This window comes from Macaca mulatta, chromosome 3 (genome assembly GCF_049350105.2).
Source record: "Macaca mulatta isolate MMU2019108-1 chromosome 3, T2T-MMU8v2.0, whole genome shotgun sequence".
Classification (NCBI taxonomy): domain Eukaryota; kingdom Metazoa; phylum Chordata; class Mammalia; order Primates; family Cercopithecidae; genus Macaca; species Macaca mulatta.
In genome coordinates this window covers 159924343-161077775 of record NC_133408.1, presented here as the reverse complement: position 1 = coordinate 161077775, position 1153433 = coordinate 159924343, and the positions used below count along the sequence as shown (strand labels likewise).

Below are 1153433 nucleotides of genomic sequence, written 5' to 3'. Positions count from 1 at the left end.
TTGTGCCATTTGATGACTAAACTCATTTCGGGCTACAAAGGCATTGTTTCAGTTTTCCTTCATAGTATTTTTAATTCAGACCAAATTGTATCTTATAAGTAGAAGAAGTAGTTGCAAATAATTCCATGCCCTGCCAATGACATAGGCACTGATTTTTAACAAAAGGCTCATAAACTCTTTTTATGATACTGCAAAACTGGAGAGCCCATGCCCATTAAAACATAAGCTTCGTGTTACATGTAATTAAGGCAAGAAGGAGAACATAAAAATGTAAGCTTTAAAATGTATCTTGTATTACATATTAAATGCACACAAAAATACTGCGTAAGTTCCATTTAAAAGGCAAAGGTAAGGACAAGCAGGAATGATCACAGTAGATGAGTGAGCCCTTCGGTGAAAAAATCAATTTGGAAAAAATGGGTTTCTATTTTAAGTTCTCGAGGATATACTATATTGATGATTAGAGCACATTTTCTATTTTTCCTGATTTTAAATCAGAAAATATCATTAGAGTCATATCCACTTGCTATTTGATTAGTCTAGGTTGTAAATTTTGGTCCACTAAAGACTTAAAATTATTATTTGCTTTTTCTTTCGAAATTGGACCCTCCAATGTGATTTACACTAAGAAGAGGTTGAAGAGATGTCCAAGAGCTGTCAGAGGTAGCTAGAAGGTGCTCATATGTATCCATCCCCAAACCCAGTGGAGGAGAGTTTCTCCTGGTGTGAAGGCCTATGCTGTAGCTTCCTTTCAATCCTGCACAGACTGTGATGTACCTCATGGACTATCGTAGGCTGCACTGCATTCAGTGTTGGCATTTTGCACTCTTATTTCCATGTATTTATTGAAAAGCAACACAAGAATTCTGAATCCCAGATATCCGGCTATTAAGGTAAAAAGATCTACTGTAAACCAAACAACTTCTTATACCTAAATGGAGATTAGTGGATACATGGTTATATTACAAGTTACAACATATATTTGTTTAATTTTAGTGTCCTTAAATTTTTTTCTAATATTCAAATTTATGATTTAATTTTAAAACCATACCAATTATAGACCAAACAAAAATTTGAGACTGGAAAGAAAATTAAAATGTTTATCTTGATGACATACACTGAGCTTTCAATCTGCATATTTTGAACAGGCTTTATTATAAAAAAGAAAGTGGAAACACAATTGAACAAAATATATAAATCAATCACATACCATCATTCAGCTGTGTAGCTTAGCGCTAAGAGCCGCATCAAATAGCTGCATTTCACCAGCTCAACAATAAAATAAGTCACTATATAGTTGAGAATCAATTGAACACATTTTGTATTTATGAAACCATGTTACTTCTGAATTCTTATGTACCAATAATCAGTTGTAAATATTTTGCTTTTAAAACATATCTAAACATGGTAATGGATTTCATAGAAATTACTCTTTTATATTATAAAAAGTATAATTTTTTATTTCATATGATAAAATGAATCATGTGATGCTACACATAAATCACCTTAACAAGACATCTTGGTTAGAGATATTAAATGTCTACTCATAACCTAATCTACAATAGAATATTTTTCCCAGATATATTACCAAAAGGGCTAGAAAAAAAGTCTTTGAAAAACTAAATTTTAAAAAGTCTTCTGCGGAGAGTGCTACAGACTTGGGAGAAAATACCACTCAACAGAAATCAAATCCAAAACCTAAGCTACCTAAATATTACTACACTGTAGGAATCCTTTTATGGTGTTTTCTCTAAAAGTGACAGTTTTCTAAATTCTCTAAAAGTAATTTTTTTTATTTGCCTTTCAAATAGACTTACACAATTTAAATAGTCTTGATAAATTTTCACAGTAATATTTGATTATGTATCTAGTGTGTTAAAGCATAGTGATCTGACATTTAATAGGGCCATAAAACAAATTCTTTACATTTCAGCAAGCATAAAGAAAACAAATGGAATACCATTTTAGGAGGACTGCATGGTCTATATGAATTAGAAAAAAATGAGTTCTATATCCCCCTACATCAAGTGAATGAATCATGAAAGAAATATGGAAGTTGATAATAGCAGTTACTGCAGCAATAAAAACATGATAAAAGGCTTTTTGACAGTATGAAACCTTGGAAGTTGTGCCAAATACAAAATCTTGTTTGTAGGTGCTGGCAGTATCCTGTTGTTTTTAGTAGGTCTTTGGGGGTTTCCGACAACTTCTGGTTCATCCCCTTAGGCTGAAGTGATCTATTAAAATGCCTTAGTTTCCAAGAGCAATAAAAATCATGGCAACTTTAAGTACACGTTTAAAAAAAAAAACAAAAAACAAAACTACAGTAGCATTTGGAGAGTAATTATTCCTTGATCCACTCAAAATGGTGGAATCTGCTATGCTATCATTTTGTGCTTGAACACGTATTTTTGAAGTTATCAGTTTATACTAGCTCACTCAGTCATTTTTGTTCATTTTAAATACATTAATAGCCACTGGTTTTGGTGAATTGGGGGGATTTTTTTATAAGATAAAAATTCAGATAAATTTTAGATAAAGACAATTGTTTCAGCATTTACTCACATGGAGGAGCCCTTAGGAAAATACTTAATAAGATCCTAACCATGATTAACTATCTAGACTCTTAATCTCACCACTATATTAGACACCCCTCCCTACTCTGCCAAAGCATTATAACTTTGAAATAACTCTTACTGGGTTACATAATTTTGAGCCATTTCTATATTTCTTCTTGGAATTCTTCTGTGAAAGGAAACTAAAAGAAGACATTTCAAATGGAGAATAGTATTAGTTTTTTCTCCATAAGCATCATGGGAAATATTTCTCAAAAATCAGTAATTTCTTCCAACACATTCTTAAGTAGGAATCACTGCTCTGTAGAGAAGACTTCTAGGCACATGGGCAAATAACACAAGGAAGATTGAATGACCCAAATGTAAACCCACCCAACCAGCAGGCAAATGTGAGCCCTTCTTTTTCATGCCTGTGCAGGATCTTATCTGCCTACTTGGGTGGCTGGCAAATAGTACACTGTGCTTTTAAACACACACATACACACACACACACACATACCCGTGCCCACCCACACACAAGATCAACAGTGACGCTTGGAAATGTTTATGCAGTTATTCTTGACTTTTAATGTTATAAATGTTTTCTTTAGTTTAGTTTGGATTGGATTCTAATAAATTCTTACCAAAATAATACATTTCCTGTAACTTTTACACCTAAAAATACGTTAAAATGCCTACTCCCATTTTTTTCCCCTTGAAATTAGGAACTTGCTAAATACGTACAAACACATGTGCACACACATACACATACACCTAGGTAAAATAAAATGCAGTTTCAGTTAAGGAGCAATTAAAATGATTCTTGGCATTTAAGTGTCTTATTATTGCTATTATTATTATTATTTTTAAAAAGCTTGTCACTACAATACATTATCTTCATACATTTTGGTCATTGCACAGTGGGAAGTTCATCTGATCATAAACTTAGAGAATATTAGGCTTAGAAGGGACTATCTAGTTAATCCTGTTTAACCACGCTATAATACTTGAATCCACATGAAAATATCCCTGCCAAGTGGTCACTGTTTGCATAGTTGTACATCTTCGGTAAAAAAGAAAATAAAAGATACTCTACAAACACAGACTATTACTCGTAAGACATTTATTAGCAATATTATTACAATTGTTTCTAAAATCCATTATTATTTCAGCAGTGAAGAGGCAAATACCAGAGTAACCTCAGTCAGATGATTACGGATAGGTCAAAATAAAATTATAAGAAATACTGACTGTAAAACTGCTACAGAGTACACAATATGTTAAAACATGATGGAGAGTCTACACACACAGGCAACGTTTTATGTCATTAAAAAAAATCACTGAAAATCTAAAAATGATGTTTGCATTTAAGCGTATATTAGAAAAGTCTTATTTTTAAAGTTAATACCGTATCATTCTTCTAAAAAAATTATCATCTGCCAGATGCAGATTTGTATTGTTTATATCAAACGATATTTGCATTTATGTAAATATAATTTAAGACAGTTAAATATAAATTCGTGTTTATCTTCATATAAAAATATATATAAAAATAGAGTATTTAAAGGAAGTGGATATTCATACAAAAGAACTGATCAATCAGAATAGGTGTTTTTTTCTTGTATGGTAGTGAAATTGAGGTATTTATATATTTGGTAATTTCAGCCATGTATTGAATTAACCCTCTCAGCTTCCCACCCCACCCAAAAAAGACAAACCTTTAAAATCCATTGTAACTGTGTGATGTTATCTCACAACAAAGCATTTGTATAATAAAGAAATTCACCATTTTGAACCTAAAGAGATAGAAGAGATAGTTCTCACTACTAGAATTAGGTATGTATTATATGTATGCCACAGTTTTAATAAAAATAATAATTTTATGTCTACTCTAAATTTGGATTTGACATAGTTGCCCAGGAAAATCAAAATATAGATACTAGTAACATAATACTATTTGTGGACATATGCAAATGCTCAATGGGAAAAAATACCTATGCATTTGAGAATGCATAATCCTTTGCAAAATATTTACATAAAATGTAATTGTAATTTTCAGTTACATAGGGCTGTAATGGCAAACACAAGATTTAAATAATATCATCAATGAAACATAGTGAAGTAATACAGGAGGCACTAAATTTTGTTACTTACTTTAAAATTATGTATTTCATTAATTCAGACTGCAGTTACCCATCCAAGTGCACAGATAGGACAAGAGGGAATGTTTATGAGAAACACAAGAAGTGCAAAGTTAAATATATTGGTGTTTTAACGATAAAATATTTCACTTTATATCTCTCTCATAGAATCTCTTCAAATTCCCTTGTGGAACATTCCTGTTTTTTCCTTTCAGTAATACAATTTAAAAAGTATAGGAAGAACTGTTTTTCATAAGCATTAGATTCACAAAGTCTAAGCCATCATAAACACCACATTTTCTCCTGGTGAAGAATGCAAGCACAACCTCTACTTGCCAGTGGAATGTAATTGGCTTTTCTCCTTTTCAATATTGATGTACCTATAGAGATGGTAAGACAAGACGAAAGACCATTATCTTTTTTCACATAATTCAAGTGTCTGTATTTCTCTTTATTATCACAATGCCATACCTGGCCCACAGTGGTTCTGGTTAATAACTCTGCTTCAAGTAACGTTTTTCTAGGTGTATCTTTCACTGTGAAATGGACTCGTGTTCAAGGTCACATCTTGAATTCATAAAGCTGTAAGAAGAAGTGTTATCATGATTTAACTGTGTGTGTACTGGTGTGCATGCATGTGCTGGTGTGCACAAGTGTGTGTGGTCAATCTCAAATGTGTGTGATGCGCAGCTCTTGGCTCCTAGAACATTGTCCGGGTGAGTAGCTTGTCTCCAGCTCCAGATTCAGATCTCCTGCAGGGCGCCTACATAGTCCTTTTATTTACACACATCCTGCTGAGAAGGATTTCAGAACAAACCTGATTTATTGGACCTCTGACATGATATGGAGATCGAAAATTTGTTACAGTGCTCTGTTGTAGTTTGCTTTGATTGCTGAAATATCTTCCCAGGATATGATTTCTTGATCTTTTCATTTTAATAAAGTTATATTCTTTGGATAACTTTGATTTCACTACCTGCAAATGAAGAGCAAGAAAACTGTGAGGCAAAATCAAGAATATCTGATCCTTGCATAACTAACTCTCAAACTTGGACATGCATCTCTGCCACACGGATGTTGCCAAAAGGGCATGAATATGACTTACATAACCAGGAATGGCTCTAACTTACGTTTCAAAAAAGACCAAGGTTAAAATTCAACTTTGTCACTTTTCTTACCTCATTGCAGCTGCCTCCAATGCAATTAAGGAACAGTCTCAGATGATTTATCTGCCACTCGTGTGTGTGTGTGTGTGTGTGTATGTGTGTGTGTGTGTTTTCAGGCCAGGCACACTAACATACAGTTTGACATAGCACCACAATAGGAAAGGCACTGGTGTGCCTTTGCCGGGCCACTGATTCAAACATGGTACCCTAAACATGTCATGGCACTCTTCTATAAAATGGCAATTAAAGCTATTTTCAGAGAAAAGAAAAAATTTTTTTCCATTGCAGAAGCTGTTACTTTTAGTGGTTTTGTTGCTCTGGGCACTTGCACTATTAAACTAATAAATTTGTATATTTAGATATATATATGTAGATTTAGTTTTGGACCTTTCTTTCTTTCTTTCTTTCTTTCTTTCTTTCTTTCTTTCTTTCTTTCTTTCTTTCTTTCTTTTTCTTTCTTTCTCTCTCTCTTTCTCTCTCTCTCTTTCTCTTTTTCTTTCTTTCTTTCTTTCTTTCTTTTTTTTTTTTGTATAGGAGGCTAAAGTAACTCCACTGGATGCTAATCTGCCATGTTGACTTCTGATTAACCCCAGTCCCAGGAAGGTCTGTAAGATTTCCAGTTTATCTATTGTTCCTTGTGTAAGAGCACACTTACGGTAAATCCTGCCCTTAGGTCAAAACAACTTTGATGTTATCATACTTCAATCTTCCTACACATCCCTCTGAATCACCTTTTTCCAATGGCGTATAAACTCTGAGTCTGGGGTGATAATGGTGCAGGGAACCACCATCGTGTCTTGCTGTCACCTGAGACACAGACAAGGCTTCTGTTTGTAAGTCCCTTTTAAAAGTTCCTTTCTAAGAAAATGGATTTGTTGGCCTCTTTCTTCAGCCTCTCAGCTTCCTGAACTTTTGGGGGTAGGTTTGCATAGATCTGCTTACCACAGAGAACAGTGGTTTTAAGAAGCATCATAAGTTATAAAAGGGTATATAACAAAACAGTTTATTTCCTATTTCTGTTCCTCACCCCAAGCTACTAAATTCCCTCCCCAAATAGATTGTTCATTTCTTGTGATTTCATTCATGGTTACTTTATGAATAGATATACGGACACATCCAAACAAAGAGGCTACATTTGTAATCTACTTGTATATTTTACAAACGTTGTCCTGGTGAAATCATATAATTATCAGCTTTAATTACTGAGTTAATCAAACTCAGGTTGTTAGCACTAGAGAGCAAAAGGGGGACAGAGAGAGAGAGATTGGGGGAAAGTTGGGAAGTAGAAAAAGAGAGGAAGGGAAGGAGAAAAAGTACTGGTAAGGATGTTTTGGGTGTCTTTATACTAAATGAATGACACATGGGGGGCTGGCAAGATGGCCAAATAGGAATAGCTCCAGTCTGCAGCTCCCAGTGAGACCAAGGCAGAAGGCGGCTGATTTCTGCATTTCCAACTGAGGTACCAAGTTCATCTCACTGGGACTGGGTAGACAGTGGGTGCAGCCCATGGAGGGAGAGCTGACACAGGGTGAGGTGTCGCCTCACCAGGGAAGTGCAAGGGTTGGGGAACTCCCTCCCCTAGCCAAGGGAAGCCATGAGAGACTGTGCCATGAGGGATGGTGCTATCTGACCCAGATACTACGCTTTTCCCACAATCTTCGCAACCCACTGACCAGGAGATTCTCTCGGGTGCCTACGCCACCAGGGCCCTGAGTTTCAAGCACAAAATGGGGCAGCCATTTGGGCAGACTCTGAGCTAGCTGCAGGAGGTTTTGTTTCATACCCCAGTGGTGCCTGGAACACCAGTAAGACAGAACCATTCACTCCCCTGGAAATGGGGCTAAAGTCAGGGAGCCAAGTGGTCTTGCTTAGTGGATCCCACCCCATGGAGCCCAACAAGCTAAGATCCACTGGCTTGAAATTCTTGCTGCCAACACTGTAGCCTGAAGTTGACCTGGGTCACTCGAGCTTGGTGGGGGTAGGGGCGTCTACCATTACTGGGGCTTGAGTAGGCAGTTTTCCCCTCACAGTGTAAACAAAGCTGCTGGGAATTTTGAATTGGGTGCAGAACCCACCACAGTGCCAGGCTGCTTCTCTAGATTCCTCCTCTGTGGGCAGGGCATCTCTGAAAGAAAGGCAACAGTCCCCATCAGGGGCTTATAGATAAAACTCTCCTCTCCCTGGGACAGAGCACCTGGGGAAAGGAGCGGCTGTGGGCACAGCTTCAGCAGACTTAAACTTTCCTGCTTGCTAGCTCTGAAGAGAGCAGAGGATCTCCCAGCACAGCACTAGAACTCTGCTAAGGGACAGACTGCCTCCTCAAGTTGGTTCCTGACTCCCGTGCCTCCTGACTGGGAGAGAGATCCCAGCAGGTGTTGACAGACACCTCATACAGGAGAGCTTCAGCTGGCATCTGGCAGGTGCCCAGGTGCCCCTATGGAATGAAGGTTCTAGAGGAAGGAGCAGGCAGCAATCTTTGCTGTTCTGCAACCTCCGGTGGTGATACCCAGGCAAACAGGGTCTGGAGTGGACCTCCAGCAAACTCCAGCAGACCTGCAGAAGAGGGGCCTGACTGTTAGAAGGAAAACTAACAAACAGAAAGGAATAGCATCAACATCAACAAAAAGGACGCCCACATAAAAACCCCATCCGAAGGTCACCAACATCAAAGACCAAAGGTAGATAAATCCATCAAGATGAGGAAAAACCAGCACAAAAAGGCTGAAAATTCCAAAAACCAGAATGCCTCTCCTCCTCCAAAGGATCACAGCTCCGTGCCAGCAAGGGAACAAAACTGGATGGAGAATCAGTTTGAGGATTGACAGAAATAGGCTTCAGAAGGTGGGTAATGACGAACTCTTCCAAGCTAAAGGAGCTTGTTCTAACCCAATGCAAGGAAGTTAGTAACCTTGATAAAAGGTTACAGGAACTGCTAACTAAAATAACAAGTTTAGAGAAGAACATAAATGACCTGATGGAGCTTGAAAACACAGCATGAGAACTTTGGGAAGCATACACAGGTATCAATAATTGAATCGATCAAGCAGAAGAAAGGATATCAGAGATTGAAGAACAACTTAATGAAATAAAGCATGAAGACAAGATTAGAGAAAAAAGAATGAAAGGAAAAGAAAAGGAATGAACAAAGCCTCCAAGAAATATGGGACTATGTGAAAAGACCAAGCCTACGTTTGATTGATGTACCTGAAAGTGATGGGGAGAATGGAACCAAGTTGGAAAATACTCTTCAGGATATTTTTCAGGAGAACTTCCCCAGCTGGACGTGGTGGCTCATGCCTGTAATCCCAGCACTTTGGGAGGCTGAGGCAGGCGGATCATGAAGTCAGGGGATGGCGACCATTCTGGCTAACACGATGAAACCTCGTCTCACTAAAAATACAAAAAATTATCTGGGCATGGTGGTGGGTGCCTGCGGTCCTAGCTACTAGGGAGGCTGAGGCAGGAGAATCGTGTGAACCTGGCCTGGGAGGTGGAGCTTGCAGTGAGCCGAGGTTGTACCACTGCACTCCAGCCTGGGTGACAGAGCAAGACTCCGTTTCAAAAAAAAAAAAAAAGGAAAAGGAATGAATGAAGCCTCCAAGAAATATGGGACTATGTGAAAAGATCAAGCCTACGTTTGATTGCTGTACCTGAAAGTGATAGGGAGAATGGAATAAAGTTGGAAAACACTCTTCAGGATATTATGCAGGAGAACTTCCCCAACCTAGCAAGGCAGTCCAACATTCAAATTCAGGAAATACAGAGAACACCACAAAGATACTCTTCGAGAAGAGCAACCCCAAGACACATAATCGTTAGATTTACCAAGTTTGAAATGAAGGAAAAAATGCAGCCAGAGAGAAAGGTCAGGTTTCCCACAAAGGGAAGCATCAGACTAACAGTGGACCTCTGCAGAAGCCCTACAAGTCAGAAGAGAGTAGGGGCCAATATTCAATATTCTTAAAGAAAATCAGAATTTCATAGCCAAACTAAGCTTTATAAGTGAAGGAGAAATAAAATCCTTTATAGACAAGCAAATGCTGAGGGATTTTGCCACCACCAGGCCTGCCTTACAAGAGCTCCTGAAGGAAGCACTAAATATTAAAAGGAAAAACCGGTACCAGGCACTGCAAAAACATACCAAATTGTAAAGACCATTGACACTACGAAGAAACTGCATCAACTAATGGGCAAAATAACCAGCTAGCCTCAAATGACAGGATCAACTTCACACACAACAATATTAACCTTAAGTGTAAATGGGCTAAATGCCCCAATTAAAAGGCATAGACTGGCAAATTGGATAGTCAAGACCCATTGGTGTGCTGTATTCAAAAGGCCCATCTCACATGCAAAGACACACATAGACTCAAAATAAAGGGATGGAGGAATATTTACCAAGCAAATGGAAACAAACAAACAAACAAACACCAGGAGTTGCAATCCTAGTCTCTGATAAAACAGACTTTAAGCTAACAAAGATCAAAGGAGATAAAGAAAGAAGGGTATAGGTATACCCTTATACATAATGGTATAGGGATCAATGCAACAAGAAGAGCTAACGATCGTAAATATATGCACCCAATACAGGAGCGCCTAGATTCATAAAGAAAGTTCTTAGAGACCTGCAAAGAGACTCCATTCCCACACAATAATAGTGGGAGACTTTAACACCCCACTGTCAATATTAGACAGATCAACGAGACAGAAAATTAACAAGGATATTCAGGACTTGAACTCAGCTCTGGACCACGCGGACCTAACAGACATCTACAGAACTCTCCATCCCAAATCAACAGAATATACATTCTTCTCATCACCACATGGCACTTATTCTAAAATTGACCACATAATTGGAAATAAAATGCTCCTCAGCAAATGCAAAAGAACAAAAATCATAACAAACAGTCTCTCAGACCACAGTGCAATCAAATTAGAACTCAGGATTAAGAAACTAACTCAAAATCGTACAACTATATGGAAACTGAACAACCTGCTCCTGAATGACTCCTGGGTAAATAATGAAATTAAGGCAGAAATAAATAACTTCTTTGAAACCAGTGGGAACCAAGACACAACATACCAGAATTTCTAGGACACAACTAAAGCAGTGTTTAAAGGGAAATTTATAGTACCAAATGTCCACGTGAGAAAGTGGGAAAGATCTAAAATTGACAACCTAATGTCACAATTAAAAGAACTAGAGAAGCAAGAGCAAACCAATTCAAAAGCTAGCTGAAGACAAGAAATAACTAAGATCAGAGCAGAACCGAAGGAGATAGAGACATGAAAAACCCTTCAAAAAATCAGTGAATCCAGGAGGTGGTTTTTTGAAAAGATTAGCAAAATAGATAGACCTCTAGCCAGACTAATAAAGAATAAAAGAGAGAAGAATCAAATAGACACAATGAAAAATGATAAAGGGGATATCACCACTGATCCCACAGGAATACAAACTACCATCAGAGAATACTATAAACACCTCTACGCAAATAAACTATAAAATCTAGAAGAAATAGATAAATTCCTGGACACATACACCCTCCCAAGACTAAGCCAGGAAGAAGTCAAATAGATCAATAACAAGTTCGGGAATTGAGGCAGTAATTAATAGCCTACCAACCAAAAAAAAAAAACCCCCAGGACCAGAAGGATTCACAGTCGAATTCTGCCAAAGGTACAAAGAGGAGCTGGTACCATTCCTTCTGAAACTATTGCAAACAATGGAAAAAGAGGAACCCCTCCCTAACTCATTTTATGAAGCCAGCATCATCCTGATATCAAAACCTGGCAGAGACACAACAACAACAAAAAAGAAAATTTCAAGCCAATATCCCTGATGAACGTCGATGTGAAAATAGTCAATAAAATACTGGCAAACCAAATACAGCAGCACATTAAAAAGCTTATCCACCACAATCGAGTCGGCTCCATCCCTGCGATGCAAGACGGGTTCAACATATGCAAATCAATAAATGTAATCTATCACATAAACAGAACCAATGACAAAAACCACATGATTATCTCAATAGATGCAGAAAAGGCCTTTGATAAAATTCAACACCTGTCATGCTAAAAACACTGTATAAACTAGGCATTGATGGAATGTATCTCAAAATAATAAGAACTCTTTATGACAAACCCACAGCCAATATCATACTGAATGGGCAAAAGCTAGAAGCATTCCCTTTGAAAACCGGCACAAGACAAAGATGCCCTCTCTCACCACTCTTATTCAACATAGTACTGGATGTTCTGGCCAGGGCAATCAAGCGAGAGAAAGAAATAAAGTGTATTCATAAATAGGAAGAGAGGAAGTCAAATTGTCACTGTTTGCAGATGACATGATTGTATATCTAGAAAACCCCATCATCTCAGCCCAAAACTCCTTGAACTCATAAGCAACTTCAGCAGTCTCTGGATACAAAATCAATGTGCAAAAATCACAAGCATTCCTATACACCAATTATAGACAAACAGAGCACTAAATCATGAGTGAACTCCCATTCACAATTGCTACAAAGAGAACAAAATACCTAGGAATACAACTTACAAGGGATGTGAAGACCTCTTCAAGGAGAACTACAAACCATTGCCCAAGGAAATAAGACAGGACACAAACAAATGGAAAAACATTCCATGCTTATGGATAGGAAGAACCAATATTGTGAAAATGGCCATATTGCCCAAAGTAATTCATAGATTCACTACTATTCCTATCAAGCTACCATTGACTTTCTTCACAGAATTAGAAAAAACTACTTTAAATTTCATATGAAACCAAAAAAGAGCCTATATAGCTAAGACAATCCTAAGCAAATGAACAAAGCTGGAGGCATCACACTACCTGACTCCAAACTATACTACAAGGCTACAGTAACCAAAACAGCATGGTACTGGTACCAAAACAAATATATAGACCAATGGAACAGAACAGAGGCCTCAGAAATAACACCACACATCTACAACCATCTGATCTTTAACAAACCTGAGAAAAACAAGCAATGGTAAAAGGATTCTTTATTTCATAAATGGTGTTGGGAAAACTGGCTAGCCATATGCAGAAAACTGAAACTGGACCCCTTCCTTACACCTTATACAAGAATTAACACAAGATGGATTAAAAATTTAAACATAAGACCTAAAACCATAAAAACTCTAGAAGAAAATCTAGGTAATACCATTCAGGACATAGGCATGGGCAAAGACTTCATGACTAAAACACCAAAAGCAATGGCACCAAAAGCCAAAATAGACAAATGGGATCTAATTAAATAAAAGAGCTTCTGCACAGCCAAAGAAACTATCATCAGAGTGAAGAGGCGACCTACAGAATAGGAGTAAATTTTTGCAATCGACCCATCTGACAAAGGGCTAAATCCAGAGTCTATGAGGAACTTAAACAAATTTACAAGAACAAAACAATCCCATCAAAAAGTGGGTGAAGGATATGAACAAACACTTCTCAAAAGAAGACATTTATGTGGCCAACAAACATATGAAAAAAAGCTCATTATCACTGGTCATTAGAGAAATGCAGATGGAAACTACAATGAGATACCATCTCATGCCAGTTGGAATGGCAATCATTAAAACATCAGGAAGCAACAGATGCTGGAGAGGATGTGGAGAAATAGGAACACTTTTACTCTGTTGGTGGGAGTGTAAATTATTTCAACCATTGTGGAAGACAGTGAGGTGATTCCTCAAGGATCTAGAACTAGAAATACCATTTGACCTAGTAATCTCATTACTGAGTATATACCCAAAGGATTATAAATCATTCTACTATAAAGACACATGCACACATATGTTTATTGCACCACTATTCACAATAGCAAAGACTTGGAACCAACCAAAATGCCCATCAATGTTAGACTGGATAAGGAAAACGTGGCACATATACACCATGGAATACTATGCAGCCATAAAAAAGAATGAGTTTCATGTGCTTTGCAGCAACATGGATGAAGCTGGCAACCATCATTCTCAGCAAACTAACACAGGAACAGAAAACCAAACACCTCATGCTCTCACTCATAAGTGGGAGCTGAACAATGAGAACATATGGGCACGGGGAGGGGAGCATCACACACTGGGGCCTGTCAGGAGTTTGGGGGGAAGTGGAGGGATAGCATTAGGAGAAATACCTAATGTAGATGATGGGTTAATGGGTGCAGCAAACCACCATGGCACATGTATACCTATGTAACAAACTTGCAAGTTCTGCATATGTATACCAGAACTTAAAAGTATAATAAAAATAAAATAAAATAATAACAAATTATGAATTTCATCACTTTAATGTAATTATAACATACTTTTTCTGTCACTATTTGGACATATAAACTAGTATCAATGACTAATGAAAGTAATTCTAGCTTACGCAGTTTTTAAAAAATTGTTTTGAGTTATACATAATAATTTAGGTACATATTTTTTCATCTCATATAAGGTATTGCAATGAAAATGGTTCCATGTAAACAAAATTGAATATTTTTTCAGAAATCCCATGATATCTATTTGGAAGAGAAATAGTTTTAGTTACATTGCAAATGAACTTGAACCATTTCTTAAAAGTTATTTGAATAGAAAATATGTAAAGATCTATACCAAAATATTAACAGTAGTGGCCTTTTGGTAGAGGAATTATAGGACATTTTTAACGTATTCTTGTAACTGTTGGCTTGAGTTTTTTCTTTTAGTGTAATACAATGAATGTGCATTATTTTGTAATGATAAAATTGTGAAACTATTCACAGTTGAAGAAAAAAATGAAACAATAATATGTTTTAAGACCAGTTACACTCTGCTGACCACAAAGAGGTGTTTTCCTGTAGCTATGGAAGGTTTGGCTTTGTCTTGATCAGGCCCTCACATCAGGTAACTCTTAAGAAATCCAGTGAAATCAGGAGGTTGTAGTGAGGAATCCCTGTGGATTGTAATTTAGAGCTCAGTTTGCAGTCAACCACTGATTAATAATCTAGGTCCTGGGGTCAAAAGTTTCTACTGTGTACAGCTCTTTCCACCCTTATTTGGTTATATGGTAACTCTAAATATGATAGGCAGGAGAGGTACATCAATGTTTTCCTGAAAGTTTTGTCAATTTTAGAGGAGGTTTGTACTCACAGCAAGATTAGTGAACAGTCTTCAGGAAGTTTATTTAAGAAAACATTTAAGCATAAATATCACATTCGACCTTGACATAATATTTTTCCAATGTTCTGAAGCCAAAATAAGGTTAATTTTGTTTATACGATTTTATCTAGAGTTCCGGCTTTTGCAAGTGCCTGATGGTCTGCATACTAATTACATGCAAAGTAGAAAAGGGTCCATCCCAGTGAAAAAGGTTATAGTTCTTTAAACATTATTTTAATATTTGTGTGATTTTAGGTTGAATTTAAAGCTGCATTACAAACATTGGATAATGCTGGTGTAGATGCTTACAACAATCTTAAATGTGATCCATAAACGGGATATACAAAAATATAGATCTCCAGTGTATCTGCTGAAGCATATGGCTTCCATTTGGGAGTAGTGTCAGTATTCTGACAAATCTCAATGGGAAGGTTGATATTTCTATTTTTAGAGATCACTAAATTGATGTCTGAGAAAGGAAATCAGGATGATAGGGCCTCTTGTAGCTTCTGAGGACCAGGCTAATGCCTTCTACAGGGCCAGTGCTCCCATATGTTCTTCAAGATAGAACTTTTCATGCCCAGGCCAGTGACTGGCCCAACACTTAATTCACTTGGTTTCCCTTGGAAACTATTTTGTAGAAAATAATCAAAGATGATGTTTCCTAATCCCTTTGTTAAGTCATTAGCATCCTGATACTATAAAGAATTAGTTCAATTTTGATTTGTAAAAATTCCTTTGCCATTGTGAATTGAATCCAGGAGCATTAAAAACATCTTACAGTATTTTATGCTGCATCACTAGCCCATACAATTTATTTCAGGGATGCAAAATGTTTCAATATTATGAAATATTTCATTACAGAAAATTACCAAACAATTATATGTAACTGTATGATTGTTTACCCTGAAAATCCAAGGAATATACTGAAAAATAATTAGATATTATAAAGTTAACATTTGAAAATTGTATAACTTTTCTGTAGTCTATAAATAATTAGTAAGAAATATATTAGAAGAAAGATCCCATTACAATACTGAAACAACTTCACTAAATTCAACAATGATATATAGGATGCAGGTGAAAAATATATCAAAAGTTTAATGAGTCATTAAAAAGCACATGAACAAATGCAGACATGTCATGTCAAATCTTCCCAAGTTAATTAAAATGCTATTCCAATTGTAATCACAGAAGAATTTGGGGAAAACATGAAAAAAAAATTCTAAAATACATCTTAAAGAATAAATGTAGGAAAATAGTTAAGACCATCTAAAAGGAAAAAAAAAAAGTGATTAAGAGGAGACTTTCAATGCCAGGTATTCATTAATCACTATGAATAGAGTCTACAAGCATGACTCATTATGATTTGAATCTACCATCAGCTGACTGAAGGAGTGCTAGTGGTCACAAACTTGGTGCTTCTTCTCTGGTTTCTGATGCCTTCCCTGGCTGTTACACCTCTCAGTTTTCCTTTGGAAACCTCTTTTCCATGGTAAACAAAGTCTCTTAGAGAGTCACCATTGTCACTGAAGGTTTCCTTGGTTTCATTGCCAAAATTTAAATGTTGCTTCTCCAGGAAGACACCACAACCCTCTTGTGTATGTGTGTGTGAATGTGTGTGTGTGTCTGTGTGTGTGTGGCAGCAGAAGGTAGGGGGTATAAAAGGGTGGCACTGATGGTGGTGCTACTTGTCCTACCATGGTTAATGATCTTTAAATCCCAGATGATATGGTTAGGCTTTGTGTCCCCACTCAAATCTCATCTTGAATTGCAATCTCCATAATCCCCATGTGTCAAGGGAGAGATGAGGTAGAGGTAATTGAATCGGGGAGGTGGTTTCCTCCATGCTGTTTTCATAATAGTGAGTGAGTTCACATGGGATTTAATAATTTCATAAGGGGCTCTTCCTCCTTCACTTGGCACTTCTCTTTCCTGCCAACTTGTGAAGAAGGTGCCTGCTTGCCCTTTGCCTTCTGCCACGATCATAAGTTTCCTGAGGTTTCCAAGTTTCTGAGTCCTCCAAGTCTCTAGGAAGTTCCAAACATTTTCCCATCTTCTTCTGAGCCCTCCCAACAGTTCAGCTATGCTGAACTGTGAGTCAATTAAACCTCTTTCCTTTATAAATTATGCAGTCTCAGGAAGCCCTTTATAGCAGTATGAAAATGGACTAATACACCAGGTGTAGTTAATTTTCTCTGAACATCTACTGCTACTTCAAGGACACCACTTTTCCATCTGCAGCCTTTATTCCTGTTATTTGGGGACTCATGTTATCCAGTGATAACTTGTTCTAACATCTCTCCAATGCTGCCATCCACCAACTTCTTGAGCACATGTGTAATCCTGTTATCATCCTAGATATTAACTGGATTTTTAAAAATCAAATTTGATCAGCCATTAACCTTATAATCCTTCAGAATCTCCCAGGGGTAGGAGAAAGCATGCCAGTGGAAAAGTAGTGTGTCTTCTAGGAGGATCCCAGGTTTGGACTGAGGGATTCAGTAATACATGGGCCTGTGTAATGCACTGACAGGCAAGGCATTCCTGCCAGGCTTATTTATGAGACTGAGGAAACCCTGGGGAAAGAACCTTGAGGCTGTGTCTTCTACTTTCAGATGCAACTTGGCATGTCTCACCTCTACAAAGATGAGTGATATGATTTGGCCATGCCCCACCCAAATCTCATAATGAATTGTAGTTCCTGTAATCCCCACATGTCATGAGAGGGACCTGGTGGGAGGAAACTGAATCATGGGGACAGTTACCTCCACGCTGTTATCACAATAGTGAGTGAGTTCTCAGGAGATATGATGGTTTTATGAGGAGCTTTCCCCCACTTCACCATGCACTTCTCCTTGCTGCCACCATGTGAAGAAAGACATGTTTGCTTCCTTTCCACTATGATTATAAGTTTCCTGAGGCTTCCCCAGCCATGCTGAACTGTGAGTCAATTAAATCTCTTTCCTTTATAAATTACCCAGTCTCACATATGTCCTCATAGCAGTGTGAGAACAGACTATTATAGTAAATTGGTACCTAGTAGTGGGGGACTGCTGTAAAGATACCCAAAATGTGAAAGTAATCTTGGAACTGGCTAACAGGCAGAGGTTGGAACAGTTTGGAGGGCTCAGAAGAAGATAGGAAAATGTTTGGAACTTCCTAGAGACTTGGAGGGCTCAGAAGACAAAGATGTGGGAAAGTTTGGAACTTCCTAGAGACTTGTTGAATGGCTTTGACCAAAACGCTGACAGTGATATGGACGATAAAGTCTGAGCTGAGGTGGTCTGAGGGAGATGAGGAACTTGTTGGGAACTGGAGCAAAGGTGGCTCTTGTTATACTTTAGCAAAGAGACTGGTGGCATTTTGCCCCTGCCCTAGAGATCTGTGGAACTTTGAATTTGAGAAAGATGATTTAGGGTATCTGGCAGAAGAAATTTCTAGCCAGCAAGTGTTCAAGAGGAAGCAGAGCTTAAAAGTTGAGACAATTTGCAGCTGATGATGATGTGACAGAAAAGAAAAACACATTTTAGGGGATAAATTTAAGCCAGCTGCAGAAATTTGAGTAAGTAACGAGGAGCCAGGTGTTAATCACCAAGACAATGGGGAAAATGTCTCCAGGGCATGTCAGAGACCTTCATGTCAATCCCTCCCATAACAGGTCTGGAGGACTAGGAGGGAAAAATGATTTAGTGGGTCAGGCCTAAGGCCCCATGCTCTGTGCAGCCTCAGGACATAGTGCCCTGTGTTCCAGCTGCTTCAGCTCCAGCTGTGGCCAAAAGAGGCAAATATACTGCTCAGGCCATTACTTTAGAGAGTGCAAGCCCCAAGCCTTGGCAGCTTCCAAATGGTGTTAGGCCTGCAGGTGTGCCGAAGACTAGAATTTAGGTTTGGGAACCTCCACCTAGATTTCAGAGGATGTATGCAAATGCCTGGATGTTCAGGCAGAAGTTTGCTGCAGGGGCAGAAGCTTCATGGAGAACCTCTGCTAGGACAGTGCAGAAGGGAAATGTGGGGTCAGAGCCCCCACACAGAGTTCCCACTGGGGCACTGCTGAATGGAGCTGTGAGAAGAGGGGCACTGTCCTCCAAACCCCAGAATGGTAGATCCACCAACAGCTTGCACTGTATGCCTAGAAAAGCCAAAGGTACCCAATGCCATTCTGTGAAAGCAGCTGGGAGGGAGGCTGTACCCTGCGAAGCCACAGGGGAGCTGCCCAAGGCTGTGGGAGACCACCTCTTGCATCAGCATGACTTGAATGTGAGACCTGGAGTGAAAGGAGATCATTTTGTAACTTTAAGGTTTAATGATTGCCCCACTGGATTTTGGATTTGAATGGGCCTCTAGCCCCTTTATTTTGGCCAATTTCTTTCCCTTTGGAATGGGTGTATTTACCCAATGTCTGTACCCCCATTTTATCTAGGTAGTAACTAACTTGCTTTTGGTTTTGCAGGCTCATCGGTGGAAGAGACTTACCTTGTCTCAGATGAGACTTTAGACTTCGACTTTTGGGTTAATGCTAGAATTAGCTAAGACTTTGGGGGACTGTTGGAAAGGCATGGTTGTGTTTTGAAATGTGAGGACATGAGATTTGGAGAGGGGCCAGGGGCAGAATGATATGGTTTGGCTGTGTCCCCACCCAAATCTCAGCTTGAGTTTTAGTTCCCATAATCCCCATGTGTTACGAGAGGGACCTGGTGGGAGATATTAATAATGGTTATCTCTATGATGTTCTGATGATAGTGAACGAGTTCTCATAAGATCTGATGCTTTTATAAGGGACTTTTCCCTCACTTCACTCTGTACTTCTCTTTGCAGCCACCATGTAAAGAAGGATGTGTTTGCTTCCCCTTTTGCCAGAGTTGTAAGTTCCTTGAGTCTTCCCCAGCCATGCTGAACTGTGCGTCAATTAAACCTTTTTCCTTTATAAATTACCCAGTCTCGGGTATGTGCTTATAGCAGCATGAGAACAGACTAATACAGTGAGATTAACTGAGTTCTATGATACTGTGAGCAACTATAAGTAAATGCTGAAAAATGTGTTTCACTAAACAGTATAACTCACTGGAGCCCAGGCTTTGGAAACCCACCAACTGAGAATACACAAAGGGACAAAGTAAGGCTCTGCACAGACAATTGTGCAGATTTGGGACTATGAGGGCATGCATCAGGCAGAGCCATGGGAGACAGTCACCATGGTTAGTGCCTGGGATGGCTGCAGCATGTGTGCTCTTAGACAGGCAACAAGAAATCAGACGTGGCAGTGTGTGCTGGAACAGCTCTGAGCCCATGGGAGTGGGCTTGTCCCAGAGCTCCTGTTTGGGAGGACCTATAATATTTACACAGAGTTAAAGTTAAAGTTCCAACATGAGCAGATGAGGAACAGAGTCTGGGTAAAGAGGGTCATGTATGTTGTATTTAAGGTGTCTGTATGTCTCTCTTCCCCACTCTTAGTGACTAGAAATCTAAACACATAGAGCTTAGCACAGGAGCTGGAATGCATTGCATGCTCAATACATTTTAGTTAAACTTGCAAGTATATTTTGTCTTACATTATTGTGTTCTTGTCTAGATGAAGGGTGCAAATTCCTTTGTAGATAGCTTTCTAGAACTTGACGGCAAGATATAAATTAAAAGCTGAGTACAAGGAGAATTCAATACTGAGATAGAAGAATGAAAAATTCACATTGCAGATTAAAATGAGGTTTAAACTACTATTCCCTAAAGTGTTTATGGTGAAATAAAGTAGTTCTATATGAAGCCCAATCTCATATAAATCCAGTGGCCATAAATGTGGTCCTAATACTTTTAATTGCATGCGATTAAAATCAAGAATGTAGATTTAAAACAGAACTATGTACCAAAGGGCTAATTGAGTCTCTAATGTAGAAGAGAGGAGTTTTTGTTTTTATTGTATATACTTAATTGTTATAGTGAAAACGAATTCATGGAAGGAATCCTTTTGTAATGAAAAAGTAGAAGAGAAACAAAATGATTCTGTATCTTGTAGAATTACAATTTAATGCTTTGTTTTTTCCATATAATATCCATCCTTCAATCTTCAGAGTTGTCTGCGTCAGGAAACACATGGAGTAATTCAGATATGCTCCCTACCCTCAAGGGGACTATATAAAGACACATGTCTAAGATACTTGAAGTAAGAACAAGAATGAAGTGACTTCAAAGACATTGTCTGAGACTAGCTCCCCAAGGTCAGGCACCATGTTGTTTCCATGTTATGAATAGTTCCTTAGTACATTCAAAAGACTTAGTGCTAATTTATGGTGGGCATGATCATCTGTTCACACAGCTATTATTCCTGTGAACGTGTGTGTAAAATTCAGTGTCCAGCATTGCTGTCAAACTGCTGTTGCTGAGTCCCTGAGTTTCAAAATATTACCTTATTTTACTTACTCTTATAGGCTCTAAAGTAAAGAAAAAGGAGTTAGCTGCATTTTTAAGGCTTGGAAATGTTATGCCAGTGAAAGATGTTTGATACCTGTATAGTAAGGAGCAAATTGCTCCTTTCCTTTGATCTCATGTGTGGAAATGTGCCCATTTGGGTCCTTTCCAAAATCAGAGAGCCATTTGGGGTTATTAAAATCCAACTAAAGTGTCAACTGGAATGTGACTTTGAAAGAAAGCTGCTTGTAATGCACATGTTAGGTTACCTTTGAGGCATAATAATAATAGTAAACAACAAAATGAGCCATTAGAAAACATCAGGGAAAGATTTAGACCTTGACACAGAGACAAAAGGCCTCAGATGTTTGTATACAGTGGTTACCTTAATCAGAAACAAATTCTAATGGTTTGATACATCCAAATGCTTCTCTACATTTCGGTGCAGATGACTTGAGCACTGAAAAACAGACATGTATATCTAAGGGGAAAGGAACTACTACATATGGTTAATAATACATACATGTGTGATTTGGCAAATGTTTGCATTATGTTAAACATGAGTGTTAAAGGATAATTTTTATTTTGCCAGTTTAATCTGAAGTAACTCCTCTTTTGTGTTTATTTTCTTTTTGTGAATTTGCTACATTGAAGTACATTTAAAAGTAGGTAGAGATGGTGAAGGACAATTTATCTCCATGCCGTGTGATAATCTGTTGGATCAGCATTGTTCCATAAGTCTTATAATAAAAATTGTTTTTCTCACAGCAATGTTCACATTTGATTAAGTTACATGTAAGATTTTCAAGTAAAGATTACAGTGTTTCAAAGACAAATATTTTTAATATACTGACTATAGAAATTTAGGAAAACAATTTTGGAGATAAAATAGAGTTTTTAAAGTATAAGATCTTATAGACTATGTAAATGATCACTTTTCTGTGACTCAGTGTAGCAAGAATTGAAATTCTGTGCTGTGGAGTGTAGACGTAACTTTTACTTTTTTATAGATTCCTTACACGGTAAGTGATCTGCCAGTTTATAATTATAGATACTTCCACAGCTCCACGCCATTAAAAACGTGGGTACAGAGAGATTTCAGAAGGCATAAAAATGGCCACAATTCAACTTGACTGGATTTGGCCTACGGGAATTATAAGACTTCCCAAACAAACAAAAAATTGTCCTAATTATGAAACAAAACTTAACGTTGCAATGTTTACTATTAAATGTCGGTAATTTCAACACTCAAAATTGATTTCACATAAACCGTCATCAGAACGCGTGTACTGCCATGTCAATTAACTGCTGCATCTAAAAATAACTTTGAATTTCCAAAAAGCCAGTACAAAAGGGAAGGCTTGGTGAACTGGAAAGGTGTCAGGCAGATTACAAACAAATACCTTTCTTAAAATTGATCTTGACCTGAATAACCCACAAAGAACTTCTGATGTGGTTCCAGATCCACAGAATAAAATAGAAAACAATTTTCATGGTGCAAGTGTTCCAAAATTGTCCTATACTGGATTAGAGGATGTTCTGATTACAAATATGTTTCATGATCATGGATGGGGTCTGAAAAGGAGGCAGGGTAATGGCTGGCTGAGGCTGGAAAACATGAGATTGGTCAGGCAAATGTGCTAGTCTTAAGATAAATGTATACTGTTGAAGTACTTTTTGTTGGATGTAGGCATTCTGCAGATGGCATTCAATCCAAGATCCAGTCACCAAATCATGACCAGCTGAAAAAGTAGTCTAAGAATTCACAAAAGTGGAATAAAAATGACATGACAAACAATAGCTAGAAGTGAGTCCTTATAACTCATAATCTTACTTCAAGACATCATGCAATTTTTACAGATAATAGGGAATTCTTTCATTTCATTCCTTAGCCCCCAAATATTTAATTATGGCCACATGAAATAAACTGTGTTTTGATTGAAGGGAATCCAACTTCTGAATCTGTCAAAGATGCTGGAGATTAGGGGGCAAGACTAAAATTTTCTTTAGGCATGAGTTTTGTTTTGTTTTGTTTTGGTGTTTCCAGATTTGCAGTCAGCATATTGTCTGCCTTCCACCCTTGCTCTAATCCCCAGCCCTTCTTACTCTGACAGCTGAGCCTTTGTAACTCCTGCCTTTGGATAAAGCTGAGCATTGGCTCTGGGAACAAATTCTGCTCTGTGGTGCGGAGACCGATGGTAAGGAGCTCCAGACCAGAAGTTTACTAATTTAATATTAAACTGTTGGTTCTATCTTACACTCTCATGCAGTTCCCCAGACACTAAATTCCCCTGTCTTAAAACTCAATTTCCCAAGTGGCTGAATATCTATGTTGCTGAATTTTTGCACTATTGGAATGACCTGTATTAGTCTTGTTATAAGCTAATTCCTCTTTTGCTTTATTTAGACGTGCATCTTGGCTCTTGGAATCTATTGGACTTTAACACATGGTATTTGTTTCTATCTAACGCTCTTGAACTTAAATACTTTATTTAAGATTAAGGCACTAAATGTTACGCAATTTGTGTGGGGACTAACATTTCCAACTGCTGACTTCACTGTAGGAATTTGCTCAGCACTACTCTGGCCTTTTCAAAGAAGATCTTCCGGTGGGTCATTCCGTTTCTTGTCAGAAGAGCTCTCCAACCTCCTGCCTGAGGGACCCTATGCCTGACTGTGGAATGCTAGGAGGTCTAGGGAAAAGTTCAGGGCTCCTCCCTTCACACACCAACTTTACCTTCATCTTTCTGTTTTCAGCCTATAGATTAATTTATTCTTTGCTATACCTGTGTTTCTGAGTCCTGACTTTCTGCAGTTCCATTTAAAAATATATTGTATGTGATGATATAGATTTCAAACTGTATGGGCTGGGGTGAGGAACCCAGGGGTCTACCAATTTTGTACATAGACTTTTAGCCAATTGTTTTCTGATCCGTGTCTCAGCCTTAAATATTTCAGCATAGGATCTGAGCAAAAAGTATGCCTCACTCACACCTGCTATTTCTCTTCTCTAGGCACTTTCAGTTGTACCTTATTTTGCCTGCTAAGTCAAACTTCATAGAATGAATTCAAATGAATTCAGATTTCTTGTCTGTTATGAGTTATTTCTTATTCTGTTTTTTCTTTGTGGTGGGGGATGAGGAGTAAGTGAGTAGCTTTATGTCTTTAAAGTATTTTTCTTGGGGTTTCAAGTGGAAGAGAAGATAAATGCTTGTGGTCAATCTGCCTCATTTAGTCTGTACTTCATGCATGATTTTTTAGACCTTATCCTCATGCCAATTTTCTCAAAGTGTGTTTAGTGGGGTGTTAATGGTTGTAATAAAAAAAAAGAAAAAGTCATTCTGTGGTCAAAAATGCTGGAGAAAAACTGGGTCACACTAAGCTAACCAGCTTCTTTAGTGTAAGGGCTTTTGGGATTATTTAATATACTAATATTATTATCTGAGAACCCATAAGGTGGAGGCATATTCAGTATTTCTCAAACCACAAAACCTGTTTTCACCAAATTAGAACATTAAACCTTAATATAGGAAATGCTAATCAAAATAGTTCAAACTCTAACTTAGCTTGGTTCTTAAAGGCTAGTAATAAACTCCCTGACATGGGGGTTTATTGCAAAAAACACGAAAGAGTTTATGGGACAACATCTTTTTTTCAGCCACACTGACATTCTAGGTTTCAGTATCGCAAAGGCTGGGTAGTATAGCTGCCTTATGGAGTCATAATAGCAGTTCAACGTAAGTTACTTTCACTGTTTGTTGACCCTCCATTTAATTATCCTTCTTAAGAGAGAGACCCTGATTTAATCGGTGTTATCACCATTCAATATAGGGTACTGCCTCTGAAACAGGATTTTGTACCAAGTCATCTCAGAAAAGGCTGGGCTCCCTCATGACCAATGAATTCATTATCACTGAGCACTGATCTCTAATCTAATCAGCTAGTAGCAGAGAGTAGAATTCACTTACAGATGATTGAATGAGCACTAATCATTTTACACAAAAAGAACTGTTTGAAACCACGTTTCTAAAAAGGAGTGTAGGAATCTGTGACTCATCTTCAGTACAGGGCCATTGAAAGATTTTTAAATGACAACACCAAATTTGAAATATAGGAACATTCTCCTGGTAGGGGGTAAGAAGGATGGATTCAAGTAGTTGACACTGGAGGCTCTGAGATAAAAGTATTGCAATAGCTGAGGGCAAAGAAATGATAGGGAAGGAGAGACCCTCCTCCCCATCTTGTTCATTTGCCACCCCACACACTGTATACCTGAATCCTCGACCTGCTCCTCAGGGGCCTTTCTCTAACTGTCCTTCTCTGTCCTGTATTTTTATTCTATCTCTTGGTATTGATTCTTTCCCCTCTGTTTAAAAATGTGCCAGTCTTTCCTCCTTGAAATCCAGTATCTTTATCCCTTTCTTATTTTAATTTATTGAAAGCTGTTATCATCCCCCTTTCTATACCTTCCTATACCTCTTCGATGTAGTCTAGTCTAATTCTTTCCCCAACATTTTACCGAAACCACTCTTAAGATGATCCGAAAAGACTCCCCTGTTTCATGCCAAAAATAATATTTTGAAATCCTCACCTTCATAGATCTATTACATTTAACAACACTGACCCTGTCTCTATCTCTCCTCTTCACAAATGGTTACTCTGTGGCTTTCCATGGCATCACCTTCTACTAGAGTTTTCCTGCTATTAGTTTATGTTCTAAGTTCAAATGCTCCTATTTCTCCAGACTTTGCTTAAATATTGATGTTTCCAGGAGTTTCTTTCTCAGCCACTCTACTCACTTTCTCTGGATGATCTATTTTCTTTTCTTTTTTCTTTCTTTGGAAGTTAAAAACGTAACCTGCATGACTTCACACATACAGTGGGCACAGGGCAAAGACTTATTTAATTCACTCAGTGGGAACAGCAGGAGGCAAAGCCAGCTCAGAGGAGGATTCAGGGCTAAGTGCCTACAGCCCTTGAGAGATCGCGCAATGGATTAGGGTGGGAAAGAAGAGGTGGGTTGTTGATGACGTGCAGGCAATGCAGCCGTCACCACTTGCCATCTTCTTTGCCACACGGAATACACTTGCACCTCTACCAAAACTCTGCAGTTCACACAGGATGTCAATGAGTCTGGGCTCTGTGGATGATCTATATTCATGGTTTCAACTACGACCTATTTTCTGATGATTCCCTGTGCTCTCTCTCATCCCTACCGGTCCCTCCAGTGTCATATTTGTATATCCAACTGCCCACTGGAGATCTCCACCTGGATGTCCTACAGGCAACTCAAACACAACATGTTCAAAATTGAACTCATCATCTTTTCCTAAGATGGTGCCTTTTCAGTCATTCTCTCTCTCAATTGCCAGTTTTGCTCCCTAATCCATCACTCAAGTTAGGAGTCATCTTTGATTCTTCCCACTCCCGCATGCCACAAATAAGATCTACAGATACCATTTTTTAAAACCAGGCTTGCTTTTGTCCACATCTGTCTTATACTTGCTGTCTCTGTCCTGGTTTGGATGGAACTTTACCATCTGTCACCTGACTTCTGGAAAAAAATCCCCTAACTTCTCTAACTTGGTCTTCTTCAAATTTTCCTTGCTCACTGTTATTAGTCTTAACTGTTTGAAACAAAACCATGACCATCTCACTGCTCTCCTGAAAACCTTTCAGTGGGTCTTCACCACCTACAGGATCATCCAGCTCTTACCATAATCTTGCCCTCACCGACTTTTTCCAAATTCTTTTGTGATTTATGTTCCACTATATACAGGATTGCCTGTGATTATGAGAACATCAGGTGTTTCAGGGCTACTTTGGTTCACATTATCCTCTGGGGTTGCAATGGCCTTCCTTCCACCATTAGCCTGTTACCTTGATTAAGTCCTGTTCATCCTTCAACAATTAACTTGGATGGTAATTCAAGGAGAAATACTTAATCCTCAGATTGAGTGGCTCTTCTCGGTATTTCACAGTATCTTATTCATATATCTGATGTGCTATGGAAAGTATTGTTTCATAATATGGGTTTTTAGGCCTGACCCTGATTGCAATGTCCTGAGGGCATAGAGTACACTGTATTTATTTTGATATTACTACTGTTTAGCTCAATAACTGGACTCACAAAATAAATGTTGAATGATTTAGTAAAAGAATAAACAAGGTCAAGGCAGTTGGGATGTAGTGTAGGAGAAAGACGTGGAAAACATATAGCATGTAAACAGGATTTGGTAACTGGCTGGTTAGGGGTTGTGAAGGGACTGGAGAAAGATAAGCAAAAGTCGAAGATGGCTCTAGTTTATAAATGGCAGTGTGATAGAGTAAATTAGGGAATACTAGAGGGGAGGAAAGTTTAAAGGAAATATTAATTCTTCCTTTAAGGATGTGTTGATTTTGAGATACTTATGGGAGTCCTGTAAAATGCTCTTCTAACTCACTTTACAGCAGTAGTACAATGCTAGATAGATAGATAGATAGATAGATAGATAGATAGATAGATGATAGATAGAGTAGATACTTAAAAATATCTATATCTATTGAATTAAATTTCCATACTAATTCATTAAAAGTAGCCATGCTGAAAGTTAAATTCTGGGTTCTTCTATATCAGCTAACTATGTTAAATTTGGATCTTTTGTTTTTTTTTTTTTCCTAAGAGTCATTATTTGTTTTGTTTTTTTTTTAACCAGATGAATTTAAAGTTTCTTTTTTTAAATGTTTAAATCGTGGTTAGATAGTAAACTTGTAAAGTTTAAAGGAGAAAGTAAAACACTTTATTTCTAGGCCGAATAATCTTTTGTTTATTTAATTAAGATTAAATAATAAAGATTATAGGGTTAAGATAAATTAATAGTGGGAAACCATCTCTGACAAAGAACCAAAACTCCCTTCTTTTCTTCTTTCTATAATACCAGAATCAAAGGAAACCTGCTGGTATTAGTGGCAGTTTGATGCCAGATGTTTCTTGTTGACTGAGTCAAAAGCTGTAGCTACATTTGCCAAAAATGGAAGATCTTATATAAGGTCTGCATAATCTATTAGACTAATGAATAATAACATATCAATTGGTCGTGGATATTTCCCTTCTGCAGTCAGGTTTGTGTTGATAACATTATTGTATTTTTTCCAGGTTTTAGCTTGTTCACAGTAGGTGTTTGCCACATAACCGAAGGCACCATCCAAAATTTCTCTTGGGCAAGAGCTACCTGGATCCTGTTTGTTGTCCTGTGTAAACATTGGGAAAACGTAATCCATTTCCACTCATAAAAAGAAACACCTGCTTTTCCAATCAGCAGGAACATGTTAGTCAAAATTGATGCACACCAGTTGGGAAATTGTTTATGGATTCTTGGTGGCAACATATTCTCTTTTGGTGCCTTGACAGATGAAGGAAACACCTCAAGACCTTTAATCTCACCTATGGCGGTAAGAGCTCACTGAAGCAAGTTTGTTATGTCTATGACAGAATTCTAACCACAAACCAAAGAAAAAACATCAGTATCTTACTGTAATGATTATACCAACCCTTCTCAGGTATCCTTGAATCTATTGTGGGAATAGTTTAGCTGAACATCAGAAGATAAAAGTCCCCCAAGCCAGAATTGTTATGGTTCTAACACAATTTTTTTCAACTCTTGCTAGTATTTTATGGTAAGCTTTATTTGCCAGGCTCATAAGATGAGCACAAAGGGGAAAAATGATTATCAACAGAATTTTTGCCCTTTTACTTTTTAGACATGAGACCAGTCATCAACTTTTTTTTCCAGCTTGCTGCATTCATTAGCAAACCATCCTCTATAAAGAGTTTTAGATTTTTTAGATTGCTTGTAATAAGCTAACATTGCTGTTACATCACTCTTAAGATGTTAGGTGATGATTTAGAAAGATTATAAGATGTCAGTGTCAGCTCTAGAGACTTCCTGAGGTACAAGGGGTACAAACTGTTCAAGAGTTAAGCAATAATTTTGCCTAAGTGATGAATGAATTTAGAGACTTTATGATGAAGGGAGTCTGAGAAAGATGATCATATCAGATTATGTTGTGACTGGAAAGGCAAATGCTCCCAGAAGCTTATTTTAGCTTAAACATTAAAACTTCAAAATAGAGAACACTACTCTGAAATCAATTAAGATAATTTGGGGGAGACTTACATGGCTTGCTATCAAGACTGCCTACATCAGAAATAGACTTAAGAAAAAGCGAGTTGCATGTGATAATTACACCCCAAAAACTATAAAGTCAAATAAGCAAAATGACTTTACCTGACATGCTTGAAGCATTGTTACTATGCAACTTAACGATAATTTTAATCAGTAATAATTATAAGCCAATATTCTAGTGCTGATGGTTCAAAGAGCCTTTTTTGTGGTTTCTGAATACAATGGCTATTAATGTGAACTGGTTGATGCTGTGGTGGGAGAGACATATAACCATGTGGGAAGGACATCTTCTGTTTTTAACTGGAGACATGTTGAAATTATTAGAGGACATTTTCCTCTTTAGGCTTTCAGAGGACTAAAGCTAAAAAAAGAAAAGTGGACACCTTTCCACAAAAATATGAATTGAAGACATATTATGTAATAATAAATAAATAAACAAATAAAAATTCTTTCTAAAAGATGAACAAAATCAATCTATATGCTGTCTTTCAAAAGCCCTGTTTTCTGTGGGTTTGGCAACCACTGGCTTGCTTTTTTAGCCAGCTGTGATCCTGAGCTGGCTCAGCTGCAAGATCTTTGCTTCTTTCTCTTCCAGGCTACTGCCTTTGCATTTCTAAGTCTTGACTTTTGCAAATAGGATAAATACTCTAAAGGTTGTATATTTTCTCGTGGAAGACATTAGTAGACACACAGTATCCTATAGCTTAAAATATGTTCACAACAGCATGATCCAGCTTCAAGCTGCTAGGTCAAAATTTAAAATGTCATGTTCTGTACTGTGGTTGCAGGCTTTCACTTCTCTGAAATGCAGTTCCATTTGGTCATATTAAAGGATAATGTAAATCCACCTGTAAATCATACAGAGCAACTACTGCAGTGTCAGTAATGTTTTTAGTATTTGTAAGACTCTTGGGACCAAGATGGTTTTTTTGTTTTTGTTTTTTGTTTTTGTTTTCTCTTTGAGATGGAGTCTTGCTCTGTCACCTAGGCTGGAGTGCAGTGGTGGCTATCTCAGCTCATTGCAACCTCTACTTCCCAGGTTCAAGTGATTCTCCTGCCTCTGTTTCCCCAGTAGCTGGGACTGCAGGCACACACCACCACACCCGGCTAATTTTTGTATATTTAGTAGTAGAGTATTTTCACCATGCTGGCAGGCTGGTCTCAAACTCCTGACTTCAAGAGATCCACCTGCCTCGGCCTCCCAAAGTCCTGGGATTGCAGGTGTGAGTTACCGCACCCAGCCCACCAAGATGGATTCTGACAGTCAGCTAAGGGCTGAAAAACAGAATCAGAAGGAAACTTTAGTTGTCACCTCACTAGTCAACCCACTAATAAATGCATCCTGGTTTACAAAAGAAGGCAAGCAAGAAAGAGTGAATCAATATCTGATAGAAAGATAAAACGAGGCGCTTTTCATCTCAGTTTCAGCTGAATCTCCTGAAACCTACAACAAATAACAGAAGCCAAGAAAACTCATATTCCAAGAAATTTCTGGACAACCTATGCAAGACTTGCAAAAGTATGGACAAAATCCAGTTTTCCATATCCTTGTCTCACCAAAAGAGTTGTGAGGCAAAGAGGAAGGGATGGAATTTCTGTGTGGGCTTTCCAATGTTTTGGGGCCCTCTTCCCCATTGGGGTGTGGTTTTATTTTTGCTCTAAGCCAAGTGAGAGGAGCCTTCAGGAGAGCCGAACACATGTCTCTTCGGGTTTGGGAAACATTAGAACTGGTATGATATACTGTGGCTACAGATCAGCTTTAGAGTGGCTGAGAGAGTGAGAGAGAAAGCTTCACTGGGAACTAACTGTATTTCCAGCAACAACAGAGCAACAACGCATTAATATTTCTGTAGATCAAGTGTATTTATTTCTATAGTTCAAAGTATAGCAAGCCTAGTGCTATTTTGAATATTTTCCAAAAAGATGCCTGGAGGAGCAACATGATCCTCAACAGAGCGATGGACAGTTGGATACCAAAGAGCCAAAAAAGGGATCTAGTTGGAGGAGAGGTATTACTGCCATCAAGGAAGTTGGAGCCAGAAAGTTTCACTGGTGGGGAGGGGGCTCTCCAAGGCAATTCACAAAAGCACCCATAAAAGAAAGAAGTAGCATGCTAGACTCAGAGAGCACATCACGGGGTTATGCTTGTACTAGTCAAGTAAGACTCTTCTTGTCCTTAGCATCCCGTCTCTACTCTGATCAATGCAAAAAAAAAGGTAGAAGAATAAAAGTAGAGAATGAAGATGGGGAAATGGCAAGTAAGTCTCCTACCTTCTCTCCCCTGATTTGGGCTTTTGAGACTGAGGGAAACCTAAGCTGGGGGAGGGAAATGACTTATGTAGTTATGACCCAGAATGGGACACTTTTAGTATTGATGTGATACTCCTATGCCTGAAGGTGACTGGAGACCTTTTTGTTATCTGAAAGTGGTGTTAAACTTACGGGTCCTGACCAAGATTTTTACTCAAGGGTTAGGGAGGAAGTAATCCACAGAGGGTTCAAAAGGACAGGAGGAAAAAGAATAAAATTGTTTTAGGCTATCACCTTATCAGCTTAAACCTATTTATAGGTTAAAGATAAAATCATTTTCACTCTGGTGGGGGGGACCCTACTCAAAACACAGGTCCTCCTGTTATGCATTGGACTAGGCAATGAAAGAATGTTATTCCTTAGTTTAGCACATTAAGTAGTCATGCTTTGCAAGCTGCTGCTACTGAAAAACTTTGCCACCTTTTTTTGGATGCAATTTCTGATGGGAAGGCTTGAAGTCTGTTAGAGAAAATAAGTGCCCTCCAGGTTCCCATATTCCTGCCTGCATTGACCAATTGTCCTAGTTTTGAAGTGTCTAAACAAACATAAATTTTTTAACATCTCATTTGGTAGAGCTAAAGTTGTGGTTACTATATGCCTTGGCTGAGTGATGATGAACATATCATTTAATCTTCATCTGACATTGTTTTTTGTTTCATGCAAAATAAGAGTGACAATACAATTAAAGATACAACAAACAATTTAAAAAATCAAAAGCTATAAAACTCAGAAAGCCAGCACAAATACCTCATGGAAATGACATCCACACTTTCCCTGCAGAAACTCTTTGTAACGCCCCATTGTTATAGTGAATGTGTCAACGACTTCATAGCCATATTTTTTTGCAGTATCCAGAATAATCAAATTTTCTTTCCATAAGTTCTGTACTTCACTCTGATTGGAAAGCAGAAGAATGAAAGTTTTTATTAACAGAGGATTGTTTTATGATTCAATAAATTAGGTGGAAATTATGTAAATGTCTTTTTTACTGGGATTAGTCATAGTGTAAGATAAGGAATTTCACATGCATTTCTTAAATAAAGATGTGTTCTATTTTTTTTTTAATTCAAAACATACATGTAATCATTTATGTATAAAACAGCAATATCTATTGTGGCACACAGTTTTGAAATTCTTCAGTAAAAAGTGGTTAAATTTATTGCCCACAAAGACTCATAAAATATCTAAAATTCTCAATTTAAAAATTAACATTACTGCCGAAAGCAATCTACAGATTTAATGCTATTCTTATCAAATTACAAATGCCATTTTTTACAGAATTAGAGAAAACTACTCTAAAATTCGTGTGGAACCAAAAAAGAGCCCTAATAACCAAAACAATCCTAAACAAAAAGAATAAAGCCAACACATCACATTATGTGACTTCAAACTATACTATAAGACTACAATGACCAAAACAGCATGGTTTTGGTACAAAAACAGACACATAGACCAATGAAGGAGAATATAGAACCCAGAAAAAAGCTGCACCTACAACCAACTTATTTCAACAAACTCAACAAAAATAAGCAATGGGAAAAGGACCCTTAATAAATACTGCTGGGATAACTGGCTCTCTATAGGCAAAATTATGAAACTGGATCCTTACCTATTACCATATGTAAAAATTAACTCAAGATGGATTAAAAACTTAAATGTAAGACCTCAAACTATAAAAATCCTAGGAGAAAACTAGTAAATACCATTTTGGACACTGGCCTTTGCAAAGAATTTATGACCAAGACCTTAAAAACAATTGTAATGAAACCAAAAACTGACAAGTGGCACCCAATTAAACTAAAGAGCTATGCACAGCAAAATAAACTATCAACAGAGCAAACAGACAATCTACAGAATGGGAGAAAATATTTGCAAACTATGGATCCAACGAAGTTCAAATATCTAGAATCCATAAGTAATTTAAATCAGCAAGTAGAAAACAAACCCATTAAAAAGTGGTAGACATTTCTCAAAAGAAGACATATGATTTGAATATTTGTCCCCTCCAAATCTCATGTTGAAATGTGAACCCCAGTGTTGAAGGTGAGGCTTAGTGGGAGGTGTTTGGGTCATGGGAGGGGACCTTTCATGAAGAGCTTGGTGCCTTCTCCACAGTAATGAGTTCACACAAGATCTGGTTGTTTAAAATAATCTGGCACCTTCCCTCTATCTCTCTCCTTCTCCCTCTCTCCTTATGTGACTCTTGTCATGTGGCACACTTGCTCTCCCTTAGCCTTCTGTCATGATTGTAAGCTTCCTGAAGCCTCACCAGAGCAGATGCTGGTGCCATGCTTCTTGTATAGTCTGCAGAACAGTGAGCCAAAATACCCCTTTTCTTTATAATTTGCCCCGTCACTGGTATTTCTTTATAGCAATGCAAAGTAGACTAATACAACATACAAGCACCCAACAGACATGAAAAAATGTTAAATGCCACAAATCATCACAGAAATGCAAATCAAAACCACCATGAGATACCATCTTGAGCCCGTCAGAATGGCTATTACTGAAACGTGAAAAATTAACAGATGTTTGTGAGGCTGTGCAAAACAGGAATGCTTATAAACTGTTGATGGAAACATAAATTAATTCAACCACTGTGGAAAGCAGTTTGAAGGCTTCTTAAAGAACTAAAAATAGAGCTACCATTTGACCCAGCAATCCCATTACTTGATATGTATCCAAAAGAAAATAAATCATCCTACCAAAAAGACATGGATTTGTATGTTCATCACAGCACTATTCACCACAGAAAAGACATAGAACCAACCTAGGTGCTCATCAAAAGTTGATCAGATAAAGACAACGTGGTACGTATTTACCACAGAACACTATGCAGCCTAAAGAACACAATCACGTCTTTTACAGAAACATGGATGCACCTGGAGCCTTCCATCAGCTAAATAATGCAGAAACAGAAAATCAAATACTGCATCTCCTCACTAATGAGTGGGAGCTGAATATTGAATATGCATAAAGATAGAAACAATGGACACTGGGGCCTACAAGAAGTGGGAGGAAGGGAGAGGACAAAGGGTTGGAAAATCACCTGTTAGATACTACGCTTGCTACACTTACTTGTACACCAGGCATTTTTTGATGGTCTACTATGTGCTGAGAATTGTATTTGGCATTTGGGCTGTCAGTGTAAGCCAAACAAATTCCCCTAACCCACATCTCCCTTGTTGCTCTCACAATTACCATCCAGCACAGGAGACAGACAGCCAAGGAGTATAGGTGCTGAGTGACATGAGTAAGGACATAAGACACTGTTACAGGAGCTCATGGCAGGAGCAGCCAACCCAGTCTAGTGTGTCAAGAGGTTTTCTCTGAAGAACTAGCATGTAAGCTAACATTTGAAGAGGAACTGGAAGTTACCCAGACGAGGGAGTGGTGGAGGAGTCAACTCCAAGTAGAAGGAGCAGGGATTTATTTCAAAGGTCTGGAGGTGACTGAGAGCACGGTGTGCTTGAGAAACTGAAATATGCTCAGCCTGACTGAGTTCAGTGGTGTTGTGAGTGTGAATGTGTGTGTGTGCACACACGCTTGTGTGCATATGCACTGGTCACAAGGGATAAAGTCTACAGAGAAGGAAGGAAGCCAGCACTGAAAGGCTCTATGAGCACATGATGAAAAGTTTGAATTTGTTTTCTGCCTTCACTTGCAATTATCCCCTTTTCGTTTTTTCTGTTCTTTGCCCTTCCTCTTCTTTTCTCCTTCTGTCTTCACTCAGTTTGAAAAGATTGATGAGCACCATCAAAGTTCAGGTGGCAGTCATAATGTTTAACACAGTATCTGGCACATAGTAAGTGCTGAGGAAATGTTTGCTGAGGTGAATTGATTCTGAATTGTAACCTAAGTATAAGCAAAGGCCACAAGTATGCCAATTACTGTGAGGAGCTACAACCAAAGAGGCACAGTAGAGCTACTGGAGTCCTCAAGAATGAATTGTGGACCTCGACCTGTAGTCTTCAAATAACATTAAAGGGATTCAACCCATGGAAGACATTATCAAAGGTCCCCTCTCTTGATCCCCAATGGTCTTAAACCCTTTGGCTATCCCAGATGTTAAATGCCTCAACTCATTTTGAATTACCTTAACCCCTGCTAACTCCAAGATGCTGAATTTAGAGGCTGTACCTTGGCCACTTTCTACCAGTTCTCCTGTTTTTACATCACAGAAGATCTGCTGTCCAGGCAGATACATTTTTGAGAAAAGAATTGGCGGGTCTTGTGTTCTGTGCTGCGGAAAGGTAGTAGCACTCAACAGAGACACAAAAATATAAATCTCAACCTCCTTACATATTAAATGGACAGCTTTCTGTCTCCCCAATTCCCAGTGCTCACCAGAGTCATTACTCTGAAATTGCCCAATAATTCTGGCTGCTCCAGAAGTCCCATAGCTTAAGCAAGAGCAGCTGGTTCTCTTCCCTACAGATCCTATGTTTCTTTTCTTTTCTGAAACTTCTATTTAGTGCTGAGGCTAATTTACCCTCTTCTATAACAACTGGCCAGAGACCCCTACTCTTTTCATTGATTAATATCCAATTACAGCAAAAACCAATGATACTACTTCAAAGACTATTTTTAAAATAAAGCAATCAGTTTGAAGTCATCTTCAAAAAGACCGCTCTTTCCCAAAGGACTCATGATAGTGATAATTTTGTTTGTGGTTTCAGCATGAACCTGACAAAAGGAAATACTTTTAATATAGCCTTTAAAAGTGTATGTAAAATTGGTGGGGTAAGACCCCTCAGCTCTTTATTTTTGCATAGTTCAACACTCTGTGTCCTCTTTTATTAAGTCAGTGGATTATTTACAACATATTTGTGGGCTATATGAAATTAATTATAATTTATTTGAAAAAACATAACCCTTAAGTATATTCTCTTTTTTTTACTTTCATGAAGATAACTCAATATTATATAGTGCCTTATGGGTCTTTTTCCAGCAGGGATCCTTATAATTCACCTAGCCTGGAGGAAATGTGCTTACCTGTGTTAAGAAATGTACTCCATCCACTGGCAGATGAAATCCAATTCCCAAAGTTTTGATGATCACTAGGATATTGAGTAAATTTTCCCTGAATGAGATAATTATAATTCTAAAGTCAGTAACTTTAATTACACTTCTAGATGTTTGTTGTTTATATAAACAAATACCATAGAATTCTTTCAGAATGTGATAATTGGCAATATAAGACTAAATGCTCGTTTTATATATGTGATGTATATTACGGTTTTTTTTTAAAGATGGAGTTTTAGGTGTCAGACACATTTTGATCTTTACTAAATGTAAATCTGGATAATGAACAACTATGTTGTGACTGGATACAAGACTATTTTATTTTAGTATTTTAAACTAGACTTTAAATACTTAATGCTAAATTATAAGTTGTTCTTTAAATAAAATCTGGATAAAACTCAGTCACATCCATAGTAACTTTTTTGACTTAGAATACTAATGACAATTATTGTTACAGACATTTACCTCTTCAAAACTTTGTGAATAATTTGCAGGTGATTGGAATTGAGCCACTGAACTCCACCAACAACCAATACAGTCTGGACAGTATTCTCTAGGGGGCGTGATCTGAAATCCAGAAAGAAAAACAACACATGTTGCCCTAAAACAGAAGGTAAACATTGTAAAGGCACTGCCTCACATTTCACTGTATCAGGCATCTTGATCATAAGACTCCTTGTAATTTCCAACTTGTTTTCCACCCCCTTACTTGGTATCTAACTTTTTGAGCACATTTGATGTACAGTGAGCAGTTGAGCAGTGATGACTGCTCGTAGAACATCAGTACTTTGTGGGCTTTGTGTCTTTCATTATAGTTTCATTGTACCTTTGCAACAGGTGTTCAAGTGCATTTTCGAATGTTGGTCTCAGTGAAGGGCTTATCCAGAACTGGGGATAGTAGGAATAACTGATCAAAGTCTTCCCACCATTGACGTTGTGATAGAATTTAGTGCCATGTACTTTCTGCCATTCCTGTAACGTTTCATTCAGCCTTTCGATAAGATAGTACATGATCCCTCTGTTGGTTGAATCTCCAATGAACAGAATCTATAAGTTAAAGAGAAAGCATTTGTTTAAAAGCTTATGTTTACATGGTAGAGGAGATAGTTTAAAATAATGAAATTTTGAATATTCACAACACTACCTAATTGTTTGAAGGACAGTCCTTCAAACTGTTAGAAATAACATTCATTATATTCTCTCCAAACCTGTTCCTTTTCGTCTCTTCCATATTCTTAGTAATGCCGTCATCTACTGACCCACTAACTCATAATTACCACTTGTTTCAGGTTATCTTCAATTTTTATATCTCCCTTATGCTCTTTCTCATTTAATCAGCTTAACAAGTTCTATTGATTCAAATAGGCATGAAGCATTTTAGTGCTCTAGGAATACTTAGGGATTTTCCAATCTTTTTATTTTATAGATGTGCAAACTGAGAATTCACAGAGGTAGCTCAATAGAGGTCGTGTCTACTTGGTTCTGCCACAGAACCAGAATCTAATTTTCTGAACAGCAGTGCATGTCCCAGGGTGCCTATCCCAGTGCCATTTTCTCTCCAATGAAGCCTCTTACCCACATCCCCTCCTGCTCATTCCCAGCAGCACTGTTCAGGCTTTCACTGCCTCCAACCTGCACTAGTGTAATACTCTCCTACTGGGTCTTCCTTCCTGTACAATGGCTGTCTTTTAATTCATTCTACACACAATATTGCTGCGATAAATTTCCAAATGTCTAGTTCTGGTCATCTCATTTGTGTGCTCAAAAACTTTATTGGTTCCTTGTTTCTTACATAATCCTATAGGTTCCTCTCACATATACTGAGTTTTTATTGCATATCAATCTTTGCTAGGTGGAGATTTCACACAGGTTACTCACTTTTAATCTTCACAATTGTGAGGTTTTGATTCAGTATCTCCTTCTCACAGATGAGAAATTTGAGGCTCAGGAAGATGGAGGACATAAATCTACTAAATGGAGAACCCAGGATTCAAACCCAGGTCCTTTAAGTGCAAGGTGAAGGGCCCCATCCTCTTCATGCTTCCCTTTATGTAAACATGTTAGACTTCTACTTTTCTGCTAAACATGATTTGCATTCAACATCTGCTTTTTCTTATGTTAGTCTGTCTGCCTTGAAAGTTCTTCCCTCTGCAACCCCACTTGTCGCCTTCCAGACCCTGCGTGAATGCTGTCTCATCCAGTGCCCCTAGCCACAATTACTTTTGCTGCTCTCTTTGATTTTATTACATTTTGACTGCCCTTACAGATTTTACAGAAGCCTCATGAAATTATGGCTTTTTGTGTCTGCATCTTTTTTCTCATAGCCTATCAAGAGATATTTGAGGTCAAAGTCAATTTCTAATTCTAATTTTCCCCTATAGTACTATGCATGCACTTTAAAAATAAGTAGTGACTTGAAAGTCAAAGGGACTTTTGTCATAGACAATCCCTTCTAATGTCTTCAGATAAGATTTAATTCATTCTTCAGCTTTTTTCTTTCTTTTGAGATTTCTCTTTCCATTAGTCATACACATGTTTTCTTCTGACTTTAACGGCAGGCATTGCCATCATTTCTCAGGTATTTCTGTATTTGTCCACCTGCAGAAAATTTAGTGAGAATCTGAAAAGGTTTAAAGTCTTTCCACGGTAAGTGTATCCAAGTAGCTGCGTGAAGAAATCTAGACAGCTTCTCTGATTTGCCTTGAGCTCAAGTAGTGCAATCCTAAGCATCATTAGGCTACCCCGAATAACAAGATTTCAAGGGCTCAGTCATAGATCCTCTCAGCCAGGTTGCATTTGGAGCAATAACATTCCAGTGTAATAAAATAGTTTGAGAAATAACTTGAATTTCTTCTTTCTACATTCAACCTTTCACTATTTATGTTTGATTTTCTTGCCTACATTTCTGATTTTTAAAGAGGAACATTGTATAATTAGGAATGCTCTTAATTTTAGATATCAGCAGTTATGCAACTCCATTAGTATTGGTTTGCTAGGGCTGCCATAAGAAAGTACCACAGGCTGTGTGGCTTCAACAACGGAAATTATTTTTCTCATATTTCTGGAGGCTAGAAGTCCCAAGATCAAGTAGCTAGTAGCGTTAGTTCCTTCCAAGGCCCTCTCTGGCTTGTAGGTGGCTGTCTTTTCTTTGTGTCTTTCCTCTGTCTATGTCCTAATCTCTTCTTAAAGATCCCAGTCATATTGGATTAAGTAGGCCCCACACATAGGACCTCATTTTACCTTAATCAGCTCTTCAAGGGCCCTGTCTCTAAATACAGACATATTATGAGGTACTGGGGGTTAGAATGTCAATGTATGAATTTAGTGGAGGGGATACAATTCAGCCCTTTGATGATACAATTCAAAGACCTTTGAGATGTTGTTTTAAACTAAATCGCCAGTATGAGTTTTTCTTGTAGTTTCTTTTCATTTCAGTATCAAGGTGCAGTCCCTCCTAGGGTATCCCCACGCAGCCAGCAAGCTCCCTACATATCTGTATTGTGGGCTATGCTGAGCAATACAAAGGTTGAGAAAAATCAAAGGGGGTATACATTACTTAGAAAAACAACAACAAAATTCCTAGATTTCCAGTATTTTCTGTGAGTTTATATGTGAAAAAGCAGCCCACCAAAGCATGTCAGCAGCACAACAGTCCTATTTCAGAGTTCTTAGGTACTATTATTTATTAAATAGATGATTTTAGACAAATTATGTGACCTCTCCAAGGGTTCATTTCATTATGCGTACAGTGGAGAGAAACAGAGCTCCATGTAGGAGGACTTAAATGTGATTTTAAATACTTCTTATATTCTTGGCACAAAATGTATGTATGCACAAAATGTAAGCACAAAATGAATGTATGCCACCTTGTTAGGCACTTAAAATTTGTTAGCTCCTCTAGAGAAAATGGCAGCAAAAATAGGAAATATCTAAGTCACAGCTATTTCTCTCCTGCCCTACCAAACCTCCTCCTGATCTCCAGCAGGACTTGAAGGGTGGCTGGAAAGTTCTGTATGGAGGACTAGAAGAGAGATCGCCATCCTAAGCAAACCAATGCTCTCAGAATGGGTCCCAGGTGACCCCATTGCTGATTAGTGACTAGCAAGAGCTACCTGCATGGGAGAAGGAAGTATCACCATTGTCATTTGCACGACAAGCTCTTCTAAGTCACAAATATCTCAATAACAAATTTGAACCTAGCAGACATAGCTCTGGGATTTCTAGAGGATTATGTTATTCTAGTGCCTTTCCATTCATGAAAGATGGAAATAATAAAGTATAACTACAATGAAAATTCAGTTGTAATTTTAATATTGATTGTTCTGTTGGAAAAGCAATTTTTGTAAGAGATTGATATTTCTAACTACAAGATGTCTAACTTCAAAATGTCAGCCTTTTAATGTGCATATCACACAATTTGAAAATGCTGTCAGGAACTGGCAGAGACACAACAACAAAAAAGATAATTTTAGACCAATATCACTGATGAACATCAATGCAAAAATCCTCAATAAAATACTGGGAAACCAAATCCAGCAGCACATCAAAAAGCTTATCCACCATGATCAAGTGGGCTTCATTCCTGGGATGCAAGGCTGGTTCAACATACGCAAATCAATAAAAGTAATCCATCATATAAACAGAACCAAACACAAAAACCACATGATTATCTCAATAGATGCAGAAAAGGCTTTTGACAAAATTCAACAGCACTTCATGCTAAAAACTCTCAATAAACTAGGTATTGATGGAATGTATCTCAAAATAATAAGAGCTATTTATGACAAACCCACAGCCAATATCATACTGAATGGGCAAAAACGGGAAGCATTCCCTTTGAAAACTGGCACAAGACAGGGATGCCCTCTCTCACCACTCCTATTCAACATAGTGTTGGAAGTTCTGGCCAGGGCAATCAGGCAAGAGAAAGAAATAAAGGATATTCAATTAGGAAAAGAGGAAGTCAAATTGTCCCTGTTTGCAGATGACATGATTGTATATTTAGAAAACCCCACTGCCCAAAATCTCCTTAAGCTGATAAGGAAGTTCAGCAAAGTCTTGGGATACAAAATCAATGTGCAAAACTCACAAGCATTCCTATACACCAATAACAGACAGAGAGCCAAATCATGAGTGAACTCACATTCACAATTGCTTCAAAGAGAATAAAATACCTAGGAATCCAACTTACAAGGGATGTGAAGGACCTCTTCAAAGAGAACTACAAACCACTGCTCAGTGAAATAAAAGAGGACACAGACAAATGGAAGAACATTCCATGCTCATGGATAGGAAGAATCAATATCGTGAAAATGGCCATACTACCCAAGGTAATTTATAGATTCAATGACATCCCCATCAAGCTACCAATAACTTTCTTCACAGAATTGGAAAAAACTACTTTAAAGTTCACATGGAATCAAAAAAGAGCCCACATTGCCAAGATAATCCTAAGCAAAAAGAACAAAGCTAGAGGCATCATGCTACCTGACTTCAAACTATACTACAAGACTACAGTAACCAAAACAGCATGGTACTGTACCAAAACAGAGATATAGACCAATGGAACAGAATAGTGCCCTCAGAAATAATCACACATCTACAACCATCTGATCTTTGACAAACCTGAGAAAAACAAGAAATGGGGAAAGGATTCCCTATTTAATAAATGGTGCTGGGAAAACTGGCTAGCCATCTGTAGAAATCTGAAACTGGATCCCTTCCTTATACCTTATACAAAAATCAGTTCAAGATGGATTAAAGACTTAAATGTTAGGCCCCAAACCATAAAAACCCCAGAAGAAAACCTAGGCAGTACCATTCAGGCCATAGGTATGGGCAAGGACTTCATGACTAAAACACCAAAAGCAATGGCAACAAGAGCCAAAATTGACAAATGGGATCTAATTAAACCAAAGAGGTTCTGCACAGCAAAAGAAACTACCATCAGAGTGAACAGGCAACTTACAGAATGGGAGAAAATTTTTACAATCTACCCATCTGACAAAGGGCTAATATCTAGAATCTACAAAGAACTTAAACAAATTTACAAGAAAAAATCAAACAACCCCATTAAAAAGTGGGCAAAGGATATGAACAGACACTTCTCAAAAGAAGACATTTATTCAGCCAACACAGGAAAAAATGCTCATCATCACTGGCCATCAGAGAAATGCAAATCAAAACCACAATGAGATACCATCTCATACCAGTTAGAATGGCGATTATTAAAAAGTCAGGAAACAACAGGTGCTGGTGAGGATGTGGAGAAATAGGAATGCTTTTATGCTGTTGGTGGGACTGTAAACTAGTTCAACCATTGTGGAAGACAGTGTGGCGATTCCTCAAGGATCTAGAACTAGAAATACCATTTGACCCAGCCATCCCATTACTGGGTATATACCCAAAGGATTATAAATCATGCTGCTATAAAGACACATGCACACGTGTGTTTATTGTGGCACTATTCACAATAGCAAAGACTTGGAACCAACCCAAATGTCTATCGATAATAGACTGGATTAAGAAAATGTGGCACATATACACCACGGAATACTATGCAGCCATAAAAAAGGATGACTTCATTGACTTCATGTCCTTTATAGGGACATGGATGAACCTGGAAACCATCATTCTGGGCAAACTATTGCAAGGAGAGAAAACCAAACACTGCATGTTCTCACTCATAGGTGGGAATTGAACAATGAGAACACATGGACACGGGGTGGGGAACATCACATACTGGGGCCTGCCAGGGGTGGGAAGAGGGGGGAGGGATAGCATTAGGAGATATACCTAATGTAAATAACGAGTTAACGGGTGCAGCACACTAACCTGGCACATGTATACATATGTAACAAACCTGCACGTTGTGCACATGTACCATAGAACTTAAAGTAAAACAACAAAAAAATAAATAAATAATAAAAAAAAGAAAATACTGTCAGGAATTAAAGAGTGAATCGTTTCAGTTATATGATTCCTATTCAATCTCTATATCTTTTAGGCCATTCAGTTTGGTAGATTTTTAAAAAGGAATTTTGCAGATTATTTGTTTTGAGGAACAACTTCTGTTTTAAAAGGCCTAGATTATCATAACAAATGTTTATGACTAGACATACCATTTATAAATAATTCTTTCTCTCCCCTGTGAAACTTATTGCCTTACATTAGCATGCATGGTATTGTTTCTTTTTTGGATAAGCAAAGAGAAAAAATGTGATGTGGTTTTAAACACAAAGGTATGTTTAGAAGAGTTTTGCATCTGTTCTACTCCCATGACTCTGCACGCAGTGTGAGCTACCACAAAGTATACAGGAGTCGATATTTTCCCATTCTTTTTCACAGCATCATGAACCATAGGAACTAAAAGGAGGTAATATTCTTAGGCTCTACAAAAACTTGAGCTTGTTTTTAAATTGTTATATTAGTCGGTCTTGCATCACTATAAAAGAATGCCTGAGACTGGGTAATTGATGAAGAAGAAAAAAGATTTATTTGGCTCACAGTTCTGCAGGCTATACAAGCATGGCACCAGCATCTGCTCGATTTCTGGTGAGGTCTCAGGAAGCTTTTACTCATGGCAGAAGGTGAAGAGGGAGGAGGCATATCACAGGGCAAGAGAAGGAGCAGGAGAGATGCTGGGCTCTTTTAAACAACTAGCTTTCATGTGAACTAACAAGCAAGACCTCTCTAATTGCTGTGAGTAATTACTGTGCGGAAGGCACCAAAGTATTCATGAAGGATCCATCCCCATGACCTAAATAACTTCCAACAGGTCCCACTTCCAACACTGAGGATCACATTTCAACATGAGACTTGGAGGAAACAAACGTCCAAACTATATGAATAGGCTTATTATAAAATCGTTTAATTATCTTTGTTTTTATTTCCAGTTTCTGAGTTGCATAATCCCTGTATTAGATGAGATAAGCTAAGTACTGTAACAGATAGCCCAAAAAAACTTATAATAGCTCAAACCAAATTAAAGTTTATTTCTCTCTCAGAAAAATAGTCCAGGTGATTCAAGGCAGGTTTATGTACAGGGGTGGGGCAGGGAGGTCATTTAGGGTCCCAGGATGACTGGACTGTGTCTTCAATTATGGCTTCTAGGAACTCTCTGGACGTTGACACCCAACCGAAGGAAGGAAAAAAGAAGCTGTCAGGTTTTCTATGGGCCAGCCCTGGAAGCTGGCCACATCATTGCTAATCACATTCCACTGGTTAGAACTCAGTCTCATGGCCAAATACCTAATGTCAGGAGACACTGAGAAATATAGTCAAGTTGTATGCCATGGAGAAGAGAAACTGACTTTGATGAATGCTTAGCTATTCTCTACCACGTTCTCTTACATGCTAATTCTTCCTGGGGAAAAACTAAACCCTCTGTTCAGATTTTTCCACCTACGAACTAGCAGAAGTGGGAAGTATGTGACAGGCGAAATTTTAATTTGTGTGATGCCTGAAAGGTCTTTTATTTTGAGAAGTTGGTTTCCTGAGACGAATACTATCAAGAAACATCACTTCTTACCAATACCATTTATTGGTAACAATACAAGCAAGACTCTGGGAACTTTTAATTTAAATGTACAATGAAAAGATTTTTATCTCATTTTGTTTCTTCTTGAAGGGAACTAACAATGGTAATACTTAGACTTTTAAATATTTTAATCCATAACCTCTTTTCTCCAGCATTACCAAAAGTAACCAGGACATAGTTAAAGAAACAAGTTAGAAATAAAAGGCAATTTGGTGGCTATCTAGGTTGAATCAATACAAAGGTAGTTAGCTTCTCAAAGTCTTCTGATCTGTTGTGGCAGGAAGAGAATTGGATACATGTAGTATCAATAGATAAGAAAAGAAAAAGAAAAAACTTAAAATCATTTTCCTTTTTCCTTTCTTTCCTCCTGCATCACATCAGTTTTATCATCAATATTTACAGAAGTGGTAGCATTTCTCTGGATCTAATAAAGTGCATGTAGATTTCAACACAAGACTGAGCCTAGTTAACAGGAACCCACTAGAATCTGCCCAAAGGGGAAGTTATGTAGGAGTGCAGTAAGAGCTAATTGTCCATGAATCCAGGTAATGCCTGTTTACCGGAGAGCTTTCACATTGCTATTGATACGGGAAATAAAAGTGAGGTGAGGAGGAGTCTTATTTGTTACATCTAGTCCAGAGCCAAGCATAACGCATATATTTAGAAAGCTCTACAGTGATTCCAATGAGCCCTAAGGTCGAAAACCACTGATTTCTCCTAAGAAACACGCATTTCTAAATGATGAAAGGGGTGGTTCAGTTGTAATACAAAGCTGAGGCTGGTCAGACGGCTAATGACATTTAGGTCATGATGAAAATCTAGCTCAACAAAGCATCCCTCTGTGAAATGTGATGTGGTTACAATAAATGTTTTCCAATTGTGCATTTTAATTAAGTTGGATGTAGATGAGCAGGCAAATTGATGTTTGCAGTCAAAAACAAATAAAAGACTGACACGCAAATCACTCTCAGACATAAAGTCTGGCGAAAAAAAAAAAAAAAGACCGAAGCGAGCAACTATATAACATCACCTAGGCATAGCTCTTCTAGCTGCTTGGAACAAAATTATTTGTCTACATTGCCATTATGTCTGGACTGTTGTAGTATTTATTGAATGCTGAAGGAGGGCATCATGTGTAAGTCATCATTTCCTGGTAAGAGTGAGTTGCACTCTTTCCTTGTATCTGACTGATTTACTGAAACTCACAGGCAACAATGAATTACATAACCATAATGGAATTCACATATTAGTCAGAGCATATTATTATAAATTAGCCACACTTTGAAAATTTAAACACCTTTAAGTCCAAGACACTACTTAACGTGAAAACATTACTTAAAAATTTAAGTTACATTTAAGTTACATTCCCTGTTTTAACAGCTGAGTTTAAGTACTTTTTGTAAATATTGCCTTTTTATATTTCCCTTTCTTAATTGCACTCCCCTCTCAGATATTTTATTACTGGTTGAAATTCTGAACTGTTTTCCACTGACAAACAAAATAAAGGCTTGTTTAATTCAGTTAGGTCAGGCTTCTAAGTTTTTACAGTTGTAAATTTGATTTTCATATTTCTAAACTATTTCCTACATATTTCACCCTGTGTTTACAAAATTATGTTCTCATAATTTCTGTGTTCCATTCAGCATTTATAAAGAGGTGGATATCTATTTAAAGAAATGTGTGAAAGTATCATTGAATATATAGCTTCCTTTTTTTCAATTGATTCTCCTTTAATTCAACACAATTGTATATCACAAAACCTATGTACATATACAAAAACCTACAAGTGAAATAAACCTGTAAATGAAATTGTTTGGATACATTTAAAGTTCAAAAGTGTCCCATATTCACCTAATGTTCAGAGGGGAAAACTTGTTCCAACTTTCCACCCAAGATCAGCCCCCTGTTCATGTTGCTGCAATGAAGACAAATGACTGAGGTATGTAAAGTATGATCCTGCTCACAGGCCATTAAGTGTGGTTAGATTCCTGGTCAAAATTACTAGAAGCTTGAACATCTTTTCAGATCTCCACTGATTTGTGTATTGTTCCTTCCGTATAGGCAGGTGGGCTTCTATTTGCAAGTACAGTCTTGGCATTCATCCATGTAAAACAGTAGGAAAAAGATATAAAAGGTCACAATAATGACATAAGGAAATTCAACTGAGAGAAATTACTACTTGGAGATTCTAAAGAAAGCAGAACACTATTCGAAGGCCTAACTTTCTAATAATTCTCAATGCCCTGGCCAAATTCCATTGCCTTTTAATTCAATTCTTCAGAGAGAGACAATTCACTTTAATATGTTCCCAAAGAGAAAATTACAGGACGGTTTTGTTTATTTTTATTATTCTCATGGAAAGTAAGAAATAGATGTACCGGGAAAACCCTTTGCTCACCTACTCCTATTCATAAGTGAAGCTTTCTTAAAATAAGTGCTAGTCATAGTTGTATTTGTGAATGTTTACACAATTATCTCTGTGCTGTGTGGAATATGAGTCTATGCAACTGACTGTTTATGGCTAACTCCTGTGATTCTGAATAAAAAAATATCTTTCTCAGGCTCTCTCCTCTGCATTTCCACTGCCTCTGCCTTGGTTCTAATTTATACAATCTTTTCAAATATAGACTTTTAGATTAAGAAAACAATGCTCACACATTGCAAAAATGAAAATCATACAGAAATATTTAAAAATATCTCTTCATGCCTAACCAACTATGCTTTACCACCCAAGCTGGCTTCATGAGCATGTGACCTGGATGGTCTTCCAGGGCCACATGCTTTGAAGGGTCCTATGCTTGGTTCATTGCTCTTCTATTGTCTTTTTTTCCCCAAACTTCAACTTTTATTGCAGATATGGGGGTATGTGTGCAGGTTTGCTGCATGAGTATATTGTATGATGCTGAGGTTTGGGATATGGATCCTTGTCATGCAGATAGTGAGCACAGTACCCAATAGGTAATTTTTCCACCTATGGCCCCTCCCCTTCGTCCCCAGCAGTCTGTAGCATCTATTGTTCCCATGTTTTATGTCCACGTGTGCTTAATGTTTAGCTCTCACTTACAAGTGAGAAAATGTAGTATTTTATTTTCTGTTCCTGTGTTAATTTGCTTAGAATTATGGCCTCCAGCTACATTCACGTTTCTGCAAAGGATGTGATTTTGTTCTTTTTATGGCTGTAGTATTCCATGGTATGTATATATGTACCACATTTCTTTATCCAGTTCACCACTGAAGGGCACCTAGGTTGATTCCATGTCTTTGCTAATGTGGTGATGAACATACGAGTGCATGCGTCTTTTTGGCAGAACAATTTATTTCCTTCGGGAAGGAAATAAATAAATAAATAAATATATCCAGTAATGGGATTGCTGGGTCAAATGATAGCTCAGTTTTAAGTTCTTTGAGAATTCTCCAAACTGCTTTCCACAGTGGCTGAACTAATTTACATTCCCACCAATAGTGTATAAGTGTTCTTTTTGCTCTGCAGCCTCTCCAGCATCTGTTGTTTTTTGACTTTTCAGTAATAGCCATTCTCATTGGTATGAAATGGTATCTTATTGCTGTTTTCTTAAAGGATTTTTATAGCTTGAGGTCTTACATTTAAATCTTTAATATATCTTGAAATAATTTTTGTATATGGTGAAAAATAAGGGTCCGGTTTCATTGTTCTGCATATGTCTAGCCAGTTATCCCAGCACCGTTTATTGAATAAAGAGCCTATCATCATTGCTTGCTTTTACTGGCCTTGTTGAAGATTAGATGGTTGTAGATGTGCAGCTTTATCTCTGAGTTTTCTATTCTTTTCCATTTGTCTATGTGTCTGGTTTTCAGTCAGTACCATGTTGTTTTGGTTACTGCAGCGTTATAGTATAGCTTGAAGTTGGGTAGTTATATCTTTGGCATAAGCTTTGTTTTTTTGCTTAGGATTGCTTTAACTATTAGAGCTCTTTTTTGGTCCCATATGAATGTTAGAATAGTTTTTCCCAATTCTATGAAAAGTGACATTGGCAGATTGATAGGAGGATCACTGAATCTGTAATTTCTTTGGGCAGTATGGTGATTTTAACAATATTAATTATTCCAATCCATGAACATGTAAGGTTTTTCCATTTATTTATGTCATCTCTGATTTTTTCAGCAGTATTTTGAAGTCATCCTCATAGAGATCTTTCACCACCTTGCTTATCTCTATTCCCAGGTATTTCATTTTCATTGTGGCTATTGTAAATGGGATTGCGTTCTTGATTTGACTCAGCCTGGACATTATTGGTGTATAAAAATGCTACTGAGTTCTGTACATTGATCTTGTATCCTAAAACTTCACTAAAATTGTTTATTAGTTCTAAGAGCCTTTTGGCAGTCTCTAGGGTTTTCTAGGTGTAGAATCATATCGTTAACAAAGAGAGATAGTTTGACATTTTTTCCTATTTTGATGCCATTTATTTCTTTCTCATTCCTGATTGCGCTGGCTAGAACTTCCAGTACTATGTTGAATAGGAGTGGTAAGAGTAGGTATACTTGTTTTGTTTCAGTCCTCAAGGGGAATAATGCCAGTTTTTGCCCATTCCATATGATGTTAGCTGTGGGTTTGTCATAGATGGCTCTTATTATTTTTAAGTATCTTCTTTCAATTGATGCCTAGTCTGTTGAGAGTTTTTTATCATGAAGGAATGCTGAATTTTATAAGAAGCTTTTTCTATATGTATTGAGATGATTATGTGACTTTTTGCTTTCATTCTGTTTATGTGGTGAATCACATTTACTGATTTGCATACATTGAACCAGCCTTGCATCCCAGGAATAATGTCTACTTGGTTGTAGTATATTAATTTTTTGATATGCTGCTGAATTCGGTTTGCTAGTATTTGGTTGAGAATCTTTGCATCTATGTTCATCAGGCAAACTGGCCTAAAGTTTTCTATTTTCATGTGTCTCTGCCAGATTTTGGTATCAGGCTGATGCTAACTTCATGTAATGAGTTAAGAAGGAATCCCTCCTCTTTGATTTTCTGGGATAGTTTCAGTAGCATTAGTACTAATTCTTTTTTGTACATCTGGTAGAATTTGACTGTGAATCCATCTGGTTCATGTCTTGTTTTGGTTGGTAGGTTTTTTTTTTTTTACTACTGATTCAATTTCAGAGCTCAATATTGGTCTATTCAAAATTTTGATCTCTTCCTTTTCAATTTTGGGAGTTTGTGTGTTTTCAGGAATTTATCCATTTCCTCTAGATTTTCTAATTTCTGCGCATAGAGTTATTCATAGTATTATTCTCTGAGGATCTTTTGTATTTCTGTGGAATCAGTTCTAATATCATCTTTGTCATTTATGATTGTACTTATTTGGATCTCTCTTTTCGTGTTGTTAATGTAGTTAGCAGTCTATCGATCTTACTTATCTCTTTGAAGAATCCACTTCTGTTTTCATTGATCTTTTGTAAGGATTTTTACATCTCTATTTTGTTCAGTTCTTCTCTAACATTAGTTATTTGTTTTTTCTGCTAGGTTTTGGGTTAGTTTGCTCTCTGTTTTCTAATTCCTTTAGGTGTAAAGTTATAGTTTTAATTTGAGATCTCTCTTACTTTTTGATGAAGGTGGTTACTGCTATAAACATTCCTCTTAACACAACTTTAGTTGTGTTCCAGACATTTTGGTAATTCAGTTCCTATTTTCATTAATTTCAAACAAATTTTAAATTTATGCCTTAATTTCATTCTTCTTCCAAAAGTTATTCAGGAGCAAGTTGTTTAATATCCATGTATTTGGGTAGGTTTAAGATATTTTCTTGATATTTCTGTTTTTATTGTACTGTGGTGTGAGAATGTGCTTTGCATGATTTAATTTTTTTTTGGAATCTATTGAGATTTGCTTTATGTTCAAGCATGTGGTCAATCTTAGGATATGTTCCATGTGTAGATGAGAAGAATATATATTCTGTGGTTGTTGGGTGGAGTGTTCTGTAGATGCTTATTAGGTCCAATTGGTCAAGTGTTGATTTTAAGTCCAGAGTTTCTTTGTTAGTTTCCTGCCTTGGAGGTCTGTCTAATGCTGTCAGTGGGGTGTTAAAGTCTCCCACTATTATTGTGTCTAAATCTGTTCATAGGCCAACAAGAACGTGTTTTATGAACCTGGGTGCTCCAATATTTGGTATGTAAATATTTAGGATAGTTAAATCTCCTTGTTGGATTTACTCTTTATTATTATATAATGCCTTTCTTTGTCCTTCTTAATTTTTATTGGTTTAAAGTCTATTGTATCTGATATAAAATAGCAACTCCTGCTCTTTTTTGTTTGTATGGTGTACCTTTCTTCATCCCTTTACTTTGAGCCTGTGTGTATTCTTACATCAAGATGGGTCTCTTGAAGACAGAAAATGGTTGGGTCTTCTCTTTGTACCCAAGTGCTACTTGGTGCTACTCTGTGCATTTTAAATATGTCATTTAGCCCATTTACATTTAGGGTTAGTATTGATATGTGAGATTTTGATCCTGTCATCATTTTATTAGCTGGTTGTTATATAGACTATATTGTGTAGTTGCTTTATAATGCCAGTGAGCTATGTTCTTAAGTGTGTTTTTGTGGTAGCAGGTGTCGATCTTTTAATTCCATGTTCAGTACTCCCTTAAGGACCTCTTATAATGCTCATGGTCTATTTGAAACAAATTCCCTCAGTGTATGCTTATCTGAGAATGATTTTATTTCTCCTTCCCTTATAAAGTTTATTTTAGTGGGATATAAAATTCTTGGTTGGAATTTCTTTTCTTTAAGGATGCTGAAAATAGGCCCCTAATCTCCCCTGGCTTGTAAGGTTTCTGCTGAAAGGTCTGCTGCCAACCTAATGGGGTTCCCTCTGTATGGGACTTGACTCTTCACTCTAGCTGCCTTTAAAATTTTTTCTTTTGTATTGACCTTAGTGAATCTGATGAGAATGTTCTTTGGGGATGGTCGTCTCATAGAGTATCTAGCTGGAGTTTTCCATATTTTTTGAATACACATGTTAACCTCTTTCATGAGATTAGGGAAATTTTCATGAACTATATCATCAAATGTATTTTCCAAGTTGTTTATTATCTCTCCCCTCTCAGGAAGGCCAATGAGTTGCAGATTTGTTCTCTTTATACAATCACATATTTCTTGGAGTTTTTGTTTAATTTTTTAAAATACTTTTTTCTTTATTTTTGTTTGAGTTGATTCAAAGAACCAGTCTTTGAGTTTGGAAAGTCTTTCCTCAGCCTGGTCTATTCTGCTATTAATACTTCTGATTGTATTATGAAATTCTTACGGTGAATTTTTTCAAGTCTAGAAGTTAAATTTGAATCTTTCTGAAAATGGCTATTTCATCTTTGAACTCTTGGATTATTTTACTGGATTTCTTGAATTGAGTTTCAACTTTCTATTGAATCTTGATGAGTTTCTTTGACATCCATATTCTGAATTCTATGTCTATCATTTCAGTCATTTTATACTGATTAAGAAACATTGCTGGGGAGCTAGTGCACTCATTTTGAGGTAAGAGGACACTCTGGTTTCTAAATTGCCAGAATTCTTGGGCTGATTCTTTCCTATTTGGTAGTGTTAGTGTTCCTTTAAATATGGTGTGAGTTGAGTATAGTCACTTGGCTTTATTTCTGGATGTTTTGAAAGGGTAAAGGCTCTGTACAACATCTTTATTTGTGGCTTAATGCTTTTTTTGTTTGTTTGTTTGTTTCACAGGGTGCTATATTAGCAAACTCTTTTTGGTGTGGCAGTTTGGGCTATGATCCAGTAGATGGCATGTAAGAGTAATGTGTGTTTGGCCCTTACTCAGCCACAGGGCTCCTCTGTATTTACTCAAGTTTCCAGCCATGCTTTGCAGTACAGTGCAGAGAGAGGTGACTTCCTCTCATTAGTTCTACTCCTACACCTTTGGGAGCCCCCTTTAATCACTGGTACTGTGTCTGCATTTCTTTTGTTAGGTGATCCAAGCTGTGGGGCTCCCTGAACAGAGGCTCCAGCAAGGAGATAGGCCACGTTCTTTCCAGGCTGGTCCTGTGGAGGGAGGCATGCCTTGCTCCTGTTCCAGCCCATGAAACCACACATCTCATCCCTCTTAGTGCTCTGAGAGTGTGGGTTTGTTTTCCACTTGAGTGCTGGCCACAGATCTTGGCTCAGCACTCTTGAGCTGCACACTGCAGCCTGGGACACCATGATCAGCTAGTGGCTTTATCCTTTGAACCCTTGGAATTAGGTTCCACGTGCGCTAGGGGATCTAAAGTGCTCCCAGGCCATCAGGAACATAATCAGGTGGAGCAAAGCATCCAGCTGTGCAGTGGAGGCTGCTGTGCACATGTTCCTGCGAGAAGCCAGGCAGGGTGTGGAGGAGGGCCTGCAGAACAGATGTGCCCCAGTCCCATGGGGAAGTTGACCCCATTTTCTTCTGGCCAAGCAGTAGGCTGGGGCTAAAATTTCTTGGATGGAGATAGGGAACCTTGCGGGGATGGGTGCCTATAGCCAGGTTCCGCCAGAGATGTGTCGTGCACTAAGGCTCCTGTTTCTGCACTGGTTCAGGTACCATTTATGTCTACTCTCTGGACAGATTCCCCTGTCAGCTCAAATGTCCATAGGGTATGTTGGGTCCCCTGTAGCCAGGAATCCAGAGGTCCACAGCAAGTGTGGGTAGTCCCACAGTTCCTTCACTCACCCATTCCCCAGGACCCATTCAGGCCTGGGAACTAGCCCCAGTGTTTGGGTACCCTGGACAGGGTTACCAGCCTCCTCTCTCCTCAGCCTTAGCATCTGTGTTGCCATCTGCTCTTTGCATTTTCTCTCCAAAGATATGTCCAAATGTTGGTTTACTTGAAACTTTGATCTCTCTCAGGCATTTCTTGGCTATGTCACTGGCCCTCGTGTTCACCTTTTGTTCTACTGTTGTCTTGAAACTCTTAATAAATTATGAACACAGGATCCTGTATTTTTATTTTGCATCCTACCCCTCTCCTATTCCTCTCCACCTATGAAATTACTCTTAACTGTTTGTGACTTCAAGAAATTCTCTATGTATGTAAACATGTTTATAGGTATGCATTGGTTTTTACATCAATGGGATTATTCTGGATATAGTCTATAATTGCTTTGCCTCCTCAATTATGCATGTTGGAATTTTCCCATTACACAGCCTCTGCCTTCCTAGCATCTATTTCTTATTACCCATAGAGAGCCTCCATACTGCTGTGGCATGGCCTTTCTAGTGCTGATTATGTCACTTCTCTGTTAAAAATGGATAATGCTTCCCTTTTGCATATACAATAAATTAGTGCCTTGATAAATACATCAGGCTATTTAGACCTATTGGCAGTGTGCTGGCAAATTTGAGTTTCTGAGCATGCAAGTTCTGAAGAACACCTACAAACTAGGAGAGTCACAAAGATAAGCCCCTTTGCTGTGCAGTGAGCTAACTGGTCTTCTGAAGTCTCATCTAAGCATGGACTTCTATTTTCAAACTTTGCAACACCCTCTCTCATTAACAGGTATGAAAAACGATCTTTTTTTTTTTTAACCACTCCTTGGTAGAGTTACTAATAATCAGCCTAGAAATTAGTAAAGGTAATGTTGTGGGCTGAAAGTTTATGTTTCCTCCAAATTCATATGTTGAAATACTAATCTCCAATGTGATGCTATTAGGAGGCAGGGGTCTCTAGGAGGTCATCATGTTTAGATAAGGTCATAATGATAGAGGCTTCATGAAGGGATTTGTTTCCTTATAAGAAGATTCAGAGACTAAAACTCTTTCTCTCTCTTTGTTGTGTGATGACAAAGCAAGAAGGCAGTCAACAGAAGCCAGGAAGAGGGCTATCCCTAGAACCTGACCATGATGGCACCCTGATCTAGGACTCCGTAGCCTCCAGAACTGTAAGAAATAAATGTCTGTTGTTTAAGTCACCCAGTCTATTGTATGTTATTATAGCAGCTCGAGCTAAGACAAACAGGGAAGAGGGCCTTTAGCTTTTTACAAAGTTGATTAATCTACCACAGAGGGTTATTTTACAGATGAAGAAAATGAGCCTGAGAAACAAGACGTGTCATGCCCAAAACCGCAGAATTTAGTGATGAACTTAAATGAACATCTATTGCTTTTCAGGTTAATAGACTGTGACAGTTTCTTGGAATTTTTCTGAACACTCTAAATTCTGAGGTCAGAATGGTATTCTGAGCTTAGAGAAGTCTGGCTGTATGGCAACAGCTATTGTCATTGCTCCCAGTGCAACATTTATAGGATATGGAGGCTGGATTATCCAAGTTGATGCTTTAAAATGCCTGTGGAGGGCTGGGCGCGGTGGCTCACACCTGTAATCCCAGCACTTTGGGAGGCCGAGGTGGGTGGATCACTTGAGGTCAGGAGTTCGAAGCCAGCCTGGCCAACATAGTGAAACCCCATCTCTACTAAAAATACAAAAAATTAGCCAGGCATGGTGGCGGGCGCCTGTAATCCCAGCTACTCGGGAGGCTGAGGCAGGAGACTCACTTGAACCTGGGAGGTAGAGGTTGCATTGAGCTGAGATCGCGCCATTGCACTCCAGCTTGGGTGACAGTGCGAGACTCCATCTTAAAAAAATAAATAAATAATGCTCGTGGAGTAGCCACTCCCATACATGTATGATTATCAGTGAATTACTCAATCTCCCTGAGCTTTAATTATCTTAATCAGAAAAAAGATATGATAATGTCTACCTTAGCTGTGATTAGGAATAAATACATTTTTGATTTATTCATTTACTCAACAAATATTAAGTTACTATTCTGTGTCAAAAATGAAGCTCAACAATGAGATTATGGCAGTGGACCCTGCTCTCATGAAGCTTACAATCTGGAGGGATTTAAAGTGTAAGAAATCAGTTTCTTGCACAAAATCAATGCTCAATTAATAACACTGCAAAATATTTCTAAATGATTTTCTTGCCTTCTTTTTTTTAAAAAAGGAACTAACACTGCCGATTGATCTTTAGAGATATTCTCAATCATGAAAATTGGAACATCTATATTGAAATCACCATGAAGAAGATGTCCATCTTCCCATCCTGTCCTTCACCTCCTGTTGTTCTTCTTTAACTATTTGCTAGTAAATTGGCATACCTTCTGCCCAGTGCTTTTTTTCTATGTGTTTTAATAGAGCTTTGTGAAAAATCAGCTTTTGAACTCAGTCTCGCTCATGTGTGAGAGCTTACAAACTGTATAAGGAAATGTCCATCTAATAAAAAGCACTTTGAAAATCGGGTTAAGGATTACTTACTTGATGTTAACCAAGCATCTCGGTCTATGTGCCCATTTTGCATATCCGAGAGTTCTGCCAGACTCTACCTAGTCAGAGCATGCCTAGCAAGAAGACACTGCATGTCCCAGAAATCAGCTTAGAAGCCTCACTAAAGGAAAAATCAGCCTAGTGAGGTCCATGTGAGACCTGCCCAGGAATGTGAAAGAAGATCAGTAAGGTTAGTGCGTAAAAACAATGCCATGCACTTGGAAAGCTCTAGAAGTGAATCTTGCATGCAGGACCTTTTGATTTCCTGTGCTGAGCTGCAGATGTCTGTTTTCACAGCAGTGCCTGCCAGAGCTGCAGTTGACAAGGCCAGCTGCTCTCAACTGCCAACTGTCAGTTGACGTGGCAAGCTCCTACCAATTTGTGCTGAGAAAACAGCATGGAATCGGGTCAGCATAGGACAAGACTTTAATATCCTCCATCTGTCAAATAGAGTTACTTGGAGAAAACTGAACATTTGGAGCAGGAGTTGTTCAGGCTATTCTATGATAACATCTATACATGATTCAAAAAGCCAAATTGCATTCAGTTAGTTTTCCTCTGCTGTGAGACAGCAGGAATTGGTCTAGTAGATACAACTGTATGACTTTTAGTACTTCAGGTGGCATACATTAAAGGCTTCCCCCACTAGATCCAGAACCTACCTTCCTTCCTCCCAGGCACTGCTGGAGTTGAGGCTTAGTTAGGACACCATATTGGCAGTTGTGGGGCTGCCAGGTTATTTCTCTCCAGTCACATGTCCTGTTGTCTGAACAACTAAGGCAAGGCACGATCCACTGGCCTGGAATAGATGGCAAAACTTTCTTTGGTTCTGTTTCTGCTGATGAAATTATAATTTGTAAGTAACTTTAAAATTCAGCTATGGCACACCATTTCAGAAATTATAGTAAGACCATCCTTATCCTTTAAATCTAGTGGAATAATGAAGGCATGGCTTCCTGCCAACCAAATAGAATAGCAACATTAAGTAATGTTCTGAAATAACACATTTCATGCTGAAATCAAGTATGAGCTCTGTTCCATGAAACCTTATACTTATTAAAAATCTAAGTATTACTCAGTCATTGCCTATTTTTAAACAGTACATTGAGTACTTAAGTAGGACCAAAGCATTAATAGATTGGGAGCCCCCCAAATTAGCAATTAGCCTCAAATATTTATTAGCCTAACACATGCATAGGTTCTCCATCCAATAGTATAATAGATCTATTCCCTGCTCTCAAGAGATTTAAGATACAAGAGAACTACTTCAGTATGATAATTTATTATTTTGAAGATTAGTTATTTTTCTTTGATTTGATTGATGGCCTTTTTGGTGTGAATCTCTTCACCTCTTCCTAGCTGTTGCCTGAATTTCTTCATCTGTTAGATGAGGTGTGTACTATTCTCACATGATTGGTGTAAGGATGTAATGGAGTAATGTATTTAAGACACATTTGCAATATTGTATTTATCTTTTGTTACTAACAGAGTTCAGGTAGAAAGTAGGTCCCAAGCTTTAGCAAATGTTTATAAAATAAATGAATATTCTCTATGCATTTAAGATCTTTCCTGTTTTATTGATAGAATAACATTCATGCAAAACACTTCAGCTTTTAGTGTGAGTGGATACATTAATAATGTGGTAGAAAAATATAATTTTTTTCCTTGTTCATCTTTTCAGGAATTAAGTGTGAACATAGCACATCTTATAAACAAATATGGAGTGGTTATTTCTCTCCTTGTTGGAGAACGTATACAATGATGTCTCTGATGATCACTCTCCTTACCCTAAATATCTTGCTTATGTTACTAGTATATATTTACCCTTCAAAAATGAGGGGCTAAAAATCACTCAGTTCTTGAGTTAGAAAGAAAAAAATTTAAAAACTTTGTCCATTCTGGCTTTGATTAGTGGTACTGCTAATAATGGTATCTGGTGTTATATGAAGTTTAGTGGAAAGGATTTCTGTTTTTGGGAGATGAATATAGTGCATTTTATATTCATGACTTCAGGGATGTTAGAATTGTGAATGTGTTTGTGTGTGTGGAAATAGTTATAAATAATAAAATATGAAAGAGGATATAGTTTATGGCTCTTACTGATTGAGCACAGAAAGAGAAAGAAGTGTAGGTATATTAAGAGAGAGAAACTGGAAGAGATAAAAGAAAATCAGAGGGAAAGGAGATGAGAAAATTATGAATTCCAGGAACGGAAAGAAAATATACAATAACTTTGCGGGGTACAATGTCAACTGGAAGAGAAATACAAAACTTCAAAAGGAATGCAGACTCATTTGTTCTTCTTACCACAATTTTTTTCTTTTCTTTGATTTTTACATGTAATGAGAATTCCAGAAAACTGCTTTATTAAATGTCTATCTACTAGGTACTTTCTAAGCAATTTCAGGAATGATAAATTAACCTTTATGTCTCTGTATACATATGACTCTCTAGAAGGATTTAATACAGTAAGTATATACTCTGTTGAAGTGTGAGGCATTACTGGTGTTAAAATATCATAATAAGTTTTAAAAAACAGTTAACATTTTTCAGAACCTCCCAAATGCTAGGAATATTCTAAAAACTTTAATTTATCAACATATTTAAACATCAACAACCCTGTTATCATCTCCTTAACCAGGGCTCAGGAACTTGTCTGAGATCCTCTAGTTAGTAGGTGGTAGAACTAGGATTTGAGCAGGGCAGTCAGCTCCAGAGTCCATGCTCTTAACTATAATGCTACACCTCAAAAATTTATAATCAGGTTAGAAGGTTATAATTTATACATAATATAATAACTATAGCATCGTAACAAGCAACACATAATGGAGTAAAAATGTCTGTGTGGTTGTCAAAGAGTTGGGGCTTTGGAGACCACACACACCTGGGCTCTATCTCCAACTGGCCCTGCGAACCTCAACATTGACTACATATGAGAGTCACGTGGAAAGCTTTTAAAAATTCCCATGCCCACATTGTACCCCAGACTGACTGAATCACAATCAGTGGGGATGGAGCTCAGGCATCAGTATATTTTAATGCTTCTTTGGTGATTCCAATATGCTGCCAAGGCTAAAACCCACTATTCAAATTGGACAAATTACTTAATCTTTTCATGATTAAATTTACTTCTCTATAAGGAAAATATGTGTAACACCTGCCCTAGTGCCTGATTCCCTAATAGTCAACATATATATTTTATATATTTTCCCACCTCTACTCTCAGAGAGCCACAGTTGTTCAAAATAGAGAAAGAGTCATGGAAGTCAGAGTGTTCCAGAAGGGTCCATGAAGGAAATAAAATGTGAACAGGTGTTTAGGGACAGATAAGATTTGAAGACGTGGAAGGAGTGACACTTTAGGTACAGTGAAGAGATGGGCCTGACGGGAATGAGAATGAAGAACTGGCTGCATATATTGGAGAAAAAGAGGGTCTGCTATGTGAAAGATGTTTCTGAAGTTTCTGGTTATACAGAATGGCAGTACTGCTAAAAGAAACAACACAGAAAATTTTGGAGAGATGCTGGTTTTTGAACAGCAAAATAAAGATTATCCTCCTCAAAAGTGCTTATTTTTCCATCCAATTCTCTTTTATAATTTCTTTTTCATTCAGAATATATCTTGCTTTCTAATTCTGTTCTGGCAAGCATGGTTTGTCATTAATAAACAACATCCTCCACATCTTTGATGTAGACACAGCCTAAAGTTTAATCTTTGTTGATGAATTTCTCAAGCAAATCTCCTTAGATAAATGATAGTCTTTCCTTCACAGAGGTTCACATTGAGTGGCTTCGTAGCATCACGTTGGATGGAGTTAGAAGAGGCCTTACTTAGGGTGTGTCCTTTCTCTCTTGCTGCCCCCTCACTTTTTTTTTTTTTTTTTAACAGAAGAGGCACTCTGAGGCCTGAAGAGTTAAATAACAGAAGTGGGGTCATGCTGTTAATGACAGAGCCAGAACTGAGGTCTCTGAGTCTTCAATTTGCCTATCCTTTTATCATATTAGGCTAGGTCACCACAAAATAATCAGCAGAAAATGAAATACAGCCCCACTGCCTCTTTGGTAGCACTTATAGGAAAACTCACAAACTGATTGTTACAATGAATTTATTTTAAAAGGCTGAATTTATTTAGCGAGTTCCTGTGTTGACAGAGACTATGTTTAAGCAAAGATTGTTAATTTTCTTTCTAATAGGATAATGATATGTTGAGGGCATAAATGTGTCTCTGCTAATGAGATTCTATTTAATAATCTTTTGAAGGGCTAAGTTTTCATCAGATCTCAGAATCTCAGAGCATATGCATCCCACCCCTACTCCAGACACTCCACCCCTCAACCTTGCTGACAGCTAATTTTGCACAAACTGAGGCCCACTTTGGCCACTTGCTGCCAAGGATGAAGAAACAAGTGGCTAATTGCGTGCACAAAGATTCAAATATGGGTGCAATTAGTTTGTGGGCATGAAATCGCATGCACATAAAAAGGAAGCCTGATTGGATCTCTGAAAACTTGGCCCCAGTGGTTCATACTACTCTATATTTATACAGCCATCACTCTGCATTTTTGCATTGGTTAACAATTCCTTTTATTTATTGTGAGTTAAATACTGCTTGCAATAGGCATCTGTATAACATCTGCAAAACTGGTGCTCTTGACATTTTAAATAATACCAGCTCTTTGCTAAAATTGTCCAAAAAAGTACCATAAATTCTATGTTATATATTTGAACACTGAATGAATCAAAGCTGTGATTTCTGAAGTAAAGTGTGACATACGTTTTAGGAAACAACATTCTGAGGAATGAAATTGTCTTTTGGGAGAAGTCATTTGATTTATAATTATAGCTCTATATTTAATGCAAGTTAGATTTCAGCCATTTCAGTGGGTCAGATTGAATGATACAACGGAGGAAAAAAGGTCAACTCTGGTTTAGTGTTGAGGTGAGACAGGAAATCATATAAATGTTGGCACTAATTTCTGACTCTGTAATGTTCTAATACAAAGCATTTTTACTTAAGAAGAAAAAATCCATCTATATTTTCAATATTAGTATTAAAGTATAAGTTGTCCTAATTTCTTGCTAAAATAAGGTAGGATAATATTTTTAATTGTTTACATATCATAAAATGCAATCTGAAATATTTTCCTTAAAGTTGATTCTCATTCAATGACCACTGTAGAAATTTTTATTTTTCCTAATTAGAATAATTATTTTTTTTTGCTTAAGCAACAGATTTAATTATAGGTTGTATCTTACAGTTAAATTATTTCCTAAAAAATAGAAATCAATTTAAGAATTAAAAAAATACAGTCATTCAAAAGTTTAATGGCTGATGTTATTGAAAATGATATCTTGAGATCAATACATAGGCAAAGCGAAAAAAAGAGATCTCGTTTTGCCAAATAACTCTAATGTGCTTTTAAAATAAGATTTTCAAATTAGTCTATTTTTGGCCATTAAAACTAAATCCAGAGCTCCTAAATAAACTTTCTCCCAATTTGGTCCACTATAACAACTTCTTTCAGTAGGAGGGAATCCTGCTGCTAAGGAAGGAAATCATCTCTAGCAGCAAATAATACATTCTTGCAGACTGCTATCCCGGCCTCACTTGTTAAGTTTTTGAGTCTTTGGGCCTTTTGGAGCTTGAGGATGGAACAGTTGGTTGTCGTGATTGTGCCCTGGCTGCTCATAGTCTTCTGTGGATGGGAGGGAGGTTGGATCTTGGTTTTAGTTCAGCAATCATTTTAAAATCATATATTAGACATTGGAAGATGGATAAGGGACAATCTCTTCTCTAGAGAAGCCTGTGATCTAGGTAAGCCATCAGTAAAAGCATATTGCTCATGCACCCTTGATGCATTAATGAGTACACTGCAATATATATATTCTATATATATTCCTATATTTATATATTTTATCAATTATAAAACATAAAAAGAAAAATATCAGGTAAAATATAAATGCATATATATTTTAATCTTTATCGGCTTCACCCTATGAAGAGCCCCGTGCCACTTCCTTTTCTTCCTGGGGAACATCATTTCGTTTTGGAGACTAAGTGAGAACCATGTAAATACTTAACATAATGTGGTAAAGTGCTGTTGCAGACATGTGCCCCGGATATACTGGGAAGAAGCTAAGCTGGGAATCTGGTGGTGAAAAAAGGCTTCCTGGAGAGGACTTCCAGCATCAGAAGTTGGGCAAAGATGGGAAGAGGACTTGTGGGTAAAGGGAACAGTGTGGACAAAACCTGAAGTTCTAAAGGATCACTGTCAACATAGAGAGGCAGAGGCTGGGAGAAGGCTGGAAATATAGAAATGGGCCAGATTAGGGAGGCTTCAAATTGTCAGGCTAAGGAGCATGCCCTTGATTTGTGAGTCAATTTGGGGCCTTCTTTAAGGAGGTCTAGCTCCTTAAGTACCAGAAGCCCACTGTTCTATGGCAGCCTCACCCACAATGTCCAGGCACAAAGCCCAACATAAGTTAGCGTACATTTAGTGAGCGAACAGAACAAGCTGCCACTTCTTAAAGAATCCCAGTAATGTACCTTGAACTTTTTGTTGAAGAACTTTTGCCTTGGTGCAGTTGAAGTAGGAGGAATAGAATTGTTTTATGAATTCTCATAAATTGTCATCTGATAAAAAATATTTAACTGGACACATCAGTGTCTCCTTTGTATGGAAGAGTATATATCTCATTTAGCAGAGAATCACAAATCACACCACCTGACACACCATAATGGGTAAATCCCTCTCCATTCCCTGATTGTAATTTATTATTTGGAACACATGTTCAAGAATGAGGACATACCCACGTTTGTTAACTGTGCATGCCAAATTGCAATTTGTCCTGCCCATTTGGGAAACTCATTTCCCATTCAAGCTGTGGTGTGAAGTTCACGGCAAGGGTAGAAAAGCTCCTGAGTGTTTTCTCAGACTTTTTAGATGAAGGGAGAATTGGGGTCAGGAGGACAGAGCAGTAACCAGGAAATTTGGAGAAGATGCTCTCTGTTCCTCTAATAGCTTTGAAGGCAATTTTAATCCCAACTTTGGCTTGACCCCACCATCTCCACTAAAAGAAGATTGTTGGGGAAGTAGAGAAATAGGGAATGTTGAGAGTGGCACCAAAGAAGTATCTCATTCCAGGTCTGCTCAGTGCTTAGGCAGGATTTAACGCAGTAATTAAATTTGATGTCACAATTTTCTTGCCTCTATAAATGACTGATATATGAGGGAAACTAGTGATCGGGCCCCCTAACTTTTTTTTTTTTTTAGTGAAAAGGAATAATTTAAAACTGAACTTGCATACTTTGCAGTTCTTTGGTTCACACTAGATATTTATTTTCTAACTACTATGTACAAATTACGGTGCCAAATGAATTAGTATAATGCAAACAAGTCAGGCTCTCTGCCCTCATGAAACTGACATCCTGGGAAAACTGACATTAAACAATTAATTCAATACTTAGTCATTTAAATAATTGTGGTAACTGCTATGGAAGAAAATTACTGAGTGCTATAAACTATATAATAAATAAATCAGAGGCTCAAGAAAGGCTCTCTGGCAGAAGTAACATGGGTAACAGATCTGCAGATGAATATGGATTGACTGGGCAAAAAGGGGAGAAGAAAATAATTGATTAATCAAAGTATTTCAAATATTAAAATAATGTACTTACATTAATTATGTTTTATAGTTCATAGTCAATAAAAAGTAATGTCCTTGATTTTTTTTATAGAAGGATAGTTTAAATAAGCATATACTTATCTATACCAAATTATTCTTTTTTTAGAGAAGTGATGTCCAATGTGATAGTCACCTTTCATGTCCCCAGATGGACATCTTTTTAGTTCAGACTGTAAAATGGCTTCAATGTAGTCAGAAGAAATAGGCTGTAACCCACAGGTTTCCTCTGGATGAATCAGCAAACCACAATCCTGCATTAAAATAATAGATATTAGTTGTCATATTAATTAACCTGACCCATAATATTAAAATCTAAAAAATAAGATTTTCTGTGGCAAATAACCTTTATGGATAAAAAGGAGCAAGTATTCCTTATCTTTCCCCTGCTGGCTTATCAATAGTTGTTTGTGCTAAAAGTAGATAACAATTTAACCTTTATTTTGACATTGATATTCATGTCATTGTTCTGTCAATTTAAAAAATGAATGCAAGTTTTACTTTAAAAATATATCTGTGTCAACTCATTAAAAACAAAAGAAACTATAATAGAGGACAATATAGCAAGTGCAAAAGACAGTTAATGTGAGAAGGAAAATGGGAACTATTTGGAGAGAATTTAATTTAACAGATGAATTTCATTTTTTAACAAACTTTTCTTAAGAATTCATGATACACCAGAGTGGAATCAGATGCATGTATTTTATTCAAAACACATTCTTATATTTACAACAGTGAGTAACATTTCACTGCACTGAATATCATTATAGAGGCATGTGCTATACTAAGCAATGCTTTCAATAGTCTGACAGATGTAGAACAGAAGGATAGTGTATTGCCTCTCTGAAACTTCTCTCCTTCTCCTTCCTCTGCCCCACCCACTGAGCTGCTCCTGCAGCCTGGACCACTCTCATTTTCTCTTAGCTTATTCTGCAAAGCTATTGGCCCTGTACCTGTCCTATGTCCTTCTATCCTACTTCATGTGGTTCCACTGCCACTCTTCTCACTGGGTTCTCTCACTCTATCACAATTTAGGGCATGCTAAAATCCTATCATGTCGACTGGGATTGCTTTCCCCCTAATTTTGCATGGAGACATCTTGCATTTTAGGTCTCAGCAAGGTCTTCCTGAAACTCTAGCACAATTACGTCTCCCTACTTTTGTTCATGTCAGCACCCCATTTGTTTCCTTCATGCTCTTCACCATTTGATAACTGTTTGTCAGTTTGTTTATTATTTGTCTGGGTCTTTTCTACTATACTGAATGTGCCATGGGAACAAATAATTATTTCACTCACATATGGAACCAGTACTTATCATATAGCAAACAGTAAACATTTGTTGAATGCATAAAAAGTTAGACTTTATTGTGTCCCTCTTTATATCAGAAATTCTCAACAATGGAGAGAAACAGTGGATTTGACCTCTTCTTTGCTGTGTAACTCTGGTTCTAATCAGCAATTTATGGTTACATTCTCTCATATTCTCAACTATCCTAACCTCAGAATCCCAGATCTCATACAAAAAGGTCCAGGATATTAAGGAACAAGAGGAATGGAGTGAGTGAACTTAAAATCTTGATTCAGTATACATATTTTCATTTCTTAATTCATGACAAAACATGTAGTTTAAGATACTGATTAAAATTAGAAAAATGATTTATATTAAGATGCTTATTATAATAAAGCAATAAAAACCACAAAGTTTATTATAATGTGGGGCGATCCAGTCTGAATAAACATCTATGAGTGATATTTGTTAGTATACCCGTGTATGTGTGTGATATCTATCCAACCATTTATTTTTAGTGGAGACTGGATCTTTTATAAGGCTAGAAAAAAGTGTCATGACTCATCTTGCAAAAATATGTTTATATCAAATGTTAGAGCAATGAGAAGCAATTACCATTACACATTGCTGATGGGAATGCAAGTTAGTTCAGTTGCTTTGGAGGGCAGTTTATACCAAAATAAAAAGTGGAGAGGCTCTGCAGCCCTGGAGACTTCTGGGTCTACTCTAAAAAAACATAAGGGATATGTATAAGGATAAATCTAAATGGACTAACTAACATGGAGATATTTCCAAGACATATGGATAAGAAAACACCCAAAAGTTAGAGAACAATTCATGCTATCTGAAATACACATATGTATGTGTGTGTTCACTCAATCAAGAATGTACTAAATATTGATTTTTTGGGAACAGGTATGTCTCTGTTAAGAGAATAAAAGGAAATCTGGATGATGGTAGTTACCTGTAGAATATGTTCCTGGACTGGCAGTGGATATCAAGGAGGCTTTAGCTCTATCTAGGATGCTTTACTTTTTATTTAGGGAAAATGTTATTCTTCTAGTACTTGTGAAACTCAATCTTAGTTTGAAGTATTATAAACAACTTTCATCACCTCAGCTGGAGACTTGGCTGGTCCTTCAGTCTAGGAGGTATCATGTTGGACATTACTTTTAAATACAAAGTATTTACCTGTTTATAGTTCTATATGCTATAATGTCATCTAAACGTTAAGTACTTCAGACTGAGATGCTGTCTTCAATTTATTAATAAAAATATATTTTAGCTTATATATACCCATGCAAATAATGTTGAAACATTTTTTAAAGTTTGGATTTAAACTTTTCTTGAAAATTCTTGTTTTGAGATTTCTGTCGGGTGTGTGTGTGTGTGTGTGTGTGTGTGTGTGTGTGTGATCATGTGCCACTACTCATCCAAAGGGCATTAGAAACAAAGTCTAGATCACAGATACCAAAGTCCTAACTGGTTTCTTCTGTTGAAGCTCTACATGTAATTGGCAAGTATCTATGAATCAGAAAGATATATTGCTACTTGTGTGTTGAGGGCTTGTCCTGGGCAGGTGACCACTCCTGCTACCTAGAACCTCGTGTTGTTTTTGCATCTGCATTGTTCTGAAATATGGTGCTGTCTCTCCCTTCATATGGAGGTTCCCACTGGGTATCTGCTCTGTGACAGGTAGTCAGTCAGCAATGTTGTTTCTAACTAAACAGTGACACCAGTACGTTTTGAGGTAAGACAATAATCATAGCAGTATTTCCAAGGACAGACCAAAGCAGAGAGTAAGAGGAGGACAGGAGACTTTGAAGGAAATGACATTTCGAGTCATACCCTTTTCTCTGCAGTTTAGGCCAAACAATGTCCTATGGCATTTTGTGCTTCCTATCGAATTTCCCCTTAGTAGTTAATCTTTGTTTGCAGTTTACATATCTTAAGCCTTTCCATTAAAGTGTTCACTATTTTGGAGAGTCAAGGGCAGCTCACTAGAGTGAAGGTTAATCACCTTCTGAGCTGTGGCCAAACAATGTTACCCTGAAAGTTGAATGAGCCAAAGCATATGGCCAAATGCAGACCCAAGTCCAGAGGCTGGTTGGCAGAGCTGAGGGAGTTAAGAGAAGAAAAGGTAGTATCAGTACAGCAGGGCAGGCTTTGTGTACATTTTATGGAATAAGACAATGGTGAGATACATAGGAAAGAGCACCACTGTGCTGGGAGTTTCACTTGTGAATTTTAGCTCCAGCTGTGTCATAAGCTGGCTGTGTGACACTAAGTCACTTGATCTAGATTTCTCATTACAAAATGGTGAAGGCTGGAGAGAGGAGAAGGCAAAGAATTGTGTTAGGTGAGCTCAAGTCCTGATGCTGACTGCCTTAGGTACCTACACCTTATCCATTCTCCTTTCTTCTTTTTAGCAGAAAAACCCGTATTTTATTGGAGTAATGTGCCCAGCATTAAAAAAAATTGGTTTCCCAGTCTCTCTTGTAGCTAAAAGGAGTCAGGAGACATAGCTCTAGTCAAAGAAATGTAAGTGAACACCAGCTAGCGAGTTCTGGAAAAGTTTTACTTTCCTGGTGCCACTTTTTCTTGATCACTCTGTTTCATCTTTCTGGTTGGAATATGAACGTGAGCCTGAGAATGAGCAGCCATCTTGTGACTATGAAGCAACCATAGGGAGAAAAAATAGAATGAGCCTAGGATATAGGTGATGCTGTGGAGCTATGTCTACACTTTTTACTGTGAAAAACAAACTCCTACTTGGTCAAGCCCCTATAGAAACATAAGATGCAGCCAAATTTCTCTCTTCCTCACAGAGTCTATGAAACTTATAATTTAAACGCCACATAAGTCTTTTTGAGTATTTCTTTAGATCTTAAAAGTGATTAATCATAGTAATAACATTAAGAAACAGGAAAATTTTCATTAGTGTCTCTCATTTCTTTCTTCATTGGGATGATTAGCAATTTGGTCAGGTTTAGGCATATTGAATATATTAGATACTTTAAAAAAAAAAAACAGGTGTTTTTTTTTTGTTGTTGTTGTTGTTGTTGTTGTTTTGAGACAGAGTCTTCCTCTGTCACCCAGGCTGGAGTACACTGGTAGCATCATGGATCACTGCAGCCTTGAACTCCCAGGCTCAAGCAGTCCTCCCATCTCAGCTTCCTAAGTAGCTGGGACTACAGGCACATGCTACTGTGCCCAGCTAACAGCTCTTTTTTGGTCTTAAGTGTCATCTCTTGGAGCCACAGATCTATAGACACAGAAAATGTAGTATTTAGCAGAGTTGCATAAAACAGCATTAGCTCCAGAAATCTTCACACTTAGAGTGAATCATTTTGTTGGAGACTTCAAAAGGAAGCTCTAAACTCCTGAGTAGATTGTCATAGTTCTCAACTGAGTGCAACAATATACTTAACAGGAATTTTGTTGTTCATACCTGTGCAAAGTAAATATGTTTAGTACATAATTTAAAAAATTTACTTAACTTTTCATGAGGTGCTAGAGTGACTAACTGGACTCATTATGATGTTCTTGGTTTTTCTTCCTGCCTGATCACAGTTTCTCATTATCTATTCTTTTGGACACACATTTCATTCCTTACAGAATTATTTGTCCACAAAAGAATGGGTAATATTTCTCATTTTAAATGTGATATTGCTACATTTTTAAAGCAATACTGAATTGGACTATTTGAGCTGATCTGTGTCTTTAAATCTTAACTACTTTTATTGACCCCATGGAATTATTTCTCTAAGATGAAAGAATTTTTCCTTTCTCTGGCTAAACAATTTTAAATGCCCACCTAAATTTTAAAATATGCAATTACTCCCTCCAGCACGTAGCTCCTTCCAAAGAGAACCATTTCCTCTCCTTTCCCTGGGCTACTGCCATTTCCAGTAAGTTAGTAATGATCTCTCAAAACGTGATGATTCTGGCATGGCCAGCTCCCTCTGGAAAGGCAGAGTGTTCCCTTCCAGACTAGGGCTGTTCCTTTCCCCCTGAGAACTGACATTCCTGGGGAGATAAATTCACTCTTAGCCCACCTGAAGTAAGATTTGAGATCTTATGATGTATTTTCCCCAATGTTCTGCTGAACTGCTGATCAAAGGCATCTGCTGGTTCTCTTGAGCCCAAACACTTACTAAGCCCAAGGCCACATGAAACCTGGACACTATTAGATCCCACCACATCTCACATCTTTAGCACCCTTGTGCATGGACCAAAATGCAAGGCCTGCTATTCATCTCTCCTCTAATCCAATTTCACTGATCTTCTGCTACTCCATCCATGGTAAGCAAACCCTTCTACAATCTCAAAGGCTTCATGCAATGTTCCCTCCATCTCCTCACCTTCCCAGAAACCCATCCTGGCACAGGGGGAACAGGTGAGGGGAATGGAAAGAAAACTTGCCCTGTGACTTTGTGGGAAAAGACAACTTGCCCTCTTTCTCTGTAACCATCTCCAGGGAAGGCCACCTGCATAGTCAGGAAGTTTACTTCCTCTTGTCTTCCAACTGCCTCTTTCAAACCATTATTCCATTGTGTTACCCTCTGCTGTGGCTCATTTCACCTGGCTCCTCCCTTGTGGCAATCTTCTATCAACATCTTAATTATGCTTCCACCTACCAATGGACACCTTAGTCATTGTCATTCATTCCATTTCACAATTTGCTATCAAAGGTCTGTATGGATTCATTCTATTTCATTCAACAATATTTTTGTTCAAATGCTAGAATATTTTATTCAAGCCGGAGATGCTTTACCTGTAATTTTAAATTCTAATTCCTTTTCTCCAAATAAAATATACTTTTCTTCTACCTTATTCCTGCCTCTTCTGCAGTCATGCAGAACTTCCATTCCTATGATTCCTCTCTTTCAATTTGTGTCTATAATGTTCATTTCTATACCTCAACAATCCACATCTTCCTTTTTTTATTTTACTAATGGTGCACAGCAACTCTCCAATCCTGGAACAATCCAATCTATCTCCATCCAAGGTTCTACATACCAGTCAGTGACACTGGCAAAAATCACACACATGTAAAGATAAATGCCAGGCACATTTCCTGATGGTCTTTCAGTACTGCCTGGAAATCTTTGTTCTATTATCTTAGTTGGAACATTTCCCCATTCTTCACAAAGGCTACTTCAAACCTTCATCATTCTCCATAAGCTCCCTCATTTCTACATCTCTGTTGGTCTCATTAGATGATCTTGTCTTCTAATTCATAAAAAATTGGAACCCATTAGACAGTAATTTGCTCAAATTTGTTCTATCTGACAATAAGACAACCACACCTAGATATCTCTTCTTATGTTGTAGCAAAGTAAATCTTCCATCTGTGAAAGTTTGCTTGTTTCACTTGTATTTTTCATCTCATTCTTTTCTACTTCTGGAAATGCTCACCTTTTGCTTTTGTTAACACTACTTATTACCAAATACCAACTCCTTTGAAGATTCTTTCTTTTACCCAGTCCTTAAGGTCTGACCTTTTCTATAATCATGCCCTTAGTGCTCTTACTTTGCATTCTGGGAGATATCATCCATCTTCATGGCATGACCACAACTTGAATGATCATGACTCCCAAACTGGATCCCTGTCTGGGCCACTCTCAGGGCTTCCAGACACATAGTCATCTGCTTCCTGGACATCTCCCTTGGATGTCTCGGAAGTACCTCAATTTCAATTTACCTATGACAGATATCATAGGTTGAGTCAAAACCCATTCTGATCTTACTTTTCCTTGCTTTGCTCTCCTAAAGAGAACACTAATCACATGTCTCCCCTATTTTTCTTACAGCCAAGAGTGGCCACTGACACATTTCTGGTCAAGGAAATGTAAGTATAAACTTGCAGGGAATTGCAGAGAAAGCCTATGTTTTTCTGGTACAGAGGCTGTTCCTTTCTCCTTTCTTGTTTCTTCTCTGCTTGTGGAACAGGAAATTGATAGCTGGAAGAACAACAACTATCTTAAATTATGGAGGAAAGGCCAAAAACTTTGTGGAGACTTTAGTGCTGACATCCTTGATCTTCTGAAACCATTTTGATCTGTGCTGACATTCTTGATCTTCTGAAACCATTTTGATATGTGCTGATGTTCTTGATCTGCTGCAAACGTCTGCTTCTGGACTTTTTATTGGATAAGAAGAAAATATCTCTTATTTGTTTAAGCTACTATTAGTCAGGTTTGTTGTTACTCACCCAACAGCTGAAATTGAACTTAAAAAAATCATTCCAAAAACTGTTCCATCCCCAATAACCTCAATATTGTTGAGCTTGGAACATTCGGTGCCCAAGCCAGACATTTCAGTTACCCAAGTTTCCCTTCTCTTCACTGCCTCTAGCATTCAATCGGTCACCAGATATTCATATCAACTTTCTCTTCTTGATTTGTTTTTTTTCTTGATTTCAATGGATATTATTTTGATCTGTGTCTTTATGTTCTTTTATCATGGGAATTGCCTTGACCCTTAATGGGTCTCCTCTGCTACAGTTCTATGGACCACCTGTATGTCTATTTTCCACGTTGTTGCTAATGTCATCTTCCTGAAATGCAAAATTTTTAAACTGCCTTTGTTGCTTGAAATAATTCAAGAGATTGCATTATATTCAGGGTAAGGTTTGGCTGGTGTCCTCCTCTTTGGCTAATCTCCATCCAGTCTTCCCCCCATACTCTGCTTGACTTAAATAACTTCTACTTTGTCCAGTGCTACTTTTTATGATGTTTCCATAAGGTTAACTGAAAGCATTTCATATTCAAGGTCTGTTTTGAAGCACTCACGTTTCTTTTTTTAGGACGTGCACTAAAAAACAAATATTTTAGAATAAGAGAAAAATTAAACTGAATAGAAAGATGAACTTAGTATAAGATGCACAAACATCGTGTTAGGGAATTTCAGCTTCCATCATTAGAAAATGTTTCATCAGTTCCTGCCACAAACAAATAAAATTTCAATTTTTCAAATTTTCTTATAAATTAATTATGGTCAACTGAGAAGTTTCCTGGGTGACACATATGATATATATTATGATAAGTACTGTAAAGGGAAAATCATGAAATATTTGGTTTTGAGATTTCTAATGGCTTCCCATTACAAGGACCTTCATTTCATTTCATTTCATTTATACTATGAAAATCAATCTATGAGACTTATAATTTTGATTTGGAAACTTTTTTCTCCTTTTGGCAAGAAGACTGATTTCTTAGACATATGCTGAGAAGCAAGTTAACACATCCTGAGTTGTTTGTGATTGACATTGAAGATGTTTATCATGCAAAATATATCATATAGAGCATAACTTTAGGAGATATTTAAATATGGCCATTTATGCTATTTAGGATATAAGCATTTGTCTCTCTAATTTTTAAAATTCTTTTAAAAATATCATATTCACAAATTGGGAAGGAGACATTAACAAGTCTATTTAAAAATTTCGTACAAATTTATGAGGTACATGTGAAATTTTCTTACATGGGTATATAATGCTTAGTGGCAAAGTCAGGGTATTTAAATTGTCCATCATCTGAGTATAATACATTTTTGTTAGCTGTAGTCACCCTACTCTGATATCCAACACTGAGTTTATTCCTTCTGTCTTACTGTATGTTTGTACCCTTTAACCCATTTCTCTTCATCCTCCTCCCTTACCCCCATTCATTCTTTCCAGACTCTGTTATTTATCTTTTCACTTTCTACCACCATGTGATCAATGCTTTAGCCCCCACATATAAGTGAGAACACATAATATTTGTCTTTTTGTGCCTGGTTTATTTGTCTTAAAATAATAACCTCCAGTTCCATCTATGTTGCTACAAATGACATAATTTCATTTTTTATGGCCAAGTAATAGTCCATGTTCCACATTTTCTTTATTCATTCATCTACTGATAGGTACTTATGCTGATTTCATATCTTTGCTATTGTGAATAGTACTGCAACATATGAGTGCAGGTATCCCTTTGATAAATGGATGTTTTTTCTTCTGATTATATACCCAGTAGTGGAATTGCTGGATTGGATGGTAATTCTATTTTGGGGCGGTGGTGTTTTTTTTTTTTTTTTTTTTTAGAAATCTCTATATCATTGTCCATAGTAGCAGTACTAGTTTATATTCCCACCACTAGTGTATAAAAGTTCTCTTTTCTTCACATCCTTGCCAACATCTTTTTTTTTTTTTTTTGTCTTTTAAATAATAGTTATTCTGACTGGAGTTAGATAATATCTCACTGTGGTTTTCATTTGCATTTCTCTGATGATTAGTGATATCAAGCATTTTATTCATGTACCCACCAGCCATTTGTATGTCTTCCTTTGAGAAATGTCTGTTCCTATATGTTGCCCACTTGTTGATGGAATTGTTTGCTTTTTTACTTGTTGTTTGAGTTCCTTGTATATTCTAGATATTAGTCCCCTGTCAGGAGAATAGTTTGCAAATATTTTCTCTCATTCAACAAGTTACCTCTTGATTTTCTTTTGTTGTGCAGAAGCATTCTAGTTTAATTAAGTCCCATTAGTCTATTTTTGGTTTTGTTGCCTGTGATTTTTAAGTTTTAATCATAAATTATTTGCCTAAACCAATGTCCAGGAGACCTTTCCCTAGGTTTTCTTCAAGTATTTTTACAGTTTCTGGGATTACATTTAAGTCTTTAATCCATTTTGAGTTGATTTTTGTGACAGATCTTAAGTAGTTTGCCAAATATGAATTGTCTGTTCTGCTATAAGTTTATTCCAAAACTATTTTGCAAATCTCAGGATGAATATTAGTTGCTACTTGGAGTTCTAACCTGCCTTCCAACCTACCAGAAACATAGTATAGATTTGTCAAGCTTCTCAGGGATAAAACTGGAGCATAATGATAATTGAAATAGATATATTTTTTAAGCATTTATTACATGCCTGGCATGCAAGTTATTTACACATATTATCTTATTTTTTCTCACAACAACTCCTCCCTTCATTTTAGGAATAAGAAGATAGAAATGCTAAATTACTGAGAAGTAGATTTTAAATGGAGGTCCATCTTACTTTATACCTCTGCTATTTCATCTTAATATATAGCTGACTTTCCTAAAAGCAGAGCAAATCATTGGTTTTATGGTCTAATCTCAATCTTCCTGTGAATTAATCTATACTTTCTCTTTCATCTTTACTCCATCTCTACTCCAATCCTAGTTGAAAGTTGGTTGTTTAAAATCAACTTGCATTGCTTTATGTCTTTTCAGGTACAGTCACACTGAGGCTGTTTTTGGTATAAATCTGTCCACTATGTAAACCCAGATCAGAAAGTGTGTTACAATATTTCTGTTTCTAGCACTTGTCACAGTCCTTGGCATGTGATAAACATTCAAAACATGGCTCCTGATAGAAACTATTGTCAGTATATGGGATCAATGGAAGGAGAAGAAATGGATGGATGTAGGTGTGGGGCCCAGCTGCAGAGAAAGGGTCACTGGAATAGAGAAGAAAGGGGAGAACATAAGGGTAAATATGACCTATATAGCCAATGCTGGGTTTCTGCTAGCATGGATATTTGGGGCACTGGAATGACCTCCAATATAATTCTGGCTCTAATGTTTTTGAGTCTCTACAAAATAATTGTCTAAATAATTCCCATATGATCTATTTAGCTCTAGAATTTTGTGTTTGTGGTTCTCCCTTTTGAGAAATTTCCAAATGAATTCCTTGTACAGACTGGCATCTTGTTCTGAAGGAATGAATTATTTTGTATGTTTACATGGTCTTTAAATTTAACAACTCTCTTTGCATTGTAGTCAATCAGTCATAAAATACTGAGTAGCTATTGTCTGATTCACAGCATCAGACATTCAATAAACATTTACAGAATAATTAGCTTAAGTTTACATTATCAATAAATAATTAATGATAATCTATCTAAAATAGCCCTTGAGATACCACATATATCCCAAAATTGAATGTTTTTCAAGAAGAAAAGAGACCAATTTATGTAAATTAATATTAAGAGAGATTTTTCTCTTTTATGGAGGGCATTTGAAATATCTGTAAAAATAATTGCATTTATATAAATTTAAACCAGCAATTATACTGCTAAGACTTCATCCTACAAATATACTTTACAAAGTACACAAAGATAGATGTACAAGGAAATTGACTGGAGCGCTTCATAAAATATTAATAACACAAAACTAAACACATCTCAAGTGTCCATCAATACAAAACTGGTTAAATAACTTATGCTACATCCAGATAATCAAATATTTTGTAATTCTTAGAAAAGATGGATGTAGAGGAGATCCATTCCAAGATGGCTGAACAGGAACAGCTCCAGTCTGCAACTCCCAGCGTGATCGATGCAGAAGATGAGTGATTTCTGCATTTCCAACCAAGCCTCCACTGGTGACACCCAGGCAAACAGGATCTGGAGTGGACCTCCAGCAAACTCCAACAGACCTGCAGCTAAGGGACCTGACTGTTACAAGGAAAACTAACAAACAGAAAGGAATAGCACCAACATCAACAAAAAGGACATCTACACCCAAAACCCCATCTGTAGATCCCCAACATCAAAGACCAAAGGTAGATAAAACCACAAAGATGGGGAGAAACCAGAGCAGAAAAGCTGAAAATACTAAAAACCAGAGCACCTCTTCTCCAAAGGATTGTAGCTCCTCACCAGCAATGGAACAAAGCTGGATGGAGAATGACTTTGATGAGTTGACAGAAGTAGGCTTCAGAAGGCTGGTAATAAAAAACTTCTTCGAGCTAAAGAAGCATGTTGAAACCCATCACAAGGAAGCTAAAAACCTTGAAAAAAGGTTAAACGAATGGCTAACTGGAATTAACAGTGCAGAGAAGACCTTAAATGGCCTGATGGAGCTGAAAGGTATGGCATGAGAACTTCGTGACTCATGCACAAGCTTCAATACCCAATTCGATGAAGTGGAAGAAAGGGTATCAGTGATTGAAGATCAAATTAATGAAATGAAGAGAGAAAACAAGGTTAGAGAAAAAAGTAAAAAGAAATGAACAAAGCCTCCAAGAAATATGGGACTATGTGAAAAGACCAAATCTACATTTGATTGGTGTACCTGAAAGTGATGGGGAGAATGGAACCAAGTTGGAAAACAGGATATTATCTCCAGGATATTATCCAGGAGAATTTCCCCAACCTAGCAAGGCACGCCAACGTTCAAATTCAGGAAATACAGAGAACACCACAAAGATTGTCCTCAAGAAGAGCAACCCCAAGACACAAAATTGTCAGATTCACCAAGGTTGAAATGAAGGAAAAGATGTTAAAGGCAGCCAGAGAGAAAGGTCAGGTTACCCACAAAGGGAAGCCCATCACACTAACAGCGGACCTCTCAGCAGAAATCCTACAAGCCAGAAGAGAGTGGGGGCCAATATTCAAAATTCTTAAAGAAAAGAATTTTCAACCCAGAATTTCATATCCAGCCAAACTAAGCTTAATAGGTGAAGGAGAAGTAAAATCCTTTACAGACAAACAAATGCTGAGAGATTTTGTCACCAACAGGACTGCCTTACAAGAGCTCCTGAAGGAAGCACTAACCATGGAAAGAAACAACCGGTACCAGCCACTGCAAAAACATGCCAAACTGTAAAGACCATCGATGCTATGAAGAAACTGCATCAATTAACAGCCAAAATAACCAGCTAACGTCATAATGACAGGCTCAAGTTCATACATTACAATATTAACCTTAAATGTAAATGGGCTAAATGCCCCAATTAAGACACAAACTGGCAAATTGGATAAAGAGTCAAGACCCATCAGTATGCTGTATGCAGGAGACCCATCTCACGTGCAGAGACACACACAGGCTCAAAATAAAGGGATGGAGGAATATTTACCAAGGAAATAGAAAGAAAAAAAAAAAAAAAAAGCAGGGTTGCAATCCTAGTCTCTGATAAAATAGACTTTAAACTAACAAAGATCAAAAGGGACAAAGAAGGCCATTACTTAATGGTAAAGGGATCAATTCAACAAGAAGAGCTAACTACCCTAAATATATATGCACCCAATACAGGAGCACCCAGATTCATAAAGCAAGTCCTTAGAGACCTACAAAGAGATTTAGACTTCCACACAATTACAATGGGATATTTTAACACCCCACTGTCAATATTAGATAGATCAATGAGACAGAAGGTTAACAAGGATATACAGTACTTGAACTCAGCTCTGCACCAAGAAGACCTAATAGACATCTACAGAACTCTCCACCCTAAATCAACAGAATATACATACTTCTCATCACCACATAGCACTTATTCTAAAATTGACCACATAATTAGAAGCAAAGCACTCCTCAGCAAATGTAAAAGATCAGAAATCACAATAAACTGTCTCTCAGACCACAATGCAATCAAGTTAGAACTCAAGATTAAGAAACTCACTCAAAACGGCACAACTACATGGAAACTGAACAATCTGCTCCTGAGTGACTACTGGGTAAATAACAAAATGAAGGCAGAAATAAAGATGTTCTTTGAAACGAATGAGAACAAAGACACAGTGTACCAGAGTCACTGGGACACATTTAAAGCAGTGTGTAGAGGGAAATTTATAGTACTAAATGCCCACAAGATAAAGCAGGAAATATCTAAAATGACACCCTAACATCACAATTAAGATCTAGAGGAGCAAGAACAAACAAATTCAAAAGCTACCAGAAGGCAAGACATAACTAAGATCAGAGCAGAACTGAAAGAGATAGAGACACAAAAAAATCCTTCAAAAAATCAATGAACCCAGGAGTTGTTTTTTTTTTCCAAAAGATCAACAAAATTGATAGACTGCTAGCAAGACTAATAAAGAGGAAAAGAGAGAAGAATCAAATAGACACAATAAAAAAATGATAAAGGAGATATCGTCACCAATCCCTCAGAAAGACACACTACCGTAAGAGAATACTATAAACACCTCTACGAAAATAAACTAGAAAATTTAGAAGAAATGGATAAATTCCTGGACACATACACCTCCCAAGACTAAACCAGGAAAAAGCTGAATCTCTGAATAGACAAATAACAGGCTCCGAAATTGAGGCAATAATTAATAGCCTACCAACCAAAAAAAGTCCTGGGCCTGACGGATTCATAGCCAAATTCTACCAGAGGCAAAAAGAGGAGCTGGTACCATTCCTTCTGAAACTATTCCAATCAATAGAAAAAGAGGGAATCTTACCTAACTCATTTTATGAGGCCAGCATCATCCTGATACCAAAGCCTAGCAGAGACATAACAAAAAAGGAGAATTTTAGACCAATATCCCTGATGAACATTGGTGTGAAAATCCTCAATAAAATACTGGCAAATCGAATCCAGCAGCACATCAAAAAGCTTATCCATCACGATCAAGTTGACTTCATCCCTGGGATGCAAGGCTGGTTCAACACATGCAAATCAATAAATGTAATCCATCACATAAACAGAACCAATGACAAAAAACATACAATTATCTCAATAGATGCAGAAAAGGCCTTTGACAAAATTCAATAGCCCTTCATGCTAAAAACTCTCAATAAACCAGGTATTGATGGCATGTATCTCAAAATAATAAGAACAATTTATGACAAACCCATAGCCAATATCATACTGAATGGGCAAAAACTGGAAGCATTCCCTTTGAAAACTGGCACAAGACAAGGATGCCCTCTCTCACCACTCCTATTCAACATAGTGTTGGAAGTTCTGACCAGGGCAATCAGGCAAGAGAAAGAAATAAAGGGTATTCAGTTAGGAAAAGAGGAAGTCAGATTGTCCCTGCTTGCAGATGACGTGATTGTATATTTAGAAAACTCCATCAGCTCAGCCCCAAATGTCCTTAAACTGATAAGCAACTTCAACAAAGTCTCAGGATACAAAATCAATGTGCAAAAATCACAAACATTCCCTATACACCAATAACAGACAAACAGAGAGCCAAATCATTAGTGAACTCCCATTCATAATTGCTACAAAGAGAATTAAATACCTAGGAATCCAACTTATAAGGGATGTGAAGGACCTCTTCAAGGAGAACTACAAACCACTGCTCAGTGAAATAAAAGAGGACACAAACAAATGGAAGAATATTTCATGCTCATGGATAGGAAGAATCAATATCATGAAAATGGCCATATTGTCCAAGGTAATTTATAGATTCAATGCCATCCCCATCAAGCTACCAATGACTTTCTTCACAGAATTGGAAAAAGTACTCTAAAGTTCATATGGAACCAAGAAAGAGCCTGCATTGCCATGACAATCCTAAGCAAAAAGAACAAAGCTGGAGGCATCACGCCACCTGACTGCAAACTATACTACAAGGCTACAGTAACCAAAACAGCATGGTACTGGTACCTAAACAGATATACAGACCAATGGAAAAGAACAGAGGCCTCAGAAATAACACCACACATCTACAACCATCTGATCTTTAACAAGCCTGACAAAAACAAGAAATGGGGAAAGGATTCCTTAATAAATGGTGCTGGGAAAACTGGCTAGCCATATGTAGAAAGCTGAAACTGGATCCCTTCCTTACACCTTAAACAAAAATTAATTCAAGATGGATTAAAGACAACTATCAGACCTGAAACCATAAAAATCCTAGAAGAAAACCTAGGCAATACCATTCAGGACACAGGCATGGGTAAGGACTTCATGACTAAAACACCAAAAGCAATGACACCAAAAGCCAAAATTGACAAATGGGATCTAATTAAACCAAAGAGCTTCTGCATGGCAAAAGAAACTACCATCAGAGTGAACAGGCAACCTACAGAATGGGAGAAAACTTTTGCAGTCTACCCATCTGACAAAGGGCTAATATCCAGAATCTACAAAGATCTTAAACAAATTTACAAGAAATACACAAACCAACCAATCAAAAAGTGGGGCAAAAGGTATGAGCAGACACTTCTCAAAAGAAGACATCTATGCAGCCAACAGACACATGAAAAAATGCTCATCATCAGTGGTCATCAGAGAAATGCATCAAATCCACAATGAGATACCATCTCAGGCCAATTAGAATGGTGAACATTAAAAGTCAGGAAACAACAGATACTGGAGAGGATGCGGAGAAATAGGAATGCTTTTACACTGTTGGTGGGAGTGTAAATTAGTTCAACCATTGTGGAAGATTCCTCAAGGATCTAGAACTAGGAATACCATCTGACCTAGCAATCCCATTACTGGGTATATACCCAAAGGATTATAAATCATGCTACTATAAAGACACATGAACATGTATGTTTATTGTGGCACTATTCACAATAGCAAAGAATTGGAACCAACCCAAATGTCCATCGATGATAGACTGGATTAAGAAAATGTGGCACATATACACCATGGAATACTATGCAGCCATAAAAAGGATTAGTTCATGTCCTTTGCAGGGACATGGATGAAGCTGGAAACCATCATTCTGAGCAAACTATCACAAAGACAGAAAACCAAACACTGCATGTTCTCACTCATAGGTAGGAATTAAACAATGAGCTCACCTGGACACAGGGCGGGAAACATCACACACAGGGGACTGGCAGAGGGTGGGGGGCTGGGGGAGGTATAGCATTAGGAGAAATACCTAATGTAAATGATGAGTTGATGGGTGCAGCAAACCAACACGGTACATGTACCTATGTACCAAACCTGCACGTTGTGCGCTTATACCCTAGAACTTAAAAGTATAATTAAAAAAAGATGGCTATAGAGTGAAGATATGGAGATATATATATATATATATATATAAAAGAAAAGTTATTAAAAGCAGTAAAGCAAATTGCAGAACATGATGTATACTATGATCTTATTTAAGTAAAATAAAGTGTTAGTATATATACTTGATTGTGAACACATAAGTTCTGGAATGATACACAAGAAATTCTAAACAGTGGATTTCTTAGAAGATTAAGAATAGAAGGCCAGAGATGGAAAGGCAAAATGCACTTTTACTTTTTATTTTACATGCTTTAATATTTTACCATTAGTATGAATTATGGTTACATTTTTAAAACTACAATTTAAAAAATATTATTTAAGATGTTAAAGCAGAATAATAGAAGAAAACTGATAGCTCTTTGAAGTTGTATTTGTTTCCTAGGGCAACTGTGACAAAGTATCATAAATTATATGGCTTAGAACAAATCTAAATTTATTGTCTTTCAGTCCTGGAGGCCAGAAGTCCAAAATGGAGGCATTGGCAGGTTTGATTCCTACTAAGGGCTATGAAGGACTAGCAGCCTGTACAGCCATTTAATACTGTCTTATTTTCACAGACTTATAGTCTATCCAAGGAAACATAAGAGTTAGTTAAGTAAATGTTCCAGGTAGAGGGACGAGGACCTGAAACATGCTAAAGTTGGGCGAAAACATGGCCCTTCAAGTTCAGAGTGGACGATGCTCAGAGACTGGGATAGGAAGTGGGTAGAAATTAGTCACATTAATTTGGAATCGTGATTTCCATGCTTGACTCATTCTAATGACACAGAGTTCTTGAATGTGACAACAAATTAAGCTTCTTCCACTTTCTTATGTTTAAAAATTCTTACCAGGTAAGTCTCTAAGCTCTATTTCCTTTTATAAAACTTATAAAACCTTTCTACTAAGTAGCTGGCTTTTAAAATATAGGACAAAATTAAATATCTTTACTGAGGAGTAGGAAACATCTTGACTTTTACTTACAATTCATTCCAATAAAAATTGGCAGTAAACAAGGTTTACCTAAGTAATCACCTTACATTGAGTTTTAAGAAAAATGTACAACTACTTAAGTTATTCTATCTTTTTTGTGCAGAAAATTTTCCTAAAAACATGGCTTTAAAAATTGATAAGCTTCAATGCTAGATGTTATCCTGTTTTAGTGAGAGATTACAAATACGTTTTAGTTGTATCAAAAATAATGGAACTTGAGGTTGCGTAGAGGATACTATATATGGTTTCCCTTCCTGTTTATTTTTGGAAGGCATAGTCTTACTTATAACACATTAGAATCCACCTAGTAATGAGTCATCATAGAATGTGACACAGTTTTGTGTTTCTTCCCTAAACAAATATCAACTGAAAAGTGGCTATACATTATACTATGAAATAATTTTAAGTAGTCTGCAAGAAACTCAGGAAGGAGGGAAATTGAAACAAATTACAAGCAAATGAATTAGTTCTACTCAATTAACTGTATTAATATGACATTAATATTGAAAATATTTCTTTACATTTCTCATGCATTCCAAATCTCTGAGCTAATATAAAGTTTTTTTCTTTTTCAACCTTCAAATTAGCCAGGATGGGGCCAATGTGGTCCTGCTTGCTGCAGTCCATTCTGAAAGACATCCTGTATTCTCCATTTGGGAATAAATGAGTCTCTGGTTTTTGTAGAATTTGGACTGGAAAATCTAGTGAGATGAAGCCTGTGAAATGCCTAATGCTGCCCACTTCCAGTGAGGTAGAAAACCCAAGGAAAGCAGCCTTTGTTGTGGTTTCTCAGCACTTTTGGTTTTCGTTCCAGATGGAATCCAGAAGGGTAAATATGAATACAAACGAACAAAAGAATGAATTCATATGCTCAGATACAACATTCAGTTCTTTTTGACTTGTGAACAAAGAAATATAGTGTTGGAACTGTGTGTTACTACTTTGGGTTCTCTCATACTTTGAAGAATCTAGATCAGTTTTGGACGTGACAAAATAATAAGAACAAGAAAAATGTATTTCATATTCCAAAGGAACAAATCTGTTTTTGTAGGTTGAAGCAGAAATAGTACTGATTGGAAATAGGTAATAGGCTGCAGAGATTTTTTTTTTCTTTTTTTTTTAAATTTATTTATTTATTATTATTATTATACTTTAAGTTCTAGGGTAAAAGACAACTTTTTTTTCCTTTTTTTAGATTATACTTTAAGTTCTGGTATACATGTGCAGAACATGCAGGTTTTTTACATAGGTATACATGTGCCATGGTGGTTTGCTGCACCCATCAACCCGTCATCTACATTAGGTATTTCTCCTAATGCTATCCTTCCCCTAGCCCCCTACCCCACTACAGGCCCCAGTGTGTGGTGTTCCCCTCCCTATGTCCATGTCTTCCCCTCCCTATGTCCATGTCTTCTCATTATTCAACTCCCACTTATGAGTAAAATTTTTAATTGATGTATACTTGCCAACAATGGTGACACCAAACAACAACAGATGTTTGCCACCTGTTAAGCAGTAAGTAGGTTTGCCCAGGAGATATTGATCACTCATACTTAAAATAATTGCTGTTATAAATACTTCAGCATGGATGGACTGTCCCACATATAAATAGTTTGCTAATAAAGCATATGAGGTTGTAATCCTTAAAGATGTTAACTGGTAGGGAATGTTATGCCTGAGTGGCACTACTAATAGAGTTGAATATTTAATAGAAGATGCAATTGCATTAGTTTTGGGCACCATGTGGACATTTCTTGTCTATAATTATTAGGTGGGTGTAAAAGTAACCGCGATTTTTGCCATTGAAAGTAAGGGCTTTGGGAGTCCAAGACAGACAAATCACCTGAGGTCAGGAGTTTCAGACCAGACTGGCCAACATGGTGAAACCCTGTCTCTACTAAAAATACAAAAAAAAAAGGCCGGGCGCGGTGGCTCAAGCCTGTAATCCCAGCACTTTGGGAGGCCGAGACAGGCGGATCACGAGGTCAGGAGATCGAGACCATCCTGGCAAACACGGTGAAACCCCGTCTCTATTAAATACAAAAAAAAACTAGCCAGGCGAGGTGGCGGGCGCCTGTAGTCCCAGCTACTTGGGAGGCTGAGGCCGGAGAATGGCGTGAACCCAGAAGGCGGAGCTTGCAGTGAGCTGAGATCCGGCCACTGCACTCCAGCCTGGGTGACAGAGCGAGACTCCGTCTCAAAAAAAAAAAAAAAAAAAAAATTAGCCAGGCATGGTGGAGGGTGCTGTAATCCCAGCTACTCAGGAGTCTGAGGCAGGAGAATCACTTGAGTCTGGGAGGCAGAGGTTGCAGTGAGCCGAGATTGTGCTACTGCACTCTAGCCTGGGTGACAGAGTGAGACTCTGTCTCAAACAAAAAAAAAATTAACAAATTCCACAACTGATTTTGCACCAACCTAATATCTTGGTAACTGCTACATAAACACCCCTATATGCACACACCTACACATGCACACACATAGGTACACACCTCCAATGACCCTTAAACTGTGGAATTTTGAAATGTGAAGGAAACAAACATTTACAAACAAGTTTTACTTTTCTCCAGTCACAGTGGTATATGAATTTCTTCTACACAGGCTTTCAGGTGCTGTGAGGTGCTGGCACATGTAATACAGATGAGGCCAGCACACTAAGAAGAACATTTGGGAATGAATCATTGTGGTAACTGTTGAAGACACCAGCCAGACATCATTCCCTATCAAGTCTGTCACAGCTTTCCAAAGCATTTCATGAATACTCCCAAAACTTTAAGAATAAAAACAGACTAACCAGTGAACTGAAGCATATGCCAGAGTCCATTTAATGCTTTAATATGATTAAATGGCCAACAGATGCCTTTAGGAAATGGTTATAGAAAATACAAAACAATGACATCTTCCAATGGTATATCTTGGCTTAGAGAAAAGCAGAACTAGTTAACATAGAATAGCTTATTTACATGGAACTGTGTGGAGATATATATATATATATCTCCACTGTATTTTTTATGGACGTATATTTCCATTGAAATCACAAGCTTGGCTTATAAAAGCCTTTGACTGCTTGACCTTTAAAACAAATCTGGGTCTTACCCCTGCCCTTGTGGAAAGTAGGAGGCAAAAACTGTGGCCAGGCATACTGGCTCATGCCTGCAATCTCAGCTACTTGGGAGGCTAAGAAAGGAGGACTGCTTGATCCAAGGAGTTTGAGTCTAAGGTCATCTACGATCGTGACACTGCACTGCACTCCAGCTTGGGTGACAGGGAGATAAAAATAAAAATATAAACCACCAAAACTGTGCAACCTCTCAATTAGGGAATATTCTCAAACAACCACTTCCAGATAATAAGTAAGGAATAATTCTCCAAAAAAAAAGCAATGTTCAAAAGAGTTACTCCAAGAAACGTTGACAGTTGAGCAAACCAAAGAACATATTCCCTGTTGGAACAGGGAGCCTGTAAATCCTGCCACTGAATATGATAATTGCTGTGCACAACTGACCTCCATATATTTACCATTCCTTTCTTATCTGAATGCGAGTTTTCTTTGAGGTTATTCTCCTTATAGAGTATGAAGTGGATGTGGCATATAATTTGTCTTTTTAGCTATAGGTGACTGGATAACAAGGAAAAGCTTCCAGCACCCAGTACATCTCCCAGAAACCTTAGACTCTGAACTGGGTGGTCTCCTTTGGGGAGAATAGGGATTCTATGTAGAGTTCTATAGAGACTCCCACCTGTCTGGGTAGGTGGGAGTCTAAAGCCAGAGAGAAAGGTTCTAGCAGAGCCTGCTAATTTCACCCCAGTATTCTTTCTCCCCTTCTTTCTTTTAATAATAGAACTCAGGAGGTTTAGCTGGACACATGGCAACTCAATTAGAGGACATTTCCCTACCCCTCTTGCAGATATGTGTGGCCCTGCAACCAAGTACTAAACAACAGAATGTGAGCAAAAGTGAATTTCGAGTCACATCCTTCAAAAGAAGGTTGCTTGCCTTTCACTTCCCTCCTCCTTTTCCTTATGGCTGGGAGATGGCAACAAGGCATGCAGACACTTTGGACCAGAGATGGAAGTCATGCACACAAGACAGCAGAACTGTCTAGCCAGGCCTGGGCCACTCATTCCTATACTGTTACAAGAGAGAAATACTGTTCTATCTTATTTAAATCACTGTAATGCAGGACTCTTCATTATACCAGCTTATCCTATAACCTAACTATCTAGAAAGTTGTAGAGGATAAGACTTTAAGAGTGTAGACTGAGGTTAGATGGCCCAAATCTGAGCAAGGCTATGCCACTTACTAGCTGTGTGGTCTTGGGCAAGTTGCTTAGTCTCTTTTTGCCTTAATTTTCTTATCTGTGAAGTTGGGAAAATAAGAGTACTATTATTATTATTATTATTATTATTATTGCCATTACTGTCATTATTATTTTTGAAACGAACTTCCCACTTAATACTTACTCAACTAAAAGCTTATAATTAAAAAATATGTAAGACATATTTTTAAAAACTCACTGGTGCCTGAGTAAATTAAGATAATTTTAAATTTCACAATAATCCCAGAATATTAATTTTGTGTTAAATTTCATTAAAAGGATTGGTGTCAGTTGGCATTCTCCCATACTAACACTTTTTTGAAGAGATTTGGACTACTTCAAATTATATGTCATATCAAATAAATAATGATATGAAGACAAATCTCAATTAACACATTTATTAAAAACTGTGCTCTAGAACCTTGCTACATCAACAACCAAAGTTTATCTTTGTTAAAAATATGTAACTTTGGACCACGGCTACTGTGTAATCTACATATCTGGGATGATATTCCAAGATAAAGTATGCAGTTTCCCTGGCCTTGAAGTCTAATTTTCTTAATTTTCTTTACATTTAAATATGTTGTTTTTTAAAATTTATGAAAATAAAATTAGATTGCTCATAGACTTCAGTTTCCAGTTGCAATAATAAATGCTTGCTAAACTGTTTATAGTCTCTCATCTAATCCATCTATGTCTAATGACTGAGTATAGGGCCTGACTTACAGGTGTTTATTACATGTTTATTGCATTAACAGATAGAAATGTGAGTCCAATTGACACATGAAACAGAGCCAAAAGGATGGAGCTGGGACACTAGGCTTCTCTGGAATATGCTTTCACTAGCAGAGCTCACCTGTCATAACCATAAATGTATGGCATCAGAACATGGTTGAAAATTAGACACAGAGGGGTAGAAGAAAGGGCCTGGCAGTCTATGTGCACACACAATGGCAGAAGAGTAAAGACTTGCCTTCCACTATTAATGCAAGTTAAGTGTGTGCAACCAAGTGACATATGAAATACGGTCTGCTGCAAAAAATGTATCCCATTACATGTCTTAATGTTATAAATTGTATCTCTCATTGAAGCTTTACTAGTAATTATTTAGAGTTGAATAATTTTTCAAAGATTACTCACTGACCACATCCTATACATCCACAGTTAAGCTCAAAGCATGCTAAAAGGAGCTAAATTCTGCCCAGAAATGCCAATGCTTTCAAAATTGAACATTCAGACTACTATGGCATTGTGAGATTAAAAAGTTAATATTCATTTTTAGTTCAAACATATTCTAACAATGTAAAAATTATAAACCTATGAAGCATACTTTTATCTATGACTTGACAGTCCTTTCTATGTGTAGTCTCACATTTTTATACATGTTTATAATATTTTTAAAATACTCTAAAGAGAGGCCAGGTGCAGTGGTTCACACCTGTAATCCCAGCACTTTGGGAGGCCGAGGTGGGTGATCACTTGATGTCAGAAGTTCGAGACCAGCCTGGCCAATATGACAACACCCCATCTCTACTACAAATACAAAAAAATTAGCCACGCATGGTGGCATGCGCCTGTAATCCCAACTACTCAGGAGGCTAAGGCACGAGAATCGCTTGAACTTGTGAGGTGGAGGTTGCAGTAAGCCAAGATTGCACCACTGCACTCTAGCCTGGGTGACAGAGTGAGACTCTGTCTCAAAAAAATTAATAATAATGATAAAATACTCTAAGGAGTAGCCTTAAAGTTCACTATCCTGTGATATTTATTAATGACACAGAGAAACATGAGAATTTACAGTGAAGAAACCCAGCAAACACTACCCTCATCATGTCAGTAAGACAAATACATCGCTTCTGTAGCATTCTTGCCACAAATCTATAACTTCATTTAATCAGCAGAAAACATTATGTAATTCCAAACTGTGAGGCATTCCACAAAATAACTGACCTTCACTCTTCAAAATGTCTAGATCATGAAAGATAAGGAAAGACTGTGGAATCATCACACACTAGAGAAGAATAAGAGGCATGATAACCAAAAGTAATGTGGGTCCTAAACTGGATCCTGGAACAGAAAAATAACATTAATGAAAAAACTAGTAAAATGCAAATAAGGTGTTTGGCTAAGTAAATAAATTGTACCAAGTTTAATAGCTTAGGAATTCTAAACATACCATGGTCATGCAAGATGTTAACATTAGAAGAAACTGGGGAAGAGTATTTGAAAAGTTTCTGTAACTCTAAATTAATATTAAAAATTAAAAGAGGAGCACAATTTGATAATCATACTGTGGTGCTCTTTTGAAGGTAAAAATGCATTAACAATAGAATAATATTCTAACCTGTAAGAGCACAGTTTTGTGTGAAGTTTCCTACAGCAGAGTAATGGTTCTGTGTAGTCACATCTTACTGGCATCCATGGGTATCCCATTGCATAGATTATAATCTACAAGCATTTGCTCTTTAAAAATTGTGGGAATTACAGGAGGACAGTCAATAAGCTAAAGAAGAGATAAGGTACACCTAACTCTTAAAGAGTGCCTCCTAAAGAGTTGACAAGGAGAAAGGGAAATGCCATTTATAAAGAACTTGGTTATGCCAAGCCCCGGGGTAGGAACTTCAGATGCACTATGGCGTTGAATCTTTGCAGCTGTTTGAGGCAGATATTATCATTCTCATTCAGTAGATGAGGAAACAAAGGTTTGGAAAGTTTGGAGGAAGCTTTTCTTGGAGGCACACAGCTTAATAAGTGGAACAAATAGGGTTTGAACCATGGGTTTATCTGACTTCAAATCCATGCTTCATAGACTGAAAAATAAAACAAAATAGAACAAAACACACTGTACTAAGAAACAAAGGTTGTGTTTGTGAAACATTTATGGACCAATTAAATCTTCATCAGGGAAGACTCTTTTGTCATGGCTACAGATGGCATCTTTAAACATTACCAGCTGCGCTTTAAAATGCTTACAGTTGGTCAGAAGTGAGACTAAGCCAGAGTGTACATAAATCAGACCAAATGCATCCCCTCCCCTGGAAAAAAAGCCTCAACTCATCTTTCCACTTTATGCAGGGTCACTCATATAATTTCCACTTTTGGATAATAGTGCATTAGAAAATCACTTATTAACTAAAGATTTAAAATAAATTCCCATGGTAGGCAATGAAAAAAATATTTACATATTTGTGCCTGTCATCAAGGAAAATATTTGACTTAATATGATTTTCAAAATCATCAGGACTCATTTGTCATGTGTTTTTAGTTCTCCAAAGAAGTTTACAGTTTATGACATTTATTCATTTTTTTTTTTCCAATGGATTCCTTTAACAGACATTTGTTTAACATCCATGTGAGCCTGCCACAGCCCCTGCCCTCATGGAGTTCCAGAAGAGAAAACAGATATGTAAACACATGATTGCTGCAGAGAGTGATAAATGCTGTAATGAAGATTGCTCTGGACATAGTGTTGGTACAAAAGAACATGGTCAGCTCGAGATGCTTTAGTTCAAACTTGAAGTATATTGAAGTTTACCAGGAGGATAGGAGGTTGACAGGCTTTCTAAGCAGAGGAAACAACAGAGACAGGGGAAGTGGGGCCTAAAGCAATTCATCCTCTCCTATCCCTCTGCCTGCAAAGCAGTGGGCATCCTTTGTCTCTTAGACTTACTGGACCCTGATTTATAAATTGCAAATTTTTCTTCCCGGCTGTGAATGTTAGCTTGCAATTCAGTCCTTAGCCATAAAATACACAAGACAATCTGGAACAGATTGGCAACGGGCTTTGTCTAGTTGCATTTGGGGACTGTGTAAAGCATATGGTGCCAGTTACAAAACTCTGAAGCAGTTTGTTCAGAACCCAACACAGCCATATCAGTTCAGGCTCTGATATTGTCAGTTATCATCAAGCATGCCCAGTAAGGCGTTGACATATTCCTATAGAAAATATGCTATCATCTTTGCCATGTGATCCAAAATTAGGGGTTGTCCGTCTTAATGGAGGAACTTAAGACACCATGGCCCCAGTTATAAAATAAGGTGTACTGAAGAAATGTCAGGATACTAAAGTGTCGTTTTAGCTTGTCTTAAATTCCTCCTGGTTTTACTTTAGCTCATTATTTCCTGAACTTGAATGCTGTTGCTGTGATTTGATCATTACCATTAAGCAGTTGTCACAATTCCCTGTGTAGGATAAAATGACTCTTTTATTCAAGGCCAAGCCTGGCAAGTCTGTTCTTATAGATCACATATTTCTAAGTCTCCACAGTTTTCACTTTAAAAAGCTGATGCTGTGACTCTACCCCAGGTTGCCTCTCTCCACTCAGCTGAAGTCACCGGGTTTCCCTCCTCTGTCACATGCTCAGCAGATCTGCCTTCTGCCATTGATTCTCAACAATCCACAGCCCCGTGGTAGTTCAAGCTGATCTCCAGAATATGTCACGTATCTGCATTGGTCCACAGCTGCTCTGGGATCCTGCTGTCCCAATCAGATATGCTTGCCTGGCCTAGCAGAACTGAGCTAACACTGCTTTAAAGACAGAGGACTGGCTTTGTTTTAGAATTTTGTAGTTGTTACTCTGCCCAGATCGAATACTGTGTGGATCTTCTGCTTTATCGTTAAAAGGCCAACTGTGTTTTAAGGCTCCAGTGAACTGGCTAATTTCAACAGGTCAAAACCAAAATGGATGTAGCATTAGACACTACTGATTCCCAGTGAGTCCCCCTGCCTTGCCCCAGCTGTTCCTTTTAATTGGAAATGTGTATATCACAGAATACTTTAACAGTTAAGGCTACTAATTGGGGAAAAAATACTATCTAGTAAGATAAACTGTTCAATAGATTGGTCATTATTTTTTATCTTTCCCTATGGTTTTACATAAAGTTTCAAAAGCCTATTTTAATTGTACTCTAAAAGGTTTATGGAAATAAGAATGATATAATAATGCTTAGAAAGGTCATATGTTTCCCAAACTATGCTCCATGAAATACAGTTTTTTTGGAAGTTAGTAAAGTTAAGAATGGTGTAGATCAACTAAACTAACTTTTTCTTTATTGTGTGTTTTAATTTTTTTATTTTTGTGGGTACACAGTAGGACACTAATATACAATACTTGTAGGATACATGAGATTTTGATATAGCCAAACAATGTGTAATAATCACATCAGGGTAAATAGGGTATCCATCACTTTGAGTATTCATCATTTCTTTGTGTTAGAAACATTTCAATTATACTCCCTCAGTTATCTAGAAATGTATAATAGATTATTGTTGACTGTAGTCACTCTTGTGCTATCAAATACTAGATCTTATTCATCTATCTAAGTATATTTTTGTATATATTAACCATCCCCATTTCCCACTCTCCAACCCCCCACCCTTCCCAGCATCTGGTAACCATTATTCTACTCTCTATCTCCATGAGTTCCATTGTTTTAATTTTTAGCTCCTGCGAATGAATGACAACATGCGAAGTTTGTCTTTCTGTGCCTGGTTTATCTCATTTTGCATAATGTCCTCCATTTCCATCCATGCTGTTGTAAACGACAGGATTTCATTCTTCTTTATGGCTAAATAGTGTTCCATTGTGTATGAGTACTATACTTTCTTTATCCATTCATCTGTTGACGAACACTTAGGTTGATTCCAAATCCTGGCTAAAGTGAATAGTGCTGCAATAAACACGGGAGTGTAGCTATCTCTTCTATATACTAATTTCCTTTCTTTTGGCTATATACTCAGCAGTGAGATTGCTGGATCACATGATAGTTCTACTTTCAGTTTTTTGAAGAACCTCCATACTGTTCATACTGTTCTCTATAGTGGTTTCACTAATTTACATGTCCACCAACAGCATATAAGGGTTCTCCTTTCTTCACATCCTCGCCTCCCTTTGTTGTTACCTGTCTTTTGGATAAAAGCCATTTTAAGTAGGGTGAGATGCTACCTCACTGTAGCTTTGATTTGCATTTCTCTGATGATCAGTGATGTTGAGCACCTTTTCATATACCTGTTGGTCATCTGTATGTCTTCTTTTGAAAAATGTCTATTCAGATCTTTTGCCCATTTTGAAAAACTGGATTATTAGATTTTTTTTTCTGTTGTTGTTTGCCCATTTTTAAATTGGATGATGAGACTTTTCTCTATTGTTGTTTGTGTTGTTTATATGGTTTATATGTTCTGGTTATTAACTCTTTATCAAATGGATAGTTTGAAGATATTTTCTCCCATTCTGTGAGTTGTCTCTTCACTTTGATTATTGTTTCCTTTGTTGTGCAGAAGCTTTTAAACTTGATGTGACCCCTTTGTCCAGTTTTGCTTTAGTTGTCTGTGCTTTTGGGGAATTACCCAAGAAATCTTTGCCCAGACCTATGTTCTGGAGAGTTTCCTCAAATATTTTTTTAGTAGTTTCATAGTTTTGAGTCTTAGATTTAAGTCTTTGATTCATGTTGATTTGACTTTTGTGTATAGCAAGAGATAGGGGTCTAGTTTTATTTTTCCACATATAGATATCCAGAACTAAACTAACTTTTGGCAAAAATTTTTTAATAGTTGCCTAATTTCACTGTCAGTAGTAAGATGTTCCACAAACAAATTTTTATAGTTCCATAAAGCTGACTATAAAAATATGTGAAACAAGTTGACATTGCTTATATGGAAGCTAATTCAGCCATCTCAGAGAATTTTAATTTCCTGAGGAGACAATTATTTTTGATGACATATCTTTAACTGTCTGTCAAAGAACCTACGGCCAGGAGAATCTATATAACTGAGTCAGCTGTTCCAATGACTACTTATATAAAAACACCGACCCGAGAAATCACGTGAGACCATTTATTCGATGATGGATCGTTAGTGAAAATATCAAATGTGGCAACAGGAACCAAAAGCAAAAAGAAAATACCACAGAGCTATATGGAAACAATTGTCATCCATTTACTATTTTCTTAAAATTATAAACAAAATAAATATGTTGTGATGACAGACATCTATCTGGCACAACAACAACAACAAAAATCACTCCTGGGAATGAATAAGATCTTGAATTAGCTGCAAGTTTTCCTTTTACCATAGGTCACACATTATTCATGCGCTATACTCATGTATTCTGTGAATACACCCATTTCTTTGTTCATTTATAGCAATTTTCCTGCACATCATTATTCAGGCTGTGAACTATGTTAGTAGATCAACTTTGGAAACAGGATTCCTCTTTGGAAAAGTATTAATCATATTTTACATGCTGCATCGATGCTGCCCCTTGTTGTACCCCAACCTTGGTCATACACTATGGAGTTCTCCTGTGAAACTCACTGGAATGCAGAACGCTGGAAACCAGAGTCACTGTGACAAGGGTGGCACGGTGACAAGAGAATAGACGGATTTAGATCTAATATTATTAGAAGCACAGTGGTTAAGTGTGGGGCTAGTGAGTCAGACTAAATAATTCAAATGTTTACCATTCACCCTCTTTGTGACCCCATACAATTCCAATCCATTGTTGCCTCAGTTTCGTCCTCTGTGAACGGCTGCCTTATAAAATTGTTCAGAGGATTAAATGAAAGGATACACATAAAGAACCTAGAACCATGCATGACAAATAGTGAGGGCTCAATAAATGTGACCATGATTGGAATTAAAGTCCTACTCTGTGCCACTAATCACATTGTGTACCTTATACAACATATCTGTGAATTAGATAGCATACGTTTCATTTAATAGATATTGTGAACAAATGGCAGTTATAGAGCTTGAGGAATTTAGCTGGTATTAGTCAGTACTATGTTTCATATGCATACTATACATATGGTATCCATTACATATGCATATATGTCATATATAAAATAAAATTAAGCTGTACGTTACATACTGTAGCCATTTATTATTTTATCCTGATAATATGCCATGGACAAGGTGGGAGGATTTTAATGATGATGGGGGTGGGGTGGGCTATCTCAACATAATTAGATTTGCATACTTAAAAAAATACAAAAGCTGGACTGAAGACAAGTGAGTCTAGAGGTAGGAAAGTGAATTAGGAGGGTATTATGAATTGTTCAGGGGAAAGGTGATGAAAGTCTGCATTAGGTTGGTGGCGAAGGAGCCAGGATACGAGATGTGTAAAAGGAAGTTATGAGCACTGAAGGAGAGGGGGAATAATCTAGGATAAGGTGGAAATCTTTGGGTAACTGGCTGGACAAATGAGAAGAGTTTGGGGTTCCAAAAACACACTCATTCCCCTTCTCGACCAAAGAAATTTGTGTTTTCTTTGCTGTAGTGTCATAACGCTTTTATCAGACTTATTGTGCTTTATTGTAATATATTTGGATTTTCCCCAAGACCTCATAAACCTAGACAGTACATGAACAATAGTATCTGTTGAATTAATATAGGTTTTAAGTCACATTGGCCGTGTTCAATATATGATATGTGTTAAGACATATACTTTATCAATACTAAATTTCAATTCTCTCCCAGCTTCTTGGCATGTAATGATATCCTTCTTGGAAATAAGAAAACCTGAAATTAGTGCTATTGGAAAGAAGAATCAATAACTCTAAGCGACATATATAAATGAATGAAACACTTCTCTGTGCAATTTTTCTCACTGTGTCACAGGACTGGGATGACCTTTTGTTTTGTATTTTTTACTTTAACATATAATGATGTTAACTAGCATTAGTGTTGGTGAGACTGTGGGGAAACAGGCACACTTATACGTTGTTTAATTAGCAGAGCATATTAAAGTTTAAAATTCTCACTTAAATTTTTTTTTAAATTCCACTTCTAGAAATCTTTACTATAGAAATGAGTACAAGAATAAAAAGATTTCTATGTAAGATGATGGTCATTGTAACAATATTTATGGTAGAAAAGCATAAGAAAATCTGAATGTATGTCAATAAATGCCTAAATAGATAAATACAGTACATTCATATAATGAAAGATTAGTCATTTAAAAGAGGAAGCTAATTTCATATCTTCTGACCTGAAAAAATGTGCAAAATACATTAAATTGGAGAAAAAAGAAAGTTGCGGGCTACTGTGATAGCATTGTTTCATTTTTATTTTAAAATACCAATGTATGCGGTGTATATATAAACATATCAGTGTCAGTTTGGACAAAATCTTAAAGAATATACACTCAACTGTTATATGCTCTTTAACCTCAGAGCATAGAGTGACTGAGTATGATGGGATAGGTGGAGAACAGATGTTCATTAGGCATTTTACATGTTTTTTTTTAAAGCGGTGGGATTATGAGTAATTTGCTTTTCTTTCTTCAGTGATTCTCAGTATTTCTTCAGCCATTAAAAAAATGATAAAAACAAATTAGTATGTACTGATCTAGAAAGATATTCATGATATTGTAAGTAAAAAATGTAGGTTACAAACAAAAGTTTGCATTGAATTGTATCATTTCTTGGTAAATATTTATAATAATACAAAGGATAGATGGATATATACCAAACCGTGATGTCTGGGGCAAGATTAGAAAGAACATGCAGTGATTTCTTACATACATTTTGTATTATTTGTAATAAAAACAATAAAATATTAAAACAACCATTAATAAAAGGTCATCATACCTGTTTTATATCTTAGAAATATGCTTTAAAAGTTAATAGATTTTAGTAAAGAAAACTACATTCTAATTAGATTAGTAGCATTTTCCATTATGCAAAATATCCTTCTGTAAAGTGAATTAACTTTTTGTGATATTAATATTCACAATGTCTGGCTGCCCATTTTGGCCTAGTTAATGCTTGTCTTTTGGAGAAATAGAGGTCAAATTTCTTAATTAACTGTCTAAAACTTATTGAGAAATGTCATTATTTTGCCTTCATGAGGATCTCAAGGAAGGCTCTGTGCCCCACTTCTATGCATTTGGTCACTCTTTTCCTTTTTGAATGAGGGGTATTTATCTTTAGCAGTTGAAACTCTTTGAATGTTGACATAACTTAGATTTCAAGGTAGAAGAAGGGAGGTTACTGATGCCTGTACTTACATAGAGGAAGCAGATTACTACATTTGCCTGAATACAAAAATCCTGAAAAAGCAGCTGTCTACTAGGGGCTTCCCTGTCCATGGAATGAACCTCCTTTCTCATGGACATTAGGACCTATGTTTGGAAGAAAATCAGTTTTTATCATCCTGTTTAGGGTAATAAATGAATTGGCTGGGTACCCTTCAGCTTTCTACTTGCTTCCAATCCATGTTTTAAAGAGCCTTTTAATTTCTGAGCATTTAAATTACATTAATTACGTTTGAACTGAACAGGTTCTTACAGTGTCTTGTGCTTGCAAAATTTTTAAAGGGAGAAAAATGTTAGTTCAAACCTTGTAATCCTAGAGCTGAGTGCAGCTGAGAATTTTAAGAAAAGTCAGCAAAATGAATGGCATACATTGTATTTATTTATTCAAAATAATATGTGATTACATTCTTCATTTCAGAACTCCTAAAAGAACAAATTATCTGTCTTAATTGAAGCTCCGTTTTCAGGAATAGAAAATAAGTAAAAACAATACTAGAAACCTCGGAAAGTGCAAAGAAAAGATAATACCAAAAGTACCTAAAATAGAGTTTCCTAAATATCAACTGAGGAGTGACTGTGAAATCTTTCAACAGTGTGAAAAGTGAATAAAAGACTCAGAATTACCTATAGGGTGAAAAATATAAGAGGGATGAAATAATTAACTTACTAAAAATGGAAGGAAGTGTTGCTTCACTGACAGATGAGTGGGATGTATAAAGTCTCACACTGTAAAAAACGATACAATTTTTCCAGTTCTGATTAATAAAGGACAGCATTTCTAATGCACTCATAAAACATGGAAAGACTTTTCATGTTTGATGACATATATAAATTTAAGAAAAAAATCTTCAAAATCAATAAAAATTATAATTACTATACCTATCAACAGGCTTAATAATATAGTTTTCATAGTATCTAAAATTCATCTGAAATCCTCATCAGCAAAATAAACCTTGCTTTCCAGAGAGAGAAGTCTTTTCTTTACTTAATAATGAAAAGGGACTGCATCCCAGAAAAGAAAACCAATGTTTTATGGAGGTGGCCTGCAGCACCCACTTGAATCATCAGGATTAGGCAATGACCCTCTTTTGGTTATATTTATCTGACCGTTTTCTGCAGGAAAGGAGCATTAATAGCTATATAAAGCTTCAACACATGTTGCACAGAGAGGACTGTATAATCCTCTATTATTTCTGCCTGTAAATGACTACATGTCTAGCACTAGCCTGGGGCAGAAGTGGCTGCCAGGAAACTTGACCTGCATCATGGGCTTAATGAAGCTGTAATGTTCTGTTTATAATTCTTTCCACTTTTAACTAGTATTGTATCCAGGGGAAATGAGATAATGTGCCTCTCCTTTTTGGATCACTGGGGCTACTGACCAGTCCTCTGTGAAGGGACAACGAATACAATGTGGATACTGTTCAGGTTCTGTAACTTGCTCTGACCATTATTCTGGAGGATCAATTCAGATTTGGGCAGGTAGGGCACCTAATTTTCACCCACAGGAACAAAGTCTGACATATGGCTGCCTGTAGGTGTGTGTGGACTGGTAGACTTGAAATATACTTGTATACAATTTCCTCTGCCTTTTCTATGATGACAATAAGTGAGGCTGGGCCTTTCCAATATTTTTTATTTAGAGATGTTTTCCTTCAGTTTCCCTAGCCCTTTTCTGATCATTTTTCTCATTCAGGGGCTTCTACTTTGTAAAACTATTATGGACTTTTAGACTTCCATTGTGCTCCGTCTCTTCCGGCCACGCCAGCAAGAAAGGAAAGGATATAATTTTTTGTTTTTGTTTTTTTAAGCTAACCTGTAATCAAACCAGTGGCCCCCTCTCCAATTTTGGACCAAAGAGTTTAGAATGGAGGCATCATTAAATAGGTGAAAGAGGTTTTTAGAGTAGGTAGTTCTTCTCCTGCAAGGGTTCTGAAATGTGGGGTGTTTGAGGAAATCCAGACTCGAATGGATCTCTCCTTTCTGAGCTCCTCCTCCTCACCTCCCTGAAAGCAAGGGTTGGGAACCCTCACAGAGTGCAGGTGCAAATGTAGGTGCTCTAGTGGAGAAGCGGGTGTCTTGTCTCTTTTGGCCTTTTGCGTGGACAGCCCCAAGACCTAAAGCCAGCCCTACCATGTGACACACAACTGACGAGCAGCTTCCCATCCTTTCTCTTTCTTTATTCTTCTTCTATTCTTCTGCTCGTGAATACCAAAACAAAACATAGCCTCATAATCTACTCATTTAATACAGTTACCCTTTCCTCCACGACACCTAGTCAGAATTCCTCCTGTTATTATACACTTGTTAACAATTCCAGTGGCCCTGTTTCCCTCAGACAGAAAATTCAGAGTTTCCTCAGCACCATGAAGTCAGAAGCAGCACAGAAGGGAGACAGAGGGTGACAGCCTTGCTGCTCAACTACCCTGAGAGTAATTAGTGTCTTAGCTAAGGAAAAGGCCCACAGGGGCAGTTAGGGAGCCACTGTGGGCTTTGAGATGGTATAGAATGGTCTGTTGTCAGAGTGGAAGCCATGCTGAGGAGTCTATCTGTTGACAGAAAAGGAAAGGGAAAGATGGTAAGACATGACCAGGAGTCACAAAGATAAAGATTATTTTTTAACATGGGGGTGATCTGTATGTTTGCTGACAGAGAAGAAGGAGGCCGTAGAAAGGATAAGTTTGAAGAATAATTAATTGGTGGACCCAGGCTCCCAGGAGAAAAGAGGTAATAGGTCTGAGGAAAGTGGAGGGATTATCCTCTGAGAGAAGAGACAGCTCCCTCTTAGATAACGGATCTGTGAAGGTATAGAAGGATTTGGAGATGTAGGTTTATACCAGCTGACTTTGATCTTCTTAACAATCTGTTGAGACTTAGGGCATAGGGATGAAAGCTTGAGGAGAGTGGAAAAGATTTGGAAAGGATGTATCATGTCCTCTGGTGGTGAGACAGGTGTGTCATATTTATTTATCATGGGCTGCGAGTCAGTGGGTCTTAAAATAGGAACAATTGGCTTCAGAAATTAGCAAGAGCCTAAGCCAGAAGGAGGGAATAATTCTAGAAAAAAAGACACTCGGTGAACCACCACATGTTTTGAAAGCTCACTAGGTCTATAAGCCTTCCTAGAGGCTCTTTGGAAAATGAATCAGAGGACCTGGGTTATAGCATTGACTCAGTTACTTAACATCTTTCCTATTTTGGGCATGATTGTTAATTATTTCCCAATCAGGATCACCACTTGCAAAATGGGTATCTATTAATTTACTCAACAAATACTTACAGACAGCTCACTACTGCCAGGTGCTGTGTTAGGGATGGCAGGTACAAGAGAAACAGGATTCTCTCTGTTCTCAAGTTTCCTTCAGTCTAATGACTTCCAATCTTGCTTCATTTTATGGGAGGGTCAACTGAGATAATAAGTCAGAATGTGTTTTTAAAATTCTGGAGCCCGACTGTAGAAAAAACCTATAGGAAAGTAATTTTTTTCTTGCTTGTTGTGATCATGACCTAATGGTGATCACAATTTCTAGATAGAAGACTACCTCCAAATGATGCCCACAGCTCTCCCAGGCTTAAACCCTCTTACGGCAGCCATTGTCTCCCACTGGGAAGCAGGGAGCACAGCTTTTACACTGCACTGATGCTATCCTCGCCACTTCTTCCTGTCTCCAATGACTGGTTGCCCTATTCCTGTGGCTGACTCCTCTGATGAAGACAGCACTAATTCCAGCAGAGGCACAACACAGAGCTGTCCCAGCAGCCAAGTGTAAACCAGCAGAGTTCTTTGATCTTCAGCCTGGTGCATTCTTTGGGTGGCCAAAACTTTGGAAGGACAAGCTGAAAGAGTATGTCTGGTGTTTGGAAGCCAGGTCAGAGGTAATGTTCTGGAGATGCTTGCTGAGAGTAGAATTAAGAAAATTGCCTTTTCTTTTTGATGTCTAAGTCTAGAACAGGAAAAATTATTCTCTGAAATGTCTCCAGAAGTTCTGGGAATGGTCTCTCACTACAATTATGGCTGCAAGATTAATTTTGCTATACTATACCCAACTTTCATTAGCATACTCAATTTTGTTCCATATTTCTGTTTTATCTAACATTTAAAAATTCCCATCAGTGGTGGAATATGGAGGAAATGGAGGAAATCTTTCTCTTCTTTTGTGTTCAGGCTAAGGGGGAAGTCTACTTCTAAAAGCAGGATTTGTCAGATAGGAAAAAAATATAAACTGCAGATTAGGTGTAGAGGAGAGGAGGATGGAAGGTGAAACTGAGGATTGCTTTACTCCCTGCTTTCTGTCTTCCTCTGTGAATGGCTTTATTTATAACTGGATTCAGAAATTAGATTCCAAGAGGGCTTACCAGGTAGAAATATGAGCTAACTGCTCCCTATCTAGATGTGAGAAAAGCCACAAAAATCTGCAAAGAAGTCAATTTTCTGGGCATTTGTCTCTAAATTTTCTTCCTTCCTTCCTTCCTTCCTCCCTCCCTCCCTCCCTCCCTTCCTTCCTTCCTTCCTCTCTTCCTCCCTTCTTCCCTTCCCTCCTTTCTTTCTCTCTTTCTTTCCTTCTCTCTCTCTCTCTGTCTGTCTCTTACTCTCCCACTCTCTCCTTCTTTCTCTCTCTTTTTCTTTCTTGATGGCGTCTCACACACCCTGTTGCCCAGGCTGAAGTGCAGTGGCGCAATGTCGACTCACTGCTACCTCCACCTCCCAGGTCCCAGCAATTCTCCTGCCTCAGCCTTGCAAGTAGCTGCAATTACAGGTGTGTGCCACCACGCCAGGCTAGTTTTTGTATTTTTAGTAGAGACGGGGTTTTACCATGTTGACCAGACTGGTCTCGATAATAATTCATTTCTATAACTTTGTCTTTCTTGGGGTATCTGGATAGAAAAGTACATTTTCTAGAGTTTGTTCCCTACGCTCTTGTTCTTGACCTTCCCATCTGATGTGCACCTCCTCCTACCTTGTATCTCAGATCTGATTTTCTCAAAAATCTAGAGATTGATCTATTAAAGGCAGAAACACCCACACATGTTACAGTGAAGGTAGGTTTTTGTTAGCTTTTGACATATGATTCTCTGCCTTGCCCTATCTAACCTTCTCTTCACTGCTCTCTCCTCTTTTGATTTGCCTTTAATGTGGATATTCTCCTGTGAATGACTCTGAAGTCGAATGTCTGAGAGGAGCTGAGAGGCCCTTCACTGCTACGATGGCACTACTGCTCTCATTGTCATTTCCTCATTGACCTTAACTTCTTGGTGTGATTTGTTTCTCTTCTTGGGCTAGAGAAGTTCCTTTCTCTTTAAGTTCCCCACTTTGCACTGGTCTGTATTGAACTTTCTGTTTCATTCAATTCAACAAATATTTACTGATAGTTGTGCCTGGTCCAATGTGGGATAAAAATGTAAATAAGACTTTTTTATAAAAAGCTTAAAAATTTGTGGGGAGACAGCCAAGTGCAGAGCAAGCCAAATATTGTAATAAATTCTGCTGTACACACTTGAGAAGAATTAACTGAAGGTACACCCGCATTCCAAACAAGGCTCCCAGGACCTCTCCATTTTGCCTTTTTCCTATTTCCAAATTCCTACATCACTTATTTGAGGCTTAAATCAGCATTTTCCACAGTATATTCCTTGTAACACTAGGCCCAAGAGATGCTCTATGCAAAAACAATTTCACGACCAATTGAGAATAGGAAATGTACACATTCTCCTCTTGGAAGTCCGCATATGCATCAACACACCTGAGGTTTCCATCAGCAGACAGGCTGAAGAAAAATTCCTTTTAAAAAAAAAATTAAGGAGAACACTAAATAAAAATAAAAATGAAAATTACTATGATGATGATTATTTTCTTTTATTGTACTTTAAGTTCTAGGGCTAACCCAGAAGTCTCTGATCTTATTTCCTTGCACACCACTTTTTACATAATACTTTATAGGAAAAGTGATGTTTCTCTGGCCACACTCTTGGAAACATTGCCCTAATTAATTCATTAAATGAGGAATATGATAATATTATGAAAATCTTATGTGGATGCACCTTTATCATCATAGAAAACCTTTCATACCAGCTGGCTTTTTAAATGCCTAGAATTGTGCCACCCAATATAGTAGTAATGAACCACATGTGACTACTGAGCGCTTGAAACACAACCAGTCTCAGACGAGATGCACTGTAACTGTACAATACATACCAGGTTCAGAAGACAAAATAAAAAAAGAATATGCACTATCTCACTAGTAATTTTTATATTGATTATATCTTGAAACATAATATTTTGGATATATTTGGTCCAATAACATTATTTAAATTAACTTCACCTCTTTCTTTTTACTTTTTTAAAAAATGTGGCTACTGGAAAATTTAAAATTACATATGTGGTTCACATTATCTTTCCACTGGCTGACACTGCCTTAGAAAATAGAAACTTTTTTCTATATTTGTACTTTTATTTTTCTTCTTCCTTTTTTTTTTTTTTTTTTTTGAGATGAAAGTCTTGCTCTGTTGCCAGGCTGGAGTGCAGTGGCGTGATGCAACCTCCACCTCCCAGGTTCAAGCGATTCTCTCACCTCAGCCTCCCAAGTAGCTGGGACTACAGGCACGCACCACCACGCTCAGCTAATTTTGTATTCTTAGTAGAGACAGGTTTCACCATGCTGGCCAGGACGGTCTAGATCTCTTGACCTCATGATCCTCTCACCTCAGCCTCCCAAAGTGCTGGGATTACAGGTGTGAGCCACCATGCTCGGACCTACATTTGTATTTTTCTGTAGCACACAGAAAGATCATATACCCAGTGAAAATATTTTCAACATTGTTGACTGAATTATTACGGCTGGGAAAGCCAGCAAGTTGAATCTTATTCTCCAAGGTGTTCACACTCTTACTCATTATTATACCCCATGTGTGGACTGTCCCTACTGTCCATTCACTACTTCAGCCTATAAATCAAAGAGAACTACACCTGGCAATGCTGTGCTTCTACTGACGGTCTAACACCTCTTGTTATGTTCTTCTTAGCTCTGCAATTACAAATGCTAAAATGCACTTGTAATTCCTATTTCGAAGCAATCATTCCGATGCCATTTCTGTGAATTTCAATAGTTTTTGGCACTTATAGACTGTAGAGTTATTCCCTGGCATTGAATTTAATTTGCCAAAGGCATCATCATTGTTTCTCATGACCTAAAATACTACCCCTTTGTGGGCAGGGGAAAAAAGCAGAAGTTAAAATCCCTACTATTATCACATTTGCTTCAGAGGAATCTTCCCAGGTTTGAAGATCCATGTAACAGGCTCAGAAATAACTGATAGAGACCGTGTATTCAGTTACTGATAGGAATGAAACTTAAAATAAAATCACATGCTTTGATAAGTCATGCCATATCTGTGATATCATTATGCCAGCACGTGGTATCTTGTAACCACCTGGATCTACAGCTACATGAAGGGCTTTGAGTTAGCTGTATTTCATATGAGCTGCAGAGAAGGCTCTGGCACAGTGAATTTCAGAGAGTAATAAGAAGACAACCCCAATGGCAGCTGATATGAACGTTGCAGTGAGAAGAAAATAAGCAGGATTGGGCAGCACTCTGTTAAGCATGAGTCAGGGGAAAAAAAAAATAGGGAGCAACACCATAGCAAATAAACTGCAGATGCTTCCAATCAGGCAAAAGTGTGCTTGCTCCACTCACACTTGCCATCTGGGGAAAACTACAACGAAAATGGATCTGATTTACTCATCTTTCACACAGAAGCATAGCATGTGCCCAAGAAACCATACCGAATGTAACTATCAAAAATGAGCTTTTATCTAAGAAGCTATAAAAAAGCATCAAAAAAGGTGTGTACTCATGACACTCAGAAGCTTGTATTTGAATAATAAAGCCTTCTTATTTTGTCAGTTTGGTTCAATAACATGTTTTGAGATTGTCTAGTTTATAAATGCCAAGGTATAAGGTACTGAGTGATTTTTTCCTAAACAATAAACTGCTGACACCACCTTGTCTTTTGCATAATAACTGCTACCTCAACACTATTTTCTGACTTTTTATTGTAATCTTATTCTAAACACATGTCAGTCTTTCTCTATTGCAATCTAACCACACATTGTTATTAGACTTAAACTTTGAAACATATTTCTGAATATATATCCCCAATAGTAAAAAAAAAAAATCAATGAATTACCATTGGCATTAAACAAAAGTCACACTTCCTAGTCTGATTCTTAGGTTTACAATTTGGTTTCATCTACTAGCTTGACCTTACCATCCATAGTCAACTTTGTATACTCCACAGATTAGGGGATTTGGATGGCTTGCTTTGCTACTCTTGTGCTGCCAGGCTCAGCTTCCATCTCTGCACATCCAGATCCTACTCAAAGTTCATGGTTCAAGTCAGTTCCATGGCTCTCTCAATAGCTAGAATTCTACGGCCTCTGCCCCCAGCATTTTTCTAAACATTCTTCTACTGTTACCTCTATTAAGCACATACGCACGCGCGCGCACACACACACACACACAAAACACACCCATATACACACACTCCACTGTAGCAATTATCCTGCCTGAATCAAATCCTAGCTTTGCCCATTACTAGTTGTTTAACATGGGGAATTACTTAACCTCCCTGTGCCTTAGTTTCCTCAAGTATGTAAAGGATAATCATAGGACTTACTTCTAAAGGTTGTTGTGGGGAATAAATGAGTTTCTGTAAAGCGTTGAGAACAGTGCTTGATGCATAGTTTGCCCTTTGTAAGTAATTCGGTGTTATCCATAGCATCAGTCACAGTAAAGGTATTAGTGGTACTGTTGTTATTTTTGTATCCCTGGCAGTACTTTCATGTGATCTCATGTATTGCTCACGATCAACAAACATTTATAGAGTAAAGCAGTAAGTAAATGAGCATAAAGTAATACATTTCAAAATGAGAGTCAATGCACTAATTTGCTATTACTTTTAAAACCTGCTTTAGGAATGCTCTCCTAATAGTACCAGGACTTATTGGGTACTCTCTAGAAAAAAAAAAAAAAGATTATTTTTAAGGAATAAATAAAGTAAAAACAAAGCTCTACTAACTGGAAACTTGTGGATTAGCTACTTTATGAAAATGCATTATTTTAGTGTGCAATTCTGAAGAAGTAAACATTGATCAACATTTATATTTGATATCCTTAACTGTAACAAAAATGCCCAAAATGAAAATTGAGTTCAGTCCAGTAATGACAACCAAATGGTGTTTTTTCAACTTTCCAGATTGACTTTATGCCCATTATCTCATTAAAGTTCTTTTGCTCTAATGAGCTAGACTTGTGGGAAAAGGTTTAAAAATAAAGCTGAAAAAAAGAGAAACTTTAGTGTGATCTAAAATTCGGTCTCATCTATTCTCTATCAGCGTACAGTAGCATGGGGAACTGAAGAAACACTCTTCAGCCTTTGAAAATCAACGTGCATTTCATAGAGAGCTGCTGCCTCTCAGTCATAGCATTTTCCCTGCTGTCTTATAACTACGTCCTGCACTAAATTTTACATGTCCCCAGACTCCTATTTAATTCTCACAGCTGGGAGACGGGACTAAGTCCAGCCAAATCTGTTTTCCTAGAGTGCCTACAAATCTGCCCTTTAATAATTTATTTTCTCTACTATAATGGTCTCTAACTAAGCTCTAATAGATTTTGCCACACAGTTGTGGCTTTAATCAGAGAAGAGAGTTTTATGGGTTTATTAATCATGCTCTTTTTCAAAAGCTGCTGATTAAGCATTTGCCTGACAGTTGAGAGCAGTCAGAAGGTACAATGGAGGCTGTCTGCTTACAGAGTAGCAGCCTGCAGGTAGCTTTCTCACAGGGCCCACAACAGACTGCATACAGCTAGTGCCAACTGAGCAGACTGAAGTTTCAACTCCCCCCAGCTCCTAGCAACAGATCGTTCTCAGCAATCTTCTCCCCACCATTTTATTCACCAGGACTATTCCAGCAGCCAATAGCAAAATTCCTTCCTGCTCTCCACATCCCAAAGCAGCTAAATTATTTCTGAAACTGAATGACATGCTTGGCAAAGAATGTATTCCACCCTGAGGCGCTACTTACAACAAGGTTTTCTTTGGCCTACTCAAGCAGCAGACCCACTAAACACCATCTCCCCCTGCCTTCTAGGAAAGCGGCAACCTAAGCCACATAGTCCCTTCATGTGTTATAGTCAAGGCACCAAGTAACAGCCAAACAACACAACAAGGCTTCCTGGACTCGAGAAAACCCCTATTTCTCCAAGGCCAATTTACAGCACACTCATAGAAATACACATTCAGACCAAACACCAACCGACTTTGAGGTTTTGTTAGAAGTCAAGACACCAGGAAGAAGTAGCAAGTAGTGTTTTGGAAAGAAAAATTAACTTATGTTTATTGAATTTTTTACACTGAAGATAAATGTTTTCCTCAAAATGCATATCTATCTCGAAGTCCTTCACATTTCTTACATATGTGTGGAAATTTCCCTATTCCCTTAGTGGTTATTACCAAGTAGAGAAGAGTGAAAATATCCTTGAGATGAATTCAGTAATGATTGGTCCATGACTCGTCTAAACTTTTCTACATTTGGTTCCAGAGCAAACATTTAAAGCGGTACTTCATATTCTCAACCTAGCATAGTGTGTTAGATGTACTTCTCATTTGACTTAAAATGATCAGACTTCTAAAATTAAATTTTTGCTAGAATTATCAATATTATCTATGTTGATGTATCTGTAATCACTAGAAAATGAGCAGTTCTTTGTTTCAATATGTGTTTTTGTATAATGAAAGGTGATTTAAAATGATAGTAATTAAACCATGGAAAGAATAAAGCAAAATATTTTTAAATTATCTTATGTTTTTTCAAAATCAAGCTGTTAACTCTACACAAGGATTTCCTGGGTTAATGTTATAGATATCTGTGTAGATATTTTATCATGTCTCTTAAAGGTCTGAGATCTTACATGTTTCTATTTGTATCTCCTCTTTTGAAAGAATTAATAGACTAGTAAACAAAACAGGAGACTTTAGTATGGTACTTTATACATTGCGGTATACTAAGCAAGAAAATCATAATATCAAAAACTAGTGGTGCTCGCTTCACCAACACATATACTAAAATTGGAATGATACAGAGAAGATTAACACGGCCCCTGTGTAAGGATGACATGCAAATTCATGAAGCGTTCCAAATTTTTAAAACAGAAAATTTAGCGTGGCATGGTGGAACAAGCCTGTAGTCCCAGCTTCTCAGGAGGCTGAGGCAAGAGGATCACCTGAGCCCTGAAGGCTGAGGCCGCAGTGAATGGTGAAAGAACCACTGCACTTCATCCTGGGCAATGGAGCGAGACCCTGTCTCAAAACAGAAAAACAAAAACCAAACAACTAATGAGAGAAAGGGATGTTTTTAAAAACAGATCATATTAGTTCTCTCTAATGAATTTATAAAAATTAAAAACTTACTTTATGAGACATTAGAAAGTCCCAATACACACATTTGAATTCATTTCTGTCCTTCACATCATATTACATTTTTAAATAAGCAATGAGACGTACTGAGCTTAAAAGCTTGACAGATTTAACAGAAAACCAAAACCCCAAACCATACACCTGGTAAATGAAATAATCCTCAGTTACAGTCTTGATATGTTGAGATCATATATGCTCTGCTTCAATCACCTGAAAAAATGGTAAAATAAATCTATAGTTTGGTCCATGTTAATTAAATTATATTTAATCACCATTATCCAGATAGTACCATGAACACTTTTTACTGCTATCATTGCAAAATATATTATAGGCCGAGTACGGTGGCTTGTGCCAATAATCCCAGCACTTTGGGAGGCCAAGGCAGGTGGATCACTTGAGATCAGGAGTTTGAGACCAGCCTGGCCAACATGGTGAAACCCTGTCTCTACTAAAATAAATACAAAAATTAGCTGGGCATGGTGGCAGGCACCTGTAGTCCCAGCTACTTGGGAGGTTGAGGCAGGAGAATTGCTTGAACCCGGAGGCAGAGGTTGCAGTAAGCCAAGATAGACCACTGTACTATAGCCTGGGCAACAGAGCACATCTCTCGCTGTATATATAGATATATGGCGGGGGGGGGGGGATCAGTGCTTGCTCATCCATGTTAATAGAGGCCATGACTGTACAGATAAATGAAGTCCACAGATGTTAATTTCTAACTCTTACTTCATTATAAACATATAGGAAAATACTTCCAATTTATTTCTGAGATTTTCTGTCGGGCATGTCTTAATCTTGTACCTGAGTTTTACAGGAGATGTGAAGCAGTAGAAATTTGACATAAATCAGAAGTAGGATTAAATCTTAACTACCACTAACCCTGGGCAAGTTACTAGCCTTTTAAAACTTTAAGTTCCTCCTCTGTAGAGTTAACAACGCTTACATAGTGGGGTTATTGAAAGGCTATGCACCTACTAACACATAGTAGTTGCTCAGAAATGACAACTTCCCTCATTTCCCTACTTTTCCTCCACCCTTCATTTGCTTCTGGCCCACTCTTTAGAATCTTGGAGGATACCACGTCATTGCTGAAATTTTCAGATAATCCATGAGAAGAAGCAATTAAAGGAGAAATTGAATTAATGTGATTTTGGTTTTATTAGTTGCAGCAACCCAATAGGAATTTTGACACAAAAGAAAGAAAAGCTTTTATATCTACTAAACAAGCCTAAAAGGTATTAGGGTACTATAAATGGTTTATTTTTTCAACTAAAGTAACCCAGATTGTTCACATTTTCCGTCATTTAGTTTGGTATCTTTAATAAATGTTGGCCAGTCTAACAGTGCTCACATTTCACTTTTGGTTTCTTCTCTTTTAATTTTTTCATCAAACATTTGTTCATATGCATTGTAAAAACAAACAGAAATTAACCATAGCAATGGCTAAAATATAAACCACAAATTTGACTGAGTCAGCGGAGGTTTTTCTGGGTAACCCCAAAATTCCATGTCTCTGTGTATTTCAGTCCCTTTGTCAACTTATTACATGATAAATGAAACAGATCAGAAGAACAGAGTAAAAATTAATCCATCTTAAGAGTTCTATATGCTCTTGGTTGGATCCCTGATCCAAAAGGAAACCTGATCTAGGTTTTGAAAGCACTTTGGTGTCCCAGAATGATTTTACTTGATCAAGTTCCCAGAAAATACATGGTTCAGCCTGATGACAAATTGTCAGAAAATCAGTGGGAAAGTGCTCTGCTTCTCCTCAGCAGAAAACATAAAAATCATATCTATTTTGTTTGTCTTAAAATTTTGATATAAGAGTCTTCTCTTTGCCATCAGGCATGAATATTTTTATTTATTTTACAGTATGTGTTTTGTATTCAAGCGCATAAATGAATAAAAGATAGTTTTTTCCAAAAATTTTCTCTATCTTTTTGTTCTTTGCATATTCTCTTGACTTCTAAATAACTATTGGTCTGCTTTACCCCTCAAAACCTGACCTGTAGTTATTCAAGTTTGAACATAATGTGCCAAACATTTTGTTCATCATATTAAGCTATGCGTTGGGTACAAAGAACAACTTAAGGTTAGCTCTGGTACTCGAGGGATGTCCTGCTTGATTCTAGAGAGCACAGACACAAAGCAGCATGTACAGTCATGCATATCATCCATCTTATAGTTTGTATATTTATTCCAAAGTATTTGGAACCAGAGTGCTTTGGACTGCAGATGCTTTTAGATTTTGGAATATTTGCAGTAAATATTTACCGGTTGAACAGCCCTAATCCAAGAATCTGAACTCAATGTTCCAGTGAGTGTTCTTTTGAACCTCATGTCAGTACTCAAAAAGTTTTGAATTTTGGAGCAGTTCAGATATTGGATTTTCAGATTAGGTATACTCAAACTCTATATGCACACATGCCTTGTAGGAAAGAATGAGGGGAAATGGTGAAAGAATAAGATGACCCAAGAAAGAGCCAATTGTATTTAGGAAATAGCCAGTGGACATAGTAGTTAATAGTTGCAGATTCAAACATAATGTCAAAGTTTCACAGATTTCCCCTCTCCAATTTCATTCCTTTCCACTTCTGGGTCTCCAATTTACTCATAATGCCAGAAATGGGATCACTGCACAAGATATTTTCAATGTATTTGTAAGGTCTACTTATATCACTTATTGTCAAGGAAGTGTTCTGGTTTGCTGCCATCTAGACAAGAGATCAAACAACACTTTGATTAAAATGAAATATTTATTGTGGACTTAACTGTAGTGCCAGTTTGTTGGTAAGCCAGGGAAATAATGTTGAAGGAAAGTTCAAAAAATGAATTGTTCAAATAATAGCATTTCCTCTTTTTCTTTCTACCATCTTTCTCAATTTCTGTGATGAGCTCACCAATTAAAAATACATTTTGATCAAGGTCTGAAACTGATATATCTCTCAGAGTTTTGGACCCAAAATTACGAAAAAGAACCACAGAGGCATGCAACCAATAACCACCCAAATTTAAGTGAATTAGAACTTTTCTGTTTTGCCATGCTAGTCCGAAAGCCACAGGCATTCCACCACCCCAGAAGGATCTGGAGAAGTGATGGAGAGAATGAAAAATGAACGCAGATTGTACATAATTGTGCTGTCACATTCTTATTTCAATGGCCACAGAAAGAACCCCAAGTTTCAATTCAAAGGCCTCCCTAGCAAAAATAATATTCTTCTCCGCAGCCTGCCTTGTACTGGTCCTTCAAAATCATCTCAGATGTCACTTCCTCCAGGCAGTCTTCTCTAATACGCTTAATTGCAGACTGCAGGGTGTAGACTTATGGTATCCTTTGCTCACCAGGTCATGAATTTCCCTATAAATCAGCAAACTATTTGTTAAACTCTAAAAATGTTGTCTTTTTCTATGCTCAGTGTTTTTTGAAGAGTTTGGATTGCGGTTTATATTCTAAAAGGTGGCAAAAAGCATGAATCAAACAGTTCTTTTACTTTTTTCCCCTGAGCACCTATCCTTTAATATTTTGGAACATTTTCCTCATTCCATTAATTCTCGATTTTGCAATGACCACATGGCCTTTACCTCCAAGTAACCTTGGCATTTATAGGCTAAAGGAACAATACTATAACAGCCAAGACTGGCCAGACAGGCTTTAAAACTCAGCACTGACTGTGGGATGGGGAAAATCTGATTTGTGTGTGTGTGACTTTTGTAAAATAATTTGTAACTTAACTTAGATGACTTCACTAGGATTTAATAAAATCCTGTCATCACATTCAGGTTTCAGATTTTATATGTTTGCTAAATGTGGTAGAATAATCCAGAGCTGGTTCCATTTCTTCAGAATTTGAGAGGCTGCATTATTTGAAAGAGAAGTTTTTGATGGTCAAAAAAAGGATATATGTTTCTCTGATACTGGAAAATAAAAGTAGATAAAAGAAAAGTATTTTCTTAAAATTATTTATTTATTTATTTTCTAGTTTTCCTGAGTCTAGGAAAACATTGCCTCTCTAATTTTACTACAGTCAGAATTGAAATTAGTTCCTGAAAATAATATTTGGCATTAGGAGTAGTTTAGGGTCTGGAACACATAGGTCTGGAAGTGAGAAAAGCTTGGTCTTATCCAGCTTAAAATATTCAGACATACCTTTTTAAAAACTAAATCGGATAATGCCATGCCTTTCTCAAAATCACCCAATCCCCCCAACCCCTGTCCAATAAAATCTAGTCTTTTTTTTTTTTTTTTTTTTTTTTTTTTTGAGACAGAGTCTCACTCTGTTGCCCAGGCTGGAGTACAGTGGTACTATCTCGGCTCACTGCAACCTCCTCCCACCAGGTTCAAGCGATTCTTTTGTCTCAGCTTCCTGAGTAGCTGAGACTACAGACACACGCCACCATGCCCAGCTAATTTTTATTTTACTAGAGACAGGGTTTCACCATATTGATCAGGCTGGTCTTGAACTCCTGACCTTGTGATCTGCCCGCTTTGGCCTCCCAAAGTGCTGGGATTACAAGCATGAGCCACTGCGCCTGGCCTAAAATCTAGTCTTTAGCATAGTTTGCAAGGTGTTTCATGATCTGTCTCCATTGCCCAACCTTTCTGTACCCATCTCATTGTTTTTTTTTCTCTACTCTCTATCTCACTATTTGCCAGAGTCACAATGCCCGCTCTGCTCACTGTTTCTCAAATCATCAGTGTGTGCCCACCCCAGGGCTTTTGCACTCACTGTTGCTCTGCCTAGGATGTGCTTGTATCAGATAGCTGAAAGGCTTCCCTTCTCACTTCATTCAGGTCTCTGCACAAATGCCACCTCATCAAATGGGCTTCTCTCACCACTATTACAATAGTGCCCCTTCTCATTCTCTGTCTTTTTATCTTGTTTGATTTTTTTCAGAGCACTTATCATTATGTGGCATATTGTATATTTACTTGTTAAAATTATTTAACTGTTTCTTCAACCCTAATGTAAATTTCACAAAAGCAGAGATTTTTGTCTTTTTTTGTTTGCTGCTGAGTTCTTGTTCACTGTTGTTGCCTGGTGTCTATAATAATACCTGACACTCAGTAGGCACTCAGTAAATACTTGCAACAAGTATTTACATCTGTGGAATGAATAAATAAATCTTTGTATCCATTTGCTAAATTGATACAGAGTTAAGATGATAAAGTAGGCAATAAATACAAATTATATATTTAAAAAAACCTCTTAAGAAAGTAGAATAAGAGTATGGCTAAAATCACTGTCATTTATTTTCCAAAAATTGTGATGACTTTAAAAATCACCTATGGGCAAACTCTTTATTTTTCATAAATTGAGAGGCATCATGGTTAAATTAAGTTTTCTAACAAACCTGATATGGCTTGGCTCTGTGTCCCCACCCAAATCTCATGTTGAATTGTAATACTCAAGGTTGGGGGAGGGACCTGGTGGGAAAGGAGTGAATCATGGGGGTGGATTTCCCCCTTGCTGCTCTCATGATAGTGGGTTCTCATGAGAACTGATGTGTGGCACTTCCTCCTTCGCTCTTTCTCACCCTGTTGCCACGTGAAGATGTGCTTGCTTCCCCTTCTTCTTCCGCCATGATTGTAAGTACATTTACGCTTTCCAGCTGTGTTTCCTGTATAGCCTGCAGCACTGTCAGTCAATTAAACTTCTTTTCTTCATAGATTACCTAGTTTCAGGTAGTTCTTTGTAGCAGTGTGAGAATGGATTAATATGCCTTCATTGATTTTACAGGACTTTTTCATACTGGCTTCAAAGTATCCTTCATCTTCATAAATGAAGAGAGCTATCTTGGAGCAAGGAAGATGTTGGAAATAAAGGTAGAATGGAACACCATTATGTGAAAATATGTCTGAAGGACTCAGAAATGCCCAGATCCTATGATATAAGGCATAGTCACTACTCTGTTAGCAGCTCCTGAGATAATCAGACAAGGGATGATGACAAATGGGAAGCAAGGTTACTGTTGCCCAGGCTTGTGTCTTTGCCTCAGTTTTCTTTAGTAGTAAACCTGGCAGAGTCAAATACTCATGTGCAAGGAGCATTACCTCCCTCACCCAAGCTCAAATCCTAGTCTTCTCTTCTCTCCTCTTTACACCTTCTTGCCAATAACATAATGGCGTATCTGGGCCTCAGTCACTTGAGATGAGAAGGATTTTTCTGTCCTCATCTTAAGTCTATTTCTCAGAGAAATTCTCATATTTTACCACTACTCCCATTCCTTCTCAGCTTTGCCATGCCACACTTTCCTGATTTTCTTTCTTGTCCTTACTCCTCCATTTAAGTTTCCTTTTCTGATTTTCCCCTTTCCCCATCTCTAAATGTTATGATCCTCAAGGCTCAGTTTTGGAATCTTTTAGTTTTTCTCCTCACAATCTGTCTCTAGGATGTGTCATTCATTCCCACAAATGTATTTATTTTTAACGTTTTATTTGTAGAAAAGTTCAAACAAAACAAAAATAGATTAAATTTAGATTCAGTGACTATAGTAAACAATAACTGAATTGTACATTTTAAAATAGTGTAATTTTGTTGTGTGTGATTCAAAGGATAAATACTTGAAGGGCTAGATACCCCATTCTCCATTATGTGCTTATTTCACATTGCAGGCCTGTATCAAAACATCTCATGTACTATATATATATATATATATATATATATATATATATTCACACACACACTAAGTACTCATAGAATAAAACAATAATAAATTTGGATTCAACCTCCATATTCAACAATTATCAACATATGGTCAATCTTATTTTATCTAAACTTCTACTCCCTGATTTCTTCTCACTGGGTTATTGTAAAGTCATTTCCAGATATTGTATCATTTCATCTATAAATGCTTTGATACATATTTCTAAAAGACAAACACTATTTTATATAACCAAAATACCAATCCAATTTAGAAAAATTAATAGTGACTTAATAGAAGCAAATATCCAGTGTTTAAATTACTTATTGTTTATGTTTTTAAACAATTGATTTGTTTGAATTGTGAGCCTGACTAAACGTGAATATTACATTTATTTAGGAAGTCCTGTGAACTTCCTCATTGCGTCATATCAAGAGGCATATAATGTTTGGTTGCATAATCTGTAAAATAAAATAAAGTCTATGTTTCCCAACTTTATGGCCACATTGTAAAATGGGGTGAGAGGGCACCAAGGCCTGAAAAGCCAGCTCATCCCTTTGTCCCAGCAGGTTAGTAGAGATTTTATAATTATGGGTTGCAAAACTATACTTTGTTTTGCTTCTTAACTCTTCTATCACTTGCAAGTAATTTTCTCTATTAAATTTTTTTGAAAAAAGACCTAGAGTCTTTCAAACACACCTGCTCTTGTGTGTTTACTGCTCTTGGCTGAACTGCTTGATGCAGACAAGATCATACGTTTAATTTTGGAGATTATGAGGCTGAGGTGCCTTCAGATGCAAAGAACACAAAACCTAACACTCCTGCCATTACCTACAAAGCACATGTGATCTGCCCCCATCTACCTGTCCATCCTCTTCATATATCAACCTCTCCCTTATTCAACCACACTTACCACACTGGTCTTTCTGTTTTGTTTTTGTTTTCAAAAGTGCTAAGCTCTTTCTTGCCACAAACCTTTGAACCAGCAGTTTTCTATACCTGGGATTTTCTTACCTCAGCCTTTCTCAAAACTGGCTTCCTCTTGGTTAAAATATACCCTTCACAGTGAGATGTCCTCTGACAATCTTACCGACCTACTGGGCTCCTTACCATTGTTCATTATAGCAGCCTGCTCTTTTCATTTACAGCACTTAGCATAATCTGTAATTATTATATTATTTTTGGATCCTTATTTAATGTCTAGATCATAAAATACATTTTAAACTCCACAAGAGCAGGAGAGAAAAATCATGTCTATTTTGATGACCATTATACCCCTGTGGGTACCCACTGTACCCTCGAAAATTGCATCTAGAATGAATGAATGTGCTCCAGAGCCCAGGGGTGGGCCCAGGTTTGGCCAGTTTACAGCTTATGCTGCAGGGAAGCAGGAAGTATCAGAGCAGACCACACTAATGTGTAGACGCTTTTGAAGCACAATGACTCAGCACAATGGATATACGTTTAAACAAATATCCCGGATTTTTACCCTCTTGAGAAACTGGGTCACTAATTTTTTTCTCCTCTAGAAAAGACCAAATAAATTTAACCAACTTGAAATATGGGTAAGAAATCCAGCTATGGATTGCTTGATGAAACCAGAACCACTAGACATGCTAAAGGTAATCTTAAGATAAAAATATTTAAAGCAAATTTATAGGATGCATAGTTTTTTTATTTTTTAGGGTCTCACAAAAGACTTTCTTCAATAAACTGCAGGTATCTATAACATTTGATATTTGATTTTGATAATTTTGGTAGATGTGTGTATAATGTCCTATATGTGGAAATCTTGTAAGGAATATATATTATGCTGGTGTTCAGCTTTCTAGGCACCAGGAAATTAAAAAATTATATTGGCCCAGGGACAGCTTTTTCATAGATGCATAAAATATCAGGAATTACAAATAGAGCTATCAGGATTCATTTTATAATAACAGATAAGTGCTAGTGTCTCACACACATCACTCAAAAATTATTTAATAGATTTTTAAAGTTATGGAGAAAGCAGCTTACTATAAATTCCCATGCACACAATATTTAGGTAATTTGCAAGTATTGAAGTAAAATTTGAAATATATTTTACTAAAGACAGAGAAGGAATAAAGGGCTGTGGCAAAAGTATGGACAAGATTTGCAAATTTTTCTGCCTATCTGCTCAAAAGTATAAATAACAAAGTCTTGGATATAGAATAATTTTGGGAAGAGAAGCAAATGAAAGCAGATAAAACTAAATACTTTTTTTAGTCCATGTTTTAATGTCCTTGTGGAAGAATGGTCAGCAGAAAAAAAATTAATTATTATAATAGTGTTATATCCAGTTTATTGGATGTAATTCTCAATACTTTAATACATTATCATATATGACTAATTAGTTGTTTGCAAAACATTTAAAAGGCCCATGTCAGATTACAACCTGACCACCGAAATTTTCGCAGCACATTGCTTCCTTTCTTCTCACTGGAATGAGTCTTATGGATTGTTTAAGCATAGAATTGCAGTTAGCAGCAGCATGCTGTGGATCTAAAAATCCATTAGGAAACTATGATAATTGGATTCATATCTGCAGTAGTAATTCATTCCTAAGAACCCCCAGTAGATGCAAAGTTTGCCCACGTTCACCAAGTGTAGTTGCTTGCTGACTTTTGCACTCTCGAATTACAGTGCTTTGTAGAGATAGGGAATTAAGGTAGAAAGTTGGCATGTTGAACGTTATCTTTCTCCATCCACTTAATACTAAAACCTCCAGAATTACTTACTGATTTCACAGCTTAAAATTATGTCCTTAATTATTACTAATAAAACAATGATTTTTGATGCCTTATAGGCACAGACAAATATAAATGTTCACTAGACTGAAATTATAGCAAATGACATATCTCTATACAGAGATGGCAAAAGATGCAAGGAACAGTCCACTCACTTACTCTTTAGTAAATATGCCTATATATTACATAAATGACAATATGCCTTATAGGCATCAAGTTTTGTATATTGTACGTTAATATTTCCTATCTCTGTGATTTAATAGAGATTTTAGAATTAAAATTTAAACTTGTTTGGGGTAAAAATAGATACTTTAAAATAATTCTACAGTGAACGTCTTTCTATGCTATTTGTCACAGTCATTTATGAAATATATAGGTATATTTACTAAAGAGCGAGTGGAATGTTTCTTGCATCTTTTGCCATCGCTGTATAGAGATACATCATTTGCTATAATTTCAGTCTAGTGAACATTTATATTTGTTTGTGTCACTTAAAAATTTCCAGGAACCTTATACTGTTCTTCACACATAGAACTGATGCTATTAACCTAGAGAATTTGATTCTGCTTTGGGTCTCAGGGGTGGTGATAGGATAGTACTGAACCATACTTCCTCTTGCTCCCATTGTGAGATCATTTATGATAAACAGCGTCCATGTCTAAAAGGTTTTGCTGCAAGCTAGTGTGTGATTTAACCACAGAAAAGAGTGAGGTTAGTTTCTTCATAAAGAAATCTATGTGCCTGCTTCACTCTTCACTTAACCATAGGAATTACATGGTTCCAGACATAGCAACAATTATTTTTATGCTTTCAAGTATATACTCAATCCAATAGTGAATATTGTTCCCTTCTCTAGGTTTGATCAAGTTTACCTTGTTAAAGAAACTTAATTGTTTTAAAGAGCAAAAGTAATCTATTTATTCTACTATTCTCTCATCAATTTTCCATCAGTGAGAATTAAGCACACTTCTACTGCATCTATTTTACAATGATTTTTTTTTTTTTGGTTATTCACCTGCAGTTCTTACTCTATTTTTATTGCCAGAATTTGATTAAGGCAATTGTGAAGTGTACACAGAGTATAACTCAGAAAATAGTTAGAATTATCTTTAATATTGTTAAAGTTGGAAGAAACAGAAAATTCACTCACTAGTTTTCTGTAGGAAATATAATGCAAAATTTATTAAGAGGAAAAATGAGTTCCTTCTAAAGTTTAGCAAGAAAGATTAAACACTATATGGCTTTTGATAGGTGTGGTGAAACTCAGAAATTAAAAGCAGCTTTAGGGTTAAATTAAAATAGCAATATTTTTTATGTCTCATTTATATGAAATGAAACAAAAATTTCAACTACATTGCTATTGTAACTGTTCACAAAAACTGTTGGTTTGCCCTCAGATTTTTCAGCAGACTTAAGACGCTCTTTTCCCCTTTTTATTAGAGGAATCTATCACTTAAATAGTAGAAAAAATGGCTAAATCAAAACTCCCACATCCAATTAAAAAATACAACTGTGGTTCTGCTCCCTTCCTTTTGAAAGAAAAGAGTCACAGAAAAGACTTTTTTTTTTTTTTTTTTTGAGACAGAGTCTCGCTCTGTCACCCAGGCCAGAGTGCAGTGGCACGATCTTGGCTCATTGCAACCTCCCGTCCCCTGGGTTCAAGCAATTCTCCTGCTTCAGCCTCCTGAGTAGCTGGGATTACAGGCATGTGCCACCATGGCTGGCTAATTTTTGTATTTTCAGTAGAAACAGGGTTTCACCATGTCGGCCTGGCTGGTCTTGAATTCCTGGCCTGAAGTAATCTGCCCGCCTCAGCCTTGCAACGTGAAGAAATAATTTTTAAAGAAGTATGTAAAGCAGTCGTTCTCTACCCCCAAGTGAATTGTATGAATCTTTAATCATCAACACTCTAATACTATTTCAGTTACTAGAACTTAAACTAATTCTGTGCTTTATTCTCAGTTCATATTATAAATCAGCATTGAAAGCAAAATTGAAATCCTGAAAATTAAAATACATAGAAAACAAACATCATTATGTTCTTCTATTCATATCCAGTCCCCACTAACATCTGAGGTGTTTCACATAATCTAAACATTTATTTGAACAGTTTGCTATAACTATTCATCCACTTATCCACTGCTTATTGCCTAGTCTATTAGATCTGTGAGAGAACATGGAAACAAAATCTGTACCTTGAGGAATTTACAGAAGACTCTCAGGCTTCTGAAATACTCTGTGGACATCTGGAATTTCTGAGAGCATGTACTGTCCTCCTTCCTTTCCTTGGGAAATCTTTGAGGTCAAGGGTCCTTTATGTTCTCAAACCTATGTTCAAGTTAGTATTCAACAAGTATCTCTTGGCTGACAACTATCACCAACTCTAGATTTCAAATGTTTTGAAAACTTTGAGGCAAATATTACTTAAAATTTAAAATTTTTATGGCCATATGTCATTTTATTTCCTGGTGACAGTTGTGAAAAAAAGAATTTCTATGCTGAATGGAAGCTTTATGTCTTCAGGGATAAAGCCCACTGGGTTGTCATAAGCCCAGTGATTTCTAGGCTCAGAGTTTAGATAAGCACTCAGCACTTGGGGAAAGTTTGTAGGTTCTACAGCACATAATTACTATGAATTATCTGACTATTAATAACTGCAATTTCTTGGCTGATTCATACAGTTTTGCAAGGCTTTGTAAAAAGGCTGAGTTTTTTTTTTTCTTTGAAAAAGACAAAGATAGGAACTCAGGATAATAAATAGGAATAAGTTTTTTGAAGAAAAAAAAATGCTAGCATAAAGGGGAGTGAGGAAAAAAGGAGGAAACTAATATTTCAAACACCTTCCATGTACCAGGCACAGTGGTCCTCAAGCTACATAGAAGCTTGTCTTGTCTAATTAATGCTCACAATAACACAGTGAAGTAGGTAGTATGATCTCCATCATAGAGACAAGGTAAGTAACTTGCCCAAAGTAATCCCCATAGAAAAGGGAGGACTAGAATCTAAGCCCAGACTGGTTAGCTGACTATGGAACTTACAATCTGACCAGCACTATTCCTTTGTGGCATGCCATTTCAAGCTACACTGAACATCAGTTGAAATAGAAGTCTCATCCTTAGAAATATAATGACACTCAATAACCACAGAACAAATAATGACAAGGAGAAATGAAAAGGGGATAGGAGGAAGAGAAAAAGGGAGGGAGGAAGAGAGGGAGGCAAAGAAGGAGGAAAGAAAGGAAGAAATAAGGAAATAAAGGTAAGAAAGGAAGGAAGGAAGGAAGGAAGGAAGGAAGGAAGGAAGGAAGGAAGGAAGGAAGGAAGGAAGGAAGGTTGGTTGCTGAAATGCCACGTCACTCCTACTATTACCAATTACTGTCTCTATTAAGTGAATTTCTTTAATTTTGCTAAGAGCTGGTCTGTTTTTAATGCAGTACAAAATACCTTAACATAGTCTACTAACTCTTCTGGCACAATTTCTATGAATTTTATATGTATTTTTTTGGGGGGGTGGGGGGAAATGTAGCATCATTCAAACTAAAAAAAAAAAGCTCTCATTGAATCGAAGTGTTTAGCATGAGCTGACATATTCTAATGTTACTATAGCTTTTACAGTGGTTTTTATTGATTCTTATTGTCTAAAACAACAGAAATATGCAACATATTAGAAGGGTCTGGGGCATAAAAGTTTTATGAGGGAAGTAAGCTTGTGTGACAGCTGATATAGACATAAATGTCCCCCTAGTTTCCCAGGTTCATTTTGGAATAAATGTGACTTTTAAAGTTCCAGGTACTAGCTTCCTCTAAGAATATCTAATTCAAAACCATATTAAAAGTTGTGAGACTACAATATGCCCAATTAATATGCATCTAATATTCCTTGACTTAGAGTTATCTGACAAAAATATGCCAGCCTTGCCAGGAACTAGGTGTGTGATCTGTGGAAAGTCGCTCAACCACTCTGTGTTTTATTTTTCTTATTTGTAAAAGGAGCTTAATAATTGAACCTTTATCATACTTTATGGATGACATAGGTTTTAACAATTTTACTAAAGGTTGACTAAAATGTTAGAAATCTATTCATGCAAGCAACAGTATTTGCAAACTTTTAATATTAGTCAAGCTGACATTTTGGTTATGAGATGATGAACATCCCTTAGAAAGAAAATTGAAGAGGACTTTTTATGGTATCTTGCTGATATACAAATTTTTTGAACATCTTATGGTTATCTTTAAAAATCAATAATGTATGTACAGATCACAGAGAATATTTTTTGAGAAATGTATTTCAAACAAATATCTTTAATTCCATCCAAAACACAATTGAGATTCTAATATGATTTAATTTTCCTGGGGACAGTCATTCTTTACCAACTGATATGTAAATATTTCAAAATTTCAGCTACTGGAAACTTCAAGTTACACAGTATTTTTTGTATTGTTCCCTCTACATAGAATATTCTTTATTCTTAGATGGTGAGTGAAATACTCGTAAACCTTACAGACTATCTGAAGAATATACTTGCATGTCAAGCAAACTGGGGAAACCATTCACCTTTTACAAATATATAAAGCAAGCATCAGCTGAACACCATTGTTTCTCTTGCAGTATGATCATCTCTCACACAAAAACAATAATTCATTTCAGAATCATCACACATCATCTCATACAGCTTGCTTGAGTACAATAGAACCCTTACTGTTGACTATTTCTTGAAAATGATGGAAAAATTATAGTTTAAAATGTTATTTTGTGAAAAAAGCCTCAAGTCCATTTAGAGGTGAAATAAAACCCAAATCAAATGTCGCACAGTCAGTTTTAACCTTGGCTGACCAACCTGATCTGATCCTTTCAGAGCATGCTAAGACGTATCCCAGCTAATCATTACATTAGTCTTAAAAGTAACTAAGAACATTACTTTTAGTTAGTTTTAAAAGTAACCACCTTCCACGTCTCAGGCTACACTGGAAGTATTGGAGACGAGGTATTAATTTTAAAGCCTATAGGTAGATCATCTAAAAATCATATTCTGTTCCTATCATAAAGGGCACATTTAAGTCTCTTCCTGTTCTCTCTTCATTTCTCCATTGTGTAGGAAAGAAAAATTCATGGAGCATTGAAAATCTCGGGTGGATAACAGTATGTGAAAGAAGAACAGAAAGTGTGTGCCAAGGTGTGACCCACTGGGAGAACCTTAGAGACAAGAGTGTACAGATAATGTATCATGTAATTCTAGATTTTGTCATGAATTCCATGATGCATTAAAATAATTATTTCAGGATATTATTGTTCCATTGGCTTCAAAATATAATGGAGAAAACTAAGTAAAGAGCCTCAGAATTTTTTAAAGAAAATCAAATTAGCTACCACATTAAAAGTCTAGTTTTATTTCATTGTTGATATTTTCCCAGAAAAAAAATATATTTCTAAAATCTGGGGAATTCATTTATGCGTTACCCTTTAAAAAATAGGAGAAAGGAAGGGGAACATCACACACCGGGGCCTATCATGGGGAGGGGGGAGGGGGGAGGGATTGCATTGGGAGTTATACCTGATGTAAATGAGGAGTTGATGGGTGCAGCACAGCAACATGGCACAAGTATACATATGTAACAAACCTGCACGTTATGCACATGTACCCTACAACTTAAAGTATAATAATAATAAATAAATTAAAAAAAAATAGGAGAAAGGTAAAATAGACCATAAGCTGAAAACACTTGTTTCTCCTGCAGTGTGATGATAATCTACTCACATGAAAACATAATGAGTCAGTTTAAGAATCGTCACACACATCTCTTGCAATTTGCCCAAGTGCAAAACTGCTGGGAATTTGTCAGGCAGAAAGCTACATATCATCTGGTCTTTTGGACCACCATGTGATACTATTCCAAGATTCTGAAAATCCAAGCAATCTCATTCATTGAGAGAATAGCCAAATGACATGTAATTGGTGAAAGTCATACAATAAACAGAAAAACATAACAGTAAATCAGTTTTATACATTAAAAGTGAAATTTTAGATCCCAGTGTGTATCACAGAACACAGTGCAATCATTGTGAGTTTCATTTTTTTCCCTTAAAAAACTGCAAGGTATTATACATTGTAAATAATTTAAAACGTTAAATGTTTACTAACAAAACTTCAGACTATCAAAGCAATATAATTTATTTGTCTTTGTGTTATACTAATTAAAATGTATTACTTCCCTTACTACTTTGTGACAGGGCTAAAGAACAATGACCTTTAATACATGTTGACTAAGAAACTAACTATAAACTGTTATGTTGGGTTTATGAGTCATTACCATTGAGTTGTTATTCAGCCTAAATCTTAAACATTTGAACACATTTTAATTCATTTAAACAATAGAAAATCAAATAAGGATATGAACAAAATAACGCGATTTTCATAATTAAAGGCTTAAAGATATAGACACAAAAAAAAACCTCTGTTACTGTTTAGAGGAAAGTGCCAGAAACATTCCATTCTGCACACTATTGTGATAGTACTTCAGCAAGGTCTGGGGAATAAATTTATCTTCAGAATAATCCTCCCTACCCTTTAAATTTATTACACATATACACTGGGATATAAAGGTCTATGTTAAGTTGGATACTTCCTGACGTGCTTTGCTTGACTTACTCCAGTCATCACTCTCTATTTCATTCAGTGCCAAACTTCTTACACAGTATATCTATATCCACAGCTATTAATTCTACAGCTATTAATTTCTTAGGCTTGCAGCCTATCGTTTGCCCTCACCATTCCAGGGGAATAGTTCATCTTAAGGTCTCTAACCTTCTAACTGACTAGGCCAACAGGTTGGCTCATAGTCTTAAACACCCATACCCCATCATTTTCCTGCAGGGTCTGACTTCACTGATCACTCCTTTTTGAAACATCTTTCACTTTTGATTTCCAACACATGGTACAGCTTTGTTCTCCTCCCATATCTCTGACGTTTTTCTGCTGTATGTGCTGGCTCCAAACTTTCTCCTACCTTCTAAATAGATTGTCTCCTTGGACCTCTTTGCTCCATCCTGTTCTTTAGGTAGTCTCACCTGGATTCACAGACTTAGTTATCACATTTATACCATTGACACCTGCATCTCCAACCCCAGTCTCAACATTCCCCTTCAGGTTTCAATTTAGTTGCCTGACAGCTCTGCTACATGACCTACCTGTATCTTTAATATTCAACTTGTCCTGTGAACATCCACATATTCTCTACAAGGTCAGCTCTTCTTGCTTTCCCTGTGTATTTTTGGAGGCACCCTTCACCCTCAGTCATCTAAGTTGAAATATTTCTATCATGCCTGACTGCTTTGGTTCTGTCACTCCCGGCATTCCATTCCTCCACTTTTGATTGGGGACACATGTACTTTGCCATTGTGGTGTAGGCTGTAACATCTTGCACAGTCCTTACCACCTGTCTGCACAACTTTTTTCTCCATGTTTAAGATTCATACGATTTATCGTCAATGGTACTTGAAGTGGATCTTTCTCATCAAGCTGTCCCCCATTCCCTGTTTACCTCCACATTACGGCACAAAGTTAATGCCCTTCACCATAACAACAACAACAACAACAACAACAACAACAACAACAACAAATACACATGTGTATAATAGGTGTAAGTTTCAAAGACCACAAACTTGGTGTGTACAATATAACTTTCTTTCTCTGAAAAGAAATTTAATTTCTAGTTAAACACCCATTCCTCAAGGAAGTCAGGATGGGCAACTTTCAGATGCTTTTTCATTCAGCAGCATTGTCTCCGATGCTGTTTTCCCAATATTCTACACTGTCATTTCTCCTCTTTTCACCAGTTGCTCGTTCATTGCCTCCTCCTCAGAGGCTGCATGCTGAAAAATGAGGGTGAGGTCCTCTCTGCTACTAGGTCCTCAACCTCTCTGTGGTTCTTCTGACAAAAAGATCTGCATTCAAGAGCCCCTCCTCATCAACACTTCCTAACGCCTACCTCCTTTTCTTCCCCATTGCTTTTTCTTTCTGTTCTCCATCAGAGAACTGTAATATCTTAGGGATGACAGTAAGGGATTAATTCCTACAATCCTTTCCTGTAGGGAAGAATCCAGATTATCAAATGGACTTTATTTTCTTACTTGCATTCATGCTATAACAACCTTACCCCCAGTCATAAGTATAGAACACAATAGATGCTGGGGTAGAAGGAAAAAGGGGGAAAGAAGCATAGCTTATTAGAAAATGTCATGTCATGACATTATAAAGCAGAACTTAAAGACCACTTCAGAGAGGATTATTGCCAAGCTGCAGTACAGCACTTTCTCCTCACTGCTCTTTAGTAGGAACTAGCCGTTGCACTCTTATATGTGTGTGTAACTCTTTATAGAAAGAATCATTTTAGGTAAATATATGGGCAATATATGCATTTTGTTTGGCTTGTACACAATATATGCATTTTTTCTGGCTTGGCTTAAACCTTTAAAAAGTGTTTTTTAATTGAGAATTTTCACATAAAATCCACATTTTTTGCTTTTTAAGAAAGGTATAAAAAAATTGGCAATATCAGGAACTTGTACAAAATTGGCTTAAACAGAGCTTGTAAAGTTGGATAGAGAAACATGGTGAGTAGGCAAGGAGACAGAACTAATATCAACTAAACACTTTCTGTGAGCTCGACAACTGCACACACGAACACATACATATACCACTGAATCCTTGAAGTTAGGGAGGTAAGATGTTATCATTCTTATGTCAAAAAGCTAGTAAGTGACACAGACGGGAAAGGAACCTGCATCTCTCTCATAAGGAAAACACTACTAAACCAGAAATGGCTAGGAAATCATGTAGTCCCAATGCATCTAAATCTCAGTGGTACTTTCCAGGAATGAGAATGTGTAGAAACCAACAGAGCAAACAAAATACCAAAATGTAAGCTACTGCCATTCTTTGCTACTTTGAAGCAAGTCTCCTCTTCCGCCAGGTTTCTCTTACTTCCTAGGCAGTAAAATTAAGTAGCTATAAGTCAGAGCATGACAGATTTACTTTAAAGCTATCAACAATTCTATACTTTGGCATACTTCTAGCACTATTATCACAGATGCTTCCTTTCCAAGGATGGCAGAAATCTCTGTGATAGAAAGAATATAAATAACCTGTATTTTACTGCAGATTGCCCTGGTCCTTTTCAAAATAGGAGAAAGCATACAATAAGTTACATTGGAGCAGCTCTTTCCACTGTCTCTGTAAATGCATAAAGTAGCATTTTCTTTTAAACAAAATCTGTTTGGCAAGATATACTTGCTTTTATATAGATTTAAAAATTGTCCTCTTCAGGGGAGTTTACACCGTTCGGATATTTTTGAGCTATTGTCATGACGTTCACCTTTCCCTTTGGACATATTTGACTCCTTTAATCATGGCTAATAAATCAATCCTTTCATCTTCTTAATTTTTCTTGCTATTCTCTGAACTCCATCCAGTTGGCTTATATGTATTTAGTAATGTGCAAACCAAAACTAAACGTAATATTCCAACTGTGCCTTTTTTTTTCAGTATTACAAAGGTGATAGTTTAAAAGCTATTGATTCCCTGTAAAACATGTTTTTTTTTTAAAAAAAAAATGTAACCAGAGGAAATGAAAGGAAATAGTGAGAAATAAATAGTAAGGACTCCTATTAATGTTGCAACTTTGTGATTTATTTAGGGATATTCCCTGATTTCAATTATAGGAGGCTTATTACCATTAGTTATTTAACTAACTATGCAATTCAAGTTATTTCCAGAGTTTTTTTCCCCCCCAACAGGGAGGAGGGAGGGATATTATTTGTCTATTGTTTTTAGCACATAAAACTCTCGAGTTATTTCTTTAACCCTATCCCGATGCCCAGAGTCCCGCTAGTATTAGACTAATTCCTTAAGTAATTTACACCTGCCTGTCCTACTAAATCACCAAGGGGTATACATTCCAGACTGTCCGTTATAGAAGGGCACTCGCCTCAAGTTAATTTGCTGTTTCTTGAACCCCTGCTACCACTGTTTCTCTGAAAAAAAAAAAAAAAAAAAAGAACCATATCCCTTGATCCAGCTGCCTTGCCTGACAAATCTATTTGTCATTGAAAACTGCTGCAGAGCTTCTCTTGTCCTTCACTGGCTCACTCTGGTGCCAGCCTCAGCCTTCCTCTGTCGCTCTGTCTTACAGTGGGTCAGCAGCCTTGTTGTACTGAAAAGTTCCAAAATGTGGTGTTGTTAATTCACAGTTTATTTTAACTGAAAAATTCGACCTTTGTTTTAAAGATAATTCATCTTCAATCTTGGAACTTCCTTGAAATATTCCCATTTGAATTCAAGAAACAAAAGTGTTACTTCAGTAATAACACTGATGCTTTTTAGCTAAGGTAGAATAGAAGACTGGCTTTGAGTACAAGATTCTGGAACCAAACTACCTACATTTGAAAGCCATTCCATCAACTATCCTGTGTAATGAGACACTTAAGTGCTCTCTGCCTCAGTTTCTGTCACAATAAAATGGGGATTTTATAATTTTGAAGTATGTTCCTTTAATATCTAGTTTATTGAGAGTTTATAACATGAGGAGAAGTTGAATTTTATTGAAAGCCTTTTCTGCATCTCTTGAGATAGCCATCTATGACAAATCCACAGCCAACATCATATGGAATGGAGAAAAGCTGGCAGCATTCCCCTTGAAAACTGGCACAAGTCAAGGATGCCCTCTCACTACTTCTATTCAACATAGTATTGGAAGTCCTAGCTAGAGCAATCAGGCAAGAGAAAGAAAGATCATCCAAATAGGAAGAGAGGAAGTCAAATAATCCCTGTTTGCTGACAACACGATTCTATATCTAGAAAACCCCATAGTCTCAGCCCAAAAGCTCCTTTAGCTGATAAACAACTTCAACAAACTCTTGGGATACAAAATCAACATACAGGAATCACTAGCATTTCTCTACACCAAGTACAGACAAACTGAGGACCAAATCAGGAACACAATCCCATTCACAATTTTCACTGAATAAATTACCCAGGAATACAGCTAACCAGGAAGGTAAATGATCTCTACAATGAGAATCACAAAACACTGTTCAAATAGATCAGTAATGACACAAACAAATGGAAAAACATATCATGTTCATAGATCAGAAGAATGAATATTGTTAAAATGACCATACTGTCCAAAGAGGTTTCCAGACTCAACACCACTGCTATCACACTACCAATGATATTCTGCATAGAACTAGAAAAAACTATTTTAAAATTCATATGGAACAATAAAAAAAAGTCCAAATAGCCAAGGCAATTGTAAGCAAAATAAAAAAAGCTGGAGACATCATGTTACCTGACTTCAAACTCTATTACAGGATTACAGTAACCAAAACAGCATGGTACTGGTACAAAGACAGACACATAGACCAAAGGAACAGAATACAGAGCCCAGAAATAGGACTACACACCTGCAACTATCTGATATTACACAAAGCTGACAAAGAAAAGCAATGGGGAAAGGAATACTTATTCAATAAATGGTGCAAGGATAACTGCCACCCATATTCAGAAGATTGAAATTGGACCCTTTCCTTACACCATATACAAAAATCAACTCAAGATGGATTGAAGACTTGAATGTAAAGCCCACAACTGTTAAAACTCTGGAAGGCAAACTAAGCAATACCATTCTAGGGGTAGGAATGAGCTACAATTTTATGACGAAGATGCCAAAAGCAATTGCAACAAAAGCAAAAATTGACAAATGGGATCTAATTAAACTTAAGAGCTTCTGCACAGGAAACAAAACTATCAACAGAGTAAACAGACATCTCACAGAATGGGAGAAAATATTTGCAAACCGTGCATCTGACAAAGGTCTAATATCCAGCATCTATAATGAACTTAAATTTACAAGGACAAAACAAATCACCCCATTAAAAAGTAGTCAAAAGACTTGAATACATACTTTTCTAAAGAAGACAAGCCAACAATCATATGAACAAAAGCTCAATATCATTGATCATTAGAGAAACGCAAATCAAAACCACAATGAGATACCATCTCACACCAGTCAGAATGGTTATCATTAAACAGCTGAGGAATAACGCATGCTGGTGATGTTGTGGAGAAAAAAGGAACATTTATAAACTGTTGGTGGGGATGTATATCAGTTCAATCATTGTGGAAAGCAGTCAGGCAATTCCTCAAAGAGCTAAAAACAGAGGGGCAGTTTGACCCAGCAATATCATTACTGGGTATATACCTAGAAGAATATACATCATTCTACCATAAAGACACGTGCATGTGAATGTTCATTACAGCACTATTCACAATAGCAATGACATGGAGTCCACTTAAATGCCAATCAACGACAGACTGGATGAAGAAAATGTGGCATCTACACACCATGGAATGCTATTTAGCCATTAAAAGAACAAGATCATATCTTTTGTAGGAACATGGATGGAGCTGTTCCTAATGCAGGAACAAAAAACCAAATACCACATCTTCTCACTTACAAGTGGGAGCTAAATGATGAGAACTCATAGACACAAAGAGAGGAACAATGGACACTGGGACTTACTTGAAGGTAGAGGATGGTAGACAGGAAAAGAGCAGAAAAGATAACTATTGGGTACTAGGCTTAGTAGCTGGGTAAGGAAATAATCTGTATGACAAATCCCTGTGACACGAATTTACCTATGTAACAAACCTGCACATGTACCATGAACCTGAAAGCTAAAAAAAAAAAAAAGGGATTATTAATAATAGTATCTATTTCACAGGGTAGTGACAGTAAATGAGTATGGACATGTAGACACTATTATTTTCTTATAATTATTTTGTATTATTTTGTTACAGTTATAATTTAGTTACAAGCACTACTGAAGAACTGCCAATTCATTGAGCCAAATGATAAGATACCAACCCCCTTTCAGCTGCCCAACAAAAATGGTCTCTGCCTTTAAGGATGTTGACTTCTAGATAGAAATTCAAATAGGAACACACACAAAGATGACGATCATAGGGCAGTAGACATGTGTTCTTCAGAATCTTTCATTCTGAATAAACTTTGAAGCTATTAATCACTGGACATCTGTAAGCTGCCAATGCTAACTCTATCTTATTCTTCTAACCCTTCTTCATAACCAGCTGGATCTGTCCTTACATTGAGCAATTAATCATATGCATTTACTCTAGGTTTCCTTAATTTATACCCCAGTTGGGATCTGATTTTTTAGCAGAATTAGACATGTAATACCAAAGTCCTAAAATATACAAGTTTGAACTAATACATCTATCTATCTATCTATCTATCTATCTATCTATCTATCTATCTATCTATCTAATCTATCCATCCATCCATCCATCCCTTCATCCATCCATCCATCCACCCACCCATCCCTCCATTCATTCATCCATCCACTTATGTCAGGTCTTCCTTATGTTTTAAAAGGGCAGACACATAAATCAAAATTCTGAATGAAAACATACCATGTTTTTAAAAATATTTTATTTAAATTGGTTTACCTTTCTAGGAGAAAGCAGCAATCTATAATCTTTAAGTGTCATGTGAAGTTTATTAACTATATTAAAGGATGAAAAACATCTCTAGTTCCATGTCAAAATAAAAAAAATAAAAAACATTAAGAGCATTTCAGTCAGGACAGGGTTAATGAAACTGTGTGACAGAAAAATATTCTTGGATTTCAAATCTGCTTAGCATTGTAAACTAAGCACTAGTTTTATAGAAAAATCATCACTTATCTGTAATACTATAAATATATGTCTCTCCAAACATTCAAGCTATAAGATATTGATTACTACCTATCCAGCACAACCTATCCCGGGGTAGACCTAATGACCCTCAGCAGTGTACAAAGAGAACTGAGACTTACCAGGGGATGTGATCTGTGAGTGATCACAAGCTGTTTGACCTTCTGTGGGTGACCACAAGCTGTTTGACCTTGACAAGTTATTTTACCTTTCCTGCCTTCCAGCTCTATTTCACCAATCTATTTTATATAGCTGTTGTTAAAAGCCACCTCGGCACCTTCCTATTCAGAGTAGGGTACAAATAAATGGATTTTTAAAAGAGAAAGGAATTCGAAACAAGATTTTCTGATTCTAGATTCCAAAGTCATAGTTGAAAATATATTATTGCCCATTTGAAACCAATTTAATAGTTGCATATTCACTGATTTTACAATGAATTCATTTTAATTTAGGAAAGGTTAAATCAAGATATCCAATTCCTAGGCATTGTTAGATTTAAAAACAGTACGAAATACCCATTTATCTATTGTGGTAGGAATACACAGGATGTGTTTACAGGAAATTAGGAAAAGTCTGGGAAAGAAAATATTCGGGGTTTTTCAAATATTTTCATAACATTACTTTATGAATGAGACTTACAAAGATGATTCAACTAGGCTGTAATATATTATGTTTAATTACATGTTTAGGTTCCAGGGAAACCACTCGGGGGACAGGCTCAGGAGATGTTGGGGCTGGTATGTAGATAGAACAGCACTGTATATTTTTAAAATGCTTTCTTCTAGTGACATCTGCAATCATATGAATAAAAGCAGAATTGGGAAAATGGTATGTTGCCAATGAAGATACAGCTATTTTTAATCAGGGAAAATTTACTAGCTAATTGCACAATAGATGTTTATGGATTCTTCTAACTCTAGACATTACATTTTTCATTTGATAATGTAAAGCATTCCTTCTATTAAACAAACTCAGTCTTTGGAAAATATGTAAAGATGTATTAAAGGCAGGAATTGAATTTAGGTTTGGCACAGAGATACTCTAAATTTAAATGGTAGCAGGGGCATTTTTACAGAGCAAATTAGAAATTATTTAATAATCACTTTACAAATCATTTAATGATGACAGAAAACGTCCTTGGTAGGCAAAACCAGTAGCTTAAAAGACATGAAGATCTCCTTTTGAATTTTTTTATTATTTATTTAATTATTTTGAGACAGAGTCTTGCTATGTCACTCAGGCTAGAGTACAGTGGCTCGATCTTGGCTCACTGGGTTCTCTGCCTCCCGGGTTCAAGCGATTCTCTTGCCTAAGCCTCCCAAGCAGCTGGTATTACAGACATGCGCCACCACATCCGTTAATTTTTGTATTTTTAGTAGAGATGGGGTTTCACCATGTTGGCCAGGCTGGTCTCGAACACCCGACCTCAGGTGATCCACCCACCTCAGCCTCCCAAACTGCTGGGATTACAGGTGTGAGCCACTGTGCCTGGCCTCCTTTTGAATTTTAATGAAGGATAGAAACTCATTTCTTATTAAACTTTGATTTTCTCCATCATTGCATTTATACCAATTATAACTAATTTATTATTTGTATAATCTATTGAACATCTGTTTTACCCACTAGACTCTGAGCTCCATGAGAAGACAGATGATATCTATTTTAATCAGCCCGGTATCTGGTATGTGCTAATAACAGCAAGTGTCAACTTTTACTGAGTGCTTATTATCCATCAGGCCTTGTGTTAAGCATTTTCTGCCTATTACTATTAAGTTCATTTAATTATATTTATTAAGTTAACAAGTAAAATTTATAGTGAATCAAAAGACCCTACATTTATGCAGAGACGCACAAAAGACCTTTTGCCAAGTATAATGAGGCCCAGGGTGAGATGGGCCAGAAAAGTTCAGCTACTCCATAAAAATGATGAAACCAAGGCTCAGAGAGGTACAGGCAACCTGCCTAAAGCCACAGAAAAAATGTCACATATTCCAGTATGTCCTGATGATGTGTCTGATGCCACTGAGCATAGAGCATCTGATGGGAGATGCAGCGAGTTAGTCCTTCCAAAAACTAGACAGATTTCTTATATATGGACTCACTCTTCATCATTCACATACTCCACAAGCATTCACTTGCTATCGACCTTACACCACAGGCTTTGTGAGGTGGCAGGCATGGCAAGACAAGGAAGAAAAATGTAGGGGAGATACGCATGTAAGCAAGTGTCACTAAGGTGTAGTCCGTGTAAAACAGGGAAGTGTAAGGTGTAAGGAAGTGTAAGTGTAAGGTGGGGATCAAAGGAAGAAGTGATTTCCTCCCACAGACATTGATTAAACCATTTGCATTATTGAAGCCATCCATACTAAAGAAAAAAAAAATCCAAACACAGTTCCTTCAACGTAAAAAATATTTGAATGTACCTTAGAGATTAGCTCAAAATTATTCTATCAGTCCCTGGGGGAAATCACATTTCAGCACTATTATCCTGAATTTAGAGTGAAAAGGATCACTTTAGTTGCCACTTTTTCTCTCTGAACTCACTAGCCACAGATCAGTAAGATCATCCATTCATTCAACAAATATTTATTGCATGTTTATTATGTCAGGCACTGGGATACAAGAGTGGTACATTTAAAACGTTAGCCGTTAGTATTCTCAGTGGCCTACCAAAATTTGATGACATTCTTAAGTAAAAAATTTCAGCAAAATGATATTTTGATCATTATCAGATGATCAGATGACCAAAATGATATTTTGATCATTATCAAAGCTTAATGGAAATAAAAAAGCATGGATTATCTGTTGCTTCCCAATAAAACCATCCTATTCTTAATATAAAATGCCATCCTATTCTTAATATAAAACAGAAAATTCCATTAAAAACAAAAATACATTTTTAAAATGGGAAATAGGATCAAAAATTTCATATACAATAAAGTTGCTTTTTCCTAATTAAAGTTAATTTTCCCAATTACCTTCTTTATAGAACTTAGTTTTTCATTCAGTCATTTTAATACTGTGTTACGAATATAATTTTAGCTAATTTTACTTATCTCTAAAAGCTATATGCAGCTCGTTAATTTGTTTGATGGTTTTATAGAATACAGTGACTTGGAACCTATTTAATGTTGAAACTTGTATACATATTCATTTACACAGGCATTCTGAACTATCAATTTCATTTCATATTTTTAAATAGCTTGTAATATTACATTTGTTTCATTAGAATATTTTATAAGCATATACACATATTTATGTCGCATTCGAATATTAGATTCCTGTTATCAGCCATTATAAATGTATACAGTAAAGTCTTCATTGAGGTTCTAAACTTGTTTGATTTTTCCTTTTCCTATAACTCTGAAACATCTGCAGTTTGCCATACTAAAGTGTCTACCTTTATAAATAGTCTTGTTTCTAAAAAATTTTACAGAAAGATAAACATCCCATGTTTTTCACTTATTCATGGGATCTAAAAATCAAAACAATTGAACTCATAGACACAGAGAGTAGAAGGATGGTTACCAAAGGCTGAAAAGGATAGTCAGGGGCTGGAGGAGAGGTGGGGCATGGTTAATGGATACAAAAAAAAATAGAATGAATAAGACCTAGTATTTGATATCACAATAGGGTGACTACAGTCAATAATAATTTAACTGTACATTTTTAAATAACTTAAAGAGTGTAATTGGATTTTTTGTAACTCAAAGGTTAAATGCTTGAAGCGTTGGATATTCCATTCTCCATGAAGTGACTATTACACATTGCATGCCTGCATCAAAACATCTCATGTACCCCATATACACCTACCACATACCCACAACAATTTAAAAATTTTTTTAAATTAAAATTATGCAGAAACATGTTTTAGTAAATAAAATTATATGTTAAAAGTGATGTTTAAGAGAATACAAAGTTTTGATTCTTCAGATAGAGAAGACTACTTCAAAAATATTAACACCTTGTCACTCACTTTTTAAGAATTTTAAGTTTTGAAAATTATTTCAGGTTCTCTTAAAGTGAAAGAGAAAGTTTAAATATCCAGTGAGTAAAGAGGTCAGCTGATAGGAGCTTTTATTTGAGCAACATTCTCAGCATTTTAAAGCTCTGACCAGTAAGAGAGCCTCCTGCTATGATGGTGTTCAGAATGTAAGCCAGTAATGAAGTGCTCTGCATACATAGAGAAGCTGCACCCAACGAGGACCTCAGGAACTAAGCTCAGCTCTTGCAAGTTTAAAAGCAACAGACTTTTAAAGGTAAACTAAAACTAATGGGTTCTAGTAAGTTTTTTCAGAGCTTACAACTTATACAAAATGATTTAACTTTTATATCAGATCTCAAATACGTTATGGTGTCTGTTTCAAATTGTTATAGAATGCAGACAATGCATCTATTCTCTTCATTAAGTTTCTCAAGCAGACTTCATGCTGTGATCCCTTTCATCAATCCCATGATCTTAAACATGACTGCTCACCTTGTTAGAATGTGATGCTTATAAATTACAAAACTCGCCAAAACTAGTGGAGGGTGAAGGATTCAATCTTGGTTGCATTCCAAAGAACTCCTTTTTCCATAAAGAAATGAATTCTGTTGACAGCCCCTTGTTCTCGGGTTCTTCCTCTCTTCTACAGGGGCCAAGGAAGGTTTCCTATGCTCTTTTGCCATCATCTTGGCTGCACTCTGATTTCATGACCTCTGAGTTAATCCTTCTTTTTTTTCCTATTAACAAGTGTAAGCAGGCCAACTTCAAACGGACTGCCATAGGTCACAAGGTTTAATGGGCATAGAGATAATCATCTAAATTACATTTCTAGGCCTGATGGGCTAGACAGACTTAGAGGGTCACTTTACCAGCATTTGCTGTTAATCAGCAAGGTTGGTGGGTCTCAGAGTGTAGCTGTTTTTACCTTCCTCCCTGAGGGGCTGGGTCATACTGAATGATTAGCGAAGGCAGCTGCATTAACTTTCTTCTTACACAAAGTGTGTCGTGTCCCAAAAGGACATGAAAGTCAAATGTGGCCACAGCTCAAACACCAGACGCACTCTTTTCATCTCAGTGGAATTATCTGCCCTCTACTTGTAGATCATGATCCTCAGCACAACAGTTGTTGCTGATTTTCACGATCTGTTAACAGTTAGGAATTTTTACATTAAAGAACTTTCTCCTACATTTATTTCTTGTAGCATCTAGGAAAATGCCATAGCCTACTGTATATTTTTTAATGCTACATGATGCTTAACATTAAAAAGAATGAGAAACACAGCATTACTCTAAAGATAAGAAGAACCAAAATAATTTTACCCCTTAAAATTCAAAGATAAATATCCTTTAGGAACTGGCAGGCAGAAGAGCATCATAAGTTGTTTTTACAATACAGGCTCATACAATTTTGGTTACATTTTTCAGTTTATTATCAAAGGAAACAATAGCCTTTTTCCTGAGTGAGATGTTAGAATGTATATTTAACCGAAATTCAAAAAAAAGGATGAACTGTAATCATTTAAAATGTATCAATATGTCTAATATGTAAGTAAATATAATACAATATGTCTCATCTGTATAATACTTCATAACTTGCAAAAGTCTTTTGCATCCATTATCATTTTATTCTTAATAACCATCCAGGGAAATAGGTTGGGGCAAGTATAAATTATGTCCATTTTATACATCATAGCAATTTTCCAAGAACTTAAGTGGCTTGCTCAGTGTCATTGTGGTAATAAGCGATAAACCTAGCACATAGATTCCATTTTTCTGATGCCACACCCAATCCATGTACCTTATTGAATAACATACAAAATGTGGTCTTCTGGCGAAATGTTGTTGTTTTTTGTTTTTTTTTTTTTTTTTTTTTTTGCCATTCACTCAAACAGGCCCTTGTGGCAGAGCTGGTAGGTAAGTTGTGTTTACATAATTAGCATTCTAAAGTGAGGAAAATCAGATATATTAAACTGATTCAATAAGAAGGATGTTGATTTGTCAAAATAGCCACATTATAATGTTTCTAAAACTTGGATGACCCTCGATAGTACAGAGTTTATAAAAGCCACAAATACATCCAATCATATTTTAGTTTGATGCTGAAGAGACCATTTAGAAAGCTAACAATCGGAATACAAATGATTTAAATGAAAGCCAGAATCAAAAGAAATGCTTGATCTTTATCAGTTCCAATCTTAAAATATATTGTCTTTGAATTGTAAAAATTTTACCTCTCACCCTACACACGCCAAAAAGAAGAAAAATAACAATTTAAAAACTTCAGACTTAGTGGTGGTTAATCATCCAGGGCACTGAAGTAGGGTGGGGACGTATTGTGAACTCTGGTGAGGTCTCTAAAGACTAGAGACAGAATGAAAGGAAAGGAAATTAAAGTATAGGGAGTGTTAATTCTAAGAAAAGGACATATTTAATGATGTATGACTTGGTTGAATGATTACTAAACATATTATCACTCTTTCATGAGTGAATAGTAGGAAGACTGGGGTAAAGATTATTTGAAGCTACTCATACAAAATTGTGTCCTCAAACATGAATTTGGTCATTAATGAATAGACCCTTTATTTTCATTACTGGTCAGTTAACGAGTAATGAGTTAACTGGTCAGTTAACGAGTAAAATTAAAATTTTTAATTTTAAAGTTTGACAAAAAGAAATTTACTTTTACTTTTAGATGTTGCTTTCTTGAAAACAGTTACAAACAAGAACAACAAAAAGAAACAAGAAAAAACACTTACTGGACACTTAACTGAAGTTTATACACTGGATACTTAAGGGAAGTTTATATCCAACATATACTACTTTGGCAGGTCTTTTATCTGATGTTTGATATTACTTTTCCTTTTTTGTTCCTTTTTGTTTTTATAGATTTAAATTATGTTTAACAAGGGCAAATAAAACTTAAGAAACATAGTAATTTATGTTAGCAAAACAATCATTGAAATACTCAAACGTAAGAAAATAATGAATGGATTTTAAAATTTCAGAGAATTTAAGAAGAAACTTAGAAAAATACCTTTGATGTTCAGAATCACTTATAGGAAGAGTCAGAAAAGTTGAGAAAATGAAGACACATTTATGTCATAAAGAATACAGAGTGGACAATACAAGATTAGAAGTCAAGTTTTGGGAAGTACCACTAAAAGGTGTTTATTTTATTCCCTGATAAAACTATCTCCTTGGTGACATTACTTGAAACATAGTCTTTTCACACACAAAGACAGGGTATTTTGAGAGGTAAAGAAATAGCCTTTCCTATCAGACAAAGAAATGGAATATGGAAGAAATGTACTGAAAAGAGAATGCACCTGAGCTACATAATGGTAAAAGCAGGTGCTTTTTATATGAAAAAGAAAAGGCATCAGCTTAGGGGTACTAAAAGGCAATGGTTCTCAAAGTGCGGTTTGGGGACAAGAGGCATGGCATCAGCATCAGCTGGAAAGTTGTTAGATACGCAAATTCTTGAGCCCCATCTTAAACCTACTAAGTGGGAACCTGGGGTTGAAGCCAGCAGTCTGTGTTTTAATAAGCCCTCTGGGAAATTTCAATGCATGCTTAAGCTTGAGAATCACTAGGATGAGGAAAAGCAGTGAAAAGAGAGGAATGAAAGAAAGTGAAGCCAGTACACTGGTCAACATAAAGTCCTACTGTCTTTCGGGGAGGGGATTCCTCAGTTGCTACGTTGCTCATAATCAGTCTGAAACACTTAAGGCCTAGATGAAACTTAAGAAGTGAACTAAAGAAGTATACTAGACCAGAGAGGAATTGGTGGCAAATTGTGGATATAATCCTCCAAATCCACAGTGGCACACAGCCCCTTTAAATCCCGGGCCAAGTATCCAGCAGTGGGCCACGCCTTGTGGCGTCTGGAAAAGGAAGTGATCACAAGGTCTTAGTAGGGCCCTCTAATCAGATTTGTGATGTTCTGAGCTTTTGTTCCTTAATATTTACAAACACACAAATAGTGGAAGAAAGAGCAGAGCACCTAGCAGTAAATTGGGACTGAGGACATACTTCTAACTTGACATTGATTTAAAATGTTTAGATTATTGAGGTTTTAAAAAATCATTTGATCTCTCCAACCCTGTGATGCCCGAATTCTTTCTTTAATATTGCCACCAAGTGGTCAATGAGTCTACTCTTTGGATAAAGACAAACATATTGCCCATTGAGAGGGCATATTTATTTTATCTTTGGAGAGCTATGGGTATGAGAATGGACTTATTTATATAGAACTGGTAACTGTCTTGTTGTGAGGCTCCATAAAACATAAAAATTGAGGACATCTGTCATTTTTTCATTGCCCATTGTTCAACCCTCTCTTATTTAGAGGGAATCCTATACTATAAATGCCAAGTAATCCTGCTCTGTCTAGTGAGCAGAACAACGGCATGTGATTTAAATGTGGCTAACTGGATGCCTCACCCTAAGATTTCAAATTTGGAACAAATGACACAAATAAGATGGGACAGTTTAGAAAGTGTTCATGGCCTTGATGTTCAGCAGCAGAGGCAGAAGCAGCAGCCTGTGGGCTCTGGAGAAGAAAGTGTGTCCAGTGACAGTGGGAGTTGGGGTAGTACCTTGCCTGCAGCTCCTCCTATTTCCCTTGATTCCTGTCTATTTTCTGCTTCTATAGTCTTCCCACAATAGCTCAATTCTGTAAGCTACCAGATATGTTTTGAATAAAGTTCCTTTTCTGCTTAGGTTAGCCAGAATTGATTTCTATTTCCTGCACAAGAACATTGACTAAGAAATTAGATGTAATAGAATGTTGTGGGGAGTGGGGGAGAAATGATGAAATGACATTAGAGATGTTTGGTTATCTAAGTAACAGTGGTTCATATGCAGTTGGATAAATGGATTGGAGTCCATGAGGAGAGTTGAGACTGGAAGTAGATATTTTATAGACATCTTTTAAGTCCTAGAACTGGAGGAGATATTCAGAAGATAAACCTCAGATAGACTCTGTTCTTTGTTTCCCAGCATCTGTCCTTCTTAAAATAATATTTCTAATTTCCTTTGGGAATTGATTGTTGTTATGCTTGGCTATGAGGTTTGGAGGAATTGGCCTCTTACCAGTTCTAAGGTTATACTTCATTGGCTTAAATCAATCAGTAGTAAGTAGTTGGATACAAAATCCAATAAGTGATAATGATATTTATGCATATTTTGCAGGAACTCCCAGGAAAGTGATGTGAGGTTTTAAAGTTCAGCATGACCACAGCCATGTGTGGACATGTGAGAGAACCTGCAGTTGCCTGAAGGCTCCCATGTGGAGTCTGAGGGTGAAGTAACAACTAAAATATACTGCAATGAGATGGAGAGGAAACAGGTGACATTGTTTAAGCACTGAATCAAACGTCACCTGGAACCTGGAAATCTGGATTTTTTCGGTGAAATCTGCTAGTAAATCCTCTTTATTTTAAAAACAAATCAAAGTAGGCTTTTTTGAATTAACAATATAAATTGTTCTAGTCATTATATCCCTTCTGTTCACCGCCCATCCTTCCTCTCACACACACATTGATTAAGTTTATCATCTATGGTATGAGTGCATTGGATTATATCAGAAGACATGAACTGATGTTCTCTGTGTGGAATCTGATCACAGAATTTTATTTACTTTTTTGCCTTGCAGAGGCTTCCCTTTTAAAAATTAGTTACCAATATGTAAAACTTGAGAAGTCTTCCATTAAAATTCAAAAGTTAGGTTTCTTTGGAAGAATTAGGAGATTCCACAATACTGAATCATCCTTCCAAAGTAGCAGCAAATATCTTGAGCTGAGCAATTGCTGTTCACATTTAACAGGGCATATGCTTTCCACTTAGCCATAGTCCTCACCAGTTCGTATTGCCTCACTCTTGGCCTAATTTTGTCATTTATATTAGCCACGTCTGAAAAGATTTGAGTTTGCAACACTTTATAGATTTAAGTCCCAGGTCTGCCACTTGTTTTCTGTAATGATAGGTGCCCATCACATATGGTTGCCTTATACATTAAAGTGATAGAACATGGCAAGAACAGTGTAGGCATTTACTACAATAGACTGCTCTACTGTGTGAGGTTACTCCAATCATAGATAATAGTTTTAATTGAAGAGTCTCAACTTGTAAGGTAAATAAATAAATGAGAAATAATTTTGTTTTTTTTAAATAACTGCTACTATCCTGCTCTGTTGACAAACCTACCCCCTTTCTGAATGGATCTGGCTCCCTTAATGATATTAAAGTCCTATATCATTACACTTTAGAAATTGCCAGTTATTAAAAGTCTCATTTTCACTATCACTTTATTCTCATTTTGATCCAAAACTTTTCCCCGGGGAAGTGTAGATTTGCAGCTCCCACACTTTATGGTAGGCAGAGAATTATGACAGGTCTAATTCTGAGATAGCTCTTATAATTCCCAGCCCTTGATATATATCCATTTTCCTCCAGTTATTCAAGCAAACACTAATCTAGGTGTCGCTGGAAGGGATTCTGCACATTTAATTAAATTCCCAAATCAGTTGGCCTTAAATTAGGGAGCTAAAATCTGGGTCTAGAGGTCAGAGACAGGGAAGACAAAGAGAAAAAAATCCTGGGAGAGAGATTCAAGGTGTGAGAGTCCCACTGATGACTTAGGAAATGAAAGGGACCAGGTGGCAAGGAATGCGGGCAGCCTCTGGGAGCTGAGAGCAGTCCTTGACGGGCAGCTTGTAAGGAAACAGGGACGTCAGCCCTCCAGTTGCAGGTAAGGGAATTCTGCCAGCAACCCCAGTGAGCTTGTCAGTGGGCTCTTCCCCAGAGGCTCCAGACAAGAATTCAGCTGGTCAACACTTTAATTTTAGATTTTGAGCTCTGAGCAGAGAACACCGTCCCACTGCCCCTGGATTTCTAAGCTACCAAACGTGAAAGTGAATGGATGTTGTTTTAAGTTGCTACATTTGTGGTAATTTTTTGCACAGCAATAAAATGTAACACTGAAGGATTGGAGGTAGTGAATGGGGTCTGTTCCCTCCTAACTTTCCTAAATTTTTTGCTTTTGATTCAAGGTGGGAGAAGACGGCAAAATAAATCTCTTTTGGGGATCATCCCTGTTGACCTCACTCATTGTCTCATTGTTGGGGGGTAGCCTCAAAAAAGCTCTGATGTTGAGGCAGTGGTGTGGACCATTGAGAGGCTCAGCTACCTTTTCCAGCTGATCCTGATTAAAAGCCTCAGGTGTCTTTTCATCTCCTGCCGGGTACCTGAGAAGCCTACATACAGAACCGCATTTCTTCTACCTTCTACAGCTTTAACTCTGGGGACTGTGGCCTGGGACAGATATACTCTACCTCGAATTCCTGAGAACTCAAGGGACTGCTCCTTGCCCCTTCTTAGCCTGACGAGCCTCACCAGCAGCAACAGCTCAGCATGCTCTTTCTCCCTTTCTGGCAGTGCAAGGCCATTCCTCAGACCCTGTTAGTAAGCAGATATTCAGCCAGGTGAACAAGCAACTTTCTCTCCCTCTTGAAGTCATCTCTTAAGCTTCACAGGTGACTACCTTAAGAAGAGAAATCATGGACCCCTCTCCCTTCCCCCTCTGGGGGCAGCGATGGGGACACAGTCTCTCTTCGTGAACAATACATTCCCCAAAGGTCACCTCTTCTCGCTCTCTATCCCCTCATATCTCTCTTGCAGCCAAATATATGAAAGTCTGAGGCTAAGAAGGAGGGCTTCTTTTACTGAGATAAGGAGAAGAGGAACTGTACTCATACAAGCTTCATGCACAGGGATATCAACACTATTCTCATGCGATAGTGATGTAACGTCATAGTGATATAATGTAATAGTGATGTAACGTAATGATGCATTTAACATTTTTAAATCTTGTGTACCCCATAAATACATACACCTACTATGTATCCATAAACATTTAAAATTAAATAAATAAAAATTTTAAAAAACAATTTGGTGAATCTGGATATAAAGTGTATAGGAATTGTTTATACCATTTTTCAACTCATAACTTCAATATTATTTCAAAACACAAAGCTTAAACAATTTAAAAATTATATATGCAAAAAAACCCATAAACATAATCATGCATTTTAACATTTTTCAAGAATGCCATATTAATGTAACCTAGAGCATAACTATTAAAATAGGGCATGTATTTAATTTTGCATTTAGTTTGAACAGTATCATTTAATTTTACAAATATTAAGAACTTTCCAGGCATTGTGCTTAGTGAGGATGATAAAAGACCTAGGCTTTGGACTGGAGAAGTTTACCGTGAATGTGTTTGTGTGTGTTCATGTATGTGTGCAAGTGAGGGAGAGGGATGAGAGTAATATACAAGAACAGAGTGTTAACTAATTGTAAAGTTTTTATAAAGATACCACAATTATTTCACCATCTTAACCAATATTGTGCCAATGGGTGGGGGAATCCATGCCATTTAAAATAGAATTTGAGTAAGATTGGGATTGCTTCTTCTGGTAACAATAAGAGGTAGGTTCATTTAAAAATACTTTTCAATTAACCATTTTAATATTTAAATATATATCTAACTTCAAATTCTTTCTTATCATAATGAATCCATGTACCCGGCATAACAAATCCATGTTCTTCTATTCAATTTTTTGAAGAGGTACACAAAAACTTCTGATCAAGTCAGCGGCCCTCGTTGATTTCCCCCAAATTATAATCTCAACTCCAATTGATCATTCTCCACTCATGGATTCTGGTGCAGTTTTGAATAAACTTGAGTTTTACAAATCAGAAAAGTAAATTGTATAGATGTCTTTTTCTCTTTCTGAAACTTAAAATCTAAAATTTATACCAGTTTCTTACATACTCAATAGAAAGTGAAATCTTTATTCTCTGGGTCTGCAAAAGCAACTTTTGAAGTCGAATATATCTATCAACAGACTCATTAAGGGCATTTTTTCCCTACAGTTTTGGAGAGAGTTTGAAAACCAATACCAGTATGGTTTAGATATTCATAATTGTTTACACATGTTTCAGTAACAAAATATATTTGGGGGTGTTGGCACTTTATTTTAGGATTTGGGATAGCTGGAAATTATTATTATTATGGTTAAAAGTGTTCTAACTGGATAATGGCATTAAAAAGAATATAACATTCTGGAATTTTTCCTCTTAACATGGAAAACATTATTTTATTACATGGAGTTATTTAAATACGGATTAGCTGTTGTTTGGCTAGTTACACATGAAAGTGTCTAAAGAAATAGGTTCTTGGAAGAAGCAACAAATAGAAAATGACTATTGTTTCTTATTATTAATAGCATTATTGTTATGCAGAGAAACCTTAGTACTCTTCTTAAGGGCTAGATGGTTAAAATATTCCATATACTGCAGTGACAGATTCTAATTAAATATTTAAGAAGTGGGACATCTTTTCCAATCACGATACACAGTATCTATTACCTTGGAGAAATATAAAAAATCTTTTATTATTTGTTCCTCCAGAAAAAAAAAAAAAAAAAGATGATTAATAAGGGACTCTGTGGCTCCCAGAACCTGAAATGTTTCTTCTAAGGAGCTAGACTACATTAAGAGCCAAGAGGAAGCAAGGTTCAAAGGAAATTCATCTAATATTTGTGCTCTGGTTATGAAAGGGGGTGAGAAGCTATTCATCAGCGGCATGTGTCCAGTTGGCAGGGAGGGCTGAATGCCAGACTGAGGGGTTATCGGGATCACAGATGGACTTAGCATGGGAAAGAGGATGTCAAAGACGCCCAGTCAGTGGAGGCTATTTTGGGGGCTTTACACAAATCATTATTTTTTCATTCTGTACCAGTATTGCCTCAGTCAAATGTATTTGTTTAATTTCTAACAAACATGCAAACCCGTAAACAGCAGCAGAATTTAATATAATAATTACCTCTTATATGTTGATACCATGACCCAATAATTACTTTCTATTTGCTGATTGGCTATTGAAGATTTGCAAATTACCAATGTAGGTCTCATCCTTGGAGATATCACTGAAAGAGGGTTATTAAAGTGATGAATTATAATTATCTCTGAATATAATGCATTCCTTTCATCAAAAATTTTTTTACACTTTTTACATTTTGTGATATCAAGACAATGCCACTAAGACTTAACCAGTAAGGGTATAGAACAGCTAAGTCAATGTTCTAAAGAATATTCTAAAAAAGAAATAGGGACCCTTTTCAGATAGGAAGGGTAAATTGTCAGTGAACTGGCAATCCTGCATTCATTTTCCTCATTTTATTCATTCATTTTATTCATCTCCAGGAGCTCAGGAACCGTGTCTAGGTCTGGATGCCGATACCCCTTCTACATAAGGCACAACTACAAACTGCTAGTGGGTTTGATACCTGATTCATGGGTTCTCATCCTTACTCTGCCACTGACTGGCAATGAACCTTGGTCAATTATTGATGGTGGACTTTGGCAAATTACTGAGGTTTACTGATATGCAGAGTGAGGTGTTAGATGTCAAAGATCCTCCTAACTCTAAAGTTCAGTGTGACACTGGAACACAAGACTGACAAATGGCTATGAACTATGAACCTGTCTACTAGCCACAGAGCTATTGGTCAATCCTACAGCTAGAAACACGTCCCATTGCTCACACCCTCCTCTACTGGTATCTTCCGCATTAACAGCGTTGGCTCCTCAAACCTTTTCCCCACACATAATTGTTGCAGGGCTCCCTGGTGTACTCGACCCCTTTCTTATGACTGCCCCCGTCACTATATTAATGATAGCATATATTAAGTGGACTTTTAAAGGCTTACCTAAAACCTAACCTCATTTGTAAATTTACTTCTATACACCCACCAGAAATTAATGGCAAGTTCCAAACAATAACCTACAAATTAACTCTTGGAGCCAAAACTGTATGTAAAGCACATATAGTTGACCCTTGAATAACAGGAAGTAAGAAGAGGAGTGGTGGTTACTGGTGCCAATTCTCCAGGCAGTCAAAAATCCAAGTATAACTTTCGAATCTCCAGAAACATGATTACTAATAACCTGCTTTTGACTTGATCAATAGTATTCAAGTAAAATCAAGTATTGACTTGAAGCCTTACTAATCACATAAACAATTGATTAACACATATTCAACTGACAATACATATCAAGCAATTCAACTTTTTCTGTTATATCATGACTTTTCTCTGCTTCTTGGGAGCACTTCCAGCATCATTAGTGGTGGCACTTTGTATGGGTGCCCTGGTGTTATTCAAGTTTACAGTATTGCACTAAATACAATAAAAATATGCAAGAGCCATGAGAGATCACATTTTTTATTTTTTTATTTAGATAAAATATGCATATACAATTTACTGTCTTTATTATTCTTAGGCATACAGTTCAGTGGTAATAAGTATAGTTATATTCTTTTTTCTTTCCATCCTCCTCCTTCTCCCTATTGTTTCTGGCTTCTGGTAACCATCACTCTACTCTCAATCTTCATGTGATGTATTTTTTTTTAGCTCACACATATGAACGTGAACATGCAACATTTGCCTTTCTGTGCCTGGCTTATTTCACTTAATATAATGGCCTCCAGTTCCATTCATGCTGCTGCAAATTACACGATTTCATTCTTTTTTATGGCTGAATAATATTCCATTGTGTATAATACCATGTTTTCTTTATCTAATCATCTGTGACAGACACTTAGGTTGATTCCATATCTTGGCCATTGTGAATAGCACTGCAATAAACATGGGAGTGCAAATATCTCTTATATGTATTGACTTTCTTTCTTTTGGATATATACTCAACAATGGGGTTGATGGATCATCTGGTGGTTCTATTTTTACTTTTTTTTTGTTTTTTTTGAGACGGAGTCTTGCTCTGTCACCCAGGCTGGAGTGCAGTGGCCGGATCTCAGCTCACTGCAAGCTCCTCCTCTCGGGTTCACGCCATTCTCCTGCCTCAGCCTCCCGAGTAGCTGGGACTACAGGCACCCGCCACTTCGCCCGGCTAGTTTTTTGTATTTTTTAGTAGAGACGGGGTTTCACCATGTTAGCCAGGATGGTCTCGATCTCCTGACCTCGTGATCCACCCGTCTCGGCCTCCCAAAGTGCTGGGATTACAGGCTTGAGCCACCGCGCCCGGCTATTTTTACTTTTTTGAGGAATGTCCATACCATTCTCCATAGTGACTGTTCTAATTTACATTCCCACCAACAGTGTGCCAGAGTTCCCCTTTCTCCGCATTCTTGCCAGCATCTGTTTTTGTCTTTTTGATAAAAGCCATTTTAATTGGAGTAAGATAATATGCCATTGTGATTTTGATTTGCATTTCTCTGATGGTTAGTATGTTGCACATTTTTTCACATTCTTGTTGGCCATTTGTATGTCTTCTTTTGAGAAATGTCTTTTCTGATCTTTTACTCATTGTAAAATCAGATTTTTTTTTTTTTTGCTATTGAGTTGTTCGAGTTCCTTATATATTTTAGCTATTGAATCCTTGTCATATGGACACTTTGCAAGGAGTTTCTCCCATTTTGTAGGTTATTTCTTCGCTTCGTTGATTGTTTCCTTTGCTGTGCAGAAGCTTTTTAGCTTGATGCAATCCTGATTGTCTAATTTTGCTTTGGTTGTCTGGGGTTTTAAGGTCTTATACAAAAAATCATTGCTCAGATCAATTTTCTGGAGCACTTTTCCAATTTTTTCTTCTGCTAGTTTTGTAGTTTCAGATTTCAGATTTAAGCCTTTAATGCATTTTGATTTTTGTGTATGAGAAATAGGGGTCTAGTTTTATTCGTCTGCAGAGAGTTATCCAGTTTTCCCAGCACCATTTATTGAAAAGACTGTCCTTTCCCCATTATATGTTCGTGGCATCTTAAGTGAAAGTGAATTGGCTGTAAATGCATGGATTATAGTTGGGTTTTCTATTCTGATCCATTGGTCTACACGTATGTTTTTACACCAGTATTATGATCTGTTTGTTACTATAGCTTTGCAGTTAATTTTGAAGTCATGTAGTCTGATGTCTCCAGTTTTGTTCCTTTTACCAAGTATTGCTTTGGCTATTCAGAATCCTTTTTGGTTTCATATAAATTTTAGGATTGTTTTTCTATTTCTGTGAAGAATGTTGTTGGTATTTTAATTGGGATTACATTGAATCTGTAAATTGTTTTGGGAAATATTGTCATTTTAACAATATTAATTCTTCCAATCCATGAGCATGGAATATCTTTCCATTTTTTTGTGACCTCCTTTATCAGAGTTTTATAGTTTTCCTCGTACAGATCTTTCATTTCTTTGGATTGATTCCTAGTTATTTTACATTTTTTTGTAGCTATTATAAATGGGGTTGCCTTCTTGATTTCCTTTTCAGGTTGTTTGCTGCTGGCATATACAAATGCCATTGATTTTTTTATGTTGATTTTGTACCCTGCAACTTAACTGAACTTCTTTATCAACATAAGTTTTTGATAGAGTACTTAGGATTTTCCAGGTATAAGATCATGTCGTCTGTGAACACAAATTAATAAACATGATATATTATATTAACATAATCAAGAATGAAAGCCATATTATTTCAATGCTGAAAAAGCATTTGATAAAATTCAACATCTCTAGGCTGGGCGTGGTGGCTCATGCCTGTAATCCCAGCACTTTGGGAGGCCAAGGCGGGAGGATCACGAGGTCAGGAGATCGAGACCATCCTGGCCAACATGCTGAAAACCCGTCTCTACTAAAAATACAAAAATTAGCTGGGCATGGTGGTGCGTGCCTGTAATCCCAGCTACTGAGGAGGCTGACTCAGGAGAATCTCTTGAACCAGGGAGGTGGAGGTTGTAGTGAGCCAAGATTGCACCACTGTTCTCCAGCCTGGTGACAGAGCAAGACTCTGTCTCAAAAAATAAATAAATAAATAAATAAATAAATAAATAAATAAATAAATAAATAATTCAACATCTTTTTATGATAAAAATCCTTATCAACATGTATATAGAATGAATATACCTCAAAATAATCAAGGCCATATACGACAAGCCCACAGCTAACATTGTACTGAACAGAAAATTTAAAGGCCTTTTCTCTAAGGACTAGAACAAGACAAGGATGCCCACTTTTACCACTTTCATTTAATGTAATTCTGGAAGTCCTGGTCTCAGCAATTAGGCAAGAGAAAGAAATAAAGGGCATCCAAGTTAGAAAGAAAGAGAGATCACTTTTTACTGTGATGCACAATTTACTGGAGAGTTAAACTCCTCATATGGAGATGATTAGTGTCAGTTGACATCTTACATGGATACTTGCAACACTTGAGCTCACTGCAATAACCCGCTACAAAATTATTACAGTAGCACAGTACATACTACAGTTCGTTCTATGCAGTTTTGATTTAATACTTCATCTTCACATTTGTTTATATTTCTCTGGACTGGAAATGGCACCATGTATGGTCTATAAGGGTTTGGTACATTTTGATACATTTTAACTTTGTATAACAGATTTGTATATATATTATGGTAGTAAGTGATAAAATAGGCTAGGATCTACACGTTTTATGTATTAATGACATACCTAACTTTTTCTTACTTTTTGATGATTCTAGGCCAGACGGATTGTGAGTTTTTTGAGATTGTCTCAAAATCTTCAAAAATGTTTTCAATATATTTATTTTTAAAAATCCACTTGTAAGTACATCCGTGTAATGGAATCCTGTGTTATGCAATGGTCAACTGTACTTACTTTAACAATCTTGTTTTGGTATATCATAGAGTGGCTTATAGCTTGTAATTAGCAGTGCTCTGGAACCAGGATGTCTGGGTTCAAAAATGGTTTCTGCTACTTACAAGCTATGGGACCTTGGCAAGTTCTTTGTGCCTCCATTTCTCCATCTATGAAATGGGAATTATTAAAGTATCTACCTTTTAAGTGTTTGATTTAGTTTTGAGAGTTGAGTTAGTAAGTGGAAAACAATTAGAATAGAACCTAGCACACGGTAAGTGCTAAATAATTATCAGATGCAATGCATCTCAATCTTCTCAGGAGGGACAATTCTCTAATATGTGAAGATGTATTAGCATTTGAGAAATATCTAAAAGTCATTTGGAATAAAATCTGGTTTCAAAAAAGTGAGGAAGAGTTTAGCAGTTTTTGTTGAAATCATGTAAGCTAAGACTCATTTTCTCATTTAGTTTATTATAATATATGAACAAGTTTATAGTCTTTTAGAATAATAGTATTTTTTAGAGATTATAGATACAAAATAATTAAATTACATTATGGTTATGCCTCATTCCTGATAAAACATAGGTAATATCTGTATCCTTTGCTACTAATTTATTAAAACAGCACAGAGAACATTGATCCCTTCATCCTTATCCTTAATGGAATCTACCAAATGAAATCTGTGAAAGATGTTTCTGGTTTCAACAAAGAAATATTTTCTCTCTTATTGTTAAATAATTCTTTAATTCCCAGTCTCTCAGCTGAGACTGCTATTAAAATTAAATTCACCATTAATCATGCAACTGTCAAAATTAAAATACATGTTTAAGGCAAAATTTACACTCAATTCTGAAATGTTTGTAATCACATTCATTACAAAAATGTACTGTGTAATTTAGCACAGGTGATTCATGATGCAAAGTCCTTCATATTTTTGCATCTTATTAAATCTAAACTTAAATATAAGAAATTTGAAAATCTCTAATACATTTTACTAGACTTCAATGGAAAAATAAAATTTGATATTTTAAACTTTCCTCTTATGCCAATCTGAAGACATATTTATTTATCTCTTTTAAAATATATATTTTGCAAACATGGATACTGGACTCTTTATGTGCCCGGGCACTGTTCCAAGATCTTCACAATATTAACTCAATTTTTCCTTAAAAACTCCCTTAGAGCATCAGTATCATTACTATCCATGTATGACAGATGAGAAATTGTCCAAAGTCTCTGACAAGTAAGGGTTGAGCTGTGACACAAATCTAGACAATATAAACAGTATTTTGATCAAAGTATTTAAGAGGGATTATTTCACTCAAAGAAAATGTCTCCCTCCCTGTTATTTCTTAAACCTTTGAAACCTGGGTCTCTTAACTTTATCAAGAATTTAATTTTAACATAATTTGTCAGGTCAAGAAGCCCACATGCAACATTTATTTTCCAAACCATTAGGTCTGGAAAGATCATCTTCAAGCATGTGGAGGGGTGGGGAGCTGGGGGATGTGGAGGAGGTAAAAACCCAGCAAACACAGTGAACGTCTGTACCACATTGCTAAAGAATGAGGTCCTGAGAGCTGGAGGGCACTGGGTAGGGGCCTGCTCTGCTTTGAAGAATGAAGTCATGCTCAATGTTTTAAACTCATCAGTCCTGCCTATAAAAGGGTGTGGGTGAAAAAGAAAAAAAGACAAATTAGCATCATTTTCAAAAGAAGTTAAATATGTCAGGTGGTAAAGTGTCCTAATTCTGTCTTCAGGGAACATATATCAAACCAGCCTGTAGTTAGTTCTGCAATCAGTGAAACCATCTGCAAGGAATACTCCATCCCCCATTCTTGTTCCTACAACACGTGCCTATTGAAGGAAATGTCACAGTTAGTCAAATGCATGTGGAAATTTTCTCAGCATTACCTAATAGAAACATTGGGCTGACCTTTCTTTGAACAAAAAACAATTTGTTATAGCCTGCTGAAAGAAAGCACACCAATGGCTTTAACTAATGAGGACAATATAAATAGTCCAAATGATATACTGTTCAGTTTCTCTGGGTTTTCAGGAGCACCATTGCCTACATCTCATAACCACTTTGTGAGTCTGCAAGAAGAAAGCGAGGGCTAGTAGCCCTTTATGGATATTTATTTCTAAGGCAAATATTAGATTCGGTGGCAATTTGCTTTGAGAAATATAACAATTGCTGATTCAGATGGTGCTAATACAGATCATTGAAAAAGCACACGATTCCCAAATGTTATATTGTTAAATAGACACCAATTTCCTTATCATTAAAACTACAAACGAAACAATGTGTATAAATGGTGCAGTTGCTGGAACAAAGCAGGTCCTCAATAAACTGAATTATAATCATGTATATTTTATGCCAGAAATGAAACTATCCTTATTATGTGTGTCACTGCTAGTAATATTCTGCTTCAGATTGTGAGTTACTAGGATAGGAATTTTTACCTGAGACTTTTCATACCTTTGACATTGTATACAGCATTGAGCATATATATGTACATTATTTCTTGAGATGAAGAGTCAGAAGTTTCATCAGATATTCTAAGGGGCACATTGCCTCCTCCAAAATGTTAAGAACCACTGGCCCATTTGAAATGAATGAACCATTTGAAATGAAAGAACCACTGGCCCAAATGAAAAGATTTCATTTGCTTTAACTTATACTATATAGAACCAAACTTGGTTGTTTGATAAAGCCAAAAATATCTTTAAAAAAATAATAAATTGGTCAGGCACTGTGGCTCATGCCTGTAATCCCAGCACTTTGGGAGGCCGAAGTGGGAAGATCACAAGGTCAGGAGTTTGAGACCAGCCTGGCCAACATGGTGAACCCCCGTTTCTACTACAATTACAAACATTAGCCAGGTGTGGTGGCAGGGGCCTGTCATCCCAGCTACTTGAGAGGCTGAAGCAGGAGAATTGCTTGACCCCAGGAGGTGGAGGTTGCAGTGGGCCAAGACTGTGCCATTGCACTCCAGCCTGGGTGACAGAGTGAAACTCCATCTCAAATAATAATAATAATAATAATAATAATGTTTTAGACTTGGTTTGGCTGTGGGAAAAGGACTTATAAAAATGCCCAACCTGAGGCTGCAGAGAAAAGGAAATACTTATCCTGTTGGTGGGAGTGTAAATTAGCTCAGCCACTGTGGAAGACAGTTTGGAGATTTCTTAAAGACGTTAAAACGAAATTACCAATTGACCCAACAATACCATTTTTAGGCATATATCCAAAAGAAAAATCATTCTACCAAAGACACATGCAGTTGTATGTTCATCGCAGTGCTATTCACAATAGCAAAGACATGGAATCAACCTAGATTCCAATCTACAGTGAAATGGATAAAGAATATGTGGTACATATACACCATGTGGAATACTACACAGCCATAAAAAAGAATGAAATCATGTCCTTTGCAGCAACACGGGTGTAGCTGGAGGCTATCATCCTAAGGGAATTGATGCAGGAACAAAAAACCAAATACCACATATTCTCACTTATAAGTGGGAGCTAAACACTGGGCACACATGGACATGAAGATGGCAATGATAGACAATACTAGATGGAGGAGAAAGGGAGGGAGGTAAGGGTTGAAAAACTACCTCTTTGGTACTATGCTCACTACCTGGGTGGTGGGTTCAATTGTACCCCAAACCTCAGTATCACACAACATACTCATGTAAGAAACCTGCACAGGTACCCCCTGAATCTAATATAAAAGCTGAAATTATGAAAACAAAATGCCTAACCTTGTACCTAAGATTTCTTCTCTCACCACCATCCTCACTATGCTGGTATATACCTTTGCTTGAGTTAGTTTGGCTTGTAAAATGGGGAAGGAAGTGTAGAAAGAGAGATAAAAGATAAAATTTTGGAGCAATTAAAAGCCCATAAAGACATGGGCATCAGGGACTGGCATTATCAAAAAGAGGTTCCCTCTACTTGTCTTTTAGCCACAACCTCTTTCAAAGTTTCAAATGTCACATTGGAAATCCAGCTACTCAAGCAGAATATTTTAGGAAAAAAAAACTCTCAGGGTTCCTTTCTATTTCTATGTCCAGTTCAGAAATCAGAAGACAAATTCTTAGAATGTCAAAACATAAACTTGAAGCAACAATGATGGAATATTGAAGAAGGCGGTACTTAGAGAAACTTCTCTGGATGCTGTCAGAAGCTAGGAAGACCCAATTCTCCTGCACATTGTATTGGCCCTGCTGTGCTGCTAGGTAGCAAAAGTTTGCTTCTTTTAGCAGAGGGAGCAGATGTGAGTTGGAGAAACATGCAAAACAAATGTGCTGAGCAAAAGTTTTTATTTAAATGATAATCTATCAATCGTAAGTGGCATGACCTCATGAGGTGACTGTTTAACATGACTCTTTTTCATCAACACAAAAGGTAATTTATATAAGTGCTGAAACAGATCATGATTGAAAGAATATGCCACTCTGATCTTTGCTTGCTTTATAAGAAAACTGAATGTTAAACAAAACCTCCCAAGCCTTGGATGTACGCAAATGCTTCCTGGCCACTGGGGAGGTCTATGCACTCAGAACGTCTCTGTGCACCTGCTGCTCATGAAAATAACATTTTGCTTCCCTAGGTGCTTTGTGGGCTCTTGGTAAATGATAGTAAAGGATGGCTCACTGGTAAAGGATGGCTCAGTCCATGGACAAATAATCTGAAATACCTGCAAATGTTATGCATTTAAATCAAGGGCACTTAACAAGACTTGAAAGGATGCCAACAGCCCAGGTCATTTGATATTGAAGTAGGTGCCACTGCTAAAGATCTCTTAGAGTGAAATGGAAGAATAGAACCAACTTCTCTATTAGGCACAGCAGCCACAGTGCATACAGCAGGTGAAATTTTTAGGGGCCCCCAAATTTTTATTTTCTTTAAAAGCAGAAAAAAAAAGACTTTTCAGTCAGAGAAGATAGTCTACATCTGTAATATAAATATATTTGTCTTTATATCAACACTATTGTAAAATGTAATATTTATTTATTTATTTATCAGAACAAAGGGTCTACAAAGGCAAAAGTGACTAGGTCCCACAAATGTCAGGAATACAATCTATGGAGCAGCCCAGTTCACTCAATCTCATTTCTAACTCCCAACCAGTTCTTACCTCTGTTCCCCAATTCCCAACAAGTTCTTCCTGTCTGGCATCTTCCATACTATCTGCTCCTATTTCTTTAGTTGCTCTCTTTCTTTCTTCCTAGATCTGAAGTCAGCAAGACCCATATTCAAACTCCACCTTTACTAATGATCTATCTCATAGAAAGGGTTGACAAGATTTCTAACCTTTCTAAAGCCTTAGTTTCTCCGTATGTTAAAAAATAAGAGGAGGATTAAAAATCACCTATATTCAAGGTTGGGGTAAACATTAAATAAGGCAAGAAGGTAAAGTGCCTAACATAATACCTGGCACATAACAAAAGTTCTAGAAATGCTGCATTGCTGCTACACTTATTACCTTGGCTGCTGCGGTTGCTGCTATTGTATTCCCCTGTAGCACATAGCATATTTCTCAGAACAAAGTGTATGGCAGGTACTTAATAAGCCTTACTAGTTGAGAGCATTTCACTATAGCACATATTGTATTGTTAAAAAATTAAATCATATTCCTGTGGTAAGCTGAAGTAGGCAAGGTAACTAATAACCATTAAAATCGGTATTTAATTGTCAGTACAACTTTGGAAACTCATAGGTTTTTATTAAATGATTATTGATAAATGCACTCCCTATTCTCTTATTATGGATATTTGCTATTAGATACCTATCACTTCAGCTATTTTATAATAGCCTCTATGGTGTTGGAAGGGTACAAAAAATAAATGAGTTCTAAAACATTTCAAAATATCATAACTGAAGTCATTCACACATCATTTAATATCTCAGAAACTAGATGGCTAATTGATTTTTTAAAAATAAGTCATGAAACGCCAGTTTCAAATGTGTAGCTAAATGCTAGATAATTTTTTAAATATGATTTTCTCCTTTCTTGGTATGATCTGTTTTTAAATGAAAGCTGTTTCAAACAGATCTGTGAAAAGTAGTCTCCAGGCTTCTCCTGTATATAACCTTTCTGTAGCTTTTATTTATGACTCTATTCTGGTGCAACATTTTGAGGGCAAAATGAATATGACACCATAGATCATCTGTACAAATCAACTTGTGTGAATATTATATTGTTCTCCATGTCAAAAGTTTTTGATTTGGAAAGGGATATTAAAAGAAATGTTCCCCTATGTGTATAGAAATTTTCTTATAACATAAGTATAGTTTATTAATTCCTAAACATGACATATTCTAGCCGCAATAAGTTTATTAATTTCTAAATCTGTCTTCCTAACAGCAAAACATTATACTGTTTATGGGTAAATCAAAATGAAATAACAGACTTATTATATTATATGATGTTTTATGTTTTATTAACAATCTTTTCTGTAATTGAATGCACGTTTCTGATTGTAATAATTACATTGGACAGAAAAGAAGGCAGATTGACGAATAGAATAAAGAGCTGTCAGAATAGTACCACTGTGTGCAGAAATGATTTAAAATACAAAGATGAAAGATAAGAATGATTCTCCAACATACAACATTGAAGGATTACTCACAAATTATTCACACTCCTAGTAAACATATAGGACAGCAGAAAACCAGAAACCCACTTGTCTAAACCAGTGATTCTCAATCACGGTTGACTTTGTCCCTCAAGAGACATTTGGCAATGTCTGAAGACACTTTTGGCTGACACGTCTTGGGGAGAGGAGTTGCTACAGGAATCTAGCGGATAGAGGCCAAGAGTGCTGCCAAACATCCCACAATAAAGAGAATAACTTTTCTGGAACAAAGAAATATCCAGCTTCAAATGTCAATAGTGCTGCGATTGAGAAACTCTACTCCCAATCTGGTTATATGTTATGTAAATTAACTCTTTCTCCTTTACTGGTAATAACTAAACTAAGAGCTAATTAAACTAAGATCTGTCTCTGGGACACTCATATACAAATTCTAATTAGCATAAGAATAATTAAAATATAGACATTAAATAAACTCAAATAGTTCATTATGGCTAAGTAGGTACTTAACAATGTTTGATAAAATGTCTATTAATAAATTAATCAAATTATCTTACTAGTTATCAAAATGTTGTTGAAATTGATTTTTTAATTGACTGGTATGCTTTATCTTTGCTTACTCTGCCATGTTAGTCTTTTGGCAAAACGGTAACATGCAGAGTCGATGCTCTGAAGGTAAGAATAGGGAAAGGAGAAATTAGGAGGCTTGATTAATCTTAAATTGGTTTCTTCTTCTTTGGTTATTTGGAAGTGGATAGTCTTTTAAGTGTGTTGTAGCTTGAATGTCCCCAAAATTCATGTGTTGAAATTTAATCCCCATTGTGATGGCATTAAGATTTTTAGGATGTGATTAAATCATGAGAGTTCCACTCTCATAAATGGATTAGTGCCTTATAAAAATGCTGAAGGGAACTACTTTAGACCCTTTTGCTGCCCTTTGCATCTTTCCCCATTTGAGGACATAGAATTTTCCCTTTTTGCTCATTTCCCCCTTCCACCATGTGAGGATGCATCACGAAGAACCTCACTAGACACCAAAGGCCAGTGCTTTGATTTTGGACTTCCCAGACGCCACGACTAAAGGAAATAAATTTCTGTTCTTTATAAGCTACCTAGTCTCAAGTATTTTGTTAGAGCAACACAAATAGATTAACAGAATGTTTATTTAAAATTTAATAATGGGGTTCTCATTAGGCCAAAATCTAATTTGAAATGTAGGGAGAAATTATAATTTTCCCTTTGATCTATAAATAAAATTTAATAAAAGTTTAGTTCATTTTCCTTTAGATTTGCCTGAATAGGCTTTGGGGATTCAAATGGAACAGCTTATCATTTAAACTGCAATAGTTTGACTCTAGATTTCAACCCTACAAATATTGTGAGGACACTGTGGTTGTTGACAGAAAACAAAACAAAACAAAACAAAAAAAGGACAGCTTGGAGAACTAAAAATTTGTAAGTCTCATGATGTATATCTGCTTAGCTATTAATTTGAAACCTAACGACACTAATGAGATGACATATAAAAGAGAAATAATAGAAAAGTCTATGGGTTAGAATTTTAAGTGGAATCTATGGTGAGAACATTTTACCCCTGCTGTTGACTTCCCCCAGCTCATGAAGCCACTTGTGCCTAGTAAAGTATCTAAAGCAGTCCACATTATTTATGCCACATTTTTCTGTTCACTCATTTGACACTTTCTAAAAAGTACTAGTGCTTATCAGATAGTTTTCCATGTTATAAAATATAGTACTTACTGTGGGACCACACATAAACTTTAAATTAAGACCTTGTGGAAATGATTCTTATAAATTACCAACATACTTTTCTGCAATCATTTGTAGGATTCATCCCACAAGAATTTTCTAATATTTTTCTTGATAATATACTAACATTTTTCTGACATAATCTATTCTTTTTTTTGGTATTATTATACTTTAAGTTCTAGGGTACAGGTAATGGCATGATAATTAACTCATTTCTGATCAATACAACATTGGAGAAACATGTCATGGAAGAAAGGAATATATAACTTTCCCATCAATCTTTTTTCTTAATTTATTGAGGTATAATTTATATGCAGTATACAAAATTTTATATATATACACACAAATACACATGCATATTTTATATATTATATAATTTTAAACAGTAGATTGCAAAAATCTTAAGTGCACAATTAAATTTTTATCTACATAACACCTAGTTATATATGTAACCACCACCCAGATTAAAATATAGGACATTTGCCCAAAAAGTTCTCTCATGCTTAGTGGTACCCATACCTTCTAGGTAACTGCTATTCTGACTTCTATAAACATAGATTAGTTTTGCTTACTCTTGAACTTCATGTAAGTGAAATACAGTATTTCTTTATATATCTGGCTTCTTTTAAATTTTTTTAATTGTTGTGGATACCTAATAGTTGTACATATTTATGGAATACGTGTGATATTTTGATACAAGTATACAATGTGTAATGATCAAATCAGAGTAATTGGGATATCTATCACCTCAAGTATTTGTCATTTCTTTGTGTTAGGAACATTCCAATTCCACTCTTTTAGTTGTTGTGAAATATACCATGAATTACTGCTAACTACAGTTGCCCTGTTATACTATTGAACATTAGACCTTATTCCTTCTATTTGTGTTTTTTTGTGCCCATTAACATCTGCTCTTCATCCCGCCCTCTCCACTGCCCTACTCAGCCTATGGTTAAGCAGCATTCTATTCTTTATCTCCATGATATCCACTTGTCTTTAGCTCCCACATATGACTGAGAACATGCGATATTTGTCTTTTTGTTCCTGACTTATTTCACTTAATATAATATTCTCCAGTTTTATCCATGCAGTTACAAATGATAGGATTTCATTTTTTATGGCTGAGTAATACACCATTGTATATACGTACCACATTTTCTTTATCCATTCATCCATTGATGGACACTTAAGTTGACTCCATATCTTGGCTATTGTGAATAATGCTGCAACAAACACGGGAATGCAGTTTTCTCTTCAATATACTGATTTCCCTTATTTTGGAAATATACTCAGCAGTGGGATTGCTGGATTATACAGTAGTTGTATTTTTAGTTTTTTGAGAAACCTCGATACTGTTCTCCATAGTAGCTGTACTAATTTATTTTCCCCCCAACAGAGTACAAGGGTTCCCTTTTCTCCACATCCTTGCTAGCATTCATTATTGATGTCTGGCTTGTTTTTCTGAATGCAAGGTTTTGAAGATTCTTTCATATTTGTGTGTATCCATACTTCATTTATTTTTAATGTCCCAATAGTATAATATTGGATTTTTTTCCTTTCTTACTGAATTATTTTCAGCTTTTAGCTACCATGAATAAAACCAATATGAATATTTTGTGTATGTGTGTCTTTTCATGGGCACATGACTTCCTTTATCTTAGGTGTATAGCTAGAAGGACTGCTGAGTCATTTATATATATTTAGCTTTGGTGGATATTGCCAAAGTTCTCCAAAGTGGTCAAACATTTCACACTTCTCCCAGCAATGTATGAAAAAAAAAATGCTCCACCAAAAAGGGTAAGAATATTTAGTTTAGAAATAATTATACACACATAAACATACACAAATATACAAAAGCATACCTCCCTCTAAGTTTTTGTTTATTTTTTAAAACATTTTTGGTGTGGCTATATTATTTGTCCTTCAATTCAGAAGCAGGTTGAGACAGCAATCCAAATAAAGCAAATTGAAAGGTCAAAACCTGAGAGGAACATATTTTAAAGTCTTCTCCATAGTGTAGACCAGTGTGTCCTCAAATCTGTCCCACAAAAAAATATTAATAGCTATTCCATTAAAACCATATCAGATAAGTTTGGAAATGAAGCACACTATATATTTTCCATACTATAAATGAATCACTATTTAAATTAGTATATTAGAGGTTCAGAGAAGTCCTATAGTAAAGACATCTACTTAACTTTGTTTAGCTTATTGTTTCACCAACCAGTGGGTTTATTTGACCATGGAACTCTATTCTACTCTTTGTTAAGTATGCTTATTAATATCTTGGAGAATAACATCTTTGTGTTTCTTTGAATGAATCTTCAGACCAATGTGAAACTCCATTTGATTTAGTGGTAAGTCCTAAATTAGTGATCACTTTTCTTTAAAAAATAAAAGCTATACCAACCCCTGAGATTTTTAAAGCTCTTGGAAACAGGTAAGACAGTGGCGGGGTGATTACTGTGTCTGACTGTTACATTGATAAAAACAACATGGTAACCGTACTATCTGTCAAGGCCCAGTCAGCAATACCCTTCTTTTACTAACCATCTATTCTTCAAAGCTCCCAGTAACATTTAATTTGACATGATATATTTGCAAGTGTACTTTCTGAGTGAATTAGCAGATATGTGATAAAAATACCAATTACTACTTCCCTGGAATCACCTGTAGCAAGGCGTATATGACATGAGGAAACATACAAAGTTATACATAGGATCCTTAAAAGAGCAAAAATAGGGAGAAACCATAGAACAAAGGTGTTAGGGTAACATTCACCCTTCTCCAAAATGAACAAGGTTACAAAATGGTATGTGCTGGTTACAAAATGGTATGTGCTGCTCACAAGAGAAACTACAGCCGTGCGAAATGATTACTGTATGAGAAGTGAATGTGAAATACAACTATCCCAAGCAAATTTAGTTTCATTTATCCAGTACTCCATCTGTAAAATAGTTTCATAAATTTTCCTCTTAGTCTTTGAAGTAAATTCTACTAAATCTAGCTTAAAATTTCAAAAGTAGACCCAGGGACAAATCCAAGAAAAATAGCCCAATTCAAAAGGAAAATGTGAAACCGATTTCACAACTAAGTGTGAGTACTCAGACATGTATTTTGAACATTAACCACAATAAGTCCACGGAACACAATGAGCACAGGCAGTAGCCATCACACTAAAATTACTCACAACGAGGTGCCTTAGATACCTGGCTGGGATTCTCACTCTTTTGAAATGAGACCAGTTTCAATTTCAAAGCATACAATTTCTTGTAATAATTTTCATTTGGCATTTTTCACCCGGGTTAACAGATCGTTTCCAATTCAACCCAAGTGCAAATGTAAACTTCACTTACCTGCACAAAACCACATGCTGTGAAGGCCTCAAACAAGGGCAGACTTGGGCGGTCTTCTCTATAGATGGTGAGTTTGTACGTGATCAGGGTCTCACCATGTGCTGGAGATTCATCCACCACAAATATTGAGATTTTGTTCATTCCTAAGCCCAGAGGGTAGCTGGCAAACCTGGAGAGAAAGAAGGAGAGAGAAAGAGAGAGAATATGAATAGGGGAAATTTATTCAGCCCAAACTGATTCATATATCAATATTTACTAAATGCCTATTTGAATAAATAACAGGAAAGGTCTATACAATTTCATAAGAAACCTAAAATATGAAAATAAATAAATATCTCTTTCACGGTACTTTACTATGCCAAGAGTGTTCTTTCAGGACAACTTATATCTTCCATAAATTAAAGCAAAGGAAACTAATATTTATTAGCCACCTGCCAGGGTAACACATTATCTCATTTAATACAACTAGGATTGTTCCCATTTTAAATATAGAGACCATGACCTAGAACTAGTAAACACATCATTCAAAGTCACATAGAAGAGTCAGGGTTTGGAACCCGGGTTGTCCTGACTTCAATCCTTTCTACTAGACTTGGCTCTCAAGGGTTCCAAGTACATTTCTTTCCCTACAGCATGGAACCATGAGTATCTTCTTTGCTATGGACACAGCACAGAATAAGGTTCTATCTTCTGTTTAAAATTATGAACAAAAGAGTTGCTGACTTTTAAAAGAATCAACAGGAAAAAAAAGCCAGTGAGGTTGGGAAAGTTCGTGGTACTGTGTCCACAAATTGTGCACCAATTGGTTTAAGCAATCAATTTTTGAATATTCAAAAACTTGACATATTCAGCAATGTTAAAACATGAAGACAACAATAAGTGAGATTTTTTCCTTAATGGATCTTCTCTATATTTCATATAACAAGATCCTTTCTTGTTAAAATATTGTTACAAAGATGAGCTGCAAAGGTTGCCAATCTTTTTTAAAAAACATGAGAAGGCGAAAGTTCACACCCTGGCAATCTTTCCACTGATCTTACGAATCAGCTTTTCTGAACCACTTTCAAAGTTTACATCAAATGTCTGCTTCCCAGTAGGGTGTCTCAACACAGCCCCAGTCAACATCCTCATACCTTGGCCCTGCCTGCTCGTACAGGTGCACCTTGCACTGACACTTAGGAGTCTCCACTCCAATTGTCACTGTTACCACATCAAATGGGACTTCAGAGTAATAATCTTTGATCTTTGGATTAAAGTCGGGATTTAGTTCCAAACGCGGATGTGTGAAGATCTGCTTGATATGACATGGTGTGTTTTTATCTGCTAAAAAAACAAAAACAATGACAAAGACAACTGTGAAGTGGGTAAATATCTTTAAATAATAGATGAATAGGTTTTTCTTTTTCTGTTTCCTTTGAACAATTTCAATGATCCCTGCTGACTTTCCAATCAGTACCCTGATCATACATGATTTGTGGCTGCAGCTGGCTTTTCAATTCATCAGATTTTGTAGAATTTGCCTCATATAACAGCTGTTGACTTTAGTTGGTGTTATATAGATGGCATTTCTGCTCAGTCCTTGAAATTTTAAAGGCACAGAAGGTGGGAAAATGTCTCTCCTGTGGATTGATAACATTTTGTGATATTTACTGCATATATCAAGCCACTGTGTAAGTGGGAGTGATGGCTCTGTGGGATGGTGGCAGAAGGGGACCAGCAAGGAATGAGGAAAATTTCTTAATGTGGAGTGTCATTGAAATGCCATTTGATTGATATAGTATCTTATAGGCAGCATGAGGCAAAGACTGCAAGCTCCAGTATTATACAAAACAGACACAAAAACAAGGGCATCCTGAAACTGCTCCTTCTCAGGCCACCTTACTTGGGAAAGTACCATAAAGTATAAGAAGGAAATACTATACTCTGCTCCATCCTGTCACAGAACCTAGAATATTACTACATACCATTGATTCTGAGTCATTAAAAAAATCTTTCTCTTTGTTAGCCCAATTGTTTACAGCTTTATTTCAGTGACAAAAAGAAGAAAAATAGCTTTATAGGCACATACACCAGCTACTGTTACATTATATTCAATGTTAATGTTTAGAATAAACAAATTACCCAAAAGCTTAACAAAATGTTTTTCAAAGAAATATCAAGGAGTATTTCATTATTTCAATACTTTCCAATTGTCAACAAAATATCAACAAAGATAAACATAGAAAATTCTACAAAAATCAGTAAAATGAAAGTGTCTTGGTGTTTCCTTACATAAAATGTTCAGTGACATTTAACATGGCAACAAAAAAGATAACACAGAATTTGCTACAGGAAGCTATAAAACTGAACTTAGAGAAAGGAGATTATTTTATTAACTGTTGTGTTTATTAACTGTATCCTCTGTTTTTACATAGCTATAATATTGATTTTCCTAAAATCAAATCTGACAATTTGTCTTCCATTCTTTAGTGGTTTCTCATAATTTCCAGAGTCAACTCCAAGCTCCCAACAAGGCAAACAAGGCATTTCACAAGCCCTTCCCTGTCTTGCTCTCCAGCTGCATTGCCCATTATGCCCAGACTTTGTCTTCAACAAGACCAAAATTTTTATTTTTCTTTGATGGACATGGAGGTGCACCACCAAATCCATGATGATGGGTGCCACTAACCCACATGGATGCTTCATTCTAGTTCTGGGGACTAGGTCTCTGTTTAGCTCCCATTATGGACTAAAACAATTAAAGGAAAAATAAAAAAAAAACCCTACATATTTCTGACCTATAAGCTATAGTTTTCTCAGGCTATGGAAGAAAAACAAATTCACGTATAAATTACTAACAATAATAATACAATATACTGTAATTTTATTTCATAAAAAAGTCTTAGTAAAAAATAACCAGTAATGTTGGTTGAATAACTCATTGAATTGGGTAAACTGTCTGCTTCATTAATTTTACTTGTTATTTGACCTAATGATCAACCAAATATAGTATCTGGCTGATAGATGTAGGTGGTCTGCATCTATAATTTCAATGGTGCTAATAGCCTTTGACATTTTCTTATAATAAAAAAGAATGAAGGCAGAAATTGTTTTTATTAGAAGTCATTCTGTAAAGGACCACAGTTTTTAATTCAAATTCAACCACTTATCAATAATACATTCTTTTTTCATCAAAGTTTTCTCTCCAGTATTTTCTCTGTTAAAGACCCTGAGATAAGCACAATAAAAATGGGATATTATTAATCGTGAGATTTGATTCAAATGGCTGCAAACCTAACATAACATTAAACAAGCTGGAATTGAGTTATGGGCTGTGCTTTGGAAATGACCATTGCTCAGGCACAAAGGGAATATAAACAGTTGCACTTTTCTGCTCAGAACTAGCTAAGTGAATAATAAAAAGGAAGATTTTTTTTCAAAATCAAACATAGAAGATGTGCTTTAACTTAATAGGATATATTTTTATAAAGATTCCCTGAGAGTTAATTTCCCTGCAGTTTGTACTTTCACTTAATAGTCACAGTTTTCAAGAGGGTCTGCCTCCTTAGAAACTGAAACAGCCCTAGATGCCAGGAAATAAATGTGCAATCGTTCTCTTCAGCAAGTGCTTACTTTTGGTTTCATCAGAAAGTCTCCACCTCTGGTGTGAGCACTATCTCCTAAACCCCTGTCTGAAAGCTGATTTAGTTCTGACATCATCTTCCACTGAAGTATCAGTGTTGCCGCCTACAAACACCTGGTGTTTGCTTGGCATCTTTCCCATCCCAGTCTCAACTTGTCTCAGGCCAGCTTACCTGAGATCTACGGAGAACTCAGCACGAGGTTCAGTGGTAGCAGCCTGCTTAATCTATTTGGCAAGTATATATGGGAAAGCTGTTTGAAGTTTTGGTTGCTTTTAATGGATTTCTTTTAACCACAGAATTTGATTGCCCTCTTGAGGAATAATCATAACTCATATTGAACATGAGAAGAGCCTAGACTCTTAAAGATAATCCCACCTGTTCTGAGGCATCCTCACATTATTTTTTAAATCTTATTTTATACCATAAAAGTAGGAAGATTAATTACTAAAGATCCAGGCAGGACTAATTTTTATCAGCATAAAAACATGAACGAAGTTAAAGAGCCTATCTAACATGTTCACATCATCTACACCATATTACCTGGGAACTGGGCAGGGGCAGGGTGGGGCGGGAAGTGAGATCGTCCAGTGCAATCCTTTCATTTTACAAATGAGAAAATAGAAGCCCAAGGAGGCGGAGTGGCTTTCTGGATGTCTCATCTCGCCTTGGGCCTGGCACAGAGTAGACCCTCAACAAGTGTTCATTCTAATTTTGCTCCTAGTTTTCTCACTAGTCCTTTTCCCACCATATTCTAGACAACAGTTTTCCAGGAGAATGGAGTAGCATGTATTTTTCTGGGGGTAGGAGATTGGGTGGTGAGTGCAGGGAAGGAATGGCATAAGTAATATGTGCTATCTTTATTCTCTATTAGCAATACTTTATTTAAAACGCCATTTTCTTTAATTGGCTATATATGTTAATTCTATTAAATTATATTATTATCTCAGCCTACCATTAACTTAACAATACTGATAAAACATCGTGAATGAATTAAATTGCATTTTAGATGATAAAAACTAGATTTTATTAAATTCAAAGACTTCTATTAATAATAAATTAGGCCAGGCATGGCAGCTCATTTCTGTAATCCCAGTACTGTGAGAGGAGGACCACTTGAGGCCAGGAGCTCAAGACCAGCCTGGGCAACAGAACAACACCTCATTTCTATACAAAATTGCATAAATTGTCCAGCTGTAGTAGCTCATGCCTGTAGTCCTACCTATTTGGGAGGCTGAGGCAGAAGAATTGCTTGTGCCCAGGAAGTCAAGGTTGCAGTGAGCTATGATGGTGCCACCGCACTCCAGCAAGGACAGCAAAGTGAAATCCTATCTCTAAAACATAAATAAATAAAATAATATAATAAATTAAATCTAAATCTGTACTTTTTTTCAGCTTTAATGTTTTACTGAAATTGATTTTTATTTGTGGAAAACTAAATTTTCTAAGTTGATTTTTAGCACCAAATACATACATATATACATATGCACACACATGCATGTGTGTATATATATATTTAAGGTATGCATTAACAAGAAAAATCTTGCTATATAGAACTCAATTTTTCCACAATATATTATAGAATATTAAAAAAAAAAACCTCAGGGGTTTTTCTTTTTCTTTTCTTTTAGAGACAGGGTCTTGCTATGTCACTCAGGCTGGAGTACCCTGATGCAATTATAGCTCACTGTAACCTCGAACTCCTGGGCTGAAGTGATCCCCCTGCTTTGGCCTCCCAAAGCACTGGGCATATAGGTGCATGCCACTGTGCCCGGCCTAAATTCAGGAGCTTTGAACAGAGAATCTGAAGACCCAGCTTTGTGATACAGCTCAGGCATTTAATAACCCTGTGACTTTGGAAAAATCAGTTAGACTCTCTAAGATGATATATTTGTGAGACCATTGTCTAATTGACCAGAATGAAGAAAATTATTTTTAAATTTAAAGTTAATACAAACTTAAAAGTATCTATTTTTCTCCTATTACGTCTTGGTGAAGAAATGAATTAAAAAATTGAAAATTGGCTTAACTGTTATAAAGAAAATTCTACTGAAGTACTAACCATTACAACAACAATCTGGTGAGAAATAAATCACTGCCAGGTAGTGAGCCCCCTAAAGGTCAGTGTATAAAGCTGATAAGCCAAGCTCTTACATTTGAAAGGCTTCCAAGGCAATGCCCTAGAACCCCTAAAGCCTTTCAAAGTGGGTTTGGAAATCATTGTCCTTAAACAAAAAAAGTAATGCTTTATGTTCTTATGCAAAAGTGGTAGATACTGACTCCCTCAAAAATCTAATAACTCCTAAAATTTACTTTAACAATTAGCAGCCTAAGATACTCAAATATAATAAAATGATGGGGTTTTTTTTTTTTTTTCAAAATAAGGCTGTTCCCTAATTGTTGATTATGCTGCTACAACACTTCAATCTCAACTCACCATCACTGCAATGTATTTCTTTATTTTCATTCTTAATTTGTGGAACTGCAGCTAAAAAAAAAACAGAAATGTAAATTTAAAATAAAAACCATTAATCAAAATTTAAAATAACATTTAGCTATTAGATAACTTAATAAAACATGTTTTTTATTTAACTTTTATTATACTAGTGAACACTTCTAACTAAAACTGGAAGCTACAATAAAATAAGTTATTTTATCCAAAGCTCAGCAGAATTATTATTTCAAATAGAAAAATATTAAGAGAGAGAATGAATGGCCTAAATGCCATTTATTGCCTGAAGTTGATCAGTCAAGGTGCCGTATAGTTTCTATATCCTATGACTATAATTTTCCAAATCATTAGAATTATAGAAGTGCCATCCAGTTGGTTCCACTAATATTTACTCTATATTTTTTAATTCAACCAAATATTTATTTTAAAAATGCCTTAATAAATATTTATGAAACAAATGAGTGAATAAAACACTCCGGGTGCTTAAATCATTCATTTATAGAGGAAAAAACTGGTGGGTAAAAGAAAGGCAGTTTCTCTCAGTTCTCCACTGTACCTACTGATTCATTCTATTGAACCAGTTATTCTCAAACTCTAGCCTCAGAATCATCGGAAGGGCTTGTTAAAACACGAAGTGCTGGGTCTCATCACCGGAGATTCTGATTGAGTAGATCTGAATTGCTACGTTTTCCAGGTGATTCTGGGGAGAGGGGGACACACATTGAAAACCACTGTATTGGGCTAAATCCTGTTTCATAATAGAAAAACTTTGAACTAAAAAAAAATTATAGACATATGTGTGGGTACTTCTTTTCATTTTTTTCTTTTTAAAATTAGAAGTAATTTTTTCTTGTAACAAAAAGTTCAGATGTTCTTTGGAATGAAAAAATGAGAAAATAGAGATAAGCCGAAGAGGAAAAATATAAATCACCACGAATTTTTCCTGAGCTTCACGGTGAGGTAGCCAATTGTTAGGTTTAACAATAGATCATAAACAATTTTCATGTCATAAATATTCTTTCACAACATAAGAATGAATTTACAACATTTTATTTGATGACTCTAGCTTACTTTGTGTGTCCAGTCCACTCTTATTGCAATAGTAATGAACTCCAGTTTTTAAATTTGTTGATAATTTATGTAATTAAGTGTTGTATATATTATTTCCTTAAAATGAATATCTAGAAGTAAAATTTCTGATCTATAAAAATAACTTTTAAAACTTTTCTTACATTTTGTTAAATGGCCCCTTAATAGAGGTTGTTCTAATTTATACATCCAACAGCACTATGAGAATATTTATTTCCCTACTCTCTCCCCAACTCTATCTTTTTTAAAGTTTTATTTTAATTGACACATAATTCTGGGGTACGATGTGAAATATTTTGATACATGTATACATTGTGTAATGATTAAATGTGGCTAATTAGCATACCCATCACTTCAAACATTTATCATTTCTTTGTGGTGAGATTATTCAAAATCCTTTCTTCCAGCTATTTAAAAATATACATTGGTTAATGATAGTCATTCCACTGTTTAATAGAACAACAGAATTTTTTCTTCTATCTAACTATAACCAATCTCTGGCCGCCTCCTTCCCTCCCTACCTCCCCAGCCTCTAGTAACTACTATTCTACTCTCTATGACAGCATAAAACTGGTAACCCCTCTCTACTTCTGTGAGATCAACTTTTTTCAATCCCACATGAGTGAGATTACTGGGTTTTTATCTTTTTGTGTCTGGCTTATTTCACTTAACATTCTCCAGGACTATCTATGTCACAAATCACAAATAACAGGATTTCTTTCTCTTTCGTGGCTGAATAGTATTCCATTATGTATATATACCCCCATTTTGTTTATCCATTTGTTCACTGATGAACACTTACTTTGATTCTATATCTTGGCTATTGTGTGTAGTGCTGTAGTTAACACTGGAGTACAAATATCTCTTCAACATACTGAGTTCATTTCCTTTGGATAGATATCCAGTAGTGGGATTGCTGGATTCCCTCTCTATTATTTTAAGAAAATTCTTTCCAAATTTAAGGAAAAATAGTATTTCCTCATTTAATTTTCATTTTTGATTGCTAATGAAGCTAAATATTTTGCATTTTTTTTGACAGGAAATACTAAATAAGTATTTAGTTATGTTGAAATAAGTGTGAATATACATTTATATCTATAGATAGATAGATAGATAGATTTACCTTTTTTATTTTCTATTGCATCAAATCGTACTTGTGGTTTTTCAATGTTCTTATCCTCTGTGAAAGAATCCCTGCAAATGCAATGCCAAACAACTCTGGATTAATGAAATGAACAAAACTCATGGAAATTACATCTAACGCTATCTCTTCTTCCGTGTGGGCACAGTTACTTTGATGAACACAAAAAACGCTTTCTGCATTTCAATCCTCAAAACTGGCAATCTACCCTTAAAGGAAGTAGGTGGAAATCTCATCATCCCTAATCAGCAGAAGCACATTTGAATAAAACCAGGGTAAAAAGTCACTCTCAGTCCAAATCTGAGGAATCTCAGATAGCTTGGGTCCAACAGAAGTGATTCAAGAATACACATTCTTCTTAGAAATCTGTTTGGCTATAGTTATACTGTTTTGGAGCAAAACGTCTTGGAAGCACCGAGGCACAGCCTGAGAAGAACATACATTTAATTGAAGAAATATAAGTGTACCATGCAGAAAACGACCTATGTCTTGCCAAGTCTTCTACCCTTAAACTCTAATTAACAGTAGTGAATAGTAAGGGTTAGTTATATTCTGGTGTGTTCACCTAACTTTCTCTGTTATATAACTAAATACTTGGCCAGATTGCCCTTCAAATCCTCAGATTTGGGACGAAAATAATTTAAATTGCAGACAGAAAAATTGCTGGTCCTGATGATAAAGAACAGCAGGCAGGATCGTCTGCAGGCCCCTGACAAGACTTTCCTGTGCTGGTGCAAATCTCCATTTCCACCCCAGCGCAATGGAGATAACAGTGTTTACCTTACTTCACAGGGATGCTATGAGAGTTAAATACAATATTTTAGAAATATGTGTTGTCCCAGATATTGTGCTGGGTACTGTAATGGAGAAGAGATAAATAAGACATATTCAGCTCCAAATATAAACATCAGCTAAGAAATTTAAAAGCATCAAGGAATTAAAATTATTGCTAATGCTGGAAACCATGATAATTTTTTACATGATAATTTTATTTTAAAAACTGTTTATTCCAGGTGACTCTTACAAAAGACAGGACCCTGAAATGCACAGAAACTGAAGTTTGGAAAGGTTACTATCTTAATGGAATGAGACACTCTGTATGTAAAGGCATCCTGCAGTGATTTTCTGCATAATTTTGTGAATACATTGTTTCAAATCCATGTGGATTTTCATTGAAAGCATTTTCTTAGAGTGATGTACAATGCAACTGTATTTCTAGTAAGGTAAAATTAGCACATGGTGCATAACCTTGATTTTAAGATTTTCATTCTTTTCAGATTTACACTAATTCTGTTGAGATCTCTGGATTTTGAGCCTCAGGACAAATACATAACTATTACCTAGTATTGTCATGCTTTCCTGACTTTCTTACCTCATTGCTACAAGAGAATGATCTTTCCTGAAAATGAAAGATGAAGTCATTGAACACAGATAGTGTACATCCGTAAAGTTGATATTTTCTATAGAAAAAAACTGTGGTAACCATTGGGAAGATAAGGACAATGATGACCTCCCTGTCTGCATGATTTACTGGACCATGAATGAGTCCTGGACCAAAGCACTGGACCACGGATGAGAAGGCCAGGGTCCTAGTTCCAACTCTATTTCTATTAGCTTCGTAACCTGAGCAAACGACCCATCTTCTTAGCACTTCATTTTCTCATCTGGAACATGTATATAACATGCACCCTCATTGCAATATGGCATGAATGATAATTAAATATATACACACTTACCGGTAACCTTGAAGATAATTAGATTTGGGCATTTTTTTCTTGAATGCAAATGAAATTAGCAATATACTAATTGCTTGTTGACAAACATAATAAGGTTTACTTGTCTCACTATTAACTTAAATATTTCAAACTTGTCTTGCTTTTCCCATTAAAAAAGAAAAACATTACCCACACTATAGAAGCTAAAATAATCATTGAATAGAAGCATGGAAAGGAAAGTATACTGATATTTACTACCTACCTGTGCTACAGCGTATCAGATGCTATGAAGCAAACGAAAGTTATTTTATGTAATCATACTGAAACATACATAGTTCATAGTATAATGTATATTTTGCAGATAAGAAAACTGCAAAATATAGAGGGGTCCAAACCTTGTCTTCATAAACTCTAAAGTTGGGATTTTTGAATATAGTCTCTATGATTCAAAAAAGTCCTCACCCTTTCCAACTATACTCAACACTGACCATTAGCAAATTTTCTTATTGAAAGACTTCAATCTTCTAAATTTAAGATCAGAACACTGCTTTATCTTACAACCTATATGGAGTTTGAGAAAATTTTGCTTGGGAACAAACTTTCCAAAGTTTGAGTATCTTGAGGGAGCTTCCTCAAAGTTAAAAACAATAATTTTAAATAGCTTCCTTTGGAAATCGAGTCTGTTTTTCACCCATCTATAATAAATGAGACAGTCTTAGATTATTTGAGTGAGTGTAAAGCACGAAGTGTCTCTGAAGTATGTTATTTAAAACCTAATATGCAAACACATAAACAAAAGCTTCTTCTAGGTCTACTACTTCCAGGTATTGAGGAAATAATACCAGCTTCTTAAAGCTGTGGCAACTAAAGTGAATTCCGATCCTGAGACATGTCCTAAGAATTCTTCAAATATACGATCATTCAAATTTTTGAATTGTAAAAATAAAGTTTTTATAGAACTGTTTTCACTATATCCTGAGCAGAAAGAAGTGAAGTGTAAGTCAATAGAACCAAAGCCATGGCCCAGGGTGACTGCAAAAGACTTAAATGATTATGGCAGGGCCATTTAGTCTTTCATCTCTCTAGGAGGTTTAGGTTTACTTCTGTTTTGCTGCCAGTAGAAAAGTCAAATACTCCCGTAATACCATCCATATAAAAGAGAAGCAGAAAAAAACCTTAGGTGTTGCCCCTTTTCCCTAACTAGTGGAGGTAAAATTTTATCTGTCTCAGTTCTCTCTTACTCCCTAATTACTAATTCTCACTAGAATGGAAGTGAAGTTGGGAAATTTTATCTTACCCAAATATTTTCCTCTAAGATTCTATCTTCTAAAAAAGGAAAAACTCCAAAGTTCTACCTTCTAAAACCAAAATATGAATTGTGACAAAGACAGAACATATGTATATACATTCAATGGGTTTTGCTCAGAAAAAAGTCACACCTCAAAAACTCTCTAAATACATAATCTTACTGTCTCAAGCTGCCACTCTGACCGATGGTTCATAAAACAAATCTCACCTAATTATTTCTGTCTGATACCCTCACAATTCAAGAATATATATCACAGAAGGAAACTAGATTGAAACTTTCAATTCTAAACATTATAGTGGAGTCAAGTCTTGTTGGTTTAAAAAACTGTTGGATACATTTTTATTAAAGTGTTTGAAGACCACTAGAATCATTATGGTTTCAGTGTCTGAAGACATTTGTTTTCTACAGTATGGAAATTTGGACACACTTTTTTGTTGTTGCTGCCTGCTTTAACATAAGCAAAGCCTTTTGAAATCAATCTGTAGACTAGAGATTTTTTGGATTGTACAATTCAAATTTGTGGTTATCTTACCATTCCAGTGGATGTGGCTGTGTCTTTTTATTCATGAACTGAAATTGTTCAAATACATTTAAAAGAGACCAGTATTGGGTCGCGACTGAGCCAGGATTTCCCACAGGATTTGCCATATCATAAAATTCACGCATCAGTGACTGAATCCCAGGAGTAGTAGATGGGAAGAGCTGAGAACACAAAATATCAGCATAAGTTATGGAAAACAAATTATAATGTAGTATTACTATGAACAGCTTTATACTTAGTCATTTATCTAAAAAGTCAGATATTTGCTAAAAATCCATTGGTCAGTACTATAAATTAGATTTCTGTGAAGTTGTTGATGTAAATGCCACTTTTTATAAGAAATTAATTTTGTTGATGATCATATTTCCAAATGGGATTTTTTTTTCTTTTCATTGAATATAAATGGACTTCTCTTTCCCGTTACAGATACCTGAAGACACCTGAATAACAGAGTTAGGGAGCAGGAAGAATGAGACAGCTTCTTGGGTTACAAATGAATTATGTCAGAGTGAGAAATATTAATCTCCCCCTCTTTCCCCTGCAAAGAAAAATCTGTGGTTATCTCCTTTCTACTGTGAGAACCAGGAAATTGGAATTTTCTCTTTCTCTTGCAAAGTAATTATTTAGTTCTTCCTCAAGTTATGGTGAGAAATGTTCTCCATATTATCAGTATCCAAAGTTAACAAATTCTTGAAGAGTGAAGACAGGTCCCTTTTATTATCTTTTTATAGTATTAAGTCAAACTGTTGTGAAAGTAATACTTATAAGTTTCAAATAGTTAAAATGACATTGTGTCAACTCAATTACCTTTGGGGAAATTAGCTTACTTTGAATCCTCCAAAATTTGGGACTAAATTAGAAAAAGGAGTATCAAACACTCATTAATTAACTTAGTAAGCTGATTAAACTCATACAAGTAGTGTATGTATGTATATGCATATATATCTCATATAGTTTTTACAAGTAAGATAAATACTTGCGTGAAACAGGGTAATAATAAATTATTAATGATTAAGAATGCTATTTCAAAAAGATATTTCATATGAACAAATCTTAGGTGGAAAAATACAAATTGATTTTAGTCTATATAAGTATCAGAACTGGAAAGAAAACAAGTATTGAATACGCATTTCATATGCAATAAATTATCCTTTGATATTGACCAAGGAATTAACAAAATACATAGAAGATAAAATGAATGCCTTTTAAAAAAGATATAAACCAGTTAAAGTTATAATTATTTACATTTTCTTTCTTTGAAGTTTGATATAGAGTTATAAGAAATTAAGGTTTAAGCAGTTTTCTAAAATATTATTTTCAACTCTATATGATTTTACAAAAACAAACAGGGTATAATAAGCAGAAATAATAAACAGAAATAACAAGGATGTAATAAGTGGAAATAACTTTTAGTTGCATGTAAATGTTCTGAAGCTAAAAGTAAAACTTCTTCAGAAAAATGTTGACATTTTCCCCTTGAGAACTGCCAAATTCTAGCAGTTGCTAATCCCATATTATTTTACCTTTAATAAGTCACACATTGTTTGCAAACTCTTAAAGTAATGCATATAAATCTTGCTAATTTTGCTACTTAGATCTCTGAAAAGAGCAAAGTAGCTTATAAAGATTTCTATTTCTTAGAGAAATACTTCATCTAGTTTTATATCAAAATCAGGTAGCTTACAGTGATTTATTCTAATCTCAGTCACCAAGAAAGAATCAAATGTCACTTTTGCTTTACCAGTTGGAATTGTCCCAGACTTCCAAGTTCCTTTATGAAAGTCATAATTGAGTTAATTTCTTCTAAGGATAGACACTGATTTAGTTCCTTTTGATAGTTTTCACCCTGTATTGGTAGGGGGAAAAAACTTAAGCAATTGCTAAAAAGTCAAACCATGTTCAACCCAATTACCTCCCATTTCATAAACCAATCAAATTTTGAGTTATATGAACAACCGAGCTAATTAATGTTAAATAATACATAGCAACTTCAACTTGTCACAGTGGTGTCTGAATATAAGAAAGCTTCATATTTGACAGGGATAAAATAGCTCAATGATGACCTGGATAAAATAGCCCAATGATGCTTTGGTAGTGAGATTGGGGAGATGCTAACGTGTTATAAAAATCAATCAATGTTATTTTGAAGTTCTATGCCCTATTCGTTGGCATTTGCCCAAACATGACAATAGACGTGAATGCTTAAAAAAATTAGTATTATAACTCAAATCCTCTGACATCAATCTGGAGCACTCATTGCTATTCTAAACTACCTCCAAAGAGTTCTAACATTTCTTTTATTCTATAATACATGCAACGAACCTGCACATGTACTCTCTGAACTTAAAAGATGAAAGAAAAAATTAAAAACTAAAAAAGTATTATAGAGTATACAATATATATTATTCATAATACCCACAAACATTTCATAATCCCAGCACTTTGGGAGGCCGAGGCAGGTGGATCACGAGGTCAGGAGTTCAAGACCAGCCTGGCCAATATGGTGAAACCCTGTTTCTACTAAAAATACAAAAATTAATCAGGTGTGGTGGCACATGCCTGTAGTCCCAGCTACTTGGGAGGCTGAGACAAGAGAATCGCTTGAACCTGGGAGGCAGAGGTTGCAGTGAGCCAAGATCATGCCACTGCACTCCAGCCTGGGTGGCAGAGTGAGACTCTGTCAAAAAAAAAAAAAGAAAAAGAAAAAGAAAAAATAAGAAATTATGAACACTTTACTTAATTTTCAACCTATTATTTTATGATAATCAGTCACTTGACTAGTTAGCTGACATAAAAATAATCTTAGTCCAGAGGTCAGAAAAAATTAAAGTGCGATATAATAGATACCAATTAATTTCAAGTGAATGATCAAGTTGCTGAATTGCACAATAAAGAGAAAGACACCTTCTAAGGAATGACTTGAAAAAATATTTATCAGCACACAAATATGCACTTACCTTCAATATATCTGATCTATAAAGTCTCTGAAATATCTCAGAAAATATGGAAAGTGATGATTCATTAGGGAAGAGAAAATTGAAAGTATCATTTAAAAGGAATTCTTCTGTATTTTGGTCCTCAAAGTCCATATTATCATTATCTTGAAAATGTAAATGCTCGTGTACCTTTGAAAGAGCAAAAGTACAGCAAATATTTTTCATCGATTTACTTTTAAGGCAATGGAATGATTTCTAAGACAGGATTTACTTCCTGTTGGATTATAGATCAGAACTGACATCTAGTGGTCTTTTTGGAGGTCAACAGTTTTATAAATGTGAATAATGTTTGTTTTTTTAAAGATACAATTTAAAGACACAATTAATTAATGTACAGCATAAGAAAACTAATATATTATAAAGTCACATTAGTTTATCTTGATACCCTTTATAGCTGAAGAATATGCTTTCATGGAAGATAATACATAACATTTTTTTCCACACAATTTTAAAAAGCATAATACAAACTATTAGGTATGCATGCAAAATAAGGAAACAATGACTATTTAAAAGTGTCAATTAATAAAGTTTTAAATTTTTATGGAGAAATCTTGGAGCTAGTTAACCAAACGTCTGAGCCATCTATAATGTAATTGGTTTACCTGTATAATAGTTTGAAGACACATAAATGTTATACAAAGCTGATTTCTAGTTACACATAATTTTATTTTCCCCTTCTTCCTTTTTTCCCACCCCATATTCCAAGGTACAACTTTCTTAGACTAATTTAATAAATTATTTTTTATCTTTTTGCTTCTAAGGGCTATGTTAGAGGAAAAAAAATATGTTGGGGGAGATGATCTGAATGACTGTATTTAATTTGAGAGAAAGGAAAAGAATCAAAATAGATAAAAACACTTCACTCTACACATATCTATACCAGAAAAAGAATTTCAAAAATTCCCATGGTTTTTTTAATTAAATATAAACCAATTTTAAACTAAATATCTATATGCAATAAAGGTTATCTTTTCATAACCTCATGTAAATACACCAGATAATCTGTTACTTTCTATTATCTACACATCTTCTTTTTTCCATTAATGCATGCTTGACTTCATACCACATTTATTTCACAAATAGTACTTGAACTATAGAAAACTTCATGTTTATTTTACAGAGACACATAGACAAGATTAGACTCATAGATTCTCCACATACTAGTTAATTCTCTGAACCACAGTGAATATAAGCCTACAGTACTTTTGCAAATTGCTATTTTTTGATTGGTTACTATGAATGAAAACAACAACACCACACACACACTGATCTTTCACCACAAGGTAGAAGCTCACATCACTCATGAGGCCTTTGGCATACTGACCTGTAGCACTACAGGGTGCATGAAACTGCCATAACCAATATCAAAAGTTAGAAGTTGAAAGCAGAATCTGCATCTAAAATGAAAACACAAGGTACCATAAAAGTAAAGACACAGGCACACGTATGTTTATTACAGCACTATTTATAATAGCAAAAACTTGGAACCAACCCAAATGCCCATCAATGATAGACTGGATAAAGAAAACGTGGCACATACACACCATGGAATACTATGCAGCCCTAAAAGGGAATGAGTTCAAGTCCTTTGCAGGGACATGTATGAAGCTGGAAACCATCATTCTCAGCAAACTAACCCAGGAACAGAAAACCAAACACCGCATGTTCTCACTCATAAGTGGGAACTGAACAATGAGAACACATGGACATAGGGAGGGGAACATCACACACTGGGGCCTGTTGGGGGGAGGGGGTCAAGGGGAGGGAGAGCATTAGGACAAATACCTAATGTATGCAGGGCTTAAAACCTAGATGATGGATTGATGGGTGCAGCAAACCACCATGCCACAATACTATGTGACAAACCTGCACGTTCTGCACATGTATCCCAGAACTTAAAGTAAAATCATAAAAACAACCATATCCTCTTGCTACATTTACTCTCATTTGGTGTCACATTAATATTTACTATAGTTAAATTTCAATGTCTACTAATTAAAAAGAGCAGTGGCTTGGATAATGTAAAATTACATGTGATGAATTTTTGGATTTGGCTTCTATTTTATTTCTTACAGAAAATAAAAATACACCTAAATCTTCATGACACATTAAACTAAGCAATAAAGTTAATCCATGGAAACCTAAATATGAAGAAGAAAACCCTCCTACTCCTACATGCTAGGCACTTATTCATGTATAAATTATGATAAGGTTTAAATTGATGTGCTTCCCCTACTTTTTGACATACTAGATTTAACATTTCGTTAGAAGAAAGGCAATAAGTTATATTCAAGTAAACAGATATGGGAATAGGAGTTATTGAATTTTGTTAATGAAGTTCTTCATTTTCTGCTCTACATTATGAAATCAGTGGGATATTTGAGAATGAAATTTATTACGTATAAGTAAGATTATACCTAGTCAACGCCAGGTATCTATGATAGAGATAGTTGCGCTTGAAAAGGGGGCTGCAATTAAAAGCTTAACTTTTAAAATGTGTACTTTACTTCTTGTTACCACTATTTAGATACTACTGAGTCTGTTACATGTTCTAAAGTTTGAGGATCTATAAATATGGCCACATATGTTTAGAAGATCATATTTGTGTATTGACATAAAATTTTCCAAGTACCACCTACTTATGATAATTAAGATATATTTCCACCAACAATTTTTAAGAGATAGGTTTCTTTCTTTATTTTCTTTTTTAAAATTAAAATTTGTTTTTACCTATGGAAGGTCTTTGGTCCCAACGTAGATGTTTCACTGAATACTTCAGCCGCTAGCAGGAGTTTGCCAATTGCTTCCTTCATAATATCAAAAGCCTGATGAGGTGAACTGGCTCTCAGGAATGTCTCAAAAAATGTTTGCAGCTGTGAACAAAGTAAAGGATTCACGTGTTAAAACAACAGCCTCAGTTTGTCTATCATTTTCAAGGTGACCAATTTGAAGGATTGTTCTAGGTTATCTCTACTTGTCACGCCCCAAAAAAACCCCTTAATCAGTAAGTTTGGTAATCTAAGATACAAGTATATTGAAAGAGAAAGGTTTAAATATATTATAATTTAAATTTCTTTAGAAGTGCTTACTCCATTTTATTTTCCTCATTTCACAGCATCTAATCATGGAAAATGCAAGTCTTGTCATCAGAGCTCTGAAGTTTCATTTGTAACTCTACTCACTAGGTGAGCTGGGCTTGCCACTCACTCCTCCGAATCTTTGTGTCCTTCTCTTTAAATTGGGATTAATATCTACCAACCAGAGAGATGTGAAGCCAAATTAGAAGAAAATGTATTTGAAAGTCATGTTAAAGTATGAAATTCAAATGTTAGTTTTGTATTATTATCAATTTTGGGGGTATATTAGAACAAAAATAAATGTATCAAAGTTGCTTTTTCCTCATGCCATTATTCTGTGCAAGATCTAGCCAACCAGAGAAGATTCTGAGAGAACCCCAGTGTCCTGTTAATGTTTTAATTCTTAATTATTTCATGTGGATAGAGAGTATACGGAGGTATTACAAAAAAGGGGGAATGAAGCTCAATTTGTGTCATCTTAAAAACACAATTGTTAGTATCACAAACAGCTGTTTTTATTTGCTTAAATATTAAAATGATTAAAACAAAACTACCTCTTGATGATGCTTCATATCAAAGTTCAAGTGGATATTTTTTAAAAATATGAAACAAGTCTCATATTGATTCATAAACTTTCTCTGGATAAACATACTCTTTTAAAGATGAAGAACAAAAAATATTTTTTGAAAAAACATGCAGCAGGTATTCTATTAATGTTTTTTGGAAAAACAGACTAAATCTATCCAGACTACACAGGATTGCAAAGTGAAAAACTTTTGTTGCTATGATAAAGAAGGACAAATATTGGCCTGGATTGCCTGTGGAAAATGGCAAATGTGTCTTCTCAATGCACAAGCAAAATTCCCCCAAGATAAACAAATACTGGCTTCATAAACTTTTCCAGCTGAAAACAGAAACCTAATAAGATTACACATAGAGACCCTAAGAATGTGTCATTAGTATTTGGCAATTGGGATGTTTTTCCATTTTACTAAGGAAAATAAATGTAATAATTGTATGATTAAAAGAAAACAAATTATTGCTAACACTAAAAATGTTAACACCCTTGAATCAAAGCAGAGTAACATTATGTTTTTCCAAGTAAAAGTAACTCATCATATTTCACTCATTTCACCACATTATGTAGAAAGGTTTATTTGTGACATTGTTGCATTTTCCTAGTTTAATGTTACCTGAATATCATGGAGGTTAAGGTTAATAATATATGAAAGTTGGAAATGTCTATGTAGCATATGATTTTTATGATTAATAAAATTAATCATATAAATAAGATTAATTTTAAGATTATATCTCCATGAGGAAGAATAATTAGCAAATTAATGTCTTAGGGTTGCACTTATTTCTCTAAAATGAAAATGATTATTTCTTAATTTCTTAATGTAACAATGAGCATTTAAATATGGGATGCCATTCAATTCAACTTTTAGAGAGAACTGCAGCCTTTACAAAGCCCTGTGTTCTGTGCTTTGGGGGACAAGTTGCATAGTACATAGGTATTACTTCTATAGACATTAGAGGTAAAAAGGTCCAGGTTCAACTTTGGTTTTGTGCCAAAGTTGTGAGACTTTGTGGGATCAATAACAGTGCCTACTTTATAGAGGTATCGCTGAGATTAAATGAGAGAATGTACATAAGGAATTCCACCACCCAGCACATCTGTATTCAGTACATGTCAGTTCCTTTTATTTTTTATTAATTAAAACAAGACAACTGGGCATGGTGGCTCACGCCTATAATCCCAGCACTTTGGGAGGCCGAGGTGGGCAGATCACCTGAGGTCAGGAGTTCAAGACCAGCCTGGCCAACATGCTGAAACCCTATCTCTACCAAAAATACAAAAATTAACCAGGAATGGTGGCACACACCTGTAATCCCAGCTACTCAGGAGGCTGAGGCAGGAGAATCACTTGAACCCAGGAGGCAGAGGCTGTAGTGAGCCGAGACCACACCAATGCACTGCAGCCTGGGTGACAGAGCAAGACTCCGTCTCAAAAAAAAAAAAAAAAAAAAAAAAAATCCAGATGAGCGAGATTCCTTATTTCACATTCATTCAGTATAGTGGCAAGCAAACTACATATGCCAGAAATGAAAGTAGAATCATGTGAACGCTTAATATGAATTTTGAAAAAATCATAAACTTTCAAAGTCTCCCAAAGAAAGCACAACTTGTATCGGTTGTTGTAACTCACTCACTTAGACTAAGTGAACCACTTTTTTGAGTGTCCGGTTACATTGCAATTTGTTACTCTGATTGTATTTCCTTGGTCAAATTATATGAGTTCTGTGAGTCTCAGTGCAGAATGACAGAACTATGCTCAATGATCTCATGAGACAATGTCAAATCTGAAATTATTTGATGTTAATTCCATTCAAATGCCACCGGAACCTGAACAATTTCACTCAGGCACTTTCTTAACTCACAAACACCTGAAGGAGCACCTTCACCTTCGCTGCTAATTTAAAACAGTCAAGCCATGAACTTAAATATTAAGAAGACTTCTTCCTCTCCATATCAACACTTCCAATCAATGTTTTTGAATTAAATAAATGTGAGAATGTAAGTTCACAAGGAAATTGGTACATTGGCAATAAAATAAATATGAATAAAAGAACATCTTGTAACTTTTAACATGACATGAAACTATTTTATAAACTATAAATTTTCTTCCTTCAGTGTAACTTTCAGTGCAAAATAAATTATATAGAAAATGACGTTGTAAGATCACAGTCGTAAAACCAGTCAGCTAACACACCATCATTTGTTTGTACCTGTGTAAAATTCAGGCAATAACTAGTAAGGTATTTACATTTTTACAACATTGATCCATTCAAGAAACTTATTCAGATACAAGTGGGTGGACTAAAATTTTCAATTAATTAAAAATGGAAGGATAAGAGCAACAGAATGCACTTAAAAGCATATAGAAAAACTTCGATCATGTCTGATATCTTTTTCCAAGGTGTCCTTGGTATCCACTTCATTCCACCACATACTTTACAACTCCTCCCATGTTATGCTCTGGGTTCTGCCTCATTATTTCTCTCCATCCTCCCATAAGACCTTGCTTGGCTGAATTGATCTCAATGTCAACACATGTCATTTGTTCCGTGTTAAACTTGCCGACCTTCTTGTCTGCTCTTTCTGCTAGACTGTGAGGTTTTTTTTTTTGTTTTTGTTTTTGTTTTTGTTTTTGTTTGGAGGGGGGTGTTCAGGAACTGTCCCATTTTATCTTCTGGATTCCAGTGCTTAATGCTAAGTAGGTATTCAGTAAATACTGTTGAATAAACAAACCTATGATGTTACAGAAACCACAGATACCTTGATAAGAGAAACACCTTACTGTAGTTTCTGGGTAACATCACTTTCCTCAGGACAGCATGCTTATCTCTTGCTCACATCTCGTGAGAGAAGGAGAATATAAATTTTTCTGGTGTCTTGTAATAAAACCTTTGAAGAACAGAAGCTTATAGCTGTTTGAGAGAATTTTGGAGATGAGAAAATTTAATCTATGAGTTAGAATGGAGGATGAAAGATTTACCAGTATTAGGGTTTTTCAAAATAATGTTCTTGAATGAGAAACCATAGCAGAATGTCATGTTTAACAGCATTATACCTTACTAAAGTACACCAGGGCTTCTCTCAATGTTACTATGTATGAAAGAACTTTTCATCTTCTCAGATTAATTAATATTGGTACTAAAGTCAGATGAAGGAATATTGGTACTTAAGGTCATTTTGCACCAACATCATATTAAAAAGATGCTCAATATCACTGATCACTAGGGAAATGCAAATTAGAACCACAGTGAGATATTGCCTCACACCCATTAGGATGGTGACTAACAAAAACAAAACAGAAAATTATCATTGGTGAGGATATTAAGAGACTGGAATCCCTGTGCTTTGATGGTGGAAAAGTAACATGGTGCAGCCACTTGAATAGCAATTTGGTGGTTCCTCAAGAAATTACAAATAGAACTACCATACAATCCAGCAATTCCACTTCTGGGTATACAGTCAGCATAATTGAAAGCAGGGTCTCAAAGACATATTTACACACCCGTGTTCATAGCTCATTCTTACCAGTATTCAAGCTTGCTGTTGATATTTTGCATCCTAAAAAATTCAAGGATAATAAGGTGTTCAAGAATAAAACCAAGACTAAAAGTAGGTGGCATGAAAATAGAAAATATTTCCACTATTGTTGGAACTGAGAAATAGAGTAATGAAGGGGTTCTTTTTTGTTTCATTTTCTTTTGCAAAATTTCTACCTTGAAATAATTGCTTTTAGGGGCTTTGGTGTTATGCAATTAGCAAGTGGATAAACATGACAATTGGAGAAAATGCAGCTGTGAAGACTGCAAAGTTATTTTTAAAAGTTTGAATTGTAGTCATATACCTGTAACGTGCAATGTATGATAATCCTTTCTAAGTGTACACTTTAGTAGCTTTAAGTATTTTTACACTATCGTGCAACCAATCTCTAGAACTTTTTGCACACCTGAAATTATATACCCAGTAAACATGTCCCCATTTCCCCCTCCTCCCAGCCCCCAGCAACCACATTCTACTTTCTGTTTTTATGCATTTGACTACTCTAGATACCTCATATAAGTGGAATAATCCAGTGTCTTCATGACTGGGTTATTTCACTTAGCAAGTATTGTCAAGGGTCATTCATGTTGTAGCATGTATCACAATTTCCTTCCTTTTTAAGGCTGGATAATATTTGCTATAGGCATATACTACATTTTGTTTATCCCTTCATCTACTGATGCACCTTTGGGTTGCCTTCAAATGTCAATAATGCCTGGCCAGAACTCTTAAAATGAATCTGAAGTAACCCAAATACCTCAGAATTTCATACTAATATTTTTATATATGAAAGTCCTTGGGACCAGACATAGTGGCTCACTCCTGTAATCCCAGCACTTTGGGAGGCCAAGGTGGGCAGATCACGAGGTCAGGAGTTCAAGACTAGCCCAACCAACATGGTGAAACCCCATCTCTACTAAGGAAGGAGAATCACTTGAACCCAGGAGGCGGAGGTTGCAGTGAGTCAAGATTGTGCCACTGCACTCCAGCGTGGGTGACAGGGAGACTCCAACCCCCCCCCAAAAAAAAGAAAAAAAGAAAAAATGTATTTCTTGATTGTCCTATAATTCTCAATAGAAAAAAAAGTTTATAAATTTAAACTTTAGAATTTCAGCGACCATATGGCTCTAAGTTAAAAAAAAAAAAAGTTCTTCCAAATAGTTAAAATTATTGGTCATACATAATTAGTCAGAACAAGAGAAATACATTAAAAATCACATTAAATAATTTCTAGAATAAAAAGTAAAATTGTATTGGAAATGCAGCTCTGATTTCTCTGAATATAGGTTCCCACCAAATATCATGCTGAATTGTAATCCTCAGTGTTGCAGGTAGGGCCTGTTGAGAAGTGTTTGGGTCTCAGGGGCAGATCCCTCATGGCTTGATGCTGTTCTTGCCATTGTGAATGAGTTTTCAGGAGATCCAGTTGTTAAAGTGTGGTACCTCCCTGCCAACGCCTCTTGCTACTGTTCCCACCATGTGAGATGCCTGGTCCTCCTTTGCCTTCTCTTATCAGTAAAAGCTTCTCGTGGCCTCTCCAGAAGCTGAGCAGATGCCTGCACCATACTTCCTATACAACCTGCAGGACGGTGAGCCAATTAAATGTCTTTTCTTTATAAACCACACAGTCTAAGGTACTTATAGCAACACAGGAATGACCTAATGCAACTTCCAAGATAGATATGCGGTTTTTTTTCTTTCTTTTTTTTTTTTTTTTTTTTTTTGAGACAGAGTCTTGCTCTGTAGCCAGGCTGGAGTGCAGTGGCATGATCTCGGCTCACTGCAACCTCTGACTCCCTAGTTCAAGCGATTCTCCTGCCTCAGCCTCCTTAGTAGCTGGGATTACAGGCATGCACCACCATGCTCAGCTAATTTTTGTATTTTTAGTAGAGACAGGTTTCACAGTGTTGGCCAGGCTGTTCTCAAACTCCTGACCTCGTGATCCACCTGCCTTGGCCTCCCAAAGTGCTGGGATTACAGGAGTGAGCAACCGTGACCAGACCATTTCATTTTATTCGATTAATTCATATATCCATTAAAAGAATATCACTTAATGCTAGAACAAGAAGGGTTCAACATCATTATTAATATTATTTTAAATATAAGCATGAAGAAAATTTGTTCACATAAATACACAGTTGTGGACGGAAGGGTTTAGTTATAGCAACATGGCTCAGTTCTTTCAACTCCCTCCAAGGTATATGTTAAAAATTACATAGTGGTTTATCATGAAATATTCAATCTTGTTAAAAACAAAGAACTGAAAACAAGCTGAATTGTGAAGGATTTGTTACCTAGTGATTAGCATCCTTCACTTGCTCTAAAGAACAACATAGTTAAATTTGTCTGTTTCTTTCTCTTTTTTTTTTTGCAAATGTTTTTTTACCTTTGAGTAACCATCATTATAATATCAGAGCTAGCAAAAGCTGGGTCTTTCTTTTGAAGAGCAGAACGATGTATAAAAAGAATGGGAGATAGCAACCTGCTTAAGAGGTATCTTTTCAGCAAAATCAAACTTTAGAAAGTTTCAGTGTATGATCCATATGAAAGGTGAACGTCTGGGCACTGATTCTCTCAAAATTGTCCATGTGCCTCTGAGCCCCTTGGGGAGTCATCATGGATCCCCAAAGGCATATGACATCCAGCTCTGGATATGGCTGCCTGCCCCCACTCCAAAACGCATCTGAGAGAGCTGTGGCCGAAAATGAAGTGCTGGTGAGCATCGTGGACCCTTGGAAGAGGAAGGTGATTTGGAAGAAAAAAAATCAGATTTTTAACAATAGAAGAAAGAGAAAAAAAGATAGAAAAATGGAGAAAAATGACTAAATTACAAACCTAAGTAGTGATGTAATTTTTTAATTTAATGCACATGTTGTATTTGAATATAATTTGGCTGGGCATGGTGACTCATGCCTGTAATCCCAGCACTTTGGGCAGCCGAGGCAGGTGGATCACCTGAGGTCAGTAGTTTGAGACAAACCTGGCCAATATGGCAAAACCCCGTCTCCACTAAAAATACAAAAGGTAGCCTAGCATGGTGGTACTCATCTGTAATCCCAGCTACCTGGGAGGTTGAGGCGGGAGAATCACTTGAACCTGGGAGGCAGAGGTTGCAGTGAGCCGAGATCATGCCACTGCACTCCAGCCTGGGTGACAGAGCGAGACTCCATCTCAAATACATATATACATATGTGTGTGTGTGTGTGTATGTATATACATGTGTATATATATGTATACACGTGTGTATATATATATGGGGGGAGAGAGAGAGAGAATTTTCTATGTTGTATTTAATAATAATCACCTTAATATTACCCTTAGCCAAGCTGACACTATGTGGCAGACACCGTGCATTTTACATGTACTGCTTTGTTTGTATTCATAGCAATGCTATGAAGGTGGTACTCATTATCCTCATTTTACAGATGAAGAAAGTTGGGGTTGAGAATGCAAGGTACATGCCTAAGGTAATACAGCTGGGGGCAACCAACATGGGTGTTGAAGCCAATCTGCTTTGCTGCAAAGCCCCAGCATTACTTCTGCCTTTGTGGTTTTGATCATATTAGGTTTAGGACTATGGATGGACCCTGAAATCCAGAAGAATGAATCATCTGTATTTTTACTTTTATCTAAAATGTGTTTGAAACTGTCACAATTCTCAAGCACATGCCTTTACACCCATTAACAACTCAACAACTTGAGAATTTATGTAGCCTAATTACCTTTTGGAAAAACTAAGAATATTTCTTTGCAACTTAAATCAAATTGCCTAGATCAAGAAAAAAATTCATGTTACGTCAAATGATTTAAGAATATAAATCCTCTCATCATTTGTTTTAGTTCACTGAAAATTGGCTTGCTTTAGGGTAAACCACAGAAAACCAAATTGGCTGAACCTAAATTAGGATACATTTACTCCTTCTTTGGAATTATATTAAAAACTCCAATATTTAAATAAGTTTTCTGTTTCCAGTGACATGAATAATTTTACTCATTCCTACTTCTTAACAGCCCTAAACTTTATAGCATATATTAAACTTGGAAATTCAGAATGTAGATTCCATATAATTTAATCAGTTTCACAGCTGAAAACTTTAAACTCTCCCACAAGCATATAAGGGAATTGTTCAGAAGCAGAGTACAGAAATACAAAAGGCTGTGAATAGAATAAAAATTTAATTATTTGCTTTGAATGATAGACCCTTGATTGCATTATATTCAACCTTCTTAGAAAACTGGCAGGTTTTCTTTATTATCCCTTCTGGAATCTCTCAGTGGGATATAAAGGAGCAGAGAGATTTAATAGCAAAGAGCAAAAGCTAAAGTTGTAAAGATTTTATCATTGAACTCTCTACGTATACGCCTGCTCATTTTCTTTATATGAATGCCATTGTTCGAGCAGGTCACAACTATTCCCATTAAAGTCAAAACCAAGCCTTCTTTGAACTTCCAATAAAATAAGTTCTGACAGCTCGTTTGAAAACAATCCATCTTTTATTAATTATCTTGACTAGAAGATGACATTGAAATCCAGTAATATTTGTACCGAGTAGTATTTGTTACAGGCAGTACAAAAATTTGCAAATAAGGACTCATTTGGCAGAAAGATACCTATCTCACATCTCTAAATACTCTCAAACGATTAAGAAAGTAAAAAGGGAAAATGTTTTCAATTTATATACTGGATATTTTATGCAGGGTATCGCTTTTAGGTCTTATTAAGTCTCCTGGTCAATCACAAAAGAAAAGGAAACGTATTCATTATAAAAAAATAATGGGTTCTGGTTGTACAATAAAGAACATGATAGAGCAATTTGCCCTAACTTTTAAGTGGCCGTGGTGTTAAAGTCTGTTGAATCTATAGGATATTTATGACAACTCTGCTGTTTTCTCACACCTTTCTCCTGTCAGTTACCTTACACCTCTCTCACACCAAACAATATTCATTCCTTTACATGCTGTATTTTCAGTGGGTACTTAATTATGCATAATTTAAAAGTTCATGATTTAGCATCTAGTCAAATATAATGCTAGATAGCCCAAATCCATGTCCTCTCCGTGTGCCCTGAGTACTGACTACTGACTTCCCTGCCCTCAATATTTTTTTTCCACTGTTGCCAGTCATCATCCTTATGAAGGCCAGTTCCAATCATGTCAGTTCCCTGCTCATAAAGAACAGAAGTCCCCAACATTTACAGAAGGATATGAATCAGTTGTAGCTGAACATATCTTGAACATTCCAAGTCAGCATATAAAACCATAAGGTGCTAATTCATTTGTACTTGAAGGACATAGCAATTAATCAATAGATGATTATGCACGCACGCACGTTTGTGCACACAATAGTAAAACAAGCTGTAAACAGTAGAAGTACCTTTATCCTTTTTACTACAAAGTACATTATTTTTATATGAGAACTCAAAAAGTGATATACCCAATTCTTAAACTTTTTTTTAAAAAAAAATTAAACCTGTATTCCTTTGTCAATCTTTTGACATATGGTCAAGGCCTTTGACTATGGGTGAACTAATTGGAATTGCAAGTCATCTAACTCACAGAAACCTCACCCATAGGCATTGACTTAACTGCAGTTAGACCAAGAACACAAAGACACTTGCAAAGAAATCCCAGGGCAGAATCATTCTAGGTTTTACGGCTTCCCCCTAAATTTTGAAAGTTGTTATACCCACATTTAATTCATCTGAAATGTTTTAAGTTGATTGTCCTATATTAAGAATGTTATAAATATTCAGCTTTGCTTTTACAGAAGAAAACCTGTTTCTTTTTGCACTTACAGTTCATCAGCTCATGAAGGTAGGCATAGAACTCAAGGGTGTAAAGGACAAACTTGAAGGTAACATCCTTGCCTCAGGCATTGAGCTCTTGAGTTCAGCAGCCAACAAGCTTTATGGGGGGAATGCAGAGCAGTACTACAAGCTGTCCGTGGTAACTAAGCGAGATTTTAGTTACTGGAGATCTGAGTCCCAATCCTAACCACATTTATTAGTTCTGTCCTCTTCATTAAATCATGAATCTTTATTTCCTCATCCATAGAGTGTATATAAACATATCAACCTATCTCCTGGGTTTCTTAAAAGTTTCAAATAAGGCCAGGCGTGGTGGCTCACGCCTATAATCCCAGCACTTTGGGAAGCTGAGGCAGGTGGATCACAAGGTCTGGCGGTCAAGACCATCCTGGCTAACATGGTGAAAGCCCATCTCTACAAAAAATACAAAAAAAATTGCCAGGCATGGTGGTGCATGTCTATAGTCCCAGCTACTTGGGAGGCTGAGGCAGGAGAATCACTTGAACACAGAAGGTAGAAGTTGCAGTTAGCCAAGATTTGCAACTGCACTCCAGCCTGGGTGAAGAAAGAGGCTCTGTCTCAAAGAAAAAAAAAAAAGTTTCAAATAAGACCATATCTGAGAATACATTCAGAAGCGTAAAATGACAGTAGTGTCACTTTACATTTTACATTCCATGAAATTCAAGCTCTTCAGGTTTCATCTGTAGTATATCTTCATCTGGTCTAACCTACCACAAATCCTGTGTCTTTTTCTCTTCCTTCCTTCCCCATCCCTCTCACCTCAGGCCACCCTAGGATTCTCCCTTCTCTTACGGACATTCAAATTCTGGCCAAATAAGGCAGTTCATAGTTTCAAGACTATAACCTATGTTTTCACCTGCATGATTCATGCTGCCTTGGCAAAGCAAATGTAAACATCCCTCTTCATTTTTAAAGAAACCCTACTCATTCTTCCAAGCACAGCTAAAACACCATCCATTCTATGAAACCTATTCCCTTTCTCCAGCCTGAATAATTCTCTCCTACTCTTCACTATCTCTGCAACTCTGAATCATGCCTTGCATTTTGCCCTGTATTAGTTATTTATAAATACATATTTCTCCCCTACTGGAAGGTTTCTTGAAAGCAAGAACCAATATTTCTCTTTGAGTCTTTCTTCACATGGCCCAGCACAGAGTAGGAATTCCCAAACAGTTCTGGAATACAAATGAGTCAAATTAGCTGTGAATGATTACTGAAATATTCAATATTGCTTTTCCTTGAGTTGTTTTGGCTTCATGTCATATGAACAAACTTATATATGCAAGAAGATATAGATTAAATGCATGAATTTTCAACCCATTTATTGTGGGTGAAATTATACTGTTTCTATATCTTACTTGATGAAGGACATATAACCATTATAAACTTACTTCTCTTTTAGTCGATAAGTCATCAGTCAAGATACTCGTCCCCACTTCCCACTTCTCTAGTTTTCTCTTGCCCCCAGTTTAAATATTTCCCTGTTCTCACATTTAAATTACATCCTGCTAAACCTGCTGGTAATCTGCCCTAACATGAAAGTATTTATTTTCATTAGTGTGGCAGTTTGCAAAAAAGTGGTCACAAATTCTTCCCACCCCAGTATGCACACCCCTTTGCAGTGTGACTTTGCAACTTCTCACATCCAGTGGTGGAGTCTATTTTTTCACCCCTTGAATCTTGGCTTGTTCATGTGATGTTCTTTGGCCAATGAGATATTTAGCAAATGTAATGTAAACTCTTTTTGCTTTTTAGGACTGCTGTAACAAATTGCTGCAAAGTTGACAACTTAAAACAAGAGAAATTTATTCTCTTGCAGTTTTAGAGGCTAGAAGTCCAGAAATCAATATGTCCACATGGCCACGTTTCCCCTTAAAGATGTTAGGGACAATTCATTCGTTGTCTCTTTCAATTCCTGGTGGTTGTTGGCATTCCTTGGCTTGTGGGTGCAAAACTCTAATCTCTGTCTTCATCTTTACATGAGTGAAGATGTGAAGATGTATCTTCTCCTTTGTGTGTCTTCTCTTCTGTGTCAAATCTCTGACTTTCTCTTCCAAGGACATACACAGGGCCCATCTGGATAATTTAGGAAGATCTCATGTTGATAACTTTAATTTAATTACATCTGCCAAGGCCCTTTGTCCAAACAAGGTAATATTCACTGGTTCTGGAGGTTAGGATATGGACATATCCTTTTGGGGGTGGCCATTCAAACTACTATACAAGCAAAAACTTGAAAAGGACTTGGCCTTTTCAAGTGGCTTTGTTCTCTTGCAATTCTTAAGAATCCTGAAACTGCCACTGTGTGGTGGAACATTAGATGGACTGCAAGACGATGACAGGCACATGGCCAAGTCATCCCAATGGACCTAGCTGATACCCAGCCAATATGCAGGAGCATGAGTGAAGGCAGGCTAGACCACTCAGTCAAGCTTAGCCACCATCTGCCTACAGAGATGAGCAGAAGCCATCCAGACAATTTATAGAACCAAAAGAAATAAATGCTTATTTGAAGTCACTAAGTTTGGAGGTGATTTGCTCTGCAAAAGCTGACCGATTCAATTTGCCTTTTATCATTGTTTAAATTTTGTCTTCATTTCTCCTCTTTTTGAAATGGAACCTGCATCTCCTTCTCACACGAACCTCTCATATGGAGAAGGTGATCTAAGAACTTCGTGTGCTTTTTTCTTTTTTATTTTCAGTGTTTAGAATGTAACTTAAGGCTTTCTAATTCTGATTTGAGTTCTTTGTTTCAAACTTCTCTAACTTCACTCTGGCTTCCATCCCAAACATTGAATAGATTGAATCCTTGTTAGGGTGAGCATTTTCCTAAGCATCTTCTCACCTTCTTATCTGAATACATCACACCGGACCACTCTACTATCCTTCAAAAGATTAGACTTGTGATTTGAGGCACCATCTGTTTGAAAATAACCCCTGATTTTATGGTGGCTGAGAAACAGGCACCTCTGCCAGGACTGTTTTTATAGCAATGGGTACCTGAAGCTGTGGGAACCTCCCTGTCACACTAGGATGGGCAAATAGCTACTGTTATTCTTCTGTTCATTTAGACGTGGTAGGATACTTTTGTTGGAAATAGGGGTTGCAGTGACTGTGGAGAAGAAAGGTAGAGAGAGGAAGTGAATGGGAAAAGAATCACCAAATTGTCCAGGAGAGAAATTTTCTGGTAGGGCCTTCAGTCAGGTTACAGAGCAAACAAGACAAAGCCTGAGAAGGGGTAGGTGAGTAAGAACCAGCCTCAATAGGTAAACTGCTGTATGAACAGCAACCTGTGTGCCTCTCCACCTCCTCATTTCACGTTTCTTTCCCATTCCTCCTCCTGACTGGTGGCTCCCCCATCTGATCTCTCAGTCAATGGCACCACCATTCAAATAATGGCTGAAGAGTCATCCTTGAACCCTCTGTCTTTAGCCTCTCACACTCCAATACCAATTCTTGTTTCTACCTTCAAAACGTATCCACATTTCTCCATTTTTAGACTACCACCTTGCCAACCTAGGTCAAGCCACCCTGCTCCTCATCTGGACCCCTGAATGGCCTTGCAACTGGTTTCTCGGCCTCTGTTCACAGTTCTCTTCAATCTATTCTCCACACAGCAGCAGAATGGGCTTAAAAAGTAAATCAGATCATGATAACCTCCTGTTCACTATCTTAGAAGCATCCCTTTGCCTACAGGGAAAAAATTCAATTTCTTACTTTTCCTGACTCCTGTGTGATTAGGCTCTTGCCTTTCTCTCAATCTCTCTACCACTCACCCTGTGTTCAACATGTTACACAGTCAGTGGTTGTGGCATTCTGTGAATATGTGAAGACTCTCCTAACTTTGGAATTGTCCTTCTGCTGGGAATATTTCGCTGTCATCTCTTCAAATGGCATTTAGTCTCATTACAGAATTACAGCTCAGATCTCACCTATTCAGGGCAATCTTTCTACCTCTCATAAAGTGGGCAGTCCAGTTATTTCCTAGTCAACATCCATCCTGTTCACTTCATTCTTAGATATATTAAATACTCGTAACGATCCGAATTTCTTTATACGTGTATAATTAATTCATTATCTGTTTTTCATCTGTCATTCCATATAAGAATAAACTTTACAAAGGCAGGGACTTTGCCTTGTTTCCTGCTATGCTACTGGAGCCTAACATAACATCTATCATATAGGAGGTACCTGGTAAATACTTGTAGCAGGAATCAAAAGGCTAATTTAACTCATAGGAAAACCATTCCTATTTTACAGACATGGAAAGTGGTCCATCGATGTTAGCAGATTTGTCTAAGGTCACAGAGTTTGTACAAGGACTTTCCTACTGCACACCCATCCCCAGACCTGTAGAACTATGGCTTGGGATTTTTCTTTTCTTTGCTGCATATCCAGTGCTGTAGATCTAATGCTGATGATTTATTTCTCTCTCCTTTAAAGTAAAAATGCAATTGGATATTTGCTTATTACTCAGCCTGAAAGGATGTCATCATCGTCCTATTCATATTTTAAAATCACATTTCTTTAACAGTAACTCCTTGAAGGCATGAAAATGAAATATATTTCCTTAGCATAATGTTTTTCTTCTGTGACTTCTGAGTTTAAAGTAATGATTTCTCTCTGTGTGATTTGAACAAATATTCTTCATGTAGATAATCTGGGTAATCAAGCACATAGAAAAATTCATATACCTTTTCAATATATCTGAAAAATTTTCTAGTAGAAGTTACTCAGAAGTTATTCTGCTAGAAATTTCTACCAAAGCATCAGTTTGGAACAGTATGTTTTTTTAAACAGATTGATGAGGCTATGGTACCTGGAACTGTTAGATTCTGGAAAACTAGAGACCACATATGAAGAAGCTGATGTAGAGGGGAAACATAGTGCCTATGGATACGGATATATATGTAAATAAAGGGGTGCCTGGAATTTCCTCTCCTGTTTGAAGTCCCTTTCTCTAAATTTTAAAGACTTGCTTCATCGAGCTTCTAAGAACAGTTTTTACAGGCTAGAAATAGGGAGTGAAAGGACAAATTGTTTTGAGACAAAGAGGATACAGTGATGTGTATAGGAATGCTCTGTGTCAATCAATGAGGCAATGAGAGAATGACCACCTTATAGGCAGACACTCCATAGAGATCTAACAAAAGCAATGAAATATGTCCTTATGTTGCAGAAGGTAGAGAATACAAAATATATCTGAAGAATCCTGGGAGAGAATCCATTTCTGCTGCCTCAGAAGCACTCAGAGAAATAAAACACAGCTGTTCAGTTCTATATCATAATACCAGGTCATTTATACAATTGAAAGTAATTCCAGTTAACAGCAGATTTGAGGTTCAGGTTGTAATCAGACAGAAGTAACACAAAAGATTCATGGAAACAGTAGTGCAGTCTTACACGTTGAGTATAAAATGCCAGCTCTAACTGTAGAGTAATTTTAAAACTGGGATTATGTAGTAAGTTTAAAACTATGTGTTGCAAAATCTTTTTTCTTTTGTTGTTTTTCTTTTTTTTTTTTTTTTTTTTTTTTTTTTTTTTTTTGAGATGGAGTCTCGCTCTGTCGCCCAGGCTGGAGTGCAGTGGCACGATCGCAGCTCACTGCAAGCTCCACCTCCTGAGTTCACGCCATTCTCCTGCCTCAGCCTCCCGAGTAGCTGGGACTACAGGTGCCCGCCACCTCGCCCGGCTAGTTTTTTGTATTTTTTAGTAGAGACGGGGTTTCACCGTGTTAGCCAGGATGGTCTCGATCTCCTGACCTCGTGATCCGCCCGTCTCGGCCTCCCAAAGTGCTGGGATTACAGGCTTGAGCCACCGCGCCCAGCCCCTTTTGTTGTTTTTCTAAGGAAAAAAGTTTAGGCCTTAATTTTTGGGCAATGGGACAGGGTGATGTTTTTGAACTTGTGGTGACTGGCTTAGACTAGAGGTTTATGGAAATCAATCTAACGTCCCTGACATATTTTGTTTGATCTACAAATAAGACAGTATAGCATGTTTATAAGTCATTTCTTCTAAGTAAAGTCAATATGCCATAAAAAGTATCCTATTTTTGTGTACTCTGCATATTTATACCACTCTCAAGTAAATTCCTTGAGGAGAAAGAGCTCTAGAAAATATCACTGAATTTCCTTATATGAAAAAAACATTATAAAATGTACATTTCTTCACTTAAATGTACACTCACAAGTTTATGACTAATAGGCTTAACTTTTCCATAGAAAAAATTATTATATTTTATGATATGAATTTGAGCTGGAAGAATGAATTTTCTTAATGTATAGTCATCTAAGTGATACCATTCTTTAATAGCATTGCATATTAAATTTTACAAAATGTTCTTAAGTGAAAAAACAATGTCCAGTGGCTGACAAATGCTGAAATCATTCCAAATAGTTGTGCAGCCTAGGTAACTTAAATTATACTGAAGAATTATTATCATTCACAATCTACTTAAAAGCATGGCTTTCTTACCATAATTATGGGTTATAAAATAACTTTTTAAAATAAACATGTATAATTCAATGGGGGAAAAATGGTCCATGCTTTGCTAAGCATTTTTGCCTTTTTTCCTTTTGCCATTGGACAGCTCAGACTATTTGTACAATAGCAAAAAAGACCACTTGGGGGCAATACAGTAATTGTTTTGCTCCATCTCACAGTTATGTAGGCTTCCTTGGTGAAAAAAGATTGCTGTTTCTTCTAAATTTGAAACCACATTTTAATATGTGGAAGGAAAAAGGCTGTATTTCATTTTAAACTTACAATGAATAAATCACGTAAGACAAATGCAAGTCAGATTTTCTCCTGAAGGGAGCAAAAGCCTGTCTTCCTTCAGCAGACAAATCAGTTTTACCTAGTTGGCACATTTGAGAATATTTTATATTTAGAATTTGTCACAGCCTTTGAGACAGATCTCAAGGAATAAAGGATATTGTTTATAAAAATCTCAAAAATGATATACATTTAATAAGTTTCAAAATGTTCTGGTAAAAACTTACTTTTTTTCTATACCCAAAGTAAAAGTGTAAAAATCATTTAACTTCCCCACTGAGTACATATTCTGCAATAAACTTAAGCATTAAAGCAATTAATTTTTGGAGACAATTACTGCCATTATTTTCACTGTTATTACCTTGCACTCACATACCACTTTGTAAAGGAGTTATTTTTATTACTAATTATTCTTTTCAGCTATTTGATGAGTGGCGTCTCTATTCTAATCCATTTCTCTCTCCCTGAATCTGCTGAATACTAGGTACTATGCCAAGCACTAAAGATTTGTTTCCTACATAAATGAAGAATAAGCATAATCTCTTCTTTTAAGGATTTCAAAAAGATTTAGGCAAGTAGATTTTTCCTCTTGGTTTTTGTTCTCTTGTTTGCTGACTTTATGTGATTTTTTTTTCCTTCCAATATATTTTCCTGTCATCAGAAGATATTTAACATTACCACAGTGATGAAAAACTCAGCTAAGCCTTGTTGTTAAAGTCTTAGGGATAAAGATTTATAAAATTAAATTCAATAACTCTCTAGGTGCCTGTACAGAAATGAAAACATTTAGAAGATTGCAGGGAGTTTTGCCTTAATTCATGGTTCATTACCCAAAGATCCATCTTAACAATCCTTTCTGCATGGAGGGTAGTGAAGAAAGGGAATACAGCTGTTCTGTCTTTGAACATCTTTACGGCTTAGCTGACTCATCTATTAAAGAAATAATAGGAAACTAAAAAATTAAGAGGGTGCTGCTCTCTATAGATGCTTAAAGTGCTTTGAAAGATTGCTTACACTAGACCTCTTTTCCCAGGCTTGGTTTTTACTCTAAACATCTGTTTATTTTATAAACTTGTGATCAGCAAGGCGTAACAGAAATCCAAGTGGCATTACTGTGCTGGCCAATGGCAGAAAGAGGAAGAGCCTGCAGAGATTAATTTTTAAGAGCTTCTGTGAAGTTCACGGGGCATACACTTCCAGGATGCAGTTCAGAGAAACAACACTTGCTCTTTTCAAGTCCTCAACCGGGCCCCATCCTCATCCCAGCATATACCTTCCCTTGATGGCTCCAGGGAGAAGCAGGCTCCCAACAGGACAGGTGAAGGGGAGGAGCTGAGAAGGGAAACACACACTCTATCCTCCAAAGTACTATTGAGGAACTTTTCGATCTTTCAAGTATCCTGAAGGAGGGAAGAAGGAATGAACTTACCTCACCTGATTTCACACTGAAATCCCTGAGTATTAGCTCACCTCCATTTTTCTGGATATATAATTAACACTTGCCTACTGATTTTCTAGTATTAAATGCAATAACAATTAGCAAATTCATTCATTAGTGTTAGATTTTACCTTTACATTGTCATTATAATACATTATATATATATATAGTAGGTATATCTACACATATGTGTGTGTGTGTATATATCTACCTATATAAAGCATTATTTTAGTTAATTATATTTGCATATATCTATGCATTCACAACCCTAGTTCAGAAGAGAAAATATGCTTGAATTAACAACGATGGAATATGTAAATCCATACGACTATCTTCTGTTGTAGAACCTGCTCTTAAATCTTATTTTCCCCAAATGGCAGTTTTTAATAAGCTATTATTAATGAGGTACCTTTAATTACAATGAGGATGATAGACAACGATTCATTGATAAACATTTTTGAGCATCTGCCATGCGCCAGGCACTCTGTGAGGCTCTGGAGATGCAGACACATTGCTTGCCTTTTTGAGGCTTAGAGTCATCTGCTTAAGTTATCATTTTGGCCAAATGAAGATGATCATCATTAAAGAATAGTTTTCTTTACATTTAGGATAATAATCCAAGTTCAGCCTTCAGAATTAATGAATGTACAAAATGACGAATGTACAAAATGACTTGACAAATCTTTTAATAGAACTAAGTTGGGAATGAAGGAATGAAATGAATGAGTGAATGAATTGCTTTTAAAAAAAGACACAAAGTTGGCATAAAGAGTATTAGTGCAAAATAATTAAGTTATTCTACATTAATGTACTTTAAAATCATGTACAGTTACAAGGCAGTCACTCTTTTACTAGAGCAAACGTATATTCGAAATAATATCTAACATCAATGTGGCTGATTATTTTGCAGTTATTGTAAAAGTTTTTAAAGTAAGTCAGCTTTGGTCACAAGTTTATTCAATTACATGCTGGTTATTTATAATTTCTATTTATATAAAAATCATACTTTAAAATGAACACCCTGATGCAATTTTAAAATTTAATTCAAGCAAAAGTAGGTTAAGTAATACATCAACTCTTTTTACAAACTCTCAGGAGAAGACTTTTATTCACATTCTTTCTACAGCTGACATAAATCTCCTGGGCCTAGCGAAGGGCCAGATGCTCAGTCAAAAAGCCTTTTACAAGGTCTGCTTCATAGCCTGCAGTTTTAGACATAAAATGAAGATCAGGAGAACACTTCCTAAGGTTGAAAAACCATACTGTCACTTTATACCTTCTTCCAAAGACATTACTCATTTTTACCTTGGGAATATATGAGCGATCTCACCCAACATTATCAAAGGCACTGCATAAATATTGACGACAAATGAGGCTAACTTCATCCCTGCAACTGTGTCATGTTTCCAAAATGAATAAGGGATATATGCATCTTTTAAAAAGGAATCTTGTACATAACAACATTCCTTTCTTCGCCACAGTTCTCCTCTGCCCTCTGTGCACATTTGTTGATTGCATTGATGTGAGAGGGAACTGCAGGCACTGGAGATGGAAGAATGGTCCCCTGAAGGCCATGGCAGTGGTGGTAGAGAGTTGGTGATTTAGAACTCACAAATCTGACTTGAAAAAAGGCTATGGTATCCCAGACTTCCCTATTTCTATCAAAGCGGCCCTTATCTAGAAATTCAGATTATGACATCTGAACACTGCATTTACTGGAAAACAAATGATCATTTATATAATATTTATCTATATCATGTATATATCATTGCAAAGTAGAGTGGCTGGCTTACAGCAGTTAGGGATAAAGTAGACTCAGGCAATTTCTTCATGCATGCAGTTAAAATTTTTTAAATGACCTTTGATTCAATTCAATCGAAGAGACACTTATAGGGAGTTGATTATATGCAAGGAATCATCTTCATATAACTTTATATCTGATGTCAAATATGGAATAGCAACACATCTAACGTCTTCAAATATGGGATGGCTGATCAAACAATGAATTAATTTAATTTATGTCTTGACTGGACAAAATAAGGCTTTTGACAACCTTTTCTGCCAGAAGTCACAAATCTCTTCAGCAATACATTTTCATAAAAACAGTGAGTCAACTATGGTCAGAAGTAAAAAGAATCTTCAAACATCATAAAACGTTACAGATATTACAGTTGCCTCTCTGTTGGGTAACTTATTTTGTGATTTACAATGGATGAAGGGATGACTTGTGACTTTTCGCTCTAAGAACCAAATTTAAATTTATGACATTTCTTGCAGTTAATCTATATGACCTGCTTTTTAAGACAGACATAGATTCATTTAACCAAAAGTTATAGTTAGAATATTTGTGAAAGGGGTTTACTCTTGAATTTATAGATACAAACTGAAGTGTTTTATAATTCAGTTGAGAGCTTTTTAAGGGAAGACATTTTTAAATAAAATATTTCTTAAAATTGGATTTATTATACTCATCAAGTAAATGATATTGTCTTAACAGCAACAAATAGAGTTGTTTTAAAATCAGATCAAACGACATAGTAAGCAAATATCACATTTGCAATTTTTTTCTTTTTCACATCTTCCTCTGCTTTTAGGTTTGAACATCCTTGGGAAACATCTAACGCTTAAATTTTTAAATACTTTATTCTATAGAAGGGTATTAAAAATAGTTTACAAAGCGTCTATTTTCCATTATTCCTCAAATTCGCATTTCTTGATTTTTTTTTTACTCTCTACAAAGCTTTAACAGATAAAGTATCTCAGCAGAAGACCTAATTGGAAATAAATGAGCTCATAGTTATATCTGTTATTGCCTTCATACCTTCTTTAGCTGCCAGAATGTTCTATAAATGGCCACTGATAACTAGTTTAGTGGGCTTGCCTCATCACACAGTACATAAATCACTACTGATTTAACTAAGTCATTTGGGCTTTGAATTCAGGACTCAGTACACACACACACACACACACACACACAAAATTATGTTTTGTGGAATTTGAGAACAGTGTTTAATAACATGCTGGTATAGCGTGGGTAGTTTTTAAAGTGGGTTTTGGTTTTGTCCTTCACATTAGCAGTGTGAAATTTCTATGTATTTTTTCACATCTAAAAATACGAGGAGAAAGCAGTATTTCTGAGGATGGTTAAGTAATTTAACAGATGAGTTATAATCTATTTGTTTTAACTGAAATAACAAGTACATCAGTTGAAGGGTAAATGAATATCCTCTTGTTTTCTGAAACTTATCTGTATCATCAAGCGTAACTTTGGACTAGTAAGGAAACAATTGCTTTCTCTGCATTGACCCAGGAAGCTGTACTACCTCCCTCTGAGAGGAGATAACAGTATTGTCCAGAATAATCAGGCAAGATCTTGAAAAGATAAATCCCAAGGAGAGGATGAAAATGACAAGAACTGCATGCTTTCCTGTGCTACAACCACAGCTTCCATCTGTCTCACAGAAAAGACAAACACATGAATAAGAAAGGAAATAGCGAATAAAGCATGAAAATCTAAAGAAAACCAGATCACAAGGAGATTTCTTTTTTCATGATTTATTTTCAGGAAATACATAAATAAATACTATCATAAAAATTAGCCTGTTATTTGTACCAGGGTAGGGGGAGCGGCACTTAAACAAAAAGAGGAAAAATACTTTAAAAATTATTTAAAATATCTAAGAGCTTCAGTTTCCTGTTAAGATGATTCACTAGCCCAGGTGAAATGAGATCCAAGCAAGAATTTGATAATAAAGAACAAATAACAAATACTTCTTTGAAAGGGATTCTAGAGCTATCGTGAACTGGTCTGATCAGTGGTAGCCATGGTCAGGGATAAGTGGAGTTGGGGGAGGGGTGTTGTTGGAGGGTACTTGAGGCAACAGGCTGAAGGAAAATGTTTTCGTTTTCCTCCTAACGCTCCCCTGTCATCCCCTAGGACAATCATTGGTTGCTCCTTCCTTGTTAAGGATGCTAAGCCCAGGCCCAGGATTCAGACTGCTGAATTTCTTGGGAGAGAGGATGAAAAAAATGTGTGGAGTTACTGGTCACATGTGGCATTCACTCCTCCACCTACTGTCTGTCAACCCCCAGGCTTGATGATGTATAATGGAGGAAGGTGTGCTTCCTCCCAGGGCTTTTATGCCTGAGAGAGTCTAGGGGGTGAAATTCTGACCAGGAAAGTTACCTGGCTACAAAGGGAAGCAACCAAAAGTTATTTCTTCATGTTTGGAACACATTCTCTCCCTTCTCCTTGGATTCACCTGAAAGGACTGACCTTCCCCAAACACTATACTGGCTGGAATAAATAATGTCTGCAAGAGGACTTAAGCTCAAATGACAATATAGGGAATGCACAAAAAAATACACCTACTTCAAAAGAAAGGCAACAAACTGAACAACATATATTATACGGCCAAAACTGATAGATGAGGAATTTAAAATAAGCATGAGTAATATACTGAAAGAAATAATAGAAGATAGTAGCAAAATAAAATGTGAAAAAGAAATCATTAAAAACAACAAAGAGGAATACGGTAAAAATGTTAGAAGTAAATAAAAATATACTAGTTTTTAAGTGAAGGGAAATGAGCATTTAAGTTATACATGCAGCATTAAATAAATAAATGAAATACAAGAAACAACAGATGAGATAGCAGTAAAGCTACAGTGTAAGAAGGATTTTGATATAATTTGGGTATTTGCCCCCTCCAAATCTCAAGTTGAAATATGATCCCCAATGTTGGAGGTGGGGCCTGCTAAGAGCTGTTTGGGTTGTGGGGGCAGATCACTCATGAAGGGCTTGGTGCCTTCCTGGTGGTGACTTCTCCCTCTATTAGTTCTCAGGAGAACTTTGTTTAAGGGCCTGGCATCTCTATTGCTCCCTCTCTCACCATGTGACATGATTTCTCCCACTTTGCCTTCTACCATAAATGGAAGCTTCTTGAGGCCTCATCAGAAACCAAGCAGATGCTGGTTCCATGCTTGTACAGCCTTCAGAACCATGAACTAAATAAACATTTTTCTTTATAAATTTCCCAGCCTCAGATGTTCCTTTATAGCAATGCAAAACAGACTGACACAGACTGTATGATTCAAAAGATAAGATTAAAGAACTGTCTTAGAAAACAGAAATGCTTCCAGAAAGCAGATAAGAAAAGCCAAATATAAATAGAAATGGAAGGATCAAATCTGGTCAACAGAAGAAGGAAGAATAAAAACAGTGAGCAAAAATATTTCAAGAAATCATGAAAACAAATTTTTAGAATTAAAGATTAAAGACATCAGACCCAAATTGAAAACACTCAAATCGTAAAAGAAACAAGTCCAGGAGGACATTGTAAACAGTGTGGGGAAGTGAGGATGGTAAGTGTCTTGATATAGGTTTTTTTTTTGTATTTGAGGGAAAAAAGACCAAAAAAAGGAACAAGTGATTATTTCAACCAAAACTAAAAATCTACATTGTGATAATGGGATTTGGGGAAGTGGTACAGAGACCAAAAGAGTCTTGAGAAGGCAAGGTTAGGAAGCAGATAGAAATATTGAAAAGTCTAAGAAATGAATAGGAAAACATAAACACGAGTGCGTGTTTTAAATTAACAGTGACCACTGTATGTTATATATGTAAAGAATGCACAACTTTTAAACTTACAGAAGAATATTTAAGCTTTACAGTGAAAAAGGAAACAAAGTTTAAGAGGGAAAAACAAAAGCACACTAAATAAAAAAAAATAAGATGCCAGAAATAAATTCTAACAATTTGCTCATGCCTTCTTCTTGAGCTGGAAGATTTTCCAAAATTCAAAATTCAATTTATAAAGGTAAATTTTGAAAAAAATCAAGTTCAATCATTTTTGAATCTGTTGAAACTGTGAGAGACCCTGTGCATTCTTTCAGTTTCTTTCCATTTCCTCTTTTTGGTATGCAGAACAATAAAATACTGTAAAATCAAAATTTCTTTAAAATTTATCAAACGTATTGTCATCACTAGATCTCATTTTCCGCCAAGTTGACCTGAGCTACCTTTTATAACTTACTAAACTTTTTGGGATTATTATTAAGTTCTTCCCTGAAATCTTTCCTATTATCCTTTATGTCATAGCTTACTATATTAGGCACACTTGAAAGCTTTATTTTTCACTCAGCAAATATTCCATATTGACTGGTGTAATGCACTAGCATTATGCTTCCTAAGGGTGAAGCAAAAAGCACAAAGGCAAAATTGTATTTCCATTTGTTGCTTTGACTATATTTTTTCTCAAATAAGTGAAAAATTAAGAAAAACAGAGTATAGCTGTGAACTAGCTCTATAATAAGTAGATCAAAGAATTGAACTATCACGATGAATTGAGAAAAAAGAATGTAGCCTTTGTGATCCCTAGTGAATTAAGCTGCTTCCAATTCATTTTTAAACCTGCACCTATTAAATGAAAATCTTTTCTTGCAGCAATAAAAAAGATGTGATCTTTGTTCAATGGGATTTGATAACCATAAAGGTGGGAAGATGGCAGCCCAACTCACATTACTTCAGCATACTTGTGTGAAATAATAGCTTCAACTGAGAGCTTACCTTGCCAGTGAAGCGTTTTTTCTTTGGCGGATTCCAAACTGTGCCAGTTGAATGAATGAATGCACGCAAAGGGGTTAAGGATGTCACCAACACATACGCTTTAAGAATCACAGATAGATCTTCAGCTCGAAAGATTGTTTCATGTGGAGCAAGGACTGTCGTTTCATTCCTAAAAAAATAAAACAACGTAGTTAGCGCTCCATAATGTAGGGTTGAGTATGTAATTTGCAAATTACCTTCAAGCTTTGTCAACTGCTTCTAGCCTTTGTAGGACGCCCACCTTCAGTGTGTGGATTTCCTTGAACAATTTCAATTGCTTATTAGCATCACCACCAGGTGGTGGAGAGGTACAGCTAGAATGAGTCAAACTGATAAGAGTTCCCCAATCCGCCAGATTTAATCAAAGTATTTTTAAAAAGCAAAAAAGGTGGCTGGGCCCAGTGGTTTATGCCTATAATCCCAGCACTTTGGAAGGCCAAGACGGGCGGATCAGGAGTTCGAGACCAGCCTGGCCAACATAGTGAAACCCCATCGCTACTAAAAATACAAAAATTAGCCAGGCATGGTGGCAGGTGCCTGTAGTCTCAGCTACTTGAGAGGCTGAGGCAGGAGAATCACTTGAACCTGGGAGGCGGAGGTTGCAGTGAGCCGAGATCGCATCACTGTACTTCAGCTTGGGCAACAGAGTAAGACTTTGTCTCACAATAAGTAAATAAGTAAGTAAGTAAATAAATAAATAAATAAATGAATAAAATAAAAAGATGGAAAGATAGTATGTAGAATAAAGTTGAATTTAAAAAATAAATATATAAATTAGTCACAGTACCCATGACCTCAGATGCACGGTACCATTGCAACAAAAGTGATATAAATTACAGTTCGAGTGAGACTTTCTAAAACCTTCTACCTCTGCCTACCTTTGCTCCATTTTTTCTTCTCTAGAAAAATGTGTTGTTTTTACACAGTGAACAGGTCACCAAGAATATGTGAAAATACTTTGCCCACTAGTTCAATCTTACCTAATGTCCCTACTCCCAGATAATGAAGAGTTAACTTAAGGGATTGAATGTTAAAACAAACAAACAAACAAACAAAAAAAGAAAACACTTCAGGCTACAAAGGAAAAGTAACACCAGTTTAATATTTTGTAATGAAACAAATATGCTTTCATCATAAATAATACTAAAATACATAATTATTTGCTTTTCTACATAATATTTCTAAATGTTAAATATCTAAGTTTGATCAATGAAAGGACTGTGCTATTTATTTTTATATATATATATATATATTTTTTTTTTTTTTTTTTTTGGAGACAAGGTCTTGCTGTCACTCAGGCTGGAGTGAAGTGGTGTGATCACAGCTCACTGCAGCCTCCACTTCAAGGGCTCAATTGGTCCTCTTGCCTCAGTCTCCTGAGTAGCTGAGACTACAGGCATGCACCACCATGCCTGGCTAATTTTTTTTCTATTCTTTGTATAGATGGATTCTCGCTATGTTGCTCAGGCTGGTCTTAAACTCCTGGGCTTAAGTAATTCTCCTGCCTTGACCTCCCAAAGCACTGGGATTCCAGGCATGGACCACTGCACCTGACCTAGTTTTAACTTTAAAATTCTAGGTTGGCACAAGATGCATACGATTCTTCAATAAATACTATTAACTGTTTAAATAATACTTAATAATTATAAAATTAGATAAGGCAAACTTATTTGTGTCTTGGATAATTAAAACCTCTTAATTTTTCACTATAATTTATCTACATTATAAAATCTTTTCCCTGGAGGAAACTTGGATAACTTGATATACAGCAGATACTTTCTTAGATGCTAAGAGCCATTAAAAAAAATAATAGCAGAAAGAATGCATCCAGCCATATTCATAGTCTAAGGCAAAGTCATTTGAGTATAAAATGGAAGCTAAAATTTTATAGTTTTGCATTGTCAAGGTTTTCAATTCAATTTCCTTTAATGTAACTTACTAGATAAGAGTCCAATTTACCCAAATGTTTATTCTCTGGCAGGACAGGTTTGAATTAATCTAGGAGAAAGTCAATGATGGCATTCTTTATTTAAAAAGGAGAGCTGAAAATTTATGTAAGAGAAACTAATAATTCACACTTGTGAACTCCCCATATCTGTTCTGTGCTTTTCTCTTGTTAGCCGTCTCCTAAAATGCATGCTGGTTATAACAATTCACACTGATTAGCTTACAGCTGTTCATGTCTCCAGTCCTCTGGTTTCCACATACGTGGCTTCACTGTTTTTAAAAGGTGACTCGAAGTATTCGGCTTTAATTGTATTCCCTGATCCAGACACACAGAGGGACTCACTGGAAGTTGCAATTCTGAAAAGATTCAAGAGAGCAGAAGACAGTCATTTTATTGTTTCTTTTTGGAACTGCTTTGAAAATAGAGTATGCTGTGTTAAACTGCAGGGTACATGAGAAATATGCAACCATTTTTCTCCCCATTCTGAATCAAACTTGGCTCCACTAAGTATGAATGCATATGTAGAGAGGCCTTTGTTTGCCATATGTTCTCTTACTACAGAGGAGGAAAACAACTGGAATAATTAATTTCATTTTCTTGCTCAGAAGGGGAGGTAGATATAATGTCTCTAACTGTCCAACATCAAGCTGATCTATCCTACAAAGTTGAGGGATGCATTCTCAATGAGGGGGTAGTGGCTGTAAGAGCAGACTTTTGTTTGTGATGAGAATATTACATAGAAAACTTGAGCTGATTCCGACAATACGATGCTGATATACTAAAGTTTGTTATGCTTCGTGACCTTGGGAATCTCAACAACAGGGCTTTATTGTCTAATAAAATATTAATTATTGCGTTTTAAGGTATATAAAAATAAAGAACAATAATAATGCTTTAAGAACACACATATTGACATGCTTAAAACTAAAGGTATTGCATATACATGATTACAAAAATCAAATATTACAGAAAGCAACCAAATGAGCAGAAAAAGCATCCTCCAATCCACTTCTATCTAGAACTTCTTCCCACCAAAAACCAATGCTTACATATTAACTTTTAAAATCTGAATAAGTACATTGGGTCAGATGCATATATTTCTTCAATACAAAAGTTGATGTACAATACATCAACGAAATATCAAATACAAAATATCAATGTATCTACATGAACCTATATATGTACGTATTTCTGTTTGTTTTTTTAATTATCCCAAAGAGGTGTTATAATAATATATGTCTGGCTTATTTATACCTACTAACCCATCCTGGCATCCTTTCCATATCAGCATATTCAGAGTTATTTCATACATACCTCTTAATAGCTTAGGGTGCTTCATTAAATAAATATACATTTGATTTAGCCATTCTCTATTGTTGTGTATTTAGATTATTTTTGTAATGTTTTTCTTTTGCTATTTCAAAAGCACTGCAATGAATACTGTTATACATCTATTTTGGTGTACTTTTACAAATTTGTCTAGTGGCAGATTCGTATTGGTATGTGCAATCGCCAGGTCAATGGCAAATGCCCTGCAAATTTGTTAGACGTGGCCAGATTGCCTCCCAAAATGGTTGCTCCAATTTCCACACTCTCCAACAGTATCTGGAAGTTGTTTTCCTAATCCCAGGTCACAGTGCTTTATTTTTTAATTATATAATTTATCTAGCTCTCAAAATAGAACAAAGCCTTTAAATTATGTTTCCCCTTTGTGCACATTTCATCAATACATAGTCTAATTTAAAACACTTCACACTCTTAAGTAAAAGTCAGCAGAAGTCAAGCTGTTCAATGTATTCCCATATCTCATTATTTAGCACAGTGTGATCTTGCTCCAAAAAGGATAACTTATTTGTAAGTTTTCCCTTTTAATGAAGTTCTAATACATCATAATAAAGGAAATATTCAAATGGCTTTGGTTTTGGAGATGATAAATAAACAGCCATTAAGTTAATTTCTTTTCTTGAGAATCACAACTTTTAAAAAGTTGAAATGTTTACGTAAGCCTTTAAATTTGCAGTAAGAAAATACGTGTTCTTAATTAAAATTTTACTAAATAGAGTTATGTTTTCAGAGTATATTACTAGGACAAGTTTTGTGTCTCCAAAGAGCTGATTTGGAGGCTTCTTTTGTAAAGTATGAGAAAAAGTATAATTTACTCTGATTTCCCTTTTACTTTGCTGCCAAAAAGCACAGAATTGATTTCAAACTCAAGCACAGTTGACATTAAAGAAGCTAGACATATTAAGTTTTTCGCCAAGATAATATCTCAATGGTTTTGAGGAAGTTGTCAAAAAACATGTCAAAAGAATAAACAATTTTATGTCACTTTTTTCTGGTTTAGCTCAAGTGGAGCCATACATGACACTGAAGGGGTCCAATACAGGAATTGCCAAGACTATGTCAGATTTCCACATGAATCTCTGAAACTCTGATCGGATAATAGAAATGAATACTGAGCAAAATAACTTTACCTTTATTTCTATATTTATACATATATCAATACATTCTAGGCTTCCTATTATATTATTCCAGGCTTGTATGTTACTTTTTATTATTCTAATAGAAAAAAAAAAACTCTGTAATTAGCTGTCCCCTCTAAAATTATTCTCATTTAACTTGATTATAGCCACAACTCAGATATAAACTTCATTCATATCTTTAAAAGCTGCAAATGCAATTTATGGAATTTCATAAATAATCGTGTAAACATTTTGGTGTCCTAGGCTATCATTTAACAGATAAAGGTATGCCTGGAGCAATATGTCTTGTATCTTTCATCTGGCATAGCCTTCAAGGGCTCTCTCAACAGTCCAGTCTACTCCATTTATTATTCCATTCCCCTTTTCCATGGCCCAACCAACACACTCAAAGAGCCTAGAAATCTCCTACAAACAATGCTCAAAAGACCTTCTGCTTTTGGAAAGGATTTGGGTGATGAGGCTGTATGACACAGTCTTCCAAACAGCCTAGTTCATTAACATATACTTGTTAAAAATATTAAAGTAACTTAATATGGAATACCTAGCATGACTCTTTAGGGCTTTCCTGCCCCATAATATGCAGACTGAATGGAAAGTAGATTAAAATGTGAAATATCATATGGTGAATAGTGCTGTACTTTTATTTATTGGCTACTCTTAGCTTATTTTAGAGAGCCATGAAGCCTGTAACTGTATAATCAGCAAAGTTTACGCAGAACAAAAGTGAACAATTTGTTAGGGATGCATGAAACGTGCTTTTCAATACCTTTTAATATCTGGTTGGGGAAAAAGTATTATGAAAATGATGATTAAACCAGAAACAGGAGACCTGGGCTTTCATTTTGGTTCTTGCCAACCAACAATTAATAGACTTGTGACATTGTTAGGAAGCCTTCTAAAATCCAGCACGTAAATCCCATGAGTCTTCTGAACTTCCCACATCACTGAACACTATAGTGACTAAAATAAGCACTAAAGTAAGTGCTCAGGAAATATTTGAAATACTTGTTCTAACAATGAACTTGTTTTGGGGGGTTAAGTCAATCTATGGCTTAACAAAATCATATTCCAATGAATTAAAAACATTTTATTTGATTATTTCTTTCCCTTCTATGTGGCATATGAGTATATACACCACAGTCAAATATTAAACACTGAAAAAACACTTATACTGACAAAGATTAGCTACCAAATGTATATTGCATTTGATTTAATGTTTTGCCTTACAGCTAATAATTAATAGGGAAGTAATAATAAAAGTATAATTATATTTCACAGATATTTGAATGTTGTCTTGCATTTTCATATTAGAAAACTAGATTTAGCTAGCATTTTCTTATTTCAAAATTTTCAATAAAGATAAAGGCCTTACTTAATAGTTAGCAATTAGTTTTGAGATTAGAAGTGTAAATAAGTACCATTTATGAGTGTATTAATCATTCCTCCTGCCTGAGGGCATTGATAAGTCTTAGAACTTAGCCTACAGGTATAAAAGCTCTGCAAATATAACCTCAGAACTTTCACATATAGTAAATAGAAACTGATATATGCACAAACTGAAGTGATAGCCAGGAAATCACTCTGTCAGTCAGGGCCCCAGAAGACAGCAGAGTCAAAGGAGTAACTGAAGAGACTATTAACCACGAGACAATGAAAGAAGGACTGCTAACAAACACATGGGTATAGTTCAGGAAAATCAACAAGGGGTAGAGGAGCTCCCCAGGGCCGACAAAATGGGAAGCTTTTACCATGCTTAGCCCAGGAAGGAGAAGTTTCCAGAACCAGGCAAAAGCATTGTTATAGGAAAGGCCATGAAGAAAGACTGTGGCTACAGGTAGAAGAACACAGCCACTTTCAAGCCAGGGTCCAGAGGGGAAGGAGCCAGGCAACAAATACTCCCAAATTATTTCCTCCTGTCCTCAATCTCTCGCTAGATGCCAGGGGACAAGGATGCCCTGTGGATGCAGTCTGTGGAGGACGGCTCCCTGGAGAAGGATGTAGAGTAAATCTGAGGGGCAAATAGAGAATATTCAGCACAAACTCTACACAGTACTTGGTAAATACAAGTTTTGGCCTTAGTCTTCTCAGTAGCCACATGTCCTAAAGAAACAAACAACTGTGTGTGTGTGTGTGTGTGTGTGTGTGTGTGTGTGTGTGTGTGTGTGTGTGTAAAAAGAAAAAAGGAGCAATATTAGCTTTGATTTCAAATAAGAGCATTCAGATATGGCAGCAAGGGATAGCATTGGTTGAGCCACATAAAATTGCCTTTTGTTAGGTAAAAAAAAAAAATTGTTGAATGTTGATCAAATATCAGCAATTTCATAATACTCAACCTAATTTTTTTTTCCTTCATCATGATGCCTACAGTGGGGAAGAAAGAGTGACTAAACATACTACTGTGAAAAACAGTTACAGTGGCTAGAATGTCAGTGGGTAGAAATGGCAAAAGGGGGACCTTGAAATCATTCAGTGAGTGTTTGGCTCATGCTTTGAAAACAAGAGAAGCCTAGTCTAAGTTGTGCCAGTTGCTAGAAGAGAACAAAAATCTTCAGCTCTGAATCTGTTTTCTCTTTGTATGATGCTGAAAAAGTCTAGCAGCAAGTAGACTCAAAGAATAAGTAGATGGTGTCTAAGTTCCTTTGCAATCTTCAATCTCTGTGATCCTAGATACAAAGTTATGATTTAAATATGTGCTATAAATGGCCTAATGGAGAAGATAAGTGGCCAGGGTCTCAGCACCAGAGCTGAAATGCAGTCCCTCTGTGAATTTGTCATGTTCTGGTAATTGTGAGTGGTCCACAGGGTCAACCAGCTCCAGTTTCATTTGAGTGAGACACACTAAGTCTTGTGGGAAGAGGCTGTAGCTGAAGAAGCTCCTATCCCCTAACTAGTATTTGAGGAGCATTAACCACCCTTTCACCTCTTATGCAGTGTATAAAATGGTGAGAAAACATATCCCAAGGTAGAGTCGAGGTTACAAGCTTGATCACTCATTGGAAGTTAGAAGGTAAGGGTTATTTTGAGTGCATCTAAGGGTATTCTCAGTTCACTAGACTATAAGCTCCATGACGGCAGAGATTCTAATTTTTTTTCTCCACTGAATGACTAGTGCCAAGCACACCAAGAACATCCTGGCAGTTAATTTAGGATCTCAGATACATCTATATTTAATACTTGAACTCTAATTTCTTCTTACCCAAGTAACCAGATGTATTTGCAGAAATGAAAAGAGTAAACAAGCCAACTGCCGAGCCACTTCACTGGATTTGTACAATGCAAACTTATTGTTCAGACCTAGGAAATGTGCATAACATGGGATTGGTTTTCTCTCGCTACCACAATGTAGTGTTAGATTGGCACAATACCATATACACAAGAGTAGGTTGTAACAATCGTACCAATGATGCCCCAGGAAGGGACCCACAGCTCAGAGATTAACTATTTAAGACCAAGAGGCCTAATATCGGCAAAGACCCCTGGAACCCACAGTGAGCACGGGAAAGCATAGGAGAGAATGTCACCAGCATACAGCCAAAAGGAAGGCTGCTCCTTACAGGGATACTGAGAAAGTGAAGGATTTGGGGACCTAGGGTTCATTTGTTTTACCAAATTGCCTGAAATTGGGCCCAAGAAAACATGGGAGAAAACAATAAAGATGCATATTCTAATTTGTCCAGCACATTTTAAATAGTTGCTAAATAATATTTTTCCAAAAATATTTTACAAATAATATTATAAATAACATTTATTTTTAAAAATACTAATTCATGTCTATTAATAGATGCCTATATAGGTATAATTATGAGTTAATTTCTTTACTTTTCTAAATTCAGTCTCTTTATCTGGAAAATTAGAATAATAAGAATAGTAATAATAATAACTTACCTCATGTGGATGCTGGCATTAAATATGAAATCCCCTTAAAGTGCTTTGCACAGCATTTGACTTATATGCTGAAAAAGTGTTACACAGTTACTACTATTAAACAGTAGTTTAATATAGATTTTTTAAAAATCTAGAAATCTTGTTTCTAACTTCGGAAATTTCAAAGAGTAGCTACAATGTTATTCCCTTTGAGTTTAACACTAAGAGGTTCCCACCACTACTCACTATCAGATAAAAGCGAATCCATTAAATCCTCTTACAGCTTTCTTAAACATCTGGTATTTGACATTACTCTCTTAAAAACAAGACCAAAATAAAATACAGTATCTTTACTTATACATGGCCTGTAAAGACACACTGTGTTTTTAGTGATCCTCCTCAAATTTAGCATTGCAGTATCTCAGGAAAGCAATTAATTTCTTGTTCTGTTCACTTCTTTAAAGGAATTCTGTATTAGGTTATTATGGATGGAGTAAACCTAGGACTGAGTCAGTTACTTCAGTATGTTTTTTTCAGTTACTGCAGTATTTAAGTCTGTTCCTCTGTATTTTGTTCAGAGACATACTTCTTTTAAAGCAACCAACACAAATTAAAACAGAAATAGCTTGTAGTCAACAGATTTATGACACCTAGACAAAACTCCGCAAACTATTTCAGATCTACACTTCAGCTTAAATAGTAAAATTTGGGGATCTGTGTACTCTGAACAATTCTATGCTTTGCCTTTTTTTTTTTTTTTTTTTTTTTTTTTAGATAGAGTCTCGCTCTGTCACTCAGGCTGGAGTGCCAGCGGCAGGATCTCAGCTCACTACAACCTCTGTCTTCTGGGTTCAAGTGATTCTTGGGTCTCAGCCTCTCGAGTAGCTGGGATTACAGGCAACTGTCACCATGCCTGCTTAATTTTTGTATTTTTAATAGAGATGGGGTTTCACCATGTTGGCCAGGCTGGTCTTGAACTCCTGACTTCAGGAGATCTGCCCTCCCTGCCTCCCAAAGTGTTGGAATTATAGCCGTGAACCACTGCACCTGGCCTAAACACATCGATTCTTTAATAAATTTTTACTTTCATTTTACGCGAATAGCATTGGCCGGAGTATCTCTGAGAGAATGGATATACCAAACACATAAAGGTATTATTAATACAGAATTCTAGCCTTAACCTAGGCAACTCATAATTCATTTATCAACATCTGACATTATTGTATTACTACTTGTGTGACTTTGATAACAATATTTTATTCTCTATGGTTTCAGAATATCTTTCATATGATGTTATCATATCAGTGTACATCAAACCACAGATATGAATAGCATGGTATTTCTATACATTACTCTTGGCAGAAAACCAGTAACTTTCACTTTGTTATAGGAAATGAAGTGTAGTCCGTGTCCCAGTGGAAGTGGAAACACAAATTGACCCATAAAAATCACCAGATTAATGACACAGCAATGTGCTCTAAAGGGGTAGTCACTGTATAAAATTTCCACCAACTAACCAATCAATCAAATGCTTAGGGAGCACTCAGTAAATGCAAGCCATGAATGCTCTGCTTTCTAGTCTTTTTCAGTGGAAGTGTCAAAGTCATGCAATTCTACAGAAATAATTTTCCCCATGGACCACTCTATGTTTTGACCATGACCACATAAGAACCTTGAGTTCTGCTCATTCTTCTCGGTTATAAAAGCTGTGTCTAGACTACTACTTCAATTTTCTTGCCCTATGATTTTGCTGCAATGACCAAATAGCATGAAAGACTGTTTTATTACTTTATGGCAGCTTAATTTTCCTTTGATGGTTTTCTGCATGAATTTTCCAGGGGAACTGACATTTTTTTAAAAAAGAAAAATGCTTGACTACTGCAGCAAGACCAAAGGTGGATAATTTAGTATAAATTAATGAGCATCATTAATAACAATTTAAAACACAACCTCCAAAAAATATTAATACATAGAGTGAAACAAATTTGGTAATAGAATGGCAGCCTAAACCCACCCACTGTGAAAAGTAGTTTATCACTTTATTAATTGTAAACCTTTTTCTCAGGAATATTTTCTGGAGTAGCTATCAGATATTATTGAAATAATTTAAGTCAGAATAATAACTTACTAGAACGCTATAACAGTGATTTCAAATTTTATACAATATTTTATTTATATACATATATATATGAGAAAGTCAATTCTAATTTAAATGTAACACACAAACACTAAGGGTCATGGCTCCTATTTAAATGAAACCATGCGTTAATATATTTTTTATTTAATGGCAACTTCACAGGCAAATTTAACCTTCAATTTTTACCTGGGATTTTTAGTATAATGAAATGTATACAATATTCCTGTTAATTTACCTCTATTTCTATGTTATTTAAAAGTAAACATATTATATGTGAACCAAGAGCATATTTAAAATATCAAGATTTTTGTAATATCTAACTGCCAAAGGGAGGTAAGAATATAGACCATGGAGAGACAAGAGCCAATGGCCACAATGAAATCTAATGAGCGTTAGAGCTCCAAATGCCAGAAATAGGTTAAGAACATGGAAATATGTCAGAAGAGATGTTCTGTTAGGATTACTAAACCATTTTGCCTTGAGGTTCTTTCCCTCAAGTTTCTCAGTGATATGATTAGAATCTGAGGGGTTCAGGTTTGGCTGAGTGACATATAACACAAGAGTTCACTCCTAATAGATGAGGACCCAAGGGCCTGAGTCACAAGCCAGGCAGAACCTGAGAAGAGTTTCTGAAATGGTGTCTCAATTATCAGCCTTAGCTAGTTATCCCCATCATTAGCCATGTACATCGGACTATCTTATATCTTGTATATGACTAAAGAATTATCCAATTAATTCAGCCAGAGGGGAAGGGCCTTCCTATCTGAAGTGCTAAATAACTGCTGGTCTTTAAAGATGTTAATGAGATGATTAAACTTTTTTTTTTTTTTTTTTTTTTTTTTGCCTATTTTTGTCTAGATTTTAACCTTTGAATTTAACCTGTTTCTTTTCCAGGTAAAATTTAAGCCAGGACATTACATTCAAATGACAACCTTTTTTTTTTTTTTTTAGATGGAGTCTCGCATGGTCACCCAGGCTGGAGTGCAATGGTGCTATCTCGGCTCACTGCAATTTCCGCCTCCCAGGTTCATACAATTTTCCTGCCTCAGCCTCCCGAGTAGCTGGAATTACAGGCACACACCACCACACCCAGCTAATTTTTTGTATTTTTAGTAGACACCAGGTTTCACTATGTTGGTCAGACTGGTCTTGAACTCTTGACCTCGTGATCTGCCCGCCTCGGCCTCCCAAAGTACTGGGATTACAGGCGTGAGCCACCACACCCACCCTCCAATGACTATTTCTATAAGAATATTCTTCCAAGTTTTCTGTAATCATCTCTTATCATTTGTGCTGGCAAGATGCTTTTACCATATATATGAATATACATACATATGAATTATTTTTCACAAATTTAACATACGCTAACCCAGGCTTAGGGTTTTGACATCAGCACCTTGTCTCAATTAACACCACTTGTTTGCATGACCCTGTATAGCAATCCTAGACTTGAACTTCTGTTTTAAATTGCTAAATAAATGCCTAAGAATAGGTGGATGATGGATAAGAAGTCATTTATATCTTGCTATTTCTTACCAAATACATTAAGTATCTTAAAGAAAATAATTTTGTAGCACTCAATAATGTCACAGTCATTTTCAATAAATTAGGGAAGTGTAGTCCTAGCTTTAAAAATCCTGTGAGCTCGGGCCAGGCATGGTGGCTGATGCCTGTAATCCCAGCACTTTAGGAGGCTGAGGCAGGTGGATCACGAGGTCAGGAGTTCAAGATCAACCTGGCCAAGATGGTGAAACCCCATCTCTACTAAAAATAAAAAAAAATTAGCTGGGCGTGGTGGCAGGCGTCTGTAATCCCAGCTACTCAGGAGGCTGAGGCAGAGAATTGCTTGAACCCAGGAGGCGGAGGTTGCAGTGAGCCAAGATCATGCCACTGCATTCCAGCCTGGGCAACTGAGCAAGACTACATCAAAAAACAAACAAACAAACAAACAAACAAAAAACACACACACAAAGAAAGAAAGAAAGAAAAATCCTTGAGCTTGAACTCTTTGCGATATTTTGGAAGTGCAGACCCAGCCAGTAAAAGCTGAATAAAAGCCTGACTTGTAAGTAGTAGAGAGAATTCAAGACGGCTTTAAGTTAAAATGGGAAATTATCAGATAACAGTAAAAAAAAAAAAAAAAGTCAAAATACAGATACCCCTCTTCCTTCCCTCTCTAAGAAAGGAGGATACAGGCTAATTTGGGAACCAAGTTTTTATTATGTTGTTTGAAGTAATGGGAAATAATAAACTGATTTATTAATCTATATCAGTTTGTTGGAGAGAGAAGAATGGACAAAAAGACCAATGAAGAGAGATATTGGGCGGGAGAGTGTTTTAGTGAGCTAGAGGGAGTTGCTTAGAAAGAGAAGAGGGTTATAAAAACTGAATTTGGCAAAAAATTTATTGTGTATTGAGGATGCTAATTCCCCCTTTGCTGCCTTTTTGTTTGCACTCTCCCTTCCCCTACCAAAAAAAAAAAAAAAAAAAAAAACTATATTAAAATTCCAACTCCTATTCACGACTTGGGGAATCAGATCTGTTGTTTACTGGACGAAGAGGGGATTGAGTGTTTTGTTCGTTTATTTATTTACTTGCTTAATACAACATAATGCTCAGCTTTCTCTCTAAGGGTTCATTTCTACCTAGGTCCCCTGCTATGCCTGGCTCAAGCCCTCATGGCTGGGGTTAGGTTCCCTTGCCCGAGTTTGCTTCTGGGGCCAGCCAGTGAAGAGTGGTGGTCATTGGTAGCAAAGCAAAATCAGATTTAGAGTAAAAGTGCATGAAGTTTCTATTAGGAGAGAGGGCAAACTCAAGAGTGTTCATTCAATTTCATGGATCTGGAGTGAAAAGTGGTAAAAGTTCATGGCCACCATTATCCATCAAATGATTTTCAATTCAGGTTTTCAGCACTGGGCTTCAAAACCACTCACCTCGTTTCCAACTTGCAGTGACTGCCACTTTCTTGGAGAAAGTTGCCATTTCCTCAGCATTTTCTTCTATCCCCTGAATCTGTCTGTTCCAACCCAGATCACTTAAGAAATTTGTAGTATCTACTAGTCCCAGGAGTCTAAGTTGACATTTGGGCACATGTTTCTGACTAGATATTTTCAAAATCAACATAAGACTCAAATTTTTTTGTTTTCTTTCCAGTTTGTATACTTTCCCTCATGAGCCATATTCTACATAATTGAGGGCTTTTTATTGACAAATGGCTTAAAATGTTGTTTCAATGGCTTTGAAACAACAAAATACCCTATTAAAATCTGTCCATGAGGTAAGGTTTCCCTTAATTAAAAACTGAGTACACCTGGCACATTTCTTATTTTGCTCTTGACACAACAAATGTGTAGATTTACCAATAAATCACGTAATTGGAAAAATTTGGATACCATTTTGTGGATGGCATCTTTGCTTTTTATAGCCTGCTACAAATACAGTTGAAAGTTCTTTCCCTTAAATGACACAAAACTGTTCTAAAATTGGCTGTTGGGCTGACCTACACGGGACTGAGGGAAGGAATCTAGAAACAGAAACATTACAAAATACTGAACTGAAGAAGACAGATTAAGCATAACCTTTCTACTCAACCATGTCATCTTCCTCCCTTTCTTCTCAATTCTGTATTTAGATTCAAAGTAAACCTTCCTGCTTCTGCAATATTTGGATCACAAGAGCATAAATAGTTATGGCCTTATATGTGAAGGTTAAATACAGCTCTGTATCCAAACTCTGTTCAGGAGAAATAGTTCAGGTTCAATTGGGACATTGTTAAAACCCAGGGGTACTAAACACACCACGACAACCCCCGAAATAGGAAATGGTAGAAAATACATCTATTTTTTGTTGCTGTTCTTTTAAACCCTATCAATGAGAGATGACAAGATGCTATTTGGTTATTATTTATCAGTGTAGTGCAGTTTTAGTGTGAAACTAACCCATGTTCAATGAGGAGTCCACTGTGTCTGACCTGGACTGGCAAAACTGTGAGTGAAACTTAATAGTAAGGAATCTCTCCTAAAGAAAAAAGAGGTGGGTGGCAAGAGAAGTCCAAGGATACCAGGATGATGAAAGAGAAAGGCACCTTTTTGTATGCTGTTCTTATATTCCATAGGCTCCACTTCCACTCCGGGTTTTAGGTCAAAAGCTAAAACAATACTAAAACTTTTTTTTCTAGTTATATGTGAGAGGTTGAGACAATAATATTACACTAGAAAAAACAATAAAATAAAGAAGGATTTTGCCTACTGAAGTGAAAAAATCCAATTTATTTTTGACTTATTCAGGCTTTGGAAAACCAAAGAGATGACAGGCCCTGGGTAGGACAGTGACTGGTACAGCGGGATGTGCACCAGCAGTTTCAGTTTCAGCAGCAGCAGGAGGAGAAGCAGGTACAGCATGAATCTCAGTGTCCCTGACCCTGGACATGGCACCTCAGCACAGACACAAGCAGCTGCAGCAGCAGGACCGATGCCACATGGAGCCCAGGGGCAGAGTGCCTTTGGTGGGCATGAGCAGTAGTGTACATCAGCAGCAGATGGCCATGGGGGACTCCAGCAGAAGTAGAGTAAACGGTGAATAGTTGTAACAAGTATGAGAGGATTGTACTTATGAATACATAGGAAATGCTCTCTGAGACAAAGGGAGCATTTGGGGCCATCACAATGATGAGCAATGCTACTGAAATTTAATGGATAAAGGCCACAAATAGATTTGTACCTTGTGCAAGATAGATCTGGTATTTCTTTGGAATGCACTGGTAAGATATAAAGTCTAACATTTGTTCAAATGGTTAGGCATTCATTCTCATACCAAAACAGCTGCTAGTATGCTGTGTATCACCCTGTGCAACAACACATTGTCCCCTGTCCCACATCACTTTTGAATGTCTCAGTGGATACTGATGTGGATGAAAAGCCAGTTGGTAATTATTTGAACCTAGAGCTTGATGTGGTTTTGCATATAAACTCAGTTTTACTCATTTTAATCAGTTTTATTATACACTGAATTTTGCAGAAATGAAATTCCATGGCCAAGCAAGGGAATACTAAGCTTTGCTTTATTTGTGACTTTCTCCAGAGTTGTTTCCATTTTGGGAAGGCACATCACCAATGGCAATGTGACCTATGGAATCTTAGTTTCCCTCTATGATACAACCACAGCAATTTGAATTTGTAGCTGTCACATTCAGGGTGATTCTAAAGATGAGTGGAAGCATCTGACTATTTCATTACACCCTATGGTGTCATCATGCATAAATACTTACATATTGAAATACATGTTGTTATATTATAAATTACTTTCACCTTAATTTTCCTTTATAATAGAGTTGGGGTATTATACTAGTTTGTTAAAATTATGTGAATAGGAGAGTTATAGATATTTCATTCTGATCAACCAAGTGTCAATGAATACATATCTATTTTCAAAAGAGAATTTGGAGTCTGATAGGAATGAGAGAATTGCTTTATGATGACTCAGTAGTGGTCAGTGACAGGATGTTAAGGGGAAGGAGCCTGAAAATAGCAAATGTAGATAGAGGCAAAGAAATATTTTTGTAATGATTTTAGAATCCAAGTTCTATCTCCAGGTTAGTGAGTCTTAAAAACATAAGTCTCACCAAACTAGATTAAAGTTGTAGCTACTAATTATAACTAACAATATATCTAGTATTATAAATAACAATATATCTAATATAACAATATAACTAATAATGTATCTAATTATAATTAGATACTTATCAAAAAAACAATCATAATACTCAACACTTATGGGGTGCTCACTCTGTGCATTGTTCCAAGTACTTGAAACGTATTAACTCATTCTGTCCTCTTAGCAACCCTAGGAGACAGAGTCATGACCATCCCTACATTGTAGACAGAAAGCTGAAGCACAGAATACAGCCCCATACCATCCTGAAAGTGCTCAATCTCGTCTGATTTGAGAAATTAAGCAGGGTCGGGCCTGGTTAGTACTTAGATGGAAGAAAAGCAAAGCACAGAGAAGGTACAACTTGCCCAAGGACACTGGGATATCAAGTGGTCAGGACAGGATTTACACATATGCAGCCTGACTCCATCTGTACCTCCCGCTATCCTCCAGCACCTGTGCAATCAGGTCAAAGCAATTACTCATTCTGAAAACTATTTTCAACAACCATTAATTCCACAGAAATCATATATTTCCCATAAAATATAATTTGGCTGTACTTGCATTCATTAATTAACATTCCCAGATTGCTGCTATACAAACCAGTTTGGCAGCACAATCAGTGAATTCTAAAGACATCATAAACCCTCCCAAGAAGACCAGAAGAACAGCTTCAAAAAGCTAGGACAACTAATTCTTGGCCCTTCCAAGTGCCCCATGCAGGAGGGGGCCACTATTATTCTGGAGGCCCAGACCTAATGCTGGTGGCTACACCCACATCTGACTCATCACGGATCCCAGGCATAAGACTGCACTGTGAGGTCTGCATTGGTAAATTTTCTATGCTGCCTAAAAAGGCTGTAGATGGTTTGAGGAGCTGAGTCTGGAGGAGGAACATGAGAAAAGAGGTAACAGAAAAGGGTAAGGAGGACCCTCAAGGAGGAGAGTGCCAGTGAGAGCTGAGGACTGGAGCTTCTGACTCTCCCAGTGCTGGTCATTCCCATCTGCTGCTGAATGCCCTATACAGACACTAAGACAAAGCAAGACAAAGACAGACAATCTTCCGCCTTCAGCACATTCACTTAACTTCTGCTTATGCATAAGTATTATTATAAATAAGAAATTTAAGGGATCATTTTAGTTGATGAAATAATAATAAATAATAATAGAATAGGTAAATTCAGCTTCTCATTAGGCCTAGCTGTAACAATTTTCTTTAAATAGCTCCTTTCTTATTTTCTTATTTATAAGACAGACTTAAAATACAGTATAGTGGTTCAAGTTTCTCATAAAGTTATAGCATAATACTTTAGATACGGATATGCTGCTTTATAGCTGTGTAGCCCAGAAGTTCTTGGAGGCTTCATTTACTCATCTAAAAAAGGCATGAACATATCTGTCTTATAGATGGTTATCCTATAGATGGTTTAAAGAAGGAAGTATATAAAGTGCCTGACATAGTGTCTGACATATAAGTTAAAATTTTAATGTCATCTCCTACTATTTTTTTAGGCTAATCTATCTATAAAATAATCCTGCAGCATAACATCGTAAAGCCCACCATAATTAACTAGAAAACAAACCAAAAACAAGTACTAATTATGTTTTCTCATTATACTCAACCCCTAAGTTGTACTTACTTGCCTATTTCTTTCTAACTCAGAATACCTCAAAAAAGCACATTATATATTATTGTGACAGCTTTATGTTGAGGTAGAAAACAGAAAACCTAATTCAATTGCTTTCCACAAATCAATCCATGGATATCCAGAGTAATATAGACATAATCTCTTATATATTATTTTCATAAATTCATAATATTCTTTTATAAAGCATTTTCATAACTCTATAAGAAAAGAATGGTCAGTTTAATTATTTCCATTTTACAAGTCTAGAAAAGCAGCTCAAATGGGCTAAGGACTTTTCCCAAAGTTACATGACTATGTTTAGCAGCTAGGTGGAACTGGAATTCGGTGGCTGCAGGCCTGGGCCATAGGATTCCTGATTTCTGCCATCACTTTAAATTCCTTCCTTCAGGGTTAAAATTCATATCAGAATATACATACATACATTCTCATAGATGCTCAGAAATAGGTGAGGCAAAATGGGCCATGAAAAAGCCCTCTCAGCTAATATGAATGAATTAACTGCTATAGAGGGTTGAAAGAAGGAAGTGTATAAAGTGCCTGACACAGTGTTTGACATACAATAAGTTCAACAAATTAATGTTCTCTCTTGTTCTTATTTTAGGGTAACTTATCTATAAAATAATCCTGCAGCATAAATTATAAAGCCCACCATAACTATCTATAAAACAAGCCAAAAGCGAGTACTAATTATGATTGTTGACTGTACTCAATCTCTAAGTTGCACTTACTCGCCTATCTTTCTAAATCAGAGTACCTCCTTTTGGGCAAAAGTTGGCCTTCTCAAATGCAACACATTTGCTTGTGAAATGACTATCAACACTGGTACTGCACAGCTGCTCTAACCCTATGATGTTAATGAAAGTGACGCAGAAGAGAAGAGAAAGTTCCGTATTTCACCATTAGATGGTGCTAGGAGAAGTTGAAAGAAAATGGTCTTAAAAGTTATTGATGCAATGAATCACAGGATTTGAATGGGGTTTTCTATATAATAGAGTTCATGCTTCTCTCCCAGAAAGGAGCACACCCAACCCATCAAAGAGTAAAACATCTTCCAAAGCTACCCCATTTATTCAGTTAATTATACTTCTGCCAAGACATGCTCCTTTCTAACCACAATTTCAAATGCAAATGGAAGACTCTAAGATTCTATTAAGGAAAATGAAAGTATTGCACTTTGTTTATAGTTTGCTGCAACTCTCATTTTGAGTCTTTATCAACATATTTTTCAACAGGATGTGACAGATTGGAAGAGGCTAAATGCCTGTGACAATGCATTGATCCTAATAATATTAATTATTATGGTTAAAATGAAAAGTAAGTTCAAGAGACTAGTCATAACAAGTATTGCCTTTCCATGAATAACATGTTATATAGCATACAATTTATGGAGTTCTGTGCATTTCAGCTAATGCATCACTTTAGTGGGCTTTTATTTTCTAATATTGATGATATGTTGCAAATCAAAAATCAGTGCATGGCCCTGGACTTCTGTGAAAATAAATGAAAACAGCCTTGAGCACTGCAAACTTACTAATACTGTTCTTTTATAACACTTGTAAGTTTCTTGTTGTTCAATATCTGTCTCTACCACCAGAAGGAGACTGGAAGACTGATCGTCTTGAAGTTCAATACAGTATATCCCCCAACACCAAACTCTCTCTCTCCCTCTCAATCTCTTTCTCTCTGGGTATATGTATGTGTGTATGTGTGTGTAAAATGAACAGGTTTTTTTAAATGCATAAATAAATAATAAAAATTACAGTACAGTATAGTTTCTCTTTCACTTATTGGGTTTATTCACAAAGCAGGTATGTAAATTTTAGGGTGAATTTTCACCACCTCAGCAGCTAACTCCTGGAACTTGATTGTACTCTGTACCCTTAACCCGGTCCTTGTAGTCCCCAGGCAGAGCCCCTGATGGCTTCAAAATAAAAAGTTTGACCACTTCTGCAAAAATTTTCTCATCTATTTTAAAGCAAGCAATGTGTTTTAGAAATCTGATCCAGGTTTCAGATGAACTGCTTATATTTCTGTTGCAAACATAGTGGCTCAGGAAGAATTTATATGGGGCAAATATCATATCACAATCACTGGGCGATGTATTAGTTGAGGAAAATCCAAACAACTGTAGTATACTTTATTTTATAGTATACTTTATTTTTGCAGACTATATGGCGAGACATGGAATATGTCTACATACAAATAAGAATAAATTATTGATTAATAGACTCAGGTTAGGTGAACAGGATAACCAAATCTGCAAAGTAAAAATATGGTATACTCAGTGTTTATCATGTAATGCAGAGAAATCTAGTATCAATTGCTTAAAGTTATGTTTTAGCCAGTTGTTTTGGTATTTTACAGACACACTGCTACGTATCTATGTTTACCATCTACATGAGTAAATGGGCCTGCTGGACAGACTTAGATCACAAAAGTGAATATCTTTCTTTTACTTCTTCCTTTTTGGTCTATTGAAAATCAGAATTAGTTGTCAGAATCCTACAAATTATCAGTGTGCTACCCAATGTTGTCCCTAATTTCTAGTGGCATTTGGCACAAGATGCCAAACTCTGTAAGTGAAATAGATAAGTGTCTGTACAGGACAACATAGGTATAGAAGTCAAAAACCAGAAATGTAAAATTTACCAATCAGTTCAGCACTGAGGTGTTCGAAATTTACTCTACCAAACAGCAGAAGGGTTATTCGGCTCTCTCAGCCAGTCAGTCTTTTGTACAACTTCAGAGATGTCAGCAAACCGCCAAATGTTTTCTGGAAAAATGGACTTTTAAACTGGCTTGATGCCAAATAAGCAAAGTATAAAGCTATGAGCAACATAGGAGCAAGACACACCTTTGGCTTAGTGAGCTTGGTCTAGTTTTTGTGAGACAAAGAACCAAGCATGGCACAGAAAGGCAATTCTACATATAGACCAGCAGACGGGCACTTGGGTAGCCAATGGGCAGTATCAGAGTACTTGGTGCTGAAGAGAAGGAAAGATTAATATTTCCTTACCTTAAAATGATTTTGAAAGGACTACATCTGCCTAAGAATTCCATGGGCTTTACCATAAGCAGTCAACAAACATTTTTTAAATACCTCGACTAGGCCGGGCGCAGTGGTTCACGCCTGTAATCCCAGCACTTCGGAAGGCCGAGACAGGCGGATCATGAGGTCAGGAGATTGAGACCATCCTGCCTAACACGATGAAATCCCGTCTCTACTAAAAATACAAAAAATTAGCCGGGCGTAATGGCGGGCGCCTGTAGTTCCAACTACTGGGTAGGCGGAGGCAGGAGAATGGCGTGAATCCGGGAGGTGGAGCTTGCAGTGAGCCGAGATCGCGCCACTGAACTCCAGCCTGGGCGACAGAGCGACTCCGTCTCAAACAAACAAACAAACAAACAACAACAAAAAATCCACCTCTACTAATACACATCTGTCGTTTTTGTCCAGTATCTCTTCTTTGGGGATCTGTTCTCCCCTTTCCATGTGATATCATGAATCTGCCACTCACAGCCTTCTGTCTTCTCCACCCATCCCTGGCTGCTATGAGCTGAATTATGTTCCTCCCCCATATTTATATGTTGAAGTCCTAACCTCCAGTACCTGGGAATATGGCTGTATGTGAAGATAAGGCCTTTAAAGAGGTAGTTAAGGTGAAATGAAATCACTTGAGTGTGCCCTAATCCAATATGGCTGATGTCCTGAGGAGAATAGGACACAGACATAGGCTTGCCCATAAAAAAAAGAGCATGTGGGAATATCCCAAGGTGGCAGTCATCTGCAAGTCAAAGAGAGAGGCCCCAGAAGAAAGCAGCTCTGCTTATCTTAGACTCACCTTATCTTAGACTTCCAGCCTCCAGAACTGTGGAAATAAAATTTCTTTTGTTTAAGCCACCCAGTCTGTGGTACTTTGTTATGGCAGCCCTAGCAAACTAATCCAGTGCCCATGGGAGCAGCCTCAGCCCAACCATTTACAGGAGCTATTCTCCCGGTCACAGTGTTGAGCAGAGTGGGCTGATGACACATGTTGGTCTCTCAGTTTGGAGGGGAAAGGGAAGTGGCTGCATTTCTGAACAGGGAGTACCTGGCAGTCATCTTCTCCATCATGTGGAGAAAGCCCATCTGCATAAAGAGTGAATGAGGCCAACGTACAGAAATAGGATATATGCAATTCAAGCATAAAATGGTCAGGGTTTCAACTAGTATGTCAATAATAGAAGCCTTTTTTAATTTTTTTTTTTATTTTTTTATTTTTTTCCCGGAGACAGGATCTCATATTGCCCAGGCTGGTCTCGAACTCCTGGTCTCAAGCAGTCCTCCTGCCTCAGCCTCCCCAGTAGGTAGGATTACAAGTACATGCTACTGCTCCACCTGGCTAGAAGAGTCATTTACTTCAAAACTAAGAAATGACTTAAAAAAATGTAATGCTCCACTAAAAATTAAAAAACAAATCAGGCCAGGTTCGGTGGCTCACACCTGTAATCCCAGCACTTTGGGAGGCCAAGGAGGGTGGATCACAAGGTCAAGAGATTGAGACCACCCTGGCCAACATGGTGAAACCCCATCTCTACTAAAAATACAACAATTAGCTGGGTGTGGTGGCGCGCACCTGTAGTACCAGCTACTCAGAAGACTGAGGCAGGAGAATCACGGGAACCCAGAAGGCAGAGGTTGCAATGACAGGAGATTGTGCCACTGTATTCCAGTCTGGTGACAGAGTGAGACTTCGTCTCAAAAACAGAAACAAAACACACACACAAAAATCACAAAGTAGTATGAAGTAAAAAGTAAGAAGTGAAAAATAAATCAAAGTACTAAACAACAGAGTATAAAAAGAAAAAACTAACTGAGCAAGGTAAATTGTAATTACTTCTGAGGATACTCTAAGCCTCAAAGTGAGGTGTAAAAACCACTTTAAAAATAATAATTTGATTATATAAAAATTTTAAACCTGTGTGAGCCTAGAAATACCATAAACGAAGGTAAAAGACAAGCACATGTTTACATTTAACAAAATTAATATGTTTGTAAATATGTAAGTGTATCTATTTTAAGACAAAGCATATTGTTAATATACATTGTAAACACATTGTATAAATGGAAAAATATATAAAATATATTAATACATATATATAATATATACATTATTGAGCCTATTTTCTATTATTTTTAACTCATCAATATGGTTGGAACATTTTCATAACATTAAATGTAGATCTCCATTATTTATAATGTCTTCATAGTTACCCACCAATAAATGTGCAATGATTTATTCACACTTGAATTATGTAGCATTCTAGTATGTAAAAATTGCACATGAATCGGAAAGGTATGTAATTTCACTAAACACATGTTTTTGCTTTCTTTTTGTTTATCTGTATTTTCTATTCTTTTCATAATGAATGTGTCTTACTGTTTAATAAAGGCATAATAAAAACAAAAGCTAAAAGGAATGAAAAAAATGCATGTTCAATCATTTTTAAAATTTGACTTCCATTTTCATTAACTTCCTTCTCATGGATGGCCAGAAACCTAAAAAGGGTACAGGAAGGAAAAAGAAGAACATGTCTACTAAGTTCCATTTTTGATAAATAGAGAGAATCACAAAAAAGTGGGGGTAGAAAATATACCCACCCCCACCGATTGCTGTTAATCTATTCTAGAGTTCCTTATCTGGAGTCATTATTTTCAGACTGAACTCTCCCAAGTTTCATAGGGGATGGAGTGGTGTCAAGCAGGCGTCTCCAGGGGCCACCAGGAGAAATTTTAAAAAGGGCAAAGGGGAGGATAAAGGGGAGAGGATCCTACCCTTTATCACAGTCATTCTATTTCTTTCTTGGTTATATGGGACTTCTGAGTATTTTTTTAAAGTTGAGAGCTTTAAAAAAAATCCACCAATATCCACTGCAATGTAGATCAATGTTCTTTCTTTCTTATTTAGGTTTTTCTGGCTATATATCATACACCCTTACTTTTTTTCTTTACAAGATCCATGGAGAAGAAAAGCTAAGGCCCGATAGCAAGAAATAGCAGATTTATTCCCTTTTCCCTGAATACAGAACCATCAAGATGAAGACACTGCCCAGAGAGCTAATCTATAAGAAGTGCTAAATAAGTACTGGATAAGAAGAGAAAGAAAATTCTCACCATTGTGTTCCTATTCCACCCTCTGGCAGTCAGCACTTAGCTTCTCCTCAAATGAAAGGTGAACAAATACTTAAAGACTTGGGTTGAAATGTACAAAACTATGAGTCTGCCTGAAAAAATTACTTGTTCATCTCCAGACCACATGCATAAGGATCAACCAACCACGTGAGGAAGGGTCAAACCTGTCCTTTTAGATAGCAGTAACAGTCTCTCGGCTGCAATGGTAACCACCCAGAAATTGATCCTGTATTATGAAATGTGTTGCTATCTTTCTACCTAGTTTGTGGATAATATTAAAACTAGTTCTCTAGTTCTTTCACACATGTAGAAAGCTTATTATTTAAAATGTGTAATTATATCTCACAAGAGTGAGGAATTATATTTTTGATTTATCCTACCCTTGTTATTTGCCCCATAGCATCAGCTCAATATCAAGCTCATAATGCATACATAGAGAAATCAGTCCAGGCATTGCCAAAACTCTCTGATAATTGGCAGTGGTCCCCTTCCATAACTCTGGCCCCCATCATTAGGATGTTTCATTCAAAATCATTATTACTATTATATATTAGGGACTATGACCATGTACTAAATTTGAAAAGTGAAAAAATAATGTCCCACCCTCAGGGCATCTCAGTCCTTGTGGGGAGACAAACACATACAAATACAGCTGAATCTTGAACAACATGGGTTTGAACTGTATGGGTTTACAAATATGCAGATTGTTTTTTCAATAAATATGTTGGGAAAAATTTTGGAAATTTGCAATAATTTTAAAAAAATCTCAAAGTTGAATCACACAGCGAAGTAACGTTTTAAAAATTAAGAAAAAGTTAGATATGCCATGAAATTGTAAAATATATGTAGATTTCCGTCTATATTATCACTTACTATTATGCAATGTACACAAATCTTATAAAAAGTTAAAATTTATTGGTGAGTAGATCACCTGAGGTCAGGAGTTCGAGACCAGCCTGACCAATACGATGAAACCCTGTCTCTACTAAAAATAACAAAAATCAGCTGGGCATGGCAGCACATGCCTGTAATCCCAGCTACTTGGGAGGCTGAGACAGGAGAACTGCTTGAACTGGGAGGCGGAAGTTGCAGTGAGATCGCGCCACTGCACTCCAGCCTAAGTGACAGAGCAAGGCTCTGTCTCAAAAAAAAAAAAAATTATAAAAATGTTATACACACGAACATATTGAGACCATGTGTGGCAGAGTAGAGCGAAAGGTAAACAAATGTAAAAATGCAGTATTAAATCATAACTGCATAAAATTAGCAGTAGTACACACCATACTACTGTAATAAGTTTGTAGCCATCTCCTGTTGTTATTGCAGGGAGCACAAGTATTTCCAGTGTTTGCTTAAAATACCTTGTGATGCTAATCATCTTCTCCTGAGCAGTTTGTCAGACAAGCAAATTGTGCATTGCAGTAAAAACTAAAAAAAAAAAAAAAAAAAAAAAAAAAAAAAAAAAAAAAAAACCTCCTGTTGTTCCTGTGTATTTTTCATCATGTTTAATGCCGTGCTGTAACCTTGAATAACACTGTAGGACTCATACAAAGTACCTCTAGTAATGTTGAAAATGCTCCCAAGAAGTACACAAATCCACAATGTTACAAGAAAATGTTGAATTCCTTGATGTGTACCATAGATTGAGGTCTGTAGCTGCAGTTGCCCACCGTTTCTGAATAAATGAATCCAGCATACAGACCATGATAAACAAAAGAAAATAAAATTCATAAAGCCATCACTAAAGCCACACAAGCAGATGTGAAAACATTGCATTTTTTGTGAAACACCTTTTTATCTTGTATTGAAAACGCAGCTTTTATGTGAGTAGAGGATTGCTAAAAAAAAAAAAAAAAAAAGGCGTGCCTGCAGACTCTAATGTGATTCAAGAGAAAGCAAAGTCATTATATGACAACTTGAAGCAAGAGAAAGGTAAAGGATCTAAAGGTGAGATTTTAATGCTAGCAAAGGATGGCTTAATAATTTCAAAAAGAAGTTTGGCTTAAAAAATGTCAGGGTAACAGGAGAAGCATTTTCTGCCAACCAAGAGGCAGCAGACGAGTTCCCAGACACCAGTAAGAAAATCATTGAGGAGAAAGGATATCTGCCTGAGTAAGTTTTTAATGCAGATGAAGATGCCCTAAAAAAAAAAAAAAAAAAAAAAAAAAAAAAGCCAGAAAGGAAATTTATTAGTAAGGAAGTGAAGTGAGCACTAGGATTTAAGGCAGGGAAGAGTAGGCTAACTCAACTCTTTTGTGCAAGGGAAGTTGGGTTTAAGATCAGGTCTGTCCTTACAAAGCTTCTAACCCTTGAGCCTTGATGGGCAAAGATAAATGCCAGCTGCCAGTCTTTTGGCTATACAACAAGGCCTGGACAAGATCTCCTTTTCTGGATTGATTCCATCAATGCTTTGTTCCTGAAGTCAGGAATTACCTTGCCAGTAAGAAACTGCTTCTAAAGTTCTTTTCACATTGGACAATGACCCTGATCACACAGAACTGCATGAGCTCTACACTTTGAAGGCATCAAAGTGGTCTACTTGCCCTCAAACACAATGTCTCTAATTCAGCCTCCAAATCAGGGGGTCATAGGATCTGTAAGGCTCATTATACACAGTACTCTATGGAAAGGATTGTCAGTGCTATGGAAGAGAACTCCAACAGAGAGAACATCATGAAAATCTGGAAGGATTACACCATTGAAGATGCCACTGTTGCTATAGAAAAAGCCATGAAAACCATCAGCCCAAAAGAATAAATTCCTGCTGGAGAAAACTGTGTCCCAATGTTGTACATGGCTTTCCATGATTAATGAGAGAGCCAGTCAAGGAAATTGTGAAATAATTTGTGGATTTGGCAAAAAAAAAAAAAAAAGGGAAGAGGTAAAGAGTTTCAAGATATGGATCTTGGAGAAATTTAAGAGTGAATAGACACCACACCAGAGGAATTAACAAAAGATAACTTGAAGTATTCATGATTTCATGGAGATGAGTCCTTCCAAACAAGTACCAGATCATGAAGAAGATGTAGAAGAAGCAGCGCCAGAAAACAAGTTGACATTAGACAACCTGGAAGAAGGGTTCGCATTACACAAGAGGGCTTTTGACTTCTTTTACAACATGAGCCCTTCTATGATACGGGCACTGAAGCTAAGGTAAACTGTAGAAGGACTGGTGTTACGTAGAAACATTTTTAGAGAAATGAAAAAGCAAAAAAGTCAGACAGAAATTATGATACATTTTGTAAAGTTACACTGAGTGTGCCTGCCTCTGCTTCCTCTTCCCCCTCCTCCACCACCCCTGCCTATCCCTCCCCAAGGCAGCAGAACCAAACCCTCCTCTTTTTCCACTTCTTCAGTCTACTCAGCATGAAGATGATGAGGATGAAGACCTTCATGATGATCCACTTCCACTTAATAAACAGTGAATGTATTTTCTCTTCCTTATGGTTTTCTTAATAACATATTGTTTTCTCTAGTTTATTTTATTATAAAAATACAGTATATAATACATATGGCATACAAAGTATTTGTTAATTGACTATTTTATCAGTACGGCTTCAGTCATCAGTAGGCCATTAATAGTTAAGTTTTGGGGGAATCAAAAGTTATGGGCAAATCTTCAAGTTCATGGGGTGTCAGTGCTTCTAACGCTTTCACTGTTCAAGGGTCAACTGTGCAACAAAGCCACATTGTGACACTGCTACAATGGAGGCTTTTCAAGGTATAATAAGAACACAGAGGAAACATAGTGTAAATCTATCTTAGCAAATTAGGTAGACCTCACTCTGAAGATACTCGAGTCAATGTCTAAAAAAACAAGTTTAAATTTTTTGTATGAAATGTATACACAAAAACATTTCTAGTAATTATCTTTGGTTGGGATACTCATTTTCTCATATATACATACATATTTCATTTTAAAACCAATATGCTCAAATCGGAAGAAATGTGTCTGTGATCTGCCACGTGACTTCTCTTAAGCCTATGGTTGACTGACAAATTAATGCTCTATTTCCCACTGTCTGATTTGTCTATTTCAACGAACAACTGGAAAAAACTCTAGGGATACTTTCTTCTATAAACCACATCTCAACCATCAGCACATTCTGCTGGCTCTTCTTTTAAAATACATCCCGATCGTGGAGGTGCAGGGTTCCTCTACCCACACTGAATTGAACAGAGCATTAGGAACTACAATTTATTTCCATCAGCCTCAGAATACATGGAAATTTATCTTAGATTCTTCTATACTATGAATGCTAGGAGTAGTTCTTAAATTTTTTTGGTATGAATTTTCCTAAGTATTTTAGAGGGTAATTGAGTGCGGTTAATTCAGTGGCCACTAACCAATTTTCTTGGTGGTGGTGGTAGTTGAGCTGACAATTGCAGAATTAGTGTGATTTGTTTTTTCTATTTTAGTAAGTGAGGAAGGCATCCTAGGGGAAGAGAACAGCACACTGTGCAATTTACTACCATGTTTTTTGTGTGTAGGAAAAGAGAAATCAGAATTTAGAATTGGTTGGTGGCTTAAGCGCTAGTGTGAAAGAATGTTCCAGGTGTTTCTACCTCAGCTGACAGATTAAATGGTCCAGGCTTGGTAGCAAAGAAATTGTGATTTGAAAAATGACTGTTGGACTTGGGTAAAGTGACAGAATTAAGATTACCAAAAATGTCATCTGAGTTTCCAAGATTGGTGGTGTTGAAGGAATGAGGAAGCCCAAAAGAATGTGATTATAAAGTGGTGAGGAAGTTTGAGCTTCCAGAGACAAAGCTGTGGGTGATAAAATTATTGAGCAGGGCTACAGAGGTGGGTGGCTGAAGCTGAAAAGAAATGAGGTCATGGATAAATTCAAAGAGCTATGAGATTAGGCTGATGAAATTAAAGGACCATCTTTACAGATGTCGAAACTGACAAGAATGATTGCAGATTTGAAATGGAGTGGAAGAAATTAACCCACGTGATAAGTTTCTTATCAAATATGTTGGATGAACCAGGCATGGTGGCCTGCTCCTGTAGTCTCAGCCACTTGTGAGGTGGAGGCAGAAGGATCACTTGAACCCAGAAGTTTAAGGCCAGCCTAGGCAATATAGTGAGACCTCATCTCAAAAGAAATAATAGTAATAAAAAAGAGCTGAATGGTTCAAAAGTTGGTAGATGATAGTAAGAAAACATAGCAAAGACATGTTGAAAATCCCTGCTAATGCCAGAGAGTAAAGTTTTAATTAAAACACCCAGCTTCATTGTCATCCTTGGCTAGCAAAATTTCTGTTTTGTGAGGGAAAATGGAAGCTAGAGTTACCAAGGACTACGGGAATGTGTGAGGGAAAGGAGTATAGGAAAGCATGTGAATGAGGAAGTGGGAGAAGAAGGACTAGAGCACTGGATGAGATCTGAATCCTAATGGTTACTGAATTTTACAGGGATAAGAAACATGAGAAAATTTATCCAGAGGTTTCCAACCTTGCTGAGAGAGATGTGTCAGTGAGGCCACTTGCTCCTGTCTTGTACTTTCCTGTATCTTCAACTCTTCTTTTCTTGGAGACTAAATGGCTTTTGCTAAATAAAGTCTCTACATTTGATGGCAGACCAAATACTGAAAAGGTGCATGTTATCTGTCCTCTAAAGCTTCTGAATTTGTTAGGAAATTTCTTATGTCACATGCCAAGGCCCTGTGAGCATTTGGGCTTATCGTTCCTATCCTAGATAAAATCTGTCCCTGGATTATGTCAGAACATCAAAGAGTTGATGACCTGGGCTGTACTGTTTCAGTCCCTAAACAGACTTATGTGAGCAGACCTAATAAACTTCCTTCAGTTATTGATGAAATGGTGGGAGGAAGACCAATCTGGCTAGAGTCTGGATAATAGAATGGACTGGATTATTTAGGAGCAAGAAAGGAAGTGAGAAGAATATGAGAGACTGCTGATTTGGACTAGGTTGGTCATGGTAGAGATGGAGAAAAGTGGATGAATTTGGTAAGCTTTGGGGATGGATGGCTTACTGATGAATTAAATGGAAATTTGAATGCACTTCCAGAAATCCTACCAATTAGAAATTCATTGGGTTTGCAAGCTGCTTTTATAAAAATGCAAATACATCTAAGAGGCTTATAACTGGGGTGAGGGTATAATTTAGTCTGAATTAGTTCCATCAGCTTACTTTCTGCTATTACCTAGTTGAAGTCAGTCATACTAAAGAGATGAGAATTTTACTTGGGGATGGAATGTTTTACATAAGGTATATAATCATGTTTGGTATAGAGGTGAGATTCTTTGGAATGACAGAAGCATTAAGGAGCCCACACAATCCACAGAGAGGGGGTATCAGGATTTGAGAACACAGAGAACAAGCAAACTTTAACGTTCTCTGAAAGTTTGCTAGAATATTAGACCTGGGATATTAAGAGCAATCATCAGTGCCACCTAAAATAAATAACTATTATTGGTCAATGTTTAAAAATTATTTTAATTGTATTATTTTGAAGACATATTTTATATTTGGTAGTAAATACTACCTATAATTTTTAAAGCTCCACTGTTTTTGATACAACAATAGGTGTTATATTTTACCTATTATTTTCCTTTTTCTTTATGTACTCACATGCTACTTATTTTAATGAGGACACAAATCCTAAAATGTTCAAAATGCTATCTTTGAATACAAATCCCAGTATATTTCAAGCTTCACATGAAGGTCAGCACTCAGAGCTAAGATAAAACTTCTGGAAAGAATGAGTTATGGCCAAAATTGGGCACACTTTTAACCAGGATTTTTTGGATGGCGATGCTGTACTAAAAAGAACAAAAACAACAGCTCACAACCCAAGCAAAACAGTTCTCTTATGTTTTGTTTTATATTTGTCTTCCAAATATGGTGAAAAATTCCCTTTAATCAAAATGAGCAAACTTAATAAAAAGCAACAAAAAACATTAGCAACAAATTTGGGCCAACTAAAAACTATGAAACTTTTTTTTCAAAAGGCAAAGCATTAAATGGCAAGATAAAAAAAAATCTTTGTGCTAGCCAGTAAAAATTTCATGGGTGTGTGCCCTTCAATGTGAGTCACAAGTCTAATATCAGGTACACTCTGGCTATGGAATGGAACAGACTGTGTTAGCCTTACGTGCTATCTCCAACCACTCCTCCTCCTGCCTCACTTGCGTGGGTTCCAGCCACATTTACCAGCATGATCGTCTCTCCTTTCTTAGCATTCCTGTCTGTACCTACTACTGAAGATAAAGTCCATGGCAAGTCTATATGGGGAAAAGGCACAGCAGAATTATGAGATTTCAGCATTATTGATCATTGCCAAACTCTGTATTTTTAGAGATAAGAAAAGTGCAGTACCAGTAAGTTTTAAATCTTGCTCAGAATTATACAATGACAGACTCAGAGCTAGGACTTGTTAGGTATTCCTCTCTGAAATTGTTGGAGACACTGCTATATCTATCTTTCATATTCCTGCACATTTTGCAAACAGAGGCACTGACCACATTTGTTCTGAACTAGCTTTTCAAAGATATTTATATAGTGGAATGCCTTGAAAAATAGAGATGGTGCCTCACTCCAGAGCAAAGGAACATTTATTTTTTTGTCCAGTATAATAAATATAATGTCCCCCTCTGAGGCAAAGGGAAACTACTGGAAAGAATGGGCATACTCACTGCACATTATAAAGATTCAAACTTCCTAAGCTCTGGGTTCCTTTCTTGAAATGCAAACCACTCAGTATAGTCGATTGGTTCTAGGACCGCACCCCACCCTTCCGCCCCCCGGTCATGGATACTAAAATCCACGGGTGCTCAAGTCCCTGATATAAAATGATGTCATACTTGCATATAATCTACGCAATCCTCCTGTATATTTTAAGTCATCTTTTGATTACTTATAATACCTAACACAATGCCTGCACATTGCTTCATTCCCGTGGATTCAATGTAATACTCAGCATGCAGCAAATTCAAGTTTTGCTTTTTGGAACTTCGTGAGATTATTTTTCCTAATACTTCTATCCATGGTTGATTGAATCCAGAGATGTGGAACGCACAGATACAGAGGGCCTACATGCTTCAGTGAACTGGTACATGTGCTGATAGTTGGCTTACCTTTATTGCTGTAAATAAAAAAGTCATTGGTCTCTGACCTAGGCATCTCATGTCTTCTACCAATACCCATGAAACTGCGGCAGGTTGACCTGTGAGCTTGTGAGAGGGGTTAAGATCTCAAACCCTTCACAGTTTTTGACCGAAAGATAAAATCTTAGTGATAATTTATCATATAAAGGGAGAAAACACTAAGTATTCCAGGGCCTTTTGCCTCTAGATTTTTGCCTGCTTGACTTTTCAAATCTAGGGTAATCCAGTTACCATTATTTGGACATCATGTGTAAGGAATAATAAATAATATGTTTATTCTTCAAATTAAGTTATACATACACACATATACAATCTGACTTTTAAAATTAAACCTATGAAATGGGTCTTCTTAACTCCACTTTGTGGATTAAAAAAACAAAAAACAAAAAACCCCTGAAGTCACACAGCAAATAGGTGGCAGAGCTAAAAATCTTTGGTTCCAAAATTTGTGTTTTGTCAACCTCCAAATGATACACAGCTTAAAATTATATAAGACATTTTGGCTTTAAATATAATGTCTACATTATATAATATTATGTTTAGTTTTACCATCATACTTTTATAATCATACCATATATTTAGGTACTGACATGTTGCTACCTAATCTGTATTCAATATTAAATATTCAGCATTCACGACAAATAAAATTTCAATGTTGCGAATACTGAATTTATTATATATGATATATTTATACCAACAGTCCACAACAAAAGCTACTATTTATAAAACTTAGATCAGAAAACCATGCTGCAGACATTTCTTTAAAGCTACACATCTAAGAAAATTATCTTCATCTAGAGAAAGGTAACATGATGGTAGAAATAATTCCACTTAAAAAACTGCATTCTGTGAAACTATCTTGTTAGTCACAGAGATAAATACAAAATTAATGCACTAGACAGAGTGTAGAAAGAACTACAAATGCCTAGAACTTATAGATGTTTTTGAGAATAAAAAATGTTTGAAGCAAAAGAAGACAGAAAATACTTCTTAGTTTTATGGATGTAAAACGTAAAATGTAAATTTATATAGAATTGTTTGGTGGAACTTTTTAAAAAACTGGTAATCTATTTCTGACCATAAACAGCTTTTCATTTCTATGATATTATTGTGTTAAGTACAAAGCCAAAGAAACTTAATGTTCTGAATCAACCATTCTGAAATGTAAATAGCAACAAAGAAAAACACACTTTTAAATCTGTAGGTTCTGGTCAAAATGTAAAAATAACTTCTTCAGATTGCCTTTTCTAAAGAATTTCTGGATATTTTAATATTGCATTAATGAGAATAGTTATTTTATTTGCTTCTCCCCAAAACATTACTTTTTTTATATGATTAAAAATCTCTCCAGCTAGAACTTACAAAAACAAAAAAAACACTCAGCTTATGTAGTCCATTATAATTGTCATATAAAACAATAACTACAGAACCAAATTTACATGGCTCTTTAGATAGGTATCTTAAATTGAAAGTTGAATTGAGATTTATTATTTTATTTTAATTCTCAGTAAATATCAGTCGATGACTGTAATCTTCACAGTGGAACATGCCAGTGTGGTTTATGTTTGGAGTGGGAGCAGAAACCCCAATGTTGGATTAAAATCGATTATTTGTTTCCTGATGTAACTAGGAGACAAATTAACACAAAACAAAATTAAAGCTATGCAGAGCTAAGTTTTAATTATGTAATAAAGAACTTTCTGGGAGCATAAACTATTAAACATTAAATGTATTTAAAACAAGAAATTTGAGGAATCCTTTCACTGATGGCTTTTAAAGTAGGCTATCATTTTTTCCATGAGGGCCTATTTCATCTATGAGGGCTCATATACCTTCTGATGCTTTTTCCACTCTGGGAACCCATGAGGAAATTGAAGATGGTAATTTTTGTCCCAACTTCCTAACGTAGTTAAAATGAAGAATTTATTCATTCAGTGTCCTGTATTTAACACACAGACAAATTGAGAGGATTCCAGAAAGGAGAAAATTTTTTTGGGATCAGAATAATTTAATCATAAAGAAATATATACTTTGATAAAAACCCCAAGTGTTACATAACTAAGAACTACTGTAATTATTACTTTAAAAATGAAGCAGCAATTATTTTAAAAGCAAACAGAAAGGAGACTAAGAAATATATTCATCTGGCAAATCAGAAGGCAAACTAAACGAATACCAGCGTTATGGTTGTTATTCCTCACTGTAGGTCTTTTCATTGGCAAAGTGTTGTGAACTGTGGCAGATCTGTGATTGTAGAATTGATAGACAAAGGAGCAAAAGATGCTAACCTGAGACCGTGTTAGCTGCTGTCTGCTAAGGAAGCCTGCATGTCTCACATGTTTACGCCCAAGGAAGCAAACGAAAGATTACCTGGGAATCTTCTAACTATTTGACATAATCCTTCCTTTCTGCAAAGTGGCTGCTGTATTTCTGGTAATATGTTTGCCTAAAAGGAATGAAAAAGATTCTAGTGAGTGAGGCATTCATCAATGCTAAAGCAAAACCAAGCAAACACAAAAATCCCAGAAAGCATAGATGGGATGCATTGTCTAAACCACCCACACCCCACCTTCAAATCTCTGCAAGTCAACATGCAAAACCAGAATAATGAAGTAGCTTATTTGATAACATAAAACTAAAACTTGCCCCTGGGAAGCTTCAAAAGTGGTCCTTGGGACCACTTTTTGAAAACCCTTTCATATTTTGAACCCATGATGTTTGCTAAATATAAAAGGAAATACTTGAGGCAAATATGGTAACACAAATAACTTGATATTTAGTGGTAATTCAGTGTTAAACTGGTTCCAAACTTTCATAAACATTCTTCACTTTATAATGAAGGGCATTATTATTTCTAAATATAAAACCCAGTCACCCACAAAACTTCATTTCAACCAAAACTTTTTTTTAGACAGCTTTGTAAATATTATCATAAATTCAAACATATAGAATTTGAAAAGATTTTAAGAGAAAAGATACAGACAACTTTAATACTTCCCTTCTCTTGTGAATTTACAGATTGATTAACTAACATCATCCACTTAATCCCCAAACTAATACCCAATATGAGAAAACCTTGTTAAAACCAACAGAAAGAGACCTGTATAAATTAGCTTGAAAATCGGATTTATTTTTGAGACATTATTGATTACTTTCAAATTAACACACTCTAACCTAATAAAGTATTGTAGTTTCTCCACTATGTCCTGCTGGCGTGACTTGATAGAAAGAACCCAGTTGCAGTTGGAGAAGAGGCAACTGGAAACAGGGGTGGTAGCTCGCTTCGGGCACTTAGGAGAATCATAATTTGCTCTCTTTTTTTTTCAGTTTCTTCATTTGCAAAATAAAGCATTTAGAGCTTATAGTCTCCAAGTTCCACTTCTGCTCTAAGATTTTTACCAAATCAATAAGATACAGTTCTAAAAACTGATTCATTTAAAGTGCTTGGGAACAGTGCATCGATGAAATCTTCCCCAGTCGTTGCTACTTTATTAACCCTGTTCATGTATTCAGCAAATTTTCCTTTAATAGCCGTAAAAAGATAAACTTCAGCCCGATTCTGTATGAATGAAGCCAAGCTTCAGCAGAACCCATTGTTGTGATTCTGCACCAGTGGCATTCCTAAACACTACATTGTAAAAGTCCACAAGGACACCAAAGTGTGTATTAGTCCTTTTTCATGCTGCTGCTGAAGACATACCCGAGACTGGGTAATTTATAAAGAATAAGAGGTTTAATGGACTCACAGTTCCACGTGGCTGGGGAGGCCTCATAATTACGGCAGAAAGTGAAAGGCATACCTTACATGGTGGCAGGCAAGAGAGAATGAGAACCAAGTGAAAGGGGAAATCCCTTATAAAACCATCGGATCTCGTGAGACTTATTCACTAACAGGAGAATAGGATGGGGGAAACTGCCCCCATGATTCAATTATCTCCCACTGGGTCCCTCCCACAACACGTGGGAATTATGGGAGCTATAATTGAAGATGAGATTTGGGTAGGGACACAGCCAAACCATATCAAAGTGGACGTCATTTACATTCATTTGCACTAAGAATTGAGAAAAGGCTGTAAGTACAGTACACTTTCGATCTTAAGGTTGTCTCGATTTCTCAAATCCAAAAGTGAGAAATCTCAGGAACTAAATGTAGAAAAAGAAGGGCTTTCATAGAACGCTGAATTCTTCAATTCAGAATTTAACAAGGGCTGGAGGGAACAAACAGCACTGCAAAAGTGTAGAGAACCCATAAGAGACTAATAAAAAGGACTAATAAACACTTTGGTGTCCTTGTGAACTTTTACAATGTAGTGTTGTAATAGAGATGATTTTTTTGTTTTTTAAATTCAATAGTATCTTTCTAAATTAGTCTGTGAAAAGCTTCAAAAATCAATGAAATTGAGCCATTTTCCCTAAACAGGGCAAAATCACACAGTTGCTGGTGAATTAATAGAATCCTTAACAATATGATTCAGAAAGAGAATCAGCATTGGGTAAGTGGCATTAAAGGTTATGGACTGACTCAGATCCATTGCTAACCTTCTCTTAACCAACAAAGCACTTCAAAAAAATAGAGCCAAGCTAAGGGAAACAATTGTTCTATCCTTCTGCCTTCTCTTTTCCTATCCCCCACACAATGACTTCTCCCTGTGTTCCTTCCTCCAAAGCACATCTTTAGAATTGATAGTGTGGCTGATTACATAAACGTAGCGACATCTGACACCAGAAACATCACCTCTATTCTACTCTGGAACTGAGCACCAAACTAGCAGTTAAACTGAGTAAAATAACAGCACAAAGAAGTAAAAACATTCAAGGGTCATGTGTCATACAGTTGTGGTAACTCAACTATATTACACAGATGATAACTTTTTAATTGTTAAACCTAGTAATACTCTTCTATATCCTAGTGCTTTGTATTTTTACTTTTATATGTATCATAAAATGTATAAGATTTGCATCATTATTAAGTGGAACATCATCAAAGGAGTTTTAATTTGTATTAACTGACTTTTATATGATGAGCTTCTCCAGCCTAACATTGCAATTATTATTTTTTAATGGACTTTATTTCTTAGAGCTATTTTGGGTTCACAGCAAAATTAAGCAGAAGACACAGAGATTTCCCATATACTCCCTGCCCCGCATGCACAGCCTCCTCCATTATTAACATCCCTCTTCAGAGTGGGCCGTGTGTTACACATGATGAACCTACACTGATACATCATTATCATCTGAATTATCATTTTTAATATACACAGATCTTGTATTAGGTTTGAATGCCTTATATACGATATGCATCTATGTGTATGTGTGTATATTTATAAACGGACTTATTTTTCTTTATTTAGCACAAATCCTTTCATATCTTTAAAAGAATTACAATGCACAGATGAAATGATAATATTTAAACCCTAGGATATTTCTATGAGATCAAGTTTTGAAAAAGGGAATATGCATTATAAAAGATTTGTATCCCAACATACCTTTCACAGTCCTAATCTGTGATAATATGCATCTAAATTGTTTCTATTACATATTGTCGAAGCAAAAGTAAAAAATTCTTTTGAGACAGTCTATTAATAAGAGCAAAAATATAATATTAATTATAACAATTTATGGAGTGCTTATAAATTAAAAAACAAAAACTACAATAATATTATTAATTTATTAGGGACAGTGGACACCTGAATTTGAACTAGTTATAAAATGTAAGAAAACACTGGAGGGGGAAAGAATTGACTCTTTTATTGTTCCTGAACATTAAGAGTGACACACACATCATGTTGCATTTTAGAGAAATGCTCTTTTTCCTCGTATCTGTAGAAATGTTCATGCCTTTACTTGAAAAGAAATTAGAACTTCTCCCAAAGCTGTTCATTATCATCCACAATGAAAAGAATTAATGACAAGAAATTAGGAGAACCAGCTAATCAAAGGAAAAATGTGTTTTCTCCCCATGTCTCAAGTGCAATTATCATTTCATCAAATTCACCTGAAAATTCCCTGGGCTGCTTTAAAATAAGAGCCATTTGGTAGTTCTCAGTACTCCAAGTACTAAGAACAGCATCCTAGCTTTAGGGACTGCTAATCCTACAACAATTTAGAGCTAGAAATCAATCTCTCTGCTTTTGAAACACTAGCACCTGTCTACTTGAGGTGAGATACAGCCCCAGTTACTAAACTTAGTGTTACCCCAAATAATGGACCTCACTTCACTTTTATCATCATACAGACTAATAGTTTTAAATTCATGTTACTATTCTGCTGACTGGGGAGACTCCTGGCAGTTTATTTTCAATAACAGATCTTATGACCATTTTCATTAAGCTCTAAAATTACAAAGCTCTAATGTGATTAGTAATCTTAATTTGAGCCAGTGTCCTCTGTTTGTTCATTATAAGGTTATCGACAATTCTACAACATCTCCAACAAATATGAACCAACTTCTGTTTTGAATATCTGTGTTGTTTACATAATAAAGTCATGGTTCATAAAGCTTCAAATTATTCCTGCTATAGAGTGACAGTTATCTGCATGTATCATTTAGAATTTGTGTTTCCTTAAGAATACTCATTAGGTTAGGCTCTAAGTGCTTTGCCTAAATATCTACATCAAAAGGTGCTATTGATATGATTAAGAAAACATAAAATTGAAATGAGACTGCCTGAGTTTGCATCTTGGTTGTTTTATTAGCTGGGAGGTCTTAGACAAGTTTTATAACCTCTCTGTGCCTCAGTATCCTTATTTGTAAAGAATGGACATAAATAAACATGTAAGCACTTAGGATGGTGCCTGGCAAATAGTAAGGAGATGTAAGTGTGAGCTATTATTATTTGTCCTTTATACCTTTAAATGTCTTCAGGATCTAGCCACAGCTCACCACCCCATTGCTACTCTGCTAACCCACATCACTCTCGTCTCACACCTACATTATTACAATAATTAGTCTCCCTGTTTTGGTCTTTGCTTGCTGGATAGCTTATTTCAACAAAACAATCAAGGCAATCCTGTAAAAATGTCAATGGACTCATGTCATCTGTCATCTGCATGCTCAGAATCATCCAATTACTCTCCAATTACCAAGAGTAAAACCCCGCAGTCCTTACGACGGTTCCAGTGGCCCCATTGCTGAGCTTCCCCAGCTCCAGGTACCTCTCTGCCCTCACCTCCTACTACATTCACTCTAGTTCAGTCACTTGGAACTCCTTACATTCCTCAAACAGCCAAGACTTTCTCCCTTTACTGTAGGCCTATTGTTCCTCTCCTCTGAGTCTTGGTGGATTTACCCCAGATCCTGGCATGGGGAGCGCCCTGTCTTCCAGGCCTTACTCAAATGTCACTTTCATGGTGATCTTAAACTCAATCCCCCAATATTTTGTCTCCTTGCTTTATTTTTCTCCTTAGTGCTTTTTACCATCTATCATATTATTACTTAGCGATTATTTTCCCCGTCTATCCATAAATGTCTAAGCTTCCCAAGAATATATATTTTTGTCTGTATTGTTAATTGCTATCTTCCCAGCACCTAAAATAGAGCTAATAAATACGTTTAATAAATAATTGTAGAAACAGTGAAGGGATAGATGAATAAATGTATGAATAAATGAATGAATGAATGAGTCAATAAAACCAAGAGTAAACTTACTGAGACATTCTGCAAGTCAAGTTTCTCAGGCCTTTTGTGGCCTTCATCTTGATAAATGGTATTTGTCTAAATTTAGTGTAAAGCCATTATCCTAAGTGAATTAAGGCAGAAACAGAAAATCAAATACCACATGTTCTCACTTATAAGTAGGAGCTAAACACTGGGTACTCATGGACATAAAGATCACAGTGAGAGAAATTGGGGACTTGCAGAGGAGAAGTGGGGGGCAAGGGTTGAAAAGCTAATTATTGGGTACTATGCTCAGTACCTGGGTGACAGGATCAATCGTACCCCAAACCTCAGCATCACATCATATACCCATGTAACAAAACTACACATGTACTCCTGAATCTAAAATAAAAGTTGAAATTATTTTTAAAAATAGAGGCTGTCTGCGGTGGTTCACTCCTGTAATACCAGCACTTTGGGAGGCTGAGGTATGAGGATCACAAGGTCAGGAGTTCGAGAACAGCCTGACTAACATGGTGAACCCTCGTCTCTACTAAAAATACAAAAAAAAAAAAAATAGCCGGGTGTGGTGGTGTGCACCTGTAATTCCAGCTTCTCAGGAGGCTGAGGCAGGAGAATTGCTTGAACCCCGGAAGTGGAGGTTGCAGTGAGCCGAGATTGCACCATTGCACTCCAGCCTAGGCGACAGAGCGAAACTCCATTGCAAAAACAAACAAACAAACAAACAAACAAAATGGAGAGCATGTGTTGTATATTTCAACTAGCAAGAAGAGAAACTTGAAATATTTTCATCACATAGAAATAATAAATACTCAAGGTTTTGAGTAGCCTGCATACGCTGACTTGATTATTGCACATATTATGCATGAAACAAAATATCACATGTACCTCATAAATATGTACAAATATGATGTATGAATTTTTTAAAAGTGAAGCTGGTATAAAGAAATTAGAGAGCAAATCAAGAGGTTTAACCCATGATGAATAGAAGTTCCAGAAAGTAAAAAGAGGAGAGGGAATGGATAAATGATTAAAGAAATAATGTAAGAACATATCCCAGAGGAGACTTGAAAACTTCTAATGGTAAATGTTACTGACACTTTCATTGTCACTATTTTAGCTAAAGTTTTATAAGAATTAGGAGAACACAGTAAAGAGTAAAAAGGGGATGTGGAGAGAGAATGGAAAAGATACTGAGTGTGGGATAAAGGTTTTAGGACTGTCTGCTAAAGCAGTGATTCACAACTTGCATACTTACACGAATAGAAAATAATGGTATTGCCTCATCCAACTGCCAGATCAATTCAACTATGAATGTTTGTTGTTTTTTCTTTTTTTATAAGAATTAGCAGGGTAAACTTATTTTAAGTAGGGGATTGCCCTTACTTAAAACAGTATTTTTCCTGATGGTAGAATTAACATATACATATGATAGAATATTTAGTTACATGTAAAGAGGAAAACAATAATCACTCACAATTTTTCCAACCAGAAAGAAATACCATTCCTAACATTTTAGTTACTCAGTATTTTTCTACATATATTTAGAAACACAACATTTTAGTTACTCAGTATTTTTCTACATATATTTAGAAACACAATTTGGATTTGGAACATATAAACTGTTTTCTGATTTGCTTATTTTACTCATATTAGGAGCATTTCCATTTGATTAATCATGTATCATGTGCATTTGATTAATCATGTTTCATGTGCATTTTTTTCGAAAATACTTACTTTGGTTCCAATTTTCTACTATAATAAGTAACACTATTAGCATAATCATTGTTCAATCCTCTGACCAGAAAGAATAATATGTAAATTCCGAGAAATAGAATTATTAGATAAAACACATTTAAAATTTTGATTTTTTTTGTTTCTATTTTTCGTTTCTTCTTTTTTGAAATATCCAGGAAACAATTGTACTTCTATTTATTTCTGAGAGAAATTGTATTTTCTAAAACAGTTTCCAAAACATCTCTATAAAACAATTGTCTTTAAATAAATGTGCTTTATAGGCTTTGCTGCTCAAGTCATTCATTAAAACAAAGTGTTGACTATGGACCTTGTGATCAACAAATAATAGAGTGAATTTTTACTAGTGACAACAGAAAAAACTGAACTATATGAATGTATAATTATATACATAATTATTTATTATATGTATATTTTACACATATAATTATATTTTATGTCACACCTGTAATTTGTGTTAGTGTTTGTGTAATATACCCACATTTAGTATAATTAACTATTGTGATAGCTATGTAAATATTGCTTCACAATCAGATAAAAGCATGAAATAAACGATATGCTTACAGAAAGATTAAAAAATTAATTTACTGTAAAGGTAACCCTGAAGGCAGGAAATTTTTCATGTGTGACTTTCTCTATTTTTTATTTATTTTTTTATTTTTTTAATTTTTTTTTTATACTTAACAAGCTAGAATTTTTATTTTAGGCACTTTTTTTTTTTCCTAATACTTTAAGTTCTAGGGTACATGTGCATAACGTGCAGGTTTGTTACATATGTATACTTGTGCCATGTTGGTGTGCTGCTTTCAACCATTATGGAAAACAGTATGGCGATTCCTCAAGGATCTAGAACTAGATGTACCATTGTACTAGATGACCCAGCCATCCCATTACTGGGTATATACCCAAAGGATTATAAATCATGCTGCTATAAAGACACATGCACACGTATGTTTATTGCGGCACTATTCACAATAGCAAAGACTTGGAATCAACCCAAATGTCCATCAGTGACAGACTGGATTAAGAAAATGTGGCACATATACACCATGGAATACTATGCAGCCATCAAAAAGGATGAGTTTGTGTCCTTTGTAGGGACATGGATGCAGCTGGAAACCATCATTCTTAGCAAACTATCACAAGAACAGAAAACCAAACACCGCATGTTCTCACTCATAGGTGAGAACTGAACAATGAGATCACTTGGACTCGGGAAGGGGAGCATCACACACCGGGGCCTACCATGGGGAGGGGGGAGGGGGGAGGGATTGCATTGGGAGTTATACCTGATGTAAATGACGAGTTGATGGGTGCTGACGAGTTGACTTTCTCTATTTTTTAAATAAAAGGAACTGCAACTTGCCATATTTATAGAAACTTTGGGCAGCTTCTTAAAGTTAAAACATTTTTTAAATTTTTAAATTTAAAATTGTTTTTAAAGTTTCTTAAAGTTAAACATATATTTACCATATGAATCACCCTTAAGAGAGAAAAAGTTATATTCATACAGAAACCTGTATGCAAATGTTTATGGCAAGTGTTATTCATCATGGCCATAAACTGGAACAAATCCAGATGTCTTTTAACTTGTGAATGAATAAACAGACTGTGGTACGACCATAAAATGGAATCTTATTCAGCAATAAGAAGGAATAAACTAATTGACACAACAGGGATGAATCTGAAATGAGTTTGCTAAGGTGAAATAAGCCAGACCCCAAATGCTCCAAATTATATGACTCTACTCATATGACCTTCTATTTAAAACAAACAAACAAACCAAAAACAAACAAACAAACAAAAAATAGGGACAGAAAATAAGTTGGTGGTGACTGTTAAGGGTACGGATCACAGGAGGGGATGACTTCAAAGGTGCAGAACAAGTGAATTTTGGAGATAATGGGACCATTCTGCCATGACTGAGGGGTGAGGATGCATACATAACTATGCATTTGTCAAAACCCATGGAGCTATAAACCACAAATAATGAATTTTACTACATGTAAATTTAAAAAGAAAACTCAACCCTGATTTGCAGTGGGGGTGGAGGTTGGGGACTCGAATAATATATAAATTGCAGCAAATGACCCTAACTATATTACTGAGTGACATAGCCACAGCGAAGGGAGCAAGGAAAAAAGATATGCCCTACCTCCAGAAAATAATATTTTGACTGAATATTATTAGGCAAAAAGACCACACACAAAACATTCACTTTTATTAGTAAATTTGTTTCTCACAGGGGTATAGGTTAATAATTCTGAAACTAATGTATGTGTATGCTAGGGTTAAACAAATAGGGAAATATGATGTAAATGAGATCAAATTTTCTCACTATCTGAGAAAGAAGTTACAAATGAGGACAGCATAAAGCTATAATAAACCTTGTGGTGTTGGATAGCAAACAGGGGTATGGTAAGAATCAGCTTTTTAATATGTACATATAGAGACAGACACAGAAATAAATACAAGTGTATGTTTGCATGGATTAATATACATACAGACATGTCCAAGCTCTCTCTGCTGAGAGAGCCCAAACTCAATGACACCCCAGTAGCAATGGGCACACCTAGTACCCAGATCTTTGTTTTTAAATATCATTCTGCAATAACAGGAATGGGGTTTCTGGATAAATGGTTAATTCCAGCCTGGCACAGGAAAAATGCAAGATGAATTTGGAGTGTCTCAAGGTGCTAAACAATAAGGAAGTGTCCAAGAAAAGAACACGTGACATGTCAAAAGAGCCAGGAGCCAACATGAATAAGCTCTCAATGACCAAAGCTGGAACAATTTGAGCAACAACAAAAAATTAATAACAATAGTACTGATTTGTAACCCATAGAATACAACAAATATCCATTAGTCCATACTGACATAAACAAATTATTGAATAAATAAATGCAGGAGAAAGACTAGCTCTTCCTTACAGAGGAATTTCAATTAATAATTATGAAAGTAATAAGAGAAATCGAAAATCGCCATTAGAACACCAGAATAAAAATTGTTGTGAGCAAGATCCACCTCTGGATCCTAAAATTCGTAGGCAAAATTTAAGGAAAAGCAGGATCTTTGTACAGTCTCAAAATATTATCTCCCAAGATGTTTATTAATTATATAGGGAAAAAGTCCAACAAACACCACCTTAGCCAAGTGATCAAGGTGAACATCACCAGTAACAAGAGACAAGGACATCATATGCCCCTTGATATTTTACACTGAGAAGGGTAGACTGCTTCCATGAAATTCTTGCTAATGATTCATAACCTTATGAAGAAATCATCAGACCAATCCAAATTGAGGATCATTCTACAGAATACCTGACCAGTACTCTTCAAATATGTCAAGGTCATGAAAGAAAAAAACATTGCATCAGATTGAAGGAGAGTAAGGAGATATGAAAACTCAATGCAATGAGGGGTACTAGATAGGTTCTTGGAGCAGAAAAGGGGCAAACTTTTTTTTCTTTTTAAAGATGCAATCTGAATAACATTTATGATTGAGTTAACAGTTTGTATCCATATTAATTTCTTAGTTTTGATGAAAGTATCATGTGTATGTGAGATTTAACATTAAAGTACGCTCAGTGAAAGGTATTTGGAAAAATCTTTGTACTATCATTGCAATTTTTCTGTAAGTCTAAAATTATGTCAAAATTAAAAATTAAGGCCAGGCACAGTGGCTCATGTCTGTAATCCGAGCATTTTGGGAGGTCAAGGGGGCGGATCACTTGAGGCCAGGAGTTCAAGACCAGCCTGGCCAACATGGCAAAACTCAGTCTCTACTAAAAATAAAAAAAAAAATTAGGTGTGGCGGTGCATGCCTGTAATCCCAGCTACTTGGGAAGCTGAGCATGAGAATCACTTGAACCCAGGAGGCCGCAGTTGCAGTGAGCCAAGATTGCGCCACTGCACTCCAGCCTGAGAGACAGAGTGAGACTCTGTCTCCAAAAACAATAAAAAATTAAATTTAAAAGGAGAATCCCAGCACAACTGACATTATACTTTATAATTTCCTTCTCTACCTATTTCACCCATAACCCCCTTCTCGCCTTCTACATTGCCATCACTGGCTGATCCGTTCTGCTCTCTTCTCTTCACATATTCCACTCATCTCCAGTGACTCATGCAAACCTAAAACCCGCAAGTGTCTTGGAGACTGTCCAGTGTCTAATGCCTTCTTATTGCAGGAAAAGACGCTGAAGGCTACAGAGATTAAATAATGTGACCAAAATCCTTTAGCTAGTGAGTGATGGTGCAAGAGTTGACCACAAAAGCCCGAGGAGAAGGGACAGAAGAGTCACGGGAAGAGTTTTTATGTGTGACTTTGTGTTGTCCAGGTACCAACCATACGTTTTGGGGCTCAGGAAACAAAGTGAAGAACTGAGTTAAATAGAATAATGTTCTCTTTAATGTATACTGAACAAAGTCTAGTTTCAATTCATATAGGACTGATGAATGCACGGACTTTGGGTGTCTCAAAATTTTACAGCTGTGGGGAGAGATTTTGCACCCCAGGCTGGGAACATAACTGTCACAGGAGCCATGATTGACAGCGAAAGTAGCATGGAGTGTTCTTCAATATATTTGGTGTAATGGTCTGAAACAGCATACCAAAAACACTGTTTCTAAGTACATGGAAGACACCTGCGAGGGAAATAGATGGGAAAGCTTTTTTTTTTTTTCTTTCATAATTGAGATTTTACTGGTTGAGGATCAGTACAGACATTTAAATTTGTACACAATTCTTAACACACATACCAAAAATCTAAAAAGCCATGTATTGTAATTCTTTTTTAAAGTTATTCCAGCGACTTTCCCCCTTAAAATTTGGAAGCAAATTTTCCTTAAGAGGCTATCGGTATCTTCACATGCTAATAAGCTGTTATATACGTCTCACCAATTCACAACTGAATAGCATGTACGCTACATATTCAAATTTGTAATCTTTCACAGCACAGTAACAAAGTTATTAGGAAAACAGGACTGCCACAATCAAAGATCTTACAGCGTGCACACAATTCCGACAGGGAGAGCCGTGATCAAGGAGCGATTTTCTTTAGGAAACAATTCTACTAAAAAACAACAAGGAAATAGAAGTAATTAAAAATGTTCAAGACATTAAATGCAGGACTGACTCCAGATTGCCATTTAATATGCTTTGTATTATAGGATATAAAATCTAACCCCCCATCTATGGAATGTTAAGCTGACACCTGAGACAGTCAAAGTCTCCCATAATTCAATGTCCCACACTATTTTCTGGTTGTACCAAAATAATAATAATAATAAACAACCAGCGAATGATTTCACCTCTAAAAAAAAGCATTTACACTTAAAAAATGGGATGAGGTGGGATTCCCGCCTTCTTAAAAATGTTTCTAGAGCTACTAAAACACTTGCATTTACAAAATAATTGATAAGAAATAGTCCTCTGGATTGCACAAGAAGAGAGAAAGGGACCGCTGATAAGACATGGTATACGGTATTAATCAGACTTGGTTTCTTTCTCTCCTGCTTCATCAGAGGCTGGACTCTCCTCAGTTTTCATTTCCCTGTTTTCTGCAGGTAAATCTTCTTGAGTTTCTTAGTTTGCCACTTTGGCCTGTTTTCCCTTTGCTCCCCTTTTCCCTTTTGTTTGCACTTTTTTGTCTGAAGATGTATCCTTCGCTGCTGCATTTTTCAGCTTCGCTTCCCCTTTTGCGAGAGCAGGTTTAGCTGGCAACTGCGCCAATCTCCTCTTGGGCTCTTTCTTGGTGGTCCCTTCATGTCCTTCCTCTTGGGCATCCTGGTGACGAGGAGGGCGCATGCCAGGTGCCTGCAGGCCTCGTCGCACTGAGAGCCTTTGCGAAGCGGGGCTGCCTGGCCGCTGCCGCTCCTCTCGCCGCCCAAGCTGCTGAGACCCACCAGAAAGCTTCTTAAGAAAACCTGTGACCAGGCATGGTGGTTCATGCCCGTAATCCCAGCACTTTGGGAGGCAGAGGCGGATGGATCACAAGGTCAGGAGTTTGAGACCAGCCTGGCCAAGATGGTGAAACCTCATCTCTACTAAAAATACAAAAATTAGCTGGCTGTGGTGGCATGTGCCTGTAATCCCAGCTACTGGGGAGGCCAAGGCAGGAGAATCGCTTGAACCCGGAGCTGGAGGTTGCAGTGAGTGGAGATCGGCCACTGCACTCTAGCCTGTGTGACAGAGCAAGACTCTAATCTCAAACAAACAAACAAAACCTGTATTGCAGGCGAGCCAGGCATGGTGGCTCATGCCTGTAATCATAGCACTTTGGGAGGCCAAGGCGGGTGGATCACCTGAGGTCAGGAGTTCAAGACCAACCTGGCCAACATGATGAAACCCCGTCTTTACTAAAAATACAAAAAATTAGCTGGGCGTGGTGGCAGACGCCTGTAATCCAACTGCTCCAGAGGCTGAGGCAGGAGAATCACTTGAACCTGGGAGGCGGAGGTTGCAGTGAGCCAAGATCGTGCCATTGCACTCCAGCCTGGGCAACAAGAGTGAAACTCTGTCTCAAAAAAAAACAAAAAAAAAAAAAACAAAAAAAACCCTGTATTGCCCCAAAATATCAATACTAATGCCAATGTGACCTCATTTGTCCTCATTAGCTGGTGGAGCCTGACGTGTATTTGCGGATGACAAAAAAAAAAAAAAATGAACCATGTGATAAGTATAGAATTCGAGATATGCTTGAGGATTTGTATGAATATCTAGGAAGAGAAAGGCCAGGAAGCCCTGCCTGCAATCCAGGTAAGCAGAATAAAGGTTGTAAGTACAGAGAATAGATAACAGATCTGAGAAATATTTACAGGTTAAATTCCATAGTATTGGCAATTGTAGATGACAAGGAAGAGGAAGGGCTCGAGGGTGAAGACCAGATTTCTATCTTAGGAGATGACAAAGTGGGTGATTCCACTTATAACCAACAAAACAAAAGCTTTGGAGCTTCTGGGGTGATAGTGGTGCTGAGTGTAACAGACTTAAGCGCTGACTTTAAGGCAAGGGACCACATCAAGGTTTCTCAACCTTGCCACTATGAACATATTTGACCACACAATTATTTGTTGTGGGCATTATACAATATTTAGCAGCATCCTTGACTTTAACCTACAATGCCAGTACCAACCATCCCCCCTACATGTGACAAAACCAAAAATATCTCTAGACATCGCCAAATATTACTAGAGGAGACAGAATCTCTCCCTGGTTGAAAATCACTGAGGTAAAGAGGACTGAGAAAGAGCCTTTCAGGCAGAGAAAACACTAAGAATAAAGGTATGTGACAGAAAACAGCACCAGGGTTTAGAGAATAATAAGCAGTTTCATATCATTTGCAGCATGACACCCAGTTAGAAAGATATAAGAGAAGGGTACTGTTAGGCAAAAGCCATTCGCAAAAAACCTTGACTAGCTTATTGTGCTAAATAGTCACCACTTGGTCCTCCAGGACTGGGCCGCCTGCTCTGTTCCCCAAGAGGCTGACTTTTGTGGGTGGCATCACAGAGAATCTCTTGCCCTTTGACTAGCAGTTAGGTTGGACCAATGGGAGGCATTGGCAAGAGATTGGAGGGTGGGAGTAGAGAGAGGTGGGGTGTTTATCCGCAAGGCTTCCTCTCTGCAGGTCTGTGATATGGCAAAGGCTACACTCCCCTAAGTTTACGGCACCTTTCCAAGGACACCTCCTTCTTGGTTCCAGCTCTTATGAGATTCTGGCTACACCATTCCTTTTACACATCCCTCCTACAACCCAGTGTGGTAAAACTTTTATAATGTTGCTGGTTCCTGAGCGCCTCACTAGGCCTTTTACTTTATTTTACCCTGCCAAAACTTCTGTAAATAGTTTCTTCATTAGTTTGTCTTCAGATACACCTTTATGAGTATGGCATTTAATTCTTCCCAGAAGCCTAATACAAAGCAAATACTAAGACTTTATTCTAGGATTGATGAGAAGCCATTCAAGATTTCAAGCATAGATGTAAAAAGGCAAGTTCACCATTTTATATTTTTCATCTCATAATTGTGAGTAGCATAGATTTCAGGGGTAAAATATTCGCTTCAGGAAAACCATTGAGGAAGATTTAGCAATAACCCAGGTAAGAGATGATGATTATCTGACCAGAATAAAGGTAGTAAGTACAGAGAATAGATGACAGATGTGAGAAATGTTTAGAGGTAGGCTTGGCATGGTGGCTCAGGCCTGTAATCCCAGGACTTTGGGAGGCCAAGGCGGGTAGATCACATGAGGCCAGTGTAATGTAATGGGGAGCCAAGCAAGAAGACATGAGGCAGATGAGAACAGAGGTAGCCTTTACTGGGCTTGTGGGCAAGGTTCACCGGTCTCCTAGGAGGAAGGCCGAGGAAGTCGCCCTCGGGGTGGGTATCGGGGGCCTTTTATAGGGCGAAGTAGGTGGGGTTTGTAGGTTTCGGTTTCTGAGGAATGATGTGTCCAGGAGCTTGCACAGAGTGGGGGTTTTTTGGCGGAGGTGGGCTTTTTTGGCACGCTGAAAGTCTTAGCAGGAAGTGAAGGGCGGGAAGTCCTAACAAAGGGCCTGCCATGCTGGGTGATACCACCATGTTGGGTCTAGATTCCTGCCTAACAGCCAGGAGTTCGAGACCAGCCTGGTCAACACAGCAAAACCCCATCTCTACTAAAAATACAAAAATTAGCCAGACATGGTGGTGCACATCTGTAATCCCAGCTACTTGGGTGGCTGAGGCCCAAGAATTGCTTGAACCTGGGAGGCGGAAGTTGCAGTGAGGTGAGATCATGCCATTGCACTCCAGCCTGGGTGACAGAGGGAGACTTTGTCTCAAAAAACAAAACAAAAACAGAAGACAAAAAACATGTTAAGGGGTTAAATTCAGCAGTATTGGCAATCGATAGAAGGTCAATGCCAAGAAAGAAGAAGGAAGGGCTCGACAGTGGTGGCCCTTCTATCTTAGCAGATGACAAAGTGGGTAATTTCTATCTTGGGAGATGATAGACTGGGTGATTCTGCTTATAACAAACAAAACAGAAGCTCTGAAGCTTCTGAACACTAGAGCAGAAGAGAATTTACTGAGGAAAGGAATGAGTCAGTTTTCGCCAGGTTGAGTTTGATATGTCTGTGGGACATCCAAATGCGGATGTTCAGCAGCCTGTTGCATATTCAAGCCCGAAGCCTGGGAAAGTGCTCTGTACCTTAGGTAGATTTTGGAATCTCAACTACAAATGGTTGTTGAAATTTCAGGATTGGTGTTAGGCAACACAGGCATTCCAAGAATGGGCAGAGAAAAGTTGATTATAAGGACAACAGAGGAGGAATGGCCAGAGATGTACATAGAGTCACAAAAGCGTGTGCTCAGCCCAAATGCCAAAAAAGTGAAGAGTTAGAAAAAAGGAGTTATCTAGATGGTGAATTGTAGGAATATCAAGTGATCTGGGTACAATACTCCATCTCCAGTTAGGGGCAGTATAGGAGCTATTGGATTTGGCACTTTTCTTACAGATTTGTTGCAGGTATCAACAATATGTAAATTTTCCAGCACAGTGACTAGCACATGGTAAACATTGGATAATTTTTAGTTAAGTTTTCTAAAACCATTTATAAAAGTTCACACAATATAAACAGTAAGTACTAAATGTCAATTTTAAAAGGTAATTAGAAATTTTTTTAATTTTATTGTAACTTAAGATACCAACTTAAGTTAGAAAAAATTAGAACAGGCATCTAAAAAATAAAGACTTTACCACTTCGGTGAACAAGTGGTCAGATTAAGCAACACTTCATAGGCTACAGACTTCTAGTTAAAGTTGGGTCTTGCTGAGTAAAACAACAGTATCTGCAGCAGCCGAAGCTGAGGGAGATCTTATCAAACAGAAAGTGGTGACTATTTTATGGTAAAGTATATAAGGCATGGCCAGTTGGCAGATTCTCCATAGATATAATAATGCTAATTCTGTAAGACTCTTAAACATTATAGACCAGGAAATACCAGTGTTAATATCTGTAGGCTTGATAAAATCTGTGCACATTTTGAGAGTATTTACCTTTTGATGTAAACCTAACTGGCACATGACCTCCTTGGATATGCAGGGTTTTCCTTTTGCTTTCTTAGAAGACAGGCAAATGAGCAGATCCCAAGAGCCCAGATCACCTAAAAGCAAAAGAATATTCAAAACAAATAAGTTTTCATCAGATATTTTAAAGGCAATATTTAAATCTTCAGATAAAAAATGTAATTAGTTAAATTCTAAAACACAAGTAAATGATCTCAAATATACTTAAGACAAAAAGTCAATAAAATAACTAAAATTCAAATTTTAAATTTTGGAAGTTCTAATATTTCTATATTTAGTATTCTATTCTATAGAAAATTTAATTGTCTAAAGACATAAAATTCATTTAAAAGATTGAAATTAGAATACCTTAAATCACTTATTTTAAAAATTAATAAAGTCTTTTTTATAGATTTGGGAGGAAAAATAATAAAATCTTTTAAGATAGAAGAAAGTTGTGAAATCAAATAATGATAAGAAGTGAAAACATCAAATATTTTGTTCCAGGCTTGGATACTCCCACTATTTTTCACAGATCTAAACGTCAAATATCAAATTTACGTTTGTAATGTTTCATAAAAGAAAATGTAATAGGCAGAAAATAAAATTCAATGAAAATAAAAACAACAGGTTTTGCATAAAAGAAATTTGTAATCTAGTTATACACAGCAGAGTTCAGTTCAAACTGTGGAGTATAACACGGGTGAAAGCAAATGATATTTCAGCTATTTCACCAAGAACAAAACTCTTTGCCAATAAATCATACGAACTTGCCAAAATAATCTCAGAAGGGTACATTCTTGCCTAATCTCTAAACATTTTAAAGTTAACATTTGTGTAACTTTATTCGCTTTGATTTTATATATATTGTTATATATATTGCTATATATCTATATATCTAAATCTACATATAGATACAGATATAGATCACATGCCCTACGTATAATTGGTGCTTTAAAAATATTTCTTGAATAATGCATGAATAACTACTCCTTGAGAGCATGGTAAACACATTACCTCATGGAGAAAAAGCAAAAATAAAAGCAACAGAAGAAATGTATTTCAATTTTTAATGTTATTCAGAGACAATATAAAAATAGGCATCTCAAAAATAACCAGAAAAAAACCCCACTGGGTAATGTCTAAATGAACTGGTATTACTTAGGAAATAGTCCTTATTTTGGATGAAAATCCAATTCAAAAAACAATTAAGCAATTCCTATATATATCACCTCTTTTGTTGATCAATCATGGGATAAATATTCGAGTGATTATTCATGCCAGACCTCACCAGTCATCTCCTGCATTAGGTCTAGTAGCTTCTAAAAAGCCTAGAAGCAACCAACTTCTTTAATACCTCTCTTTTCAAATTTTTTCAGAATTTCTCACTTGAGAAGCATAATATTTCCAAAAAACAGCTTTACAAGAAAAGTATTAATAAGGAAGAGGTATCTATGACAATTAGAAATGAAATTTCACTCCCCACCAATCACAAGTCCTGTGCTTTTCAACTTCACAAGTCCTGTGCTGTCTGGGCTACTGGTTCCCCTGTTTTTAATTGTCCTGTTGCTGGAAGGGAAACCTTCTACCAACAAAGGAGTCCAGGCAATTGAATCAAGCTCTTGTCCTAGAACGTCTCTGTTTGTCTGATGTATCTCAAGATGCTGGAAGACAGCACAATAAGGCAAAGGTGCAAGGAGAGGAGCAGCAGCTGATTTGGGGATGAGAGAAATCTCATCATGTAGCAACACGGCCTTAGGCTTGCAAGATCTACCCTGTTCCATACACTCTCACTTTCAAGAAAATTTCCCATCGATTCCTATAGACAAAACCAAATACTATATGATGATTCCAATACTTTATTTTAAAAGTGCATCTGACTTTTTCATCCCAAACTTTTTGATTTGGATTCAAAGCAAAACACAAAGACTGTTTTATTCTATATCATTTCTAGCCCAGGAAATGCTAGAACCCTAGAAGAAACTTCCTGTCATGATTCCCAACTAAATATTTTAAGAAGATAAAGATATGCAAAGAGCGATTTCAAATCATGACCTGCGGCGTTTTGGTCTCGGTGTAAGTTTTATATTCCTCCACGTCTAAAGCATACCCTTCTTCACTATTGAAGGCACATACATCATTTCTAGAGTTGATAGAAATATATATTTAAGCCATAAATGTTTAAAATGGAAAGACACATTTAAATAATTCAAAGCATTGAATTTATTAAGAATCTTCTATGAACAGAACATTGTACTCAAAGTATGAAAGTAAATAGAAAAGAAAAAAGAGCAGAAAGTCACTGCCCTCAACAATCTCTTTGAGGGATCAAATTAAAAACAAAGTGGGAGAAAGTAAAATAACTTACACAGCATTACACAGCTTTTTGGCATTCATAAGGGTGACCCCCTCATCGCTCAAAGATGTTTAATTAATATTTTAAATTAATAATTTAAAAATAGTGTATAGTCCACAAATCTCCTCTTAAAATGAAGTAAAGTGTAACTGAAATTTCAAGTAATATCTTCATACACCTTCTTCCCGAATGCTTGCTAGCACAGTTTAAAAACGCTGATTGTTTCCACTCAAAACCCTCACTGTTACCCACATTGAATCCCACCTCAATGTCCCCAAAGCTATTTCCTAGTTACACATTTAGTAGACCTTCTCACTTTGTCTTCATTTGTATTTCCAACATTGGAAGTCAACTCCCTCCCCTGCTTTCCAAAGCCCTTTTTCTTTTTTTAATGAAGTTTTACTTGTTTCATGAGAGGTACCATGTATTAAAATTTAGTTAAAGAAACCCTAAAACCACATTGAAATGTAGAAACTGGGCCGAGATCAAAGCACTTTCACTAGCTAAGTAAATCACATTGAGAAGTTAGCCTTGGAGCATTTGGGATACAAATTTGTACCTCAGCACAATGACAAATTACTATATATTGTGGGACTTTGGAGCCACATTTCACAGCTGAAAGCATGAGCATTTAGGAGGCCAATGCCCTAGGTCTCCAGCAGCGACTGTAAACTAAAAGCACACAGGCAAGTCAAGCCCTCAGACGGGATACACCTGGCCTGCACAGCGTTTGTTTTGTTTTTGTTTTAAGTATTTGCCAAAATGCAAATGTCAGCACAATTCACATAGAAAATTCCAATTTCAGCCTTTATTTGAAAACTTGGAAGCTCTGGTAACACTGGGTCCATATCCTACAAGGCAGTGACTGGCTGGAGCCACTCCCCACATGTTCTCCAGTTTGCCGTGGTCTGTTACCCCCACACCTGGCCCTAACTCTGCTTGGGCTCTATCTCTGATAGCAGCACACCATTCTAGACCTGGCATAAAACAATAGTGTTCCACGTTTCCATGAGCTGGCCATTTGACAAATTGATGTTCCGTGTATTAGCTTTTAATGAATTAGAGTTGTTCATTAGATAAATTGGTTTTATTAAGATAACATCAGGCAAACTGCTATTTGGTTAATTAGTCCTAGAGGGATGTTTGAATCTACCCTTTGATCTCTAGATTTATCATGCTATTCCATAAGATTGGGGAAGGTCATTCAACTCCAAGGACATTTTGTTGGTTACATTAAAGGTGGTAAGGGCTGCAACTCTTAGGGTTCTTTCCTTTCAGAGCCTGGAAAAATCAAGAGTGGTCTCTGATCATCTTTTTTTCTTACATCTCTTCTTCCCAGTTTGGGTGCAAAAGTGGCTCAGAATCTGCTCCTGCTTGGGCCTTGCCTCACCTCTTTTTCATTCACTCTCTCATTAGACTGTTTTCCATGTTGCGCCTGTCTCAAGGCTGTTGCCATACTTGTAAATGGCCTAGGACAGGCTCTTTCTAAGCACTGGAGTAAATGCTCGTTGTTTGTGTCTACTCAATGTGCTTTTTCTGCACCGAGAAGGTTGACATTAGAGTAAGAAGTGCTAAGACATCAGATTTGTGTTAGCTGAAAATAGGCAAAGCCCCTGGTCAATTTGGATAGTGACTTCTTAGGTTCTCCTGGCATGGGGAAAAGGACATGCCTATATGATTTAGCCTTGCTCTTTAGAATACTGCATTAGGATTTGGGGGCCAAAGCCACTACGAATAAATGAGTAGTAGAAATAGTAGTAACAATGATGTCAACAGCTAACAGTACTTCAGAACTTACAATGTGCCAAATATTGTTCCACGTATTTGTATTATCTCATTTATCCCATACAATAATCTATTTTATATGATTATTCTATTTTTTACAGGCACAGAAAGGTTAAATAACTTCCCCAAGGTCACCCTTCCAGTTAGTGGTGGGAAGAGAATTTGGATACAAACAACTAGTTCTAGTGGCCATGTCCTTGAACATTACACCATTATCTCCTTTGAAAACAGGGAAGCAACAAATAAATTTAGCTATTGATGCCTTACATGTATTAATTTATGTAATATTTCCAACAACCCTGTGGAGTAGAAACAATTTTTACGTGTTATTACATGTACTTTACATGTGAGGAAACAGACACAGAAATTATCCAACTCTAGCCTTTCTCTCCACTGTCCAGTGCATCTGTTTTTCTTTGGAAGCTCGGAGGAAGAAATAACTACAGCAGGTATAACTCAGGTATCCCTAGACCCTCACCTAGGTATTGTGCCCCATCATACTATTGGCAATACCACTGGTAATCAAAGTTAAATCTTCCTATACAAAAGGAGCTAGTATTTACCTCACAGGTACTCGGGAACTAGAAATATGTACCTGAACTCTATCTATTTTTGAAAATATATCCCTAAAACTTTCTTAGTTTTTTTTTTTTTTTTTTAACTGTTAAAATTATTTCTTTCCCTGTAGCAGAGAAACCAGAACTTCCTGATCAGGCTTACCAAGGTCTTAAATAGAAAGGTCATAGGGCATAATTCTAGGAAAACAGGATGTGGATGCTCCAGTCCCCATCTCAGAATTACAGAAATGTGAAAAACCTACAGGCACCTCCCAAACTCTCAGAAGCAAAACTGCTGATAACACGAATCACTCTTATGCCTTCATAGTGTTATCTCTGGAAAAGACACAAACTTCTCAGACAATTTTGGAAGGAAATGTCAGGATCCAGATCAATTAATTCAGATATAAAATGGCACTGACTACAGTTTTTATCCTTCTCTAAGTGTTCTCAGAAACCAGCTAACATCTGTTCGTGTTAAAAGAGCAATTTTTAGAAGTTTTTGTTTGGTTTTGTTTTAAAATCAAGTATCTGCAATAAGGAGTGAGGCTGCCTTTAGAATATTTCCAGTTTCTCATAGACAGGCTGCCATAAAGCAAACACTCATTTCCTGACTCACAAATGACCTCCTTCACTGATAACATCTGCAAGTTCCATAATTTAATCCAGAGAACAACAGAGAACTCTGAGATAGCATCATTCATACTAGCATCAAATGCTGTTTATTCTCAAGGAATGACAACTTTAATTTTCTGGCACACTTAATAAAAATTTAACAATATTAAGTCTATTCCTGCTTTCTTCTTTTCCATAGTATTTACCACTGTCTCACAGATTTTATATAGATATATATATATAATCTGTGTATATATATATATATATATATTTCTGTATTTGTTTATTATGGTTTCCCCAATTTGAATGTCTGCTCCATGAGGGCAGAGGCTATATCTATTTTGTTCACTGCTAGATTCTCAGTACCTAAAATAGTGGCTGAAATATAAAGCATTTGCCACGTATTTGTAAAATATATAAATGAGTAAATCAGTGAATAACTGCACGTGAACGGCAAACAATTATAATTAAATCAAAAGCAAGTATATTGAAATTATATTCTATAATTTAAAATAGAATAATAGAAAAACATTAGTTTTTAAAAAATGAAATAAATCTGATTTTGGTTCTTAGCTGGTAAGGATAAAAGAGGAGAAATAAACATGAGAAGAACAAAGTTAATAACTCATTGTGCTTAAATTATAAAAACAAATGGGAGATTCCAGTGCTTTACATATTGGAAATTTTCTGTAAACACTTACACATTAATTTGAAGCAGAACAGATTTGTAAAGTATAGTTTGGGAAATAAACTTGTCCAAGAGCTTCTAGAATATAAAGCTACAAAAGCCAAGCCTCATTTACTTATTCACAATATTAAACTATCATATTCCATAAGGATACAACAAGGATGATTTCCTGAGTTTCTTTTCTTTAAGGTGAAGTACTAAAGGTGTCTCATTTTTTAGTAATTTATAATATTCCTTTATAATATAATATGTGAGGATATTTTATCTGTTCACTGTTCATTTGTATTACCCTTCTTTTCACAACTAAATTATAAAATCCTGATTAAATAACAAAGTATTTACCCGTATCCATCCTTTATCAGGATTAGTGCAGAGTATTATGTTCATGAGTACATATTTAGCTTATTGATGATAAATTAGGGTCTATACATGATTCCACCACAAGATTAGTTGGATATAAGTTAACCATTGCGAATACCTCTATCTCTTCCCAAATTTCTCAAGTTGCATTAACCAATTCCTTACTCTGCACTCTTCATGTAGTACATCTATGGAACAGTACCACAGCACCCATAATTAATTTTATTTACCATTCTCTGATAAAAGGAACCATGTTGTTGGAGGAATCACTGATTAAAGGGTTGGGGCAGGAAACACACAAGATAAGCCTAGACTGTTGCAGTGTCAGAAAGTAAGAAAGTGCTCAAAAACAAACAAGCAAACAAAGAAAAGCAACAATAAAGGTACGTCAAAGACACACTTAAGTCAACGATTAGAGCTGGAGCAATCTGGGCAACTAAATAAATAGAATAATATTTAATTATAAGCTAAAGTAGAAAATAAATATCCTTGAACCCATAATGGTGCAAATAACTGACTGAATAAATAAATACATAGTGATGAAGAGACAAATCTCTCATGCAGAATAATTCTAAAACAGTTATGTAGTGTGAATGGCATATGGTGACACCTTTCCAAATAGTTCAATATGGAAAGAGGGAATAAAAGAATATAGTGGAAAAACCTCACAAACATTACCTCAGTCAGATAATCAGGTTAACATGAACAGAGCTAAGTCATGTGGTTAGTGCAAACTCTTGACATGATGTGATAAGGATGATGCTTTATCTCTGTGTTCACACTCCTTCAAACCATAACTCTAGTCTAATCATGAGAAAAATGTCAGGCAAATTCCCACTGAGGGACATCAAAATAGCTGACCAGTTCCTCTCAAAACTGTCAAGGTCATAAAAAATAGAAAGTCTGAGAAACTGTCACAGCCAAGAGGAGTGAGCTGAATGAAACACGATAAGTTGAAAGCCCCTTCTTAATCCATGCAACTCCTCACATGCCTTAAGGTAATAAAAGCCATCTACAGCAAACCCACAGCCAACATTATACTGAATGGGGAAAAGTTGAAAGCATTCCCCCTGAGAACTGGAACAAGAAAAGGATGCTCACTTTCACCACTTCTATTCAACATAGTACTGGAAGTCCTAGCTAGAGCAACAGACAAAAGAAAGAAATAAAGGGCACCCAAATTGGCAAAGAGTAAGTCAAATTGTTGCTGCTTGCTGATAATATAACTGTATACCTAGAAAACCCTAAAGACTGGGTCATATGGTACATCTAGTTCTAGATCCTTGAGGAATCGCCATACTGTTTTCCATAATGGTTGAATTAGTTTACAATCCCACCAACAGTGTAAAAGTGTTCCTATTTCTCCACATCCTCTCCAGCACCTGTTGTTTCCTGACTTTTTAATGATTGCCATTCTAACCGGTGTGAGATGGTATCTCATTGTGGTTTTGATTTGCATTTCTCCGATGGCCAGTGATGATGAGCATTTTTTCATGTGTCTGTTGGCTGTATGAATGTCTTCTTTTGAGAAATGTCTGTTCATATCCTTTGCCCACTTTTTGATGGGGTTGTTTGTTTTTTTCTTGTAAATTTGTTTGAGTTCTTTGTAGGTTCTGGATATTAGCCCTTTGTCAGATGAGTAGATTGCAAAAATTTTCTCCCATTCTGTAGGTTGCCTGTTCACTCTGATGGTAGTTTCTTTTGCTGTGCAGAAGCTCTTCAGTTTAATGAGATCCCATTTGTCAATTTTGGCTTTTGCTGCCATTGCTTTTGGTGTTGTAGACATGAAGTCTTTCCCCATGCCTATGTCCTGAATGGTACTACCTAGGTTTTCCTCTAGGATTTTTATGGTATTAGCTCTAACATTTAAGTCTCTAATCCATCTTGAATTAATTTTCGTATAAGGAGTAAGGAAAGGATCCAGTTTCAGCTTTCTACTTATGGCTAGCCAATTTTCCCAGCACCATTTATTAAATAGGGAATCCTTTCCCCATTTCTTGTTTCTCTCACGTTTGTCAAAGATCAGATGGCTGTAGATGTGTGGTATTATTTCTGAGGACTCTGTTCTGTTCCATTGGTCTATATCTCTGTTTTGGTACCAGTACCATGCTGTTTTGGTTACTGTAGCCTTGTAGTATAGTTTGAAGTCAGGTAGCGTGATGCCTCCAGCTTTGTTCTTTTGACTTAGGATTGTCTCATATGACCCAGCCATCCCATTACTGGGTATATACCCAAAGGATTATAAATTATGCTGCTATAAAGACACATGCACACGTATGTTTATTGCGGCACTATTCACAATAGCAAAGACTTGGAATCAACCCAAATGTCCATCAGTGACAGATTGGATTAAGAAAATGTGGCACATATACACCATGGAATACTATGCAGCCATCAAAAAGGATGAGTTTGTGTCCTTTGTAGGGACATGGATGCAGCTGGAAGCCATCATTCTTAGCAAACTATCACAAGAACAGAAAACCAAACACCGCATGTTCTCACTCATAGGTAGAAACTGAACAATGAGATCACTTGGACTCAGGAAGGGGAACATCACACACAGGGGCCTATCATGGGGAGGGGGGAGGGGGGAGGGATTGCATTGGGAGTTATACCTGATGTAAATGACGAGTTGATGGGTGCAGCACACCAACATGGCACAAGTATACATATGTAACAAACCTGCATGTTATGCACATGTACCCTACAACTTAAAGTATAATAATAATAAATAAATTTAAAAAAAAAAAAAAAGAAAAAAGAAAACCCTAAAGACTCATCCAGAAAGCTTCTAGAACTGGTAAATGAATTCAGCAAAGTTTCAGGATACAAAATTAATGTACACAAATCAGTAACTCTGCAATATACCAACAGTGACCAAACTGAGAATCAAATTAAGAACTCAACCCCTTTCAAAATAGCTGCCAAAAAATTATAATACTTAGGAATATACCTAATCAAGGACCTGAAAGACCTCTATAAGGAAAACTACAAAACCCTGCTGAAAGAAATCAAAGATGACACAAACAAATGGAAACACATCCCATGGTCATGGATGGGTAGAATCAATATTGTCAAAATGACCAAACTGCCAAAAGCAATCTACAAATTCAATACAATTCCCATCAAAATATCACCATCATTCTTCACAGAAGTAGAAAAAATAATCCTAAAATTCATATGGAACCAAAAAGGAGCCACATAGCCAAAGCAAGACTATGTAAAAAGAACAAATCTGGAGGCATCACGTTACCTGACTTCAAACTATACTATAAGGCCATAGTCACCAGAACAGCATGGTACTGATATAAAAATAGGCACATACACCAATACAACAGAATAGAGAACCCAGAAATAACCCCAAATACTTACAGCAAACTGACCTTCAAAAAAGCAAACAAAAATATAAAGTGTGGAAAGGACACCCTATTCAACAAATGGTGCTGGGATAATTGGAAAACCATATGTAAAAGAATGAAACTGGATCCTCATCTCTCACGTTATACAAAAATCAACTCAAGATGAATCAAAGACTTAAAGTTAAGACCCAAAACTATAAATATTCTAGAAGACAACATCAGAAAGAACCCTTCTAGACATTAGCTTAGGCAAAGACTTCATGACCAAAAGCCCAAAAGCAAATGCAACCAAAACAAAGATAAATAGAAGGGACTTAATTAAACTAAAAAGCTTCTGCACAGCAAAAGAAATAATCAGCAGAATTAACAGACAACCCACAGAGTGGGAGAAAATCTTCATGTTGTATACATCCAACAGAGGACTAATATCCAGAATCTACAAGGAACTCAAACAAATCAGCAAGACCAAAACAAACAGTCCCATCAAAAGTGTGCCAAAGACATGAGTAGACAATTTTCAAAAGAAGATATATAAATTTCTGACAAGCACATGGAAAAGTGCTCAACAACACTAATTATCAGGAAAATGCAAATCAAAACCACAATGTGATAACACCTCACTCCTGCAAGAATGGCCATAACCAAAAAAGAAAAAGAAAAATAGATGTTGGCATGGATGCAGTGAAAGGGAACACTTTTGCACAGTTGGTGGAATTGTAAACTAGTACAACCACTATGGAAAACAGTGTGGAGATTCCTTAAAACCCTAAAAGTAGATCTACTATTTGATTCAGCAATGCCACTACTAGGTATCTACCCATGGAAAAGAAATCATTATTTGAAAAAGATACTTACACAAGCATGTTTACAGCAGCACAATTTGCAATTTCAAAAATATAAAACCAGTCCAAATGCTCATCAATCAATGAGTAGATAAAGAAAATTATATATATGTGTGCGTGTGTGTGTGTGTGTATACATATATACACGCCATGGAACACTACTCAACCATAAAAAGGAATGAAATAATGGCATTCACAGCAACCTGGATGGAACTGGGAGACTTTTATTCCAAATGAAGTAACTCAGGAATGGAAAACCAAACATCATATGTTCTCAGTATTATATGGGAGCTGCTATGATGCAAAGGCATAAGAATGATACACTGGAATTTGGGGATTTGGGGAAAAAGGTGGGGGGTGGTGAAGGATAAAAGACTACACATTGGGTACAGTGTACACTGCTTGGGTGATGCGTGCACCAAAATCTCAGGAATCACCACTAAGTTACTTATTCATGTAGCCAAACACCACCTTCTCCCCAGAAACTTATTGAAATAAAATTTTTTTAAATGCATGCAGCCCTTCAAATCCCTATCTTTCCTTTACCTTTATTACTATTTCCCTCTAAATTTAACATCTCCTTTGGCATTTTATTGACATATATGGTTTTAACTATTGCTTCTGTCATTGGCTCCGAAATTCACATTTCTTAATCTTTCTTATGTTTCAAGAGGCATTTCCAGTATACTCTAGAAGAGATTCCCTGCTGAAAATGTACAAATTTGAACCCATTATCTCCCAGCAAAAGACCTGCTCTTTCTCCTTTTTTTTTTTTTTTTTTTTTTTTTTTTTTTTTTTTTAAAGACAGGGCCTCACTCTGTCTCCCAGGCTGGAGTGCAGTAGTGTGATCACAGCTCACTGCAACTTTGACCTCCTGGACTCAAGTGTTCCTCCTGCCTCAGCCTCCTGAGTAGCTTGGACTACAGCTGCCCACCACTATACCTGGCAATTTTTAAATTTTTTGTAGAGACAGGGGTCTCACTGTCTTGCCCAGGATGGTCTCAAACTCCTGGGCTCACACAATCCTCCCACCTCTGCTCCCAAAGTGCTAGGGTTACAGGCCTGAGCCACTGTGCCTAGCCCTACATTTTTTTTTAATCATCAAGGCTATAGCCACTCTTCCTCAAATTAGAAGGCATAAGGACATCTTCAACTGGTACTCACATCTCATTCCCAAATCTTATTAATTTCAAACACCATCGATTCTAAATTTAAATTTTTGAAACATTTCCTGTCCTTTCTAAATCCTATCCCGTTCTCTAAATCTAAGATATCATCTCTGCAAAGTCTTCTAGCTAGTCTCCCTCCTTCTAATTATTTTTCCTTCTAGAATCTATTTTTCCTCCTATAGTCAGAGTTATTCTCTTAAAATACAGATCTCATCCCTGTCAGAACAATACAGGTCAAATTCCTTAGCAAACCAACCAAGTCCCTGCACATCTACTCAAACCAAATCTTCTAGTCTCCTTTCCCCAGAAGTAACCCCTCCCTTTCCCAAACACTCCTGTTCTCCAGCTGCACCTGCCTTTTTTGGCCCCTGAAACTCCAAGCTCTTACAAACCCGTATGCCAGCAGTATGGAGCTCACACTGCTGAATGCTCTTCTCTCCAGTATTTGCTTAAGAAATCAACCTTACACACCAAGTGTTCTACTTGTGACACCTTCCACTTGTGACACCTTCCTAGGTCCCCACATTCAGAATTGCCCATTTCCTTTTCTGCTCTCCCAAAATATTTTATTTCTGCCCTTCAGACTGCTTCTATTTTACCTGATATTACATTTCAACATTTATAACCTTGCTACTCAGAAATGCTCCATGGATCCACATTGTCGTGACTTAAAAGCTTGGCGGAGATGCAAATTTTCAGGCCCCAACTTGGACCATACAAAATCAGAATTTGCCAATAAGATCCCTAGATGATTGGTATACACAAGTAAGTCTGAGAAACACTGATATACACCTCTGCCCAATTGTTCTTTGAAAGGTCTCACCTGTGTAATGCTCCCTCTCCTACCCACACCAATTATAGGGTCCTACATATCACTCTTATTTAATAACAGTGTGTTGAATAAAACTTGAGTGCTTAGTGTCACTTATAAGATTCTTGATGTCAGCTGGGTGCGGTGGCTCATGCCTGTGATTTCAGCACTTTGGGAGTCAGAGGTGGGCAGATCACGAGGTCAGGAGTTTGAGACCAGCCTGGCCAACCCGGTGAAACTCCATCTCTATTAAAAATACAAAAAATAGCTGGGCATGGCAGTGGGTGCCTGTAATCCCAGCTACTCTGGAGGCTGAGGCAGGAGAATCGTTTGAACCAGGGAGGCGTAGGTTGCAGTGAGCTGAGATCATGCCATTGCACTCCAGCCTGGGCGACAGGGCGAGACTCCTTCTCAAAAACAAAAAACAAAAAACAAAAACAAAAACAAACAAACAAACAAAACTTGATATCCGGCTATACTAATGTCCTCCTCATAATCCTTGTCATGAGTTTGATGCTGTATCTTGGCTTCTTTTATTACTTGAGTGTATAATATGGCATTTTGACAGACATTCCTTATGCCAAATTCCGCAGAACAGCAAAAGAGGTTTTAGTGCATAATTAGCATCATGACACTTCATTTAACAAAATATTATTCCTTCTTCCTGTTCTACTAAATGTTATTTTGCATGACTTTTGTGAAATGTAATGAATAAAACCTCATCATATCTGGGTTAACATTGTATAATAAGGCATTGGGGATTGTGAGAAGTCTAAGAGGGAGGAAAGAACCACTGATTTCTAATTTATTTCAAGAATAAATCCACACTAATTCAGCACAGATGAGAATTAAGGCTTGAGAAAATATATTCGCTAACATGAGAAGAATAATCAACTGTCTCTCAATGGCTTATTACTTAATGCCACAAGTATTTTAGGATTACACATCTCCTATTCATAAGCATTATTTTCAATAATCTTTGGAGATTTATGGAACCCAACCATAACATTACTGTGAGATATTTATGAAGGAAGTCTTATCTTCCATTTTAAAATCAAACAATAGATAATCTAATGAGCTTGTTCAGGGTCATTTCAAATAGAGGATATGAGGCATAAAACTCAGACCTCCCAGGAATGGTAATACTGACATTTTGGGGATGTTACAGGGATAATGAGTTAATATTTGTAAAGTGTGTAGGACACTGTCCAGTATTTGATAAGCTTTACATAAGCATTTATTTAATGAATAGCTAGGTATGTGGTAGGTAAATACAGGCTGATAAATCCGACATCTAGGTGATAAACTTTCAAGTAACAAAATGTGACTTCTATGTGTCTTGCCAGCCTATTATTTAAGGCTTCTGAACACAGTGACACAACAAAGTGTCATGAAGAAAACACAGGAAATAATAATCTTCTCTTCTAACCCTGACCCACACCCTCATGTTTCTTCAGCAGGCATTCCTCCCATGGAAGGAAGATATATTAACTTGGCAGATCCTCAGCAATGGTTTCAATCTAAGAAAAAGAGAGAACCTCACAGTGGTTGGCCTCAGTTAAAATGTATGCATATTACCTAGAACCAGGCTCAGCAGTTTTCTCTTATTTGCTAGGTGACATCGTAAGCCCTGAGATATGATGGAGGAAGGTAGATTTTCATGAGTAAATAACAACAAGCTCCAGGTGGTAGAGGCTACCTGGTGAGCCAGGCCAAGTCTCCTTGGATCCTAATGTGTATGCTTCAGATACGGAGGAAGCTGGGTAATGAGTAAACAGGGCTGTCGCCTAACACAAGTTTCATCCACTTCACAGTTTTCTTAAAATTGGCCCTGTTCCCAGCAGCCAAGGGTGTATCAGAAGTGTCTCCTAAGGCTAATAATTCTGTCATCTATGAGACGAAGCATATTTAGGCCAATGTGAAACTATGCCAAGTACTATTAAACTGCATCATTCCTATGCTGCTAAGTGTTTTGTTTTTTTTTTTTTTTTCCTTTTTTTTCTTTTACTTCAAGTTCTGGGATACATGTGCAGAATGTGCAGGTTTGTAACATAAGTATACATGTGCCGTGGTGGTTTGCTGCACCTATCAACCTGTCATCTAGGTTTTAAGCCCCGCATACATTAGGTATTTGTCCTAATGCTACCCCTCGCCTTGCCCCTCCGCCCCACACCCTGACAGGCCCCAGGGTGTGATGTTCCCCTCCCTGTGTCCATGTGTTTTCACTGTTCAACTCCCACTTATGAGACACGCAGTGTTTGGTTTTCTGTTCCCATGTTAGTTTGCTGAGAATAATGGAGAAGCACACTTAATCTCACATATTTTAACAGAATTACACGAAATCATAGTTTCATTTAGTCTCATAACATTAACTTTCTACTTTTCCAGAAATGTTGAGAACATAATTTGCTGTTTTTATCTCTATTTACTACTAAAAATTTGTACAGCAATCTTGCTTCTTTTGTTTGTCCTTATTTAGAATCATTTTTCCTACTTCATTAACATTATTAATTTTAAGATTTATGTGTATACTTTATCATGTTTTGATGCTTTAAATTCTATCTTATGGGTTCCCAAGAATAAGATTGCTGGCTTAAAGGTATATATAAAGTTTTATAGATTTTTCCAGATTGCTTTCCCAAAAAAAAGGCCATAATATTTCACATTTCCACAAGCAATGAATGACAGTTTCCTTTCTCAGAATCCCTACCAGCAATAAGTGATATCACTAATTTTAGGTTTGGCCAATCTCATGAATGTTAAGTAATACACTATATTTTAAATTATCTTTCCTTAAGTTTTTGCGCATTTCAACATATTTTCTTCATTTTGTTATTTGAATTTGCTTTTCTATGAACTGTATATTCGTATATACATAGTATTAAAAGTTTTACAAATAAAATTATTTTAAATGGTATTTAGTCAATAATATATTTTCAATTGATGTGCAAATCAAAAATTTTTATTAAAAATAGAAATTTTGTGTCATTTTTTAATCTGATGAGATAAATATCCAATACTGAAGACAGATGATAATGTCTGATGCTGAAGACACATAGGGAATCAGCACTATTGGTGGAAGCAAAAACAGAAACCATCTTTTTGTAGAGAAATTGGCAGAGATTGGCTGGGTGTGGTGGCTCACGCCCATAATTTCAGCACTTTGGGAGGCCACAGCGAGTGGATTATTTGAGTTTAAGAGTTCAAGACCAGCCTGGCCAACATGGTGAAATCCTATCTCCACTAAAAATACAAAAATTAGCTGGGTGTGGTGGCAGGCACCTGTAATCCCAGCTACTCAGGAGACTGAAGCAAGAGAATCGCTTCAACCCAGGATTGCGCCACTGCACTCCAACCTGGGCAACAGAGCAAGAAAAAAGTTGGTAGAGAGGCCCACAGTTTTAATATTTTTACCCATTGATGCAATAATTTTGTATTATAACTCAAATCTCTAAAATATAATATAAATGAATTTCACAGCAAAGTTGTATTTTATAGCAACAAGTTGAAAAAATCTAATTATTAAGAAGGAATTCATTTAAAAATATGGTGTATGCACATGATAATATGCTAAAAAGAATGAAGCATGCATTTTCTATACACTTTTGGGAAATTTGTATAATATTCTGGTTAAATGCTCAGGTCTGATGACAAACTGACCCTTGGGTCAAGCGTCAGCTCCACCATTTATGACATGAACTGCTTTGGATATATGGCTGTCTAAACCTCGGTTCATCTTTGAAATAGAAATATCTACCTTATGGACTAAAAGTGAGAAATAGATTATATAATATATATAAAGTGCATAGAACAATGCATTTAATTAGTATAGTAGTCCCCCTTATCTGCAGGAGATATGTTTCAAGACCTCCCCACTCAAGTGAATGCCTGAAACTGTGGATAGTACCAAACCCTATAAATACTATGTTTTTTCCTATATATACATATCTTTGATAAAGCTGAATTTATAAATTAGGCACATTAAGAGATTAATGACAATAAATAATAATAAAATAGAATAATTATAACAATATGCCAGCTTCACTACTCTTGCCCTTTGGGGCTATTAAGTAAAATAAGGATGACTTGAGTAGAAGCACTGAGACGAAAGTCGATCTGATAAATAAGAAGGCTACTAAGTTATTCAAGGGTAGGGGGCATCTACAACATGGAGACGTTAGACAGAGGGATGATTCATGTCCTAGGGCAGAACACAGTGAGACAGTTTGAGATTTCTTCATGCTACTCAGAATAATGCACAATTAAAGCTTACAAATTGCTTATTTCAGAGTTTTCAACTTAATATTTTTGGACTGCAGTTGACTACGGGTAACTGGAAACAGGAAAGTGAAACCATGGTTGAGGGAGGAATACTGTACTCAATAAAGGCTAGCTTAAAACTATTGATTTTAAAATGTATTTTTTTTAATTATTAATATCACAAGACTTTTAACATGTACTGTTTGTAAAGAGGCAGGAGATAAAAAAGTAGAACATAAGTGTGTATGTATATTGTGTGTGTGTCTGTGTGTGCATGTGTGATGCTTAAAAAGACTCCTGGAAATATGCACAACATTGTTAACCATGTTATCTCTGGAATTTGGAGTAATTTTCACTTTTATTTTTGCATTTGCCAGTATTTGATTGAATATTCCACCATAAACATGTAACATCTTTATAAACAGGAAGACTATACATTAAGGTAAGGAACATCATTCTCCAAAACACAAATTGTTCTTTCACACACTGTGTATCTCTCAAAGCACTATAAAATGCCAATAAAATGTTATACACATATGAAAATGTATATAAAATTAACATGGACATTGATCATTTTAAAGTTCAAAATGTCTCTGATATAAGACGAGTGTCTTTAAAATACTCAGCATGACAAGACAAGATAATAGGATTTCTTTCCATAAGACAAGAAATGAAAATCAGTTTTATCATGTGGTAATCACATTGTATACAATTATAAAGTAGAGATTTCAGGTGCCAAAATAAATTGTTGCTGATTAATCTTAATATGCTATCTTTCCTGAAGGTGGACAAATCATGAACATAAATATTTGAGCAAACAAACCAATGAAAATGTAAACCCTCATTATTCCCTATACATTTGCTATCTGGATGAGTTTTCAGATAACTGTGGAACGTGCCTGCCATTCCGGCATTCCCAGCATTTCTACTATGACACAAATAACAATTTTCCAGAAGAAAGTTCATCAGTTTTATACTACAACAATGAATTTGGAATTTCACTCTATACTTCCATAGAACAACAGGTAAAGTTCTCAATCTTAAAACAGCCTCACTTATGAAGATAAGAGATTTGATGTTGATGAACTTTGGTGACATGGGAAATTTCTTGTGCAGCTGATGAGAAATGACTTAACCTTTTCAGATAGAAGAGATAGAATTTTGATAACATAAATGAAGAGCTTTAGAAATGATTTTCAGTCTTTATTCCAATAACTTTAATTTCAGAAATCTATGCTAAAAATAATTAGGAATATGGATGAAGATTTATGTATAATAATGTTATCAGTGCATTATTTACAATAGCAAAACAGTGGGTAATATAATTATCTAATGATGTTGGAAAAATTAGGTAAACTAAGTTAAGGAAGTATTAAATAAATTTATGTAATATAACTTTATGCAGCCATTGAAATAATGTTTACAAAGTTTTTATGGCATGTGTGTCTTATAATAATAATAAAATTAAAAAGCTTTATTATTATAGCTATTAAACTAATAGCTAAAAAAGCAAGCTAGAAAACTGCACAAAATGTATACAAGCTTATAAAGAATCATCCAAAATTAATTATCATTGTTAGTGAGTTACAGGTAATACCTCTCATTCATTAGTGTACTTCTTTTTGCCCTTTCCAAATGGAATGGACCTTAATGATCATTTAATCCAAAAGTATCCATTTTATGCAAATGAAAGGCATCTGGAGAAATTAAGTGATTTAGACATGGTTTCACATAGACAATGCAACCTAGGCCAATGTTCTTTTCCATACTATCATCTTGCTGCTCTTTGGGGGCCTATGATTATCATGTGCAATAAATCATGTGTTCATATTTTTGCCTTGATCCTACTCTTCCAGAAAGTTCAGTGTGTCCAAAGATAGTCTAAATTCAGTTGTGCTATCATTTTTAAATGAGATCATTGGCTTTGACTGTAAAGAAGCTAACATGTACAAATGCTTTGCAAGTCAACTCATAATTAATGGGTTCAGCGTCTATGCAAATTCAGTAGTGTGGCTTCTCACCAACGTGAAAGGTTGATTCAAGGTCCTGGCAAGGCAAATGAGGAATTGTTTGGCTACTAACTACTTAAATAGGAGATATGCAGAAATTCTTTATGCTTCTGTAAGAAAAGCTGAAAAACGATAATAAAAAAGTAACTACCACAGTCATTCTCAACATGTGGTCCCAGGACCAGCACATTACCATTACCTGGAAACTTGTTAGAAATCCAAATTTTTAACCTGCCTCCCCATTCTTACTGAATCAGATCTACCGTGAGTAGGGCCCAGCAATCTGCAGTCTGCAACTTAACAAGCCTTCCAGAGAACACTGATGCATGCCAAATTTGAAAATCACCATCCCAGCAAATCAGTAGGTACCATGGTAGAGCTTTGCCAAAACTATGTTTTCAAGCTAAAGGGATTCCCTTCAGCTTCTGATAATTATAAAATATAGAGTTAGTCAGGTCCCCTAGAGTCGCCTCTGCTCTCCTCATCCCTTAATCACTTGTTTAGTGACTCTGATAAGAAGGTGGAATGTTAAACAAGATTTTTTAAATTCCAAGAGTTCCCCACTCTAAATGGAACATTTTGTTATATAAATGGTGAGATTCGCTGTGACTTCCCTACTTTTCCTTCGAGAAAGAGCTAAAACTCATTATTATTATTATTATTATTATTATTATTATTATTAAAGGTTACAATTAACTTGTTGGTAGAATTCTTTCTTTGGAAACAGAGATGTCACTGGCTTGATGAAATCTGAAAGAAGGTTACAAAGAGCCTTCACTAGGGGTAGGGGGATGTGAGTTCTGTTCCTCACTTGGTTGAGCTCAGACACAGCCCTGAGCACGTTTCATTTTGCTCTCCCATAGAGCTGTTTCTTATCATGATCACTAATTTTTTTTCCAAAAGTCCAAAGAAGAAAATGGCACTTGAATATTTGAAGGAGAGATTCAGCCATTTTATTAGTTATTTGTAGGTTTATTTTTTCAATTGCGTATACATTTAGTTGTGTATCTACTAGGTATATGCACGGCATTGTTTTTATGCAGAATAGCATACAAATAGATGAATAAAATACTCCCTGCTTCACAGGAAGTTTATAATACAAAAGGGGAGGTAAGAGAAACACAAAAAAATTATCAAAAAGTATGACACAAAGCATACCCAAAGCATCAAAGATATATGAATAATGTATGATGAGGTCTAAGGAAATTTGTTCACCATTTCTGTCTTGAGAAGAATTGAGGGAGGGGATTACATATTCGTTTGAACATTAAGAAATGACAGAGCCAGGAGAGATGGCTCATGTCTGTAATCCCAGCACTTTGAGAGGCTGAGGTGGGACAATTCCTTGAGCCCAGTAGTTCAAGACCAGTCTGGGCAACATAGTGAGATTCCCCTCTCTACAAAAAAATAAGAAAAATTAGCTGGGCTTGGTGGCAGGCTCCTGTAGTGCTGGCTACTCAGGGATTGAGATGGGAGGATCCATTGAGGCCAGGATGTCAAGGCTACAGTGAGCCATGGTTGCACCACTGCACTCCAGACTGCGCATCAAAGCCAGATTGTCTCAAAAACAAAAACAAAAACAAACAAACAAACAAAAAACTGACAGAAAGGAGGGAGCTCTAGGAAACAAAAACCTCAACAACAACACAAGGCAGAAAGCTTTGAAATGCGATCAGGCAAAGTTGAGCAGGCCAATTACTATAGTTATCCTCCCTAGCCACGTATTAGTATCACCTGGGAAACTTTTTTTTTTTTTTTTAATAATGATGTCCTGGTCTGTCTCCCTCCCCCAAAATTCTGATTTAATTTTCTGGAGTGTCACCTGGGCATTGGCTTTGTAAAATTTTAAGTTCCTTAAGTAATTGGAATGTGTGGACAGGCTGAGAACCAAGGCTATAGCAGGGATGTAGAAGTGTCTGACCCCATAGCATGGGAAGTATTGAATGCCTGATTAAGAAATATGTGTTCTGTTTAGTAGAAAATAATAGGGGAGTGTTTAATAGCTACTATGATAGCACAAGGATGAGGCAAAGTAGCTGTAGGGAAGGGGGACCCAGGGTAGAGCAGATGCACATTTTACAGGGCTTGGTGACAGATGTGTGTTGTGATTTCAGGAAAGAGAAACTGAAACTGTAAGGAAGCAGGTAGATTCCTGAACAGGCCAGTTTTTCTTGAAAACTTGAGATTCCAGTTCACCTAAGTAAGCAAGTCCTCTGTTTTTGTTTGTTTGTTTGCTTTTTGAAGGGTATACTACTGTCGTTTGCTCAAGGAAATATAAAATTGGCATCATGAAATTAACATGTTTTTAAGAAAGAAATGATCGCTCAGAGCTTAAAGAAGACTGCCCAAATAATAGTGATCTCCTGATGGGGATGGGGGATGTGACGACGAGCTTTAGAGCTGAGAGAGTGAGGGAATATGGAACTAGCAACAGAAACATGTCAGGAAGGAATGACAGATACTGCTGGGGTAGCACCATCAGTTGTGTTTTATACATGTTGAGGCCGTAGAATACACAAATCAAAACATCTATCAGGTACCTGGACAATCTTGACTCTCCAAATTCTGCCCATAGGAGACAAATTAGGTAGGATTCAACCGTATTTAGAGGTTATATCTCCTGAGGGAGATATTGCATCTGCAGAGTAGAAAAAATTACTAATGGGAGTATCAAGAAAAGGAAAAAAATGACTGGGGATAAATGTCTTGGAGAATGTCCATATTTCAAGAAGGAACACAAAGAAGGAGTTGAAAGATGGGAGATGCAGGTTAAGGCATCATTCAGGAGGTTAAGAGAGAAAAGGGTTTGGAAGATCACTCCCAATGCATATCACATGCAAGGACATGGTGGCGTGGTGTTTATTCCACTATGGCTCATGCGTTTGATCAAGGTTGGGAAACACTGCTAGAGTAAGAAAAAAGAAACTCAGAAATTGCCTCAGCGAATTCACATCAATGCTATCAGGATCCATTGACATCCTGGCCTCAATGGATCCTCCCATCTCAATCCCTGAGTAGCCAGCACTACAGGAGCCTGCCACCAAGCCCAACTATTTTTTTCTTACTTTTATGTAGAGAGGGGAATCTCACTATTCTATTCCATTCATTACAGAATAGAATGTATATAACTTTTGAGAAATACTGATATTCTACTCACGCCCAAATCTATTCTCATACCAAAAACATTGCAATTCAATAGTGACTGAATTTCCTAACAAAAAGGAATTTCTTGGTAAATTTTGAAGGCACAATTTTAGGAGGTAGGTGGGGGCAAAAGTTGTTATAGACAGTTAATTGGTGAGAGATTGCTAAGAAAAAAATTCTACTTTTTCTTAAGGCTGTATTACCCAAATGGAAGTTTGTATGTCCACCAAGAGACAGTGTTAGAGGGAAGCAAGTTCAGCTAAAAAAGATGAAAGACCATCAGAGGAAAATGTTAATTATTTTGGGAAACGTCAAATCTAAAAAGGAAGTGAGTTGGGAGGTTTCAACAATACTTATAATATTGAGAGTAGAAAGTAAAAGTTGTACAATCGTTAAAAGACAGTCTGGGAACTATAGTTAGAAGCTCCCAAACTCCTCCCAAATTGAGAAAAATATCAAAAATAGTTTAAGCAGCTAAACTTGATAATGCATTGGCGTAGCAAATACACTGTACCTGGAGTCTCCAAACTCCCGTTTTAGTTAATCCACAAACTGTCGTTTGAAAGATCCCATATGAAGGAGTTTGTTTATCTTTCCTGGAGTCTTTCCTCAATCGAATTGTAATTCAGATATTATGTGTTTTTACAAATTAAATCTGCCATTCAAAGCACAGTTTAGGCAAAACCAAACAAAAATGTCTGATTTCTTTTCAAAAAATAGTCTTTTCCATTTTAAAGATACACAAAAAGAACAACGACCTGAAATAAATTACTTATCAAATTTTCAGTGCTGCATTTTTCCTTAAAAATAAAAGAAAGTACATCTAACAAGACAGTTCAGAGAAAGTATCTTCAAAGCTATATTTAAACATTTCCCAGCTTTAGACAATTTAAATACCCAGTCTGGTTTCCATGAAACTTAAAAAGATCAAACAATTAGAAAGAAGCTAGGCTTGAAGGGGCAATGCTAGGGACTTTGGTAAACATCTGGTTGCCATTTTCAGTTGTAAGACCTAACTCATTTAAGGAGGCAGTTTAGATTCTTTAGAGTAAAAATGAGACACTAGCTTTTTGTTCTCTGTGCACAGCGAAGGGTAAAGAAAACATCAGAATGGGGAGGTCACTCTAAGCTCAACTTTTATAAATAAGACAATTTTTTTTCAAAAATTAAAGTAAATTGAACTCAAGTCTCTGTAGTCTAAACAACTCAATTGAGTTAAGGTTAAATAAACATTCCTTGAGCTCCAGTGAGCCAATTAAAGAACGAATTCTGTTTGGTCGTAAATACATCAGTAATTCTATAAGCACTGAGGAAAATAACAATAAACCTGAGCATACAATTACTGTGTGTCATAACACAATAAAATAGAATAGTGCAGTCTTATATGTTTCTTTGATTCAATTTCTTTTTTCCCCCCAGTTTGATTAACTAAAATACAGAAGCACTTCTGATACCATCCAAAGCCTATTACTTGCATAATGAAAAACGTATGTCAAACGTGTTCTCAGCGAAACACCGGCGAGGCAAAACACACAGTGCCTTTTAAATGTGACCTTTACTCTTTTGTCTTCCTGCTAAATAGTCATAGAGCATATTAAACTCAGGAAAGCAGCAGGGTGCTTGTGTGGGGCTAGTGGGGGAAAAGGAATGGGAAGAAAAGTTCATTAGGCTCTGAAGCCTTAAATTATCAGCAGAAGCATCTGCTATAAACGTGCACTACTAGTCCAAGAGGGCCACATCCAGATTTGCTCCAGACTGGTGTTTCTCACCTCTTCCTTGCCTGCTATTTCTCTCTTTCGCCCGTGCAACACCAGACAAAGCAAAGAGTAAACAAAAGGAATCCCTGCAATGATAGAGATTCATATTTTTGTCTTGTTTTCTCTCATTCTGTGTGTTTGAGTCTTATATTTTACCACAGAACCGTAGAGTTCAAAAAAAGCTTTGGTGGTCATTTCACTCATTCTGCTACATAATACAGCAACCCAGAGTTGCTTCTGTTGCAACAAAACTTCCTACTTTTTGGTTTGGGCTGTTCTATTGCTGGACAACTCTGATCGATAAAATGTCCTTCCATAAACTGGTCCTAGTGATGCCTTCTAGAGTTACTAAAAATAAATCTTGCATTCAAGCACCTCGTTAAACAATGGGAATACAAAAATATTGGTTCAACTACGTATAGGGCCTCCCAGAAACATTCTTTTCAGTTGAACAATCTGTTTTCTCATTCCTGCTACAGTTCCGGCTTCTGCTGCAACTGTAGAAATAAACCCTCTTGAAGTATACGTAAATAATTCTGACAAAATGATAAAATACACTCTGTGTCAGAGTCTTTTGAACTACATATTACTGAGTCTTGACCCCAGGAGCAGGTTAAACACTTAGAAAAATATGTATCTTTTTGTGGCCACTTACTATCCTATGAAGTAAAACAATGATTTACTGAATAGCACCTGGATGATAGGAAAGAGAATAATTTGATGGTGTCTTTTTTTTCTAGAGAAGTGTGTTATTAAAATTCTGGATCGTAATACATGTTTTTTCAAAGCAAAGAACTGGAAGACCAATAAAACTTATATCACACTAAGAAATAAACTACAGAGCATAATATAGAAGATGCAGATAGGACCTAAGTGATATGACGTGGTTTTTGACTATTCTCCTTCTTGCTTTATAGGTTCACAAGTAGCAAAAGCTGTAGACTTACTTTTACCAGAGAGCATCCTTAGGTAACACTTGTGTTACACTGTTTTACAGGCTATTGAACCTTCAGTAAATCAATTATCACCTCTCAGAAGATGACCCACATCTCCTGACCTGGCCTTTCTGCTTTCTTGAGTTTCTGCTGAATACATCCCTATGAAAAGTTCACAACACCTACAACTGAATATGTATAGAATGAAACTCATCCAACCTGTCCCAAAATCAATAGGTCAAGTAACCTGCAAATGTAACAGGAGAGCCTCGAAAGCAAGGAAAGAGTAAAATTCTTAAAAATGGACACGAGTACTTAAAAGCCCCAGCAGTATAGAATCGTTGGATGTATAAACTATCAGCCCTATGTAATACTATATTTATGGTTTCATTATCTTTGGTGTAAGAGTGGATTTAAGTCTAAGTAGAATATCAGTGTTCCTCTAAAGTCAAATAAAATAAAAGTTTTATAAATTAAGTTTTAATATGAGTTTCCTGAGTGAATCTGCTGTTTTGGGAGTCCAAATATTGATGCACTGTGTTACCCTCCTTTGTTCATGTATTTAATACATACTTATGGGATGCCCCTATGTGGAAGGTGTGGTTATAAATGATAAGCAGAAAAGACATGGTCCCTGACCTTAGGAAGCTTACAATTTTTTTTTTAATGTGAGATTTTTCCACGAGAATAATCCAGGAGAGTTGTCAGAATTTCATGAGGATTTACAACCCAGACCTTTTAATGAGAACATAGAAGTTGAGAAGGCTAAATTGAAAAACACCCATCAAGTTCATTTTACCCACAATAACATCCAACAGCAGCACTCTTATACTATGGCGTATTTTAAATACATCTCCCTACAGGGAAAATGTCATGTTCTCCTTTCTGTAACTAGTTCTTGACAGTAGTAACAATATTATCTCCCGTTTATGGAGTGATTACTATGTACCATTCTTAAAACAACCTCAAAAGGATCAAGTTGTAGATGAGAAAACCAAGACTTTGAGAGGATAAGATACTTGCCCAAGGTTATGTAACCATTAAACAGTAACACTAAGGACTCCAACCTAGGTTCTGTCTTACTTCAATGCTTATACTTTTTAATTCCCAAAGTCTACTACTACCCCAAGAAAGTTATTATTGTGGTTAAACTCATCTTACTTATGGGTAATTTAAAGTTCAACTTCCTTATAGCTTCTTTATTATTACAAATAAAAAGAAAAATGTGAAATATGTTTTCCATTACAAAGGTTAAGATTGATCTGTAGTGGATGTTTCTTTTCTATACAAACTTCAGAAACAGCTTTTGGCAAGTAGCCACTATAAATAAACCTTCAAAATGAGACTAAATTCCAAGTGATATACTGATGTTGGACATTTTTTAAAGTGCAAGTGAATGTAAATAAAATATAGGAAGATAGAAAACTATTAAATTATAAACAAGGAAATAGATCTTTCTTTTTATATTTTCCACAGCATTAAGTAGTGATCTGTATCTCTTGCTCTATTAACTATATCTTTTAATAGTATTTCCCAAGAACATATTTGGGTAAATAACAGTGTCCTTATTAGGAGGTGAAAAGCTGTCAAGTAGCATCATTTAAATACTGTTCTCCAGAACACACTGTATCAAGTTTAATATCAATACAAATTCCAATAAATACTATTTATCATGGTATTAACTCTAGCCCTTTATAGAAATGTCTTCGCTATATCATGCTGTAATGTTATACTCTGAACTCATATTAAAATGTTGCTATATGAACCAAGATATGACATCTACTTCATTTGCAATACAAATGTTGCTCTGACTTTTGACCCATTGCATAACTTACCGTTGTTTACTTAATACTCCCTTTGAAAAAAATTGTTTTAAATATCTTATTTGAGCACGTGGGAAGTTAGGGGGATGAATCATGATGGTTCCTTCTTCCTGAGAGTAAAACTTCTATTCTTTCTCTTGTTGTTCTAGGTGTTTAGAGGCTCATGGACAAAACTAAGCCTAAATTATGGTAGCTAAGTGGAATAACCAGTTTGGCCCCTAATTTTATATGTATATTTTATTAATTTTGTTATTATATATTTTATTGTAAACCATCATATCCTTTTTGAATAAGATGTGGTGTAAGCTTAAAAAATGAAACATCCCAGTCCTAGAGTTGAATCCTCAACTTGGTATGACATCAAGTTACATAGGCTTATTCTGGATACAGGAGCTAGGAAAGGTTTTTCTGTAAAGGGCCTAATAATAAAAATTTTAGGTTTTAAAAGCCATACAGCCTCTGTTGCAATTAATCAACTCTGCCTTTGTAAAACAAATGCTGCCAAAGGCAATACAAAAACAGAGGAGAGTGGCTGTTTTCTAATAAAACTTTATTTACAAAATCAGGCAGTGGGCCAGATTTAGCCAGTGTACCATAGTTTGCCAGCCCTTGGCAAGAACATCTATATGGTCTTTTACTTTCTGTATTTCTTCAAAAAACATTCTATGTGAAACCCCCAAGTTATAAAAACAAGAGCAATTTTAAACAGCAAGACTGACTTTAATTCTGTAGCTTGATTGCAGGTTTGCATTTTGTTTTCCATGTGGATTATAATATACATAATTTGAAAGTATAATATGTATTCAGAAATTAACAGAAAATTGCCAAATATCCAGTACTCTTCAAGTATACGTAAATGATTCTGATTCAATGATAAAATCTACTCTAAGTCAGAGTCCCTTGACCACATACTACTTGGATTTTACCATTGGAGTAGGATAAAAACTTTCCTTTTTAGGCCACTATATGCTGAAGCATTGATTTACTAAACAGCACTTACATGATAGGAAACAGAATAATTGAATGGTGCTTCTATCTTTTCCTTTAGAGAATTATATGTTCTCACAAATGCAGGGGCATAAGATATATTTTTCCAAAGCAAGGGATGGGAGAACCGTAATAGTGCATGCTTTTACTCTGTTATGTTTTGTAGGCCTAAATCTGTAAAGACAATTGTCTTATACTGTTCTCAAAATCAGTTTAAAGATGAAATGCTGTTTGTAAATACCTATGCAGTTAGATCATAGGCAATGTAATAGCATAATAGCAAGCAGACTGTTGCATTGTTTTATTCCCAAAATTAACTCTAAAAATTGTTACTCTTTGAACCAATAATATGTCCCTCAGAACAGTGATCCCCGAATTGGGCTACACATAAGAATTACTTGTGGCTGTTTTTAACGTGTAAACTCCTGGGCCCCTTTCTCTGGCTTCTGCATGAGATAAAACACTCACTGGACTTTACTTTGTCTCCTTCTAGAACTCTGATAAGGTTGGACCAAGTGATTCAGTCCCCACCACATACTATTCTGAAGTTAAGAACATTAATGCCTTTAACAGATAAGAGAACTAGGGCTCAGAGAACTTAACTTGCTTAAGTCATATGTTCATAGGCTTAAAATCTTTCCCAATAGAGACATCAATTTCTCTTATGTCATTAAAAAGGAATTAACCAGTCAGTGGGGTAACATAACACCCATATTCTAATGTCGGACTCAAAATTGCCTACTTTTTCCTTTTCAATAAGTGTCTAGTATACAAGTCATAGGAAAACTAAATCGAATACAAAACTCAAAGGTTACTCTACTAGTAAATATTATATTTAATAGTGGAGTATTACCTATCTGGCCTATGACCATTTTAGTTTTGCTGATTTTTATCCTTTTATGTTCCTCAAAAGTTTAAAAAAGAATGGCTCCAAGCTGGAAAGGGGTCACTTGTGCTTCAAAGGATGGTACAAAGCGAGTGACTTTAATTCTGTAGCTTGATTACTGGTTTGCATTTTGGTTTTTTTTGTGTAGATTATAATATACATAATTTGAAAGTGCAGTATATATTCAGAAATTGACAGAAAATTGCTAAATATGTACTACTCCTCAAGTATACATAAATAATTCGGATCCAATGATAAAATCTACTCCAAGTAGATTTTAGAGGTGAATGGGGTGGATCAGGAAAGGACAGGAAAGCAGGTGAAATAGGCAAAATAGAGAAAATACCTTCTATAGGTATTGCCCTAGGATGAAAAATACATTTTATCAAAGTGTCAAATCTGCACCTGGGTACTCAGTACCATTTGTGAGAGTATCTGTTTTGTTTTTAATGTAATATTTTCAAATTGCAGGTTAAAAAGCAGAAAATGCAGTGGTAAAAGGAAGTGGAGTAGGGCTCTGGATTATTCTGAATTGTTTCCTCTTTCCACAGGCTGCTCAACTTGGAGAGGTTTCATTTAAACATTCCCACTATAGTTTCATATTCTCTGTTGATATACACATGGTAAAAATAACCATGAGGTGAATATGTGAAACTAAAGCAAAACAAATTCTGCAAGAATCACATCTCTAGGAAATACTGTTTTGTAGCAAGTACCTCAGTTCAAACATAATTTATAGATTAAATTTGTGGCACGGAAAATAGGCTGCAATAAAAATGTTTTCTTTCTATACAATAAATCATCAAGAAAATGTTAGATTGTAGTCACGACTCTTTAAAAAAAAATTCAGGTATTTGATGCATATTGTTCTCACAGTAAAAACTACAAAATCAAGTAAAAAAAATAAAAATCAATGTTCCATACTCATGAAATTGGGAAATTGCTACCCTTTCTTGAGACTTATCCAGTAAAAATATCTTATTATACACAGTAAAAGAATGCCAAGACAGAGGTAGGATCTAGATGTTTTAAAAGCTGTGGGAATGTGGGAAAAGTAAACCAAATCAGCATTTACACTGACAAATTCTAGGGACACTATATAGTTATCTTGTGCCACTGGGCCCAGCAGTTCCTTTGGCTGCCAGATTCTGTTGCCTTCAGGCTGTTTTTGCACTTCCTTGATATTTGGAAGCTGCAGAGTAAGTCTCCTTTCTCTGGTAAAACTGGCCCAAGAACATCAAGGGAAAGAGGAGCTATAACCCATCTGCTTTGCAGCTGGAGAAAATTGAAAACTAAAATTGAATTGAAGTTGAAATGTACAGATAATCCATGTTGTACCCATAGAAAGTCAGTAGCAGCACCAAGAAGGCAGGGAATTTTAGGAATTTTCGAAAATAGTAGCATGTTATCAGGGCCACTCTGCACGACTCCAGGAGCATGGGTCCCATGGCAGTGTGCAGTAGTTATACAATCACCCCTTTTAGGGATGGGATGAAATATTTTGTGGAATGAAAGAAAGATTAAACATTTTATATTTTTTTCTTTATACCAATAGCTATTCTGATAAATAGGTTTTTAAATATCACTTATGGGTATTCCAGAACTTTAGATTGGTCTTACAGAATGGAGCCAACATCAGTGAAAATATAAGGTTTGCAAAGTTTCTTTTCAGCTTTCCTTAATATTCCAGAGCTTTCTTATTTTGTTTTCTTTTCCTCATTTGCTTCCAGAAGCTCAGTGCTTTAGATTTCCACACTACTCCTAGAAGGCAGTGATGACTAAATGGAGTAAACAAAAGCCTGTGTCCCCATGACCCAGGCTCTGCATATTTTAAGACCTTCTTTCTTCTCATCAAAGCAGATCTTCTGGATTCTACTTCCTCAGAGTTTCTTCTAAGTAGCTCACAATTTCACTGCCAATGTGTTAAAGGATGGTCACGGCTAAACAGTCCCCAACCTTCTCAGCAATATCTTCCCAACTTGCTTTCAGCACAAACCAGCAAGGGGGCATCTAACTGGAGGAGTGCTGTGCTGATGGCAAGATTGTTGTGAAAACTACTGTGATACCAGGATCTGACTATTCTCCCCCAAAGGAAACAATGGCTGAGATAAACAGTTAATTCAAAGTGCTTAACCTCCTCCCCTTTTAATAAATAGGAAAATAGATATATTGTACAATCATAAAGAGAAAAATCTGATTTGCTTATTCTGAATGAGGGTTCTGCATCATTGAGCTCTCATAACGATAGATAAGTGCAGGGTTATGGACCAAAGGAGAGATTGAAGTATCAAAGAGGTAAAAAGCCAGAGCAGAGAAAGTGAGAGTTGAAACACAGGTATCATCATCTGTCCATCCCTCACACCAGATGTAAGATGCAAGGTGTACCACTTCAGCTGGTAAAGCCTCAGTTTCCTTTTCTGCAATCTGGGTTTGAAGTTGGAATTTATATTTCTTCATCTCAGGATGCTTGGCAGCTATAGTGTAGGTTAAATGTGATCATGAGTACAGAGGATGGCATGGAATCTGCCACAGTTACTTGCTCAAGAAATGGTAGGTCTTATTGTTATTGCCCTTTTGAGTCTCATTATTTACTCAACTTTCTTTGCAAAAAAACTTGTTTAAAAACTTATCTCTTATTATTCTCTCCAAATGACAGAAATAAATGTACTTGACAAGTAATGGTGCATATGATCAATATCCATACTTCTTTCCTATTTAGAGCCAATCTGTGAATCACATTTAAGCCAGCTTCTGGAAACAATTTCCAGCACATTCTACTTGCAGTCAGATGAAGCTGCAATTTTCTTAAAATATGAAGCAGTTTGGGTGCTGGGCAGAACATGTATTCAGTCTCATAAACATAAACATTTTTTATGTGGCATTTAAACATGAACTATGCGACTCCAAAATGCTACAAAAATATAAACAAAATAATTTCAGGAATAAAGAGATACAGTTAAAGAAAAATAGAGAGGAAGTAAAAAAAAGAGATAAGTTTTCTATGATGTGAGAAAGTTGGTCAAGGATAAACATTTGGTTTTAGAATTTTTTTTAGAGGGAGATAGTAGCACATTCTAGAAATTGTTTAACATTATATGTCAAGTGACTTTGGCAGTTACTTCTTACTATTCTGACCTTGTTCTAGTAGCGCCAGTCCAAGGCCAGCATTGTGCCTTTCTTCAGAGATCACAACGGTATAGCCATGTTGAGTCAGAATGCGCTGGTGTAGCCGAAGCTCTGTTTTGCTGTAGAAAGGAGGCCTGTAGAGTATGGCCCTTCGGCCATGGCTGCCAAAGTGTGTCTCCATTGATTCTTCGACCTAAGAAAAGAAGGCATAAAATTTCAATATAAAAAAGTAGTACATTTCCCTTGAAGGACATCACGAATGCAAATCAAGGACTATTTGGGAAGTTTTTCTTAAGTTTTTCTCTAGAAGTGAAAGACAATTTCTCTGAAAGACTGACAAGGACAAAGATGACCTCATATGCAAGAACTGAAGGCCAGCTGAATTGTCCTCACTGTAACAGAAAGACGAAAATTTTAGGCTATAAAATATAGAGGTTCTTGGAGGAATACTGATGCATAGAAATATAGAGCTCAACTCTAGCTGAAAATACAAATTAATAGCAGTGCCTTTCATCTGCGCTGTGCTTTTATAAAGTAGTTCTAGCTGCATTATCTTTTAATAGCTCTTTTAGGTAAACACGGTCGAGGAAACACTCAGAGAGGATGGGTTTTGTACGGAAAGGACATGGTCAGGAAGGGGTCGAGGTGAGAAGCAGTCCAGAGCTCTTTGTAGATAAACAATGCTGCAGTTTCTCTCAATTAGGTTGTAGCAAAACCGGAACGCATCTCAGTGAGACAGAATGGGTCTTCACATGTGAGGAGAGGAGAACTACTGAAGTATCATAATTCCAGGTTATTATCTCAATAGTTTATTGCTCTTTCATATAAATATTCCTCTTTCTCAAAATAGAAATTGCAATTCTACTAACAAAGGAGATTTTTGAATTGACAAGGAAAAAGAAGGCTGAAATTTAAATTCATTATAAGGCTTAATGGCAGATACTGGGGTTTTTCTGAAAACTTGAGATTAAACCTCGATAAAGTACAGATGATTTTTATTACTAGAAGGAGTGATGAGATTGCATGAAGATCAGCAAAAACCAGGAGAGAAGTTGAACAAGAGGAGCCAAAGGAGGTAGTGGAGAAGATGAGGGGGACTTGGTAAAAACACAGCTGGGAATCTAAATTACTTGCAATGACAGCTCTGAGTCAACCTGTCCATTTTATTAACCTAAGACATGATCTTTTTCATATTGTGAATGCCATGTTATTCAGCACTTAAATGTCTTCATTATTTCCCATACTGATAGAATCAATCAATTCTACATCTTTTATTTTTTCTTTTATTGTTTTTATTTTTCATTTTTTATTTTTTTTGAGACAGAGTCTCGCTCTGTTGCCCAGGTTGGAGTTCCGTGGCATAATCTCGGCTCACTGCAAGCTCCTCCTCCAGGGTTCATGCCATTCTCCTGCCTCAGCCTCCAGAGTAGTTGGGACTACAGGAGCCTGCCACCACGCCCAGCTAATTTTTGTATTTTTAGTAGAGATGGGGTTTCACCTTGTTAGCCAGGATGGTCTCGATCTCCTGACCTCGTGATCCGCCCACCTTGGCCTCCCAAAGTGCTGGGATTACAGGCGTGAGCCACCGCACTCGGCCCAATTCTACATCTTTATCAAGAAACACAAGATCATTTAAACTTATACCCTGCCTTCCTACTCTGGTCAGATCACATCACACTCTTAATCATCTTTATTCCTGACCCACAACCTGCTCTTTTGCACATCACTGTTCCTTCCACCTACAATTCCTTCCTCTTTTCGTTATTTCGCTTATCAAATTCCAAATCAATTCTCAATAGTCAAACATTATCTCTTATGGAAATGTTTAATTGAAATGCATACTTTCATGAGCACTTATGAAAGGAAATTACATTTTTCTCATATCAGCCCCTTAACAGCCCGGCCTGCATTGTTCATGTCTCTCAAATGTCTATCCCAAGACATGATATATGGTACATGCTTAATAAATGAAGATATTTAGTAAATTAATGAATCATAGCAGTTATCAAAATATTTGAAGATGCATATTGAAAGAAAGAAGAAACAGAGTTAGATTGTAAATCCTTTGAGGTCAGGAACCATATGCTATTTTTTTATTGCTTACAAACTATTGCTAGCTGAAAATTTATAGATAAAGCATAGAGTAGTTCAGGAGGACACAAACTCTGGATCTAAACTGCTGGATTCGAATCACCTGGCTGCACCAGCATTATCTATGTGACTTCAGACAATACCTTCTTCCTAAGGTGCTATGAGGATTAGACAGTTAACACTTGTAAAGTGCTCAGAACCATGCTTGCTATGTAGGAGGTACTATGAGGTATTTTTTTAAATAATAACATATCAAAAAGAACAATGAGTCTGGAAAAACTGCTTCTGAGTTTGCGCTCTGCCTGGCACACGTTAACATAGTTGCTTACTATGTGTGTGATAAGTATAATGAATATAATGAAAAGGAATAGAACTCTGGCTAATCGTACCTTCTGTACGTGCTACTTTGGGAGAACGAGATTGATTAGATATTTTCCTTTGTTAAAAGACACTGCGTTTTATTGATGAGAAAACCATTTAAATGCAACAATTTAAGTGAAAATTGGGACCCAATTCTCCCCAAATGTTATAATTGTTGGCAATAATAAATGTATAAGGAGTGTTTGAAATCAAATACACATTTAGCCTTTGGACACAGGGGTTAGAGGGAACTGAGTAGCCTGTAGAAAGCCAAAGTAAACAAACAAGTGTCTAGGTGCAAGGGGAAGACAGATGCTTCCCAGTATATCAGTGTCACTCAAGCAGACCCGCTGTATCCAGAATTCCCATGTCGCATTTTCTTTTGTAATCACAGGATGCTCCTCTCTATTACAGCTGGCTCAAATACAAAAGGGATCTCACACAAGGAAGATATATTTTAAAACTTTGAGTAGTTTTCATTTTGAAAGATACCATCCTCTTTTTCCCCCAATAAAGATCAATTTAAGCAAGAACAATGTAACTTTTACTAATATACCCTGTAGAGGGTATATTACATCTAAATAAAGTACAATTATTGGCCATATTTGGTAATAACCTTCATAGCATAGACTGAAATTTTAACCCACATCTCAGACTATAGGGAATAAATAGGAAATGAGCTTGTCAGTAGCATTATGTTGTATTATCCTGTAATACAAACTGCTGCTGTCCTTGTCATATTTATAACACACTGTATCAGCAGAATGGCTCAATACCAAAGGGCAAGAACAGTTTCAGCCGGTCTGACAACAGGTGCACACATTGCGTATGTGAAATTAAAACGATGTGAACAATTATGTCAACCACACTAGCAAGTGCGAGGTCATCAAACGCTAATAGCAGCACTTTCAGAAATAAGAGGTCCTGATTATTCTCACAATTCCAAAGGTATATTTTTAATGGAAGAATACGTTTAACCTGGCCACTGCTACAACAACTTCACTTGAAACAACCCTGCTGGCCCAGAATTTAGAAAAGAATGAGTGTTACTGAATGTTGATTCTGAGTGTTCACTTGCGTCTCTCTCATCTTGAGAGAGCTGCAAAATATTTCCTTAGAAATCCCTTTGTTAGACGACATAAAAGTTATTTTATAACTGGACACTTTTTATTTTTACTGAAAGGATGTCCAAAATCTGAAAACTTTGTGCCATCTGAGATAAAGCAAAGGACAGAATGTTGTCATAAAGTACTGGGAGCATTGGATGCAGCAATGTAGAGTAAAAAGAGAAGATTGGGAATCAAAAATCTGGATTTGAATTCTGGCTCCATCACTTGCTTGCTTCATCTACTGAGCTAAATTATTTAATCTACCCACATCAGAGTTTTCTCACATGTGTAAATGAAGTAACAAATCCTACTGTATGAGGGAATTAAATGAATTTTCAATATGAAAGTGTCCAACATGGTGTCTCATCAATAAATTATGTTAAAGATATGTAAATAAAACTGAATAATAATCTATATTATAGTATAATTTGATATTCAAAATTCCATAAGCTTTTCAATTAATATGGTTTGATCTCTGTCATAACAGGCATTTTTGCAATAATATGTATGATTTCATATACCTGATATACATTTTCCTCTATAGGAGTCATTATGTTTTAATGCATAAATATAATTTGTTTACTTATTACATTTATTTGATTTTTTCTTCCTGGGCCTCCCGTATCTTAGAAACTTATTATGTTTATTTTCTCTCTCTTCATACCAGGATGGAAGCTAAATGAAAGCATATGTTTTTGTCTGTTTTGTTCAATTTTGCTTTCCCAGCCTAAAAACAGTACTTGGCATATAAGAGACACATAACAAATATTCTTTGAATGAGTGAATACAAACATCTTTTCCTTCAATATGTAGAAGTCTTTGTTGTAAATAAAGCCATGGAAGACTGGGAATAGAAAGTGGTTAAGACTTGTATTCACAAATTTATTTCAATAGAACTGTAAATACTAGCAAGAATGACAAATATAGAGTTAAATATTTAAGCAAAATAATGAATTTACAGTAAAAAATTTAATAAAGAGCTACCTTATAAAAGTACCGCATTTCTCAGTTACTTACACTGTTAAAAAAATCTTTACCAAGACTCACCATGAAACCAAGAAATATAGCTCTTCAAAATATAGTAAGGCTGAAAAATAAAACTTGTTTTTTTTTCACATAGCAGAAAGATTTTTTTCTGGATTTATTAAAGTAGCCATGTATTTATGACATCTTTTGATGCTCAAATACAAATCATCTAGTAGACTTTGAATGTGTGTCATATATGACTAAAAGTTAAATCGCCTTCCTGGTCCAGACTTTGGCATTTTAGAAATATTATAGAGTCTATCATAGTGAATTATGTTTTCATTTTTCCACTGTAAGAATAAAATACAGATTCTCTTCCCCACTGGTGAAATGTACACTTATTTTAGGGAATGTAAGAAGTAAATGGAAGGAATTTTCTGGGATCTATATCATATACATTTTCTATTTTAAAAATATCTTATAATTGCAGGACACAGGTTTCTGGATATGCAAGCTGAGGCTTGAAAGGATGTCCCTCTCTAAACGAAGCTTTAGTGTACTTCTGTCTGCATCTTACAGCTGATTTAACTGAATCTCAAGCTGATTATGGGAGGGCTACACATTTCTCACATTTCTCAGAGCTACTCCATGTCACAGAGCACCTTCTGACTGTACTCCCAAACTGTACTTTGGGGCTATCCCAACCTTCAATATCTAGTGGTAGGCAAGTTCACTCACGTGTGGATTTATATACAAATAAGAGAGATAAAAAAAGTAATAAAGTTTCCTTATCAAAAATGTATTCCTGCAGGGCATGGTGGCTCATGCCTGTAATCCCAGCACTTTGAGAAGATAAGATAGGAGTATCACTTGAGGTCAGGAGTTCGAAATCAGCCTGGCCAACATGGTGAAACCTTGTCTCTACTAAAAGTAGAAAAAAAGTAGCTGGGCATAGTGGTGTACCTGTAATCCCAGCTACTCTGGAGGCTGAGTCAGGAGAATGCTTGAACCCTGGATGTGGAGGGTGCAGTGAGCTGAGATCATGCCACTGCACTCCAGCCACAGTGACAGAGTGAGACTCTGTCTCAAAAAACTTTTCAAAAAGTAAAAAAAAAAAAAAAAAAAAAAAAAAAAATGTATTTCCAATAGAGCTTTGATGAAATAGCACCCACTTAAACAGGCATCGCCAAAACCCATTATCACCTATATCCCTCAATGTAATTTTCCCACTGGCACACTTTGCGATGTATAACTATATATTATTTGTTTAATGTCCGCTTCTCCTACTATGTTCCATGAGGGCCTAGATTTGTCTGCTTTGGCCATTGTTGTATATGCAACTTACTGCCAGGTTCTAAATAAGAGAGAATGGATGAATAAATGAGCAAATGAATGGATACATAAATGCAAAGTATGAGCTTACTTTTTTGTAAATACACACGCCCTTTATTTAACTATTAGGTGGAAAAAATATCTACTAGAATATCTCAGTCAAGGGTTCAATATCTGCATCTCAAGCCATAAAATATTCATGACCTCTTCATCTCCAGTGACTCTCCTCCACTTCGTTTCAAACACTTGCTCCAATGGCCATATCTTAGACATTGTAGTCCCAGAACAGCCCCTCCTCTGAAATTATAAAATTTCAGATATTCCATTCTTTGATTGCACTGAAGCATCTGGCTCTTCTCATTTATTTCCAATGTATTGGTTCTTCAATCATTAGTCTTTTCACCTAACAATTTTTTTTTTTTTTTTTTTTTTTTTTTTTGAGACAGGAACTGGCTCTGTCACTCAGGCTGGAGTGCAGTGGCATGATCTAGGCTTACTACAACCTTCGCCTCTCAGGCTCAAGCCATTCTCCCACCTCAGCCTCCCAAGTAGCTAGGACTACAGGTACATGCTACCACATCCAGCTATTTATTATTATTATTATTATTTTGTAAAGATGGGGCTTTTACCACCTTGCTGAGACTGGTCTTGAACTACTGGGCTCAAGCAATCCATCTGCCTCGGCCTCTCAAAGTGCTGGGATTACAGGTGTGAGCCACTGGGCACAGCCTGAACTTTCTGCTGGCCTCCTTTTTCCTCAGCTTCTCTCTCTGCAGTTCAGATTCCATGGTCCAACACTCCAACCACCCTCTATCTAATATATTAAATTTCCTTGCTCTGCTGCACTTCCTTCACATCCACATGGCAAAACATCAAACATGAAAGAGCTTGGAATCCACAGTAAATCCTCTGCCTTTAAGGATCTAACATCCCACCAAGAAAATCAGACATAAGCAACTAGTTATAATAAACTAGGATAAGTCCAGTAAGTCAGGAGGCATAGGATGCTGTGGAAACACTGAGCTGAGGGACCTGAGGGAGATCTCAGCAACCTGCCTGTCCCGCACCTGGGCTGGGATTGCTGAGAGCTCCTGAAGAAAAGCACCCGGTGGGACAGATTCTGGATGGCAAAACCGATTCTGCCTCTGTCCTCTGGCTTGTTCTCATCATTCTTTCGTTTGCCCATTTAATATTTTCGAGCATTTTCTATGTAACAGGCATGGTCTTAGGGTCTGGGAATGCAACCGTGAAGTAGTCTATCCAGGTTCTAGCCTTCATTAGGAGCGCTAGTGTTTAGCAAGAAGAGCAATAAACCATTAATGAAATCATATAATTTCCGATGGAAATAAGAGTTCTGGTTTGTTAAAGAATGACCCAGGAGCTCTTTTAGATGATTTGGTGTTATTGCTTACCTATACTGTGAATGTTGTGAATGAAAGAAAATAAGTAATTAAATTAAATTGGTAATTTCTCTTCTTATCTTTTCCTTGCCTTGAAGAATTGTCTTTTTTTCTCTTGAAGTTCCTTGCTGTTGACCTTGAAGGTCAGTACCATGAATCCTTTTTATTGTGAGTGGCAAATAGGGTCAGATAGGCAACAAGAAATGACTGACAATGATGATAAAAATGGAGCAATGCAACGCTACTTATTATCTTGTTAAGTAGCTAGTAGGAAACCTAAATGCAGTGAGTAGTGGAAAATTTAAAGGTTGATAACTCTATGCTGGTCTTTATACATAGGTTCGACTTTGAAGAACTTTGATTCGGTTTTCTAAAGTTGTGTCAGGGAGGAGGCAGATGAGGAAAACTGGACTTAGGATAGACAGAAAAAGAGTGCTTTTCTTGTTTTGTTTTCTGGATGGATGAGTACCCTGATAGAATTTCAGAAGGCCAGACTTTTACTACCTAAATCACAGTATTTTCTAAAAACCTCAAGCCACCCCTTCCATATTGCAGAAAAGAGGTTAAAAAAAAGAGGGAGGGAAGGAAGGAAGGAAGGAAGGAAGGAAGGAAGGAAGGAAGGAAGGAAGGAAGGAAAGAAAGAAAGAAAGAAAGAAAGAAAGAAAGAAAGAAAGAAAGAAAGAAAGAAAGAAAGAAAGAAAGAAAGAAAAAGAAAGAAAGGAAAAGAAAAGAAAAGAAAACAGTGAAAGTAACCTGAGTCACTAAGCCATAAGAGGGATGCCTGAGACCTGCCCTAAGAAGGCATTAAACCATACAGGGGAAGTCTGGGAAGAGTGATAACTGTGAGGGCCTGAGCAGTGAGTTCTGTACTATGAGCCTGATTTGGTGTACAAAGAGCAAAAAGAAGCAGCAACAGGATGGTCAAATAATGCTACGTGTAACTGAGAAAGAGAGAGCTAAGGTACAGAGAATGAACACATTCCAGTACTGGAGAGAAAATTTTAGGAAAATTAATTTGTCGTGAAGACACTCAGTAAACAGAAAGGGAGCCTGTAAGCCTAATTTCTATTAGAAGGGAAGAAGGCACAAAAGAAGAAAACAGAAGGAACAGCAGGGCAGACCCTGACTTGGACATCCCAGTCTAGAAAATTATTAATGATAAATGCTGTAATGCCTTAGTTGCCTTAGTCCACATCTGAAACACTGTCACCTTAGAGATTGGTCATGTTTTCCTTATCAGAAGACTTTCCATCAAATCTGTAAAACAGTAAACATATAATCTGAAGGTAAACTCTGAGAACTCCTGGGTATCCTCAATGTTTAATGCCCATTCTTCTCATTCAAAACTTTGGGATCATACGATGCCTTTCTGAAAAAGGTGTACAACACAGAGCTGTGTAACTGAAGCAAGAAGAGAGGAGGAGAGAATGGAGAATGGAAGAGTGCAAGTTGCAAAACAAAAAAACCCTGCAATCTAAACAGTTTCGCAACGCTTCAAACTCCAGCAAATGCAGAATCATGCTGGGTGTAGCTTCGGCTCCAGTGAGGCGCCTTCCTTCCCCAGGCTAACCCCTACACATAGGGTGAATCTTGGAGGCACAAAGAAATTAGAGGCAAAACTAAGAACACAAGGACAGCTTTTTCTCCTCAAGTGCATATCTAGGATCACCAGCTGTGACTTCTTGCCTTCCGGTGCCTGGCGTTCGTTGTTGCCTGCCAACCTCCACCTCCACTGGAATGCTCATTCGTTTCAACCAATGTGAAGGAACCTATACTATTTCCTTCTTCTGCTTCTCCTAAAATTTCCCTTTTCTCTTTTCTAGCTGTTTTTAAAAGTAGTATAAAGCATCTTTTTCAGCCTCCTCTTCAAGGCTCCTTTGAGATGCCACCCACGTTGCACAGCTGTGGGTCAGCAGTTTACTATTTACTGTAACCTCACAGACATAACACAGATCCAACTGAGATTACAAAAACACAGGGATAACTGAGAGATGGTGGTCTTGACAGTTTCCTTCATTATGTCTGTAAGAATAAGACAGAACTTGAAAATAAGATAGAACTTGAAATGAAAAGACAAAGAGAATGTAGCTTGCTTTTTATTTTTATTTTTATTTTTATTTTTGGACACAATTTGATGTGATTCCCTATTTTGGAGCCAACGAAAATCACTCCTGAGTGTGTCCCTCTTTAATCTCTTCTCTTCCCCTCTGCTTTCCTGTTCCTTAGATTCTTCCCCTGTCCCTGTCCTCTCTTTCTCAGACATTCATGTAGCGCTTAACAGGAGGAAGAAGTTATTTTCTTTCTATCTCCAAGCCCTGATTGCTTTTGCTGGTGTTAAGCTGACTATATGAGGTTCCTTATTGCCCTCTGAGTCTTACCACAGTGTCAACAGTAGTTAAAGGATGTCCGTAATGAAGAAAAAAGAGAATTGACAATCCACAATTATGAAATAACAAGCGGAGGACAAGGAAAGACCTTGTTCTTTTGAAAAATGTTAATATAATAGCAAGTCTCTGTCCCTTGATGCCAAAACAACAAGTTAATTCAGCAATTCAGCCTTAAAATAGTAAGTCCATACAGAGGCAATATAGCAGAAAGGAAAGAGCACTGGGGCAATTACAACAACAATATCAGTACCTAAGCATCATGCGGTCAACCAGACACTTTCATAGATGCCAGAGACTCTGAATCTGAGTTTGAGGCTTTTCCAGCCACCACACAAAGCCTCCTGAATCTCAAGTCTCTATTTCCCACCCCCCCACCCCATTCATGATCAGCTGACACTAATGAAGTTCCACTTGATGAACTTCATTTTCCTTGTCTGCAAATGAGTACTGACACCTTCCATCTTTTTGTGCTACTGTAAGAATCCAGAGTGACTCCGTTTAGACAAAAGCATTCAAAAATATGTAGTCCCACACAAACGTAAGATATTATTAGAGAAATAGATCTTTAAAGAATTGTCAGACGAAATAATATGTTGAAAAATTAACATAGTTTAAGTAAAAGCCTTTAAGTTTTTTTTATGGTGAATAACAGCTTTTCTGTTTGTTTCTAAATTTTTTAAATTATACTTTAAGATCTGGGATACATGTGCAGAACGTGCAGGTTTGTTACATAGGTATACACGTGCCATCGTAGTTTGCTGCACCCATCAGCTGGTCATCTACATTAGGTATTTCTCCTAATGCTATCCCTCCCCAGCCCCCAACCTGCCGACAGGCCCCAGTGTGTGATGTTCCCAGAAATACCATTTGACCCAACAATCCCATTACTGGGTATATACCCAAAGGATTATAAATCATCCTACTAAAAAAACATATGCACACATGTGTTTATTGCAGCACTGTTCACAATAGCAAAGAATTAGAATCAACCCAAACGCCCACCAATGACAGACTGCATAAAGAAAATGTGGCACATATAGTCCATGGAATACTATGCAGCCATAAAAAAGGATGAGTTCATATCCTTTGCAGGGACATGGATGAAGCTGGAAACCATCATTCTCAGCAAACTAACACAGGAACAGAAAACCAAACACCACATGTTCTCACTCATAAGTGGGAGTTGAACAATGAGAACACAAGCCTTTAAAGTTTTAATCATATTGTTTCATAAGGGTTCTGTCAAATTACATATAGGATATGAAAAGGTAGTGTTTATATATGAGACATTAAATAATTTTAAAATACTAAATGAGCCTCCATCTCTATGATTATTCTCTGATAAAAACTCAGTGTTAGAGCAAACATATCATTATAAAAATGCATAGGGGCATGATGCCATACATACAATGAACATACTTCTTAGATTTGGGGACTGGACCAGAAAAAAGGCCATTTGTTAATTGTACAACTAAATATGACTTAATTTTTACTTTGTTATAATGTTCTATAAATAAATTCACACATTAGGATATTAGTCCTTTATGAAACATTACATTCTCTATTTATGGCTCAGAAAATATAGTCACCAGTGTCTAGTCTTAGGGTCTCCCAAGTGTTCCCCTACAAATTCCTGAATTCCTTGCTTTCATTCTCCATTCAATTTTCATTCTTCTCTATCTACTTTCCCAACCACAAAGTGTTCCTCATCCTCCCACCTCCATCCTGTCCAGCTTGTGACCTCAGTTGTCCTCCTAGCTCTGCTGTCCCCTTTGCATTTCACTTCTGCACATGCACACAGCCCAGAGTTCTGCAGTGGGTCATCATGAACGAACTTGTGGCAGCCGGCCTAGAATCTCTTTCTGGCACGGAGCAAACATGTCCTCCTCTGGGCAGAGTCCAGCCTAATGGAACACCTGCCGGATGTAAGGGTAGAATTCAGGCACTGATTTGGGGATTAAGAGATTCTCCATCCACTGCCTGTCCAGTCACCACATTTATACCCCCTGGAGGAGGAGGATAGGTTCTAAGCCCATTTGAAATGTTTAACATTGTCAACCCCATGCACAGCATCTCTGGCTCCTGCCTTCTCCCCTCGGCATTCAGATGCATGTAGCAACCAGTTCATCTGGATTTTCCCCAGAAATCCAGGGCTCCCTTGAGCTGAACAGATGGCTAAGGATGGATAGGCAATATCCTTCATGCAGGTGGCTCTACATCTCCAGGACAGTAAAGATCTGTTCCACTTCTTGTTGAATGAAGGGCTGCAAGATAGAGGCACGCACTTGGCAAACCCAGAGAAATGTTGCCTTATCGTATTCATGGAGTGACCACGGTGTTAAGAAGAATGTGGGGAAGAGGCACCACACTCCACATAAAAGAAGTAGACCAAGTTTCCTTCAGCACACATTTATAGCTGGGCATTCATTCTTTTTCTTGCTTACTCTTATTACCCTCATGCCTATTCACTCTCCGTGGCCTTCTTATCTGGTCCTTTCAGTTTACTGGCCATTACTGACATGCAACCTTGGCTCTCCCTTGAGACAACCCTGGGTAACCCTTTCTCCAAACTGACTGAGCTCCAAGAACCCTCCCACCTATGCTTTCCCTTGGGAGGTCCCCCGACTCTACCCTGGAGATCTCCAAATTACATATTCATTCTAGAGTGTTTAAACATCAGATGGCCAACTTCTTGCTCCCACAATCAAAAATTGTCAGGAAATGTCAATATCTAAAATTCCCAAATATAAGCACTGTTTCCTAAAGGAAGGAATAATACATCATCTAATACTGATATCAAGTTTTCAAGTCCCTAAACTCTCTAATCCTTTCTTTATGGGACCAATTGTGTTGCAGAATAGCTTTTAGCTTTCTTCTGTGTCTGGCTGGAAAAGGAATTTCCTTTCCTAGAGTTCCAGTTTATTCTTAAAGGGTCTAGCAGTAGGTATCAGTCAGGTCTAAAGTGGGAACCATGCCTTAGATGGTCAAACAAATTGCTTTGGTCTTCTCAGGAAAGCAGGAGGTGAAGACATCTTTTGAATGAAGGAAGACCTGGGTGGGGACGTTGTTTGGGAATAATCAGAGTTTAAGAGCTGAAAGGAAAGTACAAAAGAAGAATTCAAGGACTGCTGACCACCACAGAGAGTTCTATACTGAATACACAACATGAACTTACACTAGATCTCATTCATGCATTCATTCAACATATTATGTGCCAGGAATTGTGTACACTTGGTCTCTGCCCTGATCCAGCTGACAGTAATTTATTGGAAAGTTTTGTTTAATGCTAGATTTCACAGGGTATGGTTACATTACTATAAATGCTTGGTTACTTTGGAAATGTGCTTAGGATTACGTACATATTATTGGATAACGAGACATACTCCTATTTATATCCCAGAAAAGGGGCTTCCTTTTAAGATATTATTTTACAAGAAAAATAGGAGACAATTCTAGCTTTTCAAGTTTATATGTCTGACAGAATATGTTTCCACAACATATGCTGAAGAGTTTATCTGCTCTCCAGCAAAATAAGTTTGTTAAAAGCAAACATGGTCATGCTTTAATCAGTGTTTTTTTTTTTTTTAAGAAACATAGTACACTCACCTCCTTTCTTCCCTATCCTCATATACTCCCCCACAAGAAAACTAACTCTGCCTCAAACCTATCTGCTTTTAAGATAGCTTATATAGTTCTAAAATACTTAGATAAGTAGGTTTAGCTTGTACAATTGGGAGTTTCAGATATGTTATTAATGTTTTCACTGTTTATTCAGAAAAAAGGATAGTTCTTAAAGATAATAACAGAGAGGGGAGTAAAGGGAAACATTCAAAATCACTTCCGCCCTCTGGGCGTGTCCAGTAGGGAAGGTTTACTGCTCAGTATGAAAGTCAACTTTCTGACTGATGCTTTGCTAGGGTCGGGTAGTTCCTTCACTGCTATAGAAAAGTTAATATCCTGTTCCATTTTTCCTGAAGCATTTGTGCACTTTGGCTAAATTAATACTAGATTTTCCACCAGGGAAGAAGTAGGCTTTGGGCCGTAGCTATTGGAATGCTATTATACTTCCTATTGCTTGTTAAAGAAATAGTGAAACACCAAGAGGAAACTCAATTGTAGCAGCACGATTTTGGACTCCTAGTGGCATTTTGAAACATAACTTTATAACTTGGCATTTGTATAGCACACTATACTATAAATTTTTAATGAAGAGTGTTTCCAGTAATCACATTTGTGAGAGATATACATATAATCTCTCTTCTTTTCCCAAGAGGCACCAAATGCAATGAGAATAGTTTAATGATATCATTCTTTTGGATATGAAAAGATGTATTCCCCAGTCTTTTATAATCTCAATGCTTTTCAAAGTACTCTCAGCTAAAGTGTCTAATTAGGTCCCATAGCACCTCTGTGACAGGCATTTTGATCCTGGACCACAGACTAGGAAAACAAAACCCAAGGAAGTCACTTGTCCACAGTCATTCAACTCTTCATAATGGAAACTGGGATTCCCCATTTCAGTCCCGGGTAATTTCCCTTTCTCTTGGAAAGGGTGAATGGGTCACAGCAGGATCTGTTTCAGACACATGAACTTTTAACAGGTTGTTCTGGTGGTTTCTAGAAGTCTGCACCACCACCCTAACACCACCTTCTTTGTCCTATGCCAAAAGAAATAAGAAATATCATGACCCTGGAGTAATATTATTTTTTAAGCAAATTCCATTTTCTTCCCATTGTCATACACCTCTATCAGGCTTCTTCCTCCACCTGACTCTGTCTTCCTAGATTGGATACCTGAAATCCCTCTCTCAAGCATACTCAAAATATGCTTAGGTCAGCAATTACCAGCTTGAATTTGTCAAGATCAGCTGTGACATATGTTACAAGAAATTGGCTATGAAAAGAACTAAAATATCAACATTTGTGAATAATTTATGTTTCATAAACGAGGGAAGATATGTTGCATTCTGACTCCTGGCAGTCAAAGTGACTTTCTTGAGCAGATAAAGAAGCATTATGCATATCCCTGGAAAGCCCGTGGAATATGCTTGCATTTGACTGTATCTATAGGTGCCAAAGGGGAAAATGGACAAGCAGCTTTAAACATTTACCTGAGCAAAATAAATGTACTGAAGAAAACACAGGGTGATAATCAAAAATGCCTACTATATATGCATTATTGAAGCAAATATAATGTAATCTATACCAAGTGCTTGTTTTTGAGATCAGAGCTTAAACCCAGCTTCCCAGGGGAAGAAAGGACACACATAATACTTATTGAACATTAACTCTGGCCAACCACCATGCTCGATGCTTTCAAACATATGATTTTATTCAGTTTCCACAAATAGGGGTTAGCTCCATTTTCCAATAAGAGAACTGAGGATTTTAAAATGTGGATAAAATTTGCCAGTTGTCCCATAGCTAAGATAAAGCTGGAATTTGGACCAATGTATTCCACAACATATCCAAGATCTGCGAGGCTTCTTATTCAAGGTACTTAACAGGCTTGAGATTGAAAGCTGTGCTGGAGATTGTAAGATCTATTCTCAACAGTAATATGCAGAGTTGCAGAGCTTCCCTTTTACCAAGTTACTCTGATAGGGCTGCACCATAAATGAACTGGTAGGGGTTCCTATTGAGAACCCCCAGATAAAGATTAGGGACACCAAAGGTAGTTATATGTCAAGGAACATGATAAGGCCCATTCTGCGCTGCCAAATCCATGTGCTCTTTTTAATAATTATTTCGATCCATCTATTATTTTGGGTCATAAATATGCCTAGCCTCTATTAGTGAATTTAATTGAAAGCTGAATAAACTCTTTTAAGATCATTATACATGGCCGACTCAGTCTTTTATTGTCATATTTCTTTCCGAACTCTATACATGATAAGTCAAAATGCTTAATTTTACATTTTGAATAAGTCTCCAAAAAGTGCAAAAGTTGACAAAGTTCTGTTTACCTTGCAAATTTCCAAATTTGGTGTAGTTTCTGCCACAGAACATAAATCCTATGTTAGAACATGAGTTCATTCTTTTAGTGAGAACAGATCCCTTGGAAAAAATATCTAAAGGAAGCCAAGGGGAAAAACGAAACCAAAACATTCCTTTCACCCCAAAAGGCCACAGACTCAGAGTTGATAACAGGAAGCACTTTTTATAATGTCAGTGTATCTAGTGGTTTCCATTTCAGAGAGTTTATCTTATATGAATTTCAATTCCATTAAAACAAGAAACATAATTGCATAGAGGGAAAAGAAGCAGAAGCTCCTGCCACTATCTGGAAAACAAGAGAGAATGACACTTACAAAATGATTAATTCTTTGATACATATGACATTAAAAATAACTTCTTGTTTAAATTTGAGCTTCATCAAGACTTCATTAAAATGTATCTAATGTAAACAAATTTGAATTTGTTTAAATTCTCTCAGTATGAGCAATTTTTTACCCATATGCATATTTCATTACAAAAATTTAACATTGCTCTAATCAACTGTCTCAGATAAACTCACAAGCATTAAATGCTCATCAGGCAGCCTAACTAATTCTCCGAAAGTTGCATACCTGTTAGTACGTCGACAACATCTCTTGAGAGCCTCCTATACATAAATTCCTGTGCTTAAATTCCATCAGCAAGATTTTAAAATCTACATTTTCCAATCCAGTTACAATATAAAAATGTAGAAAAGGAATGGCTCAATTTTAGGTAGGATCAATCTGTTAAAAATGGAGATTCCTTAACAGAAATAGAGGTTAGATGATGGTGACAATGAGGGTAAGAAAGAAGAGATGTAATTAGAAAGGCACAATGATTAGGAAAGGATGTTATTTTTATTATTATTATGGTAGATACCTGAGAATGTCTATAGGCTAAGGATTTCAATGAGACAAAGGAGCTGATGATAACAAGAGAAATCAATGATAGTTAATCAAAGATAATTAATCAACTTTAATGTAGAAATGGCATGATGATTACCATTAGCCAGAAGTCTAAGAGAGAGTACAGTAAAGAGATCAAGGGATATTTGTGTAGGAAGAAGGAGAAGTGGAGGACTTTTGAGTCCGGCAAGAGACAGAAAAGAAGAAGGAGTTCCTCTCATATGTTGCCCTGCTCTAGAGTCGGCAAGTTGAAATTCATCATTCATTTATTTATTCATTTATCGACTGAATATTTATTCAATCCTCACTACGTATCAGAGGCTATTCTGACACTGGGGATGTAGCAGTAAACCAATAAATAAAGTATTTGATCTGAAGGAGCTTATATTCCATGCAGAAAGACACGATAAACAAATGAATAGATATGTTACTCAGGGTCCAAAATCTTAATCTCTTCCCTCCTATCTGCACTCAGCTCACTCCTCCCCATCCCCAGCTATAACATGCTGTTCATCTGGGCAGCTCAGATTTAAAAAAAAAAAAAAAAAAATCCACAAAACTAAGGACTTGCCTATAGATAAGCAAGTCTGACATTGACTGATACATCAGCCTCCCTAAGTTTGGTCTTGATTCAAAAGATTCATTTTACTTTGAAAAGGCAACAGCTTAGAGGCTGGGGGATAGAGAGAGAAACTCAACAAAGCTTTCATCTCAGTCTTATCTAAAGACTTATGTTCATTGCAGCAATTACTTGTTGCTCACTGACTTTGTGAAGGCCAAATGTTAGGGTCTATAGGGTCCACAGAGATGAGTGAGTCTTCAAGGAAATGAAATAATAATTATTTTCATAGTTAATATTTATTGAGTGCTTTCTATCTGCCAGACACTTTAAGCGCTTCTTGTGATTTATCTCATTTAAGGCTCATGTTAGCCTTGGGGAGTTGGTAATAATACATCCATGTTCAGGTAAGGAAACTAAATCCAAGAGAGGTCAAGAAATGTGCCCAAGGGAGCAAGTTAACAAATGGTATTAATTTGAATGCAGTGTTCATGTACTTAACTATTTTACCTTCCCAAATTTATTAGTTTCCTAGAGCTGCTGTAACAAAGCTGGATGGTTTAAAACAAGAAAAGCATACTTACTAAATCTCATAATTCTGGAGGCTAGAAGCCTGAAATAACAGTGTCAGCTGTTCCTCTGAAACTTGTGGTGGAATCCTTCCTCGACTCTCGAGTTTCTGGGGGTTTGCCACAATCTTTGGTGTCCTTCAATGTGCAGCTGCATGACTCCAATCTCTGCCTTCAACATTACATGACATTCTCCCTGTGTGTCTCTGTCTTCCTATGTTGTCCTCTTCTTTTTATTTTTTATTTTATTATTATTATTATTATTTTCGAGATCTAATTTCACTCTTGTTACCCAGGCTGATGTGCAGTGGCATGATCTCAGCTCACTGCAATCTCTGCCTCCTGGGTTCAAGTGATTCTCCTGTCTCAGCCTACCGAGTAGCTGGAATTACAGGTGCCCGCCATCATATCCAGCTAATTTTTTGTATTTTTAGTAGAGATGGGGTTTCACCATGTTGGCCAGGCTGATCTTGAACTCCTGACCTCAAGTGATCCACCCTTCCAAATCTCAGCCTTCCAAAGCTGGGATTGCAGGTGTGAGCCACCACGCCCTGTCTACCATCTTTTTATATCACCAGTCATATTGGATTAGGGGCCACTTTACTCCAGTGTGGCCTCACCTTAACTAATTGTATCTGCGATAACCCTATTTCCAAGTAAGGTCACATTCCGAGGTACTGGAGTTTAGGGCTTCAACATATCCTTTCAGGGATGGGGTACACAATTCGACCATAATACCAATGAATGGAGGTAGCATATGGGGCTATAATAAAATAGAAAGGACATAGGTCTCAGTCCATTCCCGTCCTCACTATCAACTTATTATGTTACTTTGAGAGAGCCACTTTCTTTCTGTGGCCTTCGTTCTCTTCACTTAAAAAAGATGTTGAACTTAATTATCTCTAACTTATTTGCAGTTCTAACATTCTAATGTTCCTTCATTTATAAATACTTACAATGAAACATAAGTGTTATTAGGGATGTTTAAGCACACATCCATTTATGGAGATAAGGGCTGCTATGATGAAGGAGGTGAAACTTCATAGGTTCTTGAAAGTTTTAAGAATGATCATGAAGATTTCTAGAGGCATTGATTAGGGTAGGCTCCCTGGAGGAGACTCCTGACAGAAGGAGAGATGTGGGAGTTTAGAGAATAGGCTGTTGGCTGGATTATGGATTACACGTAGAGACAGGGTGGAGATAAGGCTAGAAAAGTATGTTGGAACATGCCTGGGTCAGGGTGGTTTCTACTCAATTGAGTGCGCCCAACGTTACAACTCCTGAAGGCTTTCAGCAGAGGTATTAATGGGACCTGTGCACAGACTGCATAGAATATGCAGGCAGATGGAGGGGTAACTGGTTAAATCACTGAACGAGTCTAGGTTAGTGACAACGAGGACACAGCATTGAGATTGTGAAGGTAGACGCTAAGATTTTGGAATCTGATGAACTCTTATTTGAACTAATTTGGAGGACCAGAGAAAATTCCACTTTACATAGCCATAAAGGCTGTGCTAATGTGATATTTACTAAAATTATAATAGTATAATAAAGGGCTAAATGCACAGCATGGTCCCAGAGAGAAATTACAAGTTAGAGCTAAAAAAGGAGCACCATGTCTACAGGCAATATATAAACCACGAGGAGAAAATCTAGATCTGGGCCAGATGCCAAGGAGAAGAGGAAGCAACATGCAAGCTGGTTGAGACTAATGTTTCTGAATAAGGGCTGTGAACAAGGCAAGAATGTTTTGGACTTTATACAACAATGTAAATATGATTAATACTACTTAACTATATACTTACAAATGGTTAAGAGAGTAAATTTTATAATATATGGGGTTTTTTACCTCTATTAAAAAATTTTAAGGATAATTTGTTTTTTTGTTCTTTTTTTTTTTTTTTTTGACAGGAGCTTGCTCTGTCACCTAGGCTGGAGTACAGTGGCACGATCACAGGTCACTGCAGCCTCGACATCCCAGGCTCAAGCAATCCTCCCACCTCAGCTTCTCGAGTAGCTGGGGCTCCAGGCACATGCCATCAATCTCAGCTAATTTTTTTAAAAAATTTTGTGGAGATAAGCTCTCCCTATTTTGCCTAGGCTGGTCTTGAACTCCTGGACTTACGTGATCCTCACGGCTCAGCCTCCCAAAGTGCTAGGATGACAGATGTGAGCCACCACTCCCAGACTTACTAAAGAAGAAGAAGGAGGAGGAGGAGGAGGAGGAGGAGGAGGAGGAGAAAAACCTGAAGAATGTTGTAGCCTTTCTAATTTGGAGCTGGCCATGTGGCTCAGTGGCAGGTCTCAGATTTGGTAAGGAGCCAGGCCAGATGGATTTGGTGAGGAGCAAGGTATGGGGAAGGAGCAAGAAATACCAAAGGTGTAAAACCTATGCATCTAGGAAAATGGTGGTTGGGTGTCAGGTCCTATTCATGGAAATAGGGAGGTTAAGAGGAATCATTGATTTGGGCATGAAGTTTGTGAAACAAATTACTTACATTTGTGTAGTATTTTATAATATTCTAGAAAAAGGTAACAGGAATTTGAAGAGGTAGATGATACGTCATCTGCCCAAGGGCGAAAATTAACAATAGGCAAAATTGATACATTCATCAAGGAAAAGTATAAAACAAGGCAAAGTTCCAAGAGCCTAAGGTTGGAAATGTCTACCTGTGTCATCGGAGAGAGGAAATGAACTTGAAAGGAGACCACAAGTTTTTCAGAATAACTTTGTTGTGTTGTGGAATTCAAAAAGGACATTTCAAGAAAGAATCACTTCCAAATAGCAGAAGATGCCTCAGAGAAGAAGGACGTATATTGAAAATAGATCATTAGATTTGGTAGTAAGGGGTTCACCAAGAGAGCTTTCAATAGAAATGACCAAATGCAAAGGATAAGGAATGGGGAGGGGTGACCAGGAAGTACATGCAAAGAGAACCAGTTACAGTTTCTCCGAAGGGAAGTAGAGAGACAAGGAGCATATTGTATTAGGTTGATTGCCAGGTACGAAGAAAGCTTACTGGTTTATTAGTTCTACACATGTTTGCTGGCAGGATTAAGATTTGGAATTGGCAATATTATAAGTAATAGAGGGTAACTGTGGAGCCAATTTTAGAAAAGGTTGAAAAGGGGGTGTTCAAGAACACACGTGGAAAGTAAGATTTGGCAAAGAAGAGGCATTTTGAAACAGCTTACCAACTGGTCTTCCTGCCTTCAATTCTACTCCAGTCCATTCTGCAATGTGTGCTCATACTGTTCTCTCTAATACACTTATCTATTTATGCCAGTCTTTGCTTAACATTCTTCAGGGATTCTCTGTTGCCTTTGGAATAGAATCCAGACTCCTTATCATGTGCACGTTTCCAACATCCAGACCCTGCTGAATTTTCTACTTTGTGTATTTGCCTTCCTGCTTCCATCAGTAACAATAACAACAACAACAACACACCACGCACATACACACACACACACACACACACACACACACACACAGAGCATAACAAATACTTTGAATTCCCCAAATGTATCAGGCTATCCGGCTATTTCATTTCTTATTTGCATATGTGGGCTATTCTGCATGTAATACTTTTTTCTTTCTCTACCCTCTCTAGTTCCTTCCCAACATTCAAAAAGTCATCTTGTAATTATCAGTTTCCTACCACCGTGTTAATTTACTTGTCTGTCTCACAGAAGCTTGTATTCCTGTATCACTAGCATCTCATAAAGAGGCTAATACACACAAATTGTTTAATAAATATGTACTAAATGAATGAAAAGAATGAATAAATGAAAGGTATCAGGAGGAGAAAGGGTAGAGATGAAGCAAGGTTCTGTGGGGGATATTTTTTAGTTGAAGAGAAGGATTCTCAGTGAGATAACTACAAAATTTTTATATAAAATAAGAAAGGCCTCTTCCCAAGACTGCAAGCAGTTTTGCTGGATTTTTGGTGGATTTCTAGAAAGCAAAATTATCAAACTACTGTCTCAGTAGTGAGTAGATCACATTGCCTCATCTACCCCTCTAGTGGGCATTACTTGCCATTGTTGTGGTCATCAAACTAAGGACAGTGTTTTCACAGACCTGGAAGCTCCTACTCACAGTACTGATTGAAAAGGAGGGTCCACCTCACCTTTGCACCTGCAGGATGACACCCATCCAGGGGCTAGCTTCTCTAGTGGCTGCCCTGAGAAGCCAAATAACTCAACCTGTAAGTACGATGAGAGGGACTCCAATCAATAAAAGGCAGGAGAAGATATCAGGAGATAAACTGCTTGCCCTTTCTGCTCCTTTTGTCCAGCACCTGCACTGTGACGTGGTAGCTGAAGAAAGCCTCTCTGGAAATGATTTGCAATAATGTACTCCCTTGTGTTTGCTCTCCCTTCTCTGTTCTTTCCTCACTCTTGTGTTCCTGAGATTGCATTCTCTAATAAAGTGTTAGCATGCAAGTATTTGCCTCCAGTTCTATTTCTAGAAAACCTGGGCCAAGTAAGGAATTTTTAAGAAATTTTCAAATGGTAAATATATTATTTACTATTAGAATTGCAAACAAGATTAATTAGATCATTTTCAATGAGAACATCCACTTATTTGCATTGAGCTGTGTTTGGATCCTTGAGAAAGCAAATGTCATATGGAACAGTCACAGAAAGAGAAGGGAGAGTCAAGAAGATATGGAAATTGAATAGTCAAGCAACAGTCAACAAAATAGTAGTTCTCATTTTGGAGCCATCAACAGGAGGTAATCAGAAACACATGGCTATGGTGAGTATAAATGTATTCCCCAAATAGCAAAGTTTCCATTAAAGGAGCATATACTAAGGAGATTTTCTTTCATTGTTTCTGTTTATAATTTAATATGCTTCCTGTGTTATGAAATATTAAAGTGTTAGATGCTATAAAAATAGATAAATCTATTGAGTGACCTACTTTGATGAAGACAACACATCTATGTTTCTATATTAAATTGAAATAATTTTAAGACTTGGCAGATTGTCAGGCAATATTCAGACTACTGATGTTGGGAGAAAACTCTGAAGAAGTGACAAAAATGCATCTGCTTAGCCAAGCCCTTTGGATTATTCAAATGGAAAAATGAATTAAAGTTTGGCAAGAAAGAGGGAGAGTACTTCCTCACTATGGAAAGTTGGCATATACTATACCATGATTTCAATCCATACTGAAAACAGCTTTACACATTGAATCAGATCCCATGTGTAAAAGTGTGCAGGGTAAAGTCGCCCATGATCAAATATTTGGTAGTACAGAACCTTCCATTAGGAGGCTGATAAAGTACCAAAGGTCTTCTCATAGACATAACTGCAACAAAAAAGACTGGGCAATATGTATTACTTAGTCAATGAATAAAAACTCTGATCCAAGAAGTTTTGATTTCTGTATATTTACTTTGGTTTCTGAATGTTTATCCCTGCAAACACTAAAACATTCACTGAAACACTTGTTCTAATATGCTCAGTCGAAGTCTTTAATTATGATTTTTTCCATTTTAGGTTTTTAAATCTAGATCCAATTTACACATCTTGGAGGGGCAGTTAGTTTAACATGTAAACATACTGGTTGTTAAGCATTTGTGGTGGTTCTTAGGATGTTTTTAGTTCTGAGTATCTGACAGAAATCTATGATTTCCCCCCCAAAGATCTGCACATACACCTACATATATAGTATTTTGCATAAAATGCCATGGATGTATACATTTTATACATCTAAATACATTCTGGAATCCATTAACCCTAGGTCAAAATCAGCTGCTTTAAGTAACTTTTAAAAACACTTAAAGCAAAGATTTGACTAAATAAAAGTAATAACAAAATCAAAAATTTACAGATAGAAATAATGCTACTTCTATAAAATGCCTCAAAGCTAATTCTAGGTTTTCAGGAAACCTATATAGCATCTAATCAGCTTTTTAAAATGAACTTCACAAATAGTTACTTTAGAAAATGATCAATATATTGATCCCAAAGGTTTTCTCTCTTCATTTTAGCCATCTGAAAGAATATCTAATAATTTAAATTGGAGTATGATTTGACTCTTTTTTCAAAACATATACTATAAGTAGAATTAATTTGTGTCTGGTTTTAATTAACATGTGTATGATACTTTCTTTCTCGCTTCCTTTCTGCCTCAAATAAAAAGTGGCTTTAAACCAGGGGCTGGCATAGGTTAAAAATGGAGTGACATGGCTAATGTTTGGAAATCTACTTTTCATATCCACTGGGCTCCTGAACTTAATTGTAAATTTAGAATCTTGCTTATAGTTAAAATACTTAAGACTGTGAATCATTTGTAAACCAAATTCAACATGTGTTTGGCATTTTTGGTGAAGAAAATTCTCAAGTGAATGTTTTACACCAGCAGCCAGTAAGTTTCAGACGGTTTATAAGTAGTAGGAGATTCAAAGTTGAAATAGAATTTTCTATGACAGCCCACAAATAACAGCTAACATATGCCTAAATTACAAACAAAGCAGGAATCACACAGAGCGAAGGAGGGGAATAAGAAAGCTGTAAGTTCATGAATAAAATATTTTCATCCAAACTTCTTAGCAAAAATTTTAGGCATTTAATAAGAGCAAGACTATCTCAACTATTTTTGAAGAAATTGCATTTCTCAATATTAGAAACTAACAAGAAATGACTTTAACAGTCACAGTTTACATCCATTTTGACTGTGATGTATTCAGGAAACAAAAAAAAAAGTTAATGCTAGTGTAAAGGAACAACAACAAAAATACACATTCTTCAATCACTTTACTGTGCCTCAAAGTAGCTGTAGAATTTCAGTTGCAGTTTTCATTTTAAAGTGTTCCAACTTATATTATCCACTATTCTTTGTCATAAGATAGTTCTTGGTCAAGATGTTTCTTGGCATTACGGATAACAAATGAAGTCACTTAAAAGTTTCAAATTTTCTTTGTTTTAACTTAACGTTATTTTGTATTTCAATACGTTTTTGTAGTTGTGGTTTCAAAAATTATTACAAGGGCTTTGCATTTACTTTTCTTTAGAGCATCAGCCCTGCAGTAGGAACTAAGCAGCTTGATAGCTATTGCTCTGGGGATGCCTCTTGTCGTAATGCTAACCATGTGGCCTACCTAAATGGCACTGAGTGTCAGGCTCCTTGTTCATAAAATGATAACAATCATATCTACTGTACCTGTCTCACAGGGCAGTAGTCTGAAACAAAATAAATAAAAGGGTTTTTAAAACAAGTGGTGCTGGTCAATTGTGGAGGTTTTGGCAATAACGGTAGCAACAGAGCTGGTGTTCAAGTGGAAATTCTACTTCAAATGGTAACCGGCATCATAAGATCGACCAGAATCTACTGTAGATATAAGATGCTACTTACAGAGCCCTCAATTATGTTGCTACAATGCTACTTGTTGTAACATAAAATTTAGTAGCTTTGCCATCATGATTTTTTTTGTGTGCATTTTTTTTTCTTTGTTCATGTTCTGTTTTACACTTGACTATTTTATAGGTCATTATTTCACTGATAGGCATGAGGAGAGTGGTATATTAAAATAGAAATCCTGTGTTGCTTTGTGGGCTGTTTGTGTTTTTTTTTCAACATTTGACGAGTAAGATTAGTAAGTTTATCTGAATAGAATAAATATAGAATAATCTGTATTTCCCTGATCTTATAAACAATAAAACACAGTGTATCAATTCTTTTGATGAAATATATTATACTATTATTTTAAATACTTTTGAAGTAAATATATTGCTTTAGAAATGTGGTCACCAATTAAGAATCGATCTAGCTAGTTACAAAATGAAACTTTGGAGAATCTTTGAGTCTGGAATGGACTGGGCACTGACCGCCTTGAGAAAAGAGACACTCAAGGTTTATCAAAGTTTTTGAATCTTTGATTTATGTTTTCGAATTGTAAATCCTCAGATCTCTTAGAATCCTGATATTGTAGAAAGAATCCACGTCATTTTACGCCTCCTCCAAACTGTCTACTTCATTCCACTGAAATGAAGTGAAATCCTAAGAGACAAAGTAAGGCCAGAACTTTCTGGAAGTAACTATAAGAAGTTGAAGCTTACGTAACGTGTTTCCCTGTCATCAGGTCACTCTCTAGGCTGTTTACACTCTGGATCCCTTTCAGACCTAATGGAAGTTAATTTTAGTTTTATAGAAAGGACAGAGGCAGATTGCTGTCTTTGCAGAAACTGTCTCCATTAAGCTTATGAGAGTCTTACCTTTCTGGTTTCCTGGGCATTACCAGAGAGAAGGAAGCACTGTGTGTCCTGAGAGGATCCTTTCTTGCATCTGCTTGCCTGAGATTCAGTGGATGTGTGTGGGACAGCCCCAGGGGCAGCGGCTGTGAGCTTCCGAGTCCCTCGGAGGGTCAGAGTCTGGTAGAAGAGACAGATTGCCACCACCAAGCCCACCAAGAAGGGTCGGGGGCAAAATCGCCGACGACAAGGGAACACTGGACGACAGACCATGACCAGTTCAGCTTCACTTGGCCCCTGTCCACGTTGCGGGAAAAGTCATAGCAGCTATTTTTTTGTCAGCATAAAAAATACTAATCTGTCTTCTTTTTCCACAACTCCAATCAAGTTTGCTTCATCCCTGCTCAAGAATTTTCCAAAGGGTTGTGCCAAAGAATCATAGGTCCCGAAAGTCTGAGGCATTTAATAAGAGCTCTTCCATGGATGACAGTCAAAAGTGGATGACCTGAGTTTAAAAAAAGACATCAAATAATAATAGTTGTAACGAATAACCTGAGTGTATCCCAGGCTGCCAAACTGTTGCTTCCAGTAATGCCTTATTTTCACATCTTTAAACTCACAGTAAAGGAGTCCGACTCTGCCTCAGCTTTGCAGGAAGAGAGAAAACAACACCAAAGTAAATCTGGAGTCTGAAAACAGCATTGAAGAACGCAAAAGATTAAAACCCAAAGTGTCTGTCGCACAGCTGAACTCAGGCCAGGTTGCCTTAGCAGTTCCTCAATTTTCCTCCGGTTTTAAAGCAGTCTTGCTTTCAGCCTTTTGTATGCTTCCCTTCATTTAGTTTTAAATTCCCACTGTCCTGTAAGTATTCACGGCTTTTAACATAAAAAGGGCATACGCAGTTTGAATGGACATGGTTACTGTCAGGGTTTTTGCTTGAATTTGTTTCATTCCGTCTCAAGTTCAAAGTTCTATGTACTTACTCAGTTTTCATCCTTTTAGCCAGAAAAAAAAGTTTCCATGATTTCCTAATGGATTGCTGATCAAAACCACTCGGAAGGAAACACCCAGTCGTATGACTCCAATTCATCTCACACACACACAGACACACACACACACACACATACACACACAAACACACGCGCGCGCGCCCGCTGCACGCCCGGCGGGAGCAGAGGACCGCGGCATCGCAGGCACCCGGGCCGGGCTGGCGGGGCGGAGCTAAGGCCGGGTTCCTCTGGCCGTGGGGGCTGCTGGAACAGCGCTGTCAGCTCTGGGTCCGAAACTGTGGGCTTCCCCACGTTGGAAACAGCAGCTAGCATTTCCCCAAATGAGGCTGCCCACCCAGAGCTGCAGAATTTAGAAACATGTCTGATGTCTGATCCTCTATGCAACTTCTTTTTCCTAACACAGAATTGGAAAAACAAATACCCTAGCCAACTGGTGACAAAGGTCGAGAATGAGACTAAAGTGAACTCCATGAGTGAATTGGGATATCCTTCACTCCAGGGAATTGTGGTTACTCTTCTGAGGATAAGAGGGTCACAAGTACTGTCTGGGCCTCAGACGGCAAGCACCAGAATAGCTCAGTCGTCTCTCTGTGCCTTAGTATCGAACTCAGATCACGGATGTTCTTATTACTCCTTTCCTGGACTAATTAGTTGGGTCTTTCAATGATCTGATGCTTTATGGCCTGACATTTTGCTCCTAAAATGAGTTGATTATAGCAAGTGTTGGGGGTAACTTTTGCCCAACAGAAAAAGGTCCACAGTGGGCTTTGTCCAGAATCAGCTCAATCTAATTCTGTGCAGACCTTCGGGTGGACGCTGCTAATAGTGCAATTCTGCAAATCCCCTTCCACTTTTGCTGAGGCTGTCAAGGGGAAAGGAGATCAGTCTGGTGCATGTCGCTCTCTTCCCCAGTCCTTGCTTTGCGAACTCTGGATACCCAGGGCTGTCTTAGCGCATAGCAGGCATTATTTAAAGGCTCTGGACCTGAAGAGGTTTTCAAACTTGTTTCTAAGCCAAACTCTAGTGGGCTGAGGTTCTCCGTGAGGCCACACCCCTAGAGTGAGCCCCACCCCAGAGGCACGCTGCTGTCAGCCCCTTGTATTTTGAGAGACGGAGCGCCCCCTAGGGGTGTCCGGCTATCACAGATTCAGAGAAATGGGTATCTAGAGATCCTTGCTTGTGAGAAAAACTTTTAACATCTTATAGAACAAATTAATTAACACATTACAGAAGAAATATTTACATGGAAGCTGGGTTCATCCAAAGCCCTTGCATGTATCGCCTCCAGTGGCTTTAATATTATTTTACGTATAGGTTCAGAGTCCTTAATCTCATGACAAATGGGATAGAGAAAAATAAAGTGATCCTTCACTTTTAGAAGCCAAGAGTTTTAAGAGAAAATGGCTGAACAATGGTGTTGTAGGACATATCGTTTTGGTGGATGCAATGTGATTTGAGAGATAATAAGAATTATGAGATTTCTAAATTGGAATCCAGGGTGTAACAGTGCTGTCACTGAGTGATAAGGAATAGGCAGACAGCTCTATTAAGTTTTGTTAAGGCAAGAAGTCTGAGTTTGGGGAATCTAAAGAGTCATTCTTATGCTTTATTAAATTGTTGAGAACAAGGTACAGAAAAAAAGAGTGAATAAGATGCTAAAATAAAATTGCCTTTGGGTTGGGAGAAATGAATACAACAGTATTAAAAATTTTAAGAAGATGATATAGCTAGACTTCAAATAATGGGAATAGGGAAGAAGGTGGAAAATTAGTATCCCAGAAATGATTCTAGTAGATTGAAGAACCCAATTCCCCATTTTAACTAGTGAGTCCAAGAAAGTGGAAGAAGGCAGTAAGGAAATATTTGCAAGAGAGAGCAAAGATGTAGCATGAGAAGGTGTAAACAAGAGGTGGAAAGGAGATATAGCAAGAATTATCACCAAATAGACTAAGGCGATCCACAAGCATCTGATTTTAGAGTAAACCCAATCTGGATACGATTCATGGCACTGCCTTTTATCAGCTGTTCTTAAACAAGTGGTTTGACCGAAGTCTCAGCTTTCCTCATTCGTGAAATAAGGATATTAATGTTTCCTTTAAAGTGTTGTTGGTACAACTAGATGAGATAATATACGGAAAGCAACTAAGCATTCTGTGAGTATTTGTAGGATAAATGAATGCTGAATGCATGTCTGCTAAGGTTTGAATCCTGAGGCTGTGCTCCGTCCTCACTGAGCTAATGGGTGATGTGGTGTCAGACACATAAAAAGATAATTATCAAATAATGAGCCCCGTGGAACACCAAAAGCAAACATGAGCTCTTAATTCTCTTCCCTTCCCTCTTTGAGACAGAAGTGCACCCACCAGCAGATGCTCGTTTGGGAGGATGAGGGCAAGGGTGGCATGAAAGCAGCATGTGGAGACTCTACCTGGGAGGTATTTATACCTGAGCCATAGGTTACACACATTTGAATAGAATGATAGAGCCTGAAGGAGTCAGAGTGAATGAGGCCAGTTGTGATGTCGCACACCTATAATCCTAGCACTTTGGGAGGCCAAGGCGGGAGGATCACTTGAGCCCAGGAGTTTGAGACCAGGCTGGGCAACATGGCGAAACTCCATCTCTGCAAAAAACTACAAAAATTACCCGAGCATGTTGGTGTGTGCCTGTGGTCCTAGCTACTCAAGAGGCTGAGGTAGGAGGATCACCTGAGCCCGGGGAGGTCAAAGCTACAGTGAGCCATGATTGTGCCACTGCACTCCAGCCTGAACAACAGAGTGAGACCCTGTCTCAAAAACAGCAAAACAAAACAAAAAAACAGGGAATAATAAAGACAGAGAACAAGTTAGTTTAGGGATGAGGTGAGAGGGTAAATATTCACTAGAACCATGAGGCTGTAGATTCTGACAGTGTTTCAGACTAAATGCTTTTGTGCACATAATTTCATAAAGTATACTTTACACTAAATAATTTCAGTATTCAAGGGCCTGTATTTAAGCAGATTAATCTGGGACAATAGATTAACGGACCTTTCAGGATCCTATCATTTCGAGCTTGGACAAAACAGAACAATCTCTCTCCCCAAACCTCTCCAACACAAAATATATGCTCCCTTCCCACACATTTCATTTGGTCTTTGGTATGGAGTGGAGGTAAGAGGAAAGTATGCACTCAAATAATTGTTTGAAGGAGGTATTTTTTAAATTTTATTTTTTTAAACTAGGGAATAAAAGTATTCTTAACATAAAATTCCAGTGTTGGATTCGGAACTTTGGGAAAGTAATATATTTCTCTACCCCTCTGAGTCCCATCTTTCTCATAAAACAGGGGTTTCAGGGATCAACTGATGACCTCAAAGGTCACCCTAGGCTACGAAAATGTATGCTTTTAGGGATACATTTTGACAGGGATTTCCTCTCTGTCTTCAGATTCTGGGCTCTGTTGCTTTTCTGCAGGGAACAGCCTTTCCCTTTCAAGATATTATCTGACTATGATAAGGTAAAATCCAGCTGTAGTTACTAGCAGCGAAGTCATGAATTAAGTGCTGGAAGTCTTATCAGCAATGCCTGGTCTCTAACCTTCCAGCACTTCTTCCTTAGAAAGTTTGACAGCCCTCTTCTCAGCTCCTATCACCTCTTATCTAATGCTGACTCTAGAACTTGTCCCATAAGCTATGAACTTAAGATGATGTTTTTAAACCTTGAATGACACATTGATTCTCTACTATGCAGAAACATCACCCTAGGTGCTGGGTAAAACAGAAGACATATGGCAAATACTATGAACAACTGAAATATAAGAAACACACTGATGAATGGGTCACAGCATGATAACTGCTGCAACAAATAACCGTAAAATTTCATTGGCTTGATACAATAAGAGCTCATTTCTCACTCACATAATTTTTAAGTGTTTGTCAGTTTTCTCTAAGACATTTGGTACCTAAGGTCCTTCCACCTGGTGACTTTCCATAACCTAGAATCTTGGATACTCACTGGGATCCTCTGCCTCCCATCAGCAGACAATGGATGAGAAAGGGCATGGTGAATTTTGTGGGAGGTTTTTTATGGGTCAAGCTTCAAATTGGCATATATCTCTTGTGCCATATTCTATTGTCCAGAGCCTACTCACATGGACCCACCTAATGGAAATGGAGTTGTGAAATGAGGTCTAGCTACATGCCCAGGAGGAAAAGGAAATAAGGCCGATAAACAGATAGCAGTCCCAGCCACAACTAAGATGGATATATTCCAAGAACCATGGAGAATCAAAATAAGGAGTTCACATCTTTTGAGAGGTGATAAGAAAAACGTAGCCACTTCTTGACTGGGCCCTAACAAGTCGCAAACATTTCAACTCCTGCAAGAGGGAAAATAAAGGTCTTATGTCTTAGTAGGAGACCACTGAGACAGAGCCGAAAAAAAGAGTGTTAGCTACAGATCAAGGAGGGCTATCATTTCCAAGTTTAACAGTTTATTTAGCCTTCATCTGCAGACAGTAGGAATCCAAAAAATTTCTTTCCCAGATTTATTAGTGAAGATATGGTAGTTTTCAGGGTAGGGTGACCATTGTCTCCAATTATCTGAGAATATTATGTTACCATTACCTTCTATTGTAAACCCAGAACGCAAAATCTCCTCTGTTTTATAGGTGGGAAAAGAACAGCATGAGTCAAATGCATGTGCTTATTCTCTTTAGTGCAAAACACATGTAAGATTTAATTTTAAAATCTATGTGAAATGTCAGATTCCTGTTTTAGAGTCCTTCACTGTCCCTTAGGAGATACATGCTGTATTCAATTAAGGTATATGCAAATACGTCTGATGATGTATTATTCCACAAGGTTATGTATACATACAGTGTAACTTTTGTACAGACTACGGACTTCAATTTGAGACACCTGAATCTTTTATGAAGCTCTCTGTGCATTTTTTTTAAAATGAAGATTTCCCTCTTCGTTTTCAGTGGTCCTAAAACCACCCTAGGCTGTGAAGGGTGATAGCAGGCTATGGCAAAGGTCCAGGAATTGTGTCAAAGGGTGATAGGAAGAATGTGCAGGACTCCCCTCGTGCACAGCATTTGTCCAATTTACACATGAAAGTAAAATGCCACAGTGAAAATTCTTCATTTTGCTACTATTCCTTCCTTAGTTTTTGTTTGTCAATCTCTTTGTAAGTTTCTAGATGAGCAAAGAGTCCAGATAGACCAAATCCTCCAAACTAAATGCTTTGGATGTTAGATGGTACATCAGACCTGTGCTTCTGAGCATATAAACCACCCAGAGCTCCCCTAGGCTAACGCTCGGTGCTGCCTGTTCTAAATGGGACAGACACACTTTCAGTTCTCCACAGTTTTCAACTGCTCACTTTATTTTTCACAACTGACTCTTTTTCATAGAAATTTTGAATTTGCTTGCGCCAGTACCAGAATGATTTTCATTACATTTGTGCTGTATTTTAGTTACTACTGTACTTATAATCCTTTGCCATATAAACTGCTTATGATGGAAGATTTTACTCACCTCCATCCCCTGGGAGCATCCAGCACCCTTGGCAAGTGATTGTTTAAAAAATTTATATTTATAGAATTCTACACATCATAAATTCAAATATTTTCCATTATTATTTCAATTTTTCCACAAGGTTTCACATGATGGTAACATTTAACTAAGTAGAGGCAATTGTGTCCCCCCAAACAGGAGACATTTGGGGGGGTAATTCTAGAGATGTTTTTGGTTGTCACAACTGGCAGGGGGTGGTAAGGCAGAGGCAGAGTTGCTACCGACTCCTAGTGTACAGAGGCCAGGAGTGCTGCGAAATGCACCCTCCAATGTACAGTACGGCCCCCACAACAAAGAATCATTCGGCACAAAATGTTGAAAGTGCTGACGCTGGGCAGCAAAAGAAATAGTCAACAAACAGACAACCTGGAAGTGGGAGAAAGTATTTGCAAACTATGATCCAACAAAGAGCTAAGATCCAGAATCTACAAGGAACTCAAACAACTCAACGAGAAAACACAAATAACCCCATTAAAACGTGGGGAAAGAGCATGAACGCTTTTCAAAAGAAGACATACAAGTGGCCAAAAAAAACATATGAAAACATCGACATCACTAACCAGAGAAATGCAAATTAAAACCACAGTGAGATACCATCTTACAGCAGTCAGAATGGCAAAAAGTCAAAAAACAAAAGATGGCCGAACATGGTGATTCATGCCTGTAATCCCAGCACTTTGGGAGGCCGAGGCAGTTGAGCCCAGGAGTTTCAGATCAGCCTGGCCAACATGGCGAAACTGCATCTCTATTAAAAATACAGAAATTAGCTGGGAATGGTGGTGCATGCCTGTAATACCAGCTACTCAGGTGGCTGAGGCACGAGAATTGCTTAAACCCAGGAGGCGAAGGTTGTAGTGAGCTGAGATCCACTACAGCCTGAGCATCAGAGGGAGATTCTAAGACAAAACAACAACAAAACAAAAAATAGAAAAACAAAAGATGTTGGTGAAGATGCAGACAGAACAGGGAAAACTATACACTGCTGGTGGGAAAGTAAATTAATACAACCTCCATGAAAAACCCTATGGATATTTCTCAAGGAACTAAAAACAGAACTACCATTGGATCCAGCAATCCCATACTGGGTATCCCAAAGGAAAAGGCATCATTATATCAATCTAACAGTCATACCACCCTGAACACACCTGATCTCATCTGATCTCAGAAAGTTAAACAGGGTCAGGCCATCAGGCCTGATTGATTGGACAGGAGACACAATTAGTCAAAAAGATACCTGTACTCATATGTTTATTGCAACACTAGTCACAATAGCAAAGATATGGAATCAATCTAAATGTCCATCAACTGTGGATCGGATTTAAAAAATGTAATACACACACACACACACACACACACACACACACACACACACCCCCACACCATAGGAGTACTATTCAGCCATAAAAAAAGAATGAAATAAATGTCTTTTGTACATTTATTTCATTCTGAAATATGAATGGAACTGGAGGGCATTTTCCTAAGTGAAATAAGACATCAAATACCACATGTTCTCTACTTGTAAGTAGGAGCTAAACAATGGCTACACCATGGACAGACAGACAGAGTGGAATAACAGATATTGGAGAGTCCAAAAGGAGGGTGGCGTGGAGGAGTACTGAGGGTTGAAAAATTACCTATTGGGTACAATGTTCACTATTTGTGCAACAGATACACTAAAAGCCCAGACTTCACCACTATGCAATAGAGTCATGTAACAAAACTGCATGTGTACCACCAAAACCTATAAAAATAAGAATTTATTTAAAGTGCTAAGGTGAAGAAACTCAAAATTAACTGAACAAATAGTTGTTGCACATTTTTTTACATATGGCTGCCTGAAATTTGTCTGTTACTTAAGTTACAATAGTAACTTATGGCAATGACATGATTAACTTCCTTAGAATTTTAGCCATTTCCCGAATGTGTAATTATACTGCTTCCCCAAACAAATGTAACTTTGGGCATATAATTTCCTTTAAGCCTCTCAAATTTGTCTTTGAAGTTTGTATCCTCTAAAAGATTATATATACAGATATAGAAATATATCTGTATATATGTATACACACATTCTAAAAGAGAGACAGGTAGAATGACTTCAATTAGTGAGCACACATGTAAAATGAGGGCGGGTGGGAGGGGTGAGGTAAACATTTCATTGGGTAAATATTTAACGCAATGAATTATACTATTTTTTTTCATTACTTTCTTCAGGACATAAATTTATACCTTGGTATGGAACCAGAATTTCTGTTTGAATCAGTTCAATAATATATAAAACATTTAACTTTCATTTGTTGTATGACAGCTCAAACAACGTTCTCCATGAAGAATCTCATGTGTCTTCTCTGTAAACCTGCAAAACAAGATTCTTTGGAAACTGTATACATTTTTTTAAATGTCTCAAAATAACCACATAATTTGGCTTGTTTTCTTTTCCCTTTTCCTGCTTTCTTTTTTCAATGTAATCACAATTCAAACAGTCATTTCCATTTTCAGAAAATAAAAAGTATTTTAAAACTTTTATGTAAGTGTCATTTGATTATCTGAAAATTGATGTGTGTGATGTGGATGGGAGAGAGGAAGGTTTTGTCTCATCACTTCAATGAATGCTGGCATTCATGTAGCTAATCTGGCTGGGTAAGAAGGAAACATTCTTTGACTGAGTATAGCCCTTTGGTCACATTCCACCACATAAGTCAAAAGGTTACTTCTATATCTAATCTAAACCATATGATCTCTAACAATATATAACCTTTTTTTTTTCTTTTTTTCAACAGATCACTCTTTTAAAAACATTTATGCACCGTGACCACTGGTAAAGTGAAAATGTGTTTTGGCACATTTGGGAAACCCACAAAAATTATCTTTACAGCCAGTTCCTCAAAGCATTCAAGAAAAAAAATGAATGACCATATTAAGATAAATACACAAATACTTCAAGGATATAATCGTAAACTTTGATAAACTCTAATGGGATATATACCAGAGAGGTCATATCCCATTAGAATTAGATTTTACTAATACCTCATATTTACCTGAGCATAAATATAAGGCAATCCATTAGAATGATTTTACTAATATTATAATTAGTTTTATTAAGACCAAATAGTTTAAATATTAAAACTAGTTATAATATTAGTGAAATCATTCTAATGGATTGCCTCATATTTATGCTCGACTCAAATGTATGGGGCATTACATTTGACTTACACAGCTTTTTAAAGTAACCTGACACCTGTTACAATTGTTCTTATTTTAACGTATCAGAATGGAGGGTTCCCGTACTGGAGCAGATTTAACAACGCAACCAGTATTCTCAGCAAACTATCGCAAGGATGAAAAACCAAACACCGCATGTTCTCACTCATAGGTGGGAACTGAACGAGGACACTTGGACATAGGAAAGGGAACGACACACACCGGGGCCTGTTGTGGGGTGGGGATAGAGGGGAGGGATAGCATTAGGAGATATACCTGATGTAAATGACGAGTTAATGGGTGCAGCACACGATCATGGCACACGTATACCTATGCAACAAACCTGCACGTTGTACACATGTACCCTAGAACTTAAAGTATATATATAAAAAAGAATAAAGCAACAAAAACTCAAAAAAATAATTAACATATGACCACTAATTTTTCCTACAACTGATATGAAACCTGTAAATGTTTTCAATTAGTCCGTCCTCAAAGACTAGCAGCATACTAGTATATACCTTCCTCAGGAGAGCTATTCGTATTAATTAACGTAGGCAGGTAGAGGTGGAGAAAGTGAATAAACCACACATCAACAGACACACACAGCCACACTCTCACATCCCACACTGGCAATAAGTGCCATCAAATCTTCAACTTTTAATAAGCAGCAGAAAGATAAATGATTATAATGTTTTCCTCTGTAATTTCCTTTAACAGTGAAGAAAGTTAAAAGTGGTACCTGATTAACTAAAAACTGAATTATACGGCTCTGGAGAGTTTATTAAGAAATTATTAAATTGCTTTCAAATGAGTATTTTAATAACGCATAGGCATCTAACAATCTATTAGTTAAAATACAGACTTAGAAGGTGTAAGTGACTTACTGCTTGAAACAGAAACAGCTGGCTAGGCACAGTGGCTCACACCTGTAATCCCAGCACTTTGAGAGGCCAAGGCGGGCAGATCACAAGGTCAGGAGTTCAAGACCAGCCTGGCCAGCATGGTGAAACCTTGTCTCTACTAAAAATACAAAAATTAGCTGGGCATGGTGGCACATGCCTGTAATCCCAGACACTCAGGAGACTGAGGCAGGAGAATTGTTTGACCCTGGGAGGCGGAGGTTGCAGTGAGCCAGGATCATGCCACTGCACTCCAGCCTGGGCAACAGAGCGAGACTCCACCTCAAAAACCAACCAACCAACAAACAACAACAATAAAAAGCCAAAAAACAGCTAGTTAAGGCCAGGAGTTCAAGACTAGCCTGGGCACACACACTTAAGGCCAGGAGTTCAAGACTAGCCTGGGCAACTGAGAACCCGTCTCTACAAAAAATATAAAAATTAGCCAGGCATTGGTGGTGCAAACCTGTCCTCGCAGCTACTTGGGAGGCTGAGGCAGGAGGATCGCTTGAGCCCAGGAGGCAGAGGCAGCAGTGAGCTATAATTGTGTCACTGTGCTCCAACCTTGGTGACAGAGTGAGACCCTCACTCAAAAAACCCAGAAATCTGAAGTTAGTTCATCTTTAAATCACTTTAAACTTTATTTCTCTGTAGCAGAATCAGATCATGAATATTAAGATCCTGGATCAGAAACTATAAACCGGTTGAGCAGTTTTGATTTTATTATCTAAATAATAAAAATAAGGAAATCTAAAAATCTTGACTAGCAATTTTAATTTGTCTTTCAAAAATCAAGGGAAAGATCCACCTAAATTTAACATTTTCCAAGTTACAGACTAATTAATTTTAAGTCATCCCTACTTTACAATCTTAATAAGGGAACATACTTAAATCAGTGATTTCATTGAACTGTTAAAATAATCATAACTATAGTTAAACAACAATACATAAATGTTACCCTAGACTCCTATGACAAACAACTCCGGCTCTTCATGAATAGACTCTTGCTGTCTTTTGGCTTCTTTCCCTGACACTGCCTACCTGCCTCATGGCCACTCTTTCCAGACTGCCTTAAGTTCCAGAATGCATGTGGCCTTGAAGAGTCTCTTCTGCCTTGAACGCCATCTCTACTACATCTGTCTTTAGGACTCAGTTCAAATGCTAGCTGCTTTGTTAAGTCTTCTTGATTACTTCAGTAATCAATTTCCCTGCCTCCCAGTGTTCTCCCAGTGCTTTGTATATCCATTATAGCATTTATCAAGATATCACATTTAACATGTCTGCCCCCACCAACTCCCCCCACACACATATAATACCTTCGTATGTATATTCTCAGCATCTAGGTGCTTAATATTTGTAAAGTTAAATAATATTGTTGAGGGTCTTTTTTTCTCTTAAAACCCATCTGCTAAAAACTAAATGTATTTTTATCTGTGCGAGCTGAGGGGGAAACCACTGCAATGTCTACTCATTAAAGAGTATCTTACCCCTTTATAACCCAAGTTTGTTAGACATTTATTTGCACAAGATTAAAATAATTAATTAGGTCAATAAGACCATTTCTAAAGTCTAAGGACAAAGGGCACTAACATTGCACAAACTTAAAATGGTTAAAAACCTAAAACGTGGAATTTGCTTTAAAGGAGAAGAGAGCAAAAAAATATAAACTGCCCTAGAAAAGAATGATTGTATGCTGATCAAACACTCAGCCTCATTTTGGCATTTAATTAAGCCATTTATTGCTTCAAATGTGTCACCACGAACATTTTGATATACACTCCACAGCAGTAAGGCCTCAGTTTTCACCACCTATGAACTCTGAACCCACATTTGGATATTTTGTCCCACCAACTGTTACATGAGTTTTGTACAACAGAGAATTTGAATGTTTACTTTATAATACCAGAAATACTTACTTTGCTGCTTGGTGTAAATGTCACAAAGAATATTAAGAGTTGGCCACATTTTTGGGGGGGCGATGAGGTAGTTCCATGTTTGGGCCCATTATATATGATTCAGATATTAACAGGTTCTACCCATGACTAAATACCTGCACCAAATTTTGGTTTCTTTCTTTATGTATGCTTCATAAAATATTCAGTGTTTAAGTTTAAAACTTGTCAAAGTGTTTTCTAAGTGATTTGGTAAGGAGTGGAATTCACACACTGAAAGGGGATGTAGCAGCTGGAAAACAGGATGTTCCTGATTCAGACAAAGAACTTTCTTTTCAAATAAGGCTGTGCATAAGGCTTTTTCTTTTGACCAATTCTATAAAATGAATGAGGTTGGAACAGTCACAATATAGAGAGGATGTAAATGATACATGTGAGTATTTCCAGGCAATATACGTTGATAAACGAATTGAATACTACATTATTTATCACTTCTTAAAGGGTTATAAAATCTCAAAATATTGAGTATCATGAAATGGTGATAATCACGATATTATGAAATCATGAGTACCCACAAATGAACCTAACTTGTTTAGGGGGCTGGCAGAGTTGTATAATCAGACTGTGGCAGCTCAGAATCATGGGATCTCAAAGGTGGAAGAGACCTTTGAAATCCCCTATCTACCTCACACCCTTTGGGTAGCACTGCATAGATTTTACACTGTTATCTGAATAAGTTCTAAGAAGCTCGTAAGTGGTTTAATTAAAGCAGAAATCTGATGGACCCCGTACGTTTCAATATAAAAGATATATGATGTATTAAGTATCTTAAAAGTTAAGGATTTTTCTATAGACCAGACTCGATATTATACTTTAAATAAAACCTCCACTATGCAAATTTATAATTTAAATAGCACCTATAGAATAAGACCTATTCTGTAGCCAGCATCACCCTGGTGCAATAAGGCCCAGAGCAACACAAAATTTGAATTAACTGTTGTATCAGTAAGTGGCAGAATCGAAAATAGCTGAATTTGAAGCTCCCAACCAGGGGGGGTCTCTTCACTCTATTTGGATACATTGCCTCTAGTCAAAACACCCATAACCAGTATTTTCATTTTAACTGCTGTACTTACACTTCTTTCATGTCTTTTAGACTGAAGGAAAAGCCAGAAGATGTGCTAAAAAAGAAATACATTGGCATTTCAAATTTACATTAAAAATATCTTTCCTGTATTCTCATATCACAAATTCTAAACATTATTAAAGACATCACAGATTACACAGTATTCTGTGTCCTGGGCCTCTGATTCTTTTTAGATTATGAAAGTTGAGAGTTAATTGGAATTCAGAAATTTTCATTATTAAGTATGTAAAGTATAAATACAAGTAATTTTTTAAAAACTTTATTTTAACACCTAATACAATTGCAATTTTAAGGATTACTTGCACAAAAAAATAAACACATTTGGTATAAAAATGTATCACTTTAACGCCCTTGCCCCTTCAGTCCCCCGCCCCCTCCCTCATGAACTGCACTCTATCTGGATGCAGAAACATAGAAAGACTAATGGCACAAATTACTTTTCACCTACAGGAGTTTCTGTTTATGTACCCAGGTACTCTAGAGGATACCAGCCCACTTTATCACATGAACCATTTCCTTCAGCCTGCTGAATTAGTTTCACAAAGAAACAAAGCTTATTATAAAGGCATTTTAAAAACCATTATCTTAAATTCTTTTTAGAAGCACTGACTTATTTTTTTGTTTTTTTTTGCAACCATTTATATACAGTGTTACATAACAGCTCTGGAGTACAGTACATGCAGCAGAATATACCTGTTGAATATAAAATATTTTCCTTAAAATCTTCATCATTGGAATTCCTTGAAGTCTAAATCATAGAATGCCCATTACTTTGAGAAAATGGTTGAGGAGTACAAATGTCTGCATATGTTGGCCACTGAAATAATCCAAGGCTAACTGGAATAATATTCATAGCACACCAGGAGTGCATAAATAATTTACTTACATTATTAAAATACAACCCATAAAATTCAAGTTCAAGATCTTACAGGATTGTCTATGTAAATCCTTTAAGTGGTTGCCTGGAAATGCATTGTTTCCTCTTTCTCTTCTCTTCTTTTTAAAGTCCTATATAAAATGTTCAGCTGAAGTTTATTTCTTCCTCAAACAAAAGAACCACCTTTATTTGTGTCTGCTGCCTCTTCTCTTCATTGCAGCAGTGCACTGTGGACAGTACCATTTGCCTTTTGGTGCCTCTGTCAATCCAACGCAGCCATAATGGAACCATTCTATAGGGCACTAGAGGCAAAATTGCAAAAAAACAAGTTATCAGTACTTCTGAAGGCAAGAGAGTATATTAAAATATGCTCAGGAGACTGAATAATCTATTTAATTTAACAATAATTGGATGTGTAACATCAGAATTTTTAGATCTAGATTATTTAGACATCATTTAGACTAAACGACAAGCTTCAGGAATAAGGAAATGAAGGCACAAAAAATTACGCATCTTCAAGAATCCTGAGGTCCATGTAATCTATTCCCATCATCCTAATGAATGAAAATTCACTAATTTTCAACTTTAAAGGGCAAAAAGAAGTGAGATGAGTCTTCTATGTAGAAGGTAAATATATCTTAAGATTTTATGTAATAGCCTTATTTGCTGTCTCATAAAGCAGAATAAGCTGATTGTAATTAAAGACATTAATTTATGTCTTACTCCCTGGATTTTCTACCTGGGTGTTTCTATTCCTAGAAATGTAGAGAAAAAGTATTCCTCTCTGAAACATATTAAGCAGAAAACTCTTTCAAGGAAAGTCTTAGCACTCTAAAGAGCACAACTGGGAATAAGAAGAATCAGAGAAGCATGATGCTGGTACTCACAGAAATCTCATTCATCATTTTCACTAACTGTGCCAGAAGAGTTTACAGTGATATTCTTGAAATGGTTGGGCAATACTGTTTTTGCAATAACCACAAACAGCCTACAAGGGATTCTACATAGGGAAATAGAAGGAGGGTCTGTCCCCATCTACGTGAGCATGTTGCTGTGACCCTATCAGGTCTAGGAAAAGTACACATTTTAATGCACCTAGCCAACCCCCTCAATCTTCAGATTGTTTTACAAATTTAAAACTCTTGTTAATCTTAGGATCCTGTCACTACTAAATAAGGAGGGAGTCAAAATTACTAGACAACAATATTCTCAGTATTGAATAAAAATACATATCTCTAACTAAAATTAAGTCTCCTAAAAACCAGGAATTCCTTCCTTTCAAATTTCCTTTACTTTTTAGATCAGAGGTGGCTCTTATCAGCTGACACCTGCACAGTACAGTAAAAAATATACTCATGAGAGGAAGATAATCTCACATTAGACCCTCAATTATCCCACCCTTCACTTTAGCATGGTGCAGCCTGAAAGAATGAATTGTTTTAAAATTCCATTTCTTCAATGTGATAAATGAACCGGATTCTAGTAAACACAGTATTTTTTAGCAAAGGGAAAGGAGGATATTTATAATTTTCATACAACATAACACTTCTGAGACAAACCATCTGCACAGAAAACCATAAAATTAGCTTTAAAAATTAAAATAGGGAACACATTAAGGGACATTACCCTATTTTGAAGAGGAATATTCTAGCATTAGCATAACATAATTAATATACCTGCAAACCTGTTTTCTTAGACCAAGCCATACAGCAAATAAGACAAATATTCAAGTAATGACAACCTGTGATTTTTTTCATTCCTAAATAGAAAAATTTAATACTTACATCTTGGTTATCACATCCCACCATCTCACCATAAGATACCTAGTTAAAAAAAAATTGAAATATCTTTATTATGACTATGTAACAAACACCTAAATCCCAATTAACTGTTTATGATACTGCTGGAAAATAGAGGGAAATACACTGAATATACAATCACACTGAGAATCAAGGTATAATTAGTTTTTTCCTGAAATACTCATGGGGCAATACTCATGGCAGCATGGGGCAAGGGTGGGAAGAAATGCACAAGAATTATCTGCCCTTCAGAAGTCTGGAAGAACTTGCCATATAAATCACCCGGATGAAGGAGTCATCTTTCTGGGTAGTTCTTATTGTAAAAATTTTCAGTTTCTTTCTTGATTATTTACTTACTGAAAGTTTTTACTTCTTGGGTCACATTAGGTTATCTGTATTTTTGCAATTAATAGCCCACTTCCTTGAAACTTCTAAACTTCTCTATTTTATGTCCTTTCTCATTTTGCTTTTGCTGTTCATCACCAGCACTTTAGGGTGTAACTTGCTAATTGTTGAGTTCACTGAAGTTCTCAGTGGACTGAATAATTTTTCAGACAGGATTAACTAGATGGCATACCTTCTGATTCTCTGCATGAGTGACAATATATTTACATGGTCCTATGCATAGAAATAACTTCTTTGAATATCAAGTTTTTTGGGGGCTCTTAATCTTTCCCTAAAAGCTCTACAGAAATATTTCATCACCTTCTAGTTTTTCAGTGTTACAGAGGAAAACTCTAGGTTCAGTCTGATTTTGTTCTTTTGCAAGTAATCTACTTTTGTTGTGAGAATACAGGATATGCTTTCCTTAACCATTTGTGCTGAAAAATGTTTATCAGGTGATAGTAGAACAGCTAACAAATTGTTAAAATTTTTAAAAATCGGAATGGTAACTCACACTGTTAGACAAAATAATCTGCTGATAGGCTAAGACTTAAATGTGAAGAAACTGAAGCATGCAAAGAACTAGACAAAATCACATAAAAACTAGGAGAAAATATTATACAAGACAAATTTTTATGGAAAGAAGAGCCAAAGAGAAAGCCCTTCTAAGTATATAATCCATGGCTTGCTTCATAAAAAAAAAGATTAACAGTCATAACTACAAAAAATCAAAATTTTAGAATTATTAAAAATAACTAAATCAAGCAAATATTTAAAGTACATAATAAAAACAATAGAAAAATCAGCCAATACTATTAGATGTCAATTCATAATGTGAAAAACAAAAATGGTCAAAAGATGTCCAACTTTAATATTAGTGTATTTAAAACAACTGTGACATAAAACTATCAAATTGGTGCTTAGGTTTTAAAAGAAAATAATATCCAGTTGTTGGACAGCATTTAGTAAACAGGTATGTTCATTAGTTTTTGGTAATAAATTTCTAGAAAATATATTTTGGTAGTCTGTCAAACATTTATGCCTAATTTTATTGCTAAAAGATTATCCAAAAAATCAGATGTACAAAATGGATTCCATTTAAAAAATGCCTATCGTAATATTATCCCTAATTTCAAACAAATTAAAACCACTAAAATAATCTATAGCTAGGAATTGGTTAAAAAAACTATAGTGGATGGTATAAGAGATAACTATGTGAAGATTACAAATATGATTTTAAAGAAAAATTTCTCTAAATACCTGATCTAGAGAAAAAAGCCAGCATCAAGAAGGTATACACTGTGGTTCCTACTGACAAACTTACATACACACACGTGTGTGCATTATCTGCATATATATGTGTTATGAAATGCATGCTTACGTCTCAAAATTCATATGTTGAAGCCCTAACCCCCAACGTGACTGCAATTGGACACAGGGCCTATGAGGAGGTGGTAAAGGTTAAACGAAGTCATAGAGTGGGGTCCTACTCTGAAAAGGCTGGTGCCCTTACAAGAAGAGACACCACAGCATTCTTTTTCTCCCTCATTATCATGTAAGGACCCACTGAGAAGGCAGCAGTCTGCATCTAGGAAGAGAGCCCTCCTCCAGAACTGAGTCAGTGGACACCTTGATCTTGGACTTCCCAGCCTTCATACCTGTGAGAAAATAATTTTCTGTTGTTTAAGCTACCCAGTCTGTTCAATTTTATTAAGGCAGCCAATGTGCACGTGAGGTATATGGTAGTGGTACATCAAAAATGTTTAGTTACAGGTTGTATCTGAGGGTTAGGATTATGGGTAACATTTTTCTTTATACTCAGTATTTACAGCAAATGTCACTTTTGTAAGAAGGGAGAGAAAAGTATACAAACAAAGCAGGGGTATTTTAGTGAGTTTTTAAAAATGCTTAAAAATGAAATAGTTCTCTTTCTTCCAGTTTATTCAGATTATACTTTTATAGACATATACCAGACTTTTACCTGATTACAGATGCAGTATCGAGGTTCATTTGGGTCGTAAGTCCAATCAACCTGACTGTTTGAATCAGATTCTGGCACTACAGTTGTTTGTTGAGAGATTTCTTGTACAACAGTTGATGATGAAGAACACGATGATAAAGAAGAAGAGGAGGAGGAAGATGATGACTGTTGGCTTGAAGACTTGTTGTTGTTTCTGAAAAAAATAGTATAAGTTTTATTTGCTCACCATCCAGAAGTTACCAGAGAATAACTCCTTAATAAATAGTATAAAATGAAATGACATCAAATGTATAAATTAAAGTCTAAGCTAAAGTAATCTGGATTTACCAATGACTTAAATTATAGGTAGTACTGTGAAGAATTAATATAAATTTTGGCTACTTTACAGAGACATTATATGTATTTTTAAGTAAACTGAATACTCTTCATCAAAAGCTAAAGCACATATACACAAAACCATGTGATAAAAGTGGTTATAACCATCAATTGATGGGTGAATACCTACCACGAGTATGGCAGGGAACCAGGACTGAAAATTCACAAGTAATTTATTGCTAAGCCATATGCTATTTTAATTCTACAAGTATAGAACTTTATCATAAGAAATTATATTAAACTTGCACCATTAAGATGAATTAATTTTTAAGATGTTTGACATTTCTGTCGTGGTTATTTCATATTGATCATTCTTTTAGGGATTAATTCACAAAAAATATAACATATTTAAAAATACAGAAAATATAACTACTAGGTAACTAATTATTTTGGCCTAGCATTTGAACTTTCATTATGTGTAAACATCCAGGATATTCAGTTACCTGGGATTGACAGTGATAAATGCTATTAAGTTTTCATATTCAAAGCTTATAAAATGATCCCAAGTCTCATATACAAAATCTAGGGATATTTTCATACCATTCATTTTTGGGGCCCAAGACTAAGAATTAAGATACTTTGCTTACTCTTCATCAAAATGAACAATCTTGTTTAAAAAAAAAAAAAAATCACCAGGATATAATTTGCTTTGCATTAATTTACCTTGACATACATGGCAAAATAAAGGGTAATAAATGAAAAGTAGTTCCATAAAATGCTTTATCTTAATGAATAAAAGAAGATAAATGGAAGTCATCTATTAACAGACTCAATTTAAGACTCTAGAAAACTTAAAAACAACTCTAATACTTTTTAAAGACTTGACCCCTTCAAAGTATGGCACTATAAAATGAAAACTCCATGTCTCCCCACCTCTGCAAGGTTCATTTTAAGCCGTTATTTTCTGCCTTTAACACGGAGAGGCTTGGCTGTGGTATCAAGCAGACCAAGCGCCCAGTAAAGGGGTAGGGCTACTGTACCAATAAAACTTACTTGCTCTTTCGACCACTCCGTGAGTCCGCTGCTGATGAACTGGCATTCTGTGTTAATGTTGTCATAAGTGCCGAAGATGATGAATAGCCAACTGTTTCCCTGGCCATTGAAAATTCTTTTCCCAGCTGAAAGTCATTATTCTTAAATGCTTCATAACTGGCTTTTAAACTTGATGTTCTTCGTCCCTCCTTCATCTTAAATAGACATTCATTGACAGCATCAATATATGTAAATATGTAGATTTTCTTTTTCAAGTGTTACAAATTATAGTTTTATTTTGGTTTATCAAATATTAATTTATATTGTTTAAACTATTATTTTCATCGCTGGCCTTTAAGTGTTTTTTTTTTTTTTTGAGGTGGAGTTTCAATCTGTCACTTAGGGTGGAGTCTAGTGGTATGATTTTGGCTCACTGCAACCTCCACCTCTCAGGTTCAAGCAATTCTCCTGCATAGCCTCCCGAGTAGCTGGGATTACAGGCACCCACCATCCACCCAGCTAATTTTTTTGTATTTTTAGTAGAGATGGGGTTTTACCATGTTGACCAGGCTAGTTTTGAACTCCTGACCTCAAGTGATCCACCTGCCTCGGCCTCCCAAAGAGCTGGGATTACAAGTGTGAGTCACTGAGCCCGGCCTAACCTTTTTTACGAAAAGATTTAAAATAAGATTTTACAGTTAGAATATAAACTATGTGATGGGCGACTTCTTAATTTGGAATACAGACAAACTATACAGAAGTGAACAAACTCAAGATGACCTAAGTCCAAGGCTACATAGGAAGCCGTGGAACTGGCAGAAGGAACAAAGAACTATGCTAGCACGTGCTGTGGACAGCAGTCAAGAACACGGGCAACATGAGCAGTTATTGTGAGAAGGGTCTGCATATAATCTGCATGATAAACCTATTTTTTAGTTTTCATTATCAATCAGGTAATTCCTCTGTATTATTTCATTAAATAAAATTTCAGATACCATGAACCCATGACTTAAAAATGAAACTATACAATGTTAGAAAACTATTTGTTCACATCCAGTTATTTCTATTAGGTTTCCAATGATTCCGACAAAATGTAACATTTTGTCTCTAAACCCTTTACTTTTTACCTGAGCTGTTGCCTGAACTGCTTGAGCAGCTGCCATGGTAATTGCCCCTGCACCAGTTCCTGTAGATAACGAGCCAATGTTATAGGATCCCAGAGGTTGGGAGGAATTCACATTGTAGGCATTGTTAGAAGAGGCTGTGGAATTATTATTTCGACAACCTGTGTAGATGTAAAAAAGAAATAAAAATAGTTGCAGAGAACATAATGTCAGTGAATCTAAATTACATTATTTCCCAACACAGACATAAAATTATTAAAATTTGTCATGTCACTTGTACATTAAGTCAACTGAATAATGTATCTGGTTTTCCTTTTTCTTCTTTCTCAATATGTATACTTTAACCAGGTAGAGAAACTGTATGATTCATTAATCCTGAAAGATTTTATTTCCCCTTATTCCAACACAAACAAACAAAGCAATCGTATTTAAGAAAATTAACTTACCTAGTGTATTTTCCTTAGAGGCATCTGACGTAAGGGTGGATAGAAGAGCTTCAGATTTAAACTTCTTTTCAGGAATATGATCTGTTGTCGTATGGTGAGAAGTTGGATTATATTTCCTTTCTAAATATAAATAAAGAATTCACGTGTTTTTAAATTTTAGAGAACTATGGACAAGGCATAATACTTATATCCAGCTATAATGTGAAACAGTATGATCTGGGTTCCTCATAAAATACAGAACATGATGCTTCCTCAGAAGCCAGGACAAGTAGAACTCTGTGTCACATGTTTATTAAGAGTAGACTTCTCCACCATTTAAAAAACTTCAGTAGCGAAGTACTAAAGATAACTCAAGATACACCATGGGCTCACATACAATGTGAGGGAAACTTTGTTTTCAAAACATCATCTACCACTTAGAATAGTGTTCAGTCAACTATCTTTTCCCACCAAATTGATGTGTCAAAAGAAGCACTGATACAGTCATTTTTTGACTGTATCAACTAGCCAGCAGTCATCTGACTAACAATTCATCCACTCACTGACTTACCAACCATTCAGACTTAATTATATGCCAAACATTAGGTTAAGCACTGGAGAAGCAAGGATAAAAAAGACAAAGGGCCTATTACAAAATAGTTTATTGTTTGGCTCAGTTGAATAAGGAGAATCAGGTATGTGTATGAAGGGAATATATGTTATTACAATATACGCTTAGCTCCCTAAGGAGAATCAGGTATGTGTATGAAGGGAATATATGTTATTAGAATATACGCTTAGCTCCCTAAGGAGAATCAGGTATGAGTATGAAGGGAATACATGTTATTAGAATATATGCTTAGCTCCCTAAGGAGAATCAGGTATGTGTATGAAGGGAATATATGTTATTAGAATATATGCTTAGCTCCCTAAGGAGAATTAGATATGTGTATGAAGGGAATATATGCTATTAGAATATATGCTTAGCTCCCTAAGGAGAATCAGGTATGAGTATGAAGGGAATACATATTATTAAAATATATGCTTAGCTCCCTAAGAAGAATCAGGTATGCGTATGAAGGGAATATATGTTATTAGAATATATGCTTAGCTCCCTAAGGAGAATCAGGTATGTATATGAAGGGAATATATGCTATTAGTACTATACATTCTCCCTCTACACATTTAAGAGAAAACAGAATACTCATTTCCGAATCACCTATGCTCTCCTCAAGGAAAAAGATAAGTCTGCCAGTACTTGCAATAAAAAAAAAAAAAGAAGGGATTTACTTCTCAATTGGTTGTATAGAGTTAAAAAAAGAGAACATACAGATGATATAATAAGGTTTTCATTGTTTTTAAAACTTAGCTGCACTACACCAAACTTACTTTCCACTGGAGTATGTGAATGAGCATGGTGATTGTTCACCGGCTGTGAAGGAGTGTCTAATTCCAAAGATCCTAAAAGAAGAGAGGCACAGAGATACACCACCATTAAATGTCACCGCAGAACTTCACATATCACTCAACTACAGGCAATGAGTTCCCTTACCCAGCAGAGGACTAGCAAGTTCTGATGCATATGCCTGTATTATTTTAGCCAGACATGTTAGAGGATCACCACTGTCCATCCCACACTGAGTATATCCTCTCTCTAAACAATAAGTTATCCCTTTCCCAATATTTACCTTAAGTACAATATGGCTCAAGGAATACTCGTGTCTAATTAGGGAATTCACCACAGTGGGTGGCATATAAATGAATGAATGGACATTGTAATCTCATTACTGGTAAGAGTCAATCTAGTTTTACTGACTTGAAGATGTTTTAATGGGAGATTCTAAAGTTCTATGTGATGGGGGACATTACTATATGAAAAAAATTATTTGATCATTAAAATGACATTATGGTAATAAAGACTTCCTAAAAGAAGTTAGGGATTTGTTTGCAAAAAGTGAGGAATAGAATTTGTAACACCAAGCTTTAAAACACCTCTAAATAAATTTTTCTGGGTTTATTTTTGATCCCTTGAGATGAAATTATGGCAGGGCACAGGGTGGAGCAGTTTTTATAACTTGATCCAATTTTGTTTCATATGTCTGTGTCCTTAGAGAGGATGCTTTAGTAACCTTCCTGCAGTACTGAATAGGCATGAATTATCATTACTCACAGCTATCATCAGCATTTTTTAAAAATCAAAGCAGCTACAGAATTTTTAATTTTGTCTCAAAATACTTATTATCTTTATATAGGGTTCCTCCAGAAGAAAAGTATCACAAATAAATAGATGATTATCTAAAGTGATGCATCTACTTTTGAACACAAAAATGCAACTATAGACACCAAGACAGATCTGTGATTGGCTTCCCTAGCTGACTTCTAGTGACTATATAGAGAGATACATAGATTGGCACTGTAAAGAAACCTTTCATCTGTGTGTAGAAACAGGTATATATTCTTGCTGTTGAAATGCATCAAGAAAAAATATGTTTGAAAGTTTTAATTAAATTCTAGTAGAAATTAGCCATAATACTAACTTGGTTCAATTAACATCCAGTGAGTGCCTACTCTATACCAAGTACCACACTAACTGCTTTTATGTATATTACCTATTTAGGTTGGAGGAAATGCTAAATTAGTCAAGGAAACAGTGCTCACGCTTCCATTTTTGGGAAGACACACCAAAGAAGTGACAGGGGTAAGTTATAGCAGGAGATCAAATAGAGCCTTGCAAAGAAATATTAAAATGGTTTCTTGCTGATAAGGGAAAGAGGGAAACACTTCTTTAAGAAAAAGAGGTAGTGTTATGAAACCAATGGAATCTTTTTCAGTATATGCAGTTAAGGAAAAGCCATAAAACAATTCTTAAGAAACTAACAACCTTCCTCAAAGCTTAAGTGTATAAAGAGGCAGAGTAAAGTCAACATACTTAATGCAAGATGGTTAATTTGTGTCCCGATGGTTACGTTTCTTTAAATTTGTTCTTACCACTCAACTTACTAATATATGTGAATATAAAATTATTTAATATGTTATTTCATAAAGAGTGAGTGGATGATATCCTATATTATCTCTCTCAGTATCCATGACCCAAACATTTCCAACTGCTAGGGTCCAAGCTATCTGACCTGGATGCCACCATCCACTGAAGGGCAGGTTTCAAAAGCCTCTGTGAGACAAGGTCTTCTCAGTGATTTGCACATGTACTGTCCAATATTGATGGAAAACTGTAAATTTTACTTACGCCTCTCTAATATTTCTGTAATTCCAGCATTATCAGCTTCCAGCTCCATTTTAAACTTAGCCAGTTCCTGATCCAGCTTTCTCAAGTGTCGATCTACCTGTTTCAAAGAAGATCAAAGATAACCACCAAAATTTGGGACACTGTTAAAGTGTCAGTTTAATGAGGAAACCTAAATCTTTGTTTCTTTTAGTCAATCTGCTTAGTATCCTTGAGCAAGTCAATTAACCTATGCCTCAGAGGTTTTTAATCTATAAAATGAGGGTGCTAGGCTAAATAATCTCCGAAGTCTCCTTTAATAAATTTTAAGTTCTAAGACCCAGACTCTCAACTTGTTAGGAAATGTTCTATACTCCATTTTCAGAAGTAAGGACGTGAAAATTAAAGCAAAACTGATTAGGGATTAGAGAATGGGAGGAGGGGATGGTGGAGGCTGGTCACTTTTCATAATACGCCCTGTGATTACTTAGAGCCTAATCTCCTCCTACTTATAAGGCCATCATCCACACTGTCACTGTCACACGATAAAAGCTATTATTTAGAATGATGAAAGATCCTCAGTCTACAAAGAAGTTCCTATATTCTATACATTTATTTCTCTAAGGCATGAGAGTGAATCATAATGCTTGTAAACACTTATGTGAAGAGGTGAAACAAAAGGGGTTGTTAGTCAGAAAACTCCATTCCTCAAAGGGCCTGGTTAAAATTATTTTATTTAAAATACAATTTCCCTAGTTAATGTGGCAAAATTTTATTTTGTCACTGAGAGATCTTTTGACTAGCTTCAGAAAATTGTATGACGCCTCAAGCTAACAAAAAAGTCTTAATGTATTTTTTAAGCTTAATATTAAAGTTTTTAATACTTTTTCAAACTACTTTGAAGTGAAACAAAAAAACACACAAATTCTTTGAAAAATATTCATGTCACATTATTGACAACATCCTTTTCCAAGTCTAGTTTCCCATTGGATTACTGCTAGAATTAGAAATAACTTTCTTACAGATATCAAAATGTGCTATGATACTGCATCAGGGCAACATTGTAAGTAAGGTTTAGAATTAAACCATGTATAACTAACATGAGGAAGAAGGAGAGAAAGGTAGCAAAACACAATGTGCATGGGTTAGATGCCTACGAAGAGCAGGTAATGTGCTTGGCGCATCAGATGACCTATCTTTTCTAACCCTCAAGCTGATCTTTTGAGGTTATTACTGTCTCTACTTTATAGGTGAAGAAATTAAGGCTCAGAGGGGTTACTTAAGTAATATGGCCAAAGTCATACAGCTAATGCATTACAGAAACCAAATTTAACTTTATTTGTAATGAACTGTGCTTTGCCATTTACCTGACATTGACCTCTGAACTTTCTGCATGCAGAAAACAACTGTTTTTATTTTTTGAAAAACATTCTTCAGAATAATATAACTTAAGTATAAAAACTAGTAATACTGTCCTATTATTTGTATTTTATATATTAACAACAATCATTAGGGTGTTGGTTTGTGATTTTTCAATAATTGAAAGCCAGTTTTCCTTCTACCTTTACACACACATTACTTTTCAGAGTTCTAGAATATTTAAAAACCTGTATCATCACATATTATGGATCCTTGCTCCTATTCAAAGAATCTGCAGGTAATTGAGCATCCTTTAATGGAACCTCCCTTCCAATAATAGGGCGAACACAGACGTCTGTTATTTGAGCATACCTCTTTCATTGTCAAAATTTAATCTCAAGGGAAATCAGAAAAAATATTCATATTTAGGTTCCAAGACCGCTAATGCAATGAAAACACTCCACTGCTTTTTGTACCTACAATTATACTAATAATAAATATTGAGCTATTATGTGCTTGGTGCTGGATTAAATGAAGGATATATGAAGAATGGAAGAGAATTGTTGCCTTTATAGGAATTAGAATTTAGCTGACAAATCAAGATTTACATATGATTTTTAATATAATAAGGGATAAAAATATAGTCTAGATGTCACAAATAAGCAACAGTTCAAAAAGAGTCAAAAGTTGTACATAAAAAAATAACACTGGTAGACACAAAGGAGGTATGAATTAGTTAGACAGTAAAGATGGATTGTACTCAAATAGAGGGAAAAAAGGAATCACAATAAAAAATGTATCGAGACAGAAAGACAGACAATATGCTTAGAGAAAAACAAAGTATGATGTAGCGTGTAATATGTATATAAAGCACAGTGAGCAAGAATGTTAGGTTGAGGGGGTAGGGTTAGGGTGAGATAAAGACTTTTCTTTTTCATACCATATACATTACTCTAACTCACTTCACCTCTGCATTTAAGGATTGTTTCATTTTATTAAATATATTGATAAAGTTCATTACATATGAAAATGTGAAAAATAATGACGAGACTTTCAATACTAGATAGCTCAGAAAAGGCACTAGAACTTAAAGGGTTAATAACTCTAAAAACCAACTTCATAGTTAAAATAAACAAAGACAGAAAAGCCTTAACCACTGGTGGTAGGCAGCTTTAAAAGACGGCTTCCAGTCATTCTCACTTCCTCATATGTAAAAGAGATTATGAACTGATTTTTATTATAAACAATTATTAGGCAATGAGAATTATTTTTCTATTTATCACTGCTGTACTAAATCAAATTAGAAGTTGGAAAGTACCACTGACCACAAGAATTAACTTAAGCTATAAAGCACTAGGATATTTAAACAATATTAAACAGCAATAATAAGAGCTGCGAACTTGCCTCAAATCCATCATGTGCATTCCCTCAACCTACATGATTCTGAACGGTTAAAGCACCTCTTACAGCTGATCACCATGTTGTCCCCATAGGCATCAAGCAAAGCAAGGACCTAAGTTACCTCACCCTTCCACAAACATCTGCTTTCATAACACTGATTTACTATAGTAAAGAGGGTACTGATCCAGTTGAGAGATTTTTCCATTAGCCACAGATTCCTAAGACAGGGCTAACCACAGAGTCTAATTATTCATTTTTTTCCCAGTTAATGTCAACAAGTGCTATAAACAAAGTTTCCCTGCCCTATAACCCCAAATCATATCTACAACCCCAAATCATAACAGCTTTAAGTTTAAACTCCTATAATTTTTCTAGCCTCTTTAAAGACAAAGGATATTCTAGCAACATTACTTGTTAACATACTCATGATCACAGCAAATTTAAGTCATACTTGGCCCCTCTGCACAAAAAAAACAACAAATCCTTCATCCTATATTTGCATAGAGCTGTAATCTGTGACTCTTTCTTTTTTGATTCTCTGGTTTTCCAATATTCAAATTTTAAAGTGTATCACGAATGGACCCAAACACAACTAAATACAGCTTTTTTAAAGTCTCTACATGATCTACTGCTTCCAATACAATCAATTTATAAAATTTAGATTTCTAGCTTGCCCTTTCGAAATAGGCAATCAAGTCTGTTCCATTCTAAGTTGAAATTGACAGCAGTAAGTTAAATTTCTATCCATGAAAGGGTCTGGTAATAGCGAGTAAGAGGGTAAATTGGGGAAGAAAAAGAAACCATGATGGCAAAGTATTTCTCAGATGATAGGTCATGAAAATGATTCTTTATATCTCTAAATTACATTTAAACTAGATGAAAATGTGACCTATCGTTATGCTGAAACAAATACTTGAGAGGCTTTAGCATACAACTTTGTCTAATCATCTTCCTGAAAGACAATAAAGACAGGACAGAAATCAAAAGGTCAAACTCACATATTTCCTTAATTAGAGTATCAGATGAAAACTCTCAAATTTATAGGTAAAATGTGCATCTGAAATATAATCATCTCAGGAACAGGCCAGGATATAAAAAAAGAAGCAAGTTCAAGGGTATTGAGCACTGCAAGAGACTGCTAAAATCATTCAAGCATCAACTAAAAGCTCAAATTTTATCAGGGTGTGTATAAATCAACTTTATTAGGTATTGCAATCTAATACATCCTTATGACAGTGACATCTGGCTGAGAAACACAAATAAGTGTTTAACGACTATTTATGAGTATCAGGTTTCTGGAAGAAAATTATTTTAACAGGATAGATTTTGTGTGTGTTAGTCAAATTTCACTAAAATGGCTACTAAAATAAACTGTCAGTTTTACCGGACCCCTAAAACAAATTTCTTCATTTGTTGATAATACGTAGTTTGGTTTATTCCTTAATAAATGAGGTGACCAGTGCAGTGATGGTCATAGAAAAAAAAAAAAGTTTACTACTGGTTTAAAAGTAAATAAAATATTTCAATGAAAAAGATACAATGCAATGCAGTGCCATATAAAACACTGAGGGACAAAATCAAACACAATTACATACTATGGTGACGTACCATAAATTCTGTAAAAGTAATACATGCTTGTCTAAAATTCCTATAATATAATGTTTAAGCAAAGGCATACATACACAAAATCTCCTTTAAGGTCTATACTCCATGCCTCTGTTTAAAGTCCTTCACTGGCTTCCCACTGCTTTAGACTAAGAATCACTCTCCTCCTAGATTGGCTCGCAAGGCCCCCATACCTTAGTTCCTGCCTGCTTCCTTTCACGCTGCTCCTTTCCCGTTACAGACCACAGACCAACCACCCCGGCCTCTCTCTTGGTTCAACATGCCAAGTCTTTTCCACTCCAGACTTTGCACTTGGTATATCACGTGCCTGAAACATTATTCCCTTAGCTTTTCCAACAGGTGGTTCTTTCTCATTTTCCAAGTACCACCTCAAATGTCATTTCCTTAGACTACATTCTTAACAGCCTTCACCAGTTATTCACTTTTCTCTCCCTTTCTCCCCCTTCCTCTCTCCTTTCCACAATGTTTATTTCCTCCTGTGTACTTATCAAAATCTAAAATAGTCTTTATTTAATAGTTTGCCAGGCCGGGCGCAGTGGCTCACACCTGTAATCCCAGCACTTTGGGAAGCTGAGGTGGGCAGATCACCTGAGGTCAGGAGTTCGAGACAGCCTGGCCAACATGGTGAAATGTCATCTCTACTAAAAACACAAAAATTAGCTGGGTGTGGTGGTGCATGCCTGTAATCCCAGCTACTGGCTGTGGCATGAGAATCACTTGAACCCGGGGGGTGGAGGTTGCGGTGAGCTGAGATCGCGCCATTGCACTCCAGCCTGGGCAAAAAGAGTGAAACTCTGTCTCAAAAAACAAACAAACAAACAAAAAACATTTTGCCTCAGCATTGTCTGTGTCATTATTGCCCACCTGCTACCTGTGACTGCTCATAGCTGGAGCTCTATAAACACTTGCTGAATGAATGAAAGTCATACTCTTCCACGTCATACTCTCCCACTATATAAAGTTGTACAAATACAAGTATATCACTGTTTTTTGGGTAAAATATCTCAGAACAGAATTTACTGTAGTTTTACATTTACATTATGTCCCATCCACTCCCCTCTAAAGCAGACTAGTAGTCTCAGTTCTCAGATGTTATATTTTATAGGAATGCCATTTCTATTATTTATCAACTTACATTTGGATGTTTACTATTGTTATTTCAGGGAGAATAACTAATTTGACAGGGTAACTCCATTTAGTGACCTCCCAATTGAACAAGTCAGTAATTCCCTTATATCTGACTCTAATTACATGTAAGGGTAATAATGTAAATTTCTTTCCCTCAGGCATAAAGTGCCCAAATATTACAAGACGCTGTGTTGATATGTGCTACACAAAGCACAAGTTTTCCAGGAAGGTACATAATTGTTTTTGACATTTTGGTAATTATGTATTCATAAGTGATGTTAGTATTTTACTTATATTTGTAGTATCAAATTAGTAAGTTCTCCTCTTAAACATATTTCATCTAAAAATTTACTTAGTATGCAGGTATTGTAAAAATCGTGAAGGCATGAAAGAGATGACTAAGGTTTGGAAGACACTGGATTAGATTACCTTGGAAACCTTTGTCTTTCTCTTCATTGTTCACTTAATCTACTATGTCAGGCTCTCAGGGTACAGAATGACCAAAAACCTCACCTACCCTCAGACCCCTTGGTCAGGAGAGCTAATATTTTTTATTTTATTAAAAAAAAAAAAAAATGGCCGGGTGCGGTGGCTCACGCCTGTAATCTCAGCGCTTTGGGAGGCCGAGGTGGGTGAATCACCTGAGGTCAGGAGTTTGAGACCAGCCTGACCAACATGGTGAAACCCTGTCTCTACTAAATATACAAAAATTAGCTAGGGGTGGTGGTGTACGCCTGTAATCCTAGCTCCTCAGGAGAATGAGGGAAGAGAATTGCTTGAACCCGAGAGGCGGAGGTTATAGTGAGCTGAGATTGCGCCATTGGACTCCAGCCTGGGCGCAAGCCAAAACTCCATCTCAAAAAAAAAAAAATGATTTTTTTAGGGAATATGTTAACTGGAGGCCCAATATTTTCATTACTTTGAATAGTAAAATTTACTTCACTGTTTAATAAATCTGTTTTTTCATTAAAGGGGGGCTCTTTTAAAACAAACAAATTAAAACTAGGAAGGAAAAAGTATTATAAAGTTGAAGATATTTTTAGTTAAAATGCTCAAAACATACATATTACTTATTACTATAAGTTTTTATTGCAAAAAATATTCCCTTTACTGAATGCTCATCTGCAAATCCTGTTTTACAAGAACTTTCAAAATGAACTCATGTATCAGAAAAGGAAATCGATCCAAATTGAAGACAGTAACAAAATTATGAGAGCAATTTAGTAAGAGGGAAACCAAAAAGATTGGAGCAAAGAAAAGGATCATAAGATTGGGTGTTTTGTCTCTCAAAGTGATGCTATAAAGGAAACTAATTTCACCTGAATTATGTATTACTTCTTGAAGTCATGCCTTGAAAAGAAGTAGCTATTGTATACTGCAGTCTGTCCTCGTCTGTCCATCAAAACCGAACCAATCTCAGCATACTCTAGTACCCTGGAGAAACTGCTTCCCAACGAAAATACATCTCCACCAACAATAGCAGCATTAAACTCTCTCACCAAGACTCCTAACTTGGGGGTCATGTTAGTGCTTTTTCTTCTCTATTAACATATTCAGGTGATTTTTGCTCAACAAATATTTACTGAAGAACAGCTATGTTAGGTTCTGAAGACACTAAAATAAAAATACACAGTTCCTGACATTTATACTAGGGAAGACAAACACAAAAGCAAAGGTAAATGTATAATTACAATGTTATTTGATCAATAATAACATCACTTCAGTAAGACTGATTTGGAGGCTGATATGTCTGAGGACAGGGTAGAGCACAAACTGCTAATTAGCTGCATAGTTTCTATTCTCCCCTTCTTTCTGATAGAACTTCACCTATCTGGGGTAATCATGTAGCTAGAGGGAGCCAATAAGATGGCAGTAAGTAAGATTTTCAGGAAGACTCCTTCAAAGAGCTGACTAAACTACAAAATGTACCCTTCTGAGTAATCCCCTACTGTAAGTCTTCTTCCTGTCCAGAATGGATGGTGGAACAGATTAGAAGCAGCCTGGGACAGTGATTGCGTTGGGGTGGCCATACAAACCCTGGTGTGCCTCCTCCAACAGGTATTTTATATGAGGGAAAAATAAATGCATTTGTAAATACCACTCTTACATGCCTTTCCTGTCATAAGCTGTCAAATATCTTCTCCTAGATATAAATGATATGAATATCAAGGTTATCAAGACTATGTTAATAAAGAGGCATGTGTAGGATTATGAAGGATAGGGAAAAGGTTACCAAGCAAACAGGAAAAAGAAACTCATCCCAGTCAGGAAGAGTCATGCAGACACAGTATATTCACCACGGTCGGGCACATGGATGGTGGTGAGGGACAGAGGACAACAAAGAGATGCAGTTAGAGATCTGGCAGAAACCAAATCAAGAACTTTCTACATGGCATGATCAAACAAGTCAGTAGCAAAATGCTTAAGAATTTCAGGCTGGGTGCAGTGGCCCACACCTGTGATCCCAGCACTGTGGGAGGCCAAAGCCTCCCACTTGAGCCCAGGAGTTCAAGACCAACCCTGAGGGCAACATAGGAAGCCCTCATCTCTACAAAAAATACAAAAATTAGCCAGGCATAGCGGCAAGTGTCTGTAGTACGAGCACCTGGGAGGCTTGAGCCTGGGAGGCGGAGGTTGCAGTGACCTGAGATTGTGCCACTGCACTCCAGCCTGGCTAACAGAGCAAGGCTCTGCCTTGAAAAAAAAAACAAAAAAAGAAAAAAAAAATTAACAAGGAGACAGCACGCTTAAATGTGTATTTTAGGAAAACAGTGATAAATCAAAGGCAGAAAAACCATTTAGAAAAGCTATTATAGTTGGGTGAGAGACGAAGAGTACTTGAGGGGACAGACACTAGAAAATGACATAAGATAATTTTCTAGGGTGAAAGACAATGTTCCATATCTTGATTGGGGTACTGGTCTGTCAAAATGTCAATTGTACACTTAGGACATGTACATATATTATCTATAATTACATTTCTTTTTTAAGTACTTGAACTACAGCAATGGTGAAGAAAGGACAATTAGAGGTATTTATAAAGTAAAATGAACAACACATGGTGATTAACTAAATGTGAGGAAGTTAGTGACAAGGAGTATAGGGTGACTTTCAGTGCCCTAATCTGAATGACTACAAGGTCAGTGCCCCGTCTGAGATTTAGAAACAAAAAGTTGGTGGTGGGACAGGAAAGGGTAGTTAGAGAAGAAAAAGGAGATGCTTTTTCTCCTAATAATCTATTAGAAATTCTGAAACAGATTTATTAGAATTTCTCCTAATAAATCTGTTTTTTCATTAAAGGGGGGCTCTTTTAAAACAAACAAATTAAAACTAGGAAGGAAAAAGTATTATAAAGTTGAAGATATTTTTAGTTAAAATGCTCAAAACATACATATTACTTATTACTATAAGTTTTTATTGCAAAAAATATTCCCTTTACTGAATGCTCATCTGCAAATCCTGTTTTGAAATTCTGAAACAGAATTTCAAAACACTGAGTTCTAGGGTCTGGGAATATTCAGATAAGATTAAAAGACTCAAAAGAAACAGCTTGGGCTTGGATTAATTAAGGAATAATTAATGTATAATTGTTAACACTAACAGAACACATGGAATGGTAATAGAGGAGTGTTTCTCAACTTGGGTGGTGTGCAAAGGTTGGGGATAAAACTGGCATTTGAAAGAACAGGTCTTTAGTGTGTGGAATTTGGTCTTCCTGGCCCTCTTGGCAGGTAGAAGAGGGGAAGAGAATCACCTTCATGTAAGAACCACTTGAAGAGTAAGAAACCACGTAGGTCAAGGATAGAACCCTGAGGAACACCATCATTATAGGCTGAATCCAAGAAGGAGACTAAGGAAGGACACAAAGGTGGGAGCATCCAGAGCAGGCAGTCACATGGTAATACATGATCAAGAATGGCAAGACAAAGTGAATAGCAATAAGCATTAAATTTACCAATACTGTCAGCTAAAAAGAATTGAAGCTGTCTGATGAATTTAGCAATAAAGAATTTACGAAATGAAATTAGAGGTTTGGTAAATAGAACCCCAATTGCCATAAATTTTGTAATAAATCAAAGGTAAGGGAGTGTCCAAGAGTCTGAATGCGAAACTACAGACTACACTGGCTAAAGCAGAGTCATGGTCACGACAGGATTTATATTAGATTGTCTGGGTTCTTTTTAAATATGAGGAAGACCTGAGCATGTTAAAATGCTGTGGTATAGAAGCCAATAGAAAGAAAAGAGGCTAAAGATTAAAAAGAGAAGGCATAAGTGATGAAGCAAAAATGCAGCAAGTAAAAACATGCCCTAAGGCAGCAGCAATGTGGAAGGTACCTATAAGAAAAGAGATCAAGAGTTCAACCAGTCTCTTGACTGAACAGGAAAGGGCTGATAAAATAGGAAGAAATGAAATGTAGATGCAAGAAGTATCAGAGGTAGGGCAGTTCCAAGTGATGATCAGGTTCAGTCTGTGGCAACTGAAGTGGATTAGTATTTACAAAAGCCAAAGAAGTAGATGGCTAGGTAGTATAAGATGATTTCAACAGAGAACTGTGAACCAGATGCCAGTTTTTCAATCTGAGACTCACCTAGAAGCCATTAAATTATAGTGATAAAAGGTAGAGGGCAACTGAGATGATTATCCCTAAGTCTGAAAGAGAAGGGATTTTTTATATTAAGGATATAATGCTCACCTGAAATAGGATTAAAGTATTTAAAAAGAAAGGCAGGGAGGGAGAAAGGGAAAAAGAAAAAATAAATAAAAAGGAAGAGGGTCGAGCAAAGGCGGGTGCAGAAAAAAGGGGTGGGGGAAGAAGAAGAAGACAAAAAGAAGCCTCAGAGATACTAGGGGAGTGAGAGGCAGCAGCTTCAGCTTGGCAGAGTTGAAAGGGAAGCAGTGGCTTCAGGAAACTAGAAAATTCCAGTTCAGGAAATGAGTTGGACTGAGTTCTCAAAGAAGGAGCAAATCCTACTATCTGCCAAACTAATAGCATTATATGTATTTTAATGCAAAGCCTCCAGTAAGGTATAAATTAATATTGCTTTTTTACAGCAGGAAACTAAGGTTCAAGATTAAGTAACTTTTCCAAAGTCATGGTGTCAGTCAAATGGCTGAGCTAGGGTTTGATCTCATGTCTGCATGGATCCATTATGGACACGTGCTTTCGGTTACATTTCTTATGTTTTATTAAATTTACCACCTCGCCTTTGTAATTTCACTCTCTAGCCTTGGTAATCTATCCCTTCTCAATTAATTTCTGAATTTGTACTTTCCTTCTGTTTATGTCATTATCTCTGAGTGAAATGCTTTCCCCTCAATACCTAATTCAGCACCCCGACTTTCTAAACAAACTCTGTTCAAAACTCTTCCTATATCCTCTAAGAAATCAATAAGTAACTCTGCATGACTTACTTCAATGTTTTTTAGCAGACACCCCTTAATATTCAACTGTGTTAATGTTTATTACATGTTTCTGTATAGGTTCTCCATTTTAGTTTGCAGGTATGTCTGCCCCACTACAGTAGTTTACAGACACCTTGAGGACAAAAGCCATTTCTAGTATTTACTTTTTTTTTGAGATGGAGTCTTGCTCTGTCGCCCAGGCTGGAGTGCAGTGGCACAATCTCGGCTCACTGCAAGCTCCGCCTCCTGGGTTCACGCCATTCTCCTGCCTCAGCCTCCTGAGTAGCTGGGACTACAGGCGCCCGCCACCACGCCCAGCTAATTTTTTTGTATTTTTAGTAGAGACAGGGTTTCACCATGTTTGCCAGGATGGTCACCATCTCCTGACCTCGTGATCCGCCCACCTAGGCCTCCCAAAGTGCTGGGATTACAGGTGTGAGCCACCGCACCCGGCCTAGTATTATTTGCTTCTTATTCCTCCATTATACCCAGGTACAACTCCCTTTTTTCAGGCACAGAGTGGATGAACAGTGTGGTTTATAAGTAAGAGATGAATACACACACACACATATTTAAAAAGCATATATTTATATTTTTTCTAAATACACAAAATATCTTTAGTAAAGGTCTAACAAGCAGTAAAACAACAAAAGAATAAACAAAACAAAGAATAGAACCAAAGAGCTATATGAATTAAAAGGCAGGCAGTCTCTAAATAAGGACTGATACATACAGTCATTAAATATGAGGAAGAATGTTACTAAACAAATCAGTCTAGATTCAAATGTTAATGACTTTTTCTAAGTTTATAGACATAATTAAAGACTGAAACAATTAAGAACTTTTTTTGTTTTTATTCTACAGTAAATCAAGCTACAGCCTATTCTACCTATCTTTAAGCAGTGTCTTTTATGAAATTTTTTTCAGAATAACTGTATGAACAAAAGAGCCCAGGTTATTAGTGCCATTAAAATGTGTGTACTGCATAAAAACAAATAAACATTTTCCATGGCTCTACATGACACATGTTTTCAAGGTTGGTACAAGCATTTACAATTCACACCATATGTGGTGTTCACCTTTTATCTTGTGTCTTGCTCACCAGTGACATTTTATTTACCCGTACTTGTTCAGTAATAAATCTGTACCCAGGAAAGACAACATACGTATGAAATCTATACACTGAAGTTAGCCAAAAGTGAGCTTGTTTTCTGCTTTAATTTACTTTAATGCAAAAACAGAAATGACTATTTCTTAAAGTATGTATTTTAGGAGAAGATGTTTCAAATGAAAAAGAACACCATAATTGCATCAATATGAGAAATAGTGAATATTCTATCTATCTTCTTGGTGTTTTCAATCTTTTAGAAGTGCTGCTGCAAAAAAAGAATCTTGTTTAAAGTTTGTCATCTTGTATTGCGTAAACAACTGACACAGCTGTTACATACTATCTATTAACATCACTCACATAAACACTGATTCAAATGATTCTTCTTCATTTCAACCAGACTACCAACAACTCTTGTCAAGGCAGTCTTCTCAGGTGTATTTTACCACAGAAACAATCTCAAAATGATGTGTGAGGTAAGTAAACACACTACCTTAAGAAGACAAGGATTAGGAAAATAAAGTTAAACATTAATTCTTGTTTAAAAAATATCTAACATCAGAAACCACCTTACCGCAGTGTAGACTTGCTAAAATGTACAGTTCTTACCACATTCACTAACACTGTGGACTCTGACTTTTCCACAAAGAAACCATAAAATAATGGACACTGAAATGTCAAATTGGATGTGATCAAGAAAGCAATACTTGAGTTTTAGTTGCTTCTTCCTACTACACTTAAGCCAATACAATTTAAGACATAATCTATTATCCAAGTACTTATGACACAGTATGCACATTACTTTTACTTACCAAGTCATATATCTGGTTTGCCAACTGAACCTTCTCATCTGCATCTTCCAAAGCTTTATAGTAGTCCTGAATGAAAACATTTTCATTTCAAAAATAAATTAATTCTTTAAAAATATTCATATGCAGGACATACAACTGCATTTTCATTATCATACCTTGTTATCACAGTCATCCTACCTTAGTAATAAAAAACCTGTTAGAGGCCAGGAATGGTGGCTCACGCCTGTAATCCCAACACTTTGGGAGGCCAAGGAGGACGGATGACTTGAGGTCAGGAGTTCAAGACCAGCCTGGCCAACATGGCAAAACCCCATCACTACTAAAAATACAAAAATTAGCCGGGCATGGTGGTGGGCGCCTGTAATCCCAGCTACTCGGGAGGCTGAGGCACAAGAATTGCTTGAACCCAGGAGCCAGAGGTTGCAGTGAGCTAAGATTGGGCCACTGCACTCTGGCCTGGACAACAGAGCGAGACTCTGTCTCAAAAAAACAAAAAACAAAACAAAACAAAAACCTGTTAGAAATAGGGTGGGATGGAAAAGGGTTAGAAATTATGCACAATGGCCAAGAGTAAAAGGGAGATGTTCAGAATTTCTAGAAAGGATATAATTAAAAGCAAATGCCATCGTAAGTCTAGAAAAAGTTATATGAGTTAACAAACAGTATTTAAAATAAAAAGTTAACTAAAATTTATCTAACTTGTAGAGTACATTTGCATTCCATTAAAAAAAATTTGTTAAAGTTCAGCTATTGAAAGGATTCTGATCTGCATTTCCCTATTTTCCAGTTGTTCTATAACTCCCACTTTAAAATAGGTATATATTCATACAACTCAATCTATATTTTAGATTTTGCCTCAACTTATTAAATTATTTTTTTTTAAAAAGAGGGGGAAAGAAGATGATACTATGAATTTCCATGGGGTACTAGACTTCTCAGGGTATACTCAAGGTGCACTCCACCAAAAATTTATTAGGTTAAAGAGATGATTAGTGACTTTGGGATGTGGCTATATCATGTCTATACTCACAAATACATGTCCCTCCAGGTTTCTTCCAAGCTAGGACCACTTCTGTTATAGAGTATCATTTTTTTTTCCCCTAACAGAAATAATCTTCCCTCCATGTGGTAGAATAAATAACAACATTACTACTCAATTTGTAGTTTCCAAATTTCTTTCTTAATTGATCCCCTTTTTTGGGGTTTTTTTTTTTTTTTTGAGACAGAGTCTTACTCTGTCACTCTGTTGCCCAGGCTGTAGCGCAGTGGCACGATCTAGGCTCACTGCAACCTCCACCTCCCGGGTTCAAGTGATTCTCCTGCCTCCGTTTCTCAAGTAGCTGGGATCACAGGCGCCCACTACCACGTCTGGCTAATTTTTGTATTTTTAGTAGAGACAGGGTTTCACCAGGTTGGCTAAGCTGGTCTCGAACTCCTGACCTCAGGTTATCCACCCGCCTCAGCTTCCCAAAGTGCTAGGATTATGGGTGTGAGGCACCAGGTCCGGCCTCTTAGTTGATCCTTGAACAATTCTATGAACACTGGGTTTCGGAAGGCATTATTAGTCAGAAATATCAAGATTTAATGTCACACAGCTAAATAGCAGAGTCATGACCAAACTCAAGTATTTTCAGTTGTTCTTCAAATGTATCCATCCCGGAATGAACTGGATCATATTTGTAAAGCAAACTTTGAGATGTGAGTGTATACTCACTCAGTTCTGGAAGACAGCTATAACCACTATAAAACTAACAAAACCTCAAAGAATTCTATGTTTCCAGACCAATTCACGTGCAAATTTGGAGTTTTTAACTAAAAGGCTTTCTTAAGTTCCTTCTAACTTTTAAGATTTTGTTCTTCTGTGGGTCCACTAATTCAAGTACCTAGCAATATATAAAATATTCTTCAAGGTCTGCTGATGTTTATTTACGCTAGTTTGTGGACAAAACTGGAATACAGTACTCCATCTCTGGAAATGACTCAACATTAATCATACACAACTAGAATAAAACAAATAGAAAAAAAATGTAACTTTTAAATGGTCTGTCACTTTCTAATAGTCACTAATTATTGAAACAATATTTTTAATTACCAAAATGCTTTAATGACTAAAAATCGCTATCTGAAGCTCTAAACCACACTAAATTATTTACATTCTAAAGAGTCATTGATAATATTCCCTTATTTTGATATCCAGATCACTATTTAATTTTGAAATATCTTTTTCAGAGGGTCCCAATATTTCTTGATAAATTATCCAAAGTGTCGCACATACTTTTTTGATGGATGCCATTTGTTCTTCTCTCCATTCAGGTTTATTTTTCTTTGCGTTCATAAAGAATTCACTGACTCTTTGTTCTAGTTGATCCATTGCATCTATGACATAATAAAAAAATCATATTAAATGACCAAATTCATATACTAAATATACATGGTTTGATTTAGGGAGGGAAAAAAATCTGACAATATATACTCTTTCACTTTGCCAGTAACTTAAATATGTTATGCTTTGATTATGTAAATATATAAAGCCTCAATTACCTTCCTTTAAAAAGTTACAATTTTCCTTATTGACAGATTATTTTTGTTTTTGTTATTTCAAAATTTTTTCCAATAGCCAAAGTAGAGTCAACAAAGTAGATCGGCTCTATCCTATAATTTTTGAGCAATACAGCCTTGGGGTCAAAAGCTATAGGTGTTAATCAGACAAATGTACCAAAACACAATGAAAACACCATTAGATAATCCTCACATTTCTTTCAACAAGAAAAAGTGATAAAAAGATTTGGTATAAGGCATTAAACATCTCATCATGTCATATCCCAACTGAAAGTAGTAGGTGCAATCATTTAAACATTAATTCTAGATAAATTTTCCCCAAATTAAGTGCTAAGACTAATCATCTCATTGGATGTCTGCTTAAAAAAAAGGAAAAATTAATAAAAAGGATTCTGTTGTTACGTAAGTTGAGAAAAATCTTTTCATAGCATACTTCTTTTGGAGATTTTCAGTCCACAATAGCCTTTTAAAGACTCTGTGAAGTACTATGGTTAATTTTCAGTATCTTCCTTTGTTTAAATAAGCATTTCTGAATTTATTTGGCACACTGTTCTGTTAATCCATAATATCTATTAACTTCAGAAAATTCGTTACTGTAAAGAAATGCACGTTTAAAAACCCTGTAATATGTATACTGTAAGCCCAAATTATGAGAATTTAAAATTTTAAACAAAATATAAAAATAAATTTAAAATAAGTTACCCTTTATTTAATGCCTACTTTGTATCAGATACTATAAATTCTAATCCATCTGTAATATTTTAAATCCTTAGATGATTCTCTTTTTACAGACAATGAAAGCCCCACACAAGTGGTAATACAGTCAGAGTCAATGAGTAAATTAGTAAAGCCCTAAAACAAACTCAGATCTATCTGACATCCATGTCTATGCTCAGTCCTGCAGAAAATACTTCAGCAAATCTTTAGCATTTCGACTACACTAAAATTAAAATGAATTTGTGAGATAGCTGGAGAACCACACACACAATTCATACTTCATACCACAATCCACTGAACAGAAGGTGGCTTCCATGCCACCACTTTTTATTATGTGCCACCTGAAACTTACTGGAAAAATATACGCATAAACAAAGGGTATAGAAGTGGGTGTGTGGTCACGGGCAGAGAAGACAGGGGCAGTGAAAAGGACAGGTTCTTAGCTGCAGCAAGTGGTCCCTAAGCCACCTATTTATAGTCCTTGCTCTACGAAAGAGTAAAGTTAATTTGGGGAAAAAGTCACAGAGACTACCAAGCTATCACTGAAAGAAAAATAAATGTTCACTAACTGCTAAAATTTTTAGTACAGCACATATGAAACTTTACAGTGAAATCTAATTTCTGTCACTCATTATAACCAAGAAAATGACGATTCTGTTACAATTTAAAATGTACCTTATAATGTGTAACTAAGTTTTCAAAATTTGACATTCGCCAGGGTCTCTAAAGAGCTATATATAACCTGTGCTTCTATGCTCTCCACTCTTGAAAAACTGAATAGGATGAACTTTAAAATAAGTATAAATGCTGAAATCTAAGTTCGATACGAAAAGGCTCAAGACAACATCTCAACATTTATTATGCTGACGTGCATTGAAACATAGATAACTATCTCAATGACGGTAGAGAAATATTTTTTGCACAATCCTACATTCTAGAAAGGAATACACCTGTCCCAATGCCGCCTCCTCTTGCAAAAGCCAGAAAAAAGTAGCATGGGAGGGAAGGAAAAGGCGAGATTCAGGGCTGCCAGTTCTTTTTGACAACTCCTTATGCACTAGCGGAGTGAGCCAGAGGACAGTGAAAGAGCATTAGGCGCTAGCAGTGATGAAAAGCAAGTCTGGCACTGAACGCGCGCAGCCAACATGAAGAGCAGACGCGCCGACTTACTCTGCACCTGCAGGTCCATCTCGCGCATTTCCGTGAAGCGGTCCCGCAGATCCATAGGAAGCTGCTCAATCACTGTCAAAGGGAGAGTCCGTCAGAGGGGCGGGGCCAACGGCGAAATACGCGCTTACGTCACTGCGCGCGTGCGTCAGGGGGGTCGAGGGGGCCGGCAGCCCACAACGAGGCTGCCAGTTACCGTGAGAGAGAAACATCCCCCGCCGCCCCCTCCCTCCCGCCATCTCGCTGCCCGTCCACTCGCGCTCTTGCCCTCCCGCAGGTCCCACCGGCGGCCGCCGCCAGCGCCGCGCACTCACTTTCCAGATAGTCTTCTAGGTACAACATCGCGGCCCTTAGAGCTGAGGGAACAAGGGGGTCCAGGGGTTTATTTGTGTCACTCGCTGTCGCCGGAGTTTTGTCCCTTCCAATATGGCGCCTCCGCTAGCAGCACCCGCTCGACTCCGGCAAAAAAAAAAAAAAGAGAAAAAAAAAAAAACCACTTTGGCGCCTGACGGCGCTTGCCTCACTGCCGCCCGGAACTGCTATTGGTTGGTTAAAGGAATGACGTAAGCCGGCCGGTGTTCGCCCCCGTGCCTTTGTGGGAAATGTAGTTTTCTTCCTGCTGAGCAAGGGTTGGCGCGCTGGCGGCTCCCCTCGTAGAAACTACCAATACCAGGCGCCATTGCAAACAGTGCGTAACAGAATCCGAAATGCGGTGCCTCTGTTTATTTGTTGATTTTTGCACAGAGAATGGCGGGAGTTGTGTGCGCCTGCATAACACAACTAGGAACAACTTTTCACCTGTTCTTTGCTGTGATTCCATGCCCCGGCGTTTGTGAGTCATGGGTTTCAAGAAGTGCCAGGCAAATAGCAAAGGTTCTAAACGCTAGGATAATCAGCAAAGTTCGGGGAATTTGGGTTACTTAAACCAGAACTCTCTGCTGGAATTTATCCTCATTATTCACTCCTAAAATATAAGAGAGACACCTGGTTGTCTTACGTGTAATTTTGAAATGGTTTATACTGAGACTGTGGAGTGAATATGCATTTCCCAGATTAAAAGATGCACAAATAGTGTCAATAGCCACTTACATATTGTAGTTTGCAGTCCGTCTAATCGTCATTCTAATGTAATTGATCTATACATACAATGTGCACCCACAAATAATAGTAATAATCATCATCATCATCATAGTGAGCAGCCATGAATTACGGATGGAGCCTTCATCTCGAATAGGCTGTAATAGCAGTAACTTTATGTTGAGTAAATAGTCCATATTCGAGGTTGGTTGTCTTGGGCGTTCTTTTTCTACTTTTCGACGTCTCCCAGCGAAGGTTTTCCTGTGATATAGTTAGTACGTCCCTACTCAGTTTCTTTTTACATTGTTTTTATTAAAAACTCTTGCATTCAATAAATACTAGGTGTTGTTTTCCTCTCTTCTTAGCTCTTCGATTTTCTGGGGAAATTGTCATTAGTTGATAATTTATTTTTCATTTTCTGTTTTTCAGATTGCAGTTGAAACTGTGTGTGTGTGTTCCCTGCTTTCCTTCTCCATTACATACTCTTACTCAAGGTTTTCACTCATCTTAAGCAGGAAACTTCCCTGTCGTGAATGATGAATCATGATGAATCTCAGCGGAACCTTACTTCGATCTGAATAAGAATTAGAATTTTTTAGTTTCTAGTTAATTTTTTCATTACTTGCATCTAAAATCAAGTACTTTCAATCTTTTTCTCCCTTCTTTTCCTCCTTTCTTCCTTTCCTCTTTCCCATCCTTCCTCCTTCTGGTTGCTTTTAAGATCTCTTTGACGTCTTTTTGCAGTTTTGCAGTGATCTAAGTCTAAATTCCTTCCTTATTCCCTTTTCTTTCCTTAAATTTTTAAAATTATGCTTAGGATTTGAGGGGATTCCCGAATTTCAGGATTGGTGTCTTGCAACAATTCTAGAAAATTTTCAACGATTGTCTTTTCAGTATTGCTTATTTCTCATTTTTTCCGTTAAGACTTACTCTCTTTATTCTCTTATTTATCTTAATCTTTCTTTTATATGTTTTATTTTAGAATTTTCAGAATTTTTCAGGTTTAGAAGTTCTATTTGGTTCTCTTTTCAAGCCATTTTCTAATTTATACAAATTATTTAGTCTGTATCTTGTTTCCGTTAAACCTAATATTGAAAAATGTGTGGGCCTTTTTGCGCTATTGCTTCAGAAATGGGCACTTTTGCTTATGGTGCCTATTTCCTGTTGGATTGTGATTTTGGACTCTGAATTCCTGTTTCTGGGATTACAAGCATAAGGATTCTTTGAGGCTGGAGTTGAAATTGAGTTTTCCTGGAGAGCGTTAGAATTTGCTTGTCAATTTGTTTGGAGACATCATAAACCCTAGGACCAGATTAAATTGTCCACTTGAGGTTTATTGTATTGCACAGATAGATTGAATTTGGGCCTCTATCCCAAATGAATTGTTACAGATTCTCAGAGGAGAATTTTTTCTTTCTTTCTTTGCTGGGCTCCAAGGCCAAGACACGTTTCATTACTGGCCTATTTTGTGCATGAGGCTTATAAGTCATTTACCCTTACATGGAGCGTATAGTCCATTGGGGTCCCAGATTTTTGTCTGCTATAAGACTCTTCCTTTTGAACTGATACTTGGGTTTATCTTCTGACCCTGGCATGCTGCACAGCTATTAAAGCAAGAGCTCTAGGTGTCCAGAACTTGACAGATAGTATCTGAACAAAAGCCTACTTTGACTTGCATTTATTTCTCAGGATATTTTCATTTTCCTTCTTTTTCCCCTTTTATATTACCTCTGAAAATTCCTTAATTTCCTACTAGTTCATCAGTGTATTTTTTAAAATCTAGCACTTTTAGTTGTTTTCGCCAGGTGGCTCTTTCAGAGTAGCTAAAATGGTATGCTATCATAAATAGAAGTCCATCATTTCAGTGTAAACTGAGCTTCCTCAGGGAGTGTTCCATATTAAGGGAAATGAGATAATAAATGGTTCCCAATTCAGTCAGTATAAATATACACTCCACAGAAACCAAAAATAAAACTTACACATTGTATATTTTAGTTAATAAATGTAACTCTTATTGTTGGAACATGTATCAGCTGAGCTGCAGAAATTATGTTTGCAAAGGCTTGTGATAACTTCTTACATCATTAGGTCATACAGTAGATACCATTTTCCAGTGGCTGCCTACTTAAAACCAATACTGCTTTTCTAGGGAGTGCTCCTCATATGGATTGACCATATCTGTATCAAAACTCATTAATTTATCAGGGATTGACCAAAGCTGGACCTATCAGATGCATGTTCTTGTGATTTGAAATTGGGAATGAAAAGACACAGAGACTGGCAAACTTACAAGTACAAGACAGTAAATACATGGCCCACCATGGCTGGTGAGAGCCCCCAGAGAAGATCTAGTTTTTTCCTTGCCTTTCCCCCCTTTCTTTGTCAGTTTCTCTAACACTAGTTGTATAACCTTGAGAAAGTAATTTTAACACTCTGTCCCTTTGTTTCCTGATCTGTTAATGGGAAAATAGAAACAGTAGCAGAATCATAGGAGTGTGGATTAAAGTATTATCTATGCAAAACACTTATATTAATGCCATGTAAATGTTATGATTCAATAAACATCAACTATTACCATCATTAATATCATATGTGTCCTCCTAAGTTAACTCATATTCCTTTTCACTGCTCTTAGCTCTACCTTGTGCCCCTGCTTCTCTTGAGGCTAGACACCACCAGAACTTAGGATTATCTCACCTACCAGTGTGATTCTGCCACTGTCATACTAAATATAAGGGAGAAATGAAGCAAGGAAGGCTGTGCAAGACTACGGCAGTTGGCCAGGTGCGGTGGCTCACGCCTGTAATCTCGGCACTTTGGGAGGCCAAGGAGGTGTGGATCACAAGGTCAGATCGAGACCATCCTGCTAACATGGTGAAACCCCGTCTCTACTAAAAGTACAAAAAATTAGCCAGGCGTGGTGACGGGTGCCTATAGTCCCAGCTACTCAGGAGGCAGAGGCAGGAGAATGGCGTGAACCAGGGAGGCGTAGCTTGCAGTGAGCAGAGATTGCGCCACTGCACTGTAGCCTGGGCAACAGAGCCAGACTGTCTAAAACAAAACAAAACAAAATAAAAAACACTGCAGTTAAGGCTACTAGGTAAATAAAAATAGATGGAATTAAAATTTAGGGAAAGGATTCAAAAGTAGATATAGAATATGACTGTTTTGAGTCTAAGACAAGGGGAAATTTAAGTCCCTAACATAGCATGTTTCTCGAGTAACCCTTGCTTGAAGTCTTAAGGTTCTAACACTTTCCTATCTTACAAAGAAAACTACCATCTTGAAACCTATTAAAACTTTGAAGTGAAAATTTTTAAACTTTACACCAAGCAGTGCATCATCCCTGTGATGTGGGAAGAAAGCAGAGTAAAATGCTATCATGACATAAACCTACTTTTACATCTTCGAAACTCATCGAGTCACTCACTGGGTTGGTTATAAGCAGCATCAATAGGATGGTATTCTTCCCTTTAAACACCTGTGGAAGTTTTCAGCCTTTCCCCACTCCCCTAATACCTACTAAAGAAACCTCTTTATGCACGTTCTAATTTCCTGGACTGGTTGCTGGGCGTTGGTAATGGAGAATCTGGAGTAAACGAGGAGAGAGAGGAAGAAGGCAAGTGTCTAATGGGAGGATAGTTAAGGAGATTTTGCCAAGGGGACTGCTCTCTATGCATTCAGTGGATGGTAGAGGGATAATACTGAGATAGATGGTGGGTTACTGGATACAAAGCCATCAAAAAACCATTCCCTCAAAACAAATAGAAATTCTGGAAAAAAATGTAAGGATAACACTTAGAGAATGAAATCTCCAGGTACCAGAAATAAGAGTAAACTCAAAGTTGGTGTAGAGAATAAGAGTTTAAGCTGAAAGAACTTGAGAGTTTTTGGGCTTTACTTGTTGGTTTCTGACTGTGTAAAGATATCACAAGCCTCAGGTACTGTGCTTGCAGGGAGCTAACGCTAACCATCTTGTAATAAACCAGTAATCAGGAAGGGTTACTCCTATGAAGTTGCCTGGGGAAACAATAATAAAGCTTTCTATCCATCCACCTGAGATTATGGGTGAAAAGGCAACCCAGAGGAATTTAGACCTCAAACTTGTACCATGCATGGGTGTGGAACCCAAATTCAGACTGCACGCAAGCTACAGAGACCCTTTAAACAAAACAGTAAAAATTGGTCTGGCCTGGCAAAAGATGAGGGACCCCCCAGAGAGGCAAATACAATAATATATAATAATATCCTTTAAGGATGTTCCTCATCTTAGGACACAGAGAGGAGCAATTGTGGATGGTGAGCTCGCATTGAAACATTGCAAAACCCTGAAAGAAAAGATGTGAAGAAATTATTGCAGATAGAATAAAAAGGAATTCTACAAATGTGAGTACTGGGAGTCACGACTGATGAAATTAAACCAGGAAGTAGAACAAACAAGAAATAAAAAAACAAAAAACAAACATGTAACCATTGGAGAATCAATTTGAAATTTCTAATACCTGATTCGTAGGAGTTCCAGAAGGAGAGGATAGGAAAAAAAAGTGGAGGCACACATGAGTACATATGCTAGGATGACATTTAGATGAAGTTTCTGAGTAGATAAAAGTAATCTATGATGATAGAAATAGGAGAGTGACCACCTCTAGGAAAAGTAGATGATTAACTCATCCTTGATCCTTGGCTGACAGGGATTGTTTCTTATGCACTGCTCTGTTACAAGCTTGCAGAAGACACTAAGTTCATATTTGTTGCATGAATAAGAAAAGTAGTATTGGGTGGTTGTGGGCTTTTTAATCATATCTGAGTTTGACTCCTGTCTCTGTTATTTACTCATATCACCTGAGCCAAGTTACTCAGAGTCCCTACATTGTTTTTTCATTCATGAAATGAGAGTAAGAAAGAACACTTGCATTGTAGGATTGTGACAAGTCTCAAAGGAGACAGTGTTTAAGAGTACCTAGCACAGTGTCCAGCACATAAATGTAATCAGGAAAAACATTATTTGTAGAATTGACAGTACAGAGATAAATGATCTAGTAAGTGCCATGCCAAGGGCACTACAGTGGAAGCAGTCACCCCAGAGAAGGCAAATAAAGGGATGTATTGTCGTTAGAGGATTTAAAAACAATAATAAAACTGACTTTTACAGCCTGCTTTTTATTACCACCATGAGCCAGCAATTCTAAACAATGTCAGTGATGAAATATTTCTCCTGGAAAAAATATTCTGATAGTCTAAGGTCTAAACATTAGCTTCAGTTTTGGTGAAATTTTAATAACTGAGACATTATGTAAATAGTTGATTGGACATAAAAGACAAGATACAACTTGAGTTCTTTCAGTTATATATGATCACTCGGAGTTTTTATTTGTATTTTAAATTTAAAACAGTGAAACTGAACTGCTAGGTGTAGTATCTTTGTTTACTAAATGCAAATTTTAGTTTAAATGTGAAACACATTACTGAATTGAATATTTTGAAAATGGAAATGTATTGTTTTAAGATTGTTATTCTTCTTGTTTTTTATTTAATGGCTATAACATTTTAATGTAGTGACTCATTAGTGTAACAGGCCATTGTTTCTTTCCAAAAAAATGCTTAAATCTAATTTTAAAGATAATCATTACTTTTTTCTTCAATGCTATTAATTATTAATTGTTCACCACAAGCGTGATTATATGATAAAGTCTGAGAAAAAGAAAATTTGCCTTTTCTGAATTTATTTTGTTCATTATCATTATTCATGTAATTTCATGATTATTTCTGAAATATAATATTCTTGTATAGAGAAGGAGCATGTTAAAATTAACTGCTTCAGATGCCAGATATGCTAGGTAAGTATATTTAAATACTTCTCACAGGAAACAGGTGTAAATGTATTTATACACAATGCCATAATTGTCTTTAACTGTTTCCCTGGGTTTGATTTTGAAAGACTTAGACTCTCTAGCATTCATTTTTGTGAGACTGGTAATGTAAATATAAATTACCAACCATCTTCTCTTTGTAACACAATATGAGAATATTTCAGTGACTATAAGGACTTTTTACACTGCTGGAAATGCTCCAAAGATTTTCCTTGTCTGCTCTCTAGTATCACACAGGTACTCTATGATACTGACAAGAAGTGGTGTTTCGAAAATTTTAGCTTTTTTCATATTTTTTATTTTTTACCTTGTCTTCAATGAATCCAAATCAGTAGAGTCTTAGGAATATTTATTTTGCTAGTAGGGTAAAAAGTATTTTTGTAAAGTAGGTTAGGGTATTCTTGCCATTGAGGAAATAAAGTGTAGAAGTATGATAATACAGTGCTTTTTTACACTCTGTCCATGAATATCTTATGAGACTTACCACATCGTGGTCTAGAGCCTGCCTTTCCGACTCATTTGGAATTTTTCAAGGGCAGAAACCATGTTTTATTCATCTGTTGATCCACAGATCTGGCAGGTAATATGAGTTCAATAAAGATGTGATAAATTATTGAATGAATGAATGCATGAGTATTAAGCAGAAGTTCATAAGATTCCAAGTTCAGAATAGAGAGGGCAACATAAAGTTGTCATGATTGTTAACCATTAAGCTCTTTGAAGAAAATGGGATTCCAATTGTCATTCAAGTAGCTGGACTGGAATGCTGAGAAGAATATTCTAAATAGAATTCTTTGAAGAATTCTCAAATACAGAAGTAGGTCAACCCCCTTCATAGCGATTTTTAATTAGGCTAACCTAAAAGGAGAGGCAGAGGGAAATTGAAAGTAATATGGTAATTCTTGAAGCTCTATATTTTTAAAAACTCTTTGAAGTTGTAAATATTAATATAGCATAATAAATAAGACATCTAGGGAATTTGAGAAATAGTATTACTACAGTTTATTTCAGTAAATATTTACTGAACAACACATACTAATAATGCACAACATGACCAAGACACAGTCCCTGTTCTTGCAAAACATATAACTTTTTAAGAGAAATAGATGATTCAGGAAATGATTTAAACATAATGTACTAGATGCTATGATGCGGTGAAATTTTGAGGAAAGGACTAGATTCATCAAGAGGAAGTTACATAAATTTTATTGAGTTATGGTAGAGTTTTTTTAATGGATAATCATATTGATTCAGCAAAAAGAAAAAGTGATAGCAATATAAAGATTCAATACATAAAATATCTACAGGTCAGACTTTGTAGTCATTAAATACCATGTTTTTGATTACTAACTATATATTAATGTGCAGTATGCACAGGGATGCTAATCAGAATATTTACACTGGTACAACCCTAACCAGTTGTTAAAATGTGGAAATGCTTCTAAATAGTAGCTCCTCTGAGCCACTGCAGTGTCTCATATCACCCTGTCTGCCCTGACCCTTCCTATGAGACTTTTTGGGCCTCTTATTACGTAGCTCCCATAGAGTTAAAACATGCACCACAGAACTTTGCATCAATGAGGCCAGCCTCTGCTATGTGATTTGGTAATTATTTTGGATATCATTCCTGGATACGTTATGAAGTAAAACATGGGTCACAACACTGTGTGGAATATGATAGTACTTTTGAAAAAAAAAGTATGTGGATACATGGATACATACAGACATATTTATACTTTAGACTTCAGTTTACATTTTGAAAGTTAACAATAGATATTTCTGAATGATGGAATTTCAGGTGATTGTATTTTAGCTACTTCTATATTTTTCAAACTTTAAAATTATTTTATAATCAGAAATATATTGTGCGCACACACACACGAAATGAAAGCAATGAGATTGACAACCTATGTGGTGTTTTGTGTCTCGAAATTTTTTTAAGTTCTAAAAACGTTGGTCCAATATTTTTGCAACTATTCTCAAAACTATTTTATTCTCAAAAGACTTTCATGCTGGGTTAATATTGCTGTCAGGGTCCAGATGGTGTCCAAGTGTCAAAATACGAAGCCAGGTCATTAAGCAAATGAAGCATTTAGGATTCTGAGTCCCATTACCGACCTTGGGTCAGATGCATAAAGGTCAGGGATCTGGGGGAAGCAGATACACAAATAGGAAATGAGGTTAAAAACATGTGGAGGAAAGAATTACTTGCCAAGACAAATCCTGGAACATGGGACAACATTCAGAATGCTAGGTTAAGGTCATCTGAGGTAGCAGAAACAGCATAATTCAGGTTTTGGAATTAAGTAAATGTAGAGAGAGGAGTCTGTTTTGGATGCCAAGTGAAGTCCTGTTTCTTGCACATACTCACTCACCCTGGGATGATTGTGTGCTGATGGCAGGAGAAGATGATACTAAGAGGGATAGCATCATCAGTGTTTTGGTATCCATTGAGTAGCTTAGTCATCTAGTTCAACATGTGAGGGTGTGTTTTTAGAACTAAATTGACGGAGTAAACAAGTAATTCTGTATGCCATCCAGATATATAGCTTATAAGTGGATCCATGGGAACAGGTAACATTGTTCGATGCTTAGGGCTTTGATTTGTAAATAAACCGAATTACAGATAGAACTGCTAACCTGTAGCTCAATGGTTCTCAACCAGGAGTGATTTTGCCCTTCAGTGGATATTTGGCAATTTCTGAAGATATTTTAGTTGTCATGACTTGGGGAAGTACTACTGGCATCTTGTAAGTAGAGGCCAGAGACGCTGCCAAAATGTCTTACAATACACAGTGCAGCCATCTGCAACAAATAATTATTGGGACCCAGAATGTCAGTAATGATGAGATTAAGAAACTCTGCTGCAGATAGATACTATAGCTGAAGAATACTCAACATTCTTGGGTTAGTGTTCCGTGCCTTTCAGTCACATTGTCATTTCCTTAATCAATGTTGGTTTGAGAAAATTGTACAGTAGAGGGCAGTGATAAACAAATTTTTGTGTTACATTATCATTTGTCCTCCATAGATTTTTTTCTTTTTCTACTTCTCTAATTCCTAAAACAAAAATAATAGTAGATGCAAAACAATAAAGCAAAAGAAAATAATTTTGTATGTTTTAGGAAAAAACACATTTTATGCAAAGATGTATTGAAGATTTTAAAATACAAGTTCCACAGATATAGGAACCATGACTTTTTTACCTTCTTAATGTATATCCTGAGTACTGATATCTCCAATGTTTTACCTTTTTTTGGGGGGGAAAAAACCAATTGTATATAAATATTGAGAAAATAAAATATATCACCTAATACTAATGTATAGTTGATCACAGTTTTATTGGTAGCCTGTTCTAGTATTTTATAATCTTTATTTTTGTACTGCTTGACCCAATACTCTTTACTATAAGCATATGTTCTTTTGTAGTTGATTTCATGAAATTCAGAGGCATTTAGTCTCCTTATGTTAGTACTCTATGTGCTTAAAGAACTTTTAAAGTGCATACTTTGTCTGTTTTCCAACTTAAAAACTCATCAGAAAAAACAAAAAGTTAGAGGTAGTTTGATAGACCATTTTAAAAAATGCAGTACTATTACCCTGACTCTGTTTTTAAAAAATATTATATTTATAGTAACAAATATCGTGGTAAAATGAAAGACCAGTAATCTGAAATACTTATATTCTAAGTGGTCATTTAGTTGTCCCTCCAATTTTATTATAAAATTAAGAATTGACACATGATAGATATTTTTTCAGAGTAGTACATGAATGTAGTAACAAAGTAATAGCGTAAAAGAGGTTGTGGTAAAAGGCAACAGACTCCTGCCCTATTCGTCCTCATCTCCCTTCCGTTCCCTGGAGGTAATTACTATTTCTGTTTTACATTCTTCTGACGGTGGCCTGCAGAAGTCAAAATTATGTGTTTATAAAGGTCTTAATTTGTTAATTTTAGATGAGATACATTGCTTCTTCTATACAAAATATGACAATATACAACACACTTCCTCCTTGCTTGCATGGTCTGAAATATAACTTTAATGATTTGATATTTTATTGGTTACAATTTTAATGTTAATTATGTGTGTATAATCCTACTCCTAACTCTAACACAACCCTAACTCCATCATTTTGAGACAGGCTCTCTTGACTCTTCCTCAGAAGATAAAGTTATTAGAACGCCTAACTTTTTTCCTATCTTTATCTCCTCCTCCCCTTCAATTTTCTACCTCCTTTAGCTATCCTTTTACATTGTCATGTTTGTTAATATGTTCTGCTCTGTAATAAGATTACCCCGGAGTCTTTATTGGGATGTCTGTAGGATAACTCTAAAACGTTAGAAATAAGTAACATTTATATCGCTATGAAGATATAATTTTTTTAATACTAAGGCAAAGAACCTTTTCTTCTGGGGGTTTAATATTACAACTGTGGGGCAATTGAAGAAAAATGTTTTGAGCACCATTTTATGACACTCCGTCACATGCTCAAAATCATGCCACTTTTTACCTTGTTTTATATTGGGACCATTAATTATTACTCATTTTCCCTGTTTTTGTAGTGTATAATTTCTCTGTTTTTCTTATAATACATCCTCAGTTACCTTGTAATTCTCAATCATGCCATCTACTCCGTTGTCTCAAAGAAAAAAAAGTAAATAAATAATTGGTGTTGAATTTTGTCAAATGCTTTATCTAAATTTCATGATATTGCATATGATTTTTCTCCTTTATTCTGATTAGGTGGTACATTTTACTGATTGATTTTTGATGACTAAGCCAACTTTGTGTTTCTGGGGGTAAACCTGGTTATACTATAGTAATACTTTTTATATATTAATGGATTTGAGTTGCCAATATTTTGAGGATTTTTTGTGTCTATGCTCATGAGGATTATTGATTATTGGCTTGTAGTTTTCTAGTCTTTGCCTTGTCTGATTTAGGTATCAGTTATGTTGTCCTCAAGTGTGAAGGCTGTGAAGAATTCCAGATCAGGTGTTTGCTTTTAACATTGTGCTGAATAAATTAAAAAATAACAGTGGAAAACTAAACTGTTTTCTCAATGCATTCCCAAAATTTTTGTCTGACTGTGACAAAAAAATAATAATGTGTTGCAACCAGTAAACTTCAAACTAGATCCTATGGGTTGTAGGATTGTAGCATCAGAAAAATTCACAGCCCTACCATATCTCTTATGTGAACACAATGCTTTTTTTTTTTTTCCATGAAAGTTCAGGGCATGAAGAACAGAAATGTGGTCCTATGAGAGGTTTCAGAAGACTCAGAGACCCCAAATCTTCAAATATTTCTGAGCTTACACTGCCATAAATAAAAACACCTGTTGGTTTTTTTTGTTTTTTTTGTTTTTTGTTTTTTTTTTTATAGAGAAGGCCAAATACAAAGTCAAACTTAAGACGAAAAGGTTAATGCACCCACATATACAAGATTTGCTAACTTGTATCAGCAAAAAAAAAAAAAAAACGGGAGAATGAAATTGTAAATGCATTGTGAAGATGCTCAACTAAGACAGGAGAAACAATTTCAGGTTAGGCTGAATTTTTCCATGTTGGGGCATATGCCAGTGTATCTGATTCTTGTAGGCTTAAGCAGTTGGAAGCAGTTCTGTTTGACTAGTTGACTAAATAAGTATTTAACGGTGGCCTACATTTAATGGATTGAGGTGCCAAAAATTTCTTGAAGAGATGAATGCAAGACTTAGGGAGATAGGAAGCTTGGAATGAATTTATAAAATGCTCTTCTTTCACCCTCCTCCTAATCATATCTGCTGAGTATGTCTGAAGACTTTCCCTTTATCAAGACACTGGGAAATGTATTTTGAGCACAACATCAGTAACTTTAAAAAATGTTCTGGGGGAACATTCTTTGTAGGCTAAGGAAGCTGGTAGAAGATGCTGCAGTTGATATGAACTCTTTGATTGCAGCAGGCATGCTAGGATCCAAGATAGCATGGACGAAATAGCCACATTTAACTACCGGGACAAGTGGGCTTAGTCCTCTTAATATCTCTGTGGCCTGAGTGTTAATCTGAATGATCTGACCTTCAATAAAGCTCAGTGATGCATGGCTGAATGTTAATCAGGTTCATATAAATTAGTAGATGGACAACACACGAAGGTTGTCTTTATTCTCTCTAACCAAAAACTTGAGGTCTGGAGAACAAGATCTTAATTGGAACCACCATATTAGATTCTGAGACCTGAATTAGTTTACACATCTAGATTCCCTTTAATGATGGGGAGGTTGATGCACTTGAAAAGGGACCTTGCATCATTGTAAGGCCATTCCATTATTTTTTTTTCTAGCCTTCTACAAAGATACAATTTGCGCTTAGGTGAAATATACCTACCTTTTCTGAGACTATTGGATACTGCCCTTAACTAATTGTTGCTTCCTGAGTACAGAGAATTCTACAGTTCACAGATGAATGTAGGTACTTTTGGGATTCGTGTGAGTGATGTAGTTTTCAAGGAACTCTGCCTCATAGTACACCTACTACCCCTCTCAACTCAGTCTTTGATAATTCATCGGTTCCTTAATGTAATGTTGAAATAGATATTAACGTACTGCACAATTGGGAGAATCTCTGCTTTGGAACAATACTAGGAAAGGGCCAGTGGAAATCACTTTATCCTTCTAGCACTATCCAATTCTCAAGTGATAACACATTTCAGGAATACCGGAGAGAACAATGCTACCATTAAACCTTGAAGATTATCTGCCTAGTCCCCACTGGACAAATCTACCATAATCTCTCTGTATGATTGTAGCAGTGTGCTAAACTGGTCTCCCTGCCTCCCTCTTCCCCTTCCTCTTTACTGTCCATTCTCTACATGACTAGCACATAGTTATCCTCCTAAAAGGTACGTCAAATGACCTTTCACCTCTCCTCACAACCCTCCAGTGGTTTACCGTTTAAGTCACAACAAAAGCCACAGTCCTTACAATGGCCCACAAGGCCCCAAATGACCTGACTTCCTGTGATCTCTCTGTTGTCATTTTCTTCTACTCCACCTCATTCACTGCACTATAGCCATGACAACCTCCTTACTTTTCCTTGAACACACCAGGCAGGTGTCTACCTAAGGACCTTTCTGTCAGCTGTTTCCTCCAGATATGTCTCACAACTTGCTTTCTCCCCTATGACTCTATGGATATCAGTCAAATTACATCCTTCTAAGTAAGATTTTCTCTAGCGACCCTATTTAAAACTTCAACACCCCCCGCCCCAACCCTTCGCTCAACCAAGTACTCCTCCTCTCTTTTCTTTATTACATCACTTAATGATGAGGATACATTCTGAGAAATGAATTGTTAGGCAGTTTTGTCATTGTGCGAACATCAGAATGTACTTACGCAAACATAGTTGATATAGCCTACTACACACTCAGGCTATTCAGCCGATTGCTTCTGCAGCGTGTTACTGTACTGCATACTATAGGAAACTGTAACACAAATCACTAAGCAATAGGAATTTTTAGCTCCATTGTAACTGTGGGACTACCGTCGCATATGTGGTCTGTCATTGACCAAAATGCCATTATGTGGTCCAAGATTGTGTATATATATATGTGTGTGTGTATATATATAATTTATTTGTAAGATAATAAGATTATATATTGTAAATATATGCATATATTTTATATATCGATAAATATACATAAGATCGATCTTATTTATATATAACTATCTCATACAACATATAAGATATATACATATATATCTTATTGATTTGTATTTTTGTCTTTTGTGCACTAGAATGTGAACTCCATCAGGGCAGAGATTTTTATTTTATTAACTGTTGTACATAATTACTGAGAAGTGTATCTGGCATATATTAATAGCTCCATAATTACTTATTATGGAATAATGAGAAGCTTAGTGGTTCTTAGTTGTTCTGATATTTGTTACGTTGCCATTGAGCCTAAGGTATCTTTGCAAGAATGAAAGCAGACTTTCAAAGTTAAATTGTATGGTGATGCAAATTACTACTGTTGTTTCGGATGTGGTCTATCGGAGCAAGTCAGCCCATATTCTGGGACCTGGTATGCAACTATTTATCTGTGAAATGTTATTTTTTTCTATATCCCAATAAGCCAGAACATTGAAAGAAGGTGTCTTTCATCTAGAAGGGACAGCAGTGCACCTTTACTGTCTTGCTTCCACTCCATGCCATAGTTTAATCCCTCAGGACCTTGATCATTTCAGCATTTTACTGGACATTATGCTGGCTCATTATATGGTAAAATAATGCTTCCAGGACTGGATATCAAGAACTTACAGATGCGAGTCTTTGTATATCAGGCAACTTCGATGACTTCTATCAGAGCTTCTGGCATCTGTTTATTTTTCCAAACTGCCTGAGATTTAACTGACATCATTTAGCCACAATCAGAGGGATGCCTTGCACTCTTATCACACAATTGGTTTCTTCCCGTTTGTCTATATCATGCAGTTCTGACCTCCAGCCTGTGCTTTATGCTACCTACCTCCTGCTTCTGCTCCATGATCACATCTATGCATGCACACCCTGCTGAAAAATTACACACTGTAAGGAAAATTTTTGACCACTGGAGAGTGGCAACCAATGAATTTCTCTACCTCCCAACCCACCCAGTGATTATCCAGAAATGTGCTCTAGATATACACTTCTTGAGGACAAGCAGTAGTACTAAACAGTGGCCAGGTCAAAACGTCATCCTCTTATATTATCTGTGCCTTCTTCCCTCACACGCTTTTATTCTTTCACCTATACTCTCCTGGATTTTATTCCCAAATAGTATAATTTCAAATAAGCCATAGGTTCTGCCATGGACTACCCCATCATGATTCCCGATACTTTCTTCTGCGGTAAACTCAGATAAAAGGTGCATCATTGGACTAGCCATGAGAACTGAACAGAATGGAAGCAATGCTAATTGTAAGAATTGCAGAGTGGGGCTGCTCTGCCTATGGGGTAGCCATTCTTTTGTTTCTTTACTTCTCTAGTAAATTTGCTTTCACTTAAAAAAAAAAAAAAGAATAGTAGAGTGGGATGACAAGATAAGGAACTAAGCATACCAATTCATGGTTATGCTTTAATGATTTGACTAAATGATCTGGGACTTGGGAAAAGCAACATTGGAAGGTTGGTAATGAGGACTTTGGGGGAAATGACATGTATTAGACCCAATGTATGAGAATATTTGTGTCTCCTATGAATGTTTACAAAAATACCTCCACAGAAAAATAGGCTTTCTTTAACCAGGTGAGCAAGATGCCCAACTCTGTGGATGTTGTCAGTTACTTTTCCTATTCAACCCTGAGGCTTGCTCAGTGGACACGTGGCAAGGGCAGAGGTTTTGCTTGAGCTCAACAAGAACTTTTCCTCATCCAGATTGACTTGGTAGCGTGACTACTATGTACCAGAATTAATAGCAACAGCAACCAGTTATGCCCAGCTTGTGAATATGTTGGACATCTTCCACGTTAGAAGGAGCAATTATATTTTCTTTAGTGGGATAAACCCAGTTTTGATTCACTTTCCCTTCTACCATCTATGGATTGACTAAATATCTAATCGCAGTCATTGTATCTGACTCAATAATTCATTTCACAGTGAAATAAATAAAGCAATGAGGTAATATTTATAGGATTCACAAGTCTTACCTTATAATAATCTCAAAGGAGTCTACTCTATGAATTGGTAGAATTTTCAAACTTAGATTTAGTGCCACTTGAGAGACACCTTATATAGTTGGTGTATTATCTTATAGAATGCACTATATATTTATATCTATATATTTGGAACTAGGAACAACTATATAGAACTGCTTCTCTAGTACCCAGAATATATTGAGTCCTAGAATGTAAGAATTCAAATGGGAGTTATCTGCTCCCCAAATATTTGATTTCCAATGCTGTGATTTTGCTGGTTTAGATGTAGCAATTTATAAGACCCGAATTGCCTCCTTTTTTGTTACAGAGTGAACTTGCTTTCATTATATGAGGAATAGTGGCATTATGTTGCATTATGTTAAGTTGTTTTTGTTGATGCAGTTTTCAGAAGTTTCAGTTTGGTAAAGGTATGTGTTAGTGCTGGGAAGCTAATCCAGTCGGCTGTGGTATTTGTCGTATTTTTGAGCTGTTATGAAATACAGTCTCTAGGTTTGGGGAGTTCTTTATCTTACATGAACAAAAGCCAGGTAGATTATTGCTCTCCCAGATTTCTTTAAAGCATGCCTTAACTCTTTCAGGTTACAATAACAAAACACCACAGAGGAGTAATTTATAAACAACAGACATTTGTTTCTTACAGTTCTGGAGACTAGAAATTCCAAGACCAAAGCACCAGCAAATCCTCATAGGGTACAAAGGACAAACCAGATCCTTTAGTCCTCTTTTTAAAGGCAATAATCCCATCATAAGGACTTCACCCTCATGACCTAATCACCTCTTAAAGACCCCACCTCTTAATGCTATTGCACTGGGGATTTGATTTTAGTATATGAGTTTGTGAGTGGCGTGGGGCACAAACATTGAGACTGTGGCACACAGCATGTGACCTCAGCTTGGCCAATCAGATGGACTCACAGGAGACTGAATCAGAAAGTGATGGGGAAGCTGGCATCATGAGAAATTCATTTTAAGAAGGGCAGCATTCACATCCAGTGCGGAGCTGATGGTACAAGTTGCAATTTCCATATTTAGCAGTGATGACTGTTCAGTGCTGTGTTTTTTTAATGTTGTTTTTGGCTGTGGAGCTTGTAAGCCTAGTTTATGAGTCCTGCTGGAGGGTTAATGAGCTTCCTGATGTCTTCTGATAAAATGTATAACCTGCCTGAATTGATTAAACATAGAATCTATTGGTTTTAACCAAAAAACTTTATTGAAAACAATTTTCTTTTTCATGTTATTTGATGATTATTTCTTCAAATTCTTGAGTTCAATAAATATTTCATTTATTTTTATTCATTCTTATGTAATTATGTACGTTTCATTGTCATTAGTATATATTCCAAGTATTCTAAAATTTTGGTTTTGACATTCTTTCACTCTATAATTGCTTAACTAAAATTTTGAATTTCTAGATAGTTGTGAAGATTTTTCTGTATACTTTTTGAATTCTAATTTTATTGCCTGTGATCAGGTAATGTGTTCTGTGTTGTTTCTATAATTTAAGTTTATTCAATTTTGTGGCTTAACATATGGTCAATTTTCCTAAAAGCTTAAAGTAATTTTTGGAAAGTTATTTTATATATTTTTTGAGGATACTGTATTCATTGTCTACCTTAAAGTCCTTGTTGTTACTTGGAGCCTTTACATCCTAACTTATTTTTATCTCTATTTAACCTATCAAGCTCTGAGCTAGGTATTATTGTTTTTCTGTATCTATTTTTACTTTCTGCAGCTTAGCCATTTTGAATTTTGAAGCTGTTATTGGATGCATAAAGATCTGTGAGAGAGATCTTTGTGGCTTGCATTGTTTATCATTTTAAAGGATTCACTTTTTTCTTTATAATGCCTTTTGCTTTGATTTCATAACTGCCTGATACTAATTTTACAAACTCAACATTTTTCGTGATTAGTATTCTTTTGCTCTTTACCCTTGAGTCCTTTTATTTTAAATATGTCTCTTGTATATGATTGTATATTGTATATTGTATCTGTATATTATATATTGTAACTTATTTTTCAAGGTCAGTATTTTTTGCCCTTTACCTTCAATCTCCCTAGAGATCATTTTATTTTAAATATGTCTCTTGTATCTGATCGTATATTGTATATTATATCTGTATATTGTAACTGATTTTATAGCCAATCTAATAGATTAATGTATTAGATTTCACTCATGATATGACAATTACATTGAGATTTAGTTCTAACTTCGTGCCGTTTTCTGTTTTTGATGTTTCATTTATTTTCTATAATTTGCCAAGAAATAAATATTTAGAGAACAATTTAAAGAAGCATAAATTATTTAAGGATTTTTTTCTCCCTTGTCGTCAGTTGCGGCAATTACTGTTTAACATAAACTATGTCTTTCCCTTCTAAATTAAGGACAGCACTTGCCATGAAACTTTCTTAGTGTCAGATCCCCACAGTCATGTACAGTCTCCGTAGATCCTAACTCCAACTTTTGTTTCAGCATTTTGGACACTTTTTGTTAATCATTATATATATCAAATATAATACATCATATTCTCTTGTGAGGTTCCCAACTGATTTCTCTGCATAGGAGAAACTGATTTCTTTCTCATTCCCATTTACAGTGCTTTCTACTTTAAAGCCAAGTAGTATAATCTGGTAGAAAAAGAGTTAATGGCAACCTATATGTCTTCACAACTTTTAGAGCTATCTTCCCCGCCCCACTTTTGTTTAAGTCCTTTGTTCAAATGGAAAGTTCTTGGTTCATCTCCCTCTCATTCCTTTAAAACTTAGAGCTTTAAAGTCAATGTTTATTGAATTATTTAAGAAAATCTTTCAACCCCCATTAAAAACTGACCACTTACATAAACTTACGTCTAATAAAACTTACCTCCTAGTTTCCCTTTCTATTCTACATTGCAAACATTCACTCATGTTCAATTTGGCTTTTAGGGTGGTGATTAGTATCATTCATATTAGTAGCTATTACATTCCTTTTTCAAAAGTAACCAGTGTTACTCATTTTTACTGTAAACTTTTAGAGATAGCTATGTCAATAAATGAAATTTGATGATAAATATTGAATACTATGGCCCTTTACCACAAACATGTGGTATTTTACTTTGAACTATGTGTGCATTCTCAACTGAAGAAGTATTATGGATGGCAACACATATTTCAAGATCAGAATCTTTAATTTATTTGATTCATCAACAGGAAAATGGAATTTCCGTATGTCTTCAAACTTGACTGTTAGCCCAAATGTAAACAAATACACACCTTCTTCTCTTTCAGCTAATTTTTTCTGCAGCTGAATTAGTCATAATTTCCTTGTTTTTTTTGTTTTTTTTTTTGCAGTCTGCAAATACATCATCAGCAATTAACCATTTACTTTCTATTTTTTCAAAATTTGTTTAAATGAGTTTACACATTATTTACTGTTAGCACAAAATAAAGCTTTAAAACTGATTAACCTTTAAGTTAAAAATATCAATTTTTAACTGAACATTTTATTAGTGTATATAGTAAAAAAATACAAGTTTTAAAGGCCCATCTTTGCATTGTCTTTTATAAATTAAAATATAATGTAATTTTGAAAGGGTGCTTTTGGATCATTCAAATATTAAAATATCTCTGAAGACTGATTCCTATCAAAAGTTTTTAGTTAAATATAGTTTATTGCTTTTAATGCTGTGAAAATATTAGAGATACATTTTGACTTTATCTTAAAACTTTATATATTACCATGTCTTCAAAATATACTCTGCTTTGTTTTTAACACTTCTGTTGGAGCAGTTGTTAACAGCACATGCTTAGGAGTTGGAAAACATGAGAGTAAATGCTTTATCCATAACTCACTGGCTGTATTTAACTGCTCCTTGCCTCAGTTTCCTCACTTCGAAGTGGGGATAGTAACAGTTCCTACTTCATAGGGTTGTCGTAAAGATTAAAAGAGTAGATATATGTAAAGTTCGTAGAAGAGGGCCTGACTTTTGGAAGCATTGTAATGAAGAGTGGTTAAAGTCATGGGCACTGGGGTTGGGTCTGGGTACCAGTGCCAGTTCTACCACATATATTCATTTGGGAACTGAAGAGTAATTTATTTGGTCTCTTCTGTAGGCTCCTGTCTTCTGCATCTGGTGAGGATGATAACACATATTATGTGTGGTAGAGTACATAAGATGAAAGACTTACTATCTGCCACATGGTAAGCACTCAATTAATGGTTCCCAGATATTTACAATATATTTTAGAAAGCCTTTTAAACAGTTTTTATGGCAACTAAAGAGTAAGGTTTAATGCTAAGGTGAGGAGAGGCAAGAAGATAACAAAAAGCAAAGTAGTTTACAGTCAATGGCACTTGTAGGGCAATAAAGGAATGTAGCTTCCTTAAATATCAGTCTGTGGGGTAGACAGCAATAAAAATCACTTTGATTTGAATTAACACAGCACTGTTCACTTTTTTCTTACTTTAAAGCCTGTTTGGTCTTAATGTCCTCATTTATCCACAGAATAATTCCATCATGATTTTGATACCCAGGGCTGGGTTCTTGCAGGGTTGGCAAGTGTTTGTGTGGGAAGGCCCTCCTTCCAAAAGTAGCTTCACCAAAACAAGCCACCATTCAGTGCGTCGTTCCTGATAAAAATGCCTGTTATTTGGGAGTTGTCAGAAATCGGTATATTTTGTGAATTGTTTTATTATCTCTTAACACTTAAATGAGGAGTAGGGCATAAAAGTTTTAACTAGGAACAGAATGAAGAGTATCTCAAAAACTCAGTTGATTTTCTGGGCCCTGAGAAACTCAGATAGTAACAATGATTGAAAAGTGTTAGATGTACTTTTCTTTATATTTAAAACCCAAAATTAATTACTGTTTTTGTAAATACTTATATTTTGAAAACACAGTAGGAATAAAAATAATTGATCACAGTTTGAAAATTATTGTACAATTTTGCAATTTATGGGTCAAGAAATCATAACTTTAAAAGAATTCCTGTTTCATGATGGCTAAAAATAAACTTTTGGGAAAAAAAGGCACCCAAATTCAGGACTAGAGGTCAGTACAAAGAGGAACATGACTCACATAAATTACATTAAAGTTCTATTCAAAAAAATGAGAGGAATGGCTTCTATTCAAATTTATAATATATATATTAGGAAGGATCTTTCAGTTACGACTAATTCAGAACCTTAGATTTCTTCTCTACAAACTGGAGCACTTGTCTTTTAAGTGTATTCTCAGTCTTCTTCTAGTACCTTGGTCAAAGCACAGCAGTTTCCATAGCATGTATTTAGGCATTTCTTTCTTAAGTTCTTTCTGCTAATTTAACACTGACCCTGTGCCACAGATGTGAGTTGCCATCATAGTAATACTTATGCTCTGAATATTGAATGTTTCTGACCTACTGTTATTGCTCTGGCCTCCTCTACTATTTTAATAATGATTTTAATGTGCTGTATGTATCTATTATTGTACAATATGTTAAACCTCAATAATTAATTTCAAGCTTAATAGCACTGTGCTAGTCAGTGTAATCTTTTTCATAGTCAATTAGAGTTTTATATAATCCCCTTCTATTGGATAAAATATGTGTAGGAATAAGAAAAAAATATTAACTTTATTGAAATGTATATTGTCTGGTTAACCACAATAATGGAACTTTTAATTTTTAGGTCCTGTGCTTCTACACAAATTTTCTTCAAAATTATCATTTATTGGGGTTGTAGATTGTGGCTCTTCAATCCAGATTTACTCTATAGAACAAGCCTTATGTGGAGGGTATTATTATTTGCTTTTGTAGAAAGTTAAGTTTTTTGATACTCTTATTGATTCAAGAATGAGTTTTCCTTGATAAGAAGCAATTTACCTAACAATGAAATGATTAATAACATATAGCTTTATGAGCCAAGGTATTTATACAAGAATGTGGAAAAGTGTTAATTTTATAACTGATTTGATCAAAGGGTGTCATGATTGACAGAATTCTTTAAGGACAGGTATTTATACAAAGAATATGGTACTATCTTTAGAACAAAACATAATTTTTTTGTTTTTTAAATTCTCTAAAACAAAAACAATGATAGATTATGTAAATGAACTATGTTGGTTTTGGATTTGCAATATCAATAAGTAGATATTAAATTTTAAAACCTTACTAAACAGTAATGAATTACCAAAATTAGTTCTAAATGTATATTTTAGTATAACTGTACAATAGCTAGTATAAATTAATTGATTCTTATAATTAATTTTATTTGCTAAAATTCCTATTAAAATCTTTGAATACACAATAAAGTACAGCAAAAAATTCTTTTTAAGGAATAGCTTCCTGCTTTAAAGTTGGAATCCTTAGAAGATATTATTAAACTATGTATCAGTGACTCAGTTAAATTCACAGGAGATAGCATTTCCCACTAAAAATTCCTGAAACAGCTCATTGGGCAATCTATATAAGTTTATTTCTGGCAATTGCTAGTAAACTTTTCTGGAAGTTCATAGAATTAAATATTGAAAATGCAGTCCCTGATTGTATTTTGGATATAAATCACACACCTACCAAGTTTGACTAAGAAACTAAGGTGTAGTGAGGAGTCACGTTGAGCTTGTATATATCTCTCTTGTTCTTGCATTCTTGTAATTGACAAAATCCAGCTGTAAAATGTGAGTCTGTCATTTTATTTTCCATGATGACTCAGTGAAGACTTGCGAGGATCATCAGATCCTCAGAACAGCAGAGGGGACATTAGGCTGTAGACCAGGTGTGAAAGGTAAAATCCCCTACTGTCTTAGTTTAATTTCTTTCTCCTAACTTCCTCATTGCTGTCCAGGGTTGTGGAAGCTGTTTTCATCCTAGATCTGTGTTTTATTCAAAGATTTGCTTTAGGAAAAGGTTATAAACTGATTCTGTGTGTCTAGTCTTTGGGAGACTGGCTTATCCCTACTTTGAAGTTTTTCTAACATGAAACGATTCTTCCATTTTCTGTGGACACCGACCGAGTGTCTTTTACAATTCAGTCCTATTCTGATGCTACGTAGAGTTAGTGTCAGCCTCCACAGGTTTAAAGGCTCAGTCCCACAAAATTGCCCTTACTTCAGATGCCAGTTGCAAGTCCTGGGTCCCCAGACTACCTGCACTTTTGCTCAACTTGGTGACAACTTGAAGGGTTCCCACATCCCTCCCCAAGATTTGATAATTCACTAGAACTCCTCAGAGAATTCAGAAAAACACTACCTATGTTTACCATCTTATTACAGTGAAGGCAACTCAGGAGCAGCCAAATGGAAGAGATGCATAGGGCAAGAAATGAGGGTTAAGTGGGGTATGGAGCTTCCATGCCCTCCTGACACCTTGATATGTTCACCAACCTGGAAACTCTCCACACCCAATTATTTAAGTTCTTTTGTTTGTTTGTTTTGTTTTTTTGTTTGTTTGTTTTCAATGCAGGTTTCATTTTGTAGGCATTACTGATTAAAGCTTTAGCCACTGATGACTGAACTCAATCTCCAACCTCTCTTCCCTCCCAGAGGGTTGGAGGAGAGTTCAGAAAGTTCTAACTCTAACCACCTTGTTGGTTTTTCTGGTGATCAGCCCCCATCATGAAGCAGTCTAGGGACTGCTAAGTCACCTAATTAACATAACTCAGATGGAGTTAAAAGGTGCTTGTCATAAATAACAAAAGGTCTTCCTCCCACTCAAGAAATTCCAAGAGTTTTAGGAGCTCTGTGCCCGCAATCAGAGACAAACCAAATATATTTTTTATTATACCATACCTACCCCTCTCAGATCTTATTAGATTCCATAAAAAGTTTATGATGTCCTTATGAACCAGTTTAAATAAGCTCCCATTGGCCAAATTTTTGAGAGATAAATGACAAGCAAAAACTTTTAAGTATAATGTCAACTATTAATAAATGTTGAAGGAATGATGGTGTTTGAAAAAAATCACTTGGGAGCAATCATATTAATAATCAGTTCAGACAGGAATCATTAGCTGATTCTAGAACAAGTGGGTAAAAATGTGATGAGGAACAGGATATTTATGTAGTATCAAAGTATCTCCTCCAAAATATTTATTAAATACAAGGGAAACATAGCAGTTTTACAAGTACTTGTCTGGTACTGAAACCCAAGTGATTAACATCAACAGAAATAAGGCAAACGAATATCATGTGCCCCTAATATGACCCAACATTACTACTGTAGCATTCTACAGAAATGTAGTATTCTGTAACAATCTATAGAAAAATGTATAACCTGAATCTAATCATAGGGGAATATCAGACAAACCCAAATTAGGGGATATTCTACAAAATAATTGACCTATAGTCTTCAATATTGTAAGCCAAACAAACAAACAACCAAAAAAGGAATAATTTCAAACTAAAGGAGACCAAAGGACATGACATATGATCTTTGATTACAATATTGACCAGATTTTTCTTTAAAGACATTATTAGAAAAATTGGGAAAAGATATAAATTGTCTTTAAATTAGATAATATTACTGAATCATTGTCAATTTCTTGATTTTTGTATCATCCTGTAGACATGTAAGAGAATGACTTTTTTCTTAGGAATTATGTGCAGAAGTATTTGGAGCAGAGAGAATCATGGCTATTAACTACATTTTTTTTTTGAACAATTACAAAAATTTGTTTTTATGAACAATTTTTTTTCTGAACAGTTTTTTATTCTCTACATATATATCAAAATGTTATCAAATATCAATAATTGGGGTATGTGTGAAAAATAAATGTGAAATTATTTCAAATATAACATTAGAGAAGAAAAGTTTGGCTGTCGTTTTGTTCAAGGCAGAGGAAATCTACTGTAGAGCTAAGGAAGCTTCAGTGTCAGAGCCCCACACTGACTTGAATCTCTTATAAGGCTCTGGAAAGGACTCTAATGTTGATATGGTGTGTTAGTCCTAGGGTTGCTATAATAAATTACCAGAAACTTGATGACTTAAAACAACAGAAATTTCTTCCCAGTTCAGGGGACCAGAGGTCTGAGATCAAGAAGTCACAGAGCTGCACTCTCCCTGGAGGCTCCAGGGGAGAACACTGCCTTGCCTCTTCTGGCTTCTGGTGGCTGTAGGCATTCCTTGTGTCTGTGTCACTTTGTCTTCACATGGCCTTCTCTGAGCCCTATGTCCTCTCTCATAAGGATGTTTATCTTCTCTCATAAAGATGGCTGCCTTCTCTTTTCTTATAAGGATATAAGGATGCTTGTCATTGGACTCAGGGTCCACCTCGGTAATTCAGAATGGTTTCCTCTCAAGATCCTTAACTAAATTGCATCTGCAAAGACTCTAACCAAATAAGGTCACATTCACAGGACTGGGGGCCAGCACATAGGCATATGTTTTGCGGGGCCACCTTTCAACCCACCACTACATATGGTTTTATGTTTGTAAAATTTGCAATAAAAGATTTGCACTTGGTTAAAACCTCTTTCTTTCCACTTCAGCATTCTCTCTGTCACATTATCCTTTGGTTGGGTGGCTTTGGAGTTCTGAGCAAGTTGAGGATCTGATGGGAATTTGAGTAAGACATACCTTTTATGTGAATCTAAGAAGATGTATTGATGTAGTTTGTAGGGCTGGCTTCTAGGAATACTTTCGTGCCTGCTATACTGACTCACACTGTTCTGACACAAAGGTGCAGGGTCATACCCATACCATCCTATAGATGTGTGCTATAGGAACGAGCACTGGAAGTAGATGGATCAGACAGCGGGGTCAGGGGCAGGGGAGGTATGAGGGACACATTTTAAATAGATGAAACAAGAACTCTGTCGAAACTTCTTATAATTATGTGATGTATAAAATTGTAAGCAGGCTGGCTCACAAATTGCGGTGGCTCACACCTGTAATCCCAGCAATTTGGGAGGTGGAGGAAGGCAGATCATTTGAGACCAGGAGTTCAGGACCAGCTTGGGCAATATGGCGAAACCCCGTTTCTACTACTTGGACACCATTTTAATTCAAAAAACTATGTGGTCCCGGCTACTCGGGAGGCTGAGGTGGAAGGATCACCTGAGCCCAGGAAGTCGAGGCTGCAGCGATCTGTGGATCATGCCACTGCACGCCAACCTGGGTGACAAGAGTGAGACCCTGCCTCAAAAAAAAGAAAAAAAAGATTCAGTTTTCATCAATGCCTTGTCAAAAGTGGTCTCCCTTATTAGCAATAAATTTGCTCTTGAAATATGTAGAATTATAAATGCAGAATGTATACTTTTTTCAATATTTCAAAATTATATTTATCAGAATTCTTATTTGTGAGTCACCAAAGTTTTGTAGTACTATAAGCAATTAATGTGTGAAGTCACACATCTTAAATTTTCAAATATATTAGATTGTATCTTAGCCTGTTTGCTATAAAATGAACTGAAGAAGTCTGGCTGTTACAACCAAATATGTAAATTGCTACTGACTCAGTTAACTGACCTGAAGAAATACTAGTTCAGTAAAAAAAAACTCTTATCAATGTCCATCAATAAGCCAATGTGTGTAGTATTCATTTACACAATTATATACCTCAGTACAGTGTACTGTCAGTTTAAAAATGGCTTTTTCTTTAATTTCACATTAGTTTTCTTCTTTCCTTTTTTTTTTTTTTTTTTTTCCTGAGGCAGTGGGACAGGGTCTCACCATCACCCAGGCTGGAGTACAGTGGTGTGATCATGGCTCACTGCAGCCACAACCTCCTGGGCTCAGGTGATCCTCTGGCCTCAGCCTCCCTAGTTGCTGGGACTACAGGCATATGCCACCATACCCAGCTAGTTTTTTTATTCTTAGTAGAGACAGGGCTTCACCATGTTGCCCACGTTGGTCTCAAACTCCTGGCCTCAAGCAGTCCCCCTACCTTGGCCTCACGAAGTGCTAATATTACAGGCGTGAGCCTCCGCATCTGGCTTCTTTTATTGAAAACTGTTTATCTCATCAAAAGTCAAATATGATTTTCAGGAAGCATCCCAATTGAAGCAAAACAAAAAAACAAGTAAACTTAAAGAAGAATAGAAGACACTTGAAAATGTCAGAAATCCTTATTATCTCACAGTAAAAATTCTGATTGCCTAAATTATGAACACAAGAAAAAGGGTTCAGGTGGCATGGTTCATACCTATAATCCCAACACTTTGGGAGGCTGAGGCAGAAGGATTGCTTGAAGCCGAGAGCTCAAGACCAGCCTGAGCAACATAGTGAGACCCCATCACTACATTTTTTTTTTTTTTTAGAAATTAGCTGGGCATGGTGATGTGCACCTACTCGGGAGACTGAGGCAGGAAGATGGCCTGAGCTTGAGCCCAGGAGCTTGAGGCTGCAGTGAGCTATCATGGCACCACTGAACTCCAGCCTGGGTAATAGAATGAGATTTTGTCTATTTTTTTTTTTTTTTTTAAGAATCAGAACATCCAAGAAACTTTTTTTTTTTTCATAATTTAAGTTCTAGGGTACATGTGCACATCGTGCAGGTTTGTTACATATGTATACATGTGCCATGTTGGTGTGCTGCACCCATTAACTCATCATTTATATTAGGTAGATCTCCTAATGCTATCCCTCCCCCCTCCCCGCTCCCCACAATAGGCCCCAGTATGTGATGTTCCCCTTCCTGTGTCCAAGTGATCTCATTGTTCAATTCCCACCTGTGAGTGAGAACATGCGGTATTTGGTTTTCTGTTCTTGCGACAATTTGCTGAGAATGATGGTTTCCAGCTGCATCCATGTCCCTACAAAGGACACAAACTCATCCTTTTTGATGGCTGCATAGTATTCCATGGTGTATATGTGCCACATTTTCTTAACCCAGTCTGTCACGGATGGACATTTGGGTTGATTCCAAGTCTTTGCTATTGTGAATAGTGCTGCAATAAACATAAGTGTGCATGTGTCTTTATAGCAGCATGATTTATAATCCTTTGGGTATATACCCAGTAATGGGAAGGCTGGGTCAAATGGTATTTCTAGTTCTAGATCCTTGAGGAATCGCCACACTGTTTTCCACAATGGTTGAACAAGTTTACAGTCCCACCAACAGTGTAAAAGTGTTCCTATTTCTCCACATCCTCTCCAGCACCTGTTGTTTCCTGTTTTAATGATTGCCATTCTAACTGGTATGAGATGATATCTCATTGTGGTTTTGATTTGCATTTCTCTGATGGCAAGTGATGATGAGCATTTTTTCATGTGTCTGTTGGCTGTATGCATGTCTTCTTTTGAGAAGGGTCTGTTCATATCCTTTGCCCACTTTTTGATGGGGCTTTTTTTTTTCTTGTAAATTTGTTTGAGTTCTTTGTAGGTTCTGGATATTAGGCCTTTGTCAGATGAGTAGATTGCAAAAATTTTCTCCCATTCTGTAGGTTGCCTGTTCACTCTGATGGTAGTTTCTTTTGTGGTGCAGAAGCTCTTTAGTTTAATTAGATCCCATTTGTCAATTTTGACTTTTGTTGCCGTTGCTTTTGGTGTTTTAGACATGAAGTCCTTGCCCATGCTTATGTCCTGAATGGTATTATCTAGGTTTTCTTCTAGGATTTTTATGGTTTTAGGTCTAACATTTAATCTCTAATCCATCTTGAATTAATTGCATATAAGGAAAGGATCCAGTTTCAGCTTTCTACTTATGGCTGGCCAATTTTCCCAGCATCATTTATTAAATAGGGAATCCTTTCCCCATTTCTTGTTTCTCTCAGGTTTGTCAAAGATCAGATGGCTGTAGATGTGTGGTATTATTTCTGAGGACTCTGTTCTGTTCCATTGGTCTATATCTCTGTTTTGGTACCAGTACCATGCTGTTTTGGTTACTGTAGCCTTGTAGTATAGTTTGAAGTCAGGTAGCATGATGCCTTCAGCTTTGTTCTTTTGACTTAGAATTGTCTTGACAATGTGGAGTCCTTTTTGGTTCCATATGAACTTTAAAGTAGTTTTTTCTAATTCTGTGAAGAAAGTCATTGGTAGCTTAATGGGGATGGCATTGAATCTATAAATTACCTTGGGCAGTATGGCCATTTTCACAATATTGATTCTTCCTATGCATGAGCATGTTATGTTCTTCCATTTGTTTATGTCCTCTTTTATTTCACTGAGCAGTCGTTTGTAGTTCTCCTTGAAGAGGTCCTTTACATCCCTTGTAAGTTGGATTCCTAGGTATTTTATTCTCTTTGAAGCTATTGTGAATGGGAGTTCAGTCATGATTTGGCTCTCTGTTTGTTACTGGTGTTTAAGAATGCTTGTTATTTTTGCCCATTGATTTTGTATCCTGAGACTTTGCTGAAGTTGCTTATCAGCTTAAGGAGATTTTGGGCTGAGACGATGGGGTTTTCTAAAAATACAATCATGTCATCTGCAAACAGGGACAATTTGACTTCTTTTCCTAACTGAATACCCCTTATTCCTTTCTCTTGCCTGATTGCCCTAGCCAGAACTTCCAACACCATGTTGAATAGGAGTGGTGAGAGAGGACATCCCTGTCTTGTGCCAGTTTTCAAAGGGAATGCTTCCAGTTTTTGCCCATTCAGTATGATAATCATCCAAGAAACTTTGAAAAATAAAAATGTAACAGCATAGGAAATTATGAATATCATAAATTTTTAAATAGGAAATGAAAAAATATTGATTTGAGGAACAGTGAAGAAAGATACAATTTATATGTACATCAGTGACAGACTGGTTAATGAGTATTGTCAATGTACAAAAACATTTAAGATTGGAACTACACAAGAAAATGTCACCTGTCTTGAAATCACACAGCTCATAGATGAAATCAGAAACATGGTAGAGGTTTACTCAAGGTTTTAAAAAATCCTAAACATTTATGTGACGTTAAGTAAAGAATTGTGAAGCTGCAAGATGCTTACCTATACTATTAATACAAAAATCCCCGACAATATTGTCCATTTGAGAAAAGAGTGAGTTATCTTCCTAACCTCTCAATAGAAAACAATATTACAAAATCATCCTTATATGAAAAGTACATCAAAAGCACATAGCCAAAAGCATAGCGAAAAAAGTAATAATTCAGAGATGGGTCTGACTAATCAATACAAATATTAGCCCATATTTCTAGGTGTTTAAATATTTGTGGTGTTTGCCACTTTAAAAAAGTAAACTTGTGGTTTCTTTTTCATTTGGAATAAATAGTGACTTTTGCATTTGTGTATTTGCATTATTTTTCTTAGAGGGGACCTCAGAACTATGTGTGCTTTATTCAGTGTCCACCATTACTAGTCTGAGGTATTGAACAGACACTGAAATTTGAATATGAGTAAATGTTAGTAACTATGTTTTAACATATGCAGTTATCTTTATTTTACAGATGCAGGATTTAGTCTCTGAAAAGAGCCCCTAGCACTGTGATTTAAAAGAGCCTAGTTTTTTGAATTAAAGTGGTGTTCAAATATCTCAGATTCTCCTATTGTGGTTGATTATTCAAAAGATGTTCTTCTATCAAATAATTAAAAATACTTGTTTTTTAAAAATGAAACACCGGCCGGGCGTGGTGGCTCAAGCCTGTAATCCCAGCACTTTGGGAGGCCGAGACGGGCAGATCACGAGGTCAGGAGATCGAGACCATCCTGGCTAACACGGTGAAACCCCGTCTCTACTAAAAAAATACAAAAATCTAGCCGGGCGAGGTGGCGAGCGCCTGTAGTCCCAGCTACTCAGGAGGCTGAGGCAGGAGAATGGCGTGAACCCAGGAGGCGGAGGTTGCAGTGAGCTGAGATCCGGCCACTGCAGTCCAGCCTGGGTAACAGAGCGAGACTCCGTCTCAAAAAAAAAAAAAAAAAAAAAAAAAAAATGAAACACCAAATGGTAAAAATATTTTAAAAACCTTGAGTCTAAACTTTTTTTCTGAATGTGTAGGTGTGTCTATAACCAGAAAGAGAATGACTATATGTATGTATTTATAGGTTGTTAAAGTATGTATGAATTAAGCTGTTTTGAACAAGAACTGTATTTTCCAGTATAGCCTTAGGCTCACAGAAAGTAAATTTAACTTCTGGTTTGATAAGAATAGGCCACAGGCCAAGTAATAAATAAGTGACTTAATTACCACAAGTATTTTTTTTTAAGGTAGCAGTTTTAAATCATGCCTAATAGCAAAAGTCCTGGTTGTAATACAATAAAAATTATGGTGAGGAGGTTTTCAAACCAACCTTGCCCTCCTCTGCCCTGACACGCTTTAATTTTCACAACATTCTGAATATACTCAATGCCATTAAATTGTACACTTAAAAGTGGTTAAAATGATAAACTTTAGGTTATGTACATTTTACCAGAAAAAATGCAAATGATATGTAAATATTTCATTTTCAGAAGCTTGCTAGGAAATTTTTTCTATTTCTTTCTTTGTTATTTGTAAAAAACAACCGCTTTTCATAAGTCAACACCACAGATCTTGAATGATAAATGTGCTTTGTAACATAAAATCTATATTTTCCATGAATTTAAACTGTAATCCTAGGAAGGTCAGTCAAGGAACCTTAGTCTGTGGCCACCTCCTTATTCCTTCCTGCTTGTAGCCAAGTCTTTATCCAAACTTTGACTCTGTGGTCCTATTCTTCTCAAAGTTTTGTCTCCTTCACTTTTACAGCACCAGAGTTTGCTTCTGTGTTTTATTTGTTTGTTTGTTTGTTTTTTAAAAATGAACTGCAGCCTCTTTGTTGCATTCATAGTCTGAAAAGGAGAGTCACATGATCACGGTTACTCTCTACCCAAATGACAGCTTCTCTAATCAGCAGTCATTAGAAGTTGTTGGGCTAGGTCTTCTGTGGTCAGGCATTGGTCTTTGCATGATCCAGTATGGTTTGGTCGGGTTTCCGGGGGCTTGTGACACAAAGCATGGCAACATGCATGCAAAAACTGGTTCTGGCTATTCCATTTAGCATTAAACAACTGCTTGGAAGAGTTAATGTAGCATTTTTGAACATTTTGCTATGGACATACCACATGCATTGAATATTTATATCAGCCAAACTAGAATTAAAGCTATCACTGCACACACACTTAGGCAGCACACATTGTGAAATAGTGCACTAAATGCAACAATAAATCAAAATTGGCTAGGTTGGAAGGCAGAGTAGTCTATGATACTGGCTTCAGATTTCTAACCAAACTAAAGGTTTAAAGAACAGTGGCAGATTATGGCCTATTGCATATTTGTGAGATCTCATCTGTTATAATTACTGTATCTTATTCATAATATATTTCATCACCATCAATTGAAGGCATACTTTATCTAAAATGACCAGATAATATCACCACCACCAAGATCCTGGACCACAGCCAGTCTTCTGGTATTTCAGTGATCCTTGATGCAACCCAACACCACTGTGAACAGGATGTTGAAGCAGCTGTTGCAGTAAAGTAAAAGGGGACATTTGCGATCACTGGGCAGAAGAAACACATAGCAGATTGTACCACCCAATTTTAAGTAATGCAATAATGCCTTCAACAAAACATAATCTTCCAGTTAAAAAGTTTATTTGTATCAGCTAAGGCAGTCTTGGAAATATAGTAGTCTTTTCCCAAGAAAAAAGTTCTCCTTTGGCAAAACTTGATAATTTGTTAATTTATTTATGTATATATCTGTGTTAATTGTTCAATTTGGGATTCTAGTATATGTGACTTTTCAAATCACTCTTGTTGATATCTAAAGAAGAAAGAACTAGGATTAGGAATAGAACAGGGAAGTAAATAAAATAGTAAGAAAAAATACTTTAATTTGCAATTAAGATTTGGAAAAGATAAGGCATGTGTAAAGGAAGAAAACAGTCCCTAGAAGTGACATGAACGAGCTGAGTCATGTACCAAAGAAGTTGATGAACACAAACTAGGGATATAAGGACGTGGGTGCAGGAAGGAAGGACATGGCATGTAGATGTCAACATGTCTACATCATCAAATCACAAAGACATTAAGCATTTCCATAAAGAAACAAAAAAGTGGAAAGTGAGATGGCAAATTTATTAAACGATAAATGATACTGACCTATTTTCTCTTCCTATCTACTAAACTAAATTCTGGCTTTATCTAGTGAATTTTTCCACCCATACTGGTTTCCAAATAATGTTCTGTCTTGCTTGATTGGTCTTTGAGGCTTTCATGGTGCCTATTAGGAGAAGGAATGTGGGCAGAAAGAGAACAATTTGCACGGTAACAGGGTTTAAGGACTAAAACTTTCATGGAAGTTCATCGGATACAGTTTGAAGAGAGAGGCACAGAAGTTACCATAGGAGAAAGAAGCTAATGAGAGAGAAAAGGAGGATTTGAAGTATTGCAGTAGATGTACGTCTTCTTCATGGACTTTTAAAAGTCCGTATGAGCTAAAATTATTTAAAAATAGCTTTATTGGTGGTTTTGTCTGGCTGCATGGCTAAGCTGACCCTGGACCTCATGGACTCAGGCTCTATAAACAGTGCATTGACTTGTGCCTAGTCCTCAACTTGATGCAACAGCTGTGCATGCATCTTGTTGAGACTGCAGTGAAGAGACGGAGCCTAATACTTTCTTTTCTGCTTTGTGTAGTGAACATAAAAGTATAAAAGCTTTAATTGGTTAATTTCTGATTTCGGTTACTCCATTTTATTTTTCTCCACTATACCTTTTCTCACACAGGAATTTTTAAACATATGACCTCTACTGTTAGGAAACTACTAGTATAGTTTCAAAAATTTTATTTTTCATAAATTTATACTGTCCACCTCAACTACAGCTACTTCTCTCCTCCCACATCTGCATAGGTTTCAGATGCACAGACACATCAAAATACAAATAGCCAGACAATATGCATACACAGCTACAGCCCTTCTCTATCCCAGTCACCCCCACTCCCCATCTCCATTTCTCTCTATCATTTACACAGGCGCACACACACACACTCACATACAGACTTTATTTGTTGTCACAGCTAAAAAGGTGACAATAAGAAAGATACATAATGCATTTTCCTTGGTCAAAGCCAAACAGTTGATGGCAATTCTTTAAACCTCATATTTTTAGCCATTTTGAGAAGGATCCTGCCATTTTAAAAATAGTTAATAAAGGCCTAGATGTTCTGCAAAATGCAACTTCAATATTTCCCCAGCCTGAGCTGAGCAAATTTGATAACAGACCTAGCTAAAGTTATAAAGCCTAGCTTCTTATGTCTATATTTATGTCTAATTGAACCTCAAATATAAGACTTTCCATACCATAAAATGGTATGGAAATGACAGCATTGAATTAACATTATTAGAACCCTGCTGGAGAAGGAACTATTTGTGGGGGTACCTGATTATGTCCAGCACAGGGTTATATGCAGGTTGGTTCTCCAACAGCAACATTTTATACAGAGCAGCTTTCCCATTTGCTCGGTGGTCTTGCCAGAGGTAGCATAACCTGCACAAGGTACCTGGATCTGCACCCATGTTCTATGACTGGAGTGTGTGTTTCAAAAGGATAAATATAAAGGACAGCTCTAGAGTTTGTCCTTTCATTATTCCTAAACCTAAAGTGAGCCTCTCTCAAGTTTCCTTGGGGCTTTAGATAATGGATGGTAAAGTTTCTCCAAATTTGGTCTCTAAGGTACTATGTGAACACACAATTTTCTGTCGGAAATTTCTTCTCCCTTCAATTCTTGTATGCAACTGAACCTTTCTGAAGATAAGGAGACCAACCGAGAAATACTGAAGAATCCTGTTCACTCCACTCTTTGCTTTTCTACAAATGTGAACTAGTCAACCAAGGTGAACTCTTCACTTCCTCTGACAAGAGCCCTTCTTTGCACTCCAATCCCTAATTCTCCATGGAAAGTCTCATAGAAGTTCCTATCAACAAGTTTCCCTGAGATGTGTTCCACAAGTTCAGTTCAATTTACTTATCAGCCCACCTTTTCAAAAATATAATCTTTTATCTCAACCCTAATTGTAATTTAAAAATCTCCTGTAGGAAGATGGTTGTCTATTTTCAGGATTAATAATGCATGAAGGGCCAGGTGCAGTGGCTCACACCTGTAATCCCAGCACTTTGGGAGGCCGAAGTGGGCAGATCACCTGAGGTCAGGAGTTTGAGACCAGCCTGGCTAACCTGGTGAAACCCCATTTCTACTAAAAATACAAAAAATTAGCTTGGTGTGATGGTGCGCGCCTGTTATCCCAACTACTCGGGAGGCTGAAGCAGGAGAATCACTTGAACCCAGGAGGCGGAGATTGCAGTGAGCCGAGATTGTACCATTGTACTCCAGCTTGGGCAACAACAGCAAAACTCCCTCTTAAAAAAAAAAAAAGAAAAGAAAAGAAAGAAAAGAAAAGAAAAAGATTGCATGACATAGCTTTAGATAGAGTTCTATTTCTTGGTTTTCATCCTTGGACAGAGGCAGGGAACTGACTCCTGTGTTGGCTTAAGGTATCATTCAGGCAGCATTACAGCTTTGGAACCTTTGGTGAGGGAGAGATAGTGTCACAAATGATTGTCTTCCACCTTCTTGAAAGTATGTGGTTCAAACCTCAAACAGAACACTGGTAAGGTGGGAGACATCTCCATCCAGCTGAACTGGATGCATCATCTCTCATTCTTCGGTCACTCTTCCAGTGACAGTGTGTCTGAATGGCTTTGGCTTTGCTTCCCAAGGCACCTCCACCTCTGCATCACCCTTCCCATTTCCCTTCATTTCCAATTTCCTGTGGTATATGATATTTCCAAGAAGAAAAATAAATGCCACCAGGACATTTAATTATGGCTTCCATACCTCCATCCAGCAGAGAGCCATGCCACTCAGAAGAACATAGTGTTTTGTTACATTTAATTTTGCTAGCTTATTTCACCATTTTCCACCACTTGCAAGGATCTGAGACCATAACATTCTGCTTGAGTGGGGTTTGAATGTGAGGGCTAAATCTAAAGGATTGTATTTACAATATGAGCATCTTCCCTTCACAACCTGTGTTGAGGGGAATACCTCCAAGCTTCACTACTGTATTAGGATTTATGTAGCATTGAGAGACTGAGATGTTCCACAGACTCCATATACTTAAATGAGCCACGTGTTACTCAGATCTAATTTTCAGATGCTGCTGAATAAGAGACGCTTCTCTGTAACAAGGTGTAAGTCACTCATTCATTCACTTACATCTATGCTATTTACACTATGTGGTTGTTGAACATAAAACAGTTACACAGTACAGAATATCTATATCAGATAACGTTCCCAGCTGTCTCTTGAAGATTTACTTCCTAATATTGTATATATCATGTTCTCTTTTCTCAATTAAAAGATTGTTGCTAAATAAAAATAGGTAAATATAGGCTTAAAAAGTCATAAAATAAGAATTAACATTTCAAAAAAATTTATTTTTAGAGAAATTGAAAATTTGATTAATTAGCTCAATTTCTGTAAGAAATTGCGTCTTATCACATATCCTAGATTTTGGTGTAGTTCCCTTTGAATCAATTTACTAATGTAAAGACAGATTCATGATAATTAATTAGATATATATTTATTTGTAATAAATGATGAAATTTTCTAGCATCATGACTGGAAATAAATAATGGATACATCTGTATGCTAAGGATATTTTCTTTTATTTAACCAAGTTAATTCATTGATACATTTCTTAAGAACATTATCAGAAAAGAAACAGATTAATGTATTTCTATGTATTGTTTTAAATAACATCACTGTGAGAGGTCATTAATGTATTTTAAAGCATGCTTTGGTAGAAAAATGTTATGTAGGACAGGATTTGATATTATGTGTTCTGTATTTTTATGGATTGAGGCCCAGGCTGGCAATGGGCCTCACATAGTCAGTTTAGGAAGGAGAGAAGGGGAGTCAAACATTTCAGAAATCTAATGAATGTCTGTTCTTAACGGCTTCATTTCATGCTGACTTCTCTTTTCAAGTAATGCCACTATTTTTCCAAATAGGTTTATAAAACAAGTCCTTTTTTGTGCACATCTTACATTTTTTATAGCAATGATTTGTATTTTATATAGTTTATCCTGAAATATTAAAATTTTATGTCATTGAAATTGTTATTATGCTTGAAGTACAATTTTAAATTAATTCCCGTATATTAAAAACCATGAGAAAATTCTGCTTGCTCTTTCCAGTTAAAAAAAATTATGTAAACGAATTAGCAAAACTTGAACCTTTTTGCTACTTCTGACAAAAGAAAAGATTTATTTCCCGTGTACATCAGATAATGAAAACTGAACAAATGCTAACAGCTGCCAAGCTATCCATTCAACTTTCTGCTTATGCCACACAAAGCATACATTTTTAAGAGGCAGACATATGGGCCTTATATCATGTTTATGTAGACATTTGTGGATGAAATGCCAAAAAATACCCCAAACTATAGTTACATCTTGTACCTTAGGGAAATCCATAAAAGTTAATACATCAGGTTTTGATAGAGTTAATACATTTGATTCAACTGCAATATGTTTTGTAGTTACTAGAAAACATTTTCCTTTTTCTTGGTAATGTTTACCTTTTATTGAGTTATAACTCACATACAATGCAAATCATTTCTTTTGTGTTTCAAAAAATACACCACAATCAACATTTAGAACGGCCCCATCATTTCTCAAAACTTGCTTATGCCCCTTTTGTCATCATCTGCCCTCTCCGTATGCAGCCCCAGCATACCCAACCCATGACTGATTTGTTTTCTCTTCAGTTTTATGACATTTTCAGGATGTCATAAAAATGGAATGAGACATGATATAACTTTTTGAGTCAAATTATTTTTACTTAGCAAAATGAATTTGAGATTCATTAGTGTTTTTTTGTATATCAGGAGTGTATTTATTTTAATAGCTGAGAAATATTCTACTGATGGATGTACCACAGTTTATTAACCCATTCATCAGCTGAAGGTCATATAGGTTATTTCCAACTTTTGGCAATTATACATAAAACTTCTAGAAATATATTTCCTTTTGTGGGGGCAGGATTGCTGGGACTAGAACCGTTTGATTGTCTGTTAACTGTATGATTAAGTACATAAAAATCTGTCAACATGTTTTCCAAAGTGGTTGTATCATTTTATGTTCTCTCCAGCAATACATGAGAGTTCCAGTTGCTCCCATTCTGGCCAACACTTGATATTGTTATTTTAAATTTTTAGCCATGCTAAGAAGTGGACAGTTATTGTGAATTTAATTGGCATTTTCCTAATGACAATGATGTTGGCAGTCATTCCATGAGCTTATTTGTCATCTCCATATGTTTTTCAATGAAGTGTATGTCAAATCTTTGGTATTGAAAAAATAGATTATTTTTTATTATTGAGCTTTGTAAGTTTTTAATATGTTTTTGATAGAAGTTGTTAGATTCATGTTTTGCAAATATTTTCTCCCACTTTGCAGCTTTGTTCATTCCTTGCATTGTCTTTCATAGAGCAGTTTTAAATTTCATAAATTTAAATTCAACATTTTTTTCTTTATGTATAGTGCTTTGATGTCATATCTAAGAAATCTTTACCTTATCCAAGATCACAAAGGTTTTCTTCTATGTTTTCTTGTAGGTTTTACCTTTCAAGTTTCTCGATTGGCTGTCATAACTTTTTTATAAGACATGAGGAATGAGCCAAGTTTCATTTTCTTACATATTGATGTCAAGTTGTTCCAGCTGTGTTTGTTGAACGACCTTCACTTCTATTGAAAATGTATTGACCATATTTGTGTAGATCTATTTCTGGGCTCTCAATTTTATTCCATTAACATACGTGTCTATCCATTCACCAATATCTCACTGTTTTGATTACTTAAATTCAAGCAATTAGTGTCTTCCAGCTATTTGTTTTTCCAAAACTCTTTGGTGATTCTAGTTCCTTCGTCTTTCCATGTAAGTCGTAGAATCAGCTTAGCAGTTTCTACAAATATAAATCTGCTGGGTTATTAATTGGAACTGCATTGAAGCTCTAAAGCAGTACAAGAGAAAATTGGCATATTGACAATACTGAGTCTTCTAAACCATGAACATGGTATATCTCTCCATTTGTTAGGGTCTTTGATTTCTCTTATCATTTTACTATTTTTGTCTGATGGATCTTGAACACCTTTTGTTAGAAAGTGCATTATGTTCTGTGACACCATTGTAAAGGTACTTTTAATTTTTTAAAAAAATTCAATTTCCAATTGTTTGTTGATTGTATATAGACATACAATTTACTTTATATCCTATATTCTTGCTAAACTCACTTATTATAGGAGAATTATTTTTTCTTACGGTAGATTTTTTGGAGATTTTCTACATAGACAGTCCTATAAATCAGGCAAATAAAGACAGTTTTATTTCCTCCTTTTCAAATTATCTTACTCTTTTTTTCTCATTGAAATGGATAGGACCTCCAATACAATATTGAATAGGAGTAAGATTATTCTTGCCTTGCTCCTAATATTAGAGGAGAACATTTAATTTTTCACCATTAATAATGATATTAACTGAAGCTTTTTTGTAGATGCCTTTGGTAAGCTTAATGAGGTTTTGTATATTTTTAGTTTTTTGAGAATTCTTATTATTAATAAATGTGGAATTTTTATCAAATATTTTTTCTACATTGAATATGATTAACATATAGTTTTTCTTCTTCAGTCTATTTATTGGTAATATATATTATATTGTTTGATTTTCAAATTTTGAGCCAGACTTGCTTCTTAGGTAAACCCAACTTGGTTATAAGTATTATCACTTATTTCTATTGTTGAATACAAATTAGGAATTTTGATTATATATTCATGAGGAATATTGATTTGATGTTTTCTTTGTCATGATGTCTTTAGCTAGATATAGTGTAATAATGTTAACCTCATAAAATAAGTTGGAAAATTGTTCTCCTATTTTCTGAGAGAGCTTGTGTAGATTTGGTGTGTGTGTGTGTTTTTTTTTTTTTTCCCTTAAATGTTTTGTAGAATTCACCGGTGATGCCATCTGAGCTTATAGTTTTCTTTACTGGAAGATTTTAAACTAAAAATTCAATTTCTTTCATATATGTGGGACTAGTCAGGTTATCTGTTTCTTTTGAGTGAATTTTGAAAGTTGTTTTTAAGAATACATCTACTTCACCTAAGTTATTGCATTTATGAGCATTGCATTGTTCATAATGCTTCTTTATAATACATTTTGTGTCTGTAAAATCTGTAATGATTCTTTTATTGTTCTTGATATTGATAAATTGTGTGTGTGTGTGGGAGGGGTGGGGGTCAGTTCTACCAGAGGTTGTAAATCATATTGATCTTCACAAAAACTTTTTTGGTTACATTGACTTTTCTCAATTATTTTTCTGTTTATGTATTTCCACTCTATTTTTGTATTCTTTTTCCATGCACTTTGGTTTAAACTTGTTCTATTTTTAAGAGTTTTCTTAGGTTTTTGCTTAGATCCTAGATTTGAGACTTTTTTTCTTTCATAATGTATGCATTAATGCTGTAAAGTTCCCTTTAAGCACAGCTGTAACTGCATTCCACAAATTTTGATATGTTATATTTTTATGTTCAATCAATTTACAGTGTATTTTAATTTTCCTTGTGACTTCTTCTTTGATATATTGGTTATTTAAAAGTGTGTTGTTTAATTTCCACATACGGCTGGGCGCGGTGGCTCACGCCTGTAATCCCAGCACTTTGGGAGGCCAAGGCTGGCGGATCACGAGGTCAGGAGATCGAGACCATCCTGGTTAACACGGTGAAACCCCATCTCTACTAAAAATACAAAAAAATTAGCCGGGCGAGGTGGCCGGCGCCTGTAGTCCCAGCTATTCCCGAGGCTGAGGCAGGAGAATGGCGTGAAACCGGGAGGCGGAGCTTGCAGTGAGCCGAGATTGCGCCACTGCACTCCAGCCTGGGCGACAGAGCGAGACTCTGTCTCAAAATAAATAAATAAATAAATAAATAAATAAATAAATAAATAAAATAATAATTTCCACATACTTGTTTTCCAGTTTAATTATTTCTGTTACTAGATTTCTAGTTTAATTGTTACAGTAAGAATTGTATGATTTTGCTTTTTTAAATCTGTTTTTTTTCACCCAGAAAATTCAATCTTTTGGTGAATGTTTTATCTGTAAAATATGAGTTGCATGTGACCCAAAACTCTGATGTTAAGTGCATACACATTTGTGTACTTAACATACACATCAGTGTATATGTATGACCCCATTATCAGGAGGTAATGTTGCTATTTATCCCTGGTAAAATTATTTGTCAAAAGTCTACTTTGTGTGAAAGTAATATAATCATTGATCCTACTTATATTTTTATACTTAAGGAGGGTTTTATAATAGCATATCGATGTATGTTGTTTTTGTTTAACCCACAGTCTCTGATTTTTTATATATATACCATTATATTTAATGCATTGAGTGAAATAGTTGAAATCTACCACTTTATTATTTGTTTTGCTTGTCCCCTCCATTTTAGAGCCTCTCTCTCTTTTCTTGCCTTCTGCTGGATTATTTTACTATTGTTTGGTATTTCATTTTAATTTATACATTAGATTTTTAGGTATTTTATTTGCATTATTTTTTACTGGTTCCTTTAGGTATTATACTGTGTATACTTCCATTTTACAATATAATTGGAGTCAACATTGCACTACTTTAAATAAAATGTAAAAACTTTGCTACTGTATCAATCTTCTTATTTCACTCTAAGACCTTTATGCTGTAACAGTCATATATATTACGCCTACATACACAGAAAACTCCGTCAAACAATGTTATAATTTTTGCTTTCAATATTTACATATATTTTAAAGAAGTTAAGTGAAAAAAATGCTGTCTTTTCTATTTAACCACATATTTACCATTTTTCTTACTCTTCCTTCATTCCTCAATATCCAAGTTTCTTCTGGTATCATTTCTCTTCAGCTGGAAGAATTTCATCTGGTATTGCTTTAGAATAAGTCTGCTAAAGAAAATTATCCATTTTTTTATATGAAAATTTCTATATTTTTCCTCCTGATGGATATTTTCCTTGAATAAAGAATTTTTTGCTGACAATTTTTTTCTTTCAACATCTTAAAGACCTTCTACTACTGTTTCCCAGCTTCCACGGTTTCTGATGACAAATTAATTAATTACTGTTTCTCTATGAAGAGAAAAGAAACAAAGGTGAAGGATTCACCACCCACCCAGTTTGGATTGCTTTAGCAATTTCTGGCTCACCTCCACAATGTGTCTTGCTTTGCAGAGTCCTCAGGTAGTATTTTGTACGAAGTTTTAAGTTGTCATCAGGAGGAGTTGTCTATACTGGGTTTTTGCAGCCACAGCAGAAGGGAAATATAGTTTCATTTATTCTCATGGTATTCTGAAACTTCAGAGCATTTAGAATGAGGACGAATTCATCGGAATGGGAATGCTGTAACAATTCACTCCAGTGGAAGCATTATAGCAAAGGTCTTTTGGAGATACGCTTCTAACAAAGTAATATATAGTGAAGGAATAGGTGGCCATTTCCTGTCTTATATCTTTGTCACCTAGAAATTATTTACCTCTGTGGCTTAGGCCAAAATTATTATTTATATCCACTTGAAACACAGTTGTCCTCATATTACATAATATATCCTGTGTATATAAAGTATTAAAATAAGTCCATGCTTGCTCCTTAAAAGACAAACTCTATGATAGAAATCAGAAGACCTTTAGGTAGCAAAAAACAGAATGTTATTGGCAAAGTGATGAGAGAAGCATAAAATAGAAGATGTATAATGTGTTCTTTTTTGAAGAGCAGCTGACCGACACTAAAATAAATCATCACCATGGAAGGCAATGGAAGAGAGGTTTACCTATTTGTGTATAACACAAATATAGGGTTGGGACTATGTCTTCTAAGTTATATGGTACTCCGTGTTATCTAGCATAATGCCTTGTGCATGATGGTTTCAATAATTTTTTTTCTAAACGATATGCCAATATGTATATATGTGTGTGCAAACAGCAAGAACCCAAGAATTAAACAACGTATTCTGTTATATTTTACTGCACTTTATTTCCAACATTAATAAGTCACAGTTTTTTGAATTTACTTGTTATTTTTGTATCTTCTTTCCATTTTAATTCTCTATCTCCTAATTCTGCAGACATACATTATGTCTGGGAACAATTGATTTATTTTATTAACTTAAATACCTTTAAAACACCTCCTGATGAGTTGATAATTAGGGGACTATTCTTTGGCAGTGAAAGGAAAATAAAATTAAAAGAATGATGTACAAAATAATTTATAAATGAAAGAGAGTTAAAAAAACCAAGATGCCTTGTGATATTTAGGACATGTAATAAGTGTTTTGAACATAAAGTTGGTATTTAGTTATCATTAGTAGAAAATAATTTTTCCACGACATTACTATTAAACAAATATTTAAAGAGGAGGAATCAAATAATGAACTTACATGGTATACCAAATGCCTAATCTGACCTTGGTTTAGACAAATTGATCATTAAGGGAAATACTGATAGGCCAACTAGCTATAGGTGAATTGACTTAGAGCTGTGGGTTCCAAGGAGCTGAGATGATTATTGGGAGTTTTTATTATACAAGATAGTTATTAGGCTGATATCATGTCAAAGGATTTATTGCATAGAAAGAAGTAAACAAAATAGTTCATAAGAATATTTATTGAAACTTTCTAATGGTCAAAAACTATTAAAAATTTGAATGCCATTAATAGAGGAATGGGTAAACACATTTTAATTAATCCACATAACACAGTTAGTCAAAAGTGTGAATTCTGTTTATATCTATTGACCCAGAAGGATGCATATGATGTATTATTAAAGAAAAAACCAAATGGCATATTTATATTACTTTTGTAAAATAGTAAACAAAAGCTGGGTGTTGGGGGGAGTAGGGGAAAAACAAGGAAAGAGAATATGTGTGTATGCATTTGCTGGTATAACTACGTGGAAATGCAGGTTATTTCTGTTGGGTTGGGGGAAGGGTATTTAAAATGAGAGCTGGTGTATCTTTTTTAAAACTCCTTATATAAGTTTTTGCCTTGTTCAGTTGTTAAAACTAGCAGGTGATAGTGTGGTAATTTATAAAACTTGAATGAAGTTAAGTTTTAAAATTTTTGTCTGAGGAAAACTCAGTTTACTTATCACTCCATATCTAGCTGTTCTCCCTGCAGCAAATTTTTGGTCAATCAAGCAAAACTCCTTAGGTAACTGTCTGCCTTTGATAATTTCAAGACTGCCCAACCTAGAGGCATGCTATGAAGTAGATGTCTACTCAAATTCTTTTTGACTCTGTGCGTATATTTATACTTATATGAACATTTATTTATTCATGTTATATGAAACTATGTGGCCCAATTTAGCCTCAAATATTTCCCCCATGTAATACTGCTTGTCTCTGTAGAACTGAGAGTATTTTAGAAGGGAGACTTCAGTAGATAACAAATGATCAAGAAATTCTGATCTAGTAAATTTCCTGTAGCCTTTTAATATTTACAAATTGAATAGCCCTTATTCTTCATACATATATACGTAGAAATACCAGAAACATATATGTGCAAATGGTGGTAGAAATAAAGAGGATGGGGGAAAATGATGAAGCTATTTGGCATTTTAAAATATTTTTTTCCTAATATAGAAAACTCTATTTATAACTATTCGTTTGCTTTTTGATTCTATGCTGCTCTCTCAGTTCATTTTACATAATATTTCCTTTCTGTCTCATAATTTCTGAAGTACTCTAAGCAGCCTTCCTACACCAAAAAAAATAGGGTTAAGGAAATCTATAGCTAAAGTAATGAATATCTTCTCTTTCCTTTTCTCTTATGAGAGGAATGAGAACATAAGGCACTAGAGATAATTTTCCATAACACTTTTAATTAACATGAATGTTGAATGAAACTGAAGCATTCTACCAGGAAAACTGAAGCAGCATTATTCCCTTTCCCATCACATCAGGTGACCATAGTTCCACAACAACAATAAAGTCTGGCATACATTTCAACCATTTGTCTTCTGAAGCTGAGTTTGGTGAGGTAGGGATCAGATCTTTGTGTTTCATAGATATTCCTGGTATGGTGTCTGTCTTCTATACAGCCATATTCAATACTTCAATAAATATGTTTCAGAAATATCTCCTTGTAAATATTTTCTGTAAATAACCCAAGAAGATAATAAACAAATAATTGCTACTTGAGTCCCTGATGACAAAGAGAAAATAAAGGTGTTCTCTTTTATTTCTTTTGATTTTCAGGTAATCCTGCTGCTTTCCTGTAAACTTACAGGTACAAATATTCTTTTTCCTGTACATAAATGTGGGCTTTCCATTTATAGGGAGAAATGTGGTCACCTTAATCAGTGGGAATTGAAGAATGCAGCTTAGTATATAAGAAATCAGTTTAGAATGATCTGCTTATATAAATTGGCAACCCATATAACTTGATAACTTATAGGATGGTTTGATGAGAGACTGTAATCCTGTGGTACAGGTACTGGGAATTGGTTAAGAGTATGGGCATTGCAGCTGAACTCCTTGGACACTCGTCTCTGCTTACTTCATTATGAGCTAAGGATGTTGATGTGTTAGTTTCTCAAACTCAGCTTCATCATTCTTAGTTACAGTGCCAATTTCATCGAATTGTGAAGATTACATAAATGGTGCTTGGAAAGTGCTTAGCACAGTGTCTGGCACACAGTCAGTGATCTATACATGTTAGCTCTTAAAAATACTATGTGTGTTCAGGACCATTTCTTGTATTCACTGAACTGGAAAATTTGTTTTGTACTATTTCTATATGCTTTAATTTTCTTTTTTTTGCCTTTAAAATTTATTGCTAAAATATGCTCAGGTTTTGCACTGCACATGGGTAGCTCTGCATGGTGTGAATGTAGTATGCTACATCAGAAGTCACACAACTGAAATTCTAGTTGTAGTTCTGCTGCCAACACTGGGATCTTGCACAATTCTTTTTTCTTTCCCGAGTCTTAATTTTTCATCTTCTTTTTTTAATTATTATACATTAAGTTCTAGGGTACATGTGCACAACATGCAGCTTTGTTACATAGGTATAGATGTGCCATGTTGGTTTGCTGCACCCATCAACTCGTCACTTACATTAGGTATTTCTCCTAATGCCATCCCTCCCCCAGCCACCCACCCCACATTGAACTAGTTTACACTTCTACCAATAGTATAAAAGCATTCCTATTTCTCCACCTCCTCTCCAGCATCTGTTGTTTCCTGACTTTTTAGTGATCACCATTCTAACTGGTGTAAGATAGTATCTCATTGTGGTTTTGATTTGCATTTCTCTCATGACCAGTGCTGATGAGCATTTTCTCATGTGTCTGTTGGCTGCATAAATGTCTTCTTTTGAGAAGTGTCTGTTCATATCCTTTGCCCACTTTTTGATGGAGTTGTTTTTTTCTTGTAAATTTGTTAAAGTTGTTTGTAGATTCTGGATATTAGCCCTTTGTCAGATGGGTAGATTGCAAAAATTTTCTCCCATTCTGTAGGTTGCCTGTTCACTCTGATGGTAGTTTCTTTTGCTGTGCAGAAGAAAGTTAGTTTAATTAGGTCCCATTTGTCTTTTGGCTTTTGTTACCATTGCTTTTGGTATTTTAGTCATGAAGCCCTTGCCCATGCCTATGTCCTGAATGGTATTGGCCTAGGTTTTCTTCTAGGGTTTTAGACCTAACATTTAAGTATTTAATTCATCTTGAATTAATTTTTGTATGAGATATAAGGGAGGGATCCAGTTTCAGCTTTCTACATATGGCTAGCCAGTTTTCCTAGCACCGTTTATTAGATAGGGAATCCTTTCCCCATTTCTTGTTTTTATCAGGTTTGTCAAAGATCAGATGGTTGTAGATGTAGAGTGTTATTTCTGAGACCTCTGTTCTGTTCCATTGGTCTATATCTCTGTTTTGGTACCAGTACCATGCTGTTTTGGTTACTGTAGCCTTTTAATATAGTTTGAAGTCAGATAGCATGATACCTCCAGCTTTGTTCTTTTTGCTTAGGATTGTCTTGGCAATGCGGGCTCTTTTTTGGTTCCATATGAACTTTAAAATAGTTTTTTCCAATTCTGTGAAGAAATTCATTGGTAGCTTGATGGGGATGGCATTGAATCTATAAATTACCTTGGGCAGTATGGCCATTTTCACAATATTGATTCTTCCTATCCATGAGCATGGAATATTCTTCCATTTGTTTGTGTCCTCCTTTATACCATTGAGCAATGGTTTGTAGTTCACCTTGAAGAGGTCCTTCACATCCCTTGTAAGTTGAATTCCTAGGTATTTTATTCTCTTTGTAGCAATTGTGAATGGGAGTTCACTCATGATTTGGCTATTTGCCTGTTATTGATGTACAGGAATGCTTGTGATTTTTGCACATTGATTTTGTATCCTCAGACTCTGCTGAAGTTGCTTATCAGCTTAAGGAGATTTTGGGCTGAGATGATGGGGTTTTCTAAATATACAGTCATGTCATCTGCAAACAGGAACAATTTGACCTCCTCGTTTCCTAGTTTAATACACCTTATTTCTTTCTCTTGCCTGATTGCCCAGGCCAGAACTTCCAACACTATGTTGAATAGGAGTGGTGAGAGAGGGTATCCTTGTCTTGTGCCAGTTTTCAAAGGGAATGCTTCCAAGTTTTGCCCATTCAGTATGATACTGGCTGTGGGTTTGTCATAAATAGCTCTTATTGTTTTGAGATACGTTCCATCAATACCTAGTTTATTGAGAGTTTTTAGTATGAAGGGCTGTTGAATTTTGTCTAAGGCCTTTTCTGCATCTATTGAGATAATTATGTGGTTTTTGTTGTTGGTTCTCTTTATGTGATGGATTATGTTTGTTTATTTGCATATGTCGAACCAGCCTTGCATCCTAGGGATGAAACTGACTTGATCATGTTGGATAAGCTTTGTGATGTGCTGCTGGATTCAGTTTGCCAGTATTTCATTGAGGATTTTTCCATCGATGTTCATCAGGGATATTGGTCTAAAATTTTCTTTTTTTGTTGTGTCTTTGCCAGGCTTTGGTATCAGGACGATGCAGGCCTCATAAAATGAGTTAGGGAGGATCCTCTCTTTTTCTATTGATTGGAATAGTTTCAGAAGGAATGGTACCAACTCCTCCTTGTACCTCTGGTAGAATTTGGCTGTGAATCCGCCTGGTCCTCGACGTTTTTTGGTTGGTAGGCTATCGATTATTGCCTCAATATTGGAGTCTGTTATTGATCTATTCAGAGATTCAACTTCTTCCTGGTTTAGTCTTGGGAGGGTGTATGTGTCCAGGAATGTATCCATTTCTTCTAGGTTTTGTAGTTTATTTGCGTAAAGGTGTTTATAGTATTCTCTGATGATAGTTTGTATCCCTGTGGGATTGATGGTGATATCCCCTTTATCATTTTTGTTGCATCTATTTGAGTCTTCTCTCTTTTCTTCTTTATTAGTCTTGCTAGTGGTCTATCAGTTTTGTTGATCTTTTCAAAAACCCAGCTCCTGGATTCATTGATTTTTTGGAGGGTTTTTTGTGTTTCTATCTCCTTCAGTTCTGCTCTGATCTTAGTTATTTCTTGCCTTCTTCTAGCTTTTGAATTGTTTGCTCTCGCTTCTTTAGTTCTTTTAATTATGATATTAGGGTGTTGATTTTAGATATTTCCTGCTTTCTGTAGTGGGCATTTAGTGCTATAAATTTCCCTCTACACACTGCTTTAAGTGTGTTCCAGAGATTCTGGTATGTTGTGTCTTTGTTCTCATTGGTTTCAAAGAACAACTTTATTTCTGCCTTCATTTTGTTATGTACTCAGTAGTCATTCAGGAGCACATTGTTCAGTTTCCATGTAGTTGTGCAGAGTTGAGTGAGTTTCTTAATCCTGAATTCTAATTTGATTGCCCTGTGGTCTGAGAGACAGTTTGTTGTGATTTCTGTTCTTTTAACATTTGCTGAGGAGTGCTTTACTTCCAACTATGTGGTCAATTTTGGAATAAGTGTGATGTGGTGCTGAGAAGAATGTATATTCTGTTGATTTGGGGTGGAGAGCCTTATAGATGTCTATTAGGTCTGCTTGGTGCAGACCTGAATTCAAGTACTGGATATCCTTGTTAACCTGTCTCATCGATCTAATATTGACAGTGGGATGTTAAAGTCTCCCATTATTATTGTGTGGGAGTCTAAGTCTCTTTGTAGGTCTCTAAGGATTTGCTTTATGAATCTGGGTACTCCTGTATTGAGTGCATATATATTTAGGATAGTTAACTCTTCTTATTGAATTGATCCCTTTAACATTATGTAATGGCCTTCTTTGTCTCTTTTGATCTTTGTTGGTTTAAAGTCTGTTTTATCAGAGACTAGGTTTGCAACCCCTGCTTTTTTTTTGCTTCCAATTTGCTTGGTAGATCTTCCTTCCCCCTTTATTTTGAGCCTATGTGTGTCTCTGCATGTGAGACAGGTCTCCTGAATACAGCACACGGATGGGTCTTGACTCTTTATCCAATTTGCCAGTCTTTATCTTTTAATTGGGGCATTTAGCCCATTTACATTTAAAGTTAACATTGTTATGTGTGAATTTGATCCTGACATTATGATACTAGCTGGTTATTTTGCCCATTAGTTGATGAAATTTCTTCCTAGCATCAGTGGTCTTTATAATTTGGCATGTTTTTGCAGTGGCTGGTACTGGTTGTTCCTTTTCGTGTTTAGTGCTCCCTTCAGGAGCTCTTGTAAAGCAGGTTTGGTGGTGAGAAAATCTCTCAGCATTTACTTGTCTGTAAAGGATTTCATTTCTCCTTCACTTATGTAGCTTAGTTTGGTTGGATATGAATTTCTTGGTTGAAAATTCTTTCCTTTAACAATGTTGAATATTGGTCCCTACTCTCTTCTGGCTTGTAGAGTTTCTGCCAAGAGATCTGCTGTCAGTCTGATGGGCTTCCCTTTGTGGGTAACCCGACCTTTCTCTCTGGCTGCCCTTAACATTTTTCCTTCATTTCAATCTTGGTGAATCTGACAATTATGTGTCTTGGCATTGCTCTTCTTGAGGAGTATCTTTGTGGTGTTCTCTGTATTTCCTGAATTTGAATGTTGGCCTGCCTTGCTAGGTTGGGGAAGTTCTCCTAGATAATATCCTGAAGAGCGTTTTCCAACGTGGTTCCATTCTCTCCATCACTTTCAGGTACACCAATCAAACATAGATTTGGTCTTTTCACATAGTCCCATCTTTCTTGGAGGCTTTGTTTGTTTCTTTTTACTCTTTTTTTTCTCTAAACTTTTCTTCTCACTTTATTTCATTAATTTGATCTTCAATCACTGATACCCTTTCTTCCACTTGATCAAATTGGCTACTGAAGTTTGTGCATGCATCACGTAGTTCTCATGCCATGGTTTTCAGTTCCATCAGATCATTTAAGGTCTTCTCTACACTGTTTATTCTAGTTAACCATTCAACTAACCTTTTTTCAAGGTTTTTAGCTTCCTTGCAATGGGTTCAAACATATTCCTTTAGCTCAGAGAAGTTTGTTACTCCCAACCTTCTGAAGCCTACTTCTATCAACTCGTCAAAGTCATTCTCCATCCAGCTTTGTTCTATTGCTGGAAAAGAGCTGCAATCCTTTGGAGGATAAGAGGTGTTCTGGTTTTTAGAATTTTCAGCTTTTCTGCTCTGGTTTTTCCTCATCTTTGTGGTTTTATCTACCTTTGGTCTTTGATGTTGGTGACCTACAGATGGGGTTTTGGTGTGGATGTCCTTTTGGTTGATGTTGATGCTATTCCTTTCTGTTTGTTAGTTTTCCTTCTAACAGTCAGGTCCCTCAGCTGCAGAGTTGGAGTTTGCTGGAGGTACACTCCAGACCGTTTGCCTGGGTATCACCAGTGGAGGCTGCAGAACAGCAAATATTGCAGAACAGCAAATATTACTGCTTGATCCTTCTTCTGGAAGCTTTGTCCCACAAGGGTACCCGCCTGTATGAGGTGTCAGTTGGCCCCTACTGGGAAGTGCCTCCTAGTTAGGCTACACAGGGGTCAGGGACCCACTTGAGGAGGCAGTCTGTCTGTTCTTAGAGCTCAAACCCTATGCTGGGAGAACCACTGCTCTCTTCAGAGCTGTCAGACAGGGACGTTTAAGTCTGCAGAGGTTTCTGCTGCCTTTGGTTCAGCTATGCCCTGCCCTCAGAGGTGGAGTCAACAGAGGTTGCAGGCCTTGCTGAGCTGCGGTGGGCTCTGCCCAGTTTGAGTTTCCCGGGCCACTTTGTTTACCTACTCAAGCCTCAGCAGTGGCAGACTCCCTTCCCCTGCCAGACTGCTGCCTCCCAGGTTGATCTCAGACTGCTGCACTAGCGTGAGCAAGGTTCTGTGGGCGTGGGACCTTCTGAGCCAGGTGCAGGATATAATCTCCTGGTGTGCTGTTTGCTAAGACCATTGGAAAAGTTCAGTATTTAGGCAGGAATATCCCATTTTTCCAGGTACAGCATGTCATGGCTTCCCTTGGCTAGGAAAGGGAAATCCACCAACCCTTTGTCTTCCCAGTTGAGGTGATGTCCCCCCCCCCCACAGCTTTGGCTTGCCCTCCATGGGCTGCACCCACTGTCCAACTGGTCCTAATGAGATGAGCCCGGTAACTCGGTTAGAAATGCAGAAATTACCTGTCTTCTGTGTTGATCGCGCTAGGAGCTGCATACCGGAGCTGTTCCTATTCGGCCATCTTGGAACAGACCACCTATGCTTTCATTTCCTACATCCTGCAAGTAAATTTAAGAAAATTTACTTAAGACCAAAATAAGTTTAATAGATATATAGCTAATTCTCAGACTAATTAGACCAAGGGAAATTGTGACCCTGAAGTAAACATAATGGAAAACACTCTTCAGAACTGCTATGGTTCTTGGGAAGTGGCCTGTTTCTATGAAATAGGCACTGCATCTAAGAATGATGAAGCTGAGTTTTGAGAAACTAACTCATCAACATCCCTAACTCATAACGAAGTAAGCAGATGAGTGTCCAAGGAGTTCAACTGCAGTGTCCATACTCTTAACCAATTCCCAGTGCCTGTACCACAGGATTACAGTCCCTTAACAAGTCATGGCATTGAAGGAAGATAATCCAGAGAGGACTACCCTTGCAGCTTTGGGGGCCAAAAATGCAATTCCAGGTGATTTTAACCATCTTTAAGTTCTTGAGACTGCCACTAAGAGGAATGAGGAAATGGTTGTAAAGTTTTATCTTATCTTATTTTATTTTATTTTATTTTTACCTCTGGCTATAATGGCTGGTTGTTGTGAGCCAGGAAAAACATAGGAGAGGTACCAAGGTCATAGGAAAGAATGGAGTGAGTGAAGGGAAAACCTTATGAACTTTATATTGTTGTAAGCTTATAACAGCAGATTCACTTTTTTCTTTTAATGCACAAGATCTTAAAGAAAAAGAGAAGAAAAAGAACCAACATCTATTAATCAGCATTACCAAGCAGTCAGCTGTGTGCTTTATGTACATTATTTCACTTAAAACTTGCATTAATCCTACAGCAATGTTCAGTCAGGATAAGGTAGGTTATCCTGTAGAAGCCAATCTCAGTAGCTTAAAATAGCAAGATTTACAGATCTAGGTGATTCTCATAGGCACTTGTCTTTCACTGGGGGCACAGCCTTGCAAGTCTATGTCATATCAACACATGCTTCCAAAATTGTTCCAGAAAAGAGACATTTCTGTAAAGTTTCACAATGCCAATTAATGCCTCTTTCCAGAAATGACATATTAACTTCCACTTATACCTCATTGCCCAAAACAAGTTATGGCATCATGCATAAACTCAATGGGGAAGAGAATAACATTCCTTCATTTTGGCTTAAGGCATGAGAGCCATAAATACTGGTGAGCAGCATGATGTCTATCACAAAATGTGGCTTCCTACTTTGAAGATGAGGAATATCAGATTGAGAGAAACATTTAACAACTTAGGCAAAATCACACTGCTCATTAATGCTATATTGGAATGCAAAGACCTCAAATTTATGTTCTTTCCATTGCATCATGTCACTTCACATATATTTTCTTTCGTATTTGTATTAATGTAACACACAAAGCAAGTATATTCCCTACTTCAATCAATTCAGAAGTGAGCATAATAGCTTATTTCATAGCCAGATAAACAGAGAAGTGTACCAGTTACTGTAAGAACCATTAATATCATAATTATGTACTTTGAAATGAGTCATTCTTATTCACTATTGATAGTGAGATAAGATACTTTCAGTTTTGTTGTATTGGTTGTATTTTTTATTTTTTTAGTTTTGTTTTCTAAAGGACTATGCAGCCATGCCTCCTGAACCAACTGCTGTTGAGCACTTACAGCATAGTGAAACTCACAACAGGCAGTTCAAAGGAAGTACACCAATTAGGATAAGAACATTTTCCCGAGTCAAGGAAGCCTTCTCCACATTTAGAGCATGGTCTATGGATCAGTGAAGACAGTAGTTCAAAGGGACTAGTCAGTTTAGTAAAACAAGTACCCTGGTTATGCGTTAAATTTGCCTCTGTAAGTAAAGTACAGTGAGTTTCCCTTTGATCTTATGAAGATAGTTCAGTATGCTATACATAGCACAGAGATGAAAGTAGATGAGGCTGCTTAGAATGAAATACGCCACCAAGTGATATAAAGCTTTCAGATGCTTCTGAGCAGAAGCAGAAATAATCTTACAAGTAATGTCCTTGCTTTGCAATATTTTCATTGGGCATTTGGCATTAATTTCAGGTTATTTTTTATTATGAGTAAACAATGTTTGCTGCAGGAAAAATGTTATAAAAATGAGGTGTAAATATGATCAATGATTTATGATAGGCTGCCTGTATCTGTTTTCATTTCTTTAAAATTATATTTAGCTTTCATATTATTTCATCAAGAATCCCTTGTCAATCTCCTCTCTGGCCAGGACATTAATTTTTTTAAATTTAATAAAAATACCTATATATCCATACATTTTCTCTTTCACTAGCCAGCTGGCATGCATGACTTGTCTTACTGTTGGCAGAGCGTGGTGCATTAAAAAATGGAAAATAAGGGAAAATATAATTATTGTATTTTCTATTTCAGTGGTCCACTGCTAGCTTCTGGTAGCTTTCTTCTGATGCATATCCTTCCTCAAATGTCAAGTGTTATCCTAGTTTTGAATAAATCCAGGCCAAGGTTTTTGCTAATAGCTTTTATTCTGGGAACTAGCATTTTAATAGAGGATTTGAATCCAAAGGAATGAATTCCTGTTGGAGGAACTTTCAACACAGATAATACATAGAGTGTCAGAAGTGGGCGGGATAGTGTGCACCAACTGCCTCCCACTGCCATTCATTTCACCTGTTTGGAAAGCTGACCCTGGTTTAGGGATATGAATAGTATGTAAAATAATTCTTACTCCTCCTTTGTAGCAGTCTAATTTTATAGTCTGTTAAAAGTTTATTGAAAAAAAAAACCCTATTTTTTGAAAACCCTACGTTATTTACTTTTAGTATTTACATGATTGCATTTTTCTTTGACAAATCTTGAAAAGTACCTATTTTTAAAATTGGATCATTATCATAACAATGTTTTCCATTTTTTGTTTAGAATTTATTTTTAATAAATTATGTTCATATTTGATGAAGGGGTGGCCTGCCTCTCCACACCTGTGGGCGTTTCTCGTTAGGTGGAACAAGAGACTTGAGAAAAGAAATGAGACACAGAGACAAAGTATAGAGAAGGAAAGTGGGCCCAGGGGACCAGCGCTCAGCATACGGAGGACCCACACCGGCACCGGTCTCTGAGTTCCCTCAGTATTTATTGATCATTATCTTTACCATCTTAGAAAGAGGAAAGTGACAGGATAATAGGATCATCGTAGGGAGAAGGTCAGCCGTAAGACCTTCTGCCTACTATGAATAGAGATCTCTGTGACATGAATAAGTTTAAGGAAAAGTGCTGTGCCTTGATATGCACAGGCAAACATCTCCATAAACCTTTTTAGTGCATAAAGAGCAGCATTGCACTAGCAAGTCCCGCCTTTTGCCCTAAGGCGGTTTTCTTCTTTCTCAGTAAACAGAACATACAATCGGGTTTTACACCGAGATATTCCATTGCCTAGGGATGGGCAGGAGACAGATGCTTTCTCTATCTCAACTGCCAAGAAGCCTTCTTTCCTCTTGTACTGGTCCACCTCGGCACAGACCCTTCACGGGTGTCAGCCTGGGGGACGATCGGGTCTTTCCCTTCCCACGAGGCCATATTTCAGACTATCACATGGGGAGAAACCTTGGACAATACCTAGCTTTCCTAAGCAAAGGTCCCTGCGACCTTCCGACCTTCAGCAGTGTATGCGTCCCTGGGTACTTGAGATTAAGAGAATGGTGATGACTTTTCACAAGCATACTGCCTTCAGGCACTTGTTTAACAAAGCACACCCTGCACAGCCCAAAATCCCTTAAACCTTGAGTCACCACAGCACAGGTTTCTTGCAAGGAGAAGGTTGGGGGTAGGGTCACAGATTAACAGCATCTCAAATACAGAACAAAATGGAGTCTCTTATGTCTGCTTCTTTCTATATAGACACAGTAACAGTCTGCTCTTTCTTTTCCCCACACTTGACAATATGTTTCCTGAGATTTAAAATACATTTCTATGTTTTTAAAATCAGGAGAAAATTATACATGGATAAATGCAGAACTATATATCTGTGTCTGCAAGCCAGATATGGTAGGAAAAATGATGGCCACCCAAGTGTCCCTGTTCTAATTCCTGGCATCTGTTACCATACATGAATAAAAGGACTTTGAAGATGCGAGTTAATCTTGAGGACCTTGAGATCCAGAGATTATCCTGGATGATCCAGGTAGGCCCAATCTAATGTCATGAATCCTTAAAATGACCTTTCTGGATAAAGAGAGAATCAAGGGAAGAATGGTCAGAGAGATGGAAGAAGGTGCCACAATACGACACATAGAGACTGCCTCTACCAACTGAAAAAGACAAAACAATGGATCATCCCTAGAGTAGTCCTGCTGACATCTTGATTTTAAACCGGTGAGACCTGTTAGCTTTCTGACCTCCAGAATTGTAAGATGATGCATTTGTATTGTTTTAAGCCACTGAATTTGTGGTAGTTTGTTACAGCCGCAACATAAACAAAATGCATGGGTCTACCACCCCAAATGTACCTGATCTTGAAAGCTAAGCCGGGTCAGGACTGGTTAGCATTTGGATAGAAGTACAAGAAAGGCTCTTGATACTCAGAAAAATCATACAGATTTTGATTATGAATGGAGTTTGAACTCATGCAGCACACAATATATGGGGTATTAACTTTAGAGAAAAATAAATGTGTAGGAATGCAATTTAATAACAATTTGGAAAAATAAAGCTACCTACATAATTTCATTTAATGACTTTTTGTGTATAGGAGTTTTTTTATTCAAAATGAAAAGAGCTTTATTGATTTTTCTAATTATATGCATATCATATGAACACTGATATACACAGAAAGAAAAAAACAGAGTTTGTTTTTGACTTTCTGTGTCAAAATCTGATTAAACCATTTGAAACATTACTATCTCAAGAGATCTGCCATTAACATTTTGACGATTTGATGGAAACTGAAAACATTCTGTTCTCATACCCAGTTGATATTTCAGTGAGTTTAGACCACTAGATTGGTAATAATTTTCCATCAGGATTTTGATATTATTGTTTCATTTTTCTTTTTGTTATACTGTCTCCCTTCCATGTTATAGTCTTTCCTTGGATAACCTCTGTGTAATGTTTCCAGATAAAATGGATACATTTTGTATGGAAATAAAATGCCCAGTTGAATTTAAGTTTCAGATAAATATATACTTTTTTTTAGAGTAAATAGGTCTCAAATAAGTGTGACATCTACTTATACAAAAAAAAATTGTTTATTCAAAATTCAAATTTGATCATCCTGTATTTTTATTTGCTAAATCTGGCAATGTTATCAGTATGATTTGGTTACCTTAAGACTGGGAGACTAAAAATATAGTTGGAAACTCTGAGCACATATAGGTTTGCTGATGTTGACCTCTGCAGTAGAGTGTGCTGCACAAATTTTTCAGAAATCCCTCACAATATAATCTTCACAACAGAATCTTTAGTTTTCTCTCTTAAGCCAGACAGATTATTCAGAGAAGAATCTCCTAGTGGCCTGGGTGGGATTCTAGAGTCAGCATTCTGAGAGCCCAGTGAGGAAAGGATGCTGGAAGACTGGGGTGGGAGCCTCTATATTTGACACTTAGTTCCATTATGGCCTTTTAAAATCTTCCTGTTTTTGGTAGAGGACTTGCTTTGTCAACTGTGCCTCTCCAAAGCAACTCTTCAGCTAGGATGTCAGAGCAGCAGCATCCCAGTGCTCAGGGATTGAGAGGGGAGTGTGGATTGAACTAAGGACTAAGTCAGCTCTAATAGCTACTGTCCATTTATTCTTATTTTAGACATTTGAGCTTATTTTACTCCCGGTTCCAGAGGTATTTAGTGTTGGAAGATCCTATATTTTTAAGTACCCTGAAATGTAAATTGGGATTTCTTAGCTTTTCTCATTGTTTGAGATTTGTAATTTCTCCAGTTTACTAAATCAGTCTCTACTAATCGATTTGCTTTTCTGATTGTTATTTTATTTCCAGGTGTGTATTTTTCTGTTCTTTCCCTTCTTGTGGATTTAATTTTTTAAAAATTTCTTTCCTTTAATTTTAGCGAAGTGTAAGGAGGATAACAAAATTAAATACCTGTGTTATCTCATTTTAAATTGGAACCCAATAGTCTTAAATATTGACATTGAAAGATTTTAAAAATAGGCTACAGATTATCATTAACTCCCTTCCATAAACCTTCAGGTATGTATTAGAGATTCCAAACCATTTTTCTATTTAAAAAACTAAGAACCAATTTTTAACACTTATTTGATATATTTAAGCTATGTCCAGACACACTTTGGTTGGGGGCGGGGGGTGGGTAGCAGAAAAGACTGAAGAGAAATACACCAAATCTTAATAGGAATTGTTTCTAGGTTTAGACTGTGGGTGATTTTTCTTTCTACTTTTTTCTGTACTTTCCGAATTTTTTATCATTGTTCTATTTATAGATGAAAGTACATTAGAGAAAGGCTTTTGTAAACTCTAAAACTCTCTACTAATATTTCTTGTAGTGTCTTCTATGAAACATAGTAACTCCATGCAAAAGTATTCAATGGTTAAATATACTTGGGAGCTGCTTTAAATTCTATGAGGGCAAGGACTTTGGCTTGCTCATTTTTGTGCTCCCCTGTCATGCAGGACAATACCTGGTAAAGAGTAGGTACTTAGTACACATCATATTTTATCAATTCTAGGACACATATTTTTTCATTTTTAGTGCCGTTAAATTTCAATCAGTGGCATCTTCTGATGTTGGCTGAGTGGCAGTCGGGTCTTACTTTTCATTACCTACACGTACTTGAACCTGCTTGTCATTCCTGCTGGCGTTAGTTACAACTCAATCCCATGAGTGTGTCAGTCAATGAACCACTCAAAGACTAGTTGGGAGAAGGAATATGACTCCTGATTGCTGTATGAAAGCATGTCTTTGACATATTTGGTAAAATTAAAATTAGGCTGTATTAGTCTGTTTTCATGCTGCCAATAAAAATAATACCTGAGACGGGACAAGTTACAAAAGAAAGAGATTTAGTAGACTTACAGTTCACAGAACTGGGGATGCCTCACAATCATGGCGGAAGGTGAAAGTCACATCTCATGTGGCAGCAGACAAGAGAGGAGAGCTTGTGCAGGGAAACTCCCCTTTTTAAACCATCAGACTTCATGAGACATTCACTATCACAAGAAGATCATGGGAAAGAACTCCTCCTATGATTCAATTACCTCCTACCAGGTCCCTCCCACAACATGTGGGAATTCAAGATAAGAACACAGCCAAACCATATCATTTGTCCCTGGTGCCTCCCAAGTCTCATATCATCACATTTCAAAACCAATCCTGCCTTCCAAACTGTCCCCCAAAGTCTTAATTCATTTGGCATTAACTCAGAAGTCCACAGTCCAAAGTCTTATCTGAGACAAGGCAAGTCCCTCTGCGTATGAGCCTGTAAAATTAAAAGCAAGTTAATTACTTCCTAGATACAATGGGGGTTTAGGCATTGGGTAAATACAACCATTCAAAATGGGAGAAATTGGCCAAAATGAAGGGGTTACAGGCCCCACACAAATCTGAAATTCAGTGAAGCAGTCAAATCTTAAAGCTCCAAAGTGATCTCCTTTGACCTCATGTCTCACACCCAGGCCATGCTGATGCAAGAGGTGGGTTCCCATGGTCTTGAGCAGCTACCCCCTTGTGGCTTTGCAGGGTACAGCCTCCTTCCCATCTGCTTTCATGGGGTGGTGTTGAGTGTCTGTAGCTTTTCCAGGCACATGGTGCAAGCTGTCAGTTGGTCTACCATTCTGGGGTCTGGAGGACAGTGGCCCTCTTCTCACAGCTCCACTAAGCACTGCCCCAATAGGGACTCTGTGTGGGGGCTCTGACCATACATTTCCTTTTTGCACTGCCCTAGCAGAGGTTCTCCATGAAGGCCCTGCCTCTGCAGCAAACTTCTGCCTGGGAATCTAGGCATTTCCATACATCTTCTGAAATCTAGGCAGAGGTTCCCAAACCCCAGTTCTTGACCTCTGGCAGGTACAACACCATATGGAAGCTTCCAAGGCCTGGGGCTTGCACCCTCTGAAGCCACAGCCTGAACTCTATGTTGGCCTCTTTCAACTATGGCTGGAGCTGCTGGGACACAGGGCACCAAGTCACTAGGCTGCACACAGCATAGGAACCCTGGGCCCAGCCCACAAAACCATTTTGTCCTCCTAGGCCTTCAGACCAGTGATTGGAGGGTCGGCTGTGAAGACCTCTGACATGCCCTGGAGACATTTTCCCCATTGTCTTGGGGATTAACATTTGGCTCCTTGTTACTTATGCAAATTTCTGCAGCTGGTTTGAATTTCTCCTAAGCAAATGGAATTTTATTTTCTATTACATTTTTAGGCTGCAAATTTTCCAAACTTTTGTACTGTTTCCCTTATAAAACTGAATGCCTTTAATAGCACCCAAGTCACCTCTAGAATGCTTTGCTGCTTAGAAATTTTTTTCCACCAGATGCCTGAAATCATCTCTCTCAAGTTCAAAGTTCCACAAATCTCTAGGGTAGGGACAAAATGCCAGCAGTCTCTTTGCAAAACACAACAAGAGTCACCTTTGTTCTGATTCCCAACAAGTTCCCCATTTCCATCCAAGACCACCTCAGCCTGGACTTTATTGTCCATATCTTATCAGCATTTTGGGCAAAGCCATTCAACAAGTCCCTAGGAAGTTCCAAAATTTCCCACATTTTCCCCTCTTATTTTGAGCCCTCCAAACTGTTCCAGCCTCTGCTTGTTACTTAGTTCCAAAGTTGCTTCCACATTTTTGGGTATCTTTTCAGCAGCACCCCACTCTCATTACCAAGTTACTGTATTAGTTCATTTTCATGCTGCCAATAAAGATATATCCAAGACTGGGCAATTTACAAAAGAAAGAAAGAGGTTTAATGGACTTAAAGTTCCACATGGCTGGAAAGGCCTCACAATCATGGCAGAAGATGAAAGGCATGTCTCATATGGTGGCAGACAAGAGAAGAGAGCTTGTGCAAGGAAACTCTCCTTTTTAAAACCATCAGGCCATGTGAGACATCCACTATCATGAGAACAGCACAGGAAAGACATGCCACCATGATTCATTTACCTCCCATCAGATACCTCCCACAACATGTGAGATTTCAAGATGAGATTTTGGTGGGGACACAGCAAAACCATATCATATGACATCATCAGAACTAAGAGAGAAATGTCATTGACTTGGAAGAAAATCTTAGATCCTTCCTTAGAAATGTTTCAGCCTTGATGCTGTTGATGGAACAGAGGACATTATATGTGGAACAACATGAGTATCAATGACACTGGGCCAAAAAGTGACCTAGTGTAGTTAAACTTTGAGTGTAAAACACTATAGTTGACCCTTGAACAACATGAATTTGAACTACCTGGGTCTACTTATTTGTGCATTTTTTAATAAACATGTTGGAAAATTTTTGGAGATTTGTAACAATTTCTAAAAAAACATGCAAACTCTTTAGCCTAGCAATCTAGAAAAAAATTCAGAAAAAGTTAGGTATGTCATAAATGCATCAAATACATGTATATGCAAGTATATATTTTATTATTTACTACCATAAAATATGCACAGCTCTACTATAAATAGTTAAAATTTATCAAAACTTACACACATCCCTTACAGATCATACATACATTGTACCATTCGCAGTCAAGAGAAATGGAAAAAAAAAAAGGTAAAGATGCAGTATTAAATCAAAACTGCATAAAATTAACTGTAGGCATACTGTAATGTTGTAATAATTTCATAGCCATCTCCTGTTGCTATGGCAGTGAGCTCCAGTTTTGGTAGTATCTGCTTAAAATGCCATGCGATGCTAATCATCTCCATATGAGCCATTCATCTCTCCAGCAAACTGCACATCACATTAAAAAATTGTCCCTCACAGTTCTTGTGTATTTTTCATCATGTTTTGTGCAATATTGTAAATCTTGAATGACATCGTGGAACCCATGTTAAGTGCTGCTAGTGATGCTGGAAGTGCTCCCCAGAAAAAGAGAAAATGATGACATTACAAAAAACATTGAATTGCTTGATAGGTACTTTAGATTGAGGTCTGCAGATGCCGTTTCTTGCTATTTCAAGATAAACAAATCCACTGTAAGGAACACTGTAAAAAAAAGAAACAGAAATTCACAAAGTGGTCACTGCAGCTATGTCAGCAAGCACAAAAATCATGCATTTTTTTGCAAAATACCTTTTTATCTTGCATTGAAAATGCAGCTTTATGTGGGTGCAGGATTTCTATAGGAAAGGCATACCTATAGACTAATATGATTTGAGAAAAAACAGTCATTATATGACAACTTGAAGCAAAAAGAAGGTGAAAGATCTAAAGCTGGAGAATTTAATGCCAGCAAAGGATGGTTTGACACTTTTAGTAAAAGGTTTAGGTTTGGCCTTAAAATGTCAAGATAACAGAAGCAGCTTCTCCTGACCAAGAGGCAACAGATGAGTTTCCAGACACTATTAAGAAAATGATTGAGGGGAAAATATATTTGCCTGAAGAGTTTTTAATGAAGATGAAAGTGCCCTATTCTAGAAAAAAAAAATGTGTCACTAAGGATATTTATTGGTAAGAAAGTGAAATGAGCACCAAGATTTAAGGCAGGAACAGGCCAACTCTACTGTTTTGCACAAAGGCAGTCAAGTTTATAATCCAGACTACTTTTATATATAAAGCTGCTAACCCCTGAGCCTTGAAGAGAAAAGATAAACACCAGTTGCCAGTCCTTTGGTTGTACAACAAGAAGGCCTGGACAACGAGAATCTTTTTTTTCTGGATTGGTTCCACCAATGCTTTGCCCCTGAAATCAGGAAGTACCTTGCCAGTGAGGGAGTGCCTTTAAAAGTTCTTATGATATTGGACAATAACCCTGGTGACCAAGAAATCCATGAGTTAAACACTGAAGGCATCAACATGATGTACTTGTCCCCAAACACATATAATTTAGCCTTAGTCCAGATTAGAGAGTCATACAGACCTTTAAGGCCCATTACAAGGGCTATTCTATGGAAAGGATTGTCAGTGCTATGAAGAGACTCCAATAAAGAGAACATCTTGAACATCTGGAAGGATTACACCACTGAGGATGCCATCATCATTACAGAGAAAGCTGTGAAAGCCATCAAGCCCCAAACCATAAGTTCCTGCTAGAGGAAACTGTGTCTAGATGTTGTGCATGACTTCATAAGATTTATGACAGATCAAATTAAAGAAATCATGAAAGAGATTGTGGATATGGAAAAAAAAAAAAAAAGATGAGAGGTACAAGGTTTCAAGATACAGATCTTGGAAAAATTCAAGAGCTAATAGACACCACACCAGAGGAGTTAACAGAAGATGACTTGGTAGAGATAAGTGTTTCTAAACCAGTGCCAGATGACAAGGAAGAAATTGTAGAAGAAACCATGCTAGAAAACAAATTGACAGTAGACAATCTGGGTGAAGTTTCAGTGATTCAAGATAGCCTTGACTTCTTTTTATGACATGGGCCCTTCTATGATGTGGGCACTGAAACTAAAGCAAATGGTGGAAGAAGGACTGGTACCATATAGAAATATTGTTAAGGAAATGAAAAAGCAAAAAAGTCAGCAAGAATGAAAATGTGTTTCCATAAAATTATACTAAGTGTGCCTGCCTTTCCTGTCTCTCTTCCACCTCCTCCATCTCTTCTGCCTCTGCCACTCCTGTGCAAGACCAAGCCTTCCTCTTCCTTCCACCCAACTCAATTTGAAAATGATAACGATGAAGATCTCTTGATGATCCACTTCCACTCAATGAATAGAAATATATGTTTTCTTCCTTATGATTTTCTTAACATTTTTCTCTAGCTTACTGTATTGTAAGTATACATTATATAATACATATAACATACAAAATATGTGTTAATTTACTGTTCATGCTGTCAGTAAGGCCTCCAGTCAACAGTAGGCTGTTAGTACTTAAGTTTTTGAGAAGTCAAAAGTTATACACAGATTTTTTGACTTTGAGAGATGTTGTTCAAAGGTCAATTGTGTTGGGAATGTCTTATATGGTTTATTTTCCTTTTAATGTAAATACAAGAAAGATATGTAATTGAAATATTTGTCTAAATAAGTCTAACGAGGCGCTTTTAGTAAGCATAAAATAAAAATACTGAGACTTAAGAAACCCTCATCTTTAAGAAGGTCATTGCATAACTGTCAGTTTTATTTTAAGAGATGGCACCTTGCTATGTTGCCCAGGTTGGCCTCAAACTGCTGGACTCACATGATCCTCCTGCCTTTTCTTCCCAAGTTGTTGGGGCTACAGGTGCATCCCAAGGTACCTGGCTCCAGTGCCATATTTTAGTTAGCAATATTTTTCATGTATTAATGGAACATAAATTAACTCTTCATCATACAATTAAAAGGAAGTCAGGGTAGATGAAATACAGTATTTTTAATGGAACATTAAAGTTGCTGTTAAGTCTTGTAAAAAAAATAGTTTGTCTAATTGTCACTTCCCCAAACTTATTTGATCATGAAGTTGTTTTTATGAAACATACTTTAATCCTTAGAACTAGTGTTCAGTGGAACTTCATTTGGGAGACACGATGTTATATAAAACATTCATTTTTGTTATTATAACATTAGAATCATAGTGGGTTCAAATGTCATAAGTAAATTGTTGTTGAATGGAAATGAGAACACAGATCTCATCTCTTGTTATTATCCAATTTTTAAAGCTATTTTCCTTGTTTCCTTTTCAAAGAATTGCTAGTAAAGCAAGGGATAGAAACCATTCAGGAATTAAACCCATGCTATGGAATTCTATGTATCAACAGGAGTTCAATAAATACAACACTTGGGGTTTCTGTTATTAGGAGCAGAAATAATATAGATAAATTATGTGAAAGACACCTTTTAAAAGTCATTCTAGTAAGAAACATGTAAAATACTTCATGAATTCTCCTTCATGGTAGAAACACAGTCTAAAAATAACTGATTAACGTGCACAGAAGGAGGTAGGAAAGAACTAAGATGGATGCTTAGAGTACAAACGAGATAATTAGCTCTTGGGTGATCAGTAGTTGATCATATTTTCACTCTCTCCAGACATATTATTCTCTATATTACAACTTTTAGTACTTATAATAGAAGTACTAAGTATGAGTTTTTTGGCGGAATTGTGGGGAGCATCCTTCGTGAATTTGGAACTGAAGGAATTTAGATTGATATATAGATAATGGATCCAAGCAGAGTCATGCAAAGACTGTTTAGAGAGGCCAGATAGCTTACAAGCTCACAAAACTTGACATCAATCTGGATTAATATATTAATAGAACTCTAAAAAACTGCAAACGAGAAAAGGGATTGGACTGTAATAGAAGCATGGAAAGTTGAGAATCACAGAGGCGTAAAACGGCAGTCCCATCCTGACTCCATTGTAGGCAGAAGCACTTCTGATCCAGATGCACAACTCTTTTCTTACTCTTTGGCATATATATCCTTTATGTAAAGATGAATGTCGCTGGGACTTAGGAGGCATTTATTCTTCATTCCTTATGTGAAACGATACCCTAAGAGAAACAGTCCAAACTCTTAATCCTTCCCACAGGAGAATAAATGTCTTATCTAACAAGTGAAATTTGTGAAAGAAAAATGACATTCTTTTCTCTCTCTGTCTCATATTATCTGTTTCTTCTCTCTCTCTTCTCTCTTCTCTCTTCTCTCTTCTCTTTCTCTCTCTCTCTCTCTCTCTCTCTCTCTCTCTCTCTCTCTCTCTCTCGCCATCCCCCTCCAGAAAGCAGCCTCTTAGCACAGGTGGGATGCTACAGCATTTTGGTCCTCTACCGCCCTGTGGTCAGGGACATGGCTAGGGACGTAACCGGGATTGAACAGTTGTATCATAACAAGGTTAGTAATATAATCTATTAAAGAAATATTTTCAAGTTCATTTAGTTGCATTGTTAAAGCTGTGTCTCTAACCTAGCCTTAATCAGTAATAAAGCTGACACTTTGAGCTCCATCTGTTTGACGCTATATTTGCCTTTTAGTTGGTACCAAACTTGGCAGGGAAGGAAGGGCTGCTGTCTATTAGGGTCCTCCAAACTCTGGCAGATATATCAGATTATTTCATGCTGAGATCCTTAATTATCCAAATAATATACATAACTTCTCTTATTCTGATTCCATACTCACCAGGCAGCCTTCAGATAATAACTTGCCACTTTTTGAGGCTTGTTTATAGGAAAATCTTGTGTACATCAAAATATTTTTAAGTGCCTGACCTCCTTAGCAGTTATAGTTCTCCTGATAAATGAATGCATTGGCATTTTGTTTTGATACTTTCCTTTTGTGAGTCTGGTTAATATGCATCTGCCCTTTAGAGATCCATCACTTGAATGATCTTGAAATTTATGATCAAAATAGACAAAGCTCCAAGAGAGTTCAGATTACAATCCAATATGCCTTTAATATTAGGAAGAGTTGTGTGATTTGATTAAAGTGAGAAAATGTAGGATTGCCTTACACTCAAATGTCTTTACCCCTAGGTGTGAAGACATTTACTTATCTTAAGAACTAAGGAAAACAAAATCCAATTAAGAGATATGGCCACCTAGGTGGAAGTTATAGATTCTAACCTGACTTGAAAATTAGATAAGAATGTAACTCATTTCTAACGAACATGAGCCACACGAAATGTTTGTCTTTCATTTTTGAAGTCCTTATTAACAGTGTGTTATAATTTATAGAAGTCGATATGTTCCATCCATATCAGAGACAGGATTAAGTCTTGTTCCTCAACTATTCTCTGATCATTGAAAAACTGAGAAGGCAGTTTCAAAAATTATGTAGGGATATAACCCCCAAAATGTGAGATGGTGTGTTTCCTTTGTGGAAAAGCATTTTTTATATCTGGGGAGATTTAGAATTAATAGTAGATATGTTTAAGGCAACCACAATGTAATATTACTATTTTTACATTAATTAACATGCATGTATTTGCTGTAATAAGCATTCATAATGTATTAAAGACTCTAATCTGTTAGAATAACAGATCAAGCTTGTAACACCATTTTAAAATGTCTAATTGAGAGTTGATTTAGAAATGTGTGTGTAGACTGAATACAATTAAGTGTAGATGTGATATTTGATTATTTAAGGAAAGCTAAAATAAACCATTTAAAAGTTTTGTTTATTAATTTTGTAAGTGTTACTTAATACTTGAGAAAGTTTATTAGATAAAAGTATGTATGTGTAGAAAGAAATTGAATATTACTTAATACTTGAGAAAGTTTATTAGATAAATGTACATATGTGTAGAAAGAAATTGAGTATATAAAGGTATTAATGTAGTTTAAAATGTTAAAAGGAGTTTAATTAAGGTTTATAACTGGTTCTAGATAGTTACTAAAGGCTTCCTTTAAAGTGATTGAAAATTTGCTAGCTTTGTAAATGGAGTAATAAGGCTTATAAAATGAACTGAAAACCATAAAAAGAAGTAATCATTTTTAATTATGACATGAATAAATTGAGTATTTAAAGAAACTAACATAGTCTGTTAATAATTTTTTAGGAATAAAAATTAGTCTGGTAGAAACAAAACTCTCATTTAATAGCAATCACTTTTAGCATATAGACAAATCAAGTTTCTGATGTTAAAAAATTGAGGTAGGTTTCTAGATCAGACCATGGGAATTCATCAAGATAATGCTAACCCAGGATGACTAGGGAGACAGACAACTGACCTTTAACATACCACATTCTGACAGCATTATTAGCAATTCCTTCCATTTTAGAATTAATATAACTTGTGGCCAGGTGCGATGGCTCACACCTATAACCCCAGCACTTTGGGAGGCCAAGGTGGGCGGACCATCTGAAGTTGGGAGTTCAAGACAAACCTGACCAACATGGAGAAACCCTGTCTCTACTAAAAATGCAAAATTAGACGGGCATGGTGGCACATGCCTATGATCCCAGCTACTTGGGATTAGACCGAGACAGGAGAATCACTTGAACCCCGGAGGCGGAGGTTGCGGTGAGCTGAGATCACACCCCCGCACTCTAGCCTGGGCAACAAGAGCAAAACTCTGTCTCAAAAAAAATTAACATAACTAGTTTATTGCTTCATTAAAATACATTATCTTTTAAATAACTGAATATTTAAAAATACAACACATCATCAAGATTAAAGCACACACTTTAAGTGATAATCATAGGTTCTTATGATAAGCAAGTCAGTTCTAGTAATCATGAAGACAGAATTGTAACTTCAATAATGTAATTTACTTAATGATTTTTCATGGGTTTGCACTTCAAAATGGCTTTTGTCCCTTCTCCAGGATTTATTGCGATGACTGAATAGATCATTAGTTATCAGTGACAAGGGGATTGGGGAAACAGGCAGACTTTGGTTTGAATCCCAGCTCAGCTTTGGACTAGATTTGAGAACTTGGGCAAACCTCTTACTTTTCTAATTGGGGATGATAATACTTAACCTATAGGGTTGTGGTGAAGCTTAGAAGTATTATATGAAAAGAATTGTTACATAACGACCTATAAATAATAGATGTGATTCTTAATGGTAGTGTGAAAATAAGGTTGTTTGTGTTGTTAGGTGAGAAAGGGTAAGTTTCTGCGGAAGGGTCAGCATGCGTGTGTGTGGATGAAAGACTAGCTGTCTTGACAGCATGCTGCTGCAGTGAATCATGGCTGGCAACCAGATGGAGGCTCCAAAGACCCTTCTGCGAAGTTAGCCAATGGTCTACATAATGTAAAGAATACCCTGCCAGAACTCTAAGTCATAGAGTTGAAGTTCTGGCCTCATGTAATCTCCCAGAGATTGCACACCTTATACCCCTAAGCGACACAATTGTCTATATAGATTTTGGGCTGTCTGTTTAATTCCTTAGGATCTCCTTCTTTCACCAGCCATGTTTTTGAGTGTTTCTTTTATTCATATAGCCAGTGGATGCTTGTGCCCCCCGGGTCCTTATGACTATTTGAGGCAAAGCATCAGACTTTGAATCTCCTCTCTGGAAACTCTAAAAACATTATCTTCTACTTACTGTTGTGGTGGATGAAATTCTGAAAGTGACATTTTATTTCAGACCCCAACTCTAAACAACATTCAAAGAATCTAATAGGATGACCTGGAAGAGAGAGAGAGAGGAGAAAGAGAAAGAAAGAGAGAGAAAGAGATCAAAGATGCTGACAAGATCTGGTTGCAAAAAGTGTGAGGTTTTTGTTTTTGTTTTTTTAAGAGCTACATAAAGGCAGAAAGATATCTTCTGCACTTATAGCCTTACTGAAATTCACTATTTTTCAATGAAGTCTTTGTACATCTAAACACACCTTTTAAATGGAACAACAGAGATAGAATCTAATGAATAACAGAAGAAAACTGACACAAATTCCATGCAGTAAAAGAACACTGAGATCAGATACTTGACCATCATCCCAAATACACTTTGTGGATATCTTCTGTTTGGTGTACCGAAAGTCAAAAATTTCCAGCTGATCAACTGTTCCGTTGAACTTTTCCCAATCTGGTCTATAGTTAACTGAATCTTTTAGGGATAAAACGTATATTGATTGACTAACTTTATACTTCTTATGATGCAGATGTTGATTGAGGAAAGACTACTAGTTTTTATTATATTATTTTAAAGAAGTCATTTTTTTACGTCCAACTATAGACATTGCTAGATACTAAGGAGATGAACAACAGGACTGCCTTTAAGAAGGTTATCATCTAGTGAGGACTATACAAACAAGTAACTGTGATATACAATTTGCATGCTGAAAGAAGTTTACATAGGGTGTTATGGGAGCATCACTGGGGGCACTTGATTTAGCTTGGGGCTGTAAAGAGTTTTCTTTTAGGCCTATTGTTGTAGAAATACCAGTGAGTTGTCAGTAAGAAGCTGGATTTACAGTGCAGCAATTTTAGACTGAGTATAGGTTATAAATGGAACTCTAGAGAATAGTCACAACTACAGAAAAAATCAAATATCTCTGAGAAGCATTTGTCACTTGTGTAAATAATGTACCATTCCTTATAATTAATTTCAGGTATAATGAATATACAATTTGAATATAAATATTACTTAGGGTGGCTTTAGAATTAATAAAAAAATGTCAATGATGGATTGGCTCAGGAAAATATACAAAGGAAGCAAAGTCTTAGAAGATTATAGTTTCTAATCTCAGTTGTATAGAGCCCTTTGACTAATTCTCATAACACAATCTATAAAATTAGTTGAAAAATCCAATAAATTAATAAAAATTATGAAAGCAATGAAGAACTAGTCATAAAATTGACATAAAAGGATCAGATGTTTCAATTTAACTTACTTTATTTAATTATTTAATTATGACCTATTTAACATTTTATTGTGGTTTTCTAATTATGACAGGGTATGTTTTTAGTAGTAAATTTTGAAAAGTGCAGAAAATTGTGGACGAGACAATAAAGTTACTTATATTACCTCTCTCCTGCTCTTCCCCTCCCATAATCTCTTATCATTTTGATAGTGTCTACAATATATGGAAAACGTGTGTGTGTGTGTGTGTGTGTGTGTGTGTGTGTGTGTGTGTGTGTAGGGGGGTTTCTGGTCTATTTTAAGTTGGAGGACATGAAAAGTATTTAGCCACTATTCCTTTAGAATTAGGGCAGCAGCATAGTTCAGTAAAAAGAACTCAAAACTCTAAACTAGAACTAGCCAGATCCATTTTCTAGTTATCTGAAATGAGGTAGATTTTTTAACTTCTGAGCTAGTTCAACTGTTTTAAATTTCCAGCTCTATTGTTTATTGGAATGCAACGTTGGGCAAATTTTTCACCATCAGGAACCTCAGTTTTCTTACCTGTCAAATGAGGTCAATAATATCTATTGCACATGCTACTTAGGAGGATTAAATGAGATAGTACATGTAAAATAAGTAAAAGTTGTTTACTGGAAAAAAAAAATAAGAGATGAAGTAAACAATAGCTGTGGAATGGGACCTGCTTTAGGTAAGGTCAGTGTGCATGATATCTTGAAGGAAACTTTGAAAATTAGAAGGAAATAGTCATGAGAAGGTCAGGAGCTCGAGTATTTCAGGCAAAAAGCACAGCATATCAAAAACCCAGGGCAGAAAAGAGATTGATACAGTTGAGAAATCAAGCATAAACCAGTGAGGTTCTAGTACAGTGATTGATGGGAAGATGCTAGAGGTACATATAGGGACAATTTCATGCAGGGTGAACCATGGTGAGCAGTTGCAATTTATTCTAAATACAGTGAAAAGATGCTTCACTGTTTAAGTACATATCTTATTTGATTTTATTTGTATTTTATAAATATTGCTGTATATTTTTATGGAGAATGAACTAATCAGAGCAGATATGGATGCAGCAAAGGCTGTGGAAGTAGTCCAGTGATGGGAGGCAGTTTTCTTGACTAGGCTGGTGGCAGTGGAGACAGAGAATGAAATGGATTTGCGGCATGTTTTGTAGCAGAATTGATAGAATTTTCCATTAGCGTGAACACAGTATAGAAATAAGTAAAGAGGAATCAGGGATAAAATCTAGGTTTCTGGTTGAAAGAATGGTTTGAATGAAAGGTGATGCTATTCCTGACTTACTGAAAAGTTGTGTGATATTCCAGCCAGGAAAGCTTCATCTTGTACACATTCAGCTTGAGATGTCCTATAGTTGGTTGGATATAGAGTCTCAAGTTCCCAGTAGAGGGATTCCAGGCTAGAGACGTGTGTTCAGGAATCACCAGGACATATAGTAAAATGTATTTTAAAGCTTGGGAACTAATTGAGATTGTACAAGGGAAGGGAGAGACTGTGGAAAGAAAAGCAAGGGAAATAGCTGGAAGGGATAAAATGGCTCAGAACATGCAGCTGCTCCCCATTCCATCATCTCCCAGTGCCTTACAGGGAGAAAGAGCTCTTGAAATTAATCCTGGGTTAATTTGGGGGAGCAGGGAGGGAACAGCAAAGACGTATATGAAAGCCTTAAATAGAAGCAGCTGCTGACTCTTTTGGGTAGTAATTCGATGACTATTTATTTAGCTTCAATTGCATAATTTTGCTGAGTACATGAAACAGTTTATAATATTCTTATGCTGAACTGTGTATACTTTTACGTCTTACCAATTTTTTTTTAACTGCATGGGTGGATTTACAGAAGGGTATTTTCAGGTAGAATTGAAATGTTTTTAGAGCATAAAAAACGTGGATTTGCCATACGCTTCAGTTTGAGTTAGCATAATGAGCAAATATTACCATTAAAATTTAAAAGCACTATATATCTGTTAATGATGAATGATCATTTCTATTTGTTCTTTACACATTGTTGTTAAAAAAAAGTGAAATTATATTGGCAGTTTACATATATTATGTCTGTGATAGTGATTTTTGGTTGGTATTTATTGGAAAGCAATAATTCAATAAGCCGATGATAGTTTTAAATGATCATTTTGTGAACTAACAATCTTTTCTTCATTCTCTTTATTTAGCCTGTAAGCTTGGGAACTTTTCTTTCTTTCTTTTTTCCTAGGCATGAAAGAGATGAAAATCTAAAACATCCCTGTTACGGTTCACACTGAAGTTACTAAGTTAAAAAACAAGTTCAGCAAGTTTTAAAGAAAAGACCTGTTAAGTAGAAGGCAAATATTTTCCTTAGTGCTGAGTGGAAAAGGGAAAGTTTCATATGACACATCAATGTTCCATCACTTCTCACCTGAAGCCCTTTTAACTCAGAGAAGAGAGAGACAACAAAGTAACTAATTTAATCAGCAAAATATTTTTTCTTTTCACAAGATGCAGAAAGAAGAGAGAGTGCTGTTTTATTTAGCACTTCTGTACTTCTTAATGTAAAATATAAACTCTTGCAATTATTTTGAATATGTTTTTGACTAGGATGAAACAATTATGGATAATAACTAAACTGAAGATGCTCAATTCAACAAGAAAGATCAGGACAAGCAGGTACATGCTTGTAGCCAGCCCCACTGTGTGTTTGTGGTGGAGATGAAGTTGGTTTTTCATCTCCTGGGCATCATCTCAGGCCTAGGTGGTGGGTGGTGCACTTGAAGGCTTTCTTTACTCCCTAGAAGATGTATGATGTCTGAGCACATTAAACTGAAATGAAGCTTTGGGATGAGGCTCTAGAGCAGAGTGGTTTTTCTCAACAGTGGTCTTAGTTTCAGGGGATTCGACATGAAACGGGGAGAGTAAAGCTATTGAATGTTAGAGCTGTGAAAGGAATTACTAGTGAGCAGGGTTGATCTCTGCTAGTTGTGGTACCTTCAACCCAGATCCAAAGGAAGTTTGCCCCGGGAAACTAAATGAATAACTTACATCCAAAATTTGTACAGGAAAATCCTGGGATCCTCAGCCTCTCTGCTCCTTAATCTATTTAAAGAACTGCTGTGCTGATTAGAGGAGGACCAGCTTACACATTATACATCCTTCTTTTACTGAGGGAGGTGGAAAAGACCATGGGAAGAAAGAAGACAAATGCCCTGATTTGCCTACATCACCAAAGAAAAGGAGGCCAATGGAGGCAATGGAAGTTGAGTCACTATTTTGGCACCTGTGTCTGTAGAACAAACTTTAATGATGCCTAGAGACTGAATGAGATAGGCTGGGCCTTGCCAAAGAAAAGAAAGGTATAAAAAACTTGCAGTTTAAAAACAACCCACCAACAATTAATCAAAACCTATGGTTATTCGATGACCCCATTCATCCCTGAAAACATATTCTCTCATGTTGGTGAAACTGAAATACATATTCTATTCAAGGGTTATATTAAAACATATTTGATACCATTATGGTCCAGGTACCAACAATTTAGGATGGATGTTCCAAGTTATTGGAACAGATACTGGAAGACACAGCGTGTCCCAACATTAATGCTTTATTTTCTAGATAGCACAAAGATTTTGAAAGAGTGGACAGAGTAACCAGGAAGTCAGGGGACCCAGAGCAGCAGCTATTTACCAAGAATTCAGAATTCAATGTTTCAAAGACTGTTATAGCCAGATCAATGCTTCCCAGATAAATATAAGCTCTAGTAAAATTAGATAGCAGTTCCCAAATGTTTTCTTCTTCTTGAAAACTTGAATCAATGGTGTGCATCATACTTTTTATGTTTTAGTTCAACCAATGTGTCTCAGCATGCATCCTGGATCATTTATCAGGTATTTATTTTACTAAACATTAATTTTGATAGTAGAAGAGATTTTAGAGCCACTATTTTCTTTACACCTCAGATCTATAATCAAAATTGAATTACTGTTGAATGGATTTTAGAGGTACAAATCAAAATTCCATTTATGTATTGAAACAACATTTTAATGTAGATATGCATTTGAAATATCTCAGGATCATTATACATAAATATTTGGGAGGAACTCATTTAGCATAGCCTTTCCAAGCAGTTTTTAAAAAGACAATCAAAACAGCATATAAACTTAGCTGATAATAAATTATTTAAAATTGTTAATGAGAAAGATTGACCTTTTTTTTCCATGTTGCAAACAAGTTGGAAGGAAATCCAGTTGGATACTGATATGGTTTGACTCTGTGTCCTCACCCTAATCTCATATCCTATTGTAATTCTCAATGTTCGTGGAGGGACTTGGTGGGAGGTACTTGTATAATGGAGGCGGATTTCCCCCTTGTTGTTCTCATGATAGTGAGTTCTTCCAAGATCTGGTGGTTTAAAAGTGTGTGGCACCTCCCCCTTTGATCTTTCTCTCTCCTGCCACCATGTGAAAAAGGTGCTTGCTTCCCCTTTGCCCCTCCGCCGTGATTGTAAGTTTCCTGAGGACTCCTAGTCATACTTCCTGTTAAGCCTGTGGAACTATGAGTCAATTAAACCTCTTTTCTTCATAAATTACCCAATCTTAGGTAGTTCGTTATGGAGGTGTGAGAACAGACTAATACAGATGCATTGTTTCCTGAATTGATCTCATTTTTCATTCTCTCCAGCATGTCCAGATGGAGTAGATGTCCCGACCGTCCCAAATCAAGCATACACGTTATGTTGCTTTTCAGCACCAAAATGAAGTTTGCTTCTTCCCTTGTGCAACCCCCTTGGGGATCAAAGGCTACATTTTCCAGGAGGCAGCAAGAACTTCTGATCCTGTGATATAAGACTGAATCAGTCCAGTTGGATAGTCCAAAGCTTTCTTTGTTACAGAAGGAAGAGAACAAATTGTTAGGGAACTTGAAGAATTTTCTGTTTTGGAGAATTATAGGCAGAATTTAGTCCTCTCTCATGTGTTTTTTTTTTCCCCAGAGATAGAAAGATGATTTAACAAAACAGCTTCCACTGCCAGATAGGTAGGTAGGTAAGTAGGTAGCTAGGTAGGTAAGTAGGTAGCTAGCTAGTTAGCTAGCAAGATAGCTAGATAGATCATTTTTAAGAATCAGGCTTGGACACCAATGAGTGATATGAATGCAAAACAATCTTTGTGTTCCTGATTCTCTCCCTTCCAGTCATCTCATTAACCCTTTTTTTTCTGATGCCTCCTTTCTTTATTTAAATCCTCTCTCCTTTCCTTCCTTCTCTTCCCCTACCTTCGCCTTTCCTCCACTCTCCTTTTCTTTTCTTTCTTTCCTTCTCAGTATCTGTTCTTCTCCCCACTCCTCTCTTCCTTTCTCCTTTTCTTCTTCCTTTCTTCCCCCCTTCATTTATTCTCTAAATCCAGTCATACAATGCTTCCTTAATCCCCTCTCTCCTTTGTAATGCTTCAATACATATAACCATGCACAATGTTTGAATTTGTTTGGGATAGGAGGTAAGGTTGTGTAGGAAAGATTTTATGATGTGGGTATTGTGAAAGACTTAAACCATTAAAATATTCAGCTTTTCTATAGTTACGATTTTTAGAAAAAAAGTACATAAAAGAGTGCAGATTAAACTAAATTTGTCTTAGTGTTGCTAACTAATTAAACTAAGTGAATGCCCATGATTTGTTTTATCATTTTTACATGAGGAAAATTTATCAAATGGAGGATAATTACAGCAGAAACCTAATTAGATGCTAACAGACCGTACTTTTCTGTTCTGATGCATTAATGATCTCTTTTGTGTTATAATTGTTATATTCATCAGGGCGTGTTAAATGTTTCTTTTGCAGTATTCATGTGGAGAATGCAAAGTGCAAAGTGAGGAATGTGACTCTTAAGAATGAGCCAGCTATTTGAAATGAGTTTGGTATTTCTGGTTGAATTCATCGCAGTTTCATTATCTGCATTACAAAAATTTCTAAAACATTTGACACTACTGTTAGTTTTAGCAGAAAACATGTCTTTTGAAAATCACACCTTTCACTCAGTCTATTCAATTGAGAATTGCAATACTTGTACCGAGTTATTATTGATTTACTGACACAGTAATTGTTTTGTGATGACTATCAAGTCATGTAAGTCATAAAATATTGTTATTTTTATTCTGTGAATGAAAGAATATAGGTTAAATGCATCGAGATTTATGGGCTTCAATCCAAGTTAACAAAGGAAATTAGTAGCTACCAATTAGCGCCTGCAATGAAGGTTCAATGTACAAAATAATTATATGACTAAGTATGAATGTGGATTCATAATACAATTGTATGTTTTAATCACAACCATCTTCAAACTTGAAAAACCAAAAAAATAAAAATAAAGAAAGCAAATCTAATGCTTATCAATCTAGATACACCTAGAGGAAACTTGAGTATTTGATTTTTATAACACATGGACTATTTCCAAAGCTCTCTTAGAAACAGGCGGTTGATTTTATTATTTTTTTGACCAAAGAACCTATATAAACTAATATTATAAACCTAACTTTGATCCCTAAAAATTGACATGTACTTTGTCATTTTCAAAACACTGAACTACTGTTATCAATAGGATTAAAGGACATTCCCCATATTAGCACTTAGTGTTTAGATTTAAGAAAAGGCTGTTAGGTTGTGGGTATTTTACCTCTGAAAAAGTTACTATGATACTGTAAAATTACACAAAAAATTATCTTTCCCTCCCAGAAGAGATAGAATTTTAAATATGTGATCTAATTTCTCAAAACTGAAACTATAATAATAAAATTAAACAAGTTAATAGAATGTTAGAAATGAAAAGCTCTTTATCTCTCTGAATGGAGAGCTATTAAGCACTCTAGGTTTTCTGCCTCTGGAAAAAGCCAGATTAGAACCTTAGTTTTCTTCCCAGTTTACTGGTCATTTCACCGACTATAGACTTGAAGTAGCTCAGATACAAAATTAGACTTGGAAATAAAATGATCTGCTAAAAGTAAAACTTCTTTGAAATATTTTCTCATAGTCTTTTTTCAAAAGGTTAGCTCAATAATTATTTAATGACCAGAAGCCACTTATCTCAGAACCTTAAGTACACAAAACATAGATGACTAAACACACACCCACACAATATTTTTACTTTAAACCCTTATGCAAAAACAGACATCAAAAAAATCCTCACACTAAAGCTCATTAATTTTTCAAGACTCTCATTAAAGTGTATTTCTTCTGACTTTGAGTTCGATTCTGTCATCTTGGTTCTCCTGAATTTCTGTCTAAGGTAGACTATAAGATCTGTTCCTTTGCTTTTGGCAGGAAATAGAGCAGGGGATAGGGAAGGGGAGAGCTCTGTAGCTTGCAGCAAGCACACCTATGACCAGCAAAAATAATAAATCACCAAAATCTTGAGAGCGAGGATACAGAAAATTATATTATAAATTTACTTACTAGAGAAGCTGATAAGCTGCTCACTTTCATAAGCTCTGAGATTAATACTGAGAAAACGGTTTAATGTATTCACTGTTAAAAGTCAGGCATATTTAGGCAAAACAAAAACAAAGTCACAAAACCATGCTCATCTCCACAGGTTCATATAGGCAGGGGCTGGGAAAATACTGCAGCTCTAGGGCTTGAGGGACATGTCAGAAAGGTCAAAGCAGACCCTGACTTGCTTCTTGCAGGTTTTAGTATCTAAGGAGATTCAACACTGAGTGTGTGTGTGTGTGTGTGTGTGTGTGTGTGTGTGTGTGTGTTGCGGGGTGGGGTCATAGTTGTGGGGGCAGATGGTAGACAACATTCAAAAATTGTCACTAAGCAAGTGGTAACACTATAGTGGTTTAATGGTCCCTTCTCAACAGGTTCCTGCAAAGGAAGAAGGCAACTAAATTATAGGGAGCAAGGTCTAGCCTCTAGAGGGAAATATTAAGAATAGTAGTGAGGCTTAGCCAAGCAGTTGGAATTTGGGAAGGGTTTCTGATTCCAAACAGGATTCTAAACTGCAGTGTTAGGCAGGGAAAGTAGAGGCAGGAGCCCATAATTAGTGTTTGGCCAATAGTGTAGGGCAAATAGGGCAAGCCATAACTGGGAGACAAAGAGATTCTAGGAAGGTCTGGCAGCAAGTGGGCTTATCCTTCCTGTTTTACTGTCCACAGCAGCAGGGTTGTTTCAGGGGTTCAGCGTGCAGAAGAGGGGCATCAGGAACTTAGCAAGTTGAAAAATAAGCGCTGGCATTATTAACTTCGATGAAGCAGGCATGGGCAATTTTTTTCCTTTTTTTCTTTCCTTCCCTTCCTTTCCCTTCCCTTCTCTTCCATTTCCCTTCCCTTCCCTTCTCTTCCATTTCCTTTCCCTTCCTTTGCCTTCCCTTCCCTTCCTCTTCCTTCTTTTCTTTCTCTCTCTTTTTCTTTCTAGTTATTACTTTATTATCTGTAGTCATTTCTTAGCCCGTTACAACTTTCCTCCCCTTCACTTCTTTTGGGCTGTTATTGGCAAATATATTTTACTTGTGTTATATTTTTATACGTTATAAGCTTAACAATTTTCTCTCTTGCTCTTGGTATATAGATATAATTTTATGCAATTGCTTTTAAATCAATTGAGAGAAGAAAAGAGAAAAATATGTATTGAATTGTCATTTATAATCACACAATATTACCTTTATTGGTGCTCTTTGTGTGAATTTGAATTACTATCTGTTATCATCTTCAGCCTGAAGAATTTCCTTTTGTATTTCTTTTTTTTTTTTTTTTTTTTTAATTTATTTATTATTATTATACTTTAAGTTGTAGGGTACATGTGCATAACGTGCAGGTTTGTTACATATGTATACTTGTGCCATGTTGCTGTACTGCACCCATCAACTCGTCATTTACATCAGGTATAACTCCCAACGCAATCCCTCCCCCCTCCCCCCTCCCCATGATAGGCCCCGGTGTGTTATGTTCCCCTTCCTGAGTCCGAGTGATCTCATTGTTCAGTTCCCACCTATGAGTGAGAACATGCGGTGTTTGGTTTTCTGTTCTTGCGATAGTTTGCTAAGAATGATGGATTCCAGCTGCATCCAAGTCCCTACAAAGGACTCAAACTCATCCTTTTTTATGGCTGCATAGTATTCCATGGTGTATATGTGCCACATTTTCTTAATCCAATCTGTCACTGATGGACATTTGGGTTGATTCCAAGTCTTTGCTATTGTGAATAGTGCTGCAATAAACATACGTGTGCATGTGTCTTTATAGCAGCATAATTTATAATCCTTTGGGTATATACCCAGTAATGGGATGGCTGGGTCATATGGTACATCTAGTTCTAGATCCTTGAGGAATCGCCATACTGTTTTCCATAATGGTTGAACTAGTTTACAATCCCACCAACAGTGTAAAAGTGTTCCTATTTCTCCACATCCTCTCCAGCACCTGTTGTTTCCTGACTTTTTAATGATTGCCATTCTAACTGGTGTGAGATGGTATCTCATTGTGGTTTTGATTTGCATTTCTCTGATGGCCAGTGATGATGAGCATTTTTTCATGTGTCTGTTGGCTCTATGAATGTCTTCTTTTGAGAAATGTCTGTTCATGTCCTTTGCCCACTTTTTGATGGGGTTGTTTGTTTTTTTCTTGTAAATTTGTTTGAGTTCTTTGTAGGTTCTGGATATTAGCCCTTTGTCAGATGAGTAGATTGCAAAAATTTTTTCCCATTCTGTAGGTTGCCTGTTCACTCTGATGGTAGTGTCTTTTGCTGTGCAGAAGCTCTTTAGTTTAATGAGATCCCATTTGTCAATTTTGGCTTTTGCTGCCGTTGCTTTTGGTGTTTTAGACATGAAATCTTTGCCCATGCCTATGTCCTGAATGGTACTACCTAGGTTTTCCTCTAGGATTTTTATGGTATTAGGTCTAACATTTAAGTCTCTAATCCATCTTGAATTAATTTTCGTATAAGGAGTAAGGAAAGGATCCAGTTTCAGCTTTCTACTTATGGCTAGCCAATTTTCCCAGCACCATTTATTAAATAGGGAATCCTTTCCCCATTTCTTGTTTCTCTCAGGTTTGTCAAAGATCAGATGGCTGTAGATGTGTGGTATTATTTCTGAGGACTCTGTTCTGTTCCATTGGTCTATATCTCTGTTTTGGTACCAGTACCATGCTGTTTTGGTTACTGTAGCCTTGTAGTATAGTTTGAAGTCAGGTAGCGTGATGCCTCCAGCTTTGTTCTTTTGACTTAGGATTGTCTTGGAGATGCAGGCTCTTTTTTGGTTCCATATGAACTTTAAAGCAGTTTTTTCCAATTCTGTGAGGAAACTCATTGGTAGCTTGATGGGGATGGCATTGAATCTATAAATTACCTTGGGCAGTATGGCCATTTTCACGATATTGATTCTTCCTATCCATGAGCATGGTATGTTCTTCCATTTGTTTGTGTCCTCTTTTATTTCACTGAGCAGTGGTTTGTAGTTCTCCTTGAAGAGGTCCTTTACATCCCTTGTAAGTTGGATTCCTAGGTATTTGATTCTCTTTGAAGCAATTGTGAATGGAAGTTCATTCCTGATTTGGCTCTCTGTTTGTCTGTTACTGGTGTATAAGAATGCTTGTGATTTTTGCACATTAATTTTGTATCCTGAGACTTTGCTGAAGTTGCTTATCAGCTTAAGGAGATTTTGGGCTGAGACAATGGGGTTTTCTAAATATACAATCATGTCATCTGCAAACAGGGACAATTTGACTTCTTCTTTTCCTAACTGAATACCCTTGATTTCTTTCTCTTGCCTGATTGCCCTAGCCAGAACTTCCAACACTATGTTGAATAGGAGTGGTGAGAGAGGGCATCCCTGTCTTGTGCCAGTTTTCAAAGGGAATTTTTCCAGTTTTTGCCCATTCAGTATGATATTGGCTGTGGGTTTGTCATAAATAGCTCTTATTATTTTGAGGTACGTTCCATCAATACCGAATTTATTGAGCGTTTTTAGCATGAAAGGCTGTTGAATTTTGTCAAAAGCCTTTTCTGCATCAATTGAGATAATCATGTGGTTCTTGTCTTTGGTTCTGTTTATATGCTGGATTATGTTTATTGATTTGCGAATGTTGAACCAGCCTTGCATCCCAGGGATGAAGCCCACTTGATCATGGTGGATAAGCTTTTTGATGTGTTGCTGAATCCGGTTTGCCAGTATTTTATTGAGGATTTTTGCATCGATGTTCATCAGGGATATTGGTCTAAAATTCTCTTTTTTTGTTGTGTCTCTGCCAGGCTTTGGTATCAGGATGATGTTGGCCTCATAAAATGAGTTAGGGAGGATTCCCTCTTTTTCTATTGCTTGGAATAGTTTCAGAAGGAATGGTACCAACTCCTCCTTGTACCTCTGGTAGAATTCAGCTGTGAATCCATCTGGTCCTGGACTTTTTTTGGTTGGTAGGCTATTAATTGTTGCCTCAATTTCAGAGCCTGCTATTGGTCTATTCAGGGATTCAACTTCTTCCTGGTTTAGTCTTGGAAGAGTGTAAGTGTCCAGGAAATTATCCATTTCTTCTAGATTTTCCAGTTTATTTGCGTAGAGGTGTTTATAGTATTCTCTGATGGTAGTTTGTATTTCTGTGGGGTCGGTGGTGATATCCCCTTGATCATTTTTAATTGCGTCGATTTGATTCTTCTCTCTTTTCTTCTTTATTAGTCTGGCTAGTGGTCTGTCAATTTTGTTGATCTTTTCAAAAAACCAACTCCTGGATTCATTGATTTTTTGGAGGGTTTTTTGTGTCTCTATCTCCTTCAGTTCTGCTCTGATCTTAGTTATTTCTTGCCTTCTGCTAGCTTTCGAATGTGTTTGCTCTTGCTTCTCTAGTTCTTTTAATTGCGATGTTAGAGTGTCAATTTTACATCTTTCCTGCTTTCTCTTGTGGGCATTTAGTGCTATAAATTTCCCTCTACACACTGCTTTAAATGTGTCCCAGAGATTCTGGTATGTTGTATCTTTGTTCTCATTGGTTTCAAAGAACATCTTTATTTCTGCCTTCATTTCGTTATGTACCCAGTAGTCATTCAGGAGCAGGTTGTTCAGTTTCCATGTAGTTGAGCGGTTTTGAGTGAGTTTCTTAGTCCTGAGTTCTAGTTTGATTGCACTGTGGTCTGAGAGACAGTTTGTTATAATTTCTGTTCTTGTACATTTGCTGAGGAGTGCTTTACTTCCAATTACGTGGTCAATTTTGGAGTAAGTATGATGTGGTGCTGAGAAGAATGTATATTCTGTTGATTTGGGGTGGAGAGTTCTATAGATGTCTATTAGGTCTGCTTGCTGCAGAGATGAGTTCAATTCCTGGATATCCTTGTTAACTTTCTGTCTCGTTGATCTGTCTAATGTTGACAGTGGAGTGTTGAAGTCTCCCATTATTATTGTATGGGAGTCTAAGTCTCTTTGTAAGTCTCTAAGGACTTGCTTTATGAATCTGGGTGCTCCTGTATTGGGTGCATATATATTTAGGATAGTTAGCTCTTCCTGTTGAATTGATCCCTTTACCATTATGTAATGGCCTTCTTTGTCTCTTTTGATCTTTGATGGTTTAAAGTCTGTTTTATCAGAGACTAGTATTGCAACCCCTGCTTTTTTTTGTTCTCCATTTGCTTGGTAAATCTTCCTCCATCCCTTTATTTTGAGCCTATGTATGTCTCTGCGTGTGAGATGGGTCTCCTGAATACAGCAGACTGATGGGTCTTGACTCTTTATCCAGTTTGCCAGTCTGTGTCTTTTAATTGGAGCATTTAGTCCATTTACATTTAAGGTTAAGATTGTTATGTGTGAACTTGATCCTGCCATTATGATATTAACTGGTTATTTTGCTCATTAGTTGATGCAGTTTCTTCCTAGCCTCAATGGTCTTTACATTTTGGCATGTTTTTGCAATGGCTGGTACCGGTTGTTCCTTTCCATGTTGAGTGCTTCCTTCAGGGTCTCTTGTAAGGCAGGCCTAGTGGTGACAAAATCTCTAAGCATTTGCTTATCTGTAAAGGATTTTATTTCTCCTTCACTTATGAAACTTAGTTTGGCTGGATATGAAATTCTGGGTTTAAAATTCTTTTCTTTAAGAATGTTGAATATTGGCCCCCACTCTCTTCTGGCTTGTAGAGTTTCTGCTGAGAGATCTGCTGTTAGTCTGATGGGCTTCCCTTTGTGGGTAACCCGACCTTTCTCTCTGGCTGCCCTTAAGATTTTTTCCTTCATTTCAACTTTGGTGAATCTGGCAATTATGTGTCTTGGAGTTGCTCTTCTCGAGGAGTATCTTTGTGGCGTTCTCTGTATTTCCTGGATTTGAATGTTGGCCTGCCCTACTAGGTTGGGGAAGTTCTCCTGGATGATATCCTGAAGAGTGTTTTCCAACTTGGTTCCATTTTCCCCCTCACTTTCAGGCACCCCAATCAGACGTAGATTTGGTCTTTTTACATAATCCCATACTTCTTGCAGGCTTTGTTCATTTCTTTTTCTTCTTTTTTCTTTTGGTTTCTCTTCTCGCTTCATTTCATTCATTTGGTCCTCAATCGCTGATACTCTTTCTTCCAGTTGATCGAGTCGGTTACTGAAGCTTGTGCATTTGTCACGTATTTCTCGTGTCATGGTTTTCATCTCTTTCATTTCGTTTAGAACCTTCTCTGCATTAATTACTCTAGCCATCAATTCTTCCACTTTTTTTTCAAGATTTTTAGTTTCTTTGCGCTGGGTACGTAATTCCTCCTTTAGCTCTGAGAAATTTGATGGACTGAAGCCTTCTTCTCTCATCTCGTCAAAGTCATTCTCCGTCCAGCTTTGATCCGTTGCTGGCGATGAGCTGCGCTCCTTTGCCAGGGGAGATGCGCTCTTATTTTTTGAATTTCCAGCTTTTCTGCCCTGCTTTTTCCCCATCTTTGTGGTTTTATCTGCCTCTGGTCTTTGATGATGGTGATGTACTGATGGGGTTTTGGTGTAGGTGTCCTTCCTGTTTGATAGTTTTCCTTCTAACAGTCAGGACCCTCAGCTGTAGGTCTGTTGGAGATTGCTTGAGGTCCACTCCAGACCCTGTTTGCCTGGGTATCAGCAGCAGAGGCTGCAGAAGATAGAATATTTCTGAACAGCGAGTGTACCTGTCTGATTCTTGCTTTGGAAGCTTCCTCTCAGGGGTGTACTCCTCCCTGTGAGGTGTGGGGTGTCAGACTGCCCCTAGTGGGGGATGTCTCCCAGTTAGGCTACTCAGGGGTCAGGGACCCGCTTGAGCAGGGAGTCTGTCCCTTCTCAGATCTCAACCTCCGTGTTGGGAGATCCAGTGCTCTCTTCAAAGCTGTCAGACAGAGTCGTTTGCGTCTGTGCAGAGGTGTCTGTGTGTCTTAGTTTACTGTGCCCTGTCCCCAGAGGTGGAGTCTACAGAGACAGGCAGGTTTCCTTGAGCTGCTGTGAGCTCCACCCAGTTCGAGCTTCCCAGCAGCTTTGTTTACCTACTTAAGCCTCAGCAATGGCGGGCGCCCCTCCCCCAGCCTCGCTGCTGCCTTGCCGGTAGATCACAGACTGCTGCGCTAGCAACCAGGGAGGCTCCGTGGGTGTGGGACCCTCCCGGCCAGGTGTGGGATATGATCTCCTGGTGTGCCTGTTTCCTAAAGCGCAGTATTGGGGTGGGAGTTACCCGATTTTCCAGGTGTTGTGTGTCTCACTTCCCCTGGCTAGGAAAAGGGACTCCCTTCCCCCTTGCGCTTCCCAGGTGAGGCAATGCCTCGCCCTGCTTCAGCTCTCGCTGGTCGGGCTGCAGCAGCTGACCAGCTCCGATCGTCCGGCACTCCCCAGTGAGATGAACCCAGTACCTCAGTTGAAAATGCAGAAATCACCGGTCTTCTGTGTCGCTCGCGCTGGGAGTTGGAGACTGGAGCTGCTCCTATTCGGCCATCTTGCTCCGCCCTCCTCCTTTTGTATTTCTTATAAGGAGGGTCTGCTAGTAAGAAATTTTCCAATTTTTTGTTTGTTTGGGAAACTCTACTTCACCTTTGGTTTTGAAAGATTGCTTTACTGGATACGTAATTTTTGATTGACTGTATTTTACTTTGAGCTCTTTTAATACATTATCCCACTGTCTACTGGCCTCTCTTGTTTCTTTGGAGAAGTCAGTTGTTAAGCCTATTGGGGTTTCCTTGTAAATAATATGCCATTTTCCTCTTTTGGCTTTCAAGATTTCCTTCATGTTTAGACTTTTAGGATTTTTCTATGCTGTGTCTGTTTGTGAGTATCTTTGCACTTATCCTTTGTGCTTTCTGGAAATGCACTAGAACTTTCTGGACATGTATTTTATTGTTTTCTAATAAATATGGGAAGTTTGCAGTCATCATTATTTCAAATATTTTTTCATCTTCCTTTTCTCTCTCCTATCCTTCTGGCACTTTCGTTACGTGTATGGTAGTGCACTTAATGGTGTTCCAATATTTTTCTGAGGTGCTGTTAGTTTGTCTTCATTCTTTTCTCCCCTCTGTTCTTCAGCTATATAATCTCAACTGATCTACCTTCAAGTTTGCTAATTCTTTAGCCAATTCAAATCTACTGTTGAGCCTGTCCAGTGAATTTTTAAATTTAACTTCTTGTACTTTTTTTCCTCCAGAATTTTGTTCTGTTTTGTAATGTTTAAATCTCTCTATAGAGATTTTCTGTTTGATATGACATTGCCATCACACGTTCCTTGGCTTCTTTACTCACGCTTTCTTTTGACCTGTGAACATATTGATGAGGGCTGCTTTGAAATGTGTTTCTGTTCCATCCAACAGCGGGTCACTGTCACAGGCAGTTTCTGTTGTCTGTTTTAGGTCTTTTATGAGTCATACTTTATTATTTTTTGTCAGGCCTCAAAACTTTTTATTGGAAACTGCACATTTTAGATAATATATTTTAGCAACTCTAGATATTGGTCCTCTTTTCCCCTTTGGGGCTTATTATTATTTGTTTACTTATTTTTTTAGTAACTGGCCACATTATTTTTGTGAAATATATTTTCTCCTATACTGTGAAGCCTCTGAGGTTGCTCTGTAGGGAAGCACAGCATTTTTTTTTCCACAGTCACCCTGGGATGACAATGGTCCTAATAGGGGGCTCTTCTATTCTTTTCCTGACTACAGTCAGCTGTTAAACTCTACTAACTTGGTGCTGTGGCATGCACCTGTAGTTTCAGCTACTGAGGAGGCCAGGATTTCAGGGTCTATGAAGTGCACTATGATCGTGCCTGTGAATACATAAAAAATAAATGAAAGTTGCCTGCTGATTGTTGTGTCATTTTCAACAATGTCTTCGGCATGTATTCCTCTACAAATTAATCCAATCAAAATGTAGCTTCTTCAAAGGAATAGTTTCTGAGGTCAGTGTTTGATATTTGTTCTGACTGCAGAATGACTCTGCCCAGCTGTCTAAAACCCAGATTCTCTCTTCATTCATGGATCTAATGAAGATATAGGCTAGACCATATGGTTTAGGCTGTACCTTCATTAGATTTATGAGTGCCTTTTATCACAACCATCACTGTTTTTGAGAGCAGCCTCAGGCTCTAACTGCCTGTTTCCTGGTAAGCAGGTATATGCAAACCTACCCAGAAAGGCCAAGGGAGTTGGAAAGCTGAAGAAAGGCTGACAAATCCGGTTCTCAGCAAGAAATATTTATTAGGGACTTATGAATCAAAGAAATGTCTCAGGCAGCTTCAAGAAGATGGATCCTGTGTCCAGCCCTCTAGAAAGTTTTTTTGTTTGTTTTTTGTTTTTTTTTTTTTTAATTTGACATGGAGTTTCGGTCTGTTGCACAGGCTGGATTACAGTGGCATGATCTCGGCTCGCTGTAACCTTCACCTCCTGGGTTCAAGCGATTCTCCTGCCTCAGCCTCCTGAGTAGCTAGGATTACAGGTACCTGCCATCATGCCCGGCTAATTTTTATATTTTTAGTAGAGACGGAGTTTCACCATGTTGGCTGGTCTCAAACTCCCACCCTCAAAATGATCCGCTGCCCTCAGCCTCCTAAAGTGCTGGGATTATAGGCATCAGCCACCATGCCCTGCCTAGAAAGTATCCTTTATATAGCAAGCTTTTAGGGAAAGGGATGTGCAGGGGTCACACTTCAGGCTTTCTTGCTGAAACTTCTGACCACTGGGGAAGTTAGAAAGCATCTCTATGAGGGGTTAGCTATGCTACAAGCATCGTTTAAACATTTTGCTGTAGAATAAGTTGGTATACAGGAGTCAAACATCTGTCATCATGGTGATTTAATTCAAGATGGTGTCACTCGTACCATGCAACTGGCTCTTTTCCTACACTTGTCCATGCTTTTTTGCACATAAAATCAGTTCCTCTGGAAAGAGATTAGAAGCTATCTGTTTTATGTCTTACTTCTACCCCCAGGCAAAATCTCTGAGACAGAGCTCTGGAGATGGGGATGAGGACAATGGTAAACTTCTCTTAATGATATTCATATCCTAGGAGCTGAGATGAGTCAGAGAGACAATAGCCTGAGGTCCTCTCGGCTTGCTTCTCTTAGCATGAATCCATTGGTCAATCTCATGCACTGGGTAAGGGTGACTGGGGCAAAGGTGACTGGGTAAGGGTGACTGGGATCCAGTATTCACACTGCACCACACTCAGGGACTGGATGAGTCAAAGAGGAAGAGAAAGGTGGTAAGATGTCATTGGCATGACATAAGAGATTATGGTCTTGAGAAGAAAGAAAAAATGTGCTTTGTTTTGTTTTTTAATTACTTCTAGTTTGGGTTAGGTATCCAAGCCACTGGATACGTACCAAAGGAGTTTGCTTTTTAAAGAGGGAATATGTTGGGGAAATGCAGCAATTTAAGCACAGTCTCAGAAATTCTCCTGCCCTCCCTTATCTTGTCTTTACAGCTTCTGACATTCGTGAAACTACTTTTAAGTCTAGTGAAGACAAGGCTTCTTATGAGCTTCTTATGAGATCTTTAGCCTTGCCAAAGTGGATGTAATGTTTGCTATGTCTATTTCTCTCTCAGTTAAATCTCTTTCTATAACCTATTATACTCTTGAAAATATAGTATAATTTCCTTGGTATGCAGTTTTGCTCTATGTCTGTGTCACATGAGCTCCTAGGGTAAGCCTGGAAGGACACCACTGAGGACTAGTGCTGGGAATTGCTGGGTTTGGAGGGTTCAGTTCTGGGGCTGGCCCAGACTGGGAAAGATGGTCACTTATGATGGCTTGGGGGAGTCAACAAACACTGTGACTAAAGACAGGAATAAAGCTTGTTGTTAAGAAAGTGGCCTAGTGTCAAATCCAAAGATCAAATGAAGATGAAAAAGAAACAAATAACAATGATAGAGGCAGGGAAACAAGGATTTGAAAAATATTCAAGCATGGAGAACTGGTTGCAAAAGTGCTTCAGTGTTGGGGAGTATCTGTTTTCTTCAAGTTTGTAATGGATTGTGGAAGTGAGGACAGTGGCTTAAAATAGATGTATATTATACAGGCTTTGATAGTGATCATTGGATCCTCCAAGTGAATGAACTGGACCTTGGGGTAAGGCACGATAGACATGAGGAGGTACTTTAATGCTTGTGGTCAAATTTAAGTTCCTTTTTGTATTAGGCCGTTCTTGCCTTGCTATAAATATCTGCAACTGCGTAATTTATAAGAAAAGAGGTTTAATTTACTCTCAGTTCTGTAGGCTATACCGGAAGCAAAATACCAGCATCTCCTTCTGGAGAGGCCTCAGGAAGCTTACAATCATGACAGAAGCTGAAGAAGTAGTAGGCATCTCACATGGTGAAAGCAGGAGCAAGGGCATGGGGCAGTACTACATACTTTAAAATGACCAAATCTTGTGTGAACTCAGAGCAAGAGCTCCCTTATCACCAAGGGAATGGCCCAAGTCATTCTTGAGGGATTCGTCCCCATGATCCAAACACCTCCCACCAGACCCCACGTCCAACACTGGGGATTACAGTTCAACATGAGACTTGACAGAAACATACATTCAAACTATATATCACTTATATTTCCCCTGTATTTCTGTATCTTTGTGCCTGACATCTATTTAGCTGCTAAGTCCTTTGAAATAGCTCTGTATTTCTTTGTAGAAATTGATATTTCTCAAAATATGTGCAATTAAGTATTAGGTTTATTCACTATTAATAAGAACTCCTCTCTCTGTCTTTTTTTCTCTCTGTCTCTCACACACAGGCACAAAAACACACAGAAATACACAGAGATTACTTGATCAAATGTATTTTGGAAGTGCTGGGTTATACAAAGTGAAGGAAATTCCTTTCTTATAGGAGTTCTCAGAATCTCTACTGTGCTAGAGTTTGCAAAGGTTCTAGGAGGCCAACATACTAGTCAGCATTTCCTAAATGCATTTGCCTATAGAATGCTTGAAAGTTTAGTGATCCACAGAATCTTCTTTGCTAAATACTGCCAAATAATTGTCTCACTACTGGTATCCCTGTCTCCAGTTTATCGTACATATGGTTATCAGAATAATCTTCCTAATAATCGTACAACCATTTACTTCTAGGCACTTTGTTTGGTGCTATCAGCTATCACAAGACTCTGGAGCCACAACACCCCACACTGAATTTTGGCTTCACCTTTACTAACTGCATGATCTGTTTTGTTTTTCTCATGTATAATATAGGCGTTTTTAAGGATGACATTTTTTATACAAATATATATATCTTAGAATACTTTCTGGCATATAGTAAGCACTATAACAGTGACTCCCTCCCTCCCTCCCTCCCTCCCTCCCTCCCTCCCTCCCTCCCTCCCTCTCTCTCTCTCTTTCTTTCTTTCTTTCTTTCTTTCTTTCTTTCTTTCTTTCTCTCTCTTTCTTTCCTTCTTTCTTTCTTTCTTTCCTTCTTTTGTTGTTGTTGTTGTTGTTTTAAGTAAAAAGCACCAGAATTTCTTGCAGGGAGAGAATTATGTGAAAGATGAGCTCTCTGAGGCCTAGACTGAAAGAAGACAGTAAAACAAAAAAGAGAGCTATGTTGTCTGCCTGAGAAATTACCAGGAATTTAGAATTGGGGTGTAAAAAGTGAGTGAGATCAGAGAAGAGGCAGCCAATCAACATGGGAACTGCAGGGAAAGACCATGAGGAAGAAATAAGTAGGACTAGAGAATTTCTGATATTTGGTTTTGAGTTGTATAAGGTGCTGCTACAGAAATACTTTCAGATTCTTTGTGACTTCGCTCAAAGGCAGCTATGAACATAGGCTTGTCCTATGTTGTGAGAGGGAAGAAATCTTTTCTTGAAGGCTGTTCACCCTTTAGAGAAAAGAACAGCATATATGAGTTGGAAAGATGATCCATAAATGGATTCAGAACTGGAGAAAAAGTGTTTCCTCCTTCTTTCCCCATCTCTAGAATCCCCAGAGGGATTGCAAGGGGAAAACATTTTCACCCACTGCTTGTGGGAAAGAGGCTGGCCTATTCTATTTAAACCTTAAAGGACAGTGTGACCCCAGCTAAATTTAGGCTTATAATTACATATTACTCATGACCACTTTAGGTGGTAGGTATACAGATAAGGAAATTGAGGCTTGTTACCATTACCAACATTTGGTAAAGCCAGCATTTAAATCCAGGTCTGACTTTGAACTCCTTCTGTCGTTTGTTTATGTCATTCTTCTGCTCATACCAACATGTTTCAGGATTGTTATTGTCTCTGAGTAAACTGCAAACTCCTCAGGCCAGCCTTTAAGATCTTCCTTAATCTGGAAACCTCTAACTTTTAAAAACTTAACATTACCACTCTTAAAAGTAGGGTCTAGAGAAGTTTATCTGGGACAGTGTTTTTTTTTTTTTTTGCTTTTGAATCTTGCTTTTCTAGGAACCTAAGTTCATCTCCCTGGATCAACTTCACCAACTGAGTGCTGGCAGAGACTGGCTAATTCATCTTGACATGGACTGGAGTCTTGCGTGACACTTTGCATGTTTTTGCTGCCTGATTCCTGTGCCACTGGGTTCTGTTACCATTTGCTGGGATTCTGTGACATTGCCATCTGTCTTCCTGCCATAATTTCCACCTAGTGCTTGCCAACACATTCCCTTCATACTTGGTTCTGCTTGACTGCCTGAATTTACATTGCCTTTTGATGGGTCTTCACTCAAATTCCAGTCACACCCTAATTGATTGGTCTAGTTTTTAGGTTCTGGCCATCCATGCCTGTTCCCATAACTGAATAAGGCACGTTTGTAAAAACCTGGATGTCTAACAAATGTGATAAATTCATGGGATAGTTGGGAACACTGGTCTGAATAGAAGGAAAGTTGTGGAAAAAAGGAAAAAGGGGAAATGATTTATGATGTCATTTGCACATGCGCAAGCTGGTGACAATAAAAGGAAGAAAAGATCAAGAAAGAGAGCTGACTTGAGTAACATGATGTTGGTAGCTATATTCTCAGTTTTTATGTCTCACCTGAGGAAGAGCTGTTGAGACCTAGTTAATTCAGTCAACATATGGTCAGCCTTGCAGCCCAAGCTGGCTACTGCCATTTTTTAAGCCAAAGTGAGAACCAGCTCATCTCCATTTCGGCAGAATTGGAAAGATTCTTCTCTCTGAACCAGTGACTCATAAAACACCACCAATATAAAACTCACAACAAAATGTATAATTTAATTTCTAGCAGTCATTTTGGAAAAATATGTATGTTTCTTAAATCAAACATACTATATCTCAAGCATTTTCTCTAGTCAGTTATAGGGAATAATATTGCTGATAAAGCCAAGAAATAGATTAAAATAATAGAAATGCATATAGTCAATAAAACTAGCTATGAGTTATTTATGGGTGTCTTATGTTGCTGACATGATATATCTTCCTTTATCGCTGTGAGTAATAATCAATCAGTTAACACTGCTTTCTACAAAAGAAAACTGACCATACAAAGATAATAGAACATAATGGCAATTGCTAGAAATAATAATTCTTTGCGGTGAAAACAAATGCATTGAGAAGAAATGCATTCTTCTAGAAGAAACCAAGGACACTAACTTTTTTTTCTTTTTCATCAGTCAATCATTTCTACGTTCAAACCATGAAATTTGAAATGAGAATTTACAACATCTCCAGTTTTCCATACATGGTTATTGCTAGTACACATGCACACAAATTAGAATAAAATGGTTGTTTTACACATGGTAGGATGAGGACACTTGTGAGTTCGGATTAGCCAGCTGGAAATAATTTTAAAAACAGAAGATTTTATCTAGTGTCATAAATAAATGTTTTATTTAGTACAGCACTGGAGTAAGCTGGAAGTTTTAAAACACACCAAGAAAATGAAAAGAGCAGCAGGCGAAGACAAATATCTAATATTCTTGGTAACTATTTGATTATCTTTCCCTAGTTGTATTGTGGTCATGACAAAAAGATGATGTAGTGGAATAACAGTATAATTCCTGAGGGATCTTTCTGAGAAAAGCAGGAATTGGCAGCTGTTTGTAAATAGACGTGTATTCCTGCCTTTTCTTTACATTTTGTTTCTAATAACTGAAAATTAAGAGAAAGAGTTCTTTGTTATTGTTTTTGTTGTTACTGTTTGAGAGAGAGAGAGAGTCTTGTTCTGTTGCTAAGGCTGGAGTGCAGCGGTGCAATCACGGCTCACTGAAGCCTCAACTTGCTGGGCTGAAGAGATCCTCCCATATCAGACTCTTCAGTAGCTGGGACTACAGGTGAGCACACAGCATCTGGATAATAGTTTTTATGTTTTGTAGAAACAGGGGACTTGCTGTGTTTCCCAGGCTGGTCTCCAACTCCTGGCCCAGCCTCCCAAAGAGCTTCAGACATGAGCTACCAAGTGTGGCCAAAAGATCTCTTATAGTCTATAAATTTTTCTTTCTGAAGAAGAAGCATGCTAATGAAGTTATAAATTTTTGAGAGTCAAGATTATGGTAGAACTCTTGGTATCTCCTAGCACAGTTCTGAGTTTGTAGTAACAATTCAATAAATATTTATTAAATCTGTGGGTAAAGTGAGTCCAAATTTCTAAACTTTGCATGAAGGTTAGGTTTCGATAATGTTTAAGAGAAAAGTGTTATAGAGTTTCATAGGAGGGTACTGATTTGGGCGCTTCTTTAATGAATTACCTGGTGTGTAAACGCAAATCACGATGTTGAAAGTAAGCTTATGGCATGGGATAGAAATGATGTGATCTGAGTTTTCTCAGGGTCCTTTGTTATTGCCTTGAGGTTCCTGCTTCAGTGGTTCTTTCAATAACTAAGAAACTTTGCTAAGTAGTGCCCCAAAATGGTTGGCTGAGAGCTGGGATGTCCTAGCAGTGAATAAGAGAGAGGATGGTACTATGCCTTCCTCTATCCCTCAGTTCAGATAAAAATCTGACTGTGTTCAGTTATCTACCCTCCTCTGTTTGGCCGTGTGCTTTAGAGAAGGGCTGTCCCAGGCACAGGTAATACATCATGATTGGTTTAAAACCTGGCCAGGCATAGTGGCTCACACCTGTAATCCCAGCACTTTGGAAGGCCAAGGTGGGTGGATCACCTTAGGTCAGGAGTTTGAGACCAGCCTGGGCAACATGGTGAAATCCCGTCTCTACAAAGACAAAATTAGCAGGACATGGTGGTGCATACCTGTAGTTCCAGCTTCTCAGGAGGCTAAGGCATGAGAATCACTTGAACTCAGGACGTGGAGGTTGAGTGAGCTGAGATCGAGCCACTGCATTCAAGTCTGGGTGACAGAGCAAGACTCTTTCTCAAACAAAACAAATCAAACCAGTTATGGTAGAACCATAGTTCTTGTCAGTAATTGGTAGATATATGAGGACGTGACCAGCTTCCAGCCAATCAATCAAAGGGATAATCTGCTGCAGAACTCCTGGGAGAGGTTTGGTTGATCCTAAGAGAAACTCATAGGAGGAAATACTTTCTTCTTCCTTTGGAAGTAATGGTAACTGAAAATGATGCCTGAATTTGCACAGCCATCTTGTGACCATGAGAGGAGGTAGTTAAGGACAGTATGATGACTCACTGTGTGTGTCAGGAGAGTAAGGAGGAAAAATAACTGATTCCTTGATATCATTACTGGGCAGATGAATCACTATTTCTGGACTCATTCTTATGTGAAACGTATTTGTTTTTGTGGCTCTTTGAGTGCATTTGCTAGTTTGCATAGGGAGGCCAGATTCAACTAATAAAAATGTAGGATTTGCAATTAAATTTGAATTTCAGGTAGACATTGAATAATTTTTTAGTATATGTATGTCCAATGTAATATTTGTCCCAGGCAACATTTGGGACATGCCTATACAAAAAAAAAAATTGTTGTTTTTCTGAAATTTAAATCTAATGAGGTGTCTTGTAGTTTATCTGGCAACCCTAACCTCACAGTAGAGAGCAGTCTACTTAATTCAGTAATGAAACGATTTTCTCAGGTCTCATTAGGTCTGTATACTCTTTTAGAAGTGAGGTGAAAGTAGGTTTATCAGTCACAGTTTAAGTACATATATTTGAAATTCAGCCTCATAGTCTTGAAAACTAATTTTACAAAGCTCGAAAATTTTCCTCTTAAGTCTTGTCCAACCAGATTTGAAATGTTATTGTAATGCAGATTAACAGTGGAAAGAATCAGACAGATCTTAGAATCTCAGCTTCTTTGTTTACTACCTGTGTGGGTCTGGTAAAAATCAGCTATCTGAATTGATTTCAAGTATCTCAACATATGGTTATGAGGGATTAATAAGATCAATTGTGAGAAGCATCTATTATGTCAGACCTATATAATTTGTTCAAAACACATTAGGTGTCTATCCCATATTAATTGTAAAGAACTGGCTTAGGAGTACTTGTGAGGGTCTTGTACTAAGAAACAATAGCAACTGATACATCCAGACTCCTGTGTTATCCTTTTTCTCTCCACAACTTGAGCAGAATGAACAGAATAAGATATGGACAAACAGGGTGCCTTATGGAGTGAGGAACTTGTATTCTCTTAATGAATAACTGAGTTTTACTCCTGACACTGGGACTGACATATATGTGATTCCTTGTAAATGCTTATTTTATTATTTTTGATGTTATTATTATTGTTATTATTATTATATAATAGGAAAGGACAGTTTTGCCTTTTCTTGGAGGGTAAGAACTTGTCTTAGTATCTTCAGCATGAGGCACAGTAGGTAACACCACTGAAACAATACTTAATGGAGCACACCTGGCCACAGAATTGGGTTCCTGACTAATGGGCACTAAATAGACCACACAATTTTCCTAATATGTTATTACACATTCAAATTTTTATGTCCATATTATGATACTTCTATCCTCCTTTTGTTCACACACAAAAAAACCAGATCTCCCAGAGAAAAGTATAGAACCCTCAGAATGACAGCTGCGATGCCAGGTCTTACCGTGCTTCCATAATTCCGGGGAAGAGAAGAATTGGAGAGGGAGAGAACAGCTGCCTTCAAGTAGTTGAAGGGCTGTCACATGGGAAGAAGGCTTGCTCATGCTATGGACTCCAAGGGTGGAACTAAGGTTGAAGGGTAGAAGTTAAAAGGTGGTATGGTCAAGTTTAAGCAATCAAAACTGCCCATTACTGCAATGTCTCAAATGTGGTGAGGTCTCCTCTACTGAAATGTTGATTCACTGTCTCTGATGACCATTTATCAGGAATATTAGAGCAGTAACTACAGCTCTGCTTTCTTCTTAACTTGTAAAATGGGGATAATAAACCCAATTTATCGACTCACAGGAGAGGGATTTGATCCAACAAAATCTAAAGAGACCCTTTTGCTAGTTTTTAGACAGCTGTAAAGTCCTAGTTGCAGTGGTTTTCAAACTTTGCCGCAGACTAGAATTACCTTGGGAGCTTTGAAAAACCTGTATGTCTAGGCCTCATCTGCAGAGATTCTGATTTAAGTGGTATCGGGTATGCCAGAGAATTAGGGTTGTTTCAAAGCTCTCCAAGTGATTCTCGTGTACAACAATTTTGAGAACCACTAAACTAGTGTGCTAGTTAGAGAGCCATTATTCTGGATTTTACTTTGGAATCTGGGTTGGACTATAGATGTGACATTGAGCAACTACTTTAATTTCTCTTGGATCTATATTCCTTGTTTGCTAGGAAGAAGAGGACATACATACTTCTAAGGTAACTTCCTCTAGTATTTTATTGCTTTAAGGCAATTGACCCTTAAAGGTTTATGAATTAAGGAAAGGGCACTTAACTACTTTCTAGAAGTAGAAGAGGCTTTGACACATGGGAATTGTTGGCACTCTTTTTCTTAGTTTTAATAGCAGTCATGGACTCCTCTCAATGCGGGGATGTTTATACATCTCTGGGGAATGTGTGGCACCAACAGCATTTGGATGGCTGGTTGTTTCAGCAGGCCATTCCTTAAAATAGGCATGCACCCTAATTTGAGAAGAAGCTGGCACAGGATAAAAGTGGGTTTCTTTACTCTTCCCCAAGATTCTAGAAGCTGCTTCATTATCAGAGTTGGAGTCATCTGGTGGATAATTGGACACTTTTCTTGGTGTTTTTTTTGTGTGTGTGTGTGCATGGCTATACTTCTTTATACTCTTTTGGGCTGCTGTTTTATGTACTACTTAGTGACTTGCTTACCAATAATTTTCCTAGCCTAACCCAGGACAACCATGTTGTCTTTTGGTCTTGACTTTGCTTCTTTCCATATGAGACTGCGTGTCTTATCGTCACTCCAGTCATGCAGCAACTGACTCTAGACAGGTAGTCATGGACATAGGATTCCAATTTTCTTTTCTTTTTTTTTTTTTTTTCTGCAAGGAAATTTAAGGACTCTAGTTATTAGGTTTTCTCAAAGCTGTTGCTCGTATTCCAGGTAATTCATATTTGTTGGTGAAGTTTTATTTGCCACGCAGTGTCCACAAAAGTAATCCTAGAAATGAGCAGTATTGTGAGGCATAACACATCCACATTTTATGTGGAGGATATGATCCAGTGGCATTTCATTTAGTGTGAAACTTCTAACTTCTAAAAGGGAAGATTCTTTTGGAAGGATGGTCTCTTGTTGTGCAATACTTCGTGAATTTCTAGTTTAAAAAAATTAGATTTTCCAAAGATCCACTACTATGTACACATTTCAAAATAAATCACCCAGTTAAAATTCAATACAATCTTATCGTGAGAAATTTTGGAAAGCTTGAGTTACTTCTAAGAGTTAAAAATGTTCTTTCCTCCTCTTCTGCATTTCAGACTGGACATGATTACTCTGATGTTTCCGTAAATGCTATTAGTGCAGTGTGAAAGTGGGAAAGAACTTTTTTTTTTTTTTTTTTTTTTTTTAATCAGGGAGGGCAACAGAGCAATAAGAAGGATCACAGGGCACCATGTTAATAACAAATCACAGGAGGTGGCTCCATAAAGGTTGTGAAAACTGGTTTCTCATTGCAGGAATAGGGTTGGGCCACCCCTTCACCCCCCTTCTCAAACACAAATATTTTCATATAATAAAAGCCTGTTTTTCTGTGCTTACAACCCAGCCTCCATTCCTTCGACACCACCATTTTAAAGGGATTTACTGCACGGACTTCCCCCAAGTTCCTAGGCATTATCTTCTGGACCCTATCCTGCAGAGGTGAAGCGTCCCTTTGGGGACTCTCGCTGGGTGAGAGGGACAAGAAACACCCACTAGGACCCAACCCCGGCAAACAGCGGCTCGAGCATGCGCTGAGAGTTTGTGCAGCTGGCCCTGACTGCCGCCGCTGCCTCGTCCGGACTCGGAGAGGACTTGGGAGGGACAGCGGCGCTGGGAGGTGGCTTAGCAGAGACTTTCCAGCAACTGCTGCCCAGGACTTTTTTTTTTTTTTTTCTTTTTCCCAGGAGGCGGCGACGGCGGCGGCGGGGGGGAGAGGAAGAGAAAGAAGCGTCTCCAGCTGAAGCCAATGAAGCCCTCCAGTTCTCCGCGAAGAAGGTCCCTGCTCCGATGAGCCCCCGCCGTGCGCCCCCGACTATACCCCGGCGGGCGTGGGGCACGGGGCCCAGCGCCTACGGTAAGTGGCCGCGCGTCTGTCGCCTTTCCTGCCCGCTGTCCCGCCAGCCCGCCGGCGGCTGCCCTCCGCGCTGTGTGCTAAACTACTTAAAGGCTGGCTCTGGGGCTCCCTGCCGCCGGCGCTTCCCCTCGCGCCCTGCCGGGGGCGCGCGGACGCGATGGCTGGGTCGGTGGCCGCGCTCGCTTTGTGCTCGGCGGGCGACTTTGAGCAAGGGGTCGCCGGAGCGGCCGGGGCGGGGGAAGGGGGTTTGAATGACTAACCCGGCGTCTGCACAGCTGCACGGGCCCTAATTCCCCCGCGCCCCCTCCCCGCCCCCCGCCCCCTCCCCGCCCCCCGCCCCCTGTCCCAGGCTAATCCATCACTCTGGGGCCGAAAACATCATTTCTCACGTTCTCCCAGAGAAACCCTAGTCGCCGGGCGGAATCCCAGCTCCGCGCTGCGCCCCCCGAACCCTCCCCCCACCCCCCAGTCCCTTGCATTCACACCCGAGCTGCGGGGCAGGGTAGAGGGGTGCTGAGTTGGAGTGCCCAGGAACTGTCCTAACTGGAAGGGTGCTCATGCTCTCGGGCTTGCCGGTGGCGCCTGTGACGTGTCCGGGGTAGGGGGCAGTGTGTTTTCTAACCTTCAGGACAGTTCCGAGCAGCGCGGTTCCCGAGGAGGGGCGTGGTGAGGGAGATTTTCAAGAGCGTCTCATCAGAATACACAGGGCCCCGTCGCGTGTTCCCTGAGAACGCGAGTTTACTGTGCGACTTCATTCATCCGGATAGTTGCTCTTTTCTTTTCCCAGCAGGTGTTATCTGAAGCCGGTTTGGAACTTTTGGGAGTTTAGTTACTATTATGACTTTAACAAATGAGTTTTGATGAGGCGATGTCTCGAATGCACTGGGCTTCGGGACCCTCTGGACACTGCTGAGGGCTGGCGGAGGAGGGACGGGCAGGCAGTGGGGAGCGTGATGGTGAGATGTCCCCTGTTCTCTCTCCCCCGCCCCCTGCAGATCGCTGTCGTTCTGCCCTTGGGAGTAGGATGTGGTGAAAGGATGGGGCTTCTCCCTTACGGGGCTCACAATGGCCAGAGAAGATTCGGTGAAGTGTCTGCGCTGCCTGCTCTACGCCCTCAATCTGCTCTTTTGGGTAAGTAAGTTTCACTACACCAACAGGTGGGGACGGCTGGCTCTGGTTTTCTGCAGCCACCGGATAATGCGCCAAAGGGCATGGCTAAGCATTAATTAATTACATGGGATAACACCCTCTATTTTTCAGAGAAGTAAAATTTGACCTTCTTAAAATGCCTTTGATCTAGCTCAAGTTCCATTTGTAATTAGAACAAAGAAATCCACCCCTGGACACTACTGGCAGTAAAATTAGACTTGAAGTTAATCTAGGGATATAAATAAATGCACGTGCTTGTACTCGTAGATAAGAAAATTATGACATACTACTTACGGAGCCGCTTGTTTGCGGGAATTTTAGATAACTGTGCAAGCCAGAAATTGTTTCTTTACATCTCTGTCGCCTGTAAAATCTAGTTGGGCCAAGTCTTAATATTTTTTTTGGGGGGGGGGGTGGGCAAGGAATTCACACCCAGATAACCTATCATAAAAAGGCTGAGTAGATTTGTCTAGGGGATTCCATACGGTCTGAAGGGTGATTTTTATGTAACTAATTCTAAGTTGGCAAAGTTTAAGGAATTGTGTGTATGCTTTTGGAAAATCCCATAACCATTTAAGGAAATAAAAATACATAAAATGTAACAAGCTCATGGAAATCTTTATGCCCTATGAGTTAATGACTTTTTATGCTTTAAATTTTCATAGAGTATGATTAATAATCATATTATTACTTATAAAACTTAGGAAAATACAACAATTTAAACTGTGAATGTTGCTTCAGGAGGCTGCCATTCTTAAGCAAATTGTTATTTCCATTTTTTGTGTTCTATTAACAATTTTATTCAAAATTTTCTGTTACAAATTTTATTGTGCAATATTATGTGGCTGACTGGCTGGCATGCTGACTGGCTGGCATTGCCCAGCCTTTTTGTCATAGGGCTATTACATGTAGTCTCTAGAAGATGACATTTTGGTTGAGCTGCACCTTATAGATGGCCCCATTTTAAAGGACAAATTAAGTCTTACTTAAGTGAGTAATCTGAAAATATCTAAAATAGCATTCCTTTTCTCAACATTAAAGCATTAATTTCTCAAAATTAAAGCATTGGGTAGTTAAATTCACCATTTGGAAATGTAAAATCACAAGTTGATCTTATTGTAGTTTATACTTCTTAAAAGTTCAATTTTTAAGTGAATCATTAAATTACCTGGATCATTACAAGTTCTTAAGATTTTAAACTCCATTTCTTTAAAATGTTTGATACTTATCACTCCTATTTACTAGTTTTTCACTTTTCTACATTGTGCTTTTTAATTATAGAATCATCACATTCCACTTCTAAAAGGAGCTTTAAAGATGGCCTGGTTGAACTTCCTTCCTTTGTAAGTGAGGAAATTAAGTGCAGATTAAGTGACTTGCCAAAGATCAAATTGTCCAATGGTGGCAGTGCCAGGAACAGAACTCAGCTTTCTTGCCCCTAGACAGTGTCTTTAACTTGACCCTTACTGAGTTTTGAACCTTAGAATTACTAAGATTGTTGTTGTTGTTATTGTTCGATAAAAAATCAAGCTTTGAAAAATTTCTTAATACTTTATATTGTGTGGGGAAAAAAAGAACCAAATCATTCAAGAAAAGTATCACTCCTCTTGGAAATGAACTTTGCAAAGAAGCACCTATTCCTGAAACTCTTCCAGGGCTCTTTGTGTCCCCAGAGAATGTAAACATTATTTCTTTGTTATTACCCTGTACCTTCTAACTTTCTATCTTTGTGTGCAGTGTGTGTGTGAGTGTGTTCCGATTTATTGACTTATTTGGATTGCTTCCCTCTTTCTCCAGCCCTCCTCTTCTCCTGGTATCACCTACGCTTCAACAAAATAGTCCAGGTTAAGCATCTTGTGTACATTTTTCTGTATTTTGTTTCATACAAAGATAGATTTACTCATACCTGTCCATGACAGATACACACTACTATACATGTAAATCCTTGATTTTTTTGTTGTTAAATTAGTTTCTCATTTGAGTTAGAGTCATAGGAGTGGAATTGCTATGTAAAAATATATGTGATGATAACAAAAACAAAAGTAGCCAACCTATCTAACTAACATACAAAATAGCTACTGCTTCTCACTATGTTTGCCAGGCACATTTACTGTCTGTTTCCTAGCCTGTAAAATAGGAATCATAGTTACCTATTTTTTAGAGTTGTTGTGAGGAGGATTAGAGTTAACATATATAAAGCACTGAGAACAGTGGCACATAATAAGTGCTATCTATGCAATAGCAGTATTGCAGTTATTACTATAACTACTACAATAATGATGATGTTCTAGCAGATTACCAGGAGGTGGACTGCTACTATCATTATGGTACTAATCATAGTAATTGTTATGGTTATGATTAATACTGCTACTATTGCTACCACTACTGCAATTCCTTTGATCCAGCAATCTTGTTCTGGGAATCTGTTCCCTAAAAATAAAAGCAGTAATTACCCCATTATATGTACAAAAATATTTGTTGCTATCTTGTTGGTAACATCGCACTTCTAAATTTTTGCCAATCTGAAACATTTAAAGTATTATCTCATTGTTACTTTATTTTGTACCTACCCCACTACCAGTGAGCATGAGCATCATTTTATGTATGTTTTTCACATATATCATTTTATTTCATATTCATTAACTATTTCATATTTATCATTTAGGTTTGCCCTATATTTTAAGTGTTAATTTCATTTATGTTATCTGTTTCTATACAATAGTTAAACTTTTCTATATTCTTTGTAATATAATATTCTTTTATTTATTTATTTTTTTTGAGACGGAGTCTTACTCTGTCACCAGGCTGGAGTCCAGTGGCGCAATCTCAGCTCACTGCAACCTCCGCCTCCCGGGTTCAAGCGATTCTCCTGCCTCGGCCTCCTGGAATAGCTGGGACTACAGGTGCATACCACCATGCCTGGCTAATTTTTGTATTTTTTAGTAGAGATGGGGTTTCACTATATTGGCCAGGCTAATCTCGAACTCCTGACCCCATGATCCACCTGCCTCGGCCTCCCAAAGTGCTGGGATTACAGGTGTGAGCCACTGTGCCCGGCCGGTAATATAATTTTCTACAGGATTTTATATGTATAAATATAAATATATTATGTGTAAAAATGAATATAAATATATGTATAAATATAAATATATGTGTATATATATGCCTTCATTTCTTGACTTGGTTAAGATTTCTTTTTAAAAATGTTCTTTAAGATTATTTTATCCAATTAAAAATATCTGTTGGGGCTGGGCACGGTGGCTCACACCTGTAATCTCAGCACTTTGGGAGGCCAAGGTGGGCAGTTCACAAGGTCAAGAGACTGAGACCATTCTGGCCAACATGGTGAAACCCTGTCTCTACTAAAAATACAAAAATTAGCTGGGCATGGTGGCACCTGTAATCCCAGCTACTCGGGAGACTGAAGTAGGAGAATCACTTGAAGCCGGGAGGCGGATGTTGCAGTGAGCTAAGATTGCCCCACTGCGCTACAGGCTGATGACAGTGACACTGTCTCCAAAAAAAAAAAAAAAAAAAAAATCTGTTGGGATTTTTGTTAGAATAGTATGAAATGTATAATAGGCTAATTTTAGGGATACTCATTTTACTTTTTCAGTGTTAAGGCAATGTTTGCAGATCCTACCATTACCAAGTCAGAAGCCATTTTCAGCCTGTGCTGGAGACATTCCTGGCCATTCTTAACATTACTCTCATCTAGTTCTCATAATAGACCCATAAAATAGTTTTCTTAGTCTGTCTCTCTCTCTCTCTTTTTTTGGGTAAAGCAACTGGTACTCAGAGTAATTCAATAACTTGCTAGTAAGTAGCAGAACAGGAATTGAAAGTCCAGTTTTGTTTTTTATCCAAGTGTAGTAGAAGTTAAATTGCTGGAAACAGTGGTGGATTTATTTGCATGAAAGAAGTCAAGTAAACATCCTCAGAAGGAAGGGATTAGCTGTCCACCTGCTCATTCCAAATTCTCTGGAACAGTGCTTCTAAAACCTCAGAGTGCATGCACATCACCTGGAGATCTTGTTAAAATGCAGATTTGGATTTAGTGTGTCCTGAGTTCTACCTGAGAGTGCATTTGTAACAAACTCCTCTGTGATGCCAATGCTGCTGGTCTGAGCGTCGCACCCTGAGGAGCAAGGCTTTAATACTAGCTTTTAGTTCTCATTGGAATTACAAGTAGAACACATCAGTGTGGCATATGAACCCCACTTCTTAAACCAGACTTCACATTCTGACTATGAAGAGGGAGATTGTTCCTCCCTCTGGGTTTGCAAGATTGATAACCTTGTCCCCATTACCCATGAGGTCAAAAGCTATAGGCTTTTACTCTGCACTGGCATTTTAAGTAGTCTTAGTTTTTTAAATCTATTTTTACTATATTGGTACCTTCTTATCTTTTCTACCCCACTAGGGTTTTAGGGAAAAGAAAAATAAATCTTAATCACAAAAACATTGGGAACCCATTCAATTTTGTTTTCCTGTTCTGAGAGTCAAAAATCAAACTGAGAGTTTTTTTGTGTTTTTTTTTTTAAGTTAAAAAGTATATATTGAGTATTTTTTTAAAAATGTAAGGCATAGATGTGTTTTTAAGTGTAAGCCATAAATGTGTCTTAGAAGAAACAATCCACAGCACATTCGAGATCACACATGCTCTACAGTCTGTTTATTATATGGATCCAGTCACCTTGATTTGTCATCTGTTCAGTGTCTTTTCCACATGATGAAGAAGCCAGATTCTAGTACTGTTGTACTGGAGTCGGCACAAAAGTATTGGGCCTTCTAGGTTTGTCACGAGTTTTGTGAATTCAGGATGGGAAGGAGCTCATAGGAGATGGTGTGGGTAGGTGAACTGCCCGAGGGTTCTTTTGAGACCATGATTTGCCTTCTCTCCATGGTGGAGTAAGGACGTGGGTTACCTTTACTTCAAATTTATACGCTTTTGCTACTAGTAAAATTTAAATGGCGTATTATTTAAAGAAATGAGAGCTTTCCACCATTTTAAAGACGGCTTCTTAGCTTTTTAGTCATTTGTCTTTCTTAGATGGTAATTTTCTATTATTACAAATATGGATAAATATGGTTCTCCTTGAAAATTTCTGACATTGGCGAAAACTTAAAATTCATCAAATATGTATTTGTTTCTAATTTTCTAAATGTGTAATATAAACTCCCATATCTCACCATTATATAAGAGCCATTGTTTTTTACTTACCATTACTAAAGATAATAGCAATAGAGAAGAACTACCCTGATTAAATATGAAAAGTAACTTATAAAAGAAAGTCTAAAAAAGTAGACAGGAAATTAGTTTATGCTTTTGGGATATATGCGCGGCAGATGAAAAGACAGGAGGCTCAGTGCTCTGTTTCTTTTTCTCTGGCCATCCGTAGTGAACCTTAGGTGTTTGATCCATACAGAATCTGAAGAGTTAGATTCTTGGCAAGTAGAAGTTTGAATTCACAGGGAGGACATTTATGAATCATATTGAAATACTACATCTTAAATTGGTGTCCTCAGCTTTATGCTATGAACGGTATTCAAGTATTTTTGAACTCTTCCTAAGGAATAGTGGAAAGCCCTCCAGCAAGTATTTGTGGTCTTTTAAAATAAATTTTAACCATAAAAAATCCTTTAGTCAGCCGGACATGGTGGCTCATGCCTGTAATCCCAGCACTTTGGGAGGCCCAGGCTGGTGGATCACCTGAGGTCAGGAGTTCCAGACCAGCCTGGCCAAAATGGCGAAACCCCGTCTCTACTAAAAATACAAAAATTAGCTGGGCATGGTGGCGTGCAGCTGCCATCCTAGCTACTAGGGGAACTGAGGCAGAAGAAATGCTTGAACCTGGGAGGTGGAGGTTGCAGTGAGCCAAGATCCCATCACTTCACTCTAGTCTGGGCAGCAAAGTGAGACTTCGTCTCAAAAAAAGAAAAAAAAGTCTTTTAGTCTCAGAGTAAAGCTGATCTACTTTTTTATATATACATTGTGGCTCAGCTGAGCAAAGACTTGAGCCGCTGCATGCGTCTTAAGGAATGTTTTTTGAGAAGTACATGGAAGATTCTTCACAGCACATTCTGCTGCGTACTGAGCAATAGGCTCCTCCCTCATTGATTCCACTCAGGGAATAATCCTGAGCTGGGGTGTGAGGGAAGTGGAGTTTACTGCAGTTAGACTGCACAGAAACTAGCCTGTAGAATGAGGCATTTTACTCTTCTTTTCCCTGTAGTGACTATAGGGTAATCATATACATTATCATGGAAACCAGGACAATGTAGAGACTGAAGAAAAGGGGATATTTCTGTTAACAGTTATGACCAAACAACAGAGGCTTATAGTGGATCTCTTCTGGTCAGATCAGGATGCATGGTCACCCTATCTATAGGAAAACATGATGGTCTAGAAAAACTATCAGTCAGAACAGCTCCAGGGTGCTATTGATTTATTCAGCTCTAATTCATTGATGTTCATTCTGAAGTGATACCCACCAGTAATCTCCAGACGGTATTTCAGCCATCATTTACGTGGCCTATTCTTTCACAGCTTTAGCAAATAGTGTTACCTGTTTGCTCTCTTTCCTTCTGCCCATCCCCTGGTAGAGGGAAGCTGAGAAGGCACAGACTCACAAAAAGGCAGAAGGGAGCAGGCCTGGCAACATGAAACACACGTGTGACTCACCTTGTGCGACCAGCCTCCAAATAATCAAGGCTTGATCTTACTTTTACGTTTTAACAAATAGCAATTTAAAGGCTAAGTGTGGTGGCTCATGCCTGTAACCTCAGCGCTTGGGAGACCAAGGCAGGAGGATCAGTTGAGCCCAGGAGTTCCAGGTGCAATGAGCTATGATCATGTCTGGGAGACAGAAAAAAAACACCCCCAAAATTTAAATCCTTTTTTTAAAGAAGGAAAGCTTCTGGTCTACTTTTTCCATTTTCAAGATCAGCCAATAAAAATTATGAAAATTTGAATTATTTGTCAAAGTCCTTTTCTATATACACAAAGCTGTAACTAAGATTCAGGTCTCTCTTTTACGTTCTTCTCTTTGCTAACAGGTTTGACATGAAAAGTTTAGGTAGGTGGTTTTAGACAGCCGTCATCCTTGAACAGAAATTATTTGTGTCACTGTCATCTTATGTGGGACTATATGTAACAGATGGCAGACAGTCGAAAGATAGAAAAGACTGTTTCTCGACTGTGACCTTACTATTTTATGGAAATTATAGGTACACATTCCATAATACACTGAGGAAATGCGCATACACATACAATTCTGATTCAGAAAACAACTTGATTCAAGAGTTTTTTTTATATAATTATATTCAAACAAAAGCAGACCATATCCTCAGCACTGCAAATTTTATGTTTCTAAATATTTGTTGAAAGCTAGCATTTTCTAAGTATTTTGCAAGAGAGATTGTGACAAATGTCCTGCCAAATAATATATTAAATATGTTTCTATCAAGTAACACTTCATTTAGTTTTAAAATATCTCCTTGAGCTTCAAGTGACATGTTGCAATACTGGAGAAAACGTAACGAGCTATAAAGCCTAGCTACATATGATAACTATAATGTTCCTAATAATTTAGCCAATGTGAGTGGCATTTGAAGGATTATTTTCATAGTTAATTTGGAAAATTAGCAGAAAATAACGTGATTAGCAAGGAGTCCTGAATCCCCCTCATAAGTTGCGCTTCTAGGTTTAATATCAGGTTTAGTTTTGAGTTGACCTAGTCTCGTTTTATTTCAGTTTCTTGCTATAGGCATGCACTATATTTGTTTTTATTGTTGTTTTTTTTTTTTTTTTTTTTTTTTTTTTGAGACGGAGTCTCGCTCTGTCACCCAGGCTGGAGTGCAGTGGCCGGATCTCAGCTCACTGCAAGCTCCGCCTCCCGGGTTCACGCCATTCTCCTGCCTCAGCCTCCCGAGTAGCTGGGACTACAGGCGCCTGCCACCTCGCCCGGCTAAGTTTTTGTATTTTTAGTAGAGACGGGGTTTCACTGTGTTAGCCAGGATGGTCTCGATCTCCTGACCTCGTGATCCGCCCGTCTCGGCCTCCCAAAGTGCTGGGATTACAGGCTTGAGCCACCTCGCCCGGCCTGTTTTTATTGTTATTTTCTCGAACCCAGTGAGTAAAGCCTCACTCGTTGAGGATGAAACTGCTCTCAGACATTTAATGTTTCTGGAATCAATTCCTTGAGAAAAAGCCGCTTTATTCCCAGGGTTGCTTGTTTACTATAGAATAAGGCTTGGTGTTATTATTTATTTTGACTAATGTTCTGTGCACAGCTGAAATGTTCGGGTATACTCCTGTGAGGAAAACATTGGAACAGAGTATAATGCAAAGTTTTAGTTTAAAGAACTTTTGAGAACACTTTAGCCAGCTTCTAATCTGATATATAAATCTTTGACTTTGTTTTTTAGAAACCATCTTTCTCCTGGAAAACTTCCAGTGATAGAAAGCTCAGTTCTTATTACAGCATCTTCTAATTTGTTTAAAAATCTCTAACAGCTTATCTAGCAGGATGAAACCATCTCCCTTTAATTTAATTATTTTCTCATTCGCTCACCTAACATATATTAGGCATCACTACTGAGCCTGGTACTTTTCTACGTGATGGGGAGATAAGCAATGTTCTGTGCCCTCTGCTGGGATGAGATGGATGGACAGAAACAAGAACAGTAGGATAACTGCTTTATAAGGTCTGTCCAAAGAGCATTAAGAGGGAAAAGATCTGTAGGTAAGGCAGCAGTTGGGAGAAAATCTTTACACTCTAGTTGATGTTCAAGCTGGCCTTGAAGGAGAAGTAGATGTTGCTCAGCACATGAGAACAGGAAAGCTGGGGCAGGATGGTATTCCAGGCAGAATGCACTGCAGGAGTGAAGATGGATAGGCAATGGGAGGTGCATATGGCGCATTTTGGAGATGTGCAAGCAGTTTCGTTGTTTTCCATATATAGAATGTGTGTAGGAAAGAGCTGGCAGGAAGCATGGTTTAAGAAAAAGGTTAAGGGGTAGCTGAAAAGGGCCTGGTGTGCCCTGCTCAAGAGTTTAAACTTTGTTCTCTCCGAGGGAGTTGAGGGAAGATTAAATAAATGGTAGTTGAAGAAGAACCATAAAGGGTAGCTATAAGCAGAAGAATTTGATCTATGTTCTATAAAAGTAACCGAAGGGTGAATTGGAGGTGGAATCTGTGAGCTGAAGAGTTTTATTATAAAGTAATTATAATTGGATAGCAAGAGAGGATGAAGGCCTGAACCAGCCAGCTGTGGCAGGAAAGGGGGAGGAATTCACGCGACGCCTTGCCGGTACAATTTGAAGGACTTGAGACTAATTAGATATAGAGCTGAGGAAAAGGGAGAGGTTCAGCCTTCCTGCCAAGTCTCCAGTTTACATGATTGAAGGATTGATTATACCATTTACAGGAAAAACAGTGGGAGGAACTTGCAGGTTTAGGAGGAATGGAGATAAGTTTAGTGTTAGAGATGTTGAAATTGACCATGATAGTCTGATAGGTAGTTATATCAAAGAGCTTCCTCTCTTGTCCATCTGGTAGACCTTCAAACAGCTGAAGATTCCATTTCAGAATTGATTTAGGAGTAATCTAATCTTTCAGACTGACTGAGAAAGATTAAGTCTAAAGTGACTTGCAGTAATTATAGGTAATGTATATAAGAATCTCACTCTGGTTTTTTTTTTTTTTTTTTTTTGGTCATATGGATCTTCTATGAAGTAGGCCTTATTTTTATATCATTTTACAGGTGAGAAAACTGAGGCATAGGAAAGATCAAGCTGAATGTCATATAGCTAAAAGGCAGTAGAGCTAGAATTCCTAGCTGAAATTCAAAATTCAGTGGCTTCTCATTGTTGTGATGGTGAAGCCCATATACCTTGAAATGGCTTTCAAGACTCCATGCAGTCTCACCCCTGCCTGCTTTTTCCTTCTCACCATGTGCAAATTTTCCTTACCATGTCATGTTGCCTTCCCTCATGGGGCCGTTGTTCTTTCTGACCGGAAGGTTATTTTCAACCCTCCTCTTCCTGAGTAACTTGATAATTATCCTTTAGATCTTAGCTCTCTTAGAGAAGTTCCTTTGACCCCATGGAATGGGTCAGGCCCTCCAAAAGGAATTCATACAGAAACTTGTACTGTTTCTTCTCAGCACTTGATACAGTTCTCAATTACATATTTATATCTCTGATGAGTTGATTAACCTGTGTCCTCTTCACTTAGTTAATTGCACCACAGAGATAGTGTCTGCTACTGTTCGTCAGTGTATCCCTAACACATAGCACAGTGCCTGGCAAAGAGCGGGTGACCAATATATGATTTTTGAATGGAAGAATGACTTCAAAGCCCAGGCTTTTAATCATCCTGCCATGTAAGAAATGTCTTGGAATACACCATTTAAACGATATACACTTTTTTTTTGTTTGTTAAAAATGGAAGAACTATGTGTAGTAACTACACTGATAATGAATTGTACACTATGAAGAAAGAAATAATGTGTTGACATGACTAGGAACTATGTTATTGAAAACTGGCTAAACATCCTATAAAGCCAGTATAGAATAGAGAAACCAACAGAAGTCATTACTTTGAAGAGTGATAAAGAAAGGAGATTTTATAACTGTAAAATAATTTTAGATAATGAAATAAAATGCCACATGATATGGTTTGGATTTGTGTCCCTGCCCAAATCTCATGTCAAATGTTGGATGAGGGGCCTGGTGCAAGGTGATTGGATCATGGGGACGGATTTCCCCCTTGCTGTTCTCATGGTAGAGAGTGAGTTCTCAAGAGATCTGGTTGTTTAAAAGTGTGTAGCACCTCCCCCATCTCTCTCTTATTCCTCCTCTGGCCATGTAAGATGTGCCTGCTTCCCCTTCCACAATGTTTGAAAGTTTCCTGAGGCCTCCCTAGCCATGCTTCCTGTACATCCTGTGGAACTGTAAGCCAATTAAACCTCTGCACTTTATAAATTACCCAGTTTCAGGTATTACTTTATGGCAGTGCTAGAATGGGCTAATACAGAAAATTGGTATCAGGAGTGGGGCATTGCTATAAACACCTGAATATGTGAAAGAGACTTTGTAATTCAGTAACAGGCAGAAATTTGAACAGTTTGGAGGGCTCAGAAGAAGACAGAAAGACAAGGGAAAGTTTGGAACTTCCTGGAGACTCGTTAAATCATTGTGATAAAAATGCTGATAGTAATATTGACAAATGAAGTCCAGGCTGATGTGGTCTCAGATGGAGATGAGGAACTTACTGGGAACTGGAATAAAGGTCACTCTTGCTATGCTTTAGCAAAGAGATTGTGGCATTGTGCCCCTGCTCTAGGTATCTGTGAAATTTTGAACTTGAGAGTGATGATTTAGGGTAATCTGGCAGAACAAATTTCTAAGCAGCAAAGTGTTTAAGATTTGGCCTGGTTATTTCTAAAAGTGTATGGTCATATACGTAAGTAAAGAGATGTTCTAAAACTGGAACTTATATTTAGAAGGAAAGCAGATCATAAAAGTTTAGAAAATTTGCAGCTTGACCATGTGGTAGAAAAGAAAAACTAATTTTCTGGAGAGGAATTCAAGCTGGCTACAGAAATTTGCATAAGCAAAGAGGAGCTGAATATTAATATTCAATACAATGAGGAAAATGCCTCAAAGGCATTTCAGAGACCTTCACAGCAGAGCCTCCCATCACAGGCCTGAAGGCCTAGGAGGAAAGAATGGTTTCATGGACTGGGCCCAGGGCTCCGCTGCCCTGCAGAACCTTGGGACACTGCTCCCTATTATCCAGCTGCTTCAGCTCCAGCTGTGGCTTAAAGGGGCCCAGGTACATCTCAGGCCACTGCTCCAGAGGGTGCAAGCCATTAGCCTACGCAGCTTCCATGTGGTGTTAAGCATGTGGGTGCACAGAGGGCAACAGTTGAGGCTTGGGAGCCTCTGACTTGATTTCAGAGGATGTATGCAAATGCCTGGATATCCAGGCAAAAGTCTGCTGCAGGGACAGAGCCCTCATGGAGAATCTCTACTAGAGCAGTGCAGAAGGGATATGTGGGGTTTGAACCCCCATACAGAGTCCCCACTAGGTCTCTGCCTAGTGGAGCAGTGAGAAGAGGGCCACTCTCCTCCAGACCACAGAATGATAGACCCACTCACAACTTGCACTTTGTGCCTGGAGAAGCTGCAGGCACTCAATGGCAGCCTGTGAAACAAAGCAACCACAGGGATTGTACCCTGCTGAACCACAGGAGTAGAGCTACCCAAGGCCCTGTGGGCCTACCCCTTGCACCCCTTGCATCATTGTTGCCTGGATGTGAGACATGGAGTTAAAGGAGATTATTTTGGAGCTTTTAGATTTAATGACTGCCCTGCTGGATTTGGGACTTGCATGGGGCTTGTAGCCCTTTTGTTTTGGCCAGTTTCTTCCTTTTGGAATGGGAATATTTAGTGAATGCCTCTACCCCCATTGTATCTTGGAAGTAACTAACTGGTTTTGATTTTACAGTCTCATAGGCAGAAGGGACTTGACTTGCCTCAAGTGAGACTTTGGACTGTGAACTTTTGAGTTAATGCTGGAATCAAGTCAGACTTTGGGAGACTGTTGGGAAGGTATGATTGTATTTTGGAATGTGAAAGGACGTGAGATTTGGGAGGGCCCAGGGGTTGAATAATATGGTTTGGATTTGTGTCCCCACCGAAATCTCATGTCAAATTGTGATCCCCAGTGTTGTGGAAGGGACCTGGTGGGAGGTGATCGGATCATGGGGACAGATTTTTCTCCTTGCTGTTCTTGTGGTAGTGAGTTCTCATGAGGTCTGGTTGTTTGAAAATGTGTAGCACCTTCCTCTGCTTTCTCTTTCTCCTGCTCTGGCCATGTAAGATGTGCCTGCTTCCTCTTTCACCATGATTGAAAGTTTCCTGTGGCCTCCCCAGGCATGTTTCCTGTACAGCCTGAGGAACCATGAGCCAACTAAACCTCTTTTCTTCATAAATTACCCAGTTTCTGGTATTTATAACAGTGTGAGAATGGACTAATGCACCACATAAGACCCACATATAGCCAAGTAGAGGGAGAACACGTGCCCACAGGTTTCATCAAAGAGGCAACAGTCTTCTGCTAGCTCTGTGTGTTTTAATATGCTCTGCTGTCAATTAGGTATGCTAAGGCCAAAAAACCAGGAGATGGCTGCCATTGAGAAGACAGTTTATTATATTCATAAATCCCAAGACATGGAGTACACATCTCATTATGGAGGGTGGGGGGCAAGAGGGGAAACACTAGGGTCAATCACAAGGCAGAAAGAGAGATGGGAACTGTGGGCAAGTGCTTATACCATGGTTTCTATGGGAAGGTATAGGTGAGGCAGGTAAGTGGGTTTAGGATTGGCCAGTTTGAACAATTGGCCTTGGGGTGATTAGGGCAGGTGTATAGTGGCCCCTAAGTGGGAGAGCCCCATAAGGGAAGTACTTAGGAGTGTGGATTCTGGATTGCATTGTTTGTATTTGAAAAGTGCACCCCTGGGAGAACATCTCCTCTTGAGGACGGAACCAGCAATGAGGGAGGCAGCAGGCCAAGGCAAGGTGACTTAGGCACATTTTTAGGTTCTCCTGAGCAGGATGTGTCTGGCATATGCATGCAGAACAGATGTTAATGCATCAAAAGAAGCTAGAAACATGACTAGTTTACTGCGGCTGACCCACTTGTAACTTATATGAGGTTTATAATCTGTTCATTTCTAACAGACATGAGAATAATAATAACTGGCCTAATTCTACTCTTGACTGTGGTCCCCGGGTTCTTAACCTATATTATAGGCCATTGACTCCTTTGGCAGTCTTATAAACCTGTGGGCCTATTGTCAGAATATTAAACTGCATTCTACTTTGTGGATTAAAATACAGATTAATAGTAGTGTGATATTAATATAATATTACTATTAATCTGTATTTTATTTCAGATCCATTATTTCAGAAAGGGTTGTTAAATGGTAATGCTCTAGAATGCTTCCTACAAATATTAGCAGAAATTCTTCCATAAAAGATTAATATAATTAATATAATATTGCTATTAATCTGTATTTTAATCCACAAAACAAAATGTATTGGCTTACAAAGGAAATTAATTATGTTGAAATATATTTGTATTTACAGGTTAAGAACCACTGAGCTCCCATTCACCAAAGAAAGTAGTTCAGACATTTAGACTGAACCTGACTTCTACAGGAGACCCACTGCCCCTCTTTCTAAAAAGGAATTCTACATGCCGTGTAGGGTAGTGTTTTCACCCTCTGTGAAACATACCATGCCTATTTCTAAACTTGGGAGACAGTGACTAACCCTGATGCTTCAAAGCCCAACAGCTTGAATTTGAATCCCAGCTCTACCACTCAGGATCTGAGAGATCTTCAACAGGGTATTTCCCTTTTCTGTGCTTCATGGCACTTTTTTTTAAAACAGTTTGTAATTGTTTTCTTTGTATAATTGTTGCCTGTGTTCCCCAAGAGGTTCCAAGAAGGCCTAGATCTCTTATTTATTGTCAGTCTCTGAATCTTGCCCAGTCCAAGGCACATAGTAATTGTTCGGTAAATATTTGTAATAAATGATGGAAGTTTGAATTCACTAGCAGATTTTCCAAGCAGATAGTCATAATTTACTGTTCAAAGCTTTAGAGCTCTACACAGTCTGTTTACCTTGGAGCCTTCATGCAGAAAGCACGTTTTATGGCCACCACTTGAGTTAGCGCAGACTTATTTCTACCTTCTATGTATTCATTATATCAGCATTTAAAGCTAAAGCTGTAGCACGTAATGGTAATTGATGTTCATTAAGATACCAGAAATTATTAAAAATCAGGGTAAGTTGAATTTCACTGCATTGTACTTAAGAAGATAAATACACATTTCAAAAAAATTTCCATCAAAGAAGGAATGACATTTCAAACTTAAGAATTAATAATATGCAGCTTTTAGGAAAGCTTCCCAGGGAGACTTCTTCTTAATTTGTTTTATTTTTTTTTTTAAATTTTTTAAATAATGAAAATATTTAAAACATATACAAAAGTGGAAAAGCACAGTATAATTAATCCCCAATTATTCATTACCCAGTTTCAACAATTATCAACACGCCCTTCTCTACTTCCCACCTAACTTCTACCGGTCATGATTAATTATTAAACCATATCCCAACCATCATTATGTTTCATTTATTTTTTTTCTTACAAGTATAGATATCAATATATTTCATTTAAAATTGCTTCAGTATATAAGTCTAGAAAATAAAGACCCTTAGAAAAATAAATGTAATTTATTCTCATACCTAAAATAATCAAAGTAGTTTCTTAAAATTTCCAAACATTCGTTCAGGGTTAAACTTTCCTCAGTTGTATCATAAATGTTTCTATGTACCTGATTTGTTTGAATCGGGATCCAAACCAGGTCAATGTATTGCACTGGATAATCTCTATTTTAATCTATAAGAGTTTCTCCTCTCCTTTTTGTTTTAAGTTGCCAGTTTTTTTGTTTTTGTTTTTGTTTTTCAATTCAAGAAAGCAGATCATTTGTCCTGTAAAATTTCTCACATGCTTGATTTTGCTAATTGCTTCCCGTGGTGGCATTTAACATGTTTAAATCTATTTCATATATTTTTTTATTGACTGATAGTGCGGGAGGATTGATTTGACTCAAGTTTGACCTTCTGGTGAAAATACTTCATAGGAATTTCTGTGTGCTTCTGATCGTACCATGTTGGGAGACACATTATGTCTAGTTGTCTCTTTTTGTGACACTAAGAGTGACCAGTGGGTCCTGGATCACCCACCTACTCTCTCCATTCTGACTCCCCACCAGCCTTTCATTTAATGCAGTGGTTCTCAGCCCTGCCTACCTGTTAGAATATCTGTGAAGCTGCTATATATTTCTGATGCCCAAGCCCTACTCCCTAAAATTAGTCCAGGGTAAACCTGTGCTCAGTAATTTTTTTCAGTCTTAAATGATTCAAACGTACAGACAGGATTGAGAACCAATGACCTGATAGAATTGCAGCCATTGAGGATCTTTTTTTTTGAGATCCATTATTTGAGAAAGGGTTGTTAAATGGTGATGCTCTAGAATGCTTCCTGCAAATATTACAGAAATTCTTCCATAAAAAGTTTAATCAAGTCCTTGGTTTTTCCTTTAGTTGGTTTGGGAAAAGTAGGATAAATAGAAATCATAGATTCTTGTCAGTTTTCTGAATGAGTTGAGTATTCAACTTTCTACAAAGATGACCAGAGAATTTTGTTCATTATGAGTTTATATACTTTAGCACATATATGTGTTAGTATGAGTGTATATACTTTAGCGCTTTATGAATCAAAGGATTACATTTAATGTTATTACTATTACTATCATTTTAATGCTTAAATTGTTTGAATTTTAGCCAGTAGAAGTCATTTTAAATTAACTCCTGTGACTTTTTTGGACAATATTTAATTGTTCAGTAATAGTATTTAATTGCTTCCTTGCCTTTAAGAATGACAGTGTGTTTTAGACACATCTTATATGTTTGATAATTTATTTGTTCTGTGGCCTCCTCATCTTGTGCAGTTTCTGTCCTGAACCTGGGATCAGCCACTTGATAGTTTTGTTTTCTGTATCCCATTTGGGTGGTATGCTATTTGGTGCCTATGACATGATTACAAAATGGAATGGCAGATATTTATAGTAATAGTAAATTTCAAGATGTAGCAAATGGTAATTGGGAAAGACATTATGTAACAAAATCCTTAATTTTCCTATTATTAATCCTGCAGTGAATGTTATGTAAATCTTTGGTAACCAGTTTGTACTTTTTTCTCCCCAGTTAATGTCCATCAGTGTGTTGGCAGTTTCTGCTTGGATGAGGGACTACCTAAATAATGTTCTCACTTTAACTGCAGAAACGAGGTATACTTTATAATTATTGATTGAATTATTTCATACTTTCTTTTAAGTAACTTTGCCCTCAGCTCTTTATATGGTAGTGCTCTCCCTTGGTCTTTTGGAAAAGTTTTTCCTGCTCATAGCAACTTTCATCACAGATACTTGCATCCTCCAGAGTTCTCCTTAAGGTGAGCCTCTGGTCCTAGCGGGGATCAGGTGACAGCATGTTTAGATAGACATTTCTGAGTATGGTAATAGCAGTTGCCTGTCCTTCTGGTTGTGTGTCAGCCATGTCATAGGTGCGTGTAAAGAACCAGCATAGTTACTTTTCCCTAAGAAAATTACCATCAGCTTCCTCTTACCTTCATATTCTTGGGTTAATGAAAACCATACACCACAATGATTTTTTTTGTTCTCAAATTTCAAGGGTTAATCTACTAATAACACAGGGGACAAATTACTTTTTACTCCATCATCTCTGAATGGAGACTGTATTATAATATATGACATCTGAATTGTGGTAAGGATTAAATGAAAAACATTTTTTTTCAAGGCCTTAACACAGGGGAACTTAGCTTAATAACGGTTAATTTTTATCATTAATACTGGTTTCGGTTAATGAATTTTTCATTGTGTTCTAGCAAAAATTATTTCTACCTATTCCTTTCTTCAAATGTAGATTGATTTTCCTTTGCATAGCAAAGGAAAATCAATTGTCAGGGGGAGGATCAATTGTCAGGGAAAAGAAACGTAGTGCACATGGGGTCAAAGATTAGAGAAGAGGAAGGAGATTCCTCCCAGCTGGGAAATAGCAAAGGCTCCCATGTGATTTACTTAGGCTAAGGCTTCGGAGGTAATTATAGATGGACCTTTTATCAGGGTCCCGTATATTATATATTAAATGAGTTGGGGTAGGAAAGCAACCACTTCTATTAAAAAAAACCAAACACTGCCAAACCAAAAATAAAGCAAGTGAGCAAATAAACATAAAAACAATAGCACCGTGATTTTGAAAATAACAATACAGTCACTAGTTTGGAGGCATCGTGATTTAAAGAATTATTAACACAAATCACAGTTGTGCCTTCTACTATGTCTTGGGTGCATTTTGATTATATTTTATTTCTAATACATTATTTTTCTTCTTTCAGGGTAGAGGAAGCCGTCATTTTGACTTACTTTCCTGTGGTTCATCCGGTCATGATTGCTGTTTGCTGTTTTCTTATCATTGTGGGGATGTTAGGATATTGTGGAACGGTGAAAAGAAATCTGTTGCTTCTTGCATGGGTATGATGTTATATTTTCTCTTTATTATAGTTAAAAAGATTAACCAGTAATGTATTATTTTTTAATCCGTTCACAAGATTAGGGAGCAGTGATAGCAGTAACAATGTCCTGTAAGGAGGGAAGCTTTCGTTTCACAAGAAATTATTTGAATACACGTATTTGCTGTAGTCGGATGATGAGGTATGGAAATATATATAAGCAATTTAATTATTTCACTCCAGCTACGTGTTGACATTTTCATTTGAAAGTATGAGTTTTTTTCTAGTGTCCTTGTCGTTATTAGCACTCAAAAAGTTCCCTTGGGACTGGAACTGAGAAGCCATAAAGGAACTGTTTCTTTCTCTTCTATTTTTAAACAAATTCACCCTGTAAGCTCGTGTGGAAATTCAGATTGTGAGGTAGCAGACATAGGTAATAGCCCTGTCACCGCCTTTATATAGCTTAGAGAACATAAACGAGTCTCAGTTTCTATAATCTTAGTTTATTTTTTTAACTCTGAGAGTTGCACTAGGTGCTTGTTAAATTAGTTTCACCATTTAAATTCTGTGACTGGTCTTTTAATTCAAAAATAGGCGAACATTTTTAACATTAAAAAATTGAGTTGATTAAAATGCTGTTTATATAGATATTTTTAGAAGAGCACTTAATGTGTAAAATATATACTAGTGGCACCAGGTGGTGAGATTACTAACGTACAGTTGCAGACATATAAGGCTGAAAAACTAATTCATTGAGTATATGCTTTCGTTGTAGTAGGTCTCAGCCCTGGCTGTGCGTTAATTTCATGTAAAGAACTTAAACAATTTGAGTGGTGTGCTGGTAAGCTGGATCACTGGGCAGAAAAAAAGCTCAGATTTGTAGCATTTGAGGATTTCCGTGGGGTAAATTCTCCAGCATGGTCAATTTTAAGTTACCAACATGAAATCATAACTGAATGTGAAGCTGGGGACAGATGAGAACAAACTGGCTCCAGGAGTCAGCTCCCACACACTCGTGCTTGACTGGCTCCCATGCCAAGCCAATTAAAACAGAATCTTAGTGTGAAGTTGGACTAAAGTTTTGCATTTCACAGTATAACCTGTGCTAATGTATTACTTAGCTTCTTGGAGGATAACTGTTCAGGTTGAATACTGGAAAACACAAAAATTAGCCGGGTGTGTTGGTGGGCGCCTGTAGTCCCAGCTGCTCGGGAGGCTGAGGCAGGAGAATGGCGTGAACCTGGGAGGCCGAGCTTTCAGTGAGCCGAGATCGCACCACTGCACTCCAGCCTGGGTGACAGAGCGAGACTCTGTCTCAAAAATAAAAAAAATAAAAAATAAAAAAAATAAAGAAAATAAACCACACTCAGAGATGGGGAAACATGCCTACTGCTTTGTTTCTCTTCATATAGGTATACAGTGAAAGGAGAATGGTGGAAAAGTTTGGGGTCTTATTTTGCAATTTTAGATATTTGGGCAATAATTTAAACATAAACAAAAGGACTTACTTTACATGAACCTTCTATAATTTGAGTAGAGTATAACATATTTCAAGCTTTAAGTAAAAAGTCTCAGAATTCTTTTTGAAAACACAGTCTTACAATGATGTCTGTCTTGTATAACCAACTAAGGTCTGACTGCCATTTCCTCCCTCCTCCCAGCTTTTACTCTGCACAGCCCCTATGCAGTGGGATGCTGGAGGGAGGCAGGGCAAGTAGGGTCAGGGATTTCATGGAACTACAAAGGCTTTGGAAACACATTTTGAAAACTCTTTATGCATTCCCTTAGGCTGCTTAAATGCTAGTAATGCAAATTGACAAACAACAAAGTAATGTGGCCTGCTACTTGAAATAGGGCAAATCTTAGACTTGTGAATGACAGTCCAGTTTGTAATACTGGAAAGAGCATTATAATGCAAAAGTGGCATGGAGGACTGAGGTTCTAAAGGCTACTAATTTACTCATTCATTCTTTCTCTAAACACTTACTGATCATATATACCACCAATTTTTGCTGTCAGACCTGTCTTTATGAGATAAGAACTCTGAGTTTGCACTGGGTGCTATGAGGCCAGAGAAGAAGAGCTCTAAGCTCAGTCCAAAGGGTTCAGTGCCACCCTCTGGGAGGATGATGAGCATAGATTGATTTTGCCTTTTTCCATCCCCACTTTGCTTCTTGGATGTACTCTTTTTTACAAAGCATCTTTTTATGCATTGCTGTTCCATATGTCCCTAGGTGACATCTACATCTTGGTTCCTCCTTCCTGTTGATTGCCTTTGGCAGTTCGTTCTCCATTCCCTTGGGGCTGCCTCTCCTCTCATGGCAGGTTTCCAGTCCTTACTCTGTCTAGACCCAACATAGCTTTCCCCTTGCTAAAGAATGATCTGTGGTCTCAACTCCCATGTATCTATCACTCACAACCAATTTGCATCTGGTCTGTTTCTCAGGCAATTTCCTCTCTGACTTCCTCCCTACATCCCTCTCCTCTAAACAGCTGCCAACTCCTCTCAGTTCAGATTCTACAGTCTTGGGAAGTTGTCCTCTCTTTTCTGTCCTCCTCTGGGATGCCCAAGTTCAGGCTTTCCTAACTTCCTGCTCAGACAAGTGTAGAGACTCCCTATTGGGTAATGAAGTATGTACCAACACCTCAAACGTGCACCAAGCCCTTCTACAATCGAGCTTTTATCTGCCATTTTTTACTTTCCTATCTACTTCATTATTCTCTGGTTCTGTATTTTCTGATCCCTGAACAAACTTTCTTGCTTTGTTCTTCTCTACATTTATTCTTGCTGTCTGCTTAACCAGAAATTTCTTCTCAGTACTTTCATTTAAATATTACTAGCCCATGAAGACTTATCTGAAATACTACCTCTTTAAATAATAATTATGACACTGATGATAATTGAAGTAGTTAACATTTCTTGAGTACTTACAGTGCCAGACACTGTAGAGTTTTACCTGAATTTTTTTTTAAAATGAAGAGTTCTTGTACATGAGTTAATCAATTTTATCCTCTCTGCTGAGTATGAAATTGGACTAAAACTTTGAATTACCCTTATTATTCACTTAATATAGATGAGGAAATGAGGCATAGAGAGATTAAGTGACTTGCCTAAGTCTACACAGCTAGTAAAGAGAGGATCTAATATTCAGACCATGGCAGTCAAGTTCCAATATTTGTAACAATTTTGCCATTTTACTCTATAATAGCTGATTTTTTGCCTAAGTGTTTACAAATGTGTCCTGTAATGTATAAAACATTTTCATTTTAAACCTGACGACAGTTATCTGAGATAGGTAATTATTAAATGAAGTTCAGAGAGGTCAGTAATATGCCACAAGTCATTCAACAGTAAGGATGGGAGCTTGGATTCAGACCTCGGCGTTCCTGATTGCGAAGCCCATTCTCACTGGGCCTTTACTGATGTCTCTAATAGACTTTTCTCAACTTTTGAAGCCTAGTGTATTTCCCTTATTATAAACTTCCTTTTCTTTTTAATAATCAGCCCAGACTACTAGACTACAAACAACTTAGTAATATGAACCATTCACCTTGCTCAGTGCTTTAATAAGTGTTTATTAAATCATTGAACAACAGACAATAAATTAGAATAGTGAACGTAGGAATGACCAGCACATCAGATTAAAGATGTTGCCTGGAAGGCAATGATGAGCATGAGATTTTAGCAGAGGAATTTGGCTGTTAGAAAAGGTTAGATTACAAGGGGAATGGCTCATGGGGGTCTGGCGGTAAAATAGTGCAGAGTGTGACATGATGTAAGATCTTTGGCAAATATTTGCAAAGTAACTTACAGTATTTTTTGTGTGCCCTTTAGCCTTTTATCCTAATTAAAAACAAAATTTTAAGGAAGTTTCTTACTTTTATTTTGGATGTAAATGTTTAAACAAGCAGAATGCATTCATCCAACTTATCCATTTCCCTGTATTCAAAGCCTTGTTTTACTTTGAAGACCTGTAAAACAGATTAGTGTAAGAAAGCTATTTTTCAAAAGACAGTTGGTATCTCAGAGAGCTGCCATATCTCTTGAATGATTATATATATTAAAAAAAAAAAAACCTGGCAGTTTGGCTGTTGTGCTGTTCAAGCAAAAGTAAAAATGCCAATATTCAACAGACTGATCAAGAAAAAGTAAACGAGCCTCCCTCAAAACAGGTCTTTGTAACCAACCTCCCCACAGCCCTCACCAAAAAGCAACAGAAAACCTCTACAAGCTAAGACGCCACCTATTGGAAAACATTTCCGAGAAGCCTTGGTCATGAATTTCATCCTTCTTTTGAATAATAGATTTATAGGTATAAGTTGTTAAAACACCCTAATTTAAGGTTCTCAAATAAAATACAAGATACCCAATTAAATCTGATTTCAGATAAACAATGAATAATGTTTTAATATGAGTTTGTCACATGCAATATTTAGAATATACATATACTAAAACATTATTGATTGAAATTTAAATTTAAATGGACATGTTTATTTTTATTTGCTTTATCTGGCAAACATACTCATTAGATTTGTTCTTAGTGTGAAACTGTCGTAGAACAGAAATTTTTATGTATTTGTATGAGGAGATTAAGAATAATTAAATTCTAATTATAATGGGAAAACAAGCCAAAAACGACTAAGAAAAGAAACTGGAATATGCCATGCCTTTCACAGTAATTTCAGTAGTAGAAATTCCTTCTCCTTTTAAAAGAGAAATTGAAGCTAAATTGAAATTGGTTTTAAGCCTTAGATGGGTACTTCCCAAGGCTTTAGCTGTAGACTAAATGAAATTCATGTGTTATTGCAGTTTTACCTTGCTTTTAACATAGGCATTAGGAAAGCAGTGCCAGCTCAGGGGGAATGTCAGCAGATTGAACAGACATGTTTATGATGTTGACAACAGCTGAATGTCACCATCAGGAGATCATCATTTGTCAGAATGTGATGCAAATATATGCTCAATTGCTAGCAAACCACAAGGTAGTCAAGCGCTTGTCAGAAATTCAGTTGGACGTACCTTACGTATTTAATACAAATGAATCATTTTTAAAGGAGATATGCTTTTTTTTTCAATTTTATTTTTCCAGAGACTTTGAATATAACTATTGATTGTGTGCTTGCACTTTTCAAACTTTCTTTAAATATAGAGTGATTGAACCAGATCTGAATGCTTTCCTTAGTGGAAATCAAGTGAAATTTTAATGGCCTTGGAGAAATTTCCCCTCTTTTTTCTTTTGTTTATTTGTTTAAAATCATAATGCAAATCAGCATATATTTAAGTAGTAATTGATTTTCTAAAGAGTCTCTGTTTAAGGCCTTCTCTTACATAGTCATGAATTTTATAATTATATAGCTAGTCATAAGTCCTTAAGTAAACATTAATCTATTAAGTTGTATGTCTTTATTATTTCGTTTATATTTTTGGTTGATAGCCTAAACTTTATTTCTAAATGAAAATTCATCATACCATTTACCGTATGTTCAGTATCTGCCCAATATTTTACCTTTGTTTTCTCAAAATATACTCATAGCAACTCTATTAGACTAATTTTACAAATGAGGAAAAGTAGAATCCCCAAAGATACACAGCTGGTAATTGTTGTTAGCATTCAAATGCGGCCTGTGCTCAAAGACCACACATGTTTCACTGCACCACAGTACTGTTATAAGGCATTTAACTAATTACTGGCATTGTTTCTAGAAGACTTAACTATACTTCATTTATTACTCCAAGGCATTCGGTAGTCATTTAATTTCTAAAAATATGGTTTTTTCGTATGCTTATTATAAAATGAACTTTAAAATTTCTACTGTGGTTATCATTTTTGCTTATCTTCTCGAAGAATCAAGCAGTTTCTCCTTTCCTTTTTACCTTCCTCACCTCTCATTCTCCTTTCCTTTCCTTTTGCCCTCCTTAATTGTGTATTGGGTACCCATCTGTAATAGATACTTGAGAGAACCAAGATGAAAGGGGTGAATAGAAAGAAAATTACAAAGCGAAATGTAATATTATATGTATAAATAATTGCTGTGGGAATCCAGAATCAGGAGCAAATGGAGCTTTCCAGAATGTTTCACAGTAGAGTCTTTATTTGAACTGGATGTTGAAAATACATAAGGGTTTCCTGGTGGAGATGAGGAAGGAAGGAGATTTACAGCAACATGAAGAGTGTGTATTAACACTGAGGAGTGAAGGGACAGGGAAAACTTAGGCAAAACTTAGAAAGTCAGTGCGGCTGTGGTGTTGGTGCACAGTGAGAAGAAGATGAAGTTAAGTCCAATTGTGAAGGTCTTTATCAAAAAGTTAGATGTTATTCTTTGGGCTGTAAAGAACCAATGGGTATTTCCAGCTTGTGATGAAATGATAATTCCCATTTAAGCGGGAGACAATAGAAAGCCCTGTTAGTGATTACATTATCATCCCCAGAAGCCATGGATAAGGGTGTGAACTAAGTAAGACTTTGGGGCTGGAGGAAGGTGGCTGAAATCAGTAAACCTTAGTGAGGTAGAATTATGGATAAAGCATTACATGATAGTAATGCTTTTATTGCTTGACATCAGGAAATGAAAAATTATTCAGCATTTATACTTTTTTTATATAATAGAAACATATCTACTCAATACATGTACTTTATTTGACTTGTTAGCTAGAATTCTTTAAAAACTATAATTTAAAAATTTTTATTTGTAATTGTCAATTAATAATTGTATGTATTCATAGGGTGCAATTTGATGTTTCAATGATGTATGTATACTTTTTGGGATTCTTAGATGAAGCTAATTAACATATCCAATGCACCCACTTATTTTTTGTGGTGAGAACATTTAAAGTTTAGTCTTTTAGCAATTTTGAAATATACAGCTTATCCTTATTAAATATACAATTATACATCATTCTGTAGTCACCATGCTATGCAATAGGTCACTAAAAGTAATTCCTACTGTTTAACTGAAACTTTGTACCCACTAATAATCCTTTAACCATCCTCCTCTTCACCTACCAGCCTCTAGTAACCGCCATTCTACTCTCTATTCCTCTGAGATCAACACTTTTTTAGGTTCCACATATAACTGAGATCATGTGGTATCTGTCTTTCTGTGCTGGCTTATTTCACTTAACATAATGTCCTCCAGGTTCATCCATGTTACCACAAGTAACAGAATTTCCTTGTTTTTTTTAGGGCTGTATAGTATTCTGTTGTATATAGGGACTACATTTTCTTTATCCATTCATCTGTTGATTGACACTTAGGTTGCTTTTATGTCTTGACTATTGTGAATAATGCTGGAATGAACATGAGAATACAGATATCTCTTTGGCATTCCTATTCATTTCATTTGGATGTATACTCAGAAGTGAGATTGCTGGATCATATGGTAATTCAATTCACAATTTTTTGAAAACCTCCATACTGCTCTCCATAATGACTGTACTAATTTATACTTACAAAAACAGTATACCAGGATTTTTTTCCCCCAAAGCCTTGCCAATATTTGTTATCTTTTGTCTTTTTGATAGTAAACATTCTAAGAGCTATGAGTTGATGTTTCATGGTGGTCTGAATTTGTATTTTCCTAACAGTGATGTTGAGCATTTTTTTTATCTCTTTGTCTTCTGTTGGGTATTTGCGTGTCATCTTTTAAGAAATATCTGTTCAGGTCCTTTGCCTATTTTTTAATTGGGTTGTTTACTTTCTTGCTATGGAGGTGTTTGGGTCCCTTATATGTTTTGGATATTAGTCCCTTAACAGATACATGGTTTGCAAATATTTTCTCCCAATCCATGAGTTTCACTCTTCTAATTGTTTCTTTTGTTATGCAGAATCTTGGTAGTTTAATATTTTCTCATATGTCTATTTCTGCTTTGTTTCTGTCTGTGACTTTGGGGTCATATTAAAAAAATCATTGCTCAGATCAGTGTCCTGGAGCTCTTCTCATACATTGTCTTCTACTAGTTTTACAGTTTCAGGTCTTACATTTAAATCTTTAATACATTTTTTTTTTTTTTTTTTGCTTATGCTGTGAAATAATAGTAATTTTATTCTTCTGCATATGGATATCCAGTTGTTCCCCTTTATTGAAGATACTTTCCATTTCCCATTGTGTGTTATTGGCATCTTCATCAAAATATCAATTGGCTGTAAATGTGTCAGTTTACTTCTTTTGTCCTTTTTAATTGCTTGATATGTCTGTTTTTAGGCTAATACCATGCTGTTTTGGTTACTGTAACTTTATAATATATTTTGAAATCAGGTAGCTTGATGCCTGCAGCTTTGTTGTTTTTGTTCAAGGTTACTTTGGCTATTTGGGGAATTTGTAGTACCATAGGAGTTTTAGGATTTTTTTCCTGTTTCTGTAAAAAATGACATTGGAGTTTTGATTGGGATTGCATTGAATTTATAGGTCACTTTGGATAGTATGGACATTTTAACAACATTAATTCTTCTAATCCATGAACATGGGATATCTTTCTATTTATTTGTGTCATCTTTCATCAGTATTTTATAATTTTCAGCATATTGATCTTTTAACCCCTCAGTTAAATTTACTTTGTAAGTATTTTATGGTTTTTGATGCCCCAGGAAAATATGTCAGCAGATGTCTTCAAAAGTAAATGTTGTGTCAGAGATGGGCCCAGGACAACTGTCTGATATTCATGGCCTTAGTGTTGGGTCTTTATGACAGGATTTTGGCTGGTCATTGGACCTTTGTCTTACTTCAGGGTTTGAAATATGAATGATTCAAGTTTTTGTATGGTGTGCTATGTCACTGCAAGCATTTTAAACCTTATTATAGATTGTTTTTAGATATATACATTTGAGATAATGTTAGTTAAATGTAAGTGAAATATTTCAATATCCATTGATTTGGTGACTGTCCTGAGTTTGTGGAAAATTCAAAGTCAGGTATTTTTCTGGCAGCACATGCTATTGAAATGTTCATTCCACCTGTGAATACTGGTCACCAATTCAGCAAATGCTTCCTTGAGGTGAATTCAGCAATTGTGCAGTGTTTTCACTTTCTCATTTACTTCCACGTATCTCTCTACTAACTTCCTTTGGCAAACATAAACCAGAAAATATTCATTTAAAAGGAGATGACTCAGGAAACAGTATCCTAAATGTAGAGAGAGTTTAAACAAGGGGCAGATAACGTTTGTAAAAGATGAGAGAATTAAGTCATTTAAACCAGTGAGGAAAGCAGCTTTTAGATGGAATATTTAGAAAAAAAAAACATGGTTAGTATTTGCTTTATGTGCAATGTCTAATGAAGTTGTTGGCTAAATAAGATTATGAGTTAAGGTAAGCTTTTTCTTGAAACTACATAAATTTTAAAAACTAACATTTTTAGAATTGTAATATGTATATCTTTTCCCTTTTTCAGAGAAAAGGTGATATAGGCTCAGGTGACATGCTCAGGCTAAGATAAATCTTCTCAGCTTAGATGACAGAAACAATAGTTTAAATTGTATTTAAAATGTATTAACACTGTAGTTGTATCACTTTGTATTTCTGTCAAGCAATGCATTTGAATTATTCCAAAATAAGTGGTTATTCCTGAATTTTCTTTATATTGACATTATTTTAGTTTAAAAATTTTAAACTTTAGAAACAACAAATTTCCTTAAAATAATGACACTTTAGAAACATGATTTTTAAGAAGAATATTAATACAATTCTAAAGAGTTAATAAAATAACAGAATTTTATTAGATGATCGCAACTTAAAATAATTTCTAATTAAGTAAAATATGAATCATTGCAGTGTCTTTTCCAGTAAACAAGCATTTAAAATATTTTACAGTTTCACATTCTGTGTAGGGCTTGCATAGCTGGGTTGAAGCACAGACTGAGAACTTTTAAGGAGACAATTAGGGTTTTTTACCTTTTATTATGAAAATATTTTCACTCCAAACGTTCTCTCTTTGTGTTTTTAAAGGTACTGTAAAAAAACAAAAACAAACAAACAAAAAAACTCTAAGGAACAATAGTTGTCTTCTGTTAAGAACATTTAACAAAAGGACCTGAGGAAGTATTTGAGCTGAGATGTGATGGAGACGGGCAAGTGGCAGTGAGTGGTTGTTGGACAGTGGGCCAGGGGAAAAAAGGCGCTTTGGAAGACCCAAAGGCTGGTGGAAGGAACCATTGTGATAAGACTGGAAAGCTCACAGTGGGTTTGGAGAAAGGCGCATGTATGTCTTAGGGTAGATATCTACCAGATATGGCTGAGACTTGGCTGTGTGAACTGGGGCCAAATTGAATGTCAAGCATACTCTGTGATCTGAAGTTTTGTGAGCAGAAGCGCGATCTGATCTATCGTTTGCTATGTATCCCTGATGGGAGTGTCTATTCCCTAATCCTGGACCTTCTGCTCATTTACCTGGGAGAAATGGATACCTGGTCTTGTTACTCTTGGCTAAGTAAGGGAGTATCATGTTTTGATAACCTTTTGTAATGATAGAAGAGAGAATGGAGGAGATGCTTTAATTCTGACAATATGCCTTTATTGATGAACGAATAAAGGTACTCATGTGGGGAAGGCCATCTAATGTTTTAGATTTTTTCCAGATGCTCTTTATAAATAAAATTCTATTAATCTAGATGTCTTTAGTTCACATTTGATACGAAAAATATAGTGACTAAGCTAAATTAGGCACCTAGACACTAGGTGCTGGGCTGAGGTGAGTTTAGGGAAGCAAGCCAGCACCAAGAGGACCTTGCTGAGGTTACAACATTAGTTCTTTGGAACGCTGCAGCGATTTTTCAGCTTCAGGGAAAAGACTTTTCATAAACAATTAACTAGTGTCAGACGACTGTGGTAGAACTGCTTAAACAAACTTGGAGAACAAATTTTTACGAATAAACTTTTCAAGGATGTTAAAAACATTTACTTAGAGATAATGGATATGCTTTCCTCATGTCATCATTGGTTTATTTATAAAAGCAGTTCTTTACTTTTCAACATTGTTATATTCAAATATTTGTTGTAACAAAAGTGCATTTCTTTACAATTATTCTGTAATTTGTAGTTAATTCAAACTTCCTTCTATCATTTAGACTGAATTACTAATGTTTTGGCAAGTTTGGTGATTTAATTTTATCATTGTTTATACATAATTTTTCTTCTCTGAACATTGAGCATGACTGTGAATCAGAGTGTTACATTCACAAATAATAGTGTTCTTACACTTTTTTTCTGTGGGAATAAAAATATTTATGATTTAGGAAGAAAGTGTATTTGCATGAATATATTTATCAATGAAAAGAGCAAGCTGTTTACTTGTAATAAATATTTATATATATGGATTTGTAAAATTTAAAGGAAACTATTTCCTTTAATACCCTTTTTTAACAAATAGGGTTTGTGGTCATTCTGGAGAATATAAAAAAATAAAGTATATATCTTGTTTGAAAATAAAAAACGTGATTTAGAAGGAGATACTTTCACGGACATAGAGTTATAGATAAGCTAAAAAGTTGTTGAGAGCTATTATAGTACGAGTTTTCTTTCTGCCTAATCAAACGTCTTTTAAAACTTCTCATTTCCTAACTTGTTGACTTATGAAAGTGTTTTCATAAAGATGCTAACTATTGGCGGGGCTTAATGGCTCACTCCTGTAATCCCGGCATTTTGGGAGGCCGAGGCAGGTGGATTACTTGAAGTAAAGAGTTCAAGAGCAGCCTGGCCAATGTGGTGAAACCTCATCTCTACTAAAAATACAAAAATTAGCCAGGCATGGTGGTGCATGTCTGTAATCCCAGCTACTTGGGAGGCTGAGACAGGAGAATCACTTGAACCTGGGATGGGGAGGTTGCAGTGAGCCAAGGTCTTGCCACAGCACTCCAACCTGGGTGAAAGAATGAGACTCTGTCTCCAAAAAAAATTTAATAAAATAAAGATGCTGACTATAGTGAACTCATTCCCCTCTTTTGTTTGGGAAGGATCTGGACATGTTTGGTTAGGTCGGAGTGAGAGGCGCAATAAGGGTCAGAATTTTGTGTGGTATTATTTTGGCTGTGTTGCTTGAGATATTGCTAAGGCTCCTTCCTGTTTGCATATTCATGTGTGGGTTTTGGTAATGGGGACCCCTGTCTCACATTCTTAGGAATGGCCCAATAATCTGTATAGATACCCTCTTCAGAAACCAGTAACAGCTTGTAAATCCTTTGAGATAGGGCTGAGCTTGCACACTTTAGCTGACTTAGCTTACCAGGCAATAGACGCCATATACATGGTGACCTCTCTAGTGTGTTTAGATGTTTTATTGACTGACCCTTAATGCCTTACCTCTCATGATGTACATCATTGACCCTGGGAACTTGTAGCCCTCAGCTACACCAGCACATCCTGGCATAACCCATTTCTCTGTCTAGTAGTTTGAACATCACGTGAAGCAAACCCTTACTAATTTGAATTTCACCAACATCTTTAATAAGAAATTAGCTCAGCAATTATTAATGCAAATGAAACTGAAAAGGGGAGTAAATTAAGATACAACTTTAGAAAGAATCTTCAATATTTATTCAAGTACAAGCATGCACAAAGGACCGTACATTTTTAATCTGAGCTTAAATTTCTGCATGTCCTGAGTAGTTATTGATACTGGCGGATTTGGGACGGTCTCTAAGACAAGACTCTTTCTTTAACCATTGGTCTATAGTTCTAGTTTATTTTTCCTAAATCAGGCTGACCTGATTCTATTGACTTTAAAAAAAATTGTAGAGAGATACTGGACATGGTGAATGATTGGCCTTCAGAAATTACCAAGTGTGTGCTGCTATAGCTAAAACAGAGGCTACGTGTATATATGTGTTTTCAGCAGCAAGTACTCTTGAGGTTGGTAGTATTTTATTCCCCATGGATTCCTAATAGAAGGACAGCTGTTCCATTATCTTGTACAAATATTTGGCAATGGAATTCCCTTATTTACTAACTATAAGTAACATAATATTTTTAAACCTCCAATCACTGGGAAAGGAAAAATAAACAACTGCCATAAAGATACTTAGCACTGAAAGTTTGCAGAGTTTAGTATTTGACAGGATAGAGACTGGAGTTTATCATTTATCATTTAGTGAACGTAGGCCTTTCATCAACCTTTTTGTTTATTAAAAGTGTTGGCTATGTAGCATGTAGATAGGAGTCAAAAGGCCTCATGTTTTAAAAATATTAAAATGTCCAGTAAAGGATGTTATATTTTGAAATAACTTTTAGTTGGGGGGAGATAAATCACAGGTTGTATCAATTTTACAAGATAAGCAAATCTGACTTTTGTGGTTTTAAATCATGTTGAATGTTACTTATGAAAAAAGTCTTTTGAGTTTTTAGTTATAAATTCAGAGAACAGTAAGTTAAAATAACTTTATATTGTTTATACTTTTTACTTTTCTTTCAGTGTAGTAGATTCTTATTGAGGGGGATTCTGTGATACTTGGTTAATTATCTGCTTGCTTGCACAAAAATAAACTTATGTAAAAGTGTTCAAGGAAAACATTACAATTCTTTTAATGTAAAATTCATTTGCAGTGGCATTTATATAGAAAATCAGTTTGGAAAACAGTTGCCTTTTGTATTTGTGGTGAGTTAGATATAGGGTTTTTGTTTTCTTTTTTTTTTTTTAAATATATATATATTTTTATTATTATTATACTTTAAGTTTTAGGGTACATGTGCATAACATGCAGGTTTGTTACATATGTATACTTGTGCCATATTGCTGTGCTGCACCCATCAACTCGTCAGCACCCATCAACTCGTCATTTACATCAAGTATAACTCCCAATGCAATCCCTCCCCCCTCCCCCCTCACCCCTCCCTATGATAGGCCCCAGTGTGTGATGTTCCCCTTCCCGAGTCCAAGTGATCTCATTGTTCAGTTCCCACCTATAAGTGAGAACATGCGGTGTTTGGTTTTCTGTTCTTGTGATAGTTTGCTAAGAATGATGGTTTCCAGCTTAGATAATATATATCATAGAGTCCTCCCTTTGTAAAGTTGAAAGGAATGAGGGTGTTAAGTTTTACATGTAGAGAGTATATTAAACACGCTCTTAGTGATTGAAAGTATCTTTTCCTACGTTCTTCAACTGCTTTTACCAAGTTTAATACTTTTCACAAGTTAATACTTTCCACAATACAGGCAGTCAATAAATTGATTGGCTTTGTTAGAGAAGATTGCTAATGAAGAAGATTGTCTTCATTACATGAATAAAAGTTAGACATGAAAATTTTAAAAAGTCAATTTTCCCCAAAGTGAAAGTTATTGGAAATACTTAATACAATAGCAAATATTGTCTTTTTAGAAAGTTTGTTAATGCCCATTATTATCAGTAAAGAAGTAAAGACGTGAAAAGAAAAAAATTCAATTTTTCATTCATTCAGAGGCAATAGAATACAAATAAGCAAAATCCAGACTATCATTGAATGAAATTGACAGTAACAGAATTCTGGGTTCTATGATTTTATGACTGAAATGAACATGGAAAATAATTATATTCAAACTGATTTGGGCAAACTGTATGCATAGTTTGTTTTTGTTTTTGTTTTTGTTTTTGTTTTGAGATGGAATCTCGCTCTGGAGTGCAATGCAGCCATCTCGGCTCACTGCAACCTCCGCCTCCCGGATTTAAGCAATTCTTCTGCCTCAGCCTCTCGAGTAGCTGGGACTATAGGTGTGTGCCATCATGCCCAGCTATTTTTTTTTTTTTTTTTTTTTTGCATTTTTAGTAGAGATGGGGTTTCACCATGTTGGCCGGGATGGTCTTGATCTCTTGACCTGGTGATCCACCTGCTTTGACCTCCCAAATGTATAGTTTTAATAGGCAATATTGCAGAAGAGTTTCATATTTCAAAGCAGGGTCTAGCCTCAGTATACACTTTTTATATTTTTGTTACACCACTTCTATTTTGAATTACTGAGGACACATTTAGGGAAAGGAAGACTGTACCTGAGCAGTTAGAATATTTCCATTCTCCATTCACCTCTTTTACTTCCCATAACCCTGAAGTATAATTGCGCCACTTACAATTTTCTATGTAAAGCATATTCAAAGTCCTTCAGCTACGAAGTCTTTTCTCTTTGGTGTCAAGGCCTGCGGAGGGCTATTGTTGGTTTTAATTTTGTTTTTACTTTTATCAGTGTGCTCCAAGCACATAATTTAGAGAGCTAATTTAGTTCCAAAAGGCTTATGATGAAACATTGCAGTCATTCATCCTGGCATTTTTCCACACCCAAGAGGCAATTGCTTTCAATTTTGTTTGAGCAGATTCCTTTGGAATTTACTTCCATATCTCCAAATCATATATTTATGTAATATCTTTTAGTTTATATAGTTTTTAGTTTTGGCCACTATCCGTTGGCTTCCATTTATGGAAGATGAAGAACTGGCAACCTTTCTTGCTGTGCCTCCCACCATACTTCCTATCTCACCTCAACTCAGGTATTTCATAATTATGGTTAGATTGGTGTTTATGTGATTATGACCATGTAAATGCTGTTTACAGCTGGATCCGATAAAGCACTGGGTTTACATTTTCTTTCTGGAACGATCTGTTGTTTTTCTTGAAATTCATCAATTTGTTTTTTTGTTTTTATATATTTATGTTTAATTCAACTCTGAATTACTTCCTTCTGTCATAAGTTTTTTTCTTTATATAGTCAAATATATTGGGCATTTCATCATATATATATATATATATATATATATATATATATATATATCTTGAATATATATATATCTCTCTCAGAACATTCTAGACTTGCTCCAACCTAGCCTCCTGAAGCTATTGCCATCATGGGATATCCTTTTACTACCATTCTGGAATTTCCTTTGCCTCCCTTTTGTGTTAGACCCTCTGTTTCCTGGATTCCAAGTCATTGTCCTTCTCTGTTTAGTCTCTCGTTTTAGGAAACGTGTCTTCCAGTAATTTCCAGAAAAAAATATTCGTAGTAGGTTTTTTAATGTCTCTGTCCCTGAAAATGGCTTTATAAACCCTCATGCTTTAATTCTGATGGCTCTACAATTCCAGATTGGAAATTACTTTTTCCTCAGAAATTTGAAGACACTTGTCTGCTGTCCTTAAGAAGTCCACTGCTATTTTGGTTTGATTTGAGTCTGGAACCTTTGTAGGAAACGTATGTACATTTGACCTTCAATTCTGTGTTTCTAGTACTGTACTTTGTCATCTACTATACCTGCTGTCCCCAGTCCTGACTCTCTGTTTTAGTGTCTCCACTTCCTTAAGCACCTCTATTGGTGAAGGTAGGGTAGTCACCCTGCTACATAGGATGGGAGAGGGGCCTGTGTTGGGGGGGAGGTCTAACTTCTTCCTAAATGGGGTTTTCAACAAGTCCTTCTCTCTTTATCCCCACCTCAGAGCTGCCAATACGTGAGTATTTTGGGGACTCTGTGATGTGAATCAAGTTTTCCCACTATTGCTTTATCATTCACCTTTTGGGGGACTGCTGACAAATTTGTCACTCTGCTCTCTGCTTTGCACTTTTCCAAAATATACTCGCTGTTGTCTCCTTTTCCTTTTTTCAGTTTTCTCTGGGATTATGCCTTTTAAAATATCCCTTTACTATTGTTTTAGTGAAGTTTCAAGGGGAAGAAGGGATAAGGGCAAGTGTTGAATCTGCTTTCTTTAGGGGGAAATCCTAGGGGGTGGTGGTATCAGGGAAGCAGATCATTTTTATAAATAAATGTTTCTTTAAGAGAAGGGTCTTCCTTGAGATTTTACTATTTTGACTGCATACATATAGTGATGTGAAATAACTTTAAAAGTGGGGGGTGGGGGGGTGGGAATGAATCCTCTTTGTTTCTACGAGGGGATGCATTTACCCACACATCCCCAAGGGCTTAAATAGGAAGGTGGGTGTCCTGCCCTTCCTTTCCTCCTCAGACACTTCCAGTGGACAAAGGGACTAGTAACATGTCATTCTGGTCATTCTGTGACCAACCTCAGTTTGTTTAAGATAACAGACAAATTGATTTCACTACTTTTAAAAAAGAAGTGGCATTCCCCACCCTCCACACCCATCCTGCTTTAGTTTTGTAATAAAAATGTTTTGGAAAATACCAAATACAGTCTCACTGGACAGGGATTTTACTAAAAGTTCATGTAATAGCCTTTGGGATTAGACACCCTTTTGTGGGAGTGACACTGATAGTCTCAGGAGGATGAGCAATTTTATACACCGTCATTCTCGTCCTCTACTCCTAATTACCTCTACTCAAGAAACATATATTGAGTGTCTGCTATGCGCCAGGTAGTGTGGTAAGTATTTAAACAGCAATGATACCTCTTGTTCATGTGGAGTTTGTGTTCTAGTAGAAATTATGATATGGTTAATAATGGCTACTTTTTAGGAAGTGCTTACAAGGAAGCAGCACTTTACCTTATGGAATCTTTTGCACAGCACTGCAAGGTAATTTTAACATTCTCACTTTACAAATGAGGAAACTGAGGTGTAGTGGTTTGCCCAAAACTAGCCAACGGATATGTCAAGTAACCAAAATCTGAAGCCAGGTCTATTTTATTTCAAAGCCTATGTTCTTCCATTTTTACAGCTTATTTTTTTTTAAGTCAACAAGACAATTTCACATACATTGTTTTATTTAATCTTCTATTACCTAAAACATGAAGGCACCCATCTTTGAACTGAAAGTTATTTATTCTCAGCTTCAGTGACTTGGTGAAAAAATATGATTGATTACATCATTTAGGGGGTGTATCCTATTATCAGAATTTGTGTTAGATTCATTTTTTTTTTCCTAAATGTAGGTTTAGGAATAAAACTTATTTGTGGAACACAAGTTTTAGTTGGTCTGTAGTAAGGGAGCTTAGATATTTTCAGGAACTCTGTATTGAACAATTTTTTCAAAGCAAGTAAAATAGTTTATAATGGAAGTAATGACATTCTAATTTCCTGTATAGACACACATTTATTCATTCTTCATTTGTTTAAAATGTTTAGATGGTAGTAGCTTGAGATGGGGAGAGTTTGCATGTTACTCCCTTTCTTTCACTTGTAAATTGCATTAAATGTTTAAAGGCATATTGGATTATTACAGCATAATCTACAGAAAAGACACTGGTAAAAGAGAGGCAATATTTAAAATAGAAATGTATAGGCAGAAGTTAAGGGGAGTCAAATGTTAATAAGACACTCAAGGTTCAAATTAGAGAAACCCAAGGGAACACTGAAATTGGTCTTAGTTGGTAAACTGGTCATTATTTCCACTGACATTCCACCCAGTACCTGCTGTGTGACAGGTGCTGCTTGGACAATGGGGATAAAGTAATGTTTAAGAACAAGATCCTTGCCAGCCAGAACTGATGATCTGGCAGTGGAGGGAGCACTGTGACTTATGAGTAGGGCAGCCAAGTGGTTTACAAGCCAAAGTCTCTGAGACCTGAAATACAGCAGACAAGGAAACCCCGACACACAGAGGGAGGGAGAAAAGTAATAAAATAAAGAATCGGAGGTAAAATACTGGAAAACAATGATGAGGAAGACACTGTGGCACACTGCAGAGAATGAAGGCTACGTATGGAAAGAGAGGACAAGTCATTATGGATGTTGTTTCACAGACTAGTACAGAATAGCATTTTTTACAATGCTTTCCATTTTCCAAAGCATTTTCACATATATCAAATCAACCTTGATGGAAACTATAAAAGGGGGTTCTTTTTTATCTTTATCAGGCAGATAAGCAAACTGACACAAAGATAGTTAAATGGTTTGCTAAAGATCACACAATATGTTTCAGAGCTGGTTTTGAACTTAAATTTAACTCCAAATTCAGAGCACTTTTCATCGTTCTAGAAAGAAAACCTACTAGGAGAAGATAGGGTGAGTTGCTCTGCAAACTAGACTGGTACATACCATCTCGTTAAACCATATGCATTGGGAAAGCAAGAAACACGAGAAACACTTGCTGCCACCATCAGGGGAGAGACATACATGTTCCCAGTAATGTTGAAGATAACAGGTGTTTGTGTGGTGAAATTGATATGGATGTACACTTCATACCATAACACAACTCAGCAGGAGCTGTGTTTAATTCTGGGCTAATTTTGTTATTAAATTAAGGATTAGCATCATGCTTTATAGATGCTTCAAATCTAGCTCTTAAACTAAATAGCAGCTGAGTGATTCTCAGTGCAATAATCAGTATGAGAATGACTTTATCAAGGACTGAGATCTCGCCACAAAAGAAAATTTAGGGGTAGATGCAGATGGTCTATTTATCCTGTATTAAGGATGAATTTGACATTTAATGTTTTCCTTGGAATTGGAACACTGGATGTTTCAGGCTACAGCAATAACAACGAAGAAAAGACAGCTGACCGTGAAGCTGCAACATCATTTGTAAAAATATTTTATTTGAATCAAATTTTAAATTTAATTTATTCCAAGAAAGTGTTATAATGTTGATGAAACTTGTCTTTTCAACCTCAAAGTCAAACAAATCAGCGTTCCTGAGTGTTAGTGGAATAAAGAAAAAAAATTATTTTGTATGGGAGAACTGGCATCATATGAACCCATTGGAAATCTGAAAGATAAAATCATTTTAGAGCTTTCCCGGAGTTAAGAGCGTCCAGCTCATAGGAAACTGAGCCCCTCCGTACCAATCATGGGCTACATTTGCGAACTGATTAATGACTCCAAGAGGCAGAAAATGAGAGAATATTCAAGTAGGATTTAAAAGGTTATAAAACCTGTCTAGAAATTTACGTGGTTATCCTCAAGGCAAAGTCTGGGAATTTCCTATTTTTTTAATAATAATCATCATCCATGTCCGTGTTTTATTGGTAAACATATCTTGCCTTTTCAGGGATGCTTTGGTTTTCATTGTAGCCAGACGTCAAATATGAAACGAATTTAGGTTAAGAATCTGAGACGCAAAAAATGTCTCATAGTTTAATTTTTCTCTGGAGTCTCACTGTCTCTAAGGGTCTTTTCTTATCAAAGATTAGAAAAGTGATCTAGTATGTAGTTACTGAACATTTGGTCTCTTTGTAACATAAGATGCAAATATAATATTTTTTATGTCTAGAAATCTCTTAAGTAAAGCATTAAAGAAAGTTTGGAGAAAAATTGGCTTGAAGTACTATGCTCACAACATTTCTTCTAATCATACTTTTACGGCTGAAATCTTTAAAGTAAGGCCTAGAAATAACAATACTTTGAAATGATATCTGAGTATATTAAAGCTGACCATGAATACTATGTATGCCAAAAATAAAAGTAGCTTGCAAAATGAGATCCCCTTAACAAAGTACTACTTTATCCTTTGAACCAACAGTTATTTTGAAGCTGTGTTATTGTCTGAGAGATTATGCAGTTATGTATTCTTTATTTTTCATATGAAAGAAATAGGAAGGAACCATATTAAAACAACAGCAAAGATTTATATTTTTAAATCATAGGAGGTGTGTTACGGTAGTAGAAAATCAGCCCCATTTTCTGTATCTTATACTCCACTCCCCCTTTTATTAGCAAATATTATAAACAAAGAAACTTTAAGTTTGAATCCTGATGGCTCACAATCCTAATTCGGTCCACTTTTTCCATCTTCTTTTCTTCATTCTACTTCTGCAATCTTTTATTTGATTCATCACACCTTGCTTTTCTACAGGTCATTTTTTCACAAAATTGCTAGAATTATGTTTTTATAATGTACATTAGATCTTGCCACCTGCTAATGGGTTTGAATTACCCATAGAATAAAATCCAAAATCCTTTCCATGGCTCATAATGATCTGTTTCTTTGCACCTCACAATGTCTACTTGCATACCCTGTATCCCATCCCACTCTTTCTGTGTGCCAGTTACCATTGAGTTTTTAACCAGCTAGCCCACCATGCAAGGCCACATCACACTTGGTATTTCCTCTTCCTGGATTGCTTTTTTTCTGAAGTCTTAACAGCATTGCTTCTTTCTTGTCTGTACTGACTCATTTTAAAGATCACCTTTATAAAAAGACCTTCCCTGATCACCCAGTCCAAGGTAGCTCCCAGTCCTACTCACTATCATACCACTCTGCTTTGTTTGCATTTATTCTTTTACTTAACAAATACTTGTTGAACACCTATTATGTGATGAGGAATGCAAGAAAGTACCTGCCCTTAGTAGAGCTTTCAGTCCAGTGAAGGAGGATATTCACAAATCGTCACTACCTGGTACTCCCACCCTGACCTCCCACTGTAAATAGAATGGAATATTCATAATTGCAATGAAGTTTTATTCCTGCTGAAATTAAGTGAGGATGATTTTCAGAGAGCTTGTTCTTTCTCATATATTTGCGGCTTGCCTCTGTAAACTTACCACCACAACTGGGCAAGGTGTGACACAGGAACACAGCTACAGTGATCCAGTGCTCCCAAATTCATTATGCCCATTCTTGTGGAAGTCCCATTATCTGCTGTTTAATTTTCTTGTTTGTAAAATGAGGTAGCCTTATCTATTTCACAGGATTCTTGAGTGAATTCATTGTGAAAGTGCTTGATAAACAGAGCACTATCCAAAAGTTGTTGTTTTTTTCTAATCATAATAATGGTTTTCAATTCCATCCTTGGCTATGTGGGCTTCATATCTACACTTTTTTTTTTTTTCGAGGCAGGTTCTCTCTCTGTCACCCAGGCTGAAGTGCTGTGGCATGATCATAGCTCACTACAGCCTCAATCTCCTGGGCTCAAGTGATCCTCCCACCTCAGCTTCCCAAAGTGTTAGGATTACAAACACACACCACCCTGCCTGGATAATTTTCTTCGCTTCTTCTTTTTTTTCTTTTTGTAGATATGGGGTCTCATTATATTTTCCAGGCTGGTTTCAAATTCCTGGGCTCATGTGACTCTCCTGCCTCCCAAAACCCAAACGTTGAGATTACAGGCCTGAGCCGCCACACTCAGCCGAGTCTACATTTCTGATAGTTAGATAAACATTTTTATGTTAATCAAATAAAATTAGATTTTTTTATCTTCCCACAGAGCTATTTACCCCTCCCAATTTCTCTGCTTTGGTGAAATACATCATTCTCTTCCATTCTAAATTCAATTAGTCTAATGCCTTGTCAATTTTCTTTTCCTATACCTTTAAAATGATTCTTTTCTGCCTATTTGCAAGGCTATCGTCTAAGTTCAGCTGCTCACTTCATGCCTCCTCTTGTGCTACCTTCTAAGGGATCTTCACCCTCCCCCTTAGCAAACTTCCTTTTTCCAAATCATTGAGAACTTTGCCTTTATTTCATCAGTTTATAATGTCGTTCCCCTATTCAGAACCTTTGAAAGATGCTACCTTAATGCCTGCATGATGGATTTAAAATTCACTAGTGTATTATTTAAAGTTCACCATAATCTGGCTTCAGTCCATCTTTCCCATTTGATCGCTTCTCATTCCTCTTTCTGACCACCCCACTCCAGCTAGATGGATCTGTTTCCTGTTCCCTGATTCTTTGCTTGACTTTGCAGCTGCCTCTGCACACTTGTTCATGGCTTTTATTTACCTGGTATTCTCTCTTCTCTTCTTTGTTCCAATCCTTTTCACCTTTTGGAACACTGCGTATTTCTCTATGTCATAGGAATCTTGAATTTTTATCTCCATTTCTGGTTTTGACATTGTATTAAACTTTGTGTTATTTTTTGCCTATGCATGCCTTATCAGAATTTTGATATTCTTTTGTATCCCAAGTGCCTTCCCCATAATAGAAACTTACTATATAAAGTGTCAAGACTGGTTGAGGTTTTGTTCTATGTTGTGCTTTTTCTAAGAATGCAAAGGAGACGCCCCACCCCCATTGCCTAGAAGAGTGAGTTAAATTCTGCTCATGGGCAGAGCATTGAACTTGTTGACTGTACCCTGTCCACTTTGAAAGGACTTAGGTCCCCTTTCTTGGAGAACTTGATTAAAGTTTTATCAGACTAGAACATGTAAATTCTTATTTATCCTAATGAAAGTAGTGGCATTTATAAAATATTTTTCTCATGAGATGGCTAATAAACTATGACTCACTGAGATGAATATTAAATGTTATCTGCAGATATTTCTAAATTTGCTGAAAATTTCCCCATCTGCTTCTGAGGGGCTTCATGAAAACTTACCTCTGTTTTCTTGTTCACTAGGTAAACATAATACCAAGTTTGTCTTTGAGGAGCCTACTTTATTTTACTGCTATAATAACAGCATACTTTTCTGTTTTTCTACAGTACTTTGGAAGTTTGCTTGTCATTTTCTGCGTAGAACTGGCTTGTGGCGTTTGGACATATGAACAGGAACTTATGGTGAGTTCAAAATAGATATAACCATAATCTAAAACAACAGTTCAACCTTTTAAATTAGATACTTGTATTAGTTCATTTTTATACTGCTATGAAAGAACTGCCCAAGACTGGGTAATTTATAAAGGAAAGAGCTTTAGTTAACTAACAGTTCAGCGTGGCTGAGGTAGCCTCAGGAAACTTACAGTCATGGCAAAAGGTAAAGAGGAAGCAAGGCACTTTCTTCACATGGTGGGAGGAAGGAGAAGTGTTTGGCAAAGGGGGAAGAGCCCCTCATGAAACCATCAGATCTCGTGGGAACTCACCCACTATCAAAAGAACAGCATGAGGGAAACCGCCCCCATGATTCAATTACCTCCACCTAGTCTGTCTCTTGACATTGACGTGTGGGGATAGGGGGATTACGATTCAAGATGAGATTTGGGTGGGGACACAAAGCCTAACCATATCAATACTTTAGAGTAATTTAGGCACATGATTATTAATTTGAATGTTTATGCTACATGATAACAGTTAATAGTCCCAATACTTCTGAAAGCGAACACTTTCTTTTCTGTGTCTGAAGCACATTTCCAAGTCATAATTTGTAGAATTTTCTTTGGTATACTCTGTATATGTCTTTAATTCCACAGGCTGCTTAAACATGGGTATCATAGACTAAAAATAGTATATGTTCTAAAATAATTTTACCAATTTTGGAGTTAATAATAGAAAAGATTCATATTCGCAAATGATTAGTCTGAAAATTCTTGAACACCTACATAAAGCCTTTTAAAATGCTGACTGCAATAGTGAACAGATGACTAGGAAGCCTACATCTCCTGTTTGCAACAGGCAGAAACATTTTCCACCTTAAGTAAGAGGTGTATTTGAAGAGTTGCTGTGTGGTTAGCACAATCTCGAAGCACTCTCACAGTTCCACACTTGGCTACTTGAATATAGCTCTTCATTTTTTCTCTTTTATTTCAGCAGTTGAAATGGCTGGGACAACTTTTATAGCTAGCATAAATGAGCATGAAATTTCTCAGTCTTAAGATTTTTACTAGTCATGTTTGGCTTACCACTTGCACTTCATCCTTGCACTCACTGGGTATTATTACTTATTAACATTTGCTTACTTCATTGAGGGAAATTACTGCATTTATTGCTAGTGATGTCGAACGCTTTTGCATGTCTGTGAATGCTTTTTGTTTTCGTCGAGGGAGGCCAGACTTTTTCCCCATAAACTTTGTAGAGTAATTCTGTTTTAGTAAAATGGTGTTTCTCCATGTGTAGCTCTTGGGCCATCTGCAGTAGGAGCCACCCAGGATGATTCTTAAAAGTGTGCATTATTGGGCTCCAGCCCAGATGTGCTCAGTCAGAATGGAGGGGAAGGCAGGGAGGAAAGGGCAAGGACTGGGCATTTGCATCTGTGACAAGTTCCCTAGGACGTCTTCAACATTTTAAAATGTAGTGACTCTCTAGAAGGGACAGAGATTATATTTTATTTGTTTCAGAGTGAAGAGAGTCATTTGGCAATTGAACAGTAAAATAGAAGTCATTTCTGGTGCTGATATACTCTTCAAAGATTCTTTGGTGAATCTACCATTGTGCTTTGAGACTGTTTTGAATACTAAGTAGTAACCACAGACCAGTGGCTACTCTACACACTCCAATTTACATATCAGTGATGCTTTGGCACACTCACACATATGTTTCTCTGTGAAGACACTCATGCTTCCAGTGTTCAACAGCACTAAGCAAGTAGAGAGTTCCTGAAAAGGTGAAAAGTTAGCTCAGATTCTAACTAGTTTAATAAAAAGTTCAGAGCTCTTATTAACATGAACTCTCCCGTTTATATAGGAACTTGTTTGCTGTCTTTGAAAATCATGTTTTCTCCCCATCCCTGGAAATTTTATTAGGGGATTGAAAAAGTACTCGGCTCCAGAGAATCCGTTTCTGTGGTTTACTGGTCAAAAGATTGTCTCTCTTATTTTTTTCTGTTTTCAAGTGATAAATGTGTCTCCTTGACATTTAAACCATAGAGAGTATATCTTATCATTAGTTCTGGATCCTGTTACCTCAGCTTTTTATTGTGTTCTGTTTGGTAATTAAAAGGATTTTAGCAATTGGTTTACTTTCTTGCGGATTTTAAACATGGGCATTAGAGTGTATATGCCATACTAATATTTGGTAAATCTTCCAAGATACAGCAAGTTCAAAATGATTTCACTTAAGATGGTTGAAATGAAATGTTTTGATTTTAAAATAATTCTAAGAAATACGAAGAAATTGAAATGAATGTATACTTATTTAGATACTTTCTTCTTCTCCTTTTTTTTTTTTTGAGACGGAGTCTCGCTCTGTCGCCCAGGCTGGAGTGCAGTGGCCGGATCTCAGCTCACTGCAAGCTCCGCCTCCCAGGTTCACGCCATTCTCGTGCCTCAGCCTCCCGAGTAGCTGGGGCTACAGGCGCCCGCCACCTTGCCCGGCTAGTTTTTTGTATTTTTTAGTAGAGACGGGGTTTCACCGTGTTAGCCAGGATGGTCTCGATCTCCTGATCTTGTGATCCACCCGTCTCGGCCTCCCAAAGTGCTGGGATTACAGGCTTGAGCCACCGCGCCCGGCCTAGATACTTTCTTCTATTCTGTTAAGAGACCATCTACGATTAGCTCCTGAGTACTGCAGTACTAAATAGGTGCCCACTACCATTCCAGTTGAGGGCATGCATCACTGTTTTGCTTTTGCAAATCTTTCCCATTACATCACCAGAATGGAGCAAGGGCTGTTTAAAAGTGAAATGTAAAAGCAGTTCTTTAAAAAAAGTTTGTCAGGTTTTTTATTGCTTTTGCACTAATAGCAGTGTGAATGAAAAGTACCATTAAAGTTTATTATCTGCCAAATTTTGCAGAACCCAGCCTTTACATAGAATGGGCTTTGTGCTTTTAGCTGTTCCATGCAAGGAACCAATCAACCTGTGTGTTACTTTATGGCCAGACCTCAGTATTTGTGCCAGAACCTCAATGGTCTCCTCTGTTTTCTTCCACATTTGGTCTCAGATTGTTCGTGGTCACAATAAGGAAATAACCTGTATTTATTTTAGAAGGTAAAGTTTTAAAAAATTGATATATTAACTAAATCAAGTGACTTGACATCAGATAATCTGCTTTCTCATTTCTCTTTTTTTATACTATTCACCTTCTATTCATTATTTCTTCTCTAGATAAAATCCATCAATGATATAGTTTCAGATTGTACATTTCTAGATAATTTACTTCACTTCCATTTATTTTATGCCCAAAGGGTTATGAGATAATACTAATTTATGGTGAGTAGTTTGAACTTTGACTAGTTCCCTGAACCTTGTTAAAGGCATATATGAACACAGAGTACATCCATTTTGCTCATTATTTGGGGAAAAAATGTGTGGCCAAGTGTTTGGATGTTTTATTGTATATTTCCAAGTAATCAAAAAAAAAAAAAAGTTAACAAAGGAAAAACATGAAGAATTTCTGTGGTCAGGAATTTTGAAACTGCTTCTATTGATATGATTATCTTAAAAAATAAGATTTTATAATAATCCTAATCTCTAGTTCTGTTGGAGCCTTATTTGCTCATGTCTGCCTTTTTCCCTTTTTGGTTCTTGATCTTTGTGTTATTTATTGAATGTCAAGCTTGCTTTACTAAGCCCAGTCTATATTACTTCATAGATCAGATGGGAATGTCCATCCAGTTTCCCAGAGTTGCTTTAATACTATGTATATAATGAGATTAGCATTTGTATACCTCCATTTCTCATGGCCCTGAGGTAAAATCATAGCTTGATAGACTGACCAGATTTCTGGCCAGCAATGACTGTTGTATTGTATTGCATTACAACAATGACTGTGGTATTGTATACCTATAGCTCTGTCATGATTAAATACTCTGCAATAGACATGGTGCTAGGTGATTGGAGAATAGAAGCACAGAAATACTTTAAGAACTGTTCTTTCTTTTTTATTATTTTTAATTTTTTTATTTCAATAGGTTCTTGGGTAACAGGTGGTATTTGCTTACATTAATAAGTTCTTTAGCAGTGATTTCTGAGATTTTCGTGCATCCATCACCTGAGCAGTGTACACTACACTCAATGTGTAGTCTTTTATCCCTCATCCCGCTCCCATCCTTCCTCCCGAGTCCCCAAAGTCCATTGTGTCATTCTTATGGCTTTGTGTCTTATAGCTTAGCTCCCACATATGAGTGAGAACATACGATGCTTAGTTTTCCATTCCTGAGTTACTTCACTTAGAATATTGGTCTCCAATTCCATCCAGGTTGCTGTGAATGCCATTATTTTTCTCCTTTTTATGGCTTAATAGTATTCCATGGTATATATATTTTCTTTATCCACTCATTGATTGATGGGCATTTGGGCTAGTTCCACATTTTTACAAATGCAAACTGTGCTGCTATAAACATGAGTTTGCAAGTATCTTTTTCGTATAATGACTTATTTTCCTCTGGGTAGATACCTAGGAATGGGATTGCTGGATCAAATGATAGGTCTACTTTTAATTCCTTAAGGAATCTCCACACTGTTTACCATAGTGGCTGTGCTAGTTTACATTCCCACCAACAGTGTAAAAGTGGAGAACTGTTCTTTCTTAAATTCTAATATACCTCCTAATTACAACTTTTGAAAAAGTGTTGGCAAAATTATCCCAGAGTGAGGCTTAACTTGAGTCAAAGTCTTTCCCTTTTTAATTCTTTCCCCTTTGTTTTAGTACTATTATCTGCAGTTGCTTAAAAGAGCAAAAACTTCATAGCATTTTGAAGTCAAATTAAGGGCATTTCTCTGCAGAGGTTATTTGTTATGTGAAAATTTTCAGTATGTCTGTAGAATGTACAGTTAATTACTTGTTTGTGATTTCCTTGAGCATTAAAGTGATTTCTCATTTTTTTCTTTAGTACAAAATACCTAATCATTTATCACAAAAATCTACACACTGAGATTGTCCAAAAACTACATTGAATACTCTGAGCTAAATTTAGGCCACAAGCAAATATAAATTTAAAATAGTATTTGTCAATTATAAGACATTCCGAGTGTGTGTGTGTGTGTGTGTGTGTGTGTGTGTGTGAATCTGTGTCTGTGTGTGTGTGTTATAGCTGTTGATATTTTGCTTTTTATTACCAGGTTCCAGTACAGTGGTCAGATATGGTCACTTTGAAAGCCAGGATGACAAATTATGGATTACCTAGATATCGGTGGCTTACTCATGCTTGGAATTTTTTTCAGAGAGAGGTAAGTGCTGCAATTTCTGAGGTAGAGAGAGTGAAGTAAGTGGTGCACTTTCAAACCAGATGTTTAGAGCTTTGACTTTGGTAATTTCCTCTGTGCTGAAAAATTAAGCCTATGATTCAGTAACCTCCGGTGCAATTCTTTCTTGAAAAATATCTCAAGTAACTTCATGGCCTGATTTTCCTCCCATATATACCATTTCCCCTTTATTTCACATGGTTCACATATATTTAAGAACTTCTGAAAAGCCATTTTGCTAAATTATTGTGAAGTTTTCTTTTTATGAGGGTTAACTTGATAAATATCCAAGTTCCAAACAAATAGATTTTTCATGACTTTTAGAGCTCTCAATATTTTAAACATAATTTTAGTTTTAAAAAAAGGATTGTTCTCATTTGGGACTTTGAAGTCAGTATATCGTTAATGGCATGGTCTAGTCAGAAAGACCTTGGTTAAAATCATAGCTGTGCTGCTTGCTATTAAGTGAGTTTCTATAATATACATAACCCCGTTAAGTCTTGGTTTTCTCACCTGTGAAATAGTGATAATAAAAATACCTATCTCTTCAGGTTGTTGAGAAGATTAAACGATGTCATAAGTTAGATTTCATTTAGCCTATGGTTATTAACAATAACATTACAAAGTATAGGTGCTTTTAGCATTTCTTACCTAACTGCCATGTAGCACTGCACCCAACCATCTTCTCAAGTGGGGACTATATTCAGATGTTTAAAATTTGGTGACTTGAAGTTAACCATTGATCTTGCTTCAAACCAAGCTCTTCTTCCAAGCAGTTTCCTTGTGATTGAAGTGACATTCCCAGATGGATAAGTATTTAATTTCCTTTAATTTATCGTAGTGTTAGGCCGCAAAGCATTTGAGAATTAATATCTTACATGATAGATAGCAAGATCTCTGCTCACTTGCTTTGTCCTGGATATGGGCAGAGGTTCAAGTCCAGGACAATCTCCAAATCTGACTCTCTGTATACAACTGTTGAGATGGTAAAAATTATCATTGTAACACAGATTTCCTGTTTATTTAAGTGCTTCCTAACTTTGTTTATTTATTGTATATTTGTGCTAAAAACAACACAAAGAGAAAATAAGCATTAGGAAATTTATAGTAAGTTATGTCAGCTACTGTCTTGAGTAGATGCTGCCCAGAGCTTGTTATTTTCTGGAATTTGTGATGTAGACAGTGATAATCCAGGTTAAAAAACAAAGTGAGTTTCTTTTTTTTTCTGATGGGAGTTCCACCTAGATGGACAATGTACAAGTACTGCAAAAGATAGCACACTTATTTTTAGATTTGTTACATGGTAAGTTTCCTCCTCCATTATCATAAGACTGTTTTGTGTAAATGGAGAGGGTGAAGACCTCTGAGAACGTGAAAGAGTTTTTTAAATCCCTTGTATTAGTTTGCTATGACTGCTTGCAGATGGCCATCTTCTCCCCGTGTCTTCACATTGTCTTCCCTCTATATGTGACTATATTTAAATATCCTCTTCGAATAAGAACATCAGTCATATTGGATTAGGGCCCACCCTAATGACCTTATTTTAACTTAACAATCACTATTAAACACTCTATCACCAAATGCAGTCACATTCTAAGGTACTGGGGGTTAGAATTTCAACAAATGAATTTGGGTGGGGGACACAATTCTAGAATAACCTATATTGCAGAAAGCAACTTTATCAGGTGCCGGTTTCCTTTGCTCCTCATTCAGTGCAATTCTGTGCACGTACCTCAACTTAGCAGACTCTCACTTAAGCCCCATTGGCGTTTATTTAATACCTTTTTAGAATACTAACTTTAAAAAATGTGTTCATTTATTTATTTTAACATAGTAGTTGGAGCATAGGCTTTGGAATAGACTGTGCCACACTCTGGCCTGTAACTTTAGCAAGCTACTTGACCATCAAAGGGCTCAGTTTACTCATATGTAAAATGGATGGTATTTTCTAGAGCTTGACACATTAGCAAGAGTGGTACTATCTCACAACACAATATTAAAGGAGACAGGAAAATGACAAGGAGATGTAGACTACAGTAATATCTTGGTATGATGTTGGGCTTACTTAAAGGAGTTCTCAGAAAAAGTTTCAGAATAAATTCAGTATCTTCTGTTGAAGATGGGCAATTCTATACAAATACTTACTAAAATAAAAATAAGTTCATCACTGAACATTATATACTTATAATAAGAAAAAACATATACTTATATTTGAGAAAGTCATTTATGTAGAATATCTCATTCCCTGACACAGCCATATAAATAGGCTGTTCCATGCTGGATGGAGTTAGAGAGTTCCAAGAACTGTTCTGTCATCAACACAGAAAGGACTCATGTCATTAGCAAAGGAGAGAAATGAATTTTCTCTGAGTGTAAGGATTTAAAAAGATGGACATGGAAAGTTAATGTTTCCTTGTTTATGATTTTTATGAAGTGAAGTCTTTATACTACATATATTATTTAAGGATATTTAATGTATTGTGTGAAATATGTAATGTCAAATTATTGACTAAATTTGTGATGTTGATAGTATACTCATGACTTTGAGAGCAAGTTTAAAGAAGAAAAATATATGGAAAGTATTTTTTAAGTTTCTCAAAATTTTCGTATTACCCATACTGTTCAGTAATTCATCATTTATAATCCTCTTAAGGTGATTTGTTTCTGTTTAAAAATCAGACATTTAGACCAGTGTAACAACACAGAATACTTTGTAGTATTCTTGTTGTTTCCTTTTGCATGAGAAGTCCAGAATTCTTCAAAATTAATTTTAGTTAAATTTTGAAATGGTGGGGGATTGTGATATTTTATGATACAATGTGAAACCTGAACATAGATTGATCTGTTGGACTGCATGATTTGCATAGCCAGTCACTCGGCAGAGTTCTCGGTGACTGCCCATAGTCCTTGTTTCTGGCTAGAGGGGAAAGAGCAACCTCCCTCTCTACTCAAGGACAGAAAATTATTCATCATAGATAATTGTTCTGAATCTAATCTATAGAGGTCCTTAAGCAGTGCTTTCAAACCTTGATCAGAGAAAGCTTTTGCTAATCTTTGGGGAAATGAGATAAAAAAGAAAAAATGTCAATATAGTTTTTCTTAACTCCAATTTTATTCAAGCTAAAGGCACACCATTTCTTCTGAGATTGTGGTAATAGAATATGAACATTTATTTCAAGAACCTTAGTTGAATAAACACTAATTGGCCAGACCTATGTTTATTTCTTAAAGTTTTTGGATATTTTACTAGCTGAGGAATCGATGTCTGCTAACTTTTTGTGATGTGGGCTTTGGTCGACACATGTTTTTACAAAGATTACAGAAACTTTTAATATAATATTTGAATATGTTGAGCAATAGAAAAATTTGATCAACTGGCCCTTGGTGGTTAGAGGTTTAATGATAAAGATAAGGTGTCACCTACTTGGGTTTGTTAGTGTGTATGTTCAGTCTGTTGCTATGTATAGTCCCTTGTAGACAAGCTTACAGCTAGGGAGTGAGTCTCAGTCATGCCTGATTTGTTTTGATGTGTTACGGGCATTATTACTCAGAATTCTTCCATTATGCAATGGTTAGCCATGGTGTTCCTTTACTACATTTCTATCATCAACATAGACTGTACACATATCATTAGGTGATGACAGATGTAGCTCTGGGTACAAAAATTTAAAAAAACTGATGTTTAATCTCCTATAAGTTAAGAAAATAGTTTTGTGGTTTCTGAGGCTGACTAGTGATTTTTTTTTTTTTTTTTGCAGTTTAAGTGCTGTGGAGTGGTATATTTCACTGACTGGTTGGAAATGACAGAGATGGACTGGCCCCCAGATTCCTGCTGTGTTAGAGAATTCCCAGGATGTTCCAAACAAGCCCACCAGGAAGATCTCAGTGACCTTTATCAAGAGGTAAGGCCATATATGGTTAATTTATTATGGATAAATGTTTTCTTAGGAATAACTTTAAAGAATCAACAATATGCCAATGAAATTTTTCTTCTCTGTCTAAATATAAAAGGCCTTAAAATTTTCTCTGATATGGGGAGAAGAAGAAGAAAGCTAAAAAAAAGTATAAAAATCTAAACACTAATCACATTTTAACAAAGAGAAGTGGGAAAGACCAGGTTTTGTAATTAATTGGATTTTGAACTGTTTTGTTTTGAATCAAGTTCCGACCGCTTGGGAATCCTTTGAAACAGACACAGGCAGAGTATGTAGCTCACACTGGATATGCAAGAAATGCAGGGTTTGGAGTTCCTGGACAGAATACGTATTTTAAGAGCCTCCACATAGACCACCAACACATAGAAGGGGGGAAAAAGAACCTCTCCAAAGAAAACGCAACCGTGCTACTCTTCAGCTCCCCCTGCTGGCTAATGATTAGTGATGCCAGTTTTAGTTCACTGATTAAGTTTTATGCTCACTGGCAGTAAAGTCAATCCTCATGTGCCCAAGAAATGTACATACTTGTGTTTTCTGGGAGAACTGATCAGAATAATCAGTTAATCCATTTTAGGAGAAGTTTTCCTATTCATTCATTTTTACTGGTGATTTTCAAACTTTGTTAGCAGTAACATTCTATTTTCAAATTAAAATCTAAGACTGCACTGTCCTGTACGATAGCCAAATAGCTACATGTGACCATTTGAATTAAAATTAATGAAAATTAAATGTCTATTCCTCTGTTGCACGAGCTACATCTCAAGTGCTCAACTGCCGCTTGTGACTAGTGGCACCTGTCCTGGACAATGCAGATATAAGACATTTCCTTCATCACAGAAAGTTTTGTTAGGCAGTATTTATCTGGAATGGAAATGCAAAATGTGAATCAGATAGAAGGGAAACTGCTTAGGCTAAGGGGTTGGGATCATTCCCCAGATACATCTTTAGTCAAGTACCTGGTATCACAAGGTGCTGCTCACACTATTCATAATATAAAGCATGTATATATAGTAGGGCTATAAAGAATGAACACAAACTACATCAGGATTTATAATACATGCATTTTGATATATTTCAAGGTAGTTATCTTAGGAGGCTATACTTTTTTTCCCTAGGAATACTACCATTCAAAGCATCTCTTAGACTGTCTGCCAAAGCAGTTGTTGAGATGGGCAGTCAATTTATATTGTAAATTAATTAATTTGGATGTTGTAATTAATTAAAAGAATGCTGTACTACCTACACAAGTGATCCATTATATTCAGTAACTCTGGGCTGTTACTCATATCTCAGAGGACAAGAATATGTCACCATTTAAGGATATCCAAAATAAAGTGCTTTGGACTCTGAAGGCATGCCCCAAAGGAGAGTGCCAAGTATTTTTTAGGAGTTTAAAAACTGTTATAATTTCCTAGAGCTGCCATAACAAAGTCCCACAAACTGAGTGGCTCCGACAATGTAAATTTATTGTCTCAGGTTTCAGGAGGCTAACTCCAAGATTAAGGTGTCTGCAGGGTTGATGCTTCTCTCCTAGCTTCTGGTGGTGTGCTGACAATTTTCCCGGTTCCTCGTCTTTTAGAAGCATCACCCTGATCTGTTTCATCTTCACATGGTGTTCTCCTTGTGTGTGTGTCTCCAAATTTTCCCTTTTTATAAGAACAACAGTCATATTGGACAAGGGGCCCACTTTCCTCCAGTCAGACCTCATCTTAGTTACATCTGCAACAATCCTACGTTCCAATAAGATCACATTCTGAGGTACTAAGCTCTTTAACATATGAATTTTGGGAGGACATAATGCAACCGATCACAAGGATTATGGAAACAATTGAATAATTCAGGCTTTTTATTTTAAAAGATGATCAGAATACTTTTTGTCATACTCACACTGCTGAGAAGCATTGTGTTTGGATGTTACTGTTTTATACATACTTTGTTTAGAAACATTTGGCTTTGAATGAAAACGAATACACAAGATATAGTTTATTGAACAGAAAGTTGTTGGGTTAGTGTCTGTAGGTTCTTCAGTGATTATGGTACTGAACCTAGTTCTTTTGTTTTGTGTGAAAGCTAAATATTGGCTAGTGTTTGTAGTAGCAATCATCAACTAATAAATGCAGCAAACTCCTGCTTATTCCATAAAACAGAAAACAGTACTAATATTTCTGAGGTAGTATTATATAGAAATATATTATGGATATTCAAATATACTATAACTCACTATTAGACATTAAAAGAACAGTACAGGTAGAAGTATAGATGTGTAAATTGAAACCTACTAAATTTCCTAGTGTGAATTGTCCATCTGCTAGTTTTTACCAGTAGTAAGTCAATATGGACAATTATTGGGCCACACATTATGATATAATTTGTATCTGCTTTAGGGATTAATACTGATGCTATGATTATAACTACTATTGATCATGAGATCAACTTACCAGATCTTCCCATAAAGTCTGAATATGGACTAATTCTCTTCAGTTTTACTTTATTTAGCTGAAGACTGTCCTTCATTAAACATTTAATATAATTTTATTGTTGTAAAAATACAATTCATCTTTACTAGTTTGTCTTAGATTGTTTTTACTAATAATACTACTTTATAATGGGATGCTTTACTTTCAGGCTATCTATAATTGCTTGCTCCATGAATTTTGAAATTGAAACAAGCCATACTATTGTGCATGTGCAAGTTGATAGCCCAGATTATTTTGAAAATTTCTCATATTTTTATCTAAAGAATTTTAATAGTAAGCTGGCATTGTCAGCCATGAGATGTTCTTTAGACACAGACTTCCAGCTAAGATGGGGGCTTATTATATCAGAGTAACCTGCTTTTGCGTTTTACAACTAATAACATATACTGATATTGGTAATGATATAGTATGCAATTATATGCATAGTTGACTTACAAAAGAGGATCATATAGTAGTTTTATGGCATAAGTACAATTAAATCTATAATTAAAAATAAGACATAATTCCACTTTGCCCTGGAGAACATATGTTTCCTAATTACAGTGTGTCCAGAGATCGTTCAGTAGGAAGATGAGGGTTCTAAAGGGAGAAATAAGTGAGGAACAGCTGGAGGTATTTGGGATGTTTATTCAGAAGTTGAGAGCACTGAAGGGAGATAGTTGAGATGTCTTCAAATATTTCAAAGTTCATAATTCAGAACAGGAACTAGACTTACACATTGTTGCTCCAAGGGCCAGAAGTTACAGGAAGGAAATTTTGAATCAATAGAAGGAAGACCTTGCTCATCAAAATCCGTCCAATTGTGAGACAGGTTATCTTGTAAAATAACGAGTGTCTCATCACTAAAAATATTGGAGTCAAGGTCAGATAACCATGTCATTGGTAGTGTAGAATGGTTTTTTAAATTAAGAATGAATCCAGACTAGATGAACCACAAGGTCTCTCTTATCTTTCATATTCTGTAAGCTCAGAGATAAAAACTGGCTTTCTTCCTGCAATCATTCTTCAGTAGTCTGAAATCAAGGAAATAAATCATTCTCAACCATCTGGTGGCCTGCATGGTCCCTGACCCAATAATATTTTATGACGCATTTGGAAACCTGTGAAAAATGACAGCAGAAATATAGCGACAATTGCACATTTAGAAATATTCAGGAGCCTTGTTAGGTTTGGCACACAGCTCTTCAAATATCCATAATAAGCTACAAACTTATATTAAAGTATACGTTTAAAAATCTGTAATGAAAATACCTCTGACCCTCAGTTTGGAACTATCACATTCACTCATTCAAAATGATGATAGGATAACCAATATTCATTCAGAATATTTTGTGATTGCCTACTGGGTTCCATTTGCTCTTCTAAATGCTAGGGATATAGTGGAGAGTGTTGCAGACAAAAATTTCTTCTCCTTTGTAACTTATATTCTGGTTATGGATACATACGTTTAACAAGAAGAAAAAACAGCAATAGAAAATAATTTCAGGTGATGGTAAGCACTTTGAAAACTGAACAGGGTAATGTGCTGCAGTTTTGTTGGTGAGGGAGTTACTTAAGATAGATTGTTAGGAATAGACCCTCTTCTGTGTGGGTGATATGTGAACTGAGACCAGTTGAAGCAGCCATGCTGGGGAACAGTGTTTTTGGCCGAGGAAACTGCAAGTATAAAGGCCCACCCTTGAGTGGTCTGGGCCCGTGATTGCTGACAGCCCACTCCCATGTTCTTTGGAATCACCTGTGTAACCACACTCTAAATGCGAGGTGTAAGACTTGGCCTTGGCAAAATATCAGACTCAGATTTAAGTTGGCAAAGCACAAGCCTATGGTATCTCTTGTCTTTTCTCACATGCTGAGTTTTTCATCATATCGGTTACTGTAGTGCAGTGTCTTGACTTGATTTGGAGAAGAGAAGCATAAATCAAAGACATAAAGACAGCAGTTAGAAAATCAGTCTTTATAGAGCAGGGACTCTCAACCTCTTGCCCAGGGACCGGGGCTCTTCTTGGATGGACTTCAAGGAAAAAGTGATACTGCAAAAATTGTTTCCAACATTTTATATCCATTTTTTTTTTTCTAGGAAATAAGAGCCATAGCTTTCATCAGCTCTTCTTGGGGTTCCACATGTAAAAGAATGAAAAAACACAGTTGTAAAGAATAGTTGCAGCACTTACTGTCTCAGATAGGAAACTTAGCATAAACAGCCCCTCTAAAAGGCTGAAATGCCATTTTCCTCCTCTCTGTGCTACGTCAAGAAAAATAAATGGAAGTAAACAGGCTCACAACAGGCTCTGCTTCAAATGGACTGACTCAAAATGTAAAACAAAGAGGGACAGAGCGTCAACTAAAATATACCTCCAGAGACATGTTTCTTTGTTTAGTAGTTAGAAGCTTTCTTCTGTTCAAATATATTGGATGCTTCTTCAGAAAAGTAGTATTCCCGCAGATATATGTAAGGGCTGGACACAGACATGTCCTCCACACTTGTGTGCCTTTGGGACACCTTTCCTTTAGACCCTTAGACTTTCTGTGTTCTGTGTGTTGGTTGTGAGTTTTAAATAATCTTAATAATTTCTACTTTGGCAAACCCATGTGTGCCTCTTTATAAGTTTATTTATTTCTCTCCCAGTGCTAGAAAACATCGATGAATAAAGGAAATTGGGAAGTACAGGGGTGTGGTTGTGAAGGGACGTGACCTTCTTCTCTGAGTCTTGGCTTACAGGAAAAAGAACCGCATGATGACAAGTGGGTGTGGGTTACCAGTGCTCACAGGAGGCAAACAGACTTGTAGAGGTGCTACTCCAGGTCAGAAGTGAGGGTAGCTCATGTTGCTAAAGAAAAAACAAATCATTTAATGACACTCGTTAAAGATGATAAGGAGCCAGTTACGGTGGTTCACGCCTGTATTCCCAGCACTTTGGGAGGCTGAAGCAGGTGGATCACTTGTGGTCAGGAGTTCTAGATCAGCCCAACATGATGAAGTCCTAACTCTACTAAAAATACAGAAATTAGCTGGATTCTGTGGTGCCTGCCTATAGTCCCAGCTACTTGGGAGGCTGAGGCAGGAGAATCGCTTAAACCTGGGAGGTGAAGGAGAATCTCCTCAAACCTGGGATGTGAACCTAGGCGGGGAAGCTTGCAGTGAGCCTAGATTGTGCCACTGTGCTCCAGCCTGGGCGACAGAGTGAGACTTTGTCTCAAAAACAAAAAAATGATGATGAGGAAAACTTTATTTCAGCGGCGATTATCGGGATAGGATTAAGGCCACTGCAGTGTGGTCTTGCAGTAGGGGAGACAGATTAGGCTCAATTCAGAATATAACATGGGAAAGTGGGAATTTATAGTCAAGGAACAGGTTGGGGGTCAGAGGATGGAAAATCATTAAGAGGAAACATGGTGAGGGATGAGATTCTGGCAAACCTTACCTAACAAGACTTGTACTGAAGGCAGGCCAGGGTGATGAGACATCTCTTGGACGATGGGTGGAGAAGGAAGAAGTCAGTTAGATATCAAGGATGATAAAGTATGAAGAATGGGGAGTCTCCGTAAACCAACTTACCAAGATTCTTGCCAAAATTGAACAATGCAGAGACAAACTCCAAAGTCCAAACGTCAAGGTTCGGTTGAAAAAGAACTCAGTGGAGCTTAAATAGAGTTTGGTCATGGAGAGAAACTTTATCAGTGGTGAACCATATGGGATGGGCTGTTTGAGGGTTTTATTTTCTCAGTTGAGTGTTGTACGATGTTTGAGTTGAGAGTCATGAATTCACACTCTGAGCCCTCATCCTGATTAGAAATACTGCCCTCACCTGTCTCCTCTATACTCTGCTGTCCTTGGCAAATGATATTTGTTTTGTAACCAATCTTTTTTTCTGGGCGATGTTTTAGTTCTCAACACTTTTTGTTAACACTCCTTTCCTGCTAACATCTTTGACCAATTAGAAAGATGAGCCAATAGTGTATGTCTATTTGTTTTGACTGACAGAAATAACTTTTGCTTTATAATTTTCATATACAACATTATATTATTATAAATGTTTCCTCATCACTCCTGAGCCATAAGTGGAGACCTGACAGAGTGGTGTGGGAATAAAAGGCCATGATTGGGGGTGGACTTGGCCTTCTGGCAAGCTCCACCTAGATATAAGGTCAATTGTTTTTTCCCAGACAACCCAGCTCTCTGGTTATTAGTAGGATTCTACTTCAGACCAAGTAAATTGCCACACTTGAAACAAAAAATTAGGGGCAAGTATTAAAAGAGAAGGCCAACACAGGGAGTGAGAGGTCATAGCTTAGACCTCTAGCTAGGTAGGTACTGGCTAGTTACACCAACATGGAAGTTGGTCAAGTCTGCCTAGAACAGATTCCCCACTTCAGTGACTAAAAGAAAAGGTAGGAATTAGAAAATCTTTAAGTCGGCACAAAAAAAGGGAGCATGAGACACAGCAGGCAATCCTTAATTGCCATTATCTTTATGACTGAGATACACAATGGGAACACATAGCAGTGGAAGTAACTCTTTGGGCTTCTAATCTTAACGAATAAGTATCCGTAAGCCACATGCAGAAAATATTAGGGTGGCACAGGGCTGAAAAGGGCATTCCCAGCCAAGAAACAATGGGGCAAAGTTAGAGCTGGAAGCAAGAGAACACGGCTGGAGCACGGGTTGTGAGAAGGGCCACGTTTACAGGGATACAGAGGGCAGGGGCTGAATTCTGAAGAGTCCTGTACGTCCTGATAATACGTGGATATTTTATACTGAAGTCTGTGAATAGTTGCCAAATAAAAAGGGAAACATATTCACAAATTTGAGGCATTACTATAAAAAGACGGTTTAGGACAATGTAGTCATAGGATTCTGATTTTTTAATAATGAAAGTTTGTTCTCAGATAAACATCCATAAAGCCTCCTGCTCAGACAGTCAACGGTAGGTAGTTTGCAGTTTGCAGGCTCAGTGATTATTTAGATGGAATACCTCAAGAATTTCCATTCTCAGGGTTCTTTTATATAAAGTCAAAGATGCTCCCTCCTGTCTCTCTGCTGATTTCATTATCTCCTCTGCAAGTAGCTGCTGATGGGATCTGGTTGACTCTGACTTGCGGTGGTATTTGTTTTATCATTCAAAGCCCTGCGGGATCAGTTTGGGTTTGGTAGGGGGAAAGATCCGTTTTTATCTTCAGGCTTTACTTGATCATATCAGGTCTTAAACCATTCTGCCAGTTTTGTTTCAGGTATGCAAATGCATTCTTCTTCTCTTTCACTCTCTTTCTCGACATCATTCAATTGTGAGTTTCCTGTTCTCTATTCTCTATTCAATCAAATGATATTTCCTTTTGGACTCTATTAGTAGAGACTTGAAAATTTTGCCCTTAAAATTTATGGATGTGAAAGCCATGATAGTATTTTGACCTGAAAAGCTACCTTACGAAATAACAGTTTTAGATTTAAGCTTAAACATCATGCTGTTGGCATTGTAGAGAATGAGTTGAGGTGGGGAATTTAAGCTGAAGACTGGGTCCTAAGGCAGAGAAATTGAGGTAGGAAACTGTAGCAGATAACTCATGCTATGGTAGGGGCTGGAATTCAGGTTGTGGCGTTTAGTATGGAGAGGAAGGAATGAATGTGAAAGATATGTCAGCGGTAGAATGAACAGGACTGGCTTATAAATTGGCTGTGGGAGTGAACGACAGGGAACTTGCAAGCATTCTTGACTTTGATTTGGACTCTCACAGATGAGGAAGCCATTTACTGAAGGGAGAGGTTAGAGTTGATTAATTTCCTTTTGGAAATACTGGATTTAAGGTTCTTGTCAGGTATTCCGTTTGCAGAAACCCAGGAGGCAATATGGGCTTCAGAGACAGAACTCAGATAGAGATACAGATTTTGTGTGTACTCATTAAGGAAAGTGCTAACTCAAAATACAATGACTTGGATAAGCTGGGAGTTTATTTCTCTTTCATAGACCAATGACCTGATCTACGCCTCCAGGCAGCTCTGCTGCACAAGTTCATCCAGGGGCCAGAATGAGGAGACAACTTTGCCTTTTAAATACCTTGTCTTCCAAAGTTGGTCTCCAGTTCTAGTCATGGAGAGAGAGTGAGAAGGAGAACTCCCAATGCATGAAGACCTACACTCATCACCACTATTCAGATTTTGTTGGCAGGAACTCACATGGCTTTGCTTAGCTGCAAGGGAGGCTGGAAAATGTGGTCTGGCTAGGAAGCTATGTTCCATTTCTTTCTTTGTTTTTTTTTTCTTTTTTTCTTTTTAGATGGAGTCTCACTCGCTCTTTCACCCAGGCTTTAGTGCAGTGGTGCGATCTCGGCTCACTGCAAGCTCCACCGCCTGGGTTTATGCCATTCTCCTGCCTCATCCTCCTGAGTAGCTGGGACTACAGGCGCCCGTCACCAAGCCGGGCTAATTTTTTTGTATTTTTAGTAGAGTCGGGGTTTCACCATGTTAGCCAGGATGGTCTTGATCTCCTGACCTCGTGGTCTGCCCGCCTCAGCCTCCCAAAGTGTTGGGATTACAGGCGTGAGCCACTGTGCCTGGCCGGAAGTTATGTTCTTATATAAACATTAATTACTGTGTATCAAATGGAGGACAGACTGGGTGGGTAGGTGGGTGGATGGACTAAGTTTACACAGGTGTCATCAGTGTACATGAGGCAATGAAGGTATGGAGGGAAATAAGACCACACCAGGAAATGATGCAATACATGCAGCCAAGGACAGAACTCTGTGGCCTGCCAACACTTAAGGGCAGAGATACTGAAGTTTTGAGATGGTGACTACATGGTAAAGAGCAAGCTGAGTGTCGAAATTTTTTTCTTCTACATCCCAGTTCCCTTATCTCTACTAAGATATTAATAGTACCCACATCATTGTAATATACAAAGATAAATTGAGATATGACATGAGAAACTGTTAGTATACCACTTACCACAGTGGTAGCTGATGACAATAATAACAATAATTTATTAAGGTATTTATTGAAGTAAGTAGAAAATGTATTGATCTATGATTAGATTTTTAACTAGCTAAATTGCCCTTAGTTTTGCTTGAAATGACAGGGAAGTGTGTATTTTCTGGTTATGTGCGTTTGTGCTGGCTGAAGGTAGATTTTCAGGTTAAAGTTTTTGGGACTTGGTCCAGTTTCTCTCTTTGCTTGTTTTAACACCCTCCAACTTCTTATAGATGCAAATTTAAGGTACCCAAATGGGCCCCCATGAGAGAAAATGTGCGCAGGAGGGGTTTGTGAATAAACTCTGCTCCGTCAGCCTGCTGGAACTGACCTAACTAGTGAGCATGGAGCCCTCCGGGTTTTTTGACTTTAGCCTCTTTGTAACTACATTTTTTTTGGTAAAAATGAAAAATGATCAGTAACTGCAGTCTTTTATGTTTCTTTATTCTACCTATGTAATAGGGGTATTGTGAGGGTTAAATGAGATATGAAGATCTTTCATATATTAAGAAATAATAAGATGACTTTTTTCTACTGCATTTTCTATGCACAGCTTTAGTTATCTTTCTGTTCTCCTAAGAGACAGCTAAAGAACAGAAAGTCTTGTAGTGAATTTTATTGCTTGCTGCTTTTTTTAAAGGAAGCATTATTTCCCTGCAGAGCTTAAGATTATCAGTGGAGAACTTTTGCTCTAACCTGTTTAAATCTTGTGAGCTCATTAACTGTTATCATTTACTTCAATTCTAGAAGAAAGAGGATTGAAGATTGTATATTTGCATCTGATAATCGATATAGGTATTTCAAACTTGAGAGTGATGTTTATTTACAAAAACATTAATATTGGCATGTATTGGCACCTAGATTTTATTTATACTTTATCTTGGTAAGCACATTAAAAGGCTGCCCGACTTTTTGATGTGGCCTGTGAATATTGAGTACTGAAAAGCCATGGGTGTTCTTCCAATTTTAGAAACTCATTTTGGAGATAGATCAGAGAATAATTTCAAGTGTATAATTTCCTCAAGTGAAATGAGGCATCCTGACATGCTTTCAAATAGATTCTAGGAAATGTAGGGGATTTGTGATTTTTCTTTTGATAAAGGTAGTGTTATTATTTACAGCTAATGGTTGACAAGAATTTTAATATTGTAGCAAGTAAAGTAGGTTGGCCAACGTGTCTTATTCATACCTTTGAATTATCTGAAGTTATTAACATAGGGCTAACCTACCTTTTTTTAGGAAGAAAACATTTTCAAGTAAAATTAATTCAGAGTATTTTATTTTGAGAAAAGCAACTAAGCAAACTTCGGTTCTTTCCTATTCTGAATAAAATACTCTTTGTGAAATGAAATGCAGTTTTGAATTGTATCATTTGTCTCTCTTTTTACTCTACAGAAATGTTTGTTTATGCAGCTAAATATCTATAAATAGTATAATCAATACATATGAACACATCTATGTTTTTTATCTAGACTTAATGTCTTACTTTTCAAGACAAGCTCACACTGACAAATGTAAACCTTATGCATAATTATTTGACTGGCTCAAAATATGCTCAGGGTTATTTTCAGGTTGAATTACTTCAATAAGAATGATTCAGAACAGAAAGAAAACCCTGGAGCTATTTCAATGAAGAATTTACAGAGTGACTGAGGAGGTCAATCATCTTACACAGACACATCTGGAAACATACTGACTGTCCTCTCAAGAAGAGAACTATTCTTTGCAAAGTTGGTTCTTAACTTTAAGTACTTGTGAAAATGATTCACTGATATTCAGCATGACACCTATGTTAGGCAATTCTTGCACTGCTACAAATAAATACCTGAGACTGGGTAATTTATAAGAATAGGGGTTTAATTGGCTTATGGTTCTGCAGGCTGTACAGGAAGGGTAAGTGATAATGGCTTCTGCCCCTGGGAAGGCCTCAAGGAGCTTTGAGCATGGTAGAAAGCAAAGCGGCAGCAGGCACATCACATGGCCAAAGCGGGAATAGGAGACAGAGATGGAGGGCGGTGCTATGCAGTTTTTTTTTTTTTTTTTCTACTTTATGTTCTAGGGTACATGTGCACAACGTGCAGGTTTGTTACAGACGTATACATGTGCCATGTTGGTGTGCTGCACCCATTAGCTCGTCATTTACATTAGGTATATCTCCTAATGCTATCCCTCACCCCTCCCCGCTCCCCACAACAGGCCCCGGTGTGTGATGTTCCCCTTCCTGTGTCCAAGTGTTCTCATTGTTCAGTTCCCACCTATGAGTGAGAACATGCGGTGTTTGGTTTTCTGTTCTTGCGATAGTTTGCTGAGAATGATGGTTTCCAGCTGCATCCATGTCCCTACAAAGGACATGAACTCATCCTTTTTTATGGCTGCATAGTATTCCATGGTGTATATGTGCCACAATTTCTTAATCCAGTCTGTCACTGATGGACATTTGGGTTGGTTCCAAGTCTTTGCTATTGTGAATAGTGCTGCAATAAACACACACTTTAAAGAAACAGATCTTGTGAGAACTCCATTATCACCAAGAGGATGGCCATTCATGAGGGACCTACCCCCGTGATCTAAACACCTCCCACCAGGCCCTGCTTCCAACACTGTGGATTTTATTTCAACATGAGATGGGTGGGGACAAATGTACTAATTTTATCAACGCCTGTCTGCTGCAAGTTTCTACCTGCCTAATGAGTCAGCAAAGAAATATTTAATTGCATGACTATAGAGAAATTTGTGCTTTTCCTTATATAATTATACTCTATCTTTTAAAATTGAATTTATTAAAGGATATAGGGCAGTATACAACAAAAATACAGTAAATTAATAATAAAATAGAAACAGAATTGGAAAGTCAATGTTAAAGGAAAGAGTAAGTAGATGTGCTTAACATGAAGACAGACACAGTTGCTGTGGCTGAGTGTCCTGTTTGCCTCTCAGCTTTCTGACAGCCTGGGTGAAAAGGAGATACAATCATCACCATAATTCTAATGTTAGGAGAGCAAACATTCTAACCTCAAAGGGAGCAAAATTCTAAATATTTTATCCAGTGGGATTTTATATCTACTACTTTATCGAGAAAAAATATCTTCAATATCATTTTTCACAAATTTTATAGAGCAGTTTCTTATGGTGTTTTCCAATACATATCCTTAAAATATACCTTGGTAGAAAATAATATGCAAAGGCATAAGTTAATATATTGCAAGTTGGCACATTTTGGTGACCTGGTTTGACGGATGGACATAAAGTCCTATAATGTCAACTGATTTCATTTCTTTTAGATAATCTGTAGTTGACACCTCTTTTGGAGAGACTCTTGATAGAGAAGCATAAAATATAGTTTAATGAATTCTGATGACAAGTTTAAGGACTGAAATTCTGCCTTGTTTGAGGAGTTACCTGTATGCTTTTTAAACAAAATGAGGAAATGATCACCTGATATTTTGCCATAAAAATGGAGGAGTCTAACTAGGACCTTTGCTTGGAATAAAGCATACTTGCCTACCTGAGTGTGAAGATAATCTTCAGGGACCAGTGATCTGGAAGGACACCAAGTCCCAACTATGTGAAATGTCAATACAATTGCATGTCTACATTTCTGGGCAACCGAAAAAGCTTTTTTTGTCATTGGAATCCAAAGTCATTTTCAATAACCTTGATTGTCTTAATATTTCTTTGCATTTTATATTTTTTAAAGTTACAAATCAATGTCATTTTCAAAGAAACATTGACAGAATCAACACAGTCTAGAAAAGGATCGACAGAATGATGAAGTGTACATCTTTTGGAAAACTTGAAGACTAGGACTATTTAGCCTGGAGAGGAGAATAGTTAAAGGGAAAGAGATAATTAATTCTTCAGCTGTGACTCTCTACCTTATGGAAAAGGGAAGGGTTGAGAGCAGAGTTAGAACCAGTGCATCCTTCCTTACGAAGAAGTCAGGTTCCAACAAGGAAGTGCTTGTTAAAAATTAGTGTTGTTCCAGTGTGGACAGGACTGTCTAGTGAGGCGGGGAGTCCCTCTCATTAGAACTGCAGTTTCATTCATTGTTTTTTTATTCCCCTGTGAGTCATACTTTCTTGTTTGTTTGCATGTCTTATAACTGTTTTTTTTTTTAAGAGAACAGGATGTTTTAAATAATATAATGTGACAACTCAGAAAATCAGATTTTTCCACCTCTCCAACGTTTGCTGTTGTTTATTTGTTGGTTCGATAGCATTTTCTAAACGAATTCTCTAAAGGCTGTATTCTTTGTCACATATGGTCACTGAAGTTTCTGCTCAGTTAGCTTAGTGGTCAGTTAATGAACGGACAGAGATTTCCTTAGATGCCTTAGATACCTAGAACCAGCGAGTCTCCTGGCCTTTACCAAGGGTGCACAGAGCTTCAAGGTCAGCCAGAGGAGAGATCTTAGGATCTTTGCAGATCTTTCCTGGGCCTATGCACAGCCCCTGAATCTAAGCACAGCCCTATTCATGTGTGTAATTTCCGAGATCCCCACGAATATGCCAGAGCTTTGTCAAGCCCCCTTGTGCACAACTGTTACCAACTGCCTCAGGCAGCCTCAGAGATCAATAGTTACCTCTAACTGTCGTCGGAAACCTCCTGGGGCGGGGGGGGGGGGGAGGGACCAGAGGCTTTCCCTAGTCGAGCTTCAAGTTCAGGTCAAATAAAGACATCCTTCTGAGTGGGGTCTTCCAGGGAACCGCCAGATCAGCCATACAACAACAATCGTCTGGGAATGGGGCCTTGAAGGAGCTGCAACCCCATTCTGCGCCCTCTGGTGGCGGCTAGGCTGCCAGTTCTCACCAGGATTGCAGGCTCTTGGCTTTCCAGGCTACCAAGGGGAGCAGGGATGGGAATAGGGCAAATGAAAATTCCATAGCGCTTGCTGTTCCTAATGAGATTCGGCGGCTTTTCGTGAATAAACGCTCCTCAGATTGCTGCAAGACTTTGGTTAATTTCCAGAATTCTAGAAAAATTGAGGCTAACAGTTTTTTTGCCAGTGTTTTCATTGCTTACATGAGTAGAGATTCTTTGGAGGTCCTTTCCATGCCAGTTTTGCTATGTCACTGTACAAGTGCTTTTTTGCCATGTTTTTAAAAGATAAAAAGTTGAATTCATTGCTTCCAAGGACCCCTCCCATTCTAGAGTGTTCCGTATTAATAGGTCTCATTCCCCAACCATCCTAGGTGATAGAATTTACTGTACCATTTTAAAAATAAATATGATTGTTTAAGATACACTGAAATAGACTTTGAACAGTGCCAAGATATGAAACATAATAAACTTTACTTAATTATCAACTCTGCCTTGTTTTATTCCCAGATTTGAAAAGGAAATATTACTTTTCTGGCACAGTTTCTTAACTTAAAATGAATTAGTCTAAAGGGGTAGGAGATCTTAAGACAATAGAGATACAATGTAAACCCCAGACACTATTGAAAGCGTAAACATCAAGTAATTTACTGACAGCATTTCACAGAATTGAATCATCAGCATATATATTTATTGAATGGTTTACTTTTTTGAGTAACTAATACATTGTTATTAATTATAGTCACCACGTTGTATTGTAGACCTCTTGAACTTATTCCTCCCAACTGGAATTTTGTATCTTTGGTTTACCTCTAATTCTTTTGTTTGCTTTTTTTTGTTTTGCTTTGTTTTGTTTTGAGACAGGGTCTCACTGTGTTGCCCAGGCTGGAGTCCAGTGGGGCAATCTCAGCTCACTGCAACCTCTGCCTCCTGGGTTCAAGCAATTCTCATGTCTCAGCCTCCAGAGTAGCTGGGATTACAGGCATGCACCACCATGCCCAGCTAATTTTTGTATTTTTAGTAGAGACAGGGTTTCACCTGATGGCGAGACTAGTCTTGAACTCCAGACCTCAAGTGATCTGCCCGCCTTGGTCTCCCAAAGTGCTGGGATTACAGGTGTCAGCCACCACGCCCAGCCAGTTTACCTCTAATTCTGAAATCTGTTATAATTATTATTACTAAAATATTAATATATTCATGCTAATTCTTTATTCACTAAAGGTCCATTTTTGTACTAAGTACTGAGAACATAGGTAAGGAATCAGCTAAACATGATCCAAGGCTGTTTTATATCAATTTCTTCAAAGATAGATGTGAGAAAATAGTGCCACATTATTTGGTAATGATGTTAAATGAAGTTGCTATGCAAATTATTTTCCAGATGTCTGAAGCCAAACCTTTTTAACTTAACAAATTTTGAGGTGACTCTTCCCAAACTATGTAAAACATTTCTCTGCTTCATCAGGAAGCTAATGATCTAATGTCTCAGTAGCAAGTAATCATTTTGGACAGTTATCTCATTGTCCTGTAAAACAGTGGCAGCCACCTTGCTCTTGTAGGGTAGAGCTGAGCAGAAGTACTCACTGGTGACATAATGCTGTGCTGCTGGTATTTTCATACTCTTTCATGAAGTGTTGTGCCTCATATTTTTCCATTAATATCTGCTAATCATAGATTTTCCATCTATTTTTAATTTGATCTTTCTACTTTATAATCTGTGAACTGACATATGAGACAAGAGATTGTACCTGTTGGGTTCTTAACATTTATGAGGCACTATCCTAAGTGTTAAAATGTGTCTGTGCATTTAATCCTCCTAACATCTCAGACAGGTAAGCACTATTATCATCTATGTTTTTAGACAAGAAAACTGAAGCACAGAGAGATTAAGTAACTTGCCCCAAATCATGTAGCAGTTCATGATCTTAACCATTATACTATACTGTTGAAGTGGCATCGTCCATCCTGGGTAATACCCAAGGTTAGTAGTCTCAGGCCAAGGAAATCAAGGATGTGAACACACAGGGAGTGAGGTTAAGAGTGGAGGTTTAATAGACGCAAAAAGAGAAGAGCTCTCTCCTGCAGAGAGGGTTCCTGAGTGGGTTTTCTGGTCAGCAAAATGCAGCGGGTTTTATAGATGATCTTGAGGAGGCAGAGTCTGATTTACCAGGGCACGAAAGATTGGTCGGACCAGGTGTACCATTTGCATGGTGCATAAAAATCTGGCCACCCCCACCCTAATATTTTATTATTCTGATGGGTTCTGTACTTGGCTGGCACCATGTTACCTGTTTCTTTACTGTATACACAAAGACAAGGGAAGATGGAGCCTCCATGTTGAACATACCTGGCCCCCAGGTAGCCTTTTTCTATTGGCACAGCTGCTGGCATTCACCTGTGCAAGCTTCCCGCTTGCTTGTCTATGTCTACAGCTCGATTTTTCAGGTAGTTCTTTTAATGATTTTGGAGCTGCTTTTTGTTAAAAGGAAAATTCCACCAAGGACTCTTACCCTCACTATCTGCCTAAATAATTTCTATCTGCTGTATCACTGTGTCATTTAAAAATGCTTATTAAAATGACACATAAACCTAAGAGTGAATGAGCTGTCATAGAGTATTTGAGTGGAACTGTTTGAAAAATACTTAAATTTTGGTGAGTTGTCTTTGTGATGTCTATGTTAGTTTCCCACAGAATGTATGTGTATGTCTGTGTTTGTGCAAATTTCTTGTGTTTGTATCAAATAGGTTAAGGTGGCCAGAGAAGCAACTTTACCAAATCAGTGTTAAGTATTATTAAATCATGAACATTGTGTGCCAGATCTGGCCTAATGCCTTTGTGTGTGTTTGAAGTTTCACTGGAACCCAGCTACATTCATTCATTCACTTACCGTCTATGGCTGCTTTCTTGTGACAGTGGCAGGGATGAGTAGTTGCCATAGAGACCATATGGCCCACAAAGCCCAAAATATTTACTATCTGGCCATCTGAAAAAAGAAAACAAGTAAGTCAACCCCTGCTTTAGATGTTGGGTTTTATACCAGTGGGTCTCAACTTCAGGTTTTGAGAAAGACAAAAGAAGGGGTTGGCTCATTGGAATCAGCTGGACAGGCTTTTCAAAAGCTACACACTTCCCTTTCTCCTTCTTCTCATCAGCTTTCCTTGTTGAGAACCACTGTCTTAAACTTTATGATCCAAATGATTTCATTAACTGGTACAGATTGTTTGCTTTCATTAACTATTTTTGGCCTTCTCTAACATATCTAAAGTAATGTTGACCGTGTATTTCTTTTACAGGGTTGTGGGAAGAAAATGTATTCCTTTTTGAGAGGAACCAAACAACTGCAGGTGCTGAGATTTTTGGGAATCTCCATTGGAGTGACACAAATTCTGGCCATGATTCTCACCATTACTCTGCTCTGGGCTCTGTATTATGATAGAAGGGAGCCTGTGACAGACCAAATGATGTCCTTGAAGAATGAGAACTCTCAGCACCTGTCATGTCCCTCAGTAGAACTGTTGAAACCAAGCCTGTCAAGAATCTTTGAACACACATCCATGGCAAACAGCTTTAACACACACTTTGAGATGGAGGAGTTATAAAAAGAAAAGTCACAGAAGAAAAACACAAACTTGTTTTATTAGACTTGTGAATTTTTGAGTACATACTATGTGTTTCAGAAACAGGTAGAATAAAAATGTTGTCATAAAATAATACCTAAGCATATACTATTCTATGCTTTAAAATGAGCAGGGAAAAGTTTCATGTCATAAGTCACCACCTGGACAATAACTGATGCCCTTAAAATGCTGAAGACAGGCCGGGCGCGGTGGCTCAAGCCTGTAATCCCAGCACTTTGGGAGGCCGAGACGGGCGGATCACAAGGTCAGGAGATCGAGACCATCCTGGCTAACACGGTGAAACCCCGTCTCTACTAAAAAATACAAAAAAAAAAACTAGCCGGGCGAGGTGGCGGGCGCCTGTAGTCCCAGCTACTTGGGAGGCTGAGGCCGGAGAATGGCGTGAACCCGGGAGGCGGAACTTGCAGTGAGCTGAGATCTGGCCACTGCACTCCAGCCCGGGCGACAGAGCGAGACTCTGTCTCCAAAAAAAAAAAAAAAAATGCTGAAGACAAATGTCATACCCACTGTGTAGCCTGTGTATGACTGAACACAGTTATGTTTTGAGGCAGCGTGGTTTGATTAGCATTTCTGCATCCATACAAACGAGTCACATATGGTGGAACTGGAGCTACAGTAAAGGTTGATTTACTTCTACCAACTAGTATAGAAAGTACTAATTAAATGCTAACATAGGAAGTTAGAAGATACTAATAACTTTTATTACTCAGCGATCTATTCTTTTGATGCTAAATAAATTATACATCAGAAAACTTTCAATATTGGTGACTACCTAAATGTGATTTTTGCTGGTTACTAAAATATTCTTACCACTTAAAAGAGCAAGCTAACACATTGTCTTAAACTGATCAGGGATCTATTTGTATATAAGTCTGTGTTAAATCTGTATAATTCAGTAGATTTCAGTTCTGATAATGTTAAGAATAACCATTATGAAAAGGAAAATTTGTCCTGTATGGCATCATTATTTTTAGCCTTTCCTGTTAATAGAGCTTTAATATTCTGTCCTGGGCTTATATTACACATATAACTGTTAATTTAAATACTTAACCACTAATTTTGAAAATTACCAGTGTGATACATAGGAATCATTATTCAGAATGTAGTCTGGTCTTTAGGAAGTATTAAGAAGAAAATTTGCACATAATTTAGTTGATTCAGAAAGGACTTGTATGCTGTTTTTCTCCCAAATGAAGACTCTTTTTGACACTAAACACTTTTTAAAAAACTTATCTTTGCCTTCTCCAAACAAGAAGCAATAGTCTCCAAGTCAATATAATTCTACAGAAAATAATGTTCTTTTTCTCCAGAAAAATGCTTGTGAGAATGATTAAAACACGTGACAATTTAGAGATTCTTTCTTTTATTTCATTGATTAATATACTGTGGCAAATTACACAGATTATTAAATTTTTTACAAGAGTATAGTATATTTATTTGAAATGGGAAAAGTGCATTTTACTGTATTTTGTGTATTTTGTTTATTTCTCAGAATATGGAAAGAAAAATAAAATGTGTCAATAAATATTTTCTAGAGAGTAATGACTTGTCTGTGCCTATTTTTTAATACATTACAAGCACTTAAGCCACTTGAGAAGATTATCAAAGGGAGAAAAACATGAGAAAGAATGATTGCATAAAGTATTAATATTGATTTCCAAACTATAGAACAGACCTATAAGAGTATGTATTTTCACTGAGAAGAGTCAAAAAGATGCCCATTTATTTTTCACTTTTGCTTTTTAGCTAAATGTTAAATAATATACTTGTTTGAGATAATATAAAAATATGCCCATTTGTGTTAATTTATCTTTTCAATGTTTGCATAATCACAGTTTTATAACTATTATTAATTTTTAAGAGAATATGAGTCTCTTAGTTAATTTCAAATTCTCTTCAAATGAGTCAAGGAATACAATACTTGAAATTGACTGCCGTATTTAAAATCTTCCATAGATTTTAATGAAAACTGAGTACAGTACTTGTTCAATCAGAGCCAAAAGCATCCCTTCTAATAACTTCCTCAATGCCCCAAATCCCTGTAATTTCACCTAAAATACCCACGTAACTGAGATAGATATCTATGAGTTTTGTTTGAATTATTTGTATAATGGTCAAATTTAGCGGCTTCTTTTTTTAATATGTCTTACAGTCACAGAAAGAGCAAGCATATAATATGTTGGACTCAGTAAAATGAAAAGTCCTCAAATTACAAAAGTTGCTTTCTACATTTTTAGACCTCAGATATTTTGATGTATTACCTGATTTACTACCCTCTAGAATGGTCAACATAAATTTAGACAATCATTTTGTATATAATACACTTGCTTAATGGGAATGAATGACATTTATAGCAATAGCCCACAAAGCCTCTTATGGTAGCAGTGCACCTGGAATAATAAAACTGCAAGGGAGTTAAAAAAGTGTATTTAATACAGTAGAGCTGAGGGAGTTCACTGTTTGGGTACATTGCAAACAAAACTGTTAACTGTTTCTTTGGGAATTTTTAAAAGCTTTCTTTGGTTAAAAAAATCACCATTTTTTAAAAGTAGAAATTTAAGAAGATTATTTTTAGACTGGTTAACAGTCCATTCAAAGTGCCCTGGAGACTCAGAGATGGCAACAAGAGATGATGTCTGTCCTTAAACACTGTAGAATCTGGGTTAGAGACACTCGTGCTAACCACAGGAAAAATAAATAAGGGAATATACAGCAAGTAGGGCCCTTCTTAAGAATAAGAGATGGAGTAGAGTGGAATTAAGGCCGCTATGCCAAGGCGATGGCCTTCAAGCTGGATCAGAAGGAGCAGTGGAGTCTAGCTAGCTCGTGGAAAATGTTCCATGAGCCATGAGTTTGAGGTTAAAAAGTATACATGATTTTGGAGTTATGACTTATGGTTCAATGTGGTTAGATCATAGAATGCTTGAAGAGATGCCATGGGAGAGCAAATGAATGAAATTTGAGTTTAGGTGCTTTGTTCTGTAGGCTAAAAGTAAAGTCACCGAAGTGATTTCAGAAAGAGAAATGAATATTTCATTAATTTAACTGGATTAGCCAAGTAAGAAAGAGGGGACCAGGAGACAGTTATACTCATTATGCAACTCCTGAGTGGGTGGGTCACCATTGACCACAGTCTAGGTAAGTGGAGCTCGAGAGTTGTACACACTGCAGGTCCTGGCAGGAGACTGGATAGTTTGCTGTTGCTGTGGTCCTGGAGAGGGATAAGGATCCTCACCAGAACAATGGACGTCAAAAATCAAGAGTGCATAAAACAGATCACACCAGGGTGAATCCACAAAAATTGGCAGTAGATAGACCTCAGGGAGTGTGGGACAAGAAGTAAAAGAACTGAAATTTCTGGATTTTGCGCCTGGCAAATTGGCATGGCATTAACCTAGATGGAAGACTGGAGGGGAACGAGTATGAGAGGGTAATTAATTTGGTCTGAGACACAGAGTTAGAGATGCCTGCAGGACATGCAGATGGAGATGTCTACAGGCAGCTGTAAATTTCAGTCTGGAGCTTTGGAGAATTCACTGTCAAGCCTGAGAATTTTTATGCTTTGCTTTCCCATCTCAGGAAGCCTGACAGAAAATGGGCTGGGAACCAAATCTTATATGAGGAGAATCTTAAATAGATTGCCACAGAAGCTTCCTTTTGTCTGAACTCCCACTCCTGTGGATGAGTCAAGGGAGGTAAAAACAAGAAATGATTATACTACTGAATCTTCTCTGGCAAAGGAGCTGCCCCCTTTTTAAAAACACTGCCAACTGCTATGCTGCTTCACCCAACCCTCTTCCTATTGTCATTCTGAGATTTACAAGTAGATTCGTCTCCCCTATGAACTGAGTTCTCATTTCCTCACATCCTAGAAACATACAGAATCTTTGGTATCATCTTGATCTTGAAAGCTTTTCTTTTTCTATTTTTATGTGTTAATTGCAGTCATTCTTTATCTCATACTTTCAGGGGTGCGTACTAGGTACCAGGCACATGTAGGAGGTTCTTTACACTTATTTTCTCTGTTCTTTGCAACTCATTTGCAATTTGCAGGCACCCCACTTTATTTTACAAATGAAGAAGAGGGACTCCAAGAGACTGAATAAATTTACTTAGCTAATATGTGGCAGAGCTGTACTTCCACTCTCCCCATTTTGTGGCATGGTATCTTCACCGACCCGTGGTGAAGCTCAGATGATTCTTTACGTAGAAAAGCCAAATTTCCCTACATGTAAATCAATATCACCAGGCCACTTGATCTCCAGATTTTATTACTACTTCTTTCAAAATGATGCTCTTGTCTAACCTCATTCCTACTATTATTTCCCAAGAACAAGTATAAATTATCTAAAGTATCTTGTACACACACATACACACACAGGCAAATTAAGTTCTTTTTTTTTTTTTTAGATGAAGTCTCACACTGTCACCCAGGCTGAAGTCAGTGGCGTGATCTCGGCTTACTGCAACCCCTGCCTCCTGGGTTCAAGCGATTCTCCTGCCTCAGCCTCCCAAGTATCTGGGACTACAGGTGCGCATTTAATATTTTGTATTTTTAGTAGAGATGGGGTTTCACTATGTTGGCCAGGCTGGCCTTGAACTCCTGACCTCGTGATCTGCCCACCTCAGCCTCCTAAAGTGCTGGGATTATGAGCCACTGTGCCCAGCCCAAATTAAGTTCTTAAATCAACTTTATTGAGATTTTATGTACATATATATAAACACATATACACACACACACACACATATATATGTATATACACACACACACACGCACACCTAGTAAATATACCCCTTTCAAGTATACAGTTAATTAGTTTTGGCAACTATATATACTCATGTAACCACAACCACAATCAAGATCTAGAACATTTTCATCATGTCAAAAAGTTTCCTCTTGCCCATCTCTGATAAATCCTGCAGTCCCCACTCCTAGCCCCAGGCAACACTGATCTGCTAAATGTCACTCAGATTAATTCCTGTGAAACTTTATTCTTATATTGCTGCTTCCTTACTCAAACACTTCCAGAGATTCCTTGTTGTAAGAAAGGCGGAGCTTCCCAACTCATTCATGTATATATTATACGGCATGTTAGGATACGTGAAGCTCAGGGGCCACTGGCCACCCTAGGCCTTGTCTGGCTACCATAAGGACTACGAGGAAGCAATAGCTCAATTCAAAATTTTGGCTGCTACATTACAGATCTCAAAATACAGTGGCTTAAACAAAATAGAAGTGAAATTTTAGCTCATAAAATGTGTATGTGAGTAGCCCAAACTATGGCTGCCCGAAGCTGTCTGGGACTCAGGATCCTTCTCTCTGGCTACTCTACAATGCTGAGGTGTTCGCTTTGCTCACATGGACCCAAGTAGCAGCCTACTTCCACATTTCACACAATAGGCCAGACAATAGGGAAAGTTAAAGGGAAGAAAGAATACCTCTTCCCTTTAAGGACCTACTCAGAAGCACACATCACTTCCATTGACACCACGCAGCTACAAGGAAGGGTTGTAAATGCTTTTTGTTCTGAATACCCATGCATCCCGTTAAACCAGGAATTTCAATGACCACACAGAAAGAATGGGTAATGAGTATTGGTGTCAACTAGCAAATCTCTGCCACACTCCTCAGTACCTGCAGAATAAAGTCTTCCACTACCTGAATTTATTTTTCCAAATCTATCTCCCATAATACTTTCTCAAGTATCACTAGAAACCAGCCAACACGACCAGTCCTAGTCCACTCATTGCCTCTAACATCCCACATATCCCATGTCTCTTTGATTTTGCTCTCATCACGGTTCTTCGCTGGTACAACCTCATCTCCACAATTTCAGCTTGTACTCAACTTTGAAGTCCCAGCTCAGCAGCCACCTATTACATAAAGTTTCTCCTGACTACTCCAGTCCACAACAATTCATTCTTCTCGGAGCTCAGCATTAATTTGTTACCATGACATCTAGTTTGAAGTTTGTATTTTCAATTATATCATCTATATCTATATCTCTATCTATCTGTCTATTATTATTTTTTTCCTGAGACAGGGTCTCACTCTGTCAACCAGGCTGGAGTGCACTGGCATGATCTTGGCTCACTGCAGCCTCTACCCCCTGGGCTCAAGCAATCCTCCCACCTCAGCCTCCTGAGTAGCTGGCACCTTAGGCACGTGCCATTTTTTATATTTATACAGCTAATTTTTTATATTTTTGGTCAAGACAGGGTTTCACCGTGTTGCCCAGGCTGGTCTCAAACTCTTGAGCCCAAGCAATCATCCTGCCCCAGCCTTCCAAAGTGCTAGGATTACAGGCATGAGCCACTATGCCAGGTTACACAGGGGGTCACCATGTTGCCCAGGCTGGTCTCGAACTCCTGAGCTCCAGCAATCCACGCACTTCCTTCTCCCAAAGTACTTGAGTACAGGCATGAGCCACTGGGGTCCAGCTTTTTTTTTTTTTTTTTTTTCTCTCTTTGCTTGTCTATCTGGTCTTTCTTGGGAACAAACATCATGCTGTTTTTTCCCACTCAGCATTTTGCATAGGCCTAGGCAATACGTCTTATGTATCAGTTGCATATCTATTTGTTGTGCATCTAAATTAATGTATGCATGAATTACAAGACAGTTAAATGAATCAAAAGCCATTGCCTAAAATGATTCCAACAAGGAGAAACAGCTGTAAAGGAGGCTATCTGTTTTTCTTGACTGAGACAGAGGACACTGGGTTAGCATGGGCTAAGTACTGACTTAGCTGTAAACGGTTGTAGATTGCATCTGCAGAATGCATTTAAAGCTTAGTCAAATCTTATAAATGTCTGAGTGAACTATCAGATTTTACTTTTAGTCTAACAATATAATAGTGTCCTAGATTTATAAAATGCTTTCACACATAACCCTAAATCCTTTAGCTTTTAAATATACAAATTTCTTTGACTGGTAGTGTACAAAGTAAAAGCTGAGTGCACATCTCTGAAAAAAATCCACGGAGAGTGAGAAATTGGAGCAGATCACCCCTAACTTTGCAATTTCTACACAATTCTAGAAAGTAACTTAAAAAAATAAGTGGCATTCCAAAACTTCTGTGCGAGTGCCCCAAACAGTGCTTTATTTACTCTTCTTATAATCTTAATGAGGTCAGTTTTTTAGCCAAGATAAAGTGCCTATGAAAGGAGATAAGAAATATGCCCCAAATTACATAGCAAGTAAGTGATATTGTTGGGATTTGAACGAGTTTTGTTAAAATTCCAAGTCTGTACTCAAATATTTTATAAGAGAGTTACAATGTTAACTGATGTCCAAAATTATTCTTAATTTTATGGTTATAGCATATTGCTATTTTAATAGATTTCTGCCTTTTGCTAACTAGTATTTATGAATTTTTTGTGTATATTCAACAGTTATATTCATTTGTTTTGTGTCTGAACATATTTATTTTTGAAAATATCAAGGACAATCTAGAGTCCTGTCAATGTTTATTTATTTTATTTTATTCTAAGAATTTGGCAAGTATATATATATCATCTTTAATTCTCTATGATAAAAATATCTTAAATTTATTTATCTCCATTCACATTAAGAGAAACAAAAAAGGACTTCTACTTCCAACCAAGATAAAACAACAAGGAACAGATTTACCCTCCTGCTTGAAATAAACAAACCAACAAAGAACAAAGACTAACATACTTGAAACAATAATTTTTAACACATTGGCCATCAGGGAATAAAGGACAGTGACTTTTAATTTACTGGTAACAAATGAGGTGAGTCCTATTGCTTCCCCCACTTGTTGCTTTGAGAGAGTTTCCAGGATGTGGTGAAGGGAGGGAGAACCTGGGTACAGCCTAGGTGCATAAATAAAGAAGGCATAAATAAAGAACTGCATGCATAAATAAAGAGCCCTATGGATATGGAGTTTCCTCTTTGAGTATTCAGCAGGGTACAGATTAGCATATCCAAGAGGATTAGATAAAAAACTACTGGTACCACAGGGGGCTGGGAATAGTGCCTATTCTCACTAGCCAGACTGGAAAACATCATAATTCACAAGGCACTGGGTGGAATACTCAGAAAAGTCCCATCTCAGTAATGAGAAATAATTAACCTTAGAACAAATGTTACTGGCATCTAACAAATCATGAAAACAAGACCTTAGATTTTGTTTCCACGTAATTTAACTGTATTCAGAACAAACCTCAAGAATATTTATAGAAGTACATACCTATTCAGCACCCAACAAAGAAAAAATTCACGTTTGACATGTCCAATCAAAGATTATCAGGCCTTCCAAAAATTAGGAAAGTGTGATCCATAATGAGAAGAAAATAATCAATTGAAATAGACCCATAACTGGCACAAATGTTAAAACTTGTAGATACGAACATTAAAAAGAGGAGTTATAGAGGTTTTCTACGTGTTCAAAAAATTAGGTAGAAAGAGGAAAGATAATTTTTAAAACACTCAGACTTTCAAAAATGAAAGCTACAATGTGTGACATTAAAATATGCTGGATAGAATTAAAAGCAGATTAGCCATTGCAGAGGGAAAGATTAAGAAACTTCATGACATAGCAACATAAATTATACAAAAGAAAAGAGAGAGAGAAAGAAAAAAAAAGATAAACAGTGAAAAGAGAATCATTGAGCTATGACAACTTCAAGTGGTCTAATATACGAGTAATTGGAGTCTTCAAGGGAGATGAGCAAAGCAAAGATTAACGAAAGAATACTAGAAAACATTTCAAAATTGATATTAAAAGATCCAAGAATATCAAAAGACCCAAGTACACTGAGGCAAAATATAATCAATGTGCTCAAAACCAGTGATACACAGAAAGTCTTTAAAGCCTTCAGAGAAAAAAGTCATGTGATATGCAGAGAAACAAATGTGGGATGACAGTCAATTTCTTGACAAAAACAGTATGCAGGATAACATCTCACATTGAAAGGAAAAAAAGTTCAACCTAGAATTCTCTACTCAGTGAAAATAGATTTCAAATAAAATTAATTTAAAAAAACTTTTTCAGACACACAAAAACTAAAAAAAGTATCACCTGCAAATCATACTACAAGAAATGTTAATAGAAATCTGTGGAAAAGTATGGCAGATGGAAATACGGATTTACAAAATGGGATGAAGAGCACAGGAAATGGCAACTAGATCTGTAAATATATAGGACTATGTTCTTATTACATAAGGCAACAAAAGGAAATTAAGGCCATCCAAACTGCCTGCTTTTGCAGACAACATGATCATCTATGTAGAAAACCCAAAGGAATCTGCAAAAGCACTACTAGAACTAATAAGTGATTTTTGGCAAGGTACAAAATGCAAAGCCAATATGCCAAACTAAGTTGTTATACACTATCAATAAACAACCAGAAATTGAAATTACATAAAATGATACCATTTAGACTAACATAAAAAATATAAAATCACATGAGGTATTTCTGGGTTAAAAAAAAGATGTGTAGGATCCTGCACTTGGAAAGCTCTAAAACACTGTTGACAGAGATTAAGGAAGACCTCAGTAAATGGAGATACATAGTATATTCGTGAACCAGAACACTTAATATTGTTAAGATGATAATTTGCCCCAAATTGATCTTTAGGTTCAATGTAATCCTAATCAAAATCTCTGCATGTGTTTTTGTAGAAATTGACAAGCTACCTGCAAAATTCATTTGAAAATGTCAAAGATCTAAGATAGTAAAATAAATAAAGAAGTTGAAAAATTTTTAAAAGATAAAGAGATAATACTAATGAATTTCAAAACTTGTGATGCTATCAAGAACGTTATAATGGTACTGGTGTCAAGACAGAAAAATAGATAAATGAAACAGTATAGGGGGTACAAAAATAAGCTCTTATGTACATGGACAACTGATTTCTGACATGTATACAAACGCAATTCTTTGGTTAAATAATAATCTTTTCAACAAATAGTGCCAGAACTATTGGAAATCCACATATAAAAATATATTTTTAAAAGGACTGTAATCTATACATTACAACATGAACAAAAGTAATTGAAACAGATCACATACATAAATGTAGAACTAAAACAATAATTAGTTTAGAAGAAAATGTATTAGAAAATCTTTTTGACCTCAGCTTATGCAAAGGCTCCTTAAACATGATACTACAGCACAGTCCATAAAATAAGAAATTGGTAAAATGTAGTTTATCAAAATTTTAAAACCAGTGCTCATTAAAAGGTACCATGAAGAAAATTTAAAAAGTCATTGACTAGAAGAAAATATTTATAAGACACATATATGATAAATATCCGATTAAAGATCATATCCAGAATATATGAAGAACTCTCAAACTTCAATAACACTAAAGCAAATTCCAATTAAATAGGTAAAATATTTGAAGAGGCGCTTCATAATGAAGATACACAGATGGAAAATAGATGTATAAAAATGTTCAGTGTAATTATTTATTAGGTAAATTTAAGTTAAAACCACAATAACCACTATACACTTACTAGAATGGCTAAAATTTAAAAGTTTGACAATACCAAGTGTTAGTGAAGTTGTGAAGAAACTGAATTCTCACATACTATTGCTATGAACATAAAATGGCCAAGCCCCTTTGAAAATAGTTTGACAATTTCTTAAATTGTTTAACATATGCCTAAAATACTATTCAGCTAACTTATGCCTGAGAATTTACCCAAGAGAAAGCAAGGTGTATTTCCATACGTGGGCTTATACATAATGTTTATGACAGTTTTACTAGCAATCACCAAAAATTGGCAACAACCTAAATGCCATGAACAAATTAATAGATAAAGAAATTGTGTAATATTTATATAATAGACTATTACTCAATACTAAAAGGGAGTAGACTATTGATATATGCAACAACATGGATAAATTTCAAAGTAATTATGCTGACTGAAAGCAGTTGAGCAACAACAAGGAGTGACCCATTGTTATATACAATAATATGGGGAAAACAAAAAGAATTATACTGAGTAAAAGTAGCCAACCAATAAATAGTGCATACTGCATGATTCTATTGATGTAAAACTCTAGAAAATTCAAATTAATCTATAGTAACTAAAAACAGATCCCTGGTTGGCTCTAGGAGGATTTGGGGGGTGATGTTTATATTCACTATTTTGATTATAATAGTGGTTTCATGGATGTATACATATGTCACAACTTATCGAATTGTAGACATTAAATTTGTGCATTTTGTATGTCAACAAAGCTTTTAAAAAATGGGAGATCTTATTATTATTAAAATAAGATTTAACAAAATGGGCCAATAAATAACGATCTTTGATTGATCTACTAGGAAAGATAGAAAGCATTTATTACTGGCACAGGAGAAAGTTCTCTCTGTTTTATAATTCATTGTTCACAAGCTTGTCAAAGGGCAGGGTCCTTTAGGTAGAACAGTTAAAAGAAAAATAATAGTTGCATTTTTCAGAACTCAAAATTAAGCTTTGGGCTATTACCTTTTATAAATTATGGACTAAGCGTGTGAGAATTTAATTGCTCTGTGTTGTCAAGTTCTCCACACATGCATAACTTAAAAATCTCTTTCTTTCTGGAAAGTTATGTTCTGGCAAAATTTGAAGAAGGAAATTACTGTGGTGAAGACTGTGCTATTATTCTGCTTGAGGTTTAATATGAATCAATCTAACAATTTGACAATCAGATGTCTATTGATGATTCCTAATTCCATTCTATTTTCCCCTATTAATTCAATAAATTCATCATCTTATTTTCTCTTGCCAAATTTGAGACCAATTTAATACAATTTAGTAAGATCTGCTGTACATCTTGCTGGACAATATACAGATCATAAGAAACATGTAAAATATAATCCCAGCCTCAAGGAACTCATAGTCTAGGTGGAGAGACCAAGCAAATGAACATGGAGTATTTAAGTAGTGCCCAGTACAGTTTCTGGCACAGTGATGATAATCATTAGTGAGTGAATTAAATTAAACAACACTGAAAAATAGTATAAGGATAAATGCAGAAGTATATGTTAACAGATCCGGGATTTCAAAGAAAGCAAGGCATCAAAGCAGGCTGGAGTTCTGGCAGATCATGGGAAGATCACACTTGAGATGGGGCAGATTTTGATGATAAAAGATAATAAGAGCATTGCAGTTCATGGTAATTATAAATAAATCAAAGAGATGGACATTAGTACAGTGCGTTCACTGCAGGGAGAAGCCCATTATGACTGTCAGAGATGAAAACATATAGGTAAGTTGAAGCAGAACGGAGGGCCTCATGAGAATTTTGGACTTTATTCTGAGGACATGGAGAACTACACAAGGGTGTTTATCAGCAGAGCCATATTTTTGAATCTAGACTTGCATAGCATGCAGAAAGGCTGATAAATATACTGCAAAGGCATGGAGATCTGAATATAGAAATATAGGAAACGGGTAATTATAACTTAAAGTATTATGCTTGCAGCATGGTTGAGAAGAAAGAAATCAACTATGGAAAGTAGAAAACAATGAGATTCACAGATTATGAAAAAGAAGAAATAAAGTTTGACCTCCTGATTTAAAAGTCAAAGACTATGGAGGATACAATCCCGGGGTCAGAAGAGAAAACTGGAAGACAGACTATTGTAAAGAGTTTGTTTCAGATTCAAGTTTGAGATTATCTTGGCAAAATTAGAATGATACTTTTTTGTTTTTGTTTTTGTTTTTGTTTTGTTTTGTTTTGTTTTAAAGGCTCAGATTAGGGATGAGTGTTTCTAGGGTGGTGGGTTTACATCCTTGAAAACAACTGGGTTGTCTTTTGTCAACTCAGCAGTGCTCCTGTCTGTTCCCTCCTTCTCCTTTGTCTCATAGGAAAGAAGCCTGGAACGAATTCCTCAGAATTTCTTTCTTGCATAGTTTCAGAGTAGATTATTTCAAGGTGAGGCAGTTTCATGATGTTCAGAGGGTATAGTCCTCATATTCCTTGGCAACTGTTGTCTGACTTCTCATTGGTGGCCTTACCTCACCCCTGTGGGCTCTCATTGTTAGATTTCCAGCCACTTTCTGGAATAACTTGTGCTTCCTCCAGCTTTACAAATGTGTACCTTTTTTTTCTTTTCTTTTTTTTTTTTTTTGAGATGAAGCCTCACTCTGTTGCCCAGGCTGGAGTGCAGTGGTGCGATCTTGGCTCACTGCAACCTCCACCTCCCGAGTTCAAGCGATTCTCCTGCCTCGGCCTCCCAAGTAGCTGGGAATACAGGTGTGCACCACCATGCCCATATAATTTTTGTATTTTTGGTAGAGACAGGATTTCACTATGTTGGCCAGGCTGGTCTAGAACTCCTGACCTTGTGATCTGCCCACCTCAGTCTCCCAAAGTGCTGGCATTGCAGGTGTGAGCCACCGTGCCCAGCCTAATGTGTACGTTTCTAACTCCCTGTATTAAATCTCTTTCTCCTCAAAATTCCTAGACTGGAGTCCACTTTCCTCATAAATTCTAGACAAAAATATGTATCATGTAAAGACAACATGAGCAATGGGCTGACATTGGCGATGTGTGTCGGGGGAAGGGCAATGGAGAAGAAATAGAACCAGTAAAAGTCACAGAAAAAAAAGATTAGAAAATTAAGAAAGGAAAATGAGCACATCCTTTAATAGAAGCCAAATGAGGTCAAATTGTGAGGCAAGAGAGGGCTTTTTCAGGTAAAGGGACAAAACAGAGAAAGGAAAACTGCACACTGAGAGGAAGGTGTAATATTTGTTAAGGTGAGTGATGACTTGTACAAATTTAGTTTTAGTGTAATAGTATTTCTTTTTTTCTTTCTTTTTCCTTTTTTTTTGAGACAGAGTCTCACTCTGTCAGCCAGGCTGGAGTGCAGTGGCACGATCTTGGCTCACTGCAACCTCTGCCTCCCGGGCTCAGGCAATTCTCCTGCCTCAGCCTCCCAAGTCACTGGGATTACAGGTATGTGCCACCGCGCCTGGCTAATTTTTCTTTTCTGCATTTTTAGTAGAGATGGGGTTTTCACCATGTTGGCCAGCCTGGTCTCGAACTCCTGACCTCAGGTAACCCCGCCTGCCTCGGCCTCCCGAAGTGCTGGGATTACAGGTATACCACACCCGGCTGGTATTTCTACACATTTAATTCCAGGTGCAATTAGAAGGATGTTACCAAAATCCTGGACAAACATAATGTTCAGTGGGATAAGGCGACCCAGATCTTTGGAACTTGGTTATGACAAAGAGCCAGAGAGTGCCAAAGCCCCTGCGTTAATACAGGGAATCCACAGTACTGTTTCTGCCACATGCCAAATTGCTTCTGTGGTCTCAAGAAACAGTCTAGAGAAAAAGCATTTGCCAGATTTAATAATGGCGTACTAGGTTTCCAGTAAGAAATCACATTTGAGCAACCATGCAAGTAGCAACACTACCTGATTACATTTACGATATTCCACATAATTCTGTAAAAGCCATCTGTTTTTTTCCATAGGCCACATAGGTGAATTAAACAAGGAGGCAGCAGAAATCTTTACCCCTTAGTCTTTCAAATTTGATCATTGCAGTAATCTCTGTAATATTTTTTGTGACTTTCTATTTTCAAAAAAGGGGCTATTCCAGCCACTTTCATCTGATCTTCCTACCTTAGAGCCCTTACTTCATAAAACAAGGAGCTGAAGTAGGTATACTTCCTATTGTTGAATGTAGACTTTGCATTCAGAAACTGAATAGTTAGCTAAGCACGAGGGGATCCACAGAATCATGCATTCAACTGTGAGTTGGATTCTGATTGTTGTATTCCTTCTTCTGCATTGCAACAAAGACTTTCTGCTTTCTCAACTTTATTTAATGTAGGTCATTGGCATCGGTAAGCCCCCACCCATGACTACTGGACCACACTGACATATAGGATCCATGGGAATTTGTAAGCTCTGAACGAGTGCAATAATCTCTGAAGAATCTGAGTATTTGTCTTTCTCCAGTGTACAGCCACACTACTGTTACCAAACTGAACTGGGGTTCACTCACTCAGCACTTGCATAAGGCCAAACATACACGTTGAGGTTTGTAGCAGGTGAAAGGAGGGTGTTTACTTGCAGGGCACCAAGCAAGGACAATCTGGCAACGCCTGCTTAATACCTGACTTCACTGATGGCTTGCAAGCACAGGTTTTTAAAGGCAGGGGTCAATTTCAGGAGAGCTCAAGTTACAGGCAAAATTCAAAATCAATACATGTAAGTTATACAGTGGTTGGGACTGAAAAAGTGGGATATCTTGAAGCAGGTGCTTCCAGGTCATAGATAGATTCAAAGGTTTTCTGATTTGCAACTAGTTAAGGAAGAAAAGCTTTGTTTAAAAATTTGGGATGAGCAGAATAGATACATTAGGTATGGCTCATGGGTGTGACTACCTCCAAACCCCTTAGGAAGAACCTTAGAAAGAACAGCAGTTGGAGTTCAGTCCACAATTCCTTCTTATCTGAGGTCTATGTACCAATGGATCCATTTAGTGTGGGCCCAGGTTTCTGAAACACAACTCAGGGACATATGTGAACATGTTATTCTTAGTTTTGCAGGGAACCAAACATCTTGTGACTCTAACTTCCTTGGCTATTGTTTACAGCTACTATTACTTTTTTATTTACCAAGTTGCTCATTTACTTCTCAGAGCTAGCTAAGTGCCTAAAATTTCTTTCAAAGCAACTCAAGATTTTCCTTTATTTCCATACTTGGGAGAGGCCTGGAAGGCACCTACGTGGGGTCCTTGCTCTGTGCCTTAGAAGGAACTCAAGAGAGAAATTTTATACAAACTTCTTGTGTTAGTGTAACAGTGGGAATTATTGATGGTATCTGGTCCTCCCTTTATCGAAGGGGCTCATATCTGTGAAAGGACTCAAGTCTGGGAACTTAGTGAGAAGTTGTGATTCTCCATTGTGTTGCTTGAAGTTAAGACTCTGTTCACAAAAATAAAAGTTCTAATTTTTTTCATATGTTATAGATGGTATAGATATCTATATCTGTTCTAGGAATACCATAATCAACTTGTTGCTCTCAATGATATCTGTGGTTAAAACTGTTTTGGCTGGTGCTTCTTGTTGCCTATTTTGGTAATTACCAACTGTCCCTTAAGATTGGGAATCAGGGAGGCCATGTCAAGGAGATCATTTTCAAACACCATCACTGATCTGAAGCCACTGAACTTTTCTGGGATGTTGGTTCTTTATTTACCAATATATTTCTCAATACATTGGTAGAGTAGTATTCCCTGGGGATTCCTTTGGAACAGAGTTAGTGGGTGGGTGAGTGGTTAACCATGATAAGAAATATATAAATTAGCTTCTGTCTTGGATCTTGAGACAGGGCTCCTTATAACCTTTGTAAATGGGGCACTAGGAGAATATTTTGTTGTAATATTTGGTCTTTGATCATTATTCCTGGCACACAGCTAGTAAAACCCTTGGGATTTTGGGATTTCCAAAGATTGGAGTGATAGCTGGGAGCTCCTGGATAGCTTTAGGGTGGGGCCTGGTTGCCAGGGGAACCAACTCTGTGATCAGAGGGTTGGAATTTTCAGTCTCATCTACTCCCAACCTCCAGGCAGGGGAGCAGGGATGAAGGTTGAGGTAATCACCAATGGCCAATGATTTAATCAATCCTGCCTACATAAAAGCCTCTTTTTGTTCATAAAAGTTCAAAGAGCTTCTAGATTGGTAACACGTGGAGGTTCCTGGAGGGTGGTGCCCCAGAGAGGGCATGGAAACTCTGTGTCCCTTCCCCATACCTTGCTTAATGTGTCTTCCATCCGCCTGTTTATCTGTATCCCTTGTAATATCCTTTATAATGAATAGATAAGTGTAAATAAAGTGTTTCGCCCTGAGATCTGTATGCCATTCTAGCAAATTAATTGAACCCAGGGAGGCAGTTTTGGGAAGGCCCAATTTGTAGCCAACTATGGGTGGGCAGAAGCACAAATCATACCCTGTGGTTTCTGATTGGCATCTGAAGTGGGGACAGTCTTGTGGGATTCTAGTTCTCTTCTTCCTCTCTATACACAAACATTATCCTGAAATTTGTATGGGTACTAGAATCAGAGAATCTTCTCTTGTATTTGTTGTAATTCTTCATTTTTTTAAGAAAAATTGAAATATCAGAAACATGACAAAATATTACCATTTGTTGGATCTTAGTGGTGTGAACACATGTTTATTTATTCTTTTTACTTTTCAGTATTTTCAAAATATTTCATATTATAATATTTAAAAACTGAAACAATTGAGATGAAGCTAACAGTTGTAACTAAATATGTTTGATCACATTACAAAAAAATGCTGAATGTAGAAAAGGTGATTTTTACAATGAGGGCCCTTATATTAATAACCAGAATATTATAGAGCTCAAACTGTTCACTAGGAAAAAATAATCTAATTTAAAAATTGGCAAAAGATATAAATAGACATTTCTCGAAAACATAGAAATAACCAACAGATACGTGAAAAATGCTCAACATCACTAGTCATGAGAGAAATGCAAATCAAAACTACAATGAGATATAATCTCACCTCAGATAAAATGGCTTTTATCCCAGAGACAGGTAATAACAAATGCTGACAAGGATGTGGAGAAGAGGGAACCCTCATACACTGTTTGTGGGAACATAAATTAGTACAACTGCTATGGAGAACAGTTTGTTCGTTCCTCACACAACTGAAAATAGAGCTACCATATGATCTGGCAATCCCACTCCTCAGTATATACCCCAAAGAAATGAAATCAGTACACTGAAGAAATAGCTGCTCTCTCATGTTAATTGAAGCACTATTCACAATAGCCAAATTATGGAAACAACCTGATTGTCCATTAACACATGAATGGATAAGGAAAATGTGGTATATACACAATGAAATATAATTCAGTCATAAAAAAGAATGAGATTCTGTCATTTGCAACAACATGTATGAAACTGGAGGATATTATGTTAAGTGAAATAAACTAGAAAGACAAATAATATTGCATATTCTCATTCACATACGGGAGTTAAAAAAATGGAGACGAGAATGATGGTTATCAGAGGCTAGGAAGGGTAGTCTGGGAGGCAGTGTGGAGATAAAGAGGGGATGGTTAATGGATACAAGAATACAGTTAGAATGAGTAAGATCTAGCGGTCAGTAACACAATAGGGTGACTATAGTTAACAACAATTTATTGTATAAGTTAAAATAACTAAAAGAGTAGAACTGGAATGTTACTAACACAAATAAATGATAAATATTTGAGGCGATGGTTACCCCAATTATGCTCATGTGATGAGTATACTCTAACGCCTATATCGAAACATCATATGTCCCCCGTAAATATGTACAGCTATTATGTATCCATAATAATTAAAAATTAAAACATTAAAAGTTAAATAAAAGCTGTTAAAAATGGATTACTAAAAACTCCTTCTAAGAAGGCAAAGACAAAAGGGAATTAATAATTGAAATTTGTTTCTAACTTAATTTTCTTATGAAGACATGCTAATTATGCACATTTCTTTGAGTAGTGAAGTGAACCAGACCAATCCTGCCATTACGATGGTTTTATTCATTTCTTCCTGGAGATCTGCAGCTTCCTTTAGGGATGTCATTGTTCTCTTTTATGTTGAAAGTCGGGAGAAGAAAGCAAAAGAAATGAAAAACTTATGTCTAATACCACAGATATCTCAATAACAAAGAGCACATACATTTTGCTTATGTGTGCATTTTATTTTCATTTGTAAGAGATTTTTCAAAGTGTGAGTGTATGAGAGAAATTTAAAAAAATTGATTATCTGATTATAATTAGATGCTATGATTGTGCTGTGGTCTGAATATTCTCCCAAATTTATGTGTTGAAGCTGAATTGCCAATGTGACAGTATTAAGAGGTGGGGTTTTGGCCAGGCGCGGTGGCTCACGCCTGTAATCCCAGCACTTTGGGAGGCCGAGACGGGCGGATCACAAGGTCAAGAGATCCAGACCATCCTGGCTAACACGGTGAAACCCTGTCTCTACTAAAAAAATACAAAAAAACTAGCCGGGCGCCGTGGCGGGTGCCTGTAGTCCCAGCTACACAGGAGGCTGAGGCAGGAGAATGGCGTGAACCCCGGTGGGGAGCTTGCAGTGAGTGGAAATCGTGCCACTGCACTCCAGCCTGGGCGACAGAGCGAGACTCCGTCTCAAAACAAACAAACAAACAAACAAACAAACAAAAAAAAAACCAAAAAACCGAGGTGGCGTCTTTAGGAGGTTGTCAAGTCATGAGGGTGGAGCCTGCACAAATGAAATTATTGACCTCATAAAAGGGCTGGAGGGAGCTAGTGATAGTTCCTTTTGCTCTTCCAGTTTTTGCCATGTGAAGTCACAGCATTAAAGGCATCATCTTTATGATGATGAGCTGAGAGCTGCCCTCATGAGAAACTGAGCCTCCAGAAGCCTCGATCTTGAATTTGTCAGCTTCCCAGATTATGAGAAACAAATTGTTGTTTATAAAGTACCCAATCTCAGGTATCTTATTAGAGCAGCACAAATGGACTAAGACCAATTAGTATTGTCGTTTTCAGTGATTTCAATAGAGTAAAATAAGTGTCGAAAACGGATACTGTAGAAACTAGCTATCCTGATTCAGATTCCACAGCTACCCCCTGAGAGTTTCTGTGACTTTAAGATTAAAAAACAAAACTCGCTGTGTGCAGCAGCTCACGCCTGTAATCCCAACAGTTTGGGAGGCCGAGGTGGGTGGATCACCTGAGTTCAGGAGTTCAAGACCAGTTTGTCCAACATGGTGAAACCCCGTCTCTACCGAAAATACAAACATTAGCTGGGCATGCTGGTGGGCACCTGTAATCCCAGCCACTTGGGAGGCTGAGGCAGGAGAATTGCTTGAACCCGGGAGGCAGAGGTTGCAGTGAGCCGAGGTCATGCCACTGCACTCCAGCCCAGTGACAGAGTGAGACTCCATTTCAAAACAAAACAAAACACCCCACAAAAAACAAACTCATGCCAACAATTATTAAAAAGGAGAAAGAATAGCTCTTAATATTCACTCAGAAAAGTAAAATACAAGGATAGCTGGGAAAGGAGGTAGAGCAAGACGGCCGAATAGAAACCTTCAGTGATTGTCCTCCCAACAAGAACAACAAATTGAACAACTATTCACACAACAAAACACCTTCATAGGAACCAAAAATCAGGTGAGCAATCACAGTGCCTGGTTTTAACATTATAATAAAGAAAGAGGCAGTGAAGAGCGTAGGAAAAACAGTATTGAATCGCATACACCAGCCTTTCCCCATTCCCTGGCAGTGGCTGTGTGGCACACAGAAAGAATATGTGTATTTAGGGAAGGGATAACTCAGTGATTATCAGACTTTTTGTTGGAACCCAGAGCTGCCCTATGACAGCAGAAAGCACACACAGGGCTGAACTCAGCTGGCACCCATGGAGGGAACAGGGAGACCAGCTTTAGCCAGAGGACAATCATCCATCCCAGTGGTCTGAAGCTGAGTTCCAGCAAGGTTCCTCACCACAGGCTAAAATACTCTGGGGTTCTATGTAAATTTGAAAGGCAGTCTAGACCACAAGGATTGTAATTCCTGGGCAAGTCCTGGTGCTGTGCTGGGCTTGAAGCCAGTGGACTTAGTGTACACACAACCTACAGAACCATCAGCTGAGGTGTCCAAGAGTGCTTGCATCACTCTTCCCCCAATGCCAGGAAGTGCAACTTGCAGCTCCAGGACTGACGCCTTCTCTCTTCTTGAGGAGAGAAGGGAGACTGAAGAGGACTTTGTCTTGCATCATGAATACCAACTCAGCCACAGTAAAACAGGGCACTAGACAGAGTCTTGAGGTCTCCATTCCGGGCCCTACCTTCTGGAAAATATTTCTGGACGCATAATGGGCCAGAAGGGAATCTGCAGTCTTAAAGCGAAGGACCTAGTCCTGGCAGGATTCGTCACTTGCTGACTAAAGAGTCCTTGGGCCCTGAATAGTGGGCAGTGGTCGCCAGGCAGTACTGACCTTAGGCCTTGGTTGTGAGTCAGAGCCATGCTGGCTTTAGGTGTGACCCAGCACATTCCCAGCTGTGGTGGCTATGGGAAGCGACTCCTTCTGCCTGAGGAAAGGTGAGGGAAGGGTAAAGGGGACTTTGCCTTGCAGCTTGGGTACTGGCTTGGCCACAGTGGGGTAGAGCACCAAGTGGGCTCTTGGGGTCCCCTATTCCAGGCCTTGACTCTGGAAGGCATTTCTGGACTTTCCCTGGGCCAGAAGGAAGCCCACTACCCTGAAGGGAGAGACTCAAGACTAGCAACATTCACCACAGCTGACTGAAGAGCCTTGGGCCTTGCGTGAACATTGGATGCTGACTTTTAGTCCAGGATCTTAGCTCATCTCCACATGGGCCACCTCACAATGGAAGCCGCAGTCTTTTTATAATCTAATCCTGACGTACCATCCCACCACCACTGCCAGATTCAATTAGTATTGAGTCAGTCAATGTAACCCGCACACAAGCAAAGGGAAATTAAACTCCATTTGTTAGAAGAAGGAATATCATATAATTTGTGAACATATCTTTAAAATTTTGCTTGCCCAAATTCTCAGTTTTTGCAAGAGAAACCACACAAAAATTTTTTTTCAGTTGGTTCACATCCTAGTAAAACTAACGAAAATGGATAAATGCTTCGTTACTGCTTCTCATCCTCTACTTACAATTCCTTCTGCTTTCTTTGCTGCCCCCTCCTCCTCTGTATACCTTACAATGTTGGAGGTTTCTAGCTGCTCAGGGACTCTTCTTTTTGGACACTTTCACCTTACAACTTCATCCCATACCATGCATTATATTCCATCTCTGTTCTCGTAATTCCTGTATTTCTATCTTCAGCCCTGACCTAGCCTTGCAATTCCAGTTTTATATATCCAGTCTCTCTTGAACATTGTCACATAGATCACATGAATTTAAAATGAGCCACAGCTAATACAGAACTCTGGATTCTCCCTTCTCTCCCAGGTTTCTCTAAGTAAATCTATCCACTTATGTTTTGTTGTTTTGTTTTGTTTTTTGACAGAGTCTCTCTCTGTTGCCCAGGTTGGAGTGCAGTGCCATGTGAGTCTTAGCTCACTGCAACTTTTGCCTCCCGGGTTCAAGCGATCCTCCAACCTCAGGCTTCCGAATACGTAGGACTACAGGTATGTGTCACCACATCCAGCTAATTTTTGTATTTTTAGTAGAGATGGGGTTTTGCCCTTTTGGCAAGGCTAGTCTCGAACTCCTGACCTCAGGAGACTCACCCACCTCAGCCTCCCAGAGTGCTGGAATTACAGGCATGAGTCACCCCACCTGGCCTACCCACTTGTTTAAACTCTTTCTTATCTTGTTCCTAATCTCTGGGCAAGTCCTGTCATCATGTCTTTCTTCCAGAGAATCTACCTGAATCTAGCAAACTTTCTTCTCCCTGGCTGCCAGTCCAGTTCATCCTTCCTCTATTTCCCACCTAGAACACTGTAATAGCCTCCTAATAGCTTTGCTTAGTAAGTCTTCTCTGTCCCCTGTAAGTATTCCCCATTACAGCCATGGGAGTATGTCCGGAATTGGTGGATTCTTGGTCTCAGTGACCTCAAGAATGAAGCCACGGACCCTCACGGTGTTACAGTTCTCAAAGATGGTGTGTTTGGAGTGTGTTCCTTCTGGCAGTTCAGACGTGTTCAGAGTTTCTTCCTTCTGGTGGGTTTGTGGTTTTGCTGGCTTCAGGAGTGAAGCTGCAGACCTTCACAGTGAATGTTACAGTTCTTAAAGGCAGCGTGTCTGGAATTGTTTTTTTCTCCCATTGGGTTTGTGGTCTCCCTGGCTTCAGGAGTGAAACCGCAGACCTTTGTCGTAAGTGTTACAGCTCTTAAAGGCAGTAAGGACCCAAAGAGTGAAAGTACAACACTTCCACACGGTCGTAGAATACTGGAGTGGCTTGCCCTTCCTGAGGCGGCAGGCTTCTTTTATTCCCTTATCTGGCCCCACCCACATCCTGCTGATTGGTTCATTTTACAGAGAGCTGATTAGCCCATTTTACATAAAGCTGATTGGTCCGCCTTGACAGAGTGCTGATTGGTGTATTTACAATCCTCTAGCTAGACATAAGAGTTCTCCAAGTCCCCACCAGATTAGCTAGATACAGAGTGCTGATTGGTGCATCCACAAACTCCTAGCTAGACAGAGAGTGCTGATTGGTGCATTTAAAATCTTCCAGCTAGACATAAAAGTTCTCCAAGTTCCCACCCCACTCAGGAGCCTAGCTGGCTTCACCTAGTGGATCCTGCGTGTGGGCTGCAGGTGGAGCTGCCCACCAGTCCTATGCGCCTGCCCGCACTCATCAGTCCTTGGGCAGTTGATGGGACCGCGCGCAGAGGAGCAAGGGGTGGCTCCCGTCGGGGGGGCTTGGGCAGCGCAAGAGCCCACAGTGGGGAGGGGAGCTTGCTCATGGCAGGCTGCAGGTCCCGAGCCCTGCCCTGCAGGGAGGTGGCTGAGGCCGGGCGAGAATTTGAGCTTGGCGCAGGCTGGCAAGCAGTGCTGGGGGAGGCAGCGCACCCTCCGCATCTACTGGCCCAGGTGCTAAGCCCCTCACTGCCTGGGGCTGGTGGTGCTGGGCGGAGGCTCCCAGTGCAGGGCCTGCCAAGCCCGCACCCACCCAGAACTCATGCTGGACCGTGAGAGCTGGGCGCAGCCCTGGTTCCCACCCACACCTCTCCCTCCATGCCTTTCAGCAAGCAGAGGGAGCCAGCTCCGGCCTCCGCCAGCCCCGAGAGGTGCTCCCACAGTGCGGTGGCAGGTTGAAGGGCTCCTCAAGCACGGCCAGCGTGGACCCTGAGCCTGTATTCCCCAAGGCACTTAGAGCCAGCGAGGGCTGCCAGCATGTTGTCACCTCTCAGGAGCATTTTGCAAATAAAATCAGTTCAGGTCACTCCTCCACTTAAAACTCCTTATGGCTTTTTATTTCATTTAGAATAATAAATCTAAACTATTTGCTCTGACTTAGAATTTTTTACATATTCTTATTCCTGCCCATTCGTCAGCCACACTGGTCTTCACCATACGTGGTGCTTAGTTAAAGTACCACAAACTTTGTCTGCATGTGTGTCTTCGTTTGTGTGTACATGTGTGTTTATGTGCATGCTGTGTGGATAGATGTGTTAGCATGTGTCTGGGAATGTGTCTGAGTGTGTGTCTTGAGTATACACATTTGTGTGCATGTGTGCCTGGATATGTGTATCTGGTGTGTTCCCCTGTAGACAGGGCCATCCTGATTGATGGGCAGATCAGACAGAATGGGCAGAATAGACAGCTCCCTTGCAAGTACTCATAGACCACAGATTATCTTCTCTCTTTATATTTCTCTAGAGACTCATTAAGTTTAAGTGGTCTCTTGTCAATTGCAAATATCCTGGGAGTTGCATCGTCATCTTTATCTTCCTGTGAGTATTATAATTAAATTGTCTTCCTCCTAGTACTTACAACAAACCAGAGATAAGAATGAGTGAAAAGGTCTCAGAAAAGGAAATTGAGAGACACTTGGTTCTTGGAGCGTGGTTTACTGGCTGAGATGACATCTCCTGGATTATCTTCCCGGATCATAGGGATTTCCCCTTCGCTATGGTACTGGGCAATGGTGGGGAATGGAAAAGATAGTTGTTCCTAAATTTTGCTGAATGCCTGACATGCCTGGTACAGTTCTGTGCTTCAGAGGTTTCCTGATGCTCTTTAGATTTGAGATCATTGATCCTTTTTTTCAGAACAGTGAAAAGGCAAACTTGCTCCCAGTAGACACAGTCACTCCTCGGTGAGCACAAGCAGAGGACAGCAAGGGAGCATATTCAGTGACTATTTCATGCACTGTCACACATAACCAGCCAGGGGACCCTGCAGAGAGGTGCCTGCATGCATGTTCCTTGGAAGAAGTGACCCACCTCCCGTCAGGGCCCTTCTCCACCCCTCTGACTCTCTGCCCTCTCCTTTTTCATATTTCGTTCCTTATATTTCTCTTCTCTTGCCTGCAACTTCAGCCGCTCCTTTTCTAGCTATTAGATCTTTCCTTCCAACATGTGAACATACCATTTTATATCTCATAAGTTGAGAAAAAAAAAAAAAATCTGCCTCCTTCACCCCAGATTTCCCTTTAGAAATCTCCCCATCTCTGAGTTGCATTTCAGAGCCTGGCAGCTCAAGAATGTTTTCTACACTTAGTGTCTCTAATCTAGTTTAGGTTTTGTGCTCAACACATCACATCAGGTGTTTTGCTTGGTTGAATGATGACCAATTTGGTGCCAAACCTTCAAACACTATTAGTGCATATCTTATGTGTCATATTCTCAAACACTTAGCTCAGATCTTATGAGACATTTCAGCAGCATTCAGTACATTGGCCCTTTCCTTCTTGAAATCCCTCAACCTTCTCTTGGCTTCCTCCCATCTGTCTGGCCATTCTTTTTCAGACTTATTTGTGGCTCTTCCCAGATCATTTCAGGAATCCTTCTCCTATTCTACACTTTATTCCATTCCCTTGGATTTAAATTCCTCCTCTATGCTGCTGTTTCTTAAATGAATAGCTCTGGAATCCTCTTCTGTGCAGTGTTCTCTTATATCTAGTTGCTTGTTTAAAGATGAAAGGGAGAAATCTCTGGAGTGGTTAAGCTTTCAGGCTTTGGAGTCAGAGTCAGAAACATAGAGTTCAATACCAATTTTGTAACGTATTTGCTGTGTCACCCTACATAAGTTATGTGACCTTTCTGTACCTCTGTTTGTTCATTTCTAAATCAGCATATCCTTTATAGGGCTTTTCTGATAACAAATGAATTAATACATTTAAGGTGCTTAAAAACTATGCCTGCCATACAGTAAGCATTTAATAAGTATTTACTAATTCTTTTAAAAAAATTATTCTTATCATTTATACTCTCCTCTTAGATGATTCATGGACATCTATTCAAATCAGAACTTCTGATTATTTCAGCAAATGACACTTTCTTCTCAGCTGCTTAAATCAGAAATTGACAGCTTCCCTAGATACCTCTCACACTGATACCAATCATTATCAAGTCTTTATTACTTTAACTCCAATTCTCTCATAGACCACCCTAAATCAACCATACCTTGACTCTCCCTTAAGTTACTGTAATGGTTTCCAAATCAGTCTTCCTGCTCCCTCTTGTGCCCTTTTCTGAACTCATTCTTCAATACATAGCAACTAGAGTGACCTTTTTAAAGCATACTTTGGATCATGTCACTCCTTTGCTCAAAATTCTTCATAGTTTCCCATTGGACAGAGAAGAAAGTCTCATATTGTTGAGTGGAAGAGTCTGTGAGTTCATACATGGCCTCATCCCTGCCCACCTTCCAACCTGTAGTCAGTCTTCCCCTCACTCAGTGGTTCAGGGCTTTCAAATGTTGCAAGACCTTTTCTACCTTGTGAATTATAATTTTGCCTCTAGAATATGCCTGGAATGTTTTCATTCCTTTTTTGAATTTTCACCCCTCCTTAGGGTTTTCAATAAATGACATTCCTCTAAGACAATTTTTCTGAACCTTAATTTTTAACTGAGGAACCCTCTGTTATCCCTTTTGTAATACCTCATTATTTATCATATGCACTTACCAAAATTTGCAATCTGTGTGTTTATTTGCTTAATTATAGTCTTCCTGACTAGAAACAAACACTGTAATGACGGGGACCGTATTTGTCTTGTTAATTGTTTCATCTCAAGTATCTGGCAGAGCCTCTGGTCCATAGAAGGTGCTTAATCAATATTTGTTGAATTAATAAAGTGAATAAATCAACTGTGGCCAATATAAATAGTTAATAGTCATTTCAATGATTAAATATAATTAGTCCTATAACTGAGACGTATATAAGTCACAAGACGTTTCTAAACTTTTTGTGTTTAAGTGATGAAATATAGAATTGCGTGTTGTACACAACTTCAATACTATTAAATTGTATTGTTAACACAATGGAAGACGATGTTAGAGAGGAAAGTACACGGACTTGCAGTCAGATCTGAATTTGAATCCTTACCTACCAGTGGTATGGCCTGGGGCAAGTTGCTTAACTTTCCTGAGCTTCTGTCCCTTCCTTTGAAAATGGTCATCCTAGCACCAGTTTATATGGTTGTTGCAGCGAATTGAAATAAAGTAAATGGCTCATGTTGGTTGCTTAATGAATAAATGTTAGCTGTCATTTGCACTGAATAAAAGCTCTCTTTTGGCACTTAACTATGAAAAGGAAAGACATAGGAATCAAGAATAATTGATAAACTTTTGATCTATTTATCACATCCAATTTTTTTTTTTTTTTTTTTTTTGAGATGGAGTTTCACTCTTGTTGCCCAGGCTGGAGTGCAATGGTGCGATCTTGGCTCACTGCAACCTCTGCCTCCTGAATTTAAGCAGTTCTCCTGCCTCAGCCTCCCGAGTAGGTGGGATTACAGGTGTGCACCAGCAGGCTTGGCCAATTGTTGTATTTTTAGTAGAGATGGGGTTTCACCATGTTGGCCAGGCTGGTCTCGAACTCCTGACTTCAGGTGATCCACCCAACTCGACTTCCCAAAGTGCTGGGATTACAGGCGTAAGCCACCGTGCCCAGCCCATATTCAAAAATTTTATGGCCCCCAAATCATATAAAGTCCTGAAATAATAGGCAATAGAATAGAAAAATTTAAAACCCATGAATTTTATTAAAATCAAACAGATTGGTTCTTTTTTATTTTTATATTTTAATTTCTGATATAATCCATAAGTTCACAATCAAATAGATTGGTTCTTAACATTACAAAAGCAAACGTACATGTGCTTCCCAGATCTGGACTGTTATTTACTTGGCTGACGTTTCCCTTTTCAGTTCTCACATCTTTACCTAGAGGCTTTTCCTTCACCAACATGTTAAGCATCCCTATACCACCATTTTATTGCTGATCTGAGAACCCTGTATGTTTTTCCCTTGAATACATCTTGCTCTGAACTTAGGTTGTTTAATTATAATTTTACCTGTTTAGGGTCCAAGTCAACAAATAAACTACAAATACCACCATGGGCAGGATCTTGTTTATGTTCCATTCCCAGCACTGAGCACAGTACCTGCTCACAAAGAACATGAATAAGTAGAATAGCTACATTGCCTGAGTTTCATTAAGCCCCTTTAGCCATAGCTGAAGCAAAACGCAAGGGTCGTTCTTTAAAAAAATATTGTTTTTAGAAAATGTCTTGAAATTTATGTAATTTTCAGCTGCAGGCATTATGCTGTCCATCAAGGGAACTTATAGTAACTTTCTTAAGTTCTAGCTCATACTTTTTAATATGTAGGATACACTTAGCATTCCCATTGTGTGAAGGGATTTTTGCCTCCTTCCTTTTGGTGTGTCCCCAGTTCTCTACATAGTATCATATACAATGATTAACATGAACCAGAGGATATGGGTATATGTATACATCTGTGATCTTTATAAATTATGAGATCCAAAGAAAAAGGCTTAGCCACTTGAAAAGTAGGGAGGATAATAGGGTAGAAGCTCACAGATACATTTTTGTAAACAAGAATTTGAATTTCTTGGTGTACCTTTTAATTTCATGAGGATACAATTGAAGAATGGTTTGCTTTTAATAAATCGACTGCCAGCTATATTTACCTTAAAGTTTTAAACAAATTTACCTAAGAAATTGATTAAATGTTATGAAAACGTATTAAGGATCTGAAAGAGCACAGACGCTTAATAAATTCCAAATTAACAAACAAGGATTTTTTCTTTTTCATGTGTGCGTCAAAATCACTGCTATCTTATTTCTTTCTTGTACTAGCTAATGCAGGTTCAGGCATTCTAAAGCATTTAAGTTTAGAAAAAAGATAACGCCCTTAGTAATCGTAAGAATACTACTTATGATACCTCTGGAAAGATTCATTTAAAAGCCTAAACACTGCTACATTATTATTTTCTACAATCGACGAAGGAAAAAATCAGGAGGCATAATGATTATGGCAAGAAAAAGTCTTCTTTCAGATTTCACTAAAATTTTAGTTTCCTCAGGTGGCAAAACAAATAAAACTCCACATTCTGCCTGCCTTGATTTCTGTGCAGTGTGTATGTGTTCGTGTGTGTCCACGTGTTCACCCTTTCCTTCAATGTTTTCTTTCCTGATTTTTATCTGAAACATGAAAGAGATTTTATAATAAAACATCTATGTAAACTACGTGGCAATCTATGATTAAGAATATAAATGTATGCACAAGAAATTTGTTTTTATTATTTTATGTATTTCTACTATGAGGAATGCACTAGAAACCTAAGTTAGCTGATTTATTTGGCTTTCTTTTATATTGTTAAAAAGCCTTAGTTGAGGTTGTGCTTTTATGATAAACTTTGGATTTTGAATATATTTTTCTCTTAGTTATGAGAAGAAATGGAGAAGTGCAACTAATGATAAATAAGCCATAGTCATAGTCATAAATATATATAGTTCATTTGTATTTAAATGTAGACTTCAGTCAGCAATAATTACAGAAAAAATAGGTCATTAGAATCAGCAATACTCAGATACAGACATACAGGCACTTAGGCATTTATGTTCTCATGTTTTTGACTTATGGAGCTAATCTTAGTCCTTTTTTTTGCAACAGAGTCTTGCCCTGTAACCCAGGCTGCAATGGCGTGATCTCGGCTCACTGCAATCTCTGCCTCCTGAGTTCAAATGATTCTCCTGCCCCAGCCTCCTGAGTAGCTGAGATTACAGGCGCCCGCCACCACACCCAGCTAATTTTTGTATTTTTAGTAGAGATGGGGTTTCACCATGTTGGCCAGGCTGGTCTCGAACTCCTGAGCTCAAATGATCCGCCCACCTCGGCCTCCCAAAGTGCTGGGATTACAGGCATAAGCCACTGAACCCGGCTCCTAATCTTAGTCTCTTAAGATGAATTTATTATAATCACTTTATTACTCAGCCTAAGTTTAGGTTGAAATACTGGATGATGAGAGAAATGTCTTGAATTAATTTCAGATGATCCTACAAAATTCATTAAGTCTATATCTAATAGCAAATAATTGCAGTACAATTTAACTAAATTCTCAGAATCTTTGCTAATGAACTGAATTATAAATATGATAACCAAAGAAACTGGTATGACATTGAATTCTTCTGGTTTTCCAAACTCTGTTTCTTCCAAATGATACATGGTTTCAAGTTCTTCTAGTCACTCATAAATCCATTTCTCTCACTAGTCTCTCACTAGTCAGTTCCTGCACATTTGGATGAATAAATTCATTTCATTTTAAATATTAGTAGAGCTGTCTGATACACACACACACACACACACACACACATACACACACACACACACACACCAGGGATGAGTTCTGAGAAACACGTCATTAGGCAATTTTGTCCTTGTGAAAACATCACAGAGTGTACATACACAAGCCTGGATGGTATAGCCTGCTACACACCTAGGCTTTATGGTAAAGCCTATTGCTCCTAGGATACAGACCTGTACAGCATGTTACTGTACTGAATACTGTAGGCAATTGTAACACAATGGTGAGTATTTGTGAATCTAAGCATAGAAAAAGTACAGTAAAACTACAGTATTATAATCTGTTGGGACCACCCTCATATATGCAGTCCATCATTGACTGAAACATTGCTATGTGGCCCATGACTGTATGTAGTCATGTATGTATATATGTATGCCTCATTTTCATAGTGTGGTGTGATTTTTGTATTAGTGTCTATCTGCTGTGTATTAGCAGTTTGGAAAAAACAAAAATTAAGTGTTTTTATCCTTCCGTATGACAACTTGGGGAACTTTTATTATTTTATAATAAAATTTGTATAATTTTAGAAAATTATAATTTATAATATAAAATTTATTATATTAAATTTATATAACTTATCAGAATTTGACAATAATAAGCTATATGTGACATTAATTTCCCATACATGTCTTTTGGATCATGATTGTATCTTAATTTCTCATGTAAAGAAAGTTTTGGACACAATATTAATATTTACAATGAATAACAAATTTACCATTTGAAAAGTAGAAAGGGAAAGATTGAAGTGGAAAGTAAAGAGATATTATTAATAAGCCAGTGTTATTTTGGAACATAAAACAAGCAAACGATGAAGCCCAAATAAAAAGTTTTATGGGAAGTACTTATATCCCAAGTACCATTTTAAAAGGTACATTAAATTTTCTACAGTTCTGAATAAATCAAATGTCTATGTTTACACCTTTATTGGAACTTTTTATTTTATTAGGAACAAATAAAAATTTTCAATGACCTTCAGAAAAATTTTGGAAATGTTTGTGAGGATGGATTGGAACAACAGGATTGAAAAAAATCCAATTGTATTTTAAATTATATTATATTAACTTGGGATACTGAATTATGCACTTATTTTGCCTGTCTGAATCTCTCTGCACTTTATTTTGTATGTGGTATTAAATGCCAATAGGCACTTTGCTCCTATCTTCTGAAATTTTTTCAGGCAAGAATTTAGGAAGATGCAAAAGATAATGAAGGATGAGAATTGTGGTTATTGATGTTAATTCCAAAATATTTCCGTTTCATGATCAGCCTTCAGGACTTGGACTGTGCACCAATTAAATGCTGCAGGCTATAACTGTGGCCCTAATAAACAACCTTGAAAATTTTGGCAGACCTTATTAAAAAAGGGGAGCAAGTGAGAAATAATAGATGCTCTAACACAGTCCATCTCTGTGACTGGAAAATTAACTAAATGTGTATTCTGTACTGATATGGACTTGTTGGAAAAATATTTGTCAGTTAGGACAGTAATGTATTTCCTAGCCAGGTCCCATTTTATTTTAATTTGCCAGTAGTCAAATTAGGAAGCAGTTGTTATCAGAACACAACAAGATGATAAAATATGTTGGACCAAAGAAAATGGGGAGAGAAAATGATCATCCTTGATAATGACTGCAATCACCAGAGCACAGGTATGTCCAGGCCTCCCTCTGTGTCCCACCCCCATTTCTTTAAATTTCGCTATTAGCCTAAAAGAAGAAATAACATCAATAATTCTACACAATGGAACTCTGTCATAGAAATACATAATTTAAAATTTTATATTATCTAAATTAGGAAAACCCAGACTCACAATTTTTCAGTGTTAAAGTTTTCTCATCAGAAAACGTGGCTAATAATTACTGAATGGATTGATACATGTGAAGTCATTAGCACCGTGCTTGGCCTATATTTAATATCCAATAAAGTTAACAGCCATTATTATTATATTTCCATGGTGGTTGTAATCATCATTATTTAGCGCTCACCGTTAATCTATTGAAAAAAGAAAGTGTAAAATGAGAAGGGTGCATTAGGATTTTACTTCTGTGGGTTTACATTTTTTTTTTTTTACCAGATTGATCGCCAATAAATTATGCATGTCTAGAATGATTGCTGTGTAAAATTATGATGCACATGACACTTTTACTTTCAAAATTGTTATATCCTCTGTAATGAAATCGTCTCCCTCTCCGAGAAGGTGTCTCTGACTGGGAAATTTAGCAAACTTGTCTATCCAATTCAACGTCCACTCAGCCTTGGCTCTTTCAACTCCCTTCACATGTCTCAGAGAAATAGCTTATTCTGTTTTAGGGTTCTGTTCTTCATTTTGCAGGCAGTGTAGGAGATGTCTGAGCAGTATTGGTGGATGACTATTAAAAACTGGTAATCGGTTAAGAGAACTTTTGGTGCCGAAATATGTAGCTCTAACCAAGGAATTAAATTGAACTAAACTGAACTTTAAAATTCTGGTTTTTCCTTTTATTTTATTTTTTTTTAAGACGGAGTCTCCCTCTGTCACCCAGGCTGGAATGCAGTGGTGCAATCTCAGCTCATTGCAACTTCCACCTCCCGAGTTCAAGCAATTCTCTTGCCTCAGACTCCTGAGTAGCTGAGATTACAGGCATGCTCCAGGACACCCGGCTACCTTTTTTTTTTTTTTTTTTAAGTAGAGATTGGGTTTCACCAGTTGGTGAGGCTGGTCTTGGACTCCTGACTTCAAGTGATCCACCCACCTCAGCCTCCCAAAGTGCTAGGATTACAGGCACGAGCCACTGAACCAGGCCAAAATTCTGTATTTTCAGTTAGAGTCAAAGCCCAAGGAGGCCTCTGCCATCTTGTAGCCCCTGCCAATATCCTACTCTTGTCTTCCAGGGTTCCTCCAAATCTCTCTCCAACTATTTGTTATCTACTCATTCAACACCCTTCTTCAACCATCCTCTTGCTTTGGAATTGATGTGAACCAACTAGGCCCACCTTATTAGTGAGTGTCCTTTATTTACAGACTTACCTTTCTGTTGTCCCAATTACACAGATGTTTCAATAGGATTCATCAGATAATACGATTTGAGGTGTGGTGTTCAGATTCACAGAAGCATTGTGTATTAGTCCTCCTGCAAAACTATTTTAATAGCGTTCTTCACATTCTCTGAAATTATAGTTGAAAAGGTAGAATGGATACTTGAGAAAGTTTTTTCTTTTAACTTTAACATGATGCGTAAACATGAAGCTCTTCTTCCTTTGGGTTTTGTTTTACCTTTATTGTTTCCTGTTCTTTCTCTGGGCAGGTAGGAATTCATTTGCCCTGCCTGCCAGCCCCCATAGAGACAGAACCATTACCTACTGAAAGAAGATTTTAATGACGTGATGAAAATATTTTAGAAAGCACCTTGAAGAATAGTATCTTTATGTAACCACTGTTGGAGAGATGTCTTCAGGAGACTGAAGTAGAAGAGTTACTGTCAACATGGAAAGGTGAAGATTTGAAGTGTAAGATTATGAACAGTAGTGTAAAGAAGAGAGTTGAAATATTTTCCGCTAGATAATTCCTTCAAAAGGATCTGATCTGGTTTCTTAATCTGTATTTCTCTATCACCACATCTGGCCCATCATCTGTATTCAATAAATTGGATTATATGTAGAATGAATATAGTTATGTGACCTAAAGAGTTTCCATAGAAAAGCTAGAGAAAAAAGTAATTAGGGAAAGGCAAAGAATAATCTGCTACAATAATAATTAATGCTTGAAGATAAAGGAGAAAAAAGGCAGGGCAGGCAGTAAATTGAAAGATTAAAGGTATGCTATGTATTTAATATTATTTTCAACCAAAAATTTTTTGTAATAATTATATTTTAAAATCATCTTAAGCAAACTCGCTGTTCAAAACTAGTAATTCCTTAGAAGTAAAAAATCAAACTCTGTAAAGAATATTTTACTCTCCTAATACAATCAGCTGAAGTAGATACGATTTAAACCTTCGTAGATAAAATTTAAACCTTCATTAAAAAAATACTGTGTGCCTACACAATTGTGTTGAAAATTCAGATGTTTACACAGTGGAGAGTAATAACCATTCTTGTACCAGTGAGTTAATAAAACAAACACCTTAATGACACTGTAGGGAAGAGAAGATGCCTTTCTTATGAAACTCTGAGGAGTCATCAATTTAATTTCAAGAATCCTTTTTTATTCTTTTGAGCAATGTTACTGGCAGACATATTATAGCTCCCCAGAGACTATTTCTAAGCCAACATTGTGACTAAGTTGAAGGAATAGGGAGGCGTGTTGAACTTTTTAATGCAAAATTGACACCTAATAAATCAAAGGCTATAAATGAAAATAATTAACAAGAAAAGATAGAGACTATCCACCAAGAGGATCATATATATCACCAGTTAAAATCAGTCTTTCTACTAAATAATTTCCTTTGTCTTTTTCCTTCTTCTCTAAACTCTTAACATTTGCTTGCTTTTTATCCTTTCCAGGATATTAAGGAGAAACCATTAGTGGTTGCATATTAAAAATGAATGAAAATCTATGTATATGTGTATCAATAAATTTATATCTACATATACACATACATACACACAAATAGCTAGACAAATAAATCACCCTGCTTTCCTAGATAGAATAAAGCCTTTGATTAAGAATTTAGTTAATTTCTGACCAAAACCATTACCCCGAGCTTCTCTGCTTAATGCAAGTAGTGGTGTTTAAGAAGTATATAAGGTTCAGGGACTGGCTTTCCTTAATTGATACTATCTTTTCTGTTACAGTCTCTGCCTTAATTCCCATTACTGGCAAAAGCTACTGTCTCCACCCATTCAGATGAGATTTAAGCATTACTTTCAATTGTTGTGTCCTTCCAGTTGTATGTCTCACAGGGTCCTCCCACATGTGTATTATGGATGTATTATGTGTATTAAGGAATGAAATCTAACAAAATAGGGCAACAGTCAACATTTTGTCCTGTTCAAGCATGCACATGTTTTATTTAAGTATTCTCCAAAGGTCTATTTTTTTCCAGCATAATGCAGATATTATGCTATCCTTTGAAATAAGATATGTGAATTTCAAACAAAATTGTCAAAAACAATGACCTTAGTTACTCCATATGGTACACAGAAATAATTACGTTTCACTTACAATACAGATGCACTTAACAGTCATCAATAATCATTCACCACCAACACAGTATATTTTTAAATCACCTAAAACATCAAAAAGGTTTTTTTCTTTTCCAAAAGCCTAATAAAATTAATAATTTTGGATAAGTGATAAATCAAAGGAGGAGGCAGAATTGTCAATTGAAATAACCTAACTGCATTTTCTTTTATGTAATATTAAGAACATGAAAATAGAACTTCTCATTGGGAATCAAAAGACATAGTAATTCTGATTATGGTTTCCTTAGTCTACTTTTTAGAAAGTTTTCAATAAATGCCATCAGATAAGTTTCACTAGACATTGCTCTAGAAGCACAAAGTGACACGAGGCAGGTGTTAATATAATTGTTAATATTTGTACTGCTGGAAGATTAGTAACTTTTTAAAAGATGTACTAGGAATAAAGCCAGTTCTTCCCAAGAGATAGTTGAGTTTATCTTACTTTCACTCAGCAAATGTTTATTAAGATCTAATATGTGCATAGCACTGTTCTAGAAGCTATTCTAGAAATGGGAAGCAAGGATTTCTGGCTTTACTTGAAAATGGTTGGATTAATCCATTTTTATGACAAAATATGATAAGCATTTAAAAATCTCATCTCTAATAGAGGAATAATTATTAACTCTTTCCATGTACAGAAGCTAAGCTTTATTCCTTACAGTGGTGGCTTGGAATGAATAAAAACTTTGCATTTGACTTTAAACTTTTTTACACTGTCACGTGCAGACATGTCTGCTGACATATTTTAAGGGTGAAAAGTTATAAAAACTTTTCACTTAAATGTACAGAGATCAACTTTGCATCATCAAACTCCTGTCCTCCTGATTTATTGGAGAAAATTGTACCTCGCAATACACAGGAACTTTTCTGAGATAAATTTGTGCTGCCTTCCTGAATGGTGTAGAAAGCATGCTTTCATCAAATATTGCTCAATAAAGCCCTCTAGTTTATCTCTACATTTCAATCCACATTAGTTATTCTCAAAATGTATTCAAGATCTGAGGCAAAATAAATAATACATCAAGTAAGATTCTGAGATGACCGATCCTGTGATATTAGTCCCAGTCAATTCTTTTCATAAAATACATAGTGATAGATCCAGTATCTGGGCTTTTCCATAAACAACAAAGACGTTAGTGATAATTCACATGGGTCAACTCCTTTTTTTTCTCATTTTTGACAAGGGGATTGAGGACAATCTACTTACAAGATAATTTTTTTTTTTTTTTGAAATACAAAAGTAGGAAAGTCACTTGAACTACAGTAAACATTAGTCTTGTTGATGATGATAAACCCAATAGAAAGGTGCTATAGAAATACAAGAACAGATAATGCACTGTCACAGGAATACAGTGGACCAAAGAATATTACTGAAAAACATTTATGGCACAATAGTTTTGGATTAAAAAGTTACCTAAAACCTGGCCACACCAGAAGTTTTTCTACGAACGTGGCTCCTACCGTATCTATAAAGATCTGGAAAGTACAACAACAGAAAAATCCTGATTCCTGATACAACAGTTGTACAATGAATTATTGCAGTTGTAACAGTATCTAGGTGCAAAGTTAAACGATAATTAATACTGAACTATCTGAACACTTTAGATTTACTAATGAGTATCCCCATGAGAAATACTGCAGTTCTAAAAGGAGTTTATTTGCACAGCCCACCATGGAACATGAACACTCAGCTTGTTGTAAGTGCACAGAAATTACCCCTTTCTACAATTATAGTTTATCATGCCTATTCTGAAGACAACATAAAGAAACTGAGATCACTGCTTCAAAGAATTCTAGCATGCATTATGATGGTTTCCTTCAGTCAATACAAATATGTTGTGTTTTTTTTTTCATATGTAATAATCTTCATCATAGCCAATGTTCATGGTTTTAACAGGAAAAAATTTTATCAAAATGTTTTCCATATTTTTTTTGTTTTGCATTCAACTGGAACATTATGTTCAAAGATTTATTTTATTTATTTTATTAAAAAAGAGTTCTGATCATAAGAAGCATCAATAGGCGGCATTTCATTGTGCTCATTCACAAAGTCAAAGGGCCACAGAATATTACTCTGTGTAACAGGTCAAACTGTCTAGAAATGCCATTTGGTGGTTTTATTCACATCCTTAAGATTGGAAGCTTTGTTTTTGTTTCATTTCCAACCTTCTTGCTTTGCTGCCTTAATCTGCAGAATATTAGTTTCTTCTTTCTTCTACGTTGAGATTCTTTTCACAGCCAGGACTCAAATTCTCTTAAACCCTATTCCAAGTGTCTTACAAAGCAGAAACTCTGACAATATTTCCTCCTGAGTACTCAGGAGATTCTGGCCTATCGTCTCCCTCTGGTGTGGTTACTGGAGGTGTTGGGATGCTTATTATTGCTGTAGTCACATAAGGTTGTTCACAGTTTAGTTTAACACACTCTTCCATTTTGGCATTTAAACTGGATCGGCTGATAGAAAAAAAAATTAAGAAAGTAAGTTGTTTAGTTAAATTTTTTTCATACAACTGAGGAATATGTGTTGTAATGCTTATAAAAACATTTTAATTGTCTAAGGAAAGTTATTATAATTAAAAATATCAAACCCCAAATCTTAATCTATGTTAAAGATGAATATAGTCAGTAATTAACATTAAATAAATTTCTAAAAGACAGTTTCACTTGGTTCCATCAAGTGTTTATCAAACTAAAAGTATTATTAAAAAATGTAAGAAAGAAAGAGCATCAAGTAAGATTTGGACAGCCTGGGCTGAACAAAGTAGTTTTATTTAAGACAGGACCTCTAAGAGGTTTGAGAAACCACTATGAAAGAGCCATATCACATTGATTTCTTAATTCTTTTGACCACAGAATATTTTTATTTTCATGTCTTTTTGGGATGTATAATGCCCTCAAATCTCTCAACTTAATGATGACCACATATTATAAAAATCAAAAAATTTATCTATTACTATCTAATACTTTAAGGTTTTCCCAAATGGTATTCTTGGATGAATTGTATACTCTATATGGAGAAGCGGATAAAAGGGAAATGAGAGAGAAGGATATACACAGAAGCTTGAACCTAATTATTTTATTTTCATGGAAAACATAATTAAGATGTTTATGTCCTAAGATTTTCTTGCTCGATACTTTTCCATTGTTGACTTCCTTTTATAAAGGATATAAGGCTGCAAAGCTAAAATATCTTTAAGATAGAAGTCTTATGGCTCCTAAGTTTAATTTTCTAGTCCCAGAGACATCCAATTTATGTAAATCGACATCACCTGAATTCAGAATCTCATCCAGATTTCAACAAAGACTTTTGAATGCCAAGAAAGAAGGGGACTGAATTTACAGACTCTAACACTAAAAACATATGCTATTCAATTTGAAAACAGAATAAAATTATTTTGGCAGAAACTTATATTTTAATGACATATATTGTTTAAGTGTACTACTTTTTCGTTTTACACATTTGTGGTAAAGACAGTGAATAAGGAAAAGCAAAGCAAAAATATCAATACGGAAGTTTTACTTAACTTGTTCATGAACTAACCAGAGGCAAACAATTTTAGTACTTCACTTATTTTTGTATTATGTTGATTTTGTGTTTGATATGGCCAAAAATATCTTTCTGATCAAAATTATATATTGATATAAATGATTTGTGTAGGCAAAGTTTTCATTTTTACTGCTACAGAGAGTGTGTTTGTATATTTTTACATGCTGTTAAATAACTTTTAGCCATGTTGATCTCAATTTCATTTGACTCTTTTAGTAGTGTCCACCATCATTTCAGGCTATTGAATATATAAGAGAATCCTGAGTATAAAAGTCCTTGCCCAAGAAAGAAAAGGTTGTGGAGCAGAAGAGAGAAAAACACATTTGTGTCCACCCAATCATGTTTCCTTCTTTTGACTCTTTGAATATTGATATAACTGCTACTTTTAACCCTTAATGGATATGCAAGTAGAACCACTTTCCTACTTGTTACACTACCAGTTTTGTCTCTTCCTGAACCATAGGAGCTAGGAATTTAGATGCCACATATGTGACAACATGAGTGCAGAAGACACACCCTGGGAACCAGCACAGGTGTGCAGACAACACAGATTAATCTCAGGTACCTGTTAGATAGAGGCGTTCTCTCCACACATCTGATCTGAATCGTGCTGAGTTCTTGTACACTACCTCGATGGCTTCCTGATACGTTGGCATTTGGGATGCGAAAAGTTTTTTTGTGTCGTCGTGAACAGCAGGTGCTGGTGACTCCTTGTTGTGAAGACAGTGAGGGACTGTGACTTGAAGGACGATTAACAGTTGCAACTTCCATGCAGCTTTCTTCAAAGACTTGTTCGTCCACAAACTCGTGATTCTGTTCCACAGTTGTAAGTAAATGAAGAAACAGAGAAGCACGTTTTAAAAAACAAAATACGTAGCTTTATTTTTAAAGCTCAAATATGCCCAAGTATACTTAGACTTGACACAATGGTTAAATAAAACCATTTTCATAAAGATTGACATCAAAACCACTTCTTTTTGGCATTTATGTGGAACTATCTTTGTAGTTAAACCTAGAGATTGACATCTGTAGGCTGATCTAGTGTCCCTTTATAGACTAACTTCATCTTGAAATATCATTTATTTATTTAAACATAAAATCTGGAAGGTATAAGCTAAGAAAAAAAAAAACACCCAAAAAATGAATACAGATAAAACCCACAGGGAAGTTATAAATTTTCACTGACTTTATTTTTTAAAACAGGTTGAAGTTATGGAAAATAGATTATTTTAATAGGATGCCCCAAGTTAGATTGTCTGTTATATATTAGCAAATATTTTCACTTGGGATTGAAAACATTTCTAAATGAGAAAATGAGACCCCAAGACACTATCCATTTATTTATATGTTCCTCTAAAAATACCCAGTGCAGAAAAATATGACTTATTAGTTACATAAATAACTGCTGTGAATGTGTCACTTTGTGTTTGACACAGAAGGGATTAGCATTGAAATTTTGTGGCCTTTTTTGTAATCTTTGTGATACATCACTGGCATCACTGGCTGTACTCATGATCTCTGTTTGCATTTGGGGTTTTTCCATCACTATTTCTTAACTTTTAGCCCAGTAGGAAATAGTAATAGGCATCATTTCACATATCATATTTTGTAGAAACATGATATCAATTTTGCTTTTAAAATGTTTAACAAAAACCTCCTGAAATGCCTATGCAAGAATTTCACCTCAGAAATATACAGGAAAATATTTTTGGTCTGAACTACTTGAGAATGACCTCAATTACTACTTTGTTTTTCTTTGCGTGTGTGGGGATAGTCTTATAATGGAAGGCTTTGCACATACTAAATTCCACTTAGCCATCTCTCATCCTAAAATATTAGTAAAACAATTGAAGCAAGACACTGGCTAATAAGAAATAGATTATGTTTTAGCTACTCGTTTTGTCATTTCTTTGCTGAGACAAGCATTTTGAAATAAATGAAATTTAACATTCTATTCTTTGAAGTCTAGAGAATAATATAATCAGACAAGACAGAATTTCATGTCAAATATTAAATTTCAAAGAAAAAATGGTGCACAAAAGATTCACAATCTGTTTTCTTCTCTTACAATGCATGGTTTCACATACCTAAGTTGCAATGCATGAGATTCTAATTTATCTCATCAGTGATTGAAAGTGTGGGAGTCATTCTGTTATTAGTTACTACGTACTTTTGTAGGTAGCACGATTTATATTAGTTGGTGTTAAATGGTTTTTGATTTTAAAAAAAAGCCCTCAAAAAAGGAAAATACAGGGAACAAAAAAGATAAGAATAAAAATATTTTACATATTTATTTATTTATTTATTGAGACAGAGTCTGGCTCTTGTTGCCCAGGCTGGGGTGCAGTGATACTATCTCAGCTCACTGCAACCTCCGCCTCCCAGGTTCAAGCAATTCTCCTGCCTCAGCCTCCCGAGTAGCTGGGAATACAGGCTCCTGCCACCATGTCTGGCTAATTTTTTGTATTTTTAGTAGAGACATGGTTTCACTATGTTGGTCAGGCTGGCCTTGAATTCCTGACTTCAATTGACTCGCCCACTTTGGCCTCCCAAAGTGCTGGGATGACAGGCATGAGCCACTGCGCCCGGCCAACATTTTATTATTAATGTATCATTTAACTTTCAAATTTATCCTACTAGGTTACAGACCTGTCCATATCTTTATTTAAAAATGCAAGTATAATCATGTTACTACCTTGTTTAAAACACTTAAATAATTTCCATGAGCTGAAGATCAAAATTGTCCACATGCCTGTAAAGCCTAGCATTACCTGGACACTGCCTTTCCCTTCACCTCCTCTTTTGCCATGCTACACTCTCTCCTTCTGACCACCCTCAAATTCTTTCACTTCCTCCCAGGCTGAGTTCCTTCCTTCTTGAGGTACTTCTATCACCTGTTAGCCCCTGCATTGCTCTGCCTAGCTAACTCCTAGTCACCCTGCAGGTGACTCAAGTTCCTCCAGGAAGCCTTGCCTGACCTGTCCCCTCATGGCTGTGCCCTCTTTGCTCCCTTGACCAGTGGCATCATTGTTGCTTTCCATGTTCGCTGCTCTTTTCCAGTAACAGCCCTGTCTGGGGTTTTGTTTTATAATGGAGGCTAATGGCAGCAGAGGCCACACCTCATTTCATGGCGTTTCTTGGGTCTGGCTCACTCTTGGGCACATAGTAGGCATGAATGACTCTATTGGTAAATAAGTACATGGACAGGCAATACTTTAGAACTGAGATTACAAATCATGTGTCACTCGAGAGTGAGTGAGATGACATGATCCAAATATGGTGAAGATTTTGTTCTGCTCTGTAATCATCATAGACTGTGACTCCTATTTACAAACTGGCTAAGAAATTGGTAGATTTGCCAATGAGGAGGTCCAAATGAGAGCTTGTAAGTGGAGAAATACAGACTCACTCCTTAGCACCCAGGGGCATACCAGTGATTACATGAGTCATTTTTCTAATGAGAATAGTTTCTTTTTTTTTTTTTTTGGAGACGGAGTCTCGCTCTGTCGCCCAGGCTGGAGTGCAATGGCCACATCTCAGCTCACTGCAAGCTCCGCCTCTTGGGTTCACGCCATTCTCCTGCCTCAGCCTCCCAAGTAGCTGGGAATTGAGAATAGTTTCTATTATCTATCTCTATTCATTATGGTTGTGAATGAAACAAATGCTTATATTCCATTGTTCTCTGTTTTTTGTTATTGCTATTGCTATTCTCTTGATCTAGATGTTAGGGAACCTCGAGCACCATTAATTTTTTTTCTGTCTAATCAGCATTTTAAGAATCACAAACAATGACATTGTTAGGATTTACTATTGGAAGACCACTCTTCATCTGCATTAACCGACTTCTTAGACTAGAGTTAAGATAGCAGCTAAGAATAAAACATTCTAAATAAGTTTCTAAAATACTTTCCAAGTTGAAATGTCATTACAGTCTTTCAAAGTAATTTCAAATATTGTGAGGTTTTGGTTTGTTTGTTTTTTAGCATGTTGTCCAGTAATGCAGACAGTGAAATCACACTCGGAAGCATGAAGTATGCAGAAAGGCAAATGGAATTAATGTCGGAGAGCAGAGGAAGGCAGTCATACTGTCTCCTTACCGTGGTTTTTTCCAGGCAGTGAAGCAGGTGGTGGTGCTGGGTTTCAAAGCTGGAGCCGGATTTGCTAACAAAAGCCTGCTCATCCTCTGAGGACTGTTAACAAAAAGAAGACAGAAGAGCTTTCTATTTTATTTGCAAACAACTCGAACCTCAGCTACACATTTCCACAGAGAGATCTGCTCTATTAACTGGCAACATTTTATTTATTTTTTAACTAGAAAGGAACAAATGTGCAGTTCCTGTAAAGTTGGATGATCGGCATTTACAATTTCATCAAATGAATGGTCTGGTCTTTTAGACATGCCTCTTTGAATTGAAATTTTAAATCCCTTTTACTCATTCAACTACCAACTATGTTTGTAAGATGGGAAGCTGTTATGTTTTGATGATCAAATTTAACCTAGTGCTTAGAAAATTTGGAAACCGTGATCATGCGTACGTAAATAAAAACTATTTTGTAAGTCAAGATTGGAATCCTAAATATTAAAGGAAAATTCTGGGGTAAAAATAAATTTTCTCAAATTGTAGTTTATGCCATACGATCTTCCTAACATTGAATGTTGTTCCCTCTTCGTTATGAAGTAAAAGAAGACATCATGTTAGCCACCCACCCCAACCCTTGATCCAAATGAATGTTAAGGAAGATAAATTTGAAATAAAAAAAAGAATTAGGCATTTGAATTATTGAGCTTTTTTTTTTTTTTTTTTTTTTTTTTTTTACCTTTACCATGTTAATAAGAGACAGGGTAGAAATATTGCCTAATGATGAATAGTCATCATGATTCACTGGCAGTATTTCATAGTGCACTTTCTAACCTTCTACAGCCAATGAGGATGTATAGGGTGAAGTTATAAAAAAACAAAAACAAAAACAAAAAAACTTTTGTTGTTTGGATAGCCATCGTCATAATTAGTCATAATAAAATTCTATGGAAGTAGAACTAAATCAATCTCAAACCAATAAATTGAACATTAAAAAAAGAGGTGTGCTTGACCGTACCTGCAGCTGATTACTGAGTAAACCATTCCGTTTGCTCTGCATGTAAGCATTTGCGCTTCCACTTTTGGCTGCCCGGATCCTGGCCAGTCTAGCTTTCTATAGGAGAAGAGCAATAAATATGCCGTTAACATTTACGAACTGTTTCCTTAAAACAGTGAATGAACTTTTGTATAATCCTATTGTCAGTCTACATATTATTAAAAGTAAGCCAGCTTTTCAAATGCAACTATTGAAAATTACCTCTCTACCTTTTTAAGTGCTTTATTTCAGTTAATATTTATCAGTAAAATCAATGAACTACCTTGGAGCTGGCTTATGCCTTTGAAAATTATAATTAAGTCTTTACAGTAAGATCAAGTTATTTCATTATTGTTTCTTTCAATTGTGTCAAAAGAAAAATAGCAGTATTACCTTATGTATATTTTCATGTATCCCTCTCTGAGTAACTTAATGAAATGAAGACCGGTAGCTCAGGAAACCAGCTGCCAACTCCTTTTTGTTTAAACTAATGTCCTTAAAAATTAGTAATTAAATACCAAGAATTGATTGCCTTCCTTCCTTCCTTTCTTTCTTTTTTTTTTTTTATAAGAACCACTGTTCATCTATATCTGCATCCTCCAATATAAAATTATATTTTTGCAATTACCCTTTAAGTTAGCCAAGGTAGATCCATGTCAAACAACATGGACTGTCTCTCTAAACCAACCAACCAACCAACCAACCAACCAACAAACAAACAAAACCAACTCTGAATTTATCTACTTTGTCTACCAGCACGGGTCCACACAACTGTATGCGCATCTGATTTGTGTTTCACTCTTGGATTGGCTGAAATGAAGAACATAGTGAGCCTATCCAGAGAGATTTAAACATTGTTTTTCATTTTTAAAGCATTTTTGTGTGTGTGTCTGTTGATAACATCCTTCAATGTAGAGGGTTTAGGTGACCAGTCCAATTGTTCCTCTAAGTTACAGTGAGATCCCTGAAGTGAAAGTACTAGGCATCTGGCTGTGTAGCCAGATTTCTGATATTCCATTCTACTTTCCAACTGCTGTTATTGATGCGCATTTAGACTGTCATGGAAAGAGTCCTGTTTTCCCTTCCTGGCGAGCACTATTTTGGTGATCATTCTATTTGTATTACATGTAGCTAGGAAGTGTATGTGAAACAGAGACTGGGATGGCTTAGATAAGTTTCCTGTAAGCTTACCTCACAAAATTTCTTCTTTTTCCCTTCTAAACAATCCAGAAAAATAGTATCTTTAGTCTCAAGTCCTGGAATGCTCTTTTTAATAAAAATTTTAAAATTATCTAGATTTTTAAATGAAAAATATATACATATGAAAAAATTTTTAATACTACAGAAGTGCCTGCAAACAATTGTCTGTGACCCTGGAGCCATCCCACTACGAGGCTTCAGAATCAATCATTGGTAATATTTCTAGAAAATCCTGTGAGAAATTTTCTAAGCCTAAAAGAGCAAGTATATATATTCACATGTATATACACATACATTTTTACTCCAGAGAATACTCCTCACACTCTTCTGCATTTAGTTGTGTTTTTTAATTACATCTTGGAACTCCTTCCATATATACATGTAAAGATCCGCCTCATTTTCTATGAATGTATAATATACTACGGTATAAACAAAGAAGTATTTATTTACCAGGCCAACTACCAATTAATTTTTAAAGCATCTTTGGCAACTATAAGCAATGCTGCCTGCATTGAATATGATGATGAGCTTATCTACAAGACGTATTTCTGAAAGCAAAATTATTCCTGGACCAAAGAGAGTGCGTGTGTGTGTGTGTGTGTGTGTGTGTGTGTGTGTTTCTTTTGTAAAGTCTTACCAAATTTCCCTCCAAAGTTATTGTACCAAGATGCCTTTCACACGTATCATTTGAGAGTAGCACTGAGATGTTTGAAGTTCTCAAAATCGCATTAAGATATCATCTGTCTTTAACACCACCCTTCCTCCCTTCCTTCCTAAATTTATTCTTCCTGTGTGCTGACTCCAGGTTAAAATAATATACTTTGTACAAAGATCATGCTTATAAATGATGAGAAAATTAGACAAATTTCACTCTTTGTTGGAAACATAATGTTTAGATCACTCAAAATACTAACACAATAGTAGAGAATGAAGTTGGAAGGTAGAAAATTTTTAACTTCAAAAGTTGGGCAGCAATTTCAGGATTTCAGACCAGACGCAGTAAAACAATAGCAAGTGACAAGGACACTTGGAAATGACTCAGAATTAGCCTAATAATTCAGAAATAAGCAATTCATATATTTGTTTCCAAAAAGGGATTATTGTTGAAATTTCAGTCTTAAAGTCTTTTTAGTCTCCTGGAACATTCATTGCCTTTCTACTCCAGACTCCCGACTCCTTCCTTCCTCCCTCCCTTCATTCTCTAAGCATTCAGCAGCAGCATTGGGTGATACTGTTTTCTTTTATTAAGGAAACATATACATTAACCAAAAACACTGTCCAGCAAAATAAAATGACATATATTTCTCATCATGTAATGGTAAGCCTACATATGGTGGAAAACACTACTGTAGAAGTAGTTCTGCGCTTAGGGACAAAAAAGAAGTTGCTTTAGAGACAGACTATCCATTTATGCTAAGTCATGCACTGTGTCAGAAAAATAACTTCCCATCTCAATTTCAATCATGGCTTTTCTTTGACCCGACTACAATTCCATAGGAGTTAATTGGTTTAATTGGTCTTGTGGAGCACCACAACAAATGCCTGTTGAATACTAGCCTTTATGACTTGTGATTATCTCTTTGGTTCCAGCCGGTAATTGAGGGAAATTATTTTACAAAGATATTTTAGAAAATCATTTTACTTCTGACCCTCTCAGTATGACAATCTTGGCAGCGCCGATTAAGTAATTGGGAGGTTAAAAGAAAGCCATCTGCTGGTAAAAACAAATGTATTCCTTTCAGTCTCTTACCCCTGACCCTTTTAGAACATACAACTTCTGGCACGGCAAAGTATCAGCAAATAATATGGAAGTTAGAGAAAAGTTTCAGTAAGTACTTTATCTTAGCTGTATGAAAAGTAGGAGACTTCTTAAATTTTAATTAAAGCAAGGTTTACATTTTCAGTATAAAAAAAGCATTATAGTTATTTTCAAATAATTTATTTGCCTTAAATGGTGATAGTGTTTGGAGAAAAGTTGTCTGTCTCATAAACATATTCTTCCTATGCATCCTGATTCTTCATAGCTGCAGTTTTTGTCTAATCATCTAATCTTAGCAGGATTTCTCAAAGTTGGTTCCAAGGAATTCATAAGTGTCAAAAGTAAAATCTAAATCAAACAGATGAAGCAAAGGACTGATTCTGTGGTCAAGAAAAGGCTGGGAAATGCTGAGGTGTTAAAAAGGTTTCTTTGCTCTTGGGTTCCTCACAACATATGACATTGTGGATGATTACTGTGAGGAGAACAGGGATACATAGTCTGCAAGTTTCCTCAAACTAATTTGACATAGAAATCTTGTATTGTGAAGTACAGGTTAGAATGCCGTGGAACACAATGGGTTTTATCAAGTAGATTGTTTTTTAATTACACCAAGTGACATAAACTTTACAGTGTATGTGTGGAACAGATGGTGGAAGTCAATCTGAGAAGGATCTATAAGCCAAACACGGCCGAGACACTGATTTCCTTACATCGTCAGTCATTTCTAGATGAGGTATGAGGTAGATTAAAGGAAGTTATTGGGCCATCTTGTTACCAAATCACAAAATATTTTGAAAAATAAAGGTATCCTAGGCAGCCTTAAAAGTGAGGTAAAGAAGGTGTTTCTCTTTGGTAATTCCTTACTCCTCAAATGCTTGCCCCCACACTCTCTGTAACATGCATTCTGGAAATTTTGCTTACAGTTGTTTCTTTCATTTAAAGGTTAGTAAAATGCCTCAGGTGGAGGTAGCATATTAAACTTTATCATCTCTTAGAAGTTTAAGACATTTATTGGAATCTTTTTACTTGCTAAGAAAAAATAACTGTGCTAGAAATGAGACAAGTTAGCACCAAACAACAATAAAAAGAGAGGAAAGAAGTCAGTGGCAGACAGTGCAATATTCCTAGGTCCAGAACTTGGTTATTCCTGGAGATGGCAGGGCTAAGCAGAAAAAGGCTGGGATTTGGGTCAGTGGAAGAGGCTAAGCAAAGAGAGGTCTGCAAGAGGATTCCATGTTGGAAGGGGTGAGAACTGAAAGAGAATATAGGAGGGCATCCGTGACCAAATTCTTGGGTGGAATTAGGAGCTGCGTAATTTTTGTTTTTAATAGTAGATAGCCTAAGAGATTACTCTCAGGTTCTAGCAAGTAGTTATTTCTTGCTTTTTCATTATTCTACTTAAAAAAAAATCTTTCATTTGGACATTGCTGAATGTACTAGGCAGTGGTTCTCAAAATGTGGTCTCCCAAATGGCAATATCAGCATCACCTGGGAATTTATTAGCAAATGTTCAGGTTTTAACCCAAAACTACAGAGTCTGATGTTTTGGGAGTAGGGCTCAACAATCTTTTTTTTTTTTTTTTCTTTTTCAGATGATTCTAAACTTTGAAAACCACCCTAGCAGGGTATGATAAATGGCAGATTACATATGGTTAGTACCTTTCTAAGTCAATGTGAGAATTTTAATGTGAAAATTAAAAATATTACACCATACATTGGCTCATTGATTCTAAACTTCTCACTGCATTTAGAATTATCTATAGGAATATCCTAAAACATTAATAGTTCAAATAATACTAGACTTCTTTTGCCTTGGACTTTAATCACTAGGTTTGTGAGCATGAGAAAGTTATCTGTAAAATGGAAATAGTATACTTCCTTTGCAAGTTGATTGTGAATGTTACAAAAAACAGATATAAAACACCTGGGACATTCTAGAAACTAGTGAGGGGTTTTGTTGTTGCAATTTGTATTATTAAATTATAACTATAATTACTACTATGATTATTATGTGATAATTACTCACAGGTTAGCCTGTGAGTATGCAGATGATTAGGTGATGTGATCCATATTTTAAATGAGCTGCTTCAAAATATCAACCTTCCCCTTGTCATTGCATTAATCTAGCTTTATTTTGGCTAATACATTCTACTCAGTAAATATTTATAGACTAACTAAGAGAATCAATAAATCTATTAAAATACAATTACCAAGGGTGGGAGTGGAGGAGAGGTGTCACAGTTTAGGCCTATATCCACCAGCATGTCAGTATGTGCTAGAAATGAGACAAGTTAGTACCAAACAACAATAAAAAGAGAGGAAAGAAGTCAGTAGCAGACAGTGCAATATTCCTAGGTCCAGCACTTGGTTAATCCTGGAGATGGCAGGGCTAAGCAGAAAAAGGGCTGGGATTTAGTTAAGACTTTATCAATGATTGATAGAAATGGGGTAAACGATGTATTCCCTGTAAACAGCAGGAGCGGGTAGCAAAAGCAGGAAGAGTATTGCAAATGGAAGAACCTAGAAGAAGGAAAGTATTTCTGATGGTGATGATGGGAGTGTTCTCAAATTAATACTGTGTCTATTTCGTGCTTTTGCTTGGTCTTGACGTGGCAATTGAATTAAACAACAAAAATATGGTCTAAAAAAACCATTTTGTAACATTACTTTTATTTGTTGGACTGATATTTTTACTGAATTGAATGTTTACTTGACTGAATTAGTTGGTTATTTTTGCATAACTTTAATATTTGGCACATAGCCCAGTCCCAGATAAATTTAAACTGTCTTAGCCTAATGGGCATTTGTTCTGTTTTTTTTTTTTTCCCCCCTAATCTCTTGGGAAGGAAAATAGGAAACATCCTTTGGTAACTTATTTAGTTCATATCCAAACTGTTCTTTCTTAGAAGATTATGTTCAGTTTATTGGTCACAGTCTACATACTGGACATATTATACTTGGTTATTATATTTGACTTTATTAATCTAATTTTTCTAATAGTAAAACTTTGTAAAATTCATTGCATTATGGCAGAAACTAAAAATATAGCAAATATTTTAAAGATTCCTAAAAGCATTCACAAAATATACTTTTCAATTAGTGTACTTTTAGAATGTCACATTACTTACTTTTGATTTCTAAAGGTATTTTAGTATTTAATATTTAGTAGACCAAAAGGCTTCTAAAATACTCTAAGGTTTTCTTTATTGATTTTTTTGTTGCAGATGACAAACTCTGAAGAAATACAGGTATTTGGGAAATTGGTTTATCAGAAATTTAGATTTGTGCTTCCTATAGTTTTCATATAGTTGGCTCTTATACCAAAGGAGAAATGTCTAGAATGGAGATTGATGGGTGGTTGAAAGTTAAACTTTTGGTAGGATCCTGTTTCTTTAGACAATGAGCAATTGTACCCAGTGGAGGGACTGGACTGTATGGGCAGTGTCACGACTGTGGTGCTTGAAGGTCCTTGGTGGTGGGGTCAGTTGTGGCTGAAACCCCTTTACCTCTGCTTGCCAAGGGTATGTATTCCCTACATAAGACTACAACTGTCCAGAGGGTGCCTTTTTCTACTCCTCCCTATTCATTAGATGATCAGTTCTCTATATCCATGTTGACTGGACTATTTCTAACTCTTCTCTGTAATAATTAAAGACTAGGCATTCGTCCAAAAATGAAGAGTTCCATAAAGCAAGTAACTACAGGACTTGGAAAAGTGATTCTTTGCTAAAGGAAGATCTTTGACAAAGGGCATAAATTAGTTCTCTGGACAAATATGCTGTGTGGCCACACTGATTAACTAGAACTTTCCAAAGACTTACTTCATGAGATTGTATACTTTACTTAAGAGGCTGACATTGTTCATATGCGTGTTTAAGATCCTGTTCTGGAATTACCTACAAAGCCAGTGAATAACTACACCAAAGCCTCTCATGGTATTTTGTAGTTATGACACATCACCCAGGTTGTGCATCCACTTTAGTCGCGATTATGAATGGTTTTGGATGTTTTTTAAAAAATGAATCTATCCTTAAAGGACAAAGATATAATGACCATGAAGAATACTGGAAATACAGTGCCATAAGCCCAAAGGAAACTACAGAAGAGATTTCCAAGATTGTTTCTAAGCAACAAGGGCCCTGCCTCTCAAGGTGACTATTTTGACAAGGATTGGGGAAGGGAAGTATGATAACATTTACATAGCTTTTCTGAGAGGCACCTTATCATAGTGTTTGTGTGTATGAGCCTAGGAGCCAGACTAGCTTGGATGGAGTGGTGGATCTCCAACTGAACAGGTATGTGACCTTACAATTGCTTAATTTGGGAATACTGGAGAATTCCCATCTATAAAATGAGGATAATAATGGTAACTAACTGCTAGAGTTTTCGTGAAGGTTGTATGTGTTGACTCAAGTTTAGCCTAAAGTTGCCTCCTTACATATTTTAAATTTAGCCTAAAGGTTTCTCTATGCATAGTGAACTGTACCTTAAATGGAGGAGTAAACAGACTGTAACCCACTCTGTGCCAACCACTGAGTTTTGGCCAATCAAAGGGGGCCAACTGCTCCAATGGTGTTCAAATAAGGCAAACGCTGAGCTATAATCATTACAACTGTTTCTGTACCTCACTTTTGTTTTCTGATTGTCACTTTCCTTTTACTGCCTGTAAATCTTTTTCTATCATGTGGCTGTGCTGGAATTTCTGCGCTTACTCTGGCTTGAAAGGCTGCCCAATTCATGAATTGTTCTTTGCTCAATTAAAGTTTTCAATTTAATTTGGCTAAGGTTTGTCTTTTAACATATGAATTCTTTTGTGAAAAACGTTAGGCTAATGTCTGGCACATATAAACCACAAGTAAACATTAAATATTTATAATATGATGTGGTTATATAAATTTACATATACTTGTATATAATCTTAATCTTACTGTTTATTATTTTCTCCATTTTATAGTTGAGTGTACACTATGCTTATTCTTGAGGGATTAATTACCTGGCATGAAGTTCAAACAAACGGTAAGCTGCTAGGACGAGAATAAAACTCAGCTACAGATGATCAGATTACTTCCTGTGTCAACTATGTAAAATATCTGAGACACATTTTGGTGCCCTTTAATAACCCTCATCTACTAGAACCAGCTTGACCCTTAATAGATACAGACTCAGTGAATCAGACCTAGAAATCTGATTTTAATAAAATTTGCCAAGAATCTGTTTCTGATTTTGCTACTGTCATTAGTGCTGCTCATCAAATATTTCTTATTTTCTGCTTCTGGCCCCATAGTAGAATTGTATTTTCCTGCCCACTTCGAAATTAGACACTGCTGTGTGATTTGCTTTAGTTAATGCAATAGACAAGAAAGTGACTCAAACCACTTCCAGGAGGGGCATTAGGAAGCAGTGTGTGATTCATCGTGCCCTTTACTCCTCCTGGAGACTGCAGAAGCACACTGTCAAGATGGACTCTCTATTCTCTGGACAAGTAATGGACTTGTAGCATGATTCAGAAATATTGCTTATTGTTTTAAGCCCCTGAGATGTTAGGCTTCTTTTTAGTGTAGAATAACCTACTCGGTCCTGATTGATGCACATACTGACCAATCCAGAGCACTGAATAACCGTTAAGAAATACTAAAGCTCATTATAAAAAGTGGGAAGTGCTAAACTATGGTTGCATAGAGCTGAATACGCACCTTCTGTGCCCTTCGTTTGTCTGCTCGTTGATTCTGGTGGTAGATACGACTGAAGTTCGATACAATCACCGGAACTGGTAGAGCAATGACCAAGACCCCACTCAGCGAACAGATAGAACCAAAAATCTTCCCTGCTATGGTTTTTGGCACCATGTCACCATACCTGAGTTAATGAAAAAAAAAATACATATATTGTTTTAAGTCACAGAAAGACATTTCTACCTGAAACTAATAATTTTTTGCTTTAAGTCAAATGATTTTTTAGACATGTCTATTTCTACTTTGTGACTACAATATACATGGCTTCAGATGTTAATGTCAGAAATTATAAATATCTGAATATAAAAATTACCTTTCAACCTTGTAGAAAATGATTCTAACATTAAGGAATCTTTTTGATTGGAAAATATGTTAAGTCAGATGATGTAATGATAGCTCTTCAATTTTTCCTTTATACGCCGTGACATAGTTCTTTACATTTATTTAATACTCAATAATTCTATGCTGAAATTTATAGTCTGGATAACACAATTTTCCACTTAGTTTTTTTTCAACATTTAGTTGGTTATGAAATTTAAGTAGAAAAAGTAGCACATCACATTCCTTTCACCAGATGTCATCATTTAAAAAATAAACTTTTCAAGGCCCCCATTAACCTTCACTTGTGAAATCTAATGGCCATTTCTCCATAAAAATCTAACTCAATCTCTCATTTGTAGCTTATTAGTTGACTATTCTCTCCTTGAAAGATTCCTTTTATTCTTGGCTTTAGTATTAGCAAATATTCTTATTCTCCCTTCTACCTCATTGGCTACCACTTCTCCATCTTTTTTTCTGCCTCCTTTCCCCTTATCTGATTTCTAAACCTTAGAGTACTTTAGGTCTCCGTCTTCAGTCCTCTTATCTTCTCCATATAAACCCACTTCCTATGTGACTTTGTCCAATCTCATATCTTAAAACTAGCTCTACGCAGCTGACGCTCTGACTTATATTGACAGCCATGATGTCTCTCCTGAAAACCAGATTCACATCTCGAGTGTTCTGGTCTGATTGTTTCTACCCCTGGATGCCTAAGAATCCACTAAAATTTAAATCAGACAAAATGGGACTCTTATTTCCCTAGCTTCCTCTGCCTCTCTCAAATCTTTTCCTCCCACAAGTCTGCCACCTATAATTAAACAGAACCACCACCATGCAGTTGTTCATACCAAAACTGGAAGAGCCATCAACGTAATTGCCAGTATCAACATTTCATCTCTTAGCTGGTCTTGTTGTCTCTGGGCACACCAAATTTTATCCCATTCAAGCCTCTTTATGACAGTAAACCAAACCATGGTCATTTCTTGCCAGAGCCATAGATATAGCTTCTTACCTGACTCTCTTTTCTACATTTACCACTTTACAATTCATACCAACATAGCAGCCAGAATTTTGGTTTTAGAAATGGAGATTAGACAACTGCTATGTTGTTTAAACCCTGAAATGGACTTGAAACTGAAATAAATCCAAGCTCCTCAGTTTTGCCTCCAAGGGCCTACCTCATTTAGTTCCTGCCTATATTTTACACCACCTTTCACCAAGCTCACTGGCCTCTGGCCACACTGGCCATCTGGCCTTCTGTTTTGTGTGCAGCCCCCAGATGGTGATTATTCAGGGTGTCATTTAAATGTCTCCATCCAAGTGATTTTCTGGCCACCTAATTCACAGTAGTCTTACTGTCTTCCCTAATCATTCTCTATAACATTTCCTCATTTGATTATCTTCAGAGTACTTATTAACAAGTAACATTTTCTTATTTATTGATCTATTTTTTCACTCCTCATCCACCCTACTGACATTAGAATGTAAACCTGCTAAAGCAGGAGCTGTTCTACTTTGTGTTTTGTGAGCATAAGGCCAGCTCCTACTTGAATGAATACATTTTCTCTTCTTTACTGATGGAGACTGTCTAAGAGTGCACTCCTGGGGCAGGGGACAAGGAGGAGTTCTTTCCATCTTATTGTTGCAGAAGTTACCCAGCTGTGTCTGAGCTCCAACTATTCCACGCTCATTCTGGGGCTTTGGAGAGCTCAATGCTCAGAGAGTGTAATCCTGAGAGACAGGGCTCGAAGGAACTCACATACTAGAATCCATACTCAAGGGAGTTTAGGAGGACTTGGGGTTATATTGTATCTTGAGAGGTAGCCTAGGCAATAGTCACTCTAACATTGTTTTGTGGGAAAACATATGTGTGTCAATATGGAGATGGAGAGGAATCGGCTGAAGAAAAACTTGAGAGAGACAGAAGGTGATACTATCTAGTGCCACATTTAGTGACCCTATTCTGAGCTCTGGTCCTTTGCATTGAAGACTCAGATACTCATTCCTGTTGGTGTTTGTGGGTGATCAGCAGTTGAGCTAATTTAACATAGCTAAAGTTCCCACAAGGCTTTGGCACCAGAATGACAGTATTAATTTATAGTACAAAAATAATAACCTAAGAACCAGAATGCTGTGTTCATATAAAACATGATCTCCTTCTATCTGGGAAGCTAAATTATAATCTAAAGGTTATGTTAGTGAAGAAACAGTGAAAACTAAAGGAATTTAGAAGATGATTTTTAAAAGTCTTCTTACTATAGAGATATGTCAGTGGGACTGGAAGGTCAACTCCTTTTTATACAATGCTGTGTACATATGAGACAAATTATGTATCTGTCACAGTTCCCACTGAATGTCCAGCCATATTTGATACACAGTGTTTTTCCCCTTTGCATTGATTATGCAGTAGGCCCCAGAGAAGGCACACACACAGACACACACACACACGCATGTACACGCGCGCATACACACACACACACGGCTTTTAAAAAAGAGATTTGATGTTTAATAAAAACTTAATTATTTATTATGGCTAAAGAAGACAAGTACTGAGTCCATGTAATTGAAGTAAGCCTTTTAAAATATCAATATATAAAATAGCTAAGGGAATCCATCATATACTTTCTCCTGCCCTTGAAAGACTTTTAAAAGTCATTATTTATTATTTAATTTTTGTATTCTTGGTTCACTATGTCATAGGATAGGCAAGCTCAGAATAGTTGCAATTATTAGAGAAAATTACGAAAAGTAAGGAGATACACCAGTTTGTTGAAAGGCAGCAAATTCACAGTCTAGTAGGATCCATAAGGGAAAAGAGGTTTCAGATACATAAGAGAAGCTTCGTGTCATAAAGCTGTGGTAATCGACATAAAATAAAATACTTATTTTTTAGCTCTACCATCTTTGTTTTATAATCCAACATTCCTTCACAACTGAGAAAGCACAGGTGAGTATTTGCAAGGACTAAGCAGGACTGCAATGATTATGGTGAGAAGAGGAAGGGGGCACGAAGTGTTCATCAATGGGTACATCTTCTCTCACGTTTACACTCTTGGGTAGAGACACAGAGTTTCCTCACATTATAGCCAGTTAGGATGGTCTCCAAGGCTCTGCTGGTGTGAGTTAAAGCAGAGGAGATAGTAAGAGAGTACAAGGAAGTAGAACAGGCAGGGGTGCTAAGACAGTCCAGGCTGTCCTGCAAATTCTCATGTAAGGACAGCCTGAGCCCTTGGCTGGTTCCCATGGAACACCAGCTGCCTGCTTCCTCATACTCCTTGGTACAATTTACATTACTCCTTCTATCCTTCTCCCTGCTCCATTTTACCAGTTTAAAGTTGACTGCTGTTGATATTTGTAATATTTTAAGCGTATCTCACTATTTGAATATGTTGGAGAAGAGCAAAAAATATAGTATGATTCATGTCTGTTTTTACATTACTCATTTTGTCTCTCTTCTCATTTAGGAGTGACCTGGAGAAATGAAAATGGGTAATGTTTATCTGCAAACTTGTATTTGAGCATAGAATCTGCTAGGGATGGGATATATCTCATTGGCAAAACCAGCTGCTTTTCTTTGTTTAACAAAATATCTTCTAACTAGTATTCAAACTCATAGCAAGAAGCAAAAACGCATTATACACCTCAGGAATCACATCTCTCTGAAATTCTGTGGAGGAAAGGCTTAGAATAGAAAGCTTGTATTGCGAAGTGACACTTACCGTGGTGAAATGCTCATTGAAAGCTTAAGTGTTTCTAAAATACTGCCACTTTTTAATGATTATTTATATCCTAGGCAACTTGGTTTCCTGTTGGTACTTTATTACTTACATTCAATATAAAAAAATACATCTCATTTTTCCTGACTCCTTATTTGTAAATTTATGCTAAGCCCAGTAGGATTATTTATTTCGTTCTTTCTGTTTTTCTTCAAAATTTTATATTATGTATTCAGTCTTTGAAAAATCATTTCCCAAAAAAAGTTACACCGAAACATGACATATATGTGGGGTTTATATTCATATATATATTTTTTCTGTATTTAATAAGATTGATTAAAAGACTATGAGGAGCCCCTAAAGTCTAATAAGATAAAGAATGAATTCACAGAAAAGTAAGAAGGAGGCCGGGTGCGATGGCTCACAGCTATAATTCCAGCACTTTGGGAGGCAGAGACTGGTGGATCATCTGAGGTCAGGAGTTCAAGACCAGCCTGACCAACATGGAGAACCCCCGTCTCTACTACAAATACAGAGTTAGCCAGGCGTGGTGGCACATGCCTGTAATCCTAGCTATTTGGGAGGTTGAGGCAGGAGAATTGCTTCAACCCAGGAGGCAGAGGTTGCAATGAGCCCAGATTGCACCATTGCACACCAGCCTGGGTAACAAGAGCGAGACTCCACCTCAAAATTAAAAAAAAAAAAAAAAAGAGTTAGAAGGAAACAAGAGAATATGTCATGAGAGAATAACTATCAAATATTTTAGATAATACAGCAACTTGAACTTTGTTAATTGAAAGGAAACTTTTCTCCATACTACTCTTTCTTTTCTATTTTTTTTTTTGAGACGGAGTCTCACTCTGTTGCCACGCTGGAGTGCAGTGGTGCCATCTCGGCTCACTGCAACCTCTGCCTCCTGGGTTCAAGCAATTCTCGTGCCTCAGCCTCCCGAGTAGCTGGGATTATAGGCACATGCCACCACACCCAGCTAATTCTTGCATTTTTAGTAGAGACAGGGTTTCACCGTGTTGGTCAGGATGGTCTCGATCTCCTGACTTTGTGATCTGTGATCCAAAGATCAGCCTCCCAAAGTGCTGGGATTACAAGTGTGAGCCACCGTGCCTGGCCCCCCATACTCTTTCTACTCTCCCCCGCTTCTAAGTTTTCCTTCTTTCTCCTATATTTACTATGTCAGTAGAGCCACCAGTTTCCTTCTGCTCTTTTTTCACCCTGGACATATCTGCCAGACCTCATGTTTACCGCTCCCTTTCCTCCTTATATCAGTTAAAAAGGTACAATGTGGAAGTGCCCTTTGCATAAAAATGTTAATTCTAAATTTGCATACTTCCCAAAAATACTGGCTAAAATTTTATATTTTGTTAAATATTGAAGATTATTTTGGATGGAAGACCAATTCCTCAGAAAAGATTTAATTTTTGGCTATTAAATATTTCAGTCTCAAATATTATCGAAAAGTTTCATGCAAAGTTCTTGAATTCTGGCATGCACTCTACTTAATGCTAAATCTGGTGAAATCTGATTAATTCAGGCAGACAATGCATCCATTCATCCATCTATCCATCTTCCTATTTATCAGGTAATATTGATAGATTGAAAATGTACATAATTTTAAAACATAATTCATTATAAACCAAATTTCACTGATATGTTACTACATTTTTCCCTGTTTAGTATTTCTTCAGAAGTTGCCTGACTAAAATGTGGCTGTCTTTATATCTCAAATGGAGAAATATTCCCCTGAATTTTCTTACACCATCTTCAAACAGTACTGTTAGCTTCCTAGTCCTATTCACATAGTTTCTATTTTTTTCTCTTTTTATTTGATGGGTATAAATATATGTTCATTTGATGGAGTACAAATGTTACATAAGGCAAATCTCCACAGCTAATGCATGACTTTCCACCTCTGAAAGTATGTCCCACACATACTGAAAGAGAAAACAAAGTCATGTAATTGATAAATAATCATGAAGACAGAAGATATCCTTGTACAACATGAAGAAAATGCTGATTTTAAAATAAACCTTGATGCTTACTGTAACTCAATCTCTCACATTCTCTTTTTCATTTTTTACAAGGAAAAATTGTAAATTACTAGGTATAAGGAATAGAATGAATGAACAGATCCTGTGCAGGTGCCCAGAAGTTCAGGAGCATTCTGTACATTGTGTAGGGCAGTTGCTGGTTCAAAAAATGCTGCATTTCAACTACTACAATAATTAAAATAAACTCATATGGGACATGAATCAGTATTTGGGGTGTAAGTATTTGAAAAGCAGGTATCCTTTAAAAAGTTAGATGAAAGTAAGTCATGTATATAATGTCCCGGTGAAAGCCGTTAGTTGATTATGTGTGTACATCTATGCGCATTTAAATTATTGATGTATCCCTTGAATTTTTCTCTTTGACCAGAGTGTTAGTCTGAGAGGTCTAAGAAAGAATTTATTCCGACCTGGAAGCTGGATCACTTTGTAACTAGTAATTCTACCCCTTAGGGTGAGTATCTATGTTATTCATGGATTTTCTGCCATCAGCTTGATATTCTAGAAGGATCACAGTTTGATGGATGATTTTTATAGTAGCTATAATGTTTGCAAATAGCAAATGACCTTTTTTTGAGTGTTGTTACATAACACCTGCTTGTGGTATTGAACTTGTTTGCCAGAGGGACTCTGGTATTACTTCACAATAGGCAGATTTCTCTTTGACATTTTAAAATCGATATTTGCCTAAAAAGTTGCCTTGATTTTGTCTCTACCTCTCTTGCCTGGAGAATCAATTCCTATACGATCTCACCTCTGCAGGAAAGCCCAAGAACATTTTTTTTTGGATCACCTAATGTAATATAGTTGTTTGAAGTACTCTGTATTATTTCCTGTTTCAGCCAAATTATGAGCTACTGTTCTTTTAACACTGCATTTAAAACAATCTCTTTCCACTATTCAGAGCATTAATAATCTTAATTAGCGCCCACTAAATGAAAGCGGAAACTAGAGGATTCCACACCCTAATTAGAGATTTTTACCTCGGAGTCTATGCACTGTCAAGGAATGCGTGGATAAATTCAAGGGAGTCAGGGAACTCCATGATACTGTATGTTTTCATATGCGTTTTCATGAAAAGTGTTTTCACAGCTATTATTAAATTATCCAAAGTGTTACAGCCCAAATAATGTTTAAAACTCTTAATTTGAATACTTAAGATACTTACGGGAATATCAATGTTAAATATTGTCAACATGAAGAGTCTGAACCCACAATGCACGAAGGAATTGCTGAAAAATATCAGCATTATTTTATAATTGCAGAAATACAGAATACCCACTAGGGGGCATAAAAACCTAAATGAAAGTTTGGAAACAAACCAGGTCTTTGCTGGTTTTCACAAGCTGAGAGCGAGAGAAGTATTTCCAGTAAATTGCCTGTACCGATTCCTTATCTTTGCCTGCACACATGCCATATTTAGGATATATTTTGGGCATCTTATTCCTCTGGAAATAGTTGACCCATACCCCACAAATTTCATACATTATCTGTTTTCAAGTTATTTCCAAAAAGATGCAAAAATAATTCTGACAGCATTTTGTGTTTCTTTTACAAAGATAAGTAATTTTCTGTAATGCTAGATATCACTAAGGCACAATTTTAAATAAGAAATCCTTAACTAGGACCCTTAGTGTGAAAATTACGTGAAATTAAAGGATTAAGTTTTGTGTATAGAAAAGAAAAAATCAAGGAAAGAACTAAGATGATTTTAGCACATCTACTCAACATTCTCAACATTTATACATTAAGCCCTTAACGTGAGATTTCAGCAGGGCTTACTGACTGCGTTCTTTAGCTGTGCTTTTTTTTAAAAAAAAATTCTTTCCTGTTCCTATTTTTTTCCTCTTGCTTTTAGCCTATTATATAATTATGGGAAGGCTTTAAAGGTTATAAATGGAACATGTGATTTTGACCTAACATCCTAATGAAGTGTTTTTTTACCTAAATGAATGCCACGAGTAAAAGACTATATAGTCTCCTTTACAGAATATTTTATTTTCAAAGTATGCTTTTCAGAGCCATGCTTTTAACACTTTATTCTTCATTTTCTAAAATTATGATTTTTAAAGAAGTTATGAAAATAGATGTACAACTGATTACTGAGAAGTACACATTAAAAACAAACAAAAACCCCACTAGGGACTGGCTTTCCCAGCTGTGGAGTCCCCGGAAATATTTTCCTCTGCTTTGAGTTCCTACTCTTTGTTGCCTGGAGCTATCCTTTCACTCTCACATATCTGTGAGTCTGGTCATGTCATTCTCCTGCATAAAAGTCTTCAGTGTCTCTCCATCACCTGCAGGAAAAAGCCAAGCTCCTTAGCATAACCACAGCTCTTTATGACTTGGCCACCTCATCCTCCACTGCTCACCCACATACACCCCATATTCTCACTGGAACAAATAACTTTCTATTACTGGAATGTACTATGTCTTTCCATTTCTGTATGTCTTGTAATACTGTTCTTTCCAGAATATTCCTCTTGGCACTCCTACTGCATAAATCCTTCGGGTAATTTCCAATTTACATTGATGAAGCTCAAATGTCAATTCTTATTTAAAAACTTCCTGACAATTTTATCTCTATCCAATAAGATTATCCACTCTCCCTTTGCTATGCCTTCAATGCTACTTGCAACTGAGAGAGTAGAATTAGATTTTTACAGGCTGATCTTCTCTTGCTAGATCATGAATTCGCTGAAGTCAAGGATCATGTCATTGTTTTAAACCCAGGTCTAGCACAGACCTTGTCCAGTGCTGAGCAAATAATTGGAAGTCAATAAATATTTATTGCTTAAATAAATCCTTCAGGGAAAGGTCTGATGGTAAATAATATATATGGCAGGGAGTGAGGGGAGATACAGGTCTCCTCCTCTTTTTTTCTGAACCAGATTTCTTATTTGTCCCCAGGTCCAACATCATGTCACCACCTCAATTTTTCTAAATTTCTCTCCAATACTTAGACAAAACGCCCAGCATAATCTGGTTCTACACTGTTTATGCTTCCTGCTTTTTATACTCAGAGAAATCCATTTTTTTAAAATTATACTTTAAGTTCTAGGGTACACGTGCATAACGTGCAGGTTTGTTACATATGTATACTTGTGCCATGTTGGTGTGCTGCACCCATCAACTCGTCGGCACCCATCAACTCGTCGCTTACATCGAGAAATCCATTTTTAACCTAGATGATTTAAAATGAAAATAGAAGTGGTGAGACCTGCCACTTTTCCAGTTTCTACCTGTTTTCCATGGTCACATACTTAACAAACATGAATCTATAAATCTGGCAAGAATTTGTTGATTTTAATTTTAATTTTTTTAAAGAGATGAGGTCTCACTATGTTGCCCAGACTGGAGTGCAGTGGCTGTTGACAGGTATAGTCATAGTGTACTACAGCCTAGAACTGCCGGACTCAAGGGAACCTTCAGCCTCAGCCTCCAGAGTAGCTGGGATGATAGGCATGCACCACCGCCATGCTCAGCTTGGCCATAATTTTAAAATACAAATAACTCCAACTTGGCAGACTTTGTCCTCTCAAATATCCGGAAATTTGAACAAATATAGACTCTGTTCTCTGAATCTCACCATCATCCTGTGAAATGGCTGAATTGTTCCATAACCATCTATTCTTCTCTTGGCTGCTACTAATCTTAGATAGTGAGCATTGGCAATTATCTGAAAATTCCATCATGTGGTAGTTATTTTTCTTAACAAGATCCTCTTGGCTAAACCTTGTGAGTATATTGAGGGAGACATGTTTGTCTTCCAGTAGAAAAAAAAAAAATTAGTCCATCAAGTAAATCAAAGTCCCAGTGAATGCCTGATCATTTTGGCTTTGGGCTGATGTCACCAGCTTCCCTAAGATGCATGTTTTGGTTCTCCATCCCAAGAGGTTTCATCTTCAACACTCTCAGGGCTGCTTTCACTCTGGGGACTTTCTTCAGTTACCTGCGGCTGTTGCTTCCATCTCTTCGTGGCCTTTGAAAGGTAACTCTGTTGGATGAAACTCCCCATGGTGCATGGTTCCAGTCACTGCTGCTGCCCTGCAGGCTGTCACCCAAGGAGCCAAATCCCTTGCACAGAGATAAATCCCCACTTTGACAGGGCTGTTGATAAGCCTGTTTTTTTATAACCAGCCACCACTCTCACTTGCTGACACCCCTGAAACTGTTCATTGCTTACAATCTATTCAAAGACTCCTAAGTGCCTTTGCCAGGGGAAGACAGAGAAGCTGGTCCCCAGGTGTATGCCTGCAGTACCAGTCTTAGGGGAGAATGTCAGTTAGGCAGCCTTAAAGCAAGAAGTGCAGCTATTTAATTTGATTTTTTTCCCCATCTGAGTCTACACAGCCTAAAATCCATTAGATATTAGAGGTCTCATGGCATTTTTAAGTTGTATTTACCTATTTTATTTTTGACTGTGCTTTTAAAATTACCTATGGATTATCCAGTAATGACCTAATACATACCTTATTTCTAATTCTGCCCAAGAAGGCCTGATAATTTTGCCACCTGTTATCTACTCCTTAAGTGTTACAGAAAAGAATGCACAAAATTCTAAATACCTGGGAGATAAGACTTGACCTCTTTATTGGGGCAGAGAATTAGGCTCCTTTTTGGCAGCAGCAGTGTCCAACTGAGATGATGGTACTGTGAGTACAAGTTGTGTCCCTCCTGGTGGGTCTGGCCATACCCATATTATTCCTGTTCCCAAATACTTGTCATGATCTAATGGCTGTTCTATGAAAGGCCTGGTGTTCTCACTCAACTGACCACTCCAGGTAGGGCCTGGGCTCCTCCTGTCCTGTGTTGGAAACACAGGACCAGTTTGGAGTTTACCACCATAGGGCCATTTCTTACCACTCATACAGCCAGGTCATGGGCTTGCCTTGTGTATTAGTCTGTTTTCATGCTGCTAATAAAGACATACCTAAGACTGGACAATTTATAAAGGAAGGAGGCTTAATTGACTCACAGTTCCACCTGGCTAGAGAGGTCTCACAATCACGGAGGAAGATGAAGCAAGAGCAAAGGGACGTCTTACATGGCAGCTGGCAAAGGCAGAGTGAGGGCCAAGTGAAAGGGGAAACCCCTTATAAAATCGTCAGTTGTCTAGAGACTTATTCACTACCATGAGAACAGTATGGAGGAAACTGACCCCATGATTCAATTATCTCCTACCGGGTCCCTCCCACAGCATGTGGGAATTATGGGAGCTACAATTCAAGATGAGACTTGGGTGGGGACATAGCCAAACCATATCATCTTGTTTCTTCTTTATGTGTGCACCTCTCTGCTTAGTCACTAACCAGGGACTTCTTCCTGCTAAGATTCCAAAGTTCTTTAAGTATAAATAATTTAATATGATGATGCTTCCTGTAAATAGTCACAGCTGTTTAAATATAAAAGGAAATGAGATAAGAGAAAATGTGATTTAACCTCCCAAAGACAGCCAGGCACTTCCACTAAAATTCTAGTGTTCAATTTAAGCTAGAAAGTTTCTATATCCTTAAACAAACTTTGCTTTTGATGAGAATCCGGGAACTTAGGCTTACATTAGATATGTTTTAGAAGAAAGATTCTATTCCAATCAATGTGAGACAAACTTATCTCCTAAAATTAAATGAGTAAAATTTATGGATTTGTGTTTGGATTATTTTGCCTCTTCTAAGGAGATTAAAGCACCGATTGAATAGTCATTCTTCTTATTAACTATACAAACTAAGGCATATCCAGAAAAAATATATACATGAAAAGGATCTTAAAAAATCCATGACTCTACCTCTATAGTTCTACTTCGTCAGAATTCTGTATGAATATGCTCTGTGGTTATATTCTTACTCTATCTAGTTAAGAAAAATCAACAACACAAAACAAAAAGATGACCCAAAAAGTACACCTGCTTAAACATAAACCAACAGAAAAGAACTTTCCATAAAAATTATTTCCATCAGGTTTCATTTTAAGGAGAAAGAGGAAACAAATTTTGTGAAAATATGTTGATACTAGAAAACATTTTTTAAAATGCAGCATATATCCCACATTCTAAGTACATTAAATGCATACTTTCTTACATCTCTTTGTATGCTCCTCTCTACACTTAATTTTCTGGAAATGAGGTTGGATTGTGAAACAGAGTACCTTACTTTTAAAATAGTATTGCTCATATTCAGGGTCTAAGCAGACAAATAAAAATCACATCAAGTGTTTACAATAGAATGGACTAAGTGAAGAAAACTCTCATCACATAAGATAACCCAGGAATTAGCAACAGCAGGAAGCCGCCATCAGCAAGAGGCTGCAGGGCAAAGGGAGGAGGAAGTTTTTCAGTTTTAGGGCAGAGTGTCATGGAGGCTGGAACTTTCTTTCAAAGACTGCATTGAAACAGTCTTTCAATGCAGAAAATACTAGATCCACAAAGTAGTGTGAGCAACTGCCTTAGAAGATGCAAAGAAAGAGGAGAAATACACTGGCTCCTTCCCCAGCCCCTCTCCAATCTCCTGCCAGTGCTTTCCACTGGCACAACTGGCAGGAAACCAGATGACCAGCCAGCTTGGAAGATGCAGCCTGCTGGCATCTGGATCGCTAGTAAGAGGCGTAACCAAACAGGAACCCAGGGCTTTTTCACCTAAAGCTGTGCTCTGCTCACCTTACCACAGCTCACTACAAAGATCCACCCTGGTTCCAAAACATTATGGACCAGATGCAGAGCTGTTATATTGTTATTTGTCTCCAGCCCCGCCCCCTCCCAAAAGCAGAAAATTGCATTTTATCCAGATTGGAAACACAGTAGTGAGACTGATGGGAAGCAGTTTCCTGTGTCATGTCACTCTGTGTTTTGAATGATCACGAGCAAATCAGACTTACTATGTTAAAAACTAAGGGTAAGATGGACCTTCTTCTAGGGTAGGCTTGAAGCTTTTTAGTTTCTGTCAAAGCTGTGCATTTCAATCCGCTGAAAATGGAGAACAAACTAAAGAACCAAAGTATCTGTTTTGACAGAGTGAGAAAAAACAGTATTAAACGAGGGAACATTATAAAGATGTAAATTAGATCTGATTATTGTAAAATGTTCTACTTGTATGAAATGGGCACAATGTGTAATAAAAGCTGGTCCCTGGGGCTTCCAAGCCTCATGGTGACTAAGTGTTGGCAAGAAGCTCTTAATTAGAATAAACCATTTCAGAGTTAAATCCTTCAACAGATCTCTGAAAATGCCATCAGTAATAAATTAAAGCCATATTTTAAGGGCAGGTGAATAAATGTAAAACCAAGTTGCCTTTAAAAATGAATACAATTCCAAGTTCAATTGCTCATGAGTCTTTTTTGTTGCAGGAGTATTTGTTTTGCTTGTTGTTTTATTTTGGTGTTTTTTTTTTATCATGCTAATGAAAGTCTATAGCTAAACATGTCACAGCCTGGCTGTTAGTTATAAATTTAAATAAAGAAAAATATTCTTGTGTTTAAAGGAGATTGTAAGATTACAGATGAGAGTTTTGGCAATAAAATGGAAATGTACAATGTGTGCTTTAAATTAAATACAAGAAAGAACATAGTGATTCCATTATAGGTGTCATTACGTGAATAGCTAGACTACTCTTATAGAATTTGTTTGACAACTTGATGTTTCTACCACTAATAAGGGGTTATGATAATAATTTATTTGTAGTTGTAAAAGCCTGTTAGGGTTTTCACTACTTCACTAACCTCTGAGAGCAGTCACTACATGATCAATGTTGGTTGATTTTCATTATGAGAAAACAAAGCTAAAACTTGAAACAGCAGAAGCACATTCCCTGAAACATTTGGTAGTGGTTTTATAAATACAAATACAATTGTCTGGTTAGATAAGAACACTTAAATTCGTGAACTTCCACATATAAAAGTGAAAAATAAGTTAAAGCAAATGGTAAAAGCTAAAGGCAAATAATCCTCTCAAATATATTTTTCTTTCTTCTTTCTCCCTCCCTTCTTTCCTCCCTCAAAACTGTATCTAGTTTCTATAGTGAGTTGGAAACTTTGATGCTGATCACAAATTGAACACTTGGTTCAATTTATTGAACCACCCCAAAAGGCTCTTCCAGTGAAGGAAAGAAGTTAGAGTAATAAACAAATAACTGAACTCTTATTATCTCAGCTTTCTAAATATTTTGATGTATTTTGTTCCACTTTCCAGACAGCCAAGGCTATTGTTTACATTCCCTGCTCTATGGGATCTAACTGCTCCTGAAAACAATTGTTAATTATCTCATTTATGTCTCTGCTATTCACCCTAAAGAGGAATGGCCCAATGGCTTACTCTCTTCAAGCCTAAGTGAATCTTTCTCCTCTCGATTGTTTCTAAATTATTTTATAAGTGTTGTAAATAATGTGATTAGAGTGCCTGCGCTGTTCCTAATATGCCCATTTAGAGCACTCTTTCTGTAAAAGGCAAGCAAGCTGGCAAACATTTTAGGCTTTGCAGAACGGCACTGCCTCTATCACAACTACTTGACTTTACTTTTGTAATGCAAAAACAAGCCTAGATAATCCATAAATGAACAAGAGTCACTGTAATCCAATCAAACCTTATGGAGGGACACTGAAATTTGATTTTTATACTAATTTTGCATGTCAAGAAATATGATATTTCCTAACCATTTAAATATGCAAACACTCTTCTATGCCCGTAAGCAGTACCAAAACAGGAGATGGGCCACATTTGACCTGTGGGCCGTATGTAGTTGGCCAAACTCTGACTTTGAAGGAACAATCATTGTGCAATTAACTCACTTTGGAAAGGTTAAGTGTTGTACTGTTTCTTCTAGAAGAGTTTGAAACCACTCAACAAAACATTGATATTGTAAAATGTATTTGTTCAAACATTTCATGCTTCTCGACTTTAGGAAATACATCTTTGGGGGAAGTGAAAAGAGGCACCTCTGACTCTTAGCGCATCTGCCTCTTTCCTATCACTGCCCCTCTCCACCATTACTGGATGCCTTCCATTAACAGGTGGACAGAAGATGAAAGGGAGAATGAGCTGACTGCCCTGGTTGCTGTCTACCACTTATGTAATATTGGTGCAGTGGGGAGAAGGGAGAAGGTATTATGCTCCAAACACTGTGCTAAGTGTGGAAAGGCACAAATTAACAGCAGCAGTCATTGCTGTTAGTGACCTCTAGGAGAGAGAGAGACAAACAGAAAATAACATTTGAGAGTAATAACCGCAATAATAGAAATGATGGTAGGATTCCTTGGGAATTGAGTGTACTTGTGAAATACTTCCATAAGGAGGCAAGATTTGAACTGAATCTAGAGGAACAACAAGAAGTTAGCCAAGCAGTAAATAGAAGAGATGTGTTTTTTTAAGAGGTGTCCAGGCAACTCTTAGCTGCAGGATAATCTTACAAGTAGGTGGAGTAAGTTGCTGTCTATGACGATACTGAGATGGTTTGCTTTCAACTCCATGTCTCAAATGCCTACCTGTATTACATAAATTCCATAGAGACTAATTCTGCCTAAGAATTCTTGTCTTTGTTAAAGTCACAGTAGTCCTCTCTTATCTACTGTTTTGTTTTCCATAATTCCAGCTACTCAGTGTCAACTGTGGTTTAAAAACATTGAATGGAAAATTCCAGAAATAAACAATTCATAAGTTTTAAAGGATGTGCACTTTTAAATAGAATGATGAAATGTCACTCTGCCCTACTTGTTCTGCCTGAATAATGAATTAACCTTCTATTCTGTGTATCCACACTATATACTCTACCTGCCCAGTAGTCATCGACATTGTCTGCTCCTGACATCAAACCATTGACATCGTCATGGTTCCATGATCCAGGATCACTCGAAGCATTTGATCCTCCTTCTGATGATTGCTAGAAGGTCAATAGTAGCCTAATGCTAAGTCACAATGCCTGTGTTAGTCACCTCATTTCATCTCATGATGTAGGCATTTTATCATCTCACATCATCGCTTGAGGAAGAAGAGTAGAGTATAATGAGATATTACGAGGGAGAAAAACCATGTTTGCTAAAACATATAGTTATAATTTTTCTATTTCATTATTAATTAGTGTTATTAATCTTTTACTGTGCCAAACTTATAAATTAAACTTTATCATAGATATATATGTATAGAAAGAAACAGAATATATTGAGTTCAGTACCATCCTTGGATTGAGGCATCCACTGGAGATCTTGGAGCATATCTCCCTCAGATAATGGGGGACTGCTGTATTCCTGAGAATTGTAGCACATTAAGACTTTGAATTCATACAGGCATCTCTTTGGGATTAAATATGTATATCAAATTATTTCTTGAAGACAGGTTTTCATTGGGAGAGACTGAAGAGCAGTCACATTTAGAGAAAGGAAAAGGGCCTAGAAATGAAGACTGTGGCACTGAAATCCAAACTTAGGCTATTGAAAAGTTTTAGCCAGGGCTGGTTATGCCTAGAAAAACCTTTTATTTTTCTTTTTCGTGAACTGATTTTTTAAAAGGGGCATTTGTTTGTCTAGCAAGAGTGAAAGGAGCCAGCCATTATGCCTTAGAGACCCTGTATTGATCTTAGCAGACAAACCACTAAATAGGACTTGACTGCTACACAATGGAGGATTAATTCTCCTTTCCGCACAAGCCTACAGTGGGCATGTCAATATGCATTTATGAAACCTCCCTCTGTGTGGAGAAGAGAGCAAAGAACCTAATAAACAGATTAATGTAGGAAAGTCATAAGTGGCCAATTTTTTCCTTAAACTCTATGAAATAAAATCAGAAAAAGCAATTTTTATATAACTTTCTAATTTTTTTCATTTTTTGGATTTACTGCTTATACATAGTATATTGCTAATTACTTTATAGTTTAGAAGGAATAAAATGTGGAAAAAAAGTTTTTCCTTTACCTTAGTGAGGCTTTCTTATTGAAACATGCCAAAAGAATATGGAAGATTTGACACAAGAGTGAAGCTAGGTAATTATGAACTCTTGCTCGCCTAGAAATATGATAATCTTAAGTGGAATTTGGCTTAGCCTTACTGAGTGGAAAAGTAAAAATGTTCTCTTAGCTAATTATTTTGTCTGAGTGAACTTGAACAAAACTTTCACATTAAAAAAAGAAGTAATTGTCTTTTTAACTTGATTGTTTAGGTAGTGATACAAGTTAAACTCCCTTGTTTGTAATTAATGAAACAAGTCAAAGAAGTCTACAGGTGGTTCTCAGGAAAGAGTAGAGAACTCACATGGGAAGCTGCATGTTGCCTTTAATATCAAGCCAGAAAATATTTTGAGTCCTATAAAGTGTTTTCACTCTATACCTACTAAAACATAATGCCATTAATTAAAAAGGATGTAGAACTGTGGTGATGTGTTAACTTTAAGATCTTTATCTTTCTCCTGATATGTGTGATGTACTATTCAGTAGTGGGATGGCTAGGTTGAATAACTTCTCAATTTTTTTGCTCAAAAGCCAACATAACTTTGCAATAACAGTAATTCTAGGGTCCTAACATAATGACTTTGAAAATAAATGTAATGCTTTTGTTTTAGCTGTGTTTGTGCCTTTACATACGGAACATCCACCCTTCACATATAATATCTTCTGAGAGCAAGAGCATCTCATTATCACGGAGTAATGGATGCAGATAAGAAGAACACCCAGAAGTTGTTATTAACATGAAGTAAATAGATTAGTGTAGCAATATTTCCTATTCTTTGGTAGATTGAATATTTAAAGCCTAAGTAGTATTAGAAGGGCAGTACTACCCTTGATCAATGACTTACCTTATGTGGTTACACAACTATAATATATTTTTTCCAGAATTAATCTTAACATTTCTAAAAAGAAAAACAAAAATCTTGGGGATGACAGAAACAGTCTTACTGTAAAAACCGTGCCAAATCCTTGCCATGTGCAAGCAGAAAGATGTGAGTCATCCAAAGTAACTGCCTTTACCAGCCAAGAGTCTCTTTAATCAATTTTGATTAGCAAAGGCTGTACTCTTTCTCTAATGCTCCAGAAGGTGAATGCCAAGGGAAGTCAGAGAAATGAGTGAGAGGTATACTTGGGGTATTTGGTCTACGCTATCTTTAGAATATAAGTGCTTGATTCTCAATCATTGATTTCTGATATTCCACTATATTTAATATTTCAACAAGTTATTCTGTGATTTAAATTTTACTTAATTAACTTGAAAAGTGTGTGTGTGTAATATATATACCTGATGCGACTAAATTTCAGTTTAGCTAAAGATAACAGGATCATTTGAATGGCGGTTTTATGTGGAGGCACTTATATATATAAAGTGTTCTGTTCTCTAATTAGGAATGGGTGCATGTTATAAAACGAAAACACAAAAAGAAGGATGTCTTTACTCCCAAAGGATAGGAATAGCTACTGTAAAGAGATTTTCTAATTTTATGTTCTTTTTCATTATGCCATTGTCACCCCAGGGGAAGGTAAATGACAAAAATATTAAATGTGAGAAAAGAATATGACACAGAAAGAGCAGATATCTGAATATTGCGGATTTTTTATTATTCTAAATTAATATACGATGCTGAAAAAAGTGCAAAGATTTGTTGTTTCTGTGGAGAGATATTTGCAAACACAATATTGGCTCATTCTTTAATGCTCATTCATACAAAGTAATCTACAAATTATAGCTGACTGCTTTTTATATGTTAGTTTCATTGTGTTCTATACAACCAACCTATTTTTACTTGCACAATCAGATAGAAGCAGTAATTTTTCTTGGCAAAACTGATCATCTAAAGAAAGGTTTATCTCACCAACATTAGCTGGTAAATTAAAATTTCCAATGATTGAACATCTTAGTAGCATTCTCAATGGAAGCATATAAAATGACTTTTTGTTAGGAAGAAAATAAGCGAGCTTCTTAAGGGAGACTGAGGCATTGTAGAACTGAATTATATAGCAAATGTTTGATTTTCTTATATTAATTGTATATCGATTATCATTAGAGATTAAATAATAATTGATGCGATCAACTTAGCACTGTAAAAGATATGGTATCCTCCAGCGAGGAAAATATTTCTTTACTCATTAGTCCTTCTTGAATAAATTATTGCAAAGAGAAAAATGTTTATCATAAAGTCAATATTATTACTGAGCTTGTTTGTATCTGCTATATCTGAATTTGCTTCTGATATTCTAGAAAAATTAAGCCAAACCAAAACAAGACTAGTATGTCAAAACAATCCAGAATTTCCAAAGTCCATACCCTCACATTTAAGACTAACTCACATAACTAATATGACAGCAAATCCTCTCAATGACAATAAGATCTACAAGCCCCAGTTGTTACTTCAGTTTGTTTCAGGAAAAATCTGATACAACTAAATTTCAGATTAGCAAAAGATAACAGGATCATTTGAATGGCGGTTTTATGTGGAGGCACTTGTCACTATTCATGTCCACCTCTGATGTCATATTTGCCCAGATTTATGCCCTGCTTGAATTTTGCTAAGAAAAGGAGCCTACTGCTACTGATTGGCAAACACTAGAGTAGCTCCTTCTTACTGTTTCACAGTTGATGACATTTTATTTGAAGGAACATGACTGAGTTTTTCTCATTTGGCAAGACATGAAATCAGAAGACCTGTGGGCAAGTTCAGCTCTGTCTCCTGTTAGCCATGTGACATTGTACTCAATAATCTAACTTCTTTAAGATGGTTTCCTATGTGTAAAATGTGGAGAGATGAATATTCACTTCCTACTTCCTAGTTCGTGATGGAGATTATTACACCAAAGTGTCCTATTCAGATCCAGGTGGACTCTGCTCTTGGAGGCTCAGTTGGTGCATGAAGGTTCATAGACTTCCTAGGAGCTTCTCTTATAAAGGGCTGAACTTTAGTCCTCCTTGGCTAAACAATAAATAACATTTATTGGACACTATTCTAAGAACCTTATATGGAAAAATACATTTATAATAAGTTTGTAACCCCACAATGGGGTGGGTATTAATATTACACTTTTATTACAGGTAAGGGAAAGGACGCTTAGCAAGGCCAAATTCTTGCAGGGATAATCACGGGAGAGGTGACAAGGGCTATGTGGGCGTGACCTCACATTTTTAAAAGAGCTGACATGCAGTCTTATGATCCTATTTATAAATAAGACCACATCTACATGTGTTGTGCATGCTTATTAATGTCAGAGCTTAAATCGTACCCAGGCATTCAGGACCTTGCAGATGAAAATAAAAGTCTTTCAAGAAGGAAATTGGAATAGATTACACATTTGTTCAGATAATTTAGGCTGAGGCATCACTTCAGAAACCTGTAGCTGATTTTTGAACTTCTAATTTAAGATTACTATTTCTTTTCGTTTCCGTCTATTTTAAAACCAAATAAAATTTACTCTCTTAGGTGGAAATGTTTTGCACTTTTCACTATGGACTTTTGTTCGTTCTCCTTATCTATTCGTCTTTTTTTCATTTGTATTCCTCTTACACTACAAAACTAAATCAAAAAGTACATTTCAGGCCAGGCGCAGTGGCTCACACCTATAATCCCAGCACTTTGGGAGGCCAAGGCAGGTGGATCACCTGAGGTCAGCAGTTCGAGATCAGCCTAGCCAACATGGTGAAACCCTGCCTCTACCAAAAAAAAAAAAAAAAAAAAAAGAAAAAAAATGCTGGGTGTGGTAGTGGGTGCCTGTAATCCCAGCTACTTGGGAAGCTGAGGCAGGAAAATCACTTGAACTGGAAAGGCAGAGGTTGCAATGAGCCAAGATCACGCCACTGCGCTCCAGCCTGGGTAACAGAGCGAGACCCCATCTCAAAAAAAACCAAAAACCAAAAAACAAACAAACAAAAAAACCATTTCAGACATCCAAAATTCAAAGAAAACCCACCAAATAGAAGTTTTAAGGAATTAAATAGGCTTCTCAGACACAAGTAAGAATTAGACCTACCATGACCAAAAAAAAAAAAAAAAAAAGCTTTCTTATTTCAGTGCTTTTGTGGTTCATGTTGACAGAAGGTGCGACAAGGAACATCAGTCAGGACCGATCACGTCAGCTTCTCTTCATCTTTTAAATTGGGAGGAAGCACCTGAGACATCAAGCATTGAATGAAGCTTACTACTCACCTTAATTTTCCTTTAAATTATTTAGTCTTTGTTACACAATAAGCTCTTTTACTATTCACTCTAGCCGGTGTATTTTGATTTGTTCATTTATTGGTTTGCCTGATTATCACCTGGTATTTAAATAAATTATGATTCTAACTATGAATACAGACTTTAGTGAACCCTTACATTAAAATGAACAAAAATAAAAAATAAACTCACTCTTAACAAATCATTTATGAACTGCTGTTGCTCAGAAACTGGAGTCTCAAGGAATAGAACCAGAATATTCTATCAACTAAACCTGAAAAGAACCTCTATAAATTACAAAAACTAAAGTATTTTACTTCTTTGTAAAGAAATACAAATAGTTAATGTCAAGTCTTCAGTTACAAGAAAAGGTATTTCCTCATGTGATTTAGTGTAGGGAGCCCTCTGGGTCCCCTTTCTAGCTTGACATTCTCCATCGCCTATTTGGTTCTACTTGTTTTCATAACGGAATATGATATCTTTTAACGTGGGCCTCTAGAATTTCTTAAGTTTGAAAAAGGTCATCTTCATAGCTATCAGATGTTAAACTGTTTTAAGCATCTTTGTAAAGGGAATGCAAGTCATCACAAATACAATGTTGAACTCATTGCTTTGCACATACTAATCTTTGGTTTTACTGAATAAATAATAAATATTATATAGAATGCAGAATATAAACTCAGAAATCTAAATGTGTATAAGGACTGTACTGATGAAATCTGTATCTTTGAATTTTTGATCGAATGCTAAATTCAGTGTCTTTATGTGAGATCTGACATCTCTCAGATAATTCATAAATCTACTTTGTAATATTTTATTTATGTTTATATTATGTAATATAAATGTATATAAAATATATATCATCTACATTTCATATTTTTGTATCATATATATAGTTCTAATTGTAATGTAGTTTAAGAAAATACTCTTGTATATTTTATATCACCAAATAAATTGTGGAAGAAAAGTAGAAAATATATAAGAAACAATGTATACAGAATAAAAATGTGTAACCAAGGGCAAAAGAATATACTGGAGCTAAATGACTAATGAAAATTATAAAAAAGATATAATAGTTCTAGTTTGGTCAAAGCATACAGATATTATCTTTGGCTTTAGTGAGTTTATTGAAAATGAATTGGTATGAATGCATGCTTTGCCAGTCCTGGGTGCAAATTATAATGCTGCTATTGATTAGCTATGTGAGTTCCTTAACGTTTATAAGACTAGGTTTTCTCATCTGTCAAACAGACCTAAAAACTTGTTTAATTTTGTAAATACAATCTAAGTACCAACTTTAGATTGGCTCCTCAGGCCAAGACAATTCTAAACTGTGATGGTAAATAAGATAAACTTTGGTATAATTGCTAGAACATATGCCTTCTGAAATGGGATTATGTCAGGAGAAACTGGGGAAAAAATGGAAAATGAACCCAGACTCAAAGAACAGTGAAGATATTGACCTTGTTTATGATTGTCTCATTCTTCAAAAGAGGCTGAAGAGTACAAGGTTCTTATCCTGGCTAAAATATTTGCAGCTATATGATTGTATAATTCAACTTTTGTTCAATTTCAATAATGAAGTGGGGGAGAAAATATAGCTGCACTAAATTACCTGCTCCCTGCACAGATTTGAATATTTAATAGCTCAATCAATGGCAAAGCAATTATAAATGTCTGCAAATAAAAATAATTCCTTGTTCCTGGTGTGCAAACATATGTATCTGCCTCCTTTGCCAGTTACAATAAAAGTTTGAAAAGCGACTTGGGAACAACTTGTCATCCTTCATTGTCCTCATAGTGTACTGAAATCAAGTATCTTTATCTTCCTAAAATATGACTCATTACTGCGGGAGTTTGGATATAGTGTCACTAGGCACAAAGCAGTAAGATGCATTAGATTGTGAATGTATACAGGGCCAGCTTCGTGGGTGTGTAAGCTCATAAAGGCCTCATGCTTGGTTTAATGGTCTGCTATTGCTGTCTGGAAAATTCTTACTTTTATTTTTGAGCTTGTGTTTTGCAAGTGAAATGCAATGGGACAATGGAGTATGGGCCCAAATTCAGGAGAAATGCATACCATGCATGGAAACCATTCCTTGCTGCCCCATTTGCACTTATAATGTCAAATGAGCACAGAATTCTGGTGAACCCATGGTATGTAAGAGTTCAGTAAGATTCCAAGCCAGTGCTAGGTAAGTGTGTCACATCTGCCTGGAGTAAGTGGGAGAGATGACAGACCTGAAAAGCCACACTTTATTCTCAAACTAGAATTAGCTTCAAACATCTAAAGAAGGTCTGGCATTCAAAGAAACATGAACAACCAGGTACCCTTACCACATGTTTTCTTACTCCTGTTACTTTCCTTTATTAACCAAATACTTAGGCTGAAATGATGACATAAGAGGAGAGGAGAAAGACAAAAAAATCCTCAACCTCTTTTTCTTTCAACCCTTCCTTGCTCACCAGCAAGTTGAAGGTAGAAAATATTCGTCTAATGTGTGCATAATTAAGAAGTGACATAAAAACAATTGAGTTAGTTCTATGCAGTGTTTCTACTGTTCTGGTAAGAACAAAATACATATGCATATCCAAGTTATGAAATAAGAATTGTGTAATTTTGGTGATTCTGCATACAAATTAAATACTCATATTTGCATTTAAAACTGGTATTACACAACATAAAGATAAACGGTAAAATTCATGGTAATAATTTGAAGTTTTAAGTTTTCTTTACTTGGAACCACATTAAACAGCAAAAATATCACAAGTCAAGAGAAAACTGTGGAAGAAAGGAAAAAAGATTTATATTTTAATAACTTTAATGACACATATTCCTTGCTTTTTGAACAGGAGCTCACGGTTTTATTGTGTGGTGGACCCTGCAAATTATACAGCCTTGCTAGCACGGACAGGGTAACACGGTGGTTAATTTCAAGGGCTTTGAATACACAGAGAATGTGAATGATGTTTTGCCACTTACTTATGGCCTTAATTAACTTTTCTAAGATTCAGTTTTCTCATTATTTATTTATTTAACCAATCTGTATATATAGAGCCTACTGGGTAAACAAAACAGGACTCTCTACCCTTATGGAGTTTACATGGTAGAGAGGAAGACAGAAATTAAACCTATAAACAAAAAAATAAGTGCATAGTTGCACATTACGATATGTACAATGAAAAAAGACCAGCACGTTTTGAGAAGGTTGGGAGGGTATTAAATTTATTTATTTGGGGTGGTGAAATATCTTAATTCAGCTATAAAACATTGGTAGGAAAGATAACTGGGAAAAGGGTTGGGAACGGGAAGAAATACAAATGCCTGTCTCACAAGACATCTATGAAAAGTGTATAATTATATGTGTACAAGAAACATTAATGTGGTCCTGGAAATAGCAAAAACTGAATACATAATACATTTTATAATTACTCAAAGGCTTATGTAATAACATTTTTAGTCAGTCTGTAAGATGATGTTTAGTTTTACCTTCGCCATCCATCCATATTAGACATGTGTATAAATATTTTTCTAGAAAGATCATTATTGACAAAACCACTCATTTAATGGTATTTAGCTGACCTATTTGTACATAATACAATTACATTCTGTTAATTCTCTACTTGTTTAGCTCTTCTCATGCACACATATCTGTTTCTAATGAACTTACCTAGAAGGTTTGTAATTTATGGTCTGAGTATACTTGTCACCTGATTTAGTTATGTTTCATTGCATTGTGTACAACAGCATTTCAAAGAAAGCTATTGAAGGTATTTCTTTTCTGTCTTCCATTTTCTTTTACTTGTCACTGATTTTAACAACTGTTATGAAAATTCTGAGAGTGTCTTTCTGCTCTTTGAGTTGTCACTTTTGTTTTTCCCTTTCTGACAATCACGTTATTGGTGTCTCTTGTATGCCTTTTTTACCTGAAAAAACCTCTTGTATCATTTTGCTTAATGAAGCTCCAGCTCTGAGTGCAGCCTGGCTAGTTTCTTGCTGAAGCAGAGGAGGGACCCAGGAAAGGCTGGCAAATGCAGAATTATCTGTGGGCACACTCTTTTAACAGGTGAAGTTGGTCATTGCTGTCACTTCGCCTAGCTTATCAGTAGTTCTCCTATAGTCTTCATTCCTTGATCACCCTGAGCCCTCAAGCTGAACTCTCAGAGACAATGTCCCTCTACTTCAGCCTTGTTGTCATCCCTCAACAGCATCTTAAGTGATTGGCCTATCATAATCTGTCATGCACCCCAACCAGAGGCAGATGTACAATGAAGTTGATAAATCGTAAGCTTAAGTGCCCTGAGAAGGAGTCTAGCAATGTGCTCACCATGCATATACATATTTGTTTAATTCTCTAAAGTAAGATATTACAACTACTGTAGGTTAGTATTGCTATTGCTTTTCACTTCAGCTTTTGCTCCTTATTTCCCCCATGGACAGAGAGTGTTGGAGTGCTTTGGGATCTGACTAAGGGGGCAAGTTGGGTATACATTTAGCTTGAGTTTTGTGGGCTACATTTAAGTGTGACTCACAGCCACTTCCATGAATACTTATTATTGTTATAGTTGTCTCAGTGTAGGAATTTTTCCAGACTGACACTTACCACCCTCCCTGCACCTGACACAAAGGTACAAATGCTAAAACCTGTATTGTTATGTAAGTGTGTTATAAATCACCTGGCATTGGCAGTATATAGATTTCTCAGACTAGCCAGCAGCTGATGTGTGGAAAATTCTTCCAAACATCATATTTGTAAACTTGTAACCAAAAGGTTCAGTTCTAATTGATGTCAAACCAAAAAAGAAGTTCTCTCCTGATAGTCATAGAATTGATAGAGCAGGGTTTGCTGCATTAGGCAAGTTTTATGAAATCATAAAATAGAATTGGTCAGAGTTCCTACCTTTTTAGAAAACAAACCTGTACTATTCCTACACCTGATGAAAATGCCTGTGTTTTATATCTCAACTATCAACTAGACAAAAGACATTTTGACAATAAATTAGACAAAAATAAATTTTGATCAACTCTGCTAGAGAAAAGATAGTTATTTTTCTATTCTCTCTATAGAAAACATTATTAATATTATTGTTACACAAAGTGGTGAGCACTAAGTATACAGCCTAAAAGTGTAGGAAAAAAGGATTATAGATGTGTGTTAATTAATTCACAGAAAGTATTTTCTGGGTTCTGTGACATTTGTGTTAGGTTCAACCTTTTTATAATGTATAATTTGTTGTACTTTCTTTCCTAATTTCAAGCAAATATCCACTCTTCTATGTAATTCTGTATTCATACCTGCTATCCTTTGAACGTGTTGCCTTCAACATTCAGGCCAATGTGATAGCATTAAAAGAGGAGGCCTTTAAGAGGTGATAAAGCCATGAGACCCGCTCCATTGTGAATGGGACTAAGATCCTTATAAAAGAGGCTCCATGCAGTATTGGGCTAGCTTGCCCTTCTGCCTTCTGCCATGTGAGGACACAGTGTTGCTACCCTCCAGAGGATGTAGCCTTCACTAGAAAATTAACTTGCAGGCACCTTGATATTGGGCTTCCCAGCATCCAGAACTGAGGGAAATAAATTTCTGTTCTTTACTCATTACCCAGTCTGTGATATTCTGTTGCAGCAGCAGAAAATGGTTAAAACAAGCACCCTATTTATTTATTTTTTGGTCTAAAAGAGGGTTCTCAAAATTATATAATCTTCAGTACTCACAAAAACTGTATCCACCCCTGACTCCAACTCTATGTACCTCATTGTCAGAAGATTGGTATTACAGGGGTAACAAGCATTTTGTGTGACCCTTTGTACTGGTTTTATGTTGGGGTACTATCCTCTCTTATGTACTCATCCCAGGGTCTTCCTACAGCCCAACCCTATGAAATAGACAGTGAACTACATGGCCCTGCGCTCTGGTTGTACTGGTATCCCACAGCTGGGAGTGAAACAGAAGTTAGTCAATAAGGGACCCTCTGTGGGCAGAAGAGAGACAGAAAGGAGTCCAGGGAGCTGGGGACATTAGGGGTGAAATGAGAAAAGACAGAGAAGGGATCAAAGGCACTGATAGAAGGGGACACATGGGCAGAGACAGAGTGAGAGGGAGAGGCTTTACGTCCTTTTCAATTTCCGGTTCCATAGACTCTCAGTCTTGAGATTCATGAAACTCTGTGTAACCTTATTAACACTAATACTTTATATTTCTCATTTACTTAATTGAGTTTTGAGTGGCTCTCAATTCCTGGCAACCAGGAAAATCCCCCAAAATAATCCTTCTTGATGAATTTGCATTTTATTGGAGGACTCTGGAAAATAATAACTATGATTAATTGAATGTCCACTCAATTATTGAATACCTACACCATCTCTAATCTTCATAACATTCTCAGCAGGTAGTCATTATTATCGGCATTTTGCAAGTGAGAAAACAGACTCGGAGAAGGTGAGCAACTTGCTAAAAGTCATATAACTGGAAAGTGAAGCTGGATTGGAACTCAGCTAAGTCTGACTTCAAACTGTGTGTTCTTTCTTTTTACCATGTTGCCTGTCAATGTCTACAGTCAAAGAAATGACTTTCTGCTGGTGGAATTTTATACATCATATTGAGCGCATGATTGTCGAATGCAAGGACAGGAAAAAGCCATCCAGATCATCTAATTCAACCACTTGTGTTTACATTAAGATCATCGAGGTCTTAGAAAATGTAGCCCAAAATTCCAGAATAAGTGTCGCAGCAGAGTTAAGAACTTGGGTCTCCTGGCTTCCTTTCATTACATTTTACCTCTCCTGATAGCTTGAGAGAATATCAGATATAGCCTAATACTATTCTGCTTGAATTAAAAACTATTTGCTTCTGGTAAACTCATATCTAATAACTCATTTTTTTTATTCCAAAAGAGAACATTAATAGGAAATATTAAAGGACTAAAATATGAATTCCTTTTAAAAATGGTTTACATTTTATTCTACACATTCATTTAAGATTTACTCTTTGTATCATTTAGTTCATTTTAAAACTAGAAAGATAGTAATACTTGCTATCATTTATCAAATACCTGCTATGCTTTACATGCATTATTTCTAAACCACCCACAATGTAGTAATGATATTTAGAGGGACAATAAAACTTAGATAAATGGAGTAATTTACACAGGGCTGCTCCAGTGATAAAAGGTAAAACAGGATTTTTAACCCAGCTTAGACTGACTACAAATAACAAGTATTTTATCAATTTTGTTGAAGTTTAACATGTATAAGATACAAAATGCGGTCATTTAGACATAGCTCATATTATTCCCTTGTTATTAGGTGTTTCTTTTCTTACTATATGTAAAATGATTATAGCTTGCCATTGAAATCAGTGATCTGGTCAATAGCTTTTAAATATTCCTTGAACAGAAACCTTGGTACATAAATACTTAGGAGCTGTGACTTTTCCCACTGAGCAGGAATTGCCTTTGAAGAAAGGATTATTAAAAGAGAAACAACTCAGATGACCAGAGGTTTAAGATTTAAGCATCATTTCTGTACTTTAAGCTGAAGCCCAGGGATGTAGAAGATTTACTTAAGCCTGTAAGAAAAAAAAAAAAAAACCTGAAAATTTTACCATCCTGAATAATGTATCATCCAAAAATAAACCAGAATATTATGAAATTCTGATATTTTAGAAATGTCTCTTTCTAAAATTGCTCCTTGGCTACGCTATGGTTGATTACCCTGATACTGATTTTTGTTCCTCTTAAATAAACAGATAGAGGTTATAAAGGTAATATTCTTTATCTGGACTTTCCACTCAAGATTCTATTGGAAGGAAAGTAGACAGGACTGGATAGTGTTTGGCCAATAGCCATTATTATGTGAGATAAAATGAATATAAATTTAGCATAGTGCTTGGCATATAGTAAAAGCTCAATATGAGTTACCCATTGCTATTTTTATTATTGGCCATAGAAAGATGCCAGGGAAACCATCAGAAATGTGGATGACTTCCTAAAATGAACAGAACATTTTGTCAAATGTGTCATGAGATGTCCAAGTGAGTGAGGCTCATAGTGAAATAAAGTGGTTTTATGTTGCTACAAGATGGGATTTGGTTCTCATCTGGCTTTGTGCCAGCCATGTCACAGCCCTTGTCGATTACTGTGGAAGTCCCGTCTGACCTACTGATGTGACACCACTGACACCACAGTGTGGCCAGTGTCACCTGCAATGTATCAGCATTTCTCCTCCTGCAGGTGCCACATACCTCTAATAAGTAGCTACTTTCTCACTCTGGGGATGCTCTCTGGTTTCTCCTCTTCTTGAACGTAGGGCCCCAATTCAGGTTCTAGTGCTGTGTAATAACCATTCTTCTGAATGTTACAGCAGATGAGTGGGCTCACATCGTTTTTCCACTTGTAGTTATTTAAAAAGGGAAACAGGCAAGCCAAATGCTCTGCCAACGTAGCCACATTGCTCCCAATTACTTTAACCATAAAGAGTGAAAAATATCGTTCAATATCTAGATAATTATTCTCAATAGGGCTCACAACCTTTGAAAGGCAGTTTGCCAAGGTCCTGAATATCACCATCTGGAGGGTGATGGCTAAATGCTGACTCCTGTCATGCAGTAGTAAGATGGAAGAGCACTGACCTTGGATAATTCCTGAAGGAAATTGCTGATGAAGGGTAGGTGCAGCTATGATTTTGTTGTTAATTTAATAGGGAGTTGGTTGCAGGGTATCCAGCTGACGTGCCAGTGAAAATTGGCGTGCGTGAAAATTTGACTCCTGTTTAGATGCTGTCTTTGACAGCAGCCATTCAGGAGTTTCTAAACATTGCTATTCAACCCTTCAAGCACTGGACCATGGAGGACATCAAGATTACACCTTCCACATTTAAGGCTATTTTCTATTGTTTCCAGTAGTATACTGAAATTCTGTAAACAGGGCAAAGATAATAAATAACCACAATAATTAATTAATACTACTTCCCAGGCAACTGATTTTTTTTAACTTTTATTTTAAATTCAGGGGTATGTGTGCAGGTTTGTTTATAGGTAAACGTGCAACAGGGGGGTTTATTGTACTGATTATTTTGTCACTCAGGTATTATGCCGAGTACCTCTTAGTTATTTTTTCTGATCTTCTCCCTCCTCCCACCCTCCACTTTTCAGTGATCCCCTGTATGTGTTGTTCCCCTCTGTGTGTCCATGTGTTCTTGTCATTTAGCTCCTGCTTATAAGTGAGAACATGTGGTATTTGGAATTCCTTAGTTTTCTAAGGATAATGACCTCCCGCTCCATCAATGTTCCTGCAAAGAACATGATCTCATTCTTTTTTATGGCTGCATAGTATTCCATGGTGTATATGTACCACATTTTCTTTATTCAGTCTACCATTGATGGACATTTAGGTTGATTCTATGTCTTTGCTATTGTGAATAGTGCTGCAATAAACATTCACGTACATGTGTCTTTATGAGAGAATGATTTATATTCCTTTGGGAATATACCCAGTAATGGGATTGCTGGGTTGACTAGTAGTTCTGTTTTTAGTTCTTTGAGAAATCGCCACACTGCTTTCCACAATGGTTGGACTAATTTACACTCCTAGCAACTGCATATTAGCATTCCTTTTTTCTGTAACCTCACAAACATCTGCTATTTTTTTGACTTTTTAGTAATAAGCATACTGAATGGTGTGAGATGGTATCTAACTGTGGTTTTGATTTGCATTTCTCTAATGATCACTGATGTTGAGTTTTTCTCATATGCTTGTTGGTCACAAGTATGTCTTTTTTTAAAGTGTTCATGTCCTTTGCCCACTTTTTAACTTTCTTTTTTGTTTGTTTGTTTTAAATTTGTTTAAGTTCCTCTCAGATGCTGGATATTAGACATTTGTCAGGTACATAGTTTTTGAAAATGTTCTTTCATTCTGTGGAGTGTTTGTTTACTCTGTTAATAGTTTCTTTCACTTTACAGAAGCTCTTTAGTTCAATTAAATACCATTTGTCAATTTTTGCTTTTGCTGCAATTGCTTTCAGCATCTTCATCGTGAAATCACTGCTTGTTCCAATGTCCAGAATGGCATTGCCTACATTGTCTTCCAGGGTTTTGAGAGTTTTGAGTTTTACATTTAAGTCTTTAATCTTTCTTGAGTTGATTTTTATATACAGTGTAAGGAGGGGGTCCAGTTTCAATCTTCTGCACATGGCCAGCCACTTATCCCAACAGAATTTATTAAATAAGGAGTGCTTTCCTCCTGCTTGTTTTGTCAGCTTTGTCGAAGATCAGATGGTTGTAGGTGTGCGGCTTTATTTCTGGGCTCTCCATTCTGTTTCATTGGTCTGTGTGTCTGTTTTTGTACCGGTACCAAGCTGTTTTGGTTACTGTAGCCTTGTAGTACAGTTAGAATATGGGTAGCGTGATGCCTCCAGCTTTGTTCTTTTTGCTTAGGATTTCCCAAGCAACTAATTTAGAAAAGATGAGCCTCCTTTTGAATATGGCCATTTGGTTATCCTAATTTCCATTCTAAATTCACCTAGCGCCTACTTTGCCTCTTGTTCCGGTCTCCCTATCAGGCAGGAAGAGCTTTGAAAACTTTAAATATGATGGAAATTACTATTTAACTCCTAATAAAGCTAACATATATTTTCCTTAGTAACAGAACTAGAACTCTAATTTTCTTTTTTTTTAGCTAGGCATTACAGCCATTCAACTTGGTTATTAGTCCAGCTAACTATGACCATGGGTCTAAGCTCTGGCCAGTGAAATATATGCAGAAATGCTGACAAGAACTTTTGTGAACTTCCCTTAAAAGGGACAGGGAACATCTTTATTTTTCCCCTTTCTATCGTCTGCTACTTTGAACACAAATGTAAAAGCTGGAGCTCCTGCATCCTACTTCACCCATGAGTACCAGTGCCACACCCTGAGGGTAGGGGAATAATGACGTGGAAAGAGCCTGGGGCCCTGAAGATTTTATGGAGTCATCACATCAGCTGTCTACTTCTTCCCTTTATGTAAGAGTCAAATATACTTCTATCTTTTTTATGTTACACACCCTAAACTAATCTCAACACAGAGCGTAATGGATCCTACAGACATTTTTTAGCATTACATTTATTAGCTATTGTCTTCCCTTTCATGACCCTTTAGAAATAGATGTACTTTATGCATTCAATAAATACTGAACAAATAGATCTTAACCATCAAAAAACAGCTTGTACTACACCTACAGAACTGAAAAAATTGATTTCAACATTTGTTTACTTCATGAAGGACCTTGCCCAGCTAATTAAAATTGTCTTAACTTTAATACATTTTTCTATTTTTTAAAATTCTCCAAAGTTTGATGTTGAAAGGGGCCATAATGTATTGATTATTATTTATGTCATGGGTTGTAAGAGCATATCTAAATGGGCTATTGGCTTCAAACAAAGAAAAAACTAAGAGATAGCCTGTTTATGATGTTAAGTCTTATGTGATGCCACAGATAGAAATGTGGCTTTGTAAATTGAGCAGGCTGTCTCTCAGTTAGGATAATGTGTCACACTAGCTTCAATAAGGTCTGGGGCAACTTTAGGGGAATTAGTTGAACAAAGATAACATTACAAGTGTTTAAACTTATATGAATTAGCCATATGAATGTTCTCCCTTTATACTGGCTTATTATTTTCAGTACATTCATTTGATCTAAACATTGCCATTAAACAATAACCCTCTTTTCACCATTCAATGCCCATCTACTCTACTGTTCTATTTATATCCTTTTCTTTAGAGATAAACTTGGTAAAGGATTACTGTAAACCACTCATAGCTTTTCTGATTTATTTTTTTCTTGACTAATCTATGGCATTTCCCACCATTTTCAGTATCACCCCTGAAACTCTCTTAATTCTCAGATTCCATGGGAGCTCTTGTCCTGATTCTCCCAACCTAGCGGACACACCCTATTCTTATCTACTTGTATCTTTTCTTTCTCCATGCCTGAAATATTGTTTTTACTGGGGTTTTTCCGTGAGTTTCTTTATATCGTTTACATAAATATGTATATCAAGGGTTCACATAACATATATTTTTTGATGACTCATAATTGTATATTCTATTAGTGAGAATTGACAGCTGTATTTCTATACTCATTAACAAAAATCTATCAATCTAAGATTGAATTTACCCATGTCAAATGTCAAAACGTTGCCTTCTCTTCCTTCAAGAGTATTCTCTCTTTGACATCACCATTTGACATTTCTTTGACATCATCGTTTTCCTTCTCTATCTGTCTTTGCAATGGAAAATTCATTCATCCTTGAAGATTAATAACAAATTCCACCTCTTCTTGGAAACGTTCCTGACCTTCTTAGGGGATTTTTCTCTCCTGTCCTCCTACTCTTTGTCTCCATAACAATAACATAATACTTGTGTTTCATATTTTCATCTTGTGTTGTCACTAATTTATTTGCAAAACATTCCCACTCCATTGTTAGTTACTGTTGAGCAAGGCTTCTGGTTGTTTGTCTCTGTATATTTGGGTCCTACCACAGTGACTCGTACAAATAAGAAGCTCAAGAAATGCTTTGGAATAAAGGAATGAATGTTTCCTTAACCTTTGCAAATTGATCCATAATTTGGACATATTATTCATTGATTTAATACCATTTTCATGTGCTAGACTTTAATCATCTCCCATCTCAACAAGTCTCCTGTTTTAATAAGTCAAATTCCTATTAAATTTAAAGACTTTTGAAATATAACAGAAATACCTACATGAATTTTAGAAGAGTCAGGGTAGTATTTTCTTATTTTCCCATCTTTTGAACCCAAAGAACACAGCTGATTTCTTGGTGGTAAGGATGAAATACATAGCAGAATCTATTGCCAAATTCCTTTTGTAGGGTAACTGTGATTGGAAAGCTGGTCTACCTTTTGCGTCTGACATTAGAATTTGCTCTAATCTACTCAATTGATGACACAGCCTAGTACCAGTAGGTACTCACCAAATATTTGTTGAATGATTTTGTGCACGAATAATTTCCTTCATTATTTCAAGCTGAAATAGTATGTAGACTAGCTTATAGCTCACAGTAATCACGAATAGTTGACACTGACTGACAGTATAATGCATGCCAGGCACTGTTTCTTACTGTTTTATATGTATCATCTCATTTAATCCTCATAACAGGCTTGTAAAGTGGACACTATTATTATTACTTACATGTAACAAATTCGGAAACTGAGCTACAAAGAGTTTTAGAACATTGTCCAGAATTTCATTATTAGCAAGCAATTGAGCTTAAACTTAAGCCCACCATCTGGCTCCAGCATGCATGCTCTTAAGTGATTTGCTATAGATGCTCTGTGAGAGACAAAGGGTCTCCAAATGTATTAAAAGGATAAAAGACTGAGTTCGAGACCAGCCTGGCCAACATAGCAAAACCCCATTTATACTAAAAATACAACAGTTATCTGGGCAGGGTAGTGCATGCCTATAATCCCAGCTACCCAAAAGGCAGAGGCAGGAGATCCAACCACCTGAACCTGGGAAGCAGAAGTTGCAGTGAGCTGAGATTGCACCACTGCACTCCAGCCTGGGCAAGAGAGCCAGACTCCATATCAAAAGAAAAAAAAAAAAAAAAGGACAAATCTATATACCCAAATATGCTTCCCTAAAATATGAGGGTTACAGTTAATATAAATAAATTTTCCTTAACATTTTAAAAATAAATAAATATAGTGATGTGATGTTTAAAAATCTATGACCACAATTGGGTGACCAGTAAATGAAGTCTCTTTACTATTTTCTAAAATGTCCAGTAATTTTATTTGAGACCACTTGATACATAATGTTAAAAACTTAGGTCCTACCGACTATATTTGATTGTTCAGTGGCGTGGTACTTCTACTTTAACTCTACGTCATATCTTTGCTAATTGTTCTTAGCATTATCTTATCATTATTCCCACAGCTTCTACTTTTTATTCTCTTGCAGTTGGTCCACTGGGGTAAACTTACTGCTTCCCTACATTTTTACATTTTATATCTTCTTGTGTTTTTATGAAATCTCTCTAAAGGATAATCTGTATGTCATCACATGCATGAATTTCATATTAAAGTATACAGCAAAAATTTATGCTCTGTAAAAGCTGTTAAATCCTGTTTAGCATATCAGACTAGGGACTCTTTATTATGAGGTATTCTGGTATTCTTTAAAAATATCCTCAAGCTCTACTTTAGTTTCTAAAACAAATGATTATAATAAAAAAATCTTCACAAACTTAGATAAATCTAAAAGGGAATTCTTTTACCCATCTAGGAAGAAAAAAATATTAACTTTTAAGTGGTTGGCATTCAAGACATCAAAACTGGAAATATACTTAGTTAAGTAATGCAAAAATTATTGGTTGCAGTATAAAAAGTTATCCTCTGATTTCTTTACCTTATAGCAATCACATTTGAAAGGAGAAAACACATAAACCATGTCTGTAATTAGAATGCAAACTCACTCATTTATCAGTGCTTAGGGAAGATTGATCCCCTCAACATGTTCTCTTCCTGTGTGGAAAAAATGATAACCATTTTACTGACTCAGAGCTTCAAAAGCTGTGTAAAATAGAACGTTCTCAAGTTAAAAAGAAGATAATGTCATTATATGCAGATGTATGGAATTCTAAGTTTTAAAATATTTACTTAGATTTACTTGATGATCTATCAGCATTTTACTTACTGACTGTTTTAATCTATTTTGTGTTGCTGTAACAGAACAGCTGAGACTGAGAATTTATAAACTATAGAAGTTTATTTGGCTCCTGATGCTGAAGGCTGGGAAGTCCAAGAGCGTGGTGCTGGCATCTGGTGAGGGGCTTTGTGCTTTGTCATTCAAAGGCAGAAGACAGAAGGGCAAGAAAACGCAAGAGCAAGAGAGCAAGGGGTGGTTGAAGAACTCACTTTTATAACAAGAACCTCTGGCAACAACTAATGCACTCCGGTGGTAAGGGCATTAATCCATGTGTGATAGCAGAAACCTCATGACCTAATCACTTCTTTTTAGGCCCCACCTCCCAACACTGTTGTATTGGGTATTAAGTTTCCAACACATGAACTTTAGTGAACATGTTCAAACCATAGCATTGATCAAACAATACAATATATGATTTACGTTTAGTTCACACAGTTTTGTAACATGGCCAAATTTAGTATGGCAGTATAACCTAAGAAGTCACAGAATACTTCCATAAAAAGAATATATGCTGGGTAGGGTCTTTGTAGGACACTCTTTATTGGCCATGGGAATGACTAAATTAAACTTGGCTCTAGCACTCTTAGCAAAATGTTCATTTAGCCTTCAGCACAGACTGTGTTTTCCTCTTGAGGAAAAAAATGTATTTTAATACAGTGAAATGATTTCCTTTTACCTATTCATTACCGACCAAATATGTTTGTCTGCAATCTATACGGAAAATAATATAATATTGGGTTATCCAGGAAAAGTAAAACCAGCTTTTTCTGAAAATAAATTGTAGTTTGAGTTAAGTAGCTTTATGCAATAGAAATGTTGCTTGGGATAATGACATTTCTGGCTGGCTGCCTTGTTTGATGCTCCCAGGAGTGGTTTCCACCGAAGCTATTAAATAAAAGGATTGATGTAATATGAAACTCAAGTCAGTGGTGCCCCTTATATGAGGATTAGTGGACTCTTTGATTTATTTTGTCATTTCATTTTACACCTCTTTTTGAAATCAACTCATAGCAGTGTGGTCAATCAACTTCCGTCTATAAACTACTCAGTGTCCTTCTACTTTGAGATACTTTGCATGCTGATTAATCTTATATCATCACAAACTTTAGTAAAAAATAAATAAATCAATAGCTTTAAGTGCAGAGTGGAGGGATTGGAAGGCTTTCTGTAGAAGAAGAAAATGAAATTTCCGTTTCCACTGTCATCATCATCACCATCATCATCATCAACAAATGTATTTATTAAGTGCACATATGCATTTGCTATTTCTTCCTATTCTTCATTATAGTTTCACTTGAAGGCATATACATTTGAGAATTACTAAAAACACACTAATTTAAATCTAACCCAATTACTCTCCTTCTTAAAAAGCATCAGATAGTATAGTAGACAACCAGCTTATGTGACAATCCACTGGCACTCCTTCACAAAATATGTCTGACATAAAGTGTGAAATTTCATAGTCTCATTGGCAGAGAAAATATAAAATATTAAAGTTAGCATGTTTTCTGTTGCCAAATATTTCTTATAATTGAGGACAAACATACTTTTTCTGCATTTTGTTGTTGTTTCTTAAAATTAAAGTGGGCAAGTGAGGCAGAAAACTTATGGGATACATATATAAAGCAAGCTATTAAAATATCAAGCTCAGTTCAAACTATTATATATAATATATATTTTATAAAACTATTATATATATACAATAGTTTGAACTGAGCTTTTATTTCGGTTTTGATTTTTATAAAACAAAATCATGCTATATCATGCATTTAGCATCATGGAGTACTCAGTAATGAGATAAGAACTATTCGCCTAAGGAACTTGCAAACTTTGCTGGGAATCAAGGATCTAGTCATCAATCCAGTTTACAGTATTTGCTAAAATGTGTGTGGTAGGCAGAGGAGGTTGGCCAAGGAGAAGACCAAAAGTGCTACAGTAATTCAGAAGAGAGGTCAGATTTAAACTGGAACTTGAGGTTGAGGTAGGGTTAGGGAGAAATCACAGGAATATTAAACAGTATTCCAACTGGAGCAAAGGTAGAGAAACAGAACAGAACATGAGTGGATTGGTGTCACTGCACAGAGAGGTAATGGGTTTGGGGAGTAGCAGTAGTCCAGGTCATACTTCCGAGTATGCCCGATGCTAAGCGTCAACTTCAGAGTAGCCAATTTACCAGCACAGCACAATGGCAAACACCTCAGAGTGTCGTAGGCATCACTGGGGGTAATAATATCAACATGAAATAGAATTATGGTGGTCCTTCTTTTAGATGTAGTCTTTTCATAATTGGAGGCAGTACATTATTATGAAAAAAATATCTATAGTTCCACTGGAACAGAGGCATCTTCATTTGGACTTGTCATTATACGTGGCCAGGCTCATACAGGAAGAGATACCTGTTCTCCAACTTGGTTCTGTATTTAGCCCTTTTCAATAGAAGAAAGGATTTACAAGTCATCATTATTTATTTATGGATCGTGCCTGTCTTAATTAGACCCAGCTGCCAGGCTATACAGTCTACATGCACACGACAACACTTTGTAAAGATCACCTATATCTAGATATAGGTGTCCAACATGAAAAGGGTTATATCCCAAAATATCAAGCTGAGGTGGCTCCGCCCCACCAAACTATGTTGATAAGAAACAGAGCCAAACTTTCTCAGAATTCTTGGAAATGTAGACAATTACTGCAGGAAGCCGGAGACCCTACGCACAAATAGGCTTAAGAAAGGAGGCATCACCATGGCTTGTCAAGCTTCGGTTCTGAGTCTAATTCCTTCAAAGCAGACAGGAAAGATCCTTTTTGTCTATTTTCTTTTAGTGGTACGATCACAGCTGACTGCAGCCTCAACCTCTTGGGCTCAAGCAATCCTCTTGCCTCAGTCTCCCCAGTAGCTGGGACTATAGGCATCCACCACCCATCTCGGCCTCCCAAAGAGCTGGCATTACAGGCATGAACCACTGCACCCATCCTTCTATTTACAGATGGTTATATTTTTCATCTCCTTTGTGGCCTTTCTCTGCCATGTTGCTATTTCTGTTGCTCCAATATAGCAGAAAAGGAGAGAAGCAGATCCACTGCAAATTCAGACAGGACTAGGGTCTAGCTGCTACATGCCAGGGCTGTGACTGCAACCTTTTTGAGTCTCAGTTCTTAATTCTGTAAAATAGGCATGATAATACTTTTTTGCGAGGATTAATTGGGGTGGTGCATATAAAATAGCAAATACAGAACTAGATCTGCAATAATCACACATTGGAAGCCAGTTAACTTCCCTGCTTCTTTCCTTTTTCCCTCTTCCTCCACCTCATCTCTCCTTCTCTCTACCCTTCCTTTCTTTGGTTCCTTCCTCTCAATTTTTTTTCATTATCTATTTAAAAATATTTTTAACCACTTCCTATTTGCTAAGTAACTACATTTGGCACTAAAAATAAATCAGTGCCTTGAAGAAGGAGAATGATCACTGTCTTCATCAGCTCACCATCTAATAAGAGAGACAAACATTAGTCAAAGCAGTGCATGAATAAAAGTAATGAATTATACCTGTTAAGTATGAAGTACATGGTGCTCTGAGGGTGAATAGTAAGATTATTAATATCTTTACCTTTTTCCCTTTTAATGTATACCAACAGAAAAATAAACTATGCTAGAGTAGAGCTCAGAAAATGAATAGAAAATGCAAATGTTTATGTTTTGGTATATTAAGCTTGAAAATACATGAATGTTGGTACTCCTGTACTTTGAGATTCCTAGAATCAGGAAGTTGAATAAGGGACATCCCAACCTAAATACTACTACTTCATGTTTCTATTTTATGCTTCATTTGCTCACCTTTTTTGTGAGTAGTTGTTTTAGTAGGATTTGGTAGGTTTACTCTTCCTTTGATTAAATGAATAATAATCCTTTTGTTCCTTTGTGGGGGAAATGTACCTTGGAGTTCAAAACAGTGGGTTGTTCAGAAACTCTAAGGACAGTCACATTACAACCAATCAATATAAAATAAAGTGCCTTCCTTCATAGGAGTTTCATCTTAATGAGCAGAGCTGAGGCAGCTGCACAGTGTGGAATGCCCCACAGGGGCTGAATCCTCTCCCTGGCCCTGTGGCTTGGAGAGAATCGAGAACTCAAAGTTCTCATCTATGTGAGCGCCCTTGCTGCAAAGTAACAGGAGTCAGCAGTCCCAAACAGCAGGACACTTTCTTATTGAATAATAATTCTTTTCTTGTTAATCCTAGAAAAGATGGGTTTTTGCAGGGGACCTTGGAATCTAGGATGAGATTAACTTTGTATTAAAGGACTGTGCCTGGGAAACCTCTTTTTCCTATTCACTCAGTCTGCCAAGGTTGGGAAATTTGGGTCTTGTTGGTGTGTTTATCTCACATCAACATAATGTAGTATAACATTTTCTGTCATTATAGTAAGTGACTATATTATGGACATACTTGGAGGAGAAAAATAAAAGATAACCAAAAAAGGTTTGTATTAAGTAATTTAAAGTTAACTGATCCCCAAGCACCATGGTCAAGGACCATCATTTTGGAAGTTGCCCTTGGTACAGATTATTCAGCCATAATGATCTTTGTTGCACTAGGAGATGGCCTTCATGTAATATTGGCATGAACATGTTATATCTCTTCTCACTGCCCATCACCAAACAAAAGAAAAAACTTCCTTTGACTTCACTTCGTTTCCCAGCTACCTCCTCATTTGTCTCCCTCCCTTTACAGCACATTCCTTGAAAGAATTGCCATTGCTGATGCATCTCCTTTCATTCTGTCTCTGTTGCATTCCAATGAGACTTTCTACCCCACAATTTCACCAAACCTGTTCCTTTAATGGTTCTCTAAATTGCTAAATCTGAAGGTCAGTTCACAGTGTTCCTCTCCCTTGACCCAGAATTTGACAAAGTTGACTGCAAGATCCTCCTTGAAACATTTTCTTGCTGCATTTGATTTTAGGACTGCATTCTCCTTATTTTCCTCCTACCAAACTGGTCTCTGCTTCTTAGTCTCCTTGTTGCCTCAACTTCTTCACACTTGAGTGATTCAGCTCCCAGTATCAGCACCACTTCTCTGTGATATTCACACTCCTTCCCATGTTGATCACATCTAGTCACTGGCTTTATAATATTTATTCTTGGATGATGCCCAAATGGGTACCTCCAGGTTAGACCTGTTCTTCGGGTTCTAGACTCACATAGCTAACTGCCTGTGTGTCATCTCCACTTGATGTGGAGTAGGTATCTCAACAGTAACATATCCACAGCTCCACTCCTAATCCTCCCCTTCATTCTGTTCCTCCCTGTCTCCCCCAGTTTACTTGAAGGTAGCACCATCTGTAAGTTGCTCAGTCCAAAAACCTCAGTCATCCTATACTTCTGTCTCTTATATTCACTGTCCAATCTGTCAGAAAACTACGTCAGCTTAATATTTGAAATATATTTACTGTCCAATCTCTTCCCTACATTTCCTCTGCCAACAACCTGCTTCAAACCACCATCTTCTCCCGCCATAGTGATTGTTTAATAGCCTCCTGAGTGCTCTGCCTACTTCTGCCTTGTCCCTCCCAGTCTAGTTTAGCCCAGTAGCCAAATAGATCCTGTTAAAGCAGATGTTAGAAATTTTGTATAGCTGTTACTTCTTTGCTTCAAACCTTCCATTGGCTTCCAATCTGACTGTAGGTAAAAGCAGTCACTGGAATGGTCCACGAGGCCATACATTCGTTACCTGATCTGGTTAACTCCCTGTCCCACTCTGTGTTAGCACAACTCCTTGGCTGTTCCTCATAGACCCCATACATGCTACTGCCTCAGAACCTTTGCACTTGCGTGGACTTCTCTTTTCCTACACATCCAAGGCTCATTCCTCACTGCTTTTAAGTATTTACTTAAATGTCATCTTCTTAGTGTAGATTTTTCTGACCACACTACTTAAAATTTCAACATCCACAGCTTTCCCTGCCACTCTTTATCCTCATTCTTGTTTTCTTTTTCTTTATAGCCTGTATTACCTTCTAACATACTATGCATTTTACTTTTTTTTATTTTGTATTCATCTGTCCTCCCTCCCACTTCCCACTAAAATGTAAGATCCATAAGGGCAAAGGTTTTTGTCTCTTTTATGCACTGCTGTATTCTCTTGGCTTAGAATAGTGCTTAGCACATGGAAGTGGTCAATAAATATTTATCAATATGATCAATGCCATTATTAGAAATATAACTTCTTATTTGTGACTCTAAAATGCATTCTAACTCTTCTCGATGTGTTTCTACTTCACTTCTTACTCCCATCTGTTCCAGTGTCCTGCCATTCACCAGGTGAATGGGAAGGCAAATAAAAAGGTGTCAGTGATGCAAACAGGGTAATGTCACTGGATGGTGTTATAGCTCTGGTGCCACTGCCTGCTGACCTCAGCATGTCTGTGCAAGCACGTGGTTCTCCTCTCTGCCCTGATGCCACTCATTTGGTGATATCTGGAAATAATTAAATACTCAAGGTCAGGACCTCTTTGAGAGTTATTGGTGGGTTTTCTTTCTTTATAAGAAGTATTACATAAAAAGTAATAGAACTGTATTTGTGTGTGTGTATGTATGTCTTTATTTTAGAAATAAAAAAGCAAATTTAAAAGCCATTCTAAAGAAGTTTTTTTTTTTTCTTGTATGCTTTACATTTGTGTCATATATTAGCCCTTCATAGACAAGTACTAGGGCACATAATTGTTTATTCAATGCTCATCATTTAACAAATAAATAATATTTTCATTTTTTAAATAAAAAGCGATCATTGAAAAAAAAAAGACATTTGCTAACACCAGAATCACAAAGAAAGGTTTGTGCTGTGATTTACAAGGTACAGAAGAAAAAATCAGAAAGGGTCCAGGAGACTTGCTGATTTGACTAGAACTTCTACACACTTCTCTCCAGCTGGTAAAATGGGTGTGAGAGACAGGCACTAGCAAATACCCTCTAAATGTTTCAACTCCCCAATACTGATACAGAGAAATAAGAAGCCTGTGGCCTTCGCTGAAGGATGCTCTGGGGAATTCGTTAATGGAGAATATTCCCTAAATTAAAAGTTGTTTAGGCTCTTACCCTCATTTCATTTGCCTCTTCAGTAGGCAGTATGACCTCTCTTTAGAAGGAGAAAAAAATGGGACTGCAAAAGGAATTGGGCTTATGCATATTCCATGCTACAAAGAAGCACATTGTTGCAATGTTCAAGCATGCTATCTAAGTAGTTTTAGAGAGAGAGATAGTGAAGATTTATGTCTAAACTATCATATAAATCATAATTACTAAACCAGATTATTGATCCAAAAATAAAATAAAGGATAACCTACATTTTATACTTTATGACTAGTGGTTTGTCATGTATATTTCAAGTAAATATTAAGTTTAAATTATGTAAATGGTGACTTTATAAACAAAAGGAAAGAAATCTATGGAATCAGATTATTGAGATGGAACCGTTTTATTTTAAAGATAAAATTAAACATCTATTTCAGTCTATGTATTTAAGGCACCAACATTTAAAAAAATCAAATTTGTATTGCAGCATAATTCACTGGGATTCAAAACTGATGATGCAAAAAGAAAACAATGCCACTATTTCCTCTTATTCTGTATTGGGCTTGTGGAATATTTTTATTTTATGTCTTATGTTACATTTTTCTTGCCCAGAAAGTAAAAATGCAATGTGATATTGGAAGCGAGTATCTGAATTCGGCCCACTACTGTGTATTTTTCTGCTCATACTCCTGTTTCTCATAAGATAAGACCCTGTACTACAGTGACACTCTGTGTGTATTATAACCATGATAAGGCTCTCTAAAGAACTGAAGAACAGTGAAGCAGAGGGAGCACCAATTGGAAGAGAGAATTGAGTATGTGGAGTCTGCTTTTGAATCCATCAGAGTTATCTCATCTGCAAAAATCTTATTTTCATTTTCAGGGTCGGTTATTGGCATCCATAAGGTAAGGCTTCCCTTCCTCTTGCTCAGTTTTATAAAAGGAGATCATTTTTGATACTCTTAACACTGGGAAATATAGACAAAAGTACATCTTTAGAGTGGTACAGTTACTTCTATTTTTGTAATCATAACCAGGCTTAAGTCTTGTTCTTTTAACATTTTTTTTTCTTAGAGGATTATGCTATGAGATCAAGATGGAAGAATCTTGAAACAAAAACTGTGGATGATAGACATGGTAAGCGCTTTCCGTCTGCTCCATCAGACAAGACTGTGCTGAACAAGTGATCAACACTAACAAATCCATGGCAGCTGAATTTGCTGTTCAGAAGCTTCAAGGAGATCAGGACAAGAAATTCTTCTTTGTGCGATGTCGGGTCTCCAGGGCCTAGGAAGGTCCCCTCTATAGAGCAGAGTGGCAAATGTCAGACCGTGGGTGAAGTTAGCCCGCCTCGTTTTTTTGTAACACTTGAAAACTAAGAATGATCCTTACATTTTTAAATGGCTGATATGGGAAAATGGCATGAAATCCAAATTTCAGTGTTGATAAATAAAATTTTATTGAAACTCAGACATGTTTGTTTGCATCTTTTCTGATTGCTTGCTTGTTACAACAGCAGAGCTGAGTGATTTTGAGAGACATCGTGGCTTACAAAAGTGAAAATATTTACTATACAGTAATTAACAGAAGAAGTCTGTAGACCCCTAGTATAGAGCATAATTTACATAACCCTTAATTAAAGTGGACTCTTAAGTCATTTACATTTTTTTACATTACGTGTACACTAGGAATGAGTATATCTGTACATAGTGTGGCTTTAGTTTTGCAGCTTTAGCTTTTAAGAAAGCCATATGCACCCATGTGTGTGACGGAATCTGAGACTCAATAATGTGTCCACCAGATTGCAGTGGGGATTTAGTCTCACAGTCCAAACTAGACACTGAATACTTTCCATACTGCATATTTACCTGTCTACCTTTATTACGCAATCAAGAGTATAATTAAACTGAACTTCAGTAACAAAAGAGATACTTTTGAAAGAAGGGTCTGTTTTACAATGTAAATCTCAATCCCTATTTCATTAACTATAAAGATTATATATTTATGTAACCTTATTGTTACGTAAACACTTTGATTAGAATTTGCTTATGATGGTTTATCATTTTAAAATATGTATTTTTTAATTGACAAATAAAAATTGCATATATTTATTATGTACAACATGATGGGTTTTTTTTTTATGTTGTTCTTTTTAGATATGGGGTCTCACTATGTTCCCCAAGCTGGTCTCAGACTCCTGGGCTCATGCAACCCACCCAACTCAGCCTCCCGAAGTGTTGGGATTACAGGCATGAGCCACCATGCTTGCCCCCAACGTGATGTTTTGAAATATGTAAGCCCTGTAGAGTGGTTAAATCAAGCTAATTAGCATATGCATTACATCAGATACTTATCTAATTTTTAAAATTGTGTCAATAACATTTAACATGAGATTTATCCTTTTAACAAAATTTTTAGTGTACAATACAGTACTGTTGACTATGTTATACAGCAGATTTCTAGAACTTATTAATCTACCATAGCTGAAAGTTTATACCTGCTGAAGATGAGCTTCCTATTTTTTCTTCCCCTGAACCCCCAGCAACCACTGGACACTAATACAGTCAAACTCATAGAAGCAGAGGGTAGCACAGTGGTTGTCAAGGGTAAAGGGGAGAGGAGGAGCATGGAATCATGCAGTATTTGTCCTTCTGTGTCTGGCTTATTTCACCTAACAAAATGTTTTCAAGGTTCATCCATGTTGTTGCATATGGTAGTGTTATAGTAGGTAGTCAAGCAGACATGACCAGGGTAGGAGAGGACCCCTCCACACACAAACACACACATACTAGAAATGTCAAGTGACCATCAGGTGATTCTCTCTAAAATAATAATTGGTCACAACCGGTGTCAAGCAAAGGCAGTCTTCCAGTAGATAGAAACAAATGAAACCAGTGATCTGCAGTTTCCTGATGAGATCTCAGGATCTGGGTAATGGACTCAAGCACGTGTACTGAGAGGCAAAATGGCAGAGTTTAACTGGTATGTGACCTTTTTCTAGGAACACTCAACTGGTAATGGAAGAATGCCTCAGGTGAGCACGGATACAACTCCAGTAAACACCCTGTGCTTGTAGCCCTTCCCAGGTGCTGGCAGGCCACTGCACATGCAGAATGCCTACATCTGAGACCCCAAGTCAAAGGTCAAACCATGCACTCGAATCTCTCAAGTCCCCCACCTTGCTCTCTTCCACGTGTACTTTATTTCCTGTTGTTCCTGCTCTAATACTTCTTAATAAATCTTAACTCCTGCTCTAAAACTTGCCTCCATCTCTCTGCCTTATGCCTCTCAATTGAATTCTTTCTTCTGAGGAGGCAAGAACTGAGGTTGCTGCAGAACTATGTGGATTTGCTGCTGCTAACAGTAGGATTTCCATCTTTTTAAAGGTTAAATAATATTCCATTGTATGTTTGTGGGAATGGAAAATGGTGCAGCAACTAGGGAAAACATTACGGAGGTTTCTCAAAAATTTGAAACTAGAACTCCATTATGATACAGCAATACCACTTCTAGGCATATGTATCTAAGAGTATTAAAATCAGGATCTCTAAGAGATATCTACACTCCCAAGTTCATTTCAGCATTATTCACAATAGCCAAGATATGGGAAAAAAATCTAAATATCCATTTACCATTTAATCTAAATTTAGAATCTGGATTCTTATGTGGGGTGCCAGAAACACAAACATATTCCATTTAAATATCCTTAGGTATATCCCTTAAGTATTAATGCCTTTCTTTGCCAGAAAGAAAGTTCTATGACTGCATTCTGTTTAGTGTAGGCATGTGTTTGGGGAGTGAGGAGGAGGGTAATATCTTCAGTCACTTGAATATGCTCTGTGAGATCTAGGAATTGTGCTTCTCTTCCCTCTAAGGAACATAGATAAAGGCAGAAACAGATTTCACAGGACAACTTCTGCCCACCGGGGTTCAGGAAGAAAGAGGTTCTCTTGGCATCAGAATAGCATTGCTTTTTACTTATTCATATTAGGAGAAAGTTCTCAAACAATTTGTCCTTGTCAGAATATTCCTCATTTTTAGAGAACTTTTCTTTCTTCATTGTTAGAGAGCTTTCTCCCTTATGTAGAACAAAATATATTTTATCAGAATTCAAGTAAAGCTGTGAAGTAGAAATTTAACTACTTTTGTGATAGCAAATATGTAGTTAACACTGCCACTCTGAAGAAAACCAGATTCCACAGTGACAAATAGCTCATAGAGCAGGTGCTGACTACACCTAATGTTGAATTTTCCCATCTTTAGCTGTGAAATCATTTATCTCAGAGAAACAAATTTTACCACTGACACTGCAGCATCTGATATCAACATGTCAACCTCCTAGTTAGTGCTATAGTGCTCTGCTTCCATTGTTGGATGGATATCTCTATACATGTAATCTGATAAGAGGGAAGCGTTTGTGAGAACCTGGACAGACTCATGCACTGGTGTATGTTAGCCCTCAAAAATTCTAATGACTCTGAAGGATTTTCAGAGCCTATATGATCTTAATGCTTAGGTTAGTCCAGTTAATAGCAACCAAATCTGGAAGGGTGATAGTTCTTGCAGGAGAAAGATGGATTCTTATCACTCTCCTAGTCTTGTTTTAGACACATACAGAGTTTCTAACTTTATCAGCACTCATTTGTGTTGCTACTTCTGAGCCTTGCTGTAAACCAGCAGTCCCCAAACTTTTTGGCACCAAGGACCAGTTTCGTGGAAGACGGTTTTTCCACAGACCAAGAATGGGATGATGGTTTGGTGATGGTTCAAATGCATTATATTTATTGTGCATTTTATTTCTATTGGTATTACATTGTAACATACAAAGAAATAATTACACAACTCACCATAATGTAGAACGAGTGGTAGCCCTGAGCTTGTTTTTCTGAAACTAGGTGGTCCTATATGGGGGCAATGGGAGACAGTGACATATGATCAGGCATTAGATTCTCATAAGGAATGTGCAATCTGCATCCCTCACATGCGCAGTTCACAATAGGGTTTGTGTTCCTATGAGAACCTAAAGCCACTGCTGATCTGACGAAGGTGAAGCTCAGGTGGTATTGCGAGTGATGGGGAGTGGCTGTAAATACCGATGAAGATTCTCTGCCTTGCCCTCTGCTCACCTCCTGCTGTGCACCTTGGTTCCTAACAGGCCCTGGATCCACAGGCAATTGAAGAGCCCTGCTGTAAACTGTTTCTAAGTAGTAAGCTCCACCTCAAGGTCTACCAGAGACTACTCAAAGTAACTACATAGAGACACTTAAGGTCTACCCAGAGTATGTGTTGCCAAAAGCTGCTTGTATTGCAAAATCCTCTAACTTCTTAAAATGAAACTGGTAGCAATAGATTGAAAAATATAAAGCAATTTGCTATACTTATCACCAAGAAGGAAATTTACATATCTTGTTATAATATTCCAGAAGTCCATGTTGTACTTTTTTCTTCTGATTAATCTTGTCTACATTGAAAATAACTTCTAATTACAGACAGAGGCTTTCCTTGTACTCAGCAGTATCCCTTTTGCTTTCAGGTGATGATGAAGTACTCCACTTTCTTATTACAACTATTTTACTAAATAAAGGCTCTATTTGTAGATGGTCCCTATTATCCCAATGGTTCAAGTAAGAAGCCAGAGAATCATTAAAAGGTAAAGAAAAGAGAAAGAAGAAGGCTGTTTCCTGCAAGCAGCAATGGAACCATCTCTGTTTACTGTGCCTTTCCTACCATTACTTCCCATGAATTTACGCTCTTAAGACTTCAAGTTCATGGATCTCTGAAATGTTATTTCCACTTCTCATTTCTCTTAAAGAAAAAACATGAAAGAGTTTGCATTTTTGATCATGTAGACTTTACAGGTGATTCTCATCCTTTATTTTTCTATTTTTTTGGATTATAACTTACTTTTGTTGTAACTATGCTATTCTGATCTGGTCATTGATTATACTGCTCTCCTCAAATTTTCAGGCCTCTTAGTCATATTTTCTCTCTAGGCATAGAATGTCCCAATCATGTTTAGATAGTAGAATTGTACATGCATGAAATGCCAGTTATGGTATTACTTAAATACATTAAATATTCCTTTTGCTAAGAAAATTAGAAAGCAGAACTTTTCACATTGGTTTTGGATGTCTATTTCTTGCACAGACTATAGAAATGCTACCAGCATCTTTCCAATTAGTGCTCCTATTGTGGTCTCTTTCTGCAGAAGATAAAGCTCTTCTGAGTTCTACTGACATCTTTCAACACTACACGATAGGGTCTCTAGGATACTCATCATTACTACTCTATCCTCCTGCAGACTTGTTTAAGAAATGCCAACTAGTAAGATCATAGTAGACTGGAGTGCCTCCTCTAACTCCATTTGTATGACACCATTAGAAAAAGCATATAAAAAAAACCCATAGGATTTCTTTGTTTATTCATCAAAAATGCACGGGATGATAGGCATGATGCTTGGTGCTTGATACAAAACTTTGCTCAGAAAAAAGTAGTATTCAACCAGTGTTTCATGAGATAAATTGATATATTGTCTAAGTCAGTCATGCCAATCCCATCTGTCTTTGGCAATGATTTGTTTAGAAATGGACAAGTAAAGATGTTTTAGCCAACAGGATAGTTGGGGAGTCTTCTAGAAGTCCCCGACACTTGGGAAGGCTGACCTTTCTTTATTCTTTGCAAGTCGTTCTATGACCATGTGATGCTTATGGCTGCTGTAGTCATTTTAACATCCTGAGTAGGAATATCACCAACAAACCAAATAATGGCAGAGCAGAAATGTTGAACAAGCATTCTTAACCTGTTGAATCAACCATTAAACTGCCTAACTTCAGAGTTCTTGTTAAGAGAGACAACAAACAACTGTTTCTTAAAATACTTTTAACTGGCTATTGTGTTACATACAGCTAAAGCATTTTAACGAATGTATAATAGAAACATGTTTCCCATTCAGATACTCTTGTCATGGCTTCATTTCTGAAGTCTTTTTTCCAGCTTTTGCTCTATAATGTTGCAGTACAGAAAGAGTACAGTGTCTTTCAATAATCATTAAATGGCTGATTAGTAGGACTAGTTTATATACTATTCGTGGAGAACGCTGGTAATTTTTGGCTGATTCAATGGAGTCTTTACGCTTTTTGAATATGTATTGGTGTCTCATAGAAAGAATAGTATAGTTTAGGAATCTTAACACATTTTACATTCTTTTTTAATTACTAGTCCTGGCTTTTAATTTACACCGTGTTCTATCAATTAGGAAATGTGACCATTACTGAAAATGTACCTGAAAGACTACTTATTTTTATTTTAAATATCCTGATAATATAATTTATTGTGTATTAATATTCCTATGTTTTTAAATAATATTTTTAATTCTTCCATATATCCCTGAGAGAAATAACTTATGTAATGAAAAGCTGCACTTAGAGAAAACATATAAAAATCTTGAAAAATTATTTTTATGTTCCTTAACTTGTAAAAAAGAAAATGAGGAAAGTTTACTATTGCATTGATCAAATGAATAAGTTCAAGTTATGATAACTTATGTTCTCTCAGTATTTGAGAGCATGTTTTTGAAAATGAAACAATCAACTACAATTAAAGCAAATTCATGTTAATTACATTTTATAGTACTGTATCAATCGCTTTTAAACAGTATCTTTCCCACTGCACTATTATCTATTTAGACTTTAACTATGCCTTTTTGGGAGTTTCATTTAATTATCTTTAAGTTAGTATTAGCTGCTTAGTTAGCCTAATTATGTTATTAGGAAATGAAAAAAGGCCATTTCATATGGACATTCAGTAAAGGACATTTCCTTGTACAGTATTAAAAATAATCCTCAATTTCTGATATAAAACCAGCATTCACATATTTCAACTGTTTTTTTCATAGTATAAGCAGGCTTCTTGACATTCAACAAAGAAAATGTGAATAGTTATAATTAAAAGATGAAGAGAAATTAGAAAGCCTAAAACTCATTTATATACATAAAAATTTAGTAGAAGGAAGTTTATTAACTTTCTATTGAAACTGCAATATATAATTCTTCATTTTGTGGTTGGTGAATATATATATACATCATATATATATAGAGAATATGTATATATCATATATATAGAATATATATATATATAGAGAGAGAGAGAGAGAGACAGAGAGAGAACTTATTTGTTATTGATGCACTTTAAGTATTTCTGTCGGAAATGTCACCAAATGTAGGCACAGGTAAAAAGTCGTGGTTACAGAGCACATGTGTTTAGTTGGAATGTGATTATCCTGCTGTTTCCCATCACATTCCCCATTCCTCCATCAGAATCATCCTTACTATCAATAATATAATCTGTAAGCATTGGAACTGGAAGGCATTTTAGAATCCATCTATGCCACCCCTATATCCCCCATACCTCTAGCCAGTGAAAAGGAAGTTGAAACACTGGAACATCTGTTATTTAGTAGCAGCAGAGGTCCTGGAATCCTGACCTCAGTGCAGCACTCAGAAATGAATATTCCTGGGCAATGTCAGCTCTTTAGGGACCACGCATCCCAGCCAAATGCTAGTTTGAAATAAGTATCCTTTGGGGAGTTGCTTGTTTATACGGCTTCAGATACACTACATGTGAATAACTTGTTCAAATGATGAAAACAGTTCTTGGATGTGAATTACAGGAATTCACCTTAAAGCATGATATTATTGATAGTTTAACACCTAAACCAACATGTAAGTATTATGTTAGCACATCACTCAGGATTTTTAAGAAGATAAGGGACCTGCTCCTTCTCATTTTGTATTTGGGTATTCACTAAATATATCTGGATGGCTTAAAATCAACTTATCTAAAACAAAAATTATCAGTATTCCCTATACTATTATTTCTTCATTTCTTTGATCAACAAATATTGGAGTGCAACTTTGTGTCAGGCAGTGCTCTAAATTGAAGGGATTTTTATGGCAGTGGATAAAACAAATTCCCGTCTCCCAAAGAGCTTATATACAACTGTATTATGCTAAAAATAAGTTAACATTTACTATATGAAAGGTAGCAATAAGAATTTTGCAAATGAAGCAGAGTGAGTGGTTAAAGAGCTGCTAGACCAGAGGAACAATACGCATCAGGTGGCTGGAGAAGGCCTTGCTAACGTGATATCTGATCAAAGATCCCATTTATGTGGCATTAGCATATGTTATCCTGCTTTATAGTTTGATTTATTCATTCACTAATATTTGTTATGCGTTCTCTGTTGTAAGGAATGCTGCCTGGTTTTATTTATATGGCGATGAAACAGTTGTTGCCCTCATGGGGTTCATAGTCTGGTATCACAAGTATCACATGTGCATGTAGGAATAACTAAAACGAGGCAGATAGTGATGAGTGCAGAGGAGAAATATTGACAAAGGGCCAGGGAGTGAGAAGGTGGAGATAAAATGAAGATAATGCTTTCTGGAATTAATCTTGTCTTCCCAGCCAGATAGTAAAGAGGCGGGGATCATATATTTTCTATTCCAACTTCTAGCACAATGTCCTCCCTGTTTTGTACCTTGTTTGGGCTATAAAAATTTGTGGTAGGTGATGACTATTGTTTCTTATATCAGTTAATGACTGCTCTCCTTTAAATTGTCTTGTAGGTGACAACTATTTTCATGCAAATTAATCATCTCTAAAATTAAATGCAGCTTTCCCTTTTAATTCTCTTATCTATGTCTACTGAAGTCTAAACCGTCTCCGACTTTTTCCTTTACCTTATTCTATCACTAACCGCGCTATGAAAAGGTGACCCTTTGTGCCTGTCATCAATCTATGCAGGTATTAGGGGCACAGAGAAATGCGTGTTCAAATGAGCAAATGAATACATTAAAGAACCCCTTTTTGGGTACTAAATTTAGCATTATTTAATTCAGTTATGAAATGGACTTTTCATGACTAAAGGGAACAGAGGAATGGAGAAAATTTTAGGTTGAAAAAGAAGCTTTTAAAAAGAATGTGCGACTTGGACTCCGTGGTTATGTTTATTGAAGCAACAGAACCTCAACTTCCAGTGCTTGGTTAGGCAGCCATTTTTTTAAAAGCAGGTAAGAAATAATAATTAAAAGAGCTAAAATAATTATGTGCATAAAATATACTGTCTATGCATTTAAATACATGCAGGATTGTCTTCTTTTGTGATCCATTTCAAATCCCAGTGTCTCATTTTAAAAAGAATCATGTCAGCTCCTCTTTCAGTCAAAATATTAAACCATTTTAATTTTCTGAGGGAAGAAGCCCCCAAAGCCACATAGAATTTTTTAATTCTGCCCTAATATAAGCTGAATTCTCCAAAATGCCTGCCTCTGAGGTAAACAGAATCCATTAAAAAGTAGTTATTAAGCCCTGTGAACAGAAAACAATATTAGAAGCCTAAAAATGATAGCTTTGGGGCAACAAAACTCATTGGAAATAGCATATAGAAGCAGAAACAAAAAAGGAGAGAGATCCTTTAGTATAAAAAAAAGATTATGATGAAAAATATAACTAATTAGCATTTTCATTGTTTCTTACAATAAAAATCTCAAGAATCTTTATGGGACAAGTAGGGTGATAAAATAAACCCTCAGGGTAGGCTACCAGATGGAATAATATATACACAATGAAAATACATCCAAATATGGAAACTTCACTGTTTATGTAAGCAATGTAACTGCCTCATCATGTTGTCTGTATATATTCTGTACCACATTTAGTATCTTTGAAGAGTTTAATGTTTAAGGGCAATATCAATATTTTAGAAAGTACTGTTACCTTACAAGTATAACAGTAAAGTCAAGCACAATTGGGTCAAGCTTCAGAACTTTTTATGTTGTGAATGTAAACATATATACAACTCAAGCTGAAATTGGATTTTTGTATTCACATTAGGCCCCAATTGAGAGAGAATATATATATAGACACACACACTATATATAGTGTAAGTGCTATAGATACATGAACTGTAAATGTACACACATGTATGTGTATTTGTGTATGTGTATATGTGTGTGTGTATATATGTATATAAAGTCATCTCTATGGTAGAAGAGCTCCAAGGATTAAAAAACATACTTTTACAGTACTGACTCTTATATAATTGAATGCATACAGGAAATTAGGAATGCACCATGCTTATTTAGATGCTAGTATAAATGTAAGTGATGTTCTTGCTAAGGTCAGATCCCCCTAACCATCTCAGAGTTTATGTTCAAGAATCATTATGATGTTTAAATGTAACACAGTGAATGTATTCTGTTCTGATAAGGCTTATTATTTTCAGTAAATTGCGTGAAGGATCAGCTTTGGTCTCAATTCATAAAGGCCATCTATCCCACTGACAGTTCCACAAAAATGGCCCACAAATTAATGATTATGTTTTCAATAAAGGATATAGATGCAACATAGATTAAAGTATATGGACTACTGAGTAGTTTCATGAACCCTAAAATAACAGTTGCTATACATGTTTTTACTGACCTAGAAATAAGCTTGAATCTTCTTTTAAAACATAAGCCTATATTAGGCACCTTAGGAATTAAATATCTCATTTATATTGCAATCTTCTCCTTCAGCAGCTAGTCTTTGAAGTAACAGCATTTCAAAAGCAAAAATGAAACTATTAACACCACGTGTAATTATCAGAGGTGATGTCTCAAAGACTAACGGATTTCATCTGATTTATATTCTTGATGTCTCCAGAAGGAGGGGATCCTGTGTTCTATATTCTGGATATTCAGATTTCTATAATTTAAAGTAACAGTTAAGTTAGCCTTGAGTATTTTATATATATTTGAATTCTTACCACCAATGGTCACAGAAACTCAACAGCAGACCCACTTCTATCCTCAACTATTTCACAAAGACTAGCTGGATATGGAACCTTTGGGACTCACAAATGGTCTGTTCTTCACCTTATTTTATGACTCTTCTCTAGTTCTCATCATCAATTTCTTGGTTTATTGGTTTACTCTTCCCTGGTACTGATTCATTCCAAGGTGACTGGCTACGCAAAGACCCCCTGATGTGAGTCATGTAAATACTTTGCATTTCCATTTATTCACAGATACCTTTTTGGTAGCACTGTCCCTATTGCACTGTCTCTAAATTCTAGCAGGTCCTTTACTTGTGATTCCTGCCTTTATGCCTTTCCAAAGACCTTGTGATAGTTACCTTCTGCTCTTAAGTCCTGACAGGCTGATCACTGATAGAGTCCCCGAGATTAAGAATAGCAGTTTTCAAGTTACTGTGATTACACACTTGCTTGATTTTCCGTGGGTATTACTCATTGGATTTAATGAATGTTTATTTAAACAGGATTCAAACTCACTAGTTATGATTTTATGATCTCAGGTTTCTGTCCTTCAACAACACAGTCAATTAGATCACTTCAGATAAGTCCTTTAAAAGAAAGTGCATGCTTAGTTCTCATGTAGATTGTGGCTACGTAATCTTTTTTCTTTTTCCTATCCGGCATCATCAAATGGTTGTATTAGTTAGCATTTTGGTCGCTATGTTTTCAAACAGGCCAGAGATGCAAGGGAAAGAAATGGTGTAAGAAAACAAGCCTGGTTACCATGGCAAATAGATGTATAGTATTTCCCAGGATAAATGTAAATCATTGATAAGCATTTTTGTTCACTTCATAACTCATCTTTGGTATCTTGAAATATATCTATCTTAATATGAATCACAGTGTAATAATCAATAGAAATATGAAGTTGTGGCCAATATACAATACCTACATTCTAAAATGAATAAATAGAGTTTTGAGCCTGAGAAAGAAAATACTAGACAGGTTTCCAAACTATATGGATAACCAAGAAAGACTAACAGTCCATATAGTTTAAAGACAGCTAGGAACTGAATTTGGTGCAATAAATTCAGTGATGCAGAGCAGAGTATGGTGGGACTGAGTGATGTCTAAACTGCAACTAAACATGGTAAAATACATCCAAAATGGGTTTACAGTTAATGATTAAACATTCATTTGACTGAAAAAATTAAAAAGAAGCATTTAAAAAAAAGATTCTACCCTACCAAAAAGTTAAGGAAAATTATTTCAACATTGACAAGAGATAAGAAGCTGGCTAAAGCAATTTAAAACAACAACCATTTGTTGAACATCTATAAATGCTAGGTTGTTCCTGGTGCTAAGAATACAGAGAGAGGTTGGGCTTATGCCTGTAATCCCAACACTTTGGGAGGCTGAGGCGGGCAGATCGCTTGAGGTCAGGAGTTCAAGACCAGCCTGGTCAACATGGCCACACCCTATCTCTATTAAAAATGCAAAAATTAGGTGGGCGTAGTGGCATGAGGGAGGCTGAGGCATGAGAATCGCTTTAATTCAAGAGGCAGAGGTTGCAGTGAGCTGACATCACACCACCGTACTCCAGCCTGGGGAGACAGGAAGAGACTCTGTCTCAAAAAATAAAAAATAATAAAGACAGATAAGTAGGAAGACACTATGCTCACTTATAAACTAGTCAAGGGGACAACAGCTTTATCACTCATTATAATACTATGATAAATGAGATAATTGAGGAATAACAAAGTTTTATGCAAGCATAATACCTGAGAGGTCATCCTATTCCTGACATCTACAGTTCTAGCTGCAGGCACACAGGCCTGAGATAGAAATAGGTATGTATTATAGCAGGTAGGAAGTCTCTCTATAACTCATTCTTATACATATTCCAGAGACTTGGGCATATGCTTCATGTAAACATGCATTCACCATTAAGAAACAGTAGAAACTTGGCAGTGTGTGGTGGCTCACGCCAGTAACTCCAGCACTTTAGGAGGCCCAGGCAGGCAGATTTGAGGCCAGGAGTTCGAGACCAGTCTGGCCAACATGGCAAAAAAAAAAAATAAAGAAAAAAAAAACCAGCTGGGCATGGCGGTGCATTCCTGTAATCCCAGCTACTCTGGAGGCTGAGTCAGAAGAATCACTTGAACCCAGGAGGCAGAGATTACAGTGAGCCGAGATCGCGCCACTGCACTCCAGCTTGGGCGACAGAGCAAGACCTTGTCTCTAAAAACAAACAAACAAATAAACAAAAAGCAGTAGAAACTCAGTAAAGAATGATACAGTTAAAAACCCAAGAAGTTAGCAAGCCGCAGTAGTAAGAACAATTTGTAGTGACTCTAAATTACTAGATAAGAATTAGTAGATAAGAAAGTTGAGTAATTTGAGAGACTTGTAAGAAAAGCAGGAAAAGAAACTCATATTTTCAACAAAAGCTGCAGGTAGGTAGATTTTTTTTTTTTAAACTTCTGTTGGAGGCTGGAATAAGATGAAATTTTAATGAATAGTAATTATAAAACTTTAGTAAAAATCAAAATAATTGCTTTCCAAAGTGATGCACACTTAGGGCCTACTTATTTTGAATCAATTGTATTACAAAGGTATACTTTACTATTTCACTTTTTTGAGAAAAGAAGAACTTCCCCTCCAACACACACTCACCTGGTAGAATATAAGTAATATAAAGCAATACAAAGTTTGAGGACCTTGGCCTTAAGGGCACATGTGTTTGACCATGACATTAGATGTTTATGAAACTGTGGAAGTAAGTAGATATGCCAATAAATTGCCTGTAGGAAGTGGCTGTATTTTTTAAATAAGAGTTGGGAAAATTTAATACCTTGAGGGACTAGGGTGTTTATCTGAAAACATTTATCTAAGAAAATTCTCAGACTCAGAATATATCTGTGTCTACTAATGGCTTATCCCTCAGGAAATTCTATGAGGAATTTGACATGCCTAAAACTGCATTCATATGTTCATTCATTCATTCATTTATTCTTCCACCAATTTACATTTATTGAATTCATAACGGACCCTCAGGATACAAAGACATGGTTTTTCAAAGACTTTAAATCCAGTGCCTTAGACTCACACGTAAAGAGTCTATTGCAATGCTAGTGTGATAGGGAACTAATATACACAAAGCTCTCACGGCTGTTACTGGAGCAGCGCCTAGATCAGGCTAGCCTGTGGCAGGTCATTTAAGTAAGACTTTCCACAAATGTCGTCTGTGTTTACTTTTGTAGGAGAAGAATGATAGTTAGGCAGGTGGCTGGGCGTAGTGGCTCATGCCTGTAATCCCAGCACTTAGGGAGGCTGAGGTGGAAGGATCACCTAAGGTGAGGAGTTCAAGACCAGCACGGACAACATGGTGAAACCCCATCTCTCCTAAAAATACAAAAATTAGCCCAGGGTGGTGATGCATGTCTGCAGTCCCAGTTACTTGGGAGGCTGAGGTAGGAGAATCGCTTGAACCTGGGAGGCAGAAGAGTTGAGATCACATCACTGCACTCTAGCCTGGGCGAGAGAGGGAGGCTCCTGTAATACTACTACTACTACTAATAATAATAAAAAAGGCAGGTAATGAAGGGAAGGCTGGAAAAAGGCAAGGAGGAAAGATTATTCAACCTTCAAAAACTTCACGTGATTCAGGATGCCTGGACTATAGACTGGGAAAGGCAGATGATAGTGGATGCCGTCACTAGGCTGTGGAGGGCATTTTATGCCATAATGAAGACTTAGGATTTATTTTGTTGGCTATGAAAAACCAGTGAAAAATTTATAGCAAAGGAATGACATAATGAGATCTGCATTTTGCTAAGTTTATTCTGGCTGTAGTAAGATGGGAAACCAACAAGGAGGTTGATAAAACATTTAAGTGGGAAATAATGATATGGAGAAGGAGGATGGATTTTAGATTTGCAGTATGAACATGACTTGGTAAACGAGTAAAATTGGTGGATGAAAAAACTGAATGTACCAGTGATAACTCCCAGGTTTCTGGTTTGGGAGACTGGTTAGCTGTATTCCTACTATCAGTATAGGAATAAAAGAAGAGAATCAGATTTTGAGGGTAGAAAAATGAATATAATTGCGAACAAGGATTTGGGAAGTTACAAAACATTCAGTTTTTGTTTACTAGAATGCTTCTCTATTGAGGAATCTGGAGCTCAAGAGAAGGATCTCAGGTTAGTTTACTAGTGCTGCCATAACAAAATACCACGGACTGGATGGTTTAAACAATAGTAATTGATTTCTTACAACTCTGGAGATGAGAAGTCCAAGATCAAGGTGTTGGCAAGTATGGTTTCTCCAGAGGCTGTTTCCTTGGCTTGCAGATGGCTGCCTTCTCACTGTGTTCTCACGTGGTCCTTCCTCTGTGCACACACACACACATCCCTGTTGTCTCTCTGTGTGTTCAGATTTCAAGTAGTTTCAAACTTCTCTCTTTCTTTCTCTGTCTTTTAATATGAGACACTTCACAGATATGCATGTCAACCGTGCACAGGGGTTGTGCTAATCTTTTATGTATCCTTCCTATTTAGTATATACACTGCCAAAGAGAGCACAAATTTCCTCTTTGTTTAAGGACACTCATCAAATGAGATGAGGCTCCTCCCTCTTGGTCTCATTTTAACTTATTAATCACCTCTTTAAAGTCCCTATCTCCAAATACAGTCATATTTTAAAATACTGGGGGCTAGGGTTTCAACATATGAATTTTTAGGGAGACACAAGTCTGATCTGCTGATAGATCTGGCTCATTGACTATAGTTGGTAATTTAAAAGCATAGCAACAATGGATGGTATACCCAGGGAGAATGTGAAAACTAGGGGAACTTTTGGCTGAGAAGGAACCAAAGAAATGTTATTGTGGACACAGAGAGAGGAATTAACACAGCTATCTACTTCAGAGGGGCCAGAGCAGTAGATTACTTAGGAGAAAACTGTGCTATAAAAGCCAACAAAGGCATTTCAACAGGTAGGAGGGGTCAGTAGCTTTCATTACTCTGAAAATGTCACCAACATGTCTGAAATGTATCCATTGTATACAACATCAAGGAGTATATCGATAATTGTAGTGAGAGTGGTTTTTGGAGTAGAATTTTAGAGTTTGAGTGAATGAATTGTAGGAAGTGAACATTTTCCCTTTGGACTGGAGTGAACTTTTGTTTTATGATTTATTTTTCTATGTCAGGAAGAAAAGGAAGGAGTAACAGGACTCAAAGACAGATTTTCTAAATAAGCAGATGTCTACATTATAGTGAAAGAATCACTGAACAGAAGTAGGTTGAACATACTATAGAACTAGGAGATAATCCATTAAGGAAGGTCCCTGAGGAAGCAGAAGGAGATGAAAATAAAAGGGCAGGTGAGGATAGGCTTTGAAAGAAATAAAGACTGCTCTTTGAAGATAGGAAGACCATGAGAGGCTTAGATGCAGATAAATTTACAAAAAAAGGGGTGGGGATAAGCTGAGAAAGTTTTAGGAAGCATGTTTTGAGGAATGAGAAAGAATCAGCTAAATCATGAGATCATTCCTGTGTGATATTTCTTCTACCCACTTTCAGTGAAACTGAGTGAAGAGGGAATATGTAGAATGATGCAGGTTTGACGGTTCTAATTGGGGAAATAGATCAAGGGGCAGAAAAAACTGGCAAGACGGTGTCTGAAAGGATGTAACATTGGATATAAGCTGTGTCTAGTTTTAAGTGGTAAATAGGTCACAGATGTGGACGTTAAAATGCTGTGGAATGATAAGATCTGGTATAGAGAGGAGTCTCCTATGTATGAGAGTGGTGAGGAGAGGCGAGAAGATGATTGAATGGCCTGGTTTTCTAGGAACTGAGTTGGTTGCTGTTGTACAGTGAGTTGGCATGCTTATTTAATGCAATAAATATTTATTGAGTGCCTCCTCTATCCAGATCTCAGGTAGATCACCTATGGCAGGGACCCCCAACTCCCGGGCGGTAGACCGGCATCCAACGCCTGTCAAATCAGATTATCCAATCAGCAGCAGCATTAGATTCTCACAGGATCGCAAACCCTATTGTGAACTGTACATGAGAGGGATCTAGGTTGCACGCTCCTAATGAAAATCTAACTAGTGGAAAAACTGTCTTCCATGAAACTGGACCCTGGTGACAAAAAGGTTGGGGACCCCTGATCTATGGCATTTGTGGAGGATTCTATGGTTAGCACACTTGGTAAACAAATTAAAAAGAAAACTAATCTTATCTCATTAGAAATGAACATATTTACATGCACAAACATAAAAGTTGGAATGGGGAAATTTATGTAGTTGGAAGATAGCTATTAAATGTAAACAAACATAATTATAGTCTAGACCAAGGACTAGCAATCTTTTCAGAGGTAATAATAACATCAATGTTCTATATTCATACATTTTCTTTTTTATCTTTTTCTTTTTCTTTCTTTTTTTTTTTTTTTTGAGATGGAACCTTGCTCTGTCGCTCACGCTGGAGTTCAGTGGCCCCATCTCCTCAGCTCACTGCAAGCTCCGCCTCCTGGGTTCATGCCATTCTCCTGCCTCAGCCTCCCGAGTTGCTGGGACTACAGGCCACCACGCCTGGCAATTTTTTTGTATTTTTCGTAGAGACGGGGTTTCACCATGTTAGCCAGGAAGGTCTCTATCCTCTGACCTCGTGATCCGCCCACCTTGGCCTCCTAAAGTGCTGGGATTACAGGCATGAGCCACCATGCCCGGCCCTATTCATCCCTTTTCAAAAGCCAGACCCCAGGAAGCTGGAGGCAGGTGGGGCACGGTTTTACAGTGAATTTCTGATTTCACTCAGGGTGATAAATCAGACTCTTGGGGAGGTTGGTGGTGGCTCTGGACAGCAGCAGGAATGGGGATCTAGTCAGGAACAAACACATGGGCCTGTGACACGCTGAAAGCCCACCCCTTCTCCATCTTTGGGAGGTTGCCAATGTCTGATTTAACACTATCCAAGGAATGCTCATTAAAAATAAAAAAATAACTATCAACTAGCAGAAAATATAAATGGTAAGCATTAGCACATATTTCACATGTTTATATTTGGTTCTCAGATTGACCTAGAAAATGAAGTCTGGAAAATTCTATACGATCCTGAAAAAAATGATACACTGGTCTGGATGGTAGAAGAAGTTAGAGAAATGTTTAAGTCAAAATGCAGTATTAGCAATGACTTTTTATTTTATTTTATTAATTTTCAGGATTTTTGGTGTACAGGTGGTTTTTGGTTACATGGAAAAGTTCTTAATTGGTGATTTCTGAGATTTTAGTGCACCCCTTATACTGAGCAGTATACACTGTTCCCAAAATGTAGCCTTTTATCCCTCAACCCCTCTAAGTTCAAGAAGACTATGGTCCTGCAGAAAGCTTTATATGTAATTAACACATCTTTATCTTTATAGGCAGTAGACTCAGATTCCGTTAAGAGTTAATGTGTACCCTCCCTCTAGCCTTTATTATTACTGTTGTTGCTATTACATGTGTTAGTGTATGTGAATTTAATGCTTAAAAATTATCCGATTGGCTACTATGGAAAAAGCTTGACTCATAAGAGTTTTAGCACGGGTTAAGATCTGAAAGTTTTCTCCCAGCCTCTTATCACTGGCGCAGACTTCACAATTCATGGAAGCCACCAGTGAGATGACATTGCCTCAGGCAGTTACTATTTTTATTTTCTATAACTCGAGGAGTTCAGGGTTTGGGAAATCATTAAACTTTTTTTGTCCTTTTAAAGCTGGAGACAGCAATTGTAGACAGCCTACCGGTGGCTTATCTTTTTGTGTCTCCTTACCTGTGGAGAAGCCTACTAGCTGGGACATGTAGTTAAATAGTTTTTGTTTTTTTATATCCAGGGCACCAAGTCAAAAAATGGTGGCGACAGTATTTTACCATTCATTATTTCTTCTTCTGATTCTACCAATTTATCTAAATTCCATTGTTTATAATAGTCTAGCCAGTTAAAAAAAATCACAGGGTTACTTCAAAAGCCAAATAAGTGTAAGCTCTATATTCCTGTTTGCATGATAATTTGGGGGAACTTGGAGAAGGACATGGCAAAAAATCAAGATATTTGAGATATTTGTTTGTACTCTATACACAATTTCACTCTTGAACAATTCATTACAGCTTGGACTTCAGTTTTAAACATGTGAGATAATGAGGCTAGACTATCATTTTTCTTTTCCTCTTGGAAAAAAGTAAGCTGAGCAACTCTGTTTATTAAGTCCTATTTATTTGGTTCTACTAAGATCCATTTTCAATGTCTTAATATTTTACAATTATTATGCCTTCCCTAAAAGGAAAGAACATTACCAATCCATTTATACACTGAAAGTATAAAGAATAGACTGTTAAAGTTCTTCCTTCGAAGAGCTGTTTAGAAACAGGATCATCTGTAAAACATGTTTTAAAGGCATGGATCAAATTTTGCAACTGGTCCTAGATAACAAAGAAAAATGCCAATGTAGTGAAAGATAAAAATGAAATGATTTGGTAGCTCTAGCATCATAAATATCAACGAGCACCGTAATTTTAATATTGCTGAAATTGGCACTAGGGCATTATTGATTTTCTGTATCATCTAATGGTTTCCTGCAAATATCTTTTATAAAAGTGCCTTATATTTCTTCTTAATAATCTTTTCTCGAGTCATATACTATCAAATCCTGCAGAGTACTATTCATTCAGCAGTAAGTTAAAGTCATTAAACATATTTCTATTAAAATTTTATTAGACCTGAACTAATATCCTGAAACTGATGCAATGTAATTTTACTATTCAACCAACCACCTTGATGTTTTATGTTAAGAAACATTTTGAAAAATCAAAAAAAAAAATTAAAGGACAATTCGGATGTATTAGAATTTTGTTTGCTGGTATTTTTAATGCAGGGATAATTATTTTAAAGGCCTGTTGTTATAAAGACTTTCCTTTCTTTTACTCTTTTTTTCTTCGATGCTTTCAACTTGGGCAAAAGAGGTAATCTCAGCTCACGACTTATGTGAAATGTGTTTTAATTTTGTTCAATTCCCAGCTGCTTTACATCTTGACACAGAAGAACTACTGCATCACACAGTGTTGGAAAGATAGGAGATAGAATATAATTACTGAACTTTATGTTACCATTGATGTGTGAAATTTTTCAAGGAAGAAAATCCACTCATTTTGATAATATAAGCACACTGGTTAAATGCGCAACCTTGTCCCAGTTTTTAATTTTTTTTTCTCTAGTAAACCATTATTTGAGAGTGCTTCATTGAATTTTGATTTTATTTTGGAGTTATGAGATGCACACATTTGAATGTGTGCGTGATTCCTCTGAGTTACTCAGGTATAATAAACTTCTTAATGAGATATTTAAATGTACTCTTTTTTTTCTGGCTTCTGGTGAGGGCTGTCAGAATACAATGAGTTTACTTTGGTATTACATGTTGTCTTTACCTTCTCACACCTGAGAAGCATATTTGTTTCTTGTGAGGGAAAAAAAGCTGAGATCAGGGTAGAGTGACAAGTCCGTCACAGCCATCTCTTTGTTCTCTTTTTATTTTTACTCTCCTTCTGAAGTTCAATAAAGAGACAAGTTTGGGCATATTTTTGTCTACTGAGTAGGGACAGAAATTAGATTATTATGAGAAAGATATATTTGGTTGAAGAACTCTAATGCCTCTTAGCTGAAAAGAAAACCATTAGGGTATGTCCCTTGCTTGCCAGTATTTCTTAATACCACTCTTAGGAATGGAATATGGGGCTGCAGGCTCATTAATCTCACTCAACTTGGTGCTTCCTAGATTCTTATGACATACATGCAGCGATCTGATCCAGTCAGATGCCACTCCTTAGATTTTTGTATACAGCCAGTATGGGGTTCATATTTTTCTTCTTTCCTTTATTACCGTAATTATTGGAGATGAAGATGAGATAAAGACAACATGATACCCCAAACCTTGATCCCTGGATGGCTGCAAGGATTTTGAGAACACTTTGAAGCTGTATGCACAAGACTTTATAAGTACATGCATCTACAGTTTTCTGGGGAGGTATACGGTTTTTATTGGAATCTTAAATGTCTCCCAAAGTTAAGAATCTTTGTAAATGGACCACATCACTCTAACTAGCAGTCATACTATGTTTTCCTTATCACATTTAAAATAAGAAATCAAACCCTTTGCTACAGTAAGAGTCTTATTCCACCAAGGGAAAAAGAGGCTAGACTTCAAATAAATCTGCTACTCTACACCCAAGAAGTGATTGCTGATTGAAGTTCAGCTTGCGATGTACTTCCTCCTTATGAAGTCTTTTGCATGACTTAGAGTCTTTTTTTCTGTTCATTTCCTTCTGTCTCTCTCTCTCCCTCTCCTCTTACCCTTTCTGCAATTGTTCTTTGATTTGGTGTAGATAAAAAAAATAAATATGAGAACTGAGATACATTGAATATATGTGTACCTAAAATTTCTTTACTCTTTATTTCCTAACTACAGAGGTTTGTATTTTATATTTTATTTTTCATTTTTGTTTGTCTGTCTTCCCTTGCATTACTTAGAGAACATATATGAGTGGCAAGTAAAAAGAGGCAAATCCTAGCATTATGCTTTGATGGAGTTTGTTGTTCAGTGGAGGAGGCTAGTGGTTAAAAGTCAGGCTAACTGTGCTAACTTAGCCTAGCAAATTTAGGGTTGGGTCCAGAGGGCAGGCCTGAGGGATGCTCTTGCAAGAGTTTATGCATGTCTCACAATGTGAACAAGGAACAAAGAAATAGCAACATTCTTATTTGTATCTATGCTGAGTTCTCACTGAGTAAATACAGGGTAAAAAAATCCTAATCTGAAGTTCTCAAGGGTGGCCTAAAGTATCATTTACATTCTGTGACTCTATTTTATTAAAATTGTATTATTTTCATACTAGATTATTGATTCTTGAAGTAAAACAATGGCATCTTTTACTTTATTATCTTTAGAAAGAAACTGGGTCCCTGACACATAGGTATTCAAAACTGGCCAATTACATTTATCTTTCTTCTGTGGAAGGAATTTGGTATTTCTCTTTGCTGATTGTGTTCTTTCTCTTTATTTCTGCTTTTCAAAACCATAGATCATGATGTTCTTTAGATCTTAAATGTCCCCTCTTCCTCTCCCTACCCTAAAGGGCATACTTAGAATCATGGCTAATAGTTTACCAGATTGATCCATGATGTAAAATATTTCATGATATAATGCTGGACAGGCATGATGCACTCACATGTAAATACTTGTCAAACCTACTTGATCTTTCAAAATGAAGTCCTTTAAATTTTTTGAAATACTTACATACAATAATAGTTTTCTTAATAATTATGCCCTCCCCTCCAGTACTATTTTCCGATTGATTTGAAATTTTGTCTAATCAAAAACTTAATATTTAATACATTGTTATTTGCAAAAAATATGGACCGTATTTGAAATATTATCTTTAATTACTAATGGAGCATCTGCAGATTTATACCTGATTGGGTGTGCATGTTTATGAATTACTTCCCTATCTGTTACTTGAATAATTGTGCTTGTAATAAACAGATAGAGCCACAGAAAGATCCAATCTACTTTGATCATTGCAAAATTATTTGAGGAAAAAAAGATGGGTTGTGTGAGTCAATTATCGTAAAGAGAATGTAAAGTAAATGACTTTAACAATTTCTTTTAGATTAGTAAAAGCAGCACACAAAATCTCCCAATTCTCCTTCTTCCTCTTTAACTAATTTTATGTTGTTTTTATTGCTACCAGTCCACAGGCATACACAACACCCTGCCTTCATACCCTGAAGGAATGAAAGCTGTTGACATTACTTGGAAGAAAATAAAGAACTGGAATCTGTTTTTGTGCTATACAGGTATTCAACTCAGTAAAATAAAACAGTTAATGAGGAATTAATTTAAGATACTGAAAAGCGCATTGGTGTATCAAGTAAATTTGTACATGTACAATAAATTAAGCTTAGCAGTTGCCTAGGAGAGAATGTCACATTCAACTTAAATATCTGGTGTATTTTAAAATTTAGACCTATAGAAAGACATAAATAACTGTCAACTCATCAATCACCCAACTCTTAAACAAAATCAGATTATTTCAGCAATTATTCAATGGTTTTATGATGATGATACACAACAGTTATTTACTTCAATGTCCCTTATATATCTACTTGTTTGCACTAAAACATGAGCAGCAAGAAGTCACTATGTTTATAAACTAGAGTGCCACTGCACTCTTCTGAAACAGTTATCAGCATTTTATGGCCCTGGGTTTTAAAATCTGGTTAAGTAAACCACATCATTGTGGATTTTGTAAAATGAAAAGCAATAAGCCAGAACAAATTATAATTAAATACAGTATACTATATCTCTGAAGATAGTTGTATGTTTTACTTTTCTCTGGAATAGATCTGGGACTCTAAGATGTTAACTTGGTAAATATTTTTCTACTATATGTGGTTTGAGCATTACAGTAAAGTTTACCTAACTCCACACATCTCATCTACAGATTTCTCTGCTTAGAATAATTACTGAATGACTAACGTCACAGCCAAGGCATCTGGAAAGCCGTAGATGCAACATGGAATCAAAGCTTTAGGGACTGGAAGAAAATCAAGGGTTCATAAATTCTGTTTTCTCACCAACATAATTGTCCTTGACACATGTCCTTCTAATTTCACTTGTGCTTGAAAACCTGTAACATAAAACTATCTCGAAATATTGGGAGCTCTATCTGTGGCCTCTGCTAGTTAGATAATTATTATCTTTTATTTTTTATTTTTTATTTTTTTTTGAGACGGAGTCTTGCTCTGTCACCCAGGCTGGAGTGCAGTGGCCGCATCTCAGCTCACTGCAAGCTCCGCCTCCCGGGTTTACGCCATTCTCCTGCCTCAGCCTCCCGAGTAGCTGGGACTACAGGCGCCCGCCACCGCGCCCGGCTAGTTTTTTGTATTTTTAGTAGAGACGGGGTTTCACCGTGTTAGCCAGGATGGTCTCGATCTCCTGACCTCGTGATCCGCCCGCCTCGGCCTCCCAAAGTGCTGGGATTACAGGCTTGAGCCACCGCGCCCGGCCAATTATTATCTTTTAAACGTTGATGCTAAATATGTATTTTTTGTTGTTTATATCTTTCTGTCTCCCGTTCTCTTTTCCTTGATTTCTTCTCTTCCTCCCTTCCTCCCTTCATTTCTTCTCTCCTATTAAATAAGTTATTATATGAATTATACCCTGAGTATAGCAGTGTATTACATTCAAAATACCAAGATACAAATTTGGATCAGTCTGGTGAAGATTTAAAGCATATGTATAATTTTACATGTACTAATGACTATATTCAAAGTTGCTGATGATTGGTTTATAAAGTAGTTTGGCCAAGGCAGAAAAATAAGTAAGTAGTGTGCCAAATAAGCAAAAGCAGTTGTTTCTAAAGCCAAAGACATTTATGATGATAAGAAGGCCGAAAAACCAACCAACCAACAAAACTAAAACACAGAAACAGTAGAAACTGCCTAAGATTAACCACCCAGGATTCAGTGTATGTGTGTGTGTGTGTGTGTGTGTGTGTGTGTGCTCGCATAAACACGCATGTGTATGCCTTCACAAAAGTGTCAGTTTGGAAAAAGGGATTTGGTATTGAAAGGAAGGCCACCACTCTCGGTCATTAAAGGTCATGGAGAAATTACCTGACATGCTTAGACCTCTTTTCTCCTATGCAAATATCCTGGAACAATAATTGAATCACTGAGCACAAGTACTCTAATGTCCCTAGAATATTAATTGTGGTATATAACAGTGGTGATGAAACTAATTGGTGTTTCTTGAAAGATAGGAAAGAAACTGCAGCTGAATGTTGGGAAATACTGTGGTGCATGTTTTCACTACAACCTCTCCTGTAGACACATTATTTTGGAATTGTATCCATGACAAAGTATCAAGTAGAAACACATGCCATATTACAGAAAAGTAATCATGTAATCATCTGTATGTAAGCACATTTTTGTGAGCATAGAGAAAAGTAGGAACTATAAATATAGATAGGTTAGCATTGGTTATCTCAGGGAGATGAAGCCAGAGTAGAATGGTGGAGGTAAATTATTTTTTCCTTATACCTTGTATTTCTATTGTTATATCAATCCTATAATTAAATAATTTAGTAAACTTAAAAAGTGAAAGTTAAAAAATTGAAGTTTTTAAGGTTTCGTTTATCATGTTTAGCAAAATCATCATAAAATTGGAAGATTGTCATGAGTTGTCATCTTTTTAATTATCCAATTATTTCAAAAAACTAAAGCAGGTGGAAGGCATAACATAATTTTGTGAAAAAAATCCCTGCATTTTTGTTATTTTGGTCTTTTTATTGCTGATTGCTCACTGGATCATAAACTAATCTCATCTGTAACCTCTTTTTTGTTGTTGTTGTTAATCTAACCAGTTGAGTGAATTCTGGTAGTAAGATATGTAGTAATATGAGTACTAAGAAAATGCTTCAAGAAGGTATATGAGGAAGAAATTAAATTACGTTCAACCTACCATGTACTGCTACAAGGTGCAAATCTACCCTTCCAAATGATACTATATATCAGATATTTGTCTAGAGGGACTTGTTGTGTTGCAACTGAGGTCAGGCTCAGAGGATGTGGAGAGCTGCATAGGACAGCTGAGGATCAATAAACAGTTCTAGTTATATTCCTGCATAGGACCCATACATACAAGGGTAAGGCTTCTGTTGAAACGTTTTCTTAGCCTGAAAGCATTCAGATGAATCAACCAATGTGCTGGCAGTCATTTAGTGATTTACAAAGCATTGGGATCTATTGAAGAAAATGAGTAGGTGACAGATATCAGGATCAGGTACAGATCTTCATTCCATCCTCACCTTCCAACTTTAAATCTTTCTCTTTGGTGCTTTTGTTTTGGTAGTTGATTGGGTGCCTAAGCCACATTTTATCTGAAGTAAGAAAGGCAAAGAGAATTTGAAGAATAATTTCATCTTTATTTAAGAACCAAAAAAAAAAAAAAAAGAATAAATATTCTATTCGATATGTTACTTCAGTGTGCTTCCCCTCACACATCACAAATAGCACACACATTTTATGTTCTTTGTAGAGTATGGCTATTGCAGAGACATGCAATAGAGAGATCCATTGTGTAGAACTGTGTCACAAAGAATGGAATGTAATCTTATCATTGAAGCCTTGTTCATTTGAGAGATATGTTGGGATATAGATATGATTCAGTTATGTAGTACTTTCTGATAATAAAATGATAATTGTTTTAATGAGATTTTTTTACCGGATTAAAAACAATACTACTCTAAATTCTTGGAGGCATTTAGGAGAAGATTATAATGCTCATTCAATTAAATGTTAGTAAAAATGTATGCCATATTTTGCCAACCCTCTCTTTGGCAAACACTGTGTAGCCAAGGATGAAAACCATAGGGGAGGCAAAATTTTACCTCTATTCTCTTGGGGTTTTTCAGCTGGATCTAAAAATTAAACAGATCTAAGACAGACTAACAGGTGAAAAGCACACAGATTTACTTAATATAAGTTTTGCCTGACATGGGTGCCCTCATTAGGTAATGTAGAGCCAAAGAATTGGCAAAACCTAAATACTTTTATAATAGGTTGAAAAAGGAAAGGCGATTGCATAGGGAGGACACCCTCTAGTTTCATGTCCTGCTTTCAGGAAGAAAAAAGGCAGGCTCATGGAGCCCTTTGTGTACTTGCTGCTTTTGTTTAAAAATACCTGTAACTCAACGTTATCCTAATGTCAAAATGGTATATTTTGGCTGTAGCATATTTTGCCACCTTTAACACTCCAGGCATTATCCCAGCAATGGGCAAAAGCTTAAAGTCCACTCACAGAGTAGGTTGTCCTTAAAAGAGTCTTCATCATATTATTTAATTTTCTAAGAAATGTGTACAGTGCCATTCACCGAAAACCTGAGTATTTCTCACAGACCTCCTGCTCTCTTCTTCTTCTTCTTCTTCTTCTTCTTCTTCTTCTTCTTCTTCTTCTTCTTCTTCTTCTTCTTCTTCTTCTTCTTCTTCTTCTTCTTCTTCTTCTTCTTCTTCTCCTTCTCCTTCTCCTTCTTCTTCTTCTCTTTTGATACACAGTCTACCTCTGTCATCCAGGCTGGAGTAGAGTGGCATGATCTTGGCTCACTGCAGCCTCCGCCTCTCAGGTTCAAGCGATTCTTGTGCCTCAGCCTTCGGAGTAGCTGGGACTACAGGCGACCACCACCATGCCTGGCTAATTTTTTGTATTTTTAGTAGAGATGAGGTTTCACCATGTTGACCAGGCTTGTCTTGAACTCCTGACCTCAGGTGTTCCACCTGCTTCGGCCTCTCAAAGTGCTGGGATTACAGGTGTGAGCCATAGTGCTTGGCCTCCTTTCTTCTTTTACTGAGGTGAGTTCATCCTCTAAGCTTCAGGAACCTATGGCCATGACTAATAATCATGACTAATGATATCTTAGAATATTTTATTATTTAAAAAAATAACAGTTCAACTGCTTCTTGACTGTAAAGTGTTACAGAAATAGAGGTTTTGGTCTCAGCTTCCAGGAGCAATACAGATGATTCATTCGGGTGATGAGGAGAGTCAACTCTCTATTCCACTCCCTGACTCCACATCATTATTTAGCTTGAGATATCAACCTTATTGGGTATGATGTTCACTATTCTGGTGATGGGTACTCTAAAAGCTTAGACTTCACCATGACACAATACATGCATGTATGAAATCTGCACTTGTTCTTCTTAAATATATAAAAATTAAAAAACCAAAAATAAAATAAATAAATGTCTTACCTACACATCATTTGAAAAATTTCCTCATTTAAGAGAGGACCTAAAGAAAGTAATATTTAACACTCTTTCTCTTACCCATCTCAATTTCTAGAAAAAGACCTATTGGATGGTTTCTTTTTAAATGCTGGAGCTAGAGGGAAGTTATGCAATAGGAATATATTTCTTACAAATACACCATTAACTGAGGCCAAGAGCACTGTATTCCTTGATTGAAACTACAGAGCATGTTATAATACAACATATTCTTCCTAAAAATCTTTAATGACTTTATACTAATCCCATTGCTACTTTCATACATAAGCAAGCCTTAATTCATATAATGATATGAATTTGCACATTTGAATATAATGATTTTTCAAGACCATCCTGGGTGCCCGACCCTCATCAATAATAATGGCATGGTTTGTGTTTTTATAGCAAACTAAGGCTAAACAAACTTAACATAAAAGTTATTTCTATTGAAATCCAACCAAATGGAAAGAAATAGGAGGTAATAATATATAGGGAAAATAAATGATCCGTTCTTAATTGAAGATTCCTTTCCACATTCACTTTTGCTTTAGTTAGAGAAAAGACATTTTTCTTGATGAGGAAGCTTTCTTTATATAATCATTGTTTCTCTTTTGAAAATTAAAAAGAAAGAATGCATGCGTTTTAGTCATAAGACTGGATGTTCACTGGTAACTGCTTTTAATTGGAAGAAAGACTTTGGAACTGATGATAGGAGTCAGAAGTTGCTTTCTTCTTGGCCATGAGTTACCAAGTTTAAAATAATAGTAGAATCTGGATAATATACTTGAAAGTAGCAGTAAGTCATGCCCATATGTTGCAGAAAGGGGAAAATTATAACAACTTATTACATTTCTTGTAACAAATATATTAACCATGCCCACCCATAACATCACACCCACACTGAACCTACAGAATCTGTGTGTCATTGGAGGTGATGAGTATTCTTACTGGTCTCTGCAGCAACTAGAAAATCTAAAAGTAATCTTTCTTGCTATATTTTCCTTAATTATATTTGACTCTTGAACAACACAGGTTTGAACTACATGGGTCTGCTTCTATGTCTATTTTCTTTCCAACTAAACGCACTAACTACAAAAATGTATTTGTGGGATACAAAACCCTAGTTTTCCTACAGGCAGGTTCTGCGGGGTTCTGCAGGGCTGACTACAGGACTTCAGTATGTGAAGATTTTATTACACGTGGGGTTCTTGGAACCAATCTCCCATGTATACTGAGGGATGGCTACAGTTTTATATTTAAATATAAATGTCTCATTGGATTGTCATAAGAGGACAGTTGCAAATTTACTTACTATTCTCTACTCCTGGTATGCAATGAATACTACAACATCTAAATCAAAGAAAACTTACACAATTGCAATGTAAATGTATGAGGCAACCATGCATTTGCCAGTAATTTTCTACTATTGTAGATACAGAATTTAAATATGACACGAAATTACACACACAAATATTTCCTTCCACATGGTGCCTTTGATATTGCCGTGCTTGTTAGATCAAGGACTCTAGTCAAGGAGACTGCATGGTTGTGTTATCTGTAGCAGAATTTTGACTCAGTAAAGGTTAATAAAGAGTTTGGAAGAGGGAGCTCTCCCCTCTCAGCCCTACTGTGGGATGATAGCTGGGATCCATTCATCTTAGAGCTAGAATCCGAAGATGTGCCATCTATATAACATTGCACAAATGAAGGCATGGCAGGACCAGAGGGAAACTGTGAAGTCTCTTGCGTTTGGATGCTCTTCTCTCTTTCTCCTTCTCCCTCCATTGGTGGTATATTTGCTGCTTCTCCTTTTGCACTCTTGACCCCTGAATTTTAGGCGCCCAGGACTTTCTTGTTTTCTAACTCACTAATCCTAACAAAAATGTATTATTCATTTAGTTACATACCAAGGACTGTTATGTATAAAGTTAGGAATATTCAAATTTGTTTATATACTTTATCTCTCCTAGGTGTTTAAGTTTGAAAGAAGTTAAGTTCATCTTTTTATTTTCTTAGTACTCAACTAAGTTCTGCTGGTGTAGCCCAATCCCACAATGCCTACCATATGCTTCATAATTGTTGAATTAATGTGGGTGTGTGGAAGAAGTACATCTTCAATTAATGCATTGTATTGACTTGTAACATAGTATTTTGATGTAAGGCAGTAAGATGATTATAATAATGATTAAGAGAATGAATACCAGTCCTTGGATGTTGGGGCTAGGTGCCTGACAAGTGGTAACTAGCTGTTTGGAAGTAAATAACTGGGACCGTTTTCTTTCAAGGTTTGAATATCGGTGTGTATGATGGTGCTGCTGATGTGATAATGATTTCATTTTCACATTGTATTATGGAAAACAGTAATGGTGGAAAATAAAGCTCAGAAAACTGGTACAATGAAGGGAGAAGAATATTAAAAACAAACAAGTTTGGTTCCTTAAAATCATGCTCATTTCAATTGCATATGTGAACTGCTTACCACTTATGCTTAAACCCCATGCCACTTAGTAGACATTACGTATATCACATTTGCCAAATTAAATTTACTTGATTAAAACAATGAAATAACGAATCTGTCTTAATGTTTTGGGGCTTATTCTGCATGGTGGTCTGCATCTAATCCATGAAAGAGTACAAATGCAGAGATTTTTCTAGATGTTGAAGATATAGCAGGAACAGGGGAGACTCAATTTCTTACTCACTTGGAGCTTAAAACTATCACTATTGATAAACCTTCCTTTCTGGAAAAGAAAAAAATCACCTCTTGTGTGAAACATCAAGAACCCATGTGCAATTTTCTTCATGTGAGGTTGATTAGATGTATTAATCAAATTTTGGTGGAAATGTGGATGAAATTTTAGGTTAACTAGCATGCAGGCCAGTTAGTTTCTCTTAATAAATTTACATATATATACTAGAAAAATCATTTAGAATGAGTTTTATTGGTCAAGAATAAATCTAGGTAATATGAATTTTCATAAATCTATTCACTATTGAAACTAGCCACAAGGCAAAGCACATGCATAAATGACATAAATTAAGAGTAAAATCTTCTCCCTTTTTTTTTGTTTTTGAGATTGAGTCTCACTCTGTTGTCCAGGCTGGAGTGCAGTGATGTGATGATAGCTCACTGCAACCTCAACCTCCTGGGTGCAAGTGATTCTCACTCCTCAGCCTGCGGAGTATCTAGGACTACAGGGGTATGTCACCATGCCCCGCAAATTTTTAACTTTCTTTTTGTAGAGGTGGGGTCTTGGTATGTTGCCCAGGCTGGTCTTGAACTCCTGGAGTCAAGTGATCCTCTTGCCTTGGCTGAAATTACAGCCTTGCTGGGATTACAGGCATTAGTCACCTTGCCTGGCCTCAACTTGCTGTTTTTGAAGGTCCTAGGGATAAGGCTACTTTACAATAGCATGGACACAAATAGTTCAATCTTTTGTGCAGAACTAGACCCTGTTATAGCAGAGACCTAAGGGTAAACTCTTCTACCTACCAAGAGCCAGCCACAGACCCAAATGAGGGCCAATATAATAATGGCTGATATATATAGACACACACATATATATGTGTACATATATGTGTGTATATGTACATATATATGTACATATGTATACATATATACACATATATGTATATAAACACATATATATCAATGCCTGTTTTCACATCTGTTATGAGAAAGTCATCTGTTTATTTATAATAACATGTGTTCAAACTATTATTTACTGTTTTTGACCAAATTTTTAAAAATGGTGTTTGTTTATTGGAAATAAACAATCATCCCAGAATTAGCAGTATGAATGCAAGGAACTTAATTCCATTTCTATGCATATCTAGTTTAGCAACAATGTCTCTTCTTGACACATGGCTATAGCTGTTTATTTCTTCTACATGAATAACTTCCCCAAAACAGAATTGTTTTTTTACCCCCTTTAAGCAAGTTCTGTTACAAAGCTATTTTCCCCTGTCTTTTTGCTGTAAAAGTTTTCTTGGGATGTGAGTTTGCTGTATTTGCGTGTGTGGCCCAGAGGCCTCGTACAGTCTCAGCTGGATTGGTCCCTTGGAAAGAGAAATAGCTAACATATCACATTTTATGATGAGGCTGCCAGATTGCTGTTCCCCTTTATACACCTCCTAGTCGCTCTGCACGAGGGACTCCCTAGGGTGAATGTGAGAGATAAATGAGATGTTGAGGGGAATAATAATTTTGCACAAGGTGAAAGAATAAAGGAAAAGTGAAAAACATTCCTGCTTAGCCACAGGATAAGTCATATTAATTAGTCTGCACATGACACAACTCCACAAGTGGAAATGAAATTTATGAAAAGGGAACCGTAAAATGGATACACCTCATAGATAACTATCACTTGAGTGCTACACTTCACAGGTTTTCCACATTGTATAAAATTACTTCATTATTCATGACCTTATTAAAACACATTATAGATACACTTGGATATGAATCTTAAATACTTAATCTCAGTATGCTCTGTGTATTTAAAAATATAATGAAAGATCCGTTTCTACCATTTCCAATTTAGACATTTGCTTTACAGTGATGAATTATAAAAGGAAATAGTCTTCCATGGTTCATTTGGTAAGATACCTATGAGTCAAGTCCAGTCCACAGTAATATAAGGAAGCAGTGCTATGCATAATCTAAAAAGCACAACACACATTTGCCTTTAGAGCATATCCTTAAGTATTTTCGGTATGTTCCACCTTCTGAATTTTGCTTGGCTTAGGATGTTAAAGAAACTGTATTTATAAGTATATTACAACTAACGGTCAGGAATGCCAGGCCAGCCATGAAAAGGGATACATGCCAGTATAAAACTTATTTCAGTATTAAATACATGATATAGATAATGCATAAGTCGATAAAGAGTTGATACAATACTAAAAGTTCCCCCACTTTGTTAAAATACTAGTATAAAAGAATGAACTAAATATAATTTGAAAGAAGTGAAAACACAAGAAAGCTTGTAGATTGAGTGTATGCAATCAAGGCATGGCTTTTCTTCTTTAATTTCGACCTATTTGATTAGATTGACTAGAAATATAGATGTACATAATCACAATTATTATTGTAGGAAAATGATAGTGCTTGTTTTAGGATTTTTAAAATTAGAATGTAGATAAATTATTCATACTAAAGGAGGCAAATTTTTCTTCCTCTTTAAAGTCATTTTTGAGTGAGTGTACAGCTCAGTAGTTTTACTTTATTGTTTTTTAAAGGTGCTTTCATAAATGTGTGAGGAAATGAGTATGTCATGAACAATCTAGAATCAAGTTTAAAATTGACTTGGTTTATGTACATTTTTATAGAAATACTTGAGCACGAGAGTTTGCTGGAAAACTCAATGCTCTTTAAGAAATATGTTTTTGCTATTAATATATTCCCTTTCAACTACTGCATATAAACAATTTTATCAACAAACTAGAGTTCTATTTCTTTAAGATTTGCCTATATCAGCATTGTTTCTCTTCTGTGATGAAAGGAGTAATCACTACAGTACAGTAATTATTTTTTTACCAAGGAGTAATTAGGAATGCAACCCTGAATAAGTAATGGTGTGTAAATTACTGCTGGTGTCCCAAGGATCCTGTAGCTCAAACATTCTTCTTTTCAGAAGTTTTTTCTTTGATTATTATGGCTCATTTATGCTATCAAATACAGGATTAAGCCCTTTTTTATAGCTGATGCTGCCTCTTTTGGTGTATAGTAATTGAAGTTTATTTACTTCCTGGGGGAAAAAGTAAATTAAAGAATTTTTAAAATATTCTCCCTTTAGAAAAAATTTAAACTTTTCCCAACATAAATGTAAAAATGAATTAACATGTATAACCCTTGTGTATTTACAAAAATCCTTTCCACCAAGACAGTTATAAATATGGTTGTGGATGATATTCTGTGTTTTAAGTATTTATTTTCTAGATTCACTCAATGCATTTTTCAGTAGGTAATACATACACATAATATCATGTTCAAAAAGCACGGATGTATGTGTGTAATAAGTGAATATTGTATTTCATCTCCTTATCTGGTACCATTGTGATTATTTCTTGCATATCCTTTTAAGGATAGCTTATTTATATAAAAAAATCCATATGAATGTATTTGTGTATATCCATATCCATAGCTGTGTTTATATTTATATCTAAATATCTATATCTCTGTCCACTAATGATTATGTACCACATACACAATTGTGCGCTTTACTGATTTGCTTGGCATTGTGTCAGTACATATTGTGCTGTCTTATTCTTTTTAACCATTGCATATCGCTCCATTGTAATTATTTGAACATGCATTACATGTACAATGCATAAAATTTATCTAATAGTTTGATAACCCAGTTTCCCCATCTTGTTGAATATTTATGTGGTTTTTAACCTTTTACTATTATAATCACTTCAGTAAATATTCTCATACATATGTTACTTCACAAATGGCCAATATGTCTGCAGAATACATTCTTAGAATTAGTAATGCTGAGTCAAAGATTCTGTAAACAATTAATCGTGATTGATATTTCCAAATTACTTTCCATATAAATTGCAACAATTAGCACATCAGCCAGCAATGGATACAAGTGTCTATTACTCCTCATATCCACAGACTGTTTTATGTTGAAAGTTTTATGTCTCTCCAGTTGAATACTCTCCAGTCATGTTTAATTAAATGTGACTATGAATGTGTTATTTGATGTTTTGTAGCAAGTATATTTTCTCATTGACAGTATCAAATATCCTGCATTCTTGGAGTCATTCTAGGAAGAAACAATCAGGAACAATTTGCTATTAAAACTGGCTGAAGAACCACGTGAAATTTCAGCCACCCCTGCTTTCCCAGTAATCAAACAATAGAAAAGGGCATTATCATCATTGCAAATAATAAACATTTATACAAGAAACACTATACAGAGAACACAGAATTGGACATGTTCTGAATGCATTTAAGCCACAATTTAAAGCTGGGTAGAGAGAAAACACTCAAAAACATGCCTTCAACCTTCCCTGTGGGGAAACAAGCTTGCTGCTTGTTAACTTTCTCCAAGCAAAGTTAATGGCTGCCTCTTCCATATTCTCATAATGCTCTGTCTACATTGTATTTCTTCTCACTGTGTTTTGTGTTCATCAACTGGCCTCTCAGCAATCCCTCTGGACTGAGACTTTGAGATCAGGAACTCAAATTTTGTGTATCCTCAGTATTTAGCATAACACTTGCCACATAGTAGGTGTGTTACCGTTGCTTGTTTTATGAATAAATGGATGCTGAATAACATCTCCTTTTCATCCCTACAATAAACCTATGACGTAAATAATATTATTGTTCCTCCTTCATAGATGAGCCAGTTGGCATATTCCAGGTCACGTAGCTAGTTAGTTGCAGGGGCAGGGTCCTGAGACTTTCAGATACCAAACACATGCTTTGGAACAAAGGCAAGACATTGCCTCTTACGGAACAGATGAACTAATGAAGCCATCTCTCAGGTCCAATCTAGATCACTGAGTGGTCCTTTATCTAAGTCCCAGAGTCGCTAAGATTTGATTTCAATTCTTTTCTTTATTCCACTGTCTTTGGGGGTTCTTTTCAATGAGGCAGAATTGTAAAGAGGGTCCTGATGCGGTGGCCCGCACCTATAATTCCAGCACTTGGGAGGCCAAGAAGAGTGGATCACTTGAGCTCAGAAGTTTGAGACGAGCCTGGGTAACATAGAGAGACCCCATCTCTACCAAAAATACAAAAAAAAAAAAAAAAAAATTAGCTAGGTGTAGTGGTGTGTGCCTGTGGTCCCAGCTACTCGGGAGGCTGAGGTGACAGGATTGCTTGAGCCTGGGAGGCAGAGGTTGCAGTGAGCCATGATCATGCCACTGCCCTCCAGTCTGAGTCTGAGTGAGACCAGATCTCTCTCTCTCTCTCTCTCTCTCTCTCTCTCTCTCTCACACACACACACACACACCCCACTGTTTAGTGGGTCAGCTCTTCCATCCATCTCAGGTCTTGCTGTCACCAAAAATCCATCCTCAACATTCTAAAAGATTTTCTACTAATCACTAAAAGAAATAACATGAGTACAAATTATAATAAAGAATAAGGAAATTACAAAAGTTCTGGAACACTTAAAAGTTGTTTTTAAATGTCATCTTGATATCGCAGTTTCTTCCTCTCTTCAGATCTAATCTATGCCTAATTTCCCCTCTCCAGCAGAAAGAACTAAAATTAGTGTTGGGATGAACAAGTTTTGAAGTGGTGAGCCATCCAAGCACCAATCCTAGAGAGTAGCTCAAGGTTCTCCATAAAGACAGTTTACCTCCCTTTATCCAAATGTAATCCAATTAAGATCATTCTCAGAAATGTTTTTACAATTCTCAAAGTCCCTTCTTTGACATCACACAAGGAGAGCTGGACTTCTAATGAGTTATATATGCTACCACAGTCTCTGCATTATGAGGTAACAATGTGTCATTTCATTGTTTATTCCTTTTTTATTGCTGGGGAACATGGACAGCTGAGACCAAGGTGCATGGGGCATCCAGAGGAGAATCACTGTGTCTCTCCACCCTTCAGTTCTTCTTGTTCCTACTCCATGTCCCCTAAGATAGACTGCACTGGCCGGGCACGGTGGCTCTCACCTGTAATCCAAGCACTTTGGGAGGCCAAGGCAGGCAGATCATGAGTTCGGGAGATGGAGACCATCCTGGCCAACGTGGTGAAACCCTGTCTGTACTAAAATACAAAAATTAGCTGGGCCTGGTGGTGCACGCCTGTAGTCCCAGCTACTCGGGAGGCTGAGGCAGGGGAATCACTTGAACCAGGGAGCAGAGGTTGGAGTAAGCCGAGATCGTGCCACTGCACTCCAGCCTGGTGACTGAGCAAGACTCCATCTCAAAAAAAACACCAAAAAACCATATATATATATACACACACACACACACGTGTATATATATATATATGTATGTGTGTGTGTATATATATATATAGAGAGAGAGAGAGAGAGACTGCACTACCTGGTATAGGAGAACTTTGGTTCATTTGGAATGTAGAGAAGTAGCTTGACTTACAATAAAATTAAAGGATTTCCCATAGCTTCAGTTAACTGGATTGAGCCATATTGTTCACCAAAAACAGGCAAAATCATGTGTACTGGCAAAGTCAGAAAAGTAGAGGGGGTTCATGGATACAAGATGTTTTCCTTTGGAGCCAACTTAAATAAATAAAGATAATTAATTTAAGGTGGAGGAAAATGTGACTTGAATAATGTTCTTAAAATGATTTATAAACTCAAATTTAAAATTTAGAAAAAGGAAATGTAGTATTAATGAGAAGCAGAATTGTGTAGATTTGTTCATTTATTAATTCAATACGAACTTTTTGAACACCTACAACGTACCCAGTAGTTTGGGAGAAATATAGTAGAAACAAACTAGAAAAAAGTTCCTGCCTTCATGGGGTTTATTGTCTCCTGGATTAAGAAGATGTAAGCTGGAAATTAAGTGGACTGTATTCCATTTCTAACCTCAAAAGTGACTCACTATTTGAATGTAAGCAAAAACACAGCCTATGTGTTTAATCTCATTTTCAAATGTGGGATTTCTCCTGTTTACCTCACACAGTATTATAAGAAGAAAAAGTGAGTGCGAAGGCAATATACAATATCTATCAAGCAATACCAAAGTAATAGAATGATATTTATTTGTATTTATTATAGGCTTGTAAGTCAGCTCTCTGAGGTACCTAAATTAACTACTGATTCTGAATTCTTACGCATATTTGTTATTCATGTTAACATGATTAGAACAAAATGTCTAGTTGAGTGACTATCAAAATAACTACTAAGCCACATTCACTGTGCAATGCAGTGCCATGGTGCCTCCCGTTAAAGACTGACATGGCCGTAGTGAACTAGACCAGAAGATCACAGTCAGAAAAAGACACTGAATAAGTTCTTTAGATAAAGAAAGTTTAAAATTTTTAAATGATTCACAGAAATCAGTTGGTTTGTATCACTATTTTTAAAAACTCACACTCTGTATCTGAAACCTTAGTAGAGTTCTAGTGATCTGTTTTCCTTTATTTGATTTTTATGAACTCAAAGACATGAGACTTATTCTATCTAAGCCCAATGTTGATTAATGTAAAAGATAGTCTACCAGGTCTCCCTGTCTCTTATTTCTCTCTCTCTCCCTTTCTCCCACCCGCTTTCTCTCCTTGTCCCTCTCTTTTTTTTCTTTCTTTCTACAGCTATGCACTTAAAGTTGGCATTCTTGAACTCTTCTGTTGTTTATCTTTTGAGCAGTATAGTCTTACTTATTTTAGAAGATTTTTTTTCTCCACTGCAATGAATTTCAATTTTAACTCTAGCCATAGTACAAAAAACAATGGCATAGGATTAAAAAAATCCCATCAGTGCTAATGTGTGAGTAATGATGCATTTCTTAGATAATAACATAGACTGAAATGAAAAAAAAATAGAAGACAAAATATCTTGATTTTAATTGAGAAAGGAAGTCTTATTTTGATGTCTAGCCTAAAATTCTACCAGTAATTAGTTATCTCAATAATTCTAGGCTTATTTTTCTCAAAAATTAAATGAGAGGTTAGGATTAGTGTATCTTTAAGATCTTTTCTTCCTGTGTCAACGATACTATGAATCTACTTGTTTTTACAATAGTGAATTTCAATTTGCTATGCAAATACTTTACTAGTGTGATTCAACAACTTATTAATTTTTATTTAGATTAATATCAAGTCTTCTAATAAAAATGAACTTTTGAGAAATTAGAAGACAATTTACGACGACTTTGTAGTATTGCCAGGAGACATAGTTAGGTTATAAGGAGCACAGTAGCCATTTAGATGAAATGTGATTCCAGTTGAAATACAAAGGTGAGTTATGTTATTGGATTGCTGCAGTTGACTAGATTCATAGTGTGCATGGAAGTCTAACTCTACATGGATTTTTGCAATTTTAATAGGCTTAAGGAAAATATCAAATCTGAAATTTAAAATCAACCTAAAGTCATTAATATATATGGGCAATGCAAAGCTAACACAGTGACCCCAATTCCTTCACTCTTGCAGAGAGGTGTCCGTTTCACTTCTGTGCCTGCTCACCTCTCGCTTTGCCTCATCTACTCCTTTCAAGATCCTTCTTCCATCTTTCTCCATCTTGTTGACTGTGCTCTTGCTTTCTAACCTTCTTTCTTGCCTTTTTACACTCCTTTTCTTTCTTTTGATGTCTTTCTATTAGAATATTTTCCTTCATTTTATTCTCCTTCTCTTGCACCTACTACTCCGCATTTAACTTTCCCTCCATTTCCACAGCACCCCATAGTTTAGCCCCAATTTCTCTATTATATTTTTTTCATTCATTTTCTGTCTCCTTTTTTGACCTGCACTATCCAAACTCATTCATTCCCATCTGTGATTATCATTACCTTCCCTTAATCATCTTTTTAATTATAAATATTTATTTTGTCTCTACTATGTGCCATTAGAGGTTTCCATCTCTCTTCATGGGGACAAAATATTAAAGAACAAAACAGATAGTTTAGGAGGACAGGAAAGCCTATTTTTTTTTTTTTTTTTTTTTTTTTTTTTTTTTTTTTGAGACGGAGTCTCATGCTGTTGCCCAGGCTGGAGTGCAGTGGCGCGATCTCGGCTCACTGCAAGATCCGCCTCCCGGGTTCCCGCCATTCTCCTGCCTCAGCCTCCTGAGTAGCTGGGACTACAGGCGCCCGCCACCGCGCCCGGCTAATTTTTTGTATTTTTAGTAGAGACGGGGTTTCACTGTGGTCTCGATCTCCTGACCTTGTGATCCGCCCGCCTCGGCCTCCCAAAGTGCTGGGATTACAGGCTTGAGCCACCGCGCCCGGCCAAGGAAAGCCTATTTTTAAGAGGGCAGGAAAACCTATTTTTATCATGTCTTTTTAGAAGTAGAAATTTTTCATCTACTTATTCATTCTATTAAGAAAAAAACCCAACTAATTGTAATTGTTAATATTACTGTACTTAGACATGCCTGCAAAGAAAGGCAAGACTATTGTACACGTCTATGTGTAACAAGATAAATATCTATGTCTATGTGCATACATATTTCTATGCATATACTGTATATGTGGGAATAAAATCTGTGTATTCTGTCTAACGTTACTGCTAAATGTATTAAAATTTTGGAGTAGCTTTCCATGTTCAGTAAGCATAATACTACACAGTATGCATGCATACCTATATTCAGAGTTGAATGTTAAAACTAATGAAAACTTACAGCAAAGTTAATTTGGCAAATATTTAATGGAGAACATTAGCAGTATTGTACTAAACAGTAATTAGGCAAAAACAGTAAGCCATTCATGCAAATGAAAATAATGAGCTGTTCTTTTCCACAGCCACATCTGTCAATAAACTGTTGCCATTTCAACCTGAGTAGAAACAAAAAGAGCCTTATTTGCAATATGGCAACATACTAACTTAATTAGGTTATGATATGAATGTGTTTTTAAAGCAACGGGGATGGTGAGAGGGGTCTTGGAGAGTAAGACACACAAAAGACACAGTTTTATCAGCCATAAAATAAAGATAATGACATGAGGTTAATGGGTCTATCCCCACCTTATCTGAAAGGCACAGCAGTTGTGGTGTAGTTGTTTGAAAGTTTCATCCTGGTAACTCCAGTCAGCCACAGAGAACTGAGTTCAAGGGCAGTCAGGGTTGCCAGGCAGCCTGTTGCTAGTACACCGAAAGCAAACTCTGTGTGCTGAAGGTTAATACGATGTTTAATTTAAGGCATATTATGATCATAGACCTTTGAATTCAAATATGTTCAATCAATGAAGAGAGTACTATGCACAAAGATTGGGCTGAAAAGAAAAAAAAAACAGAAATAAAGAAACTTAAACTATACCGCAAAAACAGTTTAAGACCTGGTATTACTGAAGTTATTACTTCATGATATTTCAGGTAAAATAAATACTTTCACCCTAAAGTTTTTTTCAGTGAACTCTTTATTGCTTAGGCTAAATTGCTCACTACTCTGCACATCTGAAAAATGGATCTGAAAGTTTAAGAAAAAGTGGCTCTTTGAGTTGTCTTTCCATAAGTTTAAACATATCTCAGTAAACAAAACCAAGGAAGAAGATTTAAAAACCAAAGTGAGGCTTGTATTTTCACTAGCAGAAAATGTACTTTCTAAGTTGTTATCTTTCTAAAGGAATATGGTCTGTACTAATTCGAATCTCTGCTGAGATGAAAGACACAACTATTTCATTATTTTCCCCACTAGTGGGGTACCTGTAAATTACTTTATTTGTTTTCTAATAACTTATTTATTTAGAAACTAATCTTTATACTCATTTTTCTTTTTTCCCCTTCAGCAAAATTTAAGTCATTTGTCCATTCAACTAACCTTACAATGGAAAAACCTTTTCACTGAATGTTGCCATAGGCAAAAACCATGAAGAAGGGCGATCACAGATTTGAAAGCATACAAAGCAAATATAAGAGCTGACAGAAAAAAATCACCATAAAGAAAATTGAAAGACAAATATCTAATTTTAAAGAAATCTTCGTCAATAAAATCACTAACACAAAAATTACTTTTTAAAAAGATGTCTTAGGGCATGATTACATCAAGGAGTTGAAACAAATCTAAGCTATTGGGAAAAGAGAAAAGAAGGAGCTATCCGTGAGGATGGAAAGGAAGGAGGCAGGCCATGGAGAAGAATGATGTTGATGCCACAGCAATGTTGTTGCAGGGATGAATGTTTTTCAAATTCCTCTTCATTGCTCATTCAGAAACAGAGAATCACTTATTGGGCTGCGTTAAATGGGTCACATATGGTCGTGGGAAGGAAATCTTGGGACAGATTGTCATAATGTAGTGTCAGGATTGCAAAATAATTCCAGCAGACTTTAGTTTATTTCCTAGGGCCACACTTTTATCTTTCTGAAGAGAAGTGATTTTTGGTCCACATCTGCACAAAAAATAATAAAGTCACATCTTGGTGGTGGATGCTTAGATAGTGGTATCTATTTTCTCACCTTGCTAAATATGAGGACTTCCAGTACTTATTAAAGGAGAGGGATGGAGGGGTGGCCTGCCCCTCCACACCTGTAGGTGTTTCTCCTTAGGTGGAACGAGAGACTTGAGAAAAGAAATGAGACACAAAGACAAAGTATAGAGAAAGAAAAAGTGGGCCCAGAGGACTGACGCTCAGCATACAGAGGACCCGTGCCAGTCTCTGAGTTCCCTCAGTATTTATTGATCATTATCTTTACCATCTTGGAAAAGGGAAGTGGCAGGATAATAGGATCATCGTAGGGAGAAGGTCAGCAGTAAGACATATGAATAAAGATCTCTGTGACATGAATAAGTTTAAGGAAAAGTGCTGTGCCTTGATATGCATATGCAAACATCTCCATAAACCTTTTTAGTGCATAAAGAGTAGCATTGCCACTAGCATGTTCCACCTTCAGTCCTAAGGCGGTTTTCTCCTCTCTCAGTAAATAGAACATACAATCGGGTTTTACACCGAGATGTTCCATTGCCCAGGGATGGGCAGGAGACAGATGCTTTTCTCTATCTCAACTGCCAAGAGGCCTTCTTTCCTCTTATACTAGTTCTCCTCCGCACAGACCCTTCACAGATGTCAGGCTGGGGGACAATTAGGTCTTTCCCTTCCCACGAGGCCATATTTCAGACTATCACATGGGGAGAAACCTTGGACAATACCTAGCTTTCCTAGGCAGAGGTCCCTGAGACCTTCCGACCTGCCGCAGTGTATGTGTCCCTGGGTACTTGAGATTAAGAGAATGGTGATGACTTTTAACCAGCAAGCTGCCTTCAGGCACTTGTTTAACAAAGCACACCCTACACAGCCCCAAATCCATTAAACCTTGAGTCACCACAGCACACGTCTCTTGCAAGGACAGGGTTGGGGGTAGGGTCACAGATTAACAGCATCTCAAATACAGAACAAAATGGAGTCTCTTATGTCTGCTTCTTTCTATATAGACACAGTAACAGTCTGATCTCTCTTTCTTCCCCACAGAGGGAGACATAACTTGCTAAGTGTCCACTGAGTTCATGTCTTTATCCATATGAATGTGAAGCTATTTTGTCACTGAACACAAAACCCTATATTAGGATGCCATTTGTCACATGGTCAGCTATTGGACATAGAACACCATATTAGCATGCCACTTCTCAGTGGCCAGCCATTGGGCACAGAATCCTATATTAGTATGCCACTTGTCACGTGGCCAGGCATGGGACACAGAACCATATATTAGCATGCCAATTGTCAGTGGCCAGCCATTGGAGGCAGAATCCTAAATTAGCATGTCAGTTGTCATGTGGCCAGCCATGAAACACAGGACTCTCTATTAGCATGTCACATGTTATGTGGTCAGCCATGGGACACAGCGTGCTCTGTTAGCATGCCTCTTGTCAGGTGTCCAGCCGTGAAACACAGAACTCTGTATTAGTATGGCACATGTCATGTAGTCAGCCACTGGACACAGAGCCCTATGTTAGCATGCAATCTGTCATGCGGCCAGCCATGGGCCACAGAACCCTATATTAATTAGCATGCCTCTAGTCATGGGCCACAGAATCTTATATTAGCATGCCACTAGTCATGGGCCACAGAACCCTATATTAGCATGCCTCTAGTCATGGGCCACAGAACCCTATATTAGCATGCCTCTAGTCATGGGCCACAGAATCCTATATTAGCATGCCACTAGTCATGGGCCACAGAATCCTATATTAGCATGCCTCTAGTCATGGGCCACAGAACCCTATATTAGCATGCCACATGACGATGTGGTCAGCCACTAGACACAGAATCATATGTTAGCATGCCATTTATCGAGTGGCCGGCTCATACGCAGGCTTTTATAGGAATGAGGCTCAGGGCTACAGTTTGATTCCATCACTTTATTTAGTTGTGAGAACTCAAACTACTTCTGAACTTGTATCTGTTTTACTAAACCAATTTCCTGAGTCATTTAACAACCTATAACACATGCTGTCTGAATACACATCATTGCAGTAGCACAGAGAGACATTAAAGGAGATATAGGACATATAAAAAGTATACAGAGACGCAGCACAGGAAAACTTCATAGGAAAAAAAAAACTCCAGCAACACATAAAATAGAATAACTGTGAATTAATTCAATAAATATTCATTATCTATCATGCAAGTATGAAGGTTTAGAAAGATTATCAATAAAAGTTATACCTAGTTCAGGATATATTAGGATAAGAGATAAATACTAGACACACAAATAATTTCTGTAGGAGGGCTTGATCTTAAGTAAATCTATTTCTAATTAATATCAAAAGATAAAACCTGACTTCTGACAATAGTATTTATCAGTAAATATAACCAAAAACATCATGAAATTCTTAATTGACGTTTTGTGATGTGCATATCCCTATGCTTGTTGGAATAACATCAATTTTTGCCCAGAGGGAATATTTAAACTAGTTGGATGCTATAATTTTGATGAGAAACAAAATCTTTGCTAATCATTTCTTTGCTACCTTTTATAATGGAATAGTTTTATATTAGAGAAATTAAATATGGGCATTTCCTGGTACTTTGTTCTTTTCTAGAGATTTGGAAATTGATTTTTGAGTCATTTATCCCACAGTTTCCTTGGTAAAGTGAACAGGTCTATCATTTATAGCATCTACCTTTCCAGATTTGTTAAATCTTATTTTGTAGTACAGTCTGGCTGATATTTCTGGGCCTCAGAAATGGAGCTGAATTCTAGTATGAGACCAGAACATTTTCCAGGAGAGGTGAAAACAGGAATGCCCCTGAAATGGAGGATCTTCCATACATAATGGTCATCTGACACTCTTACCATATTCTTTTCCTCTGCATATAATATTCTGAAATTCTTGTCCTAGACTTTAAATATTACCCTAAACTCTCAATCCAGGTAAGTTGTGTCTCTGTAGAGAGTTCATTCATTTTCTTAAAAACGAGAATGGGATATAATTTAGCTAAGCTTTAAATATATCATACACACACACTTTCACCAAAGTGTATTTTGAGATGGTTTGTGATGAGGTAATGAAAGGACACAAAGATAGATGTGTACCCGCCCCCCCCCCCCCGCTACACCCTTTGTTCTGCTCTCTAATCTTTGCACATACCAGAGATTTCATAAGTTCTGTGAGTACCTGTTTTTCTGCACGTACCAGAGATTTTGTTTTGCACATACCAGAGATTTCGTAAGTTCTGTGAGTATCTGTTTTTCTGCACGTACCAGAGATTTTGTAAGTTCTGAGGCAAGGTCACAAGATGTGTTTAAGTAAGATAAACTCTTGCTGCCATAAACCTGCTCTCCCGCCTCAAAGGTTGAACCGAAATATCAGAAATGGCGGGAACCATAGTTAGCCAAATCGCCTTGTTCAAACACTAGCCAATCATATATCTGATTTGTATAATAACTCTATGCTCACTTTTCTTAGACTATATAACACTGCTCGGAGCTCAGTGAGGGAGCTCTCCTGCCCGTCTCGTTTTGCGAACGAGTGAGAGTTCCAGGTTCGAACCTGTAATAAAGATCCTTGCTGCTTAGCTTTGACTCTGGACTCTGGTGGTCTTCTTCGGGGAATAAACGGTCTGGGCATAACAGTAACATGAGGAAATAAATCTAGATTACTGATGTTATCCTAATAATATGCCCTGAAAATAGCTAAAATAACATATAAAACTATTATATTAATATAATATGACACGGATAATTATTGTAAATATTATTTGAATTCATATATATAATGAATATGTCATGTAAACATCCTATTTTTGAGAGTAGGTAGCAATTTTTTTTTCTATTTCACTCATGGTTAAAATAGTTTAGATTATTTTGTAGTGTGCTGTGTGTTTATATTTTTTGACATTTTATTGCACTGTGTGTATGTAATATAGACTAGGAAGAGTATTTAAACTAAATTTTTTGAAATAAGTTGTTGTGAACCTTATTTGTCAGTCTTCCAAGCAATGATGGATCTTTAAAAGGACTTTGGCTTCTAATATGCTGAAATGATTTACGCAAAGTCATTCATTTGGGTAAATAAATGGCATGCCATTCACTTTCTTAAAATCCCTCACAGACATTCAAAATGAAACACTAAATGGTTTAAGATATAAAAATCTATTACTTTGATCAAATCACATACCTGTGGCAACAGCACTTGCTTTTGCATTTGAGTACTATATATATTTTTATGTTAATTGTTTTTAGAAACATATGGAAGTTTTCAATACTGTACGATAAATTTAACTTCACAAATTAGAATATTTCTCACTCTATGTTGACATTCAGAAATTACAGCCTATGATATACAGCTATTATTACATTTTCTTCTCATTATGTTAATGTCATTCATGAGATTAAAACTGCATTCCCCATGGCTAATATTCTTAGTTCCTTACTTAGGCACAAATAAATACTTATATGTGGAAAACTAAATGGCATTAGAAAAATAGCACCTTATTCTGTAAAAGATATCAGTATGTACTGATCTGAATATGTAATTCATTTAATTAGCAAACTTTCTTTTCACATGAAGGGGTGGTCTGCCCCTCCACACCTGTGGGCTTTTCTCATTAGGTGGAACGAGAGACTTGAAAAAAGAAATGAGACACAAAGACAAAGTATAGGGAAAGAAAAAGTGGGCCCAGGGGACTGGCGCTCAGCATACAGAGGACCCGCCCCGGCACCGGTCTCTGAGTTCCCCTTTATTGATCATTATCTTTACCATCTTGGAAAAGGGAAGTGGCAGAATAATAGGATCATGGTAGGGAGAGGGTCAGTAGTAAGACATATGAATAAAGATCTCCGTGACATGAATAAGTTTAAGGAAAAGTGCTGTGCCTTGATATGCATATGCAAACATCTCCATAAACCTTTTTAGTGCATAAAGAGTAGCATTGCCACTAGCATGTTCCACCTTCAGTCCTAAGGCGGTTTTCTCCTTTCTCAGTAAATAGAACATACAATAGGGTTTTACACCGAGATGTTCCATTGCCCAGGGATGGGCAGGAGACAGATGCTTTTCTCTATCTCAACTGCCAAGAGGCCTTCTTTCCTCTTATACTGGTCCTCCTCCGCACAGACTCTTCACGGGTGTCAGGCTGGGGCACGATCAGGTCTTTCCCTTCCCACGAGGCCATATTTCAGACTATCACATGGGGAGAAACCTTAGACAATACCTACCTTTCCTAGGCAGAGGTCCCTGAGACCTTCCGACCTGCCGCAGTGTATGTGTCCCTGGGTACTTGAGATTAAGAGAATGGTGATGACTTTTAACCAGCAAGCTGCCTTCAGGCACTTGTTTAACAAAGCACACCGTACACAGCCCCAAATCCGTTAAACCTTGAGTCAGCACAGCACACGTCTCTTGCAAGGACAGGGTTGGGGGTAGGGTCACAGATTAACAGCATCTCAAATACAGAACAAAATGGAGTCTCTTATGTCTACTTCTTTCTACATAGACACAGTAACAGTCTGATCTTTCTTTTCCCCACATCACACTTGTGTAAAGCTCAGTACCATTGCTTCTGGAAGGATGTTTGTGACAAATCCAGTGGAATAATACACTGTGGGAGCTACAGTATGCCATACAATGGAAGTTCTTTCCATAGAGTTGAAATGTTTATTGCAGAATTTCTGATGCATGTTGTGGAAAAAAGCATGCAATTTTGGTATCACTAAACATGGTTAAAGCCTTAGTTGTTTTGCTTTCTAGTTGTGAAATCTTGGCAAATCACTTAACCTGTTTGAGACCCAGCTTTTTAGTCTGCAATGTCTACTTTATAAATAAATAGTTTATTTAAATGAGATAGTTGTGAAAATGTTTTGTAAACCCTGAAGTAGTTTATAAATATTCATTATTATTTTAAAATATTCTTCCTGCCTTAAGGCGGTGGAACACCTAACAAAGGAGGAAAAAAAAAAAACCCTGTAAACTATCTGAAACATCCTTTCTAAAAGTTTAATTATTATCTACATATAATTTTTTTTTTTTTGAGACGAAGTATCGATCTGTCACCCAGGCTGGAGTACATTCTCGGCTCACTGCAATCCCCACCTCCTGGGTTCAAGCCATTCTTGTGCTTCAACCTCCCATGTAGATGGGATTACAGGCATGCACTAGCACGCCCTGTTAATTTTTTTTTTTTTTTTTTTTTTTTAGTAGAGGCAGGGTTTCATCATGTTGGCCAGGCTGGTCTCGAACTCCTGACCTCAGGTAACCCACCCACCTTGGCCTCCCAAAGTGCTGGTATTACAGGCATGAGCCACTGTGCCCAGCCATAAAACTTTATGTAATAAAAATTAGTTTACATGTTGAGCGTAATGAAAAAGATCTGGATGTAGATTCCTCTTTGAGGTTAAGATCAATATATTTGATTTTGGGACGTATTTGTGATATACATAGAAAAGAGTCAAAAGAACTGGTAATAGCTCTCATAAGAGAAAATGAAACCCTATTAAAGGAGGCTTTCAACAGCAAATATCCAGAAATGTTTTAATTAGACTTTTATTCAGTAATATTTTTGTTAAGTGAACTTAAAATAGGCATCAAAATCCTAACAACCATAAGAACAGAGAAGTTCTAAGAGCTCTAATCTTGTTAAAGAATGACAATGGCTAGTTTTTCAGGCTATGTGTTAGTAGGTGGATTTGAAAGCGCTGTGCTTTTCTTCTTCTTCTTCTTCTTCTTCTTCTTCTTCTTTTTTTTTTTTTTATCTTTTTATGCTTCATAACACAGAACACTGGTTTTTCTTTCTAGGAAATTTTTATAATTGGATTTTTAAGTATCAAATGTGCAAAAAAAAAGAATATGCTCAGAAAAGTTTTAATAAGTTTCTTACTTTAAAAGGAATATCTAGTGTTTAAAAGCTCAATTCAGTGATGTAATAATGCCGCTAATAGTTCCTCTACTTCATTTCATGTCATTGCATGGATATTAAGCAGTGACACTTTGAAGTTTTATCCTTCTGCCCACTGCATCCGGGGGGCATTTCTCCTGGGGTGCTTCTCCAAGCCCACGTGGAAGTCCAATTAAAGTCAGTGGGAGCTAGGTACCCAGAGGGCAAGAGAGGCAGGAACTTGGAGAAAATGTCCATTATCAATGTGATTTACACAAGGGCACAGAATAGTTTGGTTTCTAAAAGCATGCCAGGGAGGGGAAGGCTTGGCTGGAAATCTTCTTGCCTGCCTGTCTCCAGGGACACTAGAGGGTACAGGGCCTTTTAAAATAGCCATTCCAGAAAATCATCTCTTTGCATTTTCCCCATGTGTTCTCCTCTAGTTCAACATTACAGGATTAGCTGGGGGCTGCCAAAATGACAGTCCCTGAATGAGCTGATGCCAGATCTACACAGAGTCTAGGTAGTTGGATCTGCTGGGTTAACTAAGTAGCTGGCTTAAACAAAACCTTGAGGACTAATATCAGATTTTATTTTAATTGTCTGGATAATTTGAAAGTCTATGTTAACTGCAGAAATAGCATTCCTCAGCTCTCTCTCGTCTTCATTCTATAGTCCTCCTAAGAGAAATGTATAGCAAAAAATGCAAATCATATCATCAACAAAGTCCTCAATGAAATCTCTCCAATGGCTGGACAGTATCTTACAGAGCAAGAAGCCAAAGGAAAGACTTACACCAAAACTTACACCAAAGGAAAGACTTACACCCAAGTCTGGGTACTTAGCTCCCACTGACTTTAACTGGACTTCTACGTGGGCTTGGAGAAGCACCCCAGGAGAAAGGCCCCCCAGATGCAGTGGGCAGATGAATAAAACTTCAAAGTGTCACTGCTTAATATCCATGCAATGAAATGAAATGAAGTAGAGCAACTATTAGCGATATTAATACATCACTGAATTGAGCTTTTAAACACTGGATATTCCTTTTAAAGTAAGAAACTTACTAAAACTTTTCCGAACATTTCTCTTTTTTAGGTCATTTGATACTTAAAAATCCAATTATTAGTAGTAACCACATTCACACAATGACTAACATAAAATTATTCCTCCTCTAAGACATTTTTGACGAATTTGTGTTAGAACTTTAGCCTGCTCTTTACGGAAATGCACATTGATGTAAATATAAATCCTTTAAATATATGGTACTTTGTAACGTTGATAAACAAGATTTATAATGCCTCTTATGCTTATGATGTATTTTCATGCAACACAACTATTTAATGAAAGAGTTCAAGAAGCCTATTGACATTTACTTTTCTTCTTAACATATATTTATTAAGCCCGAATATAACATTCACATTAACATCAAACACAGGTAAAATATGAAATTGCTGGAGAGAAATGATGACATATTTTAGTACTTTGATGGTGGTGCCAACATTTCATTTAGGATATTTATATATGTCATCTAAAAAGGACAATAAATTTCAGTGAAGGCTCAATCTATTACAAGACTTTTCATCAGCACACACCACAGGATGGGCTAAAACCACAGAGGGAAGACAGAAATACTGCTGAATAATCAATCTTTGAAAGCATTCAATGTTATTTAAAAAGCTACATTTAAAATATCTATAAGTCTACAGAATGAATGTGTCAGAAGTGGTGTGACGCATATGTGTAAATATGAGAGTTATAGAAACATTTGTTCTTTCCTTCTATTTTTCAGTAGTAAGTATATTAGGTAAACAAAAATAGAAAATATACAATGGGATGTTAGTGACACTAAGGCTTTGGTACAAATTTTACCCCTGGAAGATAGAAAAATCCTTTCATGTGAAGTTTTTGTTCATTTCCAGGCACTACACTTGCTGGCACAGAATAATTACCCACATGGCTCAAAACACATAACACGACAATGCAGACAAACTTTTCAGCTTTAAGAATGGGTAAGTAAGATTAAACAAATTCCTTACTCTCATATGCTACTGAATATTAGCATAAAGGTTGCTTGCATTTCTCCTAAGATTGAACTGACTTTATCTACTATTTCAGCATGAGGGACAAGTATTGACCTTAATCTATTGAAAAACCACCGTGCCCATGCTGTGTTAAGTGAGCAACAGAAATAGGAAGAAACGGAACGTGCAGCCTTTTTCCCAGGGGGTGGAGTTGCACTGCTCTCTGCTAAAACTGGGAGTACCATATTTTAAAATGAAGAGACAGAGGCCCATGGTTGTGAACCTCATGTCTTTTGGAAGAAATCATTTTATTCACTATAAAAGACCAGCTGTACTATTTCTTAAGCTTTGTTCTTTGGCACATAAAAATGTATCATATTGAAAGAAGTTTCCTAAGTTCCCGTAGTAAAAGAAGACCTCCTGATTCTGTGCTCTTCCAGAGGTATTCTTTTTCACTTTCATTTACTATGTGAATAAAGTCGGAAAAAATGATAGAATTTTCTATCTTCTACTGCCAAAAAGGAGACCTCTTCCCCAAATCAATGCCATCAAAGATGTTGCAGTATTTCATTCTACAGGCTTTATTCAGTAATGCCAAGGTATGTGTGCACACTAGCATTTGAAGCTCTTTCCAGTATATATGAGACACCAAAGAAAATCATTCTATAAATTTGTTTTGGAAAAATGGACTTTAAAATACTCTCAGGAGAATATCACTGAAGAGGAATTTGGCAAAGTGACAACCTGCATACTTTGGTTTTCATTTTTGTAAGTTTCTCTCTCTCTCCACACAAACACACACGCACACATATCCCACAAGCTCCCTCTATCAATGATAGGTGTAACTTTAAGTAATCTATACATCTTTACTACTTTTAATAGTCTTTTTCATTTCCATACAACCCCAAGGCAGGTCTGAATAGCTTCTGCATGAAAGTACTCTTTTGATTTCCAGAGAGGACTTTCCATCTTGAACTAGAGAGGGAGACGTGTAGGCCCGCTCAGTATGTAAGCACTATCTACAAATGGGACTTCTTATTCCCAAAATCTTAGGGAGGCAATCATTTGTCATCAAATTAAAAATCACACATATCCTTAGGGCTAATATTAAATTTTTTCCAAGACACTATTTTAGGATTCACATAAAATTAAACCCTTGAGAGAATAAGCTTGAAAGTTAGTAAAGCAACTATCTGGTTACTAGGTAGAGCATCCAAATCCCTCCCTAGATGGTAGGGGAAATTTTGCTTTTTCCAAATTAGTCTTCTAGTACATCTACTATGGAATTTGCCACATCCTTAGACGTGCATTTACACTTTGTTTTAAGCTTCTGACACCAAACTTGTCCATCCCTCAGTTGGCTTCTGGTTCAGTGTGCCTTACAGATACTAAATCAGTAGGAGCTCAGATGGAGTACTAGTCATGGAGAGTCCAGGCTGCAGACATTTTACAACTCTATTATTTTGTTTTGGATATTGCAAAGGGAGTAAATGCAAAATATAAAAACATCTCATGAGCATGTAGCAAAGATCCTTTTTACCAGCACATGTCTAAGAAATTCTGCGGAAGATGCTAATTCCAAATTTACTTGTGAAACTTTTTTGCTCCAACCTTTATTTTACTGCAGTCACTTTCTCTTATTCCATTTAAGCCAATATAATCTAAGAGCTCAATTTTAATGTATTTTTTTTTTCTGATTTTTCTTTACTGTTTCCTCTATCAGTTAGGTTTGTACTTTTGCAAAATGGTTATCTTCCAGTGTTGATTTCTTTGTACTTTATTTTAGCTTTGAGATAAGGATTCCACTGGATCTTCATTTTCAGATTCTCAGCAAAAGTCACACAGGAGCTAAGCTGTTCAAACTAGGTCCTAGAACTCTATGATGTTTATCATACTTGCCGGACTATTGATAGGGATTTAAGACACTTCAAGCTGCTAAATCACCTTGAGAAATGTGAAGAACATATTTTCCAACTCTGACTTAATAAAAATTCACCATAGATGGATTTCTTTTTCACCTAAAAAGTGATTAAATCAAGTTAGTCTACTCATCCACATACAGAATAGGCACTGGAATGGCCAGAGAAATTATGGCCTTAGGTTAATGCTTATATCAGAAAGGGATAGAAATGAAATCTTTTCAGTTTGTATAGTATTGTTGGTGTCAATGAAAGAATTACACTAAGAGTTATTTCTTGCTCTTTAAGTGAACAATTGCCTTGCAATAGCTTAAAAATAAAACTTCTTTAAAGAAAAATTTGAATAATATTTTAAAATCCATTACCTATTTTAAGTCTGGTTAAATTCCTACACCTTGGCAAGACAGGAATTATCCACATATTTTGAATTCAAAAAAAATTTTGGATTTATCTAGCAAGTAAGAAGCAAAGGAGGAACTTAATCCTTAGACTTAATGCCTGGACTTTTTATCCTCACCGGTTTCTTATTTAATTTTACTCTCCTTCAGAAATCTTGAAAACATATTCCTAAATTCCAGGTTATGAAGACTCAATTTGAAAACTCCGAAGACCTGTCAAAATTTAGCAAACTTTTTTTTTTGGCACTTACTATGTGTTTTGAAATGTGATTTAACTAGGAATCAAATCTAGTTAGCCACTTCATCTAGACTGTACGTTCCTCAAGGGCAGACATCACTTCTTACTCATCTTTGGCTCAGAGTATAGGACAAAGTGCTGGCACAGAGCAGGTACACGATGAATGTCTGTTGAATAACATTACACATGGACCTTGAGCTTGGATGAATTACCTTTTCTTTCCAGTTTGTCTACATAATGGAGTCACAAAGTCAGAATTTATAAGGGTCAGTTTCCCCATTCATAGTTATGCAAGTTCCTAACCTTAAAGTATCTGACTGTCTATTTGTCAGAGGGTATATAGGCATACTGTAAAACAATTGAAGAGCTATAAGATCACTGGTAGACCGTAGAGGAGAAAGCTGCCAATTTAGGCAATCTGCAAAATGCTTATTCGTTGATATTTTTTGTTTGAACTAATTAATGTTTTTTCTTAGTCGTTTATTTCACGGATCTTTACAGACAGCTCTTCAGTGCATACTTTCACATGGAGACATTTTTGCTAAGATTCATCGACTTACATAGGCAAAGCTTCAAATATGTGGGAACCCAATCTCTTCATAGTGAGAAAAATACAGCTTCACTTGGTAATAAGGAGAATATTGGCAAGCACAGCAAAAAATTCTAGTTAATCACAAATTTTAACCACTATCTAGTTGACATGTGCCTACTGTGCTAATTGCTTCATTACTTAATTATGCAAAAAATAATAGCATCCACAGCAAACATACCCCATGAAGCATTATTAAAATACAAGGAAACATGCTCTAGACGCTTTAGTGCAAACATAAATATTTCATAATGAGGAAGAGCACTTATTATAATAGTAATGGGAATTCTGCAGCTAACTCAAGTTCTTCCTTTAAGTAAACCTCCATAACACCCTCACACACCATCACCTCGGCTGACTGTGCTTATAATCAAGAATTTTGCCCTGATACCCACTCCACAAACTCAGTTTTTTTAGGTCACCATTGTATGTTTTGATCACAATATATATGTTAAGTATAATAAATGAATAAGCAAGTAAATAAATGAGCAAATAAATAAACCCATCAACCTACAGAATAGCTGTGGAATCAGAGGGAGGTGCAAGAACCACATTACTTGGACAGAAGATAGTAGTTTCTGGAGCAGGAAGGCCACAGCCTAAGTTCCTAAAGCACTTAGTTTTAGGGCCCGTAGTTCAGATTTTTATATAAACATCCCTAACCCTAGGCAAACAAATGAATATTCATCATTTGAAGTCTTCCTATTCCATTGTTTTAAATGTTTTGAAATTATTTAAGAATTGTTCTTGGAGACTTTAAGACTCACCCTCCAAATTCAATTTCATTACTTTTCTACTTTTATTTTCAAAGTCAAAGATAACATTTTATCCCTGCAATTATCCTCATCATGTAGTTCTTAAATTGGAATGGTTTAAAAATTCAAAGATGTTCTCGAAGATCAAATATTTGTAATCATTGGAGACATTCCAAAGAAAGTTTGTATTGCCTTTCATAAAGTTTAAAAAGAAAAATTCTCAAGTATCATAAAAGATGGAAACATTCCTTAGGATACATACATGTTTCATAATATCTACTCTGAAGGAAGTAATAAACACTCACCTGATTACATGATTTTTGTTGTATTTCCAATCTTTTACATTTTAACAATCTCACTTATTCTCTCATACCTACCAAATTTGTGTAGTTCTTACAATATTCTTACTGAATCTAAAGATAGAAGGAAATGTGGTACTGTCACTGTGCTCAATATTTACATGAAACTCCAACATAATTGACAAGTTGGAGTGGCACCCACAGTCAATGCTGCAGTCCTCTCAATAACTCTCAAGACGAAATACATTGATTCCTATCCCAGACAACTGAATGCTTAGTATTGTTATTTCATTCTTCATTTATCTGCTATATCAGTTAGTTTTTGAAATATCAGTATATTTATGGATGACTTGCTACATATCAGGCACCACAGTGGGCACCAGGGCTAGAGCTGTGAACAAGAGAGACAAGCTCATAAAATAAGAAATATAAGTGTCATGACTATTTTCAGAAGGAAAGTAAAATTAAAAGTTATTTACTATCAGAATAATCTACCATAGTTCAATGGACTGGAGAAGGACTTGCTAAGAAAATGATGTCAACAAGTAGATTTTGAAGATCAATAGGAATCAACCAAGGGAAGGCAGAATATCCCCAGATAGTGGAACAGCATAATGTAACTGAGATGTGAGGAAGAGGTGGTGTGAGGCAGAACCTTGGGGATTGCTGACATCTAGACAGCAATGACATTTAGCAGCCATAGGTGAGAATGGCCTGTGAGGTGAGGGGAAGTGTCCTAGCCTGCGAGGTGAGGAAGAGTCTTGGGAGTCTCACAGGACTTTGCACTTTACCCTAAGACCAGTGGGAAACTACTAGAGGGTTTTGGATAGGGGGATAACATGGTTACTTTTGTAATTTTAAAATTTCACTTTGGCTGTGCAGTGGAGGATAGAAAGGAGATGGTCAAGAAAAAACATGAAAGGTTGCTTACACGTTTTTACAAGCATTGGGTGAGAAATGAAGCTGATAGTAGGTATGTCACTAAGTAGGGCACATGCAACAGGCTTGAGGTGAACAGGGCATGGCAAGTGAGTTGAGGGAGTTCACAAGTATAACACCCAGTGTTCTCAACTGATATCGAGTGTATGGTGGTACCAGTTCCTGTGCTAGGAAACATGTTGAATGGAATAGTTCAGTGGTGGTTGTATTTAGTATAAAATGTGTTTGAGACATTCAAGTAGGGATTACAAGGAAGCAGTTGGTAAGGCTCCCTGGTATTGTGAAATAAAACTACTCAATCATTATGTAAAATTTTTATTAATATTTTCTCACATAAAAGTATAAATAAAATGTTGGTGTAGGAAGGCATTATAATAAGTATTATTCTTCAATAAATATTTTTTGCTTGTTGAACATCCTCAAGCAACTAAGGCTCAAAGAGTTGAAGCATGTTTCTTGCCTACGGTTGAAATGCGAGCCTAGAATATATGGCTCCAAATTTTATAATTTATTGATTTGATCAATACCACACTGTCTAAAATGAAAAAAGGTTCTATAAATGCCTGTTAGATCATGGTGACATTAGCTAGTGATTAGAACTTTTGACTCTATCTTTATGACCACATATTTCATATGTTTGACAAAATTTGTTTTCCGTTATACTCAAAGAGCTTTAAAATATTTGCCAAATGCTGCAATTTAAAATCCTTGCTATCCTACCCAATTTAAAATTGTATATATTCTCTAAACAACATAAGATCCTGGTTCTCTTTCAGGCTTATAAATTTACTTAACCGTAGTGCAAAAGTTGCCATATTGTAAGAAGTCATGAGTTACTAGTAAGCTTTATCATTTATATACCATGTGATAAATTCAGAGTAGCGAAATGCTTGAGAAGATGGGCTATGGATTTGAATTCTCTGTGTTCTAATCTTGGGTCCATAGTTTGCAAATAGTTTTGATAAAGTCACCAAACTTTTTTAACCCCAGTTTCCTCATCTGTAAAATGGGGATATTAACAATCACAGGTTTTTGGGGGAGAATTATATAAGATAATCTTGATAAATATGTGCTTAAATTTGTCTTTCATTACAATTTGGATGGGTCAGTATGGGTTGTATTCTATTGTCATAGGAATATGTCATGTCTTTTTCTTTCAAATGTTTATTTCTTTTTCTTGACCATCCACTAAATGCTGGCCTTATACTTGGTTTCCATATTTACAAATACTTTGGATTCAGGTTGTGTCTCAATACTGCAGTCCGTGCTTGAAATGTGATTTTTCTCTCCATTGGTAAATAGTTTCTTAAAATGAACTAATCTCTTTGGACCTACCTGCCAACTTTGCTTAAACAAAAATTTTACAACAAGTAGAACTGTTCTCCTTTAAACAGTCCTAATAAAAGAGCAATTGGTTACTGCTTTTAGCAGTAGGGGACAAACTGGCTTAGTCTCAAATAAAAGAATGATATCTTCTGCCCTATCTCCTCTTGATTCTTACTTCCTCCAAGAAGTAAATGAGCCTTTTCTCTCAATACTTGAAATGACGATAATTCAGGGCTTTACGTCTGTGATTAATAATGGTTAATCAAGCCTGTAAATGTTTAACTGTGGAATTATTTCTGAGAATTGTTGCAGGTTTTAAAGCCTCTCCTTATGCCAAGATTGGAGATTCACCTTAACTTAATGAGAGAGAATTCTGGCCAGTATTGGGAGACTCTTCATGTTTCTTTGCAAACAGACTCTAGACAGCCAATGAGGTAGATGTTGGCTTGTCTAGCATGGAATCCTTCTAAGCTCAGAAGTTACCTCTGAAGGTAACAGAGCAAGATTTTAACTCCAGCTTTTCACTATGCATTCTGGGGCAAGTATCTAACCTCCCTATGCCCATTTCCTCATCTGTTAAACGGTAACTAACAACTCATGGTGTTGTGAGGATTTAGTGGGCTAATTTATGTATAGTGTCCATTATATAGACAACAACAAATAAATCATGCTTATTATTTTTTAGTGAAATTAAATAAACAGACATGGTGTAGGAGATTTTGGCCAAGTATAAGTTTTTAAAGATCCTGTTATAAAATGGAAAGACTACCATATATCAGTAGTAAAAGATACCTTCAGTATGTACTTTTCTTTCTCCAAATAACTCCAGAGAGAGCCATTTTCTTGCACTCTACATTGTGTACTTCACCTCTCTAAAAGAAGTAGTAACTGTAATTTACAGATTGTTGTCTCTGGCTTTAAAAATTCATTTCCTTAAAGTACTTTCAATTTCTTAGATGCAAGGTGTATATAAGTGCAAGACAGAATTATTTATTTTCTAAATTATGCGCTTGTTTCTTGCTGTTCAGCATGTGTGCATATATACTGCTGAAATTACATCCTAATGACAGCAAATTGTGAAATTATGAGATATTCTGTACCATCTTTTTTTTTTGAAATAGAAAATTAGGAGACTTTAATAGCAGATGCTGCATTATGAATATAATTTACTGGCATTGCTCTTCTCTAATCATATAGAAACCATGTTATGTCCCAGAGAGGTTATAAAAAATATAGAAATCCATTTATCCTCCAAGGAAATTGGGGTCTTAGAGTAATGACAAGAACCTAAAATCGTGTTGGGAGTCCTGACATCATGAATTGAGACACTAGCCTAATGATTTCACTGTGAAGCCACAACATACTGAATACATTAATAAAATGAGGACAATGCTTACCACATAGGGTATCTATCATTTTAATCTTTCTCTGTTATTCCTTAGTAAGAAATTTTCAAAATGGAGTCTGTACATTTGTATAATGAAGACTCTGCAATCCCCATTTCTACGTTAAATTGAAAACAACGAGCTATTTGTACTTGATGCTCTTATCATAAGCTGATAAAATAAATTATGCATAAATAAAATTACTTCTCCACATTTTCTATTTACAGATATAAAAGCCAATCTATGTGATGAAATATGCAGTTCAAATGATAGTCATTCCTTTTTGTATAGCATCCAGAACCCCAACTTTATAAAATAGTTAAATATGCTGTTTTAGCAAGCATTCCATCATGTAGAATATGCAATTTTATATCTTGCCGGAGGAAAATCCCAATGTTGATTTCTCTGTTTATCCTCCTAAGAAGTGAAAAATGCTCATACAAAAGCTTGGATTTTTAATGTGGTCTTCCACATTTGCATTATCTTAAGCCTTCACAAAGTAATGAGTCTCTACAACTTTATTTTTTAAACTTACTATTATTTTTAATAACATTAGACACTAGTTTTGATTGTTAAAATCACTGAGCCTCAAATTGAGATTGTGTGACTATCTGAATACTGGCCTACTTCATACACTATATTTATATTTTATGTCTGGACAAGCACAATGGCACGTCAGAAAAATATTTGGATTGATAATGACTCAGTAGATAAAGATGATAAGAATATTATTTATACTTGCAACAGTATTATTTAATAATACCTTACATTCAATTTAATGCCACATGAATGCAAGAAAATAAAAAGATTACCTTGATAAAATTTTCAGACATTTCTTTAGATAGTAGGTGTTCATTTCCTTTGCTATGAACAGTTTTGGAAGCAGTTGTTAGAAATACATTTAATCTCTTTTAAACTGCAGCTCCTTAAGGCTGATGTAATCACTAAACCAAAGATTTTCTAATTTACAGACTTATTGAGCAGATGCAGTTAGTGCGATTCTCATAACATTAACAGGCACATATACCTAATTTCAATTTCTTCTTTAAAAGACTGTTGTAGTCTGCTTCTGGCAAGAATAATTTTCATATTAACATAAAAACAAATGAATATGCAAAACTTCAATTTAGATGTTTTAAAATTCATGTGACTTACCTTAGAAAGCCAAATTGTGAAAAGCATATGACTCAATACCTTTTAAGTGAGATATCACAATTCTATCATTCTTTTAATGGTTTGGGAATTCCCTAATGATATAGGCAATAAGAAGAAGCTTTACTAGTATTTTATTATATTTGGATTAACTGTTTTCCCCATAATTCCTTTATTTAAAATTAATAATAAGCTGTTACGAAATATAAACAATCTGAACATTTTGGTGTAGCAGTTTCTCTACCATATATCCCTGAAGGAATGGACCTAGTTGAACCATAGTTGGATATTTTATAACCAAAGCAATGGAAATTGACATCTAAAATTTTACATAGTTTGGGGAAAAAAAGGAGGCTTTTTTTCACATTGAAGGAATGCAACAGCAACTTTAACTTTTCAAATCACTGTCTATGGATTCTGTCTCACATTTCTTTCTTTAGGATACCACAGTGCCTCGGTCAATTCCAAAATGTTAATGAATTTTTACTGGCCAAAGAGTGATTACCCCAGTATTCTGAGGTCACTACTGTTTGTGTCTGGTGCATCAATATGAAACTGACTTGCTAATTACTTTTCTACACTATATTTTGAGACCTTATTCCTTAGTGAGAGAATTGCCGACGTTGTTTGGCCATCTTATTTATCTTCCTTAAATGTCAGCCCTGGGATTCTTTCCTTTTGTGTGCTCACTGCTAGGCCTTTAATTATGATATCTACACCATTGACTCCCCAATTAATAACTCCACCCTCAGTTTCTTCCCTGAACTCCAGACTCGTATAGCCAATAGCTTACTTATCATTTTCATTTAGATGCTAAAACCACACCTCAAACTCTATATATTCAAAACCAGACCCTTAATTTCCACTTATTTGTTCCAATATAGTTCCATGTTTCTAGTTGTTCTGACTAAAAACTTTAGAATCATCCCTTATTCCTCACCCTCTCAGACACACCACAGCCCATCCAGTAGCCTCCAAATATATCCAGAATTTGATCAAGTCTAAGCACTCCAACTGCATTCCCAATGTCAGCCAATACTGCTCTCACTTGAACTACTGCAACAGCCTACTATCTAACTTGCGGCGTCCACCTTGACCCCATCATTCAATAGGAAGAGCAATTCATTTCTAATATGTCTGATTAGTTAATTTCCACCTCACTCAAAATAAAATCAACAGTTCCTCGCATGGTTTACAATGTCTGTGTCATTTGTTTTGCATCCTCTCCCCTATCCTCAATTCATCCCATTCCCCTTGCTTACCCTTACCTTTCCACCTGAGCCTTCTTTCTAATACTCATATATGCTGAGCAGTTTGTCGCTTCAAGGCCCTTCAACTTGTTTCTCCTGCGTTGAAAAAATTCATCGCATAGTTTTGTGCATGGTTCTTTCTTTGAGTTTCCTTAAGCCAGTCATGAAATGACATCTATCTTATCAGAGAGTTCTTCTGTGAATCCCTTACCTCGTTCATTTTTCTTAATAGCATTGTTCATATTATTCATCATTTATGTATTGTCTTTATTCCCTGACTAGAATGTAAGTCCGAGTTCTCTAACCTTGGCTTTTCATTGTGGTTTCATCGGCACATAAAACTGCCTGGCACAAAGTAAGAACACAGTAAAAATTTATTGAATTAATTCAGAAAAGCTGCATGAAGGGATGGTGTGGGGAATGGGGTAAATATGGATTTAATTATAGAAGTTTCCTGGGGTGCTATCCATTTATGTGGTGGCTGGAACTGGGCACTGGGGCTTAAGGAACAGGATCCTTCAATAGCCTCTAGAATTCCTAGGCACATAAGGGAAAGTACTTTGTACCCTAGGGACAGTTAGCTCTGAATTCATTAGTGTATTCTTATTTATGACAGATACGTGCCAAGAGAAACAGCATTCTTAGTTCATTCGATTACATATTGAACCTCCTCTCAAATCTTGACTTATTCACATGGAGAAGCAATAATTGAAAAATTAGAATTACCTCAGAGGAGATTTCCTGTGAGGACAGTTATATTTGGTTGGCAGTGTTGCAGCTAACTTTATCTCAGTGCCTGGCAATGTTGTGACATGTTTACACTGATTTGCCCACTTTGTGTTTTCATACTAAGAGTACTGAGGTTTCACCCTAAAAGTGACCTCGCTGCTCAGAAAATAGCATGAATTTGGTTTGTAGTTTTGATTTTTGCACCTTTAGCTTTCTGCTAACTGTCCCCAACTCACCAGAGGAGACTGAATCAGAATTTGCCTAACTTATTTGAGGGTTTGCTTATTTTTTATAAGGCATTGGCATCTTAAAATCTGGTTCTCTTCTACTCTGTATCTTTGAACATTCATTGCTATCAGTGCTTCTTAGATTAAAAACAAAAAAAGCTACTATGTTTCCTTAGAGCTAAAGATTCTTGGTACCAGCATGTGCATTTTCTAAATGTCAAACTTTCTGGTCTAATAAACTATTTAAACATTTGAAAAATTACTAATTATTGTAGATTAATTGATGCCTTAATATTAGACTCCTTAAGGCCTGCCCAGCCAAGGTGATGGCGACAGCAATTATTATGTGTATGCTAATAAAAGGATTTTTTCTCCTCTTTATAATAAATAGCTAGTCTTAATATTATATGTAATACATCTATGTGTTCTGTGTATTATAAATTCACCTAAAATTATATATTTATATTATTTATTTAGTTTAGATACTTTATTATAACTGCTATACAATTCTATAAGCATGGAATATTGATTAGACTATCGGGCAACTGCCTTGCTCTCCCTGCCTTATGCTGTAGTATAGACCAAGACATGTCATTTTAATTCAATAGAAAAGGCTAGCTCATCAGGAAGCTTAGATATGTGACTGCTAGAAGGACATGGACAAATAAAGAGTAAGTTTTAAAGGACTGAAATAAACTATAGTAGGTGACATTTAATAGGAACTTTACGTTCCAAAATAGGGAATTATTTGAAAATTTGACACAAATCAACACTTTGAATGGAATCATATTATTAATTGAAACTTCTTTTCATGAATTGGATGATAATAAATCACCTAGCTTTGATAAAAGGAATAAACATCCTTATATGTTTATTCCTTTTATCAAAGAATAACATTTCTCATGTGTTTATTCTCATATTCACTTCAAAAACAATAATATTGAAAGTCAAATATTATTGTATGTTTATTTGCCTTTCTCTTCTTCTACATAAAAAAGCTTCCACAAGGCAGAGCTGTCCTCCTCTGTATTCTCACAATGAGCACAATGCTGGACACGTGACAGATGCTTAATAAGGGTTTGTGGAAATGGTGAACTTAGTTTCCAGTTGCATCCAGGTTCCTGCTGTACTAAGTACTTCTTTGAAGTAACATTGAAATACAATAGCCTCTTGGTGTATGATGGACATCATACTGTGCACAAATGGGACTAGATCTTAACCAACTGTAGATAAAAATCACAGAGAATTTCAAAGAGACCAAGACAGTATATTGCACATCACGGCAAAGGAAAGGAACTTATGGATCATGAGAAAACAGGCCCGAGGATTTCTTTAGGGACTTTTTTGGAGTGAGACATGTCTTTAGCATATTATGCTTTTCAAAGTATATTTGCCGTGAGCTTCATTTGGTCTTTCAAAGAACATTATGAATGGTATAGGGCAGAAACTATAATCTAATTTTTAAAAATCTTACAAAGAGAAAGGCAATGCTTTGCCCAAGGTCATGCAGTGAATCAGATTTGAATCTTGAATGTATACATCTTAATGTGCAATGCAGACTACTGTAACATTTTTTGAAATTAATTCCAATATTCCAGAAGAGATTGGTGCCATCAAGTATAGACTGATCTAGAGATGTGTTATTTTTCTTTGCTATTGTTGGACTTTAATAGTGTTGATTGACTATGACACTTATACTACAGCCACACATCCATGACCTTGTTACCAAACTCATTAATCTCAGGAATCATTCTGGTGAGTACCATCTAATTATTTTATCCCACTTTTCATTAGAAATACATACACAAAAATATAAAATGATAATGGACATACTTTTATGAATCATTGCTACATCTAGAGTGAGTATATGATATTTAAAAGAAGAGGCCATGCTACTCTTGTGTATCTTCCCCACTAGAATGCTTAAAGATGATGTAGGTTTGAATAACTATTTTAATTTGATATCTAGAACATTAACTTACTCTCCTTATAATCTGGTTTTCTATGTAGAAACAAAAATGGGCCAGGCAAATTTACAAACTATGTATTTCTGAAGCAATAAAAAAGAAAATTCAAGAATAGTAAATGATCAAATACTAATGCAGACCACACATTCTTAATAGTAATCTTAAATTTAAAACAAAAACTGCAATAAGTATAAATGTTCTTAGAATAATTGAAAATGGGTTCTTGTTTGGATTGTAAAATGTTCCAAAATTTAAAGTGCACTATTGTCCTTGCTTACATATTTAAAATTACGTTCTTCCCAAGCGATTTTATGAAGGTACTTTAAATTTTCATTTTTTCAATTTTCAAAGTTAGGACAAAGTTTTTTTATCAAGGATTTATTTTAATCAACGATAGTAAACTATAAAACCTATATCACCACTGAATTAAAAGGTTTTAGAGTTTTTTATTATTGTTCTTTTTGTCTGACTTATCCAGTATTTCCTCAACCTTCTCATAAGGAAGTTATTCCATAAATTTTTCAGTCAGATTTCACAATTCAAAAAGCTTAGATACATTTATGAATGTGCCTTATTTTAATATTCTTTTGAATTTCTCCATGATTTCTACTGAGTTTTCCACGAGTAAAATAACATTTTATCCCACGTATAGAGTATGAGTTAATGGACCTTAGGACTTTTCTGTTTTAACTAAATGAATTACTCTATCTCAGATTTTAAAAGTAGGGGCAAGAAATCAATTGAAATGATTGACATTGTACATTAAACACTGCAACATATGTATGAAACCAATAATAAAATTCTAAAATACATTATTTTGCACTTGAATTAAAGTTAAAATTATATGATATTAGATAATATTTTTGCAAAGCTTAGAGAAAAATCCAGAGTTGTGAAAATTGGAATGCAGACTGTATGCAATGTCTTTAATGAGATCATTATATTTTTCTGTTAATGGCAGTTGCCTTGCTTTGCTATTTCACTATGTTTTTAGTTTTTTTTCTCTGCCAATTACTTACTCTGCTTCATCGGATCTAAGTGATGCAATACACTAAATCACTTGATCTTAGACATCACTTATGAGGGCTACTCCTCGGTTAATTTTATGGCAGCTATATACTATAGTTAGATGTTAATACTACAGAGTATGGGCCAAGTCTCTTTCTAGTATCCCTTCGGCAGTGAATCACATAATGGGCAAAATTGCAATTAGATACTTTGAGATATACATTAGTGAGTGATTTTTCTCAGCTGTGAACTTCATAAATTTATAATCAAAATTTATGTCAATTATTTTACAATATAATCAAAACTGCTTTGCAATGACGGCTTGCTTGCTCTACCATTGAATATATTATGAGAAAATGTCATTCCTGTTTTTCACATTTTTATCTACTATGGAAGATACTTAATTGACTTATTTTTTATCCCTCCCACCACCACATTTTTTTTTTTTTTTTGAGACAGGGTCTCACTTTATCACTCAGGTTGGAGTGCAGTGGTGCCATCACAGCTTACTGCAACCTTGACCTCCTTGGGTCAAGTGATCCTCCTACCTCAGTCGCCAAATTAGCTGGGACCACAGGCATGGGACAGCATGTTAGGCTAATTTTTGAATTTTTTTTTTTGAGACAAGGTCTTACTATGTTGTCCAGGCTGGTCTTGAACTCCTGGGTTCAAAGGATCCACCTGCCTTGGCCCCTCAAAGTGCTGACATTATAAGTTTGAGCCACCACACCCAGCCCACTATGGGTTTTTAATAATTTCATGTGCTTCTGTCTAATTGCAATATTATTGGATACAAAAATAATGACAATATGTGCTAAATATGCGTCTTCCAATATAATGCAATAAATTAATTTTCTGGAGATCTGAAATGTCTGGAGATGGCTAAATCCAGGAAAGCTGCAACATATTAATGTGCACTTTTAGGAGAAAAATCCATGAGCAAATTTATCTTGAGAGGGAAATACACTGATACTCCTGGTTACTTGTTTTCAGGCTTCGTTAGAATGCGATTTAACATAACAAAGGGAGGGATGTGTAAGGGTGCTTTACAGTGGTGTTAAATTTAAATCCCGGAAACTTAATTGAATATACAGTTAGAAGTTACAGTTAAGACCTTATTGAACCATCTATCTTTCATTTTTCTCTTTGCCATCAACCATTTTATACAGAATAACTTTCCTAAAACAAAATGGTTACTTCACAGACTCTGCTTAAAAACGTTCTGTCTTTGTGCATTGCTTGTCAGACAATATTTGCATCAACCAACATTTTCTAATTATTTTTAATCTAACCTAAATCTTATGATTTAGTCACACTGTCTGTATTAATCCCTAAACATTCCTTTTACTTTGCTCCATCCACAGTTTGGCTCAAATTCTTCCACACATTTAGAATTGTTTTCCCTCCACTTCAACCATTCACACTTTTGTAATTCTTCAGGACCTGGTTAAATTCTCATACCACAAAGCTTTCTATAGCTCCTCCCTCTGAATATATTTAAACAATTCTTGTTTCTATCATCCATTTTACAATTTAAATAGTGTGTTTAATGTTATATTTTTAATCAAATAAATATTATTGACTATCTCCCAAATGTAAGGCATTGTGCTAAGTGCTATATAACCTTAATACTCAAAGTTTGGTTAGAGGAACCAGGAGCAATGTTGCAATCTCAGAACCTCACCTATACCTACTAAGCCAGAATCAAATCTTATGGTAGCAAGATCCCTAGGTATGAAATTGGAAAAGCTCTGCTTTGGAGGATACAAACATAAGCAAGTCATAATACTTGCCTTCATACAGCTCACCAATGCACAGTGTTTAATAATCATGGCAGATTGAATGTAAGGGTCATAAGAGAAGTATAAACAAAGTTGTAGGGGATAGGGGTTGGTGAAGGGAGGGCAGGCCACAACCAAACATGATTGAACTATTAATGCCATGAAATACCATGAATAATAATACACACCTATTTTCTGATTCAAATGCCTATATTTGGTTCAATATTAGGCATTTAACATGACTTGTTTCCAGTCTTGGCAATGACCATGGTATATATAGTAACTAGTATCCTCATTTTGCATACCAGAAAAATAGAATACAAAAAGTTAAACGCTAGCCAATCAGTATCTTCTGGGTCAGGTTTTAAACCCAATTCTATTACCTTTTTGACATATTAAACTTTTTGACATTCTTTGGTCTCAAATTGTCTATTATATTACTACTCATATATTACATTTCCATTGAATATGTAAAATGTCTCCCAAATTTGAGTGCAAAGCCTTCTAAATTTTTAAGTCTAGTTTATGTTTCTTTGATTCTCCTACAAAACGGATTGAAGGCACTAAATAAATATTTCATTGGTATTTGAAAATTAACAATTCCCCAGAGGATAATTTTTTTTCAAATTTGATGGTAAAGGGCATATAGTGGTTTGGTTTAGCCACAGATGTCTACAGGAAAAGGAAGGGGGTCTATAATGTGTGCGTGTGTGTGTGTGTGTGTGTGTGTGTGTGTGTGAAAGAGAGAGACAGAGAGTAAGGAAAAGGAAGCGTTATTTCAAAGTCTGAGAGAAGATGGTAATGACATTAGCTTGATGATTCTATGATTCTGTTATAACTTCTTGAATATTATGTGGAATTAGGGTAGATTTTATATATTTGTTTGTTTACTTATGAGAAACTATGAGACTGCATAGATATAACTATGAGACTGTATATATATAACAATACTCATGAGAAACTATGAGACTGTATATATATAACAATTTCACATGGTTAATTAATTAATTTAATTACCTAATAATCCTAGGCAAATAATCTTTGGGTAAAAACTCCCATTCACTGGTCTGATGGAAAACCTGTCATATCTATTCTGAAGCAGCATTAGGCTCCCTCTCATAAAAGTGAATCCTATGAATCCAAATATATTAGTCTTCGTGCATCTCTGAACTTTGAAGTTGATGCCTTAATAATTAAACCCTTCTTGTAGAGTGGTTTAACATATGTTGAGTTCTTTTAAAACAAACTCAGACACATCAGTTCTAACTTGATTAAAATACCGTATAACATCGTAATAAACCGTTTGCCTAAGTAGAAGACTATTTATTTTGGAATAGGTGACATTCTCCTTTTCCATATAATCACATACAATATACAGAGTATATCGTAATACTTTCCAACATAACTTGGTCAGATTTTAGTGAATTAAAGAAAAAAGAAAAGATCCTTTGAAAAACAAGGCTAGTTTCATTAAAATAAATAAATAAATAAATAAATAAAACAAACTTCTTTTTTATATAGTTGAATGCCATTCTTCACAGACATATCAGAGGTAGCTGGGTTCTTTCAAGAAGGTGAATAAAAGAGGAACAAAGCCCATTCATAGCATTCCTAGGCTTTCTGTCTTCATCAGTCAATGACAGTTGTAAATGGAGACACGGAAATTTGCTCCTTTAATCTTGTTTTCTTCTCACACATGCAATGTTTCCTCTTTTCTTCTTGTTACTGAGTCTCAGAATGTGTTTTTCTATTACCAACTGTATACATGTTTTGAATTATTTGTACTTGGTGACAGCAAAGTTTACCTACTTCGTTTTTTATTTAAAAAATTAGATATTTAATATCATGACTATTTTATTTAAAAACATTTTGTAATAATGAGTAGATCTTAAAGTTTTTTAAAAAATGAAAAACTTACTTCACTGTCAATATTGTTTACTTTTGCTCCCATGATAACTCAAATATTTATCACAGGCTTCAGAATGTATCAACCTGTATTTGGGAGCTCTTGGGTTAAATGCTATAGGTAGATGCATCACCATGAGCACAGTGCAAAAATTGGCAACTCATCCTTCATTGTGTATAAAGAAGCACAGATAAAAGGGTATGAAGTGGACTGGGAGAATAAGAATAGGAGAGAGCCCAGGTGACAGGACACCATATGGTTCTTTTTTTTTTTTTTGAGACGGAGTCTTGCTGTGTTGCCCAGGCTGGATGCAGTGGCGTGATCTCGGCTCACTGCAACCTCCACCTCCTGGGTTCAAGCGATTGTCCTGCCTCAGCCTCCTGAGTAATGGGACCACAGGCACACACTACCATGCCTGGTTAATTTTTGTATTTTTAGTAGAGACGGGGTTTCACCATGTTGGTCAGGCTGGCCTCGAACTTCTAACCTCGTGATCCAGTTGCCTCAGCCTCCCAAAGTGCTGGGATTACAGGTGTGAGCCACTGTGCCCGGCCCATATGGTTCTTCTTTAAGGAACCATATCATGTGACTATATTCTGGTTGTTTAGTTTCCATTGGCATTGTTAGGAATTTTATTTTATGCCTTTAAATTATATTTTCTAAGTTTGGGTGCACATAACACTATTTATTACACCAGTGGCTGGTTTTCCAGTGTCTTAAGTTCCTGCATGAACAGTGAGCTATTTCATTTTACCTATTCAAGTAGCATATATAAAGTTGAAATTTTGAAATGAGTCGGGGTTTGCCCAGGATCCAGACCTCTGTATACCACGATTTTCACTTGCCTATTATCATCACACTTATTTGGATCAAGACATTTTGACTTAGAGTGTCAATTCTTCCTCTTCTTATCAGTGGAGAGAATTAGCTTAACTCTTTTTTGTTTTTGTTTTTTTGAGACGGAGTCTTGTTCTGTCGCCCAGGCTGGAGTGCAGTGGCCAGATCTCAGCTCACTGCAAGCCCCGCCTCCCGGGTTCACGCCATTCTCCTGCCTCAGCCTCCCGAGTAGCTGGGACTACAGGCGCCCGCCACCTCCCCCGGCTAGTTTTTTGTATTTTTTAGTAGAGACGGGGTTTCACCGTGTTAGCCAGGATGGTCTCGATCTCCTGACCTCGTGATCCGCCCGTCTCGGCCTCCCAAAGTGCTGGGATTACAGGCTTGAGCCACCGCGCCCGGCCCAGCTTAACTCTTAAGGCCATGAGTTTTTCCAAATTCCTGGACAATAAGTTGATTACGGATTTACTTAGTTTCCCCAAGAAATTTAGCCTTTTGTATTAGGATATTTTGGTGGGAAAATGCCTGGTAGGAAGTTTTGTTCTTCTGTATGAAAACCACAAACACTTTTACCATATTTATTTATTTTTTTGATTGAGTTTTGTTTCTTCAGTTCCTCATAATATATTAACTGAACTCCTACTAAAGATATAGCAGTGAACAAGATGAACATCGTCCCCAACTTCAACATTTACTCTGAACTCCAAATTAGATTCTTGAACTGGATGTTATGGATTGTAAATGAATGAAAGTGTCTGAGTGCTCTTAAAAGTAAGAGGTTTTTTTTTTTTTTTTTTTTTTTTTTTTTTTTTTTTTTTTTTGCAGATGGAATTCTCTCAGTTTTTCATATGAGAGAATGAATGGTAGCATTTAAATAAAAAACTCATTATAGCAAGTTTTAAATATTACTTGAGGTTATTTACTTTTCATAATTAATGGACTTATTTTTTTTTTTTTTTTTTGTTTGTTTTTTTTTTTTGAGACGGAGTCTTGCTCTGTCGCCCAGGCTGGAGTGCAGTGGCCGGATCTCAGCTCACTGCAAGCTCTGCCTCCCGGGTTCAAGCCATTCTCCTGCCTCAGCTTCCCGAGTAGCTGGGACTACAGGCGCCCGCCACCTCGCCCGGCTAGTTTTTTGTATTTTTTAGTAGAGACGGGGTTTCACCGTGTTAGGCAGGATGGTCTTGATCTCCTGACGTTGTGATCCACCCGTCTCGGCCTCCCAAAGTGCTGGGATTACAGGCTTGAGCCACCGCGCCCGGCAATGGACTTATTTTTGAACTTACAAAATTATTCTTAAGAATCTCATCATTTGAGGTATTATAAATAATTATGTCATGTAATTGGACAGAAAACATTAATTTTAAATACAGCCTAAATATTAGTTTGGCGAATAAAGCAACCACTTGAGTATCTTATTTGCAAAACATTCTATTCAGCCTGTTCTTTTCCACATACCATCGTGAATAGGGATGATACAAATCTTGCTTTTGTATTTTTTGTTTTAGAAGTTTATAATTAGATGTTCAATTTTCAAAAGATCATAAGCCAATAATAGTTATGACAATAAGAAAAATAAAATTAAGGCTTCCTTGCTGTTGGGCTAATGCTCTTTAAGGAACCACATCATGTGACTATATTCTGGTTGTTGCATTTCCATTGCCATTGTTACAAATTTTGTTTTATGCCTGTAAATAATATTTTCTAAGTTTGCATGCACAAAACACTATTCATTACCTCAGTGGTTGGTTTTCTAGTGTCTTAAGTGTTTGCATGAACAGTGACCTGTTTCCTTTTACCTGCTAAAGTAGAATAAATAAAATTTAAAATGTTGAACATTCGTGTTTCAAAGCTTATTAAAGAAGTTGACTCTCATGGAAGATCTATTCATCTTAGTTGATAGGCCAGTTACTGTTAGAGTAAAAGTTTAGTCATGTTTTTGTTTACTAACATGTTAATAATTTCTTTTTTCTTTTTTTCAACAGGGTCTGGCTCTGTTGCCCAGGCTGGAGTGCAGTGGTACAATCTCGGCTCACTGCAGCCTCTGCCTCTCTGGCTCAGTTTCCTGAGTAGCTAGGACTACAGGTGCATGCCACCATGTCCAGCTAATTTTTGTATTTTTTGTACAGATAGAGTTTTGCCATGTTTCCCAGGCTGGTCTCTAACTTAAGCACAAGTGATCCGCCTGCCTTGGCCTCCCAACATCCTAGGATTACAGGTATGAGCCACCGTGCCCAGCCGTGTTAATAATTTTCATTCTTCATTCAGTCATTCAACAAACATTTAAGATAGGTCTACTTCTGTAGTATAGAGTTGCAAATATTTCCAAACATTCCTTGGAAGATAAAGTAAATAAATAATGATTTTGAACTTCTAGAATTACTTAGGTAATTTTTCTAAAATGTCTAATATGAATAGCTGGACCTGGTGATGCATGTCTGTGTTCCTAGCTACTCAAGAGGCTGGGGTACATTGCTTGAGCCCAGGAGGTCAAATGTAGCCTGCGCAACACAGTAAGACCTCATTTCTAAAAAAAAAAAAAAATTAAATTAAAATTGAAAAAAAAATTAAAAATTCCTTAGTACACTGAATATCACAATGAAATACTTTGTTTATATGTTTTTTAAACTGATTTGCTTAGCCTGAAATATTGCAAAGTGTTGCTGAATAAAATTGGTTTACCCTAAATTAAACAATAACTGAAAAATCCTTTCATAGTTCAGTGTGAATTAATCACTAATGTGATAATTAGAGAAAATATACACGAGCAGGAAGACAATACAAAGCCTGCACTTTTCTAAAATAAGTTTATGTATTTTCTTTGTGAAACAATGGCTGTCTTTAAAAGAACAATGAGTGTTAATTATATTAATAATTGGAAAACATCTGTAAGACCTAAGACATTTATAAAGAAGGACCATAAAGTTAGTGCAATTGTAACTCAGTTTAGAGACCCAGTGTGAAACTCTCCTTTTTGAAGAGATGTTATTTTAGGATGAAGACAATTACATTAATTATCATTGGAATAGAGAATTTACTATCCACATTATCCACAGGCATTTTAGGCTCTTGGGAACACGGTCTTTGTTACCTAAAATACAAATAGAAAATATTTTTGTATACAGGTATGTAATTATGTTTTATAGGAAAGGCACTTGACTCATATTTTACTCATTTGGATTCTGGTTTCATGTTAATAAACTACATTGGCTTATTTATTTTATTTTATTTCAACTTTTATTTTCAGTTCAGGGGGTACATGTGCAGTTTTGTTACATTAGTAAATTGTGTGTCACTGGGGTTTGGTGTACAAATAATTTCATAGCCCAGGTATTGAGCATAGTACTCAATAGGTAGTCCTTCGACCCTCACTCTCTTCCTACTCTCACTATTTGAGTAGGCCCTGGTGTTTGTTGTTTCCATCTTTGTATTCACGGGTACTCAATGTTTAGCTGCCACTTGTAAGTGAGAATATGTGGTAGTTTTCTCTTCTTGCATTAATTTGCTTAGGATAATGAACGGCCTCCAGCTGCAATCCATGTTGCTGCAAAGGGCATGATTTTTTGAATAGCTGCATAGTATGATTTTTTAAATAGCTGCATAGTATTCCATGGTGTACATGTACCATATTTTCTTTATCCAGTCCACTGTTGATGAGCATCTGGGTTGATTCCATGTGTTTGCTGTTGTGAATAGCACTGCAATGAACATATGGGTACATGTGTCATTTTGGTAGGATGATTTATATTCCTTTGGGTATACACCCAGTAACTGGATTGCTGGATCGAATGGTAGTTCTGTTTCAAGCTCCTTGAGAAATCTCCAAAGATAACTGCTTTCCACAGTGACTGAACTAATTTACATTCCTACCAGCAGTGTATAAGCATTCCTGTTACTCTGCAACCTCTCCAACGTCTGTTATTTTTTGACTTTAGTAATAGCCCTTCTGACTGGTGTGAAATAGAATGTCACTGTGGTTTTGAGTTGCATTTCTCTAATGATTAGTGATGGTGAGCATTTTTTTCACACGCCTGCTGGCTATGTGTATGTCTTCTTTTGAGAAGTGTCTGTTCATGGAGCAGATTGGTTTAAACCAGTTTCATTACAAAAATCTGGGAAATGTATTCACTGTAATTTCACTCTAAGACATCACACTATCACACAAAGCTTGGCATACAACTGGTATTTTGGATGTCATCTGGAGGAATGTGATGACTAGAAGCACCTTGCTATCTCTGTTTCACATACAAAATGTTCCCAGGTCATAGCCTAAGAAACTCTGGAATATAAATTATCCATGTGGCACACCTAGAATGTGGATGCATACATCTTGTCTTCTGAATGTGACATTTATGCTACTGGTGGGGTTAATACACAATGATTAATGTGGCCACTTGGGTTAATTAATCCATTTTGTAAATGACTGTGACCCCAGTGATCAGTTGTTTGTGCTAATGTGTCTGTTGTGCTCAAATGTCTCGGAAATCAAGGAAACAGGGTGGAACTGAGAACACAAAGGGCAGAGAAGGAAGAAAACTGAAAGTAACTAAGAACAGGAAGGGCTAAGATGATTAGGTCTCAAGGTCCGAAGGATGCTCATCTGTGACCCATTTTGATAAATGCAAACTACATTATAACCTAACACACACACAAGGCATACTCACAAAGGCACACACACACATCTGGAAGAAATTTTCACAAAATATTTACCTTCATTTACTCAATTTGAGATGCAAAGTATATTCTATATTATATACTCTTTAATTGAAAATATTATTGGTCCCTACAAAGTAAGAAGCTTTCACTTCACAAATTTGTCATGATCTATATTTGGGAAAGAATGTGACTAGTCTTAATGAGTGGTTCTTAATATGAAGTACATGAATAAGTTTGAAGAGTTCGTTGAAGCCATGAAATAATTTGAGGAGGTGATCAGTTTCTATAAGATTCTCAAATGGTTTCACGACATTCCTTCAAGATAATAAAAGCTAAATAATACATAGATCTATCTATGGTTAGCCCTATATAGAATAGTACATAGCACATGCTAAAACATTTATATGTGTTACCTCATTTAATCCTCATAACAGCCTTTTTAAGTTGTTACAAATATATCTCAATTTTCTAGTTGAGAAAATTAATGCTCAATGGGATAATTTTTCCTTAGATTACATAGTTAGTAAATGGCAAACGGAATTTTAATACAGGTAGTTTGACTTCAGAAATGTTTTGATTTTAAGCCTGTGAAATCCAGTAAGCTAATTTGCTTCTTCCCTCTTTCCCTTCCTCCCTTCCTCTCTTGCTTTTTTCTTCCCTTCCTCCCAACAAAATATGCATTCATCCTGCACTGTGTCATACACTGAAAACATAAAAGTAACTAACACTGCCCTGATACCCTTCATGGTCTAGTGAAGGATAAACAGAAGTAAAGGTTGAGGGACATTTCAAAACCAACGTTAAAAGTCAGAAAAGCAGAACCAGACACAAGGTGACCATGAAACTCCCTGAAAACAGTTCTTTTAGAAGAGTCCATGTGGTTTGACCCAGTTTCAGATCAACCATTAAGCTTAATATTAGAAAACCCAAGTCCTAGAGAAGCAATTTTTGTTACATTTCAGTTTCTCCTGTTTTTTCATACAATAGCAGAGCAGTAAAGAAGGTGATTTATGGAGAATTGAATTCTGGTAAACACAGGCAGAATTTACTGGATAAATGCTGAAGAAAATGGTGATAAAGAACATGGAGACAATCTTGGCAATTGGGAAGAAACAGCAATGCTCTAGGTCATTCTGACACTTGTCACTCTGAGATGGGGTCACCCCTTATCAAATAAGGATGCACCCTAGGAAAGCCAGAACAAGAGTCAGCCTCCAGGATGACAAAGGACATATTGCCCTGGAATGAAGAACGTTTATTGCCATTTATTTATCCTTTAAAAGAGTAATAAAATTGACCTCATCACTAACATTATCTTCCTAGGCTATATAGTGAAATCTTTATACATAAAATTATCTTATAATTAGACAATTTGGCCTTCAGAAACTGAGGCACTCTCAGTAGAATTTACAAAGTATTTGTCAGTTCAAATTCCATTCATAAAGGATCTTGAAGCCAGGTTCTGGTGGAGGACTATCAATGGTGATGCCGTAACTGATCATTCTGGTAACTTCTCCTTCTGTGTGAGATTTCTGAACATAAAACTAAGAACAACAAGCATTTCCCTGAAGCATTCTGGTGTAGTTGGAAGAATAGGAATTTGACTCAAGGTTCCAAGCCCTCATATTGTCACTGATGGTACGTAGTTGTGTGATCTTGGTTAAAAAATATCACTCAGGTTGTCAGGGTCTCCATTTCTTCCTCTGTAGATAAAAGCTAGTTCGGACTACCTTACCTGTCTTTTCTTACCCTGAATTCTTTGAGTCTATGATGAATGGATTTAAATTGTTAGTGTATGCTGTTTGAAAAGAAAAGCTCGTGGGATAACACAGAAAGCCTAGTCCTAATCAAACTTTTCCACTAAGTTTTCTCCTAGGCCAAGAATGGTAAATATCTCCTTCAAGAACTTTCTTTGAAGTCTCTTGCTTTATCTTAAAAATTATGCAAATGTTGCATTTTACTCCATAAGGTATCCTTGTTCATTTTAATACAAAGTAATGTTTTATAATTACTTAACATTAGAAAAATATCAATATAAAACATTTGAACCATACTTATCCTGTGATGCTTAATATGTCTTGGTTGACATTAGGTTAGTAAATGAAGTTTCATTCCGATGCTTATTGCATTTTAATTGGGCTTAGCTGGGGAACATATAAATATAAGCGAAAAAGGAATATGTGTGTAAGAGGAGGGGGTGTTGTGAGGTGAAATTCAGGAGACTGTTGGCAAAGGAATTGAATGAAGCAGCAGAGTGCTACAATTGCAAATAAAACTAGATGAAGTGGATTTTCAGTTCTATAGACTTTATTATAGCTGAAGGGGAGCTGAGGTCAAATCTAGCAAACCTCAAAATAACTCTTCATTGGAGCTCTTTGTGCCAACTATTTAAGGCATTGAGCTTTAAGTTTAATATTTTAAAAATATTCCAACAAAGGCCAGGCTCTGTGGCTCCCACCTGTAATCCCAGCACTTTGTGAGGCCGAGGTGGGCGGATCACCTGAGGTCAGGAGTTCAAGACCAGCCTCGCCAACATGGCGAAACCCTGTCTCTACTGAAAATACAAAAATTAGCTGGGTGTGGTAGTGGGTGCCTGTAATCCCAGATACTCGGGAAGCTGAGACAGGAGAATTGCTTGAACCCAGGAGGTGGAGGTTGCAGTGAGCCGAGATCGTGCCACTGCACTCTAGCCTGGAAGACACAGCAAGACTCCATCTCAAAAAAAAGAAAAAAAAATTCCAACAAAGATTAAAATTCTTTGTTAAAGAGTTGTTTATCTAAAAATCATTTTATACACAAATAATTTGTAGACTTCAACAACAGTAATAGCAAAAATTGCATAATTTCATCAAAGCAATTTCTAGAGCTTGGCAAAAAATAGTTAATATGTATATGTACTGGAATTTGAAATGTAGAATTCAACTTTGGTTAGTATATTTGTGAGGAAGTGGGAGATGCCAGTTAGGCATTTTAATAATCAAGAAAATACAAAAAAGACTGTATTCTACTCCTGAAAATGACAAAGGACCTAAGAAGAAGGACCTCCCCAGCCAGAATGTCCACACTACATCAGGGATGAGTTACATAATGGTATAATGCAAGGAACAATTCAAGGAGTAGGAATCTGTTCATTCTACAGAGAACAAAAATGCTAAATTATAACTGTTTTTAATTGTACAAATGGTTGCAACCCTCTTTCCTTTTTTTCCCCCCAAGATGGAGTCTCGTTCTGTCTCCCAGGCTGGAGAGCAGCGGTGCAATCTCAGCTCACTGCAACCTCCGTTTCCTGGGTTTAAGTGATTCTCCTACCTCAGCCTCCCAAGTAACTGTGATTACAGGCGTGCACCACTACACCCAGCTAATGTTTGTATTTTCAGTAGAGACTGGAGGATTTTGCCATGCTGGCCAGGCTGTCTCGAACTCCTGACCTCATGTGATCTGCCTGCCTTGGCCTCTCAAAGTGCTGGGATTACAGGCATGAACCACTATGCCTGGCCACAACCCTCTTTCTTGAGGCTTTAGTTACTCAACTATCTGCAAGCAGAGAGTTAGGAAAACCGACCTTTTGAGTTTCTATAGTATGCTGTTTGTCTGAATCACTGCGTAATAGCTGGTGGACATCCCCTAATCCCAGATCATACCAGAAAAGAAATTAAAAATTAGGCTAAACATCCAGTTTTCTACTATATAAAATACTGAATACCTCTCCCAAATTCTATGGTTATCTTGTGCTTTTCCTGAATTCATACACATACTGTTCTATAATGAGCAGTTCACTTGGAATTTCTTTTATTTTACAATCTAAATTTATAGCATGATTAATGAAACGAGGCCTGGGAATCACGTTCAACCCTTTTCCAATTAATCAATAGAAATTTAATTATTTTACCATCTTCCTTACAGTGCCTACAACAGTAACTCTATGAGACTCATGTAATTATAGTACTCATTAATTTATCAATTTTCTTAGTACAATAAAACATTATAAGAATAACAAAAGTTCATTAAGTACACAATAAGAAGTGCTCTATTGTTTTAGAACTAAACTCCATGACTAAAAGGCATGTTCTTTAAGACTTGTAGTTTGCCTGTGTATTATGGGTATTTGGATCTTAGTGTGTGCCTGTGGAAAATAGTCTGAATATTTGAGACGAACTTACAAAAGGAAAAAAGCTGTGTTTGAAAAATAATACAACAAAGTTTGTAAAACAGATATCTGTGTCTCATGTGAAATGCGGTAAAACAGACATGGCTGTTTCATCTTTCGACATATTCCTTCATCATTTATTTAGTACCTAAGCAACACAACTTATGTGCTATTTCCTTCACTGCTGAATGATTCTTAATTGCTTTATTTAATGGGAAACACTACTTCACATAAAATGAAAGTGTTGTGAGGAGACACAGCTGTGGAACCAAAATACAACATTAGGTCTTTGTTTCATGAACTGGAAGTTTAAGTGTGTGAGCATAGGGGATTGGAAAGATGAGTTATGGTATTTTTTCAAGTATCGTTACTTGTTCAAATTCAGCCTGAGTTGTTCACCAACCCTTGATATACAAATTCAGGGCCAAATTAGCAATGATGTAATAGCTCTCTATCTGCTCATTAGTAGTAAGCAATTCACAAAGGTCATATCTTGCGTAGAGAGTGTTATTGGTTAAATGTTCTATGAGGTGGATTAGGAGAGTTGTAAGAAGTAATTTTCTGCATTCATTTTGGATTAAGTGGATTTCAGAGTTTGGAGAACCCAGAATGATTGTGCTTAAACACACTTTTTCTGGTAACAGAAAATTCAGCAGAGCTGTTACTGCAGAGTACTACCCGTGGAGTCTAAACACCATGAGCCAAAGATTTCTTCCTATGAAACTTCCATTTCTCTTCTAACATCTGTTAGTGGTTTCCGTAGAGAAGCCGAGGCAAGAGCCCTGTGATGATTCCGGGGTTTTGTAACCTTTGATGATATTTTAAATATCAGTCAAAGGGAGTCTTAAAAGGTCACTTTATCAGGAGATTCACCTTGGAATGAAGTCCATTTTTCACTTCGTTGTGGAGAGCAGAAAATGAAATCTTTTTATATCGGTATCTCTTAGGTTTTAGACTCTGCATCCTGATTCATGTGTTCCTTTCTAATCTCACCAATTCAATCAGGGTTTTCTGGACACAGACTAGAGTTTTAAGAACAATTTTCTCCACTCCCACTTTGACACCCTTCACCCCAACTCTAAGCAAATAAAAATCGCAAAACCCACTCACATTCTGACAGCAAAAGTTCATTTCTATGCTAACCTACACCCCCTGCAAATGTAGGGCACCAAATCACGTATCTCCCGTGGCCGGATCAGATTAAGACTGTAGACTGCAGCAAATTACCTTTGAAAGGTCATGTCCCATCACCTGAGCTTTCTTTATAATTCAGTTTCTTAGCACAAAATTTTGAATTTATCACAAAAGTGTTTGTGGATTCACATTTTTAAAAAGCACAAAAAGACACTGACAAATGAAATGTGTAATAATTAAGCAATATCTGCAAACTGTTTTGAGTTAATTAAATAAAGCATAGAGGAACCCAAATACTCTTCATCGGGGTAGTCTTGTCTATTTACCCAGCTTTCATTTAATGGTGCAGCACAGGACTTCAAGAGGGCTGCTGGAGGCTGTGAGCATTGCATTCAGTAAGCAATTATCCTCCCTTAACAATCAAGGTAAAACTTAAATAACATGTAATTTCTTTGGGATAGCAAGATGGGCGTTTTCAGAACTGATGTGAGAAATGGCTTTTGGTAGATATGAGGCTGGAGTTGTTCTGAGAATAGCCTAGTGGGTGAAGAGAACAAAAGGACAGGTTGCATTTAGAATCCTGAAAATAAACATTTATCTGCATTACCTAGCAAGAAAAACAAGGTGAGCAGATGAGGAGTACCCTGTTCATGTTCTCCATCAGTGTGAAGGCATGCACTTTTTTAAAAGAGAGAATGCAGCTTCTTTAAAAAAGATATTAACTGTGAATGGCAACACAAAACTCTGCAGGTAATTAGTTTCCGCTTGAATAATGATTGCACAGTATATCTATTTGTGTTTATTTGGGGGCAGGGAATTTCTTTGTTTCCTTTGGGATCTTGTACAAGTCTGCAGACCTGCAGTACAGGCATCTCAGGAAAGCTTACTGGAAAATCAGAATCTCAGGTCCTACCCCACACTGGAATCAGAATCTGCATTTTATTGAGAACCTCAAATAACTCATATGCGTATTAGAGTCAGACAAACACTAGTCCCCTAGTCCAGGAGAGTCTCTATTTTCCCTTCATTTTGGTATGGGGGTAAACTCAGTCACTCCCAGAAAACATGGTTCTAGCACTGTGAGCTTTTCAGTTATTGAGAAGAAATATCCGGTTTCTTAAATGTTTCAATGATAGTTTCATATAGTTAAAGTGTTTCTTAAATTCTTATTTTAAATGTTTCAGTCACAGTTCTGTAATCCTCAGGGAGCCCAAGAAGTATGGCTGGGTCAGCTAAGAGGTATTATGGAGCCTGCCTCACCTGCTTTCATCGTCTTTCTTGTAGCTTCGAGTTAAGGGCAATAAAATCAGACATCTTCTATAGTTTAGTCACGCATGCCATTGAGTATTTGAGGTTTTGTAAAGAGTAAATATAATAACATATGTGATAACACTCAGCCAGTAGCAGGCACTCAAATAGATATGTATTACTTGTGGAATAATTACCATACTCTTTCCAAATTATCGAAAAATAGCACTGTACGTCCAAACACTCAGTATTTCTGCTTACACGAGCAGCATGTGAACTCCTGAAGTCCTAGGTGGATAATTTAATACTGTTCTTCACTTACGGTTAAACGGTGAGTGAGAAAAGGGCTGGATTTATGAAGGCCCTGTACTTAGAAGAGTCCCACACTTGGTTGAAAGCTCAGCTGTAGCTGTATTGAAATTTTTAAATAATTTTTTATACAAGGGGCCCTGTATTTTCATTTTGAAAATTACATAGCTGGGAATCGAAGTGGAAGAGATCTGGTGGTTAGGCACAGCCAGTTTCTTAAACAAAAAACAGACAGGCTGTTCTTAAGTTCTATCACTGCAAATACTATAGATGGGAGCATTTTTCAGATATGGCTTTTGTGCTACAAAATCAGCAGTGTCAAATTTCAAAAGTTCACAAAACTCAAACACAAAAGGTTTTGCAGCACAGTGATTACGGGAGAATAGTGGGTGATGTCAGGACATCCACACTGTATGTATTAGCCTTCCCCAAAGATGGTTAGACCACATCAGTGGATCAGTTTCTGGCAAAGCCTCAGTGACTCTGACAGCCAAGAAATATTTAGTGTGTTCCCAAGGCTACTCCAAAATAGTATGAATAGTTATGTAAGGGTTGACAGAGTGCTATGCAACCCCATCCCTCTCATCAGTGTAGTGAAAAACGTTGGCTAATGATTTCAGTTAATCTATGCTCAAAGATATCATAGGGGAATGGAAGCTTTTTTAAATGATATGACCTTAGTCTGCCTCAGCTTAGTAGGCTACGGACATCAGCAAAGTCCTCAAGGCAGTGATTAGGTAGCAACTGTATTACTTTATTCTTAACTATGCAGAAAAAAAAATCAGAACATTATGAACAGTTTTGCACTACCAGTTAACTATGTTACGAAAGATGATTAACCTGTTGAAAACCAAGGTTACATCCCAGCCTGAGTAGGGAAAAATCACACAAAGAGCTATATTTCCTTGTTTTACAGATAACTGAGCCACATAAACATGATTCCATAGGGGGGATACCATTTAACTGGTCAGTTACTTGGTGTGTTTTATTTTGTTTTGTTTTTGTTTTTTTGTTTCTAAGCAGGTAATTTGATCATAAAAGCCAACCTAGTGTTTGGAAGGCTAGCAGATCTATCATGCAACATCAGCCTCTCGTCTAAACTTTGAATGAATTTTTCAACTTCAGGTGTTTTGAAGTGTTTGAGGTGTTTTGGTGCTATATTTAACTCTATATTTAACTGCCAATGATTACTATGCCGTGGTTGGGTGAATAAAACCATGTCACTTCATAGGGTTGGGTGTAAAGAATAAATGATTGTGGGAAGTCCAAACAGCTAATGTGGGACATCAGAGGAAAACAAGACAAATATACTTTGAATATTATACTGAAGCTCAGCATTGTACTTCTGGAAACAAAAGGTGAGAGACAAAATAATCTATTTTTCTGGGACCACAGATACTATAAATTAGGCTGAAGAAACTGGAAGAAGGTGCCATAACCAAGGACAGTGTAAGTAGAAAATGCGGCAACACCATTACATTTTTTTCTATTTACTTGAAAATAAGGATACTGGAGTAATTTCTTCTTTGTCTATATTCCTGTTTCCTAGAACTTTCAGTTGTCCTTATACATTTGCTATAAAATTATTGGTTCAACAACGTCTGAAAAACAAGTAAATCTAAAACAAATAAGTCTTAAAATCATCAGGAGGCTAGTGCTTTCATTTTTTCATCCTGCCATCGCTAGTCTGGATTTTAGTTTATAATTTTCCCATCTTTTTATAATACTGTCTTTTATCATGTTGTTGGATTACACTTGATGATAGTATGAGCTTGATTTAAATCTCTTGGATATTTATACACATGTAAAGATAAACTTTTCTGGCACGTAGGTCTCTGTAATCTTTTATGGCTCTATACCACCTACGGAAAACAACAACAACAACAACAACAACAACGACAAAACCAGTCACATACCTTGGGCTGGCATTGAAAGTACTTCTTTGCTAAGGCTTAATCTTTAAATCTTATTTCTCATATCTCTTAGATATTTAAGCTACAGTCTAGTAGACCTACTTCACTTTTCCTGGTTAGGACTAGTGTTTTCTTGATGTCCATGTTATTTTTCTTTCTGTTTCCTTTGTCTGAGAAATGTTCTTCCCCCATCCTTCATATTCTAATACCACTCATGCTATATCTAGAATTTACACTGCAGCCCTTGTGTATCTTCCCCTACTTATTCTTTCAAGCAATCTTTCCTCACCCTTTTTTGAAATCTCATGATCTATATCCCATTTCTGATGTTTACCAAGTTTAATTTGTGTATTAGCTACAATCATCTTATTTATCACGTTGGGAATAATCTATATTTATTAATTTTGTATCTACCTAAAATGGTATCACAGTGTCTTAAGCACAGAAGTTGCTGAATATACATTTGATGGTGTGTGTATGATGAATGCATATTTAGCTGAGATAAAGAAATAGAGATGAAAATTATTATGGTTTATGAGACAGTGGGTCATACCAGAAAATAAAATTGAGAGCCTGCAGATTTCTTACCCTACAGATCTTTTAAATAGAATGTCCATGAATATTTAATATCTTCATTAAAACTGCATTAATGGAAGACATCAGCAGGGATAGCAGAGTAGGCCCTCTGAAAACCTCTCCTTCATAAAAGCAATGAGAACTCTGACCAAAATTGGCAAAATTCAATTTTTCAGAAGTCTGGAAATCAACCAAAGGCTTGCAACAATATGGGCAACATTTAGTCAAGAAACAAACAAACAAACAAAAAAAACAAACAAAAAAACCCCACCTTAGTCTCCGTAAGAAAAATTAGCTTCCTGGTGTTTTAACTTTACCTGTTCTCATTCTCTTCTCCCCGGCTCCCTAGAAGACTTAAAAACCAATAGTCTTATAACCATGATGAAAGCCAACATCCTGCCAAGACTGCAGGGTTAGTTTAACATATGAAAATCAGTCATTGTAATACAAAATATCAATTAATCCAAGATACAATGACCTACAGATTCAACGCAATCCATAGCAAAGCCCAAGCTAGCTTTTACTGTTGTTGCAGAAATAGACAAGCTGATCTCAAAATTCATGTAGAAATTCCAGAAACCCAGAATAGCCTAACAATTTTGAAAATCAAGAACAAAGTTGGAGGTCTGAACATCTTTCCATTTTTAAGATTATTTCAAATCTACAGTAACCAAGACAGTGTGGTACTGGCATAAAAATTATATATTTATCTTGTATATATATTATATTATATACACATATATCAATGAAATAGGATTATAAGTTCAGAAATAAGCCCTCATATTTATAGTCAATTGATTTTTGACAGCTGCCAAGACAAATCATTAGGAAAGAATAATCTTTTCAATGACTAGTGGGACAGTTGGATCCTCAAGAAAAAGAATGACCCCTTCTGCACACTATATATAAAAATTAACTCAATATAGATCAAATATCTAAATGTGACAGTTAAAATCATAAAATTCATAGAAGAAAATATAGGTGTAACTCTGTGATATTGTATTAAACAATGATTCGTTAGATACAGCACCAAAAGCACCAGCAACAGAAGAAAAAGAAAGATAAATAGGACTTCATCAAAATTAAAAGTATTGTCCTTCAAAGGACAAAGAAATGAAAAGATGGCTCAGAAAATATGCTTAAATTATATATCTGATAAGAAATTTATATCTAGAATATACAGACAATACTTATAATACAACAATACAAAAGTAATTTAAAATTGGCAAATGATTTGAATTTATACATGTATTTGTCCATTTTCATACTGCTACTTGAGACTGAGTAATTAGAAAAAGATGTCGAATGGACCCATAGTTCCACATGGCTGGGGAGGCCTCACAGTCATGGTGGAAGGCAAAAGAGGAACAAAGGCACGTCTTACATGGTGGCAGGCAAGAGAGTGTGTGCAGGGGAACTGCCTTTTACAAAACCATCAGATCTCGTGAGACTTATTCACTGTCACGAGAACAGCATGGAAAAAACCCATCCACATGATTCAATTACCTCCCACCAGGTCCCTCCTATGACAAGAGGATGTTATGGGAGCAACAATTCAAGAAGAGATTTGGGTGGGGACATAGCCACACTATATCAGTACAAATGGCCAATTAGCATGAAAAGATGACCAATATCATTAGTCATCAGGACAATGAATATCAAAACCACAATTATAGATTACTTAACACCCACTAGGATGACCATAATAAAAAAGATAGATAATAACAAGTCCTGGGGAAGATTTGTGGAAATGGAACACTCACATATTGCTGGTAGAATTTTAGAATGTTGCAGTCAGTTTGGAAAACAATTTGGAAGTACCTCAAAAAGTTAAACCTTGAGTTGCCATATGACCCATCAGTTCCACTCCTAGATAATATACTGAAGAGAACTGAAAACATATATTCACATACAATCTTATACATGAATGTCAAAAGTAGAATTTATCATAACAGCCCCCAATGGAAACAAATTTCTATACATTGATGAATGAATAGACAAAATGTGGTATATTCACACAATGGAACATTATTAATCTGTATCACTGAATACAATGTACTCATATATGTTATAACATGGATAAATCTTGAAAACATGCTAGGTGAAAGATTCTAGATACAAAAGGGTACACATATGTAATGACTGTATTTACATAGGCAAATTCATAGAGACATAAAGTAAAGTGGTGATTGACAGGGGCTTGGGGGAGATAGGATTGGAGAGTGATTGCTAACAAGTATGTGGTTTCTTTTGGGGGTGGTGAAGATGTTCTGGAATTAGACAGTGGTCATGGTTGTGCAACTGTCTCCAGACATTGCCAAATGTAGCATGGGGGTCAAAGTAACCCCTTTGAAAACCACTGCTGCAGACTTACATGTACTGATGTGAAAACATCTTGAAGCGAATTATTAATTAATAGCAATCATCTTAAAAGATACAGAACAATAAAAATGCACTGTTTACTTCAAAGATTGCTTTCACTTCAGGAGAGGAGAAAATTACAATTGGATAGAGTAGGAATAATCTGCAACATAATTTTCTTATATGAATAATAAGTTGTAATATTCTACTCACATGAAAGGAATGATTAAGAGGTTACATTTATGAACGTTTTTCTTTTTATAGTTCTTAGATGAAAGATGATGCACCATAAAAAAGATATTTTTCTTGTTACATTCTGTACTTAACACAGCATTGAAAAATATTCAGTCTGTTTCCACAATGATTAAAGCATAATTATATAAATAAAAATAAATCAAACTTTTGCATATTCAAGACAAGGGAGTGCAAGAAGCACCTGTTTCCAGTTTAATTGCCAGAGAGAACACTGAATCTAAATTGGATTCTCTAAAGAAAAGACACTGCCTTAGTTTAAAACTATTATTATATTATTATTATTATTTAGATGGAGTCTTGCTCTGTCACCCAGGCTGGAGTGCAGTGGCACAATCTTGGCTCACTGCAACCTCCACCGCCCGCCACGGGTTGAAGTGATTTTCCTGCCTCAGCCTCCTGAGTAGCTGAGACTACAGGCATGCACCGCCTTGCCCAGCTACTCTTTTTTTTTTTTTTAATTTTTTTTTAGTAGAGACAGGGTTTTGCCATGTTGGCCAGGCTGGTCTCAAACTCCTGACCTCAGGTGATCCACCCGCCTCGGCCTCCCAAAGTGCTGGGAGTACAGGTGTGAGCCACCGGGCCCAGCCTTAGTTTAAAATTATGAAAGCAAAAGGCCCAAAAGGTAGGACTTCCTCGCAAGGCTCACTTATAGAGTAACAGTAATTGCTAACATTTTAGAATTTATTAAATGTGTCAAAACCCTCTATTAAATGTTTTAAATTACATTTAATTTCTACATGATCCTACTAGCTATGGTTCAAGGAGTCATTCCCATTTTATAGCTAAGGAAACTGAGGCTTAAAAAGATTGAGGACAGACAGGCAACAAGTAGTGAGATTCAGTACTGAATCCAGGCTCGTTTAATGACATAACCCATGTGTCATACCAACTTTTCTCTATTTAAAACAATAGTCAGATTGTAAGAAGAACCAGTGTGGGATAAAGTGTATGATTTGGATTGCATTTATTATTACATAGTGCTAAAGTTTCAATGACATTTTTGCCAGTAGAGATAAAAATCACTAAGCTGAGTATCTTGCAAAAATATGTTTTCACATGACAGGGGCTGTAGAAACTTTTAATATTGGAATTTGTGAGGCGTCTGATGAAGCCTGGGATATGGTGTTTGGCTCTCTCCAAGGAGTCAGGGGAGGAGGTCAAAGCCAGATATGCTTAATAAGTGTAGGGCTAGGATTTGATCCAATGCCTATCTCATTGCTGACCTTTGACTCTTTCTACTGCCCTATGCTGCTTCTCCCTGGATTACAAAACAGTCACACACACACTGGTGCTCAGTGTTGGGCACCAGTCCCAGACTATACCAGCATATACACAGCATGAGTATAGATAGAACTCAAGGCCATCTCTGTTTACTGCTCAGAAAAGCTAAAAGCCCAACTTACAGAGATGATCTAGTCTGGGACTCCAGCACATATAGGTGCAGCCCATTTGCGGGATTTGAAAAAACACAACTCAGAAGGGGCATGTCTCACAGATTCTATCCAGGTTGAGAAGCTAGGAAGAACCTATGGGGTTGAGGAGCTAGAAAGAACTTAGAGTTGCTTCCACATTTATTACTATATTTGAGCTTCACAGAAATCCATGGAATAGCAAACTATGTTCTATTATGATTTAATTTTATAAATGAAAAGATGAAGAATCAGAGATTTAAGTAACTTTTAATAGGTCACATGTCAATGAGTATGGTAAGGTAGATCTTTTCATTCAATTTATTCGTTTATTTGTGTTATTTTGTAGTGTTATTTCTATTGTATCAGGTTCCATACTTTGGCTACATAATATTTTTCCAGGAAATATTGTGCTGTATTAAAGCATTTCCATCTAGTTTAATAATTGAATTCCTCACACAATTTGTGTTGAGTTCCTTCTCATCTTTGTCCCAGGAGTAGAAGGGAACATTTCAATAGATTTCTAAGAATAAACATTTACTCTCACAAACTGCTTCTGTATGTCTCTATTGCTATCTTCTCTACTTTATTTCAAGAATTTGTTTAAAATGTATCCATAGAAACAACTGGAGAAGAAAGTGAAAACTATGTAACATTCTCAGCCAATGGCTTTCTGAATTTTGGACATTCAATCCTCAAGGTATTTGAAGTAGTTATTTCTTGAGACTGAATACATTTCTAAAGGAGATTCTCTTCACATTTCTTCTGAATGTTTTAGGTTATAAATTTTTACTCTATAATTTTAATGAATAACTCCAAATAGTATAAAACATTCTAGTTTTATCGCTGTAGCTGAAAGGGGGTGTCCTAATCTGGGTTACCTGCGTGAATCCCTCTTTCTGCTCAGCATCTCCATAACTGGCTTCCCAATGCTGAGGTTAGGTCATAGAAAACTGGACATCACATACCTCTGTCCAGGCATATTGAATAGAGGATTGCAGGAAGCCTGTGTGACTGGAATGGAATGACAAAGAGGAAAACAAACAAGAAAAATTTACACTAAAGCTTAGTGGTGCACTTGTGGAAAAAAAGAGATAACAGGTATTAATCTCAACACCATGAATTTTGCCACACTTTGATGATCACTGAGAATGAACATGTTTCATGATAACCTATTTAATACTCATGAATTCTCTAAAATGAGGAAATGTGATAAATGTAGAGAACGTTGAAATTTTCCCTTACTGCTATTTACATGACTTTACTATTTACATCTGTACCACAGAGGCTTGGCATGGAAGCAATCATTCCGTCAGTTGGTGTGGAAGTCTGCAGCTTTTTTTCAGTTCGTAGGGAACAGCAGTAACTAATGATGGCTGCTGCTGCAGATCCTACATTATATGCTTTTATCTTCACTAGACAGTTTTAGTTTTGAAGATCTCCTTTATTCACCTCTTCGAGCTGATCAAATTGCAAAAATCATTGAATGGAATTCTATATTGGCCTCATACGTGAAGAGGTGAACCTATAAATTAGCTAAGTGAGAAAGGCTTATATATTTTAAGGGACACTGTAGTTCAGTGTGGGTAGAGAGTTTTAATGCTTTTAGTTGATTATTTCAAGGAAATAGTGAAAGAAATTTCATGGGCAGAGGTAGAAAGAATTGGTCAGGGTGGTTTTGCAGTGCTAAAGGTCTGTCACAATAGTTCAAGGTCAACTCTCAAATCATTTTTGGCTAGTTTAACATGTTGTAAATTATGCAACATAATATAGAGTTAGACTTCTTTAGCTGCCACCTGCACTTCCTGTAGAGAAGGCTAAATCTCTATTTGCTGTCCAGAGATTAACTGTAATAAACAATGGCCAGTTTCTACAACCATTGTCCTACATGATAGAGTTAGCTGTGTCTTCAAAACTGCTTTCCTTAGCACACACACACAAAAAACGCCTTACTTATGCTATTCTACTTTGAGTGTCCTTTCATTCTTTCTTCCACGTGTGGGACTCAGTTAAAATGTTGTTTCCTCTGAACAGACTAGTTATTAATATAAAGAATTGTTCATTGGCTCCCTTGTGTTCCCGTCACATTTTTTAAAGAGTTCTATTACTGCAGCGTCAAGCATGTTAGTGCATGCTGGGGTAAGCATTGGTTTAGCTCAATGGTCACAAATATGAGTGAATAAAATATAGTACCAACTTCTAAGGTGTTTACAGTATTGTGACTCTTATTTATGTATCTAATTTCCCCTATAGAATAGCATATTAACTCCATGAAGGTATACACTGTGTTTCATTTATCTTTTTCTTCTCAGCCCCTAGCACAAGGGTTTGCACAGAAAAACATTTAAGAAATGTGTATAGTGATTATTCACTAAGTGTTGTTAAAACATATTATCTGACTCATCAGATAAAGAGTGAATCCTAATAAAAATATACAAATAAAAAACGTAAATAGTGTTGCACTAAAATTAGGAAATTATACATAATGGAGTATTTATATTTTTATCATTAAAAAATATGTGACCATTGATTTACTGACTCATTCAATTGTTCAGTTAAAAAACATTCATTAAAATAATACAAAACAAATTAACATATTTCCTATATCTGCATATTATATCAAATTTCGAAAATCATGTATGAAGTTATCTAGAATTAAAAACCAAGGAAATTTATAATCAATTTCCCCAAATTTCTCATAAATAAAAGGCAAATGATGTCTAACTATGAGCAATGATGCTCATCCGGTAATTAGACAGATAATTGTTTGTCCTTTTTCTTTTGAAAAATCAATTTTCAACTTACTTTCACAGTCTGTTGGCCTTGTTTTGAATAGACCCTTAGCAAATTAATTGAAATTAAAAGTTAATGAAGTTTAAGGTCCATTTGGAAATGTGGCATTCTGAAATATCTACTAATCTGCCCACAGAAGTTGGGTTTTAGTAGAACTTATTCCAGTGAGACACATTTTAAGATTCTACACATCTAGTAACTCTAAGATTTGATGGCGCTATGTTTAATTTTAGTATTCTAAATTTTGACATTGAAAGAGCAGAACTAAAGTATTAATAAACTAATATTGGGATGAATTTCTTTAAGATTTACAGAGACTAAAAAAGCATTTTGGTGTCTGTCTCCTCAGTATATACAAGGGATGGATTGTGGAGTGTCATTGAAAGGTTGAAGTCTGATTTCATTCCATAAATATATAGTGTATAAACCTCTGGAAACAGGTTCCACCTTCTCCCATGAAGCATTCATCTTGTGATTATCCGATATGGATTTTTACTAAGTTATTTAAATGAAAAAATCCAATTTCAATAGACTAAATTAAAAAAAGAAAATATGATAATCTTACTAGATGCAGGGAAAAATGTCAGAATTCACATCCTTTCATGATAAAAACTCTCAGCAATATAGAAATAGAAGGCAATTTTCTCAACCTAGAAAAAGAGTATCTACAAAAAACTTAGAGTCAACATCATAATTAACTGTGAAAGAAAAACATGTTCCTCCTGTAATCAGAAATAAGGCAAAAATGTCTGCACTCACTACTCCTATTCATCATTTTACTGGAGGTCAGTAGAATGGGGCAAAGAAATAAAAAGGTACACAGATCAAAAACAAAGAAATAAAATAGCCTGTATTCACAGATATATGATTTTCTACATAGAAAAATGTCGAAAATCTACATAAATGCTATTAGAACTAGTGAGTTTAACACGGTAGCAAAATGAAAATTACTAATTTTATTTTTATATACTAGCAAGGAACACTTTGAATTTCTTTTTAAAAAATATTCAAACAGCACCAAAATTATGAAATGCATAAATTTAAATGTAGCAAAATGTGCAAGATTTTTATGTTGACAAACACAAAATTCATTAATTAAAGAAACAAAGAAATACCTAAATAAATGGAGAAATATACTGAATTCATGCACTGGAAGACTCAGTACCATTAAAATACCAACTCCCCAAGCATGTCAAATAATTTAATACAATACTAGAAAAGATTTCAGCAGATTTTTTGAGATAAATAATTTTATTCCAAAAATTTATTTAGATAGGCAAATAATCCATTTGAAGCAGAAGAGGAATGTTAGAGAATTAATTTTGAACAAGAAGAGGAATGTTGAAGAATTCATCTTATTTCAAGACCTATTATGAAGCTACAGTATCAAGACAGTGGTGTTGGCAAAACAGTAGACAAATATATCAATGGAACCAATCACAATTTAAAAATAGATCCATATATATCTATCTGTGTAACTGATTTTCTACAAAGGTGCAGGCAATTTAATGAAAAATGAAAATATTTCAAACAAATAGTGCTGGAACAATTGGACATTCACATTTCAAAAAGTGATCCTCAGTCTATACATCATATCATATACAAAATTTAACTCAAAATGGATTGGTTACCTAAATGTAAAACATAAAACTGTAAAACTTGTAAAATAAAACATAGAAAAAAGTAACCTTGATTAGTAAAAGAGTTATTAAATATGACAGTAAACTCATGATCAGTTAACATAATAAAAACTGATGGATTATTTGCCTATCTAAACGTTCATTAAGAATTAAAACATTTATCTTTAAAAGACTGTTAAGAAAGCAACAATGCAAGCAACAGATTGGGAGAAAACATTTGCAAGAGAATATGCAATAAAGAAATGTATACAGACAATACAAATAACTTTATTCACCATAAAAACAGAACAATCCAATTATTTAAAATGAGTGAAAAATGTGAAAAACTACTTGTCTAAAGTGAAAATCAAAATGAAATAAACCAATACCCCGCCTCGCCAACCACTTGCCAAGACCTGATAATACTAAGTGGTGACAAGAGAGTGAAGCAACTGGAAAACTCATCCATGGCTTGTGAATATGCAGAATATGGAACCCCGTGGGAAAATAGTTTGGCAGTTTATTAAATTGAATATACCATTATCAAATGATCTAGCAATCCTATATAAAAAAGAGCTACATAAACCATGTTTCTTTCCTATATAAAATGATAATCTAACAATACAAATATAGAGCTGCCACTTAAGTGCATTAAACATTGAGCAGTAATATATTTCCATTATTCAATAGTAAAAGGAACTACCTTATAGGATTAGAGCTAATACTCCCACTAATGCTCCTGATTTTTTACACAAAAATAAATGATATTAAACTGTAAGTCATAAAGAATGAATTGACTTTTTCTCAATGAAACCACTTAATTGTTTTTTAATGGAACAATTAGTTGTTCTTCGTTCTTAATTTTCATTCTTTTTAGTTTTTCTCCAGATAGTTACTGAAGAAAAATACATATAAATTAGGCTTTTTATCTGCAGAACTGGACATGCCAAGGTAGTGGTTTGGGGTTAATGCTCTCTCTGAAGGAAAACTCACATTTTTCAGGAGAGGCTAAATGCTCTTGTGGAGGTGGTTTTTAGATCTTCAAACAAATCTCCCACTCCAGGCCCAGATAGTCCTTTTGACTTAAAGAAGAGTCCCCTAGGGACAGAAGGCTGATGCTGTGATACCTAAATCACAGCTGTGGCAATTTGGCACAGGCTGTTTTCTAAGATAGCATGTCAACTCAGGGAACAAGACTGACTAGGGTCTTAATTTCCTAAATATGTATATTTCCCAAATAGCCTTCTTTAGCATACGATTTAAAACAAAAAGAACGGTGGATTTGGGCACACTCTCCCAAGATCTTTAGGATGGGAAACACTTAGGTGGTTTCACTTTCCGAAAAGATGTTTCCCACATCTTTGTTGGTCATGATGTAATTAGAATTGTAGAACGCTTCAAGGTTCAGAAAGTTCTGCATGCCTAAGAGTGTAGGACCCTTGTAAGGGATGAACTTTAATTGGCAATTCAGAATTTCATTAAGGAAAATGAAATCATATATGTGTTCTTCCACAGCTGATAGCATTTACATCAGCTGACATTCCAGTCATACATGTTTTCAGTTATTTTTATTCCTGTGTCTTAACTGATTAGAAAGATTAATTTATTGAATTCATGAAATCTTTTATTTAAATGAAACATATCAAAAATTCAAACCATTTCTCCTCCCTATAAATTTCTCCTTGTAATATATTTTTTAAAATACAGACCACTCTTTGTTTGGGCTAGAAAGCTTGATCTTTGACTCCTCCCAGTCTTTTATCAATACCCCTCTTTGCTTCCTCTACATCCAGTCAGACATCAATGCTCTCATTTCTCTCTGTCAAGCGTCTTTTGTCTAATTCAATTTCAATTCCACCAGGGCTGCCGTTCCTAGCTCAGGTCCTTACCATCTTTCATGCTGATTATTGTAGTAACCTAACTGATTTCCCTTTTTCCAGTCTGTACTCCACTTTGTAACCCAGGAAGAAATATAAAATAGTAATTAAGTTTAAGTGTGCCAGAAATAGATGTCCTGATTTTGAGCTTCAGTCATAGATTAGTCACTTAGTGTCTTCAAGTCTAAGTTTTCTGAGTTTCCTGTGAAGTTGATATATATTCTTCAGCACAGTGCCTCACACATAGAATTGCTAAAAATATGTTAACAAGGATTATTTATCTCTCTGTCAGATCTCAGCACAATGTAGTATAATCACATGTGCACTTGTTTTATTTTTCCATGTAGACCATGAACTTCACTGGAGTGGACACTGAATCTTACTGATTTTTTAGTGTACAATTACACAGGAACTAATTTAGTGTACAACAATTACACAGGTAACCATAGCAGGATGTGATAAATATTTATCAGGTACAATTACATAGATTTTATTTACCAGCCATCTGTGGATATTCTTGTCAATGCTGATCCACATTCCTAATAAGATTTATCTAGAAAGAGTGTATGCCTTGAGATCAAACACGCTGAGTTTAAAATCTGTCTTTGGCATATACAATCGGTGCGACTTTATGGAGATTAAGAACCTTTCTATGCCTCCTTCCTTTAACAAAAACTGGCATAACAAGCTCTACAACACACACAATTGTTAAATAACTTTAACATAAAATGTTAGTTTCACCCTTAACATACAACTCATACACAATTACACAAATTCTTAACATTTAACTCATATACAGTTACACAAACTGATCCCTCATATTTCTGGAGCAAATGCATTCTGCTTTATTGCTTTTTAAGCATACATTGGTTGGTATCATAATTATCTACATAAGTAACAATTTGGCAGTGATGTAGCTAATATTTAGTTCATTTTTAAAAGCCCAAAAGTTAATATAATTATAAAAGAGTTCTTAAACAAATTGGATATATCCTCACTTACATTTTTGAGAAAGTTAGTGAAACTAAGTAAACAAAATAAGAGCAAAGTTGCCCTATCAAAACAAAGATCACCTGGAAAAATTCATTTGACATCACAATAATAAAGAGGCTGAAAACACGGGGGTCTGGTTTCATCAAGACTAACAAAATGGCAAACATAAGGTCAACATTAACGAAGTCATTCATTCATTCACTCAGAGATTTCTCCCTCATCCCTTCCCTCCCTCCCTCCCTCCCTCCCTCCCTCCCTTCCTTCCTTCCTTCCTTCCTTCCTTCCTTCCTTTCTTCCTTCCTTCCTTCCTTCCTTCCTCCCTCCCTCCCTTCTTTCCTCCCTTCCTCCCTTCTTTCCTCCCTCCCTCCCTCCCTTCCTTTTTCCTTCCTTCTTTCTAGCTCATATTATTTGAGTGTCTTTTATGTGCTGGGTGCTATTTATAGAAAGCTCCACCTTTTGAGGAACTCACAGTGTAGCTTAAAGAAAAACTCAGTCCATCATTTTAAAGTTCAATTATTTTTACACAATGGGCCCTCAAAAATGGGATTAAAAATGTCATTGAGATTGTTTGGACTTAGCTATCTGTAAGCCCAACGCAGTATTTGAGATATTAGCAATGACACGGTAATTTCTTTAAAAGTTCTGGTTTACATTTTTTTTTTTTTTTGTGGCAGAGTCTCACTCTGTTGCCCAGGTTAGAGTGCAGTGGTGCAATCTCAGCTCACTGCAACATCCACCTCCTGGGTTCAAGTGATTCTCATACCTCAGCCTCCTGAGTAGCTGGGAGTATAGGTGTTTGCCACCATGCCTGGCTAACTTTTGTATCTTTGGTAGAGACGGGGTTTCACCATATTGACCAGGCTGGTCTCGAACTCCTGACCTCAAATGATTTGCCCATCTCGGCCTCCAAAAATGCTGTGATTACAGGCATGGGCCACCACGCCCGGCCTACATATGGATTTTAGTAGAACTGAAGTGGATGTATGTGATGCCTGGGATGGAAGAGACTTAGGCAACATCTCTCCATAGAGCTAATGCTAGGTACTTATGACACACCAATTTCCATTCTGTCTCTCTCTCTCTCTCTTTTTTTTTTTGAGATGGAGTCTCAATTTTGTCACCCAGGCTGGAGTGCAGTGGCGCGATCTCAGCTCACTGCAACCTCCACCTCCAGGGTTAAGCTATTCTCCTGCCTCAGCCTCCTGAGTAGCTGGGATTAGAGGCACACACTACCACATCCAGCTAATTTTTGTATTTTTAGTAGAGACGGGGTTTCACCATGTTGGTCATGCCGGTCTCGAACTCCTGACTTCGTGATCCACCCGCCTTGGCCTCCCCAAGTGCTGAGATTACAGAAGTGAACCACTGTGCCTGGCTTCCATTCTCTTAATGAATGCTTAAGAACTTCTTTAGCTGTCTCAGTAAGTTTGGGGCAAGGAAGTAGTTGTTGTTCTACCATAGGCAAAAAAGAGCTGTGGCATTTGCAATTTCCCAGTGCCAATCTGTATGCTGGGTGCTATGGACTGAAGTTTGTGTTTCTCCAAAATTCACACGTTGAAATAGATGAGGCTTTGGGGCAGTAATTTAGGTCAAGAGAGTGGAGCCTCCAGAGAATTCTCTAGTCCGTTCTCTACCATGTGAGGATACAGTAAGTTAAGAGTATGCAACATGAAACAGGGTCCTTACCAGAATTTGACCATGCTGGCATCCTGATCCTGAACTTACAGCCACCAGAACTGTGAGAAATAAATGCTTGTTACTTAAGCCACCCAGTCTATGGTAATGTGTGAAAGCAACCTGAAATGTCACAGACAAGGGCGTTCCAGTATCTACCTAGGAATTTACTTAATAACTACTTGTGCTTTTAGTGTATACCTTTACTATGAGAAACTTGTTCAAAGTACAGATTTCATGAAATCTACTCTTAGAACTTTATATTTGGTCAGTTGGAGATGAGATCTCTAAGTCTATTTTGAAAACAGTTTATCAGATGATCCTGATGTTCAATGAGGTTTGGAAAACCCTGGGATCATACCTTTACGTATCAGAGTTCCAGAAGTTCTGCCCTCTGACTCATCTGGTTATGAGAGGTAGAAGTCCCTGGTGAGTCACAGAGATGAGCGCAAAGCCTCTGGCAGTTTGGCAGAGGCTGTACTGGTCTGGGAAGCCCAACAGAGGCAGGAGGACATGGTGGTCAATAGATCATCTGAGCAGAGGTACAGCACTGTTCTGGTAATATGTGACGAACCGTTCTCTCTCTCTCCTTGAGGGATAATTGGAGTGAAGGGTCAGATTTCCAGCAAAAGGACTGATTTCCTTCTAATGAAGTGGGTAAGGGATTAGAGAACTCCCCTTTGCTCTCTGTGGGGCCATATTTGTACTCTAGGTGTGGACAATGATCTGCTTACACTTTTTGCTTATTGTTGTATAGTCATTTATATATTCTAGCATCATTCCCTTTTGGAATCCAATAAAGTTATTGCCATTATTAACAATCATTAATAATCATCACGGTGGGGAGCTCTCTTGCTGTCAAAATTGTTTGGATGAATTTTTCTTACCTATTAGCTAGGTTTGTAGCTAGGAGGTGGCATTCCTCCTAGTCAACTGCTTGGCTTGGTCATACAGTGGGAAGGAACAGGAAGTTTATATTTGATACGATTCTGTAATATTCTTCTTTTGCAATATATGCAGGGACAATGTCTGTGGACCAATCTCATCTGGTAGGGAAATTTACTTAGTTCCTTGAATGTGCATTTTGAAATCAATTCTGTTTGGTGAATCAATCAGGAGGTTGTTCTACCCCAAATCAAGTACTTCTTAGAAACAATGAAGAGATAAATTAGTATGTGATTGGATCAGCTGTCACATACTGCATCTTATTTGGGTTCCAATGTCTGCTCAGAGAAGGAATATTTGATAGGTACGAAATTTTCTTTCATTTTGTGTTAGTGCTGAGCTAAACAAAATAGGGTTTTTGTAGAATCCTTTTGAACATATTTCATATTTGTTCTTATAGAATAAAATATTTTGCTTGTATTCCAGTTGGCCATTATTTGTGATCATTTTAACAAAAACTGTTTGCTTATAATGTTTGATATTTCTCAGTGAGTTTTGACAACAGATATCTCTCTATTCTCCTAGAAAATATGAGCATGAAGAGTGTTTATTAGGATTATATTGTCATCCCACCAGATATTAAAATTCTTAAATATTTTCATAAAATAAATGTATTAAAAAAGAATACTAGTGGCAATTTTGAGTAGTTCTGTGATCACTCTAAGTGTATATCTTAATTTTCTTTAGATCAAAATGAACCTAATTTCATTAAGCCAAGAAACACTGATATTTACTAGTCTTTACAATCTGTGTAACTTGTTTCCAACCAGGTCACACGTGCAGCAAAGAGCTCTGTGAACAAACGCTGAGGCATGCATACTGATACATGATGAAGAAAGACGAATGTGCTCTTTTGACTTTATAAGAAACCTTGTCAAAAAAAACTTTTTAAAATATTGTATAATTAATTGATAGACTGATAAAGCATTCTGGTCTATTTGCTGTGCTTCTTTTTTGAAACAGAGTCTCCCTTTGTGATCCAGGCTGGAGTGCAGTGGCATGATCTTGGCTCCCTGAAACCTCCCGGGTTCAAGCTATTCTACTGCCTCAGCCTCCTGAGTAGCTGGTATCACTGCCATGCCGTTGATTTTTGTATCTTTAGAGACGGGGTTTCACCATGTTGGACAGGCTGGTCTTGAACTCCTGGCCTCACGTGATCTGCCGCACGCTTCTGCCTCCCAAAGTGCTGGGATTACAGGCGTGAGCCACTGCACACGGCCTTATTTGCTACTTTATGTTAGAGAGAGAGAAAAAAAACCAAAAAACAAAACAAGACAAAAAAAACATGTCTCTACTGTTGCAGGATGGTGTTTTGTCAGAATTGTCGCATGCGGCCACATCCTGCACTTGGTGACTAAACATACTTGACAGCACAATCACTTAGTGGCTGCCTCATTAAGGACCCTCAGCCACTGCCGTTAAACTAAAATTGGGTGACTAGGATACCTAGCATGGCAATATTTACATTAAAGCTTTTTTTATTACATTTTAATCAGTGCCTAGAATCTCATTAAATACTGTTTATAAAATCTTGTCAGCCACCAGTTGCTATTCTATAAAAACATTTGCACATAGTGTACATATCTTTTACTTAATGAAATAGGTTTTTGCTTTGTAACATCTATTACCTCGAAGGAATTAATGTCAATAATAATAGCCAAGATTTACTGTACTTCACACATAGTGGCAAGTACCACATTTTTACTTGCATTATCTTATTTATCCCTCTTCACAAGCTTGTGAGAAGACTGAGGAATGGGGAGGCTCAGAGACTAGCCCAAGATTATATACCTAATAGGTAGTAAAAGGAGACTGAATATACTGAATCAATTTATATTGCTTGAGAGCTCTTTAACCATATGTTAAAAGTATAAGGTTGAGCATGGTTATGATTCTGTATTAAGTAAGGTAGTTGAGTACATGTACTTCAAATTATGGGTATAAACACATTGTATTCCTGTAGTGCCTTTCACAGGACTTTCCACTGCTTTACTTTATTTATCCTAAGACAGTATTGTGAGGTGAATTGTCTTCTAGTGGTGTTATTGTCTTCTAGCCATGGAGAGGATAAACTTCTTTCTGAGTCTGCAGAGCTTGGACTAGACTAAGTCTAATTTAATGAGCAGGGCACTTTCTATGAAATCATATTGCCTCTCCCTGTAGGCCAATCCACTTTTTCACTAACGATGATACTCAGTGAACACTGATTCAGAATAGAGCAAACTATGAAAGTACCAACATGTTATTTTAACCCCAAATCCCCAATTATCTCATAAGCATTCACCAAATTTGTAAAAACGCGTTTCATTTCTAATTCTAATTATGTAGGTTGAAAGTTGAAGCATTACTCTACTGAAAGACACTGAACATGTTGGGTGACATATATTGGGGAAAAAAACTACTAATTTTTTACTTTTCCAAAGAAAATGTGTGGGAAATTGAGATGAAGTATTATCATAGTAGGAAAATAATTAATCCAGAATAAGGTTAACATAGAAAACCTGCAGTATAGATTTTCCAGCAGCCCAAGAAAAAAAATACTCAACCATCTAAAATATAAACACAAGACAGTTTTTGATAACTTTTTCTGATACTGAAACATAAATAAAATTTCTTTGATGAAGTTCTCATAACAAGTTATCCTAGACAGGGATCTACATAATGAATACAACTGAAACTAGATAAGAAATCCATAGCACTAAAGTGTGATTCAGTAAGAAATTCTAGAAAAGAACAAGCCAGTAGAGCTATATATATAATTTTCTGAGGGCCTGAATTGATGCTAGGGTAAAATTAGAATACTCAGAATGTCTCACAAAAGATGTGGCTTTGGGACTGCATATTCTTTTGAGAATCAGATGAAAGCTCTGATTGGAACTTCTCTCTCCAAAAATACAGACACAAAATTACATTTGCGATATATTTAATGAAAGAAAATGTAAATCTGAAAAATCCAGCGACATTTTCACTCCTGGAAGTGTGTTCCTTACATCCAGAATTCCCCTAATAAATGAATGAATAGTTTCAATTTCTTATTAATATTATTTGCCACAATCAGACTTTGGTAAGGATTAACAGCAGGGATTTGGGGGATGCAATTTCTGGCAAGCAGCTGTATCTTTTTTAATGACTGATCAAAGGGAGATGCAAACCACTGTGAAGTAGGTGAAATTAAGAGCCCTAGCTGAGCGCGGTAGCTCACACCTGTATCCCAGCACTTTGGAAGGCTGAGGCCAGCAGATATCTTGAGATCAGGTGTTTGAGACCAGCAGGGCCAATATGGTGAAACCCCATCTGTACTAAAAATACAAAAATTAGACAGCCATGGTGGCATGCTCCTGTAATCCCAGCTACTTGAGAGGCTGAGGCACAATTGCTTGAACCTGGGAAATGGAGGTTGCAGTAAGCCGAGATCGAGATCGCCGCCACTGCACTTCAGCCTGGGTGACAGGGCGAGACTCTGTCTCAAAAACAAAAACAAAACAAAACAAAAAAGGAAATTACAAGCCTTTGTGAAAATTAAGGAACACAAGCAAGACTTGAACTTTAGAGCTTTGTTTCTGACTGAAAGTGCATAAAGTGGCAATAATAATAATAATAATAATAATAATTTATTGAGCATTTACATGTTCCAACTCAGGTTCCCTGTCAACATTATGATGTTAGCACTACCATTCACCCCATTTTCCATAGGAATAAACTGAGACATAGTGAGGTTAAGTGACTTGCCCAAAGTCTGAGTCCAGATATGATAACTACATTCAGAGAATTCATTTAGAAAGAAGATTTCTGTTCTTCACTTAAAAAAATATGGCATTTATTTTTCTTAGAGAATAAATTATTTAAAAATAAATTGAACTCATAAAAGACAAATTTGGTATATTAAAATAGACATCAAAATAGCAAAGTTAATGATCATTAAATTTATTTTACTGCCTGCTGCCTTGTTCCAGCATTTAAGGGTTTTAGGCTCAGTGAGCTGGAAAGGACTTCAATAGTGACTCTGTCTGTCTCCTTGACAAGCCTTACACTTATTGTAAATGGATGTCGAGTGTTCTTGATCCTAAAGTTTAAAAAACATCTACACCTTACCAAATTATTTAATATATTTGTGTATACTTCATTGTCTATTAAATGTGTATTTTTGTAAGAGTGGTAAAAATTAAAAATTAAATCTTAGGCCTAAATTTTTATTTATTATTGTATTTTGCATACTTACCATTCACTTCTGCTATTTATTTCACATGGTGAATCTGTCATATCCTAGTATGTATTTATTTATTCTAGTACACACTTATAATTCTATTATTCCTATTTATATTCACTTACTTTCTAACCTTAGAAAGATGGAGTCTATAGCTATTGCATGACTGAGTTCAGCTTTGTAAAATAATAAACATTAACTGAGCATGTGTGTTAGTTCCAAATTTAGGGTTACATAATACTTGTCTGGTTTGACCTGTGTCCTTAGAAAAATCTTTCGGGTCTGGCTTTTTTGGTTAATGTTTTATTGCTTTCATTTATGAAAACACACATTTCCATGGTAAGGAATAATTTTGGTTTATTCAACTTAGCACAAGAGATAATGTTCTGAAACCTCAAGACATGGCTATATGAGGCATTTATTGAGTAAAATTCTGTCAGATGGACAGGTGGACAATCATGTCCCAAACCTAAAGAAATCAGATAAGGAAAATTTTAAAATATACATTAGGCGATGGCATAAAATTAATTCAGTCCTCTTCCTGTTGCTGTCCTGTTCCTGTTCCTATTTTGCCATTCCTTCCTCCACCCTCTTTTAGAGTTTTCATTTTAATTGGTGACTGAATACAGTTTTCTTCACAAGCTTGTGTTCCCTTATCCCACAGATGTCAGGAGGAGGTGGGAGTAAATGCAGCTGGGAAACAGAATCGAGTTTCATCCTCCCCAATAAACAGCAGGGTGAATAGTGCTCTGCTTATCTTTCTACAAGCAGCTTTCTATTAGATTCTATTTCAAGATTATGGGTTCAAAGTAGGTGATCTCTAAGATTCCGAGCCTAGATTCTTGTCTGAGCAACCCACTCAAGGAAACACACACACACACACACACACTGCACAGTTGCCTCCCTCTATTATTATTCCTAGCTGCAATAAAAATCAATGATCATTGTATATGCCCCATGAAAGGGTAAAAAAAAAAATCATTCATAGTATTTTAATTCTGGAATTTAGGATTACAAAATATCAGTTAAAATGAGATAGGAACTTTTAAACCTTACACACACCTGTTAGAATATAAAGCCAAGGAATGCCACTATTTCCTCGTTATTTGGGTAAAGATTTAATTAAATATAATGTAAATTTGTATTATGTAAATACCACAGAAACATATCCTATGAATTATAGCTTCAAAAATGTTCAACTGATGAGAGAAGAGCATGCGCTAAGATAAAAACAAGTAGTTTTGTCATTTACTGGGTGAAGAGAGTTCCTTTCACGGACTGACATTTTAGGCTTTACAAATGAACATGAATATAAACATATTTATAACATGCTGTATAATCTAAAGACCCCTGGACTCTCAACATTGGTTCCAGACTTTAGGTGATCTTAGAGTCTACAACAAAACCTGTAGGGAGTGCCTGTTGAATTTATGAATGCTACTAAATTATTTTTTTCTATCATTTGAAACACTAAAAAATTAAAGCAAAAAGAATAAATGCGTCAGCACGCAGTGGGGGCTGTAACATGCACCACATGCATTTATCCTAAAGGCAGTGTAATGCTTTATGAAAATGGCTCATTGTGAAGACAGAAGCTTTTATAAAACTGAAAGTGGGGGTTTTTCTTCATCATATGAAGAGAGCAGAGTGACTGATGTTACAAAAGAAATGTTGAAAGAGAAAGGTCATCTTATCTCTGATACCTTTGATTTTTTTCCCCAAAAGATGTATCGGTTAGGAAATCTATTCGTCTGGGAAAAAAAAAAATCCTGTAAGTCATTAGGAGATGCGTTCCCCGGTCACTTATAACCACATGAATAAACCATTCTTACTGATCATGAAACAGATCAAGAAGAATACTATATAGCTGCCTTCTGGCTAAAATTTTGAAAAGTTATGACACCTTTCAAGAGATTAGTATTCTTGGTGTCTACTTGGCAAGGTTGTAAATGGAATTTGTGAAGGATTTCTATCTCCACTTTTCCCTTCTGGAAACTCCAGCTCAATATATTTCTCTGCTGGATTTGGTATATTTTGCAGTAATATTTGTGGCCAGAATTGGAAGTCTTGGATTAGGGAAAAACATACTTGTCACAAGTCTATTAGAATACGTTTGACTAAAATTACTAAAGAAGACACGAGCATTTTGTTTGTCTTTGTGAAAAATGTTTACAGCATGCAGTCATCAAGAGTGATTTATAGAGCTAAAATAGTAAATACATTAAAATATACTTAATATACATGTCCCTTTCTCTACTTAAAAAAATAATTTAAAATCCCTATTTGGATTTCAAACAGATGTTTAAAATTAATTTAATAATAAGGTTTAATATTGAATCTACTCCCAAAATTAAAGAAATCTTCTGTATTTAGTTACTTTGAGGGCTTTTTATAAAGTTGTGCTTTATCCTTTAATGAAAACAAAGTGTTATTTCACTATGATAAAGATCTTGAAGGGACTTGAAAAGTAAGGGTAGTCCTAGTCTAAATGAAACCATTCAAGCAGGGCTATGAATGTGCCTTTGCCAGAGATTTATAACACCTACTTAAAATGCTACATTGGTAGGAAATGAGAAGAAGAAGAAAAAAAATCCTCTGCAAGTCAGAAAACCTTTGAGAAAGCAGTGAAAATCTTAACAATAAAATGCTGCAAATCGCTAATAAAGTACCTTTGCTTATTCGACAGTCTACAAAATGTACCACAGTATGGACTCATACAGTAAAGAAAAGGGAGAATTACTTGCTTAAAGTGACAAACATTCTTCATTTGTGCCTGTCAATTTCTGATGCAAGATCAATTACAGAATACAGAATTCCTTTATAATAATTTTGATAATAATGTTAACCTTATCTTACAAGTCTGATAATGAACAAAGATTTTGATGAATTTTATGTGTGACTAAAGTTTTTTTGTCATTTGACAAAAACAAGAGGAATTCATTATTTAAATGGAGGAAACGAGAATCAAAAAACCTCAGTAAAAAATACACGAGGGTCAAACATCACTAGATATCACTAATTTAACTTTAGGATATATGGTTGCACTTTTCATAGGAAGGTGTAATGTCATCATTCTGTAGCCATCTGTACTTTATGCCTGTATTTGTGTGTTTGCGTGTGTGTGTATGTCTGTGTGTGAGTATATAGTTACTGTGTGTTTTATATTGTATGATACCTAAAATTAAAAAAAATCTGACCACATAGTTCCTATATAGAAAAAATAGTCTATAGAAATCAAGTCAAGTAGCCCGTAGCATTTTTCTTGAGAAAGGATTATGAGAATGAGCTCAGCATTTACCAATTGAGCTGGACTGAGCCAGATGACTGTTGAAGGATGAATCTTCACAAGCTGGCAATTTTCCACGGTGAAACCTGGAGAATTTTCTCATTAATGTGGACTAAATGAATAGAAAATGGTGGCTCATAGACACCGGGAAAGATTATCTAATTTCCTAGAGATGAGCATTTACGGGATTAAGATTCATTATCATTGCTTTCAAATATTACTTTTGGTACAGGTCCCTGGTTCAAACAGCTGAGCACTGAGATGTGTCAGTGATCCTGTTACCTCTTTAGTGCCCTGGCCCGGATTCTTGATTCCCTGGCCTGCTTCCTGGAATTCATTCTTTACCTATTTATATGGATGACACCTGCCCTCTACTTATTTCCTACTCTCTTTTCTCCCCTTGATACCTAATGTGTGATCTCTGACCTACTTAATGTCTGGTGCAAACTGATGCTCTTTTTTACTACCTGAATTCAGATCCATGCTTTCTCTACTATGTCCTAGTACCATATGTTTCTCTTCATTCTTTTCTCTATTCATTCTGTCTGCCCAAGACAAACCTAGTAAGTATGTAAGTTTGTACACCTCCCTTTTCTCATCTGCTTAAAGAATTTCCAATCAGACCACACCAAACTCCTTTGTCAACCACGATGACTTTATTTACCTTCACTATCTCCTATCCCGCACTCCACCTCCCATCCCCTGCTCCTTCTCTGCCTCTGTTCTTCCATCCATATTTCCTTGAGAATCATCCAAGCAAAGACATTTCTTCACAGACGTAAGTTTTGGGATATTATAATATTTCCCAGGAGATTTTCTTTTTTTTTTTAAAAAATGTTTCTACACTCCCCTTAGGCACAAAAAGCAAGTGTTAGTAATGGCTTTATTACACTTGGTGACTCTCAAGAAGAGAGGCACACCTAAGTGTGTGTCAGGAACTCTGAGATGCCTTCAGAGTTTGAAAGAGCCCGGTCTAAACTCAATCTTCTTATATGCAACCACCCCAAAGAGAGTATGATCATCAACTTGGAAAAAGTCACTTCTCTAATTAAGGCAAATATACTGAAAAAATCATGTTTCCCTATTTTTTTCTTTTTCTACTGTTGAATTTTTTTGGTCATTTCAGTGCCAATCATGATAATTAATAAGGTATTCTTTTACAAACCCAATACAATTGCATGTTTTATAATTTTTTTTTTTTTGCTTTAACTAATATTGCATCTTTCACCCAAAGTGTGTGCGTGTGTGTGTGCACATGTGAGTGTGCACAGTCTGCAGAATGTCACCTATAGTGATATGGGAGAAAGTGGGTCCATGTGTTTAGGATTGCTACTAAGGATTAGTATTACTGTGAGTCCCATTATGCTTCTGTGAAAGTTCAGGGAGAGTTCGAGGAATCTTTCTGACATGAAGATGTTCTGTAGGTAGCTAATTCCTAAATGAGCCCCTTTACAATGCTCCCCATGTACCTGTTTCAAAGGCTAACCTGTTCAACTTTTTATCACTGATAGTTTAGAATGACATTGAACATAAAATCCATTTTAGCTGTGTGAATGCTTTTCCTCTCACTGTGAAGAAAGTCAGTTTGGAAAATTACAACATGAGTCACCTAAGAAATAACAGCAGGGATAGCAGCAAGGAAACTTTAAAATGTGCTGAAAGAGCCACCTGAATGTGAGACTAGAAACGATCAGTAAAAACCACGACCGAACACAATCAATAAATGACCCAGGTCTAGGGACAGTTTTAGATTTGCATGGAATGCTAAACTGCCGATACACAAGGGCAGCATATGTGTGATGAGGTAATTCAAAATGTAACTTATGCCCCCAAAGAGGACAGAAAGCATATTTATATTATTAAAGCATGAGCTCCATATGTCTGTGTCAATTGTGCATTCCAGATGTTTACCTCAGTCTCAAGAGAATTTCTCAAGGGAACAAAAACTGATATGATTAACACCCTTTGGAATTTCACTGGATGCATTAGCTACTTCCTTTTCTTCACTGAAATGGCAGTGTTGAGTCCCATGACCTCCCTGGTGTCCTGTGGTTAACACCTTCCCCGCTAAATTCTTCAGACATTAGGGTAGATGACTGATTACATTATTTTGTGATTCATTTTTTTCTTCCTCAAAGTTTAATGTCTTCTCTTCTCTTTCTATGTTGCTTTTTTTCACACAATTACTTTTCTACTTAAGTTTTATGTGCTGAATTGTGTCCGCCACCCCTCACAATTCATATGCTGAATTCCTAACCCCTGTAGCTCTGGAGGTAATTATTTGGAGATATCAAAGGACCTTGAAGGAGCTAATTAAGTGAAAAATGAAGTCATTAAGGTGACCATAATTTAATATTATCGGTGTCTTTGTAAGAAGAGAACATTTAGACACAGAGAGGCACAGAAGGAAGGCCATGGGAAGACACTGGGAGAAGACCGCCATCTATAAGCCAGAGAGAGACCTCACAGGCCCCAACTCTGCTGACACCTTGATCTCAATTTCTCTGCATTTTCTCCAGAACTGTGAGGAAATAGATTTTCATAGTACCCAGTATATGGTACTTTCTCACGTCAGCTCTAACAAACTAATACAATATATAACACAAACACGCACATATACATGCTCCAAATCAACAATTTGTTATTCAGTTTCAAAAACTGACTAACATTTTATCCATATTATAAAGTTCATTAGGAAAAAAATCAATATTTGAATAGAAATTTGCGATAGAAATGAAAATAGTCATCAAGAAGAATTAGCAAAACTGGCGATGAACGTGTCGGTGGGTCCTGCTCTGTAGGGTGTGTTGGTCTGAGTGGAGATCTGAAGCAATGGATAAAGAGCTATGCTGTATTCCTTATCCATGCTCCTGACAGTGACTGAGTACTTAATCCACTACCCTCACAATTACAAGTATCTATACCATCTTAACTGAGTAAGAGACTCTGCCAGGACTACTGGTTACACTGCAAATGTACAATATACTTTCTGTCCTCCAGGAGCTGACAGGGAAGTTGAGGAAACAAGATATGTGCACATAAAACACACATACACACACATACACACATACACACACAGAGCGATGCAAACCAGACAGGATGAGAAACTAATGTCATAAGCTAAAGAAACTACAGGAAGTCCTTCTGAAAGTTCTATAGATATGTAGTAGCTAAAAATGAGACTGGAAAGGAAGAAAAATATATGAATGATATAAAGAATAAAACACCTGATGGGCCATAATTGGGCCCAAGGATAAAACAAAAATTGACCAAGAGATGAGGAGATGGCATCAGGGAGAATTATTTAATTATATATCTTAGAATATATATATTTTTATAATTGTTTAAAGATTTGCTTGGGTCTATATCTTGAGGGAAAAGCCCACTTTATGGAATGGGAGGATGGAGAAAGAGGCAGACGAGGGGTAGTCAGAGTACTTTAAAGAGACCTAAGGCCTTGCAGTAGACAAATTCTACACCAGTCTAAGGTGTGGTAGGAGCAGAAAGTGGCCAATAGTAGAAAACACAGCAGGAGGTTGAAGGAAAACAACCACTAATTTAATCAACAAATGATCATTGTGTCCTTAAAACAGTTATCAGTACAGAAGGAGGGCACAGCTTGACTACAGAATATTAAGAATGAGGAGATTATACATAATGGTCAAAATAAAGGAGAGAAAAACTTAATTGGGAACGTTTAGATTTGCTAGAAAGGAGGAAAATGGAAGAGGTGCTAGTAGGAGAAGGGTCACTTAATTTTTTTAAAAAATCACAATGGAGGGGTCTTGGGATCTTTTAGGGACAGCGAGGAGGAAGTGATTAACACTTCTGTAGAACTGGGGCTCAGAGTGACCACAGCCCAAGGTTCTGAAAAAATCTAATGGGAAAAGACTGGAAGCAATTACATTGAATGTTCTAGATGAAGAGTGACATAGATTACCCTTAAATACTAAGAGGACTGAAGGCTTTCTTATATTTTTCATTTGCACCTTGTTAAATTGTTAAGATTGGCCCGGTACGGTGGCTCACAGGTGTAATCCCAGCACTTCAGGAGGCTGAGGTGGGTGGATGACTTGAGGTCAGGAGTTCGAGACCAGCCTGACCAACATGGTGAAGCCCCGTCTCTATTAAAAATACAAAAAAATTAGCTGGGTGTGGTGGTGCATGTCTGTAATCCCAGCTACTTGGGAGGCTGAAGCAGGAGAATTGCATGAACCCAGGAGGTGCGGGATGCAGTGAGCTGAGATCGCACCATTGCACTCCAGCCTGGGCAACAGAGCAAGACTCCATCAAAAAACAAATTGTAAAGATCTACCAATTTTAGATTCCAGGCAAATAGCTTGCTGCCTGTTCATGTTCCCTAATCTTTATTTGCACATAACGCTAAAGCTACAAACTACATTTTTCATCTGTAAGGAAAATAATGTAGGTAGAAGATTGCTTCTCTCTAAACAGACAGGCACTAGATTGTTGCTATTTGTGCTCATTATTGTTTTATTTTATCCCTCTTTTATCATCTAATTAGGACTTCATCAGGATTTATATCTATTCTTCAGAATGAGATAAGACATTTGAAGACAGAATTGGATAAGGACTGTCTGTTCTAGGATATTCAATTCAATGCATACACTTAAACGTACTACCTACTGGATGCAAGATACTGTCTGCTAAGAATGTCCTATGATATAAAACTATCAAACTCAGACACTAAATATTTCAATAAGGTTTTTACAGGAAAGCAAGAAACAAACTAAACTTGCTTTTAGAGAGAGGAACATTCAATTGGCTCTAAAAACTGCAGTCTGTTGACACTAGTCATATTTGGCAAATTTGTTCAGAATGTAGGAATAAGCTTAGAAAACTCTGCCTAGCTGGGTATGCTTCATTATTATATCTTCTAATAAGACTTTATATTAGAAATAATTATAATCTTGAGTTCTCAGAAGTTGTAGTTTCAATTTCCACTTTAATCAACCAACCACATATATTTTATTGAAAGTCATCTCAAATAATTTTGAAAATAGGTGGCTTAAATGAATTATTGGAGTTGAAATAAAATGTAAAAACAATTTAGTCCAGTTTTCTACTGAATTTAAGAATCCAAGTTCAACTGTCCTTACACTAAGGTGATCTGGCCTTTTTTTTGACTCCTTTTGGGGATGGGAAACTCACTAGCTTTAGAAGTTGATCATTGTGTCATTAATAAATGCAAGTTCATAATAAAAACAAGTTATGAAAGTTTTGGGGGCTTTTTTTAAGATTCCAACTTCATATTACAAGGTAGAAAGTGTAAGATAGTAAAGTAGCTTGTCAAGCATAAAAAATAGTTTCTTACAATATAAAATAAAACCGTATCTTTCTTATTAACAGAGCACAAGTTCTAAGAAAAAGTGAATTGTAAATGTGTCCAAGAATCAAAAGAGAACATTAGACATTTGGTACAGGGGCAGGTGTTTGTAAACAATGCAGGACTGTCTGAATAATTATCACTTGAGTATGCAGTACCCTGATTCTGATTGGTGGGTTCTGCCAGTTTTCCAGTTTCCGGCCGGTTTTGCTGTCTGCTAGCTTGTGGAGCAGAAGGAGGAAGGGAAGATGGGGTGGAGGAGACAGGAAAGTGAAGAAAGGAGGAGGGATCGTTCGCCTGTTTCCAGCACCATGTCACCCTCTCCTTTTTTTTTCTTCTTTTAGGCAAACCTAAACCTAAAAGGTTATGCTTTAAGAGGGCTATGCCAAATAGGTTTAATAGCTTAGTTGGATAACGAGTTGTTCTCCCAAACACTAAAATTCCGTTCAGTGTCTTTCTTACTCTATGAAAACATTTTTCCCCCATTGGGAATTCGTAATGCCTGATGACAAATCTTAAAGTGTAAGAGGGTTATGCTGTGCTGATACATAAATCCTGATTGAAGTAGTGCAACTGATTAATATCTGTGAGCGATGGGACCGAGACCGGGATTTTCATGTGAAATGTTATGCATAGGCATCGGTATAATCAAGAGGAGTCTGAGGGATCTGAGACTAATCCTCAACCACAGACTTCTCAGTATCAGAAATGGAGCCAGGATGGCCAGCTTAGACCACTAAAGGCATTACCAGCTCTCCAACATATGCTCTATGTAGTGAATCCCCTCCACAATCCTATCAAAAACCTCACTTTTCTTTGGCTCTACCACACTTAACAGAGAAAAATTGAATCCACAGATAATTACTGTCTGGTAAAGACTGATGTGCTTATTGGATAATGTTTTACTATTTTGAAAAATGGATCTTGATTCCAAGGTCCTTATGAAGATATATAAAAATGTAATAATGATTTTTTTTTAAAAAAGAAACAGTGGGAGATTTTAATGGTCAATTTAATTTTTATTTATTTTATTTTATTTATTTAATTATTATTATTATTATTATTTTTTAAGACAGAGTCTCGCTCTGTCTCCAGGGTGGAGTGCAGTGGCGCGATCTCGGCTCACTGCAACCTTCAACTCCCTGGTTCAAGCAATTCTCCCGCCTCAGCCTCTTGAGTAGCTGAGATTACAGGCAAGCACCACCATGCCCAGCTAATTTTTGTATTTTTAGTAGAGACGGGGTTTCACCATGTTGGCCTGGATGGTCTTGCTCTCCTGACCTCATGATCTGCCCACCTCAGCCTCCCAAAGTGCTGGGATAACAGGCGTGAGCCACTGTGCCCGGCCCAATGTAATATTTTAAGAAAAAACTAAAAGATAAATCTGAGAAGAAAGAAAAGAATAATAATAGTATAGTCCAAAAGTCATTTTTATTTTTTATTGCTTAAAAGGCAAAAAAAAAGGAGAGGTAAAGCAGAGGAAAATTCCTCAATTTTATCATTATTCTCTTTTTATAGTTTATTTATGGTTTATTATGGTTAAAATATATGCTCTTTATTTAACTTAAATAAAGTTAGAAACATATGGACTCTGTACATCTTTGGAAAAGCTTCTTTATTAAAGTATTTGATTTGGAGTGAATGTCTAGGAAAAAATTTTATTTTTATAAGACAGAAATCTGTATCTTTACAAATTTTATTTCTTTTTTCTTTGTGTGTGTGTGTGTGTGTGTGTGTGTGTGTGTGTGTGACAGGGTCTCGCTCTGTCACCCAGGGTGGAGTGCAGTGGCGCAATCTTGGCTCACTCTTGCCCTGTCACCCAGGCTGGAGTGCAATGGCGCGATCTTCGCTCACTGCAACCTCTGCCTCTTGGATTCAAGTGATTCTCCTGCCTCAGCCTCCTGAGTAGCTGGGATTACAGGTGTGCACCACCACGCCAGGTTAATTTTTTTGTATCTTTATTAGAGATGGGGTTTCACCGTGTTGGCCAGGCCGGTCTTGAACTCCTGACCTCATGATCTGCCCGTTTCGGCCCCCAAAGTGCTGGGATTACAGGCAGGAACCACCGCGCCTGGCCAATTTTTGTATTTTTAGTAGAGAAAGGATTTCACCATGTTCGCTAGGCTGGACACGCTGTATTTCCTAAGTGGCATGTCTTACTACTTTGTCAAGGACAGAATGTGATTAATTGGCTAATGGTAGACTTATGAACTCATGGGGCAACCAGAAATGATACGTTTTAATGTGCTAGATTAGCACTTTTAAGGCAATATAAAATGAGTTAAATTTTAATTGGGGTTTCTTTCCTTTGGAAAATGATTTTTTTAAATGAATACAATCTTAACTAAAATTTATTATTATTATTTTTTTCTTGAAACAGGGTCTTGCTCCACTACCCAGGATGGAGCACAGTGGCTTGATCATGGCTCACAGCAGCCTTGACCTCCCAGGCTCAATTGATCCTCCTACCTTCGCCTCCTAAGTAGCTGTGACTACAGGTACATGCTACTGCATCAGGCTAATTTTTTTCTTCTTCTTCTTTTGTAGAGACAGGGTTTTGCCATGTTGCTCAGGCTTGTCTTGAACTTCTGGGCTCAAGTGATCCTCCTGCCTCAGCTTCCCAAAACAGGTGTGAACTGCCATGCCTGGCCCAAAATGTATTTTTTCTTAAAAATATCAAGGTTTTGGCCGGTGCAGTGGCTCACGCCTGTAATCCCAGCACTTTGGAAGGCCAATGCGGGCAGATCACAAGGTCAGGAGATCGAGACCATCATGTCTAACACAGTGAAACCCCATCTCTACTAAAAATACAAAAAATTAGCCGGGCGTGGTGGCGGGCGCCTGTAGTCCCAGATACTCGGAAGGCTGAGGCACAAGAATGGCGTGAACCCGGGAGGCAGAGCTTGCAGTGAGACGAGATCGTGCCACTGCACTCTAGCCTGGGCAACAGAGCGAGACTCTGTCTCAAAACAAAAACAAAAACAAACAAATAAACAAAAAACAAGGTTTTGTTGTTTGTTTGCGGTTGTTGCTGTTGTTTGAGTCCAGGGAGGCAGAGTTAACTTAGTTTCTCTTACACAGGCTGATATGGTAAGCAGGCAGATCTTCATTCTTATCTTTGAAGGCATGAGAAAGTCAGTTATAGAATTGTAGAAAATGATGTGTGTTCCAGGAAAGATATCTTCCACAATCAGTACATTCATAGCAAGTTATGAATAAAACTTACATAAATTTTAAAAAATGAAAATCACGTGCTGCAATAATTGATCACCTCTATTTCCATGAGTTCAAAGTACGAAAACTTTTGAAGCTTTTAATTCATATTGCCAATAATATTATTATTCTTTCTTTCTTCTCAGATTTTTCATTTAGTTTTTTCTTAAAATATTAAATTGATCTTTAAATGTCATTATTATTATTATTATTATTATTTGGAGTCCAGGCTGGAGTGCAGTGGCACAATGTTGGCTCACTGCAACCTCAAACCCCCGGGTTCAAGCAATTCTCCTGCCTCAGTCTCCTGAGTAGCTGAGACTACAGGCACACGCGGTGACATCTGGTAAATTTTTTGTATTTTAGTAGAGACGGAGTTTCACAGTGTTGCTCAGGCTGATCTTGAACTCCTGAGCTCAGGCAATCAGCCCGCCTTGGCCTCCCAAAGTGCTGGGATTACAGGTATGAGCCACCGCGCCCAGCCTCCCCATTATTATTTTTTAAAGAAATCATTATTACATCTTTATATATCTTCACTTTACTTAAAAGATTAAAACAGTAAGCAATAAGCACATCAGTCTTTATCAGACTGTAATCATCTGTGGATTCTTCTCACCTTCAGATATAAGTCTATGGATAGAGGATACAGTTTCTTGGAATAATGAAGAAAACAGATTTAGAAGTAAATCCTTCATTCACTCATACAACTGAAAAAAAATAGTACTCAATTTTGGTTAGTGTGAGATTTTTAACATTCTGTTAGAAGAAGTTTAAATTTGTACTTGTTTGGTAATATGAATAAAAATACTTTAAAACTTTTCATGCTCTGTGAACTCATGGAAATAATTAGAAGTAATCAAAGGCAAATATATTGTCATTCTATACAACATTATTTACAAAATTTAAACAACGGAATCAACCTAAATGTTTAGCAGTAGGGCAAGAGCTAACCATTTGTAAAATGGAAAATTTTGTAGCATTTCAAATATGGTTTATAATTGTATGGCACTGTTAAAATATTTTTGTTATAACATTAAAGAAGAAAGAAATTCTACTAAATATTTAATTGCTGCTGTTAGTACTATTTGTAATATTTATTAATTCATTCAAAATGTTTTCATCTTTGCTGCTGCAAAATTATTTTTCAAATATTGTGTGGGTATGTATGTGTGTGTGCATGCATAAAATCTAAGTAACTCTGAAAAATTGCTGAAGAAGAATATATCAAAATGGTTGTGGTGCGATAGCATGATTATTAACTTTTTGGGGGTAATTTTTTCTATATCCACAATATGCATAACACTTTCACAACCAGCAATGACAGAGTTGTGGGAGAACCTAGATATACAACTTTGTCTACATCATGAGGTTAGTTTTGTAACAGAGCAATGTATACCTTTATATGCATATGTAAAAGAAAAAAATTTCTAATGTGAAAAAAACAAAGTGTACAACCTGAGAATTTTTAAGAGCCTTAGACATGACTTTGTGAAACTCATTTATTTTAGATATGAGAAAGCTGAGTGGCAGAGTTGGAAAATATTCTTGCAGGGGCCTGTGAAGTGTTCTTTTCCACATAATGATACCAGAGTCACCAGCTTACTTCTGGTCAAACCAAACATAGCCAGACATTCAGGGCTAAATAAGAGTGTATTCTTTTGATTTAAGTACCCAAAACTTTAGTAAGCTACTTAAGTAAGCTGTTTCTGAGCATCATATAGCCAGGTGTACAAATTTGGGGTGGCTGGAATTATTTTGTAAGGAGACTTTATGCTATAGCTAATATTTAATGTCAACTTGATTGGATTGAAGGATACAAAGTTTGTTCCTGGGTATGTCCGGGTGGGTGTTCTCAAAGGAAATTAACATTTGAGTCAGTGGACTTGGAGAGGCAGACCCACCCTTAATCTTGGTGGGCACCAGCTAATCAGCTGCCAGCATGGCTTGGATAAAAGCAGGCAGAGGAACGTGGAAGGATTAGACTGGCTGAGTCTTCTGGTCTCCATCTTTCTCCTGTGCTGAATGCTTCCTGTCCTTGAACATTGGACAAGTTATTCAGTTTTTGGACTCTAGGACATACACCAGTGGTTTGCCAGGGGCTCTTAGGCTTTTGGCCACAGACTGAAGGTTGCACTGTTGGCTTCCCTACTTTTGAGGTTTTGGGACTTGGACTGGCTTCCTTGCTCCTCAGCTTCCAGACAGCCTATTGTGGAACCTCACTTTGTGATCATGTGAGTCAATACTCCTTAATAAACATCCTTTCATATATACTCTTATATACTAATATCTATCTATTAGATACTATTAGATACTAATATCTATCTTATTAGTTTTGTCCCTCTAGAGAACTCTAATACACACTGTAAGAGTAGTTGTTTATTTTTTTAATTATATGTCTTGTAAGTGTAAAGAATGGAATTGCCCTCACATTAAGGATTGTATTTATTTATAAGTAAGACATTTTAAAATAATTCAAAACATAGCTGTATATTTTACATTGTTTACATAGAAAAAAAAGCTGTAAAAATAGCTGAAAACCATCATACATAGATTGCCCAAAGATCAAACAACAGCTATTTGTTTTGTTGATGTTGCAAAAGTGATTTGAAGAAAGATAGAGAAAGGGGAGTGGGCATAGAGAGAGAGAAAAAAAATCTAGAATGGTGAGTTTTAACCTTGGTGCACATTAGAATTACCTGGAAGTTATAAAAATTTCAATGCGCAGGCTGCACCCCAGTCTAACAAAAACAATCCCTGAGAGTAAGATTCGGACACTGGTATTTTTTTTTTTTTTTTTAATGCTCCAGATGATTTCGAAGTGAAGCTAAGTTTGAGAACCACCAGTCTAGAAGTTTTTGATTAATTTGTTTGAGTTTTTTGATATTGTGTAGAATAGCCTCTTATTACATGTTAAGATTCTCTCCTTTTAAATCCATGTGTGCTTTATCAGTGGCATTACTGGACACATTTACCTTTATTTTTGCTTTCATTTGTGCCTTGTCAACTATTGCCATTGGAATTTTAAATCATCTTTCACGTATGATATCCAAGGCTGGCTGTTGACAAATATTTCTGTTCATTGCATGGTCAAAGACACTTTACAGTGGTTGAGTTCAAGCTACCATGGTCAATATACACCCAAAATGCATTTAACTGGATTATAAACAACTGTCATAATGTCATTTTGCCACATTTTAGATAAGATTCTACTGTAGAAAAATAAAATTGTATGCTTTACCTATTTAGTGAAAGAACAAGAAAAAGTCAAGGATCTTAAACCTTAACGTTTTCTAGGATTCATTCAAATTAGTTCTATTTTTTCCTCATTCTAAAAGGATCATTAACTTAGTCTTCTTTTAAGTGTCTAATACTAGAACAGGGACAAAAGTATAGAGACTTACTTGTTAAAATGATGTACATGTATTTTTAATACCTAATTTTAAGTTATTTAATGAATGGTATACAGAAAAGTGAAGACAGGATCTGTCACAGGATTCTAAATTTTCTTTTCTTGTTTTAATTTGAGAATAACTTCTCAACTGTAATTTATTAAAGTGGGCTATTACAGAATTGGTGCTTTGATCAATGTCTGGTATCTTGCTTGACTACTTATTAAAGTTAGTACTTGGTGACTGTATCTGGTATGCAAATGTCTCTTTTTCTGATAAAGACATTCACACTTTTAGGCTTCTTGCATTTACCAAACTGTCAAATTGATAGCACTAAACAACTTCTTAATGAATGAAATGTCCTTCCAATTGTCACCTGAAGATCTGTTTCCCAAACGCTTTTCCTTCACTTGTTATGAAAAAATGTTTTTAAATGTTTTGGACTGCTAGGAGGAGCAGCCCACTTTAGTGCATAGAGCTTAGGAGTTTTCAAGTAAGCTTAATGGGGGAAAGTGCAAGTCAGGAAACATTTGTTTCAGGGCTAGGCCTCATTTCAGTCTGCAGTGCTATAGAAACTTCAGATGGGCTAAACTTGGAAATTTGTTTCTTTCCATATTTCTGATAGAGACTTTCAACATTTTAGTCAAACCTGAGCATTGGGAACAATACTTGCTGCTATTTTGAATATGTATTTTACAATTGCATCTGAAATCTGATTGGTAATGTCTGTGGTAATGTATAATATAAAACACAAAAAAGAAAAAAGTATTCTGAAATTACTGACTTACAGTACTTATTTTGCTCCTATGTGCAACTTTAACTGCTATGGAAGATGAAAATACTCAGATCTTGCTGTTTTAGCAGAATTTTTAAAGATAGAATTTTGAGAATTGTAATTGGGAAAATACCATAAAATTCCAGATTGAACACTATATTTTGAGGGTCACATAATCTAAAAAGGATTCTTATGGTCTAACAAATCATATTTTATCAAAATCAAATAGTGTTTTATGTTAAACATGTAAATAGTTTACAAGTCAAGAGAATAATAGTATTTTTAAAAAGAAAAATATCTCATGTGTTTGTGGGTGTGCATATGTGTGTGTGGAATTGTTAATCTCCCCCCTTAGATTCCATTTTAAACTATTTTGTTAAACTGGTTATATAGATTATGTTCACACATAGCTGGGCACCATGGCTCACACCTATAATTCTAGCACTTTGGGATGCCAAGGCAGGTGGATCACTGGAGGTCAGGAGTTAAAGACCAGCCTGGCAAACATGGTGAAACCCTGTCTCTACTAAATATACAAAAATTAGCTGGGTATGGTGGTGCACACCTGTAATCCCAGCTACTCGGGAGGCTGAGGTGGGAGAATCACTTGAACTTGGGAGGTGGAGGTTGCAGTGAGTGGAGGTCATGCCACTGAACTCCAGTCTAGGCGACAGACTGAGACTCTGTCTCTCTCTCTCTCTATATATTTATATATATTATGTTCACACTTTCTCAAACTATTAAATGGTGATAAATCATCAAATGTCACAATAAGTAAGGCAATGTATTGCCTGACATATGCATAAGGCATTTTATAAGTAATAAACCATAAAAAATCATCTGTGTAGAAACCATACACCTTTGCATTGTTTTTGTAAATAGTGAAAATATAGAATGAATTGCCTTTGAACTCACTCTGCAGTCCAATACTACAACCTACATACCTACACATTCACTTCTTTCACATTAATGTAGCAAAATATTTTTTGAACAGATGGCCTTTGCACAATTTTTAAACAATCAATGGACTGTATTTTAATTTACTTAAAAATAATAAAAGCATTCATAGTTAGGATGGGAAAAAGCAAGCACTAGCTTCATCGTAGGCTTCTGACTGAACTTACATGACAAGGATCGAGGAAATCATTCTTTTCATTTAACCAGCTGATATGCACATGAGAGCAAATCAGATACACAACACTAATAAAGGAATTAGCCGGAAAATAAAGCTGGAAAAATCCCGGGTAGCAAGCTAGGCATGTCTGCTTACTGTTGTTACACTTTTTGTCACTATTCCTAGTTTTACCATTCTAATCAGGTTTTGAAAGCAGAGATTAAATGATATTATAGAAAAGAAAGAAGAAAAAGTATTCTAGTTGAAAAATCCAATCAGGAATCCACACAATTGTGTTTAGAGTACAAATATCTGACTTTGAGGAAGACTACACTACTGGATCATATTGTTGGCAAATCGTGGTTTATTTTTAATAGTATAATTGGTTTTACTGAGCCAGATGTTTAGGTAATGTATATCGTGGAAGATGCTTCATTGAGAAAGAGTTATGTGGTTTTTAAAGAGAAGACAGATGTTAAACATGCAGAGGGGCCCTAAGGAGTAATTTCTTGCTATGATGCTTTATGTAAAATAAAAATCTAAACTGAAATTGTTTCCTCCTTATGTTTTTCTTGAATAGTGTGTGAGAAGCATGGAAAGGTAAGATATCCTTAATGCAATAACTGATTCTAGGAAAAGCGAGGTTTCTGCCTTGTCTTTCTCTCCCTCTGTTCCTTTCACAAACCCCTAATGAATCACTGCTATGTGGAAGGCACAGAGCCTAAAACTTGAGGGCATCAAATTGGAGCCAAGATTCCCTACATATCAATTTTTGGATTTCAGTTTTAATTCATTTATTAGACTTCATAATATTTTTCTCTCTATCTCTTTCTCTCTTTAATTCATTTTGGCTTCTCTCTACAATTCAAAACTTTAAAATTAGATCAATGGATAAGTCACAAATACAGGCTAAGTATAGTAAAGGCTGAACTAGGAAAAGATGTTTGGGGACATGTAGTCTGTACACCAACCATATAGATATCAGAATGTGTGCAACTGTGAAGAAGTACTTACACGATCTGTTTCAGTGAAGCTCATGGGGGTATAGTTGTGGGAAGCTGAGGGCTACCAGGAGCCATTATAGTCACAGAAATGATAAGACAGTAGAGATCTGAGCAGCGTGCAGACACCCCTCATATGGATGAAGTTGCGGGACTGTTAGTATCACAGTGGTACTTTCATTTTTCAAGCATTTATAACATTATTAACACAAGACATATTTAAGAAATACCAACTGTTTATACCACTTTGGATATTGGACAGAAAAAGAAAGGTCACTCTTAGCTTTAAGAATAGGCCTGGTGGTGTTATGTTTGTGAGAAAAAATACTGCCTGATGACTGGAATTTTAAGAAATCTGAAGATGAAGGTGACACTGAGAAAATCATTATAGAAACAAAACTATATTAAATAATGGAGTAGTTGAGTCCTTCACTGAGAAGCATCTTTAATAAGAAAGATAATATGCTATTTATACATGGGTATAGAAGAGGATATGATGAGATTTTGGAAAAATTTCTCTCTCTCATTGAGAGAGAAAGAGAAAAATGCAAAAATTACACAAAGATTATCTGAAACGGACATTTTTGTTATTAAAACATTTCTTTTTTCATTGGTTCATATTACACAGGTTTAATACATGTGCAGCTATCAAGGCAAGTGTAAGCATGCTTTCCTACAGAGGATCACAAGCTGGGTTTTTTTTTTTTTTTTTACTTTTTATAGATATAGGGAGTAACATGCAGTTGTATTACATGGATATAATGCACAGTGGTGAAGTCTGGGTTGTAGCTTACCCAATCACCTAAACAGTGAACTTTGTCTCCAATAGGTAATATTTCATCCTTTACCCGCCTCCCATTATCCCACTTTTCAGGAGTCTCCAATGTCTATTATTTCACTCTGTGAAATACAAATATTTTTTAAAAAAGGGAGAACCCCAAATATCACCAGGGCTCAACTGTCTATTTGCAAACATCTAATTTCTTTCTATTGTGCAGATATTCTGAAATTACGTTCAAACAGAAGTTATTTACACAATGTTAAGAATAGGAAAATCAATAAAAATAAATATTTACACAAAGAGGGACACAGACACTTCTCTACATATCCTTAAAGTACTACCTAACAGATACACTGCTTGGAGTGCTTCAATGTTTTTTTTTGTTTTTTTGAGCATCATTAGAATTTGTCAAATAAAAATCAATCAGCGTCTGAAAGATTCCCTGTCCCTATTACAGCTCCATCAACCTGTCACTGTTGTGGTCTTGTGCAAGCTGCCAGCCAATTACAAATCAACCTTAACTATCTTCTATCTTAGAATCTCAGTTTATAAACAGACTTTACAAAAGCATCTTAGAAAAATATTATACTGTGTTTTACTGGAAAGGAGGAAATTTAAGCTAAAAATATTGTTTACTTTCTTTACTATTCTCCAACTCAGGTTTTTTTTTTTTTCTTTTTTTTTTTTAAGTAATACTAGGTTAGAAAACATAAAGAAATTTTTCTTTATGACAGTATTTTGTATTTATTGATCCAAAGTCAGTTTTGTTTTTAAAACAATTGATGGTTTCTCTTTGGTGATTCAGGAACATTTTGCATGTTTTCTGGGAATTTTGGTGGACCAGGCACAGGCAGGCTTGTAAATAGGCAGAAGGCTAAAACTTCTTTTCTTCTGAGTTCTTAATGTTGACTTGTACCAATATAAAATCCTCCAAAATAAGACAAATAATTTGGGATATTAAGTTTTATTTTATGTAAGGAAGGAGATGCAATCAGGAAATAATTAGATAATTTTCAGAGGCAATGATTAACCATTAGAAATTGTATTGTTAGTAACACTCCAGTGGAAGGCATTTTGGTTCTCTTGTCATTAATTAAGGAAGTCTGAAACCAGAGCATTCTGTTATTTGTAGTCTTTGGTAACACTGTGCCAAGGAAGATGACAACTGGAACATACGATGTGGTCACCTTAGAAATATCTTTATGTAGAAGGAAGAGGCATAGCATGGGTACATTTAAAGATAAATGCACTTATTATTGCAAACTTCCTCCTAGATCAGTTTGAAACCAGAACTATGTCCTAACATTAACATTTTATTTTTCACTCTACTCCTGTTTATTTACCCTTTCCAAGTGCTGGGGGTGCTAGTAAATGATACGGCGACCAGAGGTTAAAGACTGATCATTCTTTCAGCCAGTTATTGAACATTTATTCTAAGAATTGAGAGGGGGAACAAAATTTAAAAAAAAGATATGCCTCTGCCCTCATGAAATCCTCTGTCCTCATGAAATAAATAATCAATTCCAAAATACCAAATTAATAATGATCATCATCTTCACCATAGCAAACACTTATACAACACTTTCTAAATTAACTTATTTTATCCTCAAAGCAATCCTATGAAGTACCACCTTCATTTTATTGATAAGGGGATAGAAGACAGAGAGAGGTTTAGCAATTTACTAAAGGGAACAAATCAAGGGAAGTTAGAAACCAGGCAGTCTGGCTCAGAATCCATGCAGTAATCCATTTCCCAACACAAAGGCAAGGTGTTCTAATCCTGATTATTAATTGTACTTTAAAGCAATATTTCCATGATTGGAACATTTGCCACATATTTTAAGTAACTCTTTTGGAAGTCCTGGGGTTTGATTTTAATAAAACTTTGCCCTAAAGTAAAATACAAATGTATTTTGGAAGAAAATAGAATCCCTTAATTTCTCCTTCCTGTATATCAATCAGATTATTTGAAGTTCAAGAAGATTTTTTTTTCTTGATTGGTCTTTTATCCTAATAATGAAATTGCACATTTTGCTGAGTATAAATAGGAATCTGGTTAGTTTCATTAGAAACTCAGCAGTTCCAGAGTCCAATAATTTTTAATTAATCACAAAATACTTATGGAGCTTTAGGCCTGATAATTTTTTAGCTTAATATACAGCAGTCTTCATGCAACTCCACGGAATTTACTACAATATTAATCTTCAGAATTACAAGAGAGTTTATTTGCTGTCTGTCTCACAGTTATTAAATGTAGTTCCTCTATTTATGTTGAGAAAAGGCTTATTTAAGTGTTCTTGAATTTTTTTTTTTTTGATGCTTTAAATTGGAAATTGGTTTGTGACAAACATTTTTCTTCTAAGGCTATTACCAAAAACACACATAAGGAAGTGCTAAATTAATCTTCTGTGCAAAAATTGGTTAAATTCAAGAATATTACATGCATCATTGATGCAAAGTATATCTAAATAGAGAGAAAGATAAAAGATTTGTGTGCCTACCTGATGTGAGGTTATGGACTGTGATCTTATCTACAGATATCTAATTTTATTCCCTAAAGATTGGTTTTCATTTCTGGCATAATGACACCCATGATGTGTGTAAAATTAACAATTTGTAGCTAGCTTTGCAGGCAGAAATATAAACCTTAATGAAAATAATATACTGCATAATTATCATGGCAGGAAGCAATTATAAGCAATGCTTTATTCTGGGAGAATAAAAGCATTTGTTCATTTTAGATATTTGTGTTTCTCTGAAAGCATTTACATGTAAAAATAGTTGATTGCAGAAGTTTATGAGATGTCCTCACCTTGGTAGCTGAAATTCTGCAAGTGCTTTACCACATTGCTCTTTGAAATAGGGATATGCAACCTCTAGTTTCTAAATGTTGACAAATTTATGTTCACCTCCATCCTGGGCTATTTTTTCTGATGACAGACACATGGATTTCAAAACAATAAAGACACACAAGGTAGTCATTTGTATTAAGTGGAGGGAGATATTGCAACAAATATAGACAGAATACCATTTCTACTGAGATTTGGAATTACTAGGAAATTATATTAAGCATATATAATTACATATGACTTTCCACAGACTGGAAATCTAAAAACATATTTATAGATTTTTAACAAAGAAAAACATTTCTATTCCCATGCAAAAACACAGCAATCATTTCAATTGTTGAAGGGAAAATAATAGTGTTGGTTTCAATGATCCTTGAACATTGATAAGCACCACAGGAGCAGGTACATGGGGATTCTTTCATAAGATTTTTCTTTCCTTCAAATAAATAAATCTGATAATAGATGTTCTGATGAAAAATGATTTTCCATTTCTAAAAATGCAACACGGGTTTATACACAAACAAAATATTTGCTGTTTTTTAAAAGCATTCATTTGTAAAGCATAATCATCAACTTTACAAATGAGCCGGCAACTTAGCGCATTGTGAGAGTTTTAGGTATAAAGGTAAATACATTTAAATTTATATATTTAAAGCTCTATGAAAATCATGTGAAGAAAAATACATAATTAAAAAATTATTAAAAAGTAACAGTATCTTAACAAAAATAATAAATATATGGGGGATAAGAGTTGGAAACCACAATAATAATAATATATACAATATATATATTACATATCTGCATTTCTGTCATGCCAATTTATTTAACTGTTCTGAACCTCAGTGACCCTTACAAAAATAGCAATGGGAATTCTTGCTAAAGAGGTGACACAAGACTGGGCTCATGCCTATAATCTCAGCGCTTTGAGAGGCCAAGTAGGCAGGATTGCTTGAACCTAGGGGTTGGAGATCAGCCTGGGCAACATAGCAAGACCCTGTTCTGTCCATAAAAAATAAAATCATTAGAACTGTGGTGGCATGTGCCTGTAGCCCCAGGTACTTGGGAGGCTTAGGTGGGAGGATCACTTGAACCTGGGAGGTAGAGGCTGCAGCAGTGAGCCATGATTGTGCCACCATACTACAGCCTGGGCAACAGTGCAAGACCTCATCTTAAAATGGAAAAAAAAGAAAAAAAAAAAAGCAAAATACCCATGTATATACACACAAAAAGTGGTGACACAAATGTTTTAAAAGATGTGTGAATATCCAGACTGTTTTACCTAAAGCAATTTAGAATAATGTGATCGAGCTCTCTTTTCCTTATTAATTATTTCCCTTTTCCCCAATCCATGCACAACTCTGCTATTTCAGGGTAAAATATTATTAATGCCAATGTGGCAGAGTTGACATACATATGTCAGTAATAGGTAGAAAAAAATGTACAAGTCCCTGAGCAAGTGCACCATTTTTGGTACCAGAAGCTCCCGGGGTCATTTCTATTTATGATAACCATCAGTTATCCCTGAAGATAGGTGTTGTGGTCTGGGAGAACTCATTATTTAGTCTCTTAAGTTTTGCTTGATAAGTAGGATGACTTCTAGATTCAGGAATTAGAAAACAATTATGTAATCCTTGTGTTAGATCACTGAAAAACTGAGTAACCACTCTCACTTTGTGGGACTTTTGAAAGTTAAAATATTTGTCAACGATTCATACTTGTATTTCCCAAGTCTAGAACAGCAGCAGAATCTTGTAAATTGCTTCTCAGGTATATCCTCTGCAAGGATATTCAATTATATCTTCTATCCTTCAAAGAAGGAACACCGTAGAAAGAAGTCCCATGACCCTTTTTCATTGACTTAATAGACATGCACTTTATTTTAAAAACCATGGAATCTCTGTGTCCAGAGAATGGATTATGACTTCACACCTATGCAGAATTATTCTTACATACAGAATTCCCCAAATCAACTTTGTTAGCACTTAATGGATCCTAACTCAGCTTTTCATAGAAACCTTGTTGCACAACTAGATTATGAACTAATACTTTTATCTACTGGATGAGTATCTGATAAGGCCTTGCCATCATTCCCTTTACTAAAGATGTTGACTGAGAAGTTGGTACCATCCTAGAATGATTATTTTCCTTAAGTTTCATTTCCTCTCTTTTCTGTTATGAATAGACTATACCTATTACATAAAATATGCAATACAATTATACTTTTTAAACGACTCCAATCTATTTTCACAGATATGGCTCTTGGGGTCCACAGCCATTAGATGCCTTGTCCAACGTCACAGAAATACTTTGCCTAAGGTCACAGCAAAGTATGGCAGAACAGCTCTTCTCATGTGCATTTCAGGGCTTTTCACTCCATCTTCTAATTTAATACCAGTATTTGACAAACAGTCATGTGAAAACATCATTATCATTGTCTGTTGTGTAGCCACTTATTCCTAATACATAGAGTTCTAGTTAAAATGTAAGAAAAATATATTAATATTATTGGAACTCAAATTGAATACGGAAAATGAGAACCCCTTCCCCGCATTACAAGTATCTACAAATGTTACTCTACATGAGCAGCTATATTCAACAATATATTAACTAAAATAAGAAACAAAGATGTACACATTTTGTGGAGAGGATACTAAAGTGTGAATTGATTGAAACATATACCAGAATCATTTGAGGTGCTCATTAAAATGTAAATTCCTCTGCCTTGAACCAGAGTACTGACTCAGAATTTCTAGGAGTGGGAACATAAATTGTATAGTTTATTGTAAACTCTATATAATTATTAGGCACAGAAATTAGATATAAGATGTTTAAGGCTTATACAATGTCATAAGAATTGTTAAACACAATTCTTAATATTTATCATGTTTTATACAGTGCAAATTTGTTCCCTTAAATTTATATATATTTTTTGGTAAAATGAATATACCCACAAGAAATTCTATGCAGAAATCTCCAAAGAGTTGAGTTAATTTTTAAGGTTGTCTTATATACCCTATATATTAAGAATTCTATTGCAGAACAATATGTATTTATATCTTTGCTGGGTAACATCTTTGTTATTCAAACAGCTCTAATCTATTGAAGTAAACTCTTAGTAACTAGTCATTAATTCTTGGAATACTATTGTAGTTTTCTTCAGGGAATCCTTTGACTGATGGACTGTCAAAATGTGGATGGGAAAGCTCAAATCTGGAATATGGAGTGCTGCACAAGAAGAATATCATGTTGCTGTTTCAAGCTGCTTATAAAAGCAGCTTTATCTGTAATATTGCTTTCACAAAGAATCATTACTACAAAAAATTTCAACAATATAGCATCCATTAAAATTTGCCTTATTATTATTGATGGGTTCTAGTTTTATTATATCTTTTTCTCTTTTCTGTAAGTCTATACTTTGACAGATGTGTAAACAGAGGCTTGTGGAGAGAAAGTTATTTGTCTAAATTTACTGGCATATTATATATAGAAATGAGTTGTTCTTATTCATTTAGTCTTCTGCTGGTATATGCCTAAAAGTAAAGAAGACAAACTCTTTGTTTTTAAGTTGCCTCAAGTAGAAAGATTATATGTAAAGAGGCAATTTCAGCATAGTTTTATAAATGTTCTGATGGGATAAGTACAGGTTGCAAGGGGAACTTTGGGAGAGATGCCTAATTCAATCTGGTAGCTTCGAGGGAGGATTTGTATAGAAGATATCTATGTGGGCAAATGAAAGAAGAGTAGGCATTAGCCTGGTAAAGAAGTTGGCAAGATGGGGATAGGGTATTACATGGAGAGGGGCCAGTTTCTGCAAAGGCTGGAATAGGATTGTGCCTGGAGTATCTGAAATACTGTGAGGGTTCAGTTTGGCCTGAATGTAGAGATGGAAGAAAACATGAGTCAGATCATTAAACTCTTTAAAAACATGTTGAGAATCTTGGTCTTCCATCTGCTGATGATCAAAAGACATTGAAGATACCGATTTCCATTTCAGAATGATCACTAGGTCTGTGGAATGGATTGAGATTGAGATGGAGCAGAATTGAAAGCAGTTTGATTTGTTCTAAGACTAAAGAAAATGATAACTCAAATCTAGATGATAGCTAGGCTTCATGTATACATAAGTAGTAGAACTGAATGGGAGTAGTGATTTATGTGGGCAGTGGGGAAATGAAGAGTATAGCACGGTTTCTCACATCTTCAACAATTAATTGAACAATGTTGCAATCTGAGATAGAAAATACAAGAGGAAGGGTTTTCTGGGCCTTTTACTACTTCAGTATTTTTTTTTCTAAACTATTCTTGAACGTACAATGTGCATATTCTTTATAATAATGGAAAGGGGGAATGTTTACTTATTTGTCTAATGATGATCGAGCTTTTCTCTTACAGATGTGTCAGAATTCTATTTTAGAAGAAACATTAATAACATTAGAACCTCTAACTATGATAAGATATGGCTTAATCAGGGTCTAAAATAAACCAAGAATATACAAATTCCATATTGCATGACATTTCTAATCCAAATTTAATTGTATAGTAGATAGATTGAAGCATTTCTTTTTCTAAATATTATTGCAACTGCCAAATATCTTTTCACAAAATACTTTACCTTATATAATTTTTTAATGGAATATACTCTCTTTCATTATCTTGTAGTAATTTGGCATATTATCTTTGCTTACCAAAAATTTATTTCTGAACTGTGTCTGCATTATTGACCTTTAGAGCCAAGTGCAGTTTCTGGTGCTATGTACATTTACTAAAATACATCTGAGTTTTATTTTATGGCATTACTCTTAGGGTTTGCAACATACTTTTTTACACGTCTCAAATGTTGGCAAATAATTTCTCCTTAAGAGACTTTTTTGATTGTGAATACAATTAGTTTATCATTTAAAAGTGAGATATCAACTTGATGCAGTCTCTTTTTATACAAACATCAGGATGTGATTATCCAGAAAAAAAAAGTCCTTTTCTGCTTCCCCTCACTCTATTTTTTTCACTTGGTAATCAAGTTTCTTCAAAGGAGGTCATCTTGTCACTAACTCCTGACCACCTCAAAATCATGCTTCTACATACCACAGAATAGTTTTTTACTCTTTCACTGGAATAACTTCCTTGTTATCAACTCCAGTGACCAATGTTTAGTTCTTGTATTTCTTTAATTCTCTTCGAAGTCAATACTGTGAAACATGCCCTTGTTCTTGAATTCTTCATATAATTTTCTCATGTTTTATTATTTTTTCCTTTTGACATTTTTATCTCAGTTAATTTTATTGGCTTATTTTCTGCTATATTTCCTTAAACGTTGGTGTTTGTACTTCAGGGAACCCCATTTCTCACTCATTATGCTCTCTGAGGAAACTTGGCCATATTCATATTTTTAACTGCTACCTCTTGTGCTCGTAACTTTCAAAGAGATGTCTGCAGCCTTGATGAATAGTTACAAATGCTGACTCCTTAAGAGATACGTCAAATCTGTCCAAATAAAGAAACTGACCATCTTTTTCCTTTCCTTATTACCTTTTTCTACTCCTTCATACCCAATTTATTTCAGAAATACTGTTATCTGCTTAGACTCTCAAGCCATCATAAGTATTCTATCAAAATCAGATAGCGATTGGGCGCGGTGGCGCACGCCTGTAATCCCAGCAGTTTGGGAGGCTGAGGAGGGTGGATCACCTGAGGTCAGGAGTTTGTGGTCAGCCTGACTAACATAGTGAAACCCCGTCTCTACTAAATACAAAAAAATTAGTAGGGTGTGGTGGCACATGCCTGTAATCCAAGCTACTTGGGAGGCTGAGACAGGAGAATCGCTTGTACCCGGGAGATGGAGGTTGCTGTGAGCTGAGATTGTGCGATGGCACTCCAGCCTGGCAACAAGAGCAAAACTCCGGTCTCAAAAAAAAAAAAAAAAAAAAAAAAAAAAAAAAAAAATTCAGGTAGCTTAATGTTTAAGAATGTGGACTCTATAGTTGATCTTCCTGGGTTTATATCCCAGTCTTATAACTTTGGGCAAATTTTTCAACCTTTCTGAGTCTCTGTTTCCTCATCTGTAAAATACAGATGATAACAGTTATACCACATAGGATTGGTTTGAGGATTAGTTTTTGATAAAGATTTAGAACAGTGCCTAATATAGTATATGTAAATTATTATTAATAACCTTCTCCTTCTGTCACTTGCACAGCTTATATCTAATCTATCTTCCAATTTTATTTACTATATTTCCTACTCATCTCTCCTTTCATTTGTCTTTACTTTTCCTGCTGTCCATAAGAAGAAGGACATACCATCTTTTACTTCTTTATTTGCAGTGCCCAATGCATAGTACGCTCTCAATTGCTGTTCAGTCCTAAATAAATTAATGGATTAGTGTCATAAAATCTGGTTCTGAAAAGGTGACGCCAAAACATTTTGCCAATTACTAGAATGTTTCTATATCCTCTTGAGGAAATTGTTTCAAAAGATTGATCGTTTGGTCACAAACATATTGGTATATTTGTTAATTAGTTTTACTGTTTGCAATGCTGCGGTAATGTGACAGTACTAATGGCGAGCTTGCAGACTAATCAACATTCAGTATAACAACTTAATATTTTGGTACCTTGGGCAAGTTTTTGTAGCATTGAGCTAGTCACGTACAACTTCTCTGAATTCGATTTTCTTCTCTAAAATGAGTAAACTGGATTACGCTGGTCTCGATAATCCTTTAACATTTATGATTCCAATCAATTTGAGCAATTACTCAATGCTTAAAATGTGAGACACTGAGAGGAACACATCGTGTAGAAAATTTCAAGCAGGAGAATACTAGACTGATAACCTTGGTTTCCCTGCCTGTTGCTTCGTTCGATGAGACGGCTAGTAGACAGAATTTTAAGGAAGGCAGCTCTTTAAATTGAATTCTGCAAGATTTCTCCTGTCTTAGCATTCATTTGCATCTGTTTCAAGCACCAAACCTTTCTGTCCAAAACTGCAAAAAATTTTAGCTTAAGCTGATTATCACATTAAAGTGTTGAACTTGAGCCCAAGAAGGGCTTCACAGAAACCGAATCCCTACCATTTAGGATGATATTGGCTCTTAAAAATGACAAGTTCTACATTTTACTGTCGCTTTTCCCTCTGATTATTTCATTGGAGGATTTTTAAAGGCAAAATATTTTACATCAAATTTGATTCATCATTCCACTTCAAGTAGCAAGTCTTAAATGCAACCTTTTAAAACTACTGAATAGTTAAAATTTCTTCTGCTGATTAATATGGCAAGTTTTTGTGTAATAAAAATGAACTGCAAAAATGATTTCTGGGACTTGGGAATATATTTTTCTGTGGAAACTAAGCAGTGCTTATATCAATGTTGAATTATTTATGAGTTAGCCATATTAATGCTAAATTTTAACTGAGAACGACCCAACAATTTTGGCCAACACGCTGTTTGCTTAAAATTATTATTTTATGAAAGACATTCACATTATGATTTCAGTAGAGAAACAGGAAAGTCATTCCAGTTCTATCACAGTCTATGGAAACTTGTTTTGAATACAGCATGAAATCATCTATTTTCTGTTAGCATTGTCCTTCATCTGAGAACTTTCTGCTCCAAAGGACGGTGGATTTTTCACAATATGTCCTTAGGAAATAAAAGTTACCATTCATTAAGGCCTTGCTTAATTTTCTCTTGGTTACCAAGAGCAAATCAATTCATGAACTCACATTCTGATGCAGAAGACTTACGTATCATGTTTCAAAGGTCACATTTAACTAAAGCTGAACTCTAGTGTATGGCAGCTCACTGTTTCATAGACTGGAATCTGCCGTGTGCTCAAAAGCGTAAACTATTGTATTGTCGTAATTATCCAATAGAATTAGAATTTCAAACATGCTGTTATTTCAAACATGCTGTTCTTTCCTCCTGAGTATAAATTGCTGTTCCTATCAGGCTATTTTCCTAATTTTTAAATTCAGAAAATACTGTTAAAACCAGATACCAAATGATCATAGAATAGCCTCTAGCATAAATCCTATCCTTAAGTTGGTGGCTAATATTCAGCCCTGAGTCTCTGCTTTTCCATTTTCTACCTGGATGATCTTCAGAAGCTTCGCTCATCTGCCTAAGACTTTGTGTTCTCATCTGCAGAATGAGAAGAACTGACTACTCTGCAAGCATAGTTGCTGACCACTTGGAATTGTCTGGTAGATGAAAAGTGAGATATTGTGTGCACAATGCCTGGCAAATACAACACACTCAGCTAATTCTATCTATTATCACTGGTCGTAGTTGAATGGTTATCACCATGAAAGTCATTTGAAAATTTATTAGAAATTACAAGTTTTGCTTATGGTAGTGGTATGATTATCATTTCATCAAAGAACACAATTATGCAGTTAGAGCTAATCATATTCTCATAAAAAGTGCTTCAACTTCTGAGGGATGTATTAACATTTCCAATTTTTTTCAACCACTGCTTAAGTCTACTTGGCAGTAATGCATGTACATGCACATACACACACACACACACACACACAGACACACACACACACACAGTACTTACTCTATGAACTTTGGCTATCTCACTTATCAATATTTTATATACTCAAATAATTTGTAGACCAAAGGGTCTTATCATAATGCTACGGACTATTCATCTCCTTTTATATTATCATTCCCTGTTGGATATAATCATTTCCTAGATACTTTAATTTGCTTCTCATCAGACTAGGTTGAGTATACACAGACAAGGAGGGTAGATATTTTAAGGAAATGGGCAACTGTTAAAAAGGAAAAAACACAGGAATTTAAGGCCCAAAGTATCCCACCTATAAAGGACAAATTCATCAGCTCACCACTTGAAAAGCTCAGAGAGGGAACAGTTGACTCAATCTGTTTCACCATAGGATGCAGACCATTATTTTCAATGAAAGAATCATTCAAGTGAAGATATTATAAGAAACTTTGTGGCTAATTAGCTGTTCACATATATCCTACAGATCCCATTTAGTTCTTCCTGATATCCAGTTATGCACAGATATATAAAATTAATTCTGAGCTGAAAATAAGATATTAATGTTCCCCTCCATTACTGTGGGTGAACAGTTAGGTTGAGGATGTGTTTGTGTGTAGGAGGAATAGGTTTCTGGAGCTTCTGATATCACCAAGAATGCTATAATTTAAGGGTGTGATGGTTGTGCCTCTCTGACTGTCGTATCCCAGTACCTATGACTGTAACACCTCTCCTTTTGTGAATCATCAGGGCCATTTATATTCTTGTCCTTGCAGAGTTTTCTAGTTACTTTTATTTACGCCTGAAATAAAATTCTACCTTATGAGAATCAGATCATAATTAGTTGGAGGTATATCCTGTTGTCGATTTTCAAGTTATATGAAAACATAACCAAACATGCCACAAAAATTTGTATGACAATTTTGTAAGGTCTCTGAAAAAGTTGGAGATCTGTGAAAAAATCATTAATAATAAAGATATCAGGGGAAACATTAATAAAAATTTTTATTGTAAATTTTCTCTGCCAGGTTGCAGAAAGTTAGCCAATTAAGACTTTTGTAAATTTCAAATCATGTATTTCTTCAGGTGTTTGGAATTTGGTATTTAGGAACCACTATACAAGAATTATTCTTCTTTAGTTGCTCATTACTTCTCAGAGGCCTCTACATCTGCCAGCCGAACTAGGATGACACTGGATGTTGACATTAAATTTAATTCACATAAATTTTACTGAGCACTTATTAAGTGTTACCATTCCATGAGCTGGAATTCAGGAACAATAGAAAACAAAGTTCTGAACCTTCTAAGAAGCCTACACTACAGATGGAGAAACCTGCAAATATATAACAATATAGATCTAATGTAGTAAAAAAGTTGGTGGCACAAATAGTGAGTATGTTAGCAGTCATAAAAAGAAGAAAATTATAGGTGTTGACAGGTTAGGGAGAACTCCTTGGAAAAGGCGAATTTTGACTTTTTACATGAGGAGGGAAATAAATGGATACTTCAAGTGGTACCAACAGCATGATTAAAGGCAGGGAAGTGAAACTGAAATATCGATTATATGAATTGTTTTATACCATCATTTTGTATATGATGTTAAAGATATCTATAACACTAAGTCTTATTTCTTCTACGTAATTACACATTTGGAGACCTACTGTTCAATGAATCATAGAGAGACTGTATTTAAAAATAATCTCATAAATTTCAAAATAGCAAGAAAAGATGAATTATAATGCTTGTAGCACAAAGAAAAGATAAATACTTAAGGTGAGAGATCTCCCAATTACCCTGATTTTATCTTTATGCATTATATGAATGTATTACACTATTACATGTACCCCCAATATATGTACATCTGTTATGTATCAATTAAGATATCTGTCTGTATAGCTTTTTCTAAGTAACACACACAATGTTTTGAAAAGCATTTCTCATTGATTGGAGTAAGCGACATAGAGGAAAAATGAAAGAATAGCAGCCATCCTACAAAGTTCGGAGATAAAATCCTGGATTGTAAACTTCAAGAGCTGGATAGTTAGAGATTCACATTGTTGTTTTATCAATATGCACAATAACATTTGCAAAACATTAATTAATAACATTGCAAAATCTCCAACTGAAATGAAGATACTAGAGAGACAAATCTCTACCCAAGTAACCCTGCTTTATGCAATGTTAATGCATTACAAATTCCTTAGAGTGATTTATATTTCATGTCTCTGAAACAGGTAAATCTGTTATTAATATTGTAAGTCTAGGTCATTTGCAGGTACATATTTTTTCCAGGTAATACTCTTTCTATGTGCAAAAGTGTAATAAATCCTATCTCTTCACAATTTGTTCTTTAGTAACAAGTCCTCATTCTGCATCCCAATAAAGTAAAATGTCATAGTGAGTAAAGCACTATACCCACATAACTGATGAGATCTTAAAAGAACCTGCCTGAAAAAGACTTTGAAATAGAGATAAAAGGGAAGCAAATTTCTGGCTAGTGATCTATCTACCTAAAGAGAGATCCTTAAATGTTGAAATAGTGTACACACAGTAAGACCTCTCTGTTTTCCCTGAGCGGATTTCTCCTGTGCTTCTTGAGAGAAGGCTCTTTATTGAGTTCTCTTCTCTCTAATTATGCATGCAGAATGGCTGGGTCACCTTAATCTGGTAGGAAGTCAGAGTTTCTGTGTGTTTTTACTGTGAGGTGATCAGGCCAACACTTAATACAAAGATTGTTCATTGTGAAGACTGTTTATCCTCTTTGGCTCTCTGGGGGAATTTATTCATTTTAGTATTCTCTATGCCCCTCACTTTGGATGCATTGAGAGATGGGAGGGCAACAAATAGTGTTGGAGGGACTTTTGGCACTATTCTTCACCTAACATCAATCTCTTTGAAGTAATACACAAGATGATGGTATAGAAACATTTGTATAAATAATCAGTACTCTACAATAACTTACATGTGTCAAGAATTCAAGATTATGTTTGATTCAAGAATTATCGAAGTAGCAGTCATTTCTAATACTGTTCTTCTCAGTTTTAAACTCCTTTGTGTTTTAAACACTGAAAATTACAATTTTTATGTATAAGCAATATGGCATATTTAATGCATTTTTTAAAAATTTGAATCATTTTTGTCCATCAGGGAAAATATCTCTCTGGATTTTGTTTATAAGTATACTGATTTAACAACTATGTGCTGTAGTAAAGCCAGCAAATTTTCTGGCAGATCTGTTCATATTCAGGGATATTGAGCAGCTCAATTGGAAACTTAATCTGACTTAAATGTTCTCTGAAATAACTGTCATTATCTTCACATTTGATTTACACTGTATACCTATTTAAATATGCCATTAAATTACATCTTTGGAAGCACACAAAGTCTGCTTTTACACAGAGATTTTAATCTCCACAGTTATATAAAATAAATCTTGAGCAAACAGTTGGATTTTGTAGAGAACTCACTGTGCTGAATTTGCAAGAAGCTGACTGACAGATTTTATTTTCAAGAAGTAGAAAGCTTTGTCAATCAATTGTTACTTTATATTAAGAATATTCAAAGCAAGAGCCAAATGCAGGAGCATACGCTTGTGATCCCGTGATCCCACCTACTCCTGAGGCTGAGATGGGAGGATTGCTTGAGTCCAGGAGTTGAAGACTAGCCTAAGGAACATAGCCAGACCCTGTCTCAAAAATCATATTCAAAGCAGGAAAAAATATGAATATGTTTATGTCCCCTCAGATTGAATATGATGGTCAATACTGTGAATTATTCACTATTACAATCACCCCAAACCCAAATCCTCTATGAGTTTAGTTTTTAAAAATTAATCTAGGTGTAGCAGGAGGCATAACAAACCACTAGGGGTCAGCAGACACTGGGAATATGAGGCACTCTTGCCCCTGTGTGGAAATCAGAAGATACAAGACCTGCAGATCCCTGGTGGATGTATTAATAGAACAGAATTGTTCTTTACCATACACTTAAATTTGCATTCAGATTATAGTGAAAGCAGAGTACCATACAGCTAACGTGGGACCAATCAGGACTTCATAGATTTTCAGTGTTTCATTCTTAGATCCACTTCCTTTGAGTATGGGAGTGAAGAAAGGGGATTAGGAGAAATTGAGAAATCCCAAGTAACTGTAAAGAAGGAAAGGTGGACCCATCTATGGAGGAATCAGCAGCTAACGATGTATAATTCTATGGCTAACTCCATAGATTTATGAGACTTTTCTCTAATCCAGAGCTTCTTAATGTATGGTCTCCAGACTAGAAAATATCAGCATCTCCTGGTAATTTGTCAGAAATGTAAATTCTTGGCCGGCGCGGTGGCTCACCCCTGTAATCCTAGCACTTTGGGAGACCGAGGCGGGAGGATCACTAGGTCAGGAAATCGAGACCACCCTGGCTAACACAGTGAAACCCTGTCTCTACTAAAAATACAAAAAAATTAGCCGGGCGTGGTGATGGGTGCCTGTAGTCCCAGATACTCCGGGGCTGAGGCAGGAGAGTGGCGTGAACCCGGGAGGCGGAGCTTGCAGTGACCCGAGATGGCGCCACTGCACTCCAGCCTGGGCGACAGAGCGAGACAAACCAGAAACTCTGGGGCTGGATGCCAGCAACCTGTGGTCAGTAAGACCTCCAGGTGATTCTAATGCAAGTTAATATTTGAGAACCACGGCTCCAACCTATACTCGAAATGGTGTGAAACTGGCCAGGAATAGCAGGAAGAACATCATCATATTTACACTAAAATATATGATTGAGTTAGTTTTCTTAACTACTATGTAGTTACTGCCTTTTGAATCCTAAACTCCTATTTAATATTTGGTGTGCATTTGTGGCCAAGATTGAGCTTTGAATCATCTCCAGTTCAGCAGGAAAATAGGCTAACCCTAGTGGGAGTAATGACAAAACACTTTTAATTCTCATGTGATGCACATTAAATATATAGGCCTTTGAGGATGTGAATTGTTTACCAAGGTCAAGAAGTCAAAGGAAGAGATGATCTCAGAACACCTCCAAGCTTTTGTCTAACTGATCTCATAATAACCTTTTTCTTGAGGGAAAGAAGGGAAATTAGTAATGCCTTGTATGGAAGCCCAAATCACAACAGTTTCTGAGCCATATGATGTGGGTGTAAAAACCTGCTAGAAATCTCCTTTTCTCCTGTATATAACTCCAGTCCATATCTTTAAAATCTCACTTCAGCCAATAAGTATTATGAAAATCATCTTCATTTCCTGAGTGATCTAATCTCTGTACTCACAGGATGACCTACAGTCATCCCAACAGATGCAAGCTGTTTCTCCATTTAGAAATAGATGGAGATGATAATTTATCAACCTCATCAGCAGCTGTAGCAGCAGAAACAGTATATGAAATACACAGTATACGGAAGGTATTGCAAAATACCTTCTAGGTACAAAGCCACAAAGTCAAGGGACCTAACAAGTTAGTTGTAAAAACAAAGTGGTGCTTAAAAAAAAGTACATTATTCACAATCACCAAGATTTTGGAAACAACTAAGTATGCATCAGTGGATGAATGGATAAGAAAAATGTGATTATTTGTCTCTTTATCTATCTTAGATACAGTTACAGATATGGAATGGCATTTAGCCTTAACAAAAGAAACAAATCTTGCTATTTGAAACAACATGGATGAACCTAAGAAACATTATGCTAGATGAAATAAGCCAGACACAGAAAGACAAATACTGTGTGATATCACTTAGATGTGGAATCTACAGAAGTCAAACTCATAGAAAGAGCTTAAATTAGTGGTTGCCAAGATCTGAATGGGAGAAGGAAATGAGGGTATTTTGGTCAAAGGATATACAGGCTTTTGATTGTAGGAGGAACATATTAATGATAATGTATTATATACTTGAAATTTGCTTAAGCTTTTAAGTGTCTTCACCAATGAAAAAAGTAACTATGTGAGGTGATGGATATGTTAATTAGCTTGATTGTGATAATTACATTGTATACGCATAGCAAAATATCACATTGTACATGTTAAATACACACAGTTTTCTTTGACGCTTATACCTCAATAAAGCTAGGAAAAATTACAAATGTTTTCAAAACTATCGACAAAAGAGTGAAACATTCGAAGGAGCAGTGATGGGCTTTAGAAGATGCCACCCAAAAATATGGTGTCCTGGCATAGTGACTATTTCAAGCTGAAGCAATTTAAGAAATTGCAGGTGTATGCAGGACTCCCTGACCTTCTCCTGGAGCAGTCATAAGACCCTCCTGTGAGAGGTGACCTCCCTACCCTCAGAGAGGAGGGGCACCCTTATCTCTGAAGATGCAAGGACACCAAGAGGAATCCCAATGAACAAGCCTTGCTACATTTCTCTCAGTTTACTGCTCTTAGCTCACACTCCTTTGTTCTATCACATTTTTCCGTGAGTTTTCATTTTTCATCAAACTTAGCACAAAAACACTCAGACAAGAAACCAGAAAGGTAGAAACTATATTCTCCCTCTCCTACAGGGATAAGTGGCAGGAAAACACAGTATTAATTTGTAAAAAGTGTGAAATTTAGAAATCTTTTCTCACTATTAGTTACTCTTTCACATCCAATAAATAAACACAATGATTATTCTCTTAATCCAATAGAAAGTAACTTTTGTAAATTCTTGTGGTACAATATGATTGAAATTTTAACATATTTGGGTCTCACTATTAATCACATATATGGGATTATAAGGAGAACTTCATACTATAATTTGCATATTCTTATAAAATACTTATATTTCTCTTGGGGGAAGCGATTTATTACAATCTATTTTCTCAGATATATTCATCTGATTTCCCATTAGGCTTCCTGTATTCTTTGTCAAACTGGGATGCCTTGATGCCTGAGGGTAGAAGAGAAAAGCACTGCAAAACAAGCACTAGCATTCTGTCTCCTGGTTTTCTGATGACCTCCAGAAAGTGCTATAACTCCAGAGGCTACTAGAGGCCAAGGCTTTTGTCTCATTCATCTTCATTTCTTGAGTTCCTGAGCACAGCAAGTGGCTGGCACAGAATGAACATCCCATGAATATTAGATGGATGAATGACTAGATACACAGGTTACAGACTGTGGCTATCATACATTGCTATACTTTTAAAAATAGGCACAGGCTGATAGTAGGAAAATTAAGAATGCTATAAATCCAAACCTCTCATGGTTTACCTATTAAGGAATCGTTTGACTTTTACAACAGTATTTCGTGATAGTTTTTTTAAGTATGAAAGCTAAGTTGCAATAAAACAAATGCAATAGGATATCTTTCTCTGCACTGAGAAAATGTGATGATTTCCATCTCATGAAAAACCCTGACTCAGAGGTACAATGTCACTACCAGGTGGAAATGCAATCTCAAATTTTCTCTACTCACTGTGAATGATTCAAAATTATACCTTCAATACCTAGGATAGTGTCTGGCACAAGGAAGGTACACAATAACTATTTACCAATGACTGAACAAATATGAACAAATAAAGAAAACTTGTGAATTATACATCCATATGTTGAGCTGCTCACTATGAGGGGTTTTTAGGAAACTACCTGTAATAGAAAGAAATGGCTTATAATTGCATAGCACTTTATTTAAGTAGAAAATTTTTATATGCTTAAAATAAAATAAAATGGTGGAAATCATTTTTTTTCTCAAATTGTTCAAATATTTTCAAATAACTATTCTATTCCCTTTACTCCCCAGAGAATCTCTCTTGAAAATGGTATAAAAAGAAAGAGTTCTGCACGTTTATTTAAACTTCTAAATGAATAGAAAAGAAAGTTATGAGGCTATATTGAATTGAATGCCAATTGGTTGGTTCTTTACAATAAGTAATTGCAAATTCTCTTTATTCTTTACTTGTCTTTCATTGTGAACTTTCAACATAACACGATCTTCTCTTTAGAGAACGTCCACTGCTTATCCTAACACCCCAATTTGATCATTTAAAATGAGGTATTTCCATGCGAGAAGTGCTATTTCAGGGTTGCTTTTCCAACTCCATCCATGTGCTTATTTGGGAAAGTCCGTACGAAAATGACATATTACTTTGCCTCTTCCCTCAGAATTTGTTCTCTCTCAAACTGATAGGATCCACAAACATAAAGGCAAACTGTTCTTGCTCTAGAGGCAGGGAGCTATGAAGGCATGTTTTATCCTGAAATGACTCCCTGGAGACCTACAAGAGCATGTGTGAATACAAACAGCCTGAGCCTTCTGTGGTTGACTACAAAGTGCTGGCTTGTAAAACCATTTCCTGTTTCTTCACATAAAATGGAATCAAATAGCATCAAGCACTATTTAGAAAAATTTGCGGGTATATCAGCCTGCAATGATATTTGACCAATTGAACATGATTAATTGTGTACCTTTCCTTTGATCACTTCTTGTGGGTCTCCTTATTTAAAGCAAAATATGAAATGGGGTGATGGGAAATTCCAATCATTTTTTTCTGATCACTGGGCTAAGAGATGACAATCTCTGGTCAATTTCTGACTTACCATTGAATGTCGTGCTACCTCATTTTTTTCTGCCATTGGTAAAATAGAAATAATTATATTCACTGCATGCCTCACTAAGCTATCTTGATAATACATTGTCCTTTTAGGGATATGAAAACTTTAAAAAATAAGAGAAAATTAACTCCAGTTTTAAAACCAAAAAAAGGCCCTAGAGCAAGCGGAACCTGTAATTATTGGTTATGGTGTGGGGGTGAGGGGAGGGGTGGCAGGGTGGTGAGGTGATGATTGCTGAACGAACCTAAAATCCCTCTATAGACGCAGCTTCTACCTCCAGCTACGTGTGAGACTGGCTCTGCATTTGGAAAAGATTGTTAAATAATCTATGCTTTGATCTATTCTTCCCAACTCTCCTTTATCTTTATGCTCTTATGACTATTTCTATTTCATTTTGTTAATACTATTAAAAAATCTGACAGTACAACAAATGATGTGGCACCTACAATAGCTGAGGTTAAGAAAAGAATTTTCTCTGAAATAAAGCATTACACAAAAAAGCATCCTAAGAAGATGATATTTTCATTACTTCACGGAGCACTTGTTCAGGCAACTCCCATTAATGCTAATGGGATCTAATCGGTGAGAGAATAAACACCTTATAACACATTACATTTAAAACTCAGCATGAACTGAAAAACAGCTATTTTACTCAGTTAGCAGGATGGATGCTTTTAGAGTAAAGGGAAAACCTGCTGTTGAGTTCACAATTCCTCTAGGTATAAAGGAAAGAAATTGTTTTAAATGTTATTTGTATCTTTAACCCACTACTGTGCTCTAGCTATAATTTGCAGCGACATGTCAGTTAAGTAATAACAGATGAAACTACAATAGTGTTAATCAACACACAAACATTGAGTGTGCAAAGACTGAAGTCTGGGCAAGAATGTATTATGCTTAGAGAAAATGACTCTCTTCACCTTTCTGTTTTCTCTTGCTTCACCTTTCTGTTTTCTCTTGCTTCCGCCTCCTGTTAATTTTTCTACATATTTCATCTATGTCCTCAATAGAAAATAGCTAATTTCTATAAAACATTGTGACTGATCTGTACAGCAGAAAGTAATGTTTTATTAAATCTAATAACAGGATAGAGGTCCCCCTTAAAATGACATGCTTGCTAATTTCCAACATCGCTCAATTATAGTACAGTTTGAATGTGTCTTCCTTTCAAAATTTCCACATCTAAATCTGATGTGCAACTTCTGCTTTCTCTTCAAAGGGGTCAGCCCTTGTTTCTCTAGCTTCTGACATCTTAATGGATGTGGGGTCAGTTTCACTCAGATACCAATCTTGTTAAGATTCAATTCCTACATCAGAGTACTTTTTTTGAATCCAAAGTCCAATAAAAAGATTACATCTAAATGCAAGAGCCAAACAGAAACAGGCATTGAAACAAGAATGGTGCCACAGAGTCAATGAGCTATGCACCTCTCATTGGTCAATCCCAAAGTGTATCCCTCACTTTTGTATGACACTCGGCATCTGCCTTGTCGGTCTCTCTGGTTCATCCCGTTTTATAGTCTTCATCAGCCACGGATACACCACCAATAACAGTTCCATTTTCCTCCCTGCAACTCACTAAAATGCTATGTGTGTATCACTTCCCTTCATCAGGCTGTGGTAAAGTGACTGACTCTGATAACATACTTCCTGAGGGAAAGCTACAAGAGCCACTCTTCTTTCATTTCTGTTGAATTCATTCATTTGACAAATATGAAATGTGCACATTGTACTGCTGGGTACTGTCATGGAATCCTCTTTTCACACTGAGAGCTTTCAGGAGGCAAGACCTTCCTTGTTTGATTGAGAAGAAATCAATCTCTTTGCGGATTCTAGGTTAGCCAGGAGGTTACCCTGGCAGGCTAGAGAGAAGGACATTTTTGAGGAGGCAGGACTTTTAGATTTTTCTAACTCATCCTGCATAGAATTGGCAATGCCATTTAAACTAAAGAAGAACTCTATTTGCTTCCCTAGTAGTAGATGAAGGAAAAGAAGGCAATGGTTTCTGCAGTGGTTTTGATTGGTTCACCAGTCAGAAATAAGACTATCTTCCTCTGTTTCTTCTCTTTCATCCAACACTGTGATTTAGGCCAGTTTCCACAAAAGTGAGACAGCATGGCTGTTTTGAACACATCTCTAGGTTTTTCTTATGGCTCCTGAAATGGGTCTATGATTACCCACATAAACACATGTTCTGTTGGAAATCCTACTAGCCACTTCCTTCAGGCAATTCTCTGGAGCATTTAGTTACTGGCTACAGAAACATTTTTTTCTTTGAAGAAATGAGAAAAATATTTAAAGATCATATAGCCAGAACAACTGCTTCATCATAGAAATGTGCAAATGAGTCCCCAGGAGTTAAGGGCTCTTGGTCTCTGATATACAACATGTTCGTGCCAGACTCTGAGGTCAGAGTCTGTCTCAGAAATACTGCCGTTTCCCTCTGTCCTGAGAAAGGCTGTATCTAGAAATCTCTAAGACATATAAAGGTGAATAAAGCTGACTGCCTCACATTCTTAATATATTACTTAAGTCTCAAGTCAATATTAATAGACATCAATCACGTGATGACATTCTATACCACAGACAATACAAAGAACATGTAGGAAGCACCTGTTAGTCTTTTTGGCACTTAAAATTAAACTTAGTAGAACAGCATCATTCTTAGTTGCCTAGAGTTATTTTAAGTAGATAACTTTTTTTAAAGATTGGTAAATAATTTATTCACATCTTCAGGCTGACTGTGAAACCTATATCACCCTTAGATGTACTGGACGCTTTAATAGCAACAACAGAGAGAAATTGGAGGGAACAGAGAGTTTTAATTGCTTCTATTAGGACCACAACAAACATATCTATGAGTTTCTGCTTGTCATTTTGCCAGGGCAATAGAAGTGATGATTCTTTTGCAGTGAGGGCCAAAAAGGAAATGGAGGCTCAGGGACAATACGACCTACAGAAACCAACTTTTACAGAAAGTTAAATCAGAGGCAGAACCTCTTCAGTTAACATTAGAGTAGAATGGAGAATGATTTCAGTCATTTAGCTCTTATTGAAGTTCATGATGCAAGCCCAAGGGATTTTGCTCAAGTACCTCCAAGACTGGCTAAATTTGATTCATTCACAATTTACTTCTCTATCTTTGACTTTTTAAGATTTATTTTTATTTAACAGAAGGAAAATTTAAGTATGAGTAATTACACAGCAATCAGGTAGATTTCTTATAATTCCACATATATTTTATACTTTATTTTTAGTTAATTGTTTTGATTCTAGTGCCAGTGTTTATAGTTTGCAGTTACTTAAGAATATCAGTTGTGAGACAGCTGTTATCATTTCTGATTTTGATAACATAATCTACATCTCATGGGCATAGTGAGACAGAGGAGAAAAATTAAAACAAAATATAAATATCATCTTATATTCACTGAGAACCCAAATGATGAGAGCACAGTTTTTAAAGACAAGTATTTGTATTTGATATTACATTGCAGATAGCATGAAATACATGTTATAGCAGGTACAAATGTATAGAGTGAATAATTTCTCTCATATGCTAAATATAACTTAAAATCTATATTGTGTTTTGCATTCCTAGCCATGTAGATAATTATCATGTGGGTACTTGATGAATGATTTCTTGTCCAAGAATTTGTCAACCCAACTCTCCAAATCATAATTTAGACATTTCCAAGGTCTTAGATCTTGTGGGAGGAGATGTTTCCTAGGAGACAGAATAATTTTAAAAAATACAAATAAAGGACATGAATGTATATGGAAGGGTATGGCAGAAGAACATGATGGTTTCTAGTGTTGCATCAAAGATTTACTAGTCTTGATTTTGGAAAAATCACTTAAATGTTTTGAGTCTTAGATTTCTAATTTCAAAAATAGAAATAAGTGAGACTTCTTTCTCTTAATTCACAGGGTTATTGATAGGGCCATGAAATAATAAATGTGAGTCACTTTAAAAACTGAATATAAAATTCTTTCTCTCTTATTAGAAAGTAGATCCCTTTGCTGAAATTCAAGGAAAGAACAGCATTACGCTGATGTTCCTATTTCAGTCATCTCCATGTGGCCACTCCATATACACTACAGTATCAGGGCTAGAACTGTGTTCAATCAACGTATATTGACACCCACTAATACATTTGATTTTCAAAAGTAAAGAAGATCATTACTTTCCTGAATTTTGTGTCTCATGGAGGGGTAGACAGAAGCCAGATGATCACCAGTTGATATTTATCTTTTCAATATAACAGGGAAAATAAGCATTTACATGTATTGTGAATGTTATTTTATATTTTAGTTTTGCAGGTTTTAATTTAAGTTTCTTGAGCAATCTCTCCTTATAGACAATCACTTTATTTCTTGTTTAAGCATACTTTTTGCTATATGATCAGCTCAGAGTTAGGAAGCTACCCATGAATTCAGAAATTAATGACCGGAAGATTTAATTCAAATCGGGTTTCCTCTTCTTTTTTTTTGAACAACAGTCACTGAATGAGAAGTTATGCCATATTTTTCATTTATTTTCAGAATGGCATTTTCTCTATAACTCCCTCCAAATATTTTTTTAAAATTGCTTCAACACCCATAAACTCGCCGGGCGCGGTGGCTCAAGCCTGTAATCCCAGCACTTTGGGAGGCCGAGGCGGGCGGATCACGAGGTCAGGAGATCGAGACCATCCTGGCTAACACGGTGAAACCCCGTCTCTACTAAAAAATACAAAAAAAACTAGCCAGGCGAGGTGGCGGGCGCCTGTAGTCCCAGCTACTGGGGAGGCTGAGGCAGGAGAATTGCGTGAACCCGGGAGGCGGAGCCTGCAGTGAGCTGAGATCCGGCCACTGCACTCCAGCCTGGGCCGCAGAGCGAGACTCCGTCTCAAAAAAAAAAAAAAAAAAAAAAACAAAAAAAAACAAAAAAAAAAACCACCCATAAACTCTATCTTATTTTTTAAAGTCATGCTTGTTAGACCCTACATCACATTTCGTGGTCTACCAACTCTCTGCTGGCTGACCTGCTATCTGCAACAAGAGATACACAGAGTATGCCTAGAATTGAAATCAGATCAATGAGAAAAATTAAAAATGAAGAAAAGTTTTATTTATATATGACTAATTTATCACAGAGATTGTTCCAATTCTTTTCCCTGAACAACTTTCATTGCTGACCTGGGATCTATTTCATCTGTAAGAATAAAGTTTTACAGAATGAGAAAATATGATTTTACTCATATAATTTACATAATGGAAACCTTTCTCCAGATATTTAATCCTCATTTTGTTATTTCTGAATAAGGCATACTTTAATACTCAAATAACTCCATATAATTTGAGGCTCTTCAATCTTTTCTATGGGACCTGGCTTAGCATCAATGATATTAGACTGAGAAGACAGATATCTGCCTTGTTTGATCTTGTACTATCTCATTCTCAGAACGTATCTACTGCAGTGGTAGGCACAAAGAATGGCTGAGATTGATGGGTGGGAAACAGAAGTAATTTCTGCACATGATAACAGCACAAATAAAGTTCCTTTGCAAGACATTTTTCCTTTGAAATACATGTTTTAGGATTAGAATCTACATATTTACACCTATGGCAATGTTTGTTCGAATATATAAGAGAAGAAGAGAGTGAAGGAGTTTATAGAAATGTGAAAAGATCTCTAAAGTCGTTTTCAGGAGCATGAAGGAACTATTAGTCCTGAATATTCTCAGAGGTTTTCTCTAAGTAGAAGTTAACTCCATTTTTTAATATTCAGACTTGCACTTATTTCCAAGGTAAAATAAGGGAATTCTCAGCAGTCTTAGACTCAGTAACTCTTATCATCTCTTATCACTTGATTTCCCAAGAAAACCAGGTGATTTTGAACTCCCACATTAATGAATTAGCTTTTTCAGTCACTGAAGAATTAAGAAATGAGCAAAAGTCATTGAGAATGAATTTGTGGGAAAACGTGTAATGATTACCAAGGTCAGAAATTATGCCCAAGATCAAAGAGCAAAATATGCCATGAGAATTTGATTGTGGTTGAACTATTGTTGCAGTTGTAGCCATAATTCATACATTTTTAAGAATCAACCAATTGCAAGGCCAAGGTCAAGAGTTCACTGCAAATTTTAGGTTAATTATAATCCCTAATGAAAACAGTTCCAGAATCCTGTGATTGCATAATGATTATTAATTTATGAATGGTTGTACTTTTAAAACTGTTTGATAATTTTCAATTTGGGATAAAATAAGTAAGATATTTTAGTGATGATAGTATTTCTCATAACTCCATTTTAGGGAATAAAATCTTACAGTACAGATGTAAATTAAATGACAGCTTTGCTGAAAACTATGCACAAGATGAGATTCTATGTCTCACATAGTGTAATCCGAGCATGAGCCATTTATAACTTCTATTAATCCTCTCTTCTCAGCTGTAGTTACCTTTCTGTCTTGCTTCCTGCTGCTCCTACCTATTATAACTTGCCTTAACATATAACCTTATCTCTTTTAAGAAATTTGTTTTCTATAGTATGCTCCTGTCTCAATAAAAACATCTTCATTTTTTCTTGGTAGCCTCTTCAGAGAGGAATAAACATTTTCCCATTAATTCTAATGTTTTGTCTTGTCAGAACTCATAATTCAAGTTGGTCATGGAAGCAGACAGTAATCATCAATATTTGCTTTCTCAGGAGTCATGTAGTCATCTCCATGTCTATTCTCTCACAATTTTCTGGACTAGTTGGTTAGGGCCATGGTCTATCCCAATCACACACATAACCAAAAAATTCATAGAAGATAATGATTGCTGAAAATTCAGGTTGTTATCAGAAATGGATGACAGTCAGTTGTGTCCAATAATAGCTACTATTCAGAAGACAGATTGGCTGAAAACAAATATCCAAACTTTTTGCAGAGTAGCTGCTTATATGGGCAATGCACTCCTTGCTTAAAAAGGAAAGATAAAAGGAACAGACTAGTTTTGAAAATCAATAGGGATTTCAAATAAAGCACACATCGTACATATAGTACAATAGTCTCTGTTTTTTAAAGCTCATAGGGTTAGACATAATTTGTACCACAAAAAGACAATGTTACATATCAGGAGAAAACAAAATTTTAGAATCTAATCACCCATTCAAACTCATATTAAAATAGTATTTTAAGTATTTAACCAGCTGAACAAGCTACTTGACTTCTCAGAAACTCATTTGGACTACATTTTTCTTTTCTTTTTTTATATATTATTTTTTATTTTTTATTATTATTATACTTTAAGTTCTAGGGTACATGTGCATAACATGCAGGTTTGTTACATATGTATACTTGTGCCATGTTGGTGTGCTGCACCCATCAACTCGTCAGCACCCATCAACTCGTCATTTACATCAGGTATAACTCCCAATGCAATCCCTCCCTCCTCCCCCCTCCCCATGATAGGCCCCGGTGTGTGATGTTCCCCTTCCTGTGGACTACATTTTTCTTATCTGTAAAGCACAAATGTTACAGAGAAAATCATTCAAAATATTTTAATTTCTTCTCTTTTTTTTGTGTATCTCTTAAGGCAGAAAGTTGTTAGTCCTAATTGGAAAAATGACACGCAGTAAGAGAATAACTAAAGAAGATAAAAACAGGTATGCTCTGCTGGAGAAAAATGAGGAAACCCTGGAGGTCATAAAACCGGAGTGAGGGAGAGAAGTAGCCAGAGAGGAAGTGAAAAAAAAAGGAAAACTGTAGGGACTGATGTTGGCAGATCAAAGAAAGAAGCTGGAAGATAACATCATATATATATATATATATATATATATATATATATAGAGAGAGAGAGAGAGAGAGAGAGAGAGAGAGAGGTTACGTTGCTTGGATTTTTTTATTTTTTATTTTATTTTATTTTTTTGAGGCGGGGTCTCGCTCTGCCACCCAGGCCAGACTGCAGTGGCGCGATCTCGGCTCACTGCAAATTCCGCCTCCCGGGTTCACGCCATTCTCCTGCCTCATTCTCCCCAGTAGCTGGGACTACAGGCGCCCACCACCACGCCCGGCTAATTTTTTGTATTTTTAGTAGAGATGGGGTTTCACTGTGTTAGCCAGGATGGTCTCGACCTCCTGACCTCGTGATCTGCCCACCTTGGCCTCCCAAAGTGCTGGGATTACAGGCGTGAGCCACTGCGCCCGTTCTGTTGCTTGGATTTTTTAAAAAATTCCATGAAACATGCAATGGAAACCACTTACCCTCCTTAATAAAACCTTAAAGAATGTCTATAATACATGTCAATGCTGTATGAGTGCTGTGTGTAGACGGGCATGTGCAGAAGTGTGTGTTATCTTTTTCTGGATGCGAAATTACCAAAACTGACTTTCCTTAATAGTAAGTTGGGTCAAATGGTCCAGTTAATAAGAATAATCCTTACCTTGCTGGACTTCTATCACAGAATTATTTATTACATAGCCTGACTCATAGCAAGTGAGCACTAAATAGCAGCTATTTGCTACATTGTAATGCAAGGAATTGTTAAAACAGACATCATTTTGGTATTCATCATCCCTTCCAAGTCATGTGCTCAGGTTTCCAAGTTGCATCAGAGGCTATCAATAGACCATTGGAAAACGTAAGGTTGTCTCCTCAATTATTTAGAAATACAAGTATTCAGTTGGTTCCCTGAGGGATCAAGCACTGAGAGGACAAATCTCAGAATAAAAGGGAATCAGGTTGACATGAACTGTATAGAACATGGATGAATGGTTAGGGCATTTCAATTACAGCTACTTTAGCATTAGGTCACATTCCTTATGCTGGAGATGTGAGAGAAGTTGGGAGACTTATAAGGGTAATTTTATTATTTTACATGCAATTATGTAGGATCAATACAGTTGAAAACTTATACATTTGGAGAAGAATAAAATAAATCAATTTATTTTATAACTGATTCACCCTAATAAGATGACATAAAAATGAGCCACATGAATAGTGTCAAGTGTGACTGTTTCTCCTAAACCCTCTTAAAAAACTTATTCTAAATTACTTAAAAATTGTTGACCACTTGGATACGCAATCAAATTATTCAATATTTGGTAAGCACACATTGCAGTACATTTGAATCCAATCCAATATATTGATATTATCATCTGAAAATGGACACTGATATTGTCTTTAATTTTATTGCCTTTTAAACTGGAGGACAAAGTCCTGATGATCCAAAGTTTCAGGTTATATTTATAGCACCATTAATTTACCCACTTGTGTTAAGCAAATACTTGACCCATGTTACTGATATCAAAGTATTTAAAAATATTAAATAAAATAGGTCATAGAAACATTAAATCAATAAATGACTGTAAAATGGTTTATGTGTTTAATGTAAACATTCAGAACATTATAGTGATTTATCCTTCATCATAAAGAAGGATGCTGAATAGAAGATTCAATATGACATAGGTTATAAAATACTTTCAAATGAATTGCCCTGGGTGCCTATAAATTTATTATTAAACATACACATGTACATACAAGTTGATGATTAATGACATAATATGGTCCATTTCTCTTTGCTCCTGAGCCGAATAATTATCACACCATGCTTATGCAATCCACTGAGACCAAGAGTCTCCTCCTGCTCTCAGATTATCTGGTGCTTCCAGACATGCAGCTAAAGGCAGCTGGAAAATGAGTTGACCATGGTCTGTCTTAGCGGCAGCCAATGAAGGACCTTTTGTGCTTGGAACATGCTAGCCTCATGCATGAGCGCAGAAAATCCTTCTCCAGACTTAGGATTTTGGAATTTGAACTTGTAGACTCTCTGATCTTTCTTTCACAAGGTCCTATGGCAGCTACTTTTAGTGTGGATCTTTGCATAGGTAGAGAAAGACCCACATTAAAGATGCAATCCATGCCCTGGTCTCTATGGAAAAAAAATTCCATCTCTTTCATTATCTTCATAAATATAGTCAATTAGAATACCTCTCTCTCTCTCTCTTTTTTTTTTAAATAAAGCTTTCCCAGTATTGTTTCTGATTATCAGTGATGTTTGGGAACAATTGATCTATTATGTAGTAGTAGTAACTCAAAGGAGCTGGAGTTCTCTCTCTTCCATCTATATAAGTTAAAATAAGGACAGAAATTGGGTGTCTAGGTTTAAAAACTTAATGGCAACCTGATGGGAACTTTCATGACTTTTGAATTTAATAATAGGGACCATTTTATGACTTTGTGCATTTTTCTATTTTTTCACTATATTTACAAAAGTGCTGGAGGGAAATCTGAAATAGAGCATGAGCTGGGGTGGGGAGAAGGATAAAGGAGAGATATTGTTCTATGTTTTAATATCTTGAATTATTTTTAATAATATAATAAAATAATGTTCAATAAATTGAAAAGACATTTAAAAAGGAATACTTGGGTCAATTTGAAACTATCAAGTCAGTAAGTTAACATTACACTCTTACAAAATATTTTTTAGTTATATAACAGGAACTAACAAATTTGGACATTGAAAGTACTTAAAATTGTTAACTTTTTTTTAGAGAGTGAATCCTATTCAAGGAAACCAGTCAAACATGTGAACACTTATTTTGATAAATTTGACCCATCATTTTGATTGACTTATCCATTACAGTGGTTGGAAGTTGCCTTTGTAGACACAGCAATCCTTCTAGAAGGCAGCTTCCTTGGGTACAACTTCTCTTACAGCTGACCTGCTTAAGAAGTTTGGGAAATCTGAGCATCACTGCATATACAAATATTTATCTAAGATTTTGGCATCATTCAAATGTCTGAGGCTCTAATCAAGAAAAACTGTAATGTCACTCCTAAATTTTGACATGTTTTAAAAACATAGTCAAAGCTAGTGTATCAACAAGGTATGATGAAAAGCTGCTCTCTATGGGTCTTCTGAAACCAGCTGGATAATATTTAAGTAACTATATTGGGATATGAAACTTAAAGACATAAAATATACTGTAAATTTATACATATATCAAGTTCTATATGCCCAAATCTAAAACAAGGAAATTCATGGAGATAGTCTGAATGAGTTTTTAACAATTTTGTATCATAAGGTAAGCTTAAATAACATTTTACTTTTTGCATCACACTTGTTGCTGAACTGTGTTACAAGTACGTTTTATTGAATTTGATCCTCTAGCTATTTCATTTTCTAACTCCCATCCCAACAAGATTGGGAGGTCAAGGCGGGTGGATCACTTGAGAGCCCAGGAGCTCAAGACCAGCCTAGGTAACATGTTAAGACCCCGTCACCACAAAAGTATACAAAAATTAACCAGGCACGGTGGCTAATTTTGTTGAAGAAAATTTTCTTCAAGAGTAAGCTAGCCCTTACCTTTCCTTATTTTAAGCCCTCTTCGTCTGTGGCATGCCATGCATCATTGATTTGTCATATTAAGATTTCAGAGTTAACTGGGATACCTAGTTATTCTAAATGCTATTTGAAATTAACAAAGGATACAAAGTAGCAGATATGTTGGATGAGTAAGTCTAGAGGACTAATGAATCACAAGAGAATAATATTGTATTGGGATTGGGATTTTTTGCTAAAAAAAAGTACATTTTAGGTGCTTTTGCCACAAAAAAAATTGGTAAGTAAGAGATTATAGATATATTCATTTGCTAGACTATATTAATAATTTCACTACCTATATGTATATCAAAACATCGTGTTGTAATGTACATATACAATAAATTTCTTTTTTAAAATACTTAATAGCTAAAGGTTGTTCCTGTGTCTCCATTAATGGGTTCCAGTTTGTGAAATGCTTGAATCATATCCTTGTCAATTCCAGGAGGGACACCAGCAAGTGCCACGGAGAGCCTTATTTTTCAATGTTCCTTCCATGGCTCTGATGCCTTGTGAGCACTGTTTCTTGGCAGGCTCAGAGTGAGCTTCCTGTTTTTCTATCATGTGCATTGAAGACATTGATATCCTTGCAAGAAATCAGCAAACTGATCATAAGCCCTAAAGCTCTCTTCAGAGGTGACTTCGATTCCATGCGTTTGAAAGCTTTTGGCAATCAAATCCAGCTGGCTGCCAGAGATGTCTCTGAACTCCCAAGGCAGTATGCAAATCAACTGAAACAAACAGTAATACTAGGACTGAACTGTTCATGAGAAAGTATAAAGATGTATGCATATGCTATGTAATATCTATCTATCAATTGTCTATCTAGTTGACTTTTTGGTTATAATCAACCCTTCTTATTGTTGCTTTATTAGCAACAATATGGTTATATAGTCTACATGTGTTTATCTATAATAACATATAATGGATATATATTACTTATAATTAATATATAGCTCAATTTATTGTGATTTACTTTATTGCATTTTGCAGATATTTTACAAATTACAGATTTGTGGCAGTCTTGCATTGAGCAGGACTAATGAGCACCATTTTCCTTTTGGTTAGTGTTTCCTTTATTATAAAGCACTGAAATAAGTTAAACAAACAGGTGAGAGCCTGGGCAGTCCTCCAGCCTGTATATCCACAGCCCCTGGGAGCAATGGAGGTGAATATAGGGCCCTTCTCACTGAGCTCATGAAGTGTATCAGTCAGGGTAAAGCCCCCTGGTCCATATGGGCCCCCTGCCCCTGGGGTTTGGCTGGTCTTTACATTGCCTAGGTTAGTCTGTGTAGAGCCCCTGGCTAGCAGGGGAAGAAGAAGGTGGCTTCTGGTCCATCTGTATAAAACATGGGGAAGAAGAACCTAGTTCAGGGTGAGTCTACATCAAGAGCCCAGCTGCCAGCATTGCCTAGTGCTGGTGGCCCCAAGAGCTCAAAACAGAGAGTGGGCTATGAGCTGGGGGCCATCCCTCAGAGGCAGAGAGACCAGGTCCTCCTGCCCCACCGTGGCCATGCAGCTTTTGGTGGCACTCGTAGTTGTCTCAGTGGCCTGTGGTATAGGAGCAGGTGGCACCACTTTTCCAACAGCATGTGCTGACTTCGTGACTCTGTGTGACATTGTAAATTTTACAATATTTCAAAGTTTTTCATTATTTTCATATGTTACTGTAATCTGTGATCAGTGATCTTTGATGTTACTATTGTAACTGTTTTCAGGTGTCAGGAACTGTGTCCCTGTAAGATGGCAAACTTAATAAATGTGTATATTCTGACTGCTCTACCTATCAGCTATTTCCCTAACTTTCTCCCTCTCCTTTGGCCTCTCTGGTCCCTAAGATGCAATGATATTGAAATTATTATTCAATGTCCTCAAGTGTTCTAATAAGGTGAAGAGTCACACATCTTTCACTTTAAACCAAGAGCTAGAAACGATTTCGCTTAGTGAGAGTAGCATGTGAAAAGCTGAAATAGGCCAAAAGCTAGGCCTCTTGCCCAAAACAGTCAAGTTATGGATACAAAGGAAAAGTTCCTGAAGAAAATTAAGAGTGCTATTCTGGTGAACTCATGAATGACAATAAAGTGAAACAGCCTTACTGCTGATATGGAGAAAGTTTTAGTGGTCTGGATAAGAGATCAAACCAGCCACAACATTTCTTTAAGACAAAGCCTAATCCAGAGCAAGGCCCTAACTCTCTTTAATTCTTTGAAGCCTGAGAGAGGTGAGGAAGCTGCAGAAGACAAATTTGAAGCTGGCAGAGGTTGGTTCATGAGGTTTATGGAAAGAAGCCATCTCCATGACATAAAAGTACAAGGTGAGGCAGTAAGTGCTAACATAGATGGAAGCTGCAACACGTTTACCAGATCTTGTTAAGCTAATTGATGAAGATAGCTACACTAAGCAACAGATTTTCTATGTAAATGAAACAACCTTCTATTAAAAAAAAGATGCCATCTAGGACTTTCATAGTTAGAGAGGAGAAGTCAATGTCTGGCAGCAAGTCCTCAAAGGACAGGCTGACTTTCTTGTTAGGGGATAATGCAGCTGGTGACTTCGTTTGAAGCCAATGCTCATTAACCATTCTGAAAATCCTAGGGCCTTTTACAATTGTGCTAAATCTAGTCTGCCTGTGCTCTAGAAATGAAACAGCAAAGTTTTGATGACAACATATGGGTTTACAGCATGGTTTACTGAATATTTTAAGCCCAATATTGAGACACATTGCTCAGAAAAAAAAAGTTTCTTTTCTAAGTATTACTGCTTATTGACAATGGTCCTGGTCACCCAAGAGCTCTGAGGGAATAGTACAAGAAGATCACTGCTGTTTTCATGCCTACTAACATAACATGTATCCTGCATCCCATAGACGAAGGAGTAATTGTGACTTTCAAGACTATTTAAGAAAAACATTTTGTAAAGTTACAGCTGATATAGAGTGTGATTCTTCTGATGAATCTGGCAAAGTCAATTGAAAACCTTCTGGAAGTATTCACCATTCTAAATGCCATTAAGCACATTCATGATTTGTAGGAGGTCAAATACTGATGTTATCAGGAATTTAAAAGAAGTTGATCTGGAAAAAATAAAAATTAAAAAATTAAAAAAAATATCGTGAATCATCATCAGATCTGAAAAAAATAATTAATTAGAAAGAAGTTTATTACATCCCTCATAGATGACTTTGAGGAGTTCAAGACTTCAGTGGAGAGAGTAACTATAGATGTACTACGAATAGCAAGATAACTAGAATTAGAAGTGGAGCCTAATGATATGACTGAATTGCTACCATCCTATGATTGAAGGATGGCATCCTTCAGTGGAGGAGGACTTGGTTTTTATTGATGAGCAGAAGAATAGTTTCTTGAGATGGAGTCTATTCCTGGTGAAGATACTGTGAATATGATTGCAATGACAACAAAGGCTTTAGAATATTACATCAACTTTGTTGATAAAGCAATGCAGGGTATAAGAAGATTGACTCCAATTTTGAAAGAAGTTCTACTCTTGGTAAAATACTATCAAACATCATCACATGCTATTAGGGAAATCATTAGTAGAAAGAAGTGTCAATCAACATGAAAAATGTTATTGTTGTGTTATTTTAATAAATTGCCACAGCCACTGAACCTTCAGGAACACCACCGTGATCAGTCAGCAACCATCAACATCAAGGCAAGACTCCACCAGCAAAAAGATTAAGATTCACTGACAGTCCAGATGATTGTTAACATTTTTTAGCAATATGTGTATTTTTAAAATTTAGGTATATACATTGTTTTTGTAGACATAGTCCTACTGCACACTGAATAGACTACAATATGGTATAAACATAGCTTTTATATTATAGCACTGGGAAACCAAACAATTTGCATGACTTGCTTTATTCAGATATTCACTTTATTGTGATTGTCTGGAACTGAACCACACAGTATCTCTGAGGTATGCCTATTATTATCTGCTCCAAAAATGCTTTAAATGGATGACTAGCTTAACTAGTGGCCACATTACCTGGTGATTTCTAGCAGGAGACTGAATAAAAGACCAAAATTAGTGGCTTACATTTCTTTTACTTATCTTGCAGCTGCCTACCCCCACAGCACACATACACATGCACATGAAAACAATCTAGCATTATGGACTACGCAAGGGTCTTCTGAGCATCATGGCCTATCTCCAGCTGGATGCCTTCATCCTGCTATGGATAGCACATTCATTTATATCCTATTCTCAGCCACAAATGACACAGGGTACAATTTTAGAATGTGGTTCCATTTGTCAAAATATCAACGTATTGCTGTTTGAAATGATAAGAACTAGAAATTTAAATAGTCTTCTTAAAATCCCAAACATTGGGAACACAACTGTTGTGAATAGCACTTTGTGAGCAATGCATGACAGCACGGCAGTGGGAGGCAGGCTTCTGGGATCTTCTTTCCATCAGGTATGTACTCTAAAGTATGTGACCTCCCCCTCTCTGTTTCAAATTTTTCCTTTATAAAAATAAAAATTTTGTAGTAAGTGATGTTACTTTCCAGCTCCAAACTAAACTTTCCAAGAAGCCAATGACACGTCCTCATCTAAATGTTGCCACAAAACACCTATTAAATAAGGGTCTGTAAGATAGTCTACTTATAGTTACTTTTTTTCAAAGAAACCAGAAACTGTAATGAAATGGTAGACAGCAAAATAATAATAAATGATTTATGACTAAAAGTGTCCAAATAAGCAGAATAAACTTACGTTCTGAAGCTATGTATGTCAGATGAGAAAAGCACACAGAATGTGTATATATTGTTATTTGTGAGAAGGAATAATGATAGAAGTAAGTCATGCTTTAACCATAGCAGAATGAAGACATCTATAGGATACAGAACAGCCCATAATTCTCCAGAAGATTACTATAATAGTAAGGCTTTATTGAGATTCATCCACTTTCCCTCTTATTTATTGAGACATGTATTTCAACTATATTTGTATCAGTTACAACTCTTTAAAATCAAAGACTATACATAAAAAACAATTTTGCTGGAGTGATAGGATGACTTTCTAGAATACATTCTTCTTTAACCAGCACACTTTTCATTTAAAAATATTACTTACAAAATGTCAAAATTATTTCTTTTATCATTCCACTCGATGTGGTATGTGGAGTATTTTCTATAAACATTGAACAGTATTTTATAACAGACAGTACACGAGACATCCTTAAATTTAAATAACCTTTTTTTATTTGAGAGTAGATTTAGATTTATGGCAAAGTTGCAAAGATAACACAGAGAGCTCCTATGTACCTCTCACTCTGTTTTGCCTATTGCCAGCATCTTACATTATTACAGTATACAAGTTGTCACAATTAAGAAATTGACATTGATACATTGCTATCAACTCAAAGAACACACTTGGTGGGACTTAGTTAATTTTCCTTAATGCAATCATTTCTGTTCCAGGATCCCACTCAGGATACCACCTTTCATTTAGTTGTCATGCATCCTTAGGTTCCTCTACACCGGGGCAATTTCTCAGATTTTGTTTGTTTGTTGAGATGGCCTTAAGAGCCTTGAGGAGGGAGGCAGAGGCGGGAGGATAGCTTGAGCCCAGGAGTTCGAGACCTGCCTGGGTAATATAGCGAGACCCCGTTCTCCACAAAAAGGAAAAAAAAAAAAAAAAAAAAAAAAAAAAGAGCCTTGAGGAATACTGATTTGGTGGGTTTAGAATGTCCCTGAATTTGAGTTTGTCTTGTGGTTAGACTGACACCGGGTTAGGTTAGGAGGATGAACCGGGTTAGGTAAGGAGGATTAGGTAGGTAAGGAGGTAAGTGTTATTCGTATTACATCATGCAATGGTATGAGCTATCAACATGACTTATCACTGAGGATATTAACCTTGATCACATGGATAAGATAATGTTTTCCAAGCTTCCCCACTGTAAAAATCAGCCCCTCCTCCTTTTCAGACTCTACTCTTGGGATTCACCAAGCACAGCCTACATTCAAGGGGCAGAAGTGAAACTTCACCTCTTCGAGGTGGGAGTACCTACACAAATTATTTAAACAAATTATTTAAACTTGCTCTGTGTAGGAGATTTGTACAAAAAAAAATTCCTAATATCCATTTTCTAAACTTTTATGAATGTTGTTAAACCCCTTTTTCAAAATCGTTCAGTTGTGGATGACATAGTGTATCAGACACATCAGGGCGTTAGCAAAGTTTCTTGGCCTCACCACTCTTTGATGGATGGGATAACTATCAATTCTTCTTTAAACTGGTCACTTTCAAAAAGAGACAACTATTTATTCCGTGCCAGTCATTATTTAACCCAAATAATATCATGTAATTGATATTCAAGCTATTAGCTTCCATTATTATGGCTGAAAGACCATAAGGAAAAAACTGTGGAATCATTTATGTGTCAAGATGGAGGGCATCATGTACAGATCTGGGCATGAAGAGGCAAGGTTGATCCAATTATTCAACTAATATGATCAATAGTACTTTGTCATAAAATCCATACATTACAGAGTTATGTATCCATTACATTAGTAATAATTTTATGTTAGTCCACATACATGTTATCATTATTAAGAGCAGTACCATCATTAACAAGAGCATGTAGAGCTCTGAGGCAGATGCAGCATATTTGCTCTATTTTCTTAATCATATCCATTATAAATAGGGCACATATGAAATTTTTTTAAATGTTAGAAATCCTTAGCCTAGTGCTAGATCAATACTATTAAAAATGTTATCAGAAACTACGGCGATGACATCTCCAAAGGTTAAGATAATCTCAAAGGCCTCATGGACAAAATAAAATTTGAGCTGGCTTTTGAGGGTATTACAAGTTTGGCAAAAGGTGAGAATGTACACCATGTCTAAAGATCATAATGTAGACATTTTTGGTTAGAAAAGTTTTCACATAACAGAGAGGTCAAAAAAATAATTGGAAAGTTGAGATGGGGGGTAGATTCTTGAAGTCCTTGAATTTAAGCCGAAATAATTTGTAAATGAGTTGAGACTGAAGGTTTTGAAAGTGGGCAGTGATTTATTTAAATGGTGTATTGAAATTAACCTTTGCTGATGTTAAAGAATGCTATTGACCAAAAATAAATAAATAAATAAACAAACTACAGAGAAGTAAAAGGAAGAGAGTAAAATCATTTGTCAAATTTCTATCAGAGAACTACTGTAAAATTTACTTTATATTCTTTCAGGGTAGTATGTGTGTTTACATATGCATTTATTCTTTTTAATATAATAAGATAATATGACTATATAGTAGCTTATCTTACATCTTCATTTTATATTTCTCTGTGAGCATTTGCCTCCTTCATGACTATTCATAGTTATTGTAGCACTATTTTATTTTAGATATAACTCAGATAACATGCATATCATTTTTTAATTGGGTATTTTATTCCATTTGTTCATTTTCATAACTGATTTATTTCTTCTTGCTTTTTAATGTATTTGTATTTTAATGGTTTTTTGGTATCATTTCCCAACTAACTTTTAGTAATCTGGCTTATCTTTTGTTTCTGTAGTGATTTGAAGGAATACATGATCTTTTAATTTCAGCTTGGCATTTTCATTTTGTTTTTGTTGTACTAACTTGATCCTAGTTTCCTCAAATTGTGTATGTCAAAACTGATTTGGTGGCATATAGATTTTTATTACAAAATACAAAATTTTAGACCCAGGGTATTATAACAAATTCATGTTACCAGCAATTTTATTAGGATAGATAAAATAACTATTTATAACTATAGGCTTAACTGTTTTAAAATATGCAGTAAAAATAAACTATAGATTTAACTGATTTTAAAGTTAATTTTCTATTCTTTAAATTAAAACTTGTTTATATGTGTATTTATTTGTTTGATTTATTTCTCTGTAGCTATATCACATGTTCACATGTATAAATATTCAATATATTTAAAGAATGAAAACATGGATTTTATTTTTTAATTTAAAAGAAATGATGCATTTAAATTATAGAGAAAACTTTATGATATGATTACATTAGAATAATTATTGCATAAATTTAGCTAGAATCATCATTTTTGCTTTTGATTTTTAATAATAAAATTTAAAAATAAGATTTAGTCCTCCTCATCTCATACATCAGAGCTCTGTTCGACCTGCCCAATGATCAGCTCAGTGAAACTCAGAGGAGAATTTGAATCTGGAGGACTGAGAGATTATACAATAATCTTTAAAGCCACAAGACTAGATAAAATCACCTAGAGAATACATTTAGATTAAAGAGAGAAGAGGTCCAAGGTCACATAATTGTAGAACCACAGCATTTCTTGGAAAGAAAAAGAGAAACAAGAAATTAAACTTAAAAGCATGCAAACAAATCAAACAAAATCCAGGAAAGTGTGGTGGCATAGAAGACAAGTATATAGTCTTTTGTAAAGCAGTAATTAACTGTGTTGAATAAAAGTGAAATATGAAATAAGATGAAGCCTGAGAACTGACCGCTGGTATGAGCAGCATTGACATTACTGGTGACCCAGAAAAGAGAACCTTCAAGAGGAGAGTGGGCTTCAAAGCCTGATCGTAAAAATATTGAGAAAGAAGGTAATAGGAACAGTAATATAAATAGAAACAGTTTTTCTATAAAGGGTGGCAGCTGGAGAGGAATATTTGAGGAGGTCTTTTCTAAGGAAGGTCTTTTCGAAGATGGGGAGTGTTACAGAAAGCTTTTATGCTGGTAAGAGCAGGAGAAATGTGGAATTAATGGCATGCACAAGGACTTTAAGTTCATGGAACAGATGGGATGTACTTTAAGTTGCTGGATTTCAATAGCTTTGGAGGCAGTTCATCTATTGAAAAAGTAATAGGGAAGTGCATGGGTAAAGGCAAGTTAGTAGATTTGGTGGTGGAAGAATGATAAACTTATAATTGGATTGCCTTTTTTAAAGGGATATAAAAATCAAGGTAATGAGCTGAGTGAATTAGGAGTGGGGAGGAGACACGATGTTGGAGGTGAGAAGGTATGAAGTAGTTGCTTCATAGTTTAGAAGCATGAATTGACTAGAGAAATGCAGTAGGATTTCTGAGCAGTGTTGAACCGTAAATCTGTGGTCATAAATTTAACATCCATTGGTAAAGCTGCTGGTTTTCTCCAACAGTGTTCAGCTGCTCACATATAGGCTGGCAGTAAGAGGAGAAATGGATTTAACCAAAGCTGAAACTTGACAGGTGAGTTGTATATGGAAAAAACAGGCATAGAACATGAGGGAGGACACCAGGAAATATTATAATGATGAATCGTGTAACCTGAGCAATGTAAAAGGGCGGTAAGTGAGGTTAAATGGCGTGAGAGTCAGTAAAAATAATAACAGTAATAATAATAATATGGTAGTGTCAATGAATTGCAGGTACTTGTGGGATTGAATAATGGTTGATATTATTCTATTATTACTTGAATAATGGTCAAATAAAGTGAGGTAGAAATATAATAAGAGATAGACAGTAAAATATAAAAAATAAAGTTTTGGACATGTTGCGTTTGATGATTAGTGTCAACATAGTGTAGGGAAAACCTGAGTGAATGTATGCAGTAGGATAAAAGACAAGCTCCTTAGAAGAAATGGTCAAGAATCTAATAATAGTTGGAAGATATTCATGAGCTACCCAAGAATTATGAAAGAGCATTGTGTTGTTTTTAATAAATGATGTATTTGGAAGCAATGACGACGTTAGATATCTACTTCAAAGAAGGATGGTGGTTAATAATGAGAAATCACATACTCTGAATAATCTGTTTCAGGAGTGGAAGAAATGGGTTTCTATAGAAGCTGAAGTAATTGAGCCTGTATTGCATGGTGGATTTAGTCCTCATCTTCCTTTTTATTCTACATTTTTGTGTGTACATAATAGGTACATATATTTATGAGTTACATGAGATATTTTGATATAAGCATGCAATACATCATGAAGAATGGGGTATCCATCCCCTCAAGCATTTATACTTTGTGTTATAAGAATCCAGTATACTCTTAGTTATTTAAAAATGTACAATTAAGCTATTATTGACAATAGTCACTCTGTTGTGCTACAAATAGTACATCTTATTAATTATTTCTCTCTTTTATTTTTTTTGAGACAAAGTCTTGCTCTGTTGCTTAGGCTGATGGAATGCAGTGGCATGATCATGGCTCACTGCACCCTTGACCCCCTGGGGTCAAGCAATTCTCTCACCTCATACTCCTGAGTCACTGGGACAACAGGAGTGTGCCTGGTTAAGTTTTCAATTTTTTTAGAGACAAAGTTTCATCCTGTTGCCCAGTGTGGTCTCAAGGTCCTGGGCTCAAGCGATCCTCCCACCTCAGCCTCCCATAATACAGGAATTACATTCACGAGACACCATGCCTGACCTGATCATTTCTAGGGGGAACATGGATAGCCTCCTTTTTGAGGCTAGTCTCTGGAATGTTAGGGTGGTGAATATGGTTGTGAGTCATACTAGAGCATAGGAGTATACTCCACATGTGCTGCTGTGGACTTTGTTTAGTTCAAGGAGACAGATGGTTAAAGTGAGTTTCAACTTCAGTTAACAACTGAGCGCCTATGCACAAGAAAATGACTGTATTCATTAAAACTGACTATGAAATAATCCCGATGGCAGAGTGTGTCTTCTCATACTCAGGGGTCAACAGTCTGTTTATTTAGGAAAGGCACTTTTGCTGCTAGCTTGATTTGCTCTTTGGGATTTTTACTGATATAGTTGAAATTTAGCCAAGGTAATATGACATTTCAAACTCAACTGGAAGAAACGCAGCTGGAATGCTGCCATGAAAACCTTTCTAGAAGAAGAGAATAGGGTGAAGGTGAAATGGCCCAAGCACATCTGAAATCCTGGCATCTTTTACATTCCAATATTTCAGAATGCTCAGTTTTATTGCTGAATAAGCTCCTAGAAGAACACCTTTCTCATTTAAGCACAAACTTAGATTCTATCTAATCTCAAACCTTAATACAACTGAGATTGTGGAAACCTCAAGAGGGGTAGGCAAGAAAGGAGACAAAAAGCATGCCCTCGGCTTATTTTCCAAATAGGTCAGGATGCTCCCAGAGAACAATTCACTCTTCCATTTGCTCTATTCTACCTTCACCAGAGTTCCTGGTTGTAGTGAAAGCTACCAAGAGCCAAGGGAGAAGAACACTAAGCAGGGAATTTGTCCAAATATTTTTTAAGAGACATCAATTCATAAGATATACTTTTCCAGTTTTTAATCATGTATTAGTTGCTAGTAGAAAAAATAATTGTAGGAAACAATTAGCTATATAGGTTTATAAACATGATTGTCAATTTGGAGGTCTAAAAAATCCTATAGCTTTATTTTCTTATAGAAAGCATAGGTCGGCACATTGAAGTTAAGAGACAGAGAAATTGAGAAAGTGGTAAATGGAACAGGTGTTATCATTATGCATTACTAAGAAAGAGCTAATTCCAAAATGGGAAAGAAAAATTTTGTTATACTGTAGCCACGGTTACATAGATGGATGTAATCATTGCAGCAAAATGTGTATCATCTTTGTGTTTCATTTATTTGCTTTGTGTTATCTCTATTGGGTTAGCTAATTTCTGCCCCATGTTCTAAAAGTTGCTGGCTACTCTGAGTATATTAAGAATAGAGTCCTGAAAAAACCATACTGACTCCTATCTCAATTTAGTTTACTTCTAAATGACACATAATACCTTACATGACCATAAATTAATATTTTATGCAAATTGTACCTTTAAGTGGATTGATTTAATAACTTCAAACTAGAAGAATCTATTGCTAAGCAATCTTATAAAATGTGTCATCAATTTGTTTTTTTTTAATAATGAATGACTTTAAAAAACTCTTCTATATACATAACAAGTTCTTTTCCTTTCCATTCTAACTGCTCAATCATTCTCCACAGCTAAGAAAATTTTAAAATTTAATTTTATATTACAATTGAGAGTCTCAATTCTATAACTGCTGTCGTTTTTAAAGAAGCTTTCCTGATCCAATTTAAAGAGTAGTGTTTGTATAAACTACTGTGAAAATCATTCTTTCTTCCCTGTGGGCCTGTGAGTCTTGGAACAATGTTTGTCTTTGTAGCAGAGAAGTAATAAAATCACAGAAAAAGGTAACTATATATGAATTGTTGTAATCGCTTATCGTATAGTACAATAACAAAAATCATGACTACATTTTAAAATGTATTTATTTTTTCAGTTTCCACAATTAGGTCACAGCAAGTCTTTGTGATCAAAACAGATGGATAAATAGCCCTGCTCTACAAATCTGTTTTTCCTAGGGATATATGACTTAGCCTATTTTGCAAAGATATGTATACATTCATCCATTTATTCATTTCATACACATGTCCTTATACTTCCCTATATGTAGGGAAATAGAACTGAAAAGGAATTTGGGAAGAGTGAGGAGGCAGTGAAGAAAGACATTATACTTGCATTTTTGCTTTCTTTAAAATGTACATGAATGTATTTATTTGTTTTGTAATGGCAATTAAAAAGGTATAGTTATTTTAGAAAAGCTGAAAAAATACACAAATATACAAAGAGGTAATAGAAACTATCCACAGTCTCATAATCATGAACAAGCAGCAGGATCTGATCACTTGGGCATTTAGGAAAAACAAAGTCTTTCCTGAGTTCTTTCCGCCTGCATTACCTACCAATGATGTGTTAAATTCACATTTCACTTGCTGGGAAGCTTTCTCATGCCCAGGTCCATACAAAGGGCTAATGTACACTTAGCAACCTCACTAGAGATGTAGTGTACCTAAAGTCAGGAGTCCTCAGGTATCCGGCAGTTTTAAGGATGCCCTTGAGCTGAGTCCAACCAACATGCAAGAAGTTATAAACATATAACCCTGGAAATGTTTTATTGATTTCCAGGAATGAGGCCCCTAATGACCACTATACTTAGCTTGCAACATGTTTTATAGATGTTTTTATTGAAGTTGATTTAATTTCCCCCAGTTCACGTGTTCTTGCTAATTGAATCATTTCCCTCAGTTCCCAGAACATCATAAAATAGAAAATTTATTATATATTGTGTAACGATATATGTTAGGGTAAATATATTGATGTGACTCCTCAGCCAGTACATTGTGCAGATCTGATAAAATGCCATCATAATTACTCAATGAATCTGATGCACTTCAATATATTATCATGAGCTCTATTGGTTATGAAAGTTAAAATGATCCATTGTTGTGATTATTGAATTAATGTCAAATATTTTACGTCCTCTCAGTTATAAGAAAGCTGTATTACCTTCTTATCAAAATTGATTCCAGATAGTTATTTAGTTCAGCTTATTTTCCTTCTGTCAATTAATGACATGTCAATAGAAATAGAAAGATTGAAAAAAATCACAGTTCTCTATACTGAAAAATAAAACTGTGTCCAGTGTGAATATCATAGCATTTAAAAATTATGTAAAACAATTATATATGTAGATAAACATTTTTCCACATTGAATAATTATCAAAACTTGGTATTTAATAATGGAATTAAATCATTCCTCCCTGCAAGTCTTCATTTCTTAGTTGTTTTTATTGTTTATTGGCAACATAATATGTTAAAAAATAAATCAACAGAATATCAGTTTCTTTTTCTCAAAATAATTCCATCTGTTTCTTTTGGGGTGCATGGGATACTGATCATTATATTTGGAGTCTTTTGTTGGGTATAATCAGAACAAAAGAAGATCATAAGAAATTTCCTTAAGTAAGTCATTATAAGGTAAAGCTTATATCCTTACTTTTTCCTTACTTTTTTAACCTCATGTGTAATTTTTCTTCTGTATATTAGGAGTCAAATTTAGGAGAGTTTAATGGAATTATTTTTCTCCAAAGCCACATGAATTTCCTAGTTGAGGTTCATCTGAAACCCTTTGATTTAAGATCCATTTCTCCTTCTACACTTTGCTGTTTTTCTAAAATGCAAAATCAATATAGATAGTTGAATTCTGAATCAAATCAGACTCAGAAAGTGATGTCTGGTGAAATGTACATGAAAATTCATAAAAGAGAATATATAGTTCACAGTCACATATCAGCATGCTGAAGAACTTGACCTGGGGAGAGTGCATTGGGTCAAGACAAAAGGCAGTGACTTGTGTTAGCCCGTAGGAAAAGCTTTGGCGATTGTGGAAAATCCCATGCTTGTAGAGGGTGATTATCACTGTTAAGAGGGAAGGAAAGATAGAGAGCAGCAACCAAGCATGCTTGGCCAGAATCCACAGTACTGGAACAACACAATAAACACCATTAGGTTACAATGAAGTTACTAACATAAGGAAATCGAAAATATTTCTAAAGGAGAATTTGGACAGGGTTGTGTACCTAAAAACAAACATAAGGAGTCTCAATTTGACTTCACTGAGGTGGTGTGGGTACCAACTGGGCATTTATTATAGGTTTACATCTTCCATTCATTCATTTAGTAAATGATTACTGAATGGATAAATGGCTTTACACTAGGCACATTGTGTTCACTTGCCTTAGTGAGCAAAAGCTCACATAAAGTTATTGTTGGAGAATTACATGAAGGATAGAGAGATCTGTGAGTCACTTCAAATCTTGCAAAGGCATGAATTCACCAAATCTGTGGCCACCTGGGGAAAAGGCTGGGATTTCCTGCCAGCTACTTAATTGTGCCCTCAGAATTGTAAGCAGGAATTTTGAATATATTTCACTTACACTAGCTTCTATTATGCTGATTTAAAACTTTACAGTCATAGCATTCTGAATTCAAGTAGGTTTTCTGAAATAAATTAAGAACATTCCCAGAAAATAAGGTAAGAATTCAGAACTATTTATAACTAGGGATGCCCAAAGCGGGTAAGTCGTATGCCCTGGTATACTTCATGACTTAGGCTCAGAATCTAAACATCTCAATTTCCATTGTCAGCTCCAAACATTAAAGCCTCTTCCCCAAATAATAGTTTATAATTATAATATCTAAGAATGTTCAAGTGATTGGCAACTTGAATTTGAACACAATAGCAAACAAACATTTGGGGAAAGAGTTAGTAGGCATCACAGAGTCTGGGAATTTATTTTATTTTATCTAAAACAATGATAGGAACACTGGCAAGAACCAACATGAGGTAGAAGTTATAGGCTAAAATATAGTTCAAGATAAATCATAATAATAACTCTCTAATTCAGAATGACTAAAGATGCAAAGTCTGAATTGGGAATAAATAGAGATCTATAAGTATTAAAAGGAAATATAAGTTCCAAGTAAAACAAGAGTGTGATGTCCTCAGAGACAGACGTGCTGTAAAATATCTATCTTTCCTATTCCGACGTTGAACACATTCCCAAGAAAGTGGATTTTATTAATTTTCCTTTGAGATGTTTGGTATCCTAAGTTAGCTAACCCAAACAATTTGTTGGCAAGAAAGTAATTCTTGTGAGTATTTTAAGCTTCACAGAATGTGCATTAGGATATTGACTAATCCAAGTGTTAGAATAATTAAAAGCTAACTTAAAATTGCCAAAATGAGTGAATAAAGTATATCCTGAGATAAAATATCAATGACTTTTACTATATTTGTTCATATACTTAGTACTTTTCAACATTCAGCAATTATCTTTCTGTCATTATTGTGAATTAACAAGACTCTAAGGTAAAAGCACAATAGTTACAATGGTAATTATGGAAAATGAAATTACATTTTAAACAAATGATGGCTATAGTTATATTAATACTGTGTAAAGACTAAAGGTCAAATAAAAGCCTTCAAAAATATATTTTAAAAGCTAGCATGGAATTGCAACAAAAACTTTTAAAAGCAAAGTAATAGCTATACATTTTAATTTGCTATCAGACTCTACTCCTATATTTTATTTTGCAATCAGACTCTACTCCTATCTTTAGCTCCTTACCTTATTATTCTTAGCATATTTCTTTAGTTGTTCTTTTCAATTTTGGCTTTTTTTTTTTTGACGGAGTCTTGTTTTGTTGCCCAGTCTGGAGTGCAGTGGTATGATCTCCGCTCAGTGCAGCCTCCGCCTCCCGGGTTCCAGCGATTCTCCTGCCTCAGCCTGCTGAGTAGCTGAGATTACAGGTACATACCACCACGCCTGGCTAATTTTTGTATATTAGTAGAGATGGGGTTTCACCATGTTGCCCAGTGGTCTACGGCTCCTGACCTCAGGTAATCTGCCCACCTTAGCCTCCCAAAATGCTGGGATTACAGGCCTGAGCCACCGCGCCTAGCCTAATTTTGGCCTTTTTAGACATTGTTGAATCTCTAATTTTTATATTTGAAAAAATACTGATTTTTAACATTTTTTTTCTTGAACTTTCTATACTTTTTTACATTTTACTCCATATGTATTTTGCTGAATATATAAATAAATTTTAAAATATATATACACACATATATAACAAATTGTGAAGGCGGGCGTGGTGATCCCAGCCTGTAATCCCAGCACTTCGGGAGGCTGAGGTGGGTGGATCACTTGAGGTCAGGAGTTCAAGACCAGCCTGACAAATATGGTGAAACACTATCTCTACTAAAAATATAAAAATTAGCCAGGCGTGGTGGTGCAGGCCTGTAATCCCAACTACTTGGGAGACTGAGGCAGGAGAATTGCATGAACCCAGGAGATGGAGGTTGCAGTGAGCCAAGATCACGCCACTGCACTCCAGCCTGGTTGACAAAGCAAGACTCCATCTCAAACAAACAAACAAACAAACAAAAAACAAATTGTTATTCTTGATAGGCCAAACACATATACACACAAACACACACATATATGTGTGTGGGTATATATACATATATAAACACACACATAAATATACAAATCTGTGTATAAATATATGTGGGATGGGCTCAGTTTAAAAACAGGTGGTAACCTTCTACAAACATTTAATTGCTTACCTTTAATAAATTATGAAACATCATTGGTGAGTCAGTGTATAAAGATCATGTACTGGTCACTTCCGAGATATAAAATTTGAAGCCAGGTTAATGCCATTTAATTTTATGGTCTAGTTCCATTGTTCAGACAGAGCATAATATTTGGGTTCCAGTTTGAATTACCATAAATTTTTAAAAAAATTATTTCACTGAACACCACAATTAATTGTATGCCCACAATAAGTCAAAAAATCTGTAACAGGAAAAGAAACGGTGTAGAACTTTCACAGAATGCTGTAGGGCTGATGGTGAGGTCAACAGACATTTATAGAACAGATTATAACAATATATTTAAAACCATGATTGATAGAGTAATTTCACTTTGCTTTCTCTGAGAGTCAAAGAAGAAATTATGGAGAACTACTATTTTGGCTGAATCTTATTCAGAGGTTTAGACATGAGAGAGATCATCATTCCTGTGGACTCTTCAAATAATTTAGCATGACTGTAACTCAGTGTGTGTATGGGGAGTGTGATGAGAATGAGCCTGGGAACCAGGCAGTGCTCAAATCATGGAGAATCCAGTGTAAGTACAGTGAATGTATAGCCCAGTTTGCCCAGGACAGTTAGGCAGTTTAGAAGTTGATGCTATTGTCACACAAGTAATTAGTAACAGTGCCTCCTTTCACTCAGAAAGATGAGATAAATGCTATGTCTTTTTTACTTACAAGTCATAATAAAGATTTGTTTGTCAATCTACAGGGAGTAGGAAGTCAAGTTTTGGTTTATTTAAAGAGACAAGGATGAATAAATCATGGCTTTGAACTTTTAGAACGTTATAGACCAGTGGAATACGAGATTAGACATGCACACAGTAACTGCATGTTATTTTCCCCCTCCCAGATGAATCACAAAAGCCTTTATGCAAGATCTGGCCTTTGGGGTGACCTTGCCTGAGACCTAGGGTTTGGATCTACAGTCTCTTTGCACTCAGTAGTCCAAGAGGCTCAAATTTACATATAGGGATAACTTACTAAACCTCTTGGTTACTTATAAATGTTTAAAAATCAGTATATTTATTAGAAAGCACAAAATTAATTGGTAGCTTAGCAATCAAGAATACCATCGCATTCTTGATTAGACAGTTGGATTTTTGAAACCCACATATGTTCAAACCCCAATTTTTGTCAAGACTTAGAAGAATATGCCTGTTCAGGCAGGGGAAATAGTTAGTATAAATGATTAGGTTTGTGATCCTACCAACTTAATTGTTGAAAAAAGGAGAACTACAGTAGCAAACCTTCTGAACTGTGTCTCTGTTATAAGATTAACAAGTGTTCCTACCATCCTACAGGCAATCAGGGTTCATTCTCACTCTGAATTGTCCCTATCAATAAACTATTTTTTCATAGTCCAGTCTCATATAATAGTTTGTGAAAACATTCCAGGTTTATCTGATGGTTAAAGCATAATGACTCTAAGCCTTGCCAGGTTAGAATAGGGACTATTTGGCCTCCCTCAGTTTTGCATGTGATTTTATGTTCAAAGTCCATTATGCACACAGACTGCATTTCCTAAAACTGCAAAATTTGATTAACTGGCAACACTTGCCCACCTCATCTGTATGGTTCACCTACATGGGCTCTGTGTCTTCTATCTCTGGTTGTTTCGGTTGCCCAGTCTAGTAAAAAATACTACAAAGTGAGAATAAGAATCAAAAGATAGGTATGTCTAAGTAACGAAGGCAAAGGGCATTACTGGAAATTGGCAGAATGCAAGGAATCCCTTTATTATTTAGTATTTCCATAAAGTGAGCACTTTACAGAGATTCACTTTAGTATTCATGAAACCGGCACTGAATGTATCACATTCCAGAGACACAGAACCTGGAACTTGGCAGTGATATGATTTGTCTAATGTCATAAAGTAGCTCTATCAAATTGGAGATTTAGAATATAAAGAATCTGAATATTCATGACTTTTATTTACCCTTTCTGGGCTATCAGGAATGATTCTCAGGATTGTTATTATAACTTTTGCTGAACAACTACTTTTTTGAGGATTTGTAGCAGTGTTTGAAAGTGAACAACTTACATGGTAATCATAACAAAGCACAAGAGAGCGCTCATTTGCAAAAGTAAAGAGCATGTGAGAAGTCTTGTTTACCCCTCTGCTTTCTTCCAAAGACCACTTTACATATATTATCCCATTGATCTTTAAATATCTCTATCTTGGAAGGAGTAACTAAAGTAATTCCCTTAGCAAAAGCCTGCGGAGATTAAATGATTCACTCAGGGTCACGCCGTTAAGTCCTTGGTTGAGAAGTCAGTCTTTGTGCATTCTGTTCTAATACTGTACTTTGTGTCCAACTGGGTGGATTACCTTGGATTTTTGAATCATGCTTACACAAGACCTTTTCTAAAAGGCTCAAACGAAAGCTAACATAGAGGACTGCAGCAGAAAATAATTTCACTTCCTGCCAACAGGATGAGGACAAGAGGGACAAATGGAGTAACAGGAAAGGGTGATTAGAAAGAGTGGTAAGGAAAACCATAAAGGGAAGTCCAGAGCTGAAGTCACAAAAAGTAAAATTGGAAGCTGAGACTAGAAAGGGTGAGTTGTTGCAACTTAGTGTGAGAAATGCAATTCCATATCATTATGATTTAACTTGTTCAGAGAGTAATAGAGTTGGACAGCAACCTGAGAGATCACTGGGTGTAGAGTTTGCCTTCAGGCAACTAAATAGCTGATGATACAGGATCGAGAAATGTCACGAATCTCAGTACAAAAAAACAGACTTTTCTCCCAGCCTACCCAATAGATCATTTTTCTGTGTTTTGCTACAACACTACAAGTACACTTTAGGTATACATGTGCTTATACATGTGTATGCGTGTATACAAACTATATACACACTCACATATATATTATAGATGGAACATATTGAAAGAGAAAAAGAGTTGCATTTATAAAGTAGTTTTTATGTTCTAATAACTTTCCTATATTTTCTTCATTTGAATATCGCAACAGCACTATGAGGTAAGGGGACATATATTATTATGCTCAATTTAGAGATTGAGAAATGAATGCCTCAAAATGACAGTTGACTGTATTTAAAAATTTCAAGTTTATCGACACCTTTGCTGAATATGACTTAATATGTAGACTTAAATATACTGAATATTTAATCAAAAATAATGCATTAATATTTGAAGGCCCAAGGAAGAATAAAATATCCCATAAAATTTTATTAGGCTCACAAAATAAAGCTGACACAGGTAAAAGATGCATTTTTGGTTGATTTTGTATTTCCTTAATTTTGCAATGAGACGTATAATTGAAAAATAAGAAAAACATTTGTAATATAACCCTAAAATAATTTTTTTTAATTGGACATCTTACATTGCAGTCTGAGAGCAAAGTGGTTAGGGTTAGGTTTTATGATTTCTTGAAACTGGATATTATACATTTTAAGGTTAAGTTATTTTAAATTAGTATATATTTACTTTCCTCTCACTACATTTATAGTATTTTTATGCTGTGGTGCTATAGGTTTTGCTTTCATGTACAGCAATATGATTTTTAACAGGGCTTAATTTGCATAAATCTACTGTCCTTTAATGACTCTCTTTCTAAAGTGTAGTCTATAGACAACAATTACTACTCTGTCTTGCATCCAGGGTTTGTCCTGCTACTATTTTCCACCAAGGGAATATGTATAGATTGCTTACTAAGTGAGTATACTTTCTCCATTCTCTTTTGTCTCATTAGAGACAATGCAGAGTATGGTAGAACCACAAGATGGATGGGATCTGGGTTCTTGAATCACTACATGGAAGAAAGCCACTCACCTTGACACATCGGGTCTAAAGAAACTTCTATTGTATTCATCCATTAAAAATGTGGAAATTATTTGTAATAACAGCTAGGACTACCTTAGCTAATGCACGCATGCAGACTCTTTCTGTGTCTCTCATCTGTCTGTCTCTATCTCTCCCTCTCTGTACCTCTGCTTTTGTGTTTTAAAAACAGGCTCTGAATTCTACATTTTCATCTCTTCTTTCATTTACTAGCAGCTTATTGTCAACTTTTGCCTCATGTCTCATAATCTGCTTACTATCACACTTCTTCACTCAGATGTATCCATCTGCCTCTATTATATGTTCTCTGTTCTTCAGGAGTATCCCTGAGCTCATATACTCTTTTTATTTCTTTCCATTGCTGTTTCTTTTCCTTTTATTCACCATTTCTCATGTGTACTTCCTCTAACCTGCTCAGTCAAGGACTCTCTTTATCCCTCTATCCCATTCAGGAAACATTTGTAAAATGAAGACTTCTATTCTCATACATATAGATATAGTGAGTTATTTTTCTCTCACTCTGCAGAACTCAATGAATATCGACATATCAAAGTAAGAGGTATTCTTATGTGTAATCTTTTTTATATTTAGGAGTATTTCATAAAAATAGATGATCACAATTAGGATTACTGAAATTCCAATATTCTTTAAATACCTTATCCTGTGCTACTTATACATAAATATTATACATAAATGGTAGACAATATCATTTAAACAAGTGCTTTCCTTTCATGATGTAAATATTTTTATCTCAGTGTTATATGGCTAGTATTACTTATTCATTTTAAAGAACTATTGTTAATATATTCATTGTGAAAGTATACTAACCAAATTAATGACCGCAATCATTACTTTCAAAAAAAATATTTTCCTTGTGCAAATATTATGATCTTTAATAATTATAATTTGTAATTTATATTCATGGCTTATCTAACAAAATCATTATATGTCTTAACATTAACTTTGATTGCATAAATATTACATTAGCTTCAATCACGTAAGAATTTTAGGAACTATGTTAAATAAATATGAAGGAAATGGATCAGGCTCAAGTGTAAAAACCCCAAGTACATACAAATAGATTTTATTTTGTTTTAAAAGTTTTGTCTATTGGAAAATATCCATTAAATTATGATGGCTATATTAATGAAATAACAGTTTCATATGAAAGAGAATTGGGGAAATATAATTAGTTTTCTACTGCTGACATAACAAATTATCACAAAGTCAGTGGCTTAAAACACAATGTATTATCTCACTGTTTTCTAGGTCAGAAGCACAGGTGGGATCAGATAGTTCCTCTGCTCCTGTTCTCATAAAGCTGAAACCAAGGTGTTAGCCTGGACTCTGTGGAATTATGAGGTGTGATGCTAGAGAAGAATCTGCTCCGAATCTCAGATAGGCTGTGGGCAGAATTTAGTTCACTGTGCTAGAGATGAGGTCCCTGTTTCCTTGCTGGCCGTCAGCTACCGGCAGCTGCTCTTCAGCTACTTAAGGCCAGCATATATATATATATATATATATATGTTTTGTTTTGTTTTGTTTTTTGAGACAAAGTATCACTCAGTCACCCAGGCTGGAGTGCAGTGCTGTGATCTCAGCTCACTGCGACCTCAGCCTCGTGTATTCAAGCGATTCTCCTACCTCACCCTCCTGAGTAGCTGGGATTACAGGCACCCATCACCACGCTGGTTAATCTTTGTTGTTGTTGTTTTGTATTTTTAGTAGAGAAGGGTTTTCACTATGTTGGCCAGTCTGATCTCGAACTCCTGATCCCAAGTGATCTTCCTGCCTCGGCCCCCAAAGTGCTGAAATTACAGACGTGAGCCACCATGTACTGCCAAGGCCACCATATTCTGTATCACACTGCCCCTCCATTTGCAAACCAGCAACAACATGTCTAGCCGTCCTTATGCTTCAAATCTGACATACTTTCTCCTCTGTTTTCTCTCTTCTTCCTCTGCTTTTGAAAGCTCATGTGATTATATTGGGCCTACCTGTATAAATCATGATAACATCCCTAATTTAAGCTCCCTAATGCTTTTTACATCTGCAAAGTCCCTTTTGTCATGTAAAGGACATGTCCAACATATCCACAAGTTCCAGGTATTAAGAGTGTGGACATTTTGGCAAACCTATGGCAAAAAGCTATCATGTTGAAATAAACTATTGTTTCAGTTTTTCAATTGCTATTTCTTTAGCTTATATTCCACATTTCTTGCCTATAGAGCAGCTATAATGAAATTTAGATTCATTCTAACATTGCTTTTTAACTTCATATCAATGTGTTTATAAAATAAATGAATATAATCTATAAACATAACTTAATTTTTGAATTTAATTCTAGCTGATGATTTAGTGTACTGATAATTTTAGGAAAAATCTACCAAATGAAGCAAAGAATCATCATAATTTTCCAGATAATTCATGGAGGAAATTGCAAGAACTTGTTGATTTAACATCTTCTGTTTGATACCTAAGCTATTTACTTCATTTTTTAGGTAACTTTATTTTTAAGTTGTGAACATTTACCACAATGTCTCAAATTTTTAAAAAGATTTCCATTATAAAAATTATTGTGACTTAACACTTATAGTCAAATTTCCTTTACTTGGAAAACATCTCTGGATGGAAATAATAGAATAGGTTTGCCTTAGAAAAATGTATAGCAGAATAATACATTCCGATCATAAGACAGTATGTGTAAGGGGTCTAGTACAATGCCACAAGTATGCTTTCCTGTTCATTTTTTAATTCCCCAGACTCGCTGTTCACTTTGTGTAGACATGGCCACAGATTCCTATTTAACAACTCCTACTTCAGGTATGAATAATTGTATGCTCTTGGGCCACAAGGAGCCCAAAGAACACATTATTAACAAATAGCTGAAAGTATTATGGCCCAGAAAGGATAACTGTAGGAAATGCAGAGAACAAAATGAATGCTTATGTGTTCTAAGAAGACATGTAGTACATACCAGTGTAAACTTCAAACGATATATTACGTGACCAGCACATCATGCTTTCAGGTAAGAAGAATAGTAGAAGGTTGAAAACTGGCATGAAATTTAGGAGGTTTTATATCTAAGTGCACTCATAAAATGAAACCTAATAAGTTATTCGTGTATACCTATGTAATGAAGATAGATGAAAACAAATGGTTAAATTTGGCAGTAGTGGTAAAATTCAAAATAGCTCCCGTTTATTGAAGTTATGTGCCAACCAGTTGGTCTGGTTGGTCTACTAATATTTTTAATCTGCACAACAAATTTAAGAGATGGATATTAGTTTCCTTATTTTGTACACTGAGAGGGTCAGATCAATTAATTTGTCTAAGGTCACATGGCTTGTAAGTGAAAGAGATTGCATTTTAACCTAAATCCTGTACTTTTTTTTTTTTTTTTTACCATTATGTTGTACTGCTTATTGTAGCAATCAAATACTAATCACTTTTTGACATCTCACAGCTTACTGATATTAATTATTACTTGAACTTTAGCTACGGATAGTTTTTGTGAACAACAGTTACAGAAATAGTCATAGAATATGAGATTCTGACTCAACAATATACTAAGAATAAAATACCACTTATTTTATCTAAAAAGGATACTGAATATATCATTAACAAAGTCTGACTCTCATCAGTTTTAACTATGATTGTCCCTCAACACAGAAAAATTCACAGAAAAAATCACTAACTATAAAATTGTGTGCAAATCCAACTTTGGTAAATGGAATTGCTTTTTAAATGTACAATAAGGTTACTTTAATAAAAGTAATCGCATAGTCAATAATTTGTAAAATGAATAATCAATTCCTAGTTTACCATTATTTTGTAAAGTAGAACTTGACACGCTGAACATAAAATTATTTTACTGGATCAAATAGTTTCCTTTGGAGAAAATAAAATTTTGACAATATATTTTAATGGTGAATTCTTTTCAGAACAACCTCAGGATGTCCAGAATTTTATGTAGTTTTACACAACACTTCTCTATAGCCTGTTCAAATTAGTTGTTACAGAAAGATTTCATCGTAAAACATTTCTATGCATTAAAACATGTTCCTTCTATTAAAAAGCTCAGAAGTATAATACAAGAGCCCACATGAGTTTATGTATTTGTATTTTCATATATGTAGATTCAATCCTATTCAACAGTAGATTTCCCGTTTTCTATCAAATTAAATTCAGGCAATTTATATTAATGGAGTTTGGCCAATCAAACCCCATATGATCCACTTACAGCACTTGGAGAGTCAGGCAGTATATACACAGATTTTTGCCAGTAAGTCATTTCTGGATGTGAGTAACATAAAGGTCTTCATTTTGAACCCCAGATTTTTCACGCCCTAGCCTATGAAGCCTCTTTCTTCAGTTCATTCAGATTTAGAAAGCCTTCAGGGTCTCCTTCTGATTCTGCTGTCACTTTCTCTTATTGGAAAAGGGAGAAAAAAGTAAGACTGGACTAAGAAACAACAATCTTTCAAGAAATTGAAGGAACATCTGTATAATTATATGGACTACTAAAAGATACACTTTAAAAAGGACACTCTCTTGGGGTGTATTTGTTTGGATACGTGTATTATAATAAACAGAATAAAATCCTAGGAAAATTATTTGCAGTGCCAAATAAAAGAATAAAACTAATTTTCTCATGCTCTTCTTTTATAATGAAACGTTCAGTACTTGTAATTGAAAAGGAAAAGCCTTTAATTTGGTGGAATTCATACATTCCCTTATTAAACAGCATTACTTGAAATTTGGAAGATCAAAATATGAATCCCATCCAGATATTATTTTCAAGGATCTTGGAGACTGATGGGAGATAATATAATACAGAAGACTACATCAGAAGAAACAAAGTGTTGAGAAGAGATATAATTAAAATGCTAAGGTGCTGGTTGTGTATTATCTTGCGTGTCAAATCTACCCTCCTATACTTTGTTTTTGTGCTGTCAGACCTCCTCCTCCTCCTCCTCCTCCTCCTCCTCCTCGTCCTCCTCCTCCTTCTCCTTTGCCTGACTCTTGATTAGTTTTATCTCATGAAAGAGGACTTGGCTGAAGGAAGGAGAAAGGATCTGCCATTTCAATGTTTGGCCTCCTGCTCCTATCAACCTCACCTTGGCATCACCTCATGCTTGTCACCTTCGCAGCATCTGTTAGCTCCATAGTTCATTTTTCTCTCAATCCCAGAGGTGGAAACAAGCCCCAGCCAGCTGGGGTGCCTCCTTTTTGGGGTGGTGAGTCCCAACTCTGTGGGAGTCTCTGAGTTCCTGAGGCATCAGCAGGGGAACATATCCCTCCAAAGGTGTGGGGCTCAGCTCCACGGGAACCTTCTTCAGAGGTTGTAGGTTCTAATACTGCCAGTCTCTTCTTTCTGTTCTTCCAGTCCTAGATGTGATATATTCTTGCAACTACTATTTCTTCATAACCTTAGGGTTCTCCTCTTTTAACCTTCCCACATCTGTTTAAACAATTTCTAATATAAATTATCTCTTGTAATACTGGCGTGGATTCTGTTTTTCTGCCCGATACAGCAATAAAAACTTCCAGATGGAGAGATCAGGGAGGACTTCACGAAATATATGTGTTTCCACTGAGCCATGAAGGAATACTTTGATGTGAGGTGACAGTGAAGGTGAGAAAAACAGAAGAGGAAGTGGCAGAGGCAGGAAAGCAGGAGCAAGTACAGGGAAGATGAGCAGGTCAACTGGGCTGGAAAGTGGTTAACCGAATGGGAAGAGTGAGAGCAATTTATATCTGTCATTTTGGGTGTGAAAAAAATGCAAAGTATAAGTTGGAGGACTTTCATCTTATTATATAATATTACAAAGAAAGAAAATGTTTTAAAAATGCAACAAAATAAGAATGCATTTTAAGTAGGAATGAAATTCCTAACTTAATAACTCATTTACAGCACTATACAATCACTGTGTAATTTGTTGCTATAAAACAGGGCTCCCCAATCCTTGGGTCACAGACCAGTACCGGTATAGATATCGAACTATTGCCTGATGATCTGAGGTGGAACAATTTCATCCTGAAACCATTTCCCACCAGCTCCTGTCCATGGAAAACCTGTCTTCCATAAAACCAGTCCTCAGTGCCAAAAAGGTTGGGGACCACTGCTATAAAAGTATACTACTTTAAAAATCAGTAAAAAACAAACAAACGAAAAAACCCAAAAAACTTTACATGATTGTGTACTGAAATGTCCTATTTAAACACATTTTATAAATACTTATATTAGATAGGGATATAAATTAGAATTGACTACTATAATATTTGGTTTAAACCATAAGGATCTGGATATGAATTCCCTGGGCTTCGTGTGACATGTATTTGTGGGGTGTTTGTATTTGGACATTTGCAATTTATATACTGTTTTTGAGAAACCTGAACGATGACTTCTGCCTCACAACTGATTTCCTGTGATTTCCTGTAGTTTTGACAGGTTTTTTAGAAAAATATTTTTGATAGTTACGAAGCATTGCACATCTTTTGGGTTTTTGGTGTGGACAGGTAAGAATATGAGCAGGTCACTGGTCATGAGCAAAACTTTCAATCACCTCATTTTTTGAATGTGAAAATCGGATTTAACTTACATAATTCAAATTTGCCACATCTTTTCCAGAAACTTATACATCGTAAGTATTAGTAGGTGACAGATAAAAAAAGAAATCAGTGTATCAATTGCTTAGTCCTTCTAGTATATATACCATTGGCCTCAATGGAAGCCACAGGTGAGCCTCTAAGGGCAAAGTCTGGGACATTATCATTAATGAATTCACACTTAAGTGTTCATTAGTAGGTTTAAACTGTTAGTAATAACACATTAAATGTTAGCCCGTGTGTTTTGCTAGAGTAGAGGAATGGTTTAAATCAAGTTGCCTTCAAAACAATTCCTGAACTATAGAGTAGTTTTAATTTGTAAGACCTTTGGATGGATATTTTAAGTGACTTTGTTGGTTTCTTAAAATAAATTTTTCCACATTAAATGTGAATTTTACCAGAATGACACATTCTGTTATACCTACATGTGCAAAAAACAAAAATGTGACAATTAGAAAAGTAAAAAATACTAAAAAACAAACAAAAAACAAAACCAACAAACCAAACTCTCAACTATTATAACTATTTAAAATAGAACAAGGTTTCTTCATATCTTTATACTGTGCTCACCTACTTAAATGTATCCTTCTAAACCAAAACAACTAGTCAGTTCCAAGTAATGTTACTGGAGGATCACTTTAGTGAAATAAATCAGTCCAATAATTTTTTTTTTCCAAAATAGAGTATCCAAATGTGTAAAAATCTTAATTTTCACATAGATACAACCTAAATCTGTATCATAAGTGGGATAGAGAATTAAAAAGTTAAATGAATTTAGGTAATTCAAAAGCACATACTATTTCCTTGTGAGAAGAAAAATAGTAATAAAATGTCAACATTGATTGCGTGTATTAGTTGACTTCAAAATCTTTTAAGGTTAAAAACTTCCAAATGTACATGTCTCAAAACATGCTTCAGTTACATATGTCAAAACCTACTTCAGCATGTTTGTGCATAGTTATTAGAATTTTATGAGCTGATCAGGTTAATAGATTAAGATATAAAAATTGTGTTTCATCAAAAAATTGCTCCATTCATTATTCACCTCACCTGTGAAGAAACCTCGAAGAAGGACGAGTGCGGTGGCTCACTCCTATAATCCCAGCATTTTGGTAGACTGAGGCAGTGGGTGAATCACTTGAGGCCAGGAGTTCAAGACCAGTCTGGCCAACATAGCAAAAACCTGTCTCTACTGAAAATACAAAAGATTAGCTCAGCATGGTGGTGCATGCCTCTAATATTCACTACTAAGGAGGCTGAGGCACAAGAATGTCTTGATCCCAGGAGGTGGGAGGTTGCAGTGAGCTGAGATTGCACCACTGCAGACTGGGAGACAGACTGTCTCAAAAATAAAATAAAATAAAATAATAATTAAAAAAGAAAGAGAAACCTCAAAGGCACCCTAAAACTGTAATTCTTAGTTGGTTTAGACAGACTCTATCCTCCCTGCCTTTATAAAAAAAGAGAAAAAATCCCTCACTAATTTGTTATAATTGATCCTAACATGCAAGTATCATCTACAAATAACCTCATCAACATTCAGAAAGGATTACCTAAATGAACCTGTCTACATATTTCTCTTCATAATGAGCCTCCACAAGACTAATGACTTATTAGTGCCATGGGCAATGAATGATTAATTATTTGATTCTAAAGTGAATTGTTAAGATTATAATTGCTACCTTTTTCTAATTCCTGAAGGTTAGAAGTTGATGTGATGCTAATGTAGCCCAATAGCTTCAATGACTTGTGTTTTGTTTACTAACAAATAAAAAAATTTTAAAATCTGACCATAATAGCTACTAAAAATGTTTTTATTTATATTTAATAAATGTTTACATGTAATAAACAAAAGAAACAACTGTACATATACTTACCACTATTATTACTTATAATTCTACCAGATCTTAATTTTTAATCCATATTTTTCATTAATATGATTACTAATTTTTAATGTAGCTAAAAATTGGGCACTTACATTGTGTTTTTTGAAATACATTAATTCCTTTGAAGGTTGGTGAGTGCTCTGCTCTCAAAAGTGAACTGAACCTTGGGATTGTTGATCTTCCTAAATACAATCAACTCTCAATTATTCAGTGTCAATGAAGGGAAGTATTGGTATGAATAAATAATGCTAGTTAGTAATTCACACATTCAGGTTAGGACAAAGGCAATTTGTCTCACATTGCTCCAAGAACTGAATGAAAAGCAAGCATAACTGGAGAATTTCCATTTGTGCCAGTTTTTGGAAGTGGTGTGGAGTTCGTGCTATTTTGATATAATATAAGTGGGCTGAAATTCAGTTTTGTTAGGAGCATAAATGCTGTCAATGATGCACAGCTGTATATTAGCCTAATATTTCTATATAACTCTAAATTAATATCTTCTAAGTGTTTTCTCTTCATTAAAATCTGTGAGATAGGCATAGGTGCTATTATCCTCAAATTACAGTCAAGAAAACAATATCAAAAAGATGAAAAAGATAAGTATTGTCCCACTGATAAAATGTGGCACAGTTAGAATCTAAAACAACATTCTTTCCCCTGCAGAAAATGACAAAGTAACAATTTACTGTATTCAAATTATGTAAAAATCATTCTGGGGATGTATACATCACCAAAGAATAAAAACAATTATTGCATGTATCTCAATACACAATTCATAAATTGTATAGTTCTTTTTGGATTTATTCATTGATTATTCATTCAACAAATATCTACTGAATGCCTACTGTGAGTCAGGTGCTAGAGATATCCGTAAACAAAACCAGTCTCTGTGTCTCTGTCCTCAAGAAGATCACATTCTTGGGTACAGGACAGATAAAAAACAAATGAGCAATTAAATGTAGAGTCATATGTTAGAAAGTGTTAAGTCCTTTGGGGAAAAACAAAGCATGGTAATAAGAATTCATGTGGGTAGGGTGAGGGAAGACTTGGGAAGGTCTCCTTGATAAGATGATGTTTTGAGAGGAGTTGTGAAGGAAGTGAGAGTGAACCACAGAGTTCTCCAGATTTAAAAAAAATACTCCAAGAAATGGAACAGTAAAGCCTTGACGTGTAGTGTTCATGACATGTTGAAAAAATAGCAAGAGGCTAGGGTGGCTGGTAAGGAGTCAGTAGTTAGAAAGAAGCTCTAAGAAGTGTGTGTGTGTGTGTGTGTGTGTGTGTGTGTATGTGTATGTGTGTGTGTGAATGAGAGAGAGAGAGAGAGAGAGAGAGAGAGAGAGAGAGAGAGAGAGAGATGGGGAAAGGTGTCAAGTCATGTGAGACCATGCGGGGTATTTTAGGATTTGGGTTTTTCTACGAAATGGAAGCCGTAGGAAGATATGGGTATGGGATTGGCCTTGGATTTCAAAGACTCATGGGGCAGGGGTGGTGACCAGGTGTTGAGGATAGAAGGAGGAGGGAAGTGGCTGCTGCATGGAGAATTGATAGAGGAGAAAAGCTGAAGTAGAAAAAACTGGTTAGGAAGGCTAAATTTGTAATTTGTGAATGGTATGCCTGACATCTTAAACCCTTCTAAAAATCAGTATATCCACAGTTACAGCAGGTGAATAGTTTTGAATGTGGGAAATAATTTAGTGCTCCTTAGGTAGAGAATTTGTGTAATTCATAGAGAGTTGTTAAAAGTGATATCAAATAGCCCTCCTCCTAAGAAAACTTTAGGAGATTGGCATCTAATTAAATTGTATATATTAATGAATAAATGTATATAAAGTGTTTTAAAGACTTTTTAGCTAAGGTTGGGTTAGAATTTAGGTTTTAAGTTCATTAAATAATGTTTTCCTCCACATCTTCATTGGATTGACAAGATGCTGGGAGGCAAAGTGAGATGTGAATTTGAACTCAGACTACAGGGGTTCAAAACCCTCCACTACTTCATAATTGGTAATCTTAAGCAAGTGAATTCAACGTTCTGGAGTCAGTTTCTTCTTCTCTACAATTTAGCTAAAAGTAGTGTCAATGTCAAGACGTTTGTTAAACACGAACATTAATGTATGCAGAGTGCTTAGAACAGCATCTAGTGTCTCTGACAGCTAGAATATGTTGTACTTAATATGCTATAATCAACCTATTTCACTGACAGGAGAGTCTTTAGGGTTAGGAATGACATAAGGCCTCTTAGCAAGAATATTAGTGCTAGTGAAAGATGTACTAGGGGATTTGTGTCACATAGGAAAGTACGAATATTAAACTTCAAATACTGAAGCACAAGAAATGATAGGGGAAAAAGGGATAGCTTCCTGTAGGGTCTTGTAGCTAGATGTCCAGTGATGTAGAGATAGTATTTGCACAACAGCTATTCCACAGCTCCATTGTTTGGCAAGTGTTTGGCTAGAAGAATGAACCAAAGTGATCCTATAATAGATGGTATCAAAACATTGATTCCTAGGTGTTGTATTACTTATTGAAGGAATCGTGGAAATCATTTTCACATCAAAAGGCAAAATCCACTTCGAGTACATGGATGGAAGTGAATTGGCAAATAATTTTGCAACTGAAAACTGTGTTTCAGTTGCATTGAAGTAAAAAACATAAAACTATTGCAGCAGCTTAGTAATATCTCATGGCACAACTCTTATTCCATCTACAAATACAATAAAAGTCAAAATCAACAACAAAGTTAAGACAGTATTTGACTGCTAAAAAGCCACAGAACCCCTGTGGTGTGTTGCCAAAAGAAGTAAGAAGTTTGATCTCTGTGAAGCTAGTAAACTTAAATGGCAATTCAACCCTGGATAAGAGACTACTTTTGAATATCTATCTCTGGATAATGTAATAAAATATTTGTTAAAATGCACTTTTCATTTTAGAATTGTGTTACATTTACTGAAGGTTTACAAAGAATCTAGAGAGTATATACATATACCCCAAACTCAGTTTTCCCCATTATTAACATCCTATATTCTTATGGTACACTTGTATAATTAATGAATCAATAGTGATACACTATTATTAACTGAAGTCCATACTTTACTCAAATTTTAAACTTTTTTACCTAGAATTATTTTTTTGTTACAGGATCCCATCCAGAACACCACATCACATTTAGCAGTCATCACTCCTTCAGTTCCCATTGGTTGTGACAGTTACCTAACACTCTTACATTATAAATATAATTACAAGTAAAATCAGTTTTAAATTAATATAGTCTATATGCTGTTTGGAAAATTGTTGGTAGTAATACCTCCTTCCCATTTTGGTAGTTTATATTACTCGCATATTCACAAATATGTTTTGTTTCTAATAAATCAGCACCAGTCTCTGGAAATGGTGCAGCGGAAGGTAAAGCAGTCTGTTCAACACTCCTTTCTTTAAAAAGGATGTCCAAAGAAAAAAATACATCATAAAAGGCAACTTCCAATCTAAAAGTGTGCATCTGGAGGATAAAAGTGGATTCATCTATTTTGCCACAATGTTGTGGTAGATGCCACAATGTTGGCACAAAAAACTATGTCATTCTTGTGGCAAAATAGGCTTTCTATAATCCATAAGGATTATTTTATATATTATTTGGTCCAATTTTAAAATAAATTAACATTATGCAGTGAACGATTAAAACAGGCCTTTTGAAACTGGAGGCATTTGCATTTTTTTTCACATTGATTTTGATTTTGGCTTCCCTTTAGAACATTAGTGAAAGGTACTAGAGCAATCATTTTGGAAGATATAATTTAATATTTAAAACACACTTTATTTCTTTTCATCATAATGTGAATAAGTAGTGTGTTATAGCCAGAGGGCAGAATAAATGGGAGAATTATATCTGCAGCTACCTTCCTTGAAAAGATCTTTCTGGCAATCTCCTTTGAGTATGAAACCAAAATCTATCATCTCATCTGGGATGCTACAAAAAATAACAAAGATTCAGAAAATGTTATATACCCATTTGTGATTGGAAATCTCAACTCCCAGATAACAGAAATATATAACAATGATTTTTAGAAGGCAGCTTTCTAATGGAATATTACAATCTAGACATCAGCAAAGAACATGATATTCACAATAAAAAGTGTGATTCTATTTAATTCTAAGAAATAATTTTTGCTCTAAAGTAACAAACTTAAAAAGAAGAAAAACATATCCAATTCTTCCTGCTGATTAGTTTGTTTCACAATAATACACTAATTAAAATATTGTAAATGTGCCTTAGTTTGCACGGCAACTAATAAAGAAAAAAAAAGCCTCTGAAATTCATTAAAATGGTCAAAATATGAATATAGACTCTTAACACCTCTTAACAACTCTAAGGAAGATAAGCTTATCATTGAATTAATGAAAACAAGCTTCAGAATAAGCTCTCAAATATCTGGCATTTACTCTCCCAGTGAGCTTATTTTTATGAAATTCCATAAAAATCAACTTAAACATAGGAAATATAACAGTCACATTATGTAGAAATGTTTTTAATGTGTTGTTTAATTATCAGGTTTTAGTGTAAGCAAAAGAAAATCTAAAATAACAGTGTTTTATGTAAGATAAGAATTGACTTCTTTTCACCCAAAGGCAGAAAATTCAGGAGGTGTAGGGCAAGTAGGAGGTGTAGGGCAAGTAGGAGTCTGAGGGTATAGGAAATCCAGACATATTCTATCTTGATACTGCGTAACATGTAGTCTTCTTAAGGTCGCCTCATATTCTAAGATAGTTGTTGAGGTGTTAGTCATCATGTTTGCATTCCAACCAAGACGAAGGAGGAAGGGCAATGGGCATGTTCACATTCCATAAGGAAAATTTATAAATTGCACATTCAAGACTTCTGCTTACATCCCATTGTCCAGAAATCTATCCCTTGGTGACACCAATTGCAAGGAAGGCTGAAAGATGTAGTCTTTACCCAGGTAGCCATAAGACCAGCTGAAAACCAAGGCAGTATTAGTAATGAAGAAGAGAACAGGTATTGAGGGTAACTAGAAGTCGCTGCCACATAGGTTAACACAGAAAAGTCAACAGATGTCTCCATTCTCCATAAAATGTATAAAGTACTATAAATCCTATTCATAAAAGGATATGTTATATATCTAGCTTCTCCATCCTGCTATCCTTTTGAAGTCTGTGTTAGAAGAACCAGACTAAGAGAAATTATATTTCCTTACAACGTTTAATATATTGATTAAAAGAGGAAGAATGTGGTCTATGATCATTTGTGTTCTATCTAAGTAAGACTGAATAAACATTTTGAATAAATGTTCAACTGAACTGACTAAATTAACTGATTAATTTATCATAGTGTCCATGTAATAAATAATATACATGTAAATGCACAGGTGCACCCCATAAAATTTCATCAGAAATACAATCCTTGGCTCCTTCGTGGGCTTTCTTCAGAAAATAAATAAACAGATGACTACTAAAGACTTCAGTAAACAACGTGGATAGTAATTAAATAAAAAAAATTAGAGAGGACTTAACTAGAAACTCTATTGTGAAAAAAAAAACTATCTACAGATAGTTTAGCTACAACTAAGAAATCTCAGTTCTGCAAAGTGTTATCTTTGTATTGTATCATCTTCGTATTGTATCTGTAAGTATACCAAAACTAGATTTTATGTTTACCACTCGCTTCCTAACAAATGAATTAGGGAATTGTTCACTTTCTTTACTACAACCATTGGACAGTTTTAAATATTTTCCAGATTACTAAGTTCATCAATACATTTGTTTCCATGACTTCCATAGATTGAAATGAAAACAAATGTTTTTTAAGTTTGGTCTTTGTAAGAGGGTCCCCAAAGCTTTTTCTATTACCTTACAGAGTTTTAGAGTTTTCTGTCTTTGCTGTGTGCTCTTTCAAATTCTTTTTGGCAGGAGATAGAGTAAAAATGCACAAAACCATGGAAGTATCTCATCTGTATGCAATCTATGGCCATAGAACAAAGAGGAGCTAATTGGTCCATAAGTGGAATCTGTGATCTCAGCATCATTTCCTATGGTGCTCTAATCTAATTAACCAGCCACTGTCTTTGGCTATATGCTGCTTAAGGATATGAATCATATTTATCTTTGTGTACCACCATCTAGCATATTTTTGGCACTTGGATCGAACTCAATATTTATTACATGAAGTTAGAGTTCCATACTACTTACTTTTTAATGTACTTACTCTCTATGTATTTCCTCTTATTTAAAATACTAGAAAAAAATTTCAAAAATCATAGCTTGCACTTCCCTCTGGCTTTGAAAAGGAAGGTAAGATTGTGTTTTTTCCTTACATGGTTTAAAATTAACAATCAGTTTAAAGTATTGGAAGCAAAGACAAAAAATAATATACTTTTAAAATTGTTTTAATAATACTAAATAATAAAAACATTAAATTAAATAATAAATGTATTTAATTTTCTTGAAAATAAAATATATTTGAATGTCAAATGTGCTGTTTTCAAAAATGTTAGACAGGGGATTATATGTTATAAGAGCAACTTGTACCCAGCCACATAATGGTACATAGACAGAAGTAAGCAAGTCAGGCCTTATGACCCTACTCTTCTCTAATAGTACTTTTTTCTTATTTACTTGTTGCACTGACTCTGAGTCCAGAATTCTTACCACTGTACAGCTTTTCATAGCTTATTCTAATATCTCTCTGGGTTTAGCAAGGCCCATAGGGTAACCATCAAAGCTGTAGAGTGTGTCAGCTAAAACAGGTCCATGGGCAAGAGATCCTACCAAATGACCCCTGAAACTTAGCATTTTTAAGTCTGATTTTAGGAAACACAAATACACAGAGTTTGTTGTTATGTTACTACAAACATGCAGTTTCTCTATATTTCCTTATATTTTACTGTAAAAGAATATAGCTTGGGCATAACTAAAATAAAAATCCTTAAATTTTGCAGTGTTTCATTTGCAACTGAATGCTTTACTACAGGAAATACAAATTTGGTTTCTGCATCTTGTTTTTTTTCCCTCACACTCTGCCCTGAGATTTGCTTTTGAAGATTCCTAAGATAGATGTTAAGGGGAAGAGGGAGGGAGGACTCATCTTTTATTTAAAAGGTTACAGAACGTTGTTATCTTTGGCCACCTCACTCCAGTCTTCACCTGACATGCTTTTACTGAGTTTTGAAAATAAAATAATAAAAATAAAATAGTGTTTAATTATGTTATTCAATGGTAGCTAGCAGAGCAGTTCTTTTATATTTCATGAGAATACATTTATGACTTTAAATACTGTCTGAGCATTTTTACTATTTTTTAAATTGGAAAAATAATGCTACCTGTAACTAAAGAAAATATTAATCAGAGTTTGGGCCCTTTATTTTTAAAAGCAAAAGTGCTTTATATTTTGTAGTGGAACAATATTTCTAAGTGTCTTATCCAATATCCAGACACTAACATTATTTACCCACCTACTCACGTGCTAAAAAAGAGTATATCAATATTCATGGGTTATCTGGAATTCTACAAGCAGAAGCAGCATTCACCAAAAACTTACCACAAGTACAAAAAAAAAATGCATCTGTATATTGCAAAGATATTTGGAAATTAGGCTTTGGCTGAACTCAAACCTTATTAATACTTTGCAGAGCTTTCCATAATTTATGGAGCCACCCTCTAATCCTTAATTCAAACATGTATACCAATATTTTTCTAATTTTAATGACAATTGTACCACATGGTCTTTAGTATGGCAGGCTGCCTAGAAACTGTTTCAGTAAATTACACACCAAGATGATCTACTCTTTGGATTGTCTCCAGAACAAAGACTATGATGTATAATTAAAACCAACTAACAATTAACTGCCATCGAATATAACATGAGGGACAAGCATTGTAAATTTAGTTATTTACAATAAGAAGCAGTATAAAGGCTTTTTTTCAATGAATGATAAAAATAGATCCACATACTTGAGTTTATAATTTTAAGGTTTATGTAAAATAATAATGAAACAAAAGAAAGCTAGCATGTTCCACACTTCACTGTGTTGAAGTAATTTTGTTAGCCTAATAAGGGACTCTCTGATAACTCAAAAATCATTCTATTTATTGCATGTTTTCAACTAAAGAATTATTTTAAGAGACATAGTAATATCACTTTGGCACCATTATTAGTTATATAAGTGTGAGGGTGTTGAATGAGCCAAAATTATGTTTTTGTACACTGTAACATATTTGTGCATACCAAAAAGAGTTACTTAATTACTGTGATGTAGCTTTTATATTTAACACCCACTTTAGAATCAGATCTTAAAGATCTGAACCAACAAATCTCTTTCATTATTTATTCTTATATAACCTAAGGGAAAGCATAGCAAAGCAGCTATCTAATTACGACTGTTTTAGAAAGATATAAGAAAGGGGCAAGAGATTTTTCAAGGCTTTTTATATATGGAGGCAGATTTGCGGTGAAGCTAATGAAACTTCAGGACCCCTTTCTTGAAAGGGTCCCTTCCAAAGGCCTTGAACTTTATTTTATATACATTATTTTGTATTCTACTGCTTAAAGTGACTCCCCCCAAATTGAATAAGCCACAGGCTTCATATAAAGTAGACCTACTGACGTGTATGTATGAACATCTAGAATCTTTTTAGTTTTAAAGAGCTGGGGCTCTGGGATTGAGAAGGAACTAAATATAGAGGATACTGAGGAATTATAAGCAGAATCGTGGGCAAGCTTTCATCATCTTCATAAATAAATAATGAAGGCAAAGGACACAATGCAGAAGGGTCAAGGAAAGAGAAGTGGTGGAAAAGTGAAAAATAATATGAAGGAGGATGCTGCAAAGGGAGACAAAGTTTGGAACACTTATATTTAAAAGAATTTGAGACTTAGAAAGTGACTGAAAAAAGTACATACAAGTTTCTGCATTTACCTCCTTGTTTCTTGGCCATGGCTTTCAACTCTCTCTCTCTCTCTCTCTCTCTCTCTCTCTCTCTCTCTCACTCTAGAGACTAATTTGTAATCTCAAATTTTGAAATGTAAACTCCGAAATATTAGCATGGATTACTTTTACTCTTATCCTAACCATAGCATTTAATGCCACATTTTAAATGTCATTTGTTCTTTCATAAATAAAATGGAAAACTGTAGCAAAATCACACAATATGCTTCCAACGTATGAACTTCCTCTTCCTCCTCCCTTGCTTTTTTCTTATTTCATCAATTTTAGGATGCTTGCAGAAGAACTACTAAAAGTTGAAGTTCAGTATATTATATTTACTTTAACAAGATTCTTAAATGGATGTTTCAGTCTTAGACCCTAAGGCAACAGATAACAGATTAGTGGGCATTCCTTGCGAGTACTTCAAACTAGGTGAATAAAAACTGAAAAACCAGTTTTCCTTTATCTACTTCAAACATATAAAATGGTTGGGAAAGTAAATCTGAGGTACAAGATATGCAGAGATTATTTCCTGGACAGAAATGTGCTGTGAGTCTAACTGTTCCTACCAAGGAAGAAGGAAGAGCGATTCCCACTTCACCTCACATCAAGAGAGACAAGATTCAATGGTACTACTGGGAAAGCCTGTATGTGTGTCCTCTGCAGTCGGCAGAAAGAAATAAGATTAGAGTCCAGCACCTACTCACGAATTTAGTAGCAAAGAAGCACCTTAACTACCTTGGTGCTGGAGTTCAGCAGAGCAGCTGATGTGTGGCAATTAGCTTGCATGCCTATAGTTTTGTTCAAGAAAAGAACATGTAGTCTTCTTCCACAGGGCTACCTGAAGGGGCAAGACACTCTGCAGACCAAAGCTGGAAATGTATTGCTGAGTTCCTGGATGTTGCTGAAGGAGTAAGCAACCAACTGGACTAGAGAAACTTTCATCTAGACCAAGAGAACTATAGGTGACAGTCCCCAGTCTCTCATAAGAGAGTTTAAATACCTGCTAGGCCTAGGGAAGATGGAGCCATCTTGCCAGTCTAGTAAAAACTGTCCCACCCCTCCCCTCTGCTCTCCTCTCAATCCTTCTGGAACCCTGGTGAGGCCAGAAATCTTAGTTAACAAAATGGCCAAAGAAAGGGTGAAAGCTTAGCATAGGGGAAGGAGAGAAGAAAGGCAATACCCTACTTTCTCTAAGTTAACAGCCAGCCTTTAGCAGAACCCCGCTTGGGAAGGAAAAAATAAATAAATAAATCAGTGTTTTGAGATACAGAATTGGATATTATATGGGACCGAGTTTGCTACTTAAACACAGTAACAGCCATAGGCTTTCCACATTTCCAACCACTGGCTAGAGAACTCTCCACTGAATAAATTTTAAAGAGGCATTAGGGACTAAAAGATGCTTTCTGATTATATCTCATAGTCCAGATGACTCAAAGAACTCATTAAAAACACTGTATTCTTTCCACAGATTGTATTTCTGTGCCTATGCCATGTTTATGATTGGAGGAAACAATATCAAAGTATATGCTTCAAAAAACTTTAACTTAGTCAAAACATTTTTCTTCTAGTCACCCCAAATGAATATTTAATGAAAAATTAAATTTTAAAAATGAATATTTTTAAAAATTTGAAACACCCAGGGGAATACAGTAGGAAATATATGATCCCCTAGAGCAAGGAATGAAATTCTATAAACAAAGTAGAATTGTCAGGATTGGCTTATCGAGTTTCTCATGTTTGTGTGTCTAAACATATCTGCAGTTCCCAGACAAGGAACCTCTATCAAAGGACATGTTAAGTCTATAAGCTAAATAATTCAAGCAGATTTTTATTTTAAATATATTCTTCACTTTTACAAATAATTTCAGTTTATGTTTTTCAAAACTATAAGTATTTTCTTGTGAAGGTGATGCTCTGAAAGGGCAGAGGACATTTATTTAAATGCTGCTTGTTGCCATTGCATTGGCAAATGTTCAGCTTTTAGACTGGGCATGGAAGAAATATGATAAAAAAGTGCATTGCTCAGGAACCTGAATCACAACTCATATCTTTTCTGCGTGCAGTTATTCTCTTCTACAATGTACAAAATCTTAAGTGACCTGTCATATAAATATTTCTAAAGATCAGTCAATACCTGCAGCATTGCCATCCATCATTGCTGAACAAGTTCTATTTTACACAGTAATCACATAAATCGAGTTACAAGAAATTACAATTCTTTAAGAAACACCTCTTGGTCCTTGGCAAGGTCATTACTGTGCTGTGAGTCTGTTCCCCAAGATGATGTAGGTCAAAGCATAAAGACTGGTGTAGCCAAGAAACAAAGAACATGGAGTAACAGATTGTAGAGTAAGTAATCTTACTTAAACAAAACCCTCAAAATATAGCTTTAGAGTATAAGCGAACATTTGATGAGTTCTTATGAAGCCTATTACATTAGGCATTGCATTGTTTTTCACACAAAAAGGACAAATTCTAGCCAGAAGTCAAATATAGGATTTAATCATTATTTGTAGTACAATGGAATGGAAAGTGAATCAAAAGTAACTTATAGACATTGCCATTATAGGTAGAATATTCTCAATAATATTTAAACCACATATTTAAATATAATTTAAATGTATATAATATAAATAAATATAATTTAAATATATGATTTTAATGTAATTTAAATCATAACTCCCAGACAGACACACATTTAGAAAAGCAAAGTTGATCAACCAAATGAAGCAAAAATAGCAAGTTATCTAACTGGCGAAATTCCGCATTTTTTATAATGTTGTACAACTCAAACATAATTTTAGTATAATTTTGCTGTTGTTATTGTTGCTTGTTGGATTTGTTGGTTTGTTCATTTCTTTTTTGCATTGACTCACTCTAGATATTTAAAGTGTTTCAACACCTTGTCCAACTTGTGCTCTATGAAAGAATTTCAAAAAAGTACAAATACCTGGGAACTTCTAACATTGAAAATTGTGACTACATTCAAGAATTTTGCGATAATGCCCCAATAGTGAGGGCATAGCATCAAGTTAGATTATCCCCCAAAACACACTGTACTTTATTACGTGATAAGAAAAGAAAAGAATAGGTACTATTGTATATTTAGAAAACCCCATTGTCTCAGCCCAAAATCTCCTTAAGCTGATAAGCAACTTCAGCAAAGTCTCAGGATACAAAATTAATGTGCAAAAATCACAAGCATTCTTATACACCAGTAACAGACAAACAGAGAGCCAAATCAGGAATGAACTTCCATTCACAATTGCTTCAAAGAGAATCAAATACCTAGGAATCCAACTTACAAGGGATGTAAAGGACCTCTTCAAGGAGAACTACAAACCACTGCTCAGTGAAATCAAAGAGGACACAAACAAATGGAAGAACATACCATGCTCATGGATAGGAAGAATCAATATTGTGAAAATGGCCATACTGCCCAAGGTAATTTATAGATTCAATGCCATCCCCATCAAGCTACCAATGAGTTTCTTCACAGAATTGGAAAAAACTGCTTTCAAGTTCATATGGAACCAAAAAAGAGCCCGCATCTCCAAGACAATCCTAAGCCAAAAGAACAAAGCTGGAGGCATCACGCTACCTGACTTCAAACTATACTACAAGGCTACAGTAACCAAAACAGCATGGTACTGGTACCAAAACAGAGATATAGACCAATGGAACAGAACAGAGTCCTCAGAAATAATACCACACATCTACAGCCATTTGATCTTTGACAAACCTGAGAGAAACAAGAAATGGGGAAAGGATTCCCTATTTAATAAATGGTGCTGGGAAAATTGGCTAGCCATAAGTAGAAAGCTGAAACTGGATCCTTTCCTTACTCCTTATACGAAAATTAATTCAAGATGGATTAGAGACTTAAATGTTAGACCTAATACCATAAAAATCCTAGAGGAAAACCTAGGTAGTACCATTCAGGACATAGGCATGGGCAAAGATTTCATGTCTAAAACACCAAAAGCAACAGCAGCAAAAGCCAAAATTGACAAATGGGATCTCATTAAACTAAAGAGCTTCTGCACAGCAAAAGACACTACCATCAGAGTGAACAGGCAACCTACAGAATGGGAGAAAATTTTTGCAATCTACTCATCTGACAAAGGGCTAATATCCAGAACCTACAAAGAACTCAAACAAATTTACAAGAAAAAAACAAACAACCCCATCAAAAAGTGGGCAAAGGACATGAACAGACATTTCTCAAAAGAAGACATTCATACAGCCAACAGACACATGAAAAAATGCTCATCATCACTGGCCATCAGAGAAATGCAAATCAAAACCACCATGAGATACCATCTCACACCAGTTAGAATGGCAATCATTAAAAAGTCAGGAAACAACAGGTGCTGGAGAGGATGTGGAGAAATAGGAACACTTTTACACTGTTGGTGGGATTGTAAACTAGTTCAACCATTATGGAAAACAGTATGGCGATTCCTCAAGGATCTAGAACTAGATGTGCCATATGACCCAGCCATCCCATTACTGGGTATATACCCAAAGGATTACAAATTATGCTGCTATAAAGACACATGCACACGTATGTTTATTGCAGCACTATTCACAATAGCAAAGACTTGGAATCAACCCAAATGTCCATCAGTGACAGATTGGATTAAGAAAATGTGGCACATATACACCATGGAATACTATGCAGCCATAAAAAAGGATGAGTTTGAGTCCTTTGTAGGGACTTGGATGCAGCTGGAATCCATCATTCTTAGCAAACTATCACAAGAACAGAAAACCAAACACCGCATGTTCTCACTCATAGGTGGGAACTGAACAATGAGATCACTCGGACTCAGGAAGGGGAACATCACACACCGGGGCCTATCATGGGGAGGGGGGAGGGGGGAGGGATTGCATTGGGAGTTATACCTGATGTAAATGACGAGTTGATGGGTGCAGCACAGCAACATGGCACAAGTATACATATGTAACAAACCTGCACGTTATGCACATGTACCCTACAACTTAAAGTATAATAATAATAAATAAATTAAAAACAAAACAAAACAAAACAAAACAAAACAAAAAAAAAACAAAAACAAAAACAAAAACAAACAAACAAAAAAAAGAATAGGTACTATTAAAATATTTATGGCAATGCAAAGTACTTAAGGGACATGAACATTTACTTATGTAAAAGATGATTGGTGAGGATTATATGCAAAGCACAGTGTGTACCTATCTCTGCCTTTCCTTTCTGCAATTTTGTAAACTACAGAATAAGTCATCACTTCCCACTTCTGGACTATGCTCTTAGTCCAAATAAAATTTTGATTCATACAAAAAATTCATATTAGAGAGAATTTCTGACCTCCTACAGTAGTTTCTAATTGGGAAAATTACTGTAAGGGAACACTCAGAGGAAATAAAACATTTGGGACTAAGAAAGCCCACATATATAATTTTATGAAGAAGATGCAAATTAAAGATAGTATTGATTTAAGTTCTTTTTTTTCTTTTGCATCTATGGCTATTGCATTTCATTTTTTGAGCATTCACTATGTGAATGGGCACTCCATGCTAGGTGGGGACAATGGTGGTACCAAAGTTAATCACGTAGAGACTGGTGCTGAAGAAATGAGTCATCTAATAGGATAAATAAGATGAAGAGAAAAGTACTATAACAAAAAAACATTTTTGTGCTATATGATAGATTAAGTAGATTATTTATCATATAGTGTATGCGGAGGGCAAAGAGGCAGGCATGGCTTCTAGGTGGGGACAGCATAAAACATTGTGGCAATGACATGTATGCTGGATCTTGAAAGTTAAGTGGGATTTGCTTTAAGAAAAGGGTGTATTTTGGAGGCACAACAGGGGCAAAGGGAATTGCAGTAGACTGGGAAAAAGTATTCTAAATAAAGAAAATATGAGTAAAAGCTCCATGCTACCTGTAAGAATGTCCATAATGAAAATTATTACTTGAAAATGACTTTAAGTTCTTGGGAAATACAGCTCAATACTTCTTTTAATGTACTATGCAGAAATCCCAAACACAGCACAAAAAATAGAAATAAAATGTCTTCTTGTTACTGATGATGAAAATAAGAAAAATATACATGGTTTTCTCTCTTATTTTGGAAATACATAAAATGAAATGGATAGGCTAACACAAATGATTTATTATTTGTTTTATAATTGAGCTATAATTTATTTACAATAAAAAACCACAAATACATTTTTGAATACTCATTAATTTCCATGAGTTCATGGAAGCTGGCTTTGTAAAGTTTCCCTTATCAGAGAATTCATTTAAATACAGTTCTGTATATAATGAGGTTTTCTTCCCTTTGCTTCCCCTGAATATTTAGCAGTATAGAAACTTGACAGGCTAGGCAATTAGAATATAATTTATAATACAAGAATCATGCAGATGAACTACTTCCTGCCCATAATTTAAAATGCAAGTCAAATCAAAGATTTCTTATGCTAGACCAGAAGAAAAATTTCCGATGAACTGAATATTATAATATATTAATAGTTTTACTTATATCTTCAAGTGATCATGCTGAAAATAGCATCTAGTGCAATTCATTTTCCCTAAACAAAATACAAAATTGTATATATCAGTCAGCTTAATCCTCATGGACAACATTTAATTCCTGTAGATAGATGCTAACATGTTCAGGTTTCCACAGTGCCTTTTATTTTGTATTTTTATTTAGTTTTTTGAGATGGAGTCTTGCTCTCTCACCCAGACTGGAATGCAGTGGCACGATCTTAGCTTACTGCAACCTCTGCCTCCTGGGTTCAAGCAATTCTCATGCCTCAGCCTCCTGAGTAGCTGGAATTACAGGTGCCTGCCACCATGCCTGGCTAATTTTTGAATTTTTAATACAGATGGGGTTTCGCCATGTTGCCCAGGCTGGTCTCAAGCTCCTGAACTCAGGTGATCAGTCTGCCTTGCCCTCCCAAAGTGTTGGGATTGCAAGCGTTAGCCATCACGTCCAGTCGAGTGCCTCTTTTTTTTTTTTTTTTTTTTAAATGGAGTCTTGTTGTTTCGCCAGGCTAGAGTCTGGAGCCCAGTGAGCAATCTCGGCTCATTGCAACCACTGCCTCCTGGGTTCAGGGGATTCTCCTGCCTCAGCCTCCTGAGTAGGTGGGACTACAGGCACATGCCACCACAACCAGCTAATTTCTGTATTTTTAGTAGAGAAGGGGTTTCACCATGTTAGCTAGGATGGTCCCAATCTCTTGACCTCATGTTCCACCTGCCTCGGCCTCCCAAAGTGCTGGGATTACAGGTGTGAGCCACCGCACCTGGCCTTAATATACTGCTATCATTTCACTTATTAAATGATTTTCCAATAGGCCCTGGGATCTGCTGTCCGTTATAAGGTATAATATCCCTGTTTCAATAGAAGTGTTACTCGATAGTATTTAAAATGTTGGTAAATGGATATCTCTTTTAAGTGATAGTAAATAAATCTGGTATTACAAATGGCAAAAATCATTAAGACCTTGTTGCTTCCTCTATTGTCATTCGGTTAATTTATTTTTTAGGTATTTTATTTTCATGTGTACTGTGTATTGCAGAGGCTGCTAGGTGTCCTCTGATAACCATACTCCTTCCATGAAAGTAAAACACCTGAGTTTTGCCTGAGTACATATATCCATCTGAAGTGAAACTATTTTGTCAGGCTATTTTGTGTTGTATGTGATTAGGTAAAAAAAAAAAAAAAAAAAAAAAAAAAAGCAATTAGGAATGTCCTGTGTGTCAGATTCTGGGACCATTCCTTAAACCATACTAGTGCTCCAACCCCTGTAGCTGTTTAAATTGTCTTTGCCTCTATCCTGCAGAATGGACACTGAGTGCAATGGCTGAAGTTACATTTACTAAGTTGGAATATAAGAACAAGGGTTAGACCTAGGACGGCCAAGTGGATGGCTGGAAGGTACATGGAGCCCTCAGCACTTTATGGAGCAGAGCTACACTTGCCTCCTAACATTAGAGAAGTATAAATCTCTATCATTTGAAAGTTCTAACTTAAATAAACATGTAAAACTAATCTTACAAAATATAACTTGTTAAAACGTATCTTGTTAAATGTTCCAAGGACTCACCTCTTCCAGAAAGTCTTCCAAAACTAAGAAATACTATATATGCATCCCTATGAACATTTTATTTCCCAACTGTGGCCATATTGATTCTCCAAGGGATTTTGAAGGGCAAGATAAATACTTAAAACATATGTCAAATGAAAGGGACATTGCAAGCTTGTCCACAGCCAATAATAATGCAATTAAAGAGCTCATGATAGAATTGGGTGTTCTTATGTGCTTATTATTTTTATCTCTAGATGTTACCAATATCCTTTATTTTTAATTTCAGTCTAGTTAAAACAGGAAATGATTAATTACTATTTTTATATGCTACACATAACGCTTATCAGAGAAAGGATGTTATTATAGTCTCAGACATATGACAGTTCTTGTAAATTATCTTTATCTTAAAAAGAACCTAGACAAACTCAAATGTCATTATCATAATTATTAAGCCAGATTAATATCTTTTCATAGTATTGAATAATGAATTGTATTCAGCTCAGCAGGCCATTGTACTAGGTAGTACAGCATGAGTATACAAATTATCTGCAATTCCAACTCTTGGGAAGGCTAGAATCTTTAGTAAAGGTAAAACAAAACTAATTACAACACAAACCAGAGTATAATACTTCGTACAAAGTACAACAGAGATTTGGAAAAGAGAAAGGCCACAATCAATGAGTGGAATTAAGAAACGCTTCAAGAAGTAGGTGGCAGTACCACACTGGTGCAATCTGGAGTCAGTTTAGAGTATGTGGCCTTCTCATCTGACTCCAACTGTGGCCCTACCAGAACCAAGGAAGACACAAAAAGAGTATATAGAGAGATTACAATCTACCTAGTAAGCCTGAGGCTTAGAGATCCAATTGCTCCAAACCCATCAGGGCAACTTCTTCAGGGAGAGTGTTGCAGGTTTACATGACAGGTTTTGCTGAGAAAGATTTCTGATTCCGAGTGGATCCTTCTACCTCCTCTTACTAAACCATGGCTTCAAATAGCCAATAGTTTTGCTCTCTTAATTTCAACAACCTTTGATAATAACTCATCTTACCTGTATTAATTCTGAATCTGCTTGTCTATAAAATCTGTTTTTTAATGGGATTTTTGCCCAGTTTTCACATTAGTTCAACCTCCTCTCAGCATTTGCTTAACTCACATGCTTGCTACTGGACCCCGGAATGTAGCCTGTTAAACAACCATATGATAGATACACATTTTACTTTTTCAAAGCCCAGAAAATTCTTAACCATTTTTGCTGCCTTAAAGACAGAATTATTACTTGTGAGACCTCATTTTTGCTTACTAAGCTTAAGGTATGTGGGGCAGGGTATGGGTGAGATATTTTGAACTGTTGTCTTCACCTTTTTTTTCAGTAATTTACCTCTCAATTTGGACCTTAGCCAGAATAAGTGAATGCAGCTTCCTTCACTCAGTTTTAGTCTATGAAATTTACGAATAAGATAATCTACCAATGACAAATCTAAAATTGTAACTTTTTATATTTTATTCTCTTTCCAGGGGATGGGGAAAAGTTAATGGCATTAAAATGCATTAGGTTGATCAGCCATTATGCTAATGCACAACCTGCATAGTTCTGGGTCAGTAACACTACAGCCCCAACTTTCTTGATTGAAAGGGACACAGTGACCTTAGCAAATTGGTTTGACAGGCTTGCTTCTTATCTCACAATGATAAAGTAAGTCTCATCAAAGAGCTAGATCATATTGAATTGGGGTATAAAAAAGTTGTCATTCTATCCTGCTTTAAAATATCCAACAATGTGCTTCTAATACCTTTTAAAAAAGGAAATGTTTGATCTCATTAACTTTTTAAAACAGTGCAGTGCCTAAAAACAACCAGTATTACCTACTCTTATAGAATAGGCTTAAATGTTAGCTTTCATAAAATGTAAACACAGAATGTTTACAGGTTAGCACGGCTCAGGAAAAAATATATTTAAAAAAACCCCTACATCTTTTAAAGATTTGATTATATTTCCAAAACATCTACTTATTTCAGCAGGTTTATTATTACTAATGCACATGATTTCAGGGGAGTAGAAAGAAGCTGAATTTAAATAACTACTTGTGGCAACACAGCACCAATTATACACTCCATGGCTATTTATGTCCTCTGGTGATCAACTAGCAGTGGGAAGTAAAACTGACAACATACTGGTACAATCACAATTATGGGTCAAACTTCAATAAGCCTGTTTAAATGGTTCCATTAGGTCCTACTTGATATACTGATTTACATATATTTTGACTACTTTCAGACATGTTATCTACTTTAAAATGCTGTGATATAATCATTTCCCATAAAGATGCATTAGTCCAGAACACTGAAAAATAAAATAGCATGCCATGCACACAAATTTCTGTAGAATTTGAATTGCATTAGAATATATCTCCAGCCATACTTTAGCAGATTACAAAATCATCTGGATTCCACAGCAGGGCTATTTAATAGAGAATTTGAATATTTTTAGAATTGTTTAAAGGAGCTTTTTCTAGAAACATAAACATATTTTTAGAGTAAACAAAAACTGTGTTCATAAGACATGATATGACTTCCTATATTGATCCATGCCTAACATGTTACTATCTTTAATGTCAGTTTGACCTATATATAGCTTTTCTGGGTGATTTTTCTCTCCAGTAGAACTGCAACCCTTCTGTAATGCTATCTAAAGATTGCTATTTTTGAGACATTTTCATGTGACAAAACGACTTTGTTTAAATTATTTCCTTTCAAACTTGGTGTCACAATATATAGAAATAAGCATATGCAGTGCATACTAAAGTATAAGGCACCATGATAAAGTGTACATCAGAAAACTCATCAAAATAACTTAACTCCTAGACCATACTGGTCTTGGAAGCCACCTGATGCTGCCTCTGTACTCCATCTTCCACCTTCCCCACCAGAAGAAACAGTTATGCTAAGCTTTGCTTTGCTTATTATTTTATTGCTTTAAAATATAGTTTTTACTCCATATGCATATTTTCCTAAATAATATATTGTTCAGTTCGTCCTATCTTTAAACTTCCTAAAAACATTATTCTATTTGTCACCAAATGACACTTTCATTTATTTACAGCTTTACTATTTTATAAGATTTATTCAGTTCAATATAATTAGCTGTAGTTCAGCAATTTTTACTGCTTATTTAAAATTCTATTACGTAAATATTTTGTGATTTATTTACCAATTACATACTTAAAATATATGCAGTTTAACACTACTGTGGATTATGCTCCTATGAACACTTTCAATGTCTCCTAATAGAAATGTGCAAGAGTTTCAAAAGTGGTGGTACCAGTTTCCACTTCCATGAGCAATATATGAGTGTGCATCATTTCACATCTTCAGCAACACTTGGCCTTGTTAAAATTCTTAATTTTTGCAAATCGAGCAGGTGTCATGGAATCCTGTTATGACCTTAATTTGCATCCTCTTATTACTGATAATATCGAGCATCATTTTATAGGTTTCTGGTGTCTGTGTTTTTCTGTGAAAAGAAAACGCCTGTTTATGTCCTTTGTCACTTTTCTATTTGGTTATTTGTTTTTTTCTTATGTATTTTCAAGAATTCTTTAAGAAATTGCATATTATTTCTTCACATATCTGTTTACCCCCATTAAACTTCAAGTTCCTTGAGGGTAAAGACATTACTTTCTTTGTTGTCATATCCCCCATTATCGGTATCATAATTCAATTATACAGCTCTCTATTTTGCAGATATTAGCATGTTCCTTTTGCCAAAAAATCTTCTTAAATCATTAAGAAAAGAAGGAAAATATTTATCATTACTTTACAGGATACTTAAGGGATAATAGAGTAGGGAAGTGTGTGGGAAGAGAACAGAAACTTTAGGGGAGATATATACATATGGTATAGATCTATCTATATATCTCATATATATATATATATATATGAATTCTGTATACATATATTACTATGGTCTGAATGTTTGTGTCCACTCAAAATTCATATGTTGAAATTCTAAACCCCCAAGGCATTAGTGTCATCTAAGGTTATGGTATTCAGAGGTGGAGGCTTTGGAGGTGGACCCCTTATGAATGAGATTACAGATGACCCTGACTTAAGATGACTCTACTTACAATTTTTTTGAGTTTACAATGGTGTAAAAGAAATACATATTCAGTAGGAACCATACCTCAAGTATTCATACAACCATTCTGTTTTTCACTTTCAGAACAGTATTCAATAAATTAAATATGATCATCAACACTTGATTATAAAATAAGGTTTGTGTTAGATAACTTTGACCAACCGTAGGCTAATGGAAGTGTTCCGAGCATATTTATGGCACGCTAGGCCAAGGTAGGTTGTTGGGTAGGTTAGATGTATTAAATGCTTTTTAAGGTTATGATATTTTCAACTTATGATGGATTTATAGGAATGTACCCCATGGTAAGTCGAGGAGCATCTGTAGGGTCCTTATAAAAGAAAGCCCAGATTGCTGCTTTGTGTTTGAGGACACAGCCAGAAGGTACCATCTGTGAACTACAAAATGGGCCCTTGCCAGACAATGAATATGCTGGTGTCTTATCTTGGGCTTCCTAGCCTCCAGAACTGTGAGCGACAAATCTTTGTTGTTTATAAGCTGCCCAGTTTATGGTATTTAAAAGATAAGAGCCCAGATAGACTAAGGCATATATACATATATGTACATGTGAGTATGCATGTACATACATGTATGTACTACACACACGCAATATGGAAGACAATGGTTCAGTAGAAAGATTATATGAAGTTTTGGTGTGGTACTCAAAAGTTTGTCTAAAAGTGACTTCAAGAAATTCACCGACCTTAAGACTTTCTTTCTAAATAACATATTAAGTTATGGTTTTATGGTATCACAGAGAACATATACTTGTGTGTGTATGTTTCACTTCTTACTAGTTTCTCATTTACTAGTTACTCATTCTCAAGAATGAGTAGTGATGGGAATTGAAGTGTTCCAAGATCCAGAGAAATAAATTACTTTCTTTTGATTGATGGCCATGAAATAGCATGGTCAGACAAATACTGATGTCTAGAATCAGCTTATACAAGACACAAAGAAAACGTTTTTTCATTTCAAAACAAGGAACTATAACCATCAGTTTGCATGGTACATTCAGTGAAAAGTTTGATTAGATATAAATTAAATGGTTAAAGATTTAAATTAAAAATGTCATTGTTGCATAAAATCTCTTAACATTCTAGATATCTTATTAAAACATAACAAACCGTAATTGCTAGATTGTAATTATTTACATTAATTACCAAATTGCACTAATCACATAAATAGGTAGTAGCACTTTAAAACTTCCCATAATTGCTTCTAAAATTTTAAATACAGGAAATGTGAATTAAGATTGAAATAAAAATGAAGAAATTTTGGAGAGTTTTCAAAATTCATTTTTAAAAATTAGCATTTATACCACTAACACCAACACATATTTTGCTAAGATTTAATACTATCCCTGTGCTTTTAAAACTTAGATATGACTGTTTCCTGTGATTCTCTGTACAGAACTTGCTCTGTTATGTACCATGAATATAGGCTAGTATCTTCATCAGCCTAGGTAAACCTTTTAATCCATAGAGTTCTACTAAAGAAAATTACCTTTGGATTATGCATGATGACTACCAACTACAATATGTTATCACTACAAGAAGAAGAAAAACTTTTCTATAATGCTAGAAAACCTTTCTATATGATATTATAATTCCTATAATTGTACATATGCACTATTTTTGTAGGAACAACACATTAGTTCCTTGTGCATAGTAGGCAACCAATAATGACCTGTCACAAAATTAATTAATACAGTTAAATTTTAGGGAATATGGACTTACCCAGTAGGACAGTTTTCTTGCTCCTCAAGGTATCTTCAACTTAGTGAACCCCAACGCTTGGTACCTAATACGTGTTCATGTTTCTTGAATGTGACTCAGAATCTAATTGTGGTAAATCTATCTGGTCAAAATTTTCTGCTTAATTTTGAGGATTTGGGTGCAATTGAATGCTCTTATATTAGAAGAATGGGTGGCAGGTTTTCTCACCTATGTCTCAGCAGTGTGAAAGCATGGTAGTAGTTCTTCAGTCACTGGATCTTCAGCAGTCACTAATCATTCACTAAATCCCACTTTTTGGTTTGAAAGTATGACCTCTGGGGGAAGTACTTTCTGCGGTGATTCCCTAAACCTCGTTATAACTTCAGCAATGAGATGACGGGTTTACTTACTTTAGCAGGAATTTTGTACCAGGTGCTGACGACTAATGCTGACAAGGGAGAGACATATTATTTCTTGAGCTATCCATATGTGTTTTATGTAAATAATTCTTTCATCCAATCACTCCCAATCCTTTTGTGGACATTAGCACTTTTGTAATCTCCTAGGGAGTGCTTAAGGTACTCACTAGAGCCACACAGGTATGCCATAAATATCACTCTGCACCTTAGACTTTATGTGATATGATGCTGCTGCTTAACTCGCAGTCTGCATTTTGAGTGCCTTGACTATGAGCCATGTACACCTTTGGTATTTTGGTGACAGTCTATGCATTCCTTCTCTTAATAGGGTTCTAAAGTCCATATAGTAAAATACGTAAGATTAGAAAACCAAACCAAAACCAAAACAAAAACAGTAATACTGAAGTTCAGTTATAAATTTATCAAGAACTAAAATTGTGATATGTTTCTTTATCAACAAATTATACAATAAGTTCTCAGATTTGGTCTAATAACTACTTGGATCATAAAACAGTGATGAGTTTAAATGAAATTTCAAGATATTTGCCACTACTACAATACAATATGATACGACAGTATAGTTGTATAGTGATTACCAATGTGTTTGTTGCCTAGATTCATAACTGAAAGAAATGCTAAATATCAAGGAAATTTTGGGGAAAATTGTTGTAATTTCATTTCCATCCAAATTACCGATACTGATTTTTGTTGGTAATATGGTTGGCCAGATTGCTGTTCAGCCCAGGGTTGCTGTGAAACAGAGTCATTCTGGCCTGCCCTCCAGGAATCAGACTTCCAGGCCACTCTGCGAAAGCCTAGGCTTTGAGCCTCATTTAATGAGGACTCTTCTTTTTTTGGAGTGGGGCAATGGTGACTTGCCCCATTCTCCATTTTCTTTTTGCTGCATCTGGCTGGCCCACCTATCAGGGTAGGTGTTAGATTAAAATTTCCAAAATGTTTTCAGAAATTTTCTCTATTTATGCTAGAATTATCATAGCGGGCCCACAATAGAAATGTAAGTATTTTTCACTAATTCCTTCAAGTTTTCAGGAAACACATATTTCTAACTTTAAAACTCAGATGCTGTTTCTATGTACCTTTGGGATGGGGCATGAAGCCCAGTGTTTAACTGAACGAAATACCACTAATTCAAGGGTAACACTGCTTTTGATAGGATGTGAGTGAGTGAATGAATAATAGTAACTTAAATGAAAGCATTTTAATCTCTATGGAAATCACTGTAAATGCAATATGAGAAAATCACTTTATAATACACATCTGTGTCAGCAAGTCAGAGGATCCATCAGGAACAGAGGGAGATCTTTGTAATGAACATAGGATTTCTGTGAAAGTTAATCATTTAGAGCATATTATGATGACTATTTTATTTTAGTTGGAAGTTGTGGCTTAATATTTATAACTCCAACAACTGCGTGAATGTGTACGTTTCAAAAGAAATTCATTAATCAAAAAATATATTTCCCATTAAATTTATTAATTTTACATTTGTATATTGTTATATATTGCATATGTCATATTAATACATTGTATATAATTTATGCATATATCTAGTTCATACATATATCAAATTAAGAGTATTCACTTATAGTTATAATAACAGACTGATCTACAGATATACAAGCCATTCGTTTTATGTATGAATTATTTCCTATATATGCTACATGTTTTAGATGATAAGATGTGATGTATTAGTTACACAAATATAAACTAGTCTGAATGGGAACATAGTATTATTTTGGCCCATGTTTAACATACAGAATCTTAATACATACACAAAAAAGACTAAATTTATTTCTGGCAGAGTGGTAATTCTAATTGTGATGCTTGTTAACATTTACCGGTAATTGTCTATTTATCCTAAAGATTTAACATTCTATACTCTGAAATGATCGGAGAAAATTGGACAGGTTCCTTGGAGAAACTCATTGAATACGAGCTTATTTTCTCAAAAGTCTAGACAATATAATGTAGTTTAACTAGTATGCTAGAAGCCCAAACTAAGTCATAATTGATGTGTTGATTTTTCCATGTATATTAATTTCATTTAAATAAATAAGATTAAAAAAATTTTTTTCAAATAAAAATAAATGAACCAAAAAGACAATTCAGGAAAGGATGTATTTTAAAACCCTAGAAAAGTGTAACAAAATGGGACACAGAATTAGTAAATAAACATGAAAGAAGTTAAGTAGCCTGTGAGGGGCCACAAAAGAGCTTTTGTATAGTGTTAATGCTTTGGTTACTGTTGTGGTTACAAGAATATATTCACTTTGCAAAATGCATAGAGTTGTACACTTACACATTTTGCATTTTTCTTTCTATGTATCGCACATCAATTAAAATTTTACTTAAAGAAAAAAAATTAAACAAAAAGAATGGAGGTAACTTTTTTCCAAATCAAGAGCACATTCGTCCTGAAGCAGAGGGATGGAAAACAAAACAAAACAAATCTGGAGCACATTTTATCTTATATCACCAAATGTTGTTTTAATATTTAAATAATATAATCTTTTACAAACATATTTTAAATGATAAAATATACTTTTAATGCTGCTATAAAAATAAAGCCATTGTTACTACTTTCTTGGCCTTTTTACTTCACGTCTTTTATGTGGGTTTTCTCATAATGAATAACTTTTTTTTTGAGACAGGGTCTCACACTGTTGCCCAGGCTGGAGTACAGTGGTGCAATCTCAGCTCACTGCAGCCTAGACCTCCCTGCCTCAGCCCTCCAAGTAGCTGGGACTACAGGAACCTGCCACCATGCCCAACTAATTTTTTTTTTTTTTTTTTTGTATAGATGGGGTTTCACTATGTTACCTAGGCAGGTTTCAAACTCCTGGGCTCAAGCAATCTGCCTGCCTGGACCTCCCAAAGTGCTAGGGTTACAGGCATGAGTCACCATACCAGGCTGTACATAACTAATTTTGAATTTGGTTTTTACTTGTTATGTAGAATCTTTGGATATCTTCCATGTTATTTGAAAAAAGCCTGAGCTGAAGTGAAGTCTAGGCAGTGGGATGAGATGTAATTTCAGTATTTCCTTACCTTGCCCTTTTAAGAGTATCAGGGATAGTGATGATGATGTGTCCAAATACTAACTAGTCTTCCCACATGAAGCATTATCTGCTCTGGAAGGAGAGGGATTGGGGAGACCACACATGTTCACTGCATTTGGACCTCCCGTCTAGGTAGGGAGACAGATGGAGACGAACAGGACAAAACCTCAGAGATCTCACCCAACGTCAGGACACAATTGATCCTGATATAAAGAGGGCACATAAAGCCTGAGGTTCTATGAGCCTCAGCTTTCCTGCAAAGAGTTGATGGCGTTTTATTTCATTCTATTTCCTAGAGTTTCCCTCCATCTCTCTGTGTCTGTCTCTATGTCTGTCTGTCTTTCTCCCCCCCTCTCAACTTCTTTTTTATTCTATCCCATCTCACTTTCTTCATTTTTCTTGTTATTCAGTTTTTTAAATTCTTGTTCATTTTCTTCTATCCTGAGCTTTGATTATTAGCTCAGTTTCTGATATTGAGAGCTAAATTGTTTCTTGTTCTAATAGTAAGGATATATTGCTTTTTTAAAAAAAATCTTTACTTAGAGAATATTATTTTTTTTCTAGTAAGAGCAGCAGATCTATTTGGCAAGAAAGCCAAACCTGTTGAAATTTAATATACAGAATGCAGATACCAGGCATTGGGGGGAGCCAGGCAGGATGGCGAGAGTGCCCCTGCACTGTGTTTTTCACATTGGTTTCCAGTAGCTTAGCATATTGATTTTACAATTTATTGCTTTCAAAGCCACTTGCAGCCTTGATCCTTCTTATAGTTCCAATTTGCTTATGTCAGTCAAGAACACTGAAATTGTTCCGTGGCAGCATGTTTCCTTTGTAGCTCTGATTTTTTAATAGTTCAATTCATTTAAATTGCGATTGAAAGCTCACATTGATTTTCCTTTTTAACGTCTAGTATTCCTCAAGTTCTAGTCCCATATATTTTGGGCTTATCATACATATGTTTAAAAGGACAGCTTTGGTAGGTAGTAGTATTTTACAAATTCCCCTTGCATTGCCTCAATTACTGTAACTCACTCAGATTAAGTCCAACGCTATTCAAACTAGGAAGAAAAAAAAAGACAATAAACAAGTCAACCAGACAGAAAAAAAGGCCTATAATTTCTCATTTTTCAGCATGCAAATTTTAATGCATCTCCTTTGTTTTCATCTTGATGATCTACCTGGGTCTGGAGTCCATGAATTTGCATATTGGTTTTGTGATTAAAACTTTCAGGAAAGTAAATCTCTGGTCCGCTTCCCCTGTGCCCTTGGTGGCTGGCTAACTAACCCCTATCTTAATTTTCTTTTTTTTTTTTTAATTATACTTTAAGTTCTAGGGTACATGTGCATAACGTGCAGGTTTGTTACATATGTATACTTGTGCCATGTTGGTGTGCTGCACCCATCAACTCGTCAGCACCCATCAACTCGTCATTTATATCAGGTATAACTCCCAATGCAATCCCTCCCCACTCCCCACTCCCCGTGATAGGCCCCAGTGTGTGATGTTCCGCTTTCCGAGTCCAAGTGATCTCATTGTTCAGTTCCCACCTATGAGTGAGAACATGCGGTGTTTGGTTTTCTGTTCTTGTGATAGTTTGCTGAGAATGATGGTTTCCAGCTGCATCCATGTCCCTACAAAGGACACAAACTCATCCTTTTTTATGGCTGCATAGTATTCCATGGTGTATATGTGCCACATTTTCTTAATCCAGTCTGTCATTAAACTAGTTCAACCATTATGGAAAACAGTATGGCGATTCCTCAAGGATCTAGAACTAGAAGTACCATATGACCCAGCCATCCCATTACTGGGTATATACCCAAAGGATTATAAATCATGCTGCTATAAAGACACATGCACACGTATGTTTATTGCAGCACCGTTCACAATAGCAAAGACTTGGAATCAATCTATCTTAATTTTCAATCAATCTTCCTTACCTTACCTTTTCACCCTCACAGGAATTTGGTAGCTCCAAGTCCTGAGTTTTTCTAAGGTTCGGCAGCATGAATCACCTTATATCCTCTTGGCTCCCATCCCCTGAAGGTTCAGGTTTCATTGTTTTTAGTTCTGCAAAGTCAGCTACCATTCCTAGGCTGCCTCTTCAGTTTTCAAAATTTCTATATTTCTCGTACATAATTTTCCATCCCATTCTCTTGACCTCCCTAGTTTTATGTTTTCATTTATTTTATCACAACTCTCTGGGCCTTCAAGATAAAACAGAGCTAAACATATATCTTCAATATCTTCACTTACACCAAAAATCTCTAGCATTATTTTGCATAAGGGTTGTTCCCACCAAAGATTATATATATAGCAATCAAATATATTAGTTACAGTTTTCACCATCAAATAACGTATATTTAAAAGTCAGCTTGTCACAGATGTTAAGGTTATATATACATCAAAAACACAATAACTCTTGGGTGAGTGAATTCTAAACAGTTCAGCCCTATTCATCCATTTATTTATGCATTTAAAATATTTATCAAACACTTGCTGTATTCCAGGTGTTAGTAATACTGCAGTAAACACCACCACAAGGTGCCTTCTCCCATGAGCTTACTTTCTTGAGAAGATAGACGGAAAAGACAGAAACAAAAAAGATGTTATATGTGCAGTTTATCTAGGAAGAATAATAAATAAGACCCATTAGGAAGGGTCTGAAAGTTAACATTTTAGAAAGAATAGCTAGAGTAGGCTTTTATGATGAGGTGGCAATTGTTCTGAATTTTAAAAATATTTTTAGCCAGTATGACTTAAAAAGCATCCTCTATTGTCATCTACATATATAGTACATGGTTTTGTCCACAGGGAGTTCAGTAGAGTCAAGTCATCTGTGAAGCACCTTGAGGTCACCTTTTGGTCTGAGCAAATCAGGGACTAAACTTTTATCTTCTTTGTGAAAAACCGGGCATATGTCATTACCAGGTACCTGTAGAGTAGGAATTGTATTTCCATTCCAAACTTTGATATGTTACCATGGAAACAACTCCTTCTTGGCACTATATGAGGGGACAACTGAGACATTCTTACTCCAGGATAATTAACTCTGGGCATTTTAAGATTTGTCATCTAGGTGAGAGTTTTACAGGTTGTCAAAATAATGTCCAGAATGCAAACTCAGTAATTACACCATTAATAACATACTAAACTCACTCGTTATTGTAACAACATATTAATAGCTGCAAATATTACATTAAATGAGGCTGGGTGCAGTCATTCATACCTATAATCTCAGCACATTGGGAGGCTAAGGCTGGAGGATCACTTGAGTCCAGGAGTTGGAGACTAGCCTGGACAAAATAGTAAGATACCGTCTCTACTAAAAATAAAAATAAAAAAAATTAGCTGGAAGTGATGGCGCCTGCCCATAGTCTCAGCTACTCAGGAGGCTGAGGGAGGAGGATCACTTGAGCCCAGGAGTTCAAGGTTGTAGTGAGTAGTTAGCTGTGGTGGTTCCACTGCACTCATGCCTGGGCAACAAAGTAAGACCCTGTCTCTTAAAAAAAATTACATTAAATTAAAGATTATTTCCTACTTCAGTTAAAACTAAAAATATTAACAAAAAAGTTTTTTTTTAGTGTTGAATAAAATGCAAACATTTTACTTTTAATTGTTTGATGAATAATCTCTCAATTTAGGTTTTTCTTCATTACAAAGGTAATTCTTTGTGTGTATGTGTGTGTGTGTGTGTAATGTATATAAGCCTGAATCTTAAAATAGGAGTGTATGTGTGTTTGTATATTTTATTAGAAAGAAAAAAGCCTCTAAAGTATAAAACTATCATTTTGGTAGCTTTTCGCTTAGTATTAAAACCTTGACACGTTTCTGTAGTAAAATGAGGGGCCACAGATGTAGCAGATTTCATCTCTTAGTTGGAGGTTCTATATTATATTGTATTATATAAAAATATTTGTATTATATAAAAATAAATCAGAGGCCAGGAACAGGGGCTCATGTCTGTGAACCCCAGTACTTTGGGAGGTCAAGGTAAGGCGATCCCTTGAGCCAGGATTTCAGGACCATCCTGAGTAGCACAGTGGCACCCCATCTCCACAAAAAATAAAAAATTAGCTGGGAATGGTGTCCTATCTATAAATCCTTCCTAAATCTAAAAGTAAAAACTTATGATTAGTTGATCATAACTACTGGAAAGGAAAGAGATTCATGACTCCCATTAATGTGTCCTGTATCCTCATGTGTCTTGACCTCATTTCCTATCTCCAAGGCAGCACTACCTTCTCACATTTAAAGCTCACCTCTCCTGCTTTTTGTTGAGAGTTTCTCACTCTGCATCTTCCAGGATCTTGCTCCTCACGAATCTCTGTCTTTTATTTATCTCCGGGTTTGTTCATTCTTTCTTTCTTTGACAAGCTTTTTTTTCTCTTCAGCAGTCACATACTCAAATTTCTACAGGCTAATACTAATTTTAAAAAGCAAAACAATCTTCTCCAGATTCTTCTTCCCACTCAGAAATTTGCTCATACCCATGCTTCTCTTTCTGGTCAAACTTCTAGAAACAATTTTCTACACTTGATATGTCTAATTCTTCATCTTAATTTACCAGTCTAACACAATCAGTCTTTCATTTTACTAGTTGACTGTAATGGCTTTCTTTAAGCTTAGCAGTATCTTTCTAATTTTCAACAACTGACTCCTTTACCCTACTAAACATCTCCAAAACATTTTCTCCTACTGTTTCTTTGTTCTACTGTTTCTACTCTTGGTTACTTTGATGCTTCTTGTTTCTGATTTTCCTCCTCTCACTTCCATGAATCATCCCAGTCACCATTGCCGTGCTCTTTATTTTCATCTTTCTCCAAATGCAGATAGTTTCAAGAATCCTTCACCAGCCTTGTTTTTCAGCTTCCGATTTCTCTAGCAGACTATCTCAGATATTTCTACTGTTTTACCTATCACTTCCATGCAAATAATTCACAGATCTATATGTCTAATTCTGACCTTTTAAATTGATGAGGGACCCAGATTCCCATTCCCGTTGCCTATTGAGCTTTTCCTCCTGGATGTCATTCTGGCATCTCAAACTTGATATGTACAAACTCTAAAACACCATTTTTCCACTTTTTGTGTGTTTACTTTTTCAATATTCCCTTTGTTGAAAGCCACATACCTTTCATGATCTGGTACAAATAACATATTATTTTTAAAGACTCTGATAGTGTCAGGAAAAAAGGCTAATTGAGGGTTTTTGAATTTCAATCTATAATTGATAAAGTATAAAGCCTTTATCTGGAAAAGCCCTATAGGACATTGATTAAGAACCTATGCTTTCATGTCAGGCTTCCCTGGGTTTGAATATCAACAATATCTTTTAGAAATTTTGTGAAGTTTCTCAAGTCCCCTCAACTTGCCAAGCCTTGGTTTTCTCACCTGCACTATGCAAATAACAATAAGGGTCATGAGTAGTCAGGGTGAATGGTAGAGTCATGAGTAATAAGTGACACAATTAATCATAAGCAACTTATCATTTTTTTCAGAACGTAGTACTAGCAACAATAATTATTATTAGAAATAAAAATTCTTAAGAGTGTTGTTTTAGCCTCTTTTTTTGCTGCTGTAACAGAATGCTACAGACTAGGTAATTTACAAAGTACAAACACTTATTAGGCTCACAGTTACGGAAGCTGAGAGGTCCAAGAGCATGGTGCCAGCATCTGTCAAGGGTCATCTTGTGGTGGAAGGTGAGAGGAAGAAGCAAGCACATGAGAGCTCTCTTTTGCTCAGGAGCCCACTCCCAAGATAACTAACCCACTCCCATGATAACAGCGTTAATTTTTTCATGGATTAATTACCTCCTAAAGTTTCCACTTTTCAACACTGTTTCATGAGAGAATAAGTTTCCAACACATGAAATTTGGAGGACGTATTCAAACCATATCATTTCTTCTCTGGCCCCCAACATTGATGTCCTTCTCACAATGCAAAATACATTCATTCCATCCCAATAGACCTAAAATGTTAACTGGTTCCAGCACCAGTTCAAAAGTCCAAAATCCAGAGTGTCATCTAAATATATATGGGTGAGAAACAAGGAATGATTCATTCTTAGGCACATTGCCTTCAGCTTTTGATCTGTGAAGCCAAAACAAGTTATCTACTTCCAAAATAAAATGGTATGACAAGCAGGGATAAGGGCAAAAAGAAAGAGCTAAGTGGTCCCAAGTATGTCTAAAATCCAACAGGAAAAACAACATTAAAGTTTACAGTTGGAAAATAATCTCCTTTGGCTTCATGTCCTACTTCCTGGATACAGTGGGGCTGGAGATGGGCCCCAAAGGCCTCACGCAACTCTGCCCCTATAGCTTTGCTGGGCTCAGTCTATCCAGCAGCTCTCAGGGGTTGGAGTCACATGTTGGTGACCCCATAGCTCTGTGTTCTTGCCAGTAGCCCTGTTCCTGTAGCTCCATAGAGTATTACCCTAATGAGAATTTCCTGTGATGGCTCTGCCACTGTAGCAGGTTTCTTCCTAAACGCCCATACTATCTGTGACATCCTTTGAAATCTAGGTGGAAGTATCTATGTCCCCACAGCTCTTGAAATCTGCACGCCTGCAGAATTAGTACCACATGGACACCACCAAAATTTACAGCTTGTACCTTCTGAAGTAGTGGGTTGAACTGCATGTTGGCCCCTCTGAGTCAAAGATGAGGAAGCTAAAAAGCACTGCTCCAGAATGCAGGGAGCAGAGTTCTAAAAAGGCCCTTGACAACGAGCTCATGGACGGCACCCAGGGCTCACCCCTGAAAACCATTCCAACCTCTTAGAACTCTGGACCTGTGATAGGAGGAGTGGCCTAGAAGATCTCCAAAATGCCTTCAGTGTCTTTCTCTCATTGTCTTGATGAATAGCACCTTGATCCCTTCTATCCCTGGTAATGTCTTTAGTAAATTGTCAATAATACCTAGTATTTCCTTCTAAACCACCTTTTCACTCTTTACATGGCCAGGCCACAAATTTTCCAAACATTTCCACTTAAATTTTCTTTTAATTATAAAAATCTGCCTTTAAGTCATTATTTTCTTCTTCATCTCATTTTACGCCGTTAAAAGTAGCCATGCAACAGTCTACATGGTTTGCTGCTTAGAAATTTCTTCCACCAGGTATCCTGGTTCATCATTCTTAAGTTCCACATTCCATAAAGCCCTCAGGCAGGAACACAGTTCGCCCAAGCTCTTTGCTCCTGTACAACAAGGATAGCTTTTACTTTAGTTTGCAATACCTTATCCCCCACTTCCATCTGAGACCTTCTCAGACTGGCCTTTACCAGCATTGGTATGGCATTCTACCAGCATTGTGTTCACAACCACTTAAGTAATCTCTAAGAAGATTTAGACTTTCCTTAGTCTTCTTTTCTTTTCAATACTCAACAGAATCACACTTGATGTTCCACCAATGGCAATCTAGGCTTTTTTAAACCCATTCCTCAAAATTCTTCTAGTCTTCACTTGTAACCCAGTTCCAAAGTCTCATCCACATTTTCAAGTATTCATTATAGCAATAGCCCCACTTCTTGGTACCAATGTTCTTTCTTAGTTTATTTTCTGCTGCTATAACAGAGTACCACAGACTGGGTAATTTCTAAAGAACAGAAGTTTATTATGCTCACAGTTCTGGAGGCTGAGAAGTCCAAGACTGTGGTGCTGGCATCTGGCAAGAGTCATCCCATGGTGGAAAGCAGGAGGTGGAAGTGCATGCATGAGACAGAGAAAATAAAACCTGAACTGATCCTTTTATCAGGAATCCACTCTCCAGAGAACCCTCTCCTGCAATAACAACATTAATCCATTCTGCATAGATTAATCCATTCAGTCTTCAGTGTGGTAAAAGAACAAGTTAGTACAGATGCAGAACTCATTATACATAGTCAATATTCAATTTGCTCATTTATTTGCCATGTGAAAACTGATCTCTATTGTCAAAGAATCATGGTAATCTCATCAGTTTAAACCTTAAAGTCTTTTCATGAATAAAATTCTTGATTATTGAATACAGGAGTTTCTGTTGGGGGCCAGTATCAGTATTCTTCACCCTCCTATTGCCCCCAAGAAATAATGGCTTACATATTTCCTCTATATTTGAGTATTCTGACTATCTCTCCTTTAAGAGGGGGTATTTATGCAAACCAGACAGAAAATTCATATTGAGAATTATCAGAATAAACATTTTAGAAATCTCCAGCCTATATTTTAAAAATATTTTTTCAAAACAGAGTTTTTAAATATTTTCACCATATTTTTTATATCTCCACCTTAAAAAAACTGTTGAAAATAATAATATATATTTTGATGTTATAAGTTCATTATAAGGAATAAACATTTCTTTTTAGTTAAATACATTTCTAGATTTCTAGTTTCTTTGTAAATCTATAAGTTCATAATTCTTTCCTTTTTTTTTTAAGACATAGTCTCACTCTGTCACCCAGGCTGGAGTGCAGTGGCGTGATCTCGGCTCACTGCAGTCTCTGCCTCCTGGCTTCAAGTGATTCTTGTGCTTTAGCCACCGACAGCTGGGATTACAGGCATGCACAACCACACCAGGCTAATTGTGTGTGTGTGTGTGTCTCTCTCTCTCTCTATATATATATATTTATATTTAGAGATGGCGTTTTTGCCACGTTGGCCAGGCTGGTCTTGAACTCATGACCTCAAGTGATCAGCCCATCTCGGCCTGCAAAAGTGCTGGGATTACAAGCATGAGCCACCACACCAAGCCACTTCTTTCTTATCAGTTCACAAACTCACTAAAATTAAAAAGCATTTCAAAATCAAGGTGAAGAAAATACCATTTTATTTCCATGGGTAGATAGTAAACCAGAGATTTGAATGTTTGATAATATATCTATTTTTAAAATATCAGGCCAATTTTATTATACAAGAAAGCTGAAATTTTATAAATATTTGGTGTAATTTTCACCTTAAACATAATGTCATATATATATATGACATATATGACTATATATGACTATATATATATATAGTCAATATTTTAATCAAACATGTATACTGGTAAAATTTGTGTAAGATGAAAATGATCTTCTAAATGTTTAATTGAAATAAAAATATTACCTTTTTTTAACTCTAAGAGTATGTTCCATATTTGAAATGTAAAAAACCCAGAAATTTGTAACATATATTTATATTTGTTTCTTAAAAACAAATCCCAAGGTAGTGGAGGACACATTGTAAGCTTCTTAGTTATAAAGTTAGGAGATTTTGCTTTTCCTTTGTTTCAAGTTGATGAAACTGTAAGCATAATGCCTCACAACACATCTGCAACATTACAACTATGTATTTTAAGTTGATATTGCCTGTAGTCAAGTGTGAGCCATGAATTTCAATACATTTATTTCAATTGTTCCCTACAGCAAAGGTGCAGAAAATACTTATTTCCCTGGCTCTTATAAAATTCGAATGAATTTTATCATTTGAACCAAGGAGAACACTCTAAGATCCTAGCCTTTCTGTAAAAACACATAACCAGGGGAAAATGTTAATGGTTTACCACATTATTAAAGTAGAGAGAATCAAGCTTTCTTTCTATTTTACTTGGATATACTTACAAAATCTTCAGGATGGTTATTTTCCCAGCTTGTCTAAAAAAAGAGATAAAAGACCCCGTCTCTCTAGTCTGATAGAAAACATTATAGCTACAGGCCAGTACAAGAAATTGCTATAGAGTCAGGCAAATGAATTGCTAGTAGGGCTTTTTATTTCAACTCAGTTTTTTTCTTATAGCTATAATTACATTATTCAAAAATATTTATGCAAATCTCCACCCATTAGAGGTTTAAATTTTCTAAAAAGTTCTTCATTTTTCATACTACCTGGAAAAATCAATCTTTTTTCATGATTCATTATTTACACTGAAGGTAAGTTAATTTCCACTCTTTCCATGGGCCTTTGGAATAAAGAAAACATGATGATACTAGCAGTGCTTGGTTCCAAGGAAAATACTACTTCATTTACAAGGTTTTTTGCCTAAAAATTATCAGAACTTATTGATATCAATGGTGTAGGTAGTATAACTAAGTGATAATTTATGGGTGATATAAAGACAATTTAAATGTGTGACATAAGTGAAAATTTATGGGTGATAAAGGACAATTTTAAAGTGTCACAAACCATATGACATTACCGTATCTATTATCCTTCTAGAATACTTTAGTGCAAATGTTTTAGAACATATTTTTTATTTGGGCTACATTTAGGGGTGATCCTAAAACCTAATAGAGTAATTACAAACCAAATAGACATTATAAAGTGTATTTCTTGTGTATGTTTGCTCCAAATTACTGTTGAATTAATATGTAATGCATGATGAATGATTAGAATAACATTATTATTATTATTATTATTTCATTGCTAGCATTCATATATAATGGGTAGAATCCATTCAAAGAATTTTGAAGAGAAAAACACTGGTGATGAGAAATAAATTGAGAGGGTTGTGACAATAATTTTTTTCATTTGTTTGTGACGATAATTTTTAAAAAGAAAGCAACTCTTACCAGTTTTGAGTTCAGTTTGTGTGCCTTGTAATAATTATAGATACTCATGCTGATCTCGCCTTGCAAGCATGGAATACAAAGTCCAACAAGTGTTGCTGAACTATTCAGCTGGCTCTGTTACTTCAGTCAACTCAACTTCAGATAAATACTGTCCCAGTTTGTATAGCATGCTCGACTGCAGACCCTTCTCCCAACCAACTGCCTTAGAGTGTAAGCAGTTTTATATAGTTCTCTTTCTCCCTCTTCTTTTTTGTTAGCCAATTAATCTTTACTGTATAAATTTACTGAATCTCAAGAAAACAAAGGAGACAATTAAAAGCAAGCACCAAAAAGACAATTAAAACTATAGCCACAATGAAGGTAGTATGATGAGTGCCCCCTTTGTAATTTTTCACAATAGATTTTGTAAATTATTCAGAATCTTTTTCTTTAGATTAATAAACATTCATTTTTAGAGCCGTTTTAGGTTTACAGCAAAGCTGAGCAGTACAAAGAGTTTCCATAAACCTCTTGTCTCCTCCCCCTTATAAACTTCCCCACAATGGACATCCAGCGCCACAGTGGTATGTTTGTTATGACTGAGGCAGCTACATTTGACACATTCTTATCATGCAAAGTCCATAGTTTACATTAGGGTTCACTTGGTGTTTTTCTCTGTCCCTTAAAATTAAACGGCAGTGCTTCATTGTTCAGAATGCCACTCTAAGCTATTCAGTGCATAGTAAGCATACACTAAGCTAGTCAACATACTATAAAATAATAGTGCACGGTAAGAGCCTTTCTAAACAAATCCAAGCTATTCCGTCACTGCTCTCTTACATATCTGTAGCTTACCATTATGCACCGATGCTAGGCCAAAGTGAGAAACACGCTGGTGTTGGGGAACAATCCAACTACTTCTAAAAAATGGTCTGTGGTGATGACTACCTAATTTACCACTCTAGTCAAGAGATGAGGCAGCCCTTCTCACTGGCATCTGGAAAGTTTAAGGGTGGTGCAAAAGCTTAGAGTCAATTGTGATGCTCAAACCCAGCAGCTCCTCTTATAGTTTAGATATTTCTTTCTTTTCCTTTTTTTTGGCTGTAATTTCCTATTACCATTTTATTAGGTTGTGTTGCCCTCTAATATGAGTCAATACAAATCTCTTTTGGAAAGAGATAGAGTATAATGGATATTTTGAAAGTAGGAGTAAGGATGAAATTCATGAGGTTATGGATAAATCAATATTTGCCACCTTCCTCCCCTCTCCCTTCCCACACACAAAGGCATATACATCATATGGTGGGAAAACAACAATTTAATACGAATAAAGGGAAGTCAAGTTTAATGTATTAATTGACTTACAGGGCTCATAATATGAAATGAATAGGGTGGCTAGTTAGTTCCACATTGTCTATTTGCTTACTGGGTTAAACACTAGGTACCTAATTAATTGACATGTATTTGAAACTGCCTTTCTAGGACAATCACTGTTATTGAATCTGGAGTTATGATACTGAACAAAGACAAGAATTTCTGTTTTCTATAGTTTATACTGTAGCAATGGCTAAGAATTGCTTACCCTGTGCCAGGCACATTGTAAGTTGGTTTATGTGTTTTAAGCCTCACAATCAGCCCATCAAATAGAGATAATAACACAGAAGAGAAAAATGAGATATTGAAAAGTTAAGTGACTTGCCTGTAGTCACACAACTAGGAAATTGTGGTAGCAGAAATTGAGCCAGGTTCATTTTTCCCTCTGCGGATGCAACCACTTACATAGCTGGGGCCTCATAGAAACTTAAAAGGGAAAACACTTATAAAGTAACTACATGCTACAACCTGATGCATTATTTTCTAATAGAAGTAGGAAGCATTTTAAAGGATCGATTATGATGATAGGTATTTGCCTTTGAAACTTCATCTTACCATAACCATTTTCTGGCAATTGTCAGTATGTGATTTGAAGAACAGGGAAGCGATTTAGTGGTAATGTTACAATATTCTATTTCTTCTGGCTTATTTTTTAAACAAATTTAACCAAATTGGTGATCTGTGTTAAGAGTAATATTCAGAATTATATTGCCATAGCATTACACACTTTGTATATGAGCACAATTAATTCTCTATTGCTTACTATAATGCTACATGACCATATGATAAGATAATTGTTAACATGAGGCAGCTTGGAAGTGAAGAGCAAAAAGGCATTCCTTCCATACATTCTATTCATAGCTCCACCATGTTGTCTGACACTGGCATCAGTTTTCACCTCTAAAACAGAGACCTACTAGCAATCTTGCTTTATACCAACAGGACTGATGTGAACATCAGATACAGAAAATGGAAATAAAAAATGCCTTGACATTTAAAAATTTACTTAAATTTTAAGTTACAAATAAAAAAAGGGATAGGGCATTTAGCCTACTACAAGGTAAGCATTTTGCAAGATTGCTATGTAGACCCTTACTTAAGGGAAGAAGAAATGAAGTGATGGAAAGTACAGTGTGCACGGTGATCACTCAACAAATGTTAGTTAACTTTATCATTCTCTTAGTATATATATACTAGAATGTATCCCTATTGTTTATGTTCAATGTTCAGAACTAAATTAAACAGTGAGAAATATAATTACCTCTTGGTTCTTAAGGGCATAATGTTTGAAAATGATCAATCTTCCTTTTTTTTTCCTTTGCCTTTGTGAATACAAGACTTTTTTGAACAAAAAGGTCTGAAGGCAATTAGGATTTCTTACAGCAACATTTCACAGATAGTGAAATATAAATTGCTCAGTTTCAATATCTAAAAACAGACCCTTAATGGTTAAAAGTGAAGGCCTTAGCCAGGCGTGGTGGTGTGCACTTTATAGTTCTACCTACTTGGGAGGCTGAAGTGGGAGGACTGCTTGAGCCCAGAAGTTTGGAGGCAACATAGCAAGACTCCATCTCTTAAAAAAAAAAAAAAAATTTCAAAGCCTTGAGGTAAGAAGATGGTGAAGATGACCATGCTTCTGCTTAGCAAAGACTAGAGTGACAATATGTAGAGAAACAAATAAGCTTTATGTCTCCTGGCATCTTTCTCTGGAGAAGCTAGGTGAGGGCACTCGTGCTGAGGTAATGGGATAGTATTAGATAGAGGGTGTTAGATAAATCAGGGAAACAGGAAGGGCAGAGAGTGCTCCTGCTTCTACACCTCATTAATAATTCAGGCCTGCAATCCCAGCACTTTGGGAGGCTGAGGCAGGTGGATCACCTGAGGTCAGGAGTTTGAGACCAGGCTGGCCAACATGGTGAAACACCGTCTCTACCAGAAATGCCAAAAAAAAAAAAAGAAAAAGAAAAAGAAAATTAGCTGGGCATGGTGGCGCGTGCCTGTAATCCCAGCTACATGGGAGGCTGAGGCAGAAGAATCGCTTGAAACCGGGAGGCAGAGGTTGTAGTGAGTCCAGATCGCACCACTGTACTCCAGCCTGGGCCATAAGAGCAAAACTCCGTCTCAAAAAAACAAACAAAAAAAAGAATAATTCTGAAAAGAGCCACCACTCAGATGACCCTAAACGCACCTTCACACAAGCTTGGCGAGCAGAATGGCCAGGCAGTGGGATGCCTGAGCTGCCATGTGGTGTCCACAGTGCCTACTGACTTCAGAGCTGTGCTGGGGAATCACCAAGGAGGGCCCCACCAAAGAGAATGGGGGGCAGGTGGCTTTCTAGAGAGGACAGTACTCCACATAAGCTGGGGCTGACGAAGAAGCCCAGCAAGACCACAGAGTGCCACAGGGAAGTGACAGCTGAGGTGAGTGGAGCTCCTGCAAGACGCACCATTAGATCACATCACAAATTATACCACTGCAGGTTTCAGTCAAGAATGACAACAGGACAAGCAGCAACTACCTGGATAAAGAACACTACCTGAAGTCCTAAATTGCTGATTCTGCCCATGACTCCTGAATCTCCCTTCTCACTACCTGGCCATAGAAACCTCCTTTCTTTCCCAGTATATCTGGTGATTTGCTTAGGGAGGGAAGCTAGGTTAGGGAAGAATATCTAACATAGTGAATATTTTTATCCATGAAAGTTCAATAATCCTGTACACTGTCACAATTATTTAATTTTTAAAAAAATCTTGGATTGGATTAAAAGTTTATTTTATTTGTTTTTTTCTCATTATCCAGTGCATAGAGTACACCAGACGGGGCTGGTTAATTACAGACATGACACACACACACACACACACACACACACACACACACACACACACACACACACATATTACATTGCTGCTAAGCAGGAGCTGGTGTTTGCGTGAAATTTGCTATCCTGACACGAGAATAACTGGGGGTGGAGGAAGAGGTAGTATTAGGTGGGATGATCAGAGAAGGCCTTTTTGAGGAGATGTCATTTGAGCAGTGTCCTGAATGACTAGGAAGACTCAGTCGAATGATCATGGAGGAAAGCCTTTCAGTCAGAGAGCGTGGAGTCTGAGGCACAAAACCGGACCTGAATCCTCTACTATAATGATGCTTTTTGTTGCTGTCACCAGACACATTATTTCCTGTGACAGTGACGATGAGCACTGTGGTTAAAGCCAGTGCTGCTCTGGATCACATTCTGGGTTAGAGAAGAATATCTAACATAGTGAATATTTTTATCCATGAAAGTTATCCATTGCTACACCAGCACAATCACAAGCTCCACCCTCGTCTCTCACATGCCCCTCAGAACCACGGTTTTCTCCCTCTGTGGGTGTTGCAGCTGAGCTGGACACTCCTTCCACCCTGAAAGCTGAGCTGATCTGCTGGTCCTTACAGTCCAAGCTCTCAGGGCCGGTTGTGACCAGAAAGCTCTACATTCTAGGGTCAGCCTCCAGCCGTCCTAGCTATTGGTGAACTCCTAACCACTACTGTTTATATTTTGACAGGTTAATTTTATTTTAGTTTTTGTTCCAGAGTCTTTATTAACTGCTCACAATTCATGGTCCTTTATTTTCTCCTGCTGTGGATTTCAGCCCCATGCTTATTTCGAGGTCCATGGCTGGAGCTGTTCCTATATGCCTTCCCTAGTTCCACCACTTTGTCTTCACAAACTTACAATTATTGCCACTCCTGGATCTCGCATTGTTCATACCATTCTGTGTCCTGGTGATTCCTAAGTGTCAAGAGCCTAGTTCACTGAGTTTAGTCTGTTGCAAAGCTTGAGTGTTTCATAAGACTCAAGGTCTGCTCCATAAAGTTAAAAAAACAAAACAGCCAATCAACCAACCAACCAAATGTAAGCAAACAAAAAAAACCTGTGTGTGTGTGTGTGTGTTTATTTAAAGTCTCACAACAATCAGGTGAAAAATATTAACACTACTTTACAAAAACTTAGGGTTTGATAAAGTAAATTGCCCATGATCACAAGCTGATGACAGAGATTCACTATCAAAACAATGTTATTGGAAAGCCCATGCAGTTTCCACTATGGCACAATGAGCTCTAATTCCAGGTATTCTCTAATCTGCCATGTTTCCTGTTCCGCTATTCACCCATCCCTGAGTTCATATTATTCTAGCATTTTCTTTTTAGCAAGAATCCTGCCCTGCCCCACTGCTACATATATGTCATTTACCTGAGGTTATATTCCAACTATACTATGTATTATTACTGTTACTATCTCCATTTTAGAAATAAAAAGAAAAAACAAGATTCAGGAAGATGACGTCATTTACCTGAGGCTATATAGTTGGAATATAACCTCAGGTAACTATATAAACTTAGGTAATATTCCAACTATATAACCTCAGGTAACCTCCAACTATATAGTTGGAATATAACCTCAGGTAAATGACATCATCTTCCTGGATCTTGTTTTTTCTTGTTATTTCTAAAATGGAGATAATAAACAGTGAGAGTTAAAGTGACAGTTAACTGAGATAATCCTTGACATATAATAAATATTCTTATAGTCTAGTTGTTCTTTGAGGTTTTTCCCATTCATGATACCATCACCCCTCTAAAAATTTGTCACTGCTTTTCTTACATTTTGTTTTACTGAGTATTATCATAGGGTTACAGTTTGCTCCAATACTCTATAATACTCAATATTAAAAAGTAATAGAAAGCATGTTTGATGTTGACTCTAGTACTCTGTAATTGAGGGTAGAATTCAGAATCATGTCCGACAGGATTAGTTTTCAAAGCAATAATGTAATCTTGTAATCATCAGTCTCCTCATGACATAGACCCTGTGGACAGTGATTGTGAGGTGATAGTAAATTAAAGTTGTAAAGAGATTAAATAGGCTACAAGTGAAATAGGCGGTGACAGTAAAGAGCTCAAATTTCTGTCCACTCATTATTAGAATGCTACCCAAGTCAAAAAAGGTATATACCTTGTCTGCAGTATCAAATGTAGGTGATTCCAGACCCATGGCATCAATATTTCCTGCATGTACTATTTTAGAGATCATTTGGAGATGTCTTTAAGAAAATCTTTTTCTCCAATTAAACATTTACAGGAATGTATAATTCATATTCCAGTCAAGTAGATCATCACTTGCTGCTGTTTGCACATCTGCCACAATGAGTTACCTTTATTTTGAAGATTAGTATCATATATGAAAAAATTAATGCTATCTGCAATTCAAGGAAAGACGATGACAAAGATAATAATTTAATTTTCCAGTTGATCCCCAAGAAGTAACAATTCAAAAGAAGTGTAATCTTCCCTAAGATATTAAAACATAGTGGCTCACTCAATTTCCTTACTTACATGTTATATAATAGTTAACTATAGTGTGCCTATAGACAGCCCAGTAACACAACATTTCTATCAGCATATTAACCAATCAAGGTGTATTCCATGTTTATTCATTGTTTACTTATAATATCTAATGATTTTAATATTACCCACACCCAGAGCACACATTTTTTTCTTGAGTTAAAGGGATGTGCACAGGAAGTAAGCTCTATGACAACTTACCAACTGGCTTCATTCATTCATAATTTGAATTCATTCATAATTCAATTAATAAGTGAAAATTGGGATGCAATTTACTTATATATTTTAAATATAATGTCATATATGACATGCATAATATTAGCATGTCATAAAATATGACATACATAATAGCAAGTTGATTGAGTTACCATGAGATCTATCCCTCTCTTTCCCTTCTTATATATAATAATTCCTGTTCTATGCCTTTTCTAGAATAGTTACTAATTCTTATAGAATCATCAACTCTCTAAATCTTTGGAAGTTAAAGTTCACCTAGTTCTTTCCTCATTTCAACTTACTATTTTCTCTGAAAACAAATACAAACAACAACAAAGGAGATAGTTAAAAAGTTTATGAAAATTGAATAAGGAACTGTGAAAGGAGGAGAACATCCTTTGTATGGTTAGGTTTGGAAAAATGATGTAATTGCACTAGATCTAGAACATAAAACATTAATCTGCATAAAGAAGGTGTTGATAATAGCTCACCTAGGTGAGAAAGCAGGGCACACTATGTTAAAGTGCTTGATAGCAGAGTAGAAAATGAAAGGTAGAGCCTACAAGAATAAATACTCCAGACTTATGGATATTGCTAGCTGTCAAACATTCATTGGTGTACAACTCATTTATTTAACATTTAGAAATAACTTTTATCTCTTTATTTTGATTAGTTATAGCGTCTAGTGATAGGGGTGAAAGGTGCTATTCAAGCCTTGAACTTTATTAATTTGTTACTACATGAGTGTGTCTTGGAACATGAGACACTGTGTACCAATTTTCATATGCAAGTGTAGAATAAATATTAATCTTGTGGCAACTAAAAGGACGGCAATTTTAGATATCATGTGTGTGCTAAATACCAAGCAAGTGAAAAAAAGAAGTGAAATTCTACTGTACTCCACCCCATCAGAGATAAATTATTAGCCATAATCTCAACCCTCAAGAGTAATGCTCAGCCAATATTTTTAATCTATAAAATGAAACAACATGCTAAGTGTGACATTTTTATGCTACTAATAGGATATAAAATTTCAGTCTTCTTTTTGAACCAGAAGATAGGTTTTTAGTCTTGCATTTCAGTAATACTGACACTAGTATCATGCAGTTAGTCTGGTAGTTTTTTATTTAGCCTACTCGTTTCAGATTTATAATGATTTCAAACGAAAAACACTCAGAATTGGTCTAACAGGGAAGATGGGAGAAATCTGTGCTGATCTATTTCACCCCAGTTCACAGTCACAGTCCAGGGCTGCTAATTTGGTTTTCGACTCTGTCATATCCCACTAAACCTTTCTGGGGACATATCCTATGCATCTGGCAGACAAAAACAGACAGAAATGGAACTGGTTCCTGAGCTTCCAATCCTCTGCAGCTGAAACAGAGTATTGACTAATGCCGATTTCTCTAACAACATTAGTGCTGTTAGACTCTCCCATATCCTTTTGCTGATGTTTTCTGGCACTGGGGAGCTGAGAATGAACACACAGGACATATTTAATGCTAAAAATCTATGCATCTACTAAAGATGTTTAAAATTCCAAAATGAAAATTATATGTAACACTTTGCTGTGAGCAGAATTTAAATATGCCATTCGTGGATGAAATAATGAATTCCATTTTACTTTCAAATACACATCTTTATAAAATTATATTCAGCTAATAACTAAACCTATTCCATTACAGAGGTACGACAAAGATGAAGTGCTGAGCTTCACAAATGAGAGGATCCAATTCATCTGTTTTGTGAATTACTCATGCTTGACATTTGAAGAATTTATACCGATAAAATGCATAATGGATCAAAAGTTAGTAAGTTTTCAATTTAATTTTCAAATATAGGAACTTGAAGGCAGAGAGTGGCACTCTGAGGATGACAGGTACTGTGTTGTTTGTGTGTGTGTGTGTGTGTATGCACACCATATCCACAAAGATCTTTCCAGAATCTGCTGTTATCTCCCAGCAAGTGTCATGTTTCCTAAATAAGTTCTAATATGGAAACAAGGGGGATTTCATGGTCAGCAGTATCTTTGCTTGCAGTCAGGGAATCAATGAAGAATAAGCCTGGAGCTGGGCCTATATCCTGTGCAATCGCATTATGACAGGTTTCCAGGAAATCAATCTGTCTGCTGTTTATTGCACATTTCTCAGATCACATTAAAATTCAGCCCTTAAGTTCTTCAACTCTCATTCCATAGAAAACGGCAACAGTGGAACCAATTCAGTGTTAAAAAATACATAAATATGTAAATAAAATCATGGCATATACATAGGCTTGTTGTTGCTATGGCCTTTTAAATATCCATAAAAGAATACAATTTTCTAAAAATAGCCTACAGAAAATAAGTTTGTAAATAGATGTCACTTGCATTGTTTCCAAAAGGAATATCACAAGTATAAATTTGGGAGTTTTGTGCAAATTATCTGTAGAGAGAATAATCACTACCACACTGTCTGGGGAATGCCATGGGTCTATATCATGGTTAACATAATGATGTTAAAAAGGACACCTTTTATAATGATGTTCAGGCAAAGTCATTCTCATTTTCCAACCCGCTGTCGAGAAAATCATATTACAGCAGAAGGACTTAATTTGTTATTTACTTTAAAGCTGAAAATAAATTACTAATTCTTTTTCTTATTCACCTGGCTGTGCAATGAGTATGTAAAATAAAATTAAATACTTAGTTAATATTTGGAGGGATTTAAATGGGAAAATAAAGAGGAAAGTCTTTATACACAAACATTGTTTTCTATACTATATGGAATTAAAATTTTTCACATCCCAATTACTAAACCAGCTGCAAGCATTCTCCTAGAGACGAATTAGTTTATGATACACTCTTCCTTTAACAGAGGTCTAAAGCTTCCAGAGCCTACCTTGATGAATGTAACTTTGTATATATATACATATAATTGTCATTTATCAACACTAATGTTAACAGTGAACTTCGTAAGTGGCTATTAAAAATTCTCAGTAAGGCCTGATTTTTTATTGCAAAAATACTACAGAAGTACCTTTATGGATTTATGTTCCAGATGGTACCACCATCTGGGAACTAACTTTCATTGTCTAATGGTTTCTTGCTACATTTACATGTATTAGGCATCCACACCCACTTCTGGTTACAATCGTTTTCTTTAATGCGTCAGTGCTCAGTATAACGCATGTTGTGTATAGCTTATTGTGAAACTGAACACAGATGACAAAAAGGAGTAAACAGACTGCAAATTTTACATGGCTAATAATAGAATGTGCAGCAATAAAGTTACCTCCATTGACCATTTTCAAACAAGAGATTAGTAGCGTTTGTGCCTAATCTGATGCCATATTGCATGAAATATGTATCCCAAACAGGTTGGGTCTGTCACTCTGTTCCTTTGTAAATGTAGACTTGCCAGATGGTTTTGATGAAACTTTATTTTTTTGAGAGGCTGCATTTAAAGAACACCTGATGGCCTCCAAATGTACCAGAAATTAAGCAGCTAGATTTTCTAGTAGATTGATAAAAATGAGAACACAATGGAGTAAATACCAACCACCCCAGCATGACTCTCTTAAGGACACTGATTCTGTTCTAGTTTAGTCTTGAGAATCAAGAAACTGATGGAAAGGACAGTCTCTTTTATTCCATACATCATAACCAAGGTTTGGCTTATTTTCAGTCGAAATGTCATCCAAGTCTAACTCTTCTTCTTCTAACCTATGTCTCTGACCTATATTATTCTCATCACATTGTCACAGTTTCCTTTTTAATATACAGTGTTAGGCTTAGTAAAGGCTCCCCAAAGATGTTCACATCCTAATCCTGGAACCTACATTACCTTAAATGGCAAAAGGGACTTTGAAGATGTGATAAAGTTAAGGATTTTGAAGTGGAAAGAATCTTTTGAATTATTCTGGTGGGCCCAATAGAATCACAAATGTCTTTCTAAGATGGAGGCAAGAAAGACAAAGCTATATTGAGATGGAAAGATGGACATAGAGGTTGAAATAATGTGTTCTGGAGATGGATACGGGACCAAAAGCCAAGAAATGTAGGTGATAGGTACAAGTTAGAAAAGACAAGAGAGTGGATTCTCTCCTGGAACCTCCAGAAGGAATGCAGGACTCCTGTGTACCTTGGTTTTAGACACATAAGACTCATTTCAGACTTTTGGATATCAGAATTGTAAGAGAGGAAATTTGTGTTTTAAGCACTGAGTTTGGGAAACTTTGATATAGCAGCAATAGGAAATGAATGCATATCTCTTTAATGTTGGTAGGCACAGTGTTTCTCAAAATCTTGAATTATTTTGGTATAGAAATAAGCTGTAGACAGGGGTAATTTTTAATGAGAGAGAGAGAGAGAGAGAGAGTAAAGGAAGCATTGCTAAAGGAATGATCTTGAGAAGGCAAGAAAGGCTTGCAAGAAAGGCTGCGATCCAGGACATGCCTGGAAGTATTGTGCTGATTGTCCTCAGGTAGGAAAAAAGACACTTGCTTCATTTCTTCATCTCTAATGATAAAAGTATCATTGGCTATGCTATCATTGGCTGCCAACCTATTTTAGTTTTTATTCAAAGCCTGTGAACAGTATTACTCTCTATCTTTTCCTAGGTTTATTTTACTCCTTCATTGAATGTTTCTATTTTCAACAGATGCTTTTGTTTCCCCATTGGATCACTCACAATATTTAGTCTTATCCTCATCTAACTGTGGTATTATTGATTGCCTAATTAACACGAATATCTTATAGAGCAGTGGTTCTCAACCAGGAGTGGTTTTTCTCCAAGAACACATTTGGGCAATGTTCGGAGACACTTTGGTTGTCTCAACTTGGGGGTTGCAGGGGATGCTACTGGCATCTAGAGGACAGGGCTCAGAGATAGCTGCTAAACATCTTATAATGCATTAGACAGCCCCACGTAGCAAATAATTATCTCCAAATGTCCATAGTGTTCCCACTGGCTTTGAGAAATCTTTCTCTAGTGGATCTACCTTTTAAAACTAATATTTTATTAATCATTTCCCTGTAAGTCAAGCTTACTGAAACAGTAGTCTCCACCCGTATTTTCTATTCTCTTTACTTCCCATTACTCTTTTACTATAGCAAGTTGATTCTCACGCCTATGTTCTTATGCTTTCCTTTGGGGTAATTCTTTCATACTTATGACTTTAAATACTACCAATACAAGGTGATGCTCACATCATTTAGTTTAACTTAATTTTTAAATAGATTTAGCCAGCTCTACCTCTGAAGGTTTTCTGACAGACAGACAGACAGACAGACAGACAGGTCTAACTGACTGCTAGGCAGCTCCACTTCTTTGTTTCAAACAGCTCACACTGAACACATGCAAACTAATCTCATCAGACATCAGGTTTTCACTGAAACTCTTCTTGCATTTGCCACTTTCTTCCTCTCTAAATCCTACATGTCTTTGATCTATGTTTCTTTTTTTTTCATGGTCCATGTATTGTTCTACATCTACTTACTTGGCAAATATTCCTATTCTTTAATAGGAATTCAGTTCAGGTTTCTTCATGGAAACCTTTTCTAATACCTCCAACCATTGCTGAGGGCTGAATCAGATGCCCTTTTTCTCTGTGCTTATTCTTTATGATCCTATAGCAGCCTTTGGTACATCAATTACACATTTTGCCTTATGTTATTAGCTCTTTGCTACATATAAATGAAAATCTATGAAACTGTATAAGAACCCAAGATGAGTATCACTTGATTGTCTTGAGACAAGCACACTGGACTTTCCCAACTTCCTTCAAATTATGACATAAATTTCCATGCCCCATTGTCTCTGCCTTTTCCTCCAAATTACTGGGGTTCAATCTTACCTACCTCTGAAAAAAGACTTCTCCAAGTGTGGTGTGCAGAATTTTGGAATATTCTCCATGACTTTTGCCCCTGGTGTTACTCTGATGATTATATTATCTTACATGGCAAAAGGGGTTTTACTGTTGTAATTACAGCTGCCAGCCAGTTAATCTTAAAATAAGGAGATTATCTAGATGGACCCAGTTTAATCATATGAGTCCTTTAAAAGTTGAGAGTTTTCTCTGGCTGGTGGCAGAAGGAGAAGTCAGGAATATTGGAAACATGGGGGCTCCAAGTGCTGTTGCTGGCTTTGAAGATGGACGGGAATACATAAGAAGGAAGGTGGCTTCCAGGAGCAGAAAGTGTCCCCTTGGCCCCAAGGCAGCAAGGAAACAAGGATCTCAGACCTACAGCCACAAATAACAGCTACAAATAACTGGATTATGCCACTAGCTTGAATGAGCATGTAAGTGCATTTTTCCCCAGAGCCTCTAGATAGGAGCTGAACTTAGCCAAAATTTTGTGTTAGCTTTCTGAGACCCAGAACAGAAAATCCAGTCAAATCCACTCAGACTTCTGATGTAGAGGATTGTGAGATACTAACTAATTATTGAGTTTAAGCTGCTAATTTTATGTTAATTTGTCGGGCAGCAATAAAGAAATGAATACACTAAGCTTGCTCTAACTATCTCCTTCACCTCAGCAAATAAAGTGCTCCTGAAGTTCACAGAGCTATTATGACTTCTGCATATGTCTGCTTCTTCAACCATTAGCTTTTAAGCCCCCAAAGACAGATACTGTGTATTATTCACATAACATTTAAGGAACAAATAAACAAATGGGAATTTTAAAATCACATGACCACAAATCAGTCATCCTATTGGCTTGGCTCTCTGGAAATGTAAGGTTTTTTTTTTTTTTTTTCTTTTTTTTACCTTGACCAGTCAAATCAAAATACCCAACTAGCTTGCAAGAACAGACTCACCGAGAGGCAAAAACCCTGACAATACAATTTGATATACCAGTAGAGTTTAATTGACAGCTAGGGGGAAACCAGGCAATCCTTTGATGTGCTTTGGGGTGCTTTGGTATACGCTCTTCTGGAAAGCAAAAGTCTCAACTGCAAGAAAAACAAAACAAAACAAAACTGAAAAACATTTTGTTTATCCAATGTAGCCAGTCAGGATATTCTACTATTCATCTATCTATCTGTTGATCTATCTATCTATCTATCTGTCTATCTATCAATCAATCAATCATCTATCCATCCATCAATCATCTATCTATCTTTCAATTCTTACACTTCAATAATAAATGTGTGTAGTTTTCTATATTCAAAGATTTCCCTTCTACGGTAGAAAGCGAAACCCCTGGCTTTTCCAACCTGCAGTCCTTTTCTAGGAATAATAAAATCTGCAATGTCACCTTCAATTTCGATAAACCAAGACATAAATGGTAAAAGATGTGCCAATCAAAGATGCCTCCTTTGTTTCTTTCTGCAAATCAAATACTATGGCTGCTAGTAAATTTCAACCTATAATTTACAACCCAAGAGTAAAGAGAAAAGACTGACAGCTGAATAAGTTTGTTTTTACTATACAAATTAGACACTTTAATTAAAAAAATGCCACTTATGTTAGACTAAGTGACATCAAAACGTGAAAGAATCAGTGACCCAAATGTATAGAAAAATTATGCTTAACACAATGTATTACTGGCAATACTTTTCAATACAAAGTAGTTTGCGAAAGTTAATGAATAAAATTTAATGCTTGCTTATATACTTATGCATCTAACTTTAGAGATTATATATGTGAAAAATTAAAATTCTTAAAATAACTTTAAAGAAGGAGGGTATCAGTTGCACTTACTTTGCGAGATTTAATTATTGCATTCTTCCATACTACGTCACCAAAGGACACAATTTCTGTCTTGAAAGATGCAATATACTTGCCAAGGTTAAAAATTAAGTCATGGTTTAATCATCTTAGTCTGTATGTGAGGGGGAAGAATACGTTTAAAAAGCAGATACTCAAACAAACTAGAAAGTTACATGCTACCTTCACCAATCTCTATAGGACTTCAAAAGAAAATGAATAAGCTCATGTTGTACTACAGTTTGAGATGCTGTGATTTGTTACTGCACCAGGCCTATCTTTGCTTAAAATACAGATGGTAGAAGAGTAAGTCTGGATGAACAGGTTATATGGAAAACAGGATTAAAGCAGAGTATAACCATGATTAGTATTCTGTTATTTGCTTTTTATATTAAATATTTGCACACTTCACTGAAAATATAAAAATCAACTGTAGTGGTATGATTTTGCCTTAGTTCTTATTTGTAAAGTTTATTTTTTCATCTCTTATACCTCTATAGTAGTTACAGTCTTGTTTTATTTCTTTTCATGGAAAGGAGTTGTAAGGTGTATGAAAAATAGGAATTATTATCACAATATAGGATAAGGTAACAAAGTAAATGATTATTTCAGCCAAGGGAAAGGGCTCAGGGCAGAGATTATATACTATTCTATTTACTTTAATATTACATTTTAAGGCCGGGCGTGGTGGCTCACACCTGTAATCCCAGCACTTTGGGAGGCCGAGGCGGGCGGATCATGAGGTCAGGAGATTGAGACCATCCTGTCTAACATGGTGAAACCCCGTCTCTACTAAAAATACAAAAAAAATTAGCCGGGCGTGGTGGCAGGCACCTGTAGTCCCAGCTACTCGGGAGGCTGAGGCAGGAGAATGGCGTGAACCCAGGAGGCAGAGCTTGCCGTGCGCTGAGATGCGCCACTGCACTCCAGCCCGGGCAACAAAGTGAGACTCCATCTCAAAAAAAAAAAAAATTACATTTAAAAAATCGTTTTAAAGGTTTAGGCACTCATAAATATTATTCTGTCAAAAGGGAATTATTAGAAATAGTAATGTTCCTCTTGACCAGAAACCCATCATAGTTAGAGTTTTCAATGTCTGTGCTCTTTAATATGCTTACTGTTACCTGTAAATTTATTTTCAAGGCAAAGTTGAATGAATCTTATAATCTAGAATCTGTACAACAGATTCGAGTGGCAGGCATTTTTGTTGAACATGTTTCTTTTTAGAAAGGATGATACTCCATTTGTATTAATTTTCTCAAGTTTAACAACCTTGCTTATAAGATTCAACTTCAGATATCAAATTTTAAATAAATGTTGAAGGCCTTAACTCTTTAGACCATTGCATACCAAAAAAAAAAAAAAAAAAAAATCCAATGTTTGGGGAAGGATTTTATGGAACAATACATATTGAAGTGTGCTAAGGAAATAACACTAATGAAATCACTTGTAGAGAGATAAAATATGAGATATTAATACAATACTAAAGAGAGATATAATACTAAAAACCTGTTAGCACTTCTTACACATCCCACAGCATTGTAAGAGGAATTTAATTTTATAATTTTATGTTTGACATTTCTTATATCTAAGTGCCTCCATTTCCATTTATATTGATGAAAATAATTTGTTGGTTATTTTTAAAGAGGAATGAATGTAAGAATCCAACTTTCTTGAGTATATTTTAAAATTTCTTGCATTTACTAAGCATACCCACTGATTTGTTAGCTCTGCAATGGAAAACTACAAGTACAGGAGTGGGAAGATTATGATTTTAGAAAGGTGACAAAAGCAGAATTAAATGGGAACAGAAATCTGTTTTTTTTTTTAAATGAAAATAGCATTCTACATTGCAAAAATAACACAATTTCCATTAATCTACATACATATTTTTAGTCTTCTTTGAAAAAGCAGCCTAAATCTCTTGGAAAACCCTGACAGTTAGTAGAAGTCTCTGTCAATTATATCTTTTCAAACAGCACCTCAGATATTTAGCAGCATCCCTAAATATCTAAAATCATACACATGGTGAAAAAAATAACATGAATGAAAAGGAAGCTCATAAACAGAGCCATGTAGTCCTGAATAGGGCATTGGTGTAAGAATCTGTGGGTCTTCTAAATGAAAAGTGGCTAGGGGATAGAGGGCAAAATACCTGAAATACCATTTGTTTTTGGCTGCTTGAAGACACAGCAGTGATGGAAGAAATGTTTTCTTTTAGCTGAAAAAAGAAGTAATTATAATTTGCTCTAGAAGCCATAGTAAAAAGTGCCTGCTCTTGTGGATATTTTCCACAGAGAATCAGAGTGATCTCAGTGGCAGCTGACAAGCCACCAATGTTAATTATCTGCGATCCTGTCTATAGGTACAAATCATTGTAGGAGCTGGAGCTGCAACAGAAACCTCTTTAAGCTAGGGTGCTCGGGGCAAAGGTACTAATGATAACACAGCCGCAACCAATGAGGCAGGCATATGTTTAACAATAGGCAGCACATTGTCTCATGTGAATTTTGGCATCTAGGAACATCCACGGTACAGGGCAACAATGGAACAAAAAGCAGACAGGTTTAACAATAAAGCATGAAGTAGAAACAAGGGGCACATTTTTCCTTTTTTCCAAGTAATATATCAATGCAACAAAGTCTCCCTTAACTATCTGGGAAGGTATTAATTTATTCTAATGGCCTATAAGAAAAATAATTACATTTCCTGGTTGAATTTGTAAAGAAGAGTGCCAAGCCTCTTAGATCTTTTTGTCTTCCATGCGTTTCTTTTTGTTTAGATAGAAAGAAAGTGGTCAGGGGCAGGCTGAACCTCAAATTAGTGTGACTGCCTCTAGTTTCTCTTTAGCTAGTAGAATAAAATGAGCATCAGTATGCAAGTGCCTCTGATACTTTCACAAGCTGTTTTTATCTCTTTTTGTAACTTACCTCCCTACACGGGTTCAAAATAAATGGGTAATTATTTATGTAGCTTATATTCTAGATTCCAATTTTAAAATGTAAAAAAAAAGGTCTTGATGGGGAAATAAATTCTCTAAGTTTTTAGTAATCTAAGGATGCCTCAGGGGGCTGAGAATAACACTGAAATGATGAAAAAGAAGACCTGATGCTTGAAGAGATACTTGCAATCAGGATGCAAGAAAGCGAAAAAAGAGCCATTTTTGGAGTAATGATGACATAAGTTTGGATATAAACTCCATCTCTATTACGACCTTAGGCACATTTCCTATTTTTGTCCAACTTCAGTTTCTAAACTGTAATATGGAGATAATAATTTAGAACTGTAATATTGTTGTTTGAATTGAAAACTCCTAAAGAGTGTCTGGTCTATAGTACACATTGAATTACACGGTCTAAGGGGAGCTCAACTAAGTCTATCCCAAGATAACAATAACATGCTTAGTTATGGAGGAAGTTGGTACCCTAGAATATAGCTAGGAAAAGGATTTCTCTCTTTTCAAGTTGGAGCAAGGGAAGCATTTCCTTCTCCTAGAGCTTTTATGTTTTTGCCTATATTAAATTTGAAGATAGGAATCATTAGTAGAAAACAATGTAAAAGGAAGAAAGCACTGAAAAAGAAATAAGTACAAGATGCACTCTCAGTTTTCTCCTTCTATTTTCTCTGATATTTGGCAGACAAAAAGTGTCTTTATACTGACATTTACTTTGGAAAAAAGAAGGATTCCTGGACTGTGAGTTCACAGGGATGAGGATAGAAATATAATATCCAAATATCAGATACTGAAATTACTATGAAAATAAATTCTGAGGCACAAAAAGAAAAAGTAAAGCTGAAAGGAGAATTTCTCTGTGTTTTTATCCTTCATTTGGGCTTGGTTCACATAACTGGTGGACATCTATTATTCAATCATTTATTTGACAATAGTTGTGAGTATTCACTATATGCTAGCAACTTAACGATTTCAGGCAATGTGGACACAGCACTAACAAAAATCCTTGCTTTCACTGATCTTACATGTTAAAGGAGGAGGTATACAAAGGGCACGCAAAATAAATAAATGATATTAAAGACTAGAAAGTGATAATGCTATGGAAAAATGTAAAGCAAAGAAATGGGATGGCAAATGTCGTGCTGTGGGTGGAGGCAGCCATTCAAATTTGAAACAGGTTGTCCAGGGAAGGGCTCACTAAAAAAAGTGTAATTCAGTAAAGACTAAAGGAGGTGAGGGAACATGCTATGCAGATAATTGGGGAAAGAGCATTCCAGGCAGAAGGAACAGATAAGAACACAGTAAGAGCTAAGAATAAGCACCGTAAGGCAGGAGCACATATCCTATGTTGGAAGAACGGCAAGGGAGTAACTGTGGCTGGAGTTCAGGGAATGAGGGGGGAAGTAGTAATGGTGGAGGCAACTGAGGCCAGATTTTGTAGGGCCTGATAGGCCATATTAAGTATTTGGGTTTGTTTTCTGGGAGAGTTTGCAGGCCATTGGAAGGTTCTGAGGTATATGCTTTTCAACTTTAAATGCTTCATTTGGAGTAAACTCTTATGGAAAGACAGTAGGAGACCAGGTAGGAAGTAATAAAAATAATAATAATATATTAGCTACTGATATTACTAGGAAATAATGTTTCCTAGAAATTATATATTATTTAACAATATAATAATTATTCTGTTCTACTGTCTTTCCATAATAATAATTATGCTAATAATATAATAATAATTATTATTTTCTGGATATAATCTGAAGGAAGAGTCAACAGGATTTCCTGGGGGATTAGCTATGATATATGAGAGAAAGAAGAGATTAAAGAACGACATTAAGGATTTTCTGTGGAGGATGACTGCTCCATTCAGTTTATTGATTTAAAGTTAATAACTGAATGATTCTCAAATAATTCTGGCATATATTTTCATCCTCTTAGCCTTGGATTCTCTTTTTATATTTTCATAGCTCCTATCACATAACATTCAAGTTTTGTATTTGAGCATCACTCTATCTAGACAGTTACTCGTGAAGCCAAGGAATATGAACTACTCATTTCCATTTTCTGTGGGTAGGTACAAAACTTGACACACTGTGTGTGGTTATGGTGGGCATGAGTTGGTAAACATTTTTATCTATTCTGACCATTTAGAATCTGAATTTCTTTCTAGTTATGACAACTCTCTCATCTATTGAGTCTTGGTTGGTATCAAAAACTGTCTTTGTAAAGGTAAAAATGTTAAATACTTGCTTCCTTAGCCTTCCTTGGTCTTAAACCCAAACTGTGATCTGGAAGCCTACCTGCAAGGACCTACACAAAAAACACAGTATAAAGAGTTAGTATATAAGATGCAGGGACACTTAGTATTTCCTTCTGTCTCTTGAGGTAGATACACATTCTTTATGATATTAGTTTTGCTGCATATTTGGGGGTATATTTCTTGGCAGCTTAGGGATGTGCTTGGTTTACCAAACATCTCAATTGTTTTATGTTCTTGTGATAGTGAGTTGGTTTTCATGAGATCTGATGGTTTTATAAGGGGGTTCTCCTCCTTTGCTCTGAACTTCTCCTTGCTGCCACCATATCAATAAGGAAGTGTTTGCTTCCCCTTCTGCCATGATTCTAAGTTTACTGAGGCCTCCCCAACCCTTTGAAACTGTGAGTTAATTAAACCTCTTTCCATTATAAATTACCCAGTCTTGGGCATGTCTTTGTTAGCAGTGTGAGAACCAACTAATATAGTAAATTGATACCACAGAGATTGGGGCACTACTGTAAAGATACCTGAAAATGTGGGAGCAACTTTGGACTTGGATAATAGGCAGAGGTTGGAACAGTTGGGACGGCTCAGAAAAAAGTAAGAATGTAGGAAAGTTTGGAACTTCCTAGAGACTTAGAGGGCTCAGAAGACAGTAAGATGTAGGAAAGTTTGGAACTTCCAAGAGACTTGTTGAATAGCTTTGACTAAAATGCTGATTGTGACATGGACAATAAAGTCCAGGCTGAGGTGATCTCAGATGAAGATGAAAAAATTATTAAGAACTGGAGTAAATGTCACTCTTGTTGTGCTTTAGCAAACAGACTGGCAGCATTTTTCCCCTGCCCTAGAGATCTGTGGAACTTTGAACTTGATAGAGATGATTGAGGGTATGTGGCAGAAGGAATTTCTAAGTGACAAAGAATTCAAGAGGAAGCAGAGCATGAAAGTTTGAAAAAATGTGCAGCCTGATGATGTAGTGGAAAAGAAAAATCCATTTTCTGGGAAGAAATTCAAGCTTGCTGCAGAAATTTGCATAGGAAATGAGGAGCTGAGTGTTAATCACCAAGACAATGGAGAAAATGTCTTTAGGGAATGTAAGAGATATTCACAGCAGTCCTTCCCTTCACAGACCCAGAGACCTAGGAAGAAAAAAGGTTTCCTGGGCCAGGCCCAGGGATCACCTACTGTGTGCAGCCTTAGGACTTAATGCCCTGTGTCTCAGCTGCTCCAGCTGTGGCTAAAAGGGGCCAATGTATACCTTAGGCCATTGCTTCAGAGGGTGTGAGCCCCAAGCTTTGGAAGTTTCCACACAGTATTGGCCCTGCAGGTGCACCTGGGTCAAGAATTGAGGTTGGGGAACCTCCACCTAGATTTCAGAGGATGTATGGAATATGGAAATACCTGGATGTCCAGGCAGAAGTTAGCTGCAGGAGTGGAGCCCTCATGGAGAACCTCTGCTAAGGCAGTGTAGAAGGGAAATGTGAGGCTGGAGCCCCCCACACAGAGTCCTCACTGGGGCACTGCCTAGTGGAGCTGTGAGAAGAGGGCCACCGTCCTCCAGACCCCAGAAGGGTAGATCCAGTGACAGCTTGTACCCTGTGCCTGGAAAAGCCACAGACACTCAATGCCAGCTGTAAAAGCAACACATTCTAAAAGGTGAAATAGCAGATTAAATATATTTTTACTGTGCTGCTTTATACATGTTATCACGCATATGATTTCAAATTTGTAGCTAGTATAATAATCAGTATAGTAATAAAATTGAATTACTTATTGTGATGTTATTGGGTAGAAAATTAGCCAGGAAAACAAAAATAAATGGTTGAATTTCTCTAGGTGCTATGTCGATATAAAGATATTAATGTTGTAAAACTCAAAGATAAGTACAAATGAGTTGAAGTTTAAAGTGCCAAATCAATGCCAAATAATATCAACTAAAGAACAGACTTTGACAGCCATACAGATTATTCAGTACTATCCAAACTGATGCCATTACTTCGCAGAAAAGGGTTCATGGTAGAGAAGTTAGGTAAATTGCCCAATGTCACCCACCTAGTCATTACTTCTAGAGGAACAGTCTTTCATTAGATCAATCAACTTAAACTATAATGTATCATATTATTCTTGATTCAAATGAAATTTTATAGTTAAAACCATGCATGTGTTAGATAAAAGCTAAGTTGAAAAGGAAAACATTGAGGAGCCTGCTGACCTTCTTTATAAGGTGCATGGTTTGAAGGCTTTGCACCCTGTAACTTCTGTTTTTTGGTAGTAATCAACAATAATAGATAATAATAATTGCCCATAAGTGTACAGACCCCATGCTAAGTGTTTTTATTTTTTTAACTTTTGTTTAGGTTTAAGGGTACATGTGTAGATTTGTAAACTGCATGTTACAGGAGTTTTGTTTACAGATTATTTCATCAACCAGGTAATAAGCATAGTCCTCAACAGGTAGTTTTTACATCCTCTCCTTCCTCCCACCCTTAACCCTGAAGTACATATGTGTCCATATGTATTCAGTCTTTAGCTCCTACTATTAAGTGAGAACATGAAGTATTTGGTCTTCTGTTCCTGTATTAGTTTGCTAAGGAAAATGACCTCCAACTCCATCCATGTTGCTGCAAAAAACATGATCTCATTCTTTTTTATGGCTGTGTAGTATTTCATGATGTATATGTACTACGTTTTCTTCATCCAGTACATCATTGATGAGAATTTAGGTTGATTCCATGTCTTTGCTATTATGAATAGTGTTGTAATGAAGATACATATGCAGGTGTCTTTATGGTAGAACAGTTTAAATTCCTCTGGGTATATAGCCAATAATGGTATTGTTGGGTTGAATGATTATTCTAAGTTCCCTGAGAAACTGCCACACTGCCTTCCACGATAGCTGAACTAATTTACATTCTTACCAGTAGTGTGTAAACTCTCTATTCTCTTTCACTAATGTATGTGTCTATTTTTGTACCAGTGTCATGCTGTTTTGGTTACTGTCACTTTGTAGTATAGTTTGAAGTATATGCTTTATTCTGCAACCTTGTCAGCATCTGTTATTTTTTGACTTTTTCATAATAGGCATTCTGACTGGTGTGAGATGATATGTCACTGTGGTTTTGATTTGCATTTCTCTAACGACTAGTGAGCATTTTTTTCATTTGCTTGTTGGCTGTGTGTATGTCGTCTTTTGAAAGGTATCTGTTCATGTCCTATGCCTACTTTTTAATGGGTTTTTTTTTGCTTGTTAATTTGTTTAAGTTCCTTATAGATTCTGGATATTCAGACCTTTGTCAGATGCAAAGTTTGCAAATATTTCCCCCATTCTGTAGGTTGTCTATATATTGACAGTTTATTTTGCTGTGCAGAAACTCATTAGCTTAATTAGGTCCCACTTTTCAATTTTTGTTTTCGTTGCAATTACTTTTGGCTTCTTCATCATAAAATCTTTGCCAGGACCTATGTCCAGCAGGTATTTCCTAGGTAATATTTCAGGGTTTTTATAAGGTAAGGTTTTAAATTTCAGTTGTAATCTATATTGAGGTGATTTTTGTATATGGTGTAAGGAAGGGCTCAAGTTTCAATCTTTTAAATACAGCTAGCCAGTTATCCAAGCAACATTTATTGAATGGAGAGCTCTTTCCTCCTTGTTTGCTTTTGTCAACTTTGTTGGAGATCAGACAATAGTAGGTGTGAAGCACTATTTCTTGGCTCTCTTTTCTGTTCCATTAATCTATGTGTCTGTTTTTGTACGAGTGTCATGTTTTCTGGTTACTATAGCCTTGTGGTATAGTTTGAAGTCATATAATTTGATGCCTCCAACTTTGTTATTTTCTCTTAGGATTAACTTGGGTATTCAGGTTCTTTTTTGGTCCCATATTAATTTTAAAATAGTTTTTTCTACATTCTGTGAAGAATGTCATTGACTGTTTGATAAAGTATTGAATCTATAAATTTCTTAGGGCAGTATGGCCATTTTAGCAATACTGATTCTTCCTAGCCATGAGCATCGAATATTTTCTCGTTTGTTTTTGATGGCTCTGATTGCTTTCAGCAGTGTTTCATTATTCTTGCTTTAGAGACCTTTTACCTCCTTGGTTAACTGTATTCCTACGAACTTTATTCGTTTTGTGGCTACTGCAAATGGAATTGCATTCTTGATTTGGCTTTCAACTTGGATATTGTTGCTGTATAGAAATGCTACTGATTTTTGTACACTAATTTTTTTATCCTGAAACTCTGCTGAAGCAGCTTATAAGATCTGGGAGGTTTTTGGACAGAGACTATGAGGTTTTCTTGGTATAGAAACATATCATCTGATAATAGAGATAGGTTGACTTTCTCTCTTACTATTTGGATGCCTTTTATTCCTAGAATGAGTTAAGGAGGAGTCCCTTTCCTCAATTTTTGAAACAGTTTCAGTAGGAATGGTATAAGCCCTTCTTTATATATCTGATAGAATTTGGCAGTGAATCCATCTGGTCCAGAAATTTTTCCAGTTGGTAGGCTTTTTATTACTGATTCAGTTTTGGAACTTGTTATTTGTTTGTCCAGGGATTCAATTTGTTCCGGGTTGAATCTTGAGAGGTTGCATATTTCTAGGAGTTTATCCGTTTCCTCTAGGTTTTCTAGTTTATGCTCACAGAAGTGTTTGTAGCAGTTGCTGAGGGATTTTTGTATTTCTGTGGGGTCAGTGGTAATCTCTCCTTTGTCATTTCTGATTGTGTTTATTTGGATCTTCTCTCTTTTTTCTTTGGCTAGCTAGTGGTCTATCAATCATTATTATTTTAAATAAAAAACTCTTGGGCTCATGGTCTGTTGTATGGAATTTTATGTCTCAATTTCCTTAATTTAGCTCTGATTTTTGTTACTTCTTGTCTTCTGCTAGCTTTGGGGTTATTTTGTTCGTTTCTCCAGTTCTTCTTGGTGTGATGTTAGGTTGTTAATTTGAGATCTTTTTAATCTTTTTTTTTTTTTTTTTTTTTTTTTGAGACAGAGTCTCGCTCTGTCACCTAGGCTGGAGTGCAGTGGCATGATCTTGGCTCACTGCAACCTCTGTCTCCTGGGTTCATGCCATTCTCCTGCCTCAGCCTCCTGAGTAGCTGGAACTACAGGCACCCAACACCATGCCTAGCTAATTTTTTGTATTTCTAGTAGAGACACGTTTTACCATGTTAGCCAGGATGGTCTCGATCTCCTGACCTTGTGATCTACCCACCTCGACCTCCCAAAGTGCTGGGATTACAGGTGTGAGCCACTGTGTCCGGCCTCTTTTTAACTTTTTGATATGAGTGTTTAATGGTATAAACTTCCCTCTTTACACTGCTTTAGCTGTGTCCAAGAAATTCTAGTATGTAACATATTTATTCTCAGTAGTTTCTTGAGTTCTGCCTTTATTTCATTGTTTACTACAAAGTCATTAGAAGCAGGTTAATTTCAATGTAATTGTATGGTTTTGAGTGATTTTCTTAGTATTGATTTCTATTTTTGTTGCACTGTACTTTGAGTGCGTGTTTGGTATGAATTTGGTTTTTTGAATTTGCTAAGGATCGTTTTATGGTGGATTGTATGTACATTCACAATGGTGGCAGTGGCAGTGCAGGACTGGGTGGGGTCACCAGCATTCCTGCACATGTTCTCACTTACCAGGTTGGCGGTACAGGGTGAATGGGCCCACCAGTGTCATGAGCTAGTTCACTGTGGTGGCAGAAACACTGGGGTGGGGAGAGGGGACAGGGTCTCTGGAGTCCATGTATATGCTCATGCCAGCAATGGTATTATGGCTGAGTGCTCACACATCAGTTGGGGGAGGGCAGTGGGTTGTACTCATTCTGGCAGTGGTGGCATGACATGCTACATGAGCACACTGGTGGGGGAGAAGAGGTGAGGTCTGCCCACACACATGCACCAGCAAAGAAGTGGGGGAGTGGCTTTGGGTGAGTGTGTGTTGGCAAAGTGGCACGGTGCAGGCTGAAATGGACAGATGATCAGGTGGACTGGTGCAAGATGGCAAGGGCTGGTCTGCTAGAGCGCTCCAATGGTCAGGCACAGTCACTGGCAAAGGAGCTATGATGAGGACTCTTGAGGAGCACCCTGGTTGGGCATCTGAGGCCATGCTGCCTAGCAGGTGTGGCCAGGTTGGGGCCCCAGGAGAGGCCAGCAGAGGGTGCTCAGATGGTACTGGCTCTATCTCAGGGGCATGACCACCCTGCTCTACCTAGTTCCAACAGTTACCGCATGGCTAAAGTCTCCTAGAGAACATGGTGAGCCTTGGACAATGGGTATCACTGGCCATGCTCCACTGCTAACACTGACACACCAAACCCTCTGTGCTCTTCAGTGGCTAGAGCCTGCTCTCAGCACTGCTCTAAGCATCTCTCCTCACCAACTCAAGAGTCCATGGGGGCATCGGGGCACCCTGCTGCCCAGATTCCAGAGGTTCGTTGTGAGAGCAAGCCACTCCTCATCTATTAAACTCACTTCTTCCCCAGGAGTCTCTGGAGGTCAGGAACAGGTCCTAGTGCTCAGTAGACCTGTGCAGGGTTCCCAGCTTCCTCTCCCTTTGGCCCACTGTCTGTATCCTCCCTCTGTCCACTCCCAGTGCCTTCCCTCTGAAGATCTGCTTGCAATCTGCCAGTCTACCTGACGTTCCAGTCCCTCAGCATCACATGTTCCAAATGGCTGTGTCTAGTTGGTCATCTTGGCTCTGAGTATAAGTGCCTTTTAAATACCGTATTTCACTCAATCTTCCCACCAAGTGTATGCAATGGCTATCATTGATTATTTTACTGATGAAGATATTAAGGAATACAGAGATTAAGCAACTTGCACAAGGATGCAGAGAGGAAGAACCAGAACCTGAATCCAGAGCTACTTGATACCAAAGCCTGTGCTCTAAGTCACTATGCTCGATAGCTCTTCAATTTTAAAACTTTATGTAGTTTAATTATGTTTCCCTTATATTCTTGTATGTTCTATATACTCGTATTTCTTGTCTCTCATAGTCTGTAGCATAACACTATTAAATAGGAAGAAAGTGATCAAATTTTAAAATATTTTTTCATTAAAAATGTGTTATTGATTTCTGTTGCAGTTTGAATAGTCAGCCATATAGACTACCTAAATAGTTCACAAAACAGGAAGAGTGCTAAAATTGACTCTTGATTAATCGGTACATATTGGCTTAGCTTGTGACCTGCTGCTTGAAAATTCTTCTAAGCTGGTGAGATTTCTAGAATTTTCAGTGACATCAGAGCATAGCACATCAAGAGTTGAGACCACAAGAGTTACAACAGCACCAGGATGGTGAATAAATTTCATCTCTCTTGGTCAGTGCAGATTGATTGGTAGTGATTGTGCTGCAATTGATGAAGAAAGCCTGAAATAAACATGGAGGGGAGGTAAGATCATGTGAGCCATGAGTTTCTTATTTATAAACCTTATGTCACTCATTCGCCTTTAAGTCTGTGCAAAACCACAGTCATTACTTAGGAATTGGAGTTTGTCAACCTATAGCTTCAAGGTGTTTGGAAAAATTGATGTAATAAATGTATAGGGCCTAGTACAGTACCTGTCCTGTAGTAAATATTCAATCAATAGTATTTATTATTATTTGTATTGTTTTAACTGTTTATAAGAAACACCTAAATAAGCTACAGGGCCTTATTGATTTCTCACTTCTTCCGCACAGAATTATATAACAAAAATGCCTGTCATTCAAAAGCCCTACCCTGTCAACAGAGTTATTCTTAATATATATTTATTTCTTAATAACTTGTGCTTCCTAGGATTTGGTGATTTACTGGACATTAGGGTAAGCCAAGCTGTTGATCTTTTTCCTCCTACAGATTCTAACCAAATTGCAGGCAGACTCAGGGGTCATATAACAATCTTGATAGCATATGGCTTTGTAATTGTTACATGCAGCAGTGGAAAACTCAGGGATCCTACTTCAAATCCCAAATGGATCACTGCAGGTGAGAGGGTAGGTGATACTTTGCTTGAGGAAGAATCAAGAGACAGAAGGAAAAACAGAGGGATTGGAGAAGAGAAGGAAGGAGAGTGAGAATGAGGCCAGGAATTAGAGGACTGTTTTCAAATTTTGGCCCAAAGAAATTCCACTGATTCTTGTGGCATGGCCATTGGATGTCAGGTTCCTTAATATCATCAATATGTAATCGCTCCACCTCCATTTAAGGGAAGGCTGAGTAGGAGAGGTGTCAGCAACAATATTAAATTCACTTTAATATTGTTCTCTCTTGGGCAGTAGATCAGTAGGTCATTTCTTTATGGAAATATGAGACAAAGGAAATTAGCTCTATCCCAAACAAGATCTGAAGTCTACTCCTTTAAATGTTTTCATAGTTATGCTGAGCCAAATTATATTTCCTTTGTCTTCTTTTATTGATTCTAAGTCAGATCATGTGGCATTGACTTTAGAATGCATGCTGCAACTGAATACAGGGTTTCAGTTGGTGTACATACAGAGTTGTTTAGTATCTTTCCCACGTAAATTCATTAAGGACTTTCTGCATGGTCTGTGAGATCTTAGTTCTCTTTCTCTGCTAGTTTTCCTGAGGCTACACCTTTCCCAATCCATCCCCTCTCCTTTTCCACTCCATCACCCCATGTAATTCAAACCAGTAAGTTTTTTCTTTTTTTCTTTCTTTTTTTTTTTTTCAGACGGAGTTTCACTCTGTCACCAGGCTGGAGTACAGCGACATGATCTCATTGCAACCTCTGCCTCCTGGGTAAATCGATTCCCCTGCCTCAGCCTTCTGAGTAGCTGGGACTACAGGCATGTGTCACCATGCCCAGCTAATTTTTGTATTTTTAGTAAAGATGGGGTTTCACCATGTTGGCCAGGATGGTCTCGATCTCTTAATTTCATGATCCGTCCACCTTGGCCTCCCAAAGTGCTGGGATTACAGGTGTGAGCCACTGCTCCCAGTGCAAACAAGTAAATTTTTATTGAACCCCTATTATGTACTTAGAGAATGGGTGCTACTTCCAGTCCCAAATGGGATCTTCACTAGAGTCAAATGCTTTCTTCACTGGAGTCAAACACACGTATTTAAATGTGTCTTTAATAGAATCTTCAGAAGACATTATATGATGTGTTGTCTTTGTCATTCTTATCAATTTGTTGTCTTCAATATTTCATATTGTAAAGAGTTATCACAGTGATACATCTAAACCTCTGAGTTTTGCTCAGTGCTTTTATTTACAGAAGGCTGAAACTGTCACTTTGTCATTAAAGACTCATTTGAAATGGGCTGTAGCATTATGTACTTTGACGTCATAGGTAGTTAGGCACTATAAGTAAATTATAGAGTAAGTGGCAGCCTTAACTAAGGACTTTCTGATCTTCAATTGAAATTCTCTGGAAGGAATGGTTATCTTATCTTAATGGCTTAGAAATTAAGCATTTGCTTCTATTAATGTTAATAAATCTAAGTCTTCACATCCCAGCTTACCACAATGAAATTAAACTCTTAGCTTTAAATGAAGATGGCATTTTCAAATATTTAAAATGTTTATCTCCTAATAAACCAATGTTTTATGAAAGCAAACACAAATTCAGACAAACTGGGAAAAGATTACTGTGTCTTACATAGATCTGAAATCTCCTTAAATGATTTTAATTCTTATCTTCAATCTGGTCAGAGAAAGGCCAGTAGGGCAATGTGGACAAGTATGGGGTTATCTGAAGATGAAGTCTTTAAGGAGGAGAAAAGATTTCTATTTTGTTGTGTGTGACTGTTTGTTTAGGTGAAAGGGAGCTGGTAGAGTTCATGTGACAGATACTGATTAATACAAGTTTAATTTAGGTTCAATTTAAATATAGGGTAGGGGAATGTCACTACCTTTAAGCTGAAATATACTTTCATATTTCTAACAGTGATTCTTATATGAAATAAAAAGTCAAATAGATCCACATTCTAAAAATCAAGGTTTTTTTGGTCTAGTTTTTCAATATAATTTAAAACATTTTTGCAAACTAATCATTCATGAATCAAGGTGGTTATCTAATCTCAAAAATATTTAATAAAAACTGAACTTCAAAAACTAAAATTGTTGTATTTCATCAGATTGTTGTGAAGCTGAAATAAATTAATTTAAAGCACTTTTAAGACTGCTTAGCACATACTGAATGGAAAATAAATGTTCATTATCTATATTATCTTATTTTAAACATGATAGGGATTTTATTGGAAGAAACTAAAGAAAAACCAGTGTATCAATGTGTGTGTGTGTGTGTGTGTGTGTGTGTGTATTCCATGTCTGGTCAAGAGAATAAAGTATATATAGAAAAACAAAAAATAAAAAATAAAAAAAAACAGTCTTAAAAATATAATCATATCCATTTGAAAACCCAAAAGAATTTAAGCTGCTTAGAAATCCTCATTTGGGAATACTAATTTTTTATAAGAATAAATAAAATGTCATTTTTATAGAATCTGAGAATTTAAAATATCTTAGAAATTAGAAATTCATATTTTCATCTGTTAGGAGAAGCGCAGGTAAGAATATAAAAAATAGCAATAAACAATAAAGATTACTATTCTCACAGACAAGACTTTCATAAGAAAAGAGGTACAGGGTTGGTTCAGATGCTTAAAAATGTATGGCCTCTGAGTCATTTCTTCTATAATTTTCTTGACCTTCTTTTCAGTTACAGTACGGCTACAGAAGCTCCAAGTATTGCATCTTCACACATCAATGTCTAAAATTAGGGGAAAACTGACCTTCTTTCAACGACTCTTTCTTTTTTATTTTCCCACAGGGTACAAAATGAAAGACCTGGAAGGCATTTCTTCCAATTCCATCGGCCAAAACTAGGTTATATATCCATTCTTGCCTTTAGAGAGACTAAGAACATGAATGTCACACAGATGGGATCTTAGAAAGGAAGTGGGTGGCATGGATTCTTGTTTAGGTAACTAGTGATATCTGTCAGTAGTGTCAGCAGTATAGTGTAAGTGTGGGCTTTGGGGCCAACTTCCTAAGTTCAATTCCTGGCTTATCCATTTCTTGAGTAATTATTTAACTTCTTGGGCTTTTAATTTCCTCATATATAAAATGCGGATAAAACAGTTTCTCCTTCAGTTCATGTCAGCTATCTTTATTATAAAATATTTGGTTATAATATATATAGTAAAGCACTGCATTGTTTCATTAACTCTGAACAAAAGTTTGAATCTCTAAGTAATTCTTTAGAAACTCCGGTCCAGCTAAGTCAAGTTTTTAGAAATGCAAAATGCCATGTTAGAATGGAAAGTGAAATTACATAAATTCCATCTTAATGATTTCTACAACTAATTTTTAGCTACGTCAGACCCATAGTGAACTCCAAAATATTTGCTCTACCATCCCCCTTCCCCTATAACAAGAGAAACTGAGTACAGGGAAAACTGAATTAATCTCCAGTTCATCTATGAGTATAGGGGAAATATTCACTAATTTAGTGTTTCTGAGTTAGTAGTCAGAATCCTGCCATAATTTCCCATGAAAATATATATGTGTATGTATATGTTTGTAAGTATGAGTGACACAATGTGTGTATGTGTGTGTGTGTGTTTATAATATGGTATAATATGGCAAATCTTCCTTTCTTTTATGCTGGAACAATTACACTCCAACACTGAAACAAAAAGAGAATAATTCAAGTAGATTCAAATGGAGAGATTAACATGGCAGGTAAGAATAAGCACTCATTTGGTTGTTGATTATTATCAATTAATACTTATTAGTTAACAACAACTGCAAGATGTCACATAAGAAGCATCAAATTCATCTGTGCCCTTAAGATGCATATGATTTATTTAAAGATCAAATTCAACATACATCTAAGTCACTGTAGTGGTAAACTCTATCGCTCTGAACTGCGTTGAGAGAAGTTTGAGTCGGCAGAGATTAGGGTGGACTAGCAGCACTGCAAAGAATTCAGGAGGTAGGGAAGCTCAAATTGCTCCTCAAAGACAAAAGAGAAAAGACTCCAGGACATGGCGAAGGATGCTTGGGTGCACTGGCTAGATGGAGTGATATATGAATAAATTGGAATATTTGTTTTGATAAAGGTTAATGGGTTAAACAAATATTTACTGAGTGCCTACTAGTGCTAAGCCAGTAGTATTAGGTGATAAGCATGCAAAATTTCACAATAAATGTTCCTCAAGCAGCTTGATTGAATAGATGTCTTGGGTTAAGAGAGGGGTAAGTAGATAAAACATTTCATACAGATTAAGTAATAGGTTCCATTCTTGGTTATTTACTGAGATTTACAAATCAAGTCCTCAAAAATAATTATATAACATACATGTTATATTGATTTCTTTTTCCTTCATATAATACAAATAATAATCATGTCACATACATTTTGAAAGAGCATAATAGTGAAACTGGTGTTATAACTGTTGGTTTATCTTTAGTTTTTTCCAACAAAATCTCTATCATGTTTAAAATAAGATAATATAGATAATGAACATTTATTTTCCATTCACTATGTGCTAAGCAGTCTTAAAAGTGCTTTAAATGCATTTATTTCACCTTCACAACAATCTTATGAAGGAGTAATTCCAGTATTTACAATTACTCAATAAGGAAACAGGTCCAGCAACATGATGTAACTCGCTTAAGATGACAGAGGTGGTAACTGGTAGAGCCAATCTGTGAACAGTCTAGATTCAGAGACTGTCCTCTTAACCATTATTCTATATTTGACTTATGAAAATTAATAGAAACACAGAATCCATGTATTCATTATTTTTGAATTTCTATATAGTGCATCCTGAAATTTTAGAGGAACACAAAAATATTACTGTTTTTCAATAATGGCTTTTTGAAATTTATTTACTTTTTATTATAATTTACTTATTACTTTTCTTAAAATTTACTTTTAAAATTTCACATTCCTACTAAGATGTTTTATGAATATGACTGTCATTTGTGCTTAAATTCCTACTTTAAAAGGTGAGTTTACATGAAACAATATTGCATTTCTTGCCTTTAGTGATATCAAGGATAACAAAATCAATTTTACTGTAAGTACAATGTGTGAAGAAAGATGTTCAACATCAATGCTCTAGTCTTTCAGTCTGACATTTCTTTGTGAAATGGGCAGAAAATTAAATTGCCTGAAATTAAAGGAGAAAAGCACACACCATGAAAAGTAACATGCCCAATGACAGCTGAGGTCATGCTTCCACTGAGGTAAGTGTTAATTTTACCATATGAATTTCACTGATGTTAATGGGAGTTGTGCAATCATCCTTCTTTATGTTTTCTGAATCATTACACCTTAACATCCTCAAAGTGTTAGACTTTTCCTGGCATCTTACGTTAGTTTTAGTGTATAGCATTATTTATATATTTGCTTAAAACATTGAAATTAATGCCATTAAATACTTTAGTTTTAAGGTTTTAAGCTGCTCTCATCCAACCTTTGCCCCAATAGTCAAGATTTTGAAATTCAACATCTTTACTCTTTTAAATAAGCACTTAAAATTGGAATACATTGGTCATTATTTGAGTATCCAGGGTTTTACAGCAAGTATTTTTGAGGCCTATTTGAGAGCCCAGTGCACTCTGCTGGGGTTCTTAGGAAATAAGAAGAGAGATCAGATACAGATGTTGACGTAAGGGCACACTGATCTGGTATAGAAGATGAGGAAAGAAAATGACAAGTCTAGGCAGTAGCTAAGTCCATATACTGACTTTATGAAAGTTAGTAAAGGGTGATTTGTACCTCAGAAACAGCTGGAAGCTAAGTACTAATATTACTAAAGATCTTATATTTCACCTCTAACTTTCCCTCTGGTGGGAGGAAGATGGTAGAGGGAGGGAGGTGTTGTCCTTCCAAAGTGGGCAAATTTCAGCACAACTGACTATGAGCAAGGAAGCACAATTTTAAGTGGAAATTATGCAATAGAAAGCACCTGACAAGAATGCCTGATATGTGGTAAGCACTCAGTGAATCGCCTTTGAAGTTCAAGAAGAAGAAGAAATCTCTTTGAACTAAGGATCAAGGTTAACTTCATTAATGCATCATGGATAAGGGTATGAAGATGTGAGGGAGTGATATTTCATGCTAAGGAAACAGCAGGAACAGGGAATGAAGGCAGGAAGGCAAATAAAGTTCAAGAGCAGATCTTGAAGGGGAGTAAAGCATACCACCTTGGGGTTTCAGAAGTTGATGGGAGCAGTTTTGGTTGTCACAATGACTGAGAAGTGTTGTTGACATTAACTGCACTGAAGCCAAGAAGGCTAATAATTCTGTAATTAGTGACACAGAACAAAATGTTGTTGCCCCTAGAAAAGCCTAAAGCACTCCAGTTGAGAAAATCTGAGAGTACAGCTCACTAAAGAAAGAAGAGAGAAGTGAGTTTAGATATTGGACATTAAATGCCATGCAGAAAAAAATGAGTCTTAATTGTAGGAAATGAGAAGTCTTTGAAAGTATTGGAATTGAGGAATGGCATGAACGGACTTTGGAAGTGTTGTAAATAAGGAGTCACATGATTCAAGAAGATGAATTTGGCATTCACTCATAAGATGACTGAGTTTGGGGAAAACTGGCAATGAGATTACTGAGGAGAGATTTATAAACCACGAGAATATATAGTAAGAAAATTATGATAATGCCAAAGTCTCCATGGTAAGAGGCTAAGACTCCAATGTCTTACCCATATTTTTATTCCTCGTAAAGCAATTACTTCATTATTATTATTATTATTATATTATTATGTATTGGAGATTGATATCCAGTGAAATCTTCAAATTTTTCTGAGGGTTTGAAACATGAAAAGGGGAGGAAACCATATCTAATATTTCAAAGCCAGAATTTATTCTTCTATCCCACTCTTTATTCTGTCACAGTAACTTTGCCTTAAGGGACAGAGTGGGAAAGCAAGTGCCAGAAATGCAATTTTAGTAGCACAGCACACCCTGATTAGTGGAGAACACACCTCAGGTTCTCTGTCAAAGCCAACACCACTCCACTTCTTAAGTTCTTCATGACTGGAAGCCACCATCCCAGAAACACTTGGAAGTGATGGAATGAGTAGGACAAACACTGACATATTCAAGCACACACCTGCACGCAAACTCTTCCACTCTATCTCCTAGAAGGAAGTAAAGTGAAGTAGCCATTAGTGATTATAAGAACATATGTAGATCTTAAATTTCTTCTTTAAATTTCATTTACTTTTATTAATAGTTAAAAATCCAAATAGCTTGAAACTAATTGTTCCTTCCTGTTTGCTTTAAAGCAAGGGCTGAAAATGATGGCCACACCATGCCAACCACACGGACCACATTTGTACAAAGGGCTTTGACGGCTTACGTTTCACATGCTATTGGACCTAATCACAAAACCATTTTATGGCCGGGTGCGGTGGCTCACACTTGTAATCCCAGCGCTTTGGGAGGCCGAGGCGGGTGGATCACCTGAGTTCGGGAGTTCAAGACCAGCCTCACCAACATGGAGAAACCCTGTCTCCACTAAAAATACAAAATTTACCAGATGTGGTGGCACATGCCTGTAATCCCAGTTACTTGGGAGGCTGAGGCAGGAGAATCACTTTAACCTGGGAGGCGGAGGTTGCGGTGAGCCGAGATTGCACCATTGCACTCCTGCCTGGGCAACAAGAGTAAAACTCCATCTCAAAAAAAAAAAAAAAAAAAAAAAAGAAAGAAAGAAAGAAAGAAAAGAAAAGAAACATGCTTTGAGGGATTCAATTCTAATTCTTCCTCCCTACCTATCTGACCTCTCCAAAAATATTTGAGAGAATTATAATGAAAGATTGGCTTAAGACAGCAGGAAAAAATTGTGAAATTATAGACTCTGGGAATGGAGAGGTATATTAGAAGTTATCTGGCCGGGTGTGGTGGCTCACGCCTGTAATCCTAGCACTTTGGGAGGCCGAGGCAGGTGGATCACAAGGTCAGGAGATCGAGACCATCCTGGCTAACACAGTGAAACCCCGTCTCTTATGTTCTTGAAAATGTTTTTGTGTGACTTCTTAGATGAGTGTCTATAAACACTACTTTATGTGTTATGTTAATGCACCCAGCAAATAATTTCTATCTAACTACATAAATCATGATGTTCAATACTTTAATTATATATTGTTTCAAAGATAATTTGTCATTCTCTGTTTTTTTCACTCTGTTGACTTTTAGGTCACCACTTACTTTTGCATGCCATTTTGTATTTTATAGAATTCTGTAAAGTCTCTACTTGTTGTTTTCTTTCTCAATTAAAGAAAAGTTATTTTATATCAGGAGTTGCAATCTCAAATTCACAAACTTAAGATAATCTGTTTCAGTGAAGACTGTGGTAAAACTAGGCAGAGCATGCCTCATTTAAAGGCATTCACCTCCAATGTTCTTATCAATTATCATGCTGGACACACAAAGCATATGTTCTGGCTGGATTAGACTTATGGACAGCTACCTTGAGATTCCAGACCATAAAGCTTTTCTTCAGTTCTTTAATTGTTAATAGATAACTCCAGGTAGGGCAATTCGTGGGGAATGCTACTTGTGAGTTGAAAATTTGGTAGAGTCAGTCCCCTGATGCAGGAACTTCTGAACTTCCTCTGTAGACTCTGGAAGAGTTGTAATAATATAGTTTCTGTTTCAGTAGGAAGCAAGTATATGCCTGTGTCTGGTACTTTTTACTAAAAACTGTTCCTTGTTCTCAGGTCAAGTGAGCCTCCCTGGATGTCAGTTAACCAAAAAGAAAAGATAATGGGTGGAGATCAGAGAAAACATTCTTGGATATTAGCTGGCTTCCAACTTGGTGGTAGCTCACACAGACCCACAACAATAGCCAAGGTGCTAGAAAGAAATTTACAGCCATGGGCAGAATGTGGCGTAACCATAAATCCTAAGCACATACTTTATTTCTGATAAGCATATTCCCTAAAGCACAGTCATATTTCCCTATTAATGTTAATTTCATATCTGACCAATTGTTTAACTGGCTCAGCAATTAGTTAGTTGTCTAACTAGATACAGGAAAATCTTCTACAGGTTAATTACATGTTACATAAAAGAGAATTTTCTATGTTCCATTTTCTCTGAGTTGTCTGTTACACACACATTTATTTTTACAAGGCATTTATTATTTTATACACTATTATAAATCTTATATTAAACTTTACATGATAAAAATGCAAACAAAGCCCACTCTGCCATTCATTCTCAGCATTAAAAATAATCGCTGACTTTGAGAAATGAGCCTCAAAATCAAAGAGCTATTTCCAGAATAATTAAATGAATAAGATGGTATCTGTTCACTGCTGCCACAAATAAAAGGAATATACATATAGATGCCCTACTATGTGCCATATACATGTCTCTCAAAAATTTCATACTAATTCAATTTTCACAATAACCTGTAGGCTTGTTTTACTAGCATAGATGAGCAAACTGTGTAACAGAAAAGTTAAATAACTTGAACAATTTAATACATCTAGAAAAGAAAAAAAATCAGGATTCAAATGCAGGTCTCTCTGATTCTACAGAACACTGCTCAATTAAAAAATTTACATACAATTATCCACTACCTCATTAACTAGTTCGTCCTTTCCAAAGCTAAGGAAGTGGTTTATTTTTTTTTCCATGAAATTGTCAGTTGCGATGCAATGTGAGGTGTTCTTGCATTGTTCTATTTTCATGTACCTACACCTGTGTGGGTATTAGAAGATGAATCAACAGCAAGAAGGTTCCTAACTACTGTTCAACCAACTGAAGAATTACTATAGACAGAGATAATTTATAGTCTCAAATTTTGAGCATTTCTGGAAACTGGCTTATTGAAAAATAGATTGTGATATTACAGAGATTGCAAGAAGAGAGTAATAGGAGATATCTTCAGAGAGGAGACATTATGGAAAGATGTAAACTAGGAATATATGAAAGTGGGGAAGAGACACTCTCTTCAATATCCAGTGCTTGGAAAACTGGATATCCACATGCAGATAAATGAAACTAGAACCTGTCTTTCACCATACACAAAAAACCAACGCAAAATGGATTAAAGACTTGAAAGTAAGGTCCTAAACTATGAAACTAACAGAAGAAAATACAGAGAAAATGCTTCATGACTTGTCCTTGAAAAATATTCTTTAGATAAAACTTCAAAAGCACAAACTACAAAAGCCAACATAGACAAAAGGGATTACACCAAACTAAAAGGATTCTGCACAGCAAATAAAACAATCAATAGAGTAGAGACAACCTACAGTATAGAAGAAAATATTTGCAACCTATGTATCAAAGGATTAATTTCCAGAATACATAAGGAACTCAAAAAATTCAATAGCAAACCCCTAAATAATCTGATTTTTAAAAAGCAAAATATATGAACAAACTTTTATCCAAAGAAGATATACAAATGGCCGACAGATATATTTTAAAAATCCTAATATTCAGAGAAATGTAAGTCAAGATCACAATGAAATATCTCACTCCAGTTAGAATGGTTATTATCACAAAGAGAAAACAAATAATAAATGCTGGTGAGAATGTGGAGAAATAGGAACTCATATACTGTTGGTAGGAATGTAAATTAGTAAGGCATTAAGGACAACAATATGGAGGTTTCTCAAAAAATTAAAAATAGAACTGACATATGATCCAGCAATCTTGCTCCTGGGTATTTATCCAAAAGAAATGAAATCAGTATAATTTCTGATATCTGCACTGTCATGGTCATTGCAGCATTATTCACAATAGCCAAAATATGGAACCAACCAACATGTCCATCAACAGACGAATGGATAAAGTGCAGATATACAAAATGGAACACTATTTAGACATAAAAAGAATGAAATTGTGTCATTTGCAGCAACAGGGATGAGCCTGCAGGACAGTATATTATGCAGAAGTCATGCGCATGACTATTAGACCCTGAAGGATGGGGAAAGGGAGGATATGGAGAGTTTGGCTAGCAGGTATAAAATTACAGCGAGATGTAAGAAATAAGTTCCAGTGTTCTACAGCACTATAGGGTAAGTACAGTCCACAGTAATTTATTGTATATTTTCAAATAACTGGTAGAGAAGATTTTGAATGTGCCCAACACAAAGAAATAATAAGTTTGAGGTGATGGATACGCTAATTACCCATATTTGATCATTACACATCATATATATGTGTTGAAATATCACTCTGCATTCTATAAATATGTATAATTATTACATTTCCAATAAAAATAAAAGAAAGAGTGCTTCTGTGTTTGGATCTCAATTATTTCTCCTAACAACACTATTTTGATTAAATATTTCAGAACAAAGAGAATAATACTACGTGAAGATATTCTGAGTCAAAACCAATTTAAATCCTAGTTTAATTGGTAGGTTCTAGAGCCTAAAAATATTCTAATTTAATGAATTTCTTACAGGGAACATATAATAACACATAAAATTTAAAGCACCATAATTTCCTCTGAAAGGCAATGCAAAGCTCAGTCTCTTTCAAAATATGACTACTTTCTTAATAAAGCACAGGCTTGGTTTTCTCATCCAAATATTTCATATAAAAAGCAAAGAAGCATCAGGCATAGCTATTCCACTATTGACCTTCTTAAACTAAGATTCAGTCATGCTGAACAAGATTTAAGTTCCTAGACCATGATTCTTACATGAATAAGAAAGTTAATAAATATTTGTGAATTAAGTAATTCATGAATGTTATGGAAAAATCTGTTTAAAATAATATAGCATGATTTATAATTTCAATAACTATATACATGAATTGAAAATGAAAAGCTGGGTCAAGTTGAATGAGCACAATAAAATCTGATTATTAATGCCACAGAAATCAAAGCAGAGATATCCTGGCAGATCACTATTTTCCCCTTCCCATAATATATTTTCTCATGTATGACATTATGATGTCAAGTCATTTTAGGTTTAATTAGTGTACAGGAATTCTTATAATGCACATCATATGGTTTTATTACTATGACCATGAAGCAGCCACAAAAAAACCCACTAGTATTAGCGTCTATCAAATTCTTTTCTGAAGGTGATATTTACACCCACATATCCATCTATCTAACCATCCCATACATCCATCAATCTATTTACTATTAGTTATTTCTCTAGTGTAACCATTCTACACATAATTATTGCCTTTATCTTTGGAAAATATTATTCAACTTGGCCTATATAAAATGATTCCACTTCAGACTGAGTGCAGTGAACACATTATTATCAGGAGGCTATACCAAGAGTCATACCAGCAAGTACAGGATGTTACAAGAGAGGACTGTGAGAATTGTTCCATCCCCATGGTCAATTGCTGATAATATCTGTATTGAGTTTTTCTCGGTTACTACTACTATCTATGTTGTGAGATCCTGGGTACTAAATTAAGCACTTGATCATGTGCTGCCAAACATCTAAAATTGTTTCTTGGAGGAAAATGACAAGGCTGCCTATGAACACCTTTGTTGGGATATGGGCTGGTCCTCTCTAAAGTCTCTTCAGTTTCATAATCATTTGCCAATAATGACAGCCACTGATCTGGTTTCCAAAGCATGTGCCTTAACTTCAATGACCAAAATAAAAGTCAGACTTTCCAGACCTTCATCACGTACTGCAGCCCAGAATCTCTGCTCTCCAACATCTAATTCTTCAGGTGAGAGAAATGGTTTTAAGGGAGCATCATCCAAGGGCATTAAATCTCAGAGGCACTTCAAAATTTATTATTAGATAAAGGCAGATCACATTTCTTTAGCCTTTCAGAATTTGATTACGTAGAGCTTCATTCTGATGTGATGCTGATGTTTTCAGTTTTTTCCAATGGTTACTACAAGAAAAAGTTTCAAATCTAGAAACATATATTCTATATCAGTCAGTATCCAATATGGAAATAAGTGAAACATCACCATACTGTTCAGTATCAGATGTATAAATACATTAATATAAGTTTAATTGATTTTATCTGACTACCTAAACATTTATCTCTAGGGGATTGGTTTATCATTATATTATCAATGTGACTTCTGCACTTAGTATCCTTTTTTAGCGTATAGCCCTCCCCCTAATTCAGACAGCAGTTAGGATGTTCTGTATTGGGGCTGGGAGTAGTGGCTCATGCCTGTAATCCCAGCTACTCAGGAGGCTGAGGCAGGTGAATCACTTAAATCTGGGAGGCAGAGGTTGCAGTGAGCCGAGGTCATGTCACTGCACTCCAGTCTGGGCAGCAGAGCAAGATTCTGACTCAAAAATATATATATACATACATAATAAAAAAATAAAAAGTTGTATATTGATTGTCTCCAGTAGTGGCTGATACATTAAAATTCAACAGAAATAAAATTACCTATTAGATTTTGAGTTCAAACATCCAAAATTACTTGGAAGAATGCATAGTCAGTAAAGAAGTTGTTTTTCCTGTATTTGCTTTCTCTTCAGGGCAAAGTTCCATAGGCTGAGAAGAGGAAGAGAATGAGGAGCAAAAATGAAAAGTCTAGACATTTGTGACATCACTGAGAAAGAGAGTGCTTTACTGACATCCATAGATCAAGTCTCCATACTGGAAGAAAATGACTAAAACCTTTGATGAATTGGGGCTCCCAAAGAGCAAAGTGTGCCTGGGCCTGTGGGCTGAGACAGCTGACAGTTTCCTTTAGCCTGAAGCAGTACAGCAGAAGCAAAATTTCTCCAATGAAAAATACTCATAGAGCCAGAAGGCCTAACGTGTCCTTGGAATGAGGACAAGGAGGCTGCAGTGGCAACGTACAAGGACCAGTGACCACAGAGCAGACTGGAAGAAGGAAGTCTCAGTGGGTGCCAGCAGGGATAGCTGATGACACTGAGGGCCAGATGGCCCCCCACCTGGCATTTTGTAGACACAGTCCTGGAGGACAGTCAGTTAGCGCTGACTGAGACTGAGCTTCTGCCACTTGATGAAACCAGGGCCCAGAATACAAATTAAGTTCAGCAAGAGCAAAATACAGAAAACTGTTTCTTGCATACCTGAACGCCTGAGCTTATGCAGAGGTTTCTCTCTGCTACAAGCTTATGCATGACATATAAGAGAACTCCTATTAATCAAATATTGTATACTAAGGATTATATTTGCGTAACACAGATAATTATTTTATTTACTACTTCCTAAATCTTAACTCTCTAAACTATTATATCATTTTTTAATTTATGGATTATCCTTAATTTCTTAATCATGAGTACATATTAAGGTGTGTTATGAAAATATTTGTTTACTCCATGTTGTACTTCACTTTTTGAATATTCTTCTTATTGTTGGAAACAAGAATGATGGCCAATATTTTTATTGGAAAGAATATATTTTTTAAATATACAGTAGCAACAATAGCTTATAGACCTCGAATGCAAAAATAAAGCTTTAAAATATTCCCTTTTGTTACTGTTTGTATCTTTAGTTGCAAGCACTATAATTCTCAAATTTTTATTTACATTGAAATCGAGAATATTCAGCATTTCAGCCCTCCTACTCTACTCTTAGACCAATTTCTTGACATTTTCATCTGATTAGAAAAGGTACCACGTGGCTGCAAATTCTAAATTCTGGGATCTAATTCTCCCTAACATGCTGCACAGTGGCTTAACAATGCAATAAACTCTACTAGGGGAACTGGAAAAACACATCAATTGCCCAAACACTCAAACAAACAAACATACTCCATTGGAATGGGAGAGTGAGAAAAGGCAGAGAAGATATATACATATATATACACACATATATATATGTATATATATATATATCTGGTTAGACATGCCAGAAGAACTTATGGTTCTGTTTGGTGGCTTACATCTCTTTTGAATTATTTTTTTCCTAGTATTAATGTAAAATCTAAGTCTTGATTGATTCTGAATTGTATAAATGCACAATTAAGTTTGTAATAGGGTTATTCATTTGTTTTAATCATCATTACAGTTTGCTTTATACTGTTTCCCATAGAAAATGAGATTTTCTTATTCTGTACATGGCTACTTTTAAATGTAAAAAAAAAAAAAAAAAAAAAAAAGGCTTTCTAAAACATAATGTAAACTGGAGAGAATTGAGGTAGCTTGTCTAAAATTTATTGCTTATGGCTAGGCTTCGTTGCTCACATCTGTAATCCTAACATTTTAGGAGGCCAAGGTGAGGGGATCACTTGAGGTCAGGAGTTCAAGACCAGCCGGGCCAAAACCCAGGAAGTGGAGGTTGCAGTTAGTAGAGATGAAGCCACTGCACTCCACTCAAGCCTGGGTGGCAGAACGAGACTCTGTCTCAACAAATAAATAAATAAATAAAATGCATTGTTTGTTATTCTATATGCTAGTTTTAAAATGTGCAAGATACATTTTTATGTTTTCCTCCTACAGATTACATAGGAATAATTTTCTACCATAAAAATATACCATTATTCTTTTTTTTTTTTTTTCAAGTCTTCCAATCCTGTGAGTCTTGGATAGAAGACAATGTGTCCTCTGACATCTACTAATGGACAATGATCACAGACTAGTGCAGGTGGGAAATGCTATTTTAGGGTAATAGCTCACACCTGGAAAGGTCTATTTTTTTTCTCTAGGATCTTTTTACACAGCAGTGAAAATAAACTAATTAGGTCAAAGCACCACATTGGGACCTATGAGCTATGACGCTCTCTCTCAGTGGTGTCCCCACAAGAGGCCACTGTCCAAAGACAAGGAAGTAATAAACTCCAACCAGAATAGGAGCTCTTGATTTAACCATTTCCTCTTTCACTGCAGTTGCCATTATGTTTCACTGCAATTTATTTCATGCGAGCTTCACAGTGGAGAAAATTAGTATAGAGGGAGGAAGAAGACATGAGAAAGGAAATAGTAACAAAGAAGAAGTTGGCTTTTCTAGAAACATAGTCTCTGTTCATTTTGGAGTGGAGACAGAATGCTGACAAGCAGGGATCAAGAGTGGATTCTTAAGCTGCTCCAGGTATCTAAGAAAACTGTACATTGCCAGCACTCAAAGAAATGGAAGTACTAGGCATAGGCACCTCTGCTTTTATCCTTTTGATAATTTTACCCATAGCACAAACGGGACAAAAAAGTCAAAAAGTAAAATCAACAAGAACTTGAAATTTTTCCTCCTATAGATGCCTCTTGTTTTAGACAAACTGTCTTAGGAAGTTTGGCCTCATAACCACCCTTAGTATACAGTTTGTGGGGTCTATGGGAGTAAGACAGCGAATGGTATAGGACCCATTTTTACTTCTTTCACCAGTGCTTCTTAATTCAATAAAGCAAGTTCGGATTTGCCACATTGAGGTCCTTTAACAAAATATTTTCTGACTATGATTTCCCTTACATTACATTAGGGCACTTAAAAGTTTCATTCAACAGATCATTATTGATCATCTGTAACACACGTGTTGTGCTAACTGCAAGGAAGTACAAAGATTTAAGACATTCTGTGCCCTCTGTGGTGACTGAATAGCACATACTTGCTATGTATAATAAGTTAAAAATACTTGTAAATGAGAAAAATAATCATAATCCCATCACTCACCCTAAAATTTCTTTTTTTTTTTTTTTTTTTTTTTTTTTTTTTGAGACGGAGTCTCGCTCTGTCACCCAGGCTGGAGTGCAGTGGCCGGATCTCAGCTCACTGCAAGCTCCGCCTCCCGGGTTCACGCCATTCTCCTGCCTCAGCCTCCCGAGTAGCTGGGACTACAGGCGCCTGCCACCTCGCCCGGCTAAGTTTTTGTATTTTTAGTAGAAACGGGGTTTCACTGTGTTAGCCAGGATGGTCTCGATCTCCAGACCTCGTGATCCGCCCGTCTCGGCCTCCCAAAGTGCTGGGATTACAGGCTTGAGCCACCGCGCCCGGCACCTAAAATTTCTTATATTTCATGTTTTGTCTTTTTGCATAAACATTCTCATATATTTTAAACTTGTTGTTAGACTGTAAGTATTACTGCAAGTTGTTCATATTTTAACGCTCAACTTGTACTTTTCATGGCTACAAACTGTCATTATTCTACTATTATTGGATATTGGGTTTAATTTTTTTAATAGAAAATACCATTTTATTCAATACTTACAGAGCATGCACTACATGCACGCAATAGTGCTGGTTGTCAGGGATACAATGTACACCAAGGGGTAACAGTCTAAGTTCAAGACAGGCTTATAAACAAAGGATTAAAATGCAGTGAGATGTGTGTGTGTGGATCTACCAGTAGATTGAAGCATGTTACAGTGAGTTTCTTATGGGCCAAAATGGCCAAATCACAGTCATCTGAAATAGTTTAACCAAACACAATGTGCTACATAACCCCTGACAATAGAAGACAGAGAGGGCTTCAGAGAAGGCTTAATATTTGAGTAGAATTCTAAAGGAAGATTTGGATTTTATACAGCAAACAAGTAAAGCAGTACTGTTCCATCTTTCATCTATTTTCATACAGCTAGGGGACGCGGCACCTTCTCAGTATTAACAGTGCCTAGGGGCTGCAGTCATGCTCAACAGGGTTCTTCATCCCTGCCGGGAAATATGAAATCTTTGAGAAGAGTGAGAAGGACATGTACAGTTGGAAAAAGCCTCCAGATGATATGGATTATCGTATCTTTTTCAACCTTTCCAAATCTCCTTCCTGTGTGTCTGAAAAGTCACAGCAAGAGGTAGGAGAGCCACACATCCTGTGTGATTGAAGCAAGGAGGGAGACAGCAGCAGGAGCCAGAGTGTAAAAGGCCATGGAAATCAGATGAGGAGTTGAGATTTGGCCTTGCAGTTGATGGGCAACCGTGAAGGGTTTTGAAGTGGTGTAGTGAAGTGAGTCGATTTGGACCTAGAATGCTAGGTCTGAAAGTAAGGCAGGAGACAGACTGAAAAGGAAGGGACTACAGATGAGAGGAATAATTCTCTAGTGGACAGAGAGGAGTGTCCAAGCAAGGCAACCCCAGGGAAGTTTCCCTTTGATAAAAATTATATCCATAGAGGTGGAGGTTGCAGTGAGCCGAGATTGCGCCAGTGCAGTCCAGTCCGGGGACAGAGCGAGACTCCATCTCAAAACAAACAAACAAAAAAACCCAAAACAAATTATAATCATAATTATCAGGAGTAGTGCCACTTGACAGAAAGTTATGTTTTCATTTCTCTTAAAAGCTATTTTTAAGTTACATTCAGCAAATGAGGAGTGTGTGTGTGTGTGTGTGTGTGCGCATATTCACATACATGCAAACACATAAAAGGTATGAATAAATATCCTGTTTTACCACATGCCTCTCCAAAACTAAGCATTATCCACACAATGCTAGACAAATACATGTACACTGATACGATGTTTTCTTAGGTTATTAATCGCAATGAAGGGTCTGTGTCAAGAAGCACAAGAATCCCAATGTACACATACTACTTTAAACACACCGGAAAACACAATGCGCTATTCTGGGGCAATCTTTACGGAGATATTAGTACACTAGAATATGTACTGAGGGGAGTTACCAGGATGGACGTAGTAATGATAATCTTGTTATTTGAGAACTGCTTGACATAAATGGTGATATTTACATTGGGGGACCAAATACTCAAGGAACAAGTAATGACAATCTTCAAATATTTGAAGGTTTGTCACAGTGAAAATATTAATGTTTTGATTGATTCAGAAGACATATCTAGGCTACATGAGCATATATTTAATGGAATTAAATGAAGATTCATCCAGAAGCCACTAGTTTTAGGAACTAGAACTCAAGACTGATTTATGCTGTTGCATGAAGCAATAACCCTCTTACCACTACACATATCCAAGCTTTCAGAAACAGTACAGTATGGAAGATTATGTGCGTGGATGTGTGTGTGCAAATGTGACCATGTGTGAGAGATAGAGAAAAGAGAGGAAGAGGAAGAGAAAGCGGGGAGAGGTACATAAGGGACAGTTAAGTGGGATATTTTTGATGTCTGTCAACAGACATAATTCAAATGCAGGGTTAGATAATGTAAACGTACAAGTCCTGCTAATTCATGGTTAATATGCACCTTAGGAGTATGGGAAACAAAAAAATAATACTGAGGCTAAGTAATCAAGAAGCATTCCTTTCTCCAATGGCTCTGAACGACTTTTCTTTCTCATCTAACACAAGAATTGCAAGATGATCCATTCCTGAATGCTGAAAAGGCAGGTGTGGAGAATTCATGTGCATTCTTAACTCACTGCTTTCAGCAAGCCCACCTTCACCAAACTCCCCGATGTCACAGAGACTTCGTTTCTATCCTTATCTAATTGAATTACCTGCAATAATGGATACTCACTACTCCCTCCTTGAAATTGTTTTTTTCTCGTCTTCCATGAAAAGGTGTTTTCCCTCTTTTTTTCCACTGGACCACAGGCTAAGTTAAGGCATGAGCTGTATTTGTTTTGCTCATTTCTGTGTACCTAGAGCACAGCATATTACTTAAAAAAGGTAGGTCTTACTAATATTACTTGCCAGCTCATTCTCCTCTTTCTAGCTTTAAATACAGGCATTCCTCAGGCTTCTTTACCAGTTTACTAATTTCTTCTTACTTGTGCTTTGACATTGATGAATCATCTTCAGGAAGATCACAAATTCTAAACACAGATAGCCAAAATCCAAGCTGACGTTTTAAAGCTGCAGATGTTAAACATATTAGTCTCAGTAACTCTTTGGACTGTTAAAAATTATTGAGAACCCGAAGAGCCTATGGTTATGTATGATATATTTATTGATATTTACCACATTAGATATTCATACAGAAATTTATTAACTCATTCATTTAAAATAATAAAAGTTCCATTACCAATGAAAAGAAACATAACACTTTTCTGATAAATAACAATATATCTGAAGAAAAAAAATAGTGGGATAATAATGTGGTTGTAAAGTTTTGCAAATTTAATGTGTAGCTTACAGAAGATTAATGTATACTCATATCTGCACTGAATTTTTCTATGGTATGCTGTTTTGGTTAACGTATGTGAATAAAACATCTCTTCATGAAAATATGTAGTTGGGAAAGGAAGCTGAATTTCAACAATTTTATCAGGTAATTATAAGTATTCTTTGATATTACACTAAAATTCAACAAGCGCTAGGTTCTTAACAGTTGATTTCAATGTGAAATCTAAAATCAGGATTTTGTTTTGTTTTGTTTTTAAGACAGGGTCTTGCTCTGTCGGTTCAAGTGATTCTCCTGCCTCAGCCTCCTGAGTAGCTAGGTTACACGTGCATACCACCTCACCCAGCTAATTTTCATATTTTTAGTAGAGATGGAGTTTCACCATGTTGGCCAGGCTGGTCTCAAACTTGAGACCTCAAGCACTTGACCCCCGTCGACCTCCCAAGTGGTGGGATTATAGGCAGAAGCCACTGTGCCTGGCCTAAAAATCAGATTGTTATAGATTGAATTGTGTCCCCCAAAATTCATATAGTGAGGTCTTATCCTTAAATGTGACTATGTTTGAACACAGGGCTTCTAACAAGGGAATTATGGTTAAAGGAGGTCATAATAGTTGCGCTCTAGAGTAGAACTGGTGTTCTCATAAGAAGAGGGAGAGACACGAGGGAGGTGCACAGAGAGAAAAGGCCATGTTAGGACACAGGGAGAAGGCAGTCATCTGCAAGCCAAGGAGAGGGGCCTAAGAAGAAACCAAGCATGCTATCACCTTAATCTCAAACCTCTAGCCTTCAGAACTGTGAAAAAACAAATTTCTGTTGTTCAACCCACCCAGGCTGTTGTATTTTTATAGAGACTCTAACAAACTAATACAAAGAACTCTTAAGTCAGTAACACAGAACACAGAACTGTGTAATATTAAAATCTGCTGGTATAGCATTCTCTTTGAAAGGATTTTTTATCCATGCATGATCATGCATAGATCATTTTGAACATATTAGTTTACTATGTTATATGCATCTTCCAAATATTGACTTATTTTATTACAGTAAATGAAAATAACATATGTTTTTTAAAAATCATTCCAATCTCAGCAAGAAAGTATCTGTTAGATGTCAAGCTTATGGTGTCAGACACTAATATTCCAACTTTCTGATTTTTACTTGAACATTTAAATTTTATCATTGGCAACAAATACTGTCAGTGGTTTTCTGTGAAGTGAGAGGTTCATCTTATACAATATTGGCATGTCTGTCAAATGTCCAAATCTAAATCACCATAGTTTGTCTCTCACTAGTTCTTTCACACAATAATGGCAATCCATGAAAAAACTGACAAGTTCAACTCACAACTGAGACAATAACACAGGTATTCTTCTTCTTCCTCTTCCCCTTCCTCCCTCTCCAACCCCCTCTCCCTGCCCAACTCCTCCTCCATCTCTTCCTCCTTCCTGGAGACAGTCTGCATGCAGCACAAGCTATTTTTGTGTAACTTCCATTTGGTCATAAGATTAAAAAGACAGGTACTCAAGGGTTGACATTTAATAAAAATTTAATAAAAGTAGTAATTTACTTCTTTATTAAGAGCATTGTTAAGTGAAATGTTTTTTGTTTATTTATTTATTGCAAGTGATGATTACAATGACTACAACAATTGTGCTGCTTAACTGCTTAACTGCCAATAGCTTCACCCACCACTGATTTTGCACCATCAGTAAAAACGTCAACATCTTGGAAAGAAATAACACCTTAGTAATATTATGAAAGTAGATTTGATATTGTGGATTTCCTGATTTGATATTGTGGACCCCCTAGAGGTCTGTGTACCACATCTTGAGTTCAGCTCTTCAATACAAACCTAACATTCAAAAGATACAACACCGAACTAGTTTTCTTCTCTCTAGGACTGAGCCTCTCCCGTCTTCCCACTTGTTGACAGTTATCCCCATGCACTTATTTCCTTAGGACTGAAAACTGGCAACATCTCAGTTCCTTATTTTAGGGTTTCATGATGGAAAATCGGGAGTAGCAAAGAGCAACAATTGGAGAGGTAAAAATAAAGAACCTTTAAGGCATATTTAAGGAGTATTTATGTATTTTGTCATAGTCCAGAATTAAAAGAAACTAAGCTTTAAATTGATTTCTATTATCTTTTGATTGAAAATCTATAACTACTGCAGCTAATTTGTTCAGAAAACATCTCTGAACTAAATTACTTCAATAATATCTAAATGTCACGCACTGTGCTGGTCTTGCCTTCCTCCTAGAGTCAAAGTTCACTGATTCACTTACTCTTTAGTATTGACTTTAGTCCAAAGTGCCTTATCATAGGTTAAGACTTTGTAATCTGACCCTATTTAATTCCTCAGTCTTTTGCCATCTGCCACTGCCACACCTACATCAACTTTATTAGAAAAGCAAATAAATATTCAGTTTCTTAAATATGATCTTTCTTTCAGATTGCTAGTCATGATGTCTCTTTGAGTGAAACATTCTTCACTTGTTTCTCCTGATGCTTATTTCCTACTCTGGTCCCCAATGCTATGGTTTCACCTCATTTAACACTTAGTCATCTTCTAATTCTGTTTCCATAGAATTTGCACCTGTTTCATTATAGCATGTATTATACCATATTGGAATTGATTGTTCCATTGCATTTGGCTCGTGTTAGATCTTAAGGAATAGAAGAGTAAGTATTGTTAGTAGTCATTAAATGATCGACTAAAGTAGTTATGTGTTGACTTGGTTTTTTGGAATCACAATTATAGCGTCGATTTTTAAAGAATGAGTTGGCAGATGTCTTATAAAACATCAAATGGAATATGGTAAATGTACTTTGTTTTATGTTCAAGTGATTATAATATTCAAAGTAAAATTATAGTTCTGACAGTTTCACAGGATTTTTTTACATGTATACATTTTCCTATTCCCCGAACTTTCATATAAGATGTAAACCAATTGGTTCCGCTAGTTTGCCAGATTTACTCTATATATGTGCCCTATTGTTATACAAAATAGAAACAGTCACAATTTTATGATCATACAGAAGGATACTATTGCTACAAAAATGTATAGTCTTGAAAGACTTTTCATAAATGTCAAAGATGAAAAGGACAGAGGGATATAAGCATCTTTGTCAATTTAGATAACAGTCATAGCAGCAATGGAATGAAAAATTATTCTAGTAGAAAACAAAACAAGAATCCTGATTTTTGATTTAAAAATATTGATTCCTTTTTTACTAGAATTAAATAATTCCTTTATACAAAGTATTTTACAAATATGGATAAACATTTTCTCACATGTTTTCATATTCTTAGGTTTTTATATTTGTTTCAAATATTCATTTACTGTCAGTTTTTAATAGTTGATTCACAATTCATTGTACTTCATAGCAGAGCTTTGGCACTGTTAATATTAGTGGTTGAAATGTTGATATGCCCAGCTTATATGGCCATTCTTCCCCTCTGTAGATGTTAATAGTCTGAAGAATGTTCTCATGTAAAGACTAAAATCTGTTATTCCAAGGCTCATGCTAAAATTCATCAAGTTGGTTGAATGGTATTTGAATGGTACAGTGCAGTCCACGGGGGCAAACTGTCAAGGGTCTGCTTACAAAGGGTGTAACTGAACAATGGCAGGGGATGTGAGAAAAGGATGAAAGATATAAACTACGTGCTATATCCTAGGAATCTGGTGTCCTTTTGTGATACAGGTTTGTATGAAATATTACAGATGCTGGCGTATGATCAAAACAGTAAAATAGCACTGGCTTAGGGAAAGCAAACAAGAAACAAACTGTAAGGAAGACAACGAGAAACACTGGAGGATTTACTCTGAAACCACTGTCTACATCAAAGAAAGCTTGAGAAAACATGACCAACTGAAAATGCCAGTCTAGGATTTTTCTGTATTCATCAGGTGCATTTGACAATGAAGACATTTCCTTTAGAGATTTTCCACTCACCAGGAGTAATATTAGAACTGCAAAGGAAACTTGCAAATAAAAAGTACATTGGGCCGGGCGCAGTGGTTCACGCCTGTAATCTCAACACTTTGGGAGGCCGAAGCGGGCCGATCACGAGGTCAGGAGATGGAGACCATCCTGGCTAACATGGTGAAACCCTGTCTCTACTAAAAATTCAAAAAATTAGCCGGGTGTGGTGGCGGGCGAGTGTAGTTCCAGCTACTTGGGAGGCTGAGGCAGGAGAATGGCGTAATCCCGGGAGGCGGAGCTTGCAGTGGGCCGAGATCACGCCACTGCACTCCAGCCTGGGCGACAGATCGAGACTCTGTCTCAAAAAAAAAAAAAAAAAAAAAAAAAAAAAAAAAAAAAAATACATTGGCTTTTACAATAGTCTCCAAAGAGAGTAGTGCATTCTAATGTGGCAGGAAGAAAATGTGGTTAAAACATTTTAATTTAGCTTTGTCAGTTAAACTTGAAGAGGCAAACCCAAATTAAATTGATCATCAAAATCTTGGAAACACAAACATGTAAATCTCTTTCCAAAGTTATATAAATCTGTTTGAACATGAAGAAATCCTATTTTTTTCTTCATTTGATCTCTAGTAGATGGGAATCCCTATCTTTGAGACATAAGAGAATGTTATGCAAATTAAGTTTGGATAGATAGATTTTTATATCTTTGGGAGGTCAAAGTTTGTAAAATATATTTTAAATTTAAGGAAATATTATATGTTTAAGGAATTCAGCTTAATTTTTATTTTGTTTCTTCTTTCTGTTTAGTGAAGCATTATAACTATATACAAATTTAATCATGTGATCTTCCAATTTCAGACCCAGAAGATATTTTCTTATTCATTTTTAAAAATATGATTAATTATGGATACACCTAGGATAACTGTTATATAAAGAGGGAACTTAACAGGTGTTATGTTTATAATATTCCCTTACTTCTAAAATAAAATTAACTAGTTCTAAAAAAAAAGAGTCAAGATAGAAATGGGAAAATAATATAGTGGAGAGAGGAAAGTAGAAGAATCCGGAAATGTAAGAGGAAATTAAAACAACAACAACAACAACAACAACAAAAAAAGAAAGGTGTAGCGGTTGAAATAGATGGAGAAGGTCAATTTGCTTATTCCCCACAAGGCAGGGGTAAATGTGATCTAGCATGGCAACTGGGCCAGGTCTAGCACATTCATGAAGAGAATAAAGCCACTTCAATGAATGGTGCAGTCTATAACCAGAGAACAGGTCTTCGTAGAATGCTTACAGTACAGTGTTGCTGTGCTAAAAAGCAATGGGAGAATTCCAGTAGAACTGAGTTACAGAGAAAACCCTGTGAGAGACCTTCAGCTTAGAAAATGTCTAAAGTAAAATAGCAGCTGAAGTACTCAGCAATAGTTGCTGGAAATTAAATGGGTGATATTGGCACTGGAGTCACCACAAAGGCAGAATTCCTGTGTTTATTACAGCTGTGTCATCACCGTATGTCACATTTCTGAACATATTAATTCCTCAAAGATAGTTATTGATGAAATGACTGTTCAGAAATATTGTTGCAGGCAAGCATCACATATCTGTGGCCTTGTGTATGTAAGTGTTTGCATGTGCATGTGCATGTTATATTCTGTATATTCATTCCAATATATCTTTTCTAGGTGGCAAAATATTCTGTACATTGGAAGTGAGTTGGCAAGCTGCATTTCTAGTAACCTAGATGGAAGAGGTGAGCCAAATTACTGAATTTTTCACTCCATTATAAGGTCAGTTTGCACCTGTTATATAAATATAAACACAGCAGTGAAGAGCATAAGGAAGAGGAAAAAGAATATAAAAATATGCGATACAAAGTAAACTAATTATGCATGTACCCCTTTGAAAAAGAACAGGAAAAGAGAAATGATTCTGAAGTTTCACTATAAAATGAAATCAATTTGTTACCCTTTTTAGTAAACTTTTCCTTGAAATATTGTTTCAGGCCAAATCTACGATAGAGGCAGATATTAACGTGGAAATAAACTAGCAAAATCTGCATTGCATGAAAGCACAAACATAGCTCAGTGTCAAAGCTGTGCAGACAAAAATGTCTCTTACTAATTTTCCTTAGATTAAGAGGTAGATTAAACTTGACTTCACATTTATTGTCAAGTAAGCTGTTAATTTATTTGTAACTTCATTAGTTTTTACACTTCCTATTATGTTTTCTAGTAGCTAGGTTCAAATGTCTTACAGGGGATTTGTGGACTCTGTGTATGAAGTAGAAGATGAAATCAAATCCATGTGTAGGAAGGCACTGTTTATTAATCAGGGAATACATTTCAAGAGACACTTCAAGAAACTCTACAGCTCCATATCAAATATGTCTTTCTTCCTATGAAATCTGCTCTTGGCTTCTAGAACTAGGTTTATAACCATTAACAGAAGTGAATGTGACCAAAATATTCTACCACTTTAATTTGTGGTGATTGGTTTATATGGTGATGCTGATATTACCTTCTTAATTAGTTGTTGCAAATTGTATCTGACAAACCATTAAATAACATATTCACTCTTTCCATGGAGATCTTATGCTGACCAGATTCTATACATACTTTATCTCATGTAGTTTTAGTTCAATTCTATCAAGTGGTAAGTATTATCTACATTTTGTAGATGGTAATCTACTACAGACATTATTAGTGTGCCCAGGATCACAGACCCAACAGTGGCAGTGTTGAGACTTGAATGCCAATGATCTGATTTCAAAGCCCTCTTTTTAACCACTAACCTATCACCCCCTTATAGTCAAGTTTATATTAAAACAAGCATCAAATTTGTCATCAATCTCAACAAAAGTGAGAATAATTTGTCAATGTCACTGTGATAGCCAGGATTTAGAGAACAAAGTAATTAGCCATTTTCTAAGTGGCCTATAGCATAATCTACCAATTTTATGTTTTTTATCCCTTTAGAAGAACTAGAGAACCTTGCAGCTAAACCTAATGAGAAACAAAGCACGTTTGTCTTATAAAGGTTGTGAGGATTTCGCTATTCAAAAGTTTTATATCTGGTTTTGTTCGAGTTGGGTTAAAATGCTCTAATAGAAAATAAAGAAAACCACTAAAAGCAGCTTTGGCTTTGATAGAAGGCCAAATTTTAAAATGCCAGCAGTGCGTACCAGGACAAGAAGGGTTAGTAAACAAGGCAATAAAATGTATCATTCTGCTATAAGAGCCAGTAATGCAGTATGACTGTAATGGTTTTTTTCCAGAGAGAGAAATACTTCCTGCCTATCAAGGAAGGTAAAAGAAGACCAGTTAGTCCAGTTTCAACTGTGTCCCATTTTAAATGGGATGGATTCTTGCAATCAGACCATTCAGAGACACGGCACACAGCTTTATGGGAGAAAACAACAATGTCTAGGCATCCATTTATTTAGCTACAAACTATGAGTCTTGACTTTAAGAGGGCAGCATGCTCTTACTCTGGGAGATAGCTGAAGATGTGGAGTGACAATTAATTTCTGACATCTCCAAAGAACTGCCTCTCCCAAATTCTTGCATGAAATCTAATGTAAAAGGAAAATCTTTTAGATAGCATTGAACTGATGAATAAATTGTATTCACCTTCAACCCTTCCAGTGTTATGGTCCCAATTTAAAAGAAGGGTGAAAGATACATTTGGAGAAGGCAATGAGACTAATCAGGGAAATTTCATAATACAGGAAGGTGAAGTATATTAATGCCCTTCTGGTTTAGGAATGGTGGCTGGAACGGAGAAGAAGTGAAGCCAGAGGTCAGACATCAAGCCCTCCATTTGGGATCAAAACAATAAGGTAGTGAAAACTGAACAAATAAGTCTGGGAAAGCCCTGTTGCAGGCAATTTGCTTCTTTCTTATCAAGGTGCAATACATGTTGATCATGAGCTGCTGAGAGAAGTCCCATATTCAGCAGGCAGTGACACTATACAGCAGCAGTTCAGAAATGTCTGAAGGGGGTCTCAATGCAGAATGAGATCTGGGACAGACTGACTTTAAGTGTGCTCCCTGTAAACAAGCAGCATCCTAGGCAGATGAAAAATGACAGTAAGGTGACTTTACTCTGATATTTTATCTTGACTCCTGGAGTAGAAGAAATTTTCCGATCTTACAGTGTTTCAGTGGGTACAAGAAAAACAGTTGTGTTGAGGGCCAGATGGCTGCCCTCGGAGCTACCTTCACAGACAGTGGGATAACCACACTGCCTGGGCTGTGGGTGAGAAAGCCCAGAGAAAGCAGAGCGAGGTGGAGGGCAGATGGAAGAAGGTTCTGAGCCTGTTTTACAGAAGCTGTGATAAAAAAAGAGGTAGAGTCCAGAAAACAGGATGGAAAGGATGGGGATATTATGGTTCTCCCGGTGGATAGTTTCAGCAACTGGAGTTGCTAATACAGAATATATACAAACAAGTGGGATAAAGAAGCCTCAGTAGCCACCAATGTCAGATGCTCATAGAAAAGATGAGAACCACCATTCAACTTAAGGGTGGAACCAGCACAAACCCAGATGACAGGCCAGGAAGAGGGGACCTTCGCCAATGTCATGAGGATAACTGTGTGGATGAAGGAAGAAGAAAAGAAAAAAACAGCTCAGAGTTGGATTTGGAATTTTAATTCATCGCAGAGTTTCTTGAGATTCTTTGGAAATGTTTTGAAGAAAAACAACAAAAAGTTTTACATTTTAAAAGAAGCTTGAGAACTTTATGCTTTTTTCTACCAGCCAGAATGGTAAGACTCATGAGGATATTTAGACAACTTTTAGAAAGAGGGTAAAATTCTGGCATATCTGCATTAGAAATTAACAATTTCAACCCTGCTACATATGTCAGGCCCAGATGAGAGGATCCACCCCTTCACTCCTTTTTTCATATTTAGCATTTCATAAACTTAATGATTTTCCTAAAGATTTTGTAAGGAAGATGTACTGAACAACCTTCTGCCCTTCCTCCATCCTGCTGGGTCTATGATGAATTTCCCAGCTGCCATCCTTCTGGTATGGGATCTCCAACTGCCTAGCTCCCTGAAAAGTGGCAACTAGTCCACCAGCTCTGAGCACTTTTCTTGCAGGGAACAGGTGGGCCAACACTGCTAATCCATGCCAGGATTGTGGATGGAAGGGCCTTATTTTGCTGTGTAGGCTGTAATTAGCCTAGCGATTCAAAGTTTGAGAGAACAGCCTGAAATGATGACTAGTATTTGTATTGCCATAACTAAAAATGAGAATACTATATAAATCAAACTCTGGGAATATGTGAGACTGAGTGGTTCATGCCAGATTCTCTTCAAAAGGCATTTCCAAATGGTGGCTGAAAATTAACAATCACCTATGAATCTTTGGGAAATGCAGATGCTTAGGTGTCATCACAGAGAGTGTGATCCAACAGCATGGAAATGTTTAAAAACACTTTCACACTGCCTTTCTCATTCAGTCTTCAAAATAGCACAGCAATGAATGTGTTCATGTTTCCATTATGCAAAACAGAAACCTGAGTTTCAGAGAGTGTTGTGTGTGTGCAGGTCACTTCAGCGAAAATGCAGAAGCGTACTGGCCACAGACACAGATTTTTCCTGCATCATTATCTCTAGGTAAATTGCCTGACCTTTCAGAGCCACAGTTTCATCATCTCTAGAGAAGAGGTAGTTATCCACATTTAGAATTGCCATGACATTAGCGGTAACAATGCTCAATACACACAGAAAGGACAGCTGACATAGTTGCTGTTATTGATAGTTGACCATCACCCCTCAGTCATATCTGACATTAACAGAAGTGGCAGGCACTTGACTTGCATATGCTATGATTAGGAAATATAACAATGTCAAGATAATTTCATAATTTTAACTGGATTTCAGTGACATAATCATTACTGTTATTGATGCATTCTATTTTTGATAGGATCAAATACAAATGCTTGCCAGATTATTAATAATCATAATTATACTTCTTACTGTAACTGTTACATATATTATTATTATAGCAATATCACTGCACAGTTCAATTTGTTCTCTTGCAAATCTCTGCCGATGTCACATAGAGCTCATGATTTTATGTATGTCAAATGATTACTAATGCGTGATTCTGATGTTAATCCTTTTCAGAGGTATGACTTCGCCAGCAATCATCTTGAAAATGATATTCTCTTCCCTTCGTCTTTATGATTTCTTACAAAGTTTGAATTCTTTTTTTTCCCTCTTACCTACACTCCAATAATGAAAATTTATCCAGCCTCCGTAGTCATCAGGAAACAAATGACGGATTTTACTCTCTACTTGCAGGTTGAGCAGATTCCTTTCATAGACACCCCTTCCCCCTACTCCTCACCCCTGATGCATATGCACCCTTCTGAAACTTTTCTTGACAAGTAAGCTCCCAGTACCTCTCTGCTGTACTGAGGTATGATTGTCTCCAGCAAGCTAAACTTCTACAGTACCCAGAAAACTGCTCTTTCAACATGCACCATCACCAAGCTCTTTCTTTTTCCTTTCCCTCTCTATCAAGACCTATTATCATTAATTCTGCAAATAATTGTTGAGCACCTCCACCCTACCAGGCACTGCTCTCTTGAGTCTGTTCTACTGAACCACTGGTAGTGGGTCTTTTCTTTATAAATTTTTGGCTTCTCTCAGTTTTCTGTAATTTTTGATCTCTGAGTAGATGTAAAAATGTCTGCATATGAAAGTATGCTTCTTACAGTGCAATATTAACCATTAATAATTATAGAGTAAATATTCTATGCTAAGCACTAAAGGCCTTGTGTAGATTCATCACACGTAGTACTCATAACAACACTAATGTACCTCACTTTTGCCATCATTTAAAAAAAAAGAAACAGGTTTAGGAACTAGGAAATTCAGAGCCATCATGAACAAACTGAACAGCTCTTCGGTTTTTTTTCTTTTTCTTTTTTTTTTCTTCCTTTTTTGGTAGAATAAACCTGATTCTCTAGTCTAGTTAGTAGGATGAAGGGAGGGAAAAAAAAAGAAAGAAAAAAATATTATCTTCCTACTATTTTTTGTCAGGCAGTGAGGGGCAGTGGGAGTGAAGTTTATTTAGGCCAGCCATTTTTAGTTTTCTTAATCTGGTTCCAAAAGCCTGATTGTTAGTGGAATTTTTAGATTCTTACTATAGGTTGTGACCATTAGCTTTTTATGGTGTTTTTGGTTTTTATCTTTTTCTGTGTCCTCACAGGATAGGATCCACTGGGTTATTAGCCTGCCAGATTTTCTATATATATCATGTGTAATATGTATACATGTACATATACACACATACACACATGTACATGTAAAATATATACACATGTGTACACATATGTGTGTTTTACATATATAACATCTTTCCCACATTGTGAATCAAAATGCTCTAGTGGTTTTGCAACCATTTGGAGGAGCACCAAGGGTGGTCTCACATTGGATCCTGCTGCTTGGTCAAATGGATGACAAAGAGATTCCTTGGTATACAAAAAGACTTGTAACACATTGCCAGTACAAATGAGACTGGACTATATTCTAAATATACTTAGATTTCATATAATTCATAGACAAAGGATTTTATTTTCTTTGAACAATTCTTTTAGTTTTATTTTCTAAAAAATGCAAAAGCAATGGGAAATGCATCACCAGGCCCTTTAGCGATGCATAGCAGATGGGAATTTGAAGCTTTGAGGAATGGAGGAGGATAAAGCCGCCCCTTCCTAGTAGTAGACCTTTTATTTCAGGATAGACAGTGATCCAGGTTTAAAAATGACTTGTGGGTGATATATATAGGAAGTACAATATGTTCCAATTTGACAACAGGAACAGTACTTTTTTGGAAGAAAATATAAATGCAGAGATTTGCTCATGTTCAATCATACATATATTTTAAAAGACAGATTCAGTGGTATAGTGATATATTATTTCATCAACGGATGATTTGGGTAAGGGCTTCCTGACTCAATATTCAGCAGAAACCAACTGTCAGTTTAGCCAAGCAAGTGATTTAATGCGTGATTTTTTTCCACTGAATTCCCCGCCTGCTTGAATAACTTAATGCTTTGTTTCAGCAATAGTTAAAATATCAAAACAATGGATCTGTTTAGTGGAACAATTGAGTAAATAAAAAAGTACAGCCACTCATGGAGTGGGGTACAGATGAAGGCTACATGGCATTCTCAGAGTTGAGCCTCTGATACTCTAAGCTGTTTATTTAACCTGAATGTTGCTCCTTGCTTAATTGATAGATTGGTGAATTGGGGTCAAGCATGCCAGTGATTCTCAAGCCTGGCTGAATATAAACACCACCTGGGAACCAATAAAAAATACCCCTTCCAGGGTCCACACCCAGAAAATTTCACCAGTATCTCTGTGTTGGGGTCATCTGAGTAAAGAATATTTCTAAAAGACACCCCCCCGCCCAAGGTGATCCTAACAAAACCAGCTGGTTTGAGATCCATTGGAACAGCAGATACCTCAGGTCCAGTTCAAGGCAGAGTTTGGTTGCTGAAAGTAGCCTATACTTAAGCCACATTTTCTTTTCTTTCTTTTCTTTCTTTTTTTTTTTTGTATTTCAAAATAATTTATGTTTTCTTGCTTATCAGGTTAGAAAAATGTGAAAGGGGGCTTCCCAAACACTCTGTCTTGTGGAATCATGGTAGTTAACATATAAGCCCCTTTCTTCATTATCACAATGAGGATATAACCTTCTGAAAGGCAAATATCCTTGTTTATATCTAGATAAATGCTTGCCCAGATCTTGGCATTAATATGATAAAGTTAAGCTTCTACTCTCTTAATAGGATTTAGAATGAAATGCAGAGATTAATATCACAACTGAGGTAGAAAGCAGAATTGACCTTTTATATTAAATGAAGGACAATCTAAAGAAGTTGTTCTATCTTAAAACAAGTAAAATACTTGATTATCCAACAAAAAACTTTTCTTGAATCAGACTTTTGCCAAGTGGATATTTTTACATGAATATGTTATCCTATTTCTAAAATAAAGGGTCATTAAAAGAAGTCTAGAATGCCCATTGTTAAATCTACACAGCAGGGCCTAAACTCCTGGTTCAAAGAAATTAAGTTTATATCCACCATAAGCCAGATCTTTTTCTCTCTTTGAACTCTGGATTTTGTGTTGTGCTGTTCCCACTGACACTATAAATTAAAGGATAAAATGGTGCGTTTCCACTCTGCTTCCCATAATGATGTACTCTTAGCTGAGCTTAGGTGAGAAATTTGAATGCTTCAGAAAACCAGATTGCTTTCTTTCCTGCCTCGGGGACCAAACTGCCACAACACAAGATCGTATATCATTCCAAAAAATTTATACTTGCTTACAGTATTCAATTTTGTTTTAGCCTTTTATTTCTTCTCAACAGATTTTTCACAGCCACAATACTGGAGGCTGTTTCTGAAAACTGCTAATTTTTAAAAATAGACCAGTCAACCAAATTAGCAGGATGACTGAGGGAGAACTTTATTAGGCAGTGAGCAGCCGTAAGGTCTCAATAAATCTTTGTAGTCATCTGAAAAAATGAAAAGCTAGGAGAAATGAGGGGGATGGGGCATGATTAGTTCAGATTTATTCTAACAACCAAGAAAAAGCACATGTATGATTTTTGTATAAGTCCCTTTGAAATTTGATTTCCACAGACTAAACTTTTTCTTGCCTGAGGGACACAATATTTTCTGTGATAACATAGATTTAGGAATGAGATGTCCTATCTATTTAAGAGGTATTTATTTTAAAATATTTATCAGGACTGGCCTGAGCTTTTCTGATCTGTAAGTTTTCTAGGCCGAGTGCTGTGGCTCACACCTGTAATCCCAGCACTTTGGGAGGCTGAGGCAGGTGGATTATTTGAGGTCAAGAGTTCAAGATCAGCCTGGCCAACATGGTGAAGTCCCATCTCTACTAAAAATACAAAAATAAGCTGGGCATGGTGGTGCATGCCTGTAGTCCCAGCTACCTGGGAGGCCGAGGCAGAACTGCTTGAACCTGGGAGGCAGAGGTTGCAGTGAGCTGAGATCATACCACTGCACTCCTGGGTAACAGGGCAAGACTGTGCCTTAAACGAAAAACAAGGCTTTCTAAATACCTGCATCATATATAACTCATTATAATTATTTTTATTGTACCTGCTTCTTTTTTTTTTTTTTTTTTTGCTAGTCTATGAGTCCCTCCAGGGAGGGTTTATTTCTTTCCCTTGTATCTTGCATATGATAAGTACTTGATAAACATTCAGTCAGTTGAAATGAGGGTTGTATTTTTCTTTGAAAGCATAATTTTCCTTATTTTAAAAGATGTGGCTGTCTTTTCTGATTGTGAGAGCAATACACTGGGTCAGGCATATAGTAGGCACTCAGTACATGTTTACTGAATTGAACTGATTGTTTGCCAAGGAACTTTATCATTGAATCAATACACATTTACTTGTTAAACCAGCTTTTACAAAAAACATATATGTAATACTATGAAAGTCAATTGTGGGAGACTAATCTTATCTGGAGTGTCAAGGGAGATTGCTATGAAGAAGTGATTTTTGAGCTATGTAAAAATGAGTAGGTAAGGGTGGTGGCAATGGAGATATGTGTATGTGAGTAGGGGTGCCCTTGAGGTAGAGGCAAAAATACATGCAAAGGCTCTGAGGTAGATACACGGTTGGAACATTAAACAGCTGACTAAAGGCCAATGTAGCTGGATAATGAAGTGGGGCAGAATGGTTTTAAGAAATAAACAGGTTAGTAATAATATTAGCTTTGCAAAATTCTCTCTGGCTGTTATATACGTATTAAAAAAGAGATCTAAGAGAAGATATAGGCAGGTTAGAGAGAACATTATTGATACTATTGAAGCAATGTTGGCAAGAGAAGATAGATGGCAGCTTGTACTTGGGTGTCATAGTGGTATAAATGTGGAGAAACAGTTACTCAAATACCTCTGGAGGTAAAATATATCAACATGGCTTGCTAGTGGATTGGATAAAGGGTGAAAGAAACAAAGATGTCCAAAATGACTTCTAGGTTTCTGATTTTGTAAACGGATGGATGGCTGTCCCTTTAAGAATGGAACACGCAAGGAAGGTAGGGGTGTAGTATTGTGTAGCTTTGGACTTAACTGAATTTGATGTGCTTCTGAACATCTGTGACAATATCTAGAAGACAAAGAATATATTCCTCTGAAGGTCAGGAGAGAACTGGACTGGAGATATAATCATGGGTCACTGGTATGAATGACAGGTTTTGACCTAATGCCGTTCACCAAATTAGTTGGTCTGGACAAGACTACAGAATGAAAAGGAAGGGAGAGCCCAGACTGAGCCTAGAAGATCCCAACATTCAACAGAAAAGTAGAGAAAAATGGGCAAGCAAAGGCCTTGTTAAAATGGGTGCAGAGAGTTAGGAGCAGAACAAAAATTTACCTTGGTATAGAAAAAAAGAAAAAACAGTGTTGCAAGAAGGAAGTTGTGGTAAAGTAGGCAGAAGACCCAAAAAACTTTTATTGGATTTAATAATAAGGAGTGGATAGTGCAGATGCAGGTGGGGGTATGACAGCAAGACTTTAAGAAAGTTGCTTTGAAGAGCTCCCTGTAACTTTATTTCTTTGTCTCCCATATAAAATTGAAAGCTTTTACAAGAACTTCTCTTTTTTTGGTGTTGTTTTTGTTTTTGTTCAGGCCAGGTCATCTTCAGAATGAAGGGAATAATAGGGACTTGGAATTTTGTAGAGAATAGAGCAAGCTTGAAATAATCTTCTCAGAGGGTAGGAGAGACAAAACATAGTATGATTACATGGCAATGTTGATAGTCCAGTCAAAGCTAACAAATATAAAGTAGTTATCGCGGTAGTAGTTTAATGTACATTGTTATTGCTACTAGCTAAGCTGCACTGACACAGGTCAGAAAACACAGATAGTTGACTTCATTGGGGGTTAATGATTTTTTTGATTGGAATACCAGAACTAATGGGGCAAAGGAAATTGGGATATTGACATATTCTTATTGACATAATGTCATCTAAGCTGGTTAAGAAGGGAAAAGAAGGCAGAAGGGAAGGGTGAGAGAAGCTAATGAATCAGGAGAGGACTATGATGGTAGTATGAAGGCGCCAGATGACATGATGAAATGGAAGAATAATTAAATGTGGACGCTTCAACAATCAAACTAAGGGATGAAGAGACGCCGATGACAATGGAATCAAGGAAAAAGTGGTGACAACAAAATGAAAGAATGATCATATGAGGGAGGGTACTTCAAGAATCAAAGTTGTGCTACAAAGTAAAATGCAAAATTAGTGATTTGGGGAGATGACATGATTTTTGATAAGTACAGAGCATGGTTGTGAGACTTCCTGAAATGCAGCAGAGAAGCTTATGAGAGAGAAGATCAAAATGTGATACAAGGTTCTAGTAATTACGGTATCATAAGACCATTCAGTTAAACATGCACCAACAATTATGGAAGGAATTGCATTGCAGAGGAAAACTGAAATATGTAGAATCAATAAATGTTAATTAAATGATCCATAATAACAAAATAGTTAAATTGGAGTAATGGTAAATGGACAATTGGTAATTATTTTTTGCCTGTTGACTGAAAATTTTCTGGAACAATCTCAAATGGCTTTTGATCCAGGTGAAAAGTAGGATAATCAATTTAAACTCTTTTCAAATATAGAGTACCATAAATTTTCTGCCTCTGGAACCACACTCTCTATATAAATTAACTATTATAATGTGTCTTTTTTGTTACTGCTAGTTTTAAAGCATGGCACAATTATACCATTCTCAAAATGAAATAAAAAGCATCAATAACGATAGTGAGAAGAAATTATCCATAAGTAGAAGGTTTCATTTGTATTTTCTGTTTTCTTTTTCTAACACTAGAGACTTATAACCTCATCATCAGACTTAATATAAGAGGAAAAAAATTAACTTCAGTTTAATAGATTAACTTACTGTACATTCTCTGAAAAAAAAAAAAAAAGAAAATTGCCTTAGGAAATATCTGAAACATAATCAATTGGTTTAAGGACTAAAACACTGTCATACATGCTAAGGCCATAAAAGCATCTCAGAAACATTGATTCATCTAAGCCTTCCATAAAAAAAAAAAATCCCTAGTTAGCCAATGTTAATCAGCTAACAAGAAACATTTATTTAAAATATGCAGATAGGAAGTGTGTATTAACAAGCAGTAACAAAAACTTCTCTTTTCCATTCAACTACAAAATCTTTTTTTGGTGTTTTTTTATGAACTATAGTACAATGCTGCTTTAGAATTTAAGGACAATTTGCATGAAAAGGGATTAATTTGTTACTAAGCTATAATAAAAAATATATAATCTGGTTGTTTACATGTGTTATACTGAAAAGTTTGAGATTATTATTTCTCTAGATTTATGTATGTGTATACATAAGTATGTATGCATATGTACATATATTTTGAACACAAATATTGATATTATATATCAAAAATTAGAAAAATTAACCACACATTTTTTTCCCCAATAATATACAAAGGTAGACATAGGTAGACAAATTAACCCAGAAGAAATTATAGTTTAGTTAGTATTTGATGACTCAGTCGAAAAATAATTTTAGTTGAAAAATAATTTATCTAAATGAAATATTAATGTTTGGTGCTGTAGATAATCTAACCATAGTCTACAGCAATTCTTGAACATTTTATTATGCTAAAATAGTACCTTATAATTTCAATGGATTGCTTAATGGATTTCTATTAATTAGCCACTATCGATTACATCAATGTTATGAATACTGAATATTCTTTTAAATATCTTACTTCTTAAATAAACATTCTTCATAATTACAGTATTGGGAAGGTGGTGCTAGTAGTCACAATATCTACTCAAAATATATAATATCAAACTTCTACTGCAGGCAATTGCCACATTTTCATTAGTTAAGATTTCAAGAAAAGTAACTAAACGCTGAGAATTTGTGTTTAAAATGTGAACACAAGAACAAGTGATCTGGAGTAAAGTGATCTGCCAGTAAGGGAGTGCTGGCAAAGCTTCCTGGAAGCTGTAGACTTTAAAGGGCTGCTGCTTTAGCGTGGCCTAAAAAATCTTAAAATGGAAGCACTAGGAGTTTGGGCTGGTGTTCCAGAATAACATTCTACCAGAAAGCAAAACTGATGAAATTTCCTGAGAAAATTAACAGCTCCCAAACTGTGTGGAGAAAGCATTCTGGAATATATTTCAAACACTACAGCTTCAGCGAACGTGTAGCCTTACTAAAAGACAGCAATACAAAAAGGCTTGATGACCACACAGGGTGGGAAGCTCAGGGTTAGAGGAAAGTCAGCCAGACAAATATTTTCAGGCTTAAAGGAAAAAAGCAGAAACAGAAAAGGAAAATATATGGAGGAACAGGAGGACTGATGCAATACAAATACTACATGTACATTTTTTTAAAGGAGTAAGAAAGGTGGAAATAATGAATTTGAATCCAAATACAAAAGTAAAGTCTTGGAAACAGATTAATTGCCAGTTTCATAAAGTGTAGTGATATTCTTAAGCTCTATGCAATACATGTGAAAAGGAAATGGCACAAGACCTTTACAATGCACGAACAGAACTGAGACTAACTCAAGAGTAAGACTGAGAATAACCCAACCATAAGACAACCATTCTGAATTTTCAAGAGAGGAACCTGTGTGAAGCTTATATTAATGCAATGACTCTGAATTTATTTTTTATTTGTTTTATTTAAATGTGTAACTTCTCAGCGACTCAATTATAAAGTTAGCTATACTCCAATTAAACTACTATAAATCAGTCTCTTTTTTATTTATGAGAGAATTGAACAATCCTAGTGAAGCCTTCTTTTTAAGATACTTTTGGACCAGATGGAACATAAGTAAAAAGTAAAATGTAGTACAATATTGTTTGAAGTGAATATATATTAATGAAAGCTTACCTATCTGAGCATTTGGTTGCTAGATGGTGCTTAGCCAGGGATAAATACATTCGTATATACATTTTGAAAGATGCAATTAGGTACATGAGTTACAAAAGTCCTATCTAGCTAAAGTGAGGGGAAACCCATGTAGTGAAAAGAGTTAAGACTCACAAGGCCTATGCACTGATTAGTCTTTCCACAATATTAAAAAATGTACTATATTTCCAATGCTCAATTTCTTCATCTGTAAAATAATAAGTAACACAGCTTACACATTACACGATGCTCAAGAATATACTGTGAAAGTTGTGGAGTAAAAAACAAATATTACTTGTTATGTTCTTCCTAGCATATTTTCATATACTTTCTGTGTATTGGTACTCATCCTTCCTCTTCTTACAAAGTTTTAAAATTATGTATTTCCTTATATTTCCCCCACATATACGCATAGTCACTCAAAGCGTAGATCTGAGTCCCCTGAAATCAGGCTCTCATTATCTATTTTCCAATTAATTTTCCTAACTTGATAGAAAACTATAATTATAAAGGAAATATTTCTTCTTTTAGACTTTTGTATCATTGTTAAATGTGAACTGAAATGTATTGAGGCCACCAAAATCTGGATCTGAAGTAAAGTTCTAGGAAAAAGTCATGGCAAAAGAATAGGTTGAACTAGTGACCAGGTATTAAACAAAGTAAAAATAAAAAAAAAAAAAAGACATTTCCTCATAGAGTTTGTATAAATGATCTTTAAGGACAATGGACAACTGAAAATTTTAATTAAAAAACACCACTTATGTTAGCATCTAAAAACATGAAATGTATAGAGATAAATTATTAAAATGCTCAAGATTTTTACACTGAAAAAGACAGAACATTGCTGTAAGAATGTAAAGAAGACTTTTGCACATTGATTTTGTCTCCTGAGACTTTGCTGAAATTGCTTATCAGCTTAAGGAGATTTTGGGCTTAAGGAGATTTTGGGTTTTCTAAATATACAATCATGTCTTCTGCAAACAGGGACAATTTGACTTCCTCTTTTCCTAACTTGGAACCAACCCAAATGTCCATCAGTGATAATCTGGATTAAGAAAATGTGGCACATATATACCATGGAATACAATGCAGCCATAAAAAGGGATGAGTTCATGTCCTTTGTAGGGACATGGATGAAGCTGGAAACCATCATTCTGAGCAAACTATCGCAAGGACAGAAAATCAAACACCGCATGTTCTCACTCGTAGGTGGGAACTGAACAATGAGAACACTTGGACTCAGGAAGGGGAACATCACACACTGGGGCCTGTGGTGAGGTGGGGATTAGGGGGAAGGATAGCATTAGGAGACATACCTAATGTAAATGACGAGTTAATGGGTGCAGCACACCAACATGGCACATGTATACATATGTAACAAACATGCACATTGTGCACACGTATCCTAGAACTTAAAGTATAATTTTAAAAAAAGAATGTAAAGAAGACATAAATAAATGTAGAGACATATCATCTTCATGGATTAGAAGACACACTATTGTGAAGATACTACTATTGATGATCTATATATTTAATAAAATCTCAATTAAAATTTTAGCATATTTTTATAGAAATTGGCAAACTGATTCTAAAATTTACATGGACCCAAAGAACCTATAATAGTCAAAAAAGAATTTTAAACAATGAGAACATAATTAGAGAAATTACACTATTTCATTTAAAGACATAACATAATGCTACATTGTAAAAATAGTGTGATGTTGTCATAAAGACAGGCATATAGACTGATGGAAGGCAATACAGAGTTTGAAAATTGACCAATACACATTTGGTCAGTTGATTTTCAACAAATGGCAAATGTATACTCAATAAGAAAAGATGATGATCTTTTCAACAACTGTCACTACAATAGTTGGATGTAATACCAATGTGCAAAAAGTAATAATAATAAACCTTGACTTTTTATCTCATATCACATAAAATAACTATAAATGAAGTATAAACTTAAACATAAGAGTCAAGACCAAAAAATTATGAAAAACATAGATTTATGTGACTTTAGGTCAGGCAAACACTTTCAAAATAAGATTAAAAAGCAAAAACTTTGAAACAAAAAATGATAAACCATAGTTGATCAAAATTTTTAAATTTTGTCTTAGGAAGACTTTGTTAAGAAGATGAAAAGTAAGCCACAGAAGGAGAAAATATTTGCAGAACATGTATTAGATAAAAAACCTGTATCTAGAGTACATGAAGAACCCCTACAACAGAATACTTATAACGCAAACAACCCAATCAAATAAATGGTCAAAAGATTAAACATCATTTTGACCAAAAAAAAAAAAAAGGCCAGAAAACATGAAAAGATGCTTACAGTTTTTAATAATTAGATAAATGCACATTAAAACCACAATCAAAGATCACTACACATCCTTTAGACTCAAATTACAAAAGCTGACAACAGCAAATTTAGGCAAGGATAAGGATGTTACAGCAACTAGACTCTCACACATTGTTGGCAGAAATGCAAAATGTGGCAAAAAATTGGGCAAAGTGGTTTGGCACCTTCTTATAGAGTTAAACATTTGTATATTATCTAGCAATCCCAAGCAGATATTTCATGAAGCAAAATATGAATATGTCTACAAAAATGTGTTTACCAATGTTAATAGAACCATAGTATATAACATAATAGCCAAATGATCATCAGCTACTGAACTGATGAACAATTTGAGGTGAATATTATTCTGTAACTGTTTTTCATATGAAGGAATAGGGGCACATAGTGGTTAAATATCTTTTCCAAAGTTCTTTACCAAGAAAGGGACGATGCTATAAAACCAACTAAGATCTCTCTGACACCAACGCCTTGTTCCACTATGCCATATCATTTCCCAGCAGCATTCTGTTTTCCAAATTGGAATAAATCACATAGATTTCCTTGGTCTTTATTAAAATATGTAGCAATGACCCTGAGACTTACACAGAAAGAGCAGCATGTGCATTTGCTCTTAGCGTGACCTCCCAGCCTTCCTCCCTCTTAAGAAACATGTACGGAGTACTACTTGACATATCGTTGTCTCTTTTTTTCTAATACTTTTTTCTCTTTAAGGTATTTTTGTGCTCATATCATGTAATTTAAATAATTCACATATTGCATATTCAAGTCACTGTGTTTGGTAGATAGTGGTCTTCAAATATGTACTACGAAATTATTCGAAGAAACTAATCTATATAATAATGTCAAGAAGCGGGGAAAAACAGTACTCTGTATCTGTCCCTCAATAAGTAAGAACATTGGATTCTGTGTGTATGTGTGTGTGTGTGCACATGTGTGTGTGTCTGTTGGGGGGCAGGGGAGTGTTGGTCACAATGACTCCTGAGGGAACAATGGAAGTCCCACTTTGAATTGAACATTAATAAAGCACACAACAACTTATAAAACACCATTTGCATAATTTGAGTCTTAAACTTTTTGTTGTATATTTCTTTTTCTCAGATCATACCCTTGGTGACCCTTCTGTCTTCAGTATATAGTCTGTGTCGGCATTCTCATTATTTCCCCAGTCTCTACAGGTTATATGTTGTGGTATAGCAGTGACTTACCAATCTTTACCTCTAGCTATAATAAGATCTTGCTCCTTGGCCGGGAGCGGTGGCTCACGCCTGTAATCCCAGCACTTTGGGAGGCCGAGGCAGGTGGATCACGAGGTCAGAAGATCGAGACCATCCTGGCTAACACGGTGAAACCCCGTCTCTATCAAAAACTACAAATAATCAGCTGGGCGTGGTGCTGGCGCCTGTAGTCCCAGCTACTCGGGAGGCTGAGGCAGGAGAATGGCGTGAATCCGGTAGGCGGAGCTTGCAGTGAGCAGAGATCGCGCCACTGCACTCCAGCCTTGGGCGACGGAGCGAGACTCCATCTCAAAAAAAAAAAAAAAAAAAAAAAAAAAGATCTTTCTCCACAGCTCCAGACATATGTCTGTATTATCTTTTAGGTAGATCCCCCTGTATATACCATTAAGACCTCAAACTCCAAAAGACAACAATTTAATCTTACTGTTTGTCTTCCTGCACTGTTCCTAACCCACATTCCATTCTGCTCCTCTTTTGTTCTCCAAAATTGATTAGTGATGATATTTTTCATTTAGTATTTCGAGTTACAAACTCAACATGTATTCTCAGTTCTTCGTTCTCCTTCATATTCCTTCAATCGTCATGGGTTTAAAATTACATTCTCTAAATATTTTTGGACTAGACATTTTCTCTCCATTGTACCTGACTCAGCCTTGATACAGGCCCCCATTTCTCAAACATGTGTTGCAAGAGCAAGAGCCTCTTGGCTTGTCGCCAGAATAACTTTTCGAAATTATACATCTGATCATGCTTTTCTTCCTGGAATCATTCCTTGACTCCTCTTCGTCTACACAATGAAGTGCAAACGTTTCAGTAAAACATCTACATCTCTCCAGCCTCATCTTTCATCTCTTAACTTTTCATATAGTACGCTTGAGAAATATAGAATTATTTCATATTTCTGGAAGACATGAAGGCATTTATGTTTTTATATGTTATGTTTTTATAGTATCATTATAATTTTATGAGGTTTTTATATTATATTACTATGTTTTTGTATAAGGTTTTTATAATACATAATAACTGAATATTTACATAGAAGTTATTACATACCAGACACTGTTAACCTGCTTTATATGCATTATAAACTCTGTAGTAACCATCTGGAGTTGGTCTTAGTTTGTCCATTTTACAGGTTAAAAAACTGAGGCACAGGAAAGGGAGGACATTATCTGATAGCACATAGCTGGTTAGTGATGGAACCAAAATTCAAGCATCAGTGGTCTGGATCCAAAGTCCATGTGCCTAAACACTACAGTACGCCTGCCTCTCCCTTTGGAGTCTTATTATTGCATGCATCAAGTGCTGTCACACTTTTGGTGGGGTTTTCTTTTATAACTACACTACGACCTCTTTCAAGATAATGTCTACTTCTTATGTATCTCTACATTCTTACTCTCTAATAAAGTGTTGGCACACAATAGAGCTAATAAAACTTCTTCAGCTTCCTGCTCAACAGTGACAAAGAAAACGTATTTCCTAAGTTTTGTTTTATGTACACACCTATGCTGTGGGATGATTCCTGGGAAAAATATTTCACATTCAAATCACTTTGGGGGTTCACCTGGTCTCTGCCTTTCTCTTGGAGTTTTACAATGCACATTAATACAACCATAGCCCCATGAAGGTGTATTACAGGAAATTTTGTTGTTTTCTTTTCTTTGAGAATTTCCAAAATATATTTGAACTTCAAAATCTCACTCATGCCCTTACTGCATCTCCGAGGAATAGCTATCACATCTTATGAAACTACTGTTTTGAAGACTGTGCTCTGTGAAATTCTGATTTAAAAGATAAAGACAAAATCACATAGCCAGGCATTCAAAAGTCATCATATCCTGACTCTAAGCTAATTTTCTAGTTTTTCTACTCTAGACAGATACCCTTCATATAGCCATGCTCATTCTTATCTTAAAAAAAAAAATCATTTTACTTTCTTATCCCTCTGCCTTAGCTGTGGGCATTTCTCGCACATCTTAATCCTAGAATGACTCTCTGGCCCTGTCTCCATTCTTCATTTCTCAGCTCAATTCCTAACTTTGCATTAATGTGTGTCTCACCTCTCCAGTGAAGCAATCTTTTCTTATGAACTCCTTTAGCAATTATTGCTTACACCATTAATTTTGCTATTAATCAGCTACTGCTGTGTCACATATTTCTATCGTTGACAAGAAAGGCTATTTAAATTATTAGTGTGCATGTGTTTTGCTTTTGAAAAAAAAGTCATTGAATTGTATGACCTGAATTCTTCCCATGTCTATCCAGGGCAGTAACTATTGGAAACACACCATAAAAGACTGATATTTTGTTGCTCCTTCTAAACCAGCAGAAGAGATTCGCTAAAATCACAAGCTTCACTGAATATTAATGCAGTGAAAGAAAATTCCATATGATTGAGAGTTTACATCTTTTATGTTGTACAAACTAGGTTGATTTTGAGATTACTAGAAGAAAAAAGTGCATATTTTAAATATATCACTTTGAATTGTATTCGAAATAATGATCCTTTTGATGGGGAAAATTTTTTTCAAGAAGTAAAAGTAAATTGTGTCCATTATATTTAACTATTGGTGGGCCATAGTTATTTACCAGATACCATATGCCTCTCTAGTTTCCCTGGGGAAAAATATATATTACATTAAAATATTTGTTTGTGATGACAACTAAATTTGAAAGTAGTTCCTTTATACCACCTTCATAAGACAAATGTACCTTTCTGAAAATACATAACTGAGAAATGAAAGCTACAAACAAATGAATTTTCCTTTTTTAAAAAATCACTAACCAATACCTGCTATACCATGACAGAAACCAATAAACACTCAATGCAATTTACAGTTTCACTAGCATATGGAATTTTCCCAGGAACTTTCCTGATGTCTAAACCAATACCACAAAATGTATTGAATACTCCTACCTTCATTCTACACTTAATATCTGTCATGATTCTGCCTTTAGAAAGACAAATTAGTCATATGATGACAAGTAGTTCAGTAATCACCTGACAAACAAGAAGATTTTTAAAAATATCTGTTCTCTTAATTTTGATTTTGATGTGACATCTATAGTTATAAATTTTGCAGATATAACCTTATAACTGTGTGCATGTGAATGATATCTTTTAGTGCTTATTTACCCATTTTTACTTGAAACATTTATGGAAATATACATGGAAATGTGTTATTTCTCTAACATCATGTAAAAATTATGTTGTATTTTAAACAAGTCATCAGAATAAGACATGATCTTTCACTAAGATGTGTTTTCCATAACTCTTTCTTGTTTCTAAACCTCAGTTGTATCAGTATCAATTCCCACTATTCAGTCCACCTGGGCCTGTGGCACTATCAGTCACTCTTGAAGAAATGTCAGGAGAAGACATTAGAAACTCAAGTGGGATTCACCACATTAGGTATCAGCAGTGACAGGCTTTGTAAAGTTGGCTTGAACTAGCACATGGCAAATGTTAGCTTTAAAATTGAAAATGACGAATGATGGACTGGACTTAATTTAACACAACCTTTATTACTTGCATTGGCTTTTAAAAGACTAAACCTATACTGGACATTTTTAATTCTGGCCCCTTTGAAAAAATATAGATCTTTTGCTTCCTTAAGATAATTCATAAAATATAAATGGAAGTACTTAAATCACAAATCTGACAATTTTTCTTCATTATCTTGTTAACTGCAAATAAACAACAGCATCCAGATTTTGTTAAATTCATTCCCAAAGGGATTTTCTATAGAGTCAAATGTGACTTTGGAGTGACCGAATCTACTTGTGTATAGTAATTATATCATCTATCTTTACATATATAAAATGAAGTACCTGATTTTATCTGCAATGCCTATTATGATACGGGGTATTTGTTATTTGCTCCATCAATATTTGTGAAAGAGAAGAAAGGGAAGGAAGGAGGAGGAGCTACCAAGGAGAAGAAAATTCACAAAGGTCCCTGAAAAAAAAATCAATACTAATAATAGAGAATCTTAGAATTTTCATCCTCTATCACACACATCAAAAATCAATCTAAGAAAGGTTAGGAGTAACACAGGTTATTACTGTCCAAGCTGGGTTTAGAACCCTAGCCCAAATCACATGTTCATGCCTTGAAAGAAGTTTGCCTTCCATGGGTATCAGGACTAACAGGAAACAAACGTTTCCCTGGCTTAATGTATCTGTGTAGTTTTTCTTTCTTTTTTCCCCACAAAGTCTATGAATTTTTCCATTTTCCTTGCTTTACAGTATTTCCTCATCTTTTAAACATGTTTAGATCATCCAACAAGCTATAAACAGCTTTTGTAAAAATAAAGAAATGTGACATTAAGAGATGTCACAAGTGTAGAGATGTTCAGAATATGCTGTATTCAACCAGTAATGCTGCAAATGTTGGAAAAAATGACATGTACTAATGAAACCTATGGCACTAATGAGAGGGTCTGGTGTCACACAGTATCATAAAATCCTCCCGAAGGTTCACTACTAAACCATGTTGATAACGTCATTTTTAGTAAATTCAGGAGTGACTCATTCCTGGATGACAGGTAAGTACAGATACTGCTAAGTTACCTCTAAAGCTCTGTCAGTAAACTTTTCAGAAAATAAAACAGAATGTCATTATTAGGAAAATAAAAAAGCTCAAACTCTCTAGTTTTTTTGTCTTAATACATTGAAATTTTATGTATGGTTTCTGCTGAAATGTTAATTTCCTAGTGTAGTTTTAATGAATATGCTTTACAGAAAAAAAAATCATGTCTGTATTTTCACAACAAAAATCCTGAAAATGGTTTATTTTCTTCCCGTTAGTCTCAGTGATATGCAAAAATACCTTGAGATTCTTTTAAAAGATCTTGATATTTTATTTATTTATATGCAGAAGAAAAATTAAATATCTATTTTGCTAAACAGAAAAAAATTTTAAAACGTCACTCTGATCAATAAAATTAGAAATTGTGTTGTTATATAATTATATAAATGTATTTTCTTCCCCATTATTATTTATTTGCATTTCATCTTGTTTTAATAAAATTAAAATTTTGAATGTGAAATTGTTTTCAATTATAAGTCTTATATTAAAAAAAAAATCACTGGGCGTGGTGGCTTATGCCTGTAATCCCAGCACTTTGGGAGGCCCAGGCAGGTGGCTCATTTGAGGTCAGAAGTTTGAGACCAGCCTGACCACATGATGAAACCCCGTCTCTCTTAAAAATACTAAATAAATAAATAAATAAGCCGGGCTTGGTGGCCATCGCCTGTAATTCAAGCTACCAGGAGTCTGAGGCAGAAGAATTGCTTGAACACGGGAGGCAGAGGTTGCAGTGAGCCAAGATCGCATCACTTTACCCCAGACTGGGTGACAGAGGGAGACTCCGTCTCTCAAAAAAAAAAAAAAAAAAAAAAAAAATCATGAATAATAAGGTGATTTGACTAAATTTCTGGGCCAATCTGTAGCTACAATCTCTTCGGACATCTTCCTAGCTGACAGAGGGAGAAGAGTAGCCTCCACGGTCACAAATTCTCTCTTCTAGGAACTTGGAATTGGGATTAAGATATTATAATTTACTTCGGGTTAATCCCTGGAAGGGAGAATTTATCAACTTTTGGGAGCTTCAGAGCTTTGGCTAAGTTATCTTTACATATGGACAATGCATGAGAGAAAGCCAGACCGTGGAAAGTGACGTTTAAAGTTCAAAACATATTGTTATGTAAGTTCAATATCTTCTGTATTTCCGGTTATGCTTCCCAAATTTACTTATTACACATTGGTCCCATTATACATCCTTGGCTTAAAGGATTGAATATCTATTCTGTCACTCAACAGTAATAATATAAGGAGATTTTAAAAGAAGATGTTTAATCTTCATTAAGATTATAACCTTATCTACTGCAAGCTCCTTTGGTCTAATCATCTATTCAAAATATGTAGATTATGTAAGCAAACTATGTCAAAAAGATAATATAAAATTTAAAAAAATATTTGCAGGTTTATTTTAAGTCCCTGGGAACATTTTAAAAAGTACACTGGAATTTATTATCAAAGTTCCTCCTGTAAGAAACAAAATGAATCATCTTTAGAGGGAAATGAAAAATTTCACTCTCAGGTACAGAAGCATGTGACTAATAATCTTAAAATAGCAACTAGCTTGGCAATAACCAAAGAAAGAAACTACTGCAACATTAATCCACACAGTGTAACTCACTTGATACTGTCTCCTTCAATATCTCTCACATCTTAATATCCACTATCGCCAGCTCCAATCGAGAAAAAAAAGTTAAAAAAATTAAAAACAACAACTCTTAGGTCAGAAAATAAATGTTTATCGTTTTCAAAAGCTGGAATGCATTGGGTTACTACAATCACTCCGTTTTACTCCCTGTTCCTTGTTTTCTTAGCATCCTTTTTTGTGGGGGAAGGGATGCACACGGGAAGCTTCCTTAATTTAGTTCCTTTCATCTGAAGATTTCAAAAGCTTTGCTGATGGCTATTATTTACAGTAGCTGAGTAAATGGGAGCACGGAGCCAATGGGAAGCTATAACTATTCTATAAATGAATTATAAAGCAGTAGAATCTTGTTAAAACAAGTCAAGATGTAAAATGTCTTAGGTACTCTGCTTCATTCTGACCTCATTTTCCATTTGTTAAAGCAATTCACCATTTTGTCACCCTTTTCTTACATTCTTATAACAATAACAATTTTGGTTACTTATTCGGAAACATTGAGCCGTCGGGCCCTAATTTTGTTTTTAGAAATTAAGCCCAGCTGATGTACTACCAATGCGGGTATACTTAAAAAGAGTGGTGGGGTATGTGTAACAGTACGACATGCAATTTCAATGTGCTTTAGGATATGCATTATATCCTAAATAGGATATATGATATGTATCCTATTTATAATAGGAATAGGATATGCAATTTCAATGTGCTTTAGGATATGCATTATATCCTAAATAGATATATGATATGTATCCTATTTATAATAGGAATAGGATATGCAATTTCAATGTGCTTTAGGATATGCAGAGAGAAAGAAAGGAGAGAAAAGTAAGTCTTAGACTCAAAACTGATGGAAAACTGAATAAAGTTCTATTACAGGAAAGGATAGAATACCTAACAAAGCAAGTCTACAGCAAGATAATTTTGGACAGAAGGCTACTAAGACAACAGATGAGGAGACGAGTTGTGTCAAAGAGGCAGAGATGTGTGGCTAAAGATGGGGGGAAGAGGACTGAATCCCTATAAATACAATAACATTTCTAATAATGAAATATCTATCAAAGCTTTTGAAATCCATGGCTCCCACACCTGGTCAATCATCAGAATCGCCTAAATAGCTCATATATATGGACTCCCACTGTGTACTCCCTAGAAATACTGGTTTAGTAGAACTGGCTCAGAGTCCAAAAATTGTACAGTATTTTTAAAAGGTTTTGTGGTGAATTAGAAAGTATACATGTTTTAGATCTACCTTTCCACAATGGCCAGTACCTCAAAAGCATATCTAACTCTGGAAACAGCACATAATTCCCCAGTTCCCATTTACTAACGTGAAAAAGGCAGCTTAAAATAGGAACTGAAAAAAGACAGGTTTGCCTTGAGATCAGATGTCATACTCAGGCCATTTTTTTTTATTTCAGTACAGCTGCATGGTCTGTATCTTGAGATGCTACCCTGCTATCTGTCCTAGATTTTTCGCTCCCTGCTTTTCTCTTGGTGTGAACCATGGGATAGTGACACCAAATGCAGTCCAATTGGAACACTGGATTTTATCAGGATCCATAGGCTGTCCTGTATTTACCAAACGTATCTTTTACCTTCTACTCATGCTGACCTCACAAATCTAAGAGGCACAGAATCAGACAAGTTAGAGCCAGGAGTTTTACCAGAGTGCCCCATGGTCACTTTGGGTCTTTTTTTTTTTTTTTTTTTTTTATAGTACATGCAGTGCTCATTTAATTTGACCCTCTTTATTCACAATCAATTAACACTTAATTGCCCAAAGATTTGCTTAAGGTTATCTCAATTAAGAAGGTTTCTTGATCACGTTAGTGTTATCTATATCAATATTTTTAAAGAGTGATCTTTGCTCCAAATCAGAAACACTGGTGTCCCTGTTAGATGCACAGTCACAGTCTGCATAGCCTACTGAATTAGAATCTATGTGTGCAGGAATTAGATATCTGCATTTTAAAATTAATTCTGCATGTAACTTTTATGCACATTAAAGTTTGAGGATTGTTGGTAAACACAGTGGTAGTTTAATTGATTAAATAATTACTTGCTTTATTAATTGATTTCACAAACAATTTGTTGCTTTCTAGGTGCCAGTCATTTAATAGGCTATGGGAGTATAAAGACAGTTTGAAAAAAGTGTATTACATTCCAATGGGAAACACAGACAAGTCAGTAGATACACAGGGAAAGGTGTTACTTTCAGTTCTCATGATTCTGAAAAGTTGTTTGATAGCTCAGTACTTTAGTGACATGACTTTGCTTTATTGATATATGGTTGTTTGCTGTTTAGTTTGCAGTGAAAAAAGTCATAAAATACGATTTTTAAATTTTCTCCAAGGAGACTAAAGTACTCCTCCTTATTGTAGAACCCTTTTGTATTCAGATTTTTAAATATGGCATATTTGTTAATATACAAATTATTGTGTTCAGGTGTAACCTAAAAAGTCAAAACAAAAGAGCCATGTTAATAGTCAAAATGCTTTGACCTCTACTTTTGCTGCTGTTCCATAAGACATTATAACATGTTTCAAAATAATATAATTGAGTTTTGGTGTTTCATGGACACAATGTCACTGTAATTTTAATTTATAAAATTAGCTAGAGGCCGGGTGCGGTGGCTCATGCCTGTAATCCCAGCACTTTGGGAGGCTAAGGTGAGAAAATCACATGAGGTCAAGAGTTTGAGACCAGTCTGGCCAACATGGTCAAACTCCGTCTCTACTAAAAATACGAAAATTAGTCAGGCGTGGTGGCAGGCGCCTGTACTTCCAACTACTCAGGAGGCTGAGGCAGAAGAATTGCTTGAACCTGGGGGGGTTATAGTGAGCCGAGATGACACCACTGCATTCCAGCCAGGGTGACACAAGGAGATTCTGTTTCAGATGAATAAATAAATAAATAAATAAATAAGGTAAAAATAAAATTAGCTAGGGATAAATTATTGGACAAATATATATGAAAGTTATTATGTGAAGAATAACATTATAAAAAACAAATATTTGAGGCATCTATACATTATTTATTGTTAACGTTTTCCAAATGTTTAAGTGGAGTTTTTGGAAATATGGGAAATTTTAATACAATGATCACAGTACTATATAGAGAGGTTTAAGGTTTTATATCAGATTACATAAATGACAGGATAGATAATATCTATTTTTAAATAGTAAAAGTAAACCCATATTTTATCAAATGCAAGATGCCCTCTGTTTTTTTTTTCTTTAATTTTTTTTTCTTTAATTTTTTTTTCTATGCTTTTTTCTCTAATTTTTTTTCTTATGTAGTGTAAGCACCATGAATACGCCATAGACTCTGAACACAGAGTTCACCATGTAGTCAGGGTGACGATATAATGTGATGAATGCTATAATAGTTATCACTGAGCCAAATATGCTGTTACAACCAGTAATCATTAAGTATCATATTAAACATAAAATATTTAAAAATATTATGATTCTACTATATAGTATACACAATAGCCAAGACTAAAGGGAATACAAGATGCATAAGGGCCTTATGTCCAGTAAGCTGATGAGACAAAGACATATGCATTATAATTTAAGATAATGTAAAGTAGGTATTAAGAGGAAGTGCAAGTAAAGAGCTCAAAAGGTGAGACTGGCTTCAGATGGAGTGATAAAAAAAGACTGTATGGAGGGGAGAGAACTGGGCAGCATATCAAGCTTGTTGTTTTATTAGTTTCTCTTCATTTTCACCACGTCTAAGACATGGCCTCTATCCTATGACCTATTCTAACTATTATTGTTTTCTTGCCACCAGTTTCTCCTCTACTTTGGTCCATTTTCTACACTGCTTTAAGAGTACATTCCTTGTACAAACATTTTGTCACTTCTTTATTTAAAAACTTCTCACTTTTTACACAAATTACTGAATTTCCTAGCAAGGTGTGGGTGATTCCACATTCAAGGTCAACACAAAAATACTTCTGATTACAATCTCATTTCATTAAAAACAAAACAAATCAAACAAAAACACCTTTTACTGCTTGCACTGCATATCTTTGCATTTTGACAAACTCCTACTTACACTACTAGAGCTCAATCAAATACTATTTTTTTCTGTAAAGCCTCCACAAACTTCCCCACCCACTCCCTCTCTTAGAGATACTTCATTCTGGCATCTCTTGCAGCCATTTTACAGAAGTGAATCTGTTTTATGTAAACATATTCTGTACAGACACAAAGTTGAGGTCATGGCCTATTGGTTTTTGTATCCTAGTCATCTAGCACAGTGCCTGGAAAAGAGTAGGTCCTCGGTAAATAATTTTTTGAAAAGGTGAATGAATTAATGATCATAGAAGAGAAGCTTCATATGATTTCCAAGATAATTCTCAATATATATTTTTGCTATTTTTCATTTATGAAATGTATTAGTTCTTATTTTCAATTATCACTTCTATAAGGTCACTGTCATCTTTATTGTTAAATATACATATATATGTATGTCTGTGTGTGTGTATATATGTGTATATACATATAAAATCTCCTAGTATTTCCATGCTATGCATTCAGAAAATAGCCAACTTTACAACCAGCTAGCTGCAATATAATTACCTAAAACATATTTGGCTGGAAAAAAAGCAAAAACAAAAAATATATATATACACACACACACACACACACATTTATATACACACACATATACACATATATATGTATATATTTTTTTCAAAATTGTGCAAGTCCTTGGAAAGAGTAATTCAATTTTTAGGAATTTAGGAATTTGTTAACAGTAAATAATTTTAATTGTTTAACTCTATATTTACTACACAAATATTTTTAAATAGGTAGAAAGGTAAAACATCTGAAATATCTTACCAATATGACAATATAGAAAAACATTTAATCATATAGGGAACAATGTTAATTATAACTAAATTATAAGTAAACTGTGGGTTACAGAACAGTATAGACACTAGGAACAGCAGACACTTGACTAATATATAATAGTCAACCCTAGAAAGACATTTTTTAAGAAGACAACAACGAAAAACTCTGAGAAAACAAGGAAAAGGAAAGAGAAATATTAAAAAGTAAAATATTATATCAAATAATTAAAAATTATGTGTTAGATACTATTTATGTGTTTGATAATAAAATCAATTTAAAATCACTTTAAGTAGATGTTATGTTGTGAGGATCCATAGAAATATAAACACCAAAATCTACAACATTTAAAAAAGCTGAAGAATCTGGTCAAACTTTACATGTTTTATGTGATCTCTGCCAAATAACTTAATACATGAAAAAAAAAATAGGACAGCAAAAGAACCACTTTATTTTCTCCTATAAAACATACATGGAGGCTAAAACGTACCCAATAGTTTATAAATGGAAGCAGACATTTGGATGAACATTTAGAAATCCTGGTAAAAAGCATCAGAATAAACAGTAGCCCCCATGCTTGCTACAATATGTTTCTTTATATTGCAAAGCAAATAGTATCTTATAATGGAAAATATTAGTTATTTCCCTAACCAATCTCTGGGTATAAAATTATGTGTATGTATAACTTTAATAAAAATATGACCCCACATGATATAAGATGATTATAGATGTATGATACATCTTGATTATATGAAAGCCCCCAGCTAACTTTAAATTATTAATATATAATTATTATTTGCATATTAATTGTTAATATAACAACTAACAATTTTATTCATTCATTCTTTTTTCATTTATTCATTCAGGAATCTATGATTAAGGACCTAATATGTGTCAATACTGTGCAAAACTTACTAGAGACCAAGATGTTTTTATTACCTTCATGGATCTCAAATTCAAGCTGGTAAACAGCCAAAGAAAATACCTATCAGTATTTATGAGGTGTTATGGACATTTATGGAGGTAGGAGGTGAAAGGGTTAGAGAATTTAGATGACTTGAACTTTAAAGGTTGAATTAGGCTGAGTTGATGGAAAAGAAACCCAGCATCCCAAAAGAGACAGCAAGAGCAGAGTTATAGGAAGAACAAAGGAGGGCTTGGATGATAGAGTGAAGAGCTCTCTGCATCTGGTTTTGGGTAGACTATAAGAACTACAGGAGATAATGCTAGAAAATAAAAATGGGCAAAAGAGAACTGGATAGACCCAATACATTTTCATTCCATCCTGTATAATAAAAAGTCATAAAATGTTTTATTTGTCTGTTTGTTTATATGTATGGTAGATAGGTAGACTACTGTGACAGTCACTGTGAACAACAATAAATATTTAGCTAATAATGGAGTTTTTTCTTTGCTTAAAATAAAGTGTGGATTTTAGGCATATCAATTCCCCAGATTCTTTGAAAAGGCTATTAAGATATTCTCTACTTGATACCTTTTTTCTCTGCCCACAAATTTCTCCTTTGTAAACAAAGGGTTTTTTAACTTGGTTTAGTAAGAATACAACTATATCTAATATTGAAATTGGGCCAGGTATGATGGTTCACACCTATAATCCCAGCACTTTGGGAGGCCAGAAGACAGCTTTAGCCCAGGGGTTCATGACTAGCCAGGGCAACATAGTTAGTTAGACCTTGTCTCTACAAAATAAAAAGATTTAAAAAAAAATTGCCCGGGTGTGGTGGCACACACCTGTGGTCTCAGCGCCTCAGGAGGCTGAGGTGAAAGGATCACTTGAGCCTGGGAGGTCAAGGCTGAAGTGAGCCGTGATTGCACCACTGCACCTCACCCTGGATAACAGAGGAAGACCCTGTTTCAACAAAAAATAAAATTTAAAATTATGAAATCAGTGCTTATTTCATCCTTACTGATGTTTCCCCAAATTATAAGCATTTAAAATGGCCTAATCTATATGTCTTTTCTATTTCTATTTCAATATTTGTATATGCCACCTTAGTTTATTCAAATTTATTTATACTGAGTTAAAAAAACAAAATAAGGAATCAACAGCTAGAGAGCATTTTATGCCTATGTTAAATCCTTAAAACACAAATTCTTAGGCCATTATTAAGTTAAATTCATCTAACAGAAATGCTAAATCCACAACCTGAATATACACTTCCTGTCGCTTTTTACTGGACTTTGGCCTTGATCATCAAGTAAACAGAGCCACAAAAATTATGATTCAGCTGTTAATAAATACATTTTAAAGAAATTGAAGAATATTATTAAACTTAGCAAAATGTAGAATTGACTTATAACACTACAATTGAGAACCTGAAAGTCAATAACTTTGGGAGGCTCATCAAACATGCAGAATAAAGAAACACAATCTTCATGATTTCTAACATTTTAGTCTGTACTTTGTAGCTGTGGCCAGAAGACCTTAACTATATCAGTGGTGTAAGTGAAAGTAGCATCAACTACTGACCAGATAAGTGGAGAATTTGTTGATATTTGTAATCATACCTACCAGGGACTGTAGAAATATTCTTCGGTATATTTTGCTTCTTACTGAAATGACATTTGCTATTTCGATGAATGAGTTTAATGGAAGACACCAAACTGAACTTGATTTGTGCTAATATTAGTTGTTTAAATGGACAATCATATTGACTGTCCAAAGTCTCTTTCATCCTCCTGCAGGGTCAAGGTAATACTTTAGTATTTATTCTACAGGGTAGGCGTGTGTTCACAGATAAAGGGCCTTCTTTCCTAGGATCGTATAGATAAACTAAGAAAGAAAATCAGATAAGCAATGCAGGAACAACTTGGGAAGATTAACTTAAAGCAAATTGAAAATAATTAAAAATAGATAGCTTGACTTCCCAAAGCCTAGGGGGACATTTTATCAGCCTAAATACTGATAAAATAAGACAGTAAAGTCATTTAGCAAGCTTCAAGTCATTCAATAAAATAACAACAACAAAAATTCACTGATGTCTGGTCTGTGGAAATATATGGTCATAATGTCTGTGGTACGTAAGGCATGAACTTGGAGAGTTCTTGCTTTTACCATTGTCTTTCCCTAGGACCAATGGCTCACATTTGTTAAACACACAGAAATCATTTAGTTTATAACATTAGGACTCACGTGTGCACACGCACACACATTTAAACCCAGGAGTACTGAAATCTTATCCTCTCTAACTGAAATGGCTGTAAGTCCCTCTGCTTTCTGATGTTAGCAGAAATGCACAAATAATAATTAATGTATCCAATTAAAATATAAACCCAGTGAAAAATTCAAATTCAAGTCAGCTGACTAATCTCCTACTAAAAAAGAAACCAAAGAATAAAGTCTTAATATTAATGCTAAAATATAACAATTCCAACTAACCTAAAAGAGTAGATCATTTGGAGTTGGTCAAGGCTAAGTTAGGAGTGTGGCATGGACATTTAACCTAAAATATGCCTTTTGACCCTGAGGATGTAAATCAGGAAACTCTAAGCTGAGACATGCCAATAGATTCTGTGAAGTTCTACAGAGTCTCACATATTGTCCTCAACAATTAAGAGGCAAACCAACTGGTCTTAAAATTAATTCAGCCAACACAGGATACACGTTTAGGTCAACGGGTGAATATTGAGTTTGACATTGACCGACTTGGCTTTCTCCATGAATCAAATTAAACAAACAATTGCCAGCAAGTGGCCATATCAGGCCCTGGACTTGTACCTATTAATCTGACTTTATTTGAAAGTTCAGCTATTAAATTTGTATAATCTATTTACACAAAATATGGCTGAACTGCTAGGATTTGCTCTGTTGGATGTCTAAGAGAACATAAAATGTAGTCCCAAGTAAAACAGACAGTTTACTTGCATGAGGGTGAGGTAGGCGGCCTGCAGGAGATTTTTTCTGGTCAACCCCACCCTGATGAAAACAGGATCTGGTCAAAAGAGCATGCAGTGAAGAGGCCACCAACCCCAGGAGACTGTGAGGAAAGCAACCTCCAGCTGTCCTCACAACTCATTAGCATAATGACTCTCCCACCAGCATCATGACAGTTTACTAATGCATGGCAATGCGCCATGGCAACAGCCTGGAAGTTACCTTATATGATTCTGGAAACTCCCCACCATTTTCCAGAAAGTTCAGAATAACCTGCCTCTTAATTAGCATTTAATTAGAAGGGAGTATGAATACACGTGCCAACAGCCCTGGCACACTGCCTATGGGTTAGTCCTGCTCCGCAAGGAGTAGTACCAGTTCAATAACAATTGCTTCTCTGATCACCAGTTCACCCTTGAAGTGAAGAACCCTCCCAGGCTAGGCCTCAATTTTGTATAAAATTTGAGTGACCGTAGTAAGGGAAGAAAAACTGCAATTTCCATGTCATTGGAAAAAATTACTTCTTCAATACTCCAAGCCAATGTTAATTTTCCTACCTTGAAAATGAAATAGGAAGTAATAAAACCAGAACCATCTATATAGCTAACATTTGTTTATACTGAGTTATACTGAGTTTGAAATTAAATAATAGCTGCTGAAAGCTGCCCGAAATGTGTACTACATACAATGTAAAATTGTAACTAAAGAACAGGAAGTACTCTTTTAGAGTTTACTATACATTGACGATTTTGAAAGGACACAAAACCGTCATATTACAGAAGAAACAATGTTATCTCCAATGATATACAAAACAGGGAATTTCCCAGAATAAACTTCTTCATGACTAAACATCCAGCATATAAATGTTGGAGGACTTATCATAGGAGAGTTTCAATGACAGGGAATCTAAACTTGGTATCCTTAATTTGCACGGTATAGTTATAGAGTGGTATAGAGTAGCATGTTTCTGACAACCAAATAGCCAGAGAGGTATGTTTTATTCCCAAAAAATTAAAAGACACTTATTTTTTTCTCACTCATCCAATGTACATGAACAGTCATTTGATTTAGGTGGTTTAACTGATTACTTGACTGCAGGAAGGTCTAATAGTCACTACTGAAACAGCCTTTGCAAACATTATGACACTGAGAGAAATCCAACATGACTGATTCCATCTTGCTTCTAGTCTCACAGGCTGACTACTGTCCCTTGCTTATTCCTGAGTGTAGGGCTAGCTAACTATGGGAGAAATTTTGTTTAATGTTTAGCTCTGAAGAAAGAACAGTAATAGTCTGTCCTTAAAACTGATTTCCTCCTTGTTCTGGAGCTGAAATTGCTTTGTAAAACTAATGAACAGCCACAAGATGAGGATTATGGGAGGGTCCTGAAGGTCTGCTAAAATGTAGGCCTAGTTTCTATAATCCCTTTTTACTCAGTAATGTGGCCAGAGGTCACAAGATTCGTGACTACCTCAATTGCTCCTATAGATAACATCACTATTATAGAACCTAAAAGAGGTCTTATGAGATATTTTTCAGGCTGACCCCGCCAGGACTCTAGGCTCAACTAGTCTTGTGGCCCCCCCAATAAGAGGTAGACTTAGTGCAAACGGACCCTTTTCCACACCCCTATGATTGCAACCCCAGCCAATCTGCAATACCCATTTCCTAGTTTTCTACCCACCAAACTATCCTTGAAAAACCCGAACTTCGGAGCCTTCAGGAAGACTGATTTGAGTAATAACTCCATCTGCTATGTGGCCAGCCTTGTATCAATTAAACTCTTACTTCAGTGATGCAGTCTCAGTGAATTGATTTTGTCTATGCAGCAGGCAGGAAGAACCCATCGGATGATTACACTACAAGCCCCTCCCATCTCTGATTATTTTTAACATAAATTCATTATGGTACATACTTACTTAAAACTATAATTTATGCTCTGAAAAAGACAGTAAGTTATCTTCCTGATATAATTTATCACATTTTTCTCTCGCTTATGATATGTTTTGTGAAATAGTTTAAAAATTATTTCCGAAAATTTCATCATTTTTAAGCCTATGGTCGTTAAAGAATTTTGTCATTTGATTACTACACACAATAGAATTTCAAATATTTTTCTCAGAATATGTTTTAGAATCTAAAAAAAAAGTAATAGGTTTTATTCGCCATGTTGCTTGATGGCATTATCTGCAGATGGTTCTGGGAGAAATTAAGAAAATCATTACATGAACCAATTTGTAACCTAAACACCAAGACAAAGTGATCAGCCTGAAATTTCTAAATTTTAAATCTTCACGTATTTCCATAATTAGATAGCACAGGATGGATGGTGCTTTAAGTAAATCATAGTTTATCAAGGATACATGGGTATACAATAAAGAGGGAAGAAAGCACCTACAACTTTGTAGACGTCACGTAAAACTTTAAAACAGTTCACACAAATGTTACCCGCTAAAGAACAATGAGAAGTGAACACATTACCAGGTGATACTTACCAAAAAGTTATCTTTCAAAAGTATCTAAGTTTTAGAGATAAAAGTAAAGAGTTTAGAATGATTTTCCATGGATTATTCGATAGAAGGAACTAACATTAATGGTGCTCTCGACAAGTTTGATACTGTGCTAGGCAATATATATATTGGTATGATTTACTTCTCCCAACAAGTCTGACAGTTATCTACAATTATTCCTATTTTTAAAAATACATGTAGACTAAGATTCAAAGAAATTAATATTTTCCCAAGGTCACACAGTTAGTAAGCACCATTATATAAAAAACAAACTCAAGGTCATTCATTCAAAAGGTCTAAATATTTTGGACAGTTTAGAAAACATAAGAAGTGACATTGAGGCTATCAAATTTTATTAACTTTTATTTTTCACATTGGATCAAACATCCTCATTACAATGTTTGGAGAAAAAGAGGGGAAACAACATAATTTAATAATAAGCACATGCTATTTTATCTGATAAATGTAGTTTTAAATATATATTCTCAATGTTAGACTCTATAGTGTGCACATAGTGATTGGTGGACAGTTTAGGAATAATAGCGTTCCTAAATTCTATGATATTGGTATTTGTCACTTTCACCATCTTAAATATATTAATGTTAGATGAAAATAATCAGCCCTGTGCCTGAGAACTAACTGCTTATAACACAAACATGGCAGCAGTAAGAGGTGGCTTATGACAGTTTTTGGGGGAGCAGTTCTGGATTAGCAAAATAATCTCTCCAGTAAAGAAACATGTTTGAAGTCATTAACACAGGCTTTGGTGTGAAAAACATGTTTTTACATAAAATGGCCTAGAGAAAAAGTAAATATAAGGCTAAAATTATTCATAACAGTCAAATAACAAATCTCAAAACTATTAATAGGTCTAGATTTGAAGAAAAGTTAGGTTTTTATTCTTAGAAGATAATAAATGCTTAAAGAATGCTTCTAAAATCAACTTTCTTCACAGAACTAAAAAGAAAAAACTACTTTAAATTTCATATGGAACCAAAAAAGAGCCCAGATAGCCAAGACAATCCTAAGCAAAAAGAACAAAGTGTGAGGCATCACGCTACCTGACTTCAAACTATACTACAAGGCTACAGTAACCAAAACGGCATGATACTGGTACCAAAACAGATATATAGACCAATGGGACAGAACAGAGGCCTCAGAAATAACACCACACATCTACAACCATCTGATATTCAACAAACCTGACAAATACAAGCAATGGGGAAAAGATCTCCTATTCAGTAAAGGGTGCTGGGAAAACAGGCTAACCATATGCAGAAAACTGAAACTGGACCCCTTCCTTATACCTTATACAAAAATTAACTCAAGATGGATTAAAGACTTAAATGTAAAACCTAAAACTATAAAAATCCTAGAAGAAAACCTAGGCAATATCATCCAGGACATAGGCATGGGCAAAGACTTCATGAATAAAACATCAAAAGCAATTGCAACAAAAGCCAAAATTGACAAATGGGATCTAACTAAACTAAAGAACTTCTTCTCAGCAAAAGAAACTATCATCAGAGTGTACAGGCAACCTACAGAATGGGAGAAAATTTTCACAATCTATCCATCTGACAAAGGGTTAATATCCAGAATCTGCAAGAAACTTAAACAAATTTACAAGAAAAAAACAACCAACCACATCAAAAAGTAGGCAAAGGATATGAACAGACACTTCTCAAAAGAAGACATTTATGCGGCCAACAAACATGAAAAAAAAGCTCATCATCACTGGTCATTAGAGAAATGCAAATCAAAACCACAATGAGAAACCCATCTCACGCCAGTTAGAATGGTGATCATTCAAAAGTCTGGAAACAACAGATGCTGGTGAGAATGCGGAGAAATAGGGACACTTTTACACTGTTGGTGGCAGTGTAAATTAGTTCAACCATTGTGGAAGACAGTGTGGCGATTTCTCAAGGATCTAGAACTAGAAATATCATTTGACCCAGCAATCCGATTACTGGGTATATACCCAAAGGATTATAAATCATTCTGCTATAAAGACACATGCACACATATGTTTACTGCAGCACTGTTTACAACAGCAAAGACCTGGAACCAGCCCAAATTCCCATTAATAACAGACTGGATAAAGATAATGTGGCACATATACACCATGGAATACTGTGCAGCCACTTCATGTCCTTTGCAGGGACATGAAAGAAGCTGGAAATTATCATCCTCAGCAAACTAACACAGGAACACAAAATCAAACACTGCATGTTCTCATTCATTAGCGGGAGTTGAACAATGAGAGCACATGGACACAGGGAGGTGAACATCGCATACCGGGGCCTATCGAGGGGTCGGGGCAAACGGGAAGGAGAGTATTAGGACAAATACCTAATGCATGCGGGGCTTAAAACCTAGATGATGGGTTCATAGGTGCAGCATACCACCATGGCACATGTATACCTATGTAATTAACCTGCCCCATTCAGCACATGTATCCCAGAACTTAAAGTAAAATAAAAAATAAAAAATTAAATTAAAAACTGCAAATAAAAAACCTTCTGTTTGCCATAACTAAGTTTTTGACTGAGTATGACTTTAAACATTTGGATTCATAGGGAAGAAGCATATCTTATTTATAACTCATACAAATTTTAAATTTAAATTAACCAGGGAATGACAAATTATATATCTATTATTGAACAAGTAAGGAATCATGAACAAAGATAAACTTAGTTTTTGATAAACAAAATGAAGAAAACAAAAAAATCACAATTATTTCTTTGTTACTTAGTAATGAATCTTAAACATTGAAATATTTTAACGTAACTTTTGATGGGAGAAGTATATAGCATATGAATTGAACTGAATCCCTTTTCATTCCACTTTGCAAGAATTGTATGATTTGGCTCAATCCCCTCAGTTCTCCAAGACTTGGTTTACTTATCTGTAATATAGGGAAAATAATTAAGCGATCCATAAGGGTACTGTGAGGATTAAACGTAGCTAACATATGTAAGTGCTGACCACAAGTACTGGCATGTGGTAAATTCTCCGTAAATGATGGAAGTCATCATCATCACCATCATCATCATCATCATCATCATCATCATCACCATCATCATCATCATCAAACATTGTATCCCTATGAACAAAGAATATATTATTTTTGAAATTTTGATTGTGTCTTATTTTTATATTTCCATTAGTAGCTAGTACATACTATATTTATGGAAACAGACAGTAAAATATAGAGTATTTAATTCAAGGAATTACTAACGTGCTGATTTCCCCCTCATTAATTGATGTAAACTTAAAACATTCTAAGAGGAAATAATCATTTCTATCCATTTATCCAATAAAGACCATGAACATAAGTTTATGGTGAGATAAAATGTCCAAACCAGCTCTCTCTCATTAATAGGTGATCAAGGGAGTTTCTTATGACTCCATTTATTGAACAGAAATTTGAGACTGTCTGGGGATCCATATAAAGGTTTAAAAAATTATTAAACAATCCAGGATACGCTTTAGTTGTTTCAATATTCATAACTATCCTTCAACATCAATCCATGTTAAAAGCTTTTTTTGCTTAAAATTATCACAAACCTAAAATAACTAAAATAGTAGTTTTTAAATAAAACAATATTGTGATATCAATAAAAACTAGGTTAACATGATGAGTAAAACTAATAAGTTAATGTAAAGAATGATTATATGCTGAATCTAAAACAAACAAACCAAAACCCTTAAATATATAGAAAAAGAATAGAAAGGTGGGTAGTTACCAGGAGCAGGGAGAGGATGGAAGGATTGAAATGGGGAGATGGAGGTCAAAGGGAATAAAGTTGCAGACGTATAAGATAAATAAACCTAAAAATCTAATGTACGGTATGAGGACCATGGTTAATAATATTGTACTATATACTAGAAATGTCCTAAGAGACTGGATTTTAGAGACTTTTGCCACACACACATACACACACAGAAGATTACTATGTAAGATGATGAATAGGTTAACTTGCTTGAGTGTATTAATCATTTCACTATGTGTATCAAAACATCATGTATATGTTAAACATATATATAATAAAAAAGAAATGTTTTAGCAACTTGAAATGTCAATAACTGCTAAATTATGGACCTTTTGACTTCAGCAAACCTATCCTACCAAAAGCTCTATATAAACATCATTTTCTCATCATTTTTTTTTCCATACTTGGCAATGTACTAGCTTCTTTGTGGGTGAAAGTCAGTTGGCCTGTATTTAGTGAAAGTGAATTATGTATGTGTTGTCTACTTCTTTTCTCTATAGTCTTAGACAATTAAAGTAGACCAACATGGCAACGAAATATATATGCATCAAAATATTTATACATGCAAATGCTAAATTCGGAAGTAAAATCTGGCAGTTTACTATATGTGTGTATGTATGTGTGTGTGTGTATATATGTACATGTATATATAAATGATATTATATTATAATGTAAAGAATATAACATATTATAAAAATTTGAGTTATTATATGTAACATATAACCATTTAAGTAATCCACAGCAGGATTATATTATTTGAGATTATCAACAAAAATGTATCACTCAGTCCAAAACAGAAGTTTTGTAGAGAATACACATAGCCCTGTGAATATGCCCATGGATGCCCACATGGGGAACATGGTTCTAGCTCATCTGGATTGGTTTCTGTTGCAGAACCCTCATTGAGGTGTGAGTCTGGCTCTCAATTTGCCCCCATGGATTTAAAGTTTTCCAACTGTATTTGAGATTCTGGTTCCCTTTTGTTCTTTCCCTGAAACCACAAACGAGTTCCACCTCCATTCTTTTATTTATTCCTCTCTCACTCCAGTCTGAGTCAGAGCCCTAGGTTTCTGGTTTCCTAAAAAGAAACTAATTCACACATATATTCATTTAGCATATATTTGTTGGCATCTACTTTGTACAACACCTCATGTTATTACCGAAGAGAGAGCTATGAATTATGCAGATACTGTTGGACCCAAATATCTCCTACTAAACTTCCATTTACATAAGCAGGTACAACTCAACGAATATAGACAACACTACATAGTTGAACTTAAAACTTGGATTTTATTCAATTATATTTAAAAAGGTTCCTGGGGGGGAGGGGTTAATTTCTATTCTATCATAAAATTTTCTACATCACGAGAAATCTAAAATAGATGCTAGATGCTCTAAACTTCCATTTATTTTTCACAGAAAGAATTAGTAAACATTCAAACAAGAATTGACTCAATAAGGCCGGGCGCGGTGGCTCAAGCCTGTAATCCCAGCACTTTGGGAGGCCGAGGCGGGCGGATCACAAGGTCAGGAGATCGAGACCACAGTGAAACCCCGTCTCTACTAAAAATACAAAAAATTAGCCGGGCGCGGTGGCGGGCGCCTGTAGTCCCAGCTACTCAGGAGGCTGAGGCAGGAGAATGGCGGGAACCCGGGAGGCGGAGCTTGCAGTGAGCCGAGATCGCGCCACTGCACTCCAGCCTGGGCAACAGCGTGAGACTCCGTCTCAAAAAAAAAAAAAAAAAAAAGAATTGACTCAATAAAACAATTTACTCTATCAGAACTTTAAAAGTATAAACACATTTACAAAAATCTATTTTTATGGAAAAGAGACAGCAGCCAGTTAACAAAATTATATCAGAGTTTTACCCTAAGAATCTCATATACTTTCTTGGATTATATAAATACATGTTGATTAGTTGGGTTTGTTTGTAATGATGACCTAGAGACACTGTAAAATCCTCATTAGTGGTAGAAATAATATATTTTTAAAAATACTAATGTATTATCACCAGCATCCTACTAAGAAGGGACAGGGCATTGATTCAGTTGAGATTTATTTTTCTATCATGAAACGGAAACAAAATTTCACTGCTTACTTCTCAATTGTTGAAGAAAAGAAAGTTAAGAGAGGATAGCCATTTAGTACAAAATTCTGCAAATCATGTTTTCTCCACCTATGTCATTCACAAAAGAACATTTTAAATAATTATTTTCCTAATCAATTTATAAAATACAGTTTGGATTTCATGCTGCTTTCTTAATAGCTTCCATAATGAGAAGACATGGGGTAGAGCTATGCAGAATACTATGTGCTTAGAAATTTATGGAAAAGTCTCTATTTGGCTTATGAGATGACTTATAGGCAATAAATATAGTCACTCAAATGTAAAAAATGATTTAAAATACTCTTTATTAAGTTATTTATTTTTTAAACAGCAATTTTAATCTTCACATTTTTGACTATGTTTTCAAGCTATCATCTTTACCTCCTTTAACAGGCAAAACAGAGTTACAAAAATTTTTATTTATACCAAAATATTTTGATTGTAATTTGGAAAACCTCATAAATAATGTGTCATTTTAAATATATATCACATGCATATTCATTCACTGTGTCACTCAGTTATTCAAACAAATATTTATTGAGAGTCTACTATGTAGCTGACACTGTTCCAGCTGCTGGAATTTAGTGGTAATCCAAACAAATTAGAAGTGTTTGTTTTCAAGGAGCTTATACTTTAGTGGGGGAAGACAGATAAACAAAATAACAAATAAACTATATAGTATGCTAGACAGTGATACATATCCTGAAGAAAAATTAAGCAAGTGATGATTCTCTTGGTGATTAGTTAATTTTGTTAGAATGGTCTCATCACTGGAGTAATTACACTGAATAAAGAACTGAAGTTGATGAGGACGGAAACATTCTTTAACTATTGTCATACTTTGAAAGTTGATACTTGTTAAAATAATGTTGCACAGAATATAATTCCTTGATATTTTTCCCCTCCATTTCTTTCAAGGAACTTCTGGAAAGTAGATTTAATATGAAGAAAGTTAAGACAATAAAGAGGGGCTAAGAGTGATGAAATGCTTCAAATAACAGTGAAATTTGTGGAACTGTCAGCATTCGTCAGTAGAATACACATGTAATGAATGGTGTTTATTAGGTTAAAAAAACTAAGAAAGGAAGACTGGATCTCACAAATATTTCTGATTATCTAAATATAAAATAAAGGGATGTCTTAATTCTAATTCTTGTGGCTTTTTAAGAAGCATTGCTAATTGAGTACCACAGAATATTTGTAACTGTATTCACTCTTTGTTGTTGGGTCCTTTTTGGGGGCTTGTTCATGGATACCTGTAGTTGTCAGCTGGACAAAAAAAAAAATGTCTGTGGAGTTCCAAGGTAACCCTGTGCTCTGTAGCACCATTGAGGGGGAAGAGGCAAGAAGGGAAGAGAGGAGAAATGCATTGGCAAGACAAATGATTAACCTGGGATGCATCACTCCTATATAATCATATAAAACCGACCACTTAAGAGTGTACCTCATAAAATGGTGTTGAAGAAACATAAAAATAAATATGATTTTTATTATAGAGAAATATTTCCATATCCTGAAATATTCTAGTGTCTTCTTTCAAGCTGAAATCCAAGTGCAATGACTCCTGAGGTAAACAATGCACTATACAAATGCTTCTGACTTTTGTCTGCCCTACCATCAAACCTACATTTTAATGGCTGTGTCATCCCGACAGACTCCTGAAGCTAGACAGAAAAAGTGAGCCTTGCACAGAATTCTTAGGATCAATACAAAAAAGTGTCAAGCCAAAAATAATGTGTGCTCAGTCTCAGAATACAAAGAAGTCTAGATGGAATTAGTATCATCAAGTGATCACTGCACTCATTTCCAGTTGAGCCTGAAAACAACTATGGGCTGGAATGAAAACAGCTCAATGAAGAATGGCTGGAAACCAAAGCATAAGCCAGCTGAGCTACAATTGTACAGTGAAGGAGGATCCTGTGAAAATACTGGTATATGGCAGAGAAACCTGTGTATATGAAGAACATTTTTCTTTCCTCAGAACCTTTAATGTTGTGTTGAACTAGATATCATTCATAGTTTGGCTATTTATAAAGCATTAATGAGTCTGCAAATGAAAACATCATGCCCTTTGAAACTGCATATGGTTTTGTTTTTGTTTCTGTTTATCTACTTAAGTTATTGGCTTTGATGGCCAAGAGTTTAGAATAACTGAGTGACCTTTCTCTTATGGCAGAGTATAAGTTAAAAGTACCCCATTTTCATCATTTATCTATTTATTAACTATTTTTTTCTTATGTTGGGGGTAAACATGGATTGGTGACGACCTGGATGATTCTAAACTCGGAAAAGTCACTTATTTGACCAACACTTACTAAGTGCCTACTTTTCAATTTTTTGCATAGGGTACTCAGAGACATATAAGGAATTTCTGCATTCAAGATATTCATCTTTACAAAATGATGGAATTTATGCTTTCAAAGTTGTGTACAAATGGGCCGGGCATGGTGGCTCATGCCTGTAATCCCAGCACTTTGAGAGGCTGAGGCAGGCAGATCACCCTGAACTCAGGAGTTCTTGAACATAGTAAAACCCTGTCTCTACCAAAACAACAACAACAACAACAACAACAACAACAAAAAATAGCCGAGCGTGGTGGCATGCACCTGTAGTCCCAGCTAATTGGCAGGCTGAGGTGGGATGATTGTTTGCGTCTGACAGGCGGAGGTTGTAGTGAAGGGAGATCATGCCACTGCACTCCAGCCTGGGAACAGAGTGAGACCTTCAGAAAAAAGCCATTATACACAAATGGCTTTGTTCACACAAAACAGAGTAACCAAGAGTAACCAAACAGTCTGTGGAGGTAGAAAAGACTACTAGTTTTCCCGAAACTCAATCTTTTTTCCATAAGAACAGAGTTTTGGCTAGGCACAAGTTCTCCTTGTGTATGGCTGTTTCCAGCCTTCTCAGCAGTCAGGCATAGTCATGTTAAGTTCTGACAAGCTGAATGTAAATGGCAGTTATATGAGCTAGTTCTGGATTTTTTTTCCTTCAAAATAGTTGAGGGTTTTATTTTCAAATAAGGGTTCACTTAAGCTATATTTGTTTGGTACCTTCTGGGCATGAAAATCAAAGTTCTAGAAAAAATTGTGTGTATTCTGTGTAAAAGATATTTAGATCCAGTAATAAAGTGGACATAGTTATAAATGTATGATATTTCATGTATATGCAATGTGCTGTATTATAGTGACATAATTACAGAAACTCATGTTAACACTACAGAACATATTATTCAGGGATAGGAACTTATGATCCATGCTGAGAGCATATGTGTGTCACTGGTGGAGAGCAAGGAGAAGTTTTTGCTGATGGAGCTAGTGGTAACTCATACATTTAAATATTACCCACTTTGACAGTCTTTTGCTTCCTGTTTATATTTAATAAGAAAAAGTTACAATGGATGTATAACTAATAAGTTATGTGTATAATTTCTTAGATATAAGTTGCAGTCAGCCCTCTGTGCAGGTTCTGCATCCATGGATCCAACCAATTATGGATGGAAGATATTTGGGAAAAAACAAACAAACAAACAAAAAACAAAAAAAAAATGAAAATATCGCTATAGCAATAAAAATACAAATAAGAAAACAATACAACATAAGAACTATTTACATTGTATTTGCCTTGTATCATACGTAATCTAAAGATGATTTAAAGTATACAGGAGGATGGCACAGTTGTATGCAGATACCCCACTATATTATATCAGGGACCTGAGCACTCTCAGATTTTGGTATCTGCAGGGGTCCTAGAAGAAATCTCTCCTGGATAACAAGGTTCGACTTGGGATATACACAATTCTTGTACATTTGCCAGATGTAATTTAACTAGATTGATAACACAGATAGGTCTTGTCTCACTAATACAGTCTTTCTCACATATAAACAAGCATGTCACTAAAATGATTAAAAGATGAACTGTAAAGTATATTTCGCCTTTTTAATAGTTATACCTTATTTGACACTGCAAGAGACTGTTCCTGTAGTTAAGCTTTACACTGAATTTTTTTCTTCCGAGCTGAGATATAAAGGGATAACCCAGTTCACACACGTGTGTGGGGAGGTATATACACACACGTTTACATATTACATGTAAGTATACATCGAACGTGGGATCAAATGTTGCTTATTTTGGTATATTCAACGATGTTTTACTAAAGCCAAGACCTATTCGTCATTCTGTAATCAGATGTCAACAAGTTGGTGACTTTTGACTAAACTTTAGAACATACTAGTATTAAAATTCCATATAGTGATGCACTATGAGGCTTCACATGCATTTAAAATTCTCCAGTAGTTTAATTGCTATTTTCTAACTAAAAAGAAGAAAAACTTCATTTGAATATTATTCACATATATAGTTTCTTCTCTTAATTAAGTAATTTGTTCAAATAAATTAATGACTATATGGTGCCAAAGGGAAAATAAGACAATTCAGAATAAATGCAGGTAGAAAGGCAAGCTTTGCAGCCTGGATGCCATTGGTTGATATTGAAGTGGATCAGACAGACAGAAAATCTGGCCAATGAAAAAGAGCAAAAAGAAAGAGGAAAGGTAGCAACTTAAATAATGCATTCTGTATCCAAAGGGGAAATTAGTTATTGATTGAGGAGTGGTAAGATATCATTCAGAATTAATTTCAGAACAATTTGTACCATCTAAACTTTTGGATTCACTTTTAAATAATCTTCACGAGAAACATAAAACAACAAATTTGCCTTAAAATCATGTGGGTCATAGGTGAGAACTGCAAACTTAGGTGTAGCTAACTAGTGACAGGAAAGGTAATGCCATTTAAAATTATGGGAACATTTGATCTTGACATTGGACTCTAGTAAACACCTCCACTGAAAAATATTGACTGCTGATTTTCGATCTCTGAATGGAAGAAAAGTAGACAGATTGTGAGTAACATAATACATATCAATACCAAAATATACTCTTAAGAACAAGGAAAGGTGATCTAAAACATAATCAAGAGTAATCCTTGGAACTGCTCCAAGGGATTTATTTTGAGCAAGTACCCCTAAAGTATTCACAATACTATGGTATGATTCTACTGTGACTATTACTTAGTGGAAGATATTTTTAAATTAATCCTTAACTTTTGTTAGGGTAAGAAAATGTACTCAAGAAAAGATACTTAAGTTGTTTATAAACATTTTGCTAATGTTGATCATTAATTTAGCATTACAAAAAGGTAAGAAATTAATAAGAGTAATACAGCAGACATCCTGTTCTGCTCTAAAGTAAAATTTTAGCAACACGTGCCAGAAAGATTTTTTTAAAATCACCATCATTTCATTTATATTTGAATTTTAATAATGATAAAAACTATTAGTTCATTTATTATAAAAATGTATTAGAATTATCTATAATGAACAGAATGTTTTTCTATGCTTGTACTCTTCTAGTAGCTTAGCATAATTTACCAGATTCTTGTTCAGAACATAGAAATCTACGCTCTATAAAATTTTCATCCTTGTGCTCTTACGTGTCCTATTCAGTATCTGAATAATTAGGATCATGGCTTCATATTCAAACTTTAGGCAATGTGAAGATTAAGTGGGGAGAGCTGAAGAAAATTGGATACCCTTACTAATAGATTCTAAAAACTTTTCCTTATGTTCTTGAATTTAAAAAGAAAAGAAAACAACACTTTCTCCTGGTTGGAATATGCTTCCAAATCAGCTATATGTTTTTCAAACTCCTCAAGAAAAAGTTAAAATGTGTTCAGCATAACAAACGGGATTGGATTCTGGATGGAACTATAAGCTAAATAAACTACACAAAACTACCAACTATGCTCTTATCGCTGTAAAACCGACAGATTTGACTTTTGAATTGTATCATTTTTTGAATAGTTTACTGTTAAACCTCATAAGAAATTACTTGCTTTCTTCTTTTCATTTCTTAAAATTGAGTGGGAAAATTCATTTAAATAAAAAATGTTTTTACATACTTAAAAAGACTTTTTACCAGAAATATTCAATCAAACCAAACCTTATAGGTATATATCATAGAACCCGTTTGCTCAAAATTTTGACATGTTTTGTTTCTTTATCATTTTAACCTCTGTTTTTGGCTAACTTTTTGGAGATCTTACTTCTTTCTGAGGATAATCAAATCTTCCCCAGGTATAACCAAAATTACAAATGACAGTTCTATGTATTACTCTACCCCATTATTTTTATTTGTCCCTGTAATGCCAAAAAGACTTTCTTTTGTTCCTCACATTATATCAAATTAAAAAGAAAATAAAGCATTTGGCAGAATGTAGCCAGAAATAAATTCACCATGTTTTTATTGTCTATCATATTATTATCAATAAAGCTTGAAGTTGCTTCCCTTGGGCAAAAAATAATTACAGAATATAATTACCTTTTGGAAAATAAGAATTGTATTATGTGTAATATTTTGTTACCTCTTTCTTTAGCAATGCATGCTGAGACTTTTTCAAAACTTTAAATCTGTTGTAAGAATTATCTTTGTTTATTTAATTTTTTTGAGACAGAGTCTCACTCCATCATCCAGGCTGGAGTACAGTGGTGATCTCAGCTCACTGCAACCTCCACCTCCTGGGTTCAAGTGATGCTCCTGCCTCAGCCTCCCAAATAGCTGGGATTACAGGTGCCCACTATGTCTGGCTAATTTTTGTATTTTTAGTAGAGATGGGGTTTTACCATGTTGGCGAGGTTGAGCTTGAACTCCTGACCTCAGGTAACCCTCCCACCTCAGCCTGCCAAAGTGCTGGGATTACAGGTGTGAGCCAATAACCCTAGCCTGTAAAAAATTTATCTAAATCTTTGCTGGTTTCAAAAACTTTTTAAGAAACCATTTTGTGAATTTAAAATAATTTATTTAACTAATTCAGTATTGTTAAAAAGTTATCAATGCTCTTGAGGTAAATACATCTAAAACAATTTTTAGTAACACATAAATACGAACACTTAAATTCTGCATTCCTGATTATGTATATAGGGTAGAATGCAGGCTCAGTTTGGGTTTTGGGAAACAACTTACACCTTTTTTTTTTTTTTACGATATGGTCAATGATTTTTCTCTGAAGTGGTGAACGTCTATATAACAACTGGATATTTTTCTCAGAAAAATATGTCATGTCATAACATTAGTAAGTGTGTAGCAAAAGCTAAACTATATACAAAAAAAGCAAAGCTACACACAAAAAGAAATTAGGTTTATTAAATATTATCTATCTAATGATGAGTTAGGTTTAAAAAGCTATTATGTGACTCTTTCAATTGTCTTGTATTGTCTTTTATTTTTCTTATTTCCCAAAGTTATACTACTTTGGAATTTGTGCTGTATCAGAAGCCACTTCAGGTCCCCAGTTGCCAGGTTCCAATTCATCATCTACACACTCCCTGACCTAGGAGCCTACTTGCTTCAGAACAAATACAGTGCTTTATAAATGGAAACAGGAAAGGCATAAATAAATGGACAAAGACAATGACATTCTACAGCACATAGAGAGTCACATAAATGCAGTCAACCTTGGTTCTATTTCTAGTATTATTAATGATTATGTTAGTAAAGTAATTCTGGCATGGTTTTATAATATTCCTACATAAAATATGTATGGGCATCAGTGTGCTTTTCTTTGTGCAGTAGCTGTTTCTGAAAGTTATCTCATATTTGAACTCGATTTATGATACTTGCTATAACTTTATTTCCTTATAAATTCATATTTTCATGTATTGGTATATTTATTGATTGCAATTTATTTGATATATCATATGAAAATATGTAAAAGTCAGGATAGAGTAGGTTATACTGTAGTAACAGACAAACTTCAAGGCCTAGTGTCATATCATAGGAGTATGATAATAAGTATCAATAAAATATCTATATTTTGTTGATATAAAGTAAATTCTGTATCTACAAAACTCCAGGGCAGCTATTTTAAATAGTGTGTCTCGGTAAACTGAGGTGCCTTGACTTTGTGGCTCCACTATCTAGACAGGAGTCTTTCATTTGGCCACAGCAGGCAGAGAGAGGCTGAAAAACAGGGCAGAAGTGTTTCCCTGCCCTTGCCCAGACATCAGACATATTTGTCCCAGTCACATTAGGCAGAACATTATGTAGTCTAACTCAAGATCTCTGTGAACTCTAGTTTCATTACACTCAACAAGGAGGAATAAGAATCAAATCTCTTAAAAAGAGTAATGGGCCACAGACATAAATAAGTTGAGGACGACAGGTTTTAAGAATGACTTAAAGAAAGGCAAATTTGAAGTTTCTCTGTCACTCACCCAGAGATGTTTGAGTATATTTAATTTTATTGAAATAAACTATATTTAATATGTTTTTCAAATTAGTCAGCTAATAAAGAAGCTAGGGTTATGGAATTTAAACTGAAATTGGCCAGTTGTGACCTTAAACACGACACATTATCTAATGTATCTATACCACAATTCCCTCAACCAAATACTGGCAATCATTATTCACTAATCATTACTATTTCCCTGACATATGTTATTACATACGGATGAAAGACTTCTTCTATGCTGGTATGCCAATAACCAAAACATTATCAGTGGGATTTTCAAACTCATCTTAACTACAATATCAAGTTTGGAAATTCCATAGAAAATACACTGCTTTACTTTACTGGGCTATGACAATTGTTAGAATCATTTTATTCCATTCATAAGAAAGAGTTAACTTTGAAGAAAAATTATATTAAGCATTTCATATGTAAAAATTTTGCACGAGTAGAGATCTATCTGCCTTTAAATAACTATTAAAATTTTCTGGCCACTTATTTCAGTTTTATTGTATTTTCAGTTACAAATGAGTTCTCCTCTGAAACATGCATATAAATTTCCAGCATAGATTAAAGTAGAAGACATGAGCCATTTGCCACTTAGAAAGGTAATATTACAACTAAGATTTTATCACCCTCTCAGTCCTTAGAATAGTTCCAGTACATGAGATTCTATATTTTTTTAAAAGGTAAGAGTCCTAACAAGAAGGTAAATTATTCTTGCCAGATTTTTGAGATGTTGGCATTTTTGAATTATTACTTAATGAATTTTAAAGTTATGTTGAAAGCAGAAATCATCCCTAAAGATTTATATGACAAGGCAATCCAGTAAAGAGTCACATTTTTGTGAACCTGCTTTACACGTAGTTTTTTCATAGTAATAATACCGATTATCTCAAATATCTTATGCATTTAACAAAAGGCTTTTCACTGTATTTAATTACTGATTTGCTTAAAATCCCATGCAGTAGGTGTCACTGGGGAAAATACAGTGGCCACTAAAGAAATTCGGCCTTTCTCTCGCGCTCCCTCCGCAGATGAGGCCGGAGCGCGGACCTGGGTTTGGGGCTTCAACCCGACCCCACCTCTGGCCTGGCCTGCGCCTCTTCAGCCCCAGGGGCCGGGCCTGCCCTCCGCCCCCACAAACTGGTTTCGCTGCTTTGCTAGGCTCTGTTGGAACTAGTCCCTTTGACTCCCTGTTTCTATTTTATTTTCTTCTGGGGCTTTATTTTGCGGGGAGGTATTTACACAGACGAGACTGAAAGGAGTCTAAATTTCCAAGTATATCTTGATTAGAAGTGGCATGGATAGAAGTCCTTGGTGAATAACTTCTTAATATGCCACTAAAGGAATTCTTATTCCTAACTCCCACCAAATATGTCATGGAAAAAAACTTCCACCTTAGTTTGGGTGAGTTTAATCATGGAAAATCTATAAATTTTGTGATTCCTGGTGTAAAATTTACATTTCAAATATTCTTATCAAAATCTGCACTTCCTAAAAGAAAGCAATATCATACTTGGTTTTTCATGATTCTGCCGCTAGTATAAGTCATCTTTTCAGCCCTCAAAATATTAATCATGGCATGTGACAATCAGATGAATTTTATTTATTTATTTTTTTTTGAGACGGAGTCTTGCTCTGTGGCCCAGGCTGGAGTGCAGTGGCCAGATCTCAGCTCACTGCAAGCTCCGCCTCCCGGGTTCACGCCATTCTCCTGCCTCAGCCTCCCGAGTAGCTGGGACTACAGGCGCCCGCCACCTCGCCCCGCTAGTTTTTTGTATTTTTTAGTAGAGACGGGGTTTCACCGTGTCAGCCAGGATGGTCTCGATCTCCTGACCTCGTGATCCGCCTGTCTCGGCCTCCCAAAGTGCTGGGATTACAGGCTTGAGCCACCGCGCCCGGCCAATCAGATGAATTTTAAAACATTGCATATATAATTACTTTTAAAATATAAATTTTAATATTTAAAATTACACACACACAAATACACACATATATACATACAGAAAAGAGAGAAAAATTTGTTTACCTTAAATGTTACAGGCTTAAGTGCTTCCTGTGTTCATTCATTCATTATCCATATACTACCTCCTATGTGTCCTCTCTCCTCTAAAAATACACAGTCTAATTGGACAAGAACAATCAAATAAAAAGATGTGAACCAATAATTTAATTGCTTTAGTGGGGGGTCACATTACATATGCAACATGAGCATACAAAAAGAGACATATAAGCTGGCTGATGTATCACAGAAGGCATTGCTGAGGACAACGTGGCTTCTGAGATGAAGCTGAAGGGACACACAGAGGCTTTCTGGGTGGACAGATTGGGAAAGAGCATTCCAGGAAGGGACAGCATGTGCCATCCTATGGAAACACGAAAGAATGCAGCAAGTTCCTAGAATATTTGCCATTTAAAATGATAATATAAAATAATACACTGACTCCCATTCTTACAAATAAAAATAAGCTTAGAGAGTTCAAGAATCTAAATGTCAGGCTTGAATATGAATTTATGTCTGTCTGACTTCTTAAACTGTTACCTTAACACTATATACTCTTTTTTTTTTTTTCCTTGGGGTGAGGGAAATGAGAAAGAACAATTATTTACAAAATCAGTAAACTTAAAAATTATGTTCTATCTAGGAAAGCATCTAACAACATACTACTCAATGATTAAATAGAATATTTTAGCAATCTGTTCAAGGAGTGAGGGAATCAAATTTTAACAATCTCACCACAAACTCTTTCTGGCTGTCAAAACTTAAGCCCACTAAACTTCTAGTAGTTTGCCTTCTCTGGATGTATTTTTCACACAGTAAATGAAGGAACAAAGTATAATATTCTAAGATAAATACTTCAGCTCTATATCAAAACTTGCATTTAAAAATACTCTATATCCCATATTTCTCTGATCTTTCTAAAAAATCCTCAGAAGGAGTTAAGTCAGCATTATTACTTTCAGCTTTAGAAGGACAAAATTAACTTTTATAGAAGATATGTGATCTATCTAAAATCACACAGCTGATACATAGCTGAGTCAGAATTTGAACCCAATTTTTCAGATTTCAATTTCAGCACTTTCTTCAATATTGTATCTAATGCTAAAAAAAAAAAAAAAAAAAAAAAAAAAAAAACCATCAAATTGCAATTTAAAAACATTCTAACTTCAACTTCAGGTGAAACATTAAGGGAAATTGTGTGAACTGAAGACATACACTAAAAAGCTCTTCTAGGTCAGAGAAAAAACCTGGGCTACAGATTCTTCCAATACAATACCAGAAAAGCTGGGCAAATATAAAATATTTAGTGAGTTATGTCAATGCTTTAAAGAACACAATTAACATACAGAAATTTGAAAAACTCAGGATAGGTCATGTTTTAATGTTGTCATTTTAGCATTCAGTTGAGATAAAATGGATTGAGCTTAAAGTTTTTCATGATTCTTGAAAGGTAGAATTAGCTATTGAATTGAATCAAATGGATCAATGAGCTTTGGCTAAACCTAAATATCACCATTCAGTTCAATATTTCAAAGAGAATACGTTTAGGACTAGGGATACTAATAGAATGCAAATGTATTTTTATATTTTATAATGATATATAAATACATATATATTTATTTTCACTTTATAGATTATTTTATAATTCTATTTTGTGCTTATGTATTTATATTTTATTTTTATATAAAATATAAGTAAAAATATTTTAAAATCTGTAACAATAGGCAGATAGTAAGTACCAGTAAGTGAACATATTTGAGGTTTTTAAATAATTTATTCACCTAAGAAGTCAACGAAAATCCGAAATTGGTTCTTTAAAAGTTGGCAGAAGATGCTTGCAAGGATTGACAATTTGTAACTGAGTTCTTAGCTCACAGTATAACCATGCCTTTCCTCCATCCAACAGAGCCCTTCTTATGATAACCAGAATTCATCTAAAATTCAATGGAATTAAAAAAAAAAAAAAAGATAGAATACAGATAAAAAGTCACTGGGAATTATTTTTGACACTGTTCTTTAATAGTTTCTTGACTGAGAGATAAGCAAAGGATATTGAACATGAATTTATTTATCCTAGAACTTTATCAAGGGTGTGGCTCTGTCTGTGCTTGGTCAGCACTGAATGACAGCAAATTCTGTTTTAAGTCCAATATACAACTCAGATTTCAATAAGAAATGTTTGCTATGACAACTAATTTTCCTTATAGGATTATTTTCCCACTAAAGCCCTACATATCTTATTTTGATTAAATGAATATGACTTGTTTCCTTTTGTAGGTCATGCTGGCCTTAATTGGGGACAGAAAGCAGTTATTTTATAACGTTGAGGAATAATATCATAATCATTACAACACCCACACAAATAGATTTAATTCATTTATAAACTTGAGCTTCGTCAGGAAAACACTATGTTAACTGGCTTTTCAAATGCCAGAGAATGGTTCATTAGCTTTAACGGTAATATTATGATGACAATTCATGTAATAGAATGAAAGCCATATCTTTTTATCTACATAAAAATAATGCCTTCTCAGATGAATTTAGAATTTCTGACAGTTCAGTTATCAAGCCGTGATATAAATTCATGCAGCATATTGAAAAGGCATATCTCCACTGTTATGGTACATTTAAACTGGCAAGAAATAGGACTGAACAATGATTCGTTGATCTAAAAAGATTCCGTATGGTATGTAATAAGCATTATGCCACCTGGTATTTACATAGAGGAGACTGAAAGGAGTCTAAATTTCCAAGTATATCTTGATTAGAAGTGGCATGGATAGAAGTCCTTGGTGAATAACTTCTTAATATGCTGATATTTTTAATAGCATTTTGTGGGGGAAAAGGTAGCTATTTCACTTATTCCTGCAAAAATGTTTGTTCTGCTAGAAACAAGCAATATCTACACAAATCATAAATTCCACAGTCTAAGATACTTCAGGGATTTTAATTTACTGGTTGTGGAATATTTATCAAATGACAACAACAAAATAAATCAATAAATAGCAAAACTAAAACCATGTATTGTGTACCTAATATGTTCCTGCCATTATTCCAAGAGCTGGGCATGAGGCAAGAGACAGCTCTCTTAAAGAAGCCCAAGTTCTCGTGGAGAGAAGACGGTAAAGCAGAGATTTGACTAGCTCCTTTTCCAGGAAGGGCCAGCGACAGTGTAAACACTGAAAAGAGCTAGTGGTCTGGCCTAAATACATGATAATTGGCGAAGTTCATCAGAAAAAAATATCAGATATACACCTTAAAAGATTACTAAAATCTAGCGGCATGGGTGAAGGGAAAGATGCACACTCAGGCAGAAGAAACACAATGATCCAGCAATGCCAAAGGGCAAAGTGTGTTTGGGACAGGAAAAGTGCTTTAGTAATTTAGAACACGCCCTACAGGCTATGAGGCTGAAAGGAAAGGCAAAGCCACATGAAGAAGGACTTGAGTTGCCCATTAAAGAGTCTAAATTTTATCTGCAAACCAATGGGAAATCGTTAAAGCAAGTCTCTTAATTAAGATCAAAGTATATATTAAGAAGCTTACCAGTTGGCAACTTCAAAGATGAAACCCATGTACAGCAAGGCAGAGAGAGATACCTATATGGAGGTACTTGAAGTAATTCAACTAAGAAATATCTTAAAATTATCATAGAAAACATAATTAACCGTAGTTCAAATCCACTTTTGCGGGGGGTGGCGGGGAGTGGGAGACACCAAACTGGATTGTATAAAAAAAGTAAGCCGACTAAGATCTGTAGAATGTTTCTTTAAAATACAAAATCTTTTACTGACTGGTTACAAATCCATAACTTTCAGACTTGAATATCCACTATGAGGTAAAAATTGTCATAGACAGCATGATTTATAATCCTTTGGGTATATACCCAGTAATGGGATGGCTGGGTCATATGGTACATCTAGTTCTAGATCCTTGAGGAATCGCCATACTGTTTTCCATAATGGTTGAACTAGTTTACAATCCCACCAACAGTGTAAAAGTGTTCCTATTTCTCCACATCCTCTCCAGCACTTGTTGTTTCCTGACTTTTTTAATGATCGCCATTCTAACTGGTGTGAGATGGTATCTCATTGTGGTTTTGATTTGCATTTCTCTGATGGCCAGTGATGATGAGCATTTTTTCATGTGTTTGTTGGCTGTATGAATGTCTTCTTTTGAGAAATGTCTGTTCATATCCTCTGCCCACTTTTTGATGGGGTTGTTTGTTTTTTTCTTGTAAATTTGTTTGAGTTCTTTGTAGGTTCTGGATATTAGCCCTTTGTCAGATGAGTAGATTGCAAAAATTTTCTCCCATTCTGTAGATTGCCTGTTCACTCTGATGGTAGTTTCTTTGGCTGTGCAGAAGCTCTTTAGTTTAATTAGATCCCATTTGTCAATTTTGGCTTTTGCTGCCATTGCTTTTGGTGTTTTAGACATGAAGTCTTTGCCCGTGCCTATGTCCTGAATGGTACTACCTAGGTTTTCCTCTAGGGTTTTTATGGTATTAGGTCTAACATTTACACGTATGTTTATTGCGGCACTACTCACAATAGCAAAGACTTGGAATCAACCCAAGTGTCCATCAGTGACAGAATGGATTAAGAAAATGTGGCACATATACACCATGGAATACTATGCAGCCATCAAAAAGGATGAGTTTGTGTCCTTTGTAGGGACATGGATGCAGCTGGAAACCATCATTCTTAGCAAACTATCACAAGAACAGAAAATCAAACACCGCATGTTCTCACTTATAGGTGGGAACTGAACAATGAGATCACTTGGACTCGGGAAGGGGAACATCACACACCGGGGCCTATCATGGGGAGGGGGGAGGGGGGAGGGATTGCATTGGGAGTTATACCTGATGTAAATGACGAGTTGATGGGTGCTGACAAGTTGATGGGTGCAGCACACCAACATGGCACAAGTATACATATGTAACAAACCTGCACGTTATGCACATGTACCCTAGAACTTAAAGAATAATAATAAAAAATAAATAAATAAATAAATTAAAAAGAAACAAAAAAAATAAAAAAAAAATAAAAAGTAAAAAAAAAATTGTCATAGGCATTAGAATTTTTTAAGAGTTAAAAATAGTATGAAAATCATGTGAATAAGTACCAAAAATTATATTTAATCAAAATATAATAATGTAATTCCAAGTTAAAAATAGATAGGTTTCTTTTTAATACAGACAAAATAAGATAAAATCCTACTGGAAAAGGGACATGTAGGCCACCTTTTGAATTACTTTCAATCTGCACTTTCAGAAAATATGATAATTATGAAAACAACCTTTTAAAATATAAATAAGCTGGCAGTAGGATCAACTATTTGAATTGCTTATATTTCTCAGTTTATTAAATAGCCCAAAAATGTGATAGAATATATAATTACTATCTATATTTGATTTTCACATAATTTCAAATCTTTTTACAAAATTCATAATGGAAACAGATAAACTTCAAAGTTGTGTAATTTGAATGGTACTGCCTTAATTCTTAAATAGTGAGTAGAAAAAAATTTGTCAGCAAATTTTCTCAAATTTAATACTCTCCTCCATACACAAAATAAATGTTTAAAGAAAAAGCCAAACAATTTTCATTAACATATGAACATTTTAATTTTGTCTATGTCTACTAGCAGGTCTATCCATGGGTCTGTACATTCAAATTATAAAGGTATTAGATATCTAAGGATTTAAGTGTTTATACTGATGATCGCTTTCTTCCCAGTGTGGAGATAGCCCTTGGACGTGTCCTAAAAGTATGGCAGGTTCCTCCTTACAACAGCACAGATATTCCAGAAGAATAACTAAGTTCATTATTATCCTCATAAAGGAGGAACAATTTAAAGCTAAGTCATTTCTAAGGAGTAGGTAAAGAGCTTTTCAGATTTGCATATGAATCACTTCTTCTAACATAGTTTCCTGCTTTCCAATGTGATATGAAGAATGTACACTGGCTATTCTGGATTGCATTGTGCCAGTTTGTACCAGTAAGAAATAGGAGCAGGGCCTAGGGGTAGGCTCTGTTCTCTAACTACCAAAGAGAGCAAGCTATTGTATTCTACTACCTTCTTTATGGAAGAAAAATGAAGTAAATTAATACTATATTCAAAAATCTAGCCTTAGATCAGAGGAAAGCAACAACAAGATGAGGAAATGCCAGGATACAAATAATCTCTATAAAAATTAAATAAGTTATATCCTGGATTTAATAATGAATTACACTAGGAAGTCTTGGAGCATTGGCAATGAATAGGAACATTTTGAGAGGACTCAGGCACAAGTCACTGACAGGTATATTCTTCTTCACAGAGAATATTCTCGTGAAGTTAAAGGATCCCTGAGGGGAAATGAAGCTAAGGGCACAAATCCGAAGGAAAACTTTATAAAAGAAATTCAATTCACAGACTAACTTCAGTCCAAAAAGTCCAGATGCATAAAGACTTGTAGTTGAAAGGTTGGCGGCAGCTATTCCATTTTGGGGACTTAGCAGAGAGCTTTGATCCTGGAGTATTTGACAGTACTAAATTTAGCAGTCCTGTTCCTCTTTGGAAAAAGAAACCTATCAGGTAAGAAAGAAGTTCATAGTTAAACAAAAAGACAAATTTCTATTCACAGTTTTGATTATTTGTGTGAAAGTTCTAGAGTTATCATTTCAAATAAAGAAAAGAAAGGAGATTTGTTACATAAAGGGTCTACAATTTAATAAAACAGGTAGTTCTTTGTAAAAAACTGAAAATCATTACAAATTTTGTGGGGTTTTTTTTTTCTTGGTCTGAAAACTACGAGAATGTTTTTATCTTTAAAATAAAAAACAAAATAAAATTTTAGTTTTTAAATGTATTGAAGTAAATTATTTGCAAAGAGTAAATAAAATGAATTCAGATTTTAAAAAGCCAACTTTGCTCATTGCCCAATGAACTACCAGCTATAATATCAAATTTTGAAACCAACTGTTTATGAGAGAATTCTGCATTTTTTTCCATTTTCAATTCAATTTGATTTATACCACTTCTAGATCTACAAGAGAAGTGGAGCAGTGTCGAGGAATGGACTTTAAAGAGAAATTAGAGTGAATGGCTTGCACACTGGAGAATCTCTAGCAAAACAGTACTTGAAGAAAGAGAGTAAATTACACTTATAAGAATGTCATCAAATTATCCTAAACCTCAAGCAAAGTTCTGTCACAGATCTTATACCTTATATTTAAAACAATGCCAAAGATTCAGCAATTCCACTACTGGGTAGATATCCAAAAGGAATAAAATCAGTATGTCCAAGAGAAATCTGCATTTCTATGTTTGTTGCAGCATTATTGAAAATGGCAAGGATATAGAATCAACCTAAGTGTCCTCATCACATGAAGATATAAAGAAAAGGTGGTATATAGTTATATGTTGCTTAACACCAGGGATACGTTCTGAGAAATGTGTTGTTATGTGATTTTGTCATTGTGTGAACATTACTGGAGGGTACTGTACATACACAAACGTAGAGGTTGTAGCCTACTAGATACCTAGGCTGTATGGTAGAACCTATTGCTCCTAGGCTACAAACCTATATAGCATGTTACTCTACTGAATACTGTAGGAGTTGTAGTAGAATAGTAAGTATTTATGTCTCTAAATATAAAAAATGCAGTAAAAATAAAGTATAAAAGACAAAGTACACCTGTATAAAATATCTACCACAAATGGAACCTGCTGGACCAGAAGTTGCTCTGGGTGAATCAGTGAGTGAGTGAGCGCTGAGTGAATGTGAAGAAAGGGTCTTATGGAATCTTAAAATCAACTTGTTGAGAAAAATCCACAGAAGCCTCCCTCCCACTCAACTCCATAGCCTCAGTCAGGAAATGTTATCAGTCAAATTTCTTCGCGAGGGTTCCCTGCCTAGGCACCGGTTTAGATAGTCTAAGAATTCTTCCAGTCCAAGAAATACACTGACTACGTTTTATCTTTTCTTTATTTATAGTCCTTGCCACCTTTGGTAAACGTCAGCAGATTAGCAGCTGCGAAGTATGTAAGCATGATTAAAAATAAGGCAGTGTCCCTGTGGTAGATCAGAATCTACTCAGAAATTGCTTCATTTCCCTCTCTGTGGGGCCTGTGGGACATGCATATAGCAAAGCTCTGCTGAACTCAGGGATGGTCACATGACTTGCTTTGGCCAATGAAAGGCGGGCAGAGGCACATTCTCTCTACCAGATAGAAGATTAAAGAGGAAGTGTATGGTGTGGCATGTTCTCTCTCCCATCAATTATGATACAGACATGTCCCAAGACAAGGACTGCTTCAGTGGCCTGAGGTCCAAAATGAAGGCAGTAGGAAGCAGAGCTGCAACTAGGGAGAAATAAACCTCTGTTGACAGACTGGTTGTTCCCAACGCATAAGATAACCTATCTGGAGTAATAAAATCACTCACCTTCAGCACCATCAACACTTACCAGCTCTGTTATTTTTTTCCTTGTAAAGAAGCGAAAGAAAATTCATTCTAAATAAGAGGTATTTGTTACCTTTCCCTGTTTGGGGCTCTGGTATAATCTGTTTCAATATATGAATAGTACAGATTATGAGCACATACTCTCTAATGCCAAGATTTAAAACCAACTCTGTCCCTTTTCCGCTGCTATCTTGGACAAGGAACTGATTTTTCTGTGCTTTGCATGCCTCTTTTGTAAAATGGGAATAATAATAATCCTTTATAGGATGTTTTGAGTGTTTACTCTCTCATGTAAAATAGAGAGTATCTGGCAATGGCAATAATATGTATGTCATTATTTACCATTAATATCACTTTTATTTGCTATGAATGTTATTTGCCAAGGTGTCCGTGGCTTCTACAGGTAACACATGTACTTTTGTGTCTGTCTGAATTCAATTCTAATCCATTAGAAAATTCTGTTGACTCTGCATTCAAAATGCATGCTGACTGCAAATACGTCAGATGACATCACTTATGCCCAAAACTTTGCAGGAGCTTCCCATTTATCTCAGTGTAAGAACATCAGCCAATTGTGCCCTCCAGTATCTGCATCTGGCCACGCCTCCCCTGCCCCTTTCTCATCTCCTCTCTTGCTATTCCTCCTCTGCTTATTTTACTCTAGAGAGCTGTTCTCTTTGCTCAGTTTGTCCTTAAACTCCAGGAAAAGGTTTTACTTTAGGGCCATTGCTCTAGCTCGGTCCTCTGCCTGGAATGATCTTCCTTCAGGAATCTCCACTGCCAAGTTCCTCACCTTCTTCACATCTTTGTCCACAGGTAATCTTCATAAGAAGGCAAACAGAGACCATCCTTTTGGGTTGTTTTGTTTTAATTGCAAGTCTCTTCCCCATCCACCATACATATTCTGGCCCCTATGACTCACATCTACGTTTGCTTTTTCATTTTTGTCACAGCACTTACTTTTTAACATAGTATGTAATGTGATATATGTATGATACATGTTCATGATTATCTTTTATCTGCCACAAAAATGTAAGGTTTATGAGGAAAGGGTTCTCCTTTTGTTCATTGACTCCAAGTAACTAGGTACTGCCTGGTACATAACAGGTGGTAAATACATATCGTCGTCTGAGTGAATGAACAAACTGAGCGTACTGTGAAAGTTTCTTTTGTATAAACAAAACTGGTTAGCAATTAACGATGCCATTATGGAAAGTTAACGTCTAAGGAACAGTGCCCTATTAAAAGAAATAAAGTGCCAAAAGGTAAATAAAGCCCAAATGATGAAGTACACAGATAAAATGAGGGATTTCATATTCATGCAGACTCTACATCTGGATTGAGGAAGGTCAGCTATTTGAAGCTAATAAGGAAATCATGCCCTCAGAAGCCCTGAGACTGCAGCTTTGTTTAGATCTGTACTTTAATACTTAATTTCATAGATTTCCTGAAGGAAACTGATTAATAATTGCAACCAGCGAAGCATGTACTTTAAAAGATTGACCCCGCAAGCTATTGTTTTTTGAAGATTAAAATAGTATCTTTTTTCTTTAAAAACCAGTCGCTGATGGGACATCTTTTTAACTTAGAGTTGAAAATAAACTGAAGCAAAATATAAAAGATACCTAATTAAACACACGCTTTGCAGATTTCTTTTTTTTAGGACAACACAGCTGATTGTTGCACATTTTGACACTTTGAGATGATCCTAAAAAAATATTAATTCGAAACTTTTATGCTTGTCAAAGCTTTCTATTTAAAAAAAATTATCTCAATCCACCAAAATTGTTAACTCTCAAACTCTAACTCGCGTACATTTATCAAAGAAGGATCACAGATAACAAAACCAACATCAAATACCATCTCTACTACAACAACCATTAACAAACTCAGGTGTGAACAAACAGTAGCTCCAGCTTAGTTTGGCAAATGAGCAGCAGCAGGTTATCCACAGAAAATCTAATCTTGAAGGACAATGAATAACTGAAATCCAATTAAGTAAAAACATTTGAAGTAAAACACAGTGGTTTAACTTCTCCTCAACACCATATTTAATTTAATTCTGTCCTTTATCCTCCATGAAAGCCTTCTATGTCTTTATTGCAGTCTTCTTCACATTTCAACCTTTTAATTCTTTATCAATGACAATAATTATTTCCAAGATATTTGGCTTATAGTCAAATTTCCTACAAACATCTTCATATTATCAACCTAACTGAAAATGATAAAGGAGAATTAGTAAAAAGGAATACTCCTGCAAATTTAAATGGAATGTAGAGAGAGACCTTATGCACTTAGTATAGGCTAAATTTGCAAATTGTATTCTAAATAAAAATGCTGTCAAATATTTTTTAACTTACAATCAGACTTCCATCGGTAGAGAAAAGTCACTTTTAGAATGAAAAAGATGACTGGTCATTCCCATGTTTACTAAGCACTTTAATGGATTTTTTAAATGTATACAAAGGATACATGGATTAGGTTTTTTATTTTTTTTTTATTTTTTTCAGTGTAGTAGTTGGGCATCCATACCAAAAAAAAAAAAAAATAGTTAAACTGTCAAGAAATTCCTTAAAACCCAAGAAACTTACATTAAAAATAAAAACTCTCCATCTTATCCTCACCTAGCAATTAGCAGTTTCACCACTAAGAAGAAAAATTATCGCTGGATCCACCAGAAGAATCGGAAGAGTAATATACGTAAAATTATTAATGGCTAAGAAATCCTCAACCTTTACATCACAGAAATTTCTTTCATTGAAGCCAGGGAGAAGTAAAAGCTGATGCTGAAATGCTTTGGATCAAATGAACCTTGACACAGTACTATAATCTGAGACCAATCACAGAGAAAAGATGAGCAGTGTGTCCAGGCATTTAGATGTGACACTCCTGGTTATGGCTTGCCGGGCTGAATTAGTATCAAATAAAACAACTATCCCAGGCCTTTTACACTCTTGCAACAAATATCCCAAAGGAACTTAAACCTGTAAAGCAGATATTTGTCAGGAAGAATGCAGTCCTTCCCTAGTCACCTTGATAGGACAATGAAACCGAAATATTTAGCTATTATCAGCCGTGTCCTCATTGCTATTTGTTCCTTTTGAAAATGATTATAAAAGTAATTCGTCACTGTTTTCTGAAACTGACACTACAAGTTGAATCTCCTGACTTGCTTCTGAGAAGCAAACCCATAGCCATTTAGTAATGAGAATAACATTTCTAAAATTTTGCAATAAATCCCTCCTGCATTTAAAAAAAAAAAAGAAAAGAAAAAGAAAAGATGCTAACCATAAAAGTTATTATTTGGAGGAAGGCCTGTTTAAATTATCTCTGTGTGTGTGTGTGTGTGTGTGTGTGTGTGTTTAACTATGGATTTTCTGAAATTTCCCATAGAGGCACTCCCTCCTCAACACCTACTTTACGATCCTTATTAAAACTTCAGGTTCCAGTGATGAGATATTCTAATAATACAGATATAATAAGGGAAAAGGAATACTGTTCTCAAAATTATCTCCTAGTTCTTAGAGACAGCTAAGTCAGACCCTTTTTGTCTTTTTTTAAAGGAAATGGAAGAGTCATCATTACTTTTTCTCAGAACACAACAGGAAAACAACCGCATACATAGATCCTTTTGCTTCGTTTCATAACTGCTTCTCTTAAAATCACAGAAAATAATTAGGCAGACCTGGGTTCAAATCCAAAATTCTTCTATTTGTGTTTTGACCTTAAACAAGTCCCTTTATTCCCATGGATTACAGGTTTCTTGTCTGTAGCAGGTGTATGACAACCACCTTATGTAAATCTGGGAAGGATAATGCATTATAAAGACATAGGACTATGCTCGGCACATAATATGGGTGCAATAGCAGCAAACCTACATTCCCTTAGATACTGTAACTACGCCTGTGGTTACATACCAAATTTTTAAGTTTTAAAGTGCTCTCATGTATATTATCTAATTTGATTCTAGGAAGGAAAGAAGGGAGGAAGGAAGGGAGGAAGAAAGGAATGGATAGATAAAGTTAACAACTATTATCCCACTTAACAACTTAACAGATGAGGAAAAGTGACATAAAAGTTGGTATTACAACCAAGGTCACATAATAATGGCAGAGATTCAGATTTTAGAAATAATTTGGTCCAATTTGTTATTTTAACAAATGAATAGACAATGTTCAGGTAGCTGTGAGAAAGTTAGAACCAAACTGTGTGCTGCTTTTTAGGACAGTTGTTTTCTGACCACAGAGCACTGTTCTGTCACTTGTTGGGTTCCGGCAGGAAGGGAGGGGAGCAGCACCATATAGAGAATCTATTCCACTGAGAGTTTGGGAGAAAAAAGTTTCTTTTTCTTTTCTTTCTTTTTTTTCTCTCTCTCTCCTTCCTTCCTTCTTGCCTTCCTTCCTTCCTTCCTCGGTTCCTTCCTTCCTCCCTCCCTCCCTTCCTCCCTCCCTCCCTCCCTCCCTTCTTCTTCTTCTTCTTCTTTTTTTTTTTTTAATGGAGTCTTGCTCTGTCTCCCAGGTTGGAGTGCAGTGGCATGATCTCAGCTCACTGCAACCTCTGCCTCCTGGGTTCAAGCAATTCCCCCACCTCAGCCTCCCAAGTAGTAGCTGAGATTACAGGCATGTGCCACCATGTCCACCTATTTTTTTTTTTGTATTTTTAATAGAGACAGGGTTTCACCATGTTGGCCAAGCTGGTCTCGAACTCCTGACCTCAAGTGATATGTCTGCCTTGGCTTCCCAAAGTGCTGATATTACAGGCATGAGCCACTGCGCCCGGCCAAAATTTCTTTAACTCTTAGCTTAATGTTTCCTATACACATTACCCTGCTTGTATTTAGTTATCATAACTCAATGACTCTCTTCTATCAAGATAAAGCTTACTTTTCATGGGACTCTGTGATTCACCACAATGCTGTTTACTAACTGGAATCATCTCTACTATAATTAACAATTGTCTAAAATGACTGATAAAGGGCACAGTTATCTACCCCCTCAAAGCTTTTTCTCAATCTGAACATTTTAACTAAAGTTTCTAATAATATTTTTAAACTTCTATTAAATATTTTATTTTATTCTTATGTAAATTAGTACAAAGTTTCAACATTTTTCAGTTATATTTATGTTGTTTTAATTACTTACCTGAACATCCATTTCACTTACTTATAGAACTTTACATTAACACTATCCACAGAGCTTCTATTTAGAACATGTGCATCTTGCTCGAAAATCTCGTTTATCTTTTCCTGTGGGTGCATCTTTCAATTTCCTTCTTTCCTATAACCTTAACCATACACGTCAAAAAACATTCAGTAATTGTACAATTGACATCTCAGTATTTTCTCATTTCTGCATTCATTCCCCATAGGCCCAGAACCTCTGCCCTTACCTTAATCAGGGGCACGCAGGATTGTTCAGGACATTGACTAAACCATTAGCTGTAATAAATGTAAACACATTTCTGCCTCTTCTGTCTTCCCCGAATAGGGACTGAAAAGAGGAAACGGAGCTCTTGCTGATACACTGACCTATGTATACGTGGCCTTACAGCCTTCTTAGTTCCTCAGGTCCTGACCCAGTAAAAAACCTGCTAGACTGCTACCATCTGACATGATCCTTGGTCTTGACTTTCTGCCTAACCTTGCATTCTTGCTGTCCATACCTACAAATGACACTTTGGCTCAGGAGACATCTCAAAAGCAGGCTTCATCAATTAGTATCCCTGAATTAGCTCGCTCCTCCCTCCCTCCCTCCCTTCCTTCCTTCCTCTCTTTCTTCCTTCCCACCCTCCATTTTCCCTTCCTTACTTTCATCTCAAAGCAAAATACAAAGAAATAAATAACAATTATGAGCTTTATCTTGGCTTTCTCACATACTCACCATCTTGTTATTAATGTCTTTAAATGCATTTTTATACCTGTCTACAATACCAATTTTGTACTTTAACATTTTTCTTTTTATAATTGATAACTTTTCTATTTCGTTTCTTATAATCTTTTTGCTCTTTACAAAATCTTTTGCTGGGCCAAACTTTAGTTAGGCTTCTGAATTTTCTCCTAGGCCCATCTGTGCACTTCCTTGTCAAATACACTTTTAGCAAATAATCCTGCTAAGTCAGACTGGCAAGAACTCCCCATCCTCAATCTCTAATCATCTTTGATGTCTGACTAGGTTCCTCATCCTCTACCACCCCCCAGGTGATGTTTGATCACACTGGCCTTCTAAAGCAAAAATACTGTTGGGTCAGTTTAGCCAGAATCCCCCTTACCGTTGATGTTTCCTCTTAGATAATGTTTGTCCACTGACCTCTACCCCACTCCTTTCCTATAAATTCCCAGTTGCCTATGCTGTATTGGGAGCTGAGTCCAATTTCTTTCCCCCATTGCAAAACCTCTCATTCCCTATACCTCTTGCATTAATCCCAAGTAAAGTATTCCCTACTGTGTTTTACCAAGTATCACTGGATATTTTATCTTCAATACTCCTCCTGTCATTGTCCCAGCTTATTATGTCCATAAATTATGCCTCCTAGTCTGTGAACGGTTTTGCTTTGAAAGTTAATCTAGTATCCTTCCCACTGCTTTTCTCTGGAGTTAATAGTACCAAAAACACTTCCATTTACTAAACCAGCCTTCTTTCTGGAGAGCACTCAGTATATTATGGTCTATGACACAGAGGGCAATGGTGGGGTTCCCCCCAGAGAAATCGGCCCTAAAACAAAGTACAAAGTTGATGTCAATGTTAAATTTATAAACCAGATACACTAAGATGGGATTAGAAATTGTGAAAGTAAGTCAACTCAAAGAGGTAGAAATATAGAATCTAAGAACAATGTATTCAACAAATATTTACTGAGTATCTCTTATGTGCCAGGCACTGTTTTAGGTGCTTGGGATGCATCAGTAGACAAAATAGATAAAGGTGGAGGATTAAACGGAGTGGCAAACCAGACATTTAAAGGATAAGATGAAGCCAAGTGAATATCTGGGCAAAAGTGTTCTAGGCAAAACCATATGAGTGCAAAGGCCTCTCCTGTGTTCCAGGAATAAGAAAAGCAGTAAGAATGCCAGTGAGAAGGGCAGAGTGAGCAAGAGAAACAGCTGGAGGAGACCTATCAGAGGAAGAGAAAGATAAGGTGATGTCATATAAGAGTGTAAGGGTAGGAGAAGATCAGGGAGGGCTATGTTGACTATTGTAAAGAGTTTGGCTTTTATTCTGTGTAAAACTGGAAGCTATCACAAGGTCCTTAGTAGAGAGGTAACACACATGATCAAAATGAAGTATGACAGAATCACTTTGGCAGTTCAAGTGGAGCAAGGGTTGAGCAGAGACACAAGTTAGGCAGCTAGTGTAATAGCAGGTGAGAGATCAAAATAGCTTTGACCAGTGCCAGTGTGGTAGCCAGGAGAAGTGGTTGCTCTCTGGGTACATCATTTGAAACATAACACCATGAACTACATGAGGTGCTGGAGAAAGAGCTTGGAATCAAGGATAACTGCAAGGTGTTTCTCCTGGAAATTGGAAGGATGGGGTTTCTATTACCTAATATTGCTAAAATGTGGTTAGAGGAGATTTTATGAGGAATATCAGAAATTCAGTTTGGGGCATATGTGGTTTGAGAGATTTCTTAGACATCCAAGGATGTATGTATGTATGTATGTATGTATGTATGTATGTATTTATTTATTTTGAGATGGGATCTTACTCTGTCACCCAGACTCAAGGGCCAAAGTGCAGTGGCGCAATTAAAGCTCATTACAACCTCTATTTCCCAGGCTGAAGTCATCCTCTTTCCTCAGCCACCCAAGTAGCTATGACTACAGGCATGCACCACCACACCTGACTAACATTTTTTTGTAGAGACAGGGTCTCACAATATTTCCCAGGCTGGTCTTAAACTCCTGAGCTCAAGTGATCCTCCCACGTCGGCCTCCCAAAATGCTGAAATTACAGATATAAGCCATGACAGCCTGACATCCAAGGGTTTATACAAGAGTCACTCTAAAAGACATTATCACTCTCTTCTCTCATTCCCCTTTCTCCAACTATACTCCTCCCTATCTCCCAATGAATACTTTCCTAGGGAAAATACTCTGTTTGGACCTTCCTGGTTCTTTTCACCCTGCACCCAACCTATAGAGGTGGTCAATGCAAAAACAGAAAACATATTGAAAAATTGCCAAAGATAAAATATATTTCACTGTTGAACTGATGCTAGAAGGAAGCCATAAAGTATAGCCTATGTTACAGAATTACAGACTTTTAAGAATCTTAGGCAGAATCTACAGCAACCTCTTATTTTATACTTGAGAATGCTGACGCCCAGGGAGGATAAATGACTTTCAAAAGGTCAGTCATCCAGTTATTACAGAGCTCGAGCTAGAACCCAGAGCTCCTGCAAGCTATTAGAGCATGCTGCCTCTCAGCTGATTTCCTGCCTTTGCCATAATTCATACACTGCAGCATTCACATTCTATTTACATATTTTTACTTGGAAATACAATTAAATGCCAGGCTTTTAGCATAGGGTCACCACTGTCCTGGCCTTGAAAACAAAACTTTGTCTTTTCCTTCCTTTCCTAATTAGATGTCTTTGGAGACCTTCACTTAACCTCAAGATGAATACGACGGCTTATAAAATGTCAAGCAGATAAATGATTTATACCAGTAAGATAGTCTGAGATTTAAACCAGAGAAACTTTTTACTTCAAAAGCCATTTACATGAGTAGAGTTGGGCTATATAAAAATGATGACATTACAATAGTTCCAAAAATTATTTATGGAGAGGGTAACAGACAATAAAAATTTAGAAAAAAAATCCTTAAGATTTTGCAGCAGTTCTTTCTTCTGCTACAGGCTTAACTGTAATTTCATACTGAAAGGCTTGCAATCAAATGAGAGATGCAATCTCACCCAGGTAGGTAAGGCAAAATAGCTTTAATTATAACTTCCTAGTTACAGAAAATGAAAAATTATGGATTTGGTTATAATTTTTTAGCTTGCTTTCTGTATCTTCTTCAGAAAATTCTCCCAAGTCCATTGTTTTTTATCGGATCCACAGGAAAGACACTAGATTCATGGGGAGCTGTAAATCCTTCCATTCAGTTCTGACAGTACAGAAATAGCCTAGACTTCTTTATGGTATTAAATATTTAGCTGCACAATAATCTTTAAATAGAATTAGAACTTACGTTGGAACCTACTTTCAACCAGGTTCTCTCATTACATTAATGAGCCAAATAGGGATTAATGGTGATTATATTTAATAGCAAATCAATATGTAAAATTTTTGAAGCTGTACATTTAAACATTCTGCCTTCACCTTTCTGCTTTTCAAAGTTCTATCATGGCCTTCTTTTCACACAACATGCTTAACATGCAACTCACTCACCATATGATGCTGTTGCTCATTCTTCTCACCTGCCCTGAATGCTTCAAATCCCAACTCTCCATTCTCAAATCAATGGTTTTTACAAATTGCCCTTCTAAGCACAGGAAGGTGATTTATTGAAAATTTAATGTAGGCAGATAATCTACTGAGAAATTGACTTATGTTTTATTTCTAAGCTTTATCTCATTAGGAAAAAAAAGAGAGAGAACTTGTCCCATTTCCAAGAATGAAACAAGAAACTGTTCCTAAGGACTGAGCTCTGCTTATAAAAATGAGTGGGAAACAGATCATTTTTGCTTCAGAACTAGAAAGGAGAATTTTTAGGTTAGAACAAGCTAAAGGGAACTTACTAACCAGCCCCTTTATTCAAGGTTAAGGTTAGGCATTTCACAATTGGCTTACACGGTAATCTGTTTCCTGCCAAACTAAAGACTTCTGTGACAGTCAAAACAGAGGTTCTACTTTGGGGATTTTGTAAAAATTACCACCCTTGTGTAGAGCTACACTGAGAAGCCACGAGGAATGACCAATATTGAAAGTTTTATCATATGTGTGTGTACAGAGAGACAATGAGTATTTGAGCTGAAATTAATTTGATTTAAAGAAATATATATTATATTGCCTGCATAAGTATTTTAAAAGAATTTAACCTGTTGCTTACAGATTATGCTCATAAATAGCACAAAGTAGAAAAAGAAAAAGAAAAACAAAAATGACATCAAGTCTCTGATGAAATAAGTAAGTAAAAATCTATTTCCATTTTTGGAAGCTGTGAGTTTTCATCCATTGTTTTCTTATATCTAAAGTTTTAGTTTTGGTGCGTTTAAATTGAAAAGTATGTAACACTGGCATCAAGATTAGGAAGAGTCAAATCACATATTTTTAGTGAAAATATGTTTAAAAGTATCAACGACAGGGAAGAAAAATACCCAAAATACAACTTCACTCTGTCCCAAATTATCTAAATCAGATGCTTAATTAAAAATTTATTTAGAATACTCAGTCTACTTTCAAAGTAAATATTATAGAGCCACAGAGCACTGGCACAAAGGCATAATCTTTTTACAGACTCTAAGTATATCCTGTTAAATTTTGCAGTTTTCAAAATGGATAGTTTTTCCAAAGCCTCCAGATCAAACATTGAAGCAAAATATGATGTGACAAGAGCATGGCATATGCACCAAGATGAAGAAAGGGCAGATAGAGATCAAAGATAGGCTTTGATAAATCCAATCAATATTAGGATATCACTGGAAATTTTGGTCAGGAAAGTTATAAAATCAAAGGATAATCTTTTAAAGCTCATTGATATCAAGACATGAACCTTTGTGCCCTTTCCCTGCAAAACCTATAAGAGTATTGGATCATAATAAAGTTCAGTAAATTATATGTATTGAATTAATTTTTAGTGAAAATGAGCTGGTGATAGTAATAATCAGCATTGTTCTTAGCAGCCTAACCAGAATTTTGCATGGAGAGTTATACTGCCTCCAAAAGAAAAAGCTATATTAAATAATTTTCACACTTAGATCTTGTATTAGTCCATTCTCACACTGCTATAAAGACAAACCTGAAACTGAGTAATGTATAAAGAAAAGAGGTTTAATTGACTTACAGTTCTATGGCTGATGGGGTCTCAGGAAACTTACAATCATGGCAGAAAGGGAAGCAGGCACAGCTTACATGGTGGCAGATGAGAGAGAGCAAGCAAGAGCAGGGAAAACTGCCTTATAAAACCCACAGATCTCGTTAGAACTCACTCACTATCACGAGAACAGCATCAGGGAACCAACCCCATGATCCAATAGCCTCCCTTCTGGTCCCTCCTTCAACATGTGGGGATATTGGAGATTAAAATTCAAAATGAGATTTTCTTGGGGACACAGAGCTCAACTGTATCAGATCCTCTGCTTAAAAGCTTTTTGATGCAGAAACTTTTCCCATATTAAGTATTTTTTTATTATCAAAAGAACTTCTTACACTCTACCTCCTTAATTTATAGTTGGTAATTCCTCTTTTGGAAAAGATAAGGGAATAACAGGGAACTACATTTACCTTACCATTTATACAAAATAGATGTAACATGGGATTTCTTTTCAAATTGTATGTGTATTAAACATTGCAAGGACACATAAGATCTTACCATATTATGAAGTTGTACCTAAAATGTTTGGAGATGTCACTCATTTTCCAACCCATATTGGTGGTGGTCCAAGTCAAACTATAATGAAAAGGTCAAAGGCCACCAGAGAGGCAAATTTATAACAATTTCCTTCCTCACATGTATTATCTTTATTACGTACACAGAATATGTTTTATTATGAAGAGAGGAAGGGTTCCTTCTTTGGCAAGAAAATGAAGAAAAAAAATTGTGCACGGAGCATAAAATCTTTCCAAAAATGGCCATTTAAAAAGTAGGCTTCATACAGAGCTCGATCTTTTTCCTGATATGAAGCAGTGAACACGTTAACCTGACTTATTCCAGTTCGTAAAATACCATTAATACTAATCCAGAATAAAGCACAATAGGAAGGGTCAAACTATAAAGATCAATAAATGCCACCTGTGGCTTGTAAGAGTTTCTCTTTCTCTCTATTTTAAAGTATCCGACCTATGCCACAGAATAGCTTCTGCTGTTATAGTCAATATTAAGTTTTCAATGCATACATTATGTGCACAATGCAATGCTAAGCAATGGAGGTAGTAAGAAAAGAAAATGTTTGCATGTAGCTGTGAAAACGTAACTTACCTGTATGAAATACCCAGAGATTTGTGCAAGGTAGCATATTGTCAAATACAGAAGAGTACAGTCTGCACATAGTTCGAAATTCACTGGTTACAAACCTTAGGCAAGGCTGACTTCTACAGTAGTTAGGTTTGAAGGTAGCCTTAACAAAGCAACTGGATTCACAAAGAGAAGTTAGGTAGAGTTTTTCGGGCAAGAGAAATTCATGAGCAAATGCATCAGGGTAGACTTGGTAGTTTCTGTACATTTGCAGTATCAGCAATATTGCTGATATTAAGCTGCTTAAAAACACAAGATTCATGTCAAGAGAAAGGAAGAAAAATGATTAGACAAAAAAAAAAAAAAAAGAAAACCTTAAACTGAAGTTATTAAAGCACCAAAATGAAAAATTTGAATTCAGTGCAAGAGACAATGATGATTGCTTATCCCATGAATCACCAGCAGATCATTTTAGTTTCACATCAATCCAATGGAGATTTATGCACTGAGAATAAAAACAAACCCCCTAAATCTCTGTTAGACTTAGCTATGAGTAAAAAAGGAGAGAGAAGAATAATTCTAACTACAAGGAGCATCCTAAGGACAACTTTGAGAAGATTTTTCAAGGTCATCACCATCTGTACTGACACATCTTATTCACCTGTTATACACACCTTGCTAATTCCTACACAAGTATTTTTGCTCTTGTAGTTAATTTCTATCAGAATATTCTGTCCCCTGTGTCAGTTTTTCCAAACCATACCCAACCATCAAATTCTAGTTTATATCTCTTTTTGTTCCAGCATGTTATCAGAATTACCTCACCTCCACTATACTCCAATTTTCTGAACACCAATAATACTTTTAAACTCACTGAAGACAATGATTATACTAGCTGTCAATTACAGACTGATCTGTGTCCCTCCAAAATTCATATAATGAAGCTCCAATCCCCAATGTGGCTGTATGGAGAGATGGGTCCTTTACAGAGATAATTAAAGTCAAATGAAGTTGTAAGGGTGGGTCCATAATCCAACAGAACTCATATCCTTTTAAGAGGAGAAAGAGGCACCAGCAGTATACTTAGGACTGTCTGTAAGCAGAGAGGCCTCAGGAGAAACCAAACTGGCTGGTGCTTTGATCTTGGACTTCCAGCCTCCAGAACAGTGAGAAATAAATTGTTTTAAGTCATCTGGTTTGTTATGACAGGCCTAGCAAAATAATATACTGCCTGTATTTACTAAATAATGATCTTTTCTTCCTTCTTTGGCTCTGATCCTCTGGAGTACAGGAATCAAAATTATCTAATTTCTAAAAACCTCTTAAAATTCTAGGAATATTTTGTTTATTGCAATAACATAAGATAATTGCATGTAGGCATACATGAATAAACAAATAAATTCAAATTCTTATAGATGAAATATTCTTTAGGCAGATTTAAACTACTGATGGGAAAGGAGGGTAAGAATCACTTAAAATACCAGTATAAAACAGGAAAAGCACATCGTAATGAAAAAAATTTTGACTTGGGAGTCATAAAATGCTGAATTTGAATCCTGGCTACTTCAATTAGTAACTGTGTATATTGGTCTTCAGTTTCATCATTTAAAAATTTGGATAATAACATTTACCTTTCAATATTATTAGAGGTAAAAAAGGCTTAAGCACTGATTTTAATTTTTGGTGGCACTTGCTTAATAAATGTTAGTTATTTTGATGATTCTGAGTATTCACTGAGAAAAAGAATAAATTAGTGAAATAAAAACAACCTGAATAAAAGGGTGAATGCATTACAAGAGGTCTGAAGAAGCGCATGAAATATGGAGGATGGGAAAATAAAGAGCTTACTATGGGAAAACAAAAGGATTGCAAACCAGTACTGAAAAGCACAGCTCAGCCTGGAAGTCTAACTTTTTAATAATACCTATGCACATGGTCACGTAGTTTGTTCCTCCCACAACCCCAGTAACGTTAACCAGCCTGGAAATAATAAGACAAGAAAGAGAAAGACTGTATTCACATGGAGCTTGAGCTTAGTCTGGAGAGTATGGTAAAAGAAAAATAATACTGATATAGACAGAATGAGAGTGCTAGTAAGAATGTCTGTGAAATAGATCCTTAGTTCATCCTGGCTAAGAAAATCCAAGAAGTTGCCATTAGCAAGAAATGATTAGGAAATGGAAATTGTGGTTATTTTCATGCTCCCATTTTCCCATGTTATTTCTTGACTTAACCAATATTATGGGTTCCCCAAATTCCACATGTGATTATACCCCAACAGTGGGCCAGACTGGGCCCCTTTACCCTGATTAATTATGTTTCAATTAAATCATGGTTACAGGATTTCAGTTTTATGATCACATCATTTCTCACCTGTCATAATATACTACCGCAGGACATGGATCATTCACAGTATTTATTTATGATTTGGCATTCCCGTTACAATGTCTCCAGATTTTATGTATATAAAGAACCTAATATTTGTTATTATCCTTATAGTAGCTACACTCTCAGCAGTGTAACTATAGTTTACATGAACTTAAAGGCATACCTAGGGGAGGCACACAGTATTTCACGACTTTGTAAAAAAAGTTATAATTATATAATCACCAGGGATAGCATTCCTTATGCTCAGGGAGTATATTACATCTCAGTAGTTTTCTATTAGAGCATTAGTCATATGGGGTTGGCATAAAATATTAGGTGCCCTCCCTCAATTCAAGGTTAACACATAGGAATCACAGAATTCATACTCCCACTGAGACTGGTTTGTCCTTTCTAATAACTTTTTCTCATCTAAATGTGTTATTTGATATTCCAGGAGCTCTTTCTTCTAAAGTATACCACTTTAAATGCTCCTTGCTATACAAATTTAGAGAAAACAAAAATGGATTCGATGTTCTCTATTTAGGTATAAATTAATTATGTAAATTCACTCAGGAGATAGAGGTATTATAATTTACAAAGAAGTTACATGGAGGATTTAGAAGTTGTATCAAGTGAAAGTTACTCAGAAATAGTAAATAACAATAAACTTTGATGAAGATGTGGTTTCTATTGCATGAATTTCCTCATAGAAGATACAGACAGTCCCCTACTTATGATGGTTTGACTTATGCTTTTTCTGCTTTATGATGATGCAAATCAATACATATTCAGATATTCAGGGGAAAGTGTACTTCAAATTCTGAATTTTGATCTTTTCCCAGGCTAGTAGTATACAGTACAATACTCTCTCATGATGCTGGGTCAAATCATCTAACACAAAACCTGTCTGTCTTATAATAAAGTGCTGAATATCTCATGTAATTTTTTTTTTCTGAGACAGTCTCACTGTCACACAGGCTGAAGTGCAGTGGCATGATCCCAGCTCATTGCAACCCCCACCTCCCAGCTTCAAGTGATTCTCCTGCCTCAGCCTCCAAAGTAGCTGAGACTACAGGCACACACCAGCATGCCCAGCTAATTTTTGTATTGTTAGTAGAGATGGGGTTTCACCATATTAGCCAGGCTAGTCTTGAACTCCTGACCTCAGGTGATCCACCCACATCTGCCTCTCAAAGAACTGGGATTACAGGCATGAGCCACTGTACCTGGCCTTATGTAATTATTGAATACTCTACTGAAAGTGTTCTGGCACATTTAACACAGGCTGGGTAATTATGATGTCAGTAGGTTAGGTGTAGTAGAGGGATTTTTGACTTACCAATATTTTCAACTTAAAATGGGGTTATGGAGATGTAGCCCCATTGTAACTCAAGGTATATCTGTATATGTATGTTAGAGAGCTTCAATAAAAAAGCAAGTGCAGGAGAAGAGGGTCATTTCTTCACAGTCTGGACAGATATAGTTCAAGAAGAATGATTGTTTACTAGCATATTGACTTGATTTCTTCATTCTTTCCCCTAAAAAGTGTTTTAATGTTACTCACCTGAACATACACCTAGATACTTATCAAAGCTAAAGAATATTATGGTTTATATAATGTATCTCATATATACAATGTTATGAGTTTTCTTTCCAGAATTTCTAATTAAAGTTACTAAGCAAAAACGTTTCTTTCTTTTTTTTTTTTTCTTTCTGTTTCTTTTGGAGGCAGTCTCTCCCTCTGTTACCCAGGCGGGAGTTGAAGTGCCGCAGTGGCGCCATCATAGCTCACCGAATCCTTGAACTTCTGGCCTCAAGTGATCCTCCCACCTCACCACCCCCTCAAGTAGTTCAGATCACAGGCCCATGCCACCATGCATGGCTTTTATAGCTTTCTCAGATAAGTGTGGATAGTCTTCTTTGACAGCATACCAAATTTTGACAAGTGTCAGTTGCCAAATGTGTAGTTACAACATGGATTCTGAAACCATAGCAATGAGCTTTCCATACTCTTACATTTTTAAACCACTCCTCTAGCTTGCCCTTTGAATATATGTTTTACTTATGCAGAATTTTGTAACATCCTATATTGGACATTTGTAAAAGATTGGTCCTCCCAGTTGTACTAATTTTTGAAATGTTGACAAGTTTCATTATATAACGCCTATATAGAAAATACATCTTCAACATCACCACCAATATTATCAGAAAAGTCTTTAAATATTGGAAAGTTGCAAAACTCATAGTAGTGGTTGTGATAGGCTCATTTCATTTTTGAGAAAAATGTCTGCCATATGCCCATGTCTGAATAACCATAGTTGACATGTCAGTTGTTCTTTCAAGAACAAATGGTATCGCATTAAAAAAATGGCTGGTTCAGTTTACCACCTGAACAAGGGCACAAGTATTTTACTCTTGAGACAATAAGTGTACGTTCATATGAAGCAGAAGTACTCTATGTTTCCCATTTTGTCACACAAAATATTAAGATATTAAAATCTCAAAGGTTGAGATTTTATAAAATTAGTAACTTTTGCTGCATCCACATTCTTAAGTGAAATTACCTTTTTATTTTTAAGCAACGAGTATGTGGAGATGAAGAATAGAACAGTTTTGTATCACTGCTTTCAATTGTCTAAGGCTATTGCTTTGTAGCATCACTGCAAATATCAATAGAATGAAAAAGGCAAATAATGTATTAGACTATTATTTAAATAGTTTGACATTATGGATCCTCTAAAAGTATCTCAGAGCCACTCATAGGTCTACGACCCATAATTTGAGCATTCCTGCACTCTTTCTTGAGCTATAGACCCATATGTTTAATGGTCTATCAGACGTCCTGTAGGTAGTCTTATTTCAATAATCTTAACTGATTCTTGGTCACATTTCCTCCTTTTCCCCAAACTCTTCTTTGATTTCCTATCTCAGACACCATCATTCTCCATGTCATTTAAGTCAGGAACCCAGGAGTCACTATTGTTTTTTCCTTTCTCTATAATCCCTTGCATCTAATTAGTCACTCAGTACAACCTCTTACATATTTTCATTTCTGTCTAACATAAAGATTTGGTTATTAAAAGCCTGCGGCATAAACAAACAAACTTCCCTATAACTCATTTCCTTCCTTAGTCTCCTCCTCCCATTCATTCCCCATTGTCCTACCATATAGGTAGCTTTTGAAGAAGCAAATCTAGATGATGCGATATTCAGAGACGAAGGCTATGTTTCACACAGCCAGGGTCTCAGTTCCTACTTTCGCGCTTTCCCAGATGAGTAACCCTAGCAAATTAATCAGGCTCTGTGTTAGTTTGCCTTTAAAAAAAAAAGTAAAAGTAAAAGTAAAAGTATTTATCTCACATTGTTATAAAAATAGAATGAGAAATTCATATACAGTATCATCTAGATGAATTTGTAGAGTATTAATACAATCCTGAAATCTAGCACACAATTAATAAATATTAATGATTATTTTATCAATTCACTTCTTAAAATTCTCCCATTTCTACTGTATATTTGACATGTCTTTCTCACTCCTAGAATATGATCTCCTTAACTTTAACTCATATTCACTTATTTCAATATCTGAAATATAGTTGATGTTTAATAATGATTATCAGTAACTAATGAGAATTTTTCTCTAAATTATTTACAAATGTAGACTGACTTAGTTTTAGCACTATTTGCATTTTTCAGTCATATTTCTCAATTTTAAAAAATCCTACCTAATTACCAGATTAAAATACATTATAATATTTTAACACATGTAAACTAAATTGTATAACAAGGTTACCCTGCTAACATTTTGTCCCTAGGTTGGCAAAATTCTAAGCCCACTTTTTAAAACACATTCTTCTAAAGACTCGTATAACAGTAAAAGTCTTAACCTTCCCATAAGTAGGCTTTATGTCCCTAGGTTGGCAAAATTCTAAGCCCACTTTTTAAAACACATTCTTCTAAAAACTCGTATAACAGTAAAAGTCTTAACCTTCCCATAAGTAGGCTTTATGAAGGATAGGGATGCTCTATAAAACTCATGAAAATATATGCAATGCTTCATGAATGTTGTGGGGTGTATGTGTGTGTGTATATATATGTGTGTGTGTGTATATATGTGTATATATGTATGTATATATGTATGTGTGTATATTTCTCCCAAATACGTGTATTTGGGAAAAATATATATGTATGTATGTGGGAAAAATATCTATTGCTTTCTTTGGATTCTCATAAGAAATCTTCGATCAAGACAGGGTCAATGACCACTGTTACAGAAAATAGCAGAGAGGACCCAGTCCAGTGGCTCATGCCTGTAATCCCAGCACTTTGGGAGGCTGAGGTGGGTTGATCATGAGGTCAAATGACCGAGACCATCCTGGCCAACATGGTGAAACCCTAACTCTACTAAAAATATAAAAATTAGCTGGGTGTGGTGGTGCATGCCTATAATCCCAACTACTTGGGAGGCTGAGGATCACGAGGTCAAGAGATCGAGACCATCCTGGACAACATGGTGAAACCCTGTCTCTACTGAAAATACAAAAATTAGTTGGGCGTGGTGGTGCATGCCTGCAGTCCCAGCTGCTCGGGAGGCTGAGGCAGGAGAATAGCTTGAACCCAGGAGGCGGAGGTTTGCAGTGAGCTGAGATCATGTCACTGCATTCCAGTCTGTGACAGAATGAGACTCTGTCTCAAAAAAAAAAAAAAAAAAAAAAGAAAGAAAAAAGACAAGAAAAGAGAATATAGTATACAGTGCTAGGAGTTGGCAGGGTCCATGACAGACTGAAGGAGATATATTTTTCAGCATGGACATTTTTTGAACATGTCAAATCACACAATGAAGGCAACTGCCTACCAGGTCTACATTTGTATAAACGTTGAAAATAAATTATATGAAGTTCCCAACTCTGAACCTGAGTATCTGACCCCTGAACAAGAGCCAATAAATAACATCATTAAATCACACTGTCAATTTTACTGCATGCTCCTTCCTGGTGCACACTGTGTTTGTTGTCAACATTACTGGGGACTTAGAGCCTGTGATGATTATAACCTTGCAGTGTGAGTGTGTATGTGTGTGTGTGTGTGTGTGTGTGTGTATGTGTATGCTCTTGGATTTTTTTGAGATGATCCCATTTAAACCAATGATTAATTTTTTTAAAATTTTGTATGATACATAATATATAACCTGAAATAATATACCAGTTATACATATATTAATATATAATATGGTATATATTGTCATACAATATAAAATATGAAATATAATTTGCAATAAAAAACGAAGTTTAATATATAATGCATAATATAAAACATATAATAAGTTTTCTGAAAATCTGTGACTCTTCTATGGTAATAAAATAATCTACATATTTAATGTAGATGATAATTCTATACGATTTTAACCAAAAAAACCCACTTGATTAAGTAATTCTGTAAATAATAAAAGGCATTTATATTTCAATAACTACACTTAAAACTTTTTATAACAAACATTCAATAGAGATATGTCAGTTTGATAGGTTTTTCTTTAGACTTATTTTTATGTTTCAGTTTATAAGTAATTTCATGTTTAAATATATCTAGTGGACCTGGTTGTCAAAATAGAGGTATGATTGGAAACATAATTTAGAAGTTGGCAATTGATTTCACTTGCTGTGGATGTTAACAAGTGTTCAGTTATAGGCTATCATGGGAACAGAAATCTGTCCTTAGGTTGAAATTGATTAAGGAGCTAAGTTAGAAATAACATAGATGTTCTACAAGCAAAATATTCTGAAATCAAATGCACTGATAAAAAATTTGCAGTGTTATCTTTAAATTCACTACTGAAAATAGTCATTGTACTGAAATAATACTTATCAACTTTTCCATCTTTATTATCTGTTCTTGTCTGCTTCATAAAAACCAGAAAATTAAATGCAATGTATTTCCATTAGTGCACTGTTAAAGCTGTAAATTTAAAAACAAATCAGAGGATATGAAAGTTAAGATCCTCTTAGTAACATTAACTTGTCCAACACTGATTATATATAATTCCTGGATTGCTGGTTAGTGTGCTAAATGTACACTTTATCATAAGGCATAAGAAATGTAGAAAAGTAATACTGTTAGGAAAACCTTAACTTTTCACTTTCTTGAGTTATGAAGGTTAAAATTTGCAATCTTAACACTGTATTAGCATAGGATTCTGCAATTTAATAAAATAAACTTGTTGAGAAAATGAACTATATTCACTCAATAAAAATGATGCCTGCTTTCCTGAATGAAACAATTATAGAATCTGAATTTCAAGTCAGCAGATAAAAACTTTAATGATTTAGTAGTTTTTATAAACCCTGATAAATTTACCTCACAAAGTGTTATTATTATATGTCTGAAAAATCTGTAAAACATTATTTATGTTATACAAAGTTATAAAAAAAGTAAAACATTATTTATGTTATACAAAGTTATAAAAGTCTTATCCAATAAATAACGTAGACACATTCATTTACTTACTATACAGTATATATACATATCAAAAATAATTCGATTACTACGTTGCATCCACAAAGGAACTTAAAAGATATTAAAGAGAAGAAATAGTAAAGATCATTAAGATTTCATTGTTCTTATGATATCTGCAGTGGATTAGAGTAAAAGGGTTAACAGATAGCAAAGCAATAATATAAATAAATAAGAAAATTAACAAAATTAAAGACCCAAGAGGGTTAGAGTCCTTTTACATTTTGTTCAGTGACACATAAAAGATATCTGGGCTATAACAGGTGCTCAAAAAACATTTGTGTAATGAATTAACTTGCATGGTATCTTTGATAACACAAAAATTCAAAAGCTCCCTTAATTGATAGTGAGGTTCTCTGAGAAAGATTTAACAGCAGGTCAAATCTGAATAATCAGCATGAATGCTATTTACTCCAGGGAAAAAAAAAAAAAATTCCAAAATCGAATGTGGTCTGCAGTGAAAATCCATGCAAAGATATTATCAGAAACTCTAGTAATAGTAGTTCAGGACATTTTACTGATAATTTCTCACTGGGTTAAACAACAAAGATAGGTGCATTAATTCCAGAAAGACATTGTTAAAATGCTAACCATTCCCTAGGAAAGCATCCTTGTGTGTGTGTGTGTGTGTGTGTGTATGTGTGTGTGTGTGTGTGTGTGTGTAGCAGCTTAGATGTGGTGGCAATGGTGGTAGTCTTATGTTCCTCTCACTACTTCAGATATCCATCTAATCAGCCACATAAAGGCACTAGAAAAGCATGGTGAGTCTTCCATAGTGGATGTACAAGGGCAAAAGTTTATTTCATTGTAGAATTAAGAAAGTGGCAATTGCAAGTAGTATAAGTTCCCCATATTTATGAGGGGTGGTGAGATATTAATGGAGTCTAATGGTATTAGTTCTGTAGTGGGCTAACTAAAATTATTCTTGGGAAGCTATACCACAGATAGATATGTAAACACATTCATTCATATATTCAGAAAATATTATTTGGTATATTATTATGAGCCCCCTAGCCTACTTATGTGCAAATCCTACTCTACTGCTAGTGAAATGATGAGTAAGACATGACACCTACCTAGCAAGGACATTATAATAAACTACAGAAATTAAGTAGCAACAGTAAAACAAATACATATAAATTTAGAAATATATAATATTCTATTTCTAAAAGCAAAGATATCAATAATCCCTAAAAATATATTCAATAATGGCTAAAGTAGCCTATCTTACAGTGCAGCAGGAAAGGATCATGAGGTCATAGCTTTCCTTTTGGTCACTCATGTAATTTGTTAGATAGAATAGATTTAGGACAATGTGTTTGCTCACAAAGAAGTTGCAATGTATGTTTCAATTAGGTCTCACAGAGCATAGATTAATTTGGCTATTTGAATCCCTGTTTGTATCAGAGAAACAATTTCTTAACTACCTTGCATGTAGAAAGGTAGTTAGTGTTTCTGTCTTAGATAAGAAGATGTGGCCTTTGTCAAGATATATAATATCTTTGTCAAGGTACATGTGCCCACCTTGGTTCTAAATTGACAGTATTGTCAATATTTTAATATCATTTGAACAACAAAATAATCATGATAGGCTTTAATAAAAACAATCAGAAATGACTGCTTAAAGTTCTATCATAAAAGGACTTCAAGGCAACTCAGCCTCTCCAGAAACCATGCCTCTATCAGCTTGTTTAGGGAGGAAAACCAGTAAGACTCATCTATAACAACAACGATTCTGTTAAACGATGGGTTGTACGGCATCTAAGAGATTTATGTATGATATTTGGAATCAAATAGATAGCACTATAGCATATCTGATGGTTCCCTGTTTATATTTGCAATGGACTGAATGTTTGTTTCTCACAGTAATTCATATGTTGAAATCCTAATCCCCAATGTGATGGTATTAGGTGGTGCAGTCTCTGGGAGGAAATTAGGCTACGTGAGTGGAGCCTTATAAAGGAGTTTAGTGCCTTCATGAAAGAGATCCCAGAGAGCTCCTGCTCTCTTTCCACCAGTGATGATGCACTAGGATTTCAGCAGTCTGAAACTCAGAAGAGGTCCCTCACCATGCTGGCACCCTCATCTCAGACTTCTAGCCTCCAGAACTCAGAGAAATAAATTTCTTTATAAACCACTTTGTCTATGGTTCTTTGTTATAGTAGCCTGAACAGACTAAGATAATCTTTATCTGAAAAATGCAGCTTTTTTTTTTTTTTTTTTTGAGACAGAGTTTCACATTTTTTGCCCAGACTGGAGTGTGATAGTGCAATCTCTGCTTACTGCAACCTCTACCTCCCAGGTTCAACCAATTCTCCTGCCTCAGCCTCCCAAGTAGCTGGGATTACGGGCGGACAACACCATGCCTGGCTAATTTCGTGTTTTTAGTAGAGATGGGGTTTCACCATGTTGGGAAGGCTGGTCTCGAACTCCTAACCTCTGGTGATCTACCCACCTCAGCCTCCCAAAGTGCTGGGATACAGGCTTGAGCCACCGCACCCAGCCTGAAAAACGTACCTCTTACTGTCAAATATGAGCATTTCCTTCTTGAGGTTACTTAGCTCCTTAATACAGTTCCTATCTAGTTTTCATTTACACATAAGTAGAGTGCCCAGATGCAGAAGTTTCAGAGCTGGGTTAGAACAGGGCCTGTTTATTATCATAACTATATATACCACAGTCTGAAACCTGTTCTGAATATTTAAGTAGTTAAAGGCTAAAGACCTTGATTATAGGTATGACAACTATTTACTGGAAGACAAAAACAGAACAGATATAAAAAGAAAGGCATCAAAGTGACAGTCCATACAGATCACAAAAGCAAGATAACATTTTTTGAACTTAAACCCTTTTAGAAGTAACTTACTCAAAACAGTGTGAAGATTTGGCTTAACTGTTAGGGTGAATGTTGCTCACATTACAGCTTCAAACAAAAAGAGCCATGAGACATTGAAGGCCAGCAAACATATTTTACCCAATTTTATTGTCCTCCTATTAGACTATAATCCCTTAGAGGGAAGGAACTATGTGGGAAGTAACCTCTCACATCCTCCTCCTTTCCAGAGCAGAGAACAAAATAGCACTTAGTATGTGCTATGAAAATGACAGCTGTTATTAATAATTCTTTTCATGTCAATCAGTGGAATGTCTAAAAGAAGCTTCTGTCACATTTTTCATCAAGGCACTGTGCTACATTACCTAACAAGAAGGTCAAGACACCAGTAAAGCAAGAGCAATATAAAGGGATTTAGAGAAAGAGACAGAGAGAAGGGGAAAGAGAGAAAGAGAGATGGGGGGGAGGGGAGAGAGAGAAAGGAGAGAAGAGAAAATTGAAAAAGAGAAAAAGCAAAACAAATTGAAGAGACTAATTTAGACATACACATACAGTTTTCTCATTTTCAGAAACGTTAATCGTTTATTTAAAATGTTTTTGTTTTTATTAAATATGTCAAGAAGCACCAAAATCTGTCCTGGGCTTAAGGACTTAAAGCTCTTAACCTTATCCTTGTCAAAATGAGCATTAATAGCTAATATTTTAAAATAGAAATGAATATAAATAATTAGTAACTCACACTTCCATTTTCTTTCCCAGGACAATGACTTCTCTTCCCTATTCCATGAATCTCAAACACTGTAATGGATTTTCTATGAACTCATTCAAGGCAAAACATTTTGAGAGGCACATTCAACAAAGTGAAAAGGCAATCTATAAAATGGAAGAAAATATTTGCTAATCTTTATATCTGATAAGGGGTTAATATCCAGGCTATATAAAGGACCCCTGAAGCTCAACAACAAAATAACATAATTAAAAAATGACCAAAGAATTTCAACAGATATTTCAACAAAGATATACAAATGGTCAACAAGCATATGAAAATATGTTTAATATCACTAATTATTAGGAAAATGCATATCAAAACCACAATGAGATATCACCGTACCTATCAGGATGGCCATTGTCAGAAAAACATAAAATAATACATGTTAGTGAATATGTACAAAAACTGGAACTCTCTCTGTTGGTGGGAATGTGAAATGGTGCAATCATTATGGAAAACAGTATGATGCTTCCTCAAAAAAATTAAAAATAAAATTACCATATGATGTAGCAATTCAACTTCTGGGTATATATATTCAAAAGGATTAAAAACAAGATCTCAAAGAGATGTTTGTGGAGATATGTTCATAGCAGCATTATTCACCATCACCAAAATGTGAAAGCAACCCTGTGTCCATCTATGGATAAATGTATAAACAAAATGTATAAAATACTATTCAACATTTCAAAAAAAGGAAATTTTGACACACGCTACAACATGAATAATCCTTGAGGATATTATACTAAGTGGAATAAGCTAGTTCACTTGTATGAGAGACCTAGTCAAATTCACAGAAACAGAAAAAGTAGAATGATGGTTACCAGGGAGTGGGGGGAGGGGGAAATGGGATGTTGTTGCTTAATAGGTACAGTGTTTCAATTTTGAAAGATGACAGATTTCTGGAGGTTGGTTGCACATCAATGTGAACATATGTAACTTTAAACTGGTTAAGATAGTAAATTGTATGCTACATAGATGTTACCACAATTTTTTTAAATCTAGACTTTCACTTTAAAAAATTACTTTTTGACAAATGTCTTAATCGTACTAGTTATGTGATGAATAGACATACCACCAGAAGAACACTATATAACCAATTATGTTCAAACAGAGCTGAAGGGACCAATTAACCACTCATTTCTCAAATTGCAGTATTTTTAATCAAACAAGTTATCCTACATTTTAGGCACCTGGGCTATATTGTTTTGGCTCTCTGAAGGAATTCTCTATGAATGTCTGCATACAATTATACTTTGTGGGTTTTCTGTTTTGTTTTAAGATCACAGTAAGTTCTTCTCATTTCTTTTTTAATCCTTGATCTACACTCATACTTTAAGATCAGTTCAACTTTCTTCCCCTATGAAGGCTTTTCTCTTTGACCTTGCTGACCACTTTTTCCTTTGGGCCACCAGTTTGTCTTGCAAGCAACTTATTTATTGCATTTATTGCCCAATTAAGTTTATCCTAGCTGTGAGTTCCTTAAGGGTAAGGATGCTTCTTCTTCATCTATGTGTCCCAAGAACTCAGTAGAGAGCTAGGCAGGAAATAGAAGTTCAGTATTTATTTATGGGATGATGTTGAAGTCATGTCTTGTAAAAGTGCCTTATTAAAGAATTGCAAAACAAGTTCCTCTCAGAGATCAGAACTGTGAAGAAGAAAGAAAGAAAAAGCCTACACACTCCTTCTTTTTACCAAATAATGAGTATAATTTTATTTTTCTTTGTTGACTTGAGTGCCAAGAAGCTAAATGTCAAAAGTTTGTCCTAAATAAAAGTTTAACTCTAGTGTTAGTAATCTAGTATGATTAATGTGGTATTATTGCACCACTACCCCATCCTATCCTATCCTTGATTTGGTGCTATTGCAACATTATCTTCTTATAAATGGCCTCGAGCCTATTTTGGAAGGAAGTGGGCTATGATTAAAATATGTAAACTATGCAATATGAGGCTAAATATGAAGGTGCTGGTTTAAAGCTGTTCTCTTTAGTTGTTTTTCTTTGTTCCACGAATAATATTCCCCACATTTCAGTAGAATCCTAAGCAGCTGTGCTCTCATTACTACAATATCTGTTCTTTTATGTGTTATCTTGTCTGGTTCAGTTCTGAGTAGGTAGTACAGTCTATTCTCCACAATTTGTTTTCTAATGTATATCCATTTGTGTGTCATATTATTATTTTTATCTTAAACTGTGGCTAAAATAAGCTATTTTTCAAAGTAATAAGAATCTAGTCCAGATCCTTTCTATGTACAATATACACACTTCAGTTGCTATAACTATGACAATAGGAAATAGGATTCCTTTCTTAACAATTTTGAACCTCATAATTTAGGAGAACTGTATATAGATTTAGATTTAAGATCATCTATGATTCCTTGGAAAAATTATCTGACTGCTTTGAACTGCATTAGCTTGAAAGTTCTTTGCAGCTGTAAAGACCTTATGGATCCATCAGTGATGTCTAGAATGATAGTTGTGGTGCCAAACCTTTTCATGGCAATAAGCATAAATGCTCATTTGCAAGTGCACATGCATATGATTATATAGTGCTTTCCATAAAAAGAAGCAACCCTGAATATCATGTGAAAATAGTGTTCCATTCTGGGTAATACAAAATAAAAAAATTCCAACCGTAGAACTCAGTATTATAAATGCATTTGCTATAAACCTCTTAATTAAATGTATCACCAACATTATTTTACTGATGACTTAAAATAACATAACTGAAAAGATAGTTTCCAAATAATAACATAACTTCTCATCCTGACATCAAAGATAGACCCTGGTCTGGTCCCACTTACCTTTCCTATCTGTATATGAGCATTTCCTATGCTTCACTAATAAAAGCCTATCTCCTCTTCAGACTAATTATATTGTTGGAATATACTACAGGTTAATTCCTGCTCCCTAAAAAAAATGTATTCCAGCCTTTTGTGACAAACCACATTGATGTGTCGTTTAAGGTCTACTCTGATAGTCCACCAAAGTGAATCATTACCTGGCTACCTGGTAATCAGGTAGCTTAAAATGTTCTACCAATTTTCTACAATTTTTGTGCCACAGAGGCCATATATAACTTCTGATTTAACACCTAGTAATGCACTAACTCTGGAAGAGACTAGCTAGTTCGCCCATAAGCAGGCATTCTTCTCCTTGGCACACACTGGCACATATGTAGACTGCATTTCCCAGCCTCTTTGTATCTGGATGGGCCACAGAGTTGACTAGTCCTAGCCATCAACATGTGGCCAAAAACAGCGTGCATCCTTTTGAGGCATAACTCTGAAACCTTTTAAAATCTTTTATACATTCTCCTTTTTGGTACTTTTCAAATGGCCACATCCAGAGGATTCAACAAGGATGAGAAGATTCTAGGGGATGGCAGAGATCCTAGGTGCCTCAATAACTATATGGAATAGAGCTACTTTCTCCACCCCAATAGACCACTTTCTAAGATATTCTTATAATTCTGTGATCATTTTTCACTTATCTCATTGATCATGCAAGACTGGAAATATATCCCAGTGCTTTTTCAAATTCTCTATATAAGCAACTACAATTACTTAATAACATTCATTCACTATGAGTATATGTTTAACAGAAAATTTGCATTGTCTTTAAATTTCCCATATTATTATATTATATGAATTCTATTATTCATAAAATACTCTAAATAATCATTTTATGCATTTAGATTCTACTCAATGATAATGCTATTATATATCCACATATTTTAAAAAGTAATACAAGAAATTAATACCTTAGTATTTACTACAAAAGAAAATAATGTTCTGATTTTCTTATGACTGTTGCACCTTATACATGTTGTAATATACAATATAAAGCCAGAAATGGAAAAAGAAAATCTTTGAGAGTCCAAAAACACATTCTCAAGTCACTGAAATAACACACAGTTGGTGTATGAATGAGCTCATGAATCATTTATCAGTGGTGATAGAAATAGAAATTGTTTACCTCAGAAGTCTATCTTTGTTACAGTACCCTGGAAATGCATTCAATATTTGAATCTCTACTTTGTGAAAGAGAACTAGCATTCACCAAATGCTTATTCTATGCCAGGTGTTTTACATACATCATTGTACTTATCGCTCACAACTCTGAGAGTTAGTTATTTTTATACCATTCCAGAGACGAAGCACTTTAATGAAGAACTCAATTCATAAATGGTAGACCCATGATTGGAACCCACAACTGACTTACTCTTTCATGCAAATTCTCTCTAACACAAAATTTTCTCCAAAGATTCTCATCCATGTACTCTTTCATTACACCTTGTGTTTGCTTTTACTTCCCTATTCTAAATGTCAACACATGACTCAAATAGATAATGATTCATACAGTATGATAAATATAATATAGTTTCAAAAATCACATGAGATAGGGTCACATTGACACATGGCCACTTCTATTGTTACTATCGTTTCCATACTATTTTCCTTCCCTCCCTGTAAATCCCAGCTTTCAATTTCTGGTCATCAGATTATATTAATCATTATCTTCACCGTTGCAGCCGTTTAATGATATTGCAATTAACCCCTCCTTGTTTCTCAACTATTTTAGGTCCTGCCTAACTGCCACTCTCTTCAACATGACTCCTAATTTAGTTACTGGCAATTTCAATAAACACATATATGATCCTTCCTAAAATTTGGCTTAATTCCTTAATCTTCTTTCCTCTAAGATCTTGTCCTTCACTCAATCCCAGCCAAATAAGTCCAGGTCATTTATAGACATATCAATTATCAGTAGCGTCCATACTTCTATAATCCCTGTTTCATGAATCAATGTCTCTGACATCATCTTCTATCTTTCTAGTTCATTTGCTCTAATATTCCAACTCTAACAATCATTTGATGCCAACATGACCTTCAATCAATTGATCCTGCATATTTTTCAAGGCCTCTTAACATCTTTTATTAGGCAAAATTACAGCCCTACATAAATCTAACTCATTGTTTCTTCAACACCTGCACCTGTGCAATTAAAGATGCACAGAGAAACACACGGGTCTTAATGATCTCACTTTAAATTCAATTTGACAAATTGTTAGAGGACTACTACAGCTGCCCAGAACACAATATATTTAACCAGTCCATGTACTCTCCACTATCTTGGAGAACTATTTCATAGTTTTTCCTTTCTTCTGAACACCTCCACCCTAATGCTCTCAGTCCATGAATTTGCTTCTTTTTCCACTGATAAAATTGAAGTAGCAAGGGAGAAGCTTCAGAAAGTCTCACAGCCTCATATATCTATCCACAACTGAACTCATATATTCTGTTCTCTATCAAGTTTCTTGAGATAAAAATATTTACTCCTCAGTAAAACCTTCCCTTATGCACAAATACAATTGATTTCACCTATTCAAAACTGCACATTGGAATTATTTCTTTTTCTTTGCATACTATTTTTCCTTATGTAGTCACAGTAATCACCACCAGCAAAACAAAAATGTCATTCTTCTACATCTTAAATATAATCCTGCTTAAACCATATTTTGCCCACTAGTTTTAATTCCAATTGTCTTCTCCCTTTTACAACAAAATAGCTATTGTTGACCATCGTTAGTGGCACTAGTTCGATCCTTTTATAATTTGCAATCCTTTCCAATCAGGTGTTTCCTCTGATAATTATCCTTGTCAAGATCACCAATGAACTCCAGATTGCCAAATGGACATCTTTTCGATTCTTACCAGACTTGGCTTATCAACATCAAGTCCATTGTCCTTGATAAACTTTCTTTATTGGCTTCCATGACACCACACTATTTTTTCTCTTCTAACTACTTTATTATTCCTGCCTGCCTGACATTTCATTGAGATGTCAAATAGATATTTCAAAACTGGCATGCCCAAAACCGAAGTTTTCATGTCCTTTGCCCCCTACAAACTTACTCCACTAAGACTCTTTCTCATTTCTCATATAGGTGGATGACAATAGCATCCTCTCAGTTGATGAAACAAAAATGTGGCTTCATTTCAGATCTTTCCCTTCTCTCATACCTGCATCCAATTTGTTGGAAATCCTATTGTAATATCTTTACATATATGCAGAATCCCCAGTTATTTCTCAAAATTTCTATTGCTACCACCCTGATACCAAGTCACAGTTATCACTCACCTGGGTTACTATATTCCTTTCTTAACTGGTTTTCCTTCTTCTACCTATGTGCAAACTATTTTTAAAACCAGTAGGTACAGTGATCCCTGTGTAATGTTAGCCTCTCTTCTGCTCTAAATCCCCTAATGGCTCTTCATCTCAGTGTAAAAGTCAAGTGATTACAAGCACCTGCGAAACACTACAGTGACTATGATTAGGCTCCACTCCCTTTCTGACCTAATGGCTCCCTCATTCACTTACCTTCAGCCACCTGTCCTCTTTATTATACAGAGAACATACCAGACATGCACATGCTTTGAGAGCTTGCACTGCTACTAGTCCTTAGTGTGTTGTCCTCCAGATATCTGCTTAGATATTCTTTGCTCAGATGCCACCTTCTCACTGAGGCCAATTTTGACCACCAAATTAAAAAATGCAACCTGATCCCCTTCCCTTCCCTTTGCTCTGTTTTCAACAGCACTGACCACTCTCTACTATCTCAATAATCTGTGTGTGTGTGCACATGTCTATGTGTGCACATGTGTGGGTTTCCCTAACGTAACCCAAGTGCCTAGAATAGTCCCAGACAGTTGGTAGATATTCCGAAAATATTTTCTATATAAAATAGTGAAGCATAAGCTTGCTCATACTTATATCCTACTCACCTGGACACACACACACACACACACACACACACACACACACACACACACACAGCCTTCTAAAGAGAACTGGAAATCCGTCCTCACTAACTGAAATATGACAGCCTACATCCAGAGGGTAATTAATAATTATGTATATAGGATAATAATCTCTCAAATTTGTGAGGAAACTTAAAGGTGGTATAATCCAACAATGTATGTAATATTTATATTTCTTCTACGTGCTTTTTTCATACTGCTTTTCTAGTCTGTGCTTGAATACTGCAGTAATGGGGAACATTTTACATGGTTTGCAAAGAGAAAATTGAAATTGAAAGTCAATGTTATATACTGTTGCCTAGGATTACATAGCTGTTAAAGATAGTAGCAAGGGGTCAGGCGCAGTGGCTCACACCTGTAATCCCTGCACTTTGGGAGGCCGAGGTGGGTGGATCACGAGGTCAGGAGATCGAGACCATCCTGGCTAACATAGTGAAACCCCGTCTCTACTAAAGATATAAAAAAAATTAGCCAGGCAAGGTGGCGGGCACCTGTAGTCCCAGTTGCTCAGGAGGCTGAGCCAGCAGAATGGCAAGAACCCGGAAGGTGGAGCTTGCAGTGAGCTGAGATCGTGCCACTGCACTCCAGCCTGGGCGACAGAGCGACACTCTGTCTCAAAAAATAAAATAAAATAAAAAAAGATAGTAGCAAGGTTAGAATGTGACACCAGGTCTCTTTTCTAGTAGACTAGTGTTCTTCACTACACCCAACTCTCTATAGAAAATTATAAGTGCATATAAATATATGTGCATATAAAAGTTTTATATAAGTGCATATAAATATAAGTGCATATAAAATAAAATTATTTTAACTGACAATTTTAAAACAATTATACAACTAAAATCAATTTAAAAACATATCAAATGTCTATAGATGTAGACAACCTTCAAAAAATTTAAAAGATAATTTTACATTTAAAATTATTTTGTAAGTTTTCTCATTATAAGAAAAATTTCGGTTGATAAAATCATATACCCAAGAAATACTAGGCCTATAGAGAACAAAAAATAATAAAAAGAACATGGTAAAAGAAGATTCTATGGTAACTTCAAAATACCATTTCACTATGCTTTAAAAAATCTATCTTCACATTAAATAGTTGAAGAATGGAAGCAAAAACATACAATATTTAGATAAAAAACAAAGCCCTTAAAAAAGGATGAAAGCAAAAATGTACAAAATTTAGATAAAAAACAAAGCCCAAAATAAGTCAGGCAAAGACTGGCTACATAACTTAGAAAAGTCACTGTACTTTCTACTACCTAGTGAGAAGTAAGAGATACTGGATACAAACAAAACCCAAATACTATGTCTGAATTGTGAAGGTTTTTCATATTTTAATTGTTTTGGACTTATGATTAGTGTACCACACTAAGACACAAATAAATTTAAAAAATGATAAAATGACATGAGACAATGAAATTCTCATAATTATGATGCCTAACAACAGCACAGCAATCAGGAATAACAGACATCTAAGTACCCATTAAACTCTTGAGATTTCTAAAGATCTTCATATCAGAGCTCTCCTGTGTAAAGATGTTATATTTAATGGATAAAAGGACAATTTTTATTACTGTGAAACTCTGAAATGTAAAACAGCATGCACCATGTGAGCATATTATGTTCAAATAGACTTTTTTCTGGGCAGCTCAATAAAAACTTTTAAAACTTCAAAAGAATGCATTCATTGTCTTAGGATCATTTCTCAGAAGAAAGTTCTTGATACAATGTCAGAAAATATATAAAGTTTGTTTTCAAAACAACAATCACACCTAATTAAAACTTTTATAAATGAATAATCAGTTACTACCTTTCTTCATTTTGCTCTTTCTAGACTTGTGCTTATTTTTCATTATATACACATATTATTTGCATGTGTTTGCTTACCTGCATCTTTATACGCATACACCTATTAGTTTCTTGATCTAGAAAGTTAAAGTTACAGATACATGACTTTAGAGTGGGAAGAGAATTTACTGTAGTCTATTACAATCTCCTGGTTTTGATAATGGAGAAATAGAAGTGAAAGTCTTAAAAATACCTACTCATTAACAGAACCTAGGTCTCCTGCCCCTAGTGGCAATGTTCTGATATTCCACACTGCTCCACTGTATACACTGAGCTGATAGAGCCTCACCAAACAGAATTTTTGCTAGGCCCTGATGTTTTTATATACATGTTAGGTTTGATAATCTTTGCTTGAATAGGAGATTTAAAAATGACTTCAACTTCAATTGCCAAAATTACTACCTGCATGGCAATTCTTTCACAATATCCTGAATGTGTTAAATTACCTATTTGCAAAGAGTAAATAAATAAAAAGACCTGTATTTGGTTTTCCAGGTGGTGAAAAATAATACTATTCAGTTCCTCTTGTTTCAAAATTAAATAGTATAATTTTTTAAAGGTATAGCTTCCAACTTGTAGCATGATAAGCTCTCGAAATTGTGAGAAACCTTAAAGGTATACACATGGAGAGGCATCTATTATTTTTCTGTTTTACTTGTCATATGAATTTTCCAAGAAAAAAAAAAAGCCAAACAAAAGTTAACTAAATTTTTTGTATAGTCAATCTTCCCTTTCAGATAGCGATAGAGAGTTTAAGTTGTAAACAAAGCCTTGCTGGAGAGAAACTAATTTATTAGAACAGTTTTTTAAAATTTAATTTTAGTGTTTTAGGGTTCAAGAGAGTGGCCTCCTAGAGATCCTTCTAAAAACACTGATTTGGGCTTCTCCATTAATCTTCCACTTATTTGAGGATTTTAACACAAATCCTAGCTGATATGTATGCACCCTTATGTCTGTATATGTAAGGGTGATTTTTTTTTCTCATCTCTTTTGGGCTTCCACCACTACCACAACTGATTTTATTTTCAGAAAGGTATTCAATCAGGGAAGAACTAGAATAACGCTACCTCTACATGGAGAAGGACTTCACTGGCTTCATTAAAACTTAAAATCCAAATGGTTTATGTAATTATTTATCCATTTATAAAATAAATACTATAGCTACTATCTACATCCCTATACTAACAAAGCAATAAATGCTAATAAAATTCAACTCTACAATATATGGAACCTGGCTTCAAAGAACAATGTCTTCATAAGGAAGAAGTTACACAGGCGATCACAAGATGGACCATGTCAAGAGACTTGGAAAAAGCCCACTCTAAACCATATATGGCCCTAAAATGAAAAATAAAAAGAGGAGTTGGCATTTTCAAATTGGATGGCAATATGAACAATCTTCGGAAAATCCCAAATTTAAGAGATTGGGATTGAGAAAGCAGAGTAATTATTAACAGAACCAAGGATGCTCAGATTTGAAAATGTCTATAGACATTATCTGATTTAGCTATCAACACTGCCCTTAAATAAATTCTACAATATTCTTGAGCAGTGCATTCGGTTACTTCTAATTCCTGTGATGAAAGTTTTTTTAAAAGAAAAAATATATAACTATATGTTTATCCCACCTTAAAAAATAATAGCCAAAAAACATTAGGAATTATGGTTTTGAGTTTTTGCATTAGAATATTTTTACTCCTTACACAATATTATTTGTGATATTGCTTATTTGTTCTTCCCTAAGTTTGATTAAGTACTTGAGCAAACTAGAAAAAAAAAATTAAAAGAACATTAATTAATCTGTGCTTCTAATGTAAAAACTTCCGTGGAGTTTTACTTGTAAATGGCAATCGCCATACTATTGCTGCCAGGAAAGAAAAGGAAGAAATATTTGTTTTAAAAAAAGCTGGCCTGGTGTGGTAGCTCACGCCTATAATCCCAGCACTGTGGGAGGCCGAGGCGGGCGGATCACGAGGACAGGAGATCGAGATCATCCTGGCTAACATGGTGAAACCCCGTCTCTACTAAAAATACAAAAAATTAGCCGGCCATGGTGGCGGGTGCCTGCAGTCCCAGCTGCTCAGGAGGCTGAGGCAGGAGAATGGTGTGAACCCGGGAGGTGGAGCTTGCAGTGAGCCGAGATTGCACCACTACACTCCAGCCTGGGTGACAGAGCAAGACTCTGTCTTAAAAGTAAATAAATAAATAAATACATAAATAAAATTAAAAAGCCATGGACAAACCAAGGCCTGCTATCAGGTTCATTTATATGGTTCCTATCTGGATTACTTATTATTAGTATTATTATTTTTGACAGTCTTGCTCTGTCACGCAGGTTAGAGTGCAGTGGCATGATCTCACTGCAAAACCTGCCTCTTGGGTTCAAGTGATTCTCCTGCCTCAGCTTCCAGAGTAGCTAGGACTATAGGCATGCACCACCATACCCAGCTGATTTTTGTATTTTTAGTAGAGATGGGGTTTCACCATGTTGGCCAGGCTGGTCTCAAACTCCTGACCTCAGGTAATTCACACATCTTGGCCCCCCAAAGTGCTGGGATTACAAGTGTGAGCCATCGTGCCCAGTCAGGATTACTTCTTAAACTCAATTTTATTCTCCTAGCCTTTTCCTCTTTCTTCAATGGGGATAAGAGTATGACTTGACAGACTTAACACAGTCAAGCTGTACTCTTCATGGAGTCATCTCCACACCTGGTGCTTGTCCTATCCATCTTGGAGAATGGATTACGGTACTATGACATTATCCTATTCTAGAAGAAAGAACTGGCAAAAGGAAAAAATGCTAACTTTTCTGTTTACTGTAATACAATTTAAATCCTATGCCTGAATTGCTTACATATTAAGAAGACTTATTATATTTTACCACAGTGGGTCCTGAGGGTGATGCAAATAAATTGTTTCTACTGCTGAACCCAGTACCCTACTAGAATTTTAAGATGAGGTGAAATATATATTACTTTGGCACTACTGAAAACCATGTGACCTCTGTGGAGCCTTGGCATACTGTGATGCCTAGACTGTTAGGACAAACACCCGTATATGGAAAATGTGGTTTAACTGAGTATTACTACGTGGTTTGTCTGCAGGTTCTGAGAAAGTAATTTTTATTTCTGACTGTGACTGAAATAGGTATCTTTCAATTCAGGGACAGTTAGTTATCAACTTTAGTAAGGACATACACATTACTGCAGGAACATAGAGGATCTATTCCAAATAAATGAGAATTATTAGAAAAATAAAGCAATGAATTCTAAGTTATAAGACTGAAATTTTTAGAAAATCTATTATTTTGTTAAAGAGATGTGAATGTCCCTGTAACCACCATTGAGTTGTGTTAGTTCTAGCCTTTCTAATATGTACATAAGTAAAGTCATCTTCAAAATGGCAACCCAAATGGCAGTAGCTGAATACTCTATTTAGGCTAAACAGCCATAACTATTTTACTCCTCTTAATGTTCATGTGACATGGATTCAAGACCCCCTTTTACCTTTTTTAAGCACACTCAGGTTTTCTTATGTTCCTCTTATAGAGCTGTCCATTGAAACAGAAAACAAAAATAAAACTGGCATAAAAACCATAAACAAAGGTATTACCTCAATAACCCAATTTCTGTTTCTACCTTTATACTACAGCATACAAAATTCTGATTATAATTTATTCACATAAAATCAAAATGATTATATATACACAGCATTTTAAAATATATTTTTTAAAAACTGTAGTCACATATTGTTAAGATCTAAAGTGCCAAAAGATGTTTGAAAAATATTTTGGAAACCAGCCCTCAAAGATTGTCTACAAACTCATGCCACAATGTAATACTGGGCAACCATAATTTATTCTGATGAATGCTAATAGATAACTCTATTGAATCTAGAATCAAAGTGTTGCTATGAATGGAAGTGGCTAGCTAAAATATCTGTTTTGATCAAAATAAAAGTATAATAATAATATAATCAATAAATTTTAGAATGTCAAATTTTATGCAATCAGCACATTGTATTCTGGATATAATTATATTAAAATCATTTTCACAAATTTTTATTGAATGTTTCTTACTCTTTGAACTGTGCCATTATGGCAAGAATCCAAAAATGCTTTATCATAAACAGGGTTTGTTGGTTTGAGTAAGGTTTGTGCTGCTTTTGAACAAATGGAGTTGAATTTCTTAGAATCTGTCCATGTTATATCTTCTATTTCTTCTGGTAATTGATAGTAATCATCTGCAAGATGGCTAACCTGAGTGTAAAGAGAAACTAACGCTGGGTGAGATGAGGCCAAGTAGCAAAAACTCATTTGAACATAATTACATCAATTAATCTCTAGTATGATAACTCATGTATTATAAGCCCTTTGAAAGTTGAAAACAATATTTCATTTGTTCCTTACAATAAATCTATGAAGAAGATATGGAATAGCTTTAACCCCCTTTATAAATAATTCATTCCTGCCTAGCCTCAATTTTCTTAACACACCAAATAACATGATAACTAAGGGACTGAAAGAGAATGAGATCCAGATCTCTGTTCTCCAGACTCACATTCTTCCAATCATCAGACAATGCTGTATGGAATGTCATGAAGACAAATTCTAGAAGATACCATAGAGTCTTAAGACTACTCACAACAGCTCTGGATGGGTAGATGGATCTAAATAATTTTAAACTGTAAGTAAGGTGAAATGATTTTGAAGGTGTTAAATAAGTCTATCAACTTGGATAAGAGTTTGCTTAATTTAAAAGGCTTGTCTAGGTCTCTTTTCACTTGCTATAAAGTAAATATAAACCTTTATATAAATTGTTGACTCTCTGGGCTGTATAAGCAAAAGTAGGTCACTGATTAATCTAATTTTTGTTTTTATAAAAAGAGAAAAATGTTAAACAATCAAATAACAGTGAGCTTTTATACTTTGTTTCTCTTTTGTACAACAGCCCATATGGTCCACTAGAGCAGGTTTCTGTCCAAACTTTTATGAAAGGCTCCTTTAAACGAAGCTCCAAATTGGAATGCCAGAGTACTAAACATTCAGTGAGGCATTTAAGAAAGCATGCAGGCTATAAAGGCTTCAACAGCCATTCATTTATACTAAAAATACTGCTTGATTAAATGAAAAGCTAACTGCATTTGGGTTTCTTACATTTAATAAAGAACATTCTAAAAGATGTCAACCACATCTACCTACTTTTTGTTACTTGACATAATTATTCCTTCCAAACTTGGTTTGTAAATGTATCATTGATTTTAAAATATGAATAAAATATACATGGTGTATTGCCTTGGTACTTACATTTGGAAATACTGCAATGGGAATTGATAATAGACTGAAAGTTATGAACATTTTAAAATGATTGCACAAGTGTATATTTGCCTTTCTCTAGTCTTTTAAGGTGTAATAATTGTTATCATTATTTTAATTGGTAAGAAGAATTCAAGAGCTGCTTCAGAAGCTAACTTGCTTAACTTACATTCTACTAATGCCATTGCGATAGGTATTGGAGATAATTAATGATATCAATTTCAATTGAATGAGGCTGCAGAGGAGGACAGACACTGATATTTTTAAAGCCAACTGAAAGTCTAGGGAAGAGGAAGATGTAGAAGGCTTTTACAATATCTCCTTCTCCAAAGAGGTGGTGATAGTGGAGTGAATAAATTGAAAGTCGAACAGGAGAATAAAATACAAATAAATTTTTTAAAAGAGAAACAAAAAAGGAGAGTGGGGAGCCTATGACTAGAAATAATGGGATAAAATAAAGGTATTTAAAAGTCTTAGGATATAACACAATATGCATCCAAGACATCAGGGTGATTTTTGAGAGTTCTTTGGAGATTTTCACTTATTTCAAGTTAGCCACAAGGTAATTCATTATGATGACGTTTTTCCTTTAATATGTCAGCTTTTCATATATTGTTCTAGAAGATAAATTATAAGTATAGATATTAGTTTATAATCACTGTTAATTTCTTCAATTACTTGTGGGGTTATGAAAACTAACACAAAATCAATCATCTCATCATTTCTGCTAATACAGTATATGCCAACAAAATTTACTTTTCTCATACCTCACTCACATACAATGCATGCACAAATTATTTTTTCTCTCTCATTTTTTTTCTTTTCTCCTTTTTTTTTTTTTGTAATTAAAATGCATCCCTGGGATCCCAGTATAAAGATAAAATAATTTTAAAAACTATCGAGGTAAAAGTGTACAAACATTAAAATTAAAAAGAATTTGTTTTTCAAAAAAAGAGACAAGGAAGAAAGGAAAAGAAAAGGGTCTTTACCTTGATCCTTTTCTGTTACAAATTAAAATCACAAAAATGATTAATTTTTAACCAAAAGGTATTAATTTGCTTCAAAATGACTATCTTTATTTTTCTCTTTTAATTTAAGTTCTGGGCAAAATAACTATCTTTCTAATTATGAGAGTGAAAAAGGAATGGAACATATGGTTAAAATATTAAGTTTGGAAAAACATTATATCCCCAAATGTTTTATACTATTATGACTGGGTAAGAATGTAATATGTCAAAACCTAAGAAAATAATATTGTTTTGAAATCTTACACAATGATTAAGAAAGAACAAAGAATCCCACAAAAACTATTTTCCTTAAAACATTTTCCACTTCATTTTCTTTTTATTTCAATCTTCAGTAGGAAATTTTTCTTCCTCATTTCAATTTCATTTCGATGTTTTTGTGGATCTTACAGAGCTAACAACATTGATAGTTTGTAAGATATTTTTAAAATCCTTACTGAGGTCTTGAAAGCATCATGAATTTTTAGGAACTGTGGCATTAAAAATAATAAAATAACCAAACATCTACATATATTAATTGCTCTGCACCTGCAAGATTATTCTATAATTTTTCATTCTAAAATGGTACCCATCCATTGCCTTTGATAGAAAAATGAATATGAGCACCACAGTTTCTGGTGCTTTTTTCTTATTTCTGAAGCTTTTGTTTTGAGTTTGATGAAAAGGACTATATTGAGAAGAGTAATGTTAGCTAATGCTTTTTTCTTTTCTTTCTTTTTTTTTTTTTTTTTTGAAATGGAGTTTCGTTCTTGTCACCCATGCTGGAGTGCAGTGGTGCAATCTCGGCTCAGTGACATCTCCACCTCCCAGGTTCAAGCGATTCTCCTACCTCAGCCTCCCAAGTAGCAGGATTACAGGTGCCCACCACCGTGTCCATCTAATTTTTTGTATTTTTAGTAGAGACAGGGTTTTGCCATGTTGGGCAGGCTGGTCTTGAACTCCTGACCTCAGGTGAACCACCTGCTTCAGCCTCCCAAAGTGCTGGGATTACAGGCATGAGCCACCACACCCAGTCTATTTTTTTTATTATATGCTTGTCACTTGAGTATTTAAGATAGATTAGTTCATTTTTTTTTTCCTCACAACATTCACTTATAGTAGGTATTTTATTACCTTCATTTCAGAGAGGAAGATACTGACAGATAAAAAGTTTAAGAAGCTTACCTAAGGTTCACATATCTAGTGAATGGGGAGCTGAGTTTTCAACCCAGGTAGTGTCAATCTAGACAGTGGATTGATTACTCTATACATCCTCTATAGATCTTTTTTTATTTATAGCAAAACAAAGCAAACTAACAAATGACAAACACTTCTCAGTGGTGAACATCCCATTAAAAGAGCATTCTATTAATAATCTACAGATGCAAAATTGTAATGTATGCTACTTTTAAAGTCATGAATAATTAAACAACATGAGTCCTGGACAAATTTGCAGCACAATCAGCAAGCATTCTCCACATTTGTCTAAATTCAGAAATTCACTGCACTCTTTAAAACTCTTAATCATATGGATAACAGCAGAAAGTACTTCCTTCACTGCCTAGAGTAACTCAACTATTTGGTACCTAAAATATCCAGTTTAAGTGTAGTTTGAAAGAATTTTATCAAATCACTGTAAATTCTGGAGCTAAGAATAGTTCCCTCGTTGTCAAAAAATCTTGAGAAAGCAAGTATCAGTTCAGAAAAGACAAAATGACCAGAAAAAGATGTATTAGCCCTCATTTTATAGAACAAAATTCCTCAATTTTCAACTAGGAAAAGCAACAGTTCTTTTCCTTCAAAATTTATTAAATACATCGTTTTAATAAAAATAGCATCAGAATAAACACTTGGGAGATTTAACTTAATTTTCAGGTGGCAAGGAAAATTCGTATTAAGGTCCTGATTCAGAAGGTATAAGTGGGTATAAAAAAATACTAAGCTACACATTGGGAGGCCAAGGCGGGTGGATCACTTGAGGTCAGGAGTTTGAGACCAGCCTGGCCAACATGGTAAAACTCTGTCTCTACTAAAAATACAAAAAATTAGATGGGCATGGTAGTGGGCGCCTGTAATTCCAGCTACTCAGGAGGCTGAGGTAGGAGAATCACTTGAATCCAGGAGGCAGAGGTTGCAGTGAGCCAAGATTATGCCATTGAACTCCAGCCTGGGCAACAAGAGTGAAATTCCATCTCAAAATAAAATAAAATAAATAAAAAAATACTAAGATAGTTATATTTTAATTATCTTTCAGTTGTATCTTTCCACAAAGTGTTATTTTATTTCCATGATAGTAGATTGCAGTAGCTGCCCATTATCTAGATTAAGGGGATTTAAAACCAAATTAAGATCGGGCAAATAAGTAAGCAATTGAACAATTTATAGCAAGGTATTTTTATGGTATTTCCCAAATGACTTTAGAGAGATAAAAACATGATTTGTTAAATAATACTGAAAGCTGAGTTTCACCATTATTAAATAAATGTTTATTGAAATATCATCTGCTAACTTGCATAATTTACACAATCAAGAACACATAACTAAGACAATTTCTAATGCATATTTAAAATCTATGTTTCTCATACATAAGCTCAGAAAATGATTTCCCTATTTTGAAGAAGGAAATGTAAAAATGAAAGATAAGCTACCTGTAGATGAGAAATTATCACATTTTGATAATTTTTTCCTCTGTTTCTTTGGTGTTAAGATACATTTTATGTACTAATTCACTCACTTATTCATTATTTAAGATAAAATGTTTTCTCTTGAGTTTGTAACACATCACCATCATCTATTCATAGTATAGACCTTAAGCATGCCTATATGGGAAACAGACTATCCTGGTTAAACTGTCAACTTTGATATTTACTAGCTGAATGGCTGTTGGAAAGTTACTTTAACTCTGTAACTGCCAGGATCCTCATCTATAAAATAAGGATAATAAAATATAATCTCTAAAGACCTTTTATGCTAACTCCAATTGTGTTTTTCTAAAAACTAGATGAGATAATTCACAGAGCCTAGCACAAAGTTAATATTCAATAAATACTATCAAGTATCAAGTAAAAAATTACTAATGAATTTGCCTACCTAAACACTGTGGAACTCTTTCAATAACAACACCTCATTAGAGCTCTGTAAGGAACTAAGCAATGGAAACTCTATCAATAAAGACTGAGCTATTGAACAAGACCACCACCAGGTCCAGATGGGAACACCATGACATTGTATGATGAAATACAAGGGCTGTAGCAGGCAGAATAATGACAGGAAGGAACTGAGAGAAATTAAGATCAAATTCTCCATAGGTGATTATGTGCTGTAGAGCTTGGTAGGTGCTCACTGCTATCTGAGACAATATTGAATCTGTAGATTTAGGGACATAGTTGCTATGGCGTGTTCTCAAACTCAACCAAAAAAGAAAAGTCTCAGGAGGACGTGGAACATCTTATAGAATAAATATTTTCAAAAAGTTTTACATGTAATTCAGTTAAAAAATAAATCCCAAGAACTTTTAAGTGACCAAGAACAGTTTGCTTTTTAAAAGAAGGTTATATTTAAAACTTTCTAAAAGAAGGCAACTTCTGCAGTGAGAGTGATTAGACAATATGCACTGTAATGTACTTCCTTTCAAAGATCTGAGTTTGCATATTTTCCATCCCTTCCTGATGAAACAGAGTTGAATAAATACAAGGAAGGCTATAAATGTGTCAAATAGCATATTATGTACCTCATATTAGAATTGATTATTTCCTATAGTGTTATTAATTCATAAATTTCTTTAGTTGCTGCAATTCAGGATTAGTTCTAGCAAGGTTTTGTCTATAGTATTGAAATAATGAATCCTATTTACAGTTTTGGGAGAATCACTCTTCATATAGGTAGGAAGGAGGTGGAATTCTAAATGTTAACTGGTCTCTATTAAGTAACGTTTTAGATAAATGTGGAGACAAAAACATTTACAAACACATTCTGAATTTAGTAATAATTAAGTTTCCTCTTAAGTTTGTGTGTGAAAACTTATGTTGGCACATCTACATCCGAAGGTTTAATGTACATCCTGTGTTATACCATCTACGGTCTCTAAAGACCTTTTATGCTAATAGGTCACCATGGGTAACCATACTCAAACTCACACTTTTATTTCTAGAATGTAAATTGCCAGAAAAGTAATAGATTCCATGTTTAAAATCTTTTCTCTTTTTGATCCTAAAGTTAAGTAATGTAGTAAGCTTTGTAGATTGCATAGTTTATTATGCGTAAGAGAGATTTATTGTCAACAGAAAGTAACATTCAAATCTAAAAAAAGAATGGCATTTTTCCTCACATCACTTAACAATTGTAAATAAATATTTATTGATGTAAGTATTTGATTTTTTAAATCCTAGCCCTACCACATCTATTAGACACGAAGGAAACAGATCACATTTGTTTTGTTCTGCACTTATTAGATAGTTCAGTACATCATTCATTCACCTATCAGTGCTTACTAAATGCCCACCAAGGTCTAGGCAATGTTAGAAGTAAAGGTTATGCTGCTGTAAACAAGGCAGATCATATTGCTGCTTTCCTGCAGTTTACTTTTCTGTGGGCAAGACAGAAGATAAAGACAAAAAAACCCAAATATTTATATTTCCATACATATTTGCAGAACATGTGTAAGAAAAATTAATATTTATTTTAATAAATTATTTTATATCCATATTCTCATATAATCTGAATATAATTATCTACACGACTTTCTCGAAGGGTTCTTCTAATTCTCTATTTTGAAGACAAGATAGAATATATTTTCCCTTCAACAATGAGCTACCAATTAGTCTTGATTTTACTTTATAAATATGCATGCATGTTTATGCACATCTACGCATATTGTTGTAACTGAAAAAGTCACTTAAAAACAGATTATTATGAAAATTATTGCAATCGCTTTTCTTTTCTTTTGGAATTAAGCCAGAAATTTCTGCCTCTTTGTTTATCAGCTGTCAATGAACAAAGTTAAAATGAGTGTCATTTCTCTACTCCACTCTGTCATAAAGTAATTAAACATTTATTAATAAACTGGATTAAAAAGGTTACATTGAATTTATCAGAGTGCTCTTTCTAGGCAGCCCAGAAGAAGAGTAGGCAGCATCTGCATAGGTACATTCTTCATTAGTCCTCCCCAATCAAGTGCATATTTAATATATAAACGGCTCTATATTTACTCAATATAAGTATTTACATTTCCATACAATGATATTTTAATAATACATTAACTTAAGAAAACAAAATGGTCCCAAAGATACTTTCATTTATAAGTGTTTATGTGAGCCCAACCACGTCATTTATCAAGCTCATGTCTTTAAAAAATCAATTTGTACAATTAAGAAAAACTTTGGGCCGGGCGCGGTGGCTCAAGCCTGTAATCCCAGCACTTTGGGAGGCCGAGACGGGCGGATCAAGAGGTCAGGAGATCGAGACCATCCTGGCTAACACGGTGAAACCCCATCTCTACTAAAAAATACAAAAAACTAGCCGGGCGAGGTGGCGGGCGCCTGTAGTCCCAGCTACTCGGGAGGCTGAGGCAGGAGAATGGCGTGAACCCGGGAGGCGGAGCTTGCAGTGAGCTGAGATCCGGCCACTGCACTCCAGCCTGGGTGACAGAGCGAGACTCCGTCTAAAAAAAAAAAAAAAAAGAAAAACTTTGAAAACCAGTGTATCTAATTTCACTGGTAATTGAACTATTATTCTCCTGCTTTCCCTTTGATGTTAGCTTTCTTTTCCTGCTGTGAATACAGGGTTCCTTTAGGACCAAAGTTTGACTCCACATAGCAGTACACATCAATGCCACCTCAGTGATCACAAACTCCAGAAATCTCACCTGAAACCAACACCACTTTTTTCAAATGGCTGGCTCTGTTTTTAAAATACTATCAGTTTTACTTCCAAGTTATTATTTTCACCCATTAATTAAAACCCTTGTGCTGATCCAAACTAACACAGGAACAGAAAACCAAACACCGCATGTTCTCACTCATAAGTGGGAATTGAATAATGAGAACACAGGGCACAGGGAGGAGAACATCACACACCAGGGTCTGTTAGGGGTGGGAGGTAAGGGGAGGGAGAGTATTAGGACAAATACCTAAGGCATACGGGGCTTGAAGCCTAGATGATGGGTTGATGGGTGCAGCAAACCACCATAGCACATGTATACCTATGTAAAAAACCTGCCCGTTTGGGCCGGGCGCGGTGGCTCACGCCTGTAATCCCAGCACTTTGGGAGGCCGAGACGGGCGGATCACGAGGTCAGGAGATCGAGACCATCCTGGCTAACACGGTGAAACCCCGTCTCTACTAAAAAATACAAAAAACTAGCCGGGCGAGGTGGCGGGCGCCTATAGTCCCAGCTACTCGGGAGGCTGAGGCAGGAGAATGGCGTGAACCCGGGAGGCGGAGCTTGCAGTGAGCTGAGATCCGGCCACTGCACTCCAGCCTGGGTGACAGAGCGAGACTCCGTTTCAAAAAAAAAAAAAAAAAAAAAAAAAAAACCTGCCCGTTTTGCACATGTATCCCTGAACTTAAAATAAAAAACAAAACAAAACACCACTGTGCTCATCAATGGCTTTGTTTTAAAACTATTTATTTTATATGACAAATCAGAAAATTACAATTAAAGTAAAGCATTCATTTTAGTAATATCTAGAATCTAATTTAAAATTTTCAATTTAATGGCACTAGATAAAAAACCAAGAATTGATTGATCTAACCCTTAAACACCATTTATTCAAACAGATTTTCTGTTATCAAAAGATAAAGCTACTGAGTTTTACTCAAGACATAGAAAATGCTAACAACTAGCTAACACAGAGGAGTGCCATCTTTCATTCTTAAACGGAGTTAACACCCAGAGAACAGGATATGGAGATGTTTTAAATGTTAGACGATGCCAGTGACAAAATTAAAATAAATATTTCCTTTGTAAATGAAAAAAAATCTGAAATATGCATAACATCTCATTATGCAACCTATGCAAAATTGTAGACTCACAACCATAAGTTACATTAGAAATGACTAGAAATAATTGTGTTTGCTTTATGAGCTGTATTCCTTAAAATACTATAAACTTTAACATATGCTATACCTGTCAATGATGTGTAGCAGAAAGAGCAGTAGACAAAGAAAGGGAAATGGGTTTTGTTTTTATCCTGTCACTGAGGATGTGCTACTTATGTGAAGGAATTTATATTCGTGAGTCTCAGTTTCGCCATCTGCAAAGTAATATAGAACAAGTGGCTGTTGATTTACTTTATATTTCTAAATGTTATATGCCTATTAAATCTAAGTAGCTTATATTTGACATAGAAAAGTGCTACAAACTAGAACATCTCTTTTCCTCCATCGATTTTAATTATGCTTTTTTTAAAAAATGTTTTTTCACTGCAATATAAATATTTAATTTACTTGATGTTAAGTGTTCTTTATTTTCTAAATTTAAAGTTATTTGTGATTTTTTACTTTGTTTTTAATACACATAATTTAATGCCTATGAATCACTAACTTGTTCTCTCTGCTTGCAATATCCTTATCACTTTTTGTAGTTATTTCTGTGGGAATTTCCTACTCATATTTTCTCATTAATATTAACATCGTCTTCTCTGAGGTTCCACACTACACTTGGAACATATTTTGTGTATTTTAGCATCTTCTGAATGTTATAATCTGAGTATTCAACAAATACTTATTGACAAATGATTAACTGTGATTAGGTTGGTGAGGACAGAAAGATACCCAAAATTTGGTTTCTTTTATAAAAGGCTTAATCATGAAATATGGAAGAGTAAGTATGTTGGACATAAAAAGAACATTAGGCAGTATATGTAAAGAAAAGGACTCCAGAGCAAAGTTAATAAATGGAAGAAAAAAGTGTTGCTTGTGTGTATATTCCATGTTAGGCACAATGCAAAGTACTTTCACCTTTGTAATCTCTAATATGAGATATTTTAAAAGTATAAACACATTTTTGTAGCTTCAATAACAAGAAAAACAAGTAATATTCAAATATAAGAAATGGACAACAAATTTTTAAATAAACAAAGCATATTGATATCCAAACATATTAAGCCCTTAGATAACTTATGTTAGAAATCAGTAACTTTCTAACAAATAAATAATCCTAGGCCAGGAGCAGTGGCTCATGCCTGTAATACTGAAGTTTTGGGAGGCTGAGGCAGAAGGATTGCTTAAGGTCAGGAGTTCAAGACCTGCCTGAGCAACATAACAACACAAAAACAAAACAAAATCCAAAAATGAATACAGAAAAAAATATATATAGATGTAACTACATATGAGAATGTAGTAAATCTGAACTCATCACACATTATTATGATTATTAGTTTACTTCTTGGTATTTCCTACAAAATTAAAATAGTAGACGGCTGAGGTTGTGTTCTTTACTGACAGATATACAGTGCCTACGTAGCAAAAATCTACAAAATTATCTTGAATGGATTAATTTACAAATGCACACATACATAAAAAAAGGTTAGTATTTAATGCTGGGAAGGTATTATGAATTGAGCACTGTCAAACACTCACTTCTGACCTAGATTCTAAGCTTGGAAACAAAAGCCCACTGAAAAATTCTTCCCTCATTCATAAGATATTTCCTTACAGGAAGCTTACATTTCCACAGACACTTTAACCTTACTATACCCCCAATGAACTTCCCTTCTCCAATAAACTTGCTCTTCCTGCATTTTTATATTTTGATTAAGGGTTCTACCCCTGACTCTATCAGCCAGGTTAGCAACAGAGCAATCACCTCCCTTCCTCTAACTCCTATTTCCACTTAGACTCTTAGCTCTTTGCTTTTACTTTCTAAAAGTGTCTCTCTTCTTTACTACATCTTCTCTCTCATTTTCTTCCTTTGGAACCACTACAATAAACTTTTAATTGGCTTTTTGGCTTTCAATGTCAACCCTGGTTCAATCAATTTTCCAAAGTGCAGCTACATTGTTACTCCTTGTCTTGAAATTTCTTAGTGATCCCCTGTCTTTGACAAGATAAAGCGAAAGTCCTTTTGTAGAGTGGAAAGGCCTTTTCCCTAATTTGCCGCCTACATCTCTTCACCCTGGTTGCACTGTAAGCTTCCCACACACTGAATCACTTACCATTCCTTAGACATACCAAATTCTCACACTTACAGGTTTCACATCTGCTAGTCCCTGGGTGCCCATTCCAATCTTAGACAACGGTAGAGTCACATCCATTGTACTAGGCTGGACTAAAGTAACACTTCTTCTGGAAGTTAAACTTTCCTTAACTCTCCTTTGCAGATATAATAACTTGCTTTGTAACACCTCTGTACTTCTATATAATCCATTATTATACTTATATTACTATATTATGTGCCTGTCTTCCCTACTCAATTTCTGTGTATCTCCAGTGTCTGGCACATACTCCCAATTCAAGTTTTTTTCAATGTTTGTTCTTGTACAAGTGGTACTGACTGACAAGCACAAGGTGAAACAGGATCACTCAGGTAGACTGAATGACTCAATACATTTTAATTTCAGTATTTATTTAAATCAAATTAATAACAGTCTTGCACTTTTGCATTTTCACAGGCCTAAACTAATATATGTACTCTAACATTCAATGCTAACCAACTGAACTCTGCATGTCAAAGATAAACAAAAAACAAAAAGTTACATTGCTTTCAAAGTAGCATGATACTAATTAGAATATATAGAATTAAAACATAAAATATAATATTGATTATATGGCTTCTACTATGTTAATTGGAGGGCAAAATGTTTATATTAAGTAAGACTTAATGGAAAAAATACTATAATTACATTGAATTATATCTTTAGTCCCTTGACACAACTTATTTTCTTGGCTATCTAATTACCTTGATAATATTTTTGAAATGCTTCCGAAATGTTTGAAATTACTGTGTTGTTTCAATGACTTAAATCAAGAAGAGATAAAAACATGGTACATTTTAGATATATGAGCAAGAGCGTTATTTATTTTGACCTGCCTTTAGAAGCAGAAAAAGAATTTGCTTCCATGTTACTGTATCCAATTCTCCTTCCTTTTCATAACCAATATTTCTAAAAGATTATCTACAGTATGAAGAAATTTGAATGCCCAGAGCCTATGTCTAATGTTAATAAGAATGTCTATTCTAATATAGAAGGTATATGTGATGGAAGAGTGAATGCAAGGTATGTGTCCCATTTTGGGCTTTTTTGTTTGTTTGTTTAAAAATGTGTAATTCTTTTCTACAACTTGTATATTAAAAATAAAAAAGTACCTCTATAGCTATGCCCTTGTTACTCCACAATGATTTTGGAGGGATGCCTGAGATTATTTTAGGGCCTTAGAGGAAATAAGAAAAAAAGCAAATAGCAAACTTATAGTTCATTCAGGAAGAAAGATAATAGAGTCATCTCTATTAACTAGCTTAATGGGAAGGAAACATAGCTCAGAAAATATAAAATTAAATGCTCTGATGCTTCCATGTAGTAAAACTATGATAGGGAAGGAGAGGAGTGAGAAGTAACATGTGAAAGGAAAACTGAGCGAATCTATTGAATTGTAGTGATGATAATAGTAAAAAATTATAGGTGAATATTTTAAACTACAAATAATCTTTACAATATTTGAAGTTTACCATAAGGTTAGTTTGTTTAATCTTCCTATTGCTATGTTTCATCTTCCTATTCACCCAACATGTGAATGATGTTCTATTTGTTTCTAAATGTTTAATGCATTGTTCCAAAGATCAGTACAAACATGTGGAAAGTCATCTTCAGAATCTGATATGCTAGTATTCAATATGAACTTTATTTGTTTATATTAGTAAAAAGTATTTCCTTCCCGGTATTTCTTCATAATATGAGACCAGGAAGGTAATCCTGAAGCACTAAAATGAAGAAAAACTTTCTCATCAGCTTTTATTTTGTTCTCAATCTCTGGATTTAGAACACCATCGAGTTATTTCAAGGAATTTTCCAGGCCATATGAACAAGTAACAAAGCTATCAAAGCAAACAAGTATGTTACAAAACACATAAGTGTTGTGAATGATGTTATAATTTATTAAATTTAAAGTATTATAAAAGTATTAATTGATTCAGCACAGTTTTGGTCATTATGAGTGCCCCAATTCACAGAGAATGCTATTCATCCTTCATATAGAATCAATGAGTGTATTCGACATTATTTCTGAAAGAGCCTAGGATTATGATCCAGACTTAGTGATAAAAATCAAATTTTATATGTAGTTATTCTTTGACTTTGCTTCCTATGGCATCACTATGTAATTTGTACAGCTTACACTTTACTATCTCTAGTCAACCCAACACCCACTCTGACTCTTAGGTCCACTCAATATAATTTTGTTTTCTCTTGTGCATTCTAATTCTAGTGTTGATACTAATTTTAGATGTGAGAACTGAAGCCATTTGCATTTTCCAGGTCTCAGCAATAAAGAAGAAAAATTAGTCAAGATTTTCTCTAAAATTCTTTTCAAATTTCACATTTCATAACCCTCTGACATCTCTGACATCAACCCTCACACCTTAGAGAACATGGTGGCAAATGCACAGCAGGTGCTTAGTGAATGCTGTTAAATTAATATGGCAGAGCCTTTACTACTTTATCCATTTAGGTTGACTACAGGAAGATTGTGTATCTTAAAGTTTTTCACAAAACGAATTCTTGGAACATCTCAGAATTCTCTCCAACTGATTGATTTGAAATCATTGGCTTTATATTCTTCCCATAAAACTGTGGGGTTTTACGGCTTTATAGACAGTAATGAGTACACTTAATTACACATGCACAGTAGCAATAATCTCTAAAGACAATTTAATTTCTGAAGCCATATACTGTAATCTCAGCCATATCATAGAGTCACACAAATCAAATGGGGATGAAGTATAAGGATGAAAACCAATTTGTTGCACTTTGCAGTATTCTAAACCTATCCTTAAATTTTGGGTAACTTATAACTAATAAGGTATATTAGAACTAAATAATGTAAATAGGTACTTTTAATTAGAATGAGATGTTGTAAATGATACATAATTCACACTCTGCATAGCTGAATACATAAAAAGTATAATGCATTCCTTTTTTGGAGAAAAATGTAATAATTAAAGACACAATTGCCATGAGTCAGGTATGATACATAAACATAGTGGTTGAAATACTGTAAAGGTTAATGAAATATTAATACAAAATTACCTAATTTACAATTAATGCATATGTTAGAGAATTTGATGCCATCATTTTGATGTTTTTTCCAGAACATTTATAATTCATAATAAAGCAAATCAAAACATTTCTAACAGTTTATTGAAAAAGTTTGAGAGAGATATATATAATACTTCTGTTCAATAAAGCATTGAATATATAAATGATTCATAAAAATTATCTGCAATTAGGGCCCAGAGTGGTAGCTCATGCCTGTAATCCCAGCACAAGGGAAGGGAAGGGGAGGGGAAGGGAGGGGAGGGGAGGGCAGGGGAGGGGAGGGGAGGGGAGGGAAGGGAAGGGGAGGGGAGGGGAGGGAAGGGAAGGGAAGGGAAGGTAAGGGGGAAAGAAAAGAAAAAAAATTATTTGCAATTAGGATGTCACAATCTGATTTTTTTAATCCTGAACATAAAGTACTATAATTCAGTACAACAAAAAAAGATGCCATTCTTGGTCCAATGAAAAAATTTACACATGGACACCTCTAGTACACCTGTTTCGAAGGCTTAGTCTTTTTTCATCGTAATCAGAATAAGTGGCCAATATGTCAACACAAATTGAAAATAAACTAATAAAAATGCAAACCTAAAATTTACATGAGTGGCTTTGGCTAACCCTTAATAAATCCATTGGAATGAAAAGGAAACATTTACACCAAACTTTTACACATAGAAATAGTAACTTCATCCACGTGTGATGTTGAAAGCTTCAAAAGTCTAGGAGAAATGAGTTATTTCAAAAATGAGTTTTGATTTAAATGTAAGTTCAAGGTAGTTATGAAAAACATTAGGGGAAATTGGAAAGACCTTGTTAAAATAATTGAGCTTACAGAAGCAGTGATAAGAATATAAATCTGAAAATTGCCTCTGCATCCCATAGCTAGCTAAATATTCTGAGAAGTAGAATCATTCTTCTTTCTCTCAAAGCAAAATTGGAATTTTAATAGGTGCAAAGAAAAGTGGTACAGAAAGCAGAAGCACCTGGATTTCCAAATCTTCAGAGAGATGTTGAGGCAAATGTAAAAGAGTACAGTTTTTTATTTTAGGTTTCTAAAATGGAAGATAAATGCCAAATTTTAGTTTGTTATGAACTATTATGAACCATGAATGTATTTAGTTTTTTGGAATAAACAATTATTTCTACCTTTTCCTCCTTTGAGCACCATCAATCAATTTTTAATATATGTATGAATTCGTTTTTGTATAGTTTCCTTCTTTGTGTTTCAATGTGTGCCTCCTCCCTCCAGAAATCTGGAATTCTGATACATCCACAAACACATTTGGAAATGTTACCTAAAGATTCAATCATCTTCAATTTTCATCAGTTTTCAATGGATCAAATTTTTAGTCCATTTCGCTGTGTCTTAAAAATCTCAAATATTACACACACACACACACACACACACACACACACACAGCTCATGGAAAAACCACTTTTCATGTCTCACTGCTTGACTTTCCCTACATTGACAACAATGATTTATGACTATGAAATTTACAATATGCTGATAGAAGGGGACTATTTAAAGTGACTGACTTCCTGGGGGCTTTCAGAACTATCCCATAATGGTGACACCAGAATTTGCCAAAAATTTCATAGGCACTACGTGTGTTATTTTCTGTATCTGGCAAAATAATCGATACAGAGATTCACTGGAGAAGTATACAATGTAGCTGTCATTCTGCTCCTCAGCCCTTTGTTTTCCTGTGCAAAATTCAAGGTTTACATTGTTTCTGGTTCCACTGTGTTACTCTAAAAATACCCTTAGGGCTTAACCACCTAGAGATACTGAGAAGCATCCATGCTATGTAGAAAAAGGATTTTTCAGATTCAGGTTTAGTAAATATGAAGTCAAGTACTGTTTCTCACAGATACACAAATTCCCACAGAAAACTCCTGGGTCTGTTCAAACTCCCGCTTTGTGGTTGAGAGTTAAGCCAGTCAATGAATGGTGATGGGGAAGGTGGAAGACAGCAGAAACCCTAATGAAATGCTCAGAGAGATTTGATTCTTTCAAGCTTACATGGATCTGAAATAAATCATATTAATAGATGCTTTTTTCCCTTTACAAAGCAATTTAAGTTGAACTAAGCTGTAATCAATTGGTAAATTGATAATTTACTTCCATATATCTTTCAACAATTGTACTTTTTATATCTTCCATAGATCGTGTATGTGTGTGTATGTGTGCATGTGTATGCTGTGCATACTTTCTTTTAAGAAAAATTTCAGTGGTGATAACATGCATTATTTCAATAAAGAGCTTTATGACTTAAGCTTGCAAAGTATAGCAGCTAATGAAGAGATGACATTTAACATACTAAATTTTTTTAAATAACATTTTGTATACTTTCATATTCAATGTGGATTTATCCACATCTATGTAGAGATTACTATAGATTTCAAGTTACATAACCTTTATCTTGACAATGCACTACCATTATGCACTCCTTTGTACTGTAATACTATACTATACACACAACAAATTTGTAATTATTCAGGCATCCTTTATGCTGTACACAGATCCATTGCTTATACGGGCCCTGACATATATTAGCTGTATGAATGACCAGTCAAGCCTCTAAAGTCTGTTTCTCTGTACATAAAATAGGATTTATAATTTCTTCTTTATCGTAGTGTGGTATAAACAGAATAAAATGTATGAAATGACAAATAATTACTAAGCACTAATTTGATTATGCATTTATTCTACCACACTGTCCATACATTATCAATTTTACTAATTAGTCTTTTAACCTAGAGTTAGGGAAAAAAAGAGAACCATATTATCTTTTCTCTTTGCCTTAATCGAATCAAAAAATGCATTTTGAAAATAAAAATATTACCTATATATTTTGTATAAAAGTTATTTCAAAAAGAAATAAATTCACTGAATCTAAATACTTCTCTTTACGCGTGCATTTGTTGATTTTTCAAACCCTAGTATAGGACTCTTTTTGAAGCGAGTAGAAGCTCAGATGATGCTGGCTTTTTCTGAAGAAATAAAAGTGTCCTTACAAAGGTTTAAAATAGAGGTTTAAATCCCCAGGATTACTTATTATTCAACTTCCTGGATAGGGATGTATAAACTGTTGGCTTATGTCTTACAGTAGAATATCACAGGATTCTAAAAATATTGCATGTTTCCAAAGAAGGATACTGTTCTTTAAATCTACAAAAAAAAAAAAAAAATCCCAGGAGACATCTTGAGCAGAGTTTTCTAAAGAAGAGCAATGCTTCAGTATTCTACCAGCAGAGACAGACCTAGAAGTAATTTGGAAACTACCAAGGCAGCCTATGGCACTCAACACAGCCCCAGCTGCTACTACTTCAAGGCGTCATTCTATCCTTGCCATTCAGATCTTGCTGCTACTAACTGAACAGAAAGAGGGAGACACAGAAAATTCTGGTTTAAATCAACTATAACTATGCTTTCTATGTTTAAAATTATCACAATGTACTTTTACAATTTTAATAATATTATTTTCACAAAAAAATTGAACAAAGGCTTTCCTTTCCAAAATGTCTTTACCTTTATAATGTAACAAGCTGCCTATTATCTATTTGTCATACATACATTTATATACATATACAATAGAAATATTTTATCTATTATGATAATAAGATGAACAACTATCTTTATCAATCAATTTAAGTTTCCCAGTCAGTATTAGCAACCTAAATTTCTATACCACAAGCATCTCTTATCTAGATATGTTTCGATTCAACTTTTGTGGCAAGCCAGATAAAGAAAATTTCATGAGATCACAAAGAAAAATGAAAGTGTGAAATAGGGCAGACAGGGTTTGGCCCCATGGGCACCATGGGGTTAATTAAGTTCCAAGTGGAACAGACTCCCTATGTAAATCCACACCATCGGATTCCTGCAATGGAAAAGCCCTCATAGTGGTTAAACTGTCACAGTAGAGATGCTTCTAGCATGGGTAATGCTGTCAGAGCTGGAAGTCAGATCTGCAACAAATGTTGGGAAGGATGTCATCAGTCTTTTTTTTAAAAAATGCCAAAAGTTTTCCTTTTTGATCTTAAAATAGTTGGTGAACAGTAGGCCAACTACACATTAATCCATCCATATCTCCAAATGCAACTTATTTTGTGGCTATTATTCCGAGGACTACCGATATCTATATATCTGAGTGTTATCTTCTGTAATTTCACGGATGATAATGCCTCTTTATGCTCACTCACTCAAGGCTAAGCTAGAACTATTACTGAAGGAGTTAGGCAGTGAACAACACCTGGGAAAAATAGTGAAGAATTTAAGTAATTCTTTGAGGCTGAATCTATGAATTTTTGTCGCCATAGCCATGAATGTCAATTTAGAAATATAAAAATCTGAATCAAATATCCTTTCCAGATATCTTCTACAAATCACTTGCTAGCTGCATGAAGTTAGTACATACTTTGCAATTTTGTGTCAGTTTGCTTTGCCTATAAAATGTGGCTAAAAAAATACCTGTTGTATATCGATTGACCCAGCAATCCCATTACTGGGTATATACTCAAAGGAATATAAATATTTCTATTATAAAAACACATGTATGTGCATGTTCATTGCAGCACTACTCACAATAAGAAGAACATAAAATCAACCTAAATGCCTATCAATAATGATACACTGGATAAAGAGAGTGTGGTACACATACACCATGGAATACTATGCAGTCATTAAAAAGAAAACAAATAAACAAACAAACAAACAAACAAAAAACTAAGGGCCGGGCGCAATGGCTCAGGCCTGTAATCCCAGCATTTTGGGAGGCCGAGGTGGGCAGATCATCTGAGGTCAGGAGTTCGAGACCAGGCTGACCAACACGTAGAAACATCCCATCTCTACTAAAAATACAAAGTTAGCCAGGTGTGGTGGCACATGCCTGTTATTCCAGCAACTTGTAAGGCTGAGGCAGGAGAATTGTTTGAACCCGGGAGGTGGAGGTTGTGGTGAGCCGAGATCATGCCCTTGCACTCCAGTCTAGGGAACAAGAGCTAAACTCCAGTCTAGGGAACTTCTTTCTCAAAAGAAAAAAAAAAAAATCTGAGAACATATCCTCTGCAGGGACATGGATAGAGCTAGAGGCCATTATCCTTAGCAAACTAACACAGGAAGAGAAAACAAATACAGCATGTTCTCACTTATAAGTGGAAGCTAAATGATGAGAACACATGGACACATAGAGGGAAACACCACACACTGGGGATTTTTGGAGGGTAGAGGGTCGGGGAGGAAGATGGGGAAAAATAACTAATGAGTACAAGGCTTAATACCTGGATGATGAAACAATCTGTGCAAAAAAACCCCATGACATAAGTATACCCTATGTAACAAACCTGCACATGTACCCTGAACTTAAAATAAAAGTTAAAAAAAAAGGAGATAATCCATTCAGAATAGCTACGGCAATGTTGGGGTTAATAAATATTAACCACATTGCTTTTACTAAAAACAGTTGCTTCCATTGCTTTTATTAAAAGGAGGCATTTTGGAAACTCTGGGCTCACTCCCAGTCTTCCTCAGATTAATGCTATTTCCTCACTGTCCTATTCTATCCCAATTGCCTCTATAATTAATTAAAGTCTTACTATCATTGTAATGAAAAGTGTTGGCAAATGTTTAAACTATTTCCGTTGTTCTTCTTTTCTCTGATTTTTATAACAAAGGCAGTTTGGATAATTGTTTACAAAACTGTGCAAAATACCACCTTTAAAATATGCATTTTTATTAAGACGCCACAAAAATTCTGCTCATGTCAGCAAAAATTCTTAAAGAGCACAGCTAATAGGAAGATGCAGCATATGTCTACGCTCTGTTAATCAGGAACCTAAATGAGAAAAGGAAACAAACTGGGTATGTCATGAAAATGAGAAGACAATCTATTTGCCAACTTAACAAAATATAAACTGTAATACATACTTTCCTATTATATATACACACATATACATACATATACATACATACACGTATGTATACATGCAAATACAAGCAATATATGTAAGATACAGTTTTCTTTTCTTTTCTTTTTTTTTTTTTTTTTGGACAAAGTCTCCCTCTGTTGCCCAGGCTGGAGTGCAGTGGCGCAATCTCAGCTCACTGCAACCTCCACCTCCCAGGTTCAAGTGATTCCTGTGCCCCAGCCTCCCGAGTGGTTGGGATTACAGGAATGCACCACCATGCCGAGTTAATTTTGTATTTTTAGTACAGAAGGGGTTTCACTATGTTGGCCAGGCTGGTCTCGAACTCCTGGCCTCAAGTGATCTGCCCGCTCCAGCCTCCCAAAATGCTGGGATTACAGGCGTGAGCCACCATGACCAGCCTATATAGCTTTCTACAATTCACATTAGTTTTTCTTCAATCACATTAAACACAATTATATTTACTATTAATTCTACAGTATGAAATAAAGGCACAGAAACAGACTCAATCTTCTGAATATATTATTCTGCATGTTGTAAGCCAGACATTTATATGAGTATTTTGCAAATCGTAGGTGACAGATGTTAATTATCTTAATATAATAAAAAATTATTTTAAAGAAAAATATAATGGAGGATAAATCAAGTTAAATTGTTCATCATTGTCCTTAGAATCTGTAAATAACATATGTTGTGCTACTAACTGAAATATAATTACCAGTTGCATGACTGTATTTGTTGATACTATTCTATAATTTTTGCAATTTTAGACTAACACAAGTAACTTAGTTTTTAATAGAACATTTATTCTTTATTTACTTATTTATTTATTTATTTATTTATTTTGAGACGGAGTCTTGCTCTGTCACCCAGGCTGGAGTGCAGTGGCCAGATCTCAGCTCACTGCAAGCTCCGCCTCCCAGGTTTTTGCCATTCTCCTGCCTCAGCCTCCCGTATAGCTGGGACTACAGGTGCCCGCCACCTCACCCGGCTAGTTTTTTGTATTTTTTAGTAGAGGTGGGGTTTCACCGTGTTAGCCTTTATTTACATATTTTAATGCATTTCACTATAAAATTAACATTGTGTGTTACTAATGTGATTCTATCTTTTCCTCCATCCCATCCCCTCTCAGGAGTACAGTGAAAGTGCCATCAGCGCTATCATAGGAACACGTCCGAGGCGTTCTGCTAGCATGGAAGTAAAGTATTCAGTGTTCCCTCTTGAGGGAGTCAGGAAAGGAATGAAAGAAGAAGTGAAAATTGAGATTTGGAGACACAGTAAAAACTTGTGAAGTACACAAGATTTCAAAGAGTAAAAGCTAGAAGCAACAGTGTGTGTAAAGGCAAGTCATTATGAGAGACTTTGGCCTATGGAAAGAAATTCCCTGTGACTGGTTTGTAGACAATGAAGGATCATGTATGCCAAAATTTAAAGTTTCAGTTTTATTGTATACAGAGAGTTGTTAGGGACTAGTTTTAAACTAGAGAGTGACAAGATCAGAGATTGGATTAGAAGGGTTAAGTGAATCTGAAGACAGAAGTCCAGTCAATAACACCACCTTATAAGGTGATAATGGGGATTATATGAGTTAATACTTGTGAGGTACTTAGACCAGAGCTGGCACATAATGATCTGTGTCAGAATTATACATATATGTGGGGGGGGGTGTTTTCAACTAAATTAAATATATATATATTTAATGTTTTCTATTAATAATAGAAAATATGTTTTCTATTTAAACTATTTACCAGAGAAACTCATTCTCATGCACATTGTTTTCTTTTATTCTAGAGCTACAACCCAGTCACATATAAAATATTAAGTATGCCTTCTGTAAATACTCTTATTTTCAGTATGGTGCCTCACCTCTGTTCTCTTCCCTCAAAGGTTTTCTTGGATTTCCCCAAAGAATAAACATCTTATCTTTTGCCAGAATCTGAGAAGAGCGATTGCATGGATGCACAGGTGAGACAGTGGGATCACAAGGTCTAGCTCTTCCCATAATGACCTTTAAGTCATTACCCACTCATGTCTTCCAAAATACCAAATATCTCCACTTATTGAGCCTTTGGTGTCTTGTTTTGTGTTCCTTGTAAAAAGCACTTAGGTCTTCTTGGCTTTTCTAATCCACTGAGTCATTTGCCATTGCCCATATATTTCCCAGCCCATTTTTTAAAATCTTATAATAAACATTCATTTGTTGTTATCTTCTATCTCTAAGTCTCTTTTTCCTTGTAGGTTTGTATAGTCCAAAATTCATTTGCTTTTAGTTTAATGAGAAACTCAGAAAGGGGGTAGAGATGTGTTCAAGTTAATTTGTTAAACAAGAATCCTTTATTTGTTTTATTCAGGTGAGGAAACTAAGTCTTAAAGAAGTTAAACAACTTATCATTTACACAATTGATAATTGGCCATGGACAAAATTTATTCTAGATATACCTGCCTGCAAGGCAATTTTCTCCTGTCCCACACATCTTTGAACAAGACTAATATGACTTTTTAATGAGAAAACCAAAATGATTATATCTACAGCATGTATCTCTAATTAGTAACAACTGAAAACAACATTTGAGTCAACAAATTGTATGGACCAATATAATTCAAGGCAATTGTTTGTAATAATAAAAAAAAAGTACAATGCCTAGGCCACTTGAAACCTTAACTCTGTGATTTTATCTCTATTTGAGTTTTTCTTCACTTACTGTTAAAAATAATTGTAAAATCCGGCTAAGTTCTCAAAAGACAAACTGAAAGAGCTCTCATGCTGATAGCAGTAAGAATGGTAATGTATCATCTCGGCATGGCACTGCTTGGAACTATTTCAGTAAACAGGATAAAGCTATGTTAGACTAGAAAAACCAGGGCCCTCCTATGACCTTTATAGGAGCCATACAGTGATTATGAGAAGCATGGCCATGAAACTACCTTTATAATCATAAAACGTTTTGCGTCATTTGAAGCTGCACTATGGATACAGCTAAGAGATATTTTTTTTCCTCTCTCTCTCTTTAGTAAAGCCCTTCAGTAAGAGGTATTTCAGTAAAAAGTACAGAAAGGAGTTCTGGGGTTGAGATAGTCTCATTTCAGCAGCTGCAATGTCAAATTTATAATTGTCCACATAAACAATTCAAATATATCTGTTTACTCTACATGTACTCATGGAACAAAAAAAGGCTTGTATCATAAAATTCTAAAACCCACAAGCTTTAGTTCTTCTTTCACATCTCAGTGCATTTAATATCCTTCTGCCATATTATTTATGACTTCACAAAAAAGTAGTTATTTCCTATTATCTGTTCAATAAATATGTAGAGAAATGCAGGCTGCAGAGATACAATTTGTTAATGAAATAGCCCAGAGAATCTTCACGGTGTCTAGTCTCAGAAGCTTGCGCAGCATCTATTAAAGCTTGCTTCAGTTCTAAAGAGTAACTCCAATTTTACACATTGATATGTTCCACTCAGATGACTGAGGCATGCTTTCTGAATAGATTATGCAACATGAGTAATGCATGCTGTGACACAACATACATCTGACCACACAGGCACATCTAAACACTTTACTTGTTGAACATTTTTCTATTATTGAGAAGACTATTTCATTTCAGAAATGAGATGGATATGGAACTTCCAGTTCTTGCAATTATTTTCAAGAAGAGAAAGGCACCTTGCTTGTTGTAGTTCTTAACCAATTTTCACAACATTGTGAATACACTGTGTTCAAAATATTTTGGTACAACTTTCAGGAAACCTGCAAGGTAGTCACAGGTAGGTACATTACTGTCCCCAAATTTGCATACTTTTATCACCTTGTAAAACAGCATCAAAAAAGCTCTCATTTGCTATTTTCTAAAAAATTTCACTTTATGCTGAAAATTCCCCTCGCTGAAAAAATAAATACTAGAAAAATACTAGTTATTATTCCCCTATTTGATGTGAAGGTTTTTTTTTTTTTTTCTATACAAAAATGAAGTTAAACAAAGGGGTTTGTGTCTATTAGGTAGAAAAAAATGACATCAGAGTTTGGGAAAAAAAATGTAGATGGGGAAAATATTATATTAGACATGAAATCTACTTCTAATCTAACACAGCATAAATTGTAAAAGCAAATGTATGAATAAACTTTTACATTAATCAAAACCTTAGAGTAACCTAATGCTATTTAGGCCTGAATATTCTTTCTTTTTTACAATTTAAAATGCAGTTTAATTTCCTCAAAGAATAAATATCTTATCTCTTGCCAGAGTCAGGGTAGAATAGCTGCTTGGGTTCACAATTTGTATGACAGACCATAGTCCAATACTCTGCAGACAGTCACTATATCCCTGTTTCACTAATTTTGATACTGAATATTATTTATGAACTAATAATATTCTCTTGGATTTTAAAAAATTATTCAATTGTATTAAATGCAGTTAGATAATGCTCAAGAGAAATATGATAACGGTATAGAAGTCAATATTCAAAAAAGCTCTATATACACACATAAACATGGAGTTTCATAGAGAAAGTTTTTGAGCAATGTAACAATTACTAGTCGATTGTGAATATGGCTTTATAAAATTGGAGATATTTTTGCAAACACATCTATTTTTTATAATGGTAAAGAAGAAATATCACTAATTATTTCTAATAAATTATTTGCATAATCAGTGTGACCAGAATCATTTTTGGGATATTCCAACTTGTTTTGTCTCATTGCCATCTAAACTTTGCTGTTTTGTCTACTTTTTAAAAAATTAAAACTTCATTTAATTCATTATTGAAGGGTTTTAAACAAAGTACCATTATGAGCTCAAAACAAGGACGAAACCATTGTTCAAAAATATCAGTTTTAAAGAAAAAAATCAAGGTCGAGTTTGAGAAAGAAATACAGTTGATTACTAATAAATAAAGAGAAATATGGTCATAAAAGATCTAAAAATTTTGTAAGGCAATAGACGTCTAACTAAGTGCTGTTTTATGGAGGAGGTGAGATTGAGATATACCACAACATTAAGGCAATATAGGTTTTCTGACGATACGGGAAGGGACATAAAATTCTTGGTGAAGGAGCCAGCTAGAGAAAGTCTTCAATGCAGAAAACAGTCATACTTACCACTAACTGTATGTTCACTCTATGCTAGCCATTTTACCTATGTTATCTGAACAAATTTTCAAACAATTCTACCGTAAAGCCATTTATCCCCACTTGAAGATTAGTACCATTCTCACAGATATTAGGAAACTTGCCAAAGGTGGAAGCCAGATAAGTCTGAGTAGTCTCACACACTGCACTGACACAAGGGTTTGGACCCTTAAAATGCATTCAAAATCAGCATGCTGAGAACTTGCTCACCAAATCAAAGTTCAGTCAGCAATAATGAAGTCTGTTGCTAATTTATAAGTACTGTAATTCTACATAACACCTCTGGGAAAACCTGGTCTATGCTTGGGACAGACACATTTGGATTCAATTAGCAGAGAAGTACCACTTAAAGCTTGAAATCCAGGAAGAAATACTTGGGAGGGTTTGGGAAAGAATGAGGAATCTGTAGACCCTTGCAAAGCCACTGAGGATTTTGAATAGGAAAATGCAAAATGCAAACAGAAATGTGCTTTGAAAGACACATTTAAAAGATTTGTTTGAGAATAAGGGAAACTGAAATGTGAAGCAAAAATAAACAGACAAAACTTGATAACAGGTAAGGCTTTATCATTGCTTCATTAAGACTTAGGGGGAAAAAAATCCCTTATTGTCTCTCGGTTGAAGATATGTCAGCTACTTAATTTCTTTTGTTTCAAGTTGTCTACTTTTTTACTTTACCTTATATCTAGCCATCTCTTCATGGAGACTTCAGGTGAGATAAAATGTCATAGCAACATAGCTAGGCCCGCAAGAAAAAAGTAAAACATGAATTTATGTCTGGTTTAACTTGGGCACATTTTCAACAGAATAGTTTGAACCTACAGCCTCATAATTTTCATGCTCTTGAAAAAGATACTTGTAAAATTATTTTCTTGCTACTTTGCAAAGCTCTGGCTCAGAAAATTACTACCCTTTTGATGTGAAGGCTGATATAACTAATTATAGCTAGGAAGACACAATTCTTCCTTTAATAATAAAGAAATAGCAATCTTTCACCTAGAATAGAACAGTGTCTGGATTTGAAGCATGAAAGATTAAATCAGTAAGCTCTGAAATTCTATTATATTCAGAGAGACAATGTCTCCAAGGACAATAATATTGACAATAGAAGAAGGTTTCTTCAAGAGCATTTCAACCTATTAGCAGACTCGGTGCAGTGAAAACAATGCCGGGCTGGAGATGAAGAGACAAGTACTCCCATCGCCTGCTCAGGCTCTCTTAGGAATCATCAGAATACTTAGGTCAAATTAGGCGACTTCTCTAATTTAACAACAGTGCAATGACTAGTTTCAACCACCAATTTGCAAGGGAAGAAAGGAGGAACAGAAAGGGAGGAATAGAGAGAGAAATAAAGACGTGGAAAGAGATTTCAAAAAAGAGGAAAGAAGAGAAATATGGAAGGAGAAAGAGAGAGTTGCTAATTTGTATTTCAGTGCTTTTTAACCTTAACTGGCATCAGAATAAGCTGGAGTACATGTTAAAACAAAGATTGATGGGCCCCACCTACCATTTTTGATGCAGTCTATCTGGTGTGGGGCATATTAGTAAGCATTTCTAACAAGTTCCCAGATGATTGATGCCAATGCTGCCGGCATGGAGTCCACACATTGATTGAGGATTGTGTTATAGGTCTCCATCAATATGCAGTCTCACCAAGAAAAATTTTATGTAATTCAGTTTGGTCTTTACATTGTTAAGAAAATTGTCTCAGGAACCATCTTTCTAAAGGTCATTACTCATTCTGTGTGCTGTATATTCTTTAGTTTCAAAATACCAAACATCCCTTTCCTATATATTTGTTAGAATCATTATTAGGTATGTGTTTGCAATGACTAAACAGATGTGCTTTCTATTTCTTCACATATAAGACATGCTAAAAAAGAACAAAATCCAAAAGCCCCAGGGAGCAGTGACATTTATGCTGATGTGGTAGTGACAGATTGGCCCTGAAGATCTTACCCTACCATACCAACAGGCATTCTCATTCATTGCTGGTACAAGTATAATTTGGTCTAGCTGTTTCAGAATAATTTTTGACACTCTCTGTCAAAAGCTTTATTAATGCAACTAAAGGTGCCATTGCAAGCACAATTAATAACAATAGTAATTGAGCACAAACGCTATGCTGGTCGCGTGGCTAAATGTTGTACATGTGTTACGATATTTAACACTCCCCGCAGCCAGAATAGAAGGGAAAAGATCCCACTGTGCTATTCGTTGGTCAGTTCACTATTTTCCTGTTATTCACTTGTGCTGTCATTATTTTAAAGGATACATTGACAAACAGAAGAAAGATATGTATACGCATTCAGAATGAGAGTAGAGAGATACATTCTCTCTTTCACCCACATAAGGATGATCAGGAGAGCAGAGACTTAATTTGTCTTCTGCTGCTCTGGATGAACATTCTTAAGAATAGTTTTAAATGTTGGAATATCCAAAGAGAGTATGAAGTTGGAAAATGCATTTTCCTGAATCCTGCTGAAGTAAAAATTTTGTCTTTGGCAGAATATTGAGGAGAAACTAATTTATTTTCTAAGTATTGCTTTGGAGGATAAACATGATTTAAGATGATACATTAGAAGAAAGCACCTATGCTATACGGGTTCTCAAAGACAGGTATTTAATGATTTTATCTTTAACTCTTAGATCTCTTCTTTCAAAAAAGGGAAATAATAGCTCTGTCTGAAAACGCATTTCTGAACTTCTATGGCCAAAGATAGCCAATTTGTTCTTTCATGATATGTAGACACAGACTACTTTCACAATTATAGGTAACTTTGGTTGTGTATCTCTAGAAACAAAACTCACAATCTACTCTTTCTCAGATTCTGCAGTATCTCTCTTCATAAAGTAATTATTTCACCTTTCCCTTCTGTAATCTATGGAAATGTTACTGACAAAAGACATTGTCATTTTGACTTGTAATATCCATCTCTCACTTTTTTTGGTAACAACTGTCTGCCAAACAAAGTAAAATTTATTAGCAATAGATCTTTGACTTGTATAACGTGTAGTGCAGGTAACAAAGTGAAGTGTAAAGGATGGGGATGAAACTGAGGTTCTAATATTTTGCTTTTAATTCCATCTCTGCCTCTAAATGTTGAGTGACCTTGTAGAGATCATTTCACATTTATATATTCCATTTTATCCATATATAAAATGGAGCATTAGACTAGGTAACCTCTAAAATCTACTCAAGTTCTCTGAATTATTGATTCATTCTGAAAATCTGGCTTTGGTCCTAAGATAGGTACAGATTGAAAGGTAGTCCAGATAAGACCACTGAAAAATTCTTCCTTCAGAAATATGTTTTTAAATACAGTTTGTACACAACTCCTAACAAGAAGAATTTTATATTGTGATACAAATGAAATAAATAAGTTGTTTTTATATCACTCTTTTAGATTCCAACATTTCAACCATATATAAAACATCTTTCAGACACCCTTTTAATAGTGTGTTTAATGTATTATTTAATAATACTGGCCAGGCACTGTGGTTTATGCCTATAATCCCAGCACTTTGGGAGGCCAAGGCAGGAGAATGGCTTTAGCTCTGGAGTTTGAGGCCAGTGTGGGCAACATGGCAAACCACCACCTCCCCATCCCCGTCAAAAAATACAAAGAAGTTAGCCAGGCCTGGTGGTGCACACCTCTAGTCTCCACTATTTGGAGGGCTGAGGTGCAAGGATCGCTTGAGCCTCGGAGGCGTAGGTTGCAGTGAGCCGAGATCACACCACTGCACTCCAGTCTGGGCAAAAGAGTGAGACTGTCTCAAACAACAACAAACAAAAAATCTTAAAGTTCACAGTTTATGCAAATAATTCATTTATTCTATAAATGTAATAATGTAACTAGAGAAGTAATTACATAACTGGTTTGAACTTTTAGGGAGTCTTCACTACTGATATTGATTATTGTGGATGAATTAACTAGGTAATGTTCTTTATATCATATGTTGTACATATAAATATATAATGTAGATGACAGGATCTCACAGTAACATGTCAAAATATTAATGTGTCTATAGCTTGGTGTTCCATTTTCTAACAAGTAAACTAAAAATATAGAAATAAAACACATAATGCAAGGATACTGAAATCATACATATGATTCCAGAAAACACACATTTTGGGAAAAAGTAATCATCTTGTTACCTCTTTCAGTTCTCTATGTTCTCTTAGGAAGGTATTATAGGGGTGATGCACAAAGCGATGCCAGAAAAAATATTTTTTCATTCTTGTTAATTATTTTAAGGAAAATTTAACTTATATTTTGTTTGAATCTCAGCTTACACAAATGCCTCCTTTAAGCTCACAACTCAAGCACAATTCTTAAGTTAAAAAAATTCAAGTATCATTGAACTAATAAAATTTTCATATATTTTGTGGAAGTTACAATATATTATTCCTCAAAAGAAACTAGGCTGATATAAAACCAGGTGCAACAATGTGGCAATATTCACAGTATTTATTTATGAAAATAGTATGCAATTCCAGAATTAAATAAATTCACAGAAATCTAGCATTTTATTAAGACTGAAAAAAAAAAATAACCCTGCAAACCTTTAAGGCCTGTTAAGTATTTTAGATGGTGACTTATCAAAAACATAACTTTGAGAAACACGGCAGGAGAAACTGGACATTTACCTGATGACAAATTCTACTTCATGCGTTTACTGAAGGGAAAATGCCAGTGGTTACAGAATATGTATGTTTACTGCTCAAAAGCAGATGCTAATATCTGCTAAGCAGATTTCCCATGATCTTGCCTAGAAGTGAAAGACTGGCATAGACTATGTAAAATGAAGATAACTATAATAATATTACCTACCTCAGAATCTTGTTGTAGCAATTGAATTAGGCACTTTTTTGTAGAACACTTAAAACAACATTTGGTCCACAGGTAATATTATAGACAGTTTAGTTATTACTCATTATTTGTTATTGTTTTATTGCTGTATATAATTCATCGTGAAAAATGGAGATATTTCTACAGATTCTTATTTGGCTGTCCGGGTGTGTATTACAACTTTGCATCGTAACTTTTGAAGCCCTGGGAACTTTTACCTTTGTGGGCCCCTTCCCCCCTTAAGCAATTAAAAATCACACTTGACAACTGTATTGGTGTAAAAAATGAGCATATTAATACTAAATAATAATTTCTTGACCTAAGAGTTCAGCTTTTCCTTCTTGTTTTAAATGTAAGAACACTATTTTCATGAACCCTTTAAAAGCAATACGGGCCACAGACACTGTGCCCAGTGTGTCTAAGGGCAAAGTTGGCCTATAAAAATCAGAATCTTAGTGAAGATGGAGAGTATGGAAAAGAAGAGATGTTAAGTGTCTAGATGATCATAAAAATGTTCACTCTAATTACAGTTACTTTACATTTTGTTAGATTAATGAGAATATTGTATAATGTGTCAATCGCTTTAAATAACTTAATCAAGTATATAATCTTAGATCTGTTCACTACTCAGTGTTTTTTCCTCTGAATAATAACCATGTTCACTATATATTTTAAACACAAACAATATGCTTCAGATAATTTTGAAATGAAAACAATATACACCAGTATTCTTAAAATAGGAATCCAAATGCTCTTTATTTTCTAAGGTTTTCTGCCAAGACAGCAATCAGAATGCAAATCCAGAGCTTAAAGATATTAATATAAATGTACGACCCATTCCTATGGACATACTAGTTAATTCCTTCATGTATTTGCTGCAAAGAGCTCATCTAGGGTTTTGACTTCCCCTGAACACCTGCATTTTCTGGACACAATACAGTGGAAGCATAAAATTATACTATCCCACTAACGTGAATTGGTCAGTTCCAAATTAAGTCAATCTAGTGGAGTGAATCTCTTTCAAACTGTTCTGAAAAAATTGTGTCCCTTACCAGGTATTTTATAGATCCCGGTGTCATTGTCCCACTCAGTGTCACCAACCTCTTTTGCAATGGTTCTTCCTTAAAGTTAACTTTGCTAAAACCTAGGGCATATCCTTAAAAATTTCTGCATGTTTATTGGCAGAGCTCTGGCTATATATACTATAAATAGTAGTGATATATGCCAAAATAATCATCTATTTCTACAACAAGGCAGAAAAGTCATTCTATTTCAACATTACTCTTCAAAGAAAACCTATTAGGAACTTAATACTTCATATTTTCTGTCAAAAACCTCTGGATCAGCCACCTTGCAAGTAGGCCTGGCTATATTCATGCTTGGAAAAAAATAATTTTATGTGGAAACTACCAAGAAATCTCTTCAATGACAAGTAGCATAGGACTTTGCCTCTTTTCCTTTCTTTTCTTCTTCCTACTCTGTGGAATGCAGATGTGATATAATTAGCCACCTTGATCATAAGGTGAAAACCGTATGTTTTATTTGGCAGAGAACTTGAGGAAAGAAGCCTCTGTCTCTGATGAAGAAATAACCAAAGCAGCTCTAGAATATCAACTTTATATGAGAAATAAAGAAATGTCTCTTGTTTAAATAATTTTTAGTTTTACGTTTTCTATTACTCACAGCTGAATCTAACTCTAAACCATACAGATGTTATGCTTGGAAATGAGTGACTATTATTAAAAGAACAAGGTGGTGAAAACTTTAGACATCCAGGAGAACTTTCACACACAAGTCATACCACACACACACACACACACACACACACACAAAAGAATGGTGAATATCTGGTAACAATAAATCTCACTTCCTATTAAGCTCTCAACTCACTGATCCTGACTCATTTATTTATGTTAGTGAATGGCATCTGTCTACTTCTTTCTTTTGCCAGACAGTAGAAAGTGATAGTAAGAAAATAATAACAAGCAAGACTAAATGATATACTTTACTATTAAGCAGTGAATCCATTCTCAATTTCTTTCTTTTTTTTTTTTTTTAGACGGAGTTTCACTCTTATTGCCCAGGCTGGAGTGCTGTGGCACGATCTCAGCTCACTGCCACCTCTGCCTCCCAGGTTCAAGTGATTCTCCTGCCTCAGTTTCTTGAGTAGCTAAGATTACAGGCATCTGCCACTGCCCCTGGCTAATTTTTTGTATTTTTAGTAGAGACAGGGTTTCACCCATGTTGGCCAGGCTGGTCTCGAACTCCTGACCTCAGGTGATCCACCCACCTCGGCCTTCCAAAGTGCTGGGATTAAAGGCATGAGCCACCATGCCAGGCCTCCGTTCTCAATTTCTTTACTTACACTTGCGATTCAGCAAGAACCAACAGCAATAACAGGTAAAGTGTAAGACTTCCCTACACTTTCTAATAGTAGTGCTCAAGTATTACTAATTTGCATGAGCAAAAGAAAAATGGATTTTAATTCTCTGTGTAGTTTTTAAAAGATTAGGCTTTGACGGAAACATTTCTTACTTTGGTCTAACATACATTGTTTTAAACTCAGTTAAGATGACATTAAAATAAATGTTTAAATCAATGTTCTTATCACAGAAAACTTTTTGTGACTGGTTCTCAACACTTATTTTTAGAGATTATTAGCAGGAACACCAGAAATGTATAACTGCATAACGAAACACTTCCAATCGTCCATCATCCAAATAATACTGATACTCAATTTAAAATCATGAAATCATCAATCACTAAACACCTGGACTGAAAAGTACAGGTGGCCAAAAATTTTAGTCACTAGACTGGTATATTTCACATTTCTGGTTCTTCTCAATGTGAAAATCTACTATACTTTTCAATATCACCATAACACAGTACCATGACTGGGATGTTCCAGTTAAATGAGTTCCCCTTTTGGTGACTGTTTACCATAAAACTAGCTAGGGAGAGGATGTCCCCTAGAGAAGTCTGTGATACCCATGTGTAGAGAGACTCTTTTTTGATATGTGTGTCTCTCTAAGTTAATGTCAATTACGCATCTTTAGAAATACAAAACTTTACTAGTCATGCTGTTAAGATGTAGTAACAGGAGTTGATCTATCCAACGTAGCGGATACTAGCCACATAGAACCATTTAAATTAAGATAAGTAATATTAAGCAATATTACAAATTCAATTCCCTAGTCAGCCTAGCCACATTCCAGATATTGAATAGCCACATGTGTTTAGTGGCTACTGTACTGAACTGAACAAATGTAGACCATTTCCATCATCACAGAACATTCTACTGGACAATGCTAAACTAAATTTTCAGGCATTAACACAGTTTGAAAGAGTACTCATTTAAAAATGCAAAGTTAATATTATTTACAATGGCTTTTACTCAACAGAACAAACATAAAATCCAAAAAAGTTCTCCAAAATATTTCAATTAGAGCACAAGAGGCTTGAAAATTCATGACAAATCATAGCCATTTGTGAACAGAAGTGCATTTAACAGAAGTTAAATATAACAGAAGTTTACATGAGTAGAAATGTTTAAAACTGAAGTTTCTGAAAAATAATAATGATGCAGAGAAATTATTTTTAAATAATCTAAAACTAAAACTGCCATTCCATTTAGCAATCCCACTACTGGGTGTCTCCTCAAAGGAAAAACAGGTCATTGTATCAACAAGATATCTGCACTCTTGTGTTAATTGTTGCACTATTCACCATAACAAAGATATGAAATCAACCTAAGTGTTCATCTATGGATCACAAACAGAAAATGTGGTCTAGGTACACAATGAAATACTATTCAGCCATAAAAAGAATGAAATGATGTCTTCTGCAACAACACAGATGTAAGTGGAGGTCATTATTTTAAATAAAACAACAACTCAAACACAGAAAGACAAATACCAATGTTCTCACTGATAAGTAGGAACTAAGTAATGTGTACATGTGGACATAGAGAGTGGCATGATAGACATTAGAGATGTCTATCTCATTGGATAGACATTTGGACAGATAGACATTTGGAAGAGCTGGGGGGAGTGAATGATAATAAATTATTTAATAGATACAATGTACATGATACAGGTAATGGATGCATATAAATGCCCGGATTTCATCGCTACCCAATATATCCATGTAACAAAATCGCACTTGTACCTATTAAATTACACAAATAAACAATAAAATAAAAAAAACTGATTTAAAGCAATATCATAAAATATGTCAAATTAAAGCTTCCAACCAATAAAAAGAGCTGTGTTATCATGCCTCCTTTTCATGTGAAAACTACAATTCTTAAAAAAACTGCCTAAAAATTCTTAGAAAATAATTACTAAATGGATAAGAAGCATAGTGTTTTCAGCATTCTAATTGTTTATTCCTCGACTTTTAAATTGATACCTTAATTACAGGTATGGCTGTGGTTATTCTACCCTAGCCAACAGATCCAATGACTATGTCAAATGTTTGATGCTTCCTTTCTCTAAATATTGGAAAATTGCTTCTCTTAGCCACTATGTATAATACAGTATTGCATTTAAAGTGATCTGCCCAATTGCTGTAATGAGTACCACTCAGAGAATGAGAATGACTATAAAGAATTCATTTTTAGACCATTTTACTATGAACTAAAAAGGCTTTCTTAAGTAAACAGTTACCATTTCCATATGATCATACTATTGGCACATACTGAATTCTGGTTTATAAAAATGTAATATAATGTGGAACTAATTATTAGAGCTAAGTCTTTCTCAGGAGAATTAATTGAAATAGAAAATTCATTTTTAAGAGATTAAATTGAAACAGGTATTTCCTCTCTCTATGGTCCTAGGAATTAAACTTAATGAGATCCAGTACTTAGAAACTTTGTGAAAATTTGTAGGACAAAAGTCACAATTAGAAGTATAACCTCAAACACTCCAGTTGGAAAAGCATGATATGTAAAACACAGCTTTCCAAAGTTGGAAGAAATGTCAACCCGAAATACAACACTTAAAATTTTTACATATCATACATAACTGAAATCCTGACCCTGCCAAAAGGAGACTGAATGACTATATATAAGTTTTCCAGCAGTAGAAAGAGATATGCCAAACTTTTTAATGTGTGAAAAATACATTTAAATATGTAATACTATACATTAGAAAGTGTTCAAATTTTTGTAGATTATACTTGAGTATTCAGTGTTTACCTCAAATATTCCCATGAACCTTTGTTGTGGGACTCCAGTCCAATTGTTTGTGAATTCTTCCTTGGGAAAGAATTAATAGTCACTCTGAATTTTTGGAATGTCCTAACCCAAGATGGTAAGACTGTAGATAGAGGGGTGTTTAACAGCAGGGATTGGGGTCAGACTGACTGCATTTGAATCTCAGCTTCCCCTACACTTGCACCTCGAGTTTGCATTATCTCATCTGCAAAATAGTGAGAAAAATTTCACTTAATTCATAAAGTTTCTGCAAGGCATAAATTAGAGGATCCAGGTAAAAATCTTAGTACGAGTACTAGTAAATTAACACATAATAACTTGTATTTGTATATTATGGCTAAAAATATTCTCCTTATCCCTTTGATTTGCCATTCCCTCCATCTGGAATATCCTTTCCACTCTTTATTCCCATTCCTCTTGATAGCTCATATTCATCCTCAAATGCTTCATTCAGAACCTACCATTAGCAAGTCTTTTGTGAAACTCCTCACGCAATTAGGTGTCCCTCCCCAAGCACCATAATTTCCTGACATAAGTTTTATTACCTTACTCTTTGCACTGTAATGTAGAATGTGTGTGTGTGTGTGTGTGTGTGTGTGTGTGTGTGTGTGTCTATTCCATGACATGTTTTTTTCACGGCAGAAAATATGCCTCATTAATCTTTGTATCATTAACACTTAGAAAGAACATGGCCCAGTGTAGGCACTCAAATATTTGCTGAATAAATGAAAGAAGAGATCTTGATATTTTCTAATAACTACTGAAACAGAACATTACAATAATCTTGCAGTCAAAGCTGAACTAAACTGATGTTTTATTGAATTTGCTTCCCTGGCATCAATATGAATTCTTACTGCTACATATTGAAAAATCATTATCTACAAGTCAAGATAATTCCCCTTTATAAATAAAATACTGTGTATTTTCATCAAAACCAACATAAAACTCAGCAAAAGAATGTATTCAATGCCCAGAGTATCAGAACAAATTAAGTTAGATACACGTCCTGACCTTCGAGTTTCTAACATAGGCGAGAGTACAAGATAAAGATACATTGCAAACATATTTTATTGGCATACACACATATGTATGTCTTTATATGTGTGCATGTACATAGATGTGTATATACATATATGTGTGTATGTACATATCTTTATATAGATAGATGAAAGAAACATAAACAAGGTAAACATACAATAAGAGGCAAAAGTGTTTGGCTAATAAGAATATTTTTTTTCAAATCTATGTCACATTAATGATTTTTTAAAATTCTTTCATTATAGGAATGTTTTTTAATCAAGTCCTAATTAATGTTCAGTACACTCTGAAACCATTCTAAGGTGCTTGCTATAACCTATACGTATGTTCTCTCTAAACTTTCAGTTAGATAAAAATGTCTTTATAAATATGTAAATATATTTCATAATCATAACTTTTTATATTATATGGCACTAATAATCAGATCTAGTGATTTTATAAATGAGAGATAATATAATAAATATAATTAATTATAGGAGAAAAATGATTACAGTCACTAAAAATAGTGTTTATCCATTTAACAAGAGTAAGCTGACATGAATTTCATACTCGATAAATATATTCATTATTGCTGACATGACCAATAAGCAAGCCAGATAAGAGTCTACAACTGTTTGTATTCAATATAAACTCAATTTCTAAAGTAGTAACATAATCAGCCCTTTCTGCTATAATGAATGTATATTTTAACCAGTCACGTATTATTTCAATGATGCTTGGATAACTTCAAACATCCAAAACATCTTAGAGGATTATTTCCTTCTGTACTAAGATGAAATAAACAAGTCTCCATGATCTACCCACCTTTTCACTAAATTATTTTAGAATGGTTGTATTGAGAATTGCTTTTTTATGTTGAGGGACTTCAATTAGAAATCTTAAACTTTGCAAATCACAAACGAATGCATTAGTAGAGTATTATGGTAGTCTCTAAATACATACTTCCAGAGCAGAGAATTTAGTTTTGTCATTGCTGGTTGTAACATACTTTGAACCAAGACTTTTTAAACAGCATTTCTATATCTAGACTCACAGTTGACATTACAACTACTAATTATTTGACAAATATAAATAATTGCTGACCCTATGTGCTTCTACAGATAATGCACATGTTTGGGAGACAGAACAAACATCAATCATTTCTGAGTCACATTTTTTAACTGTAAAACAAAGGTAACACTTACGTTGTAGATTAACACATAATCAAACATACACTGTGTATGTTAAGCAGAGCTGAGTATGGTGCAGACTCAGGGTAATTACTCATTGAGAGCTTCTGTGATAACGATGATAATAATGATGTTTGCATTTCATCCCTTCAAATGACTTTGGTCAAACGAAAAGAAACAGGAAAGCCGTATGTGTCTGACCCTTTTCCTCTATCCATCCCAGTTGTCTTAATAGGCTCATTATTGATGAGCCTCATGGAAAGTGAAGGGAAAAATCATCAGAAAGCTGAATTATCCTCAGCCTCTGGTCAAGCAGAACAGAACAGCACATGGGTGCCAGAACAATTCAATTAGAATTTGTTATAGAGTCTTCCTTCTCTTCTCCTTCCCTTCTGGATTTTAAATGTCTGGTTGCACTGGGCAAATGCTTTCAGGTACAATGATCTGGACAAACACTTCCACTAATGAAGAGTCTCCTTTATAGCTTTTCCAGAAGAATATTGTCTATTGTGTATTCTGTTTAATTTTTGTAATCCAATTAAACAGACTAATGGAGACATTCGAGCCATGTAGCTGGGTAACACACAAACAATACATTTTTATTAGTTCATGGAATGAAATTTAACAATAATTTCTTAAAAATATGGTAGAGTTTATTCTCAACTATGAATCAACAGTGTAAAGAAAGGAAAGGTTTTAGAGCATTTCAAATAAAAGTAAAAGACCTGATATTTTACCACGTGACCCATACAAGTCAATGCACTTAGAATCCACTCAGAGATACAGTGTTGGTGTCATGATAGGTCATGATTCCAATGTACTCTCTTCCAGTCAGATCAGCTTCAGAGGACTTGAAATTAAGGCAATAAGAAGGTCAAGAAATTACATTATACAGCAAAAGTTTGAATGACTTAGGGAGGGTAATCCCAGCAAAAAAAAGCCTAAGGAGGAACATAATAGTTTTCTCCAAGTATCACCCTGGAAAGGATGTGAAAATGAAAACATTTTCAGTTTAACCTCTTAATACCTAATTTGAATAAATGGGTAATGTAGAAGATGTACATTTCAGCTCATTTTTTTAAAACTTGATAAAAAATTGAGCTGTGTTGTAAAGCAATGGGTTACCTTAAAATTCCAATTACACAGAGTATTTGAAAAGTTCATAGAAGGCCATATAAGTGTAGAAAATACCATGGAAAGAGAATCTTTAAATGGGTAGAAGATTGAACAGGGAAAAGTTTTCTCCAAGGAAACTTTTAATTTCAAGATCCTGTGATTCTCTGCATAAAAAGAACTACCCACTTGAAGAATCTCACTTAAAAGTCTTTATCTGTGAAACATGCCACTAAATCTAGGTAAGTGTGATAGAATATGATGGCTTACCACTAAGGTGAAACAAAAGGTATTTGGATAATATTGCAGATGAATTAATATCAATTAGGACAAAGACAGCATGGACACTTAAAAAAATAAAAAGTAGCCAGGCGCGGTGGCTCAAGCCTGTAATCCCAGCACTTTGGGAGGCCGAAACGGGTGGATCACGAGGTCAGGAGATCGAGACCATCCTGGCTAACACAGTGAAACCCCCTCTCTACTAAAAAATACAAAAAAAAAACTAGCCGGGCGAGGTGGTGGGCGCCTGTAGTCCCAGCTACTCTGGAGGCTGAGGCAGGAGAATGGCGTGAACCCGGGAGGCGGAGCTTGCAGTGAGCTGAGATCCGGCCACTGCACTCCAGCCAGGGCGACAGAGCGAGACTCTATCTCAAAAAAATAAAATAAAAAATAAATAAAAAATAAAAAAATAAAAAGTAATATTCAAATCATTGCTTTCTTATCAGAGAAGTGTGCCAAAACACAAATAGAACATTTACAGGGGTTAAATATTCATTTACTATACTTCGATATAATTATCTACAAAATGACAGATTTATATTACAAAAAATATATAATATTATCACTGGTAATATTGCATTATTTATCATTTTATGTTGCACATTATTTAAACTACAACAGAGATGGGGCATCTTAAACTATCTGGGAAAAATACTGATTATGTTTTAGCAAAGAAACAAGAGACAGAAAAACAACAGATATAGAAATAAGCTGAAAATTTAGTTTACATGTATCCTGGACATTTTCTAGGACAGGTTTAAAAGAAGGAAAGGAGGATTTGGCAGAAGGAAAATCAGGTTCAAATGTCATTGCAATTTCTATGTTCCATGAGCTCTAATTTGCTACAACAATTGATGGTTGACTTTTATTCTATTCAACTCAAGGAAACAACTGGTCATTTCAGAGCCTTAAACAGGACCTCACAAATTTTCTATCATAAAAACATAAATATATTTTTTAACTGCATCCAGGCTCTGTAGAATCAGCCAATGTAAAGAGTTAGGATTTAAAGTCACAGGACTTTGGTTCAAAATCCCAGATCCGCACATAACTTAATCCCTTATACTTACATATTTCTACATAGTGTCATGTATATTGTAAAGCATATAGAAACAGTCAGCACACTGCATTAACTGAAATCTGGATTCTGTGTTTACCTGCTATGCTTTGTATATGACTGTGCATTTGTTGTTCTGTGTTTCTGGACATCATATTTGTTTGTTTCTGCTAAACAATTGTGTTCAAGTTGTTAAATTCTATTCAACACCCAATATACACCAATTTTTCAGATTATTAATAAATAATAAGCTTAATGATGGCAAAAGACAGTTACAGAGTACAGTACTACAGATGTAAAGTAATGCCATGTCAAATATCACAGATTACTTGGGGGCTCAAGTGTTAAGAGCATAAAACGAAGTTCAAATACCATCTAATGCAGTCTGTTCCATCTTCCTGCTAAAATTATATTTTTACCTTCATAAATGAATCAAATTTCTACGCATACAGAAAGATTTTTTCCCTTTTATTTCATTTATTTCACCAGTATTTATTGAGCACTTATGATGGGAAAATCATATAGATAAAAATACAAATACTAGAGCAAATATAATTTATAAATGGATTATTTGTGCTACAATGATTAATTTCAAATCCATTCATAGCAGAATTTATTAAGATTCAAAAAGCGACAACTGATTTCACATTTTTGTTCAGTCAATATTCAAAAGATATTTGAGTGCCAAAAAAATCTATTTACTGTGCCAAGAATACACTCTTAATTTTCTGCCCCTGAGATTTTGCTTATGTCAGGTAAGAAAATTTTCTTCTATCCCTAACCTATGGATAACAGCAGTAATTGGTCATGGCAGCCATTACTGGTGACCCTGTGTATGCCTGAGAATTCTTCTCGTTAGCCACATCAGGAAGCATCCAAATTTTAATAAAGTTGGCAGACAAGAAAAAAAGCATATATATATATATATATAATATATATGCATATATATACAAAGCATATATATTATATATATTTTTTTCCATATATGTGTAGCTCTTAATGTACAGGATATTGAGTAATATGCCTACTAGACAATATTCTGTGTTTAATAATTTTCCATTAGATTTGGAAATATTCTCCATATAGCTATTGCTTCTGCTGATTGTCCAGAAAAGTCAAGGGTATAATATTTCCTGATAGCATAAAGCTGGGAATTATTGTTTGAAATTCATAAGAGTGGTCTAGGACAGATATGTATAGCTATGAGCCAACAGCATAGAGATGAGAAAAATAGCACAGAAATTTAGGGGATTTCTTTCAACGGTAAAAGAGCATAAATAAGTATTTGGAAAAGAGTTTTGCAGAGGAATGAATCAGCATATCAAAAAGGTCTCAAAATTCTAAGTTTATTTCAAGCATAATTATTTTAACGTATATTGACCTGAAGACTTTGCTTCTATGGGAATTTTATTTCTGTATGTAGGTAATTGTATGTCAGAGGATATGTGGTTGAAGAAGTGGCTAGAAAGGGTTATGAGTGATACAAATTTCTAAAATTGAATGGACCTTCAAAGTAAAGGTCCACAGTAAAGATTTAAAAAAATCTTTATTCAGCATCTATGATTGGCAAAGCAATGTTCTAGGCATTGTTAAAAAATCTGTGGGGGAGATTTTAACTAAAGTGTGAAGTTCTTTGAAGAGAGAACTTTGTCAGCACGTATATTGAGGCACCTTAAAACATGACAAGGCCCCAGATAGAGCATTATAAAATTATGAACTATTAATTTTCTTATTTGGTGCCTAGGGATACTACAAATAAGCAAAAATACAATGTGAGCTTCAAAATTAAATTGTATGTGTATTGCTTCAGTGAAACAGTTTCCTCTAAACCAACTAAAATAAAGGTGAACAAGAATCAGAGATCCAATCAAAATAGATGTTGGATGAAAAGCTGGAAGCCAGTTTGTTTTTAATATTCCAAATTAAAAATGCAGGACGATGCTTCCAAGCATGGTGTGTGTGGTACTGGGCTGACGTTTATGTCTGGCCTAAGGTGAAGAAGCTAAAGAATAGCTGCTGTTCTTGGCAAGCCCACTGATCATTTCTGCAGGACAGTAGGAGGACATGTTTATTTTGTGACTCAAGGCTCAAATCTTTGGTAGAAGTGTAAGGTAACTCTTACTGGGATCCTGATAAGGGACATGAGATTAAGTACATAGGTTTTTCTTTAATTTTCTCTGATATCCTCCCAGAAATACTTCGTATTTCAAAACTCAGACTTGCTTCTCAGGCCATTTTCTATTGTTGTTTGTTCTTGGTTCCTTTTTATTTTAACTAAAGGTGTTCACTTGATTTTTTTGGTTAGCCCTGGCTGTTTAAACAAATTTTTAGTGGAGTGGCCTTAATTTTATGATAGTTCCATTTTATTGAGTATTTTGCTTATTTTTATTTAGCTCTCTTGCCAATGAGGATTGAAATGTGGCAAACAAGGGGGGCAGTCAGCGGACAGCATGAAAACATAACACAGCTTACATACAAGGGATGGTGCCTGCTACAGAATAGGATTCTTTGTCCCATTGTAAGAATCAAATCATCTCCTTACCCCCACTTACTTTCTCTCTCTTTACCCTTCTTTCTCCTAGTGTCTCTCTCTCTCTCTCTTTCTCTCTCTCTCTCTCTGCCCTCCCACCCCTGCCTTCCTCTCTTCCTTCATATATACTCTTTTAAGGAAGAGAGGCCTTACAAGCGGTTTATAAGACTCTTCTCTATTTATCTGACTTGGGATAAACCTGTATCATCTAACTAACCTCATTTCAAGTGAAGATTTCAAACCTGTCACATCAGGCCTCCTGATCTTAACTAAGTGACATTTAGGTTTGCATGAAGTTATGTTTATCAGGGCTTCTATGATCATATCGTAACGTTTGACTATAGGTTTCATCTTTTTACCAAACCTGATGTTCAAAAATCCTGTAACCACAACTAATTAGACAGCATCCTCCAATACAGGAAGTGAATTTCAATTTCTGGCCATATTAATCTTCAGTCAGCCTTTTGTAAGACAGTTCTCATTATACCTGGACCTCATGAGAAAAAGTTTATTGTATATTTCATATATCTATCAAGAAAGAACATGAAATCATTTTGGACAAGCTAACATCCATGAAAAGCCAATTAAACATCTCAACATCAAATCAGCCATTCAGTGGATTTTTACATAAAATGTCCCTTAAGCTCAATTATAATCTAAGAATCCACCAGTAATTTGTTTTCTATCTTTAGGTCCTGCACATTTGAAATCCCTTACATGTGATTAAAAATTATCTTCTTTGGAAAGTAAATCCTTTCAAATCAACTTCTGTGTATATAAAAGAAAGTAAAAGGAGAAAAAACATACCCAAAGAATATTCTAGTTTCATGAGATTTAGAGTGTCTTCATACTTTGTGTTGTCTTATTTTTCATAAGCTCCTCCTATGTTCAGAGGCTTTTATCTAATTTCATTTTCTTTACTTTTATTATGAGCAATTGGTCCATTATCTTGTGCCTCCACTAAGGAAAGCTCAGCCTATCTATCCTTGACAATGTTAGAAAATCAGTAGCTTTAAAAGTTCACAATCCTAAATTCCCAAAAGGAAGCAACCGTATTTTCCTGAGTCCAGTTGGTCTCCTAAACACCAACTAATGGTTGTTATCTCTGAAACCTTATACCTTAGCACATGATAAGGCTTTTGCAGTAAAGCATTGTTTTTTTATCTTTAGTCAAGACTTCTGATTTTCTATCTATAATATCTAATAAACAAAACTGAAAACAAGCACTTTAGCTACTAGATTATAGTTTTAAATGCTTTGTTGTTGTTGGGACAGAGTTTCACTCTGTCACCCAGGTTGGAGTGCAAGGATGCAATCTCGGCTCAGTGCAACCTCTGCCTCCCAGGTTCAAGTGATTCTCCTACTTCAGTCTCCCAAGTATCTGGGATTACAGGTGCACTCCACCATGCTTGTGTATTTTCAGTAGAGACAGGATTTCACTATGCTGGCGAGGCTGGTCTTGAACGCCCAATCTCAAGTGATCCACCCACCTCTTAAAGTGGTGGGATTTTAGGTGTGAGCCACCATATCCAGCCTTAAATGGTTTGTTTTTACTGACACTCAAACTTCCAGCTCAAGTCAAAACAGGATGATGTTAGAAATAGGCTGAGAGGGCATTCTTCAGTGGTTCTTATATTTGATGTGAGAATTGAAAATGCTGACATCATGGTTCCCACCTCCAAAGACTATTTAAATTGTTTTAGGTGAACTCCCAGAATATTCATTTTTAATAAGTATTCCAGGTAATCCTAATCCTGGTGATCCTCAGTATATATTAAGAAACATTACTCTAGATTTACTAAACTCTATATATGAATCTCACAATCATCTGAGAGTTATGTATTTTGACAATTATGTATATTTCTTATGAAAACACCTTTATATGTATACAATATTATCACTTTGCTTTATAAAAATTTGTATATGGTATAGGCAAATCAAAAATATTTCTAAATATTTTGTGAAACTACTGGTGCAGACACATTTCATTATGTTATTAAATAACCTGCTTATAATGATTTTGCCCCAAATTTCTATTAGGTAGTATTCTCTAAAAAACTCTTCATGAAGTAAGATACTTTCTTTTCTTAAATAGCTATGAAACATGTAAAACTACACTTCCTGCTTTTCTTTGTCTGCCAGGAATTTCAAAGCTGATTTTATGCTCAGCAATGTTTTATTTAATGTAATTTTTATTCTCCATCATTTTCCGTCACCTTTAATACTTGATGCTTGCTTAATCATCTCTGTTTATTTGACAGTAAACTGTTCCAACTCCTCCTTGAAAATGCACAGAGTAAAAAAGTAATGCAGGAATGACTAAGTATATAATTTCAAAACAAGTCTGTCAGGATCATAAGATTTTTATAATTTGGTAACCCAAAGTCATTAAATGTTGGATTTCTAACCTAAAAATATGTTTTGTACGGTGACTCAAAATTCCAGTTTCTAAATAGGAAATTCCTTTTGATTAATGGTGTGTCATCAATCAACAACTCTTCAGTAATTATTTCCTGCCTAATTGTCTACTGGTGTGATACACTAGAGACTTATCCTAATGCAAGGCAAATATGTAGTATATTTAATACTGTTATATAGTCAATAGTAATAATATAATAGCAATCCCTCATATAGCACCTATTTGTAATGTTCTTGTGCAAATTGAAATTTAAAATGGCTTTTCCTATCTCCCACATCCCCAGATCTTCTCAAAAATATTATCATCAATAGGTTATGTCTTCCCAGAAAAATAAGACTGGGCATATAGCTATATATCAACATATGCATCAGTATATAATATTTACACATCTGTACATTTTTGTATTGATGTATATGTGTGTGCTTCCCAAAATGCATATTTGAGCACACATTATACATTCACACATATTTTAGTAATATTAAAACAATATGTTCAGATCCAAAAATTGTTAATTAGTGTGGAAAATAAAAAGGAAACAAAACTAAAAGGAATGTGAGCAGTCTATAAAGTGATTTCTTATTCATAGTTTTTGCTTAATATAGTGTATTTCAGAATATATTGCCAACATTTGCTACTTGATTGAAAAAAATCCTCCCTTTAATATTTTTAAAATAAAAAAACTTACCTTTCACTTAGATAACTATGACTGTATTTGGACTCTTTCCATAAAAATAATAAAGTTCTCTGCAAAATTGATAGGCACTTTACTTATCACTACTCTAGGACCATGCCAACCCTGAATAAAGTGAATAAAGTGTCCTATTTCCATAAGGAAGAGTCACGAGCCATTTTCTAAACTACATTCTTTTTTCTTTGTAATAAGATATTTATTGTGCTATCCTCTGAGATTTTACACCTAATTAATACAATTTTAAATCCAAAAGCAGAAATTCTATATTAAAAAAGTAATAGCAGAAAACAGCTCAACATGTATACTTCTAAGTTAATTATGTTTTTCAAAACAACTTCCCTTTATTGCAAACATTAAAAAAATGCAAGGCAATCTATAAAAGATTAGAAAAATATTCATTTGAATTTCCATAATTAAGAATTTACTGAAATGGAAGTAATTTCTTTTTGACATCTATTCTTATATCCTATTTCACAGTGATGTATCCTCTTGTGAATGTCTATGAGATGTTTTGAAATTAGTGCATTTTTTCTAACTATAGTAATGTTCTAATAAAATAGACAATATGAACAAAAAGACTGTTAATTGTATATTTAGATACGATAAAGTATCTGAAAACCAATTGTCTATCAACATCAATTCTCATACCTAATTTCACAAGAATAAGTAAACTAGTCTTGTGAGATATTTTCAGGTTTGATGTTTTCCGTATTATTGACTACGATATGTTCAGCCTTGAATTTAAACAAACAACTGAAGATAATAAAATATTCTGCATTGTGAAAATATAAATAACAGTGTTACTACCAGAGTAAATATTTTCAGGTTGAAAAAATAAAAGGAATCCAATGACAAATCATTGAGTTGAATAAAATGCAAGTTACAACTGCTACACTTTATTTCTCAGCTCAAAAATGTCACAGTAAAAGTAATACCAGTGGAACAATATTCTTAATTTCCTGTTATGTATTACATGAATTTGTTTATCTTTGTTACTAATTCAGTCTCTCATTAGATTAAAAATTACAAATAAAATACAAAGTCATCATCAGATTTTTAATGATAACATGGGGAAACTTTTAGACCTGCACATACACTGCTTGGTGATGCTGCTCTGTTATGTTTTTAATATATTGTTTAATGGTGGGGACAGGCATAAAGTAGAGAAAGAAATATAATGGGGGAACCCTCCAGTGTATTGTGCTGTAAAGAACACTGGACTTCAAATGATCTTCCAGAAATCTAACTTAGATTCTTCAACTAACTAGACCCTATAATTTTATATAAATTACATGACTACTCTCTACCTTAGTTTCTTCAAGTATAAAATGAGAAGTTTCTACAAAATGATTTCGAACAAGCCTAGCAAGTCAAAATTCCATGACTCTAATAGTTTGAGACTAAAGCAAAAAATCAAACATTAGGAAGAGTCTGCAGGGCACATTCCTTTCTGATTCAATATTGTGCCTAATGTGCATTAGTAGGTTGATATAATTTAAGAAGAATACAAAAACAGCTAATTTGGTACAATCTAGACATATTCTCATAAGTTTGAATGTGGTATCTAAAACAATATGGAGAAGAATTTCATTTTTCCAAAGTACACTAAGATGGTATAGGGTTAGACAGCCTTAATTTCTACAGCATGATGAAAGGAAACCAGCAAATGGTTGGGGGTTGTGTGTGTGTGTGTGTGTGTGTGTGTGTGTGTGTACATGTGTGACAGCCCCCATGAATCCTAGCTTCCTTATCAGGAAATAGGCCTCTGGAAAGAACTGGGTAAGATGCAGAATTACCTAGAGGGCAAATGTCTTCATGGAAACAGCATGCCAAAGTGAGATGCCACACTGAATTCCTCTAAATTCAAAAACTACTTTCACAATTTATCTGGAAAGCATAGCCTTTTTTTTGCATTTTTATGATGTTAATCTAATTTTTGTTTCTCCAAACCCAAGTATTTCCAATTATCCATTCATGGTTATAGTTTATTCTTCAGCACAGTGATTGTTATCAAAGCTTTGCTTCTGCAAGTTTTCATTACACATCTGCTATAAACATGGTCTCAATTTAATTCATGTTGAAAAATACATACCCTATGGCAATTTTCACAGATTTTAAGACATGTAAGCCATTTTATCTTTCAGGCTTATAAAACTAACAAAACACCCAGAGAAGATATATATGTATCTACTGCAAAGTGACAAAAAAGGAATAAAACTCCTTTAAATAGAATTCAAAATGTATGTAATATTCTTGAACACTAATATTAGAATTGACAATTGTAAGTATGCAAATCTATACTCAAAAGAAATAATTATCTGTATCAGTTCCCAAATAATTCCATATCCATTGAGCACTAGCCTTGTCTTTTCAGCTAAAATATGGAATTCAGTTTTCATTTGAACTAGATTTGTGTTGTTAGTAACAATTAAATTATGTATTAGAAAATACTCATTCTTTAGAAAATCTCCCGAATAATTGGATATAAATTTTAAGCTAAGTTAAACATGACAAACTAATGAAGGACGAAAATTTATTCATGGTAAATAAGTTAACTTTAATTTGACAATTTAAAAATGTTTTTAATTGTTTTAGAGCATGTGCTCCTTTTAATACAGAAATCATATCCTATCCCTACCATGCTCACAACTCTCTAATGGCTCCCCTTTTCATCTTAAATGAAATCAGAAGTCTTGATTATGGTCTATCACATTCTACATAGTCTAGTCCTAACTACTTTACAGATTCCATTTGCTACTAAGCCCCTTACTCCCTTTGCTTCTATTACAGGGACATTAGATGGAACTGATGAAACTTCATCCCACCTTGAAGTCTTTGTACTCCTTTTCTGTCTTCCTCTAACTCTCTTCATCCAGATAGTCAGAAAGTCATTTTATCGCTTCAAACAGCCATTGGCTTAAATTCCAACCCCTTGCAAAAGTCTTGTTTGTCCCCTATGCAAAATAGCAGGCTTGTTACCCAGATGTATTTTGTTCATAGCACTCATCTCTACGTGGCATTATATAATACATTTACTTTTTTATTTATCACTCTTCCATTATTTTAGTTTTAAATCATTCTTAAGTTGAGAAAGTTGACCTTTTGGTTACTGCTGTGGTCAATGACAGGTAGCAAGTGATCAACAAAGGTCTGTTATGTTGAATTGAACTCTGTGAGCCACAGTTTGATTCCCTGAGAGTGTATGTTACTGGTATTATTTTGGGTTTCCGAGAGCACTATTACTGATATTGTTAAAAGTGAAGAAAATGAAGAAGATGGAAGAATTAGGTCCACATAAAAGCAAAAAAGACAAGACCTTTTACTTTTAGAACAAAATCTTCCCATTCTATTTGACATTATCTCAACTGTCATCCTACTCTTTCAATGTTATTTTTTCTCATTATTAACCTCTAGTAACTCATTCCCTACTCCCCCCACACTTTTTATGATTTAGATCATTACATAACAGACTTGTCAAAATTCCCAAGGCAAAGTGGATTGCATTATGCTAGAATATATACCTACATTTATCTTTACATTTTGTAATCTGATTTATAATTCCTTAGAATGTTAACTTCTTCCTGATAGTGATTACATTGAACTTTTCCAGACAGAAATTGCATCCATCTCCTATGCCATTTACAGCCAATATGTCCCTATTTTAAACAATTCTATTTTATGCATAAATGATGAAAAATAAGTTCCAGCTTGTGTTACTGGGTAAGAGAGAACACCTTTCTAGTGATGAAGTGTCATCGAAGTATCTGTTGACCCATGGGCTTTTTAAGCTACTCATATTTAAATAAGGAAATAGGCTTTCAAGGGAAGGCGGTATTTCTATGTTCATTCACTTATATCATGAAGCATCTCCATACGCCTCCCAGAGGCATCTGCAATTTACCTGGACGTTATCAGAAATCAAACTGATAGAGAAAATGGCAGTTGGCAGCCATTAATTCTAACCTTTGCAGAATAGTTAGTTATGGATGAAAAAGTTGAGGTCTCACAGCCATTCCCAGTCAAAAAGAGAAAAATTAAAAGGGTAGATTTAGTAGATGAGAGGATAAAATGTTCAAATAACAAATGTAAATACTTTTAATATTGAACAAAGCAAAATAATTTGGCTTAGAGTAGCAGATTATTGCTAATGTTGAGATGGCACTGCTCCATGGCTAACGGGCTCTCCATGGCGTACAGGTGCCATCTCACACCATGATCAGCAACACACTAACATAGATATTTTCCTACATTTGAGCACCGAACTAGGTAATACCTCCCCAGAAGGTATACGCTCAAACCTCAAAAGCCTTTCAATTTAGTTAGAAAGTCAAGAGGTAAAACCATAAATTATATATAAAGATGGCACTTACTAATATCAAGCACAATTCCAACTATAGATGACGTAGGCTTGCTTAGGGGGCTGAAAAGCCTTCATGGAGAAGGTCAATGTAAAGGCTGCCTCTCAAAGGAGAAAACTAAAGGGCAAAACATTCAAAGAGCAGTGCAAATATGCACAGAAATGGTGTTTCACCCTGGGTTTTGTTTGTTTGTTTGTTTGTTTCAATATCAGATGCTATCCCACATCATCAAATCTAGCTGCAGAAGCTAGTGGGAGAGCAATGCTTATACATACATATGTACATAAATACATACATACATGTATGTGTGTATCCCTGCTCAAAAAACATATAAAACATATGGAGAGTAGAAGGGAGGAAACGGAATGAATTCATTATCACAACTTTAAAGGAAAAAATATACTTCCTTTTCAGTGAATGTACTTTTCACCATTTGTGTTCTTTCAATGAAAGAGAAGTTAAATTGTACATTTTTAATGACTCATAGGCCAACTCTTTTAGGAAATTAGGGCAAAATAACTGAATTCCTTTGTTTTCCATCAGACCAGGCAAAAGATTCACCGTTGAGTAGTTTGCCCCCAAACGGCCTGAAAGTTCACTGGATGAGAATACAAGTTTGTATTATATCAGATGGGAACCATCATGATAAACCACAGTGCTGTATGAATAAATGCAGAGCCAGCAGTGATATTGAGGAATGTGGAGTGAGTCACATCAATAGAACTAAGAGAGAAATGTACCACATTAATGGAATAAATAATAAATGTATTCCTTCTCTTATCCCTGTATAATCAGCAGCAGTCCCCAGATAATTATTGTAACACATTTCTAGATAATGTTTTAGGGTCTTCAGAAGAAAATGAGTATAAAAGCGAAATTTCAAAATATATTGCTGCTATCTAATTATGTAACTATGGACAAGCCACACAATTCTTAAATGTACAAAATTATAAATTTTAAATAAATTACAGGTCACTTTTCTTCTACCAGGAATGTAGAGATCAGGTAATAAGAAATTTGAACTTTAGTGGCTCACTTTCAAAGATGAGTATAATTGAGAGGAATGTTCAGAAGTAAGTGATGTAAATATAAAAATAAAATAAGATGGTTTTTCAGTAGTCTAAAGGAAAATTAAAAATAAAAAAGAATAGCATAACAGACCCACTGAAAATTAGACAATAGCATTCTCTCTAGGGGACTATGTTGAAACAACACATATTAGCCCTTTTGTGAAATACCTCTGTCTGGCAACCGAGTAAATGCTAAAGTACTAGAGGCTGGATTAACATACATATTTTAAAATTCCGTATCAAATATTGTCTCTAATTCAAGTGATGGCTAAAACAAAATGAAGACATGTAAGATTTGGTTACTTGTAATGCTAAAAGAGGAATACATAACACATTTCTCTACATTTCTTTAAAAGTTCATTTTCAACTTCCATCAACTAACATATTCTATAAAGAACTTTACACAAATATGTCATAGTATGTCAAAATAAAAATAGATGTTACTCATACTATGGCTCTTCACCAGAAAAACAAATTTTGGTACTTCCAACCTTTTAAAGAGTTTTATATTAATGCATTAGCAATATTTATGTATAGATGTTGGCACAAGGGAAGATAATTTCACCCATTTCAGTAAAAACTTTAAGTCTCTACATAAATGATTCTGCAAGATATACTCCCAACATTACCCAAAGCTATATAATCAGAATAGTGACAGGCATCAGGAGAGTAGTATTTAAAAGTTTATCCTTCTCTTTAATAATATATAATTATAATGTTATCGTATATCATAGATATGATCATATATATGCATATGATAAAGTATTTCAAAGTATGCCATTCTAAAAAAGGAACTTCCCTGACACATTGCTATGAAAATTTAAGTGAAAACTTTTCTACTTTTTTGTTGTTCCTTAAAATAGTAATTCACCAAACACACAAAAATTGAAATATGGCAATTACGCTAAGTTTTCTGGCAGCAAAGATGTAACACCACCGTATTTGTTTTAGATAAATATATGATATATATTAAATTTTTACTTTCCCAATTTGTTCTGAAATCAGAATATAATTTATATCGTTAAAATAATAAAATTTCTCTCTAAACACAAACTTTACAGAAATGCCATGTAGCAACTTTCCCATATTGAAAACTTTGATGAAAACAATTTTGTTTTAAAATTAAAGTAATAAGGATCACAAAATGACACTTCTGAAATTCTTAAGTTTTATGAGTAATATGATCCCTTCTTTTAAAGAAATTGTCTAAATGGGTAATAATCAAGACCAAGAATGCAAACATTTATATTACTTAACATAATAATAACCCTTCAATTATTTAATGTGCCACCTGGTACCACCTCTAATTTCCAGATCATGTGTATGAGGTGCAATGGTAAACTGAGGCTTGACACTGTTTAGTACATTTTTACAAAATAATTTTTGATTATTGGTGAACACTTAGAAATTTCCTAAGTTTAGTAAGATTTGAGTACTACCATCTAAATGAAAAATAACAACTGGATGTTATTTTCCAAACGACTTTAGGACAAAAGAGGAATTCCAGATTCTTTTTCTACTAAGGCAGTTAATGGCAGTAACTAGAGTTTACATTATGGAAAGGGGAGGTGGGTGGATAAAAGGGTGATTCAGGGACCTGTGAAATATGCTCAGAAAGAACGTATGAAATGGAGGAACAGATCCACCTGATTACTCAATCTAAAACTTAAAAAAAATTCTGACATTATTTTTTCATTTTTTTTTTAACTGTGCTTTCTATGTTTCCTATTCTAGTAGGAAATGAAGTAGCCTGAAAACTATTTTTAAAGCGTTCATTTTTCTGATAGATTAACTAATGACTTATATAGTAAGCATAGTCAACTTACAGTCTAACGATATACTTGATATTTCAAGGAGCAAAAAAAATGGTTATACAAATACACCTTGGTTCTAAGACAGATACACTCAGTTCTTCAGATCATAAAACCAACTGAATATTGTCTAAAATAGTCTAGAAGCCACAGATGATTCTGCCAGTCCTGAATGACAAAGCTCTTGATTATTTATTCTCATGTAGATAATGTTCATATGAGCTGGAACTTTCGATAACCTCTGTTTATAATCATATTTTCACTTTTATTATCATTAATTGATGAACATTTAGCTCCATTAAAATTAATAGCCACAATGGAAAACTCTTGATAATCATTCAGACATAGTTGGATATTGGCTCCAACTATTATTTCCCAGAAAGTTTACACCTTACACTTCATCCTCTAAGTATAGAACTACAGCCTAAACAATAAAGTTAGGCAATGGCTTTTATTGAATATTTTGAATTATTAAATAACTGTTGAGTCACAAAGTTGGCACCAAAATGGCAGTGCTTATAAGAATCTATTTCTTCAGGGTACAATACATAATAAATATATTTTGATGAGAAATTAAAAACATTTTCCTATGAAATTCTGTTATAAAGCATATGATTTGTCAAGTGTCCATATATGTTCTCATTTTGATTACATCGACGTTTCCACATCTTAAAAGTATGACTGCTCTATTCAACCAGGATCATTAATTAGCTTAATTTCCTGAAAATTAAAATGTTCAACTTCAGTGAAGCTAAGTCTTTAAAGTAACTTCCACTTAGCTTCCAAGTTCTAAGAAAGCGTGTGTATTCAATGCTTCTAATCCACTTACTTACCTATGGAACATGTGAACTAAATCCACTGCATAGATTTTACTCTGCCATTATAATTCAATTTCTTAAATATTTTCAAAAATAGGTGCTTTTAAGTATTTTATTTACATAATAAAAAATTGTCACTAATGTTTAATGTTGCCTCATTTTTTTTTCCTGAAAACAAAAATAAGCTTCAAAATAAAATAAAAATTGGAAAGTCATTCCCAGAAACAAGTTTTAAAACAATGCTAACTTCTCAAGTCTATTACAGAACTATTAGCTACACGAAATTAGAATTCTCATCAACATTCTTTTTATACCTATATTCAATCATATAGACACTATATAGCATTAAAATGACTCTCTGATACCTCAAGAAACACAGCCATATATAAGAAATGTTTAAAGTGTATTTCATTTTAATAGTTTTCCCTTCCTATTAAAACCGAATCTTCTTTTTTATTCAGTTGTGCTTCTAATTTGATGTCATGATAGTGATTTGTACTACCCATTTGTGCTTAATAAGGATATCCTGCTAGAAAATGACAAGACAACAAAAACAAACCTCTTTGATAAAGAATAAGCACCTACACTGTGAAGGCATTCTGCATCATCCTTATCCTTATAAACTGTCACAAATTTACAAACAAGAATAAAAGGAAATACAAGAAGTAGAACATGGATTTTCACTAATTCATTTTTTTAAATGTACCAGTAGGTCTTTAAAAAAAATATGAGACTAAATAAAAATCATAAATTATTGTATTTTTCTTTACCACAATTTATTGTTTAACCTAGCCTAAAATTCTTCATATATAAAATATTCCATTAGTTGGCCATATAACATGAGAAATTCTGTACAACACAATATGTCTAATAAAATTAAGTCGACTTTAACCACAATGTCATTTAAAGAAGCCAATTAAATTATCCAGAAACACAAAGCTTAAAGAGTAGCCTTGGGAATAACTTTTTTTCTTACAGCCATTACCAAATCCTCACTGAACTGATTACCTATGCAAGAATAGTAGCATAAAGGTGAAGAAAAGGCACTAACATCACTCCCTAGCTTATCTAAGAACTCATAAAAGTAAAAGGATCTAACCATTTTATTTTATTAGATTCTCTAATACTTAAAATGTTGCCACTTTTCTGCAGTTTGACTAACATTCTTAATCATTTGCCTCCTTTCCTTTTTTCTACTACCTAAAAAAACTTAATTCTAGCCCTAAAAGTCTATTAAAAACGTGAATTCAGAAATGTGTCCCTTTGGTTACAGAACTTCATTATACCCCCCAAAAAGAATGCACAAAAAAATTCTAAAAGGAAATTAGGACCCCAAATTTTATAATACAGCCAGCCTTGGTGACCATCCATCTTACCAGATACTGCTCTATCTTCTATGTGTATTTAATGGGTGTGGGCCCATTGCCTGATGGGATCTGTAGATTCTAAAAAAAAAAATGTGTGGATGACAGTCTTTTGCTTCTTTTTTTGAAACTATGAACCTAGAGTTTGAAATATGTTGCAAATTTAATTCCACTGCATATTGTAGAGTTGATCAGTTTCAGCTCTGATATTCTAAAACACTGAATAACCTATCAACCATAATTAAAGTGCATACATATGAATATGTGCATATATATTATAAAATACTTTGATAATTACATCTACAATCTATGTTTTATGATGTAAAATAAGAATTATGGTTCTTAGAGGAAAAATGCACACCATAAGTATCTATTCATATGAAAATAATAGTTCAAGTATACCTGGAAACTTTTCATTTAAATGCATTGAACCATTTTCTAGAAATTTCAATATACATTGTATATATTTGTGTCTTTATTAGTGCATAGATTTTGTTTTTCATTGTCATATTTTTATATATTAATATAAATATTGTTACTATTTCATATATTCAGGAATTCTAAAATTTCTTTGTATCTTTACCACTTTCAGGCATCAATGCTCAACATTTGCCAGCAATGCCTTAACACTTCAACCTGTGTATTAGACCCATTTCACAGATCAAAAGAGTTTTGCCAAACCATTTAGATAATGCTTTCCTAAACTCAGGAAAGAAACCAAATGATTTCCCCGGAATTATCATGTAATCTTAATGGGTCCACAATCGCCTCACCCATACCCAACCTCCATCCCATTTCTCATTATGGCACCTACCCTAGTGTTGTCATGGTGACGATGGTATACCAGAATGCTGCAGGGATGCTGGTAAACTTGCTGGCCGAAGACCCCTTCTCTGCGTAGAACATAACTGTAGCGAAGATGATGATAGCCATGGTGAGCGAGAAAAGCAAGAAGCCCAATTCTGAGGCACAACTCTTCAGTGTGTACCCCAGGATGCGCAGGCCTTGAGAGTGGCGGGAAAATTTAAAGATCCTGAACACCCGGAAGACTCGGAGCGTGACAAAGGCTCCGCTCACGTCCTCATTGTCTGTCATCACCAGCCCAATGTAATAAGGCAGGATGGCCACCACGTCGATGATACTCATGACACTACGCACAAAACGGTAACGACTAGGCGCTGCAGCCAGGCGAAGCAAATACTCAACTGTGAAGATCATGACGCAGGCCGTGTCCAAGCAGAAGAAGGCCACCGCATACCGCTCTCCACAGGGCAGTTCTTTAATGTGACCTGGGCTTGATCCGCAGGGCACTGTTTCCACCACATTCGCGATGACAGAGACGGCAATGAAAAACCCCGTGACATAGTAGAACACCAGGGCCATCGTGCTGGTGTGGGGGTTCTCGAAGGCCCGCCAGACCCTCTGCCTTGCAGTCATGGTGGGCAAGGCGCTCTCTCCAGTGGTGTCGGTATCCGCGTCGTCCTGTAGGCGCTCGGCGTTCTCCCGCCTGCGATCCTTGTACTCCTCGTAACAGCAGTCGCCGATGATTTCCGGGATGAGGCCAAAGAAGGCCAGTTCTTCATCGTAAGCAGAGATGCACTCGTGGCGAGGATAGTGGAGCTTCCCAGTGCGGTAGAAATTCAAGATGTGGCGGAAGATGTCTGGGTCACGGTCAAAGAAATACTGCTGAGTCTCTGGGTGGTAGAAAAAGTCCCTCTCAGAACTGCCCAGTAGAGTGTCTGGGTAACGTTCCAGGGTGTCCTGCCACGTCTGGAAGCGGGTTCCACTCACATTCAGCACAATGAGAGCATCTTGGGTCCTTTTCCTCTCCTGCCTCGGGGGAGCCGGCATAGGCCCCGAGGCCACAGGCATCCACCCGATGGCCGCTGCCCTTGCAAAAGGCAGCCACGCTGCTACCCCCGCCGCCATGGCTCCTTGAAGTGGAAGGAAGAAGGGTGACGAGGCGTCTACAATGGGTCAACCGAAGCAGCCACAACTCAACCACTTCCTCCAGTCAAGCAAAGTACTAGTGAGAAACGTGGTCCAGAGGTGTCACTCTTATTCCGAGATAGGGCTTCTGGTAAAGTCACAGTTCTCAGAAGGGCAAGTTTCCCTCCAAGACAGGTGTTTGGAGTAATGACAACAAAATACAACGTCTTAACAATCGCCCCCAACAGAACCTAGCCAAACCGCTTCCAGCAGGTGGGCCAGGCCACCCTCTGGCACAAATAAGCACACAGGTGCAGTCGTTTCTTCAAACAGGTGTCTTTGATTTCTCCCCTGGCACAGTCTGGATAATATGGGGTCAGTATGTGGAGTGTAGGATAGAGAAGACGAACGAGAGTCACCCAATAGAATTATTTCGACGAATTAGGGAATCCTTCCACCTACCCTTCTCACTCTTTCAAACCTTCCTTTTCAAGTAGCCCTTCCCGCCAAAGGAGTCTCAACAAGGCGACCTGTTGTTGTAGCTCAGGAGATACGGTCACAGCCGCTGCCCCACGTCTCTCTTTGGGGGTCCAGCTGCTGCTGCCTCTACTCCTCGGGCTGTATTTGCAGAGATGGAGGTGATGTGCAGTGGGTACGGTGGGGGGCGTTAATACAGATCCTCCTCCCCCACGTCTACAAACACCCTCTGTGTCTGCCAAAAGCGTTCGCCCAGTCGCCCCTTCACTCTCTTTTCAAGTTCAGCTCAGGTGCAGTGTGACAGTTACAGAGCCCAGGAGCTGGCAGCCGCCGCCGCCGTGGCGGCAGCAGCATCTGCTTCCGCGCAGAACGCGCCGCGCCCGCAGTACATACCTGGCCAAGCGCGCGCCGGGGCTGAGTTGCATAGAGACTTTCTCCTCGCCGTGCACCCGGAAAGGGAAGAGGAGAGAAAGCAGCTCGCGAGCAGCCGAATCCGATGCGCCGAGGGAGCATAAATAAAGCTCAAGCGAGCTCTTCTCCCCCTTCCCCCATCCCTCCGTTCCTCCCTCCTCCTTTTCACCTTCCAAAAGCCAGGCGCAGGCGAGCAGAGCAGCAGCAACAAGTTCAAAAGGTGCGGGGGAGGCGAGAACGGAGGGGACTCGCTCCTGCCAACTTACTGCGGGGCCACTGTCGCGGGGACCTGGCCAGCGCGGTGCGGGGCGGCGGGGCGGCGGGGCTGCGGGGCGGCCGGGCGGGCGGCGGCGGCGCGGCGGGGCCGGGGCCGGGGCCGGCACGGGCTCTGGTCCGAGCGCGGAGGCAGAAGGCGCTCGGCAGCGCGGGGGCGCGGGAGGGCTGCTAGCTGCTTCCCCGCCAGTGGGTGGTCCTGCATCTCCCCGGGCTCCCCGCGCTGCTCTGCTAGTGCAATCAATAAATAAGGAGAAAATAAATAAATAACCGCGCGCACGCCCCGCCACGCAGGTTAGGAAAGGCGTCTCCTGCCTTTCCCTCGGCTTGACCTTTCTCCGCCCCCGCCCCCTCGGACTCCTCTCGCTCCACCCCAGCCACCCACCAGCCCCGGCGCAAAATGTCACCGAGGGAGAGCATCCAGGTGGATCTGCCGGGGAGGAAAGCGAGCCTCGGATGAACAAAGGGAAGCTTCACGCGCTGGGCTGCGGTGGTTTGGTGGAGGAGAGGAGAAAGGGGACCCGTGCCTTGCTTCTGCCTCCCGAGTCCCGGTTCAAGGCGAGCGTGGGAAAATGGGGGGAAAGAGAGCGAGAGAAGCTGGGAAGGAGAGTGAGCGGAGCGGAATGCGCAGGAATTGGTTGTCTTCTGGGGGCGACTGGAAGGCAAGACCTGCAAAGCCCCGACGCGGAATTTTTAAGTGCATTTCCTCTTTCTCTTTTTATTTATTTTCCAAACCAGATTGTTAAACGTTGCAGGGATTAATATGCCATCTGTCCAACTTGCCAAAAAATCAGAGAGTCTCCTCGGTGGAGGTCTTGACACAACTCCTTTTCCCGTCCTTTAGAATAACAGAGGGATGTGGAGCCCTTTTCTAAATGTCATCGTCAAGGGGCGTGCGTCTCTGAAAGTTTGCGTCCCCTTCATCCTCTCTGCGCATCACTGCGCATATTTAAAATAGTTAAAGTAGTTAAAGATGTTCGCATGAGGGGTAACTGAGGTGGAGAGACACAGGAAAATTGTCGCGACCAACCGTTTTGTTTTTCGCGTACCCCGCCCCCGAGTCATTACGAATCATCCTTAAAACCAAACATAACATATACAGCCACTAGATGGCGTGGATGGCGAGAAGTTAAATCTGCTCCTAAGGGTTGGATGCTTTAGGAAGGTGAAGTATCAAAATTAACTGATCCAACAGAGACTCACATCACATAAACAGCCTCAAACCCCTTCGCTGCCACCCACCTTTTTATTGTTTATATGAGATTTAATACTTAGGCTTGAGTCTGCATTTGGATAGTTGTGGGATGAGAAGTGGAGAGTTTCCTTTCGAAATTCCTTTGAAAATTAAATCTAGATTACTGAATCATCATCATCATAGTAATTAAGATCTTTGGCAATAGTGAGGCTTCATCTATATTGATTAAGAATAGTAGCCTAATTTCTACCTAAAAATTGTTTTTCATGGCTTGGTTTGACTGCCCTTGGTTTGTAAAATAAGTGGACTGTGTGTTGTACTGTACAGAAATTGACTTTTAAGCCCTAGAGATCATAGGCATGAGTGTCAACCTTGAAAATTTGAAATGGGATATGTCAAAGAAAATACATAAACTAAAAAATGAGTATAGAAAATAACCAGAGAATTTAAAATATCCTTATCATGTACAGGATTTTCTGTAGCTATACAAAGGTAATTTTTTGTTTGTTTACAAAATAGAGATTTAAGGAATACTGTGTTTAGTAATGAAGTCAGAGCTAATGCACCGTGTAAGTTTGAGGACATGGAACTGAAGACACCTGCTCTTTATCTATTTGTTTAAGTGAAAGATGCTTGTTAACCAATCTATGTAGCCTGCATACCTGAAAACAAACACACAAGCATGTTACCTGGAAAATGGAAATGAGGGGCTTACTACCAATTAATATAAGAAAACCAACTCCTCCTTAGTCCAGACAGTAAGGTGGCACTATGACAGGTGCTGGGTATGGAATCCAGAGGGTGGAGAGCCATGAATATTTAATCAATGCCAATAATGGCATGCTTTCCTGTAAAGATGAGGCGAGGAACCTAAATAGAGCCTTTAAAACTGTGTAGGAAACTGAATACTTACAAATGGAAAAGTAGGAGTTTAACTTCACAAAAGCCCCAAAGAAGCAAGAACATAATATGTACAGTTTTTAAGAAGGTATTGGGATCTGCCCTCCCCCATCTTCAACAAGCTTCTTGATATAGTGGAAAGAATGTGGGCTGAGAACTTAAACACATCTAAATTCAAAATCTTGCTTAAGAAATTACTTACTGGCTTTGTTTCATTTGGCAAATTACTTACCTTCTATGATTAGAAATTGTAGATAATGAAATTTAACTTTTCAGGCCTGTTGTGAAGATGAAACAGGATCATACTTCTGAACACCAGTGAAATAGCACATGGAGTGAACTCAATATTGGTTCTTTCTTATTGTAATGCATAATGCTAATGCAATTCATTTTATCCAGCCCGTATTTGGAATTCCCTTAGATACTTTTGCATAGTTATGTGTTGCTTAATGACAGGGATATGTTCTGAGAAATTTGTGTTTAGGAGATTTCATCACTGTCTGAATATCATAGAGTGTACTTACACAAACTTAGGTGGTATAGCCTACTACACACCTATGCTATATGGTACAGCCTCTTGCTCTTAGACTACAAACCTGTACATCATGTTACTGTACTGAATAAGAAAGCAATTTTTAACACAGTGGCAAGTATTTGAATCTCTAAACATATCTATACACAGAAAAGTTGCAGTAAAAATATAGTATAAAAGATTTTTAAGAACGGTACACCTTTATTTGGCACTTACTATGAATGGAGCTTACGGAACTGGAAGTTTCTCTGGGTGAGCCAGTGAGTAAGTGGTGAATGAATGTGAAGGTATAGGACATTACTGTACATTTCCGTAGACTTTATAAACACTATATTTAGACTATGCTAAATTTATTTTTAAAATCGTATTGTTCCTTCAATATTAAATTAACCTTAACTTACTATAACTTTTTTTACTTTAAAAACTTCAATTTGTAACTTTTTGACTCTTTTGTAATAACACTTAGCTTAAAACACAACACGTTATACAGCTGTACAAAAATATTTTCTTTATATTCTTATTCTGCAAGGTTTTTTTTCTATTTTTGTACCTTTTTTTTTTTTTTTTTGAGACAGAGTGTCACCCAGGCTGGAATGCAGTGGCTTGATCTCAGATCGCTGCAAGCTCCACCTCCCAGGTTCAGGCCATTCTCCTGCCTCAGCCTCCCAAGTAGCTGGGACTCAGGCACCCGCCACCACACCCAGCTTAATTTTTTGTATTTTCAGTAGAGATGGGGTTTCACCGTGTTAGCCAGAACGATCTCCATCTTGACCTCGTGATCCGCCTGCCTCGGCCTCCCAAAGTACTGAGTATTTTTGTACTTTTTAAAAACTTTTTAAATGTTTTGTTAAAAACTAGGACACAATTACATTAGCACAGACCTACACAGGGGCAGGATTATCAGTATTACTATTTTCCGTATCCACATCTTTTCCTACTGAATGTTCTTCATTCTGTCTGCAGAGACAGTAACACCCGTGGAACTTTCATCTCCTATCATACCAATGCCGCCTTCTTGAATACCTCTTGAAAGAGCCTGCTTCAGGCTGTGTAACAGTTAGCTTTCTTTTGTAAGTAGAAAGAGTACACTCAAAAATAATGATTAAAAGTATAGTAAATATATAAACCAGTAACATCGTTGTTTATTATCATGATCAAGTGTTATGTACTGTACATAATTGTATGTGCTATATTTTTGCAGGACTGGCAGCACACCAGCATCCTCACAAACACCTGAGTAATGCATTAGGCAAGGACATTACAATGGCTTTGCATTACTAGGCGACAGGAATTTTTCAACTCCCTTATAATCTTTTTGTTTTTTCCTTTCCAACTTTTATTTTAGGTTCAAGGGGTCCATGTGCAGGTTTGTTACATGGGTAAGTTGTGTGCTTTAGGGGTCTGGTGTAAAGATAATTTTGTCATGCAGGTAATCAGCATAATACTCAATAGTCCCCTCCTTCTACCCTCCACCCTCAAGCAAGCCCCGGTGTCCACTGTTTCCTTCTTCGTGTTTGTATGTGCTCAATGTTTAGCTCCCACTTTGCAGGGAGAACATGTGGTATTTGTTTTTCTGTTTCTATGTTAATTCACTTAGGATAATGGTCTCCAGCTGCATCCATGTGGCTGCAAAGGACATGATTTGTTTTTTTTTGTTTCTTTTATTGGCTGCACAATATTCCATACTACATATGTGCTACATTTTCTTTATCTAGTCCACTGTTGATGGGCATCTAGGTTGGTTTCATGTCTTTGATGTTATGAATAGTGCTGTGATGAACATACATGTGCAAGTGTCTCTATGGTAGAACAGTTTCTATTCCTTTGGGTATGTAACCAGTAATGAGATTGCTGAGTTGAATGGTAGTTCTGTTTGAAGTTCTTTGAGAAGTCTCCAGACTGCTTTCCACAGTGACCACGGCAATCAGACAAGAGAAAGAAATAAAAGGGATCTAAATAGAAAGAGAGGAAATTAAACTACTTCTCTTTGAAGACTATATGATTCCATACCTAGAAAACCCCATAGTCTCTGCCCAAATGCTCCTGTCTCTGTGAACAACTTCAGCAAAGTTTCGGGATACAAAATCAATGTACAAAAGTTAGTAGCATTTCTCCGCATCAGTAACATCCAAGCTGAGAGTGAAATCAAGAACACAATTCCATTCACAACAGTCCATTATAATCTTCTGGAACCACTGTGTGTATGTGATCCATCATTGACTGAAATGTCATTATTTGCTATATGTCTGTCTGTGTTTACTCTTCCCTCTGAATTCAAAAATCCCCTTGTTCTGATATTCAGATGATACTGATATTTTAGTCTTCTTTCATGCATTGAAATGCTCTATGAAAAGTAGGCATACAAATTCTAGAAGAGCACTGTATATATCTCCCTTGCTTAGGGATTCTTATCTTTACTCTTCTCATTTTATGTACTCTGTTTGGTTGATTACAAGGAAAACAAACTCAGCAAGATCAAACTTGAATGCATCATCTCTCTCTTCCAATCATCTACTCCCTCTTTTCTCTTTTGATTAGTGAAGTCCCACAAAGAAACCTGGTGGTCATCCTGTTCTTTACAACTTCCCCCCCAGCAAACACCCAGACATAGCCAGTGACCCAGTAGGTCTTATATATTCCACCCTCGTTACCATCTATCTATCCTTACACTGCACCTAGAGTGAATTAAACAAAAATCCTATTTTGAGATAATTATAAATTCACATGCAGTTGTGAGAAATAATAGAGATTCCTTATGTCTATCACCTAGTTTTCCCCAAAGGTAACAGCTTGCGTATTATAGTATAGAATCACATACTGGAAATTGACATTGATACTCTGTTAGTCTATTCAAACTACTATAAAATTACCATAAACTCGGTGTCTTATAAACAACAGAAATTTATTTCTCACAGTTCTGAAGGGTAGAGAATCCAAAGTAAAGAAGCCAGTAAATTCAGTGCTTGCTGAGGGCCTGCTTTATGATTCAGTCTCTGTGGGAGGGTAGGAGCCTGCTTTCTAGAAGCACCAGTAACAAACTCAAATGGGTTTAACATGGAGCAACCCCCCTTCCAATTTTTGTAATTTTTCCAGTTCCCTGACTTTACTGAGTCTCTGCTCACCAGCCCTGCATTCCTTCATTCTTCCTTTAAAATGCCTGGTGACCTCTGTACAAATTGATCTCCACTTTTACCTAGTGTGCTTCCAGCTTTGACAGGTTTTTCTTTGACAGTAGTGATATTTCATTGTGGTTTTAATTTGCATTCCTCTAATGGCTAATTTTGTTGAACATATTTTTATGCTCGTATTTGCCATCTGCATATACTCTTCAGTAAAATGTGTTACCCTTTTGCCCATTTTATTTTGATTGTTTTGTTTTATACTGTTGACTTTTGAGAGCTCCTTATATATTCTAAATAATTGCGCTGTGTCACATATGTTGTTTGCAGATACTTTCTCCTAGTCTGGAACCTGTCTTTTCATCCTTTTTACAGGGGCTTTTGCAAAACAAAATTTTTTCATCCTTATATGCTCCAATTTAGAAATTTTTTATTTTACAAATCATGCTATTGGTGTGAAGTCTAAGAACTCTTCCTAGTCCCAAGACTCGAAGATTTTCTCTGCTTTTTTCTAAATATTTTATAGTTTTACATTTTAAAATTAAGTTTATGATCTATTTTGAGTTAATTTTTTTATAAACAAAATTCTTTCCTGGAGTTTTAGTAGGTATTATATTATACCTATAAATCAATTTGGAAATTGACCTTGATAAACTTTCTGTTGAGTCTTTTAATCTGTGAACATGGTATGTTTCTTCATTTATTTGGTTTTTTAAAATTATTTTATCAGCATTTTGTAACTTTCAGGATGCTATATATGTTTTTATTAGGCTTATGCCTAAATGTTGTATTACCTTTGGAGCAGTTATAAATAGTATTGTGTTTTTTCAAATTTCAAATTCCATCTGTTCATTGTCAGCATATAGAAATGCAATTTGTTTTTGTGTATCGATCTTGTATCCTGCAATTTTGTTGTACTTATTAATTCATGAGTTTTCTATGTACACAATTGTATCACCTGCAAATAGGGTCAGTTTTCTTTCTTTGCAATGTGTATACCATTTATTTAGAGTGTTATGTTTTAATGAACTCATAATCATATCATCACCCCTTTTAATAGCCTTCCTTTTTTTCCCTAAATTAATCCTTAGAAGGGAATATAGACTGTTCAGGATCTCTGTTTCCTCTACTCTGTAAATCTCATCTCATATTTTAACATTAACTTACTTCACAGTCTGGCTCAGCTGTTTTTAGTTTGCAAAATTTAATGTGTTTTACCTTGATCTTGGGTCTTGGTATATGCATCCTTTCCCCCATAGTTATCAGCTACTCAGCTCAAGATTCACATCCTCCAGGAACCATTGCCTCACCTCTTCAAAATGATGTCCAACTTAACTGCTTCGTCAGAGTCTGTAACAGCTCAAATGAGACCTGTTTGTGTCATTCTGTTTCTTAGCCACTGCACTGTAACTTCCTTGAGAGAAGGCACTGGCCTTTTAGCTTTTGGTCCTAAGTATCTGTTATCATGCTTTGCACATAGTAGAAATACAGTGAAGGTTTGCTGAATGAGTGAATAAATAATTAGATGTTAATATATACCTTTTTTCCATTAGAGATTATTAATCTAACTCTCTAAAATGTTCATAAAGAATCAACCTGATTTACTACCAAGATGTTCAGTGGATAAAAAAAATTTACCGGAGGCCGGGCGCGGTGGCTCAAGCCTGTAATCCCAGCACTTTGGGAGGCCGAGACGGGCGGATCACGAGGTCAGGAGATCGAGACCATCCTGGCTAACACGGTGAAACCCCGTCTCTACTAAAAAATACAAAAAAACCTAGCCGGGCGAGGTGGCGGGCGTCTGTAGTCCCAGCTACTCGGGAGGCTGAGGCAGGAGAATGGCGTGAACCCGGGAGGCGGAGCTTGCAGTGAGCTGAGATCCGGCCACTGCACTCCAGTCTGGGCGACAAAGCGAGACTCTGTCTCAACAAAAAAAAATAAAAATAAAAAATAAAAAAAAATTTACCTTAGCAATAAGCCACACTTGTACAACTCTGTAAAAAGTACTTTCTCAATGTATTTACTATAGTTAATTCTCAAAAAGACTTTGTGAGATGTGTATTATTCCAATGTTTATTTTTCCCAAAGGGAAACAAAGCTCAAGGAGGTTAAATGATTTTCCAGGATTGTATTATACAACTAAGTGGCTGAAGCTGACTCACTGCCAGGACTTCCGACCCTAAAGTATATATTATTTTAGCTCCATAAATACATCAACAGACATCTACAATAGTAAAGTCTGCATACCAATTTGTTTTTCCCAATACTAGTGATAAATTTGCACAGATAGCTGTATACTCTCTTACTTGTCCCCCGGGTATCTCTCTGAGGTCTTTGACAGGGCAGGAAATATGTCTGTGGTCATAGGGAAGGAGAGCAGCACATCTACTCCTCCCATATTTTAACCAGTTATACCAACTTCCCAGAAGGATGGATTTAAAGATCTAGATGATCTATTTTAAATAAGATAACTTTAGTATATCTGACTAGAATATACTAGTATATGTATATAGTATATAGAATAAACTAGAATATGACTAGTATATCTGACTTAAAATCTCTTTCCAGATAACTCATTTTTTTAGTCTCTAATAGATAATTTTTAACATAGTATCATCTTAATTTTAAAAAATAGTAGTTCCGAATTAAAAAAGAAATTCAATCAACATGTAAAATGAGCAAAACCTTTGACCAATCATTGAGTTATGTACATTAACTTTTGACTGAAGTCTAGCAGCTTCAAATTTTTATGTATTAATTTTTTTCATAAAACACTATATTTGTTTATATTGTGAACTACCAAAGAAAAAACTACTAAGGAAAAATACCAAAATATTTGATCATGGATTGTAAACATTTTATAAAAACTATGACTATGTAGAAAAAATATGTAGTATATTTTTAATTTCCTTTCTGGGTTCCATACTATTTTGAGTTTGGCAGAGGGGCTTTATCCTGTGGTAATTTTTTTTTTGTACTCTTTATTCATTGGAAAATATACACAGCTGTCTGTTTTGTTTGTTTGTTTTTAACCTTTGTTCCCTGGGGAAACAAAATCTGATATACTAGCAAGATAACGGGTACATATAAAAGTCACAGCATAGCTAAGGCTAAATACTTAAAACATATTTGAGTTTTCAAAAACTTCACAGTATCCCTAGGATATGGTCTTCAGGGAAAGGGCAGTGACCCTGTGTCTTTCTTTAGACTATTATTAAAAAGACAAGCTGGCAACCTGAGCTCAACTTCTTTTTTCCCATTTATTAATACCGTCAAAGTCTTTTGCAAAGTCCTCTTCAAAAGATCTTCCCCTTTTCAAGTTTTAGACCTTGAAGAGTTCCTATTAAAAATAACCCATTTACAGGGACTTTATTCTTCATATACAGAGAGTCTTAAATATATTTTATATAATGAAATGGACTAAATTCTCAAAGTTCCCATAATGCTATTCTGAGAATCTGTCACAATCTATGTGATTGGAACTCTGTTAAGACTAGCAAATTTGCAAATAGGTATCCAAAATCTAACCATCATATTACAGTCTCGATTCTGCCTCATGAGATGGCTGTTATTATGAAGGAACTCAGTGGTTCTTTTAATATAAAGAATATTTGTGTTGAGAAGGTAGACCTCATGTTAACTGTTCTTGCCACCCAAAACAGAGGGCACAGTGAAACTTTGGAAGGTGTTGGATATGTCTGTTACCTTGATTGTGGTAATGGGCCAAACTCATCAAATTGTGCATATTACATATGTGCAGGTTTTGTACATCAACCATACCTTAATAAATCTGGTAAAAATAATAATTTTGTTATTAAAATATTCTTGGTATCATGAATGCTGACACACTTGTGCCTATGACTTAAGAATTCAGGGGGCAAATTAGAAGGAACACATCAGTTTCTAACTGATTATTATTGATCACTCACAGTGTGCAAGGCACCCAGTTGAATAGTGGAATGACCCGAGTTTTCAAGATCAACCTGCCCTGATGGAGCTTGACATCTGTGGGAAAACAAATGAGAGAAAGAGAGAACATGGAAATCTCTTTTAATACAAAAGTAATCTTGCTTATGAGTTTCATTTCAGAATCTGTTCCCTAAGTGTTTCATTCTCCAAGAGACTGTTTATTTGTCAGAAATGGGAAAAAGGAAAAATAAGTAGGAACATATAAATTTGCTTCTTGGACTCATTATCATATTTATAACTTTGGGATTAATTGCTATGGAAAAATTCCAGTGCCATAAACTGAGAATTGTGACTGCAAATGAGAATGAAGCAGCGAGGGTTCTGAAGAAACAAAAGTCTTATTTTTCTAAAACCGGAGAAGAGCAAATTCTTGCATATGGTACTAACAATGGCGAAAAAGATAAATTACTTCCAAATCATTTATGGCCATTGAAAACCTGAAAGAAGTCTTACAAGGTTTTCATCATTTAAGAAGCCACAGTCTGCGAGAAAACTGGCGATTAATTTGCCTGTTTACTTTCTTTAAAACCACTTGATATGCTCTAGCAAGCCACTTTGATACACAAAGTATATTCATTATTTTTATACACCATTATGTGGTCGGTTTTAATAAACCATTCAAAGTAGTAGAGTTTAAGGAAAAGCAAAACAATAGAATTCTTAAAATTATTTAGTTAAAAGAAGATCCCTTAATTACCCCACTTTTAGAAAATGATAATATGTAATTTTTTTGTTTATGGCTTAGCCTGCATTTGGATTTTAATTTAAACAAATAAAATTATTTAATAGAGGGTTATTAAGCAGGTTTTACATTGCAGCTGTTCCAGTCCCTCAGGTAAATACTCATTGAGAGAGCTTATTAAAGTTTGTTCTACTTATTTATGTTTAAATTCTTATTCTTTTTCCCTTATGTGAAACCTTTGTGGGGGCAGAACTCCAACTGATTTTAAACAGAGTTCCATGCAGAAGGATCTGTGGAGACCAACAAACCTGGAATGCTTATTAAGTAATTGCCTTTGATGTTCTTGATCTATATGTGTCTCATTTTCAATAGCATTTTTTTGAAATATCAGTTTTTCTCTGAATAAAGACATTTGGAAAGTATAGCTTTTTTATCCTAGCAAAGGATTGCATAGTCAAAAGGGGATAGAAAAAATAACAAATATTTTAAACATTTAAAAAATATTTTACAATAAACATATTTAAAACATGTAAAATATGAAAAAAGACGGTGGGGCGTGGTGGCTCACGCCTGTAATCCCAGCACTTTGGGAGGCCGAGGCAGGCGGGTCACAAGGTCAAGCGAGCGAGACCATCCTGGCCAACAAAGTGAAACCCCAACTCTACGAAAAATACAAAAATTAGTCGGGCACGATGGCATGTTCCTGTAATCTCAGCTACTCAGGAGGCTAAGGCAGGAGAATCACTTGAACCTGGGAGGCGGAGGTTGCAGTGAGACAAGATTGTGCCACTGCATTCCAGCCTGGCAACAAAGTGAAACTGTGTCTCAAAAAAAAAAAAAGAAAAAGAAAAAGAAAAAAGACATGGACACTGTATGATGTGAGGTGAAAATACTGTAGACAAAGCAAGTATTGCTTGCATAGTAAAAGAAATGGCAAAGTTAGAGGAGAAAGGAATTAAAAGATATATTCCAACCCTGATCCAACTTCCTCTTTGACTGTTTATTTCTCTAACCAATTTATAGAGAAAATTTAAAAAAATTCTTAATTTCATTACAGCTACATGCAGGAGAAATCTAAATAAGAAGAAACTAAGAGAAAAAAAAGACTTCTCCGACTGAAGGATTCAATAGAAAAGTAAATGAAATGTGCGTGAGATGACTTGTGAGAGAAAATGTTGCTATGCATGATGATCTGAATGTTGGGTATGGAAGGCTAAGATGAAAAAGATAAGTGACAGGTGTTGAGCCCAGTGACTGGAAGAGTAATTATAACAAACAGCAAGTAGAAGGAAAATGTATTTAGGGAAAAAGATGGCTATCTTTCATACTGGTGTGTTAAGATAGCTGTTGTAGCAGGCTCTAAATGCAGGAAGGAGGTAGAAGGGTTTAATGAAAGACTTGAGCTTACAGTCCTAGATCTTATGGAAATTTGCTCTTTGATATTAAACCTTTAGAAATTAGTATCTTGTTCTACATCCTCAATTTCACTTCCAGTTCTCTTAGATGCAGTAAGCTTATCTTGGCAGGGTAGGGGTTGGGGAGTGCTTTGAACTTATGTTTGATATCAACAGCAATAATACATTTGTGACTTCTCTCTCCCTAACTGAGAAACACATTCTCATCAAAATAACCAGTGGAATATTTCTTTAAAGAATGTAACAATAATTTAAAATTTTTGTTGTTATATATTAGGACCACGGAGACTAGAAACAAATATGCTATATATAGTCTTTTAAATCCTACATATATAAGTAAATATATACATGTAAATATATATCTACATCTATATTAACTTTCCAAATATACACCCACTACTGCCTCTCTTCATTTAGCCTCCAGTACTCTGCCAGCCACCGCTACCACTGTTTCATCCCTGTGTAGACACCCTCCTCTCACTGCCCCAAGATCCACAATTCTACCTTGGTTCTCCCTCTGTTTGGATGCCCTCCCACCTACTGGGCTCTGACACAACATGCTGGGGTGCCTCCTGATAGTGATGCCTGCCTCATCATCATCCTACTTGGATTCCAGCGTCCTGTGCTGGTCTGCTCCTACTCTGGATTTTCTGCTTACCAGACTCGGCTCTAACACCCTGCTTCAGGCCATGACAGCTCAACCTACCTCCTTTCTACTTGACACCTTGACACATATTTGCATATGGTACTAACAATGACAAAGAAGACAATTACTTACTTAATGATATTCAGAGTGAATTATTTAGGAAGAGAATAGGATGGAAAGGGGGATAAGATATAAATACTAAATTAAGTAGAAGTAGGACTTTATGATCCTTTCAAGAGACTTTTCCCAAGTGAGTTCTATTTTTCAAGTTCTATGTGAAAGATATGCAGGAGTAATATGGGAGAGAAGGCTAAATATATTGGCTATTGTACTCCAAAGCAGAAAATACTATGAAATATTTAAGTCTGGGAGCACTGAACACCAGCAGCTGACTTTCCAGGAATCAGAAACGGATTCTTTATAGAGGATTACTTCCTGTGCAAAAAAAAGCAAAAACAAAAACCAAAAACTAATATAGTAGGCCTCAGCCTGCTATCTTTAGAAAGGTGACTTGAGGCCGGGCTTGGTGGCTCACGATTGTAATTTCAGCACTTTGGAGGACCAAGGTGGGTGGATCACTTGAGGCCAGGAGTTTGAGACCAGCCTGGGCAACATGGTAAAACCCCCGTCTCTACTAACAACACAAAAAGTAACTGGGCATGGTGGCACATACCTGTAATCCCAGCTACTTAAGAGACTGAGGTACAAGAATCCCTTGAACCTGGAGGCAGATGTTACAGTGAGCTGAGATCGCGCCACTGCATTCCAGCCTGTGCGACAGACCAAGACTCTGTCTGCTCCCCCAAAAATAAAATAAAATAAAATATAAAATAGGAAGACTGTTTAAAAGGTTGGCCCTTGGTTGACATCTAGAAACTTGGTTCCCAGTCAACAGTTAACTGATAAAGGTGGTTCATTGTGCTTTGTCTGTGCAAACAATATGGCTTATACTTAACATCTACTTTTCTTTTGGGAGTCAGGAATGTTAGTAAATTCTAGGCAGAGGGTACCTGCATGACCAGTCCCCAGCTAGGTCTCTAATGGACTTCACTGGGCAGACATCACAGATATTGCTGCATTTTGTTACTGGAAGAGGATACTGTGTGTGACACCTCATGGGAAGAAGAAAACTTAAGAAAATCACATGGATTCCTCCCAACACTGCACCTTTTCCCAGTATGATCCAACTGTGTATCCTTACTACATTGCTATAATAAATCTTTGTGGTAAGTACACCCAAATGCTGAATCCTGTGAGTCTTTCTAGGAAATCTATGAATATGGGGGTGGTCTTGGAGCTAGCCAACACAGTCCTCAACTGAGTTTTTAAAACTCCAGTTTTACCAAGTTAAGATGAAATTTAAGAGAGAAAGCTGCCCAGAAATGACAGAAGACAGTGTAGGATAAAGCATAGAAGTAAGAACTCAATGTTGAGGAACATGGTGGGATCCACACATAATTTCTTATTTCTGAAGCATTACATTAAAGGAAGGCAGTGTCATAAAATATAAGCAGAAGGCAATGCTCAGAGGTCCTTAAGAAATATTACTTCTTAACACTTTAGGAAGTATTCTTGCTGATGAATAAGTAAGGTTGAGATATTATCAATGAATATTTGGTAAAATAAAAAAATAGGCTTTTATCATTAGTCATTTGAGCAAACTTGTTGGTGCTATTGTTGTAAGTAATTAATACACTGGAAATTCATTTACCGTGGAGCTATCTGGTATTCCACATTTTTAGATGCTGAATCATATCAAAGTGCTTTTCAACTTAATAGTTGCAATAGACTATGACATATTTTATCCTATTTATAAATTTTGATAATATGAGAAGAGGTAAATTCATAGGTGATGGATTAATATTTTTTTATGTCAAGAATTTCCCGTAGGAGATAATTTCAAAGTGATATGTTACTAAGCACAATTTAACATCAACCATAGAGTGTTTCTAATGTTTAAACTGTAAATGTTATCACTTGACAAATTTTAAGGAACTTATATCTAATGATTTGAATACAATAAAATAAAAAATATCTTAATAGAATGTTATATCATTTCATAAATATTTCTTTTTGTCCAAGATATCATTTTCCTAAATGAGATGATGTTTTACATGTCTTAATAATTTTTTTTAGAAAATGTAATCCACATAATTTTATCTGAATTTATTGAGCCCAGTGATTATAAATAACACTAATTAATAGTTTTGTTAATGTTTAGGATATACATGAATCCTTTGTGGGAAGTTTCCATGATTTATCACAGATAAATTTATATTATGGAAATATAAAATGGCTAATAATATCATACTCAGTGACTTTTCACTCAATAATTTTTCTCATGCTGATTTTTATTTCCTCTGACTATTGAGTTAATTTGTCTTCTTGTCAGTCATACTTTGAATGAGCTATGCCTCACAATGCAGAGTAAATAGTCAACATTTTTTATAGTTATGGAATTTTCCCCTAATGCCTTACGTGTTGCTTGGAAAAGATGTGCTTCACTGCAGGTCAGTAAAATGGAAAAATACATGACTGAATCTGAACCTTTGGATTGATAATGTCTGCAAGGACCTTTTCATTTAGGAGAAAACATTAAGAAAGACACGACCTACCTTGCAACCAATATTATGGATAAAATCACGAAGGTAGTTGCTTTAGAGAAAGTAATATAGCACTTTTTGAATCAAAATTGCAAATATTATATGATATTTAAAAAACAGATGAAAATACATTTTGGGGATGTTAAATCAATTCCTGTATTTCAGGTACTAGTAAAATGTGACACAAATAAGACAACTAAATAAAAAACTTCTACACACTTAACAATGATGTTGAAGGTTAACATAAGATAGCATATATTTGAAATTAAACATTAATTGAATGTGAAAGTAATGTATGTTAGATTTTAAGATTCTTGTAGTTTTAAATATACATTTTTTCTAATTTTTATGTATATTAACGTTTTCATAAATTTAGATAACATTCTGACAAATTTCACTTTGCAAAAATTTCGATTGTGTATACTTTTGAAAGCCTTAATTATCCTTTTTTAGTCTTGATTTCTATCTCTCTGTATTAGTTCATTCTAATATTGCTATAAAGAACTACCTGAGACTGAGTATTTGTGAAGAAAAGAGATTTAATTGCCTCACAGTTCTGTAGGCTTAACAGGAAGCATGACTGGGTGGAGGGTGCTCAGGAAACTTACAATCATGACAGAAGCCAATTGGAAGCAAGCACAACTTACCATAGCAGAGCAGGAGAGAGAGAGTGAAGACGGAAGTGCCACACACATTTAAACCATTGGATCTCATGAGAACACACTCACTATCAAGAGAACAGCAAGGGGGACATCCACTTTTATGATTCAATCACCTGCTACCATGCCCCTCTTCATATTTGACACATGAGATTTGAGCAGGAACACAAATCCAAACCATATCATTGTGCCCCTGGCCCCTCCCAAATCTCATGTCCCTCTCCCATTGCCAAATACAGTTGTCCCTTCTCAAGAGTCCCCCAGTATTAACTCATTTCAGCATTAACTCAAAAGTCTACACTCCAAAGTCTCAGCTAAGACTTTGGTGCCAGGTAAGTCCCTTTCACCTATGAACCTGTAAGGTCAAAAACAAGTTATTATAATTATTTCCAAGATACACTGGGTTTACAGGCATTGGATAAATGCCATTTTAAATGGGAGAAATTGACCAAAATGAAGGGGCTAACAGACCCCATGCAAGTCTGAAACCCAGCTGGGCAGTCATTATATCTTAAAGTTCCAAAATGATGTCTTGACTCCATGGCTCAGATCTAGGGCATGATGATGCAAGGGATGGGCTACCAAGGCCTTGGGCAGCTCGTCCTCTGTGACTCTGCAGGGTACACCCCCACATGGCTACTTTCAAGAGGTAGCATTGAGGTTCTGCAGCTTTTCCAGGTACACAATGCAAGCTATTGGTGAATCTACCATTCTGGGGTCTGGAAGACAATGGTCCTCTTCTCACAGCTCCACAAGGCAGTGCCCCAGTAGGGGATCTGTGTGGGACTCCAACTCCACATTTCCCATCTGCACTGCCCTAATAGAGGCACTCCATGAGGGCTGAACCCCTGCAGCAGACTTTTACGTGGACATCCAGGGATTTCTATACATCCTCTGAAATCTAGGAGGAGGTTACCAAACCTCGATTCTTGCCTTCTGTGTACCTACAGGCCCGTCACCATGTGGAAGCTGCCAAGACTTGGGGCTTGCACCCTCTGAAGCCATGACCTGAGATATACCTTGGCCCTTTTAGCTATGGCTGGAGCTGGGGTGACTGGGGTGCAGGGCACCATGTCTCAAGGCTACAAAGAATAGCAGGTCCCTGGGTCTGGCCCAAGGAACAATTTTTCTCTCCTAAGTCTTCAGACCTGTGATGGGTGGAGCTACTGCAAAGATCTCTGAAATGCCCTACAGACATTTTCCCCATTGTCTTGGTCATTAGCATTCAGCTCCTCTTTACTTATGTAAATTTCTGCAGCTGGCTGCTTGAATATCTCCCCAGGAAAAAATTTCTTTTTCTACCACATGGTCGGGCTGCAAATTTTTCAAACTTTCATCTGCCTCCCTTTTAAATGTAAGTTCTAGTTTTAGGTTATTCCTTTGTTTATGCAAAGGAGCATAGGCTCTTAGAAGCAACCAGGTCTCATCTTGAACACTTTGCTGCTTAGAATTTTTTTTTTGCCAGATACCCTAAATCGTCTCTCTCAAGTTTAAAGTTCCACAGATCCCCAAAGCAGGAGTACAATGCTGCCAGTCTCTTTGCTAATGCATAGCAGGAATGACCTTTGCTCCAGTTCCAAATGTGTTCCTCATCTCCGTATGAGAAGGCCTTAGCCTGAATTTCATTGTCCACATCACTATCAACCTTTTTGTCACAACCATTCAACAAGTCTCTAGGAAGTTTCAAACTTTCCCACAACTTCCTGTCTTCTTCTGAGCCCTCCAAAGTGTTCCAACCGCTGCCCATTATGCAGTTCCAAAGTAACTTCCACATTTTCAGGTATCTTTTTAGCAGTACCCCACCTCTGGTACCAGATTTCGAGTTTAGTCTGTTCTCACACTGCTAAAAAGAACTACCTAAGATTGGGTAATTTATGAAGAAAAGAGGTTTGATTGACACAGTTCCACACGCTTAACAGTAAGCATGACTGGGAGACTTGAGAAAACTTATAAGCGGCCAAACGCAGTGGCTCACGCCTGTAATCCCAGCACTTGGGAGATCAAGGCAGGTGGATCACCAGATGTCAGGAGTTCGAGACCAGCCTGACCAACGTGGAGCAGCCATGTCTCTGCTAAATATACAAAAATTAGCCTGATGTGGTGGTGCATGCCTGTAATCCCAGCTACTTGGCAGGCTGAGGCAGGAGAATCACTTGAACCTGGAAGTGGAGGTTGCAGTGAGCCGAGATAATGCCATTGCACTCCAGCCTGGACAACAAGTGTGAAAGTCTGTCTCAAAAAAAAAAAAGAAAAGAAAAAAGAAAACTTACAAGCATGATGCAAGGCGAAGGGGAAGCAAGCACATCTTACCATGGCAGAGCAGGAGAGAGAAAGAGAGACAGAGAGAGAGAGAGAGAGAGACAAAGGGGGAAGTACCACACACTTTTAAACCATCAGATCTCATAAGAACTCACTATCACAAGAACAGCAAGGGTGAAATCTGCCCCCATGATCCAGTCATCTCCCATCAGGCCCTTCATTCAATTTGACATGAGATTTGGACAGGGACACAAATCCAAACCATATCAATCTCTCCTTATAAATTCATTGTTTTATGTACTGAGTCCATACTTTGGGCCGAGGTCTGTTCTAAGCACTCATAATAAAAAGCCAACTAAACAGAGTAAGCTTGGCTGTCCTGGAGGTCACATTCACATTACAAGGAAATGTTCTATTAATACAGGATGTGTACCTCTTACGAATAATTTCATTTACTTTGTTCAGAATACTATTGCCTTTTAACTACTTCAATACTATATGCCCCAAAACTACAAGTCATTTTCTTTGTTCCATAATGTGGGTGGGAAGTCACAATATACACACATTGGTGAGGAAGTCATGTGATAAGTGCACCTAATTAACAATTGGTAGCAGTTTTCAGGTGGGAGCTTGGGGAGGACTTAGGGCCTAAAGCCTCACCTCCTTTCCATGCAGATCTCTCCATGTGGTTTGGGCTTCCTCACAGTGTGGTGGCTGAGTTCCAAGGGCATGTATCCAGAGCAAGAGCTAGACAGAAACTATGTTGCTTAGATGACTAATCTTGGCTGTCACATAGTGTCACTATCAGTTTATTATTGCTTCAACAAACCCATTCAAGGTCAAAGTGAGGGGGGTTCAACACTACCCTATAATGGCAAAGTGGCAAGATTCTAGAAGATGATGTGAAACTGGAAATTGCAGTCATTTCTGAAAAGTACAATCTATTACAGCTGTAATGTATGGGAAAATATTACCATATTTCTGAGGTATAAGTTTTTGTAATGTTTATAAAATAATGAATGAACAGATACTAAAGATTTGAATTTTTTCAAAATACCCTAGGTCTTATAGCACAAAAATGATCTTTATAGAAGAGGTACAGTTACAGTAACACATCAGGACTCATTACTCAAATACTTATTAATAAACCATGGTATTGTATTAGTCTGTTTTCACACTAGTATAAAGAACTTCCCTGAGACTGGGTAATTTATAAAGGAAAGAGGCTTAATTGAATTACAGTTCCACATGACCAGGGAGGCCTCAGGAAATTTACAATCATGGCAGAAGGGGCAGCAGGCATCTTCTTCACAAGGCGGCAGGGGAGAGAAGAGAGGAGAAATCACCACTTATAAAACCATCAGATCTGGTGAGAACTCACTCACTATCATGAGAACAGCATGGAGAAAACTGCACCCATGTTCTAATCACCTTCCACCAGGTCCATCCCTCAACACATGGGGATTGTGGGGATTACAATTTGAAATGAGATTTGGGTGGAGACCCAAAGCCAAACCATATCAGGTACAATCAAGTATAAACCTTCATTCCTGTGTTCCATTTCAGTCATTAAAAGGATGTGGTTGCTTAAATGTAATGAAACTCTATATGAGTAATGGTTTACTATTAGTAGAAATGGTAACTTGAATAAACTAGCCTTATAGACATTATAATAAGAGTTCACAGTCAACGTTAGAATAAATATGAAAGGGCATATATTAATACATTTGACTGTAAGAGTCAACACTAACATTTGTGGGTGGGATTTTAAACTAGGTTTATCTTTTACACATAGACATGAGTAAAGATGCCTATATCCATAAAAATCAAATACTGATCCTGTGTTATACCATAAATATCATTTGTCAGTGTCTTTTTTTTTTTTTTTTTTTTTTTTTTTGAGACAGAGCCTCACTCTGTCGCCCAGGCTGGAGTGCAGTGGCGCGATCTCAGCTCACTGCAAGCTCTGCCTCCCGGGTTCACGCCATTCTCCTGCCTCCGCCTCCTGAGCAGCTGGGACTACAGGCGCCCGCCACCTCGCCCGGCTAATTTTTTGTATTTTTAGTAGAGACAGGGTTTCACTGTGGTCTCGATCTCCTGACCTTGTGATCCACCCGCCTCAGCCTCCCAAAGTGCTGGGATTACAGGCGTGAGCCACTGCGCCCGGCTGTCAGTGTCTTATAACTTGAAGATAACATTATCTAGATTGCAGTTGAGTTAGAATCAATTATTTTTCCTTTCACCATACATTTATTGAGTGTTTATGATCAAGGGAATATGTGTCACAGATTGTCAGACATGGTAGGGACCCTACCGCTAAGGCTCCTATAATGTGGTAAAAGTAGCAAAAAATAAGAATGGAACATACGAGCAATATATCATGGGAGCAAGGAGAAGAAATAAATAAATTCTGACCTAGGAGAGAAGATGAAGAAAAATACTTTCATCCGTTAAGACTGAGCGTTAGGATAATAATGAGAGGAACCATTTTTAGATAATGAAGTGGGAAATTTGGAGTGAGGGAAAAAGGGCATTCCTTTCAAAAATAACAGTGTGGCCATTGCATCTATGATAAAAGGGTAAAAGAAGAATTTGAATTTGGATTTCTTCTGTGTTAAGGCATTAAAATTTAGTAGTTACCCTTGTAAGTAAAAATAAACTATTTGTAACAAGGTATAAAGTTACTCTCAAATCTATTAATTTTTCTTCATTCCTATTCTACTATGAACCCTCTTAGGTTTCTAAAATTGGCCTTCCTGCAACAGTTTCTTTCTCCTCCCAGATAAAGTCTACAGTGCACAATGATATTTTGGAAATTAAAGATATAAAAAAAAGTTTTACTTCACTCCACTAAATCTTTGTTTAAGAGCTCACCATCGCCTGGAGCATAAAGTTACAATATTATCTGCTATGCTGCCACTTTCTTTTTTGCAACTGTGGACCTCCCTCCTCTTCCCCATAACCCCAAAACCACCATTAACATACACATACTGTAATATAGTCATATCACAACACTGCAGATTTTAGTCTTATTTTTGGTTGTTGTCGTCATTTGTTTCTTATTTCTTTGCACACATTGTGGCTGATTCCCTCTGATTTTAATGCCATTCCTCTCCTTTCTCTATCTGGCAACTTCTTATTCATATATATCCTACTCTTTAATTTTTTTCTTCAAAACCTTACATTGTGTGCTTTCTCCCATAGAACCTTATATTTGTATGATCATGTTTATCATATTTTACAGTATGCAAGAATGAAATAGTATTTATCTTTGCACCTCACATGACAGACAGAATAGGTGTTTTCTTCTGACCCTAAGTACAGTACTTTTTACTGCTTCATGCCACATTACCTTTTAAAAACAGGAAAACAGGAGAAGCATTTATCAAGTGACTAAACATAATTTAAAACAAGCCAAATTCTGAAAAGGTAATAAAATGTCATCTTAAAAGAACTTTGACTCTATCCATCGTTTTAAAGCCACGTTTATAGGCATAGGTATTAATGAGAGAATGTGGAATTAACTGAATGACCTAAATGGCACTATAAAAATAATTTACTAGTATAAGTTTAACACAAACATTCATTGCTTATATGTGGATTTCTGCTACACAATTAGCTAAGTTACTTAGAATTGGAATTCAGGATGATGAATGGTAATGCTATCTTTTCCAAATTTCTTAGACTTGTATGAAACTCTCTGTCTTCAACACTTTGTTGGCATTACTCTTACCCATGAATAGAATACTGCTAGTGAATTTCCACTTATAGTAAAAAAATGTATTTGAGGAAAGAAAAATATCATTTGACTTCAAGTCACAAACTTCAGAGTGTCTAGACTCTACATAGATATATTCTCTCATCAATTTCTGTTTATAAAATATACTTGTCATTGAATTTTTATGTTTAGGCAGACTCTTACAATCTTTAGGCAGATTACATTAAGCTATTGAGCCCATTCATATGTATGTCAATAGGAATATATTCAGCTATATACGATTTTACACTCATTTGAGCAAAATAAAAAATCTGCAGAAAGCATGCAACACATAAAACTATAATTTTGGAGCTTGAAAAATTGAACAAGTGGATAATATAAGCAGTCATTAATGCACATTTAAAACATCTTTAATAAAAACTACTATGATTAATCCTCAACTTACCAAAGGTTTTTGAATGAGATGTATAAAAAATACAGCAGATCATAAACCACCAGTCCAACAAAATCATTTTAATATATGTATTATTCAACTGGGAACCACAGATAGTCTAGATAACACATTAAAGGGTGAAAGTAGTCAGCACCTCACAACGTATTGTTTTCATTTTTGGTGGTGAAAACATGGATGCACTGTGCTTCAGTCCTTAAACCATTTTCTGATGGGATATCGTAAAACTGGCCTGAATTTTTCACTTATATAACAATGTGCAAACCCTTCAAATAAGAGCAAATGTAATCATTAAAGAACTATTATGATGAGCTTAATTTGATGGAAACAAAGTAAAAGTTAATGTTTTATATGCAAATAATAATTATATGGCTTTTGTAGTCTAACATATATTGCCATAGTCACTGACTCATAATCAGTTCAATGCTTATGGACCCAGCAAAGGTGGTCATTTCTGGAAATAGGAAGTAGAAAGGACAAATATTTGGAAGCAACTGAAATTCAAACATATTTTTCATAAAATACATCCATACATCTCTATAAATTCCCATGAAAATATATTTCAGGTTGGATAGAGTCTAACTGTGGGACATTTATAGAGTTCTAATAACTTCTGTGTTTCTTTTAATATTAAAACAGGTTAATTTCATTTGATATACAGTAGAATGCAAGCATACCATGAACAGAGTATCGCTTCTAAATATAAACTTTAATAGCAGAAAATTTACTTCTGAAGGAACCATGACAGCAGGAATGTCACGAAGACATGGATTTTCTCCTCTGCTAAGTCTAATACTTCCGTTTTGAGGTATCTTGGAATGTTGTTAGAGAGATGGGTAGTTTGAAAATGGGGCTAGGAAGACCAGCTCATCTTCAGCGCTGGCCTAAGTAGAGGTCACACCACAGAACATGAAAGGAAGTGATTGTAAAAGATATTGGTCTACAGAATTATTTCCTTGTAATAGCTTTATCTGGTTTTGCTATCAAAGTAATGCTGCCCATATAAAATAAGGTTGGAACTGGTTCCTCTTCCTCTATTTTCAGGAAGACATCTAGTAGCGTATTATTATTTCCTCCTTAAATGTTTGATAAAATTCACCAATGAAGCCGTCTTGGTATGGAGTTTTCTCTGTGGGAGGAAGTATTTAATTACAAATTCATTACAAATTATGTATAAAGCTATTACTTTCTATTTCATGTATATAAAATTACATGGACCAGGCATGGTGGCTCATGCCTATAATCCCAGCACTTTGGGAGGCCGAGGTGAGCAGATCACTTGAGGTCAGGAGTTGGAGACCAGACTGGCCAACATGGTGAAACCTTGTCTCTGCTAAAAATATAAAAATTAGCCGGTGTGGTGGTGGGCTGTAATCCCTGCTACTTGGGAGGCTGAGGCAGGAGAATCACTTGAATCTGGGAAGCGGAGATTGCAGTGAGCAGATATCGTGCCACTGCACTCCAGCCTGGGAGACAAAGTGAGACTCCATCTCAAAAAAAAAAAAACCAGGAAAGCAATTATATGATATTTCACTTATATGAAATATAAAGTGTTAGTATCTATTGGTCATGAAGTAATATTTGTCCATCAAGTAATTTGTCTGTAATCTCCAAGGTTTCAAACAGTTGTTGGGGATAAATTTGCTTATATTTATTTTACCCAGTATGAACAGAATCTGCAGTGATCTTCTGTCTATAATTCTTAATATTAAAAATGTGTCATCTCTTTTTGTCTTGACAATTATAGCTACAGGTTTATAAATGGTATGGATTTTTCAATTTTGAGGGCTTTTTATTACCCTTCTCTACTGTGTACTCATTTGCATCTTCATTGATTTCTGCTGTTTACTATTTTTTTTTCCTTTGCTTAGGTTAGGTTTAATTTTCTTTTTAAAGAATCTTATTAAGGCAAATGATCAGATTTCTTATTTTATGCTTTTCTTATTTTTTAATGTAAGTATATGTAACATAAATTTTCTTATATTGAATGCATTAGTTGCATCCCAGCTTCAGCTGCAAAATTTAATTTTGTTAAATTTTCAGTTTAATTGAGTTGAGTTCTTCCTGAATTTCTCTTTACCCCACATGATAGGTAGCAGTGTGTTTGTTAATTTCCAAAATTTTGGCAATTCTCCAAGTAACTTTATTGTTGATTTATTGATTAATTCCATTTTGGTTAGAGAATATACATTGCATGGCTAGAGTTCTTTAAAATTCATTATGATTTATGTTATTAAATAGAATATGGATTATTTTGGTGAGTGTTCCATGTGTGATTCAAAGAATTAGTATTCTGCTATGCTTTGGTGGAATGTACTATAGATACCAATTAAGACAATTTGAGTGATAGTTTTTTACTTTTTTCAGATCAGCTATATTCTTACTGATTTATCTGCACATACTCTATCCATGACTGAAATCTCAAAGTATAATTTTAATTTGTTTATTTGTCCTTAGTTATATCACTTTTTGCTTATGTATTTTGGAACTCACTTATTTGGTACATACACAACTGGAATTATATTGTCATCTTGATTGATTGATCTGTTGGTCATTATGAAATATCACTATTTCTGTTAACACTTTTGTTCTAAATTATATTTTGCCTGATATTAATATAGTGTTTCCAACATTGTATGTTAGCATTTGCATACTTTATATTTTTATTTTTCATTTAACTTATTAGTGTATTTCTATTTAAAATGCATTTTCTTCAGAGGCATTAGTTGAGATTGCTTTTTAAATGCAGTCTGAAAATCTCTGCCCTTTAATTGGAATTTTCAAATCATTGACATTTAATGTAACTTTGAATGTGGGTAGGCGTAAATCTACTATCTTGCTCTTTGTTTTCATTTTTTTCTAACTAGAATTTGTCTACTTTATCTTTTTTCCTATATTATTTTTTCATGACTTTAATATTTTTCAAATATAATTTTATATCTACTATTGTTTGTATAGGTCAATCTGTTTTATTTTTAAGTTATTTTTAATATTCAACTTTATTTTCACTATCAACTTATTATCTATAACTTTTTTGTTAATACTGTTTAAGAGTGTAAGACATACATCTTTACCTAATTATAGTACACCCTGAAATATTGTATCACTTCTCATATATGATACTTAAGCACCATACTTCCATTCTTATGCTCCTGTTTTCATGCAATTTTGTCACAATGTTTATTTATATTTAAGTAACATGATCTTCAGTGTATACTTTTGGGCCTTTTAAAGGAATTAGAAATGATGAAAACTATTTTTGTTTAGTCACATATTTGTTATTTTAACAGTCTTTATTCCTTTCAGGAAATACAAATTTTCATCTGGTATCATTTTCTTCCCACTCGAGGAACTTCCTTTAACATTTCTTGTGATGTTTGTCTGTCAATGACACATCCATTTAGCTTTTATCAAATTTTTTTTTTACTTCACATTTATTTTTGAAGTAATTTTTGATTATATACAGTATTCAATGTACACACTCCTGTCTGCCTATAAAGATGACTTTAATTCTTTTTCAATTTGTAAGACTTCTATTTTGCCAAGTTTTTACTTATAGTACTCTAAAGCTATTCCATTGTCTTTTGGCTTGCATAGTTTGCTTAAGGTGTCTGTGGTTATTTTTGGTTTTTATCTAGGGTTCACTATACATTATGATTTAGTATTTTTTTCTGGCCTCTTGTAAGAATTTCTGTTTATCTTTGGTTTTAGCAATTTAATTTTGTTGTGGTGTGCATGTGTGTGTGCCTTGCCTAGGCTTCATTGATTTTTGGAACTGTGGGTTTATTAATTATTTTAGTAGAGTTAGAAGAATTTTTACTATTGTATCTTTACATACTTTCTTGCCAACTCTTCTTCCTAAGAATATATGTGTATATATGATAGACCACTTAATATTTTCCTATGGGCCACTAAAACTATATTCCTTTTTCATTCTTTTTTACTCTGTTTCATTTTGGATAGTTTCTATTGCTATCTTTAAGATGATTGATTTTTTGTAATATGTAATTTGCTGTTAAATACTATCTCATTATTGTATATTTCACATCTAAAAATTGCATTAGGCATTTCTTATATTTTCCATTTATTTTTCTCAATAAGTTCGTGTTTTTCTTTAAATATTTTAACACATTTGTAATAAATTTTTTAACATCTTTGTCTTTTAGTACCACCATCTTTGATACTTCTGGACCTTTTTCTATTGGCTGATTTTTTTTCTTTTGGGCATGGGTCACATTTTCTTGCTTCTTTGCTTTTATAATACATTTTGTGATTGTGTACATTGTGCATGTTGTATGGTTGTGTTTCTAGATTTTGCTGTTTCTTTAAAGAATGTCAGTTTTAACTTTTTATGTATTTAAATTATTTGCATACTCTTTGATCCCTTTCAGGTCTGTATTTACTCATTGCTCATGCGTGGCTAGCATAGCTTTTGTTCCAGGGAGAGCTTAGCACTACTACTAAGGCACTGATCCTCTGGCTACTTTGCTGAATGCCCTGCCTAGTCTTAACCAAAATGTTTGTGAAACGGTGGTGGTAAAGTGGAAGCAATTAGGCACTGTATTAGTTTTTTATTCCTGAATAACAAATTGCCACTAACTTAGCATTTAACATAATATCTATTTATTATACCATGGTCTGCTGGTCAGAAGGTCAGCACAGTGTGATCAGGTTTTCTGCTCAGGGTATCACAAAGCTGAAATCAAGTCATTGGCTACATTCTTGCTTGGAGGATCTGGGAAAAATCTACTTCTAGCCTCATTCCTGTTGGTAGAATGTGGTTCCTTGACAGATATAAGGCTGATAAACCCATATTACCTACTGTGAGCCAGTGCTGTCTTGATTCTTATAAGCCAATTATTTTCCTTACCATACGGTCCTCTCCATCGTGAAACCAGCAGTAGTGCATGAAGTCTCTCTCATGTTTTTCATGCTTTTTGTGAATTATATTTCTGTGACCAGTTAGATAAAACTCTCTGCTTTAAAGAGCTTTCTTGAGTAAGTTAGGCCCACCTGGGTAAACTAACGTTCTTAAAGTCCACTGTACCACATAACACAATGATGGGCTCTAATCCATCATGTACATGGTTCCGTGGATTATTATGGTGTGTTCACCCCAGAATGGAGAAATTTCAAGGCCATCTTAGAATTCTACCTACCACAGCACTAAAGTGTGAAGTTTTTGTTTTTGTTTTTTTAAATGGAAAAGATTAAAAGCTCTATCATGAGAATGTATATAGTGTATCTCTTTTGGAGCAGTAGGAGATGATGGAAACATTGAGGGTGCTGATCTGACTAGAGTGTGATTTATCTTTCTTGAAAATACAAGAAAAATGAGATTGAATTTATGAAATATCTTGAAAGTCAGGCAAGGATCTCTGGCCTTGATGTAATTGTTAATAAAAAGTTCAAAAGGCTGGGCACGGTGGCTTACACCTGTAATACCAGCACTTTAGGAGGCTGATGGGGGGAGGATTCCTTGAGCTCAGTAGTTTGAGGCCAGCCTGGGCAACATAGTGAGACACCATCTCATTCTGTTTTAAATTAAAAAATAAAAAGTTCAAAAGCAGGGACAAGGTATGATAAAAGATTTGTTTTGTGAACATTTGAAAGAAATCAGGCACATTCCTCAGCCCCGGGCTCAACACAAACAGGCCCAGGACAAACACATCCCACCATATATCTCTCAACACAAACAGGCCCAGTACAAACACATATATCTCTCTATTTCCTGAGCCCAGTACAAACACCACCTGGAAAATCTCCTATAAGAACACAGCCGTTTGTAGTTTTACTGAAAGCGTGGGAACCAATAGAAAAACTACTAAATGTATAACTTAAAATGTAAACCAATTGTAATGCTGTAACCAAAAGAATTCCTTTGTTCCTCTGTAACTTTACTATCCTATCTACCTCGGGCTATAAAAGGCAAGCACTCGCATTGTTCAGGGCCCTCTTGTATGCTGTGGAATGGAGGGACCAAGTTCGAACTTGCAGTAAAGATCCTTGCCGCTTGGCTTTGACTCTGGACTCTGGTGGTCTTCTTTGGGGAACAAATGGTCTGGGCATAACACATTAGTCTGAAGATAGGATAAATTGGAGAAGAAAAATCTGGGGCTAAAGCCCCAGAGATCACTTATCAGTTTTTAGTGAATTCACTGACATTTACAGAACAAAGGTGATATTAAGTCATTTCCATAACATGTAAAGTATCTCAGCCTTAGTATTATATGAACATATGATTTAGATTTTTTCCCACTATTTATTAGAGTGTTTTCTTCTTGTTCTGTGGTTTAATGTTCTACTAAAATGTTTCCATTGAAGAACAGTAGGAGCATCTTTGAGCAAGTTATCTAGTCCCTGACATTTCCACATTTCCTTGCCTGTTAAGTGGGCTAAAGAGGGTGGCTTCCAGAAAGATCTAACCCAGAGCCTGACACTTAAATGTCCTCAAGAGTATATTGCTTCAGACTTTTGATTTACTCTCTCAAATATTATTGAGCATCAGCTACATGACAGACAGTGAAGGTGCAGCAGTGAACAAAATAAAGTCGCTGACTTCATGTAATACATAATCTTCTGTGATGACAAAATAAACAGGTAAATAAACAAATACATAAATATAAATACAAAAAGTATGGATAAATTCTATGAAGACAATGAAGAAAGAATGGAAAGAGCAAGAGGAGACAGACAGACAGACACACACACACACACACACACACACACACACACAAGAGAGAGTGATTTTTAGCTAGGGAGGTCAGGGTGGACCCCTCCAGAAATATGCCAGTCAAGCCGAGAACTTAAAGAAGTAAGAGAAAAGTAAACGTGAATATTTGGAAACAGAGCATTCCAGGAAGATAAGAGAAAACGCTAAAGCCAAGAGAAAAGGGCCTCATTGGCATTTTAAAGCAAGAACAGGGAAATCAGCATTCTTGGAAGTGAGTAAGAAAGGAATAGAATGATATAGGATGAAGACAAATTGGTAAGAGAGACAGGTTCAGATCAATAGGGTGTTGTGACCATACAAGTACTTAGACTTTTACCCTGAGTATGCTGGGGAAACACTGGTCAGTAAAGAGGAGGAGTTACATGATAAACTCACATGCTGGATATCAGGTTCAATTTTATATGTATATACATAATATATATATAAAATATTAATGGATAATTATATATATAGTTTTTCCCCTTGAAGTTACCATTGAGAAACACAGGTGCCTGACAACATTGAAGTATTAGTTTTTGAGATGTGGTGGGATTTTTCTGCATTATAGATTTTGCATTTTTTTGCACTATCATTAAATGCTTATGTTACATGCCCCTTCCCCATCTCCCTCATGCTTCTAGATTACAGTTAGCTTTATGGGAATGTGACCTGTGCAAATTGTATCATTCTGGTTTAATGCTCTGCAGTAACTGTCTTTAAATCCTTAATTATTACATTGTGATCTGATGTTTTGTTAAGTGAAATATGATGGGTAAATGGTTCACGGGAATGACCAGAAGATATGCACAGGAGAAATAAAAATGTTTTATATTTAGTGCCTTTTTCTGTTTTTCTGAACAAGAGCCCCATTTTTTTCATTTTGCCCTACGGCCTATCAATTATGTAGCTGGTCTTGCTTATTTAACCTTAGTTCCCAGCTTTTCTTCCTTATATGGATGAAGGATCAGATGAGGGCATTTTACTAAATACTATAATGGACACAAAGGAATAATTACTCCATTCAGGTCTTTTTTGGGAATAAAGTTTTACACTCTCCCATCAGATTTCTAAGTAGAATAAACACTTGCGCTACAGAGAAAGAGAAGGTGAGACTTCACTTCTGGGCAATTTACACCTACAAAAGGGCTCAGCTCTCTATTGATCTTGTATCCTACTCATTCTTTTTGCAAGGTATGGGACTGGGTGCTTAAGATGTAAACATCTTAAATAATCATGACTTATTAATTATCTTTCAAATATGTATTCTTTGCTGAGTCCTCTTCTAAACACTTTGAGAGTGAGCATTAACCCATTACAGCAATAACTTTATGAAGTAGGTATTGGTAGAATTCCCATTAAATAGATGAAGAAATAAATAAACAGATAGATTAAAATACATTTCCAAGATTATACAACTAGAAATTAAGTTTCAAAACCATAAAATAAAATGATGCCGGGCCAGAACCTATACCCTAAATCTTATTCTGCACTAAACAATAGCACAGCTAGCAATACAGTTCCATGGGAGTTTAGGAGAGAAAGTTGGCTTCTGTGCTGACCTTAGAAGCAAAAGTCAGTCCTCGCCAGACACAATTATGAAAGAATAGAGGCAAAGAAGCATTGTTATTCCTCATTTTAATGACATACATGTATAGCTTAGAAGCTGAAAAGAAACTTAGTCGTTACTTAGTGCAAGTCACTCTTTTAAATTAAGAACATGGGAAGCAAACAATAATTGATTCTAAAAAGTTAACACAGCTAATTAGAGAGAAGTTTGGGAATAAATCTAAGTTTCCTGATTTCTGCTTCACAGCACTTACTCGAAACCTCCTACTTTGCATACATACTGGGCAGATTGTTCTATTATGTGCTATTTGCACAAGACTCAGTCTTCTCCAACAGGGTCGTTCATCATTCTGAGGGCAGGAACTACAGAATATTGACTGCAGTTCCCAGAACAAAGGTAAATGATACCTACCAGATGACCAAGGATGTTACCTCATAGTGTTTGCTCTTTTGTTTTGTTATATTTAAGAAATCAACAAGCATGGTACATTCATTTCAATTAATGAAATGTAATAAATTTCATTTCATAAAATTTTGAGTATATAGCATGAGCTGTGATCTATTCCAGGTGACAGAAATACAAGGATGAATTGTATATGATAATTCAAAACAGAGTTACTGGAACACATCATCCTGTCTTGCTATTTGATGGCTTTGCTTAGAATGCCCTCTCCAATAATATCTGTAATAATTTCAACTGCTTTTACCTCTAAGAAGCCTTTCTTTACCCCAGAGCTGAGGTGGACGGAGCTTAAAATTATGTTCTTTCTACACCCCATCTGCCTTGTTCCCACCACCATTGTAGCACTTAGCATACCATATTGTGTCCTGTTTATAAAAGCTTACCACTTCTGCTAGGGTTGGAACATTGGGAGGTCACTCTCAAATTTTCATATTTAAATTTGCATCCTCATCCAAGCACAACTGAACCCAAGCAAAATAACTGACACATAATAGTTACAGAATATGCATGCATTGAATGAATTAAGCAATGTTAAAGAAATATTAATATGTTTTGATCTCAACAGATAAATGGACTTAAAAATTGGGAAAAGTGCTTTTCAAAAACCATTGAATTAAATTGATAATGTAATAAAAAAGCACTGACTGTTTACTTGGTTCTTGTTTCTTCTCCTTCCTTTTTAAGATTATCAATAAATTGTGAGACTTGTGTAGGTTAAATTAATAGAAGCAGATTTTACCTTAATTTGAGGTTGAAACAGTTCCAATACTCATTTCTGAATGGATCATTGAGTGCATGAAATGTATCATTTGGATAATCTAACACACATTTATTGAATTGGCTTCATGTCTACTGAGCTGGAATCTAAAATGGCATGAGGATGAACCAGAATACAGGTACCAAGTAAGCAGAGAAAGTGGAAATCCTGAGAGATGATTTAAAGGAAGAAATGGTAAAATTGATCGGCAGGTTGGATAAGGCAAAATGATGAAGGAGACAAGAAGTGGACTACTGTCTAACCTCAGCAATCAGAAGTGTGATAGAATATTAAGAAACAGGGAAAAGACACATATCCTGGGAAGAAAGAGGAGTTTATATATGGACATTCTTATTATGATATAGCAGCTGATCATTCATATACATACATACACATTTGATTTCTCCAGAAAACCCACTGAATCATAAAAGGATACATTTACTAAGATATAGATTCACAAGATCAGAAGAAAAGGAAAGGAAACGTTGCCAACACAATTTTCGAAACCGAATTGCAGAAATACAAGTGGTAAGTTAACTAGCATTCCTGTTAAAAGTAAAATTTAAATCAGCAGTAGGGAATACCAAGAAACAATCAAGTTTATATCACATGATCCCCAAAACTCTTGTCACTTAAAGGTTTTTCTGAAAATGAGAGAGGTTTGAAATCAGGAGAATTATTTTAAGACTGTTTCACAAGCAGTCAGATTCCTCGATCACTCTCAACTTATTGCAGCTGGGTGACTTCCCCTGCCAGACATCAAGAGCAGAGCAGAAGAGTGGGTAAAACAGAAGATGCTCTGTTTTATTCTCTGTGTTTCACATACAAGCTAGATTTTTCCTTCTATATCTGGCTTATTGCATGTAGAATGTCCTCCAGGTCCATCCATGTTGTGGCAAATGGTAGGATCATCTTTTTAAGGCTGAATATTTGTGTGTGTGTGTGTGTGTGTGTGTGTGTGTGTGTGTGTGTGTGTGTATTCAGTTGTTCCTCAGTATCCATGGAGAATTGGATCCAGGGTCCCTGCAGATGCCAAAATCCAAGGATGCTCAAGTCCCTTATATAAAATGGCATAGTATTTGCATATAACTTTCACATATCCTTGGTCTTCAGTGTAGCTACATCACTTGGATAGAAAACTTAAAGGTTTAAATTACAGTGGTTTTCTAAATAATAAGTTGCCCAATTTAAATATTTATTTCCTGTTGTAATCATATTGAAGCTTTAATTCCTTGTTAAATGAGAAGCACGGTGACCATATTCATCTCCTTCAGTAGCCCCCCCCAAAATTTTAAACGGTACCTCCTTTAAAGTGGTAATTGTTGAAAATTATTGAAATATATTAGAAAGTTAAAATTTTTAATGATACTTTCAAAATTAGATGTTATCATGGTGCTACGTTAATTTTTTTGGATATATGATTTTACTTTACTATTGTTATAGTAGATATATTATTAAAGTGTAATTGTTTTTATGTGTTCAAAATAAAAGAATTCAAATTTAACTTTCAACCTTTATGGGAAAAAAATAGAAAAAGAAAGAGTTATGGTTGGGGCAAAGCCTCCAGTCTCCCTCTCTAGTCTATAAGTGTTCATCAATTAGACCAGGCAAAACATTTTATGCTCATTCTGATTTTTTTTTTTTTTTTTTTTTTTGAGATGGAGTCTTGCTCTGTCGCCCAGGCTGGAGTGCAGTGGCCGGATCTCAGCTCACTGCAAGCTCCGCCACCCGGGTTCATGCCATTCTCCTGCCTCAGCCTCCCGAGTAGCTGGGACTACAGGCGCCCGCCACCTCGCCTGGCTAGTTTATTTTGTGTTTTTTAGTAGAGACGGGGTTTCACCGGGTTAGCCAGGATGGTCTTGATCTCCTGACCTCATGATCCACCCGTCTCGGCCTCCCAAAGTGCTGGGATTACAGGCTTGAGCCACCGCGCCCGGCCTCATTCTGATTTTTAACATAATGTTATATAATGAGAATTATTCCATGTTATGATGTATTTAGAAAAACAAGATGAACAATTTATTAGTTTTTAATAATAGAAGAGATAAAACTTATCTGTGAATTGTATCCAGGTATAGTGACTACTAATCAGAATTGATTACATTTTTCAGCATAGAATATTAATGCATAAAAATAAAATGAAATACTTAACTTGGAATTAATTCAGCTTTGCATATGCATGTAAAGCATAGGAGATGGAAGAGTGACCTGTTTTGTGTCTTAGGCTCCACTACTTGCTAACTGTACCTAAGTCAATCAACAAAAAATCAGATTTTAAATGGTTGCGTGCTTATTGATCATGTGTAGGTGCCATATTTTATATAGCCAATTCCATATTGATGAATATTTAGATTGATTCTAACTTGTCAATATTAAAACAAATGTGAAAATCATTGTATATAAACAAGGCACTAAACTGAAATTTTGTTCATTTATTCCTGAGACACTATTTCTGCTGCTCTTCCTGTTTATACAGTTTTTTGCACAGGGGCAAATGTGGAAAGACAGTGATTCATAGTGAAAAGAAAATGGCAATTCAAAAAGATCAAGGTTGAAATTCTCACTCTAGGTGTTTCAATATGGTAAATGTAGATCATATTTCTTAAAATAATAATGTAAACAACTGATAACTTTATACATAATTCTGTCACTCCTCCCACCAGAGGTTCCTGTATATACACACGTGAGGACACAACATGTCAAAAGCGTCTGGGAAGTGTGATATCTGATAAAACCAGGTGATTCAACGGTGATGTGCCTCCTATTGTACCCTATTTGGCCTAAAGTGGTTCCTTAAAGACAATGATTATATTCAGTCTATGTCAGTGGATCAAATGTTATCTAAGCTCAAAAGACAAACTCATATCTAAGATATATATCATTTCCATTCAAAATTAACTGTTGCCTTTTTCAGGGTAAAAGGAGTCTAATGTAATCAATGTGCCACCAAGTGGCTGTTTTTATTTTATTTTATTATTTATTTATTTATTTTTTCAGTGGATACCATATCCAGATTTAGTGTTGGTCACCGTGGCAAGCAACTAATATATTTAGCAACAGGAGTAATGGAATCAGCTTTATGGAGTGGGCACTAATACAGCTGTTCCCATGAGTATCTTTCATCCTTACCACCATGGTTCTTTGTTAATTTATTATGTCTAGGGTAGACAACGACAGAGACTGGCTGATCAAGTCAGATTACTAGTCAGGTACTTCTGCCTTCCTAGTTGTTTAGTGCCCCTTCTGTAGCAGATACCCTGGTGAGAGTAAATAAGCAAAACAACTTCACCCTTTGTGCCGACTTCAATAATATCTCTAACGTGCCTCTTCCCTGGACCTCCTTATCATTTATTTTCAAATTTTTCTCTTTCCAGGCCCCAGACCAATTAGCCAAGCCAGATGTCACTATATTTGTTTTTATATGTTTCTCTTTGGGCCATTTATCCTTCCATACAAAGTGCTGACTAAGCATACCACCTGACGCTTTGCCTCTTCAGAGACTCCTCCTTACTTCTGTCTTTCAATGGGGCTAGAATATAACAGCGGACTATTTTTAGCGTGTTTTCTTGTACTGAGATAACCCACCTATGAACAAGGCATGTTCTTTTTCCTCTTTTGTCATCTGGTGATTTGAGACTTCACTCCACCTCGTGTGGCCATAGGTGAGATGTGAAAGAGAGACATCAGTGCAACAGTGATAAAAGCCATGGGGATCTAGGCAACATGCTTATGTCATTATCTTGTCCCTGGTGTTTCCCAGTCCTAGATGAACCACATTCATCTTACAAAGAATGGCTGCTGGCCTCGCAATCATGATTTGGTGGATCTGGCTAACCCAGTTCATGATGGATGGGTAATTCTGGGCATCATGGTCATTTACTGTCCTATAACCAACAGCTTTATCTCTGCCAGACTCCAGCAGAATGCTAGGACCTGTTCTGAGAATGGTTTATACTTTTCTATGGCAGATGGACTCACTTTGCTCCAGAACTGTAAGGATCTATGTTGTGATTTTCCTATTGAGGTTTGACAAAGAGTCCACACTGCATGACTCTCTTAACATCTGAGAATCTGCTGAGATATATGACACAAGGTACAGGGCCACTTGTACCAGAGCCTGAATTTGCCTGGGATTCTATACAAAGCGGGCAGTTTTCATGTCTATTATTGAACAAATTGGAGCAGTATTCCCAAGCATAGAAGATACTGTCTCTAGAAACTCAGAGGCCAACCAGGAAAACACTTCCCTCTTAATGAAGGAAGGGATAAAATTTCAACAAGTTTATTTAATGTGGAAGGCACGTTCTGGACTACTAGTTCCCCCAAACTTCACTTACATGCTGAGGACCCCAAATCTTCACTGGGTTTAAGTTCTACCCTATAAAATCATGTGTAGTTTTTTCAACCAAGGCCTGTAATATACTTGCACCTCCTTGCTCAGTCTTACTAAAATTGTACGATTGATATGTTGAAACAATAGAATGACCAAGAAACCTATGTCTCTTTGGACTTCGTTATGACAAAAGACAAGATCAGAAGTAGTACAATTGTCTTATCCCATTGAATTTCAACTGCTTCTGGACATATTTTATAATAGGGCTGGAAAAATGATTCTGTAAATTATAATTTTTAAACCATAAAGACTACTTTGTAATTGAGTCTGTGTTAATCTGTTTAAGCTAAGGCGTCACAGCTGGCAGGGAAGCTACAGTGGAGGTACCACTTAGTGAAGTTTGCAGTATCCATTGTCATCTCCAGCATCCATCTGGAGGGTGGATTTTTTTTTTTTTTTACGTTTACAGGGGAAGTCTAGTGAATTTTATGGGGATATCAAATGTACTACCACCCCATACAGTCTTTAGGATTGGCTCTAATCTCTTCCATTTCCCTGAGATGCAGTTTTTAATTTACTCTCTTAGATTGGAGGAGCAGAGCAGTTTCAGTGACTTTCATTTGGCTTTCCTAATTATAATGAATCTTAATGCATAGGCAAGGAACAAATGTAGGGGTTCTGACAGCTACTAAGTATGTCTATTCCAAATAAATATCTAGGAAAGAAAGTCATAACTACATTCCCCTTATCCTAACTGAAAGACCAGATGATGCTTCAGGCTTCCAATTAGCGATGCTAAGGCCCTGTATCCAATAATTCTTCATATGTTTAGGTAGTATGCTTTTTTTCAGTGTATGGTTACCCGAATAAAGGTATGTAGGGAGAGTCATTTCTGTATTTGATGGGGTGTTGCAGCGTTGTTCCTTTTTAAGGACCTGACATCTACTTCTGTCCACAGCGTAAGGGTATGGAAATAGGCTCAGGTCTATACACTCAACAACGGATCATGACTTTTATTGAGACAATGGGCTTTGGTTTCATGGTTATCCTCTTCCTCTCTCTCTCTCTCTCTGTCTCTCTCCGCACCCCCCAACTTTTATTTTTCCCCTGAGACAGGGTCTCGCTCTTTTGCCCAGGCTGGAGTGCAGTGGTGGGATCATGGCTTACTGCAGCCTCCACCTCCCAGGCTCAGATGATCCTCCCATCTCAGCCTCCCAAGCAGCTGGGACTACAGGTGTGCACCACCACAACTGGCTGTTTTTTGTTTGTTTGTTTGTTTTTTATCTTTTTGTATAGACAGGTCCCAGGCTGGTCCTCAACTTCTGTGCTCAAGCAATCCACCTGCCTTAGGCCCTCCAAAGTGCTGGAATTACAGGCATGAGCCACTGCACTCAGGCTCTATGTCTTTTGATTATATAAATCAAACAATAACTTCATTGGCTATCCAACTTTCTTGACCCGAGGGACACTATGCTCTATTAACTACGTATATGCTTCTTTGTAATAAGGGCTTCTTGTCTTCTACTTCAACCTTGTCTCTCATTAGGATAATTATAACTCTACTTGCTTCTAATAGTCAAATCCTTCCACCTGGCTTCTTTTACTGGGGGCAAGGGAGTGTGCAATCCCCATTGTTTCTATGAATATAAAAGTATCTACTACCCTATCAACAGGGTTGATAGTAGCCATTAAAGTATACAGTGATGACAGTGTTCTCTTCACTAGTACCTTCTGTACCATATTGCTCAATGAGATGTCCTTCAAGTTTTTCCGCAAAACAAAGGTAACTAATGGGTTTTTCAGTCTTATGTAGTATATCCACTCTAGCACGGCTACTTCTTCAAGTACTTTGCTCCTTTCTTTTGGCGTCTGCCATAGGCATTTCGACTTAATTTAATGGGAGCCATGACTTTCTCCATGCTTCCAAAAATAGTGTGTTAGTATTGTTCCCTGAGATCCTTGCCAGAGTGTTATATTCTGTATTATAAGACAATGCTTGCAGATAATAACCTCTTCCTTACTCAGCCTCATGTTTCAGCACCCTTGATCCAACACTTTTAGAAAACAGACTCATATACTATCTGGAACATAATGGCTATGGGTCCAGCAGCTTTTTTGAAATGTAGTCCCTGCCCTACCATAGCATGCCCGGAACTTCCCTGGCCATGTTGTGATTTGGTTCTAGTAATTGGTGAACGGTCATGTGGGTTGATCCTAAAGGGTACGCATATTAAAAGGCAGTGGCTTCTGCCATAGCTTTCATCAAGAATATACATCTATCCTCCAACAGTAAGAAGTTGGCCACTCTTGCAGGCCCAGAAAGAGTTCAGTGAATTCTGGAGCTTCAAGATTTTGAGTGCAGAACAACAGGTGTCCCCATGCCAATTCTCAGTAACCCACTGATTCCCAACCAGTGTTTGGCATAGGGGCAGTGAAAGCAGGCTAAGAATAAGCCTTCCTTGAACTTCACTACTCATATAATTAGGTCCTGGCCTTATTCATTAGAGTTATCTACCCTATATTCCCCGGAACTCTGCTATTCTCTATAATTAAGTCGTGGGCTTCTTTCTTTGAATTTTTCTGCCCTCTGGCTGCAGAAGATAAGTCTTTTTTTGTGCTACCAAGGAAACTTCTTCTTCCACACTTACTTAGGTGATTAATCACCTACTTTTATTGTGTTCTTCCAGTCCATAAATGGCATCCAGCAAGAGTTAACAGGATACCATTGTTCTTATAACATGTACTTCCAAGAAACCTTTAAAAACCCAAATATTAAACCTCCTACTGCATATCTGTCTTATTTCTGCTCACTACTTGTACAATTTAACACGTGCATCACAGCAGTCTGTAACCAATGGAGTCTTATTTTGCCCTTGAGTGTGAGGTAGTCCAGTTCCAAAATACTATTTTAGAGCCTGATTCCTTGGTCCATTCCTTGTACCAGTGGTTTTATGATGGTTAGCCTGGGAAACAAATTTTGAGGCAGAGATTTGCATGCTGAAAATTTATTCAAGCTGCCCTCAGGGTCAACATCTGTGGAGAATTAAAGGAAGCGGGCTTGGACAGAGGAAAGAATTGAATGTGATGTAGCTGCACCAAAAGTCTCAGTTGCTCCTATGGGAGCTCTAGAGATGGAACAATGTTTCAGAATTGCTCCAAATTGAGGCAAGGGCATCAGGTGTTTATATTTCCACATCAATTAGTCATTGGATGCATGCTGACTTCCAGGAGGGAGATGTGACCTTGGATAAAGATATTCTTTTTAGCTGAGAATTATTTCCTGAAAAGAGCCATCAGCAGCCAATAATCCCAGCAGCCAGAAGGAGTGCTGTCTAATAGGGAAATCTAGGTAGCATTTTCTATTACTCCAGTAAATATTACATACACTTTAAGTGGGATTAACACAATATAAATAAGATCTGTATTATGTATCTTGTCAAATATTTCTAGTATGTATTGCTAGTCTTAGTATATAATTCACAGGCAACATGTGAAGTGCTATTATATATGAATTTGTATATGTACATATATATCCATCAAATATTAGATGGATCTTATGTGTTTATATTTTCCAAATAGCCTGGAAATATTACATATATATCATATATATAATATGTAATTATATAGGTGATGACAAGTTGTATCTATAAATCATTAGAATAATTTTATAGAAAGCTAATTATGGTTCTCATTGTTATAATAAAAACTGATATTGAAAATGCAAAAACTGAACTTAACAAAGGCATGCTACATTATTTGTAGGTCTCAGTACAAGAAAAAAGGCAGAAATAATTCATGGTAGCCAAAGGGTTTGAAGAGAATAGAATTTTACAAATACTTTGGAGAAAAGGGAGCACAAGATGTAAGAAAGGATATTAATAAATAAAAAGACTGGTAAGTTAATGATTATTCTGAAGGGTCTGAGCTATTGAACTCATTTTTAAAAATGTATACTGGAAAGAAATAAGGAAATTGAAAGTTTTGGGTTATTTAGCAATAATTATTGCAGACACTGGAAAATTGCTGATAAAATAAAGAGAAAGTATGAGGAACATCTTACAGAAAAAATGGGAGTTAACCTAAATGCAAATATTAAAAACCAGTCTTTTATTTCTCTCTCTCTCTTTCAGTTTGAAACATTTATAAATTGATAGTCTCTACTTCTCATCTCCTCATTATTTTCATTTCGATTTTGATTCTTAGGGTGTTTCTTTTTAACGGTGATTTCTATTCTTCGGCGTTGAAGGCTACAGGTGTTCTCATCAAACAAATGACTTCTTTCCCTGGTAGACAACCTAGTAGCTGACTCTCCCACTACAAAATTGTCAGAGATCCTCTCTTTCTCAGATATCCTGTGTCTGCCCAACTCTAAAGCTGCCTTCAGGCAAAAGTTACAGGCAAATATAACTCTAAGCTCTCTACAATCAAGACATAATATGTATGTAACAAAATAATCTTGATCTAGTCATTTTCTATCCGGAAATCTTCTGTTTTTAAGACAACTACACTTTATAGAGTAAACACCATCTCTGTAATAGTTCAGTCTATTTTTCCACTCTGGATTTATAATTAAAGTAAAACAAAACTTCGCCTGAGAAAAAGATGAAACCGTCACACTCTTCTCAACTAATATTCTCAGGCTCCAAAAATAAATTATTTCATTGCGCCCATCTCCTCCATAAGATGGTAACTACCGATGTTGAGTCTCAATGAGATGTGTTTCCACAAGATCTATTTTTAAATTATTTTTAATCTATTTTTGTTATAAAACATAACAGAAAAATTTTTAATTCATGACCATTCATATTTGTTCCCTCTCACCTGCCCAATGAATACCCATGAGCATTTTCCTTTGCCAGACTAACTCCTGGGTCATTTGTATGCATATCACAATAAAGAGTAACAAGCAGACATTGTGAAGTCAGAAAGGCCAACACAATTTACACAGGAATAAACAGAGAGTGTCTGGTAAGTGTTAGCTACAGGAAAAGCAAAGGTGTAATGATCTGAATTGTGTTCCCCCCAAAATTCATATGTTGAAGTTCCAACTCCCAGTACCTTAAAATATGACCATATTTGGAGATACGGCCTCAAAGGAGGTGATGAAGTTAAAGTGAGGTCATCGAGGGGGCGCCCTAATTCACAATGACTGGTGTCCTTTTAGGAGGAGGAGATTAGGACACAAACACACACAGAGGGAAGACCATGTGAAGACACAAAGGGAAGATGGCCATGGAAAAACCAAAGAGAGAGAGAGCTCAGAAGAAGTAACTCTGCCAACACCTTGATCTCAGATTTCTAGCCTCCAAAGGTGAGAAAAAATAAGTTTCTATTATTTACACCACCTACTCGTTGGTACTTTCTTATGGCAGCCTTAGTAAACAAATACAGAAGGAAAAATTCAAGATGGCCTATTGTACGTTGTTATCTGTGGGGTAGCTTAGGGGAGCCTAGAGGAGGAAGGACTGAAATGTTAGAAGTAAGCTACCTTGTGGTGTACAGTTCAAGACCGAGAAAGAATGAAGACTGTAAAGCAGTTTGATGAGTATTAGGTATGTATCCTGGTTGGATTTTGTTATTCTTGAGAAGAGGCTCAGTAAAAATTTACTTTTAAATTATTTTTGTGTATCAAATAACAAATGTTATTTTAGCTAGTGCTGAGATTTTAAAAACCACCAAGCTGCTTAATTTTATGTATCACTAACATGTGCCACTCAGTGCCTATTTACGTGGCAAAATCTTTAAATATATTATCTTTAATCATTACAAAGAAAGGAATGTCTATGTATTATTATTCCTAGGCCAATAGATGTGAAATGACTTGTCCAAGTTCACCCAAAAATTAAGCACCAGTGCTGAAATTTAACCTGGATCAATCTTATTGTAATAATTGAGTTCTTTCTAGGTTATACCCTGCAGTTTCCTAAAGCTATTTCAAGGACATGTTGGAAGGAATTGGAGGTTGCATTTGACTCTGTTGTAGCCTTGCAAGATACGTTTTCTGGACTGAAAGCACCTATCTTTCACTTTTTGTGAGTGTTGGTGGGAACAGTTGCAGTTACATTCTTTTTAGAATTGACCTAAATAAAAGGGAGACATTTTACTTCAGTGTAGGATGATTCTAAACATTCCGGAGCTAGAACTCCCTATGGGATGAGACGGAGGCTAGATTTTATCTGCATGTACATCTTTATAAGCTTCTTCCCTTCTATTTTTCTCCCTCGCTTTTATGTTTCACCCAAGCACAGTACCATAATAAGTGGCTAGCATGAGAATCCCCATTCAGGGCAAAGCTTCTAGGACACCTGATCTACAACTGGATTATAGTAACTAGCTAAATAACAATATGATTAAAGCTAATTATGGGTAAATATTTAATGATAAACAACAACAAGAAAAAAAGCCTCTGTCATTTGATAAGTAGTTAAATATGCTTTAAATCACAAAGAAATGATAGTTGAAGGGAGATAACCTAGAAAAAAAATTGTTTATTGCGATCTATAGTGTTATGAAGGTAATTAAATGCATTTTAGCACAGATCTGTGCAGTTTTTGCCAGTGTACATTGCATGGTACACAAATGTCACAGGCTTTTTTTGTGTCAGGACAATTTTTGATTGCAAGTGACCTAACCTCAATTCAAATAAACTTATTCCAAAAGAGAATTCATTGGTCTTTTTGTCTGTGAATTTGAGGGCAAGGTTTATTGTAAATGCAGTTGGACCTAGGATATCTCAGCTACTTATTCTATCTCTTGACTTTGTTTGTCTTTATTCTACACACATTTGATATAAAGATGCCTGTGTAAAGGTAACTTTTCTAATGCTCAGGAAAGATTCTAATTGGTTTTGGCTATATCATTTGTTAGTTTTTTAATATGTACTGTGTCCATGGTATGCGGTATTTTCATTGAACAACCTGAGTAATATGTCTATCATTGTGATAGGAGGGGGTGGATATATAACTGAGAGTATCACTGTGGCTGCATAGAGTAGGGAGAAGTTCCCAGTAAAGCCGCAAAGACAGAATATTTATTAGGCAGATGAAAATAATTCTACAATAGTCTACTAGTGGTAATATTAGTGAGACATGAAAAAGGTAGGGAGGTCCAATTTGTTTGGAAAATGAAAAATTAAGCAAATTAGGATACATTTATAATTGTAAGTCTCTTAAGTTATTTAAAATGATAATGGAAAATTTAAATTTCCATGATGGATATATATCATAATTTATGTTACTAAAGTTATTTGACCTTGGAATCTATTTTTCATGAACTATTTCATGGAATCCCAACAGACTTGGGTTCAAAGTCAGATGCTTCTACTATGCAACTTAGGAAAATTCGTTAAATTTTCTGGGCCTCAGATTCTTCAGCTATAAAACAGGAAAAACTAAATGCTCTCAACAAATTTATTATGAGGATTAGAATAAAATATATTAAAGGTGCCTGGTTCTATGAAAGTAGTTTGTGTTGGACCAAATGATATCAATTCAGAGACCACTGCATGCCTCTCCAAAGTATTAAATCGTTTTCTGAAAATGGGATTAAAGTGCTTTTACAGTTTTGTTTGTTTGTTTTTTAGCAAGCCGATGCAAGGTAAATTTGGTGTTGATGAGGAATAATTTATGGGTTGGGTATACATAGAATTGGATTTGATACGGCAAGGAAAAAAGGAGCCAAAGATATGAAGGACAGTTGGGAGGTTATTGTTTAATAAATTGTGAATTGATGGACACCTGAACCAAGGGCACATAAGGCAATAATGTATAACTATTAAGAAAAAAACCATAAAAATGATTAGAAGACGTTCAGAATGACCCAATTCAACAGTTTACCGTGAGAATTTTATTTACCAAATAGTCTATGTAATTGAATAATGATGGGGGCTAAACGTCGTGCAAGGTGTCCTCCTTTCCTCTAGGTTAATAAAATAATATACTGTGAAATACAATAAAATTTTAAAAACTTAATCACCATCAGTAAAATCCTCCTTTATATACACTCACTCATTTTACACTTTTCATACTTCTGCTAATACAGTGTGATGTAAAATAGGGCTTTTACTTTATATGTCAAACAGTTCAGAATAGTCCTGTTTTAGTATATGGACTTAGGTAAATTGTCACATGCAGTAATGATCACATTTGAGACAATATTACAAAATTAATTAACCTGCTTTAAAATATTTCAGCAGAATGATAACCATACAAAAAGTGAAGATTCCTCAAATATGAAAATACATGTCTAGGATTAGAGGTAGAAATTGAGAAAAAAGAAATTGGATTTAATATCTGAAGAACATTCCCATTGATTTATTAGACTTAATAGAGATAAAAATTTACCTATATTTGGAAAATTCATATGTTATAAAAATATACTAGAAATAAATTAAGAAAATTATTTATTGATAGATTTATAACATTATAAAGTATAATAGGAATTAAGTAATTTTCTTCAATTCATTAATAAGAAAGAATAAAAATAAAGGGAAACACCTCTGAAATCCAGAACACAACTGCTTCCAATTAGTTTTTTAAATTGCTGCTTTCTTAGGCAACATATTTTTGATTGCAAAAAAAAAAAAAAGGAAAACAAAATCGTGAGCTAACAAGCAATGTCAAGGAATCAGAGGAAGAAGCATCAAAAATCAAAGGCTTCAGAATGAGCAGAAACCTGGACAATGCTGTAGTTTGTGAAATTACACTATAAGGTGTTTCAGCTTCCAGCTTTAACCTGCTGTACCAATCTACTTTTTTATGTGGGGAGGTAATAAAATTGGCCCAACTTGGGTTAGATCTCAACCTTACTTCAATCATCTATGACCAAGAACTCAGGTCTTGTCACAAAGGGATCTATCTATCTTCTCATAGAAGAGGCACTGTGTAGATCCCCCATAGGCATTAACAACTAGGACATTTGTTAAACCCAGTACGTTAAACCAATGACATGACAATTTCATCTTTAAACAAAATTAGCACAGAAAAAAATATACCTGAAAATACTATCCATAAAAAAATCCTGATCTTTGCTTGAGCCCAGGGGTTCGAGGTTGCAGTGAGCTATGATTGCCTGGGTGACAGAGTGAGACCCTGTCTCTTAAAAACAAACAAACAAACAAATAAGCAAAAACTTGATTTTAACCCTTGCTGTGTTTTCCTAGGTAAACTTGATAGACTAAATTTATTTACTGAGGAATCACTTTGAGCAGTCTCTATTTGGAAAAAGAAGATGTAGTACAATATTTTGTACTAAAATCCTGTTGTTTTTGTTGACTTGTTACTGGCACTATGTTTTTTTAATGTTTAAATGTAATCTTACATAAAATCCCAATTTAAACAACCAATAAAAACAGAGTTGCTTTGATGGATATAGGGAGGGATGGCGTTGAATTCATATTTGCTTTGAGTCTCTGCTCGCTTCTTAGAGTGGCCCCTGAAGTTTCTTTTCAGAGACCCATATCACTGCAGAATACAATCTGAAAATCACTAGCGTATTAGAAAAAAAATAAAAGCATAAGATTTTGAATCAGGGGATCAGAGTTTTATAAAATGATGATTCTGGCACATACTGACTTCAAAACAGGTTAAATTACTTAAATTCTGCAAATCTTCATTTCTTCAGCTGAAAACTATAGATAATACTGATGGCATCTAACTCACAAGGTTGATGTATTAAATAAGTCACCTTAAGTAAACCATGCAATGCTGTACACTGTTAATTGATGATGTAATTAGGATCTATTTCCCCACCCTGTGAGGAAACAGTTCCTTTAAGGGCCCCTCTGTTCCCCCAGAGACCACATGCTCAATGATTTCAACAGTCCCCTCTTAAATAATTATGTTCACCTTCAAGGATATATCAATCAGTGACAACCTATATATTAACAAAACACCCGCGATTCAATTATTTTTACATCATATAGCTTATTCCAAATATGTTGGTGGTTATTTATCTGGTTCCGTGGTCTTAGAAGAGTGTGAAGAATGAACACAAGCAGAGAGAATGTACATTAAGTCACTGATTTGACAACATCTAGGAGCCAGCGCAAGCCAATGTGAGTAGCAGACTCAGTCTCCCTTTAGTGCCAAGCAGAGGATTACTCATGGAGATAGAGTGGAGCACCCAGGAGAAATGGATTCTGAGGAAACAAAAGCATTGCCTTGATATTATTCACTTGAGTCTGATTATAAAGCATGAAATGAGTGACAGACAAAAACTGCTTAAGTTGAGGCATATATTTTCACTCTATTTTGGATGTTGCTACTCTGACAATGTATTTTAAGCCCAGTATTCTTTCTTCTTCTTCTTCTTTTTTTTTTAAAATTCTCATTCACTTGTGTGAAAGCTGCTCTTCTTAAGACTGAAACTTTTCTATAGTAATGTTGTCTGTTTAGATTTGAATCTACTAGGGCCTTGGCACATATGGCTAGAATGCTCTATTTTTAAAGAGATATTGTGTCTGTTAATACAAAGGTCATGATGTAGATTTTTGCACTTAGAATCAGCATGAGAATGTGGAACTGTTCCTTGCAGATCTTGGCTCCATCAGCAAATAAATTAAAATAAACTGGAGGCTTGAAATAGAAATAATCCTCCTTCCAAGTGTTTCATTTAGAGAATGACATCCTGTTTTCTCCAGAATATCATGGGTAATTCTGCATATGAATGAATTTGGGAATAGAAAAAGCCCAGCAAATGAAACACACAAAATGACTTTTAGAATTTTAGGCTTCAGTAATAAAAATAAGTGATGATGGGTTTCTCTTTAAAGTGTGAAGGGTAAAAGGAAACCCGAAACTTAGTTACATAAAGTTTTAGAGTTTTATAACAATTTGTGAAAGCAAACAATAAGTTAAATTCTACCTGTAAGAGAATATACTATATCTTTAAGACAATTTTGACACAATTCGACTGTCACAGAAGTCAGACCAGCTTTCTGATTACAGTCACAGGTGGCTGGACCTAAACATCACTCACCTGGAAAACTTTGATTAGCCTCTCAATGGAGCCTGAAAGGGTTTTAACTCATGTTCAAAGTAACTGTTGTCAATGTCACAAAAATGTCTTAGTTTGTTAATAAAACCCTATTAGTAAAAGAGAAATACAAAAAGTACAGTAATATATACTAAATTGAAAAATAAATTTTCAGTCATCATAAATATAGATCCCTTCCATTATGTCACTGCTAAAATTGACCCAGTAGCTGCAGCAATCTTGGCCCATGTGTATCCTTGGTGCCCTTATGTTGAATTTTACTACTATTCTCTATTTAAAATGAAGTAAGAACTTAGTTAAAGTGCTATCTTTGGTAAAGAAAAAAACAGGAAGAATCTCTTATATCTTTATGTTGCCTGGCATAAAATAATTTTTTCAGACTTAGCATCCTTTGAGGAAATTGTGTGAGAGTTCATACTGCAAATATCATGGCATTTTTTGTATCAGGATGATGAGGATGATGATGGTAAATGAACAAATCTGTAATACCCACACATTTATGTGAAATCAATGTCAAATACTGGCCAGATGATCCTTAAACTTTTTCCTTTTCTTGGGCACTGTGAAAATAGGTTTTGTAACCCTTTTGATTACAGGCGGGGTCAGTGATACATCGCCTCTGATGTGAGGCAGTTAGGAGCTTTGCTTCAATTTGTTTCCCTGTTTTGTTGACTGGGTGTCACCATTTTAAATTTGAAGCCGTGTATTACAGATGGCCAAGCTTCAGTAATCCTGTGTCTCTGAATGACTGCACAAATTTTAACCTTTTCTTCCTACTTTTGGCGACTATTTATTCTTTGACATAAATGAGTAATAAACATTTATATTGCTACTCCTCTAAGGTTTGAGGGTTATTACATGGCCAACATTACCCACTATGACTTGCACATCCTCATACTAGATAATAAAAAAATATAAGTAACTGTGATACAAAAATAGGGTATAAGAAAGATAGTGTAAAGGCAGGAACCAGCAAATGCTGGCAACTGACTATAACATTGGTTGTTTTAGAAGCTATCATAGAACTATCATAGAACTATGCCAGGGAAAGGAAGAACCTGATAAGTTCTGGTAATATCAATTACATGTGACAGACTGTACTGGGTCCAACAGTTAATAAACCTTGGTTGTCACAAACAGTGACCACATAGAAAAAAATAAATGTTTGCATAATATGATCAATATGTTTCTTTAGCCAATGTCTTAAAAAAGGAGAACTGATAGTGAAGATACAAGTCCTCATTGCCTAGGAGATGAATTTTCTAAATGATATTATTAATTGTCATAACATACTAATGAGGGAAGCATACATTTTTAATGACACTGGCAGAACAGGTCAACATATCATGATTTTGGGGCATTGGAGGTTGTAATGCTTGTAAAACAAGATTTTGAATCAATGCTATACATTTGGGGACTCAAAGTAAGTTTCCAAAATTTAAAAATATGAATGTTCTAAAAAACTCTAATTAACAAATTAATAAACAAATATTTGTTTATTTATTGAGCACTTATTGTCAGACCCTGTTTTCTATGTTTGGAATCTGAAAGTGGTACCTACATTACATTTTAGTAAGTTTCACTATTAAAATGAATCTCAGCCTGCTGGCAAGTGTTTTACATCTTCAGAGGAAAGTAATCCTAATGCTAAATCCTGATCAAGAATCAATGGATGGCGCCAGGTGCGGTAGCTCACGCCTGTAATCCCAACACTTTGGGAGGCCGAGGCAGGTGGATCACTTGAGGTAGGGAGTTCGAGACCAGCCTGACCAACATGGAGAAACCCTGTCTCTACTAAAAGTACAAAATTAGCCGGGCGTGGTGGCACATGCCTGTAATCTCAGCTACTCGGGAGGCTGAGGCAGGAGAATCACTTGAACCCGGGAGTGGAGGTTGCGGTGAGCCAAGATCACACCATTGCACTCCAGCCTAGGCAACAAGAGTGAAACTCCATTTCAATTAAAAAAAAAAAAATCGATGAATGATCTTGGCTAGTTTGATTTGTTACCCTTTCAGCTTCACTTCTAGTAATATATTGCAGACCTCCTATAAAGTATTCTTCAATTAAAGTTTCTAATACATAAAATTTATAGATAATTCTTAAATATTTAAAAAAATTTGGACATCAATATTTTGTTCATTTGACCTGAACTCTTATGCCAAATCCACAGAGATCTGGCAACATGACTCCATATTTTTCTTGCAATTCTGCCTTCTAACAACTACTAAATTAAAATAAACATAGCATTCTTTGTTCATGCTCTATCAAGCAGATTGTACTCAGGTACCAAAATTATTCGTGATTAAACCTCTGATTGGTAGGTTGTAGCTATACTCAATTGGCATATCCTCCAGCAGTGATTACTTGAAATAGTATAAGATTTAAGTGCAAAATTATAGAGGCTGCTTTCCTAAATTTGAGTTATCTACATTAGTTTGTTTTAATTTCAGCTCTTACAGTAGAGTACTTCTCCTGAGGCAGGGGGCCAAGAAGCTACATCTGAGATGTTGCAAAGACTCCTGATGAAATTACTGTGTGGATAAATATTACATTACTTCATTTGTGTACTTTAAGTAAACTGGGTCTATTTGGTGTTCTATGAATCTTCTTTCTAATTTCCAACCCAGGACAAATTGAAATTCAGTCAGTCCTTGTGTAGGCACAGGATTTATATTTAATGTATCAAACAAAGTAAAAAAAATACATATATATATTTATTTATTTCTGGAAAACAATCATGGGCATTAACAAACCCATGTATAACTGTATGCTACTTTCCCAATTAAAATATTCCCAAAGGTTCTTCCTTTCTTGATGGTGATTAGCCATGAAATAAAAGGATAACTTGTCCTCACTAACCCCTAGGCCATAAATGACTGTGGATAATGTGGTCTATGATGTTTGCACTAGTAATTAAACTTAATCCACCTTCTTTCTTCCCTTACAGCCTCTCCCTCTTTTTCTATCTTACCTTCTCTTCCACATTTGTCTCTCTCAACCAGTCTTTATTTAGTTTTTTCTATCCTTCTCTCTATGCAAGCCACCAGCAATAGGGGATTTAGATTTATTTTTATCACAGGCAAAATTATATTAGAGATTGATTCTTGCTCTTTATATAAATTACTGATAAATACTTATTAGTAGTATTATTTTAGACAGAGTCTCGCTCTGTCACCAGGCTGGAGTGCAGTGGCGGGATCTCAGCTCACTGCAACCTCCGCCTCCCGGGTTCAAGCGATTCTCCTGCCTCAGCCTCCCCAGTAGCTGGGACTACAGGCACGCACCACCATGCCCAGCTAAATTTTGTATTTTTAGTAGAGATGGGGTTTCACCATGTTGGCCAGGATGGTCTCAATCTCTTGACCTCGTGATCCACTGGCCTCGACTTCCAAAAGTGCTGGGATTACAGGCGTAAACCGCCACGCCCGGCGGTAAATGCTAATTATTGATTGGATTTCACTTTGCAGAGAAATTATAGTTCTATAAGACGGGAGAGTCTGTTTCAATCACAGTTTACACATAATCTTCTGAGTTAATTTTATAACTTAAATTATTCCTGGATCAACACAGGATTTGAGTTAATTTCAGCTTCAATATTTGCAATAATAAAATGTAAGATATTTAAAGGGGAGAGAATATTATATAAAAATTCCAGTGTAATATGGCTTCAATATCAATATAGCATGTTTCCCAGATGTAAAACTAAGAAGAAAAAAAAATCATTCAATGATGAAAGCAAGTATATATCTTTTTGTTAGCAGAGGAAAAAGAATTTTGCTGCTATTCAATTGTGGAAGTATGATACTTTATGTAAAGAACATTCCTCTTCAATCTCTTTATTACCTATTATACTCAGCTGCATGAGTATTGAAATATAATCCAGAAAAACATCAGGATGTTAAAATAATATGGTTCAGGTATGAAGGTGAAAGTAGGAGTATCATTTAGGAAAAGGTAGGACAATTGATGCTTATTACTTTTTAAAAGTTTTCTGAAATATTGATTGCTTTAGTTTTTGGTCAATAGCTGTGTATAGTAATAATCTCTCAAAATCAATATCTTAGTTAATACTGATATTCTGAGCGATTTTTGTATTTTATTTGGTTTTCTTTTTAATAATAACCCTGTCAAGCAAAACAGCTATTAGCCCCTTTATAAAAATGAAGAAGCTGAGGCATAGTCACAAAACTTGCCCAGTCACCCAGCCAAGAAGGGGCAAAGCTATAGTTTAATACCAGTCTGGGTCCAGCCTTATTGCCCCAGATTCTTGTGTTACAATGAGTCATTAGGATCTAAGCAAGTACATTTCCTAGTTATTGTTTGATGAGTGATCCCTGTGATTTTACAGAGGCAAAGAAAATGAAGTCATAAAATCGGGAACCTGCATTTGCTTCCAGGAATTGTCAACACCCTTCAACCTAAAGAACTGTTTCAAAGGGACCTGTGGAGTTGGCCAGAACTATCCTTAAGCAGTATCTTTATATTTATCCAGATAATTGGCTGAAACCTTCAATTTTCATGTCACAGATTTAACAGATAATTTAGTCTTTAAAATTCTAAAGCTAAGTGTTAGACATTAGCTAGTTTGAGATAGAAATTAATTAAGCTGACCAACTTAGGGCTGCCATAAAATGTTAGCTATAAAGAGTTCTGCCCCCACTCCCAGGTTATTGAATAAATTATCTTACATAGTCCTTTCTAAGACTGTAGTCAAAATTATTATGTGAAGTTTTATAAGCGATAATACTAGGCTATTTTTCCGTTATTCATTTTCTTGTCAAGCAATTACTTTTAACTGATTTTTAAACAATTTGTAATCAGTGGACTCCAGAAAAGAAGTGGTTTTAGTTTTCTCCAATCATAGCCTTTTACCATGTTGGTGAATTTCCTTTTTTTTTTTTTCTTTATTCCTAAATGACCGCTTTGGAAAATCCATAGATTTTCATTTCTTTCAATTTTTATAAATTTCAATTGGGTCTAGTCTATTGAAAAATTCCAACTGCATATTCAGTTGAAAGCTTTGTGACCTCTTCCTTTTCCATCCAAAGCTCTTTAAACGTGTGCTCATATGACCTGGAATACAGATAAGTCATCCCCTGGGATAATTAAATGTCTTCACTACTTTCCTCTTGTAGGAATGGGAGAGGACTTTTCACTAACACGGGTCATCGGACAACGTACTTTGTGGCAGGACTCCAAATGCTGAGCCTCGTGTGTGCTTGTTGTGGAGAACTTTCGGGGCCTACAACTGCACAGTTCACTTTCTCTGGAGGTTTTCTGTGCAGGACTTCTTCACTGTGCACATCACCATTCCCACTACCACAGTGCCCTATACTTTACCCACAGGAATCTTACCAATGGGAATATATTAGTCAGGGTTCTCTAGAGAGACAGAACTAATAAGATATGTATATATGAAGGGGAGTTTATTAACGACTGTCGACTCACAACGTCACAAGATGAAGTCCCATAATAGGCTGTCTTCAAGCTGAGGAGCAGGGAAGCCAGTCCAAGTGCCTAAACCTCAAAAGTAGGGAGGCCAACAGTGTAATCTTCAGTCTGTGGTCTGAGAGTTCCTGGCTAACCACTGGTGCAAGTCTAAGAGTCCAAAAGCTGAAGAACTTGGAGTCTGATGTTTGATGGCAGGAAGCCTCCAGCACGGGGGAAAGATGAAGGCTGGAAGACTCAGCAAGTCAAATCCTTCCATGTTCTTCTGCCTGCTTTATTCTAGCTGCGATGGCGGCTGATCATTTGGTACCTACACAGATTGAGGGTGGGTCTGTCTCCCCCAGTCCACTGACTCAGATGTTAATCTTTGGCAACACCTTCACAGACACACCCAGGAACAGTATTTTGCATCCTTCCATCCAATCGCGTTGACACTCAATATTAACCATCACAGGGGATATTGCAGCCAATTCCATGGATGCTTCTCTAATCTACTGTTTTTCTCTGAGTCCCTCTAGCCTTTGCTTAAATGAGTGTAGGAGGCAAAGTGCAATTTACTATATAAAAAAGTGTGAAACAAGACGCTAGTCTCCCTTTCCTATAAGACTATGCCCTGCCCCCAATCCCTATGAGTAGTTCCCCTGGATTCATTTTACTTGCCTTGAAGGAAGCCCCTTCATTTGACTCAAGTTTGGAAAGGTAAAGAGCTTTATTCCTCCCTCCCTTGGTTAACATCTTAGCACAGTTGTGCCCATGCATGGCTTGTTGAGGGAGATGAGAGGAGGGAGGACAAGATTTGGATAGTAGTTTGAGTTTAGTCATGTCCTAGTAAATTCCACAGGACATGTTAGCCTCCCCTCTCTGCATTTGCTTTAGCCAATTGATTAAAATTTGATACATTTTCTCTAACCATATATTAGCTCCAGGCCCACTTACCAGGTAAGGTCCAATCTGACATCTTATTATAGTTTTATATACATGTAACTAAATTATAATCCTTTAAATATTATTGGGAAGATGTTGGTCAAGGATACAAAATTTATTTGACAGGGGAAGTAAATTGAAAGAGGTCTATGGTACATTATGGTGACTATAGTTAACAACAATGTAGTATATCTTCAAAATTGCCAAAAGAGTACATTTTAAGAGTTCTCACCACGAAAAAATAAGTTTATGAGGTAATACATATGTTAATTAGCTTGGTTTAGTGATTCCGCAGTGTGTACATATACCAAAACATTATGATGTACCCCATAAATGTATATAATTTTTTATTTGTCATTTTTAAAAATGAGCATTATTGGGTCATATGTTCATACATTCTTTTCTTTTTTTGTTTGTTTGTTTTTTTTTTTTTTGAGATAGAGTTTTACTCTTGTTGCCCAGGCTGAAGTGCAATGGCCCGATCTCGGCTCACCACAACCTCCACCCAGGTTCAAGCAATTCTCCTGCCTCAGCTCTCCGGGTAGCTGGGATTACAGGCATGCACCACCACACCCAGCTAATTTTGTATTTTTAGTAGAGACAGGGTTTCTCCCTGTTGAGTCTGGTCTCGAACTCCTGACCTCAGGTGATCTGCCCACCTCTGCCTCTCAAACTGCTGGGATTACAGGCGTGTGCCACCATGCCCGGCCATATAGTTATACATTCTATTTTTAATTTAACATAAGTGTTTTCTGCATAACTAAACATTAAACTGATATCATATATATATGATTTTATGATGTGGATACGTCAAAAGATAATTAATCTATCACGTATTTGTTGCACTCGAACATATTTTCAGTTTTCTTGCCAAAATAAAGGTGGTAAGAATGAAAATTATGTACTTAAATTTTTGTGCACATATTTAACTACTTTCTTATAAACAGTTTTTGTGGTGGAATTACTGCCTGAAATAATTTTTATCTTTGAAATTTTCATTATGTATATCATGGAATTGCCCTTCAGAAATGTGCCGTTTTATATTCTTACCAGCATGTGTGAAGCTGCCCATTTTACTGCTTGGGAATATGTAACATTATATTTCTGAAAAGTATTTTTCAAGTAGAAAAGCAAAATAATGTACAATTGTAATTTTAATTTACTTGATTAAAAGTAATATTAAATACTAACAATAGATCAATTACTCTTTATAGTTTGTATCTTGTGAATTATGTCTTCTTCCATTGATCATTTTCCTAATTTATGGTAAACTTTTGTGTTTTACCTGATTTTGGTGTGCTCCCTTAATATCATGAGTATGAGAATTTTTCAGTTTTTTCTATGTGCTGACATACATTACAGATTATAGAAACCCTTTTGAAATTCTAAAAGAAGTCACTTATAATTGATTCAGATTTGCACCATTTTTAGATTTATTTTTTGAAACAGTTTTTCCTAGGTGCTCCATATTTATTGATCAATTAAGGCTTTTCTTCTTTTGTTATACATGCTACTCATAATCTCTTAAAGGGTTCACGTGTGTTATATACTTAAATTATATTAATATAGAATTATAAGAAGCGTTCTAAAATGATTTTACAGCTTCTTCATATTTCTTTTATTTGTTAAAAACATTACTGAAACTGGATATTTGTGTCTTTTTTTCAAATGACAATTGTTGAACAGTTGTTAATATGGCTGTTTCGGAGTTTTTGTATTTTTTTCTTCTTTCAACTTTTATTTTAGGTTCCAGGATTACATGTCCATGTTTGTTACATAGGTAAATTGCACGTCACTAGGTTTTGGTGTACAAATAATTTTATCACCCATGTAGTGGGCCTAGTACCCTGTAGGTAGTTTTTCCACCCTCACCCTCCTTCTACCCTCTCCCCTTAAATAGGCCCCAACATCTAACGTTCCTATCTTTATGTCCATGTGTACTCAGTGTTTAACTCCCACTTATAAGTGAGAACATGTGGTATTTGGTATTTTGTTCCTACATTAATTCACTTAGCGTAATAGCTTACAGCTCCGTCCATGTTGCTGCAAAGAACACAATGTCGTTGTTTTTTATGGCTGTGTAGTATTCCATGGCATATACGTACCACATTTTCTTTATCTGTTCTACCATTGATAGGCATTTAGGTTGATTTTTTGTCTTTTCTATTGTGAATAGCATTGTGATGAAGATACATATGCAGGTGTCTTTGTGATAGAATGATTGACATTCCTTTGGGCATATGCTTGATATTGGAAATGCTGGGTTGAATGATAGTTCTAAGTTTCTTTGAGAAATCTCCAGACTGTTTTCCACAGTAGCTAAACTACTTTACATTCCCACCAGAAGTGTATAAGTGTTCCCCTTTCTCTGCCACCTCACCAACATCTGTTATTTTTTATGTTTTTATAGTAGCCACTCTTACTGGTGTGAGATGTTATCTCATTGTGGCTATAATTTGCATTTCAATAATAACTAGTGATTTGAGCAATTTACATATGCTTGTTGGCCATGTGTATCTCTTATTTTGAGAAGTGTCTGTTCATATCCTTGGCCCACTTTTTAATGGGGTTCTTTGTTGCTTGCTTATTAATTTAAATTCCTTATAGATTCTGGATATTAGACCTTTTGCGGCTGCATAGTTTGTGAATATTTTCTCCCATTCTGCATGTTACCTGTTTACTCTTTTGATGGTTTCCTTTGCTGTACAGAAGCTCTTTAGTTTAATTTGGCACCACTTGTTTATTTTTGTATTTGTTGCAATTGGTTTTGGAGATTTCATCATGAAATCTTTGCCAAAGCCTATGTCCAGAATGGTCAGATGGTTGTAGGTGTGTGACTTTATTTCTGGGTTTTCTAACCTGTTCCACTAGTCTATGTGTCTATTTTTGTTACAGTACCATGCTCTTTTGGTTACTGAAGCCCTGTGGTGTAGTTTGAAATTGGTAGTGTGATGCCTCAGGCCTTCTTTGTTTGGTTAGAATCACTTTGACTATTCAGGCTCTCTATTTGTTCCACATGAATTTTAGAATTTTTTTCTAATTCCATGAGAAATGTCATTGATAGTTTGGTAGAATTAGCACTGAATCTGTAAGTTGCTTTGGGTAGTATGCCCATTTTTTTTCCTTTATTTCAAAAAAAAAAAAAGAAAAAGAAGGATACATGTACAGAACGTGCATGTTTGTTACATAGGTATAAGTGTGCCATGGTGGTTTGCTGCACCTATTATTTACCCATCCTCTAAATTCCCTCCCCTCACACACCACATGTCAACAGACCTTGGCGTGTGTTGTTCCCTTCACCATGTCCATGTGTTCTCAGTGTTCAATGCCCACTAGTGAGTGAGAACACATGGTGTTTGGTTTTCTGTTCCTGTGTTAGTTTGCTGAGGATAATGGCTTCCAGCTTCATCCATGTCCCTACAAAGGACATGATCTCATTCCTTTTTATGGCTGCATAGTATTCCATAGTGTATATGTATCAAATTTTCTTTATCCAGTCTACCATTCATGGGCATTTGCATTTGAGTTGGTTCCATGTCTTTGCTACTGTAAATAGTGCTGCAGTAAACATATGTGTGCATGTGTCTTTATAGTAGAATGATTTATATTCTTTTGGGTCTATACCCAGTAACGGGATTGCTGGGTCAAATGGTATTTCTGTTTCTAGATCCTTGAGGAGTCGCCATACTGTCTTCCACAATGGTTGAACTAATAACATTCCCACCAACAATGTAAAAGTGTTCCTATTTCTCCACAGGTTTGCCAGCATCTATTGTTTCCTGACTTTTTTTTTTTTTTTTTTTTTTTGAGATGGAGTCTCGCTCTGTCACCCAGGCTGGAATGCAATGGCACAATCTGGGCTCGCTGCAAGCTCTGCCTCATAGGTTCAGGCCATTCTCCTTCCTCAGCCTCCCACGTAGCTGGGACTACAGGTGCCCACCACCATGCCTGGCTAATTTTTTGTATTTTTAGTAGAGAAGGGTTTCACCGTGTTAGTGAGGACGGTCTCAATCTCCTGACCTTGTGATCAGCCCACCTCGGCCTCCCAAAGTGTTGGGATTACAGGTGTGAGCCAAGGCGCCCGGCCTGTTTCCTGACTTTTTAATAATGGCTGTTCTGACTGGCATGAGATGGTATCTCATTGTGGTTTTGGTTTGCATTTCTCTGATGATCAGCGATGTTGAGTTTTTCTTCATATGTTTCTTGATCATGTAAATATCTTCTGTTGAGAAGTGTCTGTTCACTTTTGATGGGGTTGTTTGCTTTTATTCTTGCAAATATGTTTAAGTCCCTTGTAAATTTTGCATATTAGACCTTTGTCAGATGGGTAGATTGCAAAAATTTTATCCCATTCTGTAGGTTGCCAGTTCACTCTGATGATAGTTTCTTTTGCCGTGCTGAACCTCTTTAGTTTAATTATATCCTATTTGTCAATTTTGGCTTTTGTTGCAATTGCTTTTGGAGTTTTTATCATGAGGTCTTTGTCCATTCCTATGTCCTGAAAGGTATTGCCTAGGTTTTCTTCTAGGGTTTCTACGGTTTGGGGTTTTACATTTAAGTCTTTAATCCATCTTGAGTTAATTTTTGTATAAGGTGTAAGGAAGGGGTCCAGTTTCAATTTTCTGCATATGGTTAGCCAGTTTTCCCAGCACCCTTTACTGAACAGGAGATCTTTTCCCCATTGCTTGTTTTTGCCAGGTTTGTCAAAGCTCAGATGGTTGTAGATGTGTGGTGTATTTCTGAGGTCTCTGTTCTGCTCCATTGGTCTATATGGCTGTTTTGGTACCAGTATCATGTTGTTTGGTTACTGTAGCCTTGTGGTATAGTTTGAAGTCGAGTAGTGTGATGCCTCCAGCTTTTTTTTTTTGCTTAGGATTGTCTTGTCTATATGGGGTCTTCTTTGAATCCAAATGAATTTTAAAATAGTTTTCCAATTATGTGGAGAATATCAATGGTACTTTGATGGTAATAGCATTGAATCTATAAATTACTTTGAGCAGTACAGCCATTTTACAATATTGATTCTTCCTATCCATGAGGATAGAATGATTTTCCATTTGTTTGTGTCCTCTCTTATTTCCTTGAGCAGTGGTTTGTAATTTTCCTTGAAGAATTTCTTCACATCCCTTGTTAGCTATATTCCTAGGTATTTTGTTCTCTTTGTAGTGATTGTGAATGGGAGTTCATTCATGATTTTGCTCCCTGCTTGCCTATTGGTGTAAAGGAATGCTTGTGATTTTTGCACATTGATTCTGCATACTGAGACTTTGCTGAAGTTGCTTATCATTTCAAGAAGTTTTTTTGGCTCAGATGATGGGGTTTTCTAAATATAAAATCATGTCTTCTGCAAACAGTGACAGCTTGACTTCCTCTCTTCCTATTTGAATACACTTTATTTCTTTCCTTGCCTGATTGCCCTGGCCAGAACTTCCAATGCCATGTTGAATAGGAGTGGCAAGAGAGGTCATTCTTGTCTTGTACCAATTTTCAAAGGGAATGCTTCCAGCTGTTGCCCATTCAATATGATATTGGCTGTGGGTTTGTCATAAATAGCTGCTATTATTTTGAGATATGTTCCATCAATACCTAGTTTATTGAGAGTTTTTAACATGAAGAGATGTTGGTTTTTTTAAAGGCCTTTTCTGCATCTATTGAGATAATCATGTGGTTTTGTCTTTGGTTCTGTTTATGTGATAGATTATGTTTATTGATTTGCATATGTTGAACCAGCCTTGCATCCCAGGGATGAAGCTGACTCGATCATGGTGGATAAGTTTTTTGATGTGCTGCTGGATTTGTTTTGCCAGTATTTTATTGAGGGTTTTCGCATTGATGTTCATCAGAGATACTGACCTGAAATTTTCTTTCTTTTGTTGTGTGTCTTTTGGGTTTTGGTATCAGGATGATGCTGGCTTCATAAAATGAGTTAGGGAGAAGTCCCTCCTATTCAGTTGTTTGGAATAGTTTCAGAAGGAATGGTACCAGCTCTTCTTTGTATTTCTGATAGAATTCAGCTGTGAATCCATCTGGTCCTGGACTTTTTTTGGTTGATAGGCTATTATTTACTGCCTCATTTTCAGAGCTTGTTATTGGAATACTCAGGATTCAACTTCTTCCTGGTTTAATCTTGGTAGGGTGTATGCATCCAGGAATCTATCCATTTCTTCTAGATTTTCTACTTTATTTGTGTAGAGGTTATTGCATAGATAATTCTCTGATGGTAGCTTGTATTTCTGTGGGGTCATTGGTGGTGTCCCCTTTATCATTTTTTATTGTGTCTATTTGATTTTTCTTTCTCTTCTTTATTAGTTTGGCTAGCAGTCTATCTATTTTGTTAATTTTTTCAAAAAACAACCTCCTGGATTCGTTGACTATTTGGAGAGGTTTTTTGTGTCTCTGTCTCCTTCAATTCTTCTCTGCTCTTAGTTATTCCTTGTCTTCTGCTAACTTTTGGATTATTTTGCTCTTGCCTCTCTAGCTCTTTTAATTGTGATGTCAGAGTGTCAATTTGATATCTTTCTAGCTTTCTGATGTAGGCATTTAGTCTTATAAATTTCCTTCTTAACACTGCTTTAGCTGTGTCCCAGAGATTCTGGTAAGTAGTCTCTTTGTTCTCCCTGGTTTTAAAGAACTTTTTGATTTCTGCCTTAATTTCATTATTTACCCAGGAGTCATTCAGGAGCAGGCTGTTCAATTTCTATGAAATTGTATGGTTTTGAGTGAGTTTCTTAGTCCTGAGTTCTAACTTGATTGCACTGTGGTCTGAGAGACTCTTTGTTATGGTTTCAGTTCTTTTGCATTTGCTGAGGAGTGTGTTACTTTCACTTATGTGGTCGGTTTTATAATAAGTTCCATGTGGCACCGAGAGGAATATATATTCTGTTGATTTGGGGTAGAGAGTTCTGTAGATGTCTACTAGGTCCACTTGATCCAGAGCTGAGTTCAAGTCCTGAATGTCTTTGCTAATTTTCTGTCTCGTTGATCTGTCTAATATTGACAGTGGGGTGTTAACGTCTCCCACTGCTATTCTGTGGTAGTCTAAGTCTCTTTGTAGGTTTCTAATAACTTGTTTTATGCATCTGGGTGCTACTGTATTGGATGCATATATATTCAGAATACTTAGCACTTCTCGTTGAGTTGTTCTCTTTACCATTATGTAATGCCCTTCTTTGTCTTTTTTGATCTTTGTTGATTTAAAGTCTGTTTTGTCAGAGACTAGGATTGCACCCCCTGCTTTTTTTTGGCTTTCCATTTGTTTGGTAAATTTTCCTCCATCTCTTTATTTTGAGCCAGTGTGTGTCTTTGTATGTATGATGGGTCTCCTGGATATAGCACACCAATGGGTCTTGACTCCTTATCCAATTTGCTAGTCTGTGTCTTTTAATTGGGACATTTAGCCCATTTATATTTAAGATTAGTATTGTTATGTGTGAATTTGATCCTGTCATCATGATGCTATTAGGTTATTTTGCACTCTAGTTGATGCAGTTTCTTCTTAGTGTCATTGGTCTTTATATTCTGGTGTGTTTTTGCAGTGGCTGGTCCTGGCTTTTCCTTTCCATATTTAGTGCTTCCTTCATGAGCTCTTGCAGGGCAGACCTGGTGGTAACAAAATCCCTCAGCATTTGCTTGTCTGTAAAGGATTTTATTTCTCCTTCACTTATGAAGTTTAGTTTGGCTAGATATGAAATTCCAGGCTGAAAATTCTTTCCTTTAGGAATGTTTAATATTAGCCTCCCATCTCTTCTGGCTTGTAGAGTTTCTGCTGAGATGTCCACTATTAGTCTGACGGGCTTCCCTTTATAGGTGACCCAGCCTTTCTCTCTGGCTGACCTTAACAATTTTTCCTTCATTTCGACCTTGGAGAATCTGATAATTATGTGTCTTGGGCGTGATGTTCTCATGGAATATCTTAATGGTATTCTCTGTATTTCCTGGCTGGGGAAGTTCTTCTGGATAATTTCCTGAAGTATGTTTCCCAGCTTGTTTTCATTCTCCCTGTCTCTAATCCCCAGGAAGGCTGGGACCAAGCTTTGTTCTCTTGCCCCATGCTATGCTGGAGGGGTCAAGGTATTCTCCTCTGCTGGCAACAACACTCTGAAAGGGAGGTAAGGGGATCATGAAGGAATCCTTGCTGCAGGGGGCCACGGACAAGTGTGTACCACCAAGGTGGTAGGGTGTCCACAGGCAAGTGTGCACTGGTACAGTGGTGGGGGAGGGTGGCAGGCAAGTGTGCAACAGCTTGTTTTGTTTTTAGAAAATTTGTTAAGAGTCTGGGTGTGGTGGCTCACACCTGTAATCCCAGCACTTTGGGATGCCAAGGTAGGAGGATTACCCGAGGTCTGGAGTTCAAGATCAGCCTGGCCAACATGATGAAACCCTGTCTCTACCAAAAAATACAAAAAATTAGCCAGGCATGGTGGAACATACTTGTAATCCCAGCTACTAGGGAGGGTGGGGCAGGAGAATCCCTTGAACCCAGGAGGCAGAGGTTGCAGTGAGCCAAGATCATGCCACTGCACTCCAGCCTGGGCGACAGAGCGAGACTCCATCTCAGAAAAAAAAAAAGAAAGAAAGAAAGAAATAAAATTCATTAAGAAATTAATTTGGCTAATCTGTGACGTATAAAATATTAGGTTTTAGGGCTTGGGATATAATTTATGCTTAGGACATATAGAAATAAGTTCTTGTTTTTAGAGTAATACATATATTTGAAATTGCTTATTTTATTTATATGTTATTTGTGTGTATGTATGTATGTCTTTGTGTTTTATCTGTCAAATGCTGAGTTGTTTCTTTGGTTTCATATAACCATAATTCATGCATTCAAAAGAGCTCATCTTCAAAGTTGCCTAAAAATTTTCTTTAACTGCAAATTTAAGTATTACTGTATATATTTTCTATTTGCATTTGCTTAAGCATATCTTCCCATCCATTTATTATAAATTTCTGTTACATATATATAAATGGCATCCTTTGTATATATTTTCTAACCAAGTCAATATGTTTAATATTAAATTTTACATATAATTAAATTGTTATTCAATAATATTAAATGCTCAATTTAATATTAAATTTTATATGATGTGATTAAAATTAGTGTTTTATATCTGCAATACTATGTTATGTTTACTTTCTTATAGACATCAGATGTGATCATGAATTTTTCCCTTTGTAAATAACATGATTATTTTCCTTGCCAATGAGTCCTGAGCATTTAAAAAAAAAATGTTTGTAGTTCAAAACGTTTGCTGGTATCTATTCATATTAATTTTCTTCCATCATATTCATCTTCTTCTTCCTAAGCACAGTAAGTTTCTTCAAACTGCTTTCACAGGTTTTATTTTCCCTTTATATTTTCCTCTCAATATTTTCAGAAAAATTTATTGATTATAATTTGCTTTTGTTTATGTTTTAATCATCAAGCTCCTTTCTAAGAAATACCTATAATCATTTACTTAAAAGGTTTTTGTCATATCTATCCTCTCTTGCATCATTTTATTTTATTTAATCTTGTTTATCTTCTTTATGATGGAGAGATACAGAAATTTTTCTTCATGTCATTGATTAAAATGTCTACAGATTCAAGTAGAACTTCTGTTTTTTACTATCTCCAATGTGGATTTCAGATGTCATGCAAATAAAATAGGATATTATGTGTGGACATGTATGTGTATACATTTTCAAAGGAAAGGATGTTTTTATCTAGTTGCCAATATGTAACTGTATATTTCAATACTAGCCCAGATAAAATATCATTACTCAATTTTATATTGATATAAACTTGAATCTTGGTGTTTGTGGCAGTCAATAAGGAAAGAGAACTATATTTCCCTTTTAATAGCTAGTTGACCATAGTAAGGTTTTGCTTCTAAAACATTATTTTCTCTCTAAGGTTTTTATGAATATTTAGTAAAAGTCAAAACACTCAGAATTAAAGATAAAATTTGAAACTATTGCCAAATTTTCAGCAGGATTGACATCTCATACAATTAACATAAGAACTGCAATCTGGAACTAATGAAGACTTCTGTCAGTACCAAAAACCTGATTGCTGGCCAGACGTCATACTGATTGCTAGCCAGACGTCATATAAAACTGGAGCCTGCCTGGCCTTCTGTTACTCTAATGTTGTACAGTAGCAGTATGCGTATATCCTGTACAACATCTTTTTTCTTACACTGTTTCAGATGTACTAGGGGGACAATAGGCAAGAATATTAGAACCCAAACAGGAAACCAAATTGTTCATACAGAGGTTCCTAGAAAAGCACTGTACTGCTCCCTCCACCAGAAGTGTCCAAAATGTGGTGAGGGTACATTAAAGGGCAGAATGGAAGAAGGACAATAGAGATGTGATAGATGGGTAAGATCTTTCCTGAGGCTTTTAACAATTAAGATGATAAAACCATGTAGGCAGCATTGAGGATGTTATTTTATGTGGGACAAAAGGGCAGACATCAAACACATTTAAAATATGTATCTTACTTTAATTGCTTAGTAAAATAAGGGAAAGTGATAATTTAGCTCTGAACTATACAATTTAAATTGGAATTTCATTTACCAAGAACAATTTGCTCTTTACCCTCATTCTTCAAACAACATCAAAACACTGCATATAAAGATAAATCGATAATTGATCTGTGAGTCATCTAACTTAACTGATAGATGTTCCTGACCATTTAATCCAAAGCTGTGACCCTTGGACCAATAAATCATGATGTTTTACATTGTTCACAGCTATTTTCTCATACAAGTAAAGCAAAATAATATGAAATATGATGTAATAATTGAACCTATGTATTTTAACTCTCATTTAATATAAGAGATGACCTTTGCAGAATATCCTTAAGGGGGAAAAAAGTAAGACATTTGGAGAAATACCAAACAATCTAATGCATCTATAGTTTAAAGAAAAAAAAGGGTTGCTTCTTTTCATATCCTTTTAAACAACCAATGCATATTGATTCTGGAGGTACTGCACCTGCATATTTAAGAGTCAAACAATTTTGAGTCATCTTTAAATAAAATATGATTTTATACTTGTATTTTATTGCTTAGGTTACAAAATTATAATTAGATACTTTGAGAGTAATATTTTAGGAAAATAATTTTAGGTCTTTAAACCTAGACATAAAACGTAGGTAGTTACCAATGGAAAGTTTTGCTCTTCAAATTCTTTCCTCTAAATACATTGTATTAATGATATATACTACTGTATTAGTTGTATTTCAATTATTGGATTCAATTGCATTCCAAAGTCTTATGTTATATGAATTCTATTGTATTAGTACAAATGTACTGCATATAAATATATTCTATACATTATATATTAATTGTAAAATTAATATAGATTTAATATTCTAGCCAGCATCTCTTTTTTGAAATGCAGTTTATACTTTCTAAACCACACATAATATATTTAACATTAATAAGGCACCTTTTGACTTTGAGTCCATCTGCTGACATTTCCTAGGTTTGATAAATTGCCCATTAATGTTTGAAGAAGAAATGTGAGGTACGATCAGTTACCTTCTAGGGAAGGAGAATAGACTTTCAGATACTTAGCAGTGGGGTAAGAAAAGCTGCGTTCAGCCTGTCTTAATCCTACTTCTGTGGCTGGTGAGGAAGCCTTTCTCAAAAGACCCTTACAGTAAAGCGGTTGTTAAACTGGGGGCATGTATGCTTACACTCTGCCTTCTTAATTTAATAACTTTTCTACACAGTTATATATATTTAAATTCAATAAAATAAATATTGATAATTAATAAAGGCGAGGTTACCAGTTTTAATAAAATTAAAGTAACTTTTTCATTATGATGATATAAAATGGCTGTTTTAAATAATCAATTGCACTGATCTCATTACTAATAATTTTAAATTTAGGAATCCAATAATTTTAAAAATCTCATGATATTACTATATTGATGTGATAGTATTTAATACTTAAGAAGACAAAGAACAAAGAAGATTTGGAGAGAATTCTAGGAATCTTTATTATGATGCTTGCAAAGGCTTTCCTTCTAAAGGCATAAAGATTAATGAAGTTGAGATGAGAGCATGTGAGTATAGTTGGACATATTTTTCACCAAATTTACATAAAATGTTTTCTCTGATGTGTATTTTTGAGCAAAATCTCAGTCTTCATTATGGTTAACCTTTCTTTTCACTGTCTCTACTTAGTAACACATATATTAGAGAACTGAAAATGCTCATATCTACAAAGAGGAGAATAGCATATTAAACCAATATAAGAGGTCTGTGAAGATTATATTTTGTGATGAGAATTCTAGATATTATCTGTTTCTTCAGTGTCATTAGAAGAGAACTTTTCCTCTCTCCGCAAGTACAAAAAATTAAAAGTATTTATTGTACACAAATAATTTTACAATCATATATTCTATGATACTTTTTGTAGTTTTCCAACTGCACTTTATATTATTTCACTTTTATTGAAGATAATTTTAAAAAATCATCAATAATGCAAACTTTTAAACTTATATAAAATTAAAAGTAATTAAAACTATAGTGCATGAAAAACTTCTAGATTATAGGGTGACATAGAAAACATGAATTATTTTGAACTGCCTGTTCTAAAGATGTGGGATGGATGTGTCATCCCTTTTCTTCCTCCTAAAGTATCCCAGAGACCAGAGTACTGGGTCCAAAGTAAATCTAACAGGAATGGTTTTATAGATTGTGAAATTGAGGTCTAACAGTGTCAAGACAGAAGGCCATAGAACAAATCAATGGATCAGAAAGGACAGGAACTTGGAAATTTCTCTTACTCTCACTATTACTCAGTAAAAAGATGTGGAAAAATGAAGTTAAATGGTGACAATTACCTTGTGAGTTAAGATTGTGCAGATGGCCAACATATATAATATTTTGGATGTGTATTTCTGCCTTTTTTTTTTAAATTTGGCAGTTTCTTCTTATTATATGTTTATGCTTAGTTTCTATTTGACAAGTTTCCCCTTTCCTCAGTTACTCAGTCTTAGGTTCATAGATAAAGCTTTCAGGCAAATATATGAAAAAAAAAATAGGCAGAACCAATTACATAGGAACAGGAAAATAGGCTAATAAGCAGAAATTGATACCATATTTATTGCCATTTAAATGGAATTTTTTTATATTTTTTGTATTAAAGATAAATAATACATTGATATGTGCTAAGTAATTACATATTTTTACTTAATTTATAATATATTATGGATCCTTTACTTAGGAGATTTTATCATAAGCATCTTTATTTTTGTGTGTTTGGTTTATAAATTTTATTTCCTAATATGCTTATAAAATTTTAAACTTTGAGACTGCAAAAATGTGGGAAGTAATTGAGACTCCAGATCTTCTTGCAAATATATTCCTGTTTCTGAATAGCATATTGCACCCCTTTGCCCTGAAGCTTCTGGATACACTCAGATGAAGTTTAGTTTACTATCTGCTTACTCTGTGATGAAGACTACAATAACAATGAGAAAACATTCTAACAGGGCGTCAGAATGCTCTCAGACTTAACAATACCGGATCTTAGAAGACAGTAGAGTAACGACTTCAAATCCCTGAAGGCATTTAATTTTCAACCTTGAAAAGTAAACTGATGATAAGTAAAATTGACAATAAAATATACTAAACAAATTCAACTTAAAATAGCATTTTAGAAGTACAGTATGAATATGAAGAAAAATAAACATAGTTTGCACAAAAAAATGGAACCCAAAGAACAGAGTAGAAAAAGAACAGATGGATTCCATTTAATGCCTACCATTGACTAAAAGGCATTATGGAAGGGATCTTCTGTTTATGTAAAGATTGTAAAGAGATATATAATGTAATGAGAAATGACTATTGAGGCAGGAAAACTATAGCCTAAAATCCAGCTAACTAAGCATATTTAATGACATTTATATAGTGAGCAGGCTGATTTGGAGGAAGAAGTAAACAGATCTTGTGGAATGCCCCAAGTGAGACATTGGATGGAAGATTAGGTGAGGTCAAAGCTGAAACATAAAGCATATTTGTATATGTAAATTTCCGCCTGTGCGATTGGACACTTTTGAGAAGTGTAAACCTCTTCTTCCCTTCATTGGCATGGAGGTTGGTGTGCTTATGTTTCCCAGAGTTAGCAGCGTCACATTGCTCTTTCTGCGCTATTTATCTGTATCCCTGCAAGGATAGGTTTTATGCTGAATGGCTTTGAGGTTCATGCCTTTGCATGTATTCATCAGTTGAGTTAGGACTGTGTTGCTCTGTAGTCCACTTTTCTTGATGACCTCTGAGGAGGAAGACTATCCACTGAAGGTGAATAGAGAGATATCTATACTTGGCCAAATTCACTCAAGTGAGAAAATGTAATATGACATTTTTAAACATGCAAGGAATCACAAAACAGTATGTCTCTTGTAACCCCTTTTTTGGGGGGGCTGTGCTGAGGAAGAAACTTAAAAAAAGAAATGGCATCCATGAAACAAGAGATTCCCAATGGTGAGTCGTGAAGTTAATTCGCAATATTAACAGCTGGTCAGTCAAAGTTAGAATAGAAAGATCAGGGACTATGAAAGAGTGGCATCCAATGGGGAAAAAGTTACCCGATATGCCTGGGCGTTTGGAACAACGATTGTGCCTTGACAGATATGCTGGAGCATATTAAAAAAATACCCAGGAAGACATAGATAACCTAAATGAGTAATAATTTCAGAGAAACTTTTACAATGGAAACCTAATCCTAATACATTACATAAATGATAACGTAATCATCCAACAATTTCAATATTGGTAAGACGAGTAGGTTAACAGGTTTGGGGTATAGGGAAGAGTAGAAGATTCAAAAGTGCTAAATCACTGTAACAGGATATCAACAAATGCTCTGAAAATTGTATCAAGAAGTGTTTACTCCAGGAAGTAAGACTGGTAGTAGGGAATTTGGGGAAAGGACATTACCATTTTTGACATTTGTCTTTTAACATTAGGTAATGTTTTAAAATATGTACTTTATTTTTAAAAAATAAAAATAGACCGGGCACGGTGGCTTACGCCTGTAATCCCAGCACTTTGGGAGGCCTTAGTGGGTGGATCACGAGGTCAAGAGATTGAGACCATGCTGGCCAACGTAATGAAACACCATCTCTACTAAAAAAAAAAAAAAAATACAAAAATTAGCTGGGCATGGTGGCGCACACCTGTAGTCCTAGCTACTTGGCAGGCTGAGACTGAAGAATCACTTGAACCTGGGAAGCGGAGGTTGCAGTGAGCCGAGATCACACCACTGCACTCCAGCCCGGCGACAGAGTGAGACTCCATCTCAAAAAAATAATAATAAAATAAATATAAATAATTTTTGAAATAATCTACATACTTTGAGGATCTGGTTAGTTTACATTGCTTTCTTATACATTTTATTCTTCTAATAACACAATTATTAGTCCATAGAGTTTCATAAGACATATCTTCTTATCTACATTTTTTCAGATAGGAGTTTGTATCTAGGAGATGTTAAATAACTTGCCTAGTCACATTTTTTAAGTGGTGTAAGGAGTAGAATCTGAGCTTTTTCTGGTTCAGTGTTCTATTTATATACATTGCTGTTAATTATGATTTTGGTTGCGAGTTTAATATACTTTCTACACAAGGATTTATTTTACTGGGAATGTCTAAATGCAATGTTTTATCTTCATTGAGGAAATACTTGTATAATGTGATATGCCAAAACAGATGAAAAAATTCTCACTCAGTAATTCCTATTTAAATTGTCAAAAACACTGGGGCTCTTGAGTGGATCTTATCAAGCTGGACGAATTTATAAGTAGGTTTATATTAATATTCAACTGCTGACAACAAAATATTGTTTTTTTAAACATTGAATTGTAGGAAAAATGTGTTTTGTGGCAAGTTAGAAAACAGTAGAAAATGAGCTGTCCCTGTGGAGATCTGCACTGTGTACAGGAATAGTTCTCCCTTGTCCTGTAGTATTAACATCAAGGATACTTTAGGCACCTGTGAGACATGATCTCAACCATGCTCATAGCTCCTAGGACTCAGCTTATAGGATTCAAAGAAGCTATGGGAACAAGTGGCCTTAACAAAAGATAATTTAGGCTCTCAGATCATACATCCAACTGTGTCACAATCCTTTTTTTCAAGCTTGATTAAAGTGATAAATTATAGGTGCAAAGCTGATGGACACTGCATAAACACAATATGTGACTTGAATGATGAATTACATATATATACACACATATATATGTGTGTGTGTATATATATGTATGTGTGTATATATGTGTGTGTGTGTGTACATATATATATATAACAGAAGAACAGGACCAAGGAAATAGCATAACATGTAGCTAATCTCTTTTTTTCTGTGTTGGAGTTGTGAGTTTTATTTCCTCTGGCCTAATGAAAAGAAACAGTTTTACTGACTATAGAAAGAATGTGTTGTGAAAGACATTTCAACAGACAACTTCAACATAAATATAAAAAACAAGAAGTGTATGTATGTGTATATAGTGTGGTTGTGGGATTAATTACCAATCCCTGTTCACTACAGATACTGGGGATCTTTTCTACCTTGGTCCTGTCTAGAACTCTTTTTTCTTTATTTTGAAAATTTGTTAATTTTCTCCTACTAAGACAGTTATAAATCAGTTCACATTTTTTTGAGGTAGATCTTTGGATAAAAGTAAATATCATCTTTGCAAAGAATTCTGGTTTTATATAATTATTTTAATTTCAGTTATTAATATGCAAAAATGCCTTTGACTTCTTTTAAATAGCTTTGATTTTCCAATTTTTATTGTCATGGAGATTTTGGAGTTGATGGAGACATGACTCCTATTGTGTCCAAATATTTTTGCTAATAGCTTCTCTTTTACTGAGATGGGACACTCTCACAGTTATTTTTATCAAATTGTAAATTCTGTTCTTATTTTGCTGCTTTGGTCAGAGTTCTGTCAAGGGGCAGCAGCTGCAAGTAAAAATTATGAAGTTTAGTTGTTTGGACATCTCATCATATTTATAAGTTTTGTGTACACATAAGAGGAAAAGACGGTAACATAGTTCCTACATTTGCTTTGAATATTTTGTCAAAAATTTTACTAAGACTTTATGCTAGTCAACTTTTCTATATGTCTCCTTTAAAAAATATTTTGTTTTACACATATTTGAGCACTGAGAATATGCTGAATTGAATACTTTGAGTCGTCTGCATAGGAGGCCCCAAGGAAGTGAGGCAATAGACAATAAACACATAAACCAACAGAAAAGAACATTGTGACCGGAAGTCATGATTTTAACAACAATTTTGAGGAAATGCAATATTTTAAAGATACCTCTAAGTTATTAAAGCACGTTTATTTTCAGTAGCAGTGTGGCAAGCAAATAATTCCTTCCTTGTTTTTTGATCTTTGCATTAGTTTCTTGGGGATACATCGGAAGAAAGTTTTCTACAAAGCACCACAAACTTGGTGGCTTAAATCAAGAGAAATGTATTCTCTCATTACCCTGGGTGCTATAATTCATTCTGAGGAAGAATCCTTCCTTTCCTCTTTCTAGCTTCTCGTGGTTGCTGGCAGTCCCCGGCATTCCTTGACTTATAGCTGTATCACTCCAATTTCAGCCTTTGTTTTCACATATCCTCCTTCCCTCAGTGTGTGTCTGTCCTCACAGGTCTTTGTTTTATTCTGGTTTTTGTTTGTTTGTTTTTGAGACAGGGTCTCATTTTGTCACCCAGGCTACAGAGCAGTGGCACAGTCATGGGTCACTGCAGCCTCCACCTCCACCTTCTGAGTAGCTGGGACTACAGGTGCACGCCACCATGTCTGGTTAGTTTTTTAAATTTTTGTAGAGATGGGGTCTCACTATGCTGCCCAAGCTGGTCTCAAACTCCTGGTCTCAAGTGATCCTCCTATCTTGACCTCCCAAAGTGCTGGGATTATTTGCGTAAGCCACTGCACCTGACTGTCACAGGCCTTCTTATAAGGACAGCAACCATAACATAGGGCAAACCATGAGCCAATATGGCCTGGTCTTAACTAAGGATATCTTCAACCACTCCATTTCCAAATAATATCACATTTATACAGCTTTATTTGAGGCTTAAGCATTCATAATTTTGATATGTTTTTATTTAAAAGCAAGTACTAAATAATTTCTTTTAGTAGAAATTAGTGTTTGTTAGAATATATAAAGAGCTTTGTAATCAGATAGATGTGTTCAAATTCCTTCCTTCTCTTTTGACCTTGAGCCAGTTAGTGACCCACTGATTTTTTGTAAAATCCAGTTACTAATTATTTCAGGTAAATTCAGATGACCTGACTGATTCGAACCCAAGAAATTGCTGGTAGACGTCATCTCCTCCCTCTTTATATCTGTATTGTTAAAGGAAGAGAGACTCTAAGAAATGTACCCAGAGACAAGTGATTATTTTGTCAAGCTAGGGAAGATAATGCAACATTATAAAGTCATTTGGACTGATTTTCTTTTCTATTCATATTTTCTACTAGGGAAATAATTTGTAAATAAATTCTTTGTCTTCAGAGTAGGATAATAAATGCCATGCATAAAAGGCTTGTTCTCCTAAGCATTGGCCTAAGAAGAAGTTGTCAGGATTTGGATAAATCTCGCCATTACTGAGACATTGACCTCATCCTTCAGGGATGACTCAAATATCAATAATGTAGTTAATATTCATTTTTTATTTGTCTGGACTGAAGAATTGTTATGATCTGAAAGGGGATTTTTAAGGAAACTGCGAGTGATTTACTGATGGATGACTTACTGTTGCTTACTGGTATCCTTAATGTCCCACTGGGCTACATTTTCTCTGACTTGGGGCAGTTGCTGCTCCATCCTCTCTCTCTCTTTCTTTCTTTCTTTCTTTCTTTCTTTCTTTCTTTCTTTCTTTCTTTCTTTCTTTCTTTCTTTCTTTCTTTCTTTCTCTCTCTCTCTTTCTCTCCTTCTTTCCTTTCTCTCTCTTTCTTTCTTTCTTTTTTCTTCTTTCTTTCTTTCTTTCTTTCTTTCTTTCTTTCTTTCTTTCTTTCTTTCTTTCTTTCTCATGACCAGACCAAAATACCTCTGTTGATTTATTCAGCCCCCATCATGCCTGCACTGATGAGGATTATCTGCTTAGATCCCCATTCTCACAGTTAAACCAGACCCAACTTGGCTTTTTATAAAGATGCTATGTAGTTTAATTTAACACCTGGAGTTTGACCATACTCTTTTCTCTTAGTTCCTGGTAATGTAGAATAATACTTAGCAAGAAAATTTTGGTCCCTTTATTATATTTTCAGAAATCCCAAGAACAGAAAATGCTAAATTATCCAATAGATCTGTACTTTTAAAAATATCTCTATATTACTTTTTAAATGATTTGAGAGTAGAAAACTTTCTTCAATATTACTATGTTTAAAAAATTCCTTTAAAATTGATTTTATTCCTTAAACTCTGTCAAATGTCTGCTAAGATATTAGCATCTATATATTTTATATTAGCATCTATATATTAGATGTTTTCATTGCCACCTGGGGCAATATAAAGGGAGTATAGAGAGGCAAGGGGTATAAATATATCCTTTAAAGTCCTCTACTGTGGTGATGGTGGGCTATGATACATGACGATTTAGAAAATATTAAATTCATTTTATTAAACTCTGATCATTTTTGCAAATGTTTGTATACATATTGGTATAGTTTGAATATTTGTCCCTGCCCAAACCTTATGTTGAATTGTAATCCCAAATGCTGGAGGAAGTAGGGCCTGGTGGGATTTTTTATTAGTCCATTCTTACATTGCTATAAAGAACTACCAGAGACTGGGTAATTTGTAAAGAAAGAGGTTTAATTGGCTTATGGTTCTGCAGGCAGCACAGGAAGCATGGCTGGGGAGGCCTCAGGAAACTAACAATCATGATGGAAGTCAAAGAGGGAGGAGGCACATATTACATGCCCAAAGCAGTAGGAAAAGAGTAAAGAGGGAGGTGCTACGAACTTTTGAACAAACAGACCTCATGAAAACTCACTCACTATCATGAGAACAGCAAGGACAAATCTACCCCCATGATCCAATCACCTCCCACCAGGCCCCTCATTCAACATTGCAATTCAACATGAGATTTGGGTGTGAACACAAATCCAAACCATATCATTCTAACCCTGGCCCCTCCCAAATCTCTTGTTCTTCTCATATTGCAAAATATAATAATCCCTTGTCAACAGTCGCCCATTCGTAACTCATTTCAGCACTAACTCAGAAGTCGACAGTCCAAAATCTCATCTGAGAAAAGTCCTTTCCACCTATGAGTCTGTAAAATCAAAAACAAGTTAGTTACTTCCAAGGTACAATCGGGGTACCAGCATTGGGTAAATACAGTCATTCCAAAAGGAATAAGTCAGACCACACAAAGTGGCTTCAGGTCTCATGCAAATATGAAACCCAGCATAGCAGTCATTAAGTCTAAAAGCTCCAAAATAATCTCTTTTGACTCCATGTCTCACATCCAGGCCACATGACTCCAAGGCCTTGGGCATCTCTTTGCTCACACATATGAACATATGCCATTAGCAGCAGCCAGAGCCATATCTTGAATGCTTTGCTCTTTAGAAATGTATTCCACTAGATGCCATAAATCATCTCTCTCTCAAGTTCAAAGTTCCACAGATCTCTAGGGCAGAGGCACAATGCCTCCAACCTTTTTGCTAATGAATAACAAAAGTGACCTTTGCTCCAGTTTCCAATAAGTTCCTCATCTCCATCTGAGGCCTCCTCATCCTGTACTTTATTGTCCATATCACTATCAGCATTTTGGTTGCAACCATTCAACAAGTCTCTAGGAAGTTCCAAACTTTCCCTCATCTTCCTGTCTTCTTCTGAGTCTTCCAAATTGTTCCAGTCTCTGCCCATTACCCAGTTCCAAGGTTGCTTCCACATTTTCACTTATCTTTATAGGAATGCCTTACTTCCCAGTACTAGTTTTCTGTGTTAGTCTACTCTCACACTGCTATAAAGAAATACCTGAAACTGGGTAATTTGTAAAGAAAGGAGTTTTAATTGACTCACAGTTCCACAGGCTGTACAGGAATCATGGCTGGGGAGACCTCAGAAAACTTACAATCATGACAGAAGGTGAAGAGGAAGGAGGCGAGTCTTAAATGGCCAGAGCAGGAGGAAAAGAGTGAGGGAGGAGGTGTTACACATTTCTAAACAACCAGACCTTGTGAGAACTCACTCACTATCATGAAAAGAACAAGGGGGAAATCCACCCCCATGATCCTATCACCTCCGGCCAGGCCCCTCATCCAACATTGGGAATTACAATTCAGCATGAAATTTGGGCTGGGACACAAATCCAAACCATATCAGAGATGTTTGTATCATAGGAGCAGATCCCTCATGGCTTGGTGTTGTCTTCACAATAGTGAGTGAGTTCTTGTGAGATCTGGTAATTTAAAAGTGTGTGGCAACCCCCACCACCACATTCTCTCTCTTGCTTGTTCCTGCTTTTGCCATGTAACCTGTTTGTCACCTCTTCATCCTCTTCCATGATTGTAAACTTTCTGAGGCATCCCTAGAGGCTGAGCAAATGCCAATACCATGTTTCCTATAAACTCTGCAGAACGATGAGCCAATTAAACCTCTTTTCTATATACATTACCCTGTCTCAGATATTTCTTTTTAGTACTGAAAGAAGGGCCTAATATACATGTAAAATAAAGAAACTGTCAGTTAGGATATTCTATTTACCAAAATATACAGTCAAATAACTGGATACAACTTTCATTGTTTACATGAAATAAGGGTGTTATGGTTTAAATATTCCGTCTATTTTTTTTTTAAAGGGAGACCCTCAATTTTTTTTTGTATTTTGCTACTTATGCTTAGCAGACTTCATTTACAATTTTGGGTATTAATGAGCAGATTAAATATAATCCTTTAGAAAACATCATGCCCTAGTCATGTCATAGGTACGGCATTTTCATATGATACTTTCAGTAATAAAATCCCTGAAAATCATCAAAAAACAACTCCCTTTGCATACTATGCTGAAATTGTTTGGCTATGGGGATGTTCCAATGTATGTATAAAATATAATAATATTACTACTTCAGTAGCATCTTAGGTTTGTTCAGTAAAAAAGAAGATAGAAAAACACTTCTGTATGCTTGGAAAGAAATTTCAGCAGCAAAAAGACTCTTTAGAATATTTAAAATAAAACATATGAACCCATCACTCAAAATCATAAAGTGATAGGATGTTCTTCTTTAGGCAATCAGCTCTTCATGGGAAGAACAATTTGTCATTGCAGCTTTATGGTTTTGTTTTACAATTAAAGGAGTAAACTGTAACCATTGATTGGTAAACTATAGGCTCCTGTGTAATTTTCCAAATATAAAATATGTTATTTTCTGTAAATATTAGAGATGCGTTCTAGTAAAGAGAATTTAATGTGAATTGATCAAGTGAGAGGAGTTGCATACATAAAAAAATCATGTAGTCTCATTTTTATTGTAAATCTTATTTTTGTAGCCCATGTGTTATTTTCTTAATGACTTTTCTTTACCTATTCATTGAAGATAAATAATTGGAAAACAGCAGCAGAACATCTATTATGGCTTGGTATCAGTTTATTATTGGACTTTGTCTATGAACTACTGCTAATATTTTTGTCACTCTACACATTGAAAACCTAACCATTAATTTGATGGTATTAACAGGCGGGTACTGTAAGGGGTGAATAGATGATGAAGGTGAAGGTTTCATGAATGAAATTCATGCCATTATAAATGATGACCCAAAGAGTTGCCTTGCTGCTTCCACTATGTGAGGACCCAGGGAGAAGGTACCATCTATGAGAAGGTAGGCCCTCCCTGGACACCAAATCTGCTGGCATTTAGACCTTATGTTTCTCAGCCTCCAGAACTGTGGGAAATAAACTTCTGTTATTTAGAAGCTACCGAGTCTGTGGTATTTTGTTTTAGTAGACTGAATGGAGGCAGATGACTACAACTGTCCTTGATAAAGATATTTAATTAAAAAGGTAAAGTTTATATAATTATCATTATGAATATACTTTCGTGTAATATATTTTAGAAAATTAACAAAGATATGGCATCTTTATTCTTTAATCAGATTATACCACTTGAATGCACTATATATGACTGGTTCTCTGACTTTTCAAATAATAATGTCTATCATTCTTAACTACTTGATATAAGAAAGTGTTTACAGAGAAGGTTGCTTTGGCAATTAGTTTAACTTCTAATAAGATAATACAGTGAATATTAATTCTGTCACTTATGAAAAAGTTTGTTAAAAAATACGAAAGCAAAGTGTTTAATGTTGGGAGCAGCTTAGTAGAAATAAAGCATTTATCTTAGCTGGTTTGTTTTTTTTCATTAGACGATTAACATTTTGTAGTCTTTTATATTATTCATTTTCCTTTGCCTGCCATGAAGATAAGGGACATGTGATGGAATGATTAATTGCAGGAATTATTTTATCTTGGCTTTTGACTCTATTTTATCTATTTTATCTTGTCTCTAGTATGATTGCTATATTTGTTTTCCAAAATGTAAATTATCTTTTAATTATCCAAGCATTTACATGTACAAAATCTCCTTTGCATTTTTTAAAAATTACAGATAGTCCAGGCACAGTGGGTCATGCCTCTAACCCCAGCACTTTGGGAGGCAGAGGTGGGCAGATCACGAGGTCAAGAGATCGAGACCATCCTGACCAACCTGGTGAAACCCTGTGTCTACTAAAAAAAAAAAAAAATTAGCCAGGCATGGTGGCGCACACCTGTAGTCCCAGCTACTTGGGAGGCTAAGGCAGGAGAATCGCTTGAACCCGGGAGGCAGAGGTTGCAGTGAGCTGAGATTGTGCCACTGCACTCCAGCCTGGGCGTCAGAGTGAGACTCATCTCAAAAGAAAGAAAGAAAGAAAGAAAGAAAGAAAGAAAGAAAGAAAGAAAGAAAGAAAGAGAGAGAGAGAGAGAGAGAGAGAGAGAGAGAGAGAGAGAAAGAAAGAGAGAGAAAGGAAGGAGGGAAGGAAGGAAGGAAGGAAGGAAGGAAGGAAGGAAGGAGGGAAGGAAGGAGGGAGGGAAGGAAGGAGGGAAGGAAGGAAGGAAGGAAGGAGGGAAGGAAGGAAGGAAGGAAGGAAGGAAGGAAGGAAGGAAAGAAGGGAGGGAGAGATTTCCCATTAAAGCTTACCCTAATCCCAAGTAGTAACCAAAGTTATCCCTTTAGTTATCTTTCTAGAAGGTATCTTCTGGTGCCTTTATGATAGTGTTTCTTTATTGTGAATTCTGAGACATGGATTCAAATACTTTAAATGCCAGTATATGCTTCCAAATTGCCTTCAGAGTGACTGTAACATTATATATAAAGCATTCATTTATGCATTAATTTATTCAACCATATATGTGGTGTAACACTCAAGAAGATACATATTCTTGAATATATATATTATATATATATAGAGACAGAGAGAGAGAATATATAAGAATATATATCTCAGGAATATTTAACATCAAGACTGTAGTAATAGTGTAGGTATAAACAAATAGATCAAAGCCAAGAAAAGAATGACTAGGAATAGACCTACACATACATGGTCAGTTGATTTTATTCTCAAGAATGTGTATCTTCTTGAGTGCTACAGTAACATCTTTTTGCCTTCCCAGACACATGCTTCTGTATCCTGTTCTCTGTCCTAGGAGGATCACCTACTTAACCACAGGAATGGGCACCTTTAATCTCTGGCTTCCAATTGAGTTCAACCTCAGAGCCCTGACAAAAGAGCAGAGGGAGAAAGGAAACTAAAATTAAGGCTCCTCTTCTGTTTAGTTTCCTTGAGCTAGATGTATCCCAAGAAATACACAGCTCCTCTTTTCTTCCAGGTTCCAGTAATCACCCTACTCCTCTTAATTGTTTGGCTAAGAGCCTCAGTGTTTCTAGTCCCGGGGTACAAAAAGGCCCCTTGTGATCTCCGTCTCCTGATCCTATCTAGTATGTTTGTCCTTCATTGATCATTCCTTGCATTATCTTACATTGAGTGTGCCATCGCTTTCCTGCTTGGCCCTAACTGACCTAAGAGCATTTTAATTGCTAAACTCAACTTTAGCTGCTGGGAATACAGGAGGGAAAAACACAATAAAACAGTAACTGCTCCCACAAAGGAAAGCTCAAAGCCAGATGGCTTCCCTGGTGAATTCTAGCAAATATTTTAAAAAGAAAAACAGAAACTATGAATATACTTTTAACAAAAAAGAGCTTTATAAAAAGAGATATTTTAAAACAACAATGATATATTTAGCTTACAAATCTATGAGGAGACAAGTTGTGCTCACTCTGATGGGTGATTTTTTGGTCTTGGCTAAGCTCATGCAGGCATTTGCAGTCACGTGCTTGTTGGCCAAAGCTAGGCTGGTACAGGATGCACTCAGCTGGGTAAGACTGTCTTTTCTCCATGTGATCTTTCAATCCCAAGCAGGGTGCCTGGGCTTGTTTGCATGACAACCAGGTAGAAGGAAGAAGCATGCAAGGTTGCCTAGTATGTCAGCTTGGAAATGCATATCATTAATTATGCCATATTCCATTGGTCAAAGAAAGTTGTACCTGCCAGAGGCTCTCAATGAGAGGAATTATAAAGTCATATTGCGAAGGTGAGGTACGGTTATGTATGAAATCCATTATAATTATCTAAATTCAATCTATACTTAGTTGTAAATCAACAAAGAAATCTTTACTCGTGAAAATGGCCCAACACTTTTACTTTTTTCTTAATCTTAATCTTTCAGGAGTCTTTAAATATGTTTTGCATACAAGTTATTTGTCAGACATATGCCTTGGGGCTATTTTCTCTTAATCTGCAGTTTGCTCATTTATTTTCTTAATGGTTTATTTTGATAAGCACACACTTTTAATTTTGATGAAGTTGTATTTATGATTTTTATATGGTTAGTGCTTTCTTGTAATATCTGAGATATCTTTGCATACTTCAAGATTGCAAAAATGATCTTTACACATTCTGCTAAAGCATTATTTTATATTTTTTTCATTTAGGTCTATGATGATCTTCAAATTAATTTTTGTTATAGTATGAGGTAGTAGTTGGGGTTCATTTATTTCCCATATAGTTATCTATTTCAGAACCATCTGCTGAAAACTTTCCCATCAAATTTCTTTGAATCTTGTCAAAAATTAATTGACCGTGTATGTGTGGATCTTTTTCTAGTCATTCTTTTTTTGGCATTGATTTATTTGTTTATACCTACACTATTACCACAGTCTTGGTTTTATAGTAATTCTTGAGATCAGATAATATAAATCCTCCAAGTATGTTCCTCTTTTTCAAGACTGTTTCAGCTATTCTGTCTCCGTGGAATTTTCATATACGTTTTATAAATTCCTGGTCCATTTATACAAAAAATGATTGCTGAGTTCTGATTAAGGGGGTATTGAATCTAAATAACTACATTAAACAGGCAAACAACTGACTTTAAAAATGAGCAGAATGCTTGAAAAAATACTTCACAAAATTTATACATGAATGGATTTAAGTTTGTGAAATGGGGCTCAATATTATTAGGCATCTGGGGAATTTAGGTTAAAACTATGATGAAGTACTACTTTACACCAAAAAGAACTGCTGTGATCAAAACAAATGACAACAGGAAATAGGGGCAAGCGTGGAACAGCTGGGATTCTCTTTTTGGCAGTTTCCTAAAAACTAAACTTTCATCCTTCCTGTGGTACAGCATTGCCACTCTTCAGTAATCCCTCAGGAGAAATGAAGGCATCGTCCTCCAAAAAGAGCTGTATTCGAATGTTTCTGGTAACTTTATTCACAGTTACCTAAAACTAGAAATAACCCAAATGATCTTAACAGGAGAATGAATGTACAATTTGCAATCTACACATACGATTGAATACTACTCAACAAAATGAAAAGGATTAATAAATTATTGATCCATATGACAACATGAGTAAATCTCAAAAAATGTTGAGTGAAAGAAGTCAGACAGAAAAGAGTTTATGTATACCCTATGATTTTTATGTATGTGAAGTTCAACAGCAGGAAAAACTAACCAATGGTGATAGATATATGACCAGTGATTGCAGTTAGAGAGGGAAAGTTTGGTGGAAACGTGTATGAAGAAATTCTCTGGAGTGAAGGAAATATGATATATCTTAATTTGGGTGGTAGTCACACAAGTGTATACATTTGTCGAAACTCTGAACTGTGTACAGACAATCTATAATTTCACTAATATAAGTTATAATTCAATAATAATAATGATAAAATATGACAAAACAAAACCAAATTATTCTTGAAGAATGTAAAGACTGCAGTTGTGCCTATATGTATGGCTTTAGTCCTCCTTTAACTTTACTGCAGGACAAGGCAGATTACTAGGAGCCTAGAGGACTCCCTCCTTTGCCAGTGTTTGGAAAAATTTCTTCCTTTTGCTAAAGCGTAATGACAAATAATTTCACTTCAACAATCAGGATTAAACATCAAGCCACGTTATCCGAACCACCTCCCAACACTTCTGCTTATTTTTACAATGTCTTTCAGTTCTGACAATAGCCTGTGGTATTTCTAACCTTTCATTCCTTGAAAACTCTTTGTTCAATGGTGCAAATAGTGCTCCCGTATACAGTAATAACTCTAAACCAACATGACTCAGAATCATGAGAACGTAAGGCAACAATCAGTGTGAAATCACTACCGTTAAACAGGAGAGATGTAACTCCTACTTCCACACTTGGTTAAACTGATCCATGAATTTGGATTTGTTTAAGAGAAGCAGCACCATGTATTTATCGGTACTCCTAATATGTAGTGTATATTGTAGGACAGTGCTCTAATTTCACAAGGTGTTATTTCCTGTAAAGCAATATTTATACATTCCATAATGTTAGTTACTTCTGGATGATGATATACATGGCAAAAGACCAATAAATCTTTAGCCAATTGCCTTATTTTTTTTTTTTAAACAGGGAGTGTTTTGGCCAGAGTAATGTTCTATGGAGCCCTATACTAGAATGTAAGATAGTAAGAATCCCATAGATAATTCAGTTGACAAGAAGAGTAAACAGAGGAGGAGAATCTAAATTCAGAGTAAAAACTTACTTTGTTGATAAGAAATTGTTGCCTCTGAAGATGAGAGGCATCTGTATAATCTTCGTATCACCAGTTGGCTTGCTGCTTGCTCTGGGTATGGTACTACATTTGAACTGCAGAGGTGGTTGCTAATGTGAAAGTACTGGATGCTTGGTAGTAGAGGTTCCCAATTAAATCTTGTTGAGGATTCTATGTTAAAGTAAAAGTACAAATGATTAACTCTGTTACCATGGCTATTTGTTCAAAAACTTATTAACACTAGTGTGTCTGAAAAAAAAATGCAAATTGACATAAATTGGGCTATTTTGTCCATGTGATTACTGACTGACTCATTCAGAAAACAATTTGGTGATTTTATATGAGGCATACATTTCTTGCAATGTGGGTCTATTAATAGATAATATACCCCACAGCCCTGAATCTCCTAGAAAATCCACTGAAATGACAGAAACCTATCATTTTGTTATGGAGCAAAAGGGGCTTGCTGCCTGATGTGCTAGAAGCCAATACAATGACACCAGGTTTTTGAAAAAAAAAAAAAAAAAAAAAAAAGCTTTATATTGAAAGTCGACTCTCAAGGAGATGTAAATCAAGCTCAAGTCTGTCTCCAGATGCTGGCTTCAATGCTGTCTTTTTATTAGAAATGGTTCAGGGGATGGATTCTCAGATTAGTAGGTGATTGGTAGAAGGAAAGGGGAGGTCTGGAAAGTCCTTGGACATGGCAGTTCACGGTAACTCTTGGGTTGCATGTGCAAATTCAGGGGGTGTTAGTATGAAACACGTGGTGGAAATTCAGACCGTGACGTCAGTAAGCTCCTTCTGTACAAACTCCAGTCAACCATGTTAGTTCCTACCAATTTCAGCCAGTTGTTTTTCATCTCACAAGCAGAGGCCATTTCAGCGTTGCAGCAAGTTGTTTCTTTTCTTATGTGCTATCCTGCAAACTCAAGAACTTTTGTTAGTTACCAGGTTTTTACTCTTTGAGATACAGTTTCAGTTTTAGCTTTTCGGCAACTTGCTTCTTTTTTTATATGCTATCTTACAAATCCAAGAATGTAGTCATTGGTTTCTTTAACTCTTTAGGCCACAGTTTCAATTTCATAAGATTTATCTCCCATAACTGACATCCATGTGCCATACTAAGGCATTTGAATATCTTCTGTGTCTTACTTATGGGAACATATTAGCATTACATCATCAATATAGTGTGTAATTTTGATGTTCAGAGGCTATGCCAATATGATTAAGATCTCTTTGGATTTTGGATTACTACATGGTAAAGAGCAGAAGCATTTATATAAATTCTAGATAAGTCGGAGATGGCTTCTTGTTGTCACTGCTTGGTAAAAGCCAACAGTTTCTAGTATTTTCTTCTTACTGGAATACAAATAATTTGCTAGATCAGTGGATTCATAACAGGGTCCAGCAGTCATATAATTTACTCAAGTTAGAAGACCACGTTTACATCAGCAGCTCTCTTTAGTATGAGCCAAACAGTCAATCTAAAGGGGAATGTGATAGCATCACCCTAGAATTTTCCACTAGGATGAAATGTTCTTTTAGATTTACTATTTTGAGCAGTGGTGGGAGAGCCAAGACTTCTACTTGCCTCCTCATACAAACCTAGCTCCAGATATTCAGAGTTGTTGAGTGAATTTATTCCAAATACACACTGAAGAATTGGAGAACTAATCAAAATACTAAGGGCCAGCTGAGTCATGTATGAGCAGCAATCTAGCCAAAATTCAGTTGATCAATGATGTTCCCTCCCACCTTGGTTAGGAGATGGATAAGAAGTTCGCACATGATGGATCAACTCCGAATGTCTTTGTCCTTTATGTATTTGGGTTCCTTTAGCTAAATTTGTACTCAGGTAGGGTCCAACCCAGGAAACAAAAGGTAGACTTATTACAGTATTTAAAACATATATAATATACATGGGATTTGTTAAATAGGTGGTGGAGTATCTGAGAATCCACATACTGTAATGAATGATGAGAGAAAGACAGATTCTTGCTAATGCTGTTACCATCCATCAGCCTGTACGGACAAAGCAAGGAGGCAGATTTGCTAGAATCCAAGCATCACAGAGTCAACTAGAAGAAGCTGAAACCACAGCAGATCTGTCTTGTGAAAGCTGGGGATGTGGACAAGATGACAGTCATCGAAGTACTCTGTGTGAAAAACAGAGAATGTGTAAGCTAAATATTCTGGCTTGTCCCTCCCACCTTCCAAACTGCCTCTAGTTCCTCTTGTTAACTGAGCTAAATGGTAAGCCAACTTGTAGAGCCTGGAAATACAGCTTGTAGGACTCATACCAGCTGAAATGCAGTACAGAGCAGGAAATAAGTGAGAAGTAGATCTAAGCTCAAATAGGCCAAAGAATGGCACATTATACCAAAGGTTCTGATGATCTGCTGCTAAGAAATAAGCCATACCAAAACTAAGTATCTTAAAGCAATGACAATTTATATTTTGTTCCTGAATAGGCAAAAATATACAGGGTTCTGCTACACTCAGTGTCAGCTACAGTGATCTGGAATCATCCGACATTTTGTTTACTCACTTGTCTGGTGCTCAATGCTGGTCATCTCCTGGGACCTCAGATGAGGCTGTGCCTGGAACAGCTCTATCTGGCCTTTCCATGTGGCTGCTTGGCATACTCGCAGTATGGTGGCTTGATTCCAAGGGTGAATATCCTGTGAGGAATAGATTGTGAATTGTTACTTTTGACATAGTCACAGGCCTGTCTGAATTTCAAGGAGAGAGACCATAGACCTACACCTCTTGGTGGAAGAGTGTCAATATCATATTTTAAGAGGACATGTGAAATGGAATATATTGATTTGGACATCCTCAGAAAGTATATCTGACATACCAAGAAATTTGGAGAATTCCACTTCTTTTAGTTCAGGCAACTGATTGAGCATATTATTGGCCAACTAACAAGCTCCAAAATTATATTATATCACACAGCTTTTTGAATTCTGAATCCCTGATATGTGTGTCCAAATTGTTGAACTTAGCCTTCTACTCTATCATCTTAGAATCTATCCCCACATATTCCTCAGGTTGTTCCCAGTATAAATTCTCAAAATTTTTGAGATTTGAGTTTGTACTTTTATGAGTTTAAATCTATGTTATTTATTTGTTTATTTATGAGACAGAGCCTTACTCTGTCTCCCAGGCTGAAGTGCAATGGCACAATCATGGCTTACTGCAGCCTCTACTTCCCAGGCCCAAGCAATTCTCCCAACTCAGCCTCCTGAGTAGCTTGGGACCACAGTCATGCACTACCATGCCTAGCTAATTTATTTTTATTTTTTTATTCTATTTATTTTGTGGAAATGGGGTCTCCCTATATTACCCAGGCCAGTCTCAAACTCCTGGGCTCAAGTGATCCTCCTGACTTGAACTCTCAAAGTGTTGGGATTACAGGCATAAGCCACCATGCCCAGACTGGGTTTAAATTTATTTTGTTCCTTTGAGGCATCCTAGACTTTACAAGACTTGAGGGTGTTTTGAAGTAAGAAATGAAAAAATTTGATTTCCTTTGCCAATAAAGTGCCTTAGTAACATCATCACAAGAACTTCAAGGAAGCTATCAAGAGTCTCAAAAAATAGGAGATATTTTTATCTTTCCAAGGATGGTCTTGATTCCTCTATTATATCTTCCATTAAATGAACAGGCCCCCCTTGTTTCAAACATGAGTCTAGTCAAGGCTGTGAATTCAGCTATTGTTATAGTTTTGTAATTGTAGATTAAATATTATGGCTATAATTGATAACTTTACTGTAGTAAGATAAATTTCTCATATCCTGGTTAGATTTTGTGCTGGGAATTTTTGAATTGAAGTTTATAGTTCATTCTCTAAAATTTTTGACCTGTTTAGACACATCCACCAAGACTTTCTCATATTACTCATTATCATATATTTGATTATGATGTCTTACTGGTCCTTCAAAGTCTTGCCTTCAATAAACTGTTCAACCTAGGTGATCAAAGATTATTACTGCCTATAATCTAAAGATGTAATAGAGATCAGATTGTAGAAAGCACTGAAAATCATTATTGTTATTATTAATTTTATTATTATTTATCCCTTTCTATAAGACAGGCAGGGATACCTTAGCGAGTTTTAAACAAAATAATGAATAATCTGAATTAATTGTTAATAGTCTTATTCTAGATGCACTGCCAAGAGTACATTGTAGGAACAAACACAAAAGCAGGGAGGCCAGTATGTAGTCTATTGAAATGACACATTTGTACCAAACTACAGTGGAAATGGACATATTTTGAAGGTGAAGCCAATAGGATTAGCTGAGTAATTGCAGATGAGATATGACAGAAAGGAGCCAAGAAGGAAAAGAATGTTACTATTTACCAATATTGGGAAGACAAGATGCTTAGCAGGTCAATAAATGGTGGGGATGGGGCTGGGTATCAAGAGTTCCACTTTAGATATAAATCTGGGGTGTTTATCAGACATTAAAATTTAGATGTCAAGGAAGTTGTTAGATATTTGAACTAGAGTTCAGGGAGAGGCTAGATGTAAAGTTTAGGAAATGACAGCATATAAGTGCTATCATCAATTCATTTCATGTATCGAAGAAATTACATGTGATCACCAAAGAAGTCAGTACAGACAGAGAAATCTGGAAAATAAATGTAGGACCGCTACAACATTTATAACTGCTAGCATGAGAACGATTAATTGAAATATTAAAAGGGTGCAAGCCATGGTATCAAAGGAAAATTGGGATATATTTTATAAAGTCCTAAACAAGGAAAGTAGGTCTTGCCAGGAGAAGGGAATAATCAAAATGACAAATGGGATAGATAGAGGAAATATGCAGATGTAGGCTGAGAAATGACCATTGGCTGTGACAACATAGCATTCATTGGTCATATTAAAAAGAGCAGTTTCCATGGACTAGAAGCAGTGAAGAACTGATTGTATCAAGTTCAAGAGCGAAATACAGAAAGTGAGCACAGACAACACAGTCAGAGTTTCAGTAGGTATTGGAAATGTTGAAGTCATTTGTTTATTTGAAATTCAATTTCTATCTTATAGTAACTAATATATTATTATTAAATTGATGCAAAAGTAATTGTGGTTTTTGCCATTAAACCACAATTACTTTTGCACCGACCTTAATATTTCTATTTTATATCAATTCCATTCTGTGTCTATTTTATAATAATTAATTTATTATTAATTAACTACCATCTATGAAAGATAAAGTTGTTGGCACTATAAACCTCAATCCAATTTGTTCCTCCCTAAATATTTAGAAAATATTTTTATCTGGTTACCTTGTAACACTTACATTTCTGCAACTACATTTACTGTAGTCTGCAACTACAATTCTCCTGCTTTCAAAATCTTAATGTCATATTTATATGACTTCAGTAAATACCACCAGCCCTTCTAAATGGCTTCTCCATTTCTCAATTATATGTTTTAACTCTCTTTTGGTTAGCAACATTTAAATAAGTGGTTTTTTATTAAGAAAAAAAAAGGATCATGAAGGTGTCTTTGAGCTTTTTCATATTTGAAAACATCTTTCTTTTTTTATATTTGAGTGAAAATTAGGTTGAATATCATTTTCCTGGTAACAATATTGCCTCAATACTTTTAACATTTTACTGTACTGTTTCTGATTTTGTGAATGTCTTAGTCCAGCCCGATTTTCTCTTTTCAGGTGACTTTCTTTTTCTACCTAGATGAAGTATACTTTAAAAATATCTGACCTTTTTAACAGTCAGCGTGTAACTCAAAGTTGATTTTATCTTTTAACTCATTTTGCTATAATTGGGATATTTTAATCTACTGATGCAAGTTTTCATTACAGGAACTTTTGCTGTGTCATTTCTCTGAATACATTTTTCAGGTTCAGTTGATGCATTCTCCATTTTAGGAAGCTTCTGTTGGATCATCAGTCTCTTTGTACCTATTATCTCATTCTTATCACTTTAATCTCTTTGTCCTTTACCTCAGTGTTTAAAGTAACAGTACAGATTTCAGCAATGACTAATCTTCCTTGCTATTTATAATTTATTTTATTAGATAAGCTGTAGTATTGTTTCAGTCTGTAATATACTTTCTTTCCTCTGCAATCTTTTTCTCCATCATTATTAAACCAGCACCATATGCATGTGTATGCGTGTTCATGAAATTTTTAATACTGAAGTAGTTTTCTGAGTGTTTGTATTAGAGGAGATTTTTTTCACTTTTCTACCAATTTGATTTCCTAGTGTTTTCTTCATTAAGATTTTCATTTCTTTCTTTGATAAAAAGAAAAATCTCAGCAAAAACAGTTTAAGTTTTTTTGTCTAAGAAAATCAGTAGATAGATGAATATTAGATCCCAAGTCTTTTCTTTTTTCCTAGTCTAGGTAGGTATTATTCTATTTTATTATGTTCTTATCTGAGCTTGGGTCATTCAAAGTGTAGAAACTTCCTCAAGTTGCGAGGTGTGGAGGCTCATGCCTGTAATCCCAGCAGTTTGGGAGGCTGAGGTGGGCGGATCACCTGAGGTCAGGAGTTTGAAACCAGCCTGGTCAACGTGGCGAAACCCCGTCTCTACTAAAAATGCAAAAATTAGCTGGCCATGGTGGTACTAGCCTGTAGTCCCAGCTACTCTGGAGGCTGAGGCAGGAGAATCGCTTGAACCCAGGAGGTGGAGGTTGCAGTGAGCCGAGATCATGCCACTGCACTTCAGCCTGGGTGACAGAGTGGGACTCCGCTTCAAAAAAAAAAATAAAAGAAAGAAAAAAAGAAAGAAGGAAAGAAAGAAAGAAAGAAAGAAAGAAAGAAAGAAAGAAAGAAAGAAGGAAGGAAGGAAGGAAGGAAGGAAGGAAGGAAGGAAGGAAGGAAAGAAAGAAAGAAAGAAAGAAAGAAAGAAAGAAAGAAAGAAAGAAAGAAAGAAAGAAAGAGAAAGAAAGAGAAAGAAAGAAAGAAAAACTTCCTCACGTTCTGCGATTGTAGACTGTGAAAAATAACTACATGGGGGCTACTAGGCCTTATATTCAGTAGGTGGCCATACCTATTTGAGATGCATTTGTGATGCATCTCTATTTGAGTTAGTTTCTTCCTTCTTTCTGGCCTGGTCTTGCTATTTTGTTTCAGAAGTCAAAGTAGTTATAAGTCATAGACAATAAATTAAAACAGGCATCATCTACACTATGGTCATTTCTTACATATTTTGACAAATGAATAGTTAATGTGCCTGGTATCCTTTCAGTGCCATTGCTACGCTGCTTCTCTTAGGGCTACTTCAAGGGTATATGGGTGGAAGGTAGATGTGGAGAGTAGGAATGAGGACAGGGCATGGAGCCAGAGAAACTTACTCTTTAGAGCCCCTAGCTTGGCTGGGCCTCTGCAGAAAAAAAAAAAAAATATATATATATATATATATATACACACACACACACACACACACACACACACACAAAATATATATATATATATACACACACACACACACACACACATATATATATATCTTTTCTGTAAACAACAGTTCCAGCAATTTTTTTTTTTTTTTTTTGAGACAGAGTCTCGTTGTGTCACCCAGCCTGCAGTGCAGTGCCATGATCTCAGCTCACTGCAACCTCTGTTTCCCAGGTTTCAGCAATTCTCCTGTCTCAACCTCCAGTACAGCTGGGACCACAGGTGCGCACCACCGCGTCCAGCTAATTTTTGTATTTTCAGTAGAGACAGAGATTCACCATGTTGGCCTGGCTGGTCTTGAACTCTTGACCTCAAGTGATCTGCCTGCCTCAGCCTCCCAAAGTGCTGGGATTACAGGAGTGAGCCACCATGCCCGGCCCATAGTTTTAGTTTGAGTTTAGATGAGATGACTTTATTTATGTTTGCTTTTGCCAGGAGCCAAAGTTACTACTTATCTGGAACCACTGTAGCCTCTTTAAAATTTCCACTCTCATATGCTCACACCTTGGTGTGGACTAAAGTCTTAGTTTCCAGAACTTAAGACCCCTGTTGACTTTTGCCCCAGGTAAAACAATTAATGGCATTTATTAAGCAGATCTTGTTTTAGTTGATGTTTGTTTGTTTTCTTCTTTTTGGTGATTTTCTTCTATGAGCCAAGTAATGCTTTTAAATGTATGTTCATGGTGGTAATTCAAGACTATTTGTGCTGTAGTAGGGGAGACCTTTTCCTGTCTGCTGATAGCCTTCAGGAATCAGAAGTCTCTTAGCATTCAATATTGATTGCTCATACTTAAACTCATTTTCCAAATGTGTGTAAAATTAATCAGCATCTATATATCTGAGAAAAACAAACATCTAATGATACTTCTGATTCCTTTAGCTATCTCTGTCAAATTGGTCAAAAAGAGAGTCTGTCACTTTCTTACCACCAGTCTTTACTTCCCCCATTGATTTTGTCTGGCAACTCATTTCTAGATTTTTTACATTTTCCCATTTATGCGTACCTACACTTAACATTTAGCTTTACAGATTTATTTGTTCATTTTTGTTCCTGCAACCTTATTCTCTCTCTTGAATTAAATTTTCTTCTCACAGAAGTGTATACTCTAGGAATTTTTTCATTAAACTTTTAGATGGTATATTCTGAAAATTTTCATGTTTGAATTAGTTGTGCTTCAGCCTCGTACTTGCTTAGCTACAGAATCTGTTGTTTTTCCTTTGAAAATGTTTATTGTTTCCTGTATTCTATTGTTGATGAGAAATCTGAAATAAGTTTCATTGTGGTTCATTCTAAATCTATTTTTTTTTGTCTGAAAGTTTTGTTATTTTTGTTTGTTGATCCTCTAATTTTACTACACGTTTATTTTTAAATAATTGTTTTATCTTTTCCTGCTTACCACTTAGAGACTCTTTCAATTTGTATATGCACATCTTTTCTTGGCTTTGGAGTATTCTCTTTTCTTTCTTCTTCTTCTTCTTCTTCTTTTTTTTTTTTTAGACGGAGTTTTGCTCTTGTTGTCCAAGCTGGAGTGCAATGGCTCAATCTCGGCTCATCGCAGCCTCCGCCTCCCAGGTTCAAGCGGTTCTCCTGCCTCAGCCTCCTGAGTTGCTGGGATTACAGGTGCCTGCCACCATGCCTGGCTAATTTTTTTGTGTTTTTAGTAGAGACGAGGGTTTGCCATGTTGGCCATGCTGGTCTCGAACTCCTGACCTCAGGTGATCCACCCACCTTGGCCTCCCAAAGTGCTGGGATTACAGGCATGAGCCACCGTGTCCAGCCTCTCTTGTCTTTCTTTAAAGACAACCTTTCTCCCATTTTCTTTTCTCCTTCCTTTTCCATTAGAAGGACTTGGAAAATCTGCCTTCATTTTCTATTTCCCTTATCTTTCTTAGCCACATTTTTCACAATTAATCCCTTTGTGATGCATTCTGGAAAGATTTCATGGCTACATTTTCCAGAAAAGTAATATGCTATTTAACTCTATTCTTTTAAGAAAATAAATCCAACATAACTACCATTTTATACAATATTTCAACAACCATTACAAAAAATTTACCTATGTCTATTTATTTTTTTCTTTTATGGATTTTTTATGAACTATAATCTTGATGATTATATTGTTTATACTTAATTTAAAATTGAATTCCACAGGTTACTTTTGTATCAGATTTTAAAATTTGGAGCACTTATTCATTAAAAACAAAACTTATGTAAGTCCCTGGAGAGGCGAAGTAAATGCATGCAAACTTTCTGCCTTTGTTCAGGAAGACAGAAGCGACCATGTAATAAAGAAAATAATGAAAAGCAGTGCAGGGAAGTTATGACACAGAGTTAGCATAAAAACTCCAAATTGAAACTTTGGGATTATAATATGGAGGAGTGGATTTAGGTCTTCGTTCATGTTAGACCTTTATATTTCATGCAATTATAATTACTTTGGTTTGTTACTATAAGTTTTTTATGTTACTGGCTTTCCTCGTATCCTTGTTGAATTTTGGATGTGCCTTTTGTTTTGTATTTGACATTTTCTGGTAGACATTCTTCTGTGTCTGTTTGCATAGTTTGTTTAGAAGGTGGTGCAGGTTACTAATGGTTATACTCATCCTATCATTTGTGGAGGAAGGAGGTGGCCAGAGGGCTGGAGGGGAAAGACTTGCAGATAACTTCTGGCTGGGGTCTTCCTAATCCTCTTGGAAATAACTAGCCACTTGAGACACTGCTTTGATAAGTTATTTGTAGGTGCATCTGTGCAGAAGAAAAACGATCCCAAATGGAAGGTTGATGATGCAGAAAGGAATGAAGAGCGGCATAATGAAAAATACCTGAGGAGAGTTAAAAAACAAACAAACAAACAAACACTTTTTATATTTGAAAGTAAAAAATAATTAACTATGATGTGTGTTTGAAAACAAGTGAAGTAATAACATTTATACTAACAATAGCGTGAAGTTGAGAAGGGAGGTAAGTGGAAATAAACTTTGGCAAGGTCCCCATGTTGTTTAAGAAGTGGTAAAATTACTTATTTAAGGCTATAAGGCTATAAGCAGTTAGAGCTGCATATTTTCATGTCTGCATTAAAAACTAAGCACTAAAAGAATAATATAGAAAGGTATAAATAATGCATGAACAAAGGAGGTCAAACAAAATAGTAAATGATATTTCATTATTCAAGGGAATGGTAGAAAAGAAGATTACAGAAATCAATAATACATGGAACAATTTGAAAATAAATAGATAAATGGTAGATTTAAATCTATATATAGGTGATTAAATTAAACATAAAAGAAATAAACGGTTAAATGACAAAAGTCATCAGAAAGGATAAGATAATGAAAGGCCAGTCATTTTCTCTCTACAAAAGTCATACTTTAGATGAGAACATAGAGAGATTGAAAGAAGGCAACTTAAAAAAATCTTATGCTATGAAAATATAAAAATACTAACCAAAAGAAATTTGATGTAACTATGGTAATATTAAAACTCCAAGCTTTAATGTAAGAAATATTATTAGAGGCAAGAAAAGACATTTTGTTTGTTTGTTTGCTTGCTTGTTTTTTGGTTTTTGTTTTATTTTTTTTGAGATGGAGTCTTGCTGTGTTACCCAGGTTGGAGTGCAGTGGTGTGATCTCGGCTCACTGCAACCTTCGCCTCCTGGATTCAAGCGATTCTCCTGCCTTAATCTCCGGAGCAGCTGGGACTACAGGCACATACCATCATGCCCAGCTAATTTTTTTATTTTTAGTAGAGATGGGGTTTCACCATATTGGCCAGGCTGGTCTCAAACTCCTGACTTCGTGATCCACCCACCTCGGCCTCCCAGAAAAATTTTTAAGTAGATAAAACTGTCCTTATAAACCCTCAGCCTCTGACTTGACCGGTATGAAATCTATGCATGTAACATAATTGCACTTTACCCCATAAATTTATACATATAAAAATAAATAAAATAAGTAAAAAAAATGGAGGCATACACATATTAAATTTATATGTAGCTACTAACATTGCTTCAAAATGCAAAAAGTCAAAATTTAAAGGCATAAGATGGAAAATAGAAAAATTTAAAATCATATTTGAAATTTGAACAGAAATCTTAGCAACAGTTAAACAAAGCTAACACAAAACCATAAAGGATATATAATATTTAAATAACACAATTAACCAACTTTTCCTTTTTGACATTTATAGAATGCTATGCCAAGAATGGCAGAATGCATATCATTCGTGAGTAAAAAAGGGACACTACTCAAAATTAACTATATGCTAACCACTTAAGCAAGTGTAAACGAATTTTAAAGTATTGAAATAATAATTAAGATTTTTCTGATCAAAGTGGAATTAAACTGTAAAGCAACACTAAAATATATTTTTTAATCCACAAATGCTTGGAAATTAAGCACACACTTCAAAACAACCCATGGGTGGAACAAAACTCACAATAAAATTATAATATACTTTGAATTGAGTAAAAATAATACAACTTATCAAAACTTATCAGATGCAGCAAAAACAGAGGATATAGAGACATTTATAGTATTAAATGCCTGTATTGGAAAAGGGGAAGGATGAAGCATGTCAAGAAGCTACAGGTTGAAGTATTATTAAATATCTTATGTTTGAGAGTCTCATTCTGCATACAGGAAGGTAATTCTCTCAGCAAGAATCATAATTTCATTGACAATTTATAAAATATCCATTGTCACAGTGATTTTAAAATTCTTAAAATGAAAACATACACAAACAGAAATTAGTCACTTTAATAATAAGCACATAATAAGTACTGCATATAAGTATATAAAAGGATTTTCTCAGTGAAGATTATTTAACTATTACTTTTCAGCACCAAATTAAACTTTTTATACTCTGCTCTGATTCTGTTGTTCGGATTCTGCAAATTGCATTGACTACACTTCGCTGTGGGCTGACTTCACAGTATGTCAGACAGTAGGCATTAGAGAAAGCATGGAAAGTAGGAGATGTGGAGCAGTGATTCATTAAAGCTGGTGTAATACAGTCGTGTGTTTTATTCAATAGGAGTAATGCATTAATTATAATTAAATATTTTTAAAAGATTATTTCTTTTTGATATGATATAACTTCTTACAGAAAACTAGAAATTAAATATAATAAATATAATAAAGTCAATGACCTTCAGATTAGAAACTTATGAAATGATGCCCAGCAGAGGAACGTACGTATTCTGTTATAATATTACGAAAAAGAGTAAAGGTAATACTGTGTATCCAAAGTAAGGGGAAATGTACTACAATGATTAATAGGCATCAGATCACACACACACACACACACACACACACACACACACACACATACACCCCGAAACAAGGATTTAGGAAAAAGCAAAACTGTAGGCTGGGTTTTTGTGTAGCTTTGGCATCCTTGAATATGTAAAAATGACTTCATTGCTCCATGGCTATCTTTCCATCCTATTACCAACTGTACCAACTGGTTTATTCTCTGCTCTAATATCTTTTCAGTTTTGTAGCAGTATATATATTTTCTGATTTTTTTTTCAAAACTTAATTGAAAGATAGTACATTATGCCTCTCTAGCCTTTATCAATATGACTTTTTGGCTTTTGAATATATTGGTAAGTACTCTTTATGTTTTCTCTATTCAAATTATTAAGAGAATAATATTAATATTTCCTTTTACCCATATTTTATTATTTCAATCCATAAAAGAAGCAACAATCAGTTTGGGACCAGATATTAACATTGTATTAACATTGTTTAAGTTCATGGTGGCTGGGGTATTGGTTATTTTTGGCATAGCTATTGGGGAATACAATTTTAGACTCCAAGATGCATAACATTTAACAAGTACTTGATTGGGATATTGTTATTTTGCTTCCATACTGATAATAGTGTCTCTTAAAGAAGATACATAAATATCTGGATCAAAATATTTTGTTGTTCTTGTAAAAGACACACATTACTGGATTCCACCCTGGATCTGTTTGATTTGGGTTGCTGTGATTAGAATTGGGAAACATGCATTTCGAATATTTTTCCAGGAATATCTAAATACCATAATAATTGAGAAACTCACCAAAATGCAAGTCTAGACCTTCTTGAGTGTCATATATTTCATCTATTCTACGTATTCCAACATTTATCCCAATAAGAGACTGTTTGTGAGTTGGGGGTAAAACTGTATCCTTGCTACTACAGACTCTCTAAGGCTTGAAATATAGACACAAATTCTCAATTGATTTCAAAATACTAGTTTTTCTTTCTCAGAAAGCTAGATTTTAAAATATTGTATTTGCAGCAAAAATAAACATTTCTGCTACTTTTTAGAAAATCCACATCTGAGATTGATGCACAGAGATTTGGTCTGCAGTTTGGACATTTTCTCAAGCAGCCCAAGAAAAAGCACTGTTTTATATTCATCTTGTCCTCAAAGTGCTGATAAAGTAGACTTTAATTCAAATGTGCTCCTAAAAGGCAGACTCTGGCCTGGACACAGATGTGTTTATTTTTTGGTACCTAGAATCAGTGAAGACTGATATGTTTCTGTAAGCTTAGCCTTAAAGTGAAAAAGAGAAAACTATACTGAAACAATCACCTTCAGCACCTCCAAATTTAATAACGGAGGAAAGAGTATCAATAGCTGTGAGATCCTTGTCATTCCACTGATCAGAAAAATCACTCCTTGCAATAGTGAAAGGAGAGCCAGAAATAGTTTTCCCAGTAATCCCCAGAGGGAAGAAGTTTCCATTATAGTAACTCAAATAATTTGAGAAGAAAGTTATCCAGAGCCCAACTCTCCAAGATGTCTACTTGGATGACATACTTCCTTTAAACTTCCTTTCACTTAACCATAGTTAAATAGTATTTTTTGACCATGTAAAATAATGTACAAGAAAGTACCCTTATTTACTATAAAGATGTTATTGAATATATTGTTCACTGTGTTTCATTGTCTTCTATTAACACACAAAGAGGAAAGTTCATGCTGATCTTAATTCCAGAAATAGCTATGTTTCTCCTAAGCAGCTTCTAACTCAATTATTTGTTTAAAGTGTAACTCAATTATTTATTTAAAGTGTAACTCACTTCCTTGAAACACATTTTTTTTTTTTTTTTTGAGACAGAGTCTCACTCTGTCACCCAGGCTGTGGTGCAGTGGTGCAATCTCGGCTCACTGCAACCTCCACCTCCTGGGTTCAGGTGATTCTCCTCCCTCAACCTCCCAAGTAGCTAGGATTACAGGTTCCCACCACCACACCCGTCTGATTTTTGTGTTTTTAGTAGAGAGGGTGTTTCACCATGGTGGCCAGGCTGATCTTGAACTCCTGACCTCAGATGATGCACCCGCCTGGGCCTCCCAAAGTGCTGAGATTATAGGTATAAACCACCGTGGCCGGCCCCTCTTCCTGTTTCTTAATCTTGGAGAATGGTGTAAGCAACAAAAAATGTGGTATTATTTTTCTTTGCTTCCTTTTCATCTGCCATGTTCCATGTACAATCTATCACTATACTTTATAAATTCCACTTCTTTAATATCTTTCTATACCCACTATAACTACCTTAGTTGTCTGGATTACTACAACAGCATCCCAATGTAGGTCATTGCATCCTATTTTGTTCTACTCCAGGCTGCATGTTTTGAATAATTTATCATAATATTTGGATAGTAGATTGAAATTGGGTATGTATTGGACTACATACAGATTGGACTACAAACTCTGAGAAAGTAGGTTCCGTCTCAAGAACAATATGATTAACATAATTATTTTTCTGTCTGCATGTTAGACATTTGCAAACTCATTGTAATTTTTATGTCAATTCTGATAGTGGTAGAAAACCTCAATGATTATTTCAAGTCATAGCATCTCCATGGATGTATTCCATTTTGCATATTTTGGATCTTAGCTCTAATTTTCTCATGTACTCAATTTTTCCTCTTGTAGGTATTTTAAGTACAAATCACTTTTGGAATTAGGCAAGATAGAAACATATTAAATAATATAAAGTAATTCAATAGAGAAACCTGGGCTGACAGACAACTTGCGATGTCCTTGGGGACAATCAGTTTCCTGTAAATTACATTTGAAGAAATATTAATTTTGCTCAGTGCATGTCTGTGAGGTTTTGTGTCTTTTTATACCTGTAACCTCAGACATAGCATGCTTCAGTCCACCTCCACTATGAATACTAAAGTATTAATACGTCTACCTATAGAATGCTATTTTATCTCATGCTTCACATACTCTATGAATGTGGCCTTTTAAATAGTATTAGTAAATGTCATAACTGTCTTTGACCTCATCCTCTTTAAGAGACATTTATTAAAGGACTGCTGAGAGGCATAATATTAAAAACAATATTAGAAAAAACTACTGCAGATCAGCTTACAGAATCTTAAAAATATGTGAAGTTTTTCAATTCTCTTACCCACCGAATTATCTGGAGATATTTCTGAGGCTACTGTGAGGGGGAAGGAGCAGACGATTGGTTGGATGGATATTCCCCGCCATTCTTGGGTTTCTGCTTCAGCCATAGCACCCTGCTCTGGGGATTTGTGGATGGCAGACCTATGTAATCGTTAGCAGAATTTTCATCTAATCAAGTATTTCTCCCACTCTGCATCCCAACAGAAATGTCATTGACTATAGCGTTTATTATTTTCATCTGTTTCCCCAAGCCCTTATTCAAAGTATGCTAGTGTTTAGGTTATCATGATTAGGCCTCAGTTTTTATCTAGATTTTAGCAGGATTAATCACTCTATTCAAAGATAGGTTAGTCATCTACCTGCAGAAGAGCCCCGAACCTCAATATATAGTAATTATTTTTGAAAGTTACAGATTATTCCTGTTTCACCAGTTTATACATGCTGATTGTAATTGGATTAGATTAAAACAAAGTTACAGAGAGGGAACATTACATACGTAAGTATTTGAAAAAGAAAACATGAAAATGAAAATTTTTAATAGTCAACTCTAATTTAATCTGTGTAGCAGATCAATCTGGAACTGAGAGAAGTATAAATTGCACCCTAAGTACTTCTGATTCACTTAATCAGGAAACTTTAAGGAGCAAATATCTCAGTATAAACTGCACTAGAGGACAGTTGTTACCAAACAGCTGGCAAAATATCTGAAAAGAGTTATTAATAAGATTTTTAATATCTACATTTTAAAACAAATGCACTTAATCTTACTCTGCATGTTCACTACTACACCATTAACTAATTTAGAAGATAAAATGTAAGAACCAGTGTTTCCTAGATGAGGCAGAACACTTCCAGAATGATGGAAAATATTCCAGTCCACTGAGTATAAAATTAGATTGCTGAATGACTGTGGCTGGATCAGATTCTGAGGTCATGATGACTCTTCCTTATGCTAAGCAGATGAAATGTCAGAATAAAATCATAGCCTGGCTTTAGTTATGAATCTTAAATTAGGTGAGATAAAAAAACCTTTTGAAGTGTCATGTAGTATGATTTAAGTTTGTAGCTCCTTATTCTTATCCAGGGTACTGGAAATCTTATTATATACCATGAAGGCAAGTTGCTAGCTAAGCTGACTTTAAATGAGCTTGTATTCAACCTTTGGGACGAGTGAAGTTTCTTCTGAATACAGTTAGTTTACAACCATAAACTTGCCACTGGATTCATACCTTGTTTTACTTTCATTGTTAATATTGTCATTGGTAGGCAGGAAACCACACAAAGCCTAGTACATCATTTTGCACATAATTAAACAATTTATTTCCTCTCCTCTATTTCACTCAATGGTAAAACACATTTAATTTTTGAGAAGGAATTCAAGGATTGATGAGGACTGAATTCAAATTTGCTAAGTAGTAAATTTAAAATAAAAATTTTAAACTGTGTTATCTTTGTATTTTTGATACTTGATTGTATCGTATTCTAACTCCCTAATTTCAGAAATGCTGGCTTGGAAGGGGTTCAATGTGTCAACATTAGTACACTTTGTTTACATTTAGGCACTCTATATAAGGCAAGAGTCCATAAATTTTTACTCAAGGTTACCACCATTACATCCTTAGCATATTTGTATTATTACTATTATTATTATCATAGATTCTTTGGTATGCTATTTCCTAGATTATAGCCCAGTAACATCAAGTGTTGTTCAATAAAACTTGGAATACTGGTACTTTTAGTAATATGTAACTTGGATCTATTTTCCCTTTTCCATGTCAAAATTTTGAGATGGATATTTCCTGCAGGACTAATAACTTCAGAACTCAAATTATGCACAGCACCCTTTGCATTTTTCTCTTCTATAAACTGCTAGAATATAAAAACCAGGAGTCTTCACTCACATAGCTTTATATGTTATGTTCATCATTATCTCATTTCCCTGTCTCTATCTCCCTCTCATAATATTCTATCCCTTTAAGCTGATGGAAACGTATATATTTCAACATATAAATACACATACACAGATATGTACATGTGCACACACATAAGCATTTTGTTTATAATCATTAACAAAACTTGCACCAAAATCATGAGGCTCTGCTACTGCCCAGTTCTGAGTAATGAATTTGTTTCATCACTCTTGGGTTCTATTTATACTGTTAACTTTGCATTATATAGAGAGAGGTCAAGTCTGTTCTGGTCTTTGAATTAATTTTCAAGGTAATAGAATATTAAGCATGATCTCCAACTTCACTTTTACATATCCAGTTTTCCAACCCCCTCATATCTGACTAATTAATTTTAACCATTTTCTCCTATAGAAATTTAAATGTGTCTTTAGGTATTCCCTTCATGCCAATACTTTAAATTGATTGCTTCTATCATTTTTTAAGGAACCTGATTAATGCTTCCATGTGACATCTTTTGAAGGTCTTTCCAGAATTTTAATGGATACCTTGATTCCAGTCAAATGTGATCCAACATTCTATCTTAGGCTTAAGAAAGATTGATGATATTTGATTATAATATTCTGTGGGACCAAATTCTTGAAGGAATATAAAACTAGAATACTTAAGATCATAGTAACTGCTTTAAAATAACTTCGGTTTATGTTAGATATGAAAAGAAGTAGAAAATAAAAATCAATAGCTGTTATTAATGTTAATGTTTGTGTCTTTTCAAAAGTCATACATTAAAATTCAGTGACTAATGTGATGGCATTATGGGGACAGATTAGTGCCCTTATAGAAGAGGCCCCAGAGAGCTGCCTTGCCAGTTCTTCCATGTGTGTACACAGTGAGAGGGTGCCATCTATGAACCAAGAAGAAGGCCCTCAGCAGACTCCAAAGTTGCCAGTGCCTTGATTGTGAACTTCTCAACCTCCAGAACTGTGAGAAAGAAATTTCTGTTGCTTATAATCCACCCAGATTATGGTATTTAGCTATAGCAACCTTACTGAACTGAGACAATAACTCTAAGAAAATTACCTTTATTTTCTAGGCCATTAGTATCTACAACCTGATTGTACAAAAAAAAAAAAAAAAAATTACCAAGGTTAGTTCTTAATAATAACGGTGTCTGGATCACAACACTTCTGAAACAGAATCTCTAGGGGTCTATTTTCTAAGAAGATTCCTAGATGATACTTACCTAACTATTTTTTTTAAGGTGACGAGGTATCACTGGTTAAGAATTTTATACTTAAAAACATTTAGTTACACTTCAGGATTTATTTATTACATGTAAAGAACTTGGAAATCATTACACCATCCTTACAACAGTAAAAGCTGGAAAAGCTGAAAACCAATAATTTCTGGGTCCTGTCAGAGAACTGAAGTTACAGAACCCCAAATCTGTAGAGAGAGTGCATACATAGAGATAGCAATGAAGAATGGCTTACTTGGAATAGGTGGCCCTGGGGCTATAACTTATTATTTAAAGGGTAATTTTGATGAATTGTTGAGTCTGGACTTTTGATGAACTGTCGAGTGTGAGAGTGAGAAAGACCCCAGAACCACAGCATGGGCACTGCAAGATTTTTGTGGATATTACCTCCAAGAATACCACCAGTTTCTCACAGTGAAGATCCAACGATGACCTCATGGCTCTGTTAGGGAGAGAAGAGTAATCATTATGCAATATTCCCAGAACCTTGATCATAATAAAGGCAAGGTCCCCAGGGGAAAGGACTTCGACAGAACACAGTTCTAAATCTAATACTAGTTTTATTTCAACTAAGAAGGAAGAAAGATAAAACAGCATTCTGGAACTCTGTGGCTGGAAAAAGAAGTAGACAGCAGAACAAAATAAAAAGTTAAACCATTGGAGAAACACTTGTGAAAGTCACAACTCTGGAAAGCAGGCCACTAAAACCATCAAATTTAATTAGAAGATTAGAGAATGTTCACCCTCCACAAACATTACTAACATACAGGAATGAAAAACAAAGAGAAAAAATAATAAAAATAAAGTAGAAAAGAATATGCAAGACCTTTGAGATTATTTCAAAAGTGTAAAAGTGTGTAATTAGAATAAGAGAAGATAAATAGAAAGGAACTGAGGAAATATTTGAAATTATAACAACTGAGGCAGGGACCAAAACACAGATTCAAGAAACTAGACAAATCCAAACAGAAGAACTAAGAAAAAAACGAGCTACAGCTACACATTTTATATTTAAGCTGCAGAAAACCAAAGACAAAGAGAAATCTTAAAACAAGCCAGAAGGAAAGGATGTCACCTTACCTACTGATGAACAAATAAGAGAATTATAGTAGATGACTCATCAGAAACCATGGAAGAAAGAATAGAGTGGTGAAAAATATTTAAATATACTGTAAGTATATTTAGAGTATTTTAAAAAAATTTACATCCATTAAAATTATCCTTCAAATGTAAAAAAAGACGTAATTTTTTATGTATTGAGGGTTCATTTTCAACCAGATCTTCCCTGCAAAAAAATTTAGTAGATATTCTATAGGCAGAAAGAAAGGAATGTAAGCCACAAACTTGGATCAAGCTGAGAGAAAGAATAACAAGAAAAAATAAAAGATCAATTATGTTTATTGATCTTAAAAGTAACTGCTTTCTTAAAGTAATAATATTAACAACATTTTGGGAATTATATGGATAAGTAAAATGAATAAAATTGATATAGTTTGGATCTTTGTCCCCTGCAACTCTCATGTTGAAATGTTATTTCCACTGTTGGAAGTGAGGCCTGGTGGAAGGTGTTTGGGTCATGGGGGCAGGTCTCTTATGAATGACTTGGTACCCTCTTCATGGTGATGAGTGAATTGTTACTCTGTGAGTTCATGCAGGATTTGGTTGTTTAAAAGTTTGTGGCACCTCCTCCCCTCTCTCTTGATCTCTTTCTTACCATGTGAAGCAGCTGCTCACTCTTTACTTTCTACCATGAGTGGAAGCTTCCTGAAGTCCTCTCAAAGGCAGATGCTGTTGCCATGCTTCTTGTATAGCCCATAAAACTATGAACCAATTAAACTTCTTTTCTTTTGTAAATTACCCAGTCTCAGGTATTCCTTTATGGCAATGGAACAGACTAATAGAAACAGCAATGTTAGAAGGAACAAGAGGAAACAATTGAGAATTACCTATTACAGTGTATCTGTGCTGCATTTAAAATGATATGTGATTTGAAGATAGATTTCGAATGTGTGTCAAAACTCTACAGCAACAAATAATTTTTGAAAGGCAAAATAACTGATGTGCTTAGAGAGATCTTGTAAAATGTTAAATTAAAAAAATAAAACAAACATAAAAGGCAGACAAGGAGAAGGAAAGGGAAAAAACAAATGTGACTAATAGATAATAAACACTGTATATATTAATCCAACTATAATAATCACTCTAAATGTTAGTCGTCTAAATACACCAATTAAAAGATAGATTACTAGAGTTGATTAAAAAAATCAAGATCCAATATATATTTCCTGAAACTAACTCCCTTTAGATTCAAGCACACAGATATGTGGGTAACAAAGGGATAGAGAAAGATACACCATGTTAATACTAGCCAAAATAAAGCTGGTTCAGCTATATTTTACTCAGTCAAAGCAGACTTATGAACAAGAAAGATTACTGAGCATTTCATAATGATAAATGGTTTAATCACTTAAGAAGATGAACATTTTAAATGTATATGAACCAAATAAAAGAGTATCAAGGCACATGAGGAAGAACTGATAGAATTACAAGGAAAATACATAAATTTACTATTTCAGTTGGAGGCACTGATAACACTTATTCAGTAATTGATGGATCAAGCAGAAAGAAAATCAGTAGGATATAGTTGACTTTAATGGCACTCTAAGTACAGTTGATATAATTGACATTTATAGACTGCTCCATCCAACAAACCTACCAGTGCCCTGATTCTGCAGGAGTTCCCAATCTGCAAAACTGTGAAAAATAATTTTTTCTATTGTTTATAAACTACGTACTCTGTGATACTTCGTTATAGCAGCCCAAATAGACCAAGACAGGAATTGGTACCAGATGTGGGGTGTTGCTAAAACAAATACCTAAAAAATGTGGAAGTGACTTCGGAACTGGGTAATGTATAGAGGCTGGAAGACTTTGGGAATGCATGCTCAAAACAACTGCATTCTGATAAGGGCTCAGAAGAAAATGAGAGCCATAGACAGAGTCTTAATCTTCTTAGAGATGACTTAAGTGGTCATGATCAGATGGATGTTGGTAGAAATAACAGTAAAAGCCATTCTTAGGAGGTTTAGGATGGAAATGAGGCATATCTTATTGCAAACCAGAAGAAAGGCCATCTTTGTTATAAAGTAGCAAAGAACTTGGCTGAATTGGGTCTATGACCCACTTCCTGCCTTGTGGAAGGCAGAACTTGTGAGTGACAAACAAAGATATTTTTCAGAAGTATCTAAGAAAAGTATTGAGGATGATACATGGCTTCTCTCCTTGAAATAAAACCTTTCTTCTACTTGAAATAAAATCAAGAAATAAACAAATTAAAGACAAAATTTATAATCAAGAGGAAAGCAGAACTAAAAGATTTGGAAAATTCTCAGCCTGGCCATGTAAATAACAAAAATCCTAATTCTGGTAAAAAGAAAAAAAAAAATGCCAAGGGTGTGCATAAGTGAACATTTGATAGGGAGATTATTATGGATAGAAGAAAGCTAGATATTATTCATCAGAACAATGGAAGAATGACCCTGAAGGCATTTTAGAAATATTTGATGCTGCCACTACCATCATGGGCCCAGAATGCCAGGGCCTTGATAGGAGAGATTTCAGGGGACGGGCCTAGGGCACCCTTTGGATGTTGAGGCTTGCAGCCTAGTTGGGCTTCAAGTTTCTGTCCTTCACATTTCAGCACAGTGCTCCTTGGCCGCCTCAGCTGTAGCTCAAATGCATCCAGGTGCAGGTCAGACCACCACACCAGGGGTACAATCTCTAATCCTTGCAGCATCCACATAGTGCTAACTCTGAAGGTGTACAGAGCATCCAAGCTGTGGAAGCATGGTTGCCTCCACCTCGATTTTAAAGGATGCATAGGAGAGCCCACAGGGGTTGGGCCACTGTAGAGAGAACCTTCACTACGACCATGCTCAATAGAACCATGGGGTTGAGGCAACCCCCAAAACCCCAGGACTGCAGAGCCACCAGTGTGCAATGCCAGACTGGGAGAGCCGTAGGCACTGGACTCCAACTTGTTAGCTGCTATGTGAGTTGCATGCAGCAAAGCCATGGACACGGGGCTTCCCAGGGCTTTGAGACCCCAACTCTGACCCCAGTATGTTCAGAAAGCAGGACATAAGTCAAAGGAGATTTTTAATCCTCAAGATTTAATGTTTACTTTGTCGGATTTTGAACTTACTTGTGGCCTGTTACCCATTTCTTTTTGCTTATTTTGGAATATAAATGCCTATCCTATGCCTGGGCCACCATTGTATTTTGGAAACAAGAGCTTGTTTGATGTTACACATTCGTAGCTTGAGAGAAATTTGCTTAGTATAAATTGTACCTTTAGTCTCATCCATACCTGATTTAGATGAGATGCTGGACTTTTGAGTTCATGCTGGAGCAAATGAAGACCTTGGGGGTTATTGGGAGGGAATAAATACATTTTGTATGTGAGAAGGATACAAATTTTGGGGACCCAAAGGAGAAATGCTATGGTTTTATTGTTTGTGTCCCCTTTGAAACTGAAATCCCAATGCAGCATTAGAAGTGAGGCCTTGCAGGCAATTGAGCCATGAATGTTCTGCCCACATGAATGGAATTGGCAGCCTTACAAAAAGGCTGAATGGAAGCTAGCTAGGCCCTTCTTGCCCTTCTGCTTTTCACCACGTGAGGACACAGCCTTTAAGGCACCATCTTAAAGGGGAGTGCAGCTCTCACCAGGCGCTGAACCTGCTGTGCCTTGATCTTGGACTTCTCAGCTTCCAGAACTGCAAGATCGAAATTTCTGTTATTTATCATGTAGGGCAGTTTAGTGTTTTCCCTGAATATTTGATCATTTGAGTTTATAAAAGAAACAGAATAGATTAACAGGTAAAAAGCATACACAGTTTTTAATGTGCATACATGTGCATAGAAGCCATACAAAATATGAAAACTCAGAGAAAGGGCCAGATGATTGATGTTTTTATACTGTCTTGAGGTTACAGAAGGAATAGGGGCTTGGAGCAAGGCAAGACAAGTTATGAAAGGGAGCAAGAAAGAAAGGCAAAGAGCAAAGACGTCTTGTTATGCAGATAAAACCTCACAGGTGGAAACTCTCAGAAAGAATAGAGGTTAGCCTGCGGGGTAAGTTTCTCTGTTAGACCTTCAAAGGTGTCAGACTCTCAGTTAATCTTTCCTAGATCCAAGAAGGATCCTCAGAGAAAGCCAGTTTGCATCTGCTGTTTATCTCACTTTATTTCCTCTACAGATGCAAATCTCCCTTACGAAAGAGTAGCTTTTTAGGGCTGTTTTTGTGTTTGCAGTCCCTCTAAATAGCCATCTCAAAATATGTCAAAAAAATATATTTTAGGGTGAAACATTTTTGGTTTCCTTCAATAAATTACCCAGTTTGAGATATTTTACTATAGCAGCACAAAGGGACCAAGGCAATAGGTTTATTCTCCCAAAATATATACAACGGGGTCTTTATGTGGAAATATACATATCTTTGATTAAATGAATCAAAGATATAAATAAATGAAGAGATATTTTATGTTCATAGATTGGAGGCCTGGTGTCAGTTATTCCCAAGTTGATCTGTAGACTCAATGCAATACCCGCCAAAATACCTGCAAAATATATTATAGATATTGACAAATCAATTCTAAAATTTACATTGAAAAGCAAGCATTCTAAAAAGCACTAGAAAAAGAGGAACAGTTCTTCCTAGAAGAACTTAGTTGCACAACTCTCAGTAATTGATTTTAAGACTGACCCTTAAGCGGCAGTATTCAACATAGCATGGTATTGACAAAAGAATGCTACTATCAAAATAACTCAGTGCTTTTCTTTTTAACAAAGAGTGCTGAAACAATTGGATATTCATTATGAACAACCAACCAAGCAAACAAACAAAAAATCTAGACACAGACCTCACATCTCTCCTACTTAAATGTAAAATGCTGTATTTAATACTGTAAATATTCTAAAAGAAAATATAGGAGAAAATACAGGTGACCTTGGGTGATGAATTTTTTAAAAGAACCATAAGGACAATCCATTAAAGAAGGAATAGATAAGTTGGATTTTATTAAAATTCAAAACTTTCACTCTTTGAAGGACACTTTCACAAGATACAAAATACAAGTCACAGACTGGGAGATGTATTTGAGAATCATATATCTCATAAAGGAACTGTATCCAAAATATACAGAGCATCTTAATCTCAAAGTAAGAAAATGAACAACCCAATTTAAAAATGAGCAAAAGATCTGAAAACGTTCTTCACAAGGAAGATATACAAGTGGAAAATAAGCATATGAAAAGTTCAAACCCTGTGACATTGTAAAATACATATATTTAGTTTTCAGCCCCATTTCCTTGCATATGATGCCTAAAATACTGAGAATATCAAGTATAAGTTTACTGGTGACTGGCAGCTTCTAAGTAGCTTCAGGATAAGGGCTGGTCCCCAGTTTCTCCTCCCAATCTCCAGAGAGGGAAAAGGAGCTGAAGGTTAAGTTATCACCAATGCCTGATGTTTTCATCAATCATAGCTACATAATGATGCCTCCATAAAACCCCCAGAGTTTGGAGATCTTTGCAATAGCTGAATA

The 1153433-nt window shown here is 36.2% G+C and overlaps 4 protein-coding genes and 2 non-coding genes across 22 annotated transcripts; 2 read left to right on the top strand and 4 right to left on the bottom strand.

The window, feature by feature from the left end:
- Positions 1–3661: 3661 nt before the first annotated feature.
- Positions 3662–314666, bottom strand: CPED1 (cadherin like and PC-esterase domain containing 1). 8 transcript variants are annotated; one of them, XM_077997212.1, is made up of 24 exons: positions 314270–314618; positions 313907–314161; positions 313311–313791; positions 287437–287620; positions 255950–256056; positions 238908–238983; positions 206671–206803; positions 204461–204629; positions 179389–179531; positions 177983–178055; positions 176620–176787; positions 175404–175508; positions 173654–173823; positions 170080–170150; positions 167853–167903; positions 162929–163118; positions 161796–161964; positions 64537–64654; positions 57380–57516; positions 37729–37949; positions 37368–37469; positions 36873–36960; positions 32625–32771; positions 3662–5672 (listed from the first exon to the last, which is right to left on the bottom strand). In XM_077997212.1, the coding sequence occupies exons 3-24, from the start codon at positions 313557–313559 to the stop codon at positions 5460–5462; spliced, it is 3084 nt and encodes a 1027-aa protein (XP_077853338.1). In that variant the 5' UTR covers positions 313560–313791; positions 313907–314161; positions 314270–314618; the 3' UTR covers positions 3662–5459. The 8 variants fall into 8 exon arrangements, with proteins under 8 accessions (XP_077853338.1, XP_014990279.3, XP_014990281.3 ...); XM_015134793.3 differs by lacking the exon at positions 313907–314161 and having other exon boundaries at positions 314270–314666; XM_015134795.3 differs by lacking the exon at positions 313907–314161 and having other exon boundaries at positions 162929–163115; positions 314270–314666.
- Positions 107839–107945, top strand: LOC114677147 (U6 spliceosomal RNA). Its single transcript, XR_003728456.1, has one exon. It is a non-coding gene; the product is annotated as a U6 spliceosomal RNA (small nuclear RNA).
- An 11004-nt stretch (positions 314667–325670) lies between the features above and the next one.
- ING3 (inhibitor of growth family member 3) lies at positions 325671–355897 on the bottom strand. 4 transcript variants are annotated; one of them, XM_015134789.3, is made up of 12 exons: positions 355750–355897; positions 355439–355510; positions 353268–353368; positions 350993–351058; positions 338177–338273; positions 336322–336393; positions 334954–335073; positions 334511–334668; positions 333405–333598; positions 332037–332229; positions 329657–329695; positions 325671–328174 (listed from the first exon to the last, which is right to left on the bottom strand). In XM_015134789.3, the coding sequence occupies exons 1-12, from the start codon at positions 355775–355777 to the stop codon at positions 328058–328060; spliced, it is 1257 nt and encodes a 418-aa protein (XP_014990275.1). In that variant the 5' UTR covers positions 355778–355897; the 3' UTR covers positions 325671–328057. The 4 variants fall into 4 exon arrangements, 3 of the variants coding, with proteins under 3 accessions (XP_014990275.1, XP_014990276.1, XP_014990277.1); XR_003728319.2 differs by lacking the exon at positions 338177–338273; XM_015134790.3 differs by lacking the exons at positions 325671–328174; positions 329657–329695; positions 332037–332229; ... (3 more) ...; positions 336322–336393; positions 338177–338273 and adding an exon at positions 349644–350448.
- Positions 355898–453382: 97485 nt separating this feature from the next.
- TSPAN12 (tetraspanin 12) lies at positions 453383–561142 on the top strand. Of its 7 annotated transcripts, none has more exons than XM_077997206.1 (10): positions 453606–453935; positions 454931–455066; positions 471936–472018; positions 473146–473281; positions 496470–496544; positions 501700–501807; positions 505581–505724; positions 528063–528183; positions 545689–545809; positions 557248–561142. In XM_077997206.1, exons 2-9 carry the CDS (start codon positions 455001–455003, stop codon positions 545799–545801), a joined length of 846 nt encoding a protein of 281 aa, XP_077853332.1. In that variant the 5' UTR covers positions 453606–453935; positions 454931–455000; the 3' UTR covers positions 545802–545809; positions 557248–561142. The 7 variants fall into 7 exon arrangements, 6 of the variants coding, with proteins under 6 accessions (XP_014990270.1, XP_014990271.1, XP_077853332.1 ...); XR_013415502.1 differs by having other exon boundaries at positions 453615–453935; positions 545709–545809; XM_015134784.3 differs by lacking the exons at positions 528063–528183; positions 545689–545809; positions 557248–561142 and adding exons at positions 453383–453520; positions 523308–525194 and having other exon boundaries at positions 453766–453935.
- KCND2 (potassium voltage-gated channel subfamily D member 2) lies at positions 558929–1045986 on the bottom strand. The gene is given in 6 exon segments (NM_001261699.1): positions 558929–561580; positions 563239–563486; positions 566771–566863; positions 567771–567866; positions 576441–576603; positions 1044035–1045986. Coding segments are annotated over 6 exon segments (1893 nt in total). The 5' UTR covers positions 1045150–1045986; the 3' UTR covers positions 558929–561402.
- LOC114677186 (U6 spliceosomal RNA) lies at positions 635741–635844 on the bottom strand. Its single transcript, XR_003728489.2, has one exon. It is a non-coding gene; the product is annotated as a U6 spliceosomal RNA (small nuclear RNA).
- Positions 1045987–1153433: the final 107447 nt, after the last annotated feature.

What these genes read in the sequence shown, in the direction of transcription:
- CPED1 (XM_077997209.1), bottom strand. Translation starts at nt 313,559, where the DNA reads ATGGTCTGTCGTCCAGTGTTCCCTTGTCGTCGGCGATTTTGCCCCCGA. An exon ending in TACGAGCAGGCAGGGCCAAG is followed by an intron (nt 161,965 to 162,928) that starts GTATGAGGATGT and finishes CTTTCTCTCCAG; the next exon opens with GTTTGCCAGCTACCCTCTGG. An exon ending in CTTGAACACCTGTTGCAAAG is followed by an intron (nt 37,470 to 37,728) that starts GTACAATGAAAC and finishes TCTGGATTTCAG; the next exon opens with ATCACGCCCCCTAGAGAATA.
- ING3 (XM_015134789.3), bottom strand. Translation starts at nt 355,777, where the DNA reads ATGTTGTACCTAGAAGACTATCTGGAAA. An exon ending in CAAACCAGATATATGACTTG is followed by an intron (nt 338,274 to 350,992) that starts GTAAGTAAAAGT and finishes TCTTTGAAACAG; the next exon opens with GTAGATCGACACTTGAGAAA. An exon ending in TGGGATGTGATAACCAAGAT is followed by an intron (nt 328,175 to 329,656) that starts GTAAGTATTAAA and finishes TTTTGCCTCTAG; the next exon opens with TGCCCTATAGAATGGTTCCA.
- TSPAN12 (XM_015134784.3), top strand. Translation starts at nt 455,001, where the DNA reads ATGGCCAGAGAAGATTCGGTGAAGTGTCTGCGCTGCCTGCTCTACGCC. An exon ending in ACTTTAACTGCAGAAACGAG is followed by an intron (nt 472,019 to 473,145) that starts GTATACTTTATA and finishes TTCTTCTTTCAG; the next exon opens with GGTAGAGGAAGCCGTCATTT. An exon ending in TCAGTGACCTTTATCAAGAG is followed by an intron (nt 505,725 to 523,307) that starts GTAAGGCCATAT and finishes TTTCTTTTACAG; the next exon opens with GGTTGTGGGAAGAAAATGTA.